This window comes from Bos grunniens, chromosome 4 (genome assembly GCF_055505025.1).
Source record: "Bos grunniens cultivar Pamir isolate PY7600 chromosome 4, Bosgru_T2T1.0, whole genome shotgun sequence".
Classification (NCBI taxonomy): Eukaryota; Metazoa; Chordata; class Mammalia; order Artiodactyla; family Bovidae; genus Bos; species Bos grunniens.
The window spans coordinates 53,025,719-54,157,467 of NC_141168.1; the positions used below are offsets into that span (position 1 = coordinate 53,025,719).

Here is a 1,131,749-nt window from a genome sequence, read left to right on the forward strand (position 1 = left end):
ATGATAGGTAAGAATTTGTTAACCCACTCCAGTGTTCTTACCTGGAGAATCCCAGGGATTGGGGAGCCTGGTGGGCTGCTGTCTCTGGGGTCGCACAGAGTCGGACATGAGTGAAGTAAGTGATAACTTACTCATTGCTAATGATATGATTAAATCACTTGCTAAACTGTATCAAAATGACTTCCTGCTTGAGTTCATAGCACCCTTATGTTCTTTCCAAAAACTAAAAAGAAAAGATGCTAATCTATATTAAATACATATACATATATACGCACCTACAAACTCACCTTTGAAAGAACGGAGCCTCAATAATGTTTTGTGTTTAAATCCCATTTCCCAGTGCATAGGGTTGACATTCATCTAATTAGTGATCCAATTCAACCTAAAATGTTTTTATAGGATGCCTATTGTTGCCCATGGAGAAGGCAATGGCACCCCACTCCAGTACTCTTGCCTGGAGAATCCCATGGACGGAGGAGCCTGGTAGGCTGCAGTCCATGGGGTCGCTAAGAGTTGGACACGACTGAGCGACTTCATTTTCACTTTTCACTTTGATGCATTGGAGAAGGAAATGGCAACCCACTCCAGTGTTCTTGCCTGGAGAATCCCAGGGACGGGGGATCCTGGTGGGCTGCCGTCTATGGGGTCGCACAGAGTCGGACACGACTGAAGTGATTTAGCAGCAGCAGCAGCATTATTGCCCAACAGAAATACACTTTGAAACTAACAATCTTTTGTCGTAATTGAATTTAGTTGTCTTAAAATGCTATGTTTGAAAGTAAAAATATTTTATAGTGGGTATGTGTGTTAGTTGCAGTTGTGTCTGGCTCTTTGCAACCCCATGGACTGTAGCCCCAACAGGCTCCTCTGTCCATGGAATTCTCCAGGCAAGAAAGCTAAAATGGGTTACCATTCCCTTCTCCAGGGTATCTTCCCAACCCAGGGATGAAACCAGGGTCTCCTGCATTATAGGTAGATTCTTTACCATCTGAGCCACCATGGAAGCCCATGAGAATTTATATCCCAGTATTTCAAATTATTGAATAAAGACCTTGCTCGTTCAGTAAAAATCAATTTAAAAGGATTTTTTTTCCATTACTTTCCAAAACAACCTAGAAGATAATACCATTTCTCCATAAACATTATACAAGAAAAATTTCCTTACATTAGTAAAGTAATGCACAGACAGAATTGGTAAATTTACTTTTATCCTTTTAGTAAAGTTTTTTCTCTTTTTACTAAATTTTAATGAAAAATAATAAATATACCTTAAAGTGAAAGTCACTCAGTCATGTCCAACTCTTTGCGACCCCATGGGCTATATCCTGCCAGGCTCCTCTGCCATAGAATTCTCCAGGCAAGAATACGGGAGTGGATTGCCATTTCCTTCTCCAAGGGATCTTCCTGATCCAGGGATTGAACCCAAGTCTCCTGCATTATAGGCAGAATCTTTACCATCTGAGCCATAAACAATGGAAAACATTAGAAAAGAATATCCAATGGGAAGTAGGTCCACATCTCTCAGAAATATTTCATGCACATATAAATATGTATTTTGTATATAACTCAAATCTTTGTATCATAAAATGATACTCTGCTTTTTTTCCCCACAGGTATCTTGTACTCTTCTTTACCTTGATATTTTTCACTTAAGTAATTTTGGAGGTTTCTTCCAGAACAGTACATGTAGATCAACCTCATTTTTCTATGCTTCATGGTATTCCAGGTATGAATTTAATCATCCACCATCTATCCACATTTAAGTTTTTTCTGGGCTTTTGATATTATATAGTGGTGGTTTGGTTGCTAAGTCACATCTGACTCTTGAGACCCCATGGACTGTAGCCTGCCTGGCTCCTCTGTCCATGGGCTTCTCCAGGCAAGAATACTGGAGTGGGTAGCCATTTTCTTCTCCAGGAGATCTTCCTGACCCAGGGATCGACCTGAGTCCCCTGTATTGCAGGCAGATTCTTTACCAACTGAGCCACCAGGGAAGGCTGTTGATATTATATACAGTGTTCTAATAAATAACATGAAATTGTGTCTTTGCATCTAGATGCTAGTATGTCTATAGAATAGGATCTTGGAAATAAAACTGCTGTGTCCAAGAATATGTGCATATATAATTTTGATACTTAATGCCATATTTCCCTTTGCTTGAACCAGTATGCAGTATCCCCAGAAGGGTTTGAGGGTGCCTGTTTGCCTGAATGGGTACCCATTCATCCTGTTAGCAGTTCATTCCTCACTCTCTTACATCATCAGTGTCTCCTGCACTACTGGACCATTCAGCTGAAGTATGAATATGCTGTCATTTCTTGCATCTTTAAAGAAAAAAAAAAGCCTATTTATTGACCCCACTTTCCCCATCCATTACTGCCCCACTTGGCTGCTTCCCCTTTGTGGCAAAATTACTAGAAAAAGATGTCTACAGTTACTGTATCTACTCCTTCTCTTTTCTGTCTGTCTCTTTTCTGTGGGTTCTTAGTTTCCTGACCAGGGATCGAATCTATGCCCCTTGCATTGGAAGTGTGGAGTCCTAACCATTGGACCACCAGGGGAAGTCTTTTTCCTGTCTTCCTGAATCTTCTCCAGTTAGAACTCTCAGCCACTTTACCAAAACTGCTTCCAGCAAGTAACCAATGCCCACTGCTATAGTGGTGAATTCTTAGTCTTCATCTTGCTCTGCTTGTCGGCAGCCTTTGATAGAATTGATGCGTCCGTTTTTCCTGGACCACTGTCTTCTCTCGGCTTCAGTGTTGCCACACTCTCCTCCGGTCATATAAGCTTCTCCTTCTCGGTTTCCTACGTTGGTGTCCTCCCACCTCCATGACATGTTGGTGTTGGAGTGCCCCACGTCCCAGTCTTTGGATCCCCACCCTGTGTGCGCCTCTCCTGTGGCAATCCAATATAATCACGTGTCACTGAATACTGTGTCTGTCCCAAAGACTGCAAATTGTCTGGTTGATCCCTGACCTGGATCTCTCTCTTAAACACTAACTTGTGTGTTGAACTACCTACTTGATATCTCTACTTTCGTATCTGGGAGATCTCAAATTAGACATGTCTAAAATAGTGTTGTTCCCCTGAAACTTCTTCCTTCTACCCTGTATTACATTTCAGGTTATAGTCATTCCATCCTTCTGGTTACTCAGACCAAAAAACCTCAGAATTATTATTGACCTCATGCTTTTGTTCCCACTTCATATCCAGCCCACTAGGACATCTTATTGGCTCTACCTTCAGAACAGATTCAGATTCTAACCACGTCTCAGCACTTCCACCTCCAAGACCCCAGTCCAGGCAGCTGTCATCTCTCACCTGAATTATTTCAATAACTTCCCACTTCCATTCTTGCTCCCTGCCATCTGTTCTCCATAGAACAACACAGCAGTTGGAGTGATCTTGTTATTACCTGTCAAATCACATCACCCGCTGCTCAAAACCCTTCCATGGCTCACAAAGTTTAAAGGCAGAATGTAACTCTCCCCCTTACCCTCTGAGAAGATTCCTCTCTGATCTCATCTCCTGTTACTCTGCTCCTCTCTCTCTGTTCTAGTCCCATTAGCCTTTTTGCTATTCTTCTTGTGCCAGTGCAGGCATAAAGCTAAGGGATCTAAGGGAGACAAAGAACAGGATCCAGAAATGGACTTATCTATATATTTAAATGCTTTATTCAAAATGCTTGTTTTAGTGTTTAATAAAGAGAGGGAAAATGATGTATTTTCCAAGAAATGGTTTTGGGACATTCACAAATGAAACACAGACAGATCTAAAGTCTAAGCCTCCTGGATAATATTCTATGATATTGTGTTTCATTTCATCCAGTCTCCTAGTTAACATTCAACCACATGGGGGTGTTTTGCACCCCATGAGTGTGTAGGCACATAAGCAAAGTCTCTGGAACAAAAGGGTGTGATGGAGGGCCAGGAGGGTATAAAAGTCCAAGAGCGTGATTCTAGGCTACAATGGAATCCTTAATGCTTCAGATAGTACCATCCACAGCTGCCTGTCTCTTTTGGGGATCTGGTAAGCTGTGACTATGTCTGGTAGCATGATGGCTTATCTTCTGCCTTCTCCATAGAGATATAATCATCTCCATGTGTTTCCACGTCATTTGCCATTATAACTGGTACATTTAACAAGCAGATCTTAGAAGCTTCAATTGCTGAGCAACATTATTTGTATTTCTCAGTATCTTCTATAATCTACTCCATGAGATTTTCTTTACCATCACCTGGATAGAATTTCAGGCAGAACTCTGAGTTCTCTGGTAACTCTTAAATAATACAAATGGGCCTCCAGTTAGTCACTTTAAATCACAAAAACCCACTCATTTTAGTAATTAAGTTAAAAAGTGTGAAAATGTTAGTTGCTCAATTATGTCTGACTTTTTGCAACCCCATGGACTGTAGCCTGCCAGGCTCCTCTGTCCATTCTCCAGGCAAGAATACTGGAGTGTGTAGCCATTCCCTCCTCCAGAGGATCTTCCTGACCCAGGGATCACACCCAGGTCTCCTGGCATTGCAGGCAGATTCTTTACTCTCTGAGCCACCTTAAATTCCAGAACCACCTTAATTCCAGGTAGTAACCACAACCCTGCTTAATCTTCTCATCTTCTAAGTATGTAGTAGTGGTGAAGTTGTGATCAGCTTTTTCTCCTTTTGCCCAAGCAAGGTGTCTACTCTTATCACCCTATCATGCTAACCACAGTTTCTAGCTTCTCCAAGATAGAGATTTGGGGAGACAGCTTATTGAGAAGAATGGAAAATGTCTTTCCTGATTGATATTATTGTGGTCAGTTTTCTCTAGACTCAGCAGATGTTTTAAGGTCTCTTGTTTGGGGGTTCTTAAGAATCTCACCAATGAAAGAAGACACTTTCATTAAAATAGACTTCTTGATATCCATCAGTGACAGGCTTCTGGAAGGGCAGAGCCAAGTGGAAGCTCTTAATAGCTGGCAACAAGGTGGATGCAGTTACTGTCATGGGCAGAATGTCTGGGGCAGTAATCAGAGTATTTCAGAACATAAGAATCTTTGATGTTTGTTTATGTTTCATGGTAGCTTGAGGACCAAAGCAGATAGGAGGTCTACTAAGAATTATTTGACTTATGTAACTGGGAAATCTCTAGGTCCAGTGAATAGAAACCTTAGTTGTTCAATGTAGAGTAATAGCTCGTTACCCAAGTCTCAGATCTGAATCAGTTCAAAGACATAGAAATCCCTGGATGATTGATTTTGCAGCTGTGTCCAAAGAGTAACAGCAGCAACAGCACCTGAGAATTTGTTAGAAATGCAAATTTTCAGACCCTCCGCTAGCCCAAGGGACACCAACACTCTGGGGGTGGGGGTCCAGCAGTCTTTGTTTTGGCTGGCACTCCAGCTGATTCCTATGCATGCTAAAGTTTGAGAGCTCTGATATTAAGTGAGGAAGAGGCTGGGAAGCCTTGAGAAGGGACCCTATAACATTGCTGTAAGTATCTAGCATGCCTGTGTGCTAAGTCACTTCAGTCGTGTCTGACTGCTTGTGACCCTGTGGACTATAGCCTGCCAGGCTCCTCTGTTCAAAGGATTCTCCAGGCAAGAATACTGGAGTGGGTTGCCATATCCTCCTCCAGGATATCTTCCTGACCCAGGGATCAAACCCACATCTCCTGCAGCTTCTGCCTTGCAGATGGATTCTTTTACCTCTGCACCTCCATGGAAGCCCAAGTATCTACCGTAAATCTTCCTTTAAGTCTCCCCCAAAGTGCACTGAGGAAGGGGGACTATCCAGGCCTTGGGGATTTTCTGGACATGAGTTCTGAGTCAAAGCCCCAATACACTTCTGGGGCATGAAGGGTGTAGAGGTCACTTTATCAAGTGATAAATGAAACTCTGGCCTGTGGCTGCCTCTCAGTGTGTCCACTTACTCCACTATGATTATTTTCCCGTCCCTGAATAGAGTTGTGATAGGTGTCCTCAATAACGAAAAGATTGATTCCCCTGTATTGATTCCCTGACCTGTGTGGTGAGCTTTATTATGGTAGGCAGGACCTTGCAGAAACTTCCTGGAATTTCCTCTTCTTACATAAGAGTAAGAGTAAACTGAAAGCAATACCACATCCTTGGGGGGTTGCAGAGATTATTATTTCCATCTAATACTTGGACAATGCGGGGGTTGTCCTGCCACATCTTCATTTAACTTACCTGTTTGGCATGGCAGAAGGAAGGTGGTTATTAGCGAATGACTGTGGTGGTTATTGGAGAATGACTGTGGATTGTTGAAGAATTATTCAGGTACTGGACCAGATGTAGTCTCTTTGCTGGATAACAGAGCAGAGCTTCTGGCACTTTGAAGGCAACTATTGATCTGACAGATGCTTGTGTTTTTTTTTCTTGATACCAAACTAACAAAGAGCACCAGATGGAGTTTGTTCTCAATTAGCAGGATCAGCAAAACACACTCCCTGGCTTCTCTTTGGCCCATGTGACTCTTCTGCTGTCTGACAAGATCTAGTCTGCAGGGACCTTGATCATCTTGATATTTCCCAGAACACAATGCTGATATATTACATTATTGACATGATGAGCAGGAAGTAGCGCTTGCCCTCGATGCCTTGATGAGACACATGTATGCCAGAGGGTGGGAGAGAGACTCCAAGAATAGTGAAAGGCCTGCTACCTCAGTGAAGTTTCTAGGGGTCCAGTGGTCTGGGAAATGGTGGCATTTCCTCTCCAAACTGAAAGGCAGATTTTACACTCTGTACCCACCTATCACTGAGAAAGAGCAACAGTGTTCTCTACCTCTTGATTTTTGAGATAACGTACAGTCTTTTTGAGTGTATTGATCAAAGCCAAATCTGAGTAATGCATAAAGCTGCCAAGTTTCATGCAGGGAGCAGAGCAAAACAAGGCTCCCTAGCAGAGTGTCTCAACCTCAACAGTGTGGACATCTGGGGACAAAGTTCTTTGATGTGGGAGGTTATCTGAGAATTGTAGGATGTCTAGCAGCATCCTTGGCCTCTACCCATTAGATTCCAGCACAGCTCTTCCCCCATTTCTACTCCCAAATTGCTCCCCCATTTGAGAACCACTGGCTGATAGCATGTCTAGGCGAACCTCGAGGAAAGGACTGGCTGGCACTTGACTGCAATCTTATGAAGAGACCCTGAGCCAGATCTTTTTAATTAACCTGGATTCCTGAAACCCAGAAACCATGACAGATGATAAATGCTCGTTGCTCAGTTTCGGGATAATTTGTCTTGTAGCAATACACTGATCCACCAGCCATACGATTGGCGTGCACAGCAGCAATCCTCATCCAGTGTAAATAGCATATGCCAGACTGGAGCCAAGGAGGTCCTGAATGTACAAGTGAGTTCCTATTCCTGGAGCACCCCCGTCTTGTCCTTTTGGGGTTGACAGATGACTGAGGAAGAAAATGTTTGAATCAGGTTCATGGATGGCCCCTTACAATTTGAAGGCCCCAGAAGGATGTGTACTACAGAGACATTAAAAGTCTAGAGCAGGAGTGGGGTAAAGCAGTTGTCTACTTTGGATGGAGAGATGGCCATGAATGTACATCAATTCATGGGTGACTAGTGGTTTGGTTGGTATATTGGTGGCATAGGAGTCTGAGGAAGAGGTTTGCAGATGAGTCTCTCCATATGGGCGACTCCATATGTGAAAGCTCACCATAGGGCACCAGGCATGAGGCTCTCAGTAACCAGCTGGACAGGATGCCCATTCTGTGGACCAGTCAGCCCCTTTCCCAGCCACCCTGCGGTGTGCTCAGTAGGCCCGTGTAAAATGTGGCCATTGTGGCAGGAATGGAAGTTGTGCACGGGCTCAACAACATGGACTTCCCCTCCATATGACAGTGTCACTCCAGTGACAGTGCCTACTGTCACTGCTGGGTACCTGACCTGCTGGACAGCAGAGACTTGAAGTGGCATCATTCCCCAGGGACCAGTCAGCCACCAGTCAGTTACTACACTGAACTCTTTCCTTTACGGAAAAACAATTTTTGGAATAGTATTGCAACCTGCAAGACTACTAAAAACTCAGACCCTTTAGAAAGGAGGTTTAAATTATCTTGCCAGGAACGAACCCCACACAACTGAGGTGTCAGTTTAAGGCAGATGGAACATGGGCTAGACAATGGAAGAAGCTCAGTAACAGGTATTATTCAACTCTTACCATTATCATTCAATTATTTTTGTAACCAGTTACTAAAACAAGAACTATAGCAGCTCTGTGTACTTTTTGCTTTGTTCAGTGTAACACTGAGTGTCACTGGTGGTTAAGTTTACAGTTTAGTCTTTAGGTTACAGAATATCCAAGGTGCTGCTGCTGCTAAGTTGCTTTAGTCGTGTCCGACTCTGTGCGACCCCATAGACGGCAGCCCACCAGGCTCCTCTGTCCCTGGGATCCTTCAGGCAAGAACACCAGAGTGGGTTGCCATTTCCTTCTCCAATGCATGCTTGCATGTGAAGTCGTTTCAGTTGTGTCTGACTCTGCAATCCCATGGACACCAGCCCACCAGACTCCTCTGTTTATGGGATTCTCCAGGCAAGAATACTGGAGTGGGTTGCCATTTCCTTCTCAAATCCAGGGTGCTATGGTGATTAAAATAGAAGAGGAAATGACATCACCCAGAGGTGAATACAGTGACTGATGCTGCCGCCTTATAGTGGTCTCACTTTGTGTTCCCCCCTTTTGGAGAAAGAGTAAGCCTGAATTCATTTATATGGTCAATATCGTTGCTTTCTGTTAGGTAGAAGTATGATGTTGAATGGATACAATGGAACATGAGCAGCAAAAGAGTCGATGTAACAAATTGTGTCTCTTGCCTGTTAGGTCCAAATTCATCCTTCTAGATAATCTCCAGCCCCTTTTCCAGACTCATTTAACCGATTTCATGTTAGCTTCTTTCAACGGAAGGCATAGATGGTAGGTTTCGGTGTAGGGGAAAAAGATTAGTAATTTCCCATGTAATGCAGGAGACCCCGGTTCAATTCCTGGGTCGGGAAGATCTGCTGAAAAGAGATAGGCTACCCACTCCAGTATTCTTGGGCTTCCCTGGTGGCTCAGCTGGTAAAGAATCTGTCTGCAGTGTGGGAAACCTGGGTTCCATCCCTGGGTTGGAAAGATGCCCTGGAAAAGGGAAAGGCTACCCGCTCCAGTATTCTGGCCTGGAGAATTCCATGGACTGTACAATCCATGGGGTCGCAAAGAGTCAGACATGACTGAGTGACTTTCACTTTCTTTCATGCTACTGGCAGCAGCAGGGACATGCACCTAGGCTTGACTGCTTGTGGTACAAGCTCCACCAGCCTGGGGGTGGTTTCAGCAACATTGGCAGCGAGTATCCACTCACAGGATCCAGCCAAGGGACAGTGGCAGCTTCCAGTCTTTAAGTTACAGCTGCCTTCTTTCTTTGCTCCTCAGCCCTACCAGCCATTTTTAACCAGTTCCCTACATTGCATCCTTCTCTACTTGAAATGTATATGGTGTTTTCTACTCTCTTGTTTGGATGCCAAATGCTACAAATTTTTCTGTATCAGAACAAAGTGAACTTCCTCATTCTCTAATTTAGAAAAATAAAGAGGAATGCATCATATTTATATAAGAAGACCCAGGTAATGGATATTTAAGTTGCTCTCAATTTTGTTTTTTGATCTGTAAGGGTAGTAGAGACATTTCCATTTTAGGAAAGCATTATCAAGGCATGTATTTGGCAATAGTCGTCTCTTCCTCAGTCTGGAATGATGCCTGCTAAAGTTCTTATGCAGGGATCTAAATAGCTGAAATGGGATTAAACTAGACTCTGGAATCTAGAGAGTGTCCACATGCAGCTAGTTATATAAGCTTAATAAGTGATCTAAAGTATTGTCCATGTATATTCTAGCCTTATCCCTTCCAAATGAATTTCAATCACCATGAGGCTTGATCTTATATCACCTTTTGAATATGTAAATCTTATATCACCTTTTGAATATGTAAATGTGATGTGGGGGTGGGATGGGAGAGACTTTAGTAGTGTCTCTTCCCTTATGATTAATGTCATCCAAATGTGTCATCTGATTGGCAGTCTGGGAAAAGCCCTGTATTCCTTAATCTAAACATAGGGTTCAGGTTTTCTCTTGAGGTTGAAGCAGATGACACCGCCAACACTGCCGCATGGTGCAGTGGCTCACATTGAGGTCCGGTTATTTTTATTATTGGTCTCATTCCAGATCCCTTTCATGGAGGCAATGCTCCTTAGAAACCATTTCCCCTCAATTATTAAATATTTTAATTGATTTGTGGCAGTGCTCTAATTCAGCCTGTGCACCCTGTCTGCTTGGTCCACCTCGGGGCTGGAAGGCTGCCCAGCTCAGCACAATGCCCTCATCTCCACAGGGCTGCTCACTCCCATCTCAGCCATCTGATATTCTGCTTCCGCTAGACTAAAGAATGAAAGCCTCTTTAGCTCTTTGCTGACACCATCCTTCTACTGTTTTCTGATTGTATCTTCTTTAATTAAACAGCACTTTTGTTATCTTCTCATCTTTTAGGTATTCTGATCATTCTGGCATTCTCCTTCCAGCTCTTAAGGTTTGTTTGAGTTCTCTAAAATGGGAAGGTTGGGTCTTGTTTACAGTTGCCATGCCAACTCCCAATCAGCCTTTTCCTTGGGAGAATTTTTCTAGTTGCTCTACACTTTCACAGCAACTTAAAGTGTGACAGGAATCCTCAAACATTCATAAGCAACTTGGCCAATAGGGTATAGGACTGCAGTTCCTAACATGGATATCCAGGCTCTTTTCACAAGGGTTCTACTTTTATAATCTTCAACATAATCCCTTTAAATCATGAATCCCTGACAAATCCAAGCTGCTATGGTATGAAAATTCTAATTAAAGGCAAAAATCAAAGCTGCTTTTGGTGGTAATACTGTTATACTGTCAACTTCATTGTCAGTCAAATTAACAAATACATTTTGTAATGCGGTAAGAAATCAATAGCCAAGCCCATTTAGCTCTCAAAAGCTTGTGTGTGTGCCTGCTAATTTGTTCAATTCTGTCTGACTCTTTGCAACCCTATAGACTATAGCCCACCAGGCTTCTCTGTCCATAGAACTCTACAGGCAAGAATACAGGAGTGGGTTGCCATGCTCACCTCCAGGGAATCTTCCCAACCCAGAAATCAAACCCACGTCTCTTACGTCTCCTGCATTGGCAGGTCCTTTACCACTAGGGCCACCAGGAAGCAAGCTTAAATGCTGTAAATCACATTTCCTGTTTATGGGGCTGAATCTGGGAAGATATGCATGAAGTATATTTCCAAACAGTACCCCAAAGTGAGAAGGCATGAAAAGGAAAAATTTTAATGTTTTACATTTCAGTAATAGTCACAAATAACAATGATTTATGATCACTCCTACTACAGTTAACAAAATAGTTTCTACTGAACATTTAATAGATGAGACAGCAGTTATCTAAGATAAATGGTCCATTGATTTCCTCATTTGCTTGATAACCACACCGACAGGCTAAGTCCACAACTGGATCATATCCACATTTCATGGTAATTGGTTTAAAACTATCAAAATAGGAGGTCATGGAAATACCATTCCCAAATCCTCAATGGCACATTGGAGATTTCTTAATGCATGTGCTTTCCTTTTCTTGGGAATTCCACATGCAATCTGTGAGGCACTCTCAGAAGCACCAGGTCTGACATCATCATGAATTGGTTTTACCTCTTGCTGGTACATATTCCCTATGCTCAGCTTCAAAGAAAACCCAGAAAACTCTTAGATCTCCATCTGAGTTTCATAGGATTCAGTTCTGCCTCTTTCATCCCAGCCCACTTTTCCTGTTGGGAGCACCACTGGTTTTCTCTCTAGCTGACAGCACATTTGGAACAGACTGTTGTTCTCTGGAAAAGATTCTACAGCAGCCTGGATTTTAGTTTATCATTTCATTATAAAAGAGAATTTTAAAAAGTCAGTTCCTAATCACTGCACAGCCTCATCTGGAATTTGGCCAACAGTTGTTAGAGTTCTATGAAATCAGGTTTTTTTCTAACAGTGAAAAGCAGAGGTGGAAATTTTATGTTTTCTCAGATCCTCAGCTACTAGATCAAATAGCTAAGAATGATTAAAAATAAAACAATATGGAGTATTTTTGGAATGTACAAATTCTATTTTTGTTTTGTTTACCCAAAGATGGAGAGAATTGAGAAAATGTCATCTTAGCATATGTATCTTGAAGTCCTCCCTTCTTTTGGAGTCCAGAATCTTCTTGTTAGGCATAGCATAAGGTGGGCAATCTGTTGTTACTGCAGGCAGGGCTTAGCGTGTAGTGGATAATTATACTGATAATGGAGTCCTGCTCTGACACAAGATGGAATTTTTATTTGTAACGGAAGAAAGGATCAACTTTCTAAATACCTAGTGGTAGTTTGCACATTTAAAAGAAACTAGATAGAAATCTATTTTAAGAGTCTTGTTGCTTCCTAAAAGTGAAACTAGGTCAGAATTTTCCTTCTTAACCCCAAGATAGATAAACAGTTCTGTTTCACACAGAACACCACAAATCAAAAGATGGCCAGACTTTTGGTTTCCCAATGGAAAATACCTTGGTTCATTAAACATTAAATATTAATGACTACTTTTGAAGTGCCAGCTACTATATTAGAAACTGTGAGTATGGAGTTGAACACAATAGACCAAAGTCCTTATCTTTGTAGAGCTCGTGCAGTTTCTCGTAAGGGTTTCTGGAGTGAATTGAAACATTAACAAGTGTTGATAAGATGAACAAACTAGTGTTCTTCACTAAATGGGTGAATTCACAAATGTGATAAGAGCCATAAATTTTAAAATACTACATAAAGAACTTCTGCAACTTTCTTGTCCTTAATGAGGCATCAAGATCCCTGAATTTCTTCACTATTGTGCTGATTGTCATGAACAGAACTTCTATATTCATTTGTCCTGTGGAAAGAGTTGTTTTCCGGAAACCATCTCGCCAAAAAAAAAAGTATCTGTTTTCTGGGGAGATTCAGACACAGAGCTGTAAATGATTCTGGCAGGATGAGTGCTGAAGGGAGAGGATATTAGCAATTGGAAAATGGCTTTGTTGCCAGAGGCTACATATGAAGGCATTAGAAGCCACATGATAGAATTAGACAGAGGATATGCACAGGTCTGGTTAAGCTCAAAGCGTCTAACAGCCCACCAGAAATTGTAGGACAGGCTTAGAACAGCTGAATGTGCCTTTTATTATCCCTCGGATGGGAGTCCTTTGGAAACCCAGAGTTTAGGAGAATGATCGTGACTGAAGTCCTGGACGCTTTGCTCTGTTCCACCCACCCCTGCACCTTGGTTTTGGTGCCCAGCTCCATCTCACTGTGCCTTCTTGTTTAGAAGAGCTCCAACATGGAACATCCCCATTGCTAGAGGGAAAGGGGAAAGAGGAAGAAAAGTGGAAGGAAGACAAAGAGGAAAAAAGGAAATATTCTCTGCTACTCCAAGTGATTTGAAGGTTTGGGACTGTGCTGGCTGAGCACAGCCATTTCTGTCCTTAGATTCATCCTAACCATCTGGTTACCTGGGCTCCCTCCTCCATCTGGCTCTAATTATCTCAGCCAAACTGAGGGTTGTTTGTTGGTGGTTGTGATTTTCTTAAGTTTCCCATTAATTTTGTCCTGCCTCCGTTTTGTTTTCCTTTCAGTAATGCAGGTCTTGAATAAATTAATTTGTTGCTCATGGGCAAAAAAGTAGCTGCAGCAACCAGCCTAAATCATCCTCAAGCTGTAGCAATGTTGATTCATTTGTAAAAATCTGCATTTACTCCAAAAACACGTAATAGGGTCTTCCTTTTTGGCCATGAACATGTCCATTATATTCCTCTGGGGGCTAAGAGGATACCCTAGCACAGGCATTACAGTTTTTCCAGAAAGAGCCATTCCCAAAGCAGACGGAAGGAAAGGAAGCTGCATCAGAGAAGAGCTTAGGCTTGATTTCTATTAAGTCCTTTCTGATTTTTTTTTTAAACCTAGGCACATGTTTTACTTTATTGGTTGAAGAGTTTATAATCCTGGACACTGAAAATACATACATTTTATATTTTCTAAGGTATGGTTATTATCTTTGGAGTTTGAGCTATGTTTCCCTTGTATTACAACATGGTCTGGCTCTTTTAGAATGCCACAGGTTATAGATGCTGAATCAAGCTGAATTTTCCCTCCAGAGAGAACATTAGGAACAGGTGGGGGCAGTTACTAGAGTAAAACAGAGACCCGAGAGGAACAAAATGACTCTTTTAGGAACTGTTCCAATGCCTCAAACCCAGAGGGACGGGAAAATTCACAAGCACAATCTTGCTAATGGTGACCATGTCCTGTGCATAGGGAAGCCGGGGCATTCCCTCTGTTAGCAGTGGGCATCCTGGAGCCAGGATATCCATGCTGTTATGCTTTCTCTGTCTACCAGTTTGGTGGCCCGTGGAGCCCCCTCCTCATAAAATTCAGTGGCTTCTGAGCACCCCTTGTGGCCCTTAATAAAAAGTCAGTCACCTTGTTACCACTTTGTCCAAGGTACTGAAACCAGCTAGAGATGCACGTCAGTGTCACTTCAGTGAGTTAATGGATGATATTACAAATCGCAATAGGATTAAGTAAAAAAAAAGACATATGTTGTCTCAAATGTGAAAAAATCAGAATCTACAAATAATAAAAGACTAGTAGGACTAGTATTCGGAGAAGGCAATGGCACCCCACTCCAGTACTCTTGCCTGGAAAATCCCATGAACGGAGGACCCTGGTAGGCTGCAGTCCATGGGGTCGCTAAGAGTTGGACACGACTGAGTGACTTCACTTTCACTTTTCACTTTCATGCATTGGAGAAGGAAATGGCAACCCACTCCAGTGTTCTTGCCTGGAGAATCCCAGGGACGGGGGAGCCTGGTGGGCTGCCGTCTATGGGGTCGCACAGAGTTGGACATGACTGACGCGACTTAGCAGCAGTAGCAGGACTACTATTTAAATTTTAAAATTGGTTATATCTGGCTGTGAGCTTATGGATCATTTTTGTGTCATATATATATGCATATTTTTATGCATTAGCTATAACTTCTCACTGTGGTATAAACAGTGATGCTTGATGCTCGGCTCCCCCTTCACTCAGTTAAATACTTCCTGAGCACACATTCTGAGTGTGGCACCCTGCGGAGGGAGCAAAGCTGAGAGAATTCCAGGTCTTCACCTTGCTCCACTGCCTCTCATGTCTCTGACAGCAGTGGCCCTCCTCTTGGTTCAGAGCCTGAGCTTTCCGTGGGCCGGGCGTCCTGGCTGGTCCTGCAGTGTTGGCAGTGTACTTGCTCAGATACGGGTGGGCTCCCTCCTGCCCTTCCTTCAGACCCAGCTCGAATGGCAGCATGTCAGGAGGGCTTTTCCCACCACCTGTGTAATCCTGCCCTCACTTCCCACCATGCTGGATTCCCTGTAGTGCTTTGATTTTTTTTGGTGGCTCATGTCGATAGGTATCCCTCTAGGCATGTGTGTACTGGAACACCGACCTCCCACCAAAATGTAATGCCTTGGAGGAGGGGTCTTCAGACTTGTTCATTGCTATATCTCTGTCCATCTAGAAGGGTGCCTGTCACATAGTGGGCACTCAGTAAATACTGTTGAATTGAATTTTCCTCAAGGGAGAAGTTGTGATATGTGTATTTAAATAAATCAAGAAGGAATATCAGTCCATACATTCAGGTGATAAAGAGGTGGTATCTCTATTTTTTACAATAATTTAAAAACTCTGCACCTCTACCCTGCTGGGTTTGTGGGAAATTTCATCTCATTTGTTGCTCTGCTCCATTCCCCCTATCACCAGGGATGGGAGTAGTGTGGGGGAGTTGTTGTAAGTTTTCAAGAATCTTACGCAGTAATAAGGGCTTTGAGAAAGGTCCTCTGCTGAGCAGCCCATCCCATTGTGTCCCTCACCATGGTGCCTTCATACCTGTTGGCTATCTGCTGCTTCTGGGCAAGACTGAAAATGTTACTGCCCATGGCCCCAGCTCCCCAGATGCTTCATCCAAAAGCTCTTCCTCTCAGGGTCTTTCCCCACCATGGCCCCTGCTGGGTAGCAGAATCTGCAGAAGTTGCTTCCATCCCTAATTGGAAGAATTTCCTTTTAGTCTGATGTTTTTCTCCCTGTTTTTCCAAGCCACTAACCTTCTTTAAAACTCTATCCTCCCCATGGGCCCCTGGCTTTTAAAAAGAAAGAGCCAGAAATTATTCTGTTTCTTATTCTGCCCCTGACCTCCCTGAAGCAAGAGATATGGAGTCTGCTACCTGCTCAAATGGGGAACGAACAAGAACAACTTTGGACAACTCTGACACAAGACAGAAATGTATGTTAAAGGAGTGAAGCAGCCATTGCAGGGAAGAATGTGGTTCTTTTCAGGCAGGATTGGGAAGAGAGAAACCAAGCCAGGAGGAAGGCTTAAGGCATCTTGTACTTTGGAATGAGCCTTGAAGGCTTGGAGTATTTCATTTCACAGAGCGTGATGGATAGAAAAGAGAGGCATGAGCAAAGATAAAATGGAGACGGTATATATGTGAGGGCAAATAGCCTGATATGAGTGCTGTATTTGAGCAGTGGGAAAAGATCTCCCTCCCAAAAATAGGTAGAATCAGCTTGTGACAAGGCTTGAAAGTCAGGGTGTTTTGATATTAACTTGACAGTATTTGGCAGCCATTGGGGTCAGTAGATAGATTAGAGTTGTGCATTAGGAAATGAAATAGCAACACCGTCTAGGATGGATTAATAGTTGAAACTGGCAATGGGAAGGCTAGAAGCAGAAAGAACCCTTAGCAGGCTGAGAAGTAGTTTAGAAATAGAAAGGAAAAAGGGGATGGAGATGCAAAATATATTGCTGAAGTAGAATAAACAGGATTTGACCACTGGTTGAATAGGAGAGGGGCTTCCCTGGTGGCTCAGTGGTAAAGAATCTGCCTGCAATGCAGGAGATCTGGTTTCCATCCCTGGGTCGGGATTATCCCTTGGAGGAGGGCATGGCAGCCCACTCCAGTACCCTTGCCTAGAGAATCCCATGGACAGAGGAGCCTGGCAGGCTGTAGGCCATAGGGCTGCACAGAGTCAGACACAACTGAAGCGAATAAGCAGCAGCAGCAACAGCTGAAGAGAAGAGAAAGGCAAGAGAAGGATGGTGATTACAAGAATGGGGGTGTTCTCAGTAGGCAAGAAAACCAAGAGGAGCTTCTAATTTGGGGGAAAAGAGGACCAGAATAGTCATATTAAGTCTGAGCTTCCATCAGGGCAGTTGGAGCTGTGGATGAGGGGCTCAGAAGAGAGGTCATGACTTTCCCAAGGTAGAAAGAGAATATGTGTAATAATGCTGCAGCAGTGTTTTGGGGTGAAGGAGCAAAATTAAGGGATCCAGTGTCGGATTCTTTTGATCATCTCAGTAGAGTAGGAGGCAAGGCCACTTGCTGAGAATAAGGGAAACACTCAGTGTGTCATTTGGAGTTTGATCATGGGAACCATTTGTAACAGATGCTCTGGTGAATATACAGTCAATTCCTGAAGAACAGTAGGGCAGATCCATTCAGCGTCAAGTTTTCTCTCCAGTAAATACAAAATACTTTTATGGTAGTTTTATGAAATCTATCCAGGCAGATGTGAGGAGAAATAGCTTTCACATTGTATATCTTGTTTAAGACCTTGTTGTTGTTGTTGTTGTTCATTCGCTAAGTTGTGTCCCGATTCTTTATGACCCCATGGACTGCAGCATGCCAGGCTTCCCTGTCCTTCACCATCTCCTGGAGCTTGCTCAAACTCATGTCCACTGAGTCAGTGATGCCATCCAACCATCTCATCCTCTGTTGTCCCCTTCTCCTCCTGCCCTCAATCTTTCCCAGCATCAGGGTCTTTTCTAATGAGTTACTCTCTCTGCTAGACTATTGTTATGCCATTCATTGGAAATTTGTTTTTTGGGGGACTTCATAAGATGCCAGAATCCCTCAACATCGTAAACATGGACAAGTAGCGACTATTCATTGCCCACATTCCCAGCTCTGTGCTGCTTTCCCCGTGCTGTACGCCTGTCCTCAGGGTAGCCCATCATCACCTGCCCTCCAGTCCTAAGGCCAAGTTGTTTTCTGTACTGATGGTGTGCGGCAGAAGGGGATAAAGATCTCATCATGAAGACCAGCCGTACTTGTGGTTTCCAGGCAGCTGTTGGGGAAAATGGGGGACCCTAAAATACATTTCATTCCCTGGGACGGCCACCACATGCTGCCCTCTGGTGGTTCAGGACCCATCTCTATTGACCTCCTTTCGTGATCTTTTCCAAGCATGCTACCTCTATGTCTCTAAATCTGGTCTTTTTTTTTTTTTTTGATTGTACCTCTGTTGGGAATTTAGGGATTTGTGTGGAGTAAGAAGTAAGGAGACAGGAATCAAGACCATCCCCAAGAAAAAGAAATTCAAAAAAGCAAAATGGCTGTCTGAGGAGGCCTTACAAATGGCTGTGAAAAGAAGGGAAGCAAAAAGCAAAGGAGAAAAGGAAAGATATACCCATTTCAATGCATAATTCCAAAGAATAGCAAGGAGAGATAAGAAAGCCTTCCTCAGTGATCAATGCAAAGAAATAGAGGAAAACAACAGAATGGGAAAGACTAGAGATCTCTTCAAGAAAACTAGAGATACCAAGGGAACATTTCATGCAAAGATGGGCTCAATAAAGGACAGAAATGGTATGGACCTAACAGAAGCAGAAGATATTAAGAAGAGGTGGCAAGAATACCCAGAAGAACTGTACAAAAAAGATCTTCACGACCCAGATAATCATGATGGTGTGATCACTCACCTACAGCCAGACATCCTGGAATGTGAAGTCAAGTGGGCCTTAGAAAGCATCACTACGAACAAAGCTAGTGGAGGTGATGGAATTCCAGTTGAGCTATTTCAAAACCTGAAAGATGATGCTGTGAAAGTGTTGCACTCAATATGCCAGCAAATTTGGAAAACTCAGCAGTGGCCACAGGACTGGAAAAGGTCAGTTTTCATTCCAATCCCAAAGAAAGAAAATGCCAAAGAATGCTCAAACTACCGCACAATTGCACTCATCTCACACGCTAGTAAAGTAATGCTCAAAATTCTACAAGCCAGGCTTCAGCAATACGTGAACTGTGAACTTCCTGATGTTCAAGCTGGTTTTAGAAAAGGCAGAGAAACAGAGATCAAAGTTCCAGAAAAGACATCCATTTCTGCTATTGACTATGCAAAGCCTTTGACTGTGTGGATCACAATAAACTGGGGAAAATTCTGAAAGAAATGGGAATACCAGACCACCTGACCTGCGTCTTGAGAAATCTGTATGCAGGTCAGGAAGCAACAGTTAGAACTGGACATGGAACAACAGACTGGTTCCAAATCAGGAAAGGTGTACATCAAGTCTGTATATTGTCACCCTGCTTATTTAACTTATATGCAGAGTACATCATGAGAAATGCTGGGCTGGAGGAAGCACAAGCTGGAATCAAGATTGCCAGGAGAAATATCAATAAACTCAGATATGCAGAGGACACCACTCTTATGGCAGAAAGTGAAAAAGAACTAAAGAGCCTCTTGACGAAAGTGAAAGAGCAGACTTAAAAAGTTGGCTTAAAGCTCAACATTCAGAAAATGAAGATCATGGCACCCAGTCCCATCACTTCATGGGAAATAGGTGGGGTAACAGTGGCTGACTTTATTTTTCTGGGCTCCAAAATCACTGTAAATGGTGATTGCAGCCATGAAATTAAAAGACGCTTACTCCTTGGAAGGAAAGTTATGACCAACCTAGACAGCATATTAAAAAGCAGAGACATTATTTTGCCAACAAAGGTCCATCTAGTCTAGGCTATTGTTTTTCCAGTGGTCGTGTATGGATGTGAGAGTTGGACTATAAAGAAAACTGAGCGCCAAAGAATTGATGCTTTTGACTTGTGGTGTTGGAGAAGACTCTTGAGAGTCCCTTGGACTGCAAGGAGATCCAACCAGTCCTTCCTAAAGGAGATCAGTCCTGGGTGTTCATTGGAAGGACTGATGTTGAAGCTGAAACTCCAATACTTTGGCCACCTGATGCGAAGAGCTGACTCATTTGAAAAGACCTTGATGCTGGGAAAGATTGAAGGCAGGAGGAGAAGGGGGTGACAGAGGATGAGATGGTTGGATGGCATCATCGACTCGATGGACATGGGTTTGGGTGGACTCCAAGAGTTGGTGATGGACAGGGAGGCCTGGTGTGCTGCGGTTCATGGGGTCACAAAGAGTTGGACACGACTGAACAACTGAACTGAACTGAAGAAGTAAGAAATAATAATAGGAATCTGTCTGCATTCTTAATCTTATCAGTATTGTGTTCACCAAAAGACAAAGTCCATGGGAATTATTTGCCCTAGTGTTTTTAAACCACCCAATTCCAGTTTATAGTATCTCCAGCTTATTGAAATTTTTTCTTGTCCTTGTATTATTAAATTAAATATGTGACTGTCAACTCAAATATGTGACTATCGACTCTATTCAAGCCCAGGGACCAAAAAAAATTTCCCTAAAGAGTTGAAAATCCCAGAAAATTTGGAATTGGATTTGAAAATCACATGCTCCCCGGGCTGGCACATCTTTTTAACTCTCTGACCACCCAACAAGGGAAAAATATGATGTAGAGGCAAAGCTACATAGAGTTTGATTTATTTACTTAAGAGGCCAAAAGAGAATTACATTTCTCAATGCATAAGAAACTGCAACTCTTGAAGACCTTAGAACTAGAACTCTTAAAGACTCTTAGAACTTAGGCTCTAGGCTAATGGACGTTAAGATTTTTCAGGGGCAGAAGGAGCTCATTTGAGGGAGCCATGTCTTATTAGAGATTCCTTTCCCTCTGTCCTTCACAGCCCTACCCAGAAAAGTATATGCTGGTGAAATTGAACCCTCAACAAACTACCCAGTATCTAATTTACTAAACAAAATCCCTCTCCACTATACTCTCCATCCTGCCCAAAATTAGCTTCAATTTGCCAGTGCAGCACCACTCGCGGCTGTTTTTTGGGGGGTTTTTTTGTTTGTTTGTTTGTTTGTTTTTGATAGAATGGACATATTTTTTCACTTTTGTTTATTTTTGCCCCAAAGCTTTTGGCATTTCCCTCCAGTGAGTCACACCGTGGGACCATCTCAAGATGACCTCCTTACAGGATGTTTCTCTTCCCAGAGCAGATGGGAAATTGGTATAAGACAGCCTGTCCCAATGTGTTACTGAATAGCACATGGGGATTCTCATAAAGAAATGTTATTTCATCTGTCACCAAAGCCCTTGATGGATGGACTTACAGGGAGACAGCCTTCTAGATATTTTCCTCACTCTAGACAAGGTGGAAAAACGAAAACCAGGCTGTTAGGGGTTTACTCAAATCAGTTGAATACAGGAATCAGCCCTTCTACTATTTCCATTACAGAAGATTAGAACAATCCTTTGAGAATTCAGATTTTGCAACAAAATAATTGAGCTAACAGAGGTGGGAGAATAAAAACAAGAGGAAAGAAGGCAGGAGTGCTCAGAGTCCCACGTTTCCCCAGCACACTTACACTCATGCTTTAAGCCAGGTCAGTGCTATTCTTGACTTTTGGACCTCCAGCCTTCCTCCTGTCCCTCAGTTTGGAAAAATCCTCTTCCCCAGGAATAATTCTTCACTCCATGTTCATCACTTCCTGTTCTCTGCTCTCAGAGTGCTTTGTACCTTCCTCTACCAAAGTACTTAGCAATCTGGGGCTGTGCTTAATTGTGCAGTGGTCACCCACCTTTCCCATGCTCTCCCCCATTTACAGGGGCAGGGGAGTGGGCCAAAATTGTCTCTCTATCTTTGTCATCCAGAAGAGGTCCTGTCACCAGAGGTGTGGTAGGACACATCCTAGCGCAGCCACGATGGCAGCTGTAATGGGGTCAGGGATCCTGGCGAAGTTCTGTTCATAATGTGGAGATGAGTATCTGGATTTTCCTCTGCTCTTCACACTGAGTCAGGAAGATCTGCTGGAGAAGGGATAGGCTACCCACTCCAGTATTCTTCAGCTTCCCCCTGTGGCTCAGCTGGTAAAGAATCCACCTGCAACATGGGAAACCTGGGTTCTAACCTGGATTTGATCCCTGGGTTGGGAAGATTCCCTGGAGAAGGGAAAGGCTACCCACTCCAGTATTCTGACCTGGAGAATTCCATGCACTGTATAGTCCACGGGGTCGCAAAGAGTCAGACACGGCTGAGCAACTTTCACTTTTCACACAATGCTTCCCTCTCCCCCTCCTCAATTCTGTCGGCCACTTACTTCTTTTCTCCCCTTGGATTCATGTAAGAAAAAATTTAAGTGTCAGCAAAAATTACAAGATACATGTGAATTTTGATTATAAATATTCATTGGGAAACTAGGAAAACTACCAATGTGTATTCCTACTGCACTTGCCTGAAGAATCCCATGGACAGAGGAGCCTGACAGGCTGTGGTCCATAGAGTCGCAAAGAATCAGACATGACTGAAGCAACTTAGCATGCACACATTCCTAAGCTAAGCTAAGTCACTTCAGTCGTGTCCGACTCTGTGCGACCCCATAGATGGCAGCCTACCAAGCTCCTCCGTCCCTGGGATTCTCCAGGCAAAAACACTAGAGTGGGTTGTCATCTCCCTCTCCAATGCATGGAAGTGAAAAGTGAAAGTGAAGTTGCTCAGTCGTGTCTGACTCTTAGCGACCTTATGGACTGCAGCCTACCAGGCTCCTCCATCCATGGGATTTGCCAGGCAAGAATACTGGAGTGGGGTGCCATTGCCTTCTCTGGCACACATTCCTACTGCATGCCAAAATGTTGAGGCTGACTTTACTCTTTCTGTTGAGCTTTGACTTCTATATATGGCAGACATTTTTTGGCTCTTGACTGCCTGGCGTTCAAGCTTCCTTTCTTCTAAGAACAGCATCTTGTTTTGTTTTTCTTGAAGTGGGGAGGTAGTTGTCTTCCTGCATTGGGTGCAGTCTTGGTGATACTGAGTTCAAGATAGCCACCCTCCCTTAGCCTGGGATGCATTATCAGTGGTCACTACTGGTACAGTGTAGGGTTGGTGAAGGGATGTTTTTTACTTTTACAATGAACAGTTTTCAAATTAAAGATTTAAGAAAAAGAGTAACATTGACCCAGAAGATCTGGCTGGATGCAATGAATTTTCCTGTTAAATCAGTTTGAACAGCAACCAGAGGCCTGGCCTCTTCTACTCAACTGCAGAGTCCCAGGGGAATGCAGAGAGCCCATGTCACACTCCTGAAGTTGCCAAAAACCCCTTTAAAATGATTGAACAGATGTCTTTCCTTGGGGTTGAGAGGATATAAATCACAGCAGACTGCTCTCAATTCCTGACTCCGTGTCTGAGGGGCAGCGGAATCAATCACTCTCAAGTTTGTTTTCTGGATGTTTTTTAAATCTCCTGAATTATAATAGCAATAACCATTACCATATGCAAGAAAAGTAAACACATCTGTACTGGTAGCTGTATTTCATCCCAGATACAAACTTCCTGTGTGATGATGGAGCTGAATGGGCCCCTATCACTCATCTTTGCAGCTAGCCCCATGGACGAGCGTGACCCTGAAAGGGTTCAGCATGAGGGATAAAATGGTTTCTGAGCTTAGAACCGGCAGTTTACATGGCATAAAGATCGACACAGCCGTGGCCCATATATCATCAGCAGTAAGAGAAGAGGTCTTGTCCAAGTTCACAAGAAGAAAGAAAGGGAATGCCAGAAATTTTCCCAAACAAATCAAGGCTCAAGTCAAGCAGTCTGTCTCTGGGTCTCTCTTTGGTTTCTGGCCTATCTGCCATGTTTTCTGCAGCATGAGAAAAGATGGCTGAAGACTTTCACACAAATAAGTAATTATATGAAAGCTCTTAATGCTTTCCAGAGAAGCAGGATTCAAATTTAAACTAGTTCCTCTTGGGTGGAGCAGATACAGCATCTAGTTTCCAATAACTGGTGTATGTAATGTTTAACATGAAGCACATTTTTAATGCTGGTTATACACCCTAGCCCCCAGTGGGGTCACTCACTGATACTTACCCATCAATGTCATCAGATGAGAAAGAACTTCAGGATCAGGAGGCAGGGTGCCTTCTTCATGGAGAGAGGATGGAGTTTAAGGAAAGACATCTGAGTTTGAATCTGGACTGGCTCTGCCATTGGCTGTAGGAACTCAGGCAGGTCTCTTTGTAATAATGAAGTTCCGTGACCTCCTCTGTGAAATGGGAAAACCATCTACCTGATGATGTCTTGGTGAACATCCAGTACATGTTAGAGGCTTAAAAAGGGTAGCTGTTATTGTTACTTCTGATTTCGCAGAACTGGGTATCTACAGCTGAAGTGAACCTCCAGGGCAGGCTTATTTCACCATGTGGTAACAATGTCAGAGGTTGAGGCTAGGCCTTCCAGATCTACTTAGGGGCCTCCCAATAGACTCCTTTTCAACAGAAGTGCTTTTCTGCCTGTTTATGTTTGCAACTCAAAGATCAACTCAACTCACTCCCCACCCCAACCCACCAGCACAATGCAACTATAGCACTAAGCAAACCTCCCATACTTTCTGTGTAGTGGGAGTGGGGAGGGCAGGGCTAACATTGCTTCTAGTTAAAGATTCTGCAGACTTCTAAATTTCTCTGATCTCAGCCAACATGTGGCCAGCCTTGAGCCCCCCTCCTTTTCTTGAATTTTTGGCACCATTTCCTCTCTACCATCAGGCTGCCCAGGGAACCCCAACACTCCCTCTGGCTTTCTGCTGAGCAGGTTTAGTCCACAGGGGCTATCCTCTGGGTTCTGCTAACAAAGAAAGAAGTTATTTCTCTGAGATTGCTGGGGCCAGCTTCTTAATATTTACATAAGTAACATAAGCACAAAATGGTATAAAAATAAAAATATACTTAAAAAATTGTCTCCCTCCCACCCATGCCCAGCAACACATAGTCCTTCCTTGTTTCTTATTTATCTTTCCCTTGTCGTTGTTTAGTCCCGAAGTCATGTCTGACTCTGTGACCGCATGGACTCTAGCCCGCCAGGCTCCTCTGTCCATAGGATTTCCCAGGCAAGAATACTGAAGTGGGTAGCCATTTCTTCTCCAGGGGATCTTCATGACCCAGGGATCGAACCCACATCTCCTGCATTGGCAGGTGGGTTCTTGACGACTCTGAGCCAAGACAGTCACTTCTTGTCACCAGGGAAGCCGAAGGTGCTCTCGATTCCTTTAAAAATCTGTGTGTGTGTATCTCTCTCCCTCCCTCCCATATTTATTTGTTTGATTTTATTTCCCTTTCTTCCTTTCTCCCTTCTTTCTCCCTTTCTTGTAAATGAAACATACTATATTACTACTTTTTTTTTTATTTAACAAAGTCAGTGCATAGTTTAATGCCACTGTTAAATTTAGACTTTTTCTGTCCTCTCAGTGTTCTCCAAACCTTTATGCTTTGTCACCCCTATCATTAAAAAATTTCCTAAGGCACACAAAAAATATGTAATTATTCACTCATTTATAAAGTATAACCATGTCACTAGTAACATTTATATTATGAAATATTAATTTACTAATTACTAGTAACATTTATATTATGAAATATTAATTAAAATAGAAAATAAAATGATAAAGGATGAAAATTTAAATACTTAATTTTTATAAATTGTATTTGATTAGTACAAAATATTTGTGCTTTCTAAAAATTACTAGTAGTATTTTTAATAGGATCAATGTGTTGAATATGCTTTGTCATGTCTGAAAATCTTGGGTGATCCTTTTGTAAGATAACATTCAACTGTCTGGTTATATGTGCGGTATATTTTGATACTTGGTTTCCAAGTCCATCGGAGCTAAAAAGGACACATTACAGAGATGTAGATCCAAATGGAAATAATACCTCATTAGATAAGCTTTATTAACTCCCAACATGCATTTTTCAATACCATCTTTTATGTAAAGACATTTGTTGAAATTTTTCCTGAGTTAAGGGCTTTTTTTTTTTTTTGGTAATACACAGAGTAAATGGGAATATTTCCAAACATCTGTTTTCAAAATGCTCTTGCAATAGATTAAATTTCTTTTGGAAAGAAATTACTTTCTAACTAAGTGTTAAGGTATCACTTCTACTTAGGGCATACTATTAATACTTTACTTAAAAAAAAAATCTGCTAAATGAGATATTGGGGCTTCCTTGATAGGTCAGTTGGTAAAGAATCTGCCTGCAATGCAGGAGACCTGTGTTCGATTCCTCAGTCTGGAAGATCCCCTAGAGAAGGGAAAAGCTACCCACTCCAGTATTCTTGGGCTTCCTTTGTGGCTCAGCTGGTAAAGAATCTGCCTGCAATGCAGGAGACCTGGGTTCGATTCCTGGGTTGAGAAGATCCCTCGGAGAAGGGAAAGGCTACCCACTCCAGTATTCTGGCCTGGAGAATTTCATGGACTGTGTAGTCCATGGGGTCGTGAAGAGTCGGACACAACTGAGCGACTTTCACTTAGATGACATGTTAACAATAGCCACTTGATCATCTGCAACTCTGTGGTCTTTTTGTGAAAGAAAGAAAGAATGCTGGACCCACTCTCAGGTTAGTTCTACAGTTTCTTTAAATACACTGCCCTGAGACAGCTTGTGAGAATGTGGCCACTCCCCATCGCATGGTGAAGAGTTATAAAGATCCTCCTGCTTGAAGACTTTGTTTTTATGAAGTGAACCACATTGATAACACCCACAGGCATGTGAACTTTGGCATGTAAACATCCTGCAGGCAATCACTGGCAGTGCGCTGGACCCAGAAGCGTGAGAAGACGCCTCACCTGTCCTGACCGCAACTCCTTCTCTTTCTGTGAGTCGTCTGCTTGCAGTAACCGCAGTCATGTGAGACCCTCTGCCTGCCTCTTTCTGGACTAAGGGAGGGCACCTTAATGAATTGATGTATCCCATGGAGGATGTGTACCCCACTTGGAGATTCTCTCCACAAAGGACTCTCTCCTATTAAATTCAAAAAAGCTTTATTTTGCTCTTTAGTCTGTGAACTCTCCCTCTCTTCCTTCTTTCTTTTTTGCCACACCACATGGCATGTGGGATCTTAGTTCCTGACCTAAAGATGGAACTTGTACCTGCTGCAATAGAAGCATGGATTCCTAACCACTGGACCACCAGGGAAGTCCTCCCTTCCTTCTTTTAATGAAAATACCTCCCAGACTCAGTCTCCACAGCACTGCATCCTCAAGGGACTTCACTAGGGTTGTTCTGGGAAGGTCTGGCAAGTTGTTCTCAGCAGTCCCCACTGGCCCAGTCCCAGTGCCTGGGGCAGGTAGATGGTCAAAATGACAATGTCTGGCCACTTCCATTTATTAAGCAATGATTTTGTGTTGATCCCTACTCTTAAGTGTTCCATAAAAACAGTCCATTCTCTCTGTTCACTGTAGGTATTTTCTAGAACGTCTCCCTAAACACTGAATTAGTTCTGAAACACCTCTTCCAAGGAAATGCAGGATTTGTTTCTTACTAGATTCTGATCACAACATTTGGGTCAACCAAACATTAGGTAACCTTGTTTTATGTGTGTTAAAGAAGCCTTATTAACATATATTGTTGCTGAAATAATATTAAATTCATGGCCAACAGCATACAACACATGCCTAAACAAAATCTAACTCACACTTTTCTCCATAAGGCACATCATAGCCTTCTTTGTGCTCAAGAACACTAGACGGCACTTCAGCACTATGCATGGGAGCCCTTTTAAATAGCAAAATCACCAACAAAAAAAGCACAAAGATGCAGAAAATGTGGCACTGGATAGACTGCCAAAAGAACATGTGTTTACATCAGGAGAGCTGAAACAAGAAGGCTGTGTCGCCTCATTTGCCCTCCGCTGAGAATGTGCAGATTGGGTAACTCAAATTTTTCATCACTCTGCACATACTCATGCATGACCACAAAGTGAGCAAGTATTGATTTGAGGATTCAGATCCATTTTAATTAGTAGGTGATGCAAATATGGAACCCACTAATAATGAGGCTTCCTTGGTGAAATAGTCACTTTGACAATGATACCTGAGCTGGGAGGAACCTCAGAAATCTCTTCTGGCTACTTTCTTTGAGACTTTGGGAGGCTAGTATAGTGAGGTAACTTATCCAAAACATCCATTGCACGTGTAATACACCTGGAACGAGATTCTAGGTCTCTCATACCCAGTTGTTGCCCTTTCCATCACATGTTATTGGGACCAAATGCAACGACTTTAACTTGCTGGTGGCGCTATATGCAAAACTTTGTGCACACTTCCTCCAGATTATTCTCTGCAATAATAAAAATTTGCTTTTGATGAGAATGTTCCATTTGAGGTCTTATTGTATTTGGGCACAATGAACAACATGTATATTTAAAAAAGGAAAATCTCAATCCTGAATGAAATGAGATATTAAAAGAACTCAATAAAATATTTGCAGCGAGAACAGGCTTTGACTTTTTAAAATTTAAGTTCCCTAGTGAGCCAATTCATAGATGGGTAATAGAGGGGGAAATGATGTGGAAAAAGGCAAATGTGCTGTGGAATTAGAGATGTGAGCATGTGATGTATAAATGCATAAATAGGAAAGATGTGCCGAGATGTGGTATTTTAGTTGGAAAGTTACTAACGTATGCATATTTATAAATGTATTTTGATGCAAGAGGATCTCATTTTTTTTATATTCCAACAATTATACAAAATTATGTTATTCTTTATTTGGCTAAAGAAGCACAGAATTTAAAACTCAAAGTAAAAACAGCTCATAACTAATATGGCCTGCAGGCTGTTTGATAAATGTGCATACTTAAACCTATGAACTAAAAAAAAAAAAGAAAGAGAACAAAGAAAGAATAGGCAAAGATTTAGTATGTTCTCTGAATAAGATTCTCTGCTTATCATCAATAAGTAGATACAGATACATTATTTCTTTTACATATAAGATTTTTAGTTCAAAGAATTGCAAGCCACCTTTCTTGCTAAGACTTTCTACATTCTGAAGTCTCTTCCTCACCACTATTATAAGTTCATCTATTCATTTGGAATGATAATTCAGATGTCCTTATCTAATATTTATGCAACACCTTCAGATACATGGTATGATAAACTTTTCTGTTATTTACAGAACAAGATGGTTACAACTGTATTCATTTATTGCACTTTTCACATCATTAGAGAAGGAATTTAAAATTCTTATTCAAGGCCCCAACATCCCATTTATTTATCCATTTCTATCTGAATTGGTGTCTCAGAATCCATTCTTTGTACCCGTTAAGATAAATGATGTAATTCTCACTCATGCACAACATTTTCTTACAGTTAATTTTGTAATGAACCATCTCTCCCCCGAAACAGAGCCTCATTTGTTTTAAGGATAATTTTTATTGATGAGGAACATTTTGCAGTTTTAAAAAGATAATTTTCTTATTTATGTAACATTTTCTATCTTGAAAATTTTCTTTTCAAAGATTAAAAGCCATGATGGTCTCCTTTAGGAAAGCAGCTTATCCATCAATAAGGATCCCATCCTCTTCCAAAAATGAATCGATTAATCATGTCAAAAGATCGCAGAGGCTGGTCATAGGGCAAAATGTGGCCTCCACCTCGAACAATTACCTTAAAGAAGAAAAACTGAAATTTAGAAAACTGGATATTCTAAATACATGGAAACTTTTAATTTGGATTAAAATGTTCTTAAAGCTTACATGAAATAAAGAACATAGTGAATCAGTTCATGCTTTTGGATATGCTGATTGTCTGCTTTTGACAGCATTAATAAATAGGTACCTTAAGGTAAGAAAGTTTTAAAATTGTGTAGTTATTTGATTTTACACCAAATTGTATCCATCTTTCATGTGTATGAAACTGGAAAATCCTTCCTTGTCTCTTCTTAGGAGGGAGCTGTCTGCTTCTCCATGCTGTGCTGTAACTCTTACCTTGTTAGGGCCCTGAGATTGGGAGACCTACCCCAGACCAGCTCTGGTTGCAACCAGGTAGAGAAATGTACCTAATTCTACCGTTCAGTAAGCTCGTCCATTGGCCTTCACACTAAGCTACACCTTTTACCTTAACTACACCTTCTACCTTAGTCTTTACCAGTAATAAAGGAGATATTTTGAGTCTCAAAAAAATTAAAACAACAAAAGAGAACTCCTTGACATCTGAAATTTTAAAAGGCCTAAAATTTTTTTGAGCAGCAAAAAATTAGAACATTCTATTTTTTCCAAGATTTTATTATGAAACATTTTCAAACATATAGCAGATTTGAAAGAATTTCATATACACACCATTTAGATACTCTCATTAACACTTTACTCATTTTCTTACAGCTGCATCTCACTGCCCATCTATTAATCCATCTTATCTTTTTGACACATTTCAAAGTAAGATGGGGATGTCAGTATACTCCCCAAATTTTGTGTAAAATTGACATACAATGGGATTCTCTGGTGGCTTCCCTAGTGGCTCAGACAGTAAAGAATCTGCCTGCAATGCAGGAGATGCCGGGTTGATCCCTGGGTCGGGAAGATCCCCTGGAGAAGGAAATGGCAACCCACTCCAGTATTCTTGCCTGGAGAATCCCATGGACAGAGGAGCCTGGCAGGCTACAATGGAGTCACAGAGTCAGACATGACTTAGCGAGTGACTCAACAACAACAACCAGGTCATACAATTGTTAAGCGGGGGAAGTAGCTAGAACCCTGGCTTCTGGCGTAAACACTAGTATTTTAAATCAAATTCCAGTACTTTCACAATAATTTCTTACTGTGAAGGGAACTTTACGGCTTGGTCACAGAACGTTTCACCCACCTCTCCACATACTTTTGAGATATTTAAGGACTATGAGGGAGAAAGAAATGGCAACCCACTCCAGTGTTCTTGTCTGGAGAATCCCAGGGATGGAGGAGCCTAGTGGTCTGCTGTCTATGGGGTCACACAGAGTCGGACACGACTGAAGCGACTTAGCAGCAGCAGCAGCAAGGACTATGAGATCGGACTTACCCTTCATTGGCCTTTGGAGACAACTGCTTCATGCTACCCTCCACCAGCGGTCAGCTGTACCTTGCTGCTATGACAGCAACACCCATCTACATTTGTGTTTCAGCTTGCATTTGGAAACCCAGCATGTCCCCGTCTTTGTCACAGATCAAAAGTGAACACATCTGTGACAGGAGCCCATGCACGTGACCCTGGAGGAAGACTTCTGCTGCCCTCCACGACCCCAGGCTAGAATTCTCCTCCTGTGGCTTCCCATCCAGTCCTCCAGCCTTGGCAGGAATCAGATGAGCGATTTTCATGCAACTTCAGCTCAGCTGAGGACACTTAATGAAGTCGTGTTTATGACAAAACCCAGCTGCTTCAGCTGGAAATGAGTTTGGCAGCAATCGTCCAGAACAGTAAGAAACTGAATACTCAAGAGCTAAAGGTCATCCTGCCTCCCTCCCCGACCAGGGCTACTGCTAATGGAGGGCTAGCACAGTGCTTCACGGCCTGGGCTTGGGAGTCGGAGCACAGGAGCGTGACCAGAGGCGCAGCAAACTATATGACCTTGGGTAAGCAACTTAACATCTCTGTGTTTCAGTTTTCTTAGCGGTACAACGGGGAATGAAATATTATGTCCTGGGATAGTTGTATAAGGAATTAAAGGAATGATATCCATGGAACACAGCACAGTACCTGGCCGGGGATGGTTCTTGAGAAATATTAGCTGTTGTAATTATTCTTTGAGTAATTATCTCTATTCAAAATGTAAGATCAAAATTCATGTAACCAACATAACTAACCTAGAACATCGTGTTCCTACATTAGCATAAAAATCTTGGTTTAAGGGAGTTGTTTAAAACAGTCGTTCTCAAACCTAAAGGGGAATAAAAATACCCGAGCTTGTTAAAGTAAATTGCTAGGTTCTCACCCCTAGACCTCCCAGTTCTGAAGGTCCCAGCCAGGGTCTAAGAATTTGCACTTCTAACAATTGCAAAGTAATTCTGGTGCTGTTGGTCCAAAGACTACTCTTTGAGGACCTCTATTTAAAGAACTTCCTATTTTGTGACAGGTTGTTCTGTTTTTACATCAAGGGAAAACACAAAGAAAAATTTATGTAACATCTACTAATGACCTCACCTTAGTGTATTTTTTTCTAATCATCTGCTCTCCTGGTGTTTATACACACACAAACACACACACACACACACACACACACACACCCTTCTACATCCATGATAATCAAGTGGTGAAGAAGAGATGACAGGGGTTAGGTGTTACAATTCTTATTCTCAATGACTTGCCTGATCCTTGATCCAATTCTGAGCTGCCATTCGTAATGACCAAATGACATCATAAATGGTGTCATTAAGATTGGAAAGAAAAGCTCATTTAAGAACAAAGTCTTTTTCACATGCCACAAAATTCTCAAAGTATGTTCTCTAGCAGATTCCCTATAGCATTTTCCTGAAGTTAACCTCAAAAATGAATTTATGAGTACTGAAAAAATAAACCACTCTGTTGTAATAGCCAAGCCACTCACCACTCACAAATCAAGGACACAAACCACTCCAGAGTTTTTAGAGGTGTGTAAAAAAATGTGACAGGGCCATGATTATATATTTAAATGTGACCAGACTAATCTTGAGGCTCCCTGGATAGAAATGGTCTCATCACCAGAAACTGGATATTTTGGGTGCTTTCACATTAGAACTGAAACTGCTAAACTCATGTGTTCCAGATGTCATGAATTTTAAAAGGGTTATACAAACACTTTAAAGCTTCATTCCACTTTATGTTTTAGAAAAGAATATGATTCTCCATGGAACTAGAAACATGGACCTGGCAATAAAGATTTCTCAGTTGTGCCTTTTGAGATGAAATATAAGGGGAAATTCACAATGGGTGTGTTGACACAGATGTCATGGGAGACTTCAAGGGGGGTCAAGGAGGAGCAGATCACTGGACAGACAATGGTGAGTGGGAAGTGGGAAAGAGATGCAGTAAAGACAGGAAACTGAGTTCAGAAACAGTGGGGCATGAAACTGCATTGCACATGCAATAATCTGAAAGGAGTTCCAGTTATGAAGAATTAGAAGGAAAGCAGAAGGAACAGTTGAACAGGTAAACCCTATATGACATGCTGCTGGGATCCACCGACCTTTTCATACAGGATTTGTGTGTGTGTGTTAAAATACACATAACATAAAACTATCATTCTAACCATTTTACTGTGGACAATTCAGTAGCGTTTAATATATTCACAGTGTTAAGCAACCATCGCCACTATCCAGTTGCAGATATTTTCATCACTGCAAAGGAAACCTGTACCCATTAGCAATCAGTTTCCATTCCTGTCTCCCTGCCAGTCTCTGACAATCACTAACCTACTTTTTGTTTCTATGGTTTTGTTGCCTATTCTGGGGATATCTTTGAGAGTTTTAAGCAGAATAGTGATATGCTCAGATCTGCATTAAAGGAAGATGACTTCATAGCCACTGAGGGGGCTGGTTTGAAGGAAATGATACTGGGGCAAGGAGGCAAGTTAGGAGACTAGCTGTTCAGGTGAGAAATGATGTAAAGGAGAGATGCTAAGAAGGCAAGAGAAGAGGGATGTTGGGGTTGAACCTGAAAAGTTAGTGATTAATCAGGTATAAAGTTAAGTGAAAAACCCTCCCCCTGCTCCCCAACATATGAACATCCTTCCCATTCCAGGCTTCTGAAACATGCAGCTTTGCAAGAAGTGATGTTATTAACCAAGAGGCACACGGCCAAAGCAGGTCAGGAGGCAGGTGAAAAAGGACAGATTTCTTTTTTTTTTTTTTTTTTGGATGACTGTGGCTGTGTGCCAATAAAACTTTATTTACGGACACTGAAATTAGAACTTCATACAACTGTTATGTGAAACAAAAACCATATTCTTTTTTTTTCAAACATTAAAAGATATAAAAACCAAATTTGGCTTGTGTGCCATAGAAAAACAGGCAGAGAGGCAAAGCTGGCCAACCCTGGCTTTAGAACACATCTTCCTGACATCACCATGAGGCAAGTGGCTAACATCACCCTCACCACTTCATGCAGTAGAGCGTGAGAATCTGAGAGTTCATCCAGATTAGTTTCCTTCTCCTCCTCCAATTCACAGAGGAGGTTCTGGTGCCTGACTTCAGGCCATACAGCTTGTGAGTGACAGTGTCAGGCTGGAGCTTGGGTGTCTTGATTTAAGTCTTACCTACCTTCTCCCAATCGGTTCCAAAAATCAAAATTTAAGATTTCATCCACAGCCACAAAGTCCTTCTGCCATTTCTCATCAGCACTTCATCATTTTTTTTCATTTTAAAGGAATTTATTCTAATAAATACCTTAAAATTAAGGATTCAGTAAGCTCAAGTTATACAGAGAATTATTATTTTTTTAAATTTATTTATTTATTTATTTATTTTAAAGAGACAGATTTCTAGTTCTTGTTTTCTACTACAGATTGATAGAGACACTCAAGATCATCTTGTTTGTTTTTGACTTACATTAAAGTTCTTTTATTATTTTTATTCCATTCCACCGTTACAAATGCTTACCTTTTCACTTTCAAACATGAACCCTGAGTATAAATTAAATAAATAGGCATTCAAATAAAATGTATACTAAAAAGAAAAGATACTTGGGAATAAGAATAAAAAATAAGCCAAAGCTTGTTAGCAGCCACCTCATAACAAAAGAGTGAGGCAAATCACTTTCAATAAAAGAAAAAAAGCGAAGATCAAGGCTCAGTGTTGCTTCCACAACACTCTGGGAAGACTCCTTCACATTCACCACTGTAACTTCTACCATAGCAAATGATTATTGGGGCAAAAAGGTGCTTTGCTGCTGCTGCTAAGTCGCTTCAGTCGTGTCCGACTCTGTGCGACCCCATAGACGGCAGCCCACCAGGCCCCGCCGTCCCTGGGATTCTCCAGGCAAGAACACTGGAGTGGGTTGCCAGTTCCTCCCCCAATGCATGAAAGTGAAAAGTGAAAGTGAAGGCGCACAGTCGTATCAGACTCTTAGCGACCCCATGGACTGCAGCCTACCAGGCTCCTCCGTCCATGGGATTTTCCAGGCAAGAGTACTGGAGTGGGGTGCCATTGCCTTCTCCCAAAAAGGTGCTTTAGCTGACCTAAATGTAGCCACAGCAGCAGCATCATTTCTAGAGTAGTCAATACATAACTGGTGCTACCTTACAGTTCCAAGGTGCTCTCCAGGTTCACCATCTAACTTAATCACTTGAAACAAAATCATAATTTAGGATTTCCACTTTTCATTATGACACATTAATAGCATGTGCCAAACCAAAGCCACCATTAAGAACAACAATAAAAACTTAATGTCATAGAATCATGAGTCAGCAGATCTAGGTTTGAGCCTAGCTCTGTGACTTGGGCACAATGACTTAACTATTCTTATTTTCCCATCTGTAAAATGGAGATAGGAATTAAGGTGACCAGTTGTCTCAGTTTACCTAGGACTGAGAAGTTATTAGGAGCATAGAACCTTTAGTGCTAATGCTGAAATCCAGTGAAATGACTAGTGAAATGACTGAATTTAGTCATTTAGTGAAATGACTGAATGGTTGGTTAGTCACCCTAACAAAAGTAAACTTTCTGTGAAAATTCAGAGAAACAATGCATATAAAATATCCCATGGCACTCAGTTCACAGATGCATATTAAGCGCGTACCACGTAGCATATAGGCAAATAATAAGCACTCAACCAAAGGTCATCATACTATCATTATCTGAATTTTTATAGTCAAAGGAGTATGTTTTCCTTTTAAGAGCAGAGAAAGATTAGAAGTTACTAAGAACTGTAAACTTCATTACTATACTTTTTCAGAAAGATAGATCACAATATTTTCTTTAGGAAGGGATATGTTTCTCTTCCAGGCTTCTTTTATTTCCATGCTATAAATCCTTCCTTCCATGGGAAAGAAGGTCCCAATTAAAGTAAGAAAGCAACTTAAATAAGAAATCAAACCTTTGTCAATATGCTTACCTGTCTAGAGCAAACTGTGTCCCTTAAGCCTGCCAACACCAGGATCCATCCCATTCTTTCCCTGCACCCGCTTTCACCACATGCAATGCCAAACACCCTTTTCTCTCCACACAGAAACGTCAAGCAAGCAAGACCTTACTTGTCTTAGCAGAATGGCAAAAAGCCACTGTCTTTTTTGCCTTTTAAGAACACACTTTATAACACAGGATTTAATGCAGTTAAAAAGTAACCAAAATTTTACTTCCTTCATGTCCAATTTTTATACTTGATATCCGTAAGGGAATAAAAAGCACAATCCAGTTCATTAATTACCTTACTCAATATCTAACTTTATAAGCTACAGTTTGTAGTTTTCTTTTGGAGGAGAGACTGAGAGTGGAGGAGAGGGCAGAGGTTAGAGCAGCAAATGCTCTCTGCCAGGAGTGGTGTGAAGACTTAGATCCTGACTCACTGTCTGCTGGGTAACATGGAAACAAGGGCCAGCCAACTTGCCAAAATTTGGCTTCCTGCAAACAGCAGTGCAGGTTGGCTCCAGCAGTAGTGCGCTGAAGTTCTTTTCCACTGGTTCAGGAGACTGGATTAATAAGCACATTGCTGATCTACTCCACATTCGGTGACATCATGTTGGTACCCTGAAATCAGCCATGGTGGGACAACTTACACCATGGAAATCAGCAAGCACTAGAGATCCGAGACTCCCTTCCTTTCCAAGCTAGTTTACCTCAGACCACTGGTTCTCTGACACTTTGACTCTCCTGGGGAAACATGAAATGTTAGGCCATTCTTCCTCTTTCCCAAAACAGAAGAAATATTCATTCAAATGGGTAAATTATAAGGCCCAAATCTCTGAAACCTTGGCTCAGGATATCAGATGGGCTGGGTTTCAAATATTTGCAAGAAGGTAGGAATATTAATGGACTTCCCTGGTAGCCCAGTGGTAAAGAATCTGTCTGCTAATACAGGAGATGTGGGTTCGATCCCTGGGTTGGGAAGATCCTTTGGAAAAGGAAATGGCAACCCACTCCAGTATTCCTACCTGGGGAATCCCATGGACAGAGGAACCTGGTGGGCCACAGTCTATGAGGTTGCAAAAAGAGTTGGACATGACTTAGCAACTGAACAAGAAGAAGAATATTAATATTTGTCTGCTTCCAATCTACACTGTCTTTACTGATAAACCAAAGAGTGCAGGCAAAAATAGTGCTCTTAGTCCAGCTGACAATGCAGCAATTTCACAACACAACCTTACTTTGTTCCTTCATTTCTCTACCCACTCCACACTGTACCATGTTGGCTCCATTTAATATTCCCATAAGCAACTTGATTTTGATAAGCAACCAGATAAGTAAATCTGGTTACACTTCAAATTAAAACAACAAAAAGTTACTGTTTGAAAAGCAAACCCAAATTCCGTCTTTGTTCCTCAAATATCATTAATTTTTAAAACCCATTCTCCATGTGTGGATAATAGTTTAAATGTTAGCCTTCTTAGTATTTATTCACTTTCCATAATGAAATGGTTCTCTGTTAAATTTCAATAGGTTATTAAAAAAAAACAACTCAGCAGCTAAGAGAAAATTATGCATCATTGCTTAGCTGTTGTACCTCAGCAAATAGATCTGCTATCCAATTTATATTTTAAATAATACAATAAATTAGCTCCCTGAGTATTAACTAAGTGCATATTTGGGTAGCTTAATTTAGAAGCATTCTTTTTATGCTAATCAGTCCTCTCTGATGAAATAGAATCACATGAACTAAACTGACTCTTGGCAAATAATCAGAGTAAAATTGGGAGTTGCTATTGTTTATTATTTCCTTTGTTTTTAGGAAGCAAGCTGTGTGTGTGTGTGTGTGTGTGTATGTGTGTGTGTTTTAAGAAAAGGGAAAAAATATCATCAAATACCGAGAGTTCAATTTATTTTGGAGAGGACACACTCACTAGTCAGCTACTGAGATAATGAAACTTCTACAATTCCTTCCATAAATTTTTGTTTCCTAGAATATTTCTCCCTTTTTCTTTTATGTAACACAGAAAGGAAACAGTCTTCAGGGGACATAAACAATGCATCCTTTCGCTTGATGGGAATTGTTTTGAACTATTCATTATCTCAGCATGTCTAGTCTATTTACTAGAAGAAATTCTCGTGTGTACAAGTGGTGAGCCACTACTACATTCCTTGAGAACTGTAGTCTTTGAATACACACAGTAGTGAGAGGGGTGTGGGCGTAACGTAGGGGCCAACTTGATTTTAATTCTAATTCACTGAAATTTACTGGGTGCTAGGAACTGTGCTAAGGGGCTTGCTACAAACATAAATCAGATATCATTCCTGTTCTCAAGGAGCTCCATGTCAATAGGGGAGAAAGGCAAATGAAACCCCAGTGGGGTGCCTGCAATGGGAGCTGTACATAGAGATGCAAAAGAGGAATTCTGGGAGAAGGGCTTCCTAGAGGTGATACTGGTGTTTAGCTCTGAAAGGCAAATGGGGATTTTCCAGGCCTTTGGAGGAGGAAGAAGGGCCTGATATGAAAAGCAGAGGGAATCCCATGGGAATTATTGGCTGACAAAATAGTAAGGTGTGTTTGGGGAACTATAAGGTGTTTTGCTTTGTTTTTCAGGATTCTAATTAAGAAAGAAGGAGACAAAGTCCAGGTTGGGGAAGGAAGCAGAGGCCAGATCGGGTAGCTTTACTTTTGTGTGTGTGGGGTTTGGACTTCATTCATCAGGGAGTTAGTGAGAGATTTTTAGACAAGGATAAAACTGGATCGGACTTGCATTTTGGAAAAAGCACAAAGAGAAGGGTAGGTTGGAGAGGAAGATGACTAGTTGAGACCAGCTAAGGAGGCTATTTTAAAAGGAAAAAGTTTAAACAACAAGTTAAAACACATATTCAGAGTGTTCCTGAATAGCATCTTTCAAAATTGTGCCTTTTCTTAAAACACTACAAAGCAAAAACTGTTTCACTTAAGAAATCATAACGTAGTGTAGCCATTTTATGTCCTCCAAAATGCTGTATGTTTTCTAATTGGTTTTGTATAAAATCAGTGTTTTTCAAGTAGTTCTCTGTGGTTTCTGTGTCAAGCACTAGGAAGTGAGTAAAATCAAGTCAGCGAGAAGGGTACTATAAATCAAATGCAAGAAAGGCTAGCTAAAGAACAGGGTGAGTCGTATTTGCCAATCACTATTCTTAATTTTCTGGTAAGACTCACAGCAAAGCAACTGGCTAAACCATTTCCTTGTTCTTTCAGTGGAAAAGTGATGGAAGTGTTAGAAAAAGATTTAGATTTTTCTACCTGTAGTCCAGCGCTTGCCTGCAAATCCAGACATACGTTGAAATGCCTCTTTTACTAGTTGCTTCTTATACTAAGCCACTGTTGGTAAGCTGAGGCGAAAAGGTGCTGAAGGACTAAATTTCTAATTGTTGTAAGCTAGGTATTTTGATAGCCAACATTAACCCATGTCATCCAAAAAGAAAATTGCATCTCCCAACTGGAGGAGCATTAAGACTTAGACATGACACGTCCATTCCATCCTTTTACTGGGTGTGGATGCTACAGTCTTTTAATTGATGACAGCCAGAGAAGAATATGGAAATAAGAGCGAGAGAAAAGGAAGCTAGACTGTGAATGTTAGACATGAAAAAGGACATTAAGACCCCTTTCCAGTTCACAAGCTCAGGTGAAAGATGCCCAGAAACAAGTCCAGGAGTTGGTGACACAGTGGAATAATCAGAACTCTTGTATACTACTGGCAAGAATACAATCAACTGGGAAAACAGTTTGGCGTTATCTAAGGAAGCTAAAGAGGTTCAAATACTATTAAATCATCTGTTCCACCTCTACGCATTATTCTTAAGAGAAACTCTAGCATGCAGGCCCAAGGAGATATGTGCAGCAATATTGTTCATAGCAGCAATATTTATAGTAACATAAAGCTGGAAACAACCCAAATGCCCATCAACAGTGGAATGGATGAATGATGTAATTATATGATAGAATGCTATTCAGCAGTGAAAAGGAACAAAGCACAATCCTGAACATATCAACATGGGTGAATCTCAAAATATTGAAGAGCAAAAGTACAGTGTTGCAAAATATACACAGAAGAATTCTTTTTATGTAAAACTGGATCATCGAAAAAACAAGTGAGTTCCAGAAAAACATCTATTTCTGCTTTATTGACTATGGCAAAGCCTTTGACTGTGTGGATCACAATAAACTGTGGAAAATTCTGAAAGAGATGGGAATACCAGACCACCTGACCTGCCTCTTGAGAAACCTGTATGCAGCTCAGGAAGCAACAGTTACAACTGGACATGGAACAACAGACTGGTTCCAAATAGGAAAAGGAGTACGTCAAGGCTGTATATTGTTACCCTACTTATTTAACTTCTATGCAGAGTACATCATGAGAAATGCTGGGCTGGAGGAAGCACAAGCTGGAAGCACAAGATTGCCGGGAGAAATATCAATAACCTCAGATATGCAGATGACACCACCTTTATGGCAGAAAGTGAAGAGGAACTAAAAAGCCTCCTGATGAAAGTGAAAGAGGAGAGTGAAAAAGTTGGCTTAAAGCTCAACATTCAGAAAATGAAGATCATGGCATTTGGTCCCACCACTTCATGGGAAATAGATGGGGAAACAGTGGAAACAGTGTCAGACTTTATTTCTTGGGCTCCAAAATCACTGCAGATGGTGATTGCAGCCATGAAATTAAAAGATACTTACTCCTTGGAAGGAAAGTTATGACCAACCTAGACAGCATATTCAAAAGCAGGGACATTACTTTGCCAACAAAGGTCCGTCTAGTCAAGGCTATGGTTTTTCCAGTGGTCATGTATGGATGTGAAAGTTGGACTCTGAAGAAAGCTGAGTGCTGAAGAATTGATGCTTTTGAACTGTGGTGCTGGAGAAGACTCATGGACTGTAAGGAGATCCAACCAGCCCATCCTAAAGGAGATCAGTCCTGGGTGTTCTTTGGAAGGACTGATGCTAAAGCAGAAACTCCAATACTTTGGCCACCTCATGTGAAGTGCTGCCTCATTGGAAAAGACCCTGATACTGGGAGGAATTGGGGGCAGGAGGAGAAGGGGACGACAGAGGATGAGATGGCTGGATGACATCACCGACTCAATGCACATGAGTTTGGGTAAACTCCAGGAGTTGGTGATGGACAGTTAGGCCTGGTGTGCTGCGATTCATGGGGTTGCAAAGGGTTGGACAAGACTGAGCGACTGAACTGAACTGAAACATGAAAGGTAAAATATTATTTATGGAGATGTTTATCTGTAGTAAAACTATAAATTTTTAAAAAAGGATGTAGAAACAAAACCCAGGGCAGTAGTTTACCTCCGGGGCCAGTGAGGGAAGAAAATGGGATTGGGAGCGTGGGCTGCTGGTAATGCTACATTTCCTAAACGATTGTAAGCACAGGGGTAGTCATTTATCATTGTTTGTTTGATCTTATACAAGTATAATATATTTTTGGTGATTCTTCAACTTTTAATTAAAAAAGAGAAGAAAAAACCCACCTATTGATACTGCCAAACTCATAAAAAATGAATCTATAAGAAATTTAACATGTTCTCTGTTGTGCTTTTCCCTTCCGCCCAACACAGAGATAACGAAATGGACCATATGTCTAAACACGGTAAATGGGGAGAATATGGAGAAGCAATTGAACGAAACAAATGCAAAAGTGGGGAAGCGGCTGGCAAGTGGCTCCAAGAAGACAAAACTGGTACCAGAATGGAACCTTTGGACTCCAGTTGCTGCATAAATAATAATAATAAAAATAATAAATAGAGGAAAAAAATAAACAGCCACATCTCCATGCTGGAGAGCAGAAGAGCAAGAAGTTGCCAAACATTTTTTTTTTGTTTTGCTAGATTATTTTTAATTCTCTAAATCTAAGCTCCTATATTCCCCTTCTTCCCTGTTTCTGTATGTTAGAAGCTCAGTATAAGTGGGGGGGGGGGGACAGAATAAAATATAGGCTGAATGCTTCATTTATTGTCAACAGGGATGTTTCAGATCACTTTTAAACTAGAAGGGACTCAAATGCTTTAGAAACATCTCATCACTCAATTTAGCAACTTCCATATACTGTTGTTAGACTGCCATGAACAAATGTGCAGGCCCCTCCACTTCTTCCATCTCTCACCAAGACTGTTTCCATGTTACAGTAAAGTAAACACTAGATACAGTGGAAATATTTCTAGGTCTATCTGATGAATAATACCCCATTTCATCATCTGAGCCTTTAAGACATAGTATCTCATAAGGACTATATTAGATGGGGCTGGGGGAGCTTCTTGTCCTGTGAAAATAGATTCATGTTAGGAGAGGTCAATAAAGACAATAAAATTATATTTATTGCATGCTTACTAGGTGCCAGAGTATCAAGGAATACATAAGCATTATATTAATTAATCCTAATAATGAATCCTTCTGCAAGAGAATTAGGTATTAATATTATGATGAGGAACTTCTTAGAGAGGTTAAGAAATTTGCCCAAGGTCACACAGTTAGTAAGTGGTGGAGCTAGGGGCTAATCCAGGTTGAACACAGTATCCACTCTCTTAATCCCTATACTTCAGGGTCACTTGAGTATGGTGATAGTAGAAGTAGTGAGAATCATCAAGGTAATAAATAAAATTCAAGTTCATAACTTCTCAGCTTGAGAAGATGGCCCATGTTTGGGTACATGGAAGGGTCTATGAATTACTTCCAACAATCAAATAGTCTAACGCACAGGTGCTTTGTCTTTTTTGTGCCATGGACCCCTGAGGCTGTTTAGTGTCATCTATAAATACCTCTCAGAACAATGGTTTTAAATACATGATTCACTCACATATATATTATGATACATACATATTATAGATTACAAATTAAAATTATAGATTGACATTATCAAAACAGTTAAACATGGGACTTCACTGGTGCTCCAGTGGTTAAAACTCTGTGCTCCCTCCCAGTGCAGGAGTTCTGGGTTCGATCCCTGGTCAGGGAACTAGATCCCACATGCCACAGCTAAGACCCGGTGCAGCCAAATAAATAAAATGAATACAAATAAATATTAAAAAACAAAATAACTGTTAAACATGAATTTGTGACACATCAACATATGTCCTTCTATATGAAAACATAACAAAAGAGCAACTTGTGGGTCTGATAACTTCTATAACTTTTATAGAAGCTATCTTCTATAACTTTAGGCATAAGCATTGTTTCTAGCTATTTGCAACAGCATCTGTATTTGATATGAAACTATCTCTGCATTCTATGGTGACAAAGTCAAAGGCACTGCTAATACTGCTGTGGTTTGTTGCCTACATTCATAATGGAAGGAAATGCTAAATTTCATAATTCATAATAGGAGGAAATGATGTTCCAGTTAGAGGTTAGTGAAAATAAAGATGCAATTTTTCCCCCTTATAAGTTCACTGACCTCTTAAATCCTAACCAAAAAGCCTCACCCCAAGTTGGCAATCTATTAAATAACCTAACTAGGAAGCATTAAGTTTACTCCTGATAAGGCTTCAGTCTAAATCACTGCAATTTTATTTTTGCTTTGGCACAGAACTAATCATATCTATCTAATATATTATTGGATCAATAATTAATATCCAGAAACAAACTGGGACTGGTGTGCATCCTTGCTGAGAACTCTCTGGATGATGTTTAACATCATCCAGACCTAGTTGTATCCTTGTTGGAAAGTAATAAGAACGCACTACTGTCTGAAGACACCGCACGTGAGGACTGCATTCGGTATAGGACAGAATGCTGCTGGGAAAAGGAAGCTAATGTTTGAGTAAATAAAAGAGTTTTTCTATGAGTCTAAATTACCAATGGTCTATCAGTGTTTTAAGAGAACAAAGACCACTTGTCAACCTACAATACATGGCAAGGAACTGAGGTTTACAATTTAGTTTAAGGTTTGGGCTGAGGATTTCAGAGAATCAGAGCCACATCAGTAAATACCATTGACTAGAGGACACTTTTCTAAATGTGATGCTTCAGATCAATGGCTGGTTTGTTAAGAGTAAAACTATGTTCTCAGGTTTCTGGTTGGCTGGTCAGTAAGTAAAATAGCTCAGGATTTAGAGCACCCTCTAGGTATCAGAACAGAAGTTTACCCAAACATAAGCCACACAGGATTCCTGTGAGATAGATGGAAGCCATTTCAGTATCAATAAAGGAACAAAAGACATACAGTTTATGTCCCCAAGCCAGATGCATATTAAATTCCCTAAGAAGCTTAAATATTGATGCTCAGGTCTTAACCCTAGACCAATAAAGTCAGAATATCTGGAAACAGGTCTTGGGAGTCTGTATTTGCAAGGGTTGAGACACATTGGATTAGGAAAATGTAATGGAAAGGGATGATCCCAAGTTCTTTGCCACTCTTGTTAGCAAGAGGAATCTTGCCTTGCTCTGTGATTTACTTTGACCAAGATGATGCACTGGAAGTAACAGTCTGAGACTTTTGAGCCCTGGCCTTAAAAGGATGGGCATCTTTTGCTTCTCAATTTGGGAGACCTGCCGCCATGCTGTGAAGTCTAGGCCAGGATACCGTATGGTTAGAGAGATGGAGATGTAGTGCTCTCTCATATGGAGAGAGCACTACAGGAGAAGAGACTCACGTGGATGTTCCAGCTTTAGCCAAACTGTCAGCTGAGTGCAGCTGCAGGTGTGAACTACCCCAATCAGAAAAACCTCCTTGCTGAGCCCATTCCACCACATAATTGTGAGAAATAATACATTGTTGTTGGGTTAAGCCAGTAAGTTTTGGAGTGATTCCTTATTCTGTATCAAATAACTGTAAGAGGGAAATATTTACTAACAACTCTTAATTCTTTTCCCCTGAAAGATTTGTTATTCCTATCTTGGAATCTTGATATAAATTGAAAAACAAGACTGGATTCATCTTTCTAATGAAGAGAGAAGACATAATGACATGACAGCTTAAGTGAAAGTGTATATTATGCAAACAAAGGAAGACTAATACCCCATGTGGTCTCAGGCAAACCACCAGCTCCTACTGCTGTCTACCACCCTCACCTAGGCCCCCCCGCAAATCCTGAGAGCTTGCAACTGCACCATTTGGGTGGTCTTTGTGGCCGACAGAGAGATGTATCATCAAATCCTCCTTCAAGGATAGACTTGTGGTCCAGCTGTGGGAAATCCAGTCAGCAGACAGCCTCCAGCTGTCAGCTCCTTCAGGGTCTGCCTCAGCTGCACAGCACAACCTCTCCCAAAATGATGCCCTTCCTGGGGCATCCCACATCTAGTGACTAAGTGAGGTGGGGGGCATATAAAGGCCGATCATTTTTGTCTGATGTAAGATACTGTGATGGAAACTACTCTCTTTGGACCTCCCTCCCAGGTTGGCCAAGGTTTGTCAGGCCCGCGTCGTAGTTTGATTTCCTCCTCTGCCAATGCTGCTTCCTACTCCTTCCTTTCTCAGGTGTTAATCCCTAATGAACATCTCGTACCCTAAAGTCTGCCCCAATACCTGCTTCTGGAGAATCTAACTTGTAATTGCCATGAAACTCTCTAATAATGGCAAGTCTTATTAGTGAGGGCAGGGGATGGTTTGATTGCTATATTCTGATTGTCTGCCCACAGTCTGATTCCCATAAATGGACAGAAGAGCCTTCCCCAGGTCTGGAAGATGGAGACAAAGAACCCATGGATAAGGCCATCCCTTTTTGTAGAAATCAACACAGCTGGGATAGAGATGAAGATTCTGTTTAACAATTTCTGTAACATAGCCAAAACATTTTCCCTGGAATTAGCTGCATTTGGTAATCATTGTCTCAAATCTGTTTAACAGTTACTTTCCTCCATTAAATATTGTTTTAACTTCTCATCCCCTATCAACTAGTTGAATGCAAAAGTGACATTTATTGCTGTTTGCTTACTCTGATTGTTGTCAGTGCAACCAAGGACTTGCTGAAGACCTTTCTGGAAACTGTTGGTTCCTTCAGAAATAGTTTCTAATCCTCCCTAAGCTGTTTACAATTCTAAATTAAAGAAAAAATGAATTGTTAGCAGGAAGGTCAAGAGAGGCACTCTTGAGAGAGTCCCTCTAGAGAGGGAATCTCTATCATTCCCTCTGCGGATTATCCGTGGACATGTTGAAATCCTAGCCTGAGCTTCCCTTCCACTCAAAGGACTATGGTTATTCTTTTCTCCATTCAAGGGTGGTGGGCTCCTCCCCTTTGGCTTCTCTGTACCTGTCCCCTAGCGGAAAGTCTTACTCCTTTGGGAAACTCAGGGAGAAACCCCTGAGAAGAGTGTGGCAGACCATAGGCCTAAGAACTTCATAAGGCCAAACATGAGTCAAGGTCAAAATATAAGTCGTGGCTCAGGGCTTGTGCTTTTGGAGACTGGGGGGCTTGCTGTGAGCCTGAGGAGGGCACCAGGATGACACCAGCATGCCAGGCAGTCCTTGTGGGTATTCAGCTTTCAAGTTCATTTAACTGCACAGTAAACACTAATTTTCAAACAGGAATTGGTCCTCACAGCTTGGACATTATAAAGTTTATCTCCTCTATTTTGGGACCTCAGGATCAAGCACCAAGAAGGTGATCCCAGGAAGTAGATGAAGAACCTTCTTCCGGTACTAACATGACTCTCTATTTCCTGGGGGTACTCCTATTTTCCGGGGCTTCCCTGGTGGCTCAGCTGGTAAAGAAACTGCCCGAAATGCAGAAGACCTGGGTTCGATCCCTGGGTTGGAAAGATCCCCTGGAGAAGGGAAAGGCTACCCACTGCAGTATTCTGGCCTGGAGAATTCCATGGACTTTCACTTTCACTTCACTTTCCTTCTTCTCTGACCTATTTCCGCCCTGAATTCATCCTACTGCTGCCAATTTAAACTTTCCAAAGCTTTGAAAATGTGCTTAATTATCTTCCATGGCAACAAACACATATGCTTATATGAGATACTTCGAGCACTCAAATTCATAGAGATGGGGTAGAATGGTGGTTGCCAAGGGTTGGGGAAGGGGGAATGGGGAGCTGGCGTTGATAATTACAGAGTTTCAGCTTTACAAGATGAAAAGAGCTGTAGAGATAGATGGTACATAATCGTATGTATGCACTTGATACCACTCAACTGTATACTTAAAAATGGTTAAAATGGCAAGTTTTCAATGTATATTTTATCCCAATAAAAAAAAAATTGGAAAAAAAATTCTTCAATTCCCACCCCTCCTACTGCCTAAACAATGGAACACTCACCCCTTTTCCCACTATCGAGGCTCCATGGTCCCTTTCCAGTTTCTCTCCCAGCTTGCACCCTCTGGGCACCAAAACAGAAACCAGACTGTGTGCTCTGCCTGTGTCCTGCTCTGTACGCTCCCATTCGGAGTCTCTGCCCACCATGCTTATTCTCTGCTCATTTTAGTCAATTTCAGCGTCGATTCTTTTACTAACATGAGAACTCCCCAGGTAAATCTATAACCCTTCCTAACACTGGATGAGCCTTGCCTCATCACCTACTAAGCACCACCTACCTTTTTAAAAAACCCCTGATACTCTGTCTATAGAAAGGCACATGTATGTAACTCAAGAACTAACACTAGAAGTAAAATACACTCTTTCTCAGGCCTGCTTTAATCATGGCACATGTGTATGCAGACTCCAGTTTCAAGTGTACTAGCTTACTGCTGCCAATCCATCATTCCAGAGGTGGGTGCCCTTGTGAAGTAGAAAACTACTGAGCTGGAAGCCAGGGGACCTGAAATCGAATCTAATTTCAGACATGAAATGGGTATGGGACTTTGGGACAGTCATTTAACCTCCAGGCTTTAGTTTCTCCACCTGGAAAATGAGATCTAAAATTTGCTCCAGCTGGAAAATTTTACCTACAGGATAGAGAAAATTATTTATTGAATAACCTAAGCTGATACTGATAATGAAAACAAAAATTATGATATCTCAAGTTGCAATCAGGAAAAAGAGACTTGTTGGAAATAATGCAAAATTCATGGTAGAAGAAACTACGCTTACTATGATTGCACAAGAATGAAAACTGACTGGTGACTCATGTCTTCCTTTTAATCTCTACATGAAAAATAATTATTCTCCATAAAAATATTTTCAGTGAAATAAAGATATAAAAAATGCTTTTCTTCCCCAGAAAATGTAGCTTCATGAGGTTTTTTCTAGAAAGCTGTTTTTAAAGAATTCATCAGTGTTATTATTCTGATGAAAATTTTATAAATGTGGCATCTTGGCATGTATGGAGTTGCTGATTCAATGATGTAAGAACAAAAACATCCTGCATTTCAAAAGCAGTGATGACATCAAAACAGATCATGAACAGCAGCTGTGATATCTGGAGAAAGGCAGAGAAAGACCCCAAAAGGTGCAGCAGGGTGGTCTTGACAGCGATGGACATGGATTGTCACCAGCCAAGCAGAGACAGGATTACACCTTTGATCTACGCTGTAATGTTATTGAGTCACACACACACACACACACACACACACACACACACACACACACACACACACATTCTCTCTCTCTCTCTCTCTCTCTCTCTCTCTCTCTCTCTCTCACCGAAGGCCACTATCTATTCTATAATGCTTGCAAACTGAGCCTCTCTGGACATTAAAGAAAAATCTGTTTCAGATCTTTCTTTAAAGATATCTTCCCTATGGCTCAGATGGTGAAGAATCTGCCTGTAATGCAAGAGACCCAAGTTTGATCCCTGGGGAGGCAAGATCCTCTGGAGAAGGAAATGGCAAACCCGCTCCAGTATTCTTGCCTGGAGAATCCCCTGGACAGAGGAGCCTGGCGGGCTACAGCCCATGGGGTTGCAAAGAGTTGCACACGACTGAATGACTAACTTTCACTTTAGAAATAACTTGGTTCAAACCTTGTAATTTACAGATGAACAAACAGGTTGAGAAAAGCCCGTTACTTCGCAGATGATATAAGAAGGGAGAGTCTGATTCTTAGAACGTACAGATAGAAGCAGCCAGAGCAGCAAAGGGCAACCAGCAGACTCATTCTTCATCTGATCTCTGAGGGGTGGATGGAGCTGGCTGGTGTCCCTGGGCATCCCTTGATGGAGAAATGCTCCCTCATCTCAGCACCTTGCTGCTCCCCTGGGAGAACCGTCGTTCCTCTAAATGGACATTTTAAGGAACCATTCAGAGACAAGTCTACTTTGGTTTCAATTTTTAAATTAAGAGCTGTGGAGTTTGGCAGAGAGCGAGGTTTCTCTCTTGGCAGACACAGACACATGCTTCTGTTTTGTGTGTCAAATGCTAAAAAGCCGAGTCCACGGCTGACGGCCGTTTTTTTCATTATCAGACGCCTGACATTTGAACGGAATCCCTAATCCACAGAGTGCCTTTGTGAACATCGGAGCTCTTTTCCACCCTTCTTCCCCGCCCATCTCCACAAGCCACCCCCAATCCTACGTGGAGGCATTAGGGGAGAGGAGCGCAGCCAACGTTGTAAAATCACCCACATAAAATGCAGCTCCCTCGCCGTGCGGCAAAACACTTCTATCACAAACATATGTGGGCCTCGCTTCTTTTGTTACCCAGTTTTCGGCAGTCAGAGGAGTGCCATTTCATCTCTCAATGTGTTTTGCATTCACCAGCAGAGTCAGCGGGCTCAGTGTGATATTTGCCACAAGTTTCTGAGTGAAGGTCGACATCCCTCGTCCCACCTCTGTGGCTCACGCCGCCCTGCAGCTCCAGTCTCACCCCCCAAGCTGGGCATTCCATGCACGGTGCTGAGCAGGACACATGTGTGATGCCAGGCACCGGAGGCATTCATAATACTGGTCTGGGGGACATAAGATAACAGGTGGCTGAGGCAGCCATCAGAAGATGTGGAGGACATGCTGGGTGTGCCTGGTGGGATTCTCATCATAAAGCAGTGCAGCAGATGGGGGCAAAGACATGCCCAGCATTGTGCCCTGGCCACTCGGCATGCGTGTTTGCCTTTAATAATCTGAATAGTAATATCCCAACTTTCCTCTAAGGGTTGATTTCCTCTAAGGGAAAAATCAAACATTTTCTCTGATCTTGATTTTTACTATTTATGATTTCCCTTTTGTTATATACATCCTTATAAGTGATACACAGTAATAATAATACTAGCAAAATTTCCTGAGTCAGGGGCTGCTTTAAGTTGCTTAGCTTATTAAGTCCCCTCAATAATCCTATGAGAATACTGTAGACAGAGTTGCTTAAACCACAGAAATTTCTCACAGTTTTGGTGTCTGGGAAGTCCAAGATTAAGGTGCTAGTTGATTGGGTTTCTGGTAAGGGTTCTCTTCCCTGCTTGCAGATAGCTGCAAGCTAACTAAGATGCTGCCAGGGTTCCCTTGCTTCTGGAGACTCTAGGGGAGAATCTGTTTCTTTGTGTTTTCTAGTTTTCCAGAGGCTGCCTGCATTCCTTAGTTCATGGTCCTTCTTTCAAATACAGCAGTGCAGCACCTTCAAAACTGTGACTCACCTCTTCCCTCATTCACTTATCTGGATCTCTGTGATTACATTGGGCTGATCTCCCCATCTCTATGTCAGATGATTAGCAACCTTATTTCCATATGTAGCCCTAATTCCTTCTTTCCATATGATACAACACACTGACAGGTTCCAGAGATTAAGGGAAAGGTTTCTTTGTGCGTGTGTGTGCAACAAGCTGAGTGTGACATTCTCTGACCCTGTCTGCATCAAAGCAATGGTCGATTCAGGGGCCCAGAGGTGACAAGACCAAGCATAACGTGGTAGTTAAGAGACTGGAAACTTGAAAGGAGCTTTGGGAAGCAAATACTGGTGTTCGTGCTCTGCCAAAGGGTAGAGCCCCCGGTTAATACCACAAATGTCAATTTAGGGCCATGGAAATAGGCCAGCTAAAATACAGTTTTGCTGCTGCTAAGTTGCTTCAGTCATGTCCGGCTCTGTGCGAACGCAAAGACGGCAGCCCAACAGGCTCCCCCTTCCCTGGGATTCTTCAGGCAAGAACACTGGAGTGGGTTGCCACCTCCTTCTCCAAGAACACTGGAGTGGGTTGCCCTCTCCTTCTCACTGAAAGTGAAAAGTGAAAGTGAAGTCGTTCCGTCGTGTCTGACTCCCAGTGACCCCATGGACTGCAGCCTACCAGGCTCCTCTATCTATGGGATTTTCCAGGCAAGAGTACTGGAGTGGGGTGCCATTGCCATCTCCAAAAATACACTCAATTCCAGACTTAATAAAGGTCCTTGCCTGTATTCTAATTGCCCGACAGAAGCAAAGCAAAATCTCTTTGGAGGTAAATATTATCAGCCAAAAACTCAAACTCTCTCCATAACTTGACCCGTTTAATGTCTGACATTCAAACTTGTAGGCATATCAGGAAAAAGGATCAAATTGCCATAAAAAAGAGTATAAATAAATCGCATGAACATAAAGCTGAGCAAAAATACCACAAAGGAAAGAGTACAAACTGAATGTGTCCATTTATAAAAATTCAAAAACTTGCAGAAAAAATCTAGGCCATAAGAAGTCAGGACAGTGGTTACCTTGGAGAGGAGGGGGTAGTGACGGTGGGGCAACAGGCATTGGTTCTATCTTATTTCTTTATCTAGTTGACTGTCACATGGATATGTTCACTCTGTGAAATTTCATTTACCTGTTTTGTGACTTGTTAACTTTTCTATATTAAAACTCAATAAGATTTTTTAAAGTACCAAAGTAGAATCAATTTCACATTTCACTGATAAAATTATGTACAAAATTTTACCTGTGTACAAAGGCATCAGTTAAAATGCAATTTCAGGTGTTGAAATTGTTACTTTTTTCTTTTTAAAAAGTTTTTGAATTCAATTCAAAAAACTGAAAAATTTTTAGAGACAAACAGACAAGAAAAATTAAGTCCAGATTATTTTCTGCAACCGAAGAGCATCCACTTGTCCAATATTTTGGAATCTGACTTTAGAGTTAACTAGTTATGAAAGTATGTGTGTTAGTTACTCAGTTGCACCCAACTCTTTGTGACCCAGTGGACTGTAGCCCACCAGAATCCTCTTGCAATGTGGGAGACCTGGGTTCGATCCCTGGGTTGGGAAGATCCCCTGGAGGAGGGCATGACAACCTACTCCAGTATTCTTGCCTGGAGAATCCCCATGATAAAGGAGACTGGGGGGCTACAGTCCATGGGGTCGCAAAGAGTCAGACATGACTGAGCGGCTAAGCACACAGATTTTATATTTTTCATTGTCACCTTATCTCTTAAACAATACCTACACTTGTGTCTGTCAACTTTTGTCTTAACGTGGAATATTTGTATGTTAATATGAACTGAGATCATCCTTCTCTGTGGAAAGGAGGGACATGTATTTTGGCTGTTGTATGTCTTTGCTTAAGGTTGACCATGCCTTAATGGGTTTTCGGGCTTTAGCTTCTTCTTTTATTTTTTTCCTGTAAGTCTAATTCCTCTCGTATATACCCTCTGTTTTATTGCTTGATTTTTTTGGCCATGCCAAGCTGTGTGTAGGACCTTAGTTCCTCAAACAAGGATCAAACCTGTGCCCCCTGTAGTGGAAGCATAGAGTACTTAACCACTGGATCAGCAGGGAAGTCTCTCGGGCTTCAGTTTCAATCCCACCATCCCATTTCCACAGTCTGCATGCCCAGAAGCATTTTCATACCTGACAGAAATTACCCACTTGCCGTACATAACCAGCCACTTCAGGATCAGATTTAAGAATCTTCCAAACTTTTTTTCCTGCCTTCTTGTATTTCTGGGATCCTTTCCAGTCCATGGCCATCAAGGAGCGCTCTGTTAGGGAAGCTGCCACAATGACGTCCAGCTGGCCATTGTAGATTAGAACCTGAAACAAAATTGAGCCATGGGCAAATGTAGGATTCAGCAGGGGAAGCCAGTTGTGTGTCTAGGTACTGAGAGAGGGGATGAGACACAAAGGGGATGTAAGCTTCTCTGATGTTAGAGAGGCCAGAGATGTCAGCTCAGAGAGGCCAGCCCAGGAACTCAGTAGGATCATTTTTTTCCAGTTGGTTACAAATACCAACAACCTGAAATAAACTCAACCTTGTCTCAACCATTGCATTCTTCCAAAAGTTTGATTCTTCATAGGAATCTTCATGTACACCTCTATGTATATCTCTACAAACACAAAAGCATTTGTGCTGTATTACCCGGCGCTATAGGTTTTACTTATGGCTATGTGAAGGAAGAAGACTGTGGTTACATTCCAGTGGAACTAAGGAATACCATATTTTCTAGGACTTTCATGAAGCCTGCATTTCATTATCTTCACTTTCAGGCCCTGCAGCAGCTGGCAAGCTGGGAATTCCATCAGCTGATGCTAATCCATATTACTTTCCCCTCCTACATTTCAGTGGCAACTATAATTTTCTGAGGCAGACAGATAGACACAGGTGCCTCAAGTTTCTTATTTGTTGGAGGCAGCAATGTCTGCCATGTCCTTCCAAAGGCCTCCATTCTTAAACATGATAGCCATTTGTCAACAATGAGGAATGTCCTTCAAAATGCCTAGAATACATTTTTAAGCCAAGTTGATGGGTACTGTAGGAGAAACTCTGAGGCAACTCTTTTCTTCCCAAACAACGTTTTAGTTGCTTGAACAAGAATTCAGATAATACCCAGTGCTGCTGAAGCTGTGAAGCTACTACTCTTCAGCAAAGCAATGGTCACTATTTAATGCAAAGACTTTAAAATGTTGAGACTCTTTGTCCCAGTTAATCCCGGTTTGTGGAATAAGTTCTATGAAACTAAACCCAAAGAAATAAAAAAAATTAACTATATTCATTGAATTTTTAAAGAAAAATTTGAACACAGTCTAAAAGTTCCATATTAGTGAGTAGTTAAATAACCATGGTACAGATGTTCTACGGGATATTGCAAAGCCACTTCAACTGTCTGACTAAACCATGAAGCAGTGTGGAAAATACTTATAATATTAAGTATGAAATCTGAATGCTGGGCTTCCCTGGTGGCTCAGTGGTAAAGAATCCACCTGCCAGTGCAGGAGACAGGGGTTCAATCCCTGACCCAGGAAGATCCAGCATGCTGTGGAGCAACTGAGCCCATCGGCTACAACTACTGAGCCTGTGCTCTAGAGCCCAGGAGCCACAACTACTGAGCCCATGCGCCACAGCTACTGAAGCTATCAGGCCCCAGAGCCCTTGTTCCGAAACAAGAGAAGCCATCAGAGAGAGAAATCTGAGCGCTGCAACTAGAAATAGCCCCTACTTTCTACAACTAGAGAAAAGCCCAAGCAGCAATAAAGACCCAGCACAGCAAAATAAATACTAAAATAAATACATAAATAATTTTAAAAGTTAAATGAAAAAAGAAAGCTGAATGCCAAACATATATCACAATTATTATATATGTATATGATTGATATATTTATATACAAATATGGAATGAAACTTTTAAAAAAGGAACTGAGTTGATTAATTTCACCAGTGGAGATGTGAATAATTTCCCCTTTTGTTTTCTATTCCTTTTAGGCTATTTTTTTGCAATCATTGATTCTCATGAGGTATTGTCACTCCACCACCAACAAAGAGATTGTCTTCAACTCCATGCCACCTTTCATCTATGTGCAAGCTCTGGTTTAACTCAAGTGAAGACCTCTGGTCGAATCCTCAAATTGGATATAAAATGTTACACTGCATATGTTTCCATCTGTGCTCTCCTGGTACAGGCGTCTTAAAAGGCTTACACATAATTAGAAAGCCCAGGACTTTTACACACTCCAAATCCTCAAGCAGCAGTGGGCCAGGATTCAGCCTGAGATGAAAGGGCCCTGGGCCTCCCCTATAAGAACACAGGGCTTTCATGTTACTCAGTCACCATCACCACCTCCACTCTCCTATGAAGAACCCCTCCCCTCAAAAAAAATCCTCATGGATTTAAAGCCTCTTTAAAAAATTCAACTGTAGCAATAAAAATTTGCATTGTTTATACAAAGAAATTGCCTCAAAGACCTTGAGTACTTATGGCCCATGCAAAACTCCTACAGCTGTCTTACCAACAATATGGAAACAATTACACATGATCTGTACCAGCAAACAAAGCTTAAATACTTCACCATTCTAGGAAGGGCTGATTATAGCTGATTAATGAATACAATCTTTATAAAGTAATTCTTCTGCTAGAAATCAATGAAAAGATGCTGATTGGCACACATACAAATGTACCTAGCCATTTTTCCTCTTTGTCACCACTCTGTGAAGCCTGCACCTTTCTGAGTGTCACTTGCAACCTTACTTTATCAGGGTATTTACTGAAATAGATTTGAATCTTCAGTTTTGAGGGATGATAGCAAAATCCACAGGCTACAGTAAAAACAGAGTGATACGTATACATTTGTTGAACTGAATGGAAATAAAGCCCATCCCTGAGCCATTTCTCTTGTTTCTCCAGACTCATCTTAAACAAGAGTACAAACTCTCCAGAGTAAGGCAGTAAAGGGCCGGACTGCATAATTTTGTGCATGTGATGTGCAGAAGCCTACTTTTCGGGGCAAATGGAAATTCTTCCTTTGCAAAAAAGCAAGGAAAACATTTTTAACTTCTACAGGGCGCATAAGCCAAATATAACAACAACAACAAAAAGAAATCAGACGAGTAACGATCAAGCGAAGTGATTTCAGAGCTGACATTTAAGGCTGCCTTAAATATAAGAATTTCAGAGCTGCCATTTTAATCTAAATGTCATATTTACTCTCTTCAGCCCCCACAGGAATATCCCAATTGGGTGCCTCCAGGGCTGGGTGAGTGGGTGAGATATCCCCAGATCCGGTGACAGTGAGCTGAGAAGCCAGGTGGGTATAGCACAGGGGTGGGTGGTCCTGAAGTCAGAGGGCACGTGTTGGCCACCCACATCCTGAGTCAGAGAAGTGCTAGGACAAAGCTTAAGCCCCAGCGGGCTGGCCACTGATGAAGGATGTGCACACACGCCCACTTCTTCCTGGTGGGTGATGTGCTGTCCTAGTTTGCCCAGGATGGAGGAGTTTCCCAGGATGCAGGGTTTGCAGGCTAAAACTGGGACAGTCTGGGGCAAACCTTCCCCTGAGGCTTGCTGGTATTTTAAGCAACAAGGTCTAAAGATTGAGAGGAGGAGACAGAAATGAATGCAGCTTTTCGCTACACTTCCCTTGTCAGGAGTGACTCTTAACAAAACAGGGGGCAGGGAAAGCGCTGGTGGAGTAGGTTTCCAGGGACACAGCAGGCAGCACCCCTGAATAGCCAGTGTCCTTACTTTCCTTTCTGGTCAGCTGTGAGGCCCCAGTGAAGGAGCAGAACCATTCCTTTTAGAGAATTTTCTTATCTTTTACTACATGTCTTACTGGTTAGTTTGTTGAAATTGATGGTGATGCAAAGACATGAAAAAATACTTCTTATTAAAAAACCAATGAAAATCTATGATACCACTGTTGCTGCTGCTGCTGCTGCTAGGTCGCTTCAGTCGTGTCCGACTCTATGCGACCCCATAGACAGCAGCCCACCAGGCTCCGCCGTCCCTGGGATTCTCCAGGCAAGAACACTGTTGCTGCTCTATAATTGTGTGTGTGTTCTTAGTCGCTCAGTCATGTCCGACTCTTTGCAACCCCATGGACTGTAGCCCACCAGGCTCCTTTGTCCATGGGATTCTCCAGGCAAGAATACTATAGTAGGTTGTCATGCCCTCCTCCAGGGGCTCTTTCCAACCCAGGGATCGAACCGAGGTCTCCCACATTGCAGGCAGATTCTTTACTATCTGAGCCACCAGGGAAGCCCATAATTACTCTATACAGAAGCTCTATAATTACTACATTTTAAAAAGATGCTTCGAACTTGGGAAAAGAATACAAAAGAAAACAAAACAGCAGTTAAGGTAATCAAAGTATGAGTGATTTAACTTGACTCTTTTCTAGGTTTGGAGGGTATATGTGGTTAGGATGCTTCCATAATGAAAAAATTAAAAAACAAAAAACAATAACACTAAGAGTTTGGGAACCTCGTTTGGCAAAAGATATGTTTTATTGAGGAGTAACTTCTGCTGACTCAAGTGTTACCAGATATCAGTTTATTTTTTTTCATGACAACTAGGTAAACAGCATAACTTTAGTTCAATCATAAAGTGAAAGTGAAAGTGTTCTTTGCTCAGTCGTGTCCGACTCTTTGTGACCGCACGGATTGTAGCCCACCAGGCTCCACTGTCCATGGGATTCTCCAGGCTAGAATACTCGAGTGGCTTGCCATTCCCTTCTCCAGGGGATCTTCCCACCCCAGGGATTGAACCTGGGTCTCCTGCATTGCAGGCAGATTCTTTATCATCTGAGCCACCAATCAAGAGATGATCTTAAAAACTCATTCCAGAATTCAAGCATGTACAAGAGATGGCACTAGATGATTTGGATTACAACCATCTCTGTTTTTTACTAGGAATAGGTGATACAATCATTTTCATTATGTTCTTTACTTTTCAAAGTGTTTTCACGTGTATAATGGCTTTATTTTCATCTAGCTTCACAGGGTGGGGATGAGAAGTATTATAAGGCCCACCTCCACTTTACCATAAATTGGAGGTCCCACTTTACTGGGACACAGTGAGGTGCCAGAAAGCATCCTAGATCCCAGTCTTCCAAATTTCTTTCTAGAACACTGTAAGACAGGAACTAAATTCCCACAAACCGACAAGCATCTACTGACTCCCCATAGCTCCGTGTCTAGTGCTACTCAAGCTGTAGGAAACAGTCACTGGGGAAGGAGACACAGTTCACGAGTCCAGTTTAGAAACAATCTCAAGTCTGTTTGTCCAACATCTCTCTCTAACTTTGGCTCTATGAACCAGGATGTGTGCAAGGACATTACTCAGCTGCCGACTGACCCTTTACTTCTGTTGCAGGGAGTGGCCGTTGATTAAGCAGCTATGGAAGAGCCTCAGCTTGTGGAGAATGGAGCCCTCCTAGCCGCTGGTGCACCCACAGCTCTTGCATAGTGCCCATACCCCGTAAGACGTATCAACACTTCCAGGGTGTAGTTGACTGCACTCTTTAACGGATTCTGCAGTGCTGTATAGTGACTGTCGGCCATCTTGGCTTGCTTAGGTCCACTCGCCTGTCTCCTGGTAACTGTACTGCCATTCCCTCAAGGGAGGCTCGTGAAGGCTGTCCATCAGTGTCCTCCCTCCTCCACGCAAGGGATGAGCATGTGACCTAAGCCAGGACCCTCAAATGCTCTTTCCCTAGACTTTGGATTGTGAGTAGTGACACAAGGGTCCCTGATGAGTCTGTCCATTAATTTTGCTACCTTGAGTCCCAGAATTTTTCCCGGCCCCTATCTTTTCTCATGCCAGTTCTTCGGTTTGTCCATGAATTCTGTAACATATCCTGTCTACTGATCAGTTCCTTTCGTGCTTCAAGTAACCAGAGCTGCTGCTGTTGCTAAAAGCATGAAATCCAAACTCACATATCATTGGACCTGTGCCTCACATGCCACACCATGAAGTGACTGGGGGGTCCCTGGGCACATGGCTCACCCTCCATGAGTTGTGGTTCCCTTTTCTGGACATACAGATGTCAGACCTACATCTTACTGCAGTGAGAATTAATGAGAAAATGTGAACAGGGTTCTAAGCACAGCACAGGACACAAATTGGGGGAGTTAGGTAAATAGAGTCCTCCTCCTTTCCAACTAGGTTGATAATGTGATGATGACTGGGAAGACTGACTCAAAAAAACATTTCTTCTAAAACAAACCTTCAGATTATTCAGATGGTCTTTCTGTGTCTAATACTTGGTTGCCAATTTCACTCTTTCTGACAAAGGCCGACAGTAGGAGGGAACCCAGGCAGGGTAAATCTGAACTCTACGAACTCAAATGCATGAAATAACATGCCTTTCAAGACTAATTTTACACACATTGGGCATGGTGTCTCAGCAGTCTTTTCTTGATAGTCAGAGCCATAAGTCTATAAATTACCCTTTGAAAGGAATCTTTAATTTTATAGCATGGGATTCAAGATCCCAAGGAATTTCCCCATACTTGAAAAGCTAGAAAAGTATGGTTAAGATTATAGCTTTTAATGGGACATTTTGGAATAATATTAATAGAATGCTCTCATTCTTCTTACCATGTCGCAGGAACTGTGTTAAGCATTTTACATCCGTGATTTCACAATATCCCTCAAAGGCAGGTCTTATTTATCCATTTTAGGAACAAAGGGACAGAGGTGTAGGGAAGTGAGCCAACTGGTGACATGGATCAAGTTCAGATCTGCCTGAATGCAAACTGTGTGCTCCTAAGCCCTCTTCCACCCTGCCTTAGTCACTACCACCACCCCTGCTCAGAGGACACAGAACACGTAGTCTGTTCTTTATTTGTAATTACACATGCAAGGAGCACATTTACATGTAAGCGTGACTCTTTGGAATGAAGGATACATGTTTAGAATAAGAGCACAGGCCCTGTGGCTGGGTATGAACTGAACTCTGTCACTTACTTGCAAGATTATCTTGATATTAAGTTACTTAGCCTGTCTAGAGCTCAGTTTCCTCATTTGTAAAATGGATAGAAGAGAAACATCTATGAGGGAAGGTCATTGGGAGAATTACATAACACAATGCATGTAAAGCTGTCCATATCCTAGGCAGATAGTAAGTGTTCAGTTAATACTGGCTATTATTATCATCATCACATTAGAATAATTCAACATAGCTATTCAAATAACTTCATTATTTCCAAGTGAGATGTTGCCTGTGAATTAAAATTGTGATTTAGGATGTAAGTAAGAGTTAGAATAACTCCTAGGATGTGGGAGTTCTAACATAACTGCACGAAATCATCAATTTGATGAAACAAACATTAGGGGCTTATAAAAGTTATTATGACACCTGCAGAAAGGAGCCTTGAGCTCCAGACCTGGCTCAGCTTCCCAAAGCCTGGGCTACTGAGTGACCCTGGAGATGTCATCTATCCATTCTGAGCCTTAGTTTTTGTATTCTGTGAAATGGAATATCCTAGTTCTTGGGAGGACCAAATGGGATACAAGATGTAAAAATATCCTGTAACCTGAAAAGCAAGGTTTCATTCATGTTTTTGTTAATTTATATCAAGAATACTCTGAAAAATAAACTTCCATAGTGGAGTGCAAAAGTTTTAAATTGGCTGCCAGGGGCCTGTATTTAGCTTGCAGACATATCCATCCAGTCCACAGGGTGTTGTTGTTGTTTTTGTAATTAGATGCTGGCATTTAAATACTGGGAGACCGGACCACACTGGCCCATATTTCCACCTGGCTACTAGGGGCAAAGGTTGGGCAGTAGTTGTCCCCCTAAGACACAGTCCTCCCCCTTCCTGAGTGTCTCCCTCCACCCCCAACAGAGGTGCAAGAGCAGCTGTCATTTATTCAATGCTTATGCTACTGTTGTTCTTAGAAGAGAAAAAAATATTCCTCTGTATCCATGTCTCTGTCATAGATAGAAAAGAAAGATCAGTATGTCACAGTCCAACACTACTCATTTATTTTATTTCCTTCCTGGATCCATAGGCAGCTAAGTTTCACTTCCATCTGAAATGGAAGGGAAGTGGGCTTTGGTCTGAGTTAGAGAAAGGAGTGTGTGCTCATTTATACATGGCAAGTATTTGCTTAATCTGCTCCCATGAAATTTCTATTTAGTCTGGTGGCTCAACTGGGAAAGAATCTGCCTGCAGTGTGAGAGACCTGGTTTCGATCCCTGGGTTGAGAAGATCCCCTGGAGAAGGGAACGGCTACCCACTCCAGTATTCTCGCCTGGAATTCCATGGACTGTGTAGTCCAAAGGATCGCAAAGAATCAGACACGACTGAGCGCTTGACTTTGACTTTCACGGAGAGCCAAAGGATTGGGCACCAAGAGAATAGACATGAAAAGATGTGCCTCCTGTCCTCCTAATAACCCTAGATTTTAAAAAACTTTTCAAAAGAGTGAATAATCAGAGGAAGAAAAGCAGGTTACTCTTTCATTCTCTAAGTTTTCCTTAAAAAGAGGAGTTAAAAAAGTCAGTTTCACTTTAATCTTTCTCAAATCTACTCATTTTAATATTCCAAAGCATAAACTTTTCAGGTTCTGCACGTACATAAGTCATTAGTTTCTTCGTAATTTAACTTCTCTCAGCAAGAAAACCTCCCTCTAGGAAAAATCCAGTGAACACAATCAATGATGATTAATCCTTATTTTACTTAGTAAATGCTTCTGAAGGATAAATATTTTCCAGGCAGACATAAAACAACCAACTGTGTCAACTATAGATATCTACAGACCGGTTTACTTGCTGACTCATCTAAGAAGAACTCACAGCCTCTAAACTCAGATTTTGACTTTAATTTAAGTTGGTGGGAGGAGCACATGACACTCAAAGGAGAAAAAAGATACCTGTGCTTTTAATGGTTCCTATGCAACCAAACTTGGAGGAGGCAATGGCAACCCACTCCAGGACTCTTGCCTGGAGAATCCCTTGGACAGAGGAGCCTGGAGGGCTACAGTCCATGGGGTTGCACAGAGTCGGACATGACTAAAGCAACTTAGCATGCGTATAACCGAACACTTGAAAGAAGGGGTTTGGGGCAGAAATGTATATAAATGTGCATTTTGTTATATTTTCACTGTCACCCATATTAAAGCTTCAGATTGAAAATAAATCACACAAGGGCCACTTTCTGATCTAAACTTTAACCGTTTTTAAAAATCCAAACCGAAACACATGTATTGATGACAAACCATACAAAGCATTTCTCTTTATTTCCCCAATTACTCCTCTACTTATTAGGAAAATTACAGAAATGCCACAGGAGGAGGCTTCAGTCTCTTGGTACAACAGGAAAGCAAACCGAGCTTTTGCGAGAAGGCTGGATTTTTGTTGTTACATTTTTAGACGAAAGATTTATGCTTATATTTTGGCCCATTTACAATCCACCATAATACTTTGCAGACAAAGTTATGCTCTTTTCCCAATGATCCAGTGACCTTAATCTCTAACATTTTGTGGTTTCCTGTTTGGGGAAATGATTGAACAGCAGCCTAAGCTATTCCAAACTGCACAGCATTCCCAGTTGGCTGCTATCTGTCTTAGTTTTGAATGTTCTCCTGTTCACTAATAAAAAAAAAAGATTTTTTTAAAAAATAAACTTTCCTTACAGATGCTAAATCAATGAAACTCCTACAAAGCAGCCCTCCACACTTCCTCTTCTGGCTGCTTTACTTATCATTCTTCTATTACAAACCCCAACATACCGGGGAGTTCTTTCTGCCTGGAGCAATTAGCATGACCCACCTACAGTAACTTTCTCCTGAATAGCTGAGAATTAATTTCACTAATATCCAACTCAACCCAGGGCAATTCCCAAGGGTTTCTCAAAAGCTCAGCTGCAAAAGAAAAACAATCTCAGCTATGGAGTATAATATTTAGCAATGTTCGCCACTGGAGGCCGACTTGTCATCCTTCCAGGGACAACGCCTGGGCCCCAGTCGCCCATTGTTTTCACTCTGGGGCCTCTGAGGTCCTGGTGACTTCGCGGAGATATAGTGCTGCAATACTCTGGAAGCCAGAGTCCCCAGAGCCCACCTGGAGGAGACTTGACAGAAAAATAATGCAACCATTGAATGAAACAGCAGTCATTTATGCAACCAAGTCGTTCTTCAAATGAGACAAATTTGGCTTCCAGGTTTAAGGAAGACAAAGAAAGAAAGAGAGAGAAAAAACGAGTTTGGAAAAAACACTCTTAGAGTGTTCCTGCAGTTCTCCTACCAGTTGGTTCTGCCAAGATGAGTGAAGAATGAAAGTGGGGCAGGGAGCTTGAGTGAGTGTCCCGCAATAACACAAATAAAATGTCTTTCTGTCAAAGAAAGTTATTTCTGCTTTCTTGCAACTTTTGATGTTGTTTAGTTGCTAAGTTGTGTCAGACTTTGTGACCCCATGGACTGCAGCCCATCAGGCTTCTCAGTCCTTCACTATCTCCCGAAGTTTGCTCAAACTCATGTTCATTGAGTCAGTGATGCCATCCAACAATCTCATCCTCTGTCACCCCCTTCTCCTCCTGCCCTCAATCTTGCCCAGCATCAGGGTCTTTTCTAGTGAGTTGGCTCTTTGCATTAGGTGGCCAAAGTATTGGAGTTTCAGCTTCAGCATCAGTTCCTTAGATGAATATTCAGGGTTGATTTCCTTTAGGATTGACAGGTTTGATCTCCTTGCAGTCCAGGGGATTCTCAGCAGTCTTCTCCAGCACCACAATTCAAAAGCATCATTTCTCTGGCGCTCAGCCTTCTTTATGGTCCAATTCTCACATCCGTAGATGACTACTGGAAAAACCAGTAGTTTTGACTATATGGACTTTTGTTGGCAAAGTGACGTCTCTGCTTTTTAACATGCTTTCTAGGTTGTCACAGCTTGCCTTCCAAGGAGCAAGTATCTTTTAATTTCATGTAACTTAACTTGAAATGAAATTAACTTGCAACTTCACTCTAAATACTTTAGTTGCTTTTAGAATGGAACAATAAGTAAAGCCAACTTGAAAATAATCCACTAAGCCATTACTCCAATCCAGGGATCTGAGAAAAATGTTTAACTACCCAGAACATCACACTTACAATGACCTTTAATAATGTCCAGAATATTTTTGTCTCATTTGAAGAGTCCTGGGGGCCCACTCCAGGGAGCCTTTTGCTCAGCTTGTTTCAGGGTCTGTTCTCATACCCCTTTCTGATCCCCCCACCTCTGACATCACCTCTCACCTATTGTTACTGGTTGTGTTATGCTCAGTCATGTCCGATTCCGCGTGACCCCTTGGACTGTAGCCCACCAGGCTCCTCTGTCCATGGAATTTTCCAGGCAAGAACACTGGAGTGAGTTGCCATTTCCTCTTCCAGGAGATCTTCCTGACCCAGGGATTGAATCTGTGTCTCCGGCATTGGCAGGCGGAAGCACTTTTAGTTCCAGCAGAAATAGACAGGAGCTGCAGGAAAACCTCTTGCCATCAGTCCCCGTGCCAGCTCCCTGTTCCCTGACGTTATCATTATCACTCAATGTGGACTGCTGAGATGCTGAAGAAACAGATGTGAATATGCAAAGTGAACAGAGCACAAGGTGAGGAAAATCAAGACAAAGGCAGTCAAGGGCTCCTGCTCAGAGCGATTTTTTGAAAGCTTGGTTGAAGGTCCTTCTGGCTTTCATTCAGTCATGTCGTTCCGCACAGGAATGCTGTGCTGAAGCACTGTTTACCTGACAACATTAGAAGCTGCTCACACTCATAATAAGCAAGGAGATGGCATAAGCTGCCCCATGACAAGGGCATGGTTAGATCACTTCTACAATGCAGGGCAGGCAAATTCAGTGGTGAAAAGCCTGTGGGAAAAGCCCTAGAGGTTGCGATTGCAGCTTCCTCAGGTGGTGGGAAGTATGCAAATGCTGCTTTCCCTACTGGACCAAAAGGCCAAGGCCAACAGCCACTGGATTAAGTTACTCACATTTACAGGGAAGGAGAGGAAGCAGCAGTCAGAATACTGCACCTGGAGTCAGATTTTGTGGCAAATGGACTTAAATGATGATGACTATGATTAGAAAAACCAAAACCCAAATCCAAATCCTGGCTTTGCACTCTGGCTCTATCACATCTAATGTGACTATCACAGAGATAAATAAGTGCCCTAGTGCCAATCCATCTACTAAACATAAATAATGCTTAGTTTTAAATTTCCTTTAAAAAATATTAATGTACACTTTTCCCTCCCATGACCCAGGGAATGGTGGTGGGCACACACTGCTTTGAAGACAACTGGTGTCCAGTGGTCCAATCGGTTGGAATGTGTTACCATCACTAAGCATCTTCTGTTTTACCAAGACACAAGGAGTAAAGACTGAGAAGCTACTGCAGCACGGTGACTTCTACTGCACAAGAAGGAGTCCTCACTGTATCCAGAAAGCAATACTCCTCTCACTCTTTCCATATTCATCTTTTCAAAGTAAAGTCAACTGATGTAATTGCTTGTGTTTCATAACAACTGAATTTCACAGCATCTGGATTCAAATGTGCATTTCTAAGCTTGCTGATTTTTAGGTCCTTGGAATCTACATAACCAATGGTATCAGCATTTAATATCTTTCTTCTCTTACCACCCTCACTCTGCTATATTTAGATGGCTCAAGATTAAATTCCACTTTAATGTTGCCATAAATCACAAATGTACCTTCTAATGTTTTCAGCATGAGGTACCTTTGAATGCAACAAAATAAAACCTTGGCAAAATTATGAGTGTATTAAAAAGCAGAGACATCACTTTGCCGACAAAGATCCATATAGTCAAAGCGATGGGTTTTCCAGTAGTCAAGTACAGATATGACCATAAAGAAGCTGGACCATAAAGAAGGCTGAGCACTGAAGAACTGATGCCTCTGAATTATGGTGCTGGAGAAGACTCTTGAGATTCCCTTGGACTGCAGAGAGATCAAACCAGTCAATCCTAAAAGAAATCATCCAGGAATATTCATTGGAGGGACTGATGCTAAAGCTCCAATATTCTGGCCACCTGATGCAAAGAGCTGATTCGTTGGAAAATACCCTGATGCTGGGAAAGATTGAGGGCAGGAGGAGAAGGGGGTGACAGAGGATGAGGTGGTTGGATGGCATCACTGACTCAATGGACATGAGTGTGAGCAAACTCTGGGAGATGGTGAAGGACAGGGAAACTTGGCATGCTACAGTCCATGGGGTTGCAAAGAGTCAGACCCGACTGAGTGAATGAACAACAACAAAATGATGACATGCTCACCAAGCAAATCAACTTAAAATATGCCAATTCACACAGTAGAATTATCAAATGTCTTAAAAAAATAAGTAAGAGTAAATAAAAATATATGCTGGTTGTTATTTGCATATTTCATCCCAACATTAATTTAAAGGACAAACAATTAAAGGTGTTTGGCACTAGCATGGCAATTTGGGATGAAATCAAAGTCTGTTTAATAATTTATGGGTAATAAAGAAAAAATGATGTATGGGTATTCTTTTCCCCTTTATTCACTGAAATGCTTAAAAATCAAAGAGGCCTAGAAAAAGCATGCCTCATTAAATAAAAAAAGTTAATGCTACTCTTGACTTGAATTATAACTAAAATAGGTGAAAGTAATTTGTGAGGAACTCTGCAGTAAAACTGATTTTCAAATGCACACTTTTTATTTGCCTGCCAAGTGATCATTCCTTATCAATAGTACGATTACATAAGGCAAGTGTCTCAGGATTAGCTTCCCTCTCCTCTGCTATGCTTCTCTAAGAATTATTCCCTCCTCACAGAAGTCTTTCACAGAATGGTACTGGCATTCTCCTTAAGGTTTTCAAAGGGTTTGGAAGAAAAGTGATCACATGAGATGTCATCATAGTGTAACAAAAGCTCAGAATCCAATTTAGCTGCTGAAGAATCAGGCCAGTTTAAGTGTTAAAATTTTATTGGTATGCTAGACATTTATCAAATCTAGTTTCCTGGCAATATTACCATAGACATTTTGCCATCAGACAATGTTATTAAGGAAAATGCCACAAGCAATTAGAATGACTGCTAAAACGAGTTAGATTACTAGAAATATTTACCTTTCAAAGTCCTGAGTCACATCCATTAGCCAGGAATTGCCCATTTCTAAACGAAGATCTTTTGATAGCCTAGGATAAGTAAATAAAACTCTAACGACCTGGGTGTTAAGATTTCAGTCTGGTGGTAAAGCTGAGAAACTCTAAGATTCTGAATTCTGAAGATGCAATTAGTTGAAACTTAATGAGCTGCAGAATGATAAGTGACAGGGAAATGTAACTTTATATTTACAATTTCCTGACTAGATGAACTTTTAAACACAGCAAACTAAGCCCTACCCAAGGGCAATTTAACCTTTAAAAGCAAAAGCATATGGAGGTATTGGCCTTTGGAGATGGTCCTTCTTAAAACTGCAGTGACCTTGCAGACAATTCAGCAACAACGGCAACCTCAATCCAAGGGCAATGTTTTGCTGTGGATACAAATGGCCTCTATGTATATAGCTGTAGCTCCAGTTTTTTTGAAATAATAGTTTCATACAGGAAATATACCACACACACTCATACACAATCACATTCTCCCTCTCTCTCTCATGTACTCTTTAGTCTTTGAAAAGAGTATATTTTTACACAGGCAAGAACTGTAGCCAAACAGAAAAAGGAGGTTGAAAACATATTCAGAATCTTTAGCAAGAATCTTCATAAGAAAAATGTGTAACCTCTTTATCAGAAAGTACTAAGGAGGACCAGGGGACTTCTACAAAGAGCAAGGGAGTTAAAGCCAATAGCTTTTACAGGATATGGGCTATATTTCCTAGACTTTGGAGATGCCCTAATCTATCTATCTCACCCGACTCCAGTACTCTTGCCTGGAAAATCCCATGGACGGAGGAGCCTTGTAGGTGGCAGTCCATGGGGTCGCACAGAGTCAGACACGACTGAGCAACTTCACTTTCACTTTTCACTTTCATGCATTGGAGAAGGAAATGGCAACCCACTCCAGTGTTCTTGCCTGGAGAATCCCAGGGATGGGGGAGCCTGGTGGGCTGCCGTCTATGGGGTCACACAGAGTCAGACATGACTGAAGTGACTTAGCAGCAGCAGCAATCTATCTATCTATCCACCTAGTTATTCATTTCCCCATTGCATTTTATTACTTGAAAATCAGGATACAACTTACTTACAATCAGTGTATAAATGAGAATTACTCCTAAAGCATAAGGAATTTGGGGGGAATGTGACAAAAATGTTCTAAGATTAAATAGTGATGATGGCTGCAAAAATTTGTGAATATTTAAAAAACCATAAATTTGAATTCTGTAGTATGTGAAATATATTTTCAATAAAGTTGTTAAAGAAATAGTAAAGAAGTCCTGCAGATTCTTTATGTAGCCTTCAAAATATTAACATTTTAAATAACCATCATATAATCATCAAAACTAGAAAATTAACATTGACATAATACTATTTTCTTGCTACAAATTTTATTTTAAAAATTTTCAGTTGTTCCTTAATATACTTTTTCTGGTCCTGGATGCAATAAAAAGCACATGTTATATATATATAGTTGTAAAGTCTCCTTAATCCCTCAGTCTTCATGTGTGTATGTGTGTGTGTGTTTCTTTCATAACCTTTTGACAAGCATTAGCCAGTTACTTTGTGGCTAAATTTGTCCCCTGATTTGAGTTTGTCTGCTGTTGTCTCATGATCAAATTCATGCTGTGCATTCTTTTTTAAAATTTTTATTTATCTATTTATGGTTGTGGTGGGTCTTTGTTGCTGTGAGCAGTTTTTCTCTAGTTGCGGTGAGAGGAGGCTACTCTCTAATCGCGGTGCTCGGGCTTCTCATCCGGGTGGCTTCTCTTGTGGAGCATATGCTTTAGGCACAAGGGCTTCAGTGGTTGTAGCAGGGGAGCTTAGTAGTTGTAGCCACCAGGGTTTATCATGCAGCCTCAGTAGTTGTGGTACACAGGCTTGCTTTCTGCAGGGCATGTGGAATCTTCCCTGACCTGGAATCGAACCCATGTCTCCTGCATTGACAGGTGGATTCTTAACCACTGGACCACCAGGGAAGTCCCCTGCTATACACTTTTGGCAACACACATTAGCATTGTTGTGTCCTCAGTATAATACATCAGGAGACACATAATGTAGATTTGTCCCATCACCAGGAATTCCCAGGTGGCTCAGTAGTAAAGAATCTGCCTGCCAATGTGGAAGACTTGAGTTCGATCCCTAGGTCAAGAAGATACCCTGGAGCATGAAATGGCAACCCACTCCAATATTCTTGCCTGAAAAATCCCATGGGCAGAGAAGTCTGGTGGGCTACAGTCCATGGGGTTGCAAAGAGCTGGACACAACTGAGCAACAGCACATATACATTCATGTGCCAGGTTTCTCCACTATAAAGTGACTATTTTCCTCATAGTGGTTTTGATTTGCATTTCTCTGATAATGAGTGATGTTGAGCATCTTTTCATGTGTTTGTTAGCCATCTGTATGTCTTCTTTGGAGAAATGTCTATTTAGTTCTTTGGCCCATTTTTTGATTGGGTCATTTATTTTTCTGGAATTGAGCTGTAGGAGTTGCTTGTATATTTTTGAGATTAGTTGTTTGTCAGTTGCTTCATTTGCTATTATTTTCTCCCATTCTGAAGGCTGTCTTTTCACCTTGCTTATAATTTCCTTTGTTGTGCAGAAGCTTTTAAGTTTAATTAGGTCCCATTTGTTTATTTTTTCTTTTATTTCCAATATTCTGAGAGGTGGATCATAGAGGATCCTGCTGTGATGTATGTCGGAGAGTGTTTTGCCTATGTTCTCCTCTAGGAGTTTTATAGTTTCTGGTCTTACGTTTAGATCTTTAATCCATTTTGAGTTTATTTTTGTGTATGGTGTTAGAAAGTGTTGAAAGAGACACGTGTACCCCAATGTTCATCGCAGCAGTGTTTATAATAGCCAGGACATGGAAGCAACCTAGATGTCCATCAGCAGATGAATGGATAACAAAGCTGTGGTACATATACACAATGGAGTATTCCTCAGCCATTAAAAAGAATACATTTGAATCAGTTCTAATGAGGCGGATGAAACTGGAGCCTATTATACAGAATGAAGTAAGCCAGAAAGAAAAACACCAATACAGTGTACTAACGCACATATATGGAATTTAGAAAGATGGTAACAATAACCCTGTATACGAGACAGCAAAAGAGACACTGATGTATAGAACAGTCTTTTGGACTCTGTGGGAGAGGGAGAGGGTGGGATGATTTGGGAGAATGGCATTGAAACATGTATAATATCATATATGAAACGAGTCGCCAGTCCAGGTTCGATGCACGATACTGGATGCTTGGGGCTGGTGACTGGGAAGACCCAGAGGTATGGTATGGGGAGGGAGGAGGGAGGAGGGTTCAGGATGGGGAACACATGTATACCTGTGGCGGATTCATTTCGATATATGGCAAAACCAGTACAATACTGTAAAGTTAAAAAATAAAATAAAAATTAAAAAAAAATAATAAAGTTACTATTTTCCCTTTCATCATAAACATTTTGAAAGGGGATACTTTGAGATCAGGTAAATATTCTGATTCTCATCATACTTTCACTAACTGATGTTAGTATCCACTGTTGATTTTTTCCTGAAACAATTATTACTATACTATTCGTCAAATAATAATTTTTTATTCCATTATTTCTTATACTTTTATTAATTGGATTTTCCTCCTTTTCATTTTTTATTTGTTTGCATCACTATAACCCTGATTTTAAAGAGAATGCATATTAAGGTTTATAGACCAGAATAATGCTTATTAGTAGGTTTTTTCTTTAAATTGGAGGAATGTTGTATTGGTTTCTGCTGTACAACAAGTGAATCAGCCATAAGTTTACCTGTATTCCCTCCCTCTTGGGCCTCCCTTCCAGTCCTCCATCCCACCACTCTAGTCGTCACACAGCACCAGGCTGAGCTCCCTGTGTTATACAGCAACTTATCACTAGCTATCTATTTTACACATGTAGGTTTTTATTAGGTCAAGAAAGTCTCATAGTATGGGAGGCTAAATACTGCTCTGCTAAAACATATCTAGTCCTAATCGTTGGAACCAGTGAATGTCACCTTATACAGTGTTAATTAATTAAAAAATAAATATTTTGCAGATTTGATTAACTTAAGCATCTTAAGATAGGGAGATTATCCAGGAGGTCGCTAAATGCAGCCTCATGAATATTTCTAGGAGGAAGGCAATAGGATGTTTGATCACAGAAGAGAAGGCGATGTGAGCACAGAGGGAGATGTTAGAATCATATGCCCACAAGCCAAGGAACGCCAACAGCCACCAGAAGCCAGAATGGATTGTCCCATTAGAGTCATCCTACTGACACCTTGCTTTCAGCCCAGTGAGAGTAGCTTCGTATTTCTAACCTCTAGATTGTGAGAAAATAAATTTCTGTAGTTTACACCATCAAGATTGTGGTAATTCATTACAGCAAGCGTAGGATTCTAATATAGATATCACCATTCCTAGTTTGCTAAAAACTTTCATCCTGGGACTTTCCTAATGGCCAGTGGCTAAGACTTCATGCTCCCAACGTAGGGGTCCAGAGTTCGATTCCTGGTTCAGTTCAGTTCAGTTCAGTTCAGTTTGGTTGCTCACTCGCGCCCAAGTCTTTGCGATCCCATGGGCTGCAGCACACCAGGCTTCCTCATCCATCGCCAACTCGCAGAGTTTACTCAAACTCATGTCTATTGATGAGTGATGCCATCCAACCATCTCATCCTCTGTCATCCTCTTCTCCTCCCGCCTACAATCTTTCCCAGCATCAGGGTCTTTTCAGATGAGTCAGTTCTTCGCATCAGGTGGCCAAAGTATTGGAGTTTCAGCTACAGCATCAGTTCCTGGTTAGGGAACTAAGATCCCACATGCAGCAACTAAGACAAGGTACATCCAAATAAATAAATGAATAAATTAAAAAAATTTTTAACTTTTATCCTAAATGGGTTTTGATTTTGTCAAATTCAGTTTTTGCATCTATTAAGATGAATGTTTTTTATTTTTTCAATGTTTTAGGTGATATATTACATGATGGAACTTCTAATGCAAAAATGTTCTTGCATTTATGAGATCAGCTCAACCTGATATTTGTTATTCACTGGTGGATTACATTGTGTTACTCCTAGTAAGATTTATATTTAACCATGATCTGATTTAATCATCAGTAACTCCAATAGTCCAACAGATTATTTCTCCTTTTAGTTGTCTTAGGAACTGCTAATATGATATTTCAAATTTACCATACAAATATCTAAAATTACTGAAAAGAGAATGACTTTAAGTACACATCCCAAGTAGGTCATCACAAGAAAAGGGTTATGTCTTCACACAGTCTACACAGAAACTGATGTGCTACAAAGAGTTCTATAAGTTTCCATAAACCAATGAAGGTCTTCCTCAGCCCATCAGAGAATACTCCACATTGGCTAAAATGAATCAAGTACTAGAAAAAGACTTCCATGTTCTTATGAATAGAAACATGTGCACTATTTTCTATGACAAATTAGTACTGAGTCTTACATAAATATATCCTCGAGGGTACTAATGTTTTAAGCCAGCCTAGGTTGTTCTGACTCCACTGCATACACACTGAGGTTCACCACCATGAACAGACAAGCCAAAGATAATCACTACCCTGTGGCCTATGCCAGCTCTAGCCATGAATATGCAGTCTGTTCCAGCAGCAGCCGCTTTCTGGTCTGCACTCAGACTGACTGCATACTTTGTTCTCTTTCTTTCTGGACATATGATTTATCTGCATCACAAATCTATTCTCTTTTTCTGCAACTGAGAGTTTGAAAGTTTAGAAAATATTCTGATTTCATTGGGATTCATATTGGCAGGCTTAGGATCCATAGGAAACAGAGACAGATATGTTTAAATATCAAAACGCAGGCTCAACTTTAATCAGCATATTCTTCTTCATCAATCAAGTGGACACTATATGGTGATAAGCCAGTATCAAAAGAGTTTTACATCATCAAGTGAACTATATGCCCCATGCTATCCTCACTTGGTTGAGAAAGCAATCATACCTAGTTAAATTTACAGAGTGAGAAAATCTGTCTTCCAAGGGCACAAAAAATATACATGGGAACTTCTTTTTCCACTCTCTACTCAAGAAAATCATTGTGCATTCCTTAATGTTATAGCCAACTGTTTTCATCTTGAAGACATAAATGCTAAGTAATCTATACAGAAACTGATGTGGGTTTCTTTTTGGTTTAATAAATTTGTGGGTAATAAATATATGCTGAATTATGAACAAGTTTAATAGATATATTTTTGACATAGCACTAGTTTAAAGAACTGATTTTTCAATCATCCATTTATTCATTTATACATTATTGATGTCTGCTTGAGGCTGGTGCTACAACTGACAGCCCATAGTGGTAGTATGTGTGCTAAGCATGCTCCCAACGGTAGAGGCCACATGGTCAGAGAGTTCAGAGAAGAGGACAACCAGCAGAGCACTGGGAAGTTGCTCAGAGAAGGCTCCAAGCAGGCAAGCACTAAGGACCACTCACTACATTTCCCCAACAGAATCAAAGATAAGAGTGGTTGAAAGAGAAGGAAAAGGCAAAGAAATGCACAAGGTAACTTTCTCTCTGTCTCATCTAGTTAGACTCTTTCTTGCCTAGAAAGTATTTTGTCAAGTTCTCCAGATTTATAATGGGTTTGTAGAGTCTGCATACCATTGACCTTAGATTATTAGGAATAAAAGTTGTATGTCCAGGGACTGGACTGAAACTTTTTGTACTACAGGCAGGACCAGAAAATAGGTCTTTTAGGTTGGACATATTCTGAATTACAATCTAGTAAGGTTGCATTAGGCCAAGGACTCCCTGGACAGTACTAAGTGTTGTACACTGAACAGTCCCAACATAGACACTGCTGATATGCGTATTCCTTATGTCATAAAATGGCAGGAGTCTGGTTCAAATAAAAGCAGTGTATCAGGACAATTTTTTAGATAGATAGAAATAAAGTACTTGAGTACAGATTACCATTTGTCTAATTCACGTGTTGGTATACTGGCTGCCATGGTTTTTTTTTGTTTTTTTTTTTTCATCCCAATCCTTACTCTTGCCACTGCCAGGAAACAGAGAAAAAGTAGATCACCTCTGGTGGTGATCTTCTCTGTCATTATGTCATTAGCATACTTACCCTGCCGGGCTGTTCCCAAACCATGCCTAGGACCAATGCTAACAGTCCTAGAAGATCAGAGGAGGAGGTGAGAAGAGAAGGAAAGGGCAAAGAAATGCACAAGGTAACTTTCTCTCTGTCACCTGCTCGTGGAGACCTTCCCTCACGGTGAGAGTTCTAGGGGTCATAGCTCCTTTGCTTGAACCTCTGGTACCTTCAGCATCGAGTCAGGCAGAACATCTCAGTCAGATACTACAGTGCTTGACTCTACATGCCTCAAAACAGGGACCTTGTCTGAACGTGAGTCTGAGTGAACTCCGGGAGTTGGTGATGGACAGGGAGGCCTGGCGTGCTGCGATTCATGGGGTCACAAAGAGTTGGACACGACTGAGGACTGAACTGAACTGAACTGTCTCATTCATCACTTGAACCTGACAGCCTAGTACAACATTTGGCTTGAAGTAGACACTGAAGAAACTGTGGCTGAGTGATCTGAATGAATGCAATTATCAAGCAAAAAGCATTTTTGGAATAACCAGTTGATTTCATTTAGCCCTGACTTCATTGGCATTAATAATATAAAGCCAATAATAGGGGAAAATTGGCTTACACTAGGTGAGTCATCTTCCTGGCTCTGTTATCCCTCTTTTCTCAAGAAATGATGAGAGGTGGCATGTGCCAAAGAGAATTTCATTTTTAGGAACTAGTAAGGGAAAGTGATTTAATTAAAAGGAAAAAAAAAGAACTTTTACTTCAAAGAAATCAAACAATGCAGTGGTTGTTATTTACATTTGTAAGATATCAGAAGAGTAAAAAATGGTAGGAGTTGAATTACGAGTAAAAGAAGATCACTTCTACTCTGGGTAATCTGAAAAGTTCCTAAAATAGATAGCAACTAAAGTAGCCCTCTTACCTTGTAATTATTCATGATTTCAGTTAACCATGGTTTCACTGACTTGACTGTATCTTCTCGCAAGTACTTTTCAACTTTGGCTCCATCACTAAAAGTCTGGTTTCCCACGTGGATGGCTTGTCTCACATGGGGGAGGGACAAAAATTTCCCGTAGTAACCTTGATCCTCAGGCTCCTGGCAGAAGGGGCATCAAAAAGACATTAGGAAATACAACTGGGTGGGAACACCATGCTGGGGAACACTTCAGATTTTTCCTAACATATATCACAATGAAGGTTCCCTGGTGGCTCGGGTGGTAGAGAATCCACCTGTAATGCAGGAGACCCGGGTTTGATCACTGGGTCAGGAAGATCCCCTGGAGAAGGGAATGGCTACATACTCCAGTATTCTTGCCTGGAGAATTCCATGGAAAGAGGAACTTGATGGGCTATAATCTACGGGGTCACAAAAAGTCAAACACAATGGAGCAACTGAGTGACTAACATTTTCTTTTCCATACCACAATGAACAAGATGTGACATGACTATTAACTGGTCTTCATCCCAAACATTTTGACTTGGGGGTTTTGAGGAGATTTAGCTCAGAGGTTAAAGCATCTGCCTGCAATGCAGGAGACCTGGGTTCGATCCCTGGGTTGGGAAAATCCCCTGGAGAAGGAAATGGCAACCCTCTCCAGTATTATTGCCTGGAGAATCCCATGGACAGAGGAGCCTGGTGGGCTACAGTCCAGGGGGTCACAAAGAGTTGGACATGACTGAGTGACTTCACTTCATTTCAAATTTTATCCAAAAAGTCTGGATGATCTGATACACTCAGAGCCAATATCCAATTTGCAAATGCTGGATTTTCCTTTTTGTAACTAATATTTGGCCATCTGTGACTCCAATTAAAAACCCCCTTCATGACAAAGATAGATAGGGAAGATGAAGAGGTGAGATTATCAAAGACAATTTGCTCCTTGTTGGAGGCTCTTGGGAAAGAAGGTGAAATGGACCACAAGGAGCCAGGGAGGTGATGTGGTAGATTAAAAGATGAGGATTTCTTTTTTGTGTTCTGCTGTTTATTAAAAACACACACACAAAATAAATACTCTGCTGCTGCTGCTAAGTCACGTTAGTCGTGTCCAACTCTGTGCGACCCCATAGACGGCAGCCCATCAGGCTCCTTTGTCCCTGGGATTCCATAATTTAAGAGGAAAAACATATCAAGTGTAAAAATAGATGATACTTTATGAAGGACATAAATCAAAAGAAAACTTGTCCAAGAGCCTTATTTTTTAAAACCATTGCATAGAAGTCTCTGTAAGATTCATTAAGCTAAAAGGAAAAAAAGGACTAAATGCTGTTTTTTTTTCAAAAAGTTATGAAATAATCAAAAAACTGTTAAAGTTTGGAATCAACAATTTTGTGAATCATCAATATTTTTTGCTAACTGTGAATACATTACTTTTGAAGAAAAAAATAGAGTTACAAATTTTGCTTCTTTCTTGCCTAGCAAATGTTTTTCTCTTGGTCAAATCTAAGTCCAAAACCCCAGCATTGGCAAATTCCATTGAAATTAGCTTTATATATTATATACGAAATAGTTCATAAATAAGGCAATTTTAAAAACAGAATGCATAGTCATATACCCTAGACTTGGATTATACAATTTCAAATCTCCACTCTGGCTCCCTTTGTCTTATTCGATTAAAGCTCTGCAATAGACATCAACTTTGGCATACTTCTATGAAAGAAACTACTTGAATACTTTGAGAATATTCCAAAGGGCTTAAAGTGAGGGCCATACTAAATGCATTAAAAATCTTAAGTTAAAAGTAAGACAAAGCAAATATTTTCATAAAGGCTTTGGCAGTTTGGGTTATCCAAGCTGTCTTAAGTACAGAACAAATAATGTGGGCATTTTCAAGAAACTCACTACAAGCCTGGAGCTCTGGGGCCTGATACCCAGAGTTGCAATCCTGGCCCTTCTCCTTCACAAAAGAACTTCTGTATAACAAGCTCTACTGGGCGGGGGGGGGGGTGGCGGGGTGGATTGTGTTAATCAGAGATTTTTCTTTTTGAGTTATCCGGAATATCACACATTCTCAATGGTCAGATTATACAGTATACAACATTGGCAAGGTAAAAGATCCTATAGATTAGTAGACCAAATAATGCAATATAGTTTGGACATGTTTTTCTAGTGTAAAGTCAGCTATAATATTTCCCAATTCTGAGGAAGTTTGGTTTTGCCAAAAGTTTTAAGCAAACACTATTATGGTTTTTTAAATGTTGTCATTACCGTGCACAGTAAAAGGTTGTAGTAATTAGAACATCCTGTAACATTCTGGAAGTAAGAAGGTTCGCTTATTAAGCCGCCGTCTAGTAGTCGGTCCAGTAACTAGGTTGGGAGAGAGGAGATTGAGGAAAACATCAGGGTAGGTAAATAAGTACAAGCATTTGTTTTTCATTTATTCAGTAACTGTGTCATTCTCACATTGCTTCATTCAACAGTCATTCACCGCACATGTTCTCTGTGCTATAGACACTGTCCAAGGCACTGGGGAAACAGTGGCAAACAAGACAGATAAAAAATGCTTATATTCCAGAAAGAACATTAAACAAGCATTAATAGGTAAAACATGCAGCGTACTAGAGAGTAGTGAGGGCAAAGGAGAAAACTAACAAGGAGACGGGGAAGAGGAAGTGTCATGGGTGTGTGAGGGCATGTGTGTGTGCCTGGTGCTGGGTGGAGGGGACACTGCAGAGAGGAGGAACAGGTCTCACTGAAGAGATGGCATTGAAGTAAAGACCTGTTGGAGGGAAGAAGCAAGGCAGTCCAAGGGACTCTCAAGAGTCTTCTCCAACACCACAGTTCAAAAGTGGTGATATCTAGGAAAAGAACACTCCAAGGAGAGAAAGCAGCAGGCCCAAAGGCCCCAACTGCAAGAGTAAGACTTGTGGGGAAGGGTTATCATAATATGATCACTGACCACTCAGCCAGGTACGAGGGGGCAGAAGACATACCTCCAGGTGCTTGAAACTGGTGGAAGTAAGCTTTGGACTGCTGGCATTGAAAACCCAGTCATCAACCGGGAGTGAGAGCAATTGGCACATGGTGTGTTTTTCTCAGGTCATGTGGAGCTGCACAATGGCAGGCATGAAGTGGTGGAGAGGGGCATTTAGCCAGGACTGCGGTTTGGCCAAAGGAATTGGAGGACATGCAAAGGGGGCACAGGTTGAAAATATGTGGGACTGAGCTTGGGTTTACATTGGGTTAAGACCTGCAGGAGTGGGGGGCCGTGAAGGAGCAGTAGGATCCGTGGATCAAAAAACAATGCAGTTGTAGGGCGACAGTTCACAGTGGTATGTTTGGAGAAGTGAGCTGGGAGGACCAGAGGTTGCAAGTGGCGGAAGAGTTTGAATCTGTTGCATCTGAGATTATGAAGTGATTGCCGGCATTTTTTTTGCAAGTGGAAAAGGGAATAAGCAGCTAAGGTAAAGAGAACAAGATAACTATTCAGAGGAGACTAAGACTGAGGGAGGGAGTGAGTGAGTTCAGTAGCTCAGTCGCTCAGTCTGACTCTTTATGACCCCATGGACTGCAGCATGCCAGGCCTCCCTACTCACATCCATTGATGCCATCCATCATCTGTCGTCTGCTTCGCCTCCCACCTTCAATCTTTCCCAGCATCAGGGTCTTTTCCAACGAGTCAGTTCTTCGTATCAGGTGGCCAAAGTATTGGAGTTTCAGCTTCAGCATCAGTCCTTCCAACAAATATTCAGGACTGATCTCCTTTAGAATGGACTGGTTGGATCTCCTTGCAGTCCGAGGGACTCTCAAGAGTCTTCTCCAACACCACAGTTCAAAAGTATCAATTCTTCGGTGCTCAGCTTTGTTTACAGTCCAACTCTCACATCCATACATGACTTCTGGAAAAACCATAGCTTTGACTAAACAGACCTTTGTTGGCAAAGTAATGATGGAGAAGCTCTATACAATCAGCAAAAACAAGACCAGGAGCTGACTGTGGCTCAGATCATGAACTCCTTATTGCCAAATTCAGACTTAAATTGAAAGTAGGGAAAACCACTAGACCATTCAGGTATGACCTAAATCAAATCCCTTATGACTATACAGTGGAAGTGAGAAATAGATTCAAGGGATTAGATCTGATAGACAGAGTACCTGAAGAACTATGGATGGAGGTTCGTGACATTGTACAGGAGACAGGGATCAAGACCATCCCCAAGAAAAAGAAATGAAAAAAGACAAAATGGTTGTCTGAGGAGGCCTTACAAATAGCTGTGAAAAGAAGAGAAGCAAAAGGCCAAGGAGAAAAGGAAAGATATATCCATTTGAAAGCAGAGTTCCAAAGAATAGCAAGGAAAGATAAGAAAGCCTTCCTCAGTGATCAATGCAAAGAAATAGAGGAAAACAATAGAATGGGAAAGACTAGAGATTTCTTCAAGAAAATTAGAGATACCAAGGGAACATTTCATGCAAAGATGGGGTCAATAAAGGACAGAAATGGTATGGACCTAACAGAGCAAAAGATATTAAGAAGAGGTGCCAAGAATACACAGAAGAACTATACAAAAAAGATCTCAATGACCCACATAATCATGATGGGGTGAACACTCACCTAGAGCCAGACATCCTGGAGTCCAAAGTCAAGGGGGCCTTAGGAAGCATCACTACAAACAAAGCTAGTGGAGGTGATGGAATTCCAGTTGAGCTATTTCAAATTCTAAAATATGATGCTGTGAAAGTGCTGCACTCAATATGCCAGCAAATTTGGAAAACTCAGCAGTGGCCACAGGACTGGAAAAGGTCAGTTTTCATTCCAATCCCAAAGAAAGGCAATGCAAAGAATGCTCAAACTACCACAGAATTGTACTCATCTCACACACTAGCAAAGTAATGCTCAAAATTTTTCAAGCCAGGCTTCAACAGTACATGAACCATGAACTTCCAGATGTTCAAGCTGGATTTAGAAAAGGCAGAAGAACCAGAGATCAAATTGCCAACATCTGTTGTATCACTGCAAAAGCAAGAGAGTTCCAGAAAAACATCTACTACTGCTTTATTGACTATGCCAAAGCCTTTGACTGTGTGGATCACAAGAAACTGTGGAAAATTTTTCAAGAAATGGAAATACCAGACCACCTGACCTGTCTCCTGAGAAATCTGTATGCAGGTCAAGAAGCAACAGTTAGAATTGGACATGGAACAACAGACTGGATCCAAATAGGGAAAGGAGTACATCAAGTCTGTATATTGTCACCCTGCTTATTTAACTTATATGCAGAGTACATCATGAGAAATGCTGGGCTGGAAAAAGCACAAGCTGGAATCAAGATCGCTGGGAGAAATATCAATACCCTCAGATATGCAGATGACACCACACTTATGGCAGAAAGCAAAGAAGAACTAAAGAGCGTTTAGATGAAAGAGGAGAGTGAAAAAGTTGGCTTAAAACTCAACATTCAAAAAACTAAGATTATGGCATCCAGTCCCATCACTTCATGGCAAATAGATGAGGAAACAGTGGAAACAGTGAGAGACTTTATTTGGGGGGGCTCCAAAATCACTGCAGATGGTGAATGCAGCCATGAAATTAAAAGACGCTTGCTCCTTAGAAGAAAAGTCATGACCAACCTAGACAGCATATTAAAAAGCAGAGACGTTACTTTGCCAACAAAGGTTTGTCTAGTCAAAGCTATGGTTTTTTCAGTAGTCATGTATGGATGTGAGAGTTGGACTATAAAGAAAGCTGAGCACTGAAGAATTGATGCTTTTGAACTGTGGTGTTGGAGAAGACTCTTGAGAGTCCCTTGGACTGCAGAGAGATCAAAGCAGTCAATCCTAAAGGAAATCAGTCCTGAATATTCATTGGAAGGACTGATGCTGAAGCTGAAATTCCAATACTTTGGTCACCTCATGAGAAGAGTTGACTCATTGGAAAAGACCCTGATGCTGGGAAAGATTGAAGGCGGGAGGAGAAGGGGATGACAGAGGATGAGATGGTTAGATGGCATTACTGACTCGATGGACATGAGTTTGAGTAAGCTCTGGGAGTTGATGATCAACACGGAAGCCTGGCATGCTGCAGTCCACAGGCTTGCAAAGAGTCTGACACGACTGAGTGACTGAACTGAACTGAACTGATTGCATAAGTTGAAACACATTTTCCCACTACCTGCTGACTTACCTATCATTTTATTTCCCTTGAAAAAGCAAAAGTGTTTTCATTTATCACTCAAGATTTTGGACCAGTGATCCACAGAGACATTGCATACCTTCAGGATTTTGGGGTGGGGGTGTGGTTCTCTTTTTTCTGGTGAATCTGGTTTGGGAGAGACCTCATATGCCATTTTCTCATTGTCTCGGAATATACAAAACACCTGAACTTCTCAACACTTTCACTAATTCCGTGGGTGCTTAGGCTGCTGGAGCAGCCTAAAAATGTGGACCATTTTTCAAGTCTTTATTGAATCTGTTACAATATTGCTTCTGTTTCATGTTTTGGTATTTTGGCCATGAGGCATGTGGGATCTTAGCTCCCCTACCATGGATCTCACACCCACCCCCTGCATTGGAAAGCAAAGTCTTAACCACTGGGCTGCCAGGGAAAGTGAAAGTCACTCAGTCATGTCCAACTCTTTGCAACCCTATGGACCATACAATCCATGGAAATCTCCAGGCCAGAATACTGGAGTGGGTAGCCTTTCCCTTCTCCAGGGAATCTTCCCAACCCAGGGATCAAACCCAGGTCCCCCCATTTCAGGCAGATTCTTTACCAGCTGAGCCACAAGGGAAGCCCAGGAATACTGGAGTGGGTAGCCTATCCCTTCTTCAGTGGATCTTCCTGACCCAGGAATCCAACCAGGGTCTCCTGCATTACAGGCAGATTCTTCACCAACTGAGCTCTCAGGGAAGCCCCAGCACTACCAGAGAAGTCCCTCTTTATTCCTTTGAAGCTATCAAATGTTCTTGTTCTTGATATTGCTTAATCCCTGTATGCTTCTTCAAAAACACATTGCCTGTCTCATGTGCAGATGGGCCTCATCCAATGTTATATTTCATATTAATTCTAAATTCTGAAAGTTTAGTCCTTTTTACCCTTCCTGCCTACCACAGTAAATAGCCTAAAACCAGTCTTGAAAATACTGTGATTGTGAGTTGAAGAATGACCCAGCATGTCTCCAATAAGATCCTTCTTCGTCACATTCACAATTGCATAAGAAATCCTGTATGCACACTGCAGCCATATCAAGGGTCCTGGAGCAGAAAGGGGAGCCCACCAGCGTCCTGCAGAGTGACCCAGGACTTCCTGAGCTCCGGCACTCACGCAGCTTGCTGCTGTCAGAATTCACAGCATCACTCCCTGGGGATTTTCAGGTAGTGCCCTGGCACCCTATTTGTAAAATGGAGCATCATTTTGTTACCCCACTCTTCTCCATAAATTTGTATGTCTCCTGTTTTGATCTGAACCAGCTGATCTGCAGCGCCTCAAGTCTATTAATATCAGGCCTCAGCTTTAATAATAACAATGCTGTTAGGTTAACGGTGACAGGCTGTGCTTTCAATAACAAGATTAAAGGCCTCAAAATTCAGTCACACCACATTTACTGGGTCAAACATCATGGCTTTATGGCAAAGGTGGCATAACCCCCAAGGAAGACTGCTTACACATGATCTTTGTTCGCACAGGCCAGCAAACAAACAAAGTCCCCCACGTATCCTAATATTTAGTAGAGTCTTAGGTTTTAAACAACCAAAAAAAAATGGTTCAAGAACATAATCATATTATTGGATCCTCAAATTCAATTTTAGGAGAGTGATGTGATGATATTCACAAAAGCCAACAGCTCTTTGCAAAAGTTGCAAACGACCACACCACCGTTTATACTCTTTGTTCCAGACACACAGGCACATGTGACATTTGTTAAACTGCGGCCACTTCCCCAGCTGGAGCCCCGTGTGCGGATATTCCCCTCTGAAGGGCTTAGAGCACATGTGGATGCATATGCATCCACTTTCCAGGTTGCCTTTCTTCTGATTTCCCTATAGCAGGGATGCCTCGAGGGCGACACAGCATGTACAGAAATCAAAACAGTTAATGAAAGACACAGTTATATAAACACCCCGAGGTGATCTCAGGTTTAAAATATTGCCAAAGTAAATTCAAAGAAACCCAGATGGCCCTTTTCTTCCTTATGAGCCCACTCATCTCGCCTCCTGACTGTGACAGCACCCCGGATACAGCTTCTCTAACAATAAAACACCAGGCCAGGCACCCCAGTGCTTCCAGGACCTTCTCAGATGGTGCTTATTGCTCCAGGGCAGCGCGGGACCTAGAACTCACTTCAAAGGCTTGAAGCCACTTCTCCTGGCGGATGAATTTCACGCAGTCATTGCACTGCTTCTGGAAGTACTTTTTCTCCTGCTCATCCAACAAGCCAATTTGGAACAGGAATGATGGGTAGCCCTCTATGATCTGAGGAGAAAAGAGGCAAACACAGACACGACAGGGAGAGAAAGGGATGTGAGGGGAGCCCGTCTGCTTGAGAAATAACCCTCTGTAACTTGTTAATTAGTGGAGCGGGACAACACACACACACAACACACACAATGCATACACAATACACCACACCCACACAGACATAAAACTTACAAACACACAAACATACGTCACAGGCATCACCTACCACACAACATATGCAAATACACCACACAAACACACATACACACATATACCACATAACCACACAACACACACACCCCCATATATCACATACATACACAAAATACACACAAACACACCAAGCACAGGCACACACACACTGACACTTGCACTCAGCCAACCTACGCTGACACAGTAAGTTGACACCATAGAACATTTGGTAAAAATTAGAAGATTGAAATCATTAGAAAGTCATTCGAGGAACAGTATTTCCCTTTATGAAGTTAGGTCTCTAGGGTTAAGAGGAGCCTCTGTCTGATTAAAGGGGATTGCATCTCCTTAAGGAACAAAATGGAAAGGAAAGAAGAGCCACCTACCGACTTGGGATCAAAATACGCGTCTCCGAGAGCAACTCCCTTCAGGTTGATCTTCATGGTCGTCACAGGGTTGAGTATGTGGATGTAGTGGGCGATGGCTGGCACGTACTTCCCAGCGTAAGACTGAGAAGGGCAGACATTAGAACAAACCATCACATATCGGTGCTACTAAAATGGCACATTTAGGTGAATTAAAATCACAATCAAACAAGCAGGATTTCCACAAGACTTGCACGATGCATTTTATTCTTAACCTCACACTGCAAATTTCACAACAGCGCAGAGCTCAGTCCCTTCCTTCTTTTGTCATCCCCAACAGTACCAAGTGACATGCAAGCTACAGGTCAGAAGTCCAAAGTACTAAGTGAACGTTCTAATTTCTTTCCAAAAGAAAATAACATGGACACCAGTGAACACAATTCTGCCATCCTTAGGGTTTCTCTTACCAGAAAGTTCCATTGCAAGCTTTATTTAAAAAAAAAAAAATCTAAAAGCCAAAGTTAAGATTTCAAAATCTGTATAATGATGCCAAAATTTGAAATCAACATGTATTAAAGGAAGAGGAAAAGGAAAAATTATATTTATTGGCCACTAAAATAGTCACTTGAACTTACCTCTGTTTTCAGCCTTTTACAGTAAAAGGCTCTTTTTAAATTTTGAAATATTTTGTGGACATAAACATGATAATAATTCTTTTAGATTATGCTGAAAAGAGCTATTATTGGTTGTGATATTTAAAAATAGTTCTGTATTCCTTCCATGAAAAAGCTGCCTTCCTGACATCTCCACTTGTGTGTCTAGTATTAAACTTCCTATGTTCAAAATGAAGCTGCAACCCTCCAATCCTCCCTGCAGCCTCTCTTTCCATTAATGTTAACTTTGTTCTTCTAACTGCTCAGGCCAACACACTTGGTCTTGTCCTCTTTCACGCAAACCTCACAAAAGTCCATCAGTGAATCTCATCAACTCTATCTATTCTATCAAGACAAATGCAGAATCCAGTGTCTTTCCACATCCGTACTTTACTACCTTGCCCCAGGTCACCATCATCTCTCGCCTAGATTCTTGCAGTAGCCTCCTCAATGGGCCTCTGTTTTTGCTCTTCCAGTTTAATTTCAAGACAGTGGTCTGTCAAATAAGATCAAGCAACTCCTCTGCTCAAACCCGCTAATGACTTCCCATCTCCCTCAAAGCAAAAGCCAAGTCCTTTTTCTGAGGCATAAGGGCTGACATGATTTGGTCACTTCCCTCACATTATCCTCTACTGTCCTCTTGCTCATCATCTCCAGCCCCTCTCAGACCAAATCTTAACTGTGATCTGCACTATTCCTTCCCTTGCATTAGCTGTTCCTGTCCCTGGAATGCTCTTTCCGGGATATCCATCTGGTTAACCCCCTCACTTCCTTAAGTGAGGCTTTCTCAGAGTTGCCCTCCCTAACACTACTTTTTGATATTTTATACTCCCTTTCTCTCCTTTTTCATCTTAATCTTTATCATTCTCCAACAGACTTTTATTATCTTGTGCATCGTTATCCTCTACCCACTCTAGAACAGAAGACCCATGAACACAGAGAGATGTCTATTTTGTTTATGAATGTTTTCCCTGTGCCTGGTGCTGTGTTTTTGGGTGTGCTCAATAAACAGCTGCTGAATGAATGAATTCTGAGTTAACTTACATGCCTTTGAGAATCAGCAGTGCACATATGTTTTAGATAGACTAGAGGCATTAGGTGGGTACATATGGACCTGTAGAACTTTCACAGTATTTCCAAGGCTTTCCAGGGCTCCAAAGTTCACAGTCTGAGAATTCTGGAAAGTTTTCATTTTTATTCCATGCCACAATCATATGCTGGAGTTGTTATTCCCATGTCGACGTAAGGACATTGGGGCTCAAAGAAGTTAAGTGGTAGAGCCAGAATTAAACCTTGTCTGAGTGTAGGAGTGAGTGAAAGTCGCTCAGTCATGTCTGACTCTTTGCGACCCTGTAGTCCATGGAATTCTCCAGGCCAGAATACTGGAGTGGGTAGCTTTTCCCTTCTCCAGGGGATCTTCCCAACCCAGGATCGATCCCAGGTCTCCCGCATTGCAGGCGATTCTTTACCAGCTGAGCCACAAGGAAAGCCCAAGAATACTGGAGTAGGTAGCCTATCCCTTCTCCAGTGGATCCTCCCGTCCCCTGGATCGAACCCACGTCTCCTGTTTCTCCTGCCATTGCATACAAATTCTTTACCGCTGAGCCACCAGGGAAGCCCAATTTTAAAAGTGAAAGTGAAAGTCGCTCAGTCCTGTCTGACTCTTTGAGATTCCATGAACTATACAGTCCATGAAATTCTCTAGGTGAGAGTACTGGAGTGGGTAGCCTTTCCCTTCTCCAGGGGATCTTCCCAACCCAAGGATCGAACCCAGGTCTCCCGTATTGCAGGAAGATTCTGTACCACTGGTCTATCAGGGAAGCCCCAAATGTGGTCTGACCTATTCTGAATCCTAAACCACCTCCAAATTATGAAAGAAGAACGTAATTTCCATAGTTTATATAAAATCACCTCACTAATGAACTCCTCTTGTAATAATAATTATTTAGGCAAAGTGTTGAATCAAAGTGTACTCATGAGTGGGCTTCCCAGGTAGCATTAGTGGTAAAGAACCCACCTGCCAATGCAGGAGATGTAAGAGATTCGGGTTCAATTCCTGGGATAGGAAGATCCCCTGGAGGAGGACACGGCAACCCATTCCAATATTCTTGCCTGAAGAATCCCAAGGACAGAAGAGCCTGGGGGGTTACAGTCCAAAGAGTCTCAGTGTTGGACATGACTAAAGTGACTTGCACAGCACGTACTCACAAGTACACTTTAACATCCCTATGTGGTGTTATCAAGATGTGCTTACATGTCTGAAATTTGGCTTGTATAATTTTGCTATATTCTCTTTTTAGGGACAGTAAGTCTATCAAGTAATAGTTCTACAATTGACCCCAAAAAGCAAATATTTTCGAATAATCATTTCACTGGTAAAGATCTATTATGTACTCTTCATTCAGTGGTGATTTATCTGACAACTTTTCTGTCAAAGGTATCATGATAGATACTTGAGTAGACACAAAAATAAATAAATCACAAAACACAATTTCTTTATAAAATACATTATGGAAAACTTGACTCAAATGTGATTAAGGCTAAGTTTACCATTTTCATGGCTTATTATTTCTACCATGTGTACATTGCCCAGCACATACTAGGTACATAAAAAGACATCTGATAAATGAATGACTCGTCTGACATTTCTAAACATTTTTTTTCTCTATTGGAAATTAGTACAAATGCTAAAAAAGTATACCTTCCAGTGATGTTATCACTCAAGTTGTCTTGTTATAAGACCTGGCAATAAAACCCCTCATTTGCCTTTTTCAGAGATAGAAGAGTGTGTATTTTATCGGTAGTGATGACAAATCTAGACTAAAACAGTCACATTTTTATGGCACCTTCCCCTTTGTGATCATCATGTATCTCTGAGATATATTCAGGCAGGAGATTAAGAAGGAACACCCTCTCAGTTTCCGAGCATCTACTATGAACATGTTATTTCCCTTACTCTAATTTGAGCCAATGTAAAGTTAACATTATCTTCCTATATTTTAAAATCATGAAAACAAAGGTCTGTGCATTTCAGTCATGTGCCCACTTGGAATTCTATCCAGGCTTCGCTGCCTCCACTCTTCCCATTTCTCTCATCAAATCACATTTCAATCAACAGTCCTGAAATGATTGCGAGTCTCTGGTCCCCAAAACTGGGACCCACTCTTGGATTTAGCCATTGCACACTTGCCAAGTGGATCACTTACAGAAAATAAGAAAGTGAAATGTTTTAAAAAAAATATATTTTGTTTTATTGGGCTTCCTGGGTGGCTCAGTGGTAATATATATATATATCCGTCTGCCAATGCAGGAGACTCAAGAGATGCAGGTTCAATTCCTGGGTCAAAAAGATCCCCTGGAGTAGGAAATGGCAACTGCTCCAGTATTCTTGCCTGGAAAATTCCATGGACAGAGATGCCTGGCAGGCTATAGTCCAAGGGGTTGCAAAGAATCAAACATATATCTATAGTCATCAAGACAGTATGGTCCTGGCACAAAGACAGAAATATAGACCAATGGAACAAAATAGAAAGCCCAGAGATAAATCCACACACCTATGGACACCTTATCTTTGACAAAGGAGGCAAAAATATACAATGGAGAAAAGACAATCCCTTTAACAAGTGGTGCTTGGAAAACTGGTCAACCACCTGTAAAAGAATGAAACTAGAATACTTTCTAACACCATACACAAAAAGAAAATCAAAATGGATTAAAGATGTAAATGTAAGACCAGAAACTATAAAACTCTTAGAGGAAAACAAAGGAAGAACACACTGACATAAATCACAGCAAGATCCTCTATGACCCCCTCCCAGAGTAATGGAAATAAAAACAAAAATAAACAAATGGGGCCTAATTAAACTTAAAAGCTTTTTCACAAGGAAGGAAACTATAAGCAAGGTGAAAAGGCAGCCTTCAGAATGGTAGAAAATAATAGCAAATGAAACTGACAAGGAATTAATCTCCAAAATATACAAGCAGCCCATGGAGCTCAAAACCAGAAAAATGAATGACCCAATCAAAAAGTGGGCCAAAGAATTAAACAGACGTTTCTCCGAAGAAGACATACAGATGGCTAATAAACACACGAAAAGATGCTCAAACTCATTCATTATCAGAGAAATGCAAATCAAAACCACAATGAGGTGCCATCTCACACTGGTCAGAATGACTGTCATCAAAAAGTCTACAAACAATAAATGCTGGAGAGGGTGTGGAGAAAAGGGAACCCTCTTACACTGTTGGTGGGAATGCAAACTAGTACAGCCACTCTGGAGAAGAGTGTGGTGATTCCTTAAAAAACTGGATCTAGAACTGCCATATGACCCAGCAATCCCACTGCTGGGCATACACACCGAGGAAACCAGGACTGAAAGAGACACATGTACCCCAGTGTTCATCGTAGCACGGTTTACAATAGCTAGGACATGGAAGCAACCTAGATGTCCATCAGCAGACAAAACGGATAAGGAAGTTGTGGTACATATACACAGTGGAATATTACTCAGCTATAAAAACAAATGCATTTGAGTCAGTTCTAATGAAGTGGATGGAACTGGAGTCTAGTATACAGAGTGAAGTATGTCAGAAAGAGAAACACCAATATAGTATATTAACGCATGTATATATGGAATTTAGAAAGATAGTAACAACAACCCTATATGCAAGACAGCAAAAGAGACACAGACATAAAGAACAGACTTTTGGACTATGTGGGAGAAGGCGGAGGTGGGATGATTTGAGAGAATAACATAGAAACATGTATATTACCATATGTAAAATAGATGACCAGTGCAAGTTTGATGCATGAAGCAGGGCGCTCAAAGCCAGTGCTCTGGGACAACCCAGAGGGATGGGGTGGGGAGGGAGGTGGGAGGGGGCTTCAGGATGGAGGGACACATGTGCCCCCGTGGATGATTCACGTTGATGTGTGGCAAAAACCACCACAACATTGTAAAGTAATTAGCCTCCAATTAAAATTAAAAAAAAAAGAATCAGACACGACTGAGCACACGTGCATTCTGCAGTCACTATACGTGTGTGTGTGTGTGTGTGTACATATATATATGTCTATATGTATATAGGTAGTTCATATAAGGGGCTTCCCAGGTGGTGCTAGTAGTAAAGAACCCACCTGCCAATGCAGGAGACAAAAGAGATGCGGTTTCCATCTCTGGGTTGGGAGGATTGCCTGGAGAAGGGCATGGCAACCCACTCCAGTACTCTTGCCTGGAGAATCCCATGGAGCGAGGAGCCTAGCTGGCTACAGTCCATAGGGTTGCAGAGTTGGACACGACTGAAGCAACTTAGCAGGCAGGCATGGGTAGTAATATAACCACGTCCAAAACAGATTCCTCAATGTTCAGTCCATATCTGCTAACCTGGCAGTTATGATGTTTGCCTCGGTTTTTGCTTTTTAATGACTCACACACTTCCTTGCCCTGTGTCAGGGTGACAAATCCTTCCCTGTTGTTTTCATTAATCATTCCACTGGTTGAGTGACTCAGACTGTCAAAACAGTAGACAATTATAGGATTATTTTATGGAAAATGGACAGCGAAACATTATAATGAAATCTCAATTATTTTCATTCTCCTTGCTGAGACACATTTCTTTCTTTATTTTTCAAGATTAGATTTGTTTATTCTTTCTGAACCATTTATTTCTCGATTTAACAATTCTCTGACCACTGAGAACACTTTAAAAGATAACCAGACAATAAATCAAGTGAAAAGACCCTGACGCTGGGAAAGATTGAGGTCAGGAGGAGAAGGGGACGACAGAGCATCCGATGGTTGGATGGCATCACCGACTCAATGGACATGTGTTTGGGTGGACTCCGGGAGTTGGTGATGGACAGGGAGGCCTGCCATGCTGCAGTTCATGGGGCCGCAAAGAATCGGATACAACTGAGGCAACTGAACTGAACCGATTTGATTTTACCCAGTTTTCCCTTTTCCAGATATGATTTTAAATAGAATAGAAGCCCAGACTCTGCGGGGAGAAATTAGGTGTGGTTGTCTTATAGATGAGAAATGGACTATTTGGCCCCTTAGGACTTATAGTTATGATCCTGTAATTTTATGAACTCTTGCCTCTTTTGTTCTGAGTTCTACCCATAACAACAAATAAAGCAACGACAACCACAATTATCAGCCCTGTGGTTTCTCTGATCTCTGGCTGGGGTTCACCAATGTGGGCAGCAGCTGGCCAAGGAAGTTCCTGAAGTCTATGAGTTAACACTAACCTTCTACTTTCGGATCAGACCCTGGCCTCATAAAAGCTCGGAACAGCATCAAAGCAATTATAAAAGGAAAGAGGAAAAGTGTGGCCAGAAACTATCTGAACACATACTATTTTAGAATTCAGCAGTGACCTTCAAATGAGGAACTCAGATAAACATATTTAACCATCATAATAATTCAAACTCGATTAGCAATCAACATGTCAGGATTTTAGTCTGCCCCTAGTAATTACTCCTTTCCAATATTTAAAGAAGTTGCGATTTCCAGCACTATCCTGATATGGTTCCTTTGCTCCACAGTGACCATATTTTGAGCTCACCCCTGGCAAGAAGGGCCAGAGATAATTAGTGTATGTTTGTTTGTGCTTGTATTTGTTGGAGCTTAAAGGAGCAACAAACCTAGACTTTTCCTCTGACATCAGAAGGATCTCAGAATTCAGCTCTCAATCTTTTATTTCTCCACGAGAGAAAAAGGTCTCAACATTACAGTTGAACAGTGGTTTTGAATCTTGGTCTGCAATCTTTCTGAGTTCTTAAATGATGTTTGGAACAGCCTAATGGAAATCATGTTAGGAGCATACTGTACTCGTAAAAATAGTCTAGAGAGAATGTAATGCTTGGTTAATTGTCCAGATGTGTAAAAGCACAATGCAATTGGACTTAAAGAAACTTGTGATTGTGTATTCCGTCGGAATCTCTCCCTTCTTACATGTTTCAACAACATTCACAGCAGACTTACTGCAGGCCTGCCACCCGGTTACTTTTAAGGAAGGAAAAAAAATTATATCTAAAAATCAAGTTTCAATCAGCTCCTCCAGAAGAAAAAAAAAAAAAAAAAAACACCATGTCAGAGAATAATACTTTAATGGAAACAATGTCCTCTGACAGAAACTCCACATATGTTAGCAGTTACCATTGTGTAAGCTACTCTCCGTCGTCTACATTTCTTACTAAAGTAGACGCCGTTATATTCATTCTGTGACTTGCTTCTAAGTATACCTTTTATGGTAAAACTTACAGAAACTTTATCCGTGATAATGAGCAATGGCTTTTAAATCTGGTTGCCAAGTGTCACTATTTACTGGCCCTAGCCCCTTACCTCTGCTTGGAAGTGGAAAAAGGCCGTTGTCAGCTTCAGCAATGACACAATGAGGAACGTCAGGTCATCAATGCCCTTTTCCCTGCTTTGTCACCAAGTCCCCAGCCACTCCAGGTGGGATGAACGTACCTCAAGAATTCACTTCAGGGCTGGTGAGAACCCTTCCATGCTCAGGAGAAAAAACAGGTGAGCTCTCCTTGTGGACAGAGTCACACCAGTTTCATGTCGTCTAGCTGTCCCCAAGCACAGATTGTGGTGGAGCTACTCCCATGTATGAGGGTGATCAAAGTGAACATGCCTTTAAGAGGGGGATGTGCCTTGAAGAGAATTTTACCACAAAAACTGGTGAAAAGCCTAAGCTGCATGGAGTCACACAGGACACAGCAGTCAAGAGGACGGGATTATGCTAGGACAACCTTGACTTCATCTAGCCTTGCGATAGAATCTTACTTCACTCAGCACCATTATTTCTACTGAAGAGAGAAGAGGGGTAGCCTTAACACACCTAGTTCAGAAAATTAATGAATGGGGAAAACTAGAACTTCGGTTTCCACACAACAGATTGTGGTAATCTCTACAACTTCCTAGACATTGCTAGACCATGCATCATCTAATTTCAAGACCACACTGCTGTGATTAAAAAAAGGGGGCGGCTTCTAATATGATTTTACCTAAATAGCTATTTCTCTTGACTATGGGCTTAAAAAGAAATGCAGAATCTACAGGAATAGACATATAAGAAAAACATTTTGATCTGTATCCAACTTTTAGTCACATAAATTTATGAAAAAGTATCTAATGCCTTCCAAATGATATATTTCTATTTTGTTTTGAGATGATGCTGCTTTAAAAAATAATTCCATTAGTGACTACAATAAGTGAAAAAGATGCACCTTACCTCCCCCTAACTCTGGCCTCGGTGCCGATTTTAGAGAAATTCATACCCAGCTTGAAGCCAGGTGATTCGATCAGAGGAGTAAACACTTTTGTTTAGAGACTGTAGTTAATTCAACTTTTATTTTTTTTTAATTCAACTTTTAAATAAAGAGCATGAACATACTGGACCACCGTCAACAAACTGAATCCTTCATTTGCTCACTGTCGATAGAACTCAGTAGGCTGAAGCTGTGCATAACAGATTTAATTTAGTATTTCCGGTCCCCAGCCTACACATCTCCTCTAATCAGGTATTATTTGTGTCGCCATGCTGCTTGGTCCAGCACGGTAGCTCACTTCAGACAGTTTATAATTACTTCTGATTTACTCGTATTCTTTTCCATGTAACTAAAGAATCAGTAAATATGTGCTGATTTGACTTAGATATGCTATCCAAAAGCCTGAGGCCCAATTTGCAAACATTTCCATATGCCCCCATTCAGTTCTTCAGGTTGCAGCTTAAATCTTGACTTTTCTAATATTAAACACATTGAATAGTCAAAATCCGTTTTCAATTCTAAAAGAAAATATTGGCAAGTCAGAAGAACATAACTGAAAATAGACATCTGTCATGAGCTCAAGAGTTAAAGCAGCTCAAATGTTATCTAATAAAATTCAGCAAGTTCCACGCTTTGAGAAATAATTACATTCCAAGGACTTCAAGCCTTTAGATCATTTGAAACCTCCATTTACCCCATAAAACTTTATGATCAAAGCCAAGCCTTTATGATTAAAATGAAGTCTTGGCCAGAAAGACAGAAATATCCAAGAAGCTGGGAACTTCTTTACTGTTTGTATAAGGTTAGGTTAGTAACCCTTAGTGGAGAAGGCAATGGCAACCCATTCCAGTGCTCTTGCCTGGAAAATCCCAGGGACAGAGGAGCCTGGTGGGCTGCTATCTATGGGGTCGCACAGAGTCAGACACAACTGAAGCAACTTAGCAGCAGCAGCAGCAGTAACCCTTAGAGACTGCACAAAATATGGAAAGGATGTTTGACTCCCTTGTACAGACAGATCTATTCTGTGGGAATAGGTGGGTTCCGGAGACAGTGCAGTTTGTGAGGAATGTGCAGCCAGGCTCCAGAAAGCATCTCCATGAAGGGGGTTACAATCCTTAACTTGTCCCTTGACCACAGTCCTTGGGTTCTGGAGTCTGGCTGCTTAGGTTCTAATTCTGGGCTGGATGAGCTTGTAACCTCTCCAAGTCTCATTTATCTCAGCTGTAAAATGGGTATGATGATAACAGCGCTAGCTTCATAAGGCAGTTGTGAGGATTAAATAAGGAAATGCATGAAACTGTGCTCAGCATCATGCCTGTCATATGATCCACTCTCAATAAATATTCTCAAGTAAGATCTACAAATAAAACAAAGGGACTAAATACTCCAGAAGGTCCCCTTTGTTGTAGTTTAGTCGCTCAGTTGTGTCCAACCAGTGTGCCTGGCAGGCTCCTCTGTTCTTGGAATTCCCCACAAGAATACTGGAGTGGGTTGCAATTTCCTTCTCCAGAAGGTCCCCTTCTAACTACCAAATTCAAGGATCACAAGCCTGGGCTAAGACAAAGGTGTGGCTTTCATAAACAAGTATAAACCTATCACTTGGATAGTTCTCCCAGCCTACCCCTTTACAACTGTGTCAGTGCTTGAAATTCCCCTATTACAAGTATCCTTCTATGGCTTAGGCTCTGTCCTCTATTCAAAGACAAGTATATTGGGAAGAGGCTTCCCTGGTGGCTCTGTGATAAAGAATCTGCCAACAATGCAGGAGACGCGAGTTCGATCCCTGGGTCAGGAAGATCCCCTGGAGAAGGGCATGGCAATCCCCTTCAGTACACTTGCCTAGAGAATCCCATGGACAGAGGCGCCTGGTGAATTGCAGTCAATAGTATCACACAGAGTCAGACACAACTGAAGCGACTAATCAGCAGCAGCATGCTGGGAGTACGCTTAATCTAATTTTCTCTAATGGACAGTGAGCTGGTAACAGGTCAGAATTGGGGAGAGAAACAGAATAATCATGATGGGGATGGAGGAAGCATGGGAGAACTAGGACCAAACACCATACAGCCAAGGAAAGGAAGGCTGAGAGGGGGAGTTAGGGCACTGTAGAGGGAGAGAAGAACCATGAAAGGGAGACCAAAAAAAGCCAGCAAGAAGTCTCATCGATATTTTTATTTTATCTGGCAAATGCCTTGCTCGAAGCCACTCTATAACATCCATTAAACACTGTGCCTAGTACTGTATGAAACAAATTAAGCAAACCTGGCTCTTGACTCCTGGGATCCTGCCCTCTGAACCCACTGGACCATGATGATTTCAATGAAGAAATCAGACTCTGTGAACCCGGCAGGATTTTGCTCATGTGGATGAAGATAAAGTATCCTATTAAGTTTGCTAATTTTTAAATAGCTTCAAAGTTTTGCCTCAAATAAACCCTGGTTGCAAACTGCTTCTAAGGAAAGCAGCCCCCCTCCTGCTGATCAAAAAGAGATGCTCAGGTTTTTCAGATGCCATTCACAAGCAATCCCATCCATTGGCACAACCGCCCCTAAGCACTGGATCTTCTCCATGACTGGACTGAAAATTACAGGCGAAGAGGACAGTGGATGGACCCCTCCCTCCTGCCACCTCCCTGCCTTCATGCACCAGGGCTGTTTTGCTTTAATTTCTAGCTGGGCCCACATACATTTGAGTGGATTCTAAAGAGTGTCTGAACCTCATGAAAAAGAGCAATCTCACTAATAGTTACTGGCTCAGAAAGGATAACACTTATGAAGAAAGTTAATTATGTGAATTAAATGCAGCTTGTTTCTCTTTTTGAAGTACATTTTTTTCATGCCTCGAGGAGAGTGATTTACAGACACATTTGTCTCTCTTTAGAGAAAATTAATTCCAGTTGGTGTTCCAGGCAGAAGCGGAGAGAAGGGAAGGAGACAAAGCAATTCTTCCTTCTCCACTGCTTCAAATGTGGGTCCACACCACGCTTTGTTGTGGCCTCTCCATGGTCCACATGGCAGAGGCGAGGGCCCTCGGTTGGTCCATACCCGTTTTGCTACAAACCAAAGTTGCTAAGCTCCACCATCATCTTCTGATGAAGTGAACAACTTCTTTTACAGATGATTTCAAAATAAGAGGGGAGACAACGCCACACCCCAAAAGCAAGTGAGCAGAGCTCTTTATACATCTCAGCCCCTGCTTACATGCATTAGGGCATATGCTTTGGAGCAATAATATATTAATCCAACTTTTCAACATGAATGGTAGTAATAGTCATCATGTGTTGGGTACTCTCTACAGCCAGTCACTCTGTTAAATATTTGAGGAGGATTATCTAATTAAATGCTCAAAACAAGCCTATACAGAAGGTACTGTTATTACTTCCAGACTCCTTTACAACAAATTCAGGGTGCTGAACAGCTGCTCAAGTCGCTTAGAGCAACAGGCTACTCTCATTCACAGCACACTAAAGTGGAAGATATTTAGGTCCAGTACATTTGCAATAGGCTTCCCTGGTGGCTCAGATGGTAAAGAATCTGCCTGTGGGAGACCCAGGTTTGATCCCTGGGTTGGGAAGATCCCCTGGAGAAGGGAATGGATATCTACTCCAGTATTCTTGCCTGGAGAATTTCATGGACAGAGGAGCCTGGTGGACTACAGTCCAAAGAATCGCAAAGAGTCAGACATGTCTGAGCAACTAACACTTTCACATTTGCAATGAGAAGCAGAAAACCATTTCTGAGTTTATGCATTTTTTCCCAAGAATAGTTCTACAAATCTAGCAGCATTATTTTCAACCCCTCCCAAAAGTATGAAGAAATTAAGAGTTCACAAGAGAAAAGATTTCCCTTTCTTGAGAATCTATTACAACATTTTTTTGGCGGTGGACACAGGGAGGGTGGGGTTGGTATTATGTTAAAACTGCATTTATATACAGATTCCTTAAGGGTATGTCTAGGTAACTACGGTTGAACATCCCCAGCAAAATATCCCTGGAAGCGATCTAATTTAAAAACCAACCCTTCTGATTGTAAGATGAAATGCAGAGGCCCAGAGAAGTTAAAGAAATTGTCTGGAATCATAGAGAGAGACAAAGCCAGCAATGAACCTCAGGTCTCCTAATGATTAATGCAGAATTCCTTCCACTTCTCCATTCTTCCTCCTAGCCTTAACAGAAGACCAGATGGAACAAACTAAAGAGGAACACCACATTCTGCAAATAATAAACCATCAGGCACTACTGAGTGCTCTTCATTCTAGAAAAAGGTGTGCCCCCTGATTTAACATCTCCTGCATGGTTCTTACAGAGATGCTGCTGCCTGGCAAGGGCATCTCCACCCTAGCCCCTGCCCCCTCATTCCCATCTTCCTTCATCACTTTGAAGGCACAAGTTTCTTTAAAAGTATTCATCCTGGCAGCAGAGAATGTAAAAAAAAAACTGTCCTTTCCTGCACACATTCAGAAATTACATGCATGAAATCACCAGACTGACATGAAGTAGACAAGTCAAGTTTTTCATTGAAAATTTGGCAGCTTTGCTGAAAAGTTCAACATCACGGTTAACAACATTGTCACATTATTCACAAGACAAGGAATTACACTCTAAGCAGATCATTCTGCTGACTGGGTGTTTTCCAAGGTTGCTACCAAAATGACAGGGGTGTTGCTTCCTTCCCCCTTCCCCATGCTGCCTCTGAAATGGGTTAAAAGGGAAGGAACAGCAGGGAATTACTGGTAGAGGTCCTAAAAAATCCTAACTAGGTAACGGTCTTTTAAAAAGACTTAAGTGTAAGAAGTTAAATAGCCAGGATATCCTTTCTAGACAGTTTAGAAAAAGGAGAAAGAAGGTGAAGAGAGGGAAGATACTAGTTCCATTAACTTGCCATTTCCTTGGAAAAGCTGAGACCCTTTTCCACTTTGACACCCTTACAATGGACACCTGTGGTCTGTGCTTGCATCCTTCCAGCCCTCCTTCTGGTATCATCACTCAGATCTTCCTCTGGAGACCACTCATCCCCCATTCTCAAGCTTGTGGCTCAGGTGTAAAGGCTTCAAGATCATTTGCTGCTTCCTAGAGCATTGCAGTGGGCCTTAGGCACCATTCTGGCCAATCTGTATACTCCATCCCCCGATCTCTAGAATGGGCATGGGCTCCAAACGGACAATGGGATTTAGAAATGTGATGGAATTCTGATGAGGGATAAGTTTAGCCTTTAGGCTATCTCTAGAGCTCTGGAGTGGATTGGAGAGGTGAGGGCACAGGTGAAAAAAACTTACCTGAGAATGAAACCAGTCACGTGCAAAGCCAAACAACTAGATCAGGAGAATGTGATACAAAATCCTGATGATAAAGTTTGAGCACCCAGATCCAGCCATGCCTGATGCGAACAAGTCAATCCCCTGTTTTACATAAGCCACTTTGAATAGAGTTTTTGTCACTTGTAAGCAGAAAAGCCTTGACTAATACACCCGTATTCATCCTTCAAAGTCCAGTTTAATTCTTGCCTCCTCTGTCTGACTTTTCCTGTGGATCACATCTTGAGAGGTAGCTATTTGCTCACCTTAAGCTACTTGTCTTTGCAGCTACTTTTCTAATTGTACTTTTCATTCTGTGTTGTATTTATTATTATACTCTCAGATTTATGGCAGCATTAATATCTTATTCATCACTGAATTTTTAATACTTGTTCAAAGCCTCAGACATAGTAGGGAATGATTTGAGAATTTTTTTATATGGATTGAACTAATGTGTATGTACACACTGAATGGATAAACCACAGGTGTCATAGTATATTCCAGTCCTGATGATGTTGGAAGTACACAAGAAAATATGATTTCAACTTACCTCCCCAGTGACATAAAAGTCATTGTCTCTATAGTCAGAGAACAACTCGAAAAACTGAATTAATGCACTGCAAAAAGAAAAGCAACAATAAAAATTACATGGAATCATACTATACTACCCAGTTTCACCCTTAGACAAGAGGTTTCGCATTGAATTAAGATACCATTATGCTATAAGCTTCTGGAGGTATTGTTTTCAAAGTCTCATGACTGTATGACACTCCATACTCTGTGGATGGTTAGAAAAACACTTGTAGGCTTGCTCTGTGATACTCAGAAGTTCATACAAGTGAACATCAATACTCTGGAAAGGTTTCTAAATCCCTGGGTTACCAACTTGAATCACTTGCCTGTTGAGGGGACCCTTGAGCAAAGTGCCACAGGCTTTCACCTATCATTTAGCAATTTGTGGAGTCAGTTCTACAAACATTATAGTCCCACTAACCTCAGTTTGTGGTGAGGTAATGGGAACCTCAGTTGCTTACCAGCCTCTCTCGGTGGGGAACACTGAACATTTCTATATTCTAATGTGGCCCCTAGAATTTCAGTGTTTAAATAACCAAAGAACAGAAAAACTGTAAACTGACTAGGTGTGTATCTGTTCAGTCACTCAAGTGTGTTTGACTCTTTGAAGCCCTATGGACTGTAGCCTGTCAGCCTCCTCTGTCCATGAAGTTTTCCAGGCAAGAATACTGGAGTTGGTTTCCATTTCCTACTCCAGGGGATCTTCCTGACCCAGGGATTGAACCCATGTCTCTTGTGTCTCCTACAATCGCAGGTGGATTCTTTACTGCTAAGCCACCTGGGAAGCCCCCTAAAATGACTATAGCCTAAAGGAAAATCACCAAATGCCCACAGATATGGAAGTAAACGCAAAGTGGCCTCTGGGCTCAAAATATCCACATTTACTAAAGATTGCCAACAGCCACTTTGGTATGCTGAAATAGATTTAAACAGACTCAAGAAATTATTTCATAACAAGCAAGAAAAGGGTGGGTTATTGAACGATTCTCTACTTGAACAGAATCTTTCATAAAGGAGACAAAAACTTGTGAAACTCCGAAGCCTTATGAATGTCTTGACCTAGATTGCAATGCCTGAGAAGCTGGGCAGGGTTTTTGTTCGTTTCCTGCTGAGAGACTAAAAGCTGTGAACTAGCCAGTGAAGATAAAAGACAAGAAGGCCCTGCAAAACCGGGAGCAGAAAGTTCAAGGGTTACACAGAGGCAAAATTGGGTCATTACAATCACCACAATCCCAGCAATAACTTAATTTTCAAAGGCTCCATTAAGAACCCAGCATTGGAACCTCTCTAGTTGTCCAGAGGTTAGGACTTCGCTTTCCAATGCAAGGGGTGAGGGTTCGATCCCTGGTCAGGGACCTACGATCCCACATGCCTTACAGCCAAAAAACCAAAACATAAAACAGAAGCAATATTGTTACGAATTCATAAAGACTTTAAAAATGGTCCACATAAAAATAATCTTAAAAAAAAACAAGCCAACATTAAACTCTACTGTAGAGTTTCAGTGTATTTACTTATTATTTATAGTAACTGAAATCTTTGTAGCAACTAAATCTGGAAAGCGCATTACATAGCCTCCATGTTTGTGCTGGCAATACGCTGCCTTTAGAGCTGAGATAAAAATAGGAGTTTATTCTCCACGCTTGCCTCTTTAACCTTCAGGCTAAAAATTACTTCTCTTTCTCTCTTCCTGCTAGTTGGAATGGCAATAGACAATTTAATATAGTAAATCTCAATTAAGCCTTGTGCTTTAGCTTAAAACTTATTTCCTTAAAGAATTTGTTGGAGAGTTGTTGAGGTTGCCAGATTTAGCAAATAAAACACCAGATGTCTAACTAAATTTGAATTTCAGATAAACAACAAATAATATTTTAGTCTAAGTCTGTCTCAAATATTGCATAGGACATACTTAGATTAAAAAATTATTCACTGTTTACCTGAAATTCAAATTTAACTGGCATTCTGTATTTTATCCGGTAATCTTAGTTGAAGGAGATAATCTCCCAGGTTACTTCTAGCTGGCAAAAACAGGATTCTCTAGTTGAAGTTTCCAAGGCAAGGTCCCAATTGAGGAAGTTATCACGGAATTTTAATTTCACAGTAGGATCTGAATAAAAACTTGGCTAATCATAGCAATGCCTTAGTAGGTATTTCTTAAATGGGAATGAAAAATGAAAAAGGTAAATTTGGTAAGTTGGAGGTACATATGCCATTTGTTCACTGAACTGAGTTTTCATCAAGGATTAGACCATTACATGGTAAAGGGTTGTTCAAAAATAAAATCTAGAATTATCCTCACATTAAACTGCAAACTTTATAAGTACAACTGCTAAAGCATATAATATCAGGTTAGCCAAAAAGTTCATTTGGGTTTGTCTGTAAGATGTTATGGAAAAACCCGAACGAATTTTTGATCATCCCAATACACAGCATACGAGTGTGTGCACGCGTGTGTACTCCATGCATTTATTCAGGCACAAGAGCTATATGACTCACAAAGCATATGTCTCTTCCATGTCTTTCCACTTGGAACCTTGCTGGCATCGTGTCAAGGCCTTGTCAAATAAATAGAATTTTAGTCAAAGGCTACTCAGTGGCAGAAAGGTACATTAAGAGACAACGGGATGAAACACAGAAGGCAAGGGTGAATGATCAGGAGAAACCACCCCTCAGATAGTTTTTTTAAAGAGAAGATGGGCTCAGGGCAGAGGAGGTGGATGTAAATGATAACACATTACAGATCCAAGGACAGCTCTAGACTCTGGTCTGCTCTAGTGGAGTCAGGGTCATAGAAATACAAGACATTCAGGAGAACTGAGGTGAAAATAATCTCAGCAAAAGCTCCATACCAACAAAAGCCAGACAAGGTATACCTTTAGTCACTGATAGTCTGGCTGAAAGAAGCATAGCGACAAGGATCCCAGTGGTTTTGTTCTCTTGCATCAGATGGGAGCTATCCTCAGCATTCATTCATTCCACATCTAGTGTGGCTGGGCCATGATCTCACCTGCACCCTTCATTCAATACTGTTCTCAATTTAATATATAAAACTGTTTCATAGTCACATTGTTATGAAGTTTTGTTTAGCAATGGGCTTCCCTGGTGGCTCGGATGGTAAAGAATCTTCTTGCAATGCAGGAGACACGAGTTCACTCCCTGGGTTGGTAAGATTCCCCTGGAGAAGGGAATGGCTACTCACTCCAGTATTCTTGTATGGAGAATTCCATGGACAGAGGAGCCTGGTGGCTACAGTCCATTGGGTCGCAGAGTCAGACAGGACTGAGAGACTACCACAAAAAAAAAAAAAAAAAGTCTAAACATCTTGTTTGCGGAAAAAGTTTCATTTCCAACAAAGAAAAGCAGCCTAAATGTAAATGTCAAATGTCTTTTTAGGAATCTACTCTCAGCTGTGCACTATTAATAGTGAAATGGAGTGGGATTTTCAGAAAAAAAGAAAGATGGTTTTCAAAGGAAGAAAAAGAAAGTTCTACCCTTTAAACCTGTAGTAGCCTGTTGATAGGTTTCAAAGCGACCTTCTTATTCCAAACACCCATCTGGACAGCTGGGGAGAAGAGTGCAGTCACAAAGGGAAACAAATAGTATAAACCATAAAGGAAACAGCTGAAATCAGTTTTCTGCGCTACCCTTGATTAGCTATTTTCCAGTTCTAAGAGCCTGAAGCAAAAAGAACTAAAACAGCTATAAACAATGGATGCTTTGAAATAGGTTCTCTTTACATGTCTTGCAAGAGGAGACGAACCACATGTCAGCAGTAAATATCCACTAGGAGGGTCAACTGGAAGCTGTGACCATCTTTGGGGGAGGGGCTGGAGAGCCAGAAGAGGAAGGGCAGGGGTGCAAGGCTCTGGCTTAAGAGGGTCTGATGTATTTCTTTCATACAGACCCTCCGCCCTCAGGGTGTTTGCTAATTAAACAACTGAGGTTGTTTGGAGTTAAGCCAAAAGAGGGTTAGAGGAGGAGGGTATGGGGGATGTATGTTTCCGACCTGAAAAATGAGAGCTCACAGTTCAGTACTAAATGAGGAAGACATGGCCCTTGAGTTAACTTGTTAGGACTGCCATCAGGATTATGTTTGTGGCGGGGAAAAGGAGGTGTTTGAGCTGGTGGCAGCGGAGGGACCCCTGCCAAGATCTGGCTAAGGACCCACAGGATCTGGAAGCAGAAGTGTGGATCCTAGTCAGCTCACCTGGAGACTGAATGACCGTGTTAAAATAACGGGACATGTGGCGAACAAAAGTGTGCAAGACAGACACCAGCCATGTCATTTTCTGGAGCAGCAGAGAAGAAACATCTCTGGGAGAGAGGCCGAAAGTTCTTTCCTCTCCCCTACCCCCACCACCCCCCCTCCCGCCAGCCATCGCCTAGGGAAGAAAGAAGAATAAAAGGGAAAGCTTTTGTCAGAGATCAAAAAAAACACTGACTCCTATTAGATTCACTTTCACTTTGGGGATTGGTTGGGTTTGCTCACCAATTAGCAGGCGGGGTGTTTGGTGAAAGTAGGGGGGCAGCATAGAGGAGCTGGTTAACTCTTTTTGGCCACTAGGATTCTTTCAGCAAATTATTACAATGTGTAGGGCAGGGGGTGGGGGGACCCTAGTGATTGGAAAGAATCCAGGACCTGGGCTCTAGTAATAATTTACAGACTGGGGGGGAAAAAAATGACCAAATAAGAAAGGTCACTTTAAGAAAATGTACTAAAAATAGCTATAATGAATGTAAGAAAAGAGAAAGGAAGATATTATATGTATACTGTTTGATCAGGTTTACAACTTCACGTTTTCCTTAATTTTTTGTGCAAAAGAATAACTTTGTAATATGAAAGGAAAAGTAAGAGACTAGCTAGCAAGCTGAGCTTTCCGCTTGGAAAAGGCATGAAGGAGAAACACAGGAATGAAAAACTGCATTTTGTGATGGCCACAAAAGGAGGACTCCTGGGAAAGAAAAAAACAAACATCTGAGATGTTGTTTCTTGGCAAATCCAAAGTTCAATATACAAATAATGTTGGAAGCAAGCAGAAACCTCTCAGGCAGCTAGTTGAAAGGTTGGGAAAGTATATTTGGTTGAATAATTCTGCTGTTTCTATTGTTTTTCAAAGGATATTTTTACAAAATTACACCTTAAGATGTCTGCTACTTTCTCTGCTGGCCACTTCACAGTTATCAATTATAACATAACAAAATGGAAAACAGGCCATGTGTGTGCGTGTGTGTGCACACTCCTCATGTAGAAGTATTCTTAAAAGATCTTCAGGAACTAGACTATGATGACCAATCAATAATACTTCTACTACTGGAGGAATTTTCATATTGAAATAGAAAATCATTTGGTTTGAAGATGGCCAAAAGAAAGCCAGGGCCTTTTACCTGTATAAGTTTCGAGCCACGTCATCCTCATCTATTGCATATCCGTGGACGTGGTCAGTAAAACTGAAACCTGTGCCCACCTGAAGGTAAAATAAATAAGCAGGTATAAACAGAGAGAAATGCACATCTTGCTGAGAGACACCACATGGGAAGGAAATCAACATTATTCCCAAGGTCATGCCTTTGGCCTCAGCTTTTTGACATCACCCATGCGCACTCATCCATGCTCACAGAAGGATGCTGCATGTCACCATGTCCCCCTTCCCTCTGCTGAGCCCAAATAAACTGGCAGTGCAAAGCTCTTCTTTGATCCTGCAGTGGGGACCCTGCCAGATGATTATTTAAGGATGAGAAACTCACCTTTCCTGGCCTCTGCTACAGTAGCAAAAGAGTCAAAGTTGCCTCCTCTCTGAAACCTGGAAGGTGCACTGCTCTGTCCTGCTAAGAAGGAACTCTATTGGCTGAAGATAAAAGCTAGCTGTGTGTGTGTGTGCAGTTTTTTTCCCCATTTCTTTACTTGTGATAAATATGGCCACTAAACCCTTTCACCTTCAGCAGATAAGGGGTTTTAAAATAAAGTTTAACTTTAAACTAATAGTTCCTTATTCCTGGAAGTTCATAGACAACTGAGTAAATCGATAGAAAAAGCTACTACTTATTTTGGGTCAACAATATGTACAAGGAATGCACCCCCACCATATACATCAGTTGTAAATATTTTTGATTTTTTGTTTTTTTCCAAACAGCCAAGGGAACAGAACATTTAATTAGACTTTAATGTAAACATGGAATTCTAGACTAGGAAAGAAGATGGCTGACAAAACATGACGGAGGTGAGGGGGGAGCAAGAATGTTGGATTTTTTCCTTCCTATTTTTCTGTTTTCTCTTTGAACCGTCTGGGAAGTGAAAGAAGTTAGATTAGAGGACAGATACTCCCAATCTGCAGGAGTTGACCCTAAAGTTACTCTCCTATATTGTAGTTTATTTGATTTGATTTCATAAAAATGTCCCAAGGAGAATTCTACCTTTTGCTCTCCCTGAGATGAGGCATTCAGCTCACTGTGATAAGTGAAAGGGGCTAGTTTTGACTTTTTATATCAGAGCTGTATTTGAAAGATTAGGTGTTCCCCCGCTACAAAAAAACCCAAGTTATAGAGAAACCCATATTATCAGTAGAGAGAAAGTCATCCCTTCCTGGATGGTATAACTCAGTGAAGAGAACATTTCATAAGACCAGAAATGAGGGAAGGAGAGAAAGCAGCAAGGAAAATTCCCAAACTTGGATATAATGGTACATATTAGAAAAATTAAATCTCAATTTAAAAAAATGTTTAATTGGAGGATAATTGCTTTATTGTGTTGGCTTCTGCCATACAACACTATGAATCAGCCATAGGTATACATATGTCGCCCCCCGGACCTCCCCCTCATCCTGTATCCTGTCTCACCCCTCTAGGTGGTCACAGAGCACCAGGCTGAGCTCCTTGTGTTATGCAGCAACTTCCATTAGTTAGCTATCTATTTTATATATGGCAATGTATGTGTTTCAATGCTGAAGGAGAGAACGGGACAAATTGAATCAAATGTGTTTTTTAAATAGACAATTATAGGGGCTTCCTTGGTGCTCCAAGGGTTAAGACTTAGTGGTCCCAATGCAGGGAAACCAGGTGGGAACCCTGGTCAGGGAACTAGATACCACACGTGGCAACTAAGATCTCATTTAGGCAATAACTAAGACCTGGAGCAGCCCAATAAAATTTTTAAAAATTATTTTAAAAAGAAAATAAACAATTTTATTTTAAAAAGAAAAAAATCTGGTGTTTTTCTATTTAACAAATGTACTTAATGAAAGAAAAAAAGACTAGAGAGGCCAACACTGCCATTTCACAAGACCCCAGGTACTCACAGGATTATCAACGTAGAGCATGGAAAACGTAATGGTCCAAGGGAAGTCTCTGGCAAACACTAGTAAAGCAGAGAAGAGGCTTGAGACTGAGCCCTTAATAAAACATTCCACCTAACATCTAGCTCTGGTTTGGAGCCCAACACTCCCACCTGTCCCCTCCAGTTTGGGGAACTCTTGGTGTCCCTCTGACCCTGCGTCCCTCTGACCCTGCGTCACTGTCCTGCAGCAGGTACAGACACCAGCTGTTTTTCCTCCTCCCCTCCTCTCCTTTACTTTTCCCAGAACCAGAGAGTTTCTACACCTAAGATGAATGTTGGAAACAAAACCCGATGCAACTGCCTCATGCAGAAACACCCATCACCCACAGATGCAATAAACCTATCTGTCCAATTGAGTAAATTCTCTTTAACCTCTGATTCTCCAGAATCTTCCCTCCCATCCAACACTGAAGAGATCCACAACTTCGACAGAATTGTGTACAGAAGTATACCAAGTCACAAACTGGTTCACACTCCAAATTCTGACCTGGGGAAAGTAAACAATCTCCCCTCCGCTAAAACTGAGGTGGAGATAAACCTGGGTTAGAGCTGGATGTAGCTCCTTCTCCATTCCTTCCTATGGCCCTCAGCCCTCAGCACCTTGCTTCTAAGATATCTGATCATTTGTGTGGCTGAACTGTACGCCATTCAGTTTGTATGAATAATTAGGGATATAATTCCACCCACTGGTCCCACACAAAAGGTCTTGCCCAGACAGTAATAAATGCCAACTGTTTTCATAAGTCTGGATTGCTTGAGTCAGCAGTAGACTAGCAGAACAAAGTGTGGAACATTTCACCCAAACTTCAAGGCAGAAAGCAGCCCAGTCAGGACACTCACCCTGTTGGCTCCTCCTTCCTGGACAGACACTGCCAGAAAATTACGTTTTCATAATCTGAAACTATAAAGCTATTTCTAGAGGTTCACTGTTCACACTAAGTTATTTCTAAAGCAGATATAAGGTTCAAATGAAGAACTCTCCATGGGAAACCAGAGTCCAAGCAATACTTACAAGTCATGTTTTTGCTGACAATGTAAGGTCCATGTTCCACAAAGAGACCAAACATGGATGAGCCTCCTGGCCCACCTTGCAGCCAAAGGACGACTGGCGCATTCTGTGGCTCTATCTAGAAAGGACAAAGAACCCAGTGAATACACAGAGTGCTAAGGCTTCAGAAAATACCCAAGCAAACTCACCTAAATCCTCTGTCTTTCACAGCCTTGACTAAGTCTCATCAAACCTTCCCCATGACCATGCTCTACAGAAGTAAAGCACTGGCATTTCTTGTTTAGAATTAATATTTATTTCATATGCTGGTATCTATCTTATGCAGTTAAGTCTTTTCTCGCCAATAGCCAGAATACCCAGGAATGATCAAAGATTTGCCTTTGTATATCCTCAGGAGTGGCAGCCATGAAGAGCTACCCCATGTCCAAGGTCAGGAGCAGCAGCTGCGCTTTGCTGGAGCAGCCGTGAAGAGATACCCCACGTCCAAGATAAGAGAAAACCAAGTAAGATGGTAGGCGCTGAGAGAGGGTATCAGAGGGCAGACAGACTGAAACCACAATCACAGACAACTAGCCAATCTGATCACATGGACCACAGCCTTGTCTAACTCAATGAAACTAAGCCATGCCGTGTGGGGCCACCCAAGATGGGCGGGTCATGGTGGAGAGGTCTGACAGAATGTGGTCCACTGGAGAAGGGAATGGCAAACCACTTCAGTATTCTTGCTTTGAGAACCCCATGAACAGTATGAAGAGGCAAAATGATAGGATACTGAAAGGGGAACTCCTCGGGTCAATAGGTGCCCAATATGCTACTGGAGATCAGTGGAGAAATAACTCCAGAAAGAATGAAGGGATGGAGCCAAAGCAAAAACAACACCCAGTTGTGGATGTGACTCGTGATAGAAGCAAGGTCCAATGCTGTAAAGAGCAATATTGCATAGGAACCTGGAATGTCAGGTCCATGAATCAAGGCAAATTGGAAGTGGTCAAACAGGAGATGGCAAGAGTGAACATCGACTGTTACTCTTTTAGGAATCAGAGAACTAAAATGAACTGGAATGGGTGAATTTAACTCATATGACCATTATATCTACTACTGTGGGCAAGAATCCCTTAAAAGAAATGGAGTAGTCATCATAGTCAACAAAAGAGTCAGAAATGCAGTACTTGGATGCAATCTCAAAAACGACAGAATGATCTCTGTTCATTTCCAAGGCAAACCATTCAATATCACAGTAATCCAAGTCTATGCCCCGACCAGTAACACTGAAGAAGCTGAAACTAAATGGTTCTGTGAAGACCTACAAGACCTTTTAGAACTAACACCCAAAAAAGATGTCCTTTTCATTATAGGGGACTGGAATGCAAAAGTAGGAAGTCAAGAAACACCTGGAATAACAGGCAAATCTGGCCTTGGAGTACAGAATGAAGCAGGGCAAAGGTTAATAGAGTTTTGCCAAGAGAACGCACTGGTCATAGCAAACACTCTCTTCCAACAACACAAGAGAAGACTCCACACATGGACATCACCAGATGGTCAACACCGAAATCAAATTGATTATATTCTTTGCAGCCAAAATGGAGAAGTTCTATACAGTCAGCAAAAACAAGACCAGGAGCTGACTGTGGCTCAGACCATGAACTCCTTATTGCCAAATTCAGACTGAAATTGAAGAAAGTAGGGAAAACCACTAGACCATTCAGGTATGACCTAAATCAAATCCCTTATGATTATACAGTGGAAGTGAGAAATAGATTTAAGGGACTAGATCTGATAGAGTGCCTGATGAACTATGGACAGAGGTTCGTGACATTGTACAGGAGACAGGGATTAAGACCATCCCCAAGAAAAAGAAATGCAAAAAAGCAAAATGGCTGTCTGAGGAGGCCTTACAAATAGCTGTGAAAAGAAGAGAAGTGAAAAGCAAAGGAGAGAAGGAAAGATATACCCATTTGAATGCAGAATTCCAAAGAATAGCAAGGAGAGATAAGAAGGCATTCTTAGGCAATCAATGCAAAGAAACTGAGAGAAACAATAGAATGGGAACGACTAGAGATCTCTTCAAGAAAATTAGAGATACCAAGGGAACATTTCATGCAAAAATGGGCTCAATAAAGAATATAAATGGTATGGACCTAACAGAGCAAAAGATATTAAGAAGAGGTGGCAAGAATACCCAGAAGAACTGTACAAAAAAGATCTTCATGACCAAGATAATCACGATGGTGTGATCACTCACCTAGAGCCAGACATCCTGGAATGTGAAGTCAAGTGCCCCTTAGGAAACATCACTACGAACAAAGCTAGTGGAGGTGATGGAATTCCAGTTGAGCTATTTCAAATTCTGAAAGATGATGCTGTGAATGTTCTGCACTCAATATGTCAGCAAATTTGGAAAACTCGATAGTGCCCACAGGACTGGAAAAGGTCAGTTTTCATTCCAATCCCAAAGAAAGGCAATGCGAAAGAATGCTCAAACTACCACACAATTGCACTCATCTCACATGCTAGTAAAGTAATGCTCAAAATTTTCCAAGCCAGGCTTCAACAATACATGAACTGTGAACTTTCAGATGTACAAGCTAGTTTTAGAAAAGGCAGAGGAACCAGCGATCAAATTGCCAACATCCGCTAGATCACCAAAAAAGGAAGAGAGTTCCAGAAAAACACCTATTTCTGCTTTATTGAGTATGCCAAAGCCTTTGACTGTGTGGATCACAACAAACTATGGAAAATTCTGAAAGAGATGGGAATACCAGAGCACCTGACCTGCCTCTTGAGAAACCTGTATGCAGGTCAGGAAGCAACAGTTAGAACTGGACATGGAAAACAGACTGGTTCCAAATAGAAAAGGAATACAGCAAGGCTGTATACTGTCACCCTGCTTATTTAACTTAATGCAGAGTACATCATGAGAAACGTTGGGCTGGAAGAAGCACAAGCTGGAATCAAGATTGCCGGGAGAAATATCAATAACCTCAGATATGCAGATGACACCACCCTTATGGCAGAAAGTGAAAAAGAACTAAAGGGCCTCTTGATGAAAGTGAAAGAGGAGAGTGAAAAGGTTGGCTTAAAGCTCAACATTCAGAAAACTAAGATTATGGCATCCCGCCCCATCAATTCATGGCAATTACATGGGGAAACAGTGACTTTATTTTTTGGGGCTCCAAAATCACTGCAGATGGTGACTGCAGCCATGAAATTAAAAGACGCTTACTCCTTGGAAGGAAAGTTATGACCAACCTAGACAGCATATGAAAAAACAGAGACATTACTTTGTCAACAAAGGTCCGTCTAGTCAAGGCTATGGTTTTTCCAGTAGTCATGTATGGATGTTAGAGTTGAATTATAAAGAAAGCTGAGTGCTGAAGAATTCATGCTTTTTAACTGTGGTGTTGGAGAGCACTCTTGAGAGTCCCTTGGACTGCAAGGAGATCCAACCAGTCCATCCTAAAGGAGATCAGTCCTGGGTGTTCATTGGAAGAACTGATATTAAAGCTGAAACGCCAATACTTTGGCCACCTGATGTGAAGACCTGACTCACTTGAAAAGACCCTGATGCTGGGAAAGACTGAGGGCAGGAGGAGAAGGGGACGACAGAGGATGAGATGGTTGGATGGCATCACCGCCTCAATGGACATGACTTTGGGTAAACTCCGGGAGTTGGTGATGGACACGGAGGCCTGGTGTGCTGTGGTTCACTGGGTCGCACAGAGTCAGACACAACTGAGCGACTGAATTGAACTGAACTGATACCCAGCATCCTGCCTAGTGGTGGTGGTGGTGGTTTAGTCACTAAGTCGTGTCTAACTCTTTCCGACCCTATGGACTGTAGGCTGCCAGGTTCTTCTGTCGATGGGGATTCTCCAGGCAAGAATAATGGAGTGGGTTGCCATTTTCTTCTCCAGGGAATCTTCCTGACCCAGGCATCAAGTCTTCATCTCTTGTATTTCCTGGCTTGGCAGGCAGATTCTTTACCACTGAGCCACCCGGGAAGCCCTAGGCCGTATGGCCTAGGGCATAGTTTTATATATATATATTTAGGGCTTCCCTGGTGTCTCAAGCAGTAAAGAATCCGCCTGCAATGTGGGAGACCTGGGTTCAATCCGTGGGTTGGGAAGATCCCCTGGAAAAGGAAATGGCAACCCACTCCAGTATTCTTGTCTAAGGAATCCCCATGGATATAGCCTGACAAGCTACAGTTTATGGGGTTGCAAAGAGCCGACTTAGCACAGCACAGTATACATACATTTAAGCTCTTTAAGCCTTCTGGGGACTCTTCCATTTGACCAAATATTCCCAAAGAGTCATAACAAAGAATCCACCCTCCTCAGTGACAATCAGCTCCCTTCACTGAGAGTCCAAACTGACTTTCTAATTTTATTTACAGAGAAGGTGTTCACTAACTTCATTCAACTCAATGAACTGAGAAGCAGCAGGCAGGACCTGAGTCATATAGTCCATGCAAATGATAGCAACAAAACCCCAGAGAAGGCACAGATTTATTTAAGAGATATGGCCAATGTAAATAAGGAAAGGCCACTGGCAGGGTGGAATGCTGGAAATGAGTTACTGGCAGTGGTCACCACCACCACCCTCAGTGACAGAGGTGTCTTTACTTCTTTCACTCAGCACCTTGTAGGGGTTGGCACTATGCTAAGAGAAGATCCTGGCAGAGCAGTGAGTGAAAAAGACAACTCCTTGCCCTCCTGAAGCTTACATTTCATGAAAAATACAGACAGTAAGTAAGTGAATAAACATAATGATTAAGAGTGTGGAGATGAAATAGTGTTAGTATTAGTCACTCAGTTGTGTTTCACTCTTTGTGACTGCATGGATTATAGCCTCCCAGGCTCCTCTGTCCATGGAATTCTCCAAACGAGAATACTGGAGCAGGCTGCCATTCCCTTTGCCAGGGGATCTTCCTGACCCACAGATCGAACCCAGTTCTCCTGCATTGCAGGCAGATTCTTTACTATCTAAGCCATCAAGAAGAGGAAATAAGGGTGATATCAAGACAGTGAGTGAGGGCTGACAAAGAGGTACTTCCTTTGGACACACAATCAGGGAAGTTCTCAATGAGATCCTGAGAGCACAGCTGAGACTTGGGAGCCAAGAAGGATTCAGCCACAAGGAGAGCCAGGAAATGATGCTGTAGATGGAAGAAAATGATAGAGAAGTCTTCAAGCCAAAGAAGAACCGAGTGGGAGAGCAGTGAGTATAGATGGCCTGGCCCTACATGAATCCTCGGGAGCAGTCTGAAAGAAGGCTCACTTGGTCTCCACAAGGCCAAGGCATGATGTGACTGTGAGCCCTCATGTGATGTCATGGCTCATTTGATATGTGATCCGTCATGTTTGGCCAGAAAGGATCCTACTGCTTTGGCCCAGAATGAAATCCTGCAACTCCTTCCTTAGCCCAGTCACACAGAGACACGTCACTTTTGCATGAGAAAGTTGGAGTGGAGTGGCGCATCTACCTGGATGATGTGAGAAGGCGGTAGGCAGAAGGCAAGAGAAACTCAAGGAGAGGGGGACCTGTGACCCGCAGCCAACAACCTGGAAGAAGAGCTGAGCTTGCAGGGTTCTAACCATGAGGAGAGCGGGGACAGAGAAATTTCAAAATCTACAGAGTCTTTGGGAGCTTTGGGAAGAGGCCAAGGGAGCAGGGATGGTCAGAACAGTCATGGGCTGGAGAGGAGCCTCCCTCGGAGGGGCCACCTGGGACCCAGTCTCCAGTGTTAAGGCATTAAATGAGATAACATTTACCAAGCCCTTGCAGCAAAACCTAACGCATGATAAAAGGACATTAAGCACAAATGATTAGTAAGGAAACAGGTAGAAAAGGTAGGAGCCCAGAGGCAAACTGGGAACTCGGGTCAGCAGGGCTGTAGTTCTAAGAGTCAGCAGAGTGTAACATATAAAGTCTGTGAGCTCTTGTCTCAAACTGGATTCCCATCTGGGCTTTACTATCCACTAGCTGGGTGACTTCTCGGAGAAGGCAATGGCAAGCCACTCCAGTACTCTTGCCTAGAAAATCCCATGGATGGAGGAGCCTGGAAGGCTGCAGTCCATGGGGTCGCTACAAGTCGGACGCGACTGAGTGACTTCACTTTCACTTTTCACTTTCACACAATGGAGAAGGCAATGGCAACCCACTCCAGTGTTCTTGCCTGGAGAATCCCAGGGACGGCAGAGCCTGGTGGGCTGCTGTCTATGGGGTCTCACAGAGTCGGACACGACTGAAGTGACTTAGCAGCAGCAGCAGCAGCAGCAGCTGGGTGACTTTAGGTACGTTGGCTAAGCTCCTTGGACCTCAGTTTCCCCACCTACGAAATGGGGATCAATCATGGTACGTATGCCACGTGGTGGCTGGGAGGACTAAATACATTAATTTTCATAACACCTAGTAAGTGGCATATAGTACATGTTCTTAAATGTTAGCTATTGCTGTAAGAAAGAAATACCAGGAATTTATAAGACAGTTTTCATGTAAACCATTTATTAATGGGAGAATAAGAAAAGTGGATTGTTTGCTATTCTTTGCTCCTTTGGCCATCTTACCTGGTCATTTTTTCACTAGTTAGTTCTCTTGACTAAAGTGTTGAAAATGTCCATAGAGAATTCAAGAGAAGCAGAAACTTATAAGCTGAAGCAAAAACAAATTAAAATCAAAGCCAGCCTTGTAAAACCACTGTGGGAGAGCAGTGTGGCCCAGGAACAGGTAGCCAGACAAGTGCTGGTTCTACTTGGCCACGTAATAGCTGTGTGATCTTGCCCTCAGATTCTTCCAGCCCTCTGCTTCCTCATCCATCAGAAGGCGATAATGCCCACCTCACAGGCTTGCCTGAGGACCCTGATGAGAAGATGTATCACGAAATGATATTGTCCACTCTGCTGTGCTGAATAAATGTAACTAGCTCTGCCCTAGCCTGCCTGGCCCCATCCATGTGTTTTGTTTGAATAAGCGATTTTTTTTTTTTTAATTTCCCCTCCAGTCCTCTATGGGATTAGCTAGTAGCTCAGATGGTAAAGAATCTGCCTGCAGTGCAGGAGGCCCTGGCTCCATCCCTGGGTCAGGAAGATCCTCTGGAGAAGAGAATGGCAACCCACTCCAGTATTCTTACCTGGAGAATACCATGGACAGAGGAGCCTGGTGGGCTACAGTCCATGGGGGTCACAAAACACGACTTCTGATCCTCTAATTTGCTACTTAATACCACTCCCCAGGACCACCTTCAGCTTGTATTCACTCAGCAGCAGGAGAGTACAAGGAGTGCAGAGAGGATGGAATCTACATGGAAGTGGTTCCAGCCTCCAGTGTGTAAAATACTATGAGTCCACCCATTCCTGTGGGCCTCCAGTCCCCCACTTCCTTCCTAATATGCATGCGTTTCTAGAAGCCCTGAAGAGCTACACGCGAGCCAGTGGTTCTCAATCTTGACTACTCATTAAAAAAAAAAAAAGCATGGAAAGCTGTTTTTTTTTTAAAAAAAACTACTGCTTAGGCTCAAATCCCAAAGATTCCAATTCAACTGGTCTGGAGTGAGACAGGCATCTATTTGTTTTAAAAGCTCCCAGGTGGTTAAACGTGCAGGCAGGACTGAGAAGCTGTGAGGGGGATGGAGAGTTTTGCCCTCTCGGATGCCCTGGGCCCTCTGCTCTCCACTCCACCCTTCCCTGCTTTTCATGTCTCTTCCTGTGACCTGGCACAGTGATGGGAGCTCCAGGCTCTCAGAAAAATAGTCTGATCCTGAGAGGCCACACTACAAAGTCAAGTCTGGTACCTCGGTGCCAAACATCTTTATTATGCAACTTTGAAGCACAGGACACTGCATTCTTGGAATGCTTAAATAATAAGAGATCTGCATACACACCTCCAACCTCAGCTGACCCTGCTCCTCAAATTTACTTTCCTGAAGGAGGTGAATGAGCTCAACAATCTTTGAAGAAGCTCATTTTTTTAAAAAAGAAAATTCCACACAAACATCGTCTTACTCTGATGTGCCAACCAAACTGTGAAGTAAATATTGCCCTTATCTGGAATGAAAGGCAAAAATCAGATGCTAGAGAAGAAAGGTTCATGTGTTCAATGCAAAAAGTCCAAGAGTCAGGTACCCCACAGCTTTCAGACTTTTTTACTATGATATGACATCACAAGGCTTCCCAGGCGGCTCAGTGGTAAAAAATCCACCTGCAGTGCAGGAGATGTCAGAGAAGTGGGTTCAATCCCTGGGTCAGGAAGATCCCTTGCAGGAGGGCATGGCAACCCACTCCAGTATTCTTGCCTGGAGAATCCTATGGACAGAGGAGCCTGGTGGGCTACAGTCCATGAGGTTGCAAACAGTCAGACACGACTGAAGTGACTGAACACGCACACACACATGCATGACATCACATCATGACATACACAGTAATTATGTCAGTAATAATGGCATAAAGGTATGCCATAGACATTATTATTATTATTATGTTCAAGAAGACACTGAGACACAGAGAAGTAACTTGCCCAAGGTCACACAGCTATAAAATAGCATAATTAGAATTCAGATCCTGGCAGTCTAACTCCTTAGGTGATATATTTAGCTCTCAATTGTGGGAATGAAGCCCTTCTCCCACCCCCTACCCCCATTTAGGAAAGAATAAAAGTAAGTGATCTTAGTTTTCTGAATGTTGAGCTTTAAGCCAACTTTTTCACTCTCCTCTTGAGTGAACTCCAGGAGTTGGTGATGGACAGGGAGGCCTGGCGTGCTGCAGTTCATGGGGTCGCAGAGTCGGACACGATTGAGTGACTGAACTGAACTGAACTGAAAAGTAAATGAAGACACCCTGAATAAAATTGCAAAACTCAGACTCGAATGAAGAAAGAAGCAACTGTTTTACTTCATTTATAGATTTAGGAAATGAAGGACTTTTAAAGTACTTATTATTCTGAAACTATAAAGAATGTATGAAACTAGAGAGTGTGTTTATTTTTGTCAAAAATTTAAAAAATTTTACTTAAAGTTTTTCATATCATAAAAAAAATACTTATTCTTACTTTTTTTTCAAAGAGGGTATAAAAAATCCCTCTTGCCCCACCAATCCTATTCCCTACAGATGATCACTGGAGTATTTAGTCTTTCAGATTTTTCTCTATACCCTTCCCCACCTCCTCACATGTACATATGCACATATCTCATAGATGTTACTTATGTTATGTACATAAGTACCTTTCCCCCCCCCAAACTAGTCTTACATGACTTAGCAACTGAACAAAAACAGTAATATATAATATTCTATATTTGCTGCATTCACTTAACAGCATGCTGTGGAAATCTCTTCATATATCAGTATGTATCATCATCTGGCTGAATAGTCTGACACCCTGAATTTGCCATGAAGTATTAATTCATTTAACATAGAACATCAACAGGCATTATTCTAGGGCTGGGGATGCAGGCCAGCTCCCACTCATGGACAGGAAGGATAGTTACTGAAGAACATGGACTGTGGCACTAGACTGCCAGGGTCTGAGTTCTAATTATGCTATTATATAGCTGTGTGACCTTGGGCAAGTTACTTAACTTCTCTGTGTCTCATTGTCTTCTGCTTGAACATAAGCAGAACATAATAATAACATAAGCTTGAACATAATAATAAGCTTGAACATAATAATAAGCTTGAACATAATAATAATGTCTATTGTACAGGACTGTTGTGCAGATTCAGAGTTAATATATGCCCAGCACTTGAACAGTGCCTAGAGTATCTACTTAAGTGTTAGCTCTGGCTACTTTTCTGGTAAAGTGGGAAGACAGGTAATAAATAAGTAATTAAAGAAATGGGTAATATAAAAGAACAACAGGAAGATGTTAGACTGAATACTTAAAGGCAGCCTTTGGTGATGGGCTAATATTTGAAATGTGAATAATACCTTACAAAAAAGCATTTATATATTTAATTAAAAAGAAAAATATCTACCAATGACATATAGGTCAGAGTAGTGCAGCAAGAACTGACGATCAAAAATAAGGGACAAGGAAATTTTAAATATAAAAGAAGGGACAAAAGAATCCTAAATATTTAAGTGAGAAGTCTCTTTAACAATAGAATTACAAATTGCCCTCTTCTTCGTGAGCAGGAAATTATGGCTTTGCCTCAGAAGCCCTTTCAATTCTTCTGGTGACCCCTGGTGGCCAATTCATGAACTTGGACACTCTTTAAGGAAGAGCCCAGGAGGTAGTTTAGCAATTAATTTTTAGATCTCTACTGAAGAAAATTTCACAATCTCTCACATTAGCGCATTCCATTATTCATTCACTATGATGGTGAAAAAAATACCCTAGGTCTTAACAGATTGTCATTTGAAGTATTAAAACTCATTTATTTAACATTCTGTACATAAAGAGATTCTTCAAAAACACCCAGCTTCTTCCTCCTTGCTTCTAAGTGAGCATCAGTTCAGTTCAGTTCAGTTCAGTCGCTCAGTTGTGTCCGACTCTTTGCAACCCCATGAATCGCAGCACGCCAGGCCCCTCTGTCCATCACCAACTCCCGGAGTCCACCCAAACCCATGTTCATCGAGTCGGTGATGCCATCTAACCATCTCATCCTCTGTCGTCCCCTTCTCCTCCTGCCCTCAGTCTTTCCCAGCATCAGGGTCTTTTCAAGTGAGTCAGGTCTTCACATCAGGTGGCCAAAGTATTGGAGTTTCAGCTTCAACATCAGTCCTTCCAATGAACACCCAGGACTGATCTCCTTTAGGATGGACTGACTGGATCTCCTTGCAGTCCAAGGGACTCTCAAGAGTCTTCTCCAACACCACAGTTCAAAAGCCTCAATTCTTCGGCACTCAGCTTTCTTCACAGTCCAACTCTCAAAGTGAGCATAGAGGACTCTATATGGAAACACTAATGAAATGAAACCCTCCTGCCCTACTGCTTCCCACATGAGTAGCATCCTCTTATACTTCGAGTCTTCCTTTTCCTCCTGTTCCCCATCAAACCATACCCATCTTTCACTCCATCCTCCCGGGCCCTCCTCTACATCACGTGGTAGATAACCTTCTAAACCTTACAAATTAGTGAAGCAGTACATTCATACATTGGGGCTGGGGATGCAGTAAACACTTGCAGATTTCAGTACTATATTGTAGACAGAGGACTTATTGGAGTAACCCTAGGGAATCTTAGGTACCCAATAAGTATTGGAGCAATCTGCCAATGCCAAGGCCTGGGGACATACTCTAGGCACTCCCTTTCTCCAGCCCCACAAAGGAACACCACATTCTGTAAGAGAAAACAGCAACCTAACCACTATAGACCCAAACCAATGGTACCGCTTAAAATAGGAAGTGCGATTAGTAAATTAATTAAGGCTCCCTTCACACTTCTATATGCAGAGGCTGATCATTTGCTTGGTTTAAGTAATGTGTTCTGTTGTAATTGAAATCATTAGTACCCCATGTAACTGTCTTCAAAATTCCCCCAAGTATGTTTGAATGGACTCCCATTTTGCCACACAGGTCCCAGTTCAGCTGATATTTCAGCTGCAACACTAATGATAGTAATGAAGGCAGAGGTTTTTTATTTAAAGCAATTGGTTTTGTGACTAGAACTGTTAACTAGATACTTAATAACATTTTAATTATACACACATATTCCCAACACGTAAAACAACTTACTTAAGACATTCAGTGCTTTTCAGGGGAATTTTACTCACAGTGGTTCATTCTGAACACTCTCTAAAAACTTCCTATACTATGATAGTTGTCACTGTACCATCATATGGACAATTAACTTTTTAAAACTTTTTTTCCGTTCTGAAGCCTCCTCATATCACTTCCAAGTTCCCACTGACTCTCATCAAGCTTTGAATTGTCTCATTCATTTAAGCCAACTCACACCCCACTAGAAACTTCTTTACCTTTCTCCTTCCTAACCTTTCTACCTGGCTGTTATTTCTTCATGAGAAAGTTCTGGCTTCTCTGTTCATGCCTTCTTCCAAAACGCTGGATGTTAGAAGAATGGGGGAAGGGTGTTGGAGAAAAGGACAGACTTTCCTTTCTTGATGCACAGAAAAAAACAGCTGAAAAAGTTTACTTGTTTTTCCAATTAAAATTTCATTTCTCAAAGGCAATGAGGCATATCAAGGTTTCTGCAGAGCCTGAGCATACCTATGGATGGGATGATCCATAATTTATCATTTTTAGCTACTTTCTTTTTGATTTGTCTCACTCACCTACCTTCTATTTTCCCAGATCCCTGATGCTACCAGTACATAGCCAAGAGAAGATAAACAGTGAATGTTTAAAGAAGACAAATGTCTGTGACCTCCACATCTTTACTGTATTATCGGTGTATTTGTAGCCATCAGTGGTAGACATATTTTAAGAGATTTGTCCAAATCACATCCCCTTCTCTAAGTCCATTCACCAATGGAAGCAGCCCATCAGCCATGTTAATTACCACATGACCCAGCACCTTCAGTCTTAGCTCATAGGACCAAGAAAGAAAACCTGACCCAAACTGGGCCAATCACACTCTGCCCCCAGGAGAAGTGCTAGTTAATCTCTGTTTACTGCATGGTCCAAGGACAGATAAACTAGGAAACTGTAGGGTAGCCATCTTCTATTAAATGCCTGTAGAAGCAAAGCAAGCTGATCTGCAATGAAGCATAAATGAGTAATTCACTGGTCTTAGCAGAATAAGATTGAGACAGAAAGACCAGCTGCTGTGGATCCTGACAACTTCTCCGTAACCACATAGTAAATTTTAACTCTTAAATTTTTCTGTTTTTCAAATATTTTTTTTTAACTTGAAAACACTGACCTTCAATACCGTTACAAGTCCTAGTGTTTGCTCCCGCCTCCATTAGCCATGTTCATCCAGCCCAGGACAAGTGTGGGGATATAATACCAGAGGGTCTTCTTCCCCACTGAGCCACTTCCTTTGTGTTGGCCAAATGCCAGCGTGTTGGGTAGGCTTCCTGTGTCCATATTTTAATGTAAATGGATATTCATTATAATGGAAGGATAAATATGTAAAGAGAACCATAAATATGTAAAGAGAACTCTAAAGGGTATCTGGGCTGAGGGACCATCTCATAAGGTGGGGTGTGGCCCTTCCCAAGGCCACGGTCCAGATCTTGTTGGAGAAGCTATGGTTCCAGCCCATCGAGGGGCTGAGAAATTCACTGAGGTGCCCAGGCAAAGGAGCCCAACAACCCCTGGACAAGTCGGAAAGGCCTGCACGACAGCAGGCTGTGGCTGGCAGGGGCCAGGAATGCAGAGGAACTCAGGATGCTGGGAGGCTGCTTGCTTGAAGGGCACGGACAACCAGAAGTGCATGGTGTCCTGCCAGGAAGGCTGCCGGAAGTGACCTTCTGGGAGGCAGGTGGTCCAGGCTGATGGGAGGGTGCCAGAGAAGGTAGAAAGCCTAGGCTGTAGGAAGCCCGCTCACTGGTGAGACCTGTCTGTGAGGGCCACAGACAGGTGGTCACTGGGATGGAGTCCAGTCTATAAACTTGCTGAGGGTCTTCGTGGTCTGGGTGCCCAGCTAAGGCAGAGCACCACTGAATGTCCCTCCACATACACTGCTGACGGACTGGGCAGCAGGGCCAAGAGAAAGCAAAACGCAGAACAAGGGACCAAGAAGAGAAGTCAACTTCCTCCTGCAATGTCCCTGCAGCACCCTCTACTGACAAAGCTAAATATTGTGTTCCCTGAAAATTCAATACTTGTTAAGTTGGTAAGATATCATTTGAGCACAGGGAGTATGAGAAAATATGTCTGGAGATTACACTAGAGAAAGTACCCTGACCTTTAGTTCTCTCTTTCCAAATTCAAGTGAACTGACTAGCTGCACTGGAATCACTGTGGAACTTGTTAGAAACACTGACCCTGGGCCCTCTCCAGACCAAACAAATCAGATCTCTGCTGGGAGGCGTCACATTCTGAGCTGGAGGATCTGTCATATTTGTAAAGCTCCCAAGTTATGTCTGACGCGCAGTTGCATTTGGCAGCTACTGCTCTGTGCCACTCTGTTACTGAAGCAGTCTAAACATCCAGAGGAGGAAGTGAACTGAGTGTGTGCGAAGGCCCTGTCTCTGCACTCCCAGGGTCGGCTGTCTGCTGGCTTCCAGGGACCCTTGGGGACCTGCTCTCCTGCTCCCAGAGAGAATGCCTTTTGCTTTGGCCACAAGCATCAGAGTGGCTCATTGCCTCTGCACTGCAATGTGGATGCGTGGACCGTGTTCACCTAATCCCCCACACTTGTGCTTTTCCTGGCGTCTGGGTAAGCAGGGTCAGCACCTGCAGGACCCTGAGAGGGAGGGAGCATCTCAAATGTTGCCTGCAGGCACCTCCCATGCCTCACCCTATCCCAGCCTTGCTGACTCCTCAATATGATACTGACCTTTCTCCATCACCAGACAGTCAGATTCCAGGAACCCCAGTTATTCTCCTTGGCCTGAGGAACGAGGTAGGGACCTGAGTAAAGGGTGCTTAGCGTGTATGTGCGTTCAGCCACTAATTCATGTCTGACTCTTTGCAATCCCATGGACTATAGGCCTCTGTCCATGGGATTCTCCAGACAAAAATACTGGAGTGGATTTCCATTTCCTACTCCAGGGGACCTTCCCAACCCAGGGATTGAACCCATGTGTCCTGCCTTTCCTACAGTGCAGGTGGAGTCTTCATTGCTGAGCCACTGGGGCAGTCCACAGGGGCTTAGACCCAACTCTAAACATCTCAGATGTTGACTCTATGGCAGTTAAATAATCTACAGGTTTTAGATAAATGCATCCCACAAATTACTCCTATATCTATAAGAAAAACTTAAATGCTGAATACTTTTTCTAATGAAAAGGATGCTAATTTCAAAAAATAATATATGATTTTTTACCTTCTTAAACATGAAAAATCCCAATTTCACTTTGCAATTTCCTTTCCCAGTAACAATTAATCCACATTCTTGGCTGGCATCCGGCTCCTTCCAATTTGGAATTGCTCCTTATCTCCCGCCTTCTTTAACCTCCCAAATTATGTCTGGTTTTGTTCTGTAGAGTATTTGTGTTAATACTAGGAAAAACTAGTAATGACAGTGATGATACTGATAATGAAATAATAATAGCAACTCTACTTATTAGATATCAAACACCATTCTGAGACTTTATCATATTATCTCATTTTCTCAAAACAATTGTTCAGCAGGTGTTTTGAGCCTCATTTTAAAATAAGGAAACCAATGCTCAGAGAAGTTAAGAACGTGCCTAAGGTCACATTTGGCATAAGGAGTGGAGCCAAGGTTTTATCCAAACCTGACTCAAGAGCCATACTTTTAACAATTGTAATTTATTGCCCTCCATGATTTGTTTTCTCACAATCAACCTGGAATGATCAATAGCAAATATTTCTCCAACAGAGATTTTCTTTTAAAATCTAATTCTGCCCAATTCTAGTTGGGAAACTTGGAGCTAATTATCTAATCTCTGCAATTCTCTTCCAACTGTAAAATGAAGATAGTAATTCCTTCCTCATATGGTTTTCGTAAGGATTAAAGAAAAATGCACAGTATTTATTAGCACATAGTCAACGTTCAATTAAGAGCAGCTATTATAATTGTTACATCTTTATTGGTTTCATTGTACTTTTTATTCTATGAAAAATGACTGTTCATTTCTCATTTTTATCGTGTCCCCCCACTGCACACCAATTTCAAGTTCTGGAACCCATTATTCATTGATTTGTATATAATAAGAGGGGAGACTCACAGAAATAACAGGAAACACAATTAATTTGAGAAACAGCAGTCCAAAAAATTACCCAGGGGCTATTACAAGTGTGCCATCCTTCCTGGGTCTCTTATTTTCTCTACCTTCAATTTTCGTAAGGGGTCATTTCTCTCCTGATGATCACATCAGCTGTTCCCCTGTGACAGGCAACAAACTATTATTTCTGCCAAATGAAAGGAACTCTCTCCCATCTCAGTGACCACTGCTTCTCCTTGTCGCATGCTTTATCTCCTTCATCCAAAATGGCCTGGTCCATAATTTATAGCCTGACTGCCTCGGCAGGAAAGGTTGCTTTGGGGCCTTGGAGACCTGGCTGTGTGTGTGGGCTCCCCTGGAGGAGGTCTTGGAACTATCTATCCCAGCTGCCATGTGGTGATAACCTGTCAACAGAACCGTCTTTTCATCTCTGTGCCTCTGTCTCTCAGTCTATCACTTCCAATAGAACACCATGTTCTTAAGCATCTTTCATGCTGCAGTGGCCTCAGTTTCAAGTCTTCTGGGATCATCTTAGAATCTGTTTAGGGCTACAATTCTGGGCCCCCAGAGAACATAATCTGGGGGTGCATAGGCAGGTCTTCTTTAACTAAAGGGGGGCCCCAAGAGTCCAGTTATTTTACTGCAAGGGGTTTCAGTCCGGCAACTAGGAGTGAGTATAAACCCTAAGCCCTTTTCCCTGACCAGCTTTACAGTCCCAGAGCATCACTGGCCTCCTTGATAAAGCTGTCCACCTGCTTAGAGGCAACCTAAAGAGGAAAAGACTGAGTCTTCGTTTTGTTTTTGTTTGATCATGTCCCTGTTTTCACAAATCTGGATCATTACCAAAAAAAAAAAAGACATCATGCAGAAATCAATGAGGAGTTCACTGGCATCATAACCAGCCACCAAAGCGGAAGAGAGAGTAAGGAATCGGGTTTGGCAGGACTAGGGTGAGGGTGGAGAGACAGAGGGCATTGGATTTGGAGACCCGGCAGTGGCAGGATTAGGAGAGCTGACCCCAAAAGCTGCACTCACCTCCTCAGTCCCCCATTCTAGCCTTCATCCTAGGTAAGTGCATGGGATAACAGAACCACCTCCATCGGGGTTTGCCTGCTCTGGCTGTTTCTTTCTGGCAAAAGAAGTGTGAGTCACTTTGGGGTCAGGAACACTGAATCCAGGATAGTAGCCTGTAGGCTGAAACAATGATTTCTGAAGCATGGTCCACCTGCTAATCCTACAACTTGCTAGCCTCTCCTAGTTTATGAGTCAGAATCTCTGGGGAATTTGAAGATCATTCTTAAGTACAATAAAATAAAAGAACATATTGTGAATCACTAATCCAGGTAAATTTTTCAAGTATCCATTTTGCACAGAATAATGGCCTTCAGAGATGTACACATCCAAATCCCTAGAACATGTGAATATGTTAATTCTTAAGAAGAATAAGGTTGTAGATGGAACTAAGGTTGCTATTCAACTGACATTAAAATAGGGAGATATATCCTGGATTATCCAGGTGGGTCCAAAGTTATCCCAGGGTCCTTATATGAAGAGAGAGGCAAAATACAAGAGTAGGGAAGGTGATGAATAAGGAGTTGGCCAAAGTGATGCAATGTTCAAAGTATTCAGCTCACTGATACGGGCTGTAAAGACAGGAAAAGGAGCCATCGATTCAAAGAATGCCAGCAGCTCTAGAAACTGCAAAAGACAAGGAAACCGATTCTCCCCTGTAGCCTCCAGAAGGACCGCAGCCCTGCCAACAACTTGACTTTAGGCCAGTGAGACCTGTATTGGACTTCTGATCTCTAGAACTGTGAAATAATAAATCTGTGTTGTTTTAGTGACTAAATTTGTACAATGGCAATTGAAAACTCATACAACTGCTATTCATGATAAATGCCTGCATTTGCATATTATATAGATAGATATGATATCACAAACCATACAGTATGGTTTCTGAAAGGCATAAAGTTTAAGAGACTTCTAAGAACACAAGGAAATTTCCCACCTGTCAAAAATAGGTCATCTTTCTAAGCTTAATTTATACCAACTCCTCAATATCATTGTGCTGGATATTTGGATATTTTCTTGACCACTTCTGAAAATCCAGGCTCCACTTGGCTCCATGACATGGTAGGCAGACCTCAATGGGCCAGACTCCCTTGCCCTCTGGTTTTCAGTTGGGTTCCCCCAAGAGGGGTTCCAGCAGGAGTCTAGAGGACAGTCAAGTGCCAGCCTTGCACGTGTACACCCATGAGTTCAGTTTAATTCAGTCTCTCAGTCATGTCCAAGTCTTTGTGACCCCATGGACTGCAGCACGCCAGGCTTCCCTTTCCATCACCAGCTCCTGGAACTTGCTCAAACTCATGTCCATCAAGTCAGTGATGCCATCCAACCATCTCATCCTCTGCCATCCCCTTCTCCTCCTGCCTTCAGTCTTTCCCAGCATCAGGGTCTTTTCCAGTGAGTCAGTTCTTCACATCAGGTGGCCAAAGTATTTGAGCTTCAGCTTCAGCATCAGTCCTTTCAGTGAATATTCAGGACTGATTTCCTTTACGATTGACTGATTTGATCTCCTTGCAGTCCAAGGGACTCTTAAGAGTCTTTTCCAACACCACAGTTCAAAAGCATCAATTCTTAGGGGCTCACCCATGAAAGTGAGCCCTTAAATTTTGTGCTTTAGGAACCTTACTTGCCTCACCCAAGAGTACAATGAGGAAGAAATAAGGGGTCCAGGAGAGGCCTCCCAGAGTGGTGACAGCCTGAAAACTACTATGAGCCCCAGCCACGAAGAACCTGGAATTCCTCACCATTTCTTACATGCCTTCTCCACACCCACCACACACCCACCTGATGAACAATCAGAGGCCATGGCTGAGAAAGCAGAAATGAAAAGTCAAGAAAACACAACCCCACAGTACCAAGAGAAGAAACTATGTTTAAGCAATTTACGCAGTCATTACATATACAGTGCTGTTATATGCATACAATTTGCAAATTTTATGCAAAAATAAACACTACCCTCCACAGGGATAACTTTTTCTTTGTTTTCTCTGGCTTCTGAAGCAAACTCAATTTGGAAAATAAAAATAGAAAATTACCCTGTGGTGGGATAAGATTTATGTATTCATCTCAGTACCTCTTACAATAACCCCCAATAGTATCCATAAGCCTAAAGGGATTTGTCCCTTTAGGGTGTGACCTAAAAGCGCAGTGTGACCCTGAGTTGAGCTAAATGCAGCTGGTAAAGTACAAGGATATATGTCTGTATGAATGTGAGGTGAAAAGACCCCTCCTTGGAAGCCATCCTGGGTCACCAGTCCTTCCCAGCCCTCCCCTAATGGCCCACAGAGTGAGTTCAGTTCTCTCTCCTTTGTGTCCCCACAAAGTTCTACACAGTAAGTGGGTACTGGATGCACAAAGGAGTCTAAGAACAATAATCAGTACAGTAAAATCCACAGACAGAGCAGTCAATACCTGACTAAATGTAGACAGGCTTAGACATGCATTACCTGTGAACTTCAGGAATCTCCCCACTCCTTGTCCTTCCTTGTTCCCCACCACCCATCCCTGCCCCCAAATATTTTTAGAATAAAGCAACAAAAAGATAGGAAGAAGATCGTGGCAGGAAGAGGATAGCAGCACTGATACTGTGAATAATGTTGCAAGGAATTTAAAAGTTGGACCTCCCCCAGTAACATTTGTTTCCTGCACATAAACAGGAAGACTACATGGAATCACTGGCACTTATTTTTAGGGAAAAAAAAAAATCTTAAAGATTAAAAAACACAAAAACACCCTTGGGTTGACTGTAGACCGACGTTTCCACCCGGAGCAAACAGTCAGCTCTTGAGCACCAGGGTCCTGTGCGGGCACTGCTATGGGCCTACCTTTGCCGGAAAGAACCAGAAGAAAATGTTGCTGTTGTAAGTCTTATTCACGGTGATGTAGCCAGAATAGCTCGTCAAATTCCATCCTGGGAAAGGAGGTACCAAACTCAACTGTCTCCCTAGTGGGGGAAAAAATGTATAAGGATTAGACAAAAAATAAATGCAGCACTGGCCATCTCCATCTTGGCCAGACTTCTCCCAGGGGCCAGGTCTGGAATCAGTGATCAGAAAGGCTACAGGGATTGCCATAAAGGTGTTTACTGCCCTGGCCAGGTCCACATATTCAACATTCACCTTTTAGCCAAGAAGAAAGTCAGCTATCCTCAACTCCACTCTAAAGTTAAATCAAGGTGTCACATTGGGCCACCTGGAAGCCAGGGCAGGATAAAGTCGCCTAATTCCAAACGGTGGGGGTGAGGGGTGCAAGGGAAATAACACAGTGAATGATCTCTCAGCCTGGGGCAGGCCTGAGTTCTCCATACTCTTCTGATGGTGAGAGCAAAGGGCCTGACACTTCCACTAAGGGAAATGAAGTGAGGCGTGTGGGGAGTGGGGATAACTAGGGACAGCCAGGGAGGGTGGGGAGAGGCAGGCAGTGGGACTGCGGGTGATCGTGAGGCTACCCAGAGGGAGCCAAACAGGGCAGGGGAGAGATGTGAAAGGCACAGGTCCCGGTTTTCTTATGGCAGCAAAAGGACAGGGAGGGAGAAAGAGGTAACACTCAGATAGCTGAGGCCGCCCAAGAGTAAACAAAACCAATAGAACTAATATTTCCAAGGCCGATATAGCAAGGGTTTTATATTATGTGGTATAATTATTACCTCCACTTTACAGATGAGAAAGCTAAAAGCATGGAGGGGTTAAGTAACTTGCCCAAGGTCACACGGCTAGTAAAAGAGGGCTAAACCCAGCACTCAGGCTGCAGAGATAGCTCCTGCCCCTACCCTGCTACAAGGCATCTCAGCTAGAGAGTCAGTCAGAAGGTGTAGGCAGCAGGGAGTGGAGGGGGAAGCAGTGAGTAAGAAAGGAGTGGAGAAGGGACAGTAAACAGGTAGGAAGCAGGGGGTGGTGGTGAAGTCTGGGTGAAGAGGAGACCTTTAGGGGGAACAAAGGAAGTGTCCCTGCTAAAAATGGATCATTCAAGAATAGCTACTTAAGTCTGGGACTTACTAAGTTGGAGACTGGTTAGTAGAGAGTAGATAAGGAAGCTCCATCCAATCATGTGCTACCAACTAGAGATGCCTCCAGTGGGTTGCCGGAGCCCATGGGCCCTGGAATGCCGATTGACAGCGTCTCTTCCCAACTTGGTATTCAGTGACATCACTGATAGCGTGTGGTAAGCCATGGTGTAAATGTGGATATTGATCTGTCCACCCTGGACTTCATGTGAGGATCAAATGAAAGCATGCATGTGACCCCTGAGCACAAAGATGCACATAAAATAAGGGCTCGGGCAAAGAAAGGGGTGATTCTCATAAGCCCGTGGGCCACCCCAAGAACAGTCTAGAAGACTTTGCCTTTTCTGGACTCAGTGCAGTTCCCCCAGGAAAGATTAATTCAACCTCTCGATTCATACAAGTTTGCAGACATGTTGGGCGTGGGGCATATGCTTAGTTGCCACTGAGTTTAGCGTTAGGTAGTGATTATAGGCGGAGAAGGCAATGGCACCCCACTCTAGTACTCTTGCCGGGAAAATTCCATGGACAGAGAAGCCTGGTGGGCTGCTGTTTATGGAGTCGCACAGAGTCGGACAAAGTCGGACATGACTGAGCGACTTCACTTTCACTTTCTCTACCTCTTCCCCATTTTCTTCCCCATGAGATACATCCCTCCCAATCAAAAAAAAAAAAAAGGCAAAGACAAAAGAAAGATATTACAGAAAAGGGAGATGTTAGGGGAAAATAATGTGTACCTGCCCATTCCCATTCCCCCACCATTCCCTCTTCCCGTCTTTGCTTCCACTCTCATTTAGCCCAAAGCAAAATCAACTCCAGGGCTGGGCAGTCTTTAAAACAATTCTTTTGGCCATTTTTTTGGAGATATAATTGACATACAACATGATACTGGTTTCAGATGTACAACATGATTGAATATTCATACACTATATGTTCTGTAAAGATCACCACAGTAAGTCTAGTTAACATCCATCACCCCCTACAGTTACAATTTTTATTCTTGTGATGAGGACTTTTAAGATTTACTCTCTTAGCAACTTTCAAATATGCAAGACAGTTTATTAACTCTTCTTACTATGACGTACATCCACAGCCCACATCCTATCTTTTGAAGTTGGAAGTTTGTACCTAAAACACTTTTGAAATATTTTTCACAAAACTATTAACCTTCTCAAAATCCAACAGAGACCCTTCCAAAAAAAAGAGAGTAGAGAACTGAAGACTGAGGGGTTGGGAATGAGTGAGAAGTGAATCCCAGAGGAGTAAATGGGCATTCAAGAAAGACAGAGAAAAATGAGAAAGGTCAGAGTAGAATGAGAAGAAGAGAAAACATAATAGAAAGGAGCAGGAGGGAATGGACTTCGGGAGATGGGTGACTGAATCAATTTATCTCTCTTGAGACCAGCACAACACGAGGTCCACTGGCCTGCTCTGAAGATGACTCACATGCTTACTCAGTCCTCTCTTTCTGACCCTTTCTGAGCATCTCAAAGTTCTATCTCTGTTGCCTTGAACTGACGGGGGTATATTTTATACCTTCCTTTCTAGATCAGAGGCTATTGGAAAGCAGGGAATTTGTGTTGCTTACCTTTGTACCCCCAGGGACACAGCATGCTGATTGAAACACTTAAGACATCCAATACATACTTGTTAATGAATAAATGTGAATTAACGAACTAAAACATGACACACTGGCAATGCACTCGGACTCGCTCATTTCTACAAAAACCTCCAAAGGCAGGCGGGCCTTATTAAGATCTTAGGAAATTCAGAAAAACTTTTCTCGGGCCCACAAAGAAGTGCTTCGCCTTGTTTTTAATTTTAAATTTCCTCTAACTATACCACTGCTGCTGCTAAGTTGCTTCAGTCGTGTTCGACTCTGTGCGACCTCATAGACGGCAGCCCACCAGGCTCCCCCATCCCTGGGATTCTCCAGGCAAGAACACTGCCACAGTAAAATGATTAAAAGTTCTTTCAAATAAATTGATTTTTTTTTTGGGGGGGCATTTTCAAATGTCCCATTCATCCTTTCAGAATCTGTTAATAGAATGTGGAAAATAAACTCCCAAGATGTAGGAGTTTCTTTCTTCCTGGAACCATGACTCATAATACAAATGTTTGAAACAGTTGAAAAAAGGAAAAAGGTTTTCTTTGAAGCAGCTTCACTTCCTACATCTTACTGCGGTGACTGGTGCTTGTGATAGTAACACTTGCAATCCAAAAAGATTGGACCACGACCAAAGAAGGGCTTGAACCAGCTAATCAGGCACTCCATATTTGCAAAGACTTGCAACATCATCTGGGTGGACAGGATACTACCAGGCCATAATTTTTAATAAATTAAGACCCAATAGCAAAATATTCTTTAAAGTTTATGAAAAGGCAGTGTTTGGAAATACACTAAAACTGCCCCCCATATTAATTTTATTCATTTTGTTTCAGAGAGTGACAGTTTATTCTAGCTGCAGAGAAAGCAAACACACAGTTACAACTAACTACATAAAACTAAGCTAGTTAACTTGGAATTTAAAAGAAATTAAAAATTTCTGTGTCTTTTTGTGAACTAGTGTTTATCTCAGAAATGTTTTGTTGCGATACTAAGATTCACATCCCTAAGATTTCAACAGACTTGATGCACAAAAGGGATTCAGGGGAGTGAGCTGACCATCTGTCCAGAGCTTCCTGAACTTTCAGTAAAGCAAATGAATAAAATTATATTTAATTATGCTGTCAGGGCTACATCTGAATACCCAGATGTACCAGATTTTGGATCAGCCATTTAAAATTCCATTCAAAGATTTTTGACTGTGTAACAGAACTTTAGAAAGTGATATTACACCGGATTTAATATTTTAAATGTTGTCACTTATCAGATGGTGATCTAACAGGATTGACACAAAAGGATAGAAGATAAAACTATTTCCCTTGAAATCTTTCTTTAGTACCGTTAACGTCCATAAGAGGGAAATGCTCATAGGCAAGAAATCCAGGAATGGGTGGGATGTGGATCTCGGGCAGATTTCTCTACATTCTCTGTACTTGGTTCTACCTGATGTACAATTCAAAGACACTTTCCCTTAATGCTGTTTAAGCTGTCTCCCTCTCTCAGGATGTGCAGGCTCTTTCTTACTTGTCCAAATCTTACCCTATATTTTCAAGTCTGGCCACATAGCACAGTGGTTCCTACCTTGTGTTGTGGGTCAGCAGTGTGTGTGTGTGTGTGTGTGTGTGTGTACGCGCAGGTGTGCGTGCACACGTGTGCACGTGCTCAGTTGTGTCTGACTTTTTGCGACTCCATGGGCTATAGCCTGCCAGGCTCCTCTGCCCACAGAATTTTCCAGGCAAGAATACTGAAGTAGATTGCCATTTCCTATTCCAGGGAATCTTCCTGACCCAGGAATCATGAGTCAGCAGAGATAGGTTTTAACGTCAGATCTGCCACTTACTAGCTTTACATAGCCCTGGGCAAGATACTTAATTTCTCTAGGCCTCAGTTTTCTCATCTATAAAATGGGAACAATAACTATTCATTCTTCATTAGGGTTGCTCTAAGGATTAAAAGAGATAATGTGTGTAAAGCATAATTTCTGGAACATAGTTAGGTCTCAAATCCAAATTCTACAAATATTTATTGAGTGCCTATTACATACAGGCACTGTGATAGGAACAGGGGATATAATTACTACTAAATGTTAGCTATTTATTTCTTACTACCACTGTTACTACTACTACTATTTTATACCTGGATTATGCCAGCCAACAGGGATAGCTTCCTTCTAAAAATTTACAGCATATCTACCTCAAATGTAATCCTTTAGCACTTTAGAGTACATTGCCTGATTCCTTCTTTCATGTGTGTGCATCTGGTTACTCCAGAAGAGGACAAGTTTTTTAAACAAAGGAAAATGAATTATAGTAGGCAAATTACAGAGCAGAAGGCAGAAAATTTGGATCTTGATCCCATCTCTGCTACTATTACCTGTGTCCTCTTGGGCAAGTCATGTAAAATATTTGAGTCTCAAGCTCCTCATCTACAGATTCTAGGGTTTGGTGATGAGTATTTAACTCTGCTATGTGAATGAACATCTCAGTCATCAGTACGCACTTATTAAAGAAGCTAAAAGCAATGCATATGACTCAATTGGGTGGATTTAGAGTAATGATAATTTGCCTCTTCATTTACGTCAAGTGACATCAGCCTATACCACTGGGCTGCCATATTTTCATGACTTTTCTACATCAAGCAAAATTGAGTCTTTTGAAAAAAGACTGCATTGCCTCATTATATTATCATTGACTATATTATCAAAGTTTTTCATTTTTTCTTACAAAAAAATATGATGAAACACAGAATCAATGCATATTTCAGGCAAAGATATATGAACAGAACTCAAATGCACCCATAAGAAGGGAAAATGTTTTGGCTTTAAATTAAAAAAAAAAAATGACAGTCTATTGACTATGAGATCTCTTCAAATGAAGAAAAGTTGCTTTATTTTAAACTTCCATACATAGTATATGCATTTATTTTTTATCTTTAAAATGATCATTTCCCTAAAATTTCTAGTTTCAGTTCCACATGTCCACGAAATCTACCAGCATATCAGCTTCATAAGCATTAAGTCTGCCTTCCTACCTGTGACTAGGGATAAAATCCAAAGCAAACACTAAGACCTCCATCTATGGATGCTCATCTCCAAGATACGCTCCACCAAGAGATGTCCCATCCCATCACCTTTCCCCTCTCTACTGGATCACTTTTGTCATTATCTCCTACCTTCTTAATGACCCCGCCTGACTCCGTAACTCTCCTCAGCCACCACCCCATTTCTCTGCTTCCTTTCACACACAGCTCTTCAGGATAGCTGTCTATATACTATTTTATAGTTTAAGAGCATCGTGAGGTCCAGAAAGATTATATCATTTATCTTATACAGTGATTTCCCTAAGCATGAAGAAGCATTAAGAGTACAGGCAGGTCATAAATTTTAGACTCTGATGACACCAAATGACACCTTTTTGTACTAGTATTAGGACAATCTCTAAATAAAAGCCACCAGGGAATACAGGTATTTAGAGAGCAACTTACAGGTTACAAAGAGTTTTCATGTACATTTTTTGATCTGATATTTTTAACATCTCTGTGACTTGGGTGAATTGTTTTATCTCCATCTAATCAATGAGGAAAATGAGTCCTAAGACTCAGATAACTTCTCAGGCAAAGGGGCCAAGCACAATGGCTGTGAGCTTAGACTCTGGAATGAAGCTGTCTGGATGTAACCCTTGCATCTACCAGCTGGTGTCTGCATGACTGGCAAGTAACTTTATTTCTTTCTGCTTTAGTTATCTTCTGTGTAAAGAGGCTTAAATAGGTTGTTGAGATGCTTAAATGCTTTTATATCCAATGCTTGGAAGCAATAACTGACACAGAGTAAGTTCTAAGGTTATTATTAGCCCTATTAAATGACCAGGCTTCCCTGGTGGCTCAGAGGTTAAAGCATCTGCCCGCAATGCGGGAGACCTGGGTTTGATCCCTGGGTTGGGAAGATCCCCTGGAGAAGGAAATGGCAACCCATTCCAGTATTCTTGCCTGGAGAATCCCATGAACGGAGGAGCCCGGTAGGCTACAGTCCACCGGGTCGCAAAGAGTCGGACATGACTGAGCGACTTCACTTTCACTTTCATTAAATGACCAGTTGTAGACAGGCACTATACTAGTTTTATAAATAGATATGTGGAGACTCAACTACTAGTTAATCTGACCCTGATGAACTTTCTTTTTAGCTCAAAACTCTGATACTATATGATATCAAATTGTTAATATATGAAATAAAACAATTGAGTAAAATATAATATTGTCTTTTGGATCCTGTGAGACATCTGCTAAAGCAACAACTGTTGAAAGTATACAGTTTCAGTGGTTTCAGATTTAAGCTTACCTTCTTCAAGTTTCCCAGTTTCAATATAAGGAGTCAGAAATAACCGCTGTCCTGGGTCTCCTTTACGTGGACTGGAAACATGGCCTTTTCTGTACAAGGAGCGAAACAGCCCATCAGCACCAGGGCTGAGCACCAACAAGACCAGCAAAAAAAGTGCCTTCCACATGGCACCAACCGTTCCCTCTGGGCCTAGAATGAAAACAATAACTTTCCACAAATGAATCCAAAGAGTAAATATTTACCAAACCCCTTTATATGCAAAACACTCATTTAGTCACTCAAAAAATACATATAAAGCTCTTTGCTAAGTACCTTGCTGCTGCTGCTGCTAAGTTGATTCAGTCGTGTCCGACTCTGTGCGACCCCATAGACGGCAGCCCACCACGCTCCCCTGTCCCTGGGATTCTCCAGGCAAGAACACTGGAGTGGGTTGTCATTTCCTTCTCCAATGCATGAAAGCGAAAAGTGAAAGTGAAGTTGCTCAGTTGTGTCCAACTCTTAGCAACCCCATGGACTGAAGCCTACCAGGCTCCTCTGTCTATGGGATTTCCCAGGCAAGAGTACTGGAGTGGGGTGCCATTGCCTTCTCTGGCTAGTACCTTAGATAAAGCCTAAATCAGGTCAACCCAGTCCTTGCTCATCCTGAAATTAACAGTCTAATGGAATGCTATTTAAGTGATTGGCAATATAACTAGAGCAACAACTTCTATTTCTAAAACTGTGGTATGGAAAATAAATTCTATGAAGGATTACAGGAAGCATGAAAACAAAAGGGACTTCAAACAAATCACAAAGTGAGTGGGAGGGACAGTCATCCACTCCAGGCAGAGGACTCAGAACATATTTCAGGACAGGAGAACCTAGGAAGGAAGGCCTTACCAAGGTAGAAGGTGAGTAAAAGGTGGGTGGAACTCAGTTAGGCAGGAGAAATGGGGTGGAAGTGCAAAGCTTGAGAAAAGGTGAGACCTGACTTGTCCATGGGTGTTTTGCAGGGAAATTTAAAATAATTAGAATAGATTTCTGGCCACCTTTTTATCTCTTACAAATCACTAAACTTTGCATTCAAAAACAAAAAAGAAAGAAAGAAGAGACAGAAGATCCTACAACCATTTACAGGCCCTTACCCCTATAGCAAGATGACCAGTGAACTCAAAAGTTAGACCTCACACTTTATTAATACAAAGCTTTTCAAGGATCTTCTAACCTGATGTTTGCTTGATAATAATAACATAAAAATGTGTGGTGAATTCCATAAACTTGAAAACATGTAAATTGTTTTTACAATGGGTATTTCCAATGTATTTTTAGCTGATCTGAACTTCCTGATAACTCAACCAGGAAAAGAAGGGTTATCATCATTAATCTTAGACACGGAAAATTTGACTCAAAGGAGTACCTTATCTACAGACATCAAAGCAGAGAAATCAGAACTAGTATGCAGTCAGGGCTGGGCTGAGGATAAGGTGAGTCTGATGTAGATGTAAAGTGGGACCTTATATTGTTTTTTAATTTTGAAATTTTGTCCATCAAGAATTTCTTTGTTAATTTTGATTTTTTCAAGTATTGCATTAAATATTATTTATCTTGATTACTGAGTCTTTTGGCAGTCTTAGATTTTACATCCAAGGCAGGTGCCTCAATTGCTTCTGTTAATCCTGACTCTATTAAGTAATATGATTCTTGCACCAGTGCTATTAAATGACTCTGTACTACTGCTAGTCAAATACTCTGCTCCCTCAAATTCTGGATGCAAGAGAAATATACAATATAGGCAAATACAATGCTTGCCCTGATTGTTCAGTGCCTTAATATACCAAGTCATTGATATACCTTAAAAACATACAAGGTGTTGTAATCTATTAACCACATGCTAATCACAATCCAATTTAGCATAATAGGAAAATATTGGTTTTAGCAGGTTTAGAAAGGTTTTCAGCCACATTTCTCCAATAAGATAAAAGTTTATAATTATAATTTGATTGAATACATAACCTTTGTCAAGTCTTTCATGGTTAACTTAATAGAATTCCCCAGACTTAATGTAAACAAGCCCAACCAAATAGACCATGTACTTAAGAGTGGTTTTGTCTATTTACTATAATAAAGAACAAAATGACTTTAGAAACTGAAATTAGGTTCCCAAGAAGCCCAAGTATTATGACCACTATGGCACTGATAAAAGATTTTTTTTGAATTATAAGAACTTGTTATGCTAATGTTTTAATAAAAGCTACTTTCAAGGAATGCTTGAAGTCAACAATCTTACTCTCTAACTGGTTCATGGGGAAAAAATAAATCTGTGGTATTAAAAACATATTGGAAGGAGCTCTTCCATTAAGAGGCTTTTTCCTGCAGGCAGAAACAAGGAACTAATCATACCATCTAATTTCTCAATCATTCTGCTGTAAACATCCAGCTCCCTTTAATGGAAATCATTAATATTTAAATAACCAGGGTAGTTACAACTTCTTTTGTCAGCAAATGTTGACTCAAAGATGTTAAAGAAAGAAAGGTGAAATTGGTCTTGTTTTAACTGACAAAAATCTAACACACAAAAGAAAGAGTTGGGTCAACTTAGGAGCCCTCATTAACATTTAATCAAACAACTATTAGAGTCATGGTTTCCCATGTAGGTGAATTAAAAAAACAACATACTTCATTTCACTGTTTCATTTAATGGTCAGAGTTCCTGGACTGTGCTTAGCTGTCATCTCTCCTGATGAAAATGAAAGCCATATCATGAATGGAGTATTTTTTTTCTTCACATCTTTCACTAATGTATTTTGCCTATCCTAAATTAGCCAAAATCTTTTCATTTATTGAACATGTATTGAGTCCTTTCTAAACTAATAAACTCTGTATTGGAAGTTATTGCCTGCAGAGAGTGAAAAAATTATTAACCCTACACTCTATTATGTATCTACTTGAAGTGATATGAAAACATTGGTGCTATTTCCAGTTCAAATACATCTTACTGAAGGATACAGGCAAACCGCTCCTCTTAATAAATGTTCAGAAACAGAATAAAATATATGCAAGTACAAAACAATATTGGCAGAATCAAATATGCTAAAGGTCAAAATCTGTGATTCACTATAACGGTCTAATTGCGTGTATGTGCTAAGTCACTTCAGTCGTGTTCGACTCTATGTGACCCTATGAACTATAGCCTGCCAGGCTCCTCTGTCCACGGGGATTCTCTAGGCAAGAATACTGACATGGGTTGCCATGCCCTCCTCCAGAGGATCTTTTCGACCCAGGGATTGAACCCACATCTCTTATGTTTCCTGCACTGGCAGGCAAGTTCTTTACCACTAGCGCCACCTGTGAAGCCCAAAACCTTCTTACTAAAAACCTTAAATATTACAACTGGAAATCATGTGTATAAGATACAATTTTTTTATATCAACAAAGGTATTTATCACAGTATTATTTAGAATAATAAACTGTCAATAATGTAAACAATTTAAGATAAGTTACTGTACATCAAAAAATGGAATCATATAGAGCAATTAAAATGACTCTACTGAGAATGTTTTATAAAATATACTAAAATATTAGGTAAAAAAAAGCAAGATATTAAATTGGGTGTATAGTCTATTGTCCTTATTTAATACTCATCAATAATTTCTAAATTTTCTATAATAATTAATCTTATAATTAGAAGAAAGTCATTTTTGATTTTGCTCTTTTATCAGTGAAGCAACTGGTAGGCATGGCTTGTTCCTTATTCCTTATTACTACCTGGTTATGACCTCTTGCGTTTCCTAGGAGTAAGAGTTCTGTTTGTCCTTTTAGAATAGGTTCTGCTCTTGCTAACATTCTGTGAAGATGTGTCCTGATCTCATACTGTCATAGAACCTCAGAGACTCAAAGTTTCTCTTTGTTGAATTAAAAGGCTCTGCATTAACATGAGATGCTGTTCTAATAATAATTACTCTGATTGCACTTATATCCAGTTCTGCCTGGAGTAGAGTCCACAACAAATGTGAATATAATTGGTTCTAAGCAAATAGCTGTTGAACTGATGGGTCTAAATAATGAATCATAATATGTTAGACATACAGGAGTAGTATATGTTCATAGGTCCAATCCCTTCATCTCACAGTCTAGACAACTGGAACTAGAGAATAAAATATGTTATAAGCTGTTGAGCAGCAAAACCAAGACTCAAAGCCAGGATTCATTTATGGCCCTAAATCTAACCAGCTTTCCACTCGCCCATCTGTGTTTGTAATTATATATATTCAAATATTTTGACTCTTATTGTCTCAATAGATAGTAATGGTCTGCTACAGTCTAAATTCCTTTCATTAAATCTTTAAAGCATGTAGTACAAATAAACAAATGAATAAACAGATACATGAACAAGTAAGTCTTTCCAGAGAAATTTGGGTTTTAGAAACGACTTGTACAAATCCAGGTTCTAACATGACTCATTCACTGAACCTTGGGTAGGACAATGATTTTTCTGGGTCCCAGTCAATGTTAAAACCAATGGTTAGATCTCCAGGAACTGTGAGAGTCAGCTGTTCAATGCAGCTATTGTTCAAAATTAAAGTATAAAAGCTTTACCATTAAATATGTTATATTAAAACATAAGTGATAAATACTCAAAACTCATCACTACTTAACTATTTTACCACGTTTACTATGTTTTCTATCATCTATGCTCTGGAGCTATATTTTTCATATTTATCTAGTTGAAAGATTATATAATGGTTTGCTACTGTGCATTTCTTTCCACCTTGGTGTTGAGTAACACCTCGTAGCTTGAAATCAGCCATGAAGGGAGTATTTATACTATAGAAACCAGTAAACAGCACAAATCAAGGCTTCCCTGGCCACCCTATCCCAGAGAACTCTGATATTCAACATTTATTACCTGCTCATGTGAGTCTCATGTTTCTTACTTGAAAACTGAGCTGGAAACTACTTTCTATCAACTCACATCCCAGTTCCAATGGAAATGATCAGAAGAGACAAAAAGGGAAAATCCTGCCAAGCTGTCATCTGTGTTTAGAAGCAACCAGTTAATACGCTCAGATAGGCAAGGCTTTGAGAAAAGAAATCCGAGAAAGCCACCGGAAAGTGTGTGTTCTACCAGTGAAAAGAAGAATTAGAAACAAAAACTCCAGAATGAGGACAAAGAGCAAACATGTTAAGTAGCCCTATGTCTTCTTCTCTCCTTCCCATTTCTGCATTTTACATTATAGGTTATTCCAAAGGATAAAATTCGTTCATGTAATAAATGTCATAGCTGCAATTAAAATATTTATTTGGAGTCCTCTCACATATTTAATTGGAGAAGGCAATGGCACCCCACTTCAGTATTCTTGCCTGGAAAATCCCATGGATGGAGGAGCCTGGTGGGCTGCAGTCCATGGGGTCGCTAAGAGTCAGATACGACTGAGCAACTTCACTCTCACTCTTCACTTTCATGCATTGGAGAAAGAAATGGCAACCCACTCCAGTGTTCTTGCCTGGACAACCCCAGGGACGGGGGAGCCTGGTGGGCTTCCATCTATGGGGTCGCACAGAGTTGGACACGACTAAAGCGACTTAGCAGCAGCAGCACATATTTAACTGCCTTGAGTACCCCCCAAACAAGAAAAACATTACCCCAGACAAACAAACAAAAAACAGGACAACTAGTAACAGACGTTTCCAGGAAATGTGCAATTAAAGAAAGGTACATAAAAATGGTCCCCCTATTAAAAAGGATTCAGTCACCTCTCAAGATTATTCAGGCATATCCAAAGCATTTGAATCTTGAAGGGCTATTATGTAACCCTGAATTAAATACCAACCCAAATCCCAAATCTAGCTATTTTTTGCTAAGGATTTCCATGAAAACAAATGGTAAAAGAAAACCTTTATTTCAAAGGATACAGTATTCGTTTTCCTTGAAGCATCATTTCAATTTCTAAAATTGATATTTGAAGCACTGTTTCCCCAGACAGGACATAGTACCTGACATACAGGGTGACGGGCAAGCTTTTGCTGAAGGGGCCCTGAGACTTACGTGCCTATCTCCTTTCCACAGGCTCCCCGTCTGGCATCAGACAGTGGTGTCTAATCTTGCTAGTTGAATTAGTCATCCCTCTCTCTGCCACCATATCCTTGGGCTCACAGGAAAGGGAGACAAACTCAAGTTATGTGGCAGGTAGTGAACGAAAAGAATTAGGAAGAGGAGGAAATAAAACTATCTGACACTGTAGTAGGGAGCTTTACTTTGAAATCTCATGCTAACCAGAAGGAAAATTTGAATGGAGGTAGGCAGTGAAAGTAGCCAGTGTCCCAAAAGGTTAATAATAGTTTGGAAACAGGAAGGCCCCGCCATGATCCAAGGCATCTTCATGATAATGATATCAGTAAAAGTCCCCAGTCATTAAATGCACTCCATGTATCAGAACTGTGATAACTACTTTATATTTTTATTTCTAATCTTTATCAGATAAGTACTATTATCCCATTTTACAGATGAGAAATTGATCCTCAGAGAACTTAAGTTACTTGCCCAGATTCACACAGGTAGCAAGTAGTACAGCAAAGAATTGAGGCCAGTACCGATCACTTTTCAAAGACCATTCAATAATTCCAATATTACTAAAGTTGTGTTAATTTCTTAGTTGTGTCTGACTCTGTGACCCCATGGACTATAGCCCGTCAGACTCCTCTGTCCATGGAATCTCCAGGCAAGAATACTGGAGTGGGTTGCCATTGCCTCCTCCAGAGGATCTTCCTGACCCAGGGATCAAACCTGGGTCTCCTGCATTGCAGGCAGATTCTTTACTGTCTGAGCCACAAGGGAAGCCCATAATACTATTAACAGCATCTCCAAAATGAGCGATGTGCACCAGGATCTTATCTCCCTATTCAGGTGAGTTTGGAAATAACGTAAGAAAATAAATGTAAGAAAATAAAATTTTTGCCAGAAGGTAAATGAGGACGAGGGAACATTCTTCCCAAAGGTTTCAGAGGGAACAGGCCCCACCAACACAATGATTTTGGACTTCTAGGCTGCAGAAGTCTAAAACAAATCTGTGATGAGTTAAACCACCCAATTTGTGGTACTTTGCTATAGCACTGCTATAAAACTAATACATGGATAGTTGGGACGACTGTGGAAGAAGCCAAGGTGGGATGAAGGAACAAACAGTAGAACTTGAACAGTTCTACTTTAAGTTAGTATTAAGCATCTGGGTGAAAATTCTGAGAGGTCAACAATAAAATGGGAAAGGGCAGATAAATGGATTTTACATTTAAGATATGTCTGGCATTCTGGCAAGCCAGGATTTCCTACAGAATCCTCTATAGAATACTGATTCAGCAAGATATTATTGGGTTTTACAAGGATAAAACTTTAGGACAATCTGGGCCAAACAAATTAAAATGGGTTTCCTGGTTATATAATGAACGTTTCAGGGCCTCTCACTTGCTCATGGACAGCATGTGTTTTATTCACTTCATTTATATCTGTGTCACTCTTCTTAGAAAGGCCTTAGGTCTCAAGGTTTATATAAGACATACTCAGATGAGGAAACTTAATCTTAGGTTGACTAGTTTCTCAAGCACAAGGTTAATTTTTTCAAGCCCTCAACTCAACCATTAAACAGTAAAAGCTCAAATTTGAAGCCAGATCTAGATGAGTCCAAAGTCCATATACTTTTCATATTGTTGTTGTTCAGTTGCTATGTCATGTCCAACTCTTTGCAATCCCATGGACTGCAGCATGCCAGGCTTCCCTGTCCTTCACTATCTCCCAAAGTTTGCTGAAATTCATGTCCATTGATTTGGTGATGCCATTCAACCATCTCATCCTCTATCACTCCCTTCTCCTCCTGCCCTCAATCTTTCCCAGCATCAGGATCTTTTCCAATGAGTCATCTCTTCACATCAGATGGCCAAAGTATTGGAGCTTCAGCTTCAGCATCACTCCTTCCAATGAATATTCAGGGTTGATTTCATATATATAATTATGTAAATGACATAATACAACAAAATCTGCCTCCATGCAACTTTTGACAAAAAAGAAGAACTCTGGGTTAACTGGATTATCTTGGCATGCCATTGGCAAGATTCATAGGTGCTGAAATTGTGAGTGACTTAAGGGCAAGTTTATTTGCAAAAACATGAAACTCATGCTCAGAAATTGCTTCAAAATTAATTTCTAACTTCCTCCCACTTGGAAAATAATTTTAGGGGGATGGCTGAAGCCCTTAATCCTTTAAGACTCATGGCAAAATAAATGTTTTCCGCTTAGAAATTCTTTTTGCTGAAGTAAATGTATTCCTATTTTTTTAGAATGAACCTCCTTTTTGCTATCTATTATGACTAAATTTTTCATTAAAAAATCAGGATACACCATGTGGCAAATACAAGGATAAAACTAGGTATAATGGATAAGAGTATTTTGTGTGAGGATGGCCCTGGGAAATCTTTCAATGTCATCACCTTAAGCCATCAGTTGTCACTAAGGTGACAAGAAACTAACTCCTCCTTCATTCCAAAAGAGACAATGTTGTCATTGGGAGCAATCCCCATGCAAGCACTTAGATCATTTCAGTGCTTCCCTCATCTCTTCTGCACACTTTATCTCATTGGATCCTCACCATAACTCTTGAAAGGAGTTAATGCAGCTCTTTAACAGAGACTCAGGTGGATGGAGCAAATTCCCAAGGAGTGACACTCTAGTCAGTAGCAGAGCTGGGACAGACCCCCAAGTTCACTGGACTGGTCATTCATTTGATAAACAAATATATGTTAGCTCCTATGGAGTTTAGCTCTACTATATGCAAGACTCCAATGCAGGCACAGAAAACAAAAGAGACAAAGTGTCTGCCTTCATGAAGCTTCCCACATAAAGGAGACAAGAAAGAGGAAAGCTATTAAGAATATCAAAGCAGGGTAAAGGGTTAGAGAGGGATGGTGGGGGAGTGGTATTTTTAGGTTGGGTGATTGGGGAGGTCCCTCTGAGGAGGTGACATATGAGAGATCTGAAGTGACTATCTAGAGAGAAGAGAGTTTCAGGCTGGAGAATGCTGCTGTTGCTAAGTTGCTTCAGTCGTGTCCAACTCTGTGCAACCCCATAGACAGCAGCCCACCAGGCTCCTCCATCCCTGGGATTCTCCAGGCAAGAGTACTGGAGTGGGTTGCCATTTCCTTCTACAATGCATTCACTCATGCTAAGTCACTTCAGTCATGTCTGACTCTGTGCGACCCTATGGACAGAAGCCCACCAGGATCCTCTGTCCACAGGATTCTCTAGTCAAGAATACTGAAGTGGGTTGCCATTTCCTTATCCAAGGCTGGAGAACAGTGATTGCAAAGACCCCTTAACTAGAGAAATCAGGATGGAAGCCAGGATGGCAGCAGTGTGAGAGTGATGGGGAGGGTGGTACAAATGGGATCAGGTATCAGATCATGCAGGGTGTTGAAGGTCAACATGTATTTGGGGGGCTCACTTCTTCCCAGCTCTGATGTTTCCATCATTGGTAAGGCTGGCCTCTGCCACCCTCTTGTTCATTCTGAGGGTAGGATGAGAGGTAGAAAGATTTATCAGATAGATAAATGTGGATAAATCAGGCATGTAGGGCTCAGCTCTCCCAGTGTTTCACCAGGAGATAGTGCTTTCTGTCTCCGCACGTGGGCTGTGCATGTCTGTGCAAGTCTTCTCTAGTCTGGGCTTTAGTCCACTTGCCTAGAAGTAAGAGTACTAACCCAACCCAGTCACTTTTAGTAAGAAAGGTAATATTTTACTCTCACCTGCCTTGTTCTTTTGTCTTCTCAATTACCCCAGACCTCTGCTGCTGCTGCTAAGTTGCTTCAGTCGTGTCCGACTCTGTGCGACCCCATAGACAGCAGCCCACCAGACTTCCCCGTCCCTGGGATTCTCCAGGCAAGAACACTGGAGTGGGTTGCCATTTCCTTCTCCAATGCATGAAAGTGAAAAGTGAAAGTGAAGTTGCTCAGTCCTGTCTGACTCTAGCGACCCCATGGACTGCAGCCTACCAGGCTCCTCTGTCCATGGGATTTTCCAGGCAAAAGTACTAGAGAGGGGTGCCATTGCCTTCTCTGACCCCAGACCTCAGGCAACAGCAAAACATTTGCTATTTGGGGAAACTCCAACAGAATGGAATTAGGGCTTTATGCTAAGGGTAATGGGCTGGAATTTTTTCCCACTACACCCCCGTCTCTATTATTCTGCAAACATTTCATCATATATGTGATTGAAAAAAGAAGTGGTTACTAGTATCAGCTTCACTCACATATCCAGAATTTGAAGTACCCTACAGTTTGGCTTGCCCACACCAGCCTTGGAAAGTTGTGAAAATGGATGGTGAAAAATTATTTCTAAAATCAAACCATCTGAAATATCTACACATAGACAATAAAAGGGCAACAAAGTCACAACCAGACTATTCAGCAATAACAAAAGGATGCAGTTCTGAATCATCTCATTAAATATCCTAAAATCAAGTGTGATAGCATCCCAAGTGGAGACAACAGAAAAAGCCCACAGACTTGTTTATCTGGTTCTTGAGCCATGGAAACACCCCCTATTACTGCTTCTTTAGCAATTACTGAAAGCAAAACAAAACAAAACTATTTTCATTCTCTTATTTGCTGCATTCAGACTTGTCCACACCATCTTGCCAAAGTCATTAATGATGTCCATGTTTCCCACTTCGCAAAAGAAAAAACGTTTTGGCCATTATCTCAATTGACTTCTTTGACACATTGACATTACCCCTTTGGTAAATTCTAAAATGTTCTCCTTCATGGTTCCCTCTTCTTCTGTCTTCCTTTAAATACTGGGTTTGTCAGGAATCTATTCTTGGTCCACAGCTTATCTCACTCCACACACTCTCTCCACGGTGGTCTCATTACTTTGAGTAGCACTTTCTATTGACACCACTCAAAATAATAGTTCCTCTTAAAAGCTGTGGGCTCATCTATTCAACTGCCTGCTGAACATTTTCACCTGATGTCCCATGGGCATATTAAACTCAGCTTGTCAAAATGGAGCCTAATTTGTCTGCTAAAACAGTGAACTGAACACATTTGTTTCTGCTCCTTTATGAAATCCTACTTTTAAAGGTATAAATCCCATGCCCGCCCAAATAGAAAAAACAAAAGCAAATACAGCACATCAAATTTTGTTGTTGTTAGATGGAGTGTGGGACTCACATGTACGTGTGTGTGCGTGCATGTGTGCTTAGTATGGCCAACTCTTTGTGACCCCATGGACTGTAGCCCACCAGGCTCCTCTGTCCAGGGCATTTTCCAGGCATGAATACTGGAGTGGGTTGCCATTTCCTCCTCCAAGGGATCTTCCCGACCCAGGGATCAAACCCATGTCTCCTGTATCTCCTCCAATGCACACAGATTCTTTACTACTGACCCACTGGGGAAGCCCTCACACATACACATTGCCTAATTTAAAACAGATAAACAACAAGAACCTACTGTATAGCACAGGGAACTCTGCTCCCTGTAATATCCTAAATGGGAAAAGAATTCGAAAGAGAATAGACACGTTTACGTATAACTGAATCACTCTGGTGTACACCTGAAACTGATTCAATATTGTTAATCAACTATGCTCCAATATAAAATAAAAATTTTTTAAAGTGAACAAATAATTTACAGATAATGAAACCAGAATACAAATGAGAAACAAGCTAATTAATTCACATTACAAACACAGAAAGGTTCAAAAATCGTACTAGATACAAAGAGGGTAAAAGTGAGGCATGGGGCTGAAAACAGAGGAATTGATGAAACTCTATAACAGCAGGTAGAGCTTCAGATGCCCTTCCCCACTCCATCAGGGGAAAGAAGAGACTTAGTCTATAGAAAAATTATTCTTTAGGAAATTAAACTAGAGAAATTCTTGTATTGGGAATATGAAACAGAAAAAATTGGGAATGAGGCACTCAATTGAAAACTAAGAGAAAGTCTACCTACTGACATACCCCAAACATGTCCCTTAACACTCAGCTTTGAGAAAACTGTCTCTGAAGCTCTCCATGTCTCCATCTCTCACCCTGTGCAGGAGACTGACGGATTCTTCTCTGGAATAAGTGAAGCATCTTAGAAAAAGGACCTATACATATGGACATGTGAGGTCCTCCAGTGAAAATTCTTGGACCCACCAATCAATTTCAGGGAATTTCTGAAAAATCCCTTCAACACAATGGAGCTTCCAACCATGAACTCAATTTCTCATACTTAATATAAACCAGACTGCAAAGAGCCACTGGACATTGGAAGAAAGCCTCTAATTAGAAAAAGAAAGAAAGAAAGAAACTAACTGAAGGAAAAAAAGTCGAGAAAAAACTGTAATGCATAGAACTGAATAGCTCTTCAAAAACAAAAAATATCTTTCAGGAGATAAGAAAGACATTGCATTCATTAAACAATAGAATGTTATATGAAAAAGGAACAAACAGCAAGAATGTGCTCCTGAAAATTAAAACTAGGCCATAGTAATTTTAAAATTTTGATAAAAGAGTGGAACAGTAAAGTCAAAGAAATCTTGCAGAAAATACATCTAAAAGAGAAAACAGGACTTTAAAAAACAGGAGGAAAAAACAAAAAGAAAATTAAGAAATTGGTTCTGGAAGACCAATCTCTGACTAACGGAAGCTCTAGAAAAAGAAGGCAGATAAAATTCAGGGTATGAAATTACTAAAGAAATAATACAAAAACATTTAGCAGAGGTACAGACATGATTTCCAGATTTAAAGGAATCATCAGGTTCTTGGATCAAGGAACAAAAAGACATAGAACAAATTCCAAAAATAAAGAGACTACAGAAAACTTGAGAGAAAAAAGAGAGACAGAGGAAAAAACAGAGATAGTGTATAAAAAGAATCAAGAACAAAAATGGCACTGGACTAAATGGCAGCAATGGCAGCTAAAAGACACTGCAGAAAAATGTCTTTAAAATGCTTAGAGGAAAATTATTTTCAAACTAGAATTGTATACTCAGCCAAGCTATCAAACAAAAATGATTATAAATTAAAGAAATATTCAAGTACACATAAAGCCTCAAAAAATTGACTCATGTATCACTTCTCAGAAAGCTACCAACATATGTGTTCTACCAACACAAGAAAGTGAAACCCAAAGAGGGAAAACATGGGATCCCACCAACAGGGGAACTAACAAAGGAGAGGTCCCAAGAAGACAGCTATGCCTGAAGAAAACCAATGCACTGAAGCAGTGACACAGAAGAATCCAGGGAAGATCCTTCAGAAAAAAATAAAAATCAATAGATATTGATATGGTTCCATCCCTGGGTCGGGAAGATCCCCTGGAGAAGGAAGTGGCAACCCACTCTAGTATTCTTGCCTGGAGAATCCCATGGAGAGAGAAGCTGGTGGGCTCCAGACCATGGAGTCACAAAGAGTTGGACAGGACTGAACGACGAACACTTTCTCACACACACACACACGTATATAAATGCATATATATGACTGATTACTTCATGAGTTTTGTGAAAAATCTAAGGATACTAGAGTTCTCTCAGCGAACAGAAGTTCTGATAGTGGCATAGAAAACTAAACAATCTGAAAAGAGGCAATTATTAACTCAATGAAGAATATCAGATCATACAAGAAAGCCATTGCAACCAGTGTACACTACTTAGCTCAGTAGTGAGCAATACTTATACAATCAGTATAATAAACAGAAGATATGGATTATAGCAACAACAAAAAATTCTGTAACGCTTTGAACAGGGCAGAGGGTAGGAAAGGTGGGGTATAAGGTATGTTAGAATGCTAAATTCTGACTTTGCTTAGTAGGAGTTAATAGAAAATACCTCAGGCTGATAAAAGTGTAACTCTAAAACCAATACATGAAGAAACAGACTAAGCACATTACTTAGAAATGTGAAGTTAAAGACTAGAGGAAACAGGTAAAAGAGTATGGAAGGAGACCTCAGAGATAAGGGAAGGGTGGGGAGTGGTCAGACAGAGGACTAAAATTTTTTGTTATGAAAATTTTAATAAGACTTGGATTTTTAACTTGTGTAGGGGAATTATGCTGACAAACATCAGAATCAGAAAAAGGAAGAACGGATATTAGGACAGAAATAAATGAAATAGAGACTTAGAAAAGATCAGTGAAACTAGGAGCTGGATTTTTGAAAAGATAAACAAAATTGACACTTTTAGCCTGACTCATCAAAAAAAAGGAGAGAGGTGGTGGGGGGAGGGTGTCCAAATAAATAACATTTAAAATGAGAGAGGAAGACATTACTGTCAATATCACAGAAATACAAATAATCATAAGAGAACACTCTAGATAATTTTATACCAACATATTGGTCAATCTAGAAGAAATGGATTGATCCCTAGAAACATACAATCTTCCAAGACTGAGTCAAGAAGAAAGAGAAAATCTGGACAGATCAATTACTAGTGATGACATTGACCAGTAATCAAAAGCCTCCCCATAAACAAAGGTCCAGGACAGATGACTTCACAGGAGAATTCTAACAAACATTTATAGAAGACTTTATACCTATCCTTCTCAAACTATTCCAAAAAGTTGAAGTTCAGTTCAGTTCAGTCGCTTAGTCGTGTCCGACTCTTGGCGACCCCATGAACCACAGCATGCCAGGCCTCCCTGTCCATCACCAATTCCCGGAGTCCACCCAAACCCATGTCCATTGAGTCAGTGATGCCATCCAACCATCTCATCCTCTCTTGTCCCCTTCTCCCCCTGCCCTCATTCTTTCCCAGCATCAGGGTCTTTTCAAATGAGTCAGCTCTTGGCATCAGGTGAAGAGGACAGAATATTTCCAAACTCATTCTATGAGGCTAGCATTAACCTGATACCAAAACCATTCTGTCAACAGGTACATCCTTGGGCAAATCAATTCACTTCTCTCTCTAGACTTCACTTCCTTCATTTGCAAATTATGGGGATTAGATTAGTACTATATAAATTAGTACTATATATATATTAATAATATATATTAATATATTAATAAATATTAATAAATATATATTAAATTAGTACTATATAATTCCCAACATGCCCTCCTGTCTTGGAATTTCTAGGATTCTAAAAAGTAGCCAAGGATAGGGATAAAACTGCTGCAGGTTCTGAGTCACAGTGATGATTCCTGCAGGCTACCTCAATGGAAGAACTTTCATGTCTGTGTTGGGTGAACTTAACATTTGACTGTCTGCAAGGCTGGAAATCGGTGAAAGGCTATTTTTTGGTCTGTGCTACAAGATGTTTACGTTTACTGAGCATAGAATTTTTTTAAAAAAACATATCACCAAATTCCAAATCAGTGGCTTCCAGTAAATTTAGAAACAGAAGTCTCAGACTTTCTAGATACTAACATTTAGGTGTTGGGTTACAGTGAACTGCAGAAAGAATCTTGGTTTCATAGCAAGTGCTATAGTCTCGAAGTTCTGAAAGTGCCTGTGCAATAGTACAAGGGGTTCACTCTCCTCCAAGCCAAGTTAATTCTACAAACATTCCAGTACTCAGAGGAGGAGAAAAAAATAATAATTTCCAGTTGATTTCTTGATTGCTAATAACATTCTTTGAAGGAAATGGCAACCTACTCCAGTATTCTTGCCTGGGAAATCCCAAGGACAGAGGAGCCTGGAGGGCTACAGCGCACGGGGTCGCAAAAGAATAGGACACGATTTGGGACTAAACAACAATAACATTCTTCATCAAGAAACTTAGGCAGAAAATATTTCGTTTTCTGAACTAGCTATTACTGCCTTCCCCATGTGTCAAATATAAACTCTACAAGGCTCCAGATGGGTTCATCTTTTTTTTTCTTTCATTTTAATTTATTCTGTGTAGTTTAAAGTGAAAGTTAAACATCATACACACAAACCACAGACACTTTAGATATAGTGTTGACCATCATTAGAACAGTAAAGGCGAATAATCAATTTACGCAGACTCTTCATCTCTAATTTTACATCTCATTATACAAAGGTTAACTCTACATTTTTTGTGGCCCACCTTGGGAGCTTACCCACTTTATCCCAGTTAGGGCTTTCCCTGCAACAATCACATTCCTGGATCCTGCAAACGGGGAGGCCTCTCCATATTCTTTCTCCATACAGTTTTCTCTTCTTTAACAGAACTCAATGCATTAGGGATTTTTCTGGGCATAAACTAAAGCACAAAATACTTTGCTAAAACTTGTGGGGGTGTCAAAGATTAAAAAGGCATAGAACTTACCTTCAGCAAACGAAGGCAGGCATGCACAAAACCCAGTATCTGCAGGCAGACTGGTTGAGTTCTGCAATAAGGCCAAGAAACATCATCCTCTGCGCCACTACTCGGAGAAGGCAATGGCACCCCATTCTAGTACTTTTGCCTGGAAAATCCCATGGACTGAGGAGCCTGGTGGGCTGTAGTCCATGGGGTCGCTAGAGTCGGACATGACTGAGCGACTTCACTTTCACTTTTCACTTTCATGCACTGGAGAAGGAAATGGCAACCCACTCCAGTGTTCTTGCCTGGAGAATCCCAGGGATTGGGAAGCCTGGTGGGCTGCCGTCTATGGGGTCGCACAGAGTCGGACACGACTGACGAGACTTAGCAGCAGCAGCAGCATGCCACTACTAATAAACATAAGGCTTACTCAAGTCCTCACTGGCTGATTACCTCACTCCCAATGCCAATCCTATTGCTCACCATGCCACTGGCTACTTCCAGTTTCAAGAACAAAGGATAAAGAAAACAGATAGACACATCAGAGTCAATTACAATAAATTGCAGAGTCAATATAAATTCTGCTGTAAGCCCCGTATCCTATCCCACTCTCTCTCCAAAGCCTAGGGATGGAAGGAAAGTAAGGAAAAAGGGGAACATGACTTTAGGTATGTAAGCAAGTGGGACAATGGGGAAAGCAGAACACTGATGGAGTGAAACAAGCAGGTAAACAAATAAAAAAGAGTTTTTCTCTCTTAGCACTTCCCAGGTGGTGCTAGTAGTAAAGAACCTGCCTGCCACTGCAGGAGACATACGAGACATGGGTTTGAGCCCGGGGTTGGGAAGATAATCTGGAGTAGGGTACGGCAAACCACTCCAGTATTCTTGCCTGGAGAATCCCATGGGCAGAGGAGCCTGGGAGCCTACAGTCCACAGGGTTGCAAAAAGCCAGACAGGACCAAAGCAACTTAGCATAGCATAAAGGACTGAAGGTGTGATCTTCAGAAGAATTAGTAAAGTGGTTGTTAAACTCAATCTTAGCAGGTGTGATTTCTGAGAAGGTTTGACTCTTCCTGCAGAGTTAAAGAAGTTGGGTGACGCAGACAGCGAGAACAGACTGGTAGTCGCCAATAGAGAAGTGGGGTGGGGCTGGGATGGATCCAGAGCGTGGGATGCAAACTATTACATACAGGATGGATAAACAAGGTCCTACTGTATAGCACAGGGAACTATGTTCAGTATCCTAAGATAAACCATAATGGAAGAAAGTGTGAAAAAATGCATGTGTATATATATAACTGGATCACTCTGCTGTACAGCAGAAATCTGCACAACAATGTAAATCATCTATATTTCAATGAAATACATTAAAAAAAAAGAAGTGAAAATAAGACAGTGCCAGAGGGCAGATACCCCACTAAAAATAACCAATTTTGATTTGAACTTTCCTCTGAATTATCTACTAAACCAGAGGGGTGATAGGAAGGAACTCACATGTTCAAACATGTGATACAATGCCTGGCACACAGTCAGTCAGCATTTGGGAAGGTGATACAGTTCAATGGGTGGAACACAAAGAATTTAGACACAACTTCAAATGTGGCTCTGCAAAACTCTGTACCATTAGACAAAATACCGGCGTACTGAGTGGACCTGCCCTACCACTCATTGTTATGACAATGATACATGTACATATATAAATTCATACGCAATACTGCAGACAGACAAAAGACAGTCCCTGCCCTGGCTTTCTAATTGAGACTGAAAAACAGTCCCTAACCACGGAATAGATGCTAATTAAGTCTAATTTCCCTTGCTTGCTGCTGCTAAGTCGCTTCAGTCCTGTCCGATTCTGTGCGACCCCATAGACAGCAACCCACCAGGCTCTGCCGTCCCTGGGATTCTCCAGGCAAGAACACTGGAGTAGGTTGCCATTTCCTTCTCCAATGCATGAAAGTGAAAAGTGAAAGTGAAGTCGCTCAGTCGTATCCGACTCTTAGCGACCCCATGGACTGCAGCCTACCAGGCTCCTCCATCCATGGGATTTTCCAGGCAAGAGTACTGGAGTGGGGTGCCATTGCCTTCTCATTCCCTTGCTTAGTCAGTGGTAAATCATAATAAGATGGATTTACAGAGCTGAGCATTTATTTATTCATCACATAGAGCACATACAAAAGTACTAATATAAAAAGGGAGAGGGAAGTTTTGGTTGCTAAACATTTGGATAAAGGCTTGGTGACCAGGCATTCAGAATATGTGTCCCACCTGAGGTTTCATCTGGAAAGTATGACCACCATCATGACAGGCTGATATGGTTCTCAGATTAAGTAGGAGCTGCTTTGGGAAAAGATAGACAAATTCATTAGGTTACCTAGATGCCTGGTATTCAGAAATGGGTTACATGGATAAAGCACTGTATACTCTAAAAGTCTTAGATAAAAAAGTATTTCACTTTCTCTCTTCCCTATCTTCTGTCACTTCATCCTCCACCCTCTTTTCACAGCCTTTCTCCACATCGTGCCTCCTGCAATGGGAATAGGAAAGACATCACTCTACTTATATAGGTATGTTCTTTAGATTGACTGTTGTAAGCTGTCAAGAACAGCGGCTACAACAACACTGTAGATAAAATCATCATTAAAATATTGAATACAAACTGATCATTGAACATCTATATGTTTTTCTGTTCTAAGAATTCATATATAGTCAGATTTTCTTCAAGGTCTTGTCCTTTTTTCCTCCATCTGTACACTCTCATTCAATCACCCCCTGGATCACTAACTGCTAGTCCAGAATTTTGTTTCGTCCTAACCTTGCTACTGGGCTCCCCACTCTCAGCAGGGGATCCTCCACATGGGTACTCAATTGGTCCCTCAAACCCATGGAGTCTTATGATAAAACATTAACATCGCTCTTGAACTCCCCCCTCCTCTGACTTCCCGATTCTTAATGACACCCCCCACTCCAGTACTCTTGCCTAGAAAATCCCATGGACGGAGGAGCCTGGAAGGCTGCAGTCCGTGGGGTCGCTGAAGGTCGGACACGACTGAGTGACTTCACTTTCACTTTTTACTTTTATGCATTGGAGAAGGAAATGGCAACCCACTCCAGTGTTCTTGCCTGGAGAATCCCAGGGACTGTGGAGCCTGGTGGGCTGCCGTCTATGGGGTCGTACAGAGTCGGACACGACTGAAGTGACTTAGCAGCAGCAGCAATGACATCCAAGGCTCTAAAACCATGTCCAAATGTCAAGTCACAGGCAAAGTCCCATCCTTCTTCCTCTTTTTCACATTTGGTGTACAAGTCAACTTTCACTTGCCCTGAGGACTTATGTCAAGCCTCCTAACTTGTCTGTAAGACTTCAGGTCCTCTCCACACCAATTCAGCCTAATATTGATGCTTAAGGGAGCTTTCTAAAGTGCAAGACATTTCTCTCTTCAAATGCCTTCACTGGTCCCTAAATGCAACCAGAATAAAGTATAAACTTCCTGCCATGAAATTCAATGTCTCCCACAATGTGATTCTGGCATAACTTTGCAGGCCAAAGTGATATGACCCCTTCATAAACTGTATGTTCCTGCCAAATCAAGCCCTTTTTTGTTCCCAGCTTTACTTTGCCTTCTACGTCTTTACAGGTAAGCATAGCTCTAGGCAAATAGGAGACATTAAATCAATATCAGTTGAAAGACAACAGAATCTAGGTGGGAGTATACAATACACTGTAAAATTCTCTCAACCTTTCTGAATGTTTGAAAACTTTCATAATCAGATGTTGGGAAAAATACTAGTCCATGTAAGATGAAGGAATGAATCTCTTGGGAGCTGGGTTCTCCTCTCCAGATAACCATACAGGTACAAGAAGATATGCCAAAGGGTCTTTCTGACAGATGAGTAACAAAATATGGAGTTCCAAGAGGGAAAGGAGGAAAAGCTAGCCCTGGGATGCCTAAATAATTATTTTGGCCAGTAAACAAGACTAGCAATTTAAAGACTGCTACTAACTAGAATCAGAACACAGAGAAAAAGTTAGAAGATAAGACCTAAGGATACCGGCAAGATGTGATGCTAAGAATTTGCTTTTTCAGGTTAATGCATCTAAGGACATAGTGAGTTATTCCTCCCACCCCCATCTTGCTCTCAGATTCTAGGTTAAAGCAGTAAAAGTAGAGCATGTGGTTTCATTCAAGGCAGTACCTGCAATATTTCCAAGAGAGAGGAATCTCAATACTCTGGTTTTGGTTCAGTTATACCCAGCAGCATAGGTTTTATGAAGAAAGCACCTGATCACTCTCCTGTGAACTCAGTCTATTGCTTATATCTTTGAACTTGCAACTGCATAGCATGAAAATTCAAACCTTATTACTGATTTTGACCAATAAAGTATAGTTCTTAGCCCTCTTACAGCTTACCCCTCTCCCAAATCAATATAGATATTAACGATGTGTTCTTCTAGAGGCATCTTTCTAATTATGCATAACTGTATTCTTGCTTGGAGAATTCTATGGACAGAGGAGCCTGGGGGACCACAGTCCATAGGGTCGCAAAGAGTCAGACGCAACACTTTCACACACTTCCCTACTTCAGTTCTTTTAAAATGTTCTTAGTTCAGTCCCTGAAAATCCCACATCATTAAACCCCTGGGAATGTTAAATAAACATGTTTGCTCTTTAAAATGAACTATACTTCCTATTAAGAATGGGTCAGTACCTATTAAACTTGGATATTAGGAGAAAGATACAGGGGTGTCTGATGTTATCTGGGGCAGTAACTAAGTTCTTCCTCTCTTGCTGTCTTAATTCCACACACAACAGGGTAATATTCAACACAATTATCCCCTCCAACAAATCAAACATTTTCCAAAACAAAAAGTCATTAACCAAATACTGTCATGGTGTTTGCATCTTGTTCCCCAACCCCCTCAAGGGGAGTGAACTGATAAATCCAGGGGACTTCCCTTAACACTCTTCTAAGTCATTTGAACTGCCTGTCAGTCAAAGCTCACTTATTTCTCAGGCTATAAATTAAGCCTAGTAGAACTCCACTGTAAATTAGTTTATAAATGGGATTCACATATATTGTGGAGCCACTTATGCCCATCCCAAAGAACCAACTCCTGTAAAAGAAGAACAAGACTGCTTCTTACTAAGAACACTTGCATTACAGTATAAAGGGTTTCCACTGGACTTAGATTAGCCTGGAGTACAAATATAGAAAGCCTAATCAGCTAAAGGGTTTTGGCAACTTTTCAGACTTACTCATATGCTAACAAAGCAAGTGCAGTTACTTTCCCAAAAGTGTTCCAATCCCTATTTTGAACAACTTTCTTAAAAGTATTTTTTCAAGTTAATCAAAGTCCCACTGGATTTTTTTTTCTCCTTAAATCTCTGTTCTTACTCATCCCACCACAACAACAACAACAACAACAAAAAGTAAAAAGTTTTCATTGCACATTTAAGGGGATGTGGAAAGGACAAGTATCTTTCAAATGGAGAGACAGAAGCTCAGTAAGCGTAAATAATTTGCTCAAGGTCACCACTTAGCCCAAGGCAATGCTAGGATTCAAATCCATACATGTGCCAAAGTACTTTTTTTCCCAGGACATCAAGGGGATCTAAAAGGCACTGGATGCTTCCATTTCACACACATCTTACATGTTCCCCTGGCTCCTATGAATTCCCCTGCAAGGACCATATCCACTTGGCAGGGAGCTCTTTCCACCTGCCCCATGTCCTTGGTTTCCTCCTAGGTCTATATTCCAGGAAAAATAGCCTTTTCGTGTGCCTTCCTTCCTTCGCTCAAGCCAAGTCTCCTTAGGTGGGACCCGCACTAATCTAAGGCATTTTCCACTTTCTTCCATAAGATCCATGAAATCAAAACATCCCAAAGAGACTTGTTGAAGGGTGTCCCTCCCACCCCTCTTACTGAGAATGACTGAGGACCCCACAGCTTTGAGCTTCCCTGAAGCGCCCATGGCTTGGAAGAAGCCCAGGGGCGGTGTCTTCAAATTGCATTAATATCAGGAGCCTTCGGGGAGCGTGTTCCCCGCTGAGCGCACTCAAAGCAGAATTATCCAACTTGGAAACTACGAGCCAGCCAAGATCTCCCGACCCCATCTTACCACATTGAGATTCCTTCCTTTTCGATGCCAAAGGCTGATGAGACCGCCCTCCCGGAGCCTGTGAGTCCCGGGACTAGCGATCCCCGCGGAGCCGCGCACTTACGCAGGGCAGACCGCGCTCCTCCCGGCTTCGGAGTGCACGCAGAACCCTCTCTCAGGGTTCCCGAGTCCGGAAGAAGTAAGGCGGCCTTCTCCCTCGCCCCTCGCAGTCCCGAGTGTCCTGCAGACCGCGAGATTTTGAGTACCCCTCTCAGGAGGAGGAGACCCACGTGACCCAGACCTAAGTGGCCAGAGGTACGTCCCCACCCATTTCTGCCCACGACTTGCCCGCGCCCCATCAGAGTTTTTCCATCCTGAAAGAAGCCAACAATCTCAGCCTGAGATATTAACAATGAACCGAGGAAGACTGACCGTCTTGTGCAGCTCCATTTGATTTGTTCGTTCCTTTGTTTGTGGGTTTTTATTTTCTCTCCCACCTTTTTGAAGCTGCTATCTTAGAATTTCCACAGTATTTTGAAAAAATTTCCCCAAGCTGGTGCTTGCAAATCTGTTGTTTGCATCTGGAAGCAGAGTGGTATTTTACTCCCCCTGTTTAAATGCCCAATATACATTCCTAGATAGTTATTCCACATGGTAGTAGCACTAATGTTGGGGGCCCACTGAGAACCAGCACTGTGTCAAGTGCATTCTCTGCAGTACTGCATACTGCATCGGAGTATTAGAGCAACTGGATGTACCCTGTGTTATAACTGTCCCCACTTTGCACTCAAGAAACAGACTTGGAGAGGTTAAGTAGCCCATTCAGGGCCATCTCTTTTAAGGGGCCTAACTGAGTAGGTAGTTTTAACAACCATTAGGTTCAGGCCACTGAGCCGGACACTGGGGGAAAGACAGAGGCTTGTTTAAGAAAAAGAAACAACAGACCCACCATGGTGTCACTTGTGCTAAGCTCATGTCACCAAACCAAGACTTAATACCTAACCTAGTTGCAAGTCCAACCTTCCCTCCCTTTTAACATAATCTCAACCAATCAGTCTGGAATTCCCTGGTCAGTGCCAGTGAGATAATTGGCCTGGTAGACTCTTTTGTCCCCCCAAAGTAGGTGACCTTGCCTGAAATAATTCATTTTTTTCATTTATGACTTCCTGTTCCTCCCTTCCTGTGCTTTTAAGAACCTTTGCTTTTCTGCAGCTTTTTGAGACTCCTTTCTTTTTGTTAGATGGGATGCTGCCCAGTTCATGAATCCTTTAATAAAGCCAATTAGATCTTTAAATCTACTCAGTTGAATTTTGTTTTCTTAAGACTAAAAAGATCTGAAAAAGATAAGGAGATTGTAGAAGCACAGAGATAAGAAAAAATACAGGAGTGTCATCATTCCCATGTCCCCCACATGTCCCATGGTTCAGAAATGGCAATTATGAAAGCATCTTAGCCAAGCCACCTGACTTTGAATTCTCGCTCTGCTCTAGAGCTACGAACTCTGATCCATTGTTTTTAAAGATGGCCAAAACAAGGTCACCATGCTCCTTTGCAAGGTGAATTAGCCATTCCTCCCATCAAGAGGTGAAATATCTCTTCCCTCCCCTTGAATCAGAACTGGCTTTGGCACCTGTTTTGACCATTAGAATGTGGGCAAGTGCTGGTTCCTTCCTCGGATCAAAAGGCCTTGCAGTTTCTACTCTTAGACAGCCTCCTTGGGACCACCATGACCAGAAGCTGGTATGGCTCCTATAGAGTGAGAGGTCAGGTGCAGGAGAACCGAGCCATTTCAGGGACAAAAGCACCAACTGGGAGCTTGGTGAGAGAAGCCACTGGGACCTTCCAGCTCAGCCCACCCTCAGCAAGAATGCAGCTGCATGCGTCAGCAGTGAAACAGCCCAGCCAGCCCACCAATCGGGAAAAAATTCACTGTTATTTTAAGTCACTTCAGTTTGGGGGAGTTTGTTATGCAACTAAGGGTAACTGTAACATTAACTTTCAGATCTGGAACAAATTTCTTAATGTCACTGAGTCTCGGTTTTCTCATAAGTACTTATTTTATTGGGTTGTGGTGGGCACTAAATGTAATGTACCAGAGTATGTACTGAGGCCATCACTGTCTGCCATCTTATGCTTTCGAACTGTGGTGTTGGAGAAGACTCTTGAGAGTCCCTTGGACTGCAAGGAAATCCAACCAGTCCATCCTAAAGGAGATCAGTCCTGGGTGTTCATTGAAAGGACTGATGTTGAAGCTGAAACTCTAGTACTTTGGCCACCTGATGCGAACAGCTGACTCATTGGAAAAGACCCTGATGCTGGGAAAGATTGAGGGTGGGAAGAGAAGGGGATTACAGAGGATGAGATGGTTGGATGGCATCACTGACTCAATGGACATGAGTTTATGTAAATTCCGGGAGTTGGTGATGGACAGGGAGGCCTGGCATGCTGCAGTCCATTGGGTCTCAAAGAGTCAGACACAACTGAATGACTGAATTGAACTGACACTATGTAAGGAACTAATTCTACACACTTATCTTTTTCTGGAGAAAAATTTCATTGGTGGGAAAAAAATTCTTTGTTTAAGACCAAGATCAGACCACCCTTAACAAACTATTAAATAAAATAGATTCAACCTTCCTACCTTGACAAATATGACTTTGTCGTGACCTGAAAGACCAGATTCAAACTCCTTGATGATCTGCACCTCCATCTGGTGACTCGGGGAGAGCTGTTTACATAGAGGTGCCTCTTTTTAAATACCTGATTGCTTGCACTGTAAGTCTGGGGAGCCCACCTAAATCAGCATCTCCTGAAGTGGGTTTAACTGAAGTGACCTATTGTCAGGACTAAGAAACTGGTTCAGCGAGATAGAACAGTCTACAAACTGAACTTTTGGACTGTGAAACTTCTTGAGGAAGTTTCAAAGGCAAAACTGTAAGGAAGCCAGATTTGCCACCCTAAATTGTGTTTCTTTGGCATGAGGATTATTTTAGGTTGATTGTCTTTAAGAAGCAGAAGACTCAGGAGGTCTTTTAAAAAAAAAAAACTCTTCCTTAACCTGCTTAAAAGAATTTAGATCAGGGACCTGATCCAGGAAGAGCACCATCGCCAGAAATATCTACAAAGAATACAGGTTAGGGGTGGTATGGAAACTGAGTAGGGCCTTAAGACCAAACATTTGCATAGCAAACATTTGTTTACCAAACATTTGTTTTCATCTCCTTGTGAATTTCCTTTCCTTGTTTTGAGATCCCAAATTCCTACTCCCTTCTCCTTCTCTCTGATGGCATGTAACTCTTAAATTACCTAACTCGTCTGTTCACCTCATTTTTCTTATGGGACCTCTGTCTGTACATAATTAAATTTGACTTTATCCTATTAATCTGTCTTATGTCAGGTTAATTCTTACCAATCAGAAGAACCTAGAATGAATATTTTTTTTTTCTTTTTCCAACAGTGACATTCACAGGTTCTGGAAGTTAGGATTCAAACGTCTTTGGAAGGAGTGGCATTATTCAGCCTATTGTAGTCATAATGCAAATTATATTTTTTACTAGAAGATGTGGTCAAAATAGATTGAAAGCCACTGAATTGGAAGTCTTCTGAATTTTTCAAGTAAGCTGTATTGCTTATTTTTTTTTATCATAAGTGTAATACATGATCCTTATACAACTATGAGGCTGTATTAAAAGATCAGATAAAAATCCCATTGTGACTCCCTAGAGATAACCAAATGATATATTTTTGTCTAATTTTTATCTGTACAAACATGTTTAAAACAAAATTGGAATCATACGGAGATACGTGTTCTTCTGTAGCAGTTAGCATATTATATCCCAATTATTTTCACACACTATTAATTCAAAAATATATTAATGGCTACATAATGTTCAATTATATGAGTATACTATGATTTAATCAACCATTTTCCAACATTTGGTCATTTGGGTTGCTTCCAATTCTTCCTTGCTATTAATTCACTAAAAATAATCCCCTGCAAAAGATGAGGGGAACTTCTGTAATAAATGACCACAAACTGGGTGCTTTAAAACAACAGAAATTTATTCTTTCACATTTCTGGAGAGGTCTAAAATCAAGATGTTGGGAGGTCAGCTTTCTCCTGAAACTCTGGGGGAGGATCCTTCCTTTCCTTCTCCGGCTCCCAGAAGTCCCTCGAATTTCTTCCCTGTAACTGCATCACTCCAATCTCTGTTCCACGTTTGTGTGGTTTTTTCTCTGTGTGTCTCATATCTTCTCTTCTTTCTATGCAGATACAAGTCATGGGATTTAGGACCCATTGTAATCCAATATGACATCGTCTTAACTTGTTCCGTCTACTTAATTGCTAAGGCGTGTCCAACTCTTTTGTGACCCCATGGACTGTAGCCCACCAGGCTCCTCTGCCCATGGGATTTTCCGGGCAAGAATACTGCAGTGGGTTGCCATTTCCTCCTCCAGGGGATTTTCCCAGCCCAGGGATTGAACCTGAGTCTCCTGCATTGGCAGGTGAATTCTTTACTCAGCCACGAGGGAAGCCCGTTCCATCTACAGAGACCCTATTTCCAAATAAGGTCACATTCTGAGATTCTGGGTGGATATGAATTTTAAGGTGGGGGGCATTAGTCAACCCACTACAGTCCCTGTGGAAAGGAGGATACAACTTGGAAAGATACTTGGGTACATTGAGAGGATTTGGGGATGGCTCACCATGGGATGGGCAAAAAGGATGAATCTATACATTTTCATGAAATAATAATTCTCCAGTGATCTGTGGCTTCTGAAATGACCCATTTAGTGAACCCATGAGCAAATTCTGTTTGGAAACCACATTTCAATGGAGAAGATCGTCTTTAGGCTGTGCTTGCATCCATACTGCACGGGCAAAATCAGCAATTAAATGGGAGAGAATTGGTGCATTTCTTTCTTTAAGGACAAATGTATTCCTTTTCTATACTATTCACTGACTGGCTTATTTTGGCATAGCTGGTTAAATATTTCTAGTATTTTAAAAAGTATTTCTTTACATTTCTTTCCAAATGACCATTCATGTAATCAACTTAACAGCTGAAAAAATCAAAATATATGACATGCAGAGGAGGATCAAACTGCTAGAAATAATATTTTTAACCCATTCCTTGTATCAAGAGTTCTCAAAGATGGGCAAAAGAGTGGCTTTGTAGAAAGATTGGTTAAGGCTTCTTCTCTGATTTACTTTTCTTTTCTTTTTTTTTGTAATATATATTTATTTGGCTCTGCCAGGTCTTGGTTGCAGCACTTGGGATGTTTAGTCTTAGCTGCAGCATGCAAACTCTTAGTTTCAGCATGTGAGATATAGTTCCCTGATCAGGGATTGAACCTGGACCCCGTGCATTGGGAGCATGGAGTTTTAGCTACTGTACCACCATGAGGGAAATGCTTTTCTATGCATCCAGATTCAGTGGAAGACACTGGGGGAGAAGACACAATTCAGTACCTTTTAGCACAATCCAGAGGGAAGTCTCTCTGATTGGCTTTTCTGAGAGCAGCTTTAAATTGGCCAGTTGATCGGTCCAGATGACTTCAGGGTTCCCCTGAGCCCTGTGTTCTCTGTACCTGCACATCCTAGGGGAGGTTCTGGTTTGTTAACCCTGGTGGTTGAGAGCATGAGTTGGACCCTGGTTCAAATCTAGAACCTGCCATCTGGTGACCTCAACCAAGTTATTTAATCTCAGCTTTTTCTTTCCTTCATGGTAAATAATATTAGCTATCTCACAGTGTTGTTAAGAGGGTGAAATGAGAGAGTGTCCATAAGGTACTTGTCATATAGAATGGGCCCAAGAAACCGTAGCTATAGCAGTAGTGATGATGACACTCTGTGAGATTCAGTCTGTGAGATTCCAGGCCTGTGACTGTCATGCTTTGACTCACCCTAGACACTGAGTTGTGTCTTCTCGCCCAGTGTCTCCCACTGTATCTGGACACATAGAAAAGCATGTCCCTCACTGATCTGTGACCAGAGCTTTGCAGTCTTACTTTCCAACTAAGAAGACACAGAATAGTTCATTTCCTCAACTGAAGCAGATAAATACAATTCCAGTCATCTTGGCTTTCACATTTGTAGCTGCTGCTACCAAGATAATGCAGACCTAGAAGGAAAATCAGAGGAATTAGCCTTGTACAGAGCCATGTCCCTGTTGGAAGTGGCTGTGTCTTTCCCTTCACTTGTCATGACTTCTGCCATTGCTCCTTTTAAGTATTGTTATGTATCTTCTATGGAGCCTCATGGCTTGAGAACACAGCTCAGAGGCAGCATCAGAAACAGGAACGTCACAGTCTACCCATTGTATTGCTGTTGTTGTTCAGTTGCTCAGTTGTGTCCAACTCTTTGCGACCCCATGAACTGCAGCACATCAGGCTTCCCTGTCCTTCACTATCTCCCAGAGTTTGCTCAAACTCATGTGCTTTGAGTCGATGATGCCATCCAACCATTTCATCCTCTGTTGCCCTCTTGTCCTCTTGCCCTGAATCTTTCCCAACGTCAGTGAGTTGGCTCTTTGCATCAGGTGGCCAAAGTATTGGAGCTTCAGCTTCAACATCCGCCCTTCCAATGAATATTCAGGGTTGATTTCCTTTAGGATTGACTGGTTTGATATTAACTTGCTCTATAAACATGTTGCTTCAGAAAAGAAGTCAGATGTGTCACATTCACACACTTGCAAAAAAAAAAAAGTCATTGTGCTATGAGGAGAGGAGAGCAGAATGGATCCAGTACCTGTTCTGCCATCAGCTTTGAGAAGTAGGCCCAAGTGGTGATGACCCAGCTGTAAGGCACAAATGCATGCCCTGATAAATTGATGGAAACAGTCTCCTTACAGTTAGTAAGGAAGGGCCACCTCCTAAAAACAGCAACATACTACAGACTCAGGGAACCTGAGGATAATTACATGGTAATTATTTATAATAAGCACTTCCACTCTCAGCACAATTATCCCTCCCTGGATTGCCTGCCTCCTTGTGCCTGGGTTATGTGGGGAAATAATATCCAAATTAATCTATATCTTTTGTAAGTGAACCTATTCTCCTCTGATGATCCAGCTCCTTTTGGCAGCAGGTGTTAAATCTTCCTTACAAAAGGCATATTTTCAACATCCCTTCGGTTATAGAGAAAGCCAGCCAAACAAGACTTTGGTGGATTAAGGATGAATTATGGGATTAATATAGATTTGGCCACTAAGGACAGCAGAGCTGGCTCTGTGTAAAACTTGAGAAATAATCACAGCGAAGCTTTGCAAGGACTCATGGTTTGCTGAACACTTTTCATATATATCATCTCTTTAATTTGCACGCCAGCCCTGCAAGGTATATATTGATATTATGATGAACCTGCCAGTATGATCACTAAAATATCTGATTAAGGGCACAGCCTGGCTTATAGAGAAGATGGATGGGGATTTGAATCCCAGCTCAGCTGCTTATTAGCAGTGTGACCTTTGCTGTGTTAATTAACCTCCCTAAGCCCTCACTTTCTCATATATGGAAAGAGGAGAGCCCTACAGGGCTGATTTGAGGATTTACTAACTTGCACATAGAGCTAGTATGTGCAATGCCTGACCCATAGCAAGCAAGTCATTCATTGCTGAAGGCAAATTTTACAAATGATAATCAGAGATCAAAGAAGTCAAGTCAGTGAAATGGCATGTGGTGTCGCCTCTTTTTCTTTTATTCAGGTTTTCTTTTATTTTCCTTTATTATCAATAGTGATTTGTTCAGCCTCTCCTTACTAACAAAAGATTGTGCCTATGATTAATTGCATGATTCAATGCAGAGATGACCTAGGAAAGTGACTCTCTACCTTTCTGGTTCTATAACCTCTTGAAGACTTCCAGGAATTTCAGGAATTAAGTGATATTATAGCCTTTCTCTCAACCCTGGTTTCCTCGTCTGAAAGCGGCTGTTGTAACAGCTCATGGACACCTTCTGCCCTCACTACTGTGCTTACCCCAGAGGGGGGTAATGGATGACTGGGTGAACTAAGGAGTAAGAATGCACTGGGCTAATTAACTGTGCAGTGCATGTCACGGATGGCACAGTGATCATCCGTGTGATGTAAACTGCCTGAGCTTAACTGGTCATCCTCCACCCACAGAGAGATCTGTCAGCAAAAATGAAAAAAACTGATTCCTTCTCCTTCTCGAAAGAACTCAACACTATATTATTAAAATCTGGGCTTCTCTGCACCAGAATGGTCAGAAGAGTTAATACCCCACCTTGCCTCTTTCTGTGTACCCAGTTGTTCATTTCTCTCAGGAAATTCTGGACACAAATAAACACATCAAAATATAGTCACTCTTCATTCTTTATGGATTCCATGTTTGCAAATTCACCTCCGTGGTTTAGAGAACAGGGCTCTCAGAATTCCTTGCCCAAAGTCTACAAGTCTGATTCCAAAGTCTGCATGCTAATCTTTTCTGGTTTTATGCTCCCTTTGGGAAGTGTCAAAGAGCACTTACAGATCTTACAAGTATAAGATAAGGTGTCAAGGAGCTGGACAGGCTAAAAGGCTATCATGCTGTTTACTACCAAGTTCTAACACAGAACTGTAAGAAAGGCATCTCAGAACTCTAAATTAAAGTCTCGTTTTACAGGTAAAGTTATATTTCTCAAGATAAAAAATATCTGAAATCAGAGGGAACAAAAAGTACCCATCACTGAACTAAGAAAGTATCTTGAGACGGAAAAACAAGGTAGGCAGTTGCACATAGTCAATGGATCAATTTATTATAGCATGAATTACATACAGAGTGGAACTAGACAGACAGCAGTATCCCGGATTGTACTGTAATTCTCCGTGCAGCTAAGGGGCCTTTGGGACATTTCTATACTTAAACTAGGATATTTGGCCTTGGAGTACAGAATGAAGCAGGACAAAGGTTAATAGAGTTGTGCCAAGAGAACGCACTGGTCATAGCAAACACCCTCTTCCAACAACACAAGAGAAGACTCTACACATGGACATCACCAGATGGTCAACACCGAAAACAGATTGATTATATTCTTTGCAGCCAAAGCTGAAGAAGCTCTATACAGTCAGCAAAAACAAGACCGGGAGCTGACTGTGGCTCAGATCATGAACTTTTTATTGCCAAATTCAGACTTGAAGAAAGTAGGGAAAACCACTAGACCATTCAGGTATAACCTAACTCAAATCCCTTACGATTATACAGTGGAAGTGACAAATATATTCGAGGGATTAGATCTGATAGTCAGAGTGCCTGATGAACTATGGTGGGAGGTTTGTAACACTGTATAGGAGACAGGGAGCAAGACCATCCCCAAGAAAAAGAAATGCAAAAAAGCCAAATGGTTGTCTGAGGAGGCCTTACAAATAGCTGTGAAAAGAAGAGAAGTGCAAAGCAAAGGAGAAAAGGAAAGATATAAACATCTGAATGCAGAGTTCCAAAGAATAGCAAGGAGAGATAAGAAAGCCTTCCTCAGCGATCAATGCAAAGAAATAGAGGAAAACAATAGAACAGGAAAGACTAGAGATCTCTTCAAGAAAGTTAGAGATACCAAAGGAACATTTTATGCAAAGTTGGGCTCGATAAAGGACAGAAATGGTATGGACCTAACAGAAGCAGTAGATATTAAGAAGAGGTGGCAAAAATACACAGAAGAACTATACAAAAAAGATTTTCGCAACCCAGATAATCAAGGTGGTGTGATCACTCACCTAGAGTCAGACATCCTGGAATGTGAAGTCAAGTGGGCCTTAGGAAGCGTCACTATGAACAAAGCTAGTGGAGGTGATGGAATTCCAGTTGAGATATTTCAAATCCTAAAAGACGATGCTGTTAAAGTGCTGCACTCAATATGCCAGCAAATTTGGAAAACTCAGCAGTGGCCACAGGATTGGAAAAGGTCAGTTTTCATTCCAATCCTAAAGAAAGGCAATACCAATGAATGCTCAAACTACCACACAATTTCACTCATCTCACATGCTAGTAAAGTAATGCTCAAAATTCTCCAAGCCAGGCTTCAGCAATACGTGAACTGTGAACTTCCAGATGTTCAAGCTGGTTTTAGAAAAGGAAGAGGAATGAGCAGTCAAGTTGCCAACATCTGCTGGATCATGGAAAAAGCAAAAGAGTTCCAGAAAAACATCTATTTCTGCTTTATTGACTATGCCAAAGCCTCTGACTGTGTGGATAACAATAAACTGTGGAAAATTCTGAAAGAAATAGGAATACCAGACCACCTGACCTGCCTCTTGAGAAACCTGTATGTAGGTCAGGACACAACAGTTAGAACTGGACGTGGGACAACAGACTGGTTCCAAGTAGGAAAAGGAGAATGTCAAGGCCATATATTGTCATCCTGCTTATTTAACTTATATGCAGAGTACATCATGAGAAACCCTGGGCTGGAAGAAGCACAAGCCGGAATCAAGATTGCTGGGAGAAACATCAATAACCTCAGATATGCAGATGACACCACCCTTATGGCAGAAAGTGAAAAACTGAAGAGCCTGTTGATGAAAGTGAAAGAGGAGAGTGAAAAAGTTGGCTTAAAGCTCAACATTCAGAAAACAAAGACCATGGCATCTGGTCCCATCACTTCATGGCAAATAGATGGAAAAACAGTGGTAACAGTGGCAGACTATTTTGGAGGCTCCAAAATCACTGCAGATGGTGACTGCAGCCATGAAATAAAAAGATGCTTACTCCTTGGAAGAAAAGTTATGACCAACTTAGACAGCATATTAAAAAGCAGAGACATTACTTTGCCAACAAAGGTCCATCTAGTCAAGGCTATGGTCTTTCCAGTAGTCATGTATGGATGTGAGAGTTGAACTATAAAGAAAGCTGAGTGCTGAAGAATTAATGCGTTTAAACTGTGGTGTTGGAGAAGACTCTTGAGAGTCACTTGGACTGCAAGGAGATCCAACCAGTCCATCCTAAAGGAGATCAGTCCTGAGTGTTCATTGAAAGGACTGATGTTGAAGCTGAAACTCCAATACTTTGGCCACCTGATGCCAAGAGCTGACGCATTTGAAAAGACCCTGATGCTGGGAAAGATTGAGGGCAGGAGGAGAAGGGGACGACAGAGGATGAGTTGGATGGTACCACCAACTCAATGGATATGAGTTTGAGTAGACTCCAGGAGTTGGTGATGGACAGGGAGGCCTGGCGTGCTGCAGTCCATGGAGTCGCAAAGAATCAGACATGACTGAGCGACTGAACTGAACTGAAACTAGGATATGAGGGTACGTGCTCAGAGACAAGGAGTGTATTCCTGTGTCACAACTGTATCTGACCTATGACGGGTGACTAGTTTTGTGGGTGCCAGAAATGTGTCAGTATCATTGTTTGGGGACTAACAGAGCATAGAGGCCACCTACAACTAATTAACACTAAAAACTATCTTTTAAGGGCAAAACCCTTGACAATAGAGAAGAGATTTACTACACAGTATAGGCCTGCTGCTGCTAAGTCGCTTCAGTCGTGCCAACTCTTCGTGACCCCATGGACTGCAGCCTACCAGGCTCCTCCATCCATGGGATTCTCTAGGCAAGAGTACTGGAGTCGGGTGCCATTGCCTTCTCTGCAGTATAGGCCTAGGTATGGTTAGTAGAAGGACAGGAGGAACTGAAAAAGCCCAAGATGGTGTTGGTTATGCTAACAGCCATACCAGAGGATAGAACGTATTTCATTTGTTACTTTGGTTGACAAGTTTTAAATACTTAGACATACGATACTTGGACCTCCATCCGTACTTTGGGCTTAGAAAGAAAGAAACCTTTGTTGACTCAAGTTACTAATATTTGGGGCCATCATAGCCTGGTTTATCTGGCTATTACATCAGCGTAGTGGGTTTCTCAGTTGCAGAACCTCTGTAGGTGTAACTGATCAGGTGAAAGAATGGCAGCATGGATGCCAGTGCAGGCTAAACCCAACAAGGAGTGCTGGGAGCCTCTGAGAATGTGACTGTGTTCCGTGGTGAGGGCTGCCCTGGGGCATCTCTGTAATCTGTCTGAGGCAGGATGTTGACACATGAAGAAGGGGCACCAGTCAGCTTTACCGAGTAACCGACAGAACAAGGGCCAGAGAGACTGAATCCGGCGGATTCTATATTCTATATATTCTAATCCTTTCCCTTCTATATACAAGGAATAGCCGCTAGCATGTTCTAGGATCTAAGTGGGAGGAGGGTAAAGAGAGATTCCCCATCCCTTTTCCCCGTCCCTATAAACCAGTCATTTTTGGACATCTCTTCAAATTCAGCAAGGGTGAGCTCAAACTGGCTTCTTTTCCAACAATATAAAGACATAGGGCATTTCTTATACTTCAGGTGTGACCAATCAGTGCATATCTGACCAACATATAAAGCACTATTATTATCATTTAAACTTGGTTTATACCATTTCGGAGAAAACATTTTAACAGCCTAAATAAAAAAAGCAATTATCAAAAAAAAAAAAAATCTCTTTTCAAAGCTAGAAGGGAAGACAAAGACCCTCTGGTCCTTGAATATTAAAAGGTATTGAGCTCTAAAAGCAAAAACAAAAACAAAAAAAGGTGTTGAACCCTAAAAAAAACCCAAATGATATTGAGCCCTTACTATCAGTCAAAAACCATGCTTAATATATCACCCACATTATCTCATTTAGACCTCACACTAACCTTAAAAGTTAGGTATCATATTCTTGATTCTATAACAGAATTAACTGCAGAATAGAGATATTCAATAATTCTTCCAAGGTCAAGTGTCAGAATCAAGATTCAAATTGAGGCCTATCTGATACTGTCTTTTCACATCTATGTCTAGTAGCCTCCATTCTGAAGCTTAAATAAATAATTGGATTATTTACTTCACTTGCTCTACTTCCCTACTTCTAAATCCTGTCCCTTTGGCAAAGTCACCAGCGCACAGCCGTCCCTTATCTGGGACCAGAAAGTTAGTCTGGCTGGAGGGGACCAGTTGACTTCTTTTTTTTCTTGATATTTGTGTAATGTTTTTTTCTTGTGTTAAAATTAGATGTATTAGTCTCTTCTTTGTGGTAAATTTCTTATAAGGTACAGAGCGGCTGGAGAGGACACTTCTTAAATACCCTCTGTTTGTGTTGAGACAGCATTAGAGCATCCTGTCAGGGTCTGAGCGTCAGGCAAGAAGCCATGAGGTGATGGGTCCAGAGGAGCCCACACGCGCTCCTACTGAGTGTATCAAGCATTCAGCCTTTGGCTGTTGGTTAGCAAAGTTACTTGTACACTTAACCTTGTTTTTTCCTCTTAAATCTAAGAAGGGACAGGGTAGAACAGTGAAGTGTGATAAAATGGAGGAAAGTTTACATAAAAGGTTATTCCTAGACTTCAGAGAGAGGCGCTTTGAAAATCATGCATGTGCTTAGAATTGACATCAAGATCTTTTCTTTCCCTTACCCTACCACACTAGTCCATTTCCCTCTGTAAAATCTCATGTGGCATGTCACCTTCCTCGCAAATCTTTTGCAAAGTAATCACATCTCTGTATTAGGTTTCATGTTCTAAAAATGTCAAAACAAACCCAAATGATTAAATGCCATGGATTAAGCTTGTTACTTCTCTAAAATTGATATGAAGGATATATTTTAATTAGAAAATTATAAATGTAAGCCACTGTATCAGTATCAGTGCAGTGTAGTATATCAGTATCAGTGGAGGTGTATCAGCCACCTCCAAAATATGTATAAAGCTCTAACTGAAAAAAAAGTTCAATTCTGTGTAATGACAATGATCTTGCTAAATAACTGGCCACTTCTCATTTTATTTCATTTGGGTTGAAATTTTGCCCTGAGGCATTTAGAATAAGACATTTCTTAAAAATGTCATCTAGGAAAGAATCTTTGAATTTTTTCTCTGTCTATAAACTCTACTTAAACATGCATTTATTGATATGATTTTGACCATGGAGCTTTTTATTAGTATAGAAGTGACTATTACTTCGTGGCATACTTTACCCAAGGCATTCTGCTAAATGTTCAGATTTTTCGGTTCTGCATAGCTAAAGACAATATCCAAGTAGTTTGAGCTATCTCTCAAAACTAACGCTTGTTTTGTGCACCTGAGGATCTGTGTACCCTGAATTCTCAGTGTTAAAATCCTGTCGCTGCCAGTCACCAATACATCTAATTTTAACGCAAGAAAAAACGTCTCGCCACCATCAAAAAAAAAGCTACCCTTTGAGGTTAATTTTCTTTTTCACGCATTTGTCCATCCTGCTCCCTCTTGGTGTCAGCAGGAAGTAATCTCACCTACAGAAAGAAAGCCGGTATCCTAGCCTATCCTAGCCGTGCTGACAAATTGTAAGCAAATAATTGCTGAATTGTATCCCTTTTTATTTCCAAAAGAAGAATAATGAAGAGCTCTCTTTTCTTCCACTTAACATCCTAATCACCCACACCTACAATTTACATGGCGGCTACCCACACCTCTGCACAGGAAGAGAAAAAAAAAATGGAATAATGAGACGTGACACCCCTCCCCCCACCCCACCACACCCATTGAAACCTGTCTCTAGTACATCCTTAATCAATCTGAAATTGCTGTGGGGACTATACAATCCTCCCCTAGTCAATGCACAGCCCCTGCTGGTTTAGGGAGCTACACAGCTTGTGGTAAACTGCTCTCCATTATTTGTCTATATTTAGAACTTCTCTAGAGAAATGGCATTATCTCAGTCACTAAGCTGAAAGCTGCTTAAAGTTAGTTTTTCACAGTTGTTTATTCACAGTCTGTTTCCACCCTTCATTCACCTTGCTTTAAAAAAAATACTCAGATTTTGTGGTTCTGTGATGCAGAACCACATAAATGTAAACTATTGAAATACCACCTCCCAGAAAATTGCCTATGATTTGCATTTTGCTAATGTTGGAGTAGGTCAAAATGTTATTTTTCCTTCTCTTCTCAATAATATTTCATTAAAGGTAAATTCTCCTCCCTTCTACCAGTGAAAAGCCACTCAATGACCTGAATAAGATCTAGTGATAGGAAACATATTTTCAGGAATACTGAACTCATTTTTCTGCCAGAACAAATTAGTCAGTAGCTATCGTGTATGTCACAGAGGTTTTCAAGAGGCACTTAGGAGGATGCTGAAAAAAAAAATCCTTCTGTGTAGATTATTAGAAATGTCATGGTGCTAATGGAAAAACGCTGTGGTAATCTTTTTGTTTTACGTTTCCCTCCTAAACTACTCTTTCTCGTTTGCAATTCTGCTTCTGAAAGAGAAGATGTCTTTTGGAAAATGGTTCCAAAGAGAAGCAGAAAGGAAATTTTATAATTTATCCTGGGAAAAGGCAAGATAGAGGGGTAATCAGATAATGGAGGCAAATACACAACAGAGCTAATCATTTCTCTGAGTTCCCATATTCAGTGAAAACTGAGTAAGAAAAGGGAAGTGGGCGGGTTTAGAGGATGCTTACCTTAGAGCAGGATATGTTAGAAATAGGAGTTTCTATTTGAATGAATGAATGAATGACTATGATCAAGGACTATCTTAATGTTCTTTGGAATTTGAAGGAAAAGCAGTTTACAGCATACATATAACCTGTTGGGAACCTTAGTTTCCACCATCTTGTAATAGGGCAAACAATTATTACTTTTATGGGCTATTGAGAAGATTAAATATACACTATGATATGACTATAGCCTGTCAGGCTCCTCTGTTTGTGGAATTCTCCAGGCAAGAATACTGGAGTGCTTAGCCATTCCCTTCTCTGGGGGATCTTCTTGACCCAGGGATCAAACCTGGGCCTCCTGCATTGCAGGCAGTTTCTTTACTGTTTCAACCATCAGAGAGGCCTGGTGGGATAGCTAAATCATGAAAATTCAGGCAGAAAGTCTGATTTTTCTACATGATCCACTTTCTTATATGTAGTGTTAATTGTGTATTTGTACGGACAATTTATGCATTTCCTCCAACTCTCTGTTACAATTTGAGTTATTAGAAATGATTTGAGTTAACAGTTTAACATCAAAGTGTTCCCCAGGGTTTTGTTCATTCCTTTTGGCTTCTACTCAAACTTAAAAGAGATTATTAGAAGTAATGTTTGTGATTTCACCTTGTTTTAAATGTTTACAGATGCTTAACTCTTAGATACTTTTCGTATTCCAATAGATTTAAACTCTAAGTATAAACATCCCTTTGGGGGTTTTCACTTTGTTCTGAAAGTGAAAACTATCAAAGGAAGGTAACTGAAGCCTGATTTCCAGATGAAATATCCTCCAGCAGTCAAAATATCCTATGCTGTTACTCCACAGGATAGTACACTTTACCCCAGGGAATGTTCTATAAAAGGAAATCAAAATCTTGCTGCCGAAATTAAGTGGGCTTCTCTGGTGGTGCAGTAGTGAAAGAATCTGCCTTCCAATGCAGGAGACATGGGTTTGATCCCTGGATAGGGAAGATCCCCTAGTGAAGGAAATGGCAACCCACTCCAGTATTCTTGCCTGGAAAATTCCTTAGACAGAGAAGCCTGATAGGCTATATATAGTCCATGGTGTCTCAAAGAGTCAGGCACGACTGAACACGCATGCACACACACACACAGACACACAGTCATTAGATGGCTCTTTAGTATTTGTGAGTGTTGTTCTTCCGAGCTGCAGAGAGTAAGGACATCTTCCAGAGCAGGTGAGAAGAACCTGCTGCAGATTCCTGTAAGCAGGAGTGTGATTTATTCAGCAATCACAGAATTTAGACCTGAGACGGATTTAAGTATTATCCCCTTCAGCTCCCTCAACTTGTGGAAGAGGAAACCGAACACAGAAGAGGTTAAATGATTTTTCCAGGATCCACAGCTCTTTGAGTAAGACTGGGATTTGGCTCCCAAATCTCTATAGCACCCTGAAATCACAGAGCCCACTAGTCCTGAATGTAGGGGGAATTTCTCTAGATGCATGCACTTTGGATGGTGGAGTTTGAAGACTCTCTGAGTTGATGGCTGCATCAGAAGGAATTTAAAAAAAAAAAAAACCTATTCTTTTTAAAAGATCCTAGTCCTAAGTCCTAATCGCTCAGTCGTGTCCGACTCTTGGCGACTCCATGGACTGTAGCCTACCAGGCTCCTCTGTCCATGGGATTTTCCAGGCAATAATTCTGGAGTGGATTGCCATTTCCTTCTCCAGGGGATCTTCCCGACCCAGGGGTCGAACCCGGGTCTCCCACATTGTAGACAGATGCTTTACCGTAAAAGTAGAGCATTTAAAATGGGTTTTATTTTGTAACATATCATGTACTATCATTGAATTGCTCCTGAATCCCATGGTGTTGTGATATGCAATTAATCTGTATTATGTATAAACAAACTGCTAATGAGCGCTACCTTAAGACTAACAGTCTGGAAAGCAAGCAAGATAATTGGAAATTATAAATTCAAATCTTTTGAAAATGCAGTTTTGACCAAAATAAATGTCTCCTTCAAAGAAGCAAGCATATAGGCTCAGTCAAGTCCTATTCTTTGAGACTGTATGGACTGGCCCACTAGGCTCCTCTGTCCATGGAATTTTCTAGGCAAGAATACTGGAGGGGGTTGTCATTTCCTTTGTCAGGGGATTTTCCTGATCCAGGTATGGAACCCACATCTTCTGTGTCTCCTGCATTGCATATGGATTCTTTACCATTGAGCCACCAGGGAAGCCCCTTAAAAGAAGCTGAAGGTGGAATCTGTGCATAGCTTGATGAAACGATTATTTAGAGTCAAAGGATTTGGGAGCTGGAAGGGATCACACAGATCAACCAATCCAGCTCTTTGTTTTACAGAAAAGGACCCTGAGGCCCATTGAGTTTACCTAAAAAATAGTGACACAACTGGAAAGTGTAAGACTCACTCCAAAACAAGACTGTTCTTTTTTCCTACTTAACTGGAAAATCTCACTTAGAGAATATCAGGGTAGAATCATGATAGCTTCACAAATGTTTTCTAAATTTTGGTAGAATTTATAATTTATCCAAATCTTAAATACAGTACATTTGATTCAGCTTGCTTTTCAAGGACTAATCACTCCCATGATGTTGTCCAGATTACAGTTCTTACAAGCAAGCATTAACTGGAAATGACATATTAATGTGATAATAACAAGCAACAATAAAATTAATGCAATTCATCTTTACTTAAACACAAGCACTGTATTTTGGTGTTAAATGTGAAATGGCAAAAGATATGAAATCCACATCAGTGCACAAAATTGAGATGGACACACACAGTTTCTCAACTTTGTTTCAAGGAGAAGCAGTGGCTCACTTCCCTGGCAAGTTGAGATCTCTCAGGGAAGGTTTGGGAACCCCGTAGTTCTAGAAGGCTGGAGGCAGGGAAGGTGCCAATAACAAAGTCTCTCAGCAGAGTGGAGAAATGGAGTGAAAGTGAAAAGTGAAAGTGAATTCGGTCAGTTGTGCCCGACTCTTTGCAACCCCATGGATAGTAGCCTGCACCAAGCTCCTCTGTCCATGGGATTTTCAAGGCAAGAGTACTGGAGTGGGTTGCCATTTCCTTCTCCAGGGAATCTTCCCAACCCTGGGGTTGAACCCAGGTCTCTCACATCGTAGACAGACGCTTTACCATCTGAGCCACCAGGGAAGTCCATTAAACACAGTCTTCCCACAAGTTCTCTCGGCCCTCTTTCACCTCCTTGGAGAATTTGCTCAGTTCTCACCTTCTCAGTGAGATGTCCTTGACCACCCTGTTGAACCCTTCTCATAGTGCCCACCCCAGGATTACTGACCCCTTTGACCCTGTTCTGTTTATTTTCCATAGCACTTATCTCCTGCTATCTTAATTCCCTTTGCTAACTGTAATTCACACTTTATTATGCTAGAATATAAGTTCAAGGGAGTAGGACATGTTTTGTTGTTTTTGTTCAATAATGTATTGCAAGTACCCAGAACAGCACCTGATGTATAATATAGTCTCAGTAAATATTCTGGAAGGAATTAATGTGCTGTCCTAGAATGGCATTCTTTGAAAGGTTCCCACCTTTTAAAAATTTTATCTATTTATTTATTTTTGGCTGTGCTGGGTCTTTGTTGCTGTGCGTGGGCTTTCTCTAGTTGTGGCGAGGGCTGGAGCTACTCTTTGCTGCAGTATGTGGGCTTCTTGTTCTTGTGGGTTTTCTTGTTTCAGAGCTTGGGCTCTAGGCACACAGCCTTCAGTAGTCGTGACTTTCAGGCTCTAGAGCACAGGCTCCGTAGTTGTAGTGCATGGCATAAATTGCCCCACAGCATGTGGAATCTTCCCAGACCAGGGATCAAACCCGTGTCTCCTGCATCAACAGATGGATTCTTAACCACTGGACCACCAGGGAATTCCAGTGCCCACCTTTTTCTTCTTCTCATTGGCAGTCACAGTCTTCTCCCTGGATATGCCCTGTCCATCAGCAGCCAGTCATGGTGAAGAGCCAGGCTTCATTATTATCTTGCCCTCATGAAAGATAAACATTGTGGCTTTTTTGGCTTTCTGATAATGATAGCTCACTTTTTTAATATCAGTGTGATTTTTCAGCCCTCATAAATATTTCTACATGTTTAAATTCTACTCAATTTGCCACCTTCTAGATTCAGTTAACCTAAAATGTCCTGAGCACCCATGATGTGTGCACTTGGTGCCAGACTTTCAATGCTGAGAGCAGACATGAGTAGTACATTCTGGAATTTATTAGACTCCCTTAAAGCTTCTCTACGTTGGCTACCTGATGCAAAGAACTGACTCATTTGAAAAGACCCTGATGCTAGGAAGGATCGAAGGCGAGAGGAGAAGGGGACGACAGAGGATGAGATGGCTGGATGGCATCACCGACTCAATGGACATGAGTTTGAGTGAACTCTGGGAGTTGGTGATGGACAGGGAGGCCTGGTGTGCTTCAGTCTGCAAAGACTGAGAACTGAACTGAACACGACTAGACACAACTGAGCAACTAAACTGAACTGAACTGAATTCCCTGATATTCCTCTGGTCAATTCTTTTGCATTTTTCTGGGGCAGACGAGGTTACTTGCTTATCCATCGTTCATTCTCCTTCCTGTTTGCTGTCTCAATTTAGTTAGGGCAGGGCCACAATGTGTTAGGACTTGAGTCATGTTTGACCTTACTGAGTCATGGCAATACATATCCTCTTTGCCAGTAACTGTTCTATAAGTGGCCATCCAACCCAATCCTGGTTAGTAAATGTTTAAAGTTCCATTATTAAAATAATAATAAGCTCATTATTCTAAAACAAATGTTACCAACACCTGATCAGTCCCTCCCTGATCACACCCCTTCCTTAATCCACTCGGAGGTTATATCTATCTTGATTTTGTGTTACATTCAGTTCAGTTCAGTTCAGTCGCTCAGTCGTGTCCAACTCTTTGCAACCCCATGAACCGCAGCACGCCAGTCCTCCCTGTCCATCACCAACTCCCGGAGTCCACCCAAACCCATGTCCATTGAGTTAGTGATGCCATCCTACCATCTCATCCTCTGTTGTCCCCTTCTCCTCCTGCCCTCAATCTTTCCCAGCATCAGGGTCTTTTCAAATGAGTCAGCCCTTCGCATCAGGTGGCCAAAGTATTGGAGTTTCAGCTTCAATATCAGTCCTTAAGGTGTATTTATTTATTGATTGATATATCCTTATTTATATTCCTAAAACAGTGTATTATGTTTGATTATTTTAAGCCTTTCCCAAAACACCACAATTCTTGACCTTTATTTTTCACTCCCTAGGATGTTTTTGCGATTCAACCAAATAAAAATGTGTATCCTTTGTTCATTCATTTTCTTTTTTTTTTTTTTGTTCATTCATTTTCTATACTAAATGGTATCTCATAAAAAAATATTCCCCAAATGATCTGTTTTACAGTTTGTGGATGTGAGAGCTAGTTCCAGTTGGATTTTTATTTGTTTGTTTATCAGCAATGCTGCTGTAACCACGTTTTGATATCTCCCTTTCTAAGCACGTAGAAGGAAGAATTATGCTTCCTGACCCCTCGTGGTTGGGTGAGTTCAGTAACTTTTACTGAGCAATGAATAGTGAAAAGATGTGTGCCTCTTCCAGGCTGGAGCAATTAATTGCTAATGCAGATACCTCCCTGATTCTCCTTCTGGAAAAGAGACCTGCAGCATTCAGGAAGTGACTGCTGTGTGACCTTGGGAACATGAGCGACTATGATGGATATGTCTCCCAGTTGACCTACAATGGATAGCTAGTGTGTGTGAGATATAAAATTTTGTTAGTATAAGATTCTTGAGTGTTGGCAGTAACAATCTAACCCAGCCTATCGTGATGTAGCAAATATATCATTGTAGTTTTAATTTGCATTGTCCTGCTTACATGATGAGGCTAAACATCTTCTGGTATTTTGTTGGCCATTTTTTGGCCTCATAAATGCCTATTAATGGCTTTTCTATTTTTCAATTGATTTCTTTGTCTTTCTTTTATTGATAGGAGTTCTTAAAACATTTTGGATTCTCGTCTTTTTGTTGGTTTTCGTTCAAATTTATTACCACAATTTATGGGTTTTCTTTTAATCCTATGGTTCTTTAAAAAAAAAAAAAAAAAGAGTATTTTATGTTAGAAAATTTCCAACATATACAAAAGTGGAGAAATTAGTGTAATAAACCCCCATGAAGCCATAATTCAGGTTTGTTATTGACTCAAGGCCAATCTTGCTTCATCAGTAATTGCTACTCATTCCCTTTACTGGTGGATTATTCTGAAGAAAATTCCAGACATCATATAATTTCATCTGTGTATCTCTGAGGAGAAAGATCTCTTTTCTATTTGTAGACTCAGCTTTGTGTGAACACTGTTCCCATCTCCCAACCTGCAGAGGCTTAAGGCATTTCCTCCTTCCCCTCAGACCGAAGTGGTGGGCTTCTGAGGAGCATTTGTGTTTCAGCCAACCAGGTGGCTTTCATCATCCTTTCCATTATATTGTGCTAAAGGCATTAGAACTAATTTAGTTTAGTATATACTCATGTTGCTTGCGGAGAAGGCAATGGCACCCCACTCCAGTACTCTTGCCTGGAAAATCCCATGGACAGGGGAGCCTGGTAGGCTGCAGTCCATTGAGTCACACAGAGTTGGACACAACTGAAGCGACTTAGCAGCAGCAGCAGCAGCATGTTGCTTGAATATTTACTAGTAGGTGTGTTTTATGCTTGTATGTTTTTCACATATGTATGTGTTTACCACTGGTTTAACCTATCAGCTTCTAGAATGCCTGAACTGTTCCTATTTGCCTTGTTTAAAATAATGCCCAGTCCAATGTGATTCAGAATTAAATACAGAATAAATTATATTTGGCAAAAGTAGATATCCTAGTAATTGTTAGGATATCATGAGGAAAATGAACTCAAGTAATAGCTTCATTTTCATTGATTATTCTAATAGGTATAAGAAGAAATTTATTTCACATGGAACAAAATGTGGGATTTTTCCATTCTACTCATTTCAGTTTTCTTTTTTCCACACCTATTCTAGGTAGTCTATGCATTGTATCTTCAGCACTGTTGCTTTTTTAAAGAGGTGTGTGTGTGTGTGTGTTTGCATACTCAATAGTGTCCGACTCTTTGCGACCAGGACTGTAGCCTGCCAAGCTCCTCTGTCCATGGGATTTCCCCCACTAACTCCTCCAGGGGATCTTCCTGTGGCTCCTGCCTTGCAGGCAGATTCTTAACCCGCTGTACTTAACTGAAAATATGTGGTCCTACTATGGATAAAGGCACTATACTGATATTACCATTCAATAAGAATCTAGAGAGAGCATTCTATCATTCGAACTCTTCCAATATATCGTCTAATCAAGTTGTTTCTTCTCAGTTATTCATACACAGTGTACTTTGTCTCCAGAGTTTAACAATTCCATTTGCATACCTCTCAAAAATAATGATTTAATAGTTATTTTATAAATCACTTCATTAGTGATTTCTGTCTATATTTTTTAATAAATGTCCAAATACAATGATTTTCTGTTAATGAAAAAATAAATACAACTGTTTTATTGCTGTTATATTATCTTTCAGCGTAAAAAGGAGGAAGAGCAGATTAAGTAGCTAACAGTATATCAAAGAGTAACTGAAAAGACCAGCACAGGATCACTGACTTTTCCTGCTTTTTCTCCTTTGGTTTCTGCCAATTCGTGTCCTTTGTAGGGCCATCAGTGCAATGCTGTCTCTTTTCCTCGGGGCTTGCTTGATACCTTTGATGCAAAAATGCCCCTCCTTTCCCTCTGACTGCTGCTTGTACAGTTGGCATGCCTATGGCTCTCCTTGCCTTTATTCCATGGTCATCTGACAGGGTTAAGAATTGTGCATCCCTTTGATCCTTGTATTTGACCTTCTTGATTAACCTAGTGCTCCCAGACTTCCAGCTGAAGCCCATGGTCTGGAATTGTGCTCTAAGGAGTCTCACAGAGAAGAGGGACTTCCTTGAGCTTCGGGTTCTGATGTGCTTTCCTGGCCATTTTATGTTTAGCAATTGATGGCTAATGATACTAATGAAACTTGTCCTTTGTTTTAATATCTGACAAATTTCTTTCCAATCTTCATTATTAGAGCAAATCTAGGAAACAACAAATCTTTAAATGCAAGATTTTAATGTGCCTTCTGTATAGTCAGTTATCCCAAGAAACAGAACCAATAGGATGTGTGTGTGTGTATGTGTGTGTATATGTGTGTGTGTGTGTGCACGTGTGTTGTTCTTTGGGAGAAAAGCTATGACATACCTAGACAGCGTATTAAAAAGCAGAGACATCACCTTGCTGACAAAGGTCCCTATAGTCAGAGCTATGATTTTTCCAGTAGCCATTTATGGATGTGAGAGTTGGACCATAAAGAAGGCTGAGCGCCGAAGAATTGATACTTTTGAACTGTGGTGCTAGAGAAGATTCTTGAGAGTCCCTTGGACTGCAAGGAGATCAAACTAGTCAATCCTAAAGGAAATCGACCCTGAAAGCAGGAGAAGAGGATGACAGAGAATGAGAGGCTTGGATGGCAAACCGACTCAATGAATATGAGTTTGATCAAACTCTAAGAGATGGTGAAGGTCAGGGAAGGCTGGTATGCTGTAGTCCATGGGGTCTCACAGAGTAGGATAAGACTGAGTGACTGAGAAACATCTCTCTCTCTCTCTCTCTCTCTCTATATATATATATATATATATCAGATCAGATCAGATCAGTCGCTCAGTCGTGTCCAACTCTTTGAGACCCCATGAATCGCAGCACACCAGGCCTCCCTGTCCATCACCAACTCCCGGAGTTCACCCAGACTCACGTCCATCGAGTCAGTGATGCCATCCAGCCATCTCATCCTCTGTCATCCCCTTCTCCTCCTGCCCCCAATCCCTCCCAGCATCAGAGTCTTTTCCAATGAGTCAACTCTTCGCATGAGGTGGCCAAAACACTGGAGTTTCAGCTTTAGCATCATTCCTTCCAAAGAAATCCCAGGGCTGATCTCCTTCAGAATGGACTGGTTGGATCTCCTTTCAGTCCAAGGGACTCTCAAGAGTCTTCTCCAACACCACAGTTCAAAAGCATCAATTCTTCGGCGCTCAGCTTTCTTTATAGTCCAACTCTCACATCCATATATGACCACAGGAAAAACCATAGCCTTAACTAGATGGATCTTTGTTGGCAAAGTAATGTCTCTGCTTTTGAATATGCTATCTAGATTGGTCATAACTTTCCTTACAAGGAGTAAGCGTCTTTTAATTTCACGGCTGCAGTCACCATCTGTAGTGATTTTGGAGCCCAGAAAAATACAGACACACAGGGAGGAGAGAGATTTATTATGAGAATTGGATCATACTATTATGCAGGCTGAGAAGCCCCACAGGCTGCCCTCAGCAAGTTGGAGATCCCAGAAAGCTGGTGGTGTAATTTAAGTCAAGTCCAAAGGCCTGGGAACCAGTGAAGCCAACTGTAAATCCCAATCCAAAGGCAGGAGGTGAGATGAGGTGCTCGTGATCAAACAGTGAGGCAGGAAAAAAAGGGGCAAATTCCTTCTTCCTCCACCTTTTGTTCTATTCAGACCCTCAACCCATTGAATGATGCCTAATTACATTGGGTAGGGCAAGCTACTTTCCTGAGTTCACCAATTCAAATGCTAATCTCATTTGGAAACACCTCACAGACAGACCAGAAACAATGTGTAATCTAGGCATCCAATGGCCCACTCAAATTGATGCATAAAATTAATCATCACACCTTGCTTCATGCCAATGTTTCTTTTATCTGCATCCCTAATAAAACATTTGTTCTAAAAAAAAAAACAAAACATTTGTTCTGTTTGATCCCAGAGGTTTGCCCTTCCTTTAAATTAACTTGGATCCTGTGTTAGTCCCCCCATCCCCCACATTGTTCATATTTTCTCCAGTGGTTCATCTGATGGCTCATTTAAGTAACTTGTACCTGTCCCTACTTTATAAAGGCTTTTGCATATTTAGTGAATATTTTTATTTTATTTTTTTATTAGAGCAATGTAAGTTTTATTTTAAAATGTCAACATACAATATGTCAGAAATCACATCCTTTGTAACTATTTAAGATGAAAAAGTTTTAGATATCATTTTTTTCTTTTTTTAATTTAAATTTATTTATTTTAATTGGAGGCTAATTACTTTACAATATTGTGTTGGTTTTGCCATACATCAACATGAATCCACCACAGGTGTACACATGTTCCCCATCCTGAACCCCCTCCCACCTCCCTCCCCGTACCATCGCTCTAGGTCATCCCCATGCACCAGCCCCAAGCATCCTGTATCCTGCATCAAACCTGGACTGGCGACTCATTTCTTATACGATATTATACATATTTCAACGCCATTCTCCCAAATCATCCCACCCTCTCCCTTTCCCACAGAGTCCAAATGACTGTTCTATACATTTATGTCTCTTTTGCTGTCTCGCATACAGGGTTATCATTACCATCTTTCTAAATTCCATATATATGCATTAGTATACTGTATTGGTGTTTTTCTTTCTGGCTTACTTTACTCTGTATAATAGGCTCCAGTTTCATCCATCTCATTAGAACTGATTCAAATGTATTCTTTTTAATGGCTGAGGAATACTCCATTGTGTATATGTACCACAGCTTTCTTATCCATTCATCTGCTGATGGACATCTAGGTTGCTTCCATGTCCTGGCTATTATAAACACTGCTGCGATGAACATTGGGGTACACGTGTCTCTTTCAATTCCGGTTTCCTTGGTGTGTATGCCCAGCAGTGGGACTGCTGGGTCATAAGGCAGTTCTATTTCCAGTTTTTTAAGGAATCTCCACACTGTTCTCCATAGTGGCTGTACTAGTTTGCATTCCCACCAACAGTGTAAGAGGGTTCCTTTTTCTCCACACCCTCTCCAGCATTTATTGCTTGTAGACTTTTGGATAGTAGCCATTCTCACTGGCATGAAATGGTACCTCACTGTGGTTTTGATTTGCATTTCTCTGATAATGAGTGATGTTGAGCATCTTTTCATGTGTTTGTTAGCCATCTGTATGTCTTCTTTGGAGAAATGTCTAGTTCTTTGGCCCATTTTTTGATTGGGTTGTTTATTTTTCTGGAATTGAGCTGCAGGAGTTGCTTGTATATTTTTGAGATTAGTTGTTAGTTGCTTCATTTGCTACTATTTTCTCCCATTCTGAAGGCTGTCTTTTCACCTTGCTTATAGTTTCCTTTGTTGTGCAGAAGCTTTTAAGTTTAATTAGGTCCCATTTGTTTATTTTTGCTTTTATTTCCAATATTCTGGGAGGTGGGTCATAGAGTATCCTGCTGTGATTTATGTTGGAGAGTGTTTTGCCTATGTTCTCCTCTAGGAGTTTTATAGTTTCTGGTCTTATGTTTAGATCTTTAATCCATTTTGAGTTTATTTTTGTGTATGGTGTTAGAAAGTGTTCTAGTTTCATTCTTTTACAAGTGGTTGACCAGTTTTCCCAGCACCACTTGTTAAAGAGATAGTCTTTTCTCCATTGTATATTCTTGCCTCCTTTGTCAAAGATAAGGTGTCCATAGGTGCGTGGATTTATCTCTGGGCTTTCTATTTTGTTCCATTGATCTATATTTCTGTCTTTGTGCCAGTACCATACTGTCTTGATGACTGTGGCTTTGTAGTAGAGCCTGAAGTCAGGCAGGTTGATTCCTCCAGTTCCATTCTTCTTTCTCAAGATTGCTTTGGCTATTCGAGGTTTTTTGTATTTCCATACAAATTGTGAAATTATTTGTTCTAGCTCTGTGAAAAATACTGTTGGTAGCTTGATAGGGATTGCATTGAATCTATAGATTGCTTTGGGTAGAATACTCATTTTCACTATATTGATTCTTCTGATCCATGAACATGGTATATTTCTCCATCTATTAGTGTCCTCTTTGATTTCTTTCACCAGTGTTTTATAGTTTTCTATATATAGATCTTTAGGTAGATATATTCCTAGGTATTTTATTCATTTCGTTGCAATGGTGAATGGAATTGTTTTCTTAATTTCTCTCTCTATTTTCTCATTATTAGTGTACAGGAATGCAAGGGATTTCTGTGTGTTGATTTTATATCCTGCAACTTTACTATATTCATTGATTAGCTCTAGTAATTTTCTGGTGGAGTCTTTAGGGTTTTCTATGTAGAGGATCATGTCATCTGCAAACAGTGAGAGTTGTTTTTTTTTTTTTTTTTTCTTTTTCCAATTTGGATTCCTTTTATTTCTTTTTCTGCTCTGATTGCTGTGGCCAAAACTTCCCAAACTATGTTGAATAGTAGTAGTGAAAGTGGGCACCCTTGTCTTGTTCCTGACTTTAGGGGAAATGCTTTCAGTTTTTCACCACTGAGGATAATGTTTGCTGTGGGTTTGTCATATATAGCTTTTATTATGTTGAGGTATGTTCCTTCTATTCCTGCTTTCTGGAGAGTTTTTATCATAAATGGATGTTGAATTTTGTCAAAGGCTTTCTCTGCATTTATTGAGATAATCATATGGCTTTTATTTTTCAATTTGTTAATGTGGTGTATTGCATTGATTAATTTGCAGATATCGAAGAATCCTTACATCCCTGGGATAAAGCCCACTTGGTCATGGTGTATGATCTTTTTAATGTGTTGTTGGATTCTGATTGCTAGAATTTTGTTAAGGATTTTCCCATCTATGTTCATCAGTGATATTGACCTGTAATTTTCCTTTTTTGTGGCATCTTTGTCAGGTTTTGGTATTAGGGTGATGGTGGCCTCATAGAATGAGTTTGGAAGTTTACCTTCCTCTGAAATTTTCTGGAAGAGTTTGAGTAGGATAGGTGTTAACTCTTTTCTAAATTTTTGGTAGAATTCAGCTGTGAAGCCGTCTGGACCTGGGCTTTTGTTTGCTGGAAGATTTCTGATTACAGTTTCAATTTCCGTGCTTGTGATGGGTCTGTTAAGATTTTCTATTTCTTCCTGGTTCAGTTTTGGAAAGTTGTACTTTTCTAAGAATTTGTCCATTTCTTCTAAGTTGCCCATTTTATTGGCATATAATTGCTGATAGTAGTCTCTTATGATCCTTTGTATTTCTGTGTTGTCTGTTGTGATCTCTCCGTTTTCATTTCTAATTTTATTGATTTGATTTTTCTCCTTTTGATTCTTGATGAGTCTGGCTAATGATTTGTCAATTTTATTTATCCTTTCAAAGAACCAGCTTTTGGCTTTGTTGATTTTTGCTATGGTCTCTTTTGTTTCTTTTGCATTTATTTCGGCCCAATTTTTAAGATTTCTTTCCTTCTACTAACCCTGGGGTTCTTCATTTCTTCCTTTTTTAGTTGCTTTAGGTGTAGAGTTAGGTTATTTATTTGACTTTTTTCTTGTTTCTTGAGGTATTCCTGTATTGCTATGAACTTTCCCCTTAGGACTGCTTTTACAGTGTCCCACAGGTTTTGGGTTGTTGTGTTTTCATTTTCGTTGGTTTCTATGCATATTTTGATTTCTTTTATGATTTCTTCTGTGATTTGTTGGTCTTTTTACACAGCCTTTGTTTTATTTTTTAATTTATTTTTTTACAGCCTATGTTTTAAAGTCTATTTTATCTAATATGAGTATTGCTACTCCTGCTTTCTTTTGGTCTCTATTTGTGTGAAATATCTTTTTCCAGCCCTTCACTTTCAGTCTGTATGTGTCCCCTGTTTTGAGGTGGGTCTCTTGTAGACAACATATATAGGGGTCTTGTTTTTGTATCCATTCAGCCAGTCTTTGTCTTTTGGTTGGGGCATTCAACCCATTTACATTTAAGGTAATTATTGATAAGTATGATCCCATTGCCATTTACTTTATTGTTTTGGGTTCGAGTTCATACACCTTTTTTGTGTTTCCTGTCTAGAGAATATCCTTTAGCATTTGTTGGAGAGCTGATTTGGTGGTGCTGAATTATCTCAGCTTTTGCTTGTCTGTAAAGCTTTTGATTTCTCCTTCATATTTGAATGAGATCCTTGCTGGGTAGAGCAATCTGGGCTGTAGGTTATTTTCTTTCATCACTTTAAGTATGTCTTGCCATTCCCTCCTGGCCTGAAGAGTTTCTATTGAAAGATCAGCTGTTACCCTTATGGGAATCCCCTTGTGTGTTATTTGTTGTTTTTCCCTTGCTGCTTTTAATATTTGTTCTTTGTGTTTGATCTTTGTTAATTTGATTAATATGTGTCTTGGGGTGTTTCACCGTGGGTTTATCCTGTTTGGGACTCTCTGGGTTTCTTGGATGTGGGTGATTATTTCCTTCTCCATTTTAGGGACGTTTTCAACTATTATCTCCTCAAGTATTGTCTCGTGGTCTTTCTTTTTGTCTTCTTCTTCTGGGACTCCTATGATTCGAATGTTGGGGCACTTAATATTGTCCTGGAGGTCTCTGAGGTTGTCCTCATTTCTTTTAATTAATTTTTCTTTTTTCCTCTCTGATTCATTTATTTCTACCATTCTATCTTCTACTTCACTAATCCTATCTTCTGCCTCCATTATTCTACTATATATTCCCTCCAGAGTATTTTTGATCCCATTTATTGCATTATTCATTATATATTGACTCTTTTTTATTTCTTTTAGGTCCTTGTTAAACCTTTCTTGCATCTTCTCAATCCTTGTCTCCAGGCTATTTATCTGTGATTCCATTTTGATTTCAAGATGTTGGATCATTTTCACTATCATTATTCGGAATTCTTTATCAGGTAGATTCCCTATCTCTTCCTCTTTTGTTTGGTTTGGTGGGCGTTTATCCTGTTCCTTTACCTGCTGGGTATTCCTCTGTCTCTTCATCTTGTTTATATTGCTGAGTTTGGGGTGGCTTTTCTGTATTCTGGCAGTTTGTGGAGTTCTCTTTATTGTGGAGTTTCCTCACTGTGGGTGGGGTTGTACAGGTGGCTTGTCAAGGTTTCCTGGTTAGGGAAGCTTGTGTCGGTGTTCTGGTGGGTGGAGCTGGATTTCTTCTCTCTGGAGTGCAATGAAGTGTCCAGTAATGAGATGTCAATGGGTTTGGAGTAATTTTGGGCAGCCTGTATATTGAAGCTCAGAGCTGTGTTCCTGTGTTGCTGGAGAATTTGTGTGGTATGTCTTGCTCTGGAACTTGTTGGCCCTTGTGTGGTGCTTGGTTTCAGTGTAGGTATGGAGGCGTTTGATGAGCTCCTGTAGATTAATGTTCCCTGGAGTCAGAAGTTCTCTGGTATTCTCAGGATTTGGACTTAAGCCTCCTGCTTCTGGTTTTCAGTCTTATTTTTACAGTAGTCTCAAGACTTCTCCATCTATACAGCACTGTTGATAAAACATCTAGGTTAAAGATGTAAAGTTTCTCCACTGTGAGGGACACCCAGAGAGGTTCTCAGAGTTACATGGAGAAGAGAAGAGGGAGGAGGGAGTTAGAGGTGACCTGAATGAGATGAGGTGGAATCAAAAGAGGAGAGAGCAAGCTAGCCAGCAATCACTTCCTTATGTGCGCTTCACAGTCTGGACTGCTAAGAGATGTTCATGGAGTTATACAGAGAAGAGAAGAGGGAGGAAGGAGACAGAGGTGGACAGGAGGATAAAGGGGGGAATCAAAAGGAGCGAGACAGATCCAGCCAGTAATCAGTTCCCTAAGTGTTCTCCACTGTCTGGAACACACAAAGAGATTCACAGAGTTGGGTAGAGAAGAGAAGGGGGAGGGAGGAGATAGAGGCAACCTGGTGGAGAAAAAGGAGAGTCCAAAGGGGGAGAGAACAGTCAAGCCAGTAATCTCACTCCCAAGTAAAAATGGGTACTGAAGATTGGGTTCTTAAAGGTACAAAATTGATAAAAAAAATACCAAAAAGCAAAGATTAAAAATCTAGAGTAGAGGCTGGATTTTCAAAAATACAATATTAAACAAAAAAAAGTCACAAAAAATTATTAAAATATATATATATGAAGTTTGCTTTAAAAAATAGGGTCTTTTTTTTTTGCAAAGTAATAGTAGGTTATAAAAATGAAAATTAAAGGAGTAATAGAGGACTTAAAAATTTTAAAAATTAAAAAAAAAGAATGATCATAAAAATAGAAAAAATATATCTAGGACTTTCTCTGGTAGTGTTGTGGGCAGTGTGGGGTCAGTTCATTTTCAGATAGTTTTTTGGTCCGGCTTATATTTCTCAAGATTTATAGGCCCTTTCCTATGTAGTCAGTACTAACTACAGGGTTTTAATCTATTGCACCTGTCACTTCCAAGGCAGTTCCCTCTGTTTTAGCTTCTACTGTTTGCTGGTCTCTTCAGTGTCTGATTTCCGCCCTGACACAAGCGGGGCAGTGGTGGATACTTTTTTAGGCTCACTTGTTCAGTCACGCTGTGGGGAGGGAGGGACCCTGCAAACAAATAACACTGGCATGTGCTCGCAGTGTCTCAGCCACACTGGGCCTGCCCCCACTCACGGCACTTGTGCCCTCCCTGCCCACACTGCTCAGGATCTATGTTGCTCCGCCGGGAACTGTCCGAGGCTGGCCCTGGGCTGCATGCACCTCCCAGTTCTAAGCCGCTCAGGTTCAGGCACTCAGGAAGTCCTCAAAGGCGCAGACTCAGTTGGGCCTGCGTTTTGCACCCTTCCCAGATCCGAGCAGCTCAGGTGATGAGGTGTTTGGCAAGTGCAGTCACTGTGACTTATCACCTTCCCCGTTCCTGCTGCTCGGTTTTCTGGGTGTACAACCAGCGCACCTTCTCAGGCGGATGTTGACTGTCCAGAACCCCAAGAAGTCTTAGTTAGCAAAGAAGCCTGCTTGAAGTTTGGTAGATAATGTCTCTCTGGGGCTGCTATTGCCCCCTTCCAGCTCTGGCTGCCTGTCACTGGAGGGGGGGATGGTCTGCAGCCGACTAGCTCTGTACAGTCCTTTGTTCTGTGAGCGGGCCAGGTGGTGTCTTAGGTTAGGACTTTTCACGTGGTAGCTATCCCACAGTCTGGTTTGCTAGCCCAAGTTAGTTCCCTCAGATTTCCCTCAGGTCATTCAGGCCTGGTCCTTACTCTAAGCAATGCAGCCCGCGCCTCCCTGCCCAGCCCCCGCTTGCTAGTGGTGGGTGCAGGTGTCTGCGCTGCTTCTCCGCTGGGCGAGTTACCGTTGGGCACCTAATCTGTGGGTTTTAATTATTTATTTATTTTTCCTCCCAGTTATGTTGCCCTCTGTGGTTCCAAGGCTCACCACAGACTCGGCACTGAGAGTGTTTCCTGGTGTTTGGAAACTTCTCTCTTTTTAAGACTCCCTTCTCAGGACGGAGCTCTGTCCCTACCTCTTTTGTCTCTTTTTTTGTCTTTTATATTTTTTCCTACTTCCTTTCGAAGACAATGGGCTGCTTTTCTGGGTGCCTGATGTCCTTGCTGGCATTCAGAAGTGGTTTTGTGGAATTTACTCAGCATTTATATGTTCTTTTGATGAACTTGTGGGGGAGAAAGTGGTCTCCCCGTCTTATTCCTCTGCCATCTTAGGACTGCCCCCTTTAGTGAATATTTTTAAGAATGACTGATCATTACATGACAAATGAATGTCTTCTAGTATCTTTGTTCCCAAGCTCCATGGAATCCTTCTGACTTTCTAACCTAACCTCAGGCAAAAACAACTTACAGTGCTCTGTAACTCAGCAGATCCATTTCTCTGATGGATACAAACTCACATTTCTCTTATTAAAAGTGACTGTTTAGCAGGTGTGTCAATTAAGATGAAAGGTGCTGAACCTAATGAACTGCCAGTTCGGTTCCCAGTTCTGACTTGATTGCAAAGCCCTGATGCTACTTACGTATCCACTGCTCTTTAACAGGAAATAACGGGCACTGACAGCACCTCATAAGCTTCCCATCACATTCTCTCTGCCACACTCCCAGAAATGAAAAAGCCCTTAGGAGCACCCAGGGGATTCACTGTAAGAAAAACAACCTGTTAATTGGGCTTGGTTATTCTGTGGGAATATCATCCAACATAATATGTAGGTAATGGAATAACTTACAGCATTAGCCAGTTCAGAGTCCTCAGGCTGAGCTTGCCAGAAAGAGCACCACACCCTGAAATGAATTTACCCAGAATTCTCTTCAATTCGATCCTGAGTTTTTTATCAGAAGTCTTCTGTATACAGAGTATAAGGTCAGAGACTTTTAATATTTCTTTTATCTGTGAGCAGGGAAGATAAGCTCTAAAATCTATTTAATCAGATTCCACAAACTAAGTATCTGCCAAGAGACAAACAATTCAGAACATAGAACTTGATGCAGCCAAATCCAGGCATGTGACATAATTAAGAAAACTACCAGTGTGTCTCCAAACAATGCAGATTTGTTTTTCCATATAAGCATATGCCAAAAAGGAATGGGCCTAATCTCAAGCCGTTACCAACTTAAAATGCTAATGTTGGTGTTTAAAAGTAGCCATTCCTGGTGGCTCAGAGGGTAAAGCGTCTGCCTGCAATGCAGGAGACCAGGGTTTGATTCCTGGGTTAGGAAGATCCCCTGGAGACAGAAATGGCAACCCACTCCAGTACCGCTGCCTGGAAAATCCCATGGATGGAGAAGCCTGGTAGGCTACAGTTCATGGGGTCGTAAAGAGTCGGACACGACTGAGTGACTTCACTTCACTTCACTTTACTTCATTCCTTGATTTGGAAAATATAAACATGGTTCCTTCTCTTACATCGCCTTTGTCTCTAGGGTATGTAGTGTGACAAATAGGAAAACAAGGAGGTTCTACAAACAGTGCAGAGTAAAAAACCTAGCTAGAATCGTTTCCAGTGTTAGTTAAGGGTTTTTTTAAATTTTAGTTTTTCAGATACAGACATAATGGAGTGATAATCTTTTCACGTATAATTTAAGGAGTGCCAATGAAAGGAGGGCCAGTCCAAAATGCTTTCTCCATATCTGTATCACAGTGCCTGAAATATACTATGCACTCTTGGGAGCTAGAGTACCTCCCAAATTGTAGTCTCTAATGGTTTTGATGCTGAAAACTCAGCCTCTGTGCACTGGTACCAAACCAAATCTGAGAGACAAGAGTTTTCCATGAAGTAGTAAAGGATAGTTTTATTGCTTTTCCAAGCAAAGGAGAACACAGTGGAGTCCTGTCCCTCAAAATTCTGTGTCCCAACCCAGGAGGATTTAGTGAAGAGTTTTCTAACAATGGTTCAAGGGAGGGGTTGCAAATAAGGATCAGGGTGTGTTCAGGGCCTATAGTCCTTTAATCTGGCTTCAGGTGGTCTCCTAATGAGTTTATCTAGTTCTTAAGGGTATCAAACCATAACCTTCTCTCTGGAATGAGGAATCCTTCATCAGGTAGTTTTTCTTCAATTCCTTGGGGATTTTATTTCTATCAGTTCAGTTCAGTCACTCAGTCCAGTCCGATTCTGACCCCATGGACTGCAGCATGCCAGGCTTCCCTGTCTATCACCAACTCCTGGAGCTTCCTTAAACTCATGTCCATCGAGTCGTGATGCCATCCAACCATCTCATCCTCTGTCATCCCGGTCTCCTCCTGCCTTCAATCTTTTCAGCATCAGGATCTCTTCCAGTGAGTCAGTTTTTTGCATCAGTTGGCCAAAGTATTGGAGCCTGAGCTTCATATCAGTCCTTCCAGTGAATATTCAGGACTGATTTGGCCACAGTTCAAACATATTAATTCTTTGGCTCTCAGCTTTCTTTATAGTCCAGTTCTCACATCCATACATAACTACTGGAGAAACTATAGCTTTGACTAGATGGACCTTTGTAGGCAAAGTAATGTCTCTGCTTTTTGATATGCTGTCTATGTTTGTCATAGCTTTTCTTCCAAGGAGCAAGTGTCTTTTAATTTCATGGCTGCAATTACCATCTGCAGTGATAGAAGGGCTCAAAGATAGTGTTCTGTGTTTATCTTGAGGCGGAACCAGGGCTGTGCACCAAGGCTTCACTTTTGTTTCTTGACTGCTTTTCCCTTCTTCCCTGACTAGCAGCTGTTGCAGTCTGCCCTTTGAAACTCAAGGAAGGTCATGGAGACTGGAGTCTATTCCCTACAAACAAAAAATGGGGGACATGGAAAGGCTTCTGCATCCAGGAGCCCCACAGGCTTCAGTTTCAGTTTCAGTGAGAAAGGTTAATTCATGACAAGAGTCATCAACATTATTATCGTGTGTAAGATTTTCCATGATTTCCATGTCTTCTTTCAGTGTCCTAAGAGTTTGAGATTGGAGATGGAAACGGGGAGGACACATCTGAAACATGAGGTTTTCCTTGGGAAGGACTGAAAAATAAAGAAAACTAATGTTTTGAGGCCTACTGTGTTCCAGGAATTGTGCTTGAGGCCAACATGATTGAGTACACCCAGCAATACAGGCACACCCAGACTTTTGTACTTTCATTTGCCAAGCCTCTTGTGATGGAAGGGGAACACGCTCAAACTTAAAGGGCTCTTTTTTTTTTTTTTTTTAAAGTTAGATAACTGAAATGAAGACCTACAAGACTTCTAGAACTAACACCAAAAAAAAAAAAAAAAAAAAGAGAGACATCTTTTTCATCACTGGGGACTAGAATGCAAAAGAAGGAAGTCAAGAGATACCTGGAGTAACAAGCAAGTTTGGCCTTGCGGTACAAAATGAGGCAGGGCAAAAGTTAACAGATTTTTGCCAAGAGAACACACTGGTCATAGCAAACACCCTCTTCCAACAACACAAGAGACCACTCTACACATAGACATCACGAGATGGTCAACACTGAAATCAGACTGATTATATTCTTTGCACCTGAAGATGGAGAAGCTCTATACAGTCAGCAAAAATAAGACTGGGAGCTGACTGTGGCTCAGATCATGAACTCCTTACCGCAAGATTCAGACTTAAATTGAAAAAAGTAGGGAAAACCACTAGATCATTCAGATATAACCTAAATCAAATACCTTATGAATATACAGTAGAGGTGGTGAATAGATTCAAGAGATTTTGTCTGATAGAAAGAGTACCTGAAGAACTATGGAGATGGAGGGAAATGCTGGGCTGTATGAAACACAAGTTGGAATCAAAACTGTCAGGAGAAATATCAATAACCTCAGATATACAAATGACACCACCCTTGTGACAGAAAGCAAAGAGGAACTATAGAGCTTCTTGATGAAGGTGAAAGAGGACAGTGAAAAAGCTGGCTTAAAACTCAACATTCAAAATCTAAGATAATGGCATTGTTCCCATCACTTCATGGCAAATAGATGGGGAAGCAATGGAAACAGTGACAGACTTTATTTTCTTGGGCTCCAAAATCTCTATGGATGGTGGCTGCAGTCATGAGATTAAAAGATGCTTGCACCTTGGAAGAAAAGCTATGACAAACCTAGACAGCATATTAAAAAGCAGAGACACTTTGCTGACAAAGGTCCATCTAGTAAAAGCTATGGTTTTTCCTGTAGTCATGTATGGATGTGAGAGTTGGACCATAAAGAAGGATGAGCTCCAAAGAATTCATGCTTTCGAACTGTGGTGTTAGAGAAGGCTGTTGAGAGTCCCTTGGACAGCAAGGAGATCAAACCAGTCAATCCTAAAGGATATCAACCCTGAATATTCATTGGAAGGACTAATACCAAAGCTCCAATTAGTCCAAGGACTAATACCAAGCTCATTTGGCCACTTGATGAGAAGGCCAGCTCATTGGAAAAGACCCTGATGCTGGGAAAGATTGAAAGCAGGAGGAAAAGGGGATGACAGAAGATGAGACAGTTGGATGGCATTACCAGCTCAATGGACAAGAGTTTGAACAAGCTCTGGGAGATGGTGAAAGACAGGGAAGCCTGGTATGCAGCAGTCTGTGGGATTGCAAACAGTTGGACATGACTGAATGACTGAACTGAACTGAACTTATAATTCTAGAGGTTATTTTCTTTCAGGTATAAATAGATCTGGGTGCTTGAGCTATGCTTTCAGAATCTCGTAGCTGTGTTTTCTTTGAGTTATCCTTGTGAGATCTCCATGTTTACATGGCCTCTATTTGGTTTGTCATCTCAAGAGGAGAAGCATACTACCTCTCCCAGCAACCCTATCAATCTCAAATGGGACTTAGAAGAGACTTGATTGGCTGTGCTTAGCCCTGTGTTCACCTCTGCAGTGGGGCTCCCTGGACCATTAAAACAGCCATGAAGGCTCTGGAATACATGAGTAGAGTCAGAACAGAGTAAAGGATACAGTGGGTGATGAGAGACATGAAAACAGGAGGCTGTGTTATTTTCCTAGTGCTGCTGTAACAAATTACCATAAATCTAGTGGCGTTAAGGAACACAAGTATATTATTTCATAATTCTGTGGATCCTAAGTCTCACCAGGCTAAAATCAAGATTTCTATAGGGATGCATTCTTTCTCAAGGCTTCTGGGAAGAGTCTGTTTCCTTGTTCATACAGACGTTGGCAGGATTCACAAGTTGTATTCATAGGCCTGAGGTCCTCATTGCCTTGCTGGCTCTTGGTCCTGTTCATTCTGAGTGTCTAGAGGCTGCCTGGGTTTGCTGTCTCATGGCCTCTTTCTCATCTTCAGAGTCAGCAACAGTGGATCAAGTCCCTGTCTTGCTTTCAGTTTCTCCTTGCTCTTCTTCCCTTGGATTTCTCTGACCATGGCTGGCAAACAGTCTTTAAGTACAGTGTGTTAGTCACTCAGTCATGTCCGACCCTATACAACCCCATGGGTTGTAGCCTGCCAGGCTCCCCTGTCCATGGAATTCTCTAGGCAAAAATACTGGAGTGGGTAGCCATTCCCTTCTCCAGGGGGTCTTCCCCACCTAACCTGGGTCTCCAGCATGGACTCTACCATCTGAGCCAGTACAATAGTCCTCCCTTTATTTGCAGTTCCACTTACCATGGTTGTTACCCAAGATCAAATAACAGTGAAAAATATTAAATGGAGAATTCCAGAAATAAACAATTCATAAGTTTTAAGTTGCACACCATTCTGAGTAGCATGATACAATCTTGAGTTGTTCAGCTCTGTCCTTCCCAGGATCTGAATCATCCCTTTGTCTGTGTATCCTGAAAGTCACTTAGTAACTGCCTCAGTTATCAGATCTACTGTTGCAGTTATCAGATTGACTGTCACGGTATCTCAGAGCTTGTGTTCAAGTCACTTTTATTTTACTTAGTAATTGCCCCAAAGTGCAAGAGTAGTGATGCTGGTAATTCACATGTGCCAAGGAGAAGCTATACAGTGCTTCCTTTAAGTGAAAAGGTAAAATCTCTCAAATTAATAAGGAAAGGAAAAATTGTATGCTGAGGTTGCTGAGATCTGTGGTAAGAACGAATCTTCATCCATGAAATTATAAAGAAGAAAAAAGAAATTTCTGCTAATTTTGCTGTTGAACCTCAAACTGCAAAGTTATGGCCACAGTCATAATTGGTTTATTTTATTATTGGTTATTGTTGTTAATCTCTTGCTGTGCCTATTGTATAAATTAAATGTTATCATAAGTATGCATGTATAGGACAAAACATGTATGTATAAGGTTCAGTGCTATCTCCAGTTTCAGGCATCCACTGAGGAGTCTTAGAATGTATCCCTGTGGAGCAGGGAGGAACTACTGTCCAATCTGATTAAACTGGACCCACTTGGAATCTAGGTTGAGCTTTCCAGGTGACACTAGTGGTAAAGAACCTGCCTGCCAATGCAGGAGACACAGAGACGCAGGTTCGATCCCTAGGTCAGGAAGATCCCCTGGAGGAGGGCGTGGAAACCCACTCCAGTATTCTTGCCTGGAGAATCCCTCGGACAGAGGAGCCTGGAAGGCTACAGTCCATAGGGTTGCAAGAGTTGGACACAACTGAAATGACTGAGCATGCACATACAAAATCTAGGTTAATTTTAATATTATCTCACATCCACAAAGTTCCTTTGGCCATGTAAAGTAACTTATTCATATGTTCTAGGGATTAGAGTGAAGACATCTTTGTGGGGCCATCATTTGGCCTGCCCAAAAGGGGTAGGGAAATGATGAAAACTATCAAACCCACCATTTTAAAGAAATGAAGTATGGTAATGAAGCTTTCAAGTACGCCCTCACATATAAATAGATAGTGAAGTCGCTCAGTCGTGTCCGACTCTTTGCAACCCCATGGACTGTAGCCCAGCAGGCTCCTCTGTCCATGGGATTCTGCAGGCAAGAATACTGGAGTGGGTTGCCATTTCCTTCTCCAGGAGATCTTCCTGATCCAGGGTTCGAACCCAGGTCTCCGGCATTGTAGGCAGACGCTTTACGGTCTGAGCCACCAGGGAAGTCGCTCTCACATATAGTTCCTACAAATGAAACTTAAGAGCTTGTTTAGAGGGAAGCCCTCAACTTCTATATTCTTGACAGTATAGAGCAATCAGTTCTATCTGAAGAGGTTGTCCTCCTCAATTTAGCACTCAGTGTGCACAGGGGAAAACTCATTGAATAACCAAGGAGGAAGAAGACAACCATCCAGCCAGCCAGATCAGCCAAATCAGATTGTAGGGTCTGATGGATCATGTTAACATACTGGGATACCATTACCTCCTGAATGGAACCCAGGAAGCATCTGCTGCTGCTGCTAAGTCCCTTCAGTTGTGTCCGACTCTGTTCGACCCCATAGACGGAAGCCCACCAGGCTCCCCCGTCCCTGGGATTCTCCAGGCAAGAACACTGGAGTGGGTTGCCACCTCCTTCTCCAATGCATGAGAGTGAAAGTGAAGTTGCTCAGTTGTGTCCGACTCTTAGCGACCCCATGGCCTGCAGCCTACCAGTCTCCTCCATCCGTGGGATTTTCCAGACAAGAGTACTGGAGTGGGGTGTCATTGCCTTCTCCGAAGAAAAAGCATCTAGCTTTCCTATTTGGGGAATCATGCAGTGATTCAGTCCCTGAATAAAATGTCTTACTGTAGTAGGTCATCAAAACTCAGCTTTATCTTCTCTCAGGATCCAGTCCTACAACCCTCTTGTTAGCATAGGTGCTGTAGGCATCTAAGCTGATTTCTGTTATCTTATTTGTTGTATCTAGTTGATCAACTTTCTGACCCAAGAATCCTCTGACTTCATGTAACTATCCATTCATCATTTGTCAAATTTAAAATATATATATAAATAAACTTTTGGATTCAGGAAAATCCTCAAAATCAATTTTCTTTCTCCTGTAGTTGGAAAATGAATTTTAAATTATTCATGTTAACATCTTCTAGATAAATTGAATTTTTAGAGTATGTAAGAAAAGCTTAGTAAAGTCAATCTTTTACAGTAATGGATTCCATTTTTAAAATATTAATTGCACATTCAACCATTGCTTTTTGACTTGTGCAGCCTTCTAATCAACAATTTGGAGAACCATTCATCTTAATAAGGAAAAAAATGAATTATTAACATTTTAACGTTATGAAACACTTTTTTCCAACTTCTGTTTCTATCTATAGGACTTATTGTCTGGAGGAGATTATGTTATGTGTCACTAAAAATGCTGGATAAGGTAATTTTTTTAAAAGACATCTTTTTAAATGCATGTCTGAGCTTATAGGAAAATAAGGGAAATCCTCTCAGGCCTGCAAAATAAGACAGCAGGAACCCAGAGAGGCAGTGAGCCCTGCAACTGACATTGCCATGAAGGCCTCTGCCGGGTGCTCCTGGCTTTGAGCTTGTCCTGACCGTCAGCGGCCATGTAGTGATTCATCCTCCAAAGCAGAGTACTTGGGAAGTGAAAGGTAGTGCTGTTAGGGGTAGAATGGGAATTCTGCTTCTGTTGGGGGTCTGGAAAGCTGTGAGAGTAACAACAAGAAAATGCTGAACGGCATACAAAATCCATCTTAGCTTTCCTGAACCCATCAGAGGGCTGAGGTCACCAGCAATCAGGAAACTGAATCTCAAAGAATGAAAAGTCCCCCTCTAGGAGAGGCAATGCAAAGAAATAGAGGAAAACAACAGAATGGGAAAGACTAGAGACTCTTCAAGAAAATTAGAGATACGAAGGGAACATTTCATGCAAAGATGGGCTCGATAAAGGACAGAAGTGGTATGGACCTAACAGAAGCAGAAGATATTAAGAAGAGGTGGCAAGAATACACAGAAGAACTGTACAAAAAAGATCTTCACGACCCAGATAATCACGATGGTGTGATCACTCACCTAGAGCCAGACATCCTGGAATGTGAAGTCAAATGGGCCTTAGAAAGCATCACTACGAACAAAGCTAGTGGAGGTGATGGAATTCCAGTTGAGCTATTTCAAATCCTAAAAGATGATGCTGTGAAAGTGCTGCACTCAATATGCCAGCAAATTTGGAAAACTCAGCAGTGGCCACAGGACTGGAAAAGGTCAGTTTTCATTCCAATCCCAAAGAAAGGCAATGCGAAAGAATGCTCAAACTACTGCACAATTGCACTCATCTCACATGCTAGGCTTCTCCAAGCCAGGCTTCAGCAATACGTAAACCATGAACTTCCAGATATTCAAGCTGGTTTTAGAAAAGGAAAAGGAACCAGAGATCAAATTGCCAGCATCCACTGGATCATCAAAAAAGCAAGAGAATTCCAGAAAAACATCTATTTCTGCTTTATTGACTATGTCAAAGCCTTTGTGTGGATCACAACAAACTGTGGAAAATTCTGAAAGAGATGGGAATACCAGACCACCTGATCTGCCTCTTGAGAAATCTGTATGCAGGTCAGGAGGCAACAGTTAGAACTGGACATAGAACAACAGACTGGTTCCAAATACAAAAAGGAGTACGTCAAGGCTGTATATTGTCACCCTGCTTATTTAACTTCTATTTAGAGTACATCATGAGAAACGCTGGGCTGGAAGAAGCACAAGCTGGAATCAAGATTGCCGGGAGAAATATCAATAACCTCAGATATGCAGATGACACCACCCTTATGGCAGAAAGTGAAGAGGAACTCAAAGTTGGCTTTTAAAGCTCAACATTCAGAAAACGAAGATCATGGCATCTGGTCCCATCACTTCATAGGAAATAGATGGGGAAACAGTGTCAGACTTTATTTTTTGGGGCTCCAAAATCACTGTAGATGGTGACTGCAGCCATGAAATTAAAAGACGCTTACTCCTTGGAAGGAAAGTTATGACCAACCTGGATAGCATATTGAAAAGCAGAGACATTAGTTTGCCAACAAAGGTCCATCTAGTCAAGGCTATGGTTTTTCCAGTGGTCATGTATGAATGTGAGAGTTGGACTGTGAAGAAAGCTGAGCACCGAAGAATTGATGCTTTTGAACTGTGGTGTTGGAGAAGACTCTTGAGAGTCCCTTGGACTGCAAGGACATCCAACCAGTCCATTCTGAAGGAGATCAGCCCTGGGATTTCTTTGGAAGGAATGATGCTAAAGCTGAAACTCCAGTACTTTGGCTACCTCACGCGAAGTGTTGACTCATTGGAAAAGACTCTGATGCTGGGAGGGATTGGGGGCAGGAGGAGAAGGGAACGACAGAGGATGAGATGTCTGGATGGCATCACTGACTCAATGGACGTGAGTCTGGGTGAACTCCAGGAGTTGGTGATGGACAGGGAGGCCTGGTGTGCTGGAATTCATGGGGTCGCAAAGAGTCCGACACGACTGAGCAACTGAACTAACTAACTAAGTAAGGAGAGGCAGGACACTCGGATCTTTTTTTTTTTTTTTTTTTTTTTACCTCTGACAGTGCGTGGGAGGAAGAGGTGCCTGCCATAGCGTGGGGAAGAAATTTAAACATTGAAAAAAAATTCCTAAAGGCAGGGTAGGCACTACTATATCAGTTTAAAATAAATGGGGATCCCAGACATGTGGGGATTTGTACCTACTCCCAAGCTTCTCTCCATGGTCTCCGCTGGGTGCTTTTGAGAAAGTTTTTGGGTAGGAGGTTGCCGTAGCCATGCACTGATGCCCCTCTCATGGTCAATAACTATGCCTTGGCAGATAGCAGGAGCTCAGTTATTATTTGTTGAATGACTCTTTGACATTAATCAGTTCTACAACTTGAGGCAAAAAATGGTTACCTCATTTCATGTTTAAGAATCAGATAATCTGGTCGGGACCCCCATCTGCCAGAGCTAACAAGAACTTCTACCCTCTTGGTCATTGTTAAGTGGTCTTTTGACTCCTTAGGGTTACAGAGGCCCCAGGGGTATCAAAAAGTTGAGACCATTCTCTAATCTGTGCCGATGCACTTCCAGCCCTCGTGGTCCCTTTGAAAGCAGTGCTTTCATTTTCTTTTTGCCGAGTCTGGGCATGAGGCTTCTTTGTGTTAGGTCATGCTGGCTCTGTCCCCTCACAGAACATTGTGTGACGGGGATGTGGGCTGCCATCCTTGAGAATCACCAGCCCCACTCCAGGTCATGAGGAAGTTTGCTCTCTTCACTCCCTAGAAAGATCCCATCTGTGCCTTCCCCTCTCTCCCACCCCCAGCTCCAGCTTCTCAATCAGCCTGACTGGAGAAAGGATTCCTGAAGGTTCTGCTCAGAAATCTCAGGCTTAAATTTTATTAATACCATCTAAGAGTTATATGACCACCTTTGGACACTGGGGGACCCAGGAACCCAGGCTCAACACAAAGGCTTCCTGTAGTGGGAAGGGAGAATTCTCACCCTGGTCCCATTTCCTTCAGCAACAAGAATAAGGCAGACATTAATATGTCAGTACTTTATATGTGTTTTTTGTCAAATAAAATTATTATGATATATGTCAATAAAAATTCTCCTCTTCTAAGTAGAGGGACCAGAAATAATTACTATGTATTCACTTCTCAAATGACAAAATACAAAATATTTATTGTCTGTTCTGTATCCTAAGAATGCAAAGTACAGTTGAGAACAGGACATTTATTGGGACTATTTATCAGAGAAGGCAATGGCACCCCACTCCAGTACTCTTGCCTGGAAAATCCCATGGACGGAGGAGCCTGGTAGGCTGCAGTCCATGGGGTCACGAAGAGTCGGACACAACTGAACGACTTCACTTTCACTTTTCACTTTTATGCAACTGGAGAAGGAAATGGCAAGCCACTCCAGTGTTCTTGCCTGGAGAATCCCAGGGACGGGGGAGCCTGGTGGGCAGCTCTGTCTGCCGCACAGAGTCGGACACGACTGAAGTGACTTAGCAGTAGCAGCAGCAGTGTTAACTATTTTTATTTTTTTCTTATACTAGACCTTCAGTGAATTAGTGCACATACAGTGGAAGTGAGAAATAGATTTAAGGGCCTAGTGCACATGAGGATATATTTATTATTTCCAGCAAATTAGCTTAGGTATTACAAACCTAATCTAATCACCATCTTATTTTTAAAATATTTGAATAATTTACATTGTTAAGCATTTGATTGATCTGTTATTTGTCTTATACTTTGGATTTATTATTTCCCCCTGGAGATGGTAGAAACACCACTGAGAATTAAGATGACCCTTCACCAATGATGTATATTATTTGATTTGCAAATATTCACATATTGTGGTGACGTGTTACATTCTTAGTATTCGAAAATTGGTTCTTCCTGCAGTAGCTTCTTTTTTACTTAGAAAGAAAAATATCATTTTCCACCAAGCATTTTAGTACCTGAAACAAATTTTAAGTATTTAAAACATGTGACAGAGGGCTATTACCATTGTTATAGAAAGAAGTCCGGTAGGTTAACATGAAGAAAGACTGAAATCTATAGTATATCAAGTTAAGGCAAATAGTGAGCCAAGAGAAGTGTATTTGCACAAATGTGACCAAATTTTATTACAATTTCTATATAAAGAGTTGTTACAAACTAATAAGAACACTGACATAGCAACAAAGGAGCACTATCAGTTCAGTTGCTCAGTCGTGTCCGACTCTTTGTGACCCCATGAATCACAGCACGCCAGGCCTCCCTGTCCATCACCAACTCCCGGAGTTCACTCAGACTCACGTCCATCGAGTCAGTGATGCCATCCAGCCATCTCATCCTCTACCGTCCCCTTCTCCTCCTGCCCCTAATCCCTCCCAGCATCAGAGTCTTTTCCAATGAGTCAACTCTTTGCATGAGGTGGCCAAAGTATTGGAGCTTTAGCTTTAGCATCAGTCCTTCCAAAGAACACCCAGGACTAATCTCCTCTAGGATGGACTAGTTGGATGTCCTTGCAGTCCAAGGGACTCTCAAGAATCTTCTCCAACACCACAGTTGAAAAGCATCAATTCTTTGGCACTCAGCTTTCTTCACAGTCCAACTCTCACATCCATACATGACTACTGGAAAAACCATAGCCTTGACTAGACGGATCTTTGTTGGCAAAGTAATGTCTCTGCTTTTGAATATGCTATCTAGGTTGGTCATAACCTTCCTTCTAAGGAGTAAGTGTCTTTTAATTTCATGGCTGCAATCACCATCTGCAGTGATTTTGGAGCCCCCCAAAATAAAGTTTGACACTGTTTCCACTGTTTCCCCATCTATTTCCCATATAATCCAATGTTAGAGTCCAGACTCTGGAGTTAGAACTAGGTTCAAATTCAAGTCCTATCACTTGCTGAGGAACCCTGGGCAAGATCCTTAACTTTCATGCACCTCTTACCATTCTAATGTGGGATACAGAATTACTAAAAGTGATTGCTTCAATGTAATTGAGAAGAGTAAATGGGGCTTGCCAGGTGGTGATGGTGGTAAAGCCTTCAGCCAATGCAGGAGATGTAAGAGACCCAGATTCAATCCCTGAGTCGGGAAGATCCCCTGGAGTGGGGCATAACAACCCACTCCAATATTTTTGCCTGGAGAATCCCACAGACAGAGAAGTCTGGTGGGCTACAGGCCATAGGGTCGCAAAGAGTGGGACATCCCTGGATGAATGTAGTACTCATGCAAGATCATACATGCTCAACTCTTAGTGTGATTACTGGAACTCAGTAGTTATTGTGATACTGGCATGAATAAGCAACTTGCAAAAGAAGAAATACAAGTGACTAGTAGACAAGCAAAAATTTTAATCTCACTAGTAATCAAGAGATAAAAATTTAAACAGCAATGATACATCATTTTTTTCCTAGCAAGTTTGAAATGGTAAAACATGTTCTCATTTTTAGTTTTGATATGTATGTGATGAGTCCTGGAATGAATATAAATTGAGACAATCTTTCCAGAAGGAAATTTGGCAGTTTTTATTAATATCTTTAAACATTCCTATCACCTTCGATGATGCTCAGCCATTGCTCTATTCCAACAGACTCATCTCACATTGTGGTCTAAATTTGCACTATTTATATAGAACACACTGTGTCTGGTGCCCTCTAGAGTCATGCCTCTGGCGCCCCACCATTAACATGCTCAACTTACAGCAACCAGACTTAAGAAAATAAACAAGAAATTTACCAACAGATTTATGTGCAAGGATTTTTATGCTACTATAATTCACAAAAAGCAAAACTTGAGAAATAATCTAAATTTTAATCAATAGAGGAATGATGAATTAGGTTATAATAGACTCATTCAATGGAATTTTAGATAGCCATTAAAAAATCACATTGACTATGTAATGACATGAAGAATATTCGTACACCTTTATTCCAAAACAAAAGGAGCTTTCTTATTGTTTCTGATATCAAAGTAAAATACAATCATTTTGAATGACACGATATAGAAAATTAAAATAGTCATAATAATTTCAACATACAAAGAGATAGCCATTTTTGATAAATGTCCTAAAAAGCATTTTATACATGTATATTCATATTCCTACATAAACTGCAGAGAGCAGACTGCTAAACTGCTAATCCCCACAGGAAGAAAAATACAACAAAAGTATTAACATACTTATTCATGCTGTTGGGAATATGGACAATTTGTCTTTTCTTTGATCTCTTTTTTTTACTTCTAACACATCTACAGTTAGCATGATTGCTTTATAAGAAAAACATTTTAAATAAAAAATGCTGTAAATGACTTGATGTTTAGCTAACATAACTATTTCTTTTGGTGCTTTGAATGCAGAATGTAAAAAACATAGACATACTTCTTTTACAAAATGAGAAATAACACTCATTAATCACTTTGCCGTCTTCCTCTTAATGAAGACATGCAAATGCATATGCAAACAAGCTGAACTTCTATTATGGGGCTATGACAGGATGCTCTGCAGAAGAGAAGGTAATGATAGAGCTTGAAAAATAGGAGGGCAGAGGAAGGTTAGAGGTGGTGGAAGATTTCTATTCTGAATGCCTTAAAAGAATTGTATGAGCCTATAGTATTCTGTCTAGCAATAATAAAACGAGATCATAAACTGCATTAAGAAACAAAAGCTAGTCATTGTGGTATGACACACAGAGTATAACCAAATGGGGAAATGAAGACTCAGATCAAAATGAAGATGTATAAAGTTGCAGTTTTTTTCAGATTTCTCCCTGAGTCTTGCCAGATCATCATATTCAGCTACTTGACAAGTTCAGTCAATATTACTCATGTATCAGTCAGTTTAGTCATTCAGTCATGTCCGACTTTTTATGAACCCATGGACTGCAGCTCACCAAGGCTTCCCTGTCCATCGCCAACTCCTGGAGCTTGCTCAAATTCATGTTCATCTAGTCATGATGCCATCCAACCATCTCATCCTCTGTTGTCCCCCTTCCTCCTTCCTTCAATCTTTTCTAGCATCAAGGTCTTTTCCAAGGAGTCAGTTCTTCGCATCAGGAGGCCAAAATATTGGAGTTTCAGCTTTAGCATCAGTCCTTCCAATGAATATGTAGGACTGATTTCCTTTAGATTGACTGGTTGGATCTCCTTGCAGTCCAAGGGACTCTCAAGAGTCTTCTCCAACACCACAGTTCAAAAGCATCAGTTCTTCGGCGCTCAGCTTTCTTCACAGTCCAACTCTCACATCCATACATGACCACAGGAAAAACCATAGCCTTGACTAGACGGACCTTTGTTGGCAAAGTAATGTCTCTGCTTTTGAATATGCTATCTAGGTTGGTCATAACTTTCCTTCCAAGGAGTAAGCGTCTTTTAATTTCATGGCTGCAGTCACCATCTGCAGTCATGTTGGAGCCCCACAAAATAAAAGTCTGTCACTGTTTCTATTGTTTCCCCATCTATTTGTCATGAAGTGATGGGACCGGATGCCATGATCTTATTTTTCTAAATGTTGAATTTTAAGCCAACTTTTTCACTCTCCTCTTTCACTTCCATCAAGAGGCTCTTTATTTCTTCCTCGCTTTCCACCATAAGGGTGGTGTCATCTGCATATCTACTCATGTATAATCCTAGGATATTTTTACTCAGTATTACACGTTTGGATCAAAATTGAAAAAGTCAGTACAACCTTTACTCATTTTGTTTATACAACTCCATACACTCACATGTCTAGAAATACAGACTGAGTAAATTCTGTATCCCCCAACATCATTAGCATTCAATAGAAAAGCCTTTAATGCCAAAAGAGGTTATGAAACATTAAGGTTCTTGGTATAAATGTCCCCAAAAGAATTAGAGCTAGGCTTATAGAAGATTAAGTTCTTTGGACAGAGCAGAAGAGAATATCAGACAGCATCCAATAATGTTCGTTTTGCTCCTGCCCTTTTGTGTGGAACATCAGAACAGCCTGCCTCCTTTAAATGGCTTGGGAAACCAGAACAAAGATTTTCAAATCAAGTCAGTTGGATTTGACAAACATTTTTCAAATTTCCAAAGTCAGTTGGATTTTACAAACATTTTTCAAATTCTGTTATATGAAAGGTTCTTGGATTGGGGAAGAGAGATGAAAAATGGCAAAACATCATTGCTGCCCTCCAGAATCTTCCCATCACATGAGCATGCCAGGTAGAAAGAAAACTGAAAATCATGGTGGAATTTTTTTAAGGGCTGAAACAGTGTTATAAACACAGGAAGTGGAGATTAAAGGACAGTTTTCCGGAAACGCGATGTTATCATTATTACACTGATCGTAGTCCTTGTCACTCAGACCAGGCTCCATAGAATAGCATCTCCCAGGAGCTTGTGAGAGATGCAGACACTCAGCCCCTCGTCCCTGCCCAGACCTCCTGAATCAGAATTTCTGAGGTGGGACCCAGTTTTAACAGCTCTGCAGGTAATGTTCGTAGACTCTAAAGTCTGAGAGGCAGCATTGCTCTGAAGTATAGACCCTTGTTGGAGAAGGCAATGGCACCCCACTCCAGTACTCTTGCTTGGAAAATCCCATGGACGGAGGAGCCTGGTAGGCTGCAGTCCATGAGGTCACTCAGAGTCAGATACAACTGATGGACTTCAATTTCACTTTTCACTTTTATGCACTGGAGAAGGAAATGGCAACCCACTCCAGTGTTCTTGCCTGGAGAATCCCAGGGACAGGGGAGCCTGGTGGTCTGCCATCTATGGGGTCGCACAGAGTCGGACACGACTGAAGTGACTTAGCAGCAGTAGCAGCAGCATAGACCCTTGTGATGTAAGAGGCTATAATCCTTCCAGTTGTCCATTTAATAGCCCACAATTTAAAAATCAATGATTATACAATCTCATTATAGAAACATTTGAAAATCTGGAGAAATACAAAAAGTGGAAAAATTGCCCTTGTGAATTATTAGTCAAAGTTCTCCAGATAAACAGAATTCATAGAAAACATATGTAAATATAAATATATATTTATGCCAAGCCAATTCCTTTATATATGGAGCTTGGTAGTGCCAGATTTTCAGTGAGCACACTGGAGACCCAGGAGAGCTGATGGTTTATTTCTAGTCCAAAGACTGTCAGGCTTAAGACCCAGAAAGAGCTGAGGCTCTGGGGACAAATTCTCTGTTACTTAGAGAAGAATCAACCTTTTGTTCTATTCAGGCCTTCAACTGATTAGATGAGGCCCATCCACACTAGGGAGGACAATCTGCTTTACTCAGTCTACTGTTTTGAATGTTAATTTCATCTAAAAACAGCCTCACAGAAACACCCAGAATAATTTTTGACCAAATGTCTGGGCATTGCATGAGTCAAGTTGACATATGAAATTAACCATCATACCTCAATTAACTGTTGTAAACATTTTGGTTTACTTTGTCACCTTTTCAGTTTCAACCCTGAGAAATGGGAGTGTACCTCAGTGAGGATAAATTCTTTGGGTGTAAGAGTTAGCTAAAATACTTTCTGCCTCTCTGCTGTTGCCACATAAGAAGTAGAAGTCAGGTTCATTCACCTATGATACTACCTCTTTCTGTCCAAGTGGAGGATTTTGTTTTCATATATTCATAGCACATAAGAAATTGAGGGGTTATATTTTTACCCAAAGCAATTTTTCTAGCTGTGGCGTGAAGTATTTCTCTGGCATAAACATCACCCTTCAACCCCATCTGAGCTGAAAATCCCATCTCTAATCTTCTTTCTGATTGAGAAATGATAGAGTGGATTTGCTGGCAAACATCTGCCTCCCTGACAGCTGGTGGCCCTTGTGGGAGTGGCTCTAAGGTAAGAGCATATTGTTGATGTTTATTCATTGAGAAGTATATTTTAAAAATCACAACATGAACTAAAATTTGAAGAATTGCCCCCATGTTGATTGAGGAAATTTTATCCTAATGTTAGATCATATTCTGTTTTCTTTTATCACAATTTCTGGGGTCACGTTGTCTTATAAAAGGTCTTGACAAAAACTTGATTCTCTCTTCTTCCTTTGGGACCAGAGACAGTCCTCAAAGAATCATTAAAGCAATATTTGCCCTTGCCACTCCCAGCTGACTCCTTTGACAATATGATATTTATGATTTCTAAAAATCTCATCTTTCCCATGACTGGCTTAGTAGTACATTGGAATCACTAAAGAGTTATAAAAAAGAGTACTGATGTTTGGTTCCCACCCACAGAGATTTACGATTTGATTGTCCTGGGGTGCAAGTTGGGGATTTCTGAAAGCCTTCTAGGTGACTCTGACACTCAGCTGGAGTTGCAAGCCATCACCTTAGGGTCCTGTTACTCAAGGTGTGCTGATCTACCAACTGCATCACCTGGGAGCTTGTTAGACATACAGAATCAGAGCCCACCCCATACCTGCTGAATCTGAATCTGCATTTTAATAAAACTCCCAGGTAAGCTGTAGACATCTTCAGTGTTGCACAGCCCCATCCTATGTATTGGTATTAAAATCAATTAAAATTGGTATAAAATCCCTGGGTATTAAAATCAGCTTGGGCGGCGGTGGCGGGGGGTGGGTGGGTAGAGGAAACTCACTCAAGTGAAAACGGTTCTGCTTTAATGTCTTAGGTCCCCCAAAGGTGATTGAATTTTAATAGGTATTCACAGCACTGTTTGATTAAGTCAGATTGTGAAAGTCCTTACCTGAAGCTAACACACAATTGTAGATTAACTATATTTGAGTTAACATTTTCTTATTGAAAAAAAAATTAGTAAAACTTGTAATCATGAGACTTGCAGCATCTGAAAGCTGGGATGCGATGGAGTTTCTGATCAGGAGCACTTACAGTCCCCTGAAATCCCCCTACGTGGGTGAATGCTTTCGTATCCCTGCCACTATGCCTGTCCCTGCCCAGGCCCTTGGAGTCAGGTCACAAGGTCACCCTGTGAGCTGTCCAGATCCTGGCCTTTGCAAAGGCCAGGACAATGGGACTATCAAGGTTCAAATAGGGATACACGAGTGCGTAAAGCAAAGACAATGTATTTTAAAGACTTCCTTTCTTACCTACGCAAAGGCTTGAACTGGAAAATGTTTACCAAAAAAAAAAAAGGCAGAAAGACTCTTCAAACAAAAACTATGTGTTTGAAAAGAATTTTCATGTATTGTGAAAATGGTATGGGGAGGGAGGAGGGAGGAGGGTTCAGGATGGGGAACACATGTATACCTGTGGCGGATTCATTTTGATATTTGGCAAAACTAATACAATTATGTAAAGTTTAAAAATAAAATAAAATTAAAAAAAAAAAAAAAGAATCAGCCAAAGCTGGGTTCAAATTGATGCCTATATGTATGATAAATGATGTACCCTCTCTAACTTTAGGTTTTCTTAACCAGATAAAGAGGAGATGATACTACCTACTACTAGGGTCACCATTCGTCTTGATTAAGATGTGATTGCTTTTTGGCCTCAGTTTCCCCAGATGGGAAAGGGAGCTCGGGATTTTCGCTTCAGGATTGTTGTGAATATAGAACAAAGTGTACAGCACGGTCTTGGCGTGCATAAAGGATTATTCAGTGGAAGGTGATTTTCTGCATCACCAGTGGCAGGGAATGCTCTGAGTGGTAATAAAAGGAGCAGGACGAGCAGTAGCAATGTTAGTTTTCTCTCCTTTTTCTTATAGGGGCCAGGTTTTGTTAGGAAAGTTAAGTAATCTGCCTACATTCTTACACTGAACCCTACTTTCAAATTCTACCAGGATTCTTATCCAGAGAGGCTGTGGGAAAATTTCTCAATGTGAGGCATTGCTATCTTGTATAGGGTATGTGTGTGTATGTGTGTGTGTGTGTGTGTGTGTGTGTGTGTGTACATGAGAGAGAGAGACAGAAAAAAAAAAAAAAAACTTGAGTAAACAGTTTAATATTACACATGCCACTCTCTGAAGATTCTGAAACACTCTCCTTCCAGCAAAATCACTCTGTCTCCAGAAACGACTACAGGTAAAACCCTTCTGGACATTAATGTTATTGAGCACTAAAATAATGCTGCATACACTAACATCAGTGCCTTTTACATAAAAATGAGAATAAGAAGAATTAAGCCCCTTGTCCAGCGCTACCACATGATACACAGCAGAACCAGGATTTGAACCTGGATTAATCTCCAAAGTCCAGGCCTCTTTCACCTGTCTTACTATAATCTCACACAGGTGACTGAACATAGGCAGAGCTGAAAATGACTTTTGCCTCAGACACTATTCTTCCAGACTGCTCTGGAGAGTCAGTACACTGTATTTTGCTCTAAGGAGCAGACACCCAGAACTCCTAATTGGACTTCTGTGTGGTAGACGCTGCGTTATTTCTGTTGTTTTGTTTGGGCTTTACAAAATTGTTCACCCCATTTTTAAAAATTAGGAGATTAAGAAGTAACTTGCTGAAGGTCTCACAGTTAATAAATGACAATTAGGACTGAAATTCAGGTTAGTCTGACTCCACAGATACACATTAAACTTTTCCAGAATCACTGAGTACCTCATTTTACAAAAAACCTGGAATATTTGCAAAAGGCTAAATATGTTTTTTTTAATATCAGAAAATTGCCAGATATTGTATCTACTAGCTTTCTTCCAATGCTGACTTACCCTCCCTCCTTTGAAAAAAAAAAAGATTGTTCCATCTGTAGCTGCCACAGGGAATGAAATGAAAATATTGATTCAGAACTTTTCTGGAAGGTGAGGGCACAGAACATTTAGAGTACAGTATTTAAAAACAAACCACAACAAAAAAAACCTTGCCCCCACTAAAATGTTAATGCTCCAGGGAGGAGTGGAGGCATCATACTGTAGCACACCCCAGGGCAAGAATGTAGTTTTCCTCTTATCTTTCTTCCCAGGGCCTAACATACTCCCAGACACATAGTGAGTGCTTAGTAAACATCATTGAGTAAAATAATGCACAAATGAATGAACAGTTAGCAGAGAACAAATCCATAGGATACTTTCGTGAAAGCAAATTTTGACAGTGAAAGAGCATCAAGCCAAACTTTCCCCAGAAGAACAACAAACTCCCTACACACGTTTACCCAGAGCAGGCTTACAATTCTTTCCAGTTTAGTTCTCTTCCGGAGAAGGCAATGGCACCCCACTCCAGTACTCTTGCCTGGAAAATCCCATGGATGGGGGAGCCTGATAGGCTGTAGTCCATGGGGTCGCTAAGAGTCGGACACGACTGAGCAACTTCCTTTTCACTTTTCACTTTCATGCATTGGAGAAGGAAATGGCAACCTACTCCAGTGTTTTTGCCTGGAGAATCCCAGGGACGGGGGAGCCTGGTGGGCTTCCGTCTATGGGGTCGCACAGAGTCGGACACGACTGAAGTGACTTAGCAGTAGCAGCAGCAGATTTCTCTTCGGACATTGAGGGTAGAAAAGAATTTGTTATCTTAAACGTCAGGGAACAAAACCAGAGAGGTGATCTGCAGAGGAAAGCATATTCAACAAATTTTGGAACTCTATCACTGAGTTTCTGAACTCTTGATTTTTTTTTTCTTTAGATAGTAAGAAAAGTCATTTCTCTCTCAGTACCTCTCTCTCTCTCTTTCTTTTTTCCTCCCTTTGTCTCTCTCTCAAGTCAAAGAGGTTGTAGCTGACAGCCGTGTCATAAGTGTGCTTGGTACTCCCAAATTATGCAGCCAACAGGGAAGCTTAGAGTGATGCCCCTGAGTCCCTCCGCATCTCTGAGGAGATTCAGGAACACCTACCTGTGCTTGCCCCCGCATTTCAGATTCAGGGACACCTGTGCTTGCGGCGTGTGGCCACTAGGGGTCTCCCGCAGCAGGCAGTGTGAACTGGGAATTGGGTAGCCGAGGCGGCCTCCTTTGTCTGCACCCCAGGTGTGGACTCCTTTTGTTCAGAGGCTGGGCTGCTACCTGCGGCGTCTGAGCTGGCTGCTCTGTCACCCCACCTTGGGCTGCCGGCGCACTTCTTTGGAAGAAATGCACTATTTCTCAGCGTCTGTCTCTAGTTACACTTGACATTACCCCCGAGGAGCCAATGTTTTCTCTTTAACAGGACTACGCTCTCATCTTTGTATTAGAAATACAGTTTAAACTACAAAGGAAAATATTTCTCACTACAACAAAGAGTATCTCTATGTTGAGAAATTGATGGCAAAAGGACCCATTTCCCATGTAGAGTATTTGCCATAAAATATTTAAAGCTAGTTGACAAATAGCTCCACTGTTCTCCAGTGAATGCTGGCCACTGGATTAATCTTGAAAGTCAGGAATATTTCATTCTGGGCTTATCACAGAGAAAAGGAATGACCTTCACAAACACCCCTGAGTGCCTGAAATATGGGAGCCCAGCCCCAGCCAAGGCAGCCACATTCACCCTGTGGTGTTTTCATGTCTGCTTTTCAACTTCAAAGGAACGAACAGTAAAGCAAAAATAAACAAATTACAGTAACATAAGAGCTACTCTGTAAACAATAAATTACATGAGTTGTAACAGCTGTGATGGGAGTGGGGGTTGGGATGGCAAACATTTGATCCATCAAAATTTGTTCTTGTTTTCACCATTTTAGTTTCTCTTGTTCATAGCAAAAGTGTGTCCTTACACGTTCATCAGGTTTGTGTGTGTGTGTGTGTGTGTGTGTGTATGTGTGTGTGCTCCAGATGCATCACTCATCACCTTGTTACTCAGTGGTCACAGCTGCTGATGTGAAAATTAATTGGTGTCCAGGAGAACCACTTGTTCCTTTTACTCCCATATTCAACAAATACCCACTGAACACCTATTGTGTGTAAAATATGGTAAAGAATGCAAAGGCCGGCCAGAAAAGAAACCTACCCCCTAGGAAGCCTTTTAATAAAGTAGGGAGATCAAATATATTACACAATTGTGACCAAGGCAAGACAGAGCATCTGCCATTTGAGAGGTAGAGAGAAAAGACTTATAGGAATTCAACAGAAGGAGAGCTGGTTTCTGGCATGAGAATCAGGGATGATTCCCCAAGAAGAAACATTCTTCTTGAACCTTCAGGGTATGTAGGACGTCCAGCAGGGAGGGATGGGAAAAGGCCAGTGCTGGCAGCCCCAAGTGGTACAGGGTGTGATGTGGTGGGGTTACGTTTGTGAAGGGGGCAACAGGAAATGTGTTTGGAAAGGGAAAGTGGGAAGGCTTTACATGCTAAACTAAGCACGTAAGCGAAGTTAAAACAAAATGTTAATAGACCACGTTATCGACAAGACTCCGTTCACCCCATACGTATTTTACAATTTGAAGAAGGTAGACATGTCTTGAAAAACTCCTGCTTGTCAAACAGACTTAAGATCTTTGCAGCACCAATATCCCCCCTTTACCAGCAAACAGGCATTACCTAGAAATAATGCCATATATGACTGAATAAAATACACAGACGAATTATTGTTTCACTTAGAGAAATGCTTTGGAAGGTTCACAAACAGGTTCCTGGGCCTATTGAGGAGGGGGTTGGCAAGTTGTTTCAGCAACCTGCTGCTAATTTATTGATATTAAATATTTTTACAAGTAGCAGCCAGCCATTAGCCTCTGAATCTAAGAAAAACAATAGTAATCATGCCTGCCGAGTTTTCTCCGTTGGCTCTGACTTTAACAATCCAAGTTATTGATCATCTTCCAGATTTTAGTTCTATATTTAGAGCTTTCCTTTTATTCTTCAAAATAGCATACTTCAGAATTTCCATCCATCTCCTACCATCAAGCTAAGCCTCCCCAGTCACCCCGTTTCTACCCAGCAAGCATGTGTGTTGGTTTTGTATTCGTCTGACCCCTGGACCCAGTGGACAAAGCTCTTCTCCATCTTAGACTACGTTTGTGCAGCACAGGGTGGAGCCCTGGGGTGATGCCTTCACAACGGGTGTCCTGCTCTCCCTTCTCCCGTCAACTGGGAGTAATAAAAACGACCTACTTCACAGAATCATGGTTGACTTTCTCTAACTAAGGATCGTAAAGCTCTTTGAGTGTAAATACTGTCCTCCAAACTGCAGAAATAGAATCTGACATCCCTTTGTGAGACTTCTGAGTCACGAAACCTGTTGCATGTTGCTCAGTGTGGGACAAGAAAGATGCAAACCTTGGGCCAAAGATGAGCATTTCCCCTGGGAGAATAAGCCACTACTGATGAGTTCCCTCAGTTATCTCCAGATGCAATGGAGAAAGCGCAAGTTGTTCAAATCATACATTCCATCTTTCAAGTAAACAATTTACTATCACTTACGGAGCACAGACTGTTGGCCAGGTACTGTGGCTTTACATATCTCATTTAATCTTGACAACACCCTACATTATCAGGAGTATGGTTGCAGGTGGAGAAACTGAAGCTCAGTGAATGTGAGTCATTCGCTTGAGGTCACAGAGCTAATAAGTGGCAGAACCAGAGTTTGAGTCCAGGTGTTGTCTCCTTCCACGCCCAGAGAGAGACAACCCTACTTAGGTGACATAGCCAAGTTAGACAGTCCACCAGCTAAAGATCTGGAGGGATACACAGATCACTAGTCAGAGAGGAAGATGACGCCTTTGATCAGAAGAACTCTGGAAAAAATAACTGGAAGTTATATTCTGATAGAGTGGTCAAGGTTTTGATGGACCATATGTCCTTTAAAGGCTCCACAGTAAACTGCATCAAGGTTGAATCACACAAAAAAGAAGAAAAATGGAAGAGGGGAGGGAGACAGGGTGCTTGGGTCTCCTTATACCAGAGAGGGATGTTTCAAGTACCATATAGATGAGGTCAGGAAGACTTAGTCCTGTGTGACTAGAGAGTGCTCAAGAGCTGTCAACTATTCAGCAAGCTGCCTTAATGGGAATGTCACTGGGATGGTATTCTGTTAGTGTTAGTTGCTCAGTCGTGTCCGACTCTTTGCGACCCCATGGACTGTAACCTACTAGGATCCTTTGTCCATGGGATTCTCCAGGCAAGAATACTGGAGTGGGTTGTCATTTCCTTCTCCAGGGTATCTTCCCTACCCAGGGATTGAACCTGGGTCTCCCACATTGTGGGCAGATTCTTTACTGTCTGAGCCATGAGGGAAGTCCATAAGAAAAAAAATTGAGCCCTATTGGGAACATACACTGGGATGGTATCCTGGAGGGCATTAAAAAAAATAGTTTAAATCAACTTGAAAATGTTACATGGGTGCATATTGTGATTATTCAACATTTATTCACCGTGTGTTAGGTGCTTGGTTGAGGTGGACCCCCTAGGATTGGCTGCTGTTCCTGTGTCACTCCTGATAATTTTTAAATTGACTATGTCCTTTTAACCGTGTTTTTAAAAATTGAACTACTCCAATATGAACACTTTCCACTTTGCTACATAATGAGAGTACTTTCATTCCTTTAATGTTTGCTTTTTCCTTTGATCTAACAATTTCTGTTCAAATTTCACAGTTTTCTGTGGCTTCAGGAATGAAAGAACTGATTACCCTGCTGGGAGCGTGAAATAGACTTTAAAAAATCGGCATGATATTTCCTCCCAGTGAAATTAATTTAGGTTTAAATATAGGGGTAAGGCACACACCCTGTGCTGGAGTCTCTTTCTCTCACACACCTAAGCAGTTGCTTAGCGCACAGTTGGACCTGCTGCCAAGTCTTAGGTCTTTTGTGAGGATCCTTTGCAAGACACAGGCTGAGAACCTTTCTGTTTGACTGCTGGCTTTGTGTGGGCCTGATGACATACCTGGAACGTCTCTTTCTTTGAAGGCCCATCTCAAAAGCCCAGTGGTCCCGTCGAGCAGTCCGGTGGCTGGGATACTTAAGTGCAGCCCGACTGGCTTGCGGAGTGTTTTGAGGGTCTTTTAGGAAACGCACCCTCTTGCAGGGCAGGGATCCTCGGCTCCAGAGCAACAAAGGACAATTTGGAGGGGAGTGGAAGGAGCGCTCCACAGCCTCTCTGGCATCCCAGGCCCCCTTCTGCCTAGCATCCTGTCCTTAGTGACCCCGCCTTCATGCTCTGCATCCCACCCGGGCTGTCTCGCTGCTCCTTAGTCTGGCCGGGGGCGCCGCGACCCACCACCTTGCCCCCACGCCTCACTCGGGGCGCCCTCAAACCCTTGGAGCAGCCCTGCGCACCGCCTCCACGCTCGCCCCGCGCCCCGCCCGCGGCCTCTCTGGCACCTCTGGGTCCGGCTCCCCGGGCCAGTGTTCCCCCCGCCCAGCAGTCCATAGCCGCCTCCTCCAGCCCCCGTCGCAGGAGCTGTCAAGCTCGTAGCTGCTGAGCCAGCCCCGGAGCTCCCGCGTCTCCTTCTCCTTCCTTTGTGTGCGCGCGAGAGGAGTTGGGGCGGAGGGAGAAGGGGGAGGTCGCTCTGTCTGTCCGTCTCCCTCTGCCTTTGCCCGGGCAGCTTGAAGTGCCGCCGGAGAGGCGGGAGCCCACGGGGAGGGTGCGGGGAGCTGGTGGAGGGACTCTGGGCCGCCCGGGAGCCCGGGCCCCAGCCGCGCGCTGTGGAGCGCGGACCGCAGCTGAGGCTGGGCTGGAGGCACGATTCGTCCGCTCCGGCCGCCCCTCGGCCTCCCTCCGCTCCCACCTACCCCCGGCACCCGGAGAACAGCGTGCGAAGGCGCCGAGAGGGACGGAAACCACAAATAAATAGCGGCGGCAGCAGCGCGTCATCTGGCGGAGCAGGAAGTGCAGGCAGAGTCCGGAGGCTGGTGCTTTCTGAGCGTCCCCCGGACTTTGCCATGGGCTGGGGGCCGCGGAGGCTGCGAGCGTCCGGGCCAGGGCAGCGGCGGCGGCGTCCGCTCCGGGGCTGAGCGAGAAGCGTCGCGTGGGGCGCACGGAGATGGCAGCGTCTAGCAACTCCAGCCTGTCCGGCTCCTCGGTGTCCTCTGGTGAGTTTCAGCCCATCGGGAGCGGCTGCCCCGCTGGGTCTCTCGCCCCCTGCCCGCGCCCCGCACTCTGGGATGGAGAGAGCCTACCTGTGGCCGTTCTGCTCGCTCTCCCGGAGTGAGGGCAGGCGGCCGCTGTGACACTTGTTTGGCTGGCCGGCACCCTTGGGCGCCCACAGCACCTTCGCGCCTGGAGTCTGACAGCACAGAGGTGGGAGAGCGGGGGCGCCCTTGGTGTGCAGAAGTGGGGTGTTTGGGGATTTGTGGAGCAGTAGGCAAGAAGCGAGGCGAGCAGGGCGGGCTCGCACTTTCTAGCGCCGCTGAACCAGGGCTGGCGGGTCGGGGAAGGTGAGGGTGCCGCTGGGCGCCCCGACCCTCTGGCTGTGTGCGGTGCCCATTCCACTGGATGCCCAGATTCAAGGCAAGGGGGAGCAAACCCTCGCTCTTCGCATACTTCATTTTCTTTGTTTGTTTCAGAAATTAGCTCCGTGGAGACGCACGCTTGGTGTATGGACTTGAGATAGGGATAATACAGGGATTCTGTCATTCTGGTTCTGATTGAAGTCAGGGACCGGCGGTCAAGCCCAGCCTTTGACCATTTGCCCAGTTTCAGGGGTGTGTGTGTGTGTGTGTGTGTGTGTGATTGTCCTCTGTGGCCTCTTAGAATACGTTTGGTAATTTTACTTTCCAGGCATACATTTTTTTTTTTTTTCTTTCAAGTGTGGCTGAGCGAAGGAAGGGCTTCTTTCAGCTTTTCTATGGCTGATCAGCGGGTCTAATTGAAGAGAAGAAGTCGCTAATGAATCTGAAGGAGTAGGAATCAATAGAAGCAGACCCTCTGGATTCTGAGTATGACAGGTTTCTAATCAGGATGATGCATTAGGTAGAATGCTTCTACCGCTCTGGTCATTGAAAACTTTAATGACAAACCCTAAAGGGATAGCTGACAAGACATTTACTGTAGTTTACAGTATTCAGGGGTCAAGAAGGTCTTGAAGTCCTAATGGAAATGCTCAATATATCAATATTGTATTAATTTCTATTGTGTGTCCGCTTTAAATTATTACTCCAAAAATTAAACTCAGAGAAAGAAACGTTCTATTGGAGGCATTGGACAGCAAGCCAGGCATTAAGGAACCCTATCTCTAGATGTGTGACTAATTAAATCATAAATGCAAGGTGATTTGACTAAGGTGCAGTTGCGACATGGAACAAGGTGATTACTTGAAAGTCATCTATTATCTTTTTTGGCAGGTTTTAGTTCCAGTGAAATAGCACTTCCTTTCTTGATCATTACCAACTGATGCAAAGCACAGTGTTGTTATGTGTATGAGGTAGTCGAAGTTTCTGGTAGTAGCAGCCAATGGGGCAGAACAGTCATATCTTATTAAGAGCAGCAACAAGTTGACCGCCTGTGGTTTTAATTCTGAGAACTCAGCAAATGCTACAGCTTATTTTTAGTATCCTCAAACCACTGATGCTGCTTTTCAATTCATTTTGGTTGACTAACATTGAATTTAAAATACAGTGATGTTGGCTTATGGTTAGCATATGGTTACCCCTCTTTGAAAATGGCCCACAAGATGAACTGGTGGGAGAGTGGTAATGAAGGGAAAGAAGACAAGAGAAAGGACAATAAGGCAGTATTATCATATGATTTACTGGTGTATAAATTACAGGTGCTGTGGCGTCCGAATTTTCAGATCTTGATGAAAAATCTCCGTAAGCTTAAGGACCCTTATTGAAAAACCTAACTCAGCCTTAGGAAGAATACATGGGTTTGAAGCAGCACTGTATAAGCTTTAGATGACGTTGATTGCTTTGTAGATAGGATAGAGATGCATGTGAAGGTTCTATTCTATTTTTTGCTTTATTTACCACTGTTTTAAATCCTAATGAAAACAGAGAGATAACAGGAAAGCTGAGATTCAAAAAGTGGGCAGGGATATGTCATTTAATATGAATCAACCTAGCCCATGAGGTTATATTGGCTAATTCACCACTTAATCAGGCACTTTGTCTTGAAAAATATGAGAACCAGAATTCTCTTTTTAAGCACACTTACCATCATGTGGATCATGAATAATTCAGAAAACACAAGCAATTCACACCTGTGAGAAGTGTTGGGCAGGAAAGATTAGAGCTTGTTTGTGATGGCAGCTGGGTTCTCAGGCAAAGGTCAGAGTCTGAGAAAGAGGGCACTTCATCAGTCTATTAATCACCGTTTTTTCCATAGTAGGTGGACCTACTATGTGCCAGGCCTCAGGTTGGCCTCAGTCTCCGCTTCAAGGAGGTTAAGTGAGGAAAATAATTTAAGGATTCTTTAGAGCTTCCCTGGTGGCTCAGATGGTAGAGAATCTGCCTGCCATGGAGGAGACCCAGGTTCAGTCCTTAGTCAGGAAGATCTCCTGGAGAAGGAAATGGAAACCCACTCCAGTATCCTTGCCTGGAGAATTCCATGGACAGAGGAGCCAGGCAGATTATGGTGCATGGAGTTGCAAAGATTCGGACCCTACTAAATGACGAACACACATACCCCTCTAGCTCTGAAGTTTTGTGATATTGTCCTTGAGTTTGGCTCCGCCAGTGGATAAGTTGGGGTGTGTTATTTAACTTTTCCAAGCCTCAGTTTCCTCATCTAATGCTAATAATAGGAACTATTTCATAAGAATGTCACGGAGATTAAATGAGGTAATGTGTATAGAACATTTAGCATAGGGTGTGGCATTTAATGTTTGCTCAGTGGGAATAAAGTTTGTTCCTTGGAGGAAGGAAAAAATAAAAGCTTTCTCTGGCTCAGACTTTAGGTACAGAAGTGAGTCCAACACATATCAAATCTGCCTCTTGCACTGCATGTTAGATTTGGTCTTGAGGTTTGAGCTCCATTAAACAAGCATTTATTAAGTTTCTTTAGGCTTCAGGCATAATCACAAGTGTTTGGAATAGAAAGATGAATCAAGACCCTTTCCCTCCCCATCCAGCAGCAGAGATGGACAAACGACCATCTGTATTCTATTTTGAGAAAATGAGTTATGGGGAGGAGAGTACAGGGAGGAGACGGATGACCTCAGTTGTGAGGGGTCAGTAGGGGTGACTTATGACTTGGGCCTTGAAGGATGAGTGGGATGTTTTCAGAAAACAGAGAGCAGGAAAGGCATTTTAGGGAGCGGGACAATCTTAGGCAAAGGCCTGGAGATAGGGAAGTTCATAGCCTAATTTTCAGCTCCCTTCTTAGGGCTATTCATCTGTTTTTTTTGGTGGTTCCTCTTCTCTGGACAGTTATGCTTATAGGCCCATCAACAGCCTCAATCATGGAGCTGCCAGAGCACTCAAGGCTGCTGCTGTGGGAGGATTTCTTTCTGTTCAGGTAGCAGTGGGTTTGATGGTACAGCTCTCCACACCTCAGGATATATTTGAGCAGTTGAGCACTAAGAAGGGAACAGTTGATTTTGTAGTCTCCAGCACATGGAGAGGTAAACTCGAATAGAATACCATGGGTAAACTTCTCTTAGAGGAATAGCTGTGGGAGGTTTACGTTTGGATGGGTTTGTGTGAAGAGTAAAAATGTAACAGTTTATTCATTATTAAGCCTAACATTATCTGATTTTCCTGTAAATGTGTTCTTACTTGCTATTGGTGGACCACATCGCCTACGCATCTCATTTATTCTACATTACCAGCTGGGACACAACAGATGAAATAATCAGGTTAAAATTAATTTTTAAATACATTTTCTGAGAACTCTTTAGAAATTTGCTTCTGGAATATTCAGTTATGTATAAAAGAAATTGCTTTGACTTTGTTTTAATGATAACTGCTGGTAATTAAATTTCTCAATCACCTAGATTGGCAGGAGGGGTTGATAACCTTTATTATTTTAAATTGGGGGTGGGGAGGGGGGCGGAATCCCTATCCTTAAGCTTTTAATCTAGCCTGTGGTACTTGATTATATTCTGAAATAAACAATTGTTGATTTGAAAAATACTTTTCTTAATGATCTTGAGTCAGATTTGCTTTTATAATTGAAATAAGAACTTTTTGCGTATTACTTATATGATCACCAAATGGATAATTTCACAGACAGAAGAAAAAAAAAATCAACCATAGGTATACATATGTCCCCTCCCTCTTGAACCTCCCTCTCATCTGCATCCCCACCCAACCCCTCTAGGTTGTTACAGAGACCCTGTATGTATACCTATGGCTGATTCATGGTGATGTTTAGAAGGAACCAACAAAATTCTATAAAGTAATTATCCTTTAACTAAAAAATAAATTTAAAAAAAGAAGAAGAAAAATCAACTCAAGTAAAGTATTAGATAAAGAAACTTTGAAAAAAAAAAAAGATAAAGAAACTTTTAGATGTTTTTCAGTAACTGAACAAGGTAAAAAATTAAATATCAAAAGGATTCTTGGGATAAGAAGTTAAGATTTTGAGAATATAAATGGACTGGATTATAGAAATGAAATTGACATGGACTTTTGAAATTAAAATGCAAATATTAATAGAAAAAAGTAAAACTCAGTGTTATGTGCAGTCTTTGAAACTTTAATTGGGAAAAGAACATTCCTGAATGGACTGAGGGATTTGTTTTTCCAGATTCTTTACAACAGTAATTCAGGCCAAGGGACTAATGCCATTTTCTCCTGTCAAACTGGTGTTGATCCTAGAAATGATAAATAGGAATTTTCATTACTTGTTATTGACGACTCACAACCAGTAGCATATACAAATCTTTCACATTCCTAGATTCAGAAGGCAAAACTGAACTGTAATCATGCTGCCAGGACTTATATACGTGTAATTAGAAACTCCATGGATCTGATACTGCAAAACAGGATATCTTTGTTGAAACAGAGAAGTTCACATTGAGAAGTCTTCTACACCTTTAAACTTCAGAAATATTCAATTATGTGTAAGCCAAATATCTTTACCTTTGTTTTAATGTTAATTGCTGGTAATTTAATCTCAATTACCTAGAATGGCAGGAGGATTTGGTCACTTTTATTTTAAATTGTGCACAAAAAGTTGCAATTTCAAAAACATTGCAAATTTGACAAATTGCAAAGCTGAGAATTAATCCCCTGAGAGAAATCATTTACTGATGAAAGCTATTGTTTTTCTGCTGTTTTTCTGGTGACCTTTCCACACCTCATTTTAACTTACTAGATTCTCACTGTCCTCTGTGGTACCTGAGATGAAAGTGAAAGTGAAGCCGCTCAGTTGTGTCCGACTCTTTGTGACCCCGTGGACTGTAGCCTACCACACTTCTCTGACCGTGGGATTTTCCAGGCAAGAGTACTGGGGTGGGTTGCCATTTCCTTCCCTAGAGGATCTTCCCAACCCAGGGATCGAACCTGGGTCTACCACATTGTAGGCAGACACTTTACCATCTGAGCCACCAGGGAAATCAACCTGAGATGAACCCAGTGATATAGAATCTGAGAGGAAAGGCAGCTCTTCCTAGGCATAACAGCTTTTTTTGCAGTGTTTGACAAGGGCCCACTGATCTGTGTACTTTTGCTAAAATGCCAGATGCCTCCCCTGCTCCCACTAATCCCATGAAGAGTTCTGAATGACCTTCTCTTTGGGGGTCAGCTTTGGGGGGATGCAAACCCCCAGTGTTTTCCAGGCCAGTCTATGCAGGGCTTCACTGGGCAGTGTCCTTTGCACTGCCACCTGGGGCTTGGCCAAGTGTCTGTCCTGCCGAGGGCCGTCTGCTGCCCCTGCAGGGTGCCTGCATTCACACAGTGGTGAAGATAACCGGACTTTGGGGTTGGAAAACCTGTACATGAGCAGTGTCATCTTGGTATGGTTTGGGGAAGAGTTTTTGGCCAGAAGATCAAGATTCCTGCCAAGATAGTTAGATATAGAGAAGGCAAAAGGAACCTAGTGATAGACCTAAGATTAATGGCATGCAGCTGTCACTCATCCATGATTTATCTTTTATGAATGTATTCACATTTCATGGCTCCTGAAATATGTCATTGAATTTTCAAAATGAATGGCTCCTTCCCTCCCTTCCTCCCTTCTTTGTTCTCTCTTTCTCCCTGTTTCTTTTCTCTTGTGTTTTTATGTTGGTCAGATTGCTGTTTAGAGATGTTTCAGAAACCCTGCCTTTGGTCTACTTTCCTGTTAATGGTTCCCGAATCCTCGGGGCACCTTGCTGCCTCTCTTCCCACTTGCTCAGTGGGGAAAGGAGCTGCTGTGCTGTTTTGCACATGGACTCTGGTCACAGGGTCAAGATGGACGTGTCCATCTGTGGTGCAGCTTCAGGGCTGTGACAGAGCTCACTCCTCATGTGTCTCAAAGTTACTAAGAAAAGCAGAGGTTTGTTGAAAGTCTCCATGGTTGGAGGAAACCCAGGTAGGAATATGCTGGACCCACACACAATCTGCTCTGCCAGGGCACTTGGCATCTGAGTCTGAAGATGGAATGTGTGTACCAGGGAAGAGCCATTCACCAGATGATTGTGCAAATAACCTGCCTCTTCCTTCAGTTACTAGAAGTTGAACACCTTTGTGGGGACCGGTCTTCATATATAGTCTTTACAGTGTGGCCTTGACAGTGTGGCCTGGACAGCATGGCCTTGCTTCAACAGTGACCCACGTCACCCAGCTTCAGCCCATTCACAGAATCACCTTAGCAGTTTAAAGTGTTATCTTCAATCACCCAATGTCTGAGTTCCAACAGACATTCTCTAGAAAGGTGCTCAATTACTAACCTTGTTTAAAATGTCATCATCACCCCAGATCAGAGGGGACATTGTTATATTCCTGGAATTGAGATATGTATTACTCACATACTGTGCAGGCCACCAGTCACCCCTTGCCCTGGTGGCCTGTGGAGGAGAATGCTTTGTTGAGGAAAGAGGCTGGATGCCACTGGGCTGGCAGAACTGCTAGGTCTGGAGAAACAATCTGCTCCCTTGAGCTGGAGAGAGATGCCACCTTCTGAAATGTGCCTTCATTAGATGTTGTAGGAAGAGCCCTAAACGTGGAATCAGAAGATTCTGGACATTTAAGCCTTTAGCTGGGGCACCTATCCTCTTAACCAAGGCTTTTAAATCCTGTCAGAACTGTTAAGCCCTTTACCAGGACTCTTAAACCATTAATCAAGGCCCTTGAACCCTTTACAAAGCTCCTAAACCCTTTACATAGGCACTTTGACCAGATATTTAACCAAACCAACCAGCTAGCTATGTGGTCTTTGGTAAAGTTAGCTCCTCTGAGCCTTACATGTCTCGCTGCAAGCTGCAGTTGTGACAGCCTGTTGCCTGGAGTTGAGGTGAGCATCCCCAGAGGTGATAGAGGATCCCCTCCGCAGACCTGGTCGGCACGCCTGCTTATTTGAGGCCAAGTATCTCTCTTTCCTCTCTCCTTCCCTTAACATCTCTGAGCCCCAGTTCTCTTGGCTGTAAATCAGAAATAGCGATATCTGACAAATATATCCCACAGGGTTGTCTTTGCTGATACTGTTTGGGAAAACGCTTAGTAAACTGTAAAAGCAACTGACATGACTGAGTGGCTGCTGTGCGTCGTTCTGTGTACATCATCTCACATATTTCTCTGAGGTAGACGTTATATCCCATTTTGTAAACAGAGAAATAGGTTCTGCGAGGGCACAGGGATTGGATTTGAGGTAATGGGATTGAAGCAAAGTCTTGATCTAAAGAGTGTGCTCTTCCCTTTTGAAACATGAGGAACTGGTTTGTTTCTGTCTCTGTTCACAAAAGTTGCTGACATTAGAGTTTAATGTCATGGTTGACAGAGCAAATACAGTTATATTCTTATGCTTTATTTACTTGCCCTCAGTACTTATCCAGACCGTCACCTCAGTTTGACCAAAGCTCATTCTCATGAGTAATATGAACTGGGAGATGTTACCAAGTTAGTACTCTGTAGAGTGAACACCTAGGAAACTGAGCTTTTATCTGTACTTGAGAATAGTCTTGCAAGGTGAAGGGTATATTAGGTGTTCATTGTACTATTTTTATAACTTTTCTAAAGGTTTGAAAATTTTCTCAGTAAAAAAAAAAGGGGGCAAATAAAGGAAAAGTGCTACTTAGCATTCAGTTGGTTTTCTTCACGGGCATTACAGAAGCATTGTTTTTGTGTGAGGATATAAGTCCTGTTATCTCATGATGATAACAGGTTCTGTTATCATCCCAGATTCTGAATCGTCAGGCAGCAGAATATCTATTCCTTAGTTTATATCTTAAGTGAACATATAAAGGAGCTGAAATTACAGAAGGTGCTCAGATAGACCACACACAATTTCTGCCTGAGAATTGTTTTTTTTTTTTTTTAACCCCCTGAACTGGATTGACTTAACATTTCATTGTAGGTTTGGACCAAAGACAGACCTTGGTTGTTTAGAAGATTCTGGCATTTGTATAAGGAAGAATCAGGGTCGAAGTAACTCCAGGAACTGGCTGCCCAGTGCCACTTGGCTAGTTGGTGGTAGAGCTGAACTGTAGTATGGACCCATATTTCCAGAACATTCATTCTCCATCCTTCTTACTAGCTCATCCTAAAGAGTAGTATCAGCCTTAGAGAATTTCTCGCAGATATTTTTTTATCTGACTTTGTAAGGCCATTCTATGTAATTATTTTTTCCAAAAAGGAAATCATCAAGTGATTTGTGTTTTATTTTTTTTTAATTTTATTTTTAAACTTTACAATATTGTATTAGTTTTGCCCAACATTAAAATGAATCTGCCACAGGTATACCCGTGCTCCCCATCCTGAACCCTCCTCCCTCCCCATACCCTCCCTCTGGGTCATCCCAGTGCACCAGCCCCAAGCATCCAGTATCGTGCATCGAACCTGGACTGGCGACTCATTTCATACATGATATTATACATGTTTCAATGCCATTCTCCCAAATCTCCCCACCCTCTCCCTCTCCCACAGAGTCCATAAGACTGATCTATACATCAGAGTCTCTTGATGGGCCTTAGAACTCAAGGCTCTTGTGCCCATAGAGGCAGAGACTTAAGTGGTCTTTTGTCTGCTTTAAATATGTATAGTTATGCTGTCCAATATGGTAACCACTAACCACATATAACTGTTTAAATTTTTTTAAAAATTCAGTTCCTCAGTTGTCCTAGGGACATTTCAAGTGCTCAGTAGTACATATGGCTAGTGGCTACCATATTAGACCGTGCAGAAATGGAACATTTTCACTGTTATATAGACGATTCTGTTGGGCAGCAGTGTCAGTAGGTCTAAGATAGGGACCTTACTAATGTAAAATTAGTTACCTAGGGATATAAAATTTGATAAAGTGTTCTCGCATTCTTGTGTTTGCTTCTTGTGCTGCTTTGGTTGTATTTTACTAATTTTGCAAATTTTTTAAAGTAATTTTTTCATAACTTTGAGGCAAGCTGTGGAATGACAGATGGAATATGATGCTGGGGAAAGTAATTAAAATGTTTGTAAACCTCACTAGTCCTGAAGTTTGAGTTAAGCTTTTTTAAAAAATTGTCTGTTGTTTCCTTAATGGCAACTCCTTTTTGAAATAAACCCACAGTGAGTTGTAATTTCATCCTCAAAGAGGGAAAAATGCCTTTATCCAGAAGAAGTTTGGATCTTATAACTGTGTTTCTTCCCCCAAATCATAAAGAAAATGGGAAAACTGTGAATGTGTGGACTGAGGTTGCTAAGTGGCATATTTAAGATATGCTATTTAAAGGAGATTTTCTACCAACCTGACCCACAGTAAACCATTTGCCTAGAAGTATTTTGCTTCTGCAAAAGGCCCATACAGGGCAAAGAAAACAGACTGATTTTTAGAAAATAAAGTTAGCTTTTGGAATTTATTTTAACTGGGGGGAAATGTATGCAAATAAGATTCAGGAACATGACAGCTCCTACGGAAAGGAAACTGGCTCCCCTTCTTGAACTTCTGTTACCATCTTCAAGTTCAACCAAAAAATGGAAAGGTGGAGGGTTACCTTTAAAATGTCAAACAACTGTCAAGAAAGAGGTGGATATTGAGATTCGGCCACTAGATTCAGAAACCATACTAGCCAGAGGCAGGTGGCATGCATGGCTTATTCTTTAATGATATAACTCAGATCACAAATTTTGGGTGGTATGAATCACAGAATCACTTGGGTAATAACCTTATGTAGTTCTTTTCTCATCAGAAGCCCAGTACCTAGACTTCATCATGTCCCATCACTGCCCTCTCTACCCTCAGTCCTGGCTGAGCACGGTCTTCTTCAAGAAAAGCAAACCTAGCCCTTTCTAGTTATTTCACATAATGCCACTCTAATGATGTAAAGTGCTTTTTCTTAAATAATTTTGCTTCTCAAGAATAAACCTGAGTGAGATCAATTAAGGGACAGCAAATAAGCAGGAAGCAGGGATCATGGTTTTGAGGGTAAATCTGAGGCATCTACTAGAGGGTGAGGGCTGCAACGCTACCTCTAAGGGACTGATTCTCCACCTAGACCTGCAGGACCCAATATGGCAGCCTCCTGGGCTATTTAGCCCTTGAAATGTGGCTAGTCTGAGATGCTCTGCAAAGTAAAGTACACATAAGAATTGAACAGTTTACAAAACAAAGAGAAGGTAAAATGTCTTATGAATAACTTTGTTATATTGATTATATGTTGAAATGATAACATTTTTGGATATTAGGTTAAAGAAAATTTATTTTAAAAAATTAATTCTACCTGTTTATTGAAAATGTTTAATGTAGCTGCCAGGATATTTAAAACTACATATGTGGCTAATATTATATTTGAGCCAGATAGTACTACTGGTCTGGACAACTTCAGTGGGAATGTTCTAGCCTTTGTCACAGAATCTACCATACAAAACCTGCTGATTGACTGATCAGAGGCTCTCACAGTTGCCATCCGGTCCACTTTCCAGGCCAGAAACATACCCTGCCTCCCCTGACGTCTAGTTCAACCCTGATTCTCAATGTCCTATTTTGGTTTAGTCTCAGACATTGAAAGGTGTCCATCATTTTGCTGGGTCTGTACAGTGATTTTGAAATGAAATGCTATTGAGAGGGACAGGTTGAGATTTTCATCCACTTCTTGTTTATATAGGTTTTGTGCTTTATTTTTTATTTTTGGTTTTTGCTTCACTATGATTCTAGACTTTACATATTTATTTGTGAGTTTTATGTATACCCCTCTTTCCAAAGAAAGCCATCAGTGTGATAAAGCTGTGAAGTTGAAAAGAGAAACTGAGAGAACAAGGAACACATTTTGTCTTGACCTGAAGCTTCTTGCCATGAGTATGCATGTGTGTATATATACACACACATACATAATGATATATGTCTGTGTGTGTGTGTGTGTGTGTACACACAGAAGCAGAAGTAGATTGGGTTTCAAACAAAAGTTATTTTCAACCAAATATGTAAGTTAATACCCATGGAAATGAAAAGTCAAACCTAGCATTACCTTTAGTAATGAAATAATTCACTTGGGATTTGGCTAATGATGTGCAAATATTAATACATATAATTTGGCTGCCTAATATTGATTTAAGTTGTTCGTTCAAATTCATTTTATTACAGAAAAGTGAGCCATTTTGTTTTACAGTGTTTGTCCCTGCAGAGAGTGAGATCGTAAAACCATGTTTATTGGGTAAATAATACTCTTTTGCTGACTTTCTGATGCAGAGAACCTTATGATGACTCCTTCAGAAAGGTCCGTGAGCTCGTAAGTTTCTGGTTGGGGGCCTGGTTAATTCAAGCCAAGTGTCCTCTGCTTATCTCCCTCATGATCAATACCTAGGGTTGAAGGTACTGTCAGTGACCTGGGCACAGAGGGTTTTGTTTACATGTGATGTTCATATGCCTGAGGGTTGAACTTTGTCCATGCGAGAGCCCTATGTTTGTTTTAAGCAAACTAACCCACATGCTTTTTTTTTTTTTTTAAAAAAGATCAAGTGTGAGTTCTTCTTTGGGGGGAAAAACATTTGACAGGGGCTTTGTCAACTCTTTTGAAATAATATCAGATTCAGATTAGGAGCATAACCACAACAAATCCTTGGGAATTATGAGCGGAAGACATGATTTGGAACTAGACAATGTAATTTGTCATAAGAACATGATAATTGCCATAGTACTTATTTGGTTCTATATTCTAACCCCAGGAATAACAGTAAGGGGTATTTTGTAAAAATGCACAGCAGTCTTTCAGGGAAGAGATGCCCTGCAGATATCTTATTTTTCATAAATAGCTGAGTGTAAATCTGTCATTTAGGAATTCATGTAAACATGTTCCTGAGAGCATATGTAGTTTTAGCTTGTGCCTTTTCTTCTAGTAATGAGTTCCATCCATTTTCTGTTCCCAGAGTGGACTTGTATTTCTTTCTGTTGCTTTAAATGTAACTCTCTGAGGCTTATTTCTAATGTCTGTTCTTGACTTCGTGAATAAATGTGGGTTCACGTAAATCCTGAACTTCAGGGGTGCTGTGTCTTGTATCATGTGCCGTGAAGTTGAAGATTCAGCCCAAACACTAGCACCAATGGCCAAACAATAGCACCAATTAGTGCTAACTTGAATTTCCATTTTCTCATCCAAAAAATGGGCTAATATTACTTGTAGAATCAAATGGGAACATACCTGTGAAAGAAACTTGAAAACTAAAAATTTGTGAACAAAACAGAAAAATCTCTGGTCTCTTGAAGTTTCCATTCTAATAGATGCTCCGTTGATTGCTTTCCTGTGTGCTAAGTGATCACCCAAAATTCACGATCATCTAATATAACTGGAAAAACCTCTTCTAAATATATTATCGTGCTCTCTTCAAAAGCCTTTCAAAACCTTGCAGCGTAATCCCACAAGTTTAGAATTTCTCCACTCAGTGTCAGACTCCACTGCGCCTCCCATATACCCATAGACATTGTGAATTAGCCCGGACAAATCCCTTATCCAAAGGCATGCCACTGTTTATACTTTCCAGTCCAGAGGAGTGGCTCAGATCAAATTTGATGTAATGATCAGTATATGCAAATGAATATCTGTAACAGACATGCAAGTTACAAAGCGCAACAACGGTAACTCTCATTAAAAAACAAAAAACTACTACTTGACTCTAGGAACATTTTATTCCCTTGCATCCTCCTGGTGCTCTTGTCCCTTCCCTCCTCTGTCTTCTTTCATTCCCTCCCTCCAAACTAACCACTACTTTGAATTTCCTGCTTTTTATTCCCTTGGTTTTCTTCCTTTAAATTATCTTACTCCATATCACTAAAATACATGCTCCGTGATGGCAGATATTTTTTGTCTGTTCTGTTCAATCTGTCCCCAGTGTCTAGAACAGTGTCTGGCATGCAGTAGGCTGAGTGACTGAGTACACGTGCACATACTTAGGCACTCCATAAGTAGTTATTGAGTAAATGAATATGTCAGTGTCCCAAGTCTATCAAAGGGATGCTGCTATAGTCCCTCCTTTATCTCTTGTATGTAAATCAGCTCTGTAAGTGATGTAAATTTCATCATAGTTTCATATTAGCTGCATGCCTTTAATGATTTTTAGAAAATTAGTATTTTTTAAAGTGTTCATATAGATTATTTGCATTTAGTTGCAATAGGAGATGCCCAGCAAAATTACATGGACTTTTATGAGCCAGGACTTCTTTTTAAACTTGATTTGTATTTCACAAGCACTTTTCAGGGCTGAATAGTGAGCACTCAAGAAACATAAGTAGTGAAGCTTGAGTTCAGCAGGGAGACCTACAAAGAAATTTTTTTAAAGAATAAAATATACATGCTACCACAAAAATGAACCTTGATAAGATTATATGAAGTGAAAGAATTGAGCTACAAAAGACCACATATTGGCTTGCCTGGCAGTTCAGCAGTAAAGAATCTGCCTGCCAATATAGGAGACATAGGTTAGATCCCTGATCTGGGAAGATCCCACATGCTGAGGAGCAGCTAAGCTAAGCCCCTGTGCCACAACTATTGAGTCTGTGCTCCAGAGCCTGGGAGCTGCAAATTACTGAGCCCACATGCCGTAACTACTGAAGCCTGCACGCGAGAGTCTGTGCTCCATAACACCAACACACAATGAGAAGCTGGCACACTGCACCTAGAGAGTAGCCCCCGCTTGCTGCAACTAGAGAAAAGCCAGCACCAGCAATGAAGACCCAGCACAGCCAAAATTAAGTAAATGAAAACTTGTTTTAATCGTATGTATTGTATGATTCCACTTATATGAAATCTCCAGAATAGGCAAATCATAGAGACGGAAAGTCGATTCGTTATTTCCTTTGGCTGGGCATGGGGATTGGAGAAGAACCAGAGCGACTGCTAATGGGTATGGGTTTCTTTGCAGGGTGATGAAGTTGTTCTAAAATTGATTGTGATAATGGTTGCACCTGTGTGTGATTACATGAAAAGTCACTGAATTGTACACTTTTAAAGAGGTGGATTGTAGGGTAAATGAATTATATCTCAATAAACCCATCATTTTGAAAAGGCCAGAAAATGAATAGAATAGGCAAGATAGGGTGAAAAGACCATAAAAAAAACAAATATCGAGTCATTCCCAGATAGGATGCTTGTAATCGGATAGGAAACGTTCACTCTCTATTTACTGGTATCTTCAACAACACACGGAGATAGCCCTCTTCCCGTTTTCATTTACACACTCATCTTTTTCTGCTTCCAGTCTTCGATCTGAAAAAGTTCCACAAAATTGTGTTCTCTGTGGCTGGTTCACAGGGTCAGCTCTGCCTGCTCCAGCAGACGCCTTCTTCCTCTGTGCCCCCTGGAGACCATGGTGTCCTTTCTCCTCTGGCTGAAAAATGAGGAACAGCAGCAGGTCTCTGCTGATGCTGGACAAAGCAATTAATGCATTTCTCATGACTAGTTAATTGGATTTTTATGCAGCTTTTCAAGCCCAGGGCACAACTCTTATGCCCTCCAATTGAAACGCGGGTCATTGGGGAACCAAGTTTCCCACATTGCCTCTGTGTACGTGGTGCTGCTGAGTGTTACCAGCGCAGTGACGCTGCTGTTCCTCTCTCCCATGCCCTATTAGATGGATGCCTGTGCCAGTGTTTCCAGGGGTATCGTCTGTTGGCTCTTTTGTTGTTTCTAATCAAAGAGCTGACACCCTTTGATCATGTCAGATCACAGTATTGTACTGTAAATACTGTTAGGAAGACTAAAATATTACACAGGTACAGCTGTCTCAGATCATCTCACCGTGCTTACTTTCACACTGAGCAAGTAAAGGAAAAAATGCGTTTGATCCGATTCACTCTAAAATATTAATATTACAAATACGAAGTTTTCTAGAACCACATATAGTTCAATACAGCGAATCCAATCAGTGAGCATTTTAAAAAGTCCTGCTGGGTTTAAGTGCCAGGTTGTTGTAGAAATCCTCCTTTTCACCCAAGTTTAGAGACTCCCAGAGCAAGATAGACTTCCTGTCAGTTAGAGGAAGATCTGGTGGGGAGCTTGTGGGGCTAGATGGTGTCTTTGGGGAGCGGAGTCCCTGGGTGGCCACTTTCATGGGCAGGCTTTGCTCTCCCAAGGCATGTATGAGTGTATAGGACAACCGGTTCTCCTTTGTGGCCTGTCCTCTTTCTTCTCCCCAAGGGACAGCTCAGATGGGTCCCCACACAAAATTCAAATAAATAGCCATTCATGAGAGTACAGAGGCAAAGCAAATCCTGAAACTAAGTCTTCCCTAGTTCTTTCTTTTAAGGTCCGATCTGCAGTATTTTCTTGGCACCCAGAGGAGGAAGTGGGTGTGGGCTATAGTGGATTTGTTATTCTGTGTCCTCCCCTCAGGGAAATTTGGCTGCCCTGGGTACCCTGCAACAACGTGGGCAACGTATGTGCCTTGTGCTGGCCTCTGCAGCTGCCCTCATGTCTCACCCCAGGTGTGCATTTATACCTTGGTCCTCCAGCTTGCTAATATCACCGGCCAAGCTTTCTCTAACAAAAGACACACTGTCCCTGGGACATGCCATGCATGTGACTCTTCTCATGCTGACACCAACATGCCTAATGCGTTCACACCTCCTCACTTCCTGACTAGACCATTCCAGGGTACGAGTATTGCATGGACTAGGATGCTTCTGCCGAAGAAGGCAATGGCACCCCACTCCAGCACTCTTGCCTGGAAAATCCCATGGATGGAGGAGCCTGGTAGGCTGCAGTCCATGGGGTCGCTAAGAGTCAGACATGACTGAGCGACTTGCCTTTTACTTTTCACTTTCATGCATTGGAGAAGGAGATGGCAACCCACTCCAATGTTCTTGCCTGGAGAATCCCAAGGACCAGGGAGCTTGGTGGGCTTCCGTCTCTGGGGTCGCACAGAGTCGGACACAACTGAAGCGACTTAGCAGCAGCAGCAGCAGTAGGATGCTTCAGCAGAAAATCCCCAAAGAAGTGGGAGGTCAGCATGGTATACACTGTAACATCTGACTGAGTCTGCTTCTCTGCAGTTCTGTGGGCTCTCCCTCTTGGTGGATGGGCTTTGTCCTCAGCCTCACTCTCCTTTCCGTGTCAGGATGACAGCAGCAGTCCCTGGCTTCACATTTAGAAAGAGAAAAAGGGTAACATCTTCCTACTGGTTTGATGGAAAGTAAAAACACCTGTCTCAGAAGCATCCCTCCCAACAGCAGACTTTCCCGTGTCTCATTGGTCATTGTTGTGTCATATGCTCTCATATGAGCCAATCACTTGCAAGAATAGGATTTCATGGTGCACTCAGTCCAGTCATGACCCCCACTTCCTGGAACAGCCTCTCCTGGAAAAGTGAGGACAGCTGGATGGAACAGGTTTTTGTGAAGGAGGCTGGAGGAACCCAGGGTATCTGCCATAGGTATGTCATGAATGTCCTCAGCCCTTGAAATCTCCAAAGCCACCCAGAAATACTGAGAGTCCTAAGAAACCTGGCCTTTCCCAGGCAAAGGACTTAATTATAATCTAGTTGAGAATCCATTAGTGAATCTATCCATTTTGTAATAATATTTCTCCCCTGAAAAAACACATATCTGCTTCCCTTCCAAGTTAAGGTGGCTGACAGCTTGTACGGATGCATTGTTTCACTTGTTAGTGTTTTCTGATTTGAAACATCTTACTTTATGGTTCTGAGCCATTCATTCAAAAATGTATAGATTCTTCAGCTCTAATGAAAAGTAGGACAGTGAGGGTGGAAGGTTTTGAATCTCGACCGACTTTAACACCTGAGTCTGGTGTAAGTTGGAATTGTCATATTGGAAATTCAGGGAATAATAGTAGATGATTCAACCACTCCTGGTTGCTATGGTGAGGAATTTTTAAAGCTTTGATTTGTGAGAAATAGTGATCATTAGTAGCTCTTTGTCTTTAAAACAGAGAGCCCTGCAAATGGTAAAGGCTTGAGTGGAATAAATGACTGGCGCCTAATTGGAGAAAGAATCTCAGGTTATTTCCAAAGAAATGAAAAACAGGCAGGGGCTTTTGGAGAGCAGATTCTTATATTTCATTTTTATGTCAGGCCAGAGTATGCAAAAATTATTGGACAAGGAGTCATGTGACTCCCTTCTATGCTAGTTCTGCCTTGGCTTTTACTTTGCATATGGCCTGGGGACAATTACATTATCATTTTGTAACTTTTTGATGCTCATCTGTTGAATTATTAGGTCAGACCAGATCATCTCTGAAGGTCTTGAAAATTTTATGATTTTGTGACTCTGCTGATTTCCTCTTGCCAATTTTCAGTACTTTGGTGGTATGCCCAAACAGCCCTCCTTCCTCCCACACATACTTCACATAGCAGTTATCATTGGCCTCATTTGCTCCTGGCACCCAGTCTGTAAGATATGAAGAACTACTGGGTGCCTGTCCTGCACTCAGTTTTCAGTCCTCACTCCAAGTAAGCCCAGAGACATCGCAAATGTGCTATAGGGAAGTACTATACAAACCTTTGGGAATTTCTTACATCTAGAAATACACTTTGCATCATAACTCAGCACATACAGACACCATGCTAAGTATACATAATTCAGTGTATCCTTATCAAGCATTTACTATGTTCTTGGTGTTAGAAATATTACAGTAGTGAACAAAAGGGACAAAAATTCTGGTGCTTATGTAGTTTCTGAATATAGAGAAATAGTAAACCAAAGAAATTATATGTACTCTGTATATTTACAAAATATATGCATCATTGTATTAGTTTTGCCAAATATCAAAATGAATCCATCTGGCAAAACTAATACAATTATGTAAAGTTTAAAAATAAAATAAAATTTAAAAAAAATATATGCATCATTATTACATATAATTTATAATTTACATAATATATTAGAAGGTGATAAGTTCTATGCAGAAAAATAAAGCAGAAAGGGAGACAGGAAATATTGGGAGTTGAGGGGGGTTCTGATTATTAAATTGTATGGTCAAGGAAGGCCTTACTGAGAAGATGACATTGATGGTGAGGAAGCCAGCATGTAGATATCTGGAGGAAGAGCATTCCAGACAGAGGGACCAGAGTTACAGACACCCACCTGTGAGCATGTGCCTGGTATGTTCCAGGAACAGGAGTAATGTCATGGATCTGGGGTAATAAGGGGTAAATAGGACTGAGCAGAAGGGGTGGGGGTGGGAAGATCATGGTGGGCTGTGTAGACCATTGTAGGGACTTTTGGCTTTTACACTGAGATTAATCATCCCTTGATAATCTATAGGGTTCCAGAAGAGTAACAGAGGACCCTGGCGGGCTACAGTCAGTCCATGGGATTGCAAAGAGTTGGATACAACTGAACACACACCCACACAAGAGTGACATGATCTGACTTGGGTTTTAACCAGGAACCATCCTGGCGTTATATTGAGAGTAGACTAAACATGAAGTCTTCGTGTAGGTGTAAGCTGTGCTTACCCCTTCATGTGTGACATGCTCTATTTTCTTTTCTGTTGCATTTTAATTCGTCTAAAAACTGATCAGTGCCCAGAAATTGATTTTACTATAAGGTGTCAATGGGTAGTTCGAAAAACAGATTGCAAATTGGGTTAAAACCCCAAAGAACTGAGCTTCCTTGCTCAAGGCATGGTTGTGCTATACATGGCACCCTATGGAATCTTGTATTCACACTCAATAATAGCTTTCAAGGAACTTTTGTTCATTTTTTAACTTACATCGAATTTATGCATGCTAAGTTGCTTGATCAGTTCTTTGTGACCATATGGATTATAGCCCTCCAGGCCCCTCTGCCCATGGGATTCTTCAGTTAAGAATCCTGGAGTGGGTTGCCATGCCTTCCTCTGAGGATCTTCCCTATCCAAGGATTGAACCAGCGTCTCTTACATCTCCTGCATTGGCAGGCGGGTTCTTTACCACTGGCACCACCTGGGAATCTGAACTGAATAACACTGTTTTATTAAATGCTGATTTAAGAGTTTGATTTTTCCTACATATTTAGCAGGCTTTTATTACCAATTTAGATTTTAAATAACATTTTTGTTGTTGAAGTATAGTTGATTTACGATATTGTGTTAGTTTCAGATGTACAGCATAGTGATTCAGTTTTTTTCTGATTATATTCTATTACAGATCATTACAAGCTATCGAATATAGTTTCCTGTGCTATATGGTAAATCCTTGTTGCTTATCTATTTTTTGTATAGTGGTATGTATCTGTTAATCTCATGCTCCTAATTTGTCCCTCCCCCACTCCCTCTGTCCTTTGAAAATGACTTTTTCTATAGATTATTTTAAATATACTTAAAGAGAAGGTATAGTGAATCAACTTCAATAATTATAAACTCATGGCCAGTGTCATCTAAACTCAACTTCCATAGTTTGAATTACTTTGAAGCAAGTCTCAGGCCTGGTATTATTTCATCTGTAAATATTTTAGTCGTTATCTTAAAAGATAAAAACTCATTGCAAAACTATGCTGCATTAGTATTCACATGCAAGTGTATGCGTGTGCACACACACACCAGCAATAATTCGCCCTGTGTAGTCTGATCAGCAGTGTCTCTTCATCCATCTCAGGAGGGAAATGCAAGTAACTTTCACGAAATGAAGCTGTAGTCATACTTTCTTGACACTGAAGGTGGTGTTTCTGGACACTGCCAAGCCCCTGTTGAAGAAATCCTTACTGTCAAAAATGAATCACTTCAATCCTGTTCCCCTTTTATACTTTCATTTCTTCTTGAGTGGGGCCTCCTTTTCTGTGACTTTTGACTAATCAATGGTAAGAGCCTAGAGAGGCGATCCTGGGTCTTATGACCCTCGTACCACACAGTGACTTGACATGGTTTCCCACACATAGCAGCCGTCACACTTCTGTTAATGTTTTTACTTCCTGTTCTAAATTCAGAATTGGGGGAAGCCTCTCTTGGCCCTTTGACCCTGTTGGCCAAATGTTTCAACATCATAAAAATCTGACTTGTCTATGCAGATGGCTAATAAACACATGGAAAGATGCTCAACATCACTCATTATTAGAGAAATACAAACCAAAACTAGAGTCAGGTATCACCTCATACCAGTCAGCATGACCATCATCCAAAAAAAATTTACAAATAATAAATGCTGGAGAGGATATGGAGAAAAGGGAACCCTCTTGCACTGCTGGTGGAAATGTAAATTGATACAGCCACTATGGAGAGCAGTATGGAGATTCCTTAAAAAACTAGGAATAAAACTGCCACATGACCCAATCATATGGGTAGCAGCAGTAATCTCAATACAGGGCATATACCCTGAGAAAACCATAATTGAAAGAGACACATGTACCCCAGTGTTCGTTGCACACTATTTACAAAAGCTAGGACATGGAAGCAGCATACCTAGATAGATGTCCATCAACAAAGGAATGGATAAAGAAGTTGGCTATTAATATATGTAAACAATGGAATATTACTAAGCCATATAATATTCAGTTCAGAGTGACCGAACTGAACTGAACTAAAGCCATATAAAGAACACATTTGAATCAGTCCTGATGCAGTGGATGAACCTGGAGCCTGTGATAGAGAGTGAAATAAGTCAGAAAGAGAAAATGTTGTATATTAATGCGATGGCACTGATGAACCTCTTTATGGGGCAGCAGTGGAGATGCAGACATAGAGAACAGACTTGTGGACGCGGTGGGGGGAGGAGAGGGTGGGAAGAGTCGAGAGAGTGGCCTGGAAACATGTACATTACCATATGTAAACTAGACAGCCAGTGGGAGATTCGCTGTATGATGAAGGGAGCTCAAACCCGTGCTCTGTGACATCCTAGATGGGTGGGACAGGGTGGGAGGTGGGACGGAGGCTCAAGAAAGGGGAGGGAAACATGTGTTCACCTATGGCTGACTCATGTTGATGTATGACAGAGACCACCAAAATACTGTAAAGCAATTATCCTCCTATTACAAATAAATTAAAAAAAAATCTGACTTGTCTAAGAAGCCTCACTTCTACCAGGATGGGAAGCTTTCTCTATCAGTATTGACCCTGACAGGAGCCTTCAAGTTGATCTCTATTCTTACAGAGCCCTTTTTGTCCCTTCTGTTCCTTGATCTCCTTATCCTCAGTAGGGTGTGATGTTTATTTTCCTCTGGTAGCTCCCCTAATCTCCACTAATTCGTTGATTAATTTGATATGGGTTACATTACTGGAAACTTGGTCATTTCTGAATGTATATAATAGTAATTTCAGAGACGGGTAAGTAAATATTTGTATGTTTGAGTATATGGTGTGTACTAATCCAGTGCTGAGTATCCCTTATTTACCTAATTAATTACCCAAATTTTATATCTATAAAATTGGCAAGGGAAGTGGCCGTCCTCCAAGCCTTACTCTTTTCATCCTTGCTTTCTCCAACTTTTCTGCTTTTCTTTTCCATAAAAACTGAGTGCATACTTGTGCCAAGCCCCGTGTGTGGCTTTGGCAACACGAAGAGATGGAAAGCAGCCTCTTCGTAACATCTTGTTCAGAGTGTGTCCCCAGTGGATTGTCACTCCATAAAGGCAGCGGCCCTCAGGTCACCAGCTACTAGCAGGGGGCCATCCTCTAGTGGCTTCTTAAGAACAGTTTTGTATGAATGGCTGAATGACTGGAAATATGCACCTCATCACAGAGGAGTTTACAGCCCAAGATTTGGTCAGGAATGTGAACTTGGTGCATCTTGGTAGAACTTACAAGGCCATGATCAGTTATATTTGCAGTTGCAGTGAAACTCTTCCCTTAAATTGCTACCCCTCCTGGCCACAGTTTTCTGAGTTGTTAGTACCCTCTTAAAGATGCCAGAAGTTTGACATGGTGATTCTTACACGTGGTGGCATGGGTGTGGCCTCTGGAACGACAAGCAAGAAAAAACAGGGGGAGGGCCCCACTTTTTCCACTGTCTGCCTCTGCTGCCCATGTAGTTCTAGGAAGTTCTAGCTGGATGAGACTTTTCTTCCCTGGGTCTGCAAATCTCATAGTCTTGGGAGGCTTCCCGGATGTCCTGATTATGGGTCTCGTTTAGCCTGAAGGCAGGCTGGTAGTTATAACTCCTTACCACAAGGAAAGCATTTTTTAAAACTAGCACACAAATCTGTTTTTTTCTTCTGAGTTACAATTTTATGTTTATGCTCTGCCAGGAGACATTTACTACTGGTTAAAGAGGAATTAAAAATACTTGTTGCTGTTTTTCCAGGGCAAGGATTTACTCCAGTGGAAAGTAATGTCGTGTGTGTGTGTGTGTGTGTGTGTGTGTGTGTGTGTGTGTGTGAGAGAGAGAGAGAAAATGTCTGCATTTATGAGTGTACCAGGGTGTGTCTGTGAGTTGCTGTACGTGTGCACGTGTGTGTGTCTTTGTCTGTCTGGGTTTATATTTGTATGTCAGTGTATGTCTTTGTGGGATGTGGGGTGTACATGTATGTCTTTGCATCATAAGGCAGAATCAGCACCCAGGGGAAAGAAAACTTTCAGAGGACCACAACCCATGGGATAAGTTTTCAGCTATTGTCTTTTTTTGTGGTTTTAAATTATTTGTTCCTCCTCTTGAAGTGACTGATTCAGAATATGAAAAACTTATTTTAGAGAATGGAAAAAAAGATATCATTTAACATTTTCATGGTTATATATAATTAATCTTATTGTGCAAACCAATTATTTTTAATCCCCAGGTGGAGCTTGTAACTCAGCCTAAATAATTCTCCAGGTATAATGAATGACAAGACATAGAGGCAAATGTCAGAGAAGCCGCTATTTTGGGGGACTGGATCCTTTTTTTAAAAAAATAGATATTTTAGTTGCTGAGAGAGTCCTTGTAGATTCCCCTCAAAATTAAAAAAGCAAGAGGAAGAGGAAATTACAATTAACAGTCTTAAAATTCCAATTAATCCCTCAAATAGTGATTAATTTCCAGAGACATGGAGACGCTGCAGTATATCCGAGAGAAAGGAAAAGACAATTAGGATTGGGGAAATTGGTAGAGGACACTTGGGTAGGTGGAAATCCCACCAGGATTGAAGATTGCGCTAGGACTGAGATAATTGACAAGGTTGGATGCCTGCCAAAAACTATGTAGCATTGACTCTTCTTAATGGGACAAATGTGCCCATTTGGAATCCCACAAACCATGTTTTCTAAAACAGTCTACTGTCTCTTTAGGGAAAACTTCAAATAAAATCTGTTATCAAATTAGAGTGCTTTCTATGTCACCTTTTAGCTAGTCCATCATTTGGCTGAAATGTTGGTCCCCTGCCCTTCGTTGTGTTCACTGTATTCTTGGGGCTCCCCTCTCCCTAACAATCAGCATCTCAGTGAGTTACTTCAAATCTGTGTTGGTTTAAGATAGTAGATGTTTTACATGTCTGAGACCACTGCTGTGGCCTGGAAATCACAAAACCAACTGATGCGCCAACTTTTTCCTCTAAAAGGTAAAATAACACCATTGCAATTTTGGGGCGCACATTATTGAGGACATGATAAATTGGAACAAAGAGAAAATGAGCGTTTTCTCATAGAGCTAGCTATACTTATCTTACTTTAGCATACAACTGCTACGTTCAAGTGGATTCAGTTTTAAGTTGTTTGGAATTTATTTGTATGTATTAATACCTAAAATTTTAATTACGTGGTAATGAATATGGTGTTATATTTTCATGGTAGCATAGCTTTTGATCTGTTCCTTTTTTTCAGTCTACTAACAGTTCTTATTAAAAGGAAAAACTCTCTAGAGAATGAGGAATAAACATCAGAGTCCCTTAAACTTTTAAGTACATGCAGCACTTCACAGAAATAATGTTACTTGAAGTAACCGTTTGTGGTCAGCTGAAAAACGTAACTTTCAGAGGGATTTGACCAACTATACTGACCTAGAAAACTAAATAAGCAGTTTGGAAACTCTGGTTTGTATGTATAATTATTTTTATATTATCTCGGGCTGTGTCTTGCAAAGAACAGACCATAGTAGTTATCTGACCTATTGCTCTAACCTTGTCTTTTTTTCAACACAGTAATTATGTAAGACTCAGCGGGTTTTTCACTAACTATATGCATGAGGGACATTCCTCAACTTCAGCAGCCCTCTCTATCCCAAGGCGGCTTAAGTGCTCTGTAATCTCTCAGTTTGAATGAAAAAGATACCTTAAATTGGGATCCGCGGTAACTTTTATAGACTCGGATGGCCATTAGGAAAATAAAAGCATTTGGCACTTTTATTAGTTAAAACGCCTAGAAAGTTGTGATGTCTTAGCTATTTTTAATTAAAATAGAAAATTAATCTTTAAGATCAAAGGGTCCTAACAATGCCTTTCGTTTGAATATAAATATTTAGTTGGGATATAGGTTACAGGATGTCTTTAAGGCCCTAAGGTCCTTTGGGTTTACTGTTTTTAATTCTGGTTCTTCCTTTAGTTGCTTGGAGCACAGAAAAATGATTTCCTTTAGATTGTATACATGCTTCTAAGGATATCTGAATAAAAGATACATTTCTGATAATTTGCCATCTCAGCTTTATCTCTTGGGCAGCAGGCTGGAATGCAATAACTTAACCTGAATGTGAATGAACACAAGACGGTGTGTGTCTCTTCCTGGATTTGAAGGAATTGGCATTAAAGCAGTTTATCAGGGTACCTTGAATGGGTTATCATCTTGATTAGCTAGAGTTGCAATTAGGAGATGTTGAACTTTCATTTAAAACATGAAAGTGACTGGTAGAGTTCAGCTTTTAATAAAACTAGGCTTAGCCTCTAGTTTTAACCCTCTAGTGTCTGTGCTTTATAGTAGGTTCTTGCTGATTATTTTTTATATACTACTGCATATATATTAATTCCAGTTTCTTCATTTATCCCTGTCGTCTGCCCCCTTTCCCCTTTGATAACCGTAAATTTGTTTTCTAAGTCTGTGAGTCTGTTTCTGGTTTGTAAATAAGTTCATTTGTATTATTTTTTTAGGTTCTTCATGTTAGTGATATGATATTTGTCTTTGACTTCACCTAGTCTGATAATCTCTGCTGCTGCTACTGCTGCTAAGTCGCTTCAGTCGTGTCCAACTCTGTGTGACCCCATAGACGGCAGCCCACCAGGCTCCCCTGTCCCTGGGATTCTCCAGGCAAGAACACTGGAGTGGGTTGCCATTTCCTTCTCCAATGCATGCAAGTGAAAAGTGAAAGTGAAGTCGCTCAGTCGTGTCCGACTGATAATCTCTAGGTCCATCTATATTGCTGCAAATGGCCTTATTTGTTCTTTTTATGGCTGAGTAATATTGCATTGTATATGTTTATCACATCTTCTTTATTCACCCTTCTGCTGATGGCCGTTTAGGTTGCTTCCATGTCTTGGTTGTAGTGAACAGTGCTGCATTAAACACTGGGGGTGCATTTATCTTTTTGAATTAGAATTTTCTCCAGATATATGCCCAGTAGTGGGATTGCTGGATCGTATGGTAGTTCTATTTTTAGTTTTTTAAGGAACCTCCACACTGTTCTTCATAGTTATTGTACCAATTTACATTTCCACCAACAGTAGGAAGGTTTTCTTTTCTCCATACCCTCCCCAGCATTTATTGTTTATAGATTTTCTTTGATGATGGCCATTCTGACTGGTGTGAGGTGACACCTTATTGTAGTTTTGATTTGCATTTCTCTTATATGCCAGCAAATTTGGAAAACTCAGAAGTGGCCACAGGACTGGAAAAGGTCAGTTTTCATTCCAATCCCTAGGAAAGGCGATGCCAAAGAATGATCAAACTACCGCACAATTACATTCATCTCACATGCTAGCAAAGTAATGCTCAAAATTCTCCAAGCCAGCCTTCAACAGTGTGTGAACCGTGAACTTCCAAATGTTCAAGCTGGATTTAGAAAAGGCAGAGGAACCAGAGATCAAATTGCCAACATCCATTGAATCATTGAAAAAGCAAGAGAGTTCCAAAAAAATGTCTACTTTCTGCTTTATTGACTATGCCAAAGCCTTTGACTGTGTGGAGCACAACAAACTGTGGAAAATTCTGAAAAAGATGGAAATACCAGACCACCTGACATGCCTCCTGAGAAATCTGTATGCAGGTAAAGAAGCAACAGTTAGAACTGGACATGGAACAACAGACTGGTTCCAAATAGGAAAAGGAGTATGTCAAGGTTATATTTTGTCACCCTGCTTATTCAACTTCTATGTAGAGTACATCATGAGAGACTCTGGGCTGGATGAAGCACAAGCTGGAATCAAGATTGCCGGGAGAAATATCAATAACCTCAGATATGCAGATGTTGCCACACTTATGGCATAAAGTGAAGAAGAACTAAAGAGCCTCTTGATGAACATCAAAGAGGAAAGTAAAAAGGTTGGCTTAAAACTCAACATTCAGAAAACTAAGATCATGGCATCTGGTCCCATCACTTCATGGCAAATAGATGGGGAAACAATGGAAACAGCAGCAGACTTTATTTTTGGGGGCTCCAAAATCACTGCAGATGGTGACTGCAGCCATGCAATTAATAGACGCTTGCTCCTTGGAAGAAAAGTTATGACCAACCTAGATAGCATATTAAAAAGCAGAGACATTACTTTGCCAACAAAGGTTCATCTAGTCAAAGCTATGGTTTTTCCAGTAGTCATGTATGGATGTGAGAGTTGGACTATAAAGAAAGCTGAGTACCGAAGAATTGATGCTTTTGAACTGTGGTGTTGGAGAAGACTCTTGAGAGTCCTTGGACAGCAAGGAGATCCAACCAGTTCATCCTAAAGGAGATCAATCCTGAATATTCATTGGAAGGACTCAAGTTGGAGCTGAAACTCCAATACTTTGGCCACCCGATGTGAAGAACTGACTCATTTGAAAAGACCCTGATGCTGGGAAAGATTGAAGGCAGGAGGCAGAAGGGGATGACAGAGGATGAGATGGTTGGATGGCATCACCGACTCAATGGATGGGAGTTGGTAATGGACAGCGAGGCCTGGTGTGCTACAGTCTATGGGGTTGAAAAGGGTCAGACACGACTGAGTCACTGAATTGAACTGAATAAGTAGCAATGTTTAGCATCTTTTCATATGCTTTTTGGCCATCTGCCAGACTTTGAAAAAATTTCTATTTAGATTTTCTGCCCATTTTTTGATTGGGTTGTCTATTTTTTGACATAGAGCTACGTGAGCTTTTTGTATATTTTGGAGATTAGTCCCTTGTTGGTTTCTTTGTTTGCAAATATTTTCCATCAGTTTAGTCTTGCCTTTTGCTTAGAGCCTTCTCATATCACCAAGGTAGATATAGTCAATCTACTCAGGCCTTCCAATGAAACACTGATTTGTTATTATTGCCATTCCCCAAGTTAACCACTATTCTGATTTCTTACCATAGATTAATTTTGTTTGTTTTTTAAATTTATTTGTATAAAATCATACAATATGTACTTATATACTATTTTATTCTCAACATTACATCTTGAGATTCATCCATATATTATGCCTACCCATGGTACATTCTTTTTCACTTTTGTAGAATATTCCAATTCCTATATGTTTATCTCTATGTACTTATGTATTCTGCTATTGATGAATTCTTTGGTTTTTTCTAATTTGAGATTACTATCAAAAAACGCTGCTATGAATATTATTGTATGTGCACCTATGTATGTTATCTATTATGTATATACCTACATGTAGAATTATTAGGCTGTGAGGTATGTATGTATGTATTTTTACAAGACACTGCAAAATAATTTTCTAAAATGGTTTTACTAGTTTCTATTTCCATCCAGCAGTGTGTGAAAATTCCGTGTCTAGTCCACTTTCATATCCCATTGCTTCTTGACTTAAATTTCTTTTGGAGATAATCAATTTGACTAGACTGTTAAAACCAGTGCAGTAGCGGAAGCAGCAAACAAACGTGATGGAAGAGACAGTACTAACTGATATTCCCAAGTCAGATCATCCTAAAGCCCACTTACTGAAAGAGAAACCATTAGGTGAAATTGCTGTACCATTTCAGAAGCCACTACCACTTAATCATTAACTTAATTCTTATTATCCCCCAGAAATGTCCCAATGATGAAAAGTTATGATTCTTGATTAAGTGACCCTCCTGTGAAAACAGTAAATAGTGCTGAAAAAGATAGTTTTAGGCTTAGTCAGATGCCACAGTTTTAATTAAGTTACATGTGTAAGTAAGTAATGTTACTAAGTTAATGATGAGAAGAAATCTCACAGTACAAACATTTTTTTTCCTGTTTGTTGAAGGCACAAGCTGGGTGTATTTTCTAAAACCCTGCTTTTCTTAAGGAGAAATCACAGGAGAGAAAATCAGAAGCCATTTCTGCTGTTCCTAACTTGGTGATCCTAGTCACTTAATATCTTTTGTCTCAGTTTCAAGTGTCTGCAAAAACTATGGAACATTATACCTTCTCTATTTACCAAAGGATTATTGTGAGAAGCAATTGAAATGCCTATAACAGCTAATCCATATGAGGATTTAAAGTCAACAAAGCATTTTCCACATATTCTCATTTCTATATTTAAAATAATCTTATGGTGGGTAAAATGCTATTCCAATGAAAGGTATGGTTTTTTCATACGATAAATCACACTATTTCCTATGAAAATGTTATTTGTTGTACATCTTAGGTTGTAAGCAGAGCCCAGTACAGAGTAGTCTAGCAGTGCATTTGTTCATTCTCCTTTGCCTTCGTAGAAAGAAAGGAATGGAGAAGATGATTCATAATGAGTAAAACACAGATCATCTCCTGGAGATAGAAAATAAGGATAAAGGCAGATTTCCATTCAGGAGAATTTATTTGGGCTTTGGCAGTAATTTAAAATGGCTATTCCCTCTGTTGGCAATTTGTAGCCTGCTTGAGTTGACACCTCTGTTTTCAGTCACAGCCAGATTGCTTTTAGTTGCAGGGAATTGCTAAAGCCAGAGCTCCGAAACCCTGAATCTGAGCCCTTTTCAAATTCCTTATAGATTTAAAGCACATTGGAATAAAAATAGGATCTTCTTTCATGATTGTCATCACATACTTCACAAATTATTTAAATTAATCTACAAATTATCTAAATTAAGAGAGAGAAATAGGACCCAATTATAACATTGATTTGTTATATCTGGGCATGGCAAATTTAACCCAGAAAGATATGGTAGCTCTCAAATTAGGCAAACTTAATGTAAAGTATTTGTTGTGCTTTTATATATATATGAGACCTAAGAAAGACAATATTACAGACAGTGGTTAGTTAAGGTCAGTTAAATTCCTATATCAATTGATCCAAACCTGTGTGTGTGTGGAGGGGGGCGGGGGGGGGGGCGCGCATGCGCGCACATGACTTCTGACTGTTTATCTGTATGGAGATATGGACATATCTGTTTAGAACAAAATCTCCATTGAATCTCTTTGTGATACTGAGTTAAATTCTAGAGGACATTAGTGCTATAGTGTAGCATCTCTCTTGGTATCCTATCCATATCATGGAAAATCTAGTCAAGGAGTCCAGCAAAGATGGTAATCCTTACTACCTAATAAGACAGGAGACTGAAACTGATCACTTGCTGTGAGCTCTTTGAGACCCGTTTTGAGAAATCACCATTAATCACACTGGGAAAGGCGACTTACCTAACATGGGGAACAGTTATAATTACTGAGTGGGTGTTACAGTCATTGAGCTTTCGTGTAGTTAAAACATTATTCTGAGACATGTCCTACAAGCCATGGGATTAGGCCTTTATTAATAAAACTCCCCAAATGGTATTTGCAATGTGTCATTCCACTTGAGAAGATAAATAGGACAGAATTAAACTAACAGAAAGATTACTTATCTTATAATTAAGAACATTGTACAAGAATGAATTTTGAATTTATAGCAGATCCTGGGTTGACCAGGGAGACATATTAAATAACTTTCCTTTTTTAAAAAATATCTTTTGAGACATAAATTCTCTGTGGGGAAAAAACATAGAACAATGAGCTGTCTTTTCTCAATTGATTGCCTAGTGTTCCAAATGCTTTGAAAAACGAAGGGTAATTTAACATCTTAAAATGATCTTTCAGAAATCTACTATTATTATGAGTGGGGAAAAATGAACTAAAGTCCTAAAGTGTTTAGACTTTTGGGAAATTTCCATGATGTAAGCTTAGGTAAATCTGAAATAGTTCAGCCCACAAAGCATGGTGGCATAAAATGCAAACATGAGTCACTGATTTTTATAGTCAGCTAGAAAAGCAGCACATTTGGTGTGATTTTTTAAAAAAGAAAAATAGACAATATTTCCTGATGTGAAGACAACTACTATATTTGTTTCTCCTTGGAAACTTCAAAGAACTTTATCCTGTTTATTTACAATGCAGCAGTGACCATGTGTATCAGCATGGGTCTGTATTTTGAGATCTTGGCTAAAATGTCATATGTTCTTAAGCAAACCAAAGTAGAGAGTTGAGCAATCTCTACTATTAAGGTAAAAAAAATCAACCATACTGTTTATCTCTGATATGAATTTTCAAGTTTTCACTTAAATTATCCTGGGAATCATAAATTGGCTTATAACTTTCTTAATGTATACCCCCAAATAATTAACACATAGAATAAACTTTTATCATAAGCACAGAAAATAGATTTTGATGACCCGGTTTTTTCTTTGTTCCTCCTAAAATGAATTTCTTAAGCTTGTCTTTACTTTTCCCATCTACAAAGTGGAGAATATAAAAGGTTTCCTGAAGCTGTGATATATGTAAGGGCATCATGTTTTCGGAAGCAAGTTGGAATGTATAATTATACACAGTTCCTGGCATTCTGTGCTTACAAAAGGAGTAATAGCAGTTCCCTGATCTCAAGTCATTAGATCTGTGGGGAGACGTAATGTGGTGTTACCATTTGTTAGAATATTTTAGGGCTATACTACTTCACTGTTTGGTTTAGCATTACAACGGGCCACAACTGCTTTGGCAGAGTTAATCAGACTTGTTTCCCCCTGGCTCCCACTATAACAGCATTCCACTGGCAGCAGGGAGCTTCTTGAAGGCGATGTCTTCATGCCTTGCTGGGTACCATAGCCCACACCAGGCCATCAGCTTTTCTGTTTTCATACTTTTCTGACTTGGAATGATTTTCCTAACTCAGTGATCTCCTTTCTGCCATTAGCCACCTGCACGCCATTAAGTTATCTGTTCCCTAGAGACAGAAGTGTTAAGTTCTTCAATAAGGGCTGTCCACCGTCCAGCATTACTCTCCCTTCTTGAAGCAAAGCTCCCAATTTCCTTATGGGTGACCCGTTTTTCCTAACTCTCTCCTTCCATAAAAGTTCAGAGTGTCTGAGGGTGGCTTTTAAACCCAGCTTCACAGAAAAGAGCATCAAGGATTGGGTAGGAAAGGACCCAAGAGCCATCCACCATTTGCTCTGGCTTTTGCTTGTCAGATTTAAACTGTAGTCACCTTGCGATCATCCACAAGGGACCTGAGAGACAGCAGCCACCTTGGGGCAGAGCTGAGAGATGGAGAGGTGGGCCCGGCATTAGTGTCTGAACCTGAGTCCAGGTTGGCCTGGTTCCCACAGCTTTTTTTTCTTTATCTCAAACCAGTTGGAACTGGGGCTTCTATCATCTGCCACTCTCAACAGAAATAGCCTTGAGTAATCCAAACCTGATACCCGTGGTCCAAGTTCAAGAGAATTTTACCCTTTTGTTTTATCCCAGGATAAAAGGGTACTTTATTTATTTTTTTTTGTTTTTGAGGGTTTTTTAAAATTTTATTTTATTTTTAAACTTTACAATATTGTATTAGTTTTGCCAAATATCGAAATGAATCCGCCACAGGTATACCTGTGTTCCCCATCCTGAACCCTCCTCCCTCCTCCCTCTCCATACCCTCCCTCTGGGTCGTCCCAGTGCACCAGCCCCAAGCATCCAGTATCGTGCATTGAACCTGGACTGGCAACTCGTTTCATACATGATATGATACAGGTTTCAATCCCAAATAATCCCACCCTCTCCCTCTCCCAAAGAGTCCATAAGACTGATCTATACATCAGTGTCTCTTTTGCTGTCTCGTACACAGGGTTATTGTTACCATCTTTCCAAATTCCATTTATATACAGAAAACTTATAAGTCATTGCTTCTAATTCTCAGAGAAGCTGACTTCAAAAATGTATATATGTGTATATTTACACATACACAAACACAAGTATAGATATGTGTGTTACACCTTCATAATGTCCAGGTCAACTATTTAATTGAACTTGTTAAAGAAAAAAATAAGCTCCCCATTGGGCAATATCAGGAAATAAATACACCAAGGTAGAGAATTTGTTGTGATCAAAGTCCAAGATGGTTTGGCTGCAGGCACAGTAGCAAAGGGGGGTTGTTTGTCCCTCATGACCCCAGGTTTCAAGGAGGCCAATCCACCCACATAGCTCAGGGCAGGGTGCCAGATAAATGAGCCTCTGGCACTGGAGCCCCGTTCTCCTTCCTGAACTCTCGGTTCACGCCTACTCTTCCTTTCGCTCCCACTCTGTTCCAGTTTGGCCTGGTTTCCAGGCCTAGGGACATGCTTTCCTTTCTGGCCCATGGACTCAAGGATGGAGTCACTATCCAACTTTAACCCTTAAAGCTCTCTTTAACCCTTAACCCTACTCGCTTGGTCTGACCAGCTCCTGGAACTCTTGACCTCCTCCCTGGGCTGGGGGTGCTGTTTCAGCCTTCTTAGCAAGAGGAAGATGGGGAGAGGAAGAAAGTTGAGATGAAAGAGTAGCAGAAAGAAAAAGGGCAAAGGTAGTATATTCCCATATATGTCTTTATCTTGTCTAAAAATACTCCCCGCTGGCAGAAAAGATGAAGCTGAACATATGGCACATGCTTCTTAGTGCACCAGCTTGTAATATTATGCACTTGGATTACAAAGTCTGGATATTACAGCCATAAACATATATAAACATTTTTATGTTTTGCTTAAAAGGAAAAAAATCACCAATGATATATTTATCCTAATGAGTGGATTAACAAAATCAATTAACGATATTTCCAGGTTCTAGGCAGAGAATCCCTTGGATAGCAAGGAGATCAAACCAGTCAGTCCTAAAGGAAATCAGCCCTGAATATTCATTCATTGGAAGGACTGATGCTGAAGCTCTAATACTTTGGCAACTTGATGCAAAGAGCCGACTCATTGGAAAATACCCTGATGCTGGGAAAGGTTGAGGGCAGGAGAAGGGAATGACAGAGGATGAGGTGATTGGATGGCATCACCTGTTCAAAGGACATGAGTTTGAGCAAGCTCCGGGATGTAGTGAAGGACAGGGAAGCCTGGCCCAAAGAGTGGACACGCCTTAGCAACTGAACAGCAGCAAATAGAGAGAATGTCACCCACCTCAGTGACATAGGACACAGCGGCAGTAGTGATGATGGTGTTCCTCATTGGTTTGATGGTCACTGTTTGCCACAGCTGTGTTTTCTGGGATAGAATCCTAGGACTGGAAGGAACCCTTAGATGAGGGATTGGAAAACTAGCCCCCTGACCAAATCCAGCTCCCCTGTTGTTGAGTTTTATTGGAACCCACCCATGCCCATCCACTTAAGTGTTGTCTGTGGCTCTTTTGCATACCCTGGCAGAGGTGAGTGCCTGGGGCAGTGACTATAAGGTTGATAAAGCCTAACGTATTTGCTTTCTGGTGTTTTACAGAGAAAATTTGCTGACTTTGCTTTAGAAGGTAATTTAAATTCATTAGCCTACTTTCTGATTGTGTTTTTGTTATGTTAGAAAAGTGTTTGCCCAGTTAGTAATGATTCCTAGGGATGAAGATTGTGTTGTCTCATTGCTATACCAACTCTTCCTAACCAAAAATTCTTTGCAAAGATAGCTTAACTAAAACCTTCATGACACAAGGTAGACCCAATTCCTCTTCTTTTGTCTGTTTGTTTTTCTTTTAGCTGCTCAATGAAAACTGTTCATATATTAAAAGAAACTGCCTAATTTTTGTCTCCCCCTCTCCTCCCAAAACCCACAGGATAAAATCTATCGCTTTTAACGTTTCAAAAGAATTTTTTTTTTGTGGTTTGTTTACAAAACCTTTTCCATTCTCCTTGATGACTTTTCTTTATTATACTGAGAATTGGACATTTTATTTTGATAATATTTACCTGTTACAAAGTGAATTCAGGTTCATAATCAATTTGCATCTCAAAATATCTTGGGAGGTCAGCTAGGGTTTTTACTATGCCCATTTTTCAGGTAAGGGACAGTCCACTATTTAAATATTGTCACTGTGTTATGTGGCCACAGCAAGCAGTAGAGGAGAATGTGGTTAAATTAGCAAAAATCCATCACCGGCAGGAGAAAATGTGTGTGTTTCTCAGGGAGGAAGATGTTCAATGGTGTCATCTTTCTGTCCAAAGGGGAATATTATCTACTTATCTTTTCTGTATTACTAGAGCCAGCCCATCTCCTTCCCTGTTTTGTCTGTACTGTTTGTTCTGATGTGCTAAATTTAGTAGTCCAGTTTGCCCAAATTACTTTGATTTTGGAGTCTATCTTTGAAGATATTCTCTGCTGTCCTCTTTTCTCATCATTTGATGTTAACATGAAACTCTTCTTTGAGTCATTAATGAAAATATTAAGCAACAGAAACAAAGTGGTATCTCCTTAATAGTTACATATCGTTCTCAACCAAGCGCAAAGATCGTGTAGGGGCACTGCTGTGGAAATATGAAAAAACAATCGTTACTGTACTTTTGGCGTGGTTATTTTCTAGCTTATTTACTTTAGCCTTTTAGATGTTTCTTTGGGGACCAAATTGTAGCTCTGGTTCTATCATCAGCACTTTAGATGATCGGTTGCAGCGTATCAGGGAGACATGTAGGCTGCTTCTTGAGCATTCTGCATTTGTAGTTAAATTTAACAGTGTTTCCTATTTTGGTTGTATGTTGCCTGTTGTTCACCTTTTATCCTGGCAAACGATCATGATTCCTATACACACAGATCATCTTACTAATTAAGTTTCTCATTGTGTGGCTTCAGGTTATTGCAGTTTAAGTAGTTATTTTTATTACCAATAATATTAGTCAATCATTTGAAGGCTAAACCACTTTTCTGTACACAAACAGTAGCAACTTTTCCCTTCAGTGTATTTGTTTCTGAATCATACAGTTCCTGGTGATTGTGTTAGGAGCAGAAAGGGCCCACTTGGATTATGAGACCCCAGGCTGGAACTGAGAGATGCCAGTGAGGACATTCATCCTCGGATTTGTAAACAGATTTGTAAAACTAGGGCATTTTATGAGGACATTTTGGGGAGAAAATAGATTCAGGACTTGCTGTTATCTTTATAGTCAGAATTAGAGTGAGATGGGACTAAAATAGGAATTTCTCTTTTCTTACCCTTTCTTCCAGTCTTCCTTTAAAAGCTACTTAAAAAAAAAATTTCCTTTGTATTTTCCTAACCTTCTCTCTGGTTTAGTGGCCAGCTCTTATTCTCATCTCACCAGAATTTCTTCTCATCCTTTTATGTGCACAGCCAGGAAGCCTTCCTAAATCACTCTCTTTAGCATCACAGCTGCTTTCTCCCTTTGAGAAACAATATACTCTAGCTCTTCTTTTTTTTCCCCTGTAGAGTTACATTCAACAGATACAATTTCCATGTCTAAGAAGCAGTCACCCTTGAATTCTGCAGACTTAATTTCATTCTGGTAGCTTCAAACCTGCAAACAAAACGAGTGACCTGATACATATTTCCATTCAAGAACAGAGGTGCATTATTATTTTTTTTGTAGTGCTGGGGTTTGGCTGAGGCCATCACTTTCCATCTGAGCTGACCATGTGTCCTTTTGTGTGCACTCACATATTTTAGAGTTATCGAATGTCTGTTGAATGCAAGATGCCATTAAATTTTGCAGGCTTCTAACTGTTATTTATACTCCCCGTGAAAACTTCAGTTATTTTTATGACAAGCATTATTTTAGAGGGACAATGGTGACAGTGGCTATTCATTGATGATTTTCATTCAGTGGTCCTCACACATCTATAACATGTAGCAGTCTTTATAACATTTCTTATAGGACTTCATTTCCATTGTCCTGTGTTTTTTTTGCTGGGAGGTTTATGTTATTTCTACAATTTATATTGTTTTTATTTGCCCAACTAGTGTCCTTTTCTTTAATTTTTCTCAATGTTATATTAAAGAACAAACTGGTCACAGAGGTTCAGAGCTTGGGTTCCAGAGTCTGTGTGCCTGTTTTTAAAACTCATCCTGCCATCAAAGTAGTTGTGTGACCTGGGCAAGATATATTGTCTCTTTGTGCCTTAATTTCACTTTCTCTAAAATGGTGTTAATAATACTACCTAACTCCTGGGGTGGTTGAGAGATTAAATGAGTTAAGTCATATTACGTGTTTCAAAAGAAGCCTGATATACGGTAAATGCTCAACACTGGCAGCTATTATCATATTCATTGTTCTCTCCCAAAGAGTAAGAACTATTTGAAACATTGTTTTTCTTCAAAATCCCTTGCAAAATCTCATAATAAAAATGGATACTCAAGGACCGTGTTAAGTAACTGTGGCAGGCAGAATAAGGGTCCCTCAAAATGTCTACATCCTACTCTTTGTAACCTGTGAATGTGTTTACATTACATGACAAGGAAACTTGAGGTTTTGAAGATGGAATTCAGGTTGCTGTCAGCTGACTGGGATGGGGAGATTACCTGGATCTTCCCACTGGGCCCAGTGTATCACAAGGATCCTTTAAATATGGAAGAGGTAGACAAAGGAGTCAGTGGCAGAGGAATTTGAAGTAAGAAAAACTCAGTGAGCTAGCGCTAGCCTTGAAGATGGAAGGGACCACCAGCGAGGGACTGCTGGGCAACCTCCAGAAGCTGGAAAGGGCAAGACAGTGGATTCTCTTTTCCCTTGAGCCTCCAGGAGGAACACATCTCGGACAATGCCTTGATTTTACACCACCAAGACCCATTTTAGGCCTGAGAACAGTCATATAATAAATATATAATATAAATGTATAATACATTTATGTTAAACAATCAAGTACGTGGTAGTTTTTTAAAGAACTAATAGAAAATTAATACACTGACCACTGACTGAATAAAAAGATGAATTTTTTGAGACAATGATACCAAAAAAAGATACCAATGTAAGAATTTGTCCTGTAAGAAGACATAATGGCTAGAAACATTTTTTAAAGCAGTGGATTTTACACATTCCTTGGTCAGAATCATTCCTTTAAAAAACAGCTCACATGCAGGTAAACATAAAGTTTTGCATAAAATGTAGTAAGGCCCACAGACCACATGCAAACCCTCCATTGACCCCAGGTTATAATCCTAGATTTGTTCAGAATTTGGTAAGACTCAGCCAGTGACAAGTTTTTAATGATGACTTAGGAGCATTTGCTATTGGACTGTCAGAGTTGCCTGGTACTTTGCGGTTCTTCTGAGTCGCTGAAGACTCTATAATGCTAATTAAAGCTACAAGGTAATTTAGACGTTTGGACCATCTTTTCGGTAAAGTTGAAAGTTTAGAACCTTATTCTCTGTTTCTCAGTTTACTGTAGTAATGTTATCCCCAAGTCACATGATCCTTCTGTACTCATATTCTCCATTTATAGAAAAGATTCATCATAGCTTAAGTAATTAAACTGCTGTTTTAAAAGGTGATTTGGATGCTACAGTAACATTTGTGTGGTGGTTACCTTTGGCTGTGCTTGTGCTTAGTCACTCAGTCATGTCTGACTCTGCAACTCCACGGACTGTAGCCCACCAGGCTCCTCTGTCCATGGGGATTCTCCAGACAAGAATACTGGAGTGGGTTGCCAAGCCCTCCTCAGTGAGGAGGAGGTGAAAATAAAGCATACCTTTAGTATCCCTTATTCCAAGGTTTTGTTTGTTTTGGAGCAGTCATGAAAACATATTTTGTCTTTGTATTATAGGAAGCGCTGGAATTTATAGGAGATTGTATAGGTGTTCTGTGTGCTGGTATGGTTTCATTCATTCATTCAAGAAGTTTTGATTCAAGACCAACTAAATTCCAGGCATGGTACTGGGAATGAGGGATGCCAATGATAAAGAAACTACATAGACTCTGTTCTTGAGTTTACAGTCTTCTTGTGAGCTTCATTAAAAAGTAAAATGCTCCTTGGAGGTATGGTTTAAATGTCACAGCCATTGTGCACTTTATAGTGAGTTGAGTTTACCAGATCTTGTCTAAAAAATAAGTTTTCACTGGAGGAGGAGAAGAGGTTAGAAGTGCAATAAGAGTCAAGGGGGAAAAGTAAGATTTCTGTAAGGAGATAAGAAAGAATGACAAGAGTGTCATGGAGTCAGTGAATAATCATTGTTGTTGTTGTTCAGTCACCAAGTTGTGTCCAACTCTTTGTAACCCCATGGACTGCAGCATGCCAGGCCTCCCTGTCCTTCACCATCTCCCAGAGTTTGCTCAAACTCATGTCCATTGAATTGGTGATGTCATCCAAACATTTCATCCTCTGCCACCCTCTTCTCCTTCTGCCTTCAGTCTTTCCCAGCATCAGGGGTTTTTCCAGTGAGTCAGCTCTTCACATCAGGTGGCCAAAATTATTGGAGTTTCATTTTCACCATCAGTCCTTCCAGTGAGTATTCAGAGTTGATTTTCTTTAGAATTGACTGGTTTGATCTTCCTGTCCAAGAAACTCTCAAGAGTCTTCTCCAACACCACAGTTTGAAAGCATCAATTCTTTCACTAATATTGGATTTCTCTTCCAGTGGATCCAAACTGTTCTTTAAACGTTCTGGTAAAGACTGTGTAAGTGACAGAGAGGGTGTGGAATGGACACAGGTAGCTGATGTGACCCACTCAGACCTGGCTGGAAGCCCATCTTTGTGACTCATTGAAGACACAGGTTGCATTAGCAAGTCTGGCATTTCCCACAGGCTCTCCTGGACCTTGTCATGGCTGCTTGTAAGATTGAGCCTTTAAGATGATTGAGAGCTACCACAAAAGGAGCTGTGATTTCATGAACAACTTCACTCTCTCTGCTTTAGCTTGGTTGCTAGAACCAGAGCATGTAGAACATTCTCAACCATGATTTCCTGAAGGACTGGATGAGGGAGTGAGAGAAGAGACATGTATTCATTTCCTGTTGCTGCTGTAACAAATTACCACAAATCCAGTGGCTTAAAACAACACACATTTGGTTTCTTATAGTTAGTTCTCGAGGGTTATCATTCTCACATGGGTTAGCAGAGGTGCATTTTGAAGGTTCCAGAGGGAAATCTATTTTCTTGCCTTTTTCAGTCTCTAGAGGTTTCCCCTACTCCTTGATTCCTGGTTCCACATCGCTGTGGTATCTGCTCCAGTTCTCATGTCTCTTTCTCTCTGTCACCCTCCTGACCCCTTCTTACAAGGACTCCTGTGATTATGTTGAACCTACCCTGATAATCTAGGATAATCGTCTCATCTCAGAATCCTTAACTTAATCACCTCTGCAAAGTCCCTTTGGGCGTGGAAGGTAACATTTTCACAGGTTCCAGGGATTAGAAGGTGGGCATCTTGGGGCATTATTCTGCCTACCACACAGTGTTGAGGATGTTGGCACCCAACAGCCAAAATGTTTTGCTTAAGGCCTTGAAACCAAAACCTCAGCCCCATCCAATTTTGGAGCCAGACAAGCCTTTATAACCCCATTTTCCATTTCCCATTATAATGAACGTGATATGAAATGTTTTAATGTGAATAGAATTAGCAATGTCTTATCTCACGTTTGGCTCAGTGGGGAAAGTTGATGGAAAACGGCAGATTTCCAGGCTATTTGCCTTGCCTTTGCAGGTCTGTAAATTCCTCATCAGATTCCAGACTGTTTCAGTAAGTCCTCATCCCGTTGCCTTTTAGAGTGAACTTCACACTGTTTTTTTGGACAGACATGACAGGCCTTTTCAGCACATGTTTTTCTAAAGCTGTTATGAAGATTTCAACTCTCTGTTCTCATAGTTAGGTGTCATCACGGAGCTTTGCTTTTTTTCCCCCGGATAACTCCAAAAGTCTGGTAGAAAAGAGAAGGGTGGGAGGCGGGGAATGAGCATTTGACTAGAATAAAGGCCATTGCCCAAAACCTCCCTGGGTTCCTTTCTGTCTAACATCTACCCTCCAGGCTAAAGCAGTGAGAAAAGCAGGTCTCAAGGCCAGGCCTAGAGGCCAGAGATCAGCTTAGAGCCAGGAGATTAGGTAATGGACCAGCAGCCTCAGGACCTGACAGAGGCCCCAAAGCTAGACAAGCAAAAGCTGCAAAGAGGAGGACAAAGGAGAGGCTGAGTAAAGGGTGGTGCAGAGTGGACAGTCTTGTGCAGGAAACATTCTCTCTATGGTATCTTTTCTATATGATTCCAAGGGGCCAGAGCAAGATCTAAAAGGAGCAGGCCTGGGCTTTGTATTGCACAGCATTTTTTTTTTTTTTTAACTTTACAATATTGTATTGGTTTTGCCATATATCAACATGAATCTGCCACAGGTATACACCTGTTCCCCATCCTGAACCCTCCTCCCTCCCTGTACCATCCCTCTGGGTCGTCCCAGTGCACCAGCCCCAAGCATCCAGTATCGTGCATCGAACCTGGACTGGCGACTCGTTTCATATATGATATTATACATGTTTCAGTGCCATTCTCCCAAATCTTCCCACCCTCTCCCTCTCCCACAGAGTCCAAAGATTGTTCTATACATCAGTGTCTCTGTTTATATGGTGTTTTAAGTTGCTGTTACTCCATCATTTGAATCTTTGTCACTTGCACTTTGACATCTCCCCTTTTTAAAACTAAAGCTAATATTAAAGTCCTAATATGTGTATTATCCTCAAATGTAATATTGTCAGGCAAACTAGTAAATAGCTTTTTCCACTGGGAATGATCATATGTAAGTATGATCTTAAGAATATAGAATATATATATACACACACACACATTTTATTTAACAGTTATTTATTGATCATCCAATCTTGGTTGAATTATGTGCCAAGGGTTCTTCTAGGCACGGATGATACAGTATTTAACAAACCACATCAAAATCCTGTCTTTGAGATGCTTATGTTCTACCTGGGAGTGACAGACTACAAACAAAAATAGGTTCAAGTTAGTGAAGGAGAAATAGACGTGGATAGGGATGTAAAGTATTGAAGAGAGTTGAATCTGAGATCAGGTGATCAGAGAGGGCTTTCCTGAGATGGAGGCATTTCTGTAAAGTCAGAAGGAATTGAGGGTGGTGGCCAGTAGATATCAGAGGAAAAGAACGAACCAGACAGGGAAACAGTGAGTACAAAGACTCTGAGGTGGGCATATGCCTGGAGCTTCAAAGAATAGCAGAATGGCCATTGTGGCTGGAATAGAGTGAGCAAGGCAAGGAGGGTTGTAAGAGATGAAGGCGGTCTGTCTGAGTAGAGGGTGGTTCACAGATCTTGAAGCTCCTAGTAGGAGCTCTGTTCATCTCATTGGCAGGTGCTGGGCAGATCAATCATGCAACTTGACTTTTATTTTCACAAGATTGTTCTGACCTCTGTGTTGAGAACGAATGGCAGGGTGCATGGGCGGAATTAACGGTAACATTAATGGGGCTATTTCAGTAATCTAGGAGAGAGACAATGGCTTGGACTAGACTGATGGCAGTGGGGCTGGTGACACAGGGTTGAATTCCTGGGATGTTTTGAAGATAGAGCTAGACAGAATTTGCTGATGGACTAGACATGGAAATGAAAGAATGTGGAGTCAGGGGGGACAGCAAAGTTTTTGCCCTGAACAACTGGAAGAATGAATGGAAAAGATGGCAGGAAGAAGAGGCTTGGGGGAGACCATCACTGGTTCAATTTGGATATTCAATTTGATATACTCATTAGGCATGTCAAATAGGCAGTTGGATTTATGGGTCTGGAACTCAGAAAAGAGATTCTAGCTGGAGATATGAATTTATATTTATATATACACATATACCATAAAGCCATCAACTCAGTCCCCACCATCACACTTCCTAAAAACCATTCATTCTAGCCTACACTTGTCACTGCTCTTCACTACAGTACCTTTGCCTAAGTAATGAAAATGTTATAGAAAGCTCTTGGCCTCGGTTCTGGACTTCTTCCCACATTCTGATCTGATTCTTCCAGTTCCCATCTCCTTCCATCAGAGCTTGTATTCTCTTGCTGAGCCTAGCCCCTGAGGTTGCAAGCTTAGTTACACTCCAGAGACATACACTCCAAACTCAGTGCCCAGGAGGTTAACACAACTGAGTGAGGCGGGGAGTGTGATACACCTAACTATGGACAGCAGCACGATTCAGCTCCCACAAGGCACTTCTACCAGGGAGGGGAACCCATTGTAGCCAGCTCTAAAAATCAAGACAGAAATCTGTGATTTTAAAAATGTTTTTAAACATTGGCAGCTAACTTACACATTTTGTTCAAGACTCTGTGGGCCAAGCAGAATATATCTGGGGACCAAATCTAGTCTACAGGCCACCTGCCCATCAGTGAGGAGCCTGTTGGACAGGCTGCCTGGTTGGGTTTGGCTCCTGGACAAAACCACTTGGATTGTCCAGCTTGGTTTCCCGCAGTGCAGGCAGAGGGCATGAACTATGCACCCTTGGGAGGTTCCCAAGGAACGCTGTTCCCTGGGCCTGGCTCCTTAAGGGCCTGCTTTTCTGGAAAGGACAAGATACTTTCCCCAGCACGTCTCTGGAGAACATTTTATGGTCTGGTTTCCCTTCATCCTGTCCCTCCTGATGTTGTAGCTCATTTCAAAACCAGAATGAGTATTGATCCGATCTCATAGGTGAGACAGGTAGAGAGTATTGAATCAGTTCCTCTGTCTGAAATACTTGATGGTAAAAAAAAAAAAGATTGCCAAATAGTAGCTGAATGACAATCTGAGAGAGAAAGTTAGTCTGAGGGCAGGTAGAGAAAACTATATATTTTTTCAACAATTATATATTGAATACTTGCTAGGTGCCAGGTTTTTTTTTTTTTTTTTTTTTCACTATGTGCTGTGTGTACCAAAAAAATAAAATGCAGTCTGCTCCTAAGAAAGTCACAGCCTAGTAGAGGAGATAAATATGAAAGGAAAAAAAAAAACTGTAGCAGAGTGAGGAGAGTAGCAGGGCAGGAATGCCACAGAGCAAAGACCAAGGATAGAGGGAGGGTCAAAAAGGCTTTTTGGAGGTAGTGAGGGCTGGGTCAAATTTTGAAAAATGAGAAGTCTACCAGGTAGACTACTGGGGAAAGGCATTCTAGAAAAATGACTAGCACGTACAAGGTTTCAGAGGTATGGTATAACATGAAGTTAAAGAACTGTAGTCTTTGCAACAGCTTAAAGTGTGAAGGAAAGGGCAAAGCCCAGCATGAAACAGCAGGGTGGGCGAGAGTGCTGGAGACCAAGACCTGAAAGGCTTTGTCAAAGAGGAAGAAGGAAGACTTCCCTGGTGGTCCTGTAGTTAAGAATTCACCTGCCGATGCAGGAGATGAGGGTTTGACCCCTGGTCAGGGAGGATTCCACATGCCACGGGGCAGCTAAGCCCAGGAGCCACAACTACTGAGCCCGAGCCCACATGAGTCCGTGCTTCACAACCAGAGAAGCAATTGCAATGAGAAGCATAGTCCTTGTTCCCCAAAACGAGAAAGCTCTCAAGTAGCAAAGAAGACTCAGTGCAGCCAAAAATAAATTAATTAAAATTATTTTAAAAAGAGGAAGAAAGAGGATTTCAGTGTGTTCCCATCTTCTCTAGAGGGCTGCTGTGGCAAGCATAGTCTTGGTTGAGAGGCAAGCAAATGAAAATCCCCTTTCTTCCTCCAAAATGTATGCCAAGAGGAGCGCCACAACCAATCTGAAGCCACTTAGAAAGTTTGATGTAACCTTCATTAATTCCCTCGAGAACTGCCATTCATATAAGACATAGAACATAATAATATCAAACACTCACATGGTGTTTACTCTGTAAGACATTGTCTCAAGGGCTTTATGTGTAATGCATTCCTGTAACTCACTGAATTCTCAAAACCACCCTATGATGTAGTAGGTCCCTGTGTAGTTAAGTGACTTGTCCAAGGTCCTATGGCCTGTAAGTGACAAAGCAGGAGTGGAACCCAGGCAGGCTACCTCTGCAGACCTTGCTCTTGACTGTTCTTTTATAATGTTTCTGTCTGTAACCTCGTGGTCTTTTTCATCAGAGGCTTTGGAAGGCAGGTGGCAAATGTCCAGCAACCAGAAATGGGGCTGTTTAGATCAGATCAGATCAGTCGCTCAGTTGTGTCCTACTCTTTTCGACTCCATGAATCACAGCACGCCAGGCCTCCCTGTCCATCACCAACTCCCGGAGTTCACTCAGACTCACGTCCATCGAGTCAGTGATGCCATCCAGCCATCTCATCCTCTGTCGTCCCCTTCTTCTCCTGCCCCCAGTCCCTCCCAGCATCAGAGTCTTTTCCAATGAGTCAACTCTTCGCATGAGGTGGCCAAAGTACTGGAGTTTCAGCTTTAGCATCATTCCTTCCAAAGAAATCCCAGGGCTGATCTCCTTCAGAATGGACTGGTTGGATGTCCTTGCAGTCCAAGGGACTCTCAAGAGTCTTCTCCATCACAACAGTTCAAAAGCATCAATTCTTCGGCACTCAGCCTTCTTCACAGTCCAACTCTCACATCCATACATGACCACAAGAAAAACCATAGCCGTATAAAACCATCTCTTTGGCATTGTTGGAAATACCAATTATAAATGTGAAAGGTCAGAGACCCTGCCTTCATTCAAAGGCAGTGGGAGCTGCACATTTACTTGTGGCTGCCTGCTGCAAACTGTGGACTTGGATGTCATCATGTTTATAAGAAATTGAGCAGCCCATGGCAGCATCTTCTAAGGCAGTCAGCAATCTGTTGGAAACAGAACAGGTTTCTCAGTATTTTAGATAATTTTCTGCAAGAACTCTGAAAGTGAAAGTGTTAGTCACTCAGTCATGTCTGATTCTTTGTGACCCCATGGACTGCAGCCCACCAGGCTTCTCTGTCCGTGGACTTCTCCAGGCAAGAATACTGGAGTGGGTTGCCATTCCCTTCTCCAGGCAAGACCTCTGGAGGGCTGAATTCAGGTGGGTAGACTCTTTAAATAGAGTAAGTACCCATTATGTTCAGAAAGAACTGCAGTTTCTCTTTGATGCATGTTGTGTGTTAGTTAAGAGCTGTCTTGGATAAAGAAAGGTAGAAGTTTAAGTGCTGAAATCCTGAAATGAGAGTCTTTGATAGTTGTTTGGAGAAATCTGTTGCAGTGACTTTCCTTCTTAAAAAAAAAAAAAGGGCAAAGAATCAGATGGTATATTTCTATGAGGAAAGCAGTAATTGTGGTTCTCAGGGTGAATGCTATTCTTTTTATAGCATTTCAACTTTTTTTGGAAATAAATTTCAAACCTTCTATACATGTTAAAAGTATTCCCAGGTGGAGGGAAACGAATCTATTTCATGAATGCCTTCATTATTTACATAATCAAAAAAACAAGCATGGAAATTAATATCACTGAGAGAGATTTGTAAAAACAGACATATTTTGTGTCTTCTTTGAGATGGCTTCATTTTCTTAGAATTCCATTGTAATCTAGTCAGTTAACAACCACATTTTAAAAATATGGCAATGGTAGGAAATTACCTTTCAGAAAGCATACCTTTTTTTCAGTGCCATGAAGAAACACACAAAAAGCAACCAAAAAAGCAGCCTTTTAAAAAATTGCTACTTCTGTTCTTATGTCTCATTTTTCATAGAAAAAAAATCCCATTTCTTGCATTTTCCACCAATTTGAGATCATTGTAGTTCACCTAATGTAGGTGCATTTCACTTTGGGTCACAGGCATAATCCTGAATTATATACAGATCAGAGTTTCCTAAGTTGAACCATTCAGTACACACTCAGCTAGAAAGAGCTCCTCACTTGAAAGGGGTTCTATAGGGAGTCCTTTTGGGAAATGAATAAAACACTTCAGATGAAAGTATCTCAATATCCCCATTTTTAAAATTCAGATTTCAATATACCAGTTTACCATAAAGCAGGCATGCTTGTATATATAAGTGACATTGTTTTACTTTGTGGATGTTATACAGATTCTGAATTTGTGGATCTTAAAATACTCCAGAAAGTGGCTTGTGAAATTTGGGCAGATAGGTGTTACCACTTGTTGGGTTGGAACAAATGACAACAGGGAGCCAAGAAAAATTTTGCCAAGTCTCAAGACTGTCGAGGGAAGAAAATCCTAGTTCCCACGTTTGTTGTCAGTGTGCCTGCCATTATATCTTTTCCATCTAAAATTACATAATTTAAATAAGTCTGAAGTTAATTGCAGTCCACTGTTATCTCACATCTATTTTTAGACACCAAAAGTGCACCCACGTTGGACTGGACTACCAGGCCGAGTCTCAGCAGGATCTGAACATTCAGTGCCTCTTTTTTAGAAAGAAGTTGCCCTGAGTAACAGCACACTGGATTGTTCTATTGTTAATGCTAAGGAGGGAACTTCCTGATTTTTTCGCATTTTTATTTAGTGGTTTCTAAACTAAAAAGGAAATATTGAATGGTGCTTAATTTCAAGTCTATGGGTTATATATTATTTGCTTCTCCCACACCCACTTTCCCCTTTCCCTGCCATTTCGTAAGTGGTGTGTTTACTTGTTTATGCTCTGGTGCTCTAAATTCCGAGGCTGGGATTTCCCCTTCTCCTTCTTGGTTGTGATTTTAATGTAGAAGAGAAACTGCTGGGGAGAGAAGGTGGCAAAGAGAGCAGGGGTAGCCGTGGTTAACCATCCTCATTGGCTGGGGGCAAAACGTCTGAAGTTATGAAGGACACAGCTAACCTCCCAAATGAAGGGGTGCCCCAACCAAGGGACTCCTGTAAAGTGAATGAATCCTCCCCAGTCATTTCCATTATTCCCTGTAAAGATTTCAAAGCAGGCATGATAGTATTAAGGCAGCAGGGTTGAGCCCCTGGGTTTTGTGTCCAGGAGCAGAGCAGCCTCCTGGCAGACTGGAAGGCTGTGTTGAAAGTGGTGAGGCTGGGTCTAGACTCAGTAGGAAAAAGTGCCCTGGTCGATTAGAAATGTCTGCTTTGGGTGAGGGATAAGGAGGTGTCTTGCATATGACATATGTTGTCATCTCCCTGCAGTGGGTGTTCTAGCTCTGATTAATAATTAGGAAAACAGCATGTTCATCCCAATTCTGTCTCTAATGAGCAGTGTAACTTTGGGCAAGTTAACTTCCCTTGGACTTGCTTTCCAGGCCTTTCTGAGGGGAGTAGACTATACGAACCTTCCAGGTCTTAGAGTCTGTGAACCCAGGCCAGGTCACGTGTGCTGTCCATTGTTCTTTTCCAGTCTGACCTTGTACTACTTTTCAGGCGGTGTCTTCAGTTTTCTACACTTATGTTCCAGGCCAGTTATCCACGTTTTCTTCAACATGCTCCATACTTTACTGTTTTGATCTCTTTGCTTCAGTAATGTTGCTAAATGTCATGCCTCTGCCTTCCCCCTCTTCTTTGATTATCAAAACCCTGCTCATTTTCTAAGACCCCGAGCCTCATAGAACATTTTTTTCTCATGGGACCTTTAATATTCAACAACTTATTCCAACTGGCTTGCCTACATATCCTGCCTGAAATTCACAGAGGGCAGGATTTGTGTTTCATTCATTCACTTTACTGCCAAATCAGGCTAACAAATTGTAGTAAACATTTTTTTAGAGAGGGAAACAAAAACTAAGGAACAAGGATAGAGATAATGTGGCAAGCAGATTCATTTAAGTTAGTACTTGTTGAATTTGAGCAAAACAGGATGGCAGGTACTTCAGTGGGGACAAGAGAGGGTAAGAAATAGTCTATTTTCAAGGAACTTGTGAATCAATTATCATCACCATCACCACCATAGCTTCTATTTATTTAATGCATATACTTTACCACATCCTTTACCTTTATCCTAAATTCTTAAAACAAACTTGCAAGGTGTTATTATCTCTAGTTTACTGATGAGGAAGCCAAGACCCAGAGAGTTTAAGGGACTTGCCCAAGGCCACATAGTTGGTAAGGGTATGACTGGCTTCAGCACGTCTGCTCATTATAATATATCCTCTCTAGTGGGGAGCGTATGATAAGGAGGGGCAGTCCCTGGGAATACTCTGCTTTCTCATCTTCAGGCCTTTGCTCACAGTCATCAGGCCACTTGGAACACCCTCCTTTTCCATAACTCTCAGCTTGTGGAAAGGTTTTCCATGCTTCAAATGTGTCTCAGATATCTCCCTCTTAAAGTGTTGCCTGCTTCCCTTTTCCAGCTGGGGCCCTGGTAACGTGTAAATCTGTAAACATGTAAAATGAATGAATGCATTCATGCCAACTTCATCTCGTTTTTCATTATTAAGTTTCTAAGAACATCTCATGCAAAGTGAGGAGAGAATTCTTTTCCCTTCAACAAACATCTACTGAGCACTTGGCAGGACTTTGATAACATACAGAGGAAGACTCCAGCATTAAAACAACTGTTCTCTGCTTTACAGGAGAAGAGGTTAGGGTGACACCCATGATGAGATCATCGTCTGGGATTTATGTTGCATGGAGAGAATTACTTCTTGCCTCGGGCAGAAGCAAAGAGGTTCCCAGACTTCTCTTGTCCTCTTTCTGGTCCTGATCCACACAGCCCAGAGGGCTGGGGATGGGGAGGGAGATGGGCATTGGGTTGGAGTGGACAGTCTCAGAAGGAACTGATTTGCTGAGAGTTGCACAACAGAATAGGTTTCTGGAAGCATGTCAGAGCTTCTTCCCTCCATCCAGGAGTGAAGGGTCAATGTAAGGCTGCTATTGGCAAAGTTTGTATTCATTGATCTTCCTGCGAGTAAGTGGTAAGGTTAGTCTCTCTGTCTTCCACAGAGGCTCAGTTTTTTGAGCCACTGCTCACAGTGCTATGGATTCAAAGGTTAATAAGGCATAACTGCAGCTGGGAAGCAGCTCACATAACTTCAGTCTCACGCATCATGTGTGGGTCATGATGGGTGTGCCCCTAATACCTTTAGAGACCGGAGGAAGGAGCGATCTGTCATGCCTAGAGAGTGTAAGAGAAGAGTCCATGAAAGTGGTGATACCTTTGCCAGAACTTGAAAGATGGATGGGATTTAACCAGTCTCACAAAAGGTAAGGGAGGGACACTTCAGGAAGGGGGACCAGCAAGTGTGAAGAGAGCAGGTTGGCATAGCTGGAGTGTGGGGAGTGCAGGACTGAGGTCCAACGAGAGCCACAAATTCTGGATCTTTTGTATCAGATATTGCTGCATGTGTACATGCTAAGTTGCTTCAGTTGTGCCCGCCTCTTTGCGACCCAGTGTACGGTAGCCCACCAGGCTTCTCTGTCCATGGGATTCTCCAGGCAAGAATACTGGAGTGGATGGCCGTGCCCTCCTCCAGGGGATCTTCCCAACCCAGGGGTCTAACCCATGTCTCTTTTGTCTCCTGCACTGGCAGGCAGGTTCTTTACCATTAGTGCCACCTGGGAAGCCCATCAGATATAGCTGATATTTATGCAAATAGCACAGCCACCCAAAGATGCCTGTTCTCCCTGCTGCATCGAGCACCTAGGCCTGCTGTCGGTGCCTCCTCCCCCCTTCATCATTTATGAAAGTGGCTGCCCAACACCCTCCAGAGAACAAGTGCCCATTTGTCCTGTGACCACATGCTTCCCCGGCCTTCAACCCACGACCAGCCTGCCTCACTTCCTGAGCTCAGCTTGCCAGAAGGACGCAGGCTGCTCCGCTGTGCCACTGTGGGGGGTGCCGTGCAGAGACCACCCTGGTGGCTCAGCATTGTACAGTGGCCTAGAAGGGGCCAGAACTTGGTGGTCCCGCCCCCTTACAGAGATTGCCAGCCCCTGGGTTACAGAAAACAAAACAAAACAAACAAAAGCTGTACTGCCCCTGACCGTGCATCACAAGTCCTGACCTTTTATCAGCCAGCCTTAACCTTCATCATATCACAGGCTGATCCACTGAGACAGGAGCGCTGACAGATTTCTATTGTTTCCTTGGCCAGCCTTCCCTTTTCAGGGCTTTGCTCTTCAATGAAAAACAAAACAAAGCAAAATGAAACTCTAGCAAGCCCCCAATCCTTCCCAACTCCTAATCCTCAGGTGGTCAGCTTTACGCTGTTTTGAATTTTGGTTTTGTTCTCGGTGTTTTGCTTTTTTTTTTTTTTTTAGTGGAGGCATTGTTTTTTTATAGAAAAAGCCTTACTGCATGGGGAGCCTTGGGTTTGTTCTGCCTTGTTCAAGTTCTGTGCCTGAGGAATTGATGCACCAGCCTGGGAGAGCAGAGCTGAGACCAGGCAGCTAGTGGGGCTGTTTGACTTGGGGCTGAAGGGTACCTGGGTGCCTGGGGCTTGGAACACAGACCCTGTCTATTGCAGCCAAGCACAGCCGTTGGGACTGACTTTATTACAGGTGATGGCAGGACGTCTGGCTGGAGGAGAGGTCTGGAGGTGAGGTGAGGTCTGGAGGGTCTGGAGAGGCAATGCCAGAGCAGGCAATAGTGATATCAGGAAGAGGTAACACCTGATATCTGACCCCAGACCTGAGCTCTGAATTGACCACCTAGGACGCTGGGCCTCACCGTCAAACCTGCCTTCAGACTACTCACCTGCCAGTTTTTAGGTCTATTCTGCCTCCAGGTCATTAGCCAAAGCTTCTCCAATTGTCTCTAGCATCCATTTCTTCCTTTCTGCTTTTGTGGCCATGACTTTCATATAGGCCTTGTATCTCCTCTAGGTTACCATTATTGACCCAGTGATGAATTCATTCCCAGCCTGGAGTCTCTCCCCATCAGGTCTGCCTTTTGGACCACCACCAGTTGTCTTTACCTGAAACATGGCTCTGGTCATGTTACTCCCCTCCCTGCAGATCTTCAGGGGGTTCCCATCGAGTAAAGCTGCTGTTTCGAGGCCTCAGTCAGCCTTGCCCCTCCTGCTACTTCCTGTCTCATTCTCTGTAGGGAATATGACCACTGCTCATACCCTGAACATTTCCTGTAGCTCCTCACTCTCATCACTTTGCCCAGGGAATTAACGGGAGACTTTATTAACGGTTAAACATATAGTTTTTGTAGGCCCCACCTTGAGGGACACACAGCAGTAAATTGGGGGCTGGAATCAATGCTTCATGTTTAGAGCTCTGGCTCTGTGGCTCTGTGGATGGGCCAGCTTGGACAGCCAGCTCCTTGGCCACACCATTCCTGTGTGCTGGTGTGTTCTCTCCCATCACCAGAATTTTGTCTGTTTTTCAGTGTCCAGATCAGACGTTACTTCCTCCTTGAAGCACTCTCTGAGACCAGCAGTCAAAAATGATTTCATCTTCTACCCTGTGGGCTGGGCCTGTAGCCTTTGTATTCTAAGCTGTTTGTCTTTCACCTACTTGATTATAAGTTCCTTGGGTATGGGAAGGGCATTTTATTCATCCATGTGTATCCAGCTTCCAGGAAACTAACTTAAATTTAATAGCTGCTCAGATGTGAAAGATAGTATGCAATTGAATAACCATGTAAAAATGTAAGGTTATTACATTTACTTACCTGCTCTTCTACACCTACCAAAAGAGAATGATACTGGCATGAATACCTGTAATTGACTCCTTTTAAAAAAACTTTTGGAAATGTGAATTTAAGCAAGTAGCATTTTTAGTTGTTAAGCTTTGTATAAGAATTGTTTTCTTCACTGTCTTGCCTAGTAAGAGAGGGTAAAGCTTCTGAGACTATCTGTATTGCCAAGACTTTGCTGACATATAACATAATGTATATGATTTGCTGGTTTGTCTGCAACCATTTTCCCTGTTACATTTGCTTTTGTTCACCAGCACAAACACCAATTAGTTCTGTTAACAGGCATAGTTTTATGGAATTCTCTGAGATGAAAAGAGTACATCAGGAGTCAGTTGTTTATAGCTGTTACAGCAACACCTTTATTGATATGTGTGCATATTTTTCATATCCTTTTATCTGCATTGCAAAAATGAAATTATATATCCATTACCAAAATTAGATGGGAGATATATTGGATTAGAAATGCTTTCTTCCTAATCCTTAAAAGACCAAGAGGCTCTTCTTTGATAATTCTATAAGAGTTAAATTTCCTTTTTTTATTTTCGAATGTTACAGATAGGAGATTAACCTAGTTATGCTTCGCTTGTATAAGGAGTGCATGTCCCAAGAAACCAGGCAATACCAACAGAGATTTCTGATTCAGAAATGTACGAAAGATATGAGACTTGCATGAATTATAGCACGGCTCATTAAAGGATATAAAAGTACTTTGCAAGTAATTAAATATTTTAGGCTAGGGACTCTGATTTCCTGTTAAATCTTAAGATGCTTCCTGCTATAAAGATTCTTCCCTTTTTTTGCATGGCTGGAATTTATTTACAATTTAGTAATATTTCTAATGCATGTTAATTATAGGCAAAGAGGGCAAGATTGAAAGAAAATACTAAAATTAACAAACCAACGTTGTTATGTATTTACTCTGCAGGATACCTTGTAAAGGACTGGGACTTAAAGTACTTGCCACTGATAAGACCACTTTTTAGGGCTGTTGTAGAGCTGAGAAGTAGTAAAGCACCTGGCATGGTGAGTGCTGAATAAGTGCCAGGTAGTGTTTTTTAGAAAGCTGTGTAACGTGTGCGGAACTTCAGAGAGAAAGAGTTAAAGCCGTCCAGACACATTAGTAATGTTTGAATAAACAGAGATTTCACTCTTTCTCTACACAGTGTTTTAAGCTTCATATGGGGAGAAATGTGCCAGTATGTGTCAACTATGAATGTTTGTTTTCGGCTATGAACATGAAGCCAAACTTGGAATTAGGAAGATTTTCATCATAGAAACAGAGCTAATTATGTACAATTCAAGACAATATAAGATTTGGTGCGTGACACTTAAAAATTCAAGCAATTAAAATCAGGTGACAGTGGTTTGTTTGATTAGCTTTTTGAAGGTGCTTTAAATTTTACAACTCTCTCAAGAATCTTACAAAGAAGGCAATGGTAACCCACTCCAGTACTCTTGCCTGGAAAATCCCATAGACGGAGGAGCCTGGTAGGCTGCAGTCCATGGGGTCGCGAAGAGTCAGACACGACTGAGTGACTTCACTTTCACTTTTCACTTTCATGCATTGCAGAAGGAAATAGCAACCCACTCCAATGTTCTTGCCTGGAGAATCCCAGGGATGGGGGAACCTGGTGGGCTGCCATCTATGGGGTTGCACAGAGTCAGACATGACTGAAGTGACTTAGCAGCAGCCGCAGCAAGAATCTTATGTACTGTACTTATGGGTTTAGACATAAATGCATTATCTTTAACCTCTAAAGAGCCTCAGAAAAGTCCTGAATCAAGGCCCTGCCACTGTTGTAGGTCAAATGGTTGCACCCTGCCCCAATTCATGTCCAACTGGAACCTCAGAATGTGAACTTATTTGGAAATATGTTCTTTGCAGATGTAAGTAGTAGTAAGATGAGGTCATGCTGGATGAGCATGGTTCTTAAGTCCAAAGTGACTCATATTCTTATAAGAAGAGTGGAAGATGCAGACAGCCAACAGAAAGAAAGCCTTGTGATGATGGAGACAGACACAGGAGTGATGCTGCCACAGCCAGGTTACGCCAGGGATTGCCCTCAACCTCCAGGAGCTGGAAGAAGCAAAGAAAGATTTTAACCTAGAGCTCTCAGAGGGAGCATAGACCTGTTGACACCTTAATTTCAAACTTCTGTCTTTCAGAACTGTGAAAGAAAAAGTTCTCCTGCTCTAAGCCAGCCAGTTTGTGGTGCTGTTACGGCAGGCCAAGGAAAAAACAGAGGTGCAGCTAAGTGCCCTGAAGTACTATTTTCTGTCCTTAAGGTGGGCCTAGTAAAACCCACCACACAAGACCACATGAAGATTACACATGATAGTGTATGTACAAGTATTTGACACATGCTTTTTGTCTTAAATTCGGTTCTTATGCAGCAAACAGCTACCCCTTGTAGAGGGTGAGATTACAGTTTAGGGAGAGGGAGAACTATTTTCTATAGGATCACACAAAAATGTAAGTGACATCTTCTGGGCAGTCAATTTCCCTTTAAGGGAAAGATTTAAGATCCAGAGTGTGGAGTATAGTATATAAGTTATAAACTGCACTTCAGTTCAAGTAACAGAAACCCAATCAAATAGGGATTAGCCAACAAGGCTCTCATATAATATGATGTCCAAGATTATGCCTCTGGATTAGGACAGAAGCTCCAGGGTGCCATCAAGGACCCAAGATCCTTCTCTTTTTCTGCTCTGCCATCCTTCCTTACATGTTCTTCATCCTTGCTACCTGAAGTCGATTGCCCTGCTTCCAGCTCACACAGTCATTCCAACAGGAAGAAGACTGTGTCAAGAAGGAAAGGACAGCCCATGTTAAGAAAGCAGAACTTCCAGAAATTCTCAATACACTTTAATTCTCATTGGCTAGAACTGGGTCTCATGAACTCCCCTAAATGTGAGGGTGTATGGAAAATTTAGCATTTAGCTGGGCTTAGTGCTGCTTTGAACAAAATAAACATTCTATTTGTAAGGAGGCATGGGATCATGGGGGTCTTCCCTGGTGGCTCAGCAGTAAAGAATCCACCAACGGTGCAGGAGACACACGTTTGATCCCTAGGTTGGGAAGATCCCCTGGAGGAGGGCATGGCAACCCACTCCAGTATTCTTGCCTAGAAAATCCCACAGACAGAGGAGCCTGGTGGGCAACAGTCCATAGGGTTGCAAAGAGTTGGACACGACTGATGTGACTGAGCATGCACACATGGATTGGGGATAGCTAATTAGCAGAGTCAGCCATAAAAGTGATTCTGGAAGAGGTAAGAGGTTAGACTAGATGATTCTTCCAAGTATGAATTTCAAAGATGCAGTTAAGCGATCATTTCCTACCCTCAAGGCATTTGCAGTTTATACTGGAGGCAGATTCTGGAGTCAGCTATGTGGAGTTCTAGCCCTGACTAGATATAATGATCCTGAATGTGGGAAAGTTATTTATCATCCCTAAGCCTTAATTCCTTCATCTGTAAAATGGGAATGATAATATCTACTTTATACTGTTATTTTGAGGATAATATGAATTAAATATTTAGTGTTAATTTGCTAAATAAATGTAGCTTTTATTTTTCCACTAGAGAATGAGCTCCCTGAAGACAGGAATGATATCTGACATAATCACCTGGTAACTCAGTACCTAGAATGTAGTCACTCTTTAACAGATCTTTGTTAAGTGAATGAATGGATGAGAGCACCAGTCCTAATGCTAATATGTGCTAAGTTGCTTCAGTTGTATCTGACTCTTTGTGACCCCATGGAATGTAGCCCAACCAGCTCCCTGTCTATGGGATGACTCAGGCAAGAATACTGGAGTGGGTTGCCATTTCTTTCTTTAGGGGTTCTTCCCTACCCAAGGATCAAACCTGTGTCTCCTGCATTGCAGGCGGATTCTTTGCCACTGAGCCACCAATACAGCTGACCCTTGAACAACATGATTTTGAATTGTGCTAGTCCATTTATATGTGGATGTTTTTCAGTAGTAAATACTACAGTACTGTATAACCTGTGGTTGGTTGAATCCACTGATGTATTTAATAGAACCGTTTACACAGAGGGCAGACTGTAAGTTATGCTTGGATGTTTTACCTTGCAGAAGGTCAACATCCCCTAACCTCTGTGTCAGTCAAGGGTCAGCTGTGTAAAGACTACTCAAAATAACTGAGATTTGTCCTTTCTCAAGTGAGGTTTTGGTGTATATAGAACACTCTACATTTGGTGTAAGGTAGTAACGCTCTACATTAAGGGAAAAAAATGAAAGTTTAAGCATAAGAAGTTGTTTTGATGAGTATTGTTAGTTGCAGACAATAGAAGCCACTCTAACAAATTAAAGCAGATAATGACTTATCCTAGGATATTAAGAACCTTAAAGAACCAGAACTGTTCTAGCAATAACTCCCTTGCCATCACTGCTCATACTCAACTTTGGTGTTGTCAGGTAGTGAATTGAGAATCTCTGCCAAAGCTGCCCCAGACAGATCACACACATCAGACTTGTAAGAAGGGCTGATCTCCCAGTACAGCTGCTGCTCTATATCTACTCCTTCCAAATCTCTTGTGAATCTGTCTGCTGGTTAGAGTCTAGGTCACAGGCAGACCTGTAACTGCAAAGGAGACTAGAATTGTAGTTTTTAGCTGTCACTTCTGTAGTCCGAACAGGGTTTCTAAAAGGGGATTGTAAAGGGTGCTTAGCTAGCCAATGCTCAGTGTCTAGCACCAAAGTCTCTCTGTGCAGCTGCATGCAGTTGTCCCACTAAGACTGCCTACAGGTCACGGGAGGGTATGGCCATTGGAGGAGGCTTTGGGAGACCAGAGGAACTTATTGAAGAGCTCAGGCCCACGTAGCCCAGAAGCCTGCAAAAGTCAGCTAAGAATGCACGATAGGATGCTGATAGGGGGTACACAGAGAATCAGGAGAGAAGGAACAGTGGGAGCAGTTGTCCCTGGGAATCTGTGGGTGGAACGTATGCAGAGGGAGACCTGTGCCTGTAGGCTCATGCTGGCAAGCTCACCTCACTGCCCAGCCACCCCATTCATCCCCAAGCAGGGATGACAAAGGAAGGGTAGCTGTGTAATGTGGTTCCCTGACCCAAACTTTATGACCCTCTAGCCAGTCCTAAGACACAGACAGTGGAAAGGAATAGATCAGAAGGCAAGAAGGAGCAGGAGCACCCTCCACACTGAAGAACATTTTATTAGGACTTTTCAGGCATGAGATTGGAAGGAGGGAGCAGAGTGATCTCTTAAAAAAACCAAAAAACTGATTGAAGATGTGATTTTTCCAGCCTTTCTCTTCTGTCTTCTTTCCTTTTGTCTTTTCAGTTTGTGTCGTGTTTTATAGACTGTGTAACAGAGATGGTGGGACCGCTGAGTAATTAGCTGGAATTGATCTTGTAGAGAATCAATGTGGCAATCTGATAATTCAAGTTCAGAAAGAATCTTTCACAGAGAAAAACCCCCCAAAACAGCCATGATTTATCCTCTCTCCCTTTATTTATTTTTGTAGGCCTTGTGAAGGGTTTGGCTGATTTACTGACATCTTTTCTTCCTTTGCAGGCCACATCCACATCAGTCCTCCACTCAGGTATACATTCTGTAAGGATGCAATCTATCTATGCAACTTGCAGTATGTAAAAACCAGTTTCTAGAAACTGATTCAGTTTAATGCCATTAAATGCAATCAGAAGTTACCAAGCATCTTACTGGAACTCACTTCCAAATGTAACCTAATCCAATTTACCTTTCCTTTGGTATTTAAGTTCCTGACAGCCAGTGTGGATATTTCTCAGACACAGCAGTTTGGCTTGTAAATAGGTGCCTTTTCTTGCTTGCTTCTTCTTCATTTGTTTCCTGATAGCATCTTGGTATGATGTTAGAGTGAGCATTCGCCACTGGATTATGGTCGATTCTAGACACAAAGATGCTGCCGTATCCTATATGATCCCTTGATTTCAGTGTCCCGGGTGTGTCAGATATTTGTGGGTACATGAATGAGACATAGCCCTGTTATCATGCCCCAGGCAACTTCTCACTCTATTTTAGAATCACAGTCATGTGATTGCGTGAGAACACTTTATCTCTAATAAACCTGGAGTTTAATGACTCTTTCCCATGTGATTTTAGTGTTTCTTTTTCAATTGAGGATATTCTTTTTGAAGAAGAAAAAGTTTGCACATGAACATTCAAGAGGAGGGAAAAAGCCATTTCCTATTCTCTCAACTTGAACACAATTGCAATATTTTAACTCTCACTTTGCAGTTTTGAATGTATGCCTTGAGGTGATTTAATTATCTGCTTCTGATCTCATCACAGAGAAGTGGTGGAAGCCTTGGGGGTGGGGAACTTTTCATTCCCTAATATCTTCTGCTAGAAAGCTGGTGCTCATGGATCATTTATTCAAGAAATTATTTTAAAACTCATTTTCTATTTCACATAAGTTAAAGCTGCATCAGACTGGTCTGGCAAGGCTGCTTGCTGCTCTTCGATGATCTTGTGAGACCTGGACACGTGAGCTCTGGGTTAGGGACTTGGATAGTCCTGGAGCCAATCCTGTAACATTGAGGAGGAGTTGACATCCCCTTGAGCCAAATCTACCTGTAAGACCTTCCATTAACCAAAGATACTCTAATAATAAGGAGTTCTGGCTGCGAATCCCTTTTTTCACTGGGGAAATTCAAAGAAGTTAGTTGTGGTACTTTCTTGGAGTCAGAGCCATCCAGTTATAGGTGTGGGTTTTCCTTAAATGCATCTTGAGTAAAAGCAATAGATTTCCTTCAGACCCTTTGAAAGTAAAGACTGCAACTGTCAACTCACCTTGCCTAAAACCTACTTGCTTTCCCAGACAGTCTAACCTGAAACTTAGACTCTCAACCTTTGTCTACTCACTTGTCTTTGACCTCATCGTCTTTGACCATACCTGAGTATCATGAGTGATGACCAACAACCTGCCCTGAGCCCATTTGCTAGAAGTCTCTTAAGTGTGGTCCAGTCTAGCCCTGGTTTCCATTTGGCTTGGTTACATCACTGTGCCCTCTTTTATATGTATCTTTAAATACCACTTCAGTGGCCTCCTATCATTTCAAATAGAGTATGCATGAAGCTAACCTCATGTGCTGTCTCACAATTCAGCTCAGTGGTCCACAGACCTTCTATATGTCAGTGGCAACAACTCTGCTGTCCTTGTCACCTCTGCTCCATTATTTCGACTGTTCCCTGTGCTTCACCATTGCTTCATCTTTTTTTTTTTCCTTTCCAGTCTTCCATATATCCATGCTACAATTGCTAAATTGTAGCAAAAATCTCCTAGACCCAAAAGTATTAGATCTGAAAGGGCACTTTTGCAACTAAACCAATATCTTCAGTTCACAAATGAAGAAATGGCAGGTCCAGAGAGGTTACACACGTTACTTTGTTTCAAACTAGGAGAGTCAAGCCTAGCATCCTTCCTCCTGGCCCCTATTCTTGCTACCCCGCCTGCTGATGTCCCAGTCCCCCTACCACCAGCCTCTTTCCCTGCATCCATTCTGTGCACTCAGCATTCACATTTATTTTCCTGAAATATTTCTTTCATCATCTCTCTCTCTCGTCCACAAAATTCTGGTGGTCCCTGTTGCTAGGACTATAAAAATTATCATTCAAACTGGGACACTTGAGAGTGAAAGAAATGCTAAGACAAACATAAACCAGGACATATGGTCATATTTCATGTAGCGTAAATCATGAAGATCAGAATTTTCCCTCTGGAACTTAGGGTTTTCCATATTCAGGTCCCCACTGCATTTCTTAAAGAAAAAAATTATTTATTTATTTGACCACATGGCATGTGGGACCTTAGTTTCCAGACCAGGGATTGAACCTGAGCCCCCTGCATTGGAAGCTCAGAGTCTTAACCAATGAACTGCCAGGGAAGTCCCCCCAGTTATATTTTTATGCTTTGTCCTTAATAACTCTCGCAGCACTTTGCCCCAACCAGTGTGCTCATCCTATTGGCATACTTCATGTATATTTCTGCTTTGGAACCATAACACTTTTCTCTGCTTACTAAGCTTCTTTGTGTTCTTTAAGGGCCTAGTTGGGTCCCTTTTCTTCCATAAACTCTTCTAAGTTAGTTACATCTCCTGAGGATGTCTAGCTCCTCTTAAATCATACACTTACTGTCTGTACTTCTAATCTAACACTTGCAAGTGATGAAATGAGGTGTTTTGACTTTTTCCACTGTAGTGAGGATGTAGTCTCTGATCAGCCTCAGTATAAATGTGTCTGCCTTAAAAGAGACCCAAAAAAATAACAAAAGTGGACAGAAGTTTCAAAATGGATGTAAGAACTTTATTGATGAATATGGAAAACTGTACAACCTCTACGATGGAGAATGTGGCCTTATGTAACCAAAGTTTAAATACACTCCCACTTCTTCCTGCACAAGTGTAGAATAACATATGCATAAGGTTATTGCTTGGGGCACTACTGTAATCCCAAAAGGTTGGAAGCAACTCAATACCCAGCAGTAGGGAACTAGCTGAACAGACTATGATATAGCAATAGCATGCAGTAGAAGAGCTGTGGGGAAAAAAGATGGAAGATGTCTGTGCATGAATATGGAAAGATGCCTAGGACACAGAAAGTATAAGGTACAGAAGAGTGAATATTATGTGCTATTATATTATATTATGTATTATTATATTACCCTTTAAGTGCCTTAAATACTTTTAACATATAAGTAATTTATTACATGAAATTCTTTTATAAAATAGTGTTCAGTGTGATTAATTTTGCTTTCCCTCATTGGTAGTATTTTTCATGTTTGGATTTGTGGAATTCTAACTGTCCAGGGAGGGACATCAGAGTTATGCTTTAGAAAGCTCTTTCTGCCACAAGTTAAGACACATTGGTACAAGAGGGGAAACCTGGAAAAAGGGTGACCTCCAGGTGTGATCGTGGTGCCCAGAACTCCCAACCTCCAGCCTTGAATGTTGCTCTGTCAGCTGGGTTTCTTTATAAGAAGCTCAGCCATTTGCTGGCTCTTTATCTCAGCGTGCGTGCATGCTTAGTTGCTAAGTCATGCCCAACTCTTTGCGAACCCCTGGACTGTAGCCCGCCAGGCTCCTCTGTCCATGGGATTCTCCAGGCAAGAATACTGGAGCGGGTTCCTGTGCCCTCCTCCAGGGGATCTTCCTGCCCCAGGTATCAAACCTGCAACCTTTGCCTTTCCTGCATTGGCAGGCAACCATTGAGCCACCTGGGAAGCTCAGCATTTCAATCTTATTGCCCTTGGCCTTAATTAAAGAGTTTTGAGGGTTTTTTTCAGGTGAACATTTATTCAGAAGCATGAGTTTGCAGCCTGGTAATTTTGAGCACCAGACTTGTTTTATTTGCTGATGTATGTGGTGGTTTCTCTCAATAGCAGAGGGAGGGAGGAAACAGATCCTTTGTTCCACTCATCACGTTTCATTCTGACAGTGTAATTTACAGCTCTTTAAGAATGTCATTTAGAAATAACACCCAATTAATAAACCACTTTGCAATGATATTTTCTTTTCTTTCTAACACACTTTGAATCTTATGGGCGGGGGGAAGTTAGAATATGACTTTTTAACGCAGACATCTGAAATGACCCATTCTAATAGAAACTCTGTAGGCAATAATGATTCCTCTCTCCCAACCCCCATATCCAAGCAGTTATCAATCATAATAATAGATGTTCTTGATGAAATGTCTTCAGGAACGCTCTATACAGTTGGGTTTTAACTTTTCTTCTGTTCTATGTGTCATCTCATATTATTTTCTTATGGGGAAGGAAACTGAGGCTCAGAGAGGTTTAATAGTTTGCTCAAGGTCACACAGCCCATGTAACGACAGGCCTGAGGTTGAACTCAGATCCTCAGGCTGTGAAGCTGGTGTTTGCTCTGTGTTTACTGCCTCCCTAACTTGGCCAAGCCCTGTCACGTGTGCCTTTGCTGGTGTCTTTCACATCATTTCCAAACCCACTGAGAGCAGTTATGATCACCCTCATTACCTCTCACCTGGAGTACTGTGGCTTCCTCCCACAGGGCTCAGTCTCCAGGCTTTTTCTCTTATAACCTGGAGATCCTACTTACCGTCTGGAGCTCTGTCTCCCTGAAGGGCCACGAGTATCCTTCCTCCACTCAGTACACCTCCCCAAATATATGGTGATTTTTTTTTTCTTCAAAATATCATTCCTCAAAACCTATGATTTTGTTTTTAATTTGAGTCCTTAAAAGTCTTCCATTTTCACTAAAATGAAAATTCAATTATTTACTTGGAAATATAAACATTGTTGGAGCAGACACATGAGCTTGAAATTACCTAAAATGAATACCAGTACTGGGTGCTCATAGCGGTCAGCTAATGGAATGACTTTTAAAAGGAAGCAGATTTATACGGCTTCAGTGATTTTTTGTAGGCTCTGCCCTCACATAAGTGCACATAGATGTCATTGTACACAGGCCTTTTCAGGTTGCTTTAAAAAGCAGTAAAGTGATTTTCACTAATTTTGTGGTGCTCATGAATTCACATCCACAGACAATCAAATAAAAACCAGTCTTGTGTTACATAAATGTGGCTTTGTGGCTGGGATAAAATTTCCAGTGACAACATCGTACACAGATTCCGAAGTGCTTTGTCTCAAACTGTGTAAATGGATGTGAAGATAGTGCACTCCAGAAATATGTTAGACAATGCAAAAAGTGACTCTAATGATAATTAAGGTGCTGCTGACAAAGATGTGTGTCAAGAGGTATTAAAATTGTTTCAAAAATATGGGAATGAAAAAGCAACATTTCTAAATATAGCATCTTATGCTATCTGTGACTGTGAATATGTAAATGTAAATAAATAAGTACTCAGAGGTCAAAGCATCTGCCTGCAATGTGGGAGATCTGGGTTCGATCCCTGGGTCAGGAATATCCCCTGGAGAAGGAAATGGCAACCCACTCCAGTATTCTTGCCTGGAGAATCCCATGGACAGAAGAGCCTGGTAGGCTACAGTCCACGAGGTCGCAAAGAGTCGGGCACGACTGAGTGACTTCACTTTCTAGTTCATCTTTAGCCTTGAAAGGTTACATATTTAAACTAACCAAAACCCTTTCCCCCATATTTTCTCATTGTAAAAACAGTTGCTTCATTTCCAGGGTCTCCTAATGGTCATGTCTCAGTACTGTACTTCTCATAGAAAATCAGATATAGACCCTGCCCTCAGGACACCTATAACCCAGAAGAGAAGAGAAGTGTAATAATAGCTACTGACACAGAACCTCTCAAATTTAGTGGAATGAAACAGCAGCCATTTTATTAGGTTCACAGAATCTGTGGATTAGAAATTCCAGAAAAGCACAGAGGGGAAAACTTTGTTCTGTTCCGTGATGTTTGGGGTCTTAGCAGGGAAGACTTGAAGGCTCATCTGGAATCATTTGGGCTGTCTTTACTCACTGGCACTGGGCTTCCTCACAGGATGGTGGCCTTATATTAGTCAGATTTCTTACATGACAGCTCGGAGCTCCAAGGACAAAAACTGCACTGGACAAAGTAGAACATGCATTGCCTTTTTCTGATCTGGTCTTTTCTGATGATGACTGCCCATTTGTTAATCCAGCCACAGTCTTGGTTATAAGCAAGTCAGAATTCTGACTGAATTCAGGGGACAGACTCTAGACCCCACCTCTTGTGGGATGAGTGTCAATATCACACTGTAGGAGATTGTGTAGGATGGGAAGTGTTGTTGTGCCAACTTTTGACAAAGCACAACTTGACCTAAAGAACTTGGCCAGGCCTATATATAACAGTAAATGGAGACAAAAAACATAGTGTAAGTTCTATGACGTTAAAGAAAGGTTATTTATGGATGATGAGGCTTGGGCAAGAGAGAAAGGGTAGAATCTGAACATATGAAAAAGTAGTTATGGAAACCAGATATGGAATTAATAAGAACTAGGCAACTGAATTCTTCCCTGGTAGCTCAGATGGTAAAGAATCTGCCTGCAATGCAGTAGACCTGGGTTCAATTCTGGGTTGGGAAGATCCCCTGGAGAAGGGCATGGCAACCCACTCCAGTATTCTTGCCTGGAGAATTCCATGGACAGAGGAGCCTGGCGGGCTACAGTGCATGGGATTGCAGAGTCGGGCATGACTGAGTGACTAATACTTTCTACTTTCTAGGCAACTGAATGAAGCCACAGAGTTAGGGAGAGAGTTGACCGGATGCTTTGGAGTCTGGATGTCAGGAGAAGGGTGTGCCTCAGTGAAAAAAAAAGGAAACAGAGACAGATAAGTATATGTGGGAAGAAGGTCCAGCAGCTTCTCAGTAGCACTTACAGGGCCTGAACTCTTGTAACCTCAGTCCACCCTCCCTACCCTGCATTCTGGCTTCTGAATCAACACTGCCTTGATACTCCAACATAGATACCTCTTTGTGGTTAATTCTAATTGCTGCTTCCATTGGGCTTTCTGCCCTCCTGTGCCATCTCCCCCCAGGCTTGTCTTCTAGCAGAGCATGCTGCTCTACTCTTAAACCATCTACCGCTCCATCATTTGACCCATTCACAGCCTTTGACTCTGCACCACTGTCTTCTCTTGAAACTCTCCAATTTCTTGGCTTTAGTTGGTTCTCCTCCCACCTCTCTGGCTGTACCATCTCAGCCCCCTGGTCTAGCTCCTTTATCTCAGGCAGCTCATTATTTGTTGTTGTTCCCGAGTTTCCTCCTTGTCTATTGTTCCGCACTCAAGATTGCAAAGTGAGTTTCTAGTGGATCATGAACCCCTAAGTTGGGTTGTAAATTTTGTGAGCATGTGTGAGTAAGCACACATATTTCTAGGAGGTGATCCATATATACATCAAATTCTCAAAGTTGTCTCTGATATAAGGAAAACCAAAAGGCTGAGATCCACTTCTTTCTGCATATATGGTCCATGGCTTTATCTTCCTTAACTCTAGGATCCCTTGTGTGAGTCTATTGTGAGTCTATGTGTGAGTCTCTTTCAGTCAGTTAGTTCAGTCGCTCAGTTGTGTCCGACTCTTTGCGACCCCATGAATCGCAGCACACCAGGCCTCCCTTTCCATCACCAACTCCTGGAGTTCACTCAAACTCATGTCCATCGAGTCAGTGATGCCATCCAGCCATCTCATCCTCTGTCGTCCCCTTCTCCTCCTGCCCCCAATCCCTCCCAGCATCAGAGTCTTTTCCAATGAGTCAACTCTTCCTATGAGGTGGCCAAAGTATTGGAGTTTCAACTTTAGCATCAGTCCTTCCAAAGAACACCCAGGACTGATCTCCTTTAGGATGGACTGGTTGGATCTCTTTGCAGTCCAAAGGACTCTCAAGAGTCTTCTGCAATACCACAGTTCAAAAGCATCAATTCTTCGGCAGTCAGCTTTCTTCACAATCCAACTCTCACATCCATACATGACCACTGGAAAAACCATAGCCTTGACTAGATGGACCTTTGTTGGCAAAGTAATGTCTCTGCTTTTGAATATGCTATCTAGTGAGTCTCTTTGAGGAAGTTTAAAAAATACTCATGATCAGGGCTCAACCTCAGACCAGTTGAATCCTGAGACTAGGGTCCAAAGTTTAATACATTTAAAATAAAGTGTTAACCCTGCTTTGTGCCAGTCATGAAAATAACCCCCATGGTTAATACTTAAAACTATTTTCTCTTTACTAGGCTAAGTAGATTTTAATGGATGCAGTTTTCAGTTTTGCAAAATGAAGAGTTTTGTGATGGATGGTGAGGATGGTTACATAAAAACAAGTATGCTAAACTCCATTTTTATACATTTAAAATGGTTAAAATGGTACACCTTATGGTATATGTATTTTACCACAATTTTTTAAAATAATAAAAGATTTTAAAAAGAGTGTTAACCAAAAAAGTGCAACTAGATTTGGGTGAAATAGAATCATTGGCCTTTTAAAAAGAGATTTGTTGTTTCTTAATATAAATTCAGTCCATTGAGAAATGATTGTATTTATACTTGAGAGATGATGTCAAAATTATTTCTCTCAAATCACAGTGAAATCATGAGAGTAGAAAGTAGCTATTATGGAGAATTCCACAGAGGTAAAAGTCAGAAAAATGCCTGTTTTTGTCTGATTCAGTTAATGGTAATTAGACCATAACTTTTGGGCTTCCCTGGTGGCTCAGATGGTAAAGAATCTGCCTGCAATGCAGGAGACCTGGGTTCGATCCCTGGGTTGGGAAGATCCCCTGGAGGAGAGCATGGCAACCCACTCCATTATTCTTGCCTGGAGAATCCCCATGGACAGAGGAGCCTGGCAGGAGACAGTCCATGGGGTCACAAAGAGTTGGACCTGACTCAGTGACTAAGCACAGCACAGACCATGACTTTGTTTTTCCTCCTTCAGTGTTTATCACCTAGACACAAAGTTAAAATTACATATTTGATAAACAACACTTATAATGTAAGGACCAGCATGATTCCTGAAGATATACTTTCAGCTGAGGTTGATATATTATTAAGAAATGATCAAGAAATTACCTAGAGGGACTTTACTCCCTATGCTTTGTGTGGTGTAGTAGTTGAATTCACAGAATCTGGAGCCAGAATATCTGGGTTTTCTTAAAAGTAACTTAAAAAATATGTATTTATTTTTGGCTGTACTGGGTCTTCATTGCTGCAAGGGCGTCTCATCACAGTGGCTTCTCTTATTGTGGAGTATGGGCTCTAGGGACACTTGAGCTTCGCGAGCTGTGATTCCTGGGCTCTAGAGCACAGGCTCAGCAGCTGTGGCATGCAGGTTGAGTTGCACCGAGACATATGGAATCTTCCTAGTCCAGGGACCAAACCATATCCCGTGCATCATCCAGTGGATTCTTAACCACTGGACCACCAGGAAGTCTTAATCCAAACCCCACTATCAGTTATGAGTGTGAAGTTAATTTAACTGATTATGCCCGTTTCTTCACCTGTCATATTTGCCCCAACCTCATAGAATTTCAGCTCCTGGGATGGAAAGATCCACTGGAGAAGGGTTAGGCTACCCACTCCAATATTTTAGGGCTTCCCTGGCGGCTCAGATAGTAAAGAATCTGCCTGCAATGCCGGAGACCTGGGTTCGATCCCTGGGTCGGGAAGACCCCTGGAGAAGGAAAATGGCAACGCACTCCAGTACTCTTGCCTGGAGAATCCCATGGATGGAGGAGCCTGGTGGGCTACAGTCCACGGGGCAGCAAAGAGTCAGACACGACTGAGCGACTTCACTTTTACTTTCACTTTCGTCACATTGAGTTTTAGGTGTTTCCCATTCAGCAAACATTTCCTGTGTATTGACTATACATCACTGGAGAGAGTCACAAAAAATACCTTGAAACAGACTTTCCTTTAAGAACCTCAAAGACCCTCCCCTAATCCCAGCTCTTTGTACCCCGACCCTTCTCCTAATAGGTGTCGCAACTATATATTTTACCTGCGTAGTCCATGATGCAGCCCCTATGTCTTCAACTTCTCCTAACTCTACAGAACATTCATGTATTTACTGAGCTTCAGGTTTCTTGAGGGCTCCGACCGTGGAGTCTCCCTGCTTATCTGGGCACTCTTATTCTCCCACGTGGGAGAGCTCAATCCTTGGGTTGGGAAGATCCCCTGGAGAAAGAAATGACAGCCCACTCCAGTATTCTTCCCTGGGAAATCCAATGGACAGAGGAGCCTGGTGGGCTGCAGTCCATGGGGTCACAAAGGGTTGAATTTGACTAAACACAACACAAAAACAACAACAAATATGTGCTATATAGTAAATCTTGTTGCCCATCTATTTCTATAGAGTAGTTGTATATGTATTAATTCCATACTTGAAATTTGTCCCTCCTCCTCCTCTTTCCCCTTTGGTAATCATAATTCATTTTCTATGTTGTTTCTGTTTTGCAAAGAAGTTAATATGTATTTTTTTTGTAGATGCCACATAAAAGTGACATCATATAGTTGTCTTTCTGGGTCTGACTGATTTCACTTAGTATGATAATCTCTAGGTCCATCCATGTTGCTGCAAATAGTAATATTTCATTTTTTTGGCTAAGTCACATTTCATTGCATACATGCACTTCATCTTCTTTATCCATTCATCTGTTGATGGACATTGAGGTTGCTTCCCTGTCTTGGCTATTGTTAAGTAGTAGTGCTGTGAACATTGGGGTACATGTATCTTTTTGAATTAGATTTTTTTTGTCTTTTCTAGATAAATTCCTAGGAGAGGGATTACTGGATCATATGGTAACTTTATTTTTAGCTTTTTAAGGAACCTCCAGACCTGTTTTCCGTGGTGGCGGAACCAATTTACATTCCCACCAACAGTGTAGGAGGGTTCAAAAAGGCTTAAGTTTTGACTCAACTCATGAAGTCTGTTTCAAATAGTAAAACTGTGACTGCCACATGAATGAAGTATCATCTCAAAAAGGCCTGATTTAGATGTTACACATACCACTGGCTGTGTGACATATTGCCCAAAAGACAGTGGATATGTGTTTGTCTTCTACAAAGTAAACTGCTGATACACTTACAGCCTGAGATCTCCAAGCAGAGTTTCCTAGGAAACTGGGCCACTGATAGGCACTCACTGAGCACTCACTAGAAGGGGGACTCATTAAATATTTCCCTTTTCCCTAACTTCTCTCTCCTCTCCTCTCTATCCTTTAAGCCCTCCCCCACATTAAAAATATCTAAAGAATAGGTGATCCAATAAGATACTAAACAGGCAATATTATTAACTTTCACAATGAAAGAATATATTTGCTAAATCACAAATTGACCTTATTGTCTATCAGAGGGACCAACGAGGCAAGAGTTCTGAAACTATGCATTTTCTGGAAAAATCCATGACCAGTGATCCCAGTCATCTGTTATTCCATTGTGGGGCAAGACGATATGAGTTGAGTCAGGTGGGATCTAGTATTTATTGCCTATTTGTGTACAAGATAATTGTGCTCCAGGCTTTAAAGGCATTCTTTAGTGCTAACGAGCGCCTTCATGGCAGGCATTTACCCCATTTCACAGTTGAGAGAAGTAAGGTTTGGGGAGGACTGTAACTTACCCAGAGTTACCAAGTCAGGAAGAGTGGAGCAGGATTTTAAGCCCAATTCTTTCCATTTGGGCACATCTTCTGACAAGTCGGTTTTGAGCACTGTGCTTCCTTCCTCTTCCTCTCATCCCTTCCTATCCAAACTGCTGACCACACCACCACCAATAACCAGATCCCCTTCCATAAGCCCCCATTTCTTCCAACCGTGACATTCTTCAAATCCAGCCTAGACCTCAATGATCAGAGTTGGAAAAACAGCAAGCTGACTGTACCTTCTGTCTTTCTAAAATGAGAAGCTAAAGTCATTTTCTGTTTTAAGTCCTGCCCATCTCTTAATGGAAGGACTCAATATGGGTCAAGTCCTTCCTTTCCCTTTGATGCTTGCCTGTTTGTCTCGCGCCCCACTCACCCCTCAGCTCCAGGGGAGCCTGAAACTTTTGTGCTTACTTAGCATTTCTCACCAAGTGCCTTCTGCCCTCACTTGCAGTTCTCCAGGGCTGTCATCAGGATACACTTCCCTGTATCCCAAAATCTTTGGTATATTCGGCAGTAAATGCGTGTCTCTCAATGGTTTATAAAAGGATACGAAAAGCAAACAACCTTTCCCCAGAGATGTGGATTCTAACACCCAGAAAAAAACCCCGGTTCCCCTTTGAATTTCCTCTAGTTCTCCATGACTTGGGGATGTCAGTGTGTCCCTGTTCTGGGAACCTGGTATTCATCACCTACATAAGCAATCTGTGCACGTGCTAAGTCACTTCAGCCGTGTCAAACTCTTTGCTACTCTATGGACCATAGTCCGTCAGGCTCCTCTGTCCATGGGATTCTCCAGACAAGAATACTGCAGTGGATGGCCATGCCCTCCTCCTGGGGATCTTCCCGACCCAGGGATCAAACCCATGTCTCTTACGTCTTCTGCATTGGCAGGTGAGTTCTTACCACTAGCGCCACCTGGGAAGCCCAAAGCAGTTTAAGCTGAGTCAGATCACAGAATCCTCGCCATACCACAGGGCAGGAAGGAGCTTCAGAGCATTCTATCGATGTGTGCCAGGATCACCCTGCTTGTATTTTGGCTTATCTGTAATTTGGATGACTCTCTTTGAAGCAGGACAGTCAAATCAGCTTCCTGCTGATAATAGTAATCAGATTTTATAGCAAGGACCCCAGGTAGGTAGGGCAAATAGAAAAGCAGCCCAAGTCATTGATTTGTGCCCTGAAAGGTTCTTTTCCATTGAAGGCTGAATATTGTGTACAGAAACCTTTGTTTTCTGTATACCCAGCATTTTTCTCCTATGCATTTTATGAGACAGAAATCCTTTTGAGCATCTTCTTTATTTTATTTAGTTCATTAAAACTCTGGAATTAAGGTTTGGAAAACCAATTACCATATTTAGTGTGTGCAATCAGCTCAAAAGTGTCACCTATCTTAGATAACATAGGAAATATTATTTCATAGTGTGTTAACCATTTTTGGTGCTATTTTTCATGTCGTTTGTATTTCATACCATTTAAAAAATAGTTTTTCCCTGTGTACCAACGTTAGCTACAGGGTATGTTTTTCCAAATAAAAATTACTAACAATGCCATGCATTTTCTACTTCTCAATCTTTGCATTTAGAAAATGCTACCTACTCTCTAGGTAGCTTTGAAGCTAATAATAGACATGAGAATGCATGGATGCTTCTGTACCAATCCCAAGGAAGGCTTTTCCAGATGTGGAATGCCAATGGGGAGTTGATCTGGCTTGGATAATTGACAGCTGCCAGCCTGTAATCTTTTGTGCTAAATTGGCAGTGGGGCCACAGAAGGCAACACAGCAGCTGAGCTTCTGGGATTCAAGTCCCTGCACGTGGCGTGGCTCCCCCTTCCCCACTCCCAGCCATCTGCAGGGACCCCACCCCCCAAAGCAGGATGCAGTGCTCCTGGAAGGGAAGACAGCCTGTAACTTTTGCCTGGTAGATAGGAGAAAACATGTCGATTCACTCGGCTGGGGTTAGCTTGTTATTGCATTGACTTCAGCGTTTTAAATTATTCAGAGACCAGTTCTTAAGATGAGTTGTTGCTGTTTAGCCACTCAGTTGTGTCTGACTCTTCTGCGACCCCGTGGACTGTAGCCCGCCAGGCTCCTCTGTCCATGGGATTCCCAGGCAAGAATCCTGGAGTGGGTGGCCATCAGGTCCTGGCTTACCAAACAGGATAATCCCACCTGGCCTACATTAGCTTCACAGGCTCATTCTGGGGATCATAGGAGTTAATGTCAATGCTCTGTCCCCTGTCAGACCAAGTGAAATAGAATGCACAGATGGATCAAGAAGCAGAATCTGATAGGCGTGATCTCTGTCTTTCTAATTTTCTTCCTCTTCTGAATGACGGCCTCCATTTTAAAGGCTTCCTGATAATAATAATACCAGCTATCATTTGCTAAGCAATTTTTCATGCCAGGCATTGAGCTAGGTGCTTTACAGGCCTTGTTTTATTTAATCCTCATGATAACCTTGCCAATTAGTACTCATTCCTTCAGTTCACATAAGACTGGGTTCTGGATCCATCCTCCTCCTCTATACAAGCCCATGGACTTCCTGTTAATCTGTTTAATAAGTGAAGAAGTTACGTTCTTTGTTTTCAATCTTGACATTTTTAAGATGATTAAAAACTTTTATCAATAGTTGAATCACTTTTTGAATGTTTGAATGCATGATAAGGACAGAAAGCATGGTGTATAACTGTGGTTACTAAGCAGAGAGAGAGGGAGAGAGGAAGAGGGAGGGAGAAGAAGAAAGAGACAGTGACAGAGAGAGAAGAAAGCAGAGAGTAGAAGTAGAGGAGGGAGGGAGAGAGAGAATGTATGATGGAGACAAAAAGATGTAATTTTGTGTGTGTAATAGGAATAGTGATTTTCTAATAGTTTACATGCAGATAATCTGTGAAAGCATATAATTAATTAGTTAATGGGCTTTTGATGTTCATAGAGCAGGAGATTTGAAAGTATAAGATCTTGATAATCTTCACAAAAGATTAGAAGATGCTTAAAGTAAGACAGTACCCAGGATTTCAAAACTTTGGTGAATGAGAAATGATTACAGTTGTGGGGAGGGAGGAGGAAGAGACAAGAGGAGGTGGAATAAAAAGGGCAATTATGATGAAAAATGGCTTGATAAAATCCTTTTGCGAACAACACTCCTTTCCATCATCTTGTTCTTCGGGAATCCAGTGCATTTTACCTTTGGCTGTGGCAGGTCACTGCCTGATGCTGACGGCAGGCAGACAAGTTTGAGGAGCTGGCTATTGTCTGCATTAGTGAAAGCCCTCTGGCTGTTTGCTTCTGGCCATGTTAAGTAAGCAGGTAATGATTAGGTTGCCCACTGTAACACAGAACTTCGTGATTCTAGAGCCTGCTTTAAAGATGAAGCATTTTGCAATTTTAGAATGTTCCAAGTCCCCTTCCATTTCTAAGATGCCCACCTGGCTGGGAGGCTCTCTAGCTGCATGCCTCCGAAGAGCTTCATGGGTGAATCCTGCCTGGGGACCTAAGGATAACCAGGTCAGACAGGAGACTTTTCGGTTTGGTCAGAAGTCAGTGTCTTTCTGTCCAGGCCAACAATTGAATTTAAAGTTAGGAAATAACATGTAGAAAAAGGAAAGAGAGAGTGGTTTCTTCTGCAGAATCAATTCTTGTATTTCAGATGTTGATTATCCAGTCTTGTGAATTATTTAGGGCTTCTATTGCTCCGTTTTCTCTAGTGGCTTTGCTTTTTCTCCATGTGCAGTGTCTAGTAAACAGGCAAGATATGAGACATGAGTTAAAAACTCAAGTCTGATCCTTTTGCTGCTGATCTGAATCTCCACCACAGGTTTGTCCTGCTCCTGTAGGGCAGGGATGGAGCATTTCTTAAGAATCTTTGCACTTCTCCCGCCAGTACTTTATACCATGTCAGGGATTGTTTTTAGGTGGATATGACTGAAGTGAGTATTTTACTGTGATTTGCAGGAGAGAGAGAGAGAGATAGGGCTTTTGACGTCCCTGGAACCTGCAGAGAACATGGCCCTGCCTGTGGCTTTAGCATCAGTCATATGGTTCTTCACATATAGAGGGGGCCCTTGATCTGTACGGTGCTGCCTGCCCCTCACCACAGGCCTGGGGCTCCCTCCCAGTCACTGCAGTCTGGGCTCAAACCCCGACCCCCCGGTCTTGATGCAGCTCCCTCCCACTGTCAACCACAGAGGTGCATCTGTCTCCCCTGCCGCCTTCTGGCTTTTGTGGGTTGACAGCCCAGGCAGAAGTGACAGTCCTCATATGCTTGTGGACACCACCTGATTGAGAGCTCAGAGGCTTGCCAGGGAGGATGAACAACTGGAACCTCCCCAGACCCGTGTCATAGACAGAAGAAAGACAAGTCAATGGTAAGGATTTGGGGGCAAGGCAGGTAATGAGGCTATGAGGGAGACAACCTGCACCCAAGACCCCAGAAAGTGGGGAGTCTGAGCCAGAGGCAGATGCTTGACTGCTGAGCAGAGAGGGAAAGACTGCTTCCCCCAAGGGGATAAAAGTTATCAGATCAGTAATCCTAAGCAGTGGTTCTCCAGCTTTTGGGGCTCAGAATCTTGTCATTCTTTCAAAAACTGAGGGGCCCAAACACTTTTCTGTGGACTATAGCAATCAATATTCACCATACTCAAAATGAAAACTAAGAAATGTACAAAATAATTTGTCAATTTATTTCAAACAATGTGCCAGATGTATGTTAACATAAATTATTTTTTATCCTTAAATATACATCTTTTCTGAAAATAATTAATGAGAATGATATCACTGTTTTACTTTGCTGCGAATCTCTGTAGTGTCTGGCCTAGTGGGATATTGTTGGATTCTCTTATCTGCTCATACATCCAATCCAATGCCATACTCCATGTCAAGTATCTTCTGGAAAACCCACTGTACACTTGAGAAAGCATGAGAGTGAACAAGGCAAATAATGTCTTAGTGCTTTTATGAAAGTAGTTTTGACCTCTCAGATCCCAGGTCTTAAGGATATCCAGGGGTTCCCCAGCCCATCCCTTGAGAACCACTTCCCTAGGCACCAGCTCCCAGAAACACACCTCCCTCTGTTTAGCATGTGGCCATCTTGCATGATGACATTTCTGCATTAGCAGAAAGTGGGTAATGGTGAGCCAAGCGGAAATTCGCTTTCAAGCTTTTGTCATTTGAAGAGTGTCTGTGAACATTCCACAAAGCATCCCAGAGACAAGCTAGGATAAGATTGACGGTGAATGTCCCACTGGGCAGTCTGGCTCAGTTGCTCATTGACTGGCAAAAAAGATAATCCAGAGTATGAGACAGTCTCTCTTCCACACTTTTCAAAATGAGAACCTCAAATGCATGAGCCCCCTTAGTCTGGGAAACACACATTTTTCCTCTTTACAGTTACTGCAAGCTTTATAAGAGAAGCAGCTGCTCCACAGCCTCTCTGAGCTTTGTGTTTCAGGGCCCTGGGGCAACTGAAATCTGCTTTCCAAGTGACCAATAACCGGGCAGTTTACCGACTCATCTGGTGTTTCCTGGGCAGCACAGATTTATCTCACTTAATTGTGACTCCCTTTTTCCTGCACTAATCAAGACAGTGACAGAGCTGTGACACCAGCAACATGAGCATGGATGGAAAGTGATGATTTATAAGGACTCTGATCTTGCTTTGCTCAGACCCAGACGTGGCCCACCATGGAAGGGCAGTGGACCCAGCCAGTCTGCAACTAACCTGCAGATCAAAGAAAGGCTGTTAAAAGACAAAACAAGACACGGTTTTATGTTCTTCTAAAGCAGGAACATCATTTCTAATGTGGCTAGGAAAATATTCAGCTTCATTCTCTCTCCTTTGGGAAAACTACATGCATCAGTGCTCTGGCCTCTCCGAAACTGGCAGCAGGATGGTCTCTGTAGACTTGGTTGCAATCACAGAATTGTGTAGTAAGAAGGAGAGTTAGAGATCATGCAGTGGGAAGGGCAGAAGCGTGTGTGTGTGTGTATGAGTGTGTGCAGTGTGTACGCAAGGGAGGGAGGTGCAGGGTAGGGACAGTGTCACTGTAGCAGAGGCTCATGGGTCTTGTCTCTCTGTGTTCTCTACCAAACCTTGCTGTGAACTCAGGCACCACTAGGGAATTGAACTTACTCAGTTCCCATGATCTCTGAGATCTTTGTCACATTAGGGGATTACTTAATCTCGGTGTCTCAGTTTCCCCATCTGTAAAATGAGTATAGCAATACATCTATTTCATAATGTGATTTTGAAAATGGAAAGATTGCATACCTAGATGCTTCTTAAAACAGTGTATAATACATAGGAAGCACAGAATAAATGTTAGTCGTCATCACTGTGTGTGTGTGTTCAGTTGTTCAGTCATCTCTGACTGTTTGCGACCCTATAAACCGTAGCCCCCCCAGGCTCCTCTGCCTATGGGATTCTCCAGGCAAGAATACTGGAGTGGGTTGCCATTTCCTCCTCCAGGGGATCTTCCCAACCCAGGGATCAAACCCAAGTCTACTGAGTCTCCTGCATTGCAGGTGTATCCTTTACCACTGAGCCATTGGGGCATCATCATCTTATTACTATTATTATTATTTGAGATCTCTGAAACTCAGTTTTCTCATCTGCAAAATTGGATTGGTGTGGGGATTAGCTTACAGAATATATGATCAAGTCTTGGCAAAGCTGTCAAGTGCCATTAAAAGTAATGCACTCTACTTGGGGGCCAAGTTAATAGAACAATTATTGAACCTGGGTGTTTTTCCATGAGTAAGACTCCAGTCCTGGAGGAGTGACATGTGGTTTTCAGCACTGTTTTGAAAGAGTAGGGCAGTTAATTTTGATGAAGTGAATATATAGTAACAACCAGAAGAGAAACAGCAATATAATCACAACTGGTAATAACAGTTGTATTTATCTTGTGCCAGCATTGAGCTGAGTGCATATAATATATTGTCTCACTTCTCACCATGGCCCCTTGAAAGAGGTACTGTTATTACTCATGGGTTGCAGATGAGAAATGTGGAGTTGCTAGTGTCACTATAGCAGAGGCTCATGGGTCTTGTCTCTCTGTGTTCTCTACCAGAGTTACTAACTCTGAACAAGACCCAGACCTGTCTGTGAAATGTAGGGACCATTCTCCCTGCTCATCGTAGGTCATTAGCTGAGCAAGCAGCCCCAGGAATTTCGCAGCGTGCATACCTTTCCCTTATGAATTTAATGGTCAAGGACACATATTGTTGGAATATCTTTAGGAACCAGATAGTCTGCCCAAAGGAGAAGCCTCTGTGCATAGCAGGCCTGAGTCCTCCTCGTGTTCCCTGTGTATGAGTTTGGCAGACTGCGGCAGACTGTTTTCAAACCAGACTGGCATGGAGGCAGGGCAAAGGTGGGCAGGAAGCAGGAGTTGGCACGGCAAGTGTCAGGTGCCCACCACAGCCCAATGTGTGGTCCCAGCAGCAGGTTTCAGGTTTTGGTATTTGAGGTCTCTAAAAAAGCTGTCACCAGCAGCTACCAGTCTTGCAGGAGAGTCTGCTAGCATCCAAAATGTGAGCCAGGACCCAAAATGGGCAGAATTTAGCCATGGTGTCTCTCAGGCTCTCCTGGACCAGGCCCCTCGGTGCAGGCCGGGTCATCACACATGCCCATGGCTTTCCCAGTAGCATCTTCAAGATGTTGCTCAGCTTCCAACATGAACCTCTCTCTTGTGCCACCACGTGTGACAGCCTTGAGAATTTCTCCAGACTGACTCCAGTTGGAATCAGTCTCTCAGCCCAGCTCTCGCCCGTTCCCATTTTAGCTTCCTTTTATCACGTCATCTGCCAGGCTCAATGCTGAAAGCTCTATAGGTATTCTCCCCTTTAATCTCAGTCACTCTGTGAGGCAGGTATTGTTATTATGCCCATTTTACAGATGGAGAAACTGACACGTTGAAGGGTTGGTTGAGCTGTCTAGGTTAGATAGCTGATAAGTGGCAGAGTGAGGATGCAGATTAGTCCTCTCTTCCCTAAAGCTCAAGCTCTGAACCATCCTTCCCTGTGACTTATCCAACTGAGGTGGAATCCTAGCCTGTGTTCAGCTTCTTCTCAGAGTTGCTTCATTAGGCGGGACCAGTGATTTGCAACCTTGGTTGCACACTGAAGTCACCTGGGAAGCTTTAAAAAGTACTGATGCCTGGCTCTTGCCACCAGAGATTCTGATTTCGGTTGGTCTGAGGGATATCCTGGGCATTTTCTGGACCAAAAGTTGGCAAACTTTTTCTTCAGAGAACCAGCTTGCACATATTTTAGGCCTGGCAGGGCCATATGGTCCATGTCACAACTACTCAATTCTGCCTTCATAGAGCAAGAACAGCCATGGACAATACATGAGCAAATGAACATGGCTGTGTTCCAGTAAAACTTTATTTACAAAAACAGGTGGCTGGCCGGAATTGGCCCATGCACCACAGCTTGCCAGGGCTTAATCAAGTCAGGCAGTTCCTTAGTAGATTCTACCCATCACCAGTGAGACTAGAATTTATTTTTCTTCTGTGGGTCAGGTATCTATCTGTGGTGTGGTGTCTTCCCCCTCCCCACCCCAGGCACGCCCGTACCCTTCAATCCACTGCTTCCTTGTGGGGTTGGTGGTATCGGCCCCGTTTCTATGATTTGTCTCTTTTTGTCAAGGACCCGACTTCCCTCCAGGTCTGAAATCCTGACAGGAACCATCCCCATTTGGTGGGGCTCCTTTCTGTCTTGCTAGCCCTTCCCCATGAGGAGTTAAAATTGTCCCCCTTTGTCTTGGCTGGCAGCCAGGTCTGCTGTAATTAGGATTCGCTGGTTCTGCAGAGCTGCCACCTGTCTGACAGGAGGACTGCCCCTGTGAGCATGTTTTGCTTTCTGCCCCAACACTCTGTGCCCCCAACCCATTTCCCGTTACAGAGCCATCTCCTAGGGAGGTCTGGCTCTCCAACCCCTCCTCACTCAGACCCCTGCTTCCTTCCCTTTCCAATCGACCTTCCACGTCTGCCCTGTGCTTGTAGTTTGAGTAATAGCATCATTTTCGCCTGAGGAATTCAGTCTATCAATTAATTTTCTTTCATGGAATATTAATAGAGTATTCCTGAAATTGTGAGTTGTGATTATTTACAAAGTCAAAAGGGCAACTGGAAAATGAAGCTGCTGAGTCGCTTGTGGCAATTGGAGTTATGCCCCAACCCCCTAAAAATAGCCTGCTTTCCTTATCTTCCCTCATATGTCAGCTTGTCCTTGGTAATGGGGTGTAGAGACACCACAAAAATGCCAGACTGAATGGAAACTCTTAATATAGGTGACACCTAAGATAGTAACAGTTCATATACACAAAGTCTCTTTGTAAGTTAGTTGTTTAGACATCGAAATGCATTTGTTCCGCAAACATTTATGGAGACCCTAATTTGTTCCATGTGTCAGGGTGGTACAGGATAAGGCTCCTGCCCCCACGAGAGAGCCCATCACATAAATAACTCTATAACCATATCAGATGTGCCATAAGGGAGATGTGTACACAGCTCTGAGAGAGGAAAGGCTGGACTCAGTGCCTGAGGTTACAGGGAAAGCTTCTCCCAGAGGGTGAGAGGCAATTGTTTAAATAAAGTTCCCCACCAGGAACAGGAGGAAAGGCATTCCTGGGAGAGGCCCCAGTGTGTCAAGGCAGGAGTGGGATGCGGTTATGTGCCTGTAGTGTGGTTCCTGGGGGAATGGTGGGAGCTGAGACTGGAAAGGGACAGGGGATGTATAAACCATTTTTGGCAGTTCCAACTTTAATGGGCAATATGGGCCAATACAGTACTTTTAAATAGATAATGCTGGCCAGTTTCTGTTTTAGGAAGAGCTTCTGGTAAGCAGTGGGGATCCTGAATTGGGATGAGGGGAAAGGAATGAAGGAGGGGTTTCCTATTAAGAGCTGGTATAGAAATGAAGAGATTCTCGACTAAGAACGTGGAGCTGGGATAGGAAGGAGCAGGAGAAGGTATGATTGTGCTCAAGAGATGTGATTGGATAATTAAGATGAGTGAGAAGTTCTTTATGGTTAAAAATATAGAAGAAAGAGTGGTGCTTCAGAGGGGTGGGGAGATTAAGGAGTTGAGTTTGAGACTTGTTGAGTTTCCATTAGTCTGTAGGTCATGTGGGCTGAAACTCAGGGAGGAAGATTGGAGGCAAAAATAATGCATGGCTGTAATTAAATCCGTGGCAGTGAATGAATTAAACAGAGTGTGTGAGAGAGAAGAGAAGGAAAGGGAAGAGAAGGGATGGGAAGAGAATAGGACAGGTCTGCAGCAGAATCTCAGGGAACGCCAGTATGTAAGGAACTGAGTGAAGGATATGCCAGCAAAGCAGACCTGCTTTCTGGACCAGTTATGAATTTGGCAGTGCTGAATTGAGCAGGGGGGCCTATTGACACCTGAGACTGAACTAGCAGGGACCACTGGATGAGCTTCAGGATGTCTTAAATACCTTGGAATTTGCCATTACTCCTACCATTAAGGATGTAAAACTCCATTCACCTGCTCCTTCATTTACTAATTGAACAAATAGTCTGTTGGGTACACGACACTGGGTATAGGGTATAGATACAGGGTATAGTACTGGGCACTGGCTATAGATGTGGTTCCTATGATCTGTTGCTTATAGCTTAGCAGAGAAGACAGACGTTCAGAATAAACTTGGAAACAGACGTTTTCATGAAAACGACCTGTCATTTTTAGTTGTGTGATTGTGAGCAAGTCACTTACCTTCCTCAGTCTCAAGGTCTTCATTCAGAAAAAGTGGATGAGGATGTGTAGAAAAAGGAACGCTCCTACACTGTTGGTGGGAATGAAAATTGGTACAGCCACTATGGAGGACAGTATGGAAGTTCCTTAAAAAACTAAAACTAGAGTTACCACTCCAATATTCTTGCCTGGAGAATTCCATGGACAGAGGAGCCTGGCGGGCTACAGTCTGTGGGGTCACAAAGAGTTGGACACGACTGAGCGACTAACACTCTCACTTTTGCCTTTTTTTCAGAGTTACCATATAATCCAGCAGTCCCACTCCTGGGTGTATACCCACAGAAAACTAATTCAAAAAGTACACTACTCCAGTGTTCGTAACAGCACTATTTAGAATAGCCAAGACATGGAAGCAACCTAAATATTAATAGATAAAGATGGGGTACATACATATACACAGTGGAATATTACTTAGCCATAAAAAGAACTGTACTCAATATCTTGTAATAACCTATAATGGAAAAAATATGAAAAGGAATAAATATATATATATGTATATGTAAAATTGAATCACTTTGCTGTACACCTAAAACTAACACAACATTGTAAATTAACTTTAATTTACAATTTTTTTTAAAAAGTGGGTGTTAAGAACTAGAACAATACCTAAGGCATATATAGGGCTTATGTTTATAGCACCCTTACACATTTTGTCTAATAAACTGAAAACCTTGATGCTTTAAAAAATTATATATGTTGAATAAGCTATGTATTCAGATGGTACAAAATTCATGAAAGGGTAAATAGTGAGTCTCCCTTTCATCCTGTCCCCAGTTTTCAATTTCTCTTCTCAGAGGACACTGGTGTTAAGTGTTTCCTTGTGTGCCCTTACAGGAGTGTCCTCTGCATGCGCAACTTATCATTGTGTGTGTGTGTGTGTGTGTGTCTGTCTGTCTGTCTGTCTGTCTATCTGTCTGTATGCATGCAGTTATCTTCTTTCCTTTTTTTTTTTCTTTCAAAACTGGTAGCATGCTATTCACTATTCTCTCTCTTGCTTTTTTCACATAACAAAGTATATCCATTCTACAGCAAAATCGTTACTTAAGTAACCCCCTAGTTTTGGACATCTAGGTCGTTTCCAATACTCTGCTATTATAGACAGTGCTACCTCAGTTCCACATGTGCAAGTATATCTATAGCATAAATCCCTAGGAACAGGATTGCTACGTCAAAGAGAATGCATATTTATAATTTTGAAGATGAAGAACAAATTTCTTTCCATCACGGTTCTACCAAGTTATGCTCTTATCAGCAAGCTCTCCCTTGGTTATGAGGATTATAAAATAATATATTTAAACACCTTTGTGAGCTGAGGAGGGGGTCTGTATTTTTACAGGGTTCTCATCCCCCTCCTTCCCTACACAGTAGCTCTTTGGCCTTCTATCAACATTGTGAAAAGTGACAGTTATACATAAGGGGGCAATTCCTTACAGTTCTGTCCATTGGTGGCCTCTAGGAGATATTTATCAGTGGGGTGTCTTGATGTGGGAGATAATCCCTGCGTCCGAATCATCCTTGAAGTGCAGATGATCTTGGGGCCAATCCTGCTCCCTGGGTATAAGCTCCTGGGACACATCCCATGCTCTGGGCGAGTGTGTGAATATCAGGACACCAACTGACAGCTTCTGTGGCTGGCCTGGGGTCGCTGGGTTGTTAGGGATGCTCCAGACTCACTCCTGCCTTCCTACATAAGCAGCCCAGAGACAGCGTGTTGACTCCCAGCGGCATGATAGAACAGGTCAGAATGGGAGTGATGACCTCAGCCGGTTTCGGTTAGCGCTGAAGATGTAACTGATAATGCATGTCAGCTCATTTGTCCATACAAGCCGTCTGTGTGGAACTGTGTTCATTACTACTGGTTCTTCTGTTTGTTTTGAAAACTCTATTTCATGTTGGAGTTAGGTATCAGGAAAAAGAAAGGACACTAATTAAGTGAATCCATGGTAGTCTCTTACTGACTGTTGGTATTAATCACTCAGTCATGTCCAACTCTTTGCAAATCCATGGACTGTAGCCTGCTAGGCTTCTCTGTCCATGGAATTCTCAAGGCAAGAATACTGGAGTGGGTAGCCATTTGCTTCTTCAGAGGATCTTCCTGACCCAGGGGTGAACCCGGATCTCCCACATTGTGGGCAGACTCTTTACCATCTGAGACACCAGGCAGCTCGTCAGTTCAACTCAGAAAATGTCTACTGAGTACCTACTATGTGCAAAGCACAGAGATGCAATGTATTGTATTTTTAAATACTGCTGACAGCTCCGGTTGTGTTGGCTATTTGCGTTGACTTTGGCAGACTGAAATTGCTTTGCCTTTTCCCTTTGCTAGCCTCTCATTATAATTTTCATTGGCAAACTGGTTGTAAACCAGAGCTGATTCCCTTAGTGTAATTAGGAGAGTTCCTGAAACTTATTTTTGAAAATGAATTGTTATAAAGTGAATAATGTTTTAACTGTACTGGGGGGTTTTCTATTAAAAAAAGGAAATTCTAAATTCTGATGCTGAATGATTTTGAAAGGTGAAACATTTTCTGATTTATCTGTTTGGTAAAGGAGAAAATTTAACCTAAAGGGGAAATAAGTCAAAATTTAATAACTTCAGGAATCTAAAACAATAGCAAACACAAAAAAATATTTTGAAGATCTGATGAGTAGTGAATAATAACAAAAAGGATCGCAAGACAGAATGCTAGCTGATCTGAAGCAAAGACATAGTCTTATTTGCTGGGCTAATAATAGCAGATCTTGTTGGTGTAAAAAAAAAATGAGAATATGGAGAGAAGCAACAGAGAAAGAAGAAAAAGTTTGAAGAAAAAAAACCCTCACACAGGGAGAAGAGGAAGAAGAATAGCAGGTGGTAGACACCCAAAAGGGCAGAGGAAATTAAACCCAAATAGTCAGAGTGACAGCAAAAGAGGAGAGCTGGCCCGTTGGAGAGGAGACAGAAGCCACCTCTCCATGAAGCTGCAGGTCTGACCCACTTTAGCAGCTCCTGCCTGAGAGCACATTGGCCATAGGCTATCTGACTGCCATTGGGTCCAGTCCTTCCTAAGGATACTGAGTATTCCGCACAACAATACCTTATAAGTTTCCTTGGGTGAACCTGATGCCAGGTTGCTATTCTAAGTGCTTTATATATGAACTCATTTAACCTTCCTAGCAACCCCATAGGGAATCATTATCCCTACTTTATAGATGAAGTAACTGGGTCGCAGAGAGAGGTTGAGCAGCTTTCCCAAGATCACAAGCCATGAGTGGAAAAGCTACGTGTGATTGGTAGAATTCTGTGATGGCCCCCAAGATTCCCTTCTGTTAGTGCATAGTCCTTGGGAGTCCTCTCTCCTTCAGTGTAGACAGGATTTGTAAACATGATGGGATTTCACTCTCTCGAATGAGTTCCATTGAATAGCAGGACAGAAGGGATTTTTGAAGATAAAAGTAAGGTTTCTCCTGAATAGATTTTGAATTAATCAAGTGGAAGATTTTGCTGGATGGGCCTGACCTAATCAGGCAAAGCCTTTGTAAGAGGGTCCAACCTTTTCCTAGAGAGAGAGAGAAGTAAAGCAAAAGCATCTTCTGATGATCTCAAAGAAGCACACAACCAGGTTGTGAAAGCCTGTGGTGGGAATCCGTGGCAAGAACCAGTGAGTGGCCTTAGAAGCCAAGAGTGGTCCCTGGCCAGCAACTAGCCATGAAGTGAGGAGCTCAGCCATCAGCTTCAGGGACATGAGTTCCACCAGTTTGGAAGAAGACCCTGAGCTCACAAAGGAGCACAGTCCAGCTGATACCTCAGTCTCAGTCTTGTGAGACCCTGGTCAGAGGACCCAGTTAAGCCCTGCTTACACTCCTGTTCTGCAGAGAGGGTGAGCTGGTAAGGGCATGTTGTTTGAAGCACCAAGTTTGTATTCATTTGTTAAACAGCAGTGGAGAATGAATGCACTGGAATTTGAACCCTGTGATTCTAGCTGCAGGCTCACCTGTTTCCTGACTTCTCGGTCTGCCTCTTAGGAAAAGTCATATCTCAGAAATCACTGATTGCTCAAACTTCCAAGTTAAACAGGGACATTTGACATCATCCAGTCCTGTGGCTTAAAGCAGCCTTTCCTTCACAGCAGAAGCCTGTGTCACAGGTCACACAGGTCAGGTGAACTTCTGTGCCTATAATGGGGTACAGGGGCAGGAAACTTGTACCACAGTGGAGCCCCACTACCTCAACTGCTTCTGCCTGCTCTTGAGGCAATTCTGAGGAACACAGTTTAAGAACCACTGGTCTGAACCAACAGTACATCTGGTCTTTATACTTCCCTCGACCACATCCTCACCCTTGTCATCTGCTGACTTCTTTCTGTTTGAATGCCTCCCTAAAATTTTCTTTCCATCTGGGGACCATTCCTTTGGAAAGCTGTCTTTCTGTTGCATTAAAACTTGTTCTTCTAAAATTCCCATCATTAATTTAGGTGCAGCCACAGGTGATGCATGGGACAAATGGACCCCTTCTTTCTCAAGACGGATGATCATATCATTAAAGACAGCCCTGCTGTTTCACATAAGCCTCCTGTTTTCCAGGCAAAACATCTCCGTGTCCTCCTAGGCACTTCCAGTTCCTTCATCATAATGGTCGCTTCTCTCCTGAACTTCAGTGTGCTTATGTCTCTCTTAGAGTAAGGTCAGGAACCAAGCACCGAATTCTTGGTGTGGTCTGCTTCACATGAGCTACAGCTCACCTCACACCAGTCACAGTAAAATGTTCTATTTTTGTCAATGAAGCATCAGACCACACAGTAGCTTCTTGGCAACCACAGTGCAGAGTTGACTCATACCATGTGTACTGTCAACCTTTTTCACAAAAGCTCCTTTTTCACACATGTGGCTGCTAAGGTGTAATAATTGACTTGTGTGTGTATGTTTTAAACCAAACACAGGCTTAATGCGCATCGCTCTTCTGTTTCATCAGGGATCTGGAATATATCTTGCTTGATCCTCATTAGGTCATCCAACAATATTACTCTTCTTCCCAGCATCACCTCAACTCTCAATTTGATCAGTATGCCATAAATATCCTCATTGGGGTTATTGACAGAATTTTGGAACTGAACAGAGCTGAGGTCATAGTCCTACAGCATCATACTGATGGCCTGCTCCCAGTGTTTGGGAATTTTCAACAGTTACCAATACAACTCATTGTATCACCTACTGGCAGTCCTCCAGCTCATAAAGGTACCCTCAGAAATGTAATGAAACATTTCTTGAAGTGCAGGTACAGGGTATTGAGTCTAGTTCTCTGACCTCCCAAACCAGGAGGTCACAAGAGCTTCTAGTGAGCACTCACAAGCCCCGTATAGCATCTTTTCCAGGTGGTGTGCCTGACCACCAAACTTCCATCTGTAGTTTGGTCCTTCTGAGATAAACAACGTTTCGTCCCACAACTCTGTTCTCTCCCATCTTATTTGTTTCCACTCAGACTTGCATGAGGAAAGATATGGACTCAAAAAGATAACAGTGGATCTTGAGATGCCTAAAAATTGAGACAAGGTTCATCTTTATTTCAGAGTAGGAGCTGATCCTAAGTTTCCATAAGTAGGGTAGTAGCTTTGGTAGGAAGATCAGGGCAAGCCGAGATGTGTGCAGTTAGAGGCAAGGTCTGCATGTGGGGATAGGGTGATGAGAGAGATGCGGCGGTGGGTAAGATGAGTGTGGTGCTGCGGTTTCCACAGAGCAGAACTGCAAGCGTCTGCAGCATCAACCTTTTTCTTTTTTTTTTGGCCTGTCCTTTTGCCCTTTGTCTATCAACCATACTGTACACGATCACAGGGCAAGGTGAGAAGCAGACCAGCCTGTTAAATTTAGGGGAGGACATGGGCCTTGGAACCACTGGGCACAGCCTCTGATCCATGTAGGATCTTAGAGAGAATGATGAGTGCTGATCTCCACCTTAAAGTGAAGATTCACTGATTTTAAAATTCATTGAGGAATCATAAAACTGATACGGATGGGCTTGGTGGAGGTAGTCCATGATTATAAAATTAACTATTACTGTCCTGTCTTGGTTCATTTTGTCCATATACCTCTCTCCTTTATAAAAATGAAAGTTGCCACATTTCTCATAGGACAACTGTGATACCCAAAGACCAAGAGATCATTGTAAAAGAAGTATTTTAATTATTGTGGTGAAATTTTACCATGTAACGTTCACTGTTGTTTTTACTACCCAGTATTTCAGTCACCATCTCTGACAATTGTTGCAGTGTCTCTGGGGAGGAGATCTACTCCCATCCTCTACCTTCTGTCTAGATGTTTCTGCTGGGGTGGACTCCACATTCTGCTCCATGGGGCTGTGTGACTGGGTTCGTCTGGCCAATCAAAACAGCATTCTTCTGCAGGTGGTGACTGCAACATGAAATTAAAAGATCCTTGCTCCTTGGGAGAAAAGTTATGACCAATCTAGATAGCATATTAAAAAGCAGAGACGTTACTTTGCCAACAAAGGTCCATCTAGTCAAAGCTATGGTTTTTCCAGTAGTCGTGTACGGATGTTGGACTATAAAGAAAGCTGAGTGCCGAAGAGTTGATGCTTTTGAACTGTGGTTTTGGAGAAGATTCTTGAGAGTCCCTTGGACTGCAAGGAGATCCAACCAGTCCTGAATATTCATTGGAAGTACTGATGTTGAAACTGAAACTCCAATACTTTGGCCACCTGATGCAAAGAACCAACTCATTTTAAAAGACACTGATGCTGGGAAAGATTGAAGGCAGGAGGAGAAGGGGATGGCAGAGGATGAGATGGTTGGATGGCATCACCAACTCAATGGACCTGAGTTAGAGTAAACTCTGTGAGTTGGTGATGGACAGCGAGGCCTGGCGTGCTGAAGTCCATGGAGTCTCAAAGAGTTGGACATGACTGAGTGACTGAATTGAATTGAACTGATGTTTGGCTCAAGTCAGTGAGATGCAGGGAGACTTTACCTGGGACTTTTGGAAAAGAAGTCCCAGGAAAAGTTTCCAAAGAGACTTTTTTGCTGGACTTGGAATTGTCAGGTTTTGAGACTCAAGCTATTTTGGCAGTCTGCTTCTAGGAACAGAGAATCTCCAAGAGAATGGAACCACAGAGGAGGTTGAGTTGAAAGATAGAGACTATGGTGATGTGAGGAAGTGCTCATTATGTGAGGAGACACTGATTAAAATCTAGACCCTGAAGTCAAAATGTTTACATTTGAATTCCCTGGTGGCTCAGCAGTAAAGAATCCTCCTGCAATGCAGAAGCTGCAGGAGATGCAGGATTGCAGGATCGATCCCTGGGTTGGGAAGATCCCCTGAAGGAGGGCATGGCAACCCACTCCAGTGTTCTTGCCTGGAGAATCCCATGGACAGAGGAACCTGGTGGGCAATAGTCCATAGAGTGGCAAAGAGTTGGGCAGGACTGAAGTGACTTAGCAGGCACTCCATTTACTAGCTGGGTCCCTCATGACTCAGTGCCTATTTTCCTTATCTGTAAAATGGGAACACTTACAGAGTTGTTGTGAAAATTGGGTGAGTCAAGTGAGATACTGAGAAAGTACCCTGCATTTGGTATGGACCATACAGGTGTTTGTCACTATTTGAGCTCTGTATTTGTCACTATTTGAGCTCTGTGTTCAGCCACCTGAAATCAGACCCTCCTCTCGATTTTTCAGCTCTAAGAACAATATAGTCACTTTTTATAACTACCCATTTGGATTTTGGTTTTGGTCCTTAACCCATAACTAGTAGATTCAATGAAATCAAATTTTTATTCAAGTTTTGTCCTCCTTGATGGGACTAAGATAAAAATAAAGCAAAGTCAGATATTCCTTTCCAGATTGTTACCCAGTGGTGAGTATGACCTCAGTTCAGTTCAGTCGCTCAGTCATGTCCGACTCTTTGCGACCCCATGAATCGCAGCATGCCAGGCCTCCCTGGACCTCAGAAGAGCCTAATTCCTTCACCTTCCCATGTGCTCAATTGCATTTGTTTGAAATTCACTTTTCAGAATTTCCTTTAAAAAATACTGTGTGTCATGGTTATCTAAGAAAACTCAAAATATTGTCATCAGATTTTTCACAGCAAGAGTATGCTCTACCTTCTTTATCCCCAATTCATGAAATATTTTTAAATGTTGATATAAAAGAACACTCTGAATGTGTAAGAAGGTGGTTGGCTGGGGCCATGGGTGGGAAGGAATGGAGAGCAAATCAGAAAACCTGGGGATTTACCTTGTTTTCAGCACCTACCTGGCTCCGTGGTCTTGGACACATTATTCTCCTCAGCTTCCTGGCCTGTAAAATAGGCAAGGCAATGCCTGAGATTCCTTCCTTATTGATTTTGAAATGTATGAAAACTTTCTTAAGCATCTTAAATAATATATTTAATTGTCATTGAAATGATGAAAAGGAAATGAGAAAAATAGTAAACCTTAATGAGACCCACTCTATTTTGTGATGGCTACCTTAGAATTGGTAGTATGTAGTTTAAGGTTTATTTATCTGGATCTGAGGGGTTTTGTTTCGTCTTGTCTTGTTTTTTTCCCTAATTTCTTCTGTCTAAAAATCCATGTGGTCATTTCCCTGAGCCCGGCGCATCCGTGGTAATCAAGCAGGATCTTGGCCATTTAGGCTGAGAATTGGAGCTGAGGCCCTGGGCCTCTGGTCCGCTTTAATGAGCAGGCGGCACACAGAGAGGAACAATAAGGTGCCCGGAATAGCAAACAAATAGTAAACTAGAGAAAATGGAGACCAAGACATGCAGACAAAGCAGATGAGGAGAATTAGTGGAGGGAGCTGGGAAGAGGGAAGCCAGAACTGTGTTAGCCTTCCTTTTTCTTAGACTGTAAAGCCAGGCCTGACGTGTCACGGGCACTCAGTGGATGTTTGTGGAGTGGGGAGGCGAGTGATGAATAGATGCAAGCATTTGGCTGCATGTGGACACACTGGCTCCTGCCAACTCAGCTAGCCCAGGGACAGCAGAGGAAGGAAACAACAAAAGAAGGCTCAGGATACCGACGTACCAATGCAAAATGCGTTTTCCACCGCAGAAGGGAAAATACCATAAGAGGCGTTGAATGAGAAACAATGAGACATTTGAGCAAGCCCCTAAGTTGCAAACTAGCTCACACCAATGCGTTTGTTCTTGAAATGTGGCGCTTATTTGCAAGTATTCATTTCATGCCTCACTATTTGGCTTTTAGGTTGGACTTAATTAAAAAAGCTGTAGCATCTTTGAGTCCAATTTCCTCTTTTCACATAGCATCTGTCCCTGACAGCTTGTGTGAGGCTCGACCACTTGTTGAGGCCCGGGCTAGAGGAGGAAGTGGCAGGGGAGAGGCGAGGTGGACAGACGCCTCTTGTTGGAGGTGGCACTCTCTGATGCCACGCGGCCCCATCACGTGCTTCTGAGGCTTCTTGGTTTCAGCACGGCAACAGATGTCTCCGAGAGGGGGATGCTGGCAACCTCACAAAGGCCAGCATGACTGAGGGTAGGCATGAGCGCACTAACAGTAGAACAAGGCACACATGCCTGTGCCCTCTGCTCAGAACCAAAAAACAGGCCAAACTCACATAAGAGCAAATTCTAGAACTGAGCAGTGGGGGCGGATGGCAGAAAGAAGATGCTTATTTGGAATAAACAGTATCCCGAGGGGAAAAGCTCACTATTTCCGGAGGCAGGTATGCCCCCACGCTTTCTATGTTCAAATAGACGGCACAGAAGATAAAAGTCACTCCTGGGCTTGGCTTTCTTTAGATGTGGTCCTATTTTGCTTTGCAAAGCATAGCTACTGCTTGGTACATTTACCTGGAGGTTTGGTTTGGAGTGTGACTGAGAAAGAGAACTGAAGCTTTCTCCCCTTAGATCTGTCATTCTCATTTATCAGGACAAGCCTATCAGTAAATCCAAACAAACCTGTATCTCATTTTGGAACAAGTAATTGAGTTTGTCTTAAGCAAGCTCTTACAGATGGAGCATGCACTTAATCCACTTTCTGTTTGATGTTTTTAGTGTTGCTTTTATAGCAGTTTGTTTGAAGTTCAAGATATCAGGATTTAGGTCTTTGGAGACTTCATTCTTAATTTAAAGGAATCTTTGGAAACTGCTTGGGCCGTGTACTGAATCTTGTTCCTGAAATTAGCCAGAATTTCCCTAACTGTGCTTGTGCTATTTTACAGCATGAGGTCTGTTTGACCAAATGTATGCTGGATTCTTATTTTCTTCCTGGGGCTTTGCTTGCCTCCTACCCTCCCTCCCCCATGCTCTGGCTGTATTTTGTTGCTTTGTTGCAAAGGCGACGGACACTATGACGCATCCCACTTGAAGCTTATGGTTAAAGCCTCCTTCTCTGTGGTTCTGTGGGTCTTTGCATCTCTGCTACACTCCTCATTTTCTGGCAGTTGGTGCCTAAAGAATCCAGTCGGCTTGATTGCTGAGCAGATTGTCACAGATCCATGGAAGAAGGCCATTACCAGGCCACATTAGGGCTTAAGCACTGCCTCAACCACATGTCTAGAAACCAAGTGAGGTCAGGAGCCACAGGGGGGCCTTTGGCCAGGCAGCCTTCTTGTAAGTCTGGAGTGCCACCATGGATAATGTTTAGTCACTTCTACTGACAGGTTTCCAATTACACAAGTAACAGAAGGATACTTACGGGAAAATTAGAACAAAGCACAGATGAGCAAAAAAAAAAAATCTCCCTGAAAATCCTTCATTTAGAAATAATCACATAACTCTTCTGATGTTTATGCTTCTAATCTTCTTCCATATGCATATATACATGTAAAAATGTATTTTCTTTTAACAAAAATATGATCAGACCATCCATATTAATTTTATTTCAAAATCCACCATGAACATATTTCCACATCTTTAAGTACTTGAAATCATTTTTAGTGACTCTAAGAGTTCAGTTGCATGGATGGGACTTTTTGTTTTTTAATCAGTCACCTATTGTTACACATTTAGTAACAGTTTTTCTTTCTAATAAATCATGCCCTGATGAACATCCTTGCAGCTAAATGTTATTGCATCTTTAATTGTTTATTTAGTATTAAATTCTAGAAGGTTAGTGGTAAAAACCCACCGCAATTCTTTTTTTAAAATTTTTATTGCAGTATAGTTGATTTATAATGTGTTAGTTTCTGCTGTACAACAAAGTGAATCAGTTACACATATACATGTATTCACTGGTTTTTAGATTCTTTCCCCATATAGGTCATTAGAGTACTGAGAACAGTTCCCTGTGTTACAGAGTAGGTCCTTATTATTATCTGTTTTAAATATAGGAGTATGTATATGTCAATCCCAATCTCCCAATTTATTATCCACCCCCCCATTTCCCCCCTGATAACCATAAATTTGTTTTCTACACCTGTGATTTTGTTTCAGAAACCACTGTGAGTCTTACAGGAATCTGTCTTATATGCCCTTTGTTGATGTTGCTCAGTCACTAAATCTTGTCTGATTCTTTGCAACCCCGTGGACTGCAGCATGCCAGGCTTCCCTGTCCTTCACTATCTCCTGGAGTTTGCTCAAACTCATGTCCATTGAATCAGTAACGTTAGGATAGCACAGAACATCTGAGTGACAACAAAAGTTAGCAGTTAATATTTCTCAAACAAAAGCTGAGTCAAGGAAAGAAGTGAAAAGGGTTTTCTGCTCTTTACTCTCTGGAAAGTTTTATGTGTATTATTTCCTGTTACAAATTTGAAGGAAAGGGGACTGGGTTCCTCATATATTTTCATTGTTCCAAGCCCTATATTAGAGGAAATATATTTAAAATAGGCCTCTTGAATGACCAGGAGTGGATGTTTTTATAATGACACTTTCACCTTGCAATGCACATTTGTACATTCCAACTTTATCTGTGAGATTATCTGTAGCTAGAAGTGGCAGAAGAAGAAAAGAAAGGGTAGTTGTGGAGAATTACTGTAAAATGCAGACTAATAGTGTTTCAGTGGAGAATAGAAAATACTTAGTGAGAATGGAGAGCTTTGAGTAACTTCACAATCCATTTATCAAAAGAGCTTATAATGGAACTCTCGTTTCAAGGGAGGTCAAACACTAATAAATATTGAGAAAAGAAAGTTAAAAGAACATCAAGTTAATATTTTACTATCCATTCTTTCATCTTGAAAAGCCTGAAATATTTTTCCACACTAATTCTGTGATTTATTGATTCACTCTTGACAATTGGCTTATTGGAACAGACACAGATGCCTTGCTTTTAACTACAGCTTCAATTTCTATAATGCTTTACAATGCCAATGGATTTTTATGTATTTACTGGAGTCACTTATTGATAATGTTCTGGAATAGTCTTTGTGAGTTAAAAACTGGATTGTTGTCAGTAATACTGCAGCTGACATGTTACTGATTTTTGGTTTAAATGCTGTAATAACTTCTCTTGGTTTTGTTGTATTGGTTTGGGAGTTAATTAGTGTTAGTTGCGCAGTTGTGCCCAACTCTTTGCAACCCCATGGACTGCAGCCCACCAGGCTCTTCTGTCCATGGGATTTTCCAGGCAAGGACCCTGGAGTGGGTTGCCATTTCTTTCTCCAGGGGATCTTCCTGACCCAGGGATAGAACTTGGATCTCCTGCACTGCAGGCAGATTCTTCATCATCTGAGCTACGAGGTTTGGGAGGAAAAGAGGAAAACACCCTGGAGTTCATTAACTCATCCATATCTACCTAAATTCAAATACATTCAGAATCTTATCATGTTCTCACTTCAATTGTACAGTTCAGTTCAGTTCAGTTCAGTCACTCAGTCATGTCCGACTCTTTGTAACCCCATGAATCGCAGCACGCCAGGCCTCCCTGTCCATCACCATCTCCCGGAGTTCACTCAGACTCACGTCCATCGAATCAGTGATGCCATCCAGCCATCTCATCCTCTGTAGTCCTCTCCCCTCCTGCCCCCAATCCCTCCCAGCATCAGAGTCTTTTCCAATGAGTCAACTCTTCTCATGAGGTGGCCAAAGTATTGGAGTTTCAGCTTTAGCATCATTCCTTCCAAAGAACACCCAGGGCTGATCTCCTTCAGAATGGACTGGTTGGATCTCCTTGCAGTCCAAGGGACTCTCAGAGTCTTCTCCAACACCACAGTTCAAAAGCATCAATTCTTCAGTGCTCAGCTTTCTTCACAGTCCAACTCTCGCATCCATACATGACCACAGGAAAAACCATAGCCTTGACTAGACAGACCTTTGTTGGCAAAGTAATGTCTCTGCTTTTGAATATGCTATCTAGGTTGGTCATAACTTTTCTTCCAAGGAGTAAGCATCTTTTAATTTCATGGCTGCAGTCACCCTCTGCAGTGATTTTGGAGCCCCCAAAAATAAAGTCTGACACTGTTTCCGTTGTACAACTCTGTTCTATTTTTAAGTTTAGGCCTCACCCCAAGGTGTGTGGGATCTTAGTTCTCTGACTCAGGACCAGGGGTTGAACCGGCACCTTCTGCTTTGGAAGGCAGTGTTAACCACTGGACTGCTGGGGGGAGTCCCTGGTCTACTTTTAAAACACCCATAAATATCTCATCTCTATCCTGAATTATTTTCATAATCAGCCAACTGCCTACTCCACTGCCACCTCTGCCTCCCTTTGTTCTGCTCCCAGAAGCAGAGGAGCTCCTAAAATGTGAGGCAGATCATATTGCAGCTCCTCTCTCTGAGTCAGCACCTCAGCCCCTGCATGGCTCTCCCTAGTCTTCCTCTCTGACCATAGCCCCCATCTGCCCCTCAGCTATTCCACTGAGAAAATGACGCAGCTGGCTGGAGAGGATCTGCATAAGCCCCCGGTGCTCATCTGCACCCAAACCTTGGTGCCGGGTCCTCTGCATTCTCTTCTTTTCCAGACCAGAGGTTGTGCCTGTTGCTGGCTGTCATGCTCTTATTCACTAGGCCCTGTCCTCTCCCACCCATTCCCCCTGCTCCTTCTGACAAGTCTCCCTTCTCTCTTCAGCATCACCTGTGTTTCTCTTTATGGGTTCATTCCTAACAGCCTGTTAACAGCCTGTTATTGCTCTCGTTTAAAAAATAGGACCAAAACAATGATCAATCAAACAAAAACAACCTTTCTCTTTTCTTTCTCTCTCCCTCCATCCCTCTCTCTTTCTTTTCTTTCTGCCCTTCCCCACCAACTTTATTTAGCCATAATTGACAAAGAATATTGTGTAACTTTTCGGCATACCATGTGATGGTTAGATATGCATATATATCATGAAATGATGACCACAAAAATGCTAGCTGACGCATCTCTCACCCTCAAATAGTTACCTTTTTTGGTGTGTGGTGAGAACATTTAAGATCTACTCCCTTAGCAAATTTCAGGTATGCAATACAGTGTTATAACTGTAGTCACCATGCTGTACATGGAATTTGGCTCTTTTGGATTCCACATAGAAATAGCATCATGTAGTATTTTTATTTCTCTGTCTGACTTATTTCACTTAACATATCTCTTTAATGTTTCATTCACATTGTCAAGAGTGGCAGGATTTCCTTTTATGTGACTGAACAATATTGTATCATATATATATATATCTCTCTCTCTCTCTCTCATCTTCTTTATTCGTTCATCCCTGAGGGACTCTTCCATTGTTTCTCTCTCATGACTTTGTTTTGAATAATGCAGTGAACACGGGAGTGCAGATATCTCAAGATACTGATTTCATATCCTTCAGATATATACCCAGAAGTAGGATTGCTGAATCCTCTGGTGATTTAATTTTTAACTTTTTGAGGAACATCCATCCTGTTTTCCATCACGGCTATACCAGTTCACATTCCCACCGACAGTGCACAATGAGTCCTTTTTATCCACATCCTCCCCAACACCTGTTCTTTTGTCTTTTTGATAATAGCCACTCTGACAGGTGTGAGGTGATATTTCACTGTGGCTCTGACTTGTGTTTCCCTGGTGATCAGTGATCTGGAGGACTGTTTCATTTACCTGCTAGCCATTTGCATCTCTTGTTTGGAAAAACGTCTTCTCAGGTTCTTTGCTCCCATATTTAAATCAAATTATTTGCCTTTTTGCTATTGTGCTGCATGCGTTCCTTATTTAAATAAAAGACAACCTTTCTTTCCTTTCCTCCTCCAATGATCACTCCATTTCTGTACTCCCTTCTCAGTAACTGCTCTGTTGTCCAGTCTTTTCCTCCCACTCACCCTTGAATTCCCTGAAGTCAGGCTTTTGCCCCCATCCCTCCACCTATTACCTTCTAGTTGGGGTCACCAACAGCCTCCACAGCATTAACTTCAAGAGTCCACTCTCTGTCCTCACTTGACCCAACTGCTCAGCCACACTTGTTAATATTGATCGCTCACTTCCTCTCCCGTGAAACACGTTTCTTCTCCTGGCTCCCGCAGTCCTCACTCTACTAATCACCTCCCTGCCCTGGACTACTGACGGCTCTTACTTCTCGGTGCTCACGTTTCTACTGTCACTCAGCTCCAGGCGCACTGGCCTGTTTATGATCCCTCAGCCACGTCAGGTGTGTTTCAGGGCCTTTGCACTTGCTATCCCTTCTGCCACAGGTGCTCTGCCATACCTGCGTGAGTCTCCACTTTTCTCCTCCTTCGGGCATTGGCTCGAATGTCCCCAGTGTCCCCGGGTCCTTTGCCCGCCTGCTCCGCAGCCCGTATCATCTAGTGCACTATTTTATGTACTTGCTTCGTTGATTGTCTGTCTCCACCCACTGGACTGTAAGCTCTGTGGAGGACTGGCTGTCTGTTGTGTTCTCCACCACATTCCCAATGCCTGGGAAGTCACCTGCCTGATAGGTGCCTGAGAAATGTTTGTCGAATGAATGATAAAAACTGTTCTTGGTAAGTTAGTAATGTACTTGGAGAAATACTTCAGTAGAACCACTTGGATCTCATAGCTTACATTAATAGGAGTTTCAGATTCCTAGTTTTCTTTGAGTTATATGGCTTGGGAAAAACAAGGGTGTTTTGGGAGATGGAATGCCTTTCTTATTTTGCCAACCTTTCTGTATACATAGAAACACTTCCTCAGAATGTTACATTCCAAGTATATTTTTAAAGTCTGTCTTGTAAACACAAGAAGGTGCCATTTGGAAGCCAAACGGAATGACAGGGGCAGGATCAGAGAGAAGCGGCTGAGAACTGGCCTTAATGAGCCTCGTTTTGCTTCAGAAGCATGGTCTAAGTGCAGGTTAAGAGACTGCCGAAAATACAGCTGCCTGCCTGTCTTTGATGTCTCCTACCTAGGTCAGGCCTTCCCATTTAGTTCCTCTTTCCCACTCACATGAGCACATGGCACATGCCTTGAACAATCCCCTCCCTCTGCCTTTTCTCAAGTATTTCTTTCTTTCTTCAAAAATCCCTTCTCTATTTCTGCTTACTGAAGCTCCTTTCCTGTCAAGGCCCAGAACAAACGCAGGCTTGTCTGTGTAGCTTTTCCAGATCCTTTCCTGTTAGCACAGACTCCCCCTGTGGACTGTGTTCCTTAGAGCAGCAAGCCACAGTGTGCTTCAGTTATGCTCTGAACAGATACACAGACACACACAGACAGACACACAGACACACACACCCTCAGGCATAGATATACATGCACGTACATAGGTATAGCACACACACAGAAATACACACCAAATATAAGCACACTGAGGGCAGGGATTATATTTTACTTTTCTGGAGTTTCCAACACACACAAAATGCCCTGGACAATGAAAATATTCAATATAATCAGAAATGTGATAAAATGGACACAAATCCTTTTTCAATAGATGAAAGGTCATTCTTATAAAATCCCCCTTACTGGTTATTTTCCTTTCCCTCTTGTTTTGTGTCTATTTAGACATTCTAAAGAAAAGCCCCTTTCACCCCATGAAGGCCTCCTGCTTAGGCCAGGGCTTAACTGTGCGCCTCGCCCAGCACCATGGGCGTGACCCCGGGCCCTTGAATGTATCCACAGATAGAGGCTGTTCTGTTGGCAAAGGAGGAAACAGGTTAAACAACTTACAGAAGAATGTCCTGCAAGGCAGAGCTAAATTTCCACCTCACTGCTTCTCAGAAATGCTAGTCTGGTGGTCTAAGCATGATACTACACGGACACCAGGCCAGTTCTTCAATCAGAATCGATACAAGTGCCAATCTCAGAATTCAGGGAAGGTAAAACCAGTCATGGTTATTAAGGGTTATTGAGGCTTTTCTTGGGCTTCCCTGGTGGCTCAGATGGTAAGGAATCTGCCTATAATGCAGGAGACTCGGATTTGATCCCTGAGTTGGGAAGATCCCCTGGAGGAGGGAATGGCAACCCATTCCAGTTTTCTTGCCCGAAGAATTCCGTGGACAGAGGAACCTGTAGGCTACAGTCATGGGGTTGCAAAGAGTTGGACATGACTAAGCAACTAACACACACGACACCTTTTCTAGCAATACCTTCACCTGGTGACACAAGTGAATTCCAAGGTCATTGAGCCTACTTTCCCACCTCCTTTCCTGATATTTTGTGAGTAAACCTGGAAGAAGGGAGCACCCGAAAAGCAGATCATTGAGTCATGCAGACCTGGCCTCCTCCGTGGCACTACTGCCTGTGCCAGCAGAAAGAATTAGGCAAATTAGACAAGGGCTGCAAGCCAGCAGGGTCCTGTGGGAGCCTCACTGATGTCTGAGACATTGGGCATTGGGTCCCAGAGGAGGGAAGATCAGCTTAATCTTGGCTGGGCTGTCCGTGGGCACCATGTGCTGGAAATCATCCATGTTGAAAAAACATATGCCAGCACTGAGAAACCCACAACTAGGATCACTCCAAAAAAAAGGAAAGAGTATTCCTATTTCATCACCTTAAACAAATCTAGTTATATCAAGTGTATTTTATTAAGCATAAGCTAAAATGCTCTATTTGTAAGGAGTCCAGTGCTGCTGAGTAAATAACTTGAATTTTGCCGAGTGCTGTGGAGTAAAGAAATCGACAGCCAGCTGCTGGGCACTCCAGCTGGGATGAAAGGTACTTCCAAGAGAGCATTTGCCTAACAGACTCTGCTAGCTCTGGCCTGCCAGTATTTGCATGCTACAGGGCTGGGTCCCTCTCCATTGTATACTTATTTAAAAGTAGTACTTATCTAATGACTTACATACACTCCATTAAAAAAGTGAGGGACAAAAGAGATGAAGTGGTCCAAATCAGTTTAGCAATCCAAGAGGCATAGTGGAAATCAGATATGTAATGAATGTTTTATGAATTTCCTTGTAGGGGTGCAGAGTAACTTGTAACAGGTAAACACTCCTGGCAACACTTTGCCACCAGCCTGATTTTGTGCCCCAAGTTACCTAATGGTAACAGGATCCTGGCTGGAGGCAAAAATTTGTGCTTGGGAGCAAGGTAAATCCTGGAAATGGCCAATTACTGACCCCTCTGGATTAAGAAGGGGAGTGTGTCCTAAAGAACATTGCTTACTCTAGTGATCCGTGGTGATTTCTGTTGTCATGAGAGAGTGTGACATTTCATCTGTCATCTTGTAGATCTCTTCATTTCATCTGTCATCTTGTAGATCATGTGTGTTTGTGTTGATCCACGTAAGTCAGGACATTCCTGAGCTCATAGGTAGTGCTATCTGGAGACCATATCAAAGGGCCCACCGTCCACAGGTTGAACTTCATTTTTCCAAGTGCTTTATGTTTTTCTTAAAGCACAAATTCCTGTCCACCCAATACAGGTTTTTCCTCTTGCTGGCCCTTTGCTTCATTTTGCTCGTATGTCAGATAAAGATGGAGACGTTACCTCTTCCAGAAGTCTTGAAATAAAAGATAATGGACCTGGAAACCACAAAATATATTTCGTGTACAATTTTATTATATTGTGTATAACTCAAAACGCTAACTTTTTATAAGAGTAATGCAGTTATGAAGCAGGGTTATTGATACTGCCTTGTATCCCATGATAATTCCTGTGTTTTCATTGGTCTTTTTAGGTAAGAGGCAGAGAGGACTGAGCTATAAACACAAATAACTGATACCTGGGACAGAAAGTGACAAGCATTTTAAGAGACAAATTAATAACTCTTCATGAGAGCATCAGTGTCTAAGAAGGAGAAACAGGAAAGAGAAAAAAATAGCATAAATTGACAACTCGGAGGCAAGAATACAGAGGGACCCAGTGGGAGATCTCATTAGAACTCTGGGCACCAGAGGGACAAGAGCACAAGTTAGATTAGGAAAAAGGATAGGGCTCAGATTACAGAAGGTCTTACATGTTAGACGGAGGAGTATGGACTTCAGGATAGAGGCAGTGGTGAGCAGTGATGAGAGAGACTAGAAGAAATACATCAAACGAAACTTGATGATGTGTCGAAGGAGGACATTTCAGAGAGAATAGAGAGGAGGGTGAGGCAAGAAGTACCCTGCGTGGAGAAGAGACAGGAATGGACCATGAACGAAATATGAGAAACAAAGGTGATCTGGTGAGAGGAGGTGGGAGGAGGGGTCAGGAGGTCCATTGGAACATGTGGTGTCTTCCTGGTCCTTAGGCGCTGGTTTCTGAGTAGACAACCTTGAGAAAATATTGCCCTTTTACATTCTTTCTCAATTCTGTGTGATGCTATTTTCTACTTTTAAGTATGCTTAAAAATAGCCAAAGATACAGCATTGTACTTTGAGCCAACAAAATAATACGATGAGTCAAACTGGTAGAGTTAATAAGAAAGCAGTGATTCATTTTTCAGGCTTGAAGAATTTCTTCTTCTCAAAAACACCAAAACAAGAAACTCTCAAGCAGATAAATGAGCAGGTGATTATTTGAATAACAAAAGGAATCTTTTCCAAAAGCTTTCCTTCAAGGATTCTTTAAATAGTATACTAGGACCTTGTCTTCACTCATTTAAAATGTCATTTATTTGTAGGTATTTGATAAAACACAGGAACAAGCTTATCACATAAAGCATGATATCCCCTAGAGCTACATTTTAGCCTGTGCAATATTTTAAAAAATGCTTATTTATATATGTATGAAGTAGCCATCACATAAATACTCTAAGAAACTTAATGAGTATATTTTCGTTTTCTGTTAGCTTTGGAAAATTAAAGCTGTAATTTTTTATTAAACATATAAATAGTGAGAGTAAAATTTGCTAATTATTTTGATTACTATCATTTGTAGTCTCCTAATAAATAGAGTCTAAAGTTATCTGTGATTTTTTTTTCTTAAAAGGCTTATAATAAGAAAAGCTTTTATAATGCCAGCTCTGTAAAACCCTAACAATAGCTTCCTTTTAAATCCTTAATAAATTTAACTGTTTTAGGCTTTTCTAGAAGTTCCTAGTTTTCTTCTAAAGAATATTTTTTAAAATTACTCTCTGTTATCCGAAAGACTTGAAAGGAAGGATTTGAAAAGTCATTTGTACGCCAGTGTTTATAGCAGCATCATTCACAATATCCAAAAGGCAGAAGCAGCCCAGTATCAGTGAGTGAATGAATAAACAAAATGGAACATTATGCACCTTTACAAAGGGTGGAATTCCGACACCTACTACAACAGGGATGAATCTTGAAGACGTTATGCTAAGTGAAATAACCCAGACACAAAAAAGACAAATACTGCATGATTCCACTCATATAAGTACCTAGAGCAGTCAGATTCATAGAGACGGAAAGTAGAAAGATGATTGCCAGTGGCCAGAGGAAGTGGAAAAGGGGAGTTAGTGTTTAATGGGCAGAGTTTTAGTTTGGGAAGATGAAAAAGTTCTGGAGATGGATGCTTGCATGGCAATATGAATTTACTTGTTATCACTGAACCATACACTTTTTCACTTTTTTGGTAAAGATGGTTAATTTGTTATGTATATTTAATCCCCCTAAAAATCCACAAGAACTCTCTGCTAAACTGTAGTTCTATAGAAACTGTCTTAGAAATGGACAGCTGCTGCTGCTGCTGCTAAGTCGCTTCAGTTGTGTCCGACTCTGTGCGACCCCATAGACGGCAGCCCACCAGGTTCCCCCGTCCCTGGGATGGACAGCAGCAGTGGCCAATCTGGAACCAGCTGGGTGTCCTTAGGGCTGTGGTCTTCCAGCCTTGATGGTTGGCCCTTCCTCGGGGGTCCTCTGGCTTTGCCCCTGCTCCCCAAGAGGAAGTGCATCTCCTTGCCATCATATGTTGATGTCGACCTCTGTTTCCTGGTTGACATTGACCTCTGTTTCCAGGCAACCTTTCCTTAGAGCTATTGATGTGTGCACCTGTATTCTCCACAACAAGGTGGCTTCAGGTCTGCCTCTCTGTCAGTTACTTTCATGACACACTTCATTCATAGAGATCATTCTTTTCATTTTTCTCATTCTTGGGAGTCTGTGCCAGGCTTGCCTCCATGTACATTATCCCTCTGGGGCCCCAAGGAATCATTCACCCGTGATGTGTAGGGACTTCAGGACCGATCTGGGGCTGCCTCAGTCATTTGCCCAGGCCCACCATGCAGACATCTCCATGTGGCTCTTCTCCCTCCTCCTTCACCTCCTTCAATCTACCGGGACAGGTGGGGTAGTGCTCCCTGCCCTCATATTCCCCAACCCTACTTGAGGGTTCTTTTAGTCACTCCTCTCAGGGCTTTGCCTGAAGGTGTTTGGGGATTAGGGTTGCTTCTCAGGGCACCCCCCGACCCCAGCCTCTAATACCTTTCTACCAACCTCTACTAGTCTGCTAGCTTCCTGAGTCTAGGAGACTTTATCAGAGCCTTTGCTTACTTGACACCATCTTTCCAAATCTTTAGCCCATGCCGGGACCCAGGGTTTAGAAACAGAAAAGGTTATCGATTGCTTTGTCTTCTGCCATGTGCCATGTCATCCCTTCTCTCTAAAGTAATGAAAGCAGTGGTTGTAGCTGATTGAATGGACAAGGGTCACTGAGTACCAAGGCAGAACACAAAACAGACACACAGAGAGCCACTGGGTGCACGCTTCAAAATATTCTCCTGACTCTAATGTTTCAACTCTACGGTTTCATAGAAGTTCAGGGAGAGCAGAGGACATAAATTAGTGAACCAAACCAAATTTGCAGATGACTAAACCTGATCCTTTGGTATCCCCAAGAGATTTATAGGATGTGAAGTGTAGCTGAGAGTTAAGAAACCAAAAGTGACTGAGGGAGCAAATGAATAAACACATTCAGAGAGTCTTAGCCAAGCTGTAATTGTAGAGAGAGATGATACCTCATAACCAAACTGCATTAAAAATTGTAAACTGTGATCAAGTGAACAATAACTGTCTTGCTTAAGCTGCTTTGGAAATCTAGATGTTCATATTTTAGGATAAAATGGAATATTCTTATATAGTGTTATGTGAAAATGGAACTATTTTGATTTCAGTGTTGGCTGGGTACCCAATAGAATAAATGTGCCATTTCAAAATTTGGGAAGGACGCACACACTCTGGTTTTGTGATCCTGACCCCTTCTCCACTGACAGTGTCACAAGATGGAGAGTTAGCATTTCGGAGCAAACCATGTGCAATGCTCCAAATATCACCACCTCCAAAAAAGGCATGAAGTGTGCTTGCCTCTTTCTTCAGGCACAGAAACAGCAGCTTCCACTGGACCTCTTGCAGGGTTTAATAAGTGCCCTCTACATGTGGGGGGACACAGTGAACAAGAGGCCTGATCCACACCCAAGGGAGGGGAGCCTCTGGATGGATTTCGGCAGCTGAGGAAGGAGCCCAGAGGCACTTGTCTGCCTGCAGGATACCTCAGGTGTGAAATCCTCCTTGATGGCGGGGGAACCCATGAAGTCATTCCAGAAGAAGAATATTCTTAATTTTGTTTTATTTTATTACACTGGACTGAGTAAGTAAGAAAGTAAGTGTTAGTCGTTCAGTCATGTCTGACTTTTTGCAGTCTCAAGGACTGTAGCCCACCAGACTCCTCTGTCCATGAAATTCTTTGGGCAGGAATCCTGGAGTGAGTTGCTATTTTCTTCTTCGACACTGGACTAAACACATTAATAATTCCACTTTGTGTTGTGAAAGTTGAGTTGCTGACAAACTTTTTTTTTTTTTTTTCATTTTATTTTTTTTTAATTTAATTTTATTTTTAAACTTTACAATATTGTGTTAGTTTTGCCAAATATAGAAATGAATCCACCACAGGTATACATGTGTTCCCCATCCTAAACCCTCCTCCCTCCTCCCTCCCCATACCATCCCTCTGGGTCATCCCAGTTCACCAGCCCCAAGCATCCAGTATCGTGCATCGAACCTGGACTGGCGACTCGTTTCATACATGATACTATACATGCTTCAATGCCATTCTCCCAAATCTTCCCACCCTCTCCCTCTCCCACAGAGTCCATAAGACTGTTCTATACATCAGTGTCTCTTTTGCTGTCTGGTCCACAGGGTTATTGTTACCATCTTTCTAAATTCCATATATATGCGTTAGTATACTGTATTGGTGTTTTTCTTTCTGGCTTACTTCACTCTGTATAATAGGCTCCAGTTTCATCCACCTCATTAGAACTGATTCAAATGTATTCTTTTTAATGGCTGAGGAATACTCCATTGTGTATATGTACCACAGCTTTCTTATCCATTCATCTGCTGATGGACATCTAGGTTGCTTCCATGTCCTGGCTATTATAAACAGTGCTGCGATGAACACTGGGGTACACGTGTCTCTTTCCCTTCTGGTTTCCTCAGTGTGTATGCCCAGCAGTGGGATTGCTGGATCATAAGGCAGTTCTATTTCCAGTTTTTTAAGGAATCTCCACACTGTTCTCCATAGTGGCTGTACTAGTTTGCATTCCCAACAGCAGTGTAAGAGGGTTCCCTTTTCTCCACACCCTCTCCAGCATTTATTATTTGTAGACTTTTGGATCGCAGCCATTCTGACTGGCGTGAAATGGTACCTCATAGTGGTTTTGATTTGCATTTCTCTGATAATGAGTGATATTGAGCATCTTTTCATGTGTTTGTTAGCCATCTGTATGTCTTCTTTGGAGAAATGTCTATTTAGTTCTTTGGCCCATTTTTTGATTGGGTCATTTATTTTTCTGGAGTTGAGCTGTAGGAGTTGCTTGTATATTTTTGAGATTAGTTGTTTGTCAGTTGCTTCATTTGCTATTATTTTCTCCCATTCTGAATTATCCAAAAGGCATCTGAAAGACATGGGATTTTCCCTAAATATCTTTCAGGACAGGGAAGAGTTAACTTTACCAGGATAAATTTAAAGTTTGGACCATGGGAGACAAAAATAATGTTGTTATAGCCCATGAATTTTGCGTGTTCAAAATAGTACTTACATATATTAAGGTTTCAAAGAGGTATACAATGTCCATAGCCAACAAATATCTTTAAGTTCTTAGTGTGTCAGGCACCCCTGTTAGATGCTGGGCTAGAAATTACATAGAAAGCACATTCCCATTCCTTTATCTGCTGTTCATGTTCTACATGCTAAAAATCATAAAATAATTATTCAGCACCCAGCATTTCTATGGGGTTAGTTTCTTCCCTAACAGACATAACTTTTTTTTTAGTTTTGACACTTACTCTGATTTATTACGAAGCTTGTGATTTGTAAGAAAAATTTGCATCTGTTAAAGCTTAGAGACATGATAAAATGAAAAATTGAGTCAATAGCAGGATAATTTTTAGAGATGAAGTACTCAAAGCAATTGTAGACTTAGCTATTTGGTTTTCATTGCACAGAATGCAAAGTCTGATAAAGTTTACTTGTGTAGAAAAAAACCACATGGGCTGCCCAGAAAGTAACTGCACACCCACGTTTTATTCTTCTGAATACAAAAGCACACCCACGTGGTGTGGATCTCTTTGCCTTCTCTCCCTCTTCTTCTTCCTCCCACTCCTCCTCCTCTTCTAATTCCCTTTCCCTCTCTCTCTTGATCCCTCCCTCTCTCCCTCTCCCTCTCTCTCTCCCTCCCTCACTCTCCCCCTTCTTCTTCCCCTCTCCCTCTCTTTCTCACTCTCCCTCTCAATCTCTCTCTCTGTCTCCCTTTCTCTTTTTTCCCTTTTCTTTGAACCCCCTCCCTTCCACCCTCGCCACAGCTTATTAGTCACATACTTATTTGAATCTTATCTACGTGTTAGATTTCTGTGTTTCATGTCTAGAATGCTCACATCTGGAGGAGGAAATGCAGAATGACTGTCAAGCAAATATCTCAGAATGTTCCCAGTATTGTGATTTGCTTTTAATCCCCTTGTGAGGTAGGATTTTTGTCTGGAAGCTGATATGTTCATTGATTAAGTAGCACACAGTGTGAGCCAAGAAATCTTTAGTCCCTAAACTAGCAGCATATTAAGCAGATCTGAAAGCATCGTATTGCTCTGTCAGTTTCCTGGGAGGGTGTTTCAAGCTTAAAAGTTGTAGTCAATGTAAACATTTCCTGAGAAGTTAATTATTAGCATCTCCTGAAAATAGAAGGACTGGCATCATGTAAAAGAAAGGAGAATGTTCAGATTAAGTAGCTTGTTTAATAAACAAGGAGGTGGATCCACAAAGCAAAAAGTGTAGAAGGAGGAATAGTGATGGGAAGACAAAGTCCCTCTATGACGTATCACTAATGAGAGTGCTGATTGCCAAGGAGGTTTGCATCAGTGCAGGCACATAGCAGGAAAAGGAGATACAGAGAGCTACAAGAAAGGACAAAATGGTCCAGCAGATGTTTCACGAACTGCTGGATCTTTGACCAATGACAAATTCACCCTTCGAAAGCAAACAGAGGTCCATAACATCTAGTGTCCAAGGTGATTTTTCAAACGCTTTGTTTATTATTTAAATGTTGAGCAGACCACTTAATTCAGGATAACCAACGGGTTAGAATTGCTGCAGACTCCCTCCTATCTCAGTAGCTTTGTTAGCATCTTTGAGGGATGACATGAGAATATAATCAGGTGAGCTCAAGGGGCATTGTTTTGGGTGATTTGCATTCTGCAGACTTCCCAGAACTTTCTGTCCTCTAGCACAATAACAAGCATATCCTCCAGAGGTATGAAGTGTGTGTAATAATTATGCCTCTTCATTTTAGATGTGATTTGTTATGTCCAAGCCATTTTAGTGTTAAGAATATAATTTATTACGATGCCATTTTCAAGGGAGCTGCCCCAAGTCTCCATTTGGCCAACGATAGGAGAGGGATGTAAACAGATCCATCCTATCAATGTTCACTGTTTCCCCTTCACCTGAATCCTTTGAACAGACCTAGGAAGTTGATATTTTAAAAGCCTAGTTTTCTATCATTCTAATGGCCCCCCACTCAGAATCATTTTTAATATTTTTTAGAGTTCTACAACCTGCTATATACATTTTGAAAAGTCTAATTTAAAAATCTAAATGGAAATTGTTATCTGTACATAATTACATAATAAATGTGATTTGCTTTGGAAATAAAATCTTTTGAAACATTCAGACTGAAAAACAATAATGAAATAATGCCAACCTTTGATTTACAAGGTTGGTAACTATGGTTTAGTCAGCCTCGGTTTACAACTAGTGTTGTTGCTAATGTGGTGGATAGAATAACAGCCCTCCCCAAAATGTCTTTATTCTAACCCCTAGAACCTCTGACTGTGTTGTTTCATGGCAAGGGGGAAGTAAGATTGAAGATGGAATTAGGGCTGCTGACCAACTGACCTTGAGAAGGAAGATTATCCTGAATTATCAGGGTGGCCCAATATAATCACAGGAGTCCTTTTAAGTGAAAGCAAGAAGTTGGAGGGTGGAGTCAGAGAGAGATTTGAGGATGCTATGCTGTTATGAAGATAGAGGAAGGGGCCAGAGCCAAAGAACGCAGACAGTTTCTTGAAGCTGGAAAAGGAAAGAAAAGGATTCTTCTCTAGAGCCTCCAGAAGAGGCCAAGCCCAGCTAAAACCTTTATCTTGGCCCAGCGAGACCTATATTTTGAATTTCTGGCCTCCAGAACTGTAAGGTAATAAATTTGTGTTGTTTTAAGCCATCAAGTTTGTGGCAATTTGTTATAGAAGCAATGAGAAACTAATGCGTTTGGTGTAGTATTTTTCTGGATTTTGTTCATGTACTTTTTAAAATTTATTTTTAATAGAGGATAATTGCTTTACAATGTTGTGTTGGTTTTTGCCGTATAATAACGTGGATCAGTCATTTGTTGTTCAGTTGCTAAGTTGTGTCCAACTCTTTCCAACCCCATGAACCACAGCACAGCAAGCTTCACTGAATCAGCCATAAGAATACTTATGTCCCCTCTCTCTTGAACTTCCCTCCCACCTCCTACCCCATCCCATCTCTCTGCTGCTGCTGCTGCTAAGTCACTTCAGTCGTGTCCGACTCTGTGCGACCCCATGGACTGCAGCCCACCAGGCTCCTCCATCCATGGGATTTTCCAGGCAAGAGTACTGGATTAGGGTGCCATCGCCTTCTCTGTCCCATCTCTCTAGGTCATCACAAAGTACCGGGTTGAGCTCCTGGTGTTATATAGCTTGTTTCCGCAAGCTATCTATTTCACCTGTGATTATGTATATGTTTCAGTGCTATTTTGATCATTTAAATAAACCAGTTAACAGTATCTTCTGAATACCATGGCATACAGATAACTGTGCAGGGAAGTTGTACAAATATAGAGGAAGTAGGATAAATCCAGACTCCTTACCGTTGTCTCAGCGTCTGCATCATCTGCCCCTCCTGCACTCCAGCCTTACCTTCTGTTCCTTCTCTGCAGTTCTGACTCCAGCACCTCCAGCTTTTGGTCAGCTCATTAGACTTCCTGCCCTGGTGCTTGGTTCTTGGTTCTTGTTGCTTCCTCTGCCTTGAATGCCTTTTTCCAAATCCCTCTACAGCTGGTTTCTTTTCATCCTTCAGGCCTTAGTGTAACCTTTCCTGTGTTATCAGAACACTCTATCTTGTACAACTCCAGATCTCAGTGGCTTAAGACAATAACATTTATTTGTTCCTGGAGTCACAGCCAAGGGTAGTTGATGTGTGTGGGAATCAGTGATAAGAATGGGAACTCCCATGGGACTCCCTGGCAGTCCAGTGGTTAAGACTCTGCACTTCCATTGTAGGAGGCACAGATTTGATCCCTGGTTGGGGAACTAGGATCCTGCATGCCACACGGGCAGCCAGAAAAAAAAAAAAAAAAAAAAGAACAGGGACTCCTTTGAGTTCCACATGGCCACTGAGCCTATCACGCATGCCTCTCTGACACCTTGGAGAGGTATCCTTGGAATCCTCTGCAGGATCACCTTTCACCACTTTCACATGGTGAGAAATCAAAGACCTGTGGAGGATTATTCAGGCCAGGCCTGGAAGTGAGAAGTGTCACTTGACCCAACCTAGATGCAAAGGGAGTGGGCAGTCTTCCTATGTGCCCAGATGGAAAATTCACCGCCTGAGTGACTAATTGCCTGGCTCTGCCCCTTCTCAGAGATGCTTCCTATAACAGCCTAAGCAGGTCTGCCTTGTTAGTCTCGTGATGATTCCTTATTTTCTCCACCATACTTTATCCTTAATAATTCATTTGCCTCTTTGTTAATTGTGTTCTTTCCACAAGCCCAGAGGTGTGTGAAGATAGAGATCGTTTGTTTTGTCACGACCATATGCACAGCACTTGGCAACACTGTATCTTGCAGAATAGCTTACCAATCAATAATGGTTAATCAATGTGTGATGAATGGATGAGCCAATGACCCAATGAATGGATGAAGAAAAAACAGAGCCTTTATCTAGAAGATATCCACTATTGCAGCAAAGACAGAATAATTTATGTTCTTTTATAATAATCAATTTTAAGAAGCCACCAAAATATTTGAATTAAAAATAGTAGACCTTGTATTGAGGAGGACATGGCAACCCACTGCAGTATTCTTGCCTGGAGAATCCCCATGATAAGAGGAGCTTGGTGGGCTTCAGTCCATGGGATTGTGAAGAGTTGGACATGACTGAGTGACTAAGCACAGCACAGCACAGACCTTGTACTACAGTTCAGAAAAGTGTTCGGAATGACACTGCTCTTTTGGTGAAGTTCAGTTCTGCAGAGGAGCAGACAAGTGCTCTGTCTTTATTTTGGTTAATACTATCGCTATATTTCTGAGTGAGCTTCAGACCCTTCAGACACCCTCCTAATTCACTCCATCCCCACCCATCTCTAGTTGCAGAAGCCAAATCACTTACTCCTCCCCTCCTCTCCTCTGCCAGTATCCTCATAGTGGCCTAGGGGATGGAAGCATGCCATTTCAGATGACTGAGGTTTTCCTTTTTAAAATCTTTCTTCTCTTTTCCTTCCTATTGTCTTTTCCTGACTTAGCATGTACCAGGAGAATATGACAGTCCAAGAGACAGAATGCCCAACCTAGGGCTTCCCTCTTCCAGTGTGATGCTATAGGCTCTAAGGAAGGATGCTATGGTGTGTTGGCTGCTTTGCTAGGAAGCCTGAGCTGTTGCCTGTCTCTTGGATGGGGACACAGGAAGTCCACCCTACCTTACGCATTTGTGCTGCTCTGGCTCTGACATGGCTCCTGATTGCCCAGGCTTTATGGAAGGTAGCAGAGTGATGGGGCCAGAGTGCTGATTCCTGAAATCACTGGCTAGGCAGGATGCTCCCTACCGTGGATGGGTTTCTCCCATCTCTCCTTTCATCTCCTCCCGTCCATGGGGCAGGTGTACGGCATTTCCAGGGTGGAGGACCAGGGACTTGTGGTTGGAGTCATTCCTGTGAAGAGTACAATGTGTATTTACTTCACTTTCCTCCCCTCACTTTGAAGTTTTTGTACGAATGAAGTACATTAAAATAAACACAAAAGTCAAGGATGTGTCCAAAGATGTAGCAACAGAGATGATCAGGAAAAGGAAAAAAATGGAAAACAACTTAAATGTTCACATAAGGGAGTAGATAAAAAAGAATTATGGTATATCCATATAATGAGATACTAGAAAGTCATTAAAATTGATCCTTTAGAAGAGTATTAAATGCCATGCAGTCATGTTCACATTTAATTTTTAAAAATCAGGCTATAAAATAAGGGCCACCATGTGATCCCATTTTTTCCAGTTAAATTTTTTTTATTGTTTAATATATAAATAACAAAAAGAAGGAAGATTGAAATGGAGTGGCTATTGTGTAAATGTGATGATAGGTAAAATTTTCTTTTATCTTAGTACCGAATGGTATTTTTAAAATTTTCTATAATAAATACACATTTCTTTTGTAAAGGGACATAAACATCTAAAATGTGATTTTACAAATTAGATGGCTAAGTTCCCAAATGAACACTTGTTTCTAAAAAATGGCTATTGACAGAAGACTTAAAGAACAAGTCATTGAAGTGCAATGAAAAAGCCCAGTAACCCTGCTTTCCTGCTGTTCCCCAGCCTCATCCTGGCCCCTGCCTCTCACTTTCCCGCCCACCCATGCACACTAAATGCTGAGGCCTGCTTGGCATCTGGAGCGGCTCCATCTCTGATCACCACGCCCTCCATCCCATTCCCAGCACTGTGGCCTTAGTGTAGCCCTTTGTCATCTTCTGATGGGACTTGCCTCCAGGCCTTGGTTCACACTGTTATATGTAATGCCACCCTATCCTGACAGCCTGGCCAAGGCGGACCCATCTTAGGAGACTCAAAGGCCACACATTCTCTGACGCTTCCTGACCATCTCCACTTCTGTTCCCAGACTTAACCCTCCTTTATGCCTCGCTCTTTGTTCTGAACTCTCTTATGGAAGCTTTCAATCTCTGCTGCATTTCTTTCTTAAAAAAAAAAAAAAAAATGAACACTTTATTGAGGCATGATTAACATGGAAAAACTGTGCATGTTGGATGTATACAGTTTTATGAGTTTGGGGATAAGGTAATGGCACCCCACTCCAGTACTCTTGCCTGGAAAATCCCATGGATGGAGGAGCCTGGTAGGCTGCAGACCATGGGGTCGCTAGGAGTCAGACACAACTGAGCGACTTCACTTTCACTTTCCACTTTCATGCATTGGAGAAGGAAATGGCAACCCACTCCAGTGTTCTTGCCTGGAGAATCCCATGGATGGTGGAGCCTGGTGGGCTGCAGTCTCTGGGGTCGCACAGAGTCGGACACGACTGAAGCGACTTAGCAGCAGCAGCAGCATACAATCCCTGAAACCATTATCACCAAGGCCAGTGTCATATCCATCATCCCCCCAAAGTCTCCGCCCATCACCTTATCATCATTATTACTTTCTATTGCCCTTCTTGACACTTTGGATCAGGTATTTTACACTTCCCCTATGGTAATTTGTGTGATCCTTGCAACAAGTACAGGAGGGTTATAGCCCCACTTTACAAATGAGAAAACAGAGGCATAGAGAGGTTAAGTAACTTGTCCAAGGCACCACAGTAGAAACGGACAAGCCTGGAGTCATCCTGAGGTAGTACAGCTCCAGCATCTCTACACTCAACAGATTTATGTCCTACTGTTTCTCATATTTATGAGACCTTTCACATGTCTGTCTTCTTCCACCGTATTGTAGGGGAGGAATCATGTTTTAAATGCATCTTTATTTTGTTTGATGCCAAGCCTGGGATGGTATAAAGCAATCTCATCGTAAATATTGACTCTTTATACAACGTGTTTATTGAGCCTTTGCCATATGCCAGGCATTGTTTTAAACACCTGAAATACATAAATAACAAAGCACATCAAGATTTCTGCCCTCAGTGGGAAGCAGAGCACTGACTTAGATTCTAGTAAAAATGTCAAGGGCAAGTTGGGTGAATGATTCAGGTGTTATTTACATGACATTTTTACTTCTTCTGTATCCATGCTTCACTACATTACTTTTTAAATTGAGGGTATAATTTGAGGCAATGACAGTGCTGGAAATCAATATAAATCCTTCCTTTGTCACATGAGAGCTCTGTAACTGATCAAGTGATAGAGATCTATCGATGGTCACATGGTGTCTGCCTGGTACATCTTGCTGCTTTGAAACTTTTTTTTTTTTGAAAGTTCAGTACATATCTGAAAATCTCATCTTTTTCTCATTTCTTTATGTTCTTCTTTCCTGCTCACATTTTTTACCTTTTTCTGTTTTTCTCCCCTCAAAACCATCTCACAGCCTCTTGTTGCTTCCCCCTGCACCCTCTTCCAGCCCCTTCTTACTTTACTTCTCCTTCTAACTTCCCAAATGTGCATCTTTGAACAGTTGATCAAAAATTATGAAGAAAATATGATTTTCTCTTTCAAGAGGTTAGGCAAAAATGGCAAGGCATTGATCTGATCAAAATTTGTGTCATCAGCAACTATAGATTCATTTGGGTGCAGAAGAAAGAAGAAAGGCTAGCTCTAGAGGTCAGAATAATCTCATGAGGTAGACTTTATTTCTGTTTTATTAATAACAAAGCAGAGGGACTTCCCTGACTGTCCAGTGGTTAAAGTGGTTAAGACTCAGCAGGAGTCATGGGATCCATCCAATGCAGGAGGCATGGGATCCATCCCTGGTCAGGGAACTAAGATCTTGAATGCCGAGTGGTGCAGCCAAAAAATTAAAATAAAAAAGCAGAGATTCAAAAGGATTGTCTAAAGTCATGTGTTCATAGGCTCAGTTGCCCACTAGTGTCTGACTCTTTGCGACCCCATGGACTATAGCCCACCTGGCTCCTCTGTCCATGGAATTTTCCAGGCAAGAATACTAGAGTGGGTTGCCATTTCCTACTCCAGGGGGATCTTCCCAATTCAAGGATCAAACCCACATCTCCTGCATCCCCTGAATTGGCAGGCGGATTCTTGTCTAAAGTCACCAAGTAACAAAGATCATGGTAAGTTCTGCTATACTGTGTTGTTTACCACCTTATACAGAGGGGAGTTCTGATAAAAAATGTGTTTTTGCTGCCTAGGGGATGTATTTTTCTGGGGTCTCATGTATTAAAAATGAAATTGAGATATTAAGAAACTCAGACTATTCCCAAATAATGGCATTATTTTAAAACAAATGGAGCTTTACAGGAATAGAAATAACCTATTATACTTGCAAAGCACTAAGTTAAAAATGTACCACCAGAATATACTGTTTCTTCATTTCCCTCTCTATACTCCAGCCTCCAGGATTGGAAATTACTCATTCTTTAGAGTATACATTAAATTCAGATGTTCATAGCGTGACCATAGAAAAGCCTCTGCACTTATCAATGGTTTTCCCTGTATCTTGAGCAATCACACAGCCCAGATTTCCAGAAAGTTATCTTTATCTTTCACAGATATCTTTATCTTTCACAAATCCTTTGTCAAGCTCTGTTCTAAAAATATGGTCAGTATTCCTGTATCTCTGTTAGTCCACTTGCAGTTGAACTTGAGCACCCACGCCATCGGCTCACAGGTCACCAAAGACCTGCTCACCACCAAGGTCAGCGTTTTGCTCAATCCTAGTGCTTTTCAGCCTTCCCGAGATATACACAGTTGTTGGGTTAATGCTTGCTTTCAGGTTCCTCTCTTCTCCCAGGAACAAATCTTTACAGTTTAGGAAGGATTGGAGGAGAAATACCCAAGACCCTAGCCTCTTATTTGTGGATGTGAACCCAAACTGGAAGGATCCCCAGGAAACAGAGGGCCTATGGACTAATGAGAAAATGTTCACAAATCGGGGGGCGGGGGGTGGATGATTTGCTGGAGCTCCCGGAGATGTCAGCTCAGTCTCAGGGTAATGCCATTGCACCCCTGGCCCCCACCGGAGGCTCCTGTAGCACCCTACTGACTGCTAACGTGGGACAGCACCTCATTTAAGTGACCAACACACTCTGGGAAAGCAGTGGATTTAGAGAAGTGCTGTCCTGAGGACCATGATACTTGGCCAAGTCAAAAAGCAAAGATTAAGCTTCCTAAACACTCATTGATTCCCACAGTGCTCCACTTAGGAAAATTTCTCCCGGGAACTCTTATTGGTACCTTGATTTTTCATCTCTCCCTTCTGGCTCTTCATGACCATACTCTTAGTTCTTCTAGGGCAGAGGGGGTCTTAAGGTAGTCCATGGAACATAACTCACTGTGGATGTTTATCATTTTTAGAAATTGTATTCAATGTAAGAGGTCCTCAAGATCACAGAATCTCAACATTCTGTCTGAGGAGGTGCCACTCCCTATTTGATTATAGAGTCTTTCTGCCCAGTGTCTTCTTGGAATCCTTCTTTTTTGTCTCTTGTTCAATATATAAACTTGAACTTGCCAGTGTATAAACTAATGTTAACATTAGCCTGGGACAATTCCACTTCTGGTCATATATCCAAAAGAATTAAAAGGAGGATCTCAAAGAGTTATCTGTATACCCATGTTCAGAGAAGCATTATTCACAATAGCCAAAAAGAGAAGACAGCCCAAGTGCCCATCAATGCATCAATGGATAAACAAAATGTGGTATATACATACAATGGAATGTTATTGAGACTCAAAAATGAATGAACTTCTGACACATGCTACAACATGGATAAACCTTGAGGATATTATGCTAAGTGAAATAAGCCAGTCACCAAAACAAAAATATTGTATGACTCCACTTATATGAGATGCCTAAATAGTCTAATTCTCAAATACACAAAATAGAATGGAGATTGCTGGAGGCTGGGGAAAGAGGGAAAGGAGGAATTGTTGTTTAATGGGTATAGAGTTTTAGTTTTGAAAGATAAAAAGAATTTTGGAGATGGGTTACACAACAGTGCATGCACTTAATATTATTGAAATGTATGCTTATGAGTGGTTGAGATGGCAAATTTTATGGTATTTTGACACAATTAAAAATAAAATACAATTTTAAAAGTCCAGTGGCTCAGCAGCAAAGAATCTGCCTGAGATGGAGGAAACATGAGTTCAGTCCCTGGGTTGGGAAGATCCCCTGGAGAAGAAAATGACAACCCACTCCAGTATTCTTGCCTGCGAAATCCCATGGACAGAGGAGCCTGGCAGGCTATAGGAGAAATACCCAAGACCCTAGCCTCTTATTTGAGAATGTGAACCCAAACTGGAAGAATCCCCAGGAAATAGAGGGCCTGTGGACTAGTGAGAAAATGTTCACAAAGCAAGTGGAGCAGATGATTTGCTGGTTGAGCTCATTTCAAAGAATCAGACACATTCATTTCAGAGAATCAGATGCATCTTAGTGACTAAACAGCATCAAACCTAGGAAGATGAATTGGAAAGTTACACCACCACCACTGACGATAATAACAAAAATTCATACAATTCACTGTCAACTGATATTTCTTAGTAGTTACTCTGAGCTGAGAGCCAAGAAGGATATTAACATGAATACAGCATGGTTCTTAACCCCAAGGAGATGCTGGTATGGTCCAGGAGATGAGACATGCACAGAGTAGTTTTTTAATTTGGCTACACCAGGTTTTGTGACACGCTGTATCTTCGGTCTTCACTGAGGCACATGGGACCTAGTTTCCTGACCAGGGATTGAATCCAGGCCCCCTACATTGGGGGCTTGGAGTCTTAGCTACTGGACCACGAGGGAAGCCCCCAGAATATTAACTGAATGAATGTTCCAAGATTCAAGTTTACATTAGGTGCAGGGTAGGCTGCCGTCTATGGGGTCACACAGAGTCGGACACGACTGAAGTGACTTAGCAGAGCATAGCATAGCATAGCATAGAACATTTGAGGTTGTCACCAAAGGTGAACTGAAAGAAGAGGTGGGAGTCTAAAGCCAAATAGAAACAGTTTTTTAAAAAATTACCTGCACTTGTATTAAAGAATGAATTATTAAGTCTCTATGGCTCTTTATTTTTCTGAGTTCTTATAAAGTGTTCTGAGATGGAATAATTACAGGCCTCCCCTCTGTAAATTGTCACTTGATTAAACCGACATTGTGTGTTATATGGACAAGACAGCTCTAAGTATCAAACCCCTCAGAGGTTTTAAACACCAGCCTTCTCGAAGTAAAAGAGCCAACCTTCCTGTAATTTAGCACTCAATTGTGAAAATATTGTATGATTTCCTCAATTCTTATGAAATTATTTTTATCCTATTCTTAGAGAACAAAGCCATAGATTTATTTCGCCTTTTTTGACTACCTCAAAAACTATGCATGCTTCTAATTTAAGGATCTTCCCATGGACAAAGTGCTTTCCTTTGTGATGGGAAACCTGAAAGAGGGAATATGTCAAAACTGCTGGCCAGGCATGCTGATTTTGATCTGATCTATCTTTCTCAGCACTGGCAGGCCAACATAAAGATGGCAGTTTCCTTCCCGTATAATCCTAGGAAGCCGATTGCTGAATCCTAGGAGTCCTAACTTCAGGCTGAAGGTGAAAGTAATTCCTTCAGGGAGTAATGTCTAGGTCCAGTCTGCAGAATTAAGCTGATAAGGGATGACATTGCATTAGGAGGTTACAATAATAGGATCACCTTAAATTAAGCTCCCTGAATGAATAAAATAAACCTATTACTCTGAACTTCACCTCAGCCTTGTAAAATGCCTGGCACATCAGAGGTTCTGGAAAAAAATGTCAAATAGATGACATGAAAAGGCAGTATTTTGATAGCGCAGTAATATTTTTGAGGGTTATCATATATGATTCATTTTTCTTAATTTAACCAATTTACTTACTTCTTACTTTGTGCTGGACACTATTCTAGGTGGTATAGCTGTGAAGAAAAGATAAAAGATCTTTGTCCTTAAGAGTCTTACCTTCAAATTGAGGAGACAGATGATTTTTTTTTAATTTTAATTATGAGAATGTCAAAGAAAAGAGATAAAGCAGGCAGGGATTTCTGAAACATAGTGGTGGGTGTTAAAATATTAGATAGGGTGGACCATACATGAATTACGAAATTTCTAAAAATTTGAACACATAAAAGATTACTATATTTAACACCATTTAATCAGTATGTCATCACTGACTCGATGGACGTTGAGTCTGAGTGAACTCCAGGAGTTGGTGATGGACAGGGAGGCCTGGTGTGTTGCGATTCATGGGGTCGCGAAGAGTCGGACACGACTGAGCAACTGAACTGAACTAAACTGAATCAGTATAGTGTAAAGACCATGTGTGGGGATAGGAGGAAACTGGGCTCCAGGCCTTGCTTTCATTCATGAGTAAGTTATTCACTCCTCTGGACTCAGTACACAGCTGTCAGATGTACATTTTGGACATTTTCACTCCAAATCTCTTTCAGCTCTAAAATTCTGTAAGTATTAATGTTTCTTTAATAATGTAGAAGACCCTTCAGGATCTTTCAGTTCCCTGGAATTGTCAATATGAAAATCAATTACTATCAAACACGTTTTATTGGTGCTTTCTGGTCATTTGGACTTTGGATAAATAGGAATACTTGCCATATATAGTTGTGGTTGTTCAGTTGCCCAGTTGTGTCCGACTCTTTGCAACCCCATGGACTGCAGCATGCCAGGCCTCTCTGCCCCTCACCATCTCCCATCCAGTCATCTCATCCTCTGATGCCCTCTTCTCCTTCTGCCCTCAATCTTTCCCAGCATCAAGGATTTTTCATAATGAAGTCAGGTTGCTGTGGTCTGAATGTTTATGTTCTGCCCAAATTCACATATTGGAATCCTCACACCAGTGTGATGGCATTAGAAGGCGGGGTCTTTGGAAAGTAATTAAGGTATGAGGGTAGAGCCCTTCTGAATGGGCCTAATGCCCTCAGAGGTCCCTAGCCCTTTCTGCCATGTGAGGATGTAATGAAATGTCTACAGCCCTCACCCAGCCAGGCTGGCACCCTGATCTGGGACTTCCAGCCTCCAGAATGGTGAGAAACAAATTTCTGTTCTTTATAAGCTATCCCATGGGTATTTTGTTATAGCTGCCAGAATAGCCTAAGACACAGGTATTATAAGATGTCCACCAGTTATAAAACTGTCATATTTTTGTAATCTTTTTTTCCCTATAATTTCAGGTAAGGCGATTTGACTCCTTCCATTGAAATAAATATAGAGAGGAAGCCATTTATGTAGAATGAGGTGATTATAGTGCATTTTACTACAATTTAGTAGTGAAAAGACCCAGTTACAATCACATATTCACTATGACACCAATTTTATGACACAATTCAATATCCTTAGAAATTGTCAGAGGCGATGGAGTTATCCGAAATGCTGAGATTACCTGGTATAAACTAGCCTACAGCCTACTTGTTACAGGTCTGTGGCATCTTTATGCTAAAAGCTGGTTTCTAGTCAAAGCTGCATGACTAGAGCTGCTGCCCTCAGTGTGGTATCTAACTTTACCAAACTCATACGAAGAAATGTGATTTTTGCCACAATGTTAAGATTACACTTTTAACTTGCCAAAACAAAGAGCTCAGCTTTCATGGAGTATAATATTCCTCTAGATAAACTTGGTATATTCTTCTTCTGTCTCTCTCTCTCTCTCTTTTTTTTTTTGGTGTGTGTAGGAGTTTGATGGGTTAGGGAAAGTTAGGAAAAGTGGAGAATCACATGGTCCCTGGAACTCTGTAAGCAATTATTTCCCCTGTTGATAAAAAGTGTTTTGTTGCTATAAAAAGGGGTGTAGGTAGCCCCAAAATAGGTTTTGATTTGGTCATTGTACTGGAGTTCTGGGAAAAGAGAGTGTTCTTTTGAATTTCTAAACAATAATAATTTGTTTCAGACATTTGCACTGTTCTTGCACTGTTCATGATAAGTAGGACAACTTGATAAGAAAGCCTTGCATTGGCAGAGCATCTGTAGAAAAATCACAACACAGATAATGAGAATAGTTATGTTTAAATTAAATTAAGTGGGCACCAAGGGATAGGAATAAACAGGGAAGGAGGAAGTAATTGAAACAGCAAATAGTCTGAGGCATAGACATGGAAATGTGTGTAAACTCTGCAAATTTTAAAGTCATTTGGGAGGGAGGAGGGTTCAGGATGGGGAACGCGGGTATACCTGTGGCGGATTCATTTCGATATTTGGCAAAACTAATACAATATTGTAAAGTTTAAAAATAAAATTAAAAAAAAATAAAGTCATTTGGGTGCCATAAGCTATGTTATTAATTCCTCTGGAGTTTTGAATAGGTGCAGCTAATGAGTTAATGAAATGACCATGGAAAGAAATCAACACATGCACTAATATGGGGAAGAACTCTCTTAGCATATACCACAATGGGACCAAGGGATATTTCCCAGATTCTTGCTATTCAAAGTGTGATCCGTGGACCAGCAGTATTTTGCATCCTGGGAGAGTGACAGAAATGCAGAACCTCAGGCCAATTCTAGACTGAGAATTCTAGACCTACGGAATCAGAATCTGCAGAATAAAGTTCCAGGTGATATATATGCACACTGAAGTTTAAGAAGCACTGCCCTAGAGTTGTTTTAACAGTTCATTCATTCAGTAAACATTTTGGGGGAGCCCCTTCCATGTGCTAGAAACCAGAGTAGACAATAGGAATGCATGGTCCCTGCACTCAAGGAACACATAATTGGAGTGAGACAAATGAGATAAATTAAATTAAAACTTAGGCTTTGTACTTGGCTCTGGGCTTGACAGGGCTTCCCTGGTGGCTCGGAGGGTAAAGCATCTACCTACAATGCTGGAGACCTGGGTTTGACCCCTGGGTCAGGAAGATCCCCTGGAGAAGGCAATGGCACTCCACTCCAGTACTCTTGCCTGGAGAGTCCCATGGACGGAGGAGCCTGGTGGGCTGCAGTCCATGGGGTCGCTGAGAGTTGGACACGACTGAGTGACTTTACTTTCACTTTTCACTTTCATGCATTGCAGAAGGAAATGGCAACCCACTCCGGTGTTCTTGCCTGGAGAATCCCAGGAACAGGGGAGTCTGGTGGGCTGCCGTCTATGGGGTCGCAACAGAGTCGGACACGACTGAAGTGACTTAGCAGCACCAGAAGGTAAAAGAGAATGTGTCTAGCCTTGAAACATTGAGTTTTGAGGCACCTGTGGAATCTGCAGGTGGAAATGTCTAATTAACTGGCAGTTGGAGTTGAGAGCAGGGGTCAGCAAACTGTAACTGCATAGACCAAACCCTGCCTCCTCTTTGTTTTTGCAAATAAAGTTTCATTGACCTACAGCCAGGCACATTGGTTTAAACATTGTTTATGGCTGCTTTCACCACCCTATGAGGGCAGAGTTGAGTAGGTGCCTCAGAGAGCAGACGCCAAGTGGCACCAAAGTCTAAAATATTTGGTCTCAAGCCTTTTACAGTAAAAGTTTGCTGAGTCCTGTTCTGGAGCACAGTGGAGAGGTCTGCATTAGAGACAGCTATGTGGAGTTCACAGCAGCCAAGAGCATAGATGAAGAGCACCCTAGGAGTTGTCAGTGAGAAAAAAGGGGGCAGGATCAGAGCTCTGAGACAGACACTGCTTCGGGTGCTTTTTGTACTCAGGGTAGCTCCCCTGCCTTTCAAATTTTTTCTCTTTTTTGATAACTTTTTTTTTAGCAGTTTTATTTGTGTGAGTATGTATATGTGTGTGTGTGGTGGGTGCCTCGGCACTTGCAAATGTATTAAGCAAAGTAACTTGCATTAGTTCAGTGACCTGTCCTGTAGGTAATTTATGACCCTAATAATTCAGCAGATTCTATAAGGCAACAAATAATGCTTACCTTTCTATGAAAGCTGTGAACCAGTGAAGTGCTCAGTTGTGCCCGACTCTTTGTGATCTCAAGGACTGTAGCCTACAAGGCTCATCCATCCATGGAATTTTCCAGGCAAGAATACTGGAGTGGGTTGCCATTTCCTTCTCCAGGGGATCTTCCCGACCCAGGGATTGAACCCAGGTCTCCCACATTGCAGGCAGATGCTTTACCGTCTGAGCCACCAGAGAAGCTATGAAAGCTGTAAGGAACATAATAGTTTGGGCCTAATAACAGAGAAGAATCTCATCATCTCATGAAATAGAAAGGAAAATTTTCGTTTCCTTAAAACTCTGTCTTGCCTGACTCCTGTGGTTGGCAGGGCTGTGCAGAGGTGCTCACAGCTCCTGCAAGGCCCCTGTTCTCTTAATCTGGTCCCCAAACCACGTGGCCACAAGCTGCCATGTTGTCTGAGCTTCACCAGGCTATTATTCCCCACCGGATACACAGAAGTGTATCAGAGGGGAGCTATGAGGGCAAGCAGGATGCTGCTGGAGCCAGGAAGTAGTTCAGGGCATAAAAAGGGAACCGTGTGTGTGAAGTCTGCCAATATAAAAGCCATTCAATGCCATGAACTCTTTTGTACTGCTCAGGAGCTGTGCATGAAACATTTTCCATGGAATCACCACAAACAGTCAAGGACTCAGGCCTCAGTTCTTAGCCCACCTTTATTAGATAAACAACACAGATTGGTAAATCCTGGACCCCGAGCAGAGGCTGAGTTGAGGCGAGGAGGAGAGAAAGGGCACAGGTGGCAGTTAGCCTAGTATCCTTGCATCGGTGCAGAAATCCTCTGATTACCTTTTTTTCACGCCAGAACGAAGGTAGTCCTTGTACTCCCCAGTGCCAGACGTGGTGTATAGTGCCTTCACAGGCAGCCTCTAGTTTAACATCCCCGTGAACACAATTCAGGTGTAATGAAGCTGCCAAAATTGTTGATTTCGCTTTGAGGTGTAAGGTGCTCACTTCTGAGAAGCCCCAGCAGTCTTTGGATAAATCTACAGTTGCAGATTGCAGTTCTCCATTAGAGGTACTGATTCCATCTCCATTTCCACAGAACGACTTTATTTCCAGCCTTTCTCTCCAGTCCTTATGAGGGCCCAAAGCTGTCTGTTCACAATATTGAGTGTTGGGGGTTTCTTACAAGGCCACAGTTTGTCTGGGCATTTGTTTACTCTGGAACCGAGTGGTACCAAACTCTTCATCACATCTCGCTTTCTCAGGGTGAATGAGCCAGTGTTGAAATGTCCAGTTCCTTTGTGCAGCCTCTCCTCCCTCTGCTGCCCCTCCTTGGCCCTCCCCCAACCCCAGTCTTTCAGTTATTTCTGTATTTTTGTGACTCTCCACTAGAGGATAAAGTCGAGGATTGATGAGTGGAATGACAGGCATCGGTATTTAGTGAGGACCTGGGCTCATGAACCCTCCCTGGCCCCCGGGGGTAGGTCCTATTAAAGAGGAAGTAATGGAGATTTAGAGACATTAAGTCATTTCCCTAAAGTTACAGCCAGAAAGTGCTAGAACTGCATAAGAACCACACCTCCTGTGTCAGTGGGCTCTTCACCACCACACCCATCACCAAACCTTATACACTAGAGACTGGAGTCCCAGAGCCACCAAACTGCGGCTTCTGAATTTTGTACTTTTTGCCTCTGGAAAGATAGTTATTTGTCATTCCCCTTCCCTGTGGTCTAGATACACTGCTAATCAGGGTGACAGAACCCTGCCATTGTGCATAGCAAGGGCATCCTCCCAAAGGCTTGCCAGTGAGGCTTTGGGCTGGCAACCCATAGATCTGTGACTGTACCCTTTCTACAACTTTATTATAAAAAATTCTCTTTATTGAAAGAAGTAAAGTCAAATAAATATTAAAGAAACATCAAAACCAACAGAACAATTTCTAGGATGTGGCAACTTTCCTCGCTACCATCTAACAACCAGCGGGACTCCAGACTCCACTTGGGACAGCAATGGTCATGATGGTTCCCAGGTGTAAACCTGTCACACAGACTGTCCTGCCACACCTAGATATGCATTTCCTTGGGGGTCTTTCCTTCCTGAAGGGTCTCTTTCTCTTTCCTCTAGTCTCTCAGAGTTCCTTCTGGGCCTTGGAAGAGCTTGTTCTGTCCCACAGTCAGCATCTGGCCCTCTCCCTCCAGCCTCCTATGTGTCCCTCTTTTCTTTTGCTTCACACCCTGTTTGCAGGGGCGTGTCTGCTGCAACCAGAGAGACCACACTGGTCCCATCTTTACTTGTTCTCCAACACCAGAATGTAAATTACTTAAAATTAGACCCAATGCTGGGAGCAGTTAGGTAAATTTCTCCCTCATGGGAGAAAGTGACTGCTTTTAAAACTTATTTTAAAATGATGTTTCTTTATAACACCATTATCTCTTCTTCATAACATTCATGGGGTTCTCAACAGTATGAAGAGATAATGGTGAAAGAAAGTATGAAGAAAGGCAATGCCTGCCAAAGAATGCTCAAACTACCGCACAACTGTACTCATCTCACTCGCTTGCAAAGTAATGCACAAAATTCACCAAGCCAGGCTTCAACAGTATGTGAACCGTGAACTTTCAGATGTTCAAGCTGGATTTAGAAAAGGCAGAGGAACCAGAGATCAAATTGCCAACATCCATTGGATCATCAAAAAAACAAGAGAGTTCCAGAAAAACATCTTCTTTAGCTTTATTGACTATGCCAAAGCCTTTGACTGTGTGGAACACAACAAATTGTGGAAAATTCTGAAAGAGACGGGAATAACAGACTACCTGACCTGCCTCCTGAGAAATCTGTATGCAGGTCAAGAAACAATAGTTAGAACTAGACATGGAACAACAGACTGGTTACAAATCAGGAAAGGAGTACATCAAGGCTGTATATTGTCACCCTGCTTATTTAACTTATATGCAGAGTACATCATGAGAAACACTGGGCTGGATGAAGCACAAGCTGGAATCAAGATTGCTGGGAGAAATATCAATAAGCTCAGATATGCAGATGTTGCCACATTTATGGCAGAAAGTGAAGAAGAACCAAAGAGCCTCTTGATGAAGGTGAAAGAGGAGAGTGAAAAAGTTTGCTTAAAGCTCAACATTCAGAAAACTAAGATCATGGCATCCGGTCCCATCACTTCATGGCAAATAGATGGGGAAACAGTGGAAAAAGTGGCTGACTTTATTTTTTGGGCTCCAAAATCACTGCAGATGGTGATTGCAGCCATGAAATTAAAAGATGCTTGCTCCTTGGAAGAAAAGTTGTGACCAACCTAGATAGCTTATTAAAAAGCAGAGACATTACTTTGCCAACAAAGGTCCATCTAGTCAGAACTATGGTTTTTCCAGTAGTCATGTATGGATGTAAGAGTTGGCCTATATAGAAAGCTGAGCACCAAAGAATTGATGTTTTTAAACTGTGATGTTGGAGAAGACTCTTGAGAGTCGCTTGGACTGCAAGGAGATCCAACTAGTCAATCCTAAGGGAAATCAGTCCTGAATATTCATTGGAAGGACTGATGCGAAAGCTTGAACTCCAATACTTTGGCCACCTGATGTGAAGAACTGACTCGTTTGAAAAGACTGATGCTGGGAAAGATTGAAGGTGGGAGGAGAAGGGGATGACAGAGGATGGGATGGTTGGATGGCATCACCAACTCAATGTTCATGAGTTTGAATAAACTCCAGGAGTTGGTGATGGACAGGGAGGCCTGGTATTCTGCAGTCCATGGGAGTCACAAAGAGTTGGACATGACTGAACAATTGAACTGAACTGATCTCTTCTTCACAGATCTTCAGCAATTCTGGTACAAAGCTTCCTTGGTGAAAATAATGGACGTTTTTTAGAGAGAGGAGATTTCTGGATTATCTGTGCCTTTTCCTTATGCCTGCTTTTCTAATATTGCCCTCTGATGTTGACAGCCTGAGATTTTAAGGCAGGTGATGAGAGAATAGAGTGGTTCTGATCACCGAGGTGAAGATTTGCTGTGCTCTATGGTGCAAACAGTGCAGGGCTAATGAAGGTTGACCTGGGAAGCACATGCCAGGGGCCTGACACTCATGGATTCACTGATCTATTCCTCATAGACCTCCTGTGAGGGAGGAGGTATGCTAAAAAGTCCCAGTTTTATGGATACGGAGGCGGAGTACAGAGCAGTGAACTGATTTGCCCAAAGTCACACCTCTCTTGAATGGTAGAGATGGGGTTTGAACCTAGGCAGTCTGGTTTCAGAAACTGTGCTCATATCCTCTCTTCTATACTTCTTGACACAGGGAGAAGGAAGACTTTGTCGTTGTTCAGTTGCTAAGTTGCGTCAGACTCTGCAACCCCATGGACTACAGCATGCCAGGCTTTCCTTCATTTTCTCCTGGAGTTTGCTCATATTCATGTCTGTCGAGTCAGTGATGCCATCCAACCGTCTCATCCTCTGCTGCCCTCTTCTCCTAACATTCCCTTTACAGATCTTATGGATTCATTGGAAACATTTGCCAATCTAATTTAAGACATACTGTGTTAAATACCGCACAGAAACACAGACTAGGGTGCTCTTAAGTCCTAGATATTTTCATGTGGTGTAAAAAGCTATTTTGGGAACTGCCTTCCATCCCAGAGAATTGTCAGCCTCTCAGATAATTGAGGAAAATGAAGTAAAATGAGAAGAAGGGTCCTATCCAAGCCATTTTTCCTTGTCATTCACCACTAATTAGGGTCAAATGGCTTTTCTCACACTGATTCCTAACAGCGCTGCCTCTCTCCCCCAGTGGGTTCCTGCTTTTCCTGCAACCAAACGTTGTTCCCTGATTACTGTTGCTTCTAAATGCATTGTAACAGAGACAGTGTCCTTCAGAAAAATAGAATGCAGCTCTGCCTTTAAAAAGATATTGCTAAAAAACAAGATCCCAAATACCAGGTTCCCATCAAGACAGAATAACCTTCCTCAAGTCTCCTCACACTTTTCTGGCTACAAAATGGGCAAAATCAAACTTGCTTCCTCTTGGTCCTTACCTGGTGGGAGTATTGTGAAGATAAAAGGCAGTAATTGGTATGAAAATGCCCTGAGCTCCATAGATGAAAAGCTCTATATAATCCCAGTATATTATTAGACTGGCTTTATTGGGATTTGGATACAGTTCTTTGGCTCATAGAAGTCAGTCTTTCAGCCAGTAGTAGGGAGTCCCCAAGGCTTTATTCCAGAAAGAGAGTGTTTATGGCAAATACGGTCAGGTTAGCATTATCCAGGTTACAGACAGCCTAGAGTTAGAGAATGGAGAGACTTCTATTTGGGAAGCTCTTTGGCCATTTGGCCAAACAGCTTGACTGTTTCCTGCAATGGGGAACTCCCTATCTCCTGAAGTCACCACTGGAGACCATTAGAAAGCACTTCCTTGGATTGGTGTTTATTCTGTTTCTCTGCATTCCTGGACTATGCAGAACACGTCCACGTCTGGCCCTTTAGCTGTTTGAACACATACATCAGGCTCACCCAGAGACACTGCTAGCCCAGCCTCCTTCAGCCACGTTTTGCCTGATGAAGTTTTGAATCATCTCATTTTGCTCTTTCTCTTTCAGATATGTTTTAGTCCGTCCCTAACATAGTGTGGCCCCCAGAACCATGTGACACTCCAGAGAGTCTGACCGAAGCAGACGGCTACTTTGTCATCGTGTTTAGCACAGTCTGAGATCAGAGTTTGCTTAGTTACTCTACAATAGCTACTGATGTTACACCAATTACAATCTTTACATCTATACATTGTACATACCCCTGCTGGGTTGTGTCTCCCCAATATTAGCAATGATTTTTTAAAATTCTTGGCCAAAAGTTACATTTATCCCTCTTAAATGAAATTTTAGTGAATCTGGTGTCAGCCTATTCAGATTTTTTAAAAATCCCCATTTTACCATATGACATGTTATCTATCCCTTACAGGTAGCAATCCAAGCTTCTGAGTCTTTATTCCAGAAAGGGTAGAGAACATACTTTATGCTTTTTTCAAATATAGCGACCTTTAATTAGATCTCCTACATGGATAATTTTGATTAAAACTGCTCTCATTTTTGGTTAAAATATTCATGAAAATATTGCCTAGGGTAAGGCCAAGAAATATTCTTATATCAACTAATTTGTTCCCTTTCTACATTTCAATCATCAAATTATTAATCTGCCTAGTTGTACTGGTCCCTGTCCTGTGTTTTGTAACCTTGTCCAAAACGCTTTGCAAACAACCTTCTTGTCTGCTTCATTTGCTCTGATATGCCAATCTTTCTGAAAAGAAATGATTGGCATCACTGTGACTTGACTTGTTCTTAGTGAGACTGGATTGGCTTTTATGGCACCACTGTTACCAACTTCTTTTCCAATCCATCCCATTTTTAATTTCTGGGATCCATTTCCAGCTCCACCACCTATATCTTAGAGAATTTTCCTTCTCTCTCTTTAAAATAATCAAGGCATTTGCCTAATTCTTTGCTCTGGTCCCATTCTCATAGGTCTTCTTCCAAGGTCTCTGTTATCAGGGCTTCCATAGCATTTGCAGTCCAAGGTCTCCCTGGCAAGGAAGCCAGTGGCAACTGGGAGAGGGATTGTGCCTCTTTTTGATATGCATCAGCATCACACCTTGGATGCCAGGCAGTTGCCTCAGGCCTTCTTTGATCTCCTTGGTTCTGAGCCTCACCAAATTCTTTAAAATGCTACTTTTAGTCTTTAAGTGACTCTTATTAAGATGCAAGTATCTCTTAGAATGTCTCTTTGAAGGGTTATAAAGTTAACATCCTGTGCAGTTTCAGGGGCGGGTTAAGGGTGGGTTTTAAAGGAAGGCATCCTTAACTCCTCACTTATGGCTGGGCTAAAACATCAGACCTTCCTCAGTCACTTTACCTAGTGCCACTGAATGGAAAACATCCCAAGCCTGGTTCATTTTGGGAGAGCTGCTCCATTTCTGTACTGTTGGATAATATGCAATGATAATAATCATCATCATTAAATGAACGCTAATTCCACGTCAAGCATTCAGTGCTTCAGTGGATTACATCCTTTTCAGTGGGTTACCTCAATGAACCCTTAAAATAAACTTAACAGGTAGTTGTTATTTCCCCCATTTTATAAATGTAGCAATGGAGGCATTAAGACTTGAGTGGAGTAAGACAATTTGATATGTATATATCAGAACCAAGACTCTTAATCACCTTGTTACATAGCCTCGTTTCTGTCTATGGGATCTACTGAGTAAGATGGATGAGGAAGCTGAAGCGCAAGGCCAGTGGGATGGGGAAAGCAGAGCACCGAAGAATTGATGCTTTTGAACTGTGGTGCTGGAGAAGACTCTTGAGAGTCCCTTGGACTGCAAGGAGATCCAACCAGTCAATCCTAAAGGAGATCAGTCCTGGGTGTTCATTGGAAGGACTGATGATGAAGCTGAAACCCCAATATTTTGGCCACCTGATGCGAAGAACTGACTCATTGGAAAAGACCCTGATGCTGGGAAAGATTGAGGGCAGGAGGAGAAGGGGATGACAGAGGATGAGGTGGTTAGATGACATCACTGACTCAATGGACATGAGTTTGAGCAAGCTCTGGGAATTGGTGGTGGACAGGGAAGCCTGGCATGCTGCAGTCCACGCTGTCGCAAACAGTCGGACATGACTGAGCGACTTAACTGAGTGGGAATTGGGAGTGTCCCTGGTGGCTCAGAGGGTAAAGTGTCTGCCTGCAATGCAGGAGACCTGGGTTCGATCCCTAGGTCGGGAAGATCCCCTGGAGAAGGAAATGGCAACCCACTCCAGTACTCTTGCCTGGAAAATCCCATGGACTGAGAAGCCTGATAGGCTACAGTGCATGGGGTCGCAAGGAGTCGGACACGACTGAGCGACTTCACTTCACTTCATCTGCAAAGAAGAGCTGCAGAGAGGGTGAGGGTGGAATGGTTCAAGGTGTATGAGAAAGGACTGAGGTATGAGGTGGAATATCATTTCCACAGAAGTGAGTTCCTAGACCACCAGTGTCAGCATCACCCAAGAACTTCACAGAAATACAGATTCTCGGGCCCATCCCAGACCTTCTAAATCCAAAAAGCTGGAGATGGGGCTCAAAATCTGCTTGCTAATAAGCCCTCCAGAAGTTTCTGATGCATGCTGAGAATCACTGTTGTGGACCAACTTCTGAAGGTGGTGAAGCTTCTGGTTTTCTCACTGTTGGAATAAAAGTTGTAAATCAACACCAGTACTTATCTCTTTGTGTTTTTTTAAGATGACGCTCCACAAGATGTCTGCTTGGACTGAGAGACTAAGTATCGTGTTCCTTCCCTACCTTCTGTCTGGTCTGTAACCTGAGGCCCATTACTTAGCTCTCGATTCTTTGCCTGTAAAATGTGGTTAATGAAGCCTATTCCCTATTGGGGTAGCCAGAGAAATGTGTAATTAGCAGTTGCGAGGCACCTGGAGCCTAGAGGCACCTATAAATACTGTCAGATAATAACCAGTTTATGGCCTTAAATGCTGCCTGCAACTTGATGCATTTAACATTTCTTCTCTGAATTGTAAAGCTGAAAATTAATTTAATAGTTTAGTATCTGCACTTATTTTTTTATTCATTCTTTAGCCCCAAATCATGTGTGTATGTGTGTGTGTGTGTGCTTCCAGAGAAAATGCATAAAAAAGAAAACATTTAAAAAATCAGGACCTTCTGAAAAATAACCTCTCAAAACATGATGCTGGATTGATTGGCAAACAGATTCTTCGATGATTTGGGCAGAAAGGTGAGAAACTGCAGGGGCAGAGATACTAATAGTTGGTGCTGGGGGAATGCTGGTTCTTTGAGATTCCAAGCTGTGATTATTTAATAACAGTTTATCTTTTGATTTTTATGAACCTTGTCATGTCTGCTCCTCTTTCTAACAGTAACCCTCCTTTTCCTATTCAGAATCCCAAAAGTCTGAATAATATTTTCTACATGGTCATTCTTCATTCAACTGAGGCAAACCCTTCCTTTTTTAGGCAAGTCTGCTTGTCTTATGTATACACTCATTTTAGATTAGATTTATAAGGGTACAGCCTAGTTTGTTTTACTCTAGAATAAAGATTTTTTCCCCTTGCCTTCATCTTAAGCAAATGAATAACCAAAAAAAGACTCAGATGGAGACGCAACAAAATCATTTCTTTTGAGAGGTTGACCAGGGCAGAATTTACATGGAGGATACAAATGTGAATAGATAAGCAAAGATAACGCATATAAAAGAGGCTTTTATACCAACAGTGTGGTATGGAGAAAATGTTTTTAACTGCCAGATAACTGTAGTTTTTATTTTGGATGTTATAACTTTAATATTTGAGCATAATTACTGGGCAGAGAAAATACCTTCACCCTTTTATTATCGTATCCTGACATTTTAAATTATATACTTGCTATTCCTAAATTTTTAAAAAAAGAACATCAGAATAGGGATCACCAGGACCCTAAATCAACTCACTATTTTATAAAACAAGTCTCAAGTAAACAGGCTTGTGTCTCCTCATGCCTTATGCTGGAGGTCAAATGCTCACAATAGCCTAAAATAACAAGTTGAGACATGTTTTCATAATTGGAAATAAGAAAGAAATTCAGCCATCTGCTAATGGAAAGAAAAGTTTTGCAATAAAGCTAACAGCTGCTGTCATTTCTGAAGAAACATCTCTAAATTTTTCAGAAGACAGTAATGGTGCTTATGACAGCTAAAAATCATTTGGGGCACCATTAACTAATTATGAATTACCTGGGAAATCGTGTTTGCACTTAGAAAAGCCGAGTGGAATCCTTTTAGAAGTTGGTCTAACTTTACAACTGTCTGGGGTTATTCATTGCAGACTAGAGTGTTTCCTTTCAAGTCCAAATAAGTCCAAGTAAATTGGACAGCGGATTCCCTGTAAGGGAAAACAGGGAGGGAGAGAGACGGTGCCCTCCCTTTCCTTGAAAAGCACTAGCTGAACCCAGGAGTGGCTCCTGCTTCCCACGCGCTTCAGAACTCTCTGCTGAGCTCTTCAGTGAAATGAAATAGTAGCATGTCTGGCAAATGATGAGGCTTGACAGCAAGCAGAAAGGAAGAGTTTAACTCCTCCTCATCTTCCAACGCTGGCATTAAGCCTTCAGATAAGGCAAGAAAAATGGTTCACTGTTGGGACTGCCTGCCCCTCATAATAGAAAATGGCCCGGCCAGAGATATTTTCTCATTTTTCTGATCACCTATCTTCTCAGGGCCTGTCTTTTCTTATCGGGTGTAAATTATTTGTTTGCAACATTTCTGAGATTGCTCTAAGAAGATCAATAGAAATGTGGTGAGGAAAGAGAATATAATTTCACTGCCTTCACTTCTCTGAAAGCCGGGGGTTCTTGCAGTGTGTGTACTTCCTGCCCAGCTCGGTAATAATTAATGTAAAGTGTGTGTGTTTAATCTGCAGAAACTTATCAAGAAATAAGTGCTTGTAATAATCGTTTGGATGATCTCAAAGCATTTTAATATTACAGTGTTTAGTCGGCAAACCTCTGTCATAAACAAAACATGTTGTTTGATTGAATTAGGTAATGTAAAGCTTCCTCTTATGATTTTTAAAATGAAAACTGATTCTTTTGTGAGAAAAAAAGAATGTTTTTCTTGAGGAATCTAAATTGATTCCTCTCTTTTCTGGCCTCTCAGAACTTTCAGTATCTAAACTACTCCTTTCTCATCTTTCAGTGTCTACTTTCATGTACTGTTAATTCTCTTTTTATGTCCTAACCCAGCCAGATTATAAACTCCTTGAAGGCAAGGATTATCTTTTATCTTTCTTTATTTCTGAAAGTGCCTAAATCACTAGGTTGTCAGGCAGCTGTAACAAGATTTTCTGTATTTCAGTTCAGTTCAGTCGCTCAGTCATGTCCAACTCTTTGTGACCCTGTAGACTGTAGCACGCCAGGCCTCCCTGTCCATCACCAACTCCCACAGCTTACTCAAACTCATGTCCATCGAGTTGGTGATGCCATCCAACCATCTCATCCTCTGTTGTCCCCTTCTCCTCCTGCCTTCAGTCTTCCCCAGCATCAGTGTCTTTTTCAATGAGTTAGTTCTTCGCATCAGGTGGCCACAGTATTGGAGTTTCAGTTTCACCATCAGTCCTTCCAATGAATATTCAGGACTGATTTCCTTTAGGATTGACTGGTTGGATCTCCTTGCAGTCCAAGGGACTCTCAAGAGTCTTCTCCAACACCACAGTTCAAAAGCATCAATTCTTCGGTGCTCAGCTTTCTTCACAGTCCAACTCTCACATCCATACATGACCACTGGAAAAACCATAGCTCTGACTAGACGGACTTTTGTTGGCAACATAATATCTCTGCTTTTAAATATGCTGTCATAGCTTTTCTTCCAAGGAGCAAGTGTCTTTTAATTTCATGGCTACAGTCACCATCTGCAGTGATTTTGGAGCCCCAAAAAATAAAAGTCTTTCACTGTTTACATCGTTTCCCCATCTATTTGCCATGAAGTGATGGGACAAGATGCCATGATCTTAGTTTTCTGAATGTTGAGTTTGAAGCCAATTTTTCACTCTCCTCTCTCACTTGCATCAAGAGGCTCTTTAGTTCTTCTCCGCTTTCTGCCATAAGGGTGGTGTCATCTGCATATCTGAGGTTATTGATATTTCTCCCGGCAATCTTGATTCCAGCTTGTGCTTTATCCAGCCCAGCATTTCTCATGATGTACTCTGCATATAAGTTAAATAAGCAGGTTGACAATATACAGCCTTAATGTACTCTTTTCCCGATTTGCAACCAGTCTGTTGTTCCATGTCTAGTTCTAACTGTTGCTTCTTGACCTGCATACACATTTCTCAGGAGGCAGGTCAGATGGTCTGGTATTCCCATCTCTGTAAGAATTTTCCATAGTTTGTTGTGTTCCACACAGTCAAAGGCTTTGGCTTAGTCAATAAAGCAGAAGTAGATGTTTTTCTGGAACTCTCTTGCTTTTTTGATGATCCAACTGATGTTGGCAATTTGATCTCTGTTTCCTCTGCCTTTTCTAAATCCAGCTTGAACATCCGGAAGTTCATGGAAGTTCATGGAAGTTCACATACTGTTGAAGCCTGGCGGAGAATTTTGCGCATTACTTTGCCAGCATGTGGGATGAGTGCATTGTGCAGCAATTTGAGCATTCTTTGGCTTTACCTTTCTTTGGGATTGGAATGAAAACTGACCTTTTCTAGTCCTGTGGCCACTGCTGAGTTTTCCAAATTTGCTGGCATATTGAATGCAGCACTTTCACAGCATCATCTTTTAGGATTTGAAATAGCTCAACTGGAATTCCATCACCTCCACTAGCTTTGTTCATAGTGATGCTTCCTAAGACCTACTTGACTTCCCATTGTCTAACCCATTTTGTCTCTGCCCAGGTCAACAAGCTACAACATGCTGTGCCAGTTCAACAAGGATATGTAAAACTACAGCCAACCATGGAAAATATCACTCACCCTTAGATGGACACCACTATAAGGTTCAGGCTTGAGACTAGCAAGAGGGGGAGGCCCAATGCCCCTCACCATCCCAGTTCAGCAGGAAGTAGCCAGAGAGACCTCGAAGCCCCTATTCCCAAAGAATTGGGCCTCCCATCTCTTGAAGGGGGAATGTTAGGTAGTTAGAATAGGAAAGGAGAAGGCAATGGCAACCCACTCCAGTACTCTTGCCTGGAAAATCCCATGGATGGAGAAGCCTGGTAGGCTACAATCCATGGAGTCACTAAGAGTCAGGCATGACTGAGCGACTTCACTTTCACTTTTCATTTTCATGCATTGGAGAAGAAAATGGCAACTCACTCCAGTATTCTTGCCTGGAGAATCCCAGGAATGGGGGAGACTGGTGGGCTGCCGTCTTTGGGGTCGCACAGAGTCAGACACGACTGAAGCGACTTAGCAGCAGCAGAATAGGAAAAAGTAGTCCAGAGTGGTGGTGGCTAAAAGACAAAGAAGGGAAAAGCCCGCGAAAATAGATCAAAGGAAGGTCAGAGGATGGAAGTGAGGCCCTCAGGTAAAATAAACAGCCCTCCTCGCTAGCTCAATTTACATAGGGCAGGCCCAGGGGAAGGAGAAAAAACATATACAGTGAGGAGCCACTGCTCAGGCTCCAGGTTGCTCTGTCTCACACTGGTCAGAATGGCTGCTATCAAAAGGTCTACAAACAATAAATACTGGAGAGGATGCAGAGAAAAGGGAACCCTCTTACACTGTTGATGGGAATGCAAACTAGTACAGCTACTATGGGGAACGGTGTGGAGATTCCTTAAAAAACTGGAAATAGAACTGCCATATGACCCAGCAATCCCACTGCTGGGCATACACACTGAGGAAACCAGAATTGAAAGAGACACGTGTACCCCAATGTTCATCGCAGCACTGTTTATAATAGCCAGGACGTGGAAGCAACCTAGATGTCCATCAGCAGATGAATGGATAAGAAAGCTGTGGTACATATACACAATGGAATATTACTCAGCCATTAAAAAGAATACATTTGAATCAGTTCTAATGAGGTGGATGAAACTGGAGCCTATTATACAGAGTGAAGAGGTCAGAAAGAAAAACACCAATACAGTATATTAACGCATATATATGGAATTTAGAAAGATGGTAAGGATGACCCTATATGCGAGATAGCAAAAGAGACACAGAGATAAAGAACAGACTTTTGGACTCTGTGGGAGAAGGTGAAGGTGGGATGATTTGAGAGAATAGCATTGAAACATGTATATTACCATATGTGAAATAGATCGCCAGTCCAGGTTCGATGCATGAGACAGGGTGCTCAGGGCTGGTGCACTGGATGACCCTGAGGGGTGGGATGGGGAGGGAAGTGAGAGGGGGTTTCAGGATGGGGGACACATGTACATCCATGGCTGATTCATGTCAATGTATGGCAAAAACCACTACAAAACTGTAAAGTAATTAGCCTCCAAATAAAATAAATAAATTAATTTTTTAAAAATAAGGAGCCAAAATTGAGCTGGGTTAGGGGGTGCTTCTCTTCTCACCATGTCTTTGGGCCGGCCCACCCTCATGCCTTGAGGATGTATTTTCCTTTACTTGCCAAATAAAACTGAGCTGTAACACGGAGCTGTAACACTGGTGTGTCTGTCACTTCAAATTTTTGTTGCAGCGAGACAGAACCGAGGAAATTACAGACTCCCCTGACATATCGCATTTTATGATCTGACCCATTTTTTAAATTAGTGAAGTGTACCTTATTCTGTTTTAATATCACAAGGTCATCTTGAAATGTAGTGTGTTTGACAGTCTGTCTTCTAAAATGACCCTGGCCTTCCTCAGCACAGTGGTCTGCAATCCTGAGCTCTGGAGGTATAAGATTGTTTGGGTGTCACACCTAGTAAGTGTGATTTGGAACAGTGTCACTCCATTGAATGAACTTAATCACAGTGCATAGAGTCAGACTGATTAATTTCTGTGTGGGTGTAATTGAGAATTGTACTGACTCTAAGAATCTTCCATGACTGGAGAATGTCAGAGAGAATGCCTTTCTTAGATGGATATTCATTTATTTATCGTAATTCATAAAGGGTTAATGAAGTTGGCTTTTCTGAAACCTGTTTACAAAATTTGATTTTGGTCACTGATTGACATTCAGGAGACAAATTCATGTTCTTGGATGTTGTTTATGTGTGTGTGCATTTCTGTGTGTATGAAAAACAAAGGAATTGAGTTAGTATCTAGAACATATCATTTAAATTCTTAGAAACCCCATAATTGCAGGTTTTGTGGCACGCGTATCATATGAAGACAAGAAAAATAGCCCACTAAACTTGGAGGCCTTGCTTAGGCTCAGACTACATCACCAAGAGTAAATAGGGACATGTGGGTAATGTTGTTATCATTTTTATTTTTAGAAAAGCCCAGAGGGCAGATGAGAGCTTCTTTGCAAGGAGTGAGTTTAGAAGTGGTATGTAGTATAGCATAGGAAGTTCATTACAGATGTGAAATTATGCAGTACGTAGCAAGGGTAAATGTTTATTCATATTCCAAATTTAACCCACCAACATTTAAATGCTGCAGTGAGGTTTCCTGTTTCAGCTTATGGGATTGAAAGTCTCCCTAGATTGTAACAAAGGCACAGCTGGGGAAACTCGAAGTATATCCAGGCCCCCTTCTCACCTTTGGACAATGTATTTGATTCCAGTTTATAAAAAGTGAGTCCAAATTCCCTATAAAATTAAATGACCTTCTTCCTCGTCAGGTCTTGTTTAGGGCTCTTTTTGCATTTCCTTTGGTCTGGGGGGTGTTAAAGGGTCTCTGTTGGGTCCTGGCAGGGGAAGAAGGCACCCTCAGTTGGGTGTTGAACAGAAGTTAATGATCAGATAAGATCAGTCACTCAGTCGTGTCCGACTCTTTGCGACCCCATGAATCGCAGCATGCCAGGCCTCTCTGTCCAACACCAGCTCCCAGAGTTCACTGAGACTCACGTCCATCGAGTCAGTGCTGCCATCCAGCCATCTCATCCTCTGTCGTCCCCTTCTTCTCCTGCCCCCAATCCCTCCCAGCATCAGAGTCTTTTCCAATGAGTCAACTCTTCGCATGAGGTGGCCAAAACACTGGAGTTTCAGCTTTAGCATCATTCATTCCAAAGAAATCCCAGGGCTAATCTCCTTCAGAATGGACTGGTTGGATCTCCTTGCAGTCCAAGGGACTCTCAAGAGTCTTCTCCAACACCACAGTTCAAAAGCATCAATTCTTCGGCACTCAGCCTTCTTCACAGTCCAACTCTCACATCCATACATGACCACAGGAAAAACCATAGCCTTGACTAGACGGACCTTTGTTGGCAAAGTAATGTCTCTGCTTTTGAATATGCTATCTAGGTTGGTCATAACTTTCCTTCCAAGGAGTAAGCGTCTTTTAATTTCATGGCTGCAATCACCATCTGCAGTGATTTTGGAGCCCAGGAAAATAAAGTCTGACACTGTTTCCACTGTTTCCCCATCTATTTCCCACGAAGTGATGGGACCGGATGCCATGATCTTCATTTTCTGAATGTTGAGCTTTAAGCCAACTTTTTCACTCTCCACTTTCACTTTCATCAAGAGGCTTTTGAGTTCCTCTTCACTTTCTGCCATAAGGGTGGTGTCATCTGCATATCTGAGGTTATTGATATTTCTCCCGGCAATCTTGATTCCAGCTTGTGTTTCTTCCAGTCCAGCGTTTCTCATGATGTACTCTGCATATAAGTTAAATAAGCAGGGTGACAATATACAGCCTTGACATACTCCTTTTCCTATTTGGAACCAGTCTGTTGTTCCATGTCCAGTTCTAACTTGCTTCTTGACCTGCATACACATTTCTCAAGAGGCAGATCAGGTGGTCTGATCTTCCCATCTCTTGAAGAATTTTCCACAGTTTATTGTGATCCACACAGTCAAAGGCTTTGGCGTGGTCAATAAAGCAGAAATAGATGTTTTTCTGGAACTTTCTTGCTTTTTCCATGATCCAGTGGATGTTGGCAATTTGATCTCTGGTTCCTCTGCCTTTTCTAAAACCAGCTTGAACATCAGGAAGTTCATGGTTCACATATTGCTGAAGCCTGGCTTGGAGAATTTTGAGCATTACTTTACTAGCATGTGAGATGAGTGCAGTTGTGTGGTAGTTTGAGCATTCTTTGGCATTGCCTTTCTTTGGGATTGGAATGAAAACTGACCTTTTCCAGTCCTGTGGCCACTGCTGAGTTTTCCAAATTTGCTGGCATATTGAGTGCAGCACTTTCACAGCATCATCTTTCAGGATTTGGAATAGCTCAACTGGAATTCCATCACCTCCACTAGCTTTGTTCATAGTGATGCTTTCTAAGGCCCACTTGACTTCACATTCCAGGATGTCTGTCTCTAGGTCAGTGATCACACCATCGTGATTATCTGGGTCATGAAGATCTTTTTTGTACAGTTCTTCTGTGTATTCTTGTCGTATCTTCTTAATATCTTCTGCTTCTGTTGGGTCCATACCATTTCTGTCCTTTATCGAGCCCATCTTTGCATGAAATTTTCCTTTGGTATCTCTGATTTTCTTGAAGAGATCTCTAATCTTTCCCATTCTGTTGTTTTCCTCTATTTCTTTGCATTGATTGCTGAAGAAGGCTTTCTTATCTCTTTTTGCTACTTTTTTTTTTACAGAAGCATCAGTGGGCAAAGGGAACCAGAGATTCTGAAGTACCCAGGGCTTGCCAGTGGTGGGTAGCCATGAACACTCCCAGGTCTGAAAGGGAAACAGGAAGAAACTGTGTTACTACTGGAGCCTAGGGAGGGCTAGAGCCACAGGAGAGGAGCCTGGACTGTGGTGGTCATGAGGGTCATCCACTGAAACACCAGAACAAAGAGAGAACAGAAAGAAATACCCCAGCAACTCTCTGCTCCCTCCTTCCCTTTCCTGCCCAAGGCTCCCATTGGCTGGACCTGATTGGAAGCCTGAGGCAAGGGAGCCTTAGGACTATAGTTCTGCAATATTAATCTCCGTACCACACATAGACACACATACACACACAGACCCACACAGTCACTGAGGAGACCCCTGGGAGAAGCAGAGACTACTCCTGTCAGAGAGTCAGTTGTTCCCTTCACACTCAGGATTACCAACACAGTCATTTTTCACTGGATTGGCTGTGGGATGGAGATGCAAAGGATGGATGAAATCAGAATTCAGGTGGAGACCTGGCTTCTATGATCTGGAAAAAAAAAAAAAAACATTAATAGTACAATATGACATATATCCATAAAAAGAAGAAAATAAACAGCCCCATGGAGAGGTGGTTCTGAGCACCTGCCCTGGAGTGAAACTGTTCACATGTGACCCCAGCTTGGCCTCTTACCCGTTGGGCTGTCTAGGGCTAGTTTCTCTCTGAGGCTCTTTTTGTACCTTTTATTTTTATTTATTTATTTTTTTAAATCTTTGGCAGCTCTGGGTCTTCGTTGTAGTGTATGAGCTTCTCTAGTTGCATTGTGCAGGCTCTCGAGTTGTGGTATGTGGGCTTTGTTGACCCCCTGGCATGTGGAATCTTAGTTCCCTGACCGGGGATCAAATCCGTATCTCCTGTGTTGGAAGGTGGATTCTTAACTACTGGACCACCAGGGAAGTCTTTTTTTTTTTTTTTTGCCCATTTTAAAAGTAAGAATAATGATCATGCCTATCCATGGGTAGGCTGAAGTGAAAAGATAATTATAAAATTCTTGGCTCGGGACATAGTCAGCAGGAAATACAACTGCTAGCTGCTAACCTGAATCACAGAGAGGAAGGCTCAGTCTTGGCAGTGGTCCTGTCCCAGAAGATGTCCTTCCTTCTACAGCAGGAATCAGATGTGGGTAAGGATGAGGCATGAGGTCTTTATGTTTATTAAGAGGGGAGTGTGAGCGGCAGTTGGCTGAGAAACACCCACTCTTTCCTCCCTCTTCAGCACTGAGTTGAAAGCTTTGTTTATCTCTCAGATGTTGGTAGTCTATGGGACTTAGAAGTAGGATTCAGAGTAAATGACGAAAGGATGGGTGTTAGGTTCCCACCAGATCAGGGCTGGGTGGGGTATGTAAAGCAACAGCAAAACGGGGGAGGCCCACCTGAGCTGCATAAACACATTCTTCACCAGCCTCCCACACCTTGGGTGCTGGCCCACTCTCTTCTGAGCCCACAGCCTCCGTCACTTCATGTTGGAGTTTCTGTTAAAAGCATTCACAGTCCCTGCTCAGAGAAAATGACCACTCTTGGGAGAAGAGATGACAGAGTGAGTGAGAGACATACACACAGAGAATAGCATATCAAGAAGACACTGGGGTCTCTTGAGGAAAAGAGGATCCCCAAAAGAATCTAAAGATGTAGTTGGCCCTTTAAGCTAGCTGGCTTTCCCTTACATTTGTGTAGTTTTAAAAATAAAAACTGGAAGCAAGTTGGATGAACATGAAAATTCCGGCAGCCTTGGGAATTCGGGGCAAAATTCTGCTCTAAGAAATTACGGCATGGTTTCATATTCGACCCGGCTGTTTCTTCCACTAGTATTTTTCTGGCTGCTTTCTTCACCCCTGGACTTCTTTCTGGTTTTCCAATTTATGCACCTCATCCCACACCCTCCACCCCAGTCTCCCAGCCTGTGAATAAGCCCGTGGTTACAGAGGCAGCATCTTTTGTACCAGTAATCTCTGGATTTTCAGCAGGAATGGATAAGAGTCAGGGATGAGATGAGTGTGTGAGCTGGTGAGAAAAGACCAGATAATAAAAAATACACTGTGTTATGAGGTCGGCAGCCCTTGACATTTTGAAGATTACCTGGCCTTTGACAACCCATAGATCTGACCATCCTGCCATCGAAAAAGACTAAAATATATTTAAAAAGTCAGATGATAAATAAATTCAATCTCGTAATTACTAATTCACCACACAAGATGAGTGTAGAAAAATTCAGCTGATAGAATTGTGGCAATTTTACATCACAAAGCTATAATGGTGAGGGACTAGAAACATTCTTCCTATAATTCTATTTTAAAAGAAATTCTGTTTAGAAAATGACCTTCAGATTCCATGCTTGTCATGTCTGTGTACCTTAGCTGTAAGAATTAGGGTCAAAGGACTAGACTGGGGGAAAAACGTCAAATGTGGAAAAACCCCCTCTGGGTGTATACAGGAAGCTCATGTCTTGGGGAAGACAACTGTGAACCCTTATTATTGATACCTTGAGTCATTGACTATGTGTAAGAGATAATTTATCAAATCAGTGGATACATTTAGAATATTTTTAGTGTAATAGCTTGGAAAATACTGGTGATATAAAATGCATTTAGAAAGCCATCTAGAATTCCACAGACAATCTCAGTGGTGGTCAAGATCAAGTACGCCTTCTTTCCAGAACCTTCTATCTAGTGCATCAGTGCTCATGGAAGTGAAACAGTGGAGTCCTTCCGGCATCCTCTGTCACTCAGAGAGGGACTCGAGGAAAGCCTTTTACAGTGTAACAAATGAACTCGGAAAACAGAACCAAGCCCTAAGCAGCTAAAGGTTGCATATGAAAAACCTACAAACAGCTGCTGCTGAAGGCTCAGCCTCTCGATCCAGCAAATTGTTACTGGTTTGGTATGTGTTCTCTTAGCGCCCAGAGGAACACCCACTTCCTACCAGAGGGTAGGAAACCCTAAACAAGGGAAGCTCCCACCCAGTGCTTGGACTCCGACATTGAGACCAAGGACCTTTCAATCTTATTTAGACGCTCCAGATCTAATCATTTCTGGCTGCTTTCTTTGCTTTTTCCTTTTCTCATTTTTGAGTTCTGACAGTCAGATCCTGGCCACACTAGTTATTGATTGGTATGTATCAGAGTTTGCATGTCAGGTAGGGCACACTGTACATCCTAGCTTAAGGATACTTCCTGTATGCTCCACTCTTCTTTTTAATCCCATCAGCCAGCTTGTGACTGGCCATGTGGACACTATAGGCAGTGAAGAGGACTTGTCTCACTTGAACCTGGTCCTGAAAAGGCAGTACTAATGGCTGCATTAGACATTGTAAAGAAGGATCTGGGTTTTTCTTCCTCTCCTTTGATAGTGGTCATTCAGTTGACCAACTACACAAACAAGCATTTATTGAGCACCTGGTGTATAACAGAGCTCTTCTTTGGGAGGTGCTGAAGAGAATAAAGCTGCAGGGGAGCACTGGGGTCTGGGGGGCACTAGGGTGGCTTTCCACTGGATTCACACTGCACTTGCATTTCACCAGAAGCCACAGGGCACCCGCTGGGAGTAATCATAGAGGGAGCTCTGCCCTGAGCAGCAAGGGTTAATAGGCCACATGCTTAGAAGAGAAGGTGAGACAGCAGGTCTCCCTGAAGGAATTTCCCTGTGACCCTCTCCTTACCCCTTGACAGGATGCAAGCAGTCCTTCCATTCATAGTCTGCTGGTCCGTCTTGTATCTGCCTATGCCTTCATTATAGGCAGGGAAAGATGGCTTTGTTAGGGCACAGACTCCGTGGAAATGATGAGCCACCTTTTGTGAGAAAACACTCCTTTATCAGAAACACTCAACGAATGAACAGGAAGTCTCCTTCCTTCTCAGAACTCTGCAAGGGAAACCAGTGTCCCCATCCTCCCTTTCACCCCCAGCTTCCTTCTCTTCTGTATAATGTAGAGCCCTGCGAACTCCTACTTATCCTTTAGTGCCCAGCTCCAAAGCAGTGTCCTCTGTGTTGGTTTCCTCTTCTTTCCCACTCACCCCTGCCAGGGGCGTGACACTTGCACACACACACCCGCCACAGACACCATTCAAATATATTCCTTCTGGAAGTGGGAACTGCCTGAAGGAAAGAATGTTCTTCCTCTGTGTGCGCAGCACCAACATAAGCTCAAGAACAGAATGACGGGTAAATATTTATCTGGACAAATGATCTTTTATAACAGCACAGGTGTGTAAATACACTATTTCTCCTTATGCCAGTGCCATTAAACATAGATAAACAGAAGTCACAAGTACAAACATCTTCAGACAGGATAATGTTAAGGAAAGATTTGTTTTAACATTTGGTTTCTGATTCTGGTCATGGAGGCAGGAACTTTCACATACTGCGATTAGGAAGACAAATGTGCCACTGTGCAAACAGCAAGAGGATATGACTGTGCTGCCGGCACGCGGACAGCTGTCCCAAGTGTGGTGAACAGGCGGCACTAAATAACGGCGGGGGCTGGGGGCGCGTGGGGGGAGGTGTCTATTCTTCTTGCTCCGTTATGTAATGTAAATACTTTCTCTTCCAGCAATCATTGGGCCCGCCTGTTGTTTGTCTTATTCTTAACCCTTTAATTATAGACCTGCCAATGCTGTCATCCACCCTGCCACGGTAACAGGAAGGCTTTCCTTCCTGCGTACATTTGTTCGAGTGTGCAGCATCCAAGTGATAAAGACATGCTAATGCTGAGTTGAACCCTGGGCTTTAAATGAGCATCTTGCAGACTGTGAAGGGCTGCTCCGACTCTTGTTTCTCCTTCCTGTACCCTCGGTGGTGCTTCCTGTGCTGTTTCTGTTGCTTTGTGGTGTGGTGGATGAGATGTCTGAAGTGTTGCTGCTGTGCATGCTTGTGATCTTTAGAAAATGCTTCTGTTAAGAAGTTATTTTTAAAGCAAGTGATAAGAAACCGCAGAGCACTGAAACCCAGGAGGAGAGCAGCACTGGAGGCTCTGGTTTTCAGGAGGCTGCAAGGATCTGAGCCAACGGTAGCCCCACCAGACAGCCGGGCTGGGCCTCATCTGTCTTTATTGTTTACAGTAATAGGTGAAGTTTAGGTTGATTGTAGATGAAGACATGATTAATGCAACCTTAGTTCGGAATAAACAGATTTAACCTTGTGAAGCAAATGTGTTTAATGCTTGTGATAAAATAATAGGTTAGTCCTCCCAAGATGACCACTGGGTGTACAGAGTATAGTTTTTATGGGGTACAAAGAAGATGGCCAACTTTGGGTAGAGTGTGATCCCCTTGGATCCTCAGCTTCCATTATCTGTAAAATGGGATAGTACGACCCACCTCACAGCACTGTTTGAAGATCCTGTGTGATTATATATATTTGACGTCCCATGATGTACCAGGGCTCAATGGGAGAGGCAGATTTTCAGAGTTGGACAGACCTCAATTTGAATATTTAGTCCTGTTACCTATTAACTCTGTGACTCTGGGCAACCTCACTATTCCTCAGTTTACTCACCTGTACAATGGGACTGATAATTCCTATTTTATAAGCTTGTTACGAGTATTAAATAAGACTGCACCTGAAACACCTAACAACATCATGTAATGAAAGCCTCTCCAAAAAGGTCAAAGTATTAGTGTCTATATTATGATATATGCCCCGAATGATCTTTCAGAAAGGGAGTGTTGCTTTAATTTTTATTTATACAAAATCTCTCATGTAGTTGGTCTTCTCTCAGTTGCTTAATTTTGCACCCTCAACTACTTTCTTTTCTTTTTTTGCACCCACCACACCACAAAGCAACAGAAGAGACACAGTCAACCTGAAATTACCTTAATTGATGATAGTTTTGCCTTCTTATAGAGGTTACTTAATGGCCAAGTCTCCCATGTCTTCTGACCTGCAGTCCCCAGCTCTCCTCCTCCTCAGACACAATTTTAACCCTGGCAGAATCTTTCAGAGCTATTCTGTGCTCTGCAAACACTGGGATGGCTGTGCCTCCCTTTTAAAACTTAACATCTTAGAGAGCCTTTCACATCAACCACCTTATTCTTTTAGCACCTTCATAGTTTTCATAAACAGGCTTTCTTAAAATCGCTTGAAAAAATAATATAGCCAGTCATTATGTTGTAGAGACCACTTACAGGATGAATGAGCAGCCAGCTGCTCTCATGTGTTGTGATTTTGTGGTGGGGGCTGGAGAAGATATCCAGTGGCCACATTGTATTACATGGATCTTTGCTTTTTTTTCTCCTCAAAGAGTAAGGAAGAAGTGAATATGATGCACTTTAGGAAAAAAATGTCTTAGATGAATCAAAAGTGCCAAAGCTATACATAAAGAGTGGGCTTCCCTGATAACTCAATTGGTAAAGAATCCACCTGCAGTGCAGGAGACCCCAGTTCTATTCCTGGGTCAGGAAGATCTGCTGGAGAAGGGATAGGTTACCCACTCGAATATTGTTGGGCTTCCCTTGTGGCTCAGCTGGTAAAGAATCTGCTTACAATGCAGGAGACCTGGGTTCAATCCCTGTTTTAGGAAGATCCCCTAGAGAAGTGAAAGACTACTCTCTCCAGTATTCTGGCCTGGAGAATTCCATAGACTGTATAGTCCATGGGGTCACAAAGAGTTGGACATGACTGAGTGACAAAGTAATGCATAGAGAGATTAAATAAAGTTATCCAATGAAATATGAGTAGATGAAAGCACTATCTCTTAATCTGTGTATTACTTTATACTTGGTTTTAAGTACATATGTATAACTGAATTAATGAATTAAATAGTAGTAGTAGAATCTCCATTTCCTTCTCCAATGCTTGAAAGTGAAAAGTGAAAGTGAAGTCGCTCAGCCGTGCCCGACTCTTCGCAACCCCATGGACTGCAGCCCACCAGGCTCCCCCGTCCATGGGATTTTCCATGCAAGAGTATTGGAGTGGGGTGCCATTGCCTTCTCCATAGCAGCAGCAGCAGCAGTAGAATCCCCATAGACAGAGGAATCTGGTGGGCTAATAAGTCCATGAGGGCTTCCCTCATAGCTCAGTTAGTAAAGAATAAGTCCATGGAGTCGGAAAGAGTTGGACACGACTGAGTGACTAAGCACAGCACACAGTAGATATCTGATAAATTCATTGATATGTCTAAAAGTTTATATATTCAAAAACTTTTTGTAGAGGATCTGCTCATTAAGAAAATGGAGGCTGCCTTCTGCTAGGGGAACCCCCAATATTTAGCAGTTCTAAACAAACTGAAGCCAAGCAAAGTAACGCAGGCAGAGGCTGAAGTGTCAGCTATATTACCAAGGGTAGGCTGGAGGGTGGCTGGCTAGGTGGACTTGCACATCATTGAACCCTAGAATTACGTAGGCTTACCTGTCCCCCAGGAACTGTAGAAGGCAGCCCTTCACCTCCAGGTGAAGTGCTCCCAGGAGCTGGCACAAATCCCAGAGACAAATGGCATCCATCTCCCCCAGGACACAACACAGGCCCTGACAGAGCCCAGGAGGAGTTCGCTTACTGAGCGCGTTTCATAGTACAGGAGTAGGGAAGCCTTCCCCACTAAAACTGTGTATTTGGGCATACAGCATACACTCACTCTAATTCTCCCCACACATGTGAGGCTATTCAGTTATTCCATTATGGGTGAAGGGTTCACTTGTTCCATCATGGGGTGAAGGATGGCTGCACCAGGGCTACTGGCGTCAGCATGCTGCCTTTTCACCTCCAGGCCACCGTGGACCAGCTCTGTGCAGAGAATACTCAGCAGTGGGGAGACTGCAGCTGCTCCAGGACTCGGATAATTTCAGGAATTCTGGAGCCTCCCACCAGGAGATTGGGCATCCAGCCCATTCATTCCCTGTCCATCTGGGTTGGGTTGGACAAGCAGGGGAAAATCACCCAGTGAGCTGAGAGCGGAGCTGGGGTGAGAAGCTCCCATCATTAATAAGAGCACAGTTTTCTGCCCTTCCTTGAGATGCCCATCATGAGAAATCTCTAAATTCTCCATGTTCCAGACTGGTTCTCTCCTTCACAGGTGACTGCCTAGCCACTGGGCCTCTGAAAGCCAGGTTTCACTGCAGTCAATTCTGTTTCAGCTTGTAAAACCAACAATGACCTGGCAGACATGGCCAGAGCTGGCGGCTGCTGACATATCCATTCCTGACATCACTTACTACAATTATATTAACCGTGCCAATTGGTGTGAACTGAACCAGTTGTGAAGAGTGGCGGTGTTAAACCAGAGGGCCCATTTGTTGCCAGACTAATAAGCTGGGTCTAGGCATGGGCTTAATATTTCCATTGATAGTGAAACTGAGGAAGAATCACCCGTAGAACCTGATCCATACAGCACTCTTGAGGTAGAAGAGCAGGGGTGGATGGTGGGAGGAATAGACAGGAAGAAGGGAGAGAGGAAGGGAGGGGACGAGAGGAGAAAGGAGAAAGAGAAGAGATTCCAGTTAGTGAGATTTCACTCTTTTAGGTCTTTTTAAAATGGCAGAAAATGGAATAATGTCCTAAGTATTCTTACTTCTCTAATGCTGCTTTCTACAATGTTCAAACCATGTTACATCACTGAAGCAGAAGAGAAATAAGAAAGAACTGAAATTTTCACTTTAGCTTCTGCACTGCTGATTCCTCTATGGGACTAGGGTGATGGGGAGAAAAGTCAATTGGCTCTGAAGCAAAACAGACCAGGATTTGAATTCTTTTCCACGAACTGAGTGACTTTGGGGAAAATTACTTAATTTTTTGAGTCTCAGTTTCCTCATCACTAGGAGATAAAAATACTTACCTTGCAAGACCCCTCTATATGCTTCCTTAATTAGCACCCTGCACTTTGTCTATCACAACACTTTTCCTAGTTTATTGAAATTATTTTTTACAAAATGTTTGTTTGCTTTCATTGCTGGACTGAAGGCACTTTGGAATCAGGCACTGAGTTTCCCTTGCTCATGGGTATCTTTATCAAGCAGTGCAGTGCCTGGCACATAAGTATTTGCTGGAAGGATGGGTTAATTGACAGATGGATAAGTGGATAGAGGGGATGAGTGGATAGATGGTTGAATGTGGACAGATGACTCAAGAAAATCGTGAACATTAGATTTGATGTATTTGAGCTACCTACTCCCAAATCTAGAATCTACAGGTACTTAAAATTCCTTCCCACTCTCGGTAGAAGACCCCACTTCCTCTAAAGTTCCTCTTTTTGACTCTGAATATAATCTGGGCAAAAGTCTTCCTTTCCTTGCCAGTAGCAACATCTCCAGATTTATGAGCTGTTCTCAGGAGGATTTAGTCTGTCACTGCCGCTACCACTGGTATCTGAAGAGACACAAATACCCACAGTGCGCTCAAGGCACACAAAGGGAAAAGTGAAAGTCGCTCAGTCTTGTCCAACTCTTTGCGACCCCTTGGACTTTACAGTCCATGGAATTCTCCAGGCCAGAATACTGGAGTGGGCAGCCTTTCCCATCTCCAGGGATCTTCCAAACCCCAGGATCAAACCCAGGTCTCCCGCATTGCAGGCAGACTCTTTACCAGCTGAGCCACAAGTGAAGCCCAAGAATACTGGAGTGGGTAGCCGATCCCTTCTCCAGGGGATCTTCCCGACCCAGGATTTGAACTGGGGCCTCTTGCATTGCAGGCAGATTCTTTACAAACTGAGCTATTAGGGAAGCCCCAAGACATACAAGGAAGATATTATTATAATAGGAGAAGAAAATGGCTTTTCTGAATGGCAAGAGTAGAGAGCTGGCTGAAGGTATCCCTAAGTTGTCTTCTCTAAGGAGAAGACATCTCCTTCAGGTCAAGAAGTAACTGAGTAGTGGAGAGGGAATGGGGGAAGGTCAAGATAGGGGTAGGGGATTAAGAGGTGCAAACTATTATGTATAAAAATAAGCTATAAGGATAGGTTGTACAACACAGGGAATATAGCCAGTATATAGCTATAGCTATAAGAACTATAGATGCATTATAATCTTTAAAAATGTACAATTTTATGTTGTATACCTGTAACTTATATAATATTGTACATCAATTATATCATAGTGAAAATGCTAAGTCCTAACCACAGGACTACCAGGGAATCCCAAGAAAAGATTTTTAAAAGCCATTTTCTACTAAAAAAAGAGAAGTAATTAAATAAAATAGCCTCTCTTTCCTCTCCATTTTAACAGCACTTTTCAGTCTAACCTTTCTGTATAACATACCAGTTTCTACCTTATGCTTTGGTTGCATGCATATGTGACCAGGAGTCAGAAGCCCAGCAGGCAGTGCTTGTTGAATGAGTGAATGAGCTGATGTCTTTATTTCATCTCCTAATTGATTTCTTGTGATTAGATTCTGTATCCTGCCTTTATAGCTCTATCAGTGCCTAGTGCAATATTTTGTGCCAAGTAGTCTGTAAGCTTTAGGTAAATATTTGTTGGATGAGTAAATGAATGCCCAAAAGGGCTTCTGGAGGAAAGCCAGGAAGACATTCCTCTGATGAAAAAAATTTGTAGGGAGGCAGGAGAATGCTGGAAGGGAGGATGTGGGGGGTGAGGATGGTGGGTGGGGAGAGAAGAGAGGCTTCCAGGCTGAATGGAAGTTGTGGGTGTGGAGTTGTCTCTGAAGAAATAGCAGAGGGGGAAACGTGTGAATGTTAAAGGAGGAAATAGTCCACCAGGAAAGCAGCTCCATCATGCTGGGAGGAACTTAAATGTTGTAGAAACTCAGGAAGTAGGGAGAAGGCCCTGGAGGAAAGAGAGACCAGGGACATGGACAAGCGGTAATGACAGTGACATCCAAATTACAGCTTCTTTGTCTTGTATCTCTCATTTCTTCTTTTTTAAATGTTCCACCATGTACTCCTGTTATAAAAAATAGTTCAACTCTTCTTGCAAAACGAAAACAAAATAGTACATACTATAAAGAAAGCTGAGCACTGAGAATTGATGCTTTTGAACTGTGGTGTTGGAGAAGATTTTTGAGAGTCCCTGGAATGCAAGGAGATTTGACCAGTCAATCTTAAAGGAAATCAGTCCTGAATATTCATCGGAAGGACTGATGCTGAAGCTGAAACTCCAGTACTTTGGCCACCTGATGTGAAGAACCAACTCATTGGGAAAGATTGAAGGCAGGAGGAGAGGAGATGAGGATGAGACGGTTGGTTGGCATCACTGGCATCGATGTCATCACATGGCATCAATGGACGTGAGTTTGAGTAGCTCCAGGAGCTGGTGATAGGCAGGGAAGCCTGGTGTGCTGCAGTCCGTGGGGTCACAAAGAGTCGGACACGACTGAGCAACTGAACTGAACTGAACTGAACATACTAGACACATACATCACATTTTTCTTCTTATGGCTTTAAGTCCCTCTCTCCTACTTCACCAAAAGAGACACGCCCAATAAAGTCAACATAAACAATTCTGTCTGACCACATACACAGAAAGTAACACCAGGACACACTACAAAACAAAGAGGTGTCATCTGCTCTGTGTCCAAAGGTTTCTTCTCCCGGTCTTGTGTGAGGTGAGTAACCATCATTGAACATGCTGTGTGCCAAATCCCAACATAAGTTCAACATATGTCAGGTCTCAGGAGAGATGGTGAACGTTTCTTTATCTCTCCTGATCACGGTCCCCCTTTATTGGAAAAATATTTTCGCCCTCATGTCACTGCCACACCTCTCAAAAAGAGTTGTTCATACTCACAAGTTCAGTTTTCTCAACTTGCATTCACCCCTCATCTTACTTAACTGTGGCTTCTGCCCACAGTCCTCTGCAAGGTCATATAAACTACTTGCTGCTGAAGCAGTGAGTCCTCCTCAGGCTTATCTCATGTGAACAGCTTCTGGTACATTCGACCACTTCTCCTTTTTAAAATCTTTTTTGTTACCTCATCTCATGCTTTCTCTCTTATCTCTTGGGTCTCTACTTACTCTCTTTTTCTTCTCAACCCTTAAATGTTGATGTTCCTGGAGATTTCTGTCAAAGGCCTTGTTGTGTCAACTACTTTGGTGACTGCAGTCGCCATCTGTATGTTGGGGCTTCTGTTTCCAGATCTCTTGGCCAGATCTCTCTTCTGAACTCCAGGCCCCTTAGATAGGCTCACTTGGCTGTCCCATACATGTCTCTTTCCAACAGGGAAAAGCCGTGTGCATCGCCATCTGCCAAACCTGCTTCTCCTCTGGTCTGCCCTATTTCTGCGAATGGCATCACTATCCATCCAGCTCCCTGTGCCAAAAACCATTCATCTTCTTCCATCAGAAGTCACTTTTCCTCCTCTCCTTCTCTGTTTACATCCACTTTATCACCAAGTCCTGTAGATTCTGTCTCCTCAGCATCTTCCAAACCCATTCCATTTTCTCCATCTCCACTGCCATCATTAGAATTCCAACCATTAGTGTCCAGCCTGCTTAGGTTGTGACCCAGCTCCCTGATTGGTCTCCACCCGGCTTACCTCTCTCCCTCTCATCTTCTCTTCCTCCAATTTGACTTCACACTGCAGTTGGAGTGATCTTTCTAAAATACAAACTGGTAGCTGCCTCCTGCTTTCTTATATTTCCCCTTCCTTCTAGAACAAGGGCAAGCCCTTAGCATGATTTTAAAAGCCCTTAATTATCTGGTCCCTGCTTGCCTCTTTAATTTTATCCCTAGCCTCTCTGAAACACACACACACACACGCATGCACGCACGCACGCACGCACATATTCTCTCTGTTTCAGCCAGGAGTCTGAACCACTTCTAGCTCTCAGGGCCATGTTCTGTCTTGCTTCTGGTCTTGACAGGCCACACCTTGGCTAACAGTCGTGATCTATGAGCCCATTTGTTCACAAGGCACTGCTTGCCATGGGTGCTGTTGGTAGATATCTAGGTGATCGCATACCTCTTTGACTAGGCTTAATGTACTAGAAGTTACTTATGATTCTCTCAGTCTTGCTAGGTCTTGCTGTTTGACTCCACTTCTCTAGGAGTCCTGGACAGAGCTGCTCAAAGCCAGATGTAACTGTCCCAGGCCCCATTCAGGCTTCCGAAGTTTTGGAAGTTCTGCTAGATACTCCTCTTATATACTCTCTTGCTGTTGGGTTGCCTCCTTATTTCTTTGTATTCCTGTTGTGAGTCATGAAACAAATCTGCCTTTCACTTAACCAGTGCTTTATTGAGCACCTGCTATATCCTGAGATACCACAGTCAGGGCCATTCTGGTCAGGCCATTCCAGTCATGCTGTTGGTGCCCAGTCAAAGGGATGAGTGAAGGCAGAATGCAACCTGGACTTCCCTTGCCAGGCCTGTGCTCTGACTCAGGGTTCTGTCTCCTGGAGGAAGCCTTTTCTTCACATACAGATGTTGTCCAGTGGCCAAGTCATGCGCCTGCCTGAAATGGGTGCCTTTTAAAAATTCATCAAAGGTGAGGGTAACCCAGGCATCAGAGAACAAGATACATGAGGTTCTTGCTCTCATAAGTAGGTCTGTCTAGCCTGGCCTATACTTTTGTCTCCAAATACAAACAAAGAAATACATAAGCACGTAATTTTTAAAAATCTGATAATAAAGAGGCTCTGCCAAGAGTTAAAAAAAGGCATCCAAGAGACAACTTTGGGTTGAATGGTATAGAAGATGTCCCTGAGGAGCCAGAACATCTAAACTGAGATCCAAATAATAATGAAGCCGGCCATGTGAAAATCAGAGGAAAGAGAATGTATAACATCGCTAAGACTGGAACGATCTGGATGGATATTCAAGGATCAAAAGAGAGGCTGAAACAATAAGGTCCTTCTGTATAGTACAGGGAACTGTTTTCAATATCCTATGGTAAACCTTATTGAAAATGAATATTTTTTTAAAAAGTATATATATATATATATATGAAAAGTATACTTTTAAAAAGTATATATATATGAAAGCATTAGTCACAACTGTGTCTGACTCTTTGGAACCCTATGAACTGTAGCCCACCAGGTTTCTTTGTCCATGGAATTCTGCAGGCACGAATACTGGAGTGGGTAGCCATTCTCTTCTCCAGGGAGTCTTCTGGTCCCAGAGATCAAACCTGGGTCTCCTGCATTGTAGGCAGATTCTTTACCATCTGAGGCACCAGGGAAGCCTATGTATAACTAAATCACTTTGCTGTGCAGCAGTAACTAACACAGCACGGTAAATCAACTATACTTTGATAGAAATGAAAAACAAAAGAAAGGCTGGAGTAGTGGGCAAGAGAGGAGACAGATGAGATGACCAGGGCAAGGGCCAGGGTCCAGATCATGCAGAGCATGAAGCCCTACCTGCCTTGTTCACAGAGGCATGCCCAGGGCTTGTCTCACTGTGTATATTCAATAAATACCTGTTGAAAAGGAGCATCTCCTCCTGCCTCTGCATACGAAGGGGCCCTGAAGCTCCGTGTGGCCCCGGTGCCCTCTAGTGACCACAAACTCCAGCCCAGGGCCCTCAGTGGATGGCTTCATCATCTTCAGAAAATCTCAGCTTAGCCTTGGCCTTGGGGCCCAGCCTGTGGGCCCATCAATAATTTCCAGGATATATCTTATTAACCATTCTCTGCAAGTAGGGCTAAATCAGTTACAAAAATCCCTGAAACGAGAGGAACACATGCACACCAGGCCCTCATTCCTTACCACAGGCAGCATTTTTCAAAGCAAATACATGGATGTCTGATTTCTCTGGGGAATGCAAGGGGCCTGTGCAGGTGACAAGTGTTAGAACACATTTCTGTATATTCCTCAGCCAGTGTGACAGCAAGGAAGCTCCGTAGCAGCCTTGACATCTCAATGTTTCGTGGCAGTTAGGATGCTCTTCAGGTCATCCCACCGCTCAGCCGTGACACCGTTGGCTGGAATGGCTTGACAAGACCATGCAGGCTGCATGCTTTGGCCCTTCACACACTTCCCAAGACCCAAGCTTGGGCACTGTGTGTGTCTGTGTGTGAAGGACATGTTGCAACGTGTGCAGAAATATAGCATACTCCTCGGGCTGTGCTTGTTTGCTTTCATTTGGATCCCAACCCATTCTGGGCCCATTAAACTAATCACCCCACAAATTCTGAACTGTCATCTCAGTGTGTAGCTATCCCATGGCTGATTGAAAAACCTGTTCCCACCCAACTCCCTTGGAAAAAGCCCATGAACTGCAGCCCGTTTGCAAATGTGTGCATCCATAAATCAAAAGTGACAGCAGAGACCTGGCTCTTCTGGGCAAGGGGATGGCAGAGGGAGGGACCCAGTTCTTCCACCCTCTACTTCCCAAATGATTCCCCTGATGCAATATAGGCAGCTTTGTCTGACATATTCTGAAGGGTGGGTCATCTCCAACCTCCTTGGTAGATCATTCTTGAAGTCGGTGAACCTTTCACTCCTCTTGTTTTCCAAAGCCCCTGCTTGTGTGTTTCTGAGTCTAGTCATCCTCCACTGAGCCAAGCAAAAGAATCTGGCTCTCCTGGATGTTTACAGGTATTTCCTCTTTAGTTGTCACTTACCCAAGTGTAGCACATGGCATTCTCTAATTTTTCTTCATTAATCAGTCCCCAAATTCCTTTACACTTGCTCCTCAAACCAACGTATTTCTGGAGCTGAAAATGCTTAGAAGAATATAACCTTCCAGCTGCAGTCACCAAAATGTGTGTGTGGTGGGGGGGTAGCAAAAACATGGGGATTAGCGTGTTTTTGTCTTACTCCTCGGCCATATGTTTTCACAGGCTCATTCCCAGGAGCATTCTGTGCAGGTGTTTGCTTCTCCGCAAACACAGTTAATTTCATTTGTATATTTTTCTAATTGAGTCTCTTTTTTTGAGATATATGGATCTCAAAATGAGATATCTCAATATGAGATATATGGATATATGGTTTTTATGTGGATCATATTTGGTTTTTATTGAATTTGTTACACCATTACTTCTGTGTTAGGTTTTGGTTTTCTGGCCTCGACACATATGGGATCTTAGCTCCCCAACCAGGGAGCAAACTGGCACCCCAGTATTGGAAGATGAAGTCTTAACCACTGAACCCCCAGGGAAGTCCCCCCAGTTGAGTCTAAAGGCATCAAAAATTAAATTATATATTGATAACACCAGTGTTTGGTGAGGGTGTGGAGCAGTAGGCATTTTGTCACACATGACCGAGAATTCTGATTGACACACCTTTTTGAAAGCCATTTTCACAATATCTTTGAAAATCAAAAATACACCCTCCAGCCAGAAATTCAACTTTCCAGAATCTAAACTATCCCTATAACCTATCATTGTAGCATTGTTTCAAAACATTGAAAATAATTCAAATATCCATCAGTTGGAAATGTTTACAGAAGTGAATTAAATGCATTTTGGTATTCTGGTACACAGATATAGTGGAAGACCAAGCTACAGCTTTTAAAAAGGAAACCACAATCTATATATACTGACACGGAAAAAAAAAATGCTTAAGAAAGATCAGTAAATGCAAAAACTGATTGCAGAATACTATATATGATACGCTGCATGCCAGCTGCTTCAGACATGTCCGGCTCTTTGTGACCCTATGGACTGTAGCCCACCGGGCTCCTCTGTCCATGGGATTCCCCAGGCAAGAATACTGGAGTGGCTTGCTCTGCTCTCCTCGAGGAGATCGTCCCAACCCAGGGATCAAACTCGTGTCTCTATGTCTCCTGCATTGCAGGTGGATTCTTTACCCTCTGAGCTACCTGGTAAGCCCATATATGATATGAGACCATTTCTATAAACTCTATTCTAGCCATTTACAGGACAAAATCTGGAAGGATTCACAGAAGTCTATTTATGGTGCTTTTTTTCGGAGGTTAGGAACTTTCTAAAACATTTTTAAAAATTGTTGGAGTTTTTCTGCTTTTCAACATGCTGTGTATTTCAAGAGACATACGAAATTATTTTTTGTCATGCTCTTGATCTAGAAAGATGACTTTTTAAAGGCACTCTTTATTGCCCCTGGCATGTGTTGGTTCCAGAATTCCCCATCTTGCCCCACAGTTCACAATGGCAGTTCTGTCTTTTCAGGGTTTAGTTACTTCGGCACATAAGGTTTTCTTAAGACTGTTTCTATTAACCTGTATCTCCAGGCCCTTTAAACCAACTTTTCCTTCCTTTTTGTTTCATATGTTCTAGTCTTTATAGATTATTTCATTTGTGTAGTGGTCTTACCTATTTTTGTAAGGTTTTGATAGTTTTCTAAGCATCTATATCTTTTCTCTCTTTCCCATCCCTCTTTAATGAGCATATTGTCGACTTGCTTAGAATTCCTCCTTAACATTTATTTCACAGAATTTTTAAGAGAGCCAAGGGAATGGGGCTTAGCCTTTGAGAAGCCCTGATCTCTTTTCTTTTGTCTTCATCCTTAGCTCCTCCTGGACAAATACTGTTCATGCTGCATGTGTTATTATAGGAATTATTTTTTGTTAGGCCTTTTCACTTGTGCTTAATTTATTTAGAGAGCATGTTCAAAAAGAAAAACCACCTAGCAATTATTTCTCATATGTGTTAATTTTTGTACAAGCAATATGAACATAAAATTAGGAAATACAGGTGGACAAAAGAAGAGAAAATTAGAAATCCCCTGTGTTTTCACTACCAGGTGTAGCAACTGTTAACAGTTAGGTTTATAGTCTTATAAATAAAACATTTCTATGTATATAATTGATTTGGCCACCTGATACAAAGAACCAACTCATTGGAAAAGACCCTGATGCTGGGAAAGATTGAAGGTGGGAGGAGAAGGGAACAACAGAAGATGAGATGGTTGGACGGCATCACCAACGCAATGGACATGAGTTTGAGTAAGCTCCAGGAGTTGGTGACGGACAGGGAAGCCTGGCATGCTACAGTCCATGGGGTCGCAAAGAGTCGGACATGACTGAGTGACTGAACTGAACTGATGTCTATAATTACTTATATTTTTCTTAAAGTGGGATATTTATTATTCTGTGACCTCATTTGTTTAGTACATAACATAGCATGAATATTTTTCTGTGTCATTAAGGAAGGATAATAATGTGAGCAAAGATAGAGTTTACTCATTCCAGACAAACCATCCTATCTTTACAACATGCTGTATGTTGGATAGTATTATTACTGTCATTCTATAGTCTGAAAAACTAAAGGACAGAGAGATGAGATAACTTGTTTAAGGTCACACAGCTAGTAAGTAACAGAGTTAGGGTTTTGAACCTTGACTAGCTCTAGAGACCATGCTGTGGACCACAGACCTCTGACCAGCACCATCATTTCATCACTGTGGCATGTGGTAATTTATTTTACTACTCCTTTCTGGGTTATTAGATTCACTGCTGTACCCAGAGCAGCTGGGAACACTTTGTTCATGTATTCTTGTTTGTACACATGTTCAGTTTCTACCTTAGGCTAATTCACATGAATAGAATTGCTGAGTACAAAAGGCTATACAGTTTTTAAAGTTGGATACCTATTTGTCAGAGTTTGTAAGCAATTTGTTTTTTAAGCCTCTCTGACCTTTTGAAAAATTTAACTGTCCATCTGGGTTCAATGAGAGTTTTTTTTCTTAGAACAAGGAATATTTTTGGTTCTACTTCCTCCCTTCTGCATTATATCTATTTCTCTAAAATGTTCAATAAAATGATACCCTTACTCAAAACATGATGGCTTTTGTTTTCAGTACTTCCTGTATCTTGTATCTCCTGGATTTAACTATTAGCTGTGTGCTCAGTTGCTTCAGTGATGTCTGACTCTTTGCAACTCAATGGACTGTAGCCTTCCAGGCTCCTCTGTCCGTGGGATTCTCCAGGCAAGAATACTGGAGTGGGTTGCCATCCATTTCCATCTCCAGGGGATCTTCCCAAGCCAGGGATCGAACCTGGGTCTCCAGCATTGCAGGTGGATTTCTTACTGACTGAGCCACAAGGGAAGCCCTATTAGATGGGGTATGTGTATTGATGGAATAATGTCCACAGTTGACTTGATATCAATTTTCTTTTTATTGTTTTTTAGTTTTATTTTATATTGGCATGTAGTTGACTTACAATGTTGTGTTAGTTTCACATGTACAGCAAAGTGATTTAGTTATACAGATACATATATATAAGCTTCACAAGAATTATAGGATCAAATCTGTAATATAATATACTTATATCCATTCTTTTCCAGGTTCTTTTCCCAATTGGTTACTACAGAGTACTGGGTAGAGTTCTCTGTCCTATACTGTCGGTTCTTGCCAGTTATCTATTTTATGTACAGTAGTATGTATATTAATTCATACTATGTATGTTAATTCCAGTATCCTAAAATTTATCCCTCCTCCCTCACCTTTCCCCTCTGTAACCGTAAGTTTGTTTTCTAAGTAAGTCTGTGAGTCTGTTTCTGTTTTGTAAATAAGTGCATTTGTATCATTTTAATAGATTCCACATGTAAGTGATATCATATGATATTTGTCTTTTTCTGTCTGACTCATATGACTGCTTTTCTTTCTATTTTATTTTTTCTTCTGAGATTCACAAGAATTGCAGGATCAAGCCTGTTATATAATTTTTTTTTTTCTTGCTGTCAGTTTATGTAAATTAGGGTGGATTTCCTGGCAAGGATGACAATGTGTCAGAGGCTGGAGGGCAGAGCTCCCTGCTCTAATCCCACCTCTTCCTCTGACTTATTTTATGACCTTGAGAAAGCCACTTCATCATTCTCATTTCGTTTTCCTCATTTGCCAAATGAGGAAGGTGAACTCAATGACCTAGAAAACCTATTCCAGTTTTTTAAAAATATATGGTATCAGGCTATTTAAGAATATGGCAGATTTTTAAAAAATACTGTGTGAAATTGGGGCAAATGTGATGTTGGTGGGACAGTGTTGAAGGCAGCTAAAGATTTGTTTCAACAAATTAAAAATATTTTGTGCCTTGTTGCTTGACAAAAACCTCCTAACTGCACTTTAGTGGCTTGTGAAATGAATCTCTAAGACCAAGGTAATTATAGTTGCTCCACTGAAGCATGACAAATGGCCTCTCACTTTGGATTCTTTTATGAGAAAGAAAAACCTTCCATGACAACAGCACTGGAGCTTAATTACAGCCTCCAGATCTGGGGGCAAGAATACAGATAGTTACTGACTGTAGCCAAGGGAGAGGAGACATGAGCCTGAGTTTACCTGGGAAGAATCAGGACAGGGTGATGTAACCATAACAACACAACAGCATTAGTGGGGCTTCATGGAGAACTTGCTATTTACCAGGCTCTGTCCCAAGAACTTTATATATATTAAATCATTTAATTGTCACAATAAACATAAGCAATCAGTTTTACGGTAGGTATATTTATTTTTTGGTTTAATAAAGATGAGTATTGGAGGCTCTTAAAAGAAGTTGGCTTAAAACTCAACATTCAGCAAACTAAGATCATGGCATCTGGTCCCATCACTTCATGGAAAGTAGATGGGGAAACAGTAGAAACAGTGACAGACTTTATTGTTTTGGGCTCCAAAATCACTGCAGATGGTGACTGCAGCCATGAAATTAAAAGATGCTTGCTCCTTGGAAGAAAAGTTATGACCAACCTAGATAGCATATTCAAAAGCAGAGACCAACAAAGGCCCATCTAGTCCAAGCTATGATTTTTCCAGTAGTCATGTATGGATGTGAGAGTTGGAGTATAGAGAAAGCTGAGCGCCAAAGAATTGATGCTTTTGAATTGTGGTGTTGGAGAAGACTCTTGAGAGTCACTTGGACTGCAAGGAGATCTAACCAGTCCATCCTAAAGGAAATCAGTCCTGAACATTCATTGGAAGGACTGATGCTGAAACTCAAATACTTTGGCCACCTAATGCAAAGAACTGACTCATTTGAAAAGACCCTGATGCTGGGAAAGATTGAAGGCAGGAGGAGAAGGGGATGACAGAGGATGAGATGGTTGGATGGCATCACTGACTCAATGGACATGACTTTGAGTAAACTCTGGGAGTTAGTTGTGGACAGGAAGGCCTGGCATGCTGCAGTCCATGGGTCACAAAGAGTTGGAAACAACTGAGCGACAGACTGAACTGAAAAGAAGTCGAGTAACCTGCTTCATGTCATTCAGCCAGTAGTTGTCAGAGGTACAGTCTGAGCCCCGAGAATTCCTTCATTTATTTAGCACATGCTTTTTGAATGTCCATTATATGCCATGCAACCTTCTTAAGGGTCAGGCCTAAGTGAATGAGGCAAAATTCCTGCTTGTGTAGAGTTTAGCTAATACTGGGATGAGGCCAGTAATCACAAGCCAACAGATCAATAAATAATTTCTGATGGTAATAAGTGCTATGCAGGAGAGTGGGAGGTGGGAGAAGGCTGTTTTATGTAAGATTGGCAAAGATGACCCCTGGGAGGTGAAATTTCAGTTGAACCCCACAAGATAGAGCAAGTCAGCCATGCAAAAGTCTGTTAGAGGAGAATTTTTACTTGGAGGGCCCACGGGAGCAAAGGCCAGGGGCCTTGCCTTGGCCTGGCTTGTTCTGGGAAAAGAGAAAAGACCAGTATGGTTGGATAATACGTGAAAAGCAGGGAAATGCCTGCGGTGGAGTGAAGAGGAGGGCAGGACTGGAGCCCACAGTATAATGTTTGTATGTATATGTGCTCAGTCACTCAGTCATGACAGACTCTTTGAGAGTCTATGGACTGTATAGCATGCCAGGCTCCTTTGTGGAATTCTCCAGGCAAGAATACTGGAGTAGGTTGCCATGCCCTCCTCCAGGGGATTTTCCTGACCCAGGGATCGAACCCACATCTCCTGTATCTCTTGCATTGCATGCGGATTCTCAACAGCTGAGCCATCACGGAAACCCATAATGTTTGTATTTTATTCCAAATGTAGATGAGAGACAATGGAGGATTTTTAAACAAGGCAGCATTATGATATCCAGTCTCTATGGACAGCTTTCTTCACCTCTATGTGACATTGCCAGCAAGGAGCAATCCAAAAGGGAGTAAGTGTTTATGTGTAGGGAAGGCTAAATGCAAGTTTAAAGGATCAGTACAACTCAGTCGTGTCCGACTCTTTGCCACCCCATGAATTGCAGCACACCAGGCCTCCCTGTCCATCCCCAACTCCCGGAGTTCACTCAAACTCATGTCCATCAAGTCAGTGATGCCATCCAGCCATCTCATCCTCTGTCGTCCCCTTTTCCTCCTGCCCCCAATTCCTCCCATAATCAGAGTCTCTTCCAGTGAGTCAACTCTTCACTTGAAGTGGCCAAAGTACTGGAGTTTCAGCTTTAGCATCATTCCTTCCAAAGAACACCCAGGACTGATCTCCTTTAGAATGGACTGGTTGGATCTCTTTGCAGTAAAAGGGACTCTCAAGAGTCTTCTCCAACATCACAGTTTAAAAGCATCAATTCTTTGGCACTCAGCTTTCTTCACAGTCCAACTTTCACATCCATACATGACTACTGGAAAAACCATAGCCTTGACTAGACGCACCTTTTTAGGCAAAGTAATGTCTCTGCTTTTGAATATGCTATCTAGGTTGGTCATAACTTTCCTTCCAAGGAGTAAACGTCTTTTAATTTCATGGCTGCAGTCACCATCTAAAGTGATCTTGGAGCCCAGAAAAATAAAGTCTGACAGTGTTTCCACTGTTTCCCCATCTATTTGCCATGAAGTGATGGAACCAGATGCCATGATCTTCGTTTTCTGAATGTTGAGCTTTAAGCCAACTTTTTCACTCTCCACTTTCACTTTCATCAAGAGGCTTTTGAGTTCCTCTTCACTTACTGCCATAAGGGTGGTGTCATCTGCATATCTGAGGTTATTGATATTTCTCCCGACAATCTTGATTCCAGCTTGTGCTTCTTCCAGCCCAGCGTTTCTCATGATGTATTCTGCATATAAGTTAAATGAGCAGGGTGACAATATACAGCCTTGACGTACTCCTTTTCCTATTTGGAACCAGTCTGTTGTTCTATGTCCAGTTCTAACTGGTGCTTCCTGACCTGCGTATAGGTTTCTCAAGAGGCAGGTCAGGTGGTCTGGTATTCCCATCTCTTTCAGAATTTTCCACAGTTTATTGTGATCCACACAGTCAAAGGCTTTGGCATAGTCAATAAAGCAGAAATAGATGTTTTTCTGGAACTCTCTTGCTTTTTCCATGATCCAGCGGATGTTGGCAATTTAATCTCTGGTTCCTCTGCCTTTTCTAAAACCAGGTTGAACATCTGGAAGTCCACAGTTCATGTATTGCTGAAGCCTGGCTTGGAGAATTTTGAGCATTACTTTACTAGCGTGTGAGATGAGTGCAATTGTGTGGTAGTTTGAGCATTCTTTGACATTGCCTTTCTTTGGGATTGGAATGAAAACTGACCTTTTCCAGTCCTGTGGCCACTGCTGAGTTTTCCAAATTTGCTGGCATATTGAGTGCAGCATTTTCACAGCATCATCTTTCAGGATTTGAAATAGCTCAACTGGAATTCCATCACCTCCACTAGCTTTGTTCATAGTGATGCTTTCTAAGGCCCACTTGACTTCACAATCCAGGATGTCTGGCTCTAGGTGAGTGATCACACCATCGTGATTATCTGGGTCATGAAGATCTTTTTTGTAGAGTTCTTCTGTGTATTCTCGCCACCTCTTCTTAGTATCTTCTGCTTCTGTTGGGTCCATACCATTTCTGTCCTTTATCGAGCCCATCTTTGCATGAAATATTCCCTTGGTATCTCTAATTTTCTTGAAGTGATCTCTAGTCTTTCCCATTCTGTTGTTTTCTTCTATTTCTTTGCATTGATCACTGAGGAAGGCTTTCTTATCTCTTTTTGCTATTCTTTGGAACTCTTATATCTTTCCTTTTCTCCTTTGCTTTTCACTTCTCTGCTTTTCACAGCTATTGGTAAGGCCTCCCCAGACAGCCATTTTGCTTTTTTGCATTTTCCATGGGGGTGGTCTTGATCCCTGTTTCCTGTACAATGTTACGAACCTCCGTCCATAGTTCATCAGGCACTCTATCTATCAGATCTAGTCCCTTAAATCTATTTCTCACTTCCACTGTATAATCATAAGGGATTTGATTTAGGTCATACCTGAATGGTCTACTGGTTTTCCCTACTTTCTTCAATTTAAGTCTGAATTTGGCAATTAAAGGATAGGAGCTGATATTTCAGGTGAAAATTCTAGGTTTTTCACAGAGCAAGACTGAAATGAGCAGTGAGAGGCCATTTAATCCAGATTTCTAACTTCAGATAAGAAGCCCTTTAGGAGATCCAAGTTGAGTATCTGAAACCTGAATTAAGGAGACTACTTATTTAGAGGAGAACTTCCCTCAGCATGTAGAAAGATACACTTTTCAGTTCTGAATATTCTTGACCACTTCTTGGTCTGGGGGTTCTACTTAGCTTATAGAGTAAATCTCATCTAAAATAATAAAGACGTCTTTGGGTAGACGACATCTCAGGAATTCCTGCTACTATGCAGTCTGGTGTATGTGTATGTGTGTATTGGCTCTATATCTTTGAAAAAGACTTTTGAAGGTGTCATCAGTGTTTTAACATATAGGACCTGGCTTTTCTGGTGAGGTAGTATTGTATGGATGGTTCTAGAATTTTGTTGTAAACTCAGCAATATGATTTATTTTATTTGAGAGTTCTTTATAAACAAACACCATATTAATCCATTAAACTTGGTCTGTGTTACATATAGGATGGGCTTCCCAGGTGGCTCAATGGTAAAGAATCCTCCTGCAATGCAGAAGACACGGATTCAATCCCTGGGTCTACAAGATTCCCTGGAGAAGAAAATGACAACCCACTCCAGTGTTCTTGCCTGAAAAATCCCATGAACAGAGGAGCCAGGAGGGCTACAGTCCATGGGTCTTGAAAGAGTCAGATACGACTTAGCGACTAAGCAACAACAACATATAGGATGAAATTAATTGCTTGTTTAGGTTAAAAGCTCACTATTACATTGTCCACTTTGACTAAAGTATTAGGAGTTTCACTTTTTTTAGCAAACAAAGTTTGCATAACAACATAAACCATTATTAATACGTTGTTTTGTGTGTGTGTCTATGTGGCTGATTATCCATAGAGAGGTTCCTGACTAGGTAAGCCTAACTATCCAGATGTTTTTGTATGAAACTGTCTTAGGAGGTGTTTAGTTGCCTCTGTGATAGGATGGGCTCCAGAGAGTAAGTAATTGTGAAAGAATTTCATTTAAGCTACACAACTGTGATTGAGTAAGATTTGGGGGAATTTCACCACTCCAGTTTCTTTTTATGTATAGTAAGCATATTGGAGAAGGCAATGGCAACCCATTCCAGTACTCTTGCCTGGAAACTCCCATGGATGGAGGAGCCTGGTAGGCTGCAGTCCATGGGGTTGTTAAGAGTCGGACACGACTGAGCGACTTCACTTTCACTTTTCACTTTCATGCATTGGAGAAGGCAATGGCAACCCACTCCAGTGTTCTTGCCTGGAGAATCCCAGGGACGGGGGAGCCTGGTGGGCTGCCGTCTATGGGGTCGCACAGAGTCGCACACAACTGAAGCGACTTAGCAGCAGCAGCAGCAGCAGCAGCAAGCATATTTGTTTTTTAGGAGGGGAAAATTTCTCAAACTGTCTTATTGCATGAGATTAGAAAGTTTCTATTCCTTTTCATAAAATTTTAGTATGTGACAGCAACAGAAGGACAAGGGCACATTAGGCTGGGTGAGTGATGCCGTACACGTGCAAGGTGACAAAAACTGTTCCCTCATTGAAAAGTGCTAAACTAAAAGAACTCTTCAAAGTTCCCCAGCTCAATATTCTGTGAGTCGGGGAATGGATTTTTCCCTCTGGCTGTTTAAGCTGGAGTATGTTTTACCAAGACCTTAGCTATGAGCTCAGGAGGACTCTAATAACTCCATCAGAATTATAAAATCAGCTGTCAGCCTTGGGATTGTTGAGCTGACTGAACAAGCAGATTTTCTCCCATTGTCTGCCTTCTAGTTTGATGAATAACAGTGTCGTCCTCTCCATTTTGTTGCAACTCTTTTCCTCTGACACTTCTGATTGCTGAAAGGTTTTCTGGAAATTTCCTAAGTCACACACTGGAGTAAATTCAAGGACATGATGAGATTCCAATTGAATCATCAGTGTCTCTGCTGTCAGACCTAGTGTTTTAGGAGTTCAGTTGGCTGAGTGGTACAACTTCCCAGATTTAATATTACATACTTGCCACTGTGCATCTTGCCCTCAAGTCTAAATAAATGGGCTAAAGGTCTGATTGGAATCTGTGAGATAAACTATATGTTTATTATGCCAAGTTAAGTAAATACTGTTTGAAAGGATTACTGGAGGGTACAATCAAGTTAATTGCTTTAAAAATCTTTTTTGATTTACTGAGCTCTATGAAAATGGTTAAGCAGTTGATTCGGTCATGGTAAGTGACCTGGACAAAGTGGTGTTGGGTCCACAAGGGTCGCCTTTCCCAATTCCTCCCTCTTGCCTGGAACTGTCCCGTAAATGAGCTGAGAGGACCCTTGGGACTGGAAGGCGAGGACTGCTGACAGTATTGTTCCCCCAGAGAAGACACATGTTGGCAGTTTGACATTCAAGCTGACGGATTGATTTCTTGCTTTTTGTTTTAGATGCTGAAGAATACCAGCCTCCAATATGGAAATCATACTGTGAGTATCTAAAATGAAAATCTCCTCAGAAGTCTTTAGCAGGCCTGCCTTTTGAACAATTTTTGCTGTTGATTTAGTGCACACACAGACTCCCTCATCACAGCCCTGCAAATCCAAATTTCTTTTTCTACTAAGGAGATATATTGGTCAGAGAAAATAGAAAGAGCCCTCTCCCCTGGAGAGGACCTATGAGAGCCAGCTGCCATGACTCACTTAGGAATGCTTAGGGAAAAAAAAAAAAGATGGCTATTCTGACTCTGACTTTCTTCAGGGCACTCCTTGTCTCCCTTCCTTTCCTCTTTCCTTCCATCCTTCTTTCCTTTCTTCCTTTTTTTCCACAGCTGGTCATCAAGGGTAAGTATGTTGACTTCCATGAATTATGCTCTTGACTGTTTATCCTATATTAATATCATATGACATTTACCACAAAAAATTAACAGATGGGGAAGAATAATGTTTGGTCACTAACGGTGACTCCTTAGAAACAGGGTTCATTATCTGATCATCAGTCATCAATCTGACTCCCCTCATGAAGGCAGGCACTTGTCATCACCTCAAGCTCATTTTCTCTTTCCTTAGTATCACCCGCCTAAGTAATTCTCCAGTGAGAAAGGGGAGGGGTATGGTGTGGAGAGACCCCAGGAGAATAGGCTCTTGTTCAAGCTTTGCTTCTAGACAATAGTGATAAGGAGAATTATTTCTGTCATTATTGATGTTGCCCTTGTGTCTTCTGTCTGTTGAGACCTGCCATGTACCAGCTACCATGCTAGCTCTGTGCCTGAATTCCCAAATCCCATCTTAGCCCTCAGCAATGGGTACCATTCTTATCCCCATTTCACACACAAAGGAACCACAGATCAAGGAGGTTCAGTAATTTGGCAAAGGTTTTACAGGAAGCATTACTGGGGCATTCAGAGTGGAACCCAGAAACAAACCTGACTCACAGCCTGCAAGTTTTCAGGATTTTTTTCTTTCTATTTAAAATTGATACATAAGGACATAAAGTATATACATACACACAGATGCACACAGCATATACCCGTGTGTGTATGTATCTGTAACAAAAGCAAAACAAAGCTACATAAAAGACAAACATTAGAGAAATACATAAAGCTGAGAGTAAAAATCTCCCATAAACCGCATACCATCCCCACCCCATATTCCACTCCTCCCTTCCAATCACTGACCACTGTCCATTTTGGAAAGCATATCCTTCCAAGTGTTTAAAATACACGTGCCTGATATTAAGGCATTTTTGTGGTTGGTCCCTTCTGTGAAAAATGGGTTTATGCTGTACCCGGTGTCCTTCAACTTGCTTGTTTCACTTCACAATTCGATCTTCCCACGTCAGCATATAGAGAGGCTCCTCGTTCTTTATTACACGAGTCTGTTCTTCCATCTGTGAAATAAAGGGGTTGTGCTGGGTCTCTAAGGGCCCTTCCAATCTAATGTTCTGCATTCTCATCTTCTATTTTAAAAGGCAGTGCTAATGACTAAGTAATTGGATGTTTTTGTTTGTTTGTTTCCTAATGGAGTGTAAAGTGCTCTGACAGTAAATCAACCAAATATCTGTAGTGAGAGGCATTGGGAGGGTCGCATGACTTACTGTTCCTTGCTCACCTTCTTGCACACAGCCTTGCATACGTTAACTACCCAATAAATATTTGTTGAGTGAATGCCACCACAGAGAGCTTTACTGAAGCGAGAAGATAGCACTGGCTCAGAGTCATTTCGCTTTTCCAAGAGACCTTGGGACACCCAGTGCACCTCTTAAAAGCACTTTTATGTTTTAAGGAAGCCCAGAAAAGGTGCTATTTATTACGTGTTCATACTATTAAATTTACCAGAGTGTATTGGTTTTGATTTTTTGGATCTAACCAAGTTGTGTGTGTGTGTGTGTGTGTATACTTTGCACTAGAATCATAAAAATTTAGATACACAGAAGGGACAGTTGAGGCCATTTAATACAAACCTAATGACATATATGAATTTCCTCTTTATTATACTCAGCTAATAGTCATCCAGGCTCTATTTGAGAGTCTCCAGTGATTCAGAGGAGAAGGCAATGGCAACCCACTCCAGTACTCTTGCCTGGAAAATCCCATGGACGGAGGAGCCTGGTAGGCTGCAGTCCATGGTGTCACTAGGAGTCAGACACGACTGAGCAACTTCACTTTCACTTTTCACTTTCATGCATTGGAGAAGGCAATGGCAACCCACTCCAGTGTTCTTGCCTGGAGAATCCCAGGGACGGGGGAGCCTGGTGGGCTGCCATCTATGGGGTCGCACAGAGTCGGACACGACTGAAGTGACTTAGCAGCAGCAGCAGCAGCAGCAGCAGCAGTGATTCAGAACTGCACCCTGCAGTTCTGAGGGGAGGATGCCATCAGCAGGGCCATCCACAACATCAAAAACACAGGTACTACTGAGAATTCTCTTTGGTTGTCCTGAATCCAGTAATTCTTTGAGTTTCGATGTTGGACTACTTATAAGCTCATCTAATACTCATTGCCAACTCATGCTACTCCTTCTTATTGTCAAGTTTATCATCTACTCATTTGGTCTTTCAGCAAACGTACATTATAAGCATTAGGAGAAGCACTAGGAATCAACAGTAGCTAAAAATGTGGTCCATGCTTTCCTCAAATTTACAGCCTAGAAAGAAAGACAGATGTAAACCAATTAATATGCAAATGGACTGAAGCAACAATATACTACTCCTCTCCCTCCTGGGATTACAGAAGACTTTCTAGAAGAGGATAAATCTGCATGTAAGGTCTTAAAAGATAAATAAGAAGAAATTGAGGGCCTTCAAAACTTCATGAGGTCCATGTTAATATACAAATATGCTAAAACAATAGCATTTTCCATATCTGAAAATCCAATTAACCTATCAGAATATGAAATTTGTTTGGTTTTAAATAACTTATTGGTAAACACCAAGTGTTTCTCTTTGGAATACTCACAAACCATCCTTTGAGAGATTAATTTTAGGTGTTGATTCAAACTCATTAACGTATCATTTATGGAGTCTATAATTTTCCATCACACAATTAATTTTTCAACTCCAGCGATTATTTGGTACTTTGAAATTTCTCATACATTTGCTGGATGCTGTTCATTTTTGCCTCATTATAGGACTTGATTTAAAAATTGGTTGTTTACAGTGATTATAGAAGTATATAGGTGTGTCTTTTCTTTCATTCATCACCTATTGTTGGTTTTAATATTGACTTATTTGATACTAGATTCTTATTATGAAGCTTTTGTCCCAATTATAACATTATTCCTAAAGGAAAATGAATCTACTTCATAATGATCCACATTAAGAAGCTGTTTTTAAGTTTTAATGCTAATTGCAATGCTCTTTCATACAAATAACAGAATATTCCACTTAAACACATTGATTGACATAAGCAAAAAGTTGAGAGGCACTGGCTTTAGGCGCGACTTGCTCCAGCAACTCAAAGACATTATTGGAGCCCAGTGCATATATCTTCCTTTCTTGGTTCTGCTTTCCTAGGTTTAGCTCCACGCTTTGTAGGCTTTTCTCTTTTAACCCCCAGAGAGCTACCACATTCTCATCCAAAAGCAACTAGCAAAGAGATAGTCTACTTCAAACAAAAGTATTAGAATTTGTTTCAGTCTGAGTCCCTTTGCTTTCCACCTGAAACTATCACAACATTGTTAATCATCTGTAATCCAATACAAAATTCAGTTTTTTAAAAAAGAGACACTATTGACACCCAAATTCAGCTTTGGTGTTAGAGGCAATTAAATTTTGTTTGGTAATTGCTTTCCTGGGTATTTGGAGCTTCCCTGGTGGCTCAGAGGGTAAAGCATCTGCCTGCAATGCAGGAAACCCAGGTTCGATTCCTGGGTTGGGAAGATCCCCTGGAGAAGGAAATAGCAACCCACTCCAGTATTCTTGCCTGGAAAATCCCATGGATGGAGAAGCCTGGTAGGCTACAGTCCATGGGGTCACAAAGAGTCGGACACAACTGAGCGACTTCACTCATTGACTCACTCACCATTGTCAATGTGCCCAGGAGAGCAGTGCTTTCTATAAATCATACAGTAACAAATATTACAAAAAAAATTGTGTCTCAGCCCTATTTGATGTGAGTCCCCAACCCTGGCTACATGACTATGGTCAGAGAGTTGGGGTACACTAACTGCCCTAAACCAATCAGGGCACATGGCTGGAACTCAAGAGGGTTCACTCCTATGTAATCTCCATGACTGGAAACTTTGGAATATGGTTGGAGTGGGAAAGATGGAAATGGATGCCTAGAAGGCAACCAATGCATGTCTGATTTAAAATCAGCTCTCTCGATATTTTATATAAAGTAGATTGCTCATTCGTTCAACAAATGCATATTAAGTCTTTGCCTTAGACAAGACTGTGTGCTTTGATCTATGGGGCCACAAGGATGAAAACTCCATCTTGACTCAAAGAACAATGATGCTACATGCTTAAGTTCTTGCCTTTTCTGCTCCCCCATTTTTCTTAGAAGCTAATGCTCTTACTTCCATAAGAATAATCTTGCCTCAAAGTATCGTCTATCTACATGTAGTCCTTCATACTCAATACCATACCCCAAAACATTGGCGAAGTTACTGAGAAATATTTGGTTTCAATTAAAAAAAAAAAAAAGACTATTTTCAAGTTTAATTTAAAAATAAAATAAAGCCACATTCTAAATTTTCAGCCAGAACTGTATGAAGTGCATGCCCTAAGCAGACGAGTTTAAAAGCCCACCACTATGGGTATATTCTGAAAGATTTTATTGTTTAAGAGGCCAAGTGCCAATTAGGCAGCAGATGCCATGGCCAGCAGCTCTCCCCAGAGACTCCCCTGGGCAGCAAGTAAGGCAGTCACAGCTTGTGCCTGTTTTTCTAAAGAGAAGTGTAGAACCTCCAAATTCTGGTCCACAGACCCCCTGCATGAGAATTACCTGAGGAAAGTAGTTATAATAACTATTCCTCAGCCTGACCCCAGATTTCTGAATCAGAAGAGTGGAGAATCTGCAATTTATCACACTCCACAGGTGCTTCTCATGCACTTAGGCCTGAGACCCCCTGATTCAAGTCTCCACAGCTTCATCCTCAGATTTTTCAGTGTGCCATGGACAAGAGGAGAAAACTTCATCCCAAGCAAGACTGGACATTCGTTAGCAAGACAAAGCCTGCACACAGCAGTCTGGAGGTGGGGTTGAACCAAGAGGCCATCGAAGCCCCCACCATTGGTTACTCATATCCATGAGTTCTTTCCTACGAATACTGGGAAGTCATCGGCGAACAGGGTGGCACTGGCTCAGTGTCACAGCCAAGTGTCCAGGTTTGGCTCCTGGGTCCACATGCCTTCTTAAAGGACTTGAGGCTGTTAGAGGACATTGCTGCAGGGTCTGTTAAGAGCTGATGGGTCTGGACTGGGCTTCACATCACCCAGGCCATGGTTTTCACTTGGCATCCATGGGAAGATTGTGTTACCAGAGGATGAGCCAAGTTTTTTTTTTTTTAATTATTAATTTTTGGCTGCACTGGGTCTTCATTGCTTCACGCAGTTTTCTCTAGTTGTGGCAAGTGGGGGCTACTCTCTAGCTGCAGTGTGTGGGCTTGTCATGGAGGTGGCTTCTCTTGCTACAGATCACAACCTCTAGAGTTGTGGCACATGGGCTTAGTTGCCCCACGGCATCTGGAATTTTCCTGGACTGAGGATCAAACCTGTGTCCCTTGCATTGGCCAGGCAGATTCTTAACCACAGGACTACCAAGGGAGTCCTTTTTTCTTCAGTTTTCTTACTGAAGAAAAAAGGTTCTCTCAGTGAACTCTTGATTTCTCAAACTGCTTCAGATTTCTTGGGGAGCAGGGATTCCTCTTCTCTATCCCCAAGTTTCCTAGTGACCATCCCCTCACCCCAGTCAAATAGCCTATTCCAGTGCTCAGGGTTCTCTTCTGTGTGTAAGGGCCCATGGCGGGGAAGAGCCTGGGACTGATCTGAAACATTGCTGTAGAAGCAGATTCCATCTTCTTGCCCCTTAGTACACAAAATCACCCAAGAAGTGACATTTATTACTGCATTCTGCTTGTGACGTGTGTTTGTTCAACAACAACAAAAAATTCAAGAAACTACATTTTCAAGATTACGTGACATGTTTCAGTTACATTAAATGGGCCTCACGGATATTTGTTTTGTTACAGCCAGTCTTGAGAAGAAGGGACAGGGACTGAAGCTAAGATAGAGTCTAAGGCCCTATTTTTTTTTTCCTATGGCTGCCATTGCAATTGGTTGTCATCTAATTATCTTTATAGAGACATAGAATCCAGATGGCTAACAGGCTTTGTCAGTTTCTGTTGCTTAGAACAGCACCAAGTAGATCTTGTAGCTCACTGAGAAATGGTGATTGATTTCTGATGTGTGCAGCCCAGGGACCAGCAAGGAGAGGTGGCATCTCTGGCTTGAGGAGTTTTCAGGGACCCCCCTCAAAGTTACTCCTGGCTGGAGTAGGACAAACGGCTGTTTCCATTTGTAAGACTGGTGAACAACCACACTTCTCTTTACTCAGAGAATCCCTAGAGTATACAGCTATAGGCTGTAGTTTGTTGACACAGGAGAGGAACTGTCCCTTACATTTCCTCTCCTGTAACCTCTATAACTGTTAATAGCATCTCAATCTTTCCATCTTTCCAGGCCCTTTCCTCCATTCCATTTGCAATCAAACCCTGCCAATCCTCCTCGGCAATCAACTCCCTTCTCATCTGCATTTCCACCAGTGTTGTCCTGACTTACACTTTCAAGATCTCCTTTACATACAATGAAAATACTCTTTTGTTTCCCTGGGCTTCCCACATGGCATTGGGGTAAAGCATCCACCTGCCATTGCAAGAGATGCAAGAGACGTGGGTTTGATCACTGGGTCGGGAAGATCCCCTGGAGTAGGAAATGGCAACCCACTCCATTATCCTAGCCTGGAGAGCCTGGTGGGCTACAGTCCATGGGGTCACAAAGAGTCAGACATGACTGAGCAACTAACACTCTCACTTTCACTTTACATGTGCCAAACCCGGTTCAAAGCACTGAGAATCCCACTGTGGACAGTCCCTGCCCCCAAAGAGCTTATACTTTAGTTAAGGGAGACAGCACTCAAAGTAGACAAATACACTGTGTTGATGGTGATGAGTACCGTGAAGAAACATGAAATGGTGTAAAAGGGAGCAGAGTGGGATGATGATGTGGAATTTTATCCAAGCTGAGCATGTCAGGGAAGACCTGAATGAAGGAGTGGGGAGGGAGCCATCTAAACATCTTGGGAAAAGGCAGTCCAGGTGGATGGAGTAGCAAGTGCAAAGGCCCTGAGGCACAGAAAAACAAACCAGGGCTTTGGAGTCAAAAGGATCCATTTTAGCTTGATGCCCTGGGGCAGATATTTCCCTTCTAGGCACTTATTTCTTCATATAAAATTGAGAATGATAATGATATGTTCTTTCTTCTGAGCTCTTGAGAGGATTCAATAAAACATTGTTCCTGGCATGTAACAGGCACTTGATATGCTGGTTCCCTTCTCTTCTCCCTTCCCCTCCATTCATCGCTAAAGCCTCCAGGTAATGCTGACTGTGGTATCTGTTTTATAGCCGGTGTTCAAATGTTTGCTGATATGAATTACAAAGGTACACATAGCTAAAAATGCTTCTCTCTTATAACAGCTGTACTTCCTTTTCTACCTTCAAGGGAGGCATTAAAAATGGTGTTCACAAAACCGTCCCAGCCATGCCCCCCACATATAACTGCTGGCTTCAAAGGGCGCTGGTGATAGGCAGATAAGAGGAGATAGGATTCTCTGGACATGGGTTCTATAATTGCTCATGAGCTCTGTGATTCTAAGAGATGCCCCGTTTGGTTCCCTTTACACTCATTAACAGCAAAACCCTGCTGAAAACCAGCTAGTTGGTGTTGGGGTTGATCTGAGAGGAATAAAGGATTCCATGAAGGCTCTCTCATGATTTAAGGAGAGTGTGGACTTTACTGGGATTGTCAATAGAGTGTCCAAAACTGTTTCTCTATCTTCAGCCAATTCTTCCTCATGTTTCCTCCTGTACGAGAAGCCTTCTCTGCCCTGTCCCTTACACATGGCTATAGTTACTATTAAGTGTCACAGGCACCATCATTAGTATGGGCAACCTAAGCTTAGAAATGGGATGAATTAAAACCATCTTTATGAGAGTTAGATGATTTTTTCTTTGTGAGGAAGCTGAGTGGTCTACCCTTAATTAGGTAAGAAAATAACCATTTTGAGCTGAATGCTTTGGGGAGCCATCGATACAAAATAAGTTCCATCATTTCTACCTCTGTTTCCACATGACTATCTGTCTTTCAATTAAAATTTCTTTTTTTATTTTTAGACCTAAGAGTAAGCCAGAAATTTTCACTTCTCTTATTACATTTTCTAGAAAGACTTTATACAATTGAATTTTTAACCTTTTGTAGGTGTATTTATGATATGATTCATAGATATACTCAACATTAATTATTCCCTCTTCACGACTCTGAAGATAACATCAAGTAGGTTTATTTTCAGCTCCCATTTCCGTGAAAGTAAAACTTTAAGGTACATGCACAGCTTTTCCTCTTAAGAAAAGTAACCAAACTAGCTAAGCGGCAGAAAGCCACTCATCATAGTTTAATAAATCACAAATAATAGTCTGATAAATTATATTTCTGTATACAATTACCTGCTTTCCTCCATGCCTCAGCCTGAAAGTCTGTCTTTTATACAGGATATAAGAGAGTTGTTATATTTAAGATACTGAAGGGCCCAAGAAAAAGGAATGACAATGGTTGGAAAATAGTCAAGGAGCTAAGAATCCATGGTGATGGGCAGGGCAAAAGTGGAACTCATGAAAAAAGAAATGACTTGGGGCCTCATTCACTCACAGAATCAGTTGTATCTTTGTCTATAACTAACATTTCAGAGAATGCCACTTGTCTTCTAAGGCCATTCTTTCCCTGGTATTCTCATCAGCATTGAGACGGAGGGATCCCATTATGTGATCTTACTACTTAGGTACTCACAAGTAGAATTTCATCTTTAAAATTGTCAAAAGAATTTTAGTCTTATCTAGTCTTCCAAGAAAGCTATAACATGAACAATGCCAGTAACAATTATGCAACTAAATTGTCCTTATGAGAATTTTAAAAAATCAATTTTGCCAGTTTATATTCATTGTGACTCATTTCCATATAAATGATCTGACTTTATTCTGTCTAAAAATAATTTGTTTTTTGGTTGAGAAATTTGCAGTTCTTGAAAGGTAGTTAGGTTGAGCTATTTGAAGCCATGTTGGTATGTGCTGGTTTTTTTTTTTTTTTAATTATAATTCTCTCTTTTTCTGTTTGGCAGTGTATCAGTTACAGCAAGAGGCCCCTCGTCCCAAGAGGATCATTTGTCCTGGGGAGGTCAGTACTCAGCTATTTCCAATACACCTCATTAAATATGATGAATGGTCAGCACTGTGTTCATATTGGAGAGCCTTCAGAGTTACTGAGAGTTGATTTCTATTAATGTTTAAATGTCATCAGATTTAACATCTAAATAATCTATATTTTGAAATCGTGTTATTTGAAAAATACTAACTTATAATAAGAAGTCTTACATTTTTCACCACTGCAGAGGTAAATTAAGCATCTTTTTGTAAACTCCCCAAAATGTGTATTCTGTTTTTTCTTTGCTCATGCAATTTGATACTTTTATTGCCTTTTTTATTATGAAATGCTTCCAGCAGAGAAAATGCAGAGAATGATAAATATCTGGACACTCTCAACACCCATATTTAGCAAACCCCTATGCTTTGTCATATTAAAAAAAAATCCCTATGAGAAGAGTGACTGGGTTTTTATTCTTGGAGATAAGCTTAAAAATATATTGACTCATAAAAATGCTTCCTAGCCATAGAACTTTCCCTGGCCCGCTTTTACTTGTCAGTTCTCTTATCATCTGATGCCAGCAAGATTGGAAAGGCAAGATGAAGGCTCTGTTTTCTGGTTTTATGCTGACCAGTTGCTTTAATAGCCAGACTAAAATCCTTCAAACAAAGGTCTATGGGTCCTTGCTTGGTTTTCTTAGTATGATTTTGCTTAAATACAGAGTAGCAAATTTCTTTTAAAGCTTCACATCTGCCTGATCAGGGGGGAAGACTCTTAATTCCAATAACCTTGAGAGTCATCCTTGACATCAGGACTTTCTGGCAGACTGACTAGATCTGTTTTTTTAATCTGTCTCAAAGACTTAGGTACATATGTACCCACAACCAGAGCCAACTTACTACTGTTTCATAAATGCTTCTACGGGAAGTCTTACTTCTGTGGAAAGGCACTGAAGTTCATCGAGTAGTCTGAATTTTAATAGAGTGAATATTCTCATCCCAGGAGTATCACTTGGGAGGAGAAAATATTTGATCTGAAAGGAAAAATTCAGAATGAGGTCAGATCTTTATTTGGTGGTATGGTCTTGTCTGTCACTTACCCTGCTGACTGATGTCCCTTGGTTTTTCAATAATATCCAAATAAGAGAAGATTGCGATAAATAACAAAATTTTTAATGAGAAGTTTTAATTAGGGTATTTTGGGTGGGCATTAAGAAACAAGTTATTAAAAATTCCTTCAGTCCTACCTTATACTTTATACTACTACTTTATAGTATACTTTATACTTCATATAAAGTTTATACTTTATACTTAGTATTTTGCCATCAGAAAAAAATATAACCATGTATAGGGAGTTAGAGAACTTTCAATGTCTCTATGAAAAGAATGTTTGTGAAATTAGAATTCAACGGAAGTCTCTTCCTCACTCTCTCAGTTGCACCGGCTCTTTGTGACCTTCAGGACTGTAGCCCACCAGGTTTCTCTGTCCATGGAATTCTCCAGGCAAGAATACTGGAATTGGTTGCTATGCCCTCCTCCAGGAGATCTTCCTGACCCAGGGATTGAACGCTAGTCTTCTGTGTCTCCTGCATTGTAGGCAGATTCTTTACCCACTGAGCCATTGGGGAAGCGCACAGTCTCTTCCTAGAGTTATTAATAAAAAGTCTACTTGCAAAGTCTGGCACCAGAACTCGTAACCCAAGGAGATAGTAAATGTTCATTTGTTCATTTATTTTATATGTGTGTATTATATATAATATAGAGGGAGCCTACTCTGTTCTGACTTTCATCTAAGTGTTGGGAATACAGCAAAGAACTTGGCTATTGGTATCTTGAGATTTTATTAATTGCATGTAGTTAAAGGTTTATTTAAGATATTATCTGTGTTTTGGGGTATAAAAGAGAGAAAGAGAGAGAGAATAGAAAGAAAGAAAGAGTCCAAGCACTTCTTTGTTTCTCAAAATCTTGGAATCATGTCCATCATCCTATAAGCCAGGTAGAAGGTTAGCAGTGGAGATGAGTGGATTCAGATTAGCTTCATGAAGGCTCTTCACAGAGTTCTGCTTAAACTCTTCAGATATCCAGTGGGCCGAGGGGCCACTGCCTGTTTCTTTAATGTCACACTTGCATCAGAAGGGAGTGCCCCAGAGGCCTTAGCAGAGCAGAACTGTGTGCCACGAGCCACCACCATCTGCTATGACTGAAGGATATGGCTCACATGCAGCCGTTTTCTTCCTTCTCTCTTGTCTTCTAAACCAAGCTTTTCACCTTTTGACATTTATCAATCTGATTCATTAATAAGTTATGTCTGGTGGATGCTGGATTCCTAGGTAACTTTGCCCCTAGGAATTCCGTATCTCATTTCTGCCAAGAAACCTAACATGAAATGGACGTTCATGGGCTCTATTTCCTCAGCAGGTGGCGCAGGGCCCATCCAGTCAGGCAAGTGTCGGGCAATAAAGGGCCGAAAGTGCTGGAGCGACAGGTGCTGCTGAAATGAGCGCCAGTGTAGCTTCAGGGCCCTTTGTCCTTCCGTGCAAATAATTCCTGCACACATTGCTCAGTCTCCCAGGACTTGGCCTCCTCCTAGTGAAGGCCCCTCTTGGATGCTGGGGAAGCCATTGCTTCTGCTGCAGAGGATGTTTGAGCAGACAGCTCTGTGCCTTGTTGTACACCTGTGTGCTCAAGGGGCGTGCCTAATGAAGACAGAAAGCCTTTCAGCTTGAGTGTGTGGCCAGAGAGACTGAAGCTTTATTAACATATTTACATGAAGCCGTAAAAGCTGTTTCCTTTGAAAACCCTTCTCCTGTCAGCCACCTTGTCCCTGGCATGCCACACCGGCCATGTTGCTCCAACACACTCCATCTATTTTGTTTCTCTGATGACTAATAACCTCCCAGGCTGTGGGCCTCTCTCAGGTCTGGGTCCTCCCACTGAATGTGATAAATTCCACATTAGAGCACCAAGCGAGTCTGCAGTTACCAAGTCATGGAACACTGTTGTTCAAGGGTTACAGACACAGGCCAACCTGACTTGCATGCTTGGTGGCTCTCGATGAATACTGACCACCTAGTGGACTTTGTTGGAGAAGTTGCAGATCAAGGGTACAGACTGATTGAACAGGTGAAATCCAGTAAGCTTTGCAAACCCAGGAAGGGGAGCCTGGCTGCACAGTCACTTGAACTTGTCTGCAATCCTTGTTCTACCACTTTCTAGCTACTTGAGTTAGAGCCAAGCACCTACTCTTCTCCAAGGGATCAGGTCTACCCCCAGGGCAAACAGCTACTTTGCAGGGTGTTATAAGTGGGATCTATGCGTCAAGCATCTAGAATGGTGCCTGCACACTGTGGATACTCAGTGTTGACTCATGACAGATTCAGAAATCTGTGAAGAGCAAGTTCTGAGAGAGTCATTAGGGACATAGTCAGAGCAAGGACAGTATTTGCTGGATGTGAAAGCAAGAAAGGCAGTGCTCAAGAACAAAGCAAGGTGCCTGGGTCAGGGATTGAGCCTCAAGGTAAAAAGATACTGAGGATGAGGGACAGAGTACAAGCTGAACGACAGCTGTGGCACTGATTGAGTCGGGTAAGGTTAGTTACTGAAATAACAGTCCATTGCTTTCTTGAGATTTATTGCAGTAAATTAATATTTATTGAGCAGCCCAGCACCTGGCCTTCTCTACCAGCATTTTCTGAGTGTTCCATGCCAAGAGATGCAAAACATCTTCCAGGATGCAAAATTTCACTTCCCCTTTCTGTCAATTGTCAACCAGTCATCTCCTAAGCATTTTTTAATTACCAAACGGGTACCTGGGTGGTCTGCCAGAAATTGTGCAGAATATTGACTCTCAAATGTGTGTCTCTAGCTGAGACCTCTCCTGTGGGCTCCAAACACCTCGCTCCATCTGCCTACATGATCTTTTCAAGTAAATGTCCTACAGGTCATCTCTAGTCTAGTGTTCAAAGGAGAACTTTGAACAAGGACAAAGAATAACTTTGAACAAGAACAACTTTGTCCTTGGACCCCACTCCATTAAACGACACCTAACTTCAGAGACCTGAATGCCTATTTTTCCCACATTCACCCTTTTCTCATAGCAAGTTTCGATTTTGCCTCCAAATATATTTGGCATTTGTCACTGTTCTCTGTCGCCAGGACTACCCTGTGGTTTGGCTCATCGTCGTTTCTTACCTGGATTATTTTTTAAATCTATTCATTTGGCTGCACTGGGTCTAGGCTGCAGTATGCAGACTCTTAGTTGTGGCATGTGGGATCTAGTTCCCTGCTGCTGCTGCTGCTAAGTCGCTTCAGTCGTGTCTGACTCTGTGCGACCCTATAGACGGCAGCCCACCAGGCTCCCCCGTCCCTGGGATTCTCCAGGCAAGAACACTGGAGTGGGTTGCCATTTCCTTCTCCAGTGCATGAAAGTGAAAAGAGAAAGTGAACAGGGGTCAAACCCCAGCCCACTGCATTGGGAGCACAGGGTCTAAGCCACTGGACCACCAGAGAAATCCCTCTTACCTGGATTATTGCCACTCAGCAGCCTCCAGTTTCATATCCCTGCTTCCACTGTTGGCACTCTTCCTGATACACACACACACACACACACACACACACACACCATTCTTCAAACAGGAGCCCAAACCATCACTGTTAGGTATAAATCCAATAGCTTCCCTTCACTCTTAAAAGGAAGACCTCACCCTGCCTATGCGCCCTGGTGTGGCTGCTGCCTTCCTCACAGTCCTGTCTGTACCACGATTCTCTGGGCACACTGCCTTGCAGCCCCATTAGTTCTTGCTCCCATCCATCAAACAGACCACAGTGCCCCTGCCACAGGGCCTTTGCATTTGCCCTTTGCCTGAAATTCTTGTCCTTGAGTTTTCTACATGTCCAGATTTCAGATCAAACTTTATCTAATAACTGAAGCCCTTCTTGAGCCCCCTAAAAATTAGTACCTACAGATCTCTTTCATATCACCCTGTTTGTTTTGTTTATATAGTTAATACAATCTCTAATACACTTTTGATCATATTTAATTGTTTCCTTGTTGTCTGTACATCTTTCTCAGAAGAATACAAAAACCAGAGACATCACTAGTCTTAATCATGGGTACTTGCCTAGTATTGAGCCCAGAGCCAAGCAGCAGTGGGCAGTCAGTAAATATATGGTAAAATGATGAAAAAAAGAGACTTTTGTCTTAAGGAATTTTGAACTCTCAGACTGTTACTAATAGCATATCAGATTTACTCCATGCTGTTATTAGGGGAGTCAGTTGGACTTTTGGCTGTTGTTAACGTTCTTACATAAGCACAGACTAATATTTTTTCCTGCAACATTCTAAATTTCTTTTTGACTTTTCCAAAAGGCCAAAATGTTAAGATTTACTTGTATGACTAAAGTCAAGTTCCTCAGAATTAAATAAAGAATACAAAATATGCAGAAATTCTTTTGTGACTGTAAATGATTTGGTGTCTTATGTCATTCTTTTTTGAAATTGCTGTAGTGAATATGGGATTCTAAAAGGCAATTTCAAAAAAGGGAAATAAATTACATACTATCATTTTAAGTTGTTCTCCATTTTATGCAGCTTTACTCCCCCTCTCCCTTACCATAGAATAATTTATTTTGGAAAAAATATTTTAATGCAACAGTGAATTCTAGAACTGAGGTTTCTAGCATTTATGATCAGAACCAGTTTTTTTTTTTTTTTTCTTGATTATCAGAAGTTAAGCCAAATACGGAGGATAGTGATCTACTTTAAATTTTTAGCAGTAATCCCTTATTTTACCTCCTAGTGATTAGTACTCACTTTTTAAATATTACCTTTTGTGCCCCTTCTCCTTTTCTGTGCATTTTCTCTAGTTTTTGGTGTTTGTAAATAGCTACCCATTTAATCTCTTCTACTTTATTTGTGAAAACTGTTGTTTTAAGCCTGCAAAAGCATTTCATCATTAAACTTTTTAAAATTTGGTTCACCATGCCTAGATTTCACAGTCTCACAATCTTGTCGCTTTAGGTATTTGTCTTGTCCTGGGCATGTCTGGAAGATCTTAACCAGCCATGTTGATTGGCTGTATCATTCTCAGCTAACTCTGCTGCTGCTGCTGCATCACTGCAGTCGTGTCTAACTCTGTGCGACCCCATAGCCAGCAGCCCACAGGCTCCCCCGTCCCTGGGATTCTCCAGGCAAGAACACTGGAGTGGGTTGCCATTTCCTTCTCCAATGCATGCAAGTGAAAAGTGAAAGTGAAGTCGCTCAGTCGTGTCCGACCCTCAGCGACCCCATGGACTGCAGCCCACCAGGCTCCTCCGTCCATGGGATTTTTCCAGGCAAGAGTACTGGAGTGGGGTGCCATTGCCTGCTCCACTCAACTAACTCAGTACATTTCAAATCACAGGTTTAAAATAAACTCAGAGAGGTTTTCTAATATTCTACCATCCTCCCCACTTTCTTCTTCTATTCATTGAAAATAAGTGTTTTTGAGCAAATGTACATCAGAGCAAACAAGAAAAGTCTACTGCTTCAAGACATCAAGATAAGCTATGTCTTTAATGTAATGAGATTGATTCTATAAGCCACAAACAAAAACCAATCCCATTACCTTTTAATTGGCTTTATGTGTAGTAATCAGAAGGCTATTCCTTCCCTGATCAGAAATATTTCTCTTTTTTTCATCCTAGACTTTCTCCACCAGTCTCTTTTTCCCTCCTTAATATTGACACAACCTAGAATAAAGGGCGCTTGCCATCATTATTCCTTTCAGACTTTCATCTCACTCCCTAACACAGTAAAGCTTTTTGCTTGATGTGATTTTATCCTGCTTGGCTTGTAGACCCACTGTTGTAAAGGGGGAAAACCTTCTCATAAAACTAATGTTTAAAAATTTTTTAGACATATGAGTTTTATTGTTTTCTAAAGTTAGAACTAAGAGTTTTGCACTTCTTTAAATAAAAAGCTTCTTTTTTATTAGCAAGTGATGCTGTCTACCAAAATACATGACCTTCCTTCCAAATTTACTCTTTGGAATATTTTGAATTTCTTCTAATAGGGCATAGACTTTGCACATTTGCACCTAGAAAATATTTATTCATTTCCAAGGTGATGGCGTGAGCAGAGGATAAGGGCTCTTGAGGACAAGCTGCTATAGAATTTAGAGGCTCAGGAGCTCTGAGTCGAGGGGACAGATGACTAAACTTCGAGAGGGCTGCCAAGGAACATCCATGTAAGGTGGGTATGAACTGAGGCAAAAGTGGAAGGTTTTTTCCCTTAAAACAGAATAAGGAAAATGAAGGAGAGTTAACAGTGATTGATAATTTGTAACATTTCTTAAGGAGTTACTTGTTTTAGTCCTTGAGTCATGTCCAGCTCTTTTGCAAACCCGTGGACTGTGTTGGCCAGGCTTCTCTGTCCATGGGATTTCCCAGGCCAGAATACCAGAGTGGATTGCTGTTTCTTTCTCCAGGGGATCTTCCCAACCGAGGGATCAAACCTGCATCTGCATTGCAGGCAGATTCTTCACTGCTGAGCCTGAGAAGCTACTAGTAGAGATGAGTTACTACATTGTGTGCATGCATGCTAAGTCACTTCATTTGTATCTGACTCTACGACCCCATGAACTGTAGCTCACCAGGCTCCTCTGCCCATAGGATTCTCCAGGCAAGGATTCTGGAGTGGGTTGCCATGTCCTCCTCCAGGAAATTTTCCCAACCCAGGGATTAAATGCACATTTCTTATATCTCCTTCATTGGCAGGCAGATTCTTTTACCACCAGCACCACCTAGGAAGCCCACATTGTGTAGTTAGTGCTTTGTTTTGTTTTTTAGAAAGGAATAACTGACAGCATCATGGATTCTGTCATCTTCACTTAGTCTGTGATAGCTATAACCCAAGATACCATCACTCACAGATGGGGGCAGGAGAGGGGTGGTCCTGACTGAGGGCATGGTGGTTATGAGGTAATGCCCCCATACCAATAGCTGTCTAGATGGCATGTCTGCTGTGTGACTCAGAGGTCAGGCCCATCAAAATTTCAGGTGTGGCCAGGACCGTCTGGGATAGGTACATAGCGCTGGATGCACAAGTGAGATTTTAAAGACATGCTTCACATTTGACTCATCTGGTTAAACATTAACTGAGAAATAATGCTCATAAAGGCAGTTACACTTTGCCCCGAGCAAGCCATGTTTCCTAGAGTAGTGTGGTCTGGCTAACCAAGCAGTGAGATGTTTGGAAAAAAAAAGAAAAACGCACGGATGGCACCGTCTCAGACTGTGCAGATTTGACTGTGGCGACTATACGGGATATTGCCTAATTATTTACTGCTGTCCATCTTTCCATAGTAATGAGTGCTAACACATATGAGTGACTTACTGCACACCGAGCGCTGGGTTGAAAAGTTTCACATACGTAATTTCTCATAACAGTGCCATGCGATTGTTATCTGTCTCATTTTACAAGAGGAAATGAGACAAAGAGCACAGGAAGGGCAGAGCCAGTCAGTCTCAGATGGTCCAAATCCAGGACTTGGCTTCTAACCCAGTGATTTTGAAAGTGTGGTCCCAAGACCAGCAGCAGCAGCAGCAGCATCACCAGGGAACCTGTCAGAAATGCGGATTCTTCTGGCCCACCCCAGACCAACGGTCTGGGTCTTAACAAACCCTGCTGGTCATCCTGATGTTTGCTCAAGTGTGAGGACCGCTGCTGGAGCCATTGTTCTCACTTCCTCTACTTTCTTTTTTGTTTTTAATTGAAGCATAGTTGATTTATAATGTTGTGCTAGTTTCTGGAGTATAGCAAAGTTATTCCATTTTACAAATATGTAATATATATATTCTTTTTCAGAGTCTTTTCCATTACAGGTCATTAAAAGATATTGAATATAGTTCTTGTGCTATACAGTAAATCCTTGTTGTTTATCTGTTTTATATATAGTAGTGTGCCTCTGTTAGTCCCAAGCTTCTAATTTATTCCTCCCTTGCTTTCCCCTTAGGTAACCATAGTTTTATTTCTATATCTGTGAGTCAGTTTCTGTTTTGTAAATAAGTTCATTTTTATCATTATTTTAGATTCCATATATAAGTAATATACGGTATTTGTCTTTATCTTTTTGACTTACTTCACTTAGTATTTAATATGATCATCTCTAGATCCCTCCATGTTGCTGCAATGGCATCATTTCATTCTTTTTATGGCTAAGTACCTTCCATTTATGTATGTACCAGATCTTCTTTATCCGTTCATCTGTCAATAGACATTTAGGTCGTTCCCATGGGTTGGCTACTGTAAATAGTGCTGCCAGAAGTATTGGGGTGTGTGCAATTTTTCAAGTGAGTCACTCTCTCTACTTTCTGTTTCAAGCTGCTTTCCCTGTACCCTGGAGCAGATAGAAGAATCAAGATGCTTTCTCTCCTGGTGACGTTTACTGTTTGCCCAGCACTGGACTAGACTTTTCATGAACTTCAAAGTCAGTGCCAAGTCATCCCCTGGATGCCTTTTCTTTTCTAGATGTACTTCCTCCTTGATGTTATTTTCCATTCGTTAAAAATATTTTGCCTTTGCCTCTCTTCTTTGCTATGTCTAGCTTTCCCATGCCCTCATCTGTTGCAGGGGCCAAGTATGAATCTTTGTTAGGGGAATGGTCAGTGCTTAATTTAACCTGGTTTTCTACATCCACCGCTCCTTTCCCAAAAAGCTATTCTCCTCAGTCTTATGTTTGTATGACTAATTAACAAAAATGTTCAAATTCAGTTCTAGTCAGGTGATTTGTACTTATGTTCATCCATATTCAATATACATTCTTATGAACTCCAGTTCTTCTTTGATGTTTTCCTTACCTTGCTCAGCTCAGTTCAGTCGCTCAGTTGTGTCTGACTCCTTGCAACTCCACGACCACTGGAAGAACCATAGCTTTGACTAGACGAACCTTTGTTGACAAAGTAATGTCTCTGCTTTTTAATAGGCTGTCATAGCTTTCCTTCCAAGGAGCAAGCGTCTTTAATTGCATGGCTGCAATCACCATCTGCAGTGATTTTGGAGCCCAAAAAAATAAAGTCTCTCACTGTTTCCATTGTTTCCCCATCTATTTGCCATGAAGTGATGGGACCAGATGCCATGATCTTCGTTTTCTGAATGTTAAGCTTTAAGCCAACTTTTTCACTCTCCACTTTCACCTTCATCAAGAGGCTTTTGAGTTCCTCTTCACTTTCTGCCATAAGGGTGGTGTCATCTGCATATCTGAGGTTATTGATATTTCTCCCAGCAATCTTGATTCCAGCTGTGTTTCATCCAGCCCAACGTTTCTCATGATGTACTCTGCATATAAGTTAAATAAGCAGGGTGACAATATACAACCTTGATGTACTCCTTTCCCTATTTGGAACCAGTCTGTTGTTCCATGTCCAGTTCTAACTGTTGTTTCTTGACCTTCATACAGATTTCTCAGGAGGGAGGTCAGGTGGTCTGATATTCCCATCTCTTTAAGAATTTTCCACAGTTTGTTGTGATCCACATAGTCAAAGGCTTACCTAGTAGATGTGTACAAATCCCAGCTAAATTTACTCTTCCTTTCAATGAACCTTTGAATTAATAAAAGTAATAAATCCATTATCATTATGTCAGGAGTACTTTGAAATATATTTCTGTTTTCCAAGTGCTAGTCACTTCACTCAGTGAATCATCTGTGTGCTCATTGAGTAGCTCTCAATTCAGAATTGTAGGCAACTCATTTACCAGTGAAAGCCAGTCCAGTGCTGATGCTGTCTGGGCCGTGCCTCTTTGCCTCAGTCTACCACTCCTTTTGTTGTTCCCAGCTTGATTGGCACCACTGATAATCAATCATCTTTGGCTGTGTCCTCTGACAAGCCACAGTCTTGGAATTAGCTCTCAGTATGCCATATCTCCCTGTCTGGTTGGCAAGAATAGCCAGCTTTGCTTTCGTGATAGTATCTCTTTCTTATTCCTGTTTACAGGGCCAGTGTCATCTCCCCATCTACTGTGGGAGGAAATTAAATATCCTTGGCACAGCCCCACAAAGGCATGCTGGTTACCATCCAGACCTTGTGTCCTCCTAGGTAATTACACATCAGTTGTTTGACGAATTGTTCTTGTATCTCCCTGAGTATTTCTACTGCGTCTATAATTACACTTTTCTGGTTGTCCCTCTGCTCTGCTGTGATCCTCCAAGTTCCATGACTCTCAAAGACCATGTTTAATGATGGTGCAGCAGCACCTTTCAATTCAAGGATGCAGATCAGGTCCCTTAGGGTTTCAGTATTCTTTGATTGTTTAACAGTATAATTCAACCGTTTGCTGTCTTCCTTCACTTTGATTTTTCAAGTTGGCATCAGTAGACCATAGATTAAAACTTAATGATTCTTTCCTCCCTGTGCAGTAAGAGACAGCAGGACGTGAACACAAATAGATGATTTGACCACCATTAAATAAAAAGGCCGTTTGAGGCATTGGCAAATGCCCTGAGTTTTGAGCTAACTATAAGATGTCCTGAAAATGATTTTTGAGAATGGACTCCAATGTGTGTTAGTCTAGAATAGCCATTGGCAAACAATTGTCTACCAGCTATTTTTGTAAATAAAGTTTTATTAGAACACAGCAATGCTCATTCCTTTATGTATTATCTGTGACTGCTTTTATGCTTCATGTTGAGTCCTGGAGACAGATTGTATGGTCCTCAAAGCCTAACATAGTTACTATCTTATTCTTGCCAGAAAAAGTTTCGTGACCCCTAGTCTTGTATTAGAAATAACTTTGAAGAGTTAATACAGGCAAAGCACTCAGAACAGTGACATTTATCTGTGGGAAGTATTGGTCTTTAATTTCTACCATTTCCCAAGCACTTGTATAAATGTTAGCCAGAAGAAGAACTTTAGTTCTGTAGTTTAGGATGGATTTGACCCCAAGTGATTTTGAGAAACATTTTGACCTTCATGTTTAACACTTGTCTATTGGTGAAAGAAGCCCAGGCATTTCCAATAAGAAGTTGTTCTTTCACCTGCTTCCTCATGGCCACTTCTTCCCTGTTAAGAAATGGTAGCCTGTTTAAAAAGGTGGCCCAGCACTCCATAAGCAGGAAATTTAAAAGGTGTGTACAATCTCTTTATTTGGGAACACCATCTGAACATGTAAACTAAGCTCACCTTCTTTAATTTCAGGCCCAAACCATTTGGGGGAAAGAGTGCTGTGTCTGCAACTTACTATGAAATACACCCCCCCACCAAATTTGGATTAGTGGATGGATATAGGGATGAATAAACAGATATATCATAAAGCACATATATATAGCACATATTATAGAATTTAAATAGTGCATATATGGGTGTTGGCTGTTAACTTTTTTCAGCATTTCTGTCTATATGAAAAATTTCATAATTAAATGTCAGAAATAAAGACTAAGTTTATTTGTGCAAGAAGAGCAATGTCTGGCCAAGCTCTGACCCAGGGAACAAAAACAATCTCTGGGGTACGCAGTCCTGAAAGGCAGGAGTGTGGCTCAATGTCAGAGCTGCTGGAAGCACTGTAAGCTCAAGGATTTTTAACATGGAATAATTTGTCAGAAAAAGAATTTGAAAGCAAGGACAAACATGAATAAGGCACTTTCACTCTTATTTATTACCATATTGGGAATTGTTTGGGGGAAATTTCAGAAGTGCTGTTTTTTAGAAGTGCTGAATTAAATAATTTTTTTAAATAATTGAGAAAAGGCTTTTAGATTTTATGGCATCATCACCATAGAGCAAAATGAATACTGGACCTGAAAGCAGCAGCTGGGTTTCAACCTCGAATCTGCTGCTAGCCCTGGGTAGCCCTGGGAGCAGATTAACTTATCACTCCAAACCACAGCTTTCTCATCCATAAAAAGGAGCAAAGATATTAATACATAGTCCACCTTCCTGGTAGAAGAATAAATGTAGAAGCATTCTGAAAGCCATGAGGATGTCACCAGACAATGAGTTCTCAATGGAGCCAGTATCAGGCCCAAGGTGGGGGGTGGTTCTTGAGGGAGCACATAAAAATCTTTACTATTTCAATCTATGAAGCACAGATAAACATATAAAATAGAAGCAGATATACAGTCTATTTGTAGTACTGAAATTTTGCTGGGAAGGAATGATTAGGAAAGAAAAATATGTGTAAAAAGGCTTCAAAGGAAGGTTGTAATACAAACAATATTGAGAATGTTTTGCCAAATAATCTTTAATTTCTACCATCTCCTAAATTATGTTCCCTTTTTCTGCAGGTAGGTTAATTTTATCCATCAGTTTGAGCACATTCAATTGAATACTTGGATTGAATACTTACATTTGAATTTTTTCTTTCTAGGAGAGAGTTAAAAAAAATACTTCTGGGAAGAAGAATAAAACTGATGGACATTCTTTGCCTTTTCCAAAGTACATATAGTACCACTTAACCCAAATACCATTAGGCTTTGAAGGAAGGAATTTGCTAACAGGAATGAGGAATTAAATGAGCGTACTCACCCAATCTTTTTTGCCTCCTAGAAATTTATCAGCAGCGTTAGTTTTCCCTTGATTTAATTCAGTTCAATTGCATACTTCAAGCTCTTTGAGCCTAAGAGGTATGTGGAGAATTTAAAGAGAGTTCCAAGGAGAGTAATGAAGATGAATTAAGGATCGGAAAATAGGATCTGTTGGGAAAGATTCAAAGAACAAGGATTATTTAGTGTGAGGAAGAACAGGCAATCAGGTGGCTTCTAATAGTGGAAACCTGCTCCTTGGGAGAATATTCTCAGGTTCTTATCTGCCCTGAAGACCAAAGGAAGGGGAAGAGTGTATTTGAAGCAAGAGGGGCATGAGATTAGATATCAAGATAAAATATCTGTCCATGATGGAATCCTAGACTCTGACAAACCTTGATGGTATTTTTAAAAATAAAGTGCCTGTCTGTAGGAAGTTATCAGGAGAAGAAACAAGTAAGCCCTTTACGTTTTATTTTCTTGCCCTGGTCAGAGGCTGGCCAGCCAACCTGGCCTGTGTGGTCTCCGTGGCATTCGGCTTGATGGGAGGAAAGTTATTATTCCTGGAGCTGTGGCTTCAGGATGGCAGAGTATGAGTACCAAGCCCCAGGTAAGATAGCAGACTTAGAGCAATACACCCAATTGCTTTGTCCATACAAGCAGGGCTGAAAGTGGGTGTTGGGAGCCCACACGTAGAGCCAGGGAATCAGTGTCAGGGAAGAAGCAGCAAGGAAGAGTGGGTCAAAGTGAGCTGCTGGGAGGGTGATCTGGGCTAGTTAGAGGAGAGAAATGGCCATGGCTAGGCTTTGGGGGCTCTTCAAAGGCTACTGTCAGAGTGGATCAAAATCCATGTAGAAGTCCTAGGAAGGTGTTAATCCCTTCCATGTTTGGGAACATCGTTGGGAAAGTCATTGTTTCCCATCTTAGGTGTGTATCAGAATTTCCTGTGGAGCTTTGTTAACCTCACAGCCACCTTGGCTCCAGCCCTTGAGACTGGGATTTGATGGAAATATCACTTAGGATTCTGTTGTGAGCAACAGAATCAAAACTGGCTAAATTTAGAGGGAAAAAGTAGGAGGGGTGGTGATGGAAATGATTGGAAAGATATGGAGAAATTCCCTGAATGGAAAAAAAAGAGCTAAACAAGGGGCTTTGGGAAGGATCTGTGAATCAGGACATCTTCAGGGACCCAGGAAATAGGACGAATGCACCTCTGAGCAGTGAAGTGTGTAGTTGGGGTCCAAGCTCCAGGATATGATAGCCTGCTTTTATATCCTGCTTCTCTGTATTTCAGTTTGCCTTTTGGAAATGGGTGTGATGGATTTTACCTATGGGGTAGTCATGAGCATTGAATGGGTTAATATACATGAAGAAAGTGCTTAGAACAATTCTTGGCACATAGTGAGTTCTTAATGCCTATTAGCAAATATTTTTGTTGTAGCTGTTAGGCTCTGCCATTCATGTGAATCAACTCTAACCATTTCTCTTAACAGTTTTCTCCTCAGCTTGCAAGGTCCAGGCTCAGAGCATCTGAGTAGCTTATGTTGGTTCACACATTCACCCCTTGGCCTGAGAATGTACAGGAACTTGATTAGCAGAATCACTGACAACAAGTCATGGTTGTTCCTTGGGTTTCATTCTTTACTCTTTGGAGATTCAGAAAACTGGAAGGAGAGCATGTTTTGTCCCATGGTGTTGAAGCATAAAGGACCAAGGTGTGAGCCATCAACACTGCCTATGTTGCCATGAAGACCCCCTTTTGAAATTTCAGTGAGTCCAGAAAGGGAATGTAGGCCATTAGCAGAGCTGTCTTTCAAAAACTGTATTACTTCAATGGAAGCTGAGCTGTATATAAGATAGGCTGTTTGTTGCTAGGATAACAGAGGTAAGAAGACAGGAGCTCTTTCCCCAAGGAGCTCACATCTAGAGATTGCAAAGGCCAACCAACAATATCAGTCCTAACAAGATCATGGCCCTAACTCAGGCCTTTATAAAGTTTATAGAGAGGCTAGGAAACCATACCTAAACTGGTGTGAGTTAGCCAGGAAAGATTTTCCCAAGATGGCAGCATCTTACCTCTTATTATTAAGATCAGTGCCAGGTTAAGGCATAGACAGGTTAACAAACAAGTATCAGAATTCCAGGCAGAGGAAACAACCCAACCAAAAAGGCCAAAGTCTATGAACAACCAAGGTGTGAAACTACAAGGCATTCTATATTAGGAACTTAAAGAATTGGGGGATGAGGATGTGGTGGAGCAAGAGTGTGTGTGCAAAGAACTGTTGAGTGAAAAAAAAATCCACAACCTAAAAGTTGAGAATTATGTTTTACTCAGCAGACACACTGAGGACTTAAGTCCAGGAGACAGCCTCTCAGATAGCTCTAGGGACTGTTGTAAAGAAGTAAGGGAGGAGCCAGGATATATAAGATATATAGGAGTTTGGGGGGAAAAAATGCCGAGAGTTGGAACATCAAAAGGTTAAAGAAAAATTAGACATCTCAAGTTAATGAAGCTAGCACTTTTCTATGTATGGGAAGATGCAAGAGTCTGGGCTCAATGCAGTATTTCCTTAGAGACGCACCTGAACTACCTAGGGCCAGTATCCTGTTTTTTCCATCCTGAATCTCTTCAGATTTTACCACAGTGGGGGTGGCTACAGTGGTTGATGGCCATCAGTTCAGTTCAGTAGCTCAGTCGTGTCCGACTCTTTGTGATCCCATAAACTGCAGCACACCAGGCCTCCCTGCCCATCACCAACACCCATGTCCATTGAGTCAGTGATGCCATCCAGCCATCTCATCCTCTGTCATCCCCTTCTCCTCCTGCCCCCAATCCCTCCCAGCATCAGAGTCCTTTCCAATGAGTCAACTCTTCGCATGAGGTGGCCAAAGTACTGGAGTTTCAGCTTTAGCATCAGTCCTTCCAATGAACACCCAGGACTGATCTCCTTTAGGATGGACTGGTTGGATCTCCTTTCAGTCCAAGGGGCTCTCAAGAGTCTTCTCCAACACCACAGTTCAAAAGCATCAATTCTTTGGCACTCAGCTTTCTTCACAGTCCAACTCTCACATCCATATATGACCACTGGAAAAATCATAACCTTGACTAGATGGACCTTTGTTGACAAAGTAATGTCTCTGCTTTTTAATATGCTGTCTAGGTTGGTCATAACTTTTCTTCCAAGGAGTAAGCGTCTTTTAATTTCATGGCTGCAATCACCATCTGCAGTGATTTTGGAGCCCAGAAAAATAAAATCAGCCACTGTTTCCACTGTTTCCCCATCTATTTGCCATGAAGTGATGGGACCAGATGCCATGATCTTAATTTTCTGACTGTTGAGCTTTAAGCCAACTTTTTCACTCTCTTCTTTTACTTTCATCAAGAGGCTCTTCAGTTCCTCTTCACTTTCTGCCATAAGGGTGGTGTCATCTGCATATCTGAGATAATTGATATTTCTCCCGGCAATCTTGATTCCAGCTTGTGCTTCCTCCAGCTCAGAGTAACATCCTTTGTTTACTGATGTGGCAGGTGACATTCTTTGTTCACAGGGACATATTCTAGATACACAAGCAAGACCATGTTACGAAGATTCTGCATACTATTCATTTAATCATTCAATAAATATTTATTGAGCAACTACTGTATACCAGCTCTTTTATAGACTCTAGAACAGCAGTAACTAGCGAAGCACAAAAATCTCTGCCCTTGTATAGTTTCTATTTGAATGGAAGAGATTGGCAAAAAGCACACAAGTAAAATATATAGTATCTCGGGTGATGATAAATGTAGTGGAAAAAAATGAACCAGAGCAGAGATATGGGTTATGCCAAGGAGAGGAGTTTCCACTTTTAAGTAGAATAGTCTGGGAAACCCAACTAAGTTGTTTTGACCACATGGCAGTGGAGAGCCAGTGAAGGCTTTGCAGTAACATGATGAGATTTACATCTTCTTCCTCACTATGAAAGATAAATTGGAGGATGATTAAAGTATGGGCAAGAAGACATGTAAAAATTTCAGCAGTTCAGGTGGATAGATAGTACAGCAAACATGGGGAGAAAGCAGGAGCATTTCGAGAGCAGTTAAAGAACCACATCCAATGAACAGGACTTAATGACTTTGGGGTTGGGAAGGAGGAAGGAGGGGAAGTTTTGTTTCCAACCTAGGAGTCAGGGCAAAGTTTCAGAGCAACATGCTGTGAGGGGTGGAGACCCACAGAGTAAAGGATTTAAATATTAGTTCACATTTATGTATATCATGATGGATATTCTTGTTGTTGTTGTTCTGTTGTGCCTGACTCTTTGTGACCACATGAACAGCAGCCTGCCAGGCTTCCTGTTCTTCACAATCTCCTGGAGCTTGCTCAAACTTGTGTCCATTGAGTCATGATGCCATCCAACCATCTCATCCTCTGTCATCCCCTTCTCCTCTTGTCCTTAATCTTTCCCAGCATCAGGGTCTTTTCCAGTAAGTTGACTCTTCTCATCAGGTGGCCAAAGTATTGGAGTTTCAGCTTCAGCATCAGTCCTTCCAATGAATATTCAGGGTTGATTTCCTTTAGGATTGCCTGGTTTGATTTCCTTGCAGTCCAAGGGACTCTCAAGAATCTTCTCCAGCGCCACAGTTCAAAAGCATCAATTCTTCACCACTCAGCCTTCTGTATGGTCCAACTCTTAACATCCGTATGTGACTACTGGAAAAACCATAGCTTTGACTGGATGGACCTTTGTCGGCCAAGTGATGTCTCTGCTTTTTAATACACTGTCTAGGTTTGTCACAATTTTTCTTCCAAGGAGCAAGTGTCTTTTAATTTTATGGCTACAGTCACCATCCACAGTGATTTTGGAGCCCAAGAAAATAAAGTCTGCCACTGTTTCCATTTTTTCCCCATCTATTTGCTGTGAAGTGATAGGACCGGATGCCATGATCTTCATTTTCTGAATGTTGAGTTTTAAGCCAGCCTTTTCACTTTGTACTTTCACCTTCATCAAGAGACTCTTTGGTCTTCTTCACTTTTTGCCATTAGGGTGGTGTCATCTGCATATCTGAGTTTACTGATATTTCTTCTGGCAATCTTGATTCCAGCCTGTGCTTCATCACATGATGTAGTCTTCACGTAAGTTAAATAATCAGGGTGACAATATACAGCCTTGACATACTCCTTTCCCAATTTTGAATCAGTTCATTGTTCTGTGTCTGGTTCTAACTGTTGCTTCATGACCTGCATACAGGTTTCTCAGGAGGCAGGATATTCTTAAGTATGTCTGAAATTTTTTTCTTTAGTGTTTTTCATATTTTTTATAACTTTTCCAAGGGTGGAGGGAGGTGGGTTCCCTTATTAATCTTATTGAGTTGTTAGTCTGTTTAGTTTTGCATTTATCTGAGCTATTTCCCTGAGTAGCTAGAGGTATTTCTGTCTTTTCTTAAAAGCTACTTTTATCAGTATTATCAAAAACAAGTATTCCCTCTTACCTTCGTTTTACTCCATTTTGTGTCTTTCAAGTATTTGTTGCTTATTTGCATTTTAGTTTAAAAAACTGTTTTAATAACTTCCTTGGGAATACTCGAGTCCAGAGTTCCTTTAGTTTAAGGTAGCATTATAGACATGTTGGGTGTGCCTGTGTCTTGTAGGATGCTTCCCACGATGCCTGGGCTCTCCACCCACTGGACGCCAGTAACATCCTCCTGCTAGTCCTGACAATCAAAATTGTCTCTAGATATGGCCAAATATCCCTCGGGGCATAAAAACACCTACCCTCCCTGCCCCCGCAAGTTGAGAACCACTGGTCTAAGAAAAATCTTTTACTTTTTATTTATTCTAATATTACCACTTATTTTAAAAGGTAGCTCAGTGGTAGAGAATCTATCAATGCAGGAGACGTGGGTTCAATCCCTGAGTCAGGAAGATCCCCTGGATAAGGGAATGGCAATTCACTCCAGTATTCTTACCTGGGAAATCCCATGGACAGAGGAGCCTGGCAGGCTACAGTCCATGGAGTCTCAAAGAGTCGAACACAATTGAGCAACTGAACACACGCACACATATTTTAAAATCATAATCCCTGGGAAAACATAGGGTAAAAAGGAAAGAAGACAGAAAACAAGCCAAATGAATGGGAACTTCTTTGATCCTGAGCATCCAACCTGGTATTGTGTGCATCTACAAGTTAGCAGAAGGTTTATAGCAAGTTTCTAAGGAGCCTGACTTGTGGTTACTTACATAACTTAGCAAAACTATTGGTAACCTTTTAAGGAGGTTTATTACAGAAAGACTGGCTGGTAGATTTTTTAATAATACACTCTAGTCAAGACAGGAAGTAAAGCACCTCATTAGTGCCCCATAAAAATCCTGGAGAGTTTAAAGTAATTCCATTAGGATAACTAAAGAAAAGAAAGGGAGATTTCAAGTTTACTCAGTCTTATTCTATACTATGTGATCTGACCACAGAATGTAAATTTCTTTTTTTAATTAGTTGTTATTGAAGTTTAGTTGCTTTACAATGTGTTAGTTTCTGCTGTATAGCAAGAAACTATATTCCCTCTTTGTCCCCACAGAGCATTGAGTTCCCTGTGTTATACAGTAGGTTCTCATTAGTTATTATTTTATACATAGTCATAAATATATATATATATTTATATATGTCAGTCCCAATCTCCCAATTCATTGCATTCCCTCTTTTCCCCTTTGGTGTCCATACATTTGTTCTCTCCATCTGTGTCTCTATTTCTGCTTTGCAAACACGTTCATTTGTACCATTTTTCTAGCTTCTACATACATGCGTTAATGTGCGATATTTATTTTTCTCTTTCTGACTTACTTCACTTTGTATGACAGTCTCTAGGTCCATCCACGTCTCTGCAAATGGCACAGTTTTATTCCTTTTTATGGCTGAATAATGTTCCATTGTGTATATGTACCACATCTTCTTTATCCATTCATCTGTTGATGGACGTTTAGGTTGTTTCCATGTCCTGGCTATTGTAAATAGTGCTGCAGTGAACACTGGAGTACAAGTATCTTTTGTAATTATGGTTTTCTGTGGGTATATGCCTGGGAGTAGGATTGCTGGGTCATATGGTAGTTCTGTTTTTACTTTTTTAAGGAACCTCCATACTGTTTTCCATAGTGCCTGTATAAGTTAACATTCCTACCACCTTTGTAAAGGAGTTCCCTTTCCTCCACACCCTCTCCAGCATTTATTGTTTGTAGATTTTTTTGATGACAGCCATTCTGACTGGTATGAGGTGATACCTCATTGCAGTTTTGATTTGCATTTCTCTAATAATTAATGATGTTGAGCATCTTCTCACAAAGAATATAAAATTTCAGTACCTGCATTTTATTTCTCTCCCTTTCATGGAGATCTTTGATTTCTAATTAGAAGGAAATTACCCAAATCTATTTTTTCCTGAATGAAGTTGCCCAAGTATCACCAGTACAAATCCCCCCATCAAAAACCTTTCTCCCACACTTGATCTGTACCTCAGAGAATCTAGCAGTCTAGCGGCCCTGTGTAGGAGGTTGCTAAATTGGGTTTTTAAATTATTTCTATTAAGCAAAAACTTAACACATACCAGCTGCTGGCGGATTATAAAAGCTGTGGTTTTTTTTTTTTTTTCAATAATTGGAAACCTTGTTTACAGAGGGCTCACAGTATTCTTTAAATGCCTTTGTGTTAAATATAAAAGAACTTGTGTTTATCTAGGCAATGATAATCTGACTATAAAGCCAACTCATTTAAGGATTATGCTTCCTGTCTCTCACTATGCAGCTGTCACCCTACTGTTCTTTCAAGCTTTGCAAAATGCTGAAGATTCTTGCTTAAAATTAGAAGAATGAATTGGAAAACAAAACAAGTAGTTTGGAATACATCTAATTCTAAATCCCACGGAAATCTTTGAGAGACCCAAAATGTCACTATATCTGGACAAATTCATTCCAAGTTCTCATTTGTTAACTCATTGACAGAATTCAGTTCATTCCAAAGGAATTTAGGTGCTCAGTTCTGGCAAAAGAAAAATCAAGGACAACTCAGGTAATTTAGTCTGAAGCTAGACTGTAGAACTTTGCTAGTCAATGAAGGCGTCCACATTGATTGTCATCTGCTCTGGAGAAGATGGGAAGTACAGTGATTAAAGGTGTGTGTGCTGAGTCCTAAGCCACTTACTAGATCTGTGACCTCAAGCTAGTTGTTTAGGGACTCTCTGAAAAATAAGTGTGCTCACTTCCCTCACAGGGTTGTTTGGAGGCTTAAATGAGAAAATACATGAAACCCTAAGGACAGCTCCTGGCAAAGAGTTGTTGTTCATTCATTCAGTCGTGTCTGAACTCCAAACAATCCTGGCAAAGAGTAGCCGTTCAATGAGGGTTAGCCTGTTACCACAATGTTCCAAGTCCCATTGTTTTTCATATGTATTATTTCATCTAATCTTTGGAACAGCCTTATTAAAATAGTATATTTTTATAACTCTAGTTTTATTGAAAATCGAGAGAAATGAGATGCAAAGAAGTTTAATAACCCACTCAGGGTCACACAGCAATTGAATTGACAGCAGGGCTCTGTGTTCATAATCTCTGTCTCATTCTGCAAACATTTAATGAGTACAGGCACCCTTTGCTCTCAGAACAATCACTCTCTGCATATTTGCTATAATGACTCACAAAAGCTTTTGGCCAAAATCAGTCTCCCAGTTAAAAAGCTGCTATCACAAGTTCTCCTATGTGGGACAGCTTCTTAAACTTCCACATGTACATGACTCCCCTTCAAAATGCACATTCTGCATTTCTCACGGGCTCCAAGGCGATGCCAATGCTGCTGCTCCGCAGGTCATACTTTGAGCAGCAGGGAAGCTAGATGATGGAAGAGGGGCTCCTTCAGACCTCAGAGCCCTCCTGACTGGCCTTCTGTTTAAACATGCATACTAAGTCGCTTCAGTCGTGTCCAACCCCTGGCAACCCTATGGACTGTAGCCTGCCAGGCTTCTCTGTCCATGGGGGTTCTCCAGATAAGAATCCTGGAGTTGGTTGCCATGTGTTCCTCCAGGGAATCTTCCCTACCCAAGGACTGAACCCATGTCTCCTGCAGCATCTGTAGGCAGATTCTTTACCGCTGAGCCACAGGGGAAGCCCCCTTGTTTAAACATACTGAACATTATATTCATAACTCTCCCCACTTCTCCCCTGAAGGTTTAGTTCCTCAGTACTTGTTTAGGCCAGGTACCTTGGGGCACTACCAACTCAGGTCTAATTTAGATAGTATCTTTCAAATCTGCAGTAGTATCTCACTGTTTACGATAGAACATGTTCAGTGTAGAAGGATAGTAAAATTCCTGTTCCATTCGACCATGGACTGCACACAAACATACCTAGTCATTATTTTATGAAGTGTTAAACAATTTTATAGTTAGTGTTTAGATATTTCATATTATGCAGAAATTCTTAAATTGTTATATATTTAAAGCATTTTAGTAATGTCTGGGACATGGATATTTTTGGATGTTTTACAAATGAATTATTATTTTTTCCATTTAAAACAGTAGGATATAGACTTTTGTTATTTGAAACTCTAGTGACCAACACATTTTTAGAAATGGATTAGGTTCAGATAACAAGAAGTGCCTGCATTCACTCTGTGCCAGACATTGGGTGAAATTCTAGGAATACAATGGTGACGAAGACAAAAATAGCTGCTTAAAAAAACTCACAGAATAGTTAGAGAAGAAACAAGCAAGTTAAGATTTAAAATATGGTAGGATGTCAAGTTTTTCAGCAGAGATAGGTAGAAGGAGCTTTAAGAGCATGGAAAATAACGGGCCTGCCTCTTTCTTTGGTACACAGGAGGCTCTTTCTGGATACCAATGATAGCTAATACCCATTGTATATCTAGGTACTCCAGGCACTGTTGCAAGCATGATGCATGTATTTACTCATTTAAGTATTAAAACAACTTAATGAAGCAGATACTTTTGTTACCATCTCCATTTTAAAGATGAGGAAACTGAGGTACAGAGAAGTTAGTAACCTGCTTATGGACACACTGATATGGCCTTAAAGTCAGGCAGTCTGAGTCTAGAGCCTGCCCCTCCAAGCATCTTGTGATCCACCTTTATTTTATTAAAATGAAGTTCAGGATCTTAAAGGAAGAACATACCAAAAAATGACGGATGTGTTAGGGGTGCATTTATAGAACTGTAAATGATTTGCTTTGATTGGAGCCTGTGATGGTCATGGGCTGATGAGGCCATGAGGTGGGAAGCTATGACAGTTGCGCCGGCTTCACACGTAGAGGAGCATATGCATGGATCCTGTGGACCGGGCTGGACAGGACTAAAACCGTCTTCAATAGTCACGGTGCTGGCACTAATTATGTATGAGCTATGATACACAGTTATGAAATAGTTTACCATATATTACATGAGTGTTGTCGCTTTCCAATCAGTCATCTTGGGAAGCTGTGCTTTTATTCCCCCAGCTTCACATTGCTCATAGTGTCCTGGGAATGCTTTTCTAAAGTACCTTTAGAACAAGTCATAGGGCACATCTTATTACTAGAAAACCATGCTTCATTTTTGTCTCAAATGGATTTCCTCATTGGGTCACTCACCCTATTTACTAAATTTAGCTCTGAATAACTTTTGCCTGTTTGTTATAATAACATCTACTCTCAAATCCATTCTCAAAAAACAAATGTATGTTTCTATTTACCAGTGATTCTGAAACTTCAGTATATGCTTAAATATCATCGAGGGGGACTTCATTAAATAGCACATCAAAGCCCCACCTTCAGTATTTCTGAATCAGTTCTTCTTAAAAAGGGATCGGGAATCTGCAACCTTTAACATGCATCCTAAAATTTCTGTTTTGAATGACCAGACCACACTTGAAAAGATGAAGCTGTTAGGATATTCAAGAGAAAGGGTAACAATTATTAAGGCCAGTTCCAGAAAAGGAATTCCAAATGTGTTCTGATCAACAGTGATGTCAGTGGCAAATACTGCCCTCCTAGGGGGACTATTACCCAGCTGTTGTTGTTTAGTTGGTAAGTCACGTCCAGCTCTTTACAACCGTGGACTTCAGCACACAAGACTCCTCTCTCCTCCACTGTCCCCTGGAATTTGCTCAAATTCATGTCCATTGAGTGGGTGATGCTATGCAACCATTCATCTTCTGAATCCCCTTCTCCTTCTGCCCTCAATCTTCCCAGCATCAGATCTTTTCCAATGAGTTGGCTCTTTACATCAGGTGGCCAAAGTATTGGAGCTTCAGCTTCAGCATCAGTCCTTCCAATGAATATTCAGGGTTTATTTCCTTTAGAATTGACTGGTTTAATCTTCTTGCTGTCCAAGGGACTCTCAAGAGTCTTCTCCAGCATCAATTCTTTGGCATTCAGCCATCGTTATGGTCCTACTCTCACATCCGTAGATGACTACTGGAAAAACCATAGCTTTGACTAAACAGATTTTTGTCAGCAAGGAGATGTCTCTGCTTTTTAATACACTGTCTAGGTTTGTCATAGCTTTCCTTCCAAGGAGCAAGTGTCTTTTAATTTCATGGCTGCAGTCACCATCTGCAGTGACTTTGGAGCCCAAGAAAATGAAATCTGTCACTTCTTCTACTTTTCCCCCTTCTATTTGCCGTGAAGATGGGACCAGATGCCATGATCTTAGTTTTTTGAATGTTGAGTTTTAAGCTAGCTTTTACATCTCCTCTTTCACCCTCATCAAGACGCTCTTTAGCTCCTCTTCACTTTCTGCCATTAAAGTGGTATCATACATATCTGAAGTTGTTGATATTTCTCCCAGCAATCTTGATTCCAGCTTATGATTCACCCAGAGTGGTATTTCACATAATGTACTCTGCATAGAAGTTAAATAAGCAGGGTGACAATATATAGCCTTGTCATAGTCCTTTTCCAGCTGTGAACCAGTCCATTGGTCCATGCCCAGTTCTAACTGTTGCTTCTTGATCTGCATTATACAGGTTTCTCAAGAGACAGGGAAGGTGGTCTGGTTCTCCCATCTCTTTAAGAATTTTTAAGTTTGCTGTGATCCACAGAGTCAAAAAAGTTGACTTTTTCACAGAGAGAAAAAGTTGGCTTAAAACACAACATTCAGAAAACGAAGATCATGGCATCTGGTCCCATCACTTCATGGGAAATAGATGGGAAAACAGTGGAAATAGTGTCAGACTTTATTTTTTGGGGCTCCAAAATCACTGCAGATGGTGACTGCAGCCATGAAATTAAAAGACGCTTACTCCTTGGAAGAAAAGTTATGACCAACCTAGATAGCATATTCAAAAGCAGAGACATTACTTTGCCAACAAAGGTCCATCTAGTCAAGGCTATGGTTTTTCCAGTGGTCATGTATGGATGTGAGAGTTGGACTGTGAAGAAAGCTGAGTGCTGAAGAACTGATGCTTTTGAACTGTGGTGTTGGAGAAGACTCTAAGAGTCCCCTTGGACTGCAAGGAGATCCAACCAGTCCATTCTGAAGGAGATCAGCCCTGGGATTTCTTTGGAAGGAATGATGCTAAAGCTGAAACTCCAGTACTCTGGCCAGCTCATGCGAAGAGTTGACTCATTGGAAAAGACTCTGATGCTGGGAGGGTTTGGGGGCAGGAGGAGGAGGGGACGACAGAGGATGAGATGGCTGGATGGCATCACTGACTCAATGGACATGAGTCTCAGTGAACTCCGGGAGTTGGTGATGGACAGGGAGGCCTGGCGTGCTGCGATTCGTGGGGTCGCAAAGAGTCGGACACGACTGAGCGACTGAACTAAACTGAACTGACAGAGTCAAAGGCTTTAATCTAGGCAATTAAGTAAAAGTATACGTTTTTTTGGAACTCCTTTACTTTCTCCATGATCTAACAAATGTTGGCAATTTGATTTCAGGTTGCTCTGCCTTTTCTGAACCCAGCTTGTACATCTGGAATTTCTCAGTTCATATGCTACTGAAGGTTAGCTTGAAGGATTTTGAGCATAACCTTGCTAGCATGTGAACTGAACACAATTGTACAGTAGTTTGAACATTCTTTGGCATTTCCCTCTGAGACTGGAATAAAAACTGACCTTTTCCAGTCTTGTAACCATGCTAAGTTTTCCAAATTTGCCAACATATTGAGCGCAGCACTTTAACAGCATCATGAAATTATGAAATAATTTAGGATTGAAAAAGCTCAGCTGGAATTCTGTAACCTCCATTAGCTTTGTTCATAGTAATGCTTCCTAAGCCCCAGTTGACTTCACACTCCAGGATATCTGGCTCTAGGTGAGTGACCACACCATCATGGTTATCCAGGTCATTAAGACCTTTTTTGTATAGTTCTTCTGTGCATTCTTGCCACCTCATCTTAATATCTTCTGCTTCTGTTAGGTCCTTGCCATTCTGTCCTTTTTCTCACTCATCCTTGCCAGAAATGTTCCCTTGATATCTCCAGTTTTCTTGAAGAGATATCTGGTCTTTCCCATTCTGTTGTTTTCCTCTATGTCTTTCATTGTTCATTTAAGAAAGGGAGGGAGGTGGAAGCGGGGTACAGGATGGAGGGGACAAATGTATGCCTATGGCCAATTCATGTTGATGTATGGCAAAACCATCACAATATTGTAAAATAATTATCTCCCAATTAAAATAAATAAATTTTAAAAAAGAAGGCCTTCTTATCTCTCTGAAACTCATCTCTCTGAAATGCTGCCTTCAGTTGGGTATATCATTTCCTTTCTCCCTTGCCTTTTGCTTCTCTTCTTTCACAGGTATTTGTAAAGCCTCCTCAGATAACCACTTTGACTTCTTGCATTATTTTTTCCTTCGGGATGGTTTTGGTCACTGCTTCCTGCACAGTGTTACAGACTCCATCCACAGTTCTTCAGGAACTCTGTCTACCAGATATAATCCCTCAAATCTGTTTGTCATTTCCACTGTATAATCAGAAGGGATTTGATTTAGGCCATACCTGAATGATCTAGTGGTTCTCCATACTTTCTTTAATTTAAGTCTGAATTTTGCAATAAGGAGCTTATGATCTGAGCCATAGTCAGCTCCAGGTCTTTTTTTTACTGATTGTATAGAGCTTCTCCATCTTTGGCTACAAAAAACATAATCAATCTGATTTCAGTATTGACTATCTGGTGATGTCCATGTGTAGAGTCATCTCTTGTGTTGTTGGAACAGGGTATTTGCTATGACCAGTGCATTCTCTTGACAAAACTCTGTTAGCCTTTGCCTTGCTTCATTTTGTACTCCAAGGCCGAACTTGCCTATTACTCCAAGTATCTCTTAACTGCCTACTTTTGCGTTCCAGTCCCCTATGATAAAAATGATATCTTTTTTGGTGTGAGTTCTAGAAGAGGATGTAGGTCTTCATAGAACCAGTCAACTTCAGCTTCTTCAGCATCAGTGGTTGGGGCATAGACTTGGATTATTGTGATGTTGAATGATTTACCTTGGAAATGAACCGAGATCATTCTGTCATTTTACAGATTGCACTCAAGTACTGCATTTCAGACTCTTTTGTTGACTATGATGGCTACTCCATTTCTTCTAAGGGATTCTTGCCCACAGTAGTAGATATAATGGTCATCTGAATTAAATTTGCTCATTCACATGGATTTTGGGCTTCCCTAATAGCTCAGTTGGTAAAGAATCCACCTGCAATGTAGGAGACCTGGGTTTGATCCCTGTGTTGGGAAGATCCCCTGGAAAAGGGAAAGGCTACCCACTCCAGTATTCTGGCCTGGAGAATTCCACTGATGGTATAGTCCATGGGGTTGCAAAGAGTCGGACACAACTGAGCGACTTTCACTTCACATTGATCTTAGTTCACTGATTCCTAAGGTGTCGATATTCAATTTTGCCGTCTCCTGCTTGTCTATGTCCAATTTACCTTAATCCATGGACCTAACATGCCAGGTTCCTATGCAATATTGTTCTTTACAGCATCAGACTTTACTTTCACCACCAGACATATTCACAACTTTCTGCATTGGTCCAGCCTCTTCATTCTTTCTGGAGCTATTTGTAATTATCCTCTGCTATTCCCCAGTAGCATATTGGACACCTTCCAACCTGGGGGGCTCATCTTCCAGTGTCATATCTTTTTGCTTTCATACTATTCATGGGGTTCTCCTGGAAAGAATACTGGAGGGTTTTGCCATTTCTTCCTCCAGTGGACCATGTTTTGTCAGAACTCTTCATCATGACCTGTCTGTCTTGTGTGGCCCTGTACAGCATAGCTCATAGTTTCTTGAGTTACACAAGCACTTTCGCCAGGATAAGGCTGTGATCCATGAAGGGGAGTCTCCTGTAGATGGTTCTTATTTAGAGAATGATGTTCAGTTATACTTATTTAAAAAAAATCAGCCACCATTTTGCACAGTCACCCCACATAACCGAAGTCACTTGTGTCTTGGGGAGTACCCATTTCGGGTGTGTGTTTGCTCAATGGTTGGCTTAGTATCCTCCTTTTGCAAAGAGTGGTGCTCCTTTCAGAACCAGGTGGATCATGAAAGGATCCAGCATTGGAAGATGGAGCAAAATACCCACAAATTATTACTTTTTTCCTAAAAAGGTTGGACTTCTTTCACTTCTGAAACTGGATCACTAAACCCCAAGAGCCAGTCACGCTCACAGTGACCAGCTTCACCAGTGTGATGGGCTGTCCAGCTTTAGCCATTGTCCTGGCGGGCGACTTCCCTTCATGTTGGGATATGTTGTGTTTTTGTCCCTTCCTGAGTCCATGTGACTACTTAAATTAGCCCTCCATTTTTCTCAAGTTGCCTAATTTTAACGACGTAATTCTCAATGAAAACGGAGGAATTTCAGAGCTGTTTTACTTATTATTTATCAATTGTCCTTTGTCTCATTCACTGAAGAGAATCTCATACACCTGGAAATTGAAATTCTTTAATAAAACAAATCTGTGTTTCACAGGTACCTAATGATCCCATCAATATTTAATATGAAGCAGTGCCTGGGGCAGAGTAAGGCTCCTTTAAGGCAGTACTCGGTCACAAGGAGGACGTTACTGTAGTCAGATCCCTTGTCCCTCAGAGCCCTGTTGTCAGCTGACTGTGCTTTGTCAGGGTCTGAGTATCCAAAATGATCCATCTTAAAAAAATGTGGATATTCTATGATTTTTCTGGCATCATGTAACTTAAATTTAGCTCTTGACAGCTCAAAAGCTCAGTGAGAGGTGGAGAGACAGAATGTTTAGATTCCTGTGAGAAAAAGTTTAGGAAAAGGAAGAGGTGATTGTTATAGCTTTTTATCCCAGTCATTATTTCTCTCTTTAACACTAACAAGGACAGCTATATTTTCTTTACGAGCTACAGAGACAACACCAGGAAGAGAGATTGAATCAGATCACTATCAAAACAGCTAGGACAGTGGGAGCCGTGATTGGATGTCTGTCCACATCCTCTGTCTTCACTCTCTCTTACTTCCACCTTTCCTGTCCCCCATGTGTGGCTTTGCCAGATTTAGAAGGAAAAAAAAAAAAAAAAAAGAAATGAAAACAGGATGTCTAGATAAATTTGAATTTCAGACAAATGAAGAATAGTATTTTAGTACACATTTTGTGTGATATTGGGTGCCTATTCCATGACGGTATTCCACGTGGAGTCTCTCCCACACGATTCAGTGCTCTTGTTTTATTTTCTTGCAGTTTTCATGTGCAGATTTGTTCTTCAATTGGGTCAAAGGGTCCTTCAGGCAGGATCTTATCTGGTGTTTCTGAAGGCACCCTAGATATTGACTTCCCTATTTGGGGGACTATGTTAGATTTTTCAAAAGTTACCTTCTACTGCAAGTACAGAACACCCCAGAGCTCTTTATATATTTCCTCTCATATCTCTGAGGTCATCACTTCATGAACAATGACCAGGCTGAGCACAGAGCTCTGAGCATAAGTGTGCTGTGTATTTTTATGAGTGATAGATGAACTGAAAGCTATTTGTTGTCTGAAGAGGCAATTAAATTAACTTACCTGCATGACAGGAGTTAGTAGTAAGCTCTATCTGCCATGCTATCCATCTGGGAAGTTAGGTTAATTACTCTTCCCTTTTGGAAAGATAAGAGGATGGAGGAAGGGAATGAGGTTGGGAGCTATACCTAGTTTTGTAAACGTATGTCCTAAGAGTAGGAAAGAACTGAGAAAGCTAATGTTGTTGCTAAGTCGCTTCAGTGCGACCCCATAGACCGCAGCCCACCAGGCTCCACCGTCCCTGGGATTCTCCAGGCAAGAACACTGGAGTGGGTTGCCATTTCCTTCTCCAATGCATGAAAGTGAAAAGTGAAATGGAAGTCGCTCAGTCATGCCTGACTCTTAGCGACCCCGTGGACTGCAGCCCACCAGGCTCCTCTGTCCATGGGATTTTCCAGGCAAGAATACTGGAGTGGGGTGCCATTGCCTTCTCCAGAGAAAGCTAATAGAATGATGTAAATGACAAAATGTGCAACTCACATTCAAAAGCTTCCTAGTATGTAGAGTCATGGTACACATCAGATAACAAGGTGCCTTTTTACATACTTTGTGCTTCGATTAATGCTATTATTTAGATCATCCTTTGTAAGTGACACCTAGCAGGCTTCAAGCCTTAAAGATTAAGAGTGATGAATGCCCTCTCTTGGTTCAGTGCGTTTCAAGTGTAAAATGCACAGAAGAGTGAACACATATTTAGACATGTCTAGATGATTAGTTTTATGCCAGCTAGGCTTGCCCAAGGCAGGCCTGTCAAGATGGTCCCCTTGGCTCCCCCTTTTGAAACTTCCTCTAGTGCATAGCTCCCTACTGCCCATTTCAGTTTAGTTCAGTCACTCAGTCATTTCCGACTCTTTGTGACCTCGTGGACTGCAGCATGCCAGGCCCCCCTGTCCATCACCAACTCCCAGAGTTTACCCAAACTCATGTCCATTGAGTCGGTGATGCCATCCAATCATCTCATCCTCTGTTGTTCCCTTCTCCTCCCACCTTCAATCTTTCCCAGCATCAAGGTCTTTTCAAATGAGCCAGCTCTTCGCATCAGGTCCCCTGCATCATTTGAAGGGTAGAGGTAAGCTAGGAAACTGCCTTCAGATACCACCACTCTGTCCTGCTGAGAAAACTGCCCATTTGACTATATACAGAAATGACTGTAAATGAAATAGCCGCCCAGCTCATATTCTACTTTAGCAAATAAACATGAACTTGCTGTTTATAAGCATCAATGAAAATCTATAACTTCTTGTAGCTCTACATATCCTCAGTGTCCCTGGAATCAGACTAGGAAGAATAAAAGCGGAACATGGGAATTCATGTTAATTTCTCACCAACTCCAACACCTTTAACCTAAGAAAACAAAGTTCATACAAAAGTAGATTATCACATATATGTGGTAGAAATCCAGTGTGATTACCCCAAGGCTCAAGATATCATTGAAAAATCTTTTCTGGAATTTTATGCTTTTCAGTCAACTCATAAATCTTATCCTCCAAAGTTTATACCTCTGATGTCAAATGAATTTTAGCCCATTAGCCATTTGTTGAAAAAATGTTAGGATGTAGGTTTTATCTGTAAAGAGACCAAATTAAGCTTATTTTTTTAATCCTGGTGTACACCCCATTTTTATTACAACCAAATATTGAAACAATTAGAGGAAGATTGAAATAAATATTTATGTTTTATTCATGCTAGAAGTACTTATTCTCTCCTTCAGGATGAAGCCTTGTAATACTGTTATCAATTCCTTAATATTAAAATAAGCCTCATTTTATTTCCTTTGAAAATTTTTTTATTGGATGTTTGAGTTTGGGTGGGAATGAGCCTAATGATTAGAGAAATATGGCAATTCTAGATCATTTTTACTCAAGAAAGTTGAGTGTGTTGGTTAACTCCAGAATGTCTTAGGTCTCTGATTTGGGGAATAAAAACTGTAATAAAATTATTTCCAGGACTCTAGCTCTGTTTATTTGAATAGTAGTTTTATCTATCTGATTTGAATTCAAATGCATTATTAATACTTTTCTTCTTTTTTAATATAGGTGGAAAACAGACCAAAATATTATGGAAGAGAGTATGTATTCTGCTATTCATTGTTTTAATAACATAATAAGTAGTAATTTTCATATGTCATTTAAATATTAAATATTAAAAAATTTCCAATATAGTCTTCATCAAATATCCATTGTGCAAGAGTTTAATAATAAGGATAAATGCAATCAGATCCTTTTGTATTGAATTTTTCTTATAATATTCAGGTGTTTGGCTTTCACAAATGTGGGAGGATCACTATCTCCTGCTACATTCAGTTCTTTTCACAAAAGCAGCCACTGAGTGCCTGGAAGTATTTGAAACATAAGGCAGCATTTTCCATAGTTGTGGCTCTCTTAGTCTTTCGTCTCACTTTCTACCTCAATACCATATAAACAGCTCGAGTCAAAGACTGTAAACTCAGGCCGAATTCCTGGCTTTCACGCACCTCAGTAAGTGCAACACTCAGGAAAGTCATCCCATTTCCTTGCAGTCTCATAAAACCGAAATGATGATTTCTCTTGATGTGGATCTATTAGCCAAATTACCTTAATACCATAATTATGATTTCCCCCATTTTCCTCTTAATTTCATCTCTTGTTTTACTTTCTGAGAAACCTACTGCAAAGCAAATATGCATTACCATAAAAACAACCAGCAGGCTGGGGCTGTGGCCTGGTGCACAGCTCACAGCAGACAGAACTGCCCAGCACAGAGTCAGGGTAGATACATAGTTCACTCTTCTTCCCACGTCCAACCTGGAGGCATTCAGAGGCAAAATCTCTTTCAAGTCCACCGACCAAACTCAAACCTCCTTCCTCTATTCCCTTACCCATCAGAGCTTCACTCTTGTGATTAATGATGCTATTATTTGTCCCAGTTCAGCAGCTACTTCCTAATTGCCATGGCTGCATTTCTGAACCTTCCTACTGGGCCTTGAAAATGCAGCTAGGGGTTCTGGAGTACCTGCCTGGACCGTTGGCCTCCTCTCTTCCACCCCACATCCCTAACAGTCAACCTCGATATAAGATGACATTTTTTTCTTCAGTATACTGTTTTGGATTTTACTCCAGAACAACACCAAAAATAAAGAATTAAAAAAGAAAATGAAAATCTAATATATACTTCTAAAATAGAACACTTTTGTACATGAATTCCAAAAGGAACTCTATTCATTGTCTTTTCCTTTTTCGCATAAAACTTTTATTGAATAACCTCCTAGTTCTCATCCTCAAACCCCCATCCACATAAACTGTGTAGTGAGAGGAGACCAAAGAAACCACAAAAAAGGAATGTTTGCTATTAGAGGGAAGTTAGCTTAAAAACTTCAGATTCTGTGTTTCCCTTTCTTTTTAAAAAATAAAAGGTTTTTTAAATTCCATTCAAAATATAAGATATGCTCTCTTCAGGAAACATTTATACATATTTTTTTCTTAGAATCACAATAAAGTGTGGACAATGGGTGTCATTAGTGAAAAGGGAATTTGTATTTTTCTACTGTTTATATTTTTATTTCTTTTGTGCCTTTTAATTTTCCCACTGTGGATAGGTATTACTTCTGTTTTTAAAAAGTTAAACGATACCTAATTAACTGGGGAAAATTAAAGCACAGGGATCGAACCCAAGTCTCCCACATTGCAGGCAGATTCTTTACCAGCTGAGCTACAAGGGAAGCCCAAGAATACTGGAGTGAGTAGCCTATCCCTTCTTCAGTGGCTCTTCCTGACCCAGGAATTGACCTAGGATCTCCTGCATAGCAGGCGGACTCTTTACCAACTGCACTATCAGGGAAGCCCGTATAGGAATTGACAATGTGGAAAATACCATAACCTGCCATTAGAGAGAAGTATTGTTAACTTTTTTCCCTTCACCTCTTTCTTTCCAGTCTTTGTGCAGGCTTTCTTTTTGAAAAGTTGGGATCATATATATATATATATATATATAATGTCCTATATATATATAGGACACTTTTAAATCTATCCCTAAAGGGGATGCTGAGCTGCACGCTGAGTCTTCAGGTGCACAAAATTGTTACTTCTTTCAAACAATTGAATTTATCTTAGTTTTTGACACTTGGCGTCTGCTGCTGGCCATCCCTGAAAGTTTAAACAAAGAGAGTTTAAACAAAGCTGCTTCCCGGTTAGCCGCCTGTTGAGGATGCTCCTCCTCTCATGGTTTTCGCCCTTCTCCACCCAGAGAGTGGTCTGGGCCTGGGGTGTCCAGTTTCTCTGCCCTCCTCTGTGTGTGTCTCTTCCTGCCATGGTCATCCCCACAACCCCCCTGCCCGTCCGGTTGTATCCTAGACATCCCAGCCTAAACGTCTTCTGCACCAGCTTCTGCCCTTTCTGACTCTGATGTGGGAAACTTTCCAGTGCCCTCTACTCTTCTACCCTCCCCAAGTCTGTCTGTCTGTCTCTCTCTCTGTCTCTCTGTCTCTCTCTCACTGGCCTGGTAACTGCAGGCTGCCCTCAGGTCCCTGCTCAGACCATCTGTCCAGTCTTCTCCAGCCCCAGCTCTTGCTACAAACTAGGTCTCCAGTCTATGGGCATACCACCCTAAACGCGCCCAAGCTCGTCGTCAAAGGAGGCTTCTCCACCTCCCAAATCAGACCCACTGAGCCTGGGCTCTGGCCAGATTTCTCCCAATTTCCCTCCCAAATAACTGGGGACACTGGTCTCCTTTTGGGCAGTTTTGGGCAGGAGGATTACTCTTATGTCACACAGTACGTTTATCCTCACCCCAGAAATGCACTGCTCCAAGACCTCCATGTGTGGGCTTTCAAGATTTAAAACCAAAATTTGAGAAGCCACAGCCCCTCTTTTTCCCAAGCTATCACTGCCCTAGACTTTTGAGAGTTGATTTGAGAACTCAAAGCCAGAACATTGGGACCTCGCTCCCCTAAGACTAAAGCTTCAGCTTGTAAGATCTAGCTGTACAGAATAGAAGGGAATTAGGACATAAAAATTGTGATACATGAACTTCCCTGGTGGCTCAGTGGTAAAGAATCTGCCTGCAATGCAGGAAGCACAGGAGACTCGGGTTTGATCCCTGAGTTGGGAAGATCTCCTGGAAGAGGGCATGGCAACCCATTCCAGTATTCTTGCCTGGAGAATCCCATGGACAGAGGAGCCTGGCAGGCTATAATCCATAGGGTCACAAAGAGTTGGACACGACTGAAGCAACTTAGCATGCACCCATTGTGATAGGTATATTTTTTTTCCAAAAAATTATCCTGGTACATGTGTCCTGTAAATAATCTTTGCATTCCTGGGGAAAAACTTGTGTAGCCATTTCCCTCCCTTCCCTCTCCCTTCCAGGAAGGTAAAAGAGGATTATTTGTCCAGAAATTTTTTTCTCTAATTTATTCTTCCAAATTCTCTCAGATTGGGGAATCCTAGAAAGAGAGTGTTGTTCCCTTTCCCAAGAGCCCAGGGCCCCTTGGTACCGACCTAACCCTGCAACCCAGCTCCCACCTTCCTCTGTAACACAGAATGATCAAATCTCTGAAAACAGCATTGAGCAGCTGTTATTGTTTGAGGGTGACAGAGAGCCGGCTGGTTGACTGTCCCTAACTGCTGTCCTGTTCTCTTCTCCCCTGGCATCACCATACGCTCTCTAGGGCTCAGACATCCCTTCCAGAGCGAGGCAGTCTCTGGCTAAGCCTGAAATCCTACTGCATTTTCTACATGCATGTGTAGAATAGCAAGGGAAATAGCAAGGGAAAAAATAAACATTATCTTTTAAAACAGAAAAATAGGTACATTCTCCACACACATCCCTAAGCGATTGCTCTCAAAATTTAAGGAAGTGGAAGACTGTCCATGACTGCTGGCTATCCTTTCCAGCGAATGAGCCTCTTAAATGAACAGCACCCCACACCTGAAGTAAGCAGGGTGATAATCAGTATGTGTTCATCTGCAATCAGGATAATACATAGTGAGCGGGGAGCTGAATTGGTAAATGCTCTTTTGTTATTCCCCGCGGTTAAAAGAGGAGTTGTAACCTGGCTTTTGGTTCTGACTTTAATTTTCAGCTTGTGAGCGAAGACAATAGCAGAAAGCCAGGTGGACTTGGCCTTTTTCCTTTTGTTTTGCATGTTATCTGTTTGGGTGCATGCTGGGAGGTGGGTCCAAGCCCATCTGGAACTATACATTAGTATAGTTCCTTCTTCATTAAGGTGAGGAGCCGTAAATTCCAGGTGGTCCCACCATGTTTTTTAACCAGCTCTTTGTGGTCCGTACTTGGTGTATGGTCTGTTCAGAACAAAGATGCTCTTGTCTCTTCTCAGATTCCACGGTATCATATCCCGAGAGAAGGCAGATGAGCTTCTTGGAGGCGTAGAGGGTGCCTACATTCTTCGAGAAAGCCAGCGCCAACCAGGATGCTACACATTAGCACTAAGGTAAACGCAATTATCCAGTTGCAACTGCTTTGCAAGGATTTACTTATTTTTCCCTTTTTTTTTATTGTGGTAAAATATACATAACATCCAGGGCTTTCATGGTGGCTCAGCTGATAAAGAATCCTCCTGCAATACAGGAGACCCTGGTTCGATTCCTGTGTCGGGAAGATCCCCTGGAAAAGGGATAGGCTACCCACTCCAGTATTCTTGGACTTCCCTGGTGGCTCAGATGGTAAAGAATCCACCCACAATGCGGGAGACCTGGGTTCCATCCCTGAGTTGGGAAGATCCCCAGGAGGAGGACATGACAACCCTCTCCAGTATTCTTGCCTGGAGAATCCCAGTGGACCAGAGGAGCCTGGCAGGGTACGGTCCATGGAGTTGCAAAGAATTGGACATGACTGAATGACTAAGCACAAGCACATACATAACATGCAATGTATCATTTTAATTATCTATAAGTGTGCAATTCGTGACATTAAGTATATTCTCAATGTTGTACAGCCATCTCCACTATCATCTCCCAGAACTTTTTCTTCATCCCAAATAAAAACTCCATTAATCAGTCGTTCCCCATTTCCCCCTAATTATTTTTTTTTTATTTTCATGTCATTTACAAAGTGCCCAGCAGCATATTACAGGCTTACATGTGTCCTGGGTCACAGATGTTATCGATTGATGGACTCCAAGGCTCTGTTTATGTATGCACAATATTCTTGGGAGAATTATCTGCAAATTTAGTGCTTCTAGAGCTGCTTCTGCCTGAAACATCAAGCCAGTGAATTAAGACATACCTCTGCCTCCTTTTTCTGCACAAATTCTGTGCTCAGTTGTGTCTGATTCTTTGCAACCCCATGGACTGTAGCCCGCCAGGCTCCTCTGTCCATGGGATTTTCCAAACAAGAATACTGGAAAGGGTTGTTATCTCCTCCTCCAGGGGATATCTTCCTGACTCAGGGATCAAACCTGCGTCTTTCTGCATTAGCAGGCTTCTTTACCCACTGAGCCGTCTAGAAAGCTTGCCTCCCTTCAATTCAATTCAGTTCAGTTGCTCAGTCGTGTCTAACTCTTTGCGACCCCATGAATCGCAGCACGCCAGGCCTCCCTGTCCAACACCAACTCCCAGAGTTCACTCAAACTCACGTCCATCAAGTCGGTGATGCCATCCAGCCATCTCATCCTCTGTCATCCCCTTTTCCTCCCGCCCCCAGTTCCTCCCAGCATCAGGGTCTTTTCCAATGAGTCAGCTCTTCGCATGAGGTGGCTAAATAATTGGAGTTTCAGCTTTAGCATCAGTCCTTCCAATGAACACCCAGGATGGATTTCCTTTAGGATGGACTGGTTGGATCTCCTTGCAGTCCAAGGGACTCTCAAGAGTCTTCTCCAACACCACAGTTCAAAAGCATCAATTCTTCGGCACTTAGCTTTCTTCACAGTCCAAGTCTCACATCCATACATGACCACTGGAAAAACCATAGCCTTGACTAGACGGACCTTTGTTGGCAAAGTAATGTCCCTGCTTTTCAATATGCTATCTAGGTTGGTCATAACTTTCCTTCCAAGGAGTAAGCGTCTTTTAATTTCATGGCTGCAATCACCATCTGCAGTGATTTTGGAGCCCCAAAAAATAAAGTCTAACACTGTTTCCACTGTTTCCCCATCTATTTCCCATGAAGTGATTCAGTTCAGTTCAGTCACTCAGTCATGTCTGACTCTGCGACCCCATGAATCACAGCACGCCAGGCCTCCCTGTCCATCACCAACTCCCGGAGTTCACTCAAACTCACGTCCATCGAGTCGGTGATGCCATCCAGCCATCTCATCCTCTGTCATCCCCTTCTCCTCTTGCCCCCAATTCCTCCCAGCATCAGGGTCTTTTTCAATGAGTCAACTCTTCGCATGAGGTGGCCAAAGTATTGGAGTTTCAGCTTTAGCATCAGTCCTTCCAGTGAATATTCAGGACTGATTTCCTTTAGGATGGACTGGTTGGACCTCCTTGCAGTCCAAGGACTCTCAAGAGTCTCCTCCAACACCACAGTTCAAAAGCATTAATTCTTCGGCACTTAGCTTTCTTCACAGTCCAAGTCTCACATCCATACATGACCACAGGAAAAACCATAACCTTGACTAGATGGACCTTTGTTGGCAAAGTAATGTCCCTGCTTTTCAATATGCTATCTAGGTTGGTCATAACTTTTCTTCTAAGGAGTAAGCGTCTTTTAATTTCATGGCTGCAGTCACCATCTGCAGTGATTTTGGAGCCCCCCAAAAAAAGTCTGACACTGTTTCCCCATCTATTTCCCATGAAGTGATGGGACCAGATGCCATGATCTTCATTTTCTGAATGTTGAGCTTTAAGCCAACTTTTTCACTCTCCACTTTCATCAAGAGGCTTTTTAGTTCCTCTTCACTTTCTGCCATAAGGGTGGTGCCATCTGCATATCTGAGGTTATTGATATTTCTCCCAGCAATCTTGATTCCAGCTTGTGCAGCCCTTATCAAAAGTCTTCACCTCACATTGTGGGTGTGTGCCTGAACAAACATGAATTTGGTCCATTGGGTTCTCTCTGGAATTATATTGACCCATAGACCTCCCACTAGCGATCATGACACTTCATGCTAGCACGCCATCAGAACAGAGCTCTCATAAGCACTTTACCATGAAATCACAGTATTAAAAATCATAGCACCCCAAAGGCATTGCCTTTACTGCACTTTCCTAACCTGCATCAAATATTTTATATCCTTCGATCCTCATGACAAATCCTGCAAGGTTTGAGGAAAGTTTTCAATTTCAAAATCGGATAATCTTCCAAAAGTTCATCTGTGAACTCTTTGGAATTAGGAAGCACTGTCTCTGTGGGAAAAAATGGTGTCAATGAAACACTTCCCAGGTCAACCCACAAAGATGTGTTCAACCCACCATCTCGGTGTTGTGATTGTAGAACGATGCTTTCCCAGCTGCACTTGGAGATGTCATATCTTCAGTGATGTCATCATGAGGAAGCACTTCAAGAATAGCAAGTGCTCTAGGGATGCAAAGTTTTTTCTCAGCTTACCAGCATCCCCTGCAGCAGAAGCTGACAGTCCCAGTGGGGAACCCGGAAGGGGCTGTGAGCTGTAGGACCAAGACCAAGAGGGGACAATCAGCACTAAAGGGAGAGAACCCTAATGATCAAGTCTCTGTGATGCTGTCACTGATCCTCAAGCAAGTTGTGCTGCACAGCTCCCCTGCTCCCCTTCCGCTGGACCAACCGGGGTGGAAGGCATGGGTGCCCTACTGATGATGGTCAAAGATATAATAATAAAAGGACCCAAGGCCAGTGCTTATAACTTCCCCTGCAGAGATAATTGCCTGGTAGAGGGGAGGGAGTGGAGGGGCATGGCTGGCTTCCATTAAGAAATTTTTAACATATTTGTGAATCAGGCAGTACCCCATGTCTTCAAGTCTCAATTCCCTCAGCTGTCAAACAAGAATAATAATTGCACGTGTCTTGAAGGGTCTCCATGATAACCTAATGGGGGGAAATCAGGTCAGGCCCTTAGCCCAGTGTCTGGCATTCAGTACAGATCCCAGAAGTGTTAGCTGACACTGTCACCCACTGACCTGGTTTCTAAAACTCTTGTGATCTCTCCTTCCTTATGGGCAGGTTTGGAAATCAGACCTTAAACTACAGGCTCTTCTATGATGGAAAACACTTTGTGGGCGAGAAGAGGTTTGAATCAATTCATGATTTGGTCACAGATGGCTTGATAACACTGTACATAGAAACAAAAGCTTCAGAATACATTTCCAAAATGACAACAAACCCCATCTATGAACACATTGGATATGCCACTCTACTCAGAGAAAAAGTATCCAGAAGGCTAAGCAGGTCTAAAAACGAATCAAGAAAAGCCAGCGTCACAAATGAAGAGCACACACCCGTCGAAAAGGTAAGCCACGTGTGGGACGAAAACAGTCTCTCTGTTTCTAATCTATGCTGAAAACCCAGATGCTTAATTCAATACGTGATTTGCCAGACTGTTGCAGGAGACCAACACACTCCCATCCAAAAAACCTTAGAAATTTTGTGCTAAAAGAGACCTTGGAAATCTGATTTCAGTTCAACTCCCTCATTTTCCAGATGAGGACAGTGAGGTCAAAAATGTCCGATGATTTGCCAGAACTCCTAAGTCAGAGCCAGGACTTCCACTAATAATTGTGAGTTTATTTGAAGTTTGAAAGAAAAAGAAATCCTTTAAAAAAAATTAGTGTTTTATGATGAAAATGGTCACTTGTATTTTTAATTGCCATTTGCAGTGTCACTGGCTCCATCTCCAGTTCTACCCAGCGGGCCAAATACATAGTATTTGTATTTGCTTCTCTTAGGACTTGATGCCCATGTGTGATGCACAGGTCAGTGATCCCTCTTGAAGGTGGTCTTACCTAGATAACAGATTTTATTGACAAATATGGGAGCATTAGCCGTGATGATGGCTATATCTCTAGGAGACTTGGAAAGATACAGTCATCATCACGGCTGATGCCCCCGTCTCTGGCTCTGTCTCTGGGAGGCTTGTCCATTGCCCCAGAGGAGGAGTTGTTGGGCCTCGTCGAGGATGAGACCCTCCCAAATGGGTGATGCTCAAGCTGGTGGCACCGTGGCAGGATGTGGCGAGGAGGGTCTGATTTTCCTCTCCAGTAAGTTGCTGTTTATGTGAAAGACGCCGCCGCAGTTTGCTAGCAGATTTTTTGGATGTGTCCCTTCAGGAACCATCTGCTTTGACTGGTCCTATCTGTTTTCCACTGAAACAAAGTGACAGCCAGCCATGCCAGTCAGCCCCCCTGAGCCTGTGCCTAGCTTCTCAGGCGAGCCTGGACTGGGGCAGATAGAAATGAGCAGAGTTGAGCACGACTCCTTCTGGTGTTTGCTAATCGTTAATTAAACCGGAACAGCCCCCCTCCTCCCCTTGTTGTCCAGTGTGAGCAAAAAGCAGAGGAACCTCAGGTTGACTGACCGGGCTTCAGCTTTGGCGACGGGGATGCACAGAAAGCACCCAGGGCAGGAGGAGAGCAGAGGATGGCAGGCGGGCCTGCTGGCAGACAGGGCGTGATCCTAATTGATTTGCTAATTGAGCTTTAGAGCCTAGGAGAACCTGCCTCAGAATCACGTCAGTTGAGCAGCTGGCCCATGAAAAAATCATTTGCCATTTTCATTTTATAACTCCAGAGTCTCCAAAGCACCTGTTTATTTTTTGGCGAATAATTGATTTGGGAAATGATAGGGTTCCTGATTGTTTACCTTTCAACAAAAGAGAGAGGACTTGTGTCCCAGCTTTCTGGGAGTTTGTTCCTAAGCAAAAGCCGTTCCTTAGTCTGTTTGCAAAAATCTGTTCAGAAAGTAATTTAGAATAGAAAATCCAGAAGCCGACTTTCCCGGCCATGACAAATCAGAAGATGAATTGTAAAATAAATCTCTGAAGTGGTGTTTATATTTCTGAATTGGAGAGAAATGCCACCCAAAAGGCAATCTGTTACAACTGCAGACAACACATTAGAACATTTCCAGGAGAAGAAGTGAATAGGAAGTGACTCTGGTGTATTTGGGATGAGAGTTTAGATCATGGGTATTGGAATTGATATTCGTAGATTTTTGTCGTCCCCCAAGAGGAAAGTTGGGTCACTAGGAACTGATATTTCTAGATGGTAGTCCCATAAGGAAGCTTACATGAAAAAATATATCCTTTCTTGTAGGGCATTTTGTATTTATTTATTAAAATTAAATTTTAGAGAAAATCATCAGATTAACAATTACTTTGAGTGAGCCGCCCAGTACACTTTTACCTTTTTCAGGAAAAGGTAGATAAAGAAAGCATTGAAGGAGGAAGTCCAGACTCAAGTGAAAGGTTTGATGGATGGGCAACGGTGGCGCCGATTTCTTGGACGTTAATGGTGCATTGGTTGACTTTCCTGGAGGACGCTCCCAGCACTGGGTCTGGTCATTTGCTGGGGGTCACTCATTTTGTTAGTGGATTGTGAAGTAACTTCGTACGACTCCATCTGTTTCTTTCTGACCTTATTGACAAGTGGAATTATTAAAAGTCTCAGTCTTGCCAGAAATCCTATTTCCCTTAAGGGCAGGTCAGTGGACTGTTGCCATGGCGGCAGTGACTCAAAAAGAGGTGGCAGAAACTTGAATGGATTGACTGAGAAATGCCCGGGGCACCTGTCTGCTTCAGTAATGGCATGTCTTGAGGGTTTTGATGAGTGAAATGAGTAGGCTTCCTAATATTTCTTAAATTCAGACAGCCCAGCATTTCATTTTCCAGAGTACTTAAACTTCATCTGCCCACATATTTTATTGATCATTTCCTAATGAATCCAGAGATACGTGTAAATCCTAGAATATTAACAATGTTAATTGGCAAAAAGATATTACCTACCCTATCAGATTTGAGTGGTTTCCAGATTTACCTCCTGTCAAGGTGGTTAGCAGTGAACTTGATTTTAATAACTGGAGACGAGGCAGGGAGAGGAGAGGGTGCAAGTGAAAAAACAAAAAAACACTGTGGTGGTTAGCCGACAGGGATCTGTTTCCCTTCTGATTCTTTAATTGATTTTTAAAACATTACTATATGTAAGTGCCACCATTTGGTGCATTTAATTAAAACGGTCATGCCCGGCATCATTTCTTTTATGAAATTAATTTCAGAAATTATTCCATAGATTGCTTGTTTACTGATCTCTGGAACCTGTGCTGTAAACAATATAAGAGTAGCAACAGGATTCAACATCAGTTTAGACTTTTGCAGTTGGTAAACAGATTTCACGCATGTGAAATAATTTTCCACTTTATTTTCAGAGCAGCTTTGCCAGGTACATAGGGCAGGAATGATTATCCCCATTTTATTGAAAAAGCCACAATGGCAGGACAAGGAATCAAACCCAGACTTCCTAACTCCAAGTTCAAAGCTTCTTAAATCTATGGAGCAGCTGGACCTCATTCTGTTCTTATTGCCTTAAGCAAAGACCTTTGCTTTTGACCATCCTGAGTCAATTGATGGTAAGAATCTCTTAATATTTACATGTGTTTTTGAAAATACACTGCTATTACTAGCTCTAATAAGTAAATTGTCTTGTAAAGAATTTTATTATTAGTGAAAGTTGCTCAGTCATGTCTGACTCTTTGCAACCCCATGGACTATATAGTCCATGGAATTCTCCAGGCCAGAATTCTGGAGTGGGTAGCCTTTCCCTTCTCCAAGGGATCTTCCCAATCCAGGTCTCCCACATTGCAGGCAGATTCTTTACCAGCTGAGCTACAAGGGAAGCCTTGTAAAGGATACCTGACTGAATCAAATATATGTGACAACCATATTTTCAATGAAAAGTGAGAGTAAAATTGTTAGTCACTCAGTCATGTCTGACCCCATGGACTGTAACCCACCAGGCTCCACTGTCCATGTAATTCTCTAGGCAAGAATACTGGAATAGGTAGCCATTCCCTTCTCCAGGGCATCTTCCTGACCCAGGGATCGAACCCGAGTCTCCCTCATTACAGGCAGATTCTTTACCATCTGAGCCACCAGGGAAACCCCAATATTTTCAGTAACACATGTTTATTAAGTAAAGTTACTTGCTGAGTTAAATTGTATTTATGCTTTACTGGAGAAAAATCATTTGTACTCTTGGGGTAATACAAGCACACTATAGAATATAGTTTACCAGTTAATCATTTCCCTAATTTTTATAATAGCAAATGTCAGAAAATGATCTAAATGCTCATCAGTTGGGGATTACTTAGAATGAATTATGGTACACCCATATACAGGACGGAGAGGGCAATGGCACCCCACTCCAGTACTCTTGTCTGGAAAATCCCATGGATGGAGGAGCCTGGTAGGCTGCAGTCCACGGGGTCGCAAAGAGTCGGACACGACTGAAATGACTTAGCAGCAGCAGCAGCATATACAGGAATATCATGCAACCACAGAAAAGAAAGAGGATGTTCTCATATGGATTAATATGAAAGTTATTTACTCAGGGTTATCAAATGCAAAAACAGATATAGTATGCATAGTATGGTTTTATTTACGTAAACCAGGAAAAAAGATTTTACATATTTTTTTTCTAGGAAAATTATAAAATACCCCCCGAAGGATGATGAGCTAGTATGAGGACTGCCAGTGGGGAGTGGGAAGGGGGCGTCTAAGATATAAGGGTGGGAAGGAGACTCCTGCTACTATTTTGTACTCTTTGAATTTTGAACCATGATAAATCCTATTCAGAAAATTAATTAAGAAAATAATGCATTATGTCCTAAATTCACATACATTAAAGCAAAGCCTGAGTAAAACATCCTCCATACTCATCGTGTTACCCCACCCCCACCCCCTGCCCCTGGACCCAGACTGTTTTCCCATCCCTTCTTACCGGTCCCCTTCCCCATCCTGTTAGCTGTTTCTTTTTTTTTCTTTCATTTCTCTTTTGGATTGTTAGTAAAGAGGCTGTAGTTAGCAGCCTTTCACTGAAGGCTGAAGATGGTAATTATAGCGTAGGACCTAAATCACGAAACAGAGTGTGGCGTGACTATGCCTGGAAATGGGCTGACTATTGCTTCCTCCCGCCCTTGTCCCCCTGCCCACTACAGAACCCTCAGCGGTGCTCCCCTGGGGCTCTTCCCAGCACCCCCCATTTTACATGCCTTTTCACCCCACCCCACCCTCCTTTCTCAAGCTGCCCCAGGCCAGCTCCCAGATTCCTCCCACTTTCCTAGGCAGCAAGGAAGGCTCTCTGGTTTCTGCTTGTCTTGCTGTGAAACTAGGAGAGTGGCCTTGTCTGGAGTGAAGGACTCTGAGCCCTCACCGTGAGGAGTGGCACATCTCAGGCCACCAAGATGGTGTATCTCCCTCCGTGTTCTCTCTGCGAGGCTCTGCCGCCCCTGAGCTGCGCCCTGACCCGCTGGGGCATTGTGAGAAACTAGAGCCTGGAGGAGGAGGGTACTGGAGACCGCCTCGTGCATCCCCTTTGTTTTATACAAGAGGACACTGAGGCACCCAGCTCCTTGGTCTGGTGTATTTCAGAGACATCTAGAGGTCACAGAGGCTTGGATAGAGAAAAAAGAATGCTTTAAAATAACCTGCCCCTTAGATGTTCTCTTAAAGTTAAGATCTTTGAGGAGCACAAGTCATATGTACAGGACTCCCAAGTGAATGAATGAAAAGTGAAAAGTGAATTCATAAGGCAGTCTTAAACGTGTCAGGGCCCAGCAGGAAATAGAAGACAGATTCACTGGGGTTTTGAAGAGAAGCTGATTAACAAGAGATCTTTCTCAAGGACTGGCAATGGCGGGAGCTGCTGAAGGGACTGGAGGAAGGCACTGGGGTTCCTGGAGCCTGATGAGAGCTGGAGAGGAGACTCCCACCAAGGTGGGGTGTGAGAGGGGCTCCTGTAGCGGGCGATCCTATAAAAACAGAGCTCCCACAGGAGGGCGATAGAGAGAGACCCCTACAATCAAGCCAGGGTGTGAGCCTTGGGTGCTGCGCCACTCAAGAGGTAGGGGGCAGTGGAAGAAATACCTCATCTTCTCTCTCCTCCCGCCCTGCGATATCCTGCCTGTATCTCTCACTGGACAAGCCCCACTGGAAGCTAGAGGACAAAGGAGCCAGGGATACAGTTAATCAGTTTCCCCACCACAGGCAAAAGCAGGATAGGATTGAATTTGACGCAAGGGATGTGGCAGAGAGTAACCAATACAACTGCAAGTGATGAATAGAATAAAATCTGTGCAAGCAGTGTGTTAACCTTGTTCGAATTCTATTAGAATGTTGGTTCACCAGGTTCAGAAACCATGACTGACATTACCGCAAGTTTGTGAGGTATCCCTTTATGTGGATGGGCTCCACCACTGCGACCTTATGGGAGAGGTCTTGGTCCTGGAGGGTGGAGAGGCTTTGTGACTTTATCAAGGACAGTTGATTCAAGCATGGTGTCACCCATTGCCCTCCCCAAGCTGAGATGCTGCATCCATATGCCAAAGAAAGAGCCTGCATTGTTCACGTATAAGGCATCCTGGGGCTGGAAAAGACGTTCATATGACAGGCTCTGGAAAACCTGTAGAACTGCTCTGCAGGTGGTCCCTTGGAAATATGTAAGTGGCATAACCAGTCTTTTTTCGGGAGAAAGGATAAATGAAGATGAGCATAACTTAGCTAGTAAAAGCGACAGGTGCAGTAATGACTCTGATCATCCATCTTCCTCCTCGCACACACGGCATCATAAAATGGAATGCAATATAATGCTGTAAGGATGAATGGATTTGAACTTGGATTACATTTGTTCATGAAACCAGGTTTTACCAGAGTGTTATTTTAAATCAGAATCTCCTGACAGTGTGAAACTTATCGTGCAGTCTGAAAAAGAGCTGATTTGGCTAGGTCAGTGGTTCTCAAACCAGCTTCAAATTAGAATCACCCTGGGAGCTTTTTTAGAAAAGACCCATGTTAACCCCTCCTGACTTAACTGAATTAAAGCCTCTACTGGTGAAGCTCAAGCCTATTTTTAAGGTTCTCCAGATGATTCTACAGTTCTCAACCCCTGGTTAGATGAAAGGTCAGATGGGGAAGTAAAGGTTATCAGATACTTGGGGAAGCATTTTCTTTTAAGGACACCTGTCCCACTCTCTTTAATGCCTCTTCTTTTTCTGAGACTCTTTTTTGTTCTAATTTAGGCACTGGCATTCTTTCTCACCTCTACCTCTGCATAAAAAGTCCTCCGTGTAAAAATTCTTAAGAGTAGACTCTTGCGGTTCTGATTACTCAGTTTGGTTCAAAGGTTTGTGCATTGTTCCTTTTTCCCTGAGTCCTTTCCCTGGGTTATTGGCTAAAATTTGAATGATGGGGAAAATTAAATGTAGAATGATTAAGAGAATTTAATGAAGAAACAAGGAAAAGCCAGTGTCTCTTCTTTAGGTGCTTTGTCTGTGTACTTGGTTGCGTCTGACTCTTTGTGACCCCGTGGACTGTAGCCCACCAGGCTCCTCTGTCCATTGAATTTTTCAGATGAGAATACTGGAATGGGTTGCCATTTCTCCCTTCAGGGGATCTTACCAACCCAGGGATTGAACCCAAGTCTCCTGTGTCTTCTGCATTGCAGACAGATTCTTTACCCACTGAGCCATCGGGGAAGTCCTCTCTGGGGCTAGGAGGTGGTTTTCTTAAGACAAAGTTTATAGGACAAGGATTCTTTTCTGCCCACTGGGGAGTTTTCAAAGATACCAATGCCTGGGACACACCCCCAGAAAACAGATTTAACTACTTAGGATAAGAGCTGAGCATCTGGAGTTTAGATTCTCTGGGCGATTCTGATACACAGCTAAAGCTGAGAATCTCTGCTGTAGAGGAATAACTAAAATTGAGTTACGTTGTTTGGTTCACTATCTTTTATGAGAGAGTTACTCTTTTTTTTTTTTTTTTCTTTTTACCATCCCCTCGCTATCAGTGGTCTCAAGATAAGAGCTTTACAGTAACAAAAAGAAAAGTTATCCTAATACATTCAGTGTGTGTTAGAAGAAGATGGTTCCAACCCTCCTCATTCATCCCCATCCAAAATCTCTCTAGAAAAGAGCTCAATGCAATCCTTGTTGGAATATTGTCTATGCAAATAGTGCCATCTAGTGGCTCAGAAAAGAGTAACATGCTGGCTGCCATCTCAAAAGACCACACTTAAACAGATGTGGGAGTGATGAGCAAGAACAAATTTTTCGCAGTGAATCCACTGAATTGACCCCATTTCCTCAGGTTTTGTGGTATAAATCGGGCTATGCAATGGCTAGCGGGTATCTGTTTTGTGGTTCATGCTCATTCTTTGTGTAAGCAGATAGACAGTTCTGCCAGCCTGGGACACTTAGATGTACAAAAAGCCCCAGTGATCTTATTCACTGAGATTCTGGTCTAGAGATGCTAGAAAAAAAATTTTAATTTGTTTATTTTTGGCTGCAGTGGGTGTTCATTGCTTTGTGCAGACTTTCTCTAGTTGCGGCCGTTAGGAGCTGCTCTCTAGTTGCAGTGTGCCGGCTTCTCATTGCAGTGACTTCTCTTGCTGCGGAGCACGGGTTCGAGGTGCACAGGCTTCCGTAGTTGCAGCTCCGGGGCCCTAGGGCGTGGGCTCAGTAGCTGTGGTCCATGGGCTTAGTTGCTCCACAGCATGGACCAAGGATCAACCCTGTGTCCCCTGCATTGGCAAGCAGATTCCTATCCATTGTGCCACCAGGGAAGTCTAAGATGCTCAAACTTTTTGACCTCAGGGTCCTTTTGTACTTTTTAAATTACCGGGGACCCCAAAGAGTTTTTGTTTATGTGAGTTATATCTGCTGGTACTTCCTGCTTTCAAAAGTAAAACCAAGAAAAAAATTTAACTCTTTTCAACATCACGATAGTAAAGTCATTCTGTGTTTGCATAAATAATATATTTTTGTGACGAATAAGCCCATTCCCAAAAAGAGGAAATGAGAATATTGTCCTCGTTTCACAATTTGTAAATCTCTTAAATGTCTGGCCTAACAGACAACATCTTGATTCTCACATCTGCTTCTGTGTTCAACTTGTGATTTATATTGCTTTGTCTGAACTATAGGAAGAAGCTCTGGCCTCAGACATATATGTCATTGGCAAAAGGAAGGATTTTTTTAACTTTTTATTTTGTATTGGCATATAGCCAATTAACAATGTTGTCATATACATGTATGCATTCTCCCCCAAATTCCCCTCCTGTCCAGGCTGCCACATAACATTGAGCAAGAGTTCCATGTGCTATACAATAGGTCCTTGTTGGTTATCCATTTTAAATATAGCAGTGTGTACATTTGGGTTTTTTTACCTCTTTTTTTTTTTTTTACAATAGAACAAAACAAGTGTAGTTTCTCAAAGGTTACTTGCAATGTCAGTCAGTTGGAACAGGCAATTAATAAAAATAGTTTTGGGCACTGTGAGAGGATCACCCAAACATCAGTGGACCACACTTGGAGAACTGCTGCTCTGGGTAACCACTGGATGGACAAAAACACACCTTTTAAAGAAGTTTCTATTTGTACATCTCCAGAGAGGTATTTGGGAGGAATGATTGTTCCACTTGTATCCCCTTTGACTATGGGGGTGAAAGCTTCTGTCACCCGGGACTGTTGTCCACCCTGGCAGGGAGACTGCTGAGTTTGCCCTGTTTACAACCTCTGAGTTCGTCCTAGGGGCCTTCCCTGGGGGTGGGCAACAGAACTGATGCGGGGGCCTCTGTCACTTGGAAACAGCTTTCCAGGTAATTCTGATGCATATTCCAACAAAGAACCAGCCACCTGCTCTTACTCCTTTCTCTGTACAGATGAGAAACTGAGGCCCACGTCTCAAGGTTACATGGTGACTTTGAGCACTGGTGGGACCAGACGCCACCTTGGGGAATCCCATTATTCTCCTTCCTTGGCCTGGTGCGGGGTGTCACCCTCTTTCTTACTCCTCTGGCCCCTCTCCTTCCACCAGCTGTGCATCCATCTGGTCAGGACTTACCGGTCTCCCCACCTCTACTCCCACAGTGAGGAACCGTCATTTTTTTTTTAATTTTATTTAACTTTACAATATTGTATTGGTTTTGCCATATATCAAAATGAGTCTGCCACAGGTGTACATGTGTTCCCCATCCTGAACCCTCCTCCCTCCTCCTTCCCCATACCATCCCTCTGGGTCGTCCCAGTGCACCAGCCCCAAGCATCCAGTATCGTGCATCGAACCTGGACTGGCAACTCATTTCATATATGATATTATACATATTTCAATGCCATTCTCCCAAATAATCCCACCCTCTCCCTCTCCCACAGAGTCCAAAAGACTGTTCTGTACATCAGTGTCTCTTTTGCTGTCTCGTATACAGGGTTATTGTTACCATCTTTCTAAATTCCATATATATGCGTTAGTATACTGTATTGGTGTTTTTCTTTCTGGCTTACTTCACTCTGTATAATAGGCTCCAGGTTCATCCACCTCATTAGAACTGATTCAAATGTATTCTTTTTAATGGCTGAGTAATACTCCATTGTGTATATGCACCACAGCTTTCTTATCCATTCATCTGCTGATGGACATCTAGGTTGCTTCCATGTCCTGGCTATTATAAACAGTGCTGCGATGAGCATTGGGGTACACGTGTCTCTTTCCCTTCTGGTTTCCTCAGTGTGTATGCCCAGCAGTGGGATTGCTGGATCATAAGGCAGTTCTATTTCCAGTTTTTTAAGGAATCTCCACTATGTTCTCCATAGTGAGGAGCCGTCATTTTTGCCACCTAGCACTGTGCACTGTCTTTTGGAAAACCGTGCCCCAAGCCAACTCCGCCCACGCCTGCAAGTCTCAGTTTAGGTGGGTGGTTTAAGGCTGATCCAAGGGGTCACATTTCCATGGCTTCTGTGGTTGGGTCAAGAGTGGGCATGCAACAACTCATATCCCATAAAACCAATAAACTTGCACTGTGAGTTCCTGAAGAAGGCCCTTCTACCTTCTTTCTTCTGAGCTGGAGTCAACAGGAAGTAGAGTCTGGGTGGCTGAAGCCTTCTAACCATCACTTAGAGCCAGAGAAAGTGGAGCCGGGAAGTGAGGCGAAAGAAACTGAGTCCCAACCAAGGGAATGTTTCCGCGGAGTTTAGGTGTCTACTGTATTTGTAACCAGAAGCACTCTAACTCACACTGCCCCCACCCCCTCCTTCCACACGCTCATTCTGCACTCGCTGCTTGTTAGTGTTATTGAGAAAGCTCAGACAGTTAAACTCAGGGTCCACTTTAATACAATCATACTCACCATTCTTTCCCACGATGACATTAAATCAGAAAAAGGGGCATCTTGTGTTTACTGAAATGGGTAGGAATGTAGCACCTGGATTACCAGGTGGACATGAGAAATAACCCCCAAACCACCTCTGGGGTTCACCTCTCCTTCTCTTGGCCCCTGGCTCTGAAGAAGTGGATCTGTAGATTTCTTAATAAAGACATGCACTTAAATAAGATTATGGCAATCTGTTAAAGAGTCCTAGTGAACTCTGATGAACCAAATTGTTATCTGCTCATGGCTTTACCAAGAAACCTTTTTTTAACAGAATGGGAAGAAATGTGGCCCCATCTGTAGCATAGGATCTGGCCAAAGGGAGCCTGTATTGAATAGGAGACCTCCCAGGTTATCAGTAATACAGAAGATATGAATTGGAAACCTGCAGACCCTGAAGAAAGAAAGGTTGAAATTCCAGCCTGGAGTCTTTATGAATTAAAAGCTTAGCGTACAAGAATGCATAGGATTATTTCTAGACCAACCATGGAGAAAAAGAAGGATTTTTTCCTGGATAATTTCTACTGACATTAATGGAAGTGAGATTGTCAGAGCTACCTCTTAGGTGATTTGTGTCTGTTACCTCTGAAACAGGCTGCAGAACTGGCATTCCTCATTCCTCAACAATGAAATGTCTGGCTGGGTTTTATGACAACAGTTTATAAATGCCCTCATTGGTTTTGTCTCTCTTTACACATAATCACTTTGAAGTTTCCACAAAGTTAATAATTCACTTTGTACCTAGTCCCCATTTATGAAGCTAATGGTGTCTAACCATCAGAAGAATGAAGTTTACAAATACAGCTTTTATGGCTCTCATGTGATTCAGTGACTTAAAACAATTATTAAGGAGTCAAATGGCTGTCTTATGTAACGGATTCTTCCTTAATACTCAAATTGAAAGTCAGAAATAAGATACAGAAAGATCCCCAACATCCTTTAACAGAATAGGGCTAGTTATAATTTATCACAGTTTATATAAATCCCATGTAAAACAATTCATGATATAAAATAATTCTAATACTTGTAATCTTGAATGATTGTAGGAAATTTATACTTACCAGAAAAGAACTTTGAATTTATCAAGCATAGCATAAATTTTAATCCATTATAGAGCTATATGATTTCATTCAGCTTCATAACAGTCTTTAAGTTTTGAGTTCCTATGCTTTATCAATAAAAAAGAAAAAAAAAAAAAAAAAATATATATATATATATAAACCCCTAGTTGGGGAGGCCCAGGGATAGCCTCTAGGTCATAGCACTAGTAACTATTAATTAGAACCTGGGTTGGCTGACTTCAAGGCTGCTGTCCTGTCTAGTCTACACACTGACAAGGTAAATTATCTTGCTTTGTGTCTAATTTGAAAACTGCTAAACAAAGCACTATATTGGGAATTGTTTCCCTCTTTAGATGCCAGTCCTCCTGTCTCTCTGTGGTGTGATTCTAATCATCAGCTGCTCTGGACTAATTTGTTCTTAGGAAGAAATATGTCTGGCTAAGAGAGTTCCTTAAGAAGACAAGTGTTCATTACAGACAAATATGCCTACCTCTGTGATTTCTGAATGAAAATACCTCTGTGTCTCTTTAGCCTGAAGCTCTATAAATTTTAAAATGATTCGGCAATGTTGTCAAGCTCAATATGTGGACCTCCCCTAAATCCCATAGTGACAAGTATGAAATGCATGCTTCAGTAGCAAGCCAGCATCTCACACCTTCCAGCTGTGATGGAATAAATTGGAATGAGAGGAACTGAAGGCAGAGTTACCCTCATGGATGTGAGGAAGTACTGCCTGACCCCGTCCCCCCAGCTTTGAAGCACTGCCTGAACTGTGGGGTTGTAAAATGAGATACATAGAGTTTTTAATTTACTGGATTCTTTCTTCCTCCAGTAAATAAAGTGTAAAAATCAACCAGGTAACAAGAAAAGGAAGAAACACTAGCATTTATTGAGCTTCTATCATGTACAAGGTGCTGGAGAGGGTGTTTTGGGTTTCTGCCCTCATAATGGCTCCGGGCAGGAAGAACTGGGGCGATTAAAGTAACTTATTCATGACCACAGGCTTCCTAGGTGGCGCTAGTGGTAAAAAACCCACCTGCCAATGCAGGAGATGTAAGAGACCCTGGTTCGATCTCTGGGTTGAGAAGATCTCCTGGAGGAGGGCATGGCAGCCCACTCCAGTACTTCTGCCTGGAGAATCCCATGGACAGAGGGGCCTGGTGGGCTACAGTCCATAGGGTCACAAAGAGTCAGTCACAGCTGAAGTGACTTGACATGCACGCACGCATGTATTCATGACTACTCAGCTGGTGTGTGAGCCAGAACCCAACCCTTGGCTCTCTTGATGTGGAAGCCCCTTCAAGAGCTCCCTGCTACCTGAAAGTGAACTCAGGGGTGGTACACAGCGCCTGTGATGACTTTGTCCCCTTAGCCAGTCAGCCTGCACACATGTCTTTGCCCTCATCTACTTCGTCTTCCCAGCCTGGTCCATGAGGTGAGCACATGTGAACCATTAACATGTCCTGAGCATACCAGCTGACGTCATGCCCCTCAGCCTTTACTGAGTTTCCTCCAACTTTCTACAGTGCCACCTTACTCAGCCAGCCCCCGACCCTGACCCAGGGAACTCCACCTATCTTTGTGGATCAAGCTCAGGCATTTTCCTACTTACAAAGTCTCTTCCCATACCTCACCCAAGCCTTCTAGGACATGCTTTCCTTTGGCCACCTCACTATCACTTAGATATGACTCTGAATGCACTTAGTGTGCTGCACTGAAGAGTTTGCTTGTTTATTCATCCTTAATTATCTATAATCAATAACAAATAAATATTCACTGACCACCTAATCTGTCAAACACTGTTCTTCTCAAGGCTGACAAATCACAATTACAATGCCTAGCTCAGGATCACAAATGACATGAGCACAGTAAGTGAGCCCCTGGGTCTTTGCTTAAAAAAAAAAAAAAAACTAAGGGAGTGGCTCTTGCTTCTCTGGAGTTGTTTTGTGTGTGTGTGGTGGGGGCGGGGTGGGTCAAGACGGACGGGTCATGGTGGAGAGTTCTGACAGAATGTGGTCCACTGGAGAGGCGAATGGCAAACCACTCCAGTATTCTTGCCTTGAGAACCCCATGAACAGTATGAAAAGGCAAAAACATAGGACACTGAAAGATGAACTCCCCAGGTCAGTAGGTGCCCAATATGCTACGGAGATTAGTGGAGAAATAACTCCAGAAAGAATGAAAAGATGGAGCCAAAGCAAAAACAACACCCAGTTTTGGATGTGACTGGTGATAGAAGGAAGGTCCGATGCTGTGAAGAGCAATATTGCATTGGAACCTGGAATGTTAGGTCCATGAATCAAGGCAAATTGGAAGTGGTCAAACAGGAGATGGCAAGAGTGAACATCGACATTTTAGGAATCAGTGAACTAAAATGGACTGGAATGGGTGAATTTAACTCAGATGACCATTATATCTACTACTGTGGGCAAGAATCCCTTAGAAGAAATGGAGTAGCAATCATAGTCAACAAAAGAGTCTGAAATGCAGTACTTGGATGCAATCTCAAAAACGACAGAATGATCTCTGTTTGTTTCCAAGGAAAACCATTCAATATCATGGTAATCCAAGTCTATGCTCTGACCAGTAATTCTGAAGAAGCTGAAGTTGAACAGTTCTATGAAGACCTACAAGACCTTCTAGAACTATCACCCAAAGAAAATGTCCTTTTCATTATAGGGGTCTGGAATGTAAAAGTAGGAAGTCAAGAAACACCTGGAGTAACAGGCAAATCTGACCTTGGAGTACAGAATGAAGCAAGGCAAGGACTAATAGAGTTTTGCCAAGAGAATGCACTGGTCATAGCAAACACCCTCTTCCAACAACACAAGAGAAGACTGTACACATGGACATCACCAGATGGTCAATACTGAAATCAGATTGATTATATTCTTTGCAGCCAAATATGGAGAAGTTCTATACAGTCAGCAAAAATAAGACCAGGAGCTGACTGTTGTTCAGATCATGAACTCCTTATTGCCAAATTCAGACTTAAATTGAAGAATGTAGGGAAAACCACTAGATCATTCAGGTATGACCTAACTCAAATCCCTTATGATTATACAGTGGAAGTGACAAATAGATTTAAGGGATTAGATCTGATAGAGTGCCTGATGAACTATGGATGGAGGTTCATGACATTGTACAGGTGACAGGGATCAAGACCATCCCCAGAAAAAGAAATGCAAAAAAGCAAAATGGCTGTCTGCGGAAGCCTTACAAATAGCTCTGAAAAGAAGAGGAGTGAAAGGCAAAGGAGAAAAGGAAAGATACACCCATTTGAATGCAGAGTTCCAAAGAATAGCAAGGAGAGATAAGAAAGCCTTCCCCAGTGATCAGTGCAAAGAAATAGAGGAAAAAAACAGAATGGGAAAGACTAGAGATCTCTTCAAGAAAATTAGAGATACCAAGGGAACATTTCATGCAAAGATGGGCACAATAAAGGACAGAAATGGTATGGATCTAACAGAAGCAGAAGATGTTAAGAAGAGGTGGCAAGAATACACAGAAGAACTGTACAAAAAAGATCTTCACGACCCAGATAATCATGATGGTGTAATCACTCACCCAGAGCCAGAGATCCTGGAATGTAAAGTCAAGTGGACCTTAGAAAGCATCACTATGAACAAAGCTAGTGGAGGTGATGGAATTCCAGTTGAGCTATTTCAAATTCTGAAAGATGATGCTGTGAAAGTGTTGCACTCAATATGCCAGCAGATTTGGAAAACTCAGCAGTGGCCACAGGACTGGAAAAGGTCAGTTTTCATTCCAATCCCCAAAAAAGGCATTGCCAAAGAATGCTCAAACTACCACACAACTGGACTCATCTTTCATACTAGTAAAGTAATGCTCAAAATTCTCCAAGCCAGGCTTCAACAGTACGTGAACCGTGAACTTCCAGATGTTCAAGCTGGTTTTATAAAAGGCAGACGAACCAGAGATCAAATTGCCAACATCTGTTGGATTATCAAAAAAGCAAGAGAGTTCCAGAAAAACGTCTACTTCTGTTTTATCAACTATGCCAAAGCCTTTGACTGTGTGGATCACAGCAGACTGTGGAAATTCTTAAAGAGATGCGAATACCATACCACCTGACCTGCCTCTTAAGAAATTTGTATGCAGATCAGGAAGCAACAGTTAGAACCGGACTTGAAACAACAGATTGGTTCCAAATTGGGAAAGGAGTATGTCAAGGCTGTATATTGTCACCCTGCTTATTTAACTTATATGCAGAGTACATCATGAGAAACGCTGGACTGGATGAAGCACAAGCTGAAATTGAGATTTCTGGGAGAAATATCAATAACCTCAGATATGCAGATGACACCACACTTATGGGAGAAAGCAAAGAACTAAAGAGCCTCTTGATGAAAGTGAAAGAGGAGAGTGAAAAAGTGAAATATTCAGAAAACGAAGATCATGGCATTTGGTCCCATCACTTCATGGCAAATAGATGGGGAAACAGTGGGAACAGTGTCAGACTATTTTTTTGGGCTCCAAAATCACTGCAGATGGTGACTGCAGCCATGAAATTAAAAGACGCTTACTCCTTGGAAGAAAAGTTATGAACAACCTAGACAGCATATTAAATGCAGAGACATTACTTTGCCAACAAAGGTCCATCTAGTCAAAGCTATGGTTTTTCCAGTAGTCATGTATGGATGTGAGAGCTGGACTATAAAGAAAGCTGAGTGCCAAAGAATTGATGCTTTTGAACTGTGATGTTGGAGAAGACTCTTGAGAGTCCCCTTGGACTGCAAGGAGATCCAACCAGTCCATCCTAAAGGAAATCAGTCCTGAATATTCATTGGAAGGACTGTAGTTGAAGCTGAAACTCCAGTACTTTGGCCAGCTGATGCAAAGAGCTGACTCATTTGAAAAAACCCTGATGCTGGGAAAGATTGAAGGTGGGAAGAGAAGGGGATGACAGAGGATGAGATGGCTGGATGGCATCACCGACTGAATGGACGTGAGTTTGAGTGATCACGGGGTGATGGACAGGGAGGCCTGGTGTGCTGCAGTCCTTGGAGTCGCAAAGAGTCGGACATTACTGAATGACTGAACTGACCTGGGGGGGTGGGTGCAAGGGCATGCTGTGCAGCATATGGGATCTTAGTTCCTCAACCAGAGCTCAAACCCTTGCTCTCCCTGCATTGGAAGCATGGAGTCTTAACTACTGGACCATCAGAGAAATCCCAAGACTCTTACTCTCTTAAGTGGATCTCTTGAGCAGCTCCAGCCTTGGTTTATGAGCTGATACACTTCCCTTTCTTTTTGTTCTAGTGCTGGTTTGGGTAGAATTTCTGTTTTATACAGTCAAAGAGTTTTAATGGAATCACAAGGCAAGAGGCCCATGCCTGGTAGAAAAGGATCTTCCAGAAAAGGGAGATGTGTGGGCAGAACCTGGTAACAGGGTTGCAAACAGCAGGCTCCCAGGAGACAAGAGGGTCAGGGAGGGGAGGGGAGGCTGCTGAGACGGCTGAGCTGGAGAAGGGCCATGGGGCTTCCAGAGATACAAGCTTTAGAAAGGTGAGTTGATGCCAGCACAGAAGGTGGACTGGATGGAGGGAGACGAGGGCAGTGTAGGAGGCAGACGCGGTAACATTTGCGTCTACGTTTTCAGTTTCAGAAGCCATGTTTTTGTTTAGTCGCTATGTCATGTCCATGTTTGCAACCTCACTCAACTGTAGCCCGCCAGGCTCCTCTGTCCATGGGATTTCCCAGGTAAGAATACTGGAGCGGGTTGCCATTTCCATCTCCAGGGGATCTTCCTGATCCACGGATCGAACCCGCATCTCCTGCATCTCCTGCATTGCCATTGGATCCTTTATGGCTGAGCCACCGGGAAAGCCCTCCCAGAAGCCAATAGCTGTTGGCAAACTTTTTAAAGTTCACCTTTTCCATTTTTTAAGTGATGACGCTATTACTAAAGCTAGTTATCATCCTACTCTTCCCAGTTACAGAAAGTGCAAGTTTGGTGAGTGATTTTTCACAAGGTTTTCAATGTTGGGATGCAAGGGGGAGACTAGAAGCCCAGTGCTGCCCTTCTGTGCAGGAACTGGATCCGACTGAGCTGCATCAGCCCAGAGGGCTAATCTGTCCAGGACATGACCTTCTCTTCCCCAAAGCCCTCTCTCAAGGTCCTTTAAAGAGACACTCAGAATAAGTGCCTGTTAAATTAATGTGTTTGTATTCTTCCCTCATCCCCTCCCACACCAATAAAGAAAGCAATCAAATGCCTGCCTTTCTTAAAAAAGCTGTGGCCTTGAAAAATAATCAATGTTGAATTTGGTGAGAAAATAAAATACTTATTAACTTGGACTTCACAAATCCTAACCTCTAACATCTACAAAAAAATTTACCTACTAATTAAATAGTTTAGAGGATATTAAAATGTAAATGCTTATTATTTAAGAGAGCAAAGGTTTTCTTCCAATTTGATGAGTGTGTAACAGCTCAGAATGGGATAGTAAGAGGTCAGCAATGTTTTGGCTGCTAATCACATTTTCTCTAGTCCAGTGTTTCTCAAATTTTAGCATACATGAGAATAGTCTGGAATGTTTGTTTACACAGATTTTAAGACCCCCTCCATCACTGATGATGCGGTAGGTATGGGCTGAGGTCTGGCTTCCCAGAAAATGCAGAAACTGCTGATCCAGGGACCACACTTTGGAACCACAGATCTAGTCAGTAGAGTGTGTGTGTGAGTGCTAAATGGTTTCAGTCGTGTCTGACTCTGCAACCCTATGGACTGTAGCCCACCAGGCTCCTCTGTCCATGGGATTCTCCAGGCAAGAATACTGGAAAGGGTTGTCATGCCCTCCTCCAGGGGATCTTCCCGACCTAGGGATTGAACCATGTCTCTTTCATCTCCTGCATTGGCAGGTGGGTTCTTCACCACTAGCACCACCTGGGAAGCCCAGGCAGTGGAGTAGGACTGTTATTAATTGTATAAGCTTACTCTGCTGCTGCTGCTGCTAAGTCGCTTCAGTTTGGTAAGTAATATATATAATCATTATATATTACATATAGAACAGATATTCTTGATTGTATCTATTATTTATCAACTATTATTTTCCATAGTTTCAGAATTAATAATATATACAAGTATTATATGTTGCTATATATAGTACATTAATATAATATAATTAATAATATATTAATATATAACAATATATTATTATATATTGTTTTTTTTTCTTTTTTTTAATTTTAATTTTTATTTTATTTTATTTAACTTTACAATATTGCATTGGTTTTTCCATATATCAAAATGAATCTGCCCCAGGTATACATGTGTTCCCCATCCTGAACCCTCCTCCCTCCTCCCTCCCCATACCCTCCCTCTGGGTCCTCCCAGTGCACCAGCCCCAAGCATCCAGTATCGTGCATCGAACCTGGACTGGCGACTCATTTCATATATGATATTATATATATTTCAATGCCATTCTCCCAAATCATCCCACCCTCTCCCTCTCCCACAGAGTCCCAAAGACTGTTCTATACATCAGTGTATATATTGTTATTTATATATAATACACAAATATTATATGAAGAATATATTAACAATATAGACTACAATATATGAAGAGTACATTTCTATATTATGTATCACATATATATTTATGTATTATATATTACACACATATAATTATATCTATTATTAATAAACTATTAATATTTTCCCCTAGTTCCAGAGTTGCCTTATATAACTATCATGTATATTACATTATTCTGTTATAAATGCTAGTATATACAATATATATTATGTATAATATAAATTGTGTGTTATGTGTTAATATCTTTATATAGTAGATATAATGTAATTATTGCATATTATAATATGTACTGTGAGTATAACTGGGCTTCCCAGGTGGCGCAGTGGTAAAGAGTCTGCCTGCCAATGCAGGAGATGCAGGAGGTGCAGGTTGGATCCCTGGGTCAGGAAGATCCCCTGGAGGAGGAAATGGCAACCCACCCCAGTATTCTTGCCTGGAACATTCCACGGACAAAGGAGCTTGGCATGTTACAGTCCATGGGGTCCAAAAGATTGGACACAGCTGAGCAGCTGAACACACACGTGTATAATTGTGTGTGTGTGTGTGTGTGTGTGTGTATAAAATTCCCAGCATTTTTATACCTACTTTCCTAGAATATAATCAAACTGCATCTCAGGTGTTCTCTGAATAGTCAGTGCCTTATTTCCCACAAAGCTGATTCTCAACAGAGGCAAGGACTGTCAAACTCTCCTCGGGGCTCTCCCGAGCCCTCCTTTCCTGCCTTGTCCCCACCCCGTATGTCTCACCTGCACCTTTTTAGAGCCCGGCTGTGTGCTGCTGCGCCTTGTTTCAGGCTGGTCTCCCCTGCTAGTTAGGAGCCACTCATGGTCCAGGTCAATGTCTTACTCCATTTTGTGCTCTCACAGGACTGACAGCCAAGGGACTTGTTCTTAAAAGATGATCAATGTTTGCTGAGAGGTGAAAGGAAGCAAGCAAGGAAGGATAGAAGGAAGGAATTTTCCAAGTTGACCATTTGCCTGTGAAACATCCTTACTGTAACTTTCAAAACTAGGGAAGATCCACTAGGTAGAAAACCTAGGAATTGTTTAGGTTAAACCATATGAAACTGTTGATTTTTGAGTTTTAGCCACAAGAAGGGCAGTTTCATGTGGCTCAAACTAATATCTATTTAATAAGAGTGCTTTTGAACCATGGTAAATATAAGACAGTAAGATGCTGGTGGACTGAAGACCTGAATTCTGAAGAGCCGCACAGGATAATATCGGAGTAATAATACAGGTTTGGCACTAGGTGGCAGGTTTTTTAAATTTTCTAAGTGATAACTATTACTCCACTTGTGTGTGTGTGTGTATGTGTGTGTTTGTGAATGTAAAAACGATATTCAGGGGCAGACACTTTGAGGGTTTGCTGGTTACTTGTTAGCTAGCTAGTTTGAAATAAGCACCCCTGTTCTCTAGCCAGCCCCGTGTTCTGAACCTACCACCAGATTAACACTCAATATAGGAGAGCAGATGGATCCTGTATCTTTCTTGTACTTTCAGCAAAGGTCAGCTGGGTTCCTGTCTCTTGCACAGGAATCATTCTGCCACAGCCAAGTCTGTACTGCTGGGCTGTTCAGGAGATCCTCTGTCCGTTCAAGGGCAGACCCCTTGCCTTCCTGCTTTGAGGCTATTTTACTGCCTCTGAGACAGGTCACCAGAGAGAAGAAGGCTCTGGAAGGACGTGAAAATCAAAGTAGAGCTGGTAATAGGTTTTGTGCACAGAGGAAGTTGAAGCTGTCGGTTTCAAATAACTGAGCTTCATGTCGTCATGCTCCTGTCACCCTAACCACACAGAAGAGCAGTGACTTTGGGGACACCAGAAGCTCCTAATGACCATGCCTTCTGCAGCTTTATTTCCTCCAAAGTGGAGGGTGGTCCAGTGACTTACTTTGGCAGAGACATTTTCGCTCAGAAGATGAACCGAAAAATCAGAAATAACTGTGGAAAAAGCTCAGAGAGGTGTATGGTTAGCATACATGGTTAGCATGTATGCAAGCACCTACAAAGGCAGGTACTTGCCTGTGCAAGTGAAGCACTTGGAAGGTGCTGGAGAAGGTCACCGAGGGGGTCTGATTCCCGGCCCCTGGTTTGTATGAGAGCAGTCCTGGTCCTTACCATGGCTGCGTTAAAAAGAACACAGATCCTTGAAAATCAGCCAGCATTCTGATCTTTTCTTTCGGGGGGATGACCTAAAGGACTTTGGGAAAGTCAACAGCTTTTACAATTAAAATGCTGTCAGAGAGGCAGAACACAGAACTTGCAGTCAAATGTTCGGTGACTGTTAACATGGTGACTACTGAACAGAGATGAATATTTACTCCACATGTGGACATAAAATTCCTCACTGTGACAGAAAAATGTGTAGAGTTCTCCTTTGAAATATCTATACTCAATTTTAAAAAATTTTAATTGGAGGATAATTGCTTTACAATGTTGTATTGGTTTCTAACATACAATAACATGAATCAGCCAGTAAAGAATCTCAGATGGTAAAGAATCTAAATAAATAAACACACACACACACACACACACATATATATATATACCCTCCCTCTTGAGCCTCCATCTCCACTGCACCCCCATCCCAGGCCTCTAGGTCATCACAGAGCTCCAGGCTGGGCTCTGTGTTATTTAGCAGCTTCCCACTAGCTATCTCTTTTACACAAGGCAATGGCACCCCACTCCAGTACTCTTGCCTGGAAAATCCCATGGAGGGAGGAGCCTGAAAGGCTGCAGTCCATGGGGTCGCTGAGGGTTGGACACGACTGAGCGACTTCACTTTTACTTTTCACTTTCATGTATTGGAGAAGGCAATGGCAACCCACTCCGGTGTTCTTGCCTGGAGAATCCCAGGGATGGGGGAGCCTGGTGGGCTGCCATCTATGGGGTCGCACAGAGTCGGATACGACTGAAGCAACTTAGCAGCAGCAGCAGCAGTTAAATTTTAAGTCAGCAAGTATTAAAGATCAAAGTTCATATACTATCTGTAGTAGTTTCCCAAGTGAGGGATTTTTAAGTGCTTTTCTCTTAGAGGGATATGTTTTGTTAGTTTTATTTTAAGCATGATTTTAACCCTTGCTGTTATTGATCCATTTTTAAAAGAATGATGGAGGTGCAGTTGAGAGCAGGGGCTGGGGACCACACTGCCCTCTGGTCAGCTCTGTGGCCTGGGGCACATCATTTATCATCTTTCAGCCTGAGGGTCTTAAGTAACCCAGTGTCAGTAAAGTATATTGTGGGACAGCAGCTGCCACCTGCCAGGTGAGCTATGAATTCCAGCCACTGGTATACAGCTGGTTTAGAAAGCAGTTCCAGAACCTTAGTAAAATATGGAGTTTTACTTGAAGTAGAAGTTGCTCAGTCATGTCTCTTTGTGACCCCATGGACTATACAGTCCATGGAATTCTCCAGGCCAGAATACTGGAGTGGGTAGCCTTTCCCTTCTCCAGGGGATCTTCCCAACCCAGGGATCGAACTGGAGTCCTTTAGTGAGTGATATTTCCTATGTGGTTCAGATCAAATTTTAAAGTCATTTCCATGTCTCATAGCCCATCTCTCTGGCTGTTGCTATAATATGACTGTCTCTTCATTTCTAGAGGAATAGCCTCAGCTGATTTTCCTCCAATAATTAAAAAATATATATATACCAACAGGGACATAAAGTTACTGATGTTTTCTTTCTTTATTATATGTATTTATTTATTTGGCTGTGCCAGTTCTTAGTTAAAGCTTGAGGAACCTTCAGTCTTCGTTGTGGCATGGGGAATCTCTAGTTGCAGCATGTGGGATCTAGTTCCCTGATCAGGAATCAAACCCGGGCCCCCTGCATTGAGAGCATAGTGTCTTAGCCACTGGACTACTAGAGAAGACCTCTGATGTTTTCAAAAAGGAATATTTATTTAGAAAAACCAAACACATAGCAAATTGCTTGCTTTATAAACATAAACCCCTGGGAATCATATATGTTTCTATGAGATGTTAAGGCTATCATTACCTGTGGTCAAGTCATGTTTGTATTTTACAAAGATAAACAGGTTTCTTTTGCGCTGTACTTCTCAGTGGGGTCATATAAGAATCTCCATGAGGAATTAGGGATGAGTGGTTCCCACTGTATTTGTCCATCGAACCCTTTCAGTGCTGAGCATCCCTTCAGATTGATGTTCTGAGAACACACGTGGAAAAAGTGGGACCAAAGGAAATGGAAAATAGAGGGAAGGTCTCCTCGTTCAAGGATCTGCTTTGTAACTTGCACTGTTGTGGTTCTTTTTATATATTTTTATATTTATATGATTTTTATATATTTTATATATTTGCCTTGTTAATTCCACTTCCTCCTTCAGTCCGCTCCAGGCCATGTTCTTGACTGTGCCTGTCCATATGAGGCCCTAGCATAAACATAATGGAAAAGACCTTGGGACTGAACTAAGAGCTCCAAGGGAACGCCTATGTTCTCTGAATTACAGGACTTCACAGGACTCACAGTGGAGAGAAGAGGGCAGTGACACTGGCATTGATTTCATGCTTATTAGATATCACTTCAGGGATGGCCCCACTGTAAGAGTTATCTCACTTGATAATTGATTGGTGCTTGATGGCTCAGTGGGTAAAGATTCTGCCTGCAGTGCAGGAGATACAGGAGATGTGGGTTCAGTCCTTGGGTTGAGAAGATCCCCTGGAGGAGGGCATGACAACTCTCTCCAGTATTCTTGTCTGGAGAATCCGATGGACAGAGGAGCCTGGTGGGCTACAGTCCAAAGGGTTGCAAAGAGTCAGACATGACTGACCATGTTACTTAGCTTAGCTTATAATGTACCGCCCACTTCCCCAGCCCTGAGTGGGCTACTGGCAGAAGCCTTCTGCTGAAGAAAGGGGCTTTTGCCCAAAGCCACATCTTCCTTATTAGAAGCAGTCCACATCCAATGACCAGGTAACACAGAGGCATAAAATCTCAGCTCATTGCCCCAGTTCAGGACAACTGTCAGGACCAGCCGTGCTTCAGAACTCCCTGGGTTGGCTGAGGCCTTTGTCAAGATTGCATCATAGCAGCAACATCTCCCCTGCCCAGTCCTGCTTCCTTTCCTTCTCCGTAGGCATTGATTCTGAAAGTGCCCCCTAATAAACTTCCTGCACCTTGTGCTCACCTTGGAGTCTGCTTCTCAGGGAACTTGACCCATGATAATCTCACAGGGAGTATGAAATCTCCGGCTACAGACTAGAGGTGGATAGTAACCACTCTATCTTCTTTTTAACTTCTGTCTCAAGCTTCCATGCTGCCTAATAGTGGTATCTTAGTCTTTGTCAGTTCAGGGATTCCCCTTCCCTCTTCTTCTGAGTTACACCCTTCCCATGGGACTTCAGGAGTTACCACCTCTCTGTGCCAGCATCCATGAGACACTGTGTTCTATCCGCTCCCTGGTTTCTGGTCCATACCCCATTTGCAGCTACCTGCTTCTTAGCTCAACCCCCAAGTCTCTCCCTCTGGCCCCTTCTCAGTGCAGGTCCTTGTGTCTGCTGCATGGGAGAGGCCGTTCTCTCACCTCTTACCCATGCTCAGCTACTTTGAGATACCATGAAACTGCTGAATCTTCTGTTACAGACATAATTTCCTTACTTCAAAAAGAAAAAGTGCCATGTGGTTAACGTTCCATTGCTTAGCACTAAAGGTTCTGTTCAAAGTAAACCATTTAGAGTTGTGCAGAATGTCCTGAAGAAGCAATTATTTTTTGGTGTCCTTGGCTGTAAAAAGGCCATCACATATGTTCTCCTTCTGCAGGAATAGATTTTAAATTAGCTCCATGCAGTCGCCCATGTTCTGTTAACATATATCTATTGAGCATCTTCCGTTTGCTGGATGTTCTTTGAGACTCTGAGGACACAGTAGTAAACAAACACAGGAAAGGCCTATGGTTTCAGAGGGTTTAGAATCTGCCTCCCTGGGCTTTCTTGGCAGGCATTTGGTCCCCACTAAGCCAAGACTTCTTCAGAAGTGATTTCAACATTGAGGGTGACCAGTGAGATGGCGTTTGTCCCTGTTTCCCGTGTCATGGTTTTGTGGGATCTCACACTCCATGGCCCCCTCCCAAGGGGACATCAATGCTCCCTCTGCTCACTTGATTGTCACAACTGATGTCTCTGTAAGGAGTCAGCGGCTTACACAGAATATCTCCATGAACTAGCAGTACACAGGCCACATCTGGCTGACAGACGTGTTTTGACTGGTTTCCACATTGTTTTTAAAAAGTTCTAACTCTGGAGATTTTATAAACAAACTCACATTTCTGTTTTCTTTTTAAAAAATTCAGAATATCTAGTAGTTTGAGATTTACAGCCTCACCAGGCTTCTCTGTCCATGGGATTCTCCAGGCAAGAATACTTGAATAGGTTGCCGTTTCCTCTTCCAAAGGATCCTTCCTACCCAGGGATCAAACCTGCATCTCCTGCATTAGCAGGTGAATTCTTTACTACTTGAGCCACCTGGGAAACCCCTCATGTAGCAATAAACCTAGAAAGTTAGAAGCCACCCCCACTCTCATGGGGCAGATGCTTTGCCGTTTATTACAGTTAGGTCATCCAGCCAACTTCTCTCTTCTACTTTCCCTCCCTGGCCTCTGGAGGCCTATCCCTGCAGGATTTTATCTTTACATTAACCAAGACTAACAAAGCTGTTTCCTGGGCCTTATTGTATTGTCCCCACATAGTATAGTATTTACCTGACTGTGCTTTGGCATAATGTTTTCTACCCCATGGTGACTCAGATGGTAAAGAATCTGCCTGCAGTGTAGGAGACCCTGGTTCAATCTCTGGGTTGGGAATATCCCCTGGAGAAGGGAATGGCAACCCACTCCAGTATTCTTGCCTAGAGGATTCCATGGACAGTGGAACCAGGTGGGCTATATATAGTCCATGGGGTCTCAAATAGTCAACTGAGCAACTATCACATTCACTTTTTTCACCTTTATTAAGCAATTGTATAAAAAACAGTCATAGGACACTCAGTATTACTTGTGATGTGGTACACCACATCATACTTTATAACAACATCTATGGCAGTCATTGGTTCTCTTCGTGAGATACTGGTTGTTCATGTCTTTTCTGGGCAATACTAGAATGCACAACTTGGTCCCCATGTGGTTGGGTGGATAGGAAATAATGCATAGGATTTAATCTGTGATGCAAATACATTATTTCCAGGCCCTGGCATGATCTGCCAGTGCAAGATCCTCCAGACATTTTCCTCCAGCCGTGACAACCAGGATGCACCCAAGATGATATCTGCTGTCAGCCTGTGTCCCAGAAAGAGGAGGCATGGAGCAGAGTCCCCAGCCAAACAACAGAGACTGCGTAGCATGAGTGAGAAATAGATCTTTGTTCACCCAAGTAACTGAGATTTGAGGAATTTTTTTTAATTACTGCAACAGACCCTAGCTTATAAAAGAGATTTCTCTTAGAGAACTAGAAATAATCTTCTTCTCAGAAACTAGTTTCCCTTATCTTAAGGACTGTAAGAATCTTCTTTAGCATCTAGGAGTCTCAAAATCATCTCTTACTGAAGTATAGGACCTTGTGATATTTGGTGGATATTCTAAATTTTCCCCTAACTCAATATTTTTTAAATATCTTATTTTAAAGAGGCTTTTTTAAAAAGAAAGAGCAAGATATAAAAATAAACAAATAATTATATCCACAGAAAAGAAAGAAAGTGAAAGAAAGAAAAATGAAGTCGCTCAGTTGTGTCCGACTCTTTGCGACCCCATGGACGGTAGCCTACCAGGATCCTCTGTCCATGGGATTTTCCAGGCAAGAGTACTGGAGTGGGTTGCTGAGGTTACTTTCAAATATATGTATGTGTCTGTTGGGAAAAAAAAAATTTTAATCCCTTAAAAAATATAAAACCTGAGAATTTGCTACACACATTTTACAGGTTCTGTGGTGAGTGTGGTGTTTAATTCCAGGACTTTCTAAGATATAAAAGTAGATTGTGAGAGAGGTTAGTAGAGTACATGAAACATGTCACCTTAAAAAATTTCTTAGTGTTTCTGTAACTTATAATAGCAAACGATTATGAGTTACTAGTTTTAAAGTTCCCAGTAGTAGATTGAAAATATTTATGAGGAAATATGTGGTTTGGGTTTCTTTTATTTATTTTTGTTTAGTGTATAGCAAAACTTACTGATCCTTAGCAGAAACGGTCTTGCTTAGGCAAGTACCCTGGGACAGACACAGTGTCTCTTGAGTTACCCTCTCTGTTAGTTTTGTACTGCTATGTAACAAATTGCCATACATTTAGCAGCTTAAAAGAACACTCATCAACTTACAATCCCGTAAATCAGACATCCAGGTGGATTCAGTCAAGTCCCTTCTCAGAGTGTTGCAAGGCCCAAAACAGTGTGGACAGGTCAAGGCCCTGGGGAGAAATTCACTTCTAAGCATTCAAGTCGTTGGCTGGATTCAGATCTCTGAGCCTGTAGGTCTGAGATTCTCATTTCCTTGCTGGCTGTCAGGTACTCTGGTCTTGGCTCCTCAAGGCTATCATTACTTCTCACATGGTCCCTTCATCTTCACATCCAGCAGTTCAACACCCAGTCCTTCTCATACTTCAGATCTTCCAGACTTCTCCTTCTGCTGCAAGCCAAAGAAAATTTCTACTTTTAAAAGGCTCAGGATCATCCACCCAGATAATTTTCCCATCTTAAGATCAATTGATTAGTAGCCATAATTACAGCTGCAAAATCCCCTTTACCACATAACATAATTTTGCGACTCGCTGCCATGTAAAGAATCAGGTAAGTAACACCAAGTGGTAAGGTCATGGGGCCACCTAGAATTCTGCCTACCAGCCCCCCAAACCCCAACATTGTACCACTAATCTCCCAGAACCCTCAGGAACTCCTTTCCACCTATTTATTTCCACCAACCCTCATCTTTTCTGGAGAATCCAAAGCTAGTTGTTACCCATATATCTGTTTCAAGCAAGCAAGTCATTAGTGCAAGTACATATTTCTTATTTATGTCTGCTTTGCTTGTCTGGAGCATAAGGTATAAGGTGGTGCTGGATAATATGGATAATATGTAGGAAAGGTGAGTAGGCAGTACGATGAAGTGACTGGGAACAAGAACTCCAGAACTAGACTTGTTTATTCCTGCACAACTTTGACTATTTCATTTCACCTCTGTGTGCCTCAGTTTCTTCATCTCTAAAATGGAGACTATAAAAGCAACTACTTCATAGGATTGTTGAAAAGATTGAATGAGTTAGTATGTATAAAGTACTTAAACAGTGCCTGGTATAGAGTTGCCACTACATAAGTTAATGTTTTAATTAGAATAATGGCAGCCGCTAAAACACAGAAATCCCCAAATCTTAGTGGCTTAATGCAATCGAAGGTCATTTCTCATTTGCATCAGTTTAATGGGGGTGTTTTTGGTGGATAGCCTTCCATGAGGTCGTTCAGGAACCAAGACTCCCTATATCCTGTTGTTCCATCTTCCTCTAAATCACTGGATCTCAGAGTATAATCCAAGGACCCTAAAGTTCCTGAGACCCTTTTAGGCTAATTCCACAAGGCCCCCTTTTCTGGCTTTTCATCTGGAAAGGTTTGGATTTTTTTTTTCATATTCTTCAACCAACACAACTTAACAGGTAGAATAAAAAAGCATATGTGAAGGCTTCCCTGGTGGTCCAGTGGTTAATAATATGCCTTGCAATGCAAGGGACACTGGTTTGAGAAGATCCCACATGCCTTGGAGCAACTAAACCCATGTTCCACAACTATTGAGCCTGAGCTCTAGAGCCCATGAGCCACAACGACTGAACCTGTGTATTACAAATACTGAAGCCCACACACCTGGAGCCTGTGCTCTGCAACAAGAAGAGCCACCACAAATGAGACGCCCGGAGACTGCAACTAGAGAGTAGCCCACTCACCACAATTGGAGAAAGCCCATGTGAAGCAACAGAAGCCCACCATAGCCAAAAAATAATAATAATCAGCACATGTAAGAATCCAACTGTCTTCTAAGTTAAACATTAGAGTTTCAAAAAATGTGAAGTAATGCCACTTTTGCCACTAGATATTTTTTGTTTGGGCCAATAGGGTTGATTTTTATAAAAACATTGTTTTATTCATAATTAGGGATTATGGTGTTTATAATATTTATATTTTTATTTTTTTTAACAAATAGGATTCTAAAATATTCTTGATAACTCCTAATAGATGTAACCCATAGAAACAAAAACATTTTGGGGTCCGAAAAAATGTTAGGAGCGTCAAGGGGTTCTGAAAACCAAAAGTTGAGGATCCAGTGATACAGATGCTGGGAGACTCATCCAATCCTCTGGCTGAGCAAACCCAGAGGATGGTGTCAGGAGGTTTTTATGGTCCTGGAAGCGGCACATGACCTCTGTTTCACTTTGCTAGCTGAAACTCAGGCACATGGCTGCACCAAACCAGAGGGAGCCTAGAGAACGTTGCAAGCTTTTGTTCAAGAGACTGTAGAAAAGGGTTTAGTCACCATCACAGTCTATACTGTATTTGACCATTGTCAAGGGTTGTTTGGTTTGGTTTGGTTTGGTTTTTGGTTTGTTTGTTTGTTTGTTTTACCCTACATATGTATCACACATATCTTGTTTAGTATTTTCCAAGGGCAATAATATTTGGCTAAACATACTCAGACAACTTCAAAAAGATTTTAGGATTGTAACATGAGCCTACTTTTTGCCCTAGTAGTTTAGAAGTTGGCAAAGACTTATCTGAAATAGCAAAGCATTTAGCCAAAGAAGTAAAAGAAAAGATACCAGTCTTTTTTAGAACCAAACCCAACCAGGTGATTAAATGGTAACAGTGAAATGTTCTATAAACATTTCTGATCCCTTTTAAAACCAACAGTGAGGGATAACTGGAGCTAGACTGAGAGGTTCTTTGTTTTGTTGTGGGTTTGATTTGGTTTTTGCTTTGATATCTTATACCACTCACAAAATCTGCTTTGTAAATTGAGAAATTGATAACCTCTGGCTACCTACAACATGAGTTAGACTTCTGACACTTTGGGGAACAAAGCCTGAGTTACAGAGAGAGAGAGGGAGACCCCTAGCTCAGGGTTCAGTTGCCTGGAGTTTGTGATTAAGTTCTAGAGCACTAAAACTTTGAGAGCAATAGTTGAGTGGGTACAAGTATTTATTGTTGTTTAGTTACTAAGTTGTGTCCAACTCTTTGTGACCCCATGGACTGTAGCCCACCAGGCTCCTCTGTCCATGGGATTTCCCAGGCAAAAATACTGGAGTGGGTTGCCATTTCCTTCTCCAAGGGATCTTCCTGACCCAGGGATGGAACCTGCCTCTCCTGCTTGGCAGGTGGATTGTTTACCCCTGAGCCACCTGGGAAGCCCCGGGTGCTAGTATAGGCTTACACAAAACTGTAAGGTGGAAATTTGATTTTTAAATTTGCTGTGACTAGAGTAAATTTAGGTGTTCATATTATCTATTTGTGTGAAAATTTGTATGTAACAGTATGCTTTTGTGCTATATGTGGATTTTATCATATGGTAGAGACTCTTGTACAACTTGCAAGTTGTATAATAATTCGTAGCTGTATCTTTGCTTTCATATGTTCTTTATGCTCTAGCTTATTGGAGGTATAAGACCTTGCTAAGGAACATCAGCACACCGTTCCTAGGAAAAAGTCAATCTACTTATGAGTCTTCCCTTTGTGAAATCACTTCTATTGTGTTTAAAAGAGAAGCAAGCTTTGCCGAGGATATAAAGTTTAGTATTTTCTTAGTGTTTAAAGGTCACAATTCTTTGTAAATAACAGTCTGGCTAACAGATTTTAATCTTCAGGGCATTTTTTTGTTTCCTTAACAGAGGCCAATGTAGGTGGTTTGAGGACAGTTTAGGGCAGGTGGTTTCATCATGTACCCAGGCTCTTTTATTCCCCCTCTGCCAACCCCCACCCCACCACCCCACGTATGGCCTTCCCTCTCAGTTTGGTCAGCCAGGACACAGCAAGATCATTGTTCCATCACAGGTATCACATGACACAAGGCAGCAAGGGAGGTGGTAGAACACCAGGACTGCTCCATTCCTCCCTTCACAGGAGAAAATTCTCCCCAGCAGACTTTTCATCATCTCACACTGACCAGCACGGGACCCAGGCCTTTTCCTAGGCTGGTCAATGACCAAAGGGAATAGGGAGCTGTAACTGGCTTGGACCAGCCTTGACCAGTTCTCTCTGGATCTGGGTATACTGTTGCCCAAACCAAATCAGGGTCGGGTTGGCAAATGAAAATAAAGGAAGAGTAGCTATGAGCAAAGAATCAAGACGATTTGCCCCAGAGGATAACCAGTATAAGTGCTCCTTGTGTGTGGAACAAACACAACTCAGAGAGGATGAGCAGAGTACAGCCGCCCAGTTAAAATGCCTACAGGGCGACTTCCTGGTGGTCCAGTGGTTAAGACTCTGAGCTCCCAATGTAGGGGGCATGGGTTCAGTCCCTGGTCAGGCTAAGATCCCGTATGCCATGCTGCATGACCTAAATAAATAAATAAATAAAATGCCTGCAGTTGGGGAAGTTTTCTCCTGCTACTGGAATAAAAATTCTGTCATGCCCCTGACCCGTCTAGTCACTTGCAGCTAGTAGAAAATTCTACCATCACTTTCAATCTCAAAGCACAATCTGGTTTTTTGTTTGTCTTTTATTTTTTTTAATGTTTGTTTATTTATTTGGGCTTCCCTCATGGCTCAGTGGTAAAGAATCCGCCTGCCAATTCAGGAGACACTGGAGACACGAGTTCATTCGCTGGGTCAGGAAGATCCCCTGGAGGAGGAAATGCCTACCCACTCCAGTATTCTTGCCTGGGAAATCCTATGGACAGAAGAGCCTGGTGGGCTCCAGTCCATCAGGTTGCAACAAGTCAGACACGATTAAGCAACTAAGCATGCACACGTTTATTTACTTGGCTGCACCAGATCTCAGTTGCAGCGTGCAGATTCTTTAATTTTCACTTGCAGCGGCCTGTGGGATCTAGTTCTCTGACCAGGGATCCAACTCAGGCCCCCTGCATTGGGACCTTGCAGTCTTAGCCACTGGACCTCCAGGGAAGTCCTGACAATCTGGTTTTCTTTCTTTTTTTTTTTTTAATCATACTTATGTATTTTTGTTTATTGATTGGAAGCATTTACTTGAATTTGTGTGTTAGTTAATCAAGTTTCTATTTTGAAATATCCCAATCAATTTATTTCAAGACCTTTTCTAATCCATTTGTTTAAGTTTACAATCTGGTTTTAATAATTAGAATTCCTAGTCTTGAAGCATACTAAAAAGTCCAAGTGTCTCTCCCCCAGCCCTAGCTGACAGAGAGGATGCCTGCTGCGTTGGAAGGACTGTGATCAGCTTGTTTCTTCCCCCACACTTGTTCCCCAGCTCACTGCCCATAGCGTAGGATGCAGAGATGGGGGAGAGCTCTTACTTGACTGGTATTATCATAGGAAAGCTTCACAATCAATGGGCCTGGTAAGCACATTTGTGGGTTATGGAAGTTGCCCCACTAGACCCTTCTGAATGCAGTTCTTATGAGGTGGGTATTACATAGGTGACCGTATAACTGATCCTCCAAACTAGACAGTAAAAGTGAGAGTGTAGGGGGTGAGGATGGAGGAGTATTCATTTAACCAGACCAATTGTCATGAACTGGAACCATCGACTGTCTGGAGCCATCAGGGAGAGTAGCCAAAGGTCCACCTTGGCAACGCACTTGTGCCTGCAGTGGCCTCCTGCCCCACAGCCCCTGCTTTCCCAGCTTCCCGTTTCACCAAGAACTCTCCTTTCAAGTTCCTTTAACATTCCAGATTATCCTAATGGCCTGAATTGGAAAGATTCCCTCTCCGCTCTGTGACCCATTTCTGGTCCTCAGGTAGCATTTACTTACAGTTGCCCGGAGTTGGATAGAAATGCTATTTCTTCCAAGATGCAGCCCATCAGTCTCACCCTGCAGGCCCACAGCCCCTAGGATCCATCTTGAGATTGTTCTGGTTGCCTCAGCATCAGTCAGATATACCTCCATTGCTGCAAGAGTCAGGGGTTTGGGACTTATAGCTGAGTCAGCCCAAACAGTCTCCTCTTGAATCCTTTCCCAGTGTTGAAGAACCTCCCATTTTCTTATCCTGCTCTGTGTTGGGAAGGAAGGGCGTCTTAGAGTTGAGAACTGGTTTTCACTGGTTCCTTTGACTCTCTGTCTTAATTCTGTATTTACTGCTAAGGACAAACATTCAGCAATAACCTCTTGACCCAGAAGCATGAATGATGTGTTTTTCTGTAACGTGCGATGTTCCTAAAGGCCACTGGAGTTCTGTAGCACTGCAGACTCCCTCAGCGAATGGCCCCAGGCTAACTGGTATTCTAGTCAACTTCTGCTTGCTTCTCTTCCCCGTGTCAGCTGTGAACTCTAACCACCACATCTCTCTCCCTGTAAATCCATTGTCTCTAGTTTGCTGGCCAAAGAAAACCAGAAAGAAATGAAGCTTTTCAAGGTTAGCCAATTGAAAGATCCCAACTCAGAAATCTACATGTTACTCACCCACTACACCAGAGGTATAGGTGATCTCACTGCTCAGAACTGCCACCTCTTGTTTTTCCTTTGTGCTCTGGGCACATGAAACTCTTGGAACTCTAGCCACCAGTGAATTGAGGCATAGGTACAACTTGAGGCCTCACCCAAAGTGCAACTGGGACAGCAAGAATTTCCCTGAAGTCCCTGTGTATACACACATGCATTGATGAATTCATTCTGCTCTTGTATTGGGGAGCCAACCAGAGGAAGAGAGAAGGCTATCTGTGTGACTGTGGGTGTGGGAGTGTGGGTATGTGTCTGTACTGGAAGGAACCAACACTATTAGTAAATACATATGGAAATAGAATAGATTGAACTGTACCTGTCAATTAAACAGCCTGACATTTAACTAACATTTTTAAAGTGAAGATCAGAAGACCAAAAAATGTAAAATCATTTTATAATAGTCCCTGGAATATTCTGGATTAGCTATGCATCATGGGTTGTTGTTGTTATTGTTTAGTTACTAAGTTATATCCGGCTCTTTTGCAACCCCATGAGCTATTGTCTGCCAGGCTCCTTTGTCCATGGGATTTCCCAGACAAGGATACTGGAGTCAGTTGTCCTTCCCTTCTCCAGGGGATCTTCCTGACCCAGGGATCAAACCCACATCTCCTGCATTGGCAGGCAGATTCTTTACCACTGAGCCATACGGAAAGCCTACATGCATCATGGGTAATCCTCATTTATTTCCTGTTATTGTTTTGTTCATGGAGTATTTTCAACAGCTATCCCTGGTCTTTTGGAATGTAATTATGTTTTTATCTTGAGCTATAATTTGGCCGCTTCAACCAGAAGGAAAAAAGGTTTGTGTGGAATCAGAGCTGACAATGGGGAGTCTGCAGCTCTGACGTGCCTCGCATGTCATGACTCACAGCTCTGTGACTCCTGGTGCAGAAAAAGTCATTCCAGAACACGGTGACCAAAGAGAAGTGCAGTTCTTGCACAAAACTTTTCCATCAAAGGAACCAGCTCTTACTGGCAGAAGTGGCTTTTTTTAGTGCTATTTCTTCTATTAAGGGTTTTATGCCAGAAAATATTTGTTCTGCACCTTGAGTGCTGAATGCACGCGCTATAACACTGTGGGCATAGATTTCAGGTACACTTTGAGTGGCAAAAAGTAATGCACACACAAATAAGTAAAATTCAGGGTATGGTTGACTTATGCTCTATGTGATTATCATGTTTAGAAGCCTAAGAGGAACCTTTGGGGTAGCAAGGGAAGACCTGCAGGGGGGAATGGGATTGAAAGATACTTGGAACTGGGATAATGAGACTGAAGGGAATTGGCAGGAATCAAAGTCATGGAGGTAGGAAGTTCGAGGTTATTTTCCTCGGTTGACTATATAAATGACCATCTGTACTAAGGGGAATATTAGATGTGCACCTAGACTTTTTAAAGTTAAATGAGACATACTGAGTAAACCCAGCTTTGCTGCTGCTGCTAAGTCGCTTCAGTTGTGTCCGACTCTGTGCAACCCCAGAGACAGCAGCCCACCAAGCTCCCCCGTCCCTGGGATTCTCCAGGCAAGAATACTGGAGTCGGTTGCCATTTCCTTCTCCAGTGCATAAAAGTGAAAAGTGAAAGTGACGTTGCTCAATCGCGTCCGACTCCTAGCAACTGCATGGACTGCAGCCTACCAGGCTCCTCTGTCCATGAGATTTTCCAGGCGAGAGTACTGGAGTTGGGTGCCATAAACCCAGCATTAGGGTCACCTGATAAAGAAGGAGCCTTACAGTTCTCTTCTAATCTCAACAACAAAAAGATAAACTGGGTACCATGTCCTCCTGTGCAATGAGCATTGATTTATCACTGAGAATCTTCCTTCATCTCTGCTTTTGTTCTTTTTTCAAATCTGGTATTGGTTTTCTTGATAAAATGAAAAGTGTATTAAGATAAATTAAGTGGTTAAGAATGCTATACCTGACCAGAAAAGTCTATGCAGTTTCACCTTCCTTTTTAAACATCTTCATTCTTTGTCCTGCATCATCACACCAGCCAGCTGTGTGTTACTCATGTGTTTCTGGTCATCTTGGTGACTTCTCTACATCCCAGTGGGTTACTGACTGTAACCCACATTTTCTGCCCTGGGAAATGCAAAGCCTATATTGGTTTCCCAGGACGACCATAACAAAACACTTTGGTGGTTTCAAAAATAGAAATTTATTTTCTCAGTTCTGGAGGCTAGAAGTCCAAAGTCAAAGTATGTGTGAGGCTGTGCTCTCTCTGAAGGCTAGCTATAGGGAAGGTTCTTTCCTTGCTTCTTCCTAGCTTCCGCTGGTTGCCAGCAACTCTTAGTGGAACGTTAAGGCTTATAAGACACATCACTCCAATCTGTGCCACCATCTTCACACACAGCTCTCTCCCAGTGTATCTCTTTGTTCAAATTTCCCTCTTCTGCTGCTAAGGACACCAGTCATTGGGTTAAGGGCCCACCCTAATCCAGTGTGACCTTCTCTTAACTTGATTACATTTGCAAAGATCCTATTTCCAAAAAAGGTCACTAACACAGGTTAAAGGGGTGAACGTATCTTTTTTTGGTGGGGGACACAGTTTAATCCACAACAGACCTAAAGACACAATACTTGCCCTCGGGAAACTTGCCATTTACGATATTCAGAAAAGATACAAACAGACCATCCATGAGAGAAAAACAAGAGTAATTGGTCAGTATATCCTATCCAGTCAGTTTTTTTAAAGGGCCAAATGAGGGAAAGCAAAAATCAGAGCTCGAGGGAAAGAGAGTGACATCCAGTGTGTGGTCCAGGGACCAACAGCATCCTCATTGCGTGGAAACAGGTTAGAAATGCAGATGGTCTGGTCCCAGCCCAGACCGATGGAATTAGTTACTCTGGGTTAGGCCTAGCAGTCAGTATCTGAAGCCAGGAGACTGTCCTGCAGGCAGAGGATAAGAACCACTCATCCAGAAACTCAGAAATGTCACCTTCCTCAAAGCTGGAACGGATCAGACTTTGTGCAGCATCTCAAGGCTATGGTTTTTCCAGTGATCATGTAAGGATGTGAGAGTTGGACTATAAAGAAAGCTGAGCACCAAAGAATTGATGCTTTTGAACTGTGGTGTTGGAGAAGACTCTTGAGAGTCCCTTGGACTGAAAGCAGATCCAACCATCCCATCCTAAAGGAGATCAATCAGTCCTGGGTGTTCATTGGAAGGACTGATGCTGATGCTGAAACTCTAATACTTTGGCCACCTGATGCGAAGAGCTGACTCATTTGAAAAGACCCTGATGCTGAGAAAGATTGAGGGCAGGAGGAGAAGGGGATGACAGAGGATGAGATGGTTGGATGGCATCACCGACTCAATGAACATGAGTTTGGGTAAACTCTGGGAGTTGATGATGGACAGGGAGGCCTGGCATGCTACAGTTCATGGGGTCGCAAAGAGTCAGACACAACTGAGCAACTGAACTGAACTGAAGGAAATCATTAAGCTGAGACAAAACACGTGCACATTTCTCCATATCCTAACCTACTGGAAGAGCCTGCCACACTTTTTTTTTTCATGCTTTGCATCATAGTGAGGGGTGAAAACTGGATTGGTTAGTTCTAGAATAGAGTTAATCAGCCCAGCCTATTCACTAAGGTGCAGGATGAAATGGTCCTCTCACTAGGTTCTGCTCGCCCTAAAGTTGTGACATCTGTACTGCGAGGTCAAAGGCAGTGTGCGTGCCAAGCCTTGGGCTGGAGAACGCTGAATACTGGAGCCGTGACCCTCTAGCCTTCATATTCCCACCAGTTCTGGGAATTTCCCGAAGGGAAAGATTTGGATTCAGTGGAAGATTCTACATCTCTAACCAGCAAGCAGAGATGCTAAAACTGCTGGGTCCCGGGATGCCCCTTCCCTGACTCTGTCTTTAAACAGTATGGCTAGACAGCATGTTAAGGACCTCACTATTTATCCACACTTTTAAAATGGGTTAATTAGCTTTTATACCACTATACTTATATTTGAAAACTCTGTTTGAAAACTAAATATTTGGACATTATGTTTAACATTGAACACGTTTAAACATTGATGAAAAAAAGCTATCATTTTTTAAACCATCCATGAGCATTTGTGAAGGTAGAGTTTTACCCCAGAGTTCCACTGTAGCTATATGCCAAATGAGAGAGGCCCCAGTGTCCCCTACTTGGCTCTCTGAAGAGCAGCCTGATGCTGGGGTGAATTAAGGCAGCCTTACCTTCTGACATTTAGTGGTATTTGGTCTCATGCACGCAGAAGTGTTGTGCCTGCTGACTCACCATGTGAAACAACAGGAGGAAGTATCCAAATTCTCCATAAATTATGAGGAACAACATTTGTCCCCAGAGTTGTGTAGTCAACTGTATCTGTACAACCCAAGTTCCTAAGACTTCTGATTCTTTCTTTAATGCACAGGGGGAGAGTATTTGAGTAAACAACTTTATTTCAAGTGGATATGCAGTGAAATCGGTTCCCATGTATGTGTGTTAGTCACTTAGTCGTGTCCAACTCTTTGTGACCCCATGGACTGTAGCCCACCAGGCTCCTCTGTCCGTGGGATTCTCCAGCAAGAATACTGGAGTGGATTGCCATTTCTTCTCCAGGGGATCTTCCTGGCCCAGGGATTGAACCCGGGTCTACTGCATTGCAGGCAGATTCTTTACCATCTGAGGTACAGGGAAGTCCCTATGTATGGGGCTCCCAATACGTTTAAAGTGAATTCCCAGGGTTTCAAACACTTTTTAAAGTATAGTTGCTATATAATATTATAGTTACAGGCATACAACATAGTGATTCACAATCTTTAAAGGTTATACTCCATTTATAGTTATCATAAAATATTGGCTATATTCCCCATGTTGTAGGGTTTCAGATTTTTATATCCCAATTGCAACTTTTTAAAGTAGAGAGTTCTTTACCGTCTGAGCCACAAGGGAAACCCTAAAGATGAAAAAGAGATAGCATGCCTGAACAGGGACTTGAACCCTAGACCTTCAGATTAAAAGTCTGATGCTCTACCAACTGAACTCCTGTCCCCTGCCCTATTTCTTCCTAACATTTGCATATAAAGAAATATATACTTGTCCTATTTTTTTTAATTAATTTAAATTTTAAAATAATTTTTGTTTTTTATTTTCTTACCATATAATTTAAATATTACATTTTCATTGTATAAAATTAGAAAACATACATTTAAAAATCATTTGTTGTATATCCTTAACCTAGCCTTGCAGAGACATGTATTGTTTTTATCTACCCAACACTTAAGCCATTTAAAACCATAATAGACCCCAATGGCTTCTTCCTGCTAAGGAGTTTAGCATAATCTCTCTGGGTAGATAAACCTTTGTTTAGGAAAATATCTTGACAGGTCATTTATGAAATGGAAAGCTCTCAGGAAGGGGTTGGAAAAGAAAAAGGAAAAATGGAAAGCTACCTTTTTCTTTAAAAGTTTCAGATTTATATGTATATAAAATTTATAGTAATAGTATACATAAAATTGTTTTGGATCATTTTATATATATATAGAGAGAGAGAGAGAGAGAGAGCGTGCGCGTGCGCGCGCGAGAGAGCACAAGCTCCTGGATTGTTGAGGAGGTGAGGTCAGAGCAAGAAGCTAGAGCTTTGTGAGGCCAATGAGAATGGTTCTGGAACTTCAAAGAACACAGACTTTTGATAAACAATTTTGAGTGGTTTGCTAGGTGTTCCTTTAAAAACACTGTTCTTCCCCATCCCTTACCCTGGATCTTTAATAAAATCTGCTACACACATAGTTTCAGAGTGGAACATGGGGGAATAAAGGAAATGTGGTGATGGATAATATAGGACAACAGTGGGCAGAAAAGGGATAATCAGTGCAGATATAAAACAAACTGTAATTTTAGCAAAAACAGAGACTCAGATCCTGAGTGATAGAGAGACACACCCCACAACACCCCCTCTTCCCTGCTGCCCAGAAATATTCGAAGGGCCACTGAATCTCCTGCCGGTTGCAATAAATACCATTCAGATTCAAGAGATTCACTCCGCTTTACTTCAATGCTAACAGTCAAGTAACCCTAACAATCATTACCTGAGAACTCAAGTCTGCTTTTTCTCTCATAACTATTTATTATGAACATTTTTCTAGATTACCAAGTAATCCTTAATAAAATCATTTCTAACAACTGCATAGCAATCCATTGAATGGATGCACTGTGATTAATTTAACCACCCACTCTGGTTAGATGTTTCAGTTCTTTTTTTCTTCCATTTTAGAAACAACTCTGCAATGAAAATTCTTGTAGCTAAATCTGTGCAAATGGGTTTAACTATTTCTTGAAGTTAAATTTCAGGTACCTACTTTACATTTTTGCACACAGATAAAAATGTATGGCCTATATAAGTTTACTTTCTTTGCACTTTGTTTTTGTTTTTAATGACATTTATTTTTGACTGTGCTGGGTCTTCATTGCTGCCTGAGCTTTCCTCCAGTTGCAGAAAGCGGGCGCTCCTCTCCAGCAGCAGTGCATGGGCTTCTCACTGTGGTGGCTTCTCTTGTTGCCAAGCACGGGCTTCAGAGGGCTTGGTCTTCAGTAGTTGCGGCACGCGGACTCAGCAGCTGCGGCTCCCAGGCTCCAGAGCACAGGCTCAGTAGTTGTAGTGTCTGGGCCCCAGTGCTCTGCAGTGTGTGGGAATCCTCCCTGATCAGAGATTGAACCCATGTCTCCTGCATTGGCAGGCAGATTCTTTACCACTGAGCCACCAGGAAAGCCCCTGAACAGTGTTTTGTAAACCTCTTTCCTCAATTATTATCCCATCAAGATCATGTTTTTGTTTTGTTTTGCTTTGAGGAAATATCTTTACACTTTGCATCTTGCTTTGGGATCTAAGTTTTGCATCTAAAACTTTCTGTTTTAGATGACCGTTACTGGTTAATTGAACAACCTTTATGGGGAGTAATAATAGAAACTGGCATTGTAGAAATTGTTCACAACTATTCAAAAAGTCTATTGAGGGACTTACAGTCCAATGGTTAAGACTCCCTGAATCTAACGCATGGGGTGTGGGTTCTGTCCCTGGTTGAGGAACTAAGACCCCACATGCCACATGGCATGGCCAAAAAAGAAAAATCTATTGATTTGTTGCCCTCACCTCTTGGAAAGGAACAGATAGAGTTTTACTGGATAGAGTTTTACTATAATTGCAGTTCTGTTAATCCCCTGACTGGCCTTGTTACCAGAGACACCTATTTTCCTGAAAGCAGAGAACTAATGAATGTGGCATTTGCCTCATTCATCTATTATTGGGCATGAAAAGAACTAATATTTCTGAAGAACGTGTTACTAAGCATATCTGGGGGTTTGCCTGTATTGGATTTCAGTGTATGAAGAAAGAGACTTTCTTGGTTGTGCAGAAACTGAATAACAAGGAAGTGTTGTATAGTGAGATTGTCACCATGAATACCAAGGTATTTGATCCCTTGGTATCAAACCCTTCGTTGCAGGCAGATTCTTTCCTGTCTGAGCACCAGGGAATTCCATGAATATCTACACATATGTAATGGCCATTGGAGTAGCACACTGGACATCAGACAACAAAGGACAGTGTCTGGAAACAAATGAGGGCAGCAGTGTGACTGCCCCAGCTTGCCACCTTAGCAAGTGCCCAGGCACTGTGTCAGGAGAGAAGTCCAGGCAGAACCCAGAGGACTGTGAGGTGAAGCGATGGAGCTGAGAGTCCGGGGGACCAAAGCAGCTGGAGTTCACAGGACCGAGTGAGGAGGTGGGAGAACTGCACAAAAAAAGGCACCGGAGATCTGGGTTCCTGATGTGGGTCTCCTGACATCGTCAGCAGATCTCAGTGCAGCAGTCAGCAGTGGCAGGGCCTGGGTGTGAGGAAACTAGCCAAAGCCAGGGAGGAGCCAGGCAAAGGGTTAAAGGAAACATTGCAGATGCCCATCCTGGGCCAAGAACAGTGGCTCTTTCCACCAGCCAGGCTTGAAAATCTCATAAGTCATGAGGCATTGAGTTGAGTCCTCAGAGCATTGCTGCCTCAGGAGTGGGGCAAAATTAGCTCTAGACTGAGTCCCATGCCAGATCTGTCTAGCAAATCCTAAAAGCAAGGCATAAGAGGATTAAGCTGGTTTCAGGCAACTTAACAGTGTGCAAGAACAAAGCTGAAGAACATTTATAGGAATACTAAAAGACCCAGCACCCAACAAGGGAAAAATCAGAATATCTTTCATCCAGTGAAAAATCACAGATATGGGGAGACAGACAAGTACAACCTATAATGAGGAGACATATCAATTCAGAACTAACAGAGATGTTAAATGAGCAGACAGTGTCATTGAAATGGGCACTATAACTGTATTCAGACTGTATTCCATATATTCAAAGAGTTCATGATATGTATATAAAAGATCCAAATCAAACTTTTAGACATGAATACTACCATGCTTGAAATGAAAAATACACTATATATAATGGGATTATCAGCAGACCAGAAATGACAGAAGGAAAAACAGAAATTGAAGACAGAAATACAAGCTATCCAAAGAAGAATTTTTTTAATGAAAAAAGTTTCAGTGAGCTATGGGACAATTTCAGCTGGTATGATATAGTTGTAGTTCCCAAAGAGCTAAAAAGAAAGAAGGAACAGAAAAAAATCTTTGAAGAAATAATGGCCAGAAGTTTTCCAAATTTGATGAAAACTGTAAACTCAGGGATCCAAGAATCTCAACAAACGCCAAGCAAGCACCAAAATCTACGCCAAGATATAGCATAATCGAATGGATCAAAATCAGTGACAAGAGGGAGGGTCTGTCAAGCAACATGAATAAACTTTCTGGGGTGATGGATACAAATACATTCATTTTCTTAAATGTGGTGGTAGTTCTCCGGCTGTGCAATTATGTTTGATATGTGATGTCAGTGATAAGTGAAAATATTTCAAGTTGTATGCTTTGAATTTGTGCGATCTGTTATATGTCAGTTATATTACAAAAAAAAGCTGGTCAGTTTTAAAAAGCAAACAAATAATAATTCAACTATGGCTTCAAATGAGAATGATGGGGAACTTTGTAAAAATACAAAGCAGTGTCCTTAGAGGTTCTGGTTCACTTAGCCTGGGATGGGACCCAAGATCCATATTTTTTAAAATCTGGCAGACAGTTCTTATTGGCAAGCTTTTTTGAGAATCATTGCCAGCAGGAAATTTCAGAAACTTCCCCCATTAACCTGATCTAGAGGCTAATGACCTTTATTCTGAATAAGTAGCTTTATATTTCAGGGATGTGGCCACTTGACATACAATGTTAACATCTGAGTTCTGGGTTTCCTGTGTCTGCTCTTTTTCCTTATAGGCATACAATAAGGAAAACTTTTATAAAAGGATGGATTTTTGATACCTTTTTCCTTATTTTTTAAACTTTCTAGATTTTTTTCCCCCTCTTAGAACATTCACAGCTTCTGATATTCCCAGGACTTTGTGATAATCATGCTCAAATTGGGTCCTTTGGTTTTTAGCTCCAAGAAGTGACTTCTTAGAAGTACATTGTTGGTGTTGCAGTTCAGAGATGGTTTAGAGTTTAGAGAACTTCTAAACTCTCCCTGAAGAGGCGCATGGCAGCTTTACCCTCATTCTTTTATTAGTTTCTCCCTTAGCATTTATGTGTCCTACTATGTCACTTCCCTGGAGAAGGCAATGGCACCCCACTCCAGTACTCTTGCCTGGAAAATCCCATGGATGGAGAAGCCTGGTAGGCTGCAGTCCGTGGGGTCGCTAAGAGTTGGACATGACTGAGTGACTTCACTTTCACTTTTCACTTTCCTGCATTGGAGAAGGAAATGGCAACCCACTCCAGTGTTCTTGTCTGGAGAATCCCAGGGATGGGGGAGCCTGGTGGGCTGCCGTCTATGGGGTCGCACAGAGTCGGACACGACTGAAGCGACTTAGCAGCAGCATGTCACTTCCCAGACAGTCTACCCCAGGCTTTTAGATATAGTCCAGTCTCCCTAATGTATGCTGTGAAATTCTACATGAGCTAAGCCTGCCTGCCTCACTTCCTTACCTTCTTATTTCGAGCCACACTTCTCTGATGAATCACCCTCTAACTCACTTTCAACTCCTTGAAAATTCCATTCCCTTTGCCTGTAATACTCTCCTGGACTCATTCTACTACGTGGCTATCTTCTCAGCCTTCAGAGAAGGCTCTGTGCTCCTAGAGCACATTACCTCCCTATCTTAGCAATTAATTATAAAATTATATATAATACATATTAAGTATAACCATGCAGCATACAGTTATATTTTATTATATAATTAATATATAATTTATAATATATTTATATAGTATAGCATATAAATATATTATGTGAATATATAATTATATACATAATTATATTAAAATTGCTTGTTAACTTGTATTATCACTAACTTGACTGTAAATGCCTTGAGGACAGGAGCCAGTCCTAGCTTCCATCACAGGGCCTAGACTGGTGAGCTGTAAATTAGAAATGTGAGGATTGATAAAGGGCAGGGTGGCACCATTTACTTACAGTTCATTTGTGATTTGCGAATCACCAGTTTAGGTCTAGGAAGTTACCACTGAAACTCAGTTACCACTGAAACTCCCATAGGAGCTTCCTACTATAAGAGAGACTTGATAACTTTGCAAAGTTAAGTTTTTCTGTCCACTCAAGCTGAGCAGAATAAACCCAGAGGGGATAAATGAAATGATTTCCCATTTTTTCACACACAGAGAGAAGCAGACAACTAGAGAATCATAGGAAAAATGGAAGTCTCTAAAAAAATTAAGTTTTATTAGGATTATATAAACCCAATGAGTGTCAGAAAAATAGTCTATGTGTCAGGAAGCTCAATCTGGAGAGGAGATAACAGAAAGCAAATTTGAAGTTGTGCTTAAATCATCAGAAATAGTTAAACTTCCTATGGTGGGGAATAACTTAGAATCTGTCCTTTGTCCCTGGAACAGGAATAAATAAACTTTATTTTGTAAATAAAGCTTTATAGGAACACAGCCATTCCCATTTGTTGAGGAATAGACTTTTATTCCAGTGTTGACTAAAGCTATTGTCCTCCAGTGGCAGAGTTGAGTAGTCCCAACAGGACAGAGACATTTGGCTTGCAAATCCTAAAATATTTACTCTTGACACCTAGCAGTGGCTGGCCCTCTGCCTGGGAATGAGTGATGCTGCTTACAGTCATTCCAAGTCATCGATGGAGCTCTGCTTTTGCATTGAGTGCATGCCTGGCACATAGTTAACGCAAATACATGTTGACTGTGATTGGGAGTGTGGTGGCTGGGCACTGAGGAACAAACCCTGGGCTACAGACAAGGCTGCGGCCCCTCTGCACCAGGCGGGAGCACAGATGCTCATGGCCTGTGGGACAGCTTGGGCAACAGCAAACAAAGAAAAAAAGAAGACTGCAGGTGGGTGGTAACCCGGTGTTTACGCTGCTCTAAAGAAAACCACTCTTGGGGAATATTTGTATCACTTCCTTTTCTCTACCTCCAGAAAAAAAAGGATGGAAGGCCAAACTCAGTCTGTGGTTAGTCAGTATTTCATTCCGAGTTTCATGAAGTGGCTTCTCGGATCTTCCCCAATGGACGTGGTAGAGGTTTCACAAGTCCAGGGTGTGTATTTTACTTTCACCGGATGGATATCTTTAAGGCAAATAGGCAGGTTCGTTTCATCTATTTGCAGGGCACACACATCATCATTCTCCTCAAGAAGCTCCAAGTAACCCAAGAGAGAGTGCTGCAGGAGGCGAGGAGTGAGTGGGTCCTTAGAATGTTGTGGTAGGTGGGTAATGACACCAAAGATAGCAGGTTGATCCCTGGAGACTGCAAACTTTATTTCAAAAGGGATCTTTGAAGGTGTGCCTAAATTAAGGCTTTCAATGAAGATCTTATCCTGGATTATTCAAATGAGTCTTCTTATAAAGCCACAAATGTCTTTATAAGAAAGAGGCAGAAGGAGATTTCACAGACAGGCACAGAGCAAAACTCAGTGTCAAGATGGAGCACCAAGAGATTTGAAGATGATGAAGTGATGTAGCCAGAAGCCACAGAACATCAGCAGACACCAGAAACTGGGAAAGGCAAGGAAGAGATTCTCTCCTGGAGCCTCCAGAAGGAGCATAGCCCTTGATTTTGGCCCAGAGAAACTGATTCCTGACTTCTGGCCTCCAGAACTGTGAGAGAATAAATGTGCATTGTTTTAAGCCACCAAGTTTGCAGTCATTTGTTACAGAGCCATAGAAAACTGATTTGATGAATACTGTGTGCATTGCTTTATTACTTTGTGTACAATGATAAACTAGAAAGAGACAGAGAAGCAAAAGGCCCCCCCACTTTTTCTCTATCCTTACAAGTAGGGACAGATATTATATAGTACCCATTACTGAACTGGGGACCATGGAGGTTGAAAGGAGAGTTAGGAGACTTGGAAAGGAAAACTCACTGAAGCTTTAGATAACTGGGAAAAGATACACAGCTCATCCATATCCTCGGTCTGCTTTATTTTTCTCCATAGCACATACCATCTATTAAATATATTTGCTTATTTGTTTCATGTCAATCTCTCCTTACATGAGGACATCATTTCTGACATAAAGTCAGAGACCGTTATATATTATGTTCCCTGTGTCTCCGGTGCTGAGAGCAGAAACTGGAACAAAATAGATCCTCGGTAAACAGTTACTCAACACATGAATGAAATCAAGGCAGGTAAGATTCAGGATTAACTGGAAGCTCGAAATTGTACTGGGACCCAAATTAATGCCCCGATTAAAGTGTGATATGTAGACAGATGTCTTTTTGAGGATCATTTGCTATCAGTCCAAGGTGAGATAAGTACAGTAATACAGAAGGCTCCAGAAGTACTTCTTAGTGATTTTTAAAAATATCACTGATGGTTCAGGATGGGGAACACGTGTATACCCGTGGCGGATTCATGTTCGTGTATGGCAAAACCAATACAATATTGTAAAGTAATTAGCCCCCAATTAAAATAAATAAATTTAAATTAAAAAATAAATAAAAATATCACTGATGGAGAAAATAATATAGACGATAAAAAACTTCTGTAAATATGATGTTTTTCAATGAATTTGTATTTTTATTAATCACAACATATTTACTTACTTTTATTTTTCTAAGCATAGTTGATTTACATTATTGTGTTAGTTTCAGAAATATATTTTTTAATTCTTCATTATAGTTTATTATTATACAAGATATTGAATATAGTTCCCTGTTATTTTTGTTGTTGTTGTTGTTTAGTCACTAAATTGTGTCCGACTCTTTGTAACCCCATGAGCTGTAGCCCTCTAGACTCCTCTGTCCATGGGATTTCCCAAGCAAGAATACTGAAGAGGATTGCCATTTTCTTCTCCAGGGGATCTTCCAGAACCAGGGATCAAACCTGAGTTTCCTGCTTGACAGGCAGATTCTTTACCACTGAGTCACCAGGGAGGCCAGGATTTAAAATAGATAAATCCTTGTCATTTATCTATTTTATATATGGTAGTATACATCTGTTAATTCCATACTCCCAATTGATCCTTCCCTCCTTCCCCTTTGGTAACTATAAGTTTGAATTTACTATGTCTATGAGTCTGTTTCTATATTGTAAATAAGTTCCTTTGTACTATTTTTTAAGATTCCACATATAAGTGATATCATATGATATTTATCCTTCTCTGACTTACTTCACTTAGTTTGATAATCTGTAGTTCCATCCATGTTGATGCAAATGGCATTATTTCATTCTTTTTCATGGTTCATCATATTCCATTGTATATATATAACACAACTGCTTTATCCATTCATCTGTGGATGGGCACTTAGGTTGCTTCCATGTCCTGTCTGTTGTAAATAGTGCTACTATGAACATTGAGGTTCATGTATCTTTTTGAATTAGAGCTTTCATGTTTTCTGGATATAGGTCCAAGAGTGGAATTGCTGGATCATATGGTAACTCTGTTTATGTTTTTTTAAAGAAACTCCATACTGTTTACCATACTGACTGCACCAACATTTCCCTCATTTTAATATGGTCATAGATATAAGAGACAGATAACTGGGTTGGGGGGAGGGATTGCTATTTTTTTTCCAAATTAGGATAATTCTCCAACCACATAGAGTAAACATGAACCAGTAGGACTCCATAGCCTAAAGTTTCAAAGTTACAAACCAACCCAAATAAGGAAACCAGAGTGTGAAGCCATTCTGTGGTAATGACCTAATCAGACCCAAATCCAGGATTCTGACTTCTGAATCCCATCCCAGTGCTATTTCAGTGGCCGCTGATGAGACATCTCCATGCACTTCCTAAAGGTTCTCTCCTAGGTAACCTCTCAGATCAGATCAGTCGCTCAGTCGTGTCTGACTCTTTGCGACTCCATGAATCGCAGCACGCCAGGCCTCCCTGTCCATCACCAACTCCCGGAATTCACTGAGACTCACGTCCATCGAGTCAATGATGCCATCCAGCCATCTCATCTTCTGTCGTCCCCTTCTCCTCCTGCGCCCAATCCCTCCCAGCATCAGAGTCTTTTCCAATGAGTCAACTCTTCGCATGAGGTGGCCAAAGTACTGGAGTTTCAGCTTTAGCATCATTCCTTCCAAAGAAATCCCAGGGCTGATCTCCTTCAGAATGGACTGGTTGGATCTCCTTGCAGTCCAAGGGACTCTCAAGGGTCTTCTCCAACACCACAGTTCAAAAGCATCAATTCTTCGGCACTCAGCCTTCTTCACAGTCCAACTCTCACATTCATACATGACCACAGGAAAAACCATAGCCTTGACTAGACGAACCTTTGTTGGCAAAGTAATGTCTCTGTTTTTGAATATGCTATCTAGGTTGGTCATAACTTTCCTTCCAAGGAGTAAGCGTCTTTTAATTTCATGGCTATAGTCACCATCTGCAGTGATTTTGGAGCCCAGAAAAATAAAGTCTGACACTGTTTCCACTGTTTCTCCACCTATTTCCCATGAAGTGGTGGGACTGCATGCCATGATCTTCGTTTTCTGAATGTTGAGCTTTAAGCCAACTTTTTCACTCTCCACTTTCACTTTCATCAAGAGGCTTTTGAGTTCCTCTTCACTTTCTGCCATAAGGGTGGTGTCATCTGCATATCTGAGGTTATTGATATTTCTCCCAGCAATCTTGATTCCAGTTTGTGTTTCTTCCAGTCCAGCGTTTCTCATGATGTACTCTGCATATAAGTTAAATAAACAGGGTGACAAAGTGCTTATAAACCTGGCTAAAGGAAGAGGCCATGAGGGCCACATCTCTGACGGAGGACACAGGACCATTAGGACACACCTGGGTGCAAGCAGCTTCATGGGCATGAAGCCTCACAGAGCCTGGTGCTTAGAAAGCCCTTGCTTGATCTAACATTCTTCCTTCATTTGAGATTCTTAATAATTTTCGAAAAAGAAGCACACATTTTCATTTTGCGCTGGGCCCTGCGAATGATGTGGCCAGTCCTGTCCAGGCAGGACAACTTGGATCTAACTGTATTTTATTCCTGGCTTGTTTCTAATTGCCTTCTGGGGATACAGCGTTCATTACTGTGCCTCAGGATTTGGCAGACCATTCGATCTGGGATGAGGAGACTTGGTATACCAAGTTAGAGATGTGGGCACAGAATGTGAGGAAGCGCTTGCTCTTAGGGTTGTGCAGACACAGGGTCAGCACCTGCGAGTGAGTGCCCCTTATACCTTGCACCTCACTCGGCTCACCCAAGCCCCACTCTGCACCACGCCTGCAGCATACCTGTACACTGCCCCACATCTACCATACACTGGACCCTCCTGCTTCCTTTATCTGTAGAGTGAGTGCCTCTACAGTCACTGAAGTTTCATCAGCCAGATCAGGTGGCATGCAGAAACCTACACTATGGACTTTTTCTTAGATTTTTTTTTTCTGAAAATCTTCTTTATTTCTTCAGCGTTTGTTGAGGGAGAAATATATTTCCTCTTTCTCTGCAAGACTGGCCATGCTGGCAGGTGAATGCTCCATTGTGTAAATGTAATTTGATATAAAGCTGAGTTGTCAATACCATGAAACATTTTATAGGAAGGGTGAAAGAGTCAGTGGCACTAGTGGTCACGTTCCTGTATCACCGGAGAGTGAGAGAGGCATGATGGGAAGACAGATAACCTTGGTTTTCGTCCGTCCTGAGACCCTTACTTCCTTGCCACATGACCCGGGGCAAGGCTTTGTGCCCTCTTAGCCTCTGTTTTCTCACCTATAAAATAGGGATAATAAATAATCCCATGATTATTATGATGGGATGATAAATTGATACGTCTGAACATGCCTTGCAGATTAGAAAACGCTAGCTGGTTGTTGACACTATTACTCAGCTTTTGGAGGGCAGTGGTTTTACAGGATGGGTCCATTCTGAGTTGCCATCTGCCACCCCCCAAAGTTAAGGGTGAATTTCACAACATCAAACAGTATGAGCTAGTCCTTGGAGTTGCTTTCTTGAAGGAAAAAAGAAACTTCCAAAGCCAGAGTCAGCCAGATAAGACGGAAAAGTCCTGCTGGGGCTATACGCTCTTCTACGTGAATTTATGTTCCAAGGAAGAAGCCCCCCCACCCCCATTTATCTCCCTTTTCATGGGGCAAGTGTGAAAGCAGTTTTGTTGGTGGGGAGATAATGAAGCTACTCTGGCACCAGACAGTCTGGATTTGGGTGTCAGCTATTTGCAGGAATTATCAAGCTCTCAGCACTGGGGACCTTGGAACCCAAGTAACATTACCCTGGAGGGAGGACACGGCTTGTCCTAGGAGAAAGGAAGCTTGGGCACAGCCTCTGCAGCTGAGAGGGGAAGTTAGGATCCCACCCCCATGGCTCCTTAATCAGATCACCTAGGTTGAGCACCTCCCAGCATTTCCAGACATCCCTGCTCTGTCCGTCTCAGGAGCAAGGACATCAAGGACATCATGATAAAACCCCAGTGTTAAACTAGGTCACATCAGTGTGTTTTGGTGGTTGCTTAAGAATTGATAGATTGAGGTTCACCCGTCCTAACTCCAGATGCATCCGTTACTGAAGATTCTTTACAATTTTAAAAGATTCACTTGGACTTTATAAGTCTAAAATGCAGTTATAGTTGATTCCTTTAACCAGCCTTGTTCTTGCTTCTGTGTGATTGATGTTGAGAGCTTACCCACCCAAATGCTCCCCTGGCTCATCCTTTCCTCCCCAGCCTGAAATTCCCCCTTCTATAAATACCACAGCAAGTACAGAACCCAGTAATGGGGACAGTGTGGGGGGAACCGCAGTAGACAAATAATCAAAACACAGTATCAGTTTTGCACCACATGCTCAGGAAAGCTTAGAGTGTCATGGACACTTCAAAAAAGAGATAATATTTGAACTGCATCATAAAGGCTAAGTGGGCTTTCTAGGTGGTGCTAGTGGTAAACAACCCACCTGCCAGTGCAGGAGAAGTTAGAGACACAGTTTCAGTCTGTGGGTCAGGAAGATCCCCTGGAAGACGGCATGGCAACCTGCTCCAGGATTCTTGTCTGGAGAATTCCAGGGACAGAACAGCCTGGTTGGCTACAGTCCATAGGTTCGCAAAGGATATTGTACAACAAAGAAAGAAGAGAAAGGAATGGACAGTAGAGAAAACAGAGAGAAAAGGTGTTGTACTTCAGATGACCTGACAACTGTGAAGTGTTTAGAACAGTATGTGGTACATAGTATTTGTGCTTAGTCGCTCAGTTGTGTCCGACTCTTTGCAACCCCATGGACTGTAACCCACCAGGCTCCTCTCTCCATGGGGATTCTCCAGGCAAGAATACTGGAGTGGGTTGCCATGCCCTCCTCCAGGGGGTCTTCCCAAGCCAGGTCTCCCGCATTGCAGGCAGATTCTTTACCCTCTGAGCCTCCAGGGAAACCCATAGGATCAGATCAGATCAGTCGCTCAGTCGTGTCCGACTCTTTGCGACCCCATGAATCGCAGCACGCCAGGCCTCCCTGTCCATCACCAACTCCCGGAGTTCACTGAGACTCACGTCCATCGAGACAGTGATGCCATCCAGCCATCTCATCCTCTGTCGTCCCCTTCTCCTCCTGCCCCCAATCCCTCCCAGCATCAGGGTCTTTTCCAATGAGTCAACTCTTCGCATGAGCTGGCCAGAGTACTGGAGTTTCAGCTTTAGCATCATTCCTTCCAAAGAAATCCTGGGGCTAATCTCCTTCAGAATGGACTGGTTGGATCTCCTTGCAGTCCAAGGGACTCTCAAGAGTCTTCTCCAACACCACAGTTCAAAAGCATCAATTCTTCGGCGCTCAGCCTTCTTTACAGTCCAACTCTCACATCCATACATGACCAAAGGAAAAACCATAGCCTTAACTAGATGGACCTTTGTTGGCAAAGTAATGTCTCTGCTTTTGAATATGCTATCTAGGTTGATCATAACTTTCCTTCCAAGGAGTAGGCGTCTTTTAATTTCATGGCTGCTGTCACCATCTGTAGTGATTTTGGAGCCCAAAAAATAAAGTCTGACACTGTTTCCACTGATTCCCCATCTATTTCCCATGAAGTGGTGGGACCGGATGCCATGATCTTCGTTTTCTGAATGTTGAGCTTTAAGCCAACTTTTTCACTCTCCACTTTCACTTTCATCAAGAGGCTTTTGAGTTCCTCTTCACTTTCTGCCATAAGGGTGGTGTCATCTGCATATCTGAGGTTATTGATATTTCTCCCAGCAATCTTGATTCCAGTTTGTGTTTCTTCCAGTCCAGCGTTTCTCATGATGTACTCTGCATATAAGTTAAATAAACAGGGTGACAATATACAGCCTTGACGTACTCCTTTTCCTATTTGGAACCAGTCTGCTGTTCCATGTCCAGTTCTAACTGTTGTTTCCTGACCTGCATACAAATTTCTCAAGAGGCAGATCAAGTGGTCTGGTATTCCCATCTCTTTCAGAATTTCCCACAGTTTATTGTGATCCACACAGTCAAAGGCTTTGGCATAGTCAATAAAGCAGAAATAGATGTTTTTCTGGAACTCTCTTGCTTTTTCTATGATCCAGCGGATGTTGGCAATTTGATCTCTGGTTCCTCTGCCTTTTCTAAAACCAGCTTGCACATCAGGAAGTTCATGGTTCACATATTGCTGAAGCCTGGCTTGGAGAATTTTGAGCATTACTTTACTAGCGTATGAGATGAGTGCAATTGTGCGGTAGTTTGAGCATTCTTTGGCATTGCCTTTCTTTGGGATTGGAATGAAAACTGACCTTTTCCAGTCCTGTGGCCACTGCTGAGTTTTCCAAATTTGCTGGCATATTGAGTGCAGCACTTTCACAGCATCATCTTTCAGGATTTGGAATAGCTCAACTGGAATTCCATCACCTCCACTAGCTTTGTTCGTAATGATGCTTTCTAAGGCCCACTTGACTTCACATTCCAGGATGTCTGGCTCTAGGTCAGTGATCACACCATCGTGATTATCTGGGTCGTGAAGGTACTCATTAAATAGTAACAGGACTAGCAGTTGCAGTTACATGTTCAATAGAATTCAGATACCCAGTGTGGCTCAAGTACAGAAAGGAAAGTTTTGGAAATGAAACTGGAGAGGTAATTTGAAATCTTTTTTTGTGTAGCTCCTTGAACAGTATGCAAAGGGAGATATTTTTATTTGTAGCACATTTTAGCAAACTAATCTATTTGCTTTGTCATTCATTGATAATTTTAGGTGTGTCAATGGGGACGGTCTGGGTTATTATTGTTCAGTCTCCCAGTTGTATCCGACTCTTCACAACCCCATGAACTGGTTGTATTAACAAACAACCCCCAAATGTCAGTGACTTAAGGCATCAAACATTTATTTCTTACCCACATTACATGCCCATCACAGTATTTGCCCAGTGCTGTGCTTTTCTCTGACCTGCTGCTTCAAGCTTCTGCCCAAAAGTGATACCTATCACTATTTCCATTTCATTGGCCAAAGCAGCCACAAGGCCATGCCTAACTTCAGAGGGACCAGGGCAATACAGTCCTACCACATGGTGATGGATACCTAACTATGTATATTTATTAATACTCATAGAACTCTATGCTTAAAAGGAGGGGATTTTACCATATGTAAATTATATCCCAACAATTCTGATTTAAAAAAACACTTCAGTGCATTTTTTTAAACAGCCAGCTGTTAAAAGCTATGGAAATCATGATTCAGACAGCCACTTAAAATATTATTTGATCCCTAAAGAGTAATTTTATGGATCCTTTTTAAAAATCATAACTTGTGGTATGCTGATAAATGTCTAGCAACCAGAAATGTTTTCTCTCTGGGAGAGGGAGGGAATCCTGGTATTTGCCTATTTCCATGGTATAAATATCCCTACAATGGCTGATTTCAAGCTACCAATATGACATCACTGAATTGAGCTAGGAAGAGACACACACATGTTAAGCCAATCCCAGCATACCACTAAAAATATTAAAATATGCTATAATTTCACAGTACAATAAGCAGCAAGATAATGACTGTCTTCCTAATGTCCCAGGATTGTCTTGTACGAATTCCCAATTTGCTAGTAATGGAAAATTAGTAATAGTAATAATAATGCCAACCAGATACTGCAGTTATGAAAAAATAATATGGCAGTATCATACATGTAAAGCTAGATGGCGTCTTAGAGATTATCTAGTCACTTGACAGTTGAAGACGCTCAGAAATGTAAAAGCTGTGCCCGAAGTCACCCAGCCAACTGGTGGCAGAACCGGAACCAAAGCCCAGCTTTCCTGACTTCCTATTTAATGTCTATGTGTGGTTTTCCCCACCAGTGCAGGAACCGTGGGATTCCAGTTTTTGAATGTGTACCATTGTTCCTAGTCCACATCCATCTTACAAGTATTGTTCTTAAAAGGTTGAGGCTTTCAGTTCAACCATGCCTGTGGTGAACAAGTGGCAGGAACCAGGGGGTGGGGAGAGGTGTCAGGTGTTACTTGATAGCTATTTGATCCAAACAATGCATTTTACCCTGGGAGAGCAGAGAATAACCTAGCACCTTATCTGAAGGCTGTGGTTCATCCCCAGTCCCAGCTGGAACCAGTCTGCATGGGCTCCCTATCCTTGTGCTGCCCACTTCCCAGCTCACCCCACCTTAAAGACATCAATGGCAGCTATATATTTAGAACCAGACCACCAAGCATTTTCCCATCTCAACCAAACTTTGAGGTAGCTGAGAAGAGTCTTTGGGGAGAATGAGTCCATTCTACAAGTCTCAAGGTAGAGTCAAAACCGATCATAATAATAACTCTGCATAATCGTGACTGATTGGGGACCAGGCCAGACTTGTTCCCAAACATATCTCAAGCTTGTGTGATTCTCTTGGGTCATATACTTCGAATGTCTTTTTCTTCTTTCTCAATCTAACAAATTATTGCTTTTCCTTCAGGGCCCATTTCAATGTTGTTTCTTGTTTAAAGACTTTTCTGACCTTAATCTGACCTTGAATACTTCCCCAACCTGCCTAGCAATAGATTTATATTGCTTCTTCTACTCTGTTCCTGGAACATTTTGTGTCTACTTTACTATGGCTCATATCACAGTGTTTTGTGATTATTTGTTCAGCTGTCTTGTCTCCTCAGCCAGACTGAATATTTGCCCCTTGAAGTCAAGAACCATGTCTTACTTTTAGTTTTCTGAACCCACTATAGTGCCTGGCCTAACCCATGTTTGATACCAAAGAGAAAGACTGAGGCAAGAGGAATAAAGGGAAAGAGGGAGGAGCATTCTGGACCATTCTGGACTGAAAGCAAGCTCAGAGAAAAATGAAATCTTTTAATGCCCTGAGTTACCAGATAACTGTGTATGCCTCAGGGCAACAGGTCTCTGCCATACTGCTCAGGAGAGTCACCAAGGCATACTTGTTTAAAAGGGAGATTCCTGCCTCCCTGCCTATACTCTTATTCCCATTTTTAAGGGCAGCAGGGAAGAGATCTATGTATTTACAAGCATTCCTGGAAACACACTACTCAAGCAGTCTGCAGGACACTTCTGAGAAGCATTGGTCAGACTGTTTCAGGAATGCAGACAAGAGCCAGTGGGGGAGTGCAGACTCAAGTCCAGTGCATCCAGCAGGCTATAGAGGGCACTCCATCACCTGCACCGATTCTCCAGAATCTCAGGGAACTGGAAGGTTCTAGGGGAGTCCACCCAGAACCCTTCCTGACGGGCTGAGGCCACGGTCACACAGAGAGACACTGGTAGATCTCTTGTGCCTCTTGTTCCAGAATATGCAGCAGAGTTTTGGCATATTATGGACACATCTGAATGTTTCCAATTCTAGTCCGTTATTTGATTATCCTGGGCTGTGGAATAGCCACATAGGATCCTGGTACTAGCCATGGTCTGACTCAAGAACATGAGTTGTGACCCTGGGCTCCAGGACCTCCAGCAAAGCTACAGCTGCAGCCGGTGTCACTGTCAGAGCACTTCCCAGGCTGGCTTGGGCCTCCTTCAGGTTGTCCTGCCCCAGTCTCAGTCCAAGCAGTGTCCTCTAGTCAGGTCCTGTGCATGTGCGCACACACCACACACACACACACACACACACACACATACACACACACACATACACACACACACACACACACACACACCCGGAGTTGCCATGCACACCATGCCAACAACAGCCTCTGTCTTTGAGGCTGAGCTGCAACAGGGCTGTCACCTCCTGGGAAAGGGCCAGTTCCTGGCATCCTCAGCCTCTGAGCCCTTCTCCAGGCATCTTGCACCCCTCCAGACCCCACCCTAGCCCACCTCAGAACTGAGCCCTAGAGCTAATCTGGCAGCTGCCAAGTGCTGCATGTCACACTCATTCACCTCACAGGGTACAGTTGTTTCCCAGAAGACGATCATTTCATATTCCCTCTCATTAAGTGACTATAATTATACTTACTTGGGGTGTAATTGATTTTAATTTTCACTCTGAGGTAGCATCAGGTTACAAGGAAAGTCTCTCGCCTTGGAGAACTCTCTCCCTTTATTTAGCATTTAAATGAGTATCCAGAGGGACACGTAAGAAGTAATTATAAGGAGAAACCAAGTGTGGAAAGGGCCAGCTTTTGAAGTACTTTGACATCCTGACACACGGGTACATGGTTCCAGTTTGGTGCTGGGAAGTCAGCTGGGTGGCCCTGGGTGGCCCGGGGAGCATGACACCCTGACGTTGATGAATTGTGCAACTGTGCTGGGACCCAGCCTTTCCCTCAGTGCCGGCGTCATTCTCATGCACTGCTTGTCTATGACTCATAGCCTCTGTTTACGAATTAGCATGTATTTTAAAAAAATCTTACACATTGCTCTACCTAAAGTTTACAAATAGTAGTAGTGCCACAATTTCAATTGCCTACTCTTTTTTGTAACAATTTGAGTGTCTTATATTCATAGATTCCTTGTTAATCTTTCAGAGACCAGGTGCCCATTATTACATGTCACAAAAGCAGTAGTGCTTAATTTCAGACTTTTCTAATGGAATGCAGATACAGTAATTTGTGATTCAGGGGTATTTGTTATATAATTGAAGCATAAATGTGAAAGAAAGTGTTAGTTGCTCAGTCATGTCTGACCCTTTGTGACCCCATGGACTGTAGCCTGCCAGGCTCATCTGTCCATGAGCTTCTCCAGGCAAGAATACTGGAGTGCATAGCCCTTGCCTTCTCCAGGGGATCTTCCCAACCCAGAGATCGAATCCGTGTCTCCTGCATTGCAGACAGATTCTTTACTATCTGAGCCACCAGGGAAGCCCATAATTGAAGCCTAAATCTCCCTTTATTTTCAGATGGTGAAAATTTGAGAAGTAGTGGGATGTATTAGTTTTATTTGAGTTTCTAAACTGTGAGCCAAGTTACACAAATAATTGGTTTACTAAAAGAATGCCACAGGAGCTGTGTAATACACACACACACACACACACACACACACACACTTATTACAAATAGACCTAGAATTCTGTTAGCTGTCCCATCTCTGTTTTCCCGTGACTCCAATATTATATAATTACCCTGGTTAGTTGGCTGACCACCATCCCCAGCTTCTAACTTCACAAGAGCATCTGTATACCTACGGCCAGGAGTTAAGGTTTATTGAACATGTGAAGGTGGAAAGTGGTCCTGACTGAGACCTCGCTTAGGCAGAGAGAAAACCAAGGCCCAACTACATCCAATGATTTAGCCAAGATGACAGCAATTGCAACAAAAAAAATGAAACATGCAAAATACAAGTGCATGTGTAATGAGCAGGAGAATTTTTAATCAAACCAAAATATTTATCATATGTCTCTGATCAAAATTCTTAGTTTCCCTCAATCAGTTGGATATTAGAAAGGATGTGCTTTCAGTGTGGCAAAAACACCCAAGAAGATAAGACATTTGCTTTGGCCTTGCCGTTTGCCTATCTCAGTAGCAGAGTTCTTTGTGGAATGATCCAAGGGTGTGATGAAGTATCAGCATTCAGGAACCGACAGATGTAATGCCCGGAAGACACATTGGTGAAATTCAACCGGTTAAGAACTCTGTTGCCTTGAATTTGACAGTGATTCTTTCACAAACAGTCTCCCCTCGTTTTGAATTAAGTTACACTAATACTAGGAGAGACCAGTGTCTTGTTCTCTTTCATGTAGTCTCAAGTTTTCTCAGAAATCCTCCGTCTCTCCTGTAGCTGTGCTCCTTGCCAGGAACATGGAAGATCGGGAGTTACAAATCTCCCCTCCTGAAGGCTGTGACGGGCTCACATTCACACATTTTGATTATTTTAAAAAATTTATTCTCAGCTATGTTTTCAAATACTTGCAGGGTTAGGGGAAGAATTGTCATATTGCTTTCCTCCTGTGTTTTTAATCCTCACTTCTTTTTCATGTGGCACAAATTCTCTCTCTCTCACTCTACTTCACCTTATCTGGTTTCCCATGTAATCTGGAATTTTTCTTTTTCCACTGAAAGAGGAAGGTAGCCCTAGAGAAGTCAGGGTGAGGTCATCCTGACTAATCCTCCTCCCCACACAGATCAAACTTGTCCAGCTCATCTCTCTTCCGAGTTGTTCATCAGGTGAGATCTCCATGGACTGGCCAGAGAGGCCCTAGTTGCCTTGGGACAGAAAAAAAAATCTAAGTATGCAGTGGGAAAAGAAACAAAGAATTCCTTTCTGAGGTCAGGCAGCCAATTGCAGGAGCTGACCCAGCCTCACAGAGCAGCCCACAGCAGCAGGTGGGAACCTCTGCTAGGATAGCTGTGCACACTCACTGGCCAGGTGTGACATCAGCCTGCAGCCTAGGAGGGCTCCATCCCTCCCTCCTCCCCTGCCTGCCTGCCAGACTCCCAGGTATCAAGAAAAGCAAGAACAAACCGCCAGCAAACTCACAAGTGGTGTAGGAGAAGCCTCTAGAAGCTTGTGTGCACCATGCATTCGAAAGTCCTTAGATTTTACTGCTATCAGTAGAAACCAGGCAGCAGCAAGAAGAAGAGGCCAAGAGAAGAGGAACATAGAGGAGGAGGGAGAGGGGCCATCAACACATGAAATACAATCAACCAATCCATCTGCATCCAAGCATCACCATCTGTCCTCTACCTCCTCCTCTGTGTCACTAAGGCAAAGCATGGATGTCCTTCTTCTAAACCAGCAGCCACAACCTCACCACCATCCTTAGTGTTCTTTTGAAGCAAAATGTCTCTAGCGCATGCATATTGGAATCACCTGGGTATCTTGAAAAAAATATTGATACCTGGCTTCTGCCTCCATTCTGATTTAATTGATCTGGGGTGGCAAATAGACGTCTGGATTTTTGAAGTTCCCCAGGCAATTGTAATGTGTAACAAAGTTTAGGAACCACTGCATTATTAGCCAGACAGTTCCTGGAGCCCATGCCCCACACATCCTCAGAATAGATCTTGGTGATAGGCTCTACTTCCTCCAAGCTACACTTCACCCCTTTGTAACAATAGAAATTTGAGGGCAAATTCAGATCCAGCCAATATTTATTGTGTACCCATTATATGCCATGCCTTGCACTTGTGCCTTCATATGTATTATCTAACAACCCAGCTTGATGATGTTAGTTGTTTGGTTTGTTGGTTCATTGGTTGGTTGGTTGGACGGATAGATGGATGAATGTATGGATGGGTGGATGGGTGGATAGGCTGCTGCTGCTAAGTCACATCAGTCGTGTCTGACCCCGTGCGACCCCATAGATGGCAGCCCACCAGGCTCCCACCTCTGGGATTCTCCAGGAAAGAATACTGGAATGGGTTGCCATTTCCTTCTCCACTGCTTGAAAGTGAAAAGTTAAAGTGAAGTCACTCAGTTGTGTCCAACTCTTCACGACCCCATGGACTGTAGCCTACCAGGCTCCTCCATCCATGGGATTTCCCAGGCAAGAGTACTGGAGTGGGTTGCCACTGCTTTCTCTGGGGTGGATAGGAGAGAGGGGATATAACGTGTCTAGAGCAGTGTCTGACATAATAAATTTTAATTATATATTTATATTGTCCTGTCACATAAACACTAAAACAGTTGTGTCTATAAATTCCTACTCATTTAACCTGTTTTGATACCTGTCCTTGGAATAGTGTTTTTATGATTTTTTTGTGCAGAGAAACTAAAATACAAATGCATTCTGAATAAAAGCTACCACCATTTGTAATACTGCTGAGCATTAATCCTTTAAAGAAGACTTGCTGATTGGGCATAAACATGAATAAACAGATGTGCTTGGCCCCCTGGGACATTGGCTTATTCACTTTGGGAGTGGAAGGGACTTTCACAGGCCATGTTACCAAAACCTTGTTTTGGATACTATTGCTGGGAAACAAACCATTTTAAAACTTAATTGTGTAAATTATCTGTTGTGTTATATTTACAGGTTCAGTGGATCAGGACTAGAACAGGGTATAGGGGGGTCCTGTACTCCATGCCATCTGGCTTCACGTTGGGGAAGAGTCAAAGACCAGGGAAAGTGTGATAACTAGGGACTGGAATTGTCAGGAAACTCCTCTCTTCACATGTGTGGCCCCTGGGTTGAAATGACTTGAACACTGGACTTAGCAGGACTGTAAATCAGTGTCTCCATGAGTCCTCTCCACAAAATATGTTTCCCTCAAACTTGGCAGCCTCAGTGTAGCTGAACTTCTTCTAAGACTGCTCACAGCTCCAGTGTATGGGTTTCAATGGACAAGGCAGAAGCCACATGGCCTTTTATGACCCAGCTTCGGGAATCATACCGTGTTACCATCATATATTCTACCAGTTGAAGTAGACACAAGTCCATCCAGCTTTGCTGGAAGGGGACATCCAGCCCATATCTCGATAGGAAGAATGTTTTGTTTTTCCTAGGAGTTTTACAGCCATTGTTAAAATACTACACCCCCAATTCTTAGGAACTGAACCCTAGGTAGAACCCAACAGAAGGAAATCTTACCAACCCATTTCATCACCCTTTGTGCCTCATTTTTATTGACATGTATTATTTGTTTTTTTGTGAAGGAAGAATTAGATCTCTAACCTCCCTTCCTACCTGGAATGTGCTGGCAACATGGTGACAAAAAAACCCTCCCTCCTTTCCTAAATTCAGTGCTCACCTTGGATGATGTCAATTTTGAGAGAAGAACCCTTGGCACCAGCTTTCTGTTGGACCAACGGCAGGAGACCTTCATATTTCAGCAGCAGAACCCGCGTTAAAATGCCAAAGCCAAGCAGTTGAGCCCAGAGTGCTGGTTGGTAACCCAGCAAGGGTGCCCAGCACAGTGACAGCCCCCAAGCTTCAGCCTTCTCTGCACATGCACTCCTTCTCCTTCTGACCTTGCCAGCCAGTTATTTTGTTTTTCCAAAGTACCATGATTTTCTGGAAGAATTCAGGGCAGCAGATAAGTGGGCAGATTCCTGTGGATTCAGATCATTTAGGACACGTTGTCTGGGGCTAAGATGCTGTTTCTTATCCATCAAGGAGCGCTGAAAATAAGGTCAGTGGATGCCCAGACCTTGCGTCAGAGCCCAGAGATCCTGGGACTTCAGACTAACTGGCACCAGTGAGCTGAGAGGTCAAGATGTGGAATGCTGGGGTTCAGATGACACCCTGAGCTCTGTCCAGTAGGTCATCATGGCAGCTTTAAGGGACCCATAGGAACCCATAGTGACATTGTGTCCCATTTTTGCTGGTGTACAGACCTTGGAGTGAGCCCCTAGAAGTGGTGCTTCCTGCCCTACCCACCAGGAACCGACACCCTGCAGTACACTTTAAGCCATCAGCTATGGCCAGTCATCCTGGGCTTGCTTTGCCTCATATTGCACTGAATGACTCTCCACTTGGAAGGGAAATAACCACCTCCACTCCCTGCAGCGCTCACCTCATTCCCCAAGAGCCTGAAAGGCTCTTTCTGAGCGCCCAGGACCAAAGTGACCAGCCATATTTTAATCCCGAAGGTCAATAAGTTCAGTTCAGTTCAGTTCAGTTGCTCAGTCATGTCCGACTTTTTGCAACCCAATGGACTGCAGCACGCCAGGCCTCCCCGTCCATCACCAACTCCAAGAGCATACTCAAACTCGTGTCCATTGAGTCGGTGATGCCATCCAACCATCTCATTCTCTGTTGTCCCCTTCTCCTCCCACCTTCAATCTTTCCCAACATTAGGATCTTTTCAAATGAGTCAGTTCTTCGCATCAGGTGACCAAAGATTTGGAGCTTCAGCATCAGTTCTTTCAATGAGTATCCAGGACTGATTTCCATTAGGATGAACTGGTTGGATATCCTTGCTGTCCAAGGGACTCTCAAGAGTCTTCTCCATCACCACAGGTTAAAAGCATCAATTCTTTGGTGCTCAGCTTTCTTTATAGTCCAACTCTCATATCCACATGACTATTGGAAAAACCATAGCTTTAACTAGATGGACCTTTGTTGGCAAAGTAATGTCTCTGCTTTTTAATATGCTGTCTAGGTTGCTCATAGCTTTTCTTCCAAGGAGTAAGCGTCTTTTAATTTCATAGCTGCAGCCATCATCTGCACTGATTTTGGAGCCCAAAACTCTAAAGTCTCTCACTGTTTCCATTGTTTCCCCATCTATTTGCCATGAAGTGATGGAACCAGATGCCATGATCTTAGTTTTCTGAATGTTGAGTATTCACTTTCCTCTTTCACTTTCAAGAGGCTCTTTAGTTCTTTGCTTTCTCCCATAAGTGTGGTATCATCTGCATATCTGAGGTTATTGATATTTCTCCCAGCAATCTTGATTCTAGCTTGTGCTTCATCCAGCCTGGCATTTCTTATGATGTACTCTGCATATAAGTTAAATAAGCAGGGTAACAATATACAGCCTTGACGTACTCCTTTCCCGATTTGGAATCCGTCTGTTGTTCCATGTCTAGTTCTAACTGTTGCTTCTTGACCTGCATACAGATTTCTCAGGAGGCAGGTGAGGTGGTCTGGTATTCCCATCTCTTGATGAATTCTCCACAGTCTTCTGTGATCCACACAGTCAAAGGCTTTGGCATAGTCAATAAAGCAGAAGTAGATGTTTTTCGGGAACTCTCTTGCTTTTTTGATGATCCAACGGACGTTGGCAATTTGATCTCTGGTTCCCCTACCTTTTCTTAATCGAGCTTGAACATCTGGAAGTTCACAGTTCACATACTGTTGAAGCCTGGCTTGGGGAATTTTGAGTATTACTTTACTAGCATGAAAGATGAGTGCAATTGTGTGGTAGTTTGAGCATTCTTTGGCATTGCCTTTCTTTGGGATTGGAATGAAAACTGACCTTTTCCATTCCTGTGGCCACTGCTGTTTTCCAAATTTGCTGGCATATTGAGTGCAGCACTTTCACAGCATCATGTTTTAGAATTTGAAATAGCTCACCTGGAATTCTATCATCTCCACTAGCTTTATTCATAGTGTTGCTCTTAAGGCCCACTTGACTTTGCATTCCAGGATGTCTGGCTCTAGGTGAGTGATCAAACCATCATGATTATCTGGGTCGTGAAGATTTTTTTTTTGTATAGCTCTTCTGTGTATTCTTGCCACCTCTTCTTAATATCTACTGCTTCTGTTAGGTCCATAACATATCTGTCCTTTATTGTGCCCATCTTTGCATGAAAAGTTCCCTTGGTATCTCTAATTTTCTTGAAGAGATCGCTAGTCTTTCCCATTCTATTGTTTTCCTCTATTTCTTTGCACTGATCACTGGGGAAGGCTTTCTTATCTCTCCTTGCTATTCTTTGGAACTCTGCATTCAAATGGGTATATCTTTCCTTTTCTCCTTTGCCTTTCACTTCTCTTCTTTTCATAGCTGTTTGTAAGGCCTCCTCAAGCAACCATTTTGCCTTTTTGTATTTCTTTTTTTGGGAGATAGTCTTGATCCCTGTCTCCTGTACAATGTCACAAACGTCTGTCCATAGTTCATCAGGCACTCTATCAGATCTAATCCCTTGTTTCTATTTCTCATTTCCACTGTATAATCATAAGGGATTTGATTTAGGTCATACCTGAATGGTGTAGTGGTTTTCCCTACCTTCTTCAATTTAAGTCTGAATTTGGCAATAAGGAGTTCATGATCTGAGCCACAGTCAGCTCCTGGTCTTATTTTTGCTGACTGTATAGAGCTTCTCCATCTTTGGCTGCAAAGAATATAATCAATCTGATTTTGGTGTTGACCATCTGGTGATGTCCATGTGTAGAGTCTTCTCTTGTGTCATTGGAAGAGGGTCCTATGACCAGTGCATTCTCTTGGCAAAACTCTATTAGTCTTTGCCCTGCTTCATTCTGTACTTCAAGGCCAGATTTGCCTGTTACTCCAGATATTTCTTCACTACCTACTTTTACATTCCAGTCCCCTATAATGAAAAGGACATTTATTTTGGGTGTTAGTTCTAGGAGGTCTTGTAGATCTTCATAGAACCAATCAACTTCAGCTTCTTCAGCATTATTGGTTGGGGCATAGACTTGGATTACTGTGATATTGAATGGTTTGCCTTGGAAATGAACAGAGATCATTCTTTCATTTTTTAGATTGCATCCAAGTACTGTATTTCAGACTCTTTTGTTGACTATGATGGCTATTCCATTTCTTCTAAGGGATTCTTGCCCACAGTAGTAAATATAATGGCTCTACATGGCATGGCTCTTAGTTTCATTGAGTTAGACAAGGCTGTGGTCTATGTGATCAGATTGGTTAGTTTTCTGTGATTGTGGTTTTCAGTCTGTCTGCCCTTTGATAGAGAAGATAAGAGGCTTATGGAAGCTTCCTGATGGAAGAGACTGACTGAGCGGGAAACTGGTCAGATGGCAGGGCCATGGTCAGTAAATCTTTAATCCAATTTTCTGTTGAAGGGTGGGGCTGTTCCCTCCCTGTTATTTGACCTGAGGCCAAACTAGTGGAAGTAGTGAAGATAATTGAGACCTCCTTTAAAAGGTCCCATGCAAGCACTGCTACACTCAGTGCCTCCAACCCTGCAGCGGGCCACCGCCAACCCACGCCTCTGCCAGAGACTCCTGGACACTCACGGGCAAGTCTGGGTCAGTCTCGTGTGGGGTCACTGCTCCTTTCTCCCGGGTCCTGGTGCACACAAGGTTCTGTTTGTGCCCTCCAAGAGTCTGTTTCTCCAGTCCTGTATAAGTTCTGGTGGCTCTATGGTGGGTTAGTGGTGATCTCCTCCAAGAGGGCTGATGCCATACCCAGGTCTACTGCACCCAGAGCCCCTGTTCCTGTGGCAGTCCACTGCTGAGCCATACCTCCTCAGGAGATATCCAAACACAGTTCTGTCTCAGGCTTTGTGGGGTCTCTGGGTCCTGGTGCACACAAAGTTTCTGTGGTGGGTATGGGGTTTGATTCTAAATGCTATTTTGCCCCTCCTACCATCTTGCTGGGGCTTCTCCTTTGCCAAGGTCAATAGAAGCTCCAATTTCTTCCTTCATTCTGTTTGTTTCTTTATAAATTCATATCCTAAAACACACCCCTCTTACCTTTGTTCCTCCTGATATCATCAAGATATTTCAGGAGGCAAACCTACTTTTGCAGCATTTACACATCTTCAGTGTGTAAATGTGGGCTTCCCTTGTGGCTCAGCTGATCCACCTGCAATGTGGGAGACTTGGGTTTGATCTCTGGGTTGGGAAGATCCCCTGGAGAAGGGGAAGGCTACTCACTCTGGTCTGGCCTGGAGAATTTTATGGATTGTATAGTCCATGGGGTCACAGAGTCAGACACAACTGAGTGACTTTCACCCACTCACTCAGTGTGTAAATATAAACCCCCTGTGTGTTCCACCATATGCCTCAACTACCATCTGTGGCCAATATACTTAAACTTTTTGCTTAGCTCTCTATTGAATCTGCTTGAATTTAAATGACCATGTGGTTTCTAATTGTGGCAGGTCAGAAAAGATTTTTCTTCTCCATATCACGTCAAGTAAAGGCAGTCTTAGTTAAACTCAACTGTCAACACCTTCCTAAGATTAGGCCTTACTTTGAAAGCATCACCTGCATAACCGTTAAAGTTAATTTTGTCATTAAATTATGTATGCATACATGCATATAAAATGACGGCAGGCATGGATCTGAGCAATTTACAACTCACAACTTAAATTGTACATATAATCATCTGCAAAGAGCTACTGTTATTATATCCACACTTCACATTTGACGGAAAGAGGCGCAGTGGTTAAGTAACTTGGCATGAGGTTGCCCAGCTGGGAGGTGTTGAAGCAGAATTTGAACACAAACAACTTAGCTCCAGAGACTTATTCTGAATAAGGAATTCTTGGCAGACAAAAAACCTTCTCCATTTCTAGAGTTTGATTGCCATTTCTATGACCAAGGGGTTTGTAAGCACAAAGCATTTTCAACTGAAATAGCACAAGGCCAGTTACTGTGTTAGTTTCTTACACAACGTTTTAGGAGATGACTAGAAACCGTTGTTGTTGATAGAAATCAAAGACAGTACCATGTTTCATTTTTGTAATTAGAAGACTGAAGTGAAAAAAATTAAACTAGAAAACATTTTAATTATTTAAAATAGAATCTCCTTGTTCCCAAATCGTTACTGAAATATTATAAAAACTAAAGTCTCATAGGTATATTATACATGTTAGGATGTAACTTTCTGGGTTTGAGTAAGTTTATTTAGAGAAAAATCTGTGTCATACAAGCTTGACATCTATTCCTTCTTTTAACTCCTGACTTTTACAACAATAATATTTATGATATAAACTATTTTTATTTGAAAAATTTATTTCTTTTGGCTCAAGAGAGATTTCTCTTGGCTCTTCAGAGGTTTAACCTAAATCATGTTTTTACAGAAATAGTATTCTGTCTTGCATCTTGTAAAGATTTTAATTTATATCAAGAGATGCCTGCTGTATGACACAGGGAGCTCAAACCTGGGGTTCTGTGATAACCTAGAGGGGTGGGATGGGGTGGGAGGTGGGAGGGAGGGTCAAGAGGGAGGGGAAACGTGTATTCCTACAGCTGATTCATGTTGATATATGGCAGAAACCAATGCAATATTGTAAAGCAGTTATCCTCCAATTAAAAATAATAAATTTTCCAAAGGAAAATTTCCATGCCATAAAATGGAAGGTATTAAGCCCCACAGAAGGCACATCCTTTCTTAATGCCTGCTAGAATAAGAGTTTTCTTTTCTAATAACGTTACTTAACCACTTGTTTTGCACATCTGAGTTTCTTTAAATATATTATAGTTGTGAGGTCCAGACCACAGAAAACTCTAATATTTTAGATTTGATTTCTAGTTATGTTTAAAACTTACCTAATTTTCCCTTTAAGGTAAAGGCCTCCTAGTACAAAACAAAACTGATGCAGACTGAGGGAAGAAAAGGTTTTTGTTTCTCTGTGGAAAGCATTTCCTCTTTTTTTTCTTTTAATTTATTCCAATTATAAAGGTAATTAATTCAAGAAATTCTGAAAGATACAGAAAATATAGTCATGGGGCTGTTTGCTTACAGTGATTTCCTATGCATTGGAATTTTAAAATATATTTGTAAGCATAGTACATTTGTAATTTTGTGTGCTGCTTTATTCATGTAGTATCTTACAATCATGTTGCTGTGCACTCCTTACAAACATCATTTCTGATTGTTGCATGAGCCTCATATTTAGTTATTTCCTAAGGTTAGGACATACACAATACATTCCAATTTAATATGAGAAATAATGCTTTCATGAATGTCTTTTGTATTCAGGATCATTTTCTTAAGATAGATTCTTAGAAATTGAATTGCAGAATTGTAAAACATATTAAAGAGAAGACTCTTGAGAGTCACTTGGACTGCAGGAAGATAAATCCAGTCAATGAAATCATTCTTGAATATTCATTGGAAGGATTGATGCTGAAGCTGAAGCTCCAATACTTTGGCCACCTGATGCGAAGAGCCGACTCATTGGAAAAGACCCTGATGGTGGGGAAAATTGAAGGCAGGAGGAGAGGATGAGATGGTTGGACGGCATCACTGACTCGATGGACATGAGTCTGAGCAAATTCAGGGAGATAGTGAGGGACAGGGAAGCCTGGCGTGCTGCAGTCTGTGGGGTCACGAAGAGCTGTACACAAGTTAGCAACTGAAAAATAACAACAATATGACCGATAGAAGGAACTGATCCTGTGTTTAAATCCCACATGTTAGTTCTGCAAACCTGATCAGTGAAAGCCCTCTTAGGTTCAGTTTCCTCATCTATAAAATGCGGGTAATAGTGTGTGTCACACAGCTGTCATGCAGATTAAACGAGTTAATGTGCCTGGTGCAATGTGTGTCCAATAATTGTTGGGGCTATATTTTCCTATTTAGTTGCTGATGTGAATATATCTGTTAAGTTTTAAGCAGCAGTGAGCATGTGCACAGAAGCATGGCTTCACAAAAGAACATTATGAGTTCAAAGAATGGTCCTGGGTTCTGGGCCCTGAACAGATATGGAAGAGTGGGAAGTGGCAGGTGGAAGGTCAGGGTCATGGGTCACATCAAAGGTGCTTTTCATTTCTCAACAGCTGTTACATTCACTACACAGAGGTGGACGACCCTTCCCCACCCAAAATTTGGCTTGATGTAGAGACCGATGGTTGGAGAAGGAAATGGCAACCCACTCCAGTATTCTTGCCTGGAGAATCTGAGGGACAGAGGAGCCTGTGGGCTGCTGTCTATGGGGTCGCGCAGAGTCAGACACGACTGAAGCGACTTAGCAGCAGCAGCAGTAGTAGCAGAGACCAATGGTACCACATGTCCATCCAAGAGGATATGAAGTTTTTTACTCAAAGTAAGGCTTTCCGGGGAGAGCAAGTCTGAAAATGGCCTGAGAGAGCTGGGAGGCTTAGGGGTTTATGGTGCTTGGGGTGGGGCTGGAGGAGGTAGCCCCACCCACGGAGGCTCCTGTGGTTTTGAATCCCCACTGGCACCAAGGGAGGTGGCTCGAGGCCTTCTGACTGACAGTCAAATCCCCAAACTGGAGTCAGAATCTTCATTGCACAGGCTGTGGTTTTATGATGGAAAAGGGAATCTCAGTGGCTTTCTTCCCTTCTTAAAAGAAAAAGCATTCCCTCTGGACCCCGCCTCTCCTGGCCCCTTTGGTCAGCTCCCCCTTGCTCCCCAGTTCTCCAGTCCTGGCTCAACAACAATCTCTGGTCCCAATACTCTCCTCTTCCTTTTCTGTCTAAAGTATCTGCAGTCAGGTCTCCCCCACCACTCCCCAGAGACAGCTGTTGTCAAGGGGATCACTTGCTGCCTAAAAGCTACTGAATCCTTGGTCCTTTCTCGGTCCCCATCACAACTGACCTGTCAGGGGCACTGGCCCCAGCTGGTCATCTTTTCCTGGGCTTTCAGAATATCAAATTTGCCTCCTCTTTCTCTTTGCCTAGTTCTGTCTCAATTTCCTGACCTCATAATTATTCAGGTAGCCCAGGGCTCAGTCCTGGGGCCTCTGCTGTCCTCTGTCTCCACTTGCACTCTTGCTGCAAATCCATCTGATTACAATAACTCTCAGTGTAAATCCATCTGATTACAATAACTCTCAGGGTGTCTCCAGCACCCACCTCTCCCTGGAACCCAGGTCTATACGTCCAGCCGCCTACTCAGAGTTCCTACACCCCACACCGAGTTATGTCCTTCCCCTGCACCCTACCTCTTTCATAGTCTTCGTCTCTCGTAATGAAAGCTTCATCTCTAGTTGTTCAGGGCCTCAACTGTGCCATTGTCCTGGAGCCCTTCTGTTACTGACCAGGGTTCTTGGCCTCCTTCATCAACAGAAACTGATCAGAGGGCAGACAGGAAATTCAGGCAAGGGTTTATTGGGGGCCCTGCTGTGGCAGAGGGGAGTGAGAAGCTTTAGCAGGTTGCCTTGCTGGGTTGCTCCCTGGGGTAAGAGAGCAAGCTGGTCCCTTGTATGGGGTGAGGGTAGGAGTGTGTCCAGAGGGGTGGCTTAGGTGGCTTGCCCATGCCTTTGGTGGCGCCGTGTGTGGGCGGCATGCACAGTGCCCTGCTTTTGCTCCTGGCTCTTCAGAAGTGGCAGTTGGGCTTTTGGCCTTTGTTGTATCTCGTTGTCCATAATTTGCCCCCGGTGCACACGCATGCAGTTATTTTAGCCCCTTACAGTTTCTCTGTATTTTCTTGCTCAAGGAGACATTTGTCCAGGTGCAAGCACTGCAGCCGAGGGTCCCACTGTCTCACTTCCTCTTTCTTCTCTCTCACCTCGCATCCAATCTGTCAGCTGGTCCTGAGGGCTCCACCTTGAAACCATATCCAGAAACCTGCCCCCACCCCACCACCACCCCTGCTCCCAGCCTGGGCCGAACCACTGTCTTCTCTTTACCTGGATTTCCATAATAGCCTCAAACCGGCCTTCCTGCCACCCTTGCCCTCCTAAGTCCTCCACACAACAGTCAGAGCGATGCTTTTTAAAAGTAATTCAGGTCATACCACACATCTGTTCAGAGCCCTGCAGTGACTGCTCACGCCACTCAGAGTCAAAGCAGAAGTCTTTCCTCTCTCCCGCCAGGCCTTCACTTCTCATGCATGCTGCTCTAGCCACTCTTGATGTTTGCTGTTTCCTAAACCCACCCTTGCTCCTGTCTCGGGGCCTTTACGTTTGCTGTCCTCTCCGCCTGCAGTGCTCCTCCAGTCATCTTTTGGGCTTTGCCCAAGTGCCACCTTCTCAGCAAAGCCTCCCCTGGCCATCCTGTTTTAAATGGCATCCTCACTCTCTATCCTGTATCCTTGTTTCTTTGTGACACTTATCACTTTCTTGAATAATATTTAATATATTTGTGAGTTTTGTTTATTGTCTGGTCTCTAAGTGCAGGGATTTTTGTCAATTGTTCACTGCTGTTTTCCACTGACCTAAAACAGTGCCTGATATATGATTGATACTTCGTAAATATTTGCTGAAGGAAGAAAAGGAGGGAGGAAGAAAGAATGAGGGAGAAAAGGAGGGAATGAAGGGAGCGGGGGAGAAAAGAAGGAAAAAACTATATTTGAAACACATGATAGAATACATTTATTGTTTAAAACACAGATAAGATCAAACTGGATGTGGTCATTTCACACTGAACTACCCCTCTACAATATGCACATGTACACATTAGGATGACACAGTCTCTTTCAGAGCTGGCCAGTGGCTGGGAGAAGTGTCTGCACCATCACACATACCCTGACATTCCACCCGGGAAGGGGCTCCAGGGCTATATTCTTGGCATAAGGCTGGTCTTCCCAACACACAGATAGGAGGTTCAGCTGCAGAATTCGAAACCCCACTCACATCTCGCACAGGAGGCCAGAACTCAGTTTAGATTCACATCTGGAATGTGCAAGCATCCGTATTTCAGAACTTCTGAGTTGGTAAATATCCCCAGGAACTGTATTGCGCAGGATCCACTGCACAGCTGGAATGGCCCTGGGGACTCTTGTGTGTGGGTGATTGCTCACCGTGAAAAGCACAGTAGGGGATGTGAGATTTTGTGTGTGTGTGAAATTTTGAAAAAATGTTTAATAGGCGTCTCTGTCATTTATAATATGGGACAGTTTGCATGCAGAAAACAGCTGGTTAATTTGGTTTTTCCCTTTCGGTAAAGATGCACCCTCATCCAAATGCTGATCAGAGGACCTGGTAGAAAAGCAGCCTGAGGCTCTGTCTGGCCCATTCTGCCCTGCAAACTGCCATCCTGCAGTAGGGCCATGAGCCTTGTTAAGTTGCTTCAGTCATGTCCGACACTGTGCGACCCTATAGACAGCAGTATGGCAAGAAAGTGCAATTCTGCAAACAGCCAGCCTCTGGCTGAGATTTCTCAGGCTCAACTGAGTGAGCAACAGTGCCAGGGAGGGGGAAAGACAGAAATACATTTGGGTTCTACTCTACTGTTGAGTGCCATAGCCAGAAACTGAACATCTCTGACTTGTGTAATAAAATCCCTAAGTCAGTCATTTCGGATACCTACCTCCTTGGCGGGAGGTGGGAGGGTGCAAAGGAAGGAAACAACACAGAAAAGGGCATTAAATACTGTATAAGAGAAAAGGGTCACATAGGGCCAAAAGGGAAATAGCTGGAGATGTAATAGTCGCCTCTCCCTTAAAACTTTCATGCCCTGTTTTGGGTCTGAGTTTTATAAAAGGTCACCTAAAGTGTTGCAAGGCAATTTTAGCAATGTGATCCCACAAATGCTCTGGTCTCTCAAAAATAACCCTGCTGTCTTCTCTGAAACTCAGCGTTTGAGAACTGTGACTCCCAGTTTTAAAGTTCTAGCATAAGAAAATGGGTTACTACTCTCTGACATAAACCTCTTTGTTTTTTCCTCTTTCAAAAACTGTGCACAAAAACAAAACACCAACAGCTACGTGTGGAAATGTGGGAAATGCTCAACACAAACTGGAAGGTCTTTGTAACAGGGAGTGTCTTTTGCATCTACATCTAAGCAAACAGCATTGGTGAGCCAAGATTGCTGACATCAACCTCAATAAAACAGGTGGGGAAACAAAGTGGGAAGGACAGCGGTGTTAATGTTGCACAATCAGTGAACCCCCAGGAGCATCAGATTATTTATGTGCTTCCAAACAAGGTGGTTTTGGTCCATTTTGGAGACCCCACAGTCCTTCAGTTTGGGATGAACACTGTTGTGGATGAAGGAGATGAATTGTAGGACAGGCAGCAGTCCTCTGGCCTTTTTGGGTCTCTTGAATTGAGTGGCCATCTGTTCCTGGAGAACAATTGGAGCAGCAGCTGGGCATGTTGTGCCATCAAAGGCCCAGGACACAGCAGGTTTGGAGGTCACCAGGAGTTTTAGGAGTCAGCCAGGTCAGCCCTTGATACCTGATGCTTTGATAGATTTCAATAAAGCCAGGATTATTCCACTTTAAAATGAGCATGTCGGCTGGAAAGATGGCAGGGTCCCACCCTGGTCTCTCTCATTTCTTTTGCTGTCATGGGAATGAGTTTGCAGTTTAGTCATATCTTTTTGTTGTCTTTCTCCTCTTTCAGGACTGAAAACAAGCAAAGAATATAACAAACACTGACAGGCAGTTCTTAGGTAAAGCAACAGAGATTGGGCTGTGTGGGGATATGTTCAGAGTTCATAGGATCTAGCAGGCTGGGCTTAGGAGTGTTGATAAAACAAGCTACCCCTTGGGTTGTGGTTGCTGAGTTGCTAAGTCATGTCTGATTCTTTGGGACCCTACAAACCGTAGCACGCCAGGCTTCCCTGTCCTTCACTACCTCCCAGAGTTTGCTCAAACTCATGCCTGTTGAGTCAGTGATGCCACCCAACCATCTCATCCTCTGTTGTCCCTTTCTCTTGCCCTCTATCTCTCCCAGCATCAGGTCTTTTCCAGTGAGTCAACTCTTCGTGTCAGGTGGCCAAAGAACTGAAGCTTCAGCTTCAGTGTCAGTCCGTTCAGTGAATATTTAGGGTTGAGTTCCTTTAGGATTGACTGGTTTGATCTGGTTTTATCATTCAGCAATTTGGGCTTTTTAACTCAGTATTTGTAGTGTTTTCACTTGCAATCAGAAATGCGAACCAGATGTAGGACGCCAGAGAAAGACCACACTGAGAAGTTCTTAGCCCCTTGATCATCTGTCCTCTCTTAAGCATTCTCTCTCTCTCTCTCTCTCACACACACACACACACACACACACACACGGGTGTGTATTTTAAATACTGAAATAATAAGTAGTAAGCATACATTGAAACCAGTATCCAGCCATTAAAAATATGTATGTGACCCAGAGAGAGTGAAAACAAAGGAAAAAACAGATTTCTTACCAACCTTCGGGGCTGAATGAATGACTGCAGCATTTTGCTGGGTGTCTTTGTATCTAGGCTGACTTTAATATTTTGTAACTTTAGGGAAATAACGTGCAGTCCAGACTCGTTACTCAACCCCGGAACCTCAGACATATGCGTGGGAAGTACACTGATGGCCAAAGCAAAAAAATAAGAGCAACTTTTTAAAATTAGAAGTCATTTGGATGGAAGGCAAGAAAAATAGAAAGACTGCAAAAAAAAATGGGTTTATTTTGTGAAACGAAACTTTCATGAGAACTAGTGTTGGCCTCATGCTAGTCACTGGAGGTATACTGGGTGGCACAACTCAGGGGAGGGCCCCATTTTAAAAGCTGGTAATAAATCCTCTAGGAACAGAGAGGAGGAAAGGAGCCCCAAGTCAGTCGTGAGCAGTTTCCATTACTGATGGGCTGCAATGGTCAGGGATTTCCACGGGAAGAAAGTCAGGAGACCTGATCGTATTCCCCACTTCCATTAGGATCTTGGTTTTTGCATCTGTAAAATGAGAATAATAATGCCTGCTCTGCCTTCCTCATGTAATAGAGACGTTACTGAACCAAACTTCCATTCACCCTCAAGCAGTAAAGCCCATCTACTGACCCCAGGTTGTGATGAAGGAAAGTGCAGCATGTGTTGTAAGGCACCAGACAGATTCCAGTGCAGCTAATTCTCGAAAGGGTTCCAGGGAGGCATTTTTAAAGGCAAGGGGAGGGAGGGGAGTCACAGGGTATGTGATCAGCTTATGCACAGTCCTCTGATTTGTTGACGGTGAGGTAACAGGGCAGTGTCATATGGGTTAGTAAGATCAGTCCTTACCCTCTAGCCAGTGTGGGGACTACATGCTTATGGCATCATGTAGTGAACCGCTTTCATTCGGGGGCTTCAGTATCTGCAAAATGACTCAGGAATGTGTGTTAGATACTACTACTGATGTACTTGTAGGAGGAACTGAAGATTCTATGACTGCCATATGGCTGATTTATCGTTTAAATTGTTACTAGTGCTCCTGGCCCAACTGCTATTTTTGTTTTTACATGTTCACATCATTAATTCCTCAGCCAGGGTTTTGTGGCTCAGGGGACACCTTGAAGACTAGAGTTTTTCTACAACCAAGAGGCAGGCAGAGGACATGGATGGCAGGGTGTCTGTCTCAGGCCCCTAGGGGTCTGCTTGATTACAGAGATACCATATAATATAATGTAGACCACAAATATACAATGTTACTTTTAATATTCTGGTCCTGAATTTGGTTGTGACCCTTAGGACCTGGCCCTGGGGCAGAGTCCCCTGTTTCTAGTACCCCTTCTTGTGATACCAGAAATCTGATAGCTTGGTCAGAAGGAAACCCCAAAGGGCATGGCCCCTGGGTGTTATGTTAGAGACTCACAAGAGTGAATTGACTGGACGACTGGGTTTTGATGATGATAAACCTCTACAGTGGTACTTTGACTTCAAGACATTTTATAGTTGTGAACATTCATTTAGCAAAATTTATCAAGCACCTACTTTGTGCCAGGTTTGAGGTATGACACTGGGGTCACTGCTTGTGACCCAAGCACACACAGTATCTGATCTCATAAAGCTAGAAGTCTTGGTGGGGGCGGGGGGTGGGAATGGTCATAGGTAATAATTTAAAAATCATACTGCTCATTCATGGTTATATATTCTTAAGGTGGCCAGAAGAAAGGGTGGGAGGAGAGGCTGGAAGGGTGGCACCACACAGGCTCATAAAGGCCATGGTATGGATTTTTGCCTTTGAGAGTCTGGAGTTCTAAGTGGCATGATAGGAGGTTGGGGTGGGGTGGGCATGAATAGAAACATTTTCACATTCTGTGTTTGAAAAGATATTGATTCCTATGGCAGGGGTGGTTTTCAATAGCACGTAATCCATTCATACTTCCATCTTCTCTAATAATCCCTCTGAAGTGAAGTGCTTCAGATTAGTGCAGTGGTTTCCAATGGTAGGAGTACATTAGAATTCCCAGGGGGTAGTTTTTAAAGGTCCAGGCCCATCCCCAGAAATTTGGATATCATTGGTCTGAGTGAAGCTTGAACATGGCTTGTTTGTTCATTTGTGTTCCCCAGGTGATTCTAACGATCAGGTAAGGTTGAGACCCACAGGTACAGAGAAAAGCATGAAACAGGGATCCTCAAAGTGTGGTCCCTGGACCAGCAATATCAGCGTCACCTGGGAGCCTGTCAGGGATGCAGATTCTTCGGCCTGATCTCACATTGACTGAGCCAGAAAGCCTGGGGCCCAGCAGTCTGTATTTGAACCAGACCTCCGTGGGTCCTGAGATCCCAGAAGTGTAAGAAGTGCTCATTGTCAAAGGTTCCAGGCAAGAGAAACTGGAGTTTGGATCTGGTTCTAGATCTAGTTGTGGAATAGCTCTCTTATTGGGGAGGGGGCACAAATCATTAAGCTTCCCTGACCCTCAGTCTCTCCAGCTGCAAAAAGAGCAGGTGGGATTAGATGAGCTCAAAGGTTACTTGTGATGTTAAGAATGTATCTTTTGTGCACACTAAAGCTAATAAATTTGAGGTCTTTATAATGTACTTTTTAAAATTTGTATTTTTATATAATGGAACCAGAACACAATCACTGTGGGAAGCTCAAAATATACAGGAAAGAATAAAGATGAAAATAAATGTCAATTAAAATTTCTCTACTTAGAGAGAACTGTTGCCTTATCACCAATAGTTGGTATATTGAAGATATTTTGGTGTGTTTTTTGGTATTTTCTGCATGATTGAAGTCATACTACATTAGGTTATGAGCCTACTTCTCATCTAACATTATATTAGGTGAGAATATCCCTTCTTCACTGAAAGTTATTTTAATCATCTTTGTTAATATCTACCTAATATTCTATTGCATGTTTATACCGTAATGTATTTAACCTTACCCCATCTTCAATGTTTAAGCCTTCTCTCATTTCTTGTTGTTATTATAATACGTGTCTATCTATTAATTCTTTGTTTGAAGACCTCCTTAAGAGAATCCTAGAAATAGAATCATTGGATCAATGTACATGAGGCATTTGATACACTGACAGTGTTTTCCCCAGCAATGGGCCACTTATTACAAACAGAAGCATTCTGTTAGTGAGCTGTCCCCATGATATCCTCGCCAGCATCAGTAATACTGATCTTCATTTCATATATTGCCATGAGGCAGCAGATGCCCGCATCTACAGGGTAGTGTCTGTAACAGGGGTATAGCTCAGGCTTTCAGCCCCTTCGGGGGACTCAGACCCGAGATGGAAGTGAGTGGGGCCCCAGGAGGAGTAGGACTGGGATTGGAATAGGTGGGGAGAGACTGTCTTGGGACTGATGATCACATTTTCAAAAAGCCCTCCTTAAAATGTACCATAGAAATTTACTCAGTGCCTATGGAAGAACTACAGATTGACGTAAATCAACTTTTCTAGAAATTGGTACTAAAAAGGCAGAATGTTGTGGTCCCCAGAGGCCAAGATGCAGGTCTGCCTGAAGCCAGGTGGAGAAGGGACCTTTGATTACATGAGCTTCTGGGATCCCCACGTTTTTAAGATGCTCGATTACTAAAGCCCGAGCAGAGGGAAAGGCTTCCTGTTTCTCCCACCGTCCCTGAGCGTGTTCCATGCACATGCACCCCAGTGCGCCTCGTTCCCCTTGTCTTCCTGCCCAGTGCCCCGTTCTTCTTCCTTGTCTTCATCTGACAGACTTCCACTGCCTTCTGGCTACCTGACGCCTCCTTGGGTGCAAGATCCTCATCGCGGAGACAAAGAGCAGTGAGAGGCCATACACAGAAAATAGAATCCCAGCCCTTATTTATAAAAAAGGAAAAGGGAAGTGGTGAGCTTATTTCACCGTTTATTTATAGCCCCACCTACTAACAGAAGTATCTTAAGTCGTGTCTGCTTCGGCAGAGGCCCCAGTGAGAACAAAAGTCTCCGCAGTGAAACCAAACCAGGCCACACCAGTCCTGGGAGTTGTTAACAAGTTAACTATGGGGAAGAGTAATTCTTGCATTTTAGCCTCTGAATATTTCAAAATGTGAACAATATTTGGATGAGAGGCAGTTTTAGAGGGTGGTTAAAAGCATAGATTTAGTGTTACACCCAGAAGAACTGGCACAGGTATTCAAACAAAAAACCTGTTCAAGAATATTCTTAGCAGCAGTAGTCACAGTAGCCAAAAGGTGAAAACAGCCCACATGCACATCCCCTGGAGAATGGACAAATAATATGTGGACCATCCATAGTAATCCATACAATGGATTACTATTGAGCAATAAAAAGTAAGAAGTCAGACACAAAAGGCCAGAGATTGCATATTTCATTTATATAAAGTATTCAGAATAGGCAGATCCATAGAGAAAGCAGATTAGTGGTTGCCAGAGGCTGGAGGGAGAAGGGAATGGTGAGTGACTGCTTAATTGGGTAAAAGGTTTCATTTTGAATGATGGAAATGTTCTGGAACTAGAGAGCGGTAATGCTTGCAGGACATTGTGAATGTATGTAATGCCACTGGATTGCTGAACTATACTTTTAAATTGTTAAAATGATAGATTTGCTGTTATGCTGATTTTATCTCAATAAAAAATAAACTGATTTTGGGGAACAAAAAACAACCAAAAAATAGACCTAGGCATTGTGCCTGGGTTCTAATCTCAGCTTTACCACTTATCAACTGTGTGACCTTGAGCAAATCACTTAAATGCTCAGTTCCCATTTTCTCATCTGTAAAGTGGAGGTAATTATAACAGTACCTACCTCAGAGGGTTATAAAGCTTAAGCCAATTTATACAAAGTGCTTAGAAGGGCTCAGGGGGCTCAGTGGTAAAGAATCTGCCTGCCAATGCAGGAGATGTGGCTTCAACCCCTGGGTCGGGAAGATCCCCTGGAGAAACAAAATGCAATCCTTTCTTTTCTGGAGAATCCCATGGACAGAGAAGCCTGGAAGGCTACAGTCCATGGGATTACGAAGAGTCGGACATGACTGAGCAACTGAGCATGCACGCATGCAAAGTGCTTAGCATATTAAATACCTGACACAGAGAAAGTATGCTGTAAATGTTTGTTATTAATCTAACCCCTGTATTCTCAACTGGGGGCAGTTTTTTCTCAGAGGAGGAATGTGGCAGTCTGGAGAGATTTGTGATATCACAGTTGTGGGGTGCGACTGGCATCTAGTGGGTAGCGCCAGGGATGCTGCTAAGCATTGTACAATGCACAGGACAGCCCCGACAACAAAGAATTATCCAACCCCAAATTTCAGTGATTCCCAGGTTGACAATAGGGACTGAACCCCCGTCCCCTGCATTGGAAGTGCAGCATCTTGACCACCAGGGAAGCCGGACAATCCCTGATTTAAACAGAGATTGTAGGCACATGCACTTTCTCTTATGTATATATAAATGAAAATAGGTCAGATAGAAATTTCTGTCAGAAAAAGACGGCCAGCCTGTCTCTGTGTATTAGAGAACATGTGTTAGACTTTGTAGGGATATAGAAGAGACCCAGCCATGGTCCTGGAGGAGCTTGGATAAGAACTCTGTGCAGCGGGGCTGTTTAAGAGGCAAGTTTTTACCAAGTGACTTTTGTAAGCATTTTCCTTTAATATGAGGGTGACCTGGGGTCATCCACACTTCTCAGAATAATGTTTGCTCAAATGCCAACCTTAACGGTTCCCTATAAAGATGCATCTTAAGTGGACAGTGTCTGTTTACATGCCTGAAGGTATCTTGTGTTTGGGTAAATTCTATTGAACAAATATCTGAAAAAGAAATCCCGGTCACAAATAGAAATAAAAAGTACTTGTTAAGAGTAAAAGCACAGACATGAGAAAAATGTTAAAGCTTGTATTCAACCATTCACACACCAAAGGGTAAAGGAGACCCCTTTTGCCCACTTTCCATTTAAAGAGTTATTTTATTCAGATTCTAAAGCCATGTCGCCATATGATTAATCTAATTCGGATCACAGAATATGTGCTCACACAGAATGACTTGCTGTCAAAAGCTCTGTCTTGATTTGCTAGCTGGGAAGTTTAGAGAAGGGACCCTTATTCTTCCTCTCTGGCTTTTTGCCTTTAGGCTAAGGACTAGAAGACTGTTAAAGGCATGCCAGACCTTCACTCAATCTCTGTGTGTGCCAGATGTCCTCTAGGATTGGGCAACAGGAAGGAGGGCTAAGGAATCTGGTGGAGACCATCAGGAGGGCAGACCCCTGTGGGTTTACACCCTTGGAAGCTAAAGCATGGTGATGGATGGGGCAAGAGACCCACTCCATGCAGCCACTTTTGCACACCTTCCTCCATTATTCTGGTTTCCTACATGTATAGGTGCTTTCTGACAACTTATTTAATGCCTGCTAAAAGAGTCTCTTGAGAGTCCCTTGGACTGCAAGGAGATCCAACCAGTCCATTCTGAAGGAGATCAGCTCTGGGATTTCTTTGGAAGGAATGATGCTAAAGCTGAAACTCCTATACTTTGGCCACTTCATGCGAAGAGTTGACTCATTGGAAAAGACTCTGATGCTGGGAGGGATTGGGGGCAGGAGGAAAAGGGGATGACAGAGGATGAGATGGCTGGATGGCATCACCGACTCAATGGACGTGAGTCTGAGTGAACTCCGGGAGTTGGTGATGGACAGGGAGGCCTGGTGTGCTGTGATTCATGGGGTCGCAAAGAGTCGGACACGACTGAGTGACTCAACCAAACTGAACTGAAAGGAATCTTATTAGACACTCTTGTAGGAGGAAAAAAAGTGAACCAGACATAAAATGTATCACAGTGGATTCTCAATATGGAAGACTATAAGACCTGTTATAAGTCACTCTAAGAGAGAAAGTGATTAAGTGCAATAAGAAAAATGTGAGAAAAATACTATGGATTCTAAAGCAGTGTTTGCCTCCAATGGGGAGTTTGGAGAAGTCTTTTTGGAGAGGGAGGTATTTGAGGTAGAATGTGAAGGTTGGTGGATACGTAGACATGGAAATGGTGCTAGAAAATGCTAAAAGACAGAGCAAGCTACCAAGGTGGCAAGTTGAGTATGTCAGAGAAGAAATTTTGTAGGATTTGTGGTGGTGAGTATAGGAAAATAGATAAGATGGATAGGTTGAGATGAGCTCATGTAAAACCCACAATATAAGGATTCAGTCAAGCCAGGGGGAATCACTGACATTTCTGAGCAAAGGTGGAGTGGACTAAGAAGACTGTTGGGTAGCTGTGTGTAAGGTAGACTGGAGAGAGATCTAGGCTCTGAGTTATTGTGGGACAAGAATGGTAAGGAGGGCGCAGACTTGACCAATATTTCAGGTAAAGCATTTGGCAAGACTCAGTGGATGACGCAGCACTGCACTGCCTACTTAGGTGCTAGGGTATGGGCTGCAGAACACAGAACACCCAGAACAGGTGCTGGGTGCAGATGTTTTGGGTTCTAGTCCTGGCTCTGCTGCCTAAACTAGTTACATGTCCTTGAAATATCTCTTAATCTCCTCATCCACAAAATGTATATTTTGCATATACATGAGCTGCAGATTAACTGAGTCAGTGCACTTAACACATTGTGAATCTTGTCTGGCTTAACAAGTTAATGTGTCCAAAAGCCCAATATAAAAATTGATTGTTATTATTATCAGAAGTTAAAAGGAGGTGAAATGAGAGGCAGGACATCTGAACCAAGTTGGAATTTAATTGCCAGGAATAAAGAATTACACAAGGAAAAGATTGGTGTTTTGTTACTCTCCCCGCGGCTCCTTGGAAGGGCTGGAATGTGGGGCCACGTAGAGGATGGGATGAAATTCACGGACAGTCCCATCTGCATCATGGTCCAGCCATCCACGTTCTTGCTTTCCAGTTCCAAAAGCATTGATTTTATTGTCTGGCATTAGCTGCATTAAACTTTGCCAACAGATTAGGAGTACTCATTAAGAGATAATGATTTCCTCACTTCTATTAATGCAGAGACCTGGAACTAGAAAACCAGGGTCCCGAGAGAGACCATCAAACAGATGATGCTTTTACGAGCCAGGAGGGCATTAGCTTGGATACTAAAAGAATTAACATTGAAAATGTTTTATTTAAAAGAAAAAAAAGTATGATGTTTTAGTTAAGGAATACTGCCTTCTTTGTATGGGAGGGGTTGTTTGTGGTGGGTGGGGGAGTCCATGGGGGTATTCTGAGGCAAGACATCCTCTCTCTTATTTTAAACTTGTAACTGTAGATCCCAGAGCTGAAACGCTATATACAGTTCTTGTATGCCCCATTCAGTGGTCAGACTGTTCTAATTTAATGTAAGCATAAGAATAAAAATAAAGCTTTCAAGTGCTGGGACAGATTTTTTTTTTTTTTTTTAAGAGACGCAGGCTTTATCCCCTATATGATTAAACAGTCATTAGGGTTTAAAGGTTTAATCTGCTGGAATTCAGCCCAGAATGGGGTTCAGAGCCCCAGAATAATTGGATACAGCCTCAGGCTTTGAAGATCAGAGTTGGTTGGTTGGGTGTGTGTGTGTGTGTGTGTGTGAAATATGCTAGCAAGTATTTGAGGTCTCTCCTTTGCAATGCGCTGTGGCAGGAGGAATAAAGCTGCCAGCCCCTGCCTCCTCCATTGATTCCTCAGGGGCTGACTGGATACAGCTTCTGGGGGGTGCTGCGCTCATGAATGTGTGCTATTGTTCCAGGCACACGTTGGCCTTAAGAAATAACGCAGAACAAAACAGGCCTGTCCTTATTCAGATGCAGAGCCCTCTCCATCACTCAAACAGGCCCTTCCAGGTCACATGCCCCAGGCCTCTGCAGACAGAACGCAGCTGCCTCGAATCTGCTGCCTAACATTAGCCGCAGTTCAAAAAATCTGATGGCGCTGCACTGCCCAGGCTCCGCAGAGGAAACCAGAAAGATCTGGGGTCCGGTCACTATGTTCTCCGAGGAACTGTGGCTGGAGAATGAGAAGAAGTGTGCTGTGGTTCGGAAGCCTAAGCCAGGCAGAAAACGCCAGGAGCTGCTGGCCGTGGCCTTGGGGGTGAAGGTGGGAATCAAAGGCGCCTTTCTCTGGCCCCCTCTCAAACTCTTTGCCTGTCCACAGATCTCCTCCCTGGTCCGAAGGGCCGCCCTCACACACAACGACAACCACTTCAACTATGAGAAGACACACAACTTTAAGGTAAGCGAACCTCTGCATCCTTTCTTCTGTTATAAAAGGGCAGGTGGAGAGCTCCAGGCCATGGTTTCTGTCTGGGCTTTGGTAAAGTCACGAGACGGCAGATTTTCTGCTTTCCACATTGAGTTACTTGCTCTGAATCAAATCAAACGGGAGGTTTCAGAAAGCAGTTTGCTTGATGCTAATGCTCAGAAGCACCTCTATGTATGTTAACTGAGTTCTAATGAATTCGGCCCATTTCCTCTCCACATTCCCATGTCCAGTGAAAGAAAAACAGAGCATGCCCAATCTTTGGCATTTAGAGGTCATCTGGTGAATATCAAGCGGTACTTTTCCACTCGGAGTAGCAGTAAAGAATATTGTTATCTGTGAGCAAGTGGAAACAGTTGCCCGTTTCACATTTTGTGTTTAGTCTTTTGTTTTCAGGGATGCTAACTCTTTGGGTTTATGTGTAGACAGCTGTGAAAGCAAATGATGACGGGAGATACCATCCAGTAGCTTTTGTTTGTGCTCGAGGTGCAGGGGGCGCCCTGGCAGCCTTGCCAAGCTCCTTCTGGTCCCAGCCTTGGTCTTGCTCACCAGACCAAACAAAAAGATAGGAAGAGCTGGCGGGGGGTTAAGTGGATTTTCCCATGTGTATTTATAAACTGGAAATACCACTATCTTCATTTCAGACTAGCACTTGGAGAAACGGCCTGCCGTCAGAAAATTATGGCCTGTTTCCTTTGCCCTGATGTGTTTTCCAAGAAGGGCTGGGAGGAGGTTCTGATGCCAAATTGCCTGGTTTGAGATGCCCCTGAGTGCAGGAGAGACAGGACAGAGTTAGAGGTTTTACACCAGCACAGGGGCTGACTGTGTGGAAGTTGGAGAGAATGGAGATGAAGGATCTAGGAAGAAGACACAGGAGCAGCTAAATGTAAATTGTATTCTTTATTTAAAATTCTTTTTCCTTTAGGGTCAGTAGCCCAAGAAACTTTTGGAACTGGGGAACCATTTGTCAGAAGTGACCAGGAAAACCTAGTTCATTCTGTTGCTTTTCTATCCTTCATACAGACAGATGTGTGTCTATTAAATATACATTTGTGTTCGTTTGGTCTGTTTGCCCTGCTTCTGTTTTTAGAAAGCAAGGAGCTCAGACATTTGCATGCTATAATTGAACTGAGGCATGGAGTTATCCAGCCCTCCGTATTTAGCATAAGAGTGAAGAATTGCGTTAGATAGGTCCTTATCCATGCCAAGACTCTTGTTATTTCTCCCACCATTGAGTAGTGACAATTATAATTTGGGGCATCACTGAATAGTGACAGGTCTAATTTATGTTTTTTTCTTTTTCTGCTTTCCTATCTTTACCCTAATTAATTTTTTTTTAATTTTAAGAAAGTATTTTTCTGACTTCTGGCAGAAATTCCTGATCCTTTGCCTCCTGTATTTGTACTACCATGAATGGGAGGATGGATCTTGGACTTGCCTTTTTTTTTTCCTCCCTCTTGAAAATTCTGATTCTTTTGGCTCTAAGATCCAGCTGGACTTTTGCCCTATTGCAATGTATGTTTGCGTGGAATAGCTTTCCTCTATAGATACTGTGTCTGAGTTTGTGTGAAGAACACACAAGTGTATTTAGTTGATTGGTACTTCATAATTAATTTCAGTCTTTTTTTCATCTTAGATCTCTGCATGGGACATAAAAACATTTAAACCAAAAGGATAGTTGAACCTTATCTTCTCAAGTATTTCTGTTGCTAACATGATCTATGTTAATTATTACTGAAAAACACTAACAGCTTTTTAAATGTTTGTTTAAAAAGTCTGTATCTATTGACGATATCTTTTCTAACTTACTGCTATTGAGAGAAAAGAAAGCAGAGAACAGATGAGTTGTCAGAGGGGAATGCAAGCCAGACAGGACCGTTTCTCTTCCGTGTTTTAAATAGACATCTTTGAGACATAGCAGACCCTTGAGTGCTGTGTCAGTTGATTGTGGCTTTCAATGGTACTGCTCGTGCCACTGTCCTTAAGAGTGAGAGGCTGGGGCAGGAGGGGGTGGCTCCCTCTGTCACTCCTGGCCCCTTTTATCCTCATTCAGCCCTCTCCTCACCCCCCACCCCTACCCACAACCAACTTTAAGTGGGAACTCTGCATGGTCTTTAGAAGAACATTCTAAAAGCAGGTCCCTGCTATAAATAGAGCAGTAAGGTTTTAGTAACATGACCTAACCAAAGAAAGAAAGTCTTATCAAAGGCCCCTGACATCTGCCTGGAATCTGTTTTATATCTTAATTTTGCAGTGAGTTTTTATTTATATTGATTTCTAGTAGGCTTTGTTCTGAAACTGTCTTGATTTGTAAGTTGGGTTATTATTTGAGGATATTATGTGTCTGGCATAAAGTAAATGTTTAAAAAGAACAAGTAATCACATTCTCATCCTTATCAACAAATAAGCTTTGCTAGGCCCTGTCTGCACTCTCATCGAGAGGCCTCCTACCAAAGACTTGAATCTGCCAGCAGATCTTGATGCCTCACTTCAGAGCAAGATTTTTTTTGCCCCCATCAGGACTATTCCCTGAATGAAAAGCCCTTTCCTCACTCTCCCCAGGAGCTTCATCACAAGCAATGAATAGATAACCTATAATGAAAAAAATCACTTTGCCATACACCTGAAACTAAGACATCTTTGTAAATCAACTGTACTTCAAATTTTAAAAAACAATGCCATAATTGCAATTTTTTTGTATTTTGGCCTTGCTATGTAGCATCTTAGTTCCCCCATCAGGGATTGAACCCATCCCCCCTGCATTGGCAGCATGGAGTCTTCACCACTGTACCACCAGGGAAGTCTCAATAATAACAATTTTTAAAAACAGCAATGGCTAGAAACTCCTGACTTGGTTGAGGTCGGAACCCCTCCCACTCCCTTCTTTGAGAAGGCTCCCATCAGTGCTCCTGAGGTCATATCTACTGCCCTTGTTTTCCAAACAAAGCGTGTCTGGGAAAAACTGAAAATCTGCTCTGGAAACAAAAGCTTTTGGAAGCTAATTAAGTTGCTCCTCATTTCATGCAATAATTACATACTTTACAACATGTATATAAATATGCTTGTTGCTGGTTTAAATGTCAAATTCTCGGGATTACTTATACATATTAGAAACTAAGAGTATTTGTTGGAGGAATGATGAAATTAATAGGCTTCTCTCTACAATGAAAGCTGTCTGATAAACAGAGAAAGCATTCTGTTATTTAACATGTTTTATGTCTGCATCCCTGTTTATCTACTGGACTGAAAGAGGCACTCTCTAGTAGGTAGAATAGCTCTGTTTTAGAGGGTCTGGCCTAAGAACACCTTGTGGCTGAGCTCTGAAACCTTCAAGAACCCCTCAACTCCATCAGTCTGGATAACTGTCTTTCCTTCCCCACCTAATGCAATGATGAGGTAGCTGTGGTCAGCTTGGTGCCACTGGTCACAATATGCTTTTTGGCAAGTAGCTTAATTCTCTGAGCTTCAGTTTCCTCATCTGTAAAATGGGAGTGCCGTAAGGTATAAGATGCCTGAAACAGGGCACTCAAAGCTGGTGCCCTGGGACAACCCTGAGGGATGGGATGGGAAGGGAACTGGGAAGGGTATTCAGGATGGGGACACGTGTACACCCATGGCTGATTCATGTCAATGTATGGCAAAAAGCATCACAATATTGTAAAGTAATTAGCCTCCAATTAAAATAAATAAATAAATAAAAAAGAATACTTGTAAATCACTGAAGGTCATTGGTACCCAGTAAGCTTGCCTTCTATTATTATTTTATTGTTCATCTTTTTGTGTCTCTCATCTTCCTTGCATTTTGGTGTGTAGTTAGCTCTGTATTTCTTATTTTCTACTTTCACTTCTTCTTGTCCCTCTTACTTTTTTTTTTTTTACCATCTCTTTCTTCTTCCCTGGTCAACAAGATATAATTAAAAACTGAAAGAGCAGTGCAAAGACATGAATCAGAACTTCGGAGTCAGAAATGAGCCAGGGGTGAACAGGGTGCAGGAAAGAGAGGATTCAGGAGACAGAAGTGCTTGCTGTACATCTGGAGAGTCAGCTGGGGTGGGTTGGATGATCACAGACTGCCAATCCATGGTCCCTTTTTCCACTCAGCTGGCTCGTGCTCTCAGCCTCCCAAGGCTGCATGTGTGTGCACATCACTCACTCCTTCTGAAAGCTCTCTCTACCTAGGCCACTTGAGGGACATGTTTTCTCCCTATATGGAATATGGAGGGAGAGCAGAAGTCCAAAAAGTTCTAAACATTGGAGAGCAGACCACCCCACCCCAACCTCACCTGGTTGCCCACCCCTCCCCCAGTCCTGCCCGTCCATCTGCCCTTCATTCCCTTCTGTCCCCTGTCCATCCCTTTCCTAGCCCTCTGCCAACTTTACTTTCATCCCTATCACTGAACACTAGCTGACATAGTACACACGTATTGATGTGTTTTCCCCTTATCAGAGAGAAACCCCTTCCTGGGTGGGGGCAAAGGGGTGGAGACAGATTTTGTCTGTTTTACTTTCTGTAGAAACCCCAGTGTCTTGATCAGGGCCTGGCCCAGAGTGGGCTGTCAGTGAATATGTGGAGAGCACGTGTAGCAGGCATCTCCCCACCCTGTTCGCTTAAGCGTGCACTTTCCTTCCTCACTTCCTGCCCCAGAGTTTGCTTTCACTTAGGGCTCATGTTAGTTGTGTTCCAGTCCTTTCAGGTGGTGGGCAGCAGTCGATGCCAGGGTCACCACCTGTGCCGGGGAGCCAGAGGCCGGATCCAGGCATATCAGGCCAGCTCCTCATGTGGTCAGAGGACCTGGCCGTGCCACCTACCCAGGATCTTGCACACGTGCCCAGGTTTATTCTTGCTGTCCCAGCTTCCTGTGTGGTGCCTCTCAAAAGTGGCCTTGTCTGGATTTAAGTTAAACAGTTGCCCGCCTTACCCTTTTCTGTCCCCACAGACGAGGCTGCAGGCTGCACCAGCAGCATCCTATGCCCATGGTACACTGTGCGTATATGCGTGCTCAAGCAGCACACACTTTCTAAACACACCTCCCACTCCTAAGACCCTGGGCGCCAGGACGAGGTCAGGAGGCTGAGAGTGTGTCCTGGTGCCACGGCTGGGACACCCGTCTAGTATGTGGCAGCATCACCGCCTCCCTGTTTGGGTTTTGTGGCTCCTTGATGGTTTCTCTCTCTGTCCTCAGTTTCCACATTTTCATCAGTGGAGTGATCATTTGCTTTGGAACTAGTCACTTTTGCTTTCCGTATGCAAGCCCCACTTTTCCTCATCCTTGCTGACTCCATAAAATGTGCCAGCCCTCTCGCCCCAGTATTTTGCCTGCACTGTGTTCTCTTGGGTGTGCGGCGGCCCATCGACCGTCCTGGTCCCGCTTCTGTTGGATTTTGCACCTGCACTTTGTCACAAGTAGACAGTGGCTTCAGAAACAGTTGTGAGTTTTGTTTCTTTTGTTTTATAATCAGAAAAGGCTGTTTTGGCAGAAACAAGTCTGGAAGGAACAATTCAAAGGGAAGGCAAGCTTCATCACCTTGAATGTAAAACAAGGAACTCAACATGAGACTTAATAAATAGGCTTGGAAATACTAGACTTTATGAAGAAAATATGGCTTCTCCAAGAGAGCTATGAAGCTACATCATTTTAACCTACTTCCTAGGGCTTCCCTGATAGCTCAGTTGGTAAAGAATTCGCCTGCAATGTAGGAGACCCTGGTTCAATTCCTGGGTTGGGAAGATCCCCTGGAGAAGGGAAAGGCTACCTGCTCCAGTATTCTGGCCTGGAGAATTCCATGGACTGTGTAGTCCATGGGGTCACAAAGAGTCGACATGACTGAGCAACTTTTACTTTCAATATATTTCCTACAATTGTCTGGCCGTTATAATTTTTCGAACCCCTGGATACCATCTTAAGTGAAATAGGCAAGTCTCACAGAGCCCCCAGGGACTGTTTAGAACTAGGCAAGGAGGAAGGAGGAACTAGGGGTATACCTGGGCTCAGTGTCTCTGCCCCCTCCTTCCCTCTCTTCCTTCCTTTCTCTCCTTCTCCCTTCCCATCCCTTCATTGCTTTCTACTCTGGATATCAGCTTCATTATTTTCTCCCTGCACAAAAACATCTTAGTCTATATGGTCTGCACAGTATGGCTGATGATAACTCTCTGGTTTATGTATTACAAAGACCAACCACAAAATCCCAATTCTAAATTTCCATAGAGAAAGAATCAGACTCGCCTGACTTGGACCAAGTGTCTGCTTTGCTCAGGTAACTTTGGCCATGGAGGTCAAACCCCCCACCCCCATGTAAATACATGAATGGGGCTATAGGATGTCTGGAGGATGGGTGGTATCCAGGTTATATGTGAAAGAAAGGAATCCTTCCAGGTAGAGGCCTGGAGACGTCAGCCGTAATCCTTTCCTCCTTGTTTTGAAGAATTCCACTTCAAGTTTCATAACAAAGTCCAACTCTTTCCATTGGGTTCTGCTTGAAGGAAGTCATGAAGCTGTCCTGAGCCTCGATGTTATTATTTAATATTATTATCTGACAGCCTAGGTGCTCTGCAGCACGTTAGCCTTGTCACCTATACTTTTGGTTCCATCTTTTGTGAAGTATACCCATTGCTGTTGTGCCATTTTGGAGCTAATAATAGGACTAGCCTTCAGCGAACCTGCAAAGTAAATGAGGTTTGTGTCTGGCAAACTCTCCACCCTTTACCCCTGGATGAGTTCTTGCCTGCCTCCTGTTGTTCCTGTCTGCCGAGTCACTTCATGGAACCACCCTGTTAAGACCTACCAGCCTTAGTTTCTAGATCTTAGCTTCTGCTTCCCCAGTTCATCGCCAGGCTTTGCATTCTACAAATAGGCTACACATTATGATTCATTTGCAATAGCACCTGTCAAACCAACCTGGTAGGTTGCATGGAAACCGTTTCTTCTGTGAGTCACCAAGATTTACTGTTACTTACAGGTAGTAGATGCTTGGTTTTAAAAGGGCTTGTTCTTGAAAATGACAGCTTATTTAATCTAGTAATCTGTTTTTATTTTTTTTTATTTTTTAAGTATATATTTTATTTTGAAGTCTTTATTGAATTTTTGTTACAATATTACTTCTGATTTATGTTTTTGATTTTTGGCTATGAGGCATGTGGTATTGAACCTGCACCCCTTGCATTGGAAGGTGAAGTCTTAACCGCTGGACCACCAGGAAAGCGCCAGTAGTCATGTTATAAATAGTCCTGTTGAGACCAGCAGCATAATGCCTTTTCCCAGTGGAATTTCATTCATGGGATTTTGACCAAGTTGAGGAAAAAGTTTTTGGACAAGGTTCTCACATAGGTGAGTGCTCTCTCTGACTGGCAGAGTCTCACTTAAACCTTATCTTATACCTCCTTGACATGATTTTATGTAAATATTGGGATACTATCATTGTAAATCCTTTATAAACCAGCAGAGCCTGCTGCAAAGAAAATAGTCTTTGACAGCAAACCCAACAGAGACTCCTTGCTTAGGCCCCACACCAGGGAAGCGGCTTGGCCAAGATGTTCTACTATTTTAAATTATTTATTAACAAGTCTGGCCCATATAAAATGCTTGGTTGTTATTAATTTTACATTGAGTTTGTTTTATGGCAAGAATGTATCATTCAAAGAGACTATTCTAAATGACTAAATGTTCTAAGAAGAGGTGACTATTTAGACACTTTTTTTTTAATTCAGCAAATACAGACTGAAGGCCAAGTATGTGCCAGGCACTGCCAGGTATCAGAAAGATGGTGGTGATGTAAGAATGTGAGCTCTTTCTTTGCTAGGTGGTTCTCAAACAAGGCAGTGGTGCTCCCAGGGGACATCTGGCAGTGTCTGGAGACATTTCTCATTCTTATGACTGGAGTCTAGCAGAAGCCAGAGATGCTGCTAAACATCCTACAAGGGCCAGGACAGTCCCCACCACAAAGGGTTATTGGCCCCAATGTCAGCAGTGCCAAGACTGAAAAAAACTTGCAATCGACAATGGGGGACCTGGTAGGCTTTGAGCAGAAAAGTGTCAAAGGATGTGGGTGCAGATGTCTTCATCAACCCGAGAGGAAGTCAGCAGGCACAAGGATATCTCACCATATCAATGGGGAGACTCCCCAAAAGCTTTGTGGCAACAATCAATGTTTTAGAATTGAAAATCCTGTTTTGAATGTATTAGAACAGCTGCTGAATGGGTGCATCTGGGGGCTCAGTGGTGGAGAAACCCAGCTGTCGCCCTGCCTCTGCTCAGCTAGCCTTGCAGGAAAACCCAGAGTCTTCGGTCACAGCCCCAGTGATTCCCCTTGGCTATTTTCCTGCATCTGAAAAGGTTCACTTCAAGGCCAGTATTTCATCTGATAGTGCAAGAGGGAAAAGTCCAAAGTTTCACCTAATTTTTCATACAAGTTCAGTGTCACATGATGATGGGAAATGCAGTCAATTATAGGAAAAACCCTCGGCTGAGAGTGGGAGGCAAGTACTGCTGACCATCTGGGTGACCATGGACAAGCTGCCTGTCCTCCAGCCCCAGGGACTCTGGGGCAAAAGCTCAACTAGAAGAGCCCCAGGTCCACAGACTTGTAGCCGGAAGTGACTTTAGTCTCCCAGCCCCCTCTTCTGTGCATATAATGCAGTTAAGAAAAAACTGCCTTTGATCCATGAGTCCTTTTCAAATAAAAGTGTAAGAATAAAGTTATAAGTAAGAAAAATGACAAACTGAGGTGACATGGTTTTAGTCTGTACCCACAACTCTCTATTAGGGTTCTTTTGTCCCCAAGAGCATATGTGGCACTATCTGGAGACATCTGTGGTTGGTCCCACTGAGGGGTTGCTACTGGCATCTGTTAGGTAAAGGCCAGGGATGCTGTTGACCACCTGACAGTACATGAAGACTTACCAGCCCCAAATGTCAGTAGAGCCAAGGTTGAGAGACCCTGATGTATACTGATAAGGAAAAGCAAAATTTCTCAACCGTAGCACATCATGCATAGCCCTTTCTGTTTCTTACGGTCTAGATCTGGGCTGAGCTGGTTATACACTTGGGCGGTGTCTACACTGACCCATCAAAACAGACTTGTTATAAAATCACCAGGGAATCCTGTTTTCCAGATTCAGCAGATATGAGGCAAATAACATCCTGCTCATTGAGAAAGAGCCAAGTTGGGGGATACTCACTAAACGCCTGAGATTTTTCTTGACGACTCTCCTTGCTCTTGTTTTTACTGGGTGGTTATTCCTGGGCTATTTGTCAAACAGACCTTATCTCCTATAATATCATCTTTTTCTGTTTGGTGTGGTTTTTGAATTCCAGGCAGACCAGGCCTAGTATAATAGTCTTGGACAGACATTCTTCCTGTCTGGGGTATTTTCTTCCTGTCTAGGGTATTTTAGTTACTGCCCTAAAGTTTGCAAAATATTCTTTTTTTTTCTGAAAAGATATTCTTGAAAATCAATATCATTCAGAGAATGGAAAAAGCTGATCACTGACTTTTCAAGATATGGGACGTTTCAATGGGAGAATAAAAATCATAGTTCAATCCCAAATTAGAGGAGTCCAGAGCGCGTACTCTCAGCATTTACGTATAGCCTACTGTCTAGAGATTGTTCTTGTGAACCCAAAAGAAAACTGAACAATCTATCTGCCATGAAAATAAACAGCCCATCACAAAGAGGAAATTAGGCAGTGGGCCTAAAATAATGTTTAACTAACTTTACATTCCCTTCTGTCGCCATTTTGCCGATTTCTGGGGAATGTGTATTTGTGGGGACAATAAATAGAGCTATTTGCCATTCAGAAGTGCCTGCCTGCATTTGTTTGGCTGAAGAAATGGGACAGAAGGCAGTGGGGATACATCATTGATGGGAAAGGATGTTGTTGAATAATTATTTTTTAAACATGGCAAAAATTTTAGAAAATCTATGATTAGCGTGTCCTGGACTTCCTGAAGCATTCAGTCAACTAGTTTCCATCTTGTCAATGGACTGTAAACACTATATAATAGCTACTCTCCCAATTCCTAAATATTGCATTTTTATTTTTACCCTAAGGTGTGTAGTTATTTCCTATGTGATTCCTTCAACTGCGGGAGGTGTTCCAGATAGGAATTTTTCACTCCCTTTTTTTTTCTTGCATGACCTACAAGAAAAGAATGCCTTTAAAAAGTCAAACTCACCTTCATCGGCCTTTAGTTGTGCTGTTCCCTCTTCTTGGAATGTTCTCCCCAAGAAGAACATCTGCCTCCCCAGTCAACATCATCAGTGTCCCATCAGCCCAGTCTCATGAATCCATTCCATTCTCCAAAATCCAATTCAAATATCATTTTCCCCAGCCTTTTCAGGAAGAATTTATTACTCTCGCACAGTGTACTACCACAAGATACTTATTTATGTTGCCTGATTATTCTTGTAGGTGAAATCCTTGGGTGCAGGAAGGTCTCTGTTCCTCTGATCTATTTTTACTTTGTATTTCTGAGAACTAGTACAGTACCAGGTTCAAAGTAGGCAATCAGCAGTTAAGTATCAAATAAATGAGTGAATAATGAGTGGGTGAATAGGTGGATGAACTAGGAAATAGTTCCTCTCTCTGACATCCTTCCCCTACTAATGTATAATGCCATTTCTGAGAAATACCAAGTCTCCATATATGTGTAATTTGGTTTCTGTCATTTCCTCTCTGTTCCACTGGTTTGTTTATACTGCATGATGCTGCATGGTCCTTTACTTTTTTTAACTATAGACGTCTCAAAATATAGTTGAATATATTTTCTTACATTCTTTTACTTATACAAAATTATGATGGCTATTTCTCTCTGTTCTATTCTTCCATGTGGGTTGTAGGGTCATCTTGTCAATTTGGGGGAAAGCATTATGAAGACTTTGTTGAAACTTAATTGGATTTAAAGCTTCATTTGGAAAATAATTGATATATTTATAGTATTGAGCATTGTCATACATGAATATAGAATATCTCCTTACTTATGTTATTAATTATAATTATTTTAGATTATTCCTGATGCTGTGAATGGAGTCCTTTAATTTTTATGATTTAACAAAATGAGTAACTGCTGATATGTACTGATTTCTTGTTATTGCTCTTATATTAAGTAAACTTGATAGCTTTGTTCTTTCTTCCAATTACATATGGTGTATTTCTTTGTCTTGTTTTAGTACGCTGGCTAAAATTCAGCAGGATAATGCCCAAGAGAAGCTTTTACAGCATACAGCCTTATCTTTCTGCTGACTGTTAAGGAAATTATTCTGATGTTTTATCTTTCAATATGATGTTTGTCATGTGCATATCATAGACATCTTAAATCAACCATTTTTAGAAGTTCCCTCTTTTCCTAGTATGCCAAGTGCTATTACTATGAACAGGTATTGAATTTTGTTAACTGTTGATATTCTAATTTTTAAAATGATTTTTTGTTTTCTCTCTCTTGTTATTCTTCTGAATTCTAATAATACGTCAACTACCTTAAATCTCTGAAATAAGCCTTCCCTTGGTCATGACATTTAAACATAATGCTACATTCAGTAGGATTTTTAAAGGATTTTTACATTTATGTTCATAATTGAATAGCTGTATAATTTTACTTTTATGTGTCATTCTTGTATGGTTTTTGAATCAAGATTAGCTTCATTAAGTGAACTGTGGAACTTTTTTTCTTTTCTTCTGTAATAGTCTATATTGGCTAGAAATTGTTTTTTTAAAAGTTGGTTAAATCTAACAAGATTATTTGGAATCAATGGCTTAGATTTAATTATTTAATAGGTATAAGTGAATTTAGGTTTTTTATATTATTTTGAGTCATTTTTGATAATTTATATTCTCTAATAAATTATCCACTTCACATAACTTTTAATTTTGTGGGTAGAAAGTTCTCAAGGTTTTGTTTTACATCATTACAGCATCGGCAATTATGTCCTCCCCTTTATTGTTTGTGCCTTTTATCTTGATCAACTCCCTAAGGTTTGGCTATTTTGTAAAACTTTTAAAAAATCGCCTTTTAGTTTTTTTAATCCTTTTGAAAATTTTTCGTTCTATTTCATTATATTCTACTGTAACCTGTTTTGTTTCTTTGTTTTACTGTTTGAATCTTCCATGCCATTTTTTTCAACCTGCTTTTAAGTCCTCTGAAATTAGTCATCTTGTTATTGTTTTTATGGAGAGGCTTGATTATATTGGCCCATGTTTCCCAGTTTTCTTGCTTACTGTGGCTTCTTGAATCCTGTCCTTTCCCACTAGGTTCAATGTGCTTCTTACAGAATAATATAATCCCTGGGTATATCTTTGAGTGAGGATCTGTGAGTGAAAACTCTTGGCATTTGTCTGAAAATATCTTTATTTCACCCTTGCTTTTGAATGGTAATTGGCTGTGTATAGAAGTTAGGTTGACAATACTTTTCTCTGAGGACTTTGATGAAATGACTCTGTAATTTACTTTTCTCTTTTTACTGAGGAGAATTCTGTTTTCATCCCAATTACTGTCCTTTCACAGGTAACCTGTTTTTGAGGATTTTGCTTATCTGTTTAGTGTTCTGCACTTCCACTCTCATCTGTATAGGTCTAAATTATTTTTTATTCATCAGCTTTGAGACTCAGGTTTTTTAACCCGAAGATTCTGTGTCTCTTAGGAATTCTGGAATGATCTCAACTGTTTCTCTTTTTGAATGTTGCTTATATAAATGCCCTTAATTCCATCATCTCTCAGCTTTTCAGGATCATCACTCTTTTGCTTCTTTCCTTTCTGCATCTCCAATCTCTTCTACCTATCATATCAATCTCACTGACAAATTAATATATCCAAATGTCTCCCAAAGTCAAGTGGGCCTTAGGAAGCATCACTATGAACAAAGCTAATGGAGATGATGGGATACCAGTTGAGCTATTTCAAATCCTAAAAGATGATGCTGTGAAAGTGCTGCACTCAATATGTTAGCAAATTTGGAAAACTCAGCAGTGGCCAACAGGACTGGAAAAGGTCAGTTTTCATTCCAATCCCAAACAAAGGCAATGCCAAAGAATGCTCAAACTACCACACGATTGCACGCATCTCACACACTAGTGAAGTAATGCTCAAAATTCTCCAAGCCAGGCTTCAACAGTACATGAACTGTGAACTTCCAGATGTTCAAGCTGGATTTAGAAAAGGCAGAGGAACCAGAAATCAAATTGCCTACATCTGTTGGATCATAGAAAAAGCAAGAGAGTTCCAGAAAAACATTTACTTCTGCTTTATTGACTATGCCAAAGCCTTTGACTGTGTGGATCACAATAAACTGTGGCAAATTCTTAAAGAGTTGGGAATACCAGACCACCTCACCTGCCTCCTGAGAAATCTGTATGCAAGTCAAGAAGCAACAGTTAGAACTGGACATGGAACAACAGACTGGTTCCAAATTGGGAAAGGAGTATGTCATGGCTGTATATTTGTTACCCTGCTTATTTAACTTATATGCAGAGTACATCATGAGAAATGCTGGACTGGATGAAGCACAAGCTGGAATCAAGATTGCTGGGGAAAATATCAATAACCTCAGATATGCAGATGACACCACACTTATGGCAGAAAGTGAAGAAGAACTAAACAGCCTCTTGATGAAAGTGAAAGAGGAGAGTGAAAATGTTGGCTTAAAACTCAACAGTCAGAAAACTAAGATCATGGCATCTGGTCCCATCACTTCATGGCAAATAGATGGGGAACAATGGAAACAGTGAGAAGCTTTATTTTGGGGTGCTCCAAAATCACTGCAGATGGTGACTGCAGCCATTAAATTAAAAGACACTTGCTCCTTGGAAGAAAAGTTATGACCAACCTAGACAGCATATTAAAAAGCAGAGACATTACTTTGCCAACAAAGGTCTCTGTAGTCAAAGCTATGGTTTTTCCTGTAGTCATGTATGGATGTGAGAGTTGGACTATAAAGAAAGCTGAGCACCAAAGAACAGATGCTTTTGAATTGTGGTGTTGGAGAAGACTCTTGAGAGTCCCTTGGACAGCAAGGAGATCTAACCAGTATATCCTAAAGAAAATCAGTCCTGAATATTCATTGGAACAACTGATGCTGAAGCTGAAACTCAAATACTTTGGCGACCTGAGGTGAAGAACTGACTCTTTTGAAAAGACCCTGATGCTGGGAAAGATTGAAGGCAGAAGGTGAAAGAGACAACAAAGGATGAGATGGTTGGATGGCATCAGTGACTGAATGGACATGAGTTTGAGTAAGCTCAGGGAATTGGTGATGGACAGGGAAGCCTGTTGTGCTGCAGTCCATGGGATTGCAAAGAGTTGGACATGACTGAGTGACTGAACTGAACTGAACTGAATGTCTCCAGTCTTTTATTTTTAAAAAGTCCTCCCAGGGCCCATTCCTTACCTCCCTGGAGCTCTCTTGCTGCTCTGCTGGACATCACAGCCAAACTTCTTGATGAATTTGCCTCTACACTTCTCTCCTTCCATGCCTTCCAGTTATCCTCCCATGCTTCCCAGTTATCCTCCCAGTTCCCTCAAGAATGACTTCTGCCCTCAGTGATCCAGAGACTTCTTTTGTCAAGGTTGCCAGTGACTTCCATGTGTCTGAGTCACAGTTGAACCCCCAATTACTGGACCTCTTTCCTGCATTCAGCCTGGAATTGGCCACTCCTTCCCTAAAACACGGTTCACCTCTTGACTTCTAAACCACTTTACTCTCTTGGTTCTCTCCAAATGCTGATGCACCAAGGGCTTGGGATTGGGCTCTATTTTCTTCATTTTCTACTATCTCTAAGAGGTTTTATTTTCCCCATTCACACAATTCTACATACCATATATTTGTCAAGGATGGCCAAATGTAGACCTCCAGTTCCTCCTCGTGTGAGCTATTGCATTCGGTGTAAATTCCTGCTTAATTCTATCATTTGGAATCTCAGCAGCATTTAACCTTTCACTGGTCAAAACTGAAGTTTTTAATTTCTCCCAAAAGAATGTCTTCCATATCTCAGCAAGTGGCATCACTATCTGCCTGCTTTCTAAAATGAGAATCTAGGAGTCACTCTTGATTACCCTCTCCTTCAAAGACCCACATCTATTCTACAATCAAGTCCTTTAAATTCTAACTTCAAAACAGATCTCAAATCCATTCACTTCCCATCTCTACCTCCAACATCCTGGTCACAGCCTCTATCGTTTCTCATCTGAACACTACCATCTAGTTGCTGAATCGTTTCTACTATTAATACTCTCCCTTCCATTTTCAACACAGTGGTCAGAACATCTTTTTTAAAAAAGTCATCGTCCTACTTGAAGTCCTCCAGGAACTTGCTGTTGTATTTGATCACAACCAAACCCACACTCATTAATCAAGCCTTCAAGGTTCCTACTCACAGCCTCATCCCAGGCCCTGTCCCCTGCACTCTGGTGTTCTGGCCACCCTTACCTTCTAACTCTTCAGTAACACCAAGCTTTTTTGCTCCTGTAGGGCCTCCATAGATTCCTTCTGCCAGAAATGCTCCCTTCAAAGCCCCCAGCAGACTGGCTTCTCTTCCTTCAAGCAATTTGAGGTCACCCTTTCAAAAGAGGACTTCCTGACTGTCTTGGATAACACAGAGGCCTTTCCTAAATCTCTCTAGTAGCAGCCTCATTTTTTCTTGTATAATCTTTTCCACACCTTTTTTTTCTTTTCTTTCTTTTTGAGATATATTATTTTACATATTATTTTATCAACCTTGCAATTTCAACAGTATATGAGCAATCAACTTTGTTGCCTTAATTAACCAGCAGGAGTCCCTCACCTCCAGGATCTAATGCCTGATGATCTGAGGTGAAGCTGACATAATAATAATAGAAATAAAGTGCACAATAAGTGTTACACACTTAAATCATCCTGGAACCATCCCCTGTGAGTCTGTGGAAACATTGTCTTCCATGAAACTGGTCCTGGGCCAAAAAGGACTGGTGCTTTAGAGCATCTCTACTAAAATATTAAGAAGCCTTTGATTGCTTAATTTGTAAACTGTTCTGCTTTCAGTAGGACACTTTCCTGAGGAATTCTTTTAGAACCACGTTTCATGTGAGTGGGCCTCTCGATGAATCGTGTGTTTTGGCTCCGAGAGAATGCAAGCGCTCCCTCAGATAGAGTCTCTGCATTCCAACAAGGGGTGCTTTGTCATATCCTGGTGTCATTTCCTTGCAGCACTATCCTCCATTTTAGTCAAAACAATCCTGAGAGGTTTTTCTTTTCCCCTATCATGTTTCAAAGCAGAAATAGTATAATGGGGAGAGTTTGCATGTGATAAACTGCAATACCAAAAAACTATTATAACATAGTTTTATTGCATAAAACCATGGTCAGAAGTTTCTCTTTTTGATTGGCTAATTGATCACTTTCTCTGCCCTGACAAATCTGTAAGTGCCATTAGGAGGGAACCAAGTCTGTTTTGTCACTATATATACAACCAATTACTAGCATATGTAAATAAATGAAGATCTCCAAGTGATGCTATTTTTTTCTGAAGTAGAGCTCTGATGAGCATCTTTGCAAATTGTGACTGTAGTGGTCGTCTTGACTATATAAGCCCGTTCAGGCCTCCCAGTCTCTAAAAAAAAAAAAATAATAATATTGTCTGCATGTCTTTTATTTGTTAATAGAGGTTTAAAACTTTGAAAATCCTTATAGAAACCATACAGTCTCATGATATTTTAATTTTGTAAAAAATTCCAAACCTCTTCACATTGATATATGTGCCCCCAGATAGACTGCCTGTGATGGTTTCTGGCTCAACCACAGCTGCATTTGCTTTCAAGGCATCCCCTGACTCTGTTTCTTGATGCTTGCTTGTGCCAGAGAACATATATTTTTGTTTTGTTCTGTTTTTGTTTTAAATCATGACCTAATATATAGTCCTGTCACAGGAGGTTGTACATAAATAATTAGAAATAAGACCATCTTTACATCATGATTTTTTCAAAATATTTAACAACTGAGTTGGGCATCAACCAGTGAGACTGGCACTCTGGCCAATCAGAAGGAACTTTCAACTTACACACTCAGAAGCTACACGGGGTGGCCTTCATTTTCAGAGTCAACTCCCTCCTTTGTTTTGTTTTGCTCTAACCACGCCATGTGGCATGCGAGATCTTAGTTCCCTGACCAGGGATCGAACCTATGCCCCTTGCATTGCAAACACAGAGTCATAACCACTGAACCACCAGGGAAGTCTCCTCTACCTTTTTTTTTTAAAGACTTTTCTTGTTGTTGTTGTTCAATTGCTATGTGGTGTCTGACTCTGTGACCTCATGAACTGCAGCACACTAGGCTTCCCTGTCCTTCACTAACTCCTGGAGTTTGCTCAAACTCATGTCCATTGAGTCAGTGATGCCATCCAACCATCTTCTGGAAGTGAATTAAAGCCTTTGAAGCTTGTAATTATCCTATGCATGCATGCGTGCTAAATCGCTTCTGACTCTTTGCAACCCTCTGGACTGGACTGTAGCCTGCCAGGCTCCTCTGTCCGTGGAATTTTCCAGGCAAGAATACTGGAGTAGGTTGCCATTTCCTACTTTACTGGATAGGACAACTTTGGTCAAAAGGCCACAGTAACTGAGTCCTGCCTTCCAGAATTTGCTGAACTAAATGCAGGTTATAGCGACTGGCTCAGGCTATCTTCCGTTTATCCATGTAGTTCTTTTTTAGGGGTAGTGAGTGTCTCGTTCCTTTGCTGATGGCATGGCCCTGTAATTTTACCATTTCTCCACATTCCTTTTTGGCTCTAGCTTGGGGCATGAGGCTCAGTGGAGAATTTTCAGAAATCAAAGTGCATCTGTTTTCTCCAGCTCTGTGGCAACTCAACATCACTGGAAAGAAAAAGCCCAGCGAGGGATGCTTACTCCCACACAGGCATTTGTTTCTTGGTGTCATTCATGTCCAAGGCCACCTGCCTCCAAGTGACTGCATTTTCTGACACTTCTTCATTTTGGCTTACAGGTCCACACGTTCCGAGGCCCGCACTGGTGTGAGTACTGTGCCAACTTCATGTGGGGGCTCATTGCCCAAGGGGTCCGGTGCTCAGGTAGGCATGGAACTTCCTTTCTCCTTTTCCATTTACAGAAAGTGTCATCATGGTTTCATGGGGGTCTTCTTTTCAGAGCTTGGAAATAGGCTCAGATTAGCTCAAAAGTCTAGCTTTCTGGAAGACTCAAGTCATCTCTGTGCTTAATGGAGAAACTGTTCTAGGTTGTTTGCTAGAATGAGAAGGAATATCTCACATTTATGCAAGAAAAGAAAAAAAAAATCCAAGCGAGTCTATTTTCTTAGGCATCTACCTGCCACCCAAAATAGGTAGTTGTCCTTAAAAGAAAAAGAAACTTGATTCCAGTGGAGTTGCATAGGTAGAAAAGTCACAGTCCTTTCCCATCCCTGCTTTACTACAAAAAGCGGGGCATAAAAATAATAAGTGAACAATTACTCCATACCAAGCACTGAGCTAACACTTTCTATTCATCATATCATTTAGCCTTACCAACAAACCTTGTGTGATCAGTCGTTCAGTCGTGTCCAGCTCTTTGCAACAAACCCCATGGACTTCAGCCCCAAACTTTGGGGGAGATGCAATTATTCTCCCCATTAAATAGATGAAGAAACTGAGCTTTATTGATAACTGTTCATTGCCCTTGGCCACACAGTAAGTGGTAGAACTTTGATTTGACTCCAGAGCCCAGGTCCAGTATTTTTCTGCCATCAAATTAGCAGTGAAAATACACACGTTGATTGCATGTCACATATTTTCAAAGTACTTTGAAACCCTAGGTGTTTTTCCACTTAGAACTGGACGCATACACCCATTGCTAAGCGTGCACAACACATCTTGTTAAGATATACCTAACAACACAGAAAAGAATTGCCAAATTAATGTTTAACTGGGCTTCCTAATTCATCATGCCAGGCTTTTTCTGGCAAACACTTCTGGCTAGGAGCAAGAACAGCCTCCTGTGATATATTGATTGGGTTTCCACTGATAGCTTAACTGATTTGTTTCTTGCTAGAGTATGATTTTAAAGAAACAATTTGTGTGAAGCATTTAAAATAAAATAAGTGGGCTCCAAAATCACTGCAGATGGTGATTGCAGCCATGAAATTAAAAGACACTCCTTGGAAGGTAAGTTATGACCAACCTAGATAGCATATTCAAAAGCAGAGACATTACTTTGCCAACAAAGGTCCATCTAGTCAAGGCTATGAGAGTTGAACTGTGAAGAAAGCTGAGCGCCGAAGAATTGATGCTTTTGAACTGTGGTGTTGGAGAAGACTCTTGAGAGTCTCTTGGACTGTAAGGAGATCCAACCAGTCCATTCTAAAGGAGATCAGCCCTGGGATTTCTTTGGAAGGGATGATGCTAAAGCTGAAACTCCAATACTTTGGCCACCTCATGCGAAGAGTTGACTTATTAGAAAAGACTCTGATGCTGGGAGGGATTGGGGGCAGGAGGAGAAGGGGACGACAGAGGATGAAATGCCTGGATGGCATCACCAACTCGATGGACATGAGTTTGGGTGAACTCTGGGAGTTGGTAATGGACAGGGAGGCCTGACGTGCTGCGATTCATGGGGTCGCAAAGAGTCAGATGCGACTGAGCGACTGAACTGAACTGAATGACATTACATTAATATGATCTATTTCCCACACTTGAACTTACTTACAAAACAGAAACAGACTCACAGACATAGAAAACAAACTTATGGTTACCAGAGGGGAGAGGCGGGAGCAGAGGGATAAAGTAGGAATTTGGGAGTAACATTACACATTTCTATATATAAAATAAACAACAAGGACCTACTGTATAGCACAGGGAACTCCACTCAGTATTCTGTAATAACCTCTATGAGAAAAGAATCTGGAAAAGATATATATATATATATATATATATATTCTGGAAAAAATATCTGGATCACTTTGCTATATACCTGAAACTAACACATTATAAATCAGCTATACTTCAATAAAAATTTTAAAAATTAAAATTAAAAAAGATGATGTATTTCCCCATGCTGCCCATTTTGGTTCACAAGATCATGGGACTTTAAATCCTTCCTCTGCCTGAAAAGGGCTATTTCGGCTTCTATAGAGATGCAGCAGTCACTGGTGGTGGTACCTGGATGGGTCCAGGAACACTCATATAGGTCGGCTACTCTACCCACCCCCACCCCAGGTCTACGAGGCAAGCAGGAAACACAAGTTTGGAGACAGACTCTCCAGAAGTGTTCCAGAGACCCGGATTACCATGAAAAGCTTAGTCATCAAGAGTTACAGAGTATCCTACAGCTCAACCACTGAGCAAAGTGTTCAAATTATCTGCTTTACTCAGTGTTCATTAATTCAACCTTTTTAGATTATACCCACCAAAAATATCCCTAATTGCTTGTATTATCAAATTTCAGCAGGAAATTGGTCCAAAGTCAATATTATGAGAACAAAACTCTGGAATTCAGATTAGCTGTGAACAGCAACTTTCTCTGGGATAAGAGGGTTTGGATTATTTTTTTTAATAAAACATATTCTAAGGCTATGTTACTATTCTCCAATGACCACGGCTTAACCTCATACTTCCTCTGAGCAGCAGGAAAACTGAAAACTGACCATTAAATGTTTGGTAGATCCATCATTGCCTCTCAATATTTTACATATTTCAAATTTTTTAAAAATTAACTAGACTTTATAGCATATAAAATTGTATTCATTTGCAAAAATTGAGTATTTCTACATTTGTTATAAAACATCTTTATTTTAATAAAATATAAGTATTTAACTCTACATAAAAACACTGTCATTTCAGACCTTAAAATGAAGTTTGTAAAGAAATTAAAACTAGAATTATCATATAATCCAGCAGTTCCACTGCTGGGTATATACCCAAAAGAACTGAAAGGATTGAACAAATATTTGTACACCCATATTGATAACAACATTGTTTATGATAGCCAAAAGGTTGAAACAACCCAAGCACCCATCACTGGATGAGCAGATAGACACAATGTGGTACATATGTACAGTGGAATAGTATTCAGCCTTAAATGCAGTGTTCTTTAGGAAATTGTGTCATGAACTACGATATGAATGAACCTTCAGGACATTGTACTAAGTGAAATGAAGCAGTCACAAAAGGACAAATGCTGTATGACTCCACTTATATGAGGTATCTAAAGGAGTCAGACTGATGGATGCAGAAGGAAGAATATGGTTGACAGAATCACGAGGAAGAAGGCCCCAGGAGTTATTGTTTCGTGGGTACAGAGTTTCTGTTTTGAAAGATAAAAAAGGTTTGGAGATAGTGATGTTTGTACATAGGGTGAAGGTACTTAATGCCACTGAACTGTATACTTAAATGGTTAAAATGGTGACCTTTATGTATATTTTACCGTAATTTTTAAAAAATGTTTTAAATGAAATTTGTAAGAATTCACAGTTAGTAAAAACGACTAATGAAATCACTTAAAAGTGGCTAGGTGGGCGTCCTTGTATTTTCTATCACCATATTTGCTGTTTCTTCTATTTGACTCTCACGTAGCACTCCCCACACTTCAGACTTTACATATATTAACTTATTTGATCCTCATGATAACCCTAGGAGTAGATGCTATCATTATGCAAACAAGAAAACCAGCCAATCCTATTTAGTTCAGTTCACTAATATTTATATTCAGTAGATCAAATGTTGTTGACATTTACTTGAGCTTTGTTAAACTTCTCATGTTGATAAAGCTAAGGTAATTAGAAGTGGTTTTGTTTTTAGAAAGGGATAGACAGAGAGAACTCACCCACTAAAACATGACATGAAAAGCATATAATGACAAAAATCGTTTATTGATGATTTCGCAAAAGTTTATATCCGCTCGAATCCTTGGTGTGGTTAAGTGCTTTTTTAAAAACAGCGACATTATAATATTATCATGTGTTTATAATATGTCTATAAAATATAAAAATGATTTTATTATTATGCTTTACACCTATGAAAACAACATTAGAAGGTATTTTGAATAGACACCAAGTCAACTTTGAACATCTTCAGCATTAAATTTTTATTTTCCAGAATGTAGACTGTGCCTTGTTATTGTTAGAGAAATTCCATCAGTGGATACCAACTGCTAATAAGGCTTTTAATATGTGCATTGAACTTAAAAGCACCTTTTCCGCTTTGGATCTTGATATGAGCTTTATAAATAATTGCTCTCATCATCACATTACGTGGCATTGTTCTAAATTGCAAACTCTTGAGTCCTCCCACCAGTGTCCAGTTAGACAGTATTTCCACTCACAGGTGTCAAAATAAGGCAAGTAGAAAGGACAATGGCCTACTCAAACTGCCCAGCAAAGAAGACAGGAGTGGAAAGTATGGGCCATTCTCCAAGAAGGCAGAAGAGTATGCCAATGGTCATGGGGGTCTCAGACCAAAGACGACAGATTCCTACAGTCAGTGTAATCATGTCTTCCGCAAAAGGAGTGTCACAAAGTCAAGGGAAACACCCTAGCAGAAGCCCTCGGTGCCCTTTGTGGGAGAGGATTTGCTCTAGGAATCTAAACCCAAAAGCCCTCAAACAGACCCAAAGTTTCCAGTCCCAGAAGGGAAAAAAACATGCAAACAACCTAATTACCAAAACTGTCTCTGTGAGATGTCTCTTTTCTTCTCAATAAGAGAGGCTTATTGAGAAAAATGGAATTATTTAAGTTTCATGAGTACAGATAGATTTCATACTCATCTGTGGACAGCACCACCTCTAAGTGGCATGGATGTTCCAGAGAGATACAACAAGCCCTGCGGGTGTTTTCCTTTTTTTATTTTTGGTAACATATAATTTGTGTTGAACTTTTACAAAACAGCCAGGCAAGACTAATGTGGCTTCTCTTTTTACAGACTGTGGATTGAACGTACACAAGCAGTGTTCCAAGCACGTTCCCAATGACTGCCAGCCTGATCTCAAGAGGATCAAGAAGGTGTACTGCTGTGACCTCACGACACTTGTGAAGGCTCACAACACACAGAGACCCATGGTGGTAGACATCTGCATTCGGGAAATTGAAGCAAGAGGTTTGGAAAAAAACTCCTTATTATAGTGACTTTCTTTTTAGTGTTGTCAAGGAGACTTTATTCTTATAATTGTTAAATTGACTCTCCACTATTGATCTCAGGGAAATGGTTTGTATGCACACACACACACACACACATACACACACACACAAACTAAATCCAACCAATGACATCAATTTCTGTTTCATATAAAAACCATGCAGGCATGCATTTAATACATGCTTGCCAAGCATTCATTATGTACTACACACTGGGGACATAAAAGTTATAGTTCATGCCTTTAAGAAATTCATAGGATAGTATACAGAATCAGGGGTGCAAATACATAAATCTATAAGTGCATACATGCATGTGTGCTAAGTAAATGCTGTGAGTACGTGTATTCAAAATACCATGGAGTCACAAAGAAGGACATTTTAATCTTATCTGAGGAGAGTTCAGAAAGGGTTTATGGCAGAGGTGAGGTCTTTTAAAATCAAGTCTTTTAAAATGCTTCTTTTAAAAAAAGTTAAAAAGTTATTGGTCAACACATGTATTTTCTACCACATAGAAATTTATTCCTAGTATTGATTCTGTTTATTTCAAAGAGGAAAGCTAAAGATTGAAAGATTTGTCCACCAAAAACTGACAATACAAGGAAGATGGGAACATTTCAAAGAAAAGATTCTTTATATTATGCCTGAGTCATCTTTCCTTTATTTGAGCTTTGTTTGGCCATTTTTCAGTATCAAAATGTTCAGTGATATGGTGGTTATAGTGTAGCTGGAGAGAATTTGGATTGTTGGATGTAATTTGGGTAATTGGAGAGGCTTTTACAAGTGTTGCCATGGATGTACCCTACTATAGCTGGTACCCTTGTTGTATCCAAATTGGCTTACTATCTGCTACAGGTATTTATGCATTTGCCAACTATCCCATTCTTTCCAAAACAAAAGATGATATTATAACTTGTTTTCCCAAACCTTTTAGGGATAGGAAATGATTCCCTCTTCCATGCAGGATGAAAACTATAGCTAATCTGTTCCCTTAAGACTCGCTCATTTGATCTCAGATTGTAAGAAATGCCTCCTGCCTTTTGCCTGCTGGGTCTGTTAGAGTTGAGTAGGGGCTTTGGGATCTGGTGAGTTCTTGATGCAGGGCTGAGGTGGGTACAAGTTGAGGAGATGCCCTGACTCTGGATGAGTGGCTTGGAAGAGCAGCCCTGGGTACTGCTGTTTTGAGGGTTCTGCTACCCCAGAGGGTCAGATAATCAGCCTCTCCAGAGCTTACCACCAGGACCTGCACTTCTCTGAAGAAGCTGGGATCATCCCATGGTGATCCTCATCAGAGACTGCCAACAGCTGGAGGCAAGTGACTACCACATCTGATGGCTAATGTGTCCACAGAAAGCACAGCACTAAGCATGTCTAGTATAAGAGCTAGAATAGCACAAGTTAGGAATCTGTGCTAGGAGTCACAGCAAAAGGACTGGAGCTACAGGCATTAGGGTCCCATGCATGTGAGCAGAAACCAGAGAATGGGCTGGAAGAAATTCAGGTGACGCTTCCATTTCCAGTTTCACCACTGGAACATCTTATCCCATCTTCAATCCATAGTCAATTTCTTATTGTTCTCCAGATGCCTTTATGGCCATTTGTTTCTGCATAATGTGGCAGAGTGAAAAGATCATGAACTTGAAGTTAGATTCCCAACCATTTCTCATATCAGCTACAGTATGACCTTGGGCAAGTTACTTACTCCATTTGAATATCTGTCTCCTCATCTTCAAAGTGAACAGAATCAGTTGTAGCTCATAAGGTGATTGATTCATGCTTCCATGATGGCTCAGATGGTAAAGAGTCTGCCTGCAATGTGGGAGACCTAGGTTTGATCCCTGGGTTGGGAAGCTTCCTTGGAGAAGGGAATGGCAACTCACTCCTGTATTCTTGCCTGGAGAATTCCACAGACAGAGGAGCCTGGCCGACTACTTACTGTCCATGATGTTTCAAGGAATCAGACACAACTGAGTGACTAACACTTTCACTTTCTTTTCTTTCATCTTCAAAGTGAACAGAATCACTTGTGCCTCATAAGGTGTTGATCCAGATAACCAGCCCAGTACAGAGCCCAACATATAAGACTCAAGTGTTATTTCTTTTTTACCTGGTATGACCCAATCCTTTAACTCCACCTCCAAATCTGTGTGTCTGACCAATGTTCTTAACCCAGATGCTTTCATGCTATCACAGAGACCCCAACTAATAGTGACATCAACATGGAAACCTCTCTCTCTCCAGCAGCAGTCCAGGGATGGTGGGGCAGCTGCCCAGAGGCAGGAATTCAGGCCCCCAGCTCATTACCCCATCATCTCTGAGTGCTGCCCTCCTCTCTATGGTCCCAGATGGTTATCACCATCTCATCTGCACTCCGGCCAAGAGCAAAAGGGCATGCCCTTCAAGTCCACAGGCAGCACTGTACACATCACTTCTGCTCTCTTCACATTGGCCAGGATTTAAGGGCCTCTTCAATGAGTGTTGTTCTAAAAATCCAAAGGTTTCTTCACATTAGAGGAAGGGAGAATTAATATTGGAAGGGAGGCGGCAGCCTCTGCTAACTCTGGCAAAGTCCAGCCCATCCCTCGTGACTTCCTCCATTTATTTATTTATTTATTGTTACTGTGGACCATTTCTATCATCTTTATTGACTTTGTTACAATATTGCTTCTGTTTTATGTTCTGGTTTTTTGGCCACGAGACATGTGGGATCTCAGCTCCCTGACCAGAGATGGAACCCACACCCCCTGCATTGAAAGGCAGAGTCTTAACCCCTGGACCGCCAGGGAAGTCCCATGACTTCCTTAAAGGCAGTTCCTCAGTAAGACCTTCCCTGTAGCTTCTTCTGTCAGAAGGCAGGGTTACTGCCCACTGCACTGTGCTCCCAAGTGCCACTGTGTACTCACCTCTGTTGTAGGGTGGGTTACAACTGGACCAAGGCATGCTTAATGCACCACCAAGTAGAACCAAGTCTCATCTATGGGCCAGTTCAGTTGATCACTAGTGGCACCCCAGACAACTGTCCTGAGACAAATTCTGAATCTGAGTGGGGCTCAGTAGGAGAGAGAGCTGAGGTCAGTGAAGAGTATCTCTGATGGCCAGAGGAGAAAGGAGGGGCAGTATCTGTGTCATGCATTTGCTGTCTCTGATGCAGACCTAATGTTGCTTTTGTTCAGTTCCTAGGATCCCATGGACTTCAACAGGCCAGGCTCCTCTGTCCTCACTATCTCCCAGAGTTTGCTCAAATTCGTGTCCTTTGAGTCAGTGATGCTATCTAAACATTTCATCCTCTGCCACCCTCTTCTGCTTTTGCATTCAATCTTTCCCAGCATTGGGGTCTTTTTCCAAAGAGTCAGCTCTTTGCATCAGGTGGCCAAAGTATTGGAGCTTTAGCAGATCCAGTCCAACTTTTATATATGGCGGATAGTATACATGATAAACAGAAATGTACTTTAGTTACATTGCTTGACAGACTGTACTGCAGCAGCAGTAGAAACTTTTTATTTGCTTATTATGACTGTAGCTATAGTTTGATAACAGCTGGTTTTTGATATACAAGGTCTGAAATCTTATCCTCTATCCTTTCTGATACTTTGAAATATCCTAACAAATCAATAAGGTCTAGGAATTGCACCCACATCTTTTTCTTACCCTAAATATACAGTGATCAAGTTTCCATACTCATTCATTAGAATTTTACTTTCCTGCATCTATTTGTATAATCATTTATTTGAAGGTATACCATTTAAATCAATCATATGTAGTTAAACATTTAACATACTGTCATTATTATGATAAACACATAGGCTATAAAATTTGGATAGTTCTCGTAAAATCAGGATAAGATGTACCACACATATGCACACTTGTGTACCGAGCACCGTGCTACATACAGTATGGCATATGGATTGAGATGATGCTGGGGAGAAAATAGTTTGCTGAAGTGAAGTCTCATCCACTGTCAGATGAACAAAGGAAGCAGGACATCATGACTGATGAGAATCTTAACCTTGGGTTCACTCTGCAAAGCCAGGCAGGAGGAAGACCAGACCCCGAGGTCTCCACTGCCACACAAGCAGTGAAGACAGATGCACAGAAACTGAGATGGACATTTCAAGTTCTGATGTGATAATGTGTAATATATAAGAGCATGCTTGTGTGCATTTGTTTCTCAGTCACTCAGTTGTATCCGACTCTTTGTAACCCCATGGACGATTGCCTGCCAGGCTCCTCTGTCCATGGAATTTCCCAGGCAAGAACACTGGAGTAGGTTGCCATTTCCCTCTTCATGGGATCTTCCTGACCCAGGGATCAAACCTGTGTCTCCTGCATTGGCAGGCAGATTCTTTACCACTGAGTCACCAGGGAAGCCCCTAATAAGAGCACTGACTACATTTGCTCATTTCCTGATAGCATGCAGTGTAGATAGGAAATTATATTCATTTTTAGGTGCTTTAGGAAGCTACAGTTAAAATCTATCTCCTTTTTTTTACAGGATTAAAGTCAGAAGGCCTTTATAGAGTCTCCGGGTTCACAGAACACATCGAAGATGTCAAAATGGCATTTGACAGAGGTAGGCTTGCCCTTTGCATGTATGTGTGTTAGTTGCTCAACTGTGTCTGACTGTTCATGGACAGACCCCATGGACTGTAGCCCACCAGGCTCCTCTGTCCATGGGATTTCCTAGGCAAGAATACTGGAATGGGTAGCCGTTCCCTTCTCCAGGAGATCTTCCCAACCCAGGCACCTAACCTGGGTCTCCTGCATTGCAGGCAGATTCTTTACCATCTGAGCCACCAAGGAAGCCCCAGACTTGCACGTTATTGAGTGCTAAATGACTTATCCTTAGCATCTTCTCTTTTGGAACCAGTTTTATTCATAATGGAAATGGGGTTTTAGAGCTACTAAGAGCTGTTCTTTAGGAAGCAAGGAAGTAATGTTTTGTAATCCATAGTTTTCTCATAGTTCTCTGATTCCCTGGGGGAAGTGTTTTTTAAAAAGTCATGGACAGTTCACCACATGGAGAAGTGAGTTTAAAATACTACTTGAATAATCAGACAGCCTTTGGTCCCATTAAGCTTCTTGACTTTGTTGCCCAACATTTAAGATCTGTCACATGGCACCATGGCACATGGTACCTTCTGCATCCTCTACCTCAGATCCCATTTATTCTTCTCCTTCTCCCAGAGATCCAAAGAGGAGAGCATAGTGATGGGGGTACCCCTGGCACTAAACTAGGGGAAGTTTAGGAGGTGACTCCTTTTCTTCTTGATGACTGTGCCATACTGTCCTCCAGGCCATATTCTCGCTTAGGCCAGATATCATGAGCTAACTAGGGAACTCATTAAAAATACAGATCAGCAGGGGCCACCCTGGGAACTCATTCAGGAAGCTGAGCCTAAGAATCTGTATTTCCTTTGAATGATCCAAATAATTCTGATACAGCCAATCAGAGATGGAACCTCTGGCCCACTAGATAGGTCCTCTGCTCTGTAGAATAGTAGATGAGGTCTTTGATGATCTATCTGCATGCTCATAGCCACAACCTCCTCTCTATAGACTTTGTACCCTAGCAATACTGAAGTATTCCCCACCTCTCTTCATGAACAAGCATCTGGGGTCACCTTGCTCTCTCCATCTAGAATGTGTTCACAATTCTGCCTGGCAAACACCTAATTGTTTTATCAATGTCAGCTTAAGTCTTCCCTTTTCATGACTGTTCCCTGACCACTCCACACTGACCTAAGAATTCCATTTCCTTTTCCTCTGTCCCCCTCCACATTTCCACATTTCTCCAGCAGAGCTGTCTTCCCATTTCCTTGCAGTTGTTGAGCGTCATGCCCGACTTCCAATCTAACCAGAGTTATTTGAGCAAAAGTACCATTGGCCTTCTGTATCTGCAGGTTCCATGTTGGTAGACTCAAACAATTGTGGATCAAAAATATGTTTTTTAATTCCAGAAAGTTCCAAAAAGCAACACTTGAATTTGCCACAAGCTGGCAACTATTTATGTAGCATTAACATTGTATTAATATTATTTACATAGCATTTACATTGTATTAGGTATTATACATAATTGGAGAAGGCAATGGCACCCCACTCCAGTACTCTTGCCTGGAAAATCCCATGGATGAAGGAGCCTGGTGGGCTGCAGTCCATGGGGTCGCTAAGAGTCGGATACGACTGAGCGTCTTCACTTTCACTTTTCACTTTCCTGTATTGGAGAAGGAAATGGCAACCCACTCCAGTGTTCTTGCCTGGAGAGTCCCAGGAACGGGGGAGCCTGGTGGGCTGCCGTCTATGGGGTTGCACAGAGTCGGACACGACTGAAGTGACTAAGCAGCAGCAGCAGCAGAGATGATTTAAAGTATACAGGAGAATATACATAGGTTATATGCACATAGTAAGCCATTTTATATAAGGAACTTGAGCATCCACGGATTTTGGTACTCATGCAGTGGGGAGTCCTAGAACCAATCTCCCATGGATACTGAGGGACAAATTTATGTCTTTTCTTCTTTAATTCCCTAGGGCTTAACAGTGCCTGGCCCATGGTAGGTTCTCAGTAATTGTTTGTTAAATACATAAATAATGCGATCAGATGGCCTATCTGCTACACTCTTACTGTTTTCTGTACATTAAGAGCTTTTTAATCCTCAGAACCAAATTCGCTGAGACATTTGTTCTTTCTTTCAATTCTCTATAAAAAAGATAATGCTAATAGTCCCTATATGATTGAAAAAATTTTATAGATTGTGACAGTTAAATTGGACTGATATCTACTAATGGTAAAAACAAAAAGTCAAAATATGTCTTCAGAAAGATTGCAAAAAATAGTAAGAAATATAACATTACCTACCCATGAGGGAAAGTTTAAGTTTCCCAGATTAAAGTCTTAGGGATTAAGGAAGGAATAATCAAGTGAAAAGAAACTTTGGTAAGCCTGAAAGAAACACTAAAATCTGAATATATTCAACTTATTTTATGTATGTGATCTTCAAATCCAAATCCAAAGAATACTATATGAGATTCTTGATTTTATAATTTCAAATTAGATTGTTATCCTATTATAAGCTTTGTGTCTAGAATATAAATTACTGAGCTAGACTTCTATTTAGCAAATTACCAGGGGCTGGCACCCAAAGAACTATTTTAAGTCTATTTCACTACATTTTTGGCTCTACTTACCCTCAGACCCAAAATCCCTCTTACCAAACTTCTCTTTGTTACTTCCTCCATCTCCATGTTATTAGATGCCAAGAGAGTCAGCTGAGACTTGTAAGGGAGCATTCATTGTCGCGTCTTTTTTTTCTTTCTGGGCACGGTTTAACTTGGTGAAATAAGATCCTAATTAGGAACTGGATCACTGATTGTTTTTCAGATGGTGAAAAGGCAGATATATCTGCCAACATCTATCCAGACATAAACATCATCACTGGAGCCCTTAAACTGTATTTCAGAGACTTACCCATTCCTGTCATCACCTATGATACCTATTCCAAATTTATAGAAGCAGCGAGTAAGTATTGAGTACTAATTGTTTAATGGCACCAAATTTTTAAGTGTGATGCTTTTGACTTCAAGAAAATGAAAACTCAGAACCTGATTAAATTATGGCATGAGGACTTGCTTTGCCAAGTGAGGGCACAACAGTATAGTTAGTAGAAACCCAGACATAGTACACTAGCTGAGTGGAACCAGTGCTAAGCCAGTTCTACTCGACTGATGCTGGGGACCAGGCAGTTCTGTCTCTCCCCACTGTTTCTTCTATGCTGAAAACCAACACAGACTTACTCTGTTATATGTTGAAAGTGAAATGCTTTTCTAGTAAGCAATCAGATATTCTTCAGTGAGGGCTGTATAGATTAACTACTTTCATCTATTAAGCAGAATCCCCTTGCTAATTGATTAAAGTCATACCCCAAGTTAGGGCACCTTGATGCTGTTCAAAATTAGTAACAGGCCGAGAAGATACTGTATCAAATACTATCCTAGGAACTCTCACCAATATCTCCTTTTTTAACCTTTTCATCTAGCTGATGAGGCACATATTGTAATCCCATTTTACAGAGGAGGTAAACTAAGCTTAGAGAGCTGAGCTCACGGGTCCAGAAATGGAACATTAGCACTAGTCTTCTGTCAGCCTAGAGCTGCTCCTTCAGGGTGTGGCACTTGGGTCAGTGCTGTCAGGTGAGAGGACCTGTGTGTGTCTGTGTGTGTGTGTTGGGGGCGGGGGGAGTTGCATTACACTTTGTCCAGGACTGTAGTGAGGAAGGGGAGATTCAGGTGCTAGAATGCATGACACAGAAGTCAAGCACACTTTGAGGAAGTTTTTATTAAAAACTATAATCTTTAAAGATATATGTTGCTAAATGTAGTAACAAGATACCTGATGGGGAGAAACATGGGCAGACTGCAATCGCTCAGGGTGTACTTTCCAGATGAGCTGTGGCTATAATCCCTGGTCAGAGCATTCTTTCCTGGATCCCAGTGGTCTTGTGGGGAAGGTTCTGACAGCAGGTACCCTCTGCCCCAGGAGGAATGACCAGGAGAGCTTTCTTTGAATGGCTGCCAATACCCATCAGAGTCCTGAAAACAGAAGCATGCATGCTTCCTCCCATTGTTAACGTGCCTACTATCTACTTCCTAACCTGGACAGCACCCTGCGGTTCACCATGCCAACATTTTGACAAAAAGTGCCAACAGTGCACCCTGAATTGGCTGGCTCACCTGCCAGTGCCCTTGCATTATAAAGTGGATTCAGTTATGCCTGCCAAGAAAAGATTTGGTAGACAATTTCAAGAGAAAGCTCCCAAGTGTGGTCCAGTTTAAATTAAAGCTGGTCATAGTTTCTAGCAAATCCAGTGTTCAGAAGATGGGCAAAGCACAGTCTGTGCATGTGCCACCAGTAAGTATCTACAAGGCTGCAGATTCCTGGAGGGCAGCCTCCTGCCATGCAGCCAGTGGACATTCAATACGCATGTGGCTCCCAGCCTCAAACCCTTTCTGGAATAAGACAAGACATGAACAAATGGATCACTTTAAGTGAAATATTATTAGACATCCCCTTCACCTGTAGCCTGAACAAACCAAACTTCTTGTAGTTTCTCTGAAAACTTTAATGTTTCAGCACTGCACTGATATTCATTATGTGTGATCTTCACAGAAATCTCCAACGCGGATGAGAGGCTGGAAGCGGTCCATGAAGTGCTGATGCTGCTTCCTCCTGCCCACTATGAGACCCTCCGATACCTGATGATCCACCTCAAGAAGTAAGCTGACACCTCCTTGGCGCCGCCTCTGCATACTCTATCTGCCCTGCACAGTTGATGCGTTAGGAAAAGTGCACAACCTCCCCAACCCACTGAGTGAACAGATCCTCCTTTTAAGTGAATTAGGTTACCTTCTCCAGGTCAGCCCATTGATAACCCTAGACGCTTACTCTGTGTCTAGGAGATAGCAGAAGCTGCTTCCCGCACTTTAGATGTGTCCTGTCTCTGAGGCTGGTACTGTTAGGAGCCTCACGTTACAGGTAATACTTCTGAAGCTTAGGGACATTACACAACTGCAGAGAGACGAGGTAAAGCCAGGATGGAAACCCAGTTTGACCCATAGCCCCTAATCTGTTTTAACCATGTGTCTAGGCTGCCCCTGAGTCTGCACCCTCCTCCCACAAAGCCTTGAACTCTGTGTTCTGCCCCTCCTTTTGCTCACCCTAAACCCAAACTCCTGAGCTGCCTTCTTTCTGGGCAAGCAGATTTCCACCCTGACTTCTTGTTTCATCTGATGTATTAATTATCTGTCGTGTGTGTGTGCTCAGTCATGTCCAAATCTCTGCAACCCCATGGACAGCCCACCAGGCTCCTCTGTCCATAGGATTCTCCAGGCAAGAATACTGGAATGGGTTGTCATTTCCTCCCACTGACTGACAGATTGCTTGAAACTGTAAGTGTTTATTATTGCATAGTCTCTGTGGACAGGAATCCAGGTGGCTTTTGCTGGGTGCCTTTGGTTCAAGGTTAATAATGAGGCTGCAGTCAAACTGACAGCCAGGCTGCAAGGCTCGAGTAGGGAAGTGTCCACTTCCAAGCTCACTCACATGGTCTTTGGCAGGATTCAGTTCCTCAGAGGCGATTAGCCTGCAGGTGTCACTTGCCGACTGTTCTCAGAACAGTAGCCCTGTTTCCTGTCATATGGATCTTCCCATAGGCAGCTCCCCACATGGCAGCTGGCTTCTCTTACAGCAAGCAAGCAAGACACCCACGACGGAAGACAGCCTTTCTGTAACCTAATCTCAGAAGCCATACCCCACTGCTCTTGCTATTACTCTATGTGTTGGAAGCAAGTCACTAGGTCTAGCCTATGCTTTAGGGCAACAGTCACCAGCCTGTTTAGCACCAGGGACCAGTTTCGCTGAAGACAGTATTTCCATGGACCAGGGTTTGGGGGATGGTTTGGGGATGGGTCAAGCAGATTACATTTATTGTGTACTTCATTTCTATTGGTCTTCTCTGATAGCTCAATTGTTAAAGAATCTGCCTGCAATGCAGGAGAGCCCGGTTTGATTCCTGGGTCAGGAAGATCCACTGGAGAAGGGATATAGGCCACCCACTCCAGTATTCTTGGACTTCCCTTGTGGCTCAGCTGGTAAAAAATCCACCTACAATGCTGGAGACTTGGGTTCAATCCCTGGGTTGGGAAGATCCCCTGGAGAAGGGAAAGGCTACCCACTTCAGTATTCTGGCCTGGAGAATTCCAGGGACTGTATAGTCCATGGGGTCGCAAAAAGTTGGACACGACTGGGCAACTTTCACTTATTTCTATTATTATTACATCAGCTCCACCTCAGATCATCAAGCATTATTAGATCCTGGAGGTCAGGGACCCCTGCTCTAGGGGAAGGAGTTACAGAAGGGTATGGATTCCAGAAGACAGAGCTCACTGGGGGCCTTCTCAGAGGCTGCCTGCCACAGGGGCTACACACTGGGTTATTTGTGTGAGGGCATGTGAGACAGACAGAGATGGCTGTTTACAGTACACTGGAGTCTCTGGTTCTAGACTCTTTTACCTAAACCACAGATCTCTTTCCTTCACTGTACTTGTGAGGTCAATATATTGGTCTTTGAGATGTTGACAGGATCAGGGTACTTCTGTGTGCCTTCCTCTGTGTTTTGGGGGGATATATGGTAGCAGCCCATTTTTAGATAAAATAAACCAAAAAATATCTATACTGACCAATTTACAGATCGGTTCAGTAAATGAAAGGAAACAAGTTGATAAAACTATAGAAACGCTTAATGCATTGAGGTTTTAATTTTTCTACCTTTAAAACATATAAATACTCTTGCTCATATTCAAGGTGATCAAAAATGTAACAGTTATCTTATAGTCTCATTTTGATTAATTTATTGAAGAGTACAAGTAAATTTTGGATAAAAAATAGGCTTGAATGTCAGTCTTCCTTTTAATTAGCTCTAAGTTATTTCTTTTAGTGTCCAATTATGATACTTTGAAAGGCAAAGTAAAAAAATGCTGACACATCCCAGTTGAGTCTTAAATGCCAATTATTTAGTATTTTTACTATGGAGGGGTTGCTATCTATCTTGTCTGGTCAGGTGTGGTGACTGACTTGATGGACAACTATGAGTAGTTTGAAAATGAAGAAAATCCTCTTTCTTACCTCCCTCTTAACTTTGCAATGTGAAGGTAACGCAAGCTGAGTTGACCTTTCTAAAACAATACTAGATGGCTAGTCTTAGGAAGGTCAATTCAGCTTCATTACCTTCACAGTGCAAAGTTAAGATGGCAACCTACTCCAGTATTCTTGCCTGGAGAATCTCATGGACAGAGGAGCCTGGACAGCTATAGTCCATGGGGTTGCAAAGAGTGGGACACGACTGAAGCAACTTGGCATGCACACACGCACAGCTAGGCTTAATTAGCTTTAAGAGAATAAACACAAAGAGATAGCTCTCTGTAAAAAACTTAAACATATGTCAATCCTATTTTGCTCTTCTTGAAGAATGTACTCCCTTTTAGATCTATTATGAACATACTAAAACCTTAATTCCTTCAAGCAAGAATCTGAGAGATCATAATTTTATTCTACTTAGAAAGGTGTTAAGCCAACTTTGGAATTTGAACTTCATGTTTAAAGGCTTTGCAGTTCTTACCTGGGTGTTTTTAAAATAATTTGATTGGAGTATAGTTGATTTCTGTTTTGTTACTTGCTGCTGTACGGCAAAGTGAATCAGTTATACATAAGCTGATACCCACTCTTCCATAGATTGTTTTCCCATATAGGCCATTACAGAGTGCTGAATAGATTTCCCTCTGCTATACAGTAGATCCTTATTATTTGTCTATTTTATATATAGTCCTATGTGTATGTCAAGCCCAATCTCCCAGTTTATCCCTCCCTACCCCCATTTCCCCCAGGTAACTGTAAATTTTGTTTTCTACATCTGGGACCCTGTTTTGTAAATAAGTTCATTTGTGCTTTTTTAAGATTCCATACATAAGTGATATCATATGGTATTTGTCTTTCTCTGACTGACTCAGTATGACAGTCTCTAGGTCCATCCTTGCTTCTGCAAGCGGCATTATTTCATTCCCTTTTACAGATGAATAATATTCCATTAGGATCCCTGGTGGCTCAGACAGTAAAGAATCTGCCTGCAATGCTGAAGACCCAGGTTCAGTCCCTGGGTTGGGAAGATGCCCTGGAGAAGGGAATGGCAACATATACACATATTCCATTGTGTATATGTACCACATCTCCTTTATCCTCTGTTGATGGGTATTTAGGTTGCTTCCATGTCTTGGCGGTTGTAAATAGTGCTACAGTGAACACTGGCATGCATTTATCTTTTCAAATTAGAGTTTTCTTCAGCTATATGCCCAAGAGTGGGACTCCTAGGTCATATGGTAGTTCTATATTTGTTTTTTAAGGAACCTCCATACTGTTCTCCACAATGGTTGTACCAATTTACAATTCCATCAATAGTGTAGGAGGATTCCCTTTTCTCCACACCCTCTCCAGCACTTTTTGTTTCTAGATTTTTTGATCATAGCCATCTGACTGGTGTGAGATGATACCTCACTATACTTTTGATTTGCATTTCTCTAATGATTAGTGATGAGTATTTTCAATTCTAATAACAATTACTGCTCCAGACCTCATCCTGTGGGAACTAAAAATAATGTCTAACTGTGTTCCCACTTGGCCACATTCCAGCCATTCTCTTGTCCCGTGACAATGCCTTGACCTTTCTCCTTGGGCAGTAGCCCTGCCAGCAGTCAGGGAATCTGCCCTCAGCTTCCTGGTTTGCCAGCATACAGACCAGTGGACAGCAAGAAGAGGGAAATGAAGACAATCATACAAGCCTCCAGCATACAGAGCTGTGGGGACAGCAAGATGAGGGAAATGAAGACAAGCATACAAGCCTCCAGCATATAGACCAGTAGAAAGCGAGGAGGAGGAGATAGAGAGAGTCATACAAGCATACAGACAGTGGACAGCAAGAAGAGGGAGATAAAGATAGTTATACAAGCCTCCAGCATGTAGACCAGTGGACAGCAAGAAGAGGGAAATGAAGACAGTCATACAAGTCTAGACTAAATCTGTATGCATCATGGGCCACCTAATAATCTTTACTGCCCCTTCAAGTCAATATTCCTTCAATGAGAGTTCCATGTTTATTTAGAAAGAGGACTGATTTTATAGTGTTCAAAAGTGTGTCTATACCAGATTCACTTAGTAGTTCACTTCTGTGGGCTGAAGACAATGTCAATAATCTAAAAAATTAATCTGAAAATTTAGTTCAGTTCAGTCGCTCAGTCGTGTCTGATTCTTTGTGACCCCATGGACTGCAGCATGCCAGGCTTCCCTGTCCATCACCAACTCCCAGAGCTTGCTCAAATTCATATCCATTGAATCGGTGATGCCATCCAATCATCTCATCCTCTGTTGTCCCCTTCTCCTCCTACCTTCAATCGTGCCCAGCATCAGGGTCTTTTCTAATGAGTCAGTTCCTAGCATCAGGTGACCAAAGTATTGAAAGTTTCAGCTTCAGCATCAGTCCTTCCAATGACTGTTCAGGACTGATTGCCTTTAGGATTGACTGGTTCAATCTCCTTGCAGTCCAAAGGACTCTCAAAAGTCAACACCACAGTTCAAAAGCATCAGTTCTTCAGTGCTCAGCTTTCTTTATAGTCCAACTCTCATATCCATACCCAACTACTGGAAAAACCATAGCTTTGACTAGACAGACCTTTGTTGGCAAAGTAATGTCTCTGCTTTTTAATATGCTGACTATGCTTGTCATAGCTTTTCTTCCAAGGAGTAAGCATCTTTTAATTTCATGACTGCAGTCACCATCTGCAGTGATTTTGGAGCCCCCAAAAATAAAGTCTGTCACTGTTTCCATTGTTTGGCCATCTATCTGCCCTGAAGTGATGGGACCAGATGCCATGATCTTCATTTTCTGAATGTTGAGTTTTAAGCCAGCTTTTTCACTCTCCTCTCTCACTTTCATCAAGAGGCTTTTTAGTTCTTCTTCAGTTTCTGCCATAACGGTGGTGTCACCTGTATATCTGAGGTTATTGGTATTTCTCCTGGCAATCTTGATTCCAGCTTGTGCTTCATCCAGCCTGGCATTTCACATGATGTACTCTGCATATAAGTTAAATAAACAGGGTGACAATATATAGCCTTGACATACTCCTTTCCCGATTTGGAACAAGTCTATTGTTCCATGTCCAGTTCTAACTGTTGCTTCTTGAACTGGATACAGATTTCTCAGGAGGCAGGTAAGGTGGTCTGGCATTCCCATCTCTTTCAGAATTTTCCACAGTTTGTTGTGATCCAGTCACAGTCAAAGGCTTTGGCATAGTTGATAAAGCAGAAGTAGATGTTTTTCTGGAATTCTCTTGCTTTTTCTATGATTCAACAGATGTAGGCAATTTGATCTCTGGTTCCTCTGCCTTTTCTAAATCCAGCTTGAACATCTGAAAATTCATGGTTCACATACTGTTGAAGCCTGGCTTGGAGAATTTTGAGCATTACTTTACTAGCGTGTAAGATGAGTGCAGTTGTGTGGTAGTTTGAGCATTCTTCAGCATTGCCTTTCTTTGGAATTGGAATGAAAACTGACCTTTTCCATTCCTGTGGCCACTGCTGAGTTTTCCAAATTTGCTGGCATATTGAGTGCAGCACTTTCACAGCATCATCTTTTAGGATTTGAAATAGCTCAACTGGAATTCCATTACCTCCACTAGCTTTGTTCATATTGATGCTTCCTAAGGCCCACTTGACTTCACATTCCAGGATGTCTGGGTCTAGTCCAATGATCACACCATTGTGGTTATCTGGGTCATGAAGATCTTTTTTGTATGTTCTTCTGTGTATGCTTGCCACCTCTTCTTAATATTTTCTGCTTCTGTTAGATTCAAGGGATTAGATATGATAGAGTATCTGAAGAACCATGGATGGAGGTTCGTGATATTGTACAGGAGGCAGTGATCAAGACCATCCCCAAGAAAAAGAAATGCAAAAAGGCAAAATGGTTGTATGAGGAGGCCTTACAAATAGCTTAGAAAAGACGAGAAGCTAAAGGCAAAGGAGAAAAGGAAAGATATAAGAATCTGAATGCAGAGTTCCAAAGAATAGCTAAGGAGAGATAAGAAAGCCTTCCTCAGTGATCAATGCAAAGAAATAGAGGGAAACAATAGAATGGGAAAGACTAGAGATCTCTTCAAGAAAATCCAAAAATTACCTTTTAAAAAATACTTCTCTATAATTCGTCCTCAATTTTCTTTTGCAAATTCCGAAACCAGAGAAGCTCTCAGGGGCCTATGTTCATAATCAGTACACAAATCCACCCTTGACTCTGTATAACGTCTCTCTGTGTATGTTTGTCTTGCAGGGTGACTATGAATGAAAAGGACAATTTCATGAATGCTGAAAATCTGGGGATCGTGTTTGGGCCCACCCTGATGAGACCTCCTGAGGACAGCACCCTCACCACCCTCCATGACATGCGGTACCAAAAGCTGATTGTGCAGATCTTAATAGAAAATGAAGATGTTTTGTTTTAATTCACCTGGAAAATGAGTTGAGTGGCCCCAGCCCCATCTAAGTTGATAAGGCTAAAGAAATAAAAACATCTCTTGCACTTGATTTGTTTTCCAAACAAGTGATGGAATTTCCTGGACCACAGTGGATTGCCAGGTTGGCTACTGTGTCTCATAGACACTGGCCCCTCCACGGGAGAACAGCAAGGATGAGGGCGAGAAAAAGTCCTCACCTCGGGTCTTTGCCGTGCCTCGTATGTCTGTCTGTTTTGTTGGAAGAGTGATTAATAAATCTTTCTTTAACTTATTAAAAAAAACAGTGTAGACCTTTAAACTTCTGTCTTATCAGTAATAAAAGGGAACTTAATTCATAGAGGTACTTGATACAGTTATACATTTTCCACTTACAAAAAGAAGACAATTCTATATGTTAAATGTTAAATGAAACTTATATTGTAAGATGTATTTTTATTTTAGCTGCAAGAATGTTACTTTATTTTAGCAAATAGAACTCAATGCAGTGCATTGATTATTACCCTGTATACCTTGTCCTGCCTTCTCGCTGTGATCCCTGAAAAAGTTTCCCATGAATGCAGTATTATCTTGACATACCTCTGTCCTTATCAGTGCTTTGCAGTGAAATGTCACCTCCCACCTCTGTCCCTGCTTTTAATAGTTTTTGCTGTTAAGCACTGGCATTTTGCTATCGTGCAGTATATGTTTATTGCAATTGTAGGATGGTCTGTCACATCTACAATTTTCTTTCCATAGAAATTTTGTGAAATCCCAAAGTATGTTTCAGAATTGGTCATAGTTCTTCCATATCATGTGTATACATCACAGAACACACAGAACATGGTCATTTTACATAAAATGATCTGGAAACACTGGTTATATCTAGGCCACGTAAAAAGCACTTTTCCTCTTCATTTCAGGCAAGCACTCTGAATCCATCTGTTAATGGCAAGTCACATTTTCACCATATGTCTGTATTTCTGAAAAGTGAAACCTGCAGAGTCATTGTTGATTTTTTTCATTTTTGTTTTATAAACAAGCCTATTTTTTAAAGAATGAATAAGTTTGGTTTTTATGAATATGTGTACCTCCTTGATCAAAGTAGCTCTAATGGATAATTTAATATGATTTGATGACTATAGTTCTATCTTATTGGTTCTATTTATCTTATCATGAGCTTTCAACACCAAGATTTCTATATTTTGTAACATAGGTAAAATATTTAAAATGTCAAAAAACTGTAAACCTAAATTTGTTTTTCTTAAACCTAACTACAATGTCTTTCCCTCTGATTATCTGAGACGATTCATGTTGTTACTCACCAGTCTTGTTTTGGAGTGACCAGAAGAGAATTACTGTGTGTTAAGTGAGCTGAAGGGGAGAGATCAGTGCAGTTATGGCACTTGGGGGTCAGGATGGTTCTGCTTGGTCCCTGTTAGCATCGTTCCTCCCAGCTGTACAGGTTTGTTTGTTGTAGCTTATGTACTTCTTGATACTGTCAAAAAATTATCTGGAAATGGTTTTATTTTGTGAAGTGAACAATACTTTGTAATTTATGATAGTGTAAATGGAAAGAAAAGCATTAAATGTATTAAATCTCTGTCTATCATTTGGGAAGATATGAAAGAAATTGGTGTTGAGGGCTAGAGGGAAAGAATATTCACAACACTGCTCCCACATGGGTTTTAGGCAATAAAGTTTCTATCATCGCCAAAGCACAATAAGAAAAGAAAGATCCCACGGAGTCTCCACCTCTGGTCCCACCTCCCCCTCCAGTTTCCTCCTGGGGAGCCTGCCTGCGATTAGGGTTCCAATACTCTAGCTTCCCTTTCTGTAAGACCCACTGTGTTTATGTCCTTCGTTGAGTTACGTGGTCTTTAGAGCAGATCACCCTATGCTGCCTGCAGGAGGGCAGAACAAATGGAGTCAGAAAGACTCATGTTTGAGTAGCAGAAAGTAAAGTATTAGTTGCTCAGTTGTGTTCAACTCTTTGCAACCCCATGGACTGTAGTCCACCAGGCTCCTCTGTCCATGGGATTCTCCAGGCAAGAAAACGAGTGGGTTGCCATTCCCTTCTCCAGGGGATCTTCCCGACCCAGGGATCAAACCTGGGTCTTCCACATTGCAGGCAGGTTCTTTACCATCTGAGCCGCCAAGGACCTGTCTGTTATTGGCTGCATATGACCTTGGGAATGAGTTTGCTCCTCTAAAAAACTGGGAAAAATATTCTGATTGGGTTTTAAGAATGATGACTTAGGCGAGGAAAGGATATAACATGAGGTGGAAAAGAAGACACATGAGAGAAAAGGATTTGTCCCAGGTTAAATCCAAGTCCAAGTAATCATAAGGGGTATTATTATAACAGGGCTCTAATGTGTAAAGAGGGTCACTTGACTCCTTTGCTCGAATGTGATTACAACACTTGATCCCCTCTACCTTGCTTTAGTCTGAAGCCTGCTCACTCATGCCTATCTTCCCCACCATCTGGCAGCCTGACGTGGCTCCTCTTACCTGGCTTGAAATTCCTGCCCTTGGAATAACTCTAGTACTTAGACCTGAAAGGAGGCAGTGTTGTTTCCAGAACCCACTGTTAAACTGTCCACAGGTGGGTTATAAGAGGTGGGGCAGGGACAGGGTGGGTAGAGGAAGACCTTTTCCTTTCTCCCATTAACAAAAATGGGCACCTGGTCTCCAAGCTTGGAAGGGAACTGGTGCAGGATTTCGAGAACAGCAGCCTGGAAGGAACAAGAGAAAAGAGATTTGAGGAGTTGAGGAAAGTAACATTGTACACAGGAGTGCTACCTGGGCCATCCTGCCTGCAACTGAAAACCCAATTCAGGTAGCTTACAAGTTCCCAAGATCTACCAATCCCCAAATCCATAGTCAATCTTTTGATTTGATATTCATTAATTTTCAACAAATACTTATCAAGCACTTATTAACAGGCCAGACACTGAATACTGGCAATGAAAATGTTTACGTCACTTGCTGTGCTTAGTCGCTGTCGTGTCTGACTCTTTGTGACCACGTGAACTGTAGCCCACCAGGCTCCTCTGTCCATGAGGATTCTCCAGGCAAGAATACTGGAGTACGTTGCTATGCTCTCCTCCAGGGGATTTCCCCTCCCCGGGCATCGAACGTAGGTCTCCCGCATTACAGGCAGATTCTTTACCACTGAGCCACCTGGGAAGCCCAAGAACACTGGAGTGGGTAGCCTATCCCTTTCCAGGGGAACTTCCGACCCAGGAATCAAACCAGGGTCTCTTGCGTTGCAAGCGGATTCTTTACCAGCTGAACTACCCAGGAAGCCTTTATGTCACTTGGAAGAATTAAATAATAGGTTTAGTTTGGCTGGGCAGAGAAAACTGGTCATGTAAAGGATTTTAGACTCTAACATAAACAAGTCTGGTGCTACTGTTTTTTGGTTTTGTTTTTGTTTTTTTAGTTTTGGAGTAGTCTTATATTTACAGAAGAGTTGCAAGGCTACTGCAGAGGGTCCCTGTGCCCTCTTCACCCACTCCTCTAATGTTAACATCTTACATAACCACAGTAAACTAAGAAACCAACATTAGTACATTACTATTAACTGAACTCCAGGCTTTATTCAGGTTTTATGAGTTTTCCACTAATGTCCTTTTTCTGTTCCAGGATGTAATCTAGGTCACCACATTGCATTTAGTGTTAATGGGTTTTAAGAAACAAATGACACAATTGGGCTTACATTTTTAAAAGATCACTTACTTGACTTTGGATCCATCAGAGAATATGTGGGCAGATGAATGTAGAGAGGCTAGACACAGGGAGTCACTCAGATGTTGTCATTTAGAGGACTAAGGTGATATAGCCTGGATGAAGTGGTAGCAAAGCAGAGATAAATAGAACTGAGTTAATTTAGGAGTCAGAGTTGTAAAAGTTTGGTTATAGATTGGATTAAAGAACCAAGAATGGGGCTCCCTTGGTGGCTCAGAGGTAAAGAATCAGTCTGCCAGTGCAGGAGACGGGTTTGATCCCTGATCTGGGAAGATCCCACGTGCTGCACAGCAACTAAGCCTGTGCTCTAGAGCCCAGGAGCGCAGCTACTGAGCCCACGTGCCCTAGAGCCTGTGCTCTGCAACACGAGGAGCCGGGCAGTGAGAAGCCCACCCACCACAACTAGAGAGGGGCCCCTGTCCTACCACAGAAAAGCCCGCAGAGCAACGACGACCTCGCCCACCCAGAAATAAATAAAAATTATATACATAAAAAATGAAAGGATCAAGGACGACTCCCGCATTGCTTAATTTGACAACTGGATAATATTTCTTGAAATGAACACAAGGAGAGCCGGGGGTTTCTTGAGGAGGGGTGCAAAAAGTAAGGAAGATGGTGAGCTCCAGAGAGATACCTATGAAATTTCCAGGCAGATATTTCATGAGCAATTGCGTGCACAGACCCAAGCTGGAGATGGGGACTTGGGCGAGACACCAGAGATAATAATTGGAACTGTGGGATTCAATAAGAGTGCCCAGGGACACAGAACAGAGAAATGCAGGAGAGGCCCGAGTCAAAGTTCTCTAGAGCAGCAGTCCCCAACCTTTTTGGCACCAGGTACTGGTTTCGTGGGAGACAATTTTTCCACCAACATGGGTGGGGGAGGGTGGGATGGTTTCAGAATGAGTCAAGCAGATTACATTTATTGTGTACTCTGTTTCTGTTTTTATATCAGCTCCATCTCAGAACATCAAGTATTAGATCTCAGAGGTTGGGGATCCCTGCTCTAGAGTGCCAGCATTCACCCGAGGGGATGAGGAGGAGGAGAGTGCAAATGAAGTTCATTTTGATGTAATAAAATAAGAAGGTTTCACGAGTATGGTTCAGAAAGACGCTTTGTCTTCAGGTTCATTTCGCAAGGTCCTAGTGCATTTTGTTGTTCCACTTCGATGTATTTTGCCTCCACAAGCACCATGTTAGACCTCGTGCTTGGAGGGGTTTACCTCATTATGTATGTGTGTGCTAAGTCGCTTCAGTTATGCCTGATTCTTTTCGACCCTATAGACTGTAACCCGCCAGGCTCCTCTATCCATGGGATTCTGCAGGCAAGAACACTGGAGTGGGTTGCTGTGCCCTCCTCCAGGGGATCTTCCTGACCTAGGGATGAAACCCACATCCCCTGCACTGGCAGATGGATTCTTTACCACTAGTGCCACCTGGGAAGCCCTTACTTCAATAGATGCTTCATAAATGCAGATAAGCTGGGGTCATTTTTTTCCTGAGTTGAAATGATATTATCATACTCTAGGACCTCCTTCCCTGCCTTTTACTGCTGTTTGTACACACTTCTAAACCAGCGGTTATCACAAAGTACTTCAGTTGTGTATCCATCTGTCCCCCACCAAAGTACAAACTCTGTGGGATCAAGAATGGTGAATACCAACTACATGCTGGTCGGGCACACTCCTGGCCATCCTGCAAGTCTCAACTCAATGTTTACTCTCTGCTGAGATTTTCCCTGGCTTCCCCAGGCAGAGTACATGGGTGCCATCCATAAACAGTAATACATGAGAGCACAGAAAGTTTAGAGAACTTAGAACTGGGTTTAACCAGAACATGAAATGTGAGGGGAGAGGAGGGGGAATGAGATGAAACAAGCAGGTCTGTGCCAGGGAATAAGGAACCTTGTGAGTCAAGTACAGTCCAGTGACATGTCGAGGACAGTACAGAGGATGTAAGATTAGAGACTCAGAAGCTGTAACATCAGGAAGATGTTATAGGCAATGACAAACCAAACTTGGCTCCCAGCGGAAGGGATGTGGAGAAGAGTCAGGATAAGAAAGAGATTTAGGATGAGGTCAGGACTTACTGATTTGATGCCAGGATTAAAAAGGAAATAGTCACAAGTGCCACCCCTGTTTCTGGTCTTTATAATTAAGTTAATATTTAGGAAGAAAAGAGAATATGGGAAGGAAAGCAGGATTATTAGCAGGGGGAAATCATGGGTTCAGTTTGCAGAATGCTTTGTAGTACCAATGGTTCACCCATGTAAAAATGTCTAGAAAATGGTTGAACCTATGGTTTTGGAGCTCAAGAGAGAGGGATGAGCTGGTAGATTAAGACCTGATCAGACTGTATCACCAGCTGAAATTAAAAAAGACCAGTAATAGGTCCCCAGGTGGCACTAGCAGTAAAGAACCCATTGCCAATGCAGGAGACATAAGAGATATGAGTGTGATCCCTGGGTTGGGAAGATCCTCTGAAGGAGGAAATGGCAACAAAACCACACCAGTATTCTTGCCTGGAGAATCCCAAGGACAGAGGAGCCGGGCAGGCTACATTCCATGGGGTCATAAGAGTTGGACACAATTGAAGTGACATAGCACATATAATACGTCCTTGGATAAGAATGAAATCTAAGGAGCAGGCAAAGTTAGACACCTTTGCAAGGAAGGCCAGGCATGGGCAGAAGAAAAGGCAGTCAGGAATGTAAGAAGAAAGCAGAGAAAGAAAGAACGTCAGGTTTGGAGAGGCCATGGGGGTCAGATGCTGCTACAAGATGATAAGGTGATGAATCCCCTTTGGATATGGCAACTAAGGATCCCATAACTTAATGGGAGCTTTTCAGTGAGGATGGTGGTGGTGCAGGGTAAAAAGGTGGTACGACTAAAAAAGTGTTTAAGTTTGTCAGAGAAATTTCATATCCACATCTTCTTAAATGCAAAAAACATAAATGTTATTTAAGGTCCTACTCTGGAGAAAAAACTACCCCCATAATCTTTCAATAACTGATTAAGCAAATTTTCTTTATTCCAGCTTAGATTTTCTTACAGAGATAATTTCCCACATAAATAAGAGTTAAAGTCAGTGTTTTAATATTTTTGAAAACTCAGAAGTTAAAGACATCAAGTATTCCTTTTGCAGTGTTTTTATTTATCCTTGGAGATATGCAATTATCATAATTTACAGGACTTTTTGTAATTAATTGGACTATAAGAAAAACTATGCAGTTTATACCATAAAATTCTGTCCCTAAGGAATTAGGGTCCTCAGTAACAGAGAGATAAGGAAGCTCAAAAGGGTTCATGTTCAGGAACCTCTTATAACTAAAAACAGCAGAGCATAATCTGCTATTTGTGAAAATGAGACTTAATAAAAATATCTTTCAAATGTTCACTATTGCAAAAGAGAATGCCTGTTAAAATGCCATTGTTTATTCTACATAAAACATCCCTTCTACCCCCTCAAAAGATTTTTGCTTTAAGATAGAGAAAAGGACATATCCCTAGGATATGACACTTTGTGAAAATTATCTCAGTACAAAATCCAAAGACATCCATAACTGTCCTTACTCACAATTACCTGCATGTACCAGGTATAATTTTCCAAACCTCACCACTGATGAGCCTATTCCAAAGCAGAATTCAGCAATACAAAAGACACAGGCTAAAACAGTCCTCAGAATTATACTTTAAAATAGGCATATTCACAAGATTAACATACAGAAAACAATTGTATTTCTTACACCAACAATGAACTATTAGGGAGTATAAAGAAAATACCTTTTAAAATTGCACTCCCCAAATAAAACATTTAGGAAATAAACCTGACCAAGGAGGTGAAAGACTTATAGATTGAGAACTATAAAACATTAACAAAGGAAACTGAAGATGATTCAAAGAAATGGAAAGCTATCCCATGCTTTGGGATTGCAAGAATTAATACTGTTAAAATGGCCATATTAACCAAAGCAATCTACAGGCAATGTGATCCCTATCAAATTACCCATGACATTTTTCACATAACTAGAACATTCATATGGAACCATAAAAGACCCAGGATTGCCAAAGCAATCCTTAAGGAAAAGAACAAAGCAGAAGGCATAACCTCCCAGACTTCCAACAATAGTACAAAGCTACTGTAATCAAAACAGTGTGGTATTGGCATTAAAAACAGACATATGGATCAATGGAACAGAACAGAGAGACCAAAAACAAACCCACACACCTACAGTCAATTATTCTTCAACAGAGAGGGCAAGAAGACACAATGGGAAAAAAAAATCTCTTCAGCAAGTGGTGTTGGGAAAGTTGGACAGTCACATGTAAACCAATTAAGTTAGAACACATCCTCTCATCATATACAAAAATAAACTCAAAATAGCTTAAAGACTTAAACATAAAACATGACACCATAAAATTCCTAGAAGAGAACATAAAAACATTCTCTGACATAAATTGTACCAATGATATAAACTGACTGACCTTAGGAAGGCTAGGTCAGTCTCCTAAGGCAATAGAAATAAAAACAGAAACAAATGGAACCTAATCAAACTTACAAGCTTCTACACAGCACAGGAAACCATAAACAAAATGAAAACACAACCTACAGAATGGGGGAAAATATTTGCAAATGATGCAACCAGCAAGGGCTTAATTTCCAAAATATACAAACAGCTCAAACAACTCAACAACAACAACAAAAACAACCCAATCAAAAGGGCAGAAGCCCTAAATAAGACATTTCCCCAAAAAAGAAATATAGGTGGGCAATAGACACATGTAATGATGGTCAACATCGCTAATTATTAGAAAAATGCAAATCAAAATTATAATAAGGTACCTTCTCGCCAGTCAGAATGGACATCCAAAGTCTACAAATAACAAATGCTGGAGAGGGTATGGAGAAAAAGGAACCCTCCTACATTGTTGGTAGCAATGTAAATTTGTACAAGCATTATGGAAAACAATATGGAGGTTCCTTAAAAAACTAAATATAGAACTACCATATGATCCAGTAATCCCACTTCTGGGCATGTACTGAGAGAAAACCATAATTCAAGAAGATATAAGCATCCCAGTGTTCACTGCAGCACTGTTCGCAACAGCCAAAACATGGAAGCAGCTTAAATGTCCATTGACAGAGAAGGGGATAAAGAAGATGTGCTACATGTACACAATGGAATACTACTCAGCCATAAAAAGAAGGAAATAGCACCATTTGTAGCAACATGAATGAACCTAGAGTTATCATACTACATGAAGTTAGAAAGAGAAAGACAAAAACCATATGTGATATCACTTGTATGTGGAATCGAAAATATGACCTAAATGAACCTATCTATGAAACCAAAACCGAAGCACAGACATAGAGAACAGGCTGGCCGTTGCCAAGGTGGAGGGGGTTGGGAGAGCAATGGACCGGGAGGCTGGGTATAACGGATGTAAACTTCTATATATCAAATCAATAAACAACAAGGTCCTATATAACACAGAGAACTATCTTCACTATCCCATGATAAACCATAATGAAAAGAACATTAAAAAAGAATACATATGTACACACAAGTATATACATGTATATACATATATGTGTATGTAACTGAATTGCTTTGCTGTGCAGCAGACATTAACACATTACAAATCAACTATATTTCAGTTAAAAAAACAAGAATGGAAAAGAAAAGAGTGGCCACCATTGCACACAGAACCCAGGATTTTTTTCGCCTTTTTTACCCACCAGGAGCTTAAATACTGGTGACGTGGGAGCTGATATTACTAATACATATACAATATTATTAATAGCCCTCACTACTTGGGGAGAAAAATTCAAATTTCTCTGTAAAAAAAAAACTTTCTCAAGTTCAACGAAAGGGAACACGGCAACACAGTAGCAAACATAGTGGATAAACATGCATCACCACAGAGGTGAGGAAAATCAGGCCACTGAATAACCTCACCTGTTTTCCCTTGTTCTTCATGAAGAATTCTTTCTGCTCTCTGATACAGGTAAGCAAAGTCCAAGGCACAAACTAATGAAAAAATACATGTTATACCCCCAGTCATAAGTGTGACTTCAAGTGTTGTGTGACCAACAGAACCCAACAAAGCTTCAACCTTAGAATACGGCCATGCCATGAGGCTTATGGTTACTGTACTTCCATTTCTAGCCATGCTAAGTTGGAGCCCAAACACTGAGTTTAATTCTCTGCCTTTAAACCAATTCACAGCATATGTATTCTGAGCAAGTGCTAAGGACTCCTCACCAGTCCCAAACGCAAACTTTCCAAACTCCATCAGCCAAAAAGCATTAAATAGTCCGCCCAGAGCAAAATAACCTGCTCAATGCAAATAAAGCGACTAAAAATAATGGCTCCCTATCATATTCCAAATACTCAGTGGATCAAAAAGTCACGAAAGAAACACAAAGCTACGTTGGGTCAGTAATACCAGGCATACAGTAGCATGAACTTTGTGGTGCTCACCCGCATATTCCATTTAACCTGAGTCTGAAGGGCAGCAGGATCATCACAGCCAAAAATGCTGCTGAAAACATGCATCAGAAACAGCACCGAGAGCCAGGGCGCCAGGCCAATGGGGACGCCGAGGGCCGGCAGCACCCGGGGGCGAGCAGGGGTAGTGGGGCCGCCTGGCAGTGGCGCCCTCATTTCCTCCTCTTCCTCCTGCTCCCTAGGTTGGTGGGAGATGTACAAGTGACCTGCAACTCCGGGAGGAAGCCACCGTGCTCTCATGACCACGGTCGCTCATGTGAGGACGCCTCACTACGTGTTCAACAAGCCCTCCAGGTGATTCTAGTGTCTGCATTAGAGCAGAACTGGTTTAGCGCAATCAGGGTTTCACCTGAACTGAGAATCAGTCCATTCTCTCCAAGGTGTTTGGATACCTGAAGAAACTTGGGAATTAGTAACAAAGAAGGGAAAATAGCTTTGTCGCATTGGGAAGGTTGTTCAGACTTTCAGAGGCTGAATAAGACCCTGCACAGCCATAGTGTAAGGTCCCCTTAGGCTTCTCTCCTCCATAACCACAGAACCAACTTAATCCCTAAAATGACACTGTCTGGCCTGTAAGCTCCATGAAAGCAGGAATCTGGTCTAGGCCGAGCATACAGTAGGCACTCGAACATTTTCTAAATTAATACCATAATCCTTCTACAAATACTCAAATGCCCAGTAATATTTCAGTTTCGTGGAGGAGGGGATGATTGCAGGAGCAGAAGAATCTGAAAATGCACACTAACTCTTGTCCACCATTTAGAGTTCTATCCAATGTCTGAACCCTTAAGTTATTGAAGCTTTCTGGGAACTAGTTATCCATTTCTCAGCTAATCTTCACTGTATTCTTTCTCCTTCTATCCAGAAGGAATGATTAAGTCTCAAAATAATTCAGTTTGGAGAGTCTGAAGATCTAAGTCTCTAGTTCAATTGCCTTTTGTATTTTTGTGTGTTCAATCCTCAGTCCTCTCCAACCCTTTGTGACCCCGTAGACTATAGCCTGCCAGGCTCCTCTATCCATGAAGATTCTCCAGGCAAGAATACTGGAGTAGATTGCCATGCCCTCCTCGAGGGGACCTCCCCAACCCAGGGATCGAACCTGTGTCTTTCACACCTCCTGAATTGGCAGGTGAATTCTTTACCACTGAGCCACCTGGGAAGCCCCCAGTTGCCTGTTACACAAGTCAATTACAGGTTACAACCCCCTTGTTTCAATCCTAGCCCTTAACACTTTCTGATAGTGTAATTGAGGGGAAGTTACTCTACTTCTTAAACCTCAGTTTCCTTGTCATTATCATGAACTTGTATTGTTACTGATTCCATGGAGTAACTGTGAGGCTTAAGATAATCTGCATACAGCCCTCAGTATAGTATTGGGGGCACAGAGTAGGACAAATGTTTGTCTAAAAACTCAACAGCTGGAGGAGACTTTTATGAGAAGGCTTACACCATTAGTATCCTTCACAGCTGTGAGACATCATCACTCACTGTTGCCTAGAAAATTAGAGAGTTACAGAAATTTTAGCAATTTACTGCCCAATGAGTTTTTAAAACCAAGCCACACCTGCCTGTGCTGTGATATGGTGGAAAGGTTTCATGGGAGCCCTACAATAGCACTGCATTTATTTTTTTTTTCATTAATTTATTTTAATTGGAGGCTAGTTACTTTACAGTTTTGTAGTGGTTTTTGCCATACATTGGCATGAATCAGCCATGGGTGTACATGTGTTCCCCATTCTGAACCCCCCTCTCACCTCCCGCCCCATCCCATCCCTCAGGGTCATCCCAGTGCACCAGCCCTGAGCACCCTGTCTCATGCATCAAACCTGGACTGGCGATCTATTTCACATATGATAATATACATGTTTCAATGCTATTCTCTCAAATCATCCCACCTTTGCCTTCTCCCACAGAGTCCAAAAGTCTGTTCTTTACATCTATTTCTCTTTTGCTGTCTCACAAATAGGGTCATCATTACCATCTTTCTAAATTCCATATATACGCGTTAATATACTGTATTGGTGTTTTTCTTTCTGACTTACTTCACTCTGTATAATAGGCTCCAGTTTCATCCACCTCATTAGAACTGATTCAAATGCATTCTTTTTAATGGCTGAGTAACATTCCATTGTGTATATGTACCACAGCTTTCTTATCCATTCGTCTGCCGATGGACATCTAGGTTTCTTCCACGTCCTGGCTATTGTAAACCGTGCTGTGATGAACATTGGGGTACACGTGTCTCTTTCAATTCTGGTTTCCTTGGTATGTATGCCCAGCAGTGAGATTGCTGGGTCATATGGCAGTTCTATTTCCAGTTTTTTAAGGAATCTCCACACTGTTCCCCATAGTGGCTGTACTAGTTTGCATTCCCACCAACAGTGTAAGAGGGTTCCCTTTTGTCCACACCCTCTCCAGCATTTATTGTTTGTAGACTTTTGGATCGCAGCCATTCTGACTGGCGTGAGATGGTACCTCATTGTGGTTTTGATTTGCATTTCTCTGATAATGAGTGATGTTGAGCATCTTTTCATGGACCACTGGATTTAGAGCCACAAGACCCGGCTCAGTCGCAGATCAAGGCTTCCAACATTTCTGAGCCTCAGTTTTCTCCCCTTTGAAACTTAAAAATTAGTGTCTGTTTGTCTCTCTGACCCAGCAACCTCATGGGTTATCCCTGAGGCCAGATGGCATGGGAACAGGTGTGGAGGTGCTCTGACACAGCGTCACGCCTAGAGGCCCAGCCTCAGCGCTTGTGCTCCCCACAGGTGCTCTCCCTGGAGCCCCACCAGCCGCACTGAGACTTCGGGTCTCTGCTTGCTTGGTTTCTCATTTGCAGGCACAGTTGACCACTCCCTTCTTCTCAAACCCCCTCTCTCTGGGCTGCTGTGACACCACCTCACCCCCAACAGCCCAGAGACAGGTCAGTCCCTACAGAAGCAGGAGGAGGTGTCCAGGAGGGATGTTTTTAGGAAAAACAAAATGGAACATATATATGTATTGATATGACAGCACTTGTAGAAAAGTATACCAAGAAACCATTGGAAGGTGCAGAAAATATTAAAAATAGGACCCAAAACAAGCAGATTGAAAGGACTGAGGTGGAGGGAGAGTGGACAAGGAGAGGTCATTATTAACTTTAGAAAAAGACAAAAAGTTGGAAAGCAAATGTAATGATCTGTGTATTATAATGCTTAGCCTGAACAATATCTACAAAGGCACAATAATATCAAAATGGAATAGTCAATTAAACAAAAGCTGTAATATGACCCTACTGGGATCTGTGAGAAGAGAAGCAGAAGGCATGATGCTCTAAGAGAACAAAATCCTCAAATATCATAATAGGAAATTAATAGAGGTCAAATATGGATTAAGCAAAAGAGAATAATACACATATTATTTGGAAATACAGAGATGTGCATGTGCCACGAATAAAAAGCCAAAATTGTTGAAAGTGGTTGGGGAAGAGAACTAAGAGAAGAAATAAGGTAAGAAGTCCATGTGGGGACTTCCCCAGTGGTCCAGTTGTTAAGACTTTGTTTTCTAAGGCATGGGGTGCAGGTCTGATCCCTGGTCAAGGAACTAAGATCCCACATGCCTCACAGCCAAAAAAAAACATAAAACAGAAGCAATATTGTAACGAATTCAATAAAGACTTTGAAAAATGGTCCACATCAAAAAGAAAAGAAAAAGAAACCCCTGTTAGTTACTATAATCACTTTAATAACATTAGACTTTTGAACTTGGTGTGCAATATATTCAGTTCAGTTCAGTTCAGTCACTCAGTCGTGTCTGACTCTTTGCGACCCCATGTACCACAGCACACCAGGCCTCCCTGTCCATGACCAACTCCCGGAGTCCACCCAAACCCATGTCCATCGAGTCAGTGATGCCATCCAACCATCTCATCCTCCGTCGTCCCCTTCTCCTCCTGCCCTCAATCTTTCCCAGCACCAGGGTCTTTTCCAATGAGTCAGCTCTTCACATCAGGTGGCCAAAGTATTGGAGTTTCAGCTTCAACATCAGTCCTTCCAAAGAACACCCAGGACTGATCTTCTTTAGGATGGACTGGTTGGATTTCCTTGCAGTCCAAGGGACTCTCAAGAGTCTTCTCCAATATTACTTTAATAAAATAAAAACTAATTTCTGGAAACGATAGTGCTATGTCTGCATAGCAGAGCCATGATGCTCCTGTTGTTTCCCTCCTCTGGGTCTGATTCAGTGGTGTGGGTTGTATACTAAGATTCCAGGAGCTAATGGGGCAGCACACATTAAACATATTCCTTGGCTTGTGCCTCAGTCACAGTTCAGTAGGGGCCTTACTGCTAAGGATTCTGCCTTGTGATTTGCTAATCCTTTTCTGGTAACATTGCTTTCAAGCTTAACGGAGCACACTTCCTCCTTTCACAACAGGTAACGCACTTGCAGTGCTGAAAGGATGAACAGCATTCTTGAATCACATACAGAAAACTTCTGCTTGGTTTGATTTAATCATTAGGTATCTTTCTGAAAAAAAAGTTTCAGAGCAAATTGTTGCCTATTAAATACTCTCCAGGAAGTTTTAACATGATATTCTTCGGGGGAGTGGGGTGGAAACAACGGGCCCCAACCAACAATAATGACAGTGAATTTTAAGACTCTCTACTCATTATTTTCCAAAAGCACTTGGAAGTGATTGACTTCTAGAGTCTGTTCACAGTGCTTTCCTACACAGCCAATGAAAGAAGTTAGTCAAGGAGAAACTAACATTTCCTGAGTGCCTATTACATGTGCTGGGGACTTAATAAATGTATTGTCTCAGGCAAAGGAGAAGATGGGATGAATTGAGAGAGTACCATTGACATATATAACTACCATGTGTAAAAAAGATCACTAGTGGGAAGCTGCAATACAACCCAGGGAGCCCTGTGACATTCTGTGACGACCTAGAGCAGTGGGATGGGGCAGGGAAGCTCACGAGGGAAGAGATATGTACATGCTTATGGCTGACTCGTGTTGCTGTACGGCAGAAACCAACACAACTTTGTAAAGCAATCATCCTCCAATTAAGAATCAATTTAAAAAAATTTTTAATACATTGTCTTCTTCAATCTTGGCAACCATCCAGAGAAGTAGGTACTATTATTCCCACTTTACATTTAAGGAAACCAGAGCCTAAAGATATTAAGTAATCCCCCCGAAGCCACACAGCTCGTAATTCAAACCAACCATCAAGTCTTTACACAAGAAATGTATATAATTACAATTCCCAGTGTTAGTTTGAGCTTTGAGTGCTCTGTGACTCCATAGGGCTTTAATATGCAAGCAACCACATATGATTTAGCATTGTTCTAAGTGGGAAACTTAGAAGATGATGACCTAATTCGAATGTTTTCAGTATGACTACCTCTTTTGATATAATAGCCTTGATACCAACAAACACTTATTGATGGAATGATTAACTAAATGGCAATATGAGATTCAAATAGAAATATAAGAAGAACACTGTATTAAGGAAAGAGTAATTGAAACTGAGTCAAAATAATTGTACCTCTTATGCTCTTGTGACCTTGAGCAAACTGCTTCAACTTTCTAAGATAAAACTGTAGAACTTATAATCTCTCTCTCAGGGTTGCTCTGCCATTAAAAAAAAAAAAAAGTGGGAAGAACAGTAACCACTTTTGGATAAACACATAGCAAAGTGAAAGCCCAGAGTAAGCATTTAAAATCTGAAGCAGTTTCCCCCACTATGTAACTTAAATTACATCAAATAGGTGAACCTGAATGTTCTGAAGAGCGAACAGTGTGAGATTTAGCTGTGTTGGCACTGAGCAGAAAGCTGAGTCCCAAAACTTTGATGCACCTTTTCTAATAGCCTGTGATAGAAAAGCAGCGATTTCTTATGGACTTCTGACTCAGACAGTAAAGAATTTGCTTACAGTGTAGGAGACCTGGGTTTGATCCCTGGGTCAGGAAGCTCCCCTGGAGACAGGAATGGCTACCGACTCCAGTATTCTTGCCTGGAGAATCCTATGGACAGAAGAACCTGGTGGGCTGCAGTCTAGGGGATCACAAAGAATCAGACACGACTGAGCAACTACTACTTTCACTTTCAAGTTTGACACTGGCTTTGAAGCAGGTGAGGAAACCAAAAGATTCCCTCCCTGCATCACGTTACCCTCCCATCAGATATCCACCTCATGCCTGTACACGTGTGACCTAATGAGCTGACACCTCAACAAAGCACAAAAGAGAAAATAAAATCTAAATAAAATAAAATGTAGCATAACCAAATCGAGTCTTTGAAAAGGTAAACGAACAACCGGAGTTAGCAAATCACATTTTACAGGATCTAGTTTACCCTGGCCCTGACCTGGATCCAGGTGACCAGCCAGAGAACATTCACACGACTTTTATTTACATCTGTGATTTTCTGATAAACACTAAAGTGGCATTATCTTTGTTTCCTGAGAGAGTCAGGATGTGCTGTGGAACCGTGTTCTGAAATGTCATGTCCTCTAAATCATTCATTTATTCCCCAAGTACAATATTTAATAAAATATCAGCTGCCATCCTCCAGTATTACACTGTTCTGCCCAATCCTCACCTCACCCCCTAACCTCATCTCCTTCAATGTGTACTGCAACATGATAGTACTCTTCCAATTTTACGGGAAACACAAAAATGTATCAGGTAATTTGGCATACCTACTGTTTTCACTCCTCAGAATTAAAGAAAATCAGGCTTTTCCCTTTTTTATATAACTTTTTAAAATTAATTAATTTGGTTTCATCGGGTCTTAGTGGCGGCAGACACAGGCTTTGGTGCATCAGGCAGGACATTTCACTGCAGCACAGACTCTAGCTGTGGCATACTGGCTCACTTGCTTAGGATCTTAGTTCCCTAACCAGGGAGAGAACCCATGTCCCTGCATTGCAAGATGGATTCTTCACTACTGGACCACCAGGGAAGTCCTCAAATCAGGCTATTCTTAATAATAACCAATTAAAACTTTATTTCACTGCCACTTTTAAAACACTTCTTTTTACAAGTCAGTCATATTATAACCAAGAAAGCATTCTTATTTATTTATTGGATGGTCACACATTTAACAATATTAAAAGTTATTATTGTCAGGCAGATGCCAAGTCCTAAAGACTCATAGTAACCTGTTCTAGTACTCCCCAGGTGGCGCTAGTAGCAAAGAACCCACCTGCTAATATGGGAGATGTAAGAGACATGAGTCCGATCCTTGGGTTGGAAAGATCCCCTGGAGGAGGACACAGCAATCCACTCCAGTAATCCTTGCCTGGAGAATCCCTTGGACAAGGGAGCCCAATGGGCTACAGTCCATGGGGTCACAAGGACACAAATGAAGCAACTTAGCACACACGCATGCCAAGTGCTCATGGAGAGGCATAGCACAGTGCTAAGTCAGTCTCTGGACACTGAAGCCAGTTTTCCTGGGGTCAGATGCTGACTCTAGTACTTACTGGCTGCATGACCTTGGGCAAGTAACTTAAGTTCTTAGTCTCTCAGTTACCTCATCTATAATAATAATAGTGCCTGTTTCATAAGGGCTTTTAGGAAGATTAAATAACTTAGTATTTATAAAGCAATTAGAACTATACCTAGCACCTAGAAAGTGTTCTGTAAATGATCACTAAATACACTGGAACTCATTTTCTAGTGAGGGAGTCAGACAATAAATAAATATGAAAATTACAGTCGAGTCATGGGGACAAACACCAAGCAAACAATTTACGATAAAATGAAAACACACCCAGTCCTGTGAGTGGCATCCCAGGTTATTTGGCTTAATTCTCCTGTTGGAAACAATTGGGCACCAAACCAATGGTTTTGGTTTCCTCCTGAAGGAAAAGGGACAGAATTTTAAGTGAGTGTAGGGCTCATCCAAAAAAGAGCAATTAATAGAACATCCTTCCCTTGATAAGCATTGGCCCGCAAAGGGTTTGGGCAATCCAGAAGTAAACAATGCTCATCCCCCCACCAACAGATCTTTATGGAAAGTTAAGCTATTGGAGCAGAAAAGATCTGGGGAGGGTAGGGAGGCTTGTCCCAGATGTGACTATAGGCTAACAGTCTCTTTTTCTGGTTATCCCAAAACATGACTTATACTAAGCCATGAACTTTAGTATACAGTGGCCCCTAAGATCTTGAAAAGAATTTCTAGAAAAAGTGACTTTTGATTAGGTCTTAAATTTTCCTACAAATAATTTTTTAAGGAAAATGAGGAGCATACAATAATATCCAAGAATACTAAGGGACCAGATTCAGAAAAGAGGAGGCTTGGAGAGTTGGGAAGAGTCAGCTGGTGATGGCTGCATTTCAGAGAGAGGGTGAATTGTACAAACTAGCCTTACTTAGGTCAAGTGTGAAACTGACATGATTAGTAATATTTGGGGACTATAATTTTTATGCTTCTAGATATGCATTCATGTTAACCTGACGGCACAGGATGAGATGCTATGAACAGTGGATTCCACCATCAGGCATGGGTGCAATGTCCTCTCTTTAAAAGTTTACACACTAAATCCAACAAGACTGATGTGAATACACAGAAACAAGAAAAGAAATATTAAATTACCAGTACATGGATAACTATAAAGGAAAAGGCCATGGGAGCAGCGAATCCAATTTTCCAAGAATGGAAGAGTCCATAAAAGAAAGGGATGATGGAAGAGGGAAGGCAGGGTAAGGAGGGGAGGGGAAGGGAGAAGGTGAACGGAGAAAACGTGAAAACAGGGGGCAAAAAGAGTAAAAGGACTAACACCCAAACATCAACCATGGTCATTCCTGGGTGAAGAGAATATAAATGATCTGTATTTTCTTCAGTTTGATTAGCTGTGTGTCTTATATTTTCTCATCGCATGTTTTCCTTGCCCTAGTTGCCACCATAAATGCTTTAAAGAGAGCAATTTCTCAGCCTCTGATGCAATGCCAGATTTACTAAAATTGCAAATGCCAGGTTTAAATTCTAAAGTTTCTCTTTTAATTTCTAGTAAGCAAACCTTGCTCTCTAGAAATTCATTTTCTGTTGTCTTTTAGTGTAATCATTTATTGCACTTAAAGGTCACCTGAGAAATAAACAATATAATTTTTTTTAAAAAAAGAAACTGTCTTTTCTCAAACCATCAACATATTTCTGAAAAATTAAAAATGACAAGAAAAAAATATTATAAAGAAATATAAGTACTGCCCAATCTAAGCATATTTCAATTGAAAGTCACGACTACTCACTGGGTAGATAAATCAACTTTTAAATGTATCTACACTGTATTCATGACTTACCAATGTAGAGGTTTAGGACCCGCCACCCATGTTCTTCTTATCGAAACAAACAGCAGGATTCCTAGATCAATACTTACATAATAAAACCATATTTGTTTAAATTAACTCTTTTCTTTTTTTTTTTTTTGCATGGGATTTTGATTACGAAAATTTTTATAAATTTAAACAATTCTAGATTCAAAAATGGAGGGAAATAAGTTTTAATGGTTTTGATTTAAAACTCTGTCTTTAAAGTCAAACTACCATGATATCTCAGATAGTCTGATTCACCTCATCTTTTGGATTTACCCAGATTTGTACACATACCTTTATCTTCTCATTTCCTTAAGTCCAAGCCTTTTCAATGAAAGTGCCTTCTTTTGCAGATGCATCCCCCGCCTCTAAAAACCTCCCCATTACTTAAACATTTCACTAAATCATTCTTCCAGGAAGAACTGTTCAGATTGATCGGGAAAAAATGTGACAACACTACCTGTTTGCCTTTTGAAAAATATCTTTTTTTTCTATAATCTACTAGATTATATCAAGGAGGAATGTTTTGGGCTGCAAGTAACAGAAAACTGTGGTTGTAAAGCTGTGGTTAAATCATAGGAATCCATATTATCGCACTGAATTAGTAGTCAGGAGATGGATCATTCCAGCGCTCGTCAGGGGCTCACCCGTATCACAGAAAATACCTGTTCTATTTGTCCCACTCCCATGTAATCCCTTAGTGTGCTGGGCTTTATTCCCATGTCTGTTGCCTCACTGTTGCATGACGGCAGCTGCACTCTCTCACACTGTGCTGCAACATAAGAATCAAGGATACTCCAAAAGATGTTTTTCTGTCAGAAGGCTCTGTCCTCTATTCAGGAAGGAGCATTTCCAGAAGTCTTCCTTATAGCCCCTGAAGTCAGACTGGATCATGTGTGTGCTCCTAGTTACAAGGAAGTCTGTAAAAGTATCTCTTCTTTAAGCCTCTAATTAAACTCAGGCTCCTTTTTTGTATGAACTGAATGAAAGAATGTCCTGTTGATTTTACCTCCTAAATCTCTTTGGCATAAATTTCATTTTCCTCAGTGGTAAAAGAATCTGCCTGCCAGTGCAGGAGACACAGGAGATAGGAGTTCGTTCCCTGGGTTGGGATGATACCCTGGAGGAGGAAATGGCAACCCACTCCAGTATTCTTACCTGGAGAATTCAATGGACAGAGGAGCCTGGTGGGCTACAGTCCATGGGGTTGTAAAGAGTGGGACATGACTAAATAGAGTGATTGAGCATGCACACAGTCTCCTCACTATCCACACTTCCAGCACTCTCCCACCAGCCATCAAAATATCCCACCTGAAGTACTCCAACAGTTCCTACCTGGTTTTCCCATAGCCCCATCTTGTCCCCTCTTCCATCTACTCTGTACAGCTTCAGTGATATTTTAAATGCAGATCTTACCATGTTACTTTCCCTTTGATGAATTACGTTCAAAAATCCTACAAGTGACAAGGTCCTGAATGGTCTGCTCACACCCACCTTTCTAGCTTTGTCTCTTGCAGTGTTTCGCTCACTTTGCACTCAGGTCACACTGGCCTCTTCACTCCTTAAAAATCCTAAGCTCCTTCACAGCTCACGGTTTTTGTGTGTGCTCTTCCCTCTGCCTGGAGTGATCACCCATTCTCCATCTCCCTAGTCCCTTCTACCTCATTTCTTCTTAGTTCTCAGGTCTCCATTTTAATGTTTTTACTGCACTCAAGGGTTATGTGCAAGGTGTTATCACACCAATGAAACATAGAAATATTCCAAAACTTGTTAAACACAAATGGGAGTGATGTGAGAAGAGACTGAAATTTTTAAATTTCAGCAGCTGGATGTTGATCTATTAAGAAAATGCTGGCCCTCTGTTCAGTCGTGCTAGATGAGGAGCCATTTGGCAGGACTCATTTTCTTTTCCTAAATGTTTTGTTTTGGTTTTTTTTCCCCTTCACCCATTTGATCAACAAACAACGTAGCAACCCAGCTCTACCACTTTCCAGCAGCTAGTGTTCCTCAGACTGGGCCTTCCTCCTTGGTGCAGTGTCTTCTCTGTAACAGAATGGGACTATGACAACTTGTCCTGTCCTCCTCTCACAGTTGGTGGCTTATCTTTGTTCCATTCTGGTGATGTGATTGTAAGTTTTCTCTCTAAAATTAATTCCAATAAATATATGAAAATGCATCACTTTCAAATACATGCTGCTGTGGTTATCATTTTAAAAATCCAAGAACGCTAAACTAAGAAGTTAAAAATATAAAGTATTTGTATTTTTACCATATTTCATAAATTGAAACCATCTATAAGAATTTCTATTAATTCCAAATTTTAAGTTCTGGAATACCTAGGTATCGTGTCTTCCACTACTTTCACCCCTTCGGCAAGTCCTCAGAACCAACATGCTGGGATGTCGGTTGCTCCAGTCCTTCAGAGAAGTTACACCCTGAGCTTAGGGAGCAGCAAAACAGTTCTTTGAAAAAGAAATGCATCCTGGAAGATGAAGCCGGTTGCACCTCTGCCTTTATTAGTGAAAATTCCCTATGTCAAAGCCTTTCTGTCCAGGTAACAAAAACCACCCATTTGTTCCTAGGAACAAAAGCCTCCTGAAACTTGACCGGCAACGGGCAGGTTCACTTACTTCAATTCCAGCTCTGGGCTGGATTTTGACTCCCCGAGTGCAGTGGCGGTCCACGGACTTCCAGACCCGAGAAAAGGTAATTCCCATGCTCACTAAGTCGTGCTAAGAGCCCGACACTGAGGGCCAAGCTCTGGTATAAGGTGCCGATAAAACCCCCGGGAGCCGGAGTCAGATCTCCGGGGTACAAATACAGCTCTACCTGGTACCAGCCTTGTAACCTTGGGCAACCGTTTACCTTTCACAGCTAAGTTCTCCTCTCCTGTCAACTGAGTATAATCATAGTTCTTACCTCCTAGGGTTGCTGGGAGGAGGAGTAAATGAGTTAATCCACAGAAAGAGCTTGGAACAGCGCCTGGCTAGCACATAACGAACTTGTTAATGTTACAGCCTTTCAACCCAGGGCGCCTGCAGCTCTGCAATATTTTGCTTGGTTATGGAACGGCTCCTGAGAATTACAGAACTTGAGATTCCAGGAGCTGAGTGGCCACAGCCGGGGAACCGGAGAGTAAAGGAAAAAAGAAATTGGGGAAGGGGCAGAGGGAGAACTGCGACGACTTTTGTCCACAGGCGCCCACCTGCAGCCTTGATCGGCCGGCCTCCGTTTCTTCTTCCAGGAGTCCGGCTCCGGAGCGGCGCACACGGAGCCTTTCTCCAATCAGACATCCCAAGGCTGGCGCCACGTATGCGACCTGGTCCAATCTCGTCCCTGGAGGGCGGGAACGCGAACTTTCTACCTGCACCTGTGGCTGCAGTGGCCGCCTCCTGAGTTCTTTTTTTTTTTTTTTTTTTCCTTCCCGCTGCCCCGGAGTTCTGGTTTCCAGAATCACTTGGCGAATAACCAGCAGGTGGGCAGATGTCTTCTCCCCCGCTGGACCGACGCGGTAGGTCGGTTCAGTGCATCATAGTGAGCAGTTAAGGTTCCATCTTCCGGCTGCTCCCGGGCGGTGCTACCAGGGAAAAGGGACGCGTCCGAGAATGAAAGACTACTAGGCGGGAGAGCTTGCCTGACCATTCACCTGGGGCAGTGAGCCTGGCACCCACTCACCGCGGGGCCCTCCAGCCGGATCCAACCACACTTGGAGCTCCGGGCTACTGTCGCCGCTGCGCCAGGAAGTCGGAGGCGCCAGGGGAGACCAGCCGCAGCAATCGGCTTAGCTGAACTGCAGCGATTTTGGCTGGCACACCTTTCAGAAAGAAGCCCGACCTCTCCAAGACCGCACAGAGGAAAGCCGCGCCCCGACTTCCAGATTAACCCAAGCGCACGCGCTCCCGACTTTGCCCGGAAAGAGAGGTGCGGAGCCACGGGGTCCAGGTGAGCAGGTGAGCGATAGGGTGATTCTCCGTCCTCCAAGACAGAGCTTATTACGGGGTGTCACCCTGGGGAGCTCCCCCAGCTCCCGAGGAGAAGTTGTTAGAAGCAGGCGCTCTGCGTAATTTGCAATCTCTTCCTTGAGCAATACACATAGCCTTTCTGTGCATACAAAGTTGATTGTGGAGAAGACAGCGTAGGATAGAAGACAGAAAGCAGCATCAGAACAGCCACTACTATCACCATCACCACCATCAGTGAACAACTTGGGGGTGCTTTTCCGATCTATAAAGTGGAGGGAGAATGGATGTTTGCAAACCCATTGCAAACTGTGCCAGAGGGTGTGGGTGCCTTCAGCAGGGAAAGAACTTTTGGCTATTTTTTTCTTCTATTGTTTTCAAGTCGCTGCCCGAGTGTGCCCTCGGGGAGTCTTGGGGAGGAGCCGGTGCCAAGGTCTCCCCGCTCAGCCGAGGCCTCGGCGGCCTCTGGCGTAGGCGTTCGGGTTCTCTCTCTCCCAGCGGTTTGGGGAGGAGAGTTTCTAACCACAAACACCGCCGAAGTTTCGCTCTCCAGCGCCGGCGAATCCCAGGAGCGTCGCGCGCGTGGGATGGGAAGGAGCCCAGTGGAAACCTGGAAATGAGCCGCGGCGCCAGCGAATCCTACTCATTCGTGGAGTTAGTTCGGTGTAGACCCAACACAGAAAGTGGTCAGAGAAGTCTCTCTTCTGATATTCGCACCTTAAGTGCTAGTAACACTTTTTGCCTTTTCGTTTCGCTGAGTGCTGTTGTAAAAGCTGGGAGGAGGGCAGATTGGAGTTCCGTTGTGCGCCCTCTCCTTTGGAGGAGGGAATTGCGCAAGGAAAAGAACAGAAGCCTTTAATTTGAACTAAAAATCCCGAGTTGAGTTGCCTAGTACACACAGACTCGGTGCATATTTTAATACAGAACTAAGGAAAGAGGTACTTGGGCTCATCTCAACTGCCGACCGGGGGTGGCTTCAAAGAGACGCAAGATTGGTCTTTGGAGAATAAAAGGAAGAGTAGGGCGGCGGTTTTCAAGGGAAGTCTAGACGTGCTTCTCTGAAAGTCACAAGGCAGACGTTTTGTCAAAAGCAGAATTTAAAAGAAACAAAACACCACAAGCTTGTCTCTCACTCTTGCTGGTCTGTAAATCCCCAGCCCCCGCCCCCGAAAAATGACATCGAAAAAGGATCCCGGGACGAAAGTCTAGGGAGCAAAAACCTTTGAGGGAAATTTCGGAACTGTCTGCGGTCTACTGTTCGTGCCCACGTACAGCGGGGACGCGCTTGCGTCCGGGCGCCCTCCTCCCACGTGTCGTTTTGGACCGGGTGGGTCAACTTTGGGCGTCGTTTACAATGGGGCAGACTGACAGGACGGGCCCTTTTCCCTCTGCGGCCTTGTTAATCCAGAAGCCCTGGCACCCACCCCTGGGTGGCCCTCGAGCGCGGACCACTGCCCTATCCTGGAAGCCGGGGAGCGCCAAGACTGTCTCCAGACCAGAAGGCGGCGCCCGGGAGGCGGTTCGTCCGCCTGCGCTCTGGGGGGCGCGGCGAGGCGCTCTGAAAGCCGGTGGCTGAGGACCATCGGACCCCAGCCGATCCTGTGCCTGCTGGAGCACTGGAGAGGAAGTGGGATTGGGGCACACGTGACTTCGACAAACTCAGTAACCAAGTTTTTTTTTCTTCCCCAGCACAAGCCGCTGGCCTCTGCCCCCAGCCCGCAGCCCGCTCGCGAGAGGCCGGGGCAGGGTCGGGTGGACCCGAGAGCAGCTGCTGCCGCCGAGGCCCTTCCCCGCGCCCCGCGCCCAGCGCCCCTCGGCCGGCCTGCCATGGCCGACGGCAGCGGCACCGGCAGCTCGGGCTCCTGGTGGAATTCGCTAACGAACAGCAGGAAGAAAAACAAGGAGGCCGCCGGGGGTGCGCAGCCGCCAGCCCAGCCTGCCCCCGGGGAACCCGCGCCGCCCGTCCAGGACTGGACGAGCAGTTCCCGGGAGAATCAGCACCCCAGTCTCCTCGGGGGCGCCGGCGAGCCCCACAAGCTAGACAAGTTGGGCGGGGAAAAATCGGGCAACAGCCGCCGAAATTTGAAGATCTCGCGCTCAGGCCGTTTTAAGGAGAAGAGAAAAGTGCGCGCCACTCTGCTCCCCGAGGGAGTCAGGTCCTCGGAGGAAGCGATCTTCCCTGGTGACCCCCACGACGACAAGCAATAGCCCGAGAGCTCCAGGACTCTCTTCCCATTACACCTCCTCAGCCCCCAGTTCTAACCCCGAGAATTCTGACCCTCCCTGTACGTGGAGTCTCATCCCACCAAATTCAGAATATTCGCACCAGGCCTCCAGATTTTATTGTTCTGGAAACTGAAGTGACAATTGAGTGTTCCGGTAGTTCACGACTCAAGGATGCTTTAAATATTTATTCGTGGTAAGAGAAGATACCACAGAGGAACCTGGTATAATTTTTTTTTTTTTTCCGAAAAACTTCCGTGGCTTTTGCATCCCCCATGGAAATGAGAAGGGTACTTCTCTAAGAGACCTTAACTCAACTGAAACTGTGCAGCCTTCCAACAAGGTTGGCATGCTCTAATTCTGGACTTGCTATTGGGAAGCAAATCCCAGTGCTATCTTTAATGAGAAATAAAAGAAATGCACTTTGGGAGTATTTCTTCAGGCTTATACCTTAAGTGAAGGGATGGCAGAGAGCAGGAATCATTCTTAAGTAGAAGCGTTTTAAATAAGGCAAGATTGCTTTTAATGTTGACTTGCTAAACTGTACTGCCTATTTTAGCGAGGACTATTAAAACTGTTGCACTGTAAGACTTAAGGTGACTTTTGTATTTTTTTCCATTGCAAGACTGAAACCCATCATACTTAAAAGCAGGCGTGCAAAGCCCAAAGTGACAGAGTTAATCATTTGCCACATAACCTGACAGCTCCTCTCAAAAAACTAAAGAGAAGAGAACATGTCTAGAAACTACCAACACCCAACTTGGAATCAGTTAGCTGAAGATTCCTATTTATCAACCAGATTGGAGGAAAAGAGGGAGAGGTGTCAACTCATTATTCCTAAATTTTCTTTTTTACTTCAGTGTATCTTCATAAGGTAGAATAAGTCACCATGCTAATAACAGCTCTTTTAAGTATGTTACTAACCTGACTCACAATTATCTAAAAATACTTATTCAAACAGGTGGACTGAACTCTAAGTTTTTGCAGAACCAGCTTTTTCCCCCACTCACTTTGCTTTAAAAGCTAATTTCTTCATTCTAAAGTATGCATTTATCTAGTTGCAAAGCCTTAAAGATCTACCAACTTGAAGATTTTTAACAAAAATCTACCTGTTTGCTTTTGTTACAAACTTTAAGTAAAAGAGTAAATGAATACCACTTGCTTCCAGCAAATTATAAGAGCCTTATTGTAGTTAAGATCCCCTGGGACATTTTCCCACCACAATTCAGCTCATTTATATCATCTAGAAATGCATGGGGGCTTCCCAGGTGACTCAGTGGTAAAGAATCTGCCTACCAGTGCACGAGGCACTGGAGACAGGATTTGATCCCTGGGTTGGGAAGATCTCCTGAAGGAGAGAATGGCAACCCACTCCAGTTTTCTTGCTGGAAAATCCCATGGACATAGAAGCGTGGGGGGCTGTAGTCCATGGGGTTGTAAAGAGTCGGACACAACTGAGCAAGCACACACCCCCGAGAAATGCATAGCAGGGAAATTATAATGATCAAAGTGTATATATAACTATATACATAATGTGGATAATGAGAGACAAGAGCTTGATTGGATCTTCTGAATTTACTATATATAGTTTTTTGTTCTCTCAAATTCGTAACTTATAAAATAACAAAGCATGTTGATTGTCTAAAGAGATTTAACAAAGAAACTTGATGAAAATGGCTTAAATGGATTTAAATTAGTGAATCAAGCTTGGATATCAGTAAAGTCAAAGAGTGTACCATTTGATACATGAGCACATAACTAGAAAACTTACTCCAAAAGAAACTGTTTTCATGGGGATTATGAACGCCTTACCTTCTTAAAAGAGAGTTTGTGAGGTGGTTTTCTTTTTTTTTTAATCATGAAGTGTTTTTGGTTTTATATTTGGTACGTGACCAAAGTCTCATCAGGGTGAGCTTTCTGAATGAGGAGGATGTTACAACAATTTTAAGTGGGCTTACCTAGTGGCTCAGATGGTAAAAAGTGCCCACAATGCAGGAGACCTGGGTTCGATCCCTCGGTCAGGAAGAGTCCCCTGGGGGAAAAAAATGGCTACACACTCCAGTATTCTTGCCTGGAAAATCCTATGGATGGACGAGCCTGGCGGGCTATACCCCATGGCATTGCAAAGAGTCGGACACAACTGAGCAACTAACACACACGTACACACATCTACAGCCTCTAGACTTTAATGAATATGAGGGAGTCAGGATCTTGGACTCATAGAAGTTCATTGTAAGGCAGGAGATTGGGGGCTGACCAGCATTGGGAGTGCACAGAGCAGAAGCTGTCAAATCAGGCTTCAAAACACCTTCATAAAATATTTTAATTTCTGTAAGTAATCAAAATTAGAGCAGATAACTACCCAAAATGCTTTTCCCCTCCTAAGAAGACCAATAGGTTAGATCTGTACCCATTTATAAAATTAAGCTGGCCATTGTATACTTTTAAAATCTTATACTAACTCTTTCATCCACAGTTTTAATGTTTTAAAGAACTTTTTTTTCTTAAAAATTCCTTTAATTCACAAAACATTGGCATTTTCCCAGGTTCTGTGTCTAGTTTTGGATCCCACTCAAGTCTATAATTGCCACAGATAATCAATATCAGACATAGCAGTGGAACTTATTAACAGAACATCTTTCCCCACAGATCTGAAAGAATTTAAAACCATGCTAATGGCAGTTATGACAATGAGTGCAATGTACAATCGGCAGTTGAGGTTTGTAATTACATAGTTTTAAAGCAGTCCTAATTATGCAGTGGAAGGAATTCACTGATTTAATCCCAACTCAGAGAAATCAGAAACCAAGCAAAATTGGTGAGATACAAAGATCATGAGTAAGATGAGATAATTTGACAAAGTGTCTTTGCTAGAATTCATGTGCTCTGCAGATGATTAATTACATTCCCATAACATATATACAGATTTTGAAAATGTATAAACTTCAAGATATTTTATATTAAATAAAGGGAAAATGTTAAGTTTGGAGTTAATTAGGTTACAGACTTTTGTTCTCTTAAAGCCCTTTACAAATGAAATTTCACAAATTTGGAAAAAAAGAAATTCTCATGCCATGCTTTCAAATTATGTGGAAAAAAGGGACAATACTCTAGCAGTGTGTTTGCTAAATATTTTCATAACCACAATAATTATTAACATATACACAAGGTACTTTTGGCCCCACTGACTGCCCTTGCAGTCAGTGGCCAAGCTGTAACTCATATTACAGGTCACTGAATGTCCTTTTATGTCCGTGCTTCTGTTGTTCATCCCATTGTGACTTGCATTTCAAAAGCAGAGACTCTGTTTTGTATAAACTTAGGACATTCTGGTTTATCTAACACTTAGAAATAATTTTTTCTGCTTTGAAATGTAATGCAAACCCAGAATGCTGATATTGCTGAGTCCTTAGAAGGGAACTAAAAACTTAATGAACAGTAAGTTTGAAGGCTGAAGCTTTGTCAGAAATAATTCTCCTGAGATACACCAAAGAAAATTTGGGTGGTTTAAAATAAATAAATAATAAAAATGGGCAGAAATAATTTCAAATAAAAGGCTAACTGGAGGGACTTTTTGGTGGTCCAGTGGCTAAGACTCCCTCCTCCCAATGCCTAGGTTCGATCCTGGGTCAGGGAATAAGATCCCACAGGCCACAGCTAAGAGTTCGAATGCCACGACTAAAAGATTCCACATGCCACAACTAAGACCCAGCACCCAGAAAGGAATAAGAGGGGAAAGTGGGGCAGTTAATATCCAGTGATCACAAGGCACCTTTTATGAGGAAAAGAGATAGAGAATATTACTTTTCCTTAGCTGAGCAGAGTCACCAGACCAGAAACAAACACAAAAAGCTGGCTTAATAATGTAAGGGCAAGTAATCTTTAAAAACTCTATTTTATCTGTGGAGCATTTTATGATAATTACACAGAAATGGAAGAGATTCTTGAGATAAGCATGAGTTATTATCTCCACGGTAAGTGGAGAATGAGACTAGAGATATTTTACACCCTTGGGTATCAGTGTAATAAATGTCTTAGAGTAGAAATAAGTGTGCAGCCCAGAGCAAACTTTGTCATCGATAAGCTGGCTGTCCCATCACAGCTTTGTTCTTCTCACTTGTTTTCTATTTCTCTAGCCCCATTCACCTTGCCTCGGAGCCACGGCAAGTACATTCCTATCAGGCTCAGAGATGTGGAAGATGGATTGCTGGGAGGCGCAGGGCCCTCCCCCAGCCTCCTGCAGGCATGGCATGTCAACAACCAGTTTGTTGAAGGATGGCCCTACACATGGGATGAAAAGCATTTATGGTGAGAGAAGATTATCATTTAGGTGACAAGGTTCTAAGAAAACTTCACAGGTCTTGCCCTAGCAGAGGACAGATGACCACTGTACAGATGTGGTAGTAACATGTGTGCATGCTAAATCGCTTCAGTCATGTCTGACTCTCTGTGACCCTATGGACTATAGCCAGCCAGGCTCATCTGTCCATGGATTCCCTAGACAAGAATACTGGAGTGGGTTGCCATGCCATCCTCCAGGGGATCTTCCAGACCCAGGGATGGAACCCATGTCTCTTATGTCTCCTGCATTTGCAGGCAAGTTCTTTACCACTAGAGCCATCCAGGAAGCCCAGTAGTAGCTATAAACCATGATAAATAACAAAGACAAAGGATATCAGTGATACTTCCAGGTATTCAAAACAAGGAATTCAGCCATTCTTCCAAACCAAATTGTGCTGCAGATGACAAAGTGATTGCTGACATAACCTCATGCAATTAAAAAAAAAAAAAATGGAGTGTCTTTATTGCTGACATGTGTAATAAGACTACTTACCCACAAGACAAAAGTTTCTGGCCCTTAAACTAGAAAGATTCATGTTGAAGAAGATGAAGATTCTTACCTATCCCTGAAAGGAACTGCTGATTGACCTGCTGGTTGAGTAAGGAATATGGGCCCATCTGGGACCTCCTTGTGGTTTTTGAAAGGATATCCCTTGAGTTACAAGTACCCTAGATTATTCTTTTGTTTTTCTAGTGGCAGTCAACAAGCATGTGGCTCAGATGGTAAAGAATCCACCTGCAGTGCGGGAGACCTGGGTTTGATCCCCAGGTTGGGAAGATCCCCTGGAGGAGGGCATGACAACCCACTCCAGTATTCTTGCCTGGAGAATCCCCATGGGCAGAGGAGCCTGGAGGGCTACAGTCCATGGGGTTGAAAAGAGTCGGACATGACTGAGTGACTAAACACAGTGCACAAAGTCGGCAGCAAAGAGCGCCTGCAAAATCTTCCAAACACCTGATTGTAATTCCCTCTCTCACTTGCTCTTAGACGAGTCTTTGATGAGCTGGTGTCAGTTTGCTCTTCTGTAAAATGATGAGATGGAGTATATATTCTCACTTTAAAACTCTCTTTTGCTGGTGCTGAGTCACGTCAGTCGTGTCCGACTCTGTGCGACCCCGCAGACGGCAGCCCACCAGGCTCCCCCGTCCCTGGGATTCTCCAGGCAAGAACACTGGAGTGGGTTGCCATTTCCTTCTCCAATGCAAGAAAGTGAAAAGTGAAAGTGAAGTCGGTCAGTCGTGTCCGACTCTTAGCAACCCTATGGACTGCAGCCTACTAGGCTCCTCCATCCATGGGATTTTCCAGGCAAGAGTACTGGAGTGTGGTGCCATTGCCTTCTCCAAACTCTCTTTTAGGAGCCTGCTATTTTGAGCAACAGGCTGTAAAAGCAAACTTATACAGTGGTCTTTGTTTACTATAAAACACAAAGGCACCAGCTTTCTGGCACTAATGGTCAGGTGGGGAGCTGGGAGGGAGGTAGAGAAGTATAAATTGCAATAAAGCTACCACATTATCATATGATGCTGTCACCACACTGTCATCTGGCCCAACGATCAGAATAATTCTACTGTATAGGAGCATGAAGCCTCATCATTCATTGGGAAAAGAAACAAACAGCTGAAAGTGAAAGTCCTTCAGTCGTGTCTGACTCTTTGTGACCCCATGAACTATAACCCACCAGGCTTCTCTGTTCGTGGAATTCTCTAGACAAGAATACTGGAGTGGGTAGCCATTCCCTTCTCTAGGGAATCTTCCCAACCCAGATATTGAACCCGGGTCTCCTGCATTGCAGGCAGATTCTTTACCATCTGAGCCATCAGCGAAGCCTCTAATCATCCTTCATGCTTAGAACCAAATTGCAGCAAGGCTATCTCGTTATAGATATTATCCAAAATGGGTGTTTTCACAGCTACTATCTCATCTGTTCCTCATAACTAGCCCTCAGTGTCCCCCAATCCTGCCCATCTACCTGATTCTGTACTCTTGTTTAAACTCATCTTTTTCCATTTGCATTGGATAAGGTCAAACTCCTTCACTAGAGCTGTCACCCCTACCCAGCCATTCTGTGTTATTGACAGTTTCTGAGAGTGGCTATTCCTTGTCATACCAGGCTTCTGTCTGTCCTGTTGTTTCTGCATGGCATATTCTTTTCCCACTACCTGCCTGGCAAAGCCTCAGTCAACCTTTAAGATCCAAGAGTTCCTTCCCATGTAACTGTTATGCTTCTCCTTCACTCTGTTGGAAAACACCTATGAGTAGTACATTTAAGTCTGTGTTCCCACCCCCACTGACCATATTATATACATGTGTCTCATTGCCCTTCAAGTCAAGGAACTCAGGGAAATTAAAGGGCAATGTCCATTCTTTACGTCCTTTCATTAACTCCCAGCTAATCTACAAGGACCCGGGCCCTCCAGGTAGCACGTGCAGCTAGCATGTAGTTCTTGGTAGTGCCATAATCTTTTTCCCTCTAGGAAAGCAGGCTGTGTTTGGCTGCTGGTGAAATTTGGGGGGTTATGAATCAGTAAGAGTCTTCTCAGGAGAGAGAAATTACACAGTGTATGTGAACAGGGAGTGTTTACTATAAGAACTATTATCCGTGATAGGGACTAGCATAAGAAGGGACTGACTGGTAAGAAGTAACAGGGACCTAGACTTCCCTGGTGGTCCAGCGGTTAAGATTCCATGCTCCCAGTGCACTGGGCCTGGGTTCAATCTCTGGTCATGGAAGATCCCACATACTGTGTGGCACAGCTTCCCCTTCACCCACTCCCCCCACAAAAAGAAAGAAGTAACAGGAACTCAAAAGAACACTGGAATACTCTAAGTGGAAAGCCACTACTCCAGAGCTGAGATGAAGTGCTCAAGGATGAACCCCTCTTCCCTCCAAACCCCTATACCTTGTTGGAAGGGACATGGCTGGGACCCACTAGTAGGCAGAGAAGTCACACCAATGAAACTTGCTGGAAATCCACCTACTAGAACTGGTTTCTATGAGCCAACTGGCACTAAAGCAGTAATCACTAAATTCTTTGAATAGCATGGGTAAAAATATAAATGATATCACTGTGTTAACACAGAATATGACAAAATTGGTGTTTCTGTAGGCTGGGCTACATTTATTTCAAGAGGGCAATTCCTTGCCTATAAAGTGCCCATGAAAGGCTTCCCAGGTGGCCCTAGTAGTAAAGAACCCGCCTGCCAATGCAGGAGAAAGAAGAGACTCAGGTTTGATCCCTGGGTCGGGAAGATCCCCTGGAGGAAGGCATGGCAACACACTCCAGTATTTTTGCCTGGAGAATCCCCATAGATAGAAGACCCTAGAGGGCTACCAGTTCACAGGGTCGCAAAGAGTCGGACACAACTGAAGTGACTTAGCACACACACATGCAGGCAAAGTGCCTGTGAGAGTGAGAAAAAATTGCTACTTCCTCTGGGTGGACTTTGGCCCAATCACACTCCGTGGCAGCTACCCTGGTCCAGTAAACAACCTACACAGGCTTATACAGCAGCTGTGAATCCATGAACAGATGGAACTATGCTCTGAAGGTGATGGGCTTGGGTAAAGGACAGGCCTGCCTGACTGAAGGCAAACCCGGGTTCTAGACCCACTTTTCAAACCAGTAACTGTGTGGTCTCAGGCAAATCACTTAATTGCTCCGGGCTGTAATTTTCTTACCTGTAAAATAAGAAGTTCAGATACTTCAAGTTCAAAACTTCTGTTCTTATAGTGTCTGTGTAAGAGAAGTAGTGTTTACTTTTATATTCAAAACAGACCAGATCTCCGATTACATGCAACAAATTTTAAAGTAGGATTGCAATCAACATTGTGTCCCTTACCATTGACATGATGTTTTTCTGGCCTGTGATCAGATCTATCAATACCAGATCTTCCAGCTAACTGAAATTCCTCCTTTGCATGTGTGCATGCCTGCTCAGTCGCTTCAGTTGTGTCCCACTCTTTGCAACCCCACGGACTATAGCCTACCAGGCTCCTCTGTCCATGGGGATTCTCTAGGCAAGAATACTAGAGTGGGTTTCCATGGCCTCCTCCAGGGGATCTTCCCTACCTAGGGGTCAAACCCGAGACACCTGTGTCTCCTGAATTGTCAGGTGGGTTCTTTACCACTAATGCCACTTGGGAAGCCCGCCTCCTCTGCATATATGTTATAAACAGACATATAATTCCTACTGTTCCTTCAAGTTTTAACAGTGACATTGGTTGCTTCAATAAGAGCCCCAAAGATAGAGTTAGATCCTCTCATCTGTGTCCCTGCTGAGGACACACAGTCTCTGGCCACAGTCCCATCCCAAGGACAGTATGTTCACCATCTCCACCACCAGATGGGAAACTCTTAAAAGGGAGGGACTCTAATTTATGCTGGCTCTGCTGCGGCCAGCACAGTGCTTAGCACATAGTACTTATTAAATATTTGTTAAGCCAATGAGGACTTAAATCAAGCTTCTTGCCGGACAAGTGAAATAATATAGTAGTTAAGACAGTGGATTCTGAAGTCAGATGAGTTAAATTTAAATTCTAGCTTTTCTATTTACTGTTCGTGCACCTATGTGAGTTATACAACCTGCCATGCTTTAATTTTTGCTGTTGTTATTTGTTTTGTTCTGTGCTTTTTAATCCCAATATTGAGTTATAATTTGTATATAACATTGTATTAGTTTAAAGTGGACAATACAATGATTCAATAGATTTATATATTGTTAAATGGTCACCACAATAACTTTAGTTAACATTTACCATCTCATATAGTTACAATATTTTCCTGTGATGAGAACTTTTAAGATCTGCTCTCTTAGTAATTTCTAAATATACAGTGTGGTGTTGTTACCTACAGTCACCATTCTGTACATTCAGCCCCAGGACTTACTCATCTTATCTTTTTGACTACCTTCATCCATTTTCCTCCTCTGCAGCAACTACCAATCTATTCTATCTATCTATTCTACCAATCTATTCAGTTTGTTTTAGATTTCTTCTAGAGAAGAGAATGACAACCCACTCCAGTATTTTTGCCTGATAACTCCCATGGACAGAGGAGCCTGTCAGGCTACAGTCCATGGGTTTGTGAGTCAGACATGACTTAGTGACTAAACGACAACAATGATAAGTGAGATTATAGTATTTGCCTTTCTGTGTGATTTATTTTAGTTTACATTCTTTACCTTCAAGAATGATTGAACCCAATTCATTGATTCGTTTTGAAAGTTGCATGGGAAGTATACAGAACTGACCTCCTTATATGGGAAACTCTTAATAAACATTAGCCTACTAATTATTATCACCGGTATTCAATTCGACTTATGTAACATTTATGGAGGGAAGTTGGAAGGTAAAATGCGTCTTGTCCCAGGTTCTTCATAACTTTAAAGAAGACAACTTGAGAAGTTTAAAAGTTCAAAGCCTTTCCTATAATTTTATAAATCCAAAAGTGCTCATACCAACTCACTCTGTCAGCTGATCATAATCTGAAATAGCAGTCAGTTTTAGAATGATTTACACAGAAGACTCACAGATGTAAGGTCCCTTCCTTGTCTGGAAAGGACAGTTGTTCCCACTCTTCAACTACTGTCATTGTATACTCTTTCAAGTTATGATTTTATTTTTGCTGATATTTTCCTTTTCATGTTGTTAATAGAGGTTGATCATAAATCCTTTAGAAAATACTTAATAAAACTTTTTAATAAGCACTTCTTCTAAGAAGTGCTTATACACCCAGAGTAAGCATTTCTGGGTGTATTTTCTTCCAATAAGTTTTAGTGCATGTCTTATAGTTGTGAGTTTGTGTGTGTGTTTAAAAATCCTGAGACAAAGTTTTATTTTAAATTTTTCCCCATTTACAGCCACTTACTATCACTGACCCATATTAATAAGTCTGAATAGTACAGAATAGGTGAAGAATGGTGGAGAACCAGGGGTTACCACTGATCTAAAATGATTTTGTCATAAGAGTTATGTTCCTTTTGAGATCAGCCCCTAAGAAGCCTCTCTGCGTTGCTCAACCCCGTTGACCAACGTCCTACCTGCAATGTTTCTATCAGTGGCTATGACTCAACCTGCTCCTGAATTTCTTCTCACGCCCTTGCTGTTCTTCCTTCAGTATTCTTAAATCACTCAGGCCAGAAAACTAGAACTCATCCTTGGTTCTTCTTTCTTCCTAACTCACTGGCTTTCTTCATCGAACCGATCGGTCTGTTCTGTATTTTTAGTAAACTCTTTCAAATCTGTCCACCTCTCTCCATTTCCCCCACCACAAACAGAATCTAAGGCACCAATTTTTCTCCCCTGGCCCAGCCCAGCAGCCTGCTCTCTTGTCATCTCTCTGTATCCTCTCCTGCTCCCTACTGTAATTTGTTCCCCAACCCACTACTGAACTGAACTCTAAAAAGTAAGATTTCAAAACTTTTTAAGCTAGAAAGCTAATCCAGTATCTCCTTCCCCTGGTTAACTTTCTCTGATGTATGATGAAGCAATACTTTCCAGATAGAATCCTAAACCATTAAAAGTGCTTTAAGATTTTAAGTTTATTAGGTCCTATTTGTTTTTATCTTTCTCACTCTAGGAAGTGGATCAAAAAAAAATACCACTGCAATGTACATCAAAAACTGTTCTGTTTTTCTCTAAGAGTTTTATAGTATCTGGCCTTACATTTAGGTCTTTGATCCATTTTGAGTTTATTTTTTATGTATGGTATTAGGGTGTATTCTCGGACAGGGCAATGGCACTCCACTCCAGTACTCTTGCCTGGAAAATCCCATGGACGGAGGAGCCTGGTAGGCTGCAGTCCATGGGGTCGCTGAGGGTCAGACATGACTGAGCGACTTCACTTTCACTTTTCACTTTCATGAATTGGAGAAGGAAATGGCAACCCACTCCAGTGTTCTTGCCTGGAGAATCCCAGGGACGGGGGAGCCTGGTGGGCTGCCATCTGTGGGGTCACACAGAGTCAGACACGACTGAAGTGACTTGGCAGCAGCGGCAGGCAGGGTGTATTCTATTTTCATTCTTTTACATGTAGTTTTCCCAGCACCATTTAATGAAAAAACTGTCTTTTCTCTATTGATATTCTTCCCTCCTTTATCATAGATTTATTGACCATAGGTACATGGCTTTATTTTTTTATTTTTGTTTTTTGGATTATAGTTGATTTAAAATGTTGTGTTAGTTTCCAGTGTATAGCAAAGTGATTCAGTAATACATATATAAATACTCATTTTTTTTCAGATTCTTTTCTTATATACGTTATCACAGAATATTGAAGAGAGTTCCCTATGCTATATACAAGGGCCTTGCTGGCAATCTATCTTAAATCTAATAGTGTGTGTATGTTAATCCAAAGCTCCTGATTTATCCCTCCCCCACATTTCTCCCTTGGTATCCATAAATTTATTTCCAGTATCTATAAGTCTGTTTCTGTTTTGTAAATAAGTTCATTTATATCTGTTGTTAAAGTAGATTCCACATATGAAAAAATAAATAAATAAAAGTGTTTTAATCATCCTGCTCCAGAAATGAAGAGGATGAGCCAAAGTAGAAACGACACCCAGTTCTGGATGTGTCTTGTGGTTAAAGTAAAGTCTGATGCTGTAAAGAACAATATTGCATAGGAACTATGAATCAAGGTAAATTGGAAGTAGTCAAACAGGAGATGGCAAGACTGAACATTGATATTTTAGGAATCAGTAAATTAAAATGGACCGGTATGGGCGAATTTAATTCAGATGACCATTATACCTACTACTGGTGGGCAAGAATCCCTTAGAAGAAATGTAGTAGCCCTTATAGCCAACAAAACAGTCCAAAATGCAGTACTGGGGTGCAATCTCAAAAATGACACAATGGTCTTGGTTTGTTTCCAAGGCAAACCATTCAATAGCACAGTAATCCCAGTCTGTGCCCCAACCACTAATGCTGAAGAAGTTGAAGTTGAATGGTTTTACAAATACATACAAAGCCTTCTAGAACTAACACCAAAAAAAAGATGTCCTTTTCATCATAGGCAACTGGAATGCAAAAGTAAGAAGTCGGGATAACCTGGGTTAACAGGCAAGTTTGGCCTTGGAGTACAATATGAACCAGGGCAAAGGCTAATAGAGTTTTGTCAAAAGAATGCACTGGTCATAGCAAACGTTCTCTTCCAACAACACAAGAGATGACTCAGCACGTAAATCACCATATGGTCAATACTGAATCCAGATTGATTATATTCTTTTCAGCCAAAGATAAAGAAGCTCTTTACAGTCAGCAAAAACAAGACTGGGAGCTGACTGTGGTTCAGATCATGAACATCTTATTTCAAAATGCAGACTTAAATTGAAGAAAGTAGGGAAAAGTGAAAGCCAGTAGGCCATTCAGGTATGACCTAAATCAAATTCCTTACTATTATACAGTGGAAGTGACAAATAGATTCAAGGGATTAGATTTGATAGAGTGCCTGGGGAACTATGGATGGAGGTTCATAACATTGTACAGAAAGTGAAGTGAAAGTCTCTCAGTCATGTCCAACTCTTTGTGACCCCATGGACTACACACTCCATGGAATTCTCCAGGCCAAAATACTGGAGTACATAGCCATTCCTTTCTCCAGGAAATCTTTCCAACCCAGGGATTGAACCCAGGTCTCCCACATTGCAGGTGGATTCTTTACCATTTGAGCCACCAGGGAAGACCAAAGCCTTTTTCCCCAAGAAAAAGAAATGCAAAAAGGTATAATGGTTGTCTAAGGAGGCCTTACAAATAGCTGAGAAAAGAAGAGAAGCAAAAAGCAAAGGAGAAAAGGAAAGATGTGCCCATCTGAATGCAAAGTTCCAAAGAATAGCAAGGAAAGATAAGAAAGACTTTCTAAGTAATCAATGCAAAGAAATAGAGGGAAACAATAAAATGGGAACGACTAGAGATCTCTTTAAGAATATCAGAGATACCAAGGGAACATTTCAAGCAAAGATGGGCACAATAAAGGACAGACATTTATGGACCTAACAGAAGCAAAAGATATTAAGAGGTGGCAAGAATACACAGAAGAACTATATTTAAAAAGTATTAATGACTCAGATAACCACGATGGTGTGATCACTCACCTAGAGCTAGACATCCTTGAGGGCAAAGTCAAGTGGGCCTCACTACGAACAAAGCTAGTGGAGGTGATGGAATTCCACTGAGCTATTTCAAATCCTAAAAGATGATGCTATTAAAGTGCTGCACTCAATATGCCAGCAAATTTGAAAAACTCAGCAGTGGCCACAGGACTGGAAAAGGTCAGTTATCATTCCAATCCCAAAGAAAGGCAATGCCAAAGAATGCTCAAACTACCTCATAATTGCACTCATTTCACATGCTAGCAAGGTAATGCTTAAAATCCTTCAAGCTAGGCTTCAATAGGATGTGAACCAAGAACTTTCAGATGTACAAGCTGGATTTAGAAAAGGCAGATGAACCAGAGATCAAATTGTCAACATCAGCTGGATCATAGAAAAAGCGAGAGAATTCCAGAAAAACATCTACTTCTACTTCATCAACAATGCTAAAGCTTTTGACTGTGTGGATCACAACAAACAGTGGAATATTCTTAAAGAGATGGGAATACCAGACCACCTTACCTGTCTCCTGAGAAACCTGTATGTGGGTCAAGAAGCAACAGTTAGAACGGGACAGGAAACAACAGACTGGTTCCAAAGTGGGAAGGGAGTTCGTGAAGGCTGTATATTGTCACCCTGCTTATTTAACTTATATGCAGAGTACATCAAGCAAAATGGCAGGCTGGATAAAGCACAAGCTGGAATCAAGATTGCCAGGAGAAATATCAACAACCTCAGATATGCAGATGACACCACCCTAATGGCAGAAAGTGAAGAGGAACTAAAGAGCCTCTTGATGAAGGTGAAAGAGGAGAGTGGAAAAAGCTGGCTTAAAACTCAACATTCAAAAAACTAAAATCATGGCATCCAGTCCCATCACTTCATGGTAAACAGATGAGGAAACAATAGCAACAGAAACAGATTTTATTTTCTTGGGCTCCAAAATCACTGTTGACCATGACTGCAGCCCTGAAATGAAAAGATGCTTGCTCCTTGGAAGAAAAGCTATGACAAACCTAGACAGCGGATTAAAAAGCAGAGACATTACTTTGCCAAGAAAGATCTGTATAGTCAAAGCTATGGCTTTTCCAGTAATCATTATGGATGTGAGAGCTAGACAATAAAAAAGGCTGAGTGTCCAAGAATCAATACCTTCGAAATGTGGTGCTGGAGAAGACTCTACAGAATCCCTTGAACAGCAAGGAGATTAAACCAGTCAATCATAAAGGAAATAAACCCTGAATATTCATTGGAAGGACTGATGTTGAAGCTGAAACTCCGATACTTTGGCCACCTGAAGTGAAGAACTGCCTCATTGGAAAAGACCCAGATGCTGGCAAAGATTGAAGACAGGAGAAGGGAATGACACAGGATGAGATGCTTGGATGGCATCACCCACTCAATGGACATGAGTCTGAGCAAACTGCAAGAGATTGTGAAGGACAGGGAAGCCTGGTGTGTTGCAGTCCATGGTGTTGCAAAGAGTCAGACATGACTGAGCAACTAGACAGCAAAATCACCTTGCTTGGTCCATCCTCTGCCCACTTCCCCAGCTCTCTCTCTCCCTGCCATCCCTTCAAACACTCTCCATTCCAAGAAAGCAGGCTCATTTCAATGCATTGACCACCATCCTCTCTTCTTCCTCCAGGTCTTACCATATGGTCTCCCCTCTGCCTTGGAGATCAGGTTTTCCAAGGTCTCAAGAGCTTGATGAGCCTCTTTAGTTAGACTCTTTCTTGGCAGACTTTTGGTGCTTTTGAGGATATTTCTGCTGCTTGAACAGCCACATGGAATGGAACTGGAGTGGAAGACTACCTTCTCTACCTCAGATTTCCTTGTGAATAAATGCAGGTGGCGAATATCATGTCATGGTGTTTTGCTTGAACTAACCGGGAGTTGGTGATGGACAGGGAGGCCTGGCATGCTGCGGTTTATGGGGTCGCAAAGAGTCGGACATGACTGAGCAACTGAACTGAACTGAACTGAACCACATATAAAAGCATATCTCTTAGAGATAAACTGAATAGCCCAGGGAAGCCTTAGGTAATATCAGCTGTCTTTATTCATACTCCTGAGTGATGGGTTGAGACTGGCCTGAAGGAAATATTTCAGCAGTTTCCTTTAAACACTCTGGAATGTGGAGGCTCCATTTTCTAGGAGAAAGTCAAGAGGTGTGCATTTTGGAAAACTAGGATTATGTTCCTATTTCAAAAATTCAATGATAGGAGACATCTTGGAGATGGAGAAAAGGAGAGAACCACAGGTCCAGGGATGACAAATAAAAATAATTGGATTCTGTGTTGTCATCTATATGTTTAAGAACATACCTTGGACCTGGGGTTAGATAATGCATGCATTTAAAGTGTTGCCAGATCCCCCAAAAGGAAGATAAAATCAGGAAGTGAAGAGGGCAGTTAGCTTAGTGGGGAAATGCAATGGGAAGTTTCAGGAATGCCTACGGAATGGCTTAGGGTATTTATGGAGATACCACACTGTCAACAATAAAACCTCTAAAGCCCTGGGAGGGACCATCCTCCCTGCATTTCTGATCCTAGATATGGTGGAAGACTAGGAAGCAGCTTCATCCTGATGATTCACATGCTTTCCTCAACTTGTCCACTGCTGTATTATTGCACATGGGGACTTTACATGAGAAAACTTTTGCAGAGGTGATGATGGTAGAAAATCAAGGCAACCTTAGGTAACTCATTGTCAGTTCCATGGAATATGTCAACACCTATGAGCCTTGACAAACTACTTTTAGAAAGAAATCTCTCAGTCTGAGTTTGCTGAAGCACGTGTTTTGATTGAAGGTGGTTATTCACGTCTTCATCCTTGGACATATTCTAAGGTTCTTTTATACTGAAGCCAATTCGCAGGAGTTGGAAATGTAACCTAGTGAGGGTTCCAATAGACTTGAGTTTTAAAAGAAAGCTCCCTGTCAGCCCCCTGTTGATTGTAATGAGTATGTGGGGACTTGTAGATGCCCCTGACTCTGACATAGCCAAGGCTACAGGCACTAGGAATTTTTTGGAGTGAAGAAGATCACTCTTTCCAGTCTACAGGGGCATAGAGCTATGGTTTTGAGGAATGAAAGGTAGAATTTTTCCCATTGCAATTTTTAATTGTGGGGGCACTTAGCTGTCTTATATCTGTAATGTAATATTTAATTTGGGGGCTAGATAACTTCAGCACAAATCAACACTTATTGAGTACATAGTGCAAAGGCTTTGGGGCAAAAAATAAAGTAGATATAGATATTTTAGTTCTTCACATATTTCATAAATTTAAACCTTGACTGTATCCTTCATTTTTTTATTGATTTATCAATTTATTGAACCAAGTTTTGTTGAGTTCATCCATTCTTTTATTTATTCAGTGTGCCAATTAGGTACCAGGCAATGAACTGAACTGCAGATGTAGGAGAAAGTACGATCTTAACCTATACCTACTTATAATCTTACTGCAATATGGTGTAACACAACAATGACAGTTTAGAGACTAATATTGGATCATTCAGGAACCATTCAAGACGTTTTGATGAATTAATTACATTGTGAGTAACCCGAAGGTGTTAAACATGCTCCCAACCCGACAAATCACGCCCTTTGTTTCTGGAGCGGCATACCTGCCTACTCGAGTGAAGACAGGAGAAACCACCAGCAGAGTATGAGGTTCTGCCTCTAAATTCCTCGTGTTCGCAGACTACCAGAGCCTGAAGCTGCCTTTGCTAGGAGCAGGGATACCCCTGGAGGTCCAAGAGTCATGCCAAACTCACTTCTCTTCAGCAAGAGAAAAACCGTTCCTTTATCCTCTCAACCCTTTGACTTTTCAAGTACATAGATCCACTTCCCCAGAAGCACTATGCCTCCATCACAGCATCAGAGCACCAAGTCTGTTCTTTCTGATGAAAGATGGATGAAATGTGCTATGCTGCATAATTTAACCTGTTCACAGCTGGAGCAAAATCACCAACTGGCCGGACTTCATTTCGACAGAATCGCCTCTCTTTATCACAACTGTCTGTAGGATTTCTGCTTGTAGTTCTGCGCGAGGACAGGAGATGATCTGCAAAGAAAGTGTCCATCTAAAGAGGCTCATCAAGCTCTTGAGACCTTGGAAAACCTGATCTCCAAGGCAGAGGGGAGAACGTATGGTAAGACCAGGAGGGAGAAGAGAGGATGGTGGTCAATGCATTGAAATGAGCCTGCTTTTTTGGAATGGAGAGTGTTTGAAGGGACAGCAGGGAGAGAGAGAGGCTGGAGAAGTGGGCAGACGGTGGAGCACCACCAGCAGGGTGATTAAAGCACTTTTATTTATTTTTTCATACATGGAATCTGATGTAATAATATATACAAATGAGCATACAAAACAGAAACAGACCTACAGATACTTATGTGGAGAAAGGTTTGTGAACCTGCACACAGTCTTTAGGACTCATGGACAGGTTTTTCAATGAGAAAAGAGTCCAGTGCAATAGCCACACATGTTCCTTCCTGGGGGGCTGCCTCCTTGACTCAGCAAGACCCTCCTTGTCTTTCCCTCAGTCTCTCAGGGAAAAGGTGAGCATGGGTGACTACATTCACTAAATCCAACCTGATTTGCATCCTTCTTTTCTACTATTCATCTAACCTCAAACTTCCTGGTCCTGAACATTTTGAGTGGGATACTCATTCAAATATTTATTTTCAGACTTTTCTAGCTATGAGAATGCAGTTTTGCTTTCCTAAACCATCCTCTCTGGTTAATTACAAGAATTATAGGACTTCAAAAAGGACAAAAATAAATTTTCTAAGAAATGGGTATAGAATTTCATTCATTACTCAACAAATTTTACTGACTCCCTGAGAACAATGTATGATCCGGACACATCTGTACAACCATATCACCTGGTACTTAAGAAATACCCACAACCACTACAAAATGCAGCAGGCGGTATATCACAGTTAACACTGCTTTGTTGTTGCAATTGTTGTTTAGCCGCTAAGTTGTGTTTGACTCTGCAACACCATGGACTGTAGCATTATAGGGCTTTATAACTGAGGAAGTACTGTCATATCCATAATTTCATGTGATCCATACAAAAACTGTGTGTAGCAGATGCTTTAGATTATTATTTCTATGGCCATGCTCCTTCAGTAGGGGACTTTGCAGCTCCTCCCATCAAGATGTGGAGTCTAGGCACTTCCCTGGTGATCCAGTGGCTAAGACTCCATGCTCCCAATGCAAGAAGCCAAGGTTCAATCCCTGGTCATGAAGCTGGATCTCACATGCCGAAACTAAGACCCGGTGCAGCCAAATAAATATATATTTTTTAATGTTAAATCTATTTCCTAACCCTTTGTCTTTGGGCTCATTTCTAGTGTCTTGCTTTGGCCAACAGAATGTGATAGAAGTGATATTGGGCTTCCCAGGAGGCTCAGGGGTAAAGAACCCACCTGCCAATTCAGGAGACTCAGGAGATGCAGGTTTGATCCCTAGGGTCAAGAAGCTCCCCTGGAAGAGGAAATGGCAACCCACTCCAGTGTTCTTGCCTGAAGAATCCCATGGACAGAGAGGATCCTGGTGGGCTCCAGCCATGGGGTCACCCCAATCTTGACTTAGCAATAGAGCACACGTAAGAGGTGGTATTATGCCAACTCCAAGCATATTAGTCCACTCAGGCTGTCATAACAAAGCACCACACACTGGGTGGCTTCAGCAACAGGAATTTATTTGCTCACAGTTCTGGAGGCTAGAAGTTCAAGATCAAGGTGCTGTCCAGTTTGGTGTGTGGTGAGACCTCTCTTCCTGGCTTGCAGACCTTCTCATCTTATCCTCACACAGCCTTTCCTCTGTGCTTGTGAATAGAGAGAGAGATCTCTGATATCTTACAAGGACACTAGTCCTAGTAGATTAAGGCTCTATCCTTAAGACTTTATGACTTTATTCTTTATTACTTCCTTATAGGCCCTATCCCCAAATATAGTCACATTGGTAACTGGGGCTTCAAAATATGAATTTGAGGGGGTACACAATCCACAGCTCCAAGACTAGGTCCCAGGGGGCCTTGTAAGCTTTGATTGTCTCTCAGAAATTGTCTACAACTTAAGACAAGCCCAGGCTAGTCAACTGGAGAGAAGAGACTTCAAGGAGCAGGGATAAGCTGTCTCTCTGAGACTACCAGAGACCAACTGCAGAAGCAGGAGATGGCCTACATGAGACAGAACCACCTAGCTAAGCCAGATCAAATGGTGACCTGCAGAACTGTGGGCAAAATTAATTGCTTTAAGCCACTACATTTTGGATGGTGTGTTGGGCAGCAAAAGCTAAGTAATGTCACAGATATTACTCTGATTCCCATTTTGTTGATGAGAAATGGAATCTCAAATCAAGTGATCGCTCAAGGTTCTATGGTTCAGTTCAGTTCAGTTCAGTCGCTCAGTCATGTCCGACTCTTTGCGACCCCATGAATCGCAGCACGCCAGGCCTCCCTGTCCATCACCAACTCTCGGAATTCACTCAGACTCACGTCCATCGAGTCAGTGATGCCATCGAGTCAGTGATGCCATCGAGTCAGTGATGCCATCCAGCCATCTCATCCTCTGTCATCCCCTTCTCCTCCTGCCCCCAACCCCTCCCAGCATCAGAGTCTTTTCCAATGAGTCAACTCTTCGCATGAGGTGGCCAAAGTACTGGAATTTCATCTTTAGCATTATTCCTTCCAAAGAAATCCCAGGGCTGATCTCCTTCAGAATGGACTGGTTGGATCTCCTTGCAGTCCAAGGGACTCTCAAGAGTCTTCTCCAACACCATAGTTCAAAAGCATCAATTCTTCAGCACTCAGCTTTCTTCACAGTTCAACTCTCACATCCATACATGACCACAGGAAAAACCATAGCCTTGACTAGATGGACCTTTGTTGGCAAAGTAATGTCTCTGCTTTTCAATATGCTATCTATGGTTAGTGAGTACTAAAACACTGCATCTTCTGAATTCAAATCTTAGCTTTCTCCATTGTCCTATGATTTTACACCAGAAAAGATGGACTTGGAGTCCATAGATATAAACACATTGATGTAGGCCAATTTATGATCCTTTTCCTGGCTGGACTTTAGAGTGGATGAGTGTGTATGAGTATGTGTGCCTGTGTGTACATGTACCTGCATTTCCTCTGAAGGGTACAGACCCAGGATTTATCAGGTATTTTATTCCAAATGAATAGTTTCACTGGCTGTGATGGATCCAGGCCCTACGTACTTATGTCAGCGTGACTGGACTAACCTCTGGGTAAAAATGAGAATGAGTTTCAATATGCTCCTGCTGTGGACCTCAAAGAGAATATTTCTGAAACCCTTTCTTAAAATGCTGAATAGAGGTCAGAAATAAAGCAAAGCTGCAGAGAAACCCTCACTGAAATGGAAGATGATTGCTATTTGAGAAGAATGAAAGAAAGGGCCAAAAAGAGAGACTTGAGTCATGAGACACCACCCACCCCCCTCATAAGGATTTCCCAGGTACCTGTTTTAACAGTCATATCTCTCAGTCTGCTATTGCAAAATCTCAGGCTTATTTCCAGTATTTTGCTCTTTAAGATAATGCTATATAGATATTTTGTATATAGACCATTTTGCACCTGAGTAAATTTTTTTGTAAAGTCAAATCTTTGAAGTAGGCATTCTGGATCAAACAATATATCCTTCACATTCTTACAGGTAAATTTTAGAGATATTGTCAAATTGCCACTGTCAGGGTTGTGTCAATTTATATTTCACCAGCAATGTGTCTTCCCTGCTGGGTCAGACAGTAAAGCGTCTACCTACAATACGGGAGACCTGGGTTCAATCCCTGGGTTGGGAAGATCTCCGGGAGAAGGAAATGGCAACCCACTCCAGTATTCTTACCTGGAAAATCCCATGGATGGAGGAATCTGGTTAGGCTACAGTCCATGTGGTCACAAAGAGTCAGACATGACTGAGCAACTTCACTAACTCAGCAATGCGTAAGAATGACTCTCTCCATAGTTTCACCAAGAGAATATTACCAAACTTTTGGATTTTAACTATAAAATAGATAAGAAAAAGTATATATTGAAAGTAGTTTTAGTTTGCATTTCTTTTCTTATAAATAAGCTTAAGCATCTTTTGGAACATTTAATTTCTATGTCTTTTATATGAACTCTCTGTTCACATCCTTTATCCACTTTTCTATTATGTTATTAGTTTGTTCTTTAATCATGAGATATATGCTAGTCTTGACTAACCAGATTGTTCTCAATTACATTTTACATGACATTATTGAACTATTGTGTTCTTTGACTTTCTTGTGTTATATTTTATATGTAGGGTTTAGGGAGGGGAGACATTGTACATTTCCTACCACACTGTTGATTCTCTAAGTACAGGACTCATGAATTGCATTTACTTCTTACTTGTTCTATTCCAGTATGAGTCCAAGTAATAATTCATCATCAGTAACTACTTGGCTTACTGAATGTAGTTACCCTACCCTACAGCCGTTAGAGGGTTGAAGCCCTGCCAACACCTTGATTTCAGACTTTCAGCCTCCGGAATAAGTCTGTGTTGTTTTAAGCCACCAAGTAGATGGTAGTTTGTTATGGCAGCCACCAGAAACTAACAGCCCTTCACACCTTTTGTCTTGTCTCTGCCAAGTTCCCTAAATACATGCTATTCAGCTGACTGACTGTGAGAAGAAAGGGAGTAATGAAGGAGATACAGAAGCACAAGAGAGGAGGGAATGAATATACGGGGTTGGGTGTCAGGGTGGAGGATGAAAAGAGAAGAGAGAGGAAAAGGAGGAAAAGAGAAAGAAAAAAATGAAACAAGAAAAAAAAGAAGAAGAAAAAGAGGTAAGCGTGGGTTGGCATCTGCTCATACATTTGACTTTTTTCTGGGTCCTCATCTTTCTCCACCGCGTGTCCCTTCTACTCTCCCTCAGCCTCTCCCAGCCCCTCAGGCATTCGGCCTCACTGAGCAAGTTCCTTTTTATACTCTTTACATTTTTTGTCCCGTCCCATGTTTCTGGTTTTCAATCTGCAGGCACCAGTGGGCAGGCTAGAAGCCTGAGCAGAGACATGTTCACCCAGAAAGCTCCCCTCCACCATCCATCCCATCAGTCGCCCTTAGCCATTCCAGCATCTGGGGTCTGGGGCATCCCGGGTCTCCAGGCACGACATTCCAAATCTACAAGCACCCACTTGGAATGCTTCTGAGGTCACAGCAGCCCACTCTTTCTGTCGCCCACAACACAAGTGAGGGAAACAAAGGAAGTAACCCAGAATGGCCAAGTGGGCCCTCTGAAAAATTCCAAAGGCGGGAAGAAGGTTGTGATTAACATGCCATTTATCTTCTGGGTTTAACTATAGTGCTTTGGGCTTCCCTGGTGGCTTAATGGTAAAGAATCCTCCTGCTAATGCAGGAGACACAGGAGATGTGGGTTCAATCCCTGGGTTGGGAAGATCCCCTAGAGGAGGAAATGACAACCCACTCCAGTATTCTTGCCTAGGAAACCCCATAGACAGAGGAGCCTTGTGGGCTACAGTCCATGGGGTTGCAAAGAGTTGGACAAGACTGAGAATGCACACACAGTACTTTATGGACATCTCTGTACTGCCTCTAGTGGTCACCAGCAGTTGTGTTCCTCTAAAGGATCTCATGGTTTGTAAACTCCTTACCCTCTCGCCTGGAAAATCCCATGGGTGGAGGAGCCTGGAAGGCTGCAGTCCATGGGGTTGCTGAGGGTCAGACATGACTGAGCGACTTCACTTTCACTTTTCACTTTCATGCATTGGAGAAGGAAATGGCAACCCACTCCAGTGTTCTTGCCTGGAGAATCCCAGGGACGGGGGAGCCTGGCAGGTTAGTCCATGGGTCACAAAATAGTCGGACATGACTTAGCTACTAAATAATAATAAAGGTTTGCTTTATGGCGCAGCGTATTGTCTCTTTTTGGCAAATGTTCTGTGTACACTTAAAAAGAATGTGTGTTCTCCTGTTGTTAGGTAGAAAGGTAGAGTCTGAAAATGAAAATATTTCAGTTCAATCAAGTTGTTTGAGAGTGTTATTTATGACTTCTATCATTTTTATGATTTTTCTGTGTATAGTTACTCTTGAACAACATGGGGGTTAGAGTCACTGACACCCCACTGAGTAAAAATCTGAGTACTGCTATCTCTGCCTCAAAAAACAAAAGAATTGATAAATGACTCACCCAATGGCAGGAAGCCCAAACAGTTCAGACAGAATCAGGACTCAAACCCTAGTTTTTTTGATTCCACATATTGTGATCTCTTACTGAATTCAAACTTTCCCCCACACTTAGTTAATTTAAAGATCTTTAAAATGAAAATACAGGTACTGTATTTTAGCTTCCCCAAACTCATGTCCATTGAGTTGGTGATACCAACACAGTTCAAACCTGTGTTGTTCAAAGTTCATTATCTGTCCCTCCCTACCAGGATGCAAGTGTCCTAAGTACAGGACTTTGTCTTCAGTTCAGTTCAGTTCAGTCACTCAGTCGTGTCCAACTCTTTGCGACCCCATGAATCGCAGCACACCAGGCCTCCCTGTCCATCACCAACTCCCGAGTTCACACAAACTCATGTCCATCGAGTTGGTAATGCCATCCAGCCATCTTATCCTCTGTCATCCCCTTCTCCTCCTGCCCGCAATCCCTCCCAGCATCAGGGTCTTTTCCAATGAGTCAACTCTTCGCATGAGGTGGCCAAAGTACTGGAGTTTCAACTGGAGTTTCAGCTTTAGCATCAGCCCTTCCAAAGAAATCCCAGGACTGATCTCCTTTAGGATGGACTGGTTGGACCTCCTTGCAGTCCAAGGGACTCTCAAGAGTCTTCTCCAACACCACAGTTCAAAAGCATCAATTTTTCGGCACTCAGCTTTCTTCACAATCCAACTCTCACATCCATACATGACCACTGGAAAAACCATAGCCTTAACTAGATGGACCTTTGTTGGCAAAGTAATGTCTCTGCTTTTGAATGTACTATCTAGGTTGGTCATAACTTTCCTTCCAAGGAGTAAGTGTCTTTTAATTTCATGGCTGCAATCACCATCTGCAGTGATTTTGGAGCCCAAAAAAATAAAGTCTGACACTGTTTCCCCTGTTTCCCCATCTATTTCCCATGAAGTGACGGGACCAGATGCCATGATCTTAGTTTTCTGAATGTTGAGCTTTAAGCCAACTTTTTCACTCTGCTCTTTGACTTTCATCAACAGGCTTTTTATCCTGAGTGTCTTCGTGCCTGATCTGACTCATAGTAAGTATGCGGTAAATAGATGGCGGATGAAAGATGTAGCAAAAAAAACATTCTCTTGTATATTTTAAAGAAGTTAATTTGCAATAATAGACTTTTGAAATATCCAAGAGTACATAAAGGATTTTGAGATCATCTAATCTGGGGGTTATCAATCTTTTTTTTCTCTGAGTATATCTGAAGGAGATGGAAAAAGCCAAAGTTATAGATCTCAACTGGAAGGGATGCCTTTGCTGGCAGGAATGTCATAATAAGAGGGAGGAGAAGGACCTATGTAGAGTCTGTGGTTTGAGGAACCCTTCCAGGTGATAGCTTTTCTCAGGATACATGTTTGTTCATTCTCTCCTTTTCTAAGCTCCTTCCACTCCTACTTCCAAAGCCTCTTTGAAAAATACCAATCTGGTCCACCTCCTTCCTTTTAAAGACAGTAACTCTGGAAGATTAATAATTTTCCCAGAGTCAAGAAGTGAGTGGAACAGCTGAATTAGAAACCAGTATCCTGACACTGTCATATAGGTTTAAATAAGAAGCACTAAGTCCAAACTGTCAAAATCCATATCTCTAGAGAAGAGTTTTGCACAAAGATTTGAAGAGTGTAGTACAAAGGCATGCTTAACAGAATTTGGAGCTTACACTGTCATGGGCTCAAATTCTGCTGTGTGATCTTGAACAAGTTATTAACTTCATTCCGTTTCACTTCCTCATTTGTAATTTCTGGATTTACTTGAATATTCAATAGCCACCTAAAACTCAGCCCATCAAAAGTAAGTACTCTCTTTTCCCCTACTCCAAAACCTGCTCCCACTGCTTTGTTCCTAATTTCATTAAATGTCGACTGCATTTCCCCAAAATCTTCCTCCTTAATCTCCCTCCTTTGAGACCTATCAAATCTACATCCTAAATGTTTCCCAATTCAAATCACATTTTATTCATTCACATTATCTCTCTGCTAGTGTTAATCATTTTTTGGTTTCTTTTGTTTTTGCCAAATGACTGCAAGCTTTCTAACTCATTTTATTGCCAATGATCTTGCCTGCTCCCGTCATTCATCTACATATTTCAGTTCCTCAGTGTGGCTTTCATGGCAGCTCAAACTTTCCTCCCAAGCTTGTGCTTTATTTTGTCCATGTTCGTACTCTCTGCTCCTGCAGTACTGAAAATTTTTCAGTCCTTTTGGAAAACACCATGCATATTCCACCCTCTGGATATTTCTTCAGCTCATTTTCCTTCTGGGAATACTGTTGAATTTTTCGTGTGTGTATGTGTGTGGTCAGTTCATCTCTTTATATCTGTTTTGATGTCAATTCATTCAGAGAGTCTTGTGTGACACATACCTTCTCTTTATGCCTCAATAAAATCTGGGTTAGACATCCCTCCAGTGTGCTTCTATACACACATACTTCTCCCACACAGCCCTCACCACATTATCATAACTGTTGATCTGTTTACACCTCGTCACTAATCTTAAACTCTGAAGGTCAGGGATTGTGTCTCCCATGTACACTATTATATCTTAGGTGCCTCACAGGTAGTGGCACATAAGGGCTACTTAGCAAATGATATCTTTGTCATTATCATCATCATCATCATCATCATGACTAAATAAAGTTGTGATTTACATAAAATGCTAAGTATAATGTCTGCTTGATAGCAACACATAGTAATTCTAATTATTTAATATTCTTATTTTCTTCACCAAAATTTAATATTTCTGAGCACATATAATAAAACTCAAAGCAAAACACAATTCCATCTCTTTGGCATTTTATTGTAAGATAACATGTAATAAAAATATAAATACTAAGTATACATGTATACATGGATGTACATGTATACATGGATTTCCCATCAAATTCAGTGATGTTCTTGAGGATGAGCAAAAACACGACTGGAAGTTCTCGCACTCTTTTGATTCATATAATAAAGGTCAAATATTACTCTATGCATTTAAAAAATTCTTACTGTAAACAAATCATTTAAACTTTAACTACTCCTTGATGATACCAAGAAGAAAAACATTCTTAGTTGATAAACAGCTTGTAATAGGCATTCTTATCTTTCCTAATTCTCTAACTTTGAACACAGTATTGAATGGCAAAGGTCTTATAATAAGAATTGTTCCCTCTTCTATAAAGTTGGGAGAGGCAAGTTAATTATGATTAAGTTTTAAGATTATACAAGATCACTAAGGGACTCAACTTAAAATACTGACTAGCTGAAGCAGAAAAAGATTAGCTTAATCATTTAGCAAAATTTCATTTTCTTTGGACTAATTCTAGAAATATACTTAAGACAAATAATTTTCTTTCAGTGGGAATTAAAACATGAAAGAAATATTAATTTTCCCTCTGGGTAGATTCTGGGAGGAATTGTAGATTTTAGATTCACAGTGAGTGCCACAGTTTGGGGTTTTTTTTTTTCCTAATTAGCAAAATTAAAAGATAAGGGAATTCCCTGGTAGTCCAGTGGTTAGAGCACTGTGCTCTCACTGTCAAGGGCCTGGTTTTGATCTGTAGACTGAGAAATAAAACCCACAAGCCGTACAGTGCAACTAAAAAAAAAAAAAAAGTCATAAAACTCTACTTCTATATAAAACTTAGTTTATTTCACAACAAACATTGCACATTGAATATTAACAAAAATTTTGTTTTTTATTAGTTCAATTCCATGAAGTAAAGTTACATGGCATGTGGTCTTGATCTTCCATACCTGGCATTCTAAGTAATTAAAATATTTCTACAGTGAAATCTCAACCTCTGTATTTCAAGATTTACAGGAAAACATTATTTATCAAAAACATATTTCTAGGTATATTCCAATATAAATATTGGGATTTATAATATAAACTGTAAGTTAAGAAAAGTTTGAAAAGAACAGAACAGATGACTTAGGGACAGAAGTTATTTTTTATTACCAAAATTCTCTACTAAAAGATTTGCCAAAAATATTATTGAATTCAGAACTACCATGGTGTTTATAGATGTAGAGAAGATGAAAGGGAGGAGTTCCCAAAATGGCAATAATGAAGCTCCAAATTGAAGATTAATTTACAAACAAACAAAAATAACTTGACTTTATAATGTATGCTAATAGGATAATCTGATTTGCTTTTTCAATTTTTGATTTGTATAGGAGATAGTATAAAATCTAATAAAAGGAAACTCAGTGCTTTACATAGAAGATTGTTTATTTAGAAGATTTTGCACCTTAAAAATAAACAAACAAAAAAACATTTAGTCATGGTTAAATATCAGTTCAGTTCAGTTGCTCAGTCGTGTCCGACTCTTTGCGACCCCATGAACTGCAGCACACCAGGCCTCCATGTCCATCACCAACTCCCGAGTTCACACAAACTCATGTCCATCGAGTTGGTGATGCCATCCAGCCATCTCATCCTCTGTTGTCCCCTTTTCCTCCTGCCTCCAATCCCTCCCAGCATCAGAGTCTTTTCCAATGAGTCAACTCTTCGCATGAGGTGGCCAAAGTACTGGAGTTTCAGCTTTAGCATCATTCCTTCCAAAAAACACCCAGGACTGATCTCCTTCAGAATGGACTAGTTGGATCTCCTTGCAGTCCAAGGGACTCTCAAGAGTCTTCTCCAACACCACAGTTCAAAAGCATCAATTCTTTGGTGCTCAGCTTTCTTCACAGTCCAACTCTCACATCCATACATGACCACTGGAAAAACCATAGCCCTGACTAGACGGATCTTTGTAGGCAATGTAATGTCTCTGTTTTTCAATATGCTATCTAGGTTGGTCATAACTTTCCTTCCAAGGAGTAAGCGTCTTCCAATTTCATGGCTGCAGTCACCATCTGCAGTGATTCTGGAGCCCAAAAAAATAAAGTCTGACACTGTTCCCACTGTTTCCCCATCTATTTCCCATGAAGTGATGGGACCAGATGCCATGATCTTCGTTTCTGAATGTTGAGCTTTAAGCCAACTTTTTCACTTTCCTCTTTCACTTTCATCAAGAGGCTTTTTAAATATAAACAGATACTAAATGCTAGCTAAACTGATACATAGAAATGTCACGAAGTTGATTAAGCTAATAGTTTATTTCTACCTTATCTTGTTTTACAGAGTGTTGAATAGCTTATAAAAATAACACAAACAATAAAATATCTAGACACCCAGAGCAAAAGAAATCATAGTCTTATAGTAATTACTTAATAAACATTTTCTGATTTTATTTGATAATTATAAAAAAAAAAAAAAGGTTGCAATCTGTAATCTTCAGTGGGAGAGATGCAAGAGTGGCCAGTGGGTCATGGGGTAGCTGCTTTGAATGAGAGGTAGCAGGTTTTTTTTTTTTGGCTGCACCATGGAGGAGGCCTGATCTTAGTTTCCCGACCAGGGATTGAACCCACAACCCCTGCATTAGGAACATGAAGTCTTAACAAATGGACCATGAGGGAAGTCCAGTCTGGTTCCTAAAATATCTCTGGAACTCAGCTTGCCACACACAATTTTCTTATGGTAAAATAGAACCTGTTATTTTTCAGTCGCTAAGTCCCGTACCACTCTTTGCGACCCCATGGACTGCTGTATCCAGGCTTCCCTATTCTTCACTATCTCCCGGAGTTTGCTTAAACTCATGTCTATTGAGTCAGTAATGCTAACCATCTCATCCTCTACTGCCCTCTTCTCCTTTTGCCTTCAACCTTTCCCAGCATTAGGGTCTTTTCCAATGAAAAGACCAGGCTCTTCGCATCAGGTGGCCAAAGTATTGAAGCTTCAGCTTCAGCATCAGTTCTTTCAATGAATATTCAGGGTTGATTTCCTTTATGATTGACTAGTTTGATCTCCTTGCAGTCCGAGGGACTCTCAAGAGTCTTCTCTAGCACCACAGTTTGAAAACATCAAATCTCTGGGGGTTAGCCTTCCTTATGGACCAACTCTCACATCTGTACATGAGTGAGTGAGTGAGTGATAGTCACTCAGTCATCATGAGTGAGCGAGTGAGTGATAGTCATTCAGTCATGTCTGACTCTTTGAGACACTGTGGACTATAGCCTGCCAGGTTCCTCTGTCCATGGAATTCTCCAGACAAGAATACTGGAGTGGGTGGCCCTTTCCTTCTCCAATTCATACATGACTACTAGAAAAACCACAGCTTTGACTATATGGACCTTTGTTGGCAAAGTGATATCTCTGCTTTTTAATATGCTTTCTAGGTTTGTCATAGTTTTCCTTCCAAGGATCAAGCATCTTCTAATTTCATGGCTGTAGTCACCATCTGCAGTGATTTGGGAGCCCGAGAAAATAAAATCATTATTTCCACTTTTTCCCCATCTATATGCCATGAAATGATGGGGCTGAATGCCATGATCTTAGTTTTCTGAACGTTGAGTTTTAAGCTAGATTTTTTCACTCTTGTCTTTCACCCTCATCAAGAGACTCTTTAATTCCTCTCCACTTTCTGACATTAGAGTGGCAAAATATAAATTAGATTTATACCTTTGAGTTAAATAGAAAACCACTTCCCTTTGGTGCTGGCATTTCCTTTTCTCATTACTTAAAATGTTAAGCATATTTTAAAAGAATAAGATATCAAATTATTTACCTACTCTGAGCACCAAATTTTTATCAAACTCTGGGCTTGTACACATCTTGGTTTGGCTTAAGGATGGGGACCATATCTTGCTTTCAACATGCTACTACAAGATAATAGGAGCCCAATAATATGTATTGAATGTGTAAATTAACAACTTAATAGTACTTTCTATCTCTGAGAATGATGTGGAAAAAAACTAACACATTCTTCAGCCAATTAGGACTGGATGGGACTATTGTCAGATTTAATATGATGTGTTATACTCATTAATTTCCATTTTCAGGCTCTAAAGCACAATAAAAGTCATTCTAATGACAATGTGATCTGGAAAACCTCAAGACTATCTTGAATAGTCCAGGTAGAAGCATAGGGTCCAGGAACTTTTCACCTACAAGAGACTCCAAAGGCTATTTTGTTCAACTTCAACCTTTTCAGATAAGGAAATTCAGGCCTAGTTGAGTCACTTGCCTAGATGACATAGGTAATTAACATTATGGATGAAAATAATACCCTGATTCCCAGTCTAAGACTCTTTCCACTATACAGGTTGCTTCTCTTTTTAAAAAAAAATAATAATTTTTCTCTATTTATTTTTGGCTGTCCTGGATCTCTGTTGCGCGCAGGCTTTTTTCTAGTGGTGGTGAGCCAGGGGCTATTCTCTAGTTGTGGCGTGCAGGTTTCTCACTGCGGTGGCTTCTCTTGACAAGCACCGGCTCTACGGTGCATAGGCTTCCGAAGTTGCAGCATGTGGGCTCAGCGGTAGAAGCTCCTAGGCTCCAGAGCCCAAGCTGGGTAGTTGTGGCACGCTGACTCAGTTACTCTGCATCATGTGGGATCTTCCTGGACTGGAAGTCAAATCTGTGTCTCCTGCACTGGCAGGCAGATTCTTTACCACTGAACCACCAGGGAAGCCCAGGTTGCTTTTTCTAAATCAATTATGGAAATGATCAAATAAGGAACAAAATTTTTGCCTTAGGTTTTTAACCATTTTTTTTTTAGTTGATTTCCTTCCCAAATCAAGATATGTTGAAACGACCTAGTCAAACATGGAGAGCAGGAAGATGCTGGGAAGTCCCTGGAAGGCAGTGGTGCAGAGAGGTAAATGTACCAGAACTGTCTTGCTCCACTCTCTGTGGTAGCTGGGAAAGGAGTGGACTCAGGAGGATTCAGGTCTGACTTTCGCAAAAGGGTAGCACCCAGCTCTAGCAGGATCTGACTCAGTTTGAGTGGTTGTTTGACGTTATTGGCTATGTTGACATGGCCAAAGAGACCGGAACAGAATATTATGTCCAAAAGTTCATTTATCAACTTGATAACAAACTCTTGGATAGATTTCTGGAGTGAAAATGTTGCTTGGAATGCAGTCATATTCCAAGTAAGTGTTTCTGCAATAACATTCACAAACTATTATGGCACCCACATACACCCACTCTTCCAAGCAGTAGTTAAGCAACATTATTACACTGGTGCAATTAAATGATCGCTGGTCAAAAATATTGCTAAACAAAAGATGAATTGCAGGATCTTTAAGCCCTAATTTTAAAAACGTACTTTTTAAAGATTTCATTTGTCTGTCTTTGACTGCACTGGTCTTTGTGGCTGCATGGGCTTTCTCTAGTCGTGGCGAGTGGGGCCTGCTCCCTTGTTGTGGTGCCTGGGCTTCTCATTGCTGGGGCTTCTCATTGCGGTGGTGTCTCTTGTGGATCACAGGCTTGTTGCTCCGAGGCATGTGGGATCTTCCCAGACTAGGGATTGAACCCATGTCTCCTGCACTGGCAGGCAGATTCTTTACTTCTGAGCCACCAGGGAAGCTCCTTAAAAACATACTGTTTGAATGGTAATAGTTTTTTCTAAGTATCATTTATCACTGAGTAACAATTATAATTGCAGGGCCTCAGTGAATTAGGATGCTACACAAATACACACATACATATGCCAGTACACACCGTATCTATAAACATACAGTTGATTGGTAGAGTTAGTCATGGTGCTTATGCCCTATAAAGTTGCCACAAACACTGAACTGGCAAATATTGAACCACTGATTCTAAGGGAACTATAGAGTTAGATCCTGTGAGTCTCTTGTTACAATGCTTAAGTCAACTGATTAATACATAATCTTATTCTATGTGTTTGTGCTTAAAGACCCCTTATTTAATATATACAGTTGTTTTGGTAAATTTTATTTTTCAGTATATATAATTCAGTATAGATGAACTCATGGCCAACAACAGTATACGTCATGCCTGAATGACTTAATACACATCTAACAAGTATTTTCTCCAAAACGCACATCATAGCCTTCTATGCTTAAGAATACATTTGGAGGCCGTTTGAACCAGCGAAATCACCAATAAACAGCACACGTATTTGAATAACATGATATAGACTATGTAAAGGACATTTGCTTGTAGTATGAGAGCTGAAACAGGAAGGTAAAGAGTTACTTTGACCTCAGCTGAGAAAGAGCACATCAGGCAACTCAAGTTTTCCACCGCTCCGTGCCTATCTGCAAGTGACACCAAGGTGCCCTGAGTATAAATTTGGAGGGTTACAAATAAACTTTATCAAGTGGGAAAATTCACAAGTATGGATTCTGTGAGTAATGAGGACTGACTAAGTACATATCCTGTGTGCGTACATGCCTGTGTCTGTGTGTTCACATGGGCGTTTCTCTGGTGACCAGATAAGTCTGGGCCAGTGTTGTTGGCAACTGTGACTATTTGCAGTCACAGTGTCATTTCTAAAATGTAACATGAGCATGTGATTCCTTCACAGCAGGTTGACTGTGTAGGTCCCCCTGTGTTTTGGGGGTGTTTAGATAGTGACAATGTTTCCACTCTTACTCCTGCGCCTCTTACTCCTTAGAACTGTACCTTTCAGTTCAGTTCAGTTCAGTCTCTCAGTCGTGTCCGACTCTTTGCGACCCCACGAATCGCAGGATGCCAGGCCTCCCTGTCCATCACCAACTCCTGGAGTTCACTCAAATTCATGTCCATCGAGTCGGTGACACCATCCAGCCATCTCATCCTCTGTCGTCCCCTTTTCCTCCTGCCCCCAATCCCTCCCAGCATCAGAGTCTTTTCCAATGAGTCAACTCTTTGCATGAGGAGGCCAAAGTATTGGAGTTTCAGCTTCAGTATCAGTTCTTCCAATGAACACCCTGGAGTGATCTCCTTTAGGATGGACTGGTTGGATCTCCTTGCAGTCCAAGGGACTCTCAAGAGTCTTCTCCAACACCACAGTTCAAAAGCATCAATTCTTCGGCACTCAGCTTTCTTCACAGTCCAACTGTCACATCCATACATGACCACTGGAAAAACCATAGCCTTGACTAGATGGACCTTTGTTGGCAAAGTAATGTCTCTGCTTTTTAATATGCTATCTAGGTTGGTCATAACTTTCCTTCCAAGGAGTAAGCGTCTTTTAATTTCATGGCTGCAGACACCATCTGCAGTGATTTTGGAGCCCCCAAAAATAAAGTCTGCCACTGTATTGACTGTTTCCCCATCTATTTCCCATGAAATGATGGGACTGGATGCCACAATCTTCGTTTTCTGAATGTTGAGCTTTAAGCCAATTTTTTCACTCTCTTCTTTCACTTTCATCAAAAGGCTTTTTAGTTCCTCTTAACTTTCTGCCGTAAGGGTGGTGTCATCTGCATATCTGAGGTTATTGATATTTCTCCCAGCAATTTTGATTCCAGCTCTTGCTTCTTCCAGCCCAGTGTTTCTCATGATGTACTCTGCATATAAGTTAAATAAGCAGGGTGACAATATACAGCCTTGACGTACTCCTTTTCCTATTTGGAACCAGTCTGTTGTTCCATGTCCAGTTCTAATTGTTGCTTCCTGACCTGCATATAGGTTTCTCAAGAGGCAGGTCAGGTGGTCTGGTATTCCCATCTCTTTCAGAATTTTCCACAGTTTATTATGATCCACACAGTCAAAGGCTTTGGCATAGTCAATAAAGTAGAAATAGATGTTTTTCTGGAATTCTCTTGCTTTTTAATAAAGCAGAAATAGATGTTTTTTTCTGGAATTCTCTTGCTTTTTCAATGATCCAGCGGATGTTGGCAATTTGATCTCTGGTTCCTCTGCCTTTTCTAAAACCAGCTTGAACGTCAGGAAGTTCACGGTTCTCATATTGCTAAAGCCTGGCTTGGAGAATTTTCAGCATTACTTTACTAGCGTGTGAGATGAGTGCAATTGTGCGGTAGTTTGAGCATTCTTTCGCATTTCCTTTCTTTGGGATTGGAATGAAAACTGACCTTTTACACTCCTGTGGCCACTGCTGAGTTTTCCAAATCTGCTGGCTTATCGAGTGCAGCACTTTCACAGCATCATCTTTCAGGATGTGAAATAGCTCAACTGGAATTCTATCACCTCCACTAGCTTTGTTCGTAGTGATCTTTACTTGAACCTTTTTCTCTTTGCTAAGCTTGAAAGAAGATAATACCAGAGTTCTTATTCCTTGAAAGTAGAAAGAAATCTGAAACTTAAAATCTGCTCTATCTTCTGGAGTTGGGAAGAGTAGAAGCCTACAGCTTTTCCCTGGTCAAGAGTTACCAGGGCCTTTTATTTTACTTGGCATAAATCCATGTAAAGAGGGAAGGGTCTACAGGCTAGATCTGTTTATTTCCTGGCTCTGTTTATTTCCTGTGTGGTATTCATCTGTGAAATGAGAATAATAATGCTCACGTCCTGCTGGTGTTGTAAAAAATAGACATGATGTATGTTTAGTACTTTGCATTTTGTTCTCATTATCACTAACAAGAGCAATAAAAATCATACCCATACTAAACATGGAGAACATCGCAAACGGGATTCAAAGGCAATTTAACAAAATAAACATCTCCCTCAGTCACTGTATGGTTATTGTATGTCCCTATAAACCTTGTTATGATAAGCTTGAGCCTATGGCAGGACTACTCTCTCCAACACACTTGTGTGCCAATCATTCTGGGCTATCAAAGCCATGAGGTCTTTCAAGAGCATTAATTGTCACACCACCCTCTGAAGAGCTCTAGTGGTCAAGGTCCATGTAAATGATTCCACCAAAGACAGCTGATCTGAGCTTAAGGCCAAGGAAAGGGACGTTTAGTGCTGGTGAACTTCTTCTCTGCCCTTCTGTCTGTCCTTCACTCTTTTGGTTTTGCTGTACTACCTGCACCCTAACCTCCCCTCTCAGCTACTCCATCTGCTATTACTAAAGCATAAAGAACAGAGAATTTTGAGACTAAGGAGTATGATAGGAAAAGAAGGCTGCCTGAGAAGAGGAAAAAATCAGAAGAGAAATCTATATACTAGACATATGTTAATAGATATTTCATATTTAATATATGCATAAAAGACAAAGAGAAATCCAAACATTTGCTCTAAACAGTTATCAGAAAACAAAAGAAGGGTAAAATTATTTGAAATAAATATTTTCCTATGCAAAAAGCATGGGGGTTTTCCACAAAGGTTCCAGCAGCCTTGCACAGTGATGAGTTTCCTATCACTTGAGATAATCAGAAAAGACCAGGGCCGACTTGTCAAGTGCCTGGCGGTGAGTGTTGGCTCCCTGTCTCATTGACTCTGTCATCATCATGCAGTATCTGTGGTGTGGCAGTCACTGTGGGAAGCATGCGGTCTTTGCTTTTGAGGAACTCATTGTCTGGAGGCATCACTTAGATGACAGGATTAGAATTAGGGATTTCATTAGGGACTGCCAGTTTCTATAATTCTGTATCTTTACTTTCAGTACTGACACTTAGCAGGTGTGTGAGTGCTGAGTTGCTCAGTTGTGTCTAACTCTTTGCGACCCCATAGACTAGCCTGCCAAGCTCCAGCAGCACCTGTAGCTCACTGCATCCCACCTAGTAAGCTAATAAGACCCTATTTGCTATTAAAAATATTGAAATATTTCCATACTTGTTGATAAACAGCCAACGTGCACCTTACCACATGCTACCTTCCCCCAGGAGCCCTGAATCTCTTCAGGATCCAGCACTAAAGAGTTAACATCTATGGGGAGCACATGTACACCCGTGGCAGATTCATGTCAGTGTATGGCAAAACCAATACAATATTGTAAAGTAATTCGCCTCCAATTAAAATAAATAAAGTTATATTTAAAAAAAAAGAGTTAATATCTGCCCCAGGAAGGGGACTCTAGGATTTGTCTCCACTCTAACAGCTAGAGTCACCAATTGTTAAGTAGTTTTAACATTCCATATTACTGTTTTGCAAACTTGATAAAGACTTTGCAAATTAAACAATAATAAGATATTATTTTCACCTATAAATTGTAAAACATTTAAAACACTTGATAATTCCTCATGTTAGTGAGGTCATAGAGAAAGAAACATTCTCAAAAACAAGATAGAAGTGTAAATTAGTGTAGTATCTTCTAAGGGCATTATGGCAACTGCAGTATGGTTTATAATATAGAAAATTTAAAACAACCCAGATGTCCATTAATAGAGTACTAAAGGAAATCAGTCCTGGGTGTTCATTGGAAGGACTGATGCTGAAGCTGAAACTCCAATACTTTGGCCACCTCATGCAAAGGGCTGACTCATTGGAAAAGACCCTGATGCTGGGAGGGAGTGGGGGCAGAAGGATAAGGGGACGACAGAGGATGAGATGGCTGGATGGCATCACCAACTCGATGGACGTGAGTTTTGAGTAGACTCCAAGAGGTGGTGATAGACAGGGAGGCCCGGCGTGCTGCAATTCATGGGGTCGCAAAGAGTCGGACACGACTGAGTGACTGAACTGAACTGAATTAGGAAAATTATAGTGCAGCAATAAAAAAAATCTATGCAGTATTTAGAAAAAAATGAGATAGATTATATACATGGTGACACAGAGAGATATCCAGAATATATTGATATATTATAAAGTTAAAAATTAAAAGGATAATGTAAAATACTTTGTACTCTCTATATAGACTCTATTTAGTGTAGGAGACTAATCAGTTTCTGAGAAGTAGCTGAGTTCAGCTGGTTATGCATGTCCTTACAGCCCTGCCTTTAATGGAGCTCCGACTCTTATGTTCTACCCTGGCAACTGCTTTTCCTGCTCCTCACATACCTTGAAATGATTCCAGGTACAGTGAATATAATCATAGGTCCATTCTTCCAGTCTAAGTTGTTTATGATGATCTATCTTCATGTCAAAAGTTCCTACAATCACGAATTGCCCGTTAATCTTTATCCCCTGTTTCCTTGACTGTTCTCATGAAAGTATCTTGAGGTTTTGGGCTCCCCAGGTGGCTCAGTGGTGAAGAATCTGCCTGCAATGCAAGAAACTTGGGTTCGATCTCTGGGTGGGGAAGATCCCCTGGAGAAAGAAATGGCAACCCACTCCAGTATTCTCGCCTGTGAAATCCCATGGACAGAAGAGCCTGGAGGGCTATAGTCCATGGGGTAGCAAAAGAATTGGACACAACTTAGCAGCTAAACAACAACACTGTGCATTCTATTCTCCCTGCAGCAAAAGGGTATCACAATTAAAATCCAGGTTTGGTTTCCACACAGGTAGATAGGTATTTAAAATGTGGGAATTTTCCATACCACCAAGCAATTTTCTCACACCAGCTGAGTGTCCTACCATTCAATACTCCCTTCCTGGAGGCAGCATCAGATCCCACAGGTGAAAGGTTCAGTCCTACAAGACGGCCCCTCCCCTCTTCAGATGCCAATTACAGGTCCAGTTTATCTGCTTCTGACCAACCGGCAATATCAGAGGTTCCAAGGCCCCATCTTTGGGTTTGATTAATTAGTTAGAGTGGCTTACAGAACTCAGAGAAGCATTTTACTTACTAGATTACTGGTTTACTATAAAAGGAACTCAGGAACAACCAGATGGAAGAGATAAACAGGGCAAGGTATGGGGACAGGGCCTGGAGAACATGCTTGCTCCAGGAGTGCTACTCTCTCCAGATCTTCCCCCGTCCACCAACCCAGAAGCTCTCCAAATCTGTCCTTTTGGGTTCTTATGGAAGCTTCACTACATAGGCGTGATTGTTGAAATCATTGGCCATTAGTTAGTGGGTTCACTCTCCAGTCCCTTTCCCTTTTCTGGAGGTTGGAGGTAGGGGGTGGGGGACAGGGGCTGAAAGCTCCAACACTCTAATCCCGTGACTGATCCCTTTGATAACCAGCCTTAGTGCTTAAGCCACCTAAGGGCTTTCCAAAAGTGGCCTCCTTAACATAACCAAGACATCTTGCTCACTCTCCTCACTTTGGAAATGTTGGGGGCTTTAGAAACTCTGTGCCAGGAATCACAATGAAGACTATAGATAGATATTTCTTATTATAAATCACAGTATCAAAAGGTGTTAATCAAATGGATCTATAAGCTGTGATAAAGGTTTGAAGGAAAGTAAGGGTGTTGTGAGAGCTCACTGGTGAAAGAGATTGGGTGTGCAAGCTAAGCCACTTCAGTTGTGTCTGGCTCTTTTCAACCCTATGGACTATAGCCCACCAGGCTCCTCTGTCCGTGGGGTTCTCCAGACAGAAATACTGAAGTGGGTTGCCATGCCCTCCTCCAGGGGATCTTCGTGACCCAGGGATCAAACCCACGTCTCTTAGGTCTCCTTCATTGGCAGGTGGGTTCTTTACTATTAGCACCAGAAATGGGGAGAGGGAGTCTTTATCTGTAGGCCTTCAGCTGATTGGATGAGGCCCATTTATATTATGAAGCGCAATCTGCTTTACTCAAAGTGTATGGATTTAAATGATAATTCCATCCCCAAAAAACCCATCCACAGAAATATCTATGAAATTTAACCAATATATAGATGTCATGGCCTAGCTAAATTGACACATAAAACTAACCATCAAAGTCTCTATAATTCAAAACACTGCCATTGTGGATTTGGACTTCTTTTCAAAAATAAGCCCTTCTTCTCTGCATATATGGAAAATTTTTCACATCAGAAGACTGTTTTCCCACTTATGAGTTATTGCTTTCATTCTCACTGATCTTTCTTTCTCACTTAGAAACACCCATAACTCCTTAATTAGATCTCTTCACACTAACCTTTGTATTTATCATTCTCACCTCAAAGCTTTCATATCAACTTTACTTTTTCTCTTCATTCTTACTGTTTAAAGCTTTCTCTTTCAGTTACTGGTTTGATTTTCTACTTTGAATTCTGCTCTTTGCTGCCTTAAAGAGATTTTTAATTTTTTAAAAAAATTTTTGTTTAAACATAATCTTTTTTTAATCCTAACCAATTGAGCCTTTATTTCTTCCATGCCTCACTGTCCTTTTATCTTGTTCCATGCCTTCCCACATCTCTTTCACAGGGACCCTGTCAAGTCGTTTTCTGGAATTTTCTCCTGTTTCTTGTTTATTATTTTCAAAGCAAGTCTGATTCAAAGATTCACCAAAAACTTGCCCCCTTTCTTTTTGCTGCAACGTGTTTCCATAGGCCCCGTTTTTCACACTCGTTTATCTTTGAGCCATAAGAGATCTATTCAAGTCTATTCTTTACCAGTGGTCAGTGTGGAGATTAACAATGGCCTTGCTCTGTGTCACTGGGGATACAGGATGACAGCCACAGCTCCTGCCCAGTTTCTCACACTCTGTATTATATATATTTATCTTGCATAACACTTCAGGATCTCTGGCTACCTCGCATTGTCCTGACTCTTATCGTTCATCTTACAAGGTAATTAAAACCTGTATGACTGAGAGATGGCTGCCTGAGTCTCCCCCCTGGTAAAGAGTGGTTTTCTGAGTTGAAGGGCAAAGAGTAGGGATCTGACTTGAAGTGCTTTCCTGCTTCATTTTTCACAGCTGGTTTGCCGCCTCAGATAACACAGCTCCAAAGCCTTGTAGTTAGTCCATATTTTAGCCATTCTGGCAATGCTGAGATTAGGAGGCTTACTTTGAGTTGTTTCCTAGGTTTTAATGGGTAGTGGAGCCAGAGTGCATCATAAACTTTCAGGCATTTTTAAATCAATATCTCTTTTCCTTTGTTTTGAGACAGGACTGTTATCTGATTTTATTATATCTGTCCTGGACCCTTCCAGCACTTTAAGAATGCCTTGCCATCCATGGAGTTGACAGTCATAGATTAAATCTTAGTTTTCTTCAGCTTTTCTTCAATTATCTCAATACTACCTGACACACAGAAATGTGTCATTTACCCGGGGCACAGATTTGAATTGCTGGCTGCCAGCCTGGTGTGGGGGAGTAAGGAACACAGCTACTGAACAACTGGGTCACTCCCCAGCACTCACATCCGCCTGGGGCTTTGTTGTCTGCTACTTGCTAATGTATATGTGGCAGCACTGCTGAAATGAGTTTTTAAAACTGTATTTCTTTGTGGGGAGGAAAAAACTTATTAAGTAAGAAAGAAAATTTTCACAATAGTTGAAATAGCCAATGATATGAAGTATGCTAAGATAATATGTAAAGGAAACATGATGAACCGGGGGAAGAGAAAAAAAGGTACCTGCATAAGCATCTTTGTCTACAAGTCACATTCCCCTGGGGCTTTGTTGTCTGCCACAGGGACAGACAGCCCTATGTTGTTAAACCATAGGGTCACAAAGAGTCAGAAACGGCTGAGCGACTGAGCATATCCTACTTAATTATGGGGGAAAAAATCTGTAATGGGGACTCCATTTTACATCTCGGCCCAGTAACAGTTGAATAAAAATGTAGTGCTTCCGAACAGTAAAGCTGGTCCCTCTCAGACTATTTTTCACTGGACTGACAGAACTGAAAAGGCTAACTCCCAGTGAAGACCACACCTGAGGGGCTCAGACAGACACAGAGCAACGGCCTTCACGGAACTGCATCCAACCGCTGACTCACAAGACAGATGTTTAGAATTACGGAACTGGGAGCAAATTCACAGTGTCTCAGAGCCATTTCTTTTTATAGATGAGAATACTCAGGGACAGAAACACTAGGGAGCTTGTTCAAGGCCACAAGACGGTTAGCCAAAGAGCTAAGACAAGAAGTCAGGCCTCCTGACCCTCATCAGGGCTTATCCCACAGCACCACGTTCACGGTTATAAAAAGGAAACTTTTGCTTTGTTCTACCTTTGACATTTTCATAAAATCTTTGTGTCAAACTAACAACTAATAACTTACTTCCTCTTTGCTTTAGTGAGACAGATTCTACTAGGACTGTCTTCCAACCTCAGGAAAAGTCTGTGGAAAGCAATATAAATTGCATGAACTATTTAAAGTGAGATATGGGTAGAAGAAAAAGAAATTTGGTACAAAGCTCTGAAAAGGAACGCGGGCCTAGAGCAGCACTCAGAGTGAGTCAGAGGGCGCGGCGAGAAAGCAGAAACAGAAAACTGATAATCAGCCAGCCAGCCAGCCAAAATGAACGCCATACAATCTCCATTCTTCTTGCTCAGGGACAAAGGCTAATAGGCATCTGGTGCTTGGAGGCTGGTATTTCATCCTATGTAAGGAAGAGGTCAGGAACAGAAGGGCTCAGAGCCCAGTGCGGAGAACGGCTACCCTTCCTCCACTTCATCACTGCAGCAGCCTCAGAAATGGCTACCTCACCACTTTATCAACTGCAGGCAGGAATTTGTCGGTGGTCAGTATCTCCCTATGTCTTACAGGGCAAAGTCCAAGCTCTTTAGCCAGCACCTAAGCCCTGCAGTCTTCCAGACCTCAGCCTGGCTGGCTGATCTGTTTTCCTCTCCAGGAATTCTCATTCGATTGGTCGGCTATCTCAGTGGGCCCCCATGTGTGCATTATCCATTCCTACTTTCACTCCCTTTGCATAAAATTCTCATCTCTTCCCCTCCTGGTTTCCCTGCCCTTCCTAAATCTTTATGAGGAGGGGCTTTCCTTGAGCATCCTAGTACATCCTAGTTAGTGACTCCTGGGGCTGCAGTGGCTGGTGAAGATGGATGATTTGCATTGAGCTCCCCTATGCCAGGCACTGTGCTGAGTGCTTCCTCCTGGATTATCTCATTAATCTACACAACCATCCTGTGTGATAAGCATTGATTTCTTGGTGGCAAGTGAGAGAAACTCGAACTCAAGCTGGATTCATACGTGGAAAGTTACTATTTCACTTAAACGGGAAAGAGATGGCTCCAACTGACTCAGGCATTGTGGTATCCACGTGCCAGCTAAACGTGTATTTTTCATGGGAAGCACGGCTACTTAGCACGCAGCGGTTGAGAAGCAAATCTGCTTCTGTCTGGGGCTTCGCTCGGTACTCTTGCCACGAGGCAGCAGTTCTTCCTGCTCTTCTGGTGTGTGTGCCAGCTTCCACTAACTCAGTGTTTTTGTAGTTCTTGAGTCAGTTTTTATCACAGTGTATAATTTCTTGTGTCTGCCTTGCAAATTGCCTTTCAAAATCAATGGTAAACTGAACTCTACAAGAAAGCATGCAAATGAATTCACATGTTCATGGGCTGGTATATTCATCAAGGTTCCTTTTGTAATATTGCAGAAATGCAAAGTAGTTGTCTTATGTTATAATTATTGTAACAGTCATAGGTCTGTGTCAGGCACTGGAGTGGCTGTCTTTTACATTATCTCATCTCCTCTACACCTGCTTTATGAGGCATGAAGATAACTTGGCTACACTTAGATGAAGAAATTGACGTCTGTAGAGATCAAGTCAATTATCCAAGGCCACTGGACCAAATTCAACCCAAACTGCCTTCCAGTTCCTTAACAAACATTTTAGAAAATGCTTTATTGACAACTAAGCAGGTTTTAGCAACAATAAACATGCACTAAAACCACAGCATTGAAGGGAGGATAAAGGAGAAGGAACAAAGCACGTTGATTAATCACTGGCACAGGGGGGCATGTTCCCCCCCAGTCTCAGGAGAATACGTGCTTCATGCTCTTAGACAGGTCAGTTATATTAATGAGATGGCTGCTATGGCATCACACTCTCAAAGTGGCAAGTTCACAGCTTGGCTCCTTTTTTGTTTTTCCCATCTAGGGGACCACACAGCACACGCTCAACCCCTCCTCCCCATACTCCCTCCTCCAGCACAGAGGAGGTGAAATGGGCAAAAGTGGTCTCGGTGGCTTATATCTTTATCTTGGCTTGAATGGTTGCTGTCTCTTTCTTCCATACCCAGCTGCAGCCCCCGATTGAGACCCGAAGGATGGGATATGGGCAAAGACCAGGCGGTGTCCCACCACTGTAGTCCTGTTTGTCATGTTTTTGAGAAACAGGACTCTAAGAGTCATCTGAGAGGCCCTCTTGCTCAGGGCACGATTCCACCACCCCCAGCATCCTATAAGGGATCATTTAACCCCAGCCTACCTCCTCCCAGTGACAGTTCATTGTCTTGAAGAATTAACCTTAAGCCCAAAACATCTCTTGCCCTATGAACAGCTTCTCCTTCAGAATTAGCAGAGTAAAAACAACAATGGTTGGGTATCTGCCCTCACACTCCAAACCTCCTAGTAACCCTAAATCTGTGTTCTCACTTATCCCACCTCTGCAACTCAGGGAGGAGAAGATATCTCTGAGTTGAAAAGTAACTGGGCGTGGAGTCAGTCTTGAGCCAGGAGTGTACAGTTCAGTGTTCAGAGCTGAACAAGTACCTTAGCCTGCTCCCTGGACACAGCCTTCAAAGCCTCTTGGTTTTCAAAGGAAAGGAGGCATCTCTTTTGGCTTCACAGCATGAGAAATTAAAATAAGCCCTCCCTTTTTTAGTCAAATGTGAATTCACTTCCTCTTTCCTTCTCCCAGGCTCTTGTTCTGTCCTTTGCCTCTCTCTCTCCATCTCTCTCAACCTTTCCTTTTATGCTTTTCTTTCACTCTCCTTGTCTCTCTTTCCTCTTCTTTCTACCTCTCTCTTTATATGGACTAGATTCCATACTACAGGTCTAGGTTTAGTTTGTGCCTGGTTAATAGAGTAATATCAGTCCCAATAATTTAATCCTTCAATGACTGGGTTTAGATCAGGAAGAGCAGAACCTGGTGACAGGATCACCAACAATTAAGTAAACATTGGGGAAATGTAAAGAAGTGTTAGTTGCTCAGTCGTGTCTGACTCTTTGCGACCCCCACCCCGGACTGTAGCTCACCAGGCTCCTCTGTCCATGGAATTCTCCAGGCAAGAATACTGGAGTGGGTTGCCTTTCCCTTCTCCAGGGGATATTCCCAATCCAAGGACTGAACCCAAGTCTCCTGCACTGCAGGCCGATTCTTTACCATCTGAGCCACTGGGGAAGCCCAAAACTGGAGTGGGTAACCAGTTCCTTCTCCAGAGGATCTTCCCGACCCAGGAACTGAACCCGTGTCTCCTGCACTGCAGAAGGAAGCCCAGGAGAGGAGATGGGGTGGTGGTCAGTTCTGATGCTTTTATTACTAGGTGGTGGATGAAGACGTCTCCAAATAGTGCCATCTAGTGGTCGGTTGGAGTAAGATCTGCAACCCAGAGGTCTTGCCTGTGTCAAACGCCAGCCCTGGAAGGGAAAGTCAAAGTCGTCTTCACTCACTATGCCGCAGGTACTCTGCCAAGCAAGATGCTATTTGTCATTCTCTTGTTTAATCCTCACAACCACCTTGTGCCGTAGGTGTTACAATCTCTCTGAGTGAGGCACCAAGCAGTCAAGTACCACATGGGGCTGGGACCCAGACACCAAAGCCAACGCCTTTTCTGTAACACACCAAGGCAATTATAAGATTTACACACCAGAATTTAGTAGGGGCAATATGGCTGTTCCATGATTTTAAGTAGACTTTTTAGCTTAAAGATTTTTTTCCATTTAGATTTTCAGATTTAGTAGATTTTTAATTTGGAAGAGGAAGATTTCATAAATTTAAGGATGAACAGTAGGCACATTTTAGATATGTGGCTTTCCATTTCCATAGAACTTGTAGAGTTTATAAGATCCATTTCTGTTTATAATAAAGGCACGCTGCTGCTGCTGCTGCTAAGTCACTTCAGTCGTGTCCGACTCTGTGCGACCCCAGAGGCGGCAGCCCACCAGGCTCCCCCGTCCCTGGGATTCTCCAGGCAAGAACACTGGAGTGGGTTGCCATTTCCTTTTCCAATGCATGAAAGGGAAAAGTGAAAGTGAAGTCGCTCAGCCGTGTCTGACTCCTAGCGACCCCATGGACTACAGCCTACCAGCTCCTCTGTCCATGGGATTTTCCAGGCAAGAGTACTGGAGTGGGGTGCCATTGCCTTCTCCAATAATAAAGGCATACATCACCTAATTCTTTAGTTTTCAAGACAGAGGAGTGTTTACATTTCTGTTCTCAGAATTGTGTTCTTTTTTTTTTTTTCATCAACGGTGAAAGAATGTACTATCTCCACCATCATGTTCAATTAAATGCCAACTTTTACCACAAAATAACCAATTTTCTCTGCTACAGAAAAAAAGATTGGAGGTTTTTGAAGAAATCTCATTAAGCTTATCATATTGAAACAGCAAAAAGTCTCTCTCATGTAAATCCACACAAACAAAACTAGAGGCCACCTCAGAAGACCACTCACCCCATGAGCCAATGGAGTCCAGGATCACAGCGGTCACTAATCTGAACCGAGATACACTGCTCCTGGGGACCAGTCTGACCATAAGACACTTTCTAGTTGCTGTCGTGGTCTCTCCATGGCCTTTGCCTCCCAGGGTCTGTCTCTCCATAGCTGCCTGGAGAAGCTGAGTTCTGTGCAGCTGCCCAAAAGAGTGCTGCTTACAGGCCTGGCCCTGGGGAGACAGCAGAAGTTGTTGTTTCTTCCCCCGACACTGAGGCAAGCCCTGCTGGGCCCCAAGACATATTCACCACTATACCTTCTCCCACTGAGAGGGAAGAGGAGTCTTCCTCATTGTCCTTGCATCCAGAGAGTGCAGCATTAGAGCTCACTGCTTCACTTAGAAGACAGATTTTCTGTTTTTTATGTGAAAAAATCCTTGTAGATGAACTTCTTTGGAGCTCTAAGTTTTTTGGGACTCTCTACCTGAGTGAGGAGAAGGGTCTTGGAGAGAACTTTGGCATGTCATTCAATGGAGGTTATTGAGTAGTTTAGTGTTGTTCTTTTTTTTTCCCTAAATCTGTGTGAAATTTAGTCCTGATTTAGTAATAATCCCACAATGCCTCACTTCAGACTAAGTATGAGATTTGAAACAAAGCCCTGCAATACCGCAGTAGGGTATCAGACAGAAAGCAAGAGAGAGAAAGCAAACACAATAATGCAACTGACTCATGAAGTCCACACGGAAGTCTTTGCGGGAATGAGAATAAAGAAAATGTCTCACACCTCCTCCAATCGCCTAGGCAATGTGCGCTGAGTGTTTGTCTTGAGGCATCATTGAGACAGGTGTGTCTACCTGGATACCTGGTGCAGCAGCAGTTGGAGAAGAGCCCTTGCACCACTCTGGGTAAACCCTCCACATTCAGAAAAGGCAGAAAGAGAGGAAAAGGAGAAGCAAGAGGAGAACAAAAGCCCACAGCATGCATCTTTCCAGAGCCACTTGAGGAAGACAGTTCCCATGACCAAGCATGTTTGCAGCAGCCCCCAGAAGGGCCCCAGCACCCTAGTTACACAGTAAAGAGTCGGGCTGGCCAAGAGTCTCAATGGGGACTAGGCTGTCTCTGGTTTTACAGGCTGACTGGCCAAGCCTGGCCTCTGGGGACCATGGGGGGCAGGCATGTAATCTGGCGCCTGCTGTCCTGGCCTTGCTTTGTTCTCTCTGTGTGCTGACACTCCTCCCAGGCTGCGGGATGGATGGCCCATGGCAAGGCCACGAGAAATTCTCCCAGGAGTAGGACTTGGGTTTCCAGCTAAACTGTCAATGCCCTGAGAACCTTGGTGGGAGTGTGGAGTATAGCCCTTGAAGGACAGCGAAGAGGGGAGAACACAATCCTGAAGCTGGCCGAAGAGAAGCTTCTGTGCTTTGCCATCTGTTTTCTTCCCATCAATAAGAATTCCTTTCCCCTTTCATTCGCTTTGTCCAAATCGAGGACAGATGCTGCCCCGAAGTGGTGCACCTGGAAATGAGAACTTTTCTTTTCTCTTCTTTTCTTCCCACGCCCCCAACAATTGACAAGAAAGGGTGGCTTCAAGCTTTGTAAAGGGTCATAGAAACCCAAAGTTGACTGTGAGTCAGAGAAAACAAAAGACAAGAGAAGAAGTTAAATAGAGAGAGAGAGTTTTCTCCAAGGGTCAGAAGACATGGATTATTTACTATTTACATTTCAGTACTGGCTTTAGCCACATAGAAAATAAAACAAGAATAAGGGGGCACATTTTATTCCACCTGTGTCTCCTTTGTGCACTAAATCCCAAGCAGCTCTTACATCAGAATCTTAATATTTCTAAACTAGAAGAGATCTCAGAGATCATCTCTTTGAATCTTTCAGTTTCAGGATATAAAAGAGAATGAAGCCAGTGAATTGAATCCCTTGTCCCAGGCTGGGCAGCTTTTCCATCATGCCCACAGTTCAATGGGACACTCCTTGAGTTGCACCAATCCACAGCTGAAAGGTTCAGTGTGGCAGTGACAATGGGCTTGAACTCCTAAAGAGACCACTTTCTGCATTTTGATACAGGCAAAGGGAAGAAGGGAGGGGATGGGCCTTTCAACACCAGCTCTTTTACTGAATAGCAGAACATCATGGGAATCTGCCTGCACTTTTGTAATAGAAGCGTATTATTTTACACAGCACTGTATCCAGTGCCAACAGAGGCACAAAAAGGAAAGAGGCAGCATCCTGGGGTTTGTAGACTCCTCTGTGGAAGAGAAGAGACTAGCACCACTTTCTCCATCATCTGACCTTGGGGAAGCTGCCAACATTTCTGGCCTCAGTTTCCTTATCTGTAAAATGAGGCCATTGGAATTCCTACTTGGGCATTACTTCTTTAAATTGACATGTATCCAGGACAGGGCATTATATTTGTTACATAAGTACTAAACATTTTCTCTTGATGTCATCACTTTTATCAGTGTTGTAATGCCTGTTTGTAATTTCTGTGATCAATATAGGCTTGTTGAATGAAAGAATGAATTCTTCTTCTTTTTTTTTTTTTTTGGCACTTCCTGACCAGGGATCGAACCTGCACTCCATACACTAGAAGCACAGTCTTAACCACTGGATCACCAGAGAACTCCTAAGAATTAATAAACCAATTCATTACAAATTGCATGCGATTGTTTGCTTTTAGTGAATTTGAATGTAACTAGTATTCTGTTACAAGTATATGTGGTTCAAAAAAAAAAATTCATGAACAGAAATCTAAATTAAGTAGAATCAAGAGACCAGAAGGGGGAGTTCTCATGCCCTACAAAGAAAGCCGAACCAAGGGGAAAGAGAAAGACTTCCCTCTTCTTGCCTGGAAAGAACTCAACCAATGAGGGACTGCATAGCTCAGTCAAAGAAAAGGCATGGGCTTTGATTACTCTACTCTCTCCCAACCTCCTTTCCCCCTCTTTAATAGAGGTCTCCTATTTTTTGCCGTGAACTTGCTCATGGCTAGTCAGGGTGGCAGACCCCAAATTGCAATTCTTTGTGAATTCCAAATAAACCCATTTTTGCCGCAGAAATAACTGGCAGTCTATCTGTTTTACATCAACAATTTATTTGTCAAAACTCATAAAGCTGAAGAATAAAAAGAGTGAGTTTTACTGTATGTAAAGTAGATCTCAATAAGCTTGAATTTAAAAATGAGGCATTTGGGAGAATTCCCTGGTGGTCTAGCAGTTTGGTCTCTGCACTTTCTCTGCAGAGAGCCCAGGTTCAATTCCTAGTTGGGGAACTAAAAATCCCCCAAGCTGCTTAGGAAAAGAAAAAGAAAGAAAAAGATTTTTAAAAGGGGGCACTTGAGGGAGGGGAGAAACTATGGTTGAAAGGAGTTATTTTTAAAAACTGGCTCCTGTCTAACACTGATGGTGGTGTCAGTTGCCCTGGAGAGGGATACACCAGTCTGTTTCCTTACTTATGTGGTAGGAAGTAGATATAGGAGGGCTTCCCAGGTGGCGTTAGTGGTAAAGAACCCGTCTGCCAATGCAGGTAGATAATAAGAGATGCTGGTTCCATCCCTGGGTCAGGAAGATACCCTGGAGAAGGAAATGGCAACCCACTCTAGTATTCTTGTCTGGAGAATCTCATGGACAGAGGAGCCTGGCGGGCTACAGTCCATAGGGTTGCCCAGAGTTGGACACAACTGAAGTGACTTAGCATACAGCACAGGAGGTAGCTGTGCTCATGGCAACATTAAGATTTTGTGAGCCCCTTTCTCCATTTAAAAACAATCTTGAAGATGATATTTTATGACTGTGTTGACATAACTTTTTAAAAAGTTTCTTGTGGGGCTTTAAGTGTCACAACACCTAGGTACTATGACTAATGGAAAAGTCATTCATGGACATGACCCGAGCCTGCCAGAAAGGCAAATCAGGCTAATCATTTCCTAAGTGAACAACTAGGAGTAGGAAAGTATGCACCCAGCTCCTAGTGCTAGCACTGATTTTCCAACAAGTTTCAAACAAGCCAGTTAACCTCTCTGGGTTGCAGTCCTCCAGTGTGATCCCTTTTGCGGTAGTAACTTTAATATATCAACCACTCAGTTAAAAATTAGTCTTTTTTCTCTTTCTTGGACTCCTGGAGGTGAAATAAAATGTGTTGATCCCACTTCTGGAGGTTTTATGACATATTCATCACCTTGGGAGGAGAGGTCGAAACTTTTACCAACAAATAGAAAAAGAATATTTCTCATCAAAAGAGTTCTATAACCTCAACAACTATAAGAGTTGAAAAAATATCTGGCTTTCTCCTTTGTATAACAACCCCATGCTTCTCTATGGTCTTTCTGATCCTGAGTTTTGTACTAGATTTTACTTCTGTAACCTGAGTGTCCCAGGGCGCACAGGTCCAGGTGGACAATTGAGAGGGTGTGACCTACTCTTACAATAGCAGCAACCATATCTCTGATTGGAGATTCTCTCCTCCCTGTCCCCAGCAGAATCACTAGTACTCCAGCTCTTCTCCGTAAATCCATCTTTTCTCTGAGAAGGGTCCAGGGGGAGGTCACCCTGTCCACGGGTGTCTCACTAGTGAAGATTTCCTTTCTAGGGCTGGTGGCACCCATATGTGTTCTGTTCTGATAACTATAAAGGGGAGCAGATAATGGTACAATCAGCTGTCCTCAGAAGGCTTATTGTTGACTGAGACTAACATCTAAAGAGATAAGTGCAGTCCATGTGCTAAGGGCTATACCACATCTGGAACAAAGCAATGATGGGAGTTTAAGGGAGAAGGAGATAATGGTCTGGGGGCCTCTGGAAGACTGACTAGGGTGGTCAGGTCATTGAATGGCCCTCATTCAAAATGATAAATGGAAAAAGTCACCCCAGACTGTAGTTCTCGATCCTAGTTAAACCATTAAAACCTTCTGGGGAGTTTGGGGGAAAAACAAAACAAAACAATAGAAGCTAGATGTCCCAAGTTTCTGATTTAATTGGCCTGAATTGAGTTCCAGACAAGGACATTTAAAAAATGTTCCCCAGGAAAGGTTAAAATGTGGTGCTGGATTAGTGCTGAAGATATTAGTATGAATTTATGTTTACTTTAGTATATATACAGATAAACAAATAATTGAATATAAATATGTATGTATTCTTCGGTTGGTACGAAAATATTTCCTAGTTCTGTCCACTGAGAGGGCTTAGAGACAAAGATACCCTCGTAATAATGAACACACTTAACTCCGGGTCTTAGTTTCTAGACGCCAGTCTCCAATAAAAGGAAACAGGGCTCCCTGCTGAAAGGACATTTTCTCAGGCCTGAAGCAGGGAAAATATAAGACGACCTTGGAACATCTTTGTACTGTCAGAAAATAAGGAAGAGTTGTTTAAAAGAAAGATGGGTGTGGGGCTTAGGGGAGCTCGTCACAAGGACATAGGGGCTAGCCTGAAACAACTACCAGGGCCAAAATTGGAAAAATTTGAGCAACAAAATAAACAAGAGTAGTTACTGGACTATAAAGCAAAGCGTAACATAATTATCCATGAGTTCACACTGATAAATAACAATTAAACAACTAAATAAATAAATGAGGGGCGGGCTAGAATCTTCCTTACAAAAATTTTTCCAAAAAAAAGATGTAGAAGAAATACAAGAAATAGAAAAGCACCTGTAGAACACCACCAGTAATAATTGCTGTAAGCAACATCCACAGATAAATGTCAAAATCAGCAGGCAAAAATTTAAGGAAAAATAAGATACTTGCATAACTCCGAAGTATATCCTTCAAAATATTTATTTCATCTATGTCCACATTTTTTAAAAACATGCTTCTCCCTCTAAAAGGTGAAGTTAATGCTCTTCCTTTTGAGTGTGGACTGAACTTAGTGACTTACTAATGCCTTGGACTGCAAGGAGATCCAACCAGTCCATCCTAAAGGAGATCAGTCCTGGGTGTTCATTGGAAGGACTGATGCTGAAGCTGAAACTCCAGTACTTAGGCCACCTCATGTGAAGAGTTGACTCATTGGAAAAGACCCTGATGCTGGGAGGGATTGGGGGCAGGAGGAAAAGGGGATGACAGAGGATGAGATGGCTGGATGGCGTCACCGACTCGATGGACATGAGTTTGGGTAAACTCCGGGAGTTGGTGATGGACAGGGAGGCCTGGCGTGCTGCGATTCATGGGATCGCAAAAAGTTGGACACGACTGAGCGACTGAACTGAACTGAACTGAACTGTAAAAGAAAAAGAGCAGAAACTCAGTCAAATAGAGCAGGGAGACCAGTAGGGGGAGCTCTCACACCCTGCAAGGATTGCAGAGCCCAACAGGAAGAAAAAACACTCTTTCCTGGCAAGGCCTGGGCCAGTGAAAAGCCACAGACTCTGTTTTACTGTCCCAATTTCCTCTTGCTCCCTATAAAAGCATTCTTCTTCCTTTGCCAGGCACGAACTTTCATATGGTGCAGACCCAAAATTGTGATGCTCAGCTGATTCTGAATAATCCCATGTTTGCTGGACAAATATCTGGCAGGCTGTTTCAGTTCAACACTGTGAATCAAGATAAACAGTAGCTTTCCAGTAGAGAAACCTAGCAGACACCCCCTGACCAACAGATCAAGGTTAACATCACCGGAAATAAGTCCTGTCGTTACCACATGTCCCTAGATATAAAGCAACAGAAGGGCACTCAGCCTCCATGGTTTTCTACCCGCCGCCTCCCCGCCCCGGGAAAACCCATAACACCAGTTCAATCATGAGAAAACATCAGACAACCAGCGAGACGTTGTACCAAATACCTGAACAGTGTGAAGATCCTGGAAAACAAAGACAGAGATTTTCACAGATTGACGGGAACTAAGGAGACCTGTCAAGTAAACATGATACAATAAAAGTTTTGATATCTTGGGGGATTTCTCTGGTGGTCCGCTGGTTAAGAATCTTTCTTGCAGTGCAAGGGACACGGATTGAATCCCTGGTCTGGGAAGGTCCCACATGCCGAGGGGCAACTCAGCCCCTGTGCCACAACTACTGAGCCCACATACCTAGAGTCTGTGCTCCACAGTAAGGGAAGCCGCTGCAACGAAAAGCCCACACACCACAGCTAGAGAGTAGCCAACACGCAGCAAAGGAATAAATAAATAATTTTTTTTTAAGTATTACTATGTTGAAGACAGGGGTATCTTGCTGCCCAGCAGCCTTCTTAACTCAAAACTCAGTACTTATTTTCATACTTATCATTTATCTCATTTGAATCAACCCTTTAGAGAGGGACTTCATACTTGCTGACACATTGATTACGCTAAAGAATTTGTAATGTATGTAATATATATAAAGCATCTTACAGTGTTTTGCTTCACAATTCATAAGCTTGGGTTTGCTTTTTTTTTTTTTTTTTTAACCCTGGTATTTTTGCTGAAAAGATAAGTACATTTTAATTCTTCCAACCATGGTAACTTAAGGCTAATTATAGCAAAGGGGAAAAAAGAGAATGTTTTCAAATCAAAATAATATGCTTTATTTCTCATGGCCCTCTCTTATCATCCCCCCAAAACTCTTCACCATAAACTTTCCTAACACTTTACTTTCTGTGGAAAAAAATGCGAGCTCTGTTTTAATGCAGATCTAATTTGTTGTATGTCTTTAATAACTGTACATTCTAGAATATGTAGCGAAAAATAACCCATTGGCAGCAGGCTTTAGCATCCTCTCCCCAGGATCTCCTGTAAATTGTGGCCATTTGGATTCCTTAGTGAATTAATCTCTTAACGGAATTTCTTCTGCACGACTTAGCAAACTAGTCCCACTAAGCTCTACCCCACCCTCTATAAATAGAGAAAAACATGTTTTAAGGCATTTCTGGGAAGTCTACTCTAGTATGCTCTTTAGCCACAAACAAGCCTCTGAAGCGGCATGCCCTTTGCACTGCTGAGTCTGGGTTTGCACGCGTAATAGTGGAGCCTCAATTTACCTGACTGTGAAAGTATTAGTCGCTCAGTCATGTCTGACTCTTTGCGACCCCATGGATTGTAGCCTGCCAGGTTCCTCTGTCCATAGGATTCTCCAGGCAAGAATAAGGGATCTTCCTGACCCAGAGGTCGAACCCAGGTCTCCCACATTGCAGGTGGATTCTTTACTGTCTGAGCCACCAGGGAAGTCTGTACCTGACTGTGCTATGACTCAAATCTGCCTTAGCAAGGGGAAGAAAAGAAAATAGCTAACAGGCTGTCCTGACATCTCAGATCAATGCTATATTTCCTTCTTCCTTCCACCAAATGTTAAGAAACTTAGCTAAGTCAGGAAAACCACTTCCACTGCTCCCTCTGGCAGTATGTTCTATCCTCCATGGCTCCTAATTAGGGTTCAATTGATTTTTTTTCCTACTTTGGCTTGAAGTGCATCGCTGTGGCTCCAATCACCCCACCTGCATAAGTATCACTTCTATTTCTGAGTCTGGTTATTCATCCACACATTATTGCTTAGTTCAACCAAGGTCAATCCAAGCACTGCTTGAGAGGCCAGAGATGAAGCTAACAGACATGTGATTTCGAGACCATTGGGCACATTGGAGCCCAATTAGGAGTTCTCTTTTAAAAGTAGATACTATGTTTATTTTCCATTATTTAGGAAAGAAAGGAAATTCAAAGTGCTTCTGAAACATAAAGCAGACTCCAATGTTGGCGTTAAAAGTAAAATCCACAAAATGCTGTAGAAGTAGACTTGCATAGTTTTCATTTTTTTGATCCAAGGGAAGTTTTGAATTAAATCCTGTTGTTCTGGTTAGTGACAATTTTTCAGATTCTATTTTAAATCATGGACATTTTCCTATGAAAGGCTTGGAGCAGTCCTGCTCAAAGGATGGTCCACAAATTGAGGCTTCTCCATGACAAGACATGTTCAGAAATTGTGGGCGATGTCCACTGCTGGCAAGGACATCTGAGACTCTCAGACGCTGCTGCTCAGAGTGCAAAATGGTCTGGACACATTAGATACAGTTCAACGTTTTCTTATAAAGTTGAGACACTTTGTACCCTTACCATAACCCCAGCAGTCCTACTCTGAGGTAGTTGCTAAAGAGAAATACCAACTATGTCCACACAAAGACTAGTATATAGCAGCATTGTTTACAACAGCCAGAAATTGGAGACAACCCAAATTTCAGCCAGTAAGTGAATAAACAAATTGTGATATATTCATACTACAGACTATTATACAGCAAGAAAAAAGGAATGAAGTAAGATACACAACCACATGGATGAGTTTCAAAAACATTATTTTAGATGAAAGAAGTCAGACACAAAAGGACACATACTTTATGATTCCATTTATGTGAAGTTGTACTAAAGGTAAACCTATACAGACGGAAAGCAGATTCATGGTTGTCTGGGGATCAGAGTGAAGGGAGTCTACTGAAAATAGACAAGAGGGAACACTTTGGAATGATGGAATTGTTCTATCTGATTTCAGTGGAAATTACATGACTATAAACAGTCATACAGGGTCATCAAATACACACTTAAAGTGAGTGAACTGTATTGTAGTGGTTTAAAAGGGAAGAAGGATTTCACTGGATCCCAAGAGGGGAACACTTTGGGCTATAACTAATAAGCCTAACGCGGAGTGTTTCTTATTTTATGTTAATCTCAGTGAGTTCTGAGAGTCCTCTGTTACCGGGGCAGGCAGACAGGACTAATACTCACCTTTCGGTCACTTTGTATCATGTCAGCTGCTGAGTCAGAAGCATCACTAGACCTAGGGTCAAATCTCTGCAATAATATGTTGTGTGTATCTTCAGATCCAGCCTTGAGAGTGTGGGCCATTTTCCCTGAGCACAAAATGTCATTCTTACTTTAACATTTATTTTGTGTTTTCCTTTCTCCTTGCACCTCAAAGAATAGCATCAACAGCTTAATGTTTACATCAATGAATCAAGGCTGTTTCCATAGCAACACCTCTAATTCTCTGGAACTGCAATTTTATGTCAATTTACTATTAATGGAAGACAAAGCAAAAGAAACCAGACAGAACAGAGAAACCTTAACACACAAGACTGACAAGCAGAACAAGGAGGAGGGGAAGTAAACATGTCATTTGCAAGGTTTTTAATGCTTAGTGAGCTATGATGTTTAACAGTTAACCATTTCATGCTTAGCTTCAGGTAATGATTTCACAGGACTAAAAACTCTTTGAGTTAAAATGGCCTTGAAAGCCATCTGGCACCTTTTATTTTAAAGTCTAAGAAACTTGATTCCAGAAAAGGTAAGGGATTTAATTAAAGTCACTGAGCTGATAAGGTGCAGAGCCAAGACCAGGGTGCAGGTTAGATTTGAAGCATGGGGGCTCTTTTTACTCACCATATATTTCTGTTTCTGTTATGATGTGATTACTTTGTGTTATGATTCCTACTCATCTTGTGTGAAAATTATAGGATAGAACATGGAGCACTGACTGCTTCAAAATTGGGAAAGTAGAACGACAAAGCTACATCTGCTTATTTAACTTACATGCAGAGCGCAGGCATGCTCAGTCGCTCAGTCCTGTGCGACTCTTTGTGATCCCATGGGTTGTAGCCCACCATGCTCCTCCGTCCATGAGACCCTCCAGGCAAGACTACTGGAGCTGGTTGACATTTCCTCCTCCAGGGAACACTCCTGACCCAGGGATCGAACCAAAGTCTCCTATGTCTCCTGCATTGTCATCCTGATTCTTTCCCACTGAGCCATCTGGGAAGCCCTGTAGGCAGAGTACATCATGTGAAAGGCTGAGCTGGATGAATCACAAGCTGGAATCAAGATTGCCAGGAGAAATATCAATAACCTCAAATATGCAGATGATACCACTCTAATGAAAGAAAAGTGAAGAGGAACTAAAGAGCCTCTTGATGAGGGTGAAAGAGGAGAGTGAAAAAACTGGCTTAAAACTCAACATTCAAAAAACTAAGATCAGGGCATCCAGTCCCATCACTTCATGGCAAATAAATGAGGAAAAAGTGGAAGCAGTAACAGATTTTATTTTCTTGGGCTCCAAAATCACTGTGGACAGTGACTGCAGCCATAAACTTAAAAGACACTTGCTCCTTGGAAGGAAAGCTATGACAAACCTAGACAGTATATTAAAAAGCAGAGACATCACTTTGCCCACAAAGGTCCGTATAATCAAAGCAAGGAGGAAATGTCAACCAGCTCCAGTAGTCTTGCCTGGAGAGTCTCATGGACAGAGGAGCATGGTGGGCTACAATCCATGGGATCACAAAGAGTCGCACAGGACTGAGTGACTGAGCATGCCTGTGCTCTGCATATAAGTTAAATAAGCAGATATAGCTTTGTCGTTCTACTTTCCCAATTTTGAAGCAGTCAGTGTCATGTACGGATATGGCAGTTGGACCATAAAGAAGGCTGAATGTCAAAGAATTGATGCTCTTTAAATGTGGAATTGGAGAAGACTCTTGAGAGTCCCTTGGACAGCAAGGAGATCAAACCTAAAGGAAATCAACCCTGAATATTCACTGGAAGGACTGATGCTGAAGTTGAAGCTCCAGGACTTTGGCCACCTGATGTGAAGAGCTGACTCACTGGAAAAGACAGATGCTGGGACAGATTAAAGGCAAAAGGACAAGGGGGAGGCAGAGGATGAGATGATTAGATAGCATCACCAATTCAATGGCAGTTACAGAAGTACAAGATAAACTGGTATGCCCTGTTGTTTAAGGATCTCCAGGACACACTGTAGGGTTAAAAAAAAAATTATTAGTTTTTGTGTATGTGGTATGATGCTATTTGCAGACAGAAAGGAGAGCAACCATAAAACAATTAACAAAATTGTGTGGGTAGATAATTCAGCAACTAGAGTGATTGTGAAGAAACCTCATATGGAAATGTACAAAGGAAATGGTCAGCACCAATTCCTAGGCTTTTGATCCCCTCAGGCAGGTGAAGGATATAAAAAGAGGTCAGAGTGATGAGAAGATAATTCATAAGATTTTTTTGGGTGAGATTTCCATGGGAGGGGAGAATCCTTGTTACTTTCTACTCAGGGCCAAGGAAAGGGGTTCCAGTGGAAAGCCTAGTGCGTGGTTTCTAATGTTGAGGATGGGGGACTGAATGGGTGGGGTTTGAGTTTCACTAAGACGATCTAATGGGTGGACTATGGCTGATTAAGTGCTCTGTGGGAGCTGAAGAGTGCTAAGGCCTTGAGAAACCCCCCTCTGTCAACAGGAGGGAGTAAAGGATGGATGAGGGCATCTTGGTGCCAGGACAGCCATGTAGGAAAGAGACTCTTTGAGTCCTGTCCACATATGGGGTGAGGGTCCCAGTTGCAGGAGTCTATGTTAGTTGGACTGCTGAGAACCTCAGTTGGAGCAGGCAGCTCAGGAGAGCAAACACATCGCATGCCCCAGAAAGGGAGTACTTCCAAAGCTGGGAATGTCTGAACCAAGGTGTACTCCTTTCTCAGGGCTGCTGTAACAAAGGGCCACAAACCTACAAAGTCCTGAGTTGTACAGTGAGCCAACAGTGACAGAGAATCGTGAGAACCCAAAGGTAAGTCCAGAAGCCATAACAAAGAGCCAGAGAACCTGCAGGCTATGGAAATGAAAGCAAAAATGAATTCATGGAAAAGATGGACGTTTCTAGGCTAACATCTGGGACAGTGGTACCACCCACGTCTTTATTTAGTTTGCCCAGATGGGGCAAGTTTGGTTGGGCAGTCAGGATCTGAGACCAGTCCATTTCAGTACATGGTTTAGTACAGAATGCCAAACAAACGCACTCTGTATTTCCTTGGGTCATTGCTACAGTGGAACTGTTAAAGAGCGTTCATTGGTCTGCCCTCCCCCACCCCTTACTACCATCTCTAGGAATAAACAGAGCTGGGGGTAAAAGTCAGAGCCTTTACCTTTCCCACGAGCTGGGGAATGAATGCAGCCATCTCCTCCTGCCCACACGATGAGCTATTCCTGATGGGGAAACTGTGACCTCTTCCCTATGGATTTGTGCACCAGGAGAAGGATTTACTTTATTTCGTTAAGAGTTTGGAAGAAATGCTCCTAATTATATACCGTGCGGTTATACAATGTTCCTGTTTCCTCAGTTTCATCTGCATCACAGTTACCGCTGAAAGAATAAAATCAGATTGAAAGATGTACCAACATGGCTTTCTACAGAAAAAAACCTTCAGCATATTTGAAGAGGCAGAGGCGTCACTTATTTAAACGTAAAGCTATTTTTAATATAATTTTATTTTTTGTTATAGATGGCAGCCAGATAAGCCTAAGAGCCTTTTAACATGGTGTTTTTTTTTTTTTTCCGTGAAAGAAAGTGTTTTCCCATGAAAGAAAGTGAAAGTCACTCAGTCATGTTTGACTCTTTTCGACCCCATGGACTGATAGTCCATGGAATTCTCCAGGCCAGAATACTGGAGTGGGTAGTCTTTCTCTTCTCCAGAGGATCTTCCCAACCCAGGGGTCGAACCCAGGTCTTACACATTGCAGGCGGATTCTTACCAGCTCAGCCACAAGGCTATTAATAAACAGAAAATGTATTTTGCGAAAGTGACAGCAGAGGGCGCTCTTCTCACAGATTCGTTTCTACCAGAACTTCTCAAAGGAAAACAGTTGTTAAAATACTTTTGGGTATGTTAACAAGCTTATGACTTCTCCTAAATATATACATCTATTTTATATATTTATTTATACTAGTGTGCATAACGGAGAAGGCAATGGCAACCCACTCCAGTACTTATGCCTGGAGAATCCCATGGACGGAGGAGCCTGCTAGGCTGCAGGCCATGGGGTCGCTAAGAGTCGGACACGACTTTCACTTTTCACTTTCGTGCATTGGAGAAGGAAATGGCAACCCACTCCAGTGTTCTTGCCTGGAGAATCCCAGGGACCGAGGAGCCTCGTGGGCTGCCGTCTATGGGGTCGCACAGAGTCGGACACGACTGACATGACTTAGCAGCAGCAGCAGCAGTGTGTATAAATAAATATAAATAGTATGTATAAATATATTTTATATATTTAAATTTATATACAGCCATGTTATATATTTAATTCATATAAATATATATGTACATATATCAATTTATATGTTCAAATTATATATACTTACATAAACTTGTAAATATACACAAATATATATACATTTATTACTTTTATGGTTTCTCTCCTATCCATTAACACTGAAACCTGAAACCTCATGTGATCACGTTCCTGTGAATAATCACACTTTTTTCTCCTTAAGCATGTCAACTTCCTGTGTCGTCACAGAAACTTTCAGTCTTGAGCTCAAAAAGCTCAAAGAAGGCTCTGGGTATTGCCTTCTATTCTCCAGTTTATGTGTTTTCTCCTGTCCTCCAGACAGGCCCCCAAGTCATTTTTGGAGTATGTCCAGAAGAGGAGGTAGAAGATTTACCTCCTCTTGTACAGGCTTTGGTCACACTCTTTGCTGTGGTCAGGCTGCAGACTCCTCCAACACTCCTTCCCCTTCTCTTTTCTCTGTCTCTCCTCCTCTCCGGTGTCTTTACTTCTCCACGCCTTTCTGTCATTCTCCTCCCCCTCCCAAAGTCATCACTAACTAAGCTTCCCAGCAGTGATCCCTGCCTACTTGTATATATACCCTTGCATCAGGCAGGGCTGGTCTGTGTAACAGTTAGAATACTGTGGGAATGGCATCTTGTGACTTGCAAAGTTAAGGTCATAAAAGACACATGGCTTCTAACCATGATCTGTCTTGGATCACTGAGCCAGCTGCCACGTTGTGACAAGGCTCAAGCAGTCCTAGGGAGGGTCCATGTTTCAAAGAACAGAGCTGGCCTGCCAACAGCCAGCAGTGCCTTTTCAACCATGAGAGGGAGCCACTTGGGAAGCAAGTCCTCCAGCTCCAATACAGCCTTCAGATGACTGCGACCTTATCCCTTCTCAGCCTTTTGGCTAAGATCAAGTGTAGATGACTGCAACCCTGGTGATCCTCTTGACTACAGCCTCAAAAGAAACCCTGAGCCAGAACCACCCAACTAAGTCACTTCTGAATTCCTGAACCACAGGAACTGTGAGATACTACAGTTTATTGTTTTAAGACATGAGGTTTGGGGTAATTTTTTATGCAGAAACTATGCCTGATGACATATTTAACCAGGCTGTGTGTGGTTCCATATCCTTGTGGTTAAAGTTCTCCAATGGCTCAACATTAATTTCAGGATATAATCAGATGCCGTGACCTGGCAGGAGGTCTTTCATGATCTGGCTTCTGCATGCCTCCTGGCTTCACTCAGCTCATCCTCTTTCCTTCCCCATATCTCCAGTGACACTGAAAAACCTTTTATTTCCCTAAATGTGGATAGATAAAATTGACAGAAAAAATATGCAATGCCCAGTTAAATATGAAATTTATATAAACAATGAATGATTGTTACTGTTGCACAATATTTGGGACCTACTGATACTAAAAATACTACATGGTATATATCTATTCCAAAAAGTTCTTTTTTGTTTATCTGAAATTCAAATTAAATGGGGCATTCTGTATTCTTGGTTGCTGAATCTGTCAACTCTACAGATGTGAAATGACCTCTCTCAGTTCCTGTTCCTAGCCCCTTCCTGCCTGGATCACTGTATATTCCCTTGCTGACTTACTCTTCTGTAAGACTTAGCTGCTGCCAAGTTGCTTCAGTCGTGTCCAACTCTGTGCGACCCCGTAGACGGCAGCCCACCAGGCTCTCCGTCCCTGGGATTCTCCAGGCAAGAACACTGGAGTGGGTTGCCATTGCCTTCTCCAATGCATGAAAGTGAAAAGTGAAAGTGAAAAGTGAAAGTTGCTCAGTCGTGTCCGACTCCCAGCGACCCCATGGACTGCAGCCCACAAGGCTCTCCGTCCATGGGATTCTCCAGGCAAGAGTACTAGAGTGGGGTGCCAAGACTTAGCTGACACCACCCTAATAGCAGAAAGTGAAGAGGAACTAAAGAACTTCTTGATGAAGGTGAAAAAGGAAAGTGAAAAAACTGCTTTAAAACTCAACATTCAAGAAACTAAGATTATGGCATTCAGTCCCATCACTTCATGGTATATAGATGGGGAAACGATGGAAACAGTGACAGACTTTATTTTCATGGGCTCCAAAATCACTGCGACAGTGACTGCAGCCATGAAATCAAGACATTTGCTCCTTGGAATAAAAGTTATGACAAACCTAGACAACATATTTAAAAAGCAGAGACATCACTTGGCCAACAACGGTTCACATAGCCAAAGCTATAGTTTTTCCAGTAGTCATGTGAGAGTTGGACCATAAAGAAAGGCTGAGCACCTAAGAACTGATGTTTTCAAATTGTGGTGTTGGAGAAGACTCTTGAGAGTCCCTTGAACATGAAGGAGATCAAACCAGTCAACCTTAAAAGAAATCAACACTGAATATTCATTGGCAGGATGGATGCTGAAGCTGAAGCTCCAATATTTTGGCTACCTGATGCAAAGAGCTGACTCACTGGAAAAGAATCCTGATTCTGGGAAAGATTGAGGGCAGGAGGAGAAGAGGGCAATAGAGGATGGAATCATCAACTCAATGGACATGAGTATGAGCAAACTCCAGGAGATAGTGAAGGACAGGGAGGCCTGGCATGCTTTAGTCCATGGGGTCGCAAAGAGTCAGAAATGACTGAGTGATTGAACAACAAAGACTTAGCCCAGACAGAAACGTCTCTAGGAAACCTCTGTTGATTGAGGCCACCACACGCACACCTAGGATGGGTTAGATGCATCTGCTGCAGGCTCCCATTCCACCCTGTCACACTCTTGCCCACTATGCACATTAGTTCAGTTCAATCGCTCAGTCGTGTCCAACTCTCTGCGACTCCATGAACTGCAGCACGCCAGGCCTCCCTGTCCATCAACAACTCCCAGAGTCCACCAAAACCCATGTCCATTGTGTCGGTGATGCCATCCAGCCATCTCATCTTCTGTCGTCCCCTTGTCCTCCTGCCCTCAATCTTTCCCAGCATCAGGGTTTTTCAAATGAGTCAGCTCTCTGCATGAGGTGGCCAAAGTATTGGAGTTTCAGCTTCAACATCAGTCCCTCCAATGAACACCCAGGACTGATCTCCTTTAGGATGGACTGGTTGGATCTCCTTGCAGTCCAAGGCACTCTCAAGAGTCTTCTCCAACACCATAGTTCACAAGCATCAATTCTTTGGCGCTCAGCTTTCTTTATAGTCCAACTCTCACATCCATACATGACCACTGGAAAAACCATAGCCTTTACTAGACAGACCTTTGTTGGCAAAGTAATATCTCTGCTTTTTAATATGCTGTCTAGGTTGGACACAACTTTCCTTCCAAGGAGTAAGCGTCTTTTAATTTCATGGCTGCAGTCACCATCTGCAGTGATTTTGGAGCCCAGAAAAATAAAGTCTGACACTGTTTCCCCATCTATTTCCCATGAAATGATGGGACCGGATGCCATGATCTTCGTTTTCTGAATGTTGAGCTTTAAGCCAACTTTTTCACTCTCTTCTTTCACTTTCATCAAGAGGCTCTTTAGTTCCTCTTCACTTTCTGCCATAAGGGTGGTGTCCTCTGCATATCTGAGGTTATTGATATTTCTCCCAGCAATCTTGATTCCAGCTTGTGCTTCCTCCAGCCCAGCGTTTCTCATGATGTACTCTGCATAGAAGTTAAATCAGCAGGGTGACAATATACAGCCTTAACATACTCCTTGTCCTATTTGGAACCAGTCTGTTGTTCCATGTCCAGTTAATTAATGATTAATTTGTCCATCTCCATACTAGACTATGAACTTCTGGTAGTTTCAGGCACTGTGTTCTTCATCATTGTAGCCTTAGGGCCAAAAACATGGTATGAACATAGCTTAAAAAACTACTGAATGAAAAAAAAATAACTACTGAATGCTAATTGCAAGCTAATCATTGTTCTAGGATATTTGCATATATGACCTCACTGAATCTTCACATCAACCTGAAAGAAGTGCTATTAATACCCATTTTGCTTTTACTGAAGAAACTGAGGCACAACATTATACAACGTCACTCAGCAATGGCAGTTGTTTTGAATTTAAAATTTTAAACTTGTGTTCAAAGGCTTGAGTGGAAAATGAGTTCCTGCAGAAAGGATTTTGATTTCTGGTTCCAGGCACATTAGAGCATCATAGTCTGAGACCACAGGAAGTTCGCTTCTTACTTGGTGGTTTCTCAGATGATGAAGGTAGCAGGCTAGTATGAAATAAAATGTGGCTCTTCACATAAAGAACATGACTCAAGACAGAAATACTCCTGTCATCTCCCTTTTCTTTAATGGGTTTTTTCTAGTTTCCCCTCTTATCTAGAAGTGTAGACATTTGCGAATCCAAGCTCGCTGCAGGTGTCTCCGTCCCAACTCGTGCAACTTTTAAGCCTCCCATTGTTGGGTTCTGGTTTTGGAAAATGTTCCCAGTTCAGATGTGGCTTCAGCACTTGCTTAGTGGTCTGGTTTCCTCCTTTTTCTTTTTGCCCATAGGGATTTCCCTAATAATGCCTAGCTGTGCATTTTAAATTACACATTTTATCTAGAACTTCCATGTGTTTTATGAAGAAAAGATTCTTTAGGGTGTCTGGCTCACCATGTTACTGGAAAAATGCATTCCCAAACTTCATTCTCTATTCACTCTCAATCCACACCGCGTATCAATCAGCACATTCTGAGCTCATGAAATAAATATACCCATGAAGAATCAGTGTTTGAATCAGTGTTTCTTGATGATGAAACCCCTATTTCAAATAATACCTATCTGGGACTTCTCTGGTGGTCCAATGATTAACACTTTGAGCTCCCAGTGCAGGGAGCTGGGGTTCGATCCCTGATGAGGGAGCTCGATCTTGCATGCCACAGCTAATGATCTCACATGCCGCAACAAAGATCGAAGAGCCCACATGCCTCCACTAAGACCCAGAGCAGCCAAATAAATAAGTAAGTAAATGTTAAATAATAATAATAATACTTGCCCTTTACAACTAGTAAGTCCTGGGGCACTCTTCAAGAAAAAGTGGTCTAGGACTTCTCTGGCGGTCCAGTGGTTGAGTCCACCTGCCAATGCAGGGGACACAGGTTCAGTCCCTGGTCTGGGAAGATCCCACATGTCATGATGCAACTAAGCCCATGCACCACAACTGCTGAAGCCCAAGTGCCCGAGAGCCTGTGTTCCACAAGAGAAGCCACCACAGTGAGAAGCGCTGCAACCAGAGAGTAGTCCCTGCTCTCGCAACAACAGAAAGTCTATAAACAGCAACAGTGACTCAGCACAGCCAAAAATAAAAATAATAAATAAATATTGTAAAAAAGAAAGAGTGGTCTAATGATTTGAATAGTGATGGTAATTGAGAGAGTCTGCCTGCTTAGTAGACAGAACCCTTCTTAATACACTTAGAGAATGGCCAGAAAAACTTGGTAAACTAATTGTTTTTGTGTTCTTAAGGAATTTTGTTTGCTTGTTTGTTTGTTTGGGGTCCTCTATGGAATCCAGAAACTGTACGTTTGCATGCCTTTTTGCCAACACACAGAGCTAATGTTATCTCTCTTCACACAGGGAAGGAAAAAGTACTTTCCATTCCAGCTCTTGTTTTCAAGCCCAAAAGTTTCCATGGTATTATTCTGGGTATTGAAACTTTCCAAACCCAGTGTCATGCAGTAAATTTGGTGGAACAGTTGTATAAAATCTGTTCTGCCATTTTAAAATAAGGGAACTTATTATATTTATTTTTAGACCACAAAATGTCTATTTTTCTGACAGCTCAAGAACAACCAACATTGAAAAGAGCTTCATATAGAGCTACTCCTGATTAAGGGACAGAAGTTAAGCTAGTTCTCAAAAAAGTATAAAAAAACAGAACATAATCCTACATGATGTTCAATTGAATCACAGTGAACTAAATGGGCCTGTCATAAAATTCTTTCACCCTGGAATAGTTGGTCCATGGAAGTTTTTAGAACAAGAATCTTTCAAATTGTGGAGTTGCATAGTTAGGGAAATCAATGATGTGAATATTTTCAGGGTCTTGGGGAGCAGGACATAGTTATGCAAATTATAATAATGCAATGTTAAAATTAAAATTTATATAGAAAAACTAGGGAAAAAATCAGATTCCTCTAGGGGTTTTGTAAGAAATGTATCAGTTTAAAAAATTTTACCAGAGTTATTTCTCCACCATGACCCACCTATCTTGGGTTGCCCCACGGGCATGGCTTAGTTTCATTGAGTTAGACAAGGCTGTGGTCCTAGTGTGATTAGATTGACTAATTTTCTGTAAGTATGGTTTCTGTGTGTCTGCCCTCTGATGCCCTCTTGCAACACCTACCATCTTACTTGGGTTTCTCTTACCTTGGGCGTGGGGTATCTCTTCACAGCTGCTCCAGCAAAGCGAAGCCATTGCTCCTTACCTTGGATGAGGGGTATCTCCTCACCACTGCCCTTCCGGACCTTCAATGTGGGATAGCTCCTCTAGGCCCTCCTGCACCCGTGCAGCCACGGTTCCTTGGACGTGGGGTTGGTCCTCCCTGCCACCGCCCCTGGCCTTGGGCATTGGGTAGCTTCTCCCACCCGCCGCCCCTGGCCTCGGGCTTAGGGGCATGGGGTATCTCCTCCTGCCACTGCCCCTGACCTCGGACACGGGGTAACTCCTCTCCTCGCTGCCCCTGACCTCAGACGCTGGGTATCTCCTCTCGGCTGCCCCGCATGACCTCGGATGCAGGGTAGCTTCTCTCGGAGGTTCCTGCGCCGTCGCAGTCGGGCACTCTCCGCCGCTGCCCCTGACCTCGGACGTGGGGTAACTCCTCTTGGCCGCTGCCCTTCGGGCATGGGGTCCTCCCGGCTTCTGCCCCTGACCTCGGATGTGGGGTAGCTCCTCTCAGACTCGCTTAGCGCACAGGTTGCAGCTGCCTGTGCTTAGCGCACGGGTCACAGAGATCTGACAGAATGTGGTCCACTGGAGAAGGGAATGGCAAACCACTTCAGTATTCTTGCCTTGAGAACCCCATGAACAGTACGAAAAGGCAAAATGATAGGATACTGAAAGAGAAACTCCCCAGGTCAGTAGGTGCCCAATATGCTACTGGAGATGAGTAGAGAAATAACTCCAGAAAGAATGAAGGGATGGAGCCAAAGCAAAAACAATACCCAGTTGTGGATGTGACTGGTGATAGAAGCAAGGTCCGATGCTGTAAAGAGCAATATTGCATAGGAACCTGGAATGTTAGGTCCATGAATCAAGGCAAATTGGAAGTGGTCAAACAGGAGATGGCAAGAGTGAACATCGACATTCTAGGAATCAGCGGACTAAAATGGACTGGATGGGTGAATTTAACTCAGATGACCATTATATCTACTACTGCAGGCAAGAATCCCTCAGAAGAAATGGAGTAGCCATCATGGTCAACAAAAGAGTCCGAAATGCAGTACTTGGATGCAATCTCAAAAATGACAGAATGATCTCTGTTCGTTTCCAAGGCAAACCATTCAATATCACAGTAATCCAAGTCTATGCCCCAACCAGTAACGCTGAAGAAGCTGAAAGTGAATGGTTCTATAAAGACCTACAAGACCTTTTAGAACTAACACCCAAAAAAGATGTCCTTTTCATTATAGGGGACTGGAATGCAAAAGTAGGAAGTCAAGAAACACTTGGAGTAACAGGCAAATTTGGCCTTGGAATACGGAATGAAGCGGGGCAAAGACTAATAGAGTTTTGCCAAGAAAATGCACTGGTCATAACAAACACGCTCTTCCAACAACACAAGAGAAGACTCTACACATGGACATCACCAGATGGTCAACACCGAAATCAGATTGATTATATTCTTTGCAGCCAAAGATGGAGAAGCTCTATACAGTCAGCAAAAACAAGACCAGGAGTGACTGTGGCTCAGATCATGAACTCCTTATTGCCAAATTCAGACTGAAACTGAAGAAAGTAGGGAAAACCACTAGACCATTCAGGTATGACCTAAAGCAAATCCCTTATGATTATACAGTGGAAGTGAGAAATAGATTTAAGGGACTAGATCTGATAGATAGAGCGCCTGATGAACTATGGATGGAGGTTCGTGACATTGTACAGGAGACAGGGATCAAGACCATCCTCATGGAAAAGAAATGCAAAAAAGCAAAATGGCTGTCTGGGGAGGCCTTACAAATAGCTGTGAAAAGAAGAGAAGTGAAAAGCAAAGGAGAAAAGGAAAGATATAAGCATCTGAATGCAGAGTTCCAAAGAATAGCAAGAAGCAATAAGAAAGCCTTCTTCAGCGATCAACGCAAAGAAATAGAGGAAAACAACAGAATGGAAAAGACTAGAGATCTCTTCAAGAAAATCAGAGATACCAAAGGAACATTTCATGCAAAGATGGGCTCGATAAAGGACAGAAATGGTATGGACCTAACAGAAGCAGAAGATATTAAGAAGAGGTGGCAAGAATACACAGAAGAACTGTACAGAAAAGATCTTCACAACCCAGATAATCACAATGTTGTGATCACTGACCTAGAGCCAGACATCCTGGAATGTGAAGTCAAGTGGGCCTTAGAAAGCATCACTACGAACAAAGCTAGTGGAGGTGATGGAATTCCAGTTGAGCTCTTTCAAATCCTAAAAGATGATGCTGTGAAAGTGCTGCACTCAATATGCCAGCAAATTTGGAAAACTCAGCAGTGGCCACAGGACTGGAAAAGGTCAGTTTTCATTCCAATCCCAAAGAAAAGCAATGCCAAAGAATGCTCAAACTACCGCACAGTTGCACTCATCTCACATGCTAGTAAAGTAGTGCTCAAAATTCTCCAAGCCAGGCTTCAGCAATATGTGAACCGTGAACTTCCTGATGTTCAAGCTGGTTTTAGAAAAGGCAGAGGAACCAGAGATCGAATTGCCAACATCTGTAGTATCATTGAAAAAGCAAGAGAGTTCCAGAAAAACATCTATTTCTGCTTTATTGACTATGCCAAAGCCTTTGATTGTGTAGATCACAATCAACTGTGAAAAATTCTGAAAGAGATGGGGATACCAGACCACCTGATTTGCCTCTTGAGAAATTTGTATGCAGGTCAGGAAGCAACAGTTAGAACTGGACATGGGACAACAGACTGCTTCCAAATAGGAAAAGGAGTACGTCAAGGCTGTATATTGTCACCCTGTTTATTTAACTTATATGCAGAGTACATCATGAGAAATGCTGGACTGGAAGAAACACAAGCTGGAATCAAGATTGCTGGGAGAAATATCAATAACCTCAGATATGCAGATGACACCACCCTTATAGCAGAAAGTGAAGAGGAACTCAAAAGCCTCTTGATGAAAGTGAAAGTGGAGAGTGGGAAAAGTTGGCTTAAAGCTCAACATTCAGAAAACGAAGATCATGGCATCTGGTCCCATCATTTCATGGGAAATAGATGGGGAAACAGTGGAAACAGTGGCAGACTTTATTTTGGGGGGCTCCAAAATCACTGCAGATGGTGATTGCAGCCATGAAATTAAAAGATGCTTACTCCTTGGAAGGAAATTTATGACCAATCTAGATAGCATATTCAAAAGCAGAGACATTACTTTGCCAACAAAGGTCCATCTAGTCAAGGCTATGGTTTTTCCTGTGGTCATGTATGGATGTGAGAGTTGGACTGTGAAGAAGACTGAGTGCTGAAGAATTGATGCTTTTGAACTGTGATGTTGGAGAAGACTCTTGAGAGTCCCTTGGACTGCAAGGAGATCCAACCAGTCCATTCTGAAGGAGATCAGCCCTGGGATTTCTTTGGAAGGAATGATGCTAAAGCTGAAACTCCAGTACTTTGGCTACCTCATGCGAAGAGTTGACTCATTGGGAAAGACTCTGATGCTGGGAGGGATTGGGGGCAAGAGGAGAAGTGGACGACAGAGGATGAGATGGCTGGATGGCATCACTGACTCGATGACGTGAGTCTGAGTGAACTCTGGGAGTTGGTGTTGGACAGGGAGGCCTGGCGTGCTGCGATTCACGGGGTCGAAAAGAGTCGGACACGACTGAGCGACTGATCTGATCTGATGTGAAAGTTTATTTACAACGTTGTGTTAGTTTCAGGTGTACAATGAATGATTCAGTCATACATATACATACATTCATTCTTTCTCAAATTCTTTTCTCATATAGGTTTTCACAGAATATTGAATATAGGACCCTGTGATATTCAGTAGGTTCTTGTTCATTATCTGTCTTACATATAGTAGTGTGTATAATCTAGGGAATGTTTTTATTGTTTGGCTGGTTATAGTAAAAATTTATCAGAAGACTGGGGTAAAGAATTGAATCTCTTCTAGCTCTAAGATTTGCTATAAATTTTCTTCCCTGAATTTAGGACTATATATTTACCTGACAGGCTTCTAAAACAGATAATCCAGAACAAAGAATGGCTGTCTTATTGGCAGTATCTCCCTATGGTTACTATAAGATGCTTCCTCATGCACTTGGGAAGAAAATCTGGGTAAAATGGTTAACACTTTGTCCATGTTCTTCCCAGGGAATTCTTGACATTGGAACCAGAGGCTGAGGATGTGGCTGCTGCCATCAAGGCTTGGGTCATTGTGAAGGGTCATATGTAACTCCCAAGGGCCTGCCCACCTCAGAGAGAAAGTGAAACCAGTCTTGGGGTCACGCAGTGCTAACCTGAGTCTGGTTCAGGTGACCCTCTTGATCAGTTTAGCACTGACATCATCTGCCCAGGGGGCAAGAGCACAGCTGCGTAGGGCCCAGATAAGCAGCTGTATTACTGCTACATGGAATCTGCTCCTATGCCAACATTTGAGACAGTAGAATATTGATAAAATCTCTCGTGTCCAGTTCAAGCCAAGGATGGCATACACAAAGGCCATTGTCCGTGACGCCCACAGAAGGCTTCTCTCCATTCTTTACCTATGGGACGGGAGTAAAACAATTCACACCTCTGGTTCCACCATCTTCCTGCTCAGACATGTTCATTTGTAACCCTATTCTGGGTTGATCCAGACCATCTAAACCTTCCCCCCAATAAGAATTGCACGGAAAGGTCATTCTGCAACCAGGCTACCTTCTTGGATCAGGGAGGGTCACCACAGAGAAGAGGGCACTTGCTACTCAGGCTTTACGTCAGAGGTACGTCCACATCCCAGAGGAAGAAAGTGATAGAAGCACAACAAACTCAGCAACAAAAAAAGCGTGAGACTGGCCTGCCCTGTGGCAATAGTACGGAGATGATCTCACAGGAGCGTAAAATTTACATCCATGAAGCACTTTCCAAACTATATAACCCCACCTGCCCAGTCCCCTACAGGGGTCCAGGCAGGCATGAAGAGGGAGGAAAGTGATTAGGTATAGAGATTCTGGGCTTCGCTGGTGGCTCAGACAGTAAAGAATCTGCCTGAAATGCAGGAGACCTGGGTTCAATCTCTGGGTTGGGAATATCCCTTGGAGAAGGGAATGGCTACCCACTCCAGTATTCCTGCCTGGAGAACTCCATGGACAGAGGAGCCTGGTGGGCTACAGTCCATAGAGACTCCAGGGTTCAAACATGTCCAGTAGCTTCTTCACCCCTGCATGGCTCCCTATACCCAGGTCCTATGAAGTTTATCCACCACTTGTGGGCTGATCCAGATGGGCAATCTATTATGCCACATTCATCTCAATCTCCTATGTTGCAGTTTATATTGGATCCTGACCACCAGGGACATATTCTCCTAATAGGAGCTTCCTGGTCTCCTCTCCCAGGTTAAAAGCATATTGTCCATTAAGGCCTTAACCACTACCTGTGTCACATACTAGAAAATGTCACTCATATAGCTGGATTTGAGGCCCTGGGAACATCATGGTTTTTCCATGTGTCAAGTAAATTTTTCAGCGTATACCAAGCTCAGATGGTAAAGTATTGCCCTGCAATGCAGGAGACCTGGCTTTGATCCCTGGGTCAGAAAGATCCCCTGGAGAAGAGAATGGCAACCCACTCCAGTATTCTTGTCTGGAGAATTCCATGGACAGAAGAGCCTGGCAGGCTACAGTCCATGGCGTCGCAAAGAGTCAGACATGACTGAGTGACTTTCATTAATACTAATACCATTCTTCACAGTAGTTTTGTGACATTTAGGGTTTGAGCATGGATTTAACAGGCCACCATGTATATGAGAAGCACTTGGGTTTGGTAAATTTTTTATCCAAGTATTTTATTTAGGATGTGGTCTCTTCTTTAGGACATGTACACAGATGAAGCTCAGAGCTGAGTTGTTGAAATTGTTATCAGAGACATCCCTTATGTTTGGACCCCTTAATACTTCAGTCCTGAATGACCTAACGGGTTGATTATATAGCAAGTCATCTAAGAAAAATTCATGAGCCCATGTGGAAGTTGATTTCAGTCAATCTCAAGACAGAGAATTCTATGGTTAGGGGCACCACTGGGAATTCTACCCGTTTTCTAAATTAGCCAATGCACTACTCCAATGCAATGCATGAGACCTGGGTTCAATCCCTGGGTTGGGAAGATCCTCTGGAGAAGGGAATGGCAACCCACTCCAGTATTCTTGCCTGGAGAATTCCATAGACAGAGGAGCCTGGCGGGCTACAGTCCATGGGGTCACAAAGAGTCAGACACGACTGAGTGACTAACAACGTGACTGCATAACGTACTCCATGGAATTTGTCCACCTTGGAGGCAAGTTATACTATTGGTGAAAAAGACTTTCTTGTCAGGAGATGAATCTTGCATTTGAGACTTACTAAACCAGGAAGTCAAGCCACAGGTGGGACTTTCAAAATACCTATTGGATGAAAAACCACTTGCTCATAAATTTGGACGAGAACTTGAGAACCAGATTTGACCTTCAACTGGATAGATGATATCTATATCATAGGGGCTTCCCTGTAGCTCAGATGCTAAAGAATCTGCCTGCAACATAGGAGACCTGAGTTTGATTCCTGGGTCGGGAAGATTCAGTAGAGAAGGAAGTGGCTACCCACTCCAGTATTCTCACTGGAGAATTCTGTGGACAAAAGAGTCTGGCAGGCTACAGTCCATGGGGTCACAAAGAGTTGGATACAACTGAGTGGCTAACGCTCTCACTATCTATATCATAATAAAATTTCCTTGGCATTTTACCGCCTCATGGGTGTTTGGCTTGGAGAGAATGAGGTGGGATGTCAGGTCAGGAAATTGTATTTTTTTTCCTTTAGTGAGACCTTCTGTCCCTACCAAAGCTCAGAAACAGGGGTGAAGCTTTCAGCAGTGGGAAGGCTCAATGTGCAAGTGTTTAAAGACCAAAAAATGCTCCCAGAATCTTATTGCCAAACATTCCTATTATCTGTGAGATCTGTCACAGACACATGAACTTCTTGGGTCTGAAGGGGATAAAGGGCTTAAGTGCAGAGACTGTTTCACTGCCACCTATATAGCTTCCAGGGCTTCATGAGGCAGAGAGCACACTTCTATCTGCCTCCCTGTCTGTGTGTGATGTGCTGTGTACAAAAAGGCAAGCCAGGTGTTAAGTCTCTATTTTTGCATCTTACAGCTGTGAGGTTAGCAATGCATCCCTGACAGTTGTGGAATCTCTCTTCCAGCTGCTGCCCAAGTATGCCTCAAGAGAGACACCCAGGAGGGGGAGTCTTGGATTCTCTTCCGATTCAGAGCCCAGCAGTCTGTGGGCGCCTTTGTCTGGTCAGCATGCAGCACAGTGAAAGCAACTTTCTTGGTGGAACTATGACCATGATATAAATTTAACAGACCACTTGAATCCCAGTGAGCTATTCATATCATGCTAAGAATATAGATCCTATTTCTAGGGAGCCCAGATAGCCTTACAACAGAGTGATAAAGATATACTATGTGCCCTGTTCAGCAAAAGAAACTGTGCTTGGTCTGCTTCCTAGAGAAACTTGAAGAGGTAATGGCGTTTTCTAGAGCCACACACCAGGAGAAGACAGCAGCTCCCATCAGTTCCACAACTGTTGTGACCATATCTTTATTTAGTCTTTGTGACCCACTGTCAAGAATCAAATCCAATCCCACCACCACCACCCCAGACTTTTTGACCATCCAGACTGGACTATTAAACTGGTAGGTTGTGGACATTTAATCTTTGTCTGCGTTTGCACTTAGATGAAGAGAAGGATTCCTTTATACCTTCCTGGTAATTAATTCTACTTCAATAGCACCATTCAGGAAGTGCAGGGAGCTCCCAGAAATAAAAAGAATTGCAGGGGTTCCAGCAAAGCTTAAAATGTGGATGCTCATCTAGAGTCAGTGCCCCTTCGTGGGGCTGTTATTTAAGAATGTACATTCCAATTAAGGAGTTTGACAAAGAAATCTCAAGTATAGTCAGATCCAATAGGTCACACACACATAAATGGTGATGTAGGGTATTCAACTAAAAGTCATATTTGCCCCGAATCCTGACAGAGGGGTTCATTTACCATGACTTAAACCTTGAGATCTTTCTAAAGCTATTGAGAGATGGGGTTTAGACCTATTCTTCCTTCAGTCTGAACAGGACTAAATCTGTATACAGGGACTCCCTCAAGCTTGAACTCAACCTCAGAAGGCAGAAGCAGAGTATCTCTGTCTCTGTATTCACTGTCATAGTGTAAAAAAAAAATAATAATACCTCTGCCTTTTGAGGCCTCTTATTTCTATATTCCATTTTAAAATGGGACATACATTTCTGAAAAATATTGCTGTAACCTTTGTTGAAAGTGTTAGTGTCAGTCGTGTCTGACTCTTTGCAACCCCAATGGACTGTAGCCCGCCAGGCTCCTCTGTCCATGGGATTCTCCAGGCAAGAATACTGGAGTGGGTAGCCATTCCCTTCTCCAAGGGATCTTCCAAACCCAGGGATCGAACCTGGGTCTTCTGCATGGCAGGCAGATTATTTACCATCTGAGCCACCACGGAAGCCCATAACTTTTAGGTACCCCTATGTCAAAGGAGTAAAGATAAGGTCATCTTGACATTGGCAGAGTCCTCATCTTCATCCAGAGCCAGGACTTGCTTTGAGCCATGGAGTTGGGTCATGGACTTTCCTGTTTATCCTGCAGGCCACCTGTTCAGGGTACATCCCACCCGAGCCCGTGCCCACGGCCAGGAAGGAGGAGGAAGAAGGGAAACTGTGCCTGGGACAGTGAGCTGGAGAGGGTGGGGTGATGTGTAGAACAGATGCAAGGGCTGGTTATTATTAGTGCCCATGGTAAACGGGAGAGCGGCTTACACAGGGATGAAATCAGCTGCTTCTGTACTGGGGCAAGTTACAAAGACACCTCTGCTCTCTTCCCAACCTGATCTGACTCTCTGAAACTGGGAAACCATGTCCCCTGCTTCCCCTGCTTCTCGTTTCTGTGCCCTCAGTGAACTTGCTGAAGCCAGGTACATCATCATAACAATAACAACAAATGGGACTTCCCTAGCTGTCCAGGGGTTGAGCTTTTGCCTTCCAATGCAGGAGGTGCAAGTTTAATCCCTGATCAGGGAGCTATGATCCCACATGCCCCAGGGCCAAAAAACCAAAACACAAAAAACCAGAAGCACTTTTGTAACAAATTCTTAAAAAACAAAATAACTATCGTCACCAACTTTTCAGAAACAGTTCTCAGACTTTACATATGTAAACTCAGTTTTCCTTACAAGCCCTCTCTGATGGAGGTACTGTGGTTGGCACTGTTTTACAGATGGCGATCTTAAAGCTCGAAAAGTTTGTCATTGACCAAAGTTCCCTTCTGGTGAGTGGCAGGATGGGATCTGAACCATCCCTAACCATTCTGCTGTACTGCTTCGTCTGTCAGAATAATCTCCCCAGTCATTTAGGTTTCTGGCTTCTTCCAGGAATGGTTCTTGCTGTCTCACTGTGGCCCACATTACCAGCCCCTCTGCCACCTGCCTGAGGGTTCCCTTGGTCAGGGTTTCTCAACATTAAATATGGATATGGATCACTGGGGGATCTTGTTGACACAAAGATTCTGAGTCAGTAAATCAGGGGTCTACGATCCTGCCTTTCTAACAAGCTTCTGGGTGATACCAATGCTGTCAGTCCATGGGCCAAGTTTTGATGTGCAAACTCAAGGTAACACCTGATTCTGTATAACAGATACCAGCTCTGTTTCTCCCTCTGACAGTGGTGAACACTGCAGGACTGCCTCCAAGACAGGATCCCTCCTGGATCTCCCCAACATGCCTATGGAAATGTTCTCATTTGCAAAAACCCCACAATCTCAGTTGCTGTCCCATGCCGCCTTCTTCCACTGCTTATTCCCCGTTTCTCTGCCTCGCCCCAACCTCTCTCCCTTCTCCTTTCTGTGTCTCTTTTCGCTGGCTTTTAACAGCTTTGTTGAATAACCTTCACTACCATTTTTGTTATTGGTCTTTTCACGAAAGAAATGAAGCTTCTGTTTCTTGCTACCCAGAGGTTCTGTAATTATAATAATAAAGTCCACACACAATTCTGAACCAGTCTGAAGGCTGCTCACTACTGTGGGATGTGTGTACAACACAAAAGAGGAAAAACGTGGGAAGAGAATTAGGGAAAAGGCTTGGAAGGACATTCTGTACTCTATATTTTATTTACAAGGGGGCTTGATTATTTATAATGAGCATTATTATTCTTCCTGTAATCACAAGAGAAAAGAAAGCATATTGCTGAAGTTGAGGGATATTAAGAGAATGCTGGGAGGCTTCCAGGGGTTCTCAAATAGCGCAAACAGGACAACCAGGAGTTTAGAATTGCACCAAATGCTGCCACAGCCTCCAAGGGGACTGCCGGTGCCCAACAGACAATAAGCCACCTCAGGAGTGCTTCCTTCATCACCATCCAGCACTGTGACTCCTCTTTATGTTTTTTTTTATGCCATGGAACCTTTTGATAGATGGAATCTGATGAGTGGGAGGCCTCTGTGTGCGTAATCACACAAGCAAATACCATCTTCTTAAAATTTCAGGCGTTCACAGTGTTCCCATAGACATGAGAAGGGGACACTAAATTAAAATTTACCCATCTGTTATCGACTACGCGCTGGGGTCACCCCTCAATTCATATGCTGAGGCCTTAACCCCCATTGCAATGGTATTTGGAAGTGGGGCCTTTGTGTACTTAGGTTCAGATGAGGTCATGGGGGTGGAGCCCCCATGATGGGACTGGTGCCCTTATAAGGGGATAAAGAGACCAGAGCTCCCTCCCGGCCCCCCATGTAAGGATACAACAGGCAGTCAGCTGTCTGCAGCAACAGAACCCAACCATACCAGCACCCTGATCATGGGATTTCAGCCTCCAGACTGGGGGAAGTAAATTGTTCTTTACTCATTCGATGGTATTGTGTGATAGCAGTGTGAGATGACTAAGACACCATCTAAAAGCAGGATGTTAAAAAAGATTAGGGATCATGAAATTATATAGAAATGAGAGACTTGTTTAGTGCAAGGGACATTTAATACAGAGTTAGCTATGGATTCACATGCCACCTTTGCCATCACGAGGACTGTAAATTTGGGCACCTTACTTAACCTCTCTGAAAGATGTATCACTCTGCCTTGGAATACAGCAAGGGTTTCTAGAAGGAATGATTATTTCTCAGAACAAGAGAGATTTATGTGTCTGGGTCCCATTAAGAGAGTCCTTGCTCTTGCTTGCTCCTATGGCCTCTGGCCAGTTGATGAGAAGTGCTGTCTGCCTTACTGAACAGGGACTTGGGTATTCCACAACACCCCAGAAAAATACACTTGTCATAAGTGTATTGATGTCCTCTGGAGCATCAAGAAGCTGAAGAAAACCAAGCAACCAGAGTGGTTTGCTTATAAGCACTATTTGAAAGTCCTTGGTAAAACTGCAATCTAAGCGCAATTGTATTTCTACATTAAGGGATTAAATTTGAAGGTCAGGGCTTAAAAGAGCACAGTGATTGCTTGTTTACCTCCATTCCCCTCTGCTTCTGGTACTTTTGTGAACAAGTTCTGACCTCAAACTGTGGGTGGGAATGCAGGAAGGATGCTGTCTGTGCATGAGTGTGAGCCTTGAATTTTGCCCAGAGTGCTTCTGAAACTTTGCCAAGATGAAATAAATAGCACATAGCCTCCTTTCACATCTCAACTTGAAAATGACACTGTCAATTTTTAATTTAAAAATTTCAGGATGTTTTAAATCATTTGACAGGTATTACTAGAAAAAGAGGTTGTGACAACTAAATGAGAAAAGTTTATTTAGGCACATCATAGCTTAAAATATGAAAGCAAAATCAAGCTTCTAGAAGAAACTCTTCATGACCTTGGGATAAGCAAAGATTTCTTAAGCAGAACACAAAGAGGACTACTCACAAAAGAAAGAAACATTTCTCTTTGATATTACAACATTTCTGTCTATCAAAAGACACCATGAAGAGAGTTACAAGACAACCTATGAAGTGAGACAAGATATTTGCAATACATATATCATATATCTAAGGATCCCATGGTGATAAAAGACTTTTACAGATCAAGTTTTAAAAGACAAAACCAAAATTTTAAGTGATCAAAAGACTTGAGCAGGCACTTCACAGAGAAAGAAACCCAAATGGCCCACATGTGCATAACAGGTATTGGACTTCCTTAGTCATCACACCAGAGAAGGCAATGACAACCCACCCCAGTACTCTTGCCTGGAAAATCCCATGGACGGAGGAGCCTGGTAGGCTGCAGTCCATGGGGTTGCTGAGAGTCGGACACGACTGAGCGACTTCACTTTCACTTTTCACTTTCATGCATTGGAGAAGGAAATGGCAACCCACTCCAGTGTTCTTGCCTGCAGAATCCTTGGGACGGCGGAGCCTGGTAGGCTGCTGTCTATGGGGTCATACACAGTTGGACACGACTGAAGCGACTTAGCAGCAGCAGTAGCAGTCATCACACAAACAAAAGTTAAAAATCACAGTGGCAGGGACTGCCTTGGTGACTCAGTGGTGAAGAATCTAAATGCCAATGCAGGGGACGAGGGTTCCATCCCTGAGTCCAAGAAGATCCCACATGCCGAGGGGCAACTAAGCTCAAACGCCACAAGTACTGGAGACCACTTGCTCTATGGCCTGTGCTCCCCCACAAGAGAAGCCACCACAGAGAGAAGCCCGCACACCACAAGAAAGAGTAGCCCTGCTCCTTGCAGCTACAGGGAAAACCACACCCAGCAAGACCTAGCACAGCCAATAAACAAATAAATATCTTTTTTAAAAAAACACAGTGCCAGACACCTACTCTTCCATCAGAACAATTAAAATAAAAGACTGTGCCAAGGGTGGGAGAGGATATGGAACATCTGAACCCCTATATCCTCCTGGTGGGAATGTACATTGGTTCAAACATCTTCATGGGTGACCCTTATGAAGATGCTGAGTCCTGAGACAGAAGGAGACACCTAGTGGTAGAAGTAAAAATAAAGTGAACTCCCAACTGGGGAGGTACTGAGTCTTTCTTACACTTGATCCACATGAGGAAGCCTTTTGCTACTGGTTGGTGCCCTGCTGGAATCCAGTTGGCCTTTAAACAGTTCTCTCCTTGTTCACATTTCTTTCCTTCTTTGGGGTTTAGATCTCTAGGTCTGGGACCGTTTGTCTCATTCCACCATCACCACCACCACCACACCCAGTTCCAACAATTTTCTTTTTATTATTACTTTCAGGGGATAAATGAAGAAATAGCAAGCTAATAGATTTACTCCCTATCACTGCAAAATGCATGCCTAAGCAGCCCTTTCTCATGCTGCTAACAGTTTTATTTGTCATAAGATTCTCAGGCTTAGTATTAATATAGATTGAAATACCATCCTTCACTGCAATTATTCTTTACCGAGCATGAATGTATGTGATTATCATCTTATTTAGTAAATTATCCTTGATATTTCTTCACACCCACTTCTTGGTTATTCCGTGTGCTTCTGGTGCCTGATTCCTCCCACCCCTCCTGACACCCAGCCCTCCTGCTGTGGCCTTTACAATTGAACAATGCTCACAGTTCTGTGAATTTCTCATCCAGCCAGTGCTATCATTTGCCAAGAACAATTTGGGAATATTGGAACACAGCCTCCTTTCACAGTCTGTGCACATTTCTATGCTTGAAGTTAGAGATATAGTTTTATAAAGTGAATGTTTAACTCCAGCCTAATCTCAGTTTTCCTTAGACATACTGCATAGTGCACTAAAGTTCATGTGAGTTATTTTCCTGGGTGGAACCTGATATTTGGGCCACTAAGTGCTTCCACGTGTTTAATCCAAGTGGCCAAAGGGAGGACAGATTTGCATGCAAGATCATTTCTAGGAAATTTATGCCTGAGGCACTCACTAATTTTTTTCAGTGTCATAAACCCTGCTGATCTCCAACAGTTGGAGCTTGCAGAACAAAATGGAAGTTTCTTTTGTTTTGTCTCTACATAGAATTACATGAGTGGGCTTTCCCTCTGTGGCAGACACAACTTACTCTCTACTCAATATTCCTTTCCCTCTTCCACTCCCCACTCCTTTCCTGAATGCAGAACCCTGATTTTGCTCCAGGAAATACCGAGCAGTGGGTCTATTCCAGGGAGGGCAACCGCATCCCCTCAGCCCCGGCCTATGATTGGTCTGGAGATGGCCGTGTGACCCAATTCTGCCAATGAGATGTAAGGAAACACCTGGTAGGTGGAGCTTCTAGAGAAGTGGCTGCCTTCCTGATAAAACGGTTATAGGCTTGTTTCTCCTAGCTCTCTGCCCCTTTGTTTTTACTGTCTTCATCCCTCCTTTCTCCTGCCTATAACACAAAATGTCAGTAGAATGGCAGTAGCCACCTGTGGTCAAAAGAAAATGGCCAAGAGAAATGCAGGCATCGGCCTTAATATTGTTGAACTGTTGAATCAGCGTCAGGCAACAGCCCACCTCCAGCTTCTTTTTATCTGAGAAAAATAAACCTCTAACAGTTTAAGCCTCTCTAGTTTGTTTCTGTTACCTACAGCCAAAGGCACTCCTAGCCCAGACACACTTTTTTTTATCTTAGTGAGGTCAAGCAGAAGTAATATGTATTGAGTAGTTTCTACACACCAGGAGTTGGGTTGTTTTAAATGTGCTAGCTCATTAGCCCCTGGTTATAACCTCATGAAGTAGCTCTTAGCATCTCTGTCTACAGAACAGGACACTGAGTTCAAAGAGATTGAGGAAAAGGCAAATCTAAGACGAAACCCAGGCCTAACTCCAGTGTCCAAGCACTTGTCATCCCAACACTGCCAACTGTTGGAAAGAGCAGATGGAAGCCTGCCTGTTTTAGCTAAAATATGTGCCTTTTGGTAGTTTGAAGTAGGGGCAACTGTTTGTTTATATCTTTTTAGTTAATACTCTTATGACAGTAATCAACAACCTAAGTTCTAGTCTAAAAGGGTTTTTGCTATCCTGACTCTCTCTTGGTTTTATGTTCAAAAGTCAAATAAAGGAATGTATGCTATAAAAATAGGCAAAGCCATAGACTTTCCACTAAAGAAAAATAACACAACTTAGTGTCACTTTCAATTATCTCAAAGAATTCTGATTGAAGAAAGGAAGAGTCCAGTTTATTAAACGGATTAGAGATAGCCCTCCTTTCTAACCCACTCCATGTGGTAGAAGGTGGGATTTAGGAAGGCATAGCCCAGAGACCTTCCCTAAAGCCTGACATAGTCTCAAAGGTTCACCATTAAAGCTAAAAACTATCGAGACAACAAAACCTCCAACTAGAAGAAGTATATATTATCATAGGAATTCCCCCACTACCTTAACCCTTTGCCAATAATTATTCAGTTCGTAGTCAGGAGCCCTAAACGAACAAGAGAGTGGGTAGGGAATAAGAATGTGTCACAGTGAGCCAAGGCACATATACCCAGAGCTGTGGAAGAAAGATAAATGAAATTAAAACATGGCACCATTATAATGCTTCCATTCATTCATTCAACAAATATTCTCAGGCACTATTCTAAGTGCTGAGTATAGACTATGAAGAGAGGATCTAAGTCCTCTCACAGCTTGCTGCTAGAACAGAGAGAAACATGAAGAAAACATAGATAATTTACTTTATCTATATGGTTTTTATTATCTCAGAGAGTTAATAAACACTGAAAAATATTCAAGGTTTACAGACAGAGAGTAACTGGAGACAGAGAAGGCAATGGCACCCCACTCCAGTACTCTTGCCTGGAAAATTGCCAGGATGGAGGAGCCTGGTAGGCTTCAGTCCATGGGGTCGCTAGGAGTCGGACATGACTGAGCAACTTCACTTTCACTTTTCACTTGCATGCATTGGAGAAGGAAATGGCAACCCACTCCAGTGTTCTTGCCTGGAGAATCCCAGGGACGGGGGAGCCTGGTGGGCTGCCGTCTATGGGGTCGCACAGAGTCGGACACGACTGAAGCAACTTAGCAGCAGCAGCAGTAGCAGCACAGTAACTGGAGAATGACTCTAGTGACTTCAGATGGGGGACTCATAAAGGCTTCTTTGAGGGGGTAATATTTGAGCAGAATCCTCAATAATAAAAATGAGTCCTCCATGCAAAGATAGGAAGTGGATGACAATGTTCCAAAGAGCATGTGCAAACAGCATGTGCAAAGGCCCTGAGATGCAAATAAACCTGATGTGGGATGATGACTGGGCATAATGAGCCAGGAGGTAGGAGAGGAAGTTGGAGAGACAAAGAGGCCGGGTTGTGTAGGGTTCTGTGGGCCATGGGAAAGTTTTACATAGGAGAGTGAACTGATCTGGTTTACCTTTTAAAAAGGCCACTTTGCAGCTCTGTGAAGAATGGACTTTAGGGGGGCCAACAGTGGAGGCAGGGAGACCAGTTGGAAGGTTGCTGCAGTAACACAGCTGAGAGACAATGGTGGGTCAGATTGGGATGGTAGTCGTGGAGGTAGAAAAAGCAGTGAGATTTGGGGTACATTTTAAAGGCAGAACAAGGCTTGATTTGAGTTTGTTGTGGGAATTAAAAGAAAGAGGCATCAAAGATAATTTCTAAGCCTCTTATGGGATGGTGGCACCTTTTGCTGAGATAGAGAAGGCTATGGTGGGTCATTTTGGGGCGGACACTCCCAAAATGGGAAGGGGCTAGTAGAGGGACCCAAGAGTTTCATTTTTGACATGTTACATTTGAAATGCTTATCAAACACACAAATCAAATTGCTGAGTAGGCAGGTAAATAATACAGTAACAATTATAATAATAACTATGGCCATTTATTAGGTATCTGCTATCCACAAGAATCTCCATAAATGTCAGCACACTTCACACCCAGTCTTGTGAAACAGCCATTAACCCTAGAAATTCAGATAGGGAAAAAGAGACTCTCCTAAAGGTCAGGGAACTTGCCCAAAATTCCACAAGAGAATATGGCAGCCAAAGCATAAACTCGGGGCTTGTGAGTCCAAAGCCCAGTTTCTGTCCCCTGAGCCCACTCAGTGAGAAGATCCCTGAGGAGGCTTTTGAAAACCTTTCTGAAGCTACTGTGTACATCCTGGGAAGTAGGACCTGCTTTGCCCCAGGGAAGTTGTGGGGCTTCCTCAGGCTGGGCTACTAAGCCTCTTTAGGGCTCTTTACCTGGGCAACCTCAACCCCCCCCTCTTAAGGAGACAGGGAAGAGATTTTTCATGGACCAATGAGATTTTCCACCTTCTGTCTAGGTTTATTAAATCTAAAAAGCTCTCAGTTTTAGTCAAAAGATTGATGCCTTCCCATCACCCCTCTCAGGGCTTTTAAAAAATTTGACATTACTTGACCACATACAAAATATTCTCAGATGCACTTGTTGAGAAGGGGAGAGAGAACTGTTCAATTTCTGGGCTGGAGAAAGAGCAGCTGTCGATGAGCGTGCATTAAAGTCCCTGTCTCTGGTTACTTAACCTTAACGATTTCTTTAAAAGCTCCTGGAAACCTGTGTGGTTGAAAATGGCAAATCCTGTTATTACTCGAACTGAAAATCAACCATGATTCCATCTTCTGGGGGAAGCCAAACAATAATATCAGCAAAATAAAGATGGATGTCAGAGCAGGGAGCCTCTGCCAAGGTCCTCAGAGGGAGAAATAAGATGATACCCAAGAAGAAAGAGGAAGGACAGACTGTCTTGTTTCCTCACACAAGATGGTGTGAGTGAGTCCACGTGATCTTGCAGGTCCACAAAAGGACACCAGGACACACTTTATAGTATCCAGTGGATATTCCAATATGAAGGATGGCAGGCACCAAATTGGTAACACTTGAAGCTCGACCCTAAGGGACATTTTCTTTTCCAAATCCATTCAGGGACACAGTTGTGATTTTCATCCTCTTGGTGTGGAGAAAAGGGAATACTCCTACCCTGTTGGTGGGAATGTAAGTTGATGCAGCCACTGTGAAAAACGGTACAGAGATACCTCAGAAAGCTAAAAATATAATTACTATATGATCGATCCAGCAATCCCACTCCTGGGCATATATACGGAGAAAACCATAATTTGAAAAGATACATGCACCCCAGTGATCACTGCCCATCACTATGTACAATAGCCAAAACATGGAAGCAGCCTACATGTTCACTGACAAAGGAATGGATAAAGAAGATGTGGTAAATACATACAATGGAATACTTCTCAGCCATAAAAAAGAATGAAATGATGTCATTTGCAGCAACATGAATGCAACCAGAGATTACTGGATTAAATGAAATAAGTCAGAAAGAGAAAGACAAATACCATATGATCCCACTTATATGTGGGATCTAAACTATGACACAGATGAACCTATTCATGAAACAGAAACAGAACCATAGATATAGAGAACAGATTGGTGGTTGCCAAGAAAGAGGGAGTTGGGAGAAGGATGGAGTGGGAAGTTGGGGTTAGCAGATGTAAGCTTTTATAAATAGAATGAATAAACAACAAGGTCCTACTGTCTAGGACCTTGTTCAACTATATGCAATACCTATGATAAAGCATGGGGCTTCCCAGGTGCTCAGTGGAAAAGAATTCACCTGCGAATGGAGGAGACCCAGGACATGCAGATTCAATCCCTGGGTCAGGAAGATCCCCTGGAGGAGAAAGTGGCAATCTGCTCCAGTATTCTTGCCAGGAAAATCCCATGGACAGAGGAGTCTGGCAGTCTGTAGTCCATGGGATTGCAAAGAGCTGGACACAAGTGAGCAAGCATGCACACACGCGTGATAGAACAGAATGGAAAAAAGTACATACTTGTGTGTATTTATATAAATTAAAACATATATATATATGTGAAAGTGAAGTCACTCAGTCATGTCCGACTCTTTGTGACCCCACAGACTATAGCCTACCAGGCTTCTCCATCCATGGGATTTTCTAGGCAAGGGTACTGGAGTGGGTTGCCATTTCCTTCTCCAGGGGATCTTCCCGACCCAGGAATCAAACCAAGGTCTCCCACATTGCAGGCAGACGCTTTACCCCTTGAGCCACCAGGGAAGCTATATATATATAAAACTGAATCACTTTGCTTTATAGCAGTAATTAACACAGCATTGTAAATCAATTATACTTCAATTAAAAAAAAAACAAAAACAAAAACAAAACAGATTTTCATCTTCTTTCTCCATTTTTCTCCCAGATAATTTGAGAGAGAAAAATCTGGCTCCTCCAACAGAATGCAATGAGTGGATGTTCTGAGCTTGAATAATGCTTGTTTTGCTTTTTTATCCCTCCTCTATCTTGTGTTTTGAGTTATATTAAACCTGACATTATCCAAGAGCTTTTGCATTGACTGAGTTTTAAACTTGGTGCAATTTGTGGACAATTTCAATAATGTGTCTAATTCATTTGTGCTGGAGTCATCAAAATCTGGCCCACTGGACAACCCTGAAGACATTGCTCTGGCAATCTTTTCCCTTCTCCGCCCTATTTACTTAAGAAAAGAGATAAAGCGTATCCTGACTATTCACTGGGTTGCATGCTATATTTCACCCCCAGCAAATTCAAAATCCAGGAAGTCAAGCAGATTTACAAATATTCACTTGCCACTCAACCACATAAAACTTTCTACTGGAGGGAGAGTGAGTGAGAATAGATTTCAGGACTAGTTGATTTTAACTTTCTAAAGCAGCTAAGCATATATGGGGTTTGAACTATTATTTGCAAATCTACCCCCCCAAAAAAAACTAATCATAATGCATAATTAAGATCGAAGCCTAGCAGTGTCAATCCTAAATGAGCACTTGTGCTTCAGAAAGGGAAAGCGGGATCGTTGGTTTGACCAGTTAATTAGCTGTTGCTTGCTAACCTGCTTAGAATTCTCTCATTCCACTAATTCAATTACCTCATCAACACAAACACTGGATTTAATTTTCACATATATTCTCTCATTTCTTTATCATAATTGTATGCGAGCTAGCTGTATGATTACCCTTCTTTTCTAGATGGAGAAGACAGGGCTCAAGGAGGTACTGCAAATTAAGACACAGACCAGATATTTGGCTTTGGTATTAAATTCCCCATGTGCTTATTCATTACATGAGATCAGCCAGATATGGTCTTAAAGTTGTCTTAGAATTCCTTAATGACAGGTGTTTTTAAATAGCATGATGGTAAGTTTTATCCTTTAATAGATAGAATCCTCTGATTGCATATCAGAGGATTGCATTAAATACTTAAAGACTAAGAGAGGAAGTCCTGTGGAGTCTGTCTTACCCAGAGACAGAACAGTTTCCTGCAGAGAGTAGGTAATCTATCAAGAATTATTCAATGCATGAATTTCTGGAGAGTTACTACAGAATACAGTTAATTTATTTTAAAACATAGTTGGGATAAAATTATATATCAATTTCAAAAATGTCAATATTAGCATATGCATAAGGAAAATAATCCAGAAAAAACATATACCAAATGTTTAATGTCTGACACAACATGACTTAAAAAGAAAATTAATGAAAAATTATATATACATAGCATACTTGTGCTGGAGAAGGCAATGGCACCCCACTCCAGTACTCTTGCCTGGAGAATCCTGTGAACAGAGGAGCCTGGTAGGCTGTAGTCCATAGGGTCGATAAGAGTCGGACACAACTGAGCGACTTCACTTTTTTCACTTTCATGCATTGGAGAAGGAAATGGCAACCCACTCCAGTGTTCTTGCCTGGAGAATCCCAGGGACGAGGGAGCCTGGTGGGCTGCCGTCTATGGGGTCGCACAGAGTCGGACACGACTAAAGTGACTTAGCAGCAGCAGCATACTTGTGCTACACTTAATAGTGGAATCAAACAGACCTATTTATAAACTCCAGACCCTTCACTGTCCATGGTAGGATTTTGAGCAGGTTGCTTAACCCCACTGTATCTTCTTTTTCTCATTTGACAAATGGGATTAATAATATGTGCACTTCATTGTATTGCTGTAATGATTAAATCAGACAATGTGTGTATATGTATATATATAATTTATATATTGCCTAGGAAGTTGAAGACAAGAGAAACAGCATCAGACACAGAAGAAAACTTCCCCCTAAAAGGTAAAGAGATGATATAATATCCATGAAATAAGAATAACCACAGAATAAGAAAGAACTCTTGGAAATTATAAAAATGAATGTCAAAACTAAAATTTCAAGAAAGACTCTAAGAAATTTTAACTAAAACTAATAAGAGAAAAAAATATGTAAATTAAAGTATCAGTTTTGAAGGTCTATATCAGATTAGGTTTGACTCCATATAACAGAAAATCTAAAATAACAGTGGCTTAAATATGCAAGGGTTTATTCCCTGATAGCTCAGTTGGTAAAGAATCCACCCACAATGCAGGAAACCTGGGTTTGATCCCTGGGTTGGGAAGATCCCCGAGAAGGGAAAGACTACCCACTCCAGTATTCTGGCCTGGAGAATTCCATGGACTGTGTAGTCCATGGAGTCCTAAAGAGTTGGACAGGACTGAGCGACTTTCACTTTCACTTTCAAGTGGATGTCGGCTTGGTGAGGTTGGTACGGCAGCTCCAGAGAGACACCTGTCTTTTAACTCTGTCTTTTAGATCATGTGGCTTCTTATCCTCAAATTCATATCATGGTCCAAGCTAACTGCTAAAGCTCTGGCCATCATGTCTGCATTCCAGTAACAGGAAAGAGGAATCCAGGAAGGACAGAGAACACTTTTTCCAGCTAAGTCAGCTCCAAGAGCCATTTCCCAAGAAATCCTATACCAATTTCCACTTATATCTCATTGGCTAGAACTTAGTAATGTGGTACCATCTAGCTACAAATGAGTTTGGAAAATATGTTCTTTCCTTTAGGAAATTTATCACAAGCAACAAATAAGCATTTTCCTACTAAGGAAAAAGGGGAGGATGTAAATATTTAGGTACAAACTAGAAGTCTTTATTGCAGGGTCCTCAGTTCAGTTCAGTCACTCAGTTGTGTCTGACTCTTTGCGACCCCATGAATCGCAGCACGCCAGGCCTCCCTGTCCATCACCAACTCCCGGAGTTCACTCAGACTCACGTCCATTGAGTCAGTGATGCCATCCAGCCATCTCATCCTCTGTCGTCCCCTTCTCTTCCTGCCCCCAATCCCTCCCAGCATCAGAGTCTTTTCCAATGAATCAACTCTTCGCATAAGGTGGCCAAAGTATTGGAGTTTCAGCTTTAGCATCATTCCTTCCAAAGAACAACCAGGACTGATCTCCTTTAGCATGGACTGGTTGGATCTCCTTGCAGTCCAAGGGACTCTCAAGAGTCTTCTCCAACACCACAGTTCAAAAGCATCAATTCTTCGGCGCTCAGCCTTCTTCACAGTCCAACTCTCACATCCATACATGACCACAGGAAAAACCACAGCCTTGACTAGACGGACCTTTGTTGGCAAAGTAATGTCTCTGCTTTTGAATATGCTATCTAGGTTGGTCATAACTTTCCTTCCAAGGAGTAAGCGTCTTTTAATTTCATGGCTGCAGTCACCATCTGTTACTTCTGACTAATAGGAAGTCTATGAAGGTTGAACAGAGAAAAAAGATAGGAAGAAATTACCGAATCGGCACGAATCGTATCTATCCACTGATGAGCTGTCAATTATTAATCATGACAACTGATGCTTTGGAAAAGACCCTGATGCTGGGAAACATTGAAGGCAAAAGGAGAAGGGACCACAGAGGATGTGATGGTTGGATGGCATTACTGACACAACGGACAGAATTTGAACAAACTCTGGGAGAGAGTGGAGGACAGGGAAGCCTGGTGTGCTGCAGTCCAGTCCTCAGTGCTGCAAAGAGTCAGACAATGACTCAGTAACTGAACAACAACAAATGAAGGATGAATCAAGAAAAAGGATAGGAAGAAGTTATACAATCGGTACAAAGAAATCATATCTATCCACTGATGAACTGTCAATTATCAATCATAATGATTGAGAAAGGATTCCCTCCAAAGCCCACCTTAAAAGATTTCAGATTACCCAATAAAGAGAAGATCTGAAGGAATTCCCTAGCTGTCCAGTTGCTAGGACTCTGGGCTTCTACTGCAGGGACCCCAGGTTTGATCGCTGGTCAGCGAACTAAGATCCCCAAAGGGCAGCATGGCCAAAAAAATAGAAGAAAATTGAGGCAAGTTCCCAAAAAAGAACAAGGGCTACGAACAGCAATGAATTCGCCTATGGCACCATTGTTAGCTGGAAGACAGTGACTCAGTACCATCAACATTTAAGAACACATCCTAGAGATTCATACCTGGGAAAACTAACAACTAAGTATGTAAAGTCTCAACTACTGAAGAATGCGCTAGGAAGAAAGAAGGAAGAAAATGTGGATCCCAGGAAACAGGAGATCCAGTATGGGAGGAAGGGTGAGGGATTTCCCAAGATGCCAGTTGCTTAGCAGGCCCAGGAAGCAATCAGCCCAGTTTGCAGTAGGAGGATGGAATGCATAGATTGTCTGAAATTTGTACTGAGAAACTAGAGAAGGGAATATGATTAACAATAAATACAAATAAATGAATTAAAATATAAGCAATGCAAAAGCTACATCCTCATCTACCTTGACAGAAGTTAGAAGAAAATGTCTAAATAAATCAAGCAATAGTATTTTATGTATATTATTTAAAATGTGGAAGTAGATAGTAAAAGAAAAAGCTAAAATATTTGAGAGTGGTTGCTTCTGCAGAAGAGGAAAGTGGCAGTTGGAGTAAGGAAATTCCATTTTTTCATATAAGCTTTTTAGCACTATTTCTAAACTTATCCACATTATCACTTTGATTTAAAAAACTGATTTTTAAAATACGAAAACAAATAACATGTTGTTGTCCTTTCACTGAATAATCCAAACTACTTTAGTCATGTCCCACATTGAAATTATTGAGAGATAAATTAATAAATGAAATAAACTAACAGATTAATCTGGATTAATTTTATCCTTATTAGGAATTCAATACTGCTATCTGTGGCTTCCAGAAATCAAAATTTCTATTTTCAAAGACTATCTTAATCTCAGCACCAACAAGAAATGTCATTTTAACTCAGGAAGGTGGACACCAGAGAGAAGACACACACACACACACACACACACAGAGGACATTGCTGTCCCTGTTTCACTGATTCAGTTTGAAGGCTTTAGAACAAAAGTTTCACTGGAATGGTTTATTAAGTACTGAACTATTAAATTCCTGGGTCCTTAGAAACGCAGCTTAACTGTTCATGAAAAAAAAGCAGCCAAAAGCCATTAATGAGATAAATTATGAAGGGAAAGAATCTGTCAAACTGAATCAGAGAAGGAGACAATTAACAGAACATCTCTCCAAAGATACGTAGTATTTGAAAACTCACTGTGCAAGTTTTTCACTAAGAAATCCAGCTACTGATGCATTTTCCTGGGCTGATAAAGAGAGTGGAATGTATATGTACTGTGCTATTTTACATGTGCCAAAGTACCCAGACGTCCCTTTATGTTCTTTCTCTCTGAAAGAGTTGACTGAGGAACCCCAGGAAGTTTTTTCTCTCTTTGTGGATAGCAACTGGACAACAGTTAAAGGGTGTTTCAAGTATGTGTGTGACATGTGTGCTTGCTTAGTCGCTTCAGTCACGTCTGACTCTTTGCGATCCCATGGACGGTAGCCCGCCAGCCTCCTCTGTCCATGGATTCTCCAGGCAAGAATACTGGAGTGGGTTCCCATTTCCTTCTCTGGGGTATCGTCCCGACCCAGGGATCGAACCTGCAATTTTTATGTCTCCTGCATTGGCAGGAAGGCTCTTTACCACTAGCACCACCTGGGAAGCCCCACGTGTGTGACAGAGGTGAGCAAAATAAGAGCCACATCAAGTCTTTCTCCTTCATTTCACTGGCTAAGCCAGAGTTCTGTGATGGCTCCCAAGAAGCAGAAAGAATAAGTGGGCTTACATTCTGCCGGACCTGAGCTCCATCCTTCTCTTCTCTTTGCTCAGCTGTGATTTGACACCTAGTGAAATGAATCTTCATTGTATAGGTACATACTTAGCACACACGAGTGGCTACTAGTCCTCAGTCTTCTTCCAAACAAAAGCTAGACTTTGAGACTCAGTTGCCCTTAAGAGTAATGTCCTTCACAGGTTGACTTTTAAAATAAGGAGTGAATCACAGCCAAGTTTCAGTTGCCTGGGTCCCTCCATTTTACTACTGGAGCATGTAATGACAAGGAAATTTGCTCATAATGTAGTGTTAAGTGAAAAAAGCAGAACGTGTGTGTATACATATGTTATGTATATGGATGGGTGTGTGTGTGTTTCAGGAAAGTGCATTAAAACATTATTTGTGCTTATTTGTGTTGTAGAATAATTATAGGTTATTTGCAAATTTTCTTCTTTGTAATTTTCTGTGTTTTCTGAATTCTCTCTCCAGGGAACCAAGAAAATATATTATTTTATCATTAAAAGCAAAATAAAAAAATTCAAATAGAACTCCCCCCCCCCCCCCCCGGTTAAAGAAAAAGAAGTATATCTCCTGCCTGCCTGGGAGAGAGGGAGGAAGGGGAGGAGAACAATGGTCTTTGCCCACATGTGTGACATCCCAGTGAGCTCTGATCTCAGAGCCTATGTAGGGCGGTGGCTAGAGCAGAGTCACAGGGTGGAGCCCATCTTTCTTGTGAGGATGAGTGAACTGACAGAAACAGTAAAGCACCTCAAATGGTGCTTGTTTAACCAATGTTAGCTGGTTTTCTTCCCTCAGATAATTTGTCTTCTCCATCACCTCTCCAGTTCCTCTTCTCAAGAAAATGAACAATTATTTATTACCCTGAAGGAATTTCCAGCCTATCTTCCATCTGTTCACATCTTCTGTATTATAATGTGAATTTTGGGTACATGGAGTTACACCCTGAAACTCCTATTCCTATGCATTTTTTTCCTGAGCTGTATCACATGGCTTTGGTATCATAATTGGGCTTCCCTGTTGGGGTTTTATTCCTCAGCAGACTTTTCCAGCATCATTCCTCCCCCATCTTCACTAAGTGCTTTCTTATTATTCGCTTGAATAGCCAAGAAGGATAAACCCTTTCAGCTGATTAAGATGTACTTTGATTCATGATCACCTCTTTCCAAGTGATTTCAGGACTCAGTCTTTTTATTCTTATTAAGCTATGGCAACTTGGTAGGCAATGCTATTAGACAAGTATGCTATTATTTTTTTCTACACGAGTCAGTATCTTCCTTCAACCTTATGTTGTCTCTGATTAAGAAATACCAGCATTGGGGGGAAAAAAAGAAATACCAGTCTTTTTGATGACAGGGAAACAGAGCTAATCTTATATTTGAGCTTGTTATCCTAAGATGTGAAAAGAGGAAGACTAAGGTTTCTCTTTCTAAGAATTAATTAAGGAAGGCTGGGTTGTGTCACCTGCTTGACTGACCTTTCAGACAGAGAAGCTGTCACTCTCCTTTGTTGCCATTAAGTAGCAATTTAACACCATGTCACATACCAGCCCTCGCTATCATCTTAGCACGCAGAACCCCAGGGCTTTGAGGAACAAACAACTCTTGCTCACCTTTGTCTGTTTTGGCAGTACAAACACAGCCTACCCAAAAGGGCAGAAATTGTTAAAGTGCATTTATTTAACCTTGGGCTACCTTTTTTAACACTTGAAATGTATGTGGCTCTTGTTTGAAACAGAATAACAAAGCCATAAAGTTGAGGTCTGTCCCAAGAATTGTTCAGAACTGTCTTTCTTATTCTATCATTTTGTTCCAAACTGCCTCATAGTTTCACACTATGGCAGGTTTAGCCAGAGTTCTTTATCACCAAAAAAAGAAAGAAAACATCTACTTTAGCAGACTTGTCACTTCTAAGTTGTTGTCCTTTGGTTACAGAATTTTTCCTGGACAGATGAAAAAAGGGGGCTAGATTTTTTTGTTAATTAGTTACTCAATTAAACATTTGCTGAGTACTGACTTGTTATATGACACCGAATGTGCTAGGGGTTGGTGGTCTTGGGACAATGACACCACTTCTGCCCTTAAGGGTATTGGCAAATAAATCAATAGCTATGACAACATTCTCTAAGTGCTACTGTTCAAGTAGAGGAACAGAGCGTTAAATATTCAGAAGAGGGGTCCCTAGTCTACCCAGAGGATTCAGAAAGCTTCCCTAGAGTAAGGGAGCATTGACATGAAGGATAAGGACGAGTTCTCCAGGTAACAAGGAGGAAAAACGTATTGCAAGACAAGAAAATGGCTTGGGGTGGGGCAGAGTCAGGAAAGCATAGGGTGAATCTGAGGGGTTCCAAGTCCTTTGGGACAGCTGGTACAGTGTGTAATATGGAGAGGGGAGGTGAGAAATGGGAGATGATGTGGGAGGGGTAAATTTTGCAGCACTTCGTATGTGATACTAACTTATTTAGGCTTTACCTCCAAAGCAAACAAGAACAATTGAAGGATTTTAAGCAGGCAAATTAGATATTTAAATTTTAACTTTCTGAAGATTGCTGTGGATACAGAGGAGAAACAGTTGGGAGGAACTGGGAGAACACTGGAGCCAGAGACACTGGTTTGGAGATGATGGCAGTGGGCCAGCTCTGAACTCGAGCAGCGATAGAAGGGAATGACCAGGTAAAGAAGGTGTCGGGAAAGCAGAATGGGCATGGTTTTGTGATGGATCAGGTGGTGGTGGTGGTGGTGGTTAGGGAGAAAGGAAGAATGACCCAGGTTTCTGGCCTCAAAGAATTGGTGAGTGTTAGTGCCATTAACAGAAGTAAGTAATCCCATGGACCTCCCTGGTGGTCTAGTGGTTAAGACTCTGCTTCCACTGCAGGGGACATGAGTTCAGTCCCTGGTCAGGGAAGTTCTGCATGCTGCCCAATGCAGCCAAAAGAAGAAGAAGTAATTCCAGAAGAGGATAAAATCTGTTTTACAGGGCTTCCAGTATGGCATGATGGCTTTTACCATGAATTGGGTAGTTGCATAAGGCACAACTAAACTGGAAAAGGAATGAGCCATTCACCTAGCCATGCATTCGGGGAATGTGTTCTACACCAGGCACTGTGTGGGAAGTGACCTGAGAATCCTGTGGCCTAGGATTGGTTTCCATTCACAATCGTACTCCTTACCAGCCCTGAGACTTTCATAAGCCCATTAACTTCTAGGCTTCCATTTATCATCTAAAATATGGTGACCAAACTCTCAGCTTGGTAGGCTGATCATTATAATAATACTGAGCAAAGCCCTTGAGAAATTGTAATTCCTATAACCCAGGTGCTAATTTCAACAAAGAAGTTGAAAACAGAGTTTTCCTTTAGGGTAAGGGACCATATTGGCTACAAAAGAGCGAAGAAAAGCCAGATGAAGAAAACTAATCTTCACAGAAGTGTGACAGACGTGGACAGAAGTGAGGAGCGGATCCACAAGGTCTTTACCCCTTTCTTCCTTTACCACACTGTCTGTCCTTTTTACCCAAAGTGTAAACGAAGGTAACTTTTTTGCGGATAAAGGGAAATAATTTGAAGTAGCATAAGGAAGTTTGTAAAGATGAGAAGGGCTATCAGTAACATTTCTCATTTTAAATAATTATCTTTTAGTTGGTATTTCCAGTGACTGCAGATTAATTTGAAATATAGTACAGTAAAACAGGTAAAGTCTTCACCTTTCTGTGGCCCTAGTAGTACAACAAAATGCTTTTATGAATTTCATGGAATTCACCACTTGGTATTAGATAACAGCTCTGAGACATGGCAGAAACTACTGCCCCCTTTCGTAGATGAAAGAATTAAGATTTTGAAGATCTAACAAGCTATTGAACTAGTGAACACCACACAGCTAGTTGATAATAGCTTGAATCCACATCTTTTGTCTCCGAGATCAAAGTTTTTTAATACTGCTTTATATTATTTACTTAGAAGAATGAAAGGTTTTGTAAACTTTGTAAAAATTATTGTACAGCAAATCCTTTCTCAGTTTCTTAAAGAATGGTATTTCATTCTTTAATACAAAGGTATTTATATTAAATACAAAGGTATTTCAGAAAAATCCGTCTTCCATTTTCAATTCCCACGCTTTCCTAACTCTTGAAACCCTTTTCTCTGTTGGGTCTTTTTTCTTAACCTACAGTATGGTAGAGTCTCTACTCTCCCTGAATTGTTTCTTCTCTTCAATATTTAATTATTTCTCTCTCTCCTCTTCTTGGTCAAAGTTTTTGAAAAAACAGTGTACACTCAAGGGAGTGTATGGTCCACACTCCCTCAGCCACTTCTTATCCTTCCACCCACTAACTCAGGCTCTGTTTGTCCTGCTGCACTGAAATTGCAATTGCTGGGGTAACTGAGGATCTCCCATTGTCACACTTCTTGGCCCTTGTGCAGGACCTCTGTGCAGCACAACACTCTCAGCCATGTCTTGGCTTTGCTTGATTTCGGCACACCCTTCTCTCCAGGCTGTTTCCTCTCTCTTTCCCTCTCTCCCTCCACCTTCATAGGTTGGCTCCTCTTTCTCTGCCTGTTTAGTAAAACCCTGTGTTCACCATGGGACTCTACCTTCCTCTCTTCTTACTCCAGAAGCAAAGAAGGTAGACTTCAACCTTTTGGTGTTCACAGCACATTCTGGAAGAACAGTGGAATTTGGGGAGGCAGCGTGAAGGGATTAAACTGCAGCTACAGATAGTGAACTATTTTCCCTTAGTCACTCTTCGGAACAGTGCTGCTGTTTAAATAGAACTGCCTGCTCTCTTTCATGCGCTGTGCGCATGAAGTCCTTTCTCAGCCATCTAGGCACCTGCCGGAGTCAGCCCCAGCCTGATGTTAAGCAATGGAATGTGATGCCTTTCAACTCTTACTCTCACCAAGGTGGAGCCTCCTCCCTGTGCAGAAACTTGCAAAGAAGACCCTTGGCTGAATTCTACCTGACAGGTAGCCCCTCTCTCAGCCAAACAGGGCTTGTGATGCATGGGGTGGTGAAGCAGGTTTTACAGAGATGGGAACCACTGCCCAAGACTTTCACACACTCTAAAGTTGTATCTTATCATCATCATCATTATTATTGTGGTAAAATATACATAGCATAAAATTTACTCTTTTAACCATGTTAAAGTATAACATTCAGTGGCATTAAGTACATTCATAATTGTACAATCATTACAACTATTTGGTTCCAGAACAGTTTTATCCCCTAGATGGAAACCCTGGTCACATAAGCAGTTATTTCCTGTTCACCCCTCTCATCAAACCCTGGAAATCACTTCTTTCTGTCTCCATGGATTTGCCTATTCTGGATATTTCACATAAATGGAATTAAACAGTATGTGGTCTTTTGTTGTTGAGGTCCTTTAATGGACCAGAACTTGGTGGTCCAGAGTCGACGATAAGAAAGTAAAGGAGAGAAAGAAGCTGATATTCCTTGGTTTACACAGAAAGCCAATAAAGCCCCTGCACAGGGCTTGCTCTGTTCACGGAGGCCTCAGGCGCCCTCTCAATGGGGTGAAGGCACAGAGCACCTTCTCGAGAGGGTCTTAGAAGCCCGGGCAGGAAAGTGAACTCAGAGAGCCTCTGCACTCCAGGGGATCAGCCTGAGAAAGAGAGACAGAGACACGGGAACCAGACCTCTGATGGAGCAAAGGTGTTTTAATCAACATGGTGTGGGCATATATACTGTCTTACAAAGTAGTTATTCTCAGCAAAGATAAAGATTAAAATTCCAGACTTACAAAACATAGGCAATCCATATTAAAGAGAGAGATTTTTAAACAATCACTTTTACCGTATGGTTCACAAGAAGGAAGAGGGTACTTATCACCATATAGAAATGCTAATGAAGGAAATGCCTGGATTCCTCAGTCCCGGGGAGAGGCTTGCCTGAATATTCAGGAATTAATAAGCAGCAGAGAATTCCTGACAGAACCAAAACAGCACACAGGAAGCCTCCTGTTAAATGCTTCCTGACATTTTGTATCTGCTTTTTTCCCTTAGCCTAATATTTTCAAGGCTCATTTATATTGTAGTATCTATCAGTATTTCATTTCTTTTCACTGTCAAATAATATTCCATTATATGGATATATGGCATTTTGTTAACTGTTCATCTGTTGATGGACATTTGGGTTGTTTACAGTCTGTGGCTATTGTGGATCGTGCTGCTATGAACATTCAGGTCCAAGTTTTATTTGAACTCCTGTGTTCCACTCTTTTCAGTATATGCCTAGAACTGGAATTTCTTGATCATATGGTAATTCCATGTTTAACTTTTTGAGGAAACATCAAACTGTTTTCCACAACACCTGCACCATTTTACATTCCTACCACCAATGTATGAGGGTTCCAACTTCTCCACATCTTGCTATTTTACTTTTTTACAAATTATGGTATCGGGTGTGAAGTAGTTTTTCATTGTGCTCCAAAGGTTTTATCTTTAAACATTTATGATTCTTAAAACTATACTTTTAATTATTTACCCAAAGGAAATAAAAACATTTATCTACAAAAGACTTATAAACATTCAAAGCCAACTTATTTGTAACATTCTAAAACTGGAATTGACCCAAATGTCCACCAACAGGTGAATGGATAAACAAATACTGGCATATCCATAGTACAGTGAAATACTAACCAGTGATAAATAGGAACAAATTACACACAGATGAAGGTCAAATACATTATGCTGAGCAAAGAAAAAAGTCAGACACAAAAGAATACATCATGTATGTTCAATATACAAAGCTCTAGAAAAGAAAGACCAAACTAATCAATATTAATAGTTCTGTGGTTTCCTGGGACTGGGGATAGGGACTGGCTGCAAAGGGGGCCTAAGGGAACTTTTTCAGGTATTTGAAATAGTCTATAGGCAATGGCTCTCCACTCCAGTACTCTTGCCTGGAAAATCCCAGGGATGGAGGAGCCTGTTAGGCTGCAATCCATGGGGTTGCTAAGAGTCGGACACGACTGAGCGACTTCACTTTCACTTTTCACTTTCATGCATTGGAGAAGGAAATGGCAACCCACTCCAGTGTTCTTGCCTGGAGAATCCCAGGGACTAGGGAGCCTGGTGGGCTGCCGTCTATGGGGTTGCACAGAGTTGGACACGACTGAAGTGACTTAGCATTAGCATATGTTGATAAGTGTAGTGGTTACATCAGGGTACATATTTGTTGGCTTTTACAATGAGTATATTTTAGCATATATAAATTACTTCTCAGTAAAGTTGATATTAAACGTTTTAAAATATATAGACTCCCAAATAAACAGTTCAAGACTCCAACCCTCATTGGTTCATTTCTTTCATAACTGAACAAATACATGCCTACTATGTTCTACTCTCGGTGCTGTGAACTAAGGATACAGTGGGAAATGAGATAGTTCCTGAGGTCACAGATACCATGGTCTGGTCTGGGAGACAGATGTTAATCAAATCATTGAATCAATAATGGCATCATTATATCTGCATAAATGATGCAATAGAAAGTTACATGGGATTATGAGTTCTTACCGTGGAAGTTGACCTTGTCAAGTTCCAGATAGGTAATGGCTGAGTTTAGATGAGATCTGAAAAATGAGAAGTTCATTTGGGGAATGTTTTCTTCAAAGATGGAAAAGCATGTGCAAAGGGCTTGTGACAATAAAGAACATTACTGGTTCAAGGATCTGAAAGCAGGCTAACATGACTGGAGTAAAGAGATGGAGGCAGAGGGCTGAGCAAATTGTGTTGGAGAGTGTGAGTGCCTTCAGATAAAGCTCAGGATCTCTGTTATCATCAGTGCTGTGCTTAGGTGCTCCGTTATCATCAGAGCAAAGCAAAATCACTAAATTATAGATAGCAGGAAGATCAGCTTCGAGTTTCAAGACCATCTCCGGCCACTATGAAGACTGGTTTGGCAGGGAGAAGCAGGATGTTGAAGAACAACCAGCTAAGAGGCTACTGTGGAAGTCCTGGAGAGAGGCAGTAGGCTCTGATATCAGGTGGAATTGGTGCAGAAGGGTAGAACCAGATGGGGCCAAGAGCTGAGATTCAGCAAGGGGATGTACTACAAGGGAAAGTGAATTAATGAGTTGCCAGGTGGCTGGGCTGGATGGATGGGGAGATGGGCAAAACCAAGAATGGGTCAGGTTTAGTAGGAAAACCATGCATTCAATTTCAGACGTGGAATTTGAGGCTCCTGGTCCACCAAGCTCTTTCAGACTTTCTCTTTTCTGAAATGGTTTCCTTTCCCTGGTTTCTGATGGGACACTCCAGTTCATTCATGGAAGCCCAGCTCAGGTATTACTATCTCCCTTTCCCTCCCATCAGGCAGTATTCATCATTTCTTCTGTATTACCTCTATCCAGGGAACTATAAAAGTCAATTTACGAGCTTATATCCTCTACTAAGCTGTTAGCTCCCTGGAGGAAGAGCTGTGAATCCATTTTAGCACCCCCAGAAACAGTACATTATCACCATCTAATAGCTGCTGTATAAATACTTGACGAAATGATGTGGATATAGGTACAAAACATTTACAATTTATATAATGCTGTTCTCCTAAAGAGCTCAGTAAGTCATGGCAGACATAAATACAAGTTTACAAGTAGAAGGTGTGAAAGGTGAGTTATTGCAGGCATTTGGTGAGCAGGAAAAGAGATGTCTGTCCTTTACCAGGCCATAGTATCAGTTAGCGGAGAAGGCAATGGCACCCCACTCCAGTACTCTTGCCTGGAAAATCCCATGGACGGAGGAGCCTGGTAGGCTGCAGTCCATGAGGTTGTTAAGAGTCGGACATGACTGAGCGACTTCACTTTCACTTTTCACTTTCATGCATTGGAGAAGGAAATGGCAACCCACTCCAGTGTTCTTGCCTGGAGAATCCCAGGGACGAGGGAGCCTGGTGGGCTGCTGTCTATGGGGTCACACAGAGCCGGACACGACTGAAGCGACTTAGCAGCAGCAGCAGTATCAGTTAGAAATACATTTGGCCACAAGGAATAGAAAACTTAGTCCCAGGGACTGTTTTTCTCACATAATAAAATACTCAGAGATGGGCTGTTGCTGGATTTCATTTGAATGCCCAGCAGTACCATACACACTGACCCTATTTTCCACTCTGTCATCCTGTGACATCCTGATTCTATTGGCTTTTTTGGTCTCATCTTCATTCTCTTGATTACAACATGCCCATGTTGTATTCTAGTTGCAGCATCACTAGCCATCTCATTTGCATTCAAGGCTTTGGGAACATGGGCGACAGAAGGTCAGAGTCAGCAAAAGATTTCTCAACGACCCCCAATCAACACCCTCTTTCAACTCATTTGCCAGAACTTGGTCAATGACTTCCTTAGCTGCAAGAAAGACTGCAAAATCAGGAATGGGACTGCCCCAGTAGTCTTGAACCACAATCATAATCCTCAGTAATGTTAATTTCTGGAAAGGAAGAGTGGTTTGGCTACTGGGCAGGTGACTCACTTCAAAGATATTGCATTTTTTACAGATTTATGGTTTGGCAACCTTGCATTATCAGATGATGCTTAGCAATTCTTTTGCAATAACGTTTTTTTAAAGTAAGCTGTGTGCTTGTTTAGATATAATGCTATTGCATACTTAATAAAGTACAGTACAGTGTAAATATAATTTTTATATGTTGGAAACCAAACGTTCACGTGATTCATTTTATTGCAATACTGGCTTTACTGCAGTGGTCGTGAACTGAACTTGCAACATCTCTGAGGTATGCCTGCTTCATCCACCTGGCATAGCTAGTGCTGTCCTGTAGTTATGTACTGTAGTTATGACTGTACTTATGGTGGAACAGGGGGAAATGGATCTTTCTCTAATGTCCATTAAAACAAGACACCAATGGCACAGTCACTTTACATGGATGGGAAACAGTGGGTACCTGAAGCTTTCAGCCCAAATGTCCCCACTTTCCAAATATTTTCCTCACTCACAATTTCCCCACCCTTTCCAATACTTTTCCAATAATTATTTGATCCAAGCCATACCTATCCTTTAAGATAACAGCCTTTACATTTGACTAGCTACTACCTGGACCACTCAGCAGAAGACCTCATAGGAACTCTGGGCTCATGGAAATGTCTTCTTGCCTATTTATTATGGTTCTAAAGCAGGAAAGATAGGAGTCACACAAGACAAACAGGTGGGAAGCAAGTACCTATTGGCTTCCACTCACTACATCTTCTTCACCTAAATCAACACAGGAAAGTTGTTCTTGACAACACAGGGAAGGCATGAGAAGTGAATTATTTATCCTTGCTCTAAACATAAGCAACACATTGTCAGCCTGTAAACACTAGTAATTAAGAAACCAGTTAGGGACTGCTTGGGGAACATACTTTGACAGCAGCTGCTACAGAATCTGAACCTGTAGACAAGCTGCCATCCCTGTGTGACATCCTCCTCCCTCCCAGCACTAACTGCTGTCTCACCTGTGTTCCCATGCACCTGACCCAAGTGTTGACACAGCGCTGAGTACAGGTCTCTCCTCCACTCCAGACTAGCAGCTCCTTTCTGCCTCCTTCAGCAGCACATCCAAGGAACCGGCAGAGTGCCTGGTTCATAGATGTTTAGAGGCAGCGCAGTGAATGGTCCATGAGTCTCTCAGTTCCTCCACTAGCAGAAAAGCGCAGGATGTGCGAGACTTTAAGTGCTCACCAACCAATCAAGCATCCCGCCTCAGACACAAACTTTCTGTGTCTTCCCAGGGGCCTGAAGTCAAGTGTTACAAGGGTTTTACTTGTCATCCCAAGTTCTTTCGGCTCCTCAAACACTTCAGTTTGCAAACATAGTCGGCTCCACTTGGGTCAATCTACCTCCCCAGGTCACTCCAACCGGCCACTTCATGCGCATCCTTCAATTCTCTTAGCCATCGGCATCTCGAGGAGACTTCCCCTGACCCCCCAGGTCTGGATCAGGGACCCCTCTGAGACCACTCCCTCTAGGTTCTGCAGTAAATTTGTCCATTAGTTGTTTCCCTTTCTAGACCGTGAACTCCGGGAACAAGATGATCTTGTTCTCTCTTTTGTCCCCACTGCTTATGACGCCACCTGGACCACAGGAGAGGTTCAAAATATTTTGGAATAAACTGATAAAGAAGTGGAATGTCCGCAGTCTGGCGGTACTGGGCCGGGTGTCGCTCGTATCTGAGAACTCCAGCCTTGGGGCCCACTCTCTTCCCAGCTTAGACTTGGAACTCCTTCAGGGAGAGGCGCGCCGGGTGGCTGGGACCCGCCTCCCGGGTTCCAGAGCGACCCCGCCTGCCCGGGCCGCGTCCCTGCGCGCTGGGCGGCGGCGACTTCAGGGCAGGAGCCGGCGGAGCAGGTGGGGGCGGCGGCCCCGCCTCCGCGTCCCGGCAGCCCCAGAGCTGGCGGCCGGGAGGGAGCGACGCTCACCGAGCTCAGCACCCGGTGCAGCACGGCCGCAGCGGCGCCGCCTGAAGCACGGGTGCTGCGGGACGGAGCCCGGAGCCTAGAGGCGGCGGCGGCGGGGAAGACGGCCAGAGACGAGTCCTGTCCTGTCCTCCGCACGGCTGGCGGCAGGTAGCGGCTTCCGCGCGCGTGCCGGGGTCGGCGCCGGAGGGAAAGGGGATAAGCTGTAGCGGCGGGCGCTCGGGCCCGTCCCGGGGCGGAGTGAATCCCCGGCGGGGCCAGGGGTGCTGCGCGCATGCTCGTGTCCGGGGCTCCCCGCCCGCGGCGCGGCGCTGCCCTGGAGCCCCTTGCTCGCTGCCCGCCGCGCGGTGACTCCCGGGCCGGGCTGTAACGGGACCGCGGAGGGAAGGAGGTCACCCCGGGGTTGTCTGGTTGTCTTCCCCCGACCCGACTCTCCAGGGAGCGGCCCCAGGCGCCAAGGCCGCCCCGGCCTTTTCGCCAAGCTCTCCCTTCCCCGCTTCACCCCCGGAACAAAAGGCTGGGGTCTCGCTGGGGAAGGGGCTTTCGCGGGATGAGCCGGGATGAGTAAAGAACAACTAGGAAATTGCCGAACTGAAGGTAGCTTGGGGGATATATTGATAGAAGCCCCGGATGAGGAAATCAATCTCGGAGATGGGAAGTGACTCGCGCAAGGTCACTCAGCTTGTGGTGACTCCTTTAGTCTCTGGACTCCCTTCCCAGTGCTCATCTCCAAGCCAAGTCAGTAGTGTGTGCTCAGCGATTTAGGTTTGTCCACACATGGGTTTTAAAATCTCCTTTGGAGGAACCAGGCAGAAGGTGGCAGAGTCTATTGCACCCTCCCTCAATACACACCGGAGGCTAGAAGGAGCGGGGATGGGGGAGCAGGGCTGGAGAAGAGGCCACTCCGGGTCTCCGGGTGGGGGCTGGCGCACGGGGAGCCCAGCCCTGTCCCCGTGAGCAGCGGGCACAGGCTCTCAGGAACAGAGCCTTCTGAGCATGGCTTGCCAGCCGCGGGGGTGTGCCTGCGACGGGAGCGGGGGCCGCGTGGGGCCCCAGTGCGCTCTGCTCCCTGGAAAGAAGTTCTGTAGGGAGAGGCTGGGGGAGCCGTCCTGATGCTTTGGGATGCGCGGATAGCATCCCCATCCCCGAAGCTTGGAGTGCTTTGTAATGGGCTCTACTTGGAAAGAAAGTTACTCTGTAGCGGGAAGATGGGCTGTCACTTCGCCTCTCTGAGCTTGGGGGTCACTGGCTGCAAAATGAGGGCTTTGTTTTGCATGATCTGTGTGATTTAGAAAGTTTGTGCCTCTCTCCTCCTTTCCATAATCTTTTATCTCTTTAGAGGGAAGATTGGTCGTGCATTTGTTGTGGTCAGCAATAGTCATTATCGCAGGGACTCCAGCCTTCCCTGGAAAAAACCTTTTTTTTTTTTTTTTTAACTTTAGCAAAGCTATCCATGGGGATAAAGCATAAATGAGGGGCAGCCTTTGGGCCTGATAATGGCCTAGACAGAAAGGGATGGAGGGTTCAGAGGTGCTGGAAATGCTCCCCACCTTGACCTAAGTAGTGATAACACAGGGGCACACATTTAGATATTTGTAAAATTATTTCTGTGAGATTTATGCACTTGACTTATGAAAAGTGAAAGTCACACAGTCGTGTTGGACTCTGAGACCCCATGGACTGCAGCCCGCCAGGCTCCTCTGTCCGTGGAATTCTCCAGGCAAGAATACTGGAGTGGGCTGCCATGCCCTTCTTCAGGGGATCTTCCCAAGCCAGGGATTGAACCTGGGTCTCCTACATTGCAAGCAGATTCTTTACCGTCTGAGCCACCAGGGAAGCTCTTGACTTACACACTTGATTTATGTTTTACCTCAATAAAAAATAAATAAGAATTTAATGCTAAAAATCCACTCACTGTGGTAGCACACAGACTGGGGTAGTTTTCCACCTACTGCATTTTAGAGATACATTTAAAAACCACAAAAACTAAATCAGAAAAATTAATGAATAATAATAATAATAAAAGGGACAGGGAGCAAAGAAAGTTTAGCCATAATGGGAAATGAAATACAGACTGCAGAGTGCCTCACCAAATGCCTTTACATGAAAGACCTCATATGACTCACAGTTCTTTAAGGGCAATATTGTTATTGTGCCTTTTTTATAGAGGAGAAAATAAAAGGTCACAGAGGTTAAATACCTTACTCAGGGGAGTGGAGGGTCGAGAACCTGGGTACACAGGTCTCGAATTCTATACATGCAACCACAGATAGGCAATTTTCAGGCACTTGAATCAGGGCAGAGCTATCAGGGTGACAGAGACTTGAAGGCTGGCTTCCCGCCGGGCCCCCTTTTGGTTCCTTTCCAGGAGTTGCTGTTGTTTCATATAATTGTGAGTGTGAGATCATGTCACCAACTGAAGCTAGCCAGCAGCAGACGGGATGGAGGAAGTGTGTGTGTATCTAAGAACATACAGTTTTAGGAACAGGAGAAAGCCAGCTGGGCTAGCCTGGCAACACTGTTTTCAGGATTTATTGTTCAAAAATCATAAAGTACAGGTTGTGATTTTGAAAGTCAGTTAAATACACACAAAGAATAAACAATACAACCTAGAAAAGATCTGAAAACCAAAACATAATTCGCTCTAGAAAAAAACATGTAGGATTTTCACTAGAGAAGAACAGTCAACTTCCTTACAGTCTAGAATTTATAAATATATGTTTATTAATGCTAAAGTTTTTTTTTAAAAAAAACCCACAAAAATAACTCAGCAGAAGGACGGAAATTTGTCTTCCAGCAAACATGTTATAAACATACTTACACTTAGTGCGGAAATATTTGAAACTTGAGGGTACAGGAACATTTTATCTAGAGAATGATCTTGAGAAACGTGTCCTCAGATGTGTTCTTCTAGTGATTTTACTTCTGCCTAAAATGCAGAACCCAGAGGAGTAGAATCGTGTTCGTCTTACCAGCTAATACCACATTGCAGTGTTGAATGTGTCTTGCTTTTGGAACTGGAAAGTTTTGGTTTGGAGAAGCTGGATTAAGTCGGGCAGCTAAAGAGGTATCTGGATGAATCTGCTTTGCCGAGTGCCATCCAGCGTGATTATGCATCACGAAGTTATCTTTAGGCGAGTTTTGCCATGTCACAGTTAGTGTTCCTGCCATCTGGCTGCGGGAATATTTAGAAGGGAATCGTAGTTGTTTGACTGACTCTGCTGAGAGCATGGCAAAACAGACTTTGAGAGGGAACTATTAAATATGAGTTAGGGTTGGTGAGAAAGTGATTAATTGCTTCTTATTTAGCCATAGCACAAAACCGAAGAGACAGACGATTCTCAGCTGATGCCGAGCAGGTGCAACACATATGTTTTCTCACTGACTTCAGCCAAGAGTGCACTTGAAACTTCCCCTTTGCAATTCTAGTTGGGTCTTTCCTTAGACCTGCCCAAGCAGGAACCCGATCCATTTTGCAGCAGGAGAATCGTGTGGTGAACTGCCTTGCTGAAGTGCCAAAGAGATAAGTGATGCAGAGCAAATATGGCAAAAATGCTAGGGGAGCATTATGTGGGCCAGACACCGTGCAAGATTTTCAAGTGCATCTTGAAGGAATATTCATCCTGTGTGGGCGATGTACTTCAGCAAGACACTGAATGTGAGATGGCAGCATGCAGAAAGGAAGTGCCAGGCCTGTCTATGGACTGTAAGCCTTTCGGTGCTGGGGAGTAGCTAGGAGGGGGCAGTAGAGAGCTTGTGAGAACTTGTGTCCAAATGAGTGCAGGTGTGTGTCAGGGCAAGATACCCAGGCTGCCATCCACTATGCCTTAAGAGCCAAAGGCTGCCTTGTACTGGAGGCTTTTGTGCCTGGCTAGGCTAAGAGCTTTCTACATATGAAATCAATCCAATGGCCCTGTAAGGGAGCTGATTCTTTCTAGTCCCATTATCAGGCTTCCCAGGGGTAAAGACTCCACCTGCCAATGCAGGAAATTAAGGAAACGTAGGAGACACCAGTTCAATCCCTCAGTCAGGACGATCCCCTGAAGGAGGAAATGGAAACCCACTCCAGTATTCTTGCCTGGAAAATCCTGTGGACAGAGAAGCCTGGTGAGCTACAATCTATGGGGTCACAAAGAGTTGGACACAACTGAGCAACTGAGCTCTCATGCACTCCCATTATCAGATGGACACAGGGGCCAAGAGCTAAACCACTCTGGGAATGATCATGCCACGCCCTGCTCTGGTTCTATCAGCCAACTCATAAGTCCAAGATGCCCTTTACCTGTCTGACTCTCCTTTATTGCACCTGCACTCCTGGAGGGCAGGAACTATGTCTGCTTCATCTCTTCTCAGCACCTGCATCATTGGTGGCAGGTGATGAATGAGTGAGTGAATGAATGGGTATATTCATATTTAAAGACCAAAAGCCAATTTTGATTAGCTGTCCTTTTGACTTTTAATGTCTCATTTCTCTCTGTAAATATGGATCATCAGGCATGAGTGTACAATTGACATCTCCCTAAAGCTGAAGGATGTTAAGCTCAGCCTGTAAGATCAGAATGCCTCTGCTTCTTTTAGAAATTAAATATTATTATTTCTTCTTTTGTAAAATGCTTGTAATTCAAAATATCTGGGTTTGAATCTTGCATTCATCACTTAGTTATATGACATTACTTCACCTGTCTGTGTCTCAGTTTTTTCATCTGTAAAGTGGACCTAGTAATAATACTACTTATCTCCTATTTAGGGTAAATAACCTAAGTTAAGCCTAAGACAGTGCTTGGTTCATAGCAACGGTCAATAAATTAGCTATTATTATTATTATCATTATCATCTGATGTTTTAAAAAATTTTTGCCTGAAATGCTCTTCGTTCCATAAAGCATTAGAGGAGTTAACAACAAAAGATTAGTAGATAATGAAACAGCGGTAAAGAGAACACACAGATTAAAAAGCAACATAAAATTAGAAGGGGGCTTCCCTGGTGGCTCAGTGGTAAAGAATCCACCCGAGAATGCAGGAGATATGGGTTCGATCCCTGATCCGGGAAGATTCCACATGCCATAGAGCAACTAATTCCATGTGCTACAACTACTGAGCCTGTGCTCTGGAGCCCAGAAGCCACAACTACTGAGCCCACGGGCCCTAGGGCTCATGGAGAAGCCACTGCAATGAGAAGTCCCTGCACTGCCACTAGAAAAAAGCCCACACAACAAGGAAGACCCAGCACAGCCAAAACTAAATAAATAAAATTATTTTGAAAAAGATAAAATTAGAGGTAGTTTAGTGAACAAGATTATGTTATAAAGTGCAGGTAATTTCTAGAGATGAGTTTAAGGTTTGGTGTAGTTTCTGGAGATGGAATTAAAAATTTGTCAGAGCTTCCCAGTAGCCAAAACAAAGAGGGAAACACAAATAGTTAGCTGATCCACAGTGACCATGAGATAAAAAGAGATCAGTTACACAGCTTTTCCTGGTCCTGGAACTTGGGATGGCTTTCTCCTGGCGAGTCCTCAAAGCAGTCTCTGTTGCCATAGAGACCTAAGTCTTCAACATGGTTCCGACCATGAAGACAATGGAAATTTTGTGGTGGAAGGTAATAATAAGTGTTTCCTAGAATGCTACTGACTGCAGTTCTGGAGACATACTCCCAGAGCACAACCCTATAGAAGCTCTTCTGTGAAGGGCCAGAGTACAGTGGTTGGGGGATATACTGTTTCCTTAGCTGTGCTTACTGAGTTCCTGGGAGAGTAGAAAGATTCTTTCTTCCAAACATTATAGTTCTTGTGAGAATCAGGTGAACAGTCCTATCTTTAAGACCATTGGTTCTGATAGAAGCTATATAAATGAGCCAGATCAGTTTACTTTATCCAGAAAACAGTCCAAAGGTGTCATCATACATGTATACTCATTAATAGATGTGTTCATGAATTTTCTTAATACTAGTAATCCCATAATCTCCCTTTAGCTACTGTTAGAAAAATAAATATCCAGTACTCTGTACTATCTTTTAGGCCCCATAAGACACTTAGTACCTCTTGGTAGTAAGAATAAGTGATATTTGATTTTTAAACTTTTTTATTAGTACTTGAAATAATGGACATGTCTTTTTAGTCTCATGTTTTATATATATGTAATGTATATATTAATGTATATATTAACCCAAATATGATTTTATTAGGATTACATTCAGCTGCCAAGATGAACATAACAAAAAACAATGCACACATGAGAATCTGGCTTAAACAGATACAAGTGTGTCCTGTAGAAATAGACTCCCAAGAAATGCAGTCCAGGGCTGATCAGTTCAGTTCAGTTAGTTGCTCAGTCGTATCTGACTCTTTGCCACCCCATGGACTGCAGCACGCCAGGCCTCCGTGTCCATCACCAACTCCCAGAGTTTACTCAAACTCATGTCCATCGAGCCAGTGATGCCATCCAACCATCTCATCCTCTGTCATCCCATTCTCCTCCCACTTTCAATCTTTCCCAGCATCAGGGTCTTTACCAGTGAGTCAGTTCTTCGCATCAGGTGATCAAAGTGTTGGAATTTCAGCTTCTGCATCAGTCCTTCCAATGAATATTCAGGACTGATTTTCTTTAGGATGGACTGGTTGGATCTCCTTGCAGTCCAAGGGACTCTCAAGAGTCTTCTCCAACACCACAGTTCAAAAGCATCAGTTCTTTGGTGCTCAGCTTTCTTTATAGTCCAACTCTCACATCCATACATGACTACTGGGAAAACCATAGCTTTGACAAGATGGACCTTTGTTGGCAAAATAATGTCTCTGCTTTTTAATATGCTGTCTAGGTTGGTCATACCTTTTCTTCAAAGGAGCAAGCATCTTTTAATTTCATGGCTGCAGTCTTGGCTGAAGATGGAGCTCAAGCTGTGCTATCAGAGAAGCAGCCTCTATCCATCTTCCTGCTTCACTGTCCTCACCATGTAAGACCTCATCTGAAATCTAGTTGCTTCATGGTCACAATATGGCTGCCATATCTCTAGGCTTACATCTTTAGGCAAGAAGAAAGTGTGTGTTGGTTGCTCAGTTGCGTCCAACTCTTTGCAGCCCATGGACTCTAGCCTGCCAGATTTCTCTGTCCGTGGAACTCTCCAGTCATGAATACTGTAGTTAGTGGGTGGCCATTTCCTTCTCCAGGGGAACTTCCCCACCCAGGTATTGAACCTGGGTCTCCTGTATTACAGGCAGATTCTCGGCCGTCTGAGCCACCAGGGAAGCCCCAGGCAAGAAGAAAGGAAAGGTATAAATACCTAAAGAGTGAGGGCCCTTCTATTAGGGACGCTTGAGAAGACTCTACACATGGACATCACCAGATGGTCAACACCAAAATCAGATTGATTATATTCTTTGCAGCCAAAGATGGAGAAGCTCTATACGGTCAACAAAAACAAGACCAGGAGCTGACTGTGGCCCAGATCATGAACTCCTTATTGCCAGATTCAGACTGAAATTGAAGAAAGTAGGGAAAACCACTAGACCATTCAGGTATGACCTAAAGCAAATCCCTTATGATTATACAGTGGAAGTGAGAAATAGATTTAAGGGACTAGATCTGATAGATAGAGTACCTGATGAACTATGGATGGAGGTTCGTGACATTGTACAGGAGACAGGGATCAAGACCATCCCCGTGGAAAAGAAATGCAAAAAAGCAAAATGGCTGTATGGGGAGGCCTTACAAATAGCTATGAAAAGAAGAGAAGCGAAAAGCAAAGGAGAAAAGGAAAGATATAAGCATCTGAATGCAGAGTTCCAAAGAATAGCAAGAAGAGATAAGAAAGCCTTCCTCAGCGATCAATGCAAAGAACTAGAGGAAAACAACAGAATGGGAAAGACTAGAGATCTCTTCAAGAAAATCAGAGATACCAAGGGAACATGTCATGCAAAGATGGGCTCGATAAAGGACAGAAATGGTATTGACCTAGCAGTAGCAGAAGATATTAAGAAGAGGTGGCAAGAATACACAGAAGAACTGTACAAAACAGATCTTCATGACCCAAATAATCACGATGGTGTGATCACTGACCTAGAGCCAGACATCCTGGAATGTGAAGTCAAGTGGGCCTTAGAAAGCATCACTACGAACAAAGCTAGTGGAGGTGATGGAATTCCAGTTGAGCTCTTTCAAATCCTAAAAGATGATGCTGTGAAAGTGCTGCACTCAATATGCCAGCAAATTTGGAAAACTCAGCAGTGGCCACAGGACTGGAAAAGGTCAGTTTTCATTCCAATCCCAAAGAAAGGCAATGCCAAAGAATGCTCAAACTACCGCACAGTTGCACTCATCTCACACGCTAGTAAAGTAATGCTCAAAATTCTCCAAGCCAGGCTTCAGCAATACATGAACCGTGAACTTCAAGCTTGAACCAGTTGTTCAAGCTGGTTTTAGAAAAGGCAGAGGAACCAGAGACCAAATTGCCAACATCCGCTGGATCATCAAAAAAGCAAGAGAGTTCCAGAAAAACATCTATTTCTGCTTTATTGACTATGCCAGAGCCTTTACCTGTGTGGATCACAATAAACTGTGAAAAATTCTGCAAGAGATGGGAATACCAGACCACCTGACCTGCCTCTTGAGAAATTTGTATGCAGGTCAGGAAGCAACAGTTAGAACTGGACATGGAACAACAGACTGGTTCCAAATAGGAAAAGGAGTACGTCAAGGCTGTATATTGTCACCCTGCTTATTTAACTTATATGCAGAGTACATCATGAGAAACACTGGGCTGGAAGAAGCACAAGCTGGAATCAAGATTGCTGGGAGAAATATCAATAACCTCAGATATGCAGATGACACCACCCTTATGGCAGAAAGTGAAGAGGAACTAAAAAGCCTCTCGATGAAGGTGAAAGAGGAGAGTGAAAAAGTTGGCTTAAAACTCAACATTCAGAAATCAAAGATCATGGCATCTGGTCCCATCACTTCATGGGAAATAGATGGGGAAACACTGGAAACAGTGGATTTTGTGGGGCTCCAAAATCACTGCAGATGGTAATTGCAGCCATGAAATTAAAAGACGCTTACTCCTTGGGAGAAAAGTTATGACCAACCTAGATAGCATATTGAAAAGCAGAGACATTACTTTGCCAACAAAGGTCCATCTAGTCAAGGCTATGATTTTTCCAGTGGTCATGTATGGATGTGAGAGTTGGACTGTGAAGAAAGCTGAGCGCCAAAGAATTGATGCTTTTGAACTGTGATGTTGGAGAAGACACTTGAGAGTCCCTTGGACTGCAAGGAGATCCAACCAGTCCATTCTGAAGGACATCAGCCCTGGGATTTCTTTGGAAGGAATGATGCTAAAGCTGAAACTCCAGTACTTTGGCCACCTCATGCAAAGAGTTGACTCATTGGAAAAAACTCTGATGCTGGGAGGGATTGAGGGCAGGAGGAGAAGGGGACGACAGAGGATGAGATGGCTGGATGGCATCACTGACTTGATGGACGTGTGTGTGAGTGAACTCCGGGAGTTGGTGATGGACAGGGAGGCCTGGCGTGCTGCGATTCATGGAGTCACAAAGAGTTGGACACGACTGAGCGACTGAACTGAACTGAACTGCCTTTTTATATAGAAAGTGATGGCCTCCCCAGCTACTTCTGGCTACATCTCATTGGGCAGAATGGTGTCACAGTGCTGCTCTAAAATGTAAAATCTGGAATCAAATAGTTTCAGCTAGGTAAACTGCAACTGCTACCCCCCACCCTCCTCCAGCTAGGGAGGAGTTGCTCTAAAGAAGAAGAGGAAATGGTTATTGAGTAGGCAACTAAAATTATCAACCATTTGACATAACTTCCATTATTAGCCTGTCTAATTATGTTCTTGACTTAATTAGAAACTACAAAAGGTGACTCAGTAATTTAAAATGTTACACTTTTTTAGTTTTTCATGCAATTAACATTAGAGGATGAAACATACCCAGCTGCCTTATGTAGCTTCCTAAATCTCTGTTACCAGCCTTGCTTCTTTTCTAAATTGCAGATCCAAATTTCCATTTGCCAAAAGGACCTCATATGCTTCAAATTAAACTCAGTTCTCCCCACCTATGCACCACCCCCAACACCCACACATTTGTTCCTGCCTTCTTTAATTAATACTGGATTGTCTTGGCAAGGAGCTGTGGGGTTATCCTAGGCTCTTCCTTCTCCCCCCACCCATCCCAGACATCCAAATTTTTATCCTCCTTGGCTCTATCCCACTGCAGTTACTCTAATTCAAATAAATATCCATCCTTGCCTTGTGTGAATCCCCAGATTGATCTACCTACTTGCTACTTCTTCTCCCTATGATTCATTTTCCACAATGCCCCCTAGGGTGCTGTGTGTAAAACATGCTGCATCTAACATGTCTCCTTTTTTAAAAAGTTAAAAGAAAATAAACCTCAGACTCCTGAACAACCTAGCTCTGTGAGCACTGTGCTCGCTGGGACTGTTTGCTACTCACCCTGTACATGCCTACGTGGCAAAGCTTTGCTCATCCCCTCCCCACTCCCTTCAGTCACCAAAGACCTGTCTCAGAAGTTTCTTATGCTTTTCATGGTCCATAAGCCATGGAAGCAATTAATTATCTTTTCATTTATATTTCCAGAACACTTTATATTTCTATTAATATGTTTTTGCCCTGGATTCTGTTTTGCCTGATATTAATCATGCTGCATGACTTAAAAAAAAAAAAGCAGCCTTATTACAATATAATTCATATACCATAAAATTCAGTCTTCTAAAGTATTCAATTCAGTGGTTGTTAGAATATTCACACAGTCACACAACTAACACCATCATCTTAATTCCAGAACATTTTTATCATCCCCAAAAGAAACCCATTAGACGCCCCTTCCCATACCCTTCTCCTCAGCCCTGACAACTACTAATCTATTTTTTATTTTTTTTGGATTTACCCATTCTGAAATTTCATATGAATGGAATCATACAGTGTATGATTGACTTCTTCGCATAATGTCTTTTGCGTTTATCCGTGCTATAGCATGTATCAGTACTTCATTCCTTTTTATTGCTAAATAATAGCACAGCCATACTACATTTGTTTATCCACTCATAAGTTGATTGATGGTTGGGCTGTTTCTACACTTTGACTATATTAAGCAATGCTATTATAAACTTTCATGTATAAGTTTTTGTGTAGGCAAATGTTTTCATTTCTCTTGGAGATACGTTGGAGTGCAGTTGCCGATCTTATGATAATTCTGTTTAATGTTGTGGGGAACTTACAAACACTTCCAAAGTGGCTGCTCCATTTTACATTTTCAGCAGCAAAGTATGAGGGTTCTGTACCAATTTTTAGTGTCTACTTGAGTATTGTTTCCATTGTTTTATTTTCAAAGTTTTAAACATCACGTTGTTTTAGCTGTGTTCCTTATAAAGGAGATACAGTTAATTTTTAAATCAATTTGAATATCTTTGTCCTTTAGTAGGAGAAGCTAATAATCTGTTTATAGTTATTATGATTACTGATATATTGGAATTTATTTTGTGCCTTTTATATACCCTTGGACTGCAAGAAGATCCAACCAGTCCATTCTAAAGGAGATCAGTCCTGGGTGTTCTTTGGAAGGAATGATGCTAAAGCTGAAACTCCAGTACTTTGGCCACCTCATGCGAAGAGTTGACTCATTGGAAAAGACTCTGATGCTGGGATGGATTGGGGGCAGGAGGAGAAGGGGACGACAGAGGATGAGATGGCTAGATGGTATCACCGACTTGATGGACGTGAGTTTGAGTGAACTCTGGGAGTTGGTGATGGAGAGGGAGGCCTGGCGTGCTGCAATTCATGGGGTGGCAAAGAGTTGGACACGACTGAGCAACTGATCTGATCTGATCTGATATACCATATGCTTTATTGTTACCTCTTTTTTCCCCTTTTTTCCTGCCTTTCTAGCGAAGTGCCTGGCACATAGTAGCTTTCAATACGTATTATAGGGCTTCCCAGGTGGCTCAGTGGTAAAGAATCTGCCTGCCAATGCAGGAGACCTGATTTGATCCCTGGGTTGGGAAGATCCCCTGGAGAAGGAAATGGCAACTCACTCCAGTATTCTTGCCTGGGAAATCCCATGGACAGAGAAGCCTGGTGGGCTACAGTCCACGGGGTCATAAAAGAGTTGCACCTGACTTAGCAACTAAACAGCAGCTGCAAGTATTATGAGCTATCATTCCTGGATAGGAGCCAGGTATCTATAGATTTATTTTTTCATCAAGTATTCGTTAATTGCCTGATATTCATGTTTATAGTTTCACTCAGTGGCTATCATAGTGCCTAACATATGGAAGAAGCTCAGTAAATACTTTCTGCATTGACTGTGCAAAGGGCGAGATGCTTGTCAGAAGCTGGGTGAAGTAGTGGAGAGTGCACACGCTTAGGGGCAGTTCACTTGGGTTGAATGTGGCTATGTCAAGTTCCAACTATTTGATCTTGGGCTATGACTTTACATCTTTGAGCCTTTGTTTCCTTATCTGTGAAATGGGGATTAGTATCTGTCATACAGAGTTACTTGGGGGGATGTAAGATAATTATGTAAACAACAATCAGAATTGTTAACACAGGAAATCTGCTTTGTACATGTGAGCTATTGTTTTTTTAATGATTGCTTAACAAAGAGCTCTCCCAGCCAAGTACATCAGTGTGAAATCATCAGCCATATCTGCCCAGTGAATAAACATAGTAAAAACAAAACAAAACAAAACAAAACTCTGGCCCCTTTGCTATGTGTCTGACATAAATAATTATGACCCTAGTAGAAGAGGAGACATTTTTCTTCTCATGGTAGAACCGAGGAAACGGACCAGAGATGTAGTTGTATTTCCTTTTAATGATGCAGAAATAGATTTTAAGAGAGCTGTTTTTTGTTCTAATATTCTTCTAAACTTTTACATGAAACATTTTTGTTCATCATGTTGCTCCCCAGTATTTCAGAGGAAGAATAAAGAAGCTTCACAAACAGGTGAGATAACTGCCTAAAACCAGACGAGCAAGTGAACATTTTTTCCTACATTTTAACAGATTGTGCGTGACTTTTTTTCTGGTTTTCACCCAAATTTGTATGTCCTAAGGTTTTAGAAATTCACCTGCAGACTCGTAGAAGGAAGAAGGCTAAATCAAATCTGGGTTTATGCCTGATGTTGTGCGTTCCTGGTGGTCATGGATGGTCAGTGAGTTTTAAGTATTGGTGGTTGACCTGTAGTCATTTTGATGTTGTCTTTGTAAATAATGAATGCTGAAGAACAATGGGTCCAGATACCTGTCTGTAAGATCTAGGAGTGCATTATTTGGGGAAAGGAGAAAGAAAGCCACCTCCTGTCTTTTCAGACCTGTGCCCCCTCCTAGTTATGGTGCTGTCTTGTTTATTCCCATTTAATGAATGACTAGTTACAAATGGAACCAACTCGCAAATGATTCGTGCCTAATGGGCAATCATGTTTCAGAACTGTTCCTCATTGTATAATAACCACGTATTAACAGAAGAATTAAACCTTAGGGTTTATGGATTAGATTGAGGAGAATTATTTTACTGTATTCTTGATTGTCTTCTGAGCCCACCTGGTCAGTGACTTTGACGTTAGTGACTGGCTGTAGGAGTGGGTGCAGCTTTCCTGGAGGTCTGCATGCAGGACCTGGCCAGCAAAGCCCACGGCTCGCAATACTACTCTTTGTGGACCCAGCTTACTTACACCAAATGGTCAAGACACATTTATGTTTTTCTTTATTTGTTTATTCATTTGTATTTACCTTTTAGATGTAGAGGGGTCTCCTAAGATAATGCAAAACATTAAAAAAAATACTTCTCCACAATTGTCCCAATAAATAAAGCAATCCAAAACTTTCTTTTTTAAATTAGTTTTTGCAGTGGGTAGTAATGCCCAAAATGTGTGCATATATGTGCTCAGTCATGTCTGAGTCTTTTGCAACCTGATGTCCATGGAATTTTCCAGACAGGAATACCGGTGTGAGTTGCCATGCCCTCCTCCAGGGGATCTTTCTGACCCAGGAATCAAGCCTGTGTCTCCTATGTCTCTTGCATTGGCAGGTGGATTCTTTACCATTGCGCCACCTGGGAAGCAATGCCCAAGATACATACTTCAAAAAGTATAAAAATGTAAAAACAATATACAGTATAAATTGAGTCTTTCTCACAGCTAGTCTCATAAAATTCGTTCAGTTAATTGTTTTATGCCTTGTCACTGTTTTTATCTGTTCACAGCAGTGTATTTTCTTATGCTTTTCATCTATCATCTATCCTTTGTCCTGTTCCTTTCCCACTTTTTCTTTCTAGTTTTTTTGTGTAGATCTTGTGCTGGTTCTCTTTATTGGTTCCTTGTTTTAGTATTCATCTTAGAATAAATTGTATGCTTTTTGTGTTTGTGTTAGTCACTCAGTCATGTCCAACTCTTTAAGACCCTGTGGACTATAACCTGCCAGACCCCTCTGTCCGTGGAACTCTCCAGGCAAGAATACTAGAGTGGGTTGCTATTCCCTTCGCCAGGGGATCTTCCCAGCCCAGGGACTGAACCCGGGTCTCCTGTATTGCGGCAGATTCTTTACCATCTGAGTCACCAGGGAAGTCTAGACCAACTATTTGCAAGATAATTATGCGAGGAGAAGACCAGGGCAGGTTCTAGACCAGGGAGAGTCAGAGAAGCGCTCCTTATGACAGAGAGTGAGGGCAGGGAGAGAGGAGAAGGAGAGAGAGAGGCTTTAGACTGCTCATGATTTCCTCTCTCCCTCTCCCTCGCCCATTTCTAGTGGTGCACCTGCTGGAATGGCTTGCCTTTGCCTCCTTCCATGTTCCCGGTGTATCTAGGGTCCAAGGTCACCCCTGTGCTGTCCTACACACACTTTTCCATTGTTCTAAACAAGTGTCGGTGGGACTTCCTCACCAACTTGCTCATAGGAGCCAGTGCTTCTTATTTTGGAGAATGACACTGTGAGGCCCGAAGCCACAGGCCCGCCCTCTACATTGTAGGCTACACCACCTTACCTGTACCCTGCATTTGGTTGTCCTGGGCATCAGGCAGCTCTGTCTCATTTACTGAAATTCAAGGTGACAGAAATCTAGTTTTTCCCCCTCAAAATCAAGATTATATTTCTGAGATTCCCCCTTCCTTCCTATTTTGAAACAGTTTCCCAGAAAAGGCAGGAACAGAGATATTTTCATTCTGCCATCTGAAAACCAGAAGACCTCCTTAAACTCAGTGTTGTTTTGAAAAGTGTTGTTTTGAAAAGTGTTTGCTAATTTAAAAGACTAAAGTCTCATCTATGCTGCCCTGTAGGCCAAGTGTCTCCTTTGCCAAGAAGCCACCATATCATTAATTTAAAAATTACATTTGAAAGAATGTTGCTTTTTAGAGAGGACTATAGCCTATTTTTTATTTGTTTAATGCTTATCTCAAAGTACTTATTTGGTCCTTACACTTATGCAAATCAGAGAAGAAGGAACATGCTTTACATTTTTATAGATGGAGAAATAGATAACCATTAAAACCAGAACTAGAGACCTGTTCTCCCTACTATTCTTCTCTGATGACAGCATTTCTAACATGCCAGGTGAAGCTTTTCCAGTGAGCACTGTAAGCTTTGAGCATCTCACATCCAGAAGATATTTTATTCCCGTACCATAATAAGGCCTGAGCTTCCCTTGCGACTCAGCTGGTAAAGAATCCACCCACAATGCAGGAGACCTGGGTTCGATTCCTACAGGGTTGGGAAGATCCCCTGGAGAAGGGAAAGGCTACCCACTCCAGTAACAGTTGGACAGAAATTTCTCCTGCCCTTTTCTTCCCTTCCTATTTTAGTTGGAAATATTTTTCTTAAAGTGTCAAGATAATTATTTCGTCTGTAGACACAATAAATGTACTGCTGCCAAGCCATGTCTCCATCTTTTGCTTGAGTAGTTGGCATGACCCTGGATATGTATGTTTTCTATTTCCTTCCCATAGCAACACCAAAGCAATGGTATTCAGCATTACCTTTGGCCTTGGCAATACCAAGATACCTAAGACACAGTTCCTATCTTTGAACCTTCAAGGAGCCCATGGCCCAGTGAAGGGAGACACATTGACATGTGAAAGGAAATTGCCAGCGTCTCTAGTGCCATGATAAAATTGCAAACAAAGTACTATTGGGGCAGTTAGCTCTGGCAAAGGGAGAAGAAAATCTGTGCAGAGAAGTTAGCACCTGAGTGTGTTTTAGAGGATTGGTGGGAATTTTCCAGGTGGTGAAGGCCATCACATCCAGCCTGCATAGCATGGACAAACACACAGAGATATAAAGAAAAGATATGTAACAAAGTGTCACAAATGTAGCCGGGGTAAAGGGTAGGATTTGTAGAATTGATTGGAGGATGAGATGGAGAACTTGACTCCATAGCCAAGAGCCTTTCTTTAGGAGAGGCATCTATGTGAATAAGGGAATGATGCCGTGTAGTCTGAGAGGTGAGACTTCCAGTCAGTGTATCAGGCTTGGCTGTCAGTAAAGTGTGCTCACTGCCGTGGGATAGAATGTGGCTGGTGACAGAGCTGATGATGCCTCCTGGCTGCAGGTTGTTTGAGGTTCTAGCAGAACTTCAAGCTGGACAGGGAACTAGAGGCACCAGAACTTGAACCAGGCATCCTGATCTGGCCCAAGCTGAAGCAGTTATTCCTACTGTGAAAATACTTTAACTCATCTGAAGTCTCAGAAGTAAAACTGGATCAGAAAGAATGTGTCTTGTAGACTTGTTCCCTGTGGCCCCTCTAGTCAGTACATTCTTTCCTCAGTGATTCTCAGAACAGCATTTTAAGAGTATTCACAGTCCCAGGGGAAAAGTGACCACCTCAGCCTTAGAAAGTAAAAAACATCCTCCTTATGGAATCTCTTGTTGGTTGTTGTTGTTCCGTCGCTAAGTCATGTCTGACTTTTTGCCACCCGGTGGACTGCAGCAAGCTGGGTTCTTCCGTCCTTCACTATCTTGGAATTTGCTCAAATTCTCGTCCGTTGAGTTGGTGATGCTATCTAGACATCTCATCCTCTGCCGCCCCCTTCTCCTTTTGCCTTCAGTCTTTCCCAGCATCAAGGTCTTTTCCAGTGATGATATAATAAATTAGAGAGGTGGTAATTTATTTTATAAAATGACTTGTTATTTTATAACATTGATTATGGATTTCCACTAAATAATAAAGTCCTTTTGTATCCTTAAAGCATAGCTCGATTTTTCCAAAATTAGAGATGCCATTTTTCAGAAGCATAGCTGTTACATAAAATGAGGCTTGCTTATAAATGTGTGATTAATATCATGTATTTTTAATTAGCCTCATTCTTCTTTTAGCTAATTCAAGGCAGCAAAAAAAAAGAAAACATGAAATCAATATTTTCTCCTTTCACTGTTGGGAACCACACAGACAATGATTTTTGCGGCATTTAGTGATAATTTAAATGCCTGAGTCAATGATAAATATTACCAATATTTTTATTTATATCCTTTACCCTGATACTGTTCAGTTATTATAATGAATTCAGTTATTTGGGAACAAATTTGTGATTCAGTAAGAGTCTTTTAAAAGGAAACCAATTTCTGAGCTCGTTGTAAGTATGACTTAGTAGCTTTCATATTAGGTTGTGGTTAAAGTTTATCTTGGTTTTACAACACTCATAGACAATATGCATTCACCCTTTAAGCACTGCATGTGTGTGCCTGCTAAGTCACTTCAGTCATGTCTGACTCTTTGTGACCCTATGGTCTGTAGCCCACCAGGCTCCTCTGTCCATGGGATTCTCCAGGCAATACTGGAATGGGTTGTCATGCCCTCCTCCAGGGGATCTTCCCAACCCAGGGATCAAACCAGAGTCTCTTACGTCTCCTGCGTTGGCAGGCAGGTTCTTCTACCACTAGTGCCGCCTGGGAAGCATTTCAGCAGATAATTAGCTGTCATATCCAGTCAGACCTGAACAGTTCAGCTTCAGGAGCTGTTGTTGGCCCGTGTGGATCTCAGGTGTGGGAAGCTCTTCATATCACCTGAGTGAAAGGTGAATGGCGCTCAGCTCCGTTTCTCTTTCCTTTGTGTGTCAATTCCAGTCCTAAGTACAGTGCCATTTTCATGGATCCAGCCTACTGAAATGAACTGGGTCTACAGAAGAAAGAGCCTTCTCAGTAGAGGACACAACTTCCATCTATGTGGGGCAGGGCGTTTCAACATCCTGGTTGTTAAAGAACAGGGCTATTCAGACGTCAGTGAGCACAAAATCTCTTGTTGGCAAGAGACTCGAAAATTCCAATTCAGTAGGTCTGAGGTGGAGACCATGCATTCTTACAACATTCTAGAGCTACCCAAGGTGTGGTTCCCAGTCCAGCAGTTTAGGCCCCACCTGGGAATTTGCTAGAAATGCAGAATTTCAGGCCCCACCCTAGACCTACTGAATCAGAATCTACATTTTAACAGGACTCCTTAGGCAATTTATCCTCCATTACAGTTGGGAAAACACTGCTCCAGACCACTGTTCCCCAAAGGACCAAGGTTAGGTATCACTAAGGAAGCCTGAAATGAGTTTAGATGGTACAAAGGTGAACATTTTATTTTAATAATCATTAAGTTGATTTTTATTATCACCATCCATTGATGGCAAGTGATATTGACTTCCATTTATGGTAATAATTTAACTGAAAGTTAGTTCAGGTGGTGTGTGGATGTGGTTAAAAACTATGAAAGTCATAGGTTTACAAGTGATGTAAGTTAACATGATGCTTAAGAGCATGGACTCTGGAGCCTGACACCTCAGATTTGAAGGCAGCTCTTCCAGTAATTCACTCTGTTACTTTAAGCAGGTTTCTTAACCTCTCTGGGCCTGTTTCCTCATCTGAAAGATAGCAGTAATAGTAGTATCGATCTGATTAGGATACTGTGGGGCTTAAATGGGTTTATATATGAAAAGTGCTAAGGATAGGGCCTGGCACATAGCAAGGGCTGTGTCAGGACTAACTTATCTTACTATAATCTAGAACAGCAATGTTCAAGAATTTATTTTATCCTACACTTTTTATTTCCCCCTGCCCTATCCCCTGCTTCCTTTCCTACTCAGATCAACATGCCCCACTATCCCCAAAAGGCTAAATATTCTAGGAATTTTGTACTATTGAGGGTGAGAGCACCAACTTCCGCTTGCCCAATAGGGGGGCAGTCTTCACTGAGCAAGGTGGAGGGTGGGGCATGAGAGCTTACAGGTGGGAAGGCCCAGGAGAGGAGGACTCTGCCCAGAGAATTCGCTCTGAAACAATGAGGAAGTGACAACAGAAAGTGACCACTTGTAAATCATTTTCACCATTACCTGGAGAGATTTTTTTTAAGTTCTTTATTATTTTACTTATAGCTTTGGCAGTTTTACCACATATTTTTAGAGAACCTCTTTGTGTGTGCCTTATATGCTCATGTACTCTAGGGTTGTGATTTCCTGGCCACAAAGCACCTTTGATAAATAAATGACTGATTGATAGAGTGTCAGGACCCTGCTGAAACCTTGATGTGAGAAATGAATGGCCTCACAGGGTTCTCCCACCTGCATTAGTTCAGAGGTGAGAAATCTCTCTTCTCTTTTCCCGACTTCATAACTAAAGAAACAAGGGATTCAGTTGGACAGTGTCAAAACATAAAAAGTTATGAGTGGCCAGAGAACTTTATTTTCAGATTCCTATTCAAATATATTTTTAGAACCAGCAAAAGACACTTTTGTCAAATAGTAGCAGTAATCCTTGCTTATATGTTAAAAAATAGGCACATTTTCTATTTATGAACAGCTGTGTTCTGACAAACTATTCTTGGAGAGAAATGTGATTATGACAAGAGCAACTGGTGTGTAAAATTGTCAACCATGAGTTATTTCTCTCTGAAATAATATTTATAATATAATTATATATATAAATTTATATAATATAATATATTTAAATATATTATATATAATATACATATATATTATAAATAAATATATTTAAATATATAAAATATATTTATAAGTATAATATAATAATATTTATTTATATGTAATAACATACATAGTTAACTTTTTAATATAAAAACATAGGCAAGCTCAGTCCATCTCTCTCTCTGAATGAGAACAGACAGATTGATCAAGTAGGGAATGAAGGGGAGAGGGGAGGAAGGGAAGACGAGAAAGTTCATCACCTGTACTAAGTAAGCATCAATTCTTCTGCCCCAGCCCCACCCCTCACCGGCTCCCTGTAAAGCAGTTGGCTTCTGGCATCTTATGGGTCCTTGGATGACCTGCAGACATGTTCTGTTGACCCACTGGTTTTCAAAAATGCTTTCATTTGGTTTTACTTCAAAATTGGGATTCACATGAAAATCTGGATATGGGGACTTTGGGGGGGAAAATGGGAAGATCTGGTCAATACTGGACTTGCATAACCACTGCATATCAATCAGGCAGAGTTGAGGGAGCGCTCCTGCTTCAGGCCCAGGTCTTCTCTCCTGTTGGCCTGGCTTCTCCACACCTTACCTTCCACTGTTTCCTCACCTCTGAGTCCATGGTCACAGTGGTCGGTTCTCTGCCTGCAAGCGGTGCTAGGAACAGGAATTCGTGGCTTCTGGCTGAGGGAGGCAGGACTCACAATAGAAGAAATTCCTCAGGCTTAGGAAGAGTGTTCAAAAGATGGTGGACGGCCACACGCCAGATGTCCCACCTCGACCCAAGGAAGGAGACACTTGCAGAATAGTGTCTTGAAGCCCCTCTGTGGTTCCAGCCTTTTCTTATTCTCTTCCAAACATGTAAAGTCTCCCAGCTGCTTGCATTCTTCTACTTCTGTTATCTCTGCTGATGTGCTACTTCTTCAACAGGAACCGATTCTTACACCATCTTTCTACTTGTTGAAAAATGCAATAGTTTCTACTAAGTGTTTATTAATTGTCCCCCTTCCTTTGGGTTTGAATTGATGATGACATTCCTTAGCACTCCACACCTCTCTTGGGGCATTTATTCTCCTCCACCTTTTATTATAGCTATTTGTGGCAGTGAAGGAGGGGGTGTGATAAGATAAAGGCAGCTTCAGTTAAGTGTCTGCTTTCTGTCAGGACCTGTATTATGTTTTTCTGTGTTAATTGTGATAACAAACTAAGAATTAAGCATGGTAACTATTTTACAAATAAAGTGAGACAGGTGAACTATGGGGTTGGCCAAAAAGTCCATTTGGGTTTTTCATAACATCCTATGGGAAAAACCAAATGAACATTTTGGCCAAGTCAGTAACTTGACTGAAGCCACACGACTGGAAAAAGCAGTGGCAGAAGCAGAACCCAGGCCTGATTGTCAGACCAGCACTGTCCCGCACAGCTAGAGTCTCATGTATTAACAGTGCTATTCATTTGCCACCCTCTCCTCTAATGGTGTTTGACTATCTTACCTACATCTTGATGCTGTTTTTCAGGATTATTTCATGAGTTGGGAGAAAATATGAAAGCCTTCGAGAATCTGGCTTTTTTTATCCTAATCACTTTTAATACACTACAGAGCAGAATGACATTTTTTAATGTATTGGGAGAGCACAAAGCATCAAAGAGCTCATGGGTACAGCCTGTGACTTCCTGGAGCTCTGCATTCTTAACTGTCAGATTTTAACAAATTATTCTCTAGGTAATTGCTTAATGATTATATCTGTCAAGAAAAAGCCTTCAGCACCATCAAGTGCTAAATGTAAAAATATGCTTTCATGTTAGAGCTTGAAAAATCATTCCTTTGATTTCAGCGGGACAGAAGCCCAGGGACACCTGGTCACTCTCAGATTTGTAAGGATAAACCTAGATGGAAAGTAAAGAATGCTAAGTTTAGGGGGGGAACACTTGGAAGAGTTATACTTTCCTGTAGAAGGTCCTTTTCACCCGAGGGTCTCGGAAATACTTCAAGATCTTTGCAAGATGGAAGCAGAGAAGTAATATGATCTGAAATATACGAAGTTAATAAATGCAGTTTTGAATCAGAAAGGACAGGGCTTTTATGAAGCTCTGATACTCTTTCTGAAACTTAGTAGAAACTACATTACCTCTCTGAGACAAAATTTGGTTCTTTATGGAAATGTCAATGTCTACCACAGAATCGTTGAAAGGATTAAATAAAACAGCATACCTAAGTACCTAACACAGTCCTGAGTACATATAGGGGATTCAAAAAGTTACACCAAAAAAGGGTCAGTCCTCATTATTCATGGATTCCACAGTTCGGTAAGCTTGTCCTTCCTGCTTCATCATACCCAGGTTCCCAGCTGAAGTTGAACAAGGCAGCACTCTGCCTTCTGGTTACAACTTTCACCCTGTAAACAAGTGTCCTGTTCACATTCTACTTATCACCATGTTTTTCAAAATGTTGTGCTTACTGTTGGTGATTTCGTTTCAGTGGCCGCCCCCCGCCAAGTGTAGTGAAATGATGCTTAGTGCCCCTGAATGCAGGAAGGCTATGACGGGCCTTATGGAGAAAAACACCAAGAGCGTTCCAGGTGGTGGTAGTGAAAAATAATCTGCCTGCCAGTACAGGACACACATGGGCATGAGTTTGATCCCTGGGTTGGGAAGATCCCCTGGAGGAGGAAATGGCAACCCACTCCAGTATTTTTGCCTGGGAAATTCCATGGGCAGAGGAGGCTGACAGGCTACAGTCCATGGCTGCAAAGAGTCAGACATGACTGAGCAACTGAACACACACAAACACACACACACACACACACACACACACGCACACACACACACAGGCAGGAGTTACAAAACAGTCTGTATGAAATAAGGTATCTTTAGTGAGAAACACAAATATATAAAACTAAGTTATATGTTGTCAGCTGATAAGCTGACAAAAGTCTTGTGACCAGAGGCTCTCATAAGCCTAATCCTGTATCTTTTCTAGGAGTGGTGGTTCAGGTATTTGCTAACTCAGTCTTCATGGCAACTATACCATGAATAATGAAAATCAGCTCTAAACTTATGGTTATGGGAGGGGGGTAAGGGAGGAGGGGTAAATAGGAAGGTTGGGATTGATGTATACACACTACTATTAATATATATAAAATAGATAACTGATAAGGATCATGTTGCAAACAGTAAAGGCTGTTGGTAAATCAAAAATAAAAGCTAGAATACTATAAATGAATTGGGATTTTACATTGAAGAAACAGAGGCACAGGCCTTGTTCTAGTCTTCCAGTCACTAGGACAGAAAAACAAAATTACCCTTGCTTACGTCTGAGGTTTATTTCTGTTTCTAGATTTTAAAACATTCACATACATGTGCATGCAAACACATTCTACAGAGCAATGCCATATTTATCTGGAGATCAGACATCCTACAATATTAACTCTTTGAAACATAACCATATTTGCAGAATCATACCCCCAAAGCCCTCCATGCAGCAAATACCAGATATAAAGCCTTTGGGGAGAAGTGTCAGGCTCCCACCCAGATGATTGTATAGAACCAAAAACAGAAGAACAGCAAGAAAAGTAAGAATGACAACAGAGAAGGAAGCAGGAAAATAGCTAATGCCCATGTAAGCCTGGCTGGAGGCTGGCACCCTGAGTAACCATTGAGCCTGCAACATTCAGAAAAGGTTGAATTTCATTCCATTTACTCTGCTTAGGAAAATGGGAGTATGTGCAGAATATTTTTAAATTGCATGCAAAATGATAGATGTTTAATGCTTAAAGAGGTAGAATCTGTTACTTGACATTGTTGTTATGGAATGAAGTGTTGCTATTTATGTATTAACATGTTCTATTATATTGAGACATAAATAGCTAAATTTTTATCAGTTTTGTTACCTAATTCTCTCTAAAATCTGGCTATTTCTTTCAGTCTCCAGCAGTAGACACAATGCCTGCCTCACAGTGGGTATTCTGTATTTATTGAAAGAAGAATGAATGAATAGCAAGTGAATCAAACTACCCATAAAATCCATATGTCTGTATGACGTGTGCATAAATAAAGGCATCCAAGTTTAAAACTCTCCCTTTTCTCCTTTCCAGAGCAGAGACCATTCTCTTGGGACCATTCATAAGCAAGAGACACCCACGCCGTGACATATGCCAGTGCCACCACCTCCGCCTCCTCCTCCTCTGCCTCCACCTCCCCCACCACTGGGGGCTCCTCCCCCACCGCCACCGTCTGCACCGCCGGTAAGACCTGTTTGGGTTTTTTTCTGTCTGTTTTACTGGAATATGCTGGAACAGGTTTTAAATATTCAAAATCAGCCATCACCTGGCTCCTCTAGGGCAGGTAGCATCTTAGGGAGCTAGCTCTATGGTGCCAGGGTCTAACTCCAAACCAGTCTGGCCACGTATTTCCCTCCCAGTTCTTTGGCAGCCCCCACCCTCTACCCTAGCGTCCTCTACAGATGTCTACATGATTTTTAATTCATGCTGCTCAATATAGGCTTCCCAAGTCTCCCTAATCAACTCTTCCATCTCACGGGAAACCTCAGTTGGGAGGCTGCAATGAGTCAAGGAGGCATGCTCACATCAAGTTCCAGGTTGATGTTATCTGGATGTTGATAACAGTAGCTTGGGCTTCAGCCGCCCGGTTCTGGGACCAAGTAAGAGGAGTGGCATATGTAATGCCACAGCAAAACGTGCTAAGTCATTTCAGTTGTGTCTAACTCTTTGCAACCCCATGGACTTTGCCCACCAGGCTCCTCTGTCCATGGGATTCTCCAGGCAAGGATACTGGAGTGGGTTGCCATGCCCTTCTCCAGAGGATCTTCCTGAACCAGGAATCGAACCCTTGTCTCTTATGTCTCCTGCATAGGTAGGCAGGTTCTTTACCACTAGTGCCACCAACATGTCTAAATGAAATCTCACCAACTGCACAAGACTGAATTAGTCTGTTTCAGTGTGTGTTGCTGATACTCTCTTGGTTTAATAGTTTGCTTTGAGTTTAGAAGGAGAGGCACTGCTGCTGCTGCTGCTGCTAAGTCGCTTCAGTCGTGTCTGACTCTGTGCGACCCCATAGACGGCAGCCCACCAAGCTCTGCCATCCCTGGGATTCTCCAGGCAAGAACACTGGAGTGAGTTGCCATTTCCTTCTCCAATGCAGGAAAGTGAAAAGTGAAAGTGCAGTCGCTCAGTCGTGTCCGACTCTTCGCAACCCCATGGACTGCAGCCTACCAGGCTCCTCCATCCATGGGATTTTCCAGGCAAGGGTACTGGACTGGGTTGCCGTTGGCTTCTCCGAGGAGCAGCACAGAAAGTGGTTATTTTGCTTTAGAACAGGCTGTCTCGCCCTTGGCACCATGGACGCTGGGGCCAGGCCATTTTGCGGGGGGCTGTCCTGTGCGCTGCAGGCTGTTTAGCAGAATCCCTGGCCTCTACCTACTAGTCGCACCCCCAGTTATGACCATCGAAAATGTCCCTAAACGTTGCCAAATGTTCCCTTGAGGGCAAAATCTTCTCGCTTTCCTTGATTTTAGCAGAATGTTTGTGCTTAATGCTCATAGCAAGCCCTTCCTCAGAAGAAACCGCAGGGCACTTCTCATGCCTTCATCCTCCAACTCAGAGCCAGGTCTGGTACAAGAACCGCCGCTCCTGTTTTCAGTGGAAGATGAAAGATATGGATGCCATGGCGATAAGGTGTGCAGAGGCAGGGCTGCCCAGGGGTGATGTGAGCCAAGTCAGCAAAAGCCAGGAATAGAGCCTCGCCTGCCATTCTCTTCCCCCAACCCAGAGTGCACTCCTCCCCTCAGATCCACAGATGACGTGGCCATGGGAGTATAGGTTATGAAGGGAAGGCCTGAGTCCCTGCTGCACAGATACTGGCCATGGTGAGAACAAGGGTGTGCCTGAGGTCACAGGTCGCCCCATGCTGTTGGCATGGCACACTGACCATATCTGAAGCGCAGGGGCATAGACCTGCCTGAAACTTGGCCCTTGCCCCTGAAGACAGCGGAAAGAAAGCACATACATACTGTGAGTTGTATCTGAAAGCTCTCTGACCAATATATAGAAAGAGTAAGAATGAGTACTGAAGTCCCCCTGCTGAATTTGACACAAGGAAAGCATGGAATGGACAGTTTATAAGTGAAAGAAACATACATAAAACTATAATATGGGTCTTACACAGACCTGCTAGACCTGAAGAAGCACAATTTAAAGTAACTTCAAATACCACAATATACCCATAGACTTAGCTAGAGTAAATAAACTTACCGAAACCTATATTGTTGGGGATTTGGGAAAACAAGCCCCTTTAAACAGGGCTGCAAAGTGAAAGTGTTAGTCGCTCAGTTGCCTCCGACTCTTTGCAGCCCTATGGACTGTAGCCCTCCAGGCTTCACTGTCTGTGGGATTTCCCAGGCAAGAATACTGGACTGAGTTGCCATTTCCTTCTCCAGGGGATCTTCCCGACTCAGGGATCGAACCCATGTCTCCTGTGTCTTCTGCACTGTGGGCAGATTCTGTGCTAGTGACATACAAACACTTGGGACTCAGATGTTAAGTGAGTCTTTCTGGAGTGTTCTGACAAAAAAACAACAAACCTGAATGTGCCCCTTTTTCCCCTGGCAATCAAGTAGTTTTATTTTTGAGACTGACTCAGAATTTACCTAAAGGAACCAAAAAAGAATTTATACAGAGGATGTGCACAGCAAAGAGATTTATTCTAGTGAAAAATTAAATCATAAATGGTTTGTGAGAACTAAATGAACTACATTGTCAAGCTGTTAATTAAAAATTACATTATGCCATATTGTTAATTAAAAATTACATTTGTAACTGCTGATTATAGAAAGTAGATATGGAATGATGAATTAAAAACAATGCATATGTTGTGCACCATGAAATCAGCTATATATGTAGTAAAGAGAAAAGATCAGAAGAGAATTTTGAATGCTGATAGTAAAATTTTTAATTTCATTAGGGAATTCTTTTTCTTTTAAGATGCTTAAATTGTCATAAACAAAATAATTCTACATTTGGATAATTTTTTGCACTCCCTCTCTCATTTCTCGGAGAAGGCAATGGCACCCCACTCCAGTACTCTTGCCTGGAAAATCCCATGGACAGAGGAGCCTGGTAAGCTGCAGTCCATGGGGTCGAGAAGAGTCGGACACGACTGAGCGACTTCACTTTCACTTTTCACTTTCATGCATTGGAGAAGGAAATGGCAACCCACTCCAGTGTTCTTGCCTGGAGAACCCCAGGGACGGGGAAGCCTGGTGGGCTGCCGTCTATGGGGTCGCACAGAGTTGGACACTTACTGAAGCGACTTAGCAGCTCTCATTTCTAAATTGTTTTTATTATGCCTCTTATGAAGGAACTAATCAATTTAGGAGGAAAGTAGCCAAGTAAACTTAAATATTTTTAAAACACATCTTTTTACAATCTGGGAAAAATATTTACCATGGGAAAAATATTAGGCAAAGAATTAACAGTGTTAGCATATAAAGAGCTCTTATGGATCAATATGGAAAGATGAGTAGAAAAATGAGCCCAGGATATGACCGGGTAGGATAAATACAAATGTTTCAACCTCACTACAATTGAATAGACACAAGTCAAAATAATAAGAAACCATTTCATGTATCAGTTTGGTGATGGCACTTTTTAAATGTTGCCTGAGTGTTAGGAATCAGGCACTTCTTACTTTTTTTTAGTGGTTTATTTATTTACTGCCTCCCTTCCCACTTATTCACCCCCATCACACACAGGCTGGAAGATTTGATTTAAGAAGCCTGTGACATGATGGATGGACTTTAGGTTCTTTTGGTTCTAATGCTTGTTTTCCAGGTAAGACACAAAGGCACTTATATATCAGGTGCTTATTACTCTTAATAGGAGCAAAAATTGGTATAATTCCCTAAAACACAATTTGTTAATATGGATCAAATCCCTTTAAAAAGTGGTTGGACTCGATGACCTAGTTTTCACTTCAACTAATTTCCTTTAAGTAACTTATCATAGTATACAGAAGTATTTATCTATAGCATATTAATGAAAGCATTACTTATGATAGCAGCCAAAAAAAGAAGAAACAATCTAAATATTTAAAACCAGAAGGTTCAATAAAAAAAATGATTATGTAATCCACAAAACAGTATTCTAGGTAGCCATTGAAAATCATCAAATTTATTTTGTGACTTCCAATATAATGATTGACTCAGGCAATGATCATGCATAAAACCAAAAACCACATAGTGGCAGGTTTGGGGAAATGGAATAAATGGAGGATTCCAAGTATAACTCACTGATTACTTCTAATTACAAAGAGGAAAATGTACCTTTGATATGGATCAAACTTAGTATCACCTGTCATTATTACAAGCCTTTTGCTGTGATGCATAAAGAAATTCATAGCATCACCCTGCAGTAACCTGCCAAAAACGAGTGTTCTTTGAGCAGGCATCTAGACATGTCCAGAATGTGGGACCTTCTACAATAGAGGCTGCCACCTAGAGCAGAGCCCACGGTCAAGTTTTAGTACAGCCCTCGAGCTAAGAATGGTGTTTGCATTTTCAAGTGGTTGGAAAAAAATCAAAAGAAAAATAATGTTTTGTGACACATGAAAAATAGATGAAATTCAAATTTCAGTCAATAAAATTTTATTGGACCACAGGCATGCTTATTCAGTTACACATTGTCTCTGGCTGTTTCTATGCTACAGTGATGGAGTACCAATTAAACAATTTGTTATTCCCCTTAAAAAGATTTCCCTTTTCCCTAGTTGACCTGTGTTTTTAAAATTATATTCAGTTATTATTATTATATTTTGAATTCCATCAATAAAAATTTTGTGGAAATGAGTGGAGTTTTTTGTTTTAATACTTACAGAATAGGCTTCCCAGGCGGCACAGTGGTAAAGAATCTGCCTGCCAAGCAGGAGATGCAGGAGACACAGGTTCAATCCCTGGGTTGGGAAGATCCCCTAGAGAAGGGAATGGCAACCCACTCCAGTATTCTTGCCTGGAGAATTCCCTGGACCGATAAGCCTGGGAGGCTACAGTCAATGGGGCTGCAGAGTCAGATACAAGTTAGCGACTAAGCAGGGTTAGGAAATGGAGTTAAACTCTTTGTAGGCAGTGTTCAGGACTTTGAAACATCTATGCTCATGGACCAGCATGGCAGATTGTATTATATGTCATCTTTGCAAGGAGGAGGCATTTTGTGTGATATGTATGATCAGGCTTCACCTTAGCTCTGGAAGATCCAAGGATTAGACCAAGGCTAAACATTTAATTTTTTCTCTCCCAACCCCTCGTCTTTCCCCTTCACCTCTTCCCCTGGATGTGCATCTATTGGAAATGAGAAAAGGGCCGATGGGGCTTTCTGAAGTTCTGGAGCAGGCTCTAACTAAAAACTAGCCTTCATCATCTGTTTTCCCATCTTTTCTTGCCCTTACTTCCCTATCTTTCGAGCTCCATTCCTTTGTCTCATCCCATTGAAATCCAGTTGTTGTTGTTTAGTTGCTAAATCATGTCCGACTCTTTGCAAACCCACGGACTGCAGCATGCCAGGCTTCCTTGTCCTTCACTATCTTCTGGAGTTTGCTTAAACTCATGTGCATTGAGTCGTGATGCCATCCAACCATCTCATCCTCTGTTGTCCCCTTCTCCTCCTGCCCTCATTCTTTCCCAGCATCAGAACCTTTTCCAATGAGTCGACTCTTTGCATCAGGTGGCCCAAGTATTGAAGCTTCAGCTTCAGCATCAGTCCTTCCAGTGAATATTCAGGATTGATTTCCTTTACAATTGACTGGTTTGATCTCCTTGCTGTTCAAAGGACTCTCAGGAGTTTTCTCCAACGCCACAATTCGAAAGCATCCATTCTTCGGTGCTCAGCCTTCTTTATGGTCCAGTTCTCACATCTGTGGGCTTCCCTTGTGGCTCAGCTGGTAAAGAATCCGCCTGCAATGTGGGAGATCTGGGTTTGATCCCTGGGTTGGGAAGATCCCCTGGAGAAGGGAAAGGCTACCCACTCCAGTATTCTGGCCTGGAGAATTCCATGGACTGTATAGTCCATGGAGTCGCAAAGAGTTGGACAGAACTAAGCGACTTTCACTTCACTTTACTTCACTTCGCACATCCATACATGACAACTGGAAAAACCATAGCTTTGAGTAGACGGACCTTTGTTGGCAAAGTGATATCTCTGCTTTTTAACATGCTGTCTAGGTTTATCATAGCTTTTCTTCCAAGGAGCAAGCATCTTTTAATTTCATGGCTGCAGTCACTGTCCGCAGTGATTCTGAAGCCCACGAAAATAAGTTTGTCACTGTTTCCACTTTTTCCCCATCTATTTGCCATGAAGTGATGGGACCAGATGCTAATCCAGTAACAATATCAAAATTGCCCACTTGGTACCTTGGTCTACTTACAATGGAATTATTATTGTATTGGTTACGGGATGTTACTTTTTAAAAGATCTAAAGAAAATACAATGGATTTGATTTTTGAAATGCAGCAGGGTTTTTAGTGAGTTTTGTATTCAAATCTACTCTGTTCCTTTGGTAGTGTCCAAGAGGTAAGAATGAACTCCTTGAGGGGCCTGTGATTTCTCTCTTTTTTTTTTGTCACAGTCGTATAACATTGTCTACAAGAGAGAAAGGGACTATACCTGTCTCTGACCAGCTGATAAATTCTTTGGCATGGGGTTGCCCAGGCAAAGCCTGCAGTGGGGTCATGGCCACAGCAGGTGTGTTTATTTTAAAAGAAACTCTGCACATTTTTGTAGCATTATTTTCAATGTTGCTGTTCCAACTTAAACAGTCCAAGGAAGAAACAGTAATCCTAGGGGAGATCTGTGTCTTCTTATTTAAAATCAAAAGGGAAACTAGCTTGATAATCATTTATTTTCTATGAAAACTAAAATTCTAGAAAGATACCATGGTGCCAGGTACTCCTCTGCCTGCCTTCCATGCTGCTACTGCTACTGCTGCTAAGTCGCTTCGGTCGTGTCCGACTCTGTGCGACCCCATAGATGGCAGCCCACCAGGCTCCCCCGTCCCTGGGATTCTCCAGGCAAGAACACTGGAGTGGGTTGCCATTTCCTTCTCCAATGCAGGAAAGTGAAAAGTGAAAGTGAAGTCGCTCAGTAGTGTCCAACTCTTCTCGACCCCATGGACTGCAGCCTACCAGGCTCCTCTGTCCATGGGATTTTCCAGGCAAGAGTACTGGAGTGGAGTGCCATTGCCTTCTCCTTGCCTTCCATGGGTAACATTTAATACACTGCTGGAGGGAAATTTTATACAATGAGAAGCATATTGTGGCCCCTCACTGTTTATCCCCTCGTTACTCTGTACCAGAGTCTATATTTGCATTCAGGAGATTCAGTGAGATAATTTTCCTCTGTGTAGTGCAAGGATTGCATGATTCATGGGTGCAGTAGACTTCCCAGTGTCAGAAAATACCAGCTGAGGCTAACATTGGGAGGTTTTCCTACCATCCCTAGGATGCAGGAGCTCATGTAGTATAAAAAACATGTCAATCTGTGAAAGGAAACGTGGAAAATGGAGTGGTATCTGAAGCCTCAAGGGAGGCTCTTTTGGAGTTTTGCTTGCTGTGGTTTAAGAAAAAGGCAGAGGTCGGGGGCCCTAGGTGGAAACAGGCTCAATAGAATTGTATACCCTGTATTCTGGAAAAGGTAATTTGCATGTTGACTGGTACATTTAGAATAATGAGAGGCTTAAAAATCTTAAATACTGTCATTCAGATTCTCCTGACACTCTGGCACTTTGATTAGTGTCACTAATGAGGGATTGAGGATGTTGGTTTACCCAGGGTGGACAGTCGCCACTGGGACTAGGAAAAGGCTTGTGCATGAGGCCAAACTATTAGGATGGTATTCAGTTAATATTCAGTCCCTGCTTAACAGTTTGCAAAAGTGCACGTTTGTCTTCAAGTTATTTTAAGGACATGATTCTCTGTTTCTCCTCTGTCTGTTTGCACCCTTAAGCAGTAACACAGCTTCAGTGAAAAACGGAGGCAGTCTGCAGCAGATTTACTTGGTCGGCGAGAGAGGTGTGGCAGGACCCGTCACTCATACTTCCAAAGGGCCATTCAGGACAGTATTTAAATATGTTTCTTTTTCACAACTGTCAGGTGGGAGGGGTGGCAAGAAAAAAAAGGAGAAGCCTGCAGTGGGGTTCTAGAGGCAGTGATTGTCCATGCAGAACGCCTTGGCGAGAAAAGCCTGCGAGGGCTCTTTAAAGGCCTTTATTAAATTTCACAGGTACCCAGGAGCCTCAGCCACTCTCACACAGCATCTGAGCCAGGATATACGGCAAGAAGCAGACATGCGCTGTTAGGTCAGAGGGCAGCCCTCGAAACCCTCTGCCATCTCAGTAGCAGCAATCACTAGCCTACAAATCGGAGCTTCATTTCACACCAGAATCTGCTGGCTCTTTGCCTTTGAAATCTTTTACAATTGCAGTGTAACTATTCCTAGAAAAACTGCTGGTGACTCACTCCCCCTACCCAGGGGTGTCTTTTCATATATGCATTGTTGAATGGAGGAGAGCCACCATGGTTTGGTGTACCTGAGCTCTTGGGGGCCATGTACCCCTTTCCCCAAACTGCTCTTTCCTTTCTTGCCATAAAAGGGAAAAAACGACCAATTCCAAGTTGTTGCTGGCAATCGGATATCCAGCCCTGACCTGGTTGAGAAAGCTGTAAGCCAGTTGCAAGGGGTGTTGGGACTCTCCCAGCAAATGGCCAAGCACTCACTTAACGTGGATTATCTAAGTTGGGGGGCTTCCTAGGTGGCGCAGTGGTAAAGAATCTGCCTGCCAATGCTGGAGATGCAAGAGATGCAGGTTCGATCCCTGGGTGGGGGATCCCTTGGACAAGCAATTGGCAACCCACTCCAATGTTCTCACCTGGAGAATTCCATGGACAGAGGAGCCTGGTGGGCTACAGTCCATGGGGTTGCAAAGTGTTTGACACGACTGAGCACACACGTGCACACATGTTTAGAGCAATCCAGTGAGATGGGATGATAGCACCCTTTTACAGATGGGAAAACTGAGGCACCGAGAGACCTGCAAGGTGCCCAGTGTCATATAGCCAGTAAGGGGCAGAGGCTGGATTCTTCCCCAGGTCTCTGAATGCCTTGCTGCTCTGTGCTCTGCTGCTTCCAAATGTGTGTACAGGTGGAATAAGCAGCACTGATGACTATAGCATCCAACACTTATGTGGTGTTTACTGTATGCTTTGTGTTGTTCTAAGGTGCTTAGCACAGAATTGAGTTAATCCTCACAGTAACACTTTGAGGCAGGTACTGTTGTTATTCTCAGAGTTAACTAAGGCATGGAGGGGAAGTGACTTAGCCTGGATCACACAGCCAGTCACTGGCAGAGCCGTGGTTTGCACACCAGCAAAATGGTGCCAGAATCCCTGCTCTGAGCCATGAAGCCAGCTGCCTGTGATGTAGACCTTCTCAGGGGTGCCACCACCTCTTGAATCTAAGAGCCAGGAAGTCCATGGTCTCCCATTCTCACACCTAAGACAGAGCTCTCGCGTTTCTCCCTGTATGCTCAAGCCTTCTCCCTAAGATTGCTTTTATTTTTTTTCTTGCCTTTTGTTTTCTTTATGGTTCCATCATTTCCCCTCACTTGCTTATTGGTTTTTTCTCCTTTTAAATAGAAAAAGCATGTTGCAAGGTACCTTCTGAGTAAAACCCATGGTTTAAAAGCAGAGAATCAACTTTAAAGAGGCAGGTGTAATGCAAGGGAACTCAGTTTGGTCTTGTCATTAGTTTACAGCTAGGCTCTTTATGGGCTCAGGAAACTGGGGTCTCTGGGAATGCTGCTAGGCACACGGTGGACATACTGAGTTCAGTGACCCAAGACTGTCCTTAACCTTGACCAAGCTGTCATGCAAATTTACTGAGCTTTTGCTGCACAGAATTACTCAGTGTCTGCTTCTAAAGAGTTTAAAGTCTGAATCCGGAGATGACTAGGCTTTTAGGGCTTCCTTGGTGACTCAGTGGTAAAGAATCTGCCTGCAGTGCAGGAGACATGGGTTCGATCCCTGGGTAGGGAAGATCCCCTGGAGACGGGAACGGCTACCCACTCCAGTATTCTTGCCTGGGAAATCCCATGGAGAGAGGAACCTGGTGGGCTACAGTCTAAGGTGTCTCAAAGAGTTGGACTTGACTTAGCAACTAAACAACAATAACATGTCAGAGAAGTACTGAAAGTACAGTGGATTATTCCCAGACCAAAACTTTGTCCCTTGCCTTGCTTCTTCACTGTGTATTTCCCGCATATGAGGTCCTTAACATCTCATCTTTAAAGAGCCCTTGTGCCCTCTGCATCAGTCACCATTTTCCTAAGCTTACTTCTCTGAGCATCGGGCACTGGATGGGTCTTGCTAATGCTTTGGGTTCTCTCCTGAATAGAAGAATCAAGGGATAAAAGGAGCCAGTGAGTGACTCTGAGACAGGGAGTCTGTGCCAAGGTCAGTTCAAGGCACATAGTAGGCACTCAATATCTAGCATAACTTCCTGAACTAGTGAGTTGCGTGAAGATGTTGTAATTCACAAAGCAAACTCACTGTGAACTAACCGACCAATACTTGACACCTTCCACCTGTGTAAGCCTTCAAAGCCGGACGCATTCTATGCTGTGTCCTGTCAGAACACCATCAACACATTCACATGTTACCAAGGATATTTTGTAAAGCAAACTCAGTTAGATCAGAAGTAACACATTCAGGCAGAGAAGGCAATGGCAGCCCACTCCAGTACTCTTGCCTGGAAAATCCCACGGACGGAGGAGCCTGGTAGGCTGCAGTCCATGGGGTCACTAAGAGTCGGATACAACTGAGCGATTTCACTTCCACTTTTCACTTTCATGCGTTGGAGAAGGAAATGGCAACCCACTCCAGTGTTCTTGCCTGGAGAATCCCAGGGACGGGGGAGCCTGGTGGGCTGCCGTCTATGGGGTTGCACAGAGGCGGACATGACTGAAGCGACTTAGCAGCAGCAGCAGCAGCAACACATTCAGGGCTAGCACAAGTTAACACCTGGGCTTTATTTCTAAAGTCATAAAATGTCCTTTGGCACAATCCGCCCCATTCTAATTTGTTATTGTTTCTAAAAGAATAGACTTTGGACCTTGGCTTTACATAAAGACTTTTTAAAAAACCCAGGGAAAGCAACACAGTGTACCCAATCTTGGACATGGTAATAATAGATTCCTGTTTGAATAAGGTCTTTTCCCAGTGCAGGAGTGTGAATGTGTTTTCAAGCTAGTGAAAGCAGGACTCCACCTGTACCACAGACAGCATGTGAAACACAAAGGTGAAAAGCATGTCAGTTCCTGTGTCATCATCCGTTCAGCTTTCAGTGTGCCAGACTGTCAGTTTCAATAGGGATCACTCGATAATGCAGCGTGGTGTGTTCCTTAGAGCACAAAAACAAAGGCATGTGGGCTGTAGAGTCCTACAGCTTGGAAACGGAATCTGTGCTTCGTCATTTATTAGCTCTGTGGTGTCTAGCAAATTATCAAGCAACTCAGAACCTCAGTTTCCTCATCTGCAAATGGGATAATAACTGCTACTTCCTAGGCATCAGCCCCTAGAGTGGAAGCTCCAGAAAGGGAGGGATTTTTGTCTGTTTTGCTCAGTGTATCATCAACCCCTGAGCAATGCCTGCATGTAGTAGGCAGTCATCATGTACGTGTTGAATGTACAAATCTGGAGTTGTTGTGAGGTTCTAATGAGATAACAAGAGAAGCTGTTGTTTACCCAGTGCCTGCTTAGTAAACGACAGCTACTCTTATCTCAGGGACCAGGAAACAGCTGGGCAAGTGATCAAATCTGGGACAAAGTTGAGGGCAGAGGCTCCTGTGGTTAGTGCTACCGGAGGTCAGAGACCAGCGGTCAAGATCAAGGCTGGAAGCCTGAGCTTTTCAAAGTAAGGAGTCATGCCAGCAGTCTGAAAAAAGTCCCCAAATTGGAAGGCCAAGGTTACCGCTTCTAGGTTTCAGGGGTTCCAAGTCCACGGTGCCTGGTACCTACCCTTATAGCATGATCTGAAGAGCTAGCTGAGTGGTCTGCCTTCTCTCCTCTCATGGGCTCACACTGCATTGAGTGGCCTGAGTCCATAGGGTACCAGTGTGAGGCACCTGGACTTACCCACAGATTAGAGCAGTGAGCCCTCGGCTATGGGTTCACAGTTCTGATCACGGCATTCGTGGTGATCAGGTGTGTGTGGAGACCCGAGCGGTGGAGGGTGTGTCCTATAGGAGCCACTCCAGTGAAATAGATGGCAGCCTGATTCAAATATTTTAAACATTTAGAGGAGGCTCTGTTTTCTCAGCTGCTGTTTGGTTTGTCATTTTATTAGCAGCTTTCGTAGTAGCAGGCCAAGAGGCTGCCTAAGGGTAGGGCACACCTTTCCCTGGAAGGTTTAATGGTGATGTTTGTGCAGGAATTCTAGATGCCCTGGCTCTGAGCATCTATCTAAAGCAAACAAAGATGTTCTTTGGGCTTTGGGGCACCTCAGGGATGCTGAGATTCAAATGCTATGGCTTGGCCTCTCTCTTCATGGCCCAAACTTTCATTTAAAACTCTACTGAAATATTAATATGTCTCACTATGATTATATATTTTTTATTTTCCCTTTTATATCTTCTGATTTTTGCTTTATGTATCTTTGTTTTTTTATTGTTAAGGTGTCTAATGGTTTACAATGTCCATCTTCTTTGTGAATTGAGCCATTTATCATTAAAAATATTCATCTTTGTTTCACTTTTTAAAAATAAGTGAATTTAAAAAAACAACTCTGTTCTGGTTTATCTTCAAATCATATAAATCTTTCACCTTTATGAAACTCTACTGTTAGACCAGGAGAATTTGAACACTGGTAGAATATTGGTTGACATGAAGAAATTATAGTTAATTTTATTTAATAATATTGTTGCATTTTAAAGAGCATTTTTCTTTGATATCATACAATGTTGGATATATGTTTTTTAAATTTATTTAGAATGTATGTTTTTTTAACAAGCAGGGATTTGGAGGGGAAAAGCAGGTTAGGATAAAGATAGAACAAGACTGGCTCTGAGTTGATAACTTTTGAAGCTGGATGATGATACATGGGGACTCAGTCTATGACTCAGATTTTCTATATGCTAATGTTCGATAATCAAAAAAAATTTTTTAATGAACATCAGGAACCTCAAAATATGCAAAGTAGAGATGATTTAACAGAACCAAGGAGGGAATTATGTAGCATGCTTTCACTAATTCCAATGGATGCTTGAGACCAAATAGTACATGGTTTTTAACAAATATTTATTCGCTTATTTATTTGGCTGCATCGGGTCTTTGTTGCATCGTGTGGCATCTTTCACTGGGGCACGTGAACTCTAGTTGTGGCACCCTGCTGCTCCAGGGTGTGTGGGATCCTGGTTCCCTAACCAGTGATCGAACCTGCATCCCTTGCATTGCAAGGCAGATTCCCTACCACTGGCAAGTCCCAGCTGCTTAATTTTTAAAAAGTAAGATTTATGGAGGCATAGAATCTGCTTAAAATTACCTATGTTGCCTCCTTCCGCCATATAATCTGGTTCCTGGTTTTCTAGAGATTCCTGTTAAGGCTTTTAGCAGCACTACCAGCAGAGGTGTCACCTCTAATCATTGAGTTGATTTATGGGATTTTTTTCCTTCTGAGATCTAGAATTGCAACAGGTGACTTAAAGAAAAAATTTTTTTACTTATATTTTTGTATTTATTTTTAATTGGAGGGTAATTACAATATTGTTTGGTTTCTGCCACACATCATCATGAATCAGCCATAGCTATACATATGCCCCCTCCCTCCTGAACCTCCCTCCTGCATCTTACCCCAACACGTAACTTTGAGCGTCAGGGAAGCTGTGAGGCTGGCAGCTACCACCTCCCTTGCTACTTTATATTGAAGTAAGCCTTGAGATCTAACTCAAACACCAGATAACTCACGATGGTTTGTGAAACGATTGCGTGTAGTGTCCCCTGCCCAGGTGCAAGGACACCCAGTACTCAGCTGCTGTTTTCTCCTCAGACAAAGCACAGAGGACGTGGTGGGAATTACTGAAGCAAAACTTTTCCAGGTGGCAACTCTTCCCAACACCGAGGTCACCCAGATATGGAAAAATGTTCACCTTCAGCATTCTCTCCTCTCTAACGCAGTGGTTGTCTGAGCAAGGATTGCAGAGGATGGTGAGGGAAAAAGACCTTTAAAACCCACTCTGAGGCAAAACCTTTGGCCTTGGAGACAGCTTGGAAAGTGTGTTATGGCTTTAAAAAAAAAAAAAAAAAAGCCCTTGTGGGTTCCTGAGTAGGTGACCAGCTATTCTCAAGAGGTCAGATCCTAGGCACTTAGGGACTATTTTAAATCTCACGACTGTGAAATACAGATTCTCTTTTTAACCCTTTTGGCATTGCAGACTGTAAGATTTTCTGGCAGATATTATTGGTTTGACTGGAAGGGGGGAAAAGTACAATAATACTGGGACTCAGATCTAAAAAAGAAGGCAATGGCACCCCACTCCAATACTCTTGCCTGGAAAACCCCATGGACTGAGGAGCCTGGTGGGCTGCAGTCCATGGGATCACTGAGGTTTGGACACAACTGAGCGACTTCACTTTCACTTTTCACTTTCATGCATTGGAGAAGGAAATGGCAACCCACTCCAGTGTTCTTGCCTGGAGAATCCCAGGGACGGGGGAGCCTGGTGGGCTGCCGTCTATGGGGTCACACAGAGTCGGACACAACTGAAGTGACTTAGCAGCAGATCTAAAACAGAGAGGAAGGCTCAGCACACAGGGCACAGCCCACTCCTGTAGCTCAGGGGCCCCTCCTGCGAACACGACTGAGGGCTGGTAAATGAGTTGTGCTTTTTGACCACTAATTCATAACTATCACTAAAAATGCTCAGCAAAAGTACATTGTTGTATCCAATAGTAAGGATTAAAAAAAAAAAAAAAAGAAGCCATTTGTTAAGGGAGAAAGACTCACTGGAAATGTGCTCTGTCTTTGCTCACTTCTTCAAAGGCCATCATGGAGATCTGGACCCACCCCTGGGAGCAGAGCACCCTCCTTCCCCACCTGGAGAATCACTGCAGACAGCTAGGGTGGAGTTGGGGAAAAGTGGAAAGTCACCAGCAATAATAGTGATGATCCCAGGTGGGGGTTAGAACACAGGCTCTAGGGAGAATACCAGGAACCACTGAGATCCCATATGAAAACTCGAAACACACAACAGCACACGCATCCTTCCTTTAGCTCTTAGGTGGAATGAATGGACATATGGCAGCTGTATTTGGATACACTGTTCTAGAACATGTCACTTTAAGGCCAGGAGAACCAAGACCAGCAAGGATCACCCAAGCACCCAGTTCCCTAACCCTCTGCTTTGATGTCCAGAGTACTAACCCTCGACCCACCCCCACCTGCTGTAACTTTTTGGGTGTTGTCGTCACCTTCTAGGTGACGGGTACCGTACCTTCTTGATTTCGGGAATCAGTGCATTTCACCAAACCTCTGGTTCTCTTTCCTGCCAAATGTAGTTGTGGTTTCTGCCTTAAGGTTGGGAGGACAAGCCTGGAAAAAAGACAGAATGCATTGAAAGTCACTTTTTGGCATGGACGATTTCCCAGTAGCAATTAAAATCGTGCATGTGTGCTCAGTCGCTTCAGTCATGACTCTTTGCGACCCTATTGACTATAGCCTACCAGACTCCTCTGTCCCTGGGATTCTTCAGGCAAGAATACTGGAGTGTGCCCTTAGGGGATCTTCCCAACTCAAGGATCGAACCCACATCTGCATCTCCTGCCACTGCACTCGAATTCTTTACCGCTGAGCCACTAGAGAAGCCCACTTAAAATAGTGAAAGTCAAAGTTGCTCAGTCCTGTCTGACTCTTTGAGGCCCCATGGAGTTCTCTAGGCCAGAACACTGGAGTGGGTAGCCTTTCCCTTCTCCAGGGGATCTTCCCATCCCAGAGATCGAACCCAGGTCTCCCAAATTGCAGGCAGATTCTTTACCAGCTGAGCCACAAGGGAATTAAAATAGTGCTTGTGTATTATCATTCAAAACAGTGATCTTCTAACATACTGCTGCAAACAGGTTGACAGTTGAATGAAGACATTCCTATAGAGTCACTCTTTCCACACACTGTGAGAAAGAGAAGATCATGGTCTAATTTGAGGTTTCCCTAAAAGCAGACTCGGAGACAAAGGTTTGGTTCTCAAGTAGTTTATTTAGAAGGTGATTCCTGGAAACTCTGGTAAGGGAGTTAGGAAGTGAGATAGTGGAAGAAAGAAAGCTGTGGAGAGTGTGTGGGAAATCAGGCTGCCTCCTGGCAAGAAAACATGCCAGCCTTGCCCTGCTTATTCCCTCGTGGAATAAGCAGTGCCTGTGTGGTGCCTGGGCTTGGGCACTGCTTCAGAAATTCACATTCAGTGAATGAGAGTGCACCCTCTCTGGTGCTTGCTGGTGACATCAAAGCTCATATTAAACAGCCAGGCCACCTGCTGATGGTGACATCACCATGAGAATTTTAAAGGTTGCACCAGCGATGTGCTTTTCCCAGAAATTTCTCTGTATTTATAGAACACTATTCTGAGGCCCTCAAAAGAATTCTCAGCTGTGGCTCAGTTCTTTGGTCCTCAGTGAGATGAAATTGGAAGCTAAAATATGCAGCGCGGCATTCCCATGTGCAGTATTAACATTTACCAGTAATTATCAGTATTAATGTTTCATTATGGATAATACTATGTGACAACAAGTGGGCTAATTTTAATACCTGTTTGACCTTGACACACTGTTATCATGAGTCAAGGTCAAATCTGGTGTCCTGTTTTACAAACAAGCTCAGGCCCTCTAAGACGTGCAGAAGACCTCAAAGCAGATGAAGCAACTAAACTGTATTGCTTGTTCACACTTAACAAAGTTCTTTTTGGTAAGTGTCAGAGACACTCAGTAGCGGGAAGTGGTTGATGGTTAAATAGCCTCGACATTAAGTCATACCCAACATGTTATGGGCTGAATTGTGTCCCCCTCCAAACTCACGTGTGACTGATAGGGTGGGCTTCCCAGGTGGCGCTAGTGGTAAAGAACCCGCCTACCAATGCAGGAGACTCGAGTTGGATCCCTGGGAAGATCTCCTGGAGGAGGGATTCTTCCAGTATTCTTGCCTGGAGACTCCCGTGGACAGGGGAGCCTGGAGGGCTACAGTCCATACATTCACAAAGAGTCGGACATGACTGAAGCAACTTGGCATGCATGCACGCAAGGTTAACACGTGAAGATACAGGAGGACATGCTCATTTGCAAGCAGAAGAAATCAAGCCTGCCCACACCTTGACCTTGAAGTTCTGGCCTCCAGGACTGTGAGAAAGTAAATTTCTATTGTTAAGTCACCTGGGCTGTGGTTCTTTGTTATGGCATTGTTATGGCAGCCCCAGGAAACAAGCACACAGTCTGTGTTAATAGGAAGGGACAGAAACTGCTCACTGGCTCCCTCAGCTCAGGGACACCCATCCTCTATCCTCTCCACTCCTCCACCACGCTAGGAGGAAAGGTCATTTAGGGCAAATCTTAGTTCCAGAGTCAGCCCTCCCCAGACAGAGGGCTGCATCTTGCATTGTCACTCCCTGCTGTATAGACACATCCTTTCCCCCAAGGTTTTGTACTTTTTTTTTTTGGTCTATTTTGTTCTAACTTTTTCTGTTTTGTCTTATTTTGTCTACTATTTAGAAAATGCAGAATTTCTGATTAGCAGAGGCCTTCTGCTTCTAAGACCTTGTTTAAAGACCTTTGTGTCTAATGACATTAAACTTCTGAGTGGACTGCAGGAGTAATGCATTTCAGAATCAATGAGCAATAACTTCTATTTCTAGAAGCTTATATGGAGAGTGGTATCTAGTCCTTACCCCCTTAGATTGTTTTGGCAATCAATTATAGGACTGTGTTTCAACCATCACAAAGCAAATTGCTCTGCTCGAAGGCCACACAGCAGCTGTTGACTCCCTTCTTGGGACCTTGTTGTTACTGATTCTTGCTGGAATAACAGGGCTCAGTTATAGCTGGAGTGGATGGGTAGACCCAGGGTAAGTCCCACCAGCTCTTCATAGAAAATAGGTTTGTCCCCTTGGACAGAATATAGATGAGGTGGGATTCATACCATGTAAGAACCTCATAGTCAGTGTTAGAGGTTTGAGAAATGCTTTATTTTTTTTTTTTTTAACTTTAGTTAACATTTCATCAGTAAATCTTAAAATCTACCGGTCAGTAGGCATAAATTACTCTCATGTCTGAGGTGTGTTTTTGTTTTTTGCAAATGATTGTGCTAGGCTGCGAGATCCCCCAAATCAGTAGAGTTCTTTGGTCTCTACCTTCAGATAAAACACATGAAAAGATAAGAACACAAAGTAATATGTTTCATTGCAGCAAGGACGAAAGAGTGCAGGTTAACCAGAACTGAGTTATAACAGACCATAATCATTGAGGGATTGGATTAAAATAGCTGCCTTTCTCATCAGAGTGGAAAACGGCGCGGGCGAAGCCCAGGCACTCACTCCAGGTGCTTCCACGCCCCTCAGTTTGGCATCCCGGGAGCCTCCCTCGCTTCACCCTTGTCCTCGCTCCGTGACATAGTGCAATTAAACTTCACTTCCTCATAACCCAGCATTTCAGAAGCTAAATCAAGTTGCTTCTGTTTTTAAAAGAATCATGACACCATTCTCCCCCATTATTTGAGAAAAACACAAAAATGAAATTCTTCTCCTTGATTTTTATTTCATCATGTTCTACCTCATTCCACAAAAAGTTGGCACAGCCATTGTTCAAAATTCTGCTTTCGCAAACGTTTTTTAAACCCTTCCCACAGTACTTGGCTTCTAAGATTTTTTTTTTTCTGGTTTATGAGGTATCTAATTCATTTGTTAAACAAATCAAAAAGTTCTGTACAGGTGTCCACCAATTCAATTATAAAACACACCGTTCAGGTCTCCCACTCCTATTGATCATTGGTGTCATCTGGAGCATCCACTATTCCCTGAACCCCTGCAGCCTATGACTTAGATGACTAGAATGCTTTATTATGGTGATTTTCTTTAAAATATTTCTATATAAGTACCAGAGTGTATCTGTGTGTATAGTCATGTGACTTGGTTTTTTCTTTTTGTGTGCGGGTCTTTTACTTTTTACTGTGCTGTGTGTTCACTGTTGCGTGTGCTATTCTCTAGCCACGGAGAGAGGGGGCTCCTCTCCAGCTGCAGTGACAGGGGGCTCCTCTCCAGCTGCGGTGAAAGGGGTCTTCTCTCTAGCTGCGGTGGGAGGGGGCTCCTCTCTAGCTGCGGTGAGAGGGGGCTCCTCTCTGGCTGCACTGAGAGGGGGCTCCTCTCTGGCTGCACTGAGAGGGGGCTCCTCTCTGGCTGCGGTGGGAGGGGCTCCTCTCTAGCTGCGGTGAGAGGGGTCTTCTCTCTAGTGCGGTGGGAGGGGGCTCCTCTCTCGCTGCGGTGGGAGGGGGCTCCTCGCTAGCTGCGGTGGGAGGGGCTCCTCTCCAGTTGCGGTGAGAGGGGGCTCCTCTCTAGCTGCAGTGAGAAGGTCTTCTCTCTAGCTGCAGTGAGAGGGGGCTCCTCTCTAGCTGCACTGAGAGGGGGCTCCTCTCTGGCTGCGGCGTGCAGGCTTCTCATTGCTATAGCTTCTCTTGTTGACTCTAGGTCTTGCTGGCTTCTGTAGTGCAGCTCCCATGCTCTAGAGCACAGGCTCAGTAGTTGTGGGACACAGGCTCTGTGTTGCTTCCCAGCATGTGGCCTCCTCCTCTTTCAACATAAGATTTTTCATCAAGATTTAAACTCTGTGTTTTGTTAAAGTTTCCTTATCTTTAAAACCATCCCTTTGATAATGTTGTTACTCAGATTAGTGGAATTTAAAACTGTAATTAAAAATGTGTGTTAGTCGCTCAGTCATGACTGACTCTTTGCAACTCCATGGACTATATTGCCTGTCCATGGAGTTCTCCAAGCAAGGATACTGGAGTGGGTTGCCATTTCCTACTCCAAATTAAAAATAATTTATGGACTAATTATTTACTATCTTACATTCATATAATATAGTCATATATTCTGCCAGTACAAGTAGTATTGGTTCTTAAAATGGAATAAATGGACCATCAGGGAAGTTCCATGTTTCACATTTTGATGTGCATCTGTCCTACCCATGTAAGTCCCTTTAGGCAGAAATTACATCTTAATCAACCCTACCAGGGTTCAGCACAATGCCTTGTATAATAAACACGCCCCCAAATTCACTAAAATAAAATTTGTTGTTTAATCTGAAAATGCAGTGTGAATTTAAAATAAAACAACTATTTTTGTCGTGAGAATCACAAAAGGGGCCTGCCAGGGCACCCAAGTGTGACTCATACAATATACTCATTAATGACACTCCTTGTATATTTTTAATAAAATGGGGCCACCTCAAACCCTCCCTTAAAATGCTGTAGCATCAGAGATCAGAGAAGTAGCTGGCACATCTACTAAGTGCATCTGAAGGCAGTTCCTGTTTGTTGATCCTATTGATACTCTATGCCTGAAAGAGTCTGTGACTTCCAGATGCTCCGTCATCTGAACAGACTTCAGCCTGGAAGAACAGCTGCTGTCACTGGTACCAGTAGCCTGGGGGGTCTTTAAATGGCCTTTCCCTAAGCAGGACTGGAGCCCCTTCCTTAGGGCGAGGGGTTGACTTCACTGGGATGCCAAGCAGGCAGCAATCCATCAGTGCAAAGGAAGGACAGGAGACAGGGAGATATCTCAGTTTGCAAAAGAAATGGTTGCACTACTCTGATTACATGGAACCTCAATCCACAGGCCTACTTTTAGGAGATGTAAAACCAAAATGCAGTTGAGCAAAGTGAACTAAAAATAGTCCCCTGCTTTATTCTGTTATAATTCACTTCCTCAGATGATGGGCCTGGTCCATTTAAGCAGAATTCTTTCCCTGTCATAATTGTCATAAAGATGTTTTGATGATAATTAAGAACAATGAACGTCTACATTTCCTCTTGATTCATTGCAGCTGTCATGACCTTCTATTTCCGCTCTCCTCTAGAATTTCTGGCATTCAGTGAAACAGGTGCTACAGTATTTTTAAGGGAGGGTTTGAGGTGGCCCCATTTTATTAAAAATATACAAGGAGTGTCATTAATGAGTATATTGTATGAGTCACACTTCGGTGCCCTGGCAGGCCCCTTTGTGATTCTCATGACAAAAATAGTTGTTTTATTTTAAATTCACACTGCATTTTCAGATTAAACAACAAATTTTATTTTAGTGAATTTTGGGGAGTGTTTATTATACAAGGCATTATGCTGAACCCTGGCAGGGTTGATTAAGATGTAATTTCTGCCTAAAGGGACTTACATGGGTAGGACAGATGCACATCAAAATGTGAAACATGGGACTTCCCTGATGGTCCAGTGGCTAAGACTTGGAGCTCCTGATGCAGGGGGCCTGGGTTCAATCCTTGGCCAGGGAACTAGATCCCACATGCCACAACTAAGAGTTCATATGCTGCAACTAAGACCCAGCACAGCCAAATGAATAAGTAAATATTTTTTTAAATGATATGAAACATATGATCTCAGCAACTGGCATCAGAATTTTTCTTAAGAAGAGACCTGTCTTTGGGGACATACAGTCTATAAGGAGATGGGATCGGGTGTGGAACTTAAGGGCAGGAATGAAGCAGAATAAGAATGACTAGAGTGACTAACAGAGAAGGCGATGGCACCCCACTCCAGTACTCTTGCCTGGAAAATCCCATGGATGGAGGGGCCTGGTGGGCTGCAGTCCATGGGGTCGCTAGGAGTCGGACACGACTGAGCGACTTCACTTTCACTTTTCACTTTCCTGCATTGGAGAAGGAAATGGCAACCCACTGCAGTGTTCTTGCCTGGAGAATCCCAGGGACGGGGGAGCCTGGTGGGCTGCCGTCTATGAGGTCACACAGAGTCGGACACGACTGAAGCGACTTAGCAGCAGCAGCAGCAGAGTGACTAAACCACACCACACGAAGCAAGGGGAAGAATTTGCTTTGTTCCTAAGAGGCTGAGCAGAGGGAAGATACAGTTAAGAAGACAGTGAGAGAGAGGAACCAGAACACTGATTTGACTCTGAGCCAGTGAATCCTCCTGTATTGGAATGATGAGCGACCATATGAGGCCCAGGGGTATCCAGTGCTCAATGCGGAATTGCTGCCTGGAATCTGGAAGCGAGCATGCCCATGAGGCATACACGGCCTTGAAACTGTAGAACTCTTTGGGAGGCTTTGAGAGTCCCAAGGGCTTCAAGAATGGCTCTCAGCCAGTCTCCTCCAGATCTCCAGGGCTCAGGAAACCTCAGCCAATATCTGCATATCTGGGTTAAACTTCTAAAATGTATGGCTATTATACAGTAGGTAAATGCAAGGAATTAATTCTGACTTGGTTTAATCTAGGCATCTCTGGAAGAGGCTTTATAGCTACACCTTGAAAGACAGATGAAAGTGATTTTTTTTTTTTAAAGAAAGGCTCCTTTTTTAATTAATTTATTAATTTTCTATTTTTTTGGCTGTGCTGGGTCTTTGTTGCTTTGCATGGGCTTTCTCTAGTTGCGACTAGTGGGGGTTACTCTTCGTTGCGGTGATCAGCCCTCTGATTGCAGTGGCTTCTCTTGTTACAGAGCACAGGCTCTAGGCACCTGGGCTTCAGTAGTTGTGATGCATGGGCTTAGCTGCTCCGTGGCATGTGGAATCTTCCTGGACCACGGATCAAACCATCCCCTGCATTGACAGGCGGATTCTTATCCACTGCACTACCAGGAAAGTCCCAAGATGAATGTGATTTTGACTGACAGAGTTGGAAGAAACAGGCATATCATCCAGACGGAGTGCATGAGTCTTGAACTTGAGATAGAAAGTACGTGACCAATACAGGGGCTGGAGAACTGGGCCAGGTGGCTGGGATGTAAAATGTGTGGGGTAGAAGGTTGAAGCATGGACTGTAGTCAGTGCTCATAATCTTTATTTCGGAGTCAACAAGGGAGGCCGTGTGCTGAAAACCCTGCATTTTCCCCTGCAGCCAGCAGGGAGGTATGAAAGGAGAGTAGGGGGCCTAGGCTAGGAAAGAAAGAGGTGGACCAGCAGGGTTGGCCCACACAGGCTTCTGTGTTACCTGAAGAGGGAGTTTCAGGTACAGGCTCTTTGCAGTGGAGGGTATCAGCCTCACAGCGTAGAGTTACCCTAAGCAGTTTCCATTTTAAGTGCTCTCCGCCCGCCCCCTGCCAAGACGGCTCCTGGATCACGTTTAATGCAGTAATCAGACTGTTCTCAGGCTCCATCATTCAGCCTTGGCTGTCCTTTCTGGCCCTGGCAAAGGCCTAGCACTAAGCTCCTTGGGCCCCAGCCCCTCTCATTTTCTCTCCCTCCTCCCTTCCTCTTCCTTCTGATGCCCTTCCCTGCCCCTTGCTTTCTACTCTGGCTGTCACACTCCGTTTGACGCAACATCTGTTGTGGTCCCCAGCCAGAAAGCAGGGGGCCCACTGCCCCCACCCAGCTGCAGGCTTTCCATGTGTCTCCTGGGTGTTCACCCTTCACAATTTTCCTGAGTGATGTCATTACTAAGATGCAGCATGGTGGATGAGAGACCCTGACTTGCCTGGGCTCACCTCTCAGCTCTCCTCTTACTGGTGGCAGATAGCCTGCTTCCTCTCTGGGCCTCATCTGTAAACTGGACATAATATTCATAACTAGTACCTCCGTCATGGGATTGTCCAAATGCCCTGTAAATGAATTAATATACATACAGTACTTGGAGGACTTCCTTGGTAGCTCAGCTGGTAAAGAATCCACATGCAATGCAGGAGAGACCCGGGTTCAATTCCTGGATTGGGAAGATCCCCTGGAGAAGAGATAAGCTACCCACTCCAGTATTCCTGGGTTTCCCTGGTGGCTCAGACAGTAAAGAATCTGCCTGCAATGTGGGAGACCTGGGTTTGATCCTTGGGTTGGGAAAAATCCCCTGGCGGAGGGCATGGCAACCTACTCCAGTACTCTTGCCTGGAGTATCCCATGGACAGAGGAGCCTGGCGGGCTACAGTCCGTGGGGTCTCAAAGAGTCAGACACGACTGAGTGCCTAAGCACAGCACAGCACTTGAAACCGTGCCCAGCACACACACATACCTTTCCATTTTCTTTGAGTTACTGCTGTTTCTGTCAACCTTTGCATGTTGCAGTTTCCTTATCCAGACTCCAAAGTCACCTGTGTGTGCATAGTAAAGGGTAGGAACTGGATCTCAGTGGAAGCTGATTATTTCAGATGAAAGAGAGGAAGGAGTCACAGGTTCAAAGCTTTGATGAATGGGAGAAAACCTTTAACCGAGACAGAAATGCTGGGAGGGATGAGCTGGAATTGCCCACAATAGTGTTATTTCTTTGGCTACCTGATATGAAGAGCCGACTCATTGGAAAAGACCCTGATGCTGGGAAAGACTGAAGGCAGGAGAAGGGGATGACACAGGATGAGATGGTTGGATGGCATCACTGACCCAGTGGACATGAGTTGGAGCAAATTCCAGGAGACAGTGAATGACAGGAAAGCCTGGCGTGCCGCAGTCCATGGGTTTGCAGCACAACTGGGTGACTGAACAACAACATATTATCTCACTAGCTTGCAAATTAATCTGCTGGGATGGGAACATGTTTTTTTTTTTTTGGTAATAATTTTTGACTAAAATAAATAGAAGATATGAAACCTCAACCAGTTTTTGAGACATTGTTCCAACTATGTATTATGTATTTCTTAGCAATTCCTTAGTGTCAGGCCCTAGACAACCAATGCTGGGCTCTTTTTTGAGTTTACAAGGTTGTTCTTCCAACTTAGGTTTTAAAGTCAGGCTTTCTCATAATTTAAATTTTAGTCTTAAAAGCCAGGGAATCTCAGCATCATCAAATAAGAGAGAATAGTGCTGAATGAATCCCCATTTCTTGGGCCAAAGTGACCAAAGGATAAAGGTATGAAAATGGTTTGAAACACCAGGACTATGACATAACCTCAAAGGCAGTGACTTCTCTTACCATACCTGCATGTTTTGTTGGAGCAGACAAATGTCAAAAACCCAGGGGCTTGAAGTTTATACAGAGTTCATTTCAACAAAATACTGATAATTTGCTCTGTTGTTTTTTTAAGTTGGATATGCTGGTACTAAAAGAGGAACACTTATTTTTTGCATGCTAAAAGTTTCCACTCAAAAATAAGAGGAAAAACAATGCATAATATAAAAGCTATAGTATTTGGCAAGAATTACAAATGATATGCTTTGGAGGGGGTGTGGATCATATAAGGAAAAGACTAGCTGAAGAAGTTTTAAATGAAAGATCTTGTAAAGGAAACAGTTTTTGATGTAGAGCTAATTGGGCTTCCCTGGTGGCTCAGACAGTAAAGAATCTGCCTGCAGTGCAGGAGACCAGGGTTCCATCCCTGGGTCAAGAAGATCCCCCGGAGAAGGGCATGGCTAGGACTCCAATAGTCCTGCCTGGAGAATCCTATGGACAGAGGAGCATGGTGGACTACAGTTCATGGGGTCACAATGAGTCAGACATGACTCAGTAACTAACACTTTCATTTTTCACTTAAGGGAGAAGTAAAAGTTGGGGCAAGCATAGAGTGCTAGGACAATGGGAGCATTCCCATAAGAGGCAGAAGCTTGAACACAGGCTTGAAAGTATAGTTCAAAGATAGGGAGGATTGCCATACAGCGGAACTGCTTTATTACATCAGTGTGGAGAAGGCAATGGCACCCCACTCCAGTACTCTTGCCTGGAAAATCCCATGGACGGAGGAGCCTGGTAGGCTGCAGTCCATGGGGTCGCTAATAGTCAGACACAACTGAGCGACTTCACTTTCACTTTTCACTTTCATGCATTGGAGAAGGAAATGGCAACCCACTCCAGTGTTCTTGCCTGGAGAATCCCAGGGACGGGGGAGCCTGGTGGGCTGCCGTCTATGGGGTCGCACAGAGTCGGACACGACTGAAGCGACTTAGCAGCAGCAGCAGTGGGTAGGAAAATGTTGGCATTTGCAGGTAAACTCAGCAGTCAAGCCCAGTGGATGATATTAATGAGGACTTTGACTTTTTTTACTCCAAGGGAAATGGAAAACCCTTGCAGGTTTTGAGCAGAGTCACCTGATCTGGCAGGAGCACTGCTAAGGGTAAGCATGTTGTTCTAGGAACAAAACAGAGCTCTTTATCTGGCCTTCCAGGATCAGGAGGCTTCCTGGAAAATAGCCAAGAGACAAGTGTGAAAAGAGCAGAGAGATTAGCTCAAGCTAAGGTCCAGAGGTGAGCTCCAGCATGGAAGGAAAGATTAGGGCTGGTCACTTGGTTGGGCCTTGTACAATGTGAAGGGATTTGAACTTGATCCTGAGGGCAGTGGGGAGCCAGCAAAGGTTTTTATGGACATGGTAAGTGACATGTCCCTTATACAGACCACTCGGGTGGCTGTGCAGAGGAGGGCAAGACAGGAGGCAGGAAGACCAGCTGAGGGAATCTGGAAGTGCTTGCATTAATACTGGTGGCCTGCATTAAGTCAGCATTGATGGAGAAAAGGAGCCAGATTCTAGAGTCATCACCAAGGAGAAGTCACCAGGAGTTTTTGATACAGTGGCTATTGAGAATGAGGAAGAGAGAAGGGTCTGAGATGGCCTCCAGGTCCTTGGGCATGGAGATAGCTGCCAGCATATGGTGACCAAATTGATGCCCCTGAATGAGATGACTTTGACAGATGGAGTTCCTTGCGGACGTAGAGAATAGGCCCAGACTCCCCTATCACCTATAGCCATAATGAATGGGTCCAAACTCTGCTTCACCTCCTGATAAGGATATGATGCTGTGGGAAGCAGCTCTGTATTCAAGGTAACAGTCCTGGGTCTGTAGACAGTTGTTTAAGAAACCAGAAAAGGAGGATAGAAAGTCCATTTTTAATTGTATACAGTATTTGAACTTCTGAAAATGAGAAATAAAACTGTTAGATCTCAAAATGCCTCATTATGTAACAGCCTGGCTTGTGCCCATTCGGGGTACAGGGAACATTGTGTCAGGCCTGACAGGGGAGAGTTCACGTTCTCTGAAAATATTTCCTGTGTCTCTGTTGGATGTCAGGCTCTCTTTTCTACATAAAGACGGTAGCAGCAGGAGGAAACGAATGCCAGTTCTGGCTGTTCCTGGAATTCAGATTTAGTAAAGAAATACAAGAACGCAGGCTACGGATCCCTGTCTGCCCCCAAGTATAGAGAAGGAAGGGGCAGCTGAGAGCAGGGCTAAGAAACAAGCTGTGTACCTGGAAGCCTGAGTGCTAATTTAACAGCCCCATTGGAGAAGTCACCTTTAGGAGACTGCAAGGCTGGAATCGTACTGCACGGATTGGGTTAAGATCATCTCTGAGAAAAACAACCTGCTAGATTTTGGTTAGTGGTTCTCACAGAAACCAATATCAATCAAGCAGATGTAGTAATGACACAGGGCAGCAGGGTCACAAGTAGCAGGTCAACGTGCATTTCACTCCGTTTGGGCTGGACCGCCATCCTCCTCTCTCAAACTATACTGAACCCTGATCAACTCATTTGCTGGAACAACAAATGGATATGCAGAAGCTCTTATAATTTATCAAGACAGGAGGACAGACACCTGGTTGTCCTTGGCCCACTTAGTACTGTTCTAATCTTCCTGGTTTCTTCAGGTTTTCAGCCTGTATTTGGAAGGGCCATGGTCTAATTTGCATTACTCTTCTACCACTTTGCATCTTTTTAGGATCCAGGGTATTCCATGGGAAGCTTGCTTTAGAAAAACTGAGTCAACAAAAGCTTTGTGTGGAACTCACAAATTGTCACACTCAATAACAATGTTAAGAAAGAACAGGAGCAAACGTTCAAATGATAGCTCAGTTCCTTGTTTTGTACGTAGCGGGGGCAGGCAAGCCTGTTGGGTATGTTTGCCATAGAAAAAGTGTTCAGGAGTGACTCTCACTCAATTTTTTTAGTGAAGTTGCCAATAAGCAAGATTTACATAGAGTAAAAGACCCAGTGAATATATGAAAATCTTCTCTTTCCTGTTTCTGTATCCAGTAACCACAGTAACCAGACCTCTTGGGCTTGATTTTTAAGAAAGCAAATTACGAATATTGCAGGTGGAGTAGAAACACCCACCACAGCAAAATATGGTCTTCAATGTGCAGTTGAATATGTCCTTAGATGTCCTTTTGTACAAAACCAGTTGAGCTGTGGTCCCCTCTAGCTATGAAGTTATTCGCTCTTTCCTACTTCACAAGACTGAGGATAACTTTACTAATACCAGGTAAAGGAGCGCCCTCTAGTGGAAGACCATCAGGGCAGACAGTCAGTTCCGTTCCTTTCAGTCGCTCATCATGTCTTTGCAACCCCATGGACTGCAGCACACCAGGCCTCCCTATCCATCACCAACTCCCAGAGTTTACTCAGACTCATGTCCATCGAGCCGATGATGCCATCCAACCATCTCATTCTCTGTCGTCCCCTTCTCCTCCTGCCTTCAATCTTTCCCAGCATCAGGGTTTTTTCCACTGAGTCAGTTCTTCTCATCAGGTGACCAAAGTATTGGAGTTTCAGCTTCAGCATCGGTCCTTCCAATGAATATTCAGGACTGATTTCCTTTAGGATGGACTGGTTGGATCTCCTTGCAGTCCAAGGGACTCTCAAGAGTCTTCTCCAACACCACAGTTCAGAAGCATTAATTCTTAGGTGCTCAACTTTTTTATAGTCCAACTCTCACATCCATATGTGACTACTGGAAAAACCATAGCTTCGACTAGATGGATCTTTGTTGGCAGACAGTGGCACAGGGAAAAAGGCAGCAAAGAAGAACGTGGGGCTTCGCAGGTAGCGCTAGTGGTAAAGAATCCACCTGCCAATGCAGGAGGCCTAGGAGATGTGAGTTGGATCCCTGGGTCAGGAAGATCCCCTGGAGGAGGAAATGGCAACCCACTCCAGTATTCTTGCCTGGAGAGTCCCATGGACAGAGGAGCCTGTGGGCTGCAGTCCATGGGGTCACAGAGTCAGACACGACTGAGCCCACACACACACACATACACACACAGAGAAGGATGTTGAAACGTGATGGGACCTGCCATACCCTCCAGGTGATTTGGAAGATGTTTATCAACAAGTCTGTCATGTGGAATTGACAAGAATGTACTGAGGCTTGTGCTCAGTAGAAACGCAAATTCACATCATTATTCCAGGGCTTCCCTGATGGCCGGCTCAGTGGTGGGGAATCCACCGGCCAGTGCAGGAGACACAGGTTCAGTCCCTGATCCAGGAAGACCCCGCATGCCGTAGATCAACTGTGCCACAACTATTGAGCTTGTGCCCTAGAGCCCAGGAGCCGCAACTACTGAGCTCATGTGCTGCAACTACTGAAGCCCACAAGCCCTAGAGCCCCTGCTGTTTAACAGGAGAAGCCACTGCCGTGAGAAGCCTGCACACCACAACCAGAGAGTAGCCCCCACTCTCTGCAACCAGAGAAAAGCCTGAGAAGCAATGAGGACCTAGTACAACCCCCAAAAATCATATTCCAGGGATGTACTATGTTCTTCATGGCACTCACCTTTAAAGCTTGGGATGGGCAAGGTCAAGGAATGGGGGGTGCATTTGGGTAATCAGTTTAAAAATGGAGTTCAAAGATGGTAAGGTGAACACCCCCACCCCCACTCAGGGATTGTTAGAGTATGGTTCCAGTTGCTTCTTTTAACAGAAGAATGCAATTCATTGTATTGTTTATCTTGTAACTAGGAAGAAAATTACAAAACACTTTCAGCCCCAATCCTGCAACTGTAATGCTAGATTTTTACAAAAATGTTCATACTTCTCTTGGCTAGGGTCATGATATTTCTGTTTGCCTTTTGTTCCTGTTACTAATTGTTTCTAAATACAAGAGTAAACTTTATAAATCTTAAAATTTTGAAGTTTAAAATGACTTATGGGCTAATGGTTTATAGAGAAAGAGTTTAAAGATCATCTTGTGTGGGAAATATCCTGCTGTACGTGTGCATTTGTACCTATATTCATAAAAAATGTGTATCGTTAGGATTGGGACCTCTGGCTCATAGCTCAGTTGTTGACCATCATCAGTGAGCTCTTCTCAAGAGGTCAGAAGCATGTTTCCAGGCAACAAGAAACTGACTCTGAAGCTTGTGCCCTTCAAAGCCTGTGTAAGATGCATCACCTGGGCCATGGAGTCAGCTGGTGAAAATGCAGACTCAGCACCTTTTAACTAAAACCGCAATTGCCTTCATTTCCAGTCTGTGACACTGGAGAGTCTCTGGTTGTTCTTTTTGGCAAATGGCCATGTGGAGGAAATGGCTATTGCAAGAGCTTGTATAAGTTCTGTCTGTCCTTCAAGGACCATCTAAGGTCTCCTGTCTTCCTCAAAGCCTGCTGAGCCTGATAAATATACCCTTTCTGAACTCTTGGAGTCTTCCTCTCTGTGCGACTCACGTGGACACACAGTCATATGCTGTGCGTGAGTGTACCGTCTCCCTGGTACCTGCTTATGCCCTTGAGAGCAAGACCAGTGTGTTACGTATCCTGGGTTTAGTTCATTCACACTCATTCATTCATTCATCCAGTAAACAGTTTTTGAGCCTATCTAGGACCAAGTTTTCTGAAATGGCAATGGCACCCCACTCCAGTACTCTTGCCTGGAGAATCCCAGGGACGGCAAAGCCTGGTGGACTGCCATCTATGGGGTCGCACAGAGTTGGAAATGACTGAAGCGACTTAGCAGCAGCAGAAGCAGCAGGGCCTAGTTTTACTCGCTGGGGAGGTATTAGTGAACAAAATGAACAAGATCTCTTTCCTAAGAGAGTCTTGTGGGGGCGGTGAATCTGCAACTCATAACCACAATTGGAAATTTTCCACAAGGAATGGTAAGTATAAATATATACACTGTGACAAACTTACAGGGGATAAAAGGAATAAGGTGCCCTAAGAGAGAACCCTGGGTAGCCTTATTTAGGTTAGGGGCCAGAAAAGACCTCCAAAGTGATGTTAAAGCTGAAAACCAAAGGCATGGTATTCCCCATACAGCAGGTGCTAGAAAGTATTTCTCACCTTGAGAAATGTTTAACCAGATCTTAGGTCATGTAATATAAACCTTCTAATTGTGGAGGGTCCTCCTGGCTATGTCTTCTAGTGTGACCCCCCTCCCTTATTTGCCACCAACCTGTGTATGTTCTTTCTGCTGCTCCCTGGTTCTGATAGCCCATGGAGACCCCGATGTATCAGCACAAGCTATAGTGGAAGTGAAACAGTCGGACCTCAGTGTTACTTGGAGAGGTTATTCTCGTGAACATGTTTACAAAGCATTTTCGTAGTCCAGAGAATACTTGCCCTAACTACGGCACCATGACCTTGATCTGTAGTGCTTCAATATAAAAAGCACGTGGCCTTTGGAATTCAGCAGATCTGGGTTAGGACCTAGCCCTGTGACTAGGAAGAGATTTCATAGTCCTTTCTCACCTGTAAGATGAGGGTAAACTCACTTGAAACTCACAAGATTTTGTGAGAATTAAAGTAACACACTCAGACACAGAGAAGAAAGCAGTCACTAAACTTTCATTGCCATCTCCTGCACTTCTTTCTTTCTGAATTTGGTCCATGAGGGGACCTGGGGACACCAGGCAGGGTAATTATTCAGAACTTGAGAGCCAGAGTCAGGAACACACAGCCAGAAGCCCAGATAAGTGGATGGGGCTCACCTATGAGGAGGAAAGGGGGCCATGAATTAGGGCTCTTTAAGATTAAGGGAGTTTCAGCACAAGAAAGAATCTGTTCTGGGTCCCCAGGGATAAGGATGTGAGCAGGGCAGGAGGTAAGCGGCAAGACCTAAGACCCCTAGATAATCTGCACTGGTGAGAGTGATGCAGGGGAGAGCAAACAGGGAAGGCAGAAAAGTGTGGGAGGGGAAACTTACCTCAGACAGGACATACGGCTTACCTGCAAATGTTATATGTAATTATAATCAAATCCCTCTTACTCCCTTACAGGTAAGTGCAGATGCTTCCAGCTTGAGAAAGGCAGATCCCAAAGGTCGGAGTGCACTGTTGGCTGATATCCAGCAAGGGACTCGCCTCCGAAAAGTCACGCAGATCAATGACCGCAGTGCCCCGCAGATTGAGGGTAAGTGAGCATCCAGCCTGCTAAGAGCCAAGGGCAGGCCATGTGAGGCTCAGCCAGACACTCCTGACTTGCTCAGGACAGGGCCACAAGTGCTCATCAGGACACACATCTGGCCATCTCAGAGCTGCTCAGTGTACAGTCTACATGGGTGAGAGAATCAGAGCTATCTTTCCCGATCTGCTGATGATGTTTAGCATATCTACCATCAACTTTCAAATGCTTTTAAAAAAAAACTTCATGGTAAAATAATTATTTTAATTGTTTTAAAATACACACAATATAAAACTCATCATTTTGACCATTTTAAAGTGTCCAATTCAGTGGCATTTATATATTCAGTGTTGTTGCAACCATCACCCCTGTCTAGTTCGAGACCATTTCCATCACACCAGTAGGAAACCTATACCCATTAGCTAGTGGAGGTGATGGAATTCCAGCTGAGTTATTTCAAATCCTAAAAGATGATGCTGTTAAAGTGCTGCACTCAATAGGCCAGCAAATTTGGAAAACTCAGCAGTGGCCACAGAAATGGAAAAGGTCAGTTTTCATTCCAATCCCAAAGAAAGGCAATGCAAAAGAATGTTCAAACTGCTGCACAATTGCACTCTGACATGCTAGCAAAGTAATGCTGAAAATTCTCCAAGTGAGGCTTTAACAGTAGGTGAACCAAGAGCTTCCAGGTGTTCAAGCTGGATTTAGAAAAGGCAGAGGAACCAGAGATCAAATTGCCTACATCTGTTGGATCATAGAAAACGCAAGAGAATTCCAGAAAAAAAAAAAAAATTCCATCTACTTCTGCTTTATTGACTATGCTAAAGCCTTTAACTGTGTGGATCACAACAAACTGTAAAATTCTTACAAAAATGGGAATTCCAGACCACCTTACTGGCCTCCTGAGAAACCTGTATGCAGGTTAAGAAACAACACCTAGAACCAGACATGGGACAATGGACTGGTTCCAAATTGGGAAAGGAGTACTTTCCCAATTTACAATATACAAGGCTATATATTGTCACCCTGCTTATTTAACTTCTATGCAGAGTGTATCATGTGAAATGCTGGGCTGGATGAAGCATAAACTAGAATCAAGATTGCTGGGAGAGATATCAATAACCTCAGATATGCAGATGACACCACCCTTATGGCACAAAGTGAAGAGGAACTAAAGAGCCTCTTGATGAAAATCAAAGAGGAGAGTGAAAAAACTGGTTTAAAACCCAACATTCAAAAAAATGAAGATCATGGCACCTGTTCCCATCACTTCATGGCAAATAGATGGGGAAACAATGGAAACAGTGAGAGACTATTTTCTTGGGCTCCAAAATCACTGCAGATGGTGACTGCAGCTATGAAATTAAAAGACGCTTACTCCTTGGAAGAAACACTATGACCATCCTAGACAGCATATTAAAAAGCAGAGACATTACTTTGCCAGCAAAGGTCAATATAGTCAAAGCTATGGTTTCTCCAGTAGCCATGTATGCATGTGAGAGTTGGACCATAAAGAAGGTTGAGCACTGAAGAACTGACGCTTTTGAACTGTGGTAATGGAGAAGACTCTTGAGAGTCCCTTGGACTGCAAGGAGATCGAACCAGTCAATCCTAAAGGAAATCAACAATGAATATTCATTGGAAGAACTGATGCTGAAGCTCAAACTCCAATACTTTGGTCACCTGATGAGAAGAACTGACTCACTGGAAAAGACCCTGATGCTGGGGAAGATTAAGGCAGGAGGAGAAGGGATTGACAGAGGATGAGATGGTTGGATGGCATCACCGATTCAATGGACATGAATTTGAGCAAGCTCCAGGAGTTGGTGATGGACAGGAAAGCCTGGCATGCTGCAGTCCATGGGGTCGCAAAGAGTCGGACATGACTGAGCAACTGAACTGAAGATTTGATTGTATGGATGTTACACAATGTATTTATCCATTATGAAGTAACATTTAAAGATCACTTATGCTGTGTCAACATAATCCTCAAATTGAATGAGCAAAAAAGTCAAGTCTCAACCCTAACAAATGCAAAGATTTTATTTTCCATAAGGAAAAATATTTCTGCCGAATTCTCTCACAGGATCATATGACTATAAGTTTCTATGTCTTCTAGATTATGATGGAGTAAAAGGAGCCTTGTTCCTGCCATCAGATGACCCATGTTGAGTTCTGATGCTGCCACTATGTACATCAGGGAACCTCTCTGAGACTCAGTTTGCTCATCTGCAAAATGGGGGGAGATAATAATACCTGCTCTCTTTTTTGGTCAAGATTGTTGAAGGCTGAAATAATAAATACAGTGGAAGAAAGTGAACATGAAAGTCGCTCAGTTATGTCCAACTCTTTGTGACTATATAGTCCATGGAATTCTCTAGGTCTGAATACTAGAGTGGGTAGCCTTTCCCTTCTGAAGGGGGTCTTCCCAACCCAGGGATCAAACCCAGGTCTCCCACATTGCAGACGGATTCTTTACCAACTGAGCCACAAGGGAAGCCCAATATATACAAAGTATGGCACAAACCAGTACAATATTGTAAAGTAATTAGCCTCCAATTAAAATAAATAAATTTTAAAAAAAGAAAACAAAAGTAAAAAAAAAAGAAATATATTTAAATATAAGGTATTATTATGGTTCCATATATTTTGCAATGATACATGATGGTAATTCTCAAAGATAGTCCTAAAATATAATTGTATCTAATATCTGTAATTATATATGTTAATGTACATGAATAGGCAAATTATTTTAAGAAACATTTTCAGGATTGATTACAATAAAAATTAGTTCTGGCTAGACCCACCATCTAATTAGTTAAGACTAACTCAGTGGACATGAATTTGAGCAAACTCTGGGAGCCAGTGGAGGACAGAGGAACCTGGCATGCTGCAGTCCATGGGATCACAAAGAATTAGACATGACTTAGTGACTGAACAACAACAAACAAGTTAACAGATCAATTCATTTTATTGGGACACTCATTTCTTTATCATTCTAGTGAAGAGATAATGTTTAATGTTAATACTAGGAGTAATCTGGCCACATTCCTCCACCAGTAGGCACTGTGCCCTGATTTCTCTGTGCATATTAGCTTCAGGCTGTGGACATTGTTTGCCAGAAATTCTTGTAAGCTCAATGTCTTCTCACACACATCTGGAAGTCTGGAATTAGTGACATCTCTCAGGAGCTCATGAGCTTTCTTTCCCATAGGGGAAAAAAAAAAAAGTGCAGGGAAGAGCACTAGGCCCAGGGAGTGGGAAGTGGGGAGACAGAGAATGAAAATGCCAAAGAAGAAATCACTGCAGACCTTTACTTCCTGCTTGCAAATCCTGGACCAGGCTCTGTGGACCAGAAGTTAAAATTATTGCCTAAATTAAATCTGTGGGTTTTCTTCGTCTAGTCCTCCTACAACAGTCAAATGAAATTGGGGTCAGCTCTTTACCTACAGTGTTTGGGTTTTCTAATTTAAAAGGTGACATCTACTAAATGGTTTTCCCAGGTGGCTCAGTGGTAAAGAATCTGCCTGCCGATGCAGGAGACGCAGGTTCAGTCCCTGGCTTGGGAAGATCCCCTGGAAGAGCAAATGGCAACCCACTCCAATATTCTTGCCTGAAAAAATCCTGTGGCAGAGGAGCCTGGCGGGCTACAGTTCATGGGATTACAAAGAGTCCACAGACTGAGTGCGCGCAAACACACATCTACTAAATGGCAGTATAGAGATGCCTTTGTTTTGATCCTTTTTCAGAATGGTTACTACTGAAGGGTCTTTGGTAGCCTGGAGAGGGTGGCAGACAGGCCGGGGCACAAGGCAGGGGTTCTTGAGAAAGATGTTGAGTAGGAAAAGGGTAACACTGGTGGGTGGAGAAGGGAAGGCTGCCACGGGCAGTGTTAGACCATGGCCAGGGTGAGAGCTGGCCGCTCAGCTCTGCTCACAGGTCCACAACTACTTGCCTCTTCTCTCTACAGGTTCTAAAGGAACCAACAAAGAAGGAGGAGGTCCTGCAAATTCTCGAGGGGGGAGCACACCTCCAGCCCTGGGAGATCTGTTTGCTGGTGGTTTTCCAGTTTTACGACCGGCAGGCCAGAGGGATGCAGCAGGTAAGGAAGAGTTCAAATTGGCTATCTTTGACTCTTATCTCCTTGCCTTGCGGAACCAACAGGGCAGTCCTCATCTGCCCATAAGTGACATGTTTAGAGTGAATAGTCACATGGTAGGAGATCACCTCTTTGGAAGCGTAAGTACTAGAAGTTTTCGAAACACAGAATTGTTTCTAAGGGACTTTTAAATCCTCATCCTGTTTAAATCATCCCATTGTAATCACTGAAGAAGGAGGTGCCATAGTGTGGAGTGTTTAGCAATGGTGTGATCGTGGCCCACACTGCGAAGTACGGATGTAAATCACAATAGAAGGTCTTCGTGACGTCACTGTGGACTCACTGGCAGTGGTGAGTTGTGATGGGTCTCTAGCATCATGTCTGTTAGGTGTTGCTATGTAACAAACCCTAAACATCACTGGCTTGTATAGAATGTGTAATGAGACTTCCATGCAATATGAGGTCTCCTGGAAACATACACAAATGGAAGGAGGAAGACATATTTCATCTTTTGATAAACACCCGGGCTCAAAAGCTGATTCCTTTCATGTCAACAAAGCCCCCTTGATGCTCTCGAACTGGCCGTTCCCTACCACTTCATGGTCTGCTCCTGTGTTTCTAGTTGGATTTCTAGGGCTTGCGTTCATGTGATGAAGGAAACCCTTTGCTTGGTGCTTATTCTCGGAGCCCTGTCTGCTGCCTGGTTTCCTTGCCAGAGCTGATTCTGACTCCTGTGGGTCTCCCCTTGAACTCACACTGCTCAGCTCTCTGCTTCATCCCAGAATGGGCATGCACATAAGCTGGGCAAGGATTTGTGCTGTCCTTGCTTCTGCTGCTCACATGGTGATACAAACGGGTTTGCCCATCTCTCATTAGGTTGGCCATTTAGTAAGTAGAGGCTCCTGTACTTTAACTGACCCACTTTAAGGGTTTTGGAATCTCAGATACACGGTGCTCTCAGACACTTAAAAACTTAAAGATTAGTTATTCAGGGATTGATTCTGCTACTCAAACTTGTTACCTCTTTAAAGTCATCTGGCTGGTGGGTAGAGAGGGAGGCCTTGCCTTGTCTGGAGAGCTGCCTGGGTCCTCCATCTTCATCCCTGTAGACTACTGAAAACAGGCTGGAGCACTTGGAGGCAGCAATCTCTGAAGGTGACGCCTACCCTAGACCTCATAGAAAATGTCTCATGCTGGAATAGCAGGTGGTAGATCCTGACCCTGAAAAGGCCAGGTGGGGACCTCCTGCTGCTGCTCATGGACAGTGAGCCATTCTGGCAATGCTTGCCTTAGCACCCTGGTGGAACCAAGTCCGTCAGGGTGGATGCATATGTGCAAAGATATTATCTCCTCCACAGCCATCTAAAAGAAAATTTCAACAGAGGAATAATGACAGCTCCACCCTGCCTCCAGAAGAGCGTTCCGCAGTTGAGACTCATGTCATGAGTCATGTGTCCATGTGGCTGTCGCATCATAGCCAGAGTAGGGTCATCCGTTTGGAAAGCCAGAGTTACTGTGGTCCTGCTCACTTAGTTTCAGCCCCAGAGTCACCTCTTCCATGCCCTTCCGTGATCGGCCTGACTTTTGGCACCAAATACTTTTAGCACCCGGTTCGGTAAACACACTGGAGACTCAGGGACTGAAAAGCTCAGAACCACCAACAGCTGCTGGCATTATAATTTGATATGAAACCTGTGTTTCCTATTCTGCAGCACGAGGAAGCTGAAGGTGTGAGAAGCAAACGTTTTCTAGTGGTTTCCAAATATTTTCATAGAGATTATAGAATATACAGGTGCTGGAATAGGAAAAATGTATTCCCAAAAATTCCTTTTAGGGAAAGTGCATTTATTTGGAAGAAATGTCTTAATATGCCTCCTGAGTGGAGAGTGATACTCCAAGGACATATTTAAGTGACTGCAGAACTTTTGTGCAGTAAACAAGGAGAGGGACTTTTTTCTCTTTGAAGTGACAGAGGGAAAAAAGGGTAAGGTGGCAAGTAGGGTGAAAGGGTGTGCAAAGAGTGAGGAGGCCCCAACCAGGGAGCACCCTCCACCCGAGTCTTCCAGGACATCCACCGAATACAAATGCCTACTATGAGCAAGCTGTTGCTGTTGGCATTGGATTTAAAGAGGCATTGGATTTCAAGTTGGGGTTGATGTGGTGAAGGATCTACAGGGTAAGAAAGCCAGGAGATCAGGAGACAGCAAGCTGCTTAGAAATGGGCAAAAGCCCCTGGGAAAGGGATCTTTGAGTTTCCAGAGGGTATGGAACTGGGAGGTTCAAGGTCATTGGACCTGGATCCCCAAGGCAGGGAGTATTCCCACTGACTTTCCAATCACCTAGTATATTCAGGGAATCTTGAATCTCCTTTCAAATCAGAAACAAAGTCCATGTTGACAAAATGCTGGAGTGAGGAAAACCTCCCTCATCAGGAGCTTCTGGTTGGTACACCCACAGATGCGGCTGACTGGCCTGGAGAATAACAGGGTAGGGTGAGGGTGGCCTTGAGAGGAGGAAGGGTGAAGGAGGTCAGGGCAGACCTAATCCTGGTCAGAGGGTGGAGGTGGGGTACAACAGGAAGCTGGTGCCACAGCCACATCTGGCAGCTCCAGCTGGGCTTGTCTCACCAGCGGCCAGTGTGTTTCTTCAGGCAAGGGCCTTGGGCTGGCCCCCTTGCTTGCCAGCTGCTCCACCTGCAGCCTCCAGTGGCCGCGCGGGAAGAGAATGACCACCATGAGGTTCACTGAGGTCGTGCTGGACAGAGCCCCTCGCTAGGGCGCACACCCCACGCTGAGCTAACCCAGAATTCTCTCACTTTCAGGTGGCAAGACCAGCCAGGGCCCTGGCTCCCGGGCGCCTTCTCCACGGCTTCCCACCAAGACTATCAGCGGCCCATTCAATCCCCCTGCGTCTCCCAGGCTAGGCAACGCCTCTGAGGGGCATGGCGCGGCCAGGGCGGTACCCCCTCGCCCCAGCGTGCCCGCCCCACCGCCTCCAACCCCGCCCCCACCGCCCCCGCCCCTACCGCCACCCCTGCCCCTGTCTTACCCCGTCAAAGCTCCGCTGGTGTCCCCACCTGGCCCACCGTCTAAAGGGAGCCCCCCGGTGGTTCCACCGCCTCTGCTCTGCCCACCGCCTCCTCCTCCCCCGCCACCCCCGCCACTCCCGCCGCCCCCGGCCTTGGGTCCCAGTGACAAGGCAGCGAAGCCTCAGCTGGCCCCCTTGCACCTACCGCCCGTCCCGCCCCCGCTCCCTCTGCTCCCTCCCTGTGGGCACCCGGGGCTCAATGCGGAGGCTGCCAGCCCGGCCCAAGACGTGCGGGAACCTCCCGCCCCGCCGCCCCCGCCACCTCCACTCCCCCTTTACGCCTCCTGCACCCCCAGATCCTCTTTGCCTGCGCCCCCTTTGCCAAGTGCTAACAGCAGCAGTGAAGTCCCACCCCCGCTGCCCCCCAAGTCCCCCAGCTTCCAGGCCCAGCCACCCAAGCCCGGCGGGCAGGCCTTGCCGGCGCCGCCCGCCCCTCCGGGATCTCAGCCATTCCTGCAGAAGAAGAGGCCGGGCCGAGGCCCCGGTAAGCACTGCTGTTCTGGTCCAGGGTGGTCGTGTCAGAGGATCATTTTTCTGACCGTTGGCAGCAGCTCTGGAGGTGATATGGACACCCCCAGAGGCCTGCACCTGTGGCCCACTTGGGAAAACCTCAGGACATCTTAACTCTGAATTTTGTTTTAGATCAGACCGGTTCAGTGCCCTATGGAGCACAGGAAAAACTTGTTTTATATGACTTTATGCTGAGGTATTCAGGTTAGAGACAGGAAACCAGGGTAAGGCAGGCTGGAAGACTTGTCCAAGATGGTGCAGACCACAAGCTAGGGATTCTGGCCTTAATCACCATGCCATGACTAGCTGTGTGACCCAGGGCGATTCCTCAGCCTCTTCGTGCTTTCTTTTCATCTGTGAAATGGGCATAGCAATAATTCTCCCCTCATGCAGTTGTCAGAACAGTGAGATCTAGAAAAGTCTATTTGTTTTTACTATCACCATTCCCCAGGTTGAGACAGCTATAAGCGCAATTGTTTCCAGAACCAGCTCTCCTGTGTAATTTTTGTCTGAGTTATTATAGTCTGGCTTCCAGCCAGGATTTTCATCGATCCTGAGTAGATTAGTTTAGCATTCTGCCATATTTTTGGCAGGTTCTCCAACTGACTCAGGAAAACTGAGGGTCCATATTTTCAGCCAAACTTTAAAAATAATCCCTTCATGTTTCCAGCATAGATGATCTGGATTGAATATACATGCTTCATGACTATGATTTCCATGAAGTGATGAGGCTTCAGTCACCTTTGGTGTCCTTCTAAATGGAAAGCACACTACACATTCACACACACCCATGTACGCACATACCCATGTATACACACACCCATGTACACACACACATACACACATGCATGCTGAGTCTTTGTGACCCTATAGCCCGCCAGGCTCCTCTGTCCATGGGGATTCTCCAGGCATGAATACTGAAGTGGGTTGCCATGCCCTCCTCCAGAGGATCTTCCTGCCCCAGGGATTGAACTCACATCTCTTGCAGTTCCTGCGTTGCAGACAGATTCTTTACCACTGAGCCATAGGGGAAGCACCCCACACACATACACACACAGACACACACATACACTAATAAATATATGCACACACTCATCAAAACCCACATCCACACACATAGCCCAACATATATCCACAATTACACACACAGGCTCATATTCCTTGATTTTTCAGAAAAAAAATTTTTTGAGACTTTTTTTTTATTAATTGAAGTATAATTGATTTACAATGTTATATTAGTTTCAGGTATACAACATAGTGAGTCTATATTTTTATAGAGGATACTTCATTTAAAGTTACTATAAGATTTTGGCTTTGTGCCCTGAGCTGTACATTACATCCTTGTGTCTTATTTATTTTATACCTTGTAGTGGGTACCTCTTAATCCCCTTCCCCTATCTTGCCCTGCCCCGACCCCTCCCTGCTAGTAATCACCAGTTTACTACAAAGATAATTTTTATCTTTTATTTACAAAGATAATTCTCTGTATCTTTGAATCTGCAGAAAATCTTTTGAAGCAGAAAGTTTCTTAAATATATATCCTTGAATTAAAAATAATACAAGCTCATTGTAGAGCAAATAGAAAAAAATGAAATCACCCATAATAACATCACCCAGAAGTAAAAACTATCATATTTGGATGTGTTTCTTTTTTTTCTTAACATACCTACATATTTACATGGTTAATATGATTTTGTATACACTATTTTCTATTCTGTTTTTATTTAATATAATATTAAAAGCAATTTTGATGTAATTTGATATTTATGAAATTGTTAAAATGTATCTATAAGCATATTAATATGATAATTGATATGTACCATATTTCTAGTGTTAAGATATTTAAGTTGATTCCATTTTTTGTTATTACAAATAATATTGCAGGAAATACATTTATAACAATTGTAGTCTACATTTTAGATTTTTATTTTAAAGGATAAGTTTCTGAAAGGGAGTTCCTGGTACAAAAAGCAAGGATATTTTTAAGGCTTTTGATCACAAGATATAAGATTTTAATCATTCTCTTCTCAACTGACTAATTATAATGTCCAGCATTAGTACTAGTGAGCCCCTTCTGAGGCTCATGATTCCTAAATGTTTAAGATAGGGTGAAAAAAATCAGTGCTTTAGATTCAGAGAGATCTGAGTTCAAATCCTGCCTTCCCATCCTCTTCTGTTTTTAATGTCCTTAAACCTTGCGTTTTTTAATTTGACAAATGGAAATAGTAACAATAACACCTTTTACAAAGGATTGTTATACATACCAAGTGAGGAAGTATGCCTGGGGTGCTTTGCCTGGGGAGAGGGGTAGCTAGGGGCTCAGCAGCCTCACTTCCTTCTCTCTGACCAAGTGGAGAGGCAGCTTCTCACCCAGAAGAGGGGTCCACAGCCCCTTATCCTCTTTAGCCCCTTTGTGGGAACAAGTAAATCCTAGTGGATCCTGGTACAGAGGAAGGGAAGACCAGCAAGGGAGAAGAGGGAAACTGAGAAAGGGAAAGGCAGAGGGAGGAGCTGAGGAGTGAGGAGCACTGAGGACCCTGGGGAGGCCAGCTTCAGCGCTGCAAACCGGATGCCGGGATGGGTGCTTGTCTGGCCTCTTCCACTGTGTCCTTGGACATGAAACTTGGCTTTCCACGGACAACATGAGGGTAATTTCTGCTCAGACCAACCACAGGGAGGAGCAGGAGATTGTACTTGTGAACATCTTGGCACAGATACTAACGGTGCAGTTGTCATCACTTCAATAACAAAGTGAAGAGTCGAGTACCCGAGTTGATGTGCCAAGGCAGCAGGTTATTAACTGCCAAATGAGTCATGCAAAGAAGTCTTGGCAAAGGAGATCATCAGGGAAGAATTCATGAAGTAGGTGGGATTTGAGTTGGGCCCTGGGGGCCAGGTAGGTTTTAAAGTTACTGGAAGGAGAAACCAGGAACTAAGGTGCAGGAGAATGAGTGTGAGCAGAAACACAGGGGCAGGAGCAAGCCCCTGACAGCCTGCTCATCCAGCCCCACCCCAAGTCTCACCTGTAGAGAGTCCTTCCCTTGCATAGGATTGTGCAGTATCTTTACTTCTTTGGGCTATACCATCTGATGACAAGGGTTGATACTATAATTGCAGCTAATATTCATTGAGCCCCAACTACATGCCACTTTAATTAAATCAACTCACTTAATACAGTCCATGGAATTCTCCAGGCCAGAATACTGGAGTGGGTAGCCTTTCCCTTCTCCAGGGGATCTTCCCAACCCGGGAATCGAACCAGGTCTCCCGCGTTGCAGGTGGATTCTTTATCAGCTGAGCCACCAAGGAAGCCCAAGAATACTGAAGTGGGTAGCCTATCCTTTCTCCAGCAGATCTTCCCAACTCAGGAATCGAACCTGGGTCTCCTGCATTGCAGTTGGATTCTTTACCATCTGAGCCACCAGGAAAGCCCAAGAATGTGTATATATATATTATTATTCCCATTTTATGGATAAGGAAACTGAGGCACAGAGAGGTGGTGTTATTACTCTAGCAGGAGGACTGGGACACAATCCCAAGAAGGTTGGCTCGAGAGGCTGCCTTTTCATCATTATATCATCTTACACCCAAAGATCTCAATACCTCACCTCTCCCAGAAGATTATAGCATCTACCATCCTAGCATCTTCCATCTGAAAGTCCTGTATCTGAATACACCGTCATCTTCTCTGCCAGGGACCGGTGGGGGAAAACTCAACCCACCCCCAGCACCCCCTGCGAGGTCACCCACCACTGAGCTTTCCAGCAGGAGCCAGCAGGCCCTAGCCTGGACCCCAACCCAGCAGCCCGGAGGTCAGCTGCGGAATGGAAGCCTGAACATCATTGGTGAGTGGGGTGAAGAACAACCTACAGGTTGTGTTAAATAGGGTTTCTTTTGAGGCTTTCTTGGGGAGGGGTTCCAGAATCTACTCCCTAACCTTCTGATTGAGACTACAGAGAGAGAAGAAAACCAATGTTTAAGTTCTGTGTGTGTGTGTGTGTGTGTGCGCGCGCGCGCACGCATGCACATGCACACACGCACACCTGTCTCCATGGAGAAATCAGACATAAGACATGAAATCAGACATGGATGGAAGGCCCACCAGCACAGGATCAATTAAGGCAAATCTGTGGAACTAGGAAGGAAAGTCATCTTTGGTCAGGTGTGACCAAAAATCTTTGGACCCCTTGGTGGGCTGAACCACTGTCATACCCAAAACCTAGATCACAAAGCAGGGACTCAACTCATAAAAGAGCCACAAGACCCTTCTCCTCTTGCCATCAGGGGCTCATGGCAGAACTCGTTTCCTTTGGGAAGCCCTGATCCCCAACTGGACACAGGCTGGGCTCCTTCCCACCAGCCAGGCTGAGGACTCCTGTTCTTTCCACCCATCTCCACCCCACCTAGAGTTCTCCTCAGGAGCACAGGAAGGACGGCAGGCCACAGGAACTTGGAAGGGCCTTTGTTGCTGCCAGATTTCCCACGTGGGCCCTGGATAGGCCTGTGGCACTTCTGCTCCCTATGGAAGCTTCCTTAAGACATTGGTTGAAGGAAGTTGGGTGGATGATGGGAAGAGTCTGTGACTTCACTTGTCCTGATTCCCCCTTGTCCCAGATAAGTATTAATAGTAAAAGTTAAGAGGTGAATGGATGTCTTAGAAGGGAATAGCCCTGCCATTAAAACCTTGCACTGAGCAGGCAAAACTGTTTGCTTCTGAAAATTATTAAAACTCAGATCATCATAGTAATGAGAGTGATTTTGCGATTTCCCTTGTGTGCAGATGACTTTGAATCTAAATTCACGTTCCATTCCATGGAAGATTTTCCTCCTCCGGATGAGTATAAACCATGCCAGAAGATTTACCCCAGCAAGATCCCCAGAAGTAAGTACCACCTCGCTAAGACTCCTGGTTTTCCCTGACCCTCCAGAATTAGGTGCTTGGGTGCACTGACGGGCCACAGGCTATACAAAGGAACTCTGAGTATTTACCTGGGCCTGGGTGGATGATGTGGCACCAAGAAGAAGGAGGAGGAAAGGAGCTGGTTGGTTATCAGTCAGGGCAAGTGGACGTGCCTGTGGGGCTGCAAGGTAGAGGTGACCTGGACCAGGTTGAGCAGGGAGTACTCAGGTCTGAGGCTGAGGGGTAAGGTCAAGAGTGGCAACTAGCTTTGCAGGTCATCAGAGCCTTATCCTAAGCCAGGGATTAGCAAATATTTTCTTTAAAGGGCCAGAGAGGACATGTCTGAGGTTCTGCTGGCCATCTGGTCTCTATCACAACAATTCAGCTCTGCTGTTTTGACATGAAAGCAGCCATAGAAAACACATAAAGAAATGGGCATTGCTGTCTGCCAGTAAAACTTTATTTGGGAAGGCAGGCACTGGCTGCATTTGGTCTGCTAGCTGTATTTTGCTAATCTCTGCCCTAAATCACTACAAAAGAAGAGTTTTAGTAAGTGCTGTGTAGTTCTTCAACCTTCAGACTCTAGTAACTAAGTTGGCTACATTTGGAGCCCATGGTAACTAGTCTTATCCCTGAGAATAGAAGAAAAGCTTTACCCTGACACAGCTCACCAGGGTACACAGGTGGCAGTCTGTGCTGTGATCCTCTCCTTTCAGAGAAATGTTCAAACGAGTGCCCACACCAGAACAATCTCCTGGTGATCAAGAAGTAATAATTAGTAATAATTCAACCTACTCACGAATGGACATCTTACAGACCAGAAAGGGCATTTGCCATTTCAAAAAGAAGATGTGCTTTGGGATTGAAATGGCATTGGTGGGCATGAGATACTGCAGGAGCCTCCTAGCACAATTAAATGAGCCTGTCCCTGCCATTCCTGGGCGCTGCAGAGAGAACCTTGTTGATTATGTGAGTGTGAGCCTGGTACAGTTCATGCTTATCTGATTACATTTCTTCTTACAGTTTTCCTCTTGTATTTCTGCCATTGACCTGTAACCCAAGATTAGAGGTCTTCATGGTCTGGGAGATGACTTTGGTTCCATCAGATGAGGCTAATTCCATGCTCTTTTGTGACATTTCTGGAGCTGTCTCTGCCTGCTTGCGTGCTTTCTCTCTGTCCTTCTGACGCACAGCACACAAACCCCTAAGGCTTCGTGCTTTCAGTGCTGTCTTCCCTGCTCCACTCTGCAAGTATGAGCTGTTCCTTTCTTTAGTAGATGACTTTGTCCAGTTTTTTTAAATGCATTAGGTTCCTCAATTCACTAAACAGAATTACCATATGACCTAGCAATTCTACTCCAATGAATTGAAAGCAGGTGTTCAAACAAGATATCTGACAGGTATTCATAACTATTCACAATAGCCAAAAGGTGAAAAGTACCCGAATGCCCATCAAATGGTAAATAGATAAACCAAATGTGGTGGAGCCATGCAGGGAAATATTATTGGACAGTAAGGAATGAAGCAGGGATACATGCTACAACATGCATGGACCCTGATAACATTATGCTAAGTGAAAGAAGCAGACATAAAGGCCGCGTATTGTGGGATTCCACTGATACGAAATACCTAAAATAGACAAATCCAAAGACACAGAAAGTGGATTTAGCAGTTGCCAAGGGCAGGAGGGTATGGAGAATGGGGAGCGACCGCTAATGGGTATGGGTTTCCTTTGGGGCTGATGAAAATGTTCTGCAACAAGGTAGAGGTGATGACTACACAACCATGGGAATGTATTAAATGTTGTTAATGGGAAATTTTATATGTATTTACCACAATAAAAAGAAAGTGCAAAACCCTATCACTAGGAATCTTTGGGAAAATGCATAGCTCACAAATATTCATTAACTTTAATGGCGATAGTAAGGGTGAAGTCATGATCATATGGACAGATACTTATTAAGTCCCTTAGCACTGGAGAGATTTAGATAAACGATCCCCTTGATCTGTCCTTGAGAGAGTCACGTGCTGGTGAAGGAAGAGAGGACAGACAGACACTGAAATATAAAATTTCACTCTGGTGTTCCCAGCCAGACTGTCCTCATCATGGTCAGTTCACTGGGAAAATGGCTGATTGATTGTTTTCATCCCAACTCCTTTTTTCTTTATATTTAATTGTGGTTTAAAAAATAGATAACATGAAATCTACCATCCTAACCATTTTTGTGTATACAGTCCAGTAGTGTGAAATGCATTTACACTGTTGTACAACCAGATTCCAGAGCTCTTTTCATCTTGCAAAACTGAAACTCTATACCCATTAAACAATTCCCCATTCTCCCCTCCCCTAGGCCCTTGGCAACCATTGTACTTTCTGGTTCTCTGGTTCTGAGTCTGACTACTTTTGGTGCCTCATATAAGTAGAATCATGCTATATTTGACTTTTTGAGAGTAGCTTATTTCATTTAGCATAATGTCCTCAAGGTTCATCCATGCTGTAACATGTCACAATTTCCTTCCTTTTTCAGACTGAATAATATTGCATTGTATGTATTTATCACATTTTGTTTATCTGTTTGTCCATCAATAGACACTTGGGTTACTTTCATCTTTTGGCTGTTGTGAACAATGCTGCTGTGTACACAAATGTACCAATAATTCTTTGAAACCTTGCTTTCAGTTCTTTGGTGTTTATACTCAGAAGTGGAATTGGATGACGTAGTGATTCTATTTTTAATTTTTTGAGGAACTATCATACTGTGTTCCCTTTTACATTCCTATTAGCGTACACAAAGTTTCCAGTTTCTCCACATCAGCACCCACACTTGTTATTTTCTGGTCTGGGTATTTTGTTTTGTTTGTAGCCATCTTTATGGGTATGAAGCTGTATCTCATTGTGGCCCAACTCATTTTCTAAAATACATTTACTTTATACTTATAGCAAAATTGGCTACCATTATATCCATTAGCTGAGAAACTTCTCCACCAGACACTGAAGTAAGTAACAGCTCGATGTGGTTCCCACCATAACATCAAAGAATTAGATGTCCCAATACTAAGAGAATCAGAAGACAATGCCTGTGCCAAAGTATTTCAGCTTTTACAGAGGGCAGTTAGGTAGTAAGGACCTCTGGCCTAGTGTGCTTATCTTAGCCACGCCTGACTATTACTGGTGACCACATCCCTTCGTGTGGTCTTCCCTGATGATCACTCCAGATAAAATAGCAGCCCTTCCTGTCATTCTCTTTATGCTGCCTTATCATTTCTTTAAAGCATACATCACCTCCTGACATGTTATATATTTACCTGTCTCCTGTCTATCTCCCAAGTACAGTGTAAGGCTCTGGAGGGCTAGGATAATATCAATTTTTATTCACTGCTCTATTGTCAGCTCCCAGCATGGGGCCAGGCACTTGTTTTTGTTTAGTCACTAAGTCTTGTCTGAGCCCACCAGGCTTCTTTGTCCATGGGATTTTCTAGGCAATAATACTGGAGTGGGTTGCCATTTCCTTCTCCAGGGGATCTTCCTGACCCAGGGATCGAACCCACATCTCTTGCATTGGCAGGGGAGTTCTTTACCACTGAGCCATTAGGGACAGGCACTCACACTCAAGAAATAATTGTTGAATTAATCAATAATTCAACATACATACATATATTTTAAAACATACATATATTTTAAAACATACATATATTTTAAAACATACATACATGTATTTTAAAACATACATATATTTTAATATATTGCTAAACCATTTACAGAAGAAATTTGAAAAAAACACGAATTTCCAGCAATGAGGTAAAATAGGGCAGAGCCACTGGGTGGGATGTTCTGCATCTATTATAGTAGTGCTGTTGCATATTTAGTGACATGGGAAAATGTCAATGCAACCTTGAGAAGAGAAACAAAACAACCCAGTATACTAAAATTACATTAAGTAAAACCTAGGGGCTTCCCTGGTGGTTCAGTGGTTCAGAATTCGCCTTCCAATGCAGGGAGTGCAGGTTTGATCCCTGGTCAGTGAGCTGAGATCCCACAGGCCTCACACCAAAAAAAAAAGAATGTAAACAACAGAAGCAGTACTGTCACAAATTCAATGAAGGCTTTAAACAATGGTCCACATCAAAAAAAAAAAAAACTTTTAAGAAAACTTAAATTAATTTTAAAAAGAAATTGTTTCATGAATTTATGTGGAGAGAGAGAAGTGGAACAAAGAAAGAAAAGAGAGAAGAAGCTAGAAATACATCCACTACAGTGTTAGGACTGGTTATCCCTTAGTCACGGAATGTTGGGTGATTTTTATTTTCCTCATGGCTCACTATTTTGTCCAAGTATTCTAAAATAAATATACATTACTTTTAAAAATCATTTAAACTAATTTTAAAATCCCAAATTATGGGGTGAGGGTCGATGATTAAGCCCACCCCTGGTCTGAGTGCCCAAGGAGGGAAGTGAGGCCCTATAGTGTATAGGGTGACTCTGTAAGTTCCCCAGTTGGGGTGGTGGGTCCCTCAGACCAACATCAACTGTGGCAATGACAGCCAGCGAGGAGAGGAGAGGCTAGATATGCAGTTTCTAAGGCTTAGCTCTGGCAGATATGAGAATTATCATGTCCAGTGAAACGCGTCATGTCCTTTAGTTAGAGGCTGTGAGAGGCTTCCAGCATCAGAGCAAGGGAAGCCTTGTGAGGTTTCCCAGCCCAGTTCCTTCCAGGCGGGGAGAAGGAGCCATGCGGAAGTAGGGTGGCCTGCTCATGGCCACAGCTGGTGGCAGAACCAGGGCTTGAGGCGGGGCTCTTTGTTCCACATCAGCCAGGAGAGCCTGAGGCTTCTTCTTGACGTGGGCCGGCTGCCTGACAGACCGGAACAGCTTAGAACCAAACCAAGGGTGGGTTAGATGCCTTCTCAGGTGAGGGGTCTCCATGCAGAGGCCTAGGGAGACCCCCCGACCATGTGCCCTCAGCTCACTTGAGAGGAAAGGCTGCACCTGCCGTTAGAAAGGAAGCTACAGACTCAGTGGCTCTGTATTCAAAAGGGAAAATGATGACTCCAGGTTGCTTTTTAGAGTTCAAATCAACATCTTTCTGGATAAATATATTTTTAACAGCATCTTTTTCTTGTTTATAAAAGATAGAAAAACAACTACTCCCAGGGAAGCCCAATTATTTTGGCTAACCCTCCTGCAAGTAATCATACAACATACAGGTCACAGAACATACAGGCCCCTGGGGAACACAGCTGAGGGCACCCTAACTCTGGCCCAGCCCATGTATCATCACCACAGGCTGCACTGGAATCATCTAGTAAGAGCATCCTCTTCTGGTTTGCATCTCGCTTCATATTTGTTGAGCTGCTTTGGGATAGGAAGGGAAACAGAAACTACCATTCCATTTAACATCTGTGTCATACAGATAGGCTTCCCCAGCAGCTCAGCCAGTAAAAAATCTGCCTGCAGTACAGGAGACCCACATTCAGTCAGGAAGATCCCCTGGAGATCCCACTGTAGTATTATTGCCCGGAGAATCCCATGGACAGAGGAGCCTGGCGGGCTACAGTCCATGGAGTTGCAAAGAGTTGGTTAGCGTTGCCAGTGAAACGTTTCCAGTCACAAAGAGTTGTGCTCTTGATTGCATGCCATCTGCCTCTCGTGTCATGGTCCAATCAGTATTCCTTCTCTGCATGTGAGGCCAGAACATGCAGCATCCCATTTGTTTCAAATACACAATGTGATTCTCTGCGCCATAACTGCTACTTTCCACCTGATGCCATTTGGACCCTACCTCAGAGAGATCGAGTTGCCCAGAGCTGACAGTTAGATCTGCCTCTCCAAGGAGTCTGTTTTCTCCTCCCCCAGCCCCTGGAATTGCACTCCAAGACTGGGAGACGTTCTGGGAGACCCTCCAAGAGACCCAGCTTTGATGGCCAGCCAAGTTTGTAAATCCTTTCTGGATACTTTCCAAGCCCTGCAGTATTTAGCCTCTTGTTGGTTGGCTACAGAACAAAATTTTTTTAACACATGAAAATATCTCTGTGTCTGGGGCAAGGTATAAGGCTGGCCTGATTTACAAATGACAAAAAGTAAAGTTGGAAGCCAGCGTGGCCCTCAGGCTGCTGCTCCTTCCACCCAGGAGTAGACTTGCTTGTTTAAGCCCCACTGTTCAGAGAAGTCTTTCATAGTCGGCTGCTCTGTAGCATCCAGCTCCGGACACACAGCCGTGTTAATAACCAGAGAAAGAGAGCCCATCTGGTTCCCAGGAGGCTGCAACAATGGTCACTCAGGCTGTTCTGTGTGCAATAGATACATGTGGTTGGGTAGAAATGGAAAAAGTCTTTCTTACTGCACATTGTGGTACCAAAAGTTTGAAAACCAGTATTTTAGTGAATCTGAAATACTCTCCTATAGGAAAACAGCCCATGTGAAGGACTATTTCCAGCAGACGGGCTCTGTTTGTTGAATTCTAAGAGATCCTAGTGGCATCGCAAAAGGAAATATTTGAGACGCCACCCCCCAAGGGGATAGCTGAATTAAAAGAATCTTAGGTAACCCTGGCAACTCTCAGCCACCCTTTTCGAGCAACAGTGAAATTTCTTTTACAACATGTAGAGTTTTCTTTTCTGTTTTATGAAGAAATTGGTTATCCTTTAGCTCTGCTATTGTTTCCCATCATATTTATAAAAACCAGTGGGCACTGTTAACCTATGGAAAAGCTTGTTTCGTTGCCCAGTTGTTCTCGCGGAGGGTATTTTGCCTCCCAGAGGACATTTGGCACAGTCTGGAGACATTTTTTTTCTTGACACAAATGGTCTCTGGGGTGTGGAGAATTGCTGTTGGCATCTAGTGGGTAGAGACTAAGAAGGCTGTGAGATCACCTACACCCTACAGGCAGCCCCCCTCCCCAAACAAAGAATTATCCAGCTCCAAATGTCAACAGAGCCAACACACCCCCCAAACAAAGAATTATCCAGCTCCAAATGTCAATAGAGCCAAGTTAAGAAATCTTGGTCTAAAGGAAGGCTCTTCTGTAGCAGACTGGAGTAAGTCTAAGAACAGTAGTTTCAGGGCCATACTGCTGCATGGAATTAAGTATATCAGTGTCTCTACTTTTCACAGGGGCTTCCCTGGTGGCTCAGCGGTAAAGAATCTGCCTGCAATGCAGGAGACAATGGAGACACATGTTCAATCCCTGGGTTGAGAAGATCCCCTGGAGGCCAGCATGACAACCCACTCCAGTATTCTCACTAGGAAAATTCCCATGGACAGAAGAGCCTGGTGGGCTATGGTCCATGGGTTCCCAAAGAGTGGACAAAACTGCAGCAGCTGACCATGCAAATTTGGCTAAAAATCTAGTACTTCCTGTGCCATTTGCCCCCAGAAATCTGTATCCTAGAACAGATGCATTCATTAATTTTTAAAGCATTGTAATGAAAATTACAGGACCCATTGGATTAGTGTTTTGTAAGTTGTAGAGATGCTTCTATGTGGTAGTTCAACTATATCATACAGTAACAGATTCTTAAGATGACTTTTTTTTTTAATTTTATTTTATTTTTAAACTTACAAATTGTATTAGTTTTGCCAAATATCAAAATGAATCCGCCACAGGTATACATGTGTTCCCCATCCTGAACCCTCCTCCCTCATCCCTCCCCATACCATCCCTCTGGGTCGTCCCAGTGCACTAGCCTCAAGCATCCAGTATTGTGCATTGAACCTGGACTGGCAACTTGTTTCATACATGATATTATACATGTTTCAATGCCATTCTCCCAAATCTTCCCACCCTCTCCCTTAGATGACTTATATGTTCATTTTGTAGAAAACATGAAAAGTGTTTTTAAGAGGTTTTAAAGAGCAATAAATACAAAAGGAAGCAATTCAGTATATTATTTACATTTTTTAATGGATTTTTAAATAGTTGAAAGAAAGTGAAAGTCACTCAGCTGTGTCTGACTCTTTGCAACCCCATGGACTGTACAGTCCATGGAATTCTCCAGGTCAGAATTCTGGAGTGGGTAGCATTTCCCTTCTCCAGGAGATCTTCCCAACCCAGGGATTGAACCCAGGCTTCCCACATTGCAGGCAGATTCTTCACCAGCTGAGCCACAAAGGAAGCCTGAGAATACTGGAGTGGGTAGCCTGTCCCTTCTCCAGGGGATCTTCCCGACCTAGGAATCAAACCAGGGTCTCCTGAATTGCAGGCGGATTCTTTACCAACCGAGCTCTCAGGGAAGCCCTTTAAATAGTTGAGGTGTGTTGCTATTTATACAATTTCTAGCCTGCTTTTTTCTCCTACATTTCAAACATCAACCCAAATTATTTGAGTCTTTGTAGACACTCAGATGGCTGCTTGGTGCTCCATCATATGATAACAAACCCTAGATTTCCTGAACACTGCTTTTGAATGCAGATTATCAGTTTTTTTTAACTATCATAAATAATCTGTGATGGATATTTCTGCTTTTCATGTTAGTCAGTTGCACAGCAACATGAGTTGTTTTAAGGGCTTTGGGACATAGATATTTAATTCCTAGACGGTGATGGAAGCAGACAGAAAAGTCTTGTACCAAATGCAGCCGACATTTGGGACGCAGGGACACAGGGAGACTTTAGAAAGAGACAGGGACACCATTTGGATTACCTGGCTCACAGAAAAAGTTCTGGAATTCCTGGGAATGTGGATTTTAAAACTTGGCTAGATCAACCAAACCACGTATCTGCCTATATACATACACATCTGTGTATAAATGCCAAAAAGTAAAACCAAGCTGGAGGGATAAACACCAAACTTTTAGCAGAGGTGACTCTGGGATAAATAATTGGGATTAGAGAAAAGGGCAGGCAGAGAGGAAGCATTTTAGGGTTTTTCCCCTATTACCTTTTCTATATTCTTCAAATTCTTAATTATGAGAATATATGTTCATATACATATAACTTGTGTAATATTTAAACCTAGCATGTTTTAGAGAATGAGTTGGATCCTCATAGGCAGGGGCTGAGCTGTGTCAGCACATACTTTTTACTCCTTTTTTTAAACAACGCTAGCACGCCGCCTAGAGAAGGCGATGGCACCCCACTCCAGTATGCTTGCCTGGAACATCCCATGGACGGAGGAGCCTGGTAGGCTGCAGTCCATGGGGTCGCGAAGAGTCGGACACGACTGAGCGACTTCACTTTCACTTTTCACTTTCATGCATTGGAGAAGGAAATGGCAACCCACTCCAGTGTTCTTGCCTGGAGAATCCCAGGGACGGGGGAGCCTGGTGGGCTGCCATCTATGGGGTCACGCAGAGTCGGACACCACTGAAGCGACTTAGCAGCAGCAGCAGCAGCACAGCGCCAGCTCATTTGGGATCAGGACGCACGAGTGAGTCTGTAGCAGGTGGGGTGTTCAGAGCTGAGAGGCTCACCTGCATTTAGATGAGAGCCCTTCATAACTTCTTCTCCTTCCAGCACAGTGGACATGATGACTCTGTAGCCACGGTCTGTGACAGAGAAGCAGTGGGTGGAGACACACGGTCTAGGGCCAGGAGCCCGAGGGGTTCGGGTTGACGGGCTCAAGTTACCCTTGGTTCCTGCGCCTTTGCCCTGAGTGCTGGCGGAGCCAGACTTTGTGAAGCGCACAGCTGGCCCGCGGCCAACAGATGGTGAGATGGCTCCTGTGTCTTTCAGGCCGCACACCTGGTCCCTGGCTCCACGCCGAGGCAGGCGGGCAGAGCTCTGACGACATCAAAGGCAGAAACGCTCAGGTAACAGAGCTCTCTGGTCCCTGAGTGTAAAACCGGGAAACCTCCTCAAGAAGCACACAGTTGTGGAGGTTTGCTTTCCCCTTCATGTTAATAGCTTCATGTTTTACCTGGGGGACGAAGCCACATGGGCACCTGTGTTTCCAGCTGGGGTGGACCCAGTGGTGAACCACTCATAATTTCAAAACCTGAAGAGTGAAAGAGGGCTTCTCTGGAATCATTAGAAGCTACTTTGGCACGTGGGACCCCTGGGAATCCCTCTGCAACCATCACCCTGTTCACTGCCATCATCCTTCCCTCGTTACCCGGGTCTGAGAAGCATGAAGAGAAAAACTCTGTAACATGCATAAAACATAACTCAATATTCTCTGTCATCTATAGAGTACCTGGTTTCTTACCACCACCACCCCCCCCCGGGGTGGGGCCGGGTTTCCACCATCAACATTGTCATTTAACTTGACCAATTTAGCCTCAAAATTCAAGTGCTGGTGGCTAGGGGAAAGCTGGGGGGAGGGGGAAGCAGAGAGCTGCCCGTGTAAGACAGTCTTTGAAGAAACACCCTCATGCTCGCACAAGGCAACCTGAACACAGCGTGTGTGTTTTCTAACCTGGGCGGAGATGACGCTTCTCACGGCACAGGACAGGGTCTCATCTTTAAAGGCCCTTTGTTTCTTTGAAAACAGGGATTCTCGTCCCCTCCTGGCCTCCAGTTTCACAGCTATGTGGCAAAAGGGCAGGACCCACAGTTTAGGTTGGAACCTGAAGGAAAGGGATGTGAGAAGGAATGAACTAGGTTCCTGGAAGCTGGGGGAGGTGAAGGTTCCTTGAAGGAGGACAAGCACCCTCCTCCCCTTCTCACCACAGCTGATCCAATTTTGAGAACTGCAGTAAACATTCTCAGATGATTGTAGGTTTAAAACTGGGTGGGTGTATGATTGTAGTTCAGAGAAGGATATATACAGAGAAAAAAAAGATGGAAGGATATACACAAAGTTGTTAACAGGCATTCACTCTGCCAGCTTATGACTGAATTTGACTTATTAGTGCATTTATGCAATTTCTGAATTTTCTGCAATAAATGCATTACTCCCGTGATCAGAAAAATATGGTAATAATCAAAATAATAGTCCCTACATTACACAACTTTTTATAGTTTAGAGAAGTTACATATGCTATTTCATTGGATCCTTTTTAGCAACTCTGTGATATAAGCTGGAGAGATTTATCTTTAATGCCTTTTTTTCATATGAGAAAACCAAGCTCCGAGGGGTTAAGGAACTCACCTGAGGTCACACATACAGACCTCTGACTCCTTGTCCAGTGCTCCTTCCACTGCGCCTCACTGCTTCTTTCCCTGGCAGGTCAGAATTGCCAGGACAGGAGTCACACTCACCTTCAGACGTTATAAGCATGATGGAACATTCCATACTGTCCAGTCCCTAACCTCATGGCAGGCACACATCTGAATCCCCTGAGCCCACAAAGTCTAGTCAAGGATGGACTGTAGTCTGTCTTGGGCATCCCATAGTCAAGAAGGTCTTTATGTCTAGGTGGAACCATGTTAATTCATTTTTCACTTCAGTGAGGCAAAAAGCAATTGCCCAGAGAAATCACGGGGTTTCAGACATGGTGAACAGAGCCCCAGGGGTGCTCTTCTTTTATGGGCCAGAGCCCACGTGATCCATGCAAGGCTGGGAGCCCTAAACAGGAAATCTGAAAGCCTGGGGCCCTTTCTCTCTTTTTCATTGCCTTGTCTTGAGATCGCCACCAAGGTCTTCACTTTTCTTGAGCTTCCCATCAAGCGGTCTGCTGGTACTTGGTCCCTAAAATGTTTTTTATGACATTCGGTCCCCACCTGAAACAAGCCACACTTTCCTTTTCCACACCACAACCCGCTGGCTGAAGACCAGCACCTTGCATATGATGGAACCATCAGACCCTGGCAGCCTTGCAGGCATGAGGGAAAGCCAGTCCTGGGGATGGTTCATCTACCTCTGACCTCACCTGGTAACACTGTTGTGTTTCCACAGTTAGCGCTTAAGACGCTCCGGTGAGAAGACGGATGAAGCCAACGTCCTGTGAGCCACCTGGAGGTCCATATGGCAGGGTGGGCGTCCCCAGGAGAACGTCAGACCTCACTATTCTCAAGTCGTAATTCAGCTGACACACAGGCTCTTAATGGAGCGTTTATTTATTGTAAATACGTGTTTTGCACAGGCTTTAAATCAGTATTATAGTCAACTATTATTTGAATAATTTAAAACACACACACATTATTTCTCCATTTTTTAAAGTGCACCTTGGCACAGGTGACAGCCTTGTCCCACCGCACAGTGTCCATTCCATGACTGTAAATACGTCTGCAGGCTGGCCCTCCCTAGACTCGGAACTGTTTTTAGACGATCCCTTAGTTTCCCAAAGTCATAGTATCCACAACAGCTTCTTATTGGCATGATTTTTCTAGTCTCATCACACGAACTGCAAAATCAAACCAGGTAATGCCTTATGAATGACGCAGCTCCCCGAGAGTAGCGTGTCCCTCACCCAGATGCTGCCACATGGCCCCTCCTGCTCCCATCCTGCAGTACAAGGATTCTTTTGCTGCCTCATGTAAATATAACGCAGATCAAAGGCAAGAGTGGCCTCAGTCCCTCCAAGGCTGACCACAGGGCCCCTTGTGTAACTGAACAGTCCTGCAGGTAGCCAACGCTCTTACTGTTTACACTGCCCCTCGTGCCCACGTTTCTGCAATGGTCCTTCCTGTCCCGCTGAGCCCCCATCCTGGCAGCCAGGGTGAGGTGAGCTGAAGGAGATTTCAGTATGTTCCCTGCAAATTAGAAACCTACATAAGTCATCATTAATTCTGTCTCAGAAATGTTTTCTTTTTCCTCCCCTGGGTGCAGGGTTTATCATGGAAAGCATGACATGAAAAAGTATAGACTAAAACATATTCTGAAATACCTGCCTCAAATATGTCCCCCGCCCACCCTTAGGGAACCTGGATCCACCCATCAGGTAAACCTTAGCACCTTTCTGAGCTGGTCTGAGAGTCCCCCAGTCCCTGTGGTAGCACCCCTCTAGAGAGGAAAAGTATATGAGTTCAGCTAGCCCTGAATATGGATGGGTCAGGACTGGCTGTGACCTGTGGCTGCTCCTCTCATGCCCTTTTTCTGGGGCTGGCAAGGGAATGAAAGTGTGTTTTTGCTTGCTGCCTGACCTCATCCTTGGAGGAAAAGCTGTGACTGAGGAAGGAGAGAAAAATAGAAAAAAGCAGACTGACCCCTCATCTGTGCTCAAAATAGCTGCAGATTAAAGGAAATCCGGGAGAGGTGGAAAGAAAACAGTGAAAAATGTTTCCTCTGAAACAGCCCACTCATACCCTCACATCTTGAGGATGTAATGCCCAGAATACGCCATGCGCAGAAGGCAGACTGTTAGTGGGGTTTTGGCAAACATGTGACCGCATCCACCACCTCCTGTCTGGAATGGAGACTGACCCTGAGATGGTGTCCACCATCATTATGTACTCTCTCATTCCAAACAGAAGCCACTGAGCAATGTCAAGTTCCCTCCCCTGGGGAATAAATCACGCCAAACTATAACAGCTAAATCAGTGACAAAGAAGCTTTTGCAGGTCATCAGCTGTGTGTATAGCTGATCTGTCTTATTGGTTCTGCAAGCTTTCCAAAAGGTCAGAACTTTTTTTATATAACACTATCCACTCCACCTCTCTCCCAGTTGTACAAAATAATTACAAGGGTTTTTTAACAATCATGATTAAGAAGGCGCTAGACCAAAGCCGTTCCACCTTCGGAGTAGACTGCCTGCTCCGATGAGGTGTTTACATCCTGATGTTCTGCACCACTGGGATAGAAATTCAAAATAAAACTATTCAAGGTCAGAGGGAAGAAATGTGCAGAAACCAAAAATTGCAATTAGGGAAAAATCTCAGGAATCTAGCATCACATCTCTCCTCCAGACCCAGCACTGAATTCCTGCCCTTTGAACTCTTGCGGCAGGACAAATACTTCACCTCTGGACCACAAACTCAAACAGAGTGCCCCTCCCATCCTCGAGGAATCTCCCCAGCGCTGTGGTCTGTGACTCTCCCAGTGTTTCCCGTGTATTTTATATTTATTGATCTTCCCTCTGCAGATTCATTTCTTTGTATTAATAAACTTTAATAAGTGGGAATGCTTCCAGTTGTTTACTTGTTAAAGCTGACTGACGGTCGCCGGCACCAATCTAAGCCAACCATCTTTAAGGATTAGAAGGGCTCAGACAGGATACTGACACAGGACCCAGCACTTGCTGTAACATTCTGGGTTAGAAATGGAGCCTTTCTTTTTGGAGGTAAACTATACCTAAACTAAACTACAGAATGTTTTCCTGATTTTTGTAGCTAATTAAACGAATAGGTGTTTGAGAAAACCAAGCAAGGGAAAAATTCAAATGTATTTTGTAACAAGTAGATAACACTACACTTATTCACTTTTATTAATATCAAACATGCTTACAAATTCTGCTAAATTGTGTTGAAATGGAGCAGCTTTTAACTTGAAGTGCACTTAGCACCACCCCCTCAGCTTAGCAAATGCCTTAAAAAATCTGTGTGGAGCAGTCTCATCGCCATCTCCATTATAGTGTCTCCCGGTGCCCTCTTTGGAACCTGGTACAGGGGGACATAAGGTTTGCCTGATAGGTATGTTGGCTTCAGGGAAACATGGACCTGAATCTTGATTCTGCATCTTACAAGTTTAGGAAGTAACAAGTTTAACCAGTCTATGCCTCAGTTTCCTCATCTGTAATATAGGGGCATAAATATGTCCTTAAGTGTATAGTGGTGAAGATGGACTAACATAACACCTGGGCAAGCCTTTAACCCTCAGGTCACAACAGACCCAGGTATCAGTGCACACAGCCACACATACACACAAACATACACACTGCAGGGTACGAGCAGTTTGCTTATTACACATTCAGTCTCACACTCAGCTTTCACTGGCTGTGTCCCAGGCATTCCAATCAGATGTTCACTGAGCTGCTCAGATTCCTAGCTCTGCTGTTGGATAACAAGGAGACAGCAGTAATTACAATTCATAGATGCTCCTGAAATAAATCTCATCTAGAAACTAATTTCAAAGTTAACTGCTACACACTTTGCATCTGAATTAGTTAAGGACCTGACTTGTTTTATCTGCTGTCTTTATTAGCAGAGGCACAGATAAGCTCTCACATAACCAAAAGGGCCCATCTGAGTGCAGAAGAAAAGCAATGGCCCAAGATAACTGACCAAATGGATGATGAACTTTAAAGCCATTGACTGTGGAGGAAGGGGAAGTGGCCATAGTTCCAGGCAACTGGAAGTTCTGGGTAGAAGAGGTGGTGCCTAGAAGGAGAAGGGGAGCAACTTAATGGGAAGGGCTGTGGACTCCAGAAGCAAGTTCCAGGTTCTCAGACCATGCCCCCGGAGGCCTGGCATCCTTCACGAACCTGTTACAAACTGAACTGCATCCTCCAAAACTTCCCATGCTCAACTCCTAACTCCATACCTCAGAAAGCAACCTTACTTACGAATAGAGTTGTTGCAGATATAAGTTCAGATGAGGTCCTACTGAAGTATGGTGGACCTTTAATCCAATGTGACTAGTATCCTTATAAAAAGGAGAAATTTGGACACAGACATATACACAGTGAGGATGCTGTATGAAGTCAGATTAGGGTGATGCTTCTACAAGTCAAGAAATGCTGAAGATTGCCAGCAAACCACCAGAAGGTAGGGGAGAGGTGTGGACAGGTTCTCCCTCACAACCCTCAGAAGGAACCAACTCTGCCAACACCTTGATCTTGGACTTCTAGCCTCCAGACTGTGAGATAATAAACAGCCACCCAGTTGGTGGTCCTTTATTATGGCAGCCCTAGCAAACTAATACACACTCTGTTACCCTGGAACTTTGCAGGAGTTTATGTTGATGGAAAAAGAGCTGAGAATAAAAATAGAGTCAACAGTTCCTTGTCATATAAATGGGGTCGTCATTTACTCTGACCTTGACATAGGTCATTTGTTGCCACTGACTAAGTCCTGTTTTCAAGAACAAGACATTCAGCTGCATTTCCCTGTCACATGGAGACAGAATTATTGAAGGAACCTGGCATTTCCAGGTCACAAGGGTGGGAAGAGCTGGTTTCTTTCTTAAGTGGCATCCTTTCCTCTAACGGAGCTTCTATGGCTTTAAAATAAAGACACTTGGCATAGATGGCACCAGCCATTCTGATGATTTTTTTTAATTTGGTAAAATACCTATTAACATAAAATTTACCATTTTAGTAATTTTTAAGTGTACAGTTCAGTCGTGTTAAGCAAATTCAGTATGTTGTGTGACCAGTCTCCAGAACTCTTTTATCATCTTGCAAACCTTAAACTCAGTACCCCTTAAACAAAGACTCCCCATTTCCCTTCCCAGCCCTCCAGCACCTGGCAACCACCATTCTACTTTCAGGCTCTATGAGATTGACTACTCTTGGTAATTCATAAAAGTGGAATCAGATAATATTTGACTTTTTTTGAGAGTGACTTATTTCATTTAACATAATGTCCTCAAGGCTCATCTATGTTGTAGCATGTGTCAAGAGTTTCCTTCCTTTATAAGGCTGAATATCCCATTGCTTGGCTATATGTATCATTGATTCATTCATTGATGGATACTTGGCTTGCTTCCACTTTCTGGTTATTATGACTAATGCTAGTATGAATACAGGTGTAAAAAAAATCTCTTTGAGATATTCCACCTTCAACTCTTTTGAGTATATACTCAAAAATAAAATTGTTGGCTTATATGGCTTAATTCTTTTTAATTTTTTGAGAAACCTCCATATTGTTTTCCATATCAGCTGTACCATTTTATATCCCCATCGACAGTGCAGAGGGTTACAATTTCTCCACATCCTTACCGACACTAATTTTCTGTTTTCTTGATAACCATCCTGATGGGTGTGAGGTGGTATGTCACGGTTTTGTGTTTATTTTAAAGAGTGAGTTTATCCACGAAATGGATAAATGAAGAAAACGCTTAACTGATTGGGTTTGCCAAAGATTCCAGGCATAAAATATTTCCCCTTTCATACATTTTCTATGTTGTGGCCAATGCTCGCATTTATTAATGAAACACAAGATAGAAGAGGCCCTGGGACATTAATTTCAGTACTTTTTTATTGTATGTTTGATGTATTTAGAGACAATTCCAAGGGCAAGCACTGGATGGGAAAGTTATCTGGTTTGTAGATATTTGTACAAAAGGCTATTAAGACGACACAGTCAGTTCCCACTGCAGGAAACAGCAAGGTTCTTCTTTTTTATTATTCCCTGCCCCTACAATTTTCCAGCTCGCACATTCAACTCCTCACGACATGACTGCAAACATATACGTATTCATTCCCACCAGAAATCCGCACGGGACATCTTGGGACGTTCGGATTCGATCAGATAAAGCACGTTTGACACAAACCACAGGAGACGAGCTGGGACTTAAGACCACGTGGAATGAAAGGCCACAACCACAGGGAAGCACAGGCAGTGCTGGGCGGGGCGACCTGCCGCCCCGCCCCCATCCGCCTCGGCCCCGCCCCGCCTCGGGAAAGCTCAGCTGAAGACCTTCCCCAGAGATGACTGGACTTCTCCTCAGTGAAGAATGCAGTCGGCGGTTTTTTAACAGATACTCTGGGCTGGGCAGAACTGTGTAACAACTGTACCCGCTTGGGATAATAGCAGGGCGCAAAGGAGTTTGCCTCATTGATAATTATTTTTTACACCTAATAATCCATCCCAAAGTGAAGGAACTTCACTGCTAATATCTAATAGGCACACACTTGCTCTGTTAGCTTATAAGAATGACTCTTTCTAAAAATAACGCTGTCTTATGTTACTGGGCACTAAAGAATCAACGTAATTTCAAATATGCCCTTATTCTACTTAAAATTCCAGACCATCTCCAAGGATGAAGGAGTAGTACTTCTGCTTTGCTAATTTACTTTTACTGGAGCTTCTGCTCCTCCTTAGTTAGAGTGGTAAATCCCATCTACTAGCCAAGACTAACTAGCTTATGTTTGGTTATGGGGTGTGAGAACAGGGGAGAGAGTCTGTCCTTCAAGGCCACGTCTTCTTTCTGCACAAGGTGTGTAATGGATACACAAATGGTATTTTAGGAAGCTATTTACACACTGACCTTTAAACATTAATTTTCATAGTTCACCTTGCATATATTCGTTTTCCCTTTAGAAAATCAATCCCTGGTCAAGAAATTATCCACGTAATGATAAGCATTTTTCAAAAACAGAGTCTGTTAGGAGCATTTAAAAACAAACATCTCCCTCAGCAAGTGTCCTCAAAATCCAACTGCATATTTCAAACTGTTACTGTCACTAGAAGTGAACATCCACATCAGCAGATTCTTTGCTCTCTTCTTGTCTTTCCCCACGCATCCCAACGCACAAAGAATCTGTCTACTGCTATTCAAGCTTTAACTGTACACCTCTGTACAAGTCTGGATGTACAACATCCCAGCCTCTAACTTCCGCCAGGAAAGGGCTGACCCGCCCTCTAGTGGTAAGACATTGGCATCACAATTGTGATAATAGCATTAACCCACACAACTCTTCGTTATAGTTGGCCTTTTTCTGGGTTACTGGACTAAGGTCAATGTCCTTAACAGAAGTGGTCATTGTTTCCCACTGCACAATGGCTGGGTAGTGGCAGAAGGTTGGCTGGGTTATCCGTGACCTTTGCTTGGCCCATAATAATGAAAGCTGGGCCTCTGGGTAATTTATTCTCACTAGACTTCTTTTGCTCAAACCCCTAATCACCTTGGGTACCTCAGACATGCCAGGTCTGATGAAATGTTTCTATGACAGGGGAAGGAGAGACCACGTGGTAGAATTTTATAGTGGCTTTTTGCATCATCTTGTTTTAAATAACCACTCCGCAGGTGGGCTTGGGAGGGGATGAGGTGCCTGTGTCATCCTCAAGCCTTGCCCTTCTCCACTCAACAGCTGTAGACAGACGCTCTCAGAATGGACATGCCACCTAAGAGGAGACCCTAAGCTCTCACTGAAAGCCCAGGCCAAACCCAGACAAAATTCAGCAACCACAAGCTGCTGTGAACGATCGCTGTTAGTTTTTTCAGCTCAAATATTGCTCCCATGTCTCATCACTCACAGTGATTTTACATACAGAATTTTTAAAACTTCTGGGCAAAAAACTCACAGTGCTCTTATGCCTACACCCTTAGAGGGGAGCTAGTAGAAAAAAAGGTTTGTTCCAGTAACACCTGTGACCCTCAGTGTCTACATCTGTGTCTGGGGCCCAATTCCTCTACAGCTCTCGTGGCATATGATACATTGCAGCTGGAAAATGAGCCTAACTGGAAGTCACTTCCAAGACTCCTGATACTCATAGTATTTCCATTTGCAAATACCTATCACCAGTGAAGGTGATTAGGCCCAGATGGTACAGGTCAGGCTGGAGAAATGAAGCCGCAGCCCTCCCATCCATCACTATATTAACATGTACACCTCTCCTCCTCATCTCTGCCTCTGTCCATGTCAACAGTGGTTGAGAGTTTCAATAGCTGGAGGTAAGACCCCTGCCACCACCACCACCTGCCCACTTCAGCTACTAGCCTGAAAGTGGCTACTGGGCCATGTGGGGCGTGAAGAATAAAGGGAAAGATCAGGGCAAGCAGGTGCTTTCTCCACAGCTTTGTGGGCTGTAACAGGGTTGGACAGGAAGGGCGGGGGTGGGACTGTCCCCTGGAGCGAAATGCTTCTCCATCCATCTGTCGCCTTCCTGCCCTCCGTCTTCCCTGTGCTGAGCCCATCTGGTCTTCTTCACACGCTCTCCTGAGCTCTGCTGGTAAGTTAGATCCTTCATGCGCCCACAACACGGGAAACAAATCAGTTTAATTAAAGTCTCTGCTGAGATAATGGGGTGGCTGCTCCTATTCCAGCTACTTTAACTGGAATCTAAACAGCCAAAAGTTTCTCCTTTTCCTTCCTTCATTAGCTGAGAAATTTGCAGCTTTGTGGGGTGGAACTCTGCCACAGGGCCATCTAATTAATTCTAAGCTAGATGGCAGTAACTAGGCCCAGAATCATTTCAAGACACAAGCGCATCTACGCGGCAGGTGAGTGGCAGGGACAGCCCCTTGCCTTGTAGGAGATCCACTCCCTGATCACGAGTGTTACCTGTGCAGCCACCCCTGAATCCCTAGGGGGATGGGGGGGCGGGGTGGGAAGGTTCCAGCTCACACAGAAGGTGGAAGCCATCTGTGTGGATCCACCACACACAAGCGCAGTGCACAGGTTCTTTCGGATCAAGAGAATCTAGGTGGAGCTGTGCATGGAGCCAGCAGAGCCCCCTTCATTCCTTCCCACTTGTTTTGCATCTCAGAAGACACAGCTGGGGGCATTCTGCGTTACTGGCCAGCGCTCAGTGTCTCAGTGGAAGCCTCCCTCGGGCACACACACACAAGAGCTCAGGGCCAGACAAACGCCTTTTGTCAACCTGAAAGAAACCGCTACTGAAAGAGTAAGACTTCAAGAGATTTTGCCTTTCCCGCTAACTCGGCGCCATGGAGCCTGTCCTTCACGGCTTTGATGGACTCTAGTCCTCCCAAGAAAAGGCTAATGTGTCCATTGTCACTGAAATACAATAATGGCAGCTTAAACTCCACAATCAGTCATACGATCAGACAACAGGCAAGGGGATACACATTACACTGCAGAAGGAGGGGATCTACGCTGCAGAAGAAGGGGGCGGCGTTGTGAGGTTCAAGGCAGAACACAAGGGGACTGTGACTTTGACGCATCTGAACTTTCTCATTTTACTCGGACAGGAGAGTGGTTTGTTTTGCTGGTAATTTAGTAAGGTGGGAAATTTTAAATAAGAAGGGGAAAGGGAACGTTTACTTCACTTAAAGAACTTAATCTCCGTGTCCACACAGTCATAGAAGAGATCCCCCACTTCGGTGGGGTCCAGGGGGTCACTGCTGGTCAGGATTTCCTCCATGGCTTCCAGGCCTTGCTTCTCTAGTTCCAGCATCGTCTTCCTCAGCTTCTGACCTTGCTCCTGAGAAGGACAAAAAGAGTCGAGGCCACTGGAGTGGATGCTGAAAGCCGCCTGAGGGCCCTCCCCCACTCCATTCAGTGGGCTTCCTGCGGGACTGCCATGGGGTGCTTCTAAAGTCACAATGTGGTGATGTCACTGCTCCGCCCGGAATACTTACAAAGAGTTCCCGCTGCACTCAGGATGCAATCCAGACTCCCGAGTGACAGTGGGAAAGGCCCTCTACAGCCCACAAGGCTCCTGCTTGTCTCACGTCCTGCCTTGCCTCCTGCATCTCCTTTCTGGGCAGCCAGACTGAATTAGCTGCCTTCCTCCAACCCATGATACTCCTTCTTGCCACTGCACAGGCCACCCTGCTCCCTACCAACACTTGGTCGGCTCGTGCCCACCTTCAGAATGCCCTTCCTCTGGGCTCCCCCATCCAATGCCTTTCCTTCTGCCATGGCTGTTCTCTTCCTGTCTCGTGATGGTCTGTCTACTTGCCTGTGTCTCCTGTTAGACCACAATCACCCAGGGAGTAAGAACTAGGTTGATCTCTATGTTCCTCCGTGGGACAGAGGAGGCACTCTCAACAATGCCTTTTGAATGAATAAATGGATCCGTGAGTGGCATGTCTATCCCCAATTTACTATTTCTTCTGAAGGGGTGACATCTCTTCTTCCAAGTGAGAGTCACTCATTCACAGTGGATGACAGTGAGAAGTTTTCGTTTGTCCAGTTACTCCCAGAACAGAGAAACGGATGTCACCATTCATCCACCATCTCCCAGTGCTGCCTTAACTCAAACCAATGGTCATTTCCAAATTTCAAAGTCCACCCAGCCTCATCTATCTCATCTCTTGGAAATTTTGTGTAGGATGCCTCAGAACACACGGGCCTTCCTACCCCTGCCTTCATTTGCCAAATAACCAGAAAACTGTGCATCAGGGAGTGACATTTTCCCCCTATTCGGGTTTACTGTCATCCACCTAAAACATGCACCATCAGCAATCAGGGCAGGCAGCCCTGGCAGAACTAGTGCAGTGTAGTGGCAGCATTCCGGTTCCAGGGACACATCTGGCAGGTAGCACAAATATCAAATAACTGTGCGACTTCTACATGTCAGGATGGTCATTTCTGGGGCACAGAAGAGCAAGGTCGAGAAACAGTGAGACTACCCTTCTCAGAGATGCTTTCTGAACTCCCTTGGATTTACTGTTGATGTTGTCCTTCTTTATATCCTTCTTAGAAAGCCCACGGTACCAGATGTAAGAGAATAAGCTTACCCAGTCCATGCAAAATGTGTGCACCAATTCCCTATAAGAGATCCCTCTTTTCAAGACAAAATGGAACTTTACAAGTTGTTAATAAATGCCTGGGAAGTAGATGAGCATCTAACAATTATGTTCCTTCCTTCTGTGTCAGCAAAATAGAAGCCTGGGGGGACTTCCCTGGTGGTCCAGTGGTTGAGAATCCCCCTCCCAGTGCAGGGGACGCAGGTTCAATCCCTCGTCAGGGAACTAAGATCCCACATGTCACGGGGCAACTAAGCCCATGTGCCACAACTACTGAGCCTGCACTCCAGAGCCCACATTCCACAACTAGAGAGAACTGTGCAGTGAAGACCAGCCAAAATTGCTTAAAAACATATAGGCTTGGATTTTACTTGAAAGCCTTTCACTAACGGCTGCTATGGGCATATGTTGAATATTTCTCTTGTTTGAACCGATGTAACTTTATAAACCAAAGTTTTGGGTGGAGGAGGGAGGGTTGCACTTTGAAGAAGAACTATTTTACAACTGACAATGTAAAAACTTTTTATATGAAAAAAATATACAAAACTTAAAATTTACCATTTTAACCATTTTTAAGCATACAGTTCAGTGGCATAAATACATTCACAGTTATGCAACCATCACCACCAACCATCTCCAGGGATTTTTTTGAAGAATCACTTAAAAAAAAAAAAAAACTATGATTCTGTCTTTAAAGTGCTGCCATAATACAACTTTTTACCTCCAAAAGTATACAAAGAATTTCTGACCACAGAAAACCAGTTCTCCCAACTAGTACTGCACATTTCTGTTATTCCCAGGTGGACAGTAAGTAAAAGAGGGATATTCTTAGGCCACTGCATTTTGAACAACATCAAAAGTGGAGGCTTGCTTTCTCTGGGTTTCAAGAGGCTGGCTGGAACAATTACCACCAGCATTCTAGCGAGGGCCTCGGGAGCCTGGGTTTCTGGAAGCAGACTAGCTGGAGAGGAGGAAAATGATGAGCTTGTTATCCGCTTTCCGGTCTCCTTCCTGGTGACCTCACCCTCGCCCAAGCCCCCACTCAGGCTCACCTCGTCACTCTCCAGGACAGCACGGGCCCATTCGTGTGCCTTGTACAGCTCGTGCCGGCGGTCTGGCTTCTCCTGGAACCGAGGCTCCTTTTTGGCAGGGTCGTCGTCCCCAAAACAGGGAGACTGTGCTTTGGGGACCAGTTTTACATCATCGACAAAGATGAAAGGCTTGAATATGGACCTGGAGAGAAAGGAGAGAGCTTCAGCCAAACCAGGTTCAGGGCCTGAGGAGGGCAGACACTCCTGGTTCAGCTCACAGCGGGTGGCAGGCAGGCACCTCCCGAGAGAGAGCACCAACTGCATATTTTAGTGACTATTTTAATAAAACTAGCTGCCGATTATAAGTTGCAAAGTGTTCTATTTACAGCGAGGAGACATCGACACAGACTGGCTTTGTTCTGGGAAGGCCATTTGAGAGCTGCTTTCAGTTCCATGAACACACACGGTGCTTTGAGGAAGGGTGCAATGGGCCACCGATGTGAGTTAGTCTTTCGCCACCATGGTCCACGGAACGAGGCCCCCTGGAAAGGCAGGGTCTGAGACCTCATCTTTTTTTTTTTTAGGTTCTACCTTATTTGAAAATGTTTGGAATATCTCTGACAGACTCAAGGAGCGCACAGATGAAGACAGATGACCAAAACAGAACCCCAGGGGCCCCAGAGAGGGCACGCCATAGAAAACAGAAGTCTGGTTGTATGAGAGGGCAGCCGAGGGCATAGTAGGCAGCTGAAGCAAGAGCTCTTTGATTCGGCTCTTTTGGCACAAGGGGTATAACTTTGGGGACATGACTCTGTATGCGAGTGCCCATGTGTGTGTGCACATGTATGCGTGTGTATACCTGTGCATACCTAGGCACAAGCAACACACCCCTCCAGATGTGCACACACCCCGAAACAGCTGGGTGGGGGTCTGTGGCAACCACAGCTGCCTAAAACAGCAGGGAGAGAGCTTTACTGTCCCAGCTCTGCACCCAGAAAGAACACAGCTTGATCAAAGCAGTGTTCTGGGGGAGCACAGGCACCTCTGGGCCCCAAGGGTGGCCTGTGTTCAATCACACCACAGGGGCACCTGCAAAAGCAATCAGAGATAATGAGACACACCCACACGCAAGTGTATGGCTTCGATTGGGGATATTCTCCATCCTCTTAACTTGGTGCACCTTGACCCACTCTGTGCCTCCAATGGGTGAGAAGTGAGCTGGGAAGTTGAATTCCTGAGCCCCAAGGTCCCTGGGCTATATCCAGTGTGCCACTCATTTTCACATACATCACCATCTGCAAAGCACTGGGAACGCATGACCCTTGCACCCAAACTGTGTCCTTGGACTTGAGCATCAGTATCACTCTCAGGCCCCACCCCCATCCTGCTGACTAGAACCTGCTTGTTAATGTCCCCAGGAGACTGATGACATCCAGGTCTAAGGAGCATGACCAGAGACAACAGTAACCAGTAGCGAACCCTCAGATTAGTTCCCTGAGGTAATCAAGGGAAAAGGACTCAGGTGAGAGAAAGACCGTGATCACAGCATGAAAGATCCGGCTCATGTTAATTTCATTTGACTACTGAAAGCAGCTGCACCCTAAGCTTGTGAAGTGGGTGAAAATGAGTTTAGTTGCTCAGTCGTGTCCGACTCTTTGCGACCCCATGGACTGTATCCTGCCAGGCTTCTCTGTCCATGGGATTCTGCACACAAGAATACTGGAGAGGGTTGCCATGCCCTTCTCCAGGGAATCTTCCTGACCCAGGGATCAAACCTGAGTCTCCTGCATTGCAGGCAGATTCTTCACTGTCTGAGCCACCAGGGAAAGGGGTGGGGCTGGTTAAGTGCTGTTCTCTGCAGGTGATGCAGACATACAGGAAACTGGCTCTGTCCACCAAGAAGTACGAAGCATAGGCACGTGGGCTGGACCTAATTCCACAAGGCTAAGTCCTCCCAAATTCCTTCCCTCCCTGAGATACCAGGAGCTACCTTGTACAGAGGGAACACTCACTACTACTTGCTACTGCCTCCTGAAAATGCAGCGCTTCTCTTCCCTCCTCCTGAATGTCAAGTGGGTGACTGCTGAAAGTGTAAGAAAATAATGCAAAAATTTTAAATGTCTATAGAATTTTGATCCCATGGAGTTGAGCTCTCCAACTGGTCATTTGGTTGAGGGCATTCTGAGGGTTTACTGGAAGAGGATAATGGATGGAGAGGGACAGAAAAGGCAGTGGTAAGGGAGAGTCCAGCAGAGAGACATCTAGACATCTAGAACTAACTGCTTCCGGGCCCCTCTGGTCTCTGTTGTCTAACACAGCAGCCTCACAGCAGGCAAGCACCCTACCCTTTCGGGCCTGACAGCACTCGGGGTTTCCTGAAAAGTCAGTGCGCACACACCATCTTCTAGCAGACTGGAAGCCTCCTGCAGCCTCCTTGGCATGCACTGAGATCTCCTGAGAGACTCTGCAGCCCAGAGCCTGCATAGTTCACACCTCCTCCCTAGGCCTGGCGTCGCACAGAGAGGGTGAGAGCCAGGGCTCCCATGGGCTTGAGCTTGAACTTGGCGGTAAGGCTGGAGCAGGCTCAACCATGGAGAGTCAGAGGATTGGCAACGTCCAGCAGAGCTGCTGAGCCTGGGCTGCCAACGAGACCCCTTGGGACAAGGGTTCTCCCACTTCACACTGGCCCCAGGCCACACAGACGATGCTCACTTCTGTATCCCATACAATCCCCTGAAAGGAACCTCTCTTCTCCACCTCTCCAAAGTCCCAGTGAGAGTAATGTTTCATAGGCAAGCCTGTCATTTAATTTCTGGAACTCGGTGCTTTACTTACTATGCGGCTCAGGACCATCCTGAAACTGGCCCCATGGGGAGAACCATGGTACCGGATCCTCCTGAGCAACTGTCCAGGTCTGCCTGCCTCACCACAGCAGGGCCGGGAATTAGGCTGGACTCCAAATGCAGGTCTGTGTCCCCTCTTGACCTCTGACCAGCTGTGGGGTCCATCATTTTCCTCTCTGTCTCTCAATGGGCTGAAATGATCTCTCCCTTTCAGCTGCTAAAGCTATTGTGCTACTTCTCTTTCTACGTCATGAGGCTTATGAACCTGTGCTTTCAAGAAGTTCACGGTAAGCACAGTTGTGGTCTTCTGCACCCAAGACACAAGATAACAGCAGAGTTAAAAAAAAAAAAAAGTCAAAACCCCCTGCCTGATGGAACCTCAAGCCGGTCCACACTCACTGGCATGTGGAGGTTAGTTTAACATCACTGAGAAAGTGTCTGGTGGCATCTGTAAGACAGAGGGACTATATGTTTATCCCTTCTATCCATCCATTTTAACTTTAAAAATAAGTAAGTTAATAATATGAGGTTTCTAGAATATTCTAAAGCAGCCAAAGTCCTTCAAGAATTTTTTTTCCAAAGTCTATAAGGAACCCAGCATCCTCAGCTGCTAAAAACATGAAGTATATGTTCATCAGGTAGTTGTGCTCACCTGGTCGTGTTAACTCTTTATGACCCCATGGGCTGTAGCCTGCCTGGCTCCTCTGTCCATGGGATTTTCCAGGTAAGAATACTGGAGTGGGGTGTCATTTCCTCCTCCAGGGGATCTTTCTGACCCAAAGACTGAACCTGTGTCTCCTGCATTGGCAGCCGGATTATTTTACCATCAAATGGTTAAAGGGAGATTCTTTTTTGAGACTGAATAAATAAAATTATTGCCATAATAAACCACAATAATATACCAGAATGTGGGAATTATCTATAATTCCATCCTGATCACTTACATCTATAGATCCAGAAAAGGGCAATGTGGAAAACTCAGTGGTTTCCAAATGTTTTGATTTCTTACCAAACATTACAGAAAATCACATTAAAAATACAAGTAGGTGAGAAGATGCTCTGACATTTTCCCAAAAGTGAACCTCAGATGGTAGCTTCTTAAATGACACTTGAATGAATGTATGTTCAGAGAGATGAAATGACTTGATCAAGGCCATATATCCAGCCAGCAGCAAAGCTGAACTGCCATGTGGGTCATGACCACCCCTCCCAGCACACCCAGCCACGGTGGGGCCCAGTTCATCACTCATACTGAGGACCCCAAGAGCAGTTCATGGCTGATTCTGACACAGAACTCTAGTATGACTGGCCAGCTCACATTTCTTACTTCAAACAGGGCTGTGTTCTTACCAATGATGCAGAAACTCCCAGAGTGATGGGCTTAACTTCTGCCCCAGAGTCCCTGGTGGATCTGCTCGCACAAAAACAGCAGCACAAAGGGCCCTGCTTGGATGCATCTGCTAAACTTTAAACCAATCTGATATGGGCCTGGAAGAACCAGTTTCCCTCAACTGCATGTGTCCCTCTGAATGGTTCATCCATGGGTCATTCCAGCTGGGCTGTGAATCACTTAAATCACATACATAGCTAACGCCACATCTGGCTGAGAGCAGAACCTATTTGTGAAGGGCGTTTCCATTTAGAGGGAAAGAAAACTAGTACCTCTGGAGCCTGGGACACCCTTTGGACTGGATCCAGATACCCTGGGAGGTTTTAAAAAGTCAAAACCGTGGGGTGGGAGAGAGGAAAAAGATACTGCTGGGAGAGTTAGGAATGAAATCAAAGGCAGGGCTATTTTACACAAGGTCCTCAGCTGGGTATCGTCCATGCAGGCTGCGGCCCTGTATTTACATAAACCACAGTGTCTATAACATTATCTCCAATAATGAAAAGGTTCACTTGTCACTGACATTTGAACTAACCAGATGAGACAGTCTCAATTGATGCAACGTAGACTCTCAAGCCTAGTACCTACGAGAAGAGGAAGCAAACACCACACACTCGCACACATACACACACACACACACACACACACACACACACACACCCTGTATCCCTTGCATCTCTCCAGTTCCCTGCCATAAAGTGGGTCAAAGACCCTCTTTTCCTAGAACTTCCTCCCTATTTTGTTTTCCAGGCTGAATTACATGGCCTAATGCAATTAAAGAAATGGGTTGGGAAATAGCCTACTAATATTTAAAATGGAAACACTTTTAATTCTTTCCTCCACTTGGTTTATCCTCCTGTATCTTGAATATTTGTGTTTTCTCAGATGTGATAGCTTCTAAGTAGTGGAAGCAATCAGCCCTAATTCATAGTGTCCGCTGATCTCCACAGTGTGAACACACTCACTGGGGCCCTTCTCAAGCCACCCGTGTGACATTACTGAACACAGGGTTGGGCAGACATGACATCATCAGCTCTCACAAACTCCAGCACAGCAATGGAACCTGGAAATTACACTGTCTCAAAATGCGAAGCTACCTCTCTGCTCTTTCCCTTCCCAATCCTTCATACAGATGAAGCTTTAACAGATACTGGCTTCCACGAAGCAAACGGTTAGAACTGGTGCACTAACGCCGATCAGTGTCACTGTATGGATGATCGAGGCACCAGCTGACTCATCAGAATATATTACATGATGGAATTTGCCCACTCAATAAAATTAAAGTTCTTCTGCATCTCCCTCTATCTCTCAAACTCTGGCTTTTGTATCTGCCTCCAATTCTCAAACTTATATAATACCTGGTACAAATCAGGAGGAAGAGAAAAGAGGGAAGGAGGAAGAAAAAAGGGGACTATGAGAACAAGCTATTTTGAGAGAAGGATCTATAATTAATACAGTAAGCAAAGAGCCGAGAAGTGCTGAAGCAGATAGAACAATAGTACGATCATGTCCTTCAGTTTCTAACATTAATTGGGAGGATAAATAACAGTCTTCTTTGATCATAATCTTCTGCAAGGCCACTGCTCCGAAACTATTTCCTGCAAACATCTCTCTAACGTTTGTAGCATTAGCAGAAGCCGGCTAAAATTTCCCTAATTTTATTACCTAAAACCCAAGAGTAGGTAATTATGCTTCCTGCTGACAAAATACAAAATGGTAAGGATGCCTAATTACAAAGAAACATTGAAATGTTGAATAGGAGAAAAAAAAATCTATGACAGTTCTATAGTCACAGTAGGCAATGTAGTTCATTTAACCATAGATGATAAAAATGAATGTCTTCCAGGAAGCCCTTAATAGCCTTTAAGGTCTTCTCAATTAATTTAACCATGAATAATTTTCTTTTAAAATTACTTGAAATTTTCACTTTTAGATATTAGAAAGCTATTTTTCAGCGCATTTTTAGAATTGCACTGGGCTGTGTCCTATAGCCTAGGAAACAGAATGACTTTATCTTCACGTCCTGGCACCACAAAGCTCTCTTCTAAGCACAGCTGGAGCAGGTGTCTGAGAAGTCAGGAACCAAGGGGGCTGTTGTGGTCACTCTTCAGTTCAACCCGCTCCTTCAAAAGCTCCTTTCCCGGAAAAACAATGTCTAAAGACCTTGACAGGATGTTCCAGACAGATTCTGAAAGCCTACACATATCCCTGTGGGCCAGCACAGAGTGCTCACAAAAGCCATCAGCAAGCAAGGTCAGCATCCACAAGGGAGAGGAAGGACAAGCCCCAGATCTGATCGACCAAAAAGCGGGGTAGGAGTGGGGTCACAGAACCAGGCATTCCTAATGGGGAGATCAAGTCAAGAGAAAGAAGCCAGAGTCAAACAAGAGGCGTGTCCTGAGAGGCTGCCTGGAATACTGGTGAGTGGGTGAGGCTCCTGGTTAGAGGCCAGCAGAGGGCCCACGCTGGGCTTGGGAGGTACTGGGGGAGTGGGGAGACGGATGGAAACTCAAACTATAGAAGGATGCACAGCTGCAAGCGGTGCCATGCTGGCTCATGCCTCTGTGCCTCTGCACATGCTGTTCCCTCCCACCCAGAATGTCATTCCCACTTTCAGCACCTAACAAACCCCTCCTCTCATGACACCAGTGCTCAAGAGTTCTTCCTCTGTGAAGTTTCGCCTTCACTGCCTCCTTTGTGCCCCTCTTATCTTGTAAACAGTTAGTCTCTAGCACACAATAAGCATAATAGTTGGTACACAGCAGGTGCCTAACAAGTGCTTATTGAATGAATAAATGAGTGAATGAAAGACCAAGGATAGTTTATACGGGACTTAATAGGTCCTGCTAGAAAGATCTACTTATATTGGGACAGGGAGGCCAAAGAGTCAGGGAAGGTACTTGGCTTATCCCCTGAGTCACCTAAGACACAGTCCCTAGCTGGGCACTGCCATTGCCTGTATTCCTGAAACAACAAGAGGAGAGTTAAGTATTTTCAGCTGGAAAGGGAATGAAATCAAACAGCTACAGATTCCGTGGCAGCAGAGTCAAAAGTTTGACACCCGATACTCAAATGATGATCAGCCAATGGAACACGTGAAAAATACCAGAGATCCTACTGGAATGGGCAGTCTTCTAGAGCCCTCCAGGCTGAGGAATCAGACTTACTGGACAGATTCCTAAGCCCACCTTAAAATTCCTGACACAAAAGGTTTGGGTCAAGACATCTGTATTTATCAAAAACTCCCCTCAAGTGATTCTGATCATTTAGAAGTCACGATGGTTGTGTCTAAGTTACCAATGGCATGATCTTGGTGTGCAGGACTGAAAGTTACTGAGAAGGGCTGCTGTCTGCCAGGTAGACCAGAGATAGTCTAAAATAATAGCTAGACCTGTTATGCATTTACTTGGATTATCTCATTTAATCCTCCCAACAAGCATAAAAAAGTACGGTCTGGGATTGTGCCCATTGTATAGGACAGACACAAGCTTAGAGAGGTTAAGGGACTTACTGGCCATTAATACTAAGTGACAGAGGTGGAATTCAACTTCAGGTGGTTTATTCTAGAGGCCACAAGCCCTTTGCTGAGGTGTGTGGGCAGGAAGCAACGCCCTAAAACACAATGTCTTAGAGAAGAGGCCAGTGCCCTTGAAGTGGCTGCAATGTGCCTTGTCTCTGTGCCATTTTGTCCTCTAACTCACAGCCACTGGTGCTTCTGATCAATCTTGAGCTTTCCTGTTATCTCTTCTGTCTCACTGAGTTTTATTTATCTTTGCATCCCTCATATACAGCACAATGCCTGGCCCATAATACATATTAATAAATGTTTGTTGAATTTAAAACAATTTGATTCCATGACTGTGATGAACACTACATGATAAAAGCCAAGAACTTCCCTTTTTCACCTCTCTTGTACTGCACTGGCTATGGTGATATTGAAAAATCTGACTATATGTACAGGGAAGGGCAGGAACTCAGGGTGTGATTACTGGGTGAGCTCTCAGGGGAAGCACAGACTTGGCAGCTGTGTGACTGTCTCAGACAAACCTGGAAGGATCTGGGGTCCCAGTGAAGTAGTGGATGCATGGCGAGCTTCCGTTCTGAGGCAGGACAGACACGACACTGGCTGTGGTGAGGAAAGACTCAGAATCTACGCAGACTCCACTGGCTTTGTCCCGTAGGACATCAATCATAGTCTGCACAGTGATGCTTTCTGTAAAGAAAAAAGAGAGGGAGGAGGCAAGCTGCTAACCAAAATCCATTAGTTATTTCCCTTTTGAGTAACAGAACCCCTGAAATTACAGCTGGGAACAGAACAGCCCTACTTTAGGTGTGGTCACAGGACAGATCTTGACCAATGACAGGTAAGCAGAAATGACGTGTGCAACTTGCCCGTCACATCCATAAAGAGGAATGCTTGCCCTTCATTCTTTTCCCTCCTTTCCTGCTGGCTGGGAGATGCCAGTGAGTGGACCACAAAACAAAGTCACATGTTGAGGTAAAGTAACCCACCCACCCTGGACTGTCTATATACATTTGGACTAGGAGAGAGAAATAAAGGTGCATTTTTTAAAACCACATTATTTTGGGGTCTTTTTGTTACAGCACTTAGCAATTCCTCAACTAGTACAATATGCAACAGAATGATATTCATAAGAAAGTATACAATCTATGCAGAGCACCAAGCAAGCTCTCTGGTATAATCCTGCTGGTTAGAGTTAATATTATATCTAGGGAATGACCTCTCTACAGTGGTAAATATACACAGAGAAGTCTTTCAAATATCGAGAACCATAAGGACTATTGGCTCTGAGTTCAGATAAAAAGACTAACAAATCTTCCACTACATAGGATTCTGGTTCTTCATTTTCTCCCTCTGTTGGTAATTCATTAAAACAGTATTTTTTCAATCTGTATTCACAAAGATCAAATCAAAGCAACACATGGGAAAAGGTATCTTAAACTTTGCTACCACAACTCATATCCTTTTTGTAAATATCTCCATGGATAACACATTGCACCTAAAAATATTCACGACAAGTCCCCAAGTTCTTCAACTATCCAGGTTCAAACTTCCTCCCTGTCTCATAAATGAATCTACTGATTTAAACCAGGATCTGACAGGTTGATAATGTCTCTTAAAACTCTTTGAATCACTGCCTCTCATTTCCCCCCTTGCATTTTATTTGCTTGGCCATTTCTCCTGAATCTCCCATACTCTGGACTTTTTAAGTTGCACTTTGCAGATGGTGTTATTAATATTCTCCTCCATCCTCTGAATTTCTGGCAAACTAGTAGCTAGATCCAGAAGCTGCATCAGGTCAATGTTTGATATTTTTGGCAGGACTACTTTACAACTGGTATTATATATTATACTTTCACCAAGTCAGATTTTTTCAAATAAAAACTGTAGTTTTTTATAAGATTCTCATTTTTAAATAGATACTTTCTTACCTTTCTACCCAGAATATATTAATAAAGTTTATAGCAAAAGTCCTAAAGTGTTCTTCTAGATTAAGAGTCAGCCAATTTTTTCTTTAAGAACCAGCCAGGGAACAGTTTAGCCTTATGGGCCCTGTAGGCCTTCCCAGATGGCTCAGTGGTAAAGAATCTGCCTGCCAATGCAGGAGACTCATGAGACGTGTGTTCAATCCCTTGGTCAGGAGGATCCCCTAGAAGATGAAACGGTAACCCACTCCAGTGTTCTTGCCTGGAGAATCCCATGGACAGAGGAGCCTGCCAGGCTACAGTCCGTGGGGTCGCAAAGAGTTGGACATGACTGAGCGCACACACACATACACACAAAGACACGGGCCCTATAATCTCTGCTGGACTTGCTGCAACTGCTCAACTCTGCCACACAGCACGGAAGCAGTCATAAACAAGAGGAAAATAAACAGGTGTGGCTGTGTTCCAGTGAAATTTTATTTACAAAACAGGCATCTACCAACAGGTCAACTCCTATTCTAAATCACCAAAGGCTTGACTCACAAAACACATGTCTCACCAGCAAATATAAAATGTGGCCATTGTGGTTTATGGGGAAGGGTTTTCCACTCAGGCACAAAAGTAACAAGCTACCAGTCACCACATTTACTTAAAAATGGATGCTGGCTAAGTCAATATCGGGTGGGAAATAGAGGGCTCATGAAAGGAATTCAACAATTTGACTCAACAAGTGTTCACGGAACAAAGGGCCATAACAGGCATCACAAGGGGATCCTAAGGTGAATAAAAGATAGCACCCCTGATGTCAAGACTCAGCAGGCTAATGAAACAGGGAAATATACAGAGAAGATACGTCAAATGTACAAATGCTGAGGTATAAGCAAGACTGCACTAAGTGTTTCAAAGACAAGCATAGTGACATCAGCACTTAAAGGAGAAATGGGAGCAGAAACGTCCATGGATAAAAAGCATCATGTAAAAATAAATGCAAGTTGTGGTCATAGACTGCACAGCAAGGACTTTAGCACAAGTCAGTTTCCGTACACAGGACAAGGTCTGTTCTCCACTTCTCCTCTTTGCTTATTCTTCCAAGTTCAAACAAGGTCTCTGAAATAGCTGCAAGACAAATGGTATGAGAGAGAGAACTGTAAGGAACACCCCAACTCACCTTCTTGCTTTTCTAAGGTGTCTCTGCCTGAACAGCAGGTTAGATGGTCATCAGCTGGAGAAAAAACTTCAGAGAAATTAAACTCATCCTCTCCCGTCCACCAACCTTGACTCTGAGCATAACTCCTGAGTTCCGGATGCTCTGCGTCGATTTTAGTCGTGAGCGAAAGCTGATTGCAAATGCACTTGACTCCCTCTGTAAAGAATACAAAGTCCAACTATTTAGACATAGACTTATAAAGACTTTATCAAGAAATGGATGTTACAGGGCAGCTCTCCCCTGCAACTTGACTCTAACTATATAGAGGAATCAATTTCATTTCTGAAGAGAGAAACATAAGGTCCTTGGTCTTCTTTTAAGATCTCCTAGAAGGTTTGAGCAGCCCTAACACATTTGATCACGTTTTCAATGAGTGAGTCACTTGACCTGACAAACTAAACCCCAAGAGAAAAGTGAAAGGTTTTTATTTTTATTTTATTTTATTTTAATATTAATATTTTATTATTATTCTCGTTTACTACCCATGAGAAAAGTGAAAGGTTCCTTGAAAGAGGCTCTGTATTGCTAACAAGACTCATGAATGTCGCAGCTCCAGACATTTCTCCTCACCAGGTTGCTGCTGCTGCTGCTGCTAAGTCACTTAGTCTCGCTTAACTATCGCCCTCTGCTCAAATCAATATATACGTTTTTTGTTTTTTTAATTTTTAAATTATGGGACTTCTTCATTCAGATCTTTTTTCAGGCCCAAACATTTAGAAAAACACAGTGACCCTGATAATGAATTATGTATTTATTTATTTAGGCCACACTGTGCAGCTTGTAGGATCTTAGTAACCTAACCAGGGATTGAACCCAGGTACCTGGCAATGACAGAACGTAGTCCTAACCACTGGACGGACCACCAGGGAATCCCCAATAATGAATTGTTTTAAAATAATGGAATGTATGTGCAAATATGTGTGTATTTGGGTGCCCAGAAATGAGGAGCACATTAGAGCCTGCAGATGTAGCACTGAGAGGGTCTGTAAGTCTGGGCACCATGGCCTTAGCTCTTCCTGTCCTTGAAACTCCCCACCAGCCACCCCCACTCACCTGTGATCTTCTCTGCAGCCCAGTACTTCCCTACAGTCTCCAGCACCCACGCCTCCTCACGGTCCACAATCAGAAATGCACTTTGGAAGCTGTGGCAGGAGTTAGCATCTTCATAATAATTCCCACCCTGTCCATGTTCTTCCAACAAGGCGACGATGACGTCTAAGGCTTCTTTAGCTGTTGCCCCTCTCTCTAAACCAAGCCTGAAGTAAGAAGACCAGAAGCACACCTGTCATTTCACACCACCTCATTATTAGCACAGGCATCAAAGGTTGGGACCAAGCTGAGTTATGAAGAATGCCGACGTGCATAACTATGTTAAACACTCAGGCTGATACGCAAACAGATAAACAGCATTTGAACTCACAATACATAGCACACATTCCATTCAAAATCATGGGGGCGTTTTCTGTCTTTGGTCATGCCCTTTCCACACAGTCAGGAGCCCAGTGGCTTCTCTCTCTTGAAAGGAAGCTTGGCCATTTCTCTTTTTCTGTTTTCTAACTCTGACTCCCCTGAAGCTGGCCAGCTTCATAAAAGACCTTAACAAGACAATCTCCCTGTGGCTTGTTCTCCCTCCTGCCTCTGGGCAAAAGGAAACCTCTGCCCAGTCCAGCCCTGACCTCTATGATTCTACACCAGGTATTCGGGTTAGTAATAGCAGTGCTCTATAGCCAGCCACTGTCCTCTGTGAATGTAATTCACCCACCATCTCCTTAGGAATGGGCGGCTGGTTAGGACAAGACCAGTCCTTTTTCTACATACTTCTTCTACCTAACAGCCCACCTCCACTGGTGTGACTTACAGCTTCAGTCATTCAAAAGGACCAACTTCTTCCAAAGTGAAACAGCCATCTCCTCCCAGCCTTTCCAATGAAGAGACTCCTTAAAGAGGCCACAGAGACCGCCCTCTACATGACTTGAGCCTGCGTGCTTGCATGCTAAGTCACTTCAGTCGTGTCTGACTCTGTGCGACCCTATGGACTGTAGCCCCCTAGGCTCCTCTGTCCATGGGATTCTCCAGGCAAAAATACTGGAGTGGGGTGCCATGCCCTCCTCCAGAGGATCCTCCCGATACAGGGATGGAACCCACATCTCTTATGTCTCCTGCATTGGCAGGTGGGTTCTTTACCACTGGCGCCACCTGAGAAGCCGTGTAACTTGAGCAAGTTATATCATACAGTTGAACTTCAGTTTTATGTCACCAGTAAAATAAGCACCTACGTCACTGAGTACTAGGAAGATGGGTTTTATGAGATGATGAACATGAAAATACATGGCACCGGCACCCCGGGACCAAGTAGGTGATCAGTAAGTTTTCAGACACAGCAGACCGTGGCAGAAAAACAAATGACTCAGAGATAAAGGGACCTCATTTCTAATTCTGCTTCTGTTATCCACCAGGGGTAACCTTTTTGAACTTTCATTGTCTTGTCTGTAAAGTGAAAAACAGTACTGTTTCCCTCTCAGGCTGATTTGAAAGAGAATGGCACGTAATGGGTGCTCAGTAAATTTCTATTTATTCGTTTCTTCATTCAAATTGTAATGTTGGTCACAGAAGCGTGGAGTCTCAGAACAGAGGCAATGGAACCCTACTAAGATGGCAGCAGAGACCAGTTCTGGGTGAGTTTTCAACTTGAGATGCAATTACTATTAAAATTCACCCAGTTTGATTCTTCCTGAAAGGACGTTGCACTGTGCTGCCAGGGAGACGAAGAGATAATGGGACTCCATGATCCGGATTTATCTTTGCAACAGGCTTATTTTCAGAGATTAATTATATACCAATTCATTTGGCATTTCTCAATTTAAGCTTATTTAGGAAGCCTTGATGACAAGGCAATGCTTTGAGAAGCTGAAGCCTTAGGGGAGTCATATAAGAAAAAATTCATTAGAAGATGGAAGTAGTGGACTCTCTGTTGGTCCCTGTCATCTTCTCCAAAAAGGAGCAGAGGAGATAAGCACTCACCTCATCTCGAAGGTCCAGAGCGAACAAGTGTGCTGCAAGTGCCTCTCACAGCCAAGAGCTGGCCTCACAGGAGGGCCCCTTCCTGCTTTCCACAGGTCCCTGGTGGCTCCTGGTCATTCTAGGCAGAATGCACCCAGGGCCTCTGCAGGGCCCCGCTTTCCAGTGCAAACAAGCACTGGGAGGAGCCTGTGAATACCCAGCCAGGGACAGCAAGGTCACCTTTGGCAGCTGTGACTTCTCTTTCAGTTTTTCTTTCAAAGATTTATTAAAAAAATTTTTTTTATTTTGAAGTGGACTATTTTTAAAGTCTTTGTTGAATTTGTTACAGCATTGCTTTTGCTTTTTGTTTTTTCGGCCCCAAGGCATGTGGGATCGTAGCTCCCTAACCAGGGATGGAACCGTGGCCTCTGCACTGGAAGGCAAAGTCCTAACCACTGGACTGCCAGGAAGTCCCTCTCTTGCAGTTTCTAACTTACTCCCCTACTGTTCTGCTCGTTTGCACCCCACACTGACTTTGGTGCCTTCTGCAGTGTGCGCAGGAGGGCCTCTGCACTCCTCCACAGACATGATTCTGATTAAACCCCTCATGCCAGGACCATGGGGAAAAGATCCCCATCTGTCCCACCTGACCATTCCCAGGTGGTCTCCCTGCCATGGGCCGAGAATAGGACTGCTAACAAAGCTGTGGACGACAGAGGGTCACGTCCTTTCCACCTGAGATCCAGAGGTGCATCTGTACCTCTGGATCCAGGCCCACAAGTCACCCACCATCAAGAGGCCTATTTTAAAGCCTTTCCCAACATTTCCCCTCCTAGATGAGGCGCATCCATGTGATGCCAAATGAGAACAGGGACTTTCTGGTCTCCACGCCTACTTTCACTCTGGCTGCTATACCTCCATCATGGGCTTGACTGGAGCAGGAAAAGGATTGAAATTAACTACGCCAACAGTTAACTATCAATCAACTGTTAAGAGTCTCGCTCTGACATTTACCTTCAGCATAACTCAAATCCTTCAGAAATGTGCGCCTGGTCAGGTTATTCTGGGTCTTGGAGTTAGATGCTCCCAAATTCAGATCCTTATTTTTTATGGAAAATTCTGGAGGAAATGCCTATTTGGAGCCAATGGCTTTCTCACCGGTATGTCGAACTCACTGTGTCCGTTCTGGAAAGGTGAACACAGCTTACCAAGGAAGATGAGCACCCTCCGCACTCCCAGGCTGCAAGCTCCCATGTTTAGGAACACTGCTCGTTTGTCTTCTTGATCCCTATGCTTCCACTTATTAGGAAAACCACTGTGCCACTGTATCCCAATTAAGGTGAAACATGGGGCTTCCCAGGTGGCACAGTGGTGAAGAAGCCACCTAGCAACGCAGGAGACTCAAGAGATGAGGGTTCCATCCCTGGGTCGGGAAGATCCCCTGGAGTAGGAAATGGCAACCCGATTCAGTATCCTTACCTGGGAAATTCCATGTACAGAGGAGCCTGGCGGGCGACAGTCCATGGGGTTGCAAAGAGTCGGACACGACTGAGCACACACATGCAAGTTATAATTAGATTTCCTGAAAACACATAGTCACTCTCCTGCTGCTGCTGCTGCTAAGTCGCTTCAGTCGTGTCCGACTCTGTGCGACCCCATAGACGGCAGCCCATCAGGCTCCCCCGTCCCTGGGATTCTCCAGGCAAGAACACTGGAGTGGGTTGCCATTTCCTTCTCCAGTGCGTGAAAGTGAAAAGTAAAAGTGAAGTCACTCAGTCACCGCCCTAGAGAAAGTCATAAAAATAAGTCAATCCCCCTCCCCTTTTAGGAATGAGCCTATACAGATGCAGATGCAAATAACCTTTCTTATTCCCCACAAATCAAGGGGTCTGCAAGGCCTCTCTTGGTTCACTGTTTTTTGGTTATCAAAAGGTTCCCAGCTTCTAGCCAGAGGGATGAAAGCAGGAGGGGGAAAAGTGGATGTTAATGGCTGCACTGATTTAGAAGAAAGGTGTGTGAAACCTTTGGACTAGCCTCAGTCTCCTGGTATCCAGAGCTTCCTGGCTCCTGGAGAGAAGTAACCTGCACTCTAGTACAGAAGCAACTTCCCTGAGGGGGCAGGCACCCTACACCAGGCTCTGTGGAAGCCACAGGCAAGTCCCTTAATCTCCCTAAGCCTCGGTTTCCTGTCTACCAAACAGAAGTAGCCGCACTGCTTCACCAGATTGTGGTGAGAGTTAAATGAAATATTCTCTGCAAAACACACTACACAATAGTGTTTTGGAAATAGTAACTCTTATTTCCACAGGTTCTTTCCTCCTATAGACACTGGTTATTGTGTTGCTCAGTCACATCCAACTCTTTGCAACCCCTAGGACTATAGCCCGCCAGTCTCCTCTATCCAGGGTATTCCCCAGGCAATAATGGGGTGGGTTGTCATCTCCTACTCCAGAGGATCCTCCTGACCCAGAAATCGAACCTGTGTCTCCTGCATTGGCAGGCAGATTCTTTACACTGCGCCACCCAAAAAGAGCAAAACCAACACTGGCTGAACCCCCTTTCAAATCACCAGTGAGCCCTCACACTCACCAAAAACACCAGGAAGAATTGTCTTATGTAAGAGATTCAAATCACCTTTTTACCGCACTGCTCTCTGGTGTCTATTTCCACCCTGCTTCTGACTTAAATAAGCTGTTTCTTTGTGTGCTCTCCCATACCTGTGCTGTGTCTCTAATAATAAACTTTGTACCTGTTTTGGAAATGGCAACCTGCTCCATTATTCTTGTCTGGAAAATCTGGGCAGAGGAGCCTGGTGGGGTCCATGGGGTCATAAAGAGTTGGACATGACTGAGCATGCACGTGCTCCCGCCCCTAAGTCCCTCTGAAAACATGTGGAGCTACAGCACCCATCAGCTGGGAGGCGCTTAGACGTTGATCTAGGAGGAATTCTGGCTCAGGGGTCATTTTTAGGATTCAGTCGGTATGGAATGGCTCCTCAGTATCTGACTGTGTGTGACTGAACTGATCATAGCTGGTGTAAAGCTGAGACCCTGAACTCACAAAGAGCCACTCAAGGTGCAGATACCACAGCAGGGTCCTCTCCACACACCTGTCTTTGCATTGTAATAGCTGGTCATGGGTGGCCAGGAAAGGAGTTGAAGCTAAATGACTATAATTAAACTTACCCTGTCATCTACTCCCAACATATGTTACTGTCCCAGACCTTGGTAACTATCACAACCTCAATTACGTGCTAAATATATCTTCTCTGTCTACATCCCTGGGCCTTGTAGACCCAGGTGAAATGCATCTCCTTGAAGCACTCCTAAACGGATGCAGCCCATTATCATCTCTGAACATCCAGCAGTGTTTGCTGAGAACCTGGGATTCTGTGCCGTTTATGTGGCTAAAAATCTCCAATTGCCTTAAGACACATTTCTCCTCCTGTCATCTTAAATTGGTCTAAAATCTTGCATTGCTCAATCTTCTGTCCTCTCCCTGCAAACAGACTAAGATCTCTTTGAAGTGTCTGAGCTTCTTTATGCGCCTACAGAGTCTAACACAAAGCACACATTCAATAACTCTGGTTGTCTTATAGGTTGATGAACTTGAAAAGATACGTCAGAAGCACTGAAGAAAGGAAAAAACCACTCTCTTCTGTCATCCCTTAGAAATCAACTGTTTAAATGGTGATATTTGCCAGTTCTATTAATCCCCTCCATGAAGACAATGATAACTCAAAATGCAAGGGTGTAAATGAGGCATAAAAGGGGCATTATTTTCCATTGTTAACTCTTCATTTTCAGTATTTCTCTTAAACAGGGAGGTAAAACTACTGGGACAGCTGTCAAAACATAAGCTGAAAATTTGTTATTCTCTCCATTTCACTCTGTTGATCAAGAGAGAACTCATTATAAATATGAGGCTTTTTCTTCCTTTTCTCCAGCTCAGGGGACCTGCTCCTTCTGAGTTTATAATAACCTGGAATAGTAGGGAAGGGTGGGGAAGGCATAAAGGCAATGTGGCATCAAAAAAGTGTCACAAACTGACCTGTCGACCAGGTGAAAGAAGCTATGGGCCACAGACGTCTTTGCGAACATGTGCAATTTCTCCCTGCAAAACCTATAAAATGTAAAAACCTCCATTCCTTGGTGTAGCATGTCCCCTTTGGGAAGCTCTGGAGGTCATCCAATTCAGGACTCACACTGAACAAATGACGGGAACGGACACTCATGGTGTTTCCACACTGAGAACCAAGACCTCCAGCTCCTAGCCCAGTCCCCCTTCAACCATGCCGTAAGTCCACTGCATTTCACTATTTCAGGAAAAAAAGAAACTACTTCAGAATGTCGTTTCATTCCTGCCACTTTCTACTGTAGTCATTCTTTCCAAACTTGGCCACTGATCAGCCGCTGCACACCAGGGACACAGCCCTAGCCCTTGTGACACATTAGTGAACAAGCCAACGGAGACCTCCATCTTGCCAAGCTTACATGTCCGCCTCTGCGCTTCACTAACGTGTTAAACGTGAATGCATTACCCTGTGGCTGAGAGGGGAGAGAAAGAAAAGAGGACAGAGACATAGAGGGGAAAGGAGGGAAGCAGTTTCTGTTCTTTCTTCTTTTTTATTTTATGTGGTATATATGTATTTTTTCTATTTACTTTTATATATTATTAGATATATTTCAAAGACCATAAAATTGACCCATTTAAAAGTGTCATTGAATGATCTTTAGTATCTTCATAAAGCTGTGCAACTATCACCATAATCTAAGTTTAAAACATTTCAAACACCCCAAAAAGAAGCCCCGTACCCATCAGGAATCCCTCTCTATGCCCCACTCCAACCCCAGGAGACCACTTTCTGCTTCTATGAATTTGCCTATTCTGGGTATTTCATGTAACTAGAATCATGTAATATGTGACCTTTTGGGTCTGGCTTCTTTCACTTAATATAATGTTTTCAAGCATAGCAGGTATCAGCACTTGATTTTTTTTTTTTTTCTGAATAATATTCCATTGTAATCTACTCTTTTTTCCACCACCTCCAAATTTACATCAAAAGGCATAAGTCACCTTTGGAAGGACTGCATAACAAAGTATGAGGTTTGAGAGAGATAAAGCCCATCCCCACCCCAACCTGTTTTGAGCAGTTGTCTTTAAGAGCCACCATGCAGTACCTGACCAGATCCATCCCCAGTAAGGCTTCCGTCTCAGCAGCTGGTTCTCTGGCATTGATGGCTTCGTTGGCTATGCACACTCCATGTTCATTGGCTCCCATTTCTGCCCCCCAAAGCCATGCAGGTCTGCTTATCACAATGGCATGGGTCCTGGGAACTTGGTTGATTGAAATGTAAGTGCACTAAAAAATGAAGACAGAAGAAAGAAAGGGCCATTATCTGTCAGGTACTACTTAGTTTTCACCTTGGTATTTACATTAAACCACCACATCCATTACAAACAGAGCCGAGAAATAAAAGGCCTTGGGAACATCTAGACTCAAAAGACACCGCACATCTCAAAGCAGCTCAAAGGTTTCCACAGTGAGTTTCAATCTTGCCACTCACTCAGTTTCCAGTCTCTTTAGTTTAAGCCAATCTGTGCATAATGAAGATACCTATCAGATCAGATCAGATCAGTCACTCAGTCGTGTCCGACTCTTTGCGACCCCATGAATGGCAGCACGCCAGGCCTCCCTGTCCATCACCAACTCCTGGAGTTCACTCAGACTCACGTCCATCGAGTCAGTGATGCCATCCAGCCATCTCATCCTCTGTCGTCCCCTTCTCCTCCTGCCCCCAATCCCTCCCAGCATCAGAGTCTTTTCCAATGAGTCAACTCTTTGCATGAGGTGGCCAAAGTACCGGAGTTTCAGCTTTAGCATCAGTCCTTCCAAAGAAATCCCAGGGCTGATGTCCTTCAGAATGGACTGGTTGGATCTCCTTGCAGTCCAAGGGACTCTCAAGAGTCTTCTCCAACACCACAGTTCAAAAGCATCAATTCTTCGGCTCTCAGCCTTCTTCACAGTCCAACTCTCACATCCATACATGACCACAGGAAAAACCATAGCCTTGACTAGACGATCCTTTGTTGGCAAAGTAATGTTTCTGTTTTTGAATATGCTATCTAGGTTGGTCATAACTTTCCTTCCAAGGAGTAAGCATCTTTTAATTTCATGGCTGCAGTCACCATCTGTAGTAATTTTGGAGCCCAGAAAAATAAAGTCTGACACTGTTTCCACCGTTTCCCCATCTATTTCCCATGAAGTGGAGGTCTATTTTCATGTACCAGATATTGAGCTGGTCTCTGCCCTGAATATTCTGTATCTGGTCATTTCAAAAGGCATGGATGGCCACCAGCATTTCAAACAAGCATACCTATTTATTTGCAAAACTCCTTCTAGATTAGTGGTTTTCAAACTCTGTAAAAGTTATAGAGCTCTATCTGTAAAGGAAATTGTACTTAGATGCCTAACATAGAAAGCAGATAAAAAGGAAGATGCTTTGTCTGCAGAACAGAGGTCCCTTAAGCTTCCTGCAATGATCCCCATCTCCTTAGAACATAGTTTGACAACCTACATGATTGCTCTGGTGGTACAAAAGAGAAAAACATGGTGATACTTTACATATCACTAATGCATTAAGCGTACACTCTCTTATCCACTATGCTTCCCAGTCTGCCCCATTTGATCCCCACACTAAGCCCATGAGGAAACAGTCCGAGAAAGGCGTTTTTTGAACTCCTTTTACAACTGTGGTACAAGCCACTTAGAGCTGTGTCTTACCTCCTCCGGTCCCATGCCTGTTCTTCCATTCACCTCAATACACTTTGACCAGTTCTATTGTCTTTATGCTTTGGGGTAAAAGTTTGCATGGAGGAAGGATTCTGAGGCTAAAAATACTTGGAAAGAAATAGCTTGGTCTAGATTAGCTCATTCCTTTCCAAGTAAAGACAGCAGCCTGGAAAGCACTCAGAGCCTTCCCCTTCCCACACTGGGCCCCTAGGAGACTCCACTGGAGCATCAGGAAAAGCACTAAACTAGGCTGGCCTCGGGGCCTCCTGACACTGATATTCTAGTATTTATGACACCCTCTTCCCAAGAAGGCTGCGTAACTCAGGGCTTTAAATTATACAGGGCTTTTTAGCTGTCAGGGGAGAACTCTATCAGCCGCAGCATCCATTTACACTTTAATTTGGGCATCTGAAAGCACTGGATCAACTGCAGCCTTAGATCTCTTTTTTTGATTCAACACCCAGTTATATTTCTGAATGCAGCCCAGAAAGCTATTCTGCATTGATTTTCCATAATCTCTAAACCCCAGGTAAGGGTTGAAATGAACACTCACTGGTCATGTGACATCTGTATCTTCACAATCCACATTAGGTATTGCTCTGCCCTGGGATAATGTTATTTCACTTGGTAACTATTTGTAAACTGAAAGCTGATTAAACTCAGAGGTTGTCAAGAGACCCTTGAGTTTTTCATGGCAAACTGATAATAAAATATACTCTTGAAATGTTTTCCCCTATTCAGTTCCCTATGGTTATTTATTTTTTAAAAAAAATGATCCTTTGACAACAAAAAACTGGCCAAAGCACTAAACAAACTATGGTCCTCTGCGCTCTTCTACATGGAATTGCGGGATATGTGTTAGGATTGCATTATTTCATGCAAAAAGCAGTCCAGACATTGATCAACACTTTCCAAAACCCCTGTACCCACTGAGGTCGAGTGACAAATTCTGTCTTGAAAAGACTGAGTAAATAGGGAAGGAATCTCAACTTCCTAAGCACAGATTTATCATAATTTTTTTAAGGACAGGAAAAAAGCAAAAATAGGAAATGAGCTTATTTATTTGTCCTCAAATTCATGTCTACACCTTCATTCCCATTTCATCAATTATCTACACCACACACAAGAGCAGCAACCACACACAAGGCATCTTGTGCAAAGTGCTGCTGGCAGATAAGTCAGTGAGGGGCCCAGTCTCTGTCCCTTCAGTTGGCAAAGGAGAAGGCACACACACAAATGACCATGACCACCGGCCAACTTAAGGCGTGTCTGCTTAACAGGCACTGCATCTCCCCCTCCTCCCACCTTATGAAAAGTGAAAGTCCCCAGTAGTGCCCAATTCTTTGTGACCTCTTGGACTATACTGTCCATGGAATTCTCCAGGCTAGAATACCAGAGTGGGTAGCCTTTCCCTTCTCCAGGGGATATTGCTAACCCAGGGATTGATCCCAGGTCTCCCACATTGCAGGTAGATTCTTTACCAGCTGAGCCACAAGGGAAGCCCAAGAATACTGAAGTGGGAAGCCTATACCTTCTCCAGGGGATCTTCCTGATCCAGAAATCGAACTGGGGTCTCCTGCATTGCAGGCGGATTCTTGACCAACTGAGCTATGAGGGAAGCCTTTGCACTTCTGATCAACCCAATCCTGCTGTTCTTTTTCCTTTTCCCATTCCACTCCATTGTAACCCTTCCAAAATACTATATAATTGACTTATGTACTGCATGTGCAGTTTATGTATGATATTTTCCCAGGCTAGAATGTAAGCTCCATGAGAGATACAGAAATGAGAGAGGGCTCGATCCCAAATCTAGTACATAGCAGGCATCAATAAATGAATGAATGAATCAGTAACAAAGGTCAGAGGGAGCATAATTGAGGTTCAAAGGCAAGGAAACACATCCAAGAGGGCGGAGGTTTTATCAAGTGGGTGACATTTGAGTTGACCTTGCAAACCGCACCAGACATCGAGGTATTCCAGACAGAGGAAAGAGAATGAGAAGAAAAAGGTGGGGATGTCAAAAATGTGTTTCCGGTTCAGGGAGGTCCTCCACTCTGCCACTTAGGGAAGCTGTGATGGCACCGAGTCACAGGACTGCGAAAGCATAGTAAGTACTGACTGATAAAAGTGCTGAACGCTGAATCCAAAAGACCATATGGTCTTCGTGGGAGTTCAAAATACATGCAGCCAACTTGACACTTTTCACACCAAAATTGGAATCGTGAGGAAGCAAGGAGATCCCCAACTAGACATATAAGCTAAATCAGCCCCTTTCAAGCACCAGGCTGAACGCTGATCCCCAGATCCCTGCACAGGACACAGGGCAGCCGGTGAGGGGGAGCTGGTGTGTGAGCACCCCAGTCTTACGTGTGTGCGCTCAGTTGCTCAGTCACGTCCAACTCTTTGTGACCCCATAGACTGTAGCCTGCCAGGCTCCTCTGTCCATGGGATTCTCCAGGCAAGAATACTGGAGTGGGTTGCCATTTCCTTCTCCAGGGGATTTTTCCGACTCAGGGATGGAACCCTGTGCCACCAGGGAAGCCCAAGCGAGCCTGTAACACACACCCTCAGGGCATCTTTGTCATGGACCACTGAAGTCTGGCTTAACAAGGGCCCCTCTGTGGCTGCAATTCACACAGTCCACTGGGTTTGAAACCTGACTAATCACACCCAGGTCTGGGAGGCAGAAACATTTGTTTCACAGAGATTAGTTACTTAAAAGTCCCAGTTTGGGAGCAAATCTCACAAATAAGGAACATTTACACACAATGTAATGAGTTAAACTTCAGTCAGCCATCTAGAACCTGAACTCGGCAGGCAGTCATTTTCTTAAATGGATTCACCAACACAACTGCCATGTTATTAACGAGGTAGAGAAGAAGTGGGATTTGAAGTAGCAGAGAAGGTTTCTCTGAGGGGAAAAATCCAAAAGCACCTGAAATCTTTCCTCATGGAAAAAAAAAAAAAACACAAAAAACAAAAACAGTTAGTTCTAAAGTGAAAATTTCCAAAAAAAAAAAAAAGAAAGAAAATTTCCAGCCAGATTTCTGTTAGGAAAAAAGGGAAAAGAAAATGTTCACCACTCAGAAGATCAGTCTTTAGGGGGATAGTTCTGGCCTCAGCTCTGGTAATCAAGCTGTTCAAGGGGCTTGCACAAAAAAAGGAGCAATTTGTCTTGCTGCCCCATGGCCAGGCCCACTGAGTCTTTAGTAAAACAAACCTGTCAACTAGTGTGACTTCCGGGTGCCAAGACCACACAACAAGCCCAAGGAACGGTGGAGGGTGAGGGGTGAGGCATACTCCTAAATGTCAGCTCTGAGACTTCCCTGGCAGTCCAGTGGTTATGACTCAGCAATTTCAATGCAGGGGGCACAGGTTCAATCCACGGTCAGGGAACTAAGTTCCCACAGGCCGCAAGGCACGGCCACAAAAATTAAATGCAAACTTAAGAAAGAACTGTCAGCACTGCCTAATGCTAATCTCTGAGGTTTGAAAGACATTACCTGTACTGAGCTTGTCGCTCTCAGGTGGCTCCTGGGGACACATACCAGGTTGGAGGATGGAAAGATCAACCTTGACAAGGCCCCGGAGACAAAGACAAAAGACAATTCTTCTGCAGGGTAAGCCCTTTATTATCTTGTGTGACGGTGTCCAAAATGAAAAAGCAAAATCAGCGTCGTGCTGTCGCCTAACCCTTGCACATTCCTGCACACACTATTTCTGGATATCACCCAATGAAAGGGGAATAGAGACACTCACACAATAGACGTTTCACTTAGTGCAATGCAACCATTGTGCCTTTCCTACTGTACTCAGATGGTGAACACAACCCTGGCACCGCCAGCGAAAACCACTGAGAAATGAGTTGATGAGTCAGCCAGACTTCTTAGGAGGAGAAAGAAAGGTAGGGAAAAACGAGATGCTTTAGGAAAATAGGTTTAGTTTTAGAAAACCTGTGACTCTAAAGCAGTATTGAGATTATCACTGAGGTTGTTTTTTAATGTTTTTATCCCAGTGTCTTCTTGCCTGCAACTAGACTGGTTCTGGGAAATGTGCCATTAAGGCTTATATGAGTCTAAACAAAGACAAGAGAAGATGCTGCCTATACTTTAGAAGAGCTGTTTTTATCTCCCTGAAGCTGCAAGATCTTTAAGGATGGACAATGCAAGGGGTTCAGAATCAGGCTTGGGAAAAGGGATGCAATGGAAGGAAGTCCCCAGGCCAAGCCACTCTCCCACGGGGCAAAGGAGATGCTCTGACTCCATAGGAGGCTGGGAACCCCTGCCTCTGGAGCTGAAGAGATGAAAACAGGAAAACAGACAGGAAGAAAAGCATACAATCTACTTAGTGACCATGGTGCTCTGCTCCGATTTCTGATTCCAGAATGACTTGTACTCCCCTGTGGTAAGGGATAATCTTCAGAATTAACATTCAGAACCCACTCCCTGCCCCACTATGGACATGGACAAGGACAATGTTACTAATAACGCCACCAGCTACCATTAATTGGTAATTTTCTGTTCTTCTTGCAAATATTTTCTTTGGGAAGAAAGGAGGAAAAGTATCTACCAAAAATCTACCCCAAATTGTGAAAGCTGTATAACCTGATTGAGGATACTAATCCCATACAGAATTTCATGTAGTGGAAAAAAAATATTAACTTTCTAAAAAAGGAAACAAAGAAGTCTAAAGGAGGCAAAAATGGAGGAGAGGTTTATTATATAATAATAAGAGAATCTTTCAAAAAGCAATTATGTATCAAACCTGACTTGGCTATCAAGAATTCTGTCTCCATAAATTATAGTATAATGGCTCTCTTGGGCACCAAGTATAGGTAATGGAAACTTTAGTTGAAATCCACTGTTTTCTCCAGGAAAATATTGTAATGTTATATCCTCTCTTTCTTAAATAGAAGGCTTAACCATTTACAAATAGACCTAAACCCATTCCACATCCACACACAAATGCACCCTTGCACAAACAGAACATCATAATCCAGGAAATCATTCATCTGCTTCCTCAACACCCCTACCCACAGGGCCCAAGGTACAGGGAGATGAGTTCTGCAATGCACAGTACATAGCATCTTCAGGACTCAGAGGCCTTCACAAATAGATACATACTTACCCACCAGGTCCCATGCTATGAAGAGCAATACTGCATAGTAACCTGGAATGTTAGGTCCATGAATCAAGGCAAATTGGAAGTGATCAAACAGGAGATGGCAAGAGGGAACATCAACATTCTAGGAATCAGTGAACTAAGATGGACTGGAATGGGTGAATTTAACTCAGATGACCATCATATCTACTACTGTGAGCAAGAATCTCTTAGAAGAAATGGACTAGGCTTCATAGTCAACAAAAAAATCTGAAATGCAGTACCTGGATGCAATCTCAAAAACAACACAATGACCTCTGTTCATTTCCAAGGCAAACCATTCAATACCATGGTAATCCAAGTCATTGCCTCGACCAGTAATGCTGAAAAAGCTAAAGTTGAACAGTTCAATGAAGACCTACAAGACCTTTTAGAACTAACACCCCCAAAAAATGTCCTTTTCATTATAGGGAACTGCAATGCAGAAGTAGGAAGTCAAGAAACACCTGGAGTAACAGGCAAATTTGGCCTTGGAATACGGAATGAAGCAGGGCAAAGGTTAACAGAGTTTTGCCAAGAGAATGCACTGGTCATAGCAAACACCCTCTTCCAACAACTCAAGAGAAGACTCTACACATGGACATCATCAGATGGTCAACACCAAAATCAGATTGATTATATTCTTTGCAGCCAAAGATGGAGAAGCTCTATACAGTCAGCAAAAAACAAGACTAGGAGCTGACTGTAGCTCAGATCATGAACTCCTTATTGCCAAATTCAGACTTAAATTGAAGAAAGTGGGGAAAACCACTAGACCATTCAGGTATGACCTAAATCAAATCCCTTATGATTATACAGTGGAAGTGAGAAATACATTTAAGGGACTAGATTTGATAGACAGAGTGCCTAATGAACTATGGATGGAGGTTCATGACATTACACAGGAGACAAGGATCAAGACCATCCCCATGGAAAAGAAATGCAAAAAAGCAAAATGGCTGTCTGGGGAGGCCTTACAAATAGCTGTGAAAAGAAGAGAAGCGAAAAGCAAAGGAGAAAAGGAAAGATATATCCATTTGAATGCAGAGTTCCAAAGAATAGCAAGGAGAGATAAGAAAGCCTTCCTCAGCGATCAATGTAAAGAAATACAGGAAAACAGTAGAATGGGAAAGACTAGAGATCTCTTCAAGAAAATTAGAGATACCAAGGGAACAATTCATGCAAAGATGGGCTCAATAAAGGACAGAAATGGGAGAGACCTAACAGAAGCAGAAGATATTAAGAAGAGGTGGCAAAAATACACAGAAGAAGTGTACAAAAAAGATCTTCACAACCAAGATAATCACGATGGTGTGATCACTGACCTAGAGCCAGACATCCTGGAATGTGAAGTCAAGTGGGCCTGAGGAAGCATCACTACGAACAAAGCTAGTAGAGGTGATGGAATTCCAGTTGAGCTATTTCAAATCCTGAAAGATGATGCTGTGCTGCACTCAATATGCCAGCAAAACTCAGCAGTGCCCACAGGACTGGAAAAGGTCAGTTTTCATCCCAATCCCAAAGAAAGGCAATGCCGAAGAATGCTCAAACTACCGCACAATTGCACTCATTTCACACACTAGTAAAGTAATGCTCAAACTTCTCCAAGCCAGGCTTCAGCAATACGTGAACCATGAACTTCCAGATGTTCAAGCTGGTTTTAGAAAAGGCAGAGGAACCAGAGATCAAACTGTCAACATCAGCTGGATCATCGAAAAACCAAGAGAGTTCCAGAAAAACATCTATTTCTGCTGTATTGACTATGCCAAAGCCTTTGACTGTGTGGATCACAATAAACTGTGGAAAATTCTAAAAGAAATGGGAATATCAGACCACCTGACCTGCCTCTTGAGAAACCTGTATGCAGGTCAGGAAGCAACAGTTAGAACTGGACATGGAATGACAGACTGGTTCCAAATAGGAAAAGGGATACGTCAAGGCTGTATATTGTCACCCTGCTTATTTAACTTCTATGCAGAGTACATCATGAGAAACTCTGGGCTGGAAGAAGCACAAGCTGGAATCAAGATTGCCAGGAGAAATATCAATATCCTTAGATATGCAGATGACACCACCCTTATGGCAGAAAGCGAAGAAGAACTAAAGAGGCTCTTAATAAAAGTGAAAGAGGAGAGTGAAAAAGTTCGCTTAAAGCTCAATATCAGAAAACTAAGATCATGGCATCTGGTCCCATCACTTCATGGCAAATAGATGGGGAAACGGTGGAAACAGTGACAAACCTTATTTTCTTGGGCTCCAAAATCACTGCAGATCGTGACTGCAGCCATGAAATTAAAAGATGCTCACTCATTAGAAGGAAAGTCATGACCAATCCAGACAGCATATTAAAAAGCAGAGACATTACTTTGTCAACAAAGGTCTGTCTAGTCAAGGCTATGGTTTTTCCAGTGGTCATGTATGGATGTGAGAGTTGGACTATAAAGAAAGCTGAGCGCCAAAGAATTGATGCTTGTGAACTATGGTGTTGGAGAAGACTCTTGAGAGTTCCTTGGACTGTAAGGAGATCCAACCAGTCCATCCTAAAGGAGATCAGTCCTGGGAGTACATTGGAAGAACTAATGTTGAAGCTGAAACTCCAGTACTTTGGCCACCTGATGCAAAGAGCTAACTCAATTGAAAAGACCCTGATGCTGGGAAAGATTGAGGGCAGGAGCAGGGGACGACAGAGGATGAGATGGTTGGATGGCATCACTGACTCAACGGACATGAGTTTGGGTAAACTTTGGGAGTTGGTGATGGACAGGGAGGCCTGGCGTGCTGCAGTCCGTGGGGTCGCAAAGAGTCGGACACGACTGAGCGGCTGAACTGAACTTACCCATCCTACTCTGCAACCAAAATGGGAGTTGTTTAAAACCCAGCATCTGCAGAAGAAAGACTAAAGAGCACAAAATAAAATGCTCTGATCTGCCAACTGTGCAGCTGAACAAAATGCCCAGTGTAATATTTGAAACTGAGGAACTCAGTGCTGGAGGACCCCATTTTTTTATTCCTTTATCTCAAGTAGAGGGAACTGGACAAAGAGTAGATGAGAGATGGATAGGCGGACAGAGGAACAGACTGAGGGCAAGATGAAGTGAAGGGTGGGTAAGGGCATGAACTAAAGGCAAGCCCACCTGGGAGCATGGCCCAGCTGGAAGAGTGGGTGGGTGGGTGGCAATGAGTAATCAGAGTGACTTTCTGCACAGGATTATTCTCAGAAACGGACTTCATGGACTACAACACTCACAAGAGATTTCTAGGGAAACTGCAGACAATGTTTAAAATGTCATAAAAAGACTGAGTAATAGAAGAGTTTTTATGAGAAGTTCTCAGTCTTCATAATTAAAATTTTCTGTATGCTGATGAAGACAATTATGAAAGTTACATTATAGTTTTTGTAGCTCAAAAGCCCGGTAGAAAAGAACCCATCATTCTGTACTTGGGACAAGAACAGGGGATGGAGACAGGTGTAACTGTATGGGAATTAAAGACACAGAGTAAGTTTGAAAAGCAGATTTAGCATATGCTACAAGTTAGGAGTTGGGAACTGAGACCTGGAGTCACAGAATCTCTCAACACTACCTGATTCTTTTTTAAAAAAAAGAAAAAGAAAAATCTCTCTCTGCACAGTATTCTCCTTGGAGTTTACAAAGCGCTTTCTCATGTTACCTCACACGTGCTTTACAAGAACCATACCATCATATGACCCAGCAATCCCACTACTAGGCATATACCCTGAGGAAACCAAAATTGAAAAAGACATATGTACCCCAATGTTCACTGCAGCACTATTTACAATAGCTAGAACATGGAAGCAACCTAGATGTCCATCAAAAGATAGATAAAGAAGCTGTGGTACATATATGCAATGGAATATTACTCAGCCATAAAAAGGAATGCATTTGAGTTAGTTCTAATGAGGTGGATAAACCTAGAGCCTATTATATAGAGTGAAATAAGTCAGAAAGAGAAAGATAAATATTGTAATATATATGGAATCTAGAAAGATAGTACTGACAAAATTATTTGCAGGACAGCAATGGAGACAGAGACATAGAGAACAGACTTATGGACATGGGGGGCAGGAAGGAGAGGGTGAGATGTATGAAAAGAGTAATATGGGAGCTTACATTACCATATGTAAAGCAGATTGTCAGTGGAAATTTTGGAGGAGGAAATGGCAACCCACGCCAGTATTCTTATCTGGAGAATCCCACCCATGGACAGAGAAGCCTGGTGGGCTACAGTGTGTGGGGTCACAAAAGAGTTGGTCATGCAGGAAGCAACTAAACAACAACAAATGGGAATCTGATGTATGACTCGGGGAACTCAAACAGGGACTCTGCAACAACCTAGAGGGGTGGGAGGGGGAGAGATGGGAGGGAGCCTCAAGATGCAGGGGACAGAGCTGACTCACATCAGAGTTGATGTTTGGCAGAAACCAACACAATTCTGTAAAGCAATTATCCTTCAAGTAAAAATAAATTAATTTTTTTAAAACCAACAACAAAAAAACCTGAAAAAAAAAAAAAAAGAAAAATCTCTCCCTGCAGTGTTCTGCTTGGAGTTTACAAAGAGCTTTCACATGTTAGCTCACACGTGCTTTACAAGAAGGCCGGGTGGGGGTGCTGTGATCTCTGTCTGGAAAATGAGGAAACTGAGTCCCAGAGGCTCAAAGGTCTAAGACGCAGTAAATGCAGAAGGCAGGACTAGAACAACAGGCCCCTGCCTCCTGAGCCAGAACTCATCCCCTAGTTTCAGGTCACCATGAATTTCAATTAATTTATAAAAGAAAAAGACCCTTAACATGCTACACATTCACAGAAGGGTGGCAGGCTAAAGGGAGGAGGGGGATACTGGTGTCCGCACCGTGAAGAATGCAGAGGAGTCTACCAAGTGGATGACGAGACGGGAGAGGAAGGAGAGACTCGGCAAAGGACAGAGCAAAAGAACACAGCAACGGAAGTGTGCTGTTCATTCAAGAAGCAGCTCAGTGCAGCTGACGCCTACTGTGTAAGCTAGGAAAGGGAAACTAAGAACGAAGATTAAAAAAGTAAGCAGGAAACTGTACAACCCTAACAGAGGTCAGTTATTACCAAAAAAAATGTATCCTATGACCTAGTGACCCTGCATGTGGAAGTGTGTTCAATGACTATACATGCCCATGTACAGAAAGCCTGTGTACAATGTTCTTCGTGGCTGTACTTTCCAGACGAGCCCAAAGTCCAAGCATTCACCAATAGAGAACTGACTAAATTATGGAATATCTCCACAATAGACTACTGTCAGCTGTAAAAGAATAATAATAATCTCTATTTCTATGTTCAGCTATAGAAAACTCTTTAGAAAGCTTTTAGCTATAGAAAACTCTTTAGAAAATGTTACTAAACAAAAGAAAGCCAATTGTAAGCTAGAAATTGTATGTTAAAAAAATATCAAGGGTCAGAAAAGTATATATAATGTGCTATATTCATGAAAAAAGAAAACGCTGCATATACATATTTATTTGCATTTGCATAAAAGATGACAAGATGGGCAAGAAAAATAAAGGATTACATAAGATCGATATTTTAATAGGAGGAAGGGGAGATTAAGACTGTTTACTGTAAACCTTTTAAATATTATTAAATCTTTGAACCACATCATTTTATCACTTATTCAAAATATAAAATTACATTAAAAAGTACCTTTAACCAAATTGGTTTAAAAATTTATGTGCACAAAAAACCTGCACACAAATTTTACAGCAACTTTATTCAAAATTGCCCAAACTTGGATTCAACCAAGATGTCCTCAATAGGTGAATGCAAAAATAAATTGTGGTATATCCAGGCAATGGATTATTATTCAGAGCAAAAAAGAAATATTCTATCAAGCTTGGAAGAGACATCAGTGAATCTTAAATGTCTATCACTAAGTGAAAGAAGCCAATCCGAAAAGGCTACATACTATATGATTCAAACTATATAACCTTCTAGAAAAGGGAAAACTATGAAGACAGTGAAAAGATAAGGGGTTTCCAGGGGTTAGGGGAAGGGAGAGATGACTAGCTAGAACATAGAAGATTTTTAGGGCACTGAAAATACCCTATATGATAGATGGATACATGGTATTAGACATTGTCAAACCCCAGAGAATACACAACACAAAGAGTGAACTTTAATAAACTATTGAGTGGGTTAATAATAATGTATCAATACAGGCTCATCCACTGTAAAAGATATTAAGGCAAAATGTTAATAACAGGGGAAACTGGGAGGCAGGCAGCAGGGGTGGTGAGGGATTATATGAGAACACTCTGTACTTATGCTCATTTTTCCACAAACCTAAATCTGCTTTAAAAATGTCTATTAATTTAAAAGAAAAGAAAGAAAAGTGAACAGGATGCCAGGCAGGAAGAGTTCTGAATGGCATACAAATCAGCCTGGATTCTCATCTTATAAACAACAACCCAACATTTTTAAACAAGGCAGTGGCAAAGCTGTGATCTGGAAAGAAAAGTCCAGTGACCCTGCAGGGAACAGAATTCAGGGGAAAGAGACCTGGGCACGACTAAGCAGATGAAAGCAGAAAGGAGCTCGGGGAGGGTGTGAGTGAATTGGGAGTGGTGAGGGGACGGGGACACAGGCGAGGAAGCAGCAAGACTCAGTGACCACTGTCCCTGTGCGTCCACAGATGAGTCGGAAAACATGGGTCAACGCTTGCTTCTGGCTTCTAGAGTAAACTCTGTGGCAGACAACAGAGCTGTCAGAGGAAGAAAAGCAAATGAAATGGGAACAGTGAATTTGGTTTTTGACCTGTGAAGTTATTTTACTTGCAGCATATGGATGTGAAAACATGCCAAGGCAACTCAGAACCCAGATATGCAACTCAGAAAAAAGGTCAAGACTGCCTAGCAATTACCTCTGGTATGTATCACACTGCGCTTAGTTATTAGGCAAGGGACATAATTTATGGTGTGTTTGAGGTGTACACCATAAATACATGGTGTATTTGAGCATTAATGTATCATAACTAGTGAAAGGAATCTAGTCTATTTCCTAAAATGATTGTAACCATGAAAACAAAACATATAAAGTCATTTAATCTATGCCGCAAAAAAGAAATTTTTCTAAAATATTTATTTCAGTTATACTTATAAAAGGTTTTGCACAATACTGTACTTACTATGGCTACTAAAAAATGACCCCCAAATTTACTGATATAAAACAACCATTTATTATGTTCATGAATTTGATGCATCAAGGAATTTGGACAGGGCACAGAAGGGATGGTGCGAGTCTATTCCATGGAGTCTGAGGTCTGGAATCACTGAAAGGGCATTCACTCACACATCTGGCAGTTGGCACTGTTTGCAGGCTCTCCATGGGGGCCCCACCGCATGGTATCTGCTGGGTTCCTCCCAGCACGGTGCCTGGGAACTTAGGGCTAGAGTCCCAAAGGAGGGAGACAAGCAGAAGTCAGATCCTTTTATTATCCAGCCCTGGAGGTCACACAGCATCACCTCCACAAGGTTTCACTGCCTGATGCCACCAGAAGCCCTCATGAAGATTCACGGCAGGGGTGGGGGGCATAATCCCCCCACTCCATGGAGGTGTGTCCAGCACACTGTGAGAAGGACATGTGGAATGGGATTTGTTAGAGCCATCTTCAGGAAATCTGCCCACATGAAAATCAAAGTGTTTCAGTGTGCATGACTCTGGGAAAAAGAAACATGTAGGGAAGGCAGCCAGGGAAGGTCAGTAACAACTCAAACCAAGCCAACTTTATCCATATCCAGTCCCCTCTGTCCCAGAAACAGAAACATTCAGATCTAAACAACATGGACATTCAAACATTAATGAAGACCCATTGAAAACCTACCATGAGCATCAGAGAACCTAGCACTCTTCTCTGCCCATATGAAAGGAAAGTCCCTGCAGGGAGCCAGCGTGAGGAACTCCGCCCGTGGCAAAGGTCATGAGGAAGGAGGCTCAGCATACACAAAGGCAGGATCGAGCCTCAGGAGTCCCCCTGGAAATTCTCGAGCATCTACCCCCAAAACCAGAGTCTGCCTACTTTACTGCTTTGTGCTCTCACCTACACCTCTGACTTTACGGGGGGCTGTCCCCTACCACCATCTCTCTCTTTGAAAAAGAGTTAACTTACAGCTCCTGTTAATAAAGTTCCTGGGCGTGACAAGAGTGTTTTAGTTCACAAATTCCTTTGGAAGTCCTCTAGCCTGCCTGAACAGGTTCTTCCGGCCACATGTGATTGTTCAGAGCCTCCCAACCGTGAGAGGCATGAGATGTTCTAAACTGTCTAAATACAGATTCCTTTGAGCAGTTAAAAGATTGATTAGTATTGATGAAGGGTTTTTCACTTGTTGGGCCAATGTTTGCTGCTAAGTTTCCATATCCCTTACCTACTGTGTCCCTGGGAGTGTATTGATTAATAATATAATTGGTGTATAGGAATATAAGTAATAGCTTTAATGTTTGTAACCTTGGACCCTTGAGTTAATTCTTTTCTTGTTATAGCCCACCACACTTTTGCCCTACAGGAATGCAACTTTATCTAATGCTTTCAGAGGGTGGCACCTGACTTTAGAATAATCACCTTTAGAGAAAAATAAGTTTTCTGAAGAAAGGGTCTTAAAATGTTAATAGGCCTCCTGGCCAGAAGATGATGTAAATCACCTAAACTTTTGCATATGATTGCAGGAAGAAGGCATGGCTTCGATAGGGATCAAGGACTGCTGTCCTTGCATGACTCTACCCCTTCACCCATTATCCTCTATGCACAGCTTAAAGTATAAAAACTACTTTGGAAAATAAAGTGCAGGCCTTGTTTACCGAAGCTTGGTCTCCCCATGTCGTTCTTTCTCTCACCTTCTGGCTGAATTCCCATCTGGAGCGTGGAGGCTCGTCAAGCCTACTAATTTTGCCTGGGCTTCCAAGATCTGACCGGGGAGGCCTTAGTGTCTCCTGTCCTTCAGGAGAACGGGAGGATGCCTGCGGCCTACGTAGGTGGCGCAAATTCCTTGTCTTGGAATTTTATTGGTTTTCCACGTAAACCCAGTTATTCAGCCTCTTTTCTTCACTGAATTTCTTCGCTGAGCTATCCCTATTTAATCACTCTTTATATCTTTAATTCTATCGTATCCTGATTGCCGAAGCCATCTTCCCTTCAAATTCGCTGGATCCACTGGGGCTGGACCCCAGTAGTCCCACTGAAGTTTAGGAGCCTGAACCAAGTTAGTGGTGCAACATCAGAGGCAAGTGGTTCTGGTGAAAGTCCTATGGGCGACAGTCTGCCACTGCCCCAACCACAGACTAGAGCCATGACCTGCTCAACTCTGCCCATTCATCTCAGTGCTCCTGCTGAATTCACCCAGCATAACCAGCTCCTTGTAGAGTGCTATTGCTCTCTGGTGATGCTTAATGCTTTTAAAAGGCTGAAACAGAGATTCAGATAAGAAAATGAAATACACATGGATGAATACCCATTTAAAATGCACAATCACACAGAAAAATTGGTTTATTTTATACAATATAAAACACCAAAGGATAGAGATTATGTCAGTGGCAAGACCTTGTTAATTTACCAGCCCCCAATTTTTTTCCTCTAAATTCTTCATCCTTTAACAATTACTATTTAAACACATACAACTAACTATACCATAACCAAGAAGTTTATTCCATGAATGCAAAGATGATTCAATTTATCATTAAATAGAAAGTAAATAAAACAAAACAAGGGATTAGCTCCTGATTATCTCCTGATCTTTAACAAAATGTAACACCTGTTTCTCAGGGTTTTTAAAAAGCATTCAAAGCATGAACTGATGTACACTTTTTAACATGACAAAATGATATGAATCTCCATTACAAAGCCAGCATCTTACTTAATATGGAAGCACTAGAGTCTGCCCCACTTAGGTGAGGAACACGGCAAAGATACCCACTTTCTCCATCGTTATTAATACTGAATCCAAGCCATAAGCCAAACAGATGAGAAAAGAAGAGATGTAAGAACAATTAAATTATCCATATTTTCAGGTTTTATAATAACATAGCTGGAAAATCAAAAAGAATCAGTAATAAAAGCTGACACAATAAATAAAAGAATTTAGTTTAAAAAGTAGAATGTAAAATTAACATAAAATAGCCTTCATGATGATTTGAGAGAATAGCATTGAAACATGTATATTACCATATGTGAAACAGATCACCAGTCCAAGTTCAATGCATGAAACAGGGCACTCAAAGCTGGTGCACTGGGACAACCCAGAGGGATGAGATGGGGAGGGAGGTGGGAGCGGGGTTCAGAATGGGGGACACATGTACACCCGTGGCTGATTCAGGTCAATGTAGGGCAAAAGCCACCACAATATCGTAATTAGCCTCTGATTAAAATAATTAATTAAAAAAATAGCCATGATGAAGCACACTCTGGGAATATGGACAAATTGGCATTGTCTCACATTGTTGGTGGGAATGTAAAATGGCACAGCACCTATAGAAAGAAATTTGACAATACATAACAAAACCACATGGGCTTCCTAGGTGACTCAGTGGTAAAGAATCCTCCTGCCAATGCAGGAGACTCAGCAGACGTGAGTTCAACCCCTGGGTCGGAAAGATCCTCTGGAGGAGGAAATGGCAACCCACTCCAGCATTCTTGCTTGGATAATCCCATGGACAGAGAAGCCTCAAGGGCTACAGACCATGGGGTCACAAAGTGCTGGACATGACTGAGCTACTGAGCAAGCAGGCATAAGAAAACCACATACTTATATACCCTGTGACTCAGAAATTTCTAGACACCTATCTCTCAAAATATTTTGGGGATATCCCCCAAAATATGAACAGGTTTTTAAGCACTAAAAATAAGAATTGATGGATAAATTTTTAACATGATAAAACCATATAAACCAAGACCAGACACTGTGACAGGTGTACAAGGCTATTATGCACACCAGCACTATTTGTAATAGCAAAAGACTGGAAAACAATCCAAGTGTCTATCAGTATGAGACTGATTAAACTATGATTACATTCATAGAATGAGACACTATACAGCTCTAAATGAGGAATGAAGATGGTTACTCCAGATGGAATGACTTGCAGAACAGTTTCAGTTGAAAAATTCAAAGTGGAAAAAAGTATATATAGCATGCTGCTGCTGTTGCTGCTGCTAAGTCGCTTCAGTCGTGTCCGACTCTGTGCGACCCCATAGACGGCAGCCCACCAGGCTCCCCCGTCCCTGGGATTCTCCAGGCAAGAACACTGGAGTGGGTTGCCATTGCCTTTTCCAATATAGCATGCTACCATTCATCTAATGAAGGAAGAAAGGAACTGTGACAAATATGCATATACACATGTGAGTGTGTTTGCTACACATACATGCAAATTTTTAAGTGGAAGGATAAACCCCAAACTTCCAAAACATTATTACCTATAGAAGAAAAGGGAAATAGAGAAATGATACAAAGGTAGAAGCTAGACTTCTCTGAATATATTTTATTTCATAGATTTGACTTTGGAGTGGGTAAATAGTTTACTTAATTATAAAACATGTGCCATAGCAATGAATTCTCTTTGGACCCGGGTTTTTAAGGCTACAAACAAACGAGAATGGAAAGAGTTATCAACAGAACCCACAAGAGAGTTCTGTGGGTAAATGGGTTTCCACATTAACAAGTCAAGGTGCTGGGCAAAGCCAGAGAAAGAGAATACGTGTTAACGGAGAGACAGTAACACGTGACTTACCTCAACCTTGCTCTCAGGTTCATGATCAGCAGCTGAGAAATACACAACCTCTTGTACTTCATCCCTGGGCCGAGCTGAATTTTTCCCAAATACCACCAGACCATCCTTTGCACGTGGCGGGAAGGCCACAAAGCAGTAACTTGGAGGAGCTACAGCCATCCTGAAAAGAGAGAGATGCCAGAGAGAGAATGGAAGCGGGCCTAACATGGAATATTCCACCAGTGAGCTCTTCAGACATATTTCACCAGCTAACTAAGTTTTACTGTTGAACTGTGTGCAGCGAGCTCCTTTGGAGATCCCAGCTGGCAAATGAAGCTGGGGTGTCTGGAGTAGAATTACACAGCCACTGAGACCAGATACTCTTAGTACTCTGTGGGATTAAATGAGCTCAGATTTGCAACAGAACACAGTGACAGCCAAAAGCGCAATGACGTAGGAGAAAGGAAAGGAGGTTATTGTTCCAGGCAGAAAACACATACCCACTGCAATCTGTCACAGCAATAGAAAAATAAATAACTGCGCCTTAAAACAGTGCACTACAGAAGTGCCTCTTGATCTAGAGGGCCATGGCTACCCTGTGATAGATTTTGGAGTGCTGATGGGGAAATGGGTCTGGAAATAAACTGAAAGATACCTCTCTCTTTTTATCTATCTTTACTCTACCTCAGTGACATCACACACAATCATCTCTAGGCTTTCTTCTCACCTCTCAAGCTGCTCCTGGGCTGGCTAGTTCCCTTCCACCTGGCCACTAAATATCTTCACAGCTTGGTCCTTCCTTCCTCATTTAATGCTCTTTCTGGGAAAACTCATCCATGCCCAGAGCTTCCCATGTCATTTACAAGCCAATGACCTACACATATAATTCCAGCTCAGTTCTCTCCTTGAGTTCTTGACCCACACACCCAGCCTAACTGATATCCAAAGCTGATTTCATCATCTTCCCAAAACTGGGTCCCTTCCTAAGGTTCCCTGTCTCAGTGGCCAGCTCCATCATCCATCTCATTGCAGCATCAGAATCTATCCTTACCATGTGCTTCTCCATTGCCTAACATATCACCAAGTTCTGTAAATTCAATCTCCTAAATCTCTACGTTGCAGCTGTGAAATTAAAAGATGCTTACTTCTTGGAAGGAAAGTTATGACCAACCTAGATAGCATATTCAAAAGCAAAGACATTACTTTGCCAACAAAGGTCCGTCTAGTCAAGGCTATGGTTTTTCCAGTGGTCATGTATGGATGTGAGTTGGACTGTGAAGAAAGCTGAGCACCGAAGAATTGATGCTTTTGAACTGTGGTGTTGGAGAAGACTCTTGAGAGTCCCTTGGACTGCAAGGAGATCCAACCAGTCCATTCTGAAGGAGATCAGCCCTGGGTGTTGATTGGAAGGACTGACGCTAAAGCTGAAACTCCAGTACTTTAGCCACCTCATGCGAAGCATTGACTCATTGGAAAAGACTCTGATGCTGGGAGGGATTGGGGGCAGGAGGAGAAGGGGACGACAGAGGATGAGATGGCTGGATGGCATCACTCACTCGATGGACGAGAGTTTGAGTGAACTCCGGGAGTTGGTGATGGACAGGGAAGCCTGGCGTTCTGTGATTCATGGGGTCGCAAAGAGCCAGACACAACTGAGCGACTGAACTGAACTGAAATCTCTACGGAAACTATCCACTTCTTCCCACTTGTACTACTCCTACCCTGCACCAAACCACCATCATCTCTAAGCCTGGATCATTGTAACTGCTCCTAAGGGGTGACGCTATATCAGCTATTAGTCTCTCTCCAAAACATTCCTCACATTGCACCCAAAGTGACCTTTTTAAAAGAAAGACTTGAGGACTCCCCTCGTGGTCCAGCGGTTGGGACTCCACACTGCCATCACACAGGGGGCACAGGTTCAGTTCTTGATCTGGGAACTAAGATACCACACGTCACGTGTCCAAAAAAAATTTTTTTTTAATAAAATAAAAGGAAGGTTTGATCATGTCATTCCTGCTTAAAATCCTTCATATTGTTCGCATGGTTCTCAGAATAAAGACCAAAAGCTGATCAAGCCCATGTTGTCTCCCAGCCTCATCTCACATATTCACCCCTCCAGCCTCTCAACTCCAGGAGAGAGGCCCTTTTCTAATTTCTCAATACTCCACAGCCTTTGCACAAGCTGTACCCTCTTTCCTCAGCACTCCTTTCCCTGATCCCTACCATCAGTCAATTGTACTATAGGATCACAATCTAAAACAGCCCTGTAATTATTTTATTACCAACAATCAGTAATCAGTCTTTCTTCCCCGCACCAAAGTTTATCAATATGAAGGCAGGGGCCATGTCTCTTTTGCCCATCTCTGTAAACCCAGTACTACACAGTGTCTTCTGCAGGGTTACTGTTGTTGTTTAATTGCTAAGTCCTGTATGATACTTTTGTGACCCCAGGGACTGTAGCCCGCCAGGTTCCTCTGTCCATGGGATTTCCCAGGCAAGAATACCAGAATGGGTAGTCATTCCCTTTTCCAGGGGATCTTCCAGACCCAAGGACTGAATCTTCATTTCCTGCATTGGCAGGTGGATTCTTTACCACTGAGTCACCAGGGAAGCCCCCCCCTTCTGCAGGGTAGATGCTCAATAAATAATGAACAAGTGTTCAGTCCTTCCTTAATGCTCCACCAAACTGCGGTTGACTCTCTACAGCTCTTTCTCAGCACCACGCTTCTGCACCCACTGCAGTCCCCCTCCCTTAGCCTCTACACATGTCCTTCAGGATCTGATTCAAAAACTCCCTCTCTTTCAAAAAGCCTTCTATGAAGAACTCTGTCATTTTCTCAGCATCCATAAACACGGATGCATCTAGTCTGTCTGAGGATAACATGCCTCTGTTATTTATAAATGTACTGCTTCAGATGTTTCAAATAAAGCTCCCTGAGGGCAGAACCTATGCCACCCAATTACAGTAGCTCATTCTCCAACTCTCTGAATTATAGACACTCAACAAACATTATTATTGAGCCAACTATCATATTTGTGCCATGAATTACAAATTAAATGTTTTATTTTATGAACCTAAGATAAAATGTGAAGTAAAGCAATATTCCCAGAAAAGCAACCAGGATTCAAACCTCAGCCCTGCCAATGCCACCTACTAGCTGTGTGACCTTGAGCAAGTTACTTTACCTTTCTGAGCCTAAGTTTTCTTTCCACAAATGTTTTGCTCCAGCCCACAGATTTATCATGAATATCAAATGAAATGATGTTTGAGAAAATATTTTGAAAACTATGAGTAAATAAAAAAAAAAAAAGAAAACTATGGAGGCTACCTGGGTTCTGACTGTTCAAATACGGCAGCGTTTCAAAAATTTCCATTGAACACGTCAATGAAAATCAACTCTCCTCACTCACAACTAGAGCAGCTATCAAGTCACAGTCAGGAAACTTCTGTGTTTAGAAACATCTTTGTGAGAGACAATGTTGCTACATGTGTACCCAAACTTACTTCAGGTTAGTCTGCACATGCACACTCAGACTGTCAGAGCTCTTCCCAGCGGTGTTTCTGGCAGGTCCCTCTCCAGGGCACAGAGAAGTAGGGGAGTCCCTAAGTCTGAAAATCATTTCCTGCTGCATACATGCTCAGTTGTGTCCAACTCTTTGCAACCACCCGAACTGTAGCCTGCCCAGCTCCTCTGTCCATAGAATTTTCCAGGCAAGATACAGGAGTGGGCTACCATTTCCTACTACAGGGGATCTTCCTGACCCAGTGACCAAACCAATGTCTCCTGCATCTCCTTCTTTGGCAGGCAGATTCTCTACCACAGCGCCACCAGGGAAGCCCCGACATTCCTTCTAGCTCAGGAAAATATCCTCCAGTCCTTTAAAGGGAAAGAAAAGGTGAGAAGATAAAGAGTCTCCAGTTCTTTCTCCTCTTAATCTTTTCCATTTTCACAAAACCACATTATCTTCAAATTTGAAGGGGAGAGACAGACAAACCAAGACTCCATGTATGTAAGAAAGACCTACAATAATTGTAATAAGATGCCTGTATAGAGGGCTCCTAAAATTAGGAGGTGAGAGGAACTGCAGGCTAAGCCAAATAAAGTGAAACAGACACAGAAGAAAACATGCAGAAAGGACACATTTCCTTGTCTTTGTATGGTTCACATAGGCAATGGGAATTCCCCTCCTTCCCAACTGTTGGGCCATGTCAAAAGTACTGGCATCAATCAAAACTATGAACAGAACCTTATTTTACTCGATCCTTAAAAATGGTAAAAAAAAAAAAAAGTAAAAATCCACTGGTCTTGAGTTTACAGATGTATCTGCAGAAAACAAGCAACACAGATGGCTTTTCTGACGAGCACTTATTCTTCAGCCTGGACATCTGCTTGGTCAACAAGTCATCTGAATCACCTGACCACGACCATTATACAGGCAACAGAAGCGCAGGGAAGTTGGCTTTTCCGCTTAATTTTGGGAATGATTGGGAATGCCAGAAGGGAGCAGAATTTTTATGTCTATTTTTTTTTAATGCTAAATCAATCAACAAACTATGTATTACAGCCTACAGCAAACTAGCCAAGGCAAATTGTCCATTTGCTTTTCCTAGATCACCATTCTACACAACAACTAGCCTCAGAGATAACCTAGTAGATCCTTGTCTATTCTCTAGATTAGTGCTGTCCAAAAGAATTTTCTGCAATGACAAAAATGTTTTATCTCTACTGTCTAATATGGCGGCCACCAGCCTCAAATGGCTATTGGTATGTAGTTACTATAATTAAGGAGTTAAATTTAAAATTTTATTACAAACTTTAGTTAAATTTAAATAGCCATACATGGGAGGTAGAAATTCTATTGGACAGAGCAGCATTACGACTTTCCAATAAACCCAGAAATGAAGATTTTCACATTGAGGTTTCCAGAAGTACTTCTTTGTGAAATCGTTCATTTGTTCTAGGGCTTCCCAGGTAGTCCTAGTGGTAAAGAAACTTCTTGTTAACAAAGAGGGGCAGAAGAAATGTAGATTCAATTATCTTTGTGGGAAGATACCCTGGAGGAGGAAATGGCTACCCACTCCAGTATTCTTGCCTGGAGAATTCCATGGACAGAGGAGCCTGGGGGGACACAACTGAATCGACTTAGCAAAATGATACTTATTTTAATGACAAAACAGGCTATCACCCACTTATACTGAATTAGCAAAAACGAGGCATGATACTTTTAAAAGAGGGAGGAAAATAAACATTAGGAAGAGGCTACTGAACTCAGGACCTGAACTGAGTTTATAAGCAAGCTCCTTCTTCCAGAGGCTAAAGGTGATCACAGCCCTGGAGGATAATTCCATTTTCCTTGATGTGAATCTCACATTCCTAACTCTGAATATACCAGGAAAGTGGCCCTCATTGCTACCTGGAAAACCCTTTGTGTACTTGGCTGGTCAGCTCCTCTCTTCACTTCCTAAATGAACTGTTGATACTTTCACTTCTCTTCAAACTTCCAACTACTTCCTCTAAACAGATATTTCACTTCCTAGTCCTCAAAAGACAGATGGCTGGCGGGAGGCGGGGGGTGTGGGGGGAGACTGTTCCAGAAGGAGGATATGCAGGTTTCAAGGCCCTGAAGCTGGAGAAGGGGAAGGAGTCAATATATCGAAAAGCCAGTGTGGCTGAGGCCAGAGAGAATGGGAAAAAGGCTGAGAGGCAGGTAGACAGGCTGGTTCCTGTTGGGTCTTATAGGAGGTGGTAGGGATTTTAGGGTCTATCCCACAATAAACACTAAAGCCACTGACGGGTTCTAAGCCAGATTTTAGGAAGGAAATGGAACCGGTGCACAGACAACTTTTCAAAGAGGTTGCTACATTAGGGAGGAGACAGTGCAGCAGATGGAAGGTAATTCCTTTCCTAAGTGTCTACTCTAAGGAAGGGCTTCCCAGGTGGCTCAGACTGTAAAGGATCTGCCTGCAGTGTGGGAGAACCAGGTTCTGTCCCTGGATTGGGAAAATCCCCTGGAGAAGGAACTGGCAACCCACTCCAATACCCTTGCTTGGAGAATTCCATGGATAGAGGAGCCTGGAGGGCTACAATCCATGGGGTCACAAAGAGTTGGGCATGATTGAGCAACTAATACACATATACACACTCCAAGGAAATGATCAGGAATATGGGTAAGATTTATGCACAAAAGAGTGCATTACAGCAGTATTTATACAGGTGAAAAACTGGCCCAAACTTAACTGTCCAGCATCAGAGAAGTGGCTAAAATTTTATGCTACGTCTATATGGTGGAACACCATAAAACCGTTAAAATGTTTGTGAACCGTTTTTAATTGAATGGAGAAATGGTGTGGGGAAGTGGAGGTGGGATCCAAAGTAAATTATCTTAACTATGTGAAAATATGCATAAAAAAAAACCAGAAGTAGTAGCCTGACCACTAAATGCTTTGTTTTTCTATATTTTCTTTTGTTTTGATTTTCCTACAAGTACTTATATTTATTTAATTACACAAAAAAGATTAAAAAAAATTAAACCTGGGAGTATTGCCAATTTAGGAATTTAATTTCAAATTAAAAATTTGGCTCTATTTCTGTGTCCCAACATCCACAATTTTAAAACTGGGGACATCCCCAGCAGTCTAGTGGTTAAGACACTGTGCTTCCAAGCAAGGGGCCTGGTTACCAACCCTGGTAAGGGAACTAAGATCTCTCAAGCTGGGTAGCAAGGCCAAAAACAAGAAATTTCAAAACTGGCAAATTCTTATTTGAGTTATAGTTAGGACAAATTATTTATTCAGTATTATAGTTATTCTCTGGTATTTTGTTTTCTTTTTTTTTTTTTTCCTTTACAGTCTGCCCAATTCAGAATTACTCAAAGAGTACACAAATTTGCATTACTATTTTTTATACAAATAGCGGGCAGGCCTCCTACAGTCGCCTCCTTAAACAGGAAAAGAAAAACTAGCCAATCAGAAAGTCAATTTTCTGCTGACCCTGAGATGAAATTCTTTTGAAACTGATTCAAGGGATCTCAATTTTGTTCCCATTATCTGTCATAATCTTGGCTAACATACCAGATATTCCACTAAAAAAAATCTGAGATGTTAACTCTTCTATATACTGTATAAAATATGTATTTTGAAGTCTCTGTTTACAGTATTTTTATAAACTGTTAAATCATTCATGTATGAAACAAAAGACTGACTTTACAATTTCTCTCCTTTCCCTCTATCTTATCTAGCATTATGAGAAATCATAATCTCCTCTCTGAAGAAAAATAAAATAAAATTTAATTAACTCCCAATCATACATGCTAATACAGAAATCTATTGCGTAGTTTTTTTTTTATCATTTATAATCAGCTTTAGAAAACAGAATAATTATTCAATAATGGGTTTTCTATAACTACACTCTACTTAAACCAGCATCAGAATCAATGAACAAAGCTTACTCAAGAAATAAAGAGATGACTGATGGCTTTTTTTCTTAACTTGCTCGCTTTGAGGCACAATTCTGAAGCAATCTCTGAGTCATGAGGATCCAGAAGTGGGGATGGGGATACAGGATTATACTACACACCTAAAACTGAACCCAGGAATGTCTGAAGCAGTGTTTCCTGAACAGCATGTTGTGGTCATTTTGTGGGTTATGGAATCAACCTAGTGGACAAGATCAACATTTTTTAGAAAAGAACATGTGCATCTCACATAGGAAGGCTAAGCGTTGGCGCAAGAAACTTTACATTCAAACATACACACAGAAGTGTAGGCACTGGGCTACAATACAACATTTCTTTACTACGGGTTTCAAGCAAAAATCTTTAAAAGCAACAGGCTTAGAGGGCAGGTCTACTGAATAGGCTTCTTTGTGGTAAATACCAATTGGGATTCTTGCCAGGAAAACTAACGGCTCCAATTAATGAAACACTCTAATTTAACCCTTGTAGACAATTAAACTGACAGGCATTTCCTAGAAGTATTTGTTAAGAATATTTCAAAGTGCGTTTATCTGTACTTTATTCCAAATAGAATAAGCCAGTCATAAAAATGCAAATGCTGTATTTCACTTATATGAGTTAGCTAGAGTAGTGAAATTCATAGAGGCAGAATTAGAATGGTGGTTACCAGGGGCTGGACCAGGGAGCGTCAGGATAGGGAGAAGGATGGACAGTTGTTTAATGGATACACGGAGTCAGTTATGCAGGGTGAAAAACTTATGGGGATTGGTTGCACAATAATACAAATATTCTTAGCACAATTAAACTGTACACTTAAAATGGTTAAGATAGTAAATCTTATGTGTACTTTTTACCATATTAAACATTTTTTAAAAATCAAATATCCACAGGTGGCTCAAGGCTACAGTAGTGGCCTGGGCAGCTTTAGATATGGTGCCATCAGTTGTGGGAAAGTATTTCTAAGATCAGTTTCTAACCATCAAAATCTTTACAGGATTCACGACTTCCTCTTGGGAATTACAACTGCAGAGTCCCTGAGCTCACAGCATCAGAGCTGCGTCGCCCAACATCCCCCCTCTGACTGGTGATGGAGGCTGGGTACAGGCTTAGGGGGCTGGAGTGCTGCACCTCTGTAACTAGGAGACCGCTTACAGAATGTCTAGACAAGGAAGGAGGTAGCTGCATGGGAAAGAAGGTCTTTGTCCTCAAGTTCAGTGAGTAGTTATTGAAGGGCATGAATGTTCCAAGCCAAGGAGGGGTTTTCTTCGTCTGAATGCCAAACTACCCTGCCCCTTTTATCTCAAAAAAGCTACAGTGGCCCTCATCGGTCACCGTACCCAGTAATAAGAAAGCCTTGAATTGCCTGAGAGGAAGAAAATGACTGTCTGTATAAGCTATAGGTTTATTAGCTGTCTTGCAAATAACTGTGACAAAGGATCTTTACTTGCACAAAGAAATGAAAGCCGAATGTCCTTACTTTCCAAGCTCCCAGCTTTACTGAGCAGATTGGGTAAGTTTAAAGTTCATGTACATTAATTACCTTCTTTCAGAAAAGCAAAGAAGAATGTATTCTATTATTTATTGATAAATTCATTTTTTAAATCATTGACATTCCTGCTGAATTGAAAACAGGACAAATGATACTCACTCATAAATTTCCTTTCCTATCTTTTATCTGCTATTGAGATAGTAAGGAATAAATACGGTGTTTGGAAAAGGAATTATCCAACTGAATTGAGATGAAAACACCAGTTGATGGAAGGTACATACATCAGACTCATCAATTTCTGCCTGATAAATAAAAAAGATGCTATTAAGTGTCTTATTGAAAGCTCAAGACAGCAGAGCACAAAGCTTTAGGACTAGAGAGCCAGTGATTTCCAGCTTCTAATATTCAGTGTCTTTAAGGAGGAATTATCTAATGGAAGACCACATAGGGTATTGAGTGAGTAGGCAGGTTTTGGAAGCAATCTGAGTTCAAATCTCAACCCCGTGTCACCGTTCTGTAACAGGGATAACAACAGGGTTATGGTGAGGTTCAAATGAGCTCAAACAAAAAGCGCTCAGAATGCCATCTGGGACACAGTAAGGACACATCACCGTGAGGGTGAGAAAAGGTACGTGATGAAGGTCATTCCTTTGTCAAGATCTGATCTGAACAAACCAGACTTTAGAAACTTGGCTTTTTCCTTACGGTATCTAGTACTCTTTTACCTTTTGAAGATGTGCTCCATTGTCACTTAATGTCTTTTAAGAGCTGGTCACTATTCCCTTTCCCTAAGTCCAAGGTCAACACCTACCTCTGACAGCTGATTCCTATAGAGTTCAATGCCACTCATTCACTGTCACATTTCTGAGCAGCATGGGCTGGTTTAAGGATGGCAGGCTGTGCATTTATTTGGTTTGGTCCACAGCACTGGCCTAAACTGGTGGCTTCCTTGGTGGCTCAGACAGTAAAGAATCTGCTTGCAATGCAGGAGACCCAGGTTTGATCCCTGGGTTGAGAAGATCCCCTGGAGAAGGAAATGGCAACGCACTCCAATATTCTTTCCTGGAGAATTCCATGGACAGAGGAGCCTGGTGGGTTACAGTCCATGGGGTCACAAAGAGTTGGACACGACTGAGCGACTAAAACTTTCACTTGCACTTCTTTCAGAGCATTGGCCTATACGGTGAGTTTGTATGCCTTTAACCTGAATTGGCAGCTAACATTGGCAAATCTAGAGATTTTCCATAGAAATTCAGATATTTAGCATCTCCTGAAAACTCAAAAGATCTGGCAACACTGGGTCCACACTCTTGCATGTCAGCAAGATTGGAGCTGGGAAGGGTTCCTGCCACAGTCCCCTCCACCCCGATACTGAGGCCAATGGAAGTGTCACCCATGGTCCCCGCCTTGCGCTACTGCTCTTTTTGGTTCTTTCTTTTCTCATTGTCAGGTCAACTGTGCTCATTTACACTACTTACTTAGCCTTGTAGTCCCATATGCACAGTGGCAAGAGAAGGACACACTTTACAGACAGAGACCCTTGTTCGTGTCCTGACTCCACCTTCAAACCATGGGAAATAGGCAGGTTAATGAACTCTCTCTGAGCCAGAGTTGCCCCATGTGAAAATAAGACATATTTTCACATATGTCATATACAACATAGCACTCATAGATCAGATCAGATCAGACCAGATCAGTCGCTCAGTCGTGTCTGACTCTTTGCGACCCCATGAATCGCAGCACGCCAGGCCTCCCTGTCCACCACCAACTCCCAGAGTTCACTCAGACTCACGTCCATCGAGTCAGTGATGCCATCCAGCCATCTCATCCTCTGTTGTCCCCTTCTCCTCTTGCCCCCAATCCCCCCCAGCATCAGAGTCTTTTCCAATGAGTCAACTCTTCGCATGAGGTGGCCAAAGTACTGGAGTTTCAGCTTTAGCATCATTCCTTCCAAAGAAATCCCAGGGCTGATCTCCTTCAGAATGGACTGGTTGGATCTCCTTGCAGTCCAAGGGATTCTCAAGAGTCTTCTCCAACACCACAGTTCAAAAGCATCAATTCTTCGGCACTCAGCCTTCTTCACAGTCCAACTCTCACATCCATACATGACCACAGGGAAAACCATAGCCTTGACTAGACGAACCTTTGTTGGCAAAGTAATGTCTCTGCTTTTGAATATGCTATCTAGGTTGGGCACTCATATATACCTGAGATCAAATGGAAAGTACACCGTCCTGTGGTTGTATACAGTGGATGCTCAATAAATGTTCCTTTTCCTCCCTCCTACTAGTCACTGGTCAGGAGTTTACCACTTTTCCAACAATCCCTACTATGTTCCTTCATCCTCTCACTGAAGGTTTGCACCTGGCTCATCAGACACACTCATATTCCAATGTGTAACTAAAATGTGCTTAGAGGATCAGACTGGAGTGATGGAGCCTCTAGATTGAAGCATCAGTTTATAGAGAATACAAAGGACAACTATGGGGATGAAATCAGCAAAATCCAGGCTATGAGAAACTCTATAGGACAAATCTGATTTCTTCAACAAAAACTGCAAGAAAAAAAAGATGAAGAGACAAAGTTACTTAAGAGATGTACCAGCCGATTGCAATGAGTGGGACTTATTTAGACCCTGACTTAAACAATCTGTACAAAAATTTTATGACAGTTAGGGGACATTCCCCAGTGTTCCAGTGGTTAGGACTGTGATTTTAATGCCAAGGGCCCTGGGTTCAAATGCCAGTCAGGGAACTAGGTGCAGCAAGGCAGAAAAAAAAAACAAACAAACACCTATTCTCTTTACTTAAAAAGTAATGCACATGATGTTTAAAAGTCTTTTAAGGTTAGAAATAGCTCTGTATGTGTGTGCTCAGTTGTGTCCAATTCTTTGCAACCCCATGGACTATAGCCTGCCAGGCTCCTCTGTCCATGTGCTGGACTAATCAACTTGTAAGTTTTTCAGGGACTCAGATATCTCTTTGAGTAAGGATAACTGGAGGTAGGGAGGATGGAGAGGGATTTCAGTTTGCCTCGGTATATTAGTGCACTGGGAGAAGAGGAGAGCCCCTGTTTCCCTCTATCTTGCTATATCTCTTTGGACTATGAGCCCTATGAGGGCAAGGACACTTACATAATTCCTTATTTCCCCAGGAACCTAGTACACAGGCTGGCACATGATAAGACCTGGACAAATGTTTGTTGAGCAAATGAAGGGGAAAGGGTATCTATCTATATTTCATCTTCAATGAGAGAAAGAACAGGAAAATCTGATTCTGACATGGTGCTCCCAAGCTGTGGTTCAATCAACGGGATTCACACTGGACCACACATGGAAATGGTCTGAGGAGCAGATTCCTGAACACCCTCTCCTTGGAGATTCTGATTCAGTGGGTCTGAGTTGAATTCAGAGAGTATATTTTTAACAAATGCCCAGATGATTCTGATGCATCAGCTCAGACTGGTGTGGAATATCTATTCTTATAGGTTATTAAACTTCTTTGCTTCTCAAAAGTATGATTCATTTTTTCTGTCTGGCTTTATTTTCTTGGTGGTTTTTTTTTTTTTTTTTTGAGTGTAGAAACTTTCAATATATACAAACAAGAAAAGAATACAATAAACCCCTTTAAGGTGTTAACCAGCTTCAAGGGCCAACAACTGTCTGCCACTTTGCTTCTCAGTTTTATTTTTAAGGAAACCATTTAATTTTAATTGAATATTACTGAAATCAGCAACAGCATCAGCAGCAATACTCTTTGCCTTAAAGACCAAGGTGGGTGAAACACATCCCTGGTTAACTTGAGAGAAGTATGACAAAGATGTAGGAGGTTGTGTTTTCTCAGTCTTTGACTTAAAAACTGGGAAATCAGACTAATCACTCTACATGATAATCAGGAAGATTTGTTAGTTGTTATTTAAATGTTTGGGATTCTGCACTACTTTAAAGAAATAAAATAACTCAAATCTTTACAAATGTCTTTTAAAAAAATGCATTCTTCATTTTAACATAGATGCAAAGTAAATCCTTTAGTAAGGATCATGACTTCTCTGCACTGGATAGAAAGAATTTAAGCCAGAAAAAAAAAACCTAGATATTATTTCAGGTAGCTGAATATTTCTAAATCAGTAGGACCTGCTAAGAAATATCCTTTGGATGCTTTTTCTTTCATGAGTGAAATGATGATTTGCTATTGCATTTCAAAATTACTTCAATTTAGGTGATTAGCAAGAGGAAATGAAGAGTGTCTATTTCGAATTTGTGAAATCAAAATTCCAGGTAATTAACAATGACTCAACTTCACCATAACCCCTGATAATTTAATGGACTACTGCTGGTGCATCACCTCCCAAATACAGCCACTTAGATGATCACAAGAATAAAAAAGCAAAACAAACACGATAAATAACTTACTATCTTGACATATCATAAAAGACTGGCAAATATATAAATACACAAGAACAAGCAGTATCATTCAAATTATGTATATTATATAGGTAGTTGATGCAAAAAGACTGTAATGAAACGCAACAAAAAGTGTAATAATATTCCTGGGCTGTAAAATCACAATTTCTTAACCTATATTCAGGCACTTTCAAATTTCCCACATGAAAATCTGAATTGTAATGAAAATACTTTAAAAAAAGAAAAGGAACAGCTGAAGTAGAAATAACTTATTTTCCCAATATACGGCAGTTAATAAATATGGCCTTTCAATAAGGCAGAGACCCAGGGATTAAGGACAAACACCACAGCTCAGTTATGGCAAATGAATTCATTTTATCTTCTGGCCACATCTGATTTTGCCTCATTTTCAAGATATGCTGACAATGAGAAATATGAATAAAGCAAAATCTTCGACTTAATGAATGATTCAGGTGACAGCCACTAAGGAAACAGAGTTTCCTATAGTCAAATCACTATTCTTCAAATCACTCCAGAATTTCTCTATAATGCAAAATATTCTAATAGGTTTCCCAACTTTTAAACATCAAAAAAATTTCAGACACCCCACGTAACAGTGATTGTAGTTGGTTGGGAAATATATGCTATGAATTTAATAACATTTTAAATGCATCTGTATGACTTCTCGGGTAGCACAGTCGGTAAAGAATTGGCCTGCAGTGCAAGAGACAGGGGTTCAAGCCCTGGGCTGGGAAGATCCCCTGGGGAGGGAAATGTCAAACCACTCCAATATTGCTGCCTGGAAAATCCCATGGACAGAGGAGCCTAGCTGGCTACAGTCCATGGGATCCAAGAGTCAGACACAACTTAGGACTAAACCACCTGTATGTACTCACTGGTAATAAAATCCTGATCATCTAAAACAATCTAAAAATAATGCTAAAGATACAATATATATGACTTATGACTTATTCTGTGTCCATTCAATGTTGGGACACACTTGAATTCAAGGCCTACCTTCAAAAACTCTACCATACACAGTGATCTGTTCATCACTCAGGTGTATTTAAAATATGGAACCACTTTATAGAAAATTCAGGCTGCATGAGTATCACTTTTGAAAGAGCTCTTAGGAACTTTAGAGTGAGGGGAAGAGAAAGAATTAGTTGAATGGCATCCATTTCTCATAGATAAAACAATTGATTGTTTTTTAATGGGGAAAAAAGTATATAAGCAGCATAAGCAGTATTTGTTTTTCATTCAAGTTAGAAAAATACAGTCTGATCAAGTTCAGCCTTGATAAGGAAGATATTTTCCAATATATGGCAGGTTGAAAGGCAGTTTTCTATTTTTTATAATGATACAAAGAAAATAAATGACTTGTATCATGTGAATAGTATACATTAGACCTATATAGTCAGAATAAGAGAATGCATTATGGTTTTTTATTAATAAAAAAGAATCAGATAGACTCAGATTCCAAGTGCAGCTCATCCAACCACTAAGTTCTTCATCTATAAAACATGGCCATGATGTCTACCACATACTGTTATGGGGATTAAATGAGATGTTAAACGCAGAGTATCTGGAATAGAAGAACATTCAGGGAAGGTTTGGTCTTAAAGATCAGGGTTCTGGGAATGTAATGATTATGGAGATACATGAAAAAGACTGTTTTTTAAATATACAGGTATATGTTTAGCTTCCAAAAGCATTCCCTATGGGAAAAACTGGGGGCTATTGAACAAGTCACATCTAAGTTTCTTGTATTTCCTTCTGTTCTCATTTCTGACATTGCTGCCATTGTGATCACTAATTTGGCAAGGTTGCTACAAATGATGACCTTCCTATTCCCACCATCTGTTTTCCTCACCCAAATAAATAGTCTATTGTCTATTCTGATCTTTTCCCATTAGTATGATTTGTTATGTATGATATGTTAATGCTGTAAACTGGGATTTAAATAAACTTCCCATTCACTCTTAAAACAGTGGTATACACTCTGTCCCTATAAAACATATCAGGTATACATTCATTTCCTACAGAAGAAATTTAAATCTTGCTAGTATGAAACCACAGGGTTACTTTATGTCTAGCAAAATGGATTTGAAAACTACTTTGTAGCAACTTCTCTGTCAATCCAGTGGTTAAGATTCCAAGCTCCCAATGCAGAGGCTATGGGTTTGATCCTGGTCTGGGAACTAAGATCCAACTAAGATTCCTCATGCCACTTGGCAGGGCCCAAAAAAAACAAACCACTTTGTAAGTGCCCATTAATGCTAGAGCCACTTGCTGTGTTAAAAACCATCAGGGAATTTATCCCATTTTATTACCAAAAAGGAACCTACATGCATATATATGAAAATATTAGTGTGTGTGTGTAAATACATATACATGTGAATGTAAATACCCATTTATGCAAAAATAAATATATACTATAGATAGAAGGAAGGGAGAGAGGAAAGGAGGAAAGTAGGAAGAAAAAAGAAGGACCTAGAAGGATTAATATTAATCCTTAGCGTTGCAAGTGGGACTAAGCATGGGCTATAGAGATAGAAACTTCCCATTTTATCCACTTATGTCATTTTAAATATCTTTATAGCAAGCTCACATTGCTTTATTGGTCTTCCCAGGCAGTGCTAGTGATAAAGAACCTGCCTACCAATGCAGGAGACATAAGAGACTCAGATTTGATCCCTGGGCCTGGGTCAGGAAGATCCCCTGGAGTAGGACATGGCAACCCACTCCAGAATTTTTGCCTGGAGAATCCAATGGACAGAGGAGCCTGGCAGGCTACAGTCCACTGAATTGCAAAGAGTCGGACACGACTGAAGTGACTAGGCATGCATGCATGCATTGCTTTATTGGGTTTTTAATTATTTTTAAAAATCTGATTACTTCAGGGCTCAAGAAAGGACATTTTAAGACATCTCATTTAATTATTTTAGGTCACTAAGCACTGCTAAGTGCAATTTTAAAATACACTAAGGTTTTACTTTGAGAGGAGAAAAAGATATTCATATGAGCCTTTGATCACTGTATGATTTTAATTTTATATTAGGGTATAGCCAATTAACAAACTGTGATAGTTTCAGATAAATGGCAAAGGGACTCAGTCATACATATACATGTATTCATTCTCCCCCCAAACCTCCTCCCATCCAGGCTGACACATAACATGGAGTAGAGTTCCATGTGCTATACAATAGGTCCTTGTTGGTTATCCATTTTAAATATAGCAGTGATCGCTGTATGACTTTAACTAGGACTTTTAAGAAGTGATATGAATTACTAACATGTACTTTGACCCCCTAAGCATGTACAAGCACTGTGTGCAACCTAAGAGGAAAATGGAGCTAAAATCATTTCCTCAAGGTCTATATCATCTAGAAGAGGCGCTCATGTAAACCACCAAGAGGAGAAGGGCAGTAGCACAACTTAAGACAATGATCAGCAATGCTCATGGAACCCTTCACGAACACCTAGCTCACTTTAGGGAGGAGATTAAGCACTGGGAGATTCAGGTTAAACACATAACCATTAAAAACAGAAGGAGAAGGGAACGTTAACCATCTCAAGCTCTTTCTGTTACCGAAAAGGCTCAAGCTGGGAGACCTCCAACTTCCTCCCATTCTAGTCACCCACCTGTTTCAGTTCATCACCATTCCACACTGGTGGAGGCCCTAAGGATGCTGGAAGTTTCTGGAGGGAATAGGACAGGTGGGTGTGATTGACACGTACATCACGTGAGTCCTTCCCACTCATCCCATCTCCTCCCCTCCAGTGTCTGTTCAAACTGCTCTCACTATCCACATCCAACTCTGAACAGTACCATACACTTCAACCAACCTTCACTTTCTGGTAATGACCTAGACCAACACAGCCCAAAAGAAATACAGTGCAAGACAGGTGAACCACATACGTAATTTTATGTTTTCCAAGAGCTGCATTTAAAAAAGTAAAGAGAAATTGATGAAATTACTTTTAACAATGTATTTTGTTTAAATCAAATATATCCAAAATATTAATTCAAAATACAGACATACCTCATTTAATTGTACTTTTACTGCACTTCACAGACAATTGTGTTTTTTACAAACTGTAGATTTGTGGCAATCCTGAGTGCACCAAGACTATAGATACTGTTTTCCCAACAGCATCTGCTCACTTTCTGTGTCACATTTTGGTAATTCTCACAATATTTCAAGATTTTTCATTATTGTTATATTTGTTATGGTTATCTGTGACCAGCGCTCTTTGATTTAATATAAAGATAACTCACAGAAGGCTCAGATGATGTCAGCATTTTTTAGCAATCAAGTATTTTTAAATTAAGGCATATACATTTTTTAGACATAATGCTATTGTACACTTATTAGACTACATGATAAACCTAAGTTTTATAGGCCCTGGGAAACCAAAAAATTCATGTGACTTGTTTTGATACTTGCTTTATTGCAGTGGTTTGGAACCCAACTCGCACAATCACCAAGGTATGCCTGCATAATCAACATAAAATCATTAATAAGCTGTATTTGTCCTTGTCATGTGCAGCAACATGGATGAGCCTAGACAGTAATCTGCTTTGTGAAATAAGTTAGAGAAAGGCAGATATTGTATGTTTACACTTACATGAGAATTTTAAAAATAAAACAAATCAGTATAACAAAACAGAAAGAGACTCACAGATACAGAGAACAAGCTAACGGTTATCAGTGGGGAGAGGGAAGGAAGGAGGGACCAGATAGGGATATGGGGGTCAAGAGGCACAAACTACTATGTATTAAAAATAAATTACAAGGATATATTGTATAACACAAGGAACATAACCAATATTTCATAATAACTTAAAATGGAGTCTAATCTACAAAAATATTGAATCACTATGTTGTATACCTAAAACTAATATAATACTATAAATCAACAATACTTTAACAAAAATAACTAATAGACTATTTTAAAATCTTCTTTTCCTATAAATGTTTTAAATCTGGTGTAAATTTTACATTTACAATACATCACAATTCAGACTAACACACAATTGTAATATATCACAATTCAAGCAATCAGTAGCCACATGTGGCCTGTGGCTAGTGGCTATTGAACAGCACAAACCTAGACTCTCACGCCAATGAAAATCGTCCCCAACCTTTATAATGATGATTATTGCTGGATAAAGGGATCATGGGTGGTGTTTTAAAAATAACTTTGGCTTACCTGTATCTTTTATTGTCCTCCAACAAACACAGATTGCATGTGTTTATGTATTTTTAAAACTTGTGACTGTAAGTATCTTTAACATATAAGGAGAATTTCAATGAATGAATCTTCACATTCATGCTCTAACGCAAGTTATTGTTTTAATGGCACGTGTGGCCTCGGGCTTCTCAGGTGGTGCAGTGGTCAACAATTTGCCTGCCAACACAGGAGAGTGGGGTTTGATCCCTAGGGGTCAGGAAGATCCCCTGGAGAAGGAAATGGCAACCCGCTCCAGTATTCTTGCTTGGGAAACCCCATGGACAGATGAGCCTGGTGGGCAACTATCCATGAACTCACAAAGAGACACGACTGAGTGGCTGAGCAGGCACACACATGTGGCGTTAGCACTTGTCTCAATTCATACTTAGTTCCTATGTTTCACCACTATAAATTATTCTCCCAGTTGCTTGCAGCCCACCCACCTTCTCCTTCTGCAGAGCACTGGGTTGAAGTTACAGTATGCCCAGAAGAAATATTTCCCATACTCTCAACACCTCTGCAAAAATACCATGCACAATTTCTAGTTCTGCTTTAGTAGAACTAGGGTCACTGGTATATGACTCTGAGAACTCAAATTCAAATTAGAGAAAAAGCTGCTGTCTTCAGTGCTGCTTCAAACTTATTTTAAAATAGGTTTGTTATTTACTAATTATTTAAAGTTGGATATATTCAGAAGCTATTATATGCCCCACTTTGGCTTCTTAACAAAAAAAAAGAAGCAACATAAACAATTGATTTTTTAATCAAAGAATGCACTTCTCACCTCAAAGATTTTGACATAAATATAAAAACCATAAAATTATGGTTTTGGTGTTTAAATACAGAAACAGTCTAGTCCTTGGAAAATGGGAACATGAGGTGGACACAACTTAAGAAGTTAAATGGACTTAAGTTAGGACACTAAGGTGTGAGCAGTTACTTTAAATACCTATAGATTTTTAAATTTATGTTTGGTTTCATGAAGTGTTTGCCATTCTAACAATGATACGTTTGCCCTTTTCTCCTAGGCTTTGGAAGGTGGCATGTGGAATCCTAAAATGGGGAGTTCTGACACCTGGATTTCAGTTCTCACTGCCAGCTGCCAACCAGCTATATGACCTTGGGAGCAGTCCATTCACCCTGCTGGGTTCAGCCTCACCGGCTATGAAGAGAAGGTTGACAGCACAGCCCTTTCTCAGGCTGCTTCCAGCTTGCCATTCCTGACCTTTGCACTAATCTCTCTCTATCCCATTATCCCAGAAACACTTGCCTTCTCATGCATCTCCTGCTTGCAAAAGAAGATGGCTGGCAGCACAGGAGTGAAATGGGAAAGAAAGGCTGTTTTATTTAAAATCTCAAATGAGTCACTTTTCAAGAATGTATCATTCTCTGGTGCCTGAGTGCTTGGTCATGATGTCAAATCATCACTTCCAATAAAACTTGCTCTAAGAACCTGGTATTTGTTCCATGTACTGTTCTTAGATGATGTTTACACTAGACATTCATCTCTTTTAAGAGCCACTTGTAGGTACAAAACAACACAGAAGTTATCAAACAGCTATCAGCAGCCAGATAAAAATCACAGTTTTAATCAGGTCTTTGCACCAGCTTTTGATAAATAAGGAAAATTACAGCTTCCCACATTTCCCACATAACCTCCCCAAAACCTTGCAGCACTGTAAAATCTAGCCTGCTCCAAGAATCACGTCCTACCCTTTAGGGCTGGCTGTAGCCATACCCAGGAGAGCTCTCGTTCCGGTAGACCCTCTCCCCACCCCCACCAAAGCTTAAGTCAGGGGGCAGCTGATGTTAACTGTGGTCTGTGCTGATTCCGCCAGGCCTGATTTTTCATGCTGCCATTTTGAATTAATAGAGGTTTCCTCTGCAACGGATGCATCTTCTAATCAGGCCTGGAACACAGTAGGCACCCGGACACACACTCACACACATACACCACCGGGGAGCTAGACATAAGCATAATTCAAGACACTTGCAAGCGAGAATTAAACAGCAAATCCGGAAAGACAGTATTAGTTAACAGAGCCCTACCAAGACAGTGTGGAGCCACAGCAAATGACTGTTTCCTTACATGCGTCTGAGTTTAATGGGCAAATTTAACCCCTAAATCTTAGTTCTCATCAATTTCTCTAAAGTTCAAGCGTCCCCCCCCGCTTTGCGTCCCTCCCACTCGTTTCAGACCTCAGGAGAAATGTCGCCCAATAATCCGCGATCCGACAGACCAGCGAACGGAGGGCGCAAAGGCAAGCTGAAGTGGATAAGCATCTCAGAAATACGAGTGCCTTTGATCACTAAGTGCCCCAGAGCCACCGCGTTAACTTGCCCACACATCCCCCGTCCCCAAGAACCTCGCTGGGTGTGGCTTGAGGATGGGGTGGGGTGTTGTGACAAGTCCTTCGGCCCGGATAGACTCCAGCAATAGCTGACACGTTTGCCCTTAGCGGGATGGTAGTCCTCTGGTCACGATTCGGCGACCACAGACCGGTGTAAGCGGGGCAGAGCCGGGCCCAGGGCAGCGGGCCGGCCGGGCAGCCATGTTCGCGCGAACCCGCCGGTACGGCAGGTGCGTTACCTACCGAGGTGCCAGGCTCGCTCGGCCACTAGTGATGCGCCAGTGCGAGCCGGAATCCCCCGGAGCGAGAGGGTGGCGAGGGCGGGGGTGGCACGGGGTACACACCCCAGCGGGCCAGCAACTGGGATAGCAGGCAACGGAAACACAGGAAAAGCGGCCTGGGCGAGCGAGAAGAGTTAAAAAGAAGTTGTGGGGGCGGGGGTGAGGGGCGGTGGAGGAGGATGGGGGGGAGGATGAGGTTGGGGTGTGGAGGGCAGGGGCAGGTTCCAACCAGGCTGCAGTGCTCGCGCCCTGGGGTGGGGCATCCCTCTCCTGCGCCCTCGCAATCTGCAGCCCAAATCACCTTCCCCCACCCCCAACCCCGGACTGAGGCCCCCCTGTCTAGTGATCCCCTAGAGACCCCCAGCCAGCATCCGCGGGATTCTGCCCCAGGTAGCGCCACCCGCGGGTCTGGAGAGGCAGCCGGAGGCGACCAGAGGCACAGGGGGGACAGGGATGGCGGATCAGGGTGAAACCCGCCGGGGGAAGCGGCTGCAGACGCCCTGCGCTCCCGGGGGTGCCCTGCACGGCTCACCTGGGGGGCGGCGGGCTCCGGGCTCTGGGCTCTGCTCTGCGGTGCCGATGCGCGGCCGGCGAGCGTGCGCGTGCTGCGGCTGCGGCGATTACAGTGGCGACGTCGGGGGCTGCAGCTGCAGCGTCGCAGGCGGCCGTCGGGCGCTTCCCCCTCCCCAGACTCCCAAAGCTCCGGGCCACCGCCCCCAGCTAACAGCTGGCCGGGCTCACGTGACCGCGGGGCCCACCCTCCCTGCCGCCGCCGCCGCCGCCGCCGCCGCCTTCTTCCTCACACCCTGGCCCCCGGCCGGGCCGCGCCGCACCCACGCTAGGCCTGATTCCGGAGAGCGCCTGGGAGCAGAAGGGACGGCTCAGAGGGCGAGTCTCACCGAGGAAAGTGGCTTTCCCTTTGCTCGATCTTTATTTCTTGATCACAGCCGGGCTTGCGTCTCTCTCCCTCTCAAGCGAGACCTCGGGCTTTAAGGAGTCAGACCCCACTTTCTCTGGCGCCTCTCCGGGATTCCTCCGTTTCGGTTGCTACGTGCGGGCCTCTGTGCCGAAGCGAGATTTCTCCGCGGAGAAACGTGTCCAATACTTTGTCGACTCATATGTCCAAGCCGACTCCCTCCCTGGGTTTAAAGGTACGGTTCTGCGCCATGTTGATAAGCCAGACCGTGTCCCATACTTAAAGACAGTGAAGCCCAAAGAGGTTAAGCAACTCGTCCAAGGTCACGTAGCAGGTAGCGAAGCCAAGATCCCAAACCTAGGTTAATAAATCTATAGACAGGTACCGAGTGTGTTGATGCTGGCGTCAAGGTCATTGGTCAGGACATGACGATCCATCCATCTGTTACTAGAACAGACTCTACCTTTTATAAACTAATAAGAAAAGACTATGTTATGGCTGATTCATGTTGATGTATGGCAGAAACCAACACAATATTGTAAAGCAATTATCCTTCAATTAAAAATAAATAAATTTTTAAAAATTCATTGAAAGAAAAGATCATCTCAAAAGATATGAAGAGATGGTTCACAGAAAAACAAACCGCAATACCCCTCAGGCACATGAAAAAAATATTCAAGCTCCCTTAACTGTAAAGCAAATACAGATATAAAGTAGCGTTTTCCACGTGTCAGAGCAGCAAAAATCAAAGTTTTATAACTTCCATAGAGGATAACTTGGCAACGCCTCCCCAAATTACAAATATGTACATAGTCTTTGACCTAAAGATTCCATTTCCTAAATTTATCCTACAGGTGTACCAACACAAGTGTGAAATAATACGAGTACAAGATTATCCATTGCTACATCCTTTATGCTAGCAAAGACTGCCAAGACTATGCCCATCAATAGAGAACTCTTCAAATATATAACTGCATATGCACAATGGAATGCTATCCAGCTATTTAAAAAATGAATACTGATCTATGTACTGATATGAAAGATTTCCAATCTATAGTAAGGGTGGGGTAGCCATGTGAAGAACACTGTGTAAATGTGTTACCAGTTGTGGGGGGAAATATGCCTGTACTCATTTGAAAACACACAGACTATCTTTGGAAGGATACCTAAGAAACTGTAATAGTAGATGTTACCGGGGAGAACTGGGTTACTGAATGCAGGAGAGGGAAGAAGACTTTTTTTTTTTTTTTTTTAACATCTTTGAATGTTAAGCCTGTGGTTGTGGTTTGCCAGGAGTGAAAGAATAGTGGGAGAGGGCTGGGGTAATCAAGGCAGATACTGCAGAATAGAGCAGTGGTCATAGAATCCTGGAGCACAAAGGGACCTGATTATGCATTTAATCCAACCATGGAAACTGTCTTTTTAACTTTTATCTTTATAATATAGTAGATTTTGTTTTTGTTTAGATAGAGTATAATTGGATCTTCATTCAGTCAGATGACTTCCCTGGTGGCTCAGATGGTAAAGCATCCATGTTCCATCCCTGGGTCAGGAAATTCCCTGGAGAAAGAAATGGCAACCACTCCAGTACTCTTGCCTAGAAAATCCCATGGACTGGTGTCCATCAGGTCGAAAAGAGTCGGACACGACTGAGGGACTTCACTTTCACTTTCAATCAGACACTCTTTGCCTTTTAATTGGAGCTCTTAGATCAGAGGCTCTTAAACCTGGGAACATTTGGCAATGTCTGGAGACATTTTTGTTGTCAGGATGGCAGAAGTGAAGGAGGTCTCTACTGGCACCTAGCACATAGAGGCCAAGGATGCTATTAAATATCCCAAAATACAAAATACAGGTCTCCACAACTAAGAACTGTGTTGTGCTGTGCTAAGTCTTTTCAGTCATGTTGGACTCTTTGGGACCCCATGGACTGTAGCCTGCCAGGCTCCCCTCTCCGTGGGATTCTCTTGGCAAGAATACTGGAGTGGGTTGCCATTTCCTCCTCCAGGGGATCTTCCCCACCCAGGGATCAAACTTGAATCTCTTATGTCTCCTGCTTTGGCAGGTGGGTTCTTCACCACTAGCACCACCTGGGAAGCCCCAGCTAAGAATTTTCCAGCCCTAAATGTTGGTAGCATCAGGGTTGAGAAACTCAGGTGTGCTGCTGCTGCTACTGCTAAGTGGCTTCAGTCGTGTCCGACTCTGGCTACCCCATAGACTGCAGCATACCAGGCTTCCCCGTCCCTGGAATTCTCCAGGCAAGAACACTGGAGTGGGTTGCCATTGACCATTTCTATTTAATGTAATTATCAATATGATAGGTTTTCAATGCAACATCTTGCTGCTGCTGCTGCTGCGTCGCTTCAGTCGTGTCCGATTCTGTGCAACCCCATAGACGGCAGCCCATCAGGTTCCCCCATCACTGGGATTCTCCAGGCAAGAACACTGGAGTGGGTTGCCATTTCCTTCTCCAATGCATGAAAGTGAAAAGTGAAAGTGAAGTCACTCAGTCATGTCAGACTCTTAACGATTCTGTGGACTGAAGCCTGCCAGGCTCCTCCGTCCACGGAATTTTCCAGGCAAAAGAGTACTGGAGTAGGGTGCCATTGCCTTCTCTGAACATCTTGCTACTTCTATTTATTCTGTTCTTTTTTGTTTGCTTTTTGCTCTTTCCTTTGAAGAATTGTTTTCATATTCCATTTTACAACCATTATTGTAAATAATGAGAAAAACAAAGTTCAGTTCAGTTGCTCAGTCATGTCTGATTCTTTGTGATCCCATGGACTGACAGGGGAGCCTGGTGTGCTGAAGTCCATGGGGTTGAAAAAAAAAATTATTAGCCATACTGGTTATTTTTTTTTTATTTTCCTAGAATTTACAATATGCATCTTAAACTTATCACTGTCTACCTTCTAGTACAATTTCAGACATAATGCAGAACACTTTCAACCGTATACCCATCATCCACCCCATTTTTCCTGCTACCGCTGTCATTTGTTTAAATGCAGTTTATATGATAATGAGCTCTTTCAAGTTTTGTCTGAAAATGTCATCACTTCACTTTCATTTTTGAAACTTTTTTTGGGAAACATAATTTTTGGTTGAGAGCTTCGTGTTTTTCAGCACTTTAAAGGTACCATTCTATTGTCATAAATAGTCTATTGTCAAACAAGACTTGCAAAGTTTCTGAAGGAAAGTCTGTTTGATTGTATTTCTCCCTCTGTACATAATATGTCCTTTTTTTCTCCTATGGTGGATTTTAAGAGTTTTTTCTTTGACACAGGTTTTGAGCAATATGGTTATAATGTACCTTGGTCTGTTTTTTTGTTTGTTTGTTTTTCCTATGTTTATCCCATTGGGGCTTACTGAGCTTCTTGGATCTATACATTTATAGTTTTCATCAATTAGGAAACATTTTGGCTGTTATATCTTTAAATATTTTACCCATTGTACCCTGTCCTTCCCAAATTCAGAGACCCCAATTATAATTTATTAGACCCCTTGATATTGTCCCACAGATCACTGAGAATCTGTTCTTTCCCTCTCCCTACTACTCTTTATACTCTCTTCATTTTGAATAATTTCTGTTGATACTTCTTCAAGTTTTCTTATCTTTTCTTCTGTAGTCTCTAATCTACTAATGGTTAATACTGTCATGAAAGTTTATTTTTCTCTTTGTTTTTATTTTTTCAAAGGGGCTTTTATACTTCTCCTGGTCTGAGGAATCCCTTAATCCCTCTTCATCCCCACAGTACACATCTCAGGTCTACAGACTTCACTTGGCCTGGTTGAGATCTGGACCTGACCATCTCTCACAGCTTCAGCAACCAGGCAGAGTGAAGCAAAGTCGCACAGTAAAAGGAATTAAATGCCACCTGTCAATTGAAGTTTTATGTAAGATACTTTATTCTTTATCTCTCTTAAATTCTACTCTTCTTTTTAGACTATCCATTTCTCATACACATTTTCCTTTAAATATCAGATCATATATATTGTAATAGCTGTTTTAAAGTCCTCATATGCTAATTCCATCATTTCTATTTTTAGTCTTTTATTGGTTGTTTTATCTCCTGATTCTTTGTCTCTTTTGTAATTTTTCATTGGATGTCAGTCTTTGTGAATTTTAGGTCATCGAGTGATGGATTTTTTCTTATATTTCTTTAAAGGTTGTTGGACTTAGTTCTTAAGAATCATTTTCACACGAGACATGTTTATAAACTGTTTAGAACCTTCCTAGGGTGGCTTTGGGCTTCCTGGGTGGCTCAGTGGTAAAGAATCCACTTGCCAGTGGCAATCCACTCCAGTATTCTTGCCTGGAAAATTCCATGGAGAGAAGAGCCTGGTGGGCTGCAGTCCATGGGGTTACAAAGAGTCAAACACAACTGAGCATGCGCACAAGGTAGCTTTAACTCTGACTCCTTTGGTTTTTACGAAGGTATGATTCACCTATTGGCTCTGATGAATGTTCCATGTGATCAGTCAGGTGATTCTGGCTGGTAGGAATTTGGACAATTCTCAGTTTTGTGCGAGCTTTGGGAATTTTTTGTTGCATAGCTATGCAACAGTTGTTCTTTCCTCAGGAGTTATTCTTTGCCCTCCCTTGTGGTGACTTACCATATGCATGCACAGATTGGTCTTCTCTCAGTGACTCAAGAAAAATTTTATGCAAATTTCTGGGCTTTATTCTGTTTAGTTTTCTCTTCTCCAGAGCTCTGCCGACAAATTCTAGATGCTTTGACCTCCTTCAACTCTGATCTCTGTTTCTTCAATCCTACAAGACAAGTGGGCTCTGTTTTGTTTTCCTTCTTTTTTATCATGTATGGTTCATGAATTGCCTCCAAACAGAAGAAAATTGGGGTAACTGCAGGTTTTATCTTATTTGTTTCCTTTCTCTTGAGAATCCCAGTCCTGTTCTTCTAGTTGCTCATGGGTTGTCCAATGTCTGACAAAATTTGTTTTATATATTTTGTCCAGTTTTCTAGTTGTTCACAATAGGATAGCAAGTCCCATAGCAATTCTTCCTTTGTTGACAGATGTGGAAGGCAAGGAACACTAGTCTTAATGCCCCTAAGGAACCAAATATCCAGATACAACTAGACTCACCTACACTGCAGGAAGATTCTTCACCAGCTGAGCCACCAGGGAAGCCCTAAGAACTGTAAATGCATAGTTTATACTTACAGAACTTCTTCAACATACTGATATCACAAGGAACATTTATTGGACACTTGTACCAGGAATGCACTATTGCTGCAAAGATGAAAAAGGTATATCATTCCCACCTTTCAAGAAATTAGAGGCAAGCAGGGAAATAATAATTAAGTATAGAGGTCATATATGTATATATTGTATGTTGCTGTCAGGGTAATATAAGAGTTATGCATAGATAAATACATTAATTTAGCATGTTGAGAAATATAAACAAATTTAAAAGATAATCATAAATGAGGATTAACCAAACCCAGACCACCTAAAAAAATACACTGATGCTAGGACTTGCCTGGTGGTCCAGTGGCTAAGACTCTGAGCTCCAAATGCAGGGGGCTCAGGTTCGATCCCTGGTCAGGAACCTACATGCCACAACTAAAACCCAGCACAGCTGAATAAATAAATATAAGACTATTTTTTAAAAAAATTGATGATGATTTTGCCTTTTCTTCAACCAGTGTTACTGGTTGTCTAAAGACCCCTATGCAATGATTTTGAGGAGCTGAAGTGCATGTGTAATTGAGAAATGCATTTAACACATTGCATGTAGAGGTATTTTCCACTTAGTACTTCTTTTAGTGTAATTACAGGAGGAGGAAAAAGATCTATCATTGGGTAACTCTCATGAGGATGAATGACAGACGATATTATGTGAGTGAGACACTTATGTATGGGTAAGAAAGCCTGCGTAACTGCTTTGTATGTAATCTTATGAGAACCAAGGAAAGGAGATGACAGGATGCCATGGGAAAAAGAGAATGAAAAGCACTAGTTAAGATTAGTCAGCCACCTGCGTTAATCCTATGACAACCGTGTTTAGGAGGTTAGTTTTCTGAATTTGGTTACCATGGTAACAAACCTTTAGAATGCCCTTGAAACAATTTACAGAATGACTGCCCATATTGAGTATAGGCAACACTGAGAGAATATAAGTATGCATATCTATTTTAAAATTATTTTTAGAATTTAAATGATCAATCTGACCTTTTAAATATGCAGTTTAGACAACCATAAATTGTATTTTAGCCGAAAGGTATAAAATCCTACTCATATAATTAGATGATGGGCTTGTAAGTTTAATTATTCAAATGTATCATCTCAATGAGTGGCTCCTCTTTAATTTTGAATAAGATAGCAGTTCATGAATGTTCAGGACCTGGTTTTAGAAACAAATTATATATGCTTGACATTCATTGCTGCAACTTTAGGACTCATTCATGGGTTTAGCCAACTGAGCATATCATTTAAAGGACAGTTGCTGAAACTTCATCTTATGATCATCAAAGAGCAGACTAGAAGATTCTATAATCAGACTTAGGAGTTTCAACCTAATCCTTTCTTGCTGATATGTTTTCCTAGTTTACAATGTGTAGAAAAGGTTGACCTCGTGCTATGTATGGTTTTAAAACAGGGTTTGCTTTGAATACTCTAGTGACACCTGTAGCCACCTTTTAATAGATGAAAGCTCATTTTGAATTGTAAATGTTGAGCCTTTTATGTTGACAATTTTAACATCACTGCTCACTTGAGATAATATGACTCTATCAGAAGTTACTATTAGTTATTTTCCAGTTCTTCAGAAAAAAAAAGTCTGTCTAAATTGCTGTAGAAATTTGGGTTTCAATTAAAAGATTTCCTTCATGCTCTTAGTGATTAAACAATGATTTCACCTATTGAGAGAATTTATGAAATTTCTGATTCTAGTGAGAGTATTTTGTTTGGGGTACTCTTTTGTGTTCTATGAAAGACCAAAAAATTCATATTATTTCATTTTTTGTCAGTTTAATTTCAGAGAACTGACAATCTAGATATATAGAGATACTTTAGTTCTTAAATCTATGATTATTCTTTCTTTTCCATTGACTTTCTACCTTAATCATAAACCAAGTTCTATGTTTTTACTATTCTTATATATCCCTTATACCATTATTCTGTTCTTATTCTATCTCTTATACCATTGGCTCTAGCTCTTACATGTGCAAAGGATTTGACCTTTTGCATATGTAGAGTGATTTATTCCTGAGAACTGGAAGCTGGGTTTGGTTCTATTTGAATTTCAAAAAGCACTGCTCATATTTTTTGAAACAAAAATTAAAAGCAGAGATTATTTTGCCATCATATGAATTTCTAAGCTTACTGATTTTTCTTTACCATGAATACAAAGAAAGTATTGAGCTTTAAAAATTATTAGAAAATTTCAAGAATAGCCAAACACATAGAGGAAGTACACTGTTAGCTTAGGGGCTGGGGGGAAAGTACTACCAGTGGGTATAGGATTTCTTTTTGGAGTAATGAAAATGTCCTAAAATTGTAATGAATATAATTCTGCAAATGTACTAGGATTTCTTGAAATGTAAAAAAAAAAAAAATCAGTGTACTACAAATTAATTTTTATAAAAAATGAAATAATATACCTCACCAAAAAAAAATGAATATTAGAAAACCAAAGATCATTGCCCAGTTTGAGGGAAATAGGTGAACAATAAAGAGTTAATAATTTTAAGGAATTATTGCCATAGTAGTAAAATGTTGAGAAAAAAAAGTCCTAGGAATAGAATTGATTTACTGTTCAGTCTTAATGTGAGAAAGAATCAATTAACTTTAGTAGGCTGTTTAATTTTCTTTAAAGCCTGTGATTTAAAACAAAAACTTGAATTACTACTGGATGTGGTATGACATTTTGTAAAAAGATCTTATATTATAAAATGTAGCCAAAATAGTACAAGACAAAACTTGTGATTAGTCTCCAGGAACCACTGGTATAGAGGTAACAGGAAAGAACAATTATGCTGGGAGGAAATCTGGCCATTCAAATGAGGATTTCACTGAAAAATCCTTTTTAAGTTCTTCCCTATTTTCCCACAAGTAAAATGCTGTTTCTCATTTTAGGGCAAATCTGTACTTGTACAACTTCTTCTCCTGGTTATTCCCCAAAAGTATAATTACCCATTTAATTAAATTTAGCTATTAACTTAAGAACCAACTTTTTAAAACCTAGGATATCTGATGGAGAAGGCAATGGCAAGCCACTCCAGTACTCTTGCCTGGAAAATCCCATGGATGGAGGAGCCTGGTAGGCTGCAGTCCATGGGGTCGCTACGAGTCGGACACGACTGAGCGACTTCACTTTCACTTTTCACTTTCATGCAATGGAGAAGGAAATGGCACCCCACTCCAGTGTTCTTGCCTGGAGAATCCCAGGGATGGGGGAGCCTGGTGGGCTGCCGTCTATGAGGTTGCACAGTGTCGGACACTACTGACGCGACTTAGCAGCAGCAGCAGCAGCAGCAGCAGCAGGATATCTGAAAGAGAATGTATACCACACAGAAAAGCTGCCCAGCAGTCCCAGTAAATGGGATCATAAGCATAAAGAACCAGCAATATGTAATTAAATGTCATAATGTCCTACTCTTCTTATTATTGTTCATTCACTAAGTCATGTCCCACTCTTTGCGACCCCATGACTATAGCCTGCCAGGCTCCTCTGTCCAAGGGATTTCCCAGGCAAGAATACTGGAGTGGGTTACCATTTCCTTCTCCAGGGGATCTTCCCTAACCAGGGATTGAACCTGTGTCTCCTGCATTGGCAGGCAAATTCTTTACCACTGAGCCAACCAGGGAACCCCCTACTCTCTCGTATCCAGAGGTAAAAATTAAATTCAGAGTTATATTAACACAAAATGCACTCTAGCAAAGTAAATCCAACAAATGAATAAGAAAATGTTATAGGAAATTGGAACTAAGCCCCAAAGGATCTCCCTGCCCTTCATTCTTTACCATAATGAAAACTATCCCTCAATACCACAATTTACATTGTGTATGGAATTGTTTTTACTGTAACCATTTACTAAAGAAATTATCTTTATCCTACTTATTGTGGAATTTTAAATTAATGAAATGACTTGTAAATTCCCTGAAATCCCCAAGTGGGATATAATTTACCTGGTACTAGAGACCAAGGAGACAGCATTCAACTTTACTCTGGGTTTTTAGAATAAGACCTCAGCAAACATCTCATGTCATTTGCTTTTAGATCACAAAATAAAATTGATGGTAGTCTAGCTCACAGGCACTTAGATTGGTTTTGTAAATTATTGGCTGACTCATACTCACTAAAGGCATCCATTTTATGCCAGAGGCTTTATTAGCAGTACAGGAACACAAAGAGCAGATAAACAGAGGAGTCCACAGAGGCTGCTAGGTGTTGCAGACCTCCTGAAGCCTTCCTACCGTTTTTATCCTTCCCCTAAAAATAATCTATGCATATCAAAAGGAGCCACTTAGTCCTTTGGCAACCCTCAGGCAAAAGGGGTAAAGAAAGGTTATTGTTGGTTTTACATAGAGGACTAGGAGAAGGCAATGGCACCCCACTCCAGTATTCTTGCCTGGAAAATCCCATGGGCAGAGGAGCATGGTGGGCTGCAGTCCTGAGCAACTTCACTTTCACTTTTCACTTTCATGCATTGGAGAAGGAAATGGCAACCCACTCCAGTGTTCTTGCCTGGAGAATCCCAGGGACGGGGGAGCCTGGTGGGCTGCCGTCTATGGGGTCGCACAGAGTCGGACATGACTGAAGTGACTTAGCAGTACATAGAGGACTACTGGGAAATTTTACCTAAATTAAAAGTGAAACACAGAAAAGTGAGCTAAGTAGAGAATGACAAACTCCAAAATGACAAAAATGAAGTCTGACTGCACGGTAAAGAAGTTTCCAGAGAGAGGAAGTCATGCACTGGACAGAGCATTTCAATAACTGATACAAAACTATAGCCACATACACACATATACACACATACACACACAGACACACTATATACAAACACATATTATATATACATCCAGTTTATAGTTTATACACAGTACATAGTTTGCACTATATAAATATATATATGCACATATATACATCTATATATGTTTAAGAGAATCGTTTTCTTTTTTTCCTAAATCTCAACTGTATGTTCTTCTAAAGGAGTGGGGTTGTAGATAATTCCGAAAAAAAATTATATATAGAAGAATAAATTTGGGGAAAGTCTGAGCTCTTTTCTCCTTTTATTAGAAAAAATGTACACAAAATAGCTTTACTATCTAACATTCTGCTGTAAGAATTTAGTCATAAAAAATTTCTAACCCTAGGAAAAATGGTATCTCTACACAACTTATCCTTTAACAGTATATTCCTTTTTAGGCACAATTAGTTGCCCCAGTGCCTAATGTTTTCCAAAATGCAAAAAAAAAAACCAGTATTTATAGAAGAAAAAAATATAGGAGACTGCATATTCAAGGGCAGAGAATGAGTGAAATTAACTGTCTTTCAAATTAAGGTTCTTACACCACCTGCATCAGTACCATCTAGCAAGTGGGCTAAAATGCAGATTCGTGGCATTAATCAGAATCTCTAGGGAAAGAGTTAGGAATCTGCACTCTAAACACAAATCCCACATGATTGTAGTGTACATGAAATTTGAATCATTGCTACATTTCTACAGCTTTTAGAAACCGAAGCATGCCTCTCATTACGTTTGAAGACTGAGCTATGAAACCAGTGTTTGCCAAGGTCTCTTTCTGTTACTAATCTGGAGCAAGGAGCAGGAAGTTGCATAGTTAAAGCTAAAAGCAGAGGCAAAATAGTGTTTTAAAGAGAGAAAAGAATTTACCTTCAAATCCCTGGTAGTTCAGTTGGTAAAGAATCTGCCTATAATGCAGGAGACCCTGGTTTGATTCCTGGGTTGGGAAGATCCACTGGAGAAGGGATAGGCTATGCACTCCAGTATTCTTGGGTTTCCCTCATAGGTCAGCTGGTAAAGAGCCCCCAGTATTCTTGGGTTTCCCTCGTGGCTCAGCTGGTAAAGAATCCTCCTGCAATGTGGGAGACCTGGGTTTGATCCCTGGGTTGGGAAGATCCCCTGAAGGGAAAGGCTACCTACTCCAGTATTCTGGCCTGGAGAATTCCACGGGCTGTATAGTCCATGGGGTCACAAAGGGTTAGACACAACTGAGCAACTTTTACAAAGGCTCCAAACCCATATGTAACAATGTATGGATTTCTTTGTACTAAAAGGGAATATGCAAATCCTTCTAATTAGAATGCTACAGATATTAAGAGATAGAAGTACTATAATTATAATGTTTTCAAATGGGCATATTAATTTATATTCATGTTTGACATTTCAGATTTTAATTCAAACTAAAGCGGGTAAGAAAAAAATTAAAACAAAACTCTTATGTCTGGGTGCTCTGCATCTCTGGAAAATAAGTCCTTTGTTTTTTTTTTCCCATAGTTATTATTGTAATGACAATTTGCTTTTTTTTAATTGAAATGTAATTTATAATATTGTGTTAGTTTCAGGTGTACAGCAAAATGAGTTAGTTATACATATATTTTTTTATTCTTCATTATAGGTTATTACAATATAATGAATATAATTCCCTCTGCTATACAGTAAATCTTTATCTATTTTATATACAGTGGTGTGTATCTGTTAATCCCTTGGTCTTAATTTATCCCTCCCTACATTTCCCCTTTGGTAACTACAAGTTTGTTTTCTATGTCTGTGAGCCTGTTTCTGTTTTGTATCCAGATTCATTTTTATTATTTTTGAGATTCCACATATAAACAATATCACATACTATTTGTCTTTCTCTGTCTGGCTTATTTCACTCAGGATGATAATTTCTAGGTCTATCCAGACAACTTGCTTTTTTATGAGAGGTGAAAGGTATTATTTTTTCCCATAACATTTCACCAAGTTTCTTTTTCTCCTCTTGTAGTTTCCAAACAACACTGAGAAGTCACCCATGTCCTCAATTCAGTGGACGGATAGCATGCTGATATATAAATAGCATTATAGATGTAAGCAATATCTTGTATCACAAATAAGAGGAAAAGTACAAATTCATTTCTACAAGGAAAGATTCAAATGGCTAATGACCCATCTGAATCAGAATCATCTTTTCTTGTTTTTATAGCAACTCAGAATTTCATTTAATTACATAAGAAATTTTATAGCACTAATTTCCTCACTAGGCATTATTGTTTTACTGATTGATTTGGCTGTGCCAGGTCCTAGCTGCAGCACGTGGGATCTTTCAGCTGCAGCATGTGAACTCTTAGAGTTGCAGTATGTGGGATCTAGTTTCTTGTCCAGGGATCAAACCCAGGCCCTCTGCATTGGGAGCTCGGAGTCTTAGCTTCAGGACCTCCAGGCAAGTCCCTTAGAAAGCATTAATCATCATAATGCCTACCCGTGACATAAAATAAACTTCTAAACCAAAACATTAATGACAACTACAACCAAAACTAAACACCACATAGCACTGCCCAAAAGTTCACCATTAACTATTGCCCTCAAATCAGTTCAGTCCAGTCGCTCAGTCGTGTCCACCTCTTTGCGACCCCATGAATCGCAGCACGCCAGGCCTCCCTGTCCATTACCACTCCCGGAGTTCACTCAGACTCATGTCCATTGAGTCAGTGATGCCATCCAGCCATCTCATCCTCTGTCATCCCCTTCTCCTCCTGCCCCCAGTCCCTCCCAGCATCAGAGTCTTTTCCAATGAGTCAACTCTTCGCATGAGGTGGCCAAAGTACTGGAGTTTCAGCTTTAGCATCAGTCCTTCCAAAGAAATCCCAGGGCTGATCTCCTTCAGAATGGACTGGTTGGATCTCCTTGCAATCCAAGGGATTCTCAAGAGTCTTCTCCAACACCACAGTTCAAAAGCATCAATTCTTCGGTGCTCAGCTTTCTTCACAGTCCAACTCTCACATCCATACATGACCACTGGAAAAACCACAGCCTTGACTAGATGGACCTTTGTTGGCAAAGTAATATCTCTGCTTTTGAATACGCTATCTAGGTTAGTCATAACTTTCCTTCCAAGGAGTAAGCGTCTTTTAATTTCTTGGCTGCAATCACCATCTGCAGTGATTTTGGACCCCAAAAACATAAAGTCTGACACTGTTTCCACTGTTTCCCCATCTATTTCCCATGAAGTGATGGGGCTGGATGCCATGATCTTAGTTTTCTGAATGTTGAGCTTTAAGCCAACTTTTTTACTCTTCTCTTTCACTTTCATCAAGAGGCTTTTTAGTTCCAATTCACTTTCTGCCATAAGGGTAGTGTCATCTGCATATCTGAGGATATTGATATTTCTCCTGGCAATCTTGATTCCAGCTGTGCTTCTTCCAGCCCAGCGTTTCTCATGATGTATTCTGCATATAAGTTAAAAAAGCAGGGTGACAATATACAGCCTTGGCGTACTCCTTTTCCTATTTGGAACCAGTCTGTTGTTCTATGTCCAGTTCTAACTGTTGCTTCCTGACCTGCATATAGGTTTCTCAAGATGCAGGTAAGGTGGTCTGGTATTCCCATCTCTTTCAGAATTTTCCAGTTTATTGTGATCCACACAGTCAAAGGCTTTGGCATAGTCAATAAAGCAGAAATAGATGTTTTTCTGGAACTCTCTTGCTTTTTCGATGATCCAGCGGATGTTGGCAATTTGATCTCTGGTTCCTCTGCCTTTTCTAAAACCAGTTTGAACATCAGGGAGTTCATGGTTCATGTATTGCTGAAGCCTGGCTTGGAGAATTTTGAGCATTACTTTCCTAGCGGTGAGATGAGTGCAATTGTGTGGTAGTTTGAGCATTCTTTGGCATTGCCTTTCTTTGGGATTGGAATGAAAACTGACCTTTTCCAGTTCTGTGGCCACTGCTGAGTTTTCCAAATTTGCTGGCATATTGAGTGCAGCACTTTCACAGCATCATCTTTCAGGATTTGAAATAGCTCAACTGGAATTCATCACCTCCACTAGCTTTGTTCATAGTGATGCTTTGTATGATGCTTCACTTTAATGTGAAGTCAAGTAAGGCCCACTTGACTTCACATTCCATGATGTCTGGCTCTAGGTCAGTGATCACACCATCGTGATTACCTGGGTCATAAAGATCTTTTTTGTATAGTTCTTCTGTGTATTCTTGCCATCTCTTTTTAATATCTTCTGCTTCTGTTAAGTCCATCCATTTCTGTCCTTTATTGAGCCCATCTTTGCATGAAATGTTCCCTTGGTATCTCTAATTTTCTTGCCCTTAATAGTTTGATGCTAATTTCAAAACAATTGAAACCACACCACAGCTTTCTTTACAAATATATCTAAACAGAGTGGATAACCAAAGACACATTCAAAATGTCATCACACCCCTCTCCTCACTTTACCTGTTCATTTTCCTCACTTAGTTTCAATGTAAGACCGAGAATAACAGTTAGAAAATCAATAAAGCTGCTGAGTCACCTGGGGCTTGAAGAATTTTTCACAAAACCAATTATTTCCCAAATAAACTTTATTTTGAAAAGAATACCACAACAGAGTTGTTGAAATTTAAATATAACATATCTTAGCAGTATTACTGAGGCAAATTATATACAAGTGGAGTCACAGTTCATGTCTGATTATTCTTACGAATGAAAAGTAGTGCAAAGATGCTGCTACACTAAACAGGCAGATAATGTAAAAACAACCATAACCTATTTATATGCTGTCATTTCATACTTGTATCTAAATATTTAGGTGGGAATTGATCCAAATTCATACAAGATAAATAATATGCTCCCTGAATAACCAAAATTCTTTTTCCTTTCCTCTTCCACCATAGATAGCATCATCAGTAATGTTTATACAATATAGCACGGGATGACAAGCTACTTTCTTTCCCTCAATAATACAGTACAAAGCTTTCTGTATTGTGGTTTGTAAGTCCTTCAAGTTGAGGAAAACAGCAGTGACAACTTAAGAGTTTTCTAAATATAGGTGATTTCATCAGAGAAAGGTGTTATTTATGTTCTTCCCAAGAACTTCCTGTTTTAGTGATGAAAATGTCCACATATAATCAGTGAAAGTCGTCCATACATGATGTAGTAATTGTTCATAAGTACCAGAGGTAAACAACTAAGACACATGCCTGGACCCTCTCGCCCCTAGGGTTTTTGAGGCAATTCAGTGCTCACCCTAAGATTATTCAATTAAACCAGAGACATTTCTGGATCATGGGATTTCAAAAGCACCACATACAGCCAGTTAACTATCTTCAAAGGATAAGGATCCAAGGACAAAAAACAGAGTTGACTACTAGGAGAGCAAACTGAAGAGAGAATCCTTTTCAATACCAGAGGGCAGTACAAAGATACTTAACTTGGGGATTGAAATCTGGGTCTACAAGTTAGTTACTGATTGACCTTGGGCACAAAAATCAATCTCTCTGAATGACAACTTTCTCATTTATAAAATAGGTACAATAAGATCTCTTTTTTTCATAGGCTTAGTGAGAATCGGACAATGATGCACTTGAGATCACTTTGTAAACTTACTCTTCTTAGCAAATGAGGTTTGGGTATTTTTAAAAAGTATTGGGGAAGAATTCCAATTTAAGATAAAATTATAAAATCATCAACTTTTGACTTGTGATAGACCCCTATTCAAAGGCAGCCGCTGTGAACTAACAACATTGTAAAGCAACTATACTTCAATAAAAATTTAAAAAAAAATAGTAGCTGCTGTGGGTCTGCCTCATTTTTTTTTTTTTGATGAGGCAGAAATGGGAAATTTTTTATTGTATCACTAATTTCTCTTATAAGACAATGTTACTGTAGTATAACACATTAGTTATAGACATTTATCAATTAAAGAATGAGGAAGGGCGATCTGCTAGCCTTAAAAAGTAAACAGTGACTCATTCCAACTCTTCACCTCCTTTGCAATATTTTGACACATTTTATTATGAAGAAATAAACACATAAATAATTTGTTCTGTTAATCATGGTAGGTCATTCATTGCTAGTTATGTAGCTTAAATCCCAGGCAGAATATTTCAATGTAAACATTTATAAATTATGAATTTTGTTACTCACTTCAGCATTGCACATCTCCTCAGTAAAGCAGTTACTTAAAAGTAGAGCTCAACAACCATTTTCCTGTTTTCCTCAAGCAGAGACTCAAAAGCAGTAACAGGCACACTGTTTCATTACAACATGAAAATAATAAGCCTTGGGTTATTGCTAAAGGCTTTTCAAATATCAGCATCTAACTTGGAGATGAGGGAAAAAGAAATAGAGGGTGCTGATCTGTGCTGTAACCTGTTCTTATGTGGGGCACGCTCCTGGTTGCAATATTTTAAAATTACATGTATGTAAGTAAAACATACGGCTTCACATGTGAAAGTGAAAAATGGTCCAGAAGTCTTCTCTTCAAAAACAGATCACCTTTTTCTTCCCAATAACTTACCAGAAATCAATGTACTTAGAAGCCCTAAGGGGTTCTTCAAATAATATTCAGAAAAATATATAAAAATAAAAAAAACAAAGCATGAACAGAACATAGTTAACAAATAAGACTTTCTTTCGGGATAATTACCCTTGCTTTTAAGGATGGATGCCATGTAAAATGGGAGACGTGTGTCTATAATTCATCATGTTTATATGTAAATTCTCTGGCAGATATAAATCCATCTTTATCTTCATCTTCTTTATCAAAAATATCCTCTACCAAAACATCATGATGACTTTCATTCACCACTGCACCATGCTTTTCAAACTCCTTCTTTAAATACACTTTAACCTACAAAATAATGGGTCACATTAATAATTCAGATTCATAAGACACCCACATTGAGCCAATCAATATTATAGACTAGATGGGTAGTGCATTTAGTTATATATAACAACTACTAAACAGCTACATATGATAGTAAAAGAGTTATAAAGAACTTTTCCCCTGAAAAGCTGTTTCTTTAGTGCTGTGGGCTTCCCAGGCAGCTCAGTGGTAAAGAATCCGCCTGCAAGGCAGGAGACTGATGTTCTATCCCTGGGTCGGGAAGATCCCCTGGAGAAGGAAAGGGCAACCCACTCCAGTATTCTTGTCTGGGAAATCCCATGGACAAGGAGGCTGGTGGACTACAGTCCATGGGATCACAAAAGATTTGGATGCAAGTAAACCACAACAAATAGTGCTATGGCAGAGACACTGAACACTGCCCGGAGGCAAACGTAAGGATTACAGCACGAGAAAAACACACAGTGAAGCGTGTTAATCCCAGTCCACCACAGAGTCAGGGATTTGAAAGACCGCTACCTTTCAATCCACTGAATTACCCAGATCTTGTTTTCTAACAAGGATCAGAACTCCAGATATTTCTCTTAAAATCAGACTAGGTGATGGCCTTTTTACAATTTAAGTAGGTGACTAGAAACAGTAGCTGCTCTGGAACTCGGTGTGATCATGCCACTTGACCTTTCCATCTCAGAGATTAAAGCAAAATCCAGACTGATGAGTATTTAGACTAAAAATTTCCATTTTTACACAGATATTTGAATATATAAACAAAATATTGCCCCCAATTACCTACTGCTGCTGCTGCTGCTAAGTCGCTTCAGTCGTGTCCGACTCTGTGCAACCCCACAGACGGCAGCCCACCAGGCTCTCCAGTCCCTGGGATTCTCCAGGCAAGAACACTGGAGTGGGTTGCCATTTCCTTCTCCAATGCATGAAAGTGAAAAGTGGAAGTGAAGTCGCACAGTCGTGTACAACTCTTTGCGACCCCATGGACTGCAGCCTACCAGGCTCCTCCATCCATGGGATTTTCCAAGCAAGAGTACTGGAGTGGGGTGCCATTGCCTTCTCCGCAATTACCTACTAGATTCACCATAATGCAGTTCAACTGTATTTTCATTTTTAATCATATTCCTCTGTTAGAGGAGCAATTTCAAACCTTCTCTCCTCCCTCTACCACCAATATGCAAACATAATGTGCACATTTATTTTTAAGATTAAGGGGATGTAATGCAGTTGAAAAAAGCGGGAGAGGCAGTGATAATAGATGCGCTAAGGTAGAACACGTCTCCAGGGTATACTGTGTGAATAAAGTGAGATCCCAAACAGTATGCGTAGTATGCTGCTTTTTGTGTAAGCAAGGGGGAAAGAAAACTGTATATTCATGTTTGCTAGTATTTGGATAAAGAAATACCTAGAAGAATACATTAGAAACTAATAAAACTGGATAGGAAGGAGAAGGTCACATGGTAGAAGAGGATATAGGTGGGAGAATGACTTCTTAATAAATCCTTTTATATTGAATTGATTTCTTTGAACCATGTGAATGTGTTGTTTATTCAGGATTTTTTAAAGGAAAGGGAATTCAAATTTATCTGGGATAGAAAAAAGTTTATGACTGATAAACACTCTGAGGTGTTATAAATTTAGTAGCTGTGGATCATGACCCTGTGGTTTATAACAACATATCTTATTCAAGACTCAATCATTTTCTGGTCATTGGAATGAAATGGATGAAAGCATAAAAAGGGACTTGATTTCTGACTAGCCAAGCCATAATGGAGAATGGGGGGAATGACTAAGTCGTGTCCAATCCTTTGAGACCCCATGGACTACACTATACATACAGTCCATGGAATTCTCCAGGCCAGAATACTGGAGTGGGGTAGTCTTTCCCTTCCCCAGGGGATATTCCCAACACAAGGATCGAATCCAGGTCTCCCACATTGAAGGTGGATTCTCTACCAGATGAGCCACAAGGGAAGCCCAAGAATACTGGAGTGGGTAGCCTATCCCTTCTCCAGCGGATCTTCCCAACCCAGGAATTGAACGAGGGTCTCCTGCATTGCAGGTGGATTCTTTACCAACGAGCTGTCAGGGAAGCCCATAATTGAGAATATGAGTAGACAAAAAATATAAGGATACAGATCTTTCTCCATTTCTTTCCCCACAGAAGCCAGACTAAGACATGTATGTGTAGCAATGGCTGCAAAAGCCTAAATAAATTATATAGAGAAGTCCTCTTCCTTTCCTCTTTCTCAACACCAGGACCTTGAGGGAGCTGGGAAAGGTCTGTCTGCTTCTATGAAAAATCAAGACTGGGATCTCCTATTCTGAGCAAAACTGAGCATGTGATCTGCTTGCTGCTGCTAACTGCTAGATAATCACTATACAACTCCATTTAACAACCAGTGATATTATGCAGGACATCTTTGTTTCTTACACAGTAACTCCAAAACAGGAATTTGTCTTGGTAAAACAGATCTTCAAAAACTCTGGGCAAGGGGGAAGGAAGGAAGAAGGGAAGGGATACTTAGGGAGTTTGGGAGGATATGCTACAAACTGCTATATTTACAATGGATAACCAACAAGGACCTCCTATATAGCACATAAAACTCTGCTCAATGTTATGTGGCAGCCTGGATGGGAGGGGAGTTTGGGGGAGTATGGATATTTGTATATGTATGGCTGAGTCCCTTTGCTATTTACCTAATTGTTAATCGGCTACACCACAATACAAAAAAAAAAAAAAGTTTAAAAAAAAAAGGGCAAGAGCAAGATACAGTGAATCCTATTGCATTAAGGAGAAAAAAAGCAAAAGAATGGGAAGTCTCAATATACTTTTCTCCAATACAGTGATTTCCTATGGAAAAAAAAAAAAGGCAATTTTCAAAGCATCAGTGTTTAAGAAAACTTATAAATAACATTTTACACAATAAAATAAATTTTATTTAAAAATATATTTCTTAAAAAGTGAGTTAAAAGGAAGGAAGGAAAAAGGAAGGGAAGAAGGGAGGAAAAAGGGAAGAGAGAGAGAGAGAAAGGGAAGGTCACCTCATTTTTAGAGAGTTTCCAGTCATCATTAAGATCCATTTCTTGGAATGACTCATGGGATCTTGGTCCATTTCGAATCTCCAGGAGATCAATGTTGAATATCAGTGTACTTTCTGGGGGAATTTTACCTGACACGTAGAGAGGGTGGGGGTTAAGTTTTATTTAAAAGACCACAAAGTTTAGATGGTAGAAAACTTGCAGTAATTAACAAAATACTATTTTAACTGAATTAAATGAAGAACATTTCTCAGACTATCACATATAGAGAAATTATTTATAGTTTATTCAAGCAAATAGAATAAAGATAGAACAATCCAAATTATTAGATCCAAAAGAGAGTGTTTTGACCTTGCAATTAAAGATTGTTTTGTACACACACATACACACACACACACAGATGCCTCATGGTCTGAGCATTAAATTTCAAATATAATTAATAGATTACATATTATATGTCAAGAATGACTTAATGGGCTTTCATTCAGAGTTAATCATAGTAGAAGTGATTTACTAACTTTTGGGTCAGAAACTCCTGGCCTAGAGACACATCCAGCATGGCCATTTCCACCACTGGGAGGCAGTATGTAACAAGGTGAGCTCACCCTGGGACAAAACACATCTGCCTTTCTCTAAGTCTCAGTTTTCTCATCTGGAAGCAAATTCAACACATGTTGAGGAAATTCCATGGGAGGGGGAGACATAAAAATAAATTGCTGAGAAGGGAGATAAAAATCTTTTAAAGTGAAAAGAGCTTTGTTAGAGTCCCAGGGACCTTAAAAAAAAAAAAAAAAACTAAACAAAACCAAAAACTTCTGGGAAACTGACATTATTTTTTTCCAATTTGTTTTCTTATAAGTATAATTAACATGCAGGTCTGGGTAAAGATTACAAATATTTCTTAGTGCCCCACTCCCTCATCCCACATATTCCCATGAAAGAGCATTTGTAAGCATCCAAAGAACAAAACTTACACTGTGTGCTGAAGCTTACCATTCCAGATCTAGGCAGAGGGCATGCACTAGAGGTCATGAAGAAAACTGGAATCTTTCCAAAAGGAGGCATGCAAACATGGTACTAAAAAACTACAAAATTTGTGTTTAAGTACATGTTAGCAGGATTAGTTTCATGGGACTCTGTTTGAAGGAAATGACTCAAATTCAGATCTCTAACTTGTTACAAAGTAAAATCAAGTTAAATGGAGTATGGAGAAAGAGACATGGACTAATACCACTTAGTATTTATATTAATATACTAATATCATTTATATAGACAGAAATTATAAATACCATTTAATATTTATATAAATATTAAAGGTGAAACAATAAAGATACAGAAAAGTGAAAGAATATGTTAAACATCAGATACTTGATTTTATCCTCTAAAAGGATCATTATTAAAATCAGAGTTGAATTTTGTTAGTAAATCCTGTTCTTTGCAGAAGATTTACATAAATATTAAAAGGAGAAACGTTAAAGATACAGGAAAGTGAAAGACTATGTTGAACATCAGAGAAACATTTTCAAGATTCTTGATTTTATTCTCCAAAAGGATGACTATTAAAACAAGAATTGAATTTTGTAATAAATCCTGCTTAATGCAGAAGATTTGAATAGCAAGGTCCATTTTAGAATATATAATACTTCATATATGGCACCTATGTTCTTCTTAGGAAACTGGGGTAGGAAACCATAGTCCCCGCCTTATAAATGGTTAAGCTTGGAGGCTATGAAGTCTATATTTTTACTACATCAGAGTGGTTTTATGTCTAGTTCTAATGACTTCTTAAACTTTTTTTCTTCATTACGTACAGAATGTGGAAGAGATAGAACCAAAAAATAAAAATAACTCCCAGAACCACTGTCCATTATCAACATTCTATTTCCTTGTGATTCACTTTGTATGTATATATATTTTTTCCTAATACTATCATACTATATATATCTTTGTTTTCTTATTTTATATATAACATTATAGCATACATATTTTAGATATAATTTTTTTTAATGTTTAAAATACTCTTTTATTTTAAATATTTATTTAGTTTTATTTGGCTGTGCCAGGTCTTAGTTGCAGCACACAGGATGTTTGATCTTTTTTGAGGCATACAGGATTTTTAGTTGCAGTGTGTGGGATGTAGTTCCCTGCCCAGGGATCAAACCTGGGCCGATACATTGAGAGTGTTGGAGTCTTAGCCATTGGACTACTAGGGAAGCCCCGAAATGCCATTTTTAAATAACTGGGTCATATTTTATGTAGCTACACCTCTGTTATTATACACTTAAGTTGATTTCAGTCTTTTAGCTATTAAAAACAACATAGTGATGGACATTCTGTTTATAAATCTTCCCCAATACCAGATTATTACCGTAGGTTAGATTCTAATGAAGGAATTACAGGATGCATGCATATAAACATCTTTAGGCTTCTTATAAGTAGCCCTGTGGAAAACTGCATGGTCTCCCACCTGAACAACAGGTTTTATTGGCTGCCCTAGAATACTAGCACAAAGGCTCCCTGGACCAACTAGCCCAGTTGCTTCTGCTTTATTAAACTCATTTCATGACATTCCATTATTTATTTAAATAAATTATAAAACAATTTTAAACATGAAAAGAACCTCCAATAAAAGCTCTGTCGTGGGAGTGTCAGTTGTGACTCATACAGAGCTCACATCTAAAACTGCATTTAATTCCTTAATAATCTGTATTTCAAATGTTCAACTCATCAAAACAGCTATACTGAGTAGTCTTTCTTTTTGCATTATTAAAACAAATCAGTAAGTTTCAACTGGGGAGGACAAAAAAGTCCGGGAGACAATGGAGACACTGGCACAATGTGAATGCACTGAATTCCACTAAACTATATACTTCAAAATGGTAAACATTATGTTATATATATAATACTACCATTAAAAAACCCCACCATATTGGTGAGCAATAGTAAACAAAGTTGAGATTATAGAACATTTTTTCATTGATAGTTCAGTTGACCATTTATATATTATGATTAATTGGCCACTTCAAATGGTAATCAAGACAAAATTATATTTTCCTAAGATATACAAGTCCTGTATTTACTTCTTGAAAAAAAAATACACAGTAGTTACTACCTTCTATGCCTAATCCAGAGAAGAATTATAATGCTGTAGTACAAATGTAGAATCGTTATTACCTTTTCCTTCTTTTCCATAGCCCAAGGCAGGAGGAATGGTGAGCTTTCTCTTCTCTCCTACACACATTCCCTTCAAGCCCTGGTCCCAACCTTTGAGAGCCTCCAGGATGCCCAGGGTGAACCAAATAGGCTGACCATTGTTATGTTTGTGACTACAACAGAAAGAAAACACATTTGGACTCTTTAGTAACTTTATCATTGCTCCTGCTCATGCTCAGTCGCTAAGTTGTGTCTGACTTTTTGCGATCTCATGGACTATAGCCTACCAGGCTCCTCTGTCCACAGGACTCTCCAGGCAAGAATACTGGAGTGGGTTGCCACTTCCTTCTCCAGGGGATCTTTCCAATCCAGGGATGGAACCCGTGTCTCCTGTGTCTCCTGCACTGGCAGGCAAATTCTTTTACCACTGCACCACCTGGGAAGCCTTGTTGTATACCAAGTATTATCTAAATGCTTTGCTTCTTTTAAGTCTAATAGTGATCATATGAGATAAGTACCATTATTACACCATTGTACAGTGGAGGAAACTGAGGTTAAGTGTGCCAGTATCTGACCTAACTCCAAAGTTCAAAGTTCAAACTTTGAATTCCAAAGTTCAAAGTCTTAATCGCACAGTGATGCTTTCCCTGGGAGACCACTAGGGTGCAGAGAGGGATAAAATAATGGAATATGGATGAGTTTGGGAAGGAGGATGAGAGGCTAAGAATACTCACATGGACAATGGAGAGTCGAGAGCACAGCATCTTATATCCTCTCTACAACCTTTCCTGATGTACAGCCTGCTGATGGTTCTGACAGGTGCAAGAGGCTGCTCTTCAGCCCTGAATCCCCATTCAGACCCTGGTCTAATTCTCTCCCTAGGTGTTTATTGTGGGGCTATGCAAGGCAGTCTGGAAGAGTGGCCCCTCAAAGACTAGAGAAGAAGTGAATGGTCAAGATATCCTGGCTCATGAGAGGCCAGCCTAAGAAGGCCAACCTGATGGGCTATTGGAGGGGCTTGTGGGCTGAGTAGTATCTAACCCAATTAACTCATTCAGTGCAATAAAGGGGCTTCTCCGGTGGCTCAGATGGTAAAGAATCTGCCTGCAATGTGGGAGACCCAGGCTCGATCCCTGGGTCAGGAAGATCCCCTGTAGAAGGGAAAGGCAACCCATTCCAGTATTCTTGCCTAGAGAATTCGATGGACAGAGAAGCCTGGCAGGCTACAATCCATGGGACCCCAAAGAGTTGGACATGACTGAGACTAACATCACTTCAGTGCAATAAGGGAACTGGCCTATTCTCTTGTAGGTGAGAACTGGAAGTCGTTCTACTAAGCTTCCCAAGTACCATGGTTACTAAATGTAGGTAAAGGTCCTCACTTCTTTTCTTGAATTTGGCCCATGATCAAAGTAGCAAAATGGCAACTGTAGAACATAGAGGAAAGCTAGAACAGAATAAAGAAAGAAGAAAGAATCCAGTACCCAGTGCTGTTACAGTTTTGGGACATTTACTGTCATGCTAAAGGATTTAGGCCATTTACCACGTAAGTTATGGTTCTTGAAATGATGAACGTACTTTACAAACCGATCATTTGGTGGTACTTTCATTATAATACTCAGAGTTAGCAGGTTTTGACCATTTACATGGAGGCTGCATGACAATATTCCCCTGATCAGGAACTAGAACTTCAGTAGCAAAGTGTTAAATAACGTCAAGTGGTTTGCACTGAAGTCCACACAGGCTTTTGGTTCTGAGACTTGAAAGGCTGGACCTAAAATAGATCAGACTAAAATAAAAATGTAATTGAAAGTTTCAAACGCAAATCATAATATTGTTTAATGTCCAATGTGGCACTGTTCTCATTGAAAAAAAAAGATAGGGCTATTGAGAATTCAGTGGCAAGCTACCATCTTGGAACTTTTTTCAAGGACTAACAGAGTTCAGGGAAGAGTGCCACTGACTTCAGAACGTCATGACAGACCAGATCTGAATGCCCGGTAGAGGCAGTTTATCAGAAAACAAGGTCTAGGAAGGGCCATGAAACTTTGCTGCTTTAGTTCACGTCATTCTCTTTACCTGGGATGTCCCCCCTTCCTCATTCTCCACCAAAAAACCTCCATCCATCTTTCAAGACCCATCTCAGTTATGATCTCTGGGAAGTCGCTCTCTTTCCCCACCTTTAGAGCACGATTAATTCTAGAGTCCATTATGCTTTGTGAGCACTTCGAACATTCTGTCCTTTACATCATGAGTTATTTGTCTTCCTTCCCCCCTGTAGACAGTGTCCTGCTGGAGAAGAAGCCACTCTTAGTCATCTTTGTATCCCTAGGGCCTGACTTGTGGTCGCTCAGTAAGGATTTGATTGATGGATAGATGAATGAATGGATGAGGCTGGAAAGAAGTCAGATATTTAAATTTTCTCTAGTATCAAACAAAAGGGCTAACATAAAGAAATGTTCAGTAAATACGTTTGGAATGGAATCAGAGATTCAATGCCTAATTGGAAATCACTATACTTTTAAAAGATTTCCATTTTGCAATTTCTTTCTTTATGAAGCAGAAATAATGATAGTGTAACCACCTGAAAATCCTTCACTGTAGGTATTGGATTAATCTTCCATAACCACACCCACACCCGTCAATGAAGTCTTTGATTTCTAGAAAGAAATAATGAAATGAATCATGGTCCTGTGCCTTGACCAAAGTGTCATCTATCAGAACAGAATTTAAGTAAGTCAATGAACTAACGTTAAAATATCCTATGACAAGCAAATAAATGATTGTATATTCTGCTCATGAAGTTGCTCTGAAAAGCTAAAGTAAATTTCACCTACACCAAAGTTATTTTCCCTCAGGATCAAAGTTTGAGAAATGAGAATTCCTTTAAGTCTTTTCTACTTATTGCCTAATTATACACCTAGATATTTCTACAGTATTTCAGAAATTCTAGTTCTAATTTTTATAATTAAAAAAATTACTGCTTTATCCTGAGCACATGTTTCCAATAAGATCTTCAAGGGCCTTGTTATATAAGATTGGCTTTCAACAACTTCCTTTCCCCATAGAAAGAAATTAGATATTTCAGTTTTTTTAAAGAGATAAAGTTGGTACGCGCCACTATCCCTGCCCAAGAGCTGGCATATGTGGGTTGAGTTCTTTTATTATTTTACCCGAAGGGTATAATTACTTACGTGGAGTGAAATAAGGAGCCGTCCTTTTCTAAGTAGCCTTCATAATGGACCAACATCAAATCCCCTCCTTTGGTCTTGCGATGGCAGATGAACGGCTTCTGGAGAACTTCAATCTTCACTTCTGGTTCTGGGATGAGAGCCCCACTCAAACAAGTTACTAACAGTGTCAGGACTGCATTCCACAAGAAAAGCCTCATGTTGCCAGGGCAGGAAAGAAGTTGCTACAAAAACACAGAAAGGGCCCCCGACCTCATAGAGTTAAGAAAGTAGTTGAAGACTTAAAGACAACAGCCTCTGGCAAGTCATGACTCCCTCCCTTCCTAGCAGACGTGGCACATTCACCACCGACAACTTTCCCACGCTTTGCGAACTCTCCTCTAAAGAGTTAAGCCCAACCCCTGCCCTGACTGGCTCTTACAACGCTGGCTCCTGGAAAGACGGCCTCCCATTGGCTTGTGATTCTGTCCCTCAGGAGTCTCTCAAGCCAATGGTGTCACAATATTGCAATTTGCAGTTCCGCTGAGGGGAGGTAGCGCAGAAGCAAACCACCCGGAGTGGTCCTGAAGGCCCGGGGATTACAGAATTCCACAATTTAGGAATTGGAGAGAGGGGTGGGGAGCACAGCTAACCGGAAACCTCAGACAGATTCCGAGATGTAAAGAATCCGCAGGGTTGTGAAGTCCTGGGTCCAGGGGAAATGGCAGAGGTCTCAGGAAAGACTCCTTTCGTCTCACGGTTGGTGAGAGAGCCCGCTCCCTTACCCCCAACACCCCGCACACCAAAAAGTATGGTAAGGGGGCTTCCCAGGTGGAGCAGTGGTAAAGAATCTGCCTGCCAGTGGTGGAGACGCTGGAGACTCGGGTTCCTAGTTGGTTCCCAATTCCTGGTTGGGAAAGATCCCCTGGAGTAGGAAATGGCAACCCACTCCAGTATTCTTGCCTGGAAAATTCCATGAACAGAGGAGCCTGGTGGGCTACAGTTCATGGAATCATAGAGACGCAGGCGACTGAGCACGCAGGCATGTAACAGTGGTTTAGGTTTCAAAGTGCTTTCTGGTTCTTCGTGAACCTCACTACTCTGTGGGTAAGGCAAGTTCTTTTATCCCTCTAAAAGATAAGTTAATATTTTGGCTAGGAGAGGTTAAGTGTCCTGCTTAAGTTTATTCAGCCCCAAAAGCAGTTGAGCTCCATCATCCCAACATCTGATTCATTCTACAACACCATACAATATTATGGTCACTAATAATTTTAGATGACCTTAGTGTAGAGGGTCAATAATGAGAAAAGACCCTGCTGCTGGGAAAGACTGAAGGCAGAAGAGGGTGACAAAGGATGAGATGGTTGGATGGCATCATTGATTCAATGGACATGAATTTGGGCAAACTCTGGGAAATGGTGAGGGACAGGGAAGTCTGGGGTGCTACAGTCCACGGAATCCCAAAGAGTCGGACACAACTTGGCCACTGAACAACAAAAGTATAGATGGTCAATAATGGCCTCTATCAAGGATAAGGATATACAGACCTCTGTTTTAAAGCAGAAATAGTAATCACAGTTATGAATTATACAGGCTAAGTTTAAAGATTTTGTTTTACATTTTTTGCATAATTTCAAAAGCAATACTTGTTCATTAAAGCTGACTTGGAAGAAACTGGAAAATACTCGTTTCCAGTTAAAATACAGGAGTCACAGCATAGGGCTTTCTGACAACCCATCTGTGGGATGGGGTGGGAGGTGGGAGAGAGGTTCAAGAAGGAGGAGATATGTGTATGCTGCTGCTGCTGCCGCTGCTGCTAAGTCGCTTCAGTCATGTCCGACTCTGTGTGACCCCATAGACGGCAGCCCACCAGGCTCCTCCGTCCATGGGATTTTCCAGGCAAGAGTACTGGAGTGGGGTGCCATTGCTTTCTCCAGGATATGTGTATACCTATGGCTTATTCATGTTGCTGTATGGCAGAAACCAAAACAGCATTATAAAGCAATTATCCTCCCATTAAAAATAAATAATTAAAAAAATACAGGAGCCTAATTAAATTTGAATTTCAGATAAATAGCAATTTTTTCTGTTTTTATTTGTGAACTATGGCAACAGATTTTGCAAATGAGATTTTATTTACTTCTTTAGATTACACTAAAGAAAAAGAAAAAAATCTGTAACGCCACCATGCAGAAATAGTCATCAACATTTTGGCACATAGTTTTGTGACATACGCCTAAAATAATTAGGATCCTACTGTACACTGTTTTGTAACCTGCTTTTACCACAGAATCTATAGTTAACATTTTCCCTAGTCAAATATCCTTAGCACAGAACTTTCTCACACTTTAATATGCATGGGAATCCCCCCTGGAGATCTCCTTCAGGAGTTTGGGGCCTTGCATCAAGATCCTACAATTCAGACAAGCTCCCAGGTGCCTTCAGTGCGGCTGTACACGGACCACACTTCGTGCAGCGGAGGTTTTAGAGTTTAAAGATATGTTTTTGCTCCCTGGTCACTCACAGTATTCTATAGTGAAATTCCCATCATCTCCTTATGCCCTATGGTTGGGTACCCCCTCAATATCCTTGAAGTGTGTAGGATCAGTTAGCCTTGAAATGACAGACTCTGAAGACTAGAATTCAGCGGGCACCCTAAGGGGCCACGGTGGCTCCCAAACATCGGGAGGTGGAACCCATCTATGGTACCATAGAGTCAAGTCTGTGTTCCCCTTTGTCCCAGAGGCCTCTCTACTCCCTTCTCACCCTCCCTCTAGTCGCAAGCCTGCCCGCCGGGACTCATTTTCCCTGCGGGCCTCTTTTCACTAGGTCAGCCACGCCGGCATCTCAGCTAAACTCCGGGGTGGATTTTGGGAACCGGCGCGCAGGCGGTGCACTGGGCATGCGCGAGCGGGCCCTGAGCCCGGTGGGTCGAGCACTCAGGTAGTGCGCCGTGGCGCGGCCAGCGACCGGCTACTTCACTCGCGACACTTTGGTGACTTCAGTCGCCCCTCGAACCCATCTGGTACCTTGGCCTCCTTAAGGACAGCGCGCCGCCTGCGGCGCCTGGGACCACCGGCCGGCCGCGCTCTCACGTGCGGAGGCCGCCGCAGTGACCCCGCCCCCGGGCCCAGGATGTGAGGCCGGCGGGGCGTCCCCGCACTGGGCCCGGGCGCCGGGAGTCACCGGCTCGGCAGCGCCGGGCGATGGCCCTGCTGCCGGTGCTCCTCGCCTCCTGGAGCCTGGAGCAGTGACGGGGCCGGCGGGCGAGGGCGAGGTGGCCGCGGGCGCCATGGAGGGGGTGCTGTATAAGTGGACCAACTATCTGAGCGGTGAGTAGGGGGCGTGCCAGGGTTCCAGTCCTTTGTCTGAGCCGAGGGAGGGCGGCGTCGGGACTCGCCTCTTGGGCGTCGGGGTCACTGTCTCTTCTGAGATCTGAGAGGCCTGCGTGGACTGGGAATGTTTTCCCACAGCAGTTCTCTGGCTCCGTGCGGTACAGACACAGCCCCCTGTGGGGGCTGGGTGGGAGCGGCAGCTCTCCTCACTTCCGAATCCTGAGATTTGGGGTGACTTGAAAGGCACGATGCCCTCGGTGTCAGCGGGAGGGAAATGCTAATTCCGACTGTGGGGTCCTCTGGGAGCCTCGAATTCTGGCGAAGGAGCTGGTCTCGGGAAGGTTTCGCGTGAATGCGAGCAGAGGTCAAAGGTTCTTTTTCAAAGTCCCCATTACAAGCACTTTCCTTTTGTCACTTGCAGAGTTACCTGAGTGCAGACCAGGGTATCTGAGTCTCAGCCCCAAAGTATGCACGTTTTTGGTTTTCTCACCGAACATTTCTTTTTGTTTTACTCGGAAATGACCGTAAAATAGGATGCAAATATTAGCAACTCTTTTCTTGCCCTGCTGAACAGAACGGCTTAAAAATAGTACCCCACCCCCTTTTTCCAATTTGTGGAAGTACTTCATATCTTGAGAAGGTCATAACTATTTTTCAGCTGTGAATATGATTCAGAAGGAGAATTTTCATAAATGAGTATATAAATAAAAGCCTTCTGTGCGCTGGAAACTGTGCTAGGCCCTTTTTTGAAATTAAACTTTTTATTATGGAAAATGAGCTAGGCAGGCTCTTACAGTTTTAACAGCAATTTGAAATGAGAAATATTCTCAGTGATTCTTAAGTGGTGGAGGTGTATTTTCCCATCCTGTGGAGCCTAGGATTTTTTTTTTTTTAGGGTTGTAGTATGATCCTCAGGGGTGTTTTAAGGACGTTTGTGTCTGGGAGGATCAGTTGGCAGTAGTGACTTTGATGAGGTTATAAAGCACAGCTGAAAGTGCGCCTGTTGATGGCACCCAGAATCTCTTCCCTATGCATAGTGTGATTACAAGTGAATTCTGTTTATTTTTCTTGTGATCATTAGTAGAAACTGAGTGAGGAGAAGTGTTTTAGAAGACCTGCTGTTTGCTTCAGGGACCTTCATTTGATGTATTAGATGTAGATACCTCATGACTGGGTTTGGCTGAATGTTAGGGAGGATGTTTGATCAAGTGATTTGCCTCAGAGGTATCTCTCAGCTCTGAGATGTAGGATCTTATGCCCCTGAGTGAAATTTAGTCACTGGTCTTGGTTCTTTCACCCCTTTCCATCACACGTGCCTTTTAACTTATTTCTTTGATCCTCAGTGCTCTTTTTTTTCCATCTCCCTTTGCCCTCTTTTTTTCCCCTCTCCTTTCTTGCTCTTCTCCTCCAAGTTTACCTCTTTTACCAAGTTAAGTCTGTTGTTACTATACCTACTTCTTGCTCATGAAATGGCCTTTTCCCCCTGACTGTCTTTATGTATCCTTCAAAAAAGCTAAATTTCTCTGGAAGGATCTTTGGAATCTTTATCATGTGGTGCCCGTACCATCTGTTCTCTTGGAAAAAGTCTACTTTTTTCTGCCCTAAGTGAGAGAAGTTAATTTTGTGAGTGATACCATCATGGTGAAAGCCCTAAGGAAAAGAAACTGGAGCCATTGCCAGTGGCTGGCTTTACATTTTGCTGCTTGTTCCCCTGTCCCTCAAGCCACCTCATTGTGGACACACTGTGCATAAAAGCCCATCACACCACGGGGGACTTTTCCTGGATGCGTATGTGCGTGCGTGCGCGCTCAGTTGTGTCTTTGCAAACCCATAGACTGTAGCCTCCCAGGCTCCTCTCTCCATGGAATTTTTCAGGGAAGAATACTGGAGTGGGTTGCCATTTCCTATTCCAGAGGATCTTCCTGGTCCCAGGATCAAAACCGCATATCTCACTCACGTCCTCTGAATTAACAGGTGAATTCTTTACCACTGTACTACCTGGGAAGCTTTCCCTAGGTATATTTAAAATTACCGTCCAGTGCATTCTGTTTCCTTAGGAGATACATTTACTCTGGAAAGGAATGGTAACAACCTAGGCGAAGCAAATGCATCCTAGTTTCTTTTCCTCGCCTGTGCAAGTTAGTCTCCCCAAAAGAGCATCCTGTGAGTGTTAATGACAAGCGCTAATGAAGACACCATTTTCTTCTCCTGAAGCTTTTTTTTTAAAGTAACATTTTTTTTCTTATGGTTTTGCACATAGTAATTTAAAAATACATGTAATATTTGTCTAAGTTTTTGTTCATTTTGAGTTTTTCTCCAAAGAGATTACTTAACCCATTTGTGTATTTCTGTCATGTCCACAGCTTGATACGGGATACATTATGTCCAAATCTGAGTGGAGAATTAGCAAAATCAGTTTATCAGCCTATCCTTGGAGGATGTTGTTAATTTCATTCACCAGCTGCTGTGTGCTGGGCCCTGTTCTGGGCAAGGGGCAAGCAGTGTTAAGACAGACACTGTTCCTGCCTTTCTTAAACTTACAGTCTGGTGGGGGAGACAGGCATTCATTGGATAAGTGGTTAGAAGCAGGTGCTCAAGTGTGTGTGATTTGAGAGGGGAGGAAGGGAGAGGCAAGTCTGGGTCATTGGGGAAGGCTTCTTTTAGGAAACTATCTAAGCAGAGCCTAAAGGTTAAATAAAAGCTGGGTAGGTGGTGAGGCCAAGGCAGAGGTGCAGTTGGAGGCTGTAAGGAGAAACTTTTTAGGCACGGGGAATATCAGCGTGAAGGCCGTAAAGCTGGATAAAGACTGGTGAGTTAAAGGAAAGAAGACCCAAAAGTCTGGAGAGTTGAGAAGAGGCTCCAACAAGACTGCAGAGATGGGGGGCAGGCCTGAAATTGCACAGCCTCATAGGCTGGTTTAAGCACTGCAGAGTGATTATTCATGCACATGTGTGTGTGTGTGTGTGCTCACGCACATGTGCGAGTGTGTAAGTAAGAAAGAAATGATGAAATTGTTTAAAAGCTTACTTTGGCTACATTTGTTGTATTTTGCCAAATACTATAGTTATTTTGTGAGCTTCTCTTGCCTCTTGAAACTGTTTAGGTTTCAATTACTGAAAGTTGTAAACATCCATCAAGACCTGAGAATAGCTGTATCTTAATTGCTTGCATGAATGTACTGCTAAAATACAGAAAGAGAAAAGAAAAGTCTCTTTTACCTAATATAGTAGGCACACTCAAGTACCCTGTGCTCCATCAGAGAAAAGGAGAAAAGGAAAAGAAAAGAGTGTCTGTGTATTTTCTCTAACATTCTTGAGCTACCCAGTTTTAAGCAGCAGAACATTGGGTATTTAGTGTCCAGCCCTATCTTCACATATTGGAGGATTAAACCAGAAATGGAAAGGGAATAGATTAAACATTTCACAAACATCTCTGTTGTATGAGACATAATGCTAGGCCACTGTGAGTTTGTTATTTGTATCTTTCAAGCCCTAAACGTTAGTCGAGGGGCATTATACCTGCTTGGTTATTCGTTAATGCTCCATAGTAGAACGCTAGTTGAGGAGTCAGAGAAACCTGAGGTCTGGTGCCAGCTCTGTCACTGCCAGGGGCAAAGTCACTTTATCACTCTGAGCTTTAATATCTTCCTCCATAAGAGTGATGAGATTTACCCATTAATAATTGTAACAAGAGTAAAAAGACTTAAACACTTCTGATGTTCCAGACACTATTCTAAACATTTTGCACAGATTAAGTTACTTAATCTTTGCAGCAATTGTAGGAAGCAGTTGACTTTATTATTTCCAGATGAAGACATTGAGGCACAGAAAGATGGGGGAAGGGACTGGCCCAAGGTTACAGAGTTAGTAAGTGCCTCCAGCATCAGTGCTCCATTCATTACATAATACTTGCAAAGGTCCTTCCTGCTTGGTCATTATATAATTCTAGCTGATTCATAATGTACCTATATTTAAAGTATGTTGGCCTGGAATAGCAGACTCTATTTGGGAATGGGAGGTGGGGAGGAGTCTGGGAGCAAGGAGGACTGTGCCCAGTGTTGTGCATGTGTTTTGTCACTCAGAAATTTTCAGAACTGCTCTGAGCTTTCTGCTTTCAGTTTTAGTTCGCTTTCCTGCCCACTCAGCACACAGGAGGGCTGCCGTCATGAGATCTAGCCAGCTGCAGGCTTCTTGGGCCCCTCCAGTGCGTTAGGGCACAAGCACATTGCAGTCCTGCATTCCAAAAATAACAGAAGTTTGCATCACACTCGCCAGATGATGGTCTGCGAAGGTGCTATAGTCTTGCTTATCCCCCCAGGTAGGAGGTGATGCTTGTCCACGTATGTTTGTGCTGGGTAGACAGTACTAAGGAGTCATCTGGAGTGTGAGTGATCCAGAGCATGGGCTCACAACCACTAGTCAACCTTTTTTGTTGTAATTATTTTTAAATATCTTTACCAAGATAGTAATTAATTAATCTATCGTGAATTTCACCCATTTAAAGTATACTCATCAGTGTTTTTTACTATATTCACAGAGTACAACCATCACCACAATCAATTTTAAAACATTTGCCTTATCCTGAAGAGAAATACCCACTAGCGATCGTTCCCACCCCACCCCCTCTTGCCCTTGGCAACCACCAAGGTTATATACATTTGCCTGTCTATATAAATTTTTGTCAATTCCAGACATTTTATATAAATGCAATAAATGGAATCATACATGATATGGTCTTTCTTTACCTCGCATAATGTTTTTTTGCTAGGTTCATCATTGTTGTGGCATGCGTCAGTACTTTATTCCCTTTTGTTAAGAAATAATATTCTACTATATGGAAATGTCATTTTGATTATCTACTCATCCATTGATGAACATTTGGATTGCTCATTTTTTTTGGTTAATATGAGTAATGGTGCTGTGAACATTTGTGTCAGATTTTTGTGTGGATGTGTTTTCATTTCTCTTGAACATTAATCAGAGAAGTAGAATTGTTGGATCATGTGGTAACACTTTAACGGTTTGGGGAACTGCTGAACTTTTCCAAAGTGGCTTCTCTATTTTATACTCTTGTTAGTAATGAAAGAAGGTTCTTATTTCTTCACATCCTCACCAATACTTGTTATTGTCTGTCTCATTATATCCATCCTAGTGAGTGTGAAGTGATAAATCAGTGTGGTTTGATTTATATTTCCCCAGTGACTAATGATGTTACTCATCATTTCATGTGCTTATTTAGCCATTTGTGTATATCTTCTTTGGAGAAATGTCTATTCATATCCTTTGCCCATTTCTTAATTGGATTATTTATTTTTTCATTATGGAATTGTTAGGGTTCTTTATTCTAGATACAATTTCCTTATCACATATATTATTTGCAAATATATTTTCCTGTTCTGTAGATTGTCTTTCACTTCCTTATGGTATCATTTGCAGCACATTTTTAAATTTTGGTATTTATCAAATTTTTTGTTTATTGCCTGTGCTTTTAGTGTCAAATCTTAACACTTTGCCTAACCCTAGGTCCTATTTTTTTTCTAGAAGTTTTTTTTTTTTTTTAATAGTTTTAGCTCTTCTTAATCTCCATGAGCTTCAGCTTCGTGACAGCAAGAATAATAGCCATACTTGGTCTGTTATAAGGATGAAATGGATAGCATATACGAACCCGCCTGGTACATAGTTCACTTAAGGATAGGTTAATTGGATAGTAGTTTCGATTAATGATGCCAGGAAAAAAATCAGTTTGTATTGCCTGTGTGAAAATTGTGGTTTCTCATGGTTTCTGAGAGTATGCTGCTGCTGCTAAGTCGCTTCAGTCGTGTCCGACTCTGTGCAACCCCATAGACGGCAGCCCACCAGGCTCCCCCGTCCCTGGGATTCTCCAGGCAAGAACACTGGAGTGGGTTGCCATTTCCTTCTCCAATGCATGCAAGTGAAAAGTGAAAGTGAAAGTGAAGTCGTGTCTGACTCATAGAGACCCCATGAACTGCAGCCTACCAGGTTCCTCCATCCATGGGATTTTCCAGGCAAGAGTACTGGAGTGGGTTGCCATTTGTATCCTGAATTCCTTAAATTGTTCTTTTGGAAGTTGGAGGGGTATAAATTATAAAGGAAAAGATTCAAATAAACCGTCGGAATTTTGGAATTGACTCTGCAGTCCTATGACAGTCATCCTTGCGGATGAATGATGATTGCAGATCATGCAATTCTGTGTACCACTTGTCTCTGTACTTTAGCTCCCAGCAAAAATTAATCAATAATTTGTTAAGGAACATAAGAGATGTGAAACTGTTGCCTCATTAGCACTCTACCAGAAGCAATATCTGTCTTCCCCTTGATTTGGATGTGTGATGTGATTGGATATACTAAGAGTGACCCATGGAGTATTATGTGATTGAAGTGGTTTATAGATGGAAGAAGCCTGGGGGTCATTGTTCTCAGACTGTACTCTCAGTGTTTAATCCTTACCACTTCCTGTTACCCTTTCGTCTTATTTAGAATTGAGTAAAAAAAGCTCAATTTTGCTTATCCCCCCAGGTAAACAGTGACACTTGTTCATATATGTTTTGCCTCCTCCAGGGGATCTTCCCAACCCAGAAATCGAACCCAGGCATTACACATTGTAGGTGGATTCTTTACCATCTGAACCACCAGGGCAGCCCCAAGAAGATCATGGTCTAGTGGAAATCTTTCTCAACTGTGAAAGTGCCCTTCCAGCTAAATTTGTGATTTTGCCCTTTAAGCTTTTATATGGTTATTCTGAGGCTATGGCTTGACAGGCCTTAGAGGGAGGGACCACAATGCATGTAGTGGGTCCCTTGGAATAGTTATATGTTACTGATCACTTTCAGGGAAAATTTCACAGAAGAGAAGGGACCGAAGGGTGGTGAAAATGCCCTTCCAGCTAAATTTGTGATTTTGACCTGTGGTTTTGTGGTTTTGTGATTTTGACCTGTGGTTATTCTGAGTCTGTGGCTTAACAAGGCTTAGAGGGACCACATTGCATATAACTGGTCCCTTGGTGTAGTTGGATGCTACCAATCACCCTCAGGGAGAGCTTCACAGAAAAAGAGGGACCAAAGGGTTGGTGGGATCGGCTTAGACAGGAGGACTTGTGAGAGAACAGAAGAGATCCTCAGTGAAGAAACCAGCAGGACTAAAAAGGAGGGTTCTTTTCTGGGAGCAGGAGGATATACTGGGGTGTTATTAGTATTAGATTAGATTATTAAACCAAACCAAGCCTGAGAGTTTCAAATTGGTGTTGTAGGGGGTCTCTAGGGTATAGTAGAAACCTTGCCAATTTAAAATAACATTATGTGTCTTTACTGAAAGTAAACAAGAAATTAATAACAGAAAGATGTAGGAACTCCCCAAACATTAGGAAATTAAACAGTAATACATCAAAGTAACCTATGGGTCAAAGAAGTCTCCAAGAAAATTAGAGGATATTTTCAATTTAAATTGAAAACATAACACTGGTTGGCCAGGGGTAAAGGATTGGGGGAAAGGCTTGGCTAAAAATGAGTAGCACAAAAGAATTTTAAGAGGAGGATAATGGAATTTTTCTGTATCTTGAGTTGTTAGAGGACTATGTGTTTATCGAAACACAGAACTGTTAACCAAAGAAGAAATTTCACTATGCATAAATTTTAAAATATTAAAAAATTTAAGTCTTTAATGGAGTGCAGTTTTTTAATTTTTTTAATTTTTTTTGAGTGATATGTTTGGATGAACTATTCATCACAAGACTGCTGAGTAAAAAGTAAGGGAAACTACAGTGTGTTTTAGTCAGATGTATGTTTGACTCACAAGTAATCATTTGTTTGATTTGGATTTTAAAGAAATAAGGAGATTTCTAAAAATTTTGATTTAAAAATGATGGCTGTTATGAAATAGTTATAGTACAGATTTAACTTGAGCTATGCCCTTTTATATCCAAATATAAGTGCATGTTTTTAAAGAAAAATTGTTCTCATTGAAAAAATATATATACCATTCATTGTTATTTGAACTGAAAAATGAATTGTGCAAATAATTACTGTCGATTAAACATAAAAAGACATTGGCACTCTGTGAGAAAAAAACCAAGCTGATAACAGTTTTGCAATAATGATCTTCAAATTTTTAGTTTCTTTGAATAATGTTTGTAGTTTTCAGAGTATTAGTTTTACACTTCTTTTGTCAAGTTTATTCTTGTTTTGTTCTTTTTGATACTATTGTAAATGAAATTATTTTCCTAATTTTATTTTCAGATTGTTCATTGTAATTGTATAGAAATACACTTGATATATGTATATTGGTCTTAAATCTTGCAACTTTGCCAAACTCATTGTAATAGTTTTTAAAGTGATTCCTTTTCCAAAAAAAAAAATATATATATACACATTAGCAGGTCTGAGAACAGAGGTAGATTTATTTTTTCCTTTCCAGTCTGAATGCTTTTTATGTAATTCTGTACTCTAATTGCCCTGGCTAGAACCTCCAATACAGTGTTGCTTAGAAGTGGCGAGTATCTTTGTCTTATTCCTGATTTCATGGGAAAAGCATCTGGTCTTTGGTGGCTCAGATGGTAAAGAATCTGCCTGCAATGTGGAAGACTGGGTTCAATCCCTTGGTCGGGAAGATCCCCTGGAGTAGGGAATGGCAACCTACTCCAGTATTCTTGCCTGAAGAATCCCATGAACAGAGGAGCCTGGTGGGCTACAGTCCATGTGATCACAGAGTCGGACAAGATTGAGAAACTAACATAATGTTAGCCTTGGGTCTTTGTAGATGTCTTTATCAGGTTGAAGAAGTTCCCATTATACCTAGTTTTTTTAAAAGAACTTTTATGAAAGAATGTTTAATTCTATCAAGTATGTTTCCTACATTTAGTGAGATAATCATGTGATACCTTTTTAGAAATATTTTACTTACCAAAAAATCCAGCTCAAGTTTGAAGTAAGAAGTAGACTGCTATAATTCCATGTAACTGGAAAGTTCAGAAGGTATCTTGTCTGTAGGTATGACACAGTCTGACTGAGGTGTTCAAAAACTGTCATCTAGATTTGCTTCCTTTTCCTGACTCCCTCCTGTCCCTTCACCCCCTTTCCTTGTAACCTGTAAACCGTGTTTAGGTCCATGTGATGGCACAGTGCCTGCCAGTGGTGGCCCCAGGCAAACACCTTAGAGACCAAAGAGAAAAGAGAGATAGTCTCCATTTCTTTCCTCCTTTCCCCAGTCCCAGCAAAAGCCCCAGAATTATTTCTGGTTGGGCCACTTGCCTGTCTTGGAACATAGCTCTGAAGAAAGAGGATGTGAAGCTCTAGTTAAGCCCACCTTGGGGCTTGTCAGCCCCATCAAAACTACATGGATAGAGTGTGGAGAAGGGGGTTTTCAGTAACAGAAATGTAGGAGGCGGATGCCTGGTTGCCAAAAATAAATGTCCACTTTACCTTCTACAGTGAAATAATCTAAGATAATACAAAATGTGTGAAATTGGCATTTAAATACCCCATCCCTGGCAGCAGTAGCTTGTAGGTTCTGAAACTTTTCCTACTCATTGAAGTTTCTCAGCTAATCTTCCTAGCAGGGAGTTTGGCTGACACAGCATTCCATCTCCAGTAGGGGATGGCAAAAAAAGGGAGTGCGGTTCCACAGGAAGATAGTCTAATGGTAATTGAATGAATCAGGGGCTGGTCCAGACCCATAGTTTTTAAGCATTCTTTTGTTACCTTGAATATTTTACTATTTTCAAGTATATTAATCAGGGTTTTCCAGAGAAACAGAACCATGTATTTCCATATGAGGAGTTTTATGATAGAAATTGGCTCATGCAGTTATGGCGACTGTAAAGTTCTAAGTCTGCTCTCTGCAAGCTGGAGAACTAGGAAGGCTGGTAACTCAATTCAGTCAGAGTTCACAGGCCTGAGAATCGAGGGTGGTGGCCACATCTCAGGTAGAGAGAAGGTTCACCCTTCCCTTGCCTTTCGGTACTGTTCAAGCCCTCATTAGATTGGATGCTGTCCACCTGCACTGGTGAGGGCACTCTTTACTCAGTCTCCTGCTGCTGCTGCTGCTGCTAAGTCGCTTCAGTCTACTGATCCAAATGCTACTATCTCCCAGAGACCTCTTCACAGACACAACCACAAATAACGTTTTACCAGCAATCTGGACATCGGTAGGCCAGTCAAGCTGATATATAAAATTAATTATCACTGTAAACCAAGGTAACAGCAGATTAATTTAAAGCAGGAAGTGGATTAATGGCCTCTTCATCATCCATGCCTCTTTTCTCATGCAGTTCATCCATCATTCCTAAGGTATATACGGGCTTCCCAAGACAGGACATCTTGAAAGAGTGTGTTCTCTACACTACTCTGGGCTCTCTATTTGTTATTTAGTTCCAGAGTCATATCTGACTCTTGCAGCCCCCATGGACTGTCACCTTCCAGGCTTCTCTGTCCGTAGAATTTCCCAGGCAAGAATACTAGAGTGGATTGCCATTTCCTTCTCCAGCGGATCTTCCTGACCCAGGGATTGAACCCAAGTCTGTGCATTGGCAGGCAGATTCTTTACTACTGAGCCACCCAGGGAAGCACGGTTTCTTCATTGCTCTGCCATTAAGTCTTAGATAATGGGAATGAGACTTCTGTGGTCTCCTAACATGCCTTCTGAAATTCTAGAAACTTTATGCTTTAAAGAAAAGTTTTTCTTGGTCATAGTTTTTCTAGTTACAAACTACAGAATAAAATAATTGAATCCCTTCAATTGTTGTTATAACTTTTCCTAGATAAATAGGGAACCTGTTACAGAGAAGGTATTGTTACAGTTACTGTTATCATTTACAAGCTACTTTTAAAATATACTGTAGCTGTGCTGTGTGTGTGTGTGTGTGTGTGTGTGTGTATTTGGGCTATTTAACAGTTTTCAAATTCCTGTAAGATAAACCTAGTCTATACCACATTTTTTCAATTTTTAGACATTTTTCACATTCCAACAGCTCTGAAGCCAGGAAGCATCTGGGAATGAGATCATGTCATTGCTTAATGGGCAGGTAATTTTTTAAGTTTTTTTTTTTATTGAAGGATAATTGCTTTACAGAATTTTGTTGTTTTCTGTCAAACCTCAACATGAATCAGCCATAGGTATACATATATCCCCTCTCTTTTGAACCTCCCTCCCATCTCCCACCCCAACCCACCCCTCTAAATTGATACAGAACCCCTGTTTGAGTTTCCTGAGCCATATAGCAAATTCCCACTGGCTATCTATTTTACACATGGTAATGTAAGTTTTGTGTTACTATTTCTGTACATCTCACCCTCTCCCTCCCTCTCCCCAGGTCCGTAAGCCTGTTCTCTATGTCTGTTTCTCCATTGCTGCCCTGTAAATAAATTCTTCAGTACCATTTTTCTAGATTCTGTATATATGAATTAGAATACGATATTTAGCTTTCTCTTTTCGACTCACTTCACTCTATACAGTAGGTTCTAGGTTCATCCACCTCATCAGAATTGACCCAAATGCATTCCTTTTTATGGCTGAGTAATATTCCATTGTGTATATGTAACACAACTTCTTTATCCATTCATCTGTCGATGGACATCTAGGTTGCTTCCATGTTCTAGCAATTGTAAATAGTCCTGCAGTGAACAATAGGATACATGTGTCTTTCAATTTTGGTTTCCTCAGGGTATATGCTTAGGAGTGGGATTGCTGGGTCATATGGTGGTTTTATTCCTGGTTTTTAATGAATCTCCATACCACCTTCCATAGTGGCTGTATCAATTTACATTCCCACCAACAGTGCAAGAGCATTCCCTTTTCTCCACACCCTCGCCAGCATTTATTGTTTGTAGACTTTTTGATTATGGCCATTCTGACCGGTGTGAGGTGATATCTCATTGTAGTTTAGATTTGCATTTCTCTAATAATGAGCGGTGTTGAGCATCTTTTCATGTGTGTGTTAGCCATCTGTGTGTCTTCTCTGGAGAAATGTCTGTTTAAGTCTTTTTCCCACTTTTTGATTGGGTTGTTTGTTTTTCTGTCAGTAGTTGTGTGAGCTGCTTCTGTATTTTGGAAATTAATCCTTTGTCAGTTGTTTCATTTGCTATTGTTTTCTCCCATTCTGAGGGTTGTCTTTTCACCTTACCTATAGTTTCCTTTTCTGTGAAAAAGCTTTTTAAGTTTAATCAGGTCCCACTTGTATACTTTTGTTTTTGTTTCTGTTACTCTAGGAGGTGGGTCATAGAGGATATCATTTTGATTTATGTCAGTGAGTGTTCTGCCTATGTTTTCCTCTAAGAGTTTATAGTTTCTGGTCTTACATTTAGGTCTTTAATCCCTTTTGAGTTTATCTTTGTGTGTGGTGTTAGGAAGTGTTCTAATTTCATTCTTTTACATGTAGCTGTCCAGTTTTCCCAGCATGATTTATTGAAGAGGCTGTCTTTGCCCCATTGTATATTCTTGCCTCCTTTGTCAAAGATAAGGCACCCACAGGTGCATGGGTTTATTTTTGGGCTTTCTCTCTTGTTCCATTGGTCTATATTTCTGTTTTTGTGCCAGTACCATACTGTCTTGATGACTGTAGCTTTGTAGTATAATCTGAAGTCAGGAAGGTTGATTCCTCCAGCTCCATTCTTCTTTCTCAGGACTGCTTTGGCTATTCGGGGTCTTTTGTGTTTCCATATGAATTGTGAAATTTTTTGTTCTAGTTCTGTGAAAAATATCATTGGTAATTTGATAGGGATTGCATTGAATCTGTAGATTGCATTTGGTTGTATAGTTATTTTCACAATATTGATTCTTCCTACCCAGGAACATGGGATATCTCTCCATCTGTTTATGTCATCTTTGATTTCTTTCATTAGTGTCTTATAATTTTCTGTGTACAGTTCTTTGGTCTCCTTAAGTAAGTTTATTCCTATTTAATTCTTTTTGTTGCAGTGGTGAATGGGATTGATTCCTTAATTTCTGTTTATGATTTTTCATTGTTGGTATATTGGAATAGAAGTGATTTCTGTGTACTGATTTTGTATCCTGCAACTTTGCTAAATTCACTGATTAGCTCTAGTAATTTTCCGATACTATCTTAAGAGTTTTCTATGTACAGTATCATGTCATCTGCAAACAGTGAAAGCTTTACTTCTTCTTTTCCAATTTGGATTCCTTTATTTATTTTTCTTCTCTGATTGCTGTAGCTAGGACTTCAGAACTATGTTGAATAACAGTGGTGAAAGTGGGCACCCTTGTTTTGGTCCTGATCTTTTGTTCCTGGGGGAATGCTTTCAGTTTTTCACCATTGAGAATAATGTTTGCTGTAGCCTTATCATATATGGCCTTTACTATGTGAAGGTAGGTTCCTTCTATGCCCATTTTTTAAAGACTTTTAATCATAAATGGGTGCTGAATTTTGTAAAAGGCTTTTTCTGCATCTATTGAGATTATCATATGGTTTTTATCTTTCAATTTGTTAATATGGTATATTACATTGATTTTGCATATATTGAAGAATCCTTGCATTCCTGGAATACACCCATCTTGATCATGATATATGAGTTTTTTATGTGTTGCTGAATTCTATTGCTAAAATTTTGTTGAGGATTTTTGCGTCTATATTCATCAGTGATATTGGCCTGTAGTTTTCATTTTTTGTGTTGTCTTTGTCTGGTTTTTATATCAGGGTGATGGTGGTCTCATAGAATGAGTTTGGAAATGTTCCTTACTCTGCAATTTTTTGAAAGAGTTTTAGAAGGATAGGCATTAGCTCTTCTCTGAATGTGTGATAGAATTCTGTGAAGCCATCTGGTCCTGAGCTTTTGTTTTTGAGGAGATGTTTGATCATAGCTTCAATTTCAGTGCTTGTAATTGAGTTGTTCATGATTTTTATTTCTTCCTGGTTCAGTTTTGGAAGATTGAACTTTCTAAGAATCTGTCCATTTCTTCCAGGTTATCCATTTTTATTGCCATATAGTTGTTCTTAATAGTCTAATTATTTGAATTTCTGCATTGTCTGTTGTAACCTCTCCTTTTTTATTTCTAATTTTGTTGATTTGAGTCTTCTCTCTTTTTATCTTGATGAGTCTGGCTAAAGGCTTGTCAGTTTTATCTTCTCAAAGAACCAGCTTTTAGTTTTTTTAATCTTTACTATTGTTTCTTTCATTTCTTTTTCATTTATTTCTGCTCAGATCTTTGTGACTTATTTCCTTCTACTAATTTTGGAGGTTTTTTGTTCTTCTTTTTCCAGTTGTTTTAGGTGTAAAGTTAGGTTGTCTATTCAATGTTTTTCTTGTTTCTTGAGGTAGGATTGTATTGTTATAAACTTCCCTCTTAGAACTGCTTTTGCTGCATCATAGGTTTTGAGTTGTTGTGTTTTCATTGTCATTTGTTTCTAGAAATTTTTTGATTTCCCTTTTGATTTCTTCAGTATCCTGTTGGCTATTTAGAAACGTGTTGTTAAATCTCCATGTGTTTGTGTTTCTTACAGTTTTTTTTCTTGTAATTGATATCTAGTCTCATAGCATTGTGGTCAGAGAAGATGCTTGATACAATTTCAATTTTCCTAAATTTACTGAGGTTTGATTTATGACCCAAAATGTGGTCTATCCTGGAGAATGTTTCATGTGCACTTGAGAAGAAGGTGTATTCTTTTGCACTTGGATGGAATGTCCTGAAGATATCAATGAGATCCATCTCATCTAATGTATCATTTAAGACTTGTGTTTCCTGATTAATTTTCTGTTTTGATGATCTGTCCATTGGTGTGAGTGGGGTGTTAAAGTCTCCTACTATTATTGTGTTACTGTCAATTTCTCCTTTTATGTCTGTTAGTGTTTGTCTTATGTATTGAGGTGCTCCTATATTGAGTGCATAGATATTTACAATTGTTATGTCTTCTCTTGGTTGATCCCTTGATCATTATGTAGTGTCCTTCCTTATCTCTTGTAATCTTCTTTATTTTAAGGTCTATTTTGTCTGATATGAGGATTGCTATTCCAGCTTTCTTGTGCCTCCCATTTGCATGGAATATACTTTTCCATCCTCTCACTTTCAGTCTATATGTGTCTTGAGGTCTGAAGTGGGTTTCTTGTAGACAGCATGTATATGGGTCTTGTTTTTGTATCCATTCAGCCAGTCTGTATCTTTTGGTTGGAAGATTTAATCCATTTATATTTAAAGTAATTATTGATATATATGTTTCTATTGCCATTTTCTTAATTGTTTGGGGTTGATTTTGTAGATCTTTTTTTTTCTCTTGTATTTCTTGGCTATATAAGTCCCTTTAACATTTGTTGTAAAACTGATTTAGTGGTACATGATGCTGTTAACTTTTGCTTGTCTAAAAAACTTTATTTCTCCATCAATTTTGAATGAGATCCTCACTGGGTACCCTAATCTTGGTTGTAGATTTTTCCTTTTTGATACTTTATATCCTGCCATTCCCTTCTGGCCTGCAGAGTTTCTCCTGAAAGATCAGCTGTTAAGCATATGGGTTTTCCCTTGTATGTTATTTGTTGCTTCTCCTTGCTGCTTTTAATATTCTTTCTTTGTGTTTAGTCTTTGTTAGTTTGATTAATATGTGTCTTGGTGTGTTTCTCCTTGGGTTTACCCTGTATGGGACTCTCTGTGCCTCTTGGACTTGATTGACTATTTCCTTTTCCATGTTGGGGAAATTTTCAATGATTATTTCTTCAAAAATTTTCTCATACCCTTTCTTTTTCTCTCCTTCTTCTGGGACCCCTATAATTCTAATGTTGGTGTGTTTGATTTTGTCCCAGATGTCTCTGAGACTATCCTCAGTTCTTTTTATTCTTTTTACTTTATTCTGCTCTTCAGAAGTTATTTCCACCATTTTATCTTCCAGCTCACTGATTTGTTCTTCTGCTTCAGATATTCTGCTATTGATTCCTTCTAGAATATTTTTAATTTCAGTAATTGTGTTGTTTGTCTCTGTATGTTTATTCTTTAAGTCTTCTAGGTTTTTGTTAATTGATTCTTGGATTTTCTCCATTTTGTTTTCAAGGTTTTTGATCATCTTTACTATCATTATTCTGAATTCTTTTTCAGGTAGTTTGCCTATTTCCTCTTCATTTATTTGGACTTCTGTGTTTCTAGTTTGTTCCTTTATTTGTGTAGCATTTCTCTGCCTTTTCATTATTATTTTTTTAATTAATTGTGTTTGAGGTTTCCTTTTCCCAGGCTTCAAGGTTGAATTCTTTCTTCCTTTTGGTTTCTGCCCTCCTAAGGTTGGTCAGTGGTTTGTGTGAGCTTCTTATAGGGTGAGATTTCTGCTGAGTTTTTGTTCGTTTTTCCTGTGATGTGCAAGGCTGAATGAGGTGGTAATCCTGTCTGCTGATGATTGGGTTTGTATTTTGGTTTTGTTTATTGTATGGATGAGGCGTTCTGCACAGGATGCTGCTGGTGGTTGGGTGATGCAGGGTACTGTATTCAAGTGGTTTCCTTTGTGTTAAGTTCTCACTATTTGATTCTCCCTAGGGTTAGTTCTCTGGTAGTCTTGGTCTTGGAGTCAGCGTTCCTACTCCAAAGGCTCAGGGTTTGATCTCTGGTCAGGAAGAAAGATTCCATAAGTGGTTTGTTATGGCACTAAGGGAGAGTAAAACAAATACCAAAAACAAAAAACCAAAGATGAACCCCAGACAAATAGCAGTTAGAAAATCAGGCAAATAATAATTAAAATAATGGAATGTACACATATACATATACACCCATGAGCAAAGTGAAAACAGTTAAAAAAAGTATAGTAGATTGACCCAGCGAACAAAGTAAATAAAAAATTATATTTACTATTTAAGAACAAAACTAACTAAAGCACAGACTGGAAAACAAAACTAAAGCAAGGTGCCAAGTTGGTAATAAAGCAATGAAAATAAAACTAACAAATATGTTGAGAGGAAAGGAAAGAAAGAAAGAATAGATATGCGACGTTAAATAGAGGTAGACGAAGAGGATTTATATACATTAAAGATTAACTGCAAGAGGAAAATAACAATAGGAAAGGCAAACAAAGGAGTAAATGTAGATTGGCGAGTCAGGCACTTAAAGGAGCACACTGGGTGGCGCTCTGCTCTGTAGTTCAGTGCATCAGGCATTTGATAGGCCAGCCTCTCTGTTGTTCAGCTGCGGATGTTGGCCTGTGGGGAGAGAGAGGCTGTGGTGATGCCTCCACCCGCTATGCGCGACTCAGCAATATCGCCTTGCTTCTATGGCTGCCAGGCTTTCCTCCACCGGCATTTCCCACCACAATCTCCTCCTTCATATCCCCTCGATCCGTCTCTCCGCAGTCAACATCAGCCCCACCCTGGGATCGCTCCACAGTCCCCAAGACCCAGCTCCCAGCCGCTGTGCCTTCCAGAAGGCCCTCCTCCCTGTCTGCGGTATGTATGGCTGCGGCAAGACTGTCTGATTCTCATTCCATTTAGGCCACCGCGGATCAACTGTTTCACTCTCAGCGTTAATGTTTCTCCTCTGACTCAGACAGTTGCCCCCTGCTTCAGTTCCCCCACCTGTCGAGGGCAGGTCCAGTCCTACTAACACTCCTGTTTTTCCCTAGTTCCTTCATCCTACCGAGTTTTGTGTGGGTCTATATATTCTTTCCCACTGGTCAGGTACTCCTGTCTGCTCTCAGCTGGTGTTCTGCATGCACGTCTGTGTCTGAAGGTGTATTTCTGATGTATCTGTGGAGAGAGATGCACTCTTTGTCCACCTACTCTTCTGCCATCTTGTTCTCCCTAAGTTTTGTTTTTTTTTTTTTTTAATTGAAGTATAGGTGATTTATAAGGTGTTAGTTTCTAGTATGGAGAAGGCAATGGCATCCCACTCCAGTACTCTTGCCTGGAGAATCCCATGGACGGAGGAGCCTGGTAGGCTGCAGTCCATGGGGTCGCTGAGGGTTGGATACGACTGAGTGACTTCACTTTCACTTTTCAGTTTCATGCATTGGAGAAGGAAATGGCAACCCACTCCAGTGTTCTTGCTGGGAGAATCCCGGGGACAGGGGAGCCTGGTGGGCTGCCGTCTATGGGGTTGCACAGAGTCGGACACGACTGAAGTGACTTAGCAGCAGCAGCAGCAGTTTCTAGTATATAGCAAAATGATTCAGTTATATATATATATATAATATATATATATAGTTTTTCACATTATTTTCCATTATAGGTTGTTAGAAGACATTGCAAACAGTTCTCTATATGACACAGTAGGACCTTGCCGTCTATCTGTTTTCTATATAGTAATTTGTATCGGCTAATCCCAAACTCCTAATTTATCCCTTCCCCGACCCCTTTCCCCTTTGGTACCAAAAGTTTGTTTTCTATGTCTGTGAGTCTGTTTCTGTTTTGTAAGTAAGTTCATTCATTTCATATTTTAGATTTCACATGTAAGTGATATCATATGGCATTTGTCTTTCTCTGATTTACTTCACTTGGAATGATAATCTCTAGGTCCAACCATGTAGCTGCAAATGGCATTATTTCATCCTTTTTTATGCCTGAGTAGTATGACACTGTGTACACGTACCACATCTTTATCCGTCCATCAGTTGATGGACGTTTAGGTTGCTTCCACGTCTTGGCTGTTGTAAGTAGTGCTGCTGTGAACATACGGGTGCATGTATTGTTTTGAATTAGAGTTTCTTCCAGATATATGCCCAGGAGTGGTTTTACTGGATCATATGGTAACTCTTATTTTTAATTTTTTAAGGAACCTCCATACTGTTTTCCATAGTGACTGTTCCAATTTACATGCCCACCAACCCAGTGTAACAAGAGTTCCTTTTCTCCACACCCTCTCCAGTCTACAGTTTATTATTTGTAGACTTTGTAATGATGGCCATTAAAGAGGAGAGTGAAAAATCTGGCTTAAAACTCAACATTCAGAAAACTAAGATCATGGCATCCGGTCCCATCACTTCCTGTCAAGTAGATGGGGAAACAATGGAAACACTGACAGACCTTATTTTCTTGGGCTCCAAAATTATCGCAGATGGTGACTGCAGCCATGAAATTAAAAGACTCTTGCTCCTTGGAAGAAAAGCTGTGACCAACCTAGATAGCATATTAAAAAGCAGACATTACTTTGCCGACAAAGGTCTGTGTAGTCAAAGCTATGGTTTTTCCAGTAGTCATGTATGAGTGTGAAAGTTGGACTATAAAGAAAGCTGAGTGCCGAAGAATTGATGCTTTTGAACTGTGGTGTTGGAGAAGACTCTTGAGAGTCCCCTGGACTGCAAGGAGATCCAACCAGTCCATCCTAAAGGAAATCAGTCCTGAATATTCATTGGAAGGACTGATCCTGAAGCTGAAACTCCAGTACTTTGGCCACCTGATGCAAAGAACTGACTCACTGAAAAAGACCCTGACTCTGGGAAAGATTGAGGGCAGGAGGAGAAGGGGACAACAGAGGATGAGATGGTTGGATGGCATTACTGACTCGATAGACATGAATTTGAGCAAGCTCTGGGAGTTGGTGATGGACAGGGAAGCCTGGTGTGCTGCAGTCCATAGGGTTGCAGAGAGTCGGACATGACTGAGCGACTGAACTGATTCCGACCAGTGTGAGGTGGTGCCTCATTACTGTTTTGATTTGCATTTCTCTGATAATTAGCGATGTTGAGCATTTTTTCATGTGCCTTTTGGCCATCTATATGTCTTCTTTGCAGAAATGCCTATTTAGGTCTTCTGCCCATTTTTTGATTGGGTTGTTTGGTTTTTGTTGTTGAGTTGTATGAGCTATTTGTATATTTTGGAAATTAAGCCTTGTCAATCATATCATATGCAAATACTTCAGTTTATCTTAAAATTGATGGTATCTGATGGTTAATTTTTTGTGTCAACTCACCTGGGCCATGGAGTGCCCAGACATTTGACTAATCATCATTCTGATTAGTTGTGTCTGAGGGTGTTTCTGGATGGGATTAACATTTGAATTGGTAAACATAGTAAAGTAGATTGTTTTTCCTAACGTGAATGGGTCCCATCCAAAGACCTAAATAGAACAAAAAGGAGCAAGGGGTAATAACTCTTCCTGCTTGACTGTTGAGCTGGAACTTTGGTCTTTTCCTGTTTTTTCACTCTCGCTGAAACATTGACTCTTCCTGGGTCTCAAGCCTCCTGACTTTGGACTGGAATTACAAATTGGCTCTCCTGATTCTCTAGCTTGCTGACTGCAGGTGTTGGAATTTCTCAGGCTCTGTAATGCATGAGCAAATTCCTTATAATAAATTATGTGTAGATATGACTACATATTTTTGGTTCTCTTTCTCTGGAGAATGAAGACTGATGTAGGTGAGGTCCGAAATTTGATAAAATATAATTGAGGGTATGTTGAATTCCCTCTACTTGAGAGTCATGGTAGGTTTGGAGAATGTTTCACACCAAACATAATCATGGAAATTGAGTTTAAGTGCAAAGATGCTGCTGTTCTATACCAGGATAGCTTTCTGGCAATGGAGAGTCAGGGTTTGGGAGTTGTTAGGCCAGGAGGGACAGTGTCAGAAAGACAGTTTTCTTCCCAGCTCTGTTGTATACTTCCTTTGTGACTTTAGGTAGGTCACTTAATCTGTCTGGGATTGGTTTCCTTTTCTGTCAAAGAGCTGGTTGGACTAGGTGATTTCAAAATCCTTTTTCATTTCTCAGTCTTAGCAGTTGATTCTTCTGTTTTAGTGAGGGGAGATGCATAAGATGTAAATAATGACTTGCAGAGGGCTACAGTATCACCAGTAATATCCAACTCCTGGAGTGCTGATTGATCAGTTTGATTTCTTGAATTGTAATGTTTGTGTCAAGAACAGTAGCTTTCAGGTTTGTTTGCATAGAATTTGAAACCAGGGCCAGGAAGCATCACTTTCTGGAACAAAATTTACAAGTTCATCCCAAGAGGTTTTCCATCCAATAATTGACTTGTATGGGTGTTGAGTTAAGGCCTTGGGACTCCTGACATCCAGTAAAGGGTCTAGTCCTTCCCTGTCAGCGGTTCCCTGACATTACTATTTTGACATCAGTAGATGACTTATGTATGTACTTGGTGTGAACCTGTTCCCAATGGCCCATCAGGTGTGTACCTGAGCCGCCCTTGGGGCCCTGCCCAAAGTCCCTACCAACCTTCTCTCTGACTGTCTCAGCCATAGAAGAGTCCAGTGAGAGAAATGTATCCTTAAAGGGCTGTGGCATTTCAGAGAGAGAGGAAAAAAAAAATCTTGATAGAGGAGACTGACAAGGCTTATTATGCAAGAGATAGTCAGGGATGACATTTTAGGAAGAAGTCCAATTTGAGCGAATGCTCTGAAGCAGGAATACAACAAGTGAGTTTGGTGTGACTCGAGTATAGGTTGTGTAAGAGGACTAGATAAGACGTGAGTTTCCACTGAATACAATTTGTCCTCTGAAATTCTCTGAAGTAAAAATAGTTAAGCTCGTGAATGCTTTAAGATTATTCCATTTCAGTGGATCAAAACCAAATAGTAAATTAAAGTTATCTTTTCCTAGAAATCATATGACCTTAGGCAGGCCTGTTAGACAGCACTTTGTGTAATGTTGAAAGGTCAGTACAATCTTTTGTCTTATTTTTAGGTTCATAATAATTTTTCTTAACCAGAAGGGGAGAGAGCAAGTGTGTTAACAATAATGTTTGGAAAGCAATAATCTTTAATCTTAGAAAAATTAAAAACCAAAGATTACTAGTACTGTATTAGGGGGAAAAAGGAATAAAAATCATCAGTAATCCCATTACTTAGAGAATCATCACTATATTTATTGCTGCTCCTTCAGACTTCTATGCAAAAATGAGATCGGATATACAGATCTCTTCTAGCTTCTTTTTTCCCTTAGAATTTTCCCCCAGAAGGTAAGCTCCTTGGAGCTGGAACCCAGCATCCTTTGTTAGGTCCTAGTCTGTGTCCTGGGAAGCAGTAATTGAGACCGTGCTCTTGCTTCTGTTTGCAGGTTGGCAGCCTCGGTGGTTCCTTCTCTGTGGAGGGATATTATCTTACTATGATTCTCCTGAAGATGCCTGGAAAGGTTGCAAAGGGAGCATCCAGATGGCAGTCTGTGAAATTCAAGGTGAGAAGCCAAGAGATTTGCAGGGTTTAATTTTCTGTTTCTCCCCCAAGATTAAAAAAAAAAAGCATTGGTTTCTTAGGTCTTTCTGTGCTGCTTCCAAAGTATAGACAAAGATACGTTATGTTTCCCCCCTCAAAAAAAACCCTCCAAGTAAGACCTAAAACTGCAGGCAGTTTTTACAAGAAGATTGGTTAAGAGGTAGTGAAAATAAGTGAGAGCAGTGTGTTTGTTAATCACACATCTAGTACCATTTCACAGTCTCCTGCTCACCTGGCACTTGAGGCAATTTTCTAACCTTGTGTTTTTATTGTAACATCAAACACTTCTGTGTTTAAATCAGGACACATATCTACCTTCTCACTACCACGACCATACTCTAAACAAGCAAACACCTAACAGACCTACAAGCAGCCTTTACTTCTTGGTTTTAGGAATCTTAGGATGTGCTGGGAGGGTGTGGCTCAGAAACCGATTAGAACGGAATTAGGGGCACAGGACTTGGAGGGTGAAGGAGAGTGTGGCTTGCTTGTTTCTTCTCCTAAAGGCTCTAAGGGAATTGTCACATTTTTTACATAATGAGTGAAGGAAGGTAGAAAAGGAAAAGTACTCTGTTCTTGATTGCTTTCCAGTTGTTAACGTTTTTAATATGACACGTAAAGGAAGGTAGAAGAGTAAAAATACTCTGTTCATTTGCTTTCCAGTAACCCAAGGAGATAAAGAGCACATCCTTACTTGTTTGCATCAAGCCTTTTTGGCTGCAGAGCAGCATGCTTTACACACACACAGGCCAAAAGAGAGATTTTTCCTCTCTCCGCTTCTAAAAGATCCTGAGGAAATATAAGTGCTTCTTTTTTAGTCCATAGTCTTGGGTGAGACCTTGGAGCCAATTGCAGAGTTTTCCTTCTTCATCAGCAGAGATCTCTAGGAAGAGATAAATAAACCAGGAGAAGTTGGGAGGGCTGGCATCCTCTTTTGAAAGAAGTCCTCAGTGACTGGCCCCAGTAAAGCTCAGGAGTTTGGGTAGAGTGGAGGCTACCCAGACAGGGCTCTTCTGGGTTTCTGACCTCCCTCTGCCTTGCTCCCAGTTCATTCTGTAGATAATACACGCATGGACCTGATCATCCCTGGGGAACAATATTTCTACCTGAAGGCCAGAAGTGTGGCTGAGAGACAGCGGTGGCTGGTAGCCTTGGGGTCAGCCAAGGCTTGCCTGACAGACAGTAGGACCCAGAAGGAAAAAGGCAAGTATTGATTGTCCTCTGGCTTGGGAACACTGGGAATCACCTGGTGGCATCTCTGGGTTCCCATATTTGTTAGCTTGCTTCTGAGCACCTAGCCACAGCCAGCTTTTTATGTCATGCAAGTGCTCTACATTTCAGTGGAACTTAAACAATCTGTACCTGACCCTTCTCTCTTAGCATGTCGTAGTAGAAAGAGGGCAGGTTTTGGAGCCAGACACAACTGGGTTCAAATCATGGCTTTGTAGGGTACTGGCTTTGTGACCTTGGCATAGGACCTCTCATCTTCAGTTTCCTTATGTTTTAGAAAAAGGTAATTACCTACCTTACAAGAATTACCATAAGGATCAGTGATGATATAAAACTGCCTAGTACCTTGTCTGGCACAAAGTTGACCAAAAGTCAAGTAAAGGGTAGCTGAGCCAGAGAAGCCTTGGATCTGAGTATTTGTTGCAGTAACACCCCACTTACCCCTCCTTTTTCCTGGGGTGGATGGCTGCTTAATTGTCAGGTTCCTGCTGCTTAATGCTCATTAACTCAACATCATCAGGTCTCCTGAGAACCATGGCATAACTTTCTATATGTCCTGGGTCACGAGTGCCAGAGCTTACTGCCTGAGCTCTGCCTTCCGACCCTGTATCCCCGAGTGTACACCTGGAAAGATTGGTAGGAGAGAGAGGGGCCTCTGGGAAAAGTGTTTCAGGGACCTTTCTCATGACACATAATGGCAGATGTGCTTCACTTTTCAGGTAGACACAGTAAGATGGCCTCTTGGTTGGTTTTAATGCTGAAATACTGGAGTGGGTAGCCTATCCCTTCTCTAGCAGATCTTCCAGACCCAGGAATCGAACTGGAGTCTCCTGCATTGCAGGCCGATTCTTTACCAGCTGAGCTACAAGGGAAGCCCTTTTAATGCTAAGTCAAAAGCAAATTCTTGACTTTGTGAGCTCTGACTCATAGCAGGTAGAATGTGCCGGCTTTTTCACAGACAAGAAAACGGAGGCAGTAATGACTGTAGCCGAGCCCTCAGTGCCAGGGTGGGTGGAGTGCCGAACTAGTGAAGAAGCAGCAGGTGTGCAGAGGGCACCATTTGCCTTTCCAGGCAGCATGCTGGCCCAGTCCTCTGATTCATGAGCTACCTTCTTAGTGGTAATTGCATGTTACAGACCACTACTTCCAGTTTTGAGCACCATGTTAGCAGGCAGATAGCTGTGACCCCAGTTTACAGGTAGAAAATCTGTGGCAGAACTGAGATCAAAACTCTGAACCTTTGACTCTGTTCCCAGTTCTGACACAATTGAATCAGAGGTATATGTCTCCTTCTTCCTGTACTGGTGATTATTAAATATGTTGGGTCAAGAAATAATGTAGATTACTTCAGAAGGCTAGGAATCTCCTTTTTCTGTTTTTCTTGCTCCCATAACTTCAGTCATATAATATCTGTAGCCCATAATATAAACATCTGACTTTAAACATAGGTTATATTTTATCTGTATAGTATACTAACTAGTATATCAGTTATTTATTCTGATAATTACATTTTCATCATTTTGTTATTTAGAGTTTGCTGAAAACACTGAAAACTTGAAAACCAAAATGTCAGAACTAAGACTCTACTGTGATCTTCTTGTTCAGCAAGTAGATAAAACGAAAGAAGTGACCACAACTGGTGTGTCCAGTTCTGAGGTAAAACACTGTTCATCTTTGAAAAGTAGCACCAGATGTTGCTTACCAGTGATGCACGTTCTTACATAATCCATACCTTGGAATGTACTGTTTTTCACAGGAAAAAAGTGATAGACTTAAACAGAGAAGAAATGTATGCATTTCAGCATATGGAAGCATATAGTTTTCCTTCCTGGGAAGAATTCAGGATTAATTGATAACATTTGGAACTTTTAACTTTAGTACTAATGTACTAGAATACATGTCTTCTGAGTTGGCATAACTTTTAAAAATACAGCCTTACCTATCTGACAGCGCCGTTTCTGTGCTACTGATGTGGCCCCTAAGATGACAGCATCTTGTGTGTCTGTTATGCATATCTGTCACCTCTGTTGGGACTGTAACGGTTTATTTCACCAGGGTAGACGTTCTGCTTTAGTATAGACTAGCGCTTTCAAAAATAGAGACACAGCTTTATTTCTCTCCATCATCAGCAAGGATTAAAATCTTTATCACTTATTAATGAAATTATTATTTTCTCATTCTAAAACATATATTAAAAGATGTATCCGGTGTTAATCTATGTATTGAATGGTTCACATTAACCAGAGAGAGGTCTCTGCTCTGCTCTCAAAGAAGCTATCTGAGAAACGGTGCCTACAAAAATGAAGAATCTGCAGATTATAATTAATAGTTTTAAATTACTTAGGTAATATAGCACTATACTACTAATAGTATATGTGCTCTAAGTTTTTCTAATAAAAGTGTTTTAGCTCACTTTCCTTCACTCTTTGGGGTGAGGGGAGCTCTCTTACTAATTCAGCATGTTGTGTACAAGACACTATGCTGAGGGAGGGCAACAGGAGGGCCACCAAAACACTTCAGTTCTGCTTCTGGGATGTTAGAACCTAGAGCAGTGATTCTCCAGCCAGAGCAGTTTGCCCCTCGGGAGACATCAGGCCATGTCTGAGACAGTTTTGGTTGTCACTACTGAGGGAGTGCTGTTGGCATCTGAGGGAGAGAGGTCAGATGGCCAGATGCTGCTTGATATCTGGAAGGGACAGGAGAGCCACTCCCCCTCCATCTCCTCCTCCAATAATTAACCAGCCCCAAATGCCAGTGGAGCCAAGGAAGAGAAGCCCTGGTCTAGAGGAAAAGGAGAAAGTGAATGCAGCAACTTTTAATTCAGAAGTGTTTATAGTAAGTGTTTGTATTAGTAGTAAGTGTTTATAGTAAGTGCATCGGAAACTTGCTGATGAAACTGTGGCTATGGTATTGTGATTCATTGTTGTTGTTCAGTTGCGATCCCACGGACTGCAGCCGGCCAAGCTCCTCAGTCCTTTGGTATCTCTTGGAATTTGCTCAAATTCATGTCCATTGAGTTGGTGACACTATCTCACCATCGCATCCTCTGCCACTTTGTTCTCCTTTTACCTTTAATCTTTCCCATCATCAGGGTCTTTTCCGGTGAGTCAGCTCTTTTACATCAGGTGGCCAAAGTATTGGAGCTTCAGCATCAGCCCTTCCAATGAATATTTAGAATTCATTTCCTTTGAGATTAACTGGTTTGATATCCTCCTTGCAGTCCAAGGGGCTCTCAAGAGTCTTCTCCAGCACCACAATTTGAAGGCATTAATTCTGATGCCTTCAGCTTTCTTTATCGTCCAGCTTTCACATCTGTACATGACTACTAAAAAAACCATAGCTTTGACTATATGGACCTTTTTTGGCCAAGTGATGTCTCTGCTTTATAATACACTGTCTAGGTTTGTCATAGCTTTCCTTCCAAAGAGCAAGTGTCTTTGAATTTCATGGCTGCAGTCACCATCCACAGTGATTTTGGAGCCCAAAAAAGACAATTTGTCACTACTTCCACTTTCCCACTTCTATTTGTCATAAGGTGATAGGACTGGGTGCCACGATGTTCATTTATGAATGTTGAGTTTTAAGCCCAGCTTCTCTTTCACCCTCATCAAGAGGCTCTTTAGTTTCTGTTCACTTTCTGCTGTTAGAGTGGTATCATCTGCATATCTGAGGTTGTTGATGTTTGTCCTGGCAGTCTTGATTCCAGCGTGGATACATCCAGCTTGGCATTTCACATGATGTACTCTGTGTAGAAGTTAAATAAGCAGGATGACAATATACAGTCTTGTCTTAATCCTTTCCCAATTTGGAACCAGTTCTGACTGTTGCTTCTTGACCTGCATAGAGGTTTCTCAGGACAGGTAAGGTGGTTTGGTATTCCCATCTCTAAAATTTTTCCAGTTTGTTGTACACAGTTAAAGGCTTTAGTATAGTGACGCAAAAGTGATGTTTTTCTGGAATTCCCTTGCTTTTCTCTATGCTCCATTGAATGTTAGCAATTTGATCTCTGGTTCCTCTGCCTTTTCTGAACCCAGCTTGTACATCTGGAAGTGCTCGTTTCTTATACTGCTGAAGCCTAGCTTGAAGGATTTTGAATATAACCTTACTAGCATGTGAAACGGAGAAGGAAAGCAGCCCACTCCAGTACTCTTTCCTGGAAAATCCTATGGACGGAGGAGCCTGGAAGGCTGCAGTCCATGGGGTCGCTGAGGGTCGGACATGACTGAGCGACTTCACTTTCACTTTTCACTTTTATGCATTGGAGAAGGAAATGGCAACCCATTCCAGTGTTCTTGTCTGGAGAATCCCGGGGACGGGGAGCCTGATGGGCTGCCTTCTGTGGGGTTGCACAGAGTCAGACACGACTGAAGTGACTTAGCAGCAGCAGCAGCAGCAGCATGTGAAATGGGCACAACTGTATGGTAGTTTGAAGATTCTTTGGCATTGCTTTTCTTTGGGATTGGAATGAAAACTGACTTGTGGCTCAGTTGATGAATCCACCTGCAATGCAGGAGACCTGGGTTTGGTCCCTGGGTTGGGAAGATCCCCTGGAGGAGGGCATGGCAATCCACTCCAGTTTTCTTGCCTGAAGAATCCCCATGAACAGCAGAGCCTACTGAGCTACAGTCCATGGGGTTGCAAAGAGTTAGGCACAACTGAGCAACTAAGCACAGCACAGCACATAGCCCCTGCTGAGTCTTCCAAATTTGCTGACATATTCAGTGCAGCACTTTCACAGCATCATCTTTTAGGATTTGAAATAGCTCAGCTGGAATTCCATCACCTCCACTAGCTTTGTTCATAGTAATGCTTCTCAAGGCCCACTTGACCCCACACTTTAGGATGTCTGGCTCTAGGTGAGTGACCGCACCTTCGTGGTTATCCAAGTTATTAAGATCTTTTTTGTACAGTTCATCTGTGTATTCTTGCCACCTCTTCTTAATCTCTTCTGCTTCTGTTAGGTCCTTACTATTTCTGTCCTTTATTGTGTCCATCCTTGCATGAAATGTTCCCTTGATATCTCCCATTTTCTTGAAGACATATTTGTCTTTCCTGGGTCTCCTGCATTGGCAGGTGGATTCTTTGCCACTGAGTCAACAGGGAAACCCTACTGTGGTTTATAATAAGAATCTTTGGTTTTTGGCACAGAGTTCCTAAAGTAACCATTGGAATTTCCTGCGCTGCAAGTGATCAAGATGTCTTTTGTTACGTTAATAAGGCAACTATTGAAAAGTGCCTAAAGGTGGAGGTTCTGGTTGACAGTAGACCCTACCAAGTAGGGTTGGAACTTTTTTTCCTACCCCCTCACCTCCTGGGAGGAGAGAGGGACTGCAGGTTGACCTCAGTCACCCTTGGCCAATGATTTAATCAATCGTGCCCATTTAATGAAACTTCAAAGCATGGGGTTTAGAAAGCTCTTGAGTTGGTAAATAGTGTTGACTGGGGAGAGTGGCACAGTCAAGGGAGCATGGAAGCTCCAAGCCTGTTCCCACATGCCTTGTCTTGTGCATCTCTTCCATCTTGCTGTTCCTGAGTTATACCCTTGTATAATAAACCAGTGATCTAGTAAGTAAAATGTGTTTCTTAGTTCTGTGAGCTGCTCTGGTAAAGTAGTCAAACACAAGGAGGGGGTTGTTGGAATCTTCAGTCTATGGTAGGTCAGTCAGTAGCACAAGTGACACCCTGAACTTGCCATTGGTGTCTGAAGTGGGGGTAGGAAGCAGTCTTGTAGGACTGAGCATGTAATCTGGGAGACCTGACACTACTTCCAGGTAAATTGTGTGGAACTATAGGACACCTGGCTGGTGTCCAAGAATTTCTTGGTGGTATGAAAAAAAAATCACACATTGTAATGGTATCTGAATCATAGTGGTTCATAACCATTAACATCTCACTTGTTAGAAATAATAAAGAAAATATAGGGGTCATGGTTAAAGAACAAAATTCAACTGAGTAAAATTTAAAGATCTTACTGGCTTTATTCAGCAGTTCATGAATTGAGCAGCATCCAGTCCATCCAGCAGATAGAAAGGAGCGGTGAAGAGCCATACCAGGCTAGAGATTTCTGTGGACCAAAGTGAGCAGGAACAAGGAAGTCATAGTGGATATTTCCTATAATGGTTAAAGCAAGGTTACTTTTCTTATATGGAGCAAAGGGAAGTCTTGGAGCCAGGTCAGTAACTTGCACTGAGCAGGCAAGCACTGACTGGTTGACCTAGGCCTGCCTTTTCTGGGAGGCCCAGCATAGAAATGTGGCTACATTTCTGGTTTACTGATGTGAGGCTTAGCATGAGTGACTCCATCTTGGGCCAAATCTGATAGCTTTAACACCACTAAGATGTGGTTACCATACTCTCTAATCTGGGGGTGGCCTATTTTCTGAACAGCTTATTAGTATCAATATCCAATATCACCCTGAGAAAGTAAAATGACTTGGAGAAAAAAATGATTTGATGCTCAAAAGAATTCCAGTTGTAAAAACCTATTAGACTCATCTGTACTGAAAGCCAAAAAGCCCATTCTGAAAGCAAACAATGTGATATTTGGTTTCTAATGCTTCTCTTCTGGAAGCTCGTTTTTTACTCAGAAAACGTTTCTCCATTGATCTCACTTGTCGTCAATCCATGTGACTCTGGTGTCTGCCACCTCTTATAGACAAGAAACTCCATGCCAGCTTAGTGCCTGACATATTGCTGTCATATAGAAGTTGTTGCCTTCAGCTGGAGTGGTGGGTGAGCATGAAGGGCAGGCTGAGAGTAAGGCTTGCGTATGGATAATAGATAAATTAGACTTGTTTAGTCTTTTTCTTTTATAACTGGTACACATATTTGTCCAGCAAAATAGATGGGATTATTATTATTGTTGTTTTGTGGTGGATAAAACCTCTAAGACTATTCCACAATTGAGCTCTTTCCTTTTTAGCAAAGTAAAGGCATCTTCCACTCTGGTTGTTTCATAGGAGGGAATTGATGTGGGAACTCTGCTGAAATCAACCTGTAACACTTTTCTCAAGACTTTGGAAGAATGCATGCAGATTGCAAACGCAGCCTTCACTTCTGAGCTGCTCTACCGCACGCCTCCAGGGTCACCTCAGCTGGCCATGCTCAAGTCCAACAAGGTAACAGACCAGCTCAACTTGGCCGCAGCAGGGCCTAATGGAAAGTTAAGAAATTGATAGACTGAGCTGCTATGTAAGGAAGGCAACTGATGAGATCCCTTTGGCAACTGTAGTGGACTTTGCTTTATGTGCACTTTTATATCTGCCCTCAGTCTCTCATATCCCCTCAGGTACTGTTGGCAGTTTTACCACCTAGACATGTCTCTCTCTCTCTCTCTGATGTAGCTGCCCTCTTTTCTCCAGCCTCCTTGTCCAGTGAGTCTTGTTGAGATTGGTGGCAACCTTGTAACTAACTGCCTTCTGCCTACTCTTCCAGGCAGTCTACAGTATTTCTATTCATGCAGTATAAATTGGACCACCTAAAACTTGGTGATTCCCTTGTTACCTACAGGTTAAAGTCAAAATATCTTAGCTGCTTCCCACATCACCAACCTTTTTTTTTTTTGTCATAACCAGGTTTAAACCTGTTAACTGCTTATAGCTCCCGCACTTCTTTGGGCCATTTCTCAGTACCAAGAATGCCCTTCTCACTTGTCTTTCCCTGGTTAGCTTTTACTCATCCTTCAAAATTTAATCTCTTTCCCTGAATCCCTTAGTTGGGCGAAGAGTTCTTCCTCTACACATACCCCTGTTTTAGCCTCAGTCTGTATTGAAATTACCTTGAGGGCAAGAACTCTGTACTGTGACTTTTCATACTTCCAGTGTTTGGTAAAATGCTGTATCATAGTTTGGCATTTAATAATATTGTAATGAGTGTGATTGTAATTACAAGAAAGCCAAGCATTTGAATATCATATTTAGGTCCTTCAAAAGACCATTTTTCTTTTTCTTAGAAATCTGAGTACCCTTATTTGAATAACTATGAAAGACTGGTTGCGTTCAGTGACTCCTTTCTTTTGGCAGGACCTAAAATGATTCCTCTTGAGTAGGGTAGTGTGTGTTATGATCATATTTACCACTCTCAAATGGGATAAAACTCTAAATATATTCTATTGGGAGTTTTAACATGTGAACTTTCTTTTCTTTGCTTCTTTTAAAGATGAAACATCCTATTGTACCGATTCATAATTCATTGGAAAGGTACAGTAACAGTTTTTGTTTTTTATTCTTTCTAAAAATATAAAAATAAGGATATCAATATTCCTTGTTTTTTTTTTTAATATTTTTATCATGTGGTGGTTTTTCTCATGGGTTGAGATGATACCAAGGGAAACAGTGTCTCTGATTTTCCTCTTTTGGGTGAGCCTGAAGCAATGCAAACTTTAATTCAACACTGACTACTAGTGAAGAGGTTTGCATTTCCCCAGGATATGCATCTCATGCGTTTTGTTTAGTAACTTTTCATTTCTCTGGTGCCAGAGTGTTGGAACCTCCTCTCTTGTGGAGGAACTGAGCATTGATTTAAATGTGCTTCCCTGGTAGCTCAGACCGTAAAGCATCTGCTTACAATGCGGGAGACCCAGGTTTGATCCCTGGGTTGGGAAGATCCCCTGGAGAAGGAAATGGCAACCCACTCCAGTATTCACGCCTGGAAAATCCCATGGACTGAGGAGCCTGGTGGGCTACAGTTCATGGGGTCACAAAGAGTTGGACACGACTGCGCGACTTCACTTCACTTATCAGAAAAGACAGTGGCATTTTGTTTAAAAATAAAAAGATAGCTTTACAGGTTGGAAAAAGGATGTAATATCAAAATCTGAATTATTGGAAAAAAGTACATATTTACACAGTTGTCTTCCAGTTATTAAATAAGGTCTTTACTTGGTTATTATTTCATATAAGCATTTCCATATTTTGACATAGTCTGTGTATCTGTCTTTTCAAGTTATAATTTAGTATTTCATCTCTTTATATACTGTTTGCTTCTTTAGTACAAAGATTGTTCCTTGGTTTGGTTAACAATTTTCTCTTGATCTAAATATTTCTACAAGGAACATTTTGTAGATGTTTTTTCTTTTGAAGTATTTCATCAATATATACTCATATTTTTAATTACTGAGTTGAAATATAGTGTATTTTTTACAAAACAAATGGTTTTTCTGGAATCACCACATAGCTTGGACCTTTTCCCTTTATTCTTTTTTTCCCTCTTTAATTTTATTAGCATAATACTGGCAAGAATACTGGAGTGGATAGCCATTCCCTTCTCCAGGGCATCTTCCTAACCCAGGAGTCAAACCCCGGTTTCCTGCATCTGAGGAATTCTTTACCATCTGAGCCACCAGGGAAGCCCCCTAGAAGAAAGTGTCTTTGTTCTAATTTGGCTGAGTTTAGTTATTTATAAGGTGTTATGATTGTCCCTTAAACAGAATCAGCTATTTCACTTGTATGTTGAATAGCCTTTTCTGTTACCCTGAAGAGCAACAGAGTCTCAGGATGTATTGTGTCTTCCCAAGTTTTTTCTGTCTTCCTGGACTACAGCTTGTTGCTTCTAGTCAGTTAATTGCTAGGCAAACAAATGGAAGTAGTCAGTGATTTGAGACCTGAGAATAGAAAAAACCTCCCAGGGAGAAGCTGAGGAAAGTGAGGAAAGTGTTAAATGTGGTACCTGTAAAAAAGTTGTTTGGAAACCAAAGAGCTGTCAGTGAATATTTCCTGTTGCTGGTGGGGAGCAGGAAGTTTGAGTAAGCTTAGGGTACATAAAGAGCCATTCAGCCTGGAGTCAGGCCTGCTCCAGTACCCATCTTGGAAGCAGGAGGGTGGGGTGAGAGATTTGGCTTGATTTCACAATTCTGTTTTTTAATCAGTGTTAAAAGAAATTGGTAATTGTCAACCCTTTCTTCCAACCCTCAGAATTAGATCATCTGTGCAGTGTATTTATAACGAAGTAATTGGACTTTTTTCCTTTTAAAAAATTTTAGGCAAATGGAGTTAAACAGTTGTGAAAATGGATCTTTAAATATGGAAATAAATGATGATGAAGAAATCCTAGTGAGAAACAAGAGCTCCTTATGTTTGAAACCTGCAGAGACAGATTGCAGCATATCAAGTGAAGAAAATACAGATGATAATATAACAGGTAAAAACAAAAAAGATGTGAACCAAACTATTGACTAAAAGAATCGTGGGGGTTTGATTCATTATCCGTGATGTGATCCTTGTTAGGGATTGACTTCAAGACAGTGTGCCAGGCAGCTCCTGAGGCAGATGTCGGTTAGATGACACAGGTCACATGACACATTCTGCCATCCCATCTGACCCCCATGTTGAGAAAGCAGAGTGAAGAGGGATTTTCCCCCTCACTGTTCTTAGCTGTGATGTTCCTGGGCTTCAGTGAGCTGTAGCTGTCTGTGCTGACTTTTTAGAGAGTATGAGTGTTAGAGCCTTCTCAGAATTTCAGTCCTTTGAACATAGACTATGATGTGAAACTCAAGGGTCTGCAGCATTATGGAAATTCAGTTTTCCATGCTCCTGATTCCTGATGAGGCCTGAGGATGACAGAATTCACCAGCCACCATCAGATTTTCACCTGGCCTTTACTGTGTTCATCAAACCAAATTTCAAATTTAAGTAATAACCTGTAGTTGAAAATGCTGCCCTTTTGGATTTACTAATTTCATTGTCTCTAATCACTAAAACCAACTTCAGATCAGTCCATGACAACCGTCTTAGAGCTTTTAATTGTGTTATAAGTAAGTATTAAATAGTTTGAAAATAAAATTTTTTAGAAAGTTTTCTCCTCATCTCCTCTGGTGAGTAGGGGGAAGAAAAGATGCATCTTTATAGCTGTTAATCTGCACCTAGCAGTCCATACATCACCGAAGTCTTATCCCTTGAGTAAATAATAAAGGAGAATTTCAGTTAAGACAGTACTCTGGTTTATCTGACTCAGTAACTTTCTTCTAGGAATCTGTCCTCAGGGAATAGTCGATCTAAGGACAGGGATCTGTGGACAGGGATGACCTCTATGATGTTATGGTCACTTCTCCTCATTTGTGGAAGTTGTGTTCTATACCGTTACTGCAGACCCTGAACTAGCAAATATTGAACCGTTGCTCCTGGGGGAGACACATGGTTAGGTTCTTGAAAGCTTCCCACGTGACACTAGTGGGAAAGAACCCATCTGCCAGTGCAGGAGACGTAAGAGGCACGGGCTTGATCCCTGGGTCAGGAAGATCCCCTGCAGGAGGACATGGCAACCCTCTCCAGTATTCTTGCCTGGAGAATCCCATGGACAGAGGAGCCTGGGGGGCTACAGTCTATAGCATCGCAAAGAGTCAGACATGACTGAAATGACTCAGCACACACGCACATGTATAAAATAGATAACTGAGAAAGCCCTACTGTATAGCACAAGGAATCTACTCAGTACTCTGTAATGGCCTATATGGGAAAAGAATCTAAAAAAGAGTGGATATATGTATATATACCTGATTCACTTTGCTTGTATGCCTGAAACTAACACAACATTGTAAATCAACTATACTCCAATAAAAATTTTAAAAAGAAAGAAAAGAAAAAATATCTCTTCTCCCAAAGGGAAAAAAAAGACACTGTGTTTATATTGTTGACACATTAAACATTGAACCCATAGCATAGCGCTATAACTCATGCCTGAACAAAGCTTATTTTATATAAGCTTATGTATTAAATAACATGTGTTTTTCCATAAGGCACATCACAGCCTTCTTATGCTTAGAACACTAGAAAGCACTACCCTTGGAGGGCCTTTTTTATTTATTTATTTTTTTAAAACAATCATCCTTTTATTTAGCCCCTGATCCTGTGGGTCAGTTGGGGAAATTTTCTGGTCTGGGTCAACCTAACTGAACTCTGCATTTTCAGTCAGCTGGAGGATCAACTGATGGCTGGGCAATCTAGGATAGCCACCCTCACCTGTCTGCAGTTTGCAAGCTATTGAGGGAGCTTCCGCAGTTCTCTTCCTCTGCACTTTTTCCCACTACTCCTCCCTCTCAGAATTTGATTTTGTGCAGGTATCTTTCCCCCACCATCCCAACTCCCTATATGTAGCATGAGCCTCAGGGAAACTGCTGGAGAATTGACATGATAATTAACATAACTGCATTTCCTTTGCTGGTGATTGGTCAGGAGAAGGCACACCCAGGTCTGGCCAATGAGGAATGTGGGCAAGTCTGTTCAGAATGCTCCTAGGAAAGCTTTCCTTATCCCATGAAAAAGCTATGGAGAGAAATACCTAACTTTGATTGAGGGCTTGTTATGCCTGCTGCTGCTGCTGCTGCTAAGTCACTTCAGTTGTGTCCGACTCTGTGCGATCCCAGAGATGGCAGCCCACCAGGCTCCCCCATCCCTGGGATTCTCCAGGCAAGAACACTAGAGTGGGTTGCCATTTCCTTCTCCATGGAGGGCCTTTTAAACAGCAAAATCAACAATGAAATGCACACAAATGCAAAAACCATGGCACTACATAAACACATTTGTGTACAGTGTGAAAGGTTAAACAAGAAGGCAGCAGCACCTGGTTTAGCCTCAGCTGGGAACATGTGTGTGAGGTAACTCAGTTTTTTTTTTTTACCACTCTGCACATATCTAGAATGACTGCAAGAATGCCATAAGCATTGATTTTAGTATTACAAATAAACTTCAACAGGCAAGCAAATCTGCAAAGATAGAATACACTAATAATGAGGCTCAACTCTATTTACAATACTAAAATTTTAGAAACCACCTAAATGCCCTTCACATAAGCATGATGCAGTATTATATGATCGTTAAAATCATGTTTTGAAATGTATTGAGTGATAATGAAAATATTTATGATATCAGTGAAAAGCAGCTGGATGAAAATTTACATATATTTAAACCCAGTTTTGTGTGTGATGTGTAATATTTCACTCACTGATTTTTCTTTCTTTACACTTTTCTGTGTTAGAAATGTTTAACAATGAATATGTATATATATTAAACTTTGTAATAAATAAAGGTTACTAATAGGTATCTTCTACTATATAGTCCAGGGTGAAATGATGAAGGAAGATGGAGAGGAAAGCCTGGGAAATCATGACAGCGACTTGGCACAGCCTGAATTGCACTCCACAAGCAGCTCTCCAGAATCCCATTGGGAAGAAGACCAAGAAGTCATCCCAACTTTCTTTAGTACCATGAACACCAGGTATTCTCTACTCTTTCAAATCACTGACACTTGGATACCAGTCTTCCTCCAGAATAGAGATTGTGGTATACCACGTGTCTGCTTTATTGTTCAGCTTGTGTGAAGCAGTGGATAAGAAGGAATTGGATTGCAAGAATATATGCTGTCAATAAGATTTAGCTTGCATTATCTTTGGAAAGTGATTTTATTAGACTGTGTTATAATAGGAAAACAATCACTGGGTCATATTTGTGAATAAGGCTAAATGATTTATTCTCAGAGGGGCAGCTGTTTTCATGACTACCTCTGAACTGCAGAGCATGCTAATGGTGTATTTTTAATCTTTCCTCCTTTGTATCACTAAATTGTTTAGCTTTAGTGACATTGAACTTCTGGAAGACAGTGGCATTCCCACAGAAGCATTCTTAGCATCATGTTATGCTGTGGTTCCAGTATTAGGTAAGATTGCTAGATTTGCCTTAAATTCATTAGTCTCTGGAATCTGTTTCAATAAAGTTATTTTGTAGTAAAAATACACGGAACTATGTGTACAGTTAGATGACCCTTCTTATCTACCTCTTCATATCACCAGCCACATACAGTTAAAACTGTGTGACCTTAAGCATTATCACATATTTCCATTTCATTTCTAATTATGATTAATAGTGATCCCAGAGGTGTGTAATGAAAAAAGGGAATTCTGTTTTCTAGAAATCATATTTAAGAGCAAAAGTGAAAGTATTAGTAGTTGAAGAACAGATCTTCAAATCCATTAGTAGTATGAAAATGGACACGAATTTGAACAAACTCTGGGAGATAGTGGAGGACAGAGGAGCCTAGCGTGCTGCAGTCCATGGGGTCCCAAAGAGTCAGACACAGCTTAGCAAGTGAACAATAACAGCAACTCTATGAAAAAGCATTTTACCACCTAAAATTTTTTCAGATTAAAAACATTACATATATAACTTTAAGTTTAAATTCCATTGACTTTTTATAAAGCCAGTAATACCAGGAATTGCTACTGTGTTAAAGTTTGCTATAGAATCCATTTAACTATGTATCTCTTTTTTAAGTCAAGGTTTATTTTGCATAGAACTTAACTGTTATGATTTAATGAGTTTTGACAAACGCATCTACTGGTGTAATCCACTCCTCTATCAAGATAGAATATGCTTTCATTATCCCAGAATGTCCCCTATTCCAGTCAGTCCCCAAACTGTCAGTGAGCCCAAGGCAACCGTACTGCTTTCTGTCACTGTGGATTAGTTTTGTGTGTTTTAAGATTGCAAATAAGTGGACTCGTGTTATGTACTCTTACAGGACACTCTCGATGTAAAGTTTTCATCTTTGTTGTTACGTTTATTAGTAACTCATTCCTTTTTATTGCTGAATAGTGTTCCATTAAGGGAGTATACCCCAGTTTGTTTATTCAGTCTTCTACTGATAGACATTTGGGTAATTTCTTATTTGGGGCTTTGTTGCTGTTGTTTAGTCTCTTAAGTCATATCCGACTCTTTTATGACCCCAGGGACTGTGGCCTGCCAGGCTCCTCTGGCCATGGAATTTCCCAAGCAGTAAAACTGGAGTGGGTTGCCATTTCCTTCTCCAGGGGATCTTTCTGATCCAGGGATCAAACCCATGTTTTCTGCACTGACAGGTGGATTCTTAACCACTGAGCCACCAGAGAAGCCCCTGTTTGGGGCTGTTATAAGTGAAATTGCTCTTAATATTTTTGTGTCTGTGGGCACATGTTTTCATTTTTCTTAATAACTTAGAGTGAATTGCTGATTCATAGGGTTTATACCTCTAATTTCGTAGAGAGGTTGTACCCTTGTACACTTCTAACAGTAGTGTATGAGTATTCTGGTTGCTTCACATCCTCACTAGCACTTGATGGTGTCAGTATGTTTGGTTTTCGCCATTCCTGTGAGTGTTCAGTGGTATCTTGTTGTGCCTTTAATTTTTATTTCCCCAATGACTAATGATGTTGAGCACTTTTTCATATATCAACCATTACTGTCTCTTCCTTCGTGAAGTCTGTTCATATCTTTAATTTATTTTTAAAAGTTGGTTAGTTTTCTTTTTATTATTGAGTTGAAAGAGTTATTTGTGTGTTCTGAATAATGTTTCATTGTAGGCATTCTCATTATGAATATTTCCCCCCAGACTGTGACTTGCTTGCTTCTTTTTTTAATGATTTCTTTTGAAGAGTGGAGTTTTTAATTTTCATTAAATCGATTTATTTTATTTCTTTTATAGTTAGTACTTGCAGTATCCTAAGAAATCTTTGCTTATCCCCAGAGTCAGGAAAATACTCTTTGGTGTTGTCTTCTACACTCTTTATTTTTTGTGTTTACATCTGTGATCCATCTTGAAATCAGTTTTCTATGTGGTGTGAGGTAAGGGTTGAGATTCCTTTTTTTCTTTTCCTTTACCTTGTTGTTCAAGAACCATTTTGTTGTTGTTGTTGTAAAAGCATCTTTTCCGTTTATGTTACTTGGCAGTTTTTTGAAAATCAGTTGACCCCATAAGTGTGGATCTGTTTCTGGACTCTCTTCTGTTTCAACAATCTGTTTTTCGTTACCCTAGAATTACAGTATCTTAATTACTGTGCTTCAGTTGTAAGGCTTGAAATCAGATAATGTAAATCATCTTCTTCAAGATGTTTGGCAATTCTAGGTCCTTTGAATGTCCATGTGAATTTTAGCTTTTCAATTTCTATTAAAAAGTCTGTTGGGATTCAGTTGAATCTGTAACCAGTTACTAGGAAATTGATACCTCAAACAACATTGAGTGTTCTATGAACGTGTCTTCTATGAATGTGCCATATCTATTTACTTAAGTTTTTATTTTTCACAGCAATGTTTTGTATAGTGTAAAGGTCTTACAACGTCTTTTGAAGCCACCCAGCTAGCTAAGTCAGTAGGGCATGAGACTCTTACACATCTTTTGTTATGAATAGATTTTAAAATTTTATGTTTCTTTATGCTATCAGGAGAAGTATATCATTTTCTAATTGTTCATTAATAGCATACAGATACAGTTGAGTTGTATATTGAGTAGTTTTTTTATAATCATGAATGAGTTAGTTTTATAAAATGTATTTTCTGTATTTTTTGAAATTATCATTTTTTCCTGTAGTTAATGTAATAAATTACATTGTTTGGATGAATTTAAGCTTGCTATCTTGCTGTTTCTACCATCTTGGCTACTTATTTTGTATTTGTCTCATATATTTTTCCTTGTGTACTCCTTTCTTGATTTCTAGCCAATTAGTTGTTTTTTCATATTCTGTTTTACTTCCTCTTTTAGCTTTTTAGCTACCTTTGTTCTTGCCTTTCTTTTGGATGAGTCATGTATTTTAGAATTTTATTACATTTTGTCTTTTTAGCTATACTCTTTGTGTTATTTTTTTTTCTTTTAATTTGCTCTTCCAACAAAAATATTTAAGTTACTATATATAATTTAAAATTTTCTAGCAGGCATATTAAATTTGTAAAGCAAAACAGATAAAGCTAATTTTAATAATTATTTTATCTAACTTGATATATACAATGTGTCATCTGAACTTGGACTCAGTATAAAAAAATCATTAATGAGCCCCTTTTTTTTTTAATTTTGGTACTAAGTCTTTGAAGTCTGGTACATTTATAATTACTGCACATTTCAGTTTGGAATAGATACACTGATTGCCAGGTGCTCAATAGCCACATATGTACTGGCTACCATATTGGACAGTGCAGCCCTAAGGATTACAATATACATTCTCAGCTTACAAGATTATCCTCATGGGCCCGTAAGGCCTCATTGTGTTTACTCATTAAAGAGCAGTATAGTAGAAAAAAGTAATGACAGTGTCCCAAAAATCTTTGAAGCTTATGTTTAGAAAATGATTTAAAAGCAAAAAATGAAAGTTGGGGTGTTATCCATTAAATTTATTTTCCACTTGAAAAAATACCTTTTTCAATGATGTTCTCAATTTTTTCTTCTAGACAAACTTGGCCCTACGGTGTTTGCTCCTGTTAAGATGGATCTAGTTGGAAATATTAAAGTGAGTATACTAGCTTGTCTCTGAAGACTTTATTTGGAGGGAGTAGTTGCATGAAATTGTATTCAAAAACAAATGGTTGTTGAGCTTATACTCAGGTTGAAAAGCATAGGCCAGCTGTAAGAGCTTCTCACAGGAAAAAAAAGTTCTTTAAAAACAGTGCCTTAAAACCCTCAAACTAACTATTTAAATCTGGGTTAAACCCAATAAGAATTCTCAAACAAATAAAACAGATTACTTGGAAAACATAAAGAAGAAGGTAATAGAGGCTTAATTTATTTTAATTTCTTAGAGGCCTGCTTAACAAACTTAAGTAAACAGACTTGCTTGATAGCTTTAGCACTTTTAACTTATTTCTCTGCTTTTCCTGCAGAAAGTAAACCAGAAGTATATCACTAACAAAGAAGAGTTTACCACACTCCAGAAGATTGTGCTACACGAAGTGGAGGCCGATGTAGCCCAGGTTAGGAACTCAGCTACGGAAGCCCTCCTGTGGCTGAAGAGGTGAGGTGGCCAGGGTGGGGCAGCCGGTGAAATCTAGTCAAGTTGAAATGTTACCTGCAATAAAATTGTTAGGTGAAGGAGGCTACTTCTAAGTGGAGGCTGTAACGCAATTGTACAGAAGGCCTGATGAATAGAACGCCAACTTTTTTTTTTGCCTCTGTCTTGATAGTGATAAAACATTGTTTATATTAATAGAATATATAAGATAGGAATCATAAAGGACAGTAAAGCTGATTCATTTGTCTTTAAGTCAGTGGATCACAAACTGTAGCAGCATCAGAATCACCTGGAGAGCTTATTGAAAAAAACAGAGATTGCCCCACCCAAAACCCACAGTTTCTGATTCAGCAAGTCTGGAGTGGGGCCCTGAAATTTGCATTACTGACTAGTTTCCAGATGATGCTGAAGTTGCTGGTCTTGGGACCACATTTTGAAAACCACTGTTTAGGTATTTCAGATAAGAATGATCTAGAGCAAGCTAAAGGGAAATCACAGGGAAGAAACAGAAAGGACAGCCATGTGACTTGATCTGTTTATTGCTGTGCCCAAGATACTGTTGAAAAAGAAGCTTATGTCTGCCATTTTTTCATACCCATTCAATATAAGTGAACTTTGGAAATAATGTTTCCTCCTCTTTTTTGTTTTAGAGGTCTCAAATTTTTGAAAGGATTTTTGACTGAAGTGAAAAATGGAGAAAAGGACATCCAGACAGCCCTGAGTAAGTGTTCTTTACATTTTGATTGATTAATTGACCCGGATGTGGAATGGAGACCCCTGGAGGAGGAGACAGGGTGTGCTTTTCAAGATTTGATTTTGTTTCTTTTCTATTTCATTATTATTGTTTCTTATGTGCTTTGTTAAAAAAGAACCCATGAGATAGTGACCTGCTAATTTACATCTAATTTATTAAAAATCAGTTTATCTTAAAGAAGAGCTAAATTAATAGAGAGCCATCTTTTAATAGGAAAACCTAATATTTTAAAGAAGTTAGTTCTTAAATAAATCCTTATGTGTCATGAGCCTTACATAATTTTCCCAGGCTTTCCTGCCTGGAAACTTGCTAATGTGCCATGAAACAATATAAAGCTGATATTTCTGTAACATTGTATAAAAAATTTAGGTAACTTAATCCTAATACCAGTCTGTTTTTACAGGTCAGGTTATAGAAATTCTGAAAGATTAAAAGACTTGCTAAGACCACAAGGGATCTGGAGCAGGGTCAATTTGAGGTTGCTGTCTCCAGGGTCTTCAAGTTTTCCCACAAAAGGTCTTCTCCACCATCCCTGAGCTACCTGCATTTTGGGGCTTCTCATTCATCCTTGAATTTCGAAGACAGTACCAATTATATTGTCCACTGTGTGTCCTGATTTCAGTACTAAAAGTATATTCACCATGACAATTAGGACCCCCTAACCAGTATCTATCAAATTTTATGACTTTGTGGAGTGATTAAAATCATGGACTTTCTGGTAGTGTTGTGCCCTTAGGCAATTTACTTTTCTGTGCCTCAGCTTCCTCATCTGTAAAATGAGAATGATGATTTGATTTCCCTAATAAGATTATTGTAAAGATTAAGTAGGTTTATGCATGTGAAAAGATTAGAAATTTGGCATATAGTAAGAATTTGAAAGTGAAAGTGAAGTCTCTCAGTCCTGTCCGACTCTCTGCGACCCCGTGGACTGTAGCCTACCAGGCTCCTCCGTCCATGGGATTTTCTAGGCAAGAGTACTGGAGTGGGCTGCCATTTTTTTCTTCAGAGGATCTTCCCAACCCAGGGATCGAACCTGGGTGTCCAGCATTGCAGACAGGTGCTTTACCATCTGAGCCACCAGGGAAGCCCAGTAAGTACTTACAGAGGTTAACTCTATTGCTGTTTATATTCTCATCATCATGACATATGCACAGTTAATTAACCTACCAGAAAATGGGGCTTATTTGTCCCAAATCAGAAATGGAAAGTTTACAAAGCTCAGTTGCTAAGCCCTAAATTTCCCTCCAGACTGACTTCTTAGTATGGAAATTTCACACTGGAAGGAAGATGCCACCACTTCCACCTGCAAGAAAATGCAGACGATATGGGGTTCAGCACTGGGTGCCTGGGGGTGCACTCTGCTTGTCACAGAATGCTACTGCTTTGTGATTGCTGGCTGTGTGAGGGGCAGTGCGGGATGCTCATCTCATTACCCCTCTGTTGGAGCTAGGACAGAGGAGAACCCAGCTGCTTACCTTGGAGGTCGAGAGGAAGTTGAAGATAACACCATTTCTGCCTTGCCCCATCCCTGTTTTTCCCCTACCTTTTACTTTATTTGGAGACTGAGCCCAGAGATGTTGACTTTGTGAAGAGAGAGGAGACTTGAAGGGTAAATGCTGCTTCAAAGCCGAAATAATCACAGCCAGTCTCAACTTTTCCTTTTTTCTCTTCCCTGTTGGACTACTTTTAGTGCAAAGGAAAGGGGGACTGTAAACTTGGAGATTTTCATCCTGATGCTTAGGATTATTTCAGAGGTTTTCATGATTTAAATCATCTTTGCTTACAGGGATTCCTAGTTTCCTGCTGCTGTTCAACATGGAGGGAGAAAGCTCCCCTAACTGCCCCCTCCCTTCTGAACACAGACACAACAAGCTTTGTACAAACAAATAGAGCTTTATAAGAAATGTTACACATTAACTACTCAGAACCAATAGGCTCCTTGATGCATTTTCTTCTTTTTGAAATAATAGCCCTTATAAGTAGAACCTTTGTCTAAAATGAGGTGGTTTGGGTATATAGGTTAAAGAGTGGGTATGTGTAATTTATATGACATATATAAGCACATTAGCATACATTTTTTCTTTCTAAAATTGAATTTGAGTTATTTTAATAACAGGTACCATTTATAGAGCACTCAGTGTTGGCATGACACAAGGTTCTCTATAAACATCTTATTTAATCTAAGTACTCCCCTTTTACAGTGATAAACTAAACTTTAGAGAAGATAAGTACTTTCCCTAGGGTCTCAGATCCAGATCAGTGGATCTCAGAGTGGTCCAAGGACAGCAGCATCTGAAAACTTATTAGAATTGCAGACTACTGGGTCCCACCTGACACCTGCTGACTCAGAAACTCCTGAGATGGGACCCAACAGTGCGTGTGATCCCAAGTCATTTAAGTGATTCTAATCCATGCTAGAATTTGAAACCCATTCATCCAGAGCTGGAATGTTGACGCTTACTTGTTGCTAGGCTACATTTGGTTATTTGGGAATTTTGACTGCCTCTAAATGATTATTAAATAAGCAGGAGTAAAAGTACTGAAATTAGTTACCCATAGTATCAGTTAATTTTGCCTCCTTTTCATGATAATGGACTGGTTATCCAATGCCTGAACATTTTTCCTTACCTAGGAACAGCAGGACAATTAGTGGGGATAAATTAAGGATAAACCTTGATGATACTCCCAAATTTGAAATCCATTGCTTGAGACAGGTTTTGAGGTAAATGCTCATAAAACTTGCATAGTCTTAATGGCTTATGATATGTAAAAGTTGGAAATGACAAAATGAAAGTAGTGACATCTATTAAGTTTCTGGAAAATGCATGTATAGTCATTGTATTGCTGCAGTTGTATGACCTAGAATGAGTTTTCAGCATCTGGAAGGAGGCCGTCAGTTTTACACTGCCTCCTTTTGCATTTGAGCCATCTCTTGGATCCCCCATAATGATGATCAGAGTGGAATGTTTTGGGTGGTCTCATGCCAAGAACTGTTCTGAACTCCAGTGTCCTCTGATATTTTCTAGAGATCATTCTAAGGAAAGAGTTGGGTACACAAAGCAAATGTGTTTAACAATACACCTTGTAGCTGAGCCCCTCCATTCACAGATGCCACATCAAAAAGAGGCTTCAGAAAGCATCCTTGTAAGTGAAAGGAAGAAAAGTTGCTCTGCCATTTCATGCACCATTGTACTAAATGTTACATGCTCTGCACTACTCCCTCAGCAGGATAGCATATTGCCACATCCCTCACCTCCGAATGATTTCATAAATGTCAGATAAACATTAACCTAACCAAGATCTCTAGCACAGAATAGGAAAAAAAAAATTAAAGGATACTCAGTTATATAGTTAATATAAAAGGCTTTCACAAATAAGGAGAGCTATACAAGAGAGAGAAAATCAGAACTTGTAATTAGATATTTGACATCAAATCGTAACTTGATCTAACTGTTCTGAAAGTATGGGACATGTGAATGAAGTCATGCCATCTTCAGAACTATTCACAGCATGTGCTCTAATGGCAGAACTGGCTTACAGTACAAGTTTTCATCTCCATGGTGCCTGAAGGTAACAAAGGAAATCTTTGGGTACTTGTTTCATCTCTGTCAACTGGTTATTGAGTTAGCTTTTCTCCACACTATTCATTTTGCCTGAAACTTAGTCACTGTAAAGAATTTGGGGGTTTTCCTAGTAGTAGGTCTTTTGGTGTGTGTGCTCAATTGCGTTCAACTCTTTGTGACCCCATGGCCTGTAGCCAGCCAGGCTCCTCTGTCCCTGGAATTTTCCAGGTGAGAATACTGGAGCAGGTTGCCATTTCCTACTCCAGGATGTCTTTCCAACCCAGGGATCGAACCATGACTCCTGTGTCTTCTGCTTGGCAAGCGGATTCTTTACCGCTGTGCCACCTGGAAAGCCCATTTAAATTATATCGAATATTTATCATTTGGCCAAATATATAAACACAATTCCACCTACTACCTCATGACCCCATTACTTCCAGAGAAGATCTTCATCCAGAATTTGTAGTTTATTATTATAAATGTTTTTATAGATTTACTATATATTTATGTATCCATAAACAGTATCTATAATATATTGCATGTTTTAAACTCACAAACATGGTGTTACATTATACACACTATTCCTTTTTCACTCGGTATATTCAGATTTATTTACTGCTTATTCACTTTCAAACCTTTCTTCGTTCATGATTCTTATCTGAGGACTTCCTGATTTAGCTCATTTGCAGAACTGAGATAATTCATGTTTCCTGAGCTCAGTGAATGATTGCTTTCATGCTTCCTGCCTTTACTTGTCTGCTTCTCAAGCTCTATCTTAAAACTTGGATTTGTATTTCTCCTTTGTCCTCTGTACAACCCAAAGTAACTTTGTAAGTCCTTACTAGTTATAGATAAACACTCTCATGCATTCTGCTTCTGGACAGAATAGCTGTCCATCAGCAGTAATGGAAAGGTTGTTGGTACTCAGATGCTGTAATAGGTTGAGGCATCATTTCTAAATACTTCGTAGAAAGGTTTTGACTAACCATTAAAAAAAATCAGATCAGTGTTGTTTGCATAAATAGAATAAGGTTCCGATTTTTTGCAAGATATGGCTGGGAAAAGGCACATTTTTCATTTTCATTATTTTGTTTTATCACAAAAAATAAACATCAGTTTTGTCAGAATGCTTTAATGTGACAGGAATGCCCTAAGTTCTCATTGCTTTTAGTTTTGTGACCTTGGGCAGGTAACTATCTCTCTGGGTCTTCTGTTTTTTTCATCCATAAAAAAAAAAGAATTGGGCAAGGTGATTGTCAGTGCTTCCTACTCAGAAATTTTGATTCGGTTTCTAAGGAACTGACACATTTAAAAGAACTGGAAGAAGGGAATCATTTATGTCTTTCAGAGGCCAAAAATACTTCAAGATTATAGAACATGCATTATGATAATGAATGGGTAGTTCAGTGAAGATTAATATATTTCATTTTCTAATCTTCTCTAGGTAACCAAAATAGGTCAGGCTTATAGACTTGATCCTAATTTAATGCATCCTCACGTGGCAGGGATATGTGCAGCCCTAGAAGTCACCTAAGGACTTTGGTCAAGTCTTTTTCTTTTGTGAGTTTTATTTGTTGGTTTTCAATTGCAGAAGTGGTCTTCCTAGGCCTGTTTTCAGGACCCAGCCGAAATTCTCTGCTTCCCTCTTCTCCTGTTAGACTGCCTGGCTGGTGTTTTGCCCAGTGGAACTCTTCTCTTGGCAAGATGCAGGCACAGCAAAGAACAGCTGCCTCCTCTAGAAGGACCAGGTGGGATACAGAGAGAGTGCTGCTGGAGAAGCTCTCTCTTCCTTAGACCAGGCTGCCCCTCTTACTTGGACTCACCACATCCTTGTTTTCTTGCTTTCCCATAGAAGGGGGCGTGGAGAAAGGTTTCTGGGCCTTTTTGAGCAGTTGCCTTCACTGGCGAAGGGTGGGAAAGGTATAAAGCCCCTGGGTTGGAGAAGTACTGGATCCAGAGCCCTTGTAAACAGGCAGTTTGGCTGCCAGGTGAGCTCGAGCTGGAGGCTCAAAGGCCAGGCCAGGAGGCACCTGTGTTTGCTACATACTGTAAAGAAAAGTGAGTTTCTCTTTACTTCCCCACCACAATTCCAAATTAGAATGATCATGGCTATTAGTAGAAGAAAGTAATACTATCTGTATAGGAAAGAAGACTTAAAAGAATATACCTCTAGAATGCCCTATGTGGTTATCTCTGGGAGGCATGATTAAATATCTCTTTAGTTCTTCCCTTTTTACATTTTCCATATTTTTAACAATGAACACATTATTTTTGAAATCAGAAAAAAAAAAAAAGGTAGTAAGTTTTATACCTTTTTAAACTACTACTGCGCCTCAGATGGGAAGTTCAGAACCCTTGACATGGCATTAAAAGTTCCTCCCAGTTTGGTCCCATCCCCAGTATCTGCAGCCCTAGTGAATGGTTCTCCCTTCCTGCCACCATCTCCATGTAGCTTCCTCCATCTGCAACTCCAGCCACCACCCTCCTCTCTGCCCTAGCCAGCCTTTGAGAGTCCTCTGGAGAATTCTCTCTGTCCATATTCTCCCAGGCTGGATTCACCTCTCTCCTTTCCTGTAGTACTAGATACAGATGTCTGTTACAGCAGTTGGCAATTTACATAATAATGATTTGTTAAACGCTGGTTCTCTTAAAAGCCCATGAACTTCCTGAGGATAGGGGACTTAGTTTAAATCACCCGGAGATCCATGCTGCCTTGGACAGTAAAGGGCGTGCGATAGGCGCACACTAAGTTCTTATTGATGGAGCAGCTGTTCCATTGTGACTGTCCATGAGCAGATTGTAATGGCACTGAATTTCATCTGCTAATTTCTAATGGTATTTAATAGCTTACATGGATGAGGATCACAAGAAATACAGTTTTCCCACTATACCTCTGTGACTCACCTCTGGATGTTTTCCATGGACCTGTACACTATCTTACCAGCTCAGATGGCTCCGTAGATGGTTGGAAAGTTGATTTTCTTGCTGATTTACCCGAGGCTATGCCTAGTATTTCCTGCCCATCTGCACGTGTACACTTTGTCCGCTAACAGCCCTTTCTTCACTAAGGTCTTATGTACTATCTAAAATGTCTCTGATAACGTCTGTCCCCTTAGAGAATCAGATAGGTGACTTACATTGAAGTGTGACTTACATTGAAGACTTGTATCTTTGACAATGCCCTAGCCTACTCAGACTCTTCTCCTAAGAAAAAAATGGAATTTACTCTTGATTTCTCCTTTAGGCTCTCTCTAAGAGCTGTTCTACACTTGAATTTACTGATTTTTTTTATCATTTCTTCTTTAGCTTTGCAATACTGGATGCTGGCATTTCAACCCATTCCTAAAACTTTAGATAGCCAGGGAAATCTGCTGTTAGAATTCAAATGTACAGTCTTATTTCATAGAAAATATAATGTATTTTATGCAATCTTGAATTGTGTAAAATTGTAGTAAGGTATGCCAAAAGTTCCCTTTTGAATGAATGAAAAGGGAACATAAAGATGGGCACAGTAAAGGACAGAAATGGTATGGACGTAACAGAAGCAGAAGATATTATGAAAAGGTGGCAAGAATACACAGAAGAACTGTACAAAAAAGATCTTAATGACCCAGATAACCACAATGGTGTGGTCACTCACCTAGAGCCAGACAACCTGGAGTCCAAAATCAAGTGCGCCTTAGGAAGCATCACTATGAACAAAGCTAGTGGAGGTGATGGAATTCCAGTTGAGCTATTCCAAGTCCTGAAAGATGATGCTGTGAAAGTGCTGCACTCAGTATGACAGCAAATTTGGAAACCTCAGCAGTGGCCACAGGACTGGAAAAGGTCAGTTTTCATTCCAATCCCAAAGAAAGGCAATGCCAAACAATGCTCAAACTACTCACAATTGCACTCATCTCACACACCAGTAAAGTGATGCTGAAAATTCTCCAAGCCAGACTTCAACAGTATGTGAACCGAGAACTTCCTGATGTTCAAGCTGGATTTAGAAAAGGCAGAGCAACCAGAGATCAAATTGCCAACATCTGTAGTATCATTGAAAAAGCAAGAGAGTTCCAGGAATACATATGCTTCTACTTTATTGACTACGCTAAAGCTTTTGACTGTGTGGATCACAACAAACTGTGGAAAATTCAAGAGATGGGAATACCAGACCATCTGACCTGTCTCCTGAGAAATCTGCATGCAGGTCAAGAAGCAACAGTTAGATCCAGACATAGAATAACAGACTGGTTCCAAATTGAGAAAGGAGTACGTCAAGGCTGTCACCCTGCTTATTTAACGTATATGCAGAGTACATCATGTGAAATGCTAGGTTGGATGAAGCACAAGCTGGAATCAAGATTACCAGGAGAAATATCAATAACCTCAAATATGCAGATGACACCACCCTTATGGCAGAAAGCAAAGAGGGACTGAAGAACCTCTTGATGAAAGTGAAAGAGGAGAGTGAAAAAATTGGCTTAAAGCTCAACATTCAAAAACAAAGATCGTGGCATCGGGTCCCATCACTTCATAGCAAATAGATGGGTAACCAGTGGAAATAGTTCAGTTTAGTTCAGTGGCTCAGTCGTGTCCAACTCTTTGCAACCCCATGGACTGCAGCATGCCAGGCCTCCCTGTCCATCACCAACTCCTGGAGTTTACCCAAACTCATGTCCATTGAGTCGGTGATGCCATCCAGCCATCTCATCCTCTTTCATCCCCTTCACCTCCTGCCCTCAATCTTTCCCAGCATTGGGGTCTTTTCCAATGAGTCAGCTCTTCACATCAGGTAGCCAAAGTATTGGAGTTTCAGCTTCAACATGAGTCCTTCCAATGAACACCCAGGACTGATCTCCTTTAGGATGGATTGGTTGGATCTCCTTGCAGTCCAAGGGACTCTCAAGAGTCTTCTCCAACACCACAGTTCAAAAGCATCAATTCTTCGGTGCTCAGCTTTCTTTACAGTCCAACTCTCACATCCATACATGACTACTGGAAAAACCATAGCCTTGACTAGACAGACCTTTGTTGGCAAAGTAATGTCTCTGCTTTTTAATATGCTGTCTGGATTGGTCATAACTTTGCTTCCAAGGAGTTAAGTGTCTTTTAATTTTATGGCTGCGGTCACCATCTGCAGTGATTTTGGAGCCCCCCAAAATAAAGTCAGCCACTGTTTCCACTGTTTCCCCATCTATTTGCCATGAAGTGATGGGACTGGATGCCATGATCTTAGTTTTCTGTATGTTGAGCTTTAAGCCAACTTTTTCACTTTCCTCTTTCACTCTCAAGAGGCTCCTTCGCTTTCTGCCATAAGGGTGGTGTCATGTGCATATCTGAGGTTATTGATACTTCTCCTGGTGATCTTGATTCCAGCTTGTGCTTCATCCAGCCCAGCATTTCTCATGATGTACTTACTCTGCATATAAGGTAAATAAGCAGGGTGGCAATATACAGCCTTGACATACTCTTTGTTCCATGTCCAGTTCTAACTGTTGCTTCTTGACCTGCATATAGGTTTCTCAAGAGGCAAGTCAGGTGATGTGATATGCCCATCTCTTTCAGAATTTTCCACAGTTTATTGTGATCTACACAGTCAAAGGCTTTGGCATAGTCAATAAAGCAGAAATAGATGGAAATAGTGGTAGACTTTATTTTCTTGGGGTCCAAAATCACTGCAGATGGTGACTATAGCCATGAAATTAAAAGACCCTTGCTCCTTGAAATAAAAGCTGTGACCAACCTAGACAGTGTATTGAAAAGCAGAGACATTACTTTGCTGACAAAGTTTCATCTGGTCAAAGCTATGAGTTTTCCAGTAGTCATGTATGGATATGAGAGTTAGACTATAAAGAAAGCTAAGCACTGAAGAATTGATGCATTTGAACTGTGGTGTTGGAGGAGACTCTTGAGAGTCCCTTGGACTGCATGGAGATCCAACCAGTCCATCCTAAAGGAAATCAGTCCTGAATATTCATTGGAAGGACTGATCCTGAAGCTGAAACTCCAATACTTTAGCCACCTGATGTGGAGAACTGACTTACTGGAAAAGACCCTGATGCTGGGAAAGATTGAAGGCAGGAGGAGAAGGGGACGACAGTGAATCAGATGGTTGGATGGCATCACCGACTTGATGGATGTGAGCTTGAGCAAGCTCCAGGAGTTGGTGATGGACAGGGAAGCCTGGCATGCTGCAGTCCATGGGATTGCAAAGAGTTGGACATGAATGAGAGATTGAACTGAACTGATCCTGAAAGTATTAATGAAGCCTCACCCAAATTTTAACAATAAACATTGATAAGAATTACATCATTTCAAAGCTAGAGGGCTCAAATTAATTGTAAACTGTGTTTAAGCTTGCAGCTATGCGGCCTGGCTGTGTTGCTCAGTAAAATGCAGATACCTGATGTCATTTGGCAGTTCTGTGAGCCACACTGTGTTTTGCTGCATAGGAACTTGTTGTGGTTTTGGTGTCTAGGTCTTTTTTGTTGTTGTTGTCATTATTTTAACCTCTGCTCTTGTTACAATTTAAAATGTCTTTGTATCCTATTATAGTGTCACCCAAGCATTGATTAAATGGCGATGGTGCTTGTAGTAGTGCTGAAACTAGCCCATGAAAACAAACAAGTTTGGAATAAAATGTAGATGTGGTAGAACATGATAAAGAAGGTCAAACAACCCCCATGATATTCTGCGCTATAATTTAGGAATGTGAGGACTCTGTAGACCACTAAAGATGATTCTGAAAAAATAAAATGGAGCATTGAAATAAAAATGCACTGTGGTGATATAGAGCTGTGCCTCCTGAGAGAATGTTTATTCCTGTAGAAAAATCAGTTTTCAGTTTGGAATATATTGAATTATTCAAATCCTTCAGGAACATATCCCTTGCATAAAATGCAGTCATCTTGTTCTTGAGATTATTTTTTGTAATTAAAATTACTATATAGAAGTTTTTTAATCTCCTAAAACTCATTAGGGGAAAAAAAAATAGGTTTTTATCTTTAAAGTCTAGAATATGAATTGACTTTTATTAATAAGCCTCACCGGTTACTTTATATCTAGCTTAATAATTTCAAGCTGTTCCATAATAGTTTTCAAAGTTCTAGCTTTAACACTGTATATCCAGGGTTATGGAACATCTAGGACTAACATATGACATCCCAGAATAGAATGTTAGAATTGAAGAGAACCTTAGAGAAAATTTTACAAAGAGGAAAAGAGATGGTTAGAGAGGTTGGCTAAGGGACTGGCTCAGGGTCACACAACATTTCAAAGAACTGCATTTTTCTATTTTTATAGTGTATTTTAAATTATATTCTCCACATGACAATATCCTTTCCTCCCTTTTTACTTCCTTATATGTATTGAATTTTCCAACCATAATAATAAGCCACCGTTCAGCTGTATTGACACAGGGTAAGAGTGGAAGTATCAAAATTTTTTTTCAATTTTTCTTTAAAAAAAAATCTCTGGAGGCTTGTTTTTCCTACTCAGGACTTTTGGAGTATATAATCTTGTAATTAAGTTTTTTCCCTCAGTTTTTAATGCCTATAGGAATATGCTGCTATGTACATTAGAAAGGACATGATGCAAATAACACATCAAATCCTGATGAAATTGTTCCTCACGGAGTATTTCTTCTTTCCAAGATAACGCATATGGTAAAACATTGCGGCAGCACCATGGCTGGGTCGTTCGAGGAGTTTTTGCGGTAAGCAAGCCTTCTGCCTCCTGATGTTCTGATGGTCACAGCAAGGTGTTTTGTTTCGCTTTGTGTGTGTGGTGGTTCTGTTTGCTTTGTTTTTGAGAATAAGAACAAAATGTTGCTTATTTCATTGAAATCTGTAAGTCTGTTGTGTGGAAATGTTGGCAATAAACAGTAAGAAAAGACTTAGAATGTGCTTCACCTTATCTAGTTCCAGGGACCCTGAGATTTGTCTCAGAAGTGGCTGCCTTTCGGATGAGGTAGTAAAGACTGTCAGTGTAGACTAGAGATCACGCTCTGAGGGGAAACCAGGGGTGGTTTCAAGCCCATAGCTCCCTCTGCTGCCTGTCAGGGTCAGGCCTGTTAATTCTCAGATTTTAGTTAGTCTTTTTTCCTCAACTGAATTGTATCTTTGAATATTAACTGACCTGGGTTGCCAGTGGCTAGAACTGGAAGCCTCTTCTTCCCCAGTTATTTCCCTTGTGGAAGTGTTTGTATTTGTGTGTGTTGGCTCCTGTTACCTATTATTCCTTCCTTCCTTGCATGACCTGGGAAGAACACACACCTGAGAATCATATTTCTCAGGTGGACAGATCAATTTACCTGCTTTGTAAAATAGCTGGAGCAGATGGCCCCTTTCTGTCAGCAGTAATATTCTGTAATTCTTCTGTTGGGCGAGAGGTCAGCCATAGTCATGTGCAGCCATGAAAAGGCTGAATCTCATGTCGTGGTACAATAGGAAATGTCAGAGGATTGAAAATAGCTTGCAGATGAAGTCTGTTACTAATTTGCCTAAGTAAGAACTGTTCAGGTCATGATTTCTTAGGAGACTGGTAAAGAAAGTGGGAAGAATTTATGGAAGAAAGCAAATTTTAGTGAAAATGAAACATTTTACTGTTCACTGGACTAGGAGCCAGACCAGTTGCAGCCACAAACTGCTCACATTTACCTTCAGTGGATGTTTAATAACGTAATAATAGCTTCCGTGTGGCTATTGGACACTTAACCATGTATCAGACACTGTGCCAGGTACTTCTGTGTTCATTATCTTTGGGAATCCTTAGGATTAGCTCCCACTGTTGTACAAGTTCAGAACTGTTCATTTCAGTCCCAAAGTGAGGCAGTGGCAGAGCCCAGGTCTAAACCCAAATCTGTCTCCAAGGCTGGTGCTCATCCCACACATCACAGCTCTCCACAGTGAAGACAGAATGATTGAGAAACTGCTAGTGAGAAATTAGGCAAAAGATGCTGCTCCATTCGTCAATCTCCCTGAGTAAATACTGTGATTGCCTGCAGGTGTCTGACGTCCAAGTTCCCTTGGTGAGATGAAAAGCCGGGAAACATTGAGTTGCCTCATTTGTAAGAAAAATAAATGTAGTTTTGTTTTATTTGTTATTCCAGTAGAGAGGGCAGAGTTTAATCCTGAAATATTGATGATCCAAGAGACATTGCCAACAAGCATGAAGCTATAGCAGAAAATGTATCATGAGCATAAGTCTTTGAAAGGACATTTTAACTTACAGCATTTTTCTAAATAATTTAGATTATGTAGTAATTTAGTAATTAATCTAATTTAGTAATTTAGATTCATTGTAAAAATAAAATGTATAGAAAAATAGGGTAAAACTTAAAATTGTCCACAGTCTCACTGCTTTATAATAACCATCTTCAACATTTTTGTGTTTTGCCTTCTTTGCTCTTATTTTCATTTATTTAACATATTCTTTTCAATGTTGTTCTATTTCATTGTGTATATTTATATAAATATCTACTAATAGATATTTATATTTTTATTTTATGTGTATAATTATTATTTTGTATACTTACTCTGTATATGCATGTAAGTTTTTTTGACACTTAACTGGTTGTATAGTTTTGTATTGTTTTTCTCCACTTTTTTAGTTTTTATACTTCCTAGTTGTATTGAGGAATAACTGACATATGTTACTGTATGTTTAAGGCACACAGCATGGTGGTTTGATTTAAATGTATTGTAAAATGATTACCACAATAGGTTCAGCTAAATCCATCTTATATAAATACAAAAGAAAAGAAAGGAAGAAGGAAAAATTTTTCTCCTTGTGATGTCAATTCTTAGAATTTACTCTTTTCACACGTTTGCTCTATATCCAGCAGCAGTATTAGCTGTAGTTGTCCCCACTTATTTTTAGGGATTGCCTAATATTTCCCCCAGTATAGAGGTACCATAATTTATTTGTTCCAAACCTTTGTGTTGGAAATTTCAGTTGCTTCCAAGTTTGTTTTTACAGATGAAACAGCATCTGTTTTTATGCATTTTTGACTAAAACAGTTATTTCCTCAAAATAGATTCCTGGAAGTAGAATAGCTATGTCTAATGCAAAGAACTGAAACCCCAACTTAGAGCACTTGCCGTGCACTGGATGTTGTTTTAGGCGCTTTACTTACATAAAGTTATTAATCTCATAGCTCTGAAGTGGCTTCTCCTATTTTCCCTGCTTATAAACGAAACCTGAAACACATGGGTGTGAGGTATTAACACCCAAAGTTACAGGAAAAGAGCATTTGGAAGACTCTTGATGTTACTGCCAAGAGTTTTTTAATTTGCTGATTTTTAAGAAAATAGATTCTGTTGAGCATTTGGTAACAGCATTATTAATAGAGGAGCTTCCTTTCAGTCTCTCTCCTGTTATTCTCCAAGTCATCCCTACTTTGGGAAGTTTATTGAGTTTTCTAATGTCCTGATTAAAATCATCAGGGGCAGATCTAACTAATCTTGGTTGCTCAGGGAAATATCTTTTACACTCACCGAATCTGACTGACTTAACAGCCAAATATTGGACTTTTATCTTCAAACAGTTATGGTCTGTGGAGCTGATGTCTAGTCTAGGCTCTGTCTCTTTCTGTGGCTCTCTGTTTTGGCTTCCGCTTCAGTTGAGTTCTGTCATTGTTTCCCAAATAGACTCAGCTGCATCATTGTTCCCTAGGAACCTTTGAGAAATGCATTGTTGTGGGCTCCACTCTGGAGAAACTTTAAACATTTTTTATTTTATGTAAATATACGTACGTAGTTTTATTTTGCTTTTTATCACAGAGTCCAAAAAGGTTATATAACAAAAAATGGCAGTTTGTTCCATACTTCCCAGACTCTCTAAAAGAGGCTGCAGCTTTCAAATGCTTTGGCTATTTCTTCCAATACTTCTGTAATTCTAAAACTATTTACTCTTCTCTGTGGCCCTATCCATTTTAATTAATGTTGATTTCTGTTATAGATTAGAGTTTGCCACCTCAGACCTTACTGCCACTACTTCCCCTCCTCTGCCTCTACTTCCCCTGTATAATTATATCACAAGTCAACATGATCATGATGAGCCAAAATTCTATGACTTTTTTTGTTCTTTCTTATATGAGTTTTATATTTTTCTCTGTACCATGAATTCTTTCACATCATCATCATTTTGAACTTACAAATGTATTGGACTATCTGTATTTTTTTTAGAACTTTCTAAACTCTTATTCCAGTCTGATTTGTTGTACTGCTGTTGTCCTAGAACTTTTGTTCATAAATTTCCCTATACTGAGTCCCCACCTCACCTTAATTTTATTTCCCAAGTCCTGTGACTTCCTATTTCTTGATCTAATCCCTTTTTTTTGATGATATCCAAACTCTAGTAGCTTCCTAAAAAAAAGGAGTGCAAGGGAAGTAAATTTTTGAGTTCTTGCATGCCTGAAATTGTCTTTATTCTTCCCCCTTTTTCCTAGAGTGTTGCTTTGGCTGGTGTAGAATTCTAAAGTGAAAGTTGCTCAGTCGTGTCCAACTCTTTGTGACCCCGTGGACTGTAGCCCACCAGGCTCCTCTGTCCATGGGATTCTCCAGGCAGGAATAGTGGAGTGGGTAGCCATTCCCTCCTCCAGGAGGTCTTCCCAACCCAGGGGTTGAACCCGGGTCTCCTGCATTGCAGGCAGATTCTTTACCGTGAACCACCAGAATTCAAGGTTAATAGTAATTTTCTCTCAGAACATTGAAGGCAGTCCTCTGATGTCCTCCAGCTTCCAGTGTTACTACTATAAAACCTGTAAAATCTAATGTGTGTAAACCGCTCCTCACCTCCTCCTAGATGCTTTTAGGATCTATTCCTTATCCCCACCTTCTAAAATTTCACCATGTTTGCCTTTGGGTCTTTATCATTCATTTTGCTAAGCATTTGACTGGGTCTTTAAATCTGGAGACTCATATCCTTCTGTTCTGGGAGATTTTCTCTCATGATATTTTTGGGCAGTTGCTTTTCCTCCGTCCTTTGCTCTCCCTTATACCCCTACCATTATTTGAGTGTTTATGATGTGCCAGGTAGTGGAGTAAACGCATCCTGCATTCCCATTAATCCCTCAAACAAGGAAAGTGCTACCAGTCATCTTCTGCGGACAAGGAGACTGAGGTTCTAATTTAGTCCCCTTGCTTAAATTCCTCAAGCTAACCTGTAAAAGAGTTGGGATTCAAGTCCAGGTCTCCTCACCTAGAGGCTGTGCTTTAACCACTGCATAATGCCAGTCACTCTCCAGTTGCAGAAAGGGAGAGGGTTGATTCTCAAAGACTTTCAATATAAGGAAGCTCAAGAAAGCAATTGCAAGATTTTTTTTACAATCTATTGAAGATTTTAAAAGCCTCCAGAGAGCTCAGGGGAGCCAAAACTAGTAGATGCCAGAGAACAGATTTCAGGACGCTTAGGGAACAGTTGGCCTGCAGAGAGAGGGGAGCTGTAAGGAGCTTAGGAAATCTTTCTTCAGGGAAGCAGTGTGGTTGGTGGTGTGGTTGAAAAAGCAGAGAGATGATCCTAAGTTCAGATCCTGGCCCTGGCACTCATTAGCTGTGTGATTTCCATATGTAAAATAAAGGATATAGATTGTACTGGGTTCTTACAAAGATTAGCTGGGATAAAATACGTTAAAGCATCAGCATGCAAGCAAACCATAAATGTTAACCCCCTTCATTTTTAGAAAATGTTCACAAATACAAAGGAAATCTCTACATAAAGGTGAATGGGACATAGGTAAAGAAAGTGTGTGGAGATGAGATATAAACAGGATGATGAGCTGCTCCACCAGGCTGGCCATGTGCCAACAAAGACTGTGCAAGCAGCATGCGTGCAAGTCATTCTTAGCACTCCACGGGAAGAGACTGGATCACTGTGAATGAGAAAGTTTGAGCTTTTCTCAAACTGTTCTCCTCTCACCATTCCCTGACTTGATGGGATTATTCATCCTCAAGATAGCCCAAGAAGATATGTGCTTCTTCAAGCATTAAAGTGATTTGGTTCTTGAAACATAATTGAAGAGTCCATGAACTGAAAGAATGCGTGCCTGTTTTTTCACTCGCTCGCCTCAGCTCTGTGTATGTGTGTGACTGTGTGCACGCATGTGTTTGTGCATGAGTATAATGTGCAAGAGAGCATGTCATGGTGCAGCTTTTCACGAGCAATTCTTTTGCAGTTAGCTCTGAGGGCAGCTCCATCCTATGAAGATTTTGTGGCTGCATTAACCATTAAGGAAGGCGACCACCAGAAGGCAGCTTTCAGTGTTGGGATGCAGAGGGACCTCAGCCTTTACCTCCCCGCCATGGAGAAGCAGCTGGCGATACTGGACACTTTATACGAGGTCCACGGACTGGAGTCTGACGAGGTGGTATGACATCTGCAGGGTAGCGCTGCCTCCTCACTTCAGGGAATAAAGTTTGCTAAAGTGTTTTGTTGCCCGACTTAAATTTCCAGCAGCAGCTCTAGCCCTCTCCAATCTCTTACTTGGGGAAAGGAGAGGGGAAGGAAAAGCCTAGTGCTTTTATATATAATTTTTTCAATGCTGTATGTTTTGTGTGTTTAAAAATCAAGGTGCTATATATTTAGTTCAAAAGGCCTCATGGAAAAACAAATTGTAGCTGTTATATAGATGTGAACAGCAAGTTATAAGAGCAGATTTGACAATGAATTTGTTAGTATTAGGTTTTGTTTTTAGCTTTTAGTTTTAATGGGCCACCCAAACCCAAGCTGAAAATGAGCAATTTTCTGTATCAAGGACTATAACTCATAGCCATTATTTCAGTCAACTTAGAATTAGTCTAAAATTTTCAAGGAGTTAAGCCCCTCTGTTGAAGCTATTGAAAATGTAGAGTTTGCTATTCCTAGGTGTTCTGCAGAGAATTCTCTTCTCTGTGGCTCCATGGGCCAGAAGAACCTGTGTATTCAACACATCCGGTACACTGGTGACCAAGCAGTGCCATCTCTGAAGAGATGAGTGGTATGGCCTTGCCCCGAGCCGGAGGATAGTATGGGAGAGGTGGGTGGGTCATCTGAGGTGACCCCTGTGCAGTACACACCCTTCACCGCCTACTTTCCCCTGCATCATCTCAGTTGGACATCACAGCAAAACCATGGTATTCAGGGATTATTATTAAACTTCATAAGTAAGGTTTAGAGGTCAAGGGATAGGCTCAGTCACACAGCTGCTAAATGGAGGAACCACGTGATTTCCATGTGTGACCTGGACCACATCAAAATTACATGGAAAGCTTGTTTGAAAATTAAATTCCCAGGCCTTACCTTGACCTGAAGAACCAGAATTGTGGGAGTAGGATTCAGGATAATAAACCTTGAGTTTGAATAAATTTTACAAGGTATTCTTGTGCAACAGGGTTGAAGAACTATGAGATTAAATTCTAGTTTATGGAATTCCCAGTCTTCTGCATGAACTAAATGTTTGTATCCTTTCTTGGAAAGAGGAGAAGGCTATCATTGAAGTGAAGTAGTTAAAAGGAGAGTGAGACGTGGAGCGAGTTTACTCAGCAGCTTTCTTAACCGAACATGCAGACCTTGGTGTTGTCCCCGGGGGCCGCAGTTCCGAATGTGCTCTCTGACCAGTCTTGGCTTAATCACCAATGGTGCAGAGCAAGCTAAATGCAGCTGCTTATCTGTCTCAAGAGTTTTGGGACCATGTCACAGTTTAAAAGTGGGATTTTTAAGTCTTTCATGAAACAACCCGAAGAGTGTGATGTGATGCCAGGACTGTGGCCTCAGTCCCTCAGTAAGTCAGCCTGCCAGGAGTGGGCGTGGGAGAGAGGCCACGGGTGCCTTCTGTGCCAGAGGCTACTAGCTTAAAGTCGCTGGAAGGAAAGGTCCAACATGAGCTAGCTCCCCGGCTGTAAGTGGTGTTCCTTTGAGGGGCCCAGGGGATGCTGCTCCGAGGGCAAAGAGAACCCTCTCCTTGGGTGAGAGGTTGCTGTGGGGAAGGGTACTGATTTGGTCTTTTTGTCTGTCTTTAAACAAACGAGTGGGCAGTTAACGTAGCTCAAATTATTGAATTGGGTACTCTGCACAATAAGGACTTGTGGAAAATGCTTAAACTTTAGAAAAACAGCATCGGATATTTTAAGGCTGGAGAGAGAAACAGTGCTGAAGTGACATTGATTCTTTCATATTTTAGCACTTGCTGTTGGCAGCTGCCAAGGCATGTGTGTTGTCTCCTCCACTCCCACAAGTAATTAGCGTGCATCTCCTTCTCTGGCTAGTGTGGGCATGATAGCAGGACTCGGGGATAATTTAGACTTCCTGCCCTTCACAGAGCCTCCTAAAGGCAAGGAAAAAGCCACCTGCCTTTGCTTTACGTTGAGTGAATGCACATCAGCTATTGTGCCATCAGGTGGGGAGGCTACCTGGAGACTGTAAGTGTTGTGAAGCATGACCATTTTGAGCAAATGCTGGTGCTTCCTGTCACCTCAGGTGAACTGCTATGGTCCCTGGCAGAGGTGGGCTCATGGAATATACCTCAGATTTTCCACCAAGGCTCTGAATACACACAAAAAGAAAGCTGCTCAACATAACCATTTCACATTTATATAGGTACTGCCTTGGTATATATGATCCAGTTTTCTGGAGAAGATTTCATATTATCTGGGATCTTTGATCAGAGAAGCTTGAGTAACTTGAATAAGTCACATTATCTACTCAACACTTTTCCAGCCCTGCAGAAAGGGAGTAATGTTTTTCAATAGATATTTTCCTTACTGCAGCATGTTAAGTTTACCTGAGATGCATAAAGCTCTGAAAATTGAACTATCATCATACTAGATGATAAATTCAGTTTGACCTGAAGCTTGGCACAGTCAGAGCTTTATCCTGGAACTATACTATTTGCTTCTCCATTTTACTTAAAATCACAATTTGTGCTAATTTGCATTTACTATCTAAGAAGAGGACAAAGAGAAAAGAGAGTTAAGGCTTTCTCTTCAGAATCCTCCCAGGATTCCTGGGGCTTCCAAGCTTTCTTTCATTCTGACAGAGGAGATGGGAAAATGGTATTATGTTTGTTGGTGGAGTAATCACCTTGCTCAAACATTTTTAGGATTCCCTTTCTAGATTAACCTTTAGAGAGATCTTGAAGGAAAATAAAAGGTAATGTGTCTTCTAGGTATCATTAGAAGCTAATAAGTAGCATTTGAACAATCTCTCACAAGGTACTTTGATACATATAATTTCATTCATGTCTATACTTCTTCCCACGGCAGAAGCCAGGCCTTACACTTAGGAGGGATTAACGTGTGTTTGTCTAACTGAACAAAACAAAATCCTTTCAATGATGGCAATTTTTTCTCCTTTGAAAGCAAATTTGATTCATTATATCTAATCTTGGCAAAAATGCTAAGTTAGAGGGGGTACCTTTTGGGGAAGAAACCACCTTGTGTCTATGAAGTGCAGATGATTTTCTCATCACCTCTTGATCCAGCTCTACAGGAAGTTTAGAAGTGGGGCTCTTGGAATGTTGAGCACATCTATGCCCAGGAAATTGACTTTGAAAGGCAGCATTTGTTAGGATGAATAAGTAGTGACTTCAGGGGCCTTGTCATCATTATTTGTGTGTCATTCTGAATATAAATCCTCCCCAAATATCATATTCCATGATGAGGGATCTCCTTTTCTAATTGTTGTGAATAGTGCCCTCATCAGAGTACCAAATCCATCCCTTTTTAAACTGTTTTGCTCCATTCTTCAGCAGCAGCTTTCTAGCACATATGTGGAGCATCTGGCACAGGCCTAGCCAGGGTCAGGTGCCCAGCCTATAAGCATTCTCTCTTAGTCTGCAAGAGCTTCTTAAAGAACCTCTGTCCCAATGTATAGCTGTGAAGCAGGTGACCATATGGTGTGTACCATCTAGGAAAAGTGATATGTTATTAGATAAATGCTGCTGGAAAGATTTGCAGTCTTCTCTTTTTGATTATTAATTACACACACACACACACACATATCCATCCCTAAAGTTAATGCTTTTAGTTTTCTATTTTCGGAAAAGTGTTTTTAAGTAGGAAAAGCTTGTGGTAGGGACCAATAAATAAATTACGCTTTTCTTTATTAAATTTGAAGTAAACTAAAAGAGCTGAAGCAAGAGGTATCTTATTAAAGAAACCAAATCTGATGGTGAAAAATCAGAAGAAATATCATTTAAGTCAGTAAAGAAAGTCAGAGGGTTATGAGCAATACAAGATGTGATTTGGGGAGCTTTCTGGAAGAAAACTGTTCTTAGGTTTTTTTCCTACTAAATGACCGTGTACTGTAGAAGTTAGTTCCATGATGGTACATTTCTGAATCCCTTGCTTCTGATTTTAGTTGTTTTTTTTTTTTTTTTTTAATAATTATTCAGCTTTCCTGTCTTCATGTTTGATTTCTTTTTTTTTTTTAAGTGAACCTTTAAAATTTTTTTTAGATTTAGAATTCATGGGTACAGTACATTCTAAGCCATTGTTCTGTTAGCTGAGCTCACGTGTTTTGTCTTGGAATGCCTGACTTCCATGCTCTTTGTGATCTGGTGGAGTCTGTACATGAGCTTCAGTGTCAACAGCAACCCATGTCCCTATGACATGCATGTAGAGTGCTTTACCTGGAAACACGCTCTGCTTCCGGGCAGCCCTTCATTGTCTGCAGTTGCTTACTCAGGGGTTCATAATAATGACATAAAAATCCCCACTAGCTGTCTAATAGTATTTTAAGACTGCTTATCTATTAATAGGGTGTAAGGGTCCTTTCAGCAATTCCATGAGCATACTGTTCACTGGACCTCCTCTGGAAATGCCCCCAGACCTGTCCTGGCACAGGCAGTAGCCTGCGTACAGAGGCCATCTGCACGATTTCTCATCGCACTGCTGCCTCAGGGCACTTGGAAGTGACCCTCAGCAGTACAGTTGACACAAGCATTGATCCTTCTTCTGCACTGTTTCTGTATAACCTTTCATTTCAAAAGGAAGAAACATAGCACTACTCTGCGGAGCAGAAGTTTTCCAAATTCTTTGGTTACCCTTTTTAATCAGTTCTCTTTCAGAGTGAACACATGTTCTCAGCTACACTATGTGAGAACACAAGAAAGAGACCTTGCTTGTTCTAAGCACTAGACTTTCTATTTTATGTATTTTAAAGTCCGATCGTATTTCCTCCCAGACTTTGTAAACAGAAACCACTCTGGGATGGTTGGTACCCCTAGCAAAGCTGATCTCATCCACAGATTCCCACATATCTGTGTCTATTTATAGGTGTATTATGGAGTCAGTTGTGACAAGAAGGGTGATCTGGAAGTAATTCTGTTGCTTCCCAGAAGGCTAATGAGCCAGTCTCGTGGCATGTTTGATGCGTGAGTCCCCGGTGTCATGACAATTTCACTAGAATGTCAGTAAGCAGCCCAACTACCTCATGTGAAATTGGCTGTGGACAATCTGTGTCAGATGAGACATGTGTTAAGGTTGATTTAATCTGGTTAATAGAATGGACAACATAATGTCTCTGTAAAGAAGAAACACATTAGACCAGATGCCAAAGGCTACTATGTACATAGATTTCCTTGGATTGCTTTTTAAAGTCAGTGTTTAATTCTGCCCCCAGTATTCTCATCTCAGTTGGTTGTGATTTCATGGATCCATGCACTTTGAATATCTGTCACATGCAGTCCTATGTTACTTGTTCTTGTCCTTCAACATTTTGAGTGAGCATCATAATGACAGTAGAAAGAAAGTGACTGGTGGTTTGTTGATTCCTTAATTTTAATGGACATTTACTTAGAATATAATGTGTTGGAGCCTTTAAGGATCAACTGGATAAATGAGAATTTCATGTTTAGGTTTCATGTAAAACTCTGTCCAAGTTCATACTCTGTATTTTGTGGGAAGGGGGAACAAGGGAGGGATTTACTTTTTTTGCAAAAGTATTTGAAAACATTTGTCAGATTTTATATTCATTAGTTATAATAAACTTATTTTTCAAGTATTTTATCAAGTGCTTCTCTGGAAGATTTTTGTGTGGGGTTTTGTTTAGTGAATATACCAGTAATAAGTATCATTTACTGGAACACATACTACTTGCCAGGCATCATCCCAAGCTCTTTACAGATATTAATTCACTTAATCCTCCTAATCAGCTTTTAGGGCCAGTACTGTTATTAACCTGAAGTTACAGATGGGAAAACTGAGGCACAGTTGGGGAATCCCCTGGTCTTAGATCCCACAGCTGATGAGTAGAGCCAGGCTACACACTCAAGCAGCCTAGCTCCAAAATCTTTATAACAAACCACTTAGACCTAAACAAAAAATAATTTTGAAGCATCAAATGGCCACTACAATGGCATTGCCCAGGGTATTCTAAGCAGGCTAGAAAGACCAGCTGCTGTCACAGGTGGCTGTGTTCTTCAGCCTGGTTTAATTCTGTTTTCAGAGAAACCACAAATGCAGACCAAAGAGATGAATTTGCTGTGCAAAATGTTTGAGTTGCTGTTTGGTTAATTAGTTTACATGCAAAGCAGATACTTCTTTTTGTCTAAATCAGTGGTGCTAAGGTAAGGTTGCACTTGTCAGGTGTTCACTCTCATATACTTGCTGGTGGATGTTAGGATGCCTGCAGATAGATAGGTGCATGTGGCTGGCACTGGAGTGCAACCCTGTCCACACCACCTCCTCAGGGAAGCTTCCCGCCTGTGCCCACTTGAGGCCTCCTCTCCAGCCACCTCTTTACATGAGCTGGGCTGTTTAGAATTGGGACAGGGAGGTTTGAAGGCAGAGAGAGAGAAACCAGCGAAGTGTGGTAGTGTTGGAGCAAAAGGGTCCTGTGGAGTCTGAGCTGGGGTAGCCATGTTGGGTCACGTGGAAGAGAAGGGAGAAGAGAAGGCCAATGGGGAAGGAAAGGATGATGCAGGCGCACTAGAAGCAGGGACGAGGAATTAGATAGTCGCCAGGCACCAGCAAAACTCTGTTGAAGGCCAACTTTCCCTTTCCCACTTCTAGCTCCTGCCCCAGAAGTCCTCCCCTTGAGAACTGTGTGGCTTTACAATAAGACCCCAGCCCTTTTGCTTACAGTGCTTTCAGCAGGTGTATCTAAAAGCACGTGTGTGTCTTTGTTCCACACCGAATATGGGCAAATCCACAAAAACCCAAGTAACATACACTGAAGAACCACCACCACTATCATTATTTTCACAGTGTAAAGTGGAAATGCCCATCCAGACCTGAAGTCAGTTTATGTGGGTTCTGCTTATTCCAAGTTATGTGCAATTCCCCTACAAAACTCCAGGAGCCTTTTTGTAATAGCTTTGTTCTTATCATAAGCATCAGTTCTGCCAAAGATGGTGGTATAACCAGGTGACCACCTCCTGCCTTCTCCCATACCTGCTGGGAGTAGAATGCTCAGAGAGTGTGAAGAATCAACTGCTCCACGCTGGGGTACCTGGAAACCATGACAATACAAGCTTCCTGGAGGATGAACCAAGGTGGGTTCAAGAGACCATGTTTGGACATCTGTCCTGATTTCTAGCAGACAGGGGAGTAAAGCTGCTTTGTGCTAATTTTAGGAACCAGCTGAGGAAAAGCAACAACTGCTGCTTCCTATTCTTCCAGAACCTGCGAATATGGGTACGTTTTCTACCTGTTTTATTACCTTCTGCAAGAACATGAATACACTTGCAAGATCTATGCTTAGTGGCTGCAGTGGAGGAAACTCAAAGAGCAACAAGGAAGAGAACCATCCTACAGTTAATATTTTTATTCTCACATTCTCATGGGTAGCTTAGAGATGTCCAAGACCCTTTTTATGAGCATACATATACATGTGTCTGTATCCATTCACACAGACACATCTTGACCATTGTCATCACCATCGTTCCAGAAGCACACAGTGGAGAGGTGCGTTTGGAGCAGGGATGGCTTGCTTTGATAAGAATTGATGAGTGTTGATGGTCTGACATCAGCATTGAGATCACAGTGACTGGTTTACTCTGTAAACACATTTCCTTCCTCAGAGAACAGGGCTGTCACTTCTATGCAAACACTGAGTGTGACCAATGTGAGGGCTTTTTGCTTTGACTTGACAGTCCAAGTTGTTGTTGAAAAGTTTTTGGATGTTTTAAGGGTCAGACCCTGGCTCAGAGGCCTTCATGAGATCACCTTAGACATTCCCCTGACCTTTGTGCTTCATTGACCAAATCTCTTCCCCTGGCTTTTGTGAGTCACTGGGGGAGATGGATGATTCTCTGCCTGCTGCTGCTGCTGCTAAGTCGCTTCAGTCGTGTCCAACTCTGTGCGATCCCATAGATGGCAGCCCACCAGGCTCCCCCATCCCTGGGATTCTCCAGGCAAGAACACTGGAGTGGGTTGCCATTTCCTTCTCCAGTGCATGGAAGTGGGAAGTGAAAAGTGAAAGTGAAGTCAGTCAGTCATGTTGGACTCTTAGCGACCCCATGGACTGGAGCCTACCAGGCTCCTCCATCCATGGGATTTTCCAGGCAAGATTCCTGGAGTGGGGTGCCATTGCCTTCTCCGGATTCTCTGCCTAGTTCTTCCTAATTTAGACCTAGTTCATTTCCCTTGCTAAATTAACTCATCTCCAGGCTTCAGAGAGCAGCCTCCATGCAGACAGCCCTGAAATTACACTTCAGGTGCAGGGTGCTCACATGGATTGTGGCCTTGGAGCTCCTATCCAGACCCACCTACCTCCTGATCATCAACCCTTAGATACCCTACCTTCATCTGAAACCTCAGTTCCAGATGTGGTTGCTCCTTAAGCTTTGTCATTTAAGTCAGTGACACCACCATTATTCTAGCCTCTGAGGCAAGAAATTCAAACACCCTAAACAACTCCCTCACTTCTTGACTCAATTTGTTACACTCCCAGTGGCTACAGCCTTGATCTCTGAATTCTGAGCTCTTTCAACCTGTTACTGTCTTCCAAACCTGATCCTTGATGACTCCATGCCATGGTTCAGGTTCCTTTACAGATTTGAAATGCCCTTTCCCCTTCCTGAAAACCCAGATTGAGTCTCTTCAGAAACTATCCAGACACAATAAATCCCAACCATCAATTTCACCTCTAAACACATCCTGCACTTCTAGATAATACTGCATAAATTAGAACTTTAAAAGGATGGGAAGTGTGACTACATGGGAACTTGACTAGTTACTACTGTAGCCGCCTCCCTCACCGAATCGACCTTCACCTTCTTCACAATAGTGTGCCCAGCGCCCAACTGTGCCTTCCTGTCCATGGGGGACCCCAGAACTGTCTTAGCAGTCGGGCCTCACCTGCAGTGGTGCTCCCTGTTTTCTCCAGGTGTGTTAGTTCTGTTATCCAGTTAGATAAAAATATTTTGAACCAAAGTCATACACATATCTTCAATTCCTTCTGCTTCCTTGGCTGCTCACGTAATATTCTGACCACTCAGAGTATAAATAATTTATGTTTTTTAAAAATATTTTGCCTTTGTTAATACAGGTATAAAATGTTTTGTAACTGGTACTTATGTGTATCAAATTATGAACAATCAGAAGGCAAAATCTGGCTCATAGTTCTCAACCCTGTTCAGTCCTTCCATCTGAGTCATTAAAAAGAATTTAAAAACAAATGACTAAAAACACTGATATATAGGCCCCTCCCAGACCACTTAAATCAATCTGTAGAATGCAGCCTTTCACTTGTGTTGCTAAAACCTCCCCAATGATTCTAATAGGCAGCCAAATTGAGAACTCCAGAACTGCTGGTTTAGGCCTTTAAAATTGTGCTTTGGGGTCTTTTAGGATAAATAAGGCCGGATCACAGAACCTCCATCCCCTAAAGCCTAACAAAATGAACTACCAAAATAAAAATTTAACCAGTACAAAATTTCACCAGCGATGAAACGAAAGGAGCCCAATCTTGTCACTATGCCCTAAACTTAGAAATATAATTGCCAAAGAAAAAGACCACGTTTTCTGGCAAGAATGAGAAGGGTTCCTGATGCTGCCCCTATTGGGGAAATTTGCAAAATCCAGAATTTTCCTTAAAATCTCAGATTTTGGAAAGAAGATTGGAGAGTTGGGCACTTTCTCTGAGTGGGGCTAGTCTGTGTGTGTGTGTGTGTGTGTGTGTGTGTGTGTGTGTGTGTGTGTTTAGGGAGAGGGGGTTTTGCTGAGGAAAGATGGGTGAACAAGAGACAGGAGCAAGCAGCCCATTCCTAATTTAAGGAAAAACCCACATCCCAAGGGTCTTTTGTCTTCCGTGACAAGAGTAGTTATCTCTCCTCCATTTGGAGTTCATGGTGCTGCAGGACTTACTGTAACCAGCAGAGGGCAGAGCAGAGCCCAGCTCCTCCAACAAAAGCCTGTATACACAGCTCTTCCTCCCTCCCCCATACAGATGCACACGGACAGGCAGGGCTCGGGTTTGGCTGGTACACACTCGTGTGACTGTGCTGACTGTTATAATATCGAAATGCTTCTATGCTGCTGCTGCTGCTGCTGCTAAGTTACTTCAGTCGTGTCCGACTCTGCGCGACCCCATAGACGGAAGCCCACCAGGCTTCCCTGTCCCTGGGATTCTCCAGGCAAGAACACTGGAGTAGGGTGCCATTTCCTCTTCCAATGCATGAAAGTGAAAAGTGGAAGTGAAGTCGCTCAGTCGTGTCCGACTCTTAGCGACCCCATGGACTACAGTCTACCAGGCTCCTCCGTCCATGGGATTTTCCAGGCAAGGGTACTGGAGTAGGGTGCCATTGCCTTCTCCAACCAGGAAGTAAATAACCACTATCTGAAGTGTCTCCACTTTGACTCCAGCTCCTCTCATGAGAACGATCCAACTCCAGACCACCCCACAGTCTACTATCTAAAGGGGCAACGTGGTCTAACAAGGCCCCTGCTGCAGAACTGTGGTCAACCTCTTTCCTGCTTATTCAATGTCTGTGTCATGCTAGTTATGAAATACTTTTAATATCATCCATGAAGAAAAGTATATAGCACACAAGCACACAGGGGAAGAGAAAGAGTTGTCAGATGAGATGGAAATACGCCAAGTAGAATACACCAACACTGTGTCAGAGCAAATAAATGGTCTGAACAGACCTACCTACCTTAAGCATGAGCATATGTAAATAAAATGACCTGGTAACCACATAAATATGCTACAGGCAGCAAAGGCAACAGAGTGGGGAGCAGAGGAAACTAATAAGAATTTACCTAAGAGACACAAGTTCCTACAGGTGTATTGTATTCTCAAAGAACATGAATTCAGTAAAATGGTTCAGTCGCTCAGTTGTGTCTGACTCTTTGCAACTCCATGGACTGCAGCATAGCTTTGACTAGATGGACCTTTGTTGGCAAAGTAATGTCTCTGCTTTTCAATATGCTGTCTAGGTTGGTTATAGCTTTGCTGCCAAGGAGCAAGTGTCTTTTAATTTCATGGCTGCAGTCACCATCTGCAGTGATTTTGGAGCCCAAGAAAATAAAGTCTGCCACTGTTTCCATTGGTTCCCCATCTATTTGCCATGATGTGATGGGACTGGAATGTTGAGTTTAAGCCAGCTTTTCCACTCTCCTCTTTCACCTTCATCAAGAGGCTCTTTAGTTCCTCTTTGCTTTCTGCCATAAGGGTGGTGTTATCTGCATATCTGAGGTTATTGCTATTTCTCCTGGCAATCTTGATTCCAGCTTATGCTTCATCCAGCCTGGCATTTTGCGTGATGAACTCTGCATATAAGTTAAATAAGCAGGGTGACAATATATGGCCTTGATGTACTACTTCTTTCCCAACTTGGCACCAGTCCATTGTTCATGTCTGGTTCTAACTGTTGCTTCTTGACCTGCATACAGATTTCTCAAGAATGAGATAAAAAGTCAGATTACAGAGCTAAGGAAACAACTTGGCCAAAATAGCATTATTATAGAACATATAAATAAATTAGAAATAGCAAAAAACATGGTTGAAAATGGAATTGGTAGCGTGCAAGAAAAGGCTTGAGATGATTTCACGTGAATGAAGAATTTAAAAAATAAAGATTAATTCCTGAGGGGACAATTATAGAAAGACAAAGATATTTGAACATTAACGCCCCAAAAAAGAAACTGAAAAATTCACTGAAAGATAAATAAGACAGAAATTTTTCCCTGAAATGAAGGAATGAATCTTCAGATCGAAAAACTACATATGTTCTAGAGAATCTTACAGAAAGCACTTGACCCCTAAAACATAGCTCGATGAAATTAATGAACATCAAGAATGAAGAAAGAATTCTTTGCTGATTAGGAAGGAAATCCAAAGGGTCTCAAACTTCTTTACCGCCAGATTTAGTGGCTGGAAGCCGTGGAGAAATGTTTCCAAAGTTCTGAGTGGAGAAAAAGGAGTGACTTGGTATAATTTTTAATTTATTTTTTTAAGTGAAGTATTTACAGTGTTGTGTTCATTTCTGCTACATAGCACAGTGGCTCACTTATACTTGTATACATTCTTTTTTGTATTATTTTCCATATGGCTTATCCCAGGGTATTGAATATAGTTCCCTCTGCTACGCAGTAGGACCTTGTTTATGTATCCAGTATGTAATGGCTCGCATCTGCTAGTCTTTCCCCCACACCCCTTCCCGCTTAGCAACCACAGGTCTGTCCTCTGATGACTCTGGGTCTGTTTCTGTTTCCCAGATAGGTTCACTTGTGTCATAGTTTAGATCCCACCTGTAAGTGATGTCATGTGGTATTTGTCTTTCTCTTTCTGATTAGCTTCACTTACTCTGATAAACTCTAGTTGTATCCATGTTGCTGTAAGTGGCATTATTTTATTGTTTTTTTTATAGCTGAGTAATATTCCATTATATCTGTGTACCACATCTTTATCCTTTCATCCGTCTATGGACATTTAGGTTGTTTCCATGTCTTAGCTATTGTGAATAGTGCTGCTATGAACACAGGGGCGCAAGTATCTTTTTGCTGCTGCTGTGGCTAAGTCGCTTCAGTCATGTCTGACTCTGTGCAACCCCGTAGACGGCAGCCCACCAAGCTCCTCTGCCCCTGGGATTCTCCAGGGTGGCTAAGTTGCTTCAGTCGTGTCTGACTCTGTGCAACTCCATAGACGGCAGCCCACCAAGCTCCTCTGCCCCTGGGATTCTCCAGGCAGGAATACTGGAGTGGGTTGCCAGGTCCTTCTCCAATGCATGCATGCGTGCTAAGTCGCTTCAGTCTCATCCAACTCTGTGAGACCCCATGGACAGCAGCCCACTAGGCTCCTCTGTCCACAGAATTCTCTAGGCAAGAATCCTGGAGTGGGTTGCCATTTCCTTCTCCATGTATCTTTTTGAATTACAGTTTTATCTAGATTTATGCCCAGGAGTGGGATTGTTGGATCATATGATAGTTCTATTTTTAGTTTTCTGAGGATTAAGTGTATTATTGCCAACCAAGTTGTCAAATCAAGTACTCTTAAGCATGCAGGAACTTAATGCAATACCCATGAGCCCTTTTTATGGGGTATATATCTATGTTTATAAACATGTCCTCTATTTTCTGTAAAATCTGTGTCTGTGTTAAAAAAATAAGTCAGGAATGATATTTAACTAAAGTTAATGATGGTTAGTTTTACATAGGTACTGATTTAGTTTTATTTTTTTCTTTATAGTTTATTATATTGCTTTTGTTTGATAACTGTGCTATCCTTTTATTTTAAAAATAGGGGGCAGGAGGCCTATTCTAAAATAAGACTTATACAATCTAAAGCATTGTATAATGTGGGTGGACCCCTGGTATATGCTGCTCCTTATACATCATTTGCTTTGTAACTCCAAGTGAGGAACTTTAAATTTTTCACTTAATCACCGCACTTCCTTTTTTCCCACTGGTTATTTTTCATGCATAAGCTGCTGTTTCTTTACTCACATATTATTCATCTAAATATCCCGTCTTATACAACTCCTGAGTGTTATATTCTTTGGGGCTAAGGGGGGAAAAAATGGAATAGCAGGATGGTACCTACTGACTTGCCCGGTGCATCTGAAACATGAAAAAATAGAAAAAAGAAGCCATTTGGAGTAGCTGACAGTCATCTTACAGGAGAAAGCCAGAAAGACTCAGCAACTTGGGAATTTTGCACATGAATTGGCTGCAGTCCATTGGAGATGCTGAAAGATTTCTTTCTTTGTGCTTCTGAGCTTGGAAATAAAATGTCAACCCTTTCACTGCCCGAGTGAAATTGCTGGGCAGTAGAGCTATAGTTCAGTACTAGCTTGTGCTGATCAAATTCAGCTGCCAGGGATGGCAGATGGGAGAATGCAGCAGTCACCTGTCTTCAGTAAGCATTTGTTTTCAGAACCATTCAACATTATGTTAGTGGAAATTCACGAGAGCCTGATATTCTACTATGGCTTGTGTGAGAGCAGGACCGTTTTATAAAACCCCAAATCCTTGACTTGATTAGAATAGAAAGATAATCACTAGATTATAGAACTGGAAGACTCCTTCATCTGTAGTGGTCATAATCACTATCCCAAAAGGTTGTTATCAGGATCAAATCAGGAATTGTGCATCATGTCAGGTCGCACAGTGTCTAGGTGAAGGTAAGAGCTCCAAAAATGATGGTGGTGATAGTAATAGTTGTTATTATTCCTGTTTCAACAGGAGGTAGAACTTTAAAGGCCATCATGGAACTTCCCTGGTGGCCCTGTGGCTAAGACTCTATGCTCCCAATGCTTCAGGCACCCACGTTCAATCTGTGGTCAGGGAACTAGATCCTGCATGCTGCAACTAAGATCTGGTACAGCCAAATAAATATTAAAAAGAAAAAAAAAGGTCATCATGCCTGGAGTTTTCCTGGCCAAATACACCTTTTCTTCCTTGGGCCACTTGTCCCTGCTGTCACAGAGGATCCAATGCTGCCTCTAGGGCAGGTCCCCTCCCTGCAGTGACTGTCTCGCCACTTTCAAAAAGGAGACCTTCACCTATTTCCGTTTCCATGGAGACCGTGGCATATCCTCCCTAGCCTGAGCTCTAGAGCCAGCTGTGAGGCTTCATAGCTATATCCCGGTTGGAGGATTCTGGAAGAACTCACAGGGCATTAGGGTGGACCTGACACTTTGTATAGGATATTCCCCCTCCCTCCAGAGGACATCTAATATATTTTTCTGCCCTAATCTCCTCTCCCCTTGCTCTGGAACACTTATTTCTTTGAGTGACAGCTCCTTCACTACTGTGAGTTCTGCTTGGGCCCACAATCACAGTACCCAGCCCTCTGGCCACAGCAGAGTGCATGTGGTCCAGAACGGGCTCATCGTGGGACTTCTCCAGGACAATGTATTTGGACACTTGGAGAGAGTATCCCTGTTATGGACTGCATGTTTGTGTCCCCCCAAGTTTATATATTGAAACCCCTAACCCCCAGTGGGATGATATTAGGAGGTGGGGTGTTTTGGAGATAATTAAGGTTAGATTACATCATGAGGATGGGGCCCTCATGATAGGATGGGTGCTCTTATGAAAGGAAGACAAGGAGTCTCTGCCATGACCAAGAAAGCCCATGGAGGAAGGGGACCCCCACCAAGAATCAACCAGGCTGCCCCCCCGATCTCTGACTAACAGCCTCCAGAACTGGGAAAAATAAGCGTCTGTTGTTTAAGCCAGAATATGGCATTTTGGAATAGCAGTCCCAGCTGACTAAGACATCGTTTTTTTCTAGGGTTACCAGCCTGGGGTGGCAGAAGACACTTATTGGCAGCCTGCCTCCTTTGGCTGTGTGGAGGCCTGTGACAGGAGGGGATGGGGGCAGCAGAGAGCTGAGGATGGCCACACAGAGGGTAGACAGCGAGAAGATGCAGACAGACGCTGCTGAGTGCTGGGTCAGACGAGGTCTGGGGCCATCTCTGCCAGCCCTACAAATCAACATACAAATCATCACTTCCCCCTTCATTTAGAGCTAACTGGAGTTGGGTTTCTGTCACTTGTAACTGTGGGAGGCCTAAGAAATTTTCAAATGAGTCCAAGACTTTGGCTAGATGACCATATTCTCTCTCAGTGCTTTTAGCCTCCACATAATACATGGATGTTATCTTTTGTGGTTAATAGAAGGAAAATGAGCAATGTGCTTAAAATGAGGGCCAGTCGGAGGTTCGATTAAGTCATAACTATTTCGTTCTGCAGCAGCACCAGCATGCTGGGCTGAGTTTTTGCTTTCTGTTAGCCTTTACTTCCTTCCTCAATTACAAGCAATGAATTTTTGTGTACCACTCAGAGAAGGCAATGGCACCCCACTCCAGTACTCTTGCCTGGAAAATCCCATGGACAGAGGAGCCTGGTAGGCTGCAGTCCATGGGGTCGCTAAGGGTTGGACACGACTGAGCGACTTCACTTTCACTTTCAGAACTGTGCCAAGAATTTCATACATAGTATCTCATTTAACCCTCAGAATAACTGGGAGGTATGTGCTAGATCTTTTGCCACCTGATGCAAAGAACTGACTCAGTGGTAAAGACCCTGATGCTGGGAAAGACTGAAGGCAGGAGGAGATGGGGACAATAAAGGATGAGATGGTTGGATGGCATCACTGACTCAATAGACACCAATTTGAGCAAGCTCCAGGAGTTGGTAATGGACAGGGAAGCCTGGTGTGCTGCAGTCCATGGGGTCACAAACAGTCAGACATGACCGAGTGACTGAACTGAACTGAATGTGCCCAGTCGCTTTAGTCGTGTCTGACTCTTTGCGACACCATGCACTGTAGCCCGCCAGGCTCCTCTGTCCTTGGGATTCTCCAGGCAAGAATACTGGAGTGGGTTGCCATTTCCTTCTTCATGGGATCTTCCTAATCCAGGGATCGAATCCGCTTTCTTAAGTCTCCTTGCATTGCAGGCAGGCTAGTTCTTTACCACTAGTGCCACCTGTGAAGCTCTAACTAGGAAGTACATGCTATTATTTTTAACACCGTTTATATATGAGGAAACAGGCTTAGAAATGCAGCTCCATCTGTCCAGGGAGCATGTGTGTGAGAGGTGGAACTGAGCTGTGAAGCCCAGACAGGCGGACTCTAGAGCCCACATCCTGGGTGCTCAGTGACTGATGTCTTTTACAGAAGACACCTGAAGTTGGATCCCAGCTCTGCCGCACCCTGCCTGTGAGGCTCTGCACAAGTTACCTTCTCTGAGTTTCACTTTCTCCTCTGTAAACCAAGAGAATGAGGGGACACTCCCTGCTTTTGAGCTCCTTGGAGGGATTCAGTGAGGCAGCATATGACAATCCCCTGGTATGTTGCCTTACTCACCTGGACAGGTACAAGCTTGTAGGTGTTTTCACTGTGGCCCACGTTTGAATCTCCTGAACATGTGGTGGGAACTCACGTTTTAGGCACATCCTTCTGTACCCTTACCTTCCTGAGCATGAAGATGAGACCACATGGGACTGGAATGGACAGATCTGGATTCTCGTTCTGCTCTTGTAATTTATTCTCTGGGTCATTTAACCTTTTGAATCTTTTGTTTCCTCATCTTTGAGACTGATATGGTGTTGTTATGAGGAGTATGTATGATGAGCATATTTATAACACTGTGCCCAGCACATGGCAAGACTAGTTAAGTGGTGGTGGTAGAGTGGTTAGAGAGGTACCTGTTTCTAACAGTTACTTACTTCCTTCTCAGCTCACTCCAGCTGCCCGTGGACACAAAGGAAATAAAATTTTCACGAAGGACATCTTTTGACTGTCCATAAATGTCTTCACTTAAGGCTTTTTCTTTTAAGTTCCTTTTAGTTATTTGTTTTGATCTGCTAAATATTCAGGACTGCGAGGAGAGGAAATTTCTTTTAAAAGAAACATTTAAAATATCTTATGTTTTAGAAAATAAGATGTTTAGTCACACACCAAAACTAAGATCTGTCTAACAGAGCCTCTTGCTGGTCCCTGCATTGTAAAACTGACTTCTTTTGGCAGAAGTGTCTCCACAGCCAGGCAAGAAGCATGCAAACAAATGCGAGCCTGTGGTGTGCAGGACACTGTGACAGGTGCCTTGCAGACACACAGATGAATCAGATCCACACCCTGCTCCCCAGGAATTTTCAATTGAGGAATGGAGATAAGACATGTTCTTGAATTACTATGTTACAAATCAGAGTGTAATACAAGCTCTACAAAAAGTATAAACAAAATGCTTTATGATCCCAGAGGGGAGAGTGTGTCCTTTTAGTTGAGGGCACTTCACTAAATATGAATTCCTAGAGAATTTCCTAGAGAATATGGAAATGAAGTGGGAGCATAAGGAATGTTGCGCCAGTTAGCACTCTTGGTTGCAAGTGACCGAAGACCTAAGAAACACTGTCAATCAACTCAACTTCGTTGACACTTGTAGAAAACTATATCCATTTACAAAATAAAAGTTCAAGTACACATGGAACATTCACCAAGCTAAACCATGGACTAACCATAAAACAAGTTTAAAGTCATTGACTTAAAGATTCTGCGAAAACGGGAATGACAACAGTGTAAGTTTTCAGTCTCTGTATTTCCACATAAAAACAGAAGAGCAAGAGACCAAATTCAAAATTTCATGAACGTCTTTTACTACAAAACTAGGTATAATAGTTCCCTGGAACAAGAGCAAATTACTCGTTAGTTTCAAACAACAGAAATGTATCCTCTCAGTTCTGGAGGCTAGGAGTCCAAAATGGAGATGTCAGCACGGTCATGCTCCCTCTGAAGGCTCTAGGGAAGAATCTTTCTTTACCTGAGTTTCTGGTTGTTGTTGTTCAGTCACTAAATCATGTCCGACTCTTTGCAGCCCCATGGACTATAGCATGCCAGGCTCTCCTCTTTACCATCTCCCGGAGCTTGTTCAAACTCATTTGAACATTGAGTCCATTGAGTTGGTGATGCCATCCAACCACCTCATCCTCTGTTACCCCCTGCTCCTCCTGCCTGCAGTCTTTCCCAGAATCAGGGTCTCTTGCAATGAATCAGTTCTTCACATCAGGTGGCCAAAGTATTGGAGCTTCAGCTTCAGCATCAGTCCTTCCTATGAATTTCAGGGTTGATTTTCTTTAGGATTGACTGGTTTGAACTCCTTGCAGTCCAAGGGATTCTCAAGAATCTTCTCTAAAACCGCAGTTCCAAAGCATCAGTTCTTCAGTGTTCAGCCTTCTCTATGGTGCAACTCTCACATCCATATATGACTAGACAGAACTTTGTTGACAAAGTGATGTCTCTGCTTGTTAATATGCTATCTGGTTGTCATAGCTTTTCTTCCAAGGAGCAAGGGTCTTTTAATTTCATGGCTGTAGTCACCGTCTGCAGTGATTTTGGAGCCCAAGAAAATGAAATCTGTCACTGTTTCCACTTTTCCCCATCTATTTGCCATGAAGTGCTGGAACAGGATGCCGTAATCTTAGTTTTTTGAATGTTGAGTTTTAAGCCAGGTTTTTCACTTTCCTCTTGCACCCTCTTCAAGAGGCTCTTCTGTTCCTCTCCACTTTCTGCCATTCCTCTTTGCTTTCTTCTTGTGGTTGTCAGCAGTCTTGGTGTTTCTTGGTTTGTCGCAGCGTAACGCCAATATTTGCCTTTATCTTTACATGACTGTCTTCTTCTTGGATCTCCAAATCTCTCTCTCTCCTGATAATAATACCAGTCATTGGATTTAGGGCCCATCCTAACTTTGTATAACCTTGTCTTGATTATATCGACAAAGGCCCTATTTTCAGATAAGGTCAAATTAACAGCTGCCCAGAATTAAGATTTAAACCTATGATTTGGAGGGACATGGGCTTCCCTGGTGGCTCAGCAATGCAGGAGACCTGGGTTTGATCCCTGGGTTGGGAAGATTCCCCTGGAGAAGGCCATTATTCTGGCCAGGAGAATTCCATGGACAGGGGAGCCTGACAGGCTACAGTCCATGGAATAGCAAAGAGTCGGACACAACTGAGCGACTTTCACTTTTTCACTTTTGGAGGGACATAATTCAACCTATAACACTAGGTGGCATTCAACAGTATGAAGAGTGAGTACCCTCCACCCCCCAAAGATCAGGAAGAAGGTAAGGATATTTGCTGTCATTATTGCTTCATTATTGAAGTCGAGGTTCTAGCCAGTGCAGTAAGGCAACAAAAGTAATAAAAGGTATACAGATTGAAAAGAGAAGTAAAACCTTTTATTTGCAAATAATTTATATAGAAAACCCTAAGGACTCTACACAGACAACTAGATCTAATAGCTGAATATATGATGTTTGTAGGATACAAGATCAATGTAGGAAAATAAGCTGTATTTCTATATACTAGCAAAAAACAATTGGAAAATTAAATTTAAGAAACAGTGCCATTTAAAATCAGATGACTCAGTGGTAAAAAATCCATCTCCAATGCAGGAGATGCAAGAGATGCGGGTTCAGTTCCTGGGTTAGGAAGATCCCCTGGAGAAGTAAATGGCTACCCACTCCAGTATTCTTGCCTGGAGAATTTTGTGGACAGAGGAGCCTGGCGGGCTACAGTCCGTGGGGCCACAAAGAGTCGAACACGACTGAGCGCATGAGCCACATACCATTTAAAATATCATAAAATAATCAAGAAGAAATTTAATAAAATGTCTAAAACCTCTACATTGACAACTATAAAAAAGACTGAGACAAGATACAGAAGACTTAAATTTTAAAGGTTATACCATGTTTATGGGCTGAAGACGATGCTTCCAACAAGTGTGTATGTGTGTTTCACAGCAGAAAGCACTTCTTTGACATCAGCCGGGGTTCCTGAAATTCAACTCAATTCATTTCAGTTATGATCCTGTCTACCTAGAGAAAACATCAAATTTTTTTGAAAAAAATTTGAAAACAAATAAAGAAATACAAATGTCTAAAAAAAAATGAGGGTTGGTGGGCATGCATTCATAGGCTTGCTGGACATTCAGGGTTCTTCTCTGGATATTGCTTATTCATACTAACCATTTTTCTCTTAGGTTGTTATCTGCTATTTTTAATGCTTACTATATTGGTCATTTGAGTAGCAAATATTTTCTCTTGGTTAGTAGCTTGTCTTTTCATGTTGTATCTCATGCCTTTTGTTATAAAATAAGTTTTTAATTTTAACATAATCAAATATACCATCTTCCTCTCTGATTAGTGTTTGTTGTATTTGGTTTAGAAAATAATTCTGCATACAGATAACAACAGAACATCATTGATAGTTTTTCACCTTTAAGCCTTTAAAACCATCTGGAAATTGTGTATGGAGTGAATGTTGTTGTTATTCAGTTGCTAAGGTGTGTCTGACTCTTTGCAACCCCGTGGACTGCAGCACTCTGGGCTTCCCTGTACTCCACTATCTCCCAGAGTTTGCTCAAATTTATGACCATTGAGCCAGTGATGCTATGTAACCATCTTATCTTTTGTCACCCCCTTCTCTTCCTGTCCTCAATCTTTTAGCATCAAGGTCTTTTCCAGTGAGTTGGCTCTTCACATCAGGTGGCCAAAATATTGGAGCTTCTTATGGTTTGGATAATGTTATCTTTTCCTTGTGGATAGCCACTTGTCTCAGTGTCATTGGGGTTATCCTTTTCCTATAATTTAAATGCCACCACTGTCATATACAAATGAGTTTAATACTAGACTCTGTTCTAGTCCATGTGCTTAATTGTCTGTCTCTGGACCAATACCACACTGTTCTCTAAAGAAAGTGATGATGTCTATTTGGTTTTGTTTTGTTTTTTTAATTTTATTTTTAAACTTTACAAAATTGTATTAGTTTTGCCAAATATCGAAATGAATCCGCCACAGGTACATATGTATTCCCCATCCTGAACCCTCCTCCCTCCTCCCTCCCCATACCATCCCTCTGGGTCGTCCCAGTGCACCAGCCCCAAGCATCCAGTATCGTGCATCGAACCTGGACTGGCAACTCGTTTCATACATGATATTATACATGTTTCAATGCCATTCTCCCAAATCTTCCCACCCCCTCCCTCTCCAACAGAGTCCATAAGACTGTTCTATACATCAGTGTCTCTTTTGCTGTCTCGTACACAGGGTTATTGTTACCATCTTTCTAAATTCCATATATATGCGTTAGTATACTGTATTGGTGTTTTTCTTTCTGGCTTACTTCACTCTGTATAATAGGCTCCAGTTTCATCCACCTCATTAGAACTGAGATGATGTCTATTGGAATCAGTTCCCTCCACTAGACACACACACACACACACACACATCTTATGTTTCCTCTTAAGAAGAGTTTTGGCTATTCTTCATCTTTTAATCTTTTGTATGAATTTAAGGATCATCTTCTCAAGTTCTGAAAAATATCTTGTTAGAGTTTTTATTGTGATCATACTGAATTGATTAGACTGATCTGGGGGGAAAATTGGTGTTACTACAAAGTTGCATTTTCTCATCAATAAATATGTTTCTATTTCTATCTATTTAGGTATTCTACTATGTTCTTCAATGAAGTTTTATAATTTTATTGATAAAAATCTTGCCCATCATTTGTTATATTTATTCCTACTGCTTTATATTTTAGAGTTTCCATTGAAAAAAATATATTTTTTAATTACATTTTTTTCATTTTTGTTACTGGTGAACATCAGTGTTACTGATTTTACATATTTGTTTTATCTTCAACAACCTTGATAAACCCTATTTCTAGTAGTTTGTAGATTCTTTTGTATTTCTTAGTTTCTCCTTTTCAATCATCATAATTTTTATTTCTTTTTCTTCTGTTATCGCAAGAAAAAAGAATTTCACACTAGTGAAAAACCCCAGTACAATGTTGAGTAGAGGTGGTGATAGAACAAAACTTCATTGTGTTCCTGATCTGAAAGGGAATGCTTTCAGCATCTCACAATTATTTATAATTTAGGCTGTGTAATTTTGAAAATTGCCATAATTTTTGTAGCTACTATTTACCAGGCTAAGAAATTTGCTTTCTACTCTAGTTTTCTATTAATTGTGAAACAAGGTTAAATATTGTCAAAAATTTTCTGCATTTATTGAGACGATCATATGGTTTTCTCCTTTAACCAGTTAATATGATAAATCCTCTTAATAGACTTTCTAATTTTAACCATTTTGCATCCCTAAGATGAATCATATTTGGTAATGATATATATTTAATAAGCTTTTTGGATTCATATGACTAACATTTTATTCAGGATTTTTGCATCTATCTTTAAAAGTGAGATTAGATTGGATTCTCATACTGTCCTTATCTGATTTTACCATCAGAATTATTTTATTTCATACAATGAGATGGGCAGTGTTTCTTCATTTTATATTCACTGGAACAATTTGTTTAAGAAAACAATGATCTGTTCTTTGAAGTTTGGGTCTGAATGGTAAAATCTTCTGGGCTTAATGGGCTGTTTTATTTTTTTCTTTCTTCCTTCCTTTCTTTGTTTTAAGAGAGGAAGGTGGATTTTAAAATTTCTGGTTCAAGTTATAAATCTAACCCTAAATTATATGTCCCCCTGAGTGGTTTTATTAAGTTGTATTTTTCTAAGAAACTGTGCATTTTGTGTATATTTTCAATTGACTGTGAATGTCAAGTACAGCTGTGCAAAAGGAACCCTGAGAGCTTACTCTGGGCAGACTGGACAAGAAGCCAGGACTGTTCCCACCTTCTCTTAGAGGGAGGGAGTCACACCCAAAATCAGCTTCCCAGAGGATCAGTAGCTTGCTTCCTTTGGCAGGAGCAGCTGCAACTGCCCACGGCCTCCACCTTCACCCCCAGGTCTCCAGGTGGTGGGCAACTGGCTTTCTCAGCAGCTGCCACAATCATCAAGCACTTGAACTCAGATCACTCTGCCAAGAGTCTGTTTGCCTCCCACTGACAAGCACATCACTCAGGTCCTAACATGACTGTCCATGCGGTGATGGACAGATAGTGAAGCACGTTTCTCATCCCTTCTTGCTGACCCTTGTGTTGTAGGTTCCCCCGAGTAGGCTTGTTCCTCATCTCAAAATGTGTCACATTACGGAATTCATCCTGGGCCCAGAGACCTGACAAGTGGTGACAGTGAAGGAACCTACCTTGCATAGCACCGGTACACAATTTTTCTTAGGATTACATCTCCACTGTTTATATGCCGAGTGTCACTCCTCATTGTTTATTTATGCCTCCTCTACACGCCCCTCCATATCTCTAAATCAAGTGCACTAAAGGATCTGCTTTACTTTTGTTTTGGAATAATTTCGGATTTATAGGAAAGTTGCAAAGATAATACAGAATTCCTGTATTACAATCACCCATCATCCCTAATGTTAGTACAAAGATTATTTAGATTTTACCATTTTTTCCCAAAATGTTTCTTTTCTGTTCCAGGATCCAATACAGGATCTTAATCTCATCTTACTTAACTTTTCAAAATGTAATCTAACTGAGTAAAATTTACATCAGTTCAGTTCAGTTGCTCAGTTGTGTCCATCTCGTTGCAACCCCATGGACTGCAGCACACCAGGCTTCCCTGTCCATCACCAACTCCCGGAGGTTGCTCAAACTCACGTCCATTAAGTCGGTAATGCCATCCGACCATCTCATCCTCTGTTGTCCCCTTCTCTTCCTGCCTTCAATCTTTCCCAGCATCAGGGTCTTTTCCAAGGAGTCAGCTCTTTGCATCAGCTGGCCAAAGGATTGGAGTTTCAGCCTCAGCATCAGTCCTTCCAAAGAATGTTCAAGACTGATTTCCTTTAGGATGGACTGGTTGGATCTCCTTGCAGTCCAAGGGACTCTCAAGAGCCTTCTCCAACACCACAGTTCAAAAGCATCAATTCTTCAATGCTAAGCTTTCTTTATAGTCCAGCTCTCTCATTCATACATGACCACAGGAAAAACTATTGCCTTGACTAGACATCTAGATGCCTCTGCTTTTTAATATGCTGTCTAGGTTGGTCATAACTTTCCTTCCAAGGAGTGAGCGTCTTTTAATTTCATGGCTGCAGTCACCATCTGCAGTGATTTTGGAGCCCCAGAAAATAAAGTCAGCCACTGTTTCCATTGTTTCCCCATCTATTTGCCATGAAGTGCACAACTGGGACTTCCCTGGCAGACCAGTGGTTAAGACTCTGTTCTTCCAATGCAGGGGGCTCAGGTTTGATCCCTGGTTGGGGAACTAAGATCCTACATGCTGTGTGGTATGGCAAAAAAAAAAAAAGGTGCACAATTAAATGGTTTTGATCACGTTTACAGAGTTACACAGTTCTCACCTTAATCTAACTTTAAAATATTTTCATAACCCTGAAAAGTAACCCTGTGCTCATTAAGCAATCATTCCCCATTCCTCCCTCCTACAGCGCTAGGCAGCAAGTAATCTTTTTGTCTCCATGGATTTTCCCATTCTGAATCTTTCATATAAACAGAATTATACAATATGTGGTCGTAAGACTAGCTTCTTTCACTTAGCCATGTTTTTGAGATTCATCTACATTATAGTACATATCAGTACTTCATTTTGCTTTATTGCTGAAAAGTATTATATGGATATGCCACATTTTGTTTATCCATTCACCAGTTGATGGGCATTTGGATTGTTTCCATTTGAGGGCTGTTATGAATATTTGTATGCCAGTATTTGTGTGCCTATATGTTTTCATTTCTCTTGGATATATATCTAGGAGCAGAATTGCTTTGTGAGGTAACTAAAGTGAAGTCACTCAGTCGTGTCTGATTCTTTGTGACCCCGTGGACTGTAGCCTACGACGCTCCTCCATCCATGGGATTTTCCAGGTAAGAGTACTGGAGTGGGTTGCCAATTTCCTTCTCCAGAGAAGATGTTCCCAACCCAGGGATTGAACCTGGGTCTCCCACATTGTAGGCAGACACTTTACCATCTGAGCCACCAGGGAAGTCATATAACTGGTAACTCTAAATTTAACCTTTGGAAGAGCTGTCAAACTGTTTCTGAAAGTGGTTGCATCATTTTATAATCTACCAGCCATGAACAAAGTTTCCAGTTTCTCCGCATCTTCACCAACATTTTTTTTTTTTTATTACTATAACCATCTTAGTGGGTGTGAAGTGGTATTTCACCATTTTGATTTGCATTTCCCTAATGGCTAAGGCGGAGAAGGCAATGGCACCCCACTCCAGTACTCTTGCCTGGAAAATCCCATGGATGGAGGAGCCTGGTAGGCTGCAGTCCATGGGGTCGCTAGGAGTCAGACACGACTGAGTGACTTCACTTTCACTTTTCACTTGCATGCATTGGAGAAAGAAATGACAACCCACTCTAGTGTTCTTGCCTGGAGAATCCCAGGGACGGGGGAGCCTGGTGGGCTGCCGTCTATGGGGTCGCGCAGAGTCAGACACGACTGAAGCAACTTAGCAGCAGCAGCAATGGCTAATGATGTTGAGCATCTTTTCATGTACTTACTGGCTATTTGTATATCTTCACTAGAGAAATATCTATTCAAATCCTTTGCCCAGTTTTAACTGAATTATTTATTTTCATATTACTGAGTTGTAAGAATTATTTATATATTCTGAGTATGTCTTTTTTTTTTTCAGACATGATTTTCAAGTGTTTTCTTATAGTCTGTGGATTGTCTTTTCACTTTTTTGGTTTTATCATTTAAAACAAAATTATTTGATTTTGATGAAGTCCAACTTATCGAAATTTTTATTTTATTACTTGTGCTTTTGTATTGTATCTAAGTCATAGTGTAAGATTGTGAAGATTTACTCTTATGCCTTCTTCTAAAAACTTTATATTTTCAGATCTCTGATCCATTTTGAGTTATTCTTTATATATAATGTAAGACAGGGGTCCACTTTCATCATTTTTCATGTGGATTTCTAGTTGCCCCAGCACTATTTGTGGAAAAAACTATACCCATTGATTTTCTCGGCATGTTTGTTAAAGGTTCATTAACCATTAATATAACAGTTTATTAATGCCACACTATCTTGATTTGCATAGCTTTGTAGTAAATTTTGAAACTGGAAAGAGTAAGTCCTCCACCTTCACTATTTTTCAAGATTGCTTTGGTTATTCAGTGTCATCTTACTTTAACTTTTTTAAAACAACTTTTGGTTTTGTGATTTTTCCTATTGTTTCTTAGTTTTCTATTTCATTCAGTTCTGTTTTGACTTTTACTACTTCCCAGCTTTTACTTTTGGGAGTTTGTCATATTTTATAACTGGAAAATGGACATTTGTCTTATTCCTTTTTGGGCTTTCTTTCTTTCTAATTTATATAGTTAAGACATAAGTGACTCAAGTTGTTCTTTGGCTGCATCCCACATTTTTATTATGTGTTGTTGTCATTGTTTTTTAGTGATAAATATATACTTATTTCCCTTAAAGTTTCTTTTTTTTAAATGTTTTCTGAGGGACTATCTTGTTATTAATAACTAATTTCAAATTGTAGTACATTGTAGTAAGAAAAACTTGATTTTTTCTGGTGTATACTGAGCCATGTAAATTGTATTATGCAAATCTTCCATATTCTATTTTTGTCTGCCACAGTCTGCATGTGATTTTTACCTTTTTACCCTGTCATTCTGTTAATTACACTACATTATTTGGTGCATAGAACATCAGAGCTGTTGAATATTCCTGGTGAATGGTTCATGTTTCCATTTTGCAGTGACCTGTTCATCTCAAAAAAATTTTTTTTTAATTTCAAAGTCTTTTGTGTCTAATATTAACATTATTACTTTCTTCTGGCCTCTGTTGTTGCTACTGAGTAATGTGCTATCAATTTTTTTAATGTATATTTGCCTGGGTTTTTTTTTTTTTTGGCTATTTCATTATTTTTAGTCTTTCAGAATTATTAGATTTTAAGTATGCCTGTTATGAACAGTATATGGCTGAGCTTTTCTGACTGATATATGAGTCTATTTTTAAATTCATGGATTTAGTATATATGCATTTAGAATATATATTATATATACTGATGCCATATATGACTGTATATCTACTTTCATCTCTATTATATATGTAGATAGTGATATAGTTTGATAGGCAGTCTTTTAAGCAGTTTACATATATTAACACATTTAATCCTCACAATACCCCATTGATATAAGTACCATTAATATTCCCACTTTACAAATGAGGGAACTGAGGCACAGAAATATTGTGACTTACCCCAGTTGACATAAGGATTGTGGAAAGCAAATTGAACATTACAGAGGAGATAATCCTGGAAATTCTAAGAGGCAGGCAGGGTCAAAAGATGGAAAGCATTCTTGTGAGACCAGGGTTTTTAGCTCCTAGTAATCAAGAAATCAAGTGAATAGGTGGTACCATCCAGCTGATGAAAGATAGAGCTGAGATTTCAACCAGCAATTTAGCTCCAGAGTCTGTGCTCATAGCTATCATGCAAAGTGCCTTTCATAGGACCTAGTTTTCTTTTCTTTTTTTCCTTTTGGTTATGTTTAAGCCTTTAAGACTTCCCAGAGTGATCACGTTACATTCTCTTTCAAATTGCCTCTTCTATGTACAGTTTCAGGGAACCTCTTGGTGCTGTTGACTCTTCAGTCTGTTAACTCTCTTGGAGGACTTTGCCCTTCTGCATTTCATCATTTTTGTTCCCCAGCTCATCTTTAGAGATACCAGTTTTTCTGTGAGAATCCCCTGGGTATAGGGTGTATCCTTCAAAAGCTATTTTGCTTTTGCTACACCGGAGACATCACCATACCTGGACCAACTTTTCAGTCATTTAATCACTTTGGAGGTCATTTACCATCACAGTTCCTGGATTGTCTGCAAATTTTGGTGGTGGTGGTGGTGGTGGTGGTTTAGTCAATACATGTCCGATTCTTTGCAACCCATGAACTGTAGCCCACCAAGTTCCTGTGTCCATGGCATTTCCCGGGCAAGAATATTGGAGTAGGTTGCCATTTCCTTGTCCAGGGGACCTTCCCAATCCAAGGATCGAACCCGCGTTTCCTGAATTGCAAGCGGATTCTTTACTAAGTCACCGGGGAAGCCCCTCTGCAAATTTACACCTCTGAATTTGAGGTAAAAACAAACCTGGAGATTTTGTTTCTCAAATGGACATTTTTCCCACCCAGGCAGAGACATACAAATAAGTTTTTATGTCTGTGCCAGTGGACTGATATTTTTCCTAAATGCTCTTACAGTGAGAGTACAACCCTTTAAAAACTGCTTTACTCAGATTCTGGGACCTAATCCCAGTTTGCAGCAGCCTCTCACATCCTTGCCACACTATCCTATTTCTTACTGACATGCTTGGCCCTTCCCTTCTTTCTTACCAGTTCACTCACATATTTAAAATAATTTTTGCTGTATTTCATCAAGCATTTCTATGTGGCAGGAGAACTTTCAGATTATCTTTTCCTCTCATGAGAATTGGAAGTCCCATTTCACCTTTTTAAAAATATGATATTAATTATTTTCTCTTGATGAAGAATAATGAAAAATTTGAGACATGTTAAAGAGTTAGGAGGAAAATGTAAACTACTCATGATACCACTACCTGGAAGTGATCACTGTTTATTGCTTCCATTTTTTATTCTTATATGTGTCCAGATGCATGTAGTTATATGTATGTTTACATCTGTTCATGTATGTTCGTCTGTTTACTACTTTTTCCACCTGTATTATATTTTTATTGTATCATTAAAATTCATTAAATTAAAAAAAAATAAAAATAAAATTCATTAAATTTACTTTTCTGTACCCCATGACCTAGAAATAACAAAGGGAGTACTTACTCTAAGAGCCCTACAATCCTAACTGATAGATGCCTTACATTTAAAGCAAGACAGAGTTGTGTCTCTCCCGTAGAGCTGATTTTCACTGACTATTCTAAATAAGCTGATTATATTGTCTGGTCTCCAATTTGCTGCACCTAAATCTTAGATGCCCCCTCCCTCCATTGTAGTTTTCTTGTTAGAAAATTGCTCTCTTAGTGAAGCTTGGAATTCTGAAGTGGTCCCCCAACACAGTTGCTATCTAAGGGCTAGGAGAGAACAGAATTTAACTGCAGGTTTCTCCAGAGGCCAGGGTATAAAGATGGTTAGAAACCAAGGTTGGGGAATCACAAGCATGCGTGGTGGAATGGCATTCCTCTTCTCTCTTTCTAAAAGCAGTCTGGCTTCAGGAGAATGGGCGTTGTGTTTCCAGTAGTCTTGCAAATGCAGGTCTAACTTTGGCACAGCCTTTCCATCTGCCCACCAGTATCCATGCCCCAGTTGACACAAGGGTTGTGGAAAGCAGATGGAACATTGCAAAGGAGATAATCCTGGAAATTCAAACAGGCAGACAGGGTCAAAGAATGGAAAGCATTCTTGGGAGGCCAGCATTTCCAGCTCACAGTAATCAAGAAATCAACTCAAACCCTTGAAGCCTGACAAACCCTTGAAGGCTGACAAAATGTGCATTTCCTGTAAGTTACTCCTTGGCCCTCCCCAGTTAAGTCACCACTATATATATATATATACTGTCTCAGACAAATGGATTTGAGTTCCAAATTATGTTCTTGAAACTCAGATTAGTTCCAAGTTCAGTTCAGTCGCTCAGTCGTGTTTGACTCTTTGCGACTTCATGGACTGCAACATGCCAGGCCTCCCTGTCCATCACCAACTCCCAGAGTTTACCCAAACTCATACCCATTGAGTCGATGATGCCATCTAACCATCTCATCCTCTGTAATCCCCTTCTCCTCCTGCCTTCAATCTTTTCCAGCATCAGGGTATTTTCCAATGAATCAGCTCTTCACATCAGGTGGCCAAAGTATTGGAGTTTCAGCTTCAACATTAGTCCTTCCAATGAACCCTCAGGACTGATCTCCTTTAGGATGGACTGGTTGGATCTCCTTGCAGTCCAAGGGACTCTCAAGAGTCTCCTCCAACACCACAGTTCAAAAGCATCAATTCTTCTGCGCTCAGCTTTCTTTATGGTCCAACTCTCACATCCATACATGACTACTGGAAAAACTATAGCCTTGACTAGACGGACCTTTGTTGGCAAAGTAACGTCTCTGCTTTTTAATATGCCGTCTGGATTGGTCATAACTTTGCTTCCAAGAAGAAAGCGTCTCTTAATTTCATGGCTGCAGTCACCATCTGCAGTGATTTTGGAGCCCAAAACCATAAAGTCAGCCACTGTTTCCACTGTTTCCCCATCTATTTGCCATGAAGTGATGGGACCAGATGCCATGATCTTTGTTTTCTGAATGTGGAGCTTTAAGCCAAATTTTTCACTCTCCTCTTTCACTCTCATCAAGAGGCTCTTTAGTTCTGCTTTACTTTCTGCCATAAGGGTGATGTCATCTGCATATCTGAGGGTATTGATATTTCTCCTGGTAATGTTGATTCCAGCTTGTGCTTCATCAAGCCCAGCGTTTCTCATGATGTACTCTGCATATAAGTTAAATAAGCAGGGTGACAATATACAGCCTTGACCTACTCCTTTTCCTATTTGGAACCAGTCTGTTGTTCCATGTCCAGTTCTAACTGTTGCTTCCTGACCTGCATACAGATTTCTCAAGAGGCAGGTCACATGGTCTGGTATTCCCATCTCTTTCAGAATTGTCCACAGTTTATTGTAATCCACACAGTCAAAGGCATTGGCATAGTCAATAAAGCAGAAACAGATGTTTTTCTGGAACTCTCTTGCTTTTTCAATGATCCGGCGGATGTTGGCAATTTGATCTCTGGTTCCTCTCCCTTTTCTAAAACCAGATTGAATATCTGGAAGTTCACAGTTCACGTATTGCTGAAGCCTGGCTTGAAGAATTTTGAGCATTACTTTACTAGCGTGTGAGATGAGTGCAATTGTGTGGTAGTTTGACCATTCCTTGGCATTGGTTTTCTTTGGGATTGGAATGAAAACTGACTTTTTCCAGTCCTGTGGCCACTGCTGAGTTTTCCAAATTTGCTGGCATATTGAGTGCAGCACTTTAACAGCATCATCTTTTAGGATTTGAAATAGCTCAACTGGAATTCCATCACCTCCACTAGCTTTGTTCATAGTGATGCTTCCTAAGGCCTGCTTGACTTCACATTCCAGAATGTCTGGCTCTAGGTGAATGATCACACCATCGTGATTATCTGGGTTTTGAAGATCTTTTTTGTACAGTTCTTCTGTATATTCTTGCCACCTCTTCTTAATATCTTCTGCTTCTGTTAGGTCCATACCATTTCTGTCCTTTATTGAGCCCATCTTTGCATGAATTGTTCCCTTGGTATCTCTAATTTTCTTGAAGAGATCTCTAGTCTTTCCCATTCTATTGTTTTCCTCTATTTCTTTGCATTGATCAATGAGGAAGGCTTTCTTATCTCTCCTTGCTATTCTCTGGAACTCTGCATTCAAATGGATATATCTTTCCTTTTCTCCTTCGCTTTTCGCTTCTCTTCTTTTCACAGCTATTTGTAAGGCCTCCTCAGACAGCCATTTTGCTTTTTTGTGTTTCTTTTTCTTGGGGATGGTGTTGATCCCTGTCTCCTGTACAAATGTCATGAACCTCCATCCATAGTTCATCAGGCACTCTGTCTAACAGATATAGTCCCTTAAATCTATTTCTCACTTCCACTATATAATTGTAAGGGATTTGATTTAGGTCATACCTGAATGGTTTAGTGGTTTTCCTACTTTCTTCAATTTAAGCCTGAATTTGGCAATAAGGAGCTCATGATCTGAGCCACAGTCAGCTCCTGGTCTTGTTTTTGCTGACTGTATAGAGCTTCTCCATTTTTGGCTGCAAAGAATATAATCAGTTTGATTTCAGTGTTGACCATCTGGTGGTGTCCATGTGTAGAGTCTTCTCTTGTGTTGTTGGAAGATGGTGTTTGCTATGACCACTGCGTTCTCTTGGCAAAACTATGTTAGCCTTGGCCCACTTCATTCTGTATTCCAAGGCCAGATTTGCCTGTTAATCCTGGTGTTTCTTGAGTTCCTACTTTTGCATTCTAGTCCCCTGTAATGAAAAGGACATCTTTTCTGGGTGTTAGTTCTAAAAGATCTTCTAAGTCTTCATAGAACCATTCAACTTCAGTTTCTTCAGCGTTACTGGTTGGGGCATAGACTTGGATTACCGTGATATTGAATGGTTTGCCTTGGAAATAAACAGAGATCATTCTGTTGTTTTTGAGATTGCATCCAAGTACTACATTTCAGACTCTTTTGTTGACCATGATGGTTACTCCATTTCTTCTAAGGGATTCTTGCTCACAGTAGTAGATATAATGGCCATCTGAGTTAAATTCACCCATTCTGGTTCATTTTAATTCGCTGATTCCTAAAATGTTGACATGCACTCTTGCCATCTCGTTTGACCACTTCCAATTAGCCTTGATTCATGGACCTAACATTCCAGGTTCCTATGCGATATTGCTCTTTACAGTATTCATGACGGACCTTGCTTCCATCACCAGTCACGTCCACGACTGGTGTTGTTTTTGCTTTGGCTCCGTCTCTTCATTCTTTCTGGAGTTATTTCTCCACTGATCTCCAGTAGCATATTGGGCACCTACTGACCCGGGAAGTTCATCTTTCAGTGTACTATCTTTTTGCCTTTTCATACTGTTCATGGGGTTCTCAGGGTAAGAATACTGAAGAGGTTTGCCATTCCCTTCTCCAGTGGACCACATTTTGTTAGAACTCTCCACCATGACTTGTCCATATTGGGTGGTCCTACACGGTGTGGCTTAGTTTCATTGAGTTAGACAAGGCTGTGGTCCGTGTGATTAGATTGGTTAGTTTTCTGTGATTGTGGTTTCAATCTGTCTGCCCTCTCTCAGTGCCTACCATCTTACTGGGGTTTCTCTGACCTTGTACATGGGGTATCTCCTCTCAGCTGCTCACCACTCCAGTGCCGCTCATTTATAATAGAAACAATGGTCTTAAAATCCAGCACTTTTGATTTAGAGCAGCCAGAATTTTTTAGAGGAAAAGGAATTTGAAGTTTCAAAAGACTCTTTCCCCTCAAAAGATCAATGCACAAAGTTTATGTTTTAAACAAGGTATTAGAAAGAAATGAGAAGAGTAACAAAAAAGCTCTACTTCCTGCAGATTAAAGATTGCTGGGATTTTGTCAAATATATCTTTTTTTATTTAAAAAAAGATATAAAAAGATTTAGATGCTAGTGAGTTCTTAAAAGGCGCACAAAAATCTCTGGTAGTGAGCAAAGAGCTGTCAGAGGGCTTTCGTGCAAAATCAGGTAGTTGGAGAGTGGTTGCAAGGACATGATGACCCTGGAGCAGATGGAATGCCTCTCTCCAGGGGTGTCAGCATGGGCTAAATGCCTCCTCTGAGGGCAAGAAGGATGCTGAAGAAGTCTGGAGATGACATGATGGTGAGAGGAACTGCCCCCCTGCCAAAAAAAAAAAACACGCTGAAATGACTGAGTTTACCTGGAGCTGAACTTGATTGCTTTTCTGCTGTTGGGTGGAATTGAAAACTGAAATGTAATTTTATCACAGAAAAATAAGGTTCAGTCATTTACGTGTTAAGAGTTTTGTGGCCTATGAAAATCTTGCCCACCAAACTCTGAGAAGCAACATGAGAAAATTTGTTATAAGTCTATAGGTAAGTGTCTCATGGAATCCAAGAGAAAAACGTGTGAGCTAGGTTCATAAAAGACTATAACCAAGTATTGGAAACTCTCTTCTCGGCTCTCATTGCTGCTTCTTTATGCACACCCGTTTCTGTCTTCTCTGAGGATCAACTGTCTGTACTCCCCCATCCATATGCCAGAATATAGTGGCGTCGAGATCCTAAATTATGTGACACAGTTCTAGCCACATACAGATTCTAACTTTGTCTCTTAGTCTCAATTCCAAATTCTTACACAAGAATCTGATTGGCCCACTTTAATCCCATGTCTGTCTCCCTCAGTTGAATTGGCAGTGACCTGAAAAGCCATGGCCTACGGCACATGACTGCTGTGGTCCTCATCCTGTTCCAGGGCATGGTCCTCAGGGAGTTGGAAATGGCCATGAGCTGGGAAGACAAGATGATGATTCATTTACTGTGAGGCTTATGCCTTGCTTCTGCCATTTAAAATTTAGGAGGAATAATATCTATAAATCTCTACTTCTAAATGAAGACAAAGAGAACTAGCATTATTAAACTTCTGTCCCAGATACTAGACACTGTAGTAAAGTTAACCAGGTTATCCTGACTCGTCCTATAAACAACCTAAGATATGGGCATTTTAATTTCCGTCTTTACAAATAAGGAGATTGGTGTTTACAGAGGTTAAATCTCAGCGCTTGTAAGGGGCAGAGCTCAGATCGGAATCCAGACAGAAGCAGCTCTGCAGCAGAGGAGAGAGCTATTAAGATTGAGATAATGTCTGAAAGCAGCACACTACATTCTCAGCCATGAGTAAATTGCCTGGGACAGGATCTTGCATAGAGCAAATGCTCAGAATTAAAAGTCTCATTAATAAGAGCACCTGACTCTTCAATTACAGTGGCAGTCTTACCATCATAAAGTGTTTGGCTCACATTAATCCACCAAACACCTCTACGAAGTGGGCACCCATCTGCTTTAAGGGGTTTCTGCCAAGACACGTTATATGAAAAATGAAAAAGGAGATTAAAACAGCTGCCTATACCAATTTTAACTGTGATTGACCTTCAGCCACCGTTTGGTGCGATGGATCAGAGAGCTTTTAAAGCGTCCTGTGCTGCTTCATGTTGAGGTGTGAATTTGTCAGCTTAGGGGCCTGTTGTCATAGTGTCTTTAGAATCTTCCATGTGCTCTGATCTTCTGACCTCCCAAAGCTAAATATAACTCTTTATGATTGGTGCTGAGCTCACACAAAGTCCAGACTGTAAATGTTTGCCAAATGAAATATTTGTCAACAGGTAATGATTAATCACCTACTGTATTCTCAGCCCTGAGAATATTAAATCTCTAAGACACAATCTATGCCTCTGAGAGGCACAATTTTTTCTGTGCAGTCAAAAACCCAAGAGCTTAGTAATTAGGGAAATGCAACTCTAAACCACCTTGAGATCTGTCTTCATACTCACCAGGTTAGCTATAGTCAAAAGACAGAGGGGCAAGATGTGGAGAAATCATAATCCTCGCACACTGCTGGGGGGAACGTGAAATGGTGCAGCCGCTATGGAAACAGTGTGGCAGTCTTTTAATAAGTTAAACATAGAATTATCATATGACCCAGCAATTCCATTCCTGGGTGTATACCCAAAAGAATTGAAAACAGGTGTTCAAACAAGAGCTCATACGCAAGTATTCACTGCAGCGCTATTCACAATAGCCAAAATGTAGAGACAACCCAAATGTCCATCAGCTGATGAGTGGATGAACAAAATGGGGTATATCTGTATGTGTGTGTGTGTGTTCAGTCTTGTCCAACTCTTTGTGACCCCATGGACTGTAGCCCGCCAGGCTTCTCTGTCTATGGAATTTTTCACACAAGAATACTGGAGTGGGTTGCCATTTCCTCCTCCAGGGAATCTTCCCAAATAAAGGACAGAACCCGTGTCTCTTGAGTCTCCTACACTGGCAGGCAGATTCTTTTCCACTGCACCACCTGGGGAGCCTAGCATATCTGTACAATGGAATACTATTTAGTAATAAGTGATTAAGTGCTGATGAAACATTGGATCAATACTAAATGGAAGAAGCCAGACCTGAAAGACCACACATATCATATGATCCCATATTTATGAAAAGTCTAGGTTTCTCTATGTATGTAATATATGCGTGCATGCTAAGTCACTTCAGTCATGTCCAGCTCTTTGCAATCCTATGGACTGTAGCCCTCCAGGCTTCTCTGTCCATGGGATTTTCCAGGCAAGAATACTGGAGTTGATTGCCATTTCCTTATCTAATATGTAATATATATTTACATATAAATAACTGTAAGAGCTATGACCAGAGATGAGCATATCAATATGAAATGCCTTGTGATTCCAACTGGCATTCTGTCAGATGGCCTTTCTTCTAAGAGGTGGAGTGAAAACGTACTAGCCTGGGAGCAGCTATTGGAAATTGGCCCATCTGGTTTCCTAACTGAGTTCAGAAAGCAAATACCACCGGATTCATATACTGATCTATCAGTATCCTCATTGCTGAGTATATATAAATCATATAAGACCCTAAAACTATATATTTATGTATTAAACTTTTGGTTACACTTCCCACTGTTTTTCCCCCCTATTGTGTTTTTTAATTGGTGTTACTGTGGCTCATGTTCAGGGTATTATACTCTGAATCCATCCCCTTCCAAGAAGTTTTGTAAAATCATGTTCATCTATCTAAAAGTTGTACAGTTGTAAAGTTCTTTTTACCTGTTTAAAAATTATTGAGATAGAGTTGACTTGTAACATTGTATTAGTTTTCAGGGTACAACATGATTATTTGGGCTTCCCCAGTGGCTCAGCAGTAAAGAATCTGTCTGCAATGCAGGAGACATGGGTTCGATCCCTGGGTCAAAAGATCCCCTGGAGGAAGGCATGGCAACCCTTCTCCAGTATTCTTGCCTGGAGAATCCCATAGACAGAGGAGCCTGGCGGGCTACAGTCCATAGGGTTGCAAAGAGTCAGACACGACTGAAGCAACTGAGCATAATGGCACAGCACATAATTATTTGATTTCTATATATGTAAGTATTAGGAAATGATCACCTCAGTAAGTCTAGTTAATATCCTTCACCACACATAGCTACAATTTTTTTGTGTGTAACAAGTACTTTTAAGATCTTCTCTCTTGACAACTTTTAAATATACAGTATTGTTAACTGTAGCCCCTGTGCTGTACATCCCCAGGACTTATTTTATAACCGGAAGTTTGTACTTTTGACCACTTTTACCCATCACACTCACTCCCTGCCCCCCATCCACCTCTGGCAACCACCAATCTGCTCTCAGTATCTATGAGCCATTTTATTTATTTATTTATTTTATTCTTCATATTAGTGAAGTTCTTTTTACCCCTTTAAAAATTATTGAAATATAATTGACGTAACATTATATTAGTGTTCAGTGTACAACTTAATTATTTGGGCATCCCCAGTGGCTCCATGTGGAGAAGGCAATGGCACCCCACTCCAGTACTCTTGCCTGGAAAATCCCATGGATGGAGGAGCCTGGTAGGCTGCAGTCTATGGGGTCGCTGAGTCAGACATGACAGTGACTTCACTTTCACTTTTCACTTTCATGCATTGGAGAAGGAAATGGCAACCCACTCCAACTTTCTTGCCTGGAGAATCCCAGGGACGGCGGAGCCTTGTAGGCTGCTGTCTATGGGGTCGCACAGAGTCAGACACGACTGATGCAACTTAGCAGCAGTAGCAGCAGTGGCTCCATGGGCTTTCCTTATAGCTCAGTTGGTAAATAATCTGCCCACAGTGCAGGAGACTTGAGTTCAATTCCTGGGTTGGGAAGATCCCCTGGAAAAAGAAATGGCAACCCACTCTAGTATACTTGCCTGGAGAATCCCATGGATAGAGGAGCATGGCAGGCTACAGTCCATGGGGTCGCAAGAGTTGGACACGACTTAGTGACCAAATCACCACCACCAGTGGCTCCATAGTGAGAAACTATGAAATTTGTCTTTCTCTATCTGACTTATTTCGAGTAGCATAATGCCCTCGGGGTCTATCCATGTTGTCACAGATGGCAAAGTTTCCCTTTTCATGGTTGAATAATATTCCATTGTGTGTATATGTGTATGGCATTTTCTTTTCCCATTCATCTCTTGGTGAATACCTCGATTGCCTCCACGTCTTATCTACTACAAATAATGTTACAATGAACATGAGGGTTCATATATCTTTTCACATTAGTGTTTTTATTTCCTTCACATAAATAGCCCCAAATGGAGTTGCAGGGCCATATGATAGTTCTATTTTTAATTTTTAAAGGAACTTGCATGCTGTTTTCCTCAGTGGCTGCACCATTTTACATTTCCACCCACACAGCACAAAAGTTCCTTTTTCTCCACATCTTCTCCAACATTTGCTTTTTCTTCTTTTTCTTAACAATAGTACCTTGCACTGATCTGTATTTAAAAATTACCCTAAATGTTGAAATATGTACATTTTGGGGTGTCTTCCCAGTTTAATGGGCTTCTGTGGTAGCTCAGCTGATAAAGAATCCACCTGCAGTGCAGGAGACCCTGGTTCAATTCCTGGGTTGTTAAGATCCCCTGGAGAAGGGATAAGCCACCCACTCCAGTATTCTTGCCTGGAGAATACCCATGGACAAAGGAGCCTGTGGGCTACAGTCCATGGGGTCCCAAAGAGTCGGACATGACTCAGTGACTCTAAATGTTGAAATAGGTACATTTTGGGGTGTCTTCCCAGTTTAATACTCCCATTTCATTGAGAGCATCTCTATCTCCATGAGACAGCCATGTTCAGGATTGATGACCCTGCTTTGCTGGTGCCATGAATAGATACCTAACCTGAGGTGAGGCAATCAGACCAGAGTGGGGCTTGGGGATGACTGACTATGCCTTTTAGCTGGAAAGAGGGTTATGGAAAATGAAGAGCAGAAACTGCTATAATGGAAAACCATTCTCATCCACATACCAGGAAAAACAAAGAAAGTAGATATTTATAGAGAAGAACTGATTTTTGAATTGATGTGAATAACTAAGGAAAAAGGGGGGAAAACAGTCTGGCTAGAGAGAGAAAGAGCTCCCTTTCTAGGCAGGGAATGTGAAAGACACACAGAGAGAAAAAATGATAGTTCTTGTTAGTATTCTAGTTCCTTGTTCTTGGTTTTCATGATGTCCATTCCTGTCCTTGGGTTCTGTGAGACACCCTGAATTTTTGCATGATGTCCATTCCTGTCCTTGGGTTCTGTGAGACACCCTGACTTTTTGTATAAAGTTCTCCTGATTTTTTTTTTCTTTTTTGCCTAAGATAGCTTGAATGAGTGTATTGACTAAGACTACTAGAACTACTTCTCCATCTTGTTTTGAGCCCCTGAACAAACAAATAAACTTTGACTCTTTCTGAATTAAACACATTTAAAGGCATTTATATCTGTAATCATCTAATCCAAACCATTCATTTTATACAACAAAACATTGGTGTCCAAGGAAGTGAAATCCCCTGCTCAAGGTCTCACAGTTAGGAGATGGCAGAGCCAGAAACAAAACTAAGGTCTTTGAATATCAGCCTAGTGTTCTTTCTGCTAAACAAGGCTACCTTTTCATGAAAACATTTAGCACCATGCTTGGGGCAAAGAACGCCTGCTCCCTATTCTGAATGATCACTGGCGTAGTCAGTTGGTCCAGGCTGAACATTTGAAGTATCCCAGACCTCTGGAGTGAGCTATGAGCTCCAGCTACTGGCGCAGAGATGAGCCCCTGCCTGAAGGAGAGATACCTAGGGACTTTTCAGGGAGAATAATCAGATACTTAGATAAAAAGGGATGATCTGAATCTCCATTTTCTGAGCTCCAATACACTAGGGATCATGTGAGCTTAGTGCTTCTAGGGATTTTCTTTTTAGCACGAGAAGACATACAGCTCTGAAAAACAAAGCCAGCTCAGAGGAAAACAGAACCAAGAGATGAAAAGAGACAGCTGCCCAATGACTTTATTTGAGTAGCTAGAGTCAACCCTGCCAAAGTTTTCAACTCCTAAATTCTCAGTTACCTTACCCAGTGTGTTTCCTCTCTGCTTAAGCTGGTTTGGCTTTGCTGGTGCCTACAGCCAAGTAAGTTAGAATACCAAACTGTTGACTGCTAACCACAGTTTAATTTTATATACTTTGCTTCTTATTGTCACATACTACAGAGAGGATACATCTTCGGGTCATTATGAAGGGAAGTTAACCTTTGTGATTTAAAATTTAATTCATATGAGTTATTGAGACATCCCTGGTAGTCCAGTGCTCCCTAGTCAGGGAACTAAGAGCCTGCATGCCACACAACATGCCAAAATCAATCAACAAATGAGTTATTGAGGCTACACTAAGAACAAGAGTGACAAGTGAACACAACTGTATATGTGCGTTTTAAAAATTGAGGTATCGTTGCTTTTTAATAGTACACGTCACAGATGCATAACATAGTGATTCACCATTTTTAAAGGTTATACTCCATTTAGAGTTCTTATACAATGTTGACTATATTCCCTGTGCTGTACAATGCATACTTATAGCTTACTTATTTTATACATGGTAAGCTGTACCTCTTAGCCCCCTATCTCTATCTTGCCCCTCCACTCTTTCCTCTGCCCACTGATGGTAGCCACTAATTTGTTCTCTTATCTGTGAGTCTGTTTCTTTTGTGTTATGTTGACTAGCTTGTTTATTTTTTAGCTTCCACATATAAATAATATCATTACAGTATTTGTCTTTGTCTGACTTATCTCACTAAGAATAATACCCACGAGGCCCATCCGTGTTGCTACAAATGGCAAAATTTCATTCTTTTTTCTGGTTGAGTAGTAGTCCATCATCTTTATCCATTCATGTGTTGAGGGACACTTAGGTTGCTTTCGTATCTTGGCAATTGTAAATAATGCTGCTATGAACATTGGGGTGCTTGTGGTTTTTTCTTGAATTAGTGTTTTTGTTTCCTTCAGATATATATGCAGGCGTGGAGTGCTAGGTCATATGGTAGTTCTGGTTTTAGTGTTTTTGAAGAACTTCCATAATGTCGGTGACTGCACCAATTTACTTTCCTGCCAGCAGTATTCTAGGGTTCCCTTTTCTCCACATCCTCACCAACATTTGTTATTTGTAGACTTTTTAATGGTAACCATTCTGATGGATGTGAGGTGATATCTCATTGTGGTTTTGATTGGCATTCCTCTGATGATATATGATATTGAGCAGTTTTTCATGTGCCTGTTGGCCATCTGTATGTCTTTTTTAAAATTTTATTTATCCAGCTGTGTTGAGTCTTGTGGTACACGGGCTCGTTGTTGCAGCACATGGGCTCAGTTGCCCCATGGCATGTGGGATCTTAGTTCCCTGCAGGCATGTGCATGCTCAACCATATCTGACTCTGCACTCCAAGGACTGTAGCCCACCAGGCTCCTCTGTCTATGGGGATTCTCCAGGCAAGAATACTGGAGAATGGGTTACCATTTCCTCCTCCAGGGGATCTTCCTGACCCAGGGACTGAATCTGAATCTCCTATGTCTCCTGCATTACAAGTGGATTCTTTACTGCTGAGCCACCAGGGAAACCCTTATTTCCCTGACCAGAGATCAAACCCTTCCCCCTTGCACTGCGAGGTGGATTCTTAACCACTGGACCACCAGGGAAGTCCCTATCTGTATGTCTTATTTGCAAAAATATCTATTCAGGTCTTCTGTCCATTTTTAGATCACGTTGTTTTTCAATGTTAGGTTGTATGAGTTGTTTATATATTTGGGTTATATGTATTGGTCATATCATTTGCAAATACAATCTCCTACTCAGTAGATTGTCTTTTCATTTTGTCAATGGATTCCTTTGCTGTGCAAGTGGTTTTATGTTTAATTAGGTCCCATTTTTTAAATTTTGATTTTATTTCCTTTGCCTTACGTGACAAGTTGAAAAACACTGCTACAAATTATGTCAAAGAGTGTTATACCTATGTTTCCTTCTAGGCATTTCATGGTTTCTGATCTCACATTTAGATCTGTAACCCATTTTTAGTTTATTTTTGTATATGTTGTTAGAAACTATTCTAACTTTGTTCTTTTATGTGTACAAGTCCAGTTTTTCCAGTACCACTTATTGAAGAGACTGTCTTTTCTCCATTGTATGTTCTTGCCTCCTTTCTTATAACTTAATTGACCAAAAGTATGTGGGTTGAACACAGTATATCTTTCCATCCGCTTGTGTCATCTTCAATTTCTTTCATTAGTGTCTTACAGTTTTCCAAGTACAGATCTTTTACCTCCTTAGGCAGGTTTATTCTTAGATATTTTATTCTTTTTGATGCAGTTGTAAATGAGATTGTTTCCCTAACTTCTCTTTTTGATAGTTCTCTGTTAGTGTATAAAAATGCAAAAGATTTCTGTATATTGATTTTGTATCCTAAAACTCTACTCAATTCGTTGGTGAGCTCTAGTAGTTCTTTTGGTGGAGTATTTAGGATTTTCCATGTATAGTATCATGTCATCTGCTTTTTGCAATTTGTATTCCTTTTATTTCTTTCTTGTATCATTACTGTAACTAGGACTTCTAATACTACGTTAAATAAAAATGGTAGGGGTGGATATCCTTGTCTTGTTCCTGATCTTAGAAGAAATGCTTTCAGCTTTTCACCATTGAGTATGATGTTAGCTGTGGGCTTGGCATACATGACCTTTATTGTGTTGAGGTATGTTCCCTCTGGGGCTCCCAAGTGGCTCAGTAGTAAAGAACACGCCTGCCAGTGCAGGAGACGTGGGTTCAGTCGCTGGGTCAGGAAGATCCCCTGGAGAAGGAAATGGCAACCTACTCCAGTATTCTTGCCTGGGAAATCCCGTGGACAGAGAAGCCTGGAGGGCTACAGTCCATGAGGTTGCAAAAGAGTCAGACATGACTTAGTGACTAAAACAACAATGATTTTCCCTCTATGCCCACTTTCTAGAGAGTTTCTATCATAAATTGATGTACAACTATCAGTTCAGTTCAGTCGCTCAGTGTTGTCCGGCTCTTTGCGACCCCATGAACTGTAGCACACCAGGCCTACCTGTCCATCACCAACTCCTGGAGTCCACCCAAACCCATGTCCATTGAGTCGGTGATGCTGTCCAACCATCTCATCCTCTGTTGTCCCCTTCTCCTCCTGTACAATATAAGTGTGCTTTTGTTTTCCAAGGAAAATGAATAAATTTAAATTTATCCTAAGGTAGTACTCCAGTGGTCAGGTATAGATGTGAGAGTTGGACTGTGAAGAAAGCTGAGCACCGAAGAATTGATGCTTTTGAACTGTGGTGTTGGAGAAGACTCTTGAGAATCCCTTGGACTGCAAGGAGATCCAACCAGTCCATTCTAAAGGAGATCAGCCCTGGGTGTTCTTTGGAAGGAATAATGCTAAAGCTGAAACTCCAGTACTTTGGCCACCTCATGCAAAGAGTTGACTCATTGGAAAAGACTATGATGCTGGGAGGGATTGGGGGCAGGAGGAAGAGGGGACGACAGAGGATGAGATGGCTGATGGTATCACTGACTTGATGGACGTGAGTTTGAGTGAACTCTGGGAGTTGGTGATGGACAGGGAGGCCTGGCGTGCTGCGATTCATGGGGTCGCAAAGAGTCGGACATGACTGAGTGACTGAACTGAACTGAACTGAACTGAAGGTACTACTTCTTGGAGTTTTTTTGTTAGGTTCTGGACCCCTTTACACTCACAATTTATTGAGGACTCCAAAGACATTCTGTTTATGTGGGGTATAATTATCAACATTTACTGTATTAAAAGTGGAAGTGAAAATCACCCAGTCATGTCCAACTCTTTATGACCCCATGGACTGTAGCCCACGAGGCTCCTCTGTCCATGGTTTTATTCAAGCAAGAATACTGGAGTGGATTTCCATTTCCTTCTCCAGGGGACCTTCCAGACCCAGGGATTAAACCTGGGTCTCCTGCATTGCAGGCAGATTCTTTACTGTCTGAGCTCCCGGGGAAACCCATTAAAAGTGGAAACTAAGAAGTTTGTTTTTTTTTTAATTAAAAGTGGAAACTGAGAACTTTCAAAAATATATACTGATTCATTTGCCAATAGCCATGATTAGTGCATTGTACGTTAATATAGATAACATCTTAGTGTTATAATAAAATTAGTTTTGACCCTGCAACCCTTGAAGATGTATTCTAAAGTAAAATGTTAGATTGTTTCAGAATAGGAAAAAGGATAGTGAAGGACAAAACTTGGCAAGTACATTTTATTCGCCTTAGTTTATAATACTTGAGTCTGAAAAGTAGCTCTGTAATGTGTTAAAATCTTAGCAAAGTTTCCCCAATTTTGGTAAGCTTGTTGCCTTGATTTACTGAGTACTGCCTCAGCCTACAGCCTAAAAGGTTATCATTATCTGCTATGTAACCTACCTGGGTAGCAAAGATTCTGGGTTTTACTAGAATAATTTCCTGTGCTTTATGTTGACTTTTCTATATCCTTGATTATTTAAGGAAGAAAAAGAATCAAGGTTCTTCACTTGTGAAAGAGCATAGACTTTTTTAAAAATCCTGTTACCATCTATGTTTATTTTTCAGTGCTTTATCTTGACTCTAATTAAATAGGTAATCAATTATTGTTTCCTAGGCATCCATGATCCCATCTTAAGTATCCAAATATCTTCTGAAAAGTTTTTTTTATTTTCACTTTCCCAAAAATATTACCTGTAGATGGCAGAGACTTTAAATAGTTATGTTTAATTTATAGCTGCTGCTGCTAAGTAGCTTCAGTCGTGTCCAACTCTGTGTGACCCCATAGACGGCAGCCCACCAGGCTCCCCCGTCCCTGGGATTCTCCAGGCAAGAACACTGGAGTGGGTTACCATTTCCTTCTCCAATGCATGAAAGTGAAAAGTGAAAGTGAAGTTGCTCAGTCGTGTCTGACTCTTCACAACCCCACGGACTGCAGCCCACCAGGCTCCTCCGTCCATGGGATTTTCCAGGCAAAGGTACTGGAGTGGGGTGCCATTGCCTTCTCTGAATTTATAGCTAGTAATCTTCAAATGCTAAAGTTCTGAGGAAGGGGTGCCTACTACTAATACAACCCACAAGGAAATTTGGTTGTTCATTTACCTCAATTATGATTACACATACTCTGGAATCATTTACTCCACCTGATTTTATGTATATCATTCTTTAGAATGATTTTTCTTGGCTTCTGTTTTTTCCATTCCTGCTGTCTGTTGAATTGGCGGGCTTTCTTTGGTCCCCATTTTCCAGTCTATCTGTTTGGAAGTTTCTCTTTATGGCAGAACCTGCTAGATGTCTCTGCCATAGCCATTTTCCCTTTTTTCCTTAGCAATAAAACTGGGAAATAAACCTTGCTGAGAAACTGCATTTCTGAGTTTCTCTCATAGATAGAAGGGACACAGTATGTGAGAAGTTGGTTGCTTGGAACATCTGGGAAGGCTCATTGAAAGGCTAATGACAGGGGCTTCCCTGGTGGTCCACTGGTTGGGAATCTGCCTGCCAATGCAGCAGACATGGGTTTGATCCCTGGTCCGGGAAGATCCCACATGCCACAGGGCAACTGAGCCCATGCACCACAACTACTGAAGTCCCCATGCCGTAGAGCCCACGTTCTGCAACAGGAGAAGTCTCTGCAACGAGAAGCCCACACAGCACAACTAGAGAAAGCCAGAACAGCAATGAAGACCCAGCACAGCCGAACGTGAACTAACTAACAAATTTAAAAAGGAAAAGAGGAGTGACAGTTGGCCTATGTCCCTTTATTCTTTCTTCCTTTATCCTGCTTGGAATGTGGGTATGACAACTGGAACTCCAGAAACCATCATGCAACCTGAGGCAACTTTAAGGATGGAAGCTACACCCCCAGGAGAGTAGGGCAGAAAGAGCCTGAGCCCCAGTGACAAGGAGTGGCCAAATCTGCCCTTACCTGCCCACCTCCAGGTTTTATTCATATGAAATAAAGACCAATTCTGATCTTATTCTAGTCACTTTAGTCAAGATTTTTATTATTAGCTGAATGCAATTTCTAACTGATTCACCTGAAATTTTTAAACATGTATACTTAATGTAACAAGATCTAAACTTAGTCAGTACCTCTATATACATTATAGACCAAGGACCACTACTATCAGAACTTTGGATATGTTGTCATTTCTCACTTTTTAGAAAGCTTCTTGCTGATCTTTGCAGCATCTTCCCCTACCACACACACACTCACATATTTATTTTCTGATTCTTACAAGTTCAACAAGGTATGTACCCTTACCCCATTTTCACAGAAGAAGAAATTGCGGTTCACAGGCATTACGTAACCTTTTCAAGGTCACATAATTAAAAAGTGGCAAAGTCTTTCTAGCACCCAAACTTTTCGATTGTGTCAGAAATCTTGAAAAGTAAAAGTGTTAGTAGCTCAGTTGTGTCCGACTTTGTGATCCCACACACTGTAGCCTGTGAGGCTCCTCTGTCCATGGGATTCTCCAGGCAAGAACCCTGGAGTGGGTAGCCATTCCCTTCTCCAGGGTATCTTCCCAACCCAGGGATCAAACCTGGGTCTCCTGCATTGCAGGCAAATTATTTGCCATCTGAGCCTTCAGGGAAGTCACAAATCTTAGCTGTATTCTTTCATTAACTACTTTGCTGGCATCGTAGCTGAGGACAAGCACACCCTCTGACTGGGGGAAGGCTGGAGTAAAGCAAGCTATGCTATTACCCAGATCATCATATCTTACTAAATGGCCATATATAAGAGATCAGTCTGCTAATTTAAGGACAGCAGCTTCTGGTTTAGCCAATTTCCAGGATACAGGACTTTTCCCAGAGGGAAATCTACAGCCTTGTAGGAGTTCTCCAGTAATGCTCTTGGGACACCTTGCTAGAGAATGAGCTAATACAACTAGGTCCTAATAAGCCTCAGCAGACAAACAAAATAAAGGCAGGACTATAATCATGATCAGAAAGGGAAAAGAAAATAATATTAAGACAACCATTTTGCCACCATAAAATCTGTGTTTCTCTTTCAGAGCCACCAAAAAGATATCACTGAAAAGGACGTTTTGTGTGCTGTAAGGAAAGAAGGCAATGAAAACGTTTAGAAGCAAGGAACTTGAGAAACTATTTTAGTTGAGAGTAAGGGCAAGGACGGGGAGTGGCTGAACAAAACAGAATATTGAGGTGTCTTAAATGAATTTAAAAAAATAGAAATAATTTCTTTTCCTTTGACATATGTAGAGGGAAAATGCTTATCAGATGAATCTGATCAGACAGACATGCTTTGAAGACAAATGTAGCCAAATTATGTAACCCAGAGCTTCCTCAAGTTCTAGGTGCAAAGCTTTTAGAGGAATAACAAAAAAGAAAAGATTTTGTAGAAATTCAGATCGGCAGATTCAGAAACACAATTTGGAATGAATTTTTCTGGCCAGAGGGCAAGAATGCAGAAGAAAATCCTCCTCAGGTTTATGGAGTATTTGGGTCACAATGACCCATTTATGTAGATTTTTAATTTTTGCTGATTTTTCAATGTAATTTTTTTCCAAACTCCAGTTACAATGAAACGTGAACTTTGACATGGGCTGAACTCAAGAGACTACCCTCTGTTTATCTTCCCCATCCCACTGTCCAGGTGTCACCTCTCTTGAGTGTATTGGGAAGGCACACAGATGGCTCTCATCCCTCTTTTATTTTTAATTGTTTTACAATTGTTTTGTTGGTTTCTGCCTCACAACAATGTGAATCAGCCGTAAGTATACACATATCTCCTCCCTCCTAAGCCTCCTTCCCTCTCATCCCTCTTATGTTGACGTCTTGGGAGTTTTGTCTCCAGATCCTGGGGTCCTCTTGCCTCTCCCATCACTGCTGTGACAAATCACATACCCCTCTACTGACCGTCACCTCCTGGAGCTTGACATCTGCTGGGCCTCTTGATAAAATGCAACTCCCTTGAGTTCACAGGGTGAATGCGGAACCAGCCACACTTCCCGTTCTGCCTTATTCCTCATACTGCATAACCACGAGGCTGTGTGGATGAAGCAGATTTACCAGATGGTAGGGTTAGTTAAATGGACTTACAATGTGGGAGTAAATAAAAGGTACAATTATATATTCAAGTCAGCATTGCTCACACTAGAATAAAAGCCACAGAGGACCTGGGAACAGGGGTGGGTGGAAGAGTTGGCTTGAGTAGGAGAATCTAGGGTGGGTTTTGCAGTTCTGAATCGGGTTCCTGAGAACTCCCAGCCAACGTGGAGTTTGAAGATGCCTTCTCTCCTTAACAACATCTCCAAAAGACAGTGCTTCAACAGGAGAAAAGTCTAGATTCATATATAAGAAGAGAAAGATTTCTCTAAATGCAGTGAAGCCTGCACAACTCTCTGCCCACTACTGGAGCTATGTTTAATTTTCCTTCTACTTCTGAATAATGACCAAAGGCAAAACAGGAAAGGGGACTCAGCAGTCCCTGATGTTCCTTCACTCCTGGGCTACACAAAAGACCTGGCTGAAGTTCTGGAATGACCATTGCCCTGTACTTGGAGCCCATATACATCTCTACATGGGATGCCTCATAGGACTCTCCAAGCAGGAGGGAAGCAGAGTGACTTGTCTTCCTATATAAGAAACTGACTTAGTTGCCTTAAGGAAATCAAGGTCCAAGCAACTTCTGAAGATTCACTTTGCAGGACCAATTTCCACCGCTTTTATGTGATAACCCTTTCCCTTAAAGGTGCAAGACTTCTCTCTCTAAATCTATGGTTCTCAAATAGGGGTGATTCTGGCTTCCAGGGAACATTTAACAATGTCTGGAGACATTTTGGGGGCTTCCCTGATGGCTCAGCGGGTAAAGAATCCGCCTACAATGCAGGAAGTGCAGGTTCGATTCCTGGGTCGGGAAGATTCCCTGAAGGAAGAAATGGCAGCCCATTCCAGTTATTCTTGCCTGGAGAATCCCATGGACAGAGGAGCCCGGCAGCCTACAGTCCGAAGTGTCACAAAGAGTCAGACACAACTGAGCAATTAAGACATTTTTGGTTGTCACAACGTCAGAGAGGAGTGGGGGAAATGCTGCTGGCATCTAGTGCGTAGATGCCAGGGATGCCACTAAACATCCTACAGTGCAAAAGATAACTCCCTACAAGAAAGAAATATCCAGCTCCAAATACCAGTAGTGCTGCTATCTGCTCCAAATGCTTAGAAAAAAAATGAGATTTCACGTTATCTGTGACCAGAACTCATCATGCTACCCGTTCTCATGTCACTCCTGAATTTTACTTTTAAAATTCATCAGCTGATCTTCCTACAAATCATCCCCAAGAAGTAGATTAAGAGTAATCATGGCATTTACTGAGTTCATACTATGTGCCAGGTTCTGGGAAAAGGACTTTATATACTTTATCTCTTTTTTGTCACCATTTTTCAGAAGAGAAAACTGAGGTTCAGGGCAATTAAGTTGTAGATGTACACGAAGCTTAAATTCACTGAGGTGGGAATCAATGCAGAGCTCAAGTTTCTGATCTTTAACTCAATGCCTTTCTATGAAAAACAACAGTGTGCATTCAATTTATTGAACAATTCCTTTATACTCAGAATTCTATTTTTCATCATAAGAATTTTCCATCTTCTGACAAAAAGTATTTGTTAAATACATAAAACTCTGTACTTATGGCCATCCATCACTTGGAGCAAACTTAATAGATGGATTTTGAAACAAACGTATTTGTAAAACTCCCTCCTTTCCCCAAAGAAGAAAACCTATGTCTTTTATATATTTTAGTCTCAAATTTAAAGAATCTCTATTTTGGGGTGTCTGTATTTAAAAGAAAAAAGCAACATTTTGTAATATTCACAATAGCAGGTTGAATTTTCTTATGTGCCTGTCTCCTTCTCTGTCCTGTGTATTCCTTTTCTACTGCTGCAGAACAAATTAAAACAAACTTAGCAACTTAAGACAATACCTATTAATTATCTCACAGTTCTGTAAGTCAGAAGTTCTGTAAGTCCGAAATCAGTTATGCAGAGCCGAGGCATAACTGACTTCTCTGCTCAGGCTCTCCCGAGGCTGAAATCATGGAATCAAGTCAGGCTAAACTCTCCTCTGGAGGCTCTGCAGAAAATTTACTTTCAAGCTCACTAAGGTCACTGCAGTTGTAAGACTGAAGTCTCACTTTCTGGCTGATGGTCAGGGATTGACCATCTACACTCCTGTCCAATGAAGCAGCTCCCTCCATCATCAAAGCTGTTAGGAACGAATATCACTTGATGATGAATCTGCTTCATGGTTTGAATCTCCAAGAAAAGCCCAGTCCCCTGTAAGGGCCCATGTGATTACATGAGGCCCACCAAGGACAATCTCCCCATCTTGAGGTCTATTGATTTGACTCCTTAGTTACATGAGCAGAATCTCTCACAGCAGTACCTAGATTCATGTTTGTTTGAATAACTGGGAGAACATCTATCTATAGCAGGAATCTTGGTTTACAAGGAATCTTGAAGGTCATCTTAGAACCCTTCCTAGTTCACAGTCTGTAAACTCCTTGATGGCAAAATCTGGGTCTTGTGCATCTGTCTGGTACTCAAGAGATGCTCCATGAGTGTTCACTGAACTTAATTGTTTTAAAGGGATTGAGAAATTATGGAAGTCATGAAATTGTTACATATAAGCATTAATTTTCAGGTAAGGACAACTCCCATCAGGAAAAAGATCAAATAAGATGCAATACCCAGGTAGCCTTTAGGGTGATCTCTATCATGACCTCTTCCTCCATCAAAAGATTAAGTGGACTTTCTACTTTCACTATGGGAATGCAGCTTTGATTTCATTAAGGGAAGTCAAGGGGAAAAGAATTCCTATCCCAGAAATGGCAAGAGAAACAACTTTCCAGAATCGGATCAATTCTGTTGAGCAAAGGGTGTTTTCAGTGGTTTCAAGGTGTCATGAGCTTCCCTTGCCTAGTCTGCTAGCTCTTTGAGAGTGGAATTACCTATTTATATTAAAAAAAAACTAAGAACGTGGCATCTGGTCCCATCACTTCATGGCAGATAGATGGGGAAACAATGGAAACAGTGGCAGATTTTATTTTCTTGTGTTCCAAAATCACTGCAGATGGTGACTGCAGTCATGAAATTCAAAGATGCTTGTTCCTTGGAAAATAAGCTATGACAAACCTAGACAGCATATTAAAAAGCAGAGACATCACTTTCCCAACAAAGGTCTGTATAGTTAAAGCTATGGTTTTTCCAGTAGTCATGTATGGATTTGATAGTTGGACCAAAAAGAAAGCTGAGTGTGAAAGAATTGATGCTTTCAAACTGTGGTGCTGGGGAAGGCTCTTGAGAGTCCCTTGGAGATCAAACCAGTTGATCCTAAAGAAACTCAATCCTGAATATTCATTGGAAGGACTGATGCTGAAACTATATACTTTGGCCACCTGATGTGAAGAGCTGACTCATTAGAAAAGACCCTAATGCTGAGAAAGATTGAGGGCAGGAGGAGAAGAGGGCGATAGAGGATGAGACGGTTGGATGGCATCACAGAATCAATGGACATGAGTTTCAGCAAACTCCCAGAGATAGTGCAGGCCAGGGAAGCCTGACATGCTGCAGTCCATGGGGTCACAAAGAGTCAGATACTAGCGACTGAACAACACATTTATATCCCTAGAACTAGCATGGTGCTTGCTTCAGAAGACCAACTTTAAAGATAAAAGCTGACTGAATGTTTGTATTATGGAATGAATGCTATTTGGCCTGTCTCTGCTAGTAGTTAGTCACTTCCTGTGGGCCAGGGCTCTATCCAAAGCATTTTCTGCAATCCAGCAGTCTGTCTGGTCCCGGCAGCCACTGAACATTCAACAGGTGCAATGGTTGGACCTTGTTTTAAAATGTACTTTCTCCTCTCCTAAATTGGCAGTTGGTCATTTTCGGTTTTACAGTATGAATTTAAGGTGATTACTATTCAATCTAGATTTGTTGTTGTTCAGTCGCTCAGTCGTGTCCGACTCATTGCGACCCCATTGCAGCACACCAGGCTTCCCTGTCTTTTACCATCTCCCGGAGCTTGCTCAAACTCATGTCCATTGAATCGGGGATCCCATCCAACCATCTCGTCCTCTGTTGTCCCCTTCTCCTCATGCCTTCAGTCTAGACTTATGAGGCTTATTTTTAGAAATACTCAGCTTTATGTTAAAGCCAAAAAACAAACAAAACCCCCCAAATCCATAAACTTTTATCCTCCTTTCCAAACGGACATTCATTTCAGTGTCTAGTAAATGTATTTATGGAAAACATTTCTTTACATCATTCAGATGACAGAGCTGTGATTTCTGAAAAAGATAAGCTCTGTTTCCCTTTGGTTTTCTCAGCTCCTCCATTCCTAGCCTCAGACAAGGTACACGTTATCTGCAGTTCTGTGAATTTCTCTGCACTTCAGTCTCATTGGGAAAAATGCTTTCCCGGCCTTCAAACTCCAGATAAACGCGACCCAGATAACTCCGCTTCACTGTAACCTGCGAGCTGCCGTTTTCGGGCCCGCGCTGTGACGTCACCCGGCTCACAGATCTCGGCGTTGGTCTCAGACTCCGGTGATTGGCTGGATCCCATGACGTCACGGGCCGGGGCGGCCCTAGGTTCCTGAGGGCCCCGGGATGCTTCGGGTTCGTTTTTTAAAAAGGGGGCAGGTGGAGACAGGAAAGTCCGCGGAGCACACTGTGCCTCCAGCCGTGCTTCGTCCCGCCCCGCCACGCCCACTGTCAACTTCGCTCGGCCGGGCCGCGCCAGCCTCCGGGACTGCCCGAAAAGGGGCGGGCGGAGAGGCGGAGCTGGGAGGAGCCGGGCGCGGCGCCGCGCAGTCCCTGGCCACCGCCCACCCGGTTACACACAGCATGTAAACAGTCCCCGCCGGGAGGAGCCCCGGGACCGGAGGGAGCCCGAGCCGCCCGGCCCCGCCGCCTGCCCGAGAGCCACAGAGCCGCGTGCTGCCCGTCCGGGAGGAGGGCGCCGGAGGAGAGGAGGGCGGGCGGCGGAGGGAGCTGGAGGCGGGCGGCGCGCGAGGAGGCTGAGGGAGCGGCGGGCGCGGCGGGCCAGGATGGATTTCCAGCAGCTGGCTGACGTTGCGGAGAAATGGTGCTCCAACACGCCCTTCGAGCTCATCGCCACCGAGGAGACCGAGCGCAGGATGGATTTCTACGCCGATCCCGGCGTCTCCTTCTACGTGTTGTGTCCGGACAACGGCTGCGGGGACAATTTTGTGAGTGCTCGGGGGAGGGACCGCCGCAGCGCGCGGGAGTGTGGACGCGCGGCCGCTACCCTGCGCCCCAGCTCCCGCTCGCCGGGGAGGCGGTGGGGCGTGAGGTGGGGCGGGGGCGGGGGGCGTAACTGCCCGCAGGCACCCCAATGCTCCGCGCTCCGCCGGGCGAGCCCCTGAGCTTGGCGCGTTGGGGTCAGCACTCCGGTTGAGGCCAGTAGGAGGCAGGCAGGGGCATCCTTAGAATCCGGGAAGCTGGGCTAGGGAGGGCAGTTTCCGGGACGCGACCCCACGGCTCGAGCGCAGTGCTCGGCTAGAGCATCTCCGAGGATGTCTCCGCCTAGCGCCAGTCCGGGCCGGGGCGCACGGACCCTTCACTCCCGCAGGATCGGGAGTCCGGAGCTTCCTCCACCCAGGCGTCCCGTCCGGGTGAGGAATCCCGTTACCCTCTCAATGCGCAGACACAACTCCTCCAGTTTTCCTCGCCCGAGAGAACCCTCATCCCGACCCCTCTCCCCATGTTATTCTCAGTGGTATTAAGACACAAAGCCTCTGTCCACACTAGCGATGCCCCATCTCCTGGACCATCTTTGCGGAATTACACCCCGGATCTTAAAAACGCACACGCGCTTGCGCACACAAACACACACACACTCACACACAGAGGCACGCCTAGCCCCCTTTCCTCTGGTGCTTCCATTGCTCCTCTATGAGCTTCCAACGAGATGTGTGGAGCCCGGAAGGTTCTGTCCAGCTGAGGCGGCGGCCTTGGCCCTGCCAAGGCCTTTCGGTTTTTCCAGATGGGGATGAAATTCCCCCTCCCCACCCCACCTCCCGCCCCGCCCCGGGCTCGGAGGGACTTGGACCTGAAACTGCGGTGTCCAAATTCTCGACTTTGTATCCTGCCCTCACTTGGGATCTTGGCGCTGGCAGTTAAGGAAGGGGAGGTAGAGGGCCGGGGAGTTGGGGTGGGAGGTGTGGAGACTGGGCGAGGATGGCGTTCCGTAAAGTATTTGTAAGAACGGGGTAAAAATAATGGTCCCTACATGTAAGATGGAGGCGGCTATGGGCTCAGGTTACCGGCCTGAGTTGCCGGCCTGAGCCTGGAGCTGGCGCTGCTGCCGCCCCTGGGGACGGAGGTGAGGCAGTGCAGAGGCGCGGCCTGGCGCTGGCTCTTCAGGTGGGGTGAGACAAAGCTGGTTCAAAGCCCAGGCTGTCGTGCACCCCAACTACCACAGAAAGTTCGACAAGGAGTTAGCGTGATTGTCTTTCTTGGTCCCAGAGAGATGAAGTCCTCTATGTGACAAGATGAAGCATGCCCCTCCCACGACCTCCATTCCACTCCACAAAGGTGAGAGACTCACCAGGCCCCAGCCTCCTGACCCTCTAGAAGAGGGATAGCCTAGAGTGACAGTCAGATTTGACTTGTAGCAGCGTGACTCTGGTCAAACTCATTTCAGTGTTTTAAAATGTTCAGTGTACACATCTGAAAAATGGGTATAATACCAACCCTCAGGTGATCAAATAGATAATGCACCTGACAGTCTCCACTGCACAGCAAGGGCCACACAAATTTGGGTCAGAGATCTGGGGTTCCCCAGAGTTTAGAACTTGTCTCTTTAAGAGCCTCAATTTCTCACCTGTAAAATGAGGTTAATCAGAATGCCTCCATCGTAGGTATTCGTGAAGCGCAAGTGAGGTATAAATGTATGTAAGAACACTGTTAACTGTAGTTAAAATAAGTAAGTGTTGTTTGTCAATGTGAAAGATCATTAAAAAGGGATTTATTCATAGTAAAAGTATGAATAAGCGCCAGGGATGTAGTGGAAAGGGCACCAGGGTCCAACTAATTGCAGTGTTAGGATTTGACTAGGAGTCCCTTCGACCCCTGGGCTTCCTTGGTCTGCCAGTGGCCTTTCCCCTCCTTACTGTGTGAAATGGGGCAGGAATCACGCATGGTTCTGGAACTCATGGTTCCACACAGCCATCCTGCTGTCACTGCATGAGACATATCCAAAGCGAATAGGTGGGTGAAGAAAAGCAAGGCTATTCTCTTGATTTGAATATGTTTAGCAAACCATATAGAAACATGAAGTCTATCAGGCCTTTTTCAAGGCCACTCATATTACATTTTAAATCTCCACCTGTATGAGTGAAATACTTGGAAGTATTTCTTTTGAAAGTATTCGTTCACTGACAATTAAATGACATAAATAGGAAAGAAAGAAAGTGGTGGTGGTGGGTGTGGGGAGTAATTCATTGGGCAGACTGGACCTTTTCAGTTACTAGAGGCCATAATAAATAAGATGCCAAACACTGGAGTTTTCTTAGCCGAAACCTTGCCTCAGATTTGCAGGCCAGGTTTGTCAAGATGCTGTTTGCCTCTAGTTAACGAAACTCAGACCTGAAGAAAATGTGCTATCTCTGTTCATTTCTTTTTCCCAGGAAAATCTGCTAAGTATTAGAAGAAATTTGAGATGAATGGAATCCTTGTAATCTGAAGGACTTGTTAACAATAAGAATATTTACATAGCATTTCAGTTTACAAAGTGTTTTTATATCATTCATTCATTTAACAAACATTTATTGAGGGCTCACTCTGTACCTGGCCAGGGCTACTTAGAATGGGGCCATTCTTTTCATCTGAGAAACAGTGTGGTATAATGCCTAGGGGCACAGGCTCTGGGGCAGGCTACTCGAGCTTTCACCCCAGCTCCCCACATCTAACTTTGTGCCTGGGAGGAAGTTATTTAACCCCTCTCTGTCATGACTTCCACATCTGTAAAATAGAGATAGTATTAGTACCTCCCTAGCAGATTTGTTTGAGAACAGTGCCTAAAGTGGGGATGATATTAACAATCTCAGGCAGAGTTTCCACATAGCAGTCCCTCTGGATCTATTTAAAATGTTGATAAAACGGCAGGTTGTGTTCTTACCACTCCCTCCCTCTCCTAAACTGACTTCCCATCACTTTTGCAATAAAACCTAAGCTTTCCTGGCTTCAAGCCCCCACGTGATCTGTCTCCCGCCGCCTCTCTGACCTCATCCTGGCCCTTGCTTAGAGTGTTCCTGCCACACTGGCCTTTCTGGTCTTTAGAGAAGCCAAGCTCATTCTTGCCTTAGGGCCTTTTCGTCTGCTGTTCCCTCTGCCTAAAACACTCTTCCCCCACATCCTTACATAGCTCCTTTCTTTATACCATTGCAGCCTGGGAGAAACCTTCCTGACCACATACTCCCTTATTTCACCCTCTGTTACCCTTACCATAGCACTCACTAATACTTGATAGTCCATTGCTTATTTTTTGCCTCGCCCACTAGCCTATAAGCTTCATGAGAGTTTGTCTTATTCATCCCTGTATGGCAGTGCTCAGAACATGCCAGACATGTGATAGATATTCAATCCATGTTTGTAAGAATGAATGAATGAATAATAGCCTAGTAGAGAAGACATGTTAAATTTCAAGAGTGACAGCTTCAAAGACAGTTACCACTTAAGTGTGAATTACCATGTATCAGACTTTGTATGTATGAACCCATTTAATCTTAGTAATCTCAGAAGCCACTCTCTATAATTATCTCCACTTTACAGATGAGAAAACTGAAGCCAAGCGAGGTTTACTAACTTCCCTACGGCTAATAGATGGTAGCCCTGTACTGAATACCTGGCACCTCAGGGGTGACAACAGGGGACCCAATTCAGACTTGGGTTCAATGGCTACTTCTTATTGAGCTTCACAAAAATTCTGTAAGGTGGGTATTAATATACCCCTATTTTATAGGCGAGGAAACCGAGGCTAGTAACTTTAAGGACTCAGCCAGGACTATGCCAGTAAGAAGTGACAGAGTCAGGACTTGAGCCAAAGCCCAGAGAGCTGTCCCTTCCACCATGCAGAAGGTCTCCTGGACAGGATCAGGCTGGGGCTTAGGAACAAGGACTTCTTTTTGTCTGTCCTCTCTTTGGCAGCTCCTGGGCCCCTTGTGAACTCCTTCCCCTGCTTGCTTTACAGGCCATGTGGTCCCTTTGCAAACTGCTGCTGATTCAAGCCTCTCTCTACGGATGGCTGAGGAGTTCAGGTCCTGGGATAAAATGCTGCCAGTGCCCTGTGTGTGCTGGGGGTTCAGGGACACGGCTACCCTGCCTGGCTCTTCAGGTGTCACAGGGACGGTGCCGAGAGCTTATACAGGCGGCACGCCCATCCTCTGCCAGCTCAAAAGGTCCCCAGGGTTCGGTCAGGCTTGAGGAATTGGGCGTTGGCAGCCACTAACATGCCAGACGGACAGAGGGGCATGTGCTCCTGGGCATGGCAGCACCAGCTGCTTTCCCTCCTCGCCTCATCCTGGAGAAAAGAGCTCTCTGGAAACAAAGCCCACTGCCCAGCCTCTCCCTGCTGCTGCTGCGGGGCGGGGGGGGGGGGGGGGAGGTGGGGGGGTGGGGGGGGCGCTCCCTTATTGTCCTGCCAACCATTCACAACATGTTTGGTTCGACATGTATAGTTTAATCCCTCCTCAATACAAAAACAAAGATAGCCGTTGTCATAGTATTAAAGAAAAATGTTTTATTTATAGAAGAACTATGTGATTTAATTTTGTATGTATCCCTATGACTGTGACTTTATATCTATATATATAGATATAATCCCCATTTTCATTCTAGGCATGTCTCTATTATTAACTGTGTGACTAAATAACAACCTTTTTATTTTGGAGAAAGAAGATACAATTTGTTTGAATGAGGTTGCATCATCATGTTTCCATGGTGGTATAGTGGAGAGAAGGCCCTGTCTTGTTCAATTTAAACCCTATCCTCAGTTTCCTCTTCTGTCTAATGGGGATAATCATGCCTATATCACATTATTTGCAGGTTAAATGAGCAGTAGTGGTAGACTGTAAAGTTTCCTATGGTGGCCATGTATTATTCATCTAGAGAGATTGCATCAGGGAAAAAGATATGTCCTTTATCATTCACGGAGTGGTTATCCCAAGGAGAGTAAATTCCTGCTAATATAAACTCAAGTAAGGGGGAGAAGACATAAGCACTCATAGGCCTCTGCTAAATGAGAGGCAGTTTATCTCTTGGAACCTTTTTTTAAAGATTTTTTTTTTATGTGGACCATTTTTAAAGTCTTTATTGAATCTGTTACAATATTGCTTCTGTTTTATGTTTTGGTGTTTGGGCCATGTGGCATGTGGAATCTTAGGATCTTACTTCCCCTACAGGGGATCAGACCCACATGTCCCTGCATTGGAAGGCAAAGTCTTAATCACAGGACTGCCAGGGAAGTCCCTCTCTTGAAATCTGAAATCTTTATATCCACCCTGTTGTGCTTAGTAGCTCAGTCGTGTCTAACTCTTTGCAACCCTGTGGACTGTAGCCCACCAGGCTCCTCTGTCCATGGAATTCTCCAGGCAAGAATACTGGAATGGGTTCTCATGCCCTCTTCCAGGGGATCTTCCCAACCCAGGGATGGAACCTGCATCTCCTGCAGCTCCTGTTTTAGCAGGTGGATTCTTTACCACTGCGCCACCTGGGAAGCCCATGTCCACCCTGGGGGTATTATTATTTTGTTTGACTTACAAAGGAAGGAGCTGAGGCTCAGGTTGAAAGCATGACATCCCTCTTGATATCCTGGCTTTGCCCATTACTTCCTGTGTGACCACAGACAAGTTGCTTAAACTTTCTGAGTCTCAGTTTCCTCCTTGATAAACCAGATCAGTGTTTGACACCTAGAGCAGATTGGAGGTATGGTCAGACATGTTCAGAAATAATGCTGGCTGTCCTGAGATGGCTCGTCACTCTTACCTCACCTCTTACTGTGTGGGTAGCAGTCAGTTTTGGGTTAAGCCGTACCAACTTAAAATGGACTCCCCAGAACTGCTGGCAGCAGAAAACCCACGTGGTGAGACTGAGGCGCTTCACAATGGCCCTTTGACACAGATAACTGAGTCCTGGGAGGACAGCGGGTGTGTTCTTAGCTCCCTGCCATCCCCAACTCTGCCTAAGCACCAGGAAGTCGAGCGCCATCCCCACAAGTGTTAGAACAGTAGGAGCATACAGACTGTGATCAAAAAGGTATTTGTCATTTGAATTACTTTAATAATCTAATTCCATTCTTAGATAAGCTACATATTCTTATCTCTACTACAGAAAACAGAAAGGTGCTCATTTTTCTGTTTGCAGAAGACATTGTTTTATTGTCTCAAACCAGATGAGCTTTGATAAGAAACTCCAACCCAACTTAATGACAGAAAGAAGGGCCACAGATGACATGTGCTGAAATCAGAGTTCTCACTGGGGATTTTCAGCTCCAAAGGGGCAGGAATCTATAGGAAAGAGTAGGCTGCTCAGGGCAGGTGCAAGTTGGGGCTGCTTCGCTGCAACCCATGCTGTCCTGAGAAATGGAAGTAGTTTTAGTTGATCATGACATTTAGATTTTTTTTTAATGTAATTGAGTGCATGTTATGTTGCTTCAGTGTATCCAGTTCTTTGTGATCCCATGGACTGTAACCCTCCAGGCTTCTCTGTCCATGAGATTTTTCAGACAACAATACTGGGGTGGCTTGCCATACCTTCCTCCAGAGGACCTTCCCGACCCAGGGATTGAACCTGCATCTCTTGTGTCTCCTCCATTGCAGGTGGATTCTTTACTGCTGAGCCACCCGGGAAGCCCTTTTAATGTAATGTTGTTCAGTTGCTCAGTCATGTTTGACTCTTCGCGACCCCATGGACTGCAGCACGCTAGGCTTCCCTGTCCCTCACCATCTCCCAGAGCTTTCTTAGACTCACGTCTATCGAGTCAGTGAGGCCAACCAACCATCTCAGCCTCTGTCTTCCCCTTCTCCTGCCTTACCCAGCATCAGGGTCTTTTTTAATGAGTCGGTTCTTTGCATCAGGTGGCCAAAGTATTGGAGTTTCAGCCTCAGCATCAGTCCTTCCAAAGAATGTTCAAGACTGATTTCCCTTAGGATGGACTGGTTGGATCTCCTTACCGTCCAAGGCACTCTCAAGCATCTTTTCCAACACCACAGTTCAAAATCATCAGTTCTTCAGTGTTCAGCCCTATTTATGTTCCAGGTCGCACATCCATTCATGACTACTGGAAAAACCATAGCTTTGACTAGATGGACCTTTGTCAGCAAAGTAATGTAATGTAATGCCCATCCTCAAATATGTGGTTAGTCACAGTTCTATTCTGTCCTCAAATGGTGGTCCCAGAACCAGCAACATAAGCATCACCTGGAACTTGTTGGAAATGCAGTGTCAGAAACTCCTGTGTGGGATCCAGCGATGGCATTTTGATAAGCCTCCAGGTGACTGATGGAGAAGGAAATGGCAACCCACTCCAGTACTCTTGCCTGGAAAATCCCACGGACAGAGGAGCATAGTAGACTACAGTCCATGGGGTCGCAAAGAGTCGGACACGACTGAGTGACTTCACTTCACTTCAGGTGACTGAGAGGGCTTCCCTGGTGGCTCAGATGGTAAAGAATCTGCCTGCAAAGGGGGAGACCTGGGTTCTATCCCTGGGTCGGGAAGATCCTCTGGAGAAGGGCATGACAACCCACTCCCGTATTGTTGCCTGAAGAATCCTATGGATAGAGGAACTTGGTGGGCTACAGTCCATGGGGCCGTAAAAAGTCAGAAGTGACTAAGCACAGCACAGCACAGGTGACTGAGATGCACTCTAACGCATAAGAACCACCTCTTTCCCCTCCTTTGTGAAGCCTTTTCTTGGCATTTCTAATATTGTAACAGTCCATGTCTGTGATCTGCCTTGGCTCTAACTACCAGATTGGAAGTTCAGTACATTCTGTTCCCAGATGTATATTTGCCAAGGAGTTAACATTGTTCAGAGCCACAGGTTCTCTGACCCCTTGCTATAGTTTTTTTATGGCCAGAGTGGGTGTTTGGTTTCTCATGCTTAAGATATTTTCCAAGTGAAAGGCCTTGTGGCCATGCCCTGTGGTGCCGGACTCTGAGTCAAGTTCCCGTTTGTCCTTGTCAAGGCTAGACCCCAGATCTTGCTTTCAGGTGCTTTAGCCCAGACACCAGATACTCTCTCTGCCCTCCCCTGGTTTTGGAATAGGCCTCTCTAATTTTCTAAGAGTAACCCTCCTGCCCCTGGAGAAGGAAATGGCAACCCACTCAGGTATTCTTGCCTAGGGAATTCCAGGGACAGAGGAGCCTGGTGGGCCGTAGTCCATGAGGTCGCAAAGAGTCGGACACGACTTAGTGCCTGAACAACTACAGCGCTCCTGCCCCTAGTCCCATTCCTGTTAGTTCTGAAGAGTTGGTCTGTTTTATATGGGGGCACTGCCTCAGGTCACTGGTTGCTTATCTTTCTTTGCATAGGCCTCTGCAAAGCAGTGAAAGCCAATCTGTGTTCCATCCATGGCATGTGCCAGGCCTGTTTCCCTGGCACTGCTGTCCTGATCTCACTGGTTTTTATATGATTCTTCTGTTGTTTTCCCTTTGTCTTTTTTTCCCCAACTACAGACTTATTTTTTGGTTCATCTCACCTTGTATTCACTGACTGGTTTTTATATGATTCTTCTGTTGTTTTCCCTTTGTCTTTTTTTCCCCAACTACAGACTTACTTTTTGGTTCATCTCACCAGTGAATTTTCGCTGACTGCCATGATTAGTCTTAGAAAGGGGCAGTTTCAGTCCATAAAACTGAATTCCTTTTGTTATGCGATACAATGGATATGAAATAATTGGCATTTGGCAGGTGATTTCTTATAAGCGGCTGTGTACATCTGGGTTTGTCTCATTCCAAACCCCCTGCTCCGTCAGGTTATCATATGGGCAGGGATTCAGTTAAAACTCTTGTAAAACAAGAAAACCAGCACTGCTGGCAATTCGGGATAAGTTAGAAAGCCACGTCAAGGAAATTTAGGGAGAATGGACAGAAAGTCCTTTCACAGCTGTTAAGTCTGTCTTTTCTAGGGCTTCCCTGGTGGCTCAGCGGTGAAGAATCCACCTGCAATGCAGGAGCTGCAGGAGACGCAGGTTCCACCCCCGGGTCAGGAAGGTCCCCTGGAGGAGGGCATGGCAGCCCACTCCAGTATTCCTGCCCAAAGAATCCCATGGACAGAGGAGCCTGGTGGGCTACAGTCCATGGTGTCACATAAGAGTCAGACATGACTGAAGTGACTTAGCAGACATGTATGCAAGTCTTTCTTCTCCAGTGTATTCATAAATCAACAACTCCAAAAGCAGAGTAATGAAAATGGTGGCATGAACCTCCTCTTCGTGAGGCTGTAGATGCCCTAGAAACACTTAAACTGAAGAAACTGATTGCCAGGCGGTGGCGGATACACTGTGATTCTGTTACAGTTTGAGTGATATTGGAGAAGGAAATGGCAACCCACTCCACTATTCTTGGCTGAAGAATCCCGTGGACAGAGGTGCCTGATGGGTTACAGTCGATGGAATTGCAAAGAGTTGGACATGACTGAGCGACTAACGCTTTGAGTGATATACTTTTCTTAATTTATTTCCTTAATTTATAACTTAAAATACTTAAAAAAAAAGATAGTTAAAAAATAGGCTATATTTGTAAAAACTACAAGGTTTTCATAGATACACCTGCTTCTGAATTAATTCTAACCCAAGTTGCCTTGGATAGTGTTCTCAGTGAAGTCACATAGGCTGTCTGATTTAGCGTTACTGCAGGTGGAAATCCCCCACACCATCCTCCTGCAAATGCAAAAGGGGAAATAGGGGACTTATAGCCACCATTTATTGAAAAGCTATGTACTATCTGCCAGCCAGGCACTGTACTAGGTACTTAATCAACTTTTTACTTTCTCTGTAATCTCCATAACAAGTCTAGGGAAGAAGGCAGGCTTAAGATTTTCCATTGTGTGGTGCTAGGTGTTAATCCCATCTCTGACTTGGATAAGAATTTGAAATATGCCAGAACTTTTTAAAATTTGAGTTTTAAAATAGGTGTTGAGCCAAACTTGTATTAAAGTGAACTTTATTGTTCTTGCTGAATCCCCATGAAGAATCAAGTGCAATAATGGATTTAAAGGCACTTTGTACTATTACGCTTTTTGTACAATGCAAAAGACTATTACATGACTGGCATTTCAGTGACTCGACAACTTTAAAGACGTCCACTTAATAGGGAATCATGTTTGAGCTGTTCTCTAAAGTTAGAGAATCTAGAAGGTATCTTTATTAGGTCAAGGAGGAAGCTACTCTAGAAGTCTGCTGGAAATAGAGCAGCATGCATCAGAATTGGACTTTCACGTCTGTGAAACACAGATAATTGGGCTGTAAAGATGGCATATTAGCACGTTATTCTCTCTTGAATCTGAGCAGCCTTTTCAGTTCTTTCCAGTTCCTGAGGATCCTGCAGTGAAAAGGAAGAAGGGGAAATCTGTTTATTGCATGTTGGGCATATGACTTTCTGGGGGTGATGCTCTAATCATTTGTATTAATAGCAGGAGTAAGTATGTGCTTGACATGGACCATTTCTCCAAATTGATCTGTCCCTTGCTGCCCAGTACCTGTTCCTTGCTCTCAGCTGCCAAACATCTTCCTGTCCTCTACACTTTTTTCACCAGTGTTGAGCTGTCATTGATCCGGCTCCTGTAAACAGCAATGTTTGGTACCTGACTGACACCCTGATATTATCCTGGTCTTCAATAACCCCTACCCCCATCCTGTTGCGCAGATATGCAGAACAGGGGGCTTCTGCATCTTCATCTCTCAAACCAGTTTCTTGGGCTTATTCCAGATCCTTGAACATTTATGGGAGAAACTAGCCAAGTCTTAAAGATGTGCTAAAATGGATATCCTCATGTGGGAAAGAAAAAAAAAAAAAAAAACTTGTCTAGTCTAAGAAAAAATAAAGCCAAAATCAGTTTCCTCCTGGTGCATGTTAACATCATAAAGTGTTGCTTGGGTACGTTGCCCTCTTTTATTTATTTATTTATATATATATATCGGAGAAGGCGATGGCACCCCACTCCAGTACTCTTGCCTGGAAAATCCCATGGATGGAGGAGCCTCGTAGGCTGCAGTCCATGAGGTCGCTAAGAGTCGGACACGACTGAGCAACTTCATTTTCACTTTTCACTTTCACGCACTGGAGAAGGAAATGGCAACCCACTCCAGTGTTCTTGCCTGGAGAATCCCAGGGACGGTGGAGCCTGATGGGCTGCTGTCTATGGGGTCACACAGAATCGGACACGACTGAAGCGACTTAGCAGCAGCAGCAGTAGCAGCATATATGTATAAAATAATTTTTACTTTATTTATTTTTCTTTTTTTTTTGGCTTTGCTGGGTCTTCATTGCTACATGGGCTTTTCTCTAGTTGAGGCAAGTGGGGGCTGCTTCTGGTTGCACAGGCTTCTCTTGTTACAGAGCACAGGCTCTAGGTGCAGGGGCTTTGGTAGTTGCTGCACATGGGGTCAAGAGTTGCAGCTCCTGGGCTCTGGAAGATAGGCTTATTAGTTGTGGCACTGCTCCACAGCATGTGGAATCTTCCTGACACAGGAATTGAACCCACATCTCCTGCATTGACAGGTAGATTCTTTACCATTGTGCCTCCAGGGAAGCCCTACGATGTCCTCGTAAAGCATTTTAAGGGAAGGTGAGATTTCAGAGAGCCTTTGTTTCCTGGTGAGTAGGGATGACTTTTCCATGTGTCCTCCTAAATTAATTTCATTTTGAAGTAAACTGACCATCGTCCCCACTCTCAGACTCATCTGGGTAAAGGATGTTTCCAAGTAAGCAGTTACAAACTCTGCCTACTTAATCCTTCAGCCATTGCTGAAGGCAGTGGTAAAGATTATGCAAGCTCTTGGTTTCTCCTCCCTCCCATTTTAAAGCCACCCTAAATGGCAACCCACTCCAGTACTCTTGCCTTGAAAATCCCATGGATGGAGGAGCTTGGTGCAGGCTACTATTCACGGGGTTGCAAAGAGTCGGGCACGACTGAGCAACTTCACTTTCACTTTGCCAGCATCAGGAGAGGGACATTGGAAATCACGGGTAGGGGAATATTGATCCCCTTGCCCTTTTACTATGTATGGGCAGATCTGATGGAAAATTGAGCAGGTAAGATTATGGACCAGGAGCATGGGGGGTTTCTGCAGGGTATTCATTTTCTGCCTTCGATTACATCAAGAATAACTATATGGATTTTTACTCTGGAATGGAGGCCTTCTTCAAATTCACATAATTGAAAAAAAAATCTTGGTTTTTGTGTATTTCAGACTGAATATAACTGTGTGTCTTTGTTTTCTCCTTTCCCTTACCGGTGGGCACGCAGCACGTGTGGAGTGAGAGTGAAGACTGCCTGCCTTTCTTGCAGCTAGCACAGGATTACATCTCCTCCTGCGGCAAGAAGACGCTCCATGAAGTCTTGGAAAAAGTCTTCAAGTCTTTCAGACCTGTAGGTGCCTGCTTGGCTTCCAAAGCCGTCTTATTGTCTCCAGTGACTGTGCTCTGAATAACACGGATTGTGGGGAAAGTGGGCAAAACCTGGAATGACTAATTGTTTTTCTCTTGTCTGCCCTGTGGCTTAAAGATAGCAGTTCGTGGAGGGAGGCTGAAGGCGGAGAGGGAGGGGGAAACGGGATGTGACACAGCTGTTTGTTGCGGGGATGATGGTTATTTCTAGCATCCCTTGAGTTAAGAATCTCTGATTGGGTGGGAAGCACACAGTCTTTTATGAGACAACTGAGTATTCCGGTTCTCATCCAGTAGACTTAACACCAAAATGCTTGCAAGTGCTATGGAGGTTCTCTTGTAATATAAAATTGCCAGAAGGCGGTATAAAGGATGTACCCTCATGTGGATGGATATGGAGGCGAAGAAATTGGATAGTTGTTCTTTTCTCTTTTGATAAAGTCTCTTGTAGAGAGCTTGCTTCCCCCACCTCACCCCCTGCCCCCCAGCCTCCTTAGGATTTAGGAATCTGGATGTTTGTGGTTAGCTGATGGTTTGTTTCATTCTAGCTGAAAAGCATGTGAAATGAATACTCACCCCTATTTTATAAACTACTTCTCTCTCTTTATTGGAAGACAAAGTCAGATTGTGTGACATTTCCCCCAAGTTCAGTTCCCTGCCCACTGTAAGCACTCTACAGTTTCAATGTTATTTGCTCTAGAATTTCCTTTTTTTTTTTTTTTCAAATCTTTTAATAGAGTATCTACTTTTTTATAATTTTATTTTTGGCTGCGATGGGTCCTTGTTGCTGCTCTGGCTTTTCTCTAGTTTCAGTAAGCAGGGGCTATTCCTCTAGTTGTGGGAGGAACTAGTCTAGCTTGGGCTTCCCATTGTGGTGGTCTCTCTTGTTGTGGAGCACAAACTCTAGTGTGTACGGGCTTTAGTATTTGCAGCACATGGGTTCAGTAGTTGTGGTTCCTGAGCTCTAGAGCACAGGCTCAATCCCACACGGGCTTAGTTGCTCTGAGGCCTGTGGGATCTTCCCTGATGAGGTATTGAATCCGTGTCTCCTGCATTGGCAGGGGGATTCTTTACCACTGACACATGACCCACTAGGGAAACCCCTAATATCTATTTCTTTCTTGGAATCTTCAAACTTGTTTTTTGTTTCTCTGAACATGGTAGGCTTAAGCTGCATAAGAGACTTTGGGATATTCCAGTGTTTCAAAATTTTGAAGTCTGTTTTGTCATCTTTTGTTTTCACTGGGTCCCCCTCCTGGTATCTTGTTTGTGTGTGTGTGTTGGATTATCTCTGTGTGTTTGAAAATTTGTATATTTGTATTTGAAAATTTATATTTCAGGATAAATTGAGGCCTAAGATAATGGTACTTTCCTCCAGAGAGGATTCAGTCGGAGACCACCTTCAAACAATTTAAGACTTGTAGTTCTTAGAACTCTCCAGGTGACACAAAGCCAGGTTTGCAGGCCTGGTTTCTTCTTGTTCTGAGAGCAGACTCAGTCTGTTCAGGCTTTTATAACAAAATACTAGGTGGCTTATAAACAAGAATTTATTTTTCATTGTTCTAGAGGCTAGAAGTCCAAGACCAGTGTGCCAGCAGAGTTGGTATCTCGTGAGGGCTCACTTCCTAGACAGGTAGCCATCTTTTCATTGAACCCCATATGGTGGAAGGAGAGAGAGAGAAGCCAAGAGCTTCTTTTATAAGGGCACTTGGTCATTTATGAGGGCTCCACCTACATGATCTGATCACCTCCTTAAGGGTCCACCTTCTAATATCATCACCTGGAGGGTTAGGATTTCAGCATATGACTTTGGAGGGGAGAACATAAATATTCAGACTCTAGCATAGACTTTGGGGTCCTAGCCTAAAGTGAGGTTGGTTTGTCACAGAAGCTCCTTTGTTGACTTTGGTCTCCCTAGCTCTTAGAGTAGGCCAAGCAGGCCATAGTTTCTTTGAGAATAGTAGATGAGCTGTCCTCAGGACAAAAGCAACTTTTTATGATAGGCTTACCTCTATGGGTACTAATTCTCAATATAATTAAGAAGGCATTTTTCATATTGAATCCAGCATTTATAGTTCTCTATGGAAGAGTTGGTCCTGACCAGTATCACTTAATCCACCATTATAAGAAGAGGAATTTTAAATGGCCTTCGTCACTCTGTCTGATTAGTATCATTTGTCCAACCAATTCTTTTTGTTGTTTATTCATTTTCTAAGACTGTTTGACTCATCCAAAATAGATTTTTGACTTACAGATACTGGTCTATCCCACTTTGATCCATTCAATTTGTATTTACTGAGCACCCAGTAAGCACTTGACACTCTTTACTGCTCTGTCCCTAGCACTTGAACCAGACAGATGAAAATCTTAGATCTCACGGGGCTTGTATTCTAGTGTCAAGGAGACAAGATAATTGAGGACAACACATAACGTGTTAGTGACAAGTGCCAAGGAGAAAACAACATGAGTCAGGGAAAGGGGGTGAGGAGTGTCTGAGGCCCTGACAGTTTTGATTAGGGGAGCAGGCAATGCTTCCCTGAGAAGGCTACTTAAGTGAAACTGAAGTGAGATGTGGGCCGTGAGGGGATCCGCAGGAAGAGCTTTCCAGGTAGGGAGAACAGCAGATACAACCACAGGGGGAGAGAAAGCCAGGGCTCAGGGAACAAGGGGAGGCTGGTGTGGCCCGAGTGAAGGGGGATGGCAGGAAGAGTGAGAGATGAATCTGAGGAATTTCCAGGGCTTGCGGGTCACAGAAGGACTTGACCTGGGGAGCCTCTGAAGGGCTTGAGCACCAGAGAGATTCACCTAGCAGAGAGCAGGCTGTGAGGGGGAGAGGGGGTACAGGAGCCCCGTAAGGAGGTGTCACTGTCATCCAAAAGGAAGATGAGGATGACTCCAGAGTTCCTCATCTACTCACTGAAGGGAATGGCGTTCGTTTACTGAAATGGGACAGTTGCAGGAAGAAACTTAGGGAGTGAGACCACCAAGACTTCAGATGTGGACTTGTCAGTGTTTGAAATGCCTTTTAGACATCCGAGTAGAGACATCAAAGCAGGCAAAAGTTAAAGAAAAAAAAATGGATTCCCGTAAATCTTACCTTCCCCTCCGACCCCCCCCCCAAATATCTGATTAGCACATGATACTCACTTTGCAGCTGGTTTCCACAGAGGGTCCACTCATGAGCTGGCCACCTGATTCTCATCTGTGGTGGCTAGCAACAGGTTACCGGCAGAATGTGCTTCACTGGGGAAGGTAAACTCCCACCAGAGCCCCTTTTGCCATCTTGCTTTATCAAGCCTATGGCTGTGCTTAAGCAACCAGGCAGCCGTATGTAAAGGGGAAAAAATGCAGTCCAAAAAATCCAGATATTTAGCTAAAAGCGATTGACTTGGTTGAGTACTTTCTTTCGGATCAAGCTGCTTTGTGTAACAGAGACACACAGATTTTATTAATGCTGTTGGGCTTCCTGAGTTCTTTTCTCAAGTGGAGCCTTCTGCCAAAGCGGGCAGGATGGTTCTCCCAAGGTGGGGCCTTTGCCTGGTACGAGGCCCCCTTTGCTAGGGAAGCTTTTGTGTGCTGGGCGCTCCAGCTGAGTTTTTTGTCTTCAGGGAAGTGCCTTCTCAGGGCTGCTGAGGGTGAAATACACACAGGCTTGGGTTTCTCTCAGTTAGGATGTGCCCTAGATCGGATGAGAGGGGAGTGTTACAGACCCGGGTGAAGGACTTCTGGAAATCAGGGGGAAGCTTCACCCTCTCCCTCTCCACAGAAGAGTGCCTTTCTCCCCACTGCTGTTTATCTGTTTTATGTAAAGGAGGCTTAGGTTATGACTCAGGAAAGGGTCTTGTTGCTGTCGTAGCTCGTAGTATTTGTTGAAGTAACATGTACCCAAATGCTGCAAGGTTATCAAGCCGGTGAACTTGAGTATGTCATTTGCCTGAAAATTTTTGATAATCTGATCCAATTGTGCAGCTGCTTTTTTTTTTTTTTAATAGTTGGGGAAACCACAGGAGGAATATTTTCACCTTCATCTTAGAACAGCCTCACTCATGGCTTTGAATCCTTGTTTTCCCTTGGCAGGCCCATTGCCAGCCCCTATCTTGTGGACCTTTCTATTGACAGCTTTCTGCTGCCTTTGGGGGCAGCAGTCAAGCAGAGTCAGTTCACTTTGCTGAAGCCCACACATGCCTGCCTGCCTGGATGGAATCATCTCCCGGCCCTCCCGAGCAGCACCTGCCCGAGAGGCTCCGCGTGCTACGCAGCGCGCTTTACCTTTAGACCTTCCCGTTTCCTAGACGCTGTGCTTCTCCCTGCTTTCTGTTTGCCTCCCCGCCCCTCCCTTGCCAAACAACCAATCTCACAGAGTCCGTGCCCTACCAGAGAAATCTGTTGTTGGATTTGACAAGAAAAAATAATTATTCTTTTTCTTATTCACCATCTTACCTTCCTCTTTTTCCTCTGTCTCTTCATAACATAATTAACAAAATGCAGGATCATCTGCTATTGGTGAGTAAGAGACAGGCGCGTGCGCTCAGTCGTGTCTGACTCTTTTCGACTCCATGGGCTGTAGCCCACCAGGCGCCTCTGTCCATGGGATTTTCTAGGCAAGAATACTGCAGCGGGTTGCCATTTCCTTCTCCAGAGTATCTTCCTGACCCAGGGGTAGAACTCGCATCTCTTTGTCTCTTGTGTCTCCTGTGTTGGCAGGTGGTTTCTTTACCACCGTGCCACCTGGGAAGCTCCTGTAGGAGACAGGGCACAGTGCCTAGTCCTGTGCTCTAGGGGCTGGCTTTCTGGGAGGAGAGGCAGCCCAGAAAAGTACAAAGAAGGCCCAGGTTACATGACTAAGCACTGATTTCGGTCCAGACACTGCCTGACACTGTGCAGATGGAGGGAGGGAGTTCCATTCCCTGTCTCCTTGCTCCACTCTGCTGGTTCTTTGGGGAAGTGTTTTCCGAGAGGATGTCAGTGAACAGGCACCGACCGCAGCATGATGGTTGTGGTCCCTTGACCTAGTTATGCAGAATCAGGTTACTACAGTGATGAAGAACCCATGCTCTGGGGGGCAGGCTGCCTGGATTCAAATCCCAGGTCTGCCACTTGCTGGCTGTGTGACCTCAGCTAAATTACTTGACCTTGCTGTTTCTCAGTTTCCTCATTTGTTAAAATTAGGAAACAAATGACAATAGTTACCCTAGGGTTGCTGTGAGGATTAAACGACACGAGTTTTGTTGGGGACTTAGTGCAGTGCAGCACACATGAGCAGCACTGATTAAAGGCTGACATTGACATGGATGGGATGGGGACACTTGGCAAAATACTGTTGAGAATTGAGCTCAGTAGTGAAAACTTTCTTGGGACTCTTAGGTTTTTTGTGGAGAGAGAAAACCATTTGCTAAGTCATTTCGGCACACACTTAACAGAATCTTCTGGCTTAGGTAAAGGATTTTCAAGGGGTAGTGTTGAGGTATTATAGCCAAAAGTTTATCAACATTGATTTTGGCAAAATAATAATCATCCATTCAGTACTTCATCCATGCAGCTCACTGGGGTGGAGGCTCGTGCTACAAGAGGGACGACCAGATGCTCCTCTCCTGCAGAGGGACACAGGACCAAAGAGCCTCTGGTGACAAGGCTATGAATGATACTTATTTTGTTTTCTGGATTTTCTAAATTTTCCATGATGTTACAGAAACCATTTATGATCAGGAACTATGTTGTGATTTTTTTTTTAAATGTTGTTTTGTCCACAATGTGTCCAGAGGACTGGGAATCTCAGATGTGAGTGGGCTCATCGAGGAATAATGTATGGGCAGGGGCTTCCTGGGGAGGTGAGACTTGAAGAAAGGGCAAGATCCGGATTGGGTCAGCAGGGGAGGAGGGCTGGCCAAGAATAAAGACCAGAAAGGCCTGCTTTGGCTCCTTTACTGAGAGAACCTTAGAGATGTCCCTACGTGGGGCATGGTGCTCAGCCCCGGCCTGGCCAGCTCCTAGCCTGTGTGGCCTCTAGCAGGTTGTTCAGCCTTAGTGTTCCCATCTTTAAAATGGGGGTCATACATGTTTCACTGTCTTATGGATGCATGGAGAGCTTCAGAATCAGAACACACACAGGGCTGTCAAAGCCCAGCCGCCCTGTCAAGGTTAGTCTCCATTTCCAGGGGCTTCCCTGGTGGCTCAGCAGTACAGAATCCGCCTGCCAATGCAAGAGACACGGGTTCAGTCTCTGGGTCAGGAAGATCCCCTGAAGAAGGAAATGGCAACCCACTCCAGTATTCTTGCCTGGGAAATCACGTGGACAGAGGAGCCTGGCAGCTTACAGTCTATGGGGTTGCAAAGAACAGGACATGAGTTAGTGACTAAACAATAACTACAGCTCCATTTCCAGCTCATAACTGCTGTTAGGAAATGCATATTAAGTGGATATGCTCCATGGATGGAGCAGGGCAGCCTCCTCCTGGACTTACCCATCCTCTGCTACACTCCAGGGGCATCCTAGCTTCTACCTAGTTTTCCCCCTTCCTGCCGGATTGTCATATTCAAATGCTACATGTGTGCAGTGACAACACCACGCAGGCTGTCACTGCGGTTTGTGAGCAGATGGGTTTCTCTGTGTCCTGAGACCAGTAATGGCTTCAGAGACACCTGTCACCAGCCTCGATAAATGTGAGTTGGAAAATTGTTGGAGTCCTGCATTTTTCTTGTTTAAATGGTCCTGAATTGATGGTTGCTGGTTATCACATGAGTGAGCTAGTCAATGAAAGAGTGGTTATGGGTCTAAGTAATATTGATCATACTGTTCCTTTTTATCCCCTCCATGTTTTTGTATCTTTTATTTAGTAGTGATTGACAGTTTCCCCCCTGGTTAGAGAACAGTTCACAAGAGAAGGGAGAGCTTACCATTTCCAAGTTAGCTGTAAAACCAAACCTCATCTTTGCCCTTTCAGCTCTCTCAAAGCCTTACTCTATTCTCCTGGAGTGTTATTCTTCCTCCTCTTCCCAGCACTGTGGACGTTAGGTCATGAAGCACCTGTTGCTATGACAATTCTCTGTGCTGTTTTGGTTGATGTTGCTTTCATGGCCCTTCATTGAGTGAGAGCCCACGCTTTTCCAGGTTTTCTCACTCAGATTAACCTTCGTCCTCTCCCTGGGGTTGCTATGTGACTCCACGTTTTTTTCTCTTTTGAGAAGCAGAGACATTTCCACAAGAAAAATTTCCTTAATTATGTCTTACTGACATGAGCAAGATTGTTAATTTTTTTTGCCACTAGTGGCTGGAGAGCTAGGGATTAAACCCCACAGGAAAACCCTTTGTGACCCAGAAAAAGTTCATTTCTTGCTTCTACTCTTCTAGTCTGCTCAAGCGTCTGGAAGAAGAGAAAGAATCCACCTGTGGGAAGCTACCCCAGTGGGTCATAAAGTCTGATAGGGAAGATTATGCACAAATGTGGGTTTTAATAAAGACACATTGAATTAACAACATTATAAATCAACTATACTTCAAAAAATATTGATAAGAAAAACAAACACAAAACAGCCAACCACATCCAGAAGAAAACCACATTGAACACTGACAATTTAAGTTTATCATGGCATTTGTTGTTTGCTCATGTTTTGAACATTCAAACCCTTGTCATTTAGGGTATGATGCCCCTAAAGTAAGAGAGTACCTATTGCTCTTGCCCATTTGGGTCTTACATCACTCTTGCCGCTTAACCTCTATTTACTTTTCCTATTATGGAGAAGACAGACTGACCAGGATCCCATCAGAGGTTTATTGGTAGCACTAGCCTCATGGCTTAAGATCGTTGTTTTTGTTCAGTGGCTAAGTAGTGTCTTTTTGACCCCACGGACTGCAGCACGCCTGGCTCCCTGTCCTTTACTTCACTATCTCCTGGAGTTTGCCCAAGTTCATGTCCATTGAATCAGTGATGCCATCCAACCGTTTCATCCTCTGCCACTCTCTTCTCCGGGCTTAAGATAAACAGTGACAAATTTCCCAAATGCTTTAGAGTCTCAGTACTCAGACTGTGGTTTCTGGATCAGCAGTATCCCCATCACCTGGGAGCTTGTTAGCAAAGCAGAATCTTGGGTCCCACCTGAGACCCACTGAATCATAGTCTCCCTTTTAGGTAGATCCCAAGGTGAGTCATGTACACAGCAAAGTATGAGAAATGCTGCTTCAAAAAGTCCTCTGTAAGGAGCTTACAGGGACCTCAGAAGCCACAGGGCTCTTCCTGGAAGCCCCAGATGACTAGCTGGTTGACCATGCACTCCAAGGCCTAGATACTGTCTCCTTTTATAAAGACAGTATAGTCTGCGTGCTTGAGTGCCACCTTCAGAGATAGCAGATGCTAAATGCCAACTGATTTCAGCCTCAGCTAGTTTATCAGATCAGATCAGATCAGTTGCTCAGTCATGTCCGACTCTTTGCGACCCCATGAATCGCAGCACGCCAGGCCTCCCTGTCCATCACTAACTCCTGGAGTTCACTCAGACTCACATCCATCGAGTCAGTGATGCCATCCAGCCATCTCATCCTCTGTCGTCCCCTTCTCCTCTTTCCCCCAATCCCTCCCAGCATCAGAGTCTTTTCCAATGAGTCAACTCTTTGCATGAGGTGGCCAAAGTGCTGGAGTTTCAGCTTTAGCATCATTCCTTCCAAAGAAATCCCAGGGCTGATCTCCTTCAGAATGGACTGGTTGGATCTCCTTGCAGTCCAAGGGACTCTCAAGAGTCTTCTCCAACACCACAGTTCAAAAGCATCAATTCTTCGGTGCTCAGCCTTCTTCACGGTCCAACTCTCACATCCATACATGACCACAGGAAAAACCATAGCCTTGACTAGACGAACCTTTATACCACCTTTGAAAAGACCTGGAGTTAGTTTTGCAGATAACCAATACTCTCATGGGTCCAAAGAGCTTTAGTTCTCAAGGATTGGCATCTCTGCCCGTTAGGTACAACCCTGTTAGGATGGGTGGACTCCAGTAGTCCCTATGTGTTCAGAGAAAGTTCCGAAGGAGCAAGACCCTGGGAATGTTATCATTGTTGTCCAGAGCAATCATAAAGATTTTTTTCCAGGAAAGTGAAAAAATTTTACTAAAATAAAAGTGAATGATTCTATCAGGAGTAATTTAAGTATACTTGACAGGATTTCTTGGCCTGTCTTTTTCCTTATAAGAATGTGTGGGTGCAGTTAAAGCAAGGACTCAGGATTCTTCCCAGTATGTTTATACTCCTGTTTCTGATATGTCTTCTTGACTGTTAAAATTTTGGATGCAGTAATTAAATTTATTTTTTTTCCAGTCTGGCTCTTCAATCTATTCTTTTTCCCCCCAGTTTTATTGGGATGTAATTGACATAAAGCATTGTATAAGTTTATGGTGTACAGCATAGTGATTTGACTTACATACATCATGAAAAATAGTTATCACAGTAAGTTTCATGAATATCCATCATCTTATATAGATACAAAATGAAATAGAAAATAAAACCTTTCTTTCTTGTAATGAGAACTCTTAGGATTTACTGTTTTAACAACTTTCTTATATAGCATGCAGCAATGTTTAATTATATTTACCATGATGTACATTACATCCCTAGTATTTATTAATAACTTATAACTGAAAGTTTGTACTTTTTGATTGTCTTCATCCAGTTCTCCCTCCCCACCCCACCCCCACCTCTGGTAACCCAGAAGTTAGATTTATCTACCATAGATGAGAGTGGAGGCAGAGGTGGCAATGCTAGATTATTACATTTCTGTATGGTGTCCTTTCTTGCTCTTATGCTTTTTTCGTTCTCCTCTGCATGCTTCCAAATTGTACATACTCATAAATGTTGATGCTAACACTGCATATTGAATTTTTTAATGTTTATTACTCAGTTGAAAACACTGAAGCCTCCAGCCAAAGAAATAGCATGGACAGCTGGAAGGGAATCTCCCAGGTAGCCTAGTGGTTAGCTATGTGAAGTCTACAACCCAGTGGCCTGGTTTTGAATCCTTCTCTGACGCTTCCTGGGTAACATTGGGCAAATTTACTCAACATCTCTTTGTAAAGGAGAGATAATACCTACCACATAGGATTATTATGAAGACGTATGGAATTCAGGTACAGAAAGCTGCTTATACTGTACCTATCACAGTAGCCTAACCAATATTAACTCTTAGATTGAATCTGAAGTATGACAGAATTGGTTGGTTCATTGGAATGGAAGCCTGGGAATCAAATGAAGAGGCTGATAGAACTGAGTTTCTTAGTTCTCATCCTACTTCCTAGGACTGATTAGCCATGAGGGGGTCTAGAAGCAAGCCCAGTAGAAGAGAGAAGAAGAAGCAGGGGGTGGAGACAGGCTACTCATGCATCATTAGTCCCCTTGAATCACTGAACTGGCTGTGCTTTAAAATGAGAAACAGACAGTCTTTGTAACCAGATGATTCATATGAGGCTCTATGGTTTGCAGACCATGGCCACATTCACTTTCTCATTTAATCTCCATAGTTTCTCTGGAGTAGAGCAGCTGTCCTTTACACAGAAGGATGCTGAGGCTCAGCAAAGGTGGGGTCCCCCAACCAGAACCCTGGCTTCCAGCTGCCAGGTCCAGTGCCTTTTCCACAGAACCTCTCAATGAATCTGCAGACCCTTTACTAAGGTACCTGAAATGTCCTGACAGCCATTGAGAGCTACTTCTTTTCTCTCTATATGTAAGGATGGGGGTACATGCATGCATGCTCAGTTGGTTCAGGCGTGTCTGACACTGCAAACCCTATGGACTGCAGCCCACCAGGCTCCTCTATCCATGGGATTCTCCAGGCAAGAATACCAGAGTGGGTTGCCATGCCTTCCTCCAAGGGATTTTCCCTACCCAGGGATTGACCCCGTGTCTCTTATGTCTCCTGCATTGGCAGTCGGGTTCTTTACCACTAGCACTCCTGGAAGCCCAAGAGCTCTCAAGTTAGCATCTGAATGTTTCCTGCCAAAGAGAAGGGCCTCCCAGTGTGGCTGATGCTCTGGACCTAGACCTTTGTGCTTTGGATTCACACACAAGATAAGGTGGGAAGCTGGGCAGAGGAGAGGGGTAGGGTTTCATGCTTGGCTTGCTGGAACCTCTTCTACAAGCCAACCTAAGCTGAGGAGAGGGTGGGTATTAAGGGATACCTACAGTTGGGGTCCATGTGAATTATGTAAAGTATAATGACAGAGGCTAATCAATGGCATGTCACTTTAGGACAAGATGGCCAATATATAGATGCATGCCTCAGCTGCACTTTCTGTGCCTGTGACAGCCATTGCTGACCGAACAGGATCTTCCCCACTGAGCCTCAGAATCGTCCTGAACCCAAGGCTCCAGGCAGCCAGTCAGATTTGTTAACTGAAAAGGAATCCAGTGATCATTCCTCTTTCAAGGAGCATCCCTTCAGTACAATGAGAAGTTACATTTCTTATTGAATTTATGAGTCTTCTTTTAGCATTTTGGTGACTCTGAAGTTCTTGGTCACAGTGACAATATTTATGTTTTATCAGCTACTTCAGTGGTACCGTTCATTCGATACTCTCACCTTGCTGTGTCATCCAGCAGCTCTTGAAACTGAACACCGAAATATTAGTCAACTGTGTTCATGGTAACCAACCATCTTTTTTCCCTCCTTGGAGTGCAGCTTTACCTTTTATTCCATCCACTAAGATACAGAAGGGAGACAGTGGTAGGAGAAAGGGGCTTCTCCCTTTCCCCAGCACACACAAGATAGATGCACACTGTGGAGACAAGATGTGCCCTCCCTGCCCTTCTCCGCAGTCAGCAGTGTCTCTGAGACAGCTGCAGCCTTCTGAGCTCATGTCTGCAGTTGGCTGTGGTGCCTTGGCAGACCCTGTGCATCATATGATCCATGATGCCCGGCAGATGATTTTTGTCCCAAGTATGTTCAGAGGGCTCTCTGAGACCTGTAAAGAGTTGTGGTCTGAGAACTTTCAGGGTAAAGGTGTTACTTTGGTCAGGACTCTGCTTACCCTTTCCTCCTTGAAGTCTTTGAGAGGGAATGGCAAGGGGGCACATGGCAGGGTGCTGGGAGGCAGTGCAGAGTCAACGGAACAGTCCATCTTGCTTTGTTCTAATGCATTTAGTGTTTGGATCATAGGGCCATTCAGTGAAGTGCCCTGAAAATGGTTGATCCTGGCCTAAAAATGATCAACCAAGGGGCCACATGTGAGAAAGGGCAGCCCTGGATCACAAGACAGGGCCAAGATGCCCACAGCCATGGCTTCCTGCCCGCACCAGAGCATTCATCCCTATTGAACCGACCCAGCAAGGGGCACTCACAGTTTCTAACCAGGACCAGCCAGTGCTTCAAGAAAATGTTTACTGTGTATTTATTGTGAATTTCCCTGATGATAATTATAGAGCATTTGGAAAATACAGAAAGATCAAAAGGAAAAAAAATTATCCATAGTCACATTGCCTAAAAGACTGCTCTTAAAATTTGGGCTTATTTCATTGAAGTCATTTTTTCTTTGCATTTGTATATACTTAAAAAAAATTGTATCATAATGAAAATGTAATTTTCATCATCTTTTTTATACACATGAGAACATTTTTTAAAAATTATTTTTATTTATTTTTGGCCGTGCTGGGTCTTCATTGCTGTGCCTGGGCTTTCTCTGGTTGCAGTATGTGGGCTTCTCATTGTGATGGCTTCTTCTGTGGGACCGGGGCTCTGGAGCACAGGCTCAGCAGTTGTGACCTGTGGGCTTAGTTGCCCTGAGGCAAGTGGAATCTTCCCAGACAAGGGATTGAACCAGTGTCCCCTGCATTGGCAGGTGGATTCTTTTTTTTTTTTTTATTTTATTTTTTAAACTTTACAATATTGTATTAGTTTTGCCAAACATCAAAATGAATCCGCCACAGGTATACCCATGCTCCCCATCCTGAACCCTCCTCCCTCCTCCCTCCCCATACCCTCCCTGTGGGTCGTCCCTGTGCACCAGCCCCAAGCATCCAGTATCATGCATCGAACCTGGACTGGCGACTCGTTTCATACATGATATTATACATGTTTCAATGCCATTCTCCCAAATCTCCCCACCCTCTCCCTCTCCCACTGAGTCCATAAGACTGATCTATACATCAGTGTCTCTTTTGCTGTCTCGTACACAGGGTTATTGTTACCATCTTTCTAAATTCCATATATATGCGTTAGTATACTGTATTGGTGTTTTTCTTTCTGGCTTACTTCACTCTGTATAATAGGTTCCAGTTTCATCCACCTCATTAGAACTGATTCAAATGTATTCTTTTTAATGGCTGAGTAATACTCCATTGTGTATATGTACCACAGCTTTCTTATCCATTCATCTGCTGATGGGCATCTAGATTGCTTCCATGTCCTGGCTATTATAAACAGTGCTGCGATGAACATTGGGGTACACGTGGCAGGTGGATTCTTAATCACTGGACCACCAGGGAAGTCCAGTACATTTTCTTATATCATTAGATAATTCAAAAATATTACTTTAAGTGGATATATAAGATTCCATTTTATGGATGCACCATAATTTATTTTAACCATTTTATTGAATGTTTTAGTAGTTTCTGTGTTTTTACATGTGTGTTACGAATAATACATCATGAATTTTTATAGGAGAAAATATAGAGGGGAATAGATATTAACATCTTGATGGGATAGTCAGCACTGTTCATTGTACTGCTGCTGACAGCCCAGATATCTGTGTGTGCATAAATATTATATGTGGATGATAGTTAAAAGTAGAGACTCTTTAGACTCTCTGATAAAACCTACTAGCCCTGTGAGCACCAATCCACTGAGCAATTGACATTTCCATCAAATAAGTTTATGAAAATTACAAAGGTAGTTGACTTCCATGAGATATCCATAGCTGCTGTACTGAGTCCTGTTAAGTGCTGTTGAATTTTTTTTAATTGAAATATAGTTTATTTACAACATTTTGTTAGTTTCAGGTATCCATTTAAGTTATTACATAACAATAACTATAATCCCCCATGCTATACAATATATTCTTGTTGCTTATTTACTTTACACGTAATTGTATCTCTGAACCCCCTACTCCTGTTTTGCCCCTTTCTCCTTCTCTGTCCCTACTGGTCACCACAAGTTTGTTCTCTATGTGTCTTTTTCTGTTTTGTTGTATGCATTCATATGATTTTTTAGATTCCACATATAAGTGATAACAGAGTATTTGTCTTTTTCTATCTGACTTACTTCACTAAGCATAATACTCTCTAGGTTTATCCATGTTGTTGCAAGTGGCAGAATTTCATTCTTTTTCATGGCTGAGTAATAACTCCAGTGTGTGTGTGTGTGTGTGTGTGTGTGTGTGTGTGTGACGTCTTCTTTATCCAGTCATCTGTTGGTAGACATTTAGGTTACTTCCGTGTCTTGGCTATTGTGAATAATGCTGCTGTGTACATTGGGGTACAGATGTCTTTTTGAGTTAGTATTTTTGTTTTCTTCAGATACATACCCAGGAGTGGAATTGCTGGGTCGTATGGTAGTTCTATTTTTAGCTTTTTGAGGAACCTCCGTCCTGTTTTCCATGGTGGCTGCACCAATTTACATTCCCACCAACAGTGTAGTACGGTTCCTTTTTCTCCACATCCTCTCCAATATTTGCTGTTTATAGACTTTTTGATAACAGCCATTCTGAAGTTTGAAGTGATATTATTGTGGTTTTGATTTTCATTTCTCTAATAATTAGCAGTGTTGAGCATCTTTTCATGTGCCTGTTGGCCATCTGTATCTCAGGTCTTCTGCCCATTTTCTGATTGGTTTTTTTTTTTTTTTTGAGTTGTATGAGCTGTTTATGTATTTTGAGTATTAACCCCTTATCAGTCATATAATTTGCAAATATTTCTCCTATTCAGTAGGTTGTCTTTTTGTATTGTCAGTGGTTTCCTTTGCTGTGCAAAAGCTTTTAAGTTCCAGTAGGTCCCATTTGTTTGTTTTTCCTTTTATTTCTTTTACCTTAGGAGATAGATCCAAAACTATATTGCTACAATTTATGTTAAAGAGTGCTATGCTTATGTTTCCTTCTAGGAGTTTTATGGTTTCTGGTCTTACATTTAGATCTTTACTCCGTTTTGAGTTTATTTTTGTATATGATGTGAGAGAATGTTCTAATTTCATTCTTCTACATGGAGCTGTCCAGTTTTCTCAGCACGACTTATTGAAGAGAGTGTCTTTTCTCCATTGTGTATCCTTGCCTCCCTTGTCGTCAGTGCTGTTGAATTTGTATTAGCTGCCTTTGGTTGTCTTCCTGCCTTTTGGCCACTTGGCACTCACAGCTGCTTCTCTTCTCTCCCCTGTAGTTACTGGGGCTTCCGGATGCAGATGACGACGCTTTTGAGGAGTACAGTGCAGATGTGGAAGAGGAGGAGCCAGAAGCGGACCACCCCCAGATGGGGGTCAGTCAGCAGTAGACTTCCAAGGGCTCCTGCCTGAGAAGGAGAGTGAGCCCCGTGTACCTAGGGTGGGGTCGTGAGCTCCTGGGTTAGCATTTTGCATTAGCACTTCGAAACAGGACGTCTGACTCCCAGCATCCAAATTAATATGAAATACCTTTTTAATGACCACACAATATCTGGGATGAGCTTTGCTCAGAAGTGACCTGAATTTTACTCCCGTTTCAGTGGGTCTCTATGGAGTTGTCTCTGTAGCCTTTGCCAGTTTGAATTTAGAGTCCATTCTGTGGCTGACTGTTCTCTCTTGAGTTTATGTTGGAGAACTAACATTTGCTGACTCGAATGTCGAGAACTCTGAATGTATTAAGGATATGCGTTGAGTCATCACAGGTGACATTACTGAGGGAAAGCATGGCAGAGAAGAAATGCAGTCTGCACTTTTAATGTACCTTTTAAGTGTGTGTAAGTGGAAGGTTTTGCTTATAAAGCATGAGTTTTAATATCTAGTCATTAAAACTGCCCAAGTGCAAATACACAGGCAGAAAAGGAGAATGACTTAATTTTGGATTAAGAGGGTAAGAGAAGCAAAGAAGCCTTTGTTGAAGTGTCCTGCCATTACTGAGTTACCTGGGTATAGAGCAACTGGTTCATGGTTAGGTAGAAACATTACCTGCATGTTCAATTATTTTAAAACATGCTGATTCCAAAGCTACTTTTAAAGTGGAGGATATAAATGGGATGACATAAATTATTGATTTCTTGAAAATGTTTATAAGCCACCCCCATATGAAACATTTACCCTCTCTCTTTATAACAAGATGGCAACTTATTAAATTATGAAAACATCCCGACTCCAAGTGCCACTTAAACTTTGAAGCCATAGATGAATTTAAAAGGAAAATAAACCAGGATAAAAAAAAATTTTTTTAATATGATGGAATCCTTCTTTACTTCCTTAATTCATCTCTTATTCTTTCAAAAAAAGTCAAGAAAAAGATCCCACTCTATAAGTTATTTAAAAATTGTAATCAAGTGCTTTGAAGAATTCAATTGCAGTGAAGTCATAAAGTGATATGAAGGTGGGACTTTTTAAATCATGGGTTAGCTTGGTTCAGTGGGGAAGTTTTAATGATCAAAATAGTCAGACAGCTCACAGGAGCAACTGTGATAATAACTGGAAACACTGCTGTCACCTTTTGACCACAAACACCGAGTGGGGAAATTCTTTGCAATGCTAACATGGAATTATTTAAAACATTCATTTTTCTTAGACCCTTCTGCATCTCTGGTTTTAATAAAAGATGCGGACTGCCTCTTTTACAACACTTGACAAGTCATAACATCTGGGGTGGAACTGTTGTTAACATGCACACATGTGCCTGTTGGGTTGTCAAAGTTTTAGATTAAGAAAGCAGCAGTAGAGGCCACAGAGCTCATGGGAGTCTTGTATATCTTCCAGGCATGTCGGTGTAAACTTGATTATCTTAACAATTTCTGTTTAATTGATTGGTGCTGTGAGGAGCACAGCTGCTTGTGGTTAAAATGGTGTCCTGCAGTTTTAAGTCAGCGGGTAAAATAATTTCGCGGTTTCCATCCGTGCTTCAGTGCCCACGTTTTGTCTTGATTTTTTTTTTCTTGGAAAGACATATTAAAGGTTAACTTAAAGTGAAATGAATTTCCTTCAGAGTAGCCTGTTAACAAAACAAACCTTGAGGTTTCATCCAGTGGGGTGAGCAGACTCCATGCTTTGCTCTCATGCCCGTGTTCTGATTGGCTGTGACCTGAGCACAGGTGATTGAAATTGCACCTCCCCATAGGTAGCACCCAGATCCATAAGCTCCATTTTCACACAGTAGGCCGAAAGGATGACTTCTGCCACCAAAATGAAGACGCTTGACTAGCTTGCTCCATTCAGAGGTAAATTGGAAATTTTGTAGTTCGAGGCTTAAAAATCTAAATTTACATATGTTCAAAAATGGAATGGACATTAATATAAAATGTATTTTATGAAAAAAGTGTTTAGGCTTTGACCAGATGCATTTTGGTATTATTATGCAAATGTTCTCTGTTTATAAAAATCGAGCTGAGATTAACTCAGCCATTCCATGCCGGGGAGAAATCTGGTCTTTGTTCTGCCCCCAGGGGTTGGGGGGAACATCGCTGTGTGTTTCTTATTTTTGTGACAAAACCCCAAAGAACTTTGCAAATCAGATTGTTCCCTCTAAAGCTTCGTTTTCTCTGAGTGTGCGTATCCGCTCCAGTGCACGCTGACACACGTGCACACACCCACCAGCGCTGTGGATTCTCTGTCCGGGTAGCACTAGAGCCTGCTCACTGTGGAGCCTCAGCTGGCTGGTCAGGGACGCAGCAGCCTGTGGTTCTCATTATGGAAGCGGTTCCCTGGCTAGACTCTCACAAACACATAAACACACTGAGCGGAGAGGCTCTGTGGCACCATGGGAGGAGCGGAGACCCAGGAGTTAGGAGAGAGACCTGGATTTAGCCCTGACTCTGCCCGTGACCTTGGGCCAGTGACTTCACTCACCTAAAGCAGGTGGTGGTTGCCTTCCTGCTTGAACCACTGCCCTTCCTTAACTGTCTTATTGTGTGTGTGTATCAAGAGCTACAGTCAAGGAAACTCTTCAAGAATGCAAAGGAAATACCTTATGAATCTTGTTTGTGTTGGTCTGTGAGTGTTCGCAGCCCCTTAGCCCCGATGCTAAGGGGCTGATGAGATTCTGTTCCTTGGGTGAGAAGGTGAAGGAGGGCCCCCAGGATCATGGAAAACATACTGATTCCAGTTGGTGTGCTTTGCTGTGGAAGGCAAGGGTTTTCCTGGTGCCCTGACAGACTGGGACTTTGGAAGTAGAACAAGTTTAACTTAACTGAGAAGGGGAATTCACATGAGGAAGAGCTGGGAGATAGTGAAAGATGAGTACTTTGTTGCCATGTCATCCAGGGAGAGAGAGAAGTAATAGGAAGTGACTGAGTATATATGCGCAGGCATGTGTGTGAGTGTGGGTGGGTGTGTGAATAGGGGGATGGTTGGTTGCTTATCAATCACTGTGGGCTAACTGTGAAGTCATGCCTGTGATAACATTACAAAACCTGGATCCCAGGTTTGAGTGAATCACAGAAACATTTTGCTAATGGTGACATAGTTACTTTCCCTGCCTACTAATCATACTGAAGAGACTTTGGGGAGTCGAAGAACAGATTCTGGAGGGAGGTGAGACCCCATAGTATCCCTGTGATCACCCTGGAGACCCCAGTGTCCACCCAAGTCTTCCAGGCTCCCAGCAGCACATAGTGCTTTTTCCCCCCATGTCTAGAACATGAAAAGTCTCTTATTTAGGGATTCTCCTTGTGTCTTGGTGCCAGAATCAAAGTTTCCAGTGTCTGCCAGTGAAACCTCTCTCCTCTCAGTCAGTATCCACATAGGAGCAGAAACCTTTCCCCAGCACAAGTACATCTCTAAATTCTGCTTCTGGTTCATGAGAGCACAAAGTGTTTGGACCCAGGGGAGCTGCGATATTAGAGCATTGTCAGAATTTCTATTTTAGAAATCTTGCATATTAAAATGTACAGGTGGGGAAGCTGTGGTAGGAACAGACCTGATTTCCCATGGTTTAAGTGAAGACACGTAAGAATAGGCAGGATTTAACCTGGGGTAGGAGGAGAGGAGTGAAATGTCCAATAGAATGACAGAGTTAGGGTCTGACTCTTTAAATAAATAAAGCCAAGAGGCAGTTATTCTATAAAGTACAAGAGAACTATTTTCCTGGCTATCTCACCAGGGGCCTGCTTTCCTGATAAGGGACTGCTTGCCTGTTGAGAGGCGAGTCCTGAGTTGGGGGTGGCTTTGTGGCTTTAAAAATCCACCCCCACCCCAGCCAAGGAGACAGTGGATGGCCTGCAAATTGGTGGAGTTCTGTTCCTCATTAAACCACCTGCCAGAGAAGCCTATGTTTCCAAAGTGCTGTCAGATCTGAGAGGGGCCTCTGATCACCTGGCAGGCAGGAGAACCGAAATTGACCTCTCTGTCTGCTGCAGAGAAGGGTCTGTATCAGAAATGTCCCCGCTGGCCAGAGGGCAGAGCCCACCTCCTCCACCACGCTCCCGGATTGTAGAAAGAGCACAATTGAAACGCAAGTGGATCCCAGATCCCGCTTCCCTCTAGTGAGTGTTAACTCCAAAGAGATGCCGTTGCCTGATTGGTTAGTCTCCAGAGTACCAGACAAGCCTCAAATGTTTTGCATTAAAAACAAATCCTCTTCCATAAAGACATAATCAGTTATCTTGGTGATACCAGGTATGAGGTGAAAGGCTGAAGTCTTCTGGATTTTATGCAGACTAATTCTCAGACTTGCCAGAATGCCAGTAGCCACTGGTATCCGTGGCAACGTGGTGTCTGTGGTAAAATATATTGCTAAAGCTCATGTTCATTGGGCAGGTTGTTAAATAAGGTGTTGTCTTTTATATCACATTTGGATATCACTCACATTTGGATTACAAAAACAGGACCCATGAGCATTTCATGTTGTAGAAAGTCCATTTAAAGCACGGTATGGTTGAATAGGCACAAGTAGTTAAAAGCAGGCGCCAGGCCACACACAAATGAACACAATTTGCTGAGAACTGTGCGTTCAAGTTGTTCAGTACCACGGAGAAAGCTGACGGTCTGTTCTTTGTAAAAACTGCCTTTGCCTGTTTTTTCCTTTTGTTTTTGTTTCTTCAGATTCAGTTTTTACTTTAAATACCTTCTGATAGGTAGGCAGATAAGATACAGAGCAGTGCTTTGTATCTCCTCAGCGTTTTAGAGGCGAGAGTAAACCGTCAGTTCTAGGGAAAACCTGAATCCATCTGTGAACCAGTCTTCACTTGTGTAAGAGAGCAGCGCTGAGCTATCCGCATAAGAAGCAAAAGCAAGGAACGGTTTGGGGCTTTTGTTTTTTAGGTGAGAAATGTTTCATGCAGGGTGTGTATGCTTTCTTTGCCTTTATATTTCTTTTCGAAGAAATCTCTTGTAAATTACAGAACTGTGAAATGGGTTGCCAAAAACTGTTGCCCTTCGTTAGATGCTTCAGCAGTGTAAACCCCAAACTGAACCCTGTCTACACCTGCTCCTTCCTCACTCCCCTGTGGGTGAGGATCTCATCCAACGATGTAATTACCATACGCTTGCTATTAAAGAGCCTTCCGATCTCTGGTGACATGTGCTTCTTGTTTACCGTCTCCACCACATTTGGTCCTAAAGGACACCTTACTTGATCTGAAGGGGGACGGGAACTGGGGATCATCAGCCAGCTCTGTGGTCGCTATTGTTGGGGCCTGGCTGGGGTGGGAGTGGGCGAGTGAGGACGTGATTGCAACAACCACTGATACGATTCAGATGTTAATAATTGATGTGTTTGGAAACATTAATCTATTCTGATGCTGCAGCTGGTGTTTAGTAATTTTCCACTCTTCCTTCAAACCTTAGATTTTTTTTCCCCTTGTCCTAATCAGGAATCCATTATGGCACCAATTAGAAACCTGTGGTCATTCTGTGATGACAGGACACTATTTCCCACTACTTTCCTCCCACTTGTTTTTCAGAAACAGTGGCATTTAAAGAATAAATCTGGAAGTTGGTAATAAGTCCCATTATTTAAGAGCAAGTTTCTTTCCCCAAATGAATAGGTCTCTATAGATTGTTAAATTAGATTTGCGATTGCCTGAAATAGACACAGCCCAGAAGCTCATGTATGTGTTTCGGGTAACTTGATTTGTGCTTCTTCATTTTAACATGGCTGTTAGAGAGTGTACTGAGTGGTGGGCAGTGTGCAAGCTTGCAGACCTCACTTAGTGGCAGCGATGTGGTCTTCCCCAGACAAAGCCTTTCTTACAAGAGAATTCCCTTGTTACTGTTGGTTGAGCACTCTCACAGATAGACCTTTTGGTTTTTAATATTTATTTATTTGGCTGCATCGGATCTTAGTTGTGGCACGTGGGATCTAGTTCCCTGACCAGAGATCGAACCTGGACTCCCTGGCGGAGTTTTAGCCACTGGACCACAAGGGAAGTCCCTCACAGATAGGTTTCTAAAAATGCAAACCTGCTGCTCTATCCGAGCGCTGGGCCTGGTGCTCCCTTAGCAGAGACTCTTTCTCTACTCGGTTGTCCTAGGACAAGGCTCTAGCCCAGTCTCCTCCCTGACCGGCTGTGTGATCATAGGCTTGTCACCTCCCCGCCCCCCATCTCTGTTTCCTCATCTGTAAAGACAAGAGTATGGATTCATTTGCAAGTTCCCTCCGGGCACTAGTGCTGTGGGGACATGTCTTGGCTACTGAGATCAGGGCAGGAGGGAAACAGAGTTTATAAGGAAAGTGCTTTCTCAGGAGACCAGGGCTGGACGAACAACGATGGCAAAACTATTTCTCCATTTTGAACCCGTGTTCTCTAAGGTCCCTTTTAGAAATAAAGAGTCCAAAAGAGAGGGATTAATAGTTGGAGCAGAGGGGATTTGTAGGGAAACTACTCTGTGATACTGTAATGGTGAATCCATATAATTATAAACCTGTCCAAACCCATAGAATATACACCACCAAGTGAACTCTGATGTAAATGATGGACTCTGGGTGATAAGGTGTGTCAGTGTAGGCTTCAAATGCATCACTATGTGGGGGACGTTGAAATGGGAGAAGTGACGCATGTGTGTAGACGGGGGATCAATGGGAAATCTCTGTCTTCTGCTCATATTTGCTGTGATTCTAAAGCTACTATAAAAAGTAAGCACTAATAATAAAACAACAAAAAAAGAAAGACCCCAGCCAAAATAGTAGATGTGTATTAGCTCCAGTGCTGACATCCCTGGATACTTTCTCCTGCCTTCCTACATGTCCCTTCTTTTTGTGATCAAGAATACAGGATAGGGGACTTCCCTGGTGGTGCAGTGACTCAGGCTCTGTGCTCCTAATGCAGGGCTCCTGGGTTCAATACCTGGTCAAGGAACTAAATCCCACACACTACAACTAAGAATTCGCTTACTACAACTAAGAATTCACTTGCCACAACTAAAAAAAAAAAAAAAACCCCATGTGCCACAAGTAAGGAACCAATATGCAGCAACGAGGATCAAAGATGCTTTGAGCCACAACTAAGACCTGGTGCGGCCGAGTAAATAAATACTAAAAACAGAGTAAAAACCTGTAACAAGACGGGGAAACGTGGGGGGATTTGCTGAGGGATGTAAAGAATAGTCTTTCCTTTAGAAATGAATCTCGTTTTCTTAATAAAGTCAGGCCAAGTGGGACCTCCCAGTGTCCCTAGTTTTCATTGTGGATGTCAATGGGTTGAAATGAAATAAGCAAAACCCAGTGTTTGTACCCTGCACCAGAGCCAGTGGGCTGGCACACGTGTGCAGGAGGGGCTGGCAGATCGTGCCCCCCTCCCACCACCACCGTGCCTTCCTGCTGAACTGGGGTGATGGGTAAGGAGCAAACATTCCTGTCTCCCTTAGTGGGTTTGGCCACCTGATCACTTTGGAAACTCCAGAAATACATCCCAAATAGCTGGCCCTCTGCTGTTCCTTTTAGTTTCATAGTAGGCAGATACTAACTTTGAAATACTTTGCCAATTTCTAACCTACCTTTTTCCCTTTTCTGGAGCAAAAAGCAATGGTGTTCTTAAAAATCTGAGCAGGCTGTAATTAGGCAGTCAAAGAATAAAGTCGGCATTTCCTATTAGGCAGCATTTAAAGGAGCAGAGAAATTTTCTCCTTATTTTCCAGGAAAATATGGCAACCATGCAGGATGTAAAAAATAGGCCGTAAAATAAAGTTGGTCCTTTGGGATGCTGTTTAATTGGAAGCCTCTAGAGGTCAGCACCACATAAAGAAAGGGTTTCCTAGTGCTGGCGAGGCTCTCCCCCATTTCCTTGTGGAGCCTTTGGGAAAGGCAAGAAAGCAGACCCCCAGCATAGCACGAAAGGAGCGAGCAGCCCAGCTATGCATAGGAGGGAAAGGTGTAGAGTCCCTTCTTTATACATGAATCCTAGCATTTGACCCCAGTTGGTTTTCTTCCTTTCTCATCCATCTTTCTCTGCAGCTCCCCCACCCCCATACGTACACACTGTCAGCTCAATAAACACGACTTATTGACCGATCAATGAAGCGTGGCATTTAGCTCCCTCTGAGAAGGGCTGGGGAAGTGCCAGAGAGGAGATGGATGGCATATTTCATTTTGTTCTGAGCCAGGTGAAAGACCGCTCTGTGTTCTCAGGTAGCCCAGGCCTTTCTGGTGATCAGCTGGCAGGCTTTGTGAAGCCCTGTTGCTTCCAACCCAACTTCTGGGTGCCAAGGACGGGTCCCAGCAGGTCTCAAGTCAGGATCCCTGAGGCCTGCACAGACTAGGGGTGGGTGGGGAAGGATTTGCGCGTCTGTAGGACATCTGGCCAGAAGGTACTTGGGAGCCCCTAAAAACTGGTCGAGGCTCCTGGAAGCCCCAGGACACAAGATGCAGTAGCAGCATAGAATGTCACAGACCACCGGAGGACAAAGCCAAAACCAGGGAGCCTTGGGGCTTCCCAATGGCTCCCAGGGTTGCCCCAGGGTTTCCTTTTAGCCCAAGAAGGAATAGGAAGTCCTTTCCTTCCCTCTCTCCCCATTTCCCCGTCTGTTCAGGTTTTTTATTGTTTCTACTGCGTTAGGTCTAACTCACATCACAGTCGTGGGATTGACAGCTGTCCTTGGCTGGGTGACTTGGCTGAGCTGGGACCCCCTCCCTGAGGAGGAAGATTGGTGGAAAGGACAAAAAACATGTCACAAGCATCGTGGAAGCCCCTGTTGCCCTGAGAAACATTGTAGCAGTGGCTTAACAGCAGTCTCTCTACTACCACTGGTGGCTCAGACGATAAAGCGTCTGCCTACAATGCGATGAGACCCAGGTTCAATCCCTGGGTCAGGAAGATCCCTTAGAGAAGGAAATGGCAACCCACTCCAGTACTCTTGCCTGGAAAATCCCATGGACGGAGAAGCGTGGTAGGCTACAGTCCATGGGGTTGCAAAGAGTCGGACACGACTGAGCCACTTCACTTCACTTTTAACAGCAGTCTCGCTGCTACCACTAGATCTCAGAATGGTGTTCTTTGATTCTGTTGAGTATGGACAAGGTTTGAAGTTACCTGGCTCCTCAGTGTTGCTGCATCCTTTGTGAGTATGGAATAGCCCGAGGAGGTTTCGATCATTCTCCTATCAAGCAAATAGTTCTAAATGAGTATTACCCCAGCCGTGTGCACTGTTATGTGTGATATTTTAACAAATTTTATAAAGCCCTTTCTAAGTACTGGGCACTGTACTAAGCTCCTTTAGACTCCTACAATCCTTCCAACAAAAGGTAGATGTTATGATTGATATCCCTCCTTTTTTTAATCTTTCTGTATCTCAAGGTTTGCTTTTTAAAAATTTTATTGAAGTATAGTTGATTTACAATATAGTGTTTAATTCCTGCTTACAGCAAAATGACTCAGTTATATACACACACATATATATGACTCAATGGACAAGAGTTTGAGTAAACTCCAGGAGACTGAAGGACAGGGAAGCCTGGTGTGCTGCAGTCCTTGGGGTCAAAGAGTCAGACCCAACTTAGCAACTAAATAACAACAACAACAATACACATATAAATTCTTTTTCATATTCTTCTCCATTATGGTTTATCCCAGGATAGTGAATATAGTTCCCTGTGCTGTACTGTAGGACCTTGTTTATCCACTCTATTATATACTAGTTTGCATCTGCTAATGCCAAATTCCCAATACTTCCCTTTCCCACACGCCCTCCGTAACCCCAGCACCACTCGTACTTCTCAGGTGTGCGGATTGGAAAACACTTCAAAGGCAAATTCCATCGACTCTTGAGTCTCACTTGCTAGTTTGGATGATCTCTGCCATTGTTTCCTCCACTAATGTGGGGGAATAAAGCCGGTCACATCACATCCCCTAGAAATGTTGGTGCCCCAAACCTGCTTTCCCTGCTTCTGAGGTCCCCAGTATCCTACATAATCCCTCATGGCTGGGATCCTGTGGGACCCAGTGAGCATTCTCACTGTTGAGGGGCTCCAGAGAATCGGTGCTGGATCCCGGGAGCTGTACTTTTCTGTTTTCCGAATGATGCTGGCATCAGATGAAGGAGCTGAGTCAAAACCAAACCTTTGAGCGTAGGAATTCTCCAGGGAGCATGAAACTGCACGGGATCAGAAAGACAAGGGGACAGTGTCACATGGTGATGAAGAAAAGAGGGGATTTGGATGTGAGTCTTGATTCCCACATAGGTTTGGTCTTTTCAATCTTGAGTTTCTTCTGCTGAGAAATGGTACAGGCCACTTGGGCTGCAGGGGGCTATAAAAAGACAAACTCTTGAGGAGAATCAACTTTAAAACATGTCTGGAAAATGTCCAGTTTAACAGTTTCTGACTCCCCTAGGCCCTGTTATCAGAAATGGAAATCTAACAACTGAAGGGACACAAACTACACAGCCTCCCCCGATGTTGCTCTGCAATGGGATTTCAGGTTGGACTTGCACTTGACCAGGGGCCCCCTACTGACGACTTCCCCCCCACCCCCACCCTCACCGCACCCAGGCCTGGCTTTGCCACCATACCCACCGGGCCTCCACTCCCTCCTCTCCCACCTCACCTGCCAATGGGCCCTGTATCATTCAAGTGAAAGTTAGTCGCTCAGTTGCATCCAATTCTTGGCCACCCCATAAACTATAGCCCACTAGGCTCATCTGTCCATGGGATTTCCCAGGCAAGAATACATGTCCCAATCTGCCACAGCACAGCCTAATTACCTAGCTCCATCCCACCCTGCCACACACTACTTGCCTCACGTAATCCCACCCTGCAACATGCCTAGCCACCTCGGCTTGTACCTATGCATCTACACACCTACCCAGCTCCCATCAACCCACACGACATATGCCTATAGCCACTACAGTAACCCTTTCCTAACAACTAACATCTCATCCCAGTCCATCCAGTGACATGATTATCTGCCTAGCCACAACAATCCTGACCAAGCATCTACACATCTCACTCAAAATGCACTGGAGTGGGTAGCCATTCCCTTCTCCAGAGGATCTTCCTGACCCAGGGATTGAACCCAGGTATCCCTCAATGCAAGCCAGATTGTTTACTGTCTGAGCCACCAGGGAAGCCCTTTATCATTCAAATTTCATCTAAGTTTAACATGGAGATGTAATGCAGTCCTTTAATGGACAACATTACTACTTCAGAAATATGTTGTTCATCTTTGCAAGTAGTCTTAACTCATAGGAAAATTCATGTAGGAAAGTGTTACTTATATTGAACCCATGCCATTTCATAGCTTTCTTTACAGTATGGTTAAAACTGGTGATTTGGGAGACTTCTGGCGTTTCAGGACTTAAGACTATATGCTTCCACCGCAGCGGGCGTAGGTTCCATCCCCGATCAGGGAACTAAGATCCCACATGCCATGCAGCCAAAAAAAAAAAAAGGCAAAAAGAAAGTTGGTGATTTGGCAAAACTTGGTGATAGAGCTAAACTCTCCAGTTCTCTTGATTTCCTCCTTCCTTCAAAGACTATTTCTGACTCTGGTCAGCTCCCAAATGACTCCTGTAACTCGTTACAAGAAGTGCTTAGTGAGGGAATATGAGTGGCTTGGTGTAAAGCTCTTGTTGTGAAGGAAACACAAACCAGCACCCTTCTTGTGGTGAGTGAGAAGCATCTTCTAGACCTCCACCTCCCAGGATTTTGAAATAAGGTCTGTTATCCATCAGTGAGCCAGAGCCATCATCCAGCTCAGTGCTAATGAACTCATCCAGCCCAGCCACGCGGTCCAGTCCCTTCAGAACTCTGGCCAAACCTTTACTTAATGCACGAAAGCTGACTCCCTGGGGTGCATTTCAAACCTTGCTCTGACTCCACACTCTCTAGCTCTGGAAAAGCATAAACAAAGTTGGCCACATGCTCTTGAAAGTCCCATTTGAAAGCTAGTGTTGGCGATTCCAGACAGAATTTTGACACAAGACAAGAAACACTGAGTTAGGAATGCTGTTTGCTGCTTGGACCTCCTCTCCCGGGGACAGTCCTGCCTGCTGCCCAGGGAGAGCTGTACAGATGTGGAGTTGGGCAGAGCAGCTGCTGGGAGATACAATGACCTTGGTGTGTTAGTTCATCATCAAGACAATGGCACTTTTGTGGATTTTCTAGAAATAGAACTTTTCATCTGGTGCCAGAGTGTGCTATGCTTTGGAGCAGTGATGTCACAGGGAGGCAGAAACTATTGATCCTCTTGGCAGGGTTACTAATTCTGTTTCCCAACCTCTGGACATTTACTGATGTCATTCATCTTCCCCAACCCCGCCAGCCTGCGGGTGAGGAGACAGCCACAGCTACAGACACAAGTTTTCATTTCTCTGGCTCTGATGCTCACTTAAGCGGTTCTCAGCCCTCCTCAGATTCCCCCCAAATACTCTGAGGTTGGCCTCTGGGGTGTCTTACATGTGTTTGATAGGCTCATCTTTGGTGACACCTGGTGTTCTCCTTGCTGGGTGAACTCACAGCCATCCCTGCAAGACTCCCAAGTGGGAGCTGGTGAGCCAGTGTCCACAGACAGGCCCAGTTGTCCACCAAAGGCATCCACTTAGCTGCCACCACCTGCCAGTATTGGCCTGAGGCTGCCAGCGTGAGGTCGTGAGACCCTGGGTGTGTGGTCCAGGGTGCTGACCCCAGGGAGGGTGCCACCCAGGTGACAGCCCTGTTTTAATTTATTTTTTGTTCTAGCCATTTGCCGAAGGGGCATGAGTCCAAAGAGTTGGACATTGCTTTGAATGACAGATTAGGAATCACCTTTTCATCCAGCCTTTCTTACTGTCATCCTGGAACCCAGTTTGTGAGCCGGACACACTTCCCAGGAGTGGATGCATGGCACAGGTCTCGTTGCTTCTACCCCATGATCCCTGAATGATCCTCCAGGAAGTGTCATCAGTAGGTAAGACAGTCATGAAGCAGCCCTGGCCCCAGACACATCCTGGTAGGAAGGCAAGGATATATGCTGTGGCCCCTTCTACTTTCTGTACAATATCCAAGTCAGGAGAGAAGCTACCCCCCAACACAAGACACTCACTTTCTGGTGGCTGGTGCTGCTCTCCAAGGCTGTCTGGCTACACACCATCTCTGGGAAGACTCAGAAATGGCCCCATTTGAGCAGGAAGGCTGGAGAGTAGGAAAATGGCTCATGTGCCTCCAAGCCAGTGGTGAGAGATTGATGTGACATTGTTCTATTAAAGTTTCTTAATCAGTGCAACCTGCTATAATAGGAGGCTATAGACTGAGTAGCTTATAAACAACAGACATTTATTTTTTACAGTTCTGGAGACTGGAAGTCCAAGATCAAGCAGATTCAGTGTCTGAAGAGGATCTGCTTGGTTCATGTGTCCTCACGTGGTGAAAGGGGTGAGGAAGATCTTGGGTCTCCTTTTAATGGCACTAATCCCACACGTGCGGGTTTTACCCTCACAATCTAATCACCTTCCAGAAACCACACCTCCCAATACCATCACATTGGGATTAGGTATCCACATGTGAATTTGGAAGAACACAAACATTCAATCTATAGCATAAAGTCACCCGGGTTTCTGCATCTAGAACTATATATATTCAGCCCCCTTCACCTGATTTCAGAGTCATAGGAACCCTGGAACTCGAAGGCCCCTTTTTCCAACACTCTCTCTTTAAAAGACTCTTCCATGAATCCACACCATTCCCCACCCCCAGCCCCACAACTTAGTCATCACTAAGCGGGTAGGGCACATTCCTGAAGTCCTCATTATGGCCAGTCCACCAATGCTGGGTGACTGAGTCTGTGAAAGCTCTTAGCACAACTGGCCTTTGCGATTCAGTGTTCTCAGAACCTTGTTTGTTCCTTGTTCCATTTTCCTTTCCAATTGGTTCTTGATTCCTGCTCCTAGGATTGCACCCCCTTCTCAGTGCTGCACGGACATGCTCTCCCACTGCAGGCCTGCCCTTCTGCCTGTGGCCATTGGATCAGGCTTTGGTTCCCAGGAATGGTCACTCCAGTCATAAACTTGACCCTTCTGCTTTAGACCCTGTAGAAAATTGGCATTTCCCTGCTATGTTCAAAGATGCGGAACAGGGATTTTGGTTTGATAGAGCTGTATTAGAGCTCTGACATCTTCTCAAAGCCAGGCCACTGGATGGCAGAACTGGGTTCTGATTATGACCAGGTCCACAGATAGCATCTTCTTCCAGCAGGGTCTGTGTTGACCTCAGGTAGCCCCCAAGTCATGGTAACTTGTTTACAAAGACCCAACTGGAATCTCTGTCCACGGAGATCAGTGAGTCTGAAGTGATAAAAGAATCAGGTTCAGTATTCGCCAGTCCAACTTCTATGCTGCCTGGCCTCGCTGTGAAACTCAGCACAGCTGCCTGCAGCAAGGGTCTGGCCCCAGTGCTATCTGTGATGGCCCCAGGCTAGGGAGTTTGAACAGCTGCCCACTGACAGCGCAGGCTCCTCTCCCAAGATTATCTTTCCCACCAGGCCCGCAGTTGGTTCTGTGCAGGATGTATAACATGGTACAGATGCTGTTCAGGCTGCCAAGCATGGAAACCCTGCAAAGGGCTTCTATTTATAGACAGGGCATTCCTGGGGCACTCAGAGGCTCTCGGGCCTGCTGAGAAGTAGCCAGATTCCCAGCAGGCACTGATGGGCGGGGCTGCAAACCTCTGCCAAAGAAAGGCCTTGTTCTGCCACAGACAATGGTAGGGTGGCCCTGGCGTGATGTCAGACGAGTTGGCAGCAGCAGCTTGTACGTTCCTGCTCCGACTTTACAGCTGAGCTCTGCCAGATTCAGGGAACTATGTCGGGTTTGGATTTAGGAGAATGAACTGCACCAAAAACCAAGGACTGTCTAGCTCCAGTTGAATTAAGTAAGGAAATGGCCATAAACCATAGGTGGCTACTGAGTTCTGGCTGTGCCTGATTCTTAAGGGGCAATGTAATTGCCCTCCAGCTAAATGCTGTAGCATGGTGGCCAGGGCCAGTGCAGGACAACAATTGCGGTGGTTTATCAGGTAGCCTGATGGTTTTCCCAAGACCTTCCTGAAGGCCCAGCTCCTGGAGGGGGCTGCAGCATGCAACTGGAATGTTTCTGGTGGAAGCAGCAAGGTTTCCTTAGGCAACATTCAGGATTTCATTCATTAGCTGCTGTAGTTTAGTTGCTAAGTCATATCCGACTCTTCTGTGACCCCGCGGACTATAGCCCACCAGGCGCCTCTGTCTGTGGGATTTCCCAGGCAAGAATACTGGAGTGGGATGCTGTTCCCTTCACCAGGGGATCTTCCTGACCTAGGGATCAAAACAGCCTGACTATCCCTTCCCCCTGCCTCACCAGCAATCATAAATTCATTCTCCAAGTCTGAATAAGTTAGTGTCATTTCTTTTTAGATTTCACATATAAGGGGACATCCTGCCTTTAGACCCGTGTGCTCTAAGATACTCAGGGCTGAAGGGAAGTCCTTCCCACCCCTGAGTAACTCCAACCACCCCACACACCCCTTTCCTCAAACGCCAGCCCAGGCAGAGCCCAGATCCCTTGCTCATTCAGGAGATTTCAACGTGTGCACACTTTGAGGCACAGATCCTCATTCACTTCCCCAAAGGCAGACATATCATTTTTATTATTGTCTGTGCCTTTTTGACAGGTGAGAAAACTGAGGTTATGAAGTGGAATTAACCTGCCCAAATTCACCCAGAAGGGAAGTGTCTTAGTATCCTGTTGCTGTATGGCAGATTGCTACAAACACAGAAGCTTACAACAACTCACCTCTGTTATCTGACAGTTTCTATGCTTCAGGACCCTGGGCACATCTTAGCTGATATCAGAGTGTCAGGCAGGGCTGGGGTTTCATCTGAAAGATCAGTTGGTGAGGATCCACTTCCAAGGTACTCACTTGTGGACAGAATTCTGTTACTTGTGAGCTGTTGAACCTCAATTCCTTGCTAGTTTTTGGCCGGAGGCCACTTTAGTTTCTTGTCCTGGGGACCTGTGTGATGTGGCTGCTCACATCATCAATGTGTGTGGGGCTGAAAAGGCCACTGAAAGTCTGCGAATGAGACAGAGCCTACAATCTCTTAGCACTTAATCTCAGAAGTGACATCTCATTACTTTTGCTATATTTTATTGATCAGAAGGAAGTTGCTAGGCCAGCCCACACTCAAGGGGAGACTACACAAGTGTGTGAATACTAGGAGCGCGGATGAGGGGGTCCATCTGAGTGAGTCTGCCACAGGAAGTAACACCTGGGGTTTAACTCAGCTCTGTCAGTCTCCAGGGTCTGGGTTTTTCTTCTCTGCACGCCTGGATCCTCAGCAACGCCTTGCTATTGTCCGAGCAAGAAGGTAACAGTGATATCACCTTTGTCGTGTGACTGCCTCAACTAAAAGCTCTCTTGGCCAGGGATCTTGAGTAACCTGATTTTAACAAGCAAGAAATGGGAATTTTAAATTAACATACTTTTCTAAAGCAGTGTTATTTAAAGCTGAGCAGCTAAAGTGATGAAGCATAGAAGTGACGAAGGGAGGAGCAAATATGACGCCTTGTGATAAAGGCAGCCAACAACTGTCATCATCTTTTCACCGCATCCTGCACTCAGAGACCATCGGTAAATAATATCTGTATGGCTGGCCCAGCAAACTGGCTACCTCTCTGGAGAAACAGGTGTGATGAAGGAGCAGGAGAAATGCAGCCAGCATGCTGTCACAGCAGCCTTCTCAGGGAGCCACCTTCTTCACACCACTGGGGTGGACAGAGCTTCCAGTCTGTTCGATGGAGCGGGGATGGGCTGATGGAATGTCCTTCTGTGATGACAGCTGGGACAGATGGTTAGTGTCCATCATTCCTATCTCCCCCCAGTCACCACCATCACACCCTGAAAACTTCCGACACCAACAATTTGAGTTGGACCATAAAGAAGGCTGAGCACTGAAGAATTGGTGGTTTCAAACTATGGTGCTGGAGAAGACTCTTCAGAGTCCCTCAGACAGCAAGGAAATCAACCCTGAATGTTCACTGGAAGGACTGATGATGAAGCTGAAGCTCCAATACTTTGGCTACCTGATATGAAGAGCCGACTCATTGGAAAAGACCCTGATGCTGGGAAAGATTGAGGGTGGCAGGAGAAGCCAGTGACACAGGATGAGATGGTTGGATGGCATCATCAACTCAATGGACATGAGTCTGAGCAAAGTCCGGGAGATCGTGAAGGACAGGGAAGCCTGACGTGCTGCAATCCGTGGGTTGCAAAGAGTCGGACACAACTTAGCAACTGAACAACCACCGCTACAGTTTCCAGCGCTGTGGCTTCTGAGCAGCTCAGTCAGTCTGGGGCATTCCTCTGCCTACACGTATATCTCAGGCCGCAGTTGGGTGGCGCCCACACTGTCCCCACCTCCTCAGAATGCTCACACAGTTCCCACCACCCTCATTCATCTCAACACTTGGGACCTCTCTCTCTAGCTTGATCCACATGGGCATATTTATTTAATGACTTTTTATTAATTCATTATAGGCCAGATATCCTTGCAGGCACTGTAACAGAGAAATTCCTTGTGTGTGGATATATATGTACGTAGATACCTATGTGATAGAAGCTAACAGCCTTGAAGTCAGATAGATCCTGTCATGTAGTAACAGGAGACTCTACTTTGGCAAGTTACTTAAACTTTCCGAAACTTAGTTTCCTCTTCTGTAAATTGAAGATCATTATTCCTACCTTGTAGGACTATACAGTTCGAATTAAGTGAAATAATTTGTGTGCAGCACTTAGTATTGTGCCCAGCACATAATAAATACTTAACAATACTTCTGTATGATCAACATAGGATAGACCATTAGCAGAGGTTCCCCGACCCCTCTGTAGGCTCCCTGAAGGCTGGGACCACATCAGTCTTGCTCACAGTTGTGTTATTAGTACCTGGTAAAATCTGGTACAACTACAGGCAAAAATGAGTCTTCAAAAACATTTGTGGCATGGTTTAGTCAATGAATAAATAATGCTGCAATTAATGGTGAAATACTTATGGAGTATATCTTTCTAAGATGCTCAAAGATTTCTCAATATCACCTAATGCAGTTTCCAAGTCCAACTTGGATGATAAGCAGTGAGTCCGGCCATTTATTTAGGCATTTGACAAAGGTCGGAAGGGGCAGACTTGCCTAAGACTGTACGGTTGAGCTCACATGGTTATAGGGTTGGGATTCAGTTACTTGTACTCTCAGCTCACAGTTCCTACATACCAGTGTGATGAGATCATCTTCCCAGTTTGACTGATCTAGCAAATAGGGAAAAGCCCCTCTGAATTAGAACTTTCTAATTCCCGTGACTATGACTCACTTTGGAAGAAACAAATCAGTTGCCCCAGGCCTTGGTGTGAGCAAATGGTGGCACAGAAGCCAGCTGCCTTCTATGTGTGAGTCTAAAAGTACCATCTGAACACCCCTGCAATGCCCCCATAGGTGATTCTCCTGCAGGGCGAGGCTATCTGTTCAGGTGTGACCTGCAGTCAGGCTTGGAGAATGAGAACCAATCTCAGTATCCAGTGACCTGGCCTTGAGTCCAAGCTGCCCTTGCTGTGTGACCTTGATTGTGCTTCTTTAACCTCTTTGCGTTTTTATTTTCTCCCTTGGAAATGAGGGAAAAGAACACCTTGTAAGGATTTAATGACATGATATATGACAAAAGGTACCTAGCAGGCTTCCCAAAGAATGCTGGTTGCAGTCTACACTGGAAAGCAGGGCAGGACTGGGGAAAACCTTCCTACTGCCTATCTCTCCCGGACAGTCTGGCCAAATTCCTATCGGCATTTTGGATGAGGAAGTGGTTTTTAAGATTTATCTCAGAGCAGAACTCTTGTGTCCAGCAAACTGAACACAGAATGGAGCAGAAAAGCATGAAACTGACAAAGTGGAGCTCATTCATCAGAGTGGAGCTGGGGGGACAACCTAGATCCTTGTCTGGGATCTGCTCCTCAACGGTTTCAGAGGTCACCGTGAACCCCAAAGCTTCTCAGAACGTGGTTGGAAAACAGCTGAACTAATGTATTCTGCATGGTCCTTGACAAAGCAATAATAGTATCAATACAATACAGTGATATAAGTACTAGAATATTGGGCTTCCTAGGTGGCGCTAGTGCTAAAGAATCCGATTGCCACTGCAGCAGACATAGAGATGCAGGTTTAGTCCCTGGGTTGGGAGGATCCCCTGGAGGAGGGCCTGGCAACCCACTCCAGTATTCTTACCTGGAGAATCCCATGGACAGAGGAGCCAGGAGGGCTACAGCCCATAGGGTCGCAAAGAGCTGGACACGACTGAAGCAGCTGAGTACACACAACACAAGAATATTATTTTCATGTAACTACTGGCCTATGGGCTTTCCTGGTGGCTCAGATGGTAAAGAATCTGCCTGCAATGCAGGAGACCCAGGTTTGATCCATGGGTTGGGAAGACCCCTGGAGAAGGGAATGGCTCTCACTCCTGTATTCTGGCCTGGAGAATCCCATGGACAGTGGCATTTGGTGGGCTTCTGTCCATGGGCTCGAAAACTGAGCGAGTAAACACACACTAACTACTGGCACTGCACTGATCCTCAAACTTAGCATGCATCAAAGTCACCTACAAATATTAAAACAAAGACTGTCAGGCCCCACACCCAGTTTCTGACTCAGTAGGTTTGGGGCAGGACCAAGACTGTGCAGTTGTAACAGATTCCTGGTGGTGCTGATGCTGGTGTCTGGGAACGCACTTTGAGAACGGCCGGTTAACTGTGTGTTTTCTGTATGACAGGTGCCATGCCAGGCACATAATTTACCAAGACAGTTTTATGTAGTGCTCACAACGATGCTTGGAGATTGATGAGGTACTATTTATATCTCTCATTTATAGATGAGGAAACTAAGCCTTAGGGCATCTAAGTGACTTGCTCGAGGTCTTACAGGTATTAAGTGGCAGATTCCAATCCATGTCTCACTCCAAAGCCCTCATTCTTAACCATAGCATTAAAATCTACACCAATTTAATTTAAAAAATTAACATGTAAATGTATTATAAGGGATGAATACACTTATTCTCATACATTTATTTGCCTTCATTGACCCATAACAAGTTAATGGAATGAACTGGCTCTGAGGGAAAGAATTCAGCATAGGTTAAGGTTTGATGGAGAGCAGAGAGACAAGCTAGAACAGGATTCCTGGAGAACAGAGCACTGCTCACCATGGTCTGGCCATCTAGGGCATCTGGGCAGCCATGGGACTTTTCATATTTGACCAAGGGAGGTAGCCTTGTGACAAAGGGTAGGGAACAAATTTCACTTTAGTCATTTGTTAATTAATTTCCAAATACTTACTGAATGCCTATTCTATGCCGAGTGCTTTTTGGTGCCAGAGATACAGTGGGAAGAACAAACAGACATGGTCCATGACCTTTGGAGCCTACAGACTACTTAACATTATTAAGTCTGTAACAATTCTGCTAAGTCTTGAAATCTAGAAATTCAGCTTTGACTACATAATTATTTTATGTCTGAGTCCATTGGTTCTGACTTTTGCAAGACTTATTATCTTATACTTTCATTCTGCCTGTTGACCCAGTGAATTTCTGTTCTGACTCATGCAGTTCAATCTGTTCCTGACATCATGATTTCAAAGGTCTTCTCAATAGATGTTTTTATTATTCTTGATTATGGACAGGATTTGGCTGGTGTTTGATAATTGGTAACTTGCAAATGTGATTAATAGATAGAGATTTTATTTAATTGGTCTGCTCTCAGGTTCTTACTCATTATTGCTAATTACCCGATGTGTCTGATATGCCAGATGTATGCTTAATGAATGGTCTTCTAATGACAAAATCTGACACTCCATATTCGAGTTCAAGAGAACCACGATCCTGGGAGGAAGGTTCATGTAGTTCTCCATTCTGCCATCCAACACCTTTCCTTTTAGAGCAGGTTTGAGGAAGGCAGGTTAGATCCTGAAGAACATATAGCATTGCTTGATTCCGAGGAAATTTCCCCTCCATTCTGGGCTTAGCATACTTTCTGTGCAAACTCATTCTGAGGAAAACTCTGTCTTACTTGTTTCAACTTGAGTTTGCTCAGTTTGGCAGTTATATGACCTATAAAAAAGTGATAATAGATACAGTAAGTACTGACAACGGAAAAGCCAAATTTCAAGGAATCATGAGAAAGAAAGAAGAAGAGAAAGAAAGAAAGGAATGCTTGAAAAGAAGAACTAGTAAGAAATCCATGACTGATGGGAAACGTGGGGTTTTTCATAACAAGCTAAAGGAACCTCTAGTTCGCCTCCTAGAGATGCAATTTCCTGCTATCTAATCTACAGATTTTTTTGCATTAAAAGCAAAACTAAATTTAAGCTTCAAAGCAAACACTCGACATTCAGGGCAGACAGATGGACTGTTGGCTTTGAAGGAGTGGCAGGAGGCAGTCTGCTAGAGTTGGCCCAGAGAAAAAAATCTGAAACACAGACTGTAATGCTAGCTGGTGCATAGGACCTGTGGAATGAAATAATTTTTTTTGAAAAATGAAAAAAGGAGAAGGAGTTGGAGAAGAAGAATAAAAAGAGAAGGGAGGAGGAAGGGAAGAAGGGGAGGGGGAGGAGGAGCTACCATCCACACATTCAATTCTTTTGGTTAATGTCATATTTTACTCATCAATCTTAATAGACCCACTAGTGATTATTCTTATTTGGGTATTTACAGTGGAAAAGGATCCAGTCTGTGCAAAGCCTCAGTATCTGGGTTATGAAGCTACTTTTAATTTGGGCACAAAATTAGCCTGGACTGAGTTACCCCCACCTGGATAATTCATGCAGCCTACTCATGCCCAGCCCTGCCCTAGCTTTTGGCAGGATATCTCTCTGGCATGACTTTCAGTCAGTTTCTGTCCCCAGGTTGACTGGCCAGGCCCACATTGGAATGGGGCTGTAGGGTAGGAGGGTGAGGAGGGGGAGGAGATGGTAGAGCTGAATGTTTAAGAGCTAAGGCTCTGGAAACAGAAAGACTGGGTTCAAATCTCAAGTTTGCCACCTGCTAGGTGGTCCGTGGGGTTGTGAAGAGTCGGACACGACAGAGCAACTTCACTTTCACTTTTCACTTTCATGCATTGGAGAAGGAAATGGCAACCCACTCCAGTGTTCTTGCCTGGAGAATCCCAGGGATGAGGGAGCCTGGTGGCCTGCCATCTATTGGGTCACACAGAGTCGGACACGACTGAAGTGACTTAGCAGCAGCAGCAGCAGGTGACCCTGGGCCTCAGGTTCCAATTCAGTCTTGATAGTAACCTGGGCTTATTTTTTCCCCCCTTATTTTCAGTTGCTTTTTAAAACTGAAGTATAATTGATTTAAAAGATTGTGTTAGTTTCAGGAATACAGAAAAATGACTTGGTTATATATACATATGTATAAATATGGGCTTCCCTGATGGCTCAGCTGGTAAATAATCTGCCTGCAATGCAGGAGACATAAGAGACACAGGTTCTATCCCTGGGTGGGGAAGATCCCTTGGCGGCAGAAATGGTGACCTACTCCAGTACTGATGCCTGAAAAATCCCATGGACAGAGTCCATGGTGGGCTACAGTCCATTGGGTCACAAAGAGCTGGACACAACTGAGCGACTGAGCACAAGCACAAACACATGTATATGTATATATATACACACACTCCGGAGAAGGCAATGGCACCCCACTCTAGTACTCTTGCCTGGAAAACCCCATGGAAGGAGGAGCCTGGAAGGCTGCAGGCCATGGGGTCGCTAAGAGTCGGACACGACTGAGCGAGTTCACTTTCACTTTCCACTTTCATGCATTGGAGAAGGAAATGGTGACCCACTCCAGTGTTCTTGCCTGGAGAATCCCAGGGACGGGGCAGCCTGATGGGCTGCCGTCTCTGGGGTCGCACAGAGTCAGACACGACTGAAGTGACTTAGCAGCATACACACACTCACACACACATATATGTGTGTTTTAAAATTCTTTTCCATTATATTTTATTATAAGATATTGAATATAGTTCCCTGTGCTAGACAATAAATCCTTATTGTTCACCTACTTTATATATGATAGTGTCCATCTGTTAATCCCATACTCTTGATTTACCTCCCCCACCTACTTTGGCAACTATAAGTTTGTGTTTTATATGTCTGTGAGTCTGTTTCCAGTTTGTAACTAAGTTCATGTGTACTATTGTTTAGATTTCACATATAAGTGATATCATAAAGTATTTTTCTTTCTCAATCTGACTAATTTCACTTAGTATAATACTCTTCACGTCCATCCATGTTGTTGCAAATGGCAAAATTTCATTCTTTTTAATGGCCGAGTAATATTCTATTGTATATATAAACCACATCTTTTTTATAACATGGTTTATAGAGATTTGATGAAATAGTAGCATATACTAAGGGCACAGTCAGTGCCTGGCACAAGACATATAATCAGCAAATAGTACCTATAATCACTGGCAACCTTGGTCTTACTTTTATATTAGTATTAATGATTTAAAAGAGGGAAGTATGTGTGGGCCAAGAGCAATTCTGAGATGAATCAGTACCAGATTATGAAGTACCAGATTATGTCAAGTTAGTTTCTAAATCCATCATGCCCTGCTGCCCAGTAGCATATACTGCAAAAATAGAAAAGTCCTATTTCGTGCTGCCCAGTACAGTCCAGCCATTGCCACACAAGCTACTGAGAGCACTTGAAATTTGGTTAGAGGAAGTGAATTTTCAAACGTATTAAATTTAAGTAATCATATGTGATCTATGGCTACCATAGTAGACAGCAGAGCTTTATAAGATTAAAACTGCCAAATCTCTGTGGGAAAGGACAAACACTGTCAGGGAGCAGTTAAATATTAGGACGTATAGAGTCTATAGGATTGAAGACATCAGAGAGAACCAAATTTTTAATAATTGATGAACATAATTCTTATCCTACCCTTCTAGTGTAAAAACAAGCAAAATCTGAACCATTTCTAATTCCACTGGAATGAAAGAGATCGAACTTTGACTTGGAATTTACAGTCACAAAATTTGTGTTCTTTGGCAGACAACCATAGTGCACAGATGAGGCAACACCAGATCTCATCACCGAACCACACAAGTAGAGGAGAGTTTCTTAAGTGTCATTCTCAAAGTGTATGTTGATCCTGTAGGTCAGAGTCATTTTTAGGAGGGAAGATAAAAAGAGGAAGCCATGCTTATGTAACCAACTGCTGAGCTGGCAATGAATTCGCTTGTTGGCAGTCTAATGAAAGAGCCCACAAGGGGAGAAATTAATAAAGTTGGCAGGTTGTCTGTTCCTATTGGCACAGCCAATAGGTATAGGTATCAGTTCAGTTCAGTTCAATTGCTCAGTCGTGTCCAACTCTTTGCGACCCCATGAATTATAGCACGCCAGGCCTCACTGTCTATCACCAACTCCCGGAGTTCACTCAAAACTCATGTCCATCGAGTTGGTGATGCCAGCCAGCCATCTCATCCTCTGTCGTCCCCTTCTCCTCCTGCCCCCAATCCCTCCCAGCATCAGAGTCTTTTCCAATGAGTCAACTCTTCGCATGAGGTGGCCAAAGTACTGGAGTTTCAGCTTTAGCATCAGTCCTTCCAAAGAACACCCAGGACTGATCTCCTTTAGAATGGACTGGTTGGATCTCCTTGCAGTCCAAGGGACTCTCAAGAGTCTTCTCCAACACCACAGTTCAAAAGCATCAATTCTTCGGCACTCAGCCTTCTTCACAGTCCAACTCTCACATCCATACATGACCACTGGACAAACCATAGCCTTGACTAGATGGACCTTTGTTGGCAAAGTAATGTCTCTGCTTTTCAATATGCTATCTAGGTTGGTCACAACTTTCCTTCCAAGGAGTAAGCGTCTTTTAATTGCATGGCTGCAATCACCAACTGCAGTGATTTTGGAGCCCCCAAAAATAAAGTCTGACACTGTTTCCACTGTTTCCCCATCTGTTTCCCATGAAGTGATGGGACCAGATGCCATGATCTTCGTTTTCTGAATGTTGAGCTTTAAGCCAACCTTTTCACTCTCCTCTTTCACTTTCATCACGAGGCTTTTTAGTTCCTCTTCACTTTCTGCCGTAAGGGTGGTGTCATCTGCATATCTGAGGTTATTGATATTTCTCCCAGCAATCTTGATTCCAGCTTGTGCTTCTTCCAGCCCAGCATTTCTTATGATGTACTCTGCATATAAGTTAAATAAGCAGGGTGACAATATACAGCTTTGACGTACTCCTTTTCCTATTTGGAACCAGTCTGTTGTTCTATGTCCAGTTCTAAGTGTTGCTTCCTGACCTGCATACAGGTTTACTCAAGAGGCAGGTCAGGTGGTCTGGTATTCCCATCTCTTTCAGAATTTTCCACAGTTTCTTGTGATCCACACAGTCAAAGGCTTTGGCATAGTCAATAAAGCAGAAATTTGTTTTTCTGGAACTCTCTTGCTTTTTTGATGATCTAGCGGATGTTGGCAATTTGATCTCTGGTATAGGTTTAAATGGTGTTTATTCACTAATAACTCAAAAGTGTCACAGACATTTTGGGAGAATGTCTAGTGTCTATGATAAGTTTAAGTATTAGGTTAATTATAACCTGGAGGTGCAATGATCCAAGATGAAACATGTGAAGTTTCAAATATCACTGGTTTTACATTGCCTTTAATATTTACATGGAAGTCCCTCAGAGCTGCAGGAAAAGTGGCCCTATACTAGGAATTAAGATATATGGTTTTGAGACTTTGTTTCTATTGGTTACCAGTTGGGAGTCCTTCAACAAGCACTTATTCTGCCTCAAAATTTCAATACATGTAAAAGTGGGGTTGAGACTAATTACCTCATGAGATTCTTGCAAGCGTTTCATGAAAAATAATTTGGAAAACTATCCAGCACTTTGCAAATGAAAAATATTGTTACCATCATTATCATCATCATTGCTTTGACTTTCTCAACAATCCTCTAGGAGAGCTAGATAGAGCAAGTTAATCATTTTGTAGATAAAGAAACCAAGACTGAGAGGGATTAAAGGATTTGCCCAAGGTCGTGTAACCATGACCACCAGCAGTCTCATCCAGGAGATGAACACAAAGGTTTCACATTTCTTCTAAATCCATTGCTTTAGAAATGCTTACATTCAAGAGATTGTAGAACTGTAACAGTCTGGGCTGCCTTTAGATTCAGGGAAGAGAGGCCCTTGTCCAGGACCAGGTGTATTAGTTAGTTAGTGTGTTAGTTAACTAGTAACCTGCAAACTAGACCAAATCCAGCCTGTTTGGGCAAATAACTCTCTATGAGAATACAGCCATGCTTCTTCACTAAGGAATTGTCTGTGGCCACTTTCATACTAAAGAGTGGAATTGGGCACAGTAATTGCAATAGGTGTCTCAGTGGTAAAGAATCCACCTGCTGATTCAGGAGACGCAGGAGACTTGTTTTTGATCCCTGGGTTGGGAAGGTCCCCTGGAGGAGGAAATGACAACCCACTCCAGTGTTCTTGCCTGGAGAATCCCAAGGATGGTGGAGTCTGGCAGGAGACAGTCCAAAGGGTCACAAAGAACTGGACACAACTGAGCACTGAGCACTAATTGCAAAAGAGACCAAAGCCAAAAATACATACTGTGTGGTCCTTTATAGAAAAAAATCTGCCCACTCTTGCTTTCAAGTACCCCAATAGCACATGCGTGTATGCCAAGTTGCTTCAGTCATGACTGACTGTTCATGACCCTATGGACCACAGCCTGCCAGACTCCTCTGTCCATGGGAGTCTCCAGGCAAGGAAATGAGTGGGTTGGCATGCCCTCCTTCAGGTGATCTTCTGGACCCAGGGATTCAACCTGTGTTTCTTATGTACTCTGCATTTCCAGGCAGGTCCTTTACCACTAGCGCCACCTGGGAATTGCAAAAACCACACCAAAAAAAAAAGGTATTAAAAAGCACACAGCCATCCTGTCTCTGGGGATCCGAGGATCTGTGCAGGCAGAAGGTGACCTATACCCCTCGATAGCCCCTGTCATGACCAGCACACCTCAGGCCCCAGACCTCCACATCGGCCTTGTGTGTCCACCAAAGGAAGGCTTAGGGCTTCTGCTGTTCCCAGCTCAGGTGGGCACCGCTTTGGAGTGCTACAATTTGAGTTGCCTAAGTATTTAAATAACAAAAATGACAAATCAATTGGTCAAAGCCTTCCTCTCAGAGAGCATCGATGTCATGGACTCTTGCATAACAAAGCATCAGTTCCTGGTTCAGCCAGGCATCCTGGCTCCTCTTTGAGTTTCAATTCCTAGTTCTTATTCTGGGGTGCTCAGCTTGGCACAGTGTTTACAACAGATGCACGTGGCAACTGGAGACCATTCTGTGATATTAAACAACTTACGTTACTTTAAGACAATTGTTATATAGGTCTGGATAGATTGTAAGTGAAATGTGACACATTTCTTAAGCGGTGACTCAATGGCCCTTGAACACTGGAGAATCACGAATAGTTTTACTTTTTAAAAAATAATTTTATTTAAATAATTTGACTCAAACTTTTAGCATTTCTATATTGCAATTTGCATTTTGCCTTTGGATTTTAAAAATAAATCTTAAAGTTTCAAAAGACAAATATATATTTGAAAACATTTTAAATTTTCAAGTTTTTACATTTATTTTCATTGACATTATTTGATGAAAATATCTTCAAATTTTATATCCTTTGAATACTATCTTGTCTTTATAACCCTTTGAGCATTAATGTCAATGAAATAAGATCCCGCTTTCTCATTTGTGACTGTAGTCACACTTTTTGGTTTTGGCAAGAGCAGAAATAACAGGCCTGTCTTTGATTTTTGTTGTTGTTACTGTTTTTAAGACAACAGATGGGAAAGTGACTGAATAGAATCATTAATATGGTTATTTGTCCCCCGTCCTCCCAACTTCCTGATAGACATTCTCTATTTGGAATTTTGTTGATTTCATTCTACCTCTGGGAAGGTGTTTCTCAGAAAAAAAAGTTCTCTTCAGTTTTGTGACTATACAATCCTATTGAACTGCTTTCCCAGTGGGTTTGAATCTCTTTTTCCCCAGACTAATTTACCAGGAGGCTGCTAGCCAGAGGTTCCTGAGCCTCCTTGAAGCCCCAGCTGAGGCTGTCTTTCCCAGGGGAACGTGGGGGACTCTAGGACTCTCCTGGAAACTAGGAACCAGGTGGCTTTTATCCCAAAGACAGCTGCTTCCCCTGGGGTGCCATTAGGACCAGCCCTTCAGGGAGCCAACCCAAACCCCGCTTCTCTTGTAGTGAAGAAAGACACACTTCCGAATCCACCCAGGGTTCTCCTGGAAAGCTGGCATGGATGGTTTTTAATTACCCGAGTGGAATCTGGGGCCAAGGCTCAGTTCTGCCTCCCCAGCACCTAGGGGAGCTTCTCCCATATGTCAGAGGAAATAATGTGTTCATTTGTGAGCTCATTCATTCATTGAACAAATACTGACTGCAGGCCTACTGTGTGCTAGGCATGGCACAACTGTGAACATGCTCAGCTTTTTCCTGTGGTGCAATAGGAAGTGTGTTTGGGCTTTTTCCCCTTTGTATTGAAGTATAGTTGATGTATGGGCATTCCTGGTGGCTCAGATGGTAAAGAATCTGCCTGCAATGTGGGAGACCTGGGGTTTGATTCCTGGGTTGAGAAAATCCCCTGGAGAAGGGAATTCTCTTGCCTGGAGAATTCCACGGACAGTGGAGCCTGACTGGCTACAGTCCATGGAACTGCAAAGAGTTGGACATGACTGAGTGACTAATACACACACACATAGTTGATTTACAAAGTTGTGTTATAAATAACCTAAAAAAACGTTGTGTTAGTTTCAAGCATAGAGGGAAGTGATTCAGATATGTGTGTGTATGTGTATGTATTCTTTTACACTGTAGGTTATTACAAGATATTGAATATAGTTCTCTGTGCTACAGTAAGACCGCGTAGTTCATCTGTTTTGTACAGTGTGTAGCTATTGGGCATCCATGGTGGCTCAGTGGTGAAGAATCTGCCTGCCAATGCAAGAGACTCCAGTTTGATCCTTGGGTTGGGAAATTTCCCTGGAGAAGGAAATGGCAACCCACTTCAGTATTTTTGCCTGGAAAATCCCATGGACAGAGGGGCCTGGCAGGCTACAGCCCATGCGGGTCACAAAAGAATCGGGCAGCACTTAGCGACTAGACGACAACAGCATCGAGTGTGTATCTGCAAATCCCTAACTCCTAATTTATCTTTACCACTGCCCCTTTCCCGTTTGGTAGCCATAAATTTGTTTTCTATGACTGTGAGTCTGTTTCTGGTTTGTAAATAAGTTCATTTGGGTCATCTTTTAGATTCCCCATGTAAGTGATATCATATGATATTTGTCTTTGTCTGACTTCATTTAGTATGATAATCTCTAGGCCCATCCATATTGCTATAAATGACATTATTTCATTCTTTTTTTCTCCATTCTTTTTGATGATTGAGTAATATTCCACTGTATACATGTACCACATCTTCTTTATCCATTCATATGGATGTCCATTCATATGGACATTTTCCATTATATGGACATTTAAGTTGTTTCCATGTCCTGGCTATTGTAAATATTGCTACTGTGAACATTGGGGTGCATGTATACTTTTGAATTAGAGTTTTTCCCCAGATATATGCCCAAGAGTGAGATTGCTGGATCATATGGTAACTCTATTTTTAATTTTTAAAGGAAGCTCTATATTATTTTCCATAGTGGCCACACCAATTTGAAACATATTTGGTCTTTGTCTCTGGTCTTTGGCATTGAACTTCCAAAATCCTAGGAATTTGGTGATAGGAGTATCTAGAGGTCAAGCTCTAGAATATGAAGATTCAATGCCCGTGCTGGGAGGGTGACCCACCCCAACTCTATAAGGATAAAAGTTGCTGTGCTCAAGGCTCTTCCAGGCATTGCCCTATGTACCTCTTCCTCTGGCTATTCATTTGTATCCTTGATAATAAACCAGTAATATAAGGAAAGTGTTTTTCTGAGTTCTGTGAGTTTTTCTAGTAAATTATCAAACCTGAGGAGGGGATTGTGGGAACTCCTGATTTATAGCTGGTTGGTCAAAAGTACAGGTGGCCTGGGACTTGCAACTGGCATCTAAAACAGGGGTAGTTTTGTGGGACTGAGTCCTTAACCTGTGGGGTCTGTGCTAACTCTGGGTAGTTATTGTCAGAACTGAACTGAATTGTAGGGTGCCCAGCCGATGTCCACAGAATATTAAAGCGTCCCACAGTTCCCTCACCCCCGTGAGCTCCCAAGGTAGCAGGGAAGGTCTGCAGTGAAGCAAGCAATTACAATAAGGTCATGAGTCTGACAAAGGGGATGGATGAGATGTCCTGGAGGCCTACAGCAGGAAGGCTCATTGAGGCTCATTACCCTCATTGAGGAGGTGGAAAGGGGTCTCTGAGGAAGGGGCCTTCAAGGTGAGGACCTTGATACATAGGAGGAGATCAGGCAGAGAATTTAGAGCAGATCTGAATTCGAAACACACCTGTGCCAGTAACATAAACCCTGGGAGAACCCTAAGCTCAGGATGTCCTAGAACAACTTCACAAAGCTCGTGGATGCCCTGTGGATGTTCAGAATGCTGCTGAGCCTCATTCATTTGTTCAGCAAATGATAGTCAGCACCTTCTATGTGCTAGGTGAGGAGCTGGCAATACAAGGTGAAACCAGAGTTCTTACACTGAAGAAGCTGTAGATCTCACCGTGAAGATGAGTGGAGAGGATGCACCCTTTCTTCTGCCCAGCATCTCTCTGTGCAGAGTCCAATTCATAGTGTGGATCTGGGAGTGCTAACTTCACCTCCCCTGGCTCCAGGAATGGGCATATGACCGGGTTTGGCTAATTAGAGTGCCACGGGGATTGGTTCATAAATGTACATGTGACCTGACGTCAGCCATTTAAATCCTTCCCTAGAACATACATGTATTTATTTGATTGGGCTGGGTCTTTCTTGCTGCACACAGGATCTTCAGTCTATTTTGCAGCACGTGGGATCTAGTTCCCTGCCCAGGAATGGAACCCAGGGCCCCTGCATTGGGAGCACAGACTCTCAGCCACTGGACCACAAGCAAAGTCCTTCCCTAGGACTTTTAATGAAACTAAGGAAAGACTCTTTCTGTACCTGAGATAGTAAGGTAATTAGACTGGAGATACTAGGAGCTGCCTTTTCCACCTCATGGAAAAATCTTGCCTGAAATTAGAGCCTACCTAGAAGAGAGAAACGCCAAAAAATGGGTAAGAGAGAGTCAGGGCAAGGGTGTGATTGCATCTCAAGAGTCCCTGGCCCAGCAGCACATACCTCCTCCTAGATGGGTGGATGGATATCCAATTTTGTAGTTACATTAACCAACAAACTCCCTTTTAAAAATTGACTGAAGTTGGGTGTTGTTTTTTTTTTTCACTTAAAATCAAGAATTCTGATTGAGGAAAGAGGCAGAAAATCCACTTGACAAGAAGGTGACAAATTATAATAGAAGGAAGATGGGGAGGCAGCAGAACATGATGGGTGAGCGGCTGGTTCAGCAGATGCTCTTGGTACCCTGCCCATATCCGCTTGGCCCACCCTGGACGTCTCCTACAGCTTCTGGGAACCATTTCCGTACGTGTCACCAGCTTTCTGCTCAAGCGCCTATGCTCCTCTTCCTGGAGAAGTGTGCTCAGCCCAGGCACAGGACCGACCAGAGGGCTGAGGGGTTAGGTCCCTGAGGACCAACCTTCACCAGACAAGGGACTGCATTTATGGCATCAGCTCCCCAGCCCCCGCACTCCTGGGTGAGCAGTCCTGAGGGATGGTCTCCTCTGCCCTTCAGATGGTCTGCGGCAGGCCTGAGCCCCCTGTTGTCTGCAGTGGTGACCCCCTCAGGTACTGGCTTTCCTCCTTCTCTCTCTCACTTTCCCACCCCATCACCTGGGCTTCCTGGAATCACCTCCCAGATAGACCATTTGCAACCAAATCTTTATCCAAACCTAGGCAGGTGGGCTCTGAAACCAGACCTATAGGTTTGAATCCCAACTCTATCACTTCCTGTGTGTCTTTGAACAACTTATTTAATCTTGTACCTCAGTTTCCCCATCTGTAAAAAGAAAATAATTTCACCAATCTCATAAAAATGTTGGGAAGTTGAAATGAGATACTATGTATAAAGTGCTTGGGAAAAACAAATGCTCAGTAAACACATACTATTATTTTTACTGACTGTTACCTAAGCACCACCAGAGTGCCTGAGGTGTCTTCTGAGAAGAGGTGGCACTTGAACTGAATAGTAAAGAGCCACCAAGAGTGAGGGAGGAGACAAAAAAGTGCATCAAGCAGAGGGGACCAGAGACTCCACTTCAGAAGCCACGTCTCTGTCCAAACTAACAACTATAGAGGAGTACATCCTTTCCAAAGGATCTGAAAGAGAGGACCACAAAACCATCTGTTCAGATACCACTTTTTGTTTTGTTATCCACTGCAGAAGAATAAGTGCTCCACATTCCCCCTCCTTTTCAAAAATTTATCTATTTTGATTTTGTCGTGCTGGGTCTTAGTGGCGGCACATGGAATATTTGACCTTCACTGCAGCATTTGAAACTCCAGTTCCCTGACCAGGGATCGAACCTGAGCCCCCTGCATCGGGAGCGCAGAGTCTTAGCCACTGGACAACCAGGGAGGTCCCCACATTCCCACTCTGAATGGCATAAAGCCCTTGAGCCCTGGGAAAGATGTACTGTCCAAGTGTGATTGTCTCTGTGTGTGAAAGGTCCTCCCAAGAAAGGAAAGCAGCCTGAAGCCTGTCGTCTGAAGAGGGACGTACCACGCTCTCTTTGAGTTCCTGGGTTCACAGCAGGACCTCAGAGGGCTGTGTGCCTGCTGCACCCAGAGGCTAGAGTCCTGATTCCAGGGTTCCAGTGTCACAAATGTCCCTGGACCCCAGACTGGCACGGGAGCCTTTGCAGGCTCGGGCCAAGCACGTAACAATGGAGAAGAGTAAGGAATGAAGACCAGACTGTTTTGCTTTGCCTGCTGCCTCTCGCCCATGGCGGATCCTGTTCTCACGTCACGTTTTGTGATCTCACTCCAGCAGGCCTCTGTCTGCTCAGTCAGGGCTGAAGACGTGGACCTCGGGGAGGTGGAGGTTCTGTCATTCTGCCTGATGTCTCAGGGGCATCACAGGCCTCAGACCACGTTTTATGTTCTTTACTTTCACCAGACATGAAGCAATGCAAATTTAAAGCCTCAGTACAAGTGGAGTTAAGGACAATCATGAAGTACATTTTCTGCATGCAGAGCCAAGTCAAAGGCAGCTTTCTCTGTCGTTTCCATTTGCTGTGAATGGATTTTATCTGGCTAACTGGCTCATTCAGTGTGTAGCCCTGAAGGGGCTCTGCTTTCAGCAGGAGGTTTCAGTTCTAACTCTCCAACTCCAACTTGGAGACCCAAGGCTCTCTCTTCTGTTCTTGAAGGACATTCAAACTCAAAGACCTTGAATCTAGTATTAGTTGGGATGCGGTATAAGCAGCTTTGACAGACTCCTTAAATAACAATACCCGAAATGAAAGAGTGCTACAGTTCATGCTGGGCTGGCAGCCTGGCCCTGTGATGTTGTTGGGAGTTCAAGGGCCTTCCATATTGTCTTCTCATTATTCCTAGGGTGCTGACATTCTCCAGAGGGGTCTCAGCCAAGCTTATGTCCATGTGTCAAGCTAAAAATTAGGGAGGGTTGGAGAGTATGGATGGATGTAGGGGTTGTGACAACAAGATCAGTGTCTACCATAGTAGCGGAGGCCAACCCCCCTCTGCCCCAGAACAGATGAAATCTGATGTAGAAAATCAAAGACATGTGACCCTACTTCAGCAGCTGTGGTATATGCTGATTAATGCCCAAGACACTTCTAATTATGAGTAAACCAACAGGCAATGGGTGGTACAAACTAAATAGGTATAAAGAAGGAAGTGTCTGTGTATGCACACATGTGTGTGTTATTTCAAGTATTTTTATTCTGAGTGGTAGGTACCAAAAGTACTGACAGATGTGTCTAATTCTGGATAGTTCAGCACTTTGGCACAGGCTCTCAATCTCCGATCCGATCCATTTTTACAGATTTAACAGATCCTGAAATTTACTTTAGGGCATGTACTTCCTTCTTGCTCTCACTGGAAATTGAGCCAAAGTTGGAAATGTGCATTTTCAGACTTTAATGAAGAACTCCAGATGGAGTCCCACTGGAATACGGATTGAGTCCATGGTCAGAGAAGATGGATTAAATGGGAACAAAACGGGAAACACGTGTTTGATGTCTAACAGCAGTTGCCACGGGTCATTCTGCTGTAGTAGTTATGCCTGGATCATTTGTATAAAGGCCCGTGTTACCCATTCTTCACATTTATTCAGGGGAGTGGGGATGTGTTTGTGTGTGCCTGCGTGTGTGTGAGGGGCTTCTCTTTGGTAGATGTGTCTGTGGATACAAGATGTTCTTACATATGTGCCTTTGTGTCTCTAGTGTATGCATTTGTGTTTATAGGTAGTGGTTATATGCATACCTGTGTCTACATGTGTGTTGTGTATATGTGTGTCTGTCTCTGAGTTCCATGAGGCTATACCCTTTTTCTGTCACTATTCACCATGATAAACAATAACTTGTCAGAATAGAAGTAATCATGTTATTGAGGATTCGATCACTGTCTGTTCTAGAATATTAAACACAAATCTTAGCCCACAAACAAGTGTGCATGAAATGAAGCTGTCTTTTGCTTTGGCAGAAGTTAATTTCTATCAAAAGCCTCTTTTTGGGGGCATGGGGAAACAAACTGAATTTCAATAATTCAACTTTCCTCCTATTCCACCGCCCCTTCCTTTGAGATTGTCTAAGTTCCCAAGGAGTTGGGTCACACCCATATATGAGTCATATCTAGTCTTCATGGGCATCTGTTTGTGTTGGCACTAACCAGGACCAGAGCTGGGGGTTGGTGGGGAGCAAGGAAGCCAGGACTGATTTCTGGGACTGGAGGTCTGGAAGCAGGTTGGGGTCTGACTATGCTGTATCATACAGATCTGCCTAAATCCTCTCTAGGGCCCACCCCAACCCCGGGGGGAACTTCTCCACCCCTTCAGATTGTTGAATGTGTTTGCCTGTTGTTTGGGTTGTTGATTCACCACTGAGTGGCCCTTGTTCCATTCCCTCCCTGCTCTCTCTCTGTGAGTTTAGTGCCATTCTTGGGCACCTGAGAACCCAGTGGTTCTCACAGAGAACTCGAGAGTCTATAGACATCTACTCTGCCATCTTGCCCCTTTCGAAAATTTACACACTTCAATTCCTCTCACCTTCTGGATTTTTCTGTCAACCCTTCTCCTCCCTGCATGCAGAGCAGAGTGCACCTCCGGGACACATCAGTGTCTGCCCACTCCTTCCTCTCCCTTCCCCAACTGGGAGAGTTCCCATTTGGGTGAGGAAGTAGGGAGAGGAATAAACTCTGCCCCCTCATTGGGTATTCTTCCAAATATGTGTTTCACGCCCTGGGTTGTTTTTTTTTTTTTTTTGCTGTTCCTGAGGCTTAGGCTTTTAAAAATGAAAAGCTAAGAACCGGCTCGTCAACATATCGCTCAGCTTTCTGCAATGTCTCTTCATCTGTGAGACAAACTGAGTGTTGGGCTGACTGATGGGGAAAGGACACAGGGTAAGAAGGCAGAAGGGTGAAGAGACACAGCTTAAAACACATCAGTCTAGCACCTGACCACACCAGGAAGACCACAGGGCTACAGCTGTGCAGGACACCATAGCTGTCTGCAGTCAGGACTGGAAAACCTGTTTCACACACCAGCATCTGGTACATACTTTGCCCTAGAAACCTTGGCAACCCCTGAGACTATTTGAATTTTGTAGAGGAAATCTGTGCACATTTCTGTCTCCTTTGCTAGGTTGTAGACCTATTTCAGAGTAATAGTAAATCCCGTGACTAGGCTCTCAAATCCAATATTCACAGGATATGTGCCAGCCTCTGACCTGGTGCTCGACATAAGTGTTGGCTGTGCTGCCAGGGCGGCCACCCATCCCTGTGACAGGCCAAGACTCTATCCCTGACTAACAGAATAGTGCCGTGTCTCGAGGAATGAGGGCACACTCAACCCAGGCTAGGGCTTGGCGGTTCTACCCCATGGTTGCCAGCCCTTACAAGACTATGCCTCAAGCTGCCCACTTTCTGGTCTTTCTGGTCTACCTGCCAAGCCTCACTTGTAGGCTGTGTGGCTAAATGTGACTCCTCTGGCAGATGGTCAAGGCCACCTTCCAGGATAAGAAGGGAAAATGCACTGGTAGCCAAGTCTGCGTGTCTCTCCTGGCATGGACTTCTCACAGGTGCAGATCTCTGCTCCACGCGCATGAAAACACTATCCGTGAACTTCAGGCTGAACTGCTTTTCCTAGAGTGGGCTCTGGGTGAAAGTGATAGATATTATATGAAAATAGGTCTCTGTGATCAAACATATTTAGCAGGTCAAATTTGCAGTTATTTATTTTAATGTTTTATGTTGTATTGAGGTATAGCCGATTGACAATGTTGTGATAGATTCAGGTGAACGGCAAAGGAACTCAGCTATACATACACATGTATCCATTCTCCCCTGAACCCCTCTCCCATCGGGGCTGTCACATAGCATTGAGCAGAGTTCCATGTGTTGTACAGTGGGTCCTTGTTGTTATTAATTTTAAATACAGCAGTGTGCACATGCCCATCCCGAACTCCCGAAATATCTTTGATATAGAACTATATGTTGTAATTCTCTGGATGAGGGTATAATATGTGACAATTCAGTTGGCCCTCAAACACTTTCAGACACAGATAGCTCCTGGGACTGTCGCTGGGTGGGACACACTTTGAGAAACGCCATGGCAGTGGCACGTGTCTCTTATTACAGTACGTGATTCTGTGGTTCTGACTGTTGTGGTTTGGGGTTAGAAAAAAATATTATCTTGTCGAAGCTAAGTGACTAAGAAGCAGCAATTTGGAATCACTATCAAAGCAGCATCTCATCATTCCTGGAAATGTCCAGATACTAAGAAATCAATGGCTGGATTGTTGCCACTGCTCATTTCAGAGCTGGGTTTGTCTGGCTTTGTTACTATTTGTCCAAGGTCCAAGTTATTTTTATACTTTCTTTCTTGAAACACAGGCACAGTCTTCAAAAGCCCTAAAAAATGGTAGGGGTCTTATGAAGTATCTCAGAGTGTTTTCAGGTGATAAATCAGTAGCCTAATTATTGTCAAATTAATTCATCCACCCCATGATTAGCATTGACTATGTACTGGGCCCTTTGAAACATACAAAATCAAATGAGGCAAAGTTCCTCTTCTTTAATACCTTCTGTGCCAGCTCAGTCTTGATGTCTTCAACCATTTATGTTCTAGGAAACACTAGAGGAACGTATTTATAGACAAAAGGAACCCATCTGAGATGAAGTTAATAGCTGGTTTCAGTTTGGGTGCTGTGAAGTGAGAAATTGTTCCAAGAAAACAGAATAAGGAAGAAGGATCGTTGCTTCACTTCTATTTAATGTCAGTGAACTTCTTGGAAGAGGTGGTATTTTAAAAGAATTGAAATAAGGACATTGGGCTGATAAATGAGCCATATTCAATAAAATGAGGATCCCAGTTAACACAGTGAACTAAAGGAGGCAACCTCCACCCATAGCTCAGAAACAGTGGTGCTAAGTATGTTAAACATCTTTGTTTAATGAAGTTGAAGACAGCATCTCCTGTATTTCCTAATTCCCGCTGTTATGAACTGTCAAGCCAGTGTTTCATTATAATCTTGGCCCTTAAACAGCACAGTTCATCCAAAGATGACAGGGTATTAGGAGCAGAAATTAGGCCTTGGACCAAGTTTGTAATAAATAATAAGCTTCACTATGTAGGTGAGGAAAAAGGACCAACCACTAGATGACAGATTTGCCATGGAGCAAGAGAAGGACAGACTCCACGTAGGCACTGCAGAAAAGGTTCCACTGTGAATCTGACTGACCCATGACTCTCTTTGGGGAAAAGTGGTCTGGAAAGAGAACAATAAAGGGCAGAGAAAAAGAGGGGTAATTGGGGGCAAATGTCCCTCCATCCACTACTCTAGCAAAATCATTTGAACTCCAAGGTAAATGTTAGCACAGTACAGTGCCTACTAAATATTAAAGGAGAAACTCAAATTATTTTTCTATTCAAGCCCAATTAAGATCTACGTGAAGAATAGGAGAATTTTTCCTCTGACTCAGAATGAACAAAAGGCCTGTGAATAATATTAGGATGTGACCTCACTGTGGTTAAAAATATTTGCTCTGCTTGTATGTAGAATGGCAGGTAAACCATTCAGGACTAGTGTGGACAACAAGAAATATAAACATAAAAGAGAAGAGGAAATGAAAATGCAGTAGTAATAATAGACTTGGATTAATACCAGTATTTTCAAAGGAGTCCAAACAACTTCAGATTCAATAGAAGTTCCTTTGCCAAGGACTCCGACACGTTCCATCTATCAGCAGGCTGGCTGCTGTTCCCTAGCTGCTGCTAAGTCACTTCAGTCATGTCCGACTCTGTTCGACCCCATAGACAGCAGCACACCAGGCTCCTGTCCCTGGGATTCTCCAGGCAAGAACATTGGAGTGGGTTGCCATTTCCTTCTCCAATGCATGAAAGTGGAAAGTGAAAGTGAAGTCGCTCAGTCGTGTCTGACTCTTAGCGACCCCATGGATTGCAGCATACCAGGCTCCTCCATCCATGGGATTTTCCAGGCAAGAGTACGGGAGTGGGGTGCCATTGCCTTCTCGGCTGTTCCCCAGAGAATGTTGGTAAGATCAACCCCTTGGTCCTCCATACTGGGGCTCCTGACCCACACGGCTTGCTTTAAGTTTCAATTTCCTCTTCATCTTCTGAATGGAAGATCTGTCTTCGTCTTTTTAATATATTCAGTTTGCTTTCAAATAAAAATAATATTTATGAAGATTTACCTGTCAAGTCGAGCTGACTTTTTAACCTGGCATCTTGAGTAACAGCCATGTTAAAGTTTGACTCCAAAGATTCCTGCCCCCTCCCTTTGCCCTGGTTTTTTGGGGAAAAGCAGAGTTACATAAGAAAACCTATGCAGGAATTCAGTGAGTTACTTTTTAATTTTCAGATGCCTGGTTTACTCCTCTAAAAACAAAAATAAAAACAACCTTGGTTCCATTTTTGTTAATGCTGAAGCTATTAAAAATGTTTCAATTACTTGGTTTGACAAAAAAAAAAAAAAAGAGTATACTGAAAAAAAAGGTCCAGAGATGTTTCTTAAAGCCATGTCCCTCTTTAGGGTGGGGCAGCCTAGGTTTGGAGATAGCGAGTGTCTATTTTTTTCTGCCTTATATTTATACCTTGGTGAGTTTTCCTCCTGCTTTGGTTGATGTTATACTATCTGGAAAATGGCAAGCCAGAATCATACATAGCCTAGGCCCTGGAGAGTCCCGTGGCTGACACTTGATGTTCAAGCAGGAATTCATCAAGATTATCTGAGATCAGGGAAAAGGCACCTGAGTCTGCTCCTGAACAACCTGAAAACCCTAGTTCTCTTTATCTCTTCTAAGTGTTCTTTCCTTTCTCTTTAAATTTTCCCACACCAGGTCTTAGTTGCAGCACATAGGATCTATTTTCTTGACGAGGGATAGAACCTGGGCCCCTTGCACTGGGAGCTCGGAATTGATGAGGGATAGAACCTGGGCCCCTTGCACTGGGAGCTCGGAATCTTTACCACTGGACCATCAGGGAGGAGCTCTTCCCAGTTCCTATTTGCCTAACTTCACTGACCTGTCTAGTGAATCACTGAGAAATTCACTGTCAGAGGCAGAATAAGCTTCCTGAGCCGGAACCATCAGCCAAAGAATGAGGGTGGAAAGAGTCGCCCCTGGACCAGCTTTTCTGCATTTCACTTCTTCATTTACCCTATGATATTTCAACATAGACTTAATGGCCATTATATTGACATAGAATTTTTAAAAAAGTTATTGAAGCCAAAAAGAATGGAAAGCAGGGACTTAAGGAGATATTTATACATCCATATACATAGCAGCATTATTCACAATAGCCAAAAAGTGGAAGCAGTCCTTGTCCACTGATGGATAAATGGGTAAGCGAAATGTGGTCTATACATTATGGAATATTATTGGAATATTGAGATGGAATATTATTCAGGCTTAAAAAGGAAAGAAATTCTGACATGTGTGCAGGATGGACGAACCTTGACAATATTATGCTAAGGGAAATAAGTTCATCATCTGAAAGACAGGTGCTATATGATTCCACTTATGTGGGGTAGTGTAATCGAAGTCATAGAGACGAAAGGTAGAAGGGTGGTTGCCAGGGGCTGGAAGGAGGCACGAAAGGGGAATTAGTGTTTAATGGACACAGAGTTGCCCAGTTTGAGAAGATGAAAAAGTGGATAGACAGTGGTGATGGTTGCCCAAAATATCATGCACTTAATACCACTAACCTGTACATTTTAACATGGTTAAAATGCAAATTTGGTGTTATGTGTATTTTACCACAATTAAAACTTTTGAAGAGACACAACATTGGAAGAATATGTTGTGAAGAGGCAATGCCCCCTCCTCACCCCCATCCCCAGACACACTAGGCATTTGGAGTAATTCAGTTGCATATTTAGTTTTCATATAAGCACCCACTCAGTGATTTATTTTGCTGCTTTACATTCCTGAGCATAAGAACACAAGAACAAACTCCTCCTCTTCCTTCAGAGTGAAGAGTCAGGTTTTCAGGTTCTTCAGTATTCTGCCCCCTTCTCCCATTGAGAATGATGGGCTTTTCTGTGTTTTAAAGGCTGCTGAAAAGACATCACCCATTGGGTCTTGATTTGGTCTTTCTGGACCTGTCCGGGGAGGGTTGGAAATTACCCTAAATGGGCATGTGTTGGAGCCAGGAGGTGGAGCCTAGGAATTTGAGATGGAGGTTGCAGGGCTGGGAGAGGTTGCAGGGCTGGGAGAGGTTGCAGTCCCAATGCCAGGAGGAGGTTGGGAGATTGTGGATTTGGGAGCCTGGGACCCCAGTGGAAAGTTATATTAACACCTGGGAGAAGGAGCCACTGGGTGCAGCAAAAGGCCTCAAGGGCAGGTGCCCATATGCCCACACCATGGCAGTCATATGAGAACGTGCCCACCGAGGGGACATACGGCAACAGACACTGACTTGGAAGCAACGCAAGTGACGAAAGAGCAAGTCTCAGGGACAACCACAGTGGATTAAGGAGCTTCTGGGGCCACATAACTTCCTGTTCCTGTGCCAGTCACTAGAGGGACGGGGGAAAGCCTGGGCTGGAGGGACAGGAGAGGAAAACGTGCTCAGAGCTGGATATGAGGTGATGGGGGAAGAAACAAAGAAGCATGTGCTGCCTGCACCTTTAACAAATGCCTTGGCACACTTCCAGCTGTCACAATTGTCCATATTTACTCTGAATCCAATCTGTGATTCCTATTGTCTTCTTACACTGTGGGCCACTTAGGAAAAATGTAACAGATGGCCCTGTGTGGCAAGAGAACTCCTTCCCCACTGTCAGGAGAGATTTTTTTCATGTATTCTGTTTCCTTTCATCCAAAAATAATTTGCTTTATATCAAAAACGATATACAGGCTTCATTTTGTAGAAAAATATAAAGAAGAAAATTTAAGTCTCCCATAATGCCATAGCCACTGAGACAACCACAGCTAACATTTGACTGCATCTCCTTCCCAGTTTTTCCTGTGCATTGTTTAATGTCTTTAGCCAGGTACCTCTTTCAGGTCTCACTGCCCCAGGTGTGCTGATGAATCTATGTTAAACCTCTCACACATCAGGCATTCGTTCATACCGTTGCAGATGGAGCCAGAAGTGCCATGTATAACACAGAACAGAGAGGAAACTAAGCCGCCCATATGGGATGCAAACCCGCCACCTTCTCAGCAGATTCCTCAGCAACCACACACCTGATTCTGATGCAGGCATCTTATATGACACTGAAGTGGTTCCAAACATTTATTGCAACTTGCATGATATTTATCTATAAAAACAAATTTGTAAATGGTGTTTGGATTTCCAGGGCAGTTCACAAAAACTGAAGTGACTGACAACATAACTGAGAGATGTGGATAACAGTTCTGGTCAGAGTTCTCCTGAGCCCTTCTGAATTCCCGGTCTCTCTGAGACCTGAATCCCACCTGTCCAAATCGTAACACCTCCCCCATGTCTTGGCTATTTAAATTATGAAGTTGCATGGATTTGATTTGGCAGATGCTAGTGGGAGATCAAAAGCAAGAAGAGAGGACTTGGGAAGAGTATGATATCATTCACATGTGCTGCTGCTGCCACTGCTGCTAAGTTGCTTCGGTAGTGTCCAACTCTTTGCAACCCTCTGGACTGTAGCCCACCAGGCTCCCCTGTCCATGGGTTTTCCAGGCAAGAATACTGGAGTGAGTTGCCATGCCCTTTTCAGGGAATCTTCCCAAATCAAGGATCGAATGCTGTTAATTTGGGAGTCAGGATTGAAATCACAGGCTTTGGCATCAGTCCTGAGCTGTATTCAAATCCCAGCTCTGCCATTCATTAGCTGTGTGTTTGAGCAGATCACTTAACCAGTTTGAGTCCCAGTTTTCTCCCAGTTTGAGTCTCAGTTTTCTCATCTATAAAGTAGGAATGATTTACCTTATAGCCCAGCTGGTAAAGAATCTGCCTGCAAGGCAGGAGACCCTGGTTCTATTCCTGGGTTGGGAAGATCTGCTGAAGAAGGGATAGGCTACCCACTCCAATATTCTTGGGCTTCCCTGGTGGCTCAGCTAGTATTCCCTTATAGCTCAAGTTGGTAAAGAATCTGCCTGCAATGCAGGAGGCCTGGGTTTGATTCCTGGGTCAGGAAGATCCCCTGGAGGAGATGGCAACCCACTCCAGTATTCTTGCCTGGAGAATCCTATGGGCAGTGGAGCCTGGCGGGCTACAGTCTATGGGGTCACAAGAGTTGGACACGACTCAGCGACTAAACCACCACCAAGGATTTGTGTGAATGTTAGACGAGATAGGACATCATTTCTCAGGCTTGAGAAATGACTATATCTTAGAGATTCCCCACTGTTGATTTGAATTCTTTAAGACATGTCTTAAATATTGACAAACACGTTCTTACACAACTATAAAACCAAAGGAAAGTTGACAAATAAAAAGAACAAACAGCAAGCCAACAAAATTAAAATTGATTAATGTGATAAGTGATGCTATTTGGCAGAAATTAATTCAGCTTCTTGAAGCATTCACTTCTAGCAACTGGATGTAGTTCTTTGGAGCTTGGCATCACTGCCCTACTATATGCTCACCTACAACCTGAGTCTTAGATGTCGTACACTGGAGGGCTGCAGGCTGTCGGTTGCCTGCTGACATGTTTCATTTGCCCCTCACAGTGTTCATTTTTTCAATTAATTGCTGTTAATAGAAGAATTAAGACATTTCACATAAATTCTGCCTTTCCAACCTCCCTTGCTTAGCTAGAAGATCTAACTCCATGCAGCTCACCTTCCCGCAAGGCCACAGAGTCTGTAGCTGGATAGTGGCCCCTCTAACCCAAGCCCAGGCTTCTCTTTGACTGCAACTCCACTCCCCCAGCTGTACTCATTTTTATCAGCTGCCAGCCCTGTTGTTTAGGGTTTGTGACCGCTTCCTATGTGACTCACGCTTTCCTCAATAGCCACTGACAATTAAAGAGCGTTTCAAGACACCCACAAAATGTGAGAACCCAAGAGCAAAAAGTGCCTGAAATTATGGGTATTCAGTTATAAGATGTCCATCTAGATGACTCAGCCAGATATGTTTATATAAATATGTTTGAAGATCATAGACATGCTTTGTTTTATTGCACTTCACTTTATTGTGCTTCACAGATGCTCCATTTTTTTTTTTTTTTTTTTTAATAAATTGAACGTCTGTTGCAACCTGCCTGGAGCAAGTCAATTGGCACCATTTTTCCAACAGCGTTTGCTCACTTCATGTCCCTGTGTCACACATTTGGTCATTCTTACAATATTTCAAACTTGTTCATCATTATTACATTTGTTATGATGATTTATGATCAGTGACCTTTGATGCAAGAAGATTATGACTCACCGAAGACTCAGATGGTGCTGCTGCTGCTGCTAAGTCGCTTCAGTCGTATCCGACTCTGTGCAACCCCATAGACGGCAGCCCACCAGGCTCCCCGTCCCTGGGATTCTCCAGGCAAGAACACTGGAGTGGGTTGCCATTTCCTTCTCCAATGCATGAAAGTGAAAAGTGAAAGTGAAGTCGCTCAGTTGTGTCCGACTCCTAGCGACCCCATGGACTACAGCCTACCAGGCCCCTCCGTCCATGGGATTTTCCAGGCAAGAGTACTGGAGTGGGTTGCCATTGCCTTCTCCGGACTCAGATGGTGATTAGCGTTTTTTAGCAATAAGGTATTTTTTAATTAAGGTATGTACTTTGTTTTCTAAACATAATGCTATAGGACCCTTAATAGACTACAGGATAGTGGAAACATAACCTCTAGAAACACTGGGAAATCAAGAAACCCTTGTGACTTGCTTTATTGCAATATCCACCTTATTGCAGTGGTCTGGAACCAAACCCACAGTATCTCTAAGGTATTATTGTTGTTCAGTTGTTAAGTCATGTCTGACTCTTTGTGACCCCATGGAATGCAGCTCACCAGGCTTCCCTGTCCTCCACTCTCTCCCAGAGTTTGCTGAGACTCATGTCCATTGAGTTGGTGATGCTATCTAAAGTACCTCATCCTCTGTTGCCCACTTCTCCCTTTGCCTTCAATCTTTCCCAGTATCAGTGTTTTTTTCCAATGGGTTAGCTCTTTGCATCGGATGGCCAAGTATAGGCCTAAGGTATATCTACCTAATTGAAGTAAAAATATAAAATGTTTACATTCTCCCAGGATATTCCTAGTTCTTCTGGGATCCTTAAACCCCAGTTTGAGAACCACTGAAATAAGGGTATTAAGCACTTAGAACTATGCTTAGCACAGAGCAAAGACTAATAAAAGGGCAAGGGTAAGGGCCTGAAGGTTCCTAATGCTTGCCTGCTTGACTTTGAGTCACAGGTTAAGCTGACTGACATTTTCTTAAATAAAATTTTTGGGAGTATATTTGCTTTACAATGTTGTGTTAGTTTCTACTGTATAGCCAAGTGAACTAGCTATACATATACATATATCCCCTCTTTTTTTGGACTTCTTTCCCATTTAGGTTACCACAGAGCACTGAGAAGAGTTCCCTGAGCTATACAGTAGGTTCTCATTGGTTATCTATTTTCTACATGGTATCTCTCAATGGACACCAAGAGGGGAAAGGGGTGGGGTGGGAAGCTCATTGACATATGACTTGTCATTCACCATCCTTCACAGAGCTCCTTCTTTGGGATATCCTTTCTGAATTGTCCATCCACTCCAAGAGCTCTGGCCCTAAGATCTCTCCTTAGAGGGATCATAGTAACAGAGGTGACTCCACCCCTCTCCCTCTGAAAACAAATCATACACTTTCAGCTTCTAGGATCTTCTGTGTCAGGTGATTGATAATCCACAATGTTCATGAGAGGCAGAGATTCCTACGCAAAAACGAAATCAAAGGCTTCTCCAAACCAATTACAAGGCAGTTGTTGATTTTTTCCACAGTTCTTAACAAAAGGAGATGGGAAGTAAAGAGAGATGCTGTTTTGATTTGAATGATCTTAGAGAAATCGGCAATATGAGAGGGAGTAGGAGGAAAAAGCACAGGTCTGGAGGTCACACATGCGAATGAAGGCGCCACTACAATCGTCTAAGGTAGGGACACACACTTTTAAATCCATGTTTGTCCAATAAACAGGATCAAACAATCAGCCCCAAAAGACGAGTCCACTACCTGGACACTGCTGAGAGGGAAATGAAAACAAACCCAAACTATATGACATGGAAATCTGTTTTCCCTCTGTGGATCAAGCTAAGTTTCCATGGCACACATAACCCAATTTTTTTTATTGTTTGAGACTCTTAATTAACAGTAAGCCACTTCTGAGCGTATACCCCTTCAGATTCTCTTTGTTAGTTTACTGTGAATGCACAGTGATGAGAATGGAGACTAATGGGGGAACAAGGAAAAGTATTCTCTGGGCCCCGAGCGTGCTGCTGGCAGAGGCCTGGAGAGAACTAGTGCAGGGAAGCGATGAAAGGTCTTAAAGCACTTTTCTGATAGTTTGTGGGCAATGCAGAGATGCACTGAGGATGTTTCTTCGCAACAAGCTCCTTCTTACCAAGCCTGTGGACAAAGACTGCTCAAGGGCAGGATGGTACACTGAGCCCCTGACTTACTCATGGAAGTGAGTAAATTCCCCAGGATCAAAACAGCACAGTCCTCTGTGACCATAATCATGACCAGTCATGCCCCACAAGAGTCCTGTTCCACCAGTCATGATGACTTTTGATACATGAAAGGCTGGGGAAGGAGTCTTCACTCCAGTAGCTAGTCCTGCCTAGAACCAAATAGGGGGCTGTCTTGGTCTTCTCAGGCTGACATAACAAAATACTTTGGACTGGGTGACTTAAACAACATTAATGTATTTCTGTCGGTTCTGAAGGCTAGGAAGTCCAAGATCAAGATACCGGAAGCTTCAGTGGTTCTCTTCCTTGTTAGCAGATGACGGCCTTCTTGCTGTGTTCCTGGTGTCAAAGAGTAGATGAACTCTCTGGTGTCTCTTATAAGGACAGTAATGTTATACAACAAAGGTCCATGTAGTCAAAGCTGTGGCTTCTTCGGCAGTCATGTGCAGGTATGAGAGTTGGATCATAAGGAAGACTAAGCACCACAGAATTGATGCTTTTGAGTTATGGTGCTAGAGAAGACTCTTGAGAGTCCCTTAGTCTGTGAGGAGATCAAACCAATCAATCCTAAAGAAAATCAATCCCAAATATTCATTGGAAGGACTGATGCTGAAGCTCCGATACTTTGGCCACCTGATGGGAAGGGCCGATTTATTGGAAAAGACCTTGATGCTGGGAAAGTTTGAGGAAAAGGGGAGAAGGTGGTGGCAGAGGATGAGATAGTTGGATGGCATCACTGATGGACATGAATCTAAACTCCGGGAGACAGTTAAGGACAGGGGAACCTGATGTGCTGCTGTTCATGGAGTCACAGAGAGTCAGACTCAACATAGCAACTAAACAACAACAACAAAATTGGATCAGGGCTCCAACCTTATGACTCCATTTAACCTTAATTACTTCCTGAGAGGCCCATCTCCAAATACAGCCATGATGGTGGGGCTTAAGCATTCAATCTATGAATTTTGGGGGGGGACACAGTTCAGTCCCTAGCAAGGACTGTCAATGTGTTATCATCTGAAGTGTCACAAATATACCCACCCAGGCCATCCCAGTAGCTTGATTGACGTTAAACCATCTTTACAGATAGAAGTGAAGACTACCTATTACCTTTGGGTACTACCTACTACCCTTGTCCACTTAACTAGACCTAGTGAAAGCTTCACCCACAAGCAGTGACCAAAGAATGCCTTTACCCTGACCACAGACAGCTTTAACTTGAGGGGAGAGGGGAAAGAAGCCTGACATTTCCTTTAGAGGTCAAACTCTCCATTTTGCAGATGGATAAACTGAGGCTAAGATGGTAAAGGGGATTCCCAGGTGGTTCAGATGGTAAAGTGTCTGCCTGCAACGCATGAGACCTGGTTTGATCCCTGGTTCGGGAAGATCCTCTGGAGAAGGAAATGGCAACCCACACCAGTACTCTTGCCTGGAAAATTCCATGGATGGAGGAGCCTGGTAGGCTACAATCCATGGGGTCACAAAGAGTTGGACACAACTGAGCGACTTCACTTCACTTTTTCAAACTGAGGCTCAGAAAAGCAATGTTTTAGATTTATTAGAGCCTTAAAGGAACTTCTGGGCCCATTCCTCATGAATTTATACTCTACACCAGGTCTGTTTGAATTCGTAGAAAAATTTAGTTTCATGTATGTTTTCCCATGTTAACATACTGAGGACAGTATTTGGAACTTTCTATGGGATTTCAGCCATGGCAGCAGCCATGGACAAAGGAAGCAGAGGGAATTTCAGAATGCCTTCTCACCATGCACGGCTGAATTCCAGAGCCTAGGGGTCTGGAGAAAACTCTGCCCTAAGTTGTCGTAAGAAACAATGAACTTATGGAATGAAAAGTCCTTTAAAAAGATAAGATATTTAAACCCAGGGTATAGTTCCTCAGATTAAAATCATGTATTCCCCTCCTCCTTATTATCCTCGTATTTTTTTTTTTTTAATAAAAACAGACGAGATGGATTCCTTAGCACCGTGGTCGCTTAATGCTTCAGTAAAACTTCAATGTTAGTCTTTATTGTGGATTGAATTATATTTCAGAATGTGACCTTATTTGAAGATAGAATCATTGCAGATGTAATTCATTAAGGTCACACTGGAGCAGGGTGGGCCCTTAATCCAATATGACTGGTGTCCTTATAAAAAGATGCTGTGATGTTACAAGGGATGAAGTCTGTGTGATGACAAAGGCCAAAGTGGAGAGAGACAGCTACAAGCCAAGGAATGCCAGCCATTGCCAGCAATGCCAGCAGCCAGGAGACAGGCATGGAATCCACTCTTTCCTCAAAGCCTCCAAAGAAACCAATGCTGTCAACACCTTGATTTCAGATTGCCAGCCTCCAGAATGCTGACAGAATGAATTGCTGTTGTTTTAAGCCACTCAGTTCACAGTAATTTGTGAGGACAGCTTTGGGAAACTAGTACACCCGCTTGGCATAGAATCAGACCCCAGAAGAGAATGAACTGGGTGGGACTGGCCCTGAAAGGTGAGAATCTAGAGAGAGAGGGAATTGGCTCCAAAATACAAATACGTGCAAAAATGCAGATACACAGTTCCAGTTTCACCAGGCCCCTTTCACTTGTCCCAGGTGGACATGGCTAATGGGTCAAAGCACCCCCTCCTATGGGGCCAGGTAAGGTCTCTGAGTGCTTTTTCACCAGCTCTCCAGGCTACTGCTCACAGCAGAGACCCTTGCCCAGTTCTGATCCCTTCTTCTTCAAAGGATATGTTCAGCTGGCCTGTGCCCTGTTACTCCACAGTCTACTCTTTCTCTAAGTTTTTAGTGAGCACCTAATAGATTGAACCATGAGAACTATGAGCAGGGCTGGGAGAGATGGATGAGAGACAGGTCCAGCTCATGAGCAGGAGGTGGCTGCTGGGAAACAGCGAGGCTGGGAAACATAGAGCATATGCATTCACATGTTAATTAATTCATATTAATTAATGTAAGCCCAGCAGACAGCATCTACAGACAACGCTCTGAGTATCTAATAGTGAAGTCTTTGTTCCTACTCAGCCATTCCAAACAAAACTGTTTTCCCTTTTAAGGAAAAATGAAATCTAAGTAACACTCCAGTCTTCAATAAAACTGTCTGCACAAACCACTCGTGTGGTGTGGGTTTGTAAGGACGGTTTCCTTTTGCAGCCGGGTCATCCAGGGCATGGTGTGAAAAGTTGCATCTCCTCCAGCTCTCCTTTCTGTGAAGCCTGGACACGATGGCATCTGTGCTTTCCCTGCCTTCACATCAAAGGTCTCGACACCAACTCAACAGAACTTTAAACAAAGACATGTCTGTCGTCACACCCACTTAGCCACTGCCGGGTGTCTGTTGTAACATTTCTGTCTGTCCTTAGCTCTTTGGAATAAACTAACGCTGTATTTTATCAGACCTTATGTCTTCTCATCTGTTATCCTGCATGCCCTTCACACTGACATGCTGTGTTCAACTTTTTAACCAAGTGTTCACTGCTGGTGGCATTTTTCCCTGCCATTCCCTTTCTGCTCTTCTGGTATTTGCATTATATTAATATGCAAATGAAGTGAAACACTTCTTTATTCAGTTGAGAATTCACAGTTCTGGGGCTGAAGATGGGCTTGTTTATTTTTTAATAGATCTTTACAACACCAAGTTTTGGTGCTGGATTGGAAAGCAGATGTTTGCCTACCTTCTTTTTCCCTTCCTTTCTTCCTGTATTTTCTTTTTTTCTTCCTTTCTTCCTTCCTCTTTCTTTCACTTGCCCTTGATGGAGACCAGGACAGGCTATCCCCAAATATGGCACCTTGGCATATTACATATTTTAATCTGAAAGACTTTGAGAAAAAAGGCAAAAGCAACAATGTCACTCTGACCTCCCCCAACAAACTTTCTTCCTTGAAATAGGTCTTCGTTTCCTTATGAAGCCTCTCATGCCACATAAAGCTGATATTAAATAAACTGTGTGCTTTTCCCTGTTAATCTGTTTTTGTCAGTTTAATTTTCAGACCCTAAGCAGTCAAAAGACCCTAAGAAGGTCAGGAAAACTTTCTCCTCCCCTGTATCCTCTCTTGATTTCTTCCTTCTTTTCTTATTTATTTTGTTGCGGTAAAACATACATAAGATAATTTACCAATTTAACCATTTTTTGAAAGTACAGTTCAGTGATATCAAGTGCATTTATCAGCAAGTTAATTTTTAAAATACTGACAAACTGATTCTAAAGTTTGTATGAAGAGATAAAAGACTAAGAATAGCCAATGCTGTATTCAAGGAGAAGAGTAAAGTCAAAGATGAACACTATTTGACTTATTATAAAACTATGATAATTAAGACAGCGTGGGGAAAAAAAAATGTGTTTTGGTGAAAGAATAGTCTTTTCAATAGATGGTGTTAGGGCAACCGAACATCTGCATTCTGAGACCCCTTGGCCTTTTCCTACCCTCTGCTTTTCTTACTTGACATATATACTCCTTGATATTTAACAGCCTAAAAGATGTCCTCAGTTTTACCCTTCTCTGGCTATCTTGAATCTGCCTCTCCTTTACCCACTGTTTCTTAGGAGAAAAAAAAAGATTTGTTTTGATATTAACCATAGCTCATCTATAGGTATAAGATATATGCGTGGGAAAAGGCTAGAAAGAGTTTTCCAAACTTAGGATTAATATTTAAAAAAATTTTTTCCTGTTTTATCAGGTCAATTTTTCTAAAAGACGCAGGAAAGCATGAGAAGATTCCTTGGAGAAAAGCCATACGAAGTCTGAATTCCCTGAAAATGGTTAATATACTACGTAGTACTTTCTTTCTCTCACGTAATCTTCATAACAAGTCATAAGAACAGTACTATCCATATTTTAAATAGGAATATTTGGGGCAGACATGATATATATATTGCTTCTCAATCTCTTAAAAGTGTCTTTTGCAGAACATAAGCTTTTAATTTTAAAGAGTCCAGCTTACCAATGATTTCTTTCATGGATTATACTTTTGGTATTGTATTTAAAAGCCATCACCATGCCCCAAGACATTGAGGTTTTCTCCTGAGTTACTTTTAAGAGTTTCATAGGTTTGCATTTTGTTTTTAGGTCTCTGACCTATTTTGAGTTAATTTTGGTGAAAGGTGTAAGGTCTCCATCTAGCTTCATTTTTTGCATGTGGATATTCAGTTATCCCAGCACCATTTGTTGAAAAGACTATCTTTTCTACACTTGGGTCTATCTCTGGGCTCTCTGTTTTGTTCCATTGATCTATTTGTCTCTTCTTTCACCAAAACACAGTCTTAATTACCATAGTTTTATAGTAAGTCGAAGTCAAGTGGTGTTGGTCCTTGACTTTACTCTTCTCCTTGAATACAGTGTTGGCTATTCTTGGTCTTTTATCTGTTCATACAAACTTTAGAATCAGTTAGTCAATATTTACAAAATTAACCTGCTGGTGAACGCCCTTGATGTCATTGAACTGTACCTTCAAAAGTAGTTAAATTGATAAATTTTTGTATGTTTTACCACAACAAAATAAATAAGAAGGAAGAAGTGAAGAGAGGGTACAGTCAAACTAAGAAGGAAAAGGAGGATGGATTTTATTCTAGCCAAGCTGAGGATTTTAAAATGGGGAAACAGACTCTCAGAAAGCTTTGAGAGCTGTTACACCTGTTAGAAGTCGAAGGCACAGTCAGATATATTTTTGAGACAAAGGACAGTATGTCACAATGTCATATTGATATTTTATATAAAGTTCAGCAAGGATACATAGTGCTGCTGCTGCTGCTAACTCGCTTCAGTCGTGTCCGACTCTGTGCGACCCTATGGACAGCAGCCCACCAGGCTCCCCCGTCCCTGGGATTCTCCAGGCAAGAACACTGGAGTGGGTTGCCATTTCCTTCTCCAATGCATGCACGCATGCTAAGTCGCTTCAGTTGTGTCCGACTCTGTGCGACCCTATGGACAGCAGCCCACCAAGCTCCTCCGTCCACAGGATTCTCTAGGTAAGAATACTGGAGTGAGTTGCCAATTAAGCCCATAAAGAAGCAAGCAGCAAGTTACCATGACTCCCTACAGAGCTGAAAGGTATTTATGATAAGTCAGGCTCTCCCATCTCTGAGAAACCCTGGTCAATGTGTGGGCTTCCCTGGCGGCTCAGATGTTAAACAATATAATGTAGATGCACAGTGCACATAAGATGGGAGACGGAGGAGGTCCAGACAAGCACAGAGAGGGAGTTATATGCAAAAATAATCTTGTCCCACCTTAAATAAAATATAAATTTTATTTCTGTATATATAAAGTATACTATTCAGTAAGTTATTAATATATATATAGTATATATATGATATTACTGTATTTTCCTAAGAATTATATACATATATATATATAGCTTACCAAATTGTACACTTAAAATCTACAATTTATTGTATACCAATCATAGCTCAATAAAGCTATTTTTTATAGTAAGTTCCTCTTCATTATCTTTTTTTAAATGTAATTTTTCTTCATTTTTGGCTGCGCTGGGTCTGCATTGCTTTGCATGGGCTTTTCTCCAGTTGTGGCTACTGGGGGCTACTCTTCACTACAGTGCCCAGGCTCCTCATTGCGGTGGCTTCTCTTGTGGCGCACAGGCTCTAGGTGCACAGGCCCCAGCAGCTGCAGTGCGCAGGCTCCAGGGCATGAGGGCTTCAGTGGTTGTGGTGCAGGGGCTCAGTTGCCCCTTGGCGTGTGGAATGTTCCCAGACCAGGGATCGAACTCTTGTCCCCTGCATTGGCAGGTGGATTCTTATCTACTGTGCCACCAGGGAAATCCCTCAATAAAGCTATTTTTAAAAAGAAAGCAATCTACTTACAGAAAAGAGACATATTTCATTAAGTGATAATATATCCTTACTCCTGCTGCTAAGTCGCTTCAGTCATGTCCAACTCTGTGCGACCCCATAGACGGCAGCCCACCAGGCTCCCCCGTCCCTGGGATTCTCCAGGCAAGAACACTGGAGTGGGTTGCCATTTCCCTCTCCAATGCATGAAAGTGAAAAGTGAAAGTGAAGTCGCTCAGTTGTGTCCGACTCTTTGCAACCCCATGGACTGCAGCCTACCAGGCCCCTCCATCCATGGGATTTTCCAGACAAGAGTACTGGACTGCGGTGCCATTGCCTTCTCCAAATATATCCTTAGGTAGAATCTATTATAGCAATTATCTGTGATAAGTGTATGAATAAAATGTTTATAACATGAAGAAAAATTTAAAAAGTCATATGAAATTCTGGGTGGATTGAAAATTTTGTAAAAATCTGAGAGCCAAGCTAGAAAACACACGCAAGATGAAAATACCTGCTTTAGGGAGGGAGAATACCATGGATTTAGAATACCTTGGATTTTCCTAATAGGCTGAATTTTCTGCTCTGATGTTGTTGCGTTTTCTTTGGAATGAATCTTCTGATCCTTTTGTTTTGTATGCATTCCATTATCTCGGCCTCTTCAGCTCCTGCCCTGGCAGTATCCATCAGCATCTCTGTCTAAAATTTGTTCCTGTGTGTGGGTCACTCCTGACGAAGGGCCGCTTGTTCTGAGCTTCAGGTGGGGGCAGGGCAGTGCTGCCTCAGAAGCATGAGACGCTTCTGGGCCTGTCAGTCCTAATAACAGGCTTGCTTCCTCTCCCACCTGGAACTGTTACACTGGCTTCCAAACCTTGACAGGTTCTATTTCATGATTCCTTCCCTGTTAGTCATTCACTTCCCACTTCCCTTTGCTGTCACCTTTTTCTGCAACACAATGGCTTAGCAAGCTCTGTGAGTCTGCATCACCGCCAGGCTCCCAGCTCCCCGACTGCCTGCCCCAGCTGCTCCCCCGGCACTCAGCAGAACCGTACAAGGCTTCATTTACCTCTGAAGCCCCCAAAGATGGGAAAACAGCTACTGTCGGTGTCAGCTGCAAAGCTTCCCTCCTGCCCTTCCATCTCTCTCCATCCTTCCTGACATATTATCTTTTCACAAAGGAGTTACTTGGGGAAACATGCTATTATTCTTTCCTTGGTGTGATGCAGTCACAAAGGCAATTTTCCAGGGAGATGGGCCCAGCAAGCCAGTGCCCAGAAATGGGAAGAGAAGGGAGCTGGGCCTTTTACTCACGTCCCATTGGCTTCAAGGACCCGTTTCACCCACCATAATGGTGCTGACTGCTTAAGGTCAGCTCTGCCTCTCAGCATGATGAGCATGGAAAGACAGGCAACGGCAGGCTGGAATTTACCATCTCATGGGCCAAACGGCTGTCTACATCCCCAGAATGAAGTGTGGGCAGCAGGTTTGTGATGAAGGATTGCACACTGGAGCCAGAAAGTCGCCTGCCAAGCCCCTGTCACCTGGTGACAGAGGGTGGGTTGGTGAGCCATTGTGCCAGCTATGCAGGAGTGCCCACCTGCACCCAGCTCCTGCCTTGTGCTCTGTTGGGGGCCTTTTTGTCTGTGACAGGCAGCCTGACATCTATCTGCTCAACTGCTCCTAAGGTAGCCACTCCAAGACTCAACCTGATAAAACAGAATGGCTCAGATGCTGTCAGATTGATTTGTTCTTGAAATGGGACTTGGTTTTTCTCTCTGCAGAAAGCCTGTCTGTTCTGTCGAGGGCAACCCAGGCCGCTCCTGGAGAAAATGTAGCTTCTCTCCAGTGTGTGGGGTGGGCGGGCCTCTGACATCTGCTTTCCTGGTCTTACCAGCCCTTGGGCTCTCCCCTCAAGCTGCCTTTCCAAGTTATCTTTTCTCTTATATTTCCCTGTATCTCTCTCACTGTCTTTTTGATTCTCTGCTGTAAGTTTGCACTAAACTTTTTTGCAGAAATACATTTTGCCAGCTGCGCTTGCCAGTTAATTATTCAAATACCAGGACACAGTCTGAAGGAGAGATGTCCAAGAGCACGTGGTGATGCACTGTGCTGTAGCTGGTACCCTTTGCCCCTTCTCTCGCCTCTCCTCTCCTGCCTTTCCCTGGTCCCTAACAGGCAAGAGAATGCAACAGGGGCACAGGCGCACACCCACTTGCCAGCCCCATCCCCACACACATGTTCTAGAAGAAAATTAAGTACCCAAATTCTTCCTTTGTAGAATTCATGATTGGCATAATAAAACAGCCAATTATGCAAATACACAGTGAAAAACAGTGAGGAGAAGCTTTCCTGGTTGGACCCTCAATGATTCACAGTTACATTTTGCCTCATCCAGAAAACTTTTTCACGAGCAGCTGGGTGGCCTGAGGGAGCTAGATTTATACATCAAGATTATTTTTTAAGGTTAAGAAAATGCTACCCATAATATAAAAAAGTGATGGTGCTTTCAGACACCTTAAGCACGTGTCATAAAGATTTTAGATTTTATTTCACTTTTTATAGATTCAGAAACTGAAGGACAGATAGGGCTCGGCTGCCCTGAATACTAGGCCCTTGCTGGTTCCTACGGGGTGATGGGATCCTGAAGATAGAGTCTGTCATGATAAAGCATCTTTGCAGCCCCATTAGATCTGGCACACAGTAGGGACTCAATAGATATCTATTTATTAACAAATGACTGGAGAGGACCAACTCTATCAATATGTTCAACATGGGTACTTTTATTAGAACAATTAATGATTTAGTAAATGTATGAATTCAGTGGGCTTCCCTGGTGGCTCAGATGGTAAAGAATCCATCTGCAATGTGGGAGACCAGGGTTTGATCCCTGCGTTGGGGAGATCCCCTGGAAGTGGGACTGGCAACCCACTCCATGTACTCCTTCCATATTTCAGTTACTCAGATGAATCAGCTGAGCTATCGAACTGCCAAGCACAGCAGGACTAGGTAGCAGAGACCAAATTAAGAAAGCCTTAGTTTTTCAAAGAGCTACTGTTTTCACATATGGTGTCAATTTTTGGGAGTTTGTGAGAGAGGACTCTACAATTTTACAGAGATTTGAGGGCTTCCCAGGTGGCATTAGTGGTAAAGAATCCACCTGCCAATTGCAGGAGATGTAAGAGATGCAAGTTATATCCCTGGGGTCAGGAAGATCCCCTGGAGGAGGGCATGGCAATCCACTCCAGTATTCTGGAGAATCCCATGAGCAGAGGAGCCTGGCAGACTATAATCCATAGAGTCACAAAGAGTCAGACACAACTGAAGTGACAGCCTGCACGCACACACAGAGACGTGACTGCTTATATGAGCAGACTTGCTCCAGAGCCCTCAAAGGTGTAAATTTGGGTGTGTTTACTCTGCCACTGGGCAGCTCTGAAGGAGGCCACGTTTGGGTGTTGTGCATGTCAGCATCACCCGTGGAGCATTGTTAGCAATACCTGTTTTCCGGGTCCCTCCCTGGACCAATTCAATCTAGAGCTCTGCAGTGGGGTCCACATGTCACATTTTAAAGCTCTGTAGAGAGGTCTCCAGTGGAGCCAAGGCTGGCAGCCTCTTGAAAGCTGTGGGGAAAATGAGGCACAGAGAAGGAAAGGTGGGAGGAGAGAGTTCCCCTCTGCATTCTGCAAGCTCTGAGATTGCTTCCTGCCAGTAGTGCTGCTCGAACTTCAACACATTCACAGACCACCTGAGCATCTTGCTGAAATGCAGACTGATTCAGTAGGCCTGGCTGGGGCGTGAGATTCTAGCACATGCTCTGTTTACCCAGAATCTCAGAATTTCCGTCCATGTAGTCAGAAGCTCATTTCCAAAGGCTGATGTGGCTCTCCTCCCTGGGTCTGATCTCAGGTAGCCTTGGCCTGCAATGGCCTGGAGTGGGGCTTGGGTTCCCAGCCAGAGATTGAGGCTGCGTCACAGCAGTGAAAGCACCAGATCCTAGCCACTACACAGGTGGTCAGTGACAAGGGTCTTGGCCCTTCCGCTATGCAGAAAAGAATTCCCACAAAGATAGAAAGTAGCGAAGCAAGTAGAATATTTATTAAGAGGAAAAAAAGAGTACAATACATGTGAATAGATACAGAGGCAGGCTCAGAGAGAGAGAGTGGCTGAGTCACGTGCTCATGGCAGTTTGAACTACTTTATGGAGCCTTTCTTCTTGCTTTCCTTTGGCCAATCATTTTGATTTGCCTAGTTCACAGTCCATATTTGGTAAATCTCAGGATATTCCCTGTGCATTCACTCATCTTTTAGCTAAGATGGATTCTACTAGAAAGGCGTATGGGTAGAACATCTCTTGACATAACTCCCCTTTGACCTCCAAGGAGCTTTTCTGTGCATGTGTGGTCAAGGAGGTCCCCAAACTTTGAGAATGAGAAATACATGGTCTGGGCAGGGCCCAGACTGAGTTTCAGTCCACAGGGAATGAATCTCCAATTGCTTTACTCTGGGGATGAGGGTCCCATCTACCTCCTGCCTCAAATTCCCCCTGAGAGATGTAAACCCCCCAAAAAATCTTTACTGGGAAGATGAAGGGCAAAGGTTTGTCTTTCATTATTTCTTCAGGCTGACAAGGGCTCACAGACTCTACCTATTTGGGGTCATGGAACTCTCACCCTGTCTCATTAAAGGGGACTCAGGGTGACTACTGTAGTTCTGGCAGGATCTGCTGTGAGAAATGGCCGGAGTCTCTGCATCACCATTTCCCATGATGCCCTAGAGAAAACAAATGGATAATTAGACTGGAAAAGTGGGGCTCAGTTCAGTTCAGTCACTCAGTCATATCTGACTCTTTGCAACCCCATGGACTGCAGCATGCCAGGCCTCCCTGTCTATCACCAACTCCCGGAGTTTACCCAAACTCATGTCCGTTGAGTCAGTGATGCCATCTAACCATCTCATCATCTGTCATCCCCTTCTCCTCCCACCTTCAATCTTTCCCAGCCTCAGGGTCTTTTCCAAGAAGTCAGTTTTTCGCATCAGGTGGCCAAAGTATTGGAGTTTCAGCTTCAACATCAGTCCTTCCAATGAACACCCAGGACTGATCTCCTTTAGGATGGACTGGTTGGATCTCCTTGCAGTCCTAGGGACTCTCAAGAGTCTTCTCCAACACAATTCAAAAGCATCAATTCTTCAGCACTCAGCTTTCTTTATACTCCAACTCTCACATCCATACATGACTACTGGAAAAACCATAGCCTTGACTAGACGGACCTTTGTTGTCAAAGTCATGTCTCTGCTTTTAAAGATCAGTAAAAGACTATTATAATCAAATGGTCAAGCAAGGGTAGGAATCTGGTTGTACAAGGCCAGCATATTCTCTATTTCTAAAATGAAAGTTCTGAACCTCTTGGTTCCAGGTCTCCTTCTTGGACTGAAAATTCTTGGTTGCAGATTTGTAACAGTATGGAAGATGACAAAGCACTAGGCAAAATACAACCTCAATCAGTATGGCTGAGAAGAGGAAGGTACAGAAAAATGGAAACCTTCCCTCCCTTTGGCCTATGAAGAACTTAGCTTGGGGTAAACAAATCCAGGATTCTGTTGACAAAGTGGAGGATGTGAGGGTGTGTACAATGCAAACTCGGGAAATGTCTGTCCATCTTGTAGATAAGGGAAATAGGCATGGAAAAGCTAAGGCAATTAGTGGCTTCATAGTAGCATTGCTACTGCTGCTGCTGCTGCTAAGTCACTTCAGTTGTGTCCGACTCTGTGCAACCCTATAGACGGCAGCCTACCAGGCTCCACCATCCCTGGGATTCTCCAGGTGAGAACACTGGAGTGGGTTGCCATTTCCTTCTCCAATGAGTGAAAGTGAAAAGTGAAAGTGAAGTTGCTTAGTCGTGTCCCATGCTTCGAGACCCCATGGACTGCGGCCTACCAGGCTCCTCTGTCCATGGGATTTTCCAGGCAAGAGTACTGGGTTGCCATTGCCTTCTCCACATAGTAGCAATAATGAGAGTCACATTTAAATCACCCAGCATGGGCAGAGACGTTCAGTGAATTCCAAGGGCAAGGGTGAGAGCAAAGAAGACAACAGTTATTTACCAGAGCATATCAGTTACTCTTTAAGTGGATTGAGAACTAGGAGGCAAAAAGAAGATAGTAGGTATGAGTACCCAGCCTAGGGGCTGACATTTTTGTTCTTTTTGAATAGCAGCTTCAGGTCTTTTTGAATAGTGCCTCCCTCAGGTCCATCTCAGAGAAGGCAATGGCAACCCACTCCAGTACTCTTCCCTGGAGAATCCCAGGGACAGGGGAGCCTGGTGGACTGCCGTCTATGGGGTCGCACAGAGTTGGACATGACTGACGTGACTGAGCAGCAGCAGCAGCAGCAGCAACAGGTCCATCTTCCCAGTGATGGGTTACATGCCTAGAGAGCTCTGTGATTGAGTTGTGACTAAGGGGAGTCTTTGGGGGGCATGGATAGAGCTTGTCTGCAAAAATTCCTCTCAAGGCAAGATGGAAGCAGAATGGGATGAGAGGGGCTGGCCACATGATGGGGGCGTTCAGCTATACTCTGGCTCTAGACCCCACCAATGTTAGGGGCAGACCTAAAGCCCAGACCTGATGCCCAGACTCACATATGGAAGGGCTGACACAGCTAAACTTGGGCTGTGTTCCAAGACTTTGCTGGTCACTCTGGGCTCGGAGACCTCACCTCACACACAACCACAAGGGACAACCACAACCACTTCGTTGCTACTGCAGTGGTAAAAGGCCAGTGGGAGTCAGATCTTTGGAAATCCTTTCCATGCCTTGGTGTGAGCCAGCTGAGACTGTGAAGGTGGCAATTTCCCACCCCTGCCTCCCAGCTGACCGATTTTCACTCAAATTCAAAATGGTCTGACTTTTGGAAAGTGGCCTCTTTGTCCTAGAAAGCAAAAAATGAAAGCTGCACTATAGAAATCACAGAATTGGAACTCTTTTTTTAATATTTTAGTGCTACTGGAAAGCTGAAAAAAATTTTTGCATGATTATTGTACACACTTTCTGGGTTTTTTGTTTTTTTTTTCATTTTTTAAAATTTATTTTCAATTGGAAGATAATTGCTTTACAATATTGTGTTGGCTTCTGCCATACGATAGTGTGAATCAACCACAAGTACGCATACACCCCCTCCTCCTGAACTCCCCCCTGCCCCTCTCCCTCATCCCACCCCTCTACCTGTCACAGAGCACCAGATTGAGCGCCCTGTGCCATACAGCAGCTTTCCGACTAGCTATCTGTTTACACATGGTGTGTATATGTCAGTGGTACTCTCTCAATTCATCCCACCTTCTCCTTCCCTCTTTGTGTCCAAAGTCTGTTCTCTATGTCTGTATCTCTATTCCTGCCTTGCAAATACATGCATCAGTACATTTTTATAGATTCCATTTATATGCATTAAAATATGAAGTTTGTTTTTCTTTTTCTGACTTACTTCACTCTCTGTAACAGGCTCTCGGTTCACCCACCTCACTAGAACTGACTCAAACGAATTCCTTTTTATGGCTGAGTAATATTCCATTGTATATATGTACCACAACTTCTTTACCATCTGCTGATGGACATCTAGGTTACTTCCATGTTCTAGCTGTTGTAAATAGCGCTGCAATGAACACTGGGGTACATGTGTCTTTCAATTATGGTTGTTTCAGGGTATATGCCCAGTAGGGGATTGTTGGGTCATATGGTAGTTTTGTTCCTAGTTTTTTAAGGAATCTCCATACTGTTCTCCATAGTGTCTGTATCAATTTACATTTACATTCCCACCAACAGTACAAGAGGGTTCCCTTTTCTCACACCCTCACCAGCATTTTTTTTTTTATCAGATTTTTTGGTGATGACCATTCTGACCAGTATGAGGTGATACTTCATTGTAGTTTTGATTTGTATTTCTCTAATAATGAGCAGGGTTGAGCATCTTTTCATATGTTTGTTGGCCATCTGTATGTCTTCTTTGGAGAAATGTCTGTTTAGGTCTCCCTCCCACTTTTTGACTGGGTTGTTTGGAAAACTGAGATTTGAAAAAGAGTCCATTATATTGGAGCAAAAAAATGCAAAATGGAAGAACAAGAGTCTATTGAATTTCTCTGTGAAATGTAGTTAATACACGTACTTAAGTTTTGTTTGCTGAGGCTTTCAGTGCATTCTCAAGTCTTAAAAAGGAAGATTCTGGAAAACAGCATTGCAGGACTTGCTGGGACAGTAACAAGAGCAAAGCATTCAGGGCTCCATTGCTAGGTCTCTATATCCATAACTGTGAAACACTGTTTTTCTTCCATTTGCCCTCCCTCATGTTCCTTCCTGGGCCTCAGGTGGGACTCCTGGAGGCAGAATTGTGGTATGTTACTTTGTTCACAACATTTAAATATTTTCCTTACCTGGAAGCCTGTCCTCAGCTTCATTCTGAGTTTTCCAGTTCTTGCAGGATTATTCTCTTTATTGCATGTAAGATAAATGCTTGTCGTTCCTCTTAACTGCACATAAAACAAATTCTTGCCTTTCCTCTGCTAGAAAGAGAGAGAGAGGACAAAACAGGGCAACAGAGAAAAAAAATCTAAACAGCCTTCAAGGTCAGACCAGAGAGGAGATAATCTTTCTCTCCTCTGAGATCAAAGTAAGAAGCAATTAATTTCCTTGGCTCCACAAAGGGGCTGTAGGTAGACATTGAAAGAACTTCCAGTTAATGAGGATTTCTGAACTGGGGGATGAATTATCTGGGTGGGATAGAGTCTCCTTCCCTTGAGGTATTTAAAAGCTGGAGCAAGAGGCAAGCAGGAGAGCTTATGTGCTGATTGGCTTGCAGAGAGAGAGGAGAATTAGCCTGGCATCTGCTCAGGAGGACAAAGAAAATGACTAGCTGAATGAGACCAGTCTTTCCTTTCCTTTCTGTGTCTTCTCAACCAGCTCAGATTCACCAGGCCACCAGTAGTGAATACCTTGCATTGTTTATTTCCAAAATACTTTCATGTTACTTCAGTTGGTTATTACAGTGATTAAATGGGAAGCGCATACATTGTTATCATCATTGAAACAGGGGACCAGACTCAAGTGAGCAGTCTGCACTCACAGTCAGTTAGCATCAGGGCTGGAACCTGGACTGGTTTCCCCATATACTGTGCTTTCCCACTGCTGTTTGAAAACTCTGAGTCTGATGAAGTATAGCTTAAACTGAATTTCTGAACATTTTCATTATGTTTCCAAATGGAAGTAATAAGGACTTCCCACCTTATCTCCTTGTTAACTTTTGGCTGGAGGGCAGGATAGCTTGACTTCTAGCTATCCTTATTAGAACTGACACAAACCAAAGATGCAAATTCGTTGAAAAAAATAGAGAAGAGAAAGAGGGTGTGTGCTCTCCTCTGCCTAATTGCATGGTCTACTGAATTGCAAGGCTGTGCCCCAGGGGCTTGAATCCAAACCAGAAAACTCCAGGGAACATATTGTTGGGAAGTGCCTGGCCTCGCTGGAGACAAATCAACCAGCTGATCCGATTACAGCTTCATCAGCCAACTCGAGCCTTGCATGGCTCCTTTTCTTAAGGAATTTAGAGTAAAACTGAATTTTATAAAATAATTGAAACCTTTTTATATCTTTCATATGAAGTCTAAGAAGGGTGTAGCTAAGTTTCTGCATTCACAACATCTTTTCTGGGGAGTGGAGGGTAGAGAGTAGACCTCACAGGGAAATTAGCTGCAAGTATTCATCTTGGAATTAACTGTAAAATGCCCTGCTGGGTCCCTACCATGCCTGACTGCAGCCCTTACCTATTCTTGTTTTAAGGTACAGGCTTGTTACAAAATTGACAGATATAGATCTGCAATGTCTATGAAAATCAGGAAAATAACTACTGAGTACTTTAAAGTATTTGTAAACAAGAAAAACAAAAGTATATTTAATACTTCAGTGGGAAATGTCAGTCTGGAATTTGAGAAGTAGGGGTTATATTTTTCTGCTTTAAATTTTTGGTCACATATCAGGTCTATTCCATATATGCACATATGTGTGTGCTCAGTTGCTAAGTCGTGTCTGACTCTTTGCAACCCCACAAACTATAGCCTGCCAGGTTCCTCTGTCCATGGGATTCTCAAGGCAAGAATACTGGAGTGGGTTGCTGTGCCCTCCTCTAGGGGATCGGAGAAGGCAATGGCAACCCACTCCAGTACTCTTGCCTGGAAAATCCCATGGACGGAGGAGCCTGGTAGGCTGCAGTCCATGGGGTCGCTAAAAGTCGGACACGACGGGGTGACTTCACTTTTACGCATTGGAAGAAGAAATGGCAACCCACTCCAGTGTTCTTGCCTGGAGAATCCCAGGGACGGGGGAGCCTGGTGGGCTGCCGTCTATGGGGTCGCACAGAGTTGGACATGACTGAAGCAACTTAGCAGCAGCAGCAGCAGCCTCCAGGGGATCTTCCCAACCCAAGGATTGAGCCTGTATCTCTTGGTTCTCCTGCATTAGCAGGAGGATTCTTTACCACTGAGCCTCCTGGGAAGCCCCATATATGCACATACATACACACACACACATTAATGTGTGTGTATATCTGTAAATCCCATCCCCTTACATAATCAATTCTGTGTGTGCCTATGTGCGAACATGCCATATAAATTAAACACACACACAGAGGCTGTAAAGCGTGAGAGCTCAACAGAACTGAGTTTCTGCAATTTTTGCTTTGTTTTGCTTTCAACCGAATTATGGCCCCTTTAATTTCACTTCTGTAACAGAAGGTGTGGGGCTCCTGGCTATAACATCGAATAGTTCCCTCTCTCTCTTTTTCAATCTGAGGAAGGAAGGAAGAAAGGTACCAAGGAAGGAAGGGTTTTGACAGAGTTAATTGGGTAGTAGGGGTCTCTAAAAGCGACTTGCCTCACAGCTATCAGGGAGGGAAGAAATAGAAACTGGAGGGGAGGATTTCCTGCTCCCATTTCCTGCGCTGGTCAGAAGCTCCCTCTTGAAGTAAGTTGGTACAACCCTTCCGCAAGGCATGCTTCTCATATGCATCCACTTGACACAGTTCTTCTAGGAATTTATCCCAAGGAAGCAACTGGACAGGTGTGCAAAATAGAAGTATTGGAATACACATTAGTGAGAAACTGGAGAGTTAGAAACCGTAAAATGTCTAAGACGAGACATTATTTAATGTCTGTCAACTAGATCACAAGATCTCTCCATTTCAGAATAATAAGCTACGGTTCATACAGCGATGATCCATATTTCCTGCCTGGAAAGATAACGAGAGCTGATTTTTAATGAAGGTTGACCACATGGCAGGTACTTTACATATACTGTCTGATTCAATGCTCATAACCACTCCTTGAGTTAGGTATTATTTTACTCAACTGATGGATGAGGAAAATGGCCTGAGGGTAAGGAGGCCCAGTGTCACAGACTTAATAACAGTCATTAAGACTTAAACTTTAGATCTCACTATTTAAACATCTTTGTGAAGGTGCCCCCAGTAGTTTTTTTTTATGCAACAGAGAAACAAAGGAAATACAAGGATGTATTTATGCAAATAAACAGAGAAAGCAAGAGAGTTGAAGAGGTGGCACTGTCGACTAAAAAGAAAAGAGCACAATGTAAGACTTGTGCATTAAGTTTTCTTTGGGGGCAAAATGAGGACTGCAGCCCAGCAGATAGGACCTCAGATAGCTCTGAGAAACTGCTCTGAAGACCCGGGGGGATGATCTCTATATATGTGATTTTGGTGAAGGGAGAATACATGCAATGATGCACACACTTTTTCCAGAAGGTTTCTGCTAGTCGTGAGGAGCAGTTGTCACCATGAAGGATTTTAGTGTTTTTCCAGATAAAAGGAGATACAAGAATTGGGCTCATAAAATCCGCTGCTAAGCTGGCTTAAAACTCAACATTTAAAAAACTAAGATCATGGCATCGGATCCCATCTCTTCATGGCAAATAGATGGGGAAATAATGGAAATAGTGACAGACTTTATTTTCTTGGGCTCCAAAATCACTGTGGACGGTGACTGCAGCCATGAAATTCAAAGACGCTTGCTCCTTGGAAGAAAAGCTATGACCAACCTAGACAGCATAATAAAAAGCAGAGTCATCACTTTGCTGACAAAGGTCTGTATAGTCAAAGCTATGGTTTTTCCAGCAGTCATGTACAGATGTGAGAGTCAGACCATAAAGAAAGCTGAGCACTGAAGAACTGATGCTTTCAAATTGTGGTGCTGGAGAAGATTCTTGAGAGTCCCTTGGACTGCAAGGAGATCAAACCAGTCAATCCTAAAGGAAATCAACCCTGAATATTCACTGAAAGGACTGAAATTGAAGCTCCAATACTTTGGTCACCTGATGCAAAGAGCCGACTCATGGGAAATGACCCTGATGCTGGGAAAGATTGAAGGCAGGAGGAGAAGTGAGCAACAGAGGATGAAATGGCTGAATGGCATCATCGATTCTCTTGAGTTTGAGCAAATTCTGAGAGATAGTGAAGGACACAGAAGTCTGGTGGGCTGCAGTCTGTGGGGTTGCAAAGAGTCAGACACAATTGAGTGACTGAGCAACAAAAATATCCAACTATCTGAAGACCTGTCCTACCGGTTTTTCCCTGAGGACAGAGTGCCTCATTTTAGCTCTCCACCCTGAGCTCCTTTCAGGGCCTGTTAAAAATTAGCAGCACATGATTTAATCCTTATAGAAGATGGCAAGTGCCCGTGGCAAGTGCCAATTCGTAGTTGACAGTGCAATGGTTAAGATTTGCAGGCTTTGGAGTAAGAGAATCAAGTTCAAATCCCAGCACCACACTGATGAGTTCTATCACCTTGGGCAAGTGACTTGATCTCTAGCACTTCAGTTCCATCATTACAGAAGAGAGAGAGAATTTCCCATCTCATGAATTTGTTGTAAGGCTAGATAATAAATGGGGGACTGTCATATATACAGAGAGACCTCTGGAAGGATGTTCACCTATTCATGAACAGTGGTCATATCACTGGGTAGCAAAATGTGAGGGGGGATTTTATGTTTTCTTTCTCCTTTTCTATATTTCTTTAAAATTATCTCGAAGGGTTTGTGTCCTTTTATAAAAAGAAAATCCAGTAAAGCTCTTTTCATTTTGAAAATGATAATGATATCATTTCATTTGGAAATATCATTTCATTGGGAAATATCATTTCATTTGGAAGTATCATTTCATTTGGAAATGATAATCAGTGACAAAGAATGAGGACAAGGAGAAGGAAGAGGAGATGAAGCTGCAGAAAGGGAATTAGCCATCACCTCCTTCAGAGAGAACAATTGCCGGCAGGACCTGGAGCTAGAATCAGTGTCTCCTGCCTTTCAAGTGAGCATAATGTGCACCTTCATGAGCTTGAGGAACATTCTGCAGGAGGCAGGCAGGTCTACGCTGAGAGCAGGACATTGGCTAAGGCTGTTCTTAACAGGCCTGGCCAACCTTTCTGTGCCCTTTGCCAGAGCCCTGCCTTCTCCTGGAGTGCTGCTCTTTCCTCTGGGGAGGGAAGCAGTCTAAAAAAATGATTCATACAAAGATGGAAGTGATTTATCATGTTCTGGGAGCCCTCTCAAAGTCTTTATAGTACAAATAAAACTTTCAATGGAACTCTTGGCCTATTGGAGGGAGACTAAATTGGCCTGACTGCTTCATGTTAGATTTAGTTTTTGATTTGTACCAAAACTTTTGGAATTATACATACATTTTGACCTAGCAAATGTACTTTTAAGAATGTATTGCAGTAATAATCTATAATGGAAAAGACTCTGTAAAGGAATATATAAATACCTGAATCACTTTTCTGTACACCTGAAACACAACACTGTAAATTAACTATCCTTCAATTAAAAAAAAAAGAACACATTCCAAAGAAATAATCATAAATACACAAAATGTTTGGCTACATGAATATTCACTACAGTAACTCTTTATTATAGTGAAAATTAAGACCTGCCTACATATTCAACAACGGGTTGAACAGGTATGATCACTCAGTCATGTCCAAATCTTTTCGAATCCGTGGACTGTAGCCTGTCAAGCGCCACTGTCTATGGAATTCTGCAGGCAAGAATACTGGAGTAGGTTGCCATTCCCTTCTCCAGGAGAATCTTCCTGACCCAGGGACTGAACCTGGGTCTCCTGCATGGCAGGCAGATTCATTAACATCTGAGCCCCCAGGGAAGCCCAACAACAAGGAATTGTATAAATTATATCAGCTCCAGTCAATGGACTATATGATTCCTTCTAAAAATGTTATTGTGGGAGTACATTTATTGTCCTGGTGAAATGTTCCTAATATGATATTTTAAAAAGCTAGACCCCCAAATATTCCCACGTAAAACAAGAAAAGTACACCTACACTAAAACTTTTGAAAAATTGGAAAATGTTAATATTTATTCCTTAACTGTGATTATTTCCTTCTCTTTGTTTATTGAATATATGTCACTTTTGAAATAAGAAGTAATGTTATCACAATTTTTAAGGCATAGGAACCCAAAGTATACCCCTACTACACTGCAGCATATGATGCTGCTAAGTTCACAAGGACATGTACTGCATCTATTTCAGTGCATCACTGTGACTTCAGCACCTGGCACAATGCCTGACAGGAAGAAGTTCTTCTTAGATGGATGTTAAACAAATGAATGAAAGAATGGTAGGACAAATGTATGAGCAAACAAGACGGTGGGAACAGGGGACCCAAGATGAGGGAGCAACTCACAGCAAATTGTACACAACCGCTTGAGCTCCTGTATGTAACTTGGTAGTGGAGCTCCATAGGATGAGACCCATGCACCTTTGAGGTCATCACAGTGCCTTGCTCATGGTAGAGGGAGCTCAGTAAATGATACATGAAACTATAACTGCATCTTCCTCCTCCTGGGATCACTCCTGGAGACTTTTCTGCAGCAGGTAAATGCATCCCCCCGGGACAGATCAAGCTCACAGACTACTAACGGCCATTAGAGTTGGAAGCTGTACTACTTGGGGTTAGGTTTGTCATAAAGTAACAAACAGAAACAAAGTGAAAATGGCTTGAAAATAATTACTAATGCATATATATGGCATTTAGAAAGATGGTAACAATAACCCTGTGTATGAGACAGCAAAAGAGACACTGATGTATAGATCAGTCTTACGGACTCTGTGGGAGAGGGAGAGGGTGGGGAGATTTGGGAGAATGGCATTGAAACATGCATAATATCATGTATGAAACGAGTCGCCAGTCCAGGTTCGATGCACGATACTGGATGCTTGGGGCTGGTGCACTGGGACGACCCAGAGGGAGGGTATGGGGAGGGAGAAGGGAGGAGGGTTCAGGATGGGGAACACAGGTATACCTGTGGCGGATTCATTTCGATATTTGGCAAAACTAATACAATATTGTAAAGTTTAAAAATAAAATAAAAAGAAAGAAATCCAGAGGCAGACAGCTTGGAGTTGGAAAGGAGCTATCACATTTCTTCTCTCTTTTTGCTCCACCACAAGTGGCTCCCATTCCTACGGTCACCTTGTGGTCCAAAACGGCTCCCGGGGCTCCAGTTGTTTCATCAGCATTCCAGCAAACAGGAAGGAGTAAGAGAAGAAGAAATATATGCTCACTTCCCAGCAGCTGCACACATGACTTCTGCTTTATCCCACTGGCCCAGACTTCATCAAGGGGGCCTGATAAATGTAGTTTTTGTTCTGGGATGCCTCCTTCCTAGCTAATGATTGGGGGTTTTCTTCCTGTGGAAGAAGGGAAGAACTCATATTGGGAAACAATTGGCAGCTTCTGCCACTGTGGTGTCCTCAGCCATCCCATTGCTAGCCAAACTGAGTCCCATCATATGTGTAGCATCTGCTGTGATGATATAGGGGAAGTCACCCTGTTGGTGGGTTACAATTTACCAGGTGTTTGGGGCTGCTGCTGATAAACACTGCCAAGCGATGATACATTTCATGAGTTGCCCCCCAATGGCACAGATCCGTTTGCAGCAAAGTCTCTGTTATGGTCACAGGCATGACCGGGTCACTGCTCTCTGCCTAGCAGAGCTGGACCACAAACTGCAAGTCAGCATCTTTTCTGCTGCAGCGATTACTCCTGTCCTGCAGATCCTGGCTGACTGCGGCATTCAAATCATCAGAGAAGCCAAGAAGTAGCCATGAGGGATTCTAATTATATTCATGAGGAAAGAAATAGAAGAGGCCTAAGTTTAAGAGAACATTGTCAAGGGATTTAAGTCACCCTCTGGAGACTGTGGGGTGCTGCCCTTTGTGACATCACTAGGGGGCTGGCAGGTCACTAGATCTGAGCATAGCAAAGCAATGTCAGGCTGCATTAGAGCAAAGGAAAAATTATGGTTCTTTTTTTGTGGAAGTGATAAGAAACAGATAGCAATAAGTATTTTGCTAGCAACCACCATTTAGTTAGGTACTGTACAAGTCCTTGTGGTTGCCAGCTTTCAAGACAGCCTGCAATAATCCTTACTTCCTGGTCTTCATGCCTTTGTCCAGTCCTGTCCCACTCTGAATGAGAGCTGACCTATGTGACCAGCAGCCTTCAGTGGAAGTGGTGATGTGTAACTCTGGGGCTGAGTCATCATAGGCATTACAGCTTCTGCCTTGGCCTTTGAATTGATTGCTCTGAGGGAAGCCAGTCACCATTCTGAGACACTCTAGCCATTCTATAAACAGGCCGATGTGGAGAGCAACTAGGACGTGCGTCAATTAATCAATTAGCTACATAGTGGGCAACCTTGGAAGTAGATGCGCCAGTCCCAGGCTGGCCTTCCCAGGACTGCAGCCCCAAACATCTGACTGAGCTGTATGAGAAATCCCAAACCAGAACCACCAAGCTATGCTCATGTGCTCAGTCATGTCCTACTCTTTGCCACCCTGTGGACTTCTCTGTCCACGGGATTCTCCAGGCAAGAATACTGGAGTGGGATGCCATTCCCTCCTCCAGGGGATTTCACCGACCCAGGGATTGAAACTGCATCTCTTGCATTGCCTGAATTGCAGGTGGACACTTCACTTGCTGAGCCATCAGGAAAGCCTGCATGAGAAATCCAAGGCCGGAACCACTCAGCTAAACCCCTCCTAAATTCCTGATCCTCAGAAACAATGTGATAACAGATGTTTATTTGTGCTTTAAGCCACAACGTTTGTTATGCAGCAATAGATAACCAACATTTCTTATACAGCAATAGATAACTAACGGAGCCTTTATATATAATTTGTTCATCACAATGACACTCAGAAGGCATTGTTATCCCCATTTTACTGATAAGGAGACTGAGGCTTAGAAAGATTAATTAGTTTTCCTGGGATCAGAATAGCTGTTAGAAGCAAAGCTGGGACTCTAGCTATGCAATACATGAAACCAGCACACTGAACAATTGCTTACTATACTGCCTGCCATTGGGAGCCACCTAGGACTTCCAGAACACTTGGACGTCAAGAAAAACCACATGTCCCCAAATGAACTGAGTGGTCTTGTGACAGTGAAGTGTACCTGCTTCCATTCAGGATTATTCAGGCCCAACAGGTAGCTATGGATCCATGCCCCAAATCCACAGCCCATTTAAAACTCCAGTGTGTGGTTGTGCTGTGAAAATCAGTCAGTTTACTCCCAGGAGTGCCCTTGACATGCACAACGTTTCCCAAACTCCCAGAAGAAGTTTGCACAGCCTCAGAACAACTGCCCTCCCTGGAGTCTTCCAACCTGATGCAGTTTGGGGGTTGCTGATATTTATAATGACTGAATTTAGAGAGCAGGGATGTGGTCTGGGGCAAGGCATGTGGAGTGGGATGATCATCTGCCTTTCACTTTCCTCCTGTGCTGGGTCAGTTTCCATTTAACAACCTGGCAGCCTGCCAGTGTGCTGAGAGGGCCAAATTTGACAAGTACCTACTTGTCGGCCAAAGAATGTGAGCATTCCTCTGAAGTCACACCAAGGAATGAGTTTCTGAGCTCTGATCTGGGACTAACTGGCTTACATCTGTCTCCTTCTGGCCAGAGACCAGCAGCCATGTGAGGGAGGCTGGTCCAGTGGAAGCTTCTGGGCCTGCTGTCCTATTGACTAAGAAACCCGGGGATGTAGGTAAGAGAGAGGCTTGTTCTCCAGGCTTGTCCATGACACTGCAGATGCAGATCTGTTCCAGCAACCTCACAGGCAGCCAAGTAAGAAGAGAAGAAAGGTCTCTTTCTGAAGAACGAAATGTCACTTCTGAAACAAAATTCATCATCTGCTTTTAGTTCTCTCAGCCTTTCCATTCTCTGGCTCTGCCAATAGGCCCTTGAGCTGAACATTTTGGCCTCTACATTGACTGCTTCCTCTTCTCAGTCCTTCAAATTGAGCTAGTCATCTAGGTTTGTCAATTATGCCTTCAAAATATCCTAGGATGATTTTGTCCCCATTTCTGCCTTGTCCTTGGATCATCACCTAGATGGGGACCTGGTCCAAATGTCTGTCACATTAACAGCTTGAAACCACCTACTACAATAATTCTGCATGAAAGGTGTTCATTTACTTTCCAAGATCCTATAAATGTGTGCTATGCTGTGCTTACTTGCTCAGTTATATCCAACTCTTTGCGACCCCATGGACTGTAGCCTGCCGGCTCCTCTGTCCATGGGAATTCTTCAGGCCAGAATACTGGAATGGGTTGCCATGCCCTTCTCCAGGGGATATTCTCAACCCAGGGACCGAACCCAGGTCTCCCGCATTGCAGGCAGATTCTTTACCAGCTGAGCCACCAGGAAAGCCCAAGAATAGTGGAGTGGGTAGCCTATCCCTTCTCCAAGGGATCTTCCTGACCTGGGAATTGAACCAGGGTCTCCTGCATTGCAGGCAGATTTTTTACCAGCTGAGCCACCAAGGAAGCCTAAATATGTTCTGACATAATTTTATTTTCCAAAGCTCTCCAGTGCTAATTCTGCTACGTATACACATGCACATGTGTGCACAATGTGTGAGCACACACGTGGACACATATACACATTCCTGTGTGTGTGTACACCCACCTTTTACTGCTTTCTCTATAGTTTTAGATGCTCTTTGTAATCTTTGCTTTTCTGGTTTAACTCATCCTGGGTTTTTTTTTTTTTCTAAAAAAAAAAGCTTGTTTACCACCTCAGATACCAGTCCCAGTAATCTCTCCTTTATCTCCACAAGCTGTTATTTTCAGAAACAAGCCACACCTCTGCACTAGCCACATTTTTCAGATCCCTCACGCTTCTAGAATCCCTCCGGACTTGAAATCTTGGAGAAAACAAAAACAGAACTGATTGAGAGTAAAGTGCAGCCCTGAGGGCCCAGCTCACCAACACTGCTATCCTGAGCCACTGTCCCAGGCCCACAGTGCGCTGAGAGTCATGGTTTGATGGGTAGAAGGAGAAAAGCCAGCTAATTGGTTCTGCCCACAAAGATTGACCACAGAACACCTGGTAAGACAGATATGATAAAAAAGCAGCAGAAGACCAGGTGAGAAGACAGCTGAGGTGGTAAGTGGTGCTTGGGTGTGACTAGCAGTGGTGACGGAGTGATGAGCAGCAGAAGTTCTGCAGTGGAGAAGTCGATGATGAGGTGACTGAAGGCATCTGTGGTCTGTGGGGGTGTCTGCAAGTGCTCTCTCTCTTTCTCTCATTCTGCAATAACTCATGGAAACAAGGAAGATTCTGGAGAAAGCAGCAGCTTCCTGTTCTGCCCTGAGGGCATGAAACTGCTGCTGCCAGGGGAAGTGAGCCATGTGGAGCACCTGGGCAGCATATGTGACCTGACTGCCTTTGCAATTATCTGCCAGAGGCTACAACCCAAGTGCCTACACGGACCAAGCAGGTCATGTGAATGTGCAAAGGGGTAGGGATCACGACAAATGGAAGGGCACACACCTCATCCAAAGGCATTCAAGTACATATCTGAAGATCCACATAGCCTAAACAAGACATGTGCTTGGGACGAACATGGCCCACAGGCACCCTGCATGTAGTCTCTGGCTCCACAGGTGTGTGTGTGCAGCACATCATGAAGACCGATGATGGGAATGGTGACCTCGAATTGCTGACATGTTGGTTAAGCTCTTTCAGGCTACCAAGACTAATGTGATCTGGTGGGGCTATTGGGAGTCTCTCTGGAGAAGTAAGCTGGTTGACATGGCTTCACCAGCCACAGAGCCTGCTCAGTGATCAATCAGGAACAATAACAGCTCCTGTGGCTACACAGAGCTCCAGAAGCTCAACCAGGGAGGGCTCTGTCCATCTTATTGGTCCCTTATTAGCAGCTAGGACTCCCCTGGTGGTTCAGATGGCAAAGAATCTGCCTGCAATGCAGGAGACCTGAGTTCAATCCCTGTATCGGGAAGATCCCCTGGAGAAGGGAATGACAACCCCCTCCAGGATTCTTACCTGGAGAATCCCATGGACAGAGGCGCCTGGTGGGCTACAGTCTGTGGGATTGCAGAGAGTCAGACACGACTCAGCGACTAACACTTTCAGTGGCTTCCTGCCTTGCAGGCTATCTGTAGTAGGGATTCTTCTGTTGTTACTGTGTAACACTTCAGCTTCTTTCTGCCTCTTGTTTTCCTCTTCCTGACTTATATTGCTTCATGGGTGCTAAGATGTTTCAGTCATGTCTGACTCTTTGCAACCCTATGGACTATCGCCCACCAGGCTCCTCTGTCCATGGGATTCTCCAGACAAGAATATTAGAGTAGGTTGCCGTGCCCTCTTCATATTACTTTATCGCAACTGTTTATTCATGACTTGTCTTCAAAACATCCTCTCACCTCCACCAGCCAACTTCCTCTTAACACCTTATTGGTCTGGACTGTGCCATCCACACAAGCTGCAAGTCGGGCTGAGAAATAAGATACTTAGCTCTCTGTATAGATTGACGGCTTCTTGCTTCTTATACATAGGGATTTTCTCATATTATGTGTGCATTTATTTATTAGTTCAATGCCCCATAGGTGCCTCAGGCAGGGAGTGTGAAACAAAAAGCACAGAAAAATGTGTAGGTCTGAATACCAGTTCCATCTTCTACTGACTCTGTAATCTAAAAATAATTAACCGTCCTGAATGTCATTCTCTTGCCAGGTAAAAGAGGGTACTAAATGCCTCCTTTGCCCAGCTGTTGCTTGGATTAAATATGATAGTGTTTTGATATTTCCTAGTCCTGAAGAGATTTCCCCAAATAGTCACTATTTTATTGTGGTATGCTGTCTTCTGTTTGATGAGCTCGTGGTAGGTGGACACATAGTAGAAGAGAAGAGAGCTTGAAGGTCAAGGACAGAGGCCCTGAAGTCATGCTATTGGGACCAGACCCATCCTCCACCTCTTACTAACTGTAACGGTGGAGGACTTCCTTGGCTTCTCTGAGCTTCAGTTTCTCTATCTGTAAACTAAAGACAGACAGAACATATAGAACAAAATAATAGAAGATATCTCCTAGGGGTGCATTTGGAAGAAAAAAGAGAGTATACCTATACTGGGCACAGTGCCAGGCGCAAAGCGTGCACATGATAAGTGTTGCCTATTATTAATATTGATTGCTTGGTTTTTTTTTTTCCCTTGGCCCAGAACTAAAATTTATTGAACCAAAAGAGCAAGTGCCTTGCTGTTGAAACTTTAAAACCAATGACCTAAAATACACCCACTCTTATAACTGGAAGCAGATCAAGAGTAAGTTGTTGATATAAGGTGTTCTGCCCTGGATTCAAGCAATAAGAGGGTCCATCGTCTGTAGAGAATTTTTAAAATAATTTATTAAAAACCCAAGTAAAATTGAAAATTGTTACCAAGTGCCAACATTTCTAAACAATATAAGTGATAAAATAGCCTCCTCCTTCTGTCTTATTTGCCAAGTTCTAAAGGATGGCTGCAGTTCATTTTAGGTTAGCACTTGTTAGCTATCTTTTAATAAACATTGTATTCTCCTAGAGAACCCCCAGTTAGACAATTAGCCTCTGACACTCAGACTCAGGTGCTAAGAGTTTCTCATCCTTGCAGTTTGTCTCCAACCCCTGCAGCTCTTCACACCTCCTGAGTGAAAACAATAGACTCAGAATGGAGGAGAGCTCAGGGCTTGTAAAGACAATGAAATGAAACTTCAATTCTGTGCGACTTCCGGGAATTCATCTTGGTATTCTCAGCTTAGTTACAACAGCTAACAGAGGGTGAACTGTGAGGTGTAATATTTTTGCTTGGCAGAGGCAAATTTTAGTTCATACGTGATATATTTTACACAGATGGATGATCTTTTAAAAACAAAATCACTCTTTTAAGAAAAAGTGAAATCAGTCTTTTAAAATTATTTGTTTTCAAAATTAAAGAACAAATCCAGGGAATTGTACTAATTTCTGATTACTCCAGAATTCATGCTGAAAATAATTTTGTGATGTAGAGGAGGATGTTAAAAGTGATTTTCTCTGGTTAGATTAGGTTATGCTGTCCAGGTGCTGCTCTTAGCAAAGATGGGAGAAGGCAAAGGAAAGTGAGCGAACTACCATAGTTCATTGATCCTAAAATATGTGTCTTTATTCACGGTTTAACCTATCTGAAATCAGAATGGGTCTCTCAATCACCATTGGTTGAGTAGTAGTCATGATGTATTGTTGCACTGACGCCTGTGCATCAAACCTAGCAACAGCTTGGAAGAAAATCCTGGTGACAGTAATGGAGCACTTTTAAAGAAATGCTCTAAGAGAACAACCCTGAGGGAGCAAACTGCTGGGGGGAGGGCAGAAGAGAAGGATACTGAAAATTAGGAGCGACATAGACAGTCAAACTGTGACTAGGACATTTCAGAAATACTTGAACCAATTCATTTCACTATTTTCAATATGAATGCCTAAGAGTGATAGAAGATAAACGTTGAAGTATAAAGATGCTCTTTTGATGAACAGAAAATGTTTCAATAAAAAAAAAAGACTTGTTCTGTTGACTGTAAAAAAGTGCACAACCTAAAAGTTAGCCTTAATGAAGACGATAGCTCAGCATAGCATCTCTCAGATAGCTCTGAGGAATTGTTTCAAAGAGATAAGGAAAAGCCAGGGTATATAGGGGTTTTTGTTGCAGGGAAAAACAACAACCAAAAACGAAACCAGGTAGTCAAACATCAAAAGATTACTGCCAGTCATAAAAATAACCAGACATCTCAAGTTAATTTTAGTACTTTGCTATGTATGGGAAGATGCAGGAGTCTGGGCTTGTGATTATTCCTTGGATACGCACTGTAACTACCTAGGGTGGGTATCCTGGTTTTCTGTGTCCTGAACCCCCTCAGGGTGCACTGCAGGGGTGGCTGCAGCGACTCAGGGCGGCACCATCCTGTGTTTACTGAAATGGCAGGCAACATTCTTTGTCCACATCTCCATAGCAGAAAAGGATTCCCTGGTGGCTCAGAGGGTAAAGAATCTGCCTGCAATGCGGGAGACCAAGGTTCAGTCCCTAGGCTGTGAAGATCACCTGGAGAAGGGCATGGCCACCCACTCCAGTATTCCTGCCTGGAGAATTTCATGGACAGAAGAGCCTGGTGGCACCGCTACAGCCCATGGGGTCCAGAGTCTGAGCAACTAACACTTTCACTTTTTTTCCTTTCCAAAGCAAATACATTCGATCCGCCACTCACTGTATAGGAACAGAAGGGACCTTAGAGAATCAAGCCCAAGGCCCTTGCTTTACAACTGTCCTGAGGGAAGTTATCCCAGGTCACACAGACAGCAGGCAAGGAGAGCTAAATGTTTTTCCATTGTTTTTTCCATTGTCCATGCTCAAGTTATCTAAAATGTTACTACAGTATTAGTGCTTCAAAAACTATGGTAAACAACCAATTTTTTTTTCACAATTTGCACCCAGGGATGGGGGAGCCTGGTGGGCTGCCGTCTATAGGGTCGCACAGAGTGGGACACGACTGAAGCGTCTTAGCAGCAGCAGCAGCTAATACACAGCTCAGGCCACTTGTTCATTGTATGAGTTTGTGTCAACCAAAAGGCCTCCCCCTGCTCAGCAAGACAAGTGCCAAACACTTGACTATAGCAGTTGTGTTAAGTTGCCACAACGGTTTCTAAACCAATGAGTTATTGGACCAACTTTAAGTAGCTCTATGGCATGTCACAATCAGTCTATAAAGAGATGGGTAATCGGGAAAACATCCCTGGTTATTTCTATAAGCAAAGACTTAACCTTTGGGTAGCTTTGTCTTTGTTAAATTACTGAACACATTCTAAGAGAGTTAAGAGTCCAGGCATGAGCCACTGTGACCACCAGCTCTGTTGCCTTGGGCCAGTGCCAAAGCCTCTCTAATCATGATTTTCCTATCCATAGAACGAGGGAACATTAGTACTCAACTCAGAAGGGTCATCAGAGGTATATGTGTAAATACCAGGGGACCTGCCACACACTAGGCTCACATAAGCATGAACTATTATTAGTATTGTTAAGTGAAAGTGTTAGTTGTTCAGTTGTGTCTGACTCTTTGGACTCCATGGACTGTAGCCCGCCAGGCTCCTCTGTCCATGGGTTTCTCCAGGCCAGAATGCTGGAGTGAGTAGCCATTCCCTTCTCCAGGGGATCTTCCCAATCCAGGGATCGAACCCATGTTTCCTACATTTCAGGCAGATTTCTTTATGAGCCACCAGGGAAGCCCATCATTAGTGTTACTATTACCTAAAAACTGGATTCACTTCTTGGATGTGAATAGATATAGCCAATAGATATAGCCAAGCCAAAGACTTGGAGAAGGAAGGGTTATTATTTATGTGCAGCAAGTAAGAAGAACACTGGGGATCTTTCCCAAAGCAGTGTCTCCCAGAACAGCAAAACTGGGAAAGTTTTATGTTAAGAGTGGCTGTTGTTCTGTTGCTCAGTTGTGTCCAACTCTTTGTGACCCCGTAGACTCTAGCCTGCTAGGCTCTTCTGCCCATGGGATTTTCCAGGCAAGAATACTAGAGTGGATTGCCATGCCCTCCTCCAGGGGATCTTCCAGTGCCAGGGGTTGAACGTGCATCTCCTGCATTGGCAGGCGGATTCTCTACCACTGAGTTACCAGGGAAAGCCCTAAGTTAAAGGTACATGCATGTTCATGAAGGGACTTGAGCAGAGGAGAATTCAGCACAGAAGTGGGGCAAAGGTCAACGGAGTCGAGGCTTCAGTTGATTGAAGATAGGCAGATCAATATCATCACTCTATCCTCTTTCTGGTGGGGCCTTAGTTCTGGCAGCACTCAAAGATGTATTATTATGTGTATCCTTTGAGGAGGAACTAGGACTCTGCTTTATCACTGCACTATTGTTTGACTATCTTTTTTCTCTTGGTACATTTCTTTGTTCTTTGAAGATCATTAATCACTGAGACCTGTTCAAGGGCAAGCATGGTGGCCAGGCTTAGATCACAAAATGGCTTAGGCCAAAATGGCTTCTCTTATGTCAAGAAATCCATTCCTGGTTCTTTTTCTTCCAGGGTCCCCTAACTTAACTGCTTGCATTATTAGCCCTTCCCTCCTTTTCAGGTTGGGGGGATGTGGGTTATGGGTCATGGTGTAGTTACCACTGAGACAGCACAGGGCATAGAGCCCTGAGACAGGGGTCAGGGTTGTGCTCTGCCTCTGCTCTTTGGTGCCAGGGATGAGTCCCCTGGCTGCACCGGTGTTCAGAAAGCCATAGCAAGCACCTCCCCGGGCCCAGCCTTGTGCTGAGTGCTGATTGAGAAATGGTGTCTGCCTTGAACTCTCTCACGTTATACAGTAGGCAGGACCACTGACAACACACAGTAGGTGCCGTCACAGAGGCTGGAACTCTGGGAGGACAGAAGCCTCTCTACGCTCTATGCTCATGAGCACATGGAGTGAGCATGAGTTAGAAACTTCCCCTCCTTTGCCTCCCTCGAGGAGACATTTTGACCTAAAGACGCTCTTTACTCCCTCCCAGCGTGATCTGAGTGATAAATCTGGGAGAACAACTGGGTGTTGGGTGCTCTGCTTTAGCTGCCCCCTCATCTTGCCTCTTGGGAGCCTTTGTGGGTGGGAAGTGGGCCCTCTGCCAGCAAATGGGTGGCGGTTGGTCTGATTTGGGTTTTAGTTCACAGATGCTCTTGGTCCTCCCACTGAGCCATTCTCTGACTTAGTCTTTATCAGATAAACATGGGGAACCATTTGCTGATACTCTGATTAATTGCTCAGTAACTTTGGAATTTGGTTAAGATGGAGGGTGCTATATCCTGCCCCCTGGGGGACCCCAGTTAGACATTATACGTCAGTAGAGGGGCAGCAAGCTCACTGATGTGGATCCATGATTATGTTGACAGTGCTGCATCTCCGCCTGGATATGCATAATGGTTGCTCAATAATTTTGGTTAAACCGATGAACAGTTTCAGGAGGCTGAGCAAAGGGAAACAGGAAAAGCTTCAGAGAAAAGGAGATGTTATATTCAAGCTTCAGAGGATAAGAAATCTGCCAACAAAACAAGGTAGAAATAGGCACTCAAGCCTGCGAGGGATGGGACATGTTTTGTGACAAGTTTCATGTCCCCATCTTTCTGAGAACCAGTTTTCTCATCTAAATGAGGATAAGAAAACTGCCCTTGCCTCCCTCATGGGGTCCTTCAGACTGTCATAGAACTTACTGGAGGCAGAAATGTTTTGAAAACTGTAAAGTGTTGTACACATCATTATATAATATTCAGTGGCCAGCATAAACATTAACTGTCAGCAGAAACGGTCAGATCAAAAGATTTTTTTTCAAGTTGATGAATTTTTTTAATCTTTTATAAACCTAACTCTCCCAGAAAAGGTTTTCATTAATGTCCAATGCCCACAGTTGAACCACTAAGCCTCTTGGCTTTTACTAAAATACTGATAGAAACACAATCTGGCTTGCCTCTATGGATATGTTAAAAATGGTATTTTCAGAGAGAACAGTAGAAAAACAGTGTTGTCAGCTTGACATTCCTTGCTAGGATATTTTCAGGCTGCCCGTGTCTATATGCAAGCAATACATTCAGAAACCGAATGAGTGCTTTATGAATTTCTTTCTTCTGCCCAATTTGCTTAGAGGGGAGGCCTGTAGAAAATGTAATGGCAATCAAATTTCAATGGTAATGAAACAATGAGGTGGTTTTTGACTGTCGATAGGTGTTGAAATAATCATGAAAGCAGCAGCTGGCCCCTTTCTTTCTCTTGTCCAATTAGAAGCTATTTTCTCTGCAAGGAATACTCAAAGGTAATCATACTTTGATCCTCCTTGTGTCAAAAGTCTGTCTGAAAGAATGACTTTTCATCCAATGCCATTTACAGAAACAGCACATTAATTTTTCTGTCTCAGTAGGACACCACCTCAGAGAAAGGTTGCAAGTTTTGAGCAGAAATCTTACTCCCTCCCTGGTGGGTAGGGGGAGTACTGTGTCTTCTAGGGACTGGAGAGAATTGTGCCAGCCAAGCTAAGTACCCAGCAGAGCCAGCTGCTGGCTGCAAACAAAAGATCTTGGTGGGATTTGTGAGACAAAAAGTGTGCATTAGGGCAAAGAGGTTCACAGTATATCCATGTATCAGCGGCTCTGGGAAGAGAGAAGCTCTGTAAATAATCTACTTGCAGACAGTTTAATGCTTTGAACATGGTAACAGCCCACGTGTAGAAACCTCTGGAGAGGGCAGACGGCAAATTTCACTCCCAGAGATATGGTTTGCTTTTGCGGCAAATGAAGGTTCTGGCAGCCTAGGGAGGAAGAGGGAAGAGAAGGAGGAGGGCTTTGAAACACAGCCATAGCCTTCCTCCTGCCTCTGGGGCACCACAGAGAAGGAACTCTGTTACAGAGAGGATCCTAGTATGAACTACAGTCAGTGTCTTTTTTTTTTTTTTTGCAGATTTAAGACAGTTGCCCAATGGCTGATAGACTTCAGAGTCTATAGTGTTCCCTGGCCTCCTCCTGTACAGGCCACGTGATGCTAGGTCTTCTGGGGCTCAGAAGAATCGTTATTGTAATCCTAGCATCTGTAAAGTGTTGTATGGTTTCCAAAGTGTTTTTCACTTAACATACAGTGAATTTTTTTTTTTTTTGCTAATAATCATGAGGGGTAAGAAAGGAAGTGGAGTTTATTTCTCTGGAAGAGGAGTAAAAGAATAAGACCTCATAATAACAATTTTGTTGTTGTTCAGTCACCAAGTCATGTCCAGCTCTTCGTGACCCCATGGACTGCAGCATGCCAGTCTTCCCTGTCCCTCACTCTCTCCCGGAGTTTGCCCAAGTTCATGTCCACTGATTCATGTCCATCCAACTCTCTCACCTTCTTCTCCTTCTGCCTTCAGTCTTTCCCAGCACTAGGGTCTTTTCCAATGAGTCAGTTGTTCACATCAGGTGGCCAAAGTACTGAAGCTTCAGCCATAATAATGATAGCTTAAGCATATTGAGCATTTACCAGACTTATTTTCTGAATTGTCATATTTAATTCTTACAAGCCCCATATAAGGGAGGTGCTATTATCACCTCCAGTTTGCAGTTTAGAAAACAGAGGCTCAGAGAGATGAAGTGAATTGCCCAGATCATGCCACTAGGATGTGTCAGAACTGAGCCTCCAAGCTAGCCGGGAAGAACCTACCGGCTTCTGAGTCCCCAGGCTCTTCTGAGTCCCCAGACTGCCTGGGTCCCCTCTATTTTGATACTTAGTCTTGTTCCTCCCCTGGGGAAACACATTCAACAAGCACTGAGAGCCCACTGTGTGTCAAGAGCAGCTCTAGACACCGCGGGTGCATGCTTTCATTCAACGAGTATTTCCTGAGTGTTCATTATGGGCCAGGCTCTGTTTTGTGCAGGGAGTACATCAGCAAACAAATCTCTCTGTAGCGTAGATTCTACTGGGTGGACCAGACAATCAACAACGTATGTTTAGGAAATAATATACTAGAAAGTGATAGGCTTAATGGAAAAAAGGGATCATAGGGCTCAGTAAAGAGGACCAGCAGTGTTGGAGTGGGAATAAGGGGACAGTGTCCACTTGTACACAGGTAGTCAGGGGAGGTCTTGTTGAGAAGGTTACATTCAAATATGTACATGTATTGAAGGAAGCAAGGGAAGTAACCGTGCCTTTACATGGGGAAGAGCATTCCAGGCAGAGGGAATAGGCAACACGTGGTGTGTCAAAGACCAGTGAGTGCAGGTGAGGGCATGACAGATGTATCGCACTGTGAAAGGGAGCCTGGTCATGGTGGGCCTCGTAGACCACTGTACAGACTTGTCTTTCATTCGGAGTGAAATGGAGGGCCCTGCCAGGCTCTGAGCAGAGGAGCAGTCTGTTCCGACTTCTGTGTTTAAAAAACCTCCCTGGCTACTGTTTTGAGAATGAACTCTAGGAGGTCAAGGGTAGAGGAAGAAAGGCCGGTTAGCAGGCCACTTCAGTGATCCAGATAAGAGATGAGGGTTTCATTTTTTTGAGTCAAACTTCGATGGTGAGAAGAGATTGGATTCTGCATGAATTTTAAACGTAGAGCCACACTGCAGGCCTACCCAACCGTTAGACCGATTGAGATCTGGTGAAAAGAAAACTTCTTTATAAAAGAACAGAACATAGGAACTTGTGAACAGTGGTTACAAAAACTGAGAAATAGTGCCAGCTAGGAATAAACTATACATATAATGACCCAACAGAAAGCACACAACTGGAAAACATAAGAAAGTCTTTGTTTTTATTCTTTATATCATTGAATTCAGTGTAGTCATGCAAATAAGTGAGCCTTACTAGCAAAGCCATATCATTTATAACTTTATCCTCGTGATTGCACTGTGAGCACAGTCCATAGAAAAACAGTATTGTTGGAACCATTGCTTCTTTGTTTTCCAAGCTGAACTCTTAACTATTTTAATCCATCAGGAAATGCAAATAGAAGGAGAAAAAGGAAGCAAAAGAATGCATGTATTATTTAACTGTTCCTGATCCCTATGACTATGGACATCTTGTGATTATGAGAATTGAAAGGAGATTGGGTTTTTCTTTTCCTACAGTTTCCATACGAGGTACTGATTCAGAAAGCAGAGGTGACCAGATGGATCGGATTCACATCCTGTTTCAAGAGGGGACAATAAGTTGTGCACAGTGAGGAAGGCAATCATCATCTGGGCTGGTGTATTTATCTTCTCTAAATATAGCAAAGAAGTGTTTTGCTTTTAAGATGGGTTGGATCATCACTTGATCTTTTTTCACAGAAGAGTGTGGGCGGGAGATGAATATCAACAATATTTACCAATTGACTTCTGTGTGCCGGCACTATGCTATCTTATAGTCACCTTTGTATACACAGCTTATAGTCTGAATTCTGCCTGCTATGGTTTATTATTGAGATACACACCATCTTGAATGCTCATAGTTGAATGAAGAGCTTGCTTTCTGCTCAGTTATATGCTTAATCATTTTATGTTATTTATTTATTAAAAATTTTTATTGCCGAGCAGTTGATTGACAATGTGTTCATTTTAGGTGTACAAAGTGATTTAGTTATACATTCACATATACCTATTTTTCTCAGATTCTTTTCCTTTATAGTCTACTGTTTTTGTTGTTGTTGGTTAGTCACTAAGTCTTATCCAATTCTTTTGAGACCCCATTGATTGTACCCCTACCAAGCTGCTTTGTCCATGGGATTTCCCAGGCAAAAATACTGAAGTGGGTTGCCATTTCCTTCTCCAGGGGATCTTCCTGACCCAGGGATCAAACCTATGTCTCCGCCTGGCAAGTGGATTCTTTACCACTTGGGAAAGCCCAAGTGGGAAGCCCATTTATAGGTTATTACAAACCTATAAAGTTTAGTTTCCCGTGCTATAACAGTAGGTTCTTATTTCTCTATTTTACATGCAGTATTGTATATGTTAATTATCCGCCATATCATCTTAGAGACATTAATCTCAATGGAGTTTACTCTTAAATGTGGACTCTGATGCTGAATTCAATTCTGAGCATCAGAAACTAGGCTGGAAGATCTATACCCTCCTGCTTGTCAAGTGGCAAATATCGGACTGCAGGTTAAGAAAGCATGATCCAAGCGTCCCATAAGGAAACAATGATGGATAAGAAAGCATGGTCCAAGCGTCCCATAAGGAAACAACGATGGATAAGTGTCTAAGCTTATTCTCTTCCAAATATGTTTAAAAAACTCAAGACATTCTTTTTAATCAAGATGACTATTTCTGGAATTTCTAGGCCCTGAAAGACAAAATGAAACAAGGAAGCAACAGCATCTTTTTTTCTGAGAATTAATTAGAAGTAATAAAGTTTCAATAAGGAGCCACTGTTAGAAATCATCTTATACATCTTTGAGGAAAAGCTCAGAGAAGATCACCCCCATGGTTGAGCAGAGCCTCAAACATCAAGTTTCTCACTTAAGGCAAAAGGGTCATTTATTCTTGCATTGAAATTTGCTGACATGCAAAGGTGAGATAAGAAGAAAGGGATAGCTTCCCTGGTGGCTCAGTGGTCAAGAATCTGCCTGCCAATGCAGGGGACACAGGTTCGATCCCTGGTCCAGGAGGATCCCATGTCCTGCCTGTGTGCCACAACTACTGAGCCCATGAGCTACAACTACTGCAGCCTGAGCACACCTGGAGCCTGTGCCCTGCAACGAGAGAAACCACGGCAACGAGAAGCCCAAGCACCGCAACTGGAGAGTAGCTCCTGCTCACTGCAACTGGCAAAAGGCCCGCATGCAGCAATGAAGACCCAGTACAGCATAAATCAAATAAAGAAACGAATCAATCTTTAAAAAAATTTTTTTTTAAAGAATAAAGGGAAAAGTTGGCAAATCCCCTGTCCAAGAATAAAAATGTGGGGCTAAAAACTAAGGCTTCCTTATTTTTTAACCATCTCAAAAAGAAGTCAGACATTCAAGACCAAGGACTACCACTGCAGGAACTTTGGATATATAGTCAAATTTCTCACATTTTTAAAAAACAGCTTGTATTCAGGATCAATGATTATGAGATCTTTGTCCTTTTCTACAGCCATGTTGAGAAACCCCTGCTGCTGCTGCTAAGTCGCTTCAGTCAAGTCTGACTCTGTGCGACCCCAGAGATGACAGCCCACCAGGCTCCCCCGTCCCTGGGATTCTCCAGGCAAGAACACTGGAGTGGGTTGCCATTTCCTTCTCCAATGCATGAAAGTGAAAAGTGAAAGTGAAGTCGTTCAGTCGTGTCCGACTCTCAGCGACCCCATGGACTGCAGCCTACCAGGCTCCTCCGTCCATGGGATTTTCCAGGCAAGAGTACTGGAGTGGGGTGCCACTGCCTTCTCCATGAGAAACCCCTAGGGATTCAATAGATGGAAACACTGACTAAGGTGAGAGCTAGGCTGGATTTGGGGAAACAAGAGTGCCATGTGTTTAAAAATATACCCCAAATTCACACTGGGGCTGGAAGATAAATCCAGCATGTGAGAAAGACTGAGGGAGGCAGGGATGATAGTTGGACCTCTTAGGGGTCATTTTAAGAATATTAGAATAATTTTTTCTTTTGGTTTCAAAATCTCTCCTTCATAGTGTTCAGATCATGGATCTTTATGAGTGTGTCTGTATTTAAAAAGATTGCTTCATGGCAAGGAATCCTTCCTCCCGGACCCCAGTTGCCATGGAAACAGCACTTGCTCATGTGTCAGAAGCTCACATACACACAACACATACACGCACAGCAGAATAATATATTCCCGGGGAAATGCCTTTTATGTGATCTCCTTCTGGTGTTCTTTATGCTTCTTAAAAAACACATTCAGAGCCAAAATTTTACTAATTCCTACCATCCAATTGTTAACTATCGTGTCCTTTATTTGGATGTTTAAAAATTCTGATTTTAGGTTTTTCTTCAACACAATCTCTCCTGGAAGTGAAATAATCTATTATTCACTCCTTCACCTACCTCTAACTTTTCTCTCCCCCTGTTTACGAACAGACTATGGATTTCAATACATTTAGTTTAACTAAAAAGAAGCCTATTTCAGATTCTACTCAATTTCTTTGATGAGTATAATGATGCATTTCAAGTATTTCATTTCCCTAAATATTCTTTATTCCAAGTATTAGTTTTAAAAAAATATATTTATTTGCTTATTTTATTTTGGGGCTGTGATGGGTCTTCTCTGCTGTGCCGGGGCTTTCCTTGGTTGCGGTGAGTGAAAGCTACTCTTCGTTGCCATCAGTTTCCCTGGTGGCTTCTCTTGCTGCAGAACGCCAACTCTAGCTGTATGGGTTTCAGTAGCTGCCACATTGAGTTCAGCAGTTGTGGTTTGAGGGCTCTAGAGCACTGGCTCAGTAGTTGGTACACAGGGCTTAGTTGCTCTGTGGCATGTGGGATCTTCTGGGACCAGGGATTGAACCAGTATCCCCTGCATTGCAAGGGGGATTCTTAACCACAATGGATATCTAGGAAAGTCCCAAATGCTAGTTTTAGCTGGCAAAACAGCGATTCTTTGGAAGGATATTGATGAATCACAAGTTCATGTGAGTATAGGACTATAGTTAATCTTTTTTAGTGTTTCATCTATATGAATTTGAAAAGAAATCAAAGGAAAATCTAATACAGGGAAGTAATTTACTTCAACCTGTATTTCTTGAGCACCCACTGTCTGACTGTATCTGACTCAATTCCCGTGACAACTAATTCTGATTACATAGAGAAGCTCATGATCCACCACATGGAGAGTGGGTACAGCAGGGTGCATGAGAGTCGGAAACTGACCTCGATTTCACCACCAGTTGGGAGCTTCACTTCAACTGAATTGAGTCCTATAATTATAACCTGTAAAATGAACAACTTGAACTCGACTCTCATCCTGGCCCCTCCAGTCCCACGATGCCATGACTGTAATCAGCTCCAAAGCCAGACCAATGGATGCATATGGTTGATGAAGCAGCCTTAGACCTCAGTCCAGGCGGTGACTCAGTCATGACATTGGATAAGGTCTGACACCCGCCAGTCTTCCCATCCTGTGTGGTACCCACAGCTACCCAATGTGTCTGCCCATGGGGTGGGATAGAGCTCCTACTCCAGTGTCCCCTTCAGACCGTTCTTCCTTCTCCTGCATCAACTCTGACTGTCCTTTGTCATGCCCCCACTGAGGCTGGCCAACCTGCTACGCCTGTTCTCACCAAGTTATCCAGTGTCTTTGTACTCAAGGCGATGTTCTTTAGTTGTAAAGTTATTTTTTGGAGCTATTAGACCCTGGTAAAGTCTCCAGTTTAGCTCCTACAACTATCCCTCTCACATGCTTCGCTTCAGCCTCAAGGACAATTCCTAAAGCTCACCAAGCTCTTGATTACCCTGGACCGTGGCCCGAAGCTGTGGCCAGTGCTGCCTAGAGGAGTTGTCCCTCTCCACTCAGCTGTTAACTCCTTCCCACCCTTCAACCTCAGCCTCCCTAACTGAGCCCTGGCTTTGCTCTTTCCTTCTTACATCTTGCTACCAGATACAACAATTTCATAACCGTCTAATGTCTATCTGCTCCAGGAGATGACAAATATTGTGAGGGCACTGCACCACTGGACACCCAGCACCTGGCCACCCAGGGGTTCAGTTAGTAACTGTCAGGTAAGTGCGTGGATGAGCAAAGGAATGAAAGCACCATCCTAACCCAAAGAAGAGACAAGTGGTGGGAATTTCAGGCCCTGGCATGTGCTGAGTGCGGAGAGACATCTTTTCAAAAAAATTTATTGAAGTATGGTTGATTTGCAATGTTGTGTTAATTTACACTGTACAGCAAAATGATTCAGTTATGCATATATATTCTTTTTCATTATGGTTTATCATAGGATATTGAATATAGCTCCTTATGCTATGCAGTTGGACCTTGTTGTCTATCCATCCTGTAAATAATTGTATATGCTAATCCCAAACTCCTAGTCCTTCCCTCCCTTCCCCTGCCCCCCGACCTCTTGGTAACCACAAGTCTGTGGGAGAGATACTTTTAACCCATAAAACTTGTCTCTCTTTGTGTTGTTGTATGGCAGAAACCAACACAACATTGTAAGAAAATTTTTTAAAAATAAATAGAAAAAACACACCAGTGAATTCTTTCCACAAAAAAAGAAAAAAAAAAAAAATACTTGTCTTTCATCTCTATCTGCAGTGCTCACCTAGCTCTTGAAGGACAGACACCAGCAGCAGAAAACATTGTTACTCCCAAATGGTCTATAGCTATTTGTCAGTAGTAATGCTTTAACTCATGATGAAAGCTTTCTCCATATAAATCCAAAGCATTTTACTTTGTATTTGGGCAAACATGTTGATGATCGCAGCCTTTAGAATATGAAGCACAGTGTTAGAGGCATTAGACTGAAACAGAAAAGCTGAGAAACTTGCTGCCGTCTCCCAGAGCCTTTAGCAGAATGAGGACCAGAATCCGACTTCTGGAGGTCAAGTCACTTTGCCTCTCTGGGCCTGTTTTCTTCCTCTGTAGATGATTTACTCTCATCCCCCCACTTCAATACTCAGTGGATCCTGAAACTCCTTAATTTAAATGCAACATTACTGACATCAATAATGCCCAAATCCCTTAAATTAAAAAAGTATAGAAGTATGTCAAACATTTAATTGACAATCAAAATTTTATTTTTTTAGATTTGTGATATTTGAGATTTATCAGATTTTAAACATTTGCTATATTATCTAAAGAAATATTCATGTTTATATCTTAAAAAAAACACATGTAAACTTTTCTTTAAATAACTGGCTTATAGAGTACACATAATCTTGGAAATGAAAAAAGCATTAGCATCATTTTTGCTGTCCAGACTGGTGCTGGCAGGTTCAGTTGCCCTACTTATTCTATTTGTGTGCCTGCAGAATAGAGGAGAGGTAACTGCTGGGTTGCTCTCAAATCTTTGTATATCAGTTCCAGCTTTAAAATATGATTTTGTATCCTGTTTTCACCACTGATTCAATGTGAATTAGAAAAATTATTTAACCTTTTATTTATAGTTTTGTGTTTGCTTGATTTTTTTCATATGTGAAATGGAAAGAATACCTTTTTCTACTCATGTCCCGAGGAATTTGGCAAAGGCTGTTGGAATTAGTGGCTGTGGCCATGCCCGTTCCATGGGGAGGCTTGACCACAGGGCGGGTCATACACTGGAAAGGCTTGCCAGGGATTTGTGGCACCTCTGTTGCTGGGTCCCAAGGACAGTTTCTGGAGTGAGATGCTGATTAATGGAGTTCTGTGGCCTGAGAAGACAGATTTTGTGTTGCTTCTAGAACAGTGGGTTCCCCAAGAACCAATTCCAATTGGGTCTTTCCATCAATGAGAAAAAAAAGATAAATGTGGTGTGTGCGCATTTGATATCAATGTGTGAATGTGCGTATTGTTGCCAATGTTCTTTCCTCTGAGATACTATTCTTCCTATCCTTTGGAGTTAAACTGGTGTTTTTAACATCCAAAAAATGTAGTTGTCCATAAGATTCCAAAGTCTGCTTAGAAACACTGAGCTGAAGGACAACCTTGTTATTATTTCCTAGATCTTTTGTGACCTGGTTTTGTCAGTCAATGATTAACTTCCTTTGGCTAGCAGAGATAATCTAAGCTTTGGAAATTTACCCAGCTTCTTAAGTGGAAGGATACTAACATTTATTGAGTGTATACGGTGTGCCAGGAACTGCATTTGGTGCTTTCATATCTATTACTGCATTAAATCTCCTTATTAATTCTATGAAGTTGGAAGTATTGTGCCAATTTAAAATGGGAAAAATCTGAAACTCAGAAGACAAGTCACTTGATCAAGGTCCTGAGTTGTTAACCAGCAAAGTCTAAATTTGAAGTCAGTTTTTCTGAGTCCAAAGTCCAAGGTCTTCTAACCTTACTAGCTTATTTCCCCAAATAAAACGATAGGACACATATTTTAATCTGGGTTATATTTTTGATCTCAATTGAAGACCATCTAGGGACTGGCATTTTAATTCTGTGTTGCGCTAAGTCACTTCAGTCATGTCAGACTCTGTGCGACCCCTGGTCTGTAACCCACCAGGCTCCTCTGTCCAAAGGATTCTCCAGGCAAGAAGACTGGAGTGGATTGCCATACCCTCCTTCAGGGGATCTACACAACCCAGCGATCAAATCTGGGTCTCTTGAGTTATAGGCAGATTCTTTACTGTCTGAGCCACCAGAGGAGCCCCTGGCATTTTAATCCTGATACCTAAAAAGAAAGCATTCTACTTCTAATAGATATAGGGACACATACACTCACTGTTAACAGAGACAATCCAGAGTTGACCAGGACTGGTTAATCCATGACACCAGGGCCTCTTCTTGTCTGTGGAGTGTGTAAAGGACTCTGAAGAAGTTCCAAGGCCAGGGACCAAGTGAGATAAAGTTGCTTAAGACACACTGAGTTTCTGAGAACCTTTCAGAGCTAGGTGTAAAATGTTCTGGATGATCTCTTCTTCTGTAGGATAACCTATCCTTGCCTTTCCCTCTGTCCACAAGAATAATCCGTATTGACTAAATTTCATGACACAAAAACAAATGGTTAATTTGCCCTCCAAGGCCATAACCTGCAATTGCCTTGTGTTCAGTGACACACAAGCTAGAGTTTGTTTCTATGTCTGATACCTTGTTTTATCTGTGATTAACTTCTACTGTGATGGTGACAAAGAAAGGCTAATGTTCTGAGTTTTTAAGACTTTATTGTTAAGAAATCAGTTCAAGAGAAGGCTAAGTTTTTGGGCAGAATGATTAAAAGTCTCTAAGCCCCAGGTTTGCAAAGTTTATTTAAATAGGTAACATGCAGGCCGTCCTGTCTGGAGGTTCCCATTCAGTGGGTCTAGGGTAGTGGCCTGTAAGCAGTGTTTTAACAAACAAACCAGGGAACTAAGTGCAGCAAAGGATCCAAGGAATCCTTTGGGAAACAGTTCTAAGACACATTTCATTCAAAGAGGATATAATCATTCACTTGCTCAGTGGAGCTTCTTCTTTTATTGCTGTTTTTTTCAACCGATAAAGGACAGTGTTTTTGTACCCTAGTGCTGAGAGGGAAGGAGAAGGCAATGGCGCCCCACTCCAGTACTCTTGCCTGGAAAATCCCATGGATGGAGGAGTCTGGTAGGCTGCGGTCCATGGGTTGCTAAGAGTCAGACACAACTGAGCGACTTCCCTTTCACTTTTCACTTTCATGCATTGGAGAAGGAAATGGCAACCCACTCTAGTGTTCTTGCCTGGAGAATCCCAGGGGCGGGGGAGCCTGGTGGGCTGCCGTCTATGGGGTCGCACAGAGTCGGATATGACTGAAGTGACTTAGCAGCAGCAGCTGAGAGGGAAATGCATAAACTTCCAAATAACAGCTCATTTTCTGGGTATGTTTCAGTATGAAAAATGGGCCAAAAAGAAAAAACCCTTAGCTGTGGAGAATTCCAGAGGACTGGGGTGTGTGTGTGTGTGTGTGTGGTGGGGGGTGATAACCCAGTCATGCTAAAGATCCCAGAAAGGACAACTTTACGCATACCCTTCAGAAGGACAAGGAATATACTAGGGCCATCAGCATGAAGACCATAAATCTGGACTGGGCAGTCACAGTAATTCAAGTTGCTTGGAATTTCCAGACAGTTGTTTTTATTGAATGTACAAGTCAGCATCTCTTTTAAATGCTGCCTGAAAACACCAGTGCTCTGGCTGCCTGCCATGCTTCTCCAAGGTAACTGGCACCACAGTAGGGCTGTCTTCCTGGTTGTTTATGGGCAGGGAGCCATTCTGGTTGATGAGCACCTGAGCTGAACCAGTTGTTAAATACACTGAAAGTCTTCCCTAACTCTGCCAGTGCCTTGTGGGTAAGTTGTGATGTGGAGAGTCACAAAGAGTGAAGGGCATAAAGGGTGCCTTGAGAAAGGGGAGCTGGAATCTGAGGCTCCTGGCAGAAAAGCAGGAAATATAGCTAAAAATACTTAGTATGCTGTCCCTAGTGAATTGGGGAAACTAGGCCAGAGATGGCAAAGTTCCTTTAGGAGAATTAAAGCTGAAGGGCAGGTAGTGGCTCCCTGCCCTGAAATAGATTCAGAGACCAGTCTTGGCAGTGATCATCTACAATCATTGATTACTGATGTCTGCCAAGGGCTCAGAAGGGGTACGTGTGTGAGGCATGCTCGTTAGCTGTGCTCTAGGGGACATGGAGCTGACTTTTGCTGATCTCTCCTTTCAGAAAAACACACCAGCTTATTCTTTCTCCCCATGAATATACATGGCCATCTCCAAGCTGCTCAAATAAGAGATTTATAGTAGTTTAGGCAGAATCTCTCAGAGATATCTGGGCTAATGAGCAGTGAATGCCAGTCAACATATGTCTCTGAAAACTATGAACAGGGGACTCCCTTCAAGCTGGCTTTCCCTGTGTAGTCACTTATTCTCTTTGCAACAGATGTCCAATGTGTCAGGTTCCCCCAGGCCCTAGAACCAACTGTCACCCTCAGATCCCCTGGAGTGGGTCGTGACTGCAGTAGGATTTACATCCGTCACTAGGTTTCACACAGAAGACATGGTGGGTTACTACGAATTACGCCCGTGAAGTCGCGGGTACTGTCAGTCATGGCTGAGGTCCCTGGAAACACCCGCCCCACCTGATGGTGTTCATGTTCCAGGTTGTGATCTGCTGGATGGATGGGCAATGGTGCAGAGGGTGTTCCCCTGCTTCCTTATCGCTCCACTGACCGGCTTTTCGCCATTTTTTAAAATGAAAAATCCAGTTTCCTTAAATATTAAATAATCTTGCCTTCAGGGACACTCTCTTTTCTAGAAGGTGTATTGTCATTCGAAAACACCAGCCTTTGATAATAACATAGGGGATATAACCTATGTAACCAAATTTTCTACCAAGATTTTGCTTTGCAGTTTGACCTGACAGTGTAATGCTTGGGGCCTGTAGGGAGTTGATATCCTGGTGGTACTGGGTTGTACTAGTCAGGGTTCTATGGAGAAACAAAACCAGTAGGATATATAGAGATACACATAAGAGGAGGGGCTTCTTTGGTGCTAGTGGCAAAGAACCCGCCTGCCAATGCAGGAGATGTGGGTTCGATCCCTGGGTCGGGAAGATCCCCTGGAGAAGGAAATGGTAACCCACTCCAGTATTCTTGCCTGGAGAATCCCATAGACAGAGGAGCCTGGCGGGCTATAGTCCACGGGGTCGCAAAGAGTCAGACACAACTGAAGTGACTTAGCATGTACATATGCACATGTAAGAGGAGACGGATTATAGAAATTTGCTCGTGTAAATAAGGAGGTTGAGAAATTTCACAGTCTGATCTGCTGTCTACAGACTGAGAACCAGGAAAGCTGGTGGGGTAATTTAGTCTGAATCCAAAGGCTACAGAGCCAGGAGCCCTGGATGTCTAAGGGAGGGAAGAGATGGATGTCCCAGCCCAAGAAAGTGATTTCCCCCTTCCTCCAGCTTTTTGTCTTATTCAGTTCCTCAACGGATTTGGTGACACCCACCTGCCTTGGTGAGGGCAATCTTCTTTACACAGTCTACTGATTCAAATGCTAATCTCTTCTTTATACAGTCTCCTGATTCAAATGCTAATTTCTTCCAGAAATAATATTTTACCAGCTATCTGGGCATTCCTTAGTTCAGTCAAGTTGACACATAAAATTAACCATCACATGAGTGGAGAGCACAGAGCCTTAAAAAATCATTAAGATTTAGAGAAATAATGGTATTTTTTCAGGGTTAAAAGAAGTAGTGAGTGATTTGGTTGTTAATGCTAATCATAGAAAAATGCCTTTGAAGAATCCTCTGGGGAAATACAGAGGAACCTGCAGTAGGGTGTGGGGAAGACTTTTCAACTCTATGCACTGTAGCCCACCAGGCTCCTCTGTCCATGGGATTCTCCAGGCAAGAATACTGGAGTGGGTAGCCATTCCCTTTATCTAGAGGATCTTCCTGACCCACGGATCAAACCCAGGTCTCCCATATTGCAGGCAGATTCTTTACAGTGAAACTTCCTCTTATATTCACATTTCTAAGCCATGAAGAACTTCCATGTATATACTGACAAATCACGAAAAAGAAAATAGAAATGGTACAGACACATTTGAAAAAATGTTCAAGGCTTTATCCCAGTTGAGGAGCGAAGAGTCATTGGCAGTCATGATCTCACAGCCACTTGGGGTATTTAGAGCTTCAACTATAAAAATGGGCAGGATTTTCCTTGATATCAGTGGTACCCGTCTGTTTTCCTTTGCAAACTGATATGATCCTGACCAACTGCTCAGAATTCATCTCCATGCAATTCACAGGCACCACTAGCAGAATAGTTCTTTTCAAAAGAAAAATTTCTTTATTTATTTTACTTGCAGGATAATTACTTCACAGTATTGTGATGCAGAGCATTTCTTTATAACAAGGCAGTCAACCTGTGAATTTCAAGACTGGGTCATGCTCTCTAGTCATCACTTGGTTCAAAATGTGAGCTGCAAAAACTGCAATAGCAAACTGGGATGGATCTATGAGTTTGCCACTGAAGACAGCCAATTTTATAAGGAAGGCCATGTGACCCTGAAAAGTGCTCTAGTTCGAGAAAGTGAGGGCTTTGAGGAGGAGCATGAACCATCTGATAACTCTTGAAGAAAAAGAGATAAATCCATCTTTTCCCAGGTCTCTTTCACTGGAAACAAGACTCAACTTACATACATTGTCACCTTAGCCTCAGAGTCAGAGTCATGAACTGTGGAATGAGAGGTTATGAGAATCTATGATGGAACCTTTCTCTCTTTTTAAAAATTTTCTATTTTCCATCCAACAGCAGTGTGTAGAGACAATATTATGCAGCTGCTGTTATTTTTTCCCCCTATGTTTATATCTTGAGGCAGAATAGTCTACCTGCAGCTACATGGTGGGCTATGTGAGGAAAAAAACCTGGGCTATTAGAGTGAAAAAGTGTTTTATGCACATTTTGAAAGGAAAATGTGTCAAGAGCATGGTTTTTAAATTTTTCTGGGCTTCATTTTAAAACTTTTTTTTTTTTTTAATCCAGTTATTTCACTTGATTTGCTAAGTTCAAAGAAGAGATCTGAATTTGTGACCAGTGCTGAAGGTTCAGTGTTAGTCTTTTCTGTGTAACTTAAGCATGAAAGTGAAAGTGAAAGTCTCTCAGTCGAGTCTGACTCTTTTCGACCCCATGGACTGTAGTCCATGGAATTCTCCAGGCCAGAATACTGGAATGGGTAGCCTTTCTTATCCCTAGGGAATCTTCCCAGTCCAGGGATCAAACCCAGGTCTCCTGCATTGCAGGCGGATTCTTTACCAGCTGAGCCACCAAGGAAGCCCAGCTTAAGCATAGTAATATAAATAAATAGTTGGGAAAAAAGAAGAAATATTCAACTTCATAAATGAAAGAAATGCAGGTTGAAGCAAGACTTTACCATTTTCAAACCATCAAAATAACAATGATTTTTAACAATTTAACAATTCACTGCTAGTTAGGATGTGATATATATATATATATATATATATATATATATATAAAAACTATATTGCATCCCATCATTAAGAAGATAAGTGACATGGACTTCCTGGGCATCTTTTAGCAGTACACTTCAAGAGACTTGAAACATTTCATCCATGTAATTCCATTTTTAGGGAAACATTTTTCTTAGAGAAACAAAGCTTTATAACAAAAGACGTTTGTTACATCATTACTTAAAAAAGCAAAGAAATAAGGAAGGAAAAAAGGAAGAAAAGAAAGTTTCTACAAATAGCTTAAATGTTCAACGAAGTAATGATTCAGTAGATTATGATGTATCTATGAAGTGATCTGGCTTTCCAGGTGAAGAGGTAGTAAAGAATCTGCCTGCCAACACAGGAGACATGGGTTCAATCCCTGGGTTGGGAAGATCCCCTGGAGAAGAGAATGGCCACCCATCCCAGTATTCTTGCCTGGAGAATCCCATGGACAGAGGAACCTGGCAGGCTAGAATCTATGGGGTCACAAAAGACTGGACACAACTCATTGACTAAACAACAACAACAAAACTGTCTATTAGAGGCCTTAAAATGCCAGGCATTCCTACAGTTCCCTTCTAAGGGTCTTTTAGCCAGTGACCTTTCCAGCTGGCCCAGGGGCAGAAACCTGACCAAGGAAAGCCAGTTTATTTACAGGATGATCAGCAGGATAGACAGTGATTCACTGAAACCATGCAGAGCTTTCCTTGGCACAGGTTGAACCTGAAGCTTGGGGACAGAAAAGCACTTGGAGGCAGAGGAGAGGTGAAGATGAGTAGGATCTCCATCATGATGCTGACTGAAACAGTGTACCAGTTTTCTCTTGCAGTATTAACAAGCCATCCCCAATGTAGTGCCTTCAGTTCAGTTCAGTTCAGTTCAGTCACTCAGTCCTGTCCAACTCTTTGAGACCCCATGGACCGCAGCATGCCAGGCTGTCCATCACCAACTCCCGGAGTTTACTCAAATGTATGTTCATTGAGTTGGTGATGCCATCCAACCATCTCATCCTCTGTCGTCCCCTTCTCCTCCTGCCTTCAATCTTTCCCAGCATCAGGGCCTTTTCTAATGAGTCAGCTCTTCGCATCAGGTGACCAAAGTATTGGAGTTTCAGCTTCAACATCAGTCTTTCCAATGAACACTCAGGACTGATCTCCTTTAGGATGGACTGGTTGGATCTTCTTGCAGTCTAAAGATCTCTCAATAGTCTTCTTTAACACCACAGTTCAAAAGCATCAATTCTTTGGTGCTCAGCTTTCTTTATAGTTGAACTCTCACATCCATATATGACTACTGGAAAAACCATAGCCTTGACTAGATAGACCTTTGTTGGCAAAGTAATGTCTCTGCTTTTTAATATGCTGTCTGGGTTGGTCATAACTTTCCTTCCAAGGAGTAAGCGTTTTTTAATTTCATGGATGCAGTCACCATCTGCAGTGATTTTGGAGCCTCCCAAAATAAAGCCAGCCACCATTTCTACTGTTTCCCCATCTATTTGCCATGAAATTATGGGACCAGATGCCATGATCTTAGTTTTCTGAATGTTGAGCTTTAAGCCAACTTTTTCACTCTCCTTTTTCACTTTCATCAACAGGCTCTTTAGTTCTTCACTTTCTGCCATAAGGGTGGTGCCATCTGCATATCTGAGGTTATTGATATTTCTCCCGGCAATCTTGATTCCAGCTTGTGCTTCTTCCAGCCCAGCATTTCTCATGATGTACTCTGTATATAAGTTAAATAAGCAGGGTGACAATATACAGCCTTGACGTATCCCTTTTCCTATTTGGAACCAGTCTGTTGTTCCATGTCCAGTTCCAACTGTTGCTTCATGACCTGGAAACAGATTTCAGGTGGTCTGGTATTTCCATCTCTTTCAGAATTTTCCACAGTTTATTGTGATCCACACAGTCAAAGGCTTTGGCATACTCAATAAAGCAGAAATAGATGTTTTCTGGAACTCTCTTGTTTTTTCAATGATCCAGAAGGTGTTGGCAATTTGATGATCTCTGGTTCCTCTGCCTTTTCTAAAACCATCTTGAACATCAGGAAGTTCTCGGTTCACGTATTGCTGAAGCCTGGCTTGGAGAATTTTGAGCATTACTTTACTAGCGTATGAGATGAATGCAATTGTGTGGTAGTTTGAGCATTCTTTGGCATTGCCTTTCTTTGAGATTGGAATGAAAACTGACCTTTTCCAGTCCTGTGGCCACTGCTGAATTTTCCAAATTTGCTGGCATATTGAGTGCAGCACTTTCACAGCATCATCTTTTAGGGTTTGAAATAGCTCAACTGGAATTCCATCACCTCCACTAGCTTTGTTCATAGTGATGCTTCTTAAGGCCCACTGACTTCACATTCCAGGATGTCTGGCTCTAGGTGAATGTGAGTGACCACACCATCGTGGTTATCTGGTCGTGAAGATCTTTTTTGTATAGTTCTTCTGTGTAGTGCCTTAAAACAGCAATAAAAAGTAACGTTGCTCACAAATCTATAATTGGTAGGCAGAGCTTAGTGGGGACAACTGGTGTCTGTTCCATGAGAAGAGCCTGCTCGGGAAGTTAGTGGAGGATTGGATAGAGGATCCCTCTTCAAGATGGCTCACTCACACGGCTGGCATGTGCAGGCCCATCACTAGCTATGAACCTCTTCATGGACTTCCTCACACACAGCATGGTGACTGGGTTTCATCGGGACAGGGTTGAAGAACATGAAAGTGAAAGTCACTCAGTCATGTCCGACTCTTTGTGATACCACGTTCTGTAGTCTGACAGGCTCCTCTGTCCATCGAATTCTCCAGGCCAGAATACTAGAGTGGGTAGGTGTTCCCTTTTCCAGGGGATTTTCCCAACCCAGGGATCAAACCCAGGTCTCCCACATTGCAGGCAAATTCTTTACCATCTGAGCCACCAGGGAAGCCCCTGAAGAACATAGTTTTCTTTTTTATATGCACATGGTATTTTTATGACCTAGACCTGGAAGTCAAGGAGTGTCACTTTTACCAGGCTCAAGGTAAAGGCAGTCATAAAAGTCATCTTACTTTCAAAGGGATGATCATAGACTTCACTTCTTGTTGGAGGAATGGTTAGGCTTTCCTGGTGGCTCAGATGGTAAAGAATCTGCCTGCAATGTGGGAAACCTGGGTTCAATCCCTGGGTTGGGAAGATCAGCTGAGGAAGGGAATGGCTACCCACTCCAGTATTCTGGCCTGGAGAATTCCACAGAGGAGAGAGGAGCCTGGTGGCAGGCTACAGTCCATGGGGTCGCAAAGAGTTGTTCACGACTGAGCAACTTTGACTTCAAGGTTCTAGAGGAGAGCATAGAACAGGAGACACCTTTGCAGGTCTGCCACCAGCATAAAGCGTTAAATAAATGAAAGGGGACCAAGGACCTTAGTTGCTAATTAGGCTATGCTGGGCCCTGAATGACCTGAAGTTTCAAAACTACATTCTAGACACCATGGGACCTGTCCGTTCTTTTTCTCGGATTTCATGATGGCAGACCTCCATTTTTTATAATAAACTTCCATTATTTAATTATTAATACCTCAGGTAACTTTAGCAAATCTTCCATCCTTGCAAACAAAAAAAGAAAAAGAAGCGCCACTAATCTAGACATCCAGATAGCAACTACATAAAGAAAAATTAATGGAAGGAAGACTGGACATAAATGTGTTGAAATGATAACAATTGTTGCCTCTGAGTGGTAGATTTTTAGGTGATTTGACTTATTCCTTTAAGATTATTTGAAAAACACTAAGGTGAAAAGGCACTAAAAAACTTTATTTAAAAAAGAAATAAGATTATTCGTGGTAGGGAGATTTGTATTATAAATGAGCCTTCTATCAAGTTATGTCTGGTTGCCCAGAACTGGTTCTCATAAAGATCTTAGCTATACCCAGTTCTTTCCCCAATCTCATTTTTATTTATTAAAAATGTTTTTAGTATTTATTTTTATTTACTTATTTATGTGTCTGCACCGAGACTTAGTTGCAGCATGTGGGCTCTAGTTCTCCCAGCAAAGAGTGAACCTGGGCCTCCCACACTGGGAGCACAGAGTCTTAGCCACTGGACCACCAGGCAAGTCCCCTAAATCTCTTTTTTAATAATCCCAGCTTGGTGCCAGTTATTTGCAAGAGATCGTTTTCTAGACATATTCATGTCTAATAACAATCCTAAAATTAGATGTTCAGGGAAATTGGAAGAGACATCTTGTCTGATCTGGCTCTCTTGTTCTTCACCACCCTTAAACAAGCAGTCCCTCAGTAAGGGCTGATGATTAAGGATGCTCTGCAGAGGACCCCTGCATCAGGCTGGCTGCTCAGGCTTGCCAGGTTGCCCCAGCGTTCTGCTGCTGGTCACGGAGAGTGATGACATCCCACTGCAATAAATCCTCATGGGCCGAGGGCTCCATTTCTATTTAAATCCACTGAAGCTAACTCATCTTGTTATTTCTCATTTCCACCACTGCCAGCTGGTTTAAAGGCAGTGATGAAGCAAGTTCAGGCCAAGCAGTCCCCATTCTAGAGATTCCCTCCTGCTGTCTCCACTGTCTCTTTCCCTTTCATGTTGTCATGCATGGAGAGAGAAGACATAATGTCAGCCACGGACACGGTCCCTTGAATCACTGGGAAGTCAGATTGGCTCCCTAAGATTGCAGGGGTATTCTTTATCATCTCCTTCACCCCAGTTCCCTTTTCTTCATCTGACTCACCTCACCTTACAACCCCCCCACTCGCTTCTACCTGAGGCACATGTATAAACACACACACATACACCCTGTACTACCACCTCATACAAATCTGTTCATCAGAGACTCTCTTACCAACTTTCCGTAGAGTCTCTGTTGTGCTTTGGTACAGTGTGGTTGTCCCCTATTCAAAACTAAACCTGTTTCCTTTATCCTCAGCATCCACCTTCTAGCTATGTTTCAAAGCCTCTGTAGGCTTTATGTTTAGTGGGAAGTTCCAAGCAATCCAGGTACTTTTATGGTCAAAATAGCTGGGGGGAAGATGGTGCAGGTCAGGCAGACATAGGGGATCTGTGACATTTGTCTTTACCTGTACAACCTCAGGGGTCCTGCTACTTACCAGTGAGAGAGTGCTTTAAGGTTTGCCCTATTTTCATCTCAATGAGGACTTCTCAGACAAGCAAGATTACATCTTGGATTTAGCACTGTTAGCATGCAGTCTTCATTCATTTATTTTGGCAATAATAATTAATCTTTGCTCTGACCTATACAAACTGGCTTGGTGTGGATCCACTTCAAATGGTTTTCTCATAGGGTAGTTCAACAACAGCAGAAGTAATGATGTCATCTCTGCAGAGTTGTCTAGTATTTGTTTTTTTTCTGACCATACCTTCTGATAGATCACACAAGAGCACTGTGAAGACAGCAGTTAATTTTTCTTTAGTTACTGCACTTACTGAAGACACTTCACTTGTGAGGTCTATGCCTCCTGGCAGAGCATAGAGACAGCCCTGCCAGAAAGAAGATTCCCTTAGTAAGACAATGTTTTGTACGCAGAGAATGTTGAGATTCCCTGTTGAGGTATTTTAGTCTTTTGGAAATATTTTTGGGGAAAATTAGTTGCAATAGTTTTGTGTTAATAAATCCAAAGATCTCTGATGCAGAACCAGTCTCTTCCTTGCTTTTTGAAAACAACAAAACAAAAAAATAAACTATTATCCAATGCAATATGCTGAAAAATTGATGCTTTTGAATTGTGGTTCTGAAGACTCTTGAGGGTACATTGGACAGCAAGGCGATCAAACCAGTCAATCCTAAAGGAAATCAACGCTGAATATTCATTTAAAGGACTGATTCTGAATCTCCAATACTTTAGCCACTTGGTGCGAAGAGCTGACTCATTCGAAAAAAAAAACAACCCTGATGCTGGGAAAGATCAAGGGCAGGAGAAGAAGGGGACAACAGAAGATGAGATGGTCAGGTGGCATCAACAGACATGAGTTTGAGCAAACTCCAAAAGATAGTGAAGGACAGGGAAGCCTGGTGTGCTGCAGTCCACCAGGTGGCAAAGAGTTGGACACGACTGTGTGACTAAGCACAGCACAGCACAATATTCCTCTGTATGATATATCACATTTTGTTAATCAATTGACAGACAGTTGGATTGTTTCCACCTTTTGACTATTATGAATAATGTTGTTTACCCCCTTTCGTGTGACACATTTTCAAATCTCTTAGGGGTATGTCTAGAAGTAGCATTTCTGGGTCTTATGACAACTCTATGTTTAGGGTGTTTTTGAGGAATTATTAAACTGTTTTTTAAAGTGGCTGTGCAATTTTACACTCCATAAGCAATCACTAGGGGGTTCCAGTTTCTTTATATCCTGCCAACACACATTATTGTCTGTCTTCCCCACTACCCTCTCATGAGTCTGTTTTCTTTTAAATTTATTTTTGTCTTTTATATGATAGCTATCTTAGTGGGTATGAAGTGATATTTCATTGTGGTTTTGATTTGTATGATGACTAATGATGTTAAGCATCTCATCATGTGTTTATTGGATATTTGTAAATATTCTTTGCTCATTTTTCAGTTGGGTTATTTGTTTTATTATTACTGAGTTGTAACAGTTCTTGGTTTCCTCTCTAATTGCTCTATCCATTATTGAATCATATTGAAGTTTCCAAATATTATTATTAAATTGCCTATTAATTCCTTCATGTCTGATCATTTTGTTTGTTTGCTTAGTGGTTAGGTAATTATTAGATAGAAATTTCCTTAAATGTTGGGAACCAATGGATCTTTCTTTCTTTGCAGAGGGCCCTTGCATACATGTTGAAGCATGCCTTCAACATCCAGTCAGGCAATTGACAACTCTGCCTTAGCTTACACTTCCTGCCTACACACAGCTTCAACGTTAGGTTGCATAGCAGCGAGAACTTAGGGCCTTCTCAGGTCTTTCCTGAGCATATGCAACGGTCCCATGTATGACCACAGCTTTCTAGTTTCCCAGGAATGTGTTAGAGTTTTTAGAAGTCCTTATGGGCATTCCCCAGCCTTTCCTTTTAAGCTTTTAGGTTAGCCTACTGTTTGCCAACATATATCCATTGCCTTGAAGTAGTCATGAGGTTAAATAATTGCTTCTAAGTATTTTCAACAAAAGTCCTCAGGGAAAAGGCTTTTCACATTGGGTGAGCTCCAAAAGAAGTCAAAGACTGCCTTGCAATTGGAATATTTCAGGGGAACAGCAGACAGGTCAAATCATGACTGTTCTGTGAGAAAGAGGCTTTGCAGGTGCTCTAGTTTCATTTTACGCTGTCCCATTGCTGTCGGCATGCTAATTTTCACTGTGATTGTTGCCTATTGGTTTTCAAGGCTACAGAGCTGGGGGATGTGGGTAATGGGAACCGGGCAAATTAAACCCACTCTTCTTTGTAAGATTCAACTGTTTTTCTTGAATAAAAACTTCTTGAATTCCTGTAATCTTTGATCAATTTTCAGAGTTTTGAAAAAGCTGATTCTGACAACTTTTTGCCAGTTTCCTCCTTGTTTTTATGGAGGAAAGAATTTTTGGAGGTCCTTACTCTGCCATTTTCACTGACATTGCTCCAGTGAAGTCTTAATGGGGAAAACAAGTATGTGTTTTGAAATAGTGGAGTACAGTGTGTATGCTTAGTCACTCATGTCATGTCTGATTCTTTGCGACCCCATGGACTGTACCCCACCAGGCTCCTCTGTCCATGGGGATTCTCCAAGCAAGAATACTGGAGCGGGTTGTCATGCCCTTCTCCAGGGGATCTTCCCAACCCAGGGATTGAACCCAGGTCTCCTACATTGCAGGTGGGTTCATGTTTTGAAATAGTGGAATTGTTTCAAGTAATGACAAGATTCAGGGTAGGATCATGGGACTGGAGAGCTGGAGTGGAAGGTAGGTAAATGCCACTGCTGTGGAGGAAGGTGGCAGATAATGGATTTTTGAGGCCAGGCTGATGAGAGGATACCATGGTCCCTATGTTTGTATCCTCCCGAAATTCATGTGTTTAAATAATAACCCTCAAGGTGATGGTATTCTGAGGTGGGGCCTCTGAAAAGCAATTAGATCATGAAGGTGGTACACTTATGAACGGGATTAGTGCCCTTATAAAAGAGGCCTCAGAGAGCTCCCTGTTCAGTTGCTAAGCTGTGTCTGAATCTTTGCAACCCCATGGACTGCAGCATGCCAGGCTTCTCTGTCTGTCACTATCTCCCAGAGTTTGCTCAACTCATGTCCACTGAATTGGTGATGACATCCAACCATCTCATCCTCTGTTACCCCTCCTTCTCCTCCTGCCCTCAATCTTTCCCAGCCCCTTCCATCATGTGAGGAAAAAGATGACCATCCAGGAAGGAGGCCTTCACCAAACAACAAATCTACTGGCACCTTGATTCAAGATCTTCTCAGGTTCAGCACTGTGAGAAACAAATTTCTGTGGTTTATAAGCCACTCAGTTTATGGTATTGTGTTTTAGCAGTTTACATGGACTAAGACAGAGGGTGTCCACATGGATTTTGAAATCTTCTTGAATGATGATACTGCTTCAGGGAAAAGGATATTGACCAGGTACCTAAGTTTCCCATGACTAAGAAGTTACCTGAGACTGATGGATGGTAGTGTCAATGTTTGAAATTTGAGAAATAAAAGTTATCATCATATGCATAGCCAGTAGCAATGGTAGAGAAATTCTCAAGGGGGAATAGGACCAAAAATTTTTTTAATGAGAATTTTAAGTATATGGAAATTATACCAAGATAAAAAATGGAGAGCTGTTATCAATATACCAAGGATGGTCTATCTGTAGGAGCATTTCTTAATGCCAACAAACTATTTTTACTCATCCCTTCATACATCAGGATGTAAAGGCAAGAATTGCAGCCCTTGATAGCTTCATCTTCTCATAGTTAGACTCTGATCATTTTTCAAGGCAGTCTATTTCTCTGAGCTTTCTATTACCTGGGTTTCTTTCTAGCTTTATATTATAGAAAAGCCCATAAGTCTCTCTCACTGGAGATGACCCACTATAAGGACAAGTTTGGTGACCTGCAATATCTTCAGATCAAAGTTAGTCAAGGCCTTTGTCTTTGGAAAGTCATTGCTTTCTGCAGGCTCTGAGGGCACTGATTCATCCATCTTTGGTCTTTACACACAGAATCATGAGTATTCATTACATAAAATTCTTTTCATTGACATTTTCACTATTTATAATAGCTAATCTATAGTGGCTCACAACACATGTGCAAAAGCATTATACACTAAAATGTCCTAATGGGGCCATTACCAAGTTATATCCAATACAAGCCAAGACAACAAGATTTGGGACTGGAAAATATACTCTTTAACATAGTGGTTTAAAGCTACCATCACTTTGGACAAGGAAAATCACTTCAAGTTCAGCTCTCCTGACTGAATTTTAGACCCAAGGGACACGGGGTGAATTCAACTGCTTTTCCCCTAATTTTCTAACCACACGTTATACCAGACTTAGAAGGAAACAGCATGAGGAAAATAAAGCAGGGAAATTGCCTCTCCTTCAAGTGGCTGTAACTCCTTTTCCTGCTGGTTGTTGACTTCCTGGAAATAGTGGTTTCTAGTTGCCTTCTAGTACTCATTCCCAAGCGATCTTCAGCAAGCAGTGGCCTGGCTTCCACCTGCGCTGCTCTAAAAAGATCAGCTGTGATGGATGCTCTGCTGTCAAGGATGATGTCTGTCCTGTCTGTGAGTGCTGCATGAATAACTTGGTCCTTCGTCCCCCTATACCTCCCATCTCCACCTGGGAGCCCCAAGTCTCCACTCAGCCTGCCCGACACTGACATCGACACCAATATTTAGCAAATATCTCCAGCTCAGCATGCCTCAGATTGTACAAACTGGTTTCCCCAAACCTGCTTCTCTTCTTATCTTCCTTAGTCTCCATGTTACCCAGCCTAGAAATACTGAGTCATTACATATTCTTTCTCCATATAATCGATTCACTCCATTTCTGAATAAAACATTCTTAGATGCCTCTCCTCTCCAACCCCACTGGGTTCCCAGTTATCCCCTCTGCTTTCCTATGTGCATTGCCATCAGACTCCCCTCTATAATATAGACACATCTGAACAGTGTCAGGCCTTACAGGTGTGGCAATGCTAGGGTGACTGAATCGCCCCATTAGCTTGGAAAATTTCAGTTTTATGTTGGGTGTTGTGTTATCCCATCTGGTTAGCATGCCCTTCTATTCTCAAAAGTGACCCATTTGGATGATGAATTATGTGGTCATTCTACCATGGCTAACAGGATAAAATTCAAACTCTTTTATCTAACTTACAGTCTGGCTCCAGGCTAACTTTTTGGCTCTGTCTTCTTCCATTCTGGACACCTGCTATTCCTCAAACATACCAAGCTGTTGCCCACCTCCTCGCTACTGTCTATGCCATTTCCTCTTCCTAAGCAACTTTCCCCCTATTTCCCACTTACTGATTCCTCTTTGACCTTCACTGCCCAACCAAAATAGCACCTCTTTGGTAAATACTATGTCCTCTCTGGCCCCACCTCCACCCATCAGAGATTGCTTCCCACTGTCCCCCAGAATCCTGCCTGTGATCTTGTAGCAATTTGTTCAAACGTTTGTTTGAAACTAGTACAACACCTGGCACATTGTAGGCCTTCAAAGTGTTTTGAAAGAGAGGCTTTAAAGGAGCATGAAGCCAGGAGTATTTTCTCTGTCTCTTTTTAGAATTGAGAGCTTTTATCCTCCATGTGGGACTTGCTTGAGAAAATCTGACATGTCAGAGCCAAGTCTATTTCTTCTTCATCTGTAAAGAAATAAGGAGAATAATTGCTGCTGCCAAAACCTACCCAAGTAAACTCAATTGGATGGTAAAAACAAGTCCTTCTGTTGAACTGTAACATGTTGAAATAAAGAGATGAGCTTTCCACCTTCTGTCATCTGTCCCCACAGCCTAGGGCCTGTGGAGGGTGTGGGCAGGAAGAGGTTCTGAGTTCTGGCAGATGGCTAAGTAGAGAATGTACCTATGGGAGGTCCGAATGATTTATTCCAATACAAATGAAACTTAGTTTCATTTATAATAAATAAATAAATAACCATTTATTGACCATGTCCATGGGTCAGATACTGTGCTAAGAAGTTTATATACCATTTTTTATGTAAGGCCAATCTTGTAGGATAGATATTATGAGTTCCCATTTTATATTTGAGGAAACTGAAACTCAGAGAGGTTAAGTAACTTACCAAGGGCATAAAGATTGTAAGTGGAGTCGGAATGCATAATCATAACACTAATAAACACATGTATGTGCCAAGGTCTTTATGAAGTTTGCTGCTTGCTCTTCACTACCACTTCACTACCACATATGAGTTTAATACTGTTATGTTTCCATTATCAGATGGGAAAACCTTTAAGTAACTAGCCCAGGGTCACACAGCTAGTAAGAAATTATACCAGGAAGTTTACATCAGAAGTCACATAGCTGGTCAGTAACTTCACTGTCCTCCAGCTCTGCTTGATTTTGCGATTTTGGTTCATTCTATATCGTCAGCATCCATAATATACTCTAGCTCCTCAAACATATGCAGACCAGCAACATTGATATCACCTGGAAGTATGCTTGAAAATTCCTGGACCCTAGTCCAGACCTAGGAAACCAGAATTGGCACTGTAACACGATCCCAGGTCCTGTCTAAACCAGTGGGTATCAACCTTGTCTGCACATTGGACTTCCGTCAGTTCAGTTCAGTTGCTCAGTCATGTCTGACTTTTGTGACCCCATGGACTGCAGCACGCCAGGCTTCCCTGTCCATCACCAACTCCCGGAGTTTACTCAAATTCATGTCCATTGAGTCAATGATGCCATCCAACCACCTCATCCTCTGTCGTCCGCTTCTCCTTCTGCCTTCAATCTTTCCCAGCATCAGGGTCTTTTCAAATGAGTCAGCTCTTCACATCAGGTGGCCAAAGGATTGGCATTTCAGCTTCAGCATCAGTCCTTCCAATGAATATTCAGGATTGATTTCCTTTAGGATGGACTGGTTGGATCTTCTTGCAGTCCAACGGACTCTCAAGAGTCTTCTCCAACACCACAGTTCAAAAGCATCAATTCTTTGGCACTCAGCTTTCTTTACAGTCCAACTCTCACATCCATACATGACCACTGGAAAAACCATATTTTTGAGTAGATGGACATTTGTTGGCAAAGTAATGTCTCTGCTTTTTAATATGCTGTCTAGGTTGTCTTTTCTTCCAAGGAGCAAGGGTCTTTTAATTTCATGGCTGCAGTCACCATCTGCAGTGATTTTGGAGCACCCCAAAATAAAGTCTCTCATTGTTTCCATTGTTTCCCCATCTATTTGCCGTGAAGTAATGGGACCGGATGCCACGATCTTAGTTTTCTGAATGTTGAGTTTCAAGCCAACTTTTTCACTCTCCTCTTTCACTTTCATCTAGAGGCTCTTCAGTTCTTCTTCAATTTCTGCCATAAGGGTGGTGTCATCTGCATATCTGAGGTTATTGATATTTCTCCCGGCAATCTTGATTCCAGCTTGTGTTTCATCCAGCCCAGGGCTTCTCATGATGTACTCTGCATATAAGTTAAATAAGCAGGGTGACAATATACAGCCTTGACATACTCCTTTCCCGATTTGGAACCAGTCTGTTGTTCCATGTCCAGTTCTAACTGTTGCTTCTTGACCTGCATACAGATTTCTCAGGAGGTCAGGTGGTCTGATATTCCCATGTCTTTAAGAATTTTCCACAATTTGTTGTGATGCACACAGTCAAAGGCTTTGGTGTAGTCAACAAAGGAGAAGTAGATGTTTTTATGGAGCTCTCTTGCTTTTTTGATGATCCAATTGATGTTGGCAAATTGATGTCTGGTTCCTCTGCCTTTTCTAAATCCAGCTTGAACAAAAAACAAAAAACTCTACAATTATGGTGGAGTAGAAGGACATGTGCTCATCTTCTCCTGCGAGAACTCCAAAATTACAACTCGTTGGTGAACAATCATCAACAGGAGAATGTTGGATCCCACCAAAAAAGATACCCCACATCCAAGGGCAAAGGAGAAGCCCCAACAAGACAGTAGGAGGGGCGAAATCGTTGTTTAGAATCAAACCCCATAGCTGCAAGAGATGCTTGGAGGGCTCAAACAAACCTTGTGTGCACCAGGACCCAGAGACCCCACAGAGACTGGACTTCCATAGGGAGCTTGAAAGAATCCTGATGCCTGGGTTCCACTGACAGCGATTCTGCTTTGTCTGGTTATGGTTTCAGTATCGAACTTATAAAAAGCTTCCCAGGGGAATTCTGATGTGAGGTGAAGTCTGAGAACCACTCCTTTAAGCAAATATAGCTTGGTTCCTTTCTTCCTTAACTCATTTCTCTTATGTGCAATTGACCTTGCTGAAGTATAGGCACAGCTCTGTGGGAAGATGAACAAACAATTACAATATTGTAGAATAAGCACTATGAAAATCATTACCCCATTGGGCAGGGAGATCCAGAGGAAAGCCTGATGTCCAAGTTCACGTGAAAGAATCAAGGTGGATTGTTGCCAGGACACCACATGGGTTTCAAAGGCAAATAGGAGTTCTTGGATCTGTTGCACCTATGCTCAGTTGCTCAGTTGTGTTTGACTCTTTTTCACTTTATGGAGCCTGCCAGGCTCCTCTGTCTATGGGGTTTTCCAGGCAAATTGAGCCATTGAGCCACCTGGGAAGCCCTGGATTTGTTGAGGGGGATGGGAAGCTGCTTATGGGTGAAGGGAGAGTTCTGTGTTTACTATGAAAGTGAGAGTCATAGAATTTGAAGCCATAACAGATTATAAAGATCATTTGATGAATCCAATGAAGTAATATTTACCTTCACTACATGTAATGCACTTTGATGTTTTCTAGTATTTCAATACTCTTTTCCTTCATTAAAAAAATAAATACTGGTCATGCCTAATTGAACTGGCTTCCTGCATCACTAATGGATCACATCTGCAGTTTGGAAGACCAGACTTAAATCCTTCCATCTTCCCTTGTAGAAAAAAATAATCTAGAATATTGAAATAACAGCCTGGAAGAGTAAAGAAAAATGTGTTCACATTCCAGTGTGAAGGATTTGTATCAGAACTTTTTTTAAAAAGCCTTCTGTATGGTTTTGGTTGTTGGATATTTCAGAAGGACTTGGCTTCCCTAGAAGTTCTACCCATTTTCTGGCAGACTAAGGCATAGACCTGTGCAGAAGGCCAGATGGTGATTAATAAATGAGGTATCCAGGCCCTTTCTTGTCGTCGTTGTTCAGTCGCTAAGACATGTCTGACTCTGTGACTCCAAGGACCGAAGCACACCAGGCTTCCCTGTCCTTCAGTATCTCCCAGAGTTTGCTCAGATTCATGTCCATTGAGTTGGTGATGCTATCTAACCATCTTATCCTCTGCCACCCTCTTCTGCCTTCAACCTTTCCCAGCTTCAGGGTCTTTTCCAATTCACATCTGGTGGCCATAGTATTGGAGCTCCAGCTTCAGCATCATTCCTTCCAACGAATATTCAAGGTCCTTTCTAACCCCACTCAAATATCCTGGATATATTACTACTGAGCAGGAATTCTCAGTTTAGCTGGGTTTGGGAAGTGGTCATTGCCATTTGGGTGTGGGGAGAAGGCCCTATTGGAATCACCCAGAGTCTTTATCTAAGGTACATGACTCCCAGCTCTTTTGATATGCACCCTGCCCTTTTAAGGCCCAAACTCCAGCTGACAGTATGCCCTATTGAGGCTGTGGGAAATGTAGGAAAAGCAAAAGTGAGAACCACTGATCTCTTCAGCAATGGTTCCCCACCTTTTAGGTTTCACAGGTGAATAAAAATTCAAAATGAGTTTGGGAATCAATATCAGGGTGCCAATATTTCATTGTGTCAAATAAGGAAGTAAAAAAAAAATCCCAAATAAGCAAAAAAAAAAAACAAAACAAAAAAACAAAACTAAATTCCCCAAACTACTGCTCTCTACAATATGCTACTGGAGATCAGTGGAGAAATAACTCCAAAAAGAATGAAGGGATGGAGCCAAAGCAAAAAGAATACCCAGCTGTGGATGTGACTGGTGATAGAAGTAAGGTCCAATGCTGTAAAGAGCAATAGTGCATAGGAACCTGGAATGTCAGGTCCATGAATCAAGGCAAATTGGAAGTGGTCAAACAAGAGATGGCAAGAGTGAATGTTGACATTCTAGCAATCAGCGAACTGAAATGGACTGGAATGGGTGAATTTAACTGAGATGACCATTATACCTACTACTGCGGGCAGGAATCCCTCAGAAGAAATGGAGTAGCCATCATGGTCAACAAAAGAGTCTGAAATGCAGTACTTGGATGCAATCTCAAAAACAACAGAATGATCTCTGTTCGTTTCCAAGGCAAACCATTCAATATCACGGTAATCCAAGTCTATGCCCCAACCAGTAACGCTGAAGAAGCTGAAATTGAACAGTTCTATGAAGACCTACAAGAACTTTTAGAACTAACACCCAAAAAAGATGTCCTTTTCATTATAGGGGACTGTAATGCAAAAGTAGGAAGTCAAGAAACACCTGGAGTAACAGGCAAATTTGGCCTTGGAATACGGAATGAAGCAGGGCAAAGACTAATAGAGTTTTGCCAAGAAAATGCACTGGTCATAACAAACACCCTCTTCCAACAACACAAGAGAAGACTTTATACATGGACATCACCAGATGGTCAACACTGAAATCAGATTGATTACATTCTTTGCAGCCAAAGATGGAGAAGCTCTATACAGTCAGCAAAGACAAGACCAGGAGCTGACTGTGGTTTAGACCATGAACTCCTTATTGCCAAATTCAGACTTAAATTGAAGAAAGTAGGGAAAACCACTAGACCATTCAGGTATGACCTAAATCAAATCCCTTATGATTACACAGTGGAAATGAGAAATAGATTTAAGGGCCTAGATCTGATAGATAGAGTGCCTGATGAACTATGGAATGAGGTTCGTGACATTGTACAGGAGACAGGGATCAAGACGATCCCCATGGAAAAGAAACGCAAAAAAAGCAAAATGGCTGTCTGGGGAGGCCTTACAAATAGCTGTTAAAAGAAGAGAAGCGAAAAGCAAAGGAGAAAAGGAAAGATATAAACATCTGAATACAGAGTTCCAAAGAATAGCAAGAAGAGATAAGAAAGCCTTCCTCAGCGATCAATGTAAAGAAATAGAGGAAAACAACAGAATGGGAAAGACTAGAGATCTCTTCAAGAAAATCAGAGATACCAAAGGAACATTTCATGCAAAGATGGGCTCAATAAAGGACAGAAATGGTATGGACCTAACAGAAGCAGAAGATATTAAGAAGAGATGGCAAGAATACACAGAAGAACTGTACACAAAAGATCTTCACGACCCAGATAATCACGATGGTGTGATCACTGACCTAGAGCCAGACATCCTGGAATGTGAAGTCAAGTGGGCCTTAGAAAGCATCAGTACGAACAAAGCTAGTGGAGGTGATGGAATTCCAGTTGAGCTATTCCAAATCCTGAAAGATGATGCTGTGAAAGTGCTGCACTCAATATGCCAGCAAATTTGGAAAACTCAGCAGTGGCCACAGGACTCGAAAAGGTCAGTTTTCATTCCAATCCCAAAGAAAGGCAATGCCAAAGAATGCTCAAACTACCGCACAATTGCACTTATCTCACACGCTAGTAAAGTAATGCTCAAAATTCTCCAAGCCAGGCTTCAGCAATATGTAAACCGTGAACTTCCTGATGTTCAAGCTGGTTTTAGAAAAGGCAGAGGAACCAGAGATCAAATTGCCAACATCCACTGGATCATGGAAAAAGCAAGAGAGTTCCAGAAAAACATTGATTTCTGCTTTATTGACTATGCCAAAGCCTTTGACTGTGTGGATCACAATAAACTGTGGAAAATTCTGAAACAGATGGGAATACCAGACCACCTGCTCTGCCTCTTGAGAAATTTGTATGCAGGTCAGGAAGCAACACTTAGAAGTGGACATGGAACAACAGACTGGTTCCAAATAGGAAAAGGAGTACGTCAAAGCTGTATATTGTCACCCTGCTTATTTAACTTACATACAGAGTACATCATGAGAAATGCTGGACTGGAAGAAACACAAACTGGAATCAAGATTTCTGGGAGAAATATCAATAACTTCAGATATGCAGATGACACCACCCTTATGGCAGAAAGTGAAGAGGAACTAAAAAGCCTCTTGATGAAAGTGAAAGTGGAGAGTGAAAAAGTTGACTTAAAGCTCAACATTCAGAAAACGAAGATCATGGCATCCGGTCCCATCACTTCATGGGAAGTAGATGGGGAAACAGTGGAAATAGTGTCAGACTTTATTTTTCTGGGGTCCAAAATCACTGCAGATGGTGACTGCAGCCATGAAATTAAAAGATGCTTACTCCTTGAAGGAAAGTTATGACCAACCTAGATAGCATATTCAAAAGCAGAGACATTACTTTGCCAACAAAGGTTCGTCTAGTCAAGGCTATGGTTTTTCCTGTGGTCATGTATGGATGTGAGAGTTGGACTGTGAAGAAGGCTGAGCGCTGAAGAATTGATGCTTTTGAACTGTGGTGTTGGAGAAGACTCTTCAGAGTCCCTTGGACTGCAAGGAGATCCAACCAGTCCATTCTAAAGGAGATCAGTCCTGGGTGTTCTTTGGAAGGACTGATGCTAAAGCTGAAACTCCAGTACTTTGGCCACTTCATGCGAAGAGTTGACTCATTGGAAAAGACTCTGATGCTGGGAGGGATTGGGGGCAGGAGGAGAAGGGGACGACAGAGGATGAGATGGCTGGCTGGCATCACCAACTCGATGGACATGAGTCTGAGTGAACTCCGGGAGTTGGTGATGGACAGGGAGGCCTGGCGTGCTGCGATTCATGGGGTCGAAAAGAGTCTGACACGACTCAGCGACTGATCTGACAATTATCATAAGATTAGGAAGGACATAATCTTAAAGGAAAGTTTTGTGAAATGAATATGTTTAGCCTTAAGAAATTTTAAATATGGTAGCAGAAAATTTCCCATCTTAACCATTTTTAAGTGTACGGTTGGGTAGTGTTAATTATGTTCAATTATTGTGTAACCAGTCTCCAAAATTTTTCATCCTGCCAAACTAAAATTCTGTACCTCTTAACAACTCATAATATCTCCCTCCCCCTAGCCCCTGACAACCACCATTCTAATTTTGGTCTCTATGAATTTGACTGCTCTAGGTACCTCGTGTAAGTGGAATCGCACAGTATTTTTGTCTGTTTGTTTTTGTGACTGACTCCTTTCAAGCCTTCAGGTTTCATCCCTGTTGTAGCGTGTGTCACAGTTTCCTTCCTTTCTTCTCTCCCTCTGCTCGCCCCTGTGTGAGAATACAATGAGAAGACAGTAACTTGGAGGCTCTCATCCGACACCAGATCTACTGGCACCTTGATTTTGGACTTCCCAGCTCCAGAGCTGTGAGAAATAAATGTCTATTGTTCGAGTAAAAAAAATCTGAATAATATTTTATCATATGTATATACTACATTCTTTTAATCCATTCATCCACAGAGGAACACAGGTTGCTCCCACCTTTTGGCTATTTCTAGTAATGCTGCAATGAACAGGGTGAACAAATATGTTTGAGTCACTGCTTTCAATTCTTTTGGGTATAATCCCAGAGGTGGGATTGCTGGATCATATGGTAATTGAATGCTTAATTTTTGGAGGTACCATCATATTGTTGGAAGACATTTAGCGTTTTCTAGATAAGAAAGCAACTGCTGCATTGAACTAATTTTTCTTAGTTTACTGTGAAGGCTTCCTCACATACCTGCATCAGTCTGTAGATCGATGCCTAGAATTACTGCTTCAACAGATATAAACTTATTTCTGATGCTGTCCACTCTTCAAATGAGGAAATCTGGGTTCTTTATATCTTGGCTGACAAGAAAGATAATTATTTTTCATCATAAAATGTCCATTAAGTAGTTTAGAAAAGTATACAAAATCCATTAGCTTTATTGCACTAAATTATGAAAAACAAGACAGTTTCTGTTATTCACATTATCAAGCCATCACTATTTTAAATTTGACTGTAGGTCATTATCATTCTAATATTGAGCATTGAAGACAGCAGACATTTGCTCTTCCCTGCATAGTGACTGAGTTTATAAAACTCCTCGAGGAGATACTCTTGCTTTCCAAAACTCATTTCTCTAAAGTTCATGTGTATCAAACTTTCTGAATGATGGGGCTTAAAAAAATTTTTTTTTCAAGTTGTTCTTTTTCAGTTCTTTGTGAGCTCCACAAGAAACTCTTTTACTACTGAAAGTCATTAGTTATTATCAAATAACTTTAATTCAGTAGGAAAAAATCCTAATAAAAGAAAAGAAAATCCTGCTGTATTAAAATGAAATCTTAATTGTAGCTGCCATATTGGCCTTGACGGTCTTGACAGTATTTTTCACATCACCCAGTCATTGGAGAGGGGTAGGCATGAAGAAACAGAGCACAATTTATTAGTAGTATGACGTGTCTTAAAAGACCTTACTCCTTGGAAGGAAAGTTATGACCAACCTAGATAGCATATTGAAAAGCAGAGACATTACTTTGTCAACAAAGGTCTGTCTAGTCAAGCCTATGGTTTTTCCAGTGGTCATGTATGGATGTGAGAGTTGGACTATAAAGAAAGCTGAGTGCCGAAGAATTGATGCTTTTGAACTGTGGTGTTGGAGAAGCCTCTTGAGAGTCTCTTTGGACTGCAAGGAGATCCAACCAGTCCATCCTAAAGGATATCAGTTCTCGGTGTTCATTGGAAGGACTGATGTTGAAGCTGAAACTCCAATCCTTTGGCCACCTCATGTGAAGAGCTAACTCATTTGAAAACACCCTGATGCTGGGAAAGATTGAAGGCAGGAGGAGAAGGGGACGACAGAGGATGAGATGGTTGGATGGCATCACCAACTCAATGGATATGGGTTTGGGTGAACTCCGGGAGTTGGTGATGGACAGGGAGGCCTGGCCTGCTACTGTTCACGGGGTTGCAATGAGTCGGTCACGACTGAGCGACTGAACTGAACTGAACTGATGATGTGTGTTAAAAGACATACTAGAGAAACTCCATAGATGTACATCTAAATGTTAATTGAAATGTTGCATTTTACTGAAGAAATTCCAGATCTCTCCTAATTCCTCCCTGGAATGCCAATGAATCATAATTTCAATATGTTACAAATTCTAAAAATTGTCATTTCCAAACCTGTGAATCTGCTCTTTGCACAAGTCATGTCTGAAGTTCCTCCTATTTAAATACCTTTTTTGTTTTTGCTTGCCTTACAAAGAACTCAATTCTGGAAATGTTTTTTATCTTTCTTACTTCTGACACAAAACTGAATCAGAGATCCCTCACGAAGTGTTTGTGTGTGTATGTGTGTGTGTGTTTTCTTTTTGCCCTTTCTCTGCTAAATCTGTGTGCTTTTAGTGTAGCACATTTTATTTTCCCATCTGTATGATTTGCTTGAAGCTTGGTACTTTTATGCCATACAAGAAAATGTTCTAAATGTATGGAAAAAATACACTTCATTGTAAAATCTGATTAAGTTATTCCACACTGTTTCAGTATGTTTGTTTCAGACAGTTGTAAGAGTGTTTTTTGGCATTAATCTTCTAGAGTTTATTATTTGTTCACAATTTGCCCATGGTATGAAAACGAATCTCCACCCAATCATTTCATTAGGCCTGTAGACTCTTCTTCCTTTCCCACTGTTTCTGATGCAGGTCAGCCTCTTACTTTTTTTTTTTTCTGGTGGTAAAATATATGTAACAAAAATTTTAATCATTAAAATAATTTTATTTTACTGAAGTATCATTGATTTACAATGTTGAGTTAATTTCTGCTATACAGCAAACAGCAAAGTGATTCAGTTACACAAACGTATATTCTTTTTCATACTTTTTTCATTACTATTTATGGATAATGATTATAGTTCTCTGTGCGATACAGTAGGACCTTGTTTATTCAAAGCGTCTTTAAGTGCACAGCTCAGTGGCAGTTAAGTGTATTCATATGATTGTGCAGCCCTCATCATTTTGTACCTGGGTTACTGCAACAGCCTTCAAAACCCAGTCTTGCTTCTAATTTTGCCCGCAGTAAGGAAACAGAAATCGTAACTCTGTTGACTTATTTTCACCATGTGCATCCGGAGAAAAAAAGTGAAATGTAAGGGGCATTCTTTGCCATTTCTTCTGTGCTTTTGTCTACATAGCTGATGAAGATCAAAGGCAGATAAAGTTCCAGCGGCAAAAAAAGGCATGTACCTGCTGCACTTGTGCTTGCCTGACGCAGATTATTCCTTGCTCCGGATTATCACAGCCGACGCGATTGCTTTGTGAACCTTGAAAACGTAAATGCTCTTAAACTGATTTGGCACTAAAGGGTCTGGTCACCAGACGTACCAAAAGGCTTTTAGAAGTAAAATTTGTAGCTTAATAGAGCGCAGAAATGATTATTTCTAAAAACAAAGACGCAAAATTCTTAGACGGCTGAACTTTGTACACACACACGCGCGCGCGCGCACACACACACACACACACACACACACAGCGTAAAGGAGCCTGACCCGCCTTGGCCCCGCCCACGATCGCTGACGTCACCTGGTCAATCTGGTCCACGCCGAGTCCTGAGCCCTCTAGGAGGGTAAGCGCTTCGAAAACGAAAACCAGGAACCGGTTGACGCAAACTGTTTCAGGTTTGGAGCCTTTGGCAGTGCAGTTTTGCATCACTAGATGTCAGTGTGGGCTTTCCCGACCGCCTCTGCAGGAGATGCTCCAGACAGCACCCTGGGTCCTTCCCCAAGTCCTGGCAAACACAGGGCTATTTTCAGAACTGTAATTTCACCAAATATATTATATACTTACATATTTTGACTTTTCAGAGCTCTTGTAAAACACAGAAACCCTGAACCAAAGGCTGTTCTTTTTAATGCTGTGACCTAATCTCAGTGCTTGCATTTGGAAGACAGCTCACCACGCTGTTTTGAGGCAGGTGATGGGAAGTCCCAGCTGTGTTCCACTTAGGGTCTTTCAAAAGCAGCGTGCTATCTCAGATACTTGTAATACCTAGCTTCAGGAAATCAAGCATCTTATGCTACCATGACTCACGAATAGGGCAGGAAGCCAAGAAAAAAATATGTATGATTAGCTACATAAGAATTTCATTGGTCACGGTTATTAGATTTTCTTTAAATGTAGTTTGTCATCAGGGAGCTTCTGAAGTCTTAAAGAACAATCAATATATTCGTTTCCTATGGCTGCTGTTGGAGAAGGAAATGGCAACCCATTCCAGTATTCTTGCCTAGAGAATTCCATGGACAGAGGAGCCTGGCAAAAAGTCCAACACAAAGGACCAGCACACATGGCTGCTGTAACAGATTACCACAAACAGTTGCCTAAAAACAATACACATTTACTATCTTGCAGTATCAGAGGTCAGAAATCCAAAATGGGTCACACTGACTAAAACCAAGATGTTGGTGGGACTGTGTTCCTCTTGAAGGATCTCGAGAGAATCCATTTCCTTGTTTTTTCCAGCTTCTAGAAGCTACCAGCTTTCCTTGGCTTGTAGCCCCCTGTCTTTAGCAATGGCCCACTGAGTTCTTCTTGCACTGTATCACTCTTCTTGATGTATCATTTTGAAAAGTCAAAATATGTAAGTATATATTTGGTGAAATTACAGTTCTAAAAATAGTCCTGTGTTTGCCAGGACTTAGGGAAGGACCCAGGGTGCTGTCTGGTATATCTCCTGCAGAGCAGAGAGGCTGGCGGTCGGGAAAATCCACACTGATATCTAGTGCCTCTCCTCTCCTCCTCCCTGTTTCATTTATAAGGAACCTTGAAATTATTATTTTTTTAAATTTATTTATTTTCATTGAAGGCTAATTACAATATTGTAGTGTTTTTTTGCCATACATTGACATGAATCAGCCATGGGTGTCCATGTGTTCCCCACCCTGAAACCCCCTCCCATCTCCCTCCCCATCCCATCCCTCTGGGTCATCCCAGTGCACCAGCCCTGAGCCCCGTCTCATACATTGAACCTGGACTGGCGATCTATTTCACATATGGTAATATACATGTTTCAGTGCTCTTCTCTTAGATCATCCCACCTTTGCCTTCTCCCACAGAGTCCAAAAGTCTGTTCTTTATATCTGTGTCTCTCTTGCTGTCTCGCATATAGGGTCATCGTTACGATCTTTCTAAATTCCATATATATGCGTCAGTATACTGTATTCATGTTTTTCTTTCTGACTTACTCCACTCTGTACAATAGGCTCCAGTTTCATCCACCTCATTAGAACTGATTCAAATGTATTCTTTTTAATGGCTGAGTAATACTCCATTGTGTATATGTACCACAGCTTTTTTATCCATTTGTCTGCTGATGGACATCTAGATTGCTTTCATGTCCTGGCTATTATAAACAGTGCTGCAATGAACATTGGGGTACATGTGTCTCTTTCAATTCTGGGAACCTTGAAATTAAATTGGGCCCATTCAGATCATACAATCTCCCTATCTCAAGACCCTTCATTTATTTATACCTGCAAAGTCCCTCTTGCCATGTAAGGTAATATATTCACAAGTACCATAGATAAAGGCATAGACATCTTTAGGTGGGCATTTCCCTGCCTATCACAGTCATTATTTTAAGTACAACAATATAAGATGCAATTTTTAGATACTAATTTTTTATTTACTGATGTATTCGTCTATGCCGGGTCTTACTTGAGGCACAGTGATCTTTGATCTTTGTTGTGGCATGCAGGATCTTTATCAGTTGCAGCCTGTGAGATCTTTAGTTGTGGCATGTGGGATTTAGTTCCTTGACCAGGGCTTGAATTGGCCTGTTAAAAAGTTCATCACCTCAAAAATTGCATCTTAGTCACTGAGACTTTCCTGGTGGCCCAGTGGCAAGGATGCAATTTTTGAGGTGATGAACCTTTTAATAGCCTAATTCACTGTGATAGAAAACTGCTGTCCATAGTGGACTGTGTGGGAAAATAACAAGGCCTAAATTTCCTTTATTCATGGAATGTTAACAAGGAGGAAAAATAAATTTGCCACACCCAGCATTAATATTTGGTCGCCCTCCAACCTGACTGCACACAGCACTACCTCTCCTTGCCCTGTGGTTCTGCATATTCAGAATGTCTATCCTAGGAATAGCACTGAGCTGGAGAGTGGGAGATGTGGTTCTTGCACTGAGAAGCATTGTACTAAATGAAATCCAGGGCTTTGAGAAAGCTGTTTATATCCCTGTGCAAATTCAGTATAGGATTGGATGCCTAAAGCCAACAAAACTTAACTCCATGGCTTGTTACAACCCAAAGGCTGGTTTTGTTCTGCCTTGTAGAGCTGAACGTATTTCCCCACTTCTCAAAATTGATCTTTCCTATCTAGTGCTCCCAGGGACCCAAAAGCTTACCTGTTATCCTTGACTGTCCTTTTTCAGTAATGTACAACACCTGATGGGCCTCCAAGACCTGTGGTGGCTACTCTTTTCATAGCTTTTAAATCCACTGTACATCAGTCTCCTGACTTGTCTTCCTCTTCCACTGTGCTTTCCTATCAAGAAACTCTCCAAAATACTGCTTGAGTTATCCTTCTAAAATGTATATACAATCATGCTACTTCCCTGTTTATGAAAGTGGTTGTCTTTTGTCTTCTGGATTGATTCCAACCTCTTAGCCCAGCACACCAAGCCAGTTAAACTTTGCCTCAACCTACTTTTCCAGCCTAGTCGCTTGCCTCATCGCCTCCCACTCTTTGTTTCAGCTCTAATGAACTGCTTGCTGCTCTTCAGATGCTCAGAGCTCTCCCTTGCTTCATGTTCCCTCAGCCTGGAATGCCTGTGGCTGCTTAAGCCAACTCTCAAGATTCAGTTCAGTATCACTTCTGGGAATTCATCTGTCCTTCACCCAACCCCTGTCCCTGCACTCGGCTCCAGCATGCATTTATCACACTGCACTCTAATCATCTCATGATTTATATCTATGTCCCCTGACTCTAGGCTCTAAGTTTTTCAAAGGCAGGGACCCTTTTAACTTTGCATCCCCACTGGTAAACACAGGGCCTGGCAATTACAAATGCTCAGTCACCTTTTGCTTAAAGAATGAAGACATCTCCAGCGCAGGTCCCAAGGTATTCTGCAGTTTCCATGAATCAAGGACAACCTAGTTCAGGGCTATGTTCCAAAACCTACCTGGTTTAGACCTGTATCCTGAGAGTGCAGCCAGAGCCCAGCTAGTTTCTGGGAAACAGAGGGTGGGGCAAGTTGAACAGTAGCTCTTATTACTCTGTTTTCTCTCTGGTTGCCAAGGATAGATCATCCAGCAATTATGAGTTTACTACTTCCAACCTGCCCTAACCTGGTGGCATACATCAATCAACAGCTACCCAAAGGGAACTGGTCACCCGAGATATGGACTTCCTGGCTGAAAAGCATAGAAGATGGTAAATGGGACACATGCAAACTTAATGCGGTGATGACAGCCTGGTAAATCAGGACAGATTCAGGACAGGTACTGTCACGGCTGCCTGTCGTGATCCTAATGGCGGATACTAATGTCTTTTGTGTGCAGAGTGTCTCAGAAGCAGGCACTGTAGGGAGTTAAAAATAAAACAGAAACAGAGTTCTGTATTTGGGAGGCTTATGCAATCTAGGCTTAAAATAAGGGGCTTGCTTTCATTGGGGCTTTTGGCTACTTTTCGGTCTAGGGGAGGAGATGGTTAGGGAAAATGTCTTATAATACTATTTAATCATTGATGTATAACCATAGCGATTTCAGCAAGTGACAGGAAGCAGGGGGGCGAGTGTATATGCACTGGATAAGAGCCCACATGCATTATGTAGCAGAGAGCTATTTTTTCTCCAAGCCAAGCTATTCTTCACTTCTGGAGGCAGGGAAACACCCCTTGGTACTAACCTCATGACACACCTTTCCACTAAATCTTAAATTTTTTCAACAGTATGCCTCTCAGAGCGGGGATTCCTTTTAAATTTAAAACAGTGTGGGGAAGCTGAGGATTTCTTCATAAGGGAGGAAAATCATCATGTGTTGTGGTTGTTTTGTATGATGGGTTTTAAATATTGGAAAAAATATATTGTTTGCAATCCAAGGTGGATTGAGAAGACAGCATAATATAAACATTTACACTTATTGATATTCCATATCATTTTGATAAGCAAGAATTAAGTTATTTTATTAGTAGTTGCTGACATGGTATCTCAAGCTGTTTTGGGAAAGGAAAATGATTTCAGAATCTGTGTTTGACATAGCTTAGGGATCTGGCCACTGATTAACATGAAATGCTGTCACAACATGTTTAGTCCTGTTTAGGATGCTGAAGTCTCCTTAGTGAAAGCGTGATTTAATTATCTTGTAGACTCAAGAGATTTTTTGTTTTTAAAGCTTTAGATATATTTCAAATAACTAGTCCCTGGTCTCTTAATGACAATTTCTTTTCAAATTTTATATATATACATGCATACATATTCATCCATCTTATGACAATTAGATTTGCCATTATGTCATATTGTCATCAAAATTAGAGTAGTGATAGACATACTTATTAGTAAATTACTACTAAACAATTACTACCAATAAATTGTGCCAATAATGTATTCAAATTATACAAAGTGGTAAAATCAATCCCAGTCAGTACTAGTATATATTAAACTGAATAATATCATAACTTGCTAGAAGTAATGCAAATTATTACAACCTGCTAGGGACAATCACATTGAGATTAAAATGTGTGCATCTATTAACAAATTTCAAAGTGTTTTCCAGTAGAGACTGAGTCTTTTGAGACTCACAACTGCTCTGTGCGATGGGTATTATGATCATTTGCATTTTACAGAGGAAACAGGTTTAGCCAGGTGAAGTGGCTTGTCCTAAATCCCATAGCCAAAGCTAGGCAAAGCCAGTGCCTAATGCTGGCCTGAGCTTATCCACTTCATGGTGTGGCTTAGGATCCTATCATGATGGCTCCATCTTTTGGAAGACAGGCATGATTGATTAAAGAATCAATGAAAGTAAAGGGATGGAAGAATTTGGCTTACTTGTGATCCCCCAAAAAAGTGTATTAAAGACATTATCTAAATTATTGATGTCCTATGAAAAATTACCCAACAACACGAGTCCTAAATATTCCTCTCAACTGACTTCAGTTTTATTAAGATATAAGTTTCTAATTACCACTCAAGTCTTTTGTAGGATGGATTAGGATAAATTTTAATGTTTAGATGCCTCATTTATGTAAAAAATGAAACATAAGAATAGGAAAAAGGCCTATTTAAAGATAGGTAATTATACCTATGGCTTCCCTGGTTAGAGTAAAGAATCCGTATGCAATGCAGGAGATGCAAGAGATGCGGGTTTGATCCCTGGATTGGAAAGCTCCCCTGGAGAAGGAAATGGCAACCCACTCCAGTATTCTTGCCTGGAGAATCCCGTGGACAGAGGAGACTGGTGGGCTATAGTCTACAGGGTTGCAAAGAGTCAGACACGACTGAGTGCGCACATACAATTATACCTATAGTCCTATAGTTTGGTAAGGAGACCAGATAGTATATAATACCAAAAAAAAAGAAAGAAAAGGCAAAATCATGCCCTTTTAAATACTATAGTAAGAGGAAAGTGGGATGGCGGAGACTTTAGCAAATGATGTAGGGCTGGTGCTGGCTGTAGGAAAGCCTGGTGGGGAGGCTGTGGCCTGACTGAGCAGATAAATGGGCGTGACAGGTCTTCTGCCCGGTACAGATCTGCTGTATGTCAAAGGTCTGACCCGTCATAACTTTAAAAGAGTGGGCAAGAGAGGAAAGAGAAGCACACACAAAAAGAGTAAGTGCAAAAGGAAAGAGACGTGCTCTGACTGGAATTCAAACTAGATAACAGCAAACTGCTCGGTCAGGTATTTTTACTAAGTTCACAGCTGCTTTATTTGTTCCAGTGTGGGTTTCTGGTCACCAGTTTTGTCAACAGGAAGTACTTTAACAGTACAAACTAATTGTGAACCCCAAAAGTCTTTGATCAAATATCATCATTTAAACCTGTCAGGAGAAAGAAAAACAGAGCATGAGAAAGCTTCACACAATTTTAAAGAGCTGGGGCTTTGGTCTCTTGAAGAGTCACTGAGACATTAAAACAACAGCTCTGATTCAGTACAGGAGAGTGTCCTTGAGACGAGTGCTTCTCCAAGGATGTTCTGAGGTCCCATGGCATCAGCATCACTGGGCTGCTTGTGAGAAAGCACATTCTCAATGTCCGATCCTGATCTAAGAAAGGAGAATCATTGAAGGTGGGGCCCAGCAGTCTGTTTTAGCGAGGTCTCCAGTTGATTCTCTCATGCACTGAAGTTTGTTAAGCACTGCTTTAGACCATCATTTGTCAAACCACAGATTACAACCCATGAGTGGGCTATAAAATCAATTTATCAGGCAGTAACCAGCATTTTACAAAAGTGAAATGGAACAGACCAGAAACTGGAGTGTATCCCATGTAGCATGGGTATGATTGCATAAGGCTTTGTTCAGTTCTGTACAAGTGTACTGATTTGGATGAAGCAGCACTTTTAAATGTTGAAGAAAGGGTAGGGTAGAATAAAGAAGCTACAAATTTTAAACGAAGTCAGAACTGTTTGGTTGACAATAAAACACACTGACAGCTTAATGTGCATCCCTGTTTGGAGAGAGACAGAGGAGAGAGGGAAGAGGGCCAAGGGAAAAAAAAAAAACAAAAACAGAGCAGGCCAAAGTTTCATAATTCCAGGATCCTTGAGGGGAAAGAAATAAGTCCCACCCAGAGAGAAAATAGAAGGGGAATCGACCACAAGGGAGCTATCAAGGGGGATTCGTGCATGTGTGCTCAGTTGCTTCAGTCATGTCTGACTCTTTGTGACCATATGAACTGCAGCCCTCCAGGCTCCTCTGTCCATGGGATTCTCCAGGCAAGAATACTGGAGTGGGTTGCCATACCCTCCTCCAGGGGATCTTCCTGATTCAGGGATCGAACGCAAGGCTCTTTTGTCTCTTGCATTGGCAGGCAGGTTCTTTACCACTAGCACCGCCTGGGAAGCCCATCAAGGAGGATAAGTATGAAATAAGGTCATGTGTAACCTTCAGGAAACCATCATTTAAGCTGAAATATTCATTCACTCCTTCATTTATTCATTCATAGATCACTTATTGTACCATCACAGGTCCCAGGTACTGTGTTAGATGCTGGACAGTACTGTTTAATGACAGCAAGAAGATGAGTAATAACTCTAACAAGATCTGTTATGTGAAGGGAATATTAACTTGTGTTGAGTGAGAATACTCAAGTTAGCCTGTGATGATGGGGTTAAGAGTAGAGTGACAAGTGACATCCATATGGAGAGTGTGTTTAATCAAAATGATGACCACATTTCAACATGATAGTTTATTCTGGTTAATTAATGGTTATTGAGATAAGTGGTTCTTAAATATTAGCATGCCTCAGAATCCCTTCAAGAGCTTGTTCACACACTTTTTGATTTAGTACTTCTGGGGTGTGGGGGGAGGGTGGGGTCTGAAAATTGCCTTTCTGACAAACTTCCAGGTGATGCAGATACTACTGATCTGGGCACCATACTTTGAGGATCACTGACCCAAATGACTAAATGAACAGTTGTGCTGGATGGTATTTCTAGACACACAATGTAAAGCAGAAGGAATTTAGCTGACCCATACAGACACAAAACTTTTTTCTTTACATTTTGATGGCTTAAAAACAATAGCTGCCACTTGAAATTTTTCATGTAACTTAATTTTTATTGTAAAGATTAAAGTGTTACTAAGATTTCATACTTAGCTTAGATGTTTGATGGCCAGACAGTTGTTCTTGTGGGGCAAAAATATGTTTGCTATGTGCTTGCCAAAATTATTTCCTTCCCTTCCTGGGCACACACACAAATCCACATTTTCTGACCCCTTTGCAGGTAGGTTAGACCATGTGACTGATTTCTGCCAACATGGAGAGTGGGAAGGGGGATGTAAAATCTTCTAGTCTTGGCCAAAACTTCTTCCTATATCTGTCCTTTTTCTTTGGGTGGCACAGGATCTAGTGAGGGGACCAGGGGTCTGCTTAGCCACAAGATAAGAACCTGGGTCCCTGAGTCACCACTTGGAGAAGAGACACTCAGGATTGCCACTTACGTGGGAAACTATTTGGAGGGAGCTGAGTGGGTTTACCAAGTGAACTTGTAATGTGCTTTCATTGCATCATGAACCTGAGGTCAAGGGGCTTGTTTCCATTTTGTGGCTTAGCCTGCCCTGATTAAGATGCTCTTCCTGGCACTAAGTAACACAAAACACACACTTATGAAGCAGAATGAATAATCATTACAACCCTAATTTTTACCCTGTATGTTCAGTTTGTAAACGGCCTTCTCACTATTCATTTATTCAACAAATACCTACCTGAAGGTTACTGTGTGCCAAGCATTGCAATGGTGAGACAGAAAATGACACTTTCCATGCCCTCATGGAATTTACAATCTTGTGAGGAATGGACATAAACAATCAAACAAATAAAAAATTCCAGGTGTTGTAAGTGGTATGAACACTGGAAACCTGGCACTATAAGGAGATGTTTTTTCTAGGTAGGAATAAATGAATAAATATTGAGTACTTTTTAGGTGTAATTAACATCTGAGTAAAAATGATTTAAAAGTATAGGTTTGGCTGTGTTGAAGCAAAATATATGTAAATTTGGATATGAGCAAGAATCATAGGGTTAAATCTTTTCATTTAACAGTTTTAACTAATGAATGGGGTTTGCTCCATATTATAGCTATCGAAACTTTTAAAATGCATAATGTATAATGACACATAAAATTTTATATATGATAAAATGTACAATGATGAGTGTGAAACTCTTTATCAGTTGTTAGTTCCTCAGAGACCTGTAAAAGTCTTTTATTCCCTTTGAAAGTCATAATTTGTTATTTTTCTCTATTAACAATAAGTTCTTGCCATATTGGTATAAATTCCTGTTGAACCAGAGTTTCCCACCAAAGGCCTCATTCAATAAAACTTAAATTGGATTGAATAACTAGATTGCTTGCTTAAATTAGAGCTTATCATTCTGGTCACGACTTTGACCTTTCAAACTTTATTTTTGCTTACCAAGTAAATGTTAAATTCTTAAAGAGATGGGAATACCAGACTAACTTACCTGTCTCCTGAGAAATCTGTATGCAGGTCAAGAAGCAACAGTTAGAAACAGACATGGAACAACAGACTGGTTCCAAATTGGGAAAGGAGTACGTCAAGGCTGTATGTTGTCACCCTGCTTAACCTATATGCTGAGTACATCATGAGAAATGCTGGGCTTGAAGAAACAGAAGCTGAAATCAAGATTGCCTGGAGAAATATTAATAACCTCAGATATGCAGATGATACCACTTTTATGGCAGAAAGCAAAGAGGAACTGAAGAGCCTCTTGATGAAAGTGAAAAAGGAGAGTGAAAAAGTTGGCTTAAAGCTCAACATTCAGAAAACTAAGATCATGGTATCTGGTCCCATCACTTCATGGCAAATAGATGGGGAAACAGTGGAAACAGTGGCTGACTGTATTTTTCTGGGCTCCCAAATCACTGCAGATGGTGACTGAAGCCATGAAATTAAAAGACACTTGCTCCTTGGAAGAAAAGCTATGACCAACCTAGACAGCAGAGACATTACTTTGCTGACAAAGGTCTAGTCAAAGGTATGATTTTTTCAGTAGTCATGTATGCATGTGAAAGTTGGACCGTAAAGAAAGCTGAGTGCTGAAGAATTGATGCTTTTGAACTGTGGTATTGGAGAAGACTCTTGAGACTCTTGGACTACAAGGAGATCAAACCAGTCCATTCTAAAGAAAATCAGTCCTGAATATTCATTGGAAGGACTGATGCTGAAGCTGAAGCTCCAATCCTTTGGCTACCTGATGCAAAGAACTGACTCATTGGAAGACTCTGATGCTGAGAAGGATTGAAGGCAGAAGAAGAAAGGGACGACAGAGGATGAGATGGTTGGATGGCATCAATGACTCGATGGACATGAGTTTGAGCAAGCTCCGGGAGTTGGTGATGGAAAGGGAAGCCTGACATGTGGCAGTCCATGGGGTTGCAGAGTCGGACACGACTAAGTGACTGAACTGAAGTAAACGTTGGTTTCATTAAGCTCATACCCAAGATGAAAGAATTTTGAGTAGCTCAAGATTGAACTCCAGGAGTTGGTGATGGACAAGGAGGCCTGGTGTGCTGCGATTCATGGGGTCACAAAGAGTTGGACGCGACTGAATTGAACTGAACTGAGTTTTATATATATATATATATATATATATATATATATATATATATATATATACATATTGGAGAAGGCAATGGCACTCCACTCCAGTACTCTTGCCTGGAAAATCCCATGGATGGAGGAGCCTGGAAGGCTACAGTCCACGGGGTCGCTGAGGGTCAGACACAACTAAGCGACTTCACTCTCACTTTTCACTTTCATGCACTGGAGAAGGAAATGGCAATCCACTCCAGTGTTCTTGCCTGGAGAATCCCAGGGACGGGGGAGCCTGGTGGGCTGCCGTCTATGGGGTCGCACAGAGTCAGACACGACTGAAGTAAGTTAGCAGCATATATATATACACACACACACACACACACACAGAGTACATCAATATCTATACATATAGTCTTCTGTTCTGTTTAAAAACTTGATTCTCATACTTCAAAGTGATAATCATTACATAAATTACTCATTACAAGTATGAGAAAAAAGACAAAGTATTTCTGCAGTTTGTACAAAAAAATACCAGTTACTATTATTTTCACATAGAGAACACTTTTAGGCATTTTAAAGTTCGAAGGGTCACAGCAGGGTGTCCACTGGGTATCTAGACCATGCTTTGCCACCAAAATACCACATTACAGTTTGGACTGGAGTGAGAAGAATTTTATTCAGTTCAGTTCAGTCGCTCAGTCATGTCCGACTCTTTGCGACCCCATGAATTGCAGCATGCCAGGCCTCCCTGTCCATCACCAACTCCTGGAGTTCACTCAAACTCATGTCCATCGAGTTGGTGATGCCATCCAGCCATCTCATCCTCTGTCATCCCCTTCTCCTCCTGCCCCCAATCCCGCCCAGCATCAGAGTCTTTTCCAATGAGTCAACTCTTCACACGAGGTGGCCAAAGTATTGGAGTTTCAGCTTCAACATTAGTCCTTCCAAAGAAATCCCAGGACTGATCTCCTTTAGAATGGACTGGTTGGATCTCCTTGCAGTCCAAAGGGACTCTCAAGAGTCTTCTCCAATACCGCAGTTCAAAAGCATCAATTCTTCGGCGCTCAGCTTTCTTCACAGTCCAACTCTCACATCCATACATGACCACTGGACAAACCATAGCCTTGACTAGATGGACCTTTGTTGGCAAAGTAATGTCTCTGCTTTTTAATATGCTATCTAGGTTGGTCATAACTTTCCTTCCAAAGAGTAAGCGTCTTTTAATTTCATGGCTGCAGTCACCATCTGCAGTGACTTTGGAGCCCAGAAAAATAAAGTCTGACACTGTTTCCACTGTTTCCCCATCTATTTCCCATGAGGTGATGGGACCAGATGCCATGATCTTTGTTTTCTGGATGTTGAGCTTTAAGCCAACTTTTTCACACTCCTCTTTCACTTTTATCAAGAGGCTTTTTAGTTCC

At 42.2% G+C, this 1,131,749-nt stretch overlaps 8 protein-coding genes, 3 long non-coding RNA genes and 1 pseudogene across 48 annotated transcripts; 5 read left to right on the forward strand and 7 right to left on the reverse strand.

Annotated features, from left to right (window-relative positions):
* Positions 1-29,439: 29,439 nt before the first annotated feature.
* Positions 29,440-156,218, reverse strand: CPVL (carboxypeptidase vitellogenic like). 7 transcript variants are annotated; one of them, XM_086398432.1, is made up of 15 exons: positions 156,006-156,218; positions 152,153-152,221; positions 149,912-149,972; positions 133,676-133,864; positions 126,562-126,680; positions 106,920-107,034; positions 105,870-105,928; positions 103,963-104,042; positions 98,555-98,621; positions 83,800-83,922; positions 83,105-83,236; positions 77,035-77,133; positions 74,752-74,925; positions 52,756-52,938; positions 29,440-29,693 (listed from the first exon to the last, which is right to left on the reverse strand). In XM_086398432.1, the coding sequence occupies exons 2-15, from the start codon at positions 152,162-152,164 to the stop codon at positions 29,589-29,591; spliced, it is 1,518 nt and encodes a 505-aa protein (XP_086254558.1). In that variant the 5' UTR covers positions 152,165-152,221; positions 156,006-156,218; the 3' UTR covers positions 29,440-29,588. The 7 variants fall into 7 exon arrangements, with proteins under 7 accessions (XP_086254558.1, XP_086254560.1, XP_086254559.1 ...); XM_086398434.1 differs by lacking the exon at positions 77,035-77,133; XM_086398436.1 differs by lacking the exons at positions 29,440-29,693; positions 52,756-52,938 and adding an exon at positions 69,567-71,569.
* A 59,449-nt stretch (positions 156,219-215,667) lies between these two features.
* Positions 215,668-554,564, forward strand: CHN2 (chimerin 2). Of its 4 annotated transcripts, XM_086396433.1 has the most exons (13): positions 215,668-215,799; positions 379,894-379,932; positions 389,334-389,389; positions 421,864-421,895; positions 426,141-426,254; positions 429,905-430,190; positions 513,673-513,750; positions 531,740-531,824; positions 536,661-536,834; positions 541,362-541,439; positions 544,248-544,385; positions 546,033-546,138; positions 552,793-554,564. In XM_086396433.1, exons 1-13 carry the CDS (start codon positions 215,751-215,753, stop codon positions 552,962-552,964), a joined length of 1,407 nt encoding a protein of 468 aa, XP_086252559.1. In that variant the 5' UTR covers positions 215,668-215,750; the 3' UTR covers positions 552,965-554,564. The 4 variants fall into 4 exon arrangements, with proteins under 4 accessions (XP_086252559.1, XP_086252560.1, XP_086252561.1 ...); XM_086396434.1 differs by lacking the exons at positions 215,668-215,799; positions 379,894-379,932; positions 389,334-389,389 and adding an exon at positions 403,371-403,458; XM_086396435.1 differs by lacking the exons at positions 215,668-215,799; positions 379,894-379,932; positions 389,334-389,389; ... (2 more) ...; positions 429,905-430,190; positions 513,673-513,750 and adding an exon at positions 514,483-514,663.
* On the reverse strand, positions 457,831-463,874 carry LOC147374151 (uncharacterized). The gene is made up of 2 exons (XR_015162505.1): positions 463,637-463,874; positions 457,831-458,334 (listed from the first exon to the last, which is right to left on the reverse strand). It is a non-coding gene; the product is annotated as an uncharacterized LOC147374151 (long non-coding RNA).
* Positions 553,964-680,981, reverse strand: LOC147374152 (uncharacterized). Of its 2 annotated transcripts, XR_015162506.1 has the most exons (3): positions 570,979-571,103; positions 556,697-556,800; positions 554,639-555,690 (listed from the first exon to the last, which is right to left on the reverse strand). It is a non-coding gene; the product is annotated as an uncharacterized LOC147374152 (long non-coding RNA). The 2 variants fall into 2 exon arrangements; XR_015162507.1 differs by lacking the exons at positions 556,697-556,800; positions 570,979-571,103 and adding an exon at positions 680,157-680,981 and having other exon boundaries at positions 553,964-555,690.
* LOC147374153 (lysosomal dipeptide transporter MFSD1 pseudogene) lies at positions 561,142-563,601 on the reverse strand (annotated as a pseudogene). The gene has a single exon (XR_015162503.1). The product of XR_015162503.1 is annotated as a lysosomal dipeptide transporter MFSD1 pseudogene (transcript).
* On the forward strand, positions 575,865-579,289 carry PRR15 (proline rich 15). Of its 3 annotated transcripts, none has more exons than XM_086396442.1 (2): positions 575,865-576,469; positions 578,168-579,289. In XM_086396442.1, exon 2 carries the CDS (start codon positions 578,306-578,308, stop codon positions 578,684-578,686), a length of 381 nt encoding a protein of 126 aa, XP_086252568.1. In that variant the 5' UTR covers positions 575,865-576,469; positions 578,168-578,305; the 3' UTR covers positions 578,687-579,289. The 3 variants fall into 3 exon arrangements, with proteins under 3 accessions (XP_086252568.1, XP_086252569.1, XP_086252570.1); XM_086396443.1 differs by having other exon boundaries at positions 575,865-576,461; XM_086396444.1 differs by lacking the exon at positions 575,865-576,469 and adding an exon at positions 576,983-577,805.
* Positions 680,982-681,127: 146 nt separating the features above from the next.
* On the forward strand, positions 681,128-763,857 carry WIPF3 (WAS/WASL interacting protein family member 3). 3 transcript variants are annotated; one of them, XM_086396430.1, is made up of 9 exons: positions 681,128-681,266; positions 705,133-705,282; positions 737,200-737,332; positions 741,294-741,425; positions 744,244-744,993; positions 748,715-748,864; positions 749,800-749,901; positions 759,590-759,666; positions 761,694-763,857. In XM_086396430.1, exons 2-9 carry the CDS (start codon positions 705,190-705,192, stop codon positions 761,715-761,717), a joined length of 1,461 nt encoding a protein of 486 aa, XP_086252556.1. In that variant the 5' UTR covers positions 681,128-681,266; positions 705,133-705,189; the 3' UTR covers positions 761,718-763,857. The 3 variants fall into 3 exon arrangements, with proteins under 3 accessions (XP_086252556.1, XP_086252558.1, XP_086252557.1); XM_086396432.1 differs by lacking the exon at positions 759,590-759,666; XM_086396431.1 differs by lacking the exons at positions 759,590-759,666; positions 761,694-763,857 and adding an exon at positions 757,031-757,794.
* Positions 763,858-766,855: 2,998 nt separating this feature from the next.
* Positions 766,856-832,891, reverse strand: SCRN1 (secernin 1). Of its 3 annotated transcripts, XM_086396440.1 has the most exons (9): positions 832,387-832,550; positions 831,817-831,970; positions 810,657-810,816; positions 792,152-792,333; positions 785,025-785,227; positions 783,933-784,127; positions 781,364-781,529; positions 773,108-773,288; positions 766,856-770,785 (listed from the first exon to the last, which is right to left on the reverse strand). In XM_086396440.1, the coding sequence occupies exons 3-9, from the start codon at positions 810,813-810,815 to the stop codon at positions 770,627-770,629; spliced, it is 1,245 nt and encodes a 414-aa protein (XP_086252566.1). In that variant the 5' UTR covers position 810,816; positions 831,817-831,970; positions 832,387-832,550; the 3' UTR covers positions 766,856-770,626. The 3 variants fall into 3 exon arrangements, with proteins under 3 accessions (XP_086252566.1, XP_086252565.1, XP_086252564.1); XM_086396439.1 differs by lacking the exons at positions 831,817-831,970; positions 832,387-832,550 and adding an exon at positions 832,754-832,891; XM_086396438.1 differs by lacking the exon at positions 831,817-831,970.
* Positions 831,724-926,625, forward strand: PLEKHA8 (pleckstrin homology domain containing A8). Of its 21 annotated transcripts, none has more exons than XR_015162498.1 (15): positions 859,470-859,710; positions 884,220-884,336; positions 885,422-885,577; positions 887,136-887,260; positions 892,563-892,721; positions 893,761-893,801; positions 895,583-895,740; positions 898,653-898,812; positions 899,165-899,250; positions 902,784-902,842; positions 903,213-903,343; positions 903,991-904,061; positions 909,249-909,405; positions 915,295-915,356; positions 916,647-916,744. XR_015162498.1 is itself a non-coding variant. In XM_086396421.1 (14 exons), the coding sequence occupies exons 2-14, from the start codon at positions 884,315-884,317 to the stop codon at positions 921,012-921,014; spliced, it is 1,428 nt and encodes a 475-aa protein (XP_086252547.1). In that variant the 5' UTR covers positions 831,724-831,803; positions 884,220-884,314; the 3' UTR covers positions 921,015-926,625. The 21 variants fall into 21 exon arrangements, 16 of the variants coding, with proteins under 16 accessions (XP_086252547.1, XP_086252544.1, XP_086252550.1 ...); XR_015162497.1 differs by lacking the exon at positions 916,647-916,744 and adding an exon at positions 920,817-921,068 and having other exon boundaries at positions 859,472-859,706; XR_015162492.1 differs by lacking the exons at positions 859,470-859,710; positions 916,647-916,744 and adding exons at positions 878,632-879,656; positions 920,817-921,068.
* FKBP14 (FKBP prolyl isomerase 14) lies at positions 847,295-860,099 on the reverse strand. The gene is made up of 4 exons (XM_086396441.1): positions 858,972-860,099; positions 855,799-855,950; positions 852,628-852,755; positions 847,295-849,582 (listed from the first exon to the last, which is right to left on the reverse strand). Exons 1-4 carry the CDS (start codon positions 859,166-859,168, stop codon positions 849,424-849,426), a joined length of 636 nt encoding a protein of 211 aa, XP_086252567.1. The 5' UTR covers positions 859,169-860,099; the 3' UTR covers positions 847,295-849,423.
* Positions 926,626-973,321: 46,696 nt separating the features above from the next.
* On the forward strand, positions 973,322-1,007,421 carry MTURN (maturin, neural progenitor differentiation regulator homolog). Its single transcript, XM_086396462.1, has 3 exons — positions 973,322-974,352; positions 986,637-986,759; positions 1,002,116-1,007,421. Exons 1-3 carry the CDS (start codon positions 974,191-974,193, stop codon positions 1,002,224-1,002,226), a joined length of 396 nt encoding a protein of 131 aa, XP_086252588.1. The 5' UTR covers positions 973,322-974,190; the 3' UTR covers positions 1,002,227-1,007,421.
* Positions 1,007,422-1,108,667: 101,246 nt separating this feature from the next.
* Positions 1,108,668-1,130,336, reverse strand: LOC147374160 (uncharacterized). The gene is made up of 3 exons (XR_015162514.1): positions 1,116,808-1,130,336; positions 1,116,222-1,116,354; positions 1,108,668-1,111,391 (listed from the first exon to the last, which is right to left on the reverse strand). It is a non-coding gene; the product is annotated as an uncharacterized LOC147374160 (long non-coding RNA).
* Positions 1,130,337-1,131,749: the final 1,413 nt, after the last annotated feature.

Bases quoted from the DNA above. Each gene is read 5' to 3' on its own strand.
- CPVL (XM_086398432.1), bottom strand. The intron at 133,865-149,911 runs GTAAGTTCTATG...TTTTCATTCTAG, and splicing joins CCTGCCTTCGTTTGCTGAAG to GCCCAGAGGGAACGGTTGGT. The intron at 83,923-98,554 runs GTAAGTTGAAAT...TGCCCTTCTCAG, and splicing joins ACTTTTATGTCACTGGGGAG to TCTTACGCTGGGAAGTACGT.
- SCRN1 (XM_086396439.1), bottom strand. From the start codon at position 810,815: ATGGCTGTAGCTCCTCCAAGTTACTGCTTTGTGGCCTTCCCGCCACGT. The intron at 781,530-783,932 runs GTGAGTTGGGGT...TTTTCTTTACAG, and splicing joins CACCTTAGAAAAGCAAGAAG to AAAGCATCACTGTGCAGACT. The intron at 773,289-781,363 runs GTTTGTCTGAGA...CTTTCTCTCCAG, and splicing joins GGGACCCCAGATCCTTCCAG to GTCCATATTCAAGCCTTTCA.
- MTURN (XM_086396462.1), top strand. From the start codon at position 974,191: ATGGATTTCCAGCAGCTGGCTGACGTTGCGGAGAAATGGTGCTCCAAC. The intron at 974,353-986,636 runs GTGAGTGCTCGG...GTGGGCACGCAG, and splicing joins ACGGCTGCGGGGACAATTTT to CACGTGTGGAGTGAGAGTGA. The intron at 986,760-1,002,115 runs GTAGGTGCCTGC...TCTCCCCTGTAG, and splicing joins TCTTCAAGTCTTTCAGACCT to TTACTGGGGCTTCCGGATGC.
- PRR15 (XM_086396442.1), top strand. From the start codon at position 578,306: ATGGCCGACGGCAGCGGCACCGGCAGCTCGGGCTCCTGGTGGAATTCG.
- FKBP14 (XM_086396441.1), bottom strand. From the start codon at position 859,168: ATGAGGCTTTTCTTGTGGAATGCAGTCCTGACACTGTTAGTAACTTGT. The intron at 855,951-858,971 runs GTAAGTAATTAT...TTTCTGTTGTAG, and splicing joins GGCTCCTTATTTCACTCCAC to TCACAAACATAACAATGGTC. The intron at 852,756-855,798 runs GTAATAACGATT...TCTACGTGTCAG, and splicing joins CTATGGAAAAGAAGGAAAAG to GTAAAATTCCCCCAGAAAGT.
- CHN2 (XM_086396433.1), top strand. From the start codon at position 215,751: ATGGCAGCGTCTAGCAACTCCAGCCTGTCCGGCTCCTCGGTGTCCTCT. The intron at 421,896-426,140 runs GTATGTATTCTG...GTCTCTTCTCAG, and splicing joins CCAAAATATTATGGAAGAGA to ATTCCACGGTATCATATCCC. The intron at 546,139-552,792 runs GTAAGCTGACAC...TTTGTCTTGCAG, and splicing joins CTGATGATCCACCTCAAGAA to GGTGACTATGAATGAAAAGG.
- PLEKHA8 (XM_086396414.1), top strand. From the start codon at position 879,485: ATGGCTGCCAGGCTTTCCTCCACCGGCATTTCCCACCACAATCTCCTC. The intron at 898,813-899,164 runs GTATTCTCTACT...TAAATTGTTTAG, and splicing joins TTTAGTACCATGAACACCAG to CTTTAGTGACATTGAACTTC. The intron at 903,344-903,990 runs GTGAGGTGGCCA...TTTTTGTTTTAG, and splicing joins GCCCTCCTGTGGCTGAAGAG to AGGTCTCAAATTTTTGAAAG.
- WIPF3 (XM_086396430.1), top strand. From the start codon at position 705,190: ATGCCAGTGCCACCACCTCCGCCTCCTCCTCCTCTGCCTCCACCTCCC. The intron at 705,283-737,199 runs GTAAGACCTGTT...ACTCCCTTACAG, and splicing joins CGCCACCGTCTGCACCGCCG to GTAAGTGCAGATGCTTCCAG. The intron at 741,426-744,243 runs GTAAGGAAGAGT...TCTCACTTTCAG, and splicing joins AGGCCAGAGGGATGCAGCAG to GTGGCAAGACCAGCCAGGGC.